General features: G+C 45.4%; 1 protein-coding gene and 1 long non-coding RNA gene across 2 annotated transcripts; one reads left to right on the top strand and one right to left on the bottom strand.

Annotated features, from left to right (window-relative positions):
- The first annotated feature begins 1,212 nt into the window (after nucleotides 1–1,212).
- On the top strand, nucleotides 1,213–1,816 carry LOC146862458 (uncharacterized). Its single transcript, XR_014978452.1, has 3 exons — nucleotides 1,213–1,274; nucleotides 1,371–1,430; nucleotides 1,524–1,816. It is a non-coding gene; the product is annotated as an uncharacterized LOC146862458 (long non-coding RNA).
- A 36,436-nt stretch (nucleotides 1,817–38,252) lies between these two features.
- On the bottom strand, nucleotides 38,253–562,560 carry SH3D19 (SH3 domain containing 19). Its single transcript, XM_085641658.1, has 21 exons — nucleotides 561,596–562,560; nucleotides 405,233–405,272; nucleotides 323,214–323,254; nucleotides 273,513–273,555; nucleotides 264,012–264,147; nucleotides 247,256–247,445; nucleotides 232,036–233,019; nucleotides 190,697–190,804; nucleotides 180,261–180,379; nucleotides 169,363–169,421; nucleotides 161,735–161,993; nucleotides 127,042–127,110; nucleotides 126,803–126,931; nucleotides 124,679–124,751; nucleotides 103,006–103,136; nucleotides 92,018–92,076; nucleotides 81,595–81,806; nucleotides 73,633–73,685; nucleotides 69,294–69,480; nucleotides 45,730–45,830; nucleotides 38,253–39,178 (listed from the first exon to the last, which is right to left on the bottom strand). Exons 1-21 carry the CDS (start codon nucleotides 561,696–561,698, stop codon nucleotides 39,071–39,073), a joined length of 3,204 nt encoding a protein of 1,067 aa, XP_085497784.1. The 5' UTR covers nucleotides 561,699–562,560; the 3' UTR covers nucleotides 38,253–39,070.
- Nucleotides 562,561–833,736: the final 271,176 nt, after the last annotated feature.

Below are 833,736 nucleotides of genomic sequence, written 5' to 3' on the forward strand. Positions count from 1 at the left end.
ACACCGCAGGAACACATATCTGTAACTATCAGTGCAGAGCCATTCATGATACCCTAGATTCAGGTCCTTTTTAACAGCCAGGAACACGTCAGTAATCTTCCTCATCTTCCCCCTTTTTTTTTTTTTAATATGCACGAATTCATACGCTCCCAAATTTACCTCTTTTCAAACTATCCCTAAATAGCAAACATCCATGATCTTTTTCATCATCCCTTGACGTTTGCCGGGACCTCGTTGATTGGACAACCACAAACGAGCCCCCCAGCAGCATCTTGCTGCTGCACGCGCACCACGCTGTCAATACCTTTAAGCGTGCGCTTTGGCAGCCGCATTCATCTCTGAGCCCACCGGCCGTGCATGAGGTAAGAGCTTCCTTAGCGATCTGTCTTTGACATACTTTATGGCAGGTGATACGCGCTGATACAAACAGATTCGAAAAAGGTTTTTATACCCACTGTGACCGGGATGTTTCGATTTGACACGTTTAGTGCCCCTCGTTGTCTCAGTATTAATGAAGTTAGCACTCCATCACTCGTTTCTTGGCAACGACCGCCCTGAGCGTATTAGCGGCACGCGAGGCACACGCTCCTAAAGCGGCACGTACCATTTGCCGTTTCTTGATTTGACACGCTTAGTGCCCCTCGATGTCTCAGTATTAATGAAGTTAGCACTGCGATCGTACTAATAACAGGAGCCTCTTTCTTGATACGATTTTTAGGATTCATGCCACCTTTTTTAACATATAGATCGTGCTACTCAGATATGTTTTAGTAAGCTTATGATGGTACATTTAACGATCATAGGTGCGCAGGCAACCAACCTTGACTACCTCGAGTTAGGGACCAGTGCTCTCACAGAAACACAAGGGGCGCCTATGACATCCCCTGCAGACACTAGTGAGGCACTCCCATTCTCAATTCCGTTTCACTGCGCTGGCTGAGCTGTTTATTGTTGAGCCAAATTTGGCATTCCCTCCGTATATCAGATCTAAAGCGGATTCATTTCCTTGGTTATCTCATGACATCCCCTGAAGGCCCGAGCTCACGGTTGAGGCACTCCGTTTCTTTATTTGTTTCACTGTATTCGCTGAGTTGTCTATTCATGAGCCCTTTCGTTGAGTATTTCCCCTATGTATCAGATTTTAAACGTATTAAGTTACTTGGTCATCTTTTGTCTGACACTCGCCTTTTCTATGTATTTCGTCCGTGTACTAGATCTAAAGTGGATTAAATCCCTAACTGCGATTGATTTCTCCTCAGCAGCCCTTTTCTAGAGTAAGTGTTACATTGAGTGTCTTTTCCGAACTTAATGGCGCTTGAGATTAGGAACATTGATTGTACTCTCATGTGTTTTCCCTCTGACTTCAACAGCTACGTATGAGCCATTCGCGTCCTTGAACATACAGCACAGTCACACTGCTGTTATCTTAAGTAGGTAATATTTACCACATAAAACTTTTTTTAGCGCCAATCCCCTTATATTTACAGTTTTTTCTCTCACACACACCTTTCGATTATTCACAGGTGCTCTTCATAACCTTGTCCTGATGAAGACCCCACCGTGAGGACTAATCTACCCTCTACTACAGGGGTCAAAACGTAGACAGCCCAAACTTCAACACAATCTCTAAAGACAAATTTGCAAAATATTCATGCTCATTAGAGTTATGTGTTTACCCAGGAACAATTGACCTGTGTTAGGCCGGAAAGGTCCTATACTATGTACAAATGATGTATATATGTCACAATATCCTTTCCTTATCCTTCACTCACATATCCACCACCTTCTACCCACTTCTCTTCCCTTTTCCTAAATCACCAAGAGCACTGTAAATATTTTGCATCACAACGTACTGGAGCAACTGTGTTGCCATACATAAAAGGCTTTGAATTTGATTCGCATTTGAATGCCTTTGGAAATACTATTAAATTTGATTAAGGCATCAAACAACAATTAAGTGTGGATTGCGCTTTTCTATTTTTGTTTGTTTTTAAAAAATTGCTACCATGACCATTGCTTTATTGTACTGTAATATTGACCCAGGTTGTGTAGTTTTTGTGGGCCACCCCATTGAAACTCAACACTATGACTAGTTTGCACATGGAAAGTTGGGGTGATCCATCAAGCAGGGGCTCTAGAAAAGTAAGGGGGGGTAAGGGTATCCCAAAACAAGTTTTTCTCATTCATTTTTCTATAGGAACTTTGGACACAGTTACAGCCCAAACCAGTGAACGGATTTACACCACATTTGGCAGATAGAGTGCTTTTTCCATTCAGTAGTTTTGAGCAATTAATGCTTCAAAAAACTGTTAATTTCTTGTTGCAGAGGATCCACAGACCGAACAGATCTCATGGAGAGAACTGATTGCTGCCACCATATCAACTAGAAAGTGGTGTCAGCCATCTTAGAACTCAGCCCGGAGTCCTAACAAAAATGCAAAAAAAAAAGACAGAGGGAGCAGGATACCTAGGCCAGGGGGAAGGGGGGGCAGGGGGGCTCTCCCTACTGCCCCCAACAATGGACCAGTTGTGTGGTGCCCCAGGTGGGCACCAGGGCATTCCACTTTTTTTTTAGAAACATGCCGGCTTCTGCAGGAGCAGGAAGCCGGTCGGCTGTGGGGGCCTGGGCCTACACCCACACCCTCCAACAAGGAGAGGTGGTGGGGTGCTGCGGATGGGCATCAGGGGCACCCCTCAATAATTTTTTTAAAAGGTGTCTTGTGGAAGGAGGGAGCTGGCCTGCCCGATGGGCGCCTGTGGCTCCCTTTGCGGCCCCCAATAATAATATTGGTCTGTGGTGCTCTGGGTGGGCATCAGGACACCCCTTATTGGACATAATAAAATGCCAGCTCCTGCGCCAGCCAGGCAATGCAGCCGTCTGCAGGGATCCTGGAGCTGTGCGCTGTCTCCTTTTAAATAAAAAGAAATTGTGGGCAGTGGATGTCCTGTGTGGGACTGGGATGCCCACAAAAGATTTTTCTTTTTAAAAAAGGGAAAAGGAAAAATGGAAAAAGTGGATAAATGAGCACCCGCAGTTGCTTACTTATCCTTTAAGGACACCCCATTATGCCCATCAAAGGCTATTTAAATAGTTTTTGTGTTTGGTGGTACCCCTAGAAGGGGCAGGAGCACCACCAAATTTGTTTATAGGGGCAGGGGCACCAGCAAAATAGTTTATGTTGCAAGGGGCAGCAGGGAGTTTTGAAGCCCCCCAACAACACTAGGAAAAAAACTGTAAGTCTCATTGGTCATTGAAACCATGACTCCAGGAGAATTTACCATATTTTTCAAAAGCATTTCCCAGGCTGGAACGTTTGCTCTACAGCTGGTACTGCTCTGCCACCTGGGGGCTGGTTGTATCATTGCATTTGATATGACCTGAAAATGTAGAACATAAATTACAAGGCCTTTTGTGGCAATTTTTATAATTGCATTTTTTGTGGTGAACCATTTTTAAGGTAAACTCAGAGACATGTTTGCTTTATTTTTTTTATTTTAAAGGAAAAAAAATATATCTCTATTTATTTTCACATTTTTCACCCCAAAATGTAATAATAACAACTATGCAAAAAGAAATTCACAGACATGTAGTTTAATAAACCTTTGCTAAATATTGAAGTAATCAATATTAATAAACACTGCATTATGTGTATTATTGAAATATGCATTTGATTACATTTATTGGAAATTGTTGGAGAATGATGATAGATCTTCTTTATACATAAGGTATTGGGAGTGAAGGGGGTGGTCTGGCCACGAGGCCTGGCCATAGGCTAAGCACTACGCCAAACACCTGGCCTTGCGCGGTGGGGTGGTTGGCTTTACGAAAGGTAATAGAATATTATACTTTAAGTTAAAAAAACCTTAGAAATTCACTGAACAAAACAAAGGTTAAGATGACGTGTAGCTAGGTATGATAATAATATCTTACTTTGCATTTTTGTTTAAACTTAGAAATTCACTTTAGAAACAAAAGGTTTAAGTAACGTTTGAATTTAGTGAAAATGTAAAGTTTTAAATTAAAAAGAAAAAAAAACCACACAAATTCACCAGTTATAGCAATCTCAAATAACGTTAACTAGTGTCCTAAGGTAACATAAGTTGCACCATCGCCCTGCACTGCTAATTACCCCACATATTACATCACTCATGATATCTTCTATTACATCATTGATAACATCATTGCAAAATTTGAGATGAAATTATTGATGTGACAACTGTCCATGACAGGGGCGCGGGTGTAGCTGCCTTGCTGCTTTTGGATTTCTCAGCTGCATTTGATACTGCCCACCACCACATGCTACTGCAAACGCTCCACGATCTTGGAATCTGTGAAAATGCTCTAAAATGGATTGATTCTTATGTCACAAACAAAGTGTAGTCTACCTATGACGTTTCACATCACCTCGTTACACACAACACTGTGGCACTCCTCAGGGGTCCATCATATGCTCTCTATTATTCAACACCTACCTAACCCTCTCACCAAATCTGATTATATCATACAACCTCACCAATTAGAACTATGCACATGACAGCCAAATCATTTTTAAAATGGATAACCAGGGGCGTGGCCTAAGAGGGAATGGAGTAGGATGTGTTTCGGCTGCTCTCCGTCTCCCCGGGACCCATCTAGCGCCATCGACTGCACTGGGGACACTGAAGGGGCTGACAGCAGACGATGGAATGTTGCTGCTCCCCTGCTCTAACAATTAGGGGGTCATTCAACCCCGGCTTCACTACAGCGGAGGCCTGCCGCAGCTGTTGAATGACATTGTCGGCATCTTGCATAGGCGGTCTCCACCTTGCCCCTCTCTGCCGCAACTACAGTGGCATTGGCTGTTAACTCATCTTGGGCTTGGGCCTGAGCCCAGTGGGGAGGATTGCGTTTCCCGACAACTGCTGTGGGGGAACGACGCTCCCTTGGAACTGGGCAAGACAGTCCGCATTGCCCTTTTGCTGGCCCACATGGTCATCGCAGAGCCGGCGGTAGTGTTTTGGAGTACCGCCCTTGAGAGTACACACGCATCGCACTCATCGACGGCAGCCTCCGCTGGCGCCATCCGCAAGAAGATATCCGGGCACTGGTCTTCCCACCGCTCACTTCTGGCCTGAGATCTGTCCCACCTGTGACCCTGCCCTCTGCTTATGGTGTAATGTGTGAGAGTCCCTTAGGAAACTTGATGAAACTGTGTTGCCTCTGCTGTCGGGCATCTGTTCTGTCCTCTGTAACCAATGGTGGGACGGGGGCCTTGTGACTGCCTGTACGCCTGCTTTCCTAGGAGTTTGTTGATCAGGATCCTCCTTGCCTGTATTTGTGGTGCGTGCCTTGTCCCAGCTTGGGTCTCCCTGCCTGCACAGGAGCCTGTGGCCGGCTCCCCTCCCACCACAATCAGCACAAGTGGTGGGTGCAACCTCCCTGGGGACTGTGGGAACTTTCAGGATTGTCGGTGGGCATGCCTCTGAGGGACTCTGCCAACTACCTCCAGCGGGAGTTATTCCCACGGGGCACACATCCAGGAGGCCGCTTAAAGCCTTGGACGCCATTTTAACTGTTCGGGGTGGCGACCTCTGTGTTCCCACCTTCTTGGCCTGGCTGCTTTGGGGACAGGCATTGGAACACTCATTTACCGTTATGCTCAGCGCTGTCTGGCAACTGTCTGCGATCCATTCGCTGTTTGGTGAACCATTTATGGAAGTCGTACCAAGACCTATGCAATTTGAGGCTCTTTGCATTCCATTGGTCATCATATAGTTCCCTGGCCTCCTACCCAAAGAGGAAGACTGTGGCTGCTGACAGACATCCTTTCATTGTTTGGTGGGTAGGTGGCGAAGTAACTCGACCCGCAGGTATTTTGCTTCTCTAAAGTTCGGCACAGGGTTCTACATTACCTTTCAGTTATCCTAATCTAGCCCATCTGGACTCTGCATGCTGATGGTCCACCATCTTTGTTGGGTAGCAACCCACCATTGCCTTACACCTCTGCCTGTTTCCAACACCTATTCTGGCCCAAACTGGGCTGTGCTGGTAACTACGCTCTACCGATTGTGCTACTCACCTGCCGGTGGCGGGAACAGAAGGGGGTGCCTGATAGCTCTGCGCACCTTATATTGGACCAAGCAAACCCAATCACCATCTCATACTCCAAATCTGCGAAAGACAATCCAGTGATGTCCCTCTGGAATCTTCTGTGGACTCCGAGGCGCTGCTTCCACCCCAGGCATCAGAGACGGAGCCCACATCCTCTGCCACTATTACACAGGCCGATATGGACCATTTTCTGTAGGAAAGTTGCTCTGACATTAGCTCACTGAAGGATGAGTTTAAATCCTGCCTACATGACATCCAGAGAGATATCTCGGAAATAGGGGAGCACATGGATGATCTTGAACGCACAGTTGATGCCAGGTCTGAGGACCATGAGATGTTGGGGTGATGTGTAATGGATCTTGAAGAACAAATCATCAACCTGCAAACCAAACAAGAGGATTTGGAAAATAGAAGCTGCCATAACAATATTCACATCAGAGGGGTGTCTAGGGGTGCAGAGGGCAGTGACATTTGTGAGAAGTTGGCCTGATGTATGATGTCACTAGTTCTAGTGTACACCTTATATCAGTCCAAATACCCTTATGGTGATTGGTTGTAAAGTCAACCTTATAGACCAGTTATCCTAGTGGTAGCATGGACAAGAGCAGTCTTAGGCTAAACTCTGAATGGCATGTGAAGCCAGCTGTGATACCATATATAATCCCTTGAATACCAAATGAAAGGACACCACAACAGATATATATATAAAATAAAGTGTATTTATTCTAGTCAAACCCTCAGCACTCTTTATGAGATTAGAGGTAAGTACAACACAGTCTTATTTAAGCATACATTAAGTCACACAGGTAAGTAATACAGTTAGGCCCTAGGGGCCACGCAAACCATATACTAAGTAAGTGGTATAAGGACCACTGTCACGGAAATAGAATAGGCCTAGACCTAGGGAATCGCTGGGGCTACCCTACACTAGCGTTAGTTAGGAAGTGGGAGGCCCACGGGATTCGTGTGCAGAGTGGAAACACTCACGCGTAATGCGTAAAAGTCACTAGCAATAGTACAGTTTAGAAAACGATAGATTTAGGACACCTCCGGAGTAGCTAGGAAGTTGAGACTAGAAAACTAGACACTAGGATAGTCACTATCCTGATGAGCACCGGAGTACCCAAGTTACCTAGCCCACAGGCTGCGGGTGCATAGGGGTGAAGATGCGTCGGTTTTCGTCGTCGACTCCTATGGATGCCTGAAGAAAGATGCTGACAGGCAGTCAGTGAAGAGTGTCCGGTGAATCCCAAGGCTGGGATCAAGAAGAGAGGAGACCTGCAAGCAGAAGGGACAGAGTCAAGGTCACTAGCCAGTGACCACGTGGAACCAGGAAGGAACCAGGCGATGTCGTGAAGATTGCAGGTGAAGGTGAAGCTTGTCGCTGCAGCCAGGAGGACCAGGAAGCGTCGAGGACGACCAGGACCAGGAGGCGAGCTGTCCCACGAAGGCTCTTGCTGTCGGCGGCGTCGAAGTTGGACTAGGACTCACCAAGCCTTGGCAAGCGGAACCCACGAAGAACGGAGGACTTGCTTCTGGTGCAGACCAGGAAGGTCTGGGGTGCTTCTTCTTTGCAGAGAAGCGGGAGCCAGTCTGGAGGAGCCAAACCAGTGCAGAAGATTTCAGGGTGCGTCGTCACAAAGGCCACTAGCCAGCGGGCAAGCAACCGGACCGACGCGGCAAGCAGGAAAATGCAGAAGGGCCCCACGCAGGACTCGTGGAGTGTGGGGGGCTGATCTTCGGTGCAGATGGTGCTTGGGGTTGGGGCTTCTCAATCCCCGGTGCACAACTTCGAGGGTGCCTCAGAAGCTGCGCTTTAAGTTACTAGCCACTTTTCCCAGGTAGCCGGTCCCACGTCGCTCGTCGCCTCCACGGATCTCAGCTTTGCTGTGGATGTGGATCAGGGTCGGAGAAGTCTGGAAGTCACGGCTCTGGTCGGGCTCTGCAGTCGGTTCCTCGTAGAACGTGGGCAAAGCAAAGGGTAGTCTCTTGATGGTGCCTGTTTGCACAGGGTAGCCACTCCTTGGCCACAAGGGAGATTCTTCAGTCCTCTTCTTTCGTCGAATGTTGAAGGTCCAGAGTTTCTGTTCAAGTTGCAGGTTCAGGATAATCTAAAGTCTTGAGGCCCAACTCCCACTCTTATACTAATCTGGGGGGCTGGGATACCTGCTAGGTCACGCCTTATGGGTGGGACCTGGGAGGGGGTGGTTACACCCACTTCCCTTTGTCCAGTTTCGCGCCAGAGCTGGGGCTGGAGTGCCCCAGCGCCGGTTTGAACTGGACTATGCAAGGAACACCTTGTGTGCCCCAGGCATGTCTCATTCCTTTCAGCCCACCCTGCCCCAATACACTAAAGGCTGTCTGGGGAGGTGCTAGCACCTCCCCAAGCAGGACACCTATTGTCCAGGCCTCCCTGGCTGGGATCACTCCCAGCAGCAGGAGGTCAGACTTGTGTCTGTGGCAGCAGCATCCATTTTGTGATGCTGAGGCTTTGGTTAGAGTTTAAACAGCAAAGTAGGATTTTAACATGTCTCTCCCTCTAGAAGGGGGGAATAATATTCTCATCACCAGAAATGGTATGGGGGTATTATTCCAAAGTGTTAGACACCTTACACGACATGTTTTGATAAAGCCAAACCATAGTTACCATAACCGTTTAAGATTATAAGGCACTTTAAGAGTATATGGTAGGCTATATCATAGAACAGCTATAAGGACTTGGTTCCGAAAGCTGCAGACAGGCTCAGCTCATGCTAGAGCACCATCTCACATGTTACCAAGCACTCTGCCTCCAGGATTGTTAAGGCCTGCCATAGGAGTGACTGATAGGTACACATGTGTCTATATATAAGGGTAGATATAGGCATACTATATCTAAGCAAGGGGTGATTACACGACCTTGCCCCAGCTGAGTGATCAGCCAGTTGTGTCTGATTGGAAGGCCAGACCAGGGGTGGCATAATACATGCTGCAGCCCCTGGGAGGCCTAGGGTACACCTATGCCCTGGGTACCTAGGGTACACTGTACAGGGTCCAATAAGGTGATCCTTACCAATTGGGAATGTACCTAGGGTACATGGAGTCCATTTTAAAGAGAGAGCAGACAGCCTGAGACCCTGAATGGCAGGATCTCAGGCCAACTAAGTCGAAAAACCAGCTAGACACTAGGCAAAAAGTTGGGGGTAACCATAGTCAGATATCCACCTTCCTACAACATTATAAAGCTTTTACAGTGGACCTTCTTCAGACGATTCGTGGAGAGGACGACACTTCTACACCTGTCCTTGATAGAGTGCACGGAGTGGCCTCAGGACATACAGATGTGGTACCGGACATCTTGACAAGAGTGCACTTCTTCATGTAGAAAGAAGTGGTCCTAAGAGCATCTAGGGGCAAGTTTGATCTAGTGTCCTGGGGGCATGCTTTTCAACTCTACCAAGATCTCTCCCCCATTACATTGCGAAAGTGGCGTGACTTCAAGCCTGTCACCGATAAGCTCTAAGAAATGGGAATATGCTATCAACAGGGCCACCTCTTTGCTCTTTTGTTCACCTAGGGAGGCAAACGCTGCTCTCTACAATCATTAACTGAGGCAAAACACTTGTTCGGACTCACTGCTGACCCTCAGGATTGCGATGCCTCTCCCTCCCGAGGCCCTTCTGGAAGAGACCTCCAGCCTATCTGGACCACAGTAAAATCGCACCGCCCCGATAAACGACAGGAAACTAAACGAGACATCCATCATCTCCGCAGCCTAGGGAAGGGTACCTACTCGCTCCACTATAAGCTCCCTATTGGTGCAGACACCACCTCGCAGACATGTCCCATTCATTCCTTCTCCTATTACTGGTGGCGGAGGGCCTGGGGGAGACTCTCCACGTCATTATCTACCTATGACTATGATCTCCTTCTGATGGCTACACCCTGTCGACTTATTCCCAAGGAGGGTGACAGTTCTAGTGGGTCTGGAGCGCTTTGGTGCCGATCTCTGCAAGATGTGGAAGTCGCTGTTGAACCCTGTTGGTCTGTTGTTTTTGCTTGTTTTACCTTGTTTTCTTTTTCAGGTCATTCCACCCTGATGGTGGGGTCTGACGTCTATTGCGGTCATCTTTCCATGATTCAGGGGCAGTGAGTGGATGGGGCCCTGCAGCCCTACAACCCACAGTTCTTCTTGCGGACTCTCAGTGCTATCATCCCAACTTGCGGAACGGGACCAACTCAAGGCTTTCCATGGTTGTTACAAATGTTGTACTCCCGGAGAGATCCTCCCCTTGAGCTGATCAAGACTTACCTTGATGCTTGTGAGTTGGAACCTCTACACCCCTGCCACGCAGATCTCCTTGACGAACTGATCACTCTTGAGGATCTGCGAGATGAGGTTTGGGCCCTGCCCCTGGGTAAAACGCCATGGTCTGACAGCCTCTAAGTCACTTCTATCCACTTTTTTACCTTACTTTCAAGACCTTCTATTGCGGCTATTTAATTCTTTCACACATGACACAGGTTTTACACCTATGATGGCTACTGCAGAAATCCCCCACACACCCAAAGCGGGCAAGGACCCAGCCTCTTGCACCTCCTATAGCCCTTCTTAAAAAGGATGCCCAGCTTTTCACCAAAATTCTGGCCTCTAGACTTGAACCCTATTTTTCGGTCCTTATTAACCCAGATCTAGTGGGCTTCATCCACCATAGACAGGGAGCAGACAACGTCCGCTGCGTAGCACATTTGGGGGGAAAGTCACACCACTACAATATCCAAGCATGCCTTCTCTCGCTAGATACAGAGAAGGCCTTTGATAGGGTGAACTGGCCCTTCCTCCGGGCGATGCTGGGCAAAATAGGGCTGGGTTCGGGGATGATCGCCAAGATAATGGCCTCCTACGAGGCACCTGTGGACAATATCTGTGTCAATGTACAAATCATGAGACCTGTAACCATCCTTTGGGGCAAGCGTCAGGGGTGCCCACTATCACCTTTACTATCTGCCCTAGCAGTTGAACCTCTTGCTATCAAAATCCATAACACAGACACAAAGAAATGTTTTCCCTTCGGTGGCCAGTCGCATAAGATTAGCCTGTTTGCTGATGACCTCCTTACACTTTCTCAACCCGATGTCTCCTCTCCAAGCATCCTGTCCTGCTTGTAGGCGTACAAGGTAGTCTCGGACGTTAAGATCCATATGGCCAAGTCATCCGTGCTCAATTTAACTAACCCTAAACAGGACTGCCCTGCTCTTCAACGCCTTGCACCTTTTCAGTGGTCTCAAGACACCATCAAATACCCGGGCCTCAATATTACTCCTATGCTGTCATCCTGGTCCTGAGCTAACAGGCCTAATTTTCGCAGTTCCATACTGCTAGATTTTCAGCTGTGAAAACACCTCCATATCTCTTGGCTCTAAACTTCAAGCCCCTCCAATAACATCAAGAGAAATGAGAAATTTAGGAGTGCCATGGATTCAGACCTAACCTTGAATCCACATTCTAACAATGAAAATGCTACCTCGCATCTTCCCAAACCTTGCACACTAACAAACTGCAAGACATTTTCTCACGTAATGTCCAACCTTGACTATGCTAACTGCCTATACCTTGACGCACCCACATTCTTCATACACAAAATACAACTCATCCAAAGTAAAGCTGCAAGGCTTCTTCTCAGCCTTCACCCAAGAGAATGAATGACTCCAGTCCTGCAACCACTCCATTTGCTACCTATAGCTAGAAGGGCAATGTTCAATGCACTCTGCAATGTCCACAAAGCCTCCCAAGGAAAAGGAACACTATATCTACAAGTTAAATTCAAATAATACAAATAAAACAAAACACTGTGCTTCAGGTTTGCACCACTTATCATACCACCTCACCATAAGAAATCTGTAGCAGGCACTGCTTTCTCAGTACAAGCTGGCAAACTCTGGAACTCACTACCAGCCATCATCAGAAGCACCCAAGAGCATATACACTTCCAAAGACAGTTGAAAGCATGGCTATTTCCGAAATCGCTGCACCACACACATCCTAGCAACAGAGCCCAGAAAATAGTCACACATTAAGCTCAATCCTCAGTTTACAACCTATAAATTGCAAACAACTCAATCAGCAAACTGCTTAGGTGAGCTCAGAAGGGCTGATCTATGGCTTGCCATGGCATTATTAGTTATGTACTTGCATGTATAACAGCTATTTCTCACAATAATACTACAATCATAATATTCAGTGGCCAGCAGCAAACTATAATTTATACCTGCTAAATTCACACAAGCATATCTGCTATGAGGGTTGTCCATCACCAGCACTGTACAGCCAAAAGACAGACCACCAAATGAATAGGCGTGGAAAAACTGAAGCGATAGTCACACATTTTTGGACAACTAGGAAGACTTTAATATAGTTTGCCATTGTACGTCCCTATTGTATATACAATCTGACTGCTTCTTTACATCTCACAAAGACTCAGATATGGGATGATAATAAAAATGCCCATCCTATTAGATCTCTTCACTTCTCTCTCCCTCCAACCATGCCAGTTGAGAAAACAACTATATAGAAAATCTCAGATTGGACAACTCAGTGCAGTTTCAAGCCAAGCAGAAAATATCTTATGAAATACCATAAAAGGACCTGCAGAGCTGTTTAAAGCTACCAGCATACTGAAAACATAAACTGCAGTCTGTCTCTCACACTTCATCATCCACTGCACTGCGTCTCATAACACAAGAACCTCACCTTGATGCTCATCACAAGCACAACATGGAAACACTTCCCACATGGGATCAAAACAAAGACAACATCCTTCCAACAATACAGTGTAGTGTGCTACCCATGTAAGCAAGTGCCCCACATAAGTGCTATATGAATGCTGCAATACAATACGAGTGGCGCGGTGCTGTTATGAGAATCAAAAGCAGCCCTCTTCAAATCAGCTCTGCTCCCTTAGTTGCTTCCTCGTCTCTATTTCTCTATTTCCATCCCAGCATTTTTGGTCTCTCTCCTTTCCTGCTCACTTTAGCCATTGGCCTTCTTGGACTTTGAGTGAGAGCCTTTTCCTGAGGACGTGTACATCGGTCTAAGGGGTAGATTTCAATTTTTCTAGCAGACTACACTATTATATTCACTGCGTTACGCCTCCCAAAAAGCGCCCAACACTAAGGCCACTCACCTCAACAAATGAATACTGTTTTGCGATGCTTAAGAGACGTCTCATTTTCAATCCATGTAAATCACTGGCTAATGCCCACTATAAAATAAAAACACTCGCTTATGACTTCTAGTACTACGAAGAGAGGGAACAAATGTTGCTACTCCAACAGCTGGCTTTGGTTTGGATGAAGATATCACTTCGATGTACAATTGCAGCATCTTCTGGAGGGAGTGATTCAGACAATATGGCAACTGAGAAAGCATGTGTACATTTAATGAATATTTGGCAATCAAATCTCCATTGTCTCGCCACCAACATAGATTCCCACCAGAAGATCGGTATCCAATCAATGAAAAATCTTGTAATGTGGTAGCACTCAGAACAGAAGTGCTAGATCTGGAACTACATGCTGATCTCTATGTAGTGATTCTGTCCAGTTGATTTCATTCCAAAGCCAATTGCCTCTCTGTGTTCCCTGATGGGTCCAGGCCTTTCTCTCCCACCCGCGACAAGCGTTTACTGTGAGGGTCCCGAGAAAAAAATCCGGCCATTGATAATGAGGATGGGTCTGATGCCACCTGCCATATGAGGCCCATCGAGGAATCCGAGCCACAGGAAAAAGAGGAAGGAATAGACCTGAACCCAATGTCAGCCAGCTTCCATATGGTCAATGCCTACCTTTGTGAACAAGATTCTGTGGGATCCCTAAGGGGTGCTGGAACCCCTAACGATGTAGATACAATCACTAACGAGGCAGAGACAAAGATTATAATTGTGACTGTGAAGGCGCCCCATAGAGATGGTGACAGATCTGTGGTTTGTGGTCCTCTGGTATATTGCGGGCATTTATGAATTATGGCGTCATGGCATACGGTGACCCTTCTTTGCACATGTCGGTATTATAGCCTTAGCCTAGGGTGACCCCAGTTAACATATTGTGGGCATCAAAGGTATTATGGTGGTCCTAGCACATCATGAAACTTATTGACATATTACGGTTTTTCTAGGTATTATAATGGCCCTGGCATATGGTGACCTCCATTGCAAATTGTGTGCAATCTATGAAGGCCTTCCTGCTTTTTGCAATTTGCAAAATAAACGCAAAATTAATTCTGAAGCCCGATCTCTGCGATTTTCCTGTCATTTGCTGCAATAAAACCAGTTAAATGTTGCAGTCTGTTGAGAACATTGGCAAAGGTCAAGGAAATGTGCTATATACCTGTGAGCAAATTGTTTTGTCTAATCCTACGATTCTTGTTAAAAAACAGACTTGAAAGAAATCATGAAACTTCACTTGTTACTTAAATGACTAGGTTGACAACTGCAATGGTTTGTATTTTTTGTCCATTACGTGTATCTTCCTGTGTGTAAAGATTTTGATGTGTATGCTCTATCATATATATATATATCTATATAACAAACATAAAATGTTGCAAAAACAAGTAAATATCTCTTTTAAACCCCACTTTGGTGACAATTTGTTTTTATTACGGAGCCTTTTCACATACTTCAAATAAATTATGTCATGCAATGAAAATTGTTTAGCATATTTTTTATTTCCGTTTATCATAAACCCATATTCGTTACAGCCTTCTCATGCTTGCTGTGTAATGTCTATACTTTTGGTGCCAAATTTACAAAGAATTCCAACAACACAGCAATATAAAATTGCTGTGCGGCATTGCAGGAAAGGCAAAAAGGACAATTGTTTGTCTTTTGCTTTCTCGCCGTAAGTGCGCCGGGTATGCCCAGACGTGGGTCCTGGGCTCACTGTGCCACTGGATTCAAGCTATCATGGCTGATGAGGGGTGAAACCCCGAAACCGGTCCTAGGATGCGTGTTTCTGGTCCAGGGGGGACCTGGCTTGGCAGTTCGGGTTGGACTGTTCCCATGAGGCACAGGGTCAAGACTGATTTGCATATAGCCAGGTCTAAACTGGGGTGGCATGGTGAGCAAAAGAATGATGGATTTAACCCAAATCTCTTGACTGGGGGTGAATGTTTTGATTTGTTCTGCATTCCGTCCATCAATTGTGTGTCTTTTGCATTGCAGGAAAGGGACAGAACAGCACCACATCTCATCACATATAGCACTATTTTTCCCTCTCCCCGCATTGGTGCACTATAGGCTGCCTTGCGCTAATTCACACACCCATGAACCATAGTGCAAAATGGTGAGTGATGTCAAGCACAGGTTTTGAATTGGAATGTGACCCTTCCAGTGTGAAATTTACATATTAACACTTATTACTTAATATGTGTGATATACTGTACAGCATACAAGTACATTAAAAAAAGTTTGCCAAAAGAAAGCTTTTCTCTGACTTGATGCCTGCCTCGAGGTGGTGTATATTTTTGTTGCAAATCTCGTCAATGCTAGTAGAAAGGGATTCTCATCAAAAACTCTTAACTGATTGCATGGGAATGTCCATGTACCACCCATTGTGTGCCCCATTGACGCAAAGTAGTGCAAACCACTATTTCGTGTTGCTTTGAAGTTACTTTCCAGTGCAAAACATGTTTTGTGCTGGAAAGTAAATTCCAAAATCAATACTTTGTGCTGAGCTTTCGATACAAAAGGAATGCAAACCAATGAAAAGTATTGATAAATTTGGCCTTCTGCATTTTTAGTTACCATCTCACCTTTGTCTTTTGTTTTAAATGAGGAAACTAGAGTACTGCCTTTCTCTGGTGGGAATGGAGTTGGATCTCACAGCCGTTCAGCTGTTGCAACTTTTCAGCATAAAGAAATGCTGGGTCATTCTGCATTGGCTTTGTGTATGCCCACAAAACTGTAAACGGCAATGGTATGAGCACTTGATCTGTTTAAATGTATTGTCTCATGTAGTATATGAATAGTCATGGTAAGGGAGTACTCCAGTGGAAGCTGGATATGTACACCATGTGCGGGATCCTCAGTGTGCAAATCCATCTTTTACCTTCACCATTTATGCCTTTGCATCACACTGTGTGCATTATGGAAGCTATCTGAGAGTGTTGCTTTGATTACCCCCTCTACCCTTATAATATATACCTATAACCAGCCGCGGTCGGTAGTAGGAGTAACTGCAGGGCGGTGACGTGGGGAGGGGCAGGGTGGGGGGTTGTAAACTATGGATTACGGAGGTTTACAGGGAAGTTATCATATAAATTAATAAAACGAATTTCGTTGCGTGCATTGCATCGCATTTGGGGATGCAGTGCACGCAACAAAATTTGTTTTATTAATTTATAAGTTAACTTACCTGTAAACCTCCGTAATCCGTAGTTTACTACCCTCCACCCTGCCCCTCCCCCTCCCCACGTCACCGCCCTGCAGTTACTCCTTCTACCGACCACGGCTGCCTATAACTAAATAAATCCCAGTCAGCATAGGCTTGTGCTGTAAAGCTATCCTGCTATAAGAGTGTGAGAAATTGGGTTATTATTTAAAGGGGGTGTTAACCCTTCTCAATCAACAACCACAATCCTTGTCAGTGTGAACAACATGCCATTAAATTAACCTGTGCTCAATCCTTTGCTGGCTTAGAAAAAAAAAATCTGTTTTAATTCAGAGACAATGTGTAAAGTATTTATGCAGCACTCAACCAGCAATAAAGTGAAAACACAAGAAATATCCCACCCCAGTTTAGAAAAACAGAATATGATTTAATAAACAATTTGAGTCCAAAACGACAAAAATCCTATCAGTAGAACCTTTTCTCTTCAAGCCACTGCAGCAGTTTCATGTAGGATTCATGCACTTCGGCTATTCCGGATGAAAAATAGTAACTCCGCAGAGCTGCAGTGTTAAGAAATATCCTTTCCCATTCTGAAATAGAGGCCTCTCTGCATTACAGATGATGTACCAAATAATGGCTTAAGTGTTTGTCCTCTTCGGATGACAAAAGTGCATCTGGTGGTCATTATACAGTTTATCGACTACAAAGCCAAGTGTCACAAGTCAAACCAGCACCAACTGGTCCAGGTGGTTTGTGAATTGTAGGTCAAGCAAATTTCTCCATTTGTTGCCATTTCCTAGAAGACTGTCAACAGAAGATGGGGATTGGTGGGTTTCACGCAGGCAATATGGTACCAGAATATTGTAATCTAATATTGTCAGAAAGAAATGTTAATTCCAAAGTATAGTTTACCAAAATATCATCCCACTGGAGTAAATAGAAAATGTACACCTAATAGCACAAAGTCTTTGTAAAGGGTATTTAAGGCACAATATTTCTGTCTGATGATTTGTCTGGTAACAATGTTACGACATAGAATAGCAAAGGAACAGGCTAGTGACCTACCACGATGTGGTAGGTGAATATATCACATTACAATGCGATATATTACATCGTGTGCTTTTACAACGAGGTTGTTCCGATGACCGCATTGTTAGCATGCAATACATTTACATAGCAAGTCATTACAACGACTTGCAGTAGGAGGCGCGCTAGACTTAGGAATAGTATTATTTACTATGCATCGCGTACTAACAACGCGGTCGTTTTAACGACCGCGTCGTAATAGTACTGCGATGTAATGACAGCATTGTAAACGCTGTTTCCCATGGTAGGTAGAGTAGGTTTTGAAGAGGCTGGCCTGTGATGGAGCAGTGTCAGGCTGGAAATACCTGGCCTTCCCAAAGGAGAGTCACCATCTTATGAACACCGGGTCGAAAGGGAACCACAATGTACTCTTTCTAGCATACACAACAACACACAACTTCCACATGTGCCGCGCATTATGAAGGCAAGTGAACCAATTTATGAGGATTTGATGGATCTTTAAGTAGGGAATGCCAGTGTGCAACCTCCACTGATAGGTATAGAAACAAAGGCCCATGAATGTCGACGCACAAGTTACTACTTGTGTAACGATATATCTGTAAGAGACATTAGTTAGTGATAGATTCCTTACCTTAGAATATCCCCAGGCGTCAAACTGGATCCGGAAAGTTTTTTCATCAGCAGTACTCCTGCGCGTCTGTCGCTGGTGTCATATGCGCCGAGATGACGTCACGGAGACTACTTAGGCGCCACCCATGCACGCTGATGTCAGTTCTGTACACGACTTTCCGCACCAGAAACGCAGAGCCATGCAAGAAACTGACCACTGGTGCCATGAAACTAGGGCCCTGAAAGGGGTGACCTGAACCCTAGAAATCAGTTCGCAGAATGTGGAGGCTGGGTGGGGCGGGAAGGAATCTATCACTAACTAATGTTCTTACAGATATATCGCTACACAAGTAGTAACTTGTGCATCTGAAACAGACACGTTAGTGATAAGATTCCTTACCTTAGACTAGATACCCCAGCAATACCAACCCCGGTGGTGGGTCTGCGAATAGATTACACCACGTCATGGAGAACAGAATGGCCAAAGAAGCTGTCTTTCCGGACCTGACTGTCAAGGCAGTAATGCTTGGTAAACGTGTGCAGCAAGGCCCACGTAGCTGCCTGACAAATGTCCTGCAAGGGGACGCCGCGTCCCAAGGCAGTAGTGGCTGCTGTTGCCCTGGTAGAATGGGCACGCAGCCCCACAGGAGGCTCCTTCTTAGCCAACGAGTAACAGGCCTTGATGCAGAGAATGACCCACCGAGAGATGGTCCATTTGTGCACAGCCCAACCTTTTTTGGCGCCCACGTAGCCAACAAAGAGCTGGTCATCCACACGGAACTGTCGTGTGCGCTTCGTTTTGGGTCCAGACGGTGGAGCCTCTCTTCCTCTTTTGAAGGATGCAGAGGCAGAAAGAAGGTGGGCAAAGTGATGATCTGCCCGATGTGGAAGGGCATGACAACCTTTGGCAATAAAGAAGGACGGGTCCTCAAAACCACCTTGTCCGGATGAACAGAAAGGAAAGGAGGTTTGGAAGAAAGAGCCTGGAGCTCACTCACTCTTCTGGCAGAGGTGATGGCTACCAGGAAAGCCATCTTGAGAGTGAGAAGACGCAAAGGACAATTATGAAGGGGCTCGAAGGGAGCGCACATCAGATATGTCAAGACAAGGTTTAAGTCCCACTGAGGCATTATGAACGGCACAGGAGGAAATGTGTGCGTAATGCCTTTTAGGAAACGGTTAACAACTGGGGACTTAAAAAGAGAAGGCTGATCTGGAAGCCGTAAAAAGGCGGAAATGGCCGAAAGATAACCGTTGATAGTGCCCAGAGCAAAGCCCTGCTGGGCCAAAGAAAGAAGGAACAGAAGGACTTCGGAAAGAGGGGCAGAAAGGGGATCCACAGCCTTAGCTGTGCACCATGCCACAAAAGTGTTCCACCTGCAGGCATATACCGTTTTAGTGGAGGGACGCCTGGCTGCCAGAATGCAATCACAGACTTCGGGAGGAAGATCGAAAGCTGTCAACTGTCGCCGCTCAATCTCCACGCATGGAGGTGGAGGCTGGACAGGTACGGGTGGAGGACCGTCCCCTGCTGCTGCGACAGAAGATCCTCCCGAAGAGGCAGCCAGATCGGGGGATCGATCGCCATGCTGAGTAGCTCGGGATAACAGTATCTTCGTGCCCAGTCCAGAGCCACAAGATGACTTGGGCCCGGTCGTGCCGAATCTTCTTCAGCACTCTGGGCAGAAGTGGTATAGGCGGAAAAGCGTACAACAGACTGCAACTCCACTCGCGACGAAAAGCGTAGCCGAGCGAGTGCCACCTTTGAAATTCCAACGTGCAGAACTGATGTCATTGCGAGTTCGCTTCAGTAGCGAATAGATCTAACCAAGGCTCTCCCCACTGCAGAAAGAGACCTTGTGCCACGTCCAAGTTCAGACGCCATTCGTGATCCATCAAGCACCGGCGGCTGAGTTTGTCCGCCCTGGCGCTCAGGGAACCTGCCAGGTGTTAAACCACCAAGGTAATGTCTTGATGTTCCAGCCATGTCCAGAGGCGCAGAGCCTCCTGACATAGGGTCCACGACCCCACCCCGACCTGCTTGTTGCAATACCACATGGCGGTGGTGTTGTCCGTGAACACCTGCACTACACCTCCCCGGACAGAGGAAAGGAATGCCTTCAGTGCAAGTCGGATCACCCGAAGCTCCAACAGATTGATATGGAGCCGGGACTCCGCTGGAGACCAGAGGCCTCTGATCTCTGCCTCTGCCACCCCATCCCAGGAGGGACGCATCCGTCACCACTGTGTGCTCCAGTTGAGGAAGGGAGAGGGATATGCCATTGACCCAATCGCAATTCGTGAGCCACCACTGCAATTGTCGTGCAGTGCCCTCCGAGATCTGGACATGATCAGACAGGTTGCCCTGATGCTGTGCCCACTGGAACCTCAGGTCCCATTGCAGAGCCCGCATATGCCACCTGGCATGTCGTACTGCAGGAGGCTATGAGGCCCAGGAACCGGAGGGTCATCCTGACCGAAACCCGGGATAGAGGCTGAAAGATCGGAATCATAGCCTGAATATCCCGGACTCGCTGCTCGGGAGGATAAACCCGAAACAGCGTCAAATCCAGAACCGCTCTGATGAAGAGGGACTCAGGTGCGACTTCGGCACGTTGATGGAGAGCCCCAGCAAATTCAGGAGGTCGGCCGTAGTCTGAAGGTGGTTGACGACCGCCTGGGCCGAGCCCGCCTTTAGCAACCAGTCGTCAAGGTAAGGGAAGACTGACATCCCTGACCTGCGCAGGTGAGCTGCGACCACCGCCATCACCTTTGTGAACACCCGAGGGGCGCTGGTAAGGCCGAAGGGGAGCACGGCAAACTGAAAATGCTCCTGGCCTACCGTGAACCGCAGGTAACGCCGGTGGGCCGGCAGGACAGGGATGTGAAAATATACGTCCTGCAAGTCCAACGCTACCATCCAGTCTCCAGGGTCGAGGGCAGCCAAGACCTGAGCCAGAGTCAACATTGAACTTCTCCTTCCGGAGGAAGCGATTGACTTTCCTGAGGTCCAAGATGGGGCGCAAACCCCCCTTGTCCTCTTTGGGACCAGAAAGTAGTGGGAATAACAACCACGTCCTACTTCTGGCCCAGGAACGCGCTCGATGGCCCCATTGGCCAAGAGGGCCATGACTTTCTGTTGGAGAAGCGCAAAGTGATCCCCCGACATGCAGTGGAACGGAGGTGGTATGGCTGGGGGGGTAGACTCTAAGGGGAGGGAATAGCCCCTCCGGACGAGTTGCAGCACCCACTTGTCAGAAGTGACAGAACGCCAGTGGGGGATGTGATGACTAATCCTGCTGCCCACTGGCGTGGGGTGCACCCCAAAGCTCGGACTAGGAAGGCTTCGAGGCGGATGCTGCAGGAGCGGAGGTGGACTGACCTGAATGTTGGCCCCCTGTGCCGCCACGGCGGCTGCCACGCCCACGCCGAGTTTGGTTCTGCGCAGGCTTCTGACTGAACGAGCGGGCAGGGGCACCCCTTCCGTGGCCACGAAAGGAACGAAAGGTAGACGTGGCCGGGCATGTGGTAGAGAGACCCAAGGACTTGGCCATAGCCCGAGAGTCCTTGAAACACTCCAGCGCACTGATCGCCAAACAGGCAAGTACCATCAAAAGGCATGTCCATGAGGGAACCCTGGACAGCCCCTGAAAATCCAGTGGACCACAGCCAGGCATGGTGACTAACAGCGCCGGGAATGGCGCCAAACCGGCGCCCTGTCCCAGTGCGGATCCCAGGTAGGGCCAAAATTGTCCTGGAACCTGGGGAGGGGCGGAACAAATGGCACCCACTGCGGCGCCGGGGGCAGAGCAGAGGGTGGCGCTGGAGCCGGCAGCGTGGGACCTTGTGGTGCCGTGGCCGGAGCCAGTGGCACAGGATCCTGTGGCGCCGACAGCCCAACAGGATCCTGACACGAGACTGTGGGGGCCTAAGGGCGCGCCGGCAGGAGCCAGAGAGCTTAACAGGCAGTCCAAGGAAGCAAGAAACTCTTGCACCTGTGCGGGAGTCGCCGACGGACCCGGATAAGGTGGGTAGGCCGTGGGACTTCCAGGCTCCGAAGGAGCTGCAGGGCCAGAACCCCTCTCCCCCTCATCCGCATTCGGGGACCGATGGGGGGGGGGGGGGGTGGAACGTCGAAGAGCGACGACGCTTCTTCGACTTCTTTTTGTGTTGTTTCTTACCCGAATCCGAGGGAAAAGACTTGGAGCCCGAGCAGCGATGATGGTGGCCCCGCGAGCATTCTCTGGAGCGGCCCCTGGACCGTGAACGGCGCTGGGACGAGTGCCGGACCTCAAGCAGCTTCCGGCGCCGCTCCCTCAAGGCCTTTGGGGCCATGGCCAGACAGTCCATACAGGAGAGTCGTGGTCGCTCTCCAGGCAGTAGAGACAGACGTCGTGGGGGTCCGCCACCGGCATATTGCGATGGCAGGCCCCACTCTACTTAAAACCAGGTATCCCTACGTGCACCAGAGTAGACTCAAACTTACAGGAGACAAAAGTCTCAAAAAGACATTAAAAAAGTGACTAAGGTACATGCTCTAATCGGATCTACGCTTACTGGCGCGGAAAAAGAAAACTGACGTCAGCGCGCATGGGTGGCGCCTAAGTAGTCTCCGTGACGTCATCTTGACGCGTACGACGCCAGCGACTGACGTGGAGCCGCAAGACGCCACCTACCGACGCACAGGGTTACTGCTGACGAAAAAACTTTCTGGCTCCAGTCTGACGCCTGGGGATATTCTAAGGTAAGGAATCTATCACTAACGTGTCTCTTTCAGATTGTGAAAATAGTGCTACAACTTTCAGCTACAACTAAATCTGGGTTGAGAGACTGGATGGGGGGTGGGGGGTGGGTACACATAGGGCACCTTTGACTGCTCAAGCACCGCATGGATTGCAAACAGCTACCAAAACGTTGCCGATCTTCCACTGGATTTGCAGGAGTGCTGAGTTCACAAGAGGTAAACAAAGAGCTTGCTAGAAAAATTGACACAGGAGTGCACAGCTTTTCGAAACTGTAAAACATATTTTCACCCAAGCACCTATATTTCTAAAACTAGCAGTCTTTGGGGGGTGGGTGGGAAGGTGGGCAGGATGCCAAGTATATGGGTCTTTAAGGATGGCTTGTGGTCAGCAGGTTGCCTGGAATGGACATTTAGGGGGAAATGCTTCCACAGCTATCCCAAAAAGATGATTAACAATGACATTTTCATCACTGTGTTTACCGCAAAAATACTGCAATAAATGTAGTTGTGCACCGCAAGATTTCCATTTTATGACAGAAAAATGTTGAATTCATACAACAGTATCCTGAGGGGTCTAAGCATTATGCTTCATTGGCAAATTCTATGTGTTCTATGCCTTTTAGTAGGACTGGCATACGTTGGCCCCAACAGGCATTGTGTAGACATCATAGTGGCCCTGCCAAAAGGAGGTCCTCCTTGACATATCTTATGCATTCTACACAACTTGCTGGCCCTGGGATAAGGTGGCCATCATTGGCATATTGTGTAAATTAATTAATTTCCCAGGAATAATGCAAATTCCCTATATGGTTGCCGCATATGGCTTCTGATAGGGAGTTCTTTCATAAAGCAAGCACCCCTGGCATTCGGATAGTACCAATATTATATTATGGGCATCCTTGTTAGAGGTTATTTCTTTGGTGTATGGGTCTGTGAGATCTGCTCACCCGGAGGTGTATGCCGTACAAATATACTCACTGTGATGAGAGAACACTGAAAATCTACTTGGATGAGGCAGAATTGTAAAATGAAAGGAGATAGAAGTGAAAAAAGGTGTTATTATATGCAGTGTGAAAAATTGTTAAAGACCATGACAAACTGCATATCTAAATTTTAATTGCCTGTAAAATATATGTCTTTTGGCTAATTTCTAGGGAAATTGGACCACAAAAATGCACTTTTGCACCACATTTTCTTGGAAGCTAACCCCATCCTCCCTGGCACTCAGAATCAGTCTAGTTTGGCAGCCCAATAGTGCACGGTCAGCACTGCCTATAAAAGCTATGGTTTTTTAGTAACATTCATTTGTACATTGTCCCATGAAGCACTGCAATTTGTCCTGTTTCCCCCCCCCCCCAAAATGATAATATTAAGAGGCCCACACGCCCTTTGAAGCCACGGGAGGAAGAATGGGTTCACTTACACGCTTGTGAAACTGTGGAGAATTATTTACACCACTCCACCTTAAAAGTTCACCAACCTCTCGGGGAAATCAGACTAGTTTAGCACACCATAAACACACTGAAATAGTTAACAAACGACTGCTTCTTAGTATATATATTAGGTAAATTGTAGTGGAAAATACCTCCAGTAGGGGTGATTTGCTGTACCCTCTCAGTGCCACTGTGAGCTGTAATTAACAAAAAACGTCCTGGTTTGTTGTAAATTCCCATCACTGTCGGGGATCCTGCCTGCCACCATTTGAGAGCCAGAGGTTTCTTTCAGTGGAATACCCTGCCCATCTTGAGCATCTGACTGACGAGAAGGGACAGCAGATGGGATGAGGTTGATATTCATGATCTCATTTGCCAACTAATGTAATGCCTACTAAACACCATCCTTTAAGAGATGAGAATCTTGTGAAACCCACCAATACTCCAATCACTGTGGCCACTGGTGAAAGTCGATGGTACAACCGGAGGTGTGGCAGCAGTGAAATGCAATGTGTCCCTTTTAGTGCAAAGTATAAGGGCAAATTATGGGTCTCTGAACTAAACCAGAGAGCATTCCTACGCCTCACAAGAGAGGATTAGCGAGTGCTCCCTGCCAGGCACCAGAACACTATCACTAAAGACAAAGTAGGGCTGTGTGGAACATAGTCAAATTTAGGGTTTCGATTTCCAAAGGCCAATGAATGAGGGCTTGGCAATATGGAGAGCCCCAGACATAGTTGGGTGGAAGATCACGTACATGATATACTGGTTGAGGCTTCAAGTGTTATCTTTATTCCCGCGCCTCCAGGAGTTGCAGATGGCCATACAAGAAAAAAACAAATGCGTAACACTGGTTGAATTACTACATGAACACCGAGTTGTGAAAACCCCCAGGGCTAACGTGCAACCCACCAGATAAGTATTGACATCGTGATGGTCCCTTAACCTACAAGAAGCCAGGTGGTACCCAGGTGTGCCCATCATACATTCATTAAGGAGAAGCTGTCTGCTGTTGCTACACTACACAACCAGTAAATATTGGATTGCCTGTTCTCCCGGTCAGATTTAAGCTCAGCTTATTACCTGACACAGTTGGCAGCACATTGCCTTGAAATTCCACAGTCCAACGTTAAATTCGACAAAAATCAACCTGAACATGTTTTCTTCGCTCAGGAGAGCACTGATGGTTAGACAACTAGGGTCAACCCCAAGCCCTTACCCTACACACCACTACCAATTGTGCAAACTGATATATCATGCACAATGCGAGCAAACTGCAGGTTCTAAATGTGATCTCATCTTGAGCGTGGGTTGACGTTTGGCTTGACGCTGAAGTGGTATGTCAGTCTTCTTCTGGAGCGCCCAACTTTAAAGAGGATGTCGTTTGGATTACGGTTGCCCGTATTGAAAAGTCTGTAATTTGCTGCGGCGAAGAGACTGGTAATACACACATTGTGACAAATCAGAGAACCTTATGCTACGTGTTGTGACCCTCTCAGCATTTGACAGTGAACTGGCCAGTGAAACCTCAGAACAAGATGTAGAACAAGATGTAGAACAAGCATTTTCAATGCAATAGGTCTCACATTTACTAGAGTTTGAGCTATTGGCATTGTAAATGACAATGCCTTTTATTTACTTGTTGATTTTTAACACAAATAAAATGCATTGTTATTTACAATGCCAATAGCTCAAACTCTAGTAAATGCGAGACCTATTGCATTGAAAATGCTTGTTGTTGTAAGGCGGGGGAAAAGGGGCAAAAAAAGGACGTGAGTGGGGGTGGGAGGGACAACAACAATGAAGAAGGAGGAGGGAAGGATAGGGAAAACAACAAGGATGGGAGAGGGGGTGGGAGGGATTAACAGAAGTAGCTGGAGCCTGCAAACACATACACCCTTAAGGAGTGCCTGATTTAAAGAGAATAACAAGATGACGCAACATTACGCACAAAGCTGTCCACTTTGTAACTGGGGGACCAGGTTCTAGTCTCGGTACAGGCGCTATATCCTGTGATTCTGGGTACATCACCTCATCTTCCTGTGCGTAAAAAAATAGGGGTAAAATGTATGTGACCTTGTGTAATGTAACCAGCGCTCAAGTAAAGCATTCCAATACATTAGGGTCGAGCTTATGGTATTAAAAAAAATGCAAAAGAGGCAGGCGAAAAGACCCCTTGGGCGATGACAGCCATACCTACATTCAATCTAAAATGAAAGTTACATAATCACTTGTTATCCCGAAAATCTTGAATGCATTCAGAAACTAAGAACCCTTGTGATTATATTCAGTGGTGTTCCTTTCGTGCTCTCTGTGCACTGCGAGATTGGTGCGTGAGCTGGAAATTGAAAATAACTCCTCTGGCTCGCCCTCAGCCGAGTCTGAATAAACAGTGTGGGTGGTGACCATTCTGTGAGGCCCTGTTAAGGATGCAATCACTTTCTTACCCTGTGCAGAGCAGTAAATCATGCGATGCACGCCTGATTGCTGCGTGCGGAGCCCATTTGTAATGGCGGCTCGCGCTGCGCCAAAGAAATCACTTTCTGGGCTTTCTCAAGCGAGAAGAGAAATCATCCATTTACCCTGCCCCTGAGTGTTTAATGTAGCAAGTTCGGTGACTCCCGGGGCTCTTGTCAGATGATCTTGGGAAGGCCTGTGAAAAGTATGCGAGGAATGCAGTGATGTGGGAAGAAAAGACGAGAGTTCACGCCACAAAAAGCTTTCAGCGGAGCACAATCACCGACTGTCTTAGAAAGCGCCAGAAAAAACACAAGCGGGATATTGACTACCAGATTGAATTACAAACCATGCGCATTTTGTAAGCTAACTGTTCATTTCTCATTGCTGCTGCAAGTAGAATGTAAACAGCCAAGCTAGCAGCACGCTTGGCAACATTATCCAGCCCAGCAGAAACAAAACGAAAGCATTTAGCCATTCCTCAAAAAGTAAAAAAACAAACCCGGCGGAGCGTGGCGCGCTTGGGGGCGGGGGAGCGCATTCCAGGCGAGGGGGCGAACCCTTTGAAGTGCTCCCAAAAAGCGGAGTGCATGGCGGCACCAAACGCGTGATTGTGCGCGTGCTAGCAATGCAATCCACTTTTTGGGAGCACTTTGAAATGCCCTTTTACAATAGTCTTGCTTTGCGATCGCTTACGCGATAGCAAGGCGAGACCTAAAAAATGATACGTCTTTAGGGCGAGGCACAGATTTTGTTGCAGATGACAAGCAGTGTGTTCTGGAGTCAAGAGCAGGGCACCTGTCTTGGGGAAGTTACAGAGGGGCTCTTGGTGTTGAAGAAGAAAGTAGCAGCCCGCCTATTTGTCAGGACATGTGTGGAAAGTTGGGGCTCCCTCTTGACTAATAAACTGGTTTTGATAGGAATGTTCATTCTGGAGATAGTGAAGGAATCACAGGTTGAGAGATGCTCCAATGTCGTGGGTTATGATTTAGAATTCTACACCCAATAAAGAAGTTAAGGGACGGGACACATTCTCTACAATTCATTGTTGTCTACTACGTGGATAGGGATTTCTCCACTAGTTGTGCACAGTTTTTACTCATAAGTTACTAAATAGAATTTCTTTTTTACATCTATTTCAGCACATGACACTGGTTTCCAAGTTGTGATTTCAAAACCAATGACCAGCATTTACTTGATAACTTCAGAGAAGTAATCTGAAAAAATTGTAATGAATTCAACAAAATTGATTCAGCAGGTCATTTACTTGCATTGAGTGAGAAACTAAATGTGATCTTTTCGAACTTTGCAGACACATTTCTGGGAATAGCAAGAAGCCTGATTCATTTATTTGTAAAGTCTGGATGAAATTAATCTTTTTTACATGCTTTTGTTCATAAGCTCGAGTTAAATAAAAGAAGAAATCAGTATTTTAAGCACACAGCACTTAGGACAAAAATGTGTAGTCCAAAAGGATTGGTGGACTTTTTTTTTTTAACGAACTTGTGGCCAGGACGAAAAGTTCAGATTTTTGTTTTATTCTCGTAGGAAATGTTTATTCACTTGAGACACACATCAATAAACTTTAAATCCCAAAATGTTAAATTTCAAAGCAGTTGGTACTTATTTCAAAGCAGTTTGTAAATGTGGTTTATAAATTTGACAGAAAATTCTGAATTTGAATGCACCAAACAATACATGTCATAAGTTGTCAAATACGGAGACTTCAAAAAAGTTTGCTTTATTTAAGCAGAGATACTATATTTTTGGTCATTTGTACACAGATATATAATAAATGCTTATACCTATTACACAGGCTAGAATGCAAAACGGTTCATGCAGCTTGTCTCATCTGAGAAAAGAAGACTACGTGGACCATGAGCCACAATGTCGAGGAGCTTGCTTACACAGCAGCGTTTACAGAGGATCTCGGTCGATGGTGATTTTTCACTGCAGTGTTGGGTCTTAGCAGCAAATTCTGAAAATCAATGATTGCTTGTGTCCAGGGCAACCCAGGGAAGCCGCATGTCAGGAATATTAGTGGTGTCAGTACCATGGACCGCTGAAAGTTTTAAAACCTCCAAAGACACTCGACACCACATTCTGTTATTATTTATTTATTTATTAACCAATGTGAAGTGCTGTCTGTAAAATGTGGGATATGGTTACTGCCAAGCCTTTGAAAGACTTCTTACATTAGATAGTGGATGTCAGATGTCCAGGCTTAAACGCCCTTAAAGGGTAACAATGAGTACCTTAAAACGAGTACAATAGCATGAAGGACCATCGGGACCTCACTCGCTGGAAGATATTAGTTGAGCAATCACTCAGATACCACTAGTACCTCCAGTCTGGGTCTCTCGGAAGTAGTCACAGTTGCAGCGGATAAGGCAGACAGTATAGCAGACAACTGTACTGGGTTTTGTAATGGTCTACCTATTATTTGCAGTACGAGTCTCGTTGGTTAAGGCAGGTGGCATATGCTCCAGAAGAACAAAAGTTACTTACCTGTAAACTGTGGTTCTCCAGTATTGGTGTCTTTCATAGATTCACATGCTTGAATATTCCCCGTCGTCGAAGTGGGAGTCCCACAGTACATAACATAGCAATGTAGTAATAACATAAGCCTAATAGGCATAAAAGAAAGTAAAACCATAGAGTCTTTATGGATAGACAACTTGTCACATCTATAACATATTACTGTCATTATGTTTTAGTCCAAAATCCAGCCAATCAGGCGTCCGCACCCTCTAGAACCTTCTCCCCAGAGGCTCAGGCCCTCAGATTTTCGTAGCACCAGAGTGACAAAATCAAATACATGATGGGAGCCTCTGAGGGGAAGTGGGTGGGTCGCATGTGAATCTATGAAAGACACCAATACTGGAGAACCACAGTTTACAGGTAAGTAACTTTTGTTCTTCTCCAGTATTGGGGTGTCTTTCATAGATTCACATGCTTGAATAAGAGTAGTGAACAGTGATACCAGAATAATACAAGGTACATAAGAATCAAAGCAATAGCAATACTCAGTGCAAAAGACTATAGGCATATAAAATAGAATATATACATAAATAAATAATAAATGAAGCTTGTACAGGAGGAGGGAAGCATCAGAGGCTCACCTTATTTAAAAAGATTACGAAGGACTGCCTGTCCCACAGCCGTGTCCGTGTTGTCTGCCGCATCCAGACAGTAGTGTCTCGTAAAGGTGTGTCTGCTGGACCATGTAGCAGCTCTGCAGATGTATTGAAGAGGCACCCCAGCAAATAGCACAGTAGAAGAAGAAACCTTCCTGGTGGAATGCGCTAGAACGGTTGATGTAAGTGGTTTTCCCGCTTGTTGATGGCAAAAGGCAATAGTGGAAGATATCCAGCATGCTATAGTTTGTTTGGTGACCGGATGAACCTTTCGCATCCATCCGTAAGCCACAAAGAGTTGGTCATTCTTACAAATAGTAGCTGTTCTCTAAAGGTAAAATTTAAGACATCTCTTGACATCCAAAGAATGAAACGTTTTCTCTGCAGGAGTTTGAGGATTTGGAAAAAATGTTTTTAAAACAACCAGCTCATTGAGGTGGAAATCCGATGGCACCTTGGGGATAAAGGCCGGATTGGTGCGGAGTAGGACAGAGCCTTTAGTAAATTGAAGAAAAGGTGGTTTAGCAGTAAACACTTGCAAGTCACTAACCCGGCGGGCGGATGTAAGAGCCAGGAGTAGAAAAGTCTTCCAAGTAACATATTTGAGACTGACCTTATGGATTGGCTCAAATGGTGGTTTCATGAGCTGTGCTAATACAATGTTTAGATGCCAAGGTGGAGGTGGCAGACGTATCGGAGGAAACATTCGAAAAAGACCCTTGAAAAATTGTTGAATTACTCTTGACGAGTAAAGTGAGTTAGAGCCATCTTGACGGAAACGTGAGATTGCTGCTAGGAAAACCTTAAGGGTGGAGTACGAGAGGCCTGATTTCGCTAGGTGCAAAAAGAAAGGCAAAAGTTGTTCTGGCGTGGAATGTATAGGATGTACTTGAGCTTCATTGCACCATAGACAGAATCTTTTCCATTTGAGTTTATATGTTTTCACAGTTGAAGGTGCTCTAGCCTTAGCCAAGACTTCTCTACAATCTAAAGGAATGTCCAAATTTACACATTCATAGTGCTCAGGTTCCAAGCCGCTAAACGTAGAGATGCTGGATCGGGATGACAAATTTGGCCGTGTTCCATGGTCAGAAGATTTGGAAGAGGGCGAAGAATGATCGGGTCGCACTGAGACAGGAGCAGCAGTTCCGTGAACCAGATTTGTCGAGGCCACCGGGGGGCTATAAGAATAATGTGACAGGGTTCTTTCCTCATTTTCCGCAGAACCTTGGGGACTAGAGGTATTGGTGGAAAAGCGTAAGCATATATTTTTGACCAGTTCATCAAAAAGGCATTCCCGCATGACCTTGGTTGGGGAAGCCAACTTGCGTAGAACAGGCATTATGTTGCGAACAGATCCAGATTTGGGGGACCCCATAGTTGAAAAATGTGATCCAGAATGGGTTGGTGCAATCTCCATTCGTGATTGGTCGTGGACGCTCTGCTTAGGGAATCCGCAAGATTGTTCGACGCTTCCGGAACATGAACTGCTGTGAGGACGATGTGATGATGAATCGCCCAATTCCAAATTTGTTGAGCCTGAAGGGACAACAAGACGGACCTCGTGCCTCCCTGTTTGTTGATGTAGTGCATGCACGTTGTGTTGTCCGTACGGATCAACACCGTGCTTCCTTGAATAATGGTTTGGAAAGCTTTCAGAGCCAGAAAAATGGCCAGTAACTCTAAAAGGTTGATGTGTCTTGTCTTTTGTTGAACGGTCCACTTGCCCTTCACAGTCAGTCCTGGTAAGTGGGCGCCCCAACCCTCGAGAGATGCATCAGTCGTTAGGGTGAAATGTGGAGTGTCCGCCACAAACGTCCTGAGGAGATATTTTCTTTGTGAGTCCACCATAAAAGAGCTCTTTTTAGTCGATGGGTGACTCTGACTAAGTCGTTGAAAGTTCCCGAGACTTGAGTCCATTGTTTGTCCAATTCCTCCTGGACAGGTCTCATTTTCAGGCGGCAGTGAGGGACTAGAGGAATGCACGAGGACAACATCCCTAGGAAAGATTTCAACTGTCGGACAGAAACTGACTCTTTTAGATGGATAGAAACCGCTAGATTGCGAAGACGCGGACGTCTTTCGTGTGACACAAAAGCTTTCCCTTGCCTGGTATCTAGAATGGCTCCCAAGAACAGTCTGTTTTGAGCTGGGAGAAACTGGATTTTTCCATGTTTAATGTGAGGCCCAGAGATTGGAAGAGGGACCTGCATAAAAGAGTTTGTTTGGATGCCAGTTCGAACAACTTTGCCTTCAGTATGCAGTCGTCTAAGTATGGAACAATTTGCACTCCTTGTAGACAAAGGCAAGCTGCCACCGGTGCAAGGACTTTTGTTAACACTCGGGGAGCGGAAAGACGGCCGAATGGTAGAACCTTGAATTGGAAGTCCTTTCCGTCCACTCTGAATCTGAGAAATTTTCTGTGTCTCAGCAGTATGGGAAGATGAAAATAAGCATCTTGAAGATCTAAAGTTGTCATATACTCTCCTTGGGATGGAAAAGGAAGTACTTCTTGAAGGGACAACATGCGAAAAGTTTGTGTTTTGATGTATTTGTTCAGAGCACGTAGATCCAAAATGGGGCGCCATTCTCTCGACTTCTGTATGAGGAAGAACTTTGAATAAAACCCCCTGCTCTTCTGTAGTTTTAGCACCACTTTGATTGCACCTTTTCTTAATAAAATTTTCAGCTGATTCAAAAGTTCTTTTAGGTGAGCAGGAGGGGGACCTCTTGGTGGAGTATTGGGAGGAATCTTTACGAATTCCAATGCGTGTCCCCTGCGCACAATATCCAGAACCCATTGATCGGTAGTAATTTGTGACCATTTGGAGTAGAAGTAGGAAATTCGACCTCCAAGTTTTGAAAAAGCAGGAGGATTTTGCGACGGTGTATGGGGAGAGTCATTGTTTTTTGGGAGGAATCCTTTCCTCTATAAGAGGATTTTCCCCTGTATTGCCTGTAGGTGGAAGAATGCTGTTGCCTGTATGACTGCTGATTCTGGGAGGAGTAGCGGTTTTGACTGTCTGTACTGATTCAAATTTCCTCGAAAGGAAGAAGAGGAGCCACGACCTCTTGCGCCATCGAAAGGGCAGTGTCAGTGTCCTTTTTAGGTCTCGCCTGAGCCAGCGCTTTAGCGCTGCTCTCGCGAGAGCTTTTGGAAACAGGGGGATTTGGAAGTGCAAACTAGTGCTTGCAGGCCTCCAAATACAGTGCATGTGCGCCGGGCGCGCGCACCATTTGGCAGCCTGGAGATCATTTTGCGGCCGTTTTGATGTTCTCAGTGAGCCGCGCGGCCATTGAGAACATCAAAGCGGCCGCAAAATGATCACAATTTGCCAGCCTGAATGTCTCCACCTCCCCCCCCCCCCCTTCCCCCTCTGTCTCTTCAGGAGCTGGAAAGGTCGGGCTTAAAGCTGCTCTGTTGTAAATAAAGGCATTTCACGCACTTTTCATTTACTGTTCCTAGATGGGTATCTGCCATCTTGGAACGGTATTTTACAAAGCAAGAAAATAGCTGCCACAGCAGAATGACATAAACATGCACATGCATGTTCGTTTACATCAGTGTGCTTTTTTTTTATTTTTGCCTATGCAAAAGGCAAGACCTATTGACCTTGCCAAGGCTTCCCTTTTCTGCTTTCATTTTGTCCTGGAAGCTTTAGCTGTAATGTTGTACTTTTATTTGCAGCCCCAGTCCTCAGGTTGTTTGTTCTTTGAAGAGTGTTGAATGTAGGGTTGCCACCAATCCCAGCGGGAAATAAACAGCCAGCTGTTAACCTTTTAAAAAGTCTGGGCATGATTCTTAAGTAGAACTTTATGCTCATAGCCACACGGAGGCCCAGTGTGACGTAACGCTACCAACATATCCATGTATCTCTTTTCACCTTCCCCAATTACTCAGCTTACGTATGCGCAACGACCTTGGTTGGATCCAGCAAGTCAATTGATCACATTCTCGTGCACAAATGAAAGCAGAAATCAGATATCAAAAGCAGGACCTCTGCATTCTTAAACGGTGCGTTTCGTCATTACCCGTTTGAAACGTGACTCTGCATAACGGGCGATCAGTACAATGCATTCTCCTTGAGTTCTGCCGCCCAAAGGTGCCAAAAGCCTTATTTGTCTTCAATGGCTTTGCCCTTCTGAAAAACAGAAATCGATAGCACTCGGGATCCCAGGCGCAACTGGGAGAACAAGCATTTGCAATGCATTAGGTCTCGCATTTACGCGAGTTTGAGCTATTGACATTGCAAATAACAATGCCTATTGGCATTGTCATTTACAATGCCAATAGCTTTAACTCGTGTAACTGCGAGACCTATTGCATTGCAAATGCTTGTTAATTGTTTGAAGGGCATCGTCTATATGCAATGATTCACCGTCGTAAGGCATGTCTGGTATTTTTGTCTGTACCTCCTGACGGAAAGACGTGGCCCGTAACCAGCCCTGACACTTGAGGACTGCTGCACCAGCCAAAAGACGGATGCCAGTAGAGGATACATCAATAGCGCAATCGATTATTTCCGAGGAAATTCTTTCTCCCTCTTGGAGAATTTTTAATGCCTCTGGCCTAGATACTTCAGGGATAAGGTCTGTAAGAGATGAAATGTCTGACCACATTTGGCGGTCATAACGGCCCAGGATCGCTAAAGAATTGGCCGCACGTACTGTAGCTGCAGCCATAGTGGAAAATGTCTTTCCTATACCATCCAGGCGTCGACCTTCTCGATCTGGCGGTGCAAACAAAGGAGACGATGGGTTTCTGGATCGACGCTGAGCTGCCCGAGTAATGATAGAATCGAGCTTTGTTTGCGAAATTAGACAAGCAGGAGAATTTGGAGCGGCCTTATATTTTTTATCTATCCTAGGAAGGATAGCTGGAATGGAGTTAGGAGTTTGCATTAGCTTGAGGCCTTCTTGCCAGATAAAATCGATAATTGGAATACAACGGACTTGTTTTTGAGGTTGATCCTTAAAATCATATAGGAAACAATATTCCTCTCTGGTGGTCATAGGACAGTGGAATCTTTTAGCTGCTCTTTCCATGAGCAAATGAAAACCACCAATGTCGACCGGTGGAGAATCCAAAGGAGCTGGATCAGTAGGAGATGGTGTTTGTATTTGATAGTTGTCCCATTCAGAAAGAAGGGATCCGTCATCCAGCTCACCTTCTTCTTTGTCACCGTCATCATCCTGCTCGTCGACAACGTCCTCCTCTATGATTTGAGGATCTGCAAGAAGTTGAACTCTTGTTGCTGACGTAGGTGTGACCACAGTTTCCTTATTTGAAAAAGGCTGAGGAGGTATCTGCAGCGTTGGAGAAGTCTGCACAGAACGTGGAAAATGGCGGTTGTAATCATCCAACATATATTGGAGGTTGGAAATAAGACTTAAAGGCAGTTGTGCCATAGGAAGTTCTTGAGCCGGGTGTGTGTCACAAGTAGAGAAATCGCCCTCTTGTAAGTCGTCATCATCAGATTCCTGACACTTTATTAGAAGTTCAGAGGGACTGCGAGCAGCCCGAAATCTGTCATCCTCGGATTCCTCATCGTCAGATGTAAATAGCACCTCTGGAGGCTGAGAAGGAGCTTTAATTGGCATTAGGGTATCCAAAGAGGAATGTCGTCGTTGAAGCAAAGTGCTTGAAGCCCTTAGTGGTATCAGATCTTTAGATGGAGTCGTAGCCGTTGTTGCCGACGAGGCCACCGTCGACCACGAAGCCATCGTCGACGACGTATGCTTTTTTATATGTTTGCTTGCCGTCGTCGATGAAGTTAAAGGCACTGTAGACGAAATGGGTCTCACCTTAACAGATACCAACGTCGACGGTGAAGATGCCGACGACAGGATCATAGCCGGCTTTATAGACATAGAAGTCGAAGTCGTCAAAGTAGATGCAACAACGGCAGCTCTCGTCGACGGAGGAAGCATTGAGGAGCTAGTCGACGAGAGAGGCAGTTTTTGAGGTAATAACTCAGCAGATGGAGTCGGACGCCTGAGAATCAGATCTCGGGGGCGTAAAGGATTCAGATAGGCTCCAGGGGGGGGGGGAAATCACCTCTTTTGAAGTTGAAGGTTGGGTAGTGGGCTTATCAACATGATGTTTCTTCACCACTTTAGGTCTTGGAGAAACCTTCTGAGAGTCACTTGTTCTCTTCAAGGATGGAGCAGTTTTGATTCAAGACACACTCCACATCTGAAAGAGGACTTTCTTAAGTCTTCAACTTTTGTAGCCACAGAAGCAGACGCCCTTCTCTGTCTTTTAAAGTTTTCTGAGAGAAGGTCCTACACATTTTACAATCTTTTACCTGATGTTCAGGATATAAGCAATAAATACATTTTTTGTGAGGGTCTTCAGAATGAAGCCTCAGTTTACCACAACTTCCACAAGGTCTGAAGAGGGATTTCTTGGATGTAGACATCATAGAGGTAATCTTCTGAGGAGATACGAAGAAAAAACTGAGCAAGCTCAGGGAGACTCCGTTCACTCGACGTGAGGTAGAAAATCTGAGGGCCTGAGCCTCTGGGGAGAAGGTTCTAGAGGGTGCGGACGCCTGATTGGCTGGATTCTGGACTAAAACATAATGACAGTAATATGTTATAGATGTGACAAGTTGTCTTTCCATAAAGACTCTGTGGTTTTACTTTCTTTTATGCCTATTAGGCTTATGTTATTACTACATTGCTATGTTATGTAACATGGGACTCCCACTTCGACGACGGGGAATATTCAAGCATGTGAATCTATGAAAGACACCCCAATACTGGAGAAACTGGGACTCTGGAAGCATTGCAGGAGCTGGTCAATGGAGAGTGGAGTTGCACAACAATGGCAGAACCAAAGTGGACTCGGCCGAATTGGGACCATGGGCTACAGTGATGGTTTCCCCAACAAAACATTTAATGAGAGATTTCTGAGCTTAAATGATTACGTTTAAAATTATATACTATGTCTGGCGCCTCCTTCACTTCAAGGGCGGTCTGTATAACGGCTCAGGATGCAGTGATGTCATCATTGCTCCTCCATATTTTCCTGACTGTGCCTGAGTCAACATGGCTGAGCCCTCTATATATGTGAGTTCATGCAAGCAAAAACATGTGGTAAAGATCACTTACACAATCCGTATGCAAATTACATACTTTAATTTCTGCATTTCATGTCTTTTGGACTTGACCTGCAGCTCCTATAAAGTTCTAAAACTTCTAGTTCAGGAATAACAAGACGTATGTGGCACTTTGAAAAACTCCCATCATAAACACATGGTCTGGGGGAAAACAGCAAACTGTGAACTGGTACAAAAATACAAGGAAACGATTTAAAAACCTGTATTTGCTATTGGAGAATTAACTCAGGAGTGGTTGTTCCAAGTCGAAGGTATGGACCAGAGTTAAAAATGTTGCTGGCACGTGCAGTTTTAGTTTAAAGATTTTTAAAAAAAGATTTTGGATCAACACTGAACCAAGTGCATGATGTATAGAGACTACTTCAAGGGAGATCACAACTCAAAGTGGCAGAGAGCTACCTTTTATTTCAGTGATAACCAGGACGTTTGATGTGTTATTGGTAATAAAAAACATGAAATACTTTCATTGCTAAGTATGCCGAGTAGGGAGTGTTTTTTCTCTCCTTGACATGCACACTGCATAACTGTTGAAATACAAATAACAGGGCAAATAAATGCTTCCCGTTCAGCTAAAGCACCAGGCTTTGTGTTGAAAAGCAGGTAGTTTTCAATGTAAGTTCCCTTCAACAATTAGTTTCGAAATCACATTAAAACACAACAGTCACTGTACAGCCATCACAAAGCAGTCCCACACACCTTTTCACTACCCTGATTATTCGCAGTGCCATGGAACTCTCCAAAAATATTTAAAGCATCCAATATGTCAACATCCGCTCTAAGTCACCCACCCACTTTTTGTTCACGTATATAAGGATCCTGCGGTATAAATATTTCAATCAAAGTTGATGGCAACTGCAGCTGCTATGGTTCTCCCAGAAAAAACTCTTACTGCTTACAGAGATGTACCAATGCCAATACATGGCTGAGAGGAAGTGGAATCCCAGGCGTCACTTTAGAAACTTCACATCACATTAAGCAATCATGAAGAAAATGTGAGAGGTCAAATTGATGGCGGAGTGAAGCTATCTTCTGAGCAACATCCATCCATCATGCAACGAAATAACTTAAATAAAAGGTTTCGAGAAGTACGAGGTGTGGAGACGATTTCTAAGTTTTCATTTTTAAATGAGATTGTGATTGTACTTGCAGTTGGACAAACTGGTGGTCATTACGAGACCGAGAAGCTGCTTTTACAAAGTGCGAATGGCGTCTATCCTCAGGCAATGGACAATATTGGAAATCGTATGACATTTACAAAAAGAAGACATTTATTTTGGAAAGTCTATTGAACAAGAAAGACTATGTTTCCTTTACAGACAGTCATAATGAATACATGTCAAGCTAGTCAGACTGATGACAACAAATTACACGAATAAGGCCTTCTTTTAATAGAATGACATTGGAAAAGCTACAAGGGCCAAAAACTACCTCTCTTGGCACATGTGGAATGGAATACTGGCATACCAGGCTCTTCTCACAATGAAAGATCAGGCTCGTCAGATGTATGACTATACAATATATATCGCAGGGCACATCAGTGTTAATACATTTGTGATGACTCTGTTTCTCAGTAGACTTTTCTCTGTTGCTTCTGTGGTGGGCCATCTTAGTCCATCAATATGCTCAGTCGGGGATCTTCTACTGTCCAAGCTGTCTAAGTTTCCTCATACAATAATTTTCCTCCAGATTTCTATGGTAACTCTATAGCACCATCCTGCTGTTCGAAAAATAAAACTTCTTCTAAAAAACAACAGATTAAAAAGCCATGATCGTCCTTCTCTACAAATAAGTCAGTTGTTGAAAAAAGGCATTTTTTTGAGTCTTTAATAAATCCAGTTAGAAAGATCAATTATATCAGACAATATATACAGACATAGAACATGTGTTTTTCTTACATAGCAATAGTGCAAAACATTATCACATGTGATTTTAGAGAGTAAACGTTCAAGTGGCACCAAGTGTGGCATTTTCTGTCTGAAGACGGAAGATGGTTGCAGATTGCCATTTCGCCCTAAGTCTCAGTTTGTATGAAAGAAATGGAGTTCAGGTTCTCTCTCCTGTGCCTAGAGAACCTGGACAAAGTTCCTGGGGAACATTCCAGATCTTCCTTGCAATTCTCCACTCATCCAGTCGTCATCTATATATTTGAGAACTGTGATCATGCTTCCCGCCTGCAAAAGAAAAGAATTCAGATTATGACAAACCCTTAACATGCTTACTAAAACTGCAGGAATTACCTCTTGCGGACACAAATGAGTTTTGTACTAGAGGACAGCAAGGTTAGAGGCTCTTCAGTCTGCCATTTCTTGGAGTAGAAACCTGAACAGTCTGTGGGTCATTCTTTTTTTTTTAATAATTCTTTATTAGAACGTTTTCCACACATATAACTTTATATACTTGTACAGCGCATGAAGTCACTTAAAGCTACAGCAAAGTACAAGGGGAAAATGCTGTTTTCAGTCCTTAATGTGTCAGGTATATAAATCAGAAATACCAGAAACAGGAAAACTTCAAGATCAGCGTCTTAATTTATTTGAACCACATTTTGTGCACTATACTTAGTCTTCCTCTGGGTGTGGGGGTTGGTCGCGCACGAGTAAATGTCTAGCATAGAGAATTAGCAGAATGGTAAAATAAAGTTCTCAAAACTTTCCGAATGCTACAGTTTTTGTTATGCACAATTCAGGAATATTTACATAAATCAAGTGCAATAGCTACAGCTAGTTAAAGGTTTTTGGCAGATAGTCTCTTGATCCCAGCTTAGGAAAGAAACCCAGATTTGATCAGTTTTGCTTGTTCTGAATGCTGTGGATGATTTTTTCTCAAGGGGCCAAGAAGAAAATGTAAGTGTCATTCCACGTGGATTGCAAAGCTGGGTGAACGCCAACGCTGGAGTACGCATACATTCCTCCCCGCCAGAGCCATGGACGATTCCTTTTGTGTATTGGTAATGGTATTTACATTGACTGGTCAGTATTACTAATGTTCAAGTAGTTATAATTCATGTATTGTTCCTAAAGATTACCTCTTTGGGATACAACAAAATGCTATTTACTTTTGATCCATGTGATTATACAGGTGACTTGTACAGTGAGGCCCACAGGCACTATACCTTGACTTGTCAGCCATGTTTTTTATACCGAATACTGTGTTGCCACATCTGGTCAACGTGGCATACTCATTAACCTATCCCCACTCCCTTACCAACTTATCAGAGCTGAAGGGAAACCAACAATTCGAGGTAAAGCACATACATAAGATACACCATTATGAAAATTCATGTTGAATGCTATGCTTCACTGAAAATCAGAGAAAGGACATTTTGCCACACGTTGTTGTTTGCAAAAGGCTTCTGGAAAAGTTAATGGTATACACTCAGAACCTATTGAGGTGACAGTAGATTGTATCTGGTCTGTGTCTACTGATGGAGAGAAGAAAACAAGCATTTGTAATGCAATCGGTCTCGCCTTTGGGACCTTATATGTATATAGCTATGCAGCACATTAGCCTGGGTGCTGAAACATCTATTGTCCTTCAACATGGTGGGAAAGTAAGCACCAAACTGCATGACACGCCAGGTATGGGAACCCCTGGAGAGAAATATTGCCTTTCAGCGGGAAATGGTATAGCCCAAAGCTCTGATTTTAATATAAAATCAGGACCTTCGGTGGTCATACCACTGAAAATAGAAGATTTGAAAAAAATATTATTGTCCATGGGTGCTCATGGAATACAATTTCTACGGACTGGAATCTAGAGAATGCTAATGTGATTCTGTCATTTTACTGACCTCTGGTCGTTTTCTATCAAGAAAGTTAAATAGAGGCAGTTTCCAGAAAAATTAAAAAAAGAAAGTCCCTCAGCAGAAAGCAATTCTGGCATTTTAATGTCCTCTACTCGTCGTTTTCTATCAAGACAGTTAATTAGAGGCAGCTGAACAGAAAAAAAGTCACTAAGTGGAAGCAGACAAGTCCTAGGGCTGCTCTCCAGAGCCCACAAAGTACATACACATATTAGTATATACTAAAGTATATACAAGAGGTCTCGAATGCTCGACCTAAAAACATCAGAAAGATTTTATTTCCATTAATGGTTTGCCCATAGAAAGTCTGGTGGACTCAGGTGTGTGGCTCACTTTGATGACTAATGAAGTGTTTGACAATTAAATATGTGATAAGGTATCTCTGAAAGATCTTGATGTACTGCGTGGGGGTTATGGCAGACAACTATAGAATTGAGAGGGTTTTTTGAAGAGGAAATCAAATTTAAAAGCAGCGAAATTAGAGGCAAAGTGTATGTTCCTGTCAGAGGGGACTGTGTTTTTGTTGGCCTCATCAAAGAGGGCTAGGGATCTTATTAGATCCTAATACCTCTCTACCAGGTAGACTCAGAGAATATTACATTAATGAAGTGCTAAGCAAAAGTATACATAGTTTTGAAATACTGCAGACTGAAATTAGTTCTAAGTTCACTGAGGAGTTTCCAGAAGTGTTTGATGGGAAGTTAGGGTGTTTGAAAGGTTATGTGCATCAGATAAAACTTAAAGAAGGCTCTGTACCTGTAGCACTGAAAGTCAGATCTGTGCCCATCTCCATGAGAAATTCTGTACAGTTGGAATTGAAGAGATTGCGCAATGAAGGAATAATTGAACATGTTGAGCATTCTGAATGGGTTGCTCCTATTGCAGTTGCCCGTAAACAGTCAAATGAGATTAGACTATGTGAGTATTTAAGAGCTCTGAACAAATCTGTAGTGACTGATCATTTTCCCCTACCTAATATCACCCAAATGGTGTCCCTGCTAAATTGAGCTAGATTCTTCACCACTCCAGATCTCAGAGCAGCTCACCACCAAATCAGGCTGATTCTTAAGATCATACTACTTTCATTATTCCTTTCAGGACTTTTCTTCATGGGCAAATAAATGCCTTTTTGCCTGGTATCAGCCATAGTGATGTTTCAGAGGATCATGTTTGAGCTGTTCAAGGGTATGGAGGAAGCAAAGTGCTTCCAGGATGACATTTTGATTCATGGCGAATCTTCACAGGTGCATGATGAAAGAGGAAGACAGGTGTTGGAAACACTTAAGAGGAGTGGTTTGACGCTTAAACTAAGCAAGTGCAGGTTTGACAAGAAAGATTGAGTATTTGGGGCACAGAATCAACCATGAAGGTATCTCTCCTAAAAAAGAATTGATTTCCAACATTCTGAGCCTATGTAGTCCTGCCCAAAAAGATGAACCTTCTGGGCATGGTGGAATTCCATGCCAAATGTGTCCCGAATTTCGCCTCAAAGACGAGCAAAATGAGGCAGTTACTTACAAAAGGAAAAGAGTTTAGGTGGGATGAAGAGTGTGAAAGAGAATTTGTTATGGTCAAGGAAGGTCTTGCAAGGGCAAATAACTTAGTGTTTTCATCCTTCTTTAAGTTGTTTTATAATGACTGATGCCAGCATGATAGGTTTGGGTGCAGTGTTGCTGTGAAGTGGAAAAGAGGGAAGTCATTTTAAGACCATTATTCACATCTCTTGATCATTGCATGGCACAGAAACAAATTACTCCACAATTGAAAGAGAAGCTTTGAGTGTGTTCTGGGAAGTTACAAAGTTGAGGAATGTTTTGTGGGGTAGGGCTTTTACTGTAATGACTAACCACAAACCTTTGGTAGCGGTATTATGAAAGAAAGGTATTAATGCCATTTCTATGTGCATGACCAGATGGGTTGTAGGTCTGCAATAATATTGTTTTCACATTCGTTATATTACTGGTGCCCGTAATAGAGTGGCAGACTGTCTTTCTACACTAAGTTCTGTTGTAGAGAATGGTGAAGGTGAGGCAAAAGAACAGGTGACAATTTGTACTGTTACTGAGGGAGCTATTTTACATGAAGAGTGGCTAGATGCTGTTGTGAATGATCCAGTACTGCAGATGGTGAGCAGAGCTATATGTGAAGGATGGAGGTCAGAGATGCACAAGGATTCCTTGTTAGAAGGGTACTGGAAGGTGAGACATGAGTTGTCTTGTGAGAGTGGAGTCATTTTACATGGAATGAGATTAGTGGTACCCATGGTGCTGAGAGAAAGGGTCATGAAATTTGGGAATGAAGGGCACCAAGTTATGAGCAAAATTAAGGCAAGAGCAAGAATACATTACAGGTGGTCAGGCACTGATCTGCAGATTGAGAAGAGAATGTCTGGACTGTGTGAAGAGTGATAAGGTGTACAAGGTGAGAAGTCCCCCAGTGGAATGCAGTGACATGCCTACAAGACCTTGGGAAATGATTGCAGTGGATATTATTGGCCCTCTACATAGTAGGGAGGCCAGTAACTATCTCCTGGTCCTTGTGGATCAGGTTTGTCGTTTGGGCTAAAATTGGAGTTGTAGGTAGTATTGAGACCAAGAGAGTTACAGAATTTCTGAGTGAAGTCTTCAGTAGGGAAGGACTGCCTAATACCATTCTCACTGACAATGGCCCGCAATTTGTTACAAGGGAAAGGAAAATGCTACTTACCAGTATCCATCTGTTCTTGGCATGGTCCTTGAATACTTCATCAGTATGCTTTAGCATGCCTTTTAACATTGGCAATGTATTAGTTGATTTTTGGGATGGAGTGAAAGTTTCCATGAGGAAATCCTCCTCTAATGGGTCAGTGTGTAATTCTACCCCATGATATACAGCAGCCCTATTGATAAGCTGTGCGAATCCTATATTATCATCGGGTGGTGATGGTCTGGAAGGATATAGGTTCAGATCATTACTATTGTCTGGGTCTTTATCATAGTCGTACCATGGATCTGGGTCTTATGGTATGGTGTGATGGTCATTATCCCCATCCCATCTCCTTCTGTATTAGTATCGTCATCTGTGTCATTATCCTCCTGTAGGTCAGGGGAGAAATGAGGCAGTGGTGAGTTATATGGAGATATTAGTAAGTTTATGAGGTTTCGGGTCGGAGTCTTTCGGTGCCGAATAGGACTTTGGTGCCGGTATCGGGGCATCGGTTCCATGCTTGGATTTGGTTTTCGGTGCCAGAGATGCAGTTTCGGTACCGTGGGGACGGCTCGATCCCGAGCCGGAGGCTTTGTCTTTTGGTTTCATAAGACACCGGAGGGGCGGGGCAGGGCAGCTGAATCCTGTTTTTGGTGTTTCCCTAGGCCCGAGGGCGAAGGTAGTACCGGAGTCTTCATGGGTTTTTCTGTGACCTGGGGGCTTGTTACTCACAGTTCGTTGACCTGGAGTGATGTGAGAGTATTCCTCTATGTCGGAGTCGTCAGCTTCAGACACGGAGACTTCTTCCTCTTGATCGGCGCTGAGCTGATAAAACTCATTCTGTTCTCCAAAGATGTCCGGCACTGCTAGTGCTGCGTCTCATCCCGTGACGTAGAGCACGACGGTCACGGATCGTTTTCTTCGATCAGAATGATCGACAGGCCTCGCAGCTGCTTTCTTCGTGCTCCGGGATAGGCACAGATTACAAACCTTGTGTAGGTCTGTGTGTGGAAATCTACTACCATACATTAAAACACAAATATGATGCTGATGTACGTGTAATGTTCTATTAAATACAAAAATTAAAGTCAAGTTAGGCTACTGTTCCACTTCAGTAAAAACAAAAAACAAAACAAAAAACACCTCCCATTCTCCCAAAAAAACACAAAAACTACTTCTTATGGGGCGAGCAACAAAGCGGATGGGAGGGAGAAAGCAACAATGAAAGGCAAGCAACAATGTGTAATGGAAAGGAGCAAGCAACAATGCAGCATGGGAAGGTGGGCAGGGTTAAACAGGAGGTCGCAGCTGAAGGCAAAAAAAAAAAAAAAAAAAGAAACAAACAAAAATAAGTTAGAAACAAAAGTGCTATGATGCGGCCAGCACTGGGCGAACCATTCAAGATTTTCTTTCTTATGGTGGGTGGGGGCGGGGACCACAGACAACAGAAGAAGAGCAAATGGGGCAAGAAATACCAGGGACAGCGGTAGAAGGGCAGGAGAGGGAAGCAACATGACTGACAGCGGAATGAGGGCAGCACGGGGCAAGTAGTACCAGTGAGAACAAGAGGAGGCCAACCAACAGTAAGCAATGGGCGGCTCCAAGCCCCCTCTAAGTAAAGAAAATGCCTCGCAAGCGACAGCACATGTACTGTCTCTGGCAAGATCCAAAAAGAACAGATCTAAAAAAAAATATGTTGTGCCAAATTCTCAAAGGTAATATAAGCGGTGTTGCATGTTGTTTTCCTTTCTCTTATCTTTATCTATCCAGTTTTTCTCCCTGGAATGCCCTACATGCTGTAATGTCCCGTCGAGGCACCTTCGTTGAGTAGAAACCTGCTAATTTTACTGGTGGATAGTGCTGAATCAAACGAGGCGCGCTCTTACTCTTCTCGCATCGCAGCTGCTTCTTAAAATCCAATTAAATGTAAAAACACACTACTCAAACCAGAATCCTTGTTGTCAGGGTGCTGCAGTTGTAAAACATTTTTATGGAATAAGAAAAAATGTCCAAAAGAAAAATGGCAAAAAAAAAAGAAGAAAAAAAAAAAGGTGCTTCCAGAAATTATTTTGAGTTATGAATCTGGGATGGACAACAGGTGGAGAAACAATGTGCTCTGTTGTCAGAGATTTCTCTTTCTTATATGATGCAGGAATCCTCCAACATGACATTTTAGCATTTTCGATCTTTCTGTTGAATAAACAGACCGTGCAGCTCAATACCATTGATTGATACCTTGAAAGTGAGTTCATCCTCGTTCTCGCCATTGAAGTCGTACAAGGCCTTGGCCCTCGATTTCTTCTGCCCCTGAGGTTGCTTCGAGGGCTTCGATACATCTGTAGAAATGGAAAAAGCAGAATTGACACAGCAAAAATTCAGCTTCTGCACGAAGACAATAGGCAGTGGCCACTGGCCACTCTAACACAACTGGCCTGTGAAAAATAATTTAGTTGAATAAACATATTTGCGAGGTACACAATGTAAACAAATATTGCTGTTTTGAAAACGATTTGTCTGCTGGCCGAAATGAAGCCTAATCAAAAACCAGTAAAATATATACACTATAGAAACAAGAAAGGGCAGCAGTTGGTTTCAAACACTAAGGGAAACAAACATCAACACTTCAGAATTAGTACTGCTGTTTATATACAGGCTCTGGCAAAGGAAAATGAATAAAAGGCACACAATTATTTTGGGACACCAATAGCCACTCATTAATGAAAGTGACAATATCTAGGGGATCAGATACATTTAATGCTGATCCCCAGGACACATACTGGAAGGATTTTTTAAACCATATGTTACAAGTAAAGAGCACATTATGCAAATAATTTGTTGAGGCAAGTTACTGTAACATAGTACAGCCTGACAACTCAATACAAGCCGAGTAGCACCTAGAAGTTGTACAGTCAGGAATTGAGCTGCAGCTGGACTGTGCCACAGGTTTGCGTTGGACTGTTTGCTCAGGTCTGGTATTAGCCAAGACTCTTTAATTTTACTAAAATCATACATGTAATATACTTATTTATAGAGGCTTCCAGACAGCCCACTTGATCCATCGGTGCGTTGTTGTCTCATACACATTTTAATTCGATCCACTACGGCATACAACATGGTGGGCAAAGGTCAGCCACTTCAACCACTGCTCACTTCACTGTGAGTGACGGCATTCTGCTCTTTCACAAGACATCTGTAAGCAAAGTAGCTCCCTTCACTGTCAGGAACTACTAAAACAATGTTGGCTTTTTGAGATTGAAAATTGTTTTGCTTTTAGCCATTTTGTATCCAACAATAAAAATGTACACAAACGTTGGCGAGAAAGACTGGGATTGAGTTGAAGACTGAATGGAGATGCACACCCGTGTCTCAAGATAGCCTTCATATGAGGTGGCACTATGGAGTTGTTTTCATTTTAAAACCCTATTGGGGATATCTCTAATTTTATATCATGGGACAGATCCTAGGTTCATGAATTTTTCTGTGTGTCTGGATGAACCGCTCCCTTACAAGAATGTAGTGAGGTAGAATGGCGACCCCTGTGATCAGGGGTGTGTCACTAGGATCCCAACTTAAGCAGCATTAATGGAAGATTTACCCTACAACACTCACAGAATGGGCCAGCGGAGAGGACTGAATATATGGCAGTGACTATCTGTTCATTTTGAGAGCTACTTAGTATGATCGTATAGGGCTAGCCAGAGTTTTACAAATAATCCTCTCAGGTATCAGTACTGATGGAACAGTGAGGTCTCAATTTAAAGGCACAGTTTCTCATATATCCTAGTGGAAATCATTAAAAGGCATGCAAAGCCTTTTTGAACTGTTGTGGCAGAAGGAACCACTACACATTCGAAATCACTGTCTTTCATATTTATCAGTGTTCAAAATACTAGCAGAGAAAAAACATACCAGGTACAGAGACATGATCTCAACAAACGTTTTAAATGGGTTTCAGACAAAGCATGGCCAAAGTTGTTTCACAGTTCTAAGGAGGACACTTTAAAAGTCTAGTTATGACATGATAAAGAACATGCATTTATGTATCTGCATGTTATTAATGGGCACAGTAGTTAACAACACAACCACCATATAGGAATATGGTTTCAGATGTGACTTTGGGCAAGGGGCTTAACAGTAAGAAACCAATCAGAAACCTGTACATACAGGCACATCCGACTTCAAGGATCTTGGGATCCTTTTAGGGTAAACAAGTCACCAGCAATGGCAACAAAAAGTTGTTAATAGTAAACTGTCAATATATGCTACGTGCATTTATGAATATCTATTTAAGGAAGTGTTTTGAAGATATTCATTCAGAATAATATCTAACAAAGAAAATTTAAAGGGTACATAGTTTATTTCACAAATAAGCAGAATGTGTTACAGTTGTATGGAAAGGTAAATGGTTTGAACAACGCCTCTTTGACAATGTATTGTACATTATAAAGGGTACAGGAGACATGCCTGTTTAGCACTTTGGTACCTACCAGAATGAAGGCACTCACTATTTGATAACAGTATTTCTGAGTAACATAATGCAACTTTGAAACACAAATCTATAGGTCTTGTCAACATGTATTTCATGCATATCCTCAGATTTTACACCCGTATGTTTTTGAATAGCATTTTGTAGCACTTCAGTTGCACTACTGTAGGACTACTAAACATACTACAAAATGCAGGTTGTGAATAGGCCCCTACAGTTTTAAATCTCTGATGTGGACTTCTAGATTACAAAATAAATGCAACCACCATTATCAGACAATCAGGGATCCGGGAGCACAAGGCAGACAAAACTATTACACTCCCACAAAACAGTTAAGACAAACCAAACGAGGTAAAAAATATTATTGTTATCCTCAGTTGATCCTTTTTTTTTTTTTGTTAAATGGAGACACCCACGTTTTGGTTAAAATTAGGTACGTTTGCTTCTCAAACTGGACAGGTTATTGTTTTAACTACTTTGACAATGAGTTAGGCATACAAACAGAAATTGCATTTCCATGCTGCATTTTCAAATGTTGCATTTGAATTTCTTTGCAGGACAAGAAAATCACTAGGTAAACAAAGTAGTATGTTTACTACTCCAGAAAATCACCATAATCTTTTTCTGGTGTATTAGAAGTGGGATTTTTAAATACATTTTCATCTCTTGAGTGTCCCATCATCCCACGTTTGCAGTTTCAGTACATTTGATGTAACCATGACTTTCTGTTTTCTTACAATAACTGTTTGGTTTGAGTTTCAAACATTACAATGTTGCGCAACTATTAGGTGGTGGAATGGCAACTGTCTGAAAACACACAGATTACCATGTGGCACACAGGTGAATTCACGTTAAAGTGTTCAACAGTGCCATTTTGTGCCCTTTCTTGTAAGCAACAGCAGCAGTCTTTCAAGATAAGATGATCTTGCTATGTGATTAAAATACTGCTTAATGACAAACGAACAATTGCCAGCACCATAGATCTTCCAGAACACAGTACACCGATTGTAATACACAATGAAAAGTGTCAATGGTCACTGAGTGACCCACTCTAGCTTAAATACTTGGGTTTCACTAAACGTGAAGGCAGCGTGGCACTGGAGGTTTTGAAAGTGAATCACACCAACCCAGATTAGAAAAAGTAATTGGCTCTAAAGAACAGTAATTTTTAGGTAATCAGTTTTAAAGAATCAACATTTACTTCATTGTGTTTTCCCTTTTAAATACAGATATTGCAAACAAGTCTGCAACCTCCTATCAAGAAATGATCAGAAAATATTGTAGAAGTCTTAGAAGTGATCAGGAAGTATTTGAAGTGGTTTGCAGTGTGGCATTGCATTCTCTGGGGCACTGGGGTGCAATAGCACAAATCAAAGGATGGATGACAGTGAAAATCAAAGACGTATGACTAAAATAGTGGAAGGATTAAGTGGGTCCTACTTTCTGGTAGACCCACTTTGTGGTAAGAAGACTTACTTTAAAATGTATTGCACTTTCATTGTAAGTTACAAGATTGGTTATCATCACATCAGGATGGTAGGGGCATGCATCACATGTTCCCCAATGAGACCAATAGGCAACACTCATTCGCTCACTGGGCGCGTTTAGCCAGGAGGACGCATGTCGCGATCCCTTATGCGCCCGAGATCGCTTTGCGGATGTGCGAGGTGTTGCCTCATGGGGGAGATTGGAGTCGGTTGTTGGCTTGGGAAGAGGCGGGAGTTCTGGCAATAGGTGATCTTTATGAGGATGGTAATCTTCTCCCTTTTAACGACCTTAGAGAGCGCCATGATCTCCCGCGGGGGGACTTCCTCTTGCATGCAGCTCTGACTGCGGCTATCAGGAAACACTGGCGAAAGGGACTGGTGGAGCCGGATACGTCTCTCGCTTGTCAATATATAGTGATGGCGGCGGGTACTTTTAAGGCGGTGACCTGCCTCTACTGGCGGATTACTTGCGGTATGCGCCAACCCCTGACGGCATTGCGACTCAAGTGGGAGGCGGATCTGGGGGAACCCATTGCAGAAAAAACTTGGGAGATCGTGGAGCGGCCATGGAAATGTTCCCGAAATGTGCGCTTCCAGCTCATCCAATTCTATGTTTTCCATAGGGCATACCTCACGCCTAGTAAAATTGCTGAGTATTTGGGGGGGGTCAGACACTTGCCCCCGTTGTGACCACGAGGGGGCGAATTTTCTCCACATGTTCTCGGACTGCCCACGGGTGGGAGACTTTTGGCGGGAGGTGACGACTGCGCTGCTAACTGACGGAGAGAGAGCTAGAGGTGGTACCAGGGGTCTGCTTGTTGCATTGGTTCCCGCACACTGCCAAAACTAAGGTCACCAGCCGGTTCATTGACCTGGGGCTGGTCCTGGCTAAACGGGAAATTACTTCCTACTGGAAGGCGAGGCAGGGGCCTAGTCTCTTGCGCTGGAAGAGGGAGATGGTGAAATGGGCAGGTAGTGAAGGGAACTATAGACTACGTTTGGCTCAGAGTGATGGAAGTGAGAAATCACAAGAAAAGTCCCGGGCATGGGTGGCACTCCTGGAGCTGTTCAAACATCCGGCTGTAGACGACGAAGAGGCTCTTGAGGAGAGATATGGCACGGGGCCCTTGAGAAACCCTTCACGTTCATGGGAGTATAGGACGAGGGGAGGGCACTGGATTCATGATCGGCAGCTTCCTCCTGTGCTTTTGATACACTCACTGCTGTGCCCTGCGGGATGGGAAGTCTGACAGGTGGGACGGGAGGCTTCATTGCCCTCTTGCATAACTTAGAAGCTGGCGACATGCTTGGGAGGGTGGTTGGGGTGGGGGGGTTCTGTTGGGGGAGTTTGAAAGGGAGAGGGGTGGGGGGACTTTTTATTGCATCACACCATTGTCCTGGATAAACCCTGCGGATGGACTGCGTTGCATCACAGACGCCTTATGGGAAGAGAGGTGTGACTTTGTACTCAGATTGGTGGGCTGGCCGTTATACTTCATCCTGGCTTCCTCTGGTGGCCAGTTAGTGGACGGGGGGATTGAATGTGTTATTTTATGAAACTCAATAGTCTGTTTAAAAAAAAAAAAAAAAAACTCATTCGTTCACCTTCAGACCTTTCCAAAAATAACGATTATTTGAACACATTCATCAAGATTGCTCGAGAAGACCATATAAAAGCCATTGTTACAACCTGCACTTGGCTGGTGATTACTGACTGGATGCACACAATCAATGTGAACCAATCACAGGTCGTTTACACTAATTGTGCAATTGTACACCGTATAAGAACATGAATTTTATATTTTAAAATTAACAGCAAATTTTGGGAAATATGCACCTTAAATTAAGTGATTTGGGCTAGAGTGGCTGTATGTATTGGAAAACCTGGGCTCTGGTGAAAATATACTTTTGGAGACATGCTAAAATAGTTATAAAGTAATATTTTCTGGTTTCTTTCTTTCAGCATTCTGTAAACAGGTCAAAGAATATTTCAATTTGAACAGGTGAAAGCATAAGGTAATGTGGGCAAAAAAGGATTTAAAAAGAAAATGCAGAACCCATGAAATTTTGTCATTAAGCCTTCAACTATGTATTTAAACATCTTTCGCAAATGGATAGCAGAAGTATTTTAAACAAAGAGAGGGGTCTGGCAATGTCTAGGATGCAGTACTCCACCCCAATACGCTTCACTCGTCCAAAGAGGCAAACTTTAATCCCAGAAGAGAGTGTTAGGAGTTATTTCGAACCTACCATCATTAGACTTTATTTTAAGTGCAGATGTAAGCCGAGGCATGCTTATCATGGAGGGTTAAATCGAGAACAACTGTCTTGAGACCAACCTATTCACCAAGAATGAATAAAGCTTATAAACAAATTAAGGGAGTTTACTATATGTTTACACACAACATATACATTTGAGGTACCAAGACATCAAAAGGCACTCATTATGGGATGGTGCCAAGATGTTCCTGGCATACATCTGCATTACTTTACCATCTCTTAAAAAAGTAATTAAAAGAGCTACAAATACACCTACTACTGATATATTAGTACATAACTTTGTCAATGAGGACAATCAAAATAGTTGCAAGTTAAAAAAGAAACTATAATTACAACATGTGAGAGGGACATGTCCTGGGTTCTTACGGCCGTTCATATTTAGTTCACAGTCTGGTATCTTATTTTAATGTAAGAAAACATAATTAGAGAGATTTAAAAAGATGATACATTGCAAGTGCAAGTTATTTAAAACCTTCATGGGAACGGCATGGTGCTAACTTTCAAATATGAGCCGCTCTGAGAAGGGGGCATAGGCTTAGCCAACGCAATGGTAAATATTTTGGAATATCCATTCGAAAATAGTCACTTTGCACACTAAAAAGTTTTGAACTGTTCATGGATATTAGCGGCTGCTTGCAATCCGTCCATAAATGTGGGAAGTCAAGTATAAGATCTGAAATAGTGTAGCTTTAGAAAAATGAATGAGGATTTGTTTTTTTTTGTTTTTTTACATAAGTCTGTATCCAGATTTGGGTATTGAGGTATGTAGAAAGGTCTTTTGCAATAAAAGAAGACTTCAATGGTCTGAAACTACTCCATTGGTCTCCTGGATACACAGACACAGTACAACATTAACTAGGGCACAGAACAAACACTGGAGAGCTTGATTCACAAAGGTAAAACTTACACTTTTGTGAAAGTCTAAGATTGTTTGATATTTGCAAACAAATTTTACTAGTAGTATGTTTACAGCTGCAGAGTCTGCACACTCATGGCGGAGACTCGACACATAAGAAAATAGGACAGAGCGATCTTTTTATCTGCGGAGTCTCCGCCACGAGTTCAGGTACTCTGCAGTCGTAAAGATACTTCTCTTAAAAGGTTTTGGTGAATATCAAAAAAATCATAAGCTTAAACAAAAATGTAAGGTTACCATGTGAATCAGGTCGAGAGTTTATACCCATTATTTGTAAGGACTATTGGGTGTGCAGAGGTTCTCTTCTGTGGCAAGAGGACAAATCAGTAAGGCTATAACAGATGAGTGGAAGAGCACAGGCAGTTTGCATTTATGGTGATGCGTCTGTATTTCTTCCTCTTCTCTTGGGCTTATGCCATTACGTTACAAGGCTGTCCCGATAATTCTCAGGTTTTAATCTCAGCCATGCTATAATGTGGCTCCGTAAGTGTAAAAGGGCATTAGACTGAACAATACTATTTCCTCAAAAACGTTTGATACAGCACTTGATTTGTAATGAATATGCTACTTACCAGTATGCATCTGTTCTTGGCATGTAGGGCTGCTGACATTCATATCTGTGCATAGATCGCCGCCTAGTGTTGGGTCCGGATGTTTGCACGTTTTTGTCCTGGAAGAGTCTTCGAAGTATCCTTGGATAGGTGACTCCTCCCCTGGACTACAGTGCGCATGGGCATCCTCTCCATCCTCAGATTGTTTGCCATTGTGGCAGTGATGGAGTAGATACAGAAAGTGATGACCATGCTTACAGTAATTCTGAGAGCTGCAGCTGCTACAGGCGCCGGGGAGGAGGGAGGGCGATATGAATGTCAGCAGCCCTACATGCCAAGAACAGATGCATACTGGTAAGTAGCATATTCAGTTCGAGGCATGTGGGCTGCTGCATTCATATCTGTGCATAGAATACATAGCAGTGCCCTCTATTAGCGGCGGCTACCAGTGCCAGCTGCAGCGGTCTGAAAAAGAGTTTTGAGAACAGCCTGTCCTACAGCTGCCTGCTGTTTTGATTGCACATCTACACAATAGTGTTTAGTAAATGTGTGTGTAGTGGACCAGGTGGCTGCTCTACATATATCATGCAGGGGAATATTTCCTAGAAAAGCCATGGAGGCCCCTAACTTACGTGTTGAGTGGGCTCGTGGGGGAATAGTTAATGTGCGTTTTGCCTTTTGATAACAAATTTGGATACACTTAACTATCCATCTGGCTATCCCTGCTTTGGAGATGGCGTTACCTTTGTGGTGTGGGGCAAAGGCAACGAACAGTTGTTTTGTCTTCCTAAAGGGTTTAGTCCTGTCGATGTAATACATAAGGGCCCTTTTGACATCTAGTGTGTGGAGTGCCCTTTCCGCGACAGTTTGTGGGTTTTGGAAGAAAACGGGCAGTTCAATAGTTTGATTCAGGTGGAACTGCGATATTACTTTGGGCATGAATTTGGGGTTGGTACATAGTACGACCCTGTTGGCATGAACCTGTATAAATGGCTCTTGAACTGTTAGTGCCTGGAGTTCACTAACTCTTCTTAAAGAAGTGATTGCTACCAGGAAAGCTACTTTCCAGGTGAGGAATTGAATCTCGCATGAGTGGAGAGGTTCAAAGGGTGGACCCATCAGGCGTGTGAGGACCAGGTTGAGGTTCCACATTGGAGCCGGTGGGTGGCTTGGTGGAATGACTCGTTTGAGTCCTTCCAAGAATGCTTTGATGGCAGGCACTCTGAATAGAGAGAGGTGCTGCCTGGTTTGTAGATAGGCTGATATTGCGGTCAAATGGACACGTATAGAGGTGTACGCCAGATTGCATCGGTATAGGTGTAGGAGGTAACAAATGATGTTTTGGGTGGATGCGTCCAGCGGGTTAATGTCATTATTACCGCAATAAATGACGAACCTTTTCCATTTGGCTGCATAGCAAGCTCTTGTAGTGGGTCTCCTGGCCTCCTTGATGATGTCCATACAGTCAGATGGCAGGTTGAGGTAGCCAAACTCTAGGACTTCAGGAGCCAGATTGCCAGGTTCAGCTGTTGCGGATCTGGGTTCTGAATCTCTCCATGGTTCTGCGTCAAATGCGCGGGTTTGATCCGCAGCCTTTGATGCGGCACCACGGAAAGTTCGAGGAAGGTGGTGTACCATGGCTGGCGTGCCCACATAGGAGCAACTAGGACGAGTGTCAGGGAGTGTTGTCTGAGTTTGCGAGCCACCAGCGGTATCAACGGCGCTGGGGGAAAAGCGTACGCAAATCTGCCGGACCAGTTCATCCATATCGCATTGCCCTGCGACTGCGGATGTGGGAACCTGGCGGCAAAGCTTTGGCATTTTGCGTTTGCTTGTGGCGAACAGGTCTATCTCTGGATGACCCCACTGCTGGAAGTACGGCTGGAGTACTGATGGGTGTAACTCCCACTCGTGCATCTGGTGGCTGTGTCTGCTGAGCAGATCCGCCATCTGGTTGTCCTTGCCGGGGAGGTGTTCCGCCATGAGGAACATGTTCCTCTGAATGGCCCACTTCCACATGCTCTGAGCCAGATGAGACAACTGTGGAGAGTGCGTTCCTCCCTGCTTCTGTATGTAGTACATTGCGGTCATGTCCGTCCGGATCAACACGACCTTGTTGCACAGATGTACTTTGAATGCCTTCATGGCCAGGAAGATTGCCATCAGTTCCAGAAGGTTGATGTGCATTTTCTTCTGTTGTGTCGTCCATAGTCCCTGCACTGTGTAGTGGAGTACATGAGCTCCCCATCCCTGGAGAGACGCGTCCGCTGTCAGTACTATTTGTGGAACAGGCTCTTGGGACGGTCGGCCCTTGCAAAGGTTTTGTGGATTCCACCAATGCAGAGAGTTGTATGCCCGACCGCTCACCAACACTAGGTCTTTTAACTGTCCTTGAGCCTGATTTCACTGACGTGCTAAGCACTCCTGAAGCGGGCGCATATGTAATCTCGCATGCGGGACTATGAAAATGCAGGAGGCCATCATGCCTATCAACTGCATGAACACTCGAGCAGGAAGGGAGTGTTGGGGTTTGAACTTGGAAATCAGCATTTGCATGCTGTTGATCCTCACTAAATTTGGCTGAGCTGTGGCCGCCAGAGTGTCGATAGTCGCACCCAGGTACTGTTGTACGTGTGCGGGCTGGAGATGGGATTTTGGGTAATTTAGTGAGAATCCCAGACTGTGAAGGAGGTGAATGGTGCGGGACATGTGGCTGGCACATTGCTGGGCTGACTTCGCTTGAACGAGCCAGTCGTCCAGGTAGGGGTAGACGTGTATGTGCTGTCTCCGTAGATGTGCCGCCACAGTAGCTAGGCACTTTGTGAAAACCCTGGGTGCTGTTGTCACGCCGAAGGGCAGGACTTTGAATTGATAGTGCTGTCTCTGAACAGTGAACCTGAGGTATTTTTTGTGTGAGGGGTGAATGGGTATGTGGAAATACGCATCCTTGAGGTCCAATGTGGCCAGGAAGTCTCCCTGTTTGAGAAGCGGAAGGACTTGCTGGAGAGTGAGCATGTGAAAGTGCTCGGAAAGAATGTACTGGTTCAGGGGTCTTAGGTCTAGTATAGGTCTGAGTGACCCGTCCTTTTTCGGTATTAAAAAGTAGAGGGAGTATACTCCCGTACCCTGCTCGTGGACGGGTACGACCTCTATAGCGCCTTTTAGAAGCATACTTTGCACCTCTTGCTGTAAGAGCGTTAAGTGCTCTGAGGACATAGGACGGTTTCTTGGAGGTATTGTGGGTGGAGTGGAGGTTAGCTCTAGACAGTAACCGTATTTGACAATATCTTTGACCCACCTGTCCGTGGTGATGGAGTTCCACGTGGACAGGAACCTTTGTAGCCTTCCCCCGACAGGTGTTATGTGGTCGGGAGGAAGGGAGAGGGCGTCACTGCTTGTTTTTGGGGGAGGATCTGGTGTTGCCGTAGCCGCGTCCTCTGCCCTTTGTACTGGAGCCACGATATCCACCCCGGGTGTTTTTATCGTAGGTGGTTTGGGTATTGCCCTTGCTGTATGTCTGCTGTGACCCCTGTCCTCTACCTGCTCCTCTATTTCCGGGGCGACGAAAGGAGCTGCTCCGAAAGGACTGAGTCTGGAGAGCCCCCATGGACTTTGCAGTGTCCGTGTCCTTTTTTATTTTCTCAAGGGCGGTGTCAACCTCCGGCCCGAATAAATAGTCGGGGTTGACAGGTTGGTTTAGTATATTATTTTGCACCTCAGGTTTGAATCCGGAGATTCGCAACCAGGCATGTCGTCGCAGCATGACGCTTGTGTTTATGGCCCTGGCAGCCGTGTCTGCAGCATCTAGTGCACACTTGATGGAAGCATTTGTGAGTAGCTGTCCCTCTCTGATAAGAATTTCTGCACCTTCTTTGTACGGGTCAGGGAGATGTTGGAGTAGTTGCTCCAATGTGTCATAGTGCGCTCTATCGTAGCGAGCGAGGAGTGCTTGAGTGTTGGCTATGCGCCATATATTGGCAGCCTGGGCGGCAACTCGCTTGCCAGAGGTCTCTAACACCTTGGACTCTTTGTCCGGGGGAGGAGCGTCACCTGTCGTTTGCGAGTGTGCCCTCTTGCGAGCATTCGCAACACAATGGAGTCGAGAGGTAATTGGCCTCTGATGTAAGTAGGGTCCCCAGGTGCTGATCTGTACTTTTTGTCGATCCTGGGGTTTATCACCCTTGCCCTGGTGGGTTCCTTGAAGATGTCCTTGGCTGGTTTGAGGACCCCCTTCAACATGGGCAGAGTCTTTACATGCCTTTCTGAGGAAGCGAAAGTGTCCATAAGGAAGTCGTCCTCCACGGTGTCAGAGTGAAGCTGCACTCCATGATTATTCGCAGCACGTTCAATAAGAGCGTTGAACGCTGCAGTGTCCTCTGTGGGAGATGTTTTCGCTCCATAGAGTTGTGGGTCCTGTGCATCTAGAGGTGCACTGGGGTCTGCAGGGTCGCCCCAAGTTTGATCAGGGTCCTGTTGGTCATCAGGGTCCATGCCTCCGTGGTAAGGGAGTTGGTCATCCATATAGTCTGCCAACGCATCCGTGTCGGAGTGTGTGGAAGAGAATGATAGTGGATCCTGGTAGGTCGAGTCGAAAGATTCGCAAAGCACAGGTTCTGAGTCCACAGGCATCTTTCTTTTTAGTGGGATCCTGAAAGTGTCCAAAGGTGGCTCCGAAGTTATCCTCCGTTCATGGATAATCATCCTGCCGGTGTTGGCGTCGATGTAATGTGACGGAGACGTCTCGGCAGGTGTAACCGTGGTGTGGGTGACCCGTGTCCTGAGTTGGAACATTTTCGGGACCGTGGATGGCGGCAGGCCAAAAGTTATGTTGGCTGGCGCCGAAGAGGCTGCTTGAGCTTTTGGTGTGCCGGGGCCCGATGTGTCCTGGAGGACCGTTTGGGTTTTGCTGCTTTGTGCTGCAACGGTTCGCACTTGAAGCGCTTTCGAGGCCTTAGCGCCGACCAGAGGCGTAGAGGCGGCCGTGGATTTTTTCGGCGCCGGTGGGTCATCGAGTCGAGGGGCGGAAATGGCCGTCGACGTTTTCGATGCATGAGGCTTCGGTGTTGCCGTGGAGGCGACGTGAGACGCAGCCGGCAGTATGGCCTTTGGTCTCGGAGTCGATGGCGTCGGCGCCGCGAGCCGAGCAGGTTTGATGGCACCGAGGGCCTTTTTCCGTATGCCGACTCCGACGTCGGCCGCTTCAAGTTTGGCACCGAAGTCTCGTTTGGTGCGCTCGGTGCCGACGCGCGTCGCTGGCGTCGAAGGTGTGGAAGGCCTCGATCCGACTTGCGCCACTTTCGGTTTCGGTTTCATTTGTACCAGTGCAGCTTTCGGTTTGGTAGAAGGGAAACCAGCCGGTTTAGGTAATAATGGCTGCCGCTGAACGTCCGAGGCCGGGCCCGAGGGCGGGGCCGAAGAACTGCGGGATAGGTCTCGGGTAAGGCCCGAAGGCGATCCCTCGACCGGAGCCATAGACTGTGGCACTGGGCTCTCGTCAGTCTGAACGGGTAGGCCTTGCTCGTCATTGGAGCTACTCTCTTCGGCCCCTAAGGCCTCATCGCCGTCTCCTACCTCGGTGTTGTCTTCATCTCTGCGAAAGAGTGATTCGTCGACGTCGTCCGAACCGGAGTCATGTTCGGAAACGGGACTGGAGGGTAGGATTTCCAATTCTTCGACATCTTCGGCGTTGAAGATGTCTGCCGGGGCCGGTGCCGCGTGCTTTGCTTCGAGCCTCGCCGCACGTCGATTCCGTAGAGTCTTCTTGGAACGGAACCGGGCACAGGCCATGCATGTCGATTCGTCGTGTTCCGGCGACAAGCATTTGTTGCACACGGGATGGACGTCGATATGGGGATATTTCGCATTGCATACCGGGCACCTTTTGAATGGTGTCCTCGACTCCATCGTCGGTGTCGTCGATGGTCAGGTAAAAAGCGAAAAGTTGGTTCTAAAGTTAGTAAGCTAACAGGTAGAGTCGAAACCGATCGAGTGAACAGTACCAACGCGAACTAAAGGCCTTTTGGCCTCGACAAAGTTTTTTCCTAACTGGATTTAAGATCGCACATCCGAACCCAATGGCGGAAAAAAACAATCTGAGGATGGAGAGGATGCCCATGCGCACTGTAGTCCAGGGGAGGAGTCACCTATCCAAGGATACTTCGAAGACTCTTCCAGGACAACAACGTGCAAACATCCGGACCCAACACTAGGCGGCGATCTATGCACAGATATGAATTCAGCAGCCCACATGCCTCGAACACAAATAAATGTTGGGGCCCACAATTTTGTTCAGAGGCCCCAGGCTGGTGCATAGAAGGTCAGAGCTGCCGAACAGCAAGGCTCACACTCATGCCTCTTTAATCCACCACCAGACACTCCCTGCCTCTTTATATCACTCTTATGAGTTCTTCTTTATCTTTGCCTTCTCCCTTTGTCAGTTTTACAGTCTTTCTCTTCCTCCCCCTTTTGTGTTTTTCTCTTTTGCTCTTGATCAAAGCCTGTTGAGGAAAATTAAGCGCCAGTGGCTCCACCTGCAACCGCTGACTGTATACAAATGTCAGAAGCACTTTGCTCAGATTGATAAATTTAAAATACTTCTACCCATCGACCTAGCAATTTACTTCTTTCCTCTGGATTGCTTCCTAAAGTTGATATTTTTCAATTCTGCGCAGAGCATACCTAACACAGCAGAACTTTCACGCACTATTCCCTGCTAACTCACCTAGCTGCCCTAGATGTCATGCAGATGTTGCAGACCTATCACATATGTTATGAGCTTGCCCCTTAATAACCTCTTATTGGACAGATATACGAACTGCACTATTCACACTGACAGGCGCTACCCACTGGGATGATATCGAACACGATCTATTGGGCCTCTATCCCAGCCCCAAAGTTGTTACGTTTTTTTTTTTTTAAAACAAAATTTATTAATTTTCCCAGAATCGGTACAGGTGCGATAAATGTACAGAATATCAATTGTAACATAGCATGAGCATACATATGAACAAGATAATGGCAACGCTCACGAACAAACAATCAAATGTAATCTTATATTACAAAAATGGTCCCATCTCCTCTGGTATCCAGTAGAATGGTTGTCATCCTATCATAACATCCCTTTTGGTTATGTTGTGTAATAATCGTACAATTTCCTGAACAATTATCTAGTCAGTAGTATACATTTTGATTAACTACCCTCCCCCCACCCCTGCTGACGGGCCTCCACAAGTTCATATCGGTTCCGATTAGAAAAGAAATGGCCTAGGACCTGTGTTAAGCACACTAATAGGGTGAGTGTAAATTCTGGATAGTAGGAATCCACATATACATTGGGCAATTGGGAATAATAGAAGCCCTGAACCTAGCGACTGTCCAACTTAGGATATAAGAATGATGTCTGCTCTTTGGATAGGGCTTAGAAATGGAATAGAATGTCCAATATGGTGACCTATGACTTAAGAGTGTCAGATTTTTTGAAGGTTTCCAACAATTGATCCCAGCTCATTGCAATTGGTTCTTTCCTGAGACCTCTTTTCTCCTCTCTGTGGATAGCCACACTCTCTGCCAGTCCCCACCTCTCCACTTCCTCCTTCCAACTTAGTAGTGTGGGCAAGAGTTTTAAAGTTACAGCAAGATTTGTAGATTTGGTGCTCCTTCTGGCAAAGCAGCAAATAACCAGGTGCTGGAAGTACCTGAAGGCGCCCCCAGTGTCTAGCTAGCAAGAGGAGGCAATACGCTGGTGCACAGCGGGTAGCTATTGTAGCAAGCTGGCTCCTTATGTGATATATCAAAACGTTGATATACAATGTAAACAATCCAGGGGTTCCCTTGTGAGTGGACAGGGGCTTGCTATGCAATCCCAAAGTGCTCTATTAGGGGGTAGTGTTGTCGAGCAGGCTTTGGCTCAACACAGAGGAATGCAAGACATTTGTAAATACACACAATAATTAATAAATGACGCACACGACTCAAGAAGGAGATCCACACCAATTTATAAAAATATCAAGTATCTTTATACATGTTTAAGCATCAGAAAAGGAATATGCTACTTACCAGTATGCATCAAAGTCTTTGGAAGTCACAAGGTCGGTGACTCCTCCTTTGGTTCGTATTGCGCATGGGCTTCGGCTCCATCCTCAGATTGTTTTTCGCCAGCAGGGAAAGATGGAGCGTAGTAATAACAGTAAAGAAACCCATGTGTGTTGTATCTAAATAAGATAGACTGGAACGGATAGAGGTAGCCGGGGAGGCGGGTGGGCGTGTATAGATCTGCAGCTCTACATGCCAAGAAGAGATGCATACTGGTAAGTAGCATATTCCGTTCGAGGCATATGAGCTGCAGATTACACACTGTGCATAGACTATATAGCAGTACCCAACCCTAGCGGCGACCACCGGCATCCGTTGCAGTTGTTTGGAACAGTGTTTTTAGTACAGCCTGGCCCACACTAGCTTGTTGCTTGGTTTGCACATCTACACAGTAATGTTTTGTGAAAGTGTGCGGTGTTGACCATGTCGCTGCTTTGCAGATGTCATCTAATGGTATGTTCCCTAGAAAAGCCATAGAAGCCCCTATCTTCCTTGTAGAGTGGGCTTTAGGGGGAACAGATAGCGTTCGTTTTGCCTTGTGGTAGCAAATCTGTATGCATTTTACAATCCACCTAGATATCCCTGATTTAGAAATAGGGTTGCCTTTATGTGGTGGAGAGAAAGAGACAAATAGCTGTTTGGTTTTTCTGAAAGGTTGTGTTCTTTGGATGTAGTAAAGTAAGGCCCTTTTAACATCCAGTGTGTGTAAAGCTCTTTCCGCAACGGTTTGAGGTTGTTGGAAAAAGACTGGTAATTCTACCGACTGGTTGAGATGGAAGGGAGAAATGACTTTGGGTAGGAATTTTGGGTTGGTGCGGAGTACAACCTTGTTCTGATGCATTTGGAGAAAAGGTTCCTGTATAGTGAGTGCTTGTATTGCACTAACCCTTCTAAGGGAAGTGATGACCACTAGAAAAGCTGTTTTCCATGTGAGAAATTGCAGCTCACATTTATGTAATGGTTCAAAAGCCGGTCCCATTAGCCTTGTGAGAACTATATTCAAGTTCCAGACAGGTGAGGGTGGTACTCTGGGTGGAATTACTCTTTTGAGGCCTTCCATAAACGCATTGATGGCAGGCACCCTGAAAAGCGATAGGTGCGGCCTGTTCTGTAAGTAAGCAGCAATTGCTGCGAGGTGTACCCGAATGGATGTATATGCTAGGTTACACCTTTGTAGATGGAGCAAGTAACAGATGATGTGCTGTATGGACACATTTAGAGGGTTGATTGTGTTGTTATGGCAGTAAACAACAAATCTTTTCCACTTTGCAGCATAACATGCCCTAGTAGTAGGGCGTCTAGCTTCTCTGATAATATTCATGCAATCAGGGGGAAGGTTAAGGTATCCGAATTCTAGGATCTCAGGAGCCAGATCGCAAGGTTGAGCTGAGCTGGGTCCGGGTGCCTGATCTCTCCATGGTTCTGGGTTAGGAGGTATGGTGAGAGGTGTAACTTTTGGTGTGGTACTACCGAGAGTTACAGTAGTGTGGTGTACCACGGTTGTCTGGCCCATGTTGGAGCTACCAGGATGAGCGTGAGGGAATGCTGTTGTAGCTTTCGCACCACTAATGGAATTAGTGGGAGAGGTGGAAAAGCGTATGCAAATTTGTCGGACCAGTTCATCCATATCGCATTGCCTTTGGACAATGGGTGTGGATATCTGGCGGCGAAGTTTGGGCATTTTTTGTTTTTGTGGGCGGCAAAGAGGTCTATCTGAGGATGCCCCCACTTCTGAAAGAACGGGTGAAGAACCTGTGGGTGAAGTTCCCATTCGTGAATCTGTTGCGTTTGTCTGCTGAGCAGATCTGCCACGGTGTTTTGGACTCCTGGGACGTGTTGGGCCAGGAGAAACATTTTTTGCGGAATTGCCCATCTCCATATGCTCTGTGCTAATTGAGAGAGTTGTGGAGTGTGTGTGCCCCCCTGTTTTTGAATGTAGTACATGGCAGTCATGTTGTCTGTGCGAATGAGGACTGCCTTGCATGAAATCTGTGTCTGGAAGGATTTTAGGGCTAGGAAGATTGCCAGTAACTCCAAATGGTTGATGTGGAGTAACTTCTGTTGCGGCGTCCATGTGCCCTGCACTGTGAGATGTAACAAATGAGCTCCCCAGCCGGAGAGCGATGCGTCTGTTAGGGTTATTTGTGGAACTGGGTCCAGGAACGGCCGACCTTTGGAAAGGTTTGTGGTGTTCCACCACTGCAGAGAGCGATGGGTGCGACCGTCCACCAACACCAGATCTGTCAGTTGCCCCTGGGCCTGGTTCCACTGGCGCGCTAAGCACTCTTGGAGTGGACGCATCTGGAGTCTTGCATGAGGCACTATGAAAATGCAGGAGGCCATCATCCCTATAAGTTGCATAAACACTCTTGCTGGGAGAGAGCGTTGAAGTATGAATTTTTGACGCAGAGCCTGTATGTTTGAATTCCTGGCAGGATTGGGATAGGCTATGGCTTTTGAGGTGTCTATGGTGGCACCGAGGTATTGTTTTGTGTGTGATGGTACCAGGTGGGACTTTTGGTGGTTCACCGTGAAACCTAGCTGGTGAAGTAGTTGGATTGTAGCGGTGGTGTGGTGCACACATTGGTCGTAGGACGTGTCTTTTATTAGCCAGTCGTCCAAATATGGGAAGACGTGAATGTGGTGTCTTCTGAGGTGTGCCGCCACTACTGCTAGGCACTTGGTGAATACCCTTGGTGCTGTTGTGACCCCGAACGGGAGCACTTTGAACTGGTAGTGTTGCCCGTCCACTACAAACCTGAGGTACTTTCTGTGAGCATGGTTTACTGGGATGTGAAAGTATGCGTCTTTCAAGTCCAGTGTGGTGAGAAAGTCGTTGTGGGAGAGGAGTGGAAGAACCTGTTGAAGGGTTACCATGTGAAAATGGTCTGAATGTATGTAAGTGTTTAGAGGTCTGAGATCTAGAATAGGTCGTAGAGTCTCGTCTCTTTTTGGAATCAGAAAGTACAGGGAGTAGACCCCTAAATTTTGCTGATTGATGGGGACTTGCTCTATGGCTTGTTTTTGCAGGAGGGAGATTACTTTCTGTTTTAATAACGTAGCATGTTCTTGTGACATTGGGCGTTGCCTGGGTGGAATGTTTGGGGGGGGGCAGATGTTAATTCTAGGCAATACCCTGAATGAATAATTTGGGTCACCCATCTGTCTGAGGTGATGGTCTCCCAGACGTGAAGGAAATTTTGTATTCTGCCCCCGACCGGAGTGGAATGGTCTGGAGGGAGCGGGGGAAAGTAATTGGGTAGGCGGTGTGGCAGAGCGGGCGGTATTTGTCTTGCCTCTGCCTTTATTATTATTGCCTCTGTAGCCGCCTCTTTGATAACCCCTTGTGAAGGTAGACTGAGGAGGGGATTTGTAGGACGTGGATACGCTATCTGAGGAGTAGCCTCTACCCGTGCCCCGAAAGGAAGAGCGGCGAAAGGAGCGCCTAGGAGTGTATGACTGTAGGGCTCCCATGGATTTCGCCGTATCAGTGTCTTTCTTCATCTTCTCAAGGGCTTCATCAACTTTTGGACCAAATAAATGTTGTTGATCGAATGGGTGGTTCAATATGGAGGCTTGCACCTCAGGTTTAAAACCTGAAACTCTTAGCCAGGCGTGGCGACGGAGGAGGACACTGGTGTTTATGGCCCTGGAGGCTGTATCTGCCGCATCTAGGGCACAGCGTATAGAGGTATTAGTTATAGTTTTTCCCTCTTGAATCAATTCATTAGCCCTATTTCTGTATTTTTCAGGGAGATGGTGCATGATGGTCTCTAACTCATCATAATGCGCTCTGTCGTATCTGGCCAATAGCGCTTGAGTGTTGGCGATACGCCATATATTGGCGGCGTGTGACGCAGTGCGCTTCCCTGACGCGTCTAGGAGCTTGGACTCTTTGTCAGGTGGTGGTGCTTCGCCTGACGCCTGAGAATTTGAACGCTTCCTAATTGTAGATACCACTAAGGAATCCAGTGGTGCAGGGCCTTTAATGTATGAAGGATCTGTGGGGGCGGCTTTATATTTTTTCTCTATACGTGGGTTTAGGACCCTAGCCCTGACTGGGTCTTTAAAAACCTCTGGTGCATGTTTGATTACTCCTTTTAGCATAGGTAGTATAGCAGTAGACCTATGTGCAGTATCGAAGGTGTCTAGGAGAAAATCTTCTTCTACTGGGTCAGTATGTAGCTCTACCCCGTGATAATGTGCCGCCCTCTGTAGTTGGTGGTGAAAACCTAACGAGTCTTCTGGTGGGGATGGCCTAGATGGATAAAGGTCATCCTGTGGGACATCTGGGATGTCCGGATTGTTATAGTCATCCCATGGGTCTGGGGATCCAGTAGGGATGGGGTCTTGTGGCACATCTGCTGGATCGTAGTAAGGGTCCCCTTGATCATCATGGTCTGGAGACAGGGTCGGAGAGCGATGAGGCAGGGGTGGAGAAGGTGGAGAAGGTGGAGGTGGGGAAGGTGGGGAAGGTGGAGGGGGTGGAGGAGGTGGGGAAGGCACTCTGAAAGGGGAGGTAGCAGTGTCCTTCCTCTTTGGAGGTGGAGGTGGAGCTGGTTTGTCCAAATGTTTCTTTTTTGAAGACAATGTCAAATGTCCAGTTTTTGGATCCTTGGTAAGTGTCTTTTGCATAGGATCCGGTGTGAAAAGTTCTTGCGACACTGGTTGTTCGGTCGGCGCCGAGGTTTTCGGGGCCGACGGCTTTTTAGGCTCGTCTGTGCCGTGCTTTTTCGGGACCTCCGATTTTTTGTTCGGTGCAGAGAGAGGCTTCGGCACGGGAGTGTCGGCGCAGAGGGCCTTATGATGTTTGGTCGGCACCGAGAGGGCGGGTTTCGACACCGAGGGCTTTGGTGCTGAGCTTGGTGTGGAGGGTGAGGACGATTTTTTCTTCGGTGCCGAAGGGTGTTTTTCGGCACCGCTGGTAGGCTGGCTCGAGCCCGAGCTGCCGGAAGGCTTAGTAGGCTTCTTTACCGGGCCCGAAGGTGGGGTGTTAGAAGCAGTGTCCTTGGTCTTGCCTAGGCTCGAAGGCGTGACTGAAGCCTTTTTGTGTATCGGCGCGGGTGTGGGAGGGGGTATAGTACTCACAACCCTCTGCGCCGGGGTGATGTCCTCCACATCTGAGTCATCGGCCTCGGAAGCACGGACGAGGTCGTCATCTTCTTCGATGTTCTGCTGTCCCGGAGCTTCGACGTCGTCCCCGAAGATGTCGACTGGAGCGGAGGTCGAGGAGTGCGCCATGTTGCGTCTGGCCCTTCGATCTCGAATAGTCTTTTTCGATCTAAAAGACTTGCAGGCGGGACAGTCTCGAGCCTCGTGTTCAGGGGAGAGGCAGAGGTTGCACACCTCATGAAGATCGGTGTGGGGGAATTTGGACCCACATCGAGGGCACTTTTTGAAGGGAGTTCTTTCCATCAGCCGAGACCGCAGCCGGGATAGGCCCGAAGGCCGCCGTCGACGACCGGAATCGAAGAAGTGTCGAAGAGAAGGTGATTAAGATGATTTATTATCTGACGAATCTCGATGAGCGAGGATTTTGCGTCGATCGGTGAACTGGAAAGTTCGGAACCGGAGCGCGAAGTATTACATCCGAGCCCGATGGCGGAAAAAAACAATCTGGGGATGGAGCCGAAGCCCATGCGCAATACGAACCAAAGGAGGAGTCACCGACTTCGTGACTTCCAAAGACTTTCCAAGAGGAAAAACAAACTGCAAACATCCGGGCCCAACACCAGATGGCGATCTATGCACAGTGTATAATCTGCAGCTCATATGCCTCGAACAAATCGTTTAGGTAAGTAAGTCTTTAAATATACATTTTCACTTTAAAAAGTGGACACACTGCAATTTCTGAGTTCTGCAATGTTATCCAATGGAAGAAAGAACAAGTTCTATCGAACAGCGACTTACAAGGTTAATCTCCAGAATTTACGGTGAGTGATGGGCACGGCCCAAAGCAGCACCAGCAGCATGGGGGCAGCCGGGTGCAGGAGCCCGATGTATTTCAATGGAGACTGGTCACTGAGGAAAGAGGCTGCAGGCTCTGGCCAGAAGGCCAGTCGGGCTGAAACAGCAAATGAACCCAGGCCTTGCGATGCTCGGGATGGGGGGGGAAAGACACCTTTGGTCCTCTTCTCCAAGGCCCAAGGGTGACAGCTGCTGGTGTGTCCTTATGCGTCTGATTTTTCCTTACTGGAGCAGTCGTGGTTGAGGGGGCCTCCATGCAGAGGCTGCAGGCGACGTCGGAGTCCAGGAGGGGTGAGACCATGATGGACTCAAGCTCTGAAGGGCTGAGGGACCCTGTTGACACCAGTGGCCCACTTCATCTCTGGCTGGAGGCAATGGGTGCAGTGGTGGCTTCGGGTGTTGGGTTTTGGTGGGTCCGGAGGCCTTGGTCTTCTATTTTGGAGTTTCTATAGAACAGGTCCACTGTTCACAGGAGGTCTTGAATCTTTTTCGAAGGATGGCAGTCCTCTCAGGCTTTTGTGGCTCTTCGTTGTCCTCTCTCTTCTTAGGCCACAAGGATCTGCTTCTCTGGTGCCAGGGGCTCCCCTAAATAATGCATTTAGGGGCACTAGGAGAGTGTACAGGCTACTGACCTTTGGGGTTACTACACCCCCTATTTGACCCCTTTCTGTGGGAAGCAGGCATAACTCTGTCCCAAAAATGCTAAGTATTCGATCACAAAGATTGTTTCTGCAACAAAAACCCAGTTTCCTACAGCTATGTTTTACGAGGAGAGGAACACTGTGGTCTGCGAAAAATGTATTGCCATGATCTCGATGATAAACTGGAAAACATTAAATCCCAAGAAGAAACTGAGTAATCACCATTTCTTACACACTTAATTACACAACCCCCCCATTAAGAATAGCACTCCAGTTTTGCCCTGACACAGGGTTAGAGATACACTTGAGGATACTCAACCCCATGTCCCTCTGATGACAATGGCGGAAGAAGCAGTGTCCATGTGGTTCAGGTCTTAAACATCTCAGGTATTCATTTGCTTTGACCAAAGATGTTAATGTTGGATGGTAGAGGCAACACCCTGTTTTGTACACATTCTATACCAGTGTTCTTTTTTCTCACATGTGATTGAGAAAGATAGAACTGGCTGCACAGCGAGAGGTACAAGATGCTACAATCAGATATCTACAAACAACAACTAGGGCATCCTTTGGTATCTTAGTGCTCCTATCCACTCCCCCACCTTACCTCACCAGGCCTTTTATCCTGTTGGTAGACACCTGAGGGGTGGCAACACAGGAGGAGTGGCGGCGGTGAAGGGGTAAATATTTTAATCAGCTTGTATCAGATGATGGAAATCTGAGTGAGCTCTACAGCAAGAGTTGACTCAACCACACCAGCTGCTTCTGACCATTTGGGTACCATCCACTCCTTGCCAGTGCCTGTGCCATGTGTATTTGCTGTTGATGTGTTTAGTTGTAGTCCAAGAGACCTTCAGCTCTTTTGTTCTTGGACCGTCCCCTTAGCTCATGTGACACAGAACTGCTCCACCACATCTTTGGAAAAAAGAGATGTGCACCAAGCATGACCTAAATTGCCCCCCCTTCGTTTAAGAAACACAGCTGAGCCACACAGGCAAGTCATCTTCTGCTTGTTAGCGCGCAAACAAACAAACTAAAAATCATCCACTTTTGCATTATAAAGAGCACAAAGATATTAAAACTTAAATGTGCCAATTCCATGTTATTGGGCAGCAAGTAAACTTGAAAGCGACAACAATTGAGTTGGAAGCTGCACATTAAATCATACGCTTAATAGGCAATGGAGACCTTCACTTAACAAAGAGAACGGTATATTGGTATGGTCTAAAGAACGAGAATTTTGTTTACATATGCAAAAATGTACCCAGTTAGCAGGCGTCACAGTAAATAGTATAATAGTAAAGAAAACATGTGCATATAGAAGTACAAGACTGCAGTTAAGGACTAAAGCAATGTAAACCCCACCAGAATCGTGATTACCTGATATGGCCTGTACAAAGGCTTTTGGCACCATCCCTTCTCTGTTATTCAGTCTACCACGGTACCACTCGGAGTCCAGTTGTTCTGTGATGAGAATTCGATCTCCTTTCCGAAAAGGAAGGTCCTCGTCAGTTTCCGCTGTGAAATCATAAAGTGCTTCATACCAGTCTCCAGACGAACTGTTAGTCTAGTAAAAGAAACATCGAGGAATATGGTATTACTGGTTCAATATTAAGGTGCCTTTGCAGTCCAGAAAGGACCTATAAGATATTTCTGAGGGTGCTTCAAAACAAGAGGGACAGATATACAATTGGTTGTCCAAGACACAAACGGTGTGATCAAACATGTCTTTCTACTTAGGCGTAAAGGTTGGTTTTGTGCTTTTGGTGACAATTTAGGATGCCTTTGTAGGAATGAAGTGAATATTGCCTAATTTGGAGTTTAAAGAGATTATACATTCTTCAGGCGATTTAGCTTTGATATGTCATCTGATAAAATAAACACTTCCCTCAAGAAAGTATGTGTACTTTCAATCATGGATTTACAAGGTAGTTTACAGATGGAAAAAGTGATGGATTTGTCGGTGGGTTGCTCAGTGTCCAGTTTGATGTCTTGTATGCTGCCATGAATGATTTAATTTTAGATCCGGTTTTTGAGTTGCATGTCTTATCTATAACAATGGGTGTCTAAGCACCATTGAATGTGTTAAAAGAACAATATGCATGAAAGAGTGAAGCAATATCATTAAGTAAAAAGAAAAAATTACATTTTTTTCAATGTCTGCTCTTCATCCCTGCAGATTAATGATCCGTTTGTATACCACCAGGGATCAGAAAATTCTTGAATTCCAGGAAGAGGTGGCAGACTCGCTGTAGCATAGAGCTGCATAGGAGTAAATGGTTATTATGTAGCTGCTTCCTAAAGGTGTACCCATGTGCACATGACATCAGTTCTGCCTAATTATCCCGTTCCACATGGGGCAGGGTAAAGACTGAGCAAGATACAACAAATTAAGAAAATATATTAGCAATTAAGTACATAGCCTTCAGTAAGAAGAGGAGGTGGGTCGGTGTTGATGAATCTGGATGAGGGTAGAGTGTCAATCAAAAAAACTGCAACCATGAGTAACTGATTAGTTCTTCTAATATATACTTCAATCAACAAAATCCACATCTTCTACAAAACTCCCATAGACTTAGTCCAATACAAGTAGCGGGTTCTTAGACTGCTGAGTGTGCACTAAGAGGACTAACATATTTCCACAGGGGCTTAATAAGCAAGTTCAAAATCAGGTACAGGCCTCCACTCCTGCACTTCTTCATTACCAGAAAATAGCTGGCATAAATGCTGGAATTACATTTTCAAGGCAATCCTGGTTAAACTACTCATTTGAGGAGCTAAGCTTGCACTTCTTCCTTTCGGGTTTCCATGAAGTATGGTCGCAAAGGTAGTGAATTCCTGATGTAGGGGAGGGAGAACCAAATCAAATAGTCTGTAGGATCCACAGATCCTAGTTCACTTCTCTCCTCCTGCAGAAATGGCATATGCCTCATCCAATTAAGTTTTGATTCTGCTAACATTACCACATCATATTGGTTTGCCTACTGCAACTGATATTATAGCTGTCTGCTGGCATCCTCAGATATCTGCCCCAACAATAACTGAGTGGAATGGTTACCGTTGTTGGTGTTTCAGGTAAGGAGAAGGCTCTGCATTGGGAGTTAGTCTGACTACTTGAGCTATTGCGCTGCTCTATTTAAACCTTTTTAACATGTCGCCAAACCCATCTTACCATCAAATGGCCAAGTGATCAGGAAAGTCTTGTCTTTCACTAAGAAACTAGCGCAAATCATCCAGGCATAGCAACAGTAAGGCACCAGAGTACCACTTGCACATGAGGTGGACCACCCATGCATTGTGATCAGTGAAGATTTTGCTTCAAAGAATCAATTCCATCAATGAACATCAGTGCAAAAGAATGTTGCATATGTTTCAGCTGGTGTTGCATCGCCAATTGAGCTGTACCCCACAATATGCCAAAATGGCATGCAAAAAGATAAGTCATATTAAAAAAAAGAGCATAGCAGAGATACTGGAAGCAAAACTCTTACAATCCATGACATCCAACATTTTTGAATTCCTTACCAAGAGACAGAGGAATAGATTAGAACGGCACTTGACTGAACCAACCCGAAGCACCAGACTATCTGAGATGGTCCCTTGGAAATGTAAGGATGACCAAGTCCCAACTGTGCTTACATGCCACTGTGTCTATTAACAGAATAGGCCTTTAAAATGTTTTACAGAAGCACAATAATGAGCTTCATGTAAGAGGCAGGAGGGTTTTAGACAGCCCACACACTGTACTCCAAACCCCTCTGAACTTAATAACTCGTATCATGAAAGATGAAAGCAGTATCTCCAGATTCTCATCTGCCATGCCAACTGTGAGGATGAAAGAGAAGGCTCCCTCATAGTGGCATATGGCACTAAAAGCTTCACCTCCACAAAAGTGTGTATGCCGTAGTGATGCTGCAAACTGACCAGCAGACTCATGTTTAAGTTCAAAAGCAGGCAAGAGATTGTCGTCTGAATCATGTGCAACACTGGTGTCAAAAGTCTCCAGAAGAAAAACTGGGCACATTCATAAGCATTTTCTAAACGGACCAAAATTTCCCTTCTCTTTGGAAAACGTCCATGTCTCCACGTGGTCTGTAAGATTGGCTAGAATATTGTGAAATTGTGCTAACACAGGTACTGGCCCTTACTGGTGGAGTGAGGGTCTCACACACACAGAAACCAAAGGTGAGGAAGATGTGCTCTTAAAGGTCCAAAGGGCCTTGAATTTGAGCTTGGGATGGAACAGACCCATAGTTGCATGTTCTAGGAACAGCGTTCAACATTACAATAGATTTAGCATCCTATAAAGGGTCACCAAAGCCCATATCGGCTGTGAGGCCCCTATCAGCAAAGACTTGAACAGGACTTCCTATAAACAATGAAACAGCTTAAGATCAACTATGGACAGTAGAGAGAGAGAAAGACTTTATACAACAATGATACATCATCAGACAAAGATGCTGACTTTCATAGAGCGAGCAAAAGGTTGTTCAATCCTGTAAACAAGATCTTATATTGCAAGGATGAGGAAGACCTCAGATGCTGCTTCTTGTTACGGTTTTGTGCTAGGCTTTCACTGCTGCTGGGAAAGGAGTCACTATGGTTTTTCTACCATACAAGAGGAGAGTGAGGCCAAGGACTCCGGCTGTCTATTAGGCCACCAAAAAAAGGTCTTCATGCTCCCAAATCACAAAGAGAGAGAGAGTCCCAATACCCCTAATTACAAGGACGTGCCTCTGTGGAATAAAAGTCCAACATGAAAAAGTCTGAAAAATGTCAGAATAAAAACTGAGATGACAGGGGTGAATATCATGCAAGGCCATCTGGACTGTGCAAAAATAAAAACTAGGAATGTCAAGTGTGCAAGGAAGTAGTGTTTTGAAACTAATACATCAATGGCCTTATTTGGCACCACGTGCTGGAACTGAAGATTTTTCCAAATCCTGTGCAATTGTGTGTGTGTGTGTGTGTGTGTGTGTGTGGGGGGGGGGTGGAGGGGGGGAGAGGATGGGGTCTTTCAAGACAATAAAAGGAAGAAACCCATCTACTGTGAAATAAACACACACTTGCCCTATAGGTGGTAAAGGAGCATAGAACTAAGTACAGATGTTTATTGATTCGTATCATTCTCTCCTGTTCTTTCTTTCAGAGACCAACATTATGAAATCCTACTGTAGGCAAGGCACCTTTAACAACACTTTTGTGGCATGGAGGTTCTATAGAGCAAAGGGCTAAAAGAGATAAGAGGAACACACTATTTTTACAAAAATATACCCATGAAAACCGTTCTCATTGCTGGAAACTATTAAAAATGGTGTTCAATGTACTAAAGCTCAGGGGCACAGTGCTAGTAAGTAAGTGAAATCCCTTGCCTGTTTTCTGGCTGCCTAAAGTTGCCCTGCTTCACTTCTGTACGAACATCCAACTCTTTTAATGCTCTTAGACAAATAAAGGAGTTGAAAAAAGGAACCAAAGGCCGAAGGGAACACAATAAAAATAAAATAAATATAAACATTAGATTCAACACACAGATCGCAAAGAATGTACACATTTTGTTGAGCATTTGTGACGCATATTTGTGATACACAAATAAGACACGGGCAATACCAGTGACCAGCGAAGAGGAAAACAAACAATGAAATGTTTGGTTAAAAGTCTGGTTAAAAACAGCAAACCCAACAAAATACTTAACATGTAGTTGATCATCCAGTTCGCTTACCTGAGAGTCAGATCCCCAAGAGTCTCTCTTGCTATGCTGCTGGGCATTGAAACCTAAACGACAAAGTTGACAACATTTCTTGTGTAATTAGTGCAGTGTGCTAGTTTAATAATCACTTTCCCTGTTAACCAAAATTATCTTTGAATACGGTCAAAATGGGAATATGAAAAAATGGAAACCAATGCAAAGTACACAAACTTCATCTGTCATTTTTATTTAGAACTGTGCATGTCTACTAATTTGCAACATTTAGGGCAAGTAAAAGGAAACAAAACTGAACAATCAGAAAAACATTAACATTTGATATCACAAGGAAGATAGTGTTAAGAGTTGTTTAAAATATTCACAAATATTTATTCCGACACAAGCTGTTAACTACTAGGCCTAAAATGAAAATTGCTCACAGTGTTTGGTAGTCTATGCCAAGGCAGAAGTGTAGTAAACTAGACTATTTTGGCAGTTATCCCCCCACGTTTTGCCCCATTTTAGCTACTAGATGCTGAGTTTCGACTCTGACAGTGCACTGAGGCCTGCTAACAAGACCTCAGTGCCAGTACACCTTCCCCAAAACAAGGTGTTGTCTAATTGTGCTACAATTGTTTAAGGACTTTAGCATCCCTGTAAGTTCCCTCGTAAATGGTACCCCAGGTACCTAGGGCATGAGTGCTAAAGAGGGTCACAAAGGTCTGCAGCATATCCTATGCCACCCTAGGGGACCTACACACATTCCACACAGACTGCCGTTGCAGGCCGTGTGACATGGTGCAAACCATGAGTGAAAACATGACATGCCACAACTCCTGTGTGCCATGCCAAAATCACAGCTTCTAATATATGTAAGTCACAGGGGTGACTCTTCCGCTAAGGCAGAGGAGCGTTGACCCACCGCTCACAGAGCAGAAAAAAATAAAGTATAATTACGTTATTATCATTTTATTTTCTTTGCTACATGGCTCGGTTAGGGCAGGGCAGGGCAGGGGAAGTAGTGGTTTGCACACGAAGTGCACATTACTGCTTGGCCGGCCGTCTTGGCCCAGCCAAACAGTCATGCGCACTAGGCATGTTCCCCACCAGGTTGTAATGCACAGCGTGATGAGGACCAATCTAAGGTCCCCCAAGTCCCCGTCAGAGCGCCGAACTACGGCGCACACACCAATCATAATGCTGCATTGCAACATTGTGATTGGCTATGGGGAGCTAATCACAATGCTGCATTGCATTGTTGTGATTGGCTATAGGGAGCCTGACTGCTTCCCGGTTCGGATGTCGCCTAAAAGAGAAGCAGAGAGACGGCATCCGTTTGAAAGGTAAGTTAAAAAAATATATATATTCCCTCCCCCCACCCCCTGTTCCCTGCCAGCCGCCACTGGTAACCCTTAAAGCAGGCCTTTGAGCCCTGAGGGTGCATTATATTTTATGTGAGGACATATGTGCATGATGCCTAGCTCTATTACTAGACATTACAAGTGAGCAGGGAAGCCAACTTAAGGTATGTACTAAACACTAGTTGAAGCGAGTTCCCCCCCCTCTACATAATGACTTCACGGAAACCTATGGTGCTTGCTATCAAACACCTCGTATTAATAAACCCACACTGATTCCAGTGATACATTTGTTAATACGTGCACCCAGAGGGGACCTTAGAGGTACCCCCGAAACCTACCAGCGCTCTAGTGTGCTGGCTGACTGGTCCAGTCCAGCCTGCCACCACAGACCAGTTTCTGACCCCAGGGATGAGAGTCCATGCTCTCAAGAAATCAAAAACAAAGCCTGCTCTGGATGGAATTGTTTTTTACCCCCTCGGGGAAGGCTGGCAAATTTGCATTCCAACGCAAGTAACTTCAAAAAGCCCACTGCCTTTGGTATGCAAATCTGGCTTCCCTTTGAAGTGAGGGGATGCCAACCCCCCTTTTCAGGGCTCATTTGGCACCAGGACAGGTAGGAAAATTAGTAGTCAGAGAGGTGTGTCCACCCTCAGGCTAGTTCCACCCCTAAGGTGGGCTACCTGATGAGGATACGAAATGTAAAAGTATGCCATCATGCGACAGGGTTATGCCCACTTCCCACAGGCGTACCGACCCCAGGGGTAAGTAGCCCATTGGCTACTACCTGACACTCCCCTAACGTCCCTAAATCTAGTATGTGGGGAGACCCTGGAACCGGGAAAATCAGATTCCTATCGACCTAAGAAGAAGAAGGACATTGAAGAGCCGCAAGAAGCAAGGACTGTGCAGAAGCACCTAAATTGGCGCCAAACCTGCCGGCCTGTCAGCTGTTACCACTAAATTGCGCTAAAGCAATCTCGTCCTGCGCCTCCTGTACCTCCAAAAGCCTGGGAAAACTGCCTGCCTTCAACAAAGACCCAGGAACTCCCGTGGAGTAGCGGAGCTGCTTCCCTGCATCCCGCAGGCCCTCCAAAAAGAACTGTGAGGACTCCGGACCACTGCAGACCCAACACCAGAAAGCACCACTGCACCTGTGCCCCCTAGTCCGACTAAAAGTGGGCCAAGAGTGCCAGCGTGGTCCTCCGACCCTTCAGAGACAAAGCCCACCGTGGGTTTGCCCACAGTGGACTCACCGACGTCGCCTGCAGCCTCTTTGTGTGGCCCCCTCTACCAGGAGTGTCTTTGGTGACTAAAACCCAACACCTGAGAACACCTCTGCACCTGGCTGCCCTAGGCGGAGGAGAAAAAGACCAGAGGTGTCCAGGGCATGCTGCCAAGGTTTCAGATTGCTATGTGTGACATTTTCATAATTTCAGTGTAACTAGGAGTGACATTTCAATGACTGAGTGACACTTTCTAACGAGCAAAATCAAGCAATGAAGATGAGGGAAACATATTAATATCAGAAATGACATCCATTAGAGCAACAAGAAACTCCAATAAGATCATGAAACTGCAGCAAAGCACTAGAAATGCAAGGGCGAGTGGTACCCAACTATACCAAACAGGATGAGAGGCCATACTGCCTGCAAATGAGTCATCTTCCATAACTCCCCATCCACCCCATCTCCCCACAAAAACAGGATAGCTCTCCTATGGGTGGACTTGAGCAGAACCACGTGCCTCATCCTCCCTCTGCATGAACTGTGCTGAGAAGCCCTAAAAGAACGAAGCATCACAAACAGTGTATCCCACTCCTGTTCCACGTGACACTCAAAGCCACCTTCTGACACAAACGTCACATCATTAGGAGGGTTTGTGTACTGTGTATTCGTCATTACAGAAGAGGAAGCCTGCCCTTTCCTGTACTTCTGCAGAGCAATCCCTACAGGTGAAACAGAACGCAGTCATCACAAGGAGCCAAAATAAAATACAACTATTGAAAATTACAAATCGAAAGCATGAAGACTGAAAGATATAACCTTGAAATAAATACTTTTAAATATTTATTTTTACCGAAAATCTTGCATTTCTTATACAAAAAGTTAAAAACAATGATAATTCTAAATATATTCTGGCGTATGGTCAGTTGCATTTACCTTGCCTTTCATCCTGGACATGTGTCATTTTCTTTGTATTCTGATTCAGATATAAACTTTAATAATTTTGAATAACAGAGAAAGTGAAATAATGAGTTTGCTTTTTGATTTGATATTCATGAATGCTTGTGTGTAGCTGCAAGCATTAACGGGAAAACGTTCCAAAAAGATGATGTATGGAAGGTCACAGAACCTCTCTGGACTTGAGTCTCAATTTCTGACTGTTTTACACGAACTGAGAGACTCAGGGCCAGCAGAGTGTTAATCCACAAATTAGCTTTTTACCAGCAGAGCAATCCGCTGCCTGCGGGCCGGTGTCTAGACTGGAGTCTTCATTTTATGTAAAACAGAAAATGAAGACTTCAGTCCAGACACCGACCCTCAGGCAGCAGATCGCGCTCAGGGTAGGACTGGCTGTAGCGGGCACAGGGTGTTTTCCCGGTGGCCCACTAGAGTGGGAGCCGGTTTCGGGCCCCTGGGGGCTGTTTTTGTTTCAGGGACGTTTTTGCAGCATAGCTGCAACATCGGCCCTGTAACAAAAAGGCCGAAACCGGCCCTGGCAAATAGCTCGGTCGCACCCCCTACTCACCGGGGGGCCGGCCGAGCACTTTGCCAGGACCGGTTTTGGTTCCCAGTCCGGCCCTGATCACGCTGCCGCTAAAAAAGCTAATTTGTGGATTAACACTCGGCTAGCACTGAGTCTCACATTGACACTGTCACTTACTTGTGAGGCTTGCTACAGTAATTTGGTTTACGGGCCAGCAGCCCCCCGTCCGTCTACTCAGACACCTAGCCGCTGCAACAGTCACTCGTGACTCGCCGACAAACGTGCATGGTGTGCCACCCCCAGCATCATACTCACTCAGGCACCACTGCTGCACAGTGGGCTCCACATGCGCCGTGGTCCCGTGGGGTTGGGTCTGGCGCGGTCATGATTGATTTTGATTGATTGATGATGGTGCGAGCAGCATTGCTAAGACGCAGCCTAGGGCAGCCTGCTTCCAAAAACCTAACTGCAGGCAGCAGGACGTAATGTCGCTTGCCACCTGCGCCTATGAAGTCAATCACAGTTTAATGCAGCACCGTGGGTGGAATAATAAATGTTTCTAAAGATACATTGTAGTACTAACCGCCAGTTAGCAGCTTCTAGCTCAGCCATCCCCCAAGCCCAGTGCCGTATGCAGCGCTACCAGCCACTCCAGCTTTGTTTAGTCAGTATAGCAGCGCTAAAGGCATGACAGCCAAGGCACTGTAACTATTATGCGTGACAATGCATTCCAGTGCAGTGATGTGGACCACCACACTGAAATGAGTTAGTCCAACGCCTGATGCGTGGTACTTAGCAGCTCTGCCAGGGGTCCCCCAGCATCGTGAGACCTGAGCCCACTTGTTGGTTCAGCCTCACTGGTCTCCCAACCGCAGCCTCTTGTCAACAGGACCGTTCCCCATTAAAGTGAATCAGGCACCTGACAACCTAAACACACCTCAGCAGCCTCCTGAGGTGACCTGCTGGTGTAGCCTTGGACCTTGTCCCATACTTACCTCTAGTCCAGGAGATTGGTCCCGTACCTGTATGCAGTGCATGTCTTTCCTCCATAGGATAACAATACTGCTTCATCCGGATATAGTATAAATTGGGGAAAGTCATTGCTGTACGTGCTCCATGGGACACCTCCGCCTATTCCTCGCAGATGCCCGATCCAGATAGCCACGGAGGGGTTCAGGTATCTCGGAATCCACATCTCGGGGGATGCGAAACTACGCTTTGAAAATAACCTCAAACCTCCTCTGCAGAGATTCCAGACAGACGCGGCAACCTGGAAGAAGCTCCCGCTATCGTTGCTGGGCCGTGCGGCCCTCTTTAAAATGATGGCATTACCGCGGTTTTTGTATGCGCTCCAAAACGACCCGGATCTGATACCGCACAAATACTTTGCAGATATCGAGTCCACTCTGCGGGACCTGCTATGGGGTGGCACACTGCGCATGGCTCTCCCGAAACTTACCCTGGGGTGGTATGATGGGGGCATAGCGCTGCCAGACATCCGAAAGTACTACTGGGCAGCGCATCTCGCTGCCATTAATGAGGGCACGTATGGTAGTGGGGACGACCCCGGGTATGGGATGGATAGGTGGCTCCTTCCTGGGGGTAATTTTGAGGCTGCACTCTACTCGCGACCCAATAAGTTCCATCTCACGGGCCCCACAAAACACTCGGTCCAACTGTTGCATATTGCGAACCGGAAGCTAGGGTGGGCTGGTAAACTTACGAAGGCAACCCCGCTGTGGGTGTCAGAGAGGCTTGGGTCTTTGGGACGCACTAAGGGATTCCACAAGTGGGATCTGATCGGTATCTCCCGTATTGGAGACCTCTGGGGGGCGGAGGGAATGGTACCTTTCGCCTCCCTACAGAAGTCACATGAACTGGCGCACTCGGGATTCTTCCGCTACATGCAGGTCCGGCATTCTCTTCAATCTAACATCCCACCAGGGACGACTCTCCCGGAATCCTCACCCCTTGAGGATAGACTGCTTGATGGGCACTTACCAGAAAGGGCAATTTCCCTCACGTATAAGAAGCTCATACACCACTCCCCAGATCCACTGAACTCCCTCAAAGGGAGGTGGGAGGCGGACGGCCTGGAAATAGATGAGGAAGAGTGGAGAGAAGCGCTCTCGTCTCCCAAAGAAGTGGCGATATCGGCAAGGTTACGGCTGATACAGCTCAAAATTCTACACCGGGTATACGTATCGGTCACCAGGCTAACTTTGATGGGGAGTAGTGCGGATGGGCTTTGTCGATAGTGTTGTGGGGAGAGGGGGACATTTCTTCATATAGTATGGGAATGCCCACAAGTCTGCGCATACTGGGCAAAGGTACATGACTGTATGAGCACGGTGTGGGGAGTGAAGTTGCGGCCGTAAAGCCAAAAGATGCCTCCTAAACATTTGGGAGCCCACGGACCTACAGGTAAAGGGTAGAATATGGGTAACACTGGGGCTCGTGATTGCAAAGCGTAACATAGCACGTTTGGGGGGGGCAGAGGCGCCCCCACTGCTTGGTGCATGGAAGAAAGATATGGACTGGTGTATGCTGCAGGTGAAGACCGTGTATGTTTCAAGGGGGTGCCCCGGGAAGTGGGCGGCGGTCTGGTCTCCCTGGAATGCTTACTGTGGTAACATCTGTGAGCCCCCAGCTCTTCCCCTCCTCGAGGACAGGCCAACCCAATAGCACGATGAGAATGTATGCACCCGCTCTTCTGTGCCATGTTAACTGATAAGAATGTATAAGAGTCCAAGGCTGAACCATTGTAACTCCAAAGAACTAAAATCTGTGAAGTGACCAACATGTTTATGTTTGTTAATGAAAAGAATAAAACAACAAAAAACAATACTGCTTCAGAAATTGCACACTATCTTTAAAAATTATAAAAATTAATAACTTGAAAAATACTGACCTGATTCTGATGACCTTGGTATCTAAATTCATATAGAAGTGTATGTTATTTCTATAATATGGTGTTGGATTTCTTGTGTGGACTCACTCACTGCTTTTGTGTGTGCAATAAATGCTTATCACTACCCTCTGACAAGCCAAACTGCTCACCCACGCTAACAAAAAAGTGAGCATTTGGGTGGCATTTGGCCTCTGTTATTCCTTTGGGGTTTGCCTGGACTCTTTACACTGTGTACCTCTTTTTGGTCCACTATATTAAGAGCCAGCTTCCTACATTGGTGGCACAGCGGTGGGGTCCAAAACAGTGCATTTACTGTACGATGGCCAGTATTGTGTAATCTTCAATACTCTTTACTAGAATTGGGCTGCTCCATGGTAAGCTGTTTATTATTTGGGAAAGAGAGCTCAATCTTGCTTTTTCTGGGTATTCGACTGGTGTCTGACACGGACAGTGGAACTTGCGGATACAAATCTTACTAAACCACTGTTCCTCTAGGAAACAAAAGCAGAAGGCAAGACTAAGAGTACCAACTACTTCAGGAGCTAATCTGGATACTAATCCATAATATGGATGACCTAGATAATAAACAGTAAAAAGCATAAAATATCAATTAGACCTCCTCCCAAACAGACACTGTCTAGTCTGGTCTCTGTTGCTGGGATGAGAACCCCTCAACTTCAAATATTGCAAAATGCCACTGTCCAGGTCATTTGTGACTTAAAGAAGGCTGGCCATGTCCCTGGTGACTAATTGCCACACAGTAAATGCACTACAGCACACAAAGAAAATGGTCTACGAAATGTGTAGAATGCAGAAATATGGGTTTGCCAGAATACTAAAAGTCTTGGCAAAATGTACAACCGCTCAACAACAGAATGTGATGCAAAATACAGCTGGCATTAGCACAACTAAGAAAAATACATTTGAGCATTTCCTTTTTTTCCAAATGGTCGGTTATTGAATATCCCAAAAGATACTTGAGTTCCCCAATATGTTTATGAAAACATTCTAATTGCTTACCTGAACCTGCAGGCCCACTTTGCAGAGCACTTGGGAGGTCCTCAACCACTTCCACAAAATTCAGGGGGAAAATCCCAACTTGTCCTTTGAGCTCGCCTTTCACCCACTCGTCATTTACATATTCTTTAAGGCGAATAACCTCTCCTTCTGCAAAACTCAGCTCACCATCCTGTTCTCCACTGAACTCAAACCTAGCCATGCATCTTGGTCCCCTGAAAAGACAGAGAACATGTCAAAGTCAGCCCCAAAGACCAGAAGAAAATGCTTATTACATTTTTTATTTATTTCTATGTTAAAAAAAGATGGACAAAATGTGGCTCCATGATACATACAAAGGATATCTGTCCAATATATTATCTGGTCACAAGCATTTTTCACAGCTTTTGGGGTAGTTGCAGGGCTAGTAGTGTTAGGATACTGCTGGGTGTGGCTGCTACGTAAGCGCTATCATTACATGTGAAATTGAATGTTTGAGACTCTGCGGACAGAAAATAATTCAGAGAGGCAATGAATGACCTCACAAACAATGCAGGCTGTACACCAGAAGTGATAAATTAAACCCTACAATAGAAGGATTTGGAGAAATTGAAATATATGGTTCAGAGACAGAATAATCAATACCGGAAAGAACGTGTGGGGGATATATATTGGTTAAATGCAGATGTGACACTATCCGATTAATTATACAACCTATATTTTTAATTTCCAACATCTCTCACTAATTACTATTTACCTAAAACTGAAGTTCCTAAAGGTACAAATAGTCCTTTTCGCATTAATTTGCTATGAGAAGGGTCTATAATCTTTGATTCAGCTATATACTGTACCCAATTGCAAACGCTGCATATATTTTCTGTATTTTACTGTAATTAACTATCCTTAGTAGTTGTACTTAAATTATTTTTTTTGTATCTTGTATGCAGAGGAACTGCATAAGAACATCCCTCTACACCAGGCAAATGTAAAAATGGGGCAAGTGGTTCGTTTTAGGCTTGGCTATCTACAAGACTGCTGGCTGCTAATATCTCCAACAAGCAGAGGGCCATATTCACTAGCAAGAGGGGCACTGTAGTCACCTGTCCAGTATTTAAATTATTTGTTTTTGTATCTTGTATGTAGAGGAACTGCATAAGAAAATCCCTCTACACCAGGCAAATGTAAAAATGGGGCAAGTTGTTCGTTTTAGGCTTGGCTATCTACAAGACTGCCGGCTGCTAATATCTCCAACAAGCAGAAGGCCATAAACACTAGCAAGAGGGGCACTGTAGTCACCTGTCCAGGTTAGTATTGAGACTAGTTCCTCTGGACTCTACCATATCTGGGGGATTCAAAGTCGCCCCCCCCCCTTCGGCTTGCCAACACCATACCCCCTTCACCAACTCCAGCTGGTCTACTTTCACAATTTGGACTGTAGTGCCAGTGGTTTTAACGTGGCAGATTACCTCTGCTTGTAACACCCCTCTGTTAATGCGGCTCCCACACATACTGGTGGAATGTCGGTGGTAAAGTAACCCCTGGATAATACCTGCTGTTTGTACTATGGGAAGTATTACTGGTCAAGTCGTAGCCTTACTTCCTGTGGGGCGATATCTATGGCTTGAATGCATAATCTGTCTCCAAAGGAAAGTTTCCCCATATACTGCATGATGAATACAAGATATTTTGTTATACAATCTAGAGACTGATATAATTTCTATGCACATTCATGGCAAATCACATAGTAGCTAGGGAAACATATGGGCAGAGCTCAGACTATTACCACTAGTTGCCTGCTAAACTTACTAATAATTGCTTGTATGAAGGGCAGGGGAAAAGTGCTGTGGGCAATAATGAAAGCAAGGAAAATGGGTCTCCAACCGTCCATTTAAGTAGTAGAAGACATCCAATATTTAGGGGCAGAGAGCCTGGTGCTACACACCCTGCTGCTCTAATGGTGGCTATATTGCTCCTTATATGTGCTTCAGTTCTCTCAATAAGAGACTTAATTGTACTACTAATCCAAAATGTTATCTTTACACAAACAAAATAAATTTTCTTGGAATAAATGATGTTCCAGTAAACAGGAAAGACAGTAAGTGATGCCTAATTCGCAGTGGGCAAGAGTAATGAATATGCTACTTACCAGTATGCATCTGTTCTTGGCATGTAGGGCTGCTGACATTCATATCTGTGCATAGATCGCCGCCTAGTGTTGGGTCCGGATGTTTGCACGTTGTTGTCCTGGAAGAGTCTTCGAAGTATCCTGGGATAGGTGACTCCTCCCCTGGACTACAGTGCGCATGGGCATCCTCTCCATCCTCAGATTGTTTTTCGCCATTGTGGCAGTGATGGAGTAGATACAGAAAGTGATGACCATGCTTACAGTAATTCTGAGAGCTGCAGCTGCTACAGGCGCCGGGGAGGAGGGAGGGCGATATGAATGTCAGCAGCCCTACATGCCAAGAACAGATGCATACTGGTAAGTAGCATATTCAGTTCGAGGCATGTGGGCTGCTGAATTCATATCTGTGCATAGAATACATAGCAGTGCCCTCTATTAGCGGCGGCTACCAGTGCCAGCTGCAGCGGTCTGAAAAAGAGTTTTGAGAACAGCCTGTCCTACAGCTGCCTGCTGTTTTGATTGCACATCTACACAATAGTGTTTGGTAAATGTATGTGTAGTGGACCAGGTGGCTGCTCTACATATATCATGCAGGGGAATGTTTCCTAGGAAAGCCATGGAGGCCCCTAACTTACGTGTTGAGTGGGCTCGTGGGGGAATCGTTAATGTGCGTTTAGCCTTTTGATAGCAAATTTGAATACATTTAACGATCCATCTGGCTATACCTGCTTTGGAGATAGCGTTACCTTTGTGGTGTGGCGCAAAGGCAACGAAAAGTTGTTTTGTCTTCCTAAAGATCTTAGTCCTGTCGATATAATACATGAGGGCTCTCTTCACATCTAGTGTATGGAGTGCTCTTTCTGCGACAGTTTGTGGGTTTTGAAAGAAAACAGGCAGTTCAATAGTTTGATTCATGTGGAACTGCGATACCACCTTGGGCATGAATTTGGGGTTGGTACGTAGTACGACCCTGTTGGCGTGAACCTGTATAAATGGCTCTTGAACGGTTAGTGCCTGGAGTTCACTAACTCTTCTTAAAGAAGTGATCGCTACTAGGAAAGCTACTTTCCGGGTAAGAAATTGAAGCTCGCATGAGTGTAGAGGTTCAAGGGGTGGACCCATCAGGCGTGTGAGGACCAAGTTGAGGTTCCACATTGGAGCCGGCGGGTGGCTTGGTGGAATGACTCGTTTGAGTCCTTCCAAGAATGCTTTGATGGCAGGCACTCTGAATAGAGAGAGGTGCTGCCTGGTCTGCAGATAGGCTGATATTGCGGTCAAATGGACAAGTACAGAGGTGTACGCCAGATTGCATCGGTATAGGTGTAAGAGGTAACAAATTATGTTTTGTATGGATGCGTCTAGCGGGTTAATGTCATTATTAGTACAATAAATGACGAACCTCTTCCATTTGGCTGCATAGCAAGCTCTGGTAGTGGGTCTCCTGGCCTCCTTAATGATTTCCATACAGTCAGGTGGCAGGTTTAGGTAGCCAAACTCTAGGACTTCAGGAGCCAGATCGCCAGGTTCAGCTGTTGCGGATCTGGGTGCTGAATCTCTCCATGGTTCTGCGTCAAATGCGCGGGTTTGATCCGCAGCCTTTGATGCGGCACCACGGAAAGTTCGAGAAAGGTGGTGTACCACGGCTGGCGTGCCCACGTTGGAGCAACCAGGACGAGTGTCAGTGAGTGTTGTCTGAGTTTGCGTGCCACCAGCGGTATCAGTGGTGCTGGGGGAAAAGCGTACGCAAATCTGCCGGACCAGTTCATCCATATCGCATTGCCCTGCGACTGCGGATGTGGGAACCTGGCGGCAAAGCTTTGGCATTTTGCGTTTTCGCTTGTGGCGAATAGGTCTATCTCTGGATGACCCCACTGCTGGAAGTACGGTTGGAGTACTGATGGGTGTAACTCCCACTCGTGCATCTGGTGGCTGTGTCTGCTGAGCAGATCCGCCATCTGGTTGTCCTTGCCGGGGAGGAGTTCTGCCATGAGGAACATGTTCCTCTGAATGGCCCACTTCCACATGCTCTGAGCCAGATGAGACAACTGTGGAGAGTGTGTTCCTCCTTGCTTCTGTATGTAGTACATGGCGGTCATGTTGTCCGTCCGGATCAACACGACTTTGTTGCACAAGTGTACTTTGAATGCCTTCATTGCCAGGAAGATTGCCATCAGTTCCAGAAGGTTGATGTGCATCTTCTTCTGTTGTGTTGTCCATAGTCCCTGCACTGTGTAGTGGAGTACATGAGCTCCCCATCCCTGGAGAGACGCGTCCACTGTCAGTATCATTTGTGGAACAGGCTCTTGGAACGGTTGGCCCTTGCAAAGGTTTTGTGGATTCCACCAATGCAGAGAGTTGTATGCCCGACCGCTCACCAACACTAGGTCTTTCAGCTGTCCTTGAGCCTGATTCCACTGACGTGCTAAGCACTCCTGAAGCGGGCGCATATGTAGTCTCGCGTGTGGGACTATGAAAATGCAGGAGGCCATCATGCCTATCAACTGCATGAACACTCGCGCAGGAAGGGAGTGTTGGGGTTTGAACTTGGAAATCAGCATTTGCATGCTGTTGATCCTCACTAAATTTGGCTGAGCTGTGGCCGCCAGAGTGTCTATAGTCGCACCTAGGTACTGTTGTACGTGTGCGGGCTGGAGATGGGATTTTGGGTAATTTAGTGAGAATCCCAGACTGTGAAGGAGGTGAATGGTGCGGGACATGTGGCTGGCACATTGCTGGGCTGACTTTGCTTGAACGAGCCAGTCGTCCAGGTAAGGGTAGACGGTGTATGTGTTGCCTCCGTAGATGTGCCGCCACAGTAGCTAGGCACTTTGTGAAAACCCTGGGTGCTGTTGTCACGCCGAAGGGAAGGACTTTGAATTGGTAGTGCTGCCCCTGAACAGTGAAACTGAGGTATTTTTTGTGTGAGGGGTGAATGGGTATGTGGAAATACGCATCCTTGAGGTCCAGTGTGGCCAGGCAGTCTCCCTGCTTGAGCAGCGGGAGGACTTGCTGTAAAGTGAGCATGTGAAAATGCTCGGAGAGAATGTAGAGGTTCAGGGGTCTCAGGTCTAATATAGGTCTGAGTGACCCGTCCTTTTTTGGTATTAAAAAGTACAGGGAGTACACCCCCATACCTTGCTCATGGACGGGTACGACCTCTATTGCGCCTTTTAGTAGCATGCTTAGCACCTCCTGCTGTAAGAGCGTTAAGTGCTCTGAGGACATAGGACGGTGTTTTGGAGGTATTGTGGGTGGAGTTGAGGTTAATTCTAGGCAGTAACCGTAATGTCTTTGACCCACCTGTCCGTGGTGATGGAGTTCCACGTGGACAGGAACCTTTGTAGCCTTCCCCCGACAGGTGTTATGTGGTCGGGAGGAAGGGAGAGGGCGTCACTGTTTGTTCTTGGGGGAGGACCTGGTGTTGCCGTATCCGCGTCCTCTGCCCTTTGTGCTTGAGCCACGATAACCAACCCGGGTGTTTTTATCGTAGGTGCTTTGTGTGCTGCCTTTGTTGTAGGTTTGCTGTGACCCCTGTCCTCTACCTGCTCCTCTATTTCCGGGGCGACGAAAGGAGCCGCTCCGAAAGGACTGTGTTTGAAGAGCCCCCATGGACTTTGCAGTGTCCGTGTCCTTTTTTATTTTCTCTAGGGTGGTGTCAACCTCCGGCCCGAATAAGTAGTCGGGGTTGACAGGCTGGTTGAGGATGTTATTTTGTACCTCAGGTTTGAATCCGGAGATTCGCAACCAGGCGTGTCGTCGCAACATGACGCTAGTGTTTATGGCTCTGGTAGCTGTATCTGCGGCATCCAGTGCACACTTGATGGATGCGTTTGTGAGGAGTTGTCCCTCCCTGATGAGGATCTCTGCACCTTCTTTGAATTGGTCAGGGAGATGTTGGAGTAATTGTTCTAGTGTGTCGTAGTGTGCTCGATCGTAGCGGGCGAGGAGCGCATGAGTATTGGCAATGCGCCATATGTTAGCTGCCTGGGCCGCAACCCTTTTGCCGGAGGTCTCTAGCACCTTGGACTCTTTGTCCGGGGGAGGAGCATCTCCTGTTGTTTGCGAGTGTGCCCGTTTGCGAGCATTCGCAACTACAATGGAATCTAGAGGTAACTGGCCTCTAATGTAGGTAGGGTCCCCAGGCGCGGACCTGTATTTCTTGTCGATTCTGGGGTTTATTACTCTTGCCCTGGTGGGTTCTTTGAAGATGTCCTTTGCTGGTTTGAGGACACCCTTTAACATGGGTAGAGTTTTTATATTCCTTTCGGAGGATGCGAAAGTATCCATGAGAAAGTCGTCCTCCACGGTGTCAGAGTGGAGTTGCACCCCATGATTGGCCGCAGCACGTTCAATTAGGGCGTTGAATGCGGCAGTGTCCTCTGTGGGAGATGTTTTTGCTCCATAGAGTTGCGGGTCCTGTGTATCCATAGGTGCACCCGAGTCTACAGGGTCATCCCAAGCTTGGTCAGGGTCCTGTTGGCCTTCAGGGTCCATCTCTCCGGGGTAGGGGACGTGGTCACCCATGTAGTCCTCCAAAACGTCAGTGTCAGAGTGTGTGGGAGAGAAGGACTGTGGATCCTGGTAAGAGGAAAGGAGAGGTTCGGAAAGAACTGGTTCCTAAGTCACCGGCAGCTTTTTCTTAAGCGGGATCCGGTAGGAGTCCAAAGCTGGCTCTGAAGTTATTCTCCTTTTGTGGAGCACCATCCTGCCGGTGTCGGCGTCGATGACATGTGACGGAGACGACTCCGCAGGAGAGCGTTCGGCAGGCGTGAACGTGGTGTGGGTGACCCGTGTTCTGATCTGGAACAGTTTTGGGGCCGTGGATGGCGGCAGGCCAAAAGTGATATTGGTCGGTGCCGAAGAGGCCGTTGGAGCTTTTATCGGCTCGGAGCCTGACGTGTCCTGGAGGTCTGCTTTGTGTTTGGTGCGTTGCGCAGCAACGGTCCGCACCTGGAGTGCCATCGAGTCCTTTTTGCCGGCCGTTTCTGTAGAGGCGGGCGTGGACTTCTTCGGTGCCATCGAGTCGAGGGGCGGCAATGGCCGTCGACGTCTTTGATGAGTGTGCCTTTGGTGGTGCTGTCGAAGCGGGGTGCGACGCAGCAGGCAGTTTGACCTTTGGGGTCGGAGCCGATTGTGTCGGTGCCGGTAGCCGAGGAGGTTTGGTGGCACCGAAGCTCTTTTTCCGTGTGTCGGCGCCGACGTCGGCTGCTGCAAGCTCGGCACCGAAATCTCGTTTGGTGCGGTCGGCGCCGACGGGTTTTGCTGGCGTCGAAGGTGTGGTGGGCCTCGATCCGACCAGCGTTACGTTTGGTTTCGGTTTCTGGTGAACCAATGCAGCTTTCGGTTTCGAAGAAGGGAAACCAGCCTTTTTGGGTAGTAATGGCTGCCGCTGAATGTCCGAGGCCGGGCCAGAGGGCGGGGCCGAAGAACTGTGGGATAGGTCTTGGGTAAGGCCCGAAGGCGATCCCTCGACCGGATCCATAGACTGGCACACTGGGATATCCTCAGTCTGTACGGGTAGGCCTTGCTCGTCACCGGAGCTACTCTCTTCGGCCCCTAAGGCCTCATTGTAGTCTCCTACCTCGGTGTCGGCTTCATCTCTGGAAAAAGAGTCGTTCTTCGACGTCTTCCGATACGGAGTCGTGTTCGGAAGCGGGGCTGGAGGGTAGGTTCTCCACGTCTTCGATATCTTCGTCTTCGGCGCTGAAGATGTTGGCTGGGGCCGGTGCCGCTTGCTGCGCTTCGAGTCTCGCTGCTCGTCGATTCCGAAGAGTCTTCTTGGATCGGAATCGGGCACAGGCCATACATGTAGATTCGTCGTGATCCGGTGAAAGGCATTTGTTGCACACCGGATGGACGTCGATATGGGGATATTTCGCATTGCATACCGGACACCGTTTGAATGGTGTCCTCGATTCCATCGCCGATGACAGGTCGATGGTCGGGTAAAATGAGAAAAAGTTGGTTCTGGAAGTTAGTAAACTAACAATATACTATCGATACCGATCGGGAACAGTACCGACGCGAACTAAAGGCCTTTTGGCCTGTTAAAAGTTTTTCCTAACTTGAGTCAAGATAAGCACATCCGAACCCAATGGCGGAAAAAAACAATCTGAGGATGGAGAGGATGCTCATGCGCACTGTAGTCCAGGGGAGGAGTCACCTATCCCAGGATACTTCGAAGACTCTTCCAGGACAACAACGTGCAAACATCCGGACCCAACACTAGGCGGCGATCTATGCACAGATATGAATTCAGCAGCCCACATGCCTCGAACATGCATCATAAATCAAGGGCAGTTATACAAAAGGGAAATTCTGATAATGTGATGTGAGTTTTCTTAGAGGATAACTTAAAGTAAGATGTTTAACTAAAATTAGTTGATTATATGTTTCAGAATCTATGATTGGAATTTGTTCAAAAAGTCAACCTTAATGAAGCCAAAGAATAGTGAACGGTAGGATTATGATGTCATGAGTACTCTCCATTTACGTAAATAGTTTTGTAGAAACAGGAAGGCATTGTATGGTAATGCTATTTATTTACTATTTCCTTGCAGCCGTAATATGTTACTGCAAAACGCTTAACATATGTTGGCTGTTGATTTAATGAACATCAAAGTAATTCAGAAACATAGATATTAATAAAAGCATGGCTAAGTGAAACAAGAAACCACCTCCAAGCTTCAAAGACGCTATATATATGTGCTGCATTATGCTGTAATTAACTATCCTTTGTAGTTCAATTTAAATTATTTGTTCTTGTACCCGTTTTTATTTCTGCAAATCTCTCCGATGTCAATGTGGCCTGGCTCACTCTATACTAGACTACAAATAAATAAGTTACAATAAAAATAAAACAATTACTCAATCTGGGCAAGGCTTTGTTTGTGTCAACAATAGTACAAGTGGTAGAAAGCTCCTTGCACTATTAGAAGATACCAACAACAATCTCCAGCATCACTCGTAATGTAATGTTATTTGTAATCCGGCAGAACAAGTGGTGAATTTAGCATTGATGAGCTTCACGATGCTCGATTTCAGGTATGGCTATAACAAGGGTCAGACACCGTAAAACGGGTTGTTTTCAAACTGGTGACACATTTGACTGTCTAGTGGTAATCAAACACACAAAAGATGATTGGATGAATGCCTGCAAATAACCTAGACTACTGGCAACTGCTCTAGGTAGAATTCCAACCCATTGTCTTTTGCCCACAGTGCCACTCTTGACACACAGGCGGCCTTATGCATACACTACTTTAATGAACATAGATTCCGCAATGTGTTAATTTCATCTTAGTTCTGGCCAGTAACTCACTTTTAGTTAAAAACTAATGCGGTTTAAAGTATGAATACATTTACAGTTCTCTGACCGATGTCTTCCCACATCAATATTTATGAGGCATGCATAACTGAAACCAGGGGTGTCTCTTTCCTGTTATAGTCTGATAATATGCTATGTTATTATCCCTTTCCTGGTGAATCAGAACTACCTTAAAATCCAGGTTCATTATTTACCTCTTACTAAAATAAGGATGATAAAACAAATGAATTGACATTTCATACAATGAAATAAAAAACAGCAGGAAAACTAGAAACTAGTCCGGAGCCTACAGGGAATGCCCCAGAGGGTTGCTGAGAGGGAGATGTAAAATCCACCTTAAAGATAATGGATGGATTGACGGAAAAACATATGCTATGTAAAGAATCACTACAATTGGTACAAATGATTTTTCACCCAATGCTGTCAATTCAAAGGGAATAATGACTCTGTACATGTTGCCTGACCACATTTAAATTTATAATAAACGACTGTAATGCTAATTGTTTCTCAATTATAAACCTGATCCACACTAGACCTGGATGATTTCCTTTCTTTAAAAATGCCAAAGGACCAAGAAAAAGTAGTAAATAAATTAAGCTTACATTTTCCTTTATCCCTGAAAAAGCGGGAAATTTTGCGATGGTTTGTGGGTTCTTACAGTGGGTTGGAAGCAGAAAAGAATTACGTGAACACCAACAAATTTGTGAAATTCTGCCCAGGAGAATAAATTCACAAAAAGTGGCGAATTTGCTTTAAGAACAACATTTCTTTAGAGATGGATTTCACGTTTCACATTTCAGTAGAACATTTTGCACATTGCTGATTAACACAACCACCACTGCATAAGATACATAAAGCTCTGTACACCATTTCTAATCCACAGGAACACAAAATACGACAATGCTTTGTTTGGGGCAAGATGTGCCCCCCCCCCCGCTAAATGAGGAACATCCATTTGAATTTTTTTTCAAAACCTTAATATTCATGAAACTCACGTAATGCTCGTTGATGTTAAAGATTTCCGTTTACAATTATCTGGGCCAGGAACATCTACCTAGATTTTAAAATAAAAGGAGAACATATGTAAACTCAAATGCTGTAGAGTCTAATTCTATAATCACATGAGAAGCAAATGTTTGCACACAAATTAAATATTTGAATTTGGCTTTCATTTATTTTGCAAACCTGAGCATAAGTACCTCAATAGCTGCAGTGGGGAAAAACAAGTTTTAGCCCCATGAAAACATACTTTGATTTTTTACACAAAAAAAAACGAGTATGCTTGCAATGGGGATACTTTAGATTAATTAATAATTTTGGTTGTTAGCCATTATGTGGGGGGTAACAACATGAACATTTTCAACTAAACCAATCAATTATCCTTATTAAAGGTTTTAACCATCCAAACAGGTCTGCTTTTTGCGTTATAAAAATTGCAAGTTACTTTCATTATCCTGCATTAATGCAAGAGTTTACATTAAGTATGTTCTGTTATGGGGAGTTGGGGACAGTTAGCAGTAATACTATGTTAAAATATGACTGTTGCCAGTGATCAATCTCTTGTACTTCATTCAAAGGCTGTTAAATAGCTGTATAAAATTATTATGTGTACTTGGGATGCAGTAGAGAAATGCTGTAGACATATGGAACCTTAATTGGATATCAAAGATGGTACACGATGTAAATGTTGTTGCGATGCAAATTAAAAAGAAAATCAATAAAGTATGTTTAAAAAAAAAGTATGTACTGATAATTTATTTGAAAGAGCTGCTATTATTGTAACAAGAAGTCAGAGGATGACCTTGATTCTCAATGAATGTACAGCGATGCCAAATACAAAAGATCAGAAAAGCTGTCAAAGTATATACTGGAAAGAGAGGACACCAAAATTGTGCAAACACCACCAGGGTCACTCATCTTCTTCCTCGTTACTGAGCTGGGCCTGTGGTAAATCACATTTTCAAAACATCTCTCAAATAAGGTGCTGAGTGGATCTCCAAACCTCACTGGTGTTAGACTGCATCAAGTTGTACAGTGTAAGGTACACATAAGCTATACAGAACTGAAATGGAGGTCTCGTCTTAGTTTTTTATATGAAACTTGGCTTTTAGAGCAAAAGCAGTTTTTCCTAAGTAATGGAAAACTTGGACTGTTGTAAAAAGTATTAGTACTGAAAAGTGGAGCGATCCATTGAAGACAATGAAGGAGCTCAAGGCCTATAATGACCAGTATACAATTTCTGCTCCAACATTTCAAGACTTGTCACTAGGATTCACCCTGTTTATTTTAAAACATTCTACCCTCGATTGGGTAGAATGTTATAAGCGCTTTATAGCTCTTCTACCTCCTGCAATAACAGTTGCTAAAGGCCCTCTCCCTCGTCATAAGCCCTTGTCTGCACTTCAGGCCTATAACTTAGGAAGAGGGCCATTAACAACTATTTTAAGCATCAGGTAACAATGCTATATTAGGCAATGACTTAAAAAGCCTAATTACTCTGATAAAAACAACTATTTACATGAGAAAAGCAAAGAGAACTCCGAGAACAACTCAGGAGCAACCCGTGTAAAAATTATATTTCTCTGGAGATTTTAGTACACCCTGTAAACAATCCATCTCATGAAAATGATTTCTTGGCGAATGGGGTTGAAAATCAACTAAATAATACAATAGGTACAACTGAAATTGGCCCCGTTTGTTTAAAAACAAAAAAAGAGCCTTTCCAATATGATAGCTAGGGAACTCAAAATTGTACACCTATACAGATCAGAAACTTTATATTGTACGATTAAACCTTATCAATAGTAAAGCACCAGGACCAGCAGGTATATAAATATGTTAAAAGCAGAAACGTATAACTAGACCGCATATTTAAAAAAAAAAAAAAAAACATTTTTAATCAACCACACAACTTAATGGCGGGCAGGAGCAGAAGACACTGTACCAGATGGGTGCAGGTGGCGTTGGCTCGAATGCATGAATTCCCCAATTCCAATGTGCCAATGTTAGTACACTTAAAAACCTTTGATTCTCTCAAATGGAATTTCTTCTATGAACTACTGCGTAAACTGAACTTCACAACCCAATTTTTGTCCTAATCCAAGCTGCTTTACAATAAGCTGCAAGCCAGAGTTTAAATTAATGGTTTCTTGTTCATCCCGTTCTCGCGGAGAGGGGCACCAGATAGAGATGCCTCCTCTCTCCCATGCTGAAAAGAAACATACAAAGAGGCTGCGGTGGTGGGGGAGAAATGGAGGAAATTTACTGTTTACATACAGCTTTCCAGCGAGGTTGGATGTTTAAAGCTTAAACAGCCAAATAATTGTCTTTGATAAATGCACCCAGTGGCTGGGCAAGGAAGGGCTGGGAGTGGCAGACTTCTGCTTTATTACTGGGCATTCCAATTGGCCATCGTAAGTGACTGACAACTAGGAGACAAGGAGGACCCTGTCTTTTGCCTCGAATGAGACATATTTAAAGGCACAGGTATCCTGGTACTTCTCTACGGATCCCCAGCTCACAAGACCTTGCAGCTCATTACCAAGGAGATGCTAGACTGCTGGCGTGGAGTCCTCCACTATATCAGACAGGATGGTAGACTCACAGGAAGCCCAACTATGGCATTCAGCTAGACAAATGGAATTCAAGCCGTGGAACAGTATTGAATATGCTACTTACCAGTATGCATCTGTTCTTGGCATGTAGGGCTGCTGACATTCATATCTGTGCATAGATCGCCGCCTAGTGTTGGGTCCGGATGTTTGCACGTTGTTGTCCTGGAAGAGTCTTCGAAGTATCCTGGGATAGGTGACTCCTCCCCTGGACTACAGTGCACATGGGCATCCTCTCCATCCTCAGATTGTTTTTCGCCATTGTGGCAGTGATGGAGTAGATACAGAAAGTGATGACCATGCTTACAGTAATTCTGAGAGCTGCAGCTGCTACAGGCGCCGGGGAGGAGGGAGGGCGATATGAATGTCAGCAGCCCTACATGCCAAGAACAGATGCATACTGGTAAGTAGCATATTCAGTTCGAGGCATGTGGGCTGCTGAATTCATATCTGTGCATAGAATACATAGCAGTACCTCCTATTAGCGGCGGCTACCAGTGCCAGCTGCAGCGGTCTGAAAAAGAGTTTTGAGAACAGCCTGTCCTACAGCTGCCTGCTGTTTTGATTGCACATCTACACAATAGTGTTTGGTAAATGTGTGTGTAGTGGACCAGGTGGCTGCTCTACATATATCATGCAAAGGGATGTTTCCCAGGAAAGCCATGGAGGCCCCTAACTTACGCGTTGAGTGGGCTCGTGGGGGAATCGTTAATGTGCGTTTAGCCTTTTGATAGCAAATTTGAATACATTTAACGATCCATCTGGCTATACCTGCTTTGGAGATAGCGTTACCTTTGTGGTGTGGGGCAAAGGCAACGAAAAGTTGTTTAGTCTTCCTAAAGATCTTAGTCCTGTCGATATAGTACATGAGGGCTCTCTTCACATCTAGTGTATGGAGTGCTCTTTCTGCGACAGATTGTGGGTTTTGAAAGAAAACAGGCAGTTCAATAGTTTGATTCATGTGGAACTGCGATATCACCTTGGGCATGAATTTGGGGTTGGTACGTAGTACGACCCTGTTGGCGTGAACCTGTATGAATGGCTCTTGAACGGTTAGTGCCTGGAGTTCACTAACTCTTCTTAAAGAAGTGATCGCTACTAGGAAAGCTACTTTCCAGGTAAGGAATTGAATCTCGCATGAGTGTAGAGGTTCAAAGGGTGGACCCATCAGGCGTGTGAGGACCAAGTTGAGGTTCCACATGGGAGCCGGTGGGTGGCTTGGAGGAATTACTCGTTTGAGTCCTTCCAAGAATGCTTTGATGGCAGGCACTCTGAATAAAGAGAGGTGCTGCCTGTTCTGGAGATAGGCTGATATTGCGGTCAAATGGACACGTATAGAGGTGTACGCCAGATTGCATCGGTATAGGTGTAAGAGGTAACAAATTATGTTTTGGATGGATGCGTCTAGCGGGTTAATGTCATTATTATTGCAATAAATGACGAACATTTTCCATTTGGCTGCATAGCAAGCTCTGGTAGTGGGTCTTCTAGCTTCCTTAATGATGTCCATTTAGTCAGGTGGCAGGTTTGGGTAGCCAAACTCTAGGACTTCAGGAGCCAGATTGCCAGGTTCAGCTGTTGCGGATCTGGGTGCTGAATCTCTCCATGGTTCTGCGTCAAATGCGCGGGTTTGATCCGCAGCCTTTGATGCGGCACCACGGAAAGTTCGAGAAAAGTGGTGTACCATGGCTGGCGTGCCCACGTTGGAGCAACCAGGACGAGTGTCAGTGAGTGTTGTCTGAGTTTGCGAGCCACCAGCGGTATCAACGGTGCTGGGGGAAAAGCGTACGCAAATCTGCCGGACCAGTTCATCCATATCGCATTGCCCTGCGACTGTGGATGTGGGAACCTGGCGGCAAAGCTTTGGCATTTTGCGTTTTCGCTTGTGGCGAATAGGTCTATCTCTGGATGACCCCATTGCTGGAAGTACGGTTGGAGTACTGATGGGTGTAACTCCCACTCGTGCATCTGGTGGCTGTGTCTGCTGAGCAGATCCGCCATCTGGTTGTCCTTGCCGGGGAGGTGTTCCGCCATGAGGAACATGTTCCTCCGAATGGCCCACTTCCACATGCTATGAGCCAGATGAGACAACTGTGGAGAGTGTGTTCCTCCCTGCTTCTGTATGTAGTACATGGCGGTCATGTTGTCCGTCCGGATCAACACGACTTTGTTGCACAAGTGTACTTTGAATGCTTTCATAGCCAGGAAGATTGCCATCAGTTCTAGAAGGTTGATGTGCATCTTCTTTTGTTGTGTTGTCCATAGTCCCTGCACTGTGTAGTTGAGTACATGAGCTCCCCATCCCTGGAGAGACGCGTCCGCTGTCAGTATTATCTGTGGAACAGGCTCTTGGAACGGTCGGCCCTTGCAAAGGTTTTGTGGATTCCACCAATGCAGAGAGTTGTATGCCCGACCGCTCACCAACACTAGGTCTTTTAGTTGTCCGTTAGCCTGATTCCATTGACGTGCTAAGCACTCCTGAAGCGGGCGCATATGTAGTCTCGCGTGTGGGACTATGAAAATGCAGGAGGCCATCATGCCTATCAACTGCATGAACACTCGCGCGGGAAGGGAGTGTTGTGGTTTGAACTTGGAAATCAGCATTTGCATGCTGTTGATTCTCACTAAATTTGGCTGAGCTGTGGCCGCCAGAGTGTCTATGGTCGCACCTAGGTACTGTTGTACGTGTGCGGGTTGGAGATGTGATTTTGGGTAATTTAGTGAGAACCCCAGACTGTGAAGGAGGTGAATGGTGCGGGACATGTGGCTGGCACATTGCTGGGCTGACTTTGCTTGAACAAGCCAGTCGTCCAGGTAAGGGTAGACGTGTATGTGCTGCCTCCGTAGATGTGCAGCCACAGTAGCTAGGCACTTTGTGAAAACTCTGGGTGCTGTTGTCACGCCGAAGGGAAGGACTTTGAACTGGTAGTGCTGCCCCTGAATAGTGAACCTGAGGTATTTTCTGTGTGAGGGGTGAATGGGTATGTGGAAATACGCATCTTTGAGGTCCAGTGTGGCCAGGAAGTCTCCCTGCTTGAGCAGCGGGAGGACTTGCTGTAGGGTGAGCATGTGGAAATGCTCGGAGAGAATGTAGCGGTTGAGGGGTCTCAGGTCTAGTATAGGTCTGAGTGACCCGTCCTTTTTCGGTATTAAAAAGTACAGGGAGTACACCCCCGTACCTTGCTCGTGGACGGGTACGACCTCTATTGCGCCTTTTAGTAGCATACTTAGCACTTCCTGCTGTAAGAGCGTTAAGTGCTCTGAGGACATAGGACGGTGCTTTGGAGGTATTGTGGGTGGAGTTGAGGTTAATTCTAGGCAGTAACCGTGTTTGACAATATCTTTGACCCACCTGTCCGTGGTGATGGAGTCCCACGTGGACAGGAACCTTTGTAGCCTTCCCCCGACAGGTGTTATGTGGTCGGGAGGAAGGGAGAGGGCGTCACTGTTTGTTATTGGGGGAGGACCTGGTGTTGCCGTATCCGCGTCCTCTGCCCTTTGTGCTTGAGCCACGATATCCACCCCGGGTGTTTTTATCGTAGGAACTTTGTGTGTTTCCCTTGTTGTAGGTTTGCTGTGACCCCTGTCCTCTACCTGCTCCTCTATTTCCGGGGCGACGAAAGGAGCCGCTCCGAAAGGACTGCGTTTGGAGAGCCCCCATGGACTTTGCAGTGTCTGTGTCCTTTTTTATTTTCTCTAGGGTGGTGTCAACCTCTGGCCCGAATAAGTAGTCGGGGTTGACAGGCTGGTTGAGGATGTTATTTTGTACCTCAGGTTTGAATCCGGAGATTCGTAACCAGGCGTGTCGTCGCAACATGACGCTAGTGTTTATGGCTCTGGCAGCTGTATCTGCGGCATCCAGTGCACACTTAATGGATGCGTTTGTGAGGAGTTGTCCCTCCCTGATGAGGATCTCTGCTCCCTCTTTGAATTGGTCAGGGAGATGTTGGAGTAATGTTTCTAATGTGTCGTAGTGTGCTCGATCGTAGCGAGCGAGGAGCGCCTGAGTATTGGCAATACGCCATATGTTAGCTGCTTGGGCCGCAACCCGTTTGCCGGAGGTCTCTAGCACCTTTGGTTCTTTGTCCGGGGGAGGAGCATCCCCTGTCGTTTGCGAGTGTGCCCGTTTGCGAGCATTCGCAACTACTATGGAATCCAGAGGTAACTGGCCTCTAATGTAGGTAGGGTCCCCAGGCGCCGACCTGTATTTCTTGTCGATCCTGGGGTTTATTACTCTTGCCCTGGTGGGTTCTTTGAAGATGTCCTTTGCTGGTTTGAGGACACCTTTCAACATGGGTAGTTTTTATATTCCTTTCTGAGGATGCAAAAGTATCCATGAGAAAGTCGTCCTCGACGGTGTCAGAGTGGAGTTGCACACCATGATTGGCCGCAGCACGTTCAATGAGGGCGTTGAACGCGGCAGTGTCCTCTGTGGGAGATGTTTTCGCTCCATATAGTTGCGGGTCCTGTGTATCCATAGGTGCACCCGGGTCTACAGGGTCATCCCAAGCTTGGTCAGGGTCCTGTTGGCCTTCAGGGTCCATCTCTCCGGGGTAGGGGACGTGGTCACTTATGTAGTCCTCCAAAACGTCTGTTTCGGAGTGTGTGGGAGAGAAGGACTGTGGATCTTGGTAAGAGGAATGGAGAGGTTCGTAAAGAACTGGTTCCGAAGCCACTGGCAGCTTTTCCTTAAGTGGGATCCGGTAGGAGTCCAAAGCTGGCTCGGAGGTTATTCTCCTCTTGTGGAGCATCATTCTGCCGGTGTCGATGATGTGTGATGGTGACGTCTCTGCAGGAGAGCGTTCGGCAGGCGTGATCGTGGTGTGGGTGACACGTGTTCTGATTTGGAACAGTTTTGGGGCCGTGGACGGCGGTAGGCCAAAAGTGATGTTGGCCGGTGCCGGAGAGGCTGTTGTAGCTTTTATCGGCTCGGAGCCTGACGTGTCCTGGAGGACTGCCTTGTGTTTGATGCGTTGCAAGGACGCAGCAACTGGCCGCACTTGGAGCGCCATCGGTTCTTTGGCGCCGACCGGTTCTGTAGAGGCGGGCGTGGACTTCTTCGGCGCCACTGGGTCATCGAGTCGAGGAGCGGTAGTAGCCGTCGACGCCGTCGATGATTGTGCCTTTGGTGGTGCTGTCGAAGCGGTGTGAGACGCAGCAGCCAGTTTGACCTTTGTGGCCGGAGCCGATTGTTTCGGTGCCGGGAGCCGAGTAGGTTTGGCGGCACCGAAGGTCTTTTTCCGTGTGTCGGCGCCGACGTCGGCTGCTGCAAGCTCGGCACCGAAGTCTCGTTTGGTGCGGTCGGTGCCGACGGGTTTGGCTGGCGTCGAAGGTGTGGTGGGCTTCGATCCGACCAGCGTCACTTTTGGTTTCGGTTTTTGATGAACCAATACAGCTTTCGGTTTCGAAGAAGGGAAACCAGCCGTTTTGGGTAGTAATGGCTGCCGCTGAATGTCCGAGGCCGGGCCAGAGGGCGGGGCCGAAGAACTGCGGGATAGGTCTTGGGTAAGGCCCGAAGGCGATCCCTCGACCGGAGCCATAGACTGGCGCACTGGGATATCCTCAGTCTGTACGGGTAGGCCTTGCTCGTCACCGGAGCTACTCTCTTCGGCCCCTAAGGCCTCATCGTAGTCTCCTACCTCGGTGTCGGCTTCATCTCTGTGAAAGAGTCGTTCTTCGATGTCTTCCGATCCGGAGTCGTGTTCGGAAGCGGGGCTGGAGGGTAGGTTCTCCACGTCTTCGACATCTTCGTCCTCGGCGCTGAAGATGTTGGTCGGGGCCGGTGCCGCTTGCTGCGCTTCGAGTCTCGCTGCTCGTCGATTCCGGAGAGTCTTCTTGGATCGGAATCGGGCACAGGCCATACATGTGGACTCGTCGTGATCCGGTGAAAGGCATTTGTTGCACACCGGGTGGACGTCGACATGGGGATATTTCGTATTGCATACAGGACACCGCTTGAATGGTGTCCTCGATTCCATCGTCGGTGTCGGGTCGATGGTCGGGTAAGATGCGAAAAAGTTGTTCTTGAAGTTAGTAAACTAACAAAGATACTATCGATACCGATCGGGAACAGTACCGACGCGAACTAAAGGCCTTTTGGCCTGGAAAAAGTTTTTCCTAACTTGAGTCAAGATAAGCACATCCGAACCCAATGGCGGAAAAAAACAATCTGAGGATGGAGAGGATGCCCATGCACACTGTAGTCCAGGGGAGGAGTCACCTATCCCAGGATACTTCGAAGACTCTTCCAGGACAACAACGTGCAAACATCCGGACCCAACACTAGGCGGCGATCTATGCACAGATATGAATTCAGCAGCCCACATGCCTCGAACAGGCATTTAAATCACAAAGACCTTTGTAAAAGGGACATGTACCCAGATTTCCCAGCCCCAGCTTCATCATAGCTGCTGGTAGGTCTTCTGTCATTGCAAAAAGCAATGGGGACAGTAAACATTCCAGCCTCAATTCTCTTTCCATCTTCCATTTGTCTTAAACTATTGAGTGGTCCGTAGCTCTTAATCGAGGGGAGTGATATAGCAGCCTATGGTTTCAAAGGCTTTTGCTGTGTCTAAAGAAGCCAGTAGATAGTAGCTGCATAGGAGTTGCCTGCTTTCTTTCATGATGTACCAGCATCCACAAATTCTGTCCTGTATCCCTGTGTGGTATAAAACCACACTTGTCATGGTGGGCATTATAGCCACAATCAGGTTCTTTATTCTGTTAACTAGCACTTTCCAAATATGTTGTTGTCTGTGTTCAACATTGATAATGGTTTATACAATCAAAAGTCTGGCTTTCCACCTCAGCATAACTATCCTTACTAACCTTATCTCTCTCACAGTGTTAGATTAGTATTTTGTTTGGTTCGCTTTTGTCTTACCTCTAATAATTTGTCTATTAAAATATTTCTGTATGATGGTATTTTCTTGGTAAGCTATGTATGACCGCTCAGTTTCTGTGTGAAAAGTTGAATAAAGAAAGTTTATATAATAAAAAATATCTCTGTATGCTTTACACACGTCTCCGGATATATAATTTTCTCGTTGGTCAAGTCGCCTAAAGCTGTAAGGAGTTCAGACCTTGTCATTGGTTGTTCAAAAGTTTGTATCTATTCATCTGTGAGTTTGCGCATGGGTGTTCGTGTAAGTTTTGTGCCATTGCACCTTACAACTTCCTCAGGTAGTCATAAAATCTTGGTTTTATGTTACTGTGTATATAGTAACCTGCATTGTGGGACTGTTGGTGCTAACTTACTCCTGCATGGGTCATCTTTATTTAGAAGCCAGTTAAGTCATTTGCCAGGCCGGTTTCTTTTTCACCACAGTCGTTATGATGCGAATTTATATTTTTCAAGTCTCAACATTAATTCTGATGCATCTATTTCAACCTTGGCCAATTATATAGTAAGTAGTGCCTGTACCTTTGCTGCATCTATCTTAATTTTCTACACTGACGCCCTTTATTTGTAATTTCTAACTCAAGTGTTTGCTTTACTCATGTAATGTTTCCTATTGTAGAGCATATTACCACTACCTTCATTGACTCCCATTTACTACCTCTAGTTGTACATGTTCTACTGTTTAACTGAAAATGATGCTTTATTGCACGTCTAAGGTCTTCCCTAAAAGGGGTAGTCTCCAATTCGGTCCTTTTGGTCTACGTCTGACAGTATAATACATTGCTATATAGTGGGAATGATCTTATGAGAGTCTATCAGGATAAACAGTTTATAAATCTATTTGTGATATTAGTTGACAAGTACATTACATTTATTCTGGGAAAAAAAAAAAAAAACTGCGGAACTACTTGTGAGAAGTCTGACTATACCTTATTCCACATGTTGTAACCGACATGTCTGTCAGTTCTGATTCTTTAATCCCCTGTTGTAATGTTCGATATTTTACTGTAGTGCTCTGGTCAGCAACTGACATCTTGTTCACCACGTCATCTATGGTGCTGTTAAAGTCTTCTGCCCACATTATTAGAGCCTCACTTGTCTCACATACCGTTTCACTAGTGTTGAGAAGAACTGGGAGTTTTCTTTATTTGGTGCAATACCACTAATGGATTGGTAGGCTCCACACAAATTTCCACTTTCAAATAATGTCAAAATTAAAATGTTTGACAAAGCACCTTTGATACCAGCATCACAATAATTACCTCTGAAGGAATCACATACCTTCATGCTACACTGTATGGTTTAATTCAAATATGATTAGAAAAAGATTAAAAAGTGCATATCTACCAACAGCAGAGAAAACAGAGCAAAACAAAACATTCCAATTTTAATTACAACAATATACATCCTGCATTGATTGAAAATTTGATTGAAAACCTTCACATTAAAATTTCAGTGAGAGACTACTTACAAGAACTTTGACAAAGCTGGCAGGAAACATCCCGGTGCGCCCTTTAATTTGTCCCCGATACCACTCATCGTCTAGTTTCTCCAGCAACTGGACAAATTCTCCAGCTGTCAGACTCAAATCATCGGAATTCTCTGCAAGAGACCATATGTTGCAATTATAGTGCACATATAACTCTCAAAATATGTATATCCTGCTATAACTTTCAGTTCGTGGTTTATAAGGGTTTGTGGTGATTATGGATCACAACATAAGAAGCATGCACCCTGCGGAGTGTGTTGATTGTGTGTCACCATAATACTTAACATCATCATATTTACTTTCCTGGAGATTTTTCACACTGACGCGACAACATGAAAACGTTTTGCACAGTAATATATTCAGAGCGAGCACTAAATGCATAGACCCATGAGTACCAAGTGCTATGTCCTATTTAGCTTTTATTCCATGTGTGCATGGAAACTTCAATAAATCATTTCACAGAAGGTTGGAAGACAAATATCGTTCATAATGGTACCTAGATGGTGTGTTTTTTTTGTTAATCAGTTTCCCCAAAAAGAAATAAATACACACAAATATATTTCTGGCTAAAAGTTCTGGGAATTTTGAGGGCCCAAAAACATGAACAAATGTACAGAAATGCACAAAGAGTAGAGTACTTGTGTTAAATTATTTCAAAGGATTGAATCAGACTTAAGGGACATGTGGTGGGAACTTTTGGAAATGCTCCTAGGCCAGAGGATAGATAGTATTCGGTATTCGTTCTGGGTTCTGAAAAGAATTGTGGCATGTTCAAAGGCCTGTTATGAGTGGCAACTTGTCCATATGGGAGTTCGGGCAGTGACATATGCCCCCGACAGTATTCCAATTAAGGTGGTGTTTGAAGGGGGCAGGATCTCAAGGAGGACTGCCAGGCTTCCACTGCAAAATGCATTGTGAATTAAAGCACCCAAGTCAGGCTGACAACTGGGCCAAATTGGACATGCACACTTCGAATGCCTCTCTATATGGCAACCCATGCTGCATCAGAGAGCTGGGGAACAGACAGTGAAGATTCCAAGTCTCTGCTGAGAGCTCTGGGTTGCTTTGCCCTGGGATAGCTAGTCAATCTTGATGCCGTTCTTTAGCACAAAGAGAGGCACCAGGATAGGCTGGGCGGGCAGAAATAGTGGCAGGATAGCTACAGCTGCCTCAGCGCATGCACGGTTTGGTGAAGCGAATAAATGGGAATAGGAGGCTGGGATTAGCAACATAAGGCCAATCACCCTGTACTTTTATTACAGAGCTGCAGCTTTATTATAATGCCACAGGGTTGCTGCAACGCTTTGCTGCTTCAAAGATGATTATTGCAGATTGTGTGCATGTGTAAGTGTGGCTCTCAGACTCCGCGGAGTGCTGTGCCTAGTCTGCTCTGACACCTCTCAAAGCTACCCTGTCAAAGGTCATTACAAAGTAAAGAAAAGTAACTTGCACCACTCTTGCAGACTGTGTACTGAAAACGGAGTACTTATTCTAGATGATGACACTATCTGCTTGGATTCCTTGGATGTGAATGGTTAACGTCTTCACCTCCACGCCTTCAGTGTCCGCCTCAGTTCTGGAATCCTTTAAAGGGCATCATGGTTTATTCAGATTACCATGAGGAGTGCATCAATCCAAATAGTCATAGAGAAGAATGTCTCTCCCCTTTCTCAGATAATTTCTTAAAAGTGTATACTGTGGTGTTTTTGTGACACTGGTAAGCATTACATTAATGACTACTTCTTCTAGACATGCATCTGTTTGTCAACTGTAACAGCCTATGCATGTACACATTTCTAAAATTAGGGCACATTTCATGCTATACCCCTGCCTACCTTATAATATCAATGCCTCCTCCAAAGGTACCTTAGCTTCTGACACAAATGTCCATCACAGCAGACACCTTAGGAGGCAACTTTCAGTAGTCTACCAGTGATTGCTTTTGCAACTCACCCTTCTACTTCAGTTTATGCAAAAAAGTACATATTTGTCTTAGTAGTTGCATTACCTAGAGAAAGGGGCACTTCTTGTGGAGCACTTGAACTATTTCCCATAGTAAGGAAAGATGTTTGTGTGAGTGATAGTCATCGTTTTGAGTTTGTGAGAGACTGCTCGGACCTTTGCCTCTTTAATCTCAGTGATATGAGTACCATCGGATTTGGTAATAACACCTAGAGTCAAAACTTCTAAAGAATCCAGTTTGTACAATGCACTGTACTAGTGCGTATTAATTACCTTCATCATAAAGATTATCCTTGGCAATAGTAACAGAGCCTTCTGCCACCACATGCCTTTATGTCCCTGATTGTTTAAGGTGCTTGCGATCACAGCACTTTAAGGCCCCAGCAACTTGTCAGAAATATTCTCGTGGGCTCATTTACTGGGCCTGAAAAAGCAAGCCAGAAGGCTGCGTTTGTTCCAGGAAACCCGAGTAAAACTTGCTTTCCATGTTTCGCGTACAGAGTGAGGAAATTAACAGTTCCATGTCTAAATCACTAAACGAAGCACTGTGAAGTGATAGGACATGCCACAAAGTATAAAATTCGATGTACTCCATATACAACAAGCATTGGCATATCCAATAGGTTTCGCCTTTAGGACCTTATAAGTGTTTAGCCAGGCAGCACATTATCCTGTGTGCTGTGCCACTAGGGATTGAAGAGCTATACAATTGTTGAACACTGTGTACCGTTTATTAGCAGTAGCCATTTATAAATGGTCTGGTTTACTCTTCCCAGAAGCAGTAAAAGAACCCGAAATCCCAAACTGATGATACAGATTTAAAAGGCAATTAAGATGGCGGTCTGCGGTGAAATCATCCAATAAAGGGTTACAAGTTACCCATACTGTTTTTAACGCAAGTGCCATATTAATGGTAGACTGTACACTATACAAATGACTAAGTCATAAAATACCTAGAGGTGTGGCTGAGTAAGTGCGTGTGTCTTACATTTTCAAAAACCTCAATTGATTGACCCTGAAGCCCATTTTAAAAAAAAATCTTTATTGAATAAAGCAAGGATACAATCTGCTGTCTCGAACTGACAACCTTGAACCTTAGGAGCCCGTTTCAAGTTATGGCGTGCTTTCTTGTGCCACGGTGGGTCTTGTTGCAGTTTTGGAAAGACAAGTTCGTGTTATTACACGATCCTGGTTAGAGTGCAGGGCTCGGTTAAAATCTTGTGATTCTGTGCACATCTTTTCATCTCCCGTGGCTAAAAATCAATAAATGTGTTCTGTAATGGAACTGGTTAACGTGTAAAGCGCTCCAATACCTTCTGGTCGAGTTCGCGCTATGTAAAACTGCAAAAAAATAAACAGCCTGATGTCACATGTAAAGGCGCGGGGTGGCTGCTGGTGCTGTTGGCACCTAAGCACTCCACAGCTACAGGCTGGCATAAAATGTGCTGCACCTTAAGACTGAGGAGAACAGACACTGTGATCCACTTTGAAGAACAGTCGCTGGCACCGCCTGATCTCTGGGAGTTGTAGTATTTAGTTCTTCTTAAGCGGGGGGGGGGAGTGGAGGTAGTGGGGCAGCATTATTTTGGGGAGGGGTTTCACTCAGTCCTGACAATTTAATCCCTAGAAGCATGCCGATTATACATTATTTTCACTTTCACTATCACTGCAGGAAGATCGCTCCCTGCATGTGTTTCTGTTTCCCGCTATAAAGGGCTGTCAGTGAAGAGTGAAGGTAAGAACACAGGGATTTTACAGGGCAGCCTTAATTTGTCACCTTCAGGGACTAGTGAGTAGGTCACAGAGTGGGCGAACTGTTTACCTCCCGGTGAGGTCAAGGTGGCCATCAACGGTGAGCGGCAGAAGTGACGAGACTGTTTACTCGCCGATTGCTCAGGCAGCCACGGAATCACCCAAAGGTGCTGTGATGCCATAGGAGTGACTGAGCGCTAAGTATTCAGATAAATGTATGAGATCTTAAAACTGTGCCCTTTGTCTTTGCATATAATGTGTAGATCTCAGACATTTCTCTGAATACTTAGTTATTATTTGGCACTGATCTAGCGCACAGTCACTCGTACGGCATCGCAGGGCATTTGTGTAGTCCGTGCTAAGACTTTAAGTGATTTCTAGACATCACCGTGCTGGCCAGCGTGATCATCAGAAACAGGCATGGAGCGATCTTCATGCAGTAATAATTAAAGAGAAAATAATGTATGCAGAAAATGTCTGAGCTCTTAAAATTGTGCCCTTCGTCTTTGCATTTAAGGGTGAATGTTTAAGCGTTTTGTGATCAGCCGGTTAGAAGGTGCGAGATGTAATGCAAAAGGAATATACTACTTACCAGTATGCATCTGTTCTTGGCATGTAGAGCTGCAGATCTACACACTTTTGCATAGATCGCCATCTGGTGTTGGGCCCGGATGTTTGCAGTTTGTTTTTCCTCTTGGAAAGTCTTTGGAAGTCACGAGGTCGGTGACTCCTCCCTTGGTTCGTATTGCGCATGGGCTTCGGCTCCATCCTCAGATTGTTTTTCGCCAACAGGGAAAGATGGAGCGTAGTAATCCCAGTGAAGAAACCCATGTGTGTTGTATCTAAATAAGATAGACTGGAACAGATACAGGTAGCCGGGGAGGCGGGTGGGCGTGTGTAGATCTGCAGCTCTACATGCCAAGAACAGATGCATACTGGTAAGTAGCATATTCCATTCGAGGCATATGAGCTGCAGATTACACACTTTTGCATAGACTATATAGCAGTTCCCAACCTTAGCGGCGACCACCGGTATCTGTTGCAGTGGTTTGAAATAGTGTTTTCAGTACAGCCTGGCCCACACTAGCTTGTTGCTTGGTTTGCACATCTACACAGTAATGTTTTGTGAAAGTGTGCGGTGTTGACCATGTAGCTGCCTTGCAGATATCATCTAATGGGATTTTCCCTAGAAATGCCATAGAAGCCCCTATCTTTCTTGTAGAGTGGGCTTTAGGGGGAACAGATAGCGTGCATTTTGCTTTGTGGTAGCAAATCTGTATGCATTTTACAATCCACCTAGCTATCCCTGATTTAGAGATGGGGTTGCCTTTATGAGGTGGAGAGAAAGAGACAAACAGTTGCTTTGTCTTTCTGAAAGTTTGTGTTCTCTGGATGTAGTAAAGTAAGGCCCTTTTAACATCCAGTGTGTGTAGAGCCCTTTCTGCAATGGTTTGAGGTTGCGAGAAAAAAAACGGTAATTCTACCGATTGGTTTAGATGAAAGGGTGAGATGACTTTGGGTAGGAATTTTGGGTTGGTACGGAGAACAATCTTGTTCGGGTGCATTTGGAGAAAAGGTTCTTGTATAGTAAGCGCTTGTATTTCGCTGACCCTTCTAAGGGAGGTGATGGCTACCAGGAAAGCTGTTTTCCATGTGAGGAATTGCAGTTCGCATTTATGCATGGGTTCAAAAGGCGGTCCCATTAGCCTTGTGAGCACTATATTTAAGTTCCAAACAGGTGAGGGTGGCACTCTGTGGGGAATTATGCATTTTAGGCCTTCCATAAAGGCTTTAATGGCAGGCACTTTGAAAAGTGATAGGTGCTGTCTGTTTTGTAAGTAAGCAGCAATTGCTGCGAGGTGTAGCCGAATAGATGTATATGCTAGGTTACATCTTTGTAGATGTAGTAAGTAGCATATGATGTGCTGTATGGATGCGTCTAGAGGGTTGATTGTGTTGTTATGGCAGTAAACAACAAATCTTTTCCACTTGGCAGCGTAGCAGGCTCTAGTGGTAGGGCGTCTAGCTTCTCTGATAACATTCATACAGTCGGGGGGAAGGTTAAGGTATCCGAATTCTATGATCTCAGGAGCCAGATCGCAAGGTTGAGCTGAGCTGGGTCCGGGTGACTGATCTCTCCATGGTTCTGGGTTAGGAGGCATGGTGAGAGTTATAATTTTTGGTGTGGCACTACTGAGAGTTCCAGCAGGGTGGTGTACCATGGTTGTCTGGCCCATGTTGGAGCTACTAGAATGAGTGTGAGGGAGTGCTGTTGTAGCTTTCGCACCACTAATGGAATTAGTGGGAGAGGTGGAAAGGCGTATGCAAATTTGCCTGACCAGTTCATACATATCGCATTGCCTTTGGACAATGGGTGTGGGTATCTGGCGGCGAAGCTTGGGCATTTTTTGTTTTCGTGGGTGGCAAATAGGTCTATTTGTGGATGCCCCCACATTTGAAAGAACAGGTGAAGAACTTGCGGGTGAAGTTCCCACTCGTGGATCTGTTGCGTCTGTCTGCTGAGCAGATCTGCCATGGTGTTCTGGACTCCTGGGACATGTTGGGCTAGGAGAAAGATTTTGTGTGGAATTGCCCATCTCCATATGCTCTGTGCTAGTTGAGAGAGCTGTGGAGAGTGTGTGCCGCCTTGTTTTTGGATGTAGTACATGGCGGTCATGTTGTCCGTGCGGATAAGGACTGCCTTGCCTAAAATCTGTGTGTGAAAGGATTTCAGGGCTAGAAAGATTGCCAGTAGCTCCAGATGATTGATGTGGAGTAACTTTTGTTGCGGCGTGCATGTGCCCTGCACAGTGAGGTGTAGAAGATGAGCTCCCCAGCCAGAGAGCGATGCGTCTGTTGTCAGGATTATTTGTGGAACCGGGTCCAGGAACGGTCGACCTCTGGAAAGATTTGTGGTGTTCCACCACTGCAGAGAGCGATGGGTGCGACCGTCTACCAATACCAGATCTGTCAGTTGCCCCTGGGCCTGGTACCATTGGCGCGCTAAGCACTCTTGGAGTGGACGCATCTGGAGTCTTGCATGAGGTACTATAAAAATGCAAGAGGCCATCATCCCTATCAGTTGCATAAACACTCTTGCTGGGAGGGAGTGTTGAAGTATGAATTTTTGATGCAAAGCTTGAATGCTTGCGATCCTTGCCGGATTGGGGTAGGCAATGGCTTTTGAGGTGTCTATGGTGGCACCGAGGTATTGCTTTATGTGGGATGGTGTTAACTGGGACTTTTGGTGGTTCACCGTGAAGCCTAGTTGGTGCAGTAGCTGGATTGTAGTGGCGGTGTGGTGTACACATTGGTTGTAGGACGCGGCTTTTATGAGCCAGTCGTCCAGATACGGGAAGACGTGAATGTGCTGTCTTCTGAGGTGTGCCGCCACTACCGCTAGGCACTTGGTAAATACCCGTGGTGCTGTTGTGACCCCGAATGGGAGCACCTTGAACTGGTAGTGTTGCCCGTCCACTACAAATCTGAGGTACTTTCTGTGGGCATGATGTACCGGAATGTGAAAGTACCCGTCTTTCAAGTCCAGTGTGGTGAGAAAGTCGTTCTGGGAGAGGAGCGGAAGTACCTGCTGAAGTGTTACCATGTGAAAATGGTCTGAATGTATGTACGTGTTTAGAGGCCGGAGATCTAAGATAGGTCGTAGAGTCTCGTCTCTTTTTGGTATCAGAAAATATAGGGAGTAGACTCCTATATTTTGCTGATCGTGGGGGACCTGTTCTATTGCGTGTGTTTGTAGGAGGGAGATCACCTCCTGCTTTAGTAACATGGAATGTTCTTGTGACATTGGGCGTTGCCTGGGTGGAATGTTGGGAGGGGTAGGTGTGAGTTCCAGGCAGTACCCTGAACGAATAATTTGGGTCACCCACTTGTCCGATGTGATGGACTCCCAGACGTAGTCTGCCCCCGACCGGAGTGGGAGGGTCTGGGGGGAGCAGGGTAAAGTCATTGGGTAGGCGGTGTGGCAGAGCGGGCAGTACTTGTTTTGCCTCTGCCCTTATTGTTATTTCCTCTATATCTGCCCCATTGATAGCCTTTTGTGAAGGTGGACTGAGGGGGGGATTTGTAAGATGTGGACGCGGTATCTGAGGAGTAGCCTCTGCCCGTGCCACAAAAGGAAGAGCGGCGAAAGGAGCGTCTAGGAGGGTGTGACTGTAGGGCCTCCATAGATTTCGCCGTATCTGTATCTTTTTTCATCTTTTCGAGGGCCTCATTTATCTTTGGGCCGAATAAATGTTCCTGATTGAACGGGTGGTTTAATATAGAGGCTTGTACCTCCGGTTTAAAGCCGGACACTCTCAGCCAAGCGTGCCGACGGAGTAGGACACTGGTGTTAATGGCCCTGGAAGCTGTGTCTGCTGCGTCTAAGGCACAGCGTATAGAGGTATTGGTTATGGTTTTACCCTCTTGAATTAGTTCATTGGGCCTGTTTTTATATTTTTCTGGGAGGTGGTGCATGATGGTTTCTAGCTCATCATAATGCGCCCTGTCGCATCTGGCCAATAGCGCTTGAGTGTTGGCAATACGCCACATGTTAGCTGCCTGTGACGCAGTGCGTTTTCCTGATGCGTCCAGGAGCTTGGATTCCTTGTCAGATGGTGGTGCTTCGCCTGACGCCTGGGAATTTGATCTCTTTCTTGCGGTGGATACCACTAGGGAATCCAGTGGCGCTGGCCCTTTGATGTAGGCAGGGTCTGTAGGGGCAGCTTTGTACTTTTTTTCTATACGCGGATTTAGGACCCTAGCCCTGACGGTCTTTAAAAACCTCTGGCGCATGTTTTATTACCCCTTTGAGCATAGGTAATATAGCAGTAGACCTATGCGCTGTATCAAAGGTATCTAGGAGGAAATCTTCCTCTACTGGGTCAGTGTGTAGCTCTACCCCGTGATAATGTGCCGCCCTCTGAAGTAGGTGGTGAAAACCTAGTGAGTCTTCTGGTGGTGATGGCCTGGATGGATATAGGTCATCTTGTGGGACATCTGGAATGTCTGGATTATTATAATCATCCCAGGGGTCTGGGGATCCTGTAGGGGTGGGGTCTTGTGGCACATCTGCTGGGTCGTAGTATGGGTCCCCCTGATCATCATGGTCTGGAGACGGGGTCGGAGAGCGATGAGGCCGGAGTGGAGAAGATGGAGGAGGCAGAGGGGGAGAGGGTGGAGGAGGCGGGGAAGGCACTCTGAAAGGGGAGGTAGCACAGTCCTTCCTCTTTGGAGGTGGAGGTGGAGTTGGTCTGTCCAAAAGTCTCTTTTTGGAAGAAAGTGCCAAATGTCCAGTTTTTGGATCCTTGGTAAGTGTCATTTGTAAAGGATCCGGTGTAAAAAGTTCTTGCGACACTGGTTGTTCGGTCGGCGCCGAAGTTTTCGGGGTCCGACGGCATCTTTGGCCTGTCTGTACCGTGCTTTTTAGGGACCTCTGATTTTTTGTTCGGTGCCGATACCGGCCTCGGCGCGGGAGTGTCGGTGCCGAGGGCCTTATGATGTTTGGTCGGCACCGAGAGGCTAGGTTTCGACACCGAGGGCTTTGGTGTGGAGCTTGGTGTCGAGGTAGAGGCCGATCTTTTCTTCGGTGCCGAAGGGTGTTTTTCGGCACCGCTGGCAGGCTGGCTCGAGCCCGAGCCGCCGGAAGGCTTGCTTGGCTTCGTTACCGGGCCCGAAGGTGGGGTGTTCGAAGCAGTGTCTTTGGTCTTGCCTAGGCCCAAAGGTGAAGGCGTGACCGAAGCCTTTTTGGGTGTCGGTGTGGGAGGGGGTATTTTACTCACGACCCTCTGCGCCGGGGTGATGTCCTCCACATCCGAGTCGTCTGCTTCGGAAGCACTGACGAGGTCCTCTTCGGTGTGCTGGAGCTTCGACGTCGTCCCCGAAGAGGTCTACTGGAACGGAGGTCGAGGAGTGCGCCATTTTTCTTCTGGCCCTTCGATCTCGAATAGTCTTTTTAGACCTAAAAGACTTGCAGGCGGGACAGTCTCGAGCCTCATGTTCCGGGGAGAGGCAGAGGTTGCACACCTCATGAAGATCGGTATGGGGAAATTTGGACCCACATCGAGGGCACTTCTTGAATGGAGTTCTTTCCATCAGCCGGGACCGGAGCCTGGAGAGGCCCGAAGGCCGCCGTCGATGACTGGAATCGAAAGTGCGTCGAAGAAGAAGGTGATTGAGGAGATTAGTATCTAAACAATACCGCGGAGAGCGAGGATTTGCTTCGATCGTCGAACTGGAATGTTCGGAGCCGGAGCACGAAGTATTACATCCGAGGCGGAAAAAACCAATCTGAGGATGGAGCCGAAGCCCATGCGCAATACGAACCAAGGGAGGAGTCACCGACCTCGTGACTTCCAAAGACTTTCCAAGAGGAAAAACAAACTGCAAACATCCGGGCCCAACACCAGATGGCAATCTATGCAAAAGTGTGTAATCTGCAGCTCATATGCCTCGAACATATATGTTAAAGGAGAGGAAATTGTGGAGTATACAACAGCATTTTCTGTGTTTCATAGCTCAGGTGGAAGTAGGGAACAACAGATGCTCATACGCATTTCTTATCTTAGCTTCCCTGTGAACGTACTAATATTTATTTCTTCAACTCTTTGCTGCTCAGGATGTACTTGGAAATTAGATATAATCAGCCCTCAACTGAAGTGAAGTGTGCACGCAGCTTTGAATCAACGGGAGGCTGCTCTTGGTACGAGTCGCTTACAGCCTTTTCTCAATATTTGGCAACATTGTTTCATTTAACATGCAAGACAACTCAAGGCGCATATGCCGAGCCGGTTTCGTATTTCAAAGGCTGACACTCACTTTGTGTTTATCGCAGTGTTCTAGAAAGTCATGTTGGGGAGGGGGAGCACAGGGAGAGAGGAGGATACGTGCGGGGAAGTCTGCTCTTTCCCGTGGTCGGTTGTTTAACGAGGCAGCACTACACAGGACCTTGTGAAATATGAGCAGCTGTTACAACAATAAATGCAATACAAGTGCCGCGAATTCCTGCAGGCCAAGCCTGCTCGGTGTTAGTACACACCTCAGCTCTTTAACGCTCTCCGGCCATTTCATGTCTGCTTACCTACCACTGTCCCTCCGTCACACCCTCATTTTTGCATCTACTGGAGGTCCATGCCTAGGGGTAGGTTCTCGCGTTTTCCTGCCTTTGTTGCACTTTGCCAAAAATGAAAGCAGGCATGGGGGCCAGCTTTTAATGCGAAGCGGAAGGAAGGAAGACAAACATTTTAATGCAAGGCGTTCATGTGCGACAGCGATCCCAGTAGCTGCTCTGATTATCTTCGAGACCCGGAGCGCGAGCACCATGAAATAAGCGATTTTACTGGGCAAATCGCTTAATCTCCCGTGCCTTTTAAATAATGAATGTATGTGTGCTTAACTTGTGACCTTCGGGTGAACTCACAGCAGCATCGTGGGCACGCAGCCACACTATTGCACGCCCTCTTAAGTATTACCTAGACTGTGTGTAATCAGTTATAAATGCGCCCCCAAGCCAGAAATCACCTGTGAAGCCAGTAAATCACAGCAAGCTGTTAACACTGCTCTGCCTTGTGTGCACCAGCAGCCCCCCCCCCCCACCACATCAAACCTGAAATAAACATTTGCAAAGATATGGTCTCCCAGGCAGCTGCATGTAGGGCCAGCAGAAGCACCTCTTCCCGCAACCACCAGAGCTCCCAAAGCCATAGCTGCTCCTCGAAACAAGAGCAGGGAGCACGCCTATGAAAATATCAAGCAAGGCGCTCATGTGCAACAGTGATCCCAGTAGCTGCTCTGATTATCTTAAAGACCTGGAGTGCCAGAGAAGGGTGAGATTCAGAGATCTCAACGTTAAAGTACTGTTAACGCCAGACACTTCGTCCTGGAGAAAGGGTTAGCCGACGCGCATTTCAAACAAGCGGTCGGCGTTGTGCGAAAAAAATTGTGCGTCCAAGCCAATGAAGGAGACCGTGTAATGCCGCAATCTAATCCCTGTGGGCGGGGCCAAAAGTGGACAGGGCGGTAGCAAGGAGAGACTAAGAAGCCTCCTTTTCAATCGTGAGCCAGCATTTAGCATGTAGGATGACACCAGCGAATGAAAAAGATGGGCGGGGCTTCAAGTCCGCCTCTGAAAGCTTCGGAATCCATAATGAATCTAAGAAGCCCTTGCATGGCGATAGCATGCACGCTGCTAACGTCAGGCGAGACCTAAAAACGGGTCATAATAAAGGAACGCAGACTCTGACAAGTCGGCTGTCTTATCTGATTGATTACACTACGGACAACTGCTGTGGCAGATATTAATTAATTTATGTTAATTCATTTATGTTGCTTCTCTATTCTATTCACATGAAGAATGTGGTGCCTTTGGAGTGTGCTGACAAAGGAAGTGGTAGCAGAATAAATAAGAGAATGGTGAAGAGACCTTATGGTGATTCCTGCAATAGATTGAATCCAATTTAAATAACAAGGTAGTTTTTCAGTTGAAGGCGATGAAGGCGGTAATGATATTATAGAAGATTGCACGCATCTTGACCATATCAGGGGTATTGATGTGATCTGATGGTAATGAAAGTAGTACAATAGTTTGTGTGATAGAACTCGAGTGGATGCTCTTGCAAGAGGTCCGCCACAGGGATAAGAGCATGTGCAAGTCAAAGGGATGAACTCAAGTGTCCTGGAGCGGGACCTGAAGCCATTGGCTCACTTGTTGGATCAGTGGCAAAAGTCTTCAATCTGATGACTGGCAAGCCAGAAACAGCTATGCCTACAGAAGAAGGCAAGCTGGTGCTTTACAAGAACAGGGAGGCTATGGGAGTTGAGAGGCTAATTGTTACTAAGTGAGGGTGGAGGATTTAGCATGGATCTGAGAATACAGAACCAAGTCATGGGTGACCAGAAGAAATGGAGGCAGACAGAAAATCATGGGACTAAAGCGAGGGTAATCCCACCAACAGAGGTGGGTTTACCAGGACCTTGCCTTCACTAGGTGAATGACTGTCTGTCAGCGGTACAATCAAGAGGTGGAAATCAATCCGGGAGCATCCAGTGGATGCTTGTAAGAAAAGGAGTTTTTTTTGCTAGAACACATTCACTGGTCTTTAATGAACCAGCCTCAGTTGTGGAAGGTGTGTTGTAGGCAGAATGTTGAAGGTCCAGGTGATGATGGGTTTGACTGTCAGAGTGCCTTTCAAATTTGTCATTTTTGGAAATTGGGCGAGTTGCCTTATGAATCAGTGTGGGACAATGGAATTAACTTTATGTTCAATAGCATGAAGGATGTTTTGGAAATTAATGGAACAAGCACATGATTGCTGCTTTCTTTAACGCTTTTGGTGCTTGCGTCGGCCAATGGCCGACGCAAGCACTACCTCCCTGGTGCTGCGCACGTCCATTGGACGTCACCAGGGAGGGCAGTAATTAATGTTTTTGAATATTTACTGGGGGAGACGCAGAAAGCCTTCCGCGTCTTCACCCGCTCCCCCCTCCCGCCCATCTGTGACATCAGCGTGCCGCGAGGCGCTCGGACGTCACTGATTTCCCCACCGGAGCCTAGGGCAGCAGCAGGTAAGGCCGCGCTCGACTCAGATGGGGAAATCTGTCTGGAAACAGCCTCCCCAGCTTTCAGGGAGGCCCTGTTTGAACGAGGCCTTCCTGAAAGGGTCCTGAAAGGGTCTCCTGGGCGTGGATCGCAGCAGCGCTGCGATCCACGGCCAGGAAACCCCACTAGACACCAGGGATGTCTTTTTTGGGGGGGGGGTGGGGGGGGGGGTCGGCCTTCTTGGTGATAGGTGCGCCCCCCCCGGGGCACATTTTAAAATTAATTTACTTGGCTTTCCCTGGGGGGCGCGATCGGCCCCCAAAAAGTAAAGAGAAACAACATTTTTTTTTTTTTTTAAATGGCGGCGATATTGACAAGGGGTCGGTCCTTCTGCTCAGTGGCCGACCCCCTGTAGGGCAATTATTTATTAAGAAAAATATGGGCATTTCTGTGGGGTCCACCATCGGCTCCCAGGGGAGCCGTAAGCATGGACATAAAGTGCATATTATGTAAAGAGGTTAGTGGGTTACTGCTTCTGTGCCCTTTTGTTTTTCTTGCTTTTATTGGGCTAAACTGTCATACTAATGCTGCATGTAAACTTCAATGGCTATGTTAGAGCTTTTTTTTTTTTGCCCAGTCTTTCATCATCTTAATCTTGGGAAAAGGGTTCATTTGGGTAGAAAGTAATTTTTATTATGAAAGAGAACCTCTAACAATGATGATACGTTTAAAAATCTGGATTTGTGCTTTCCCAGAATAAGGACTCAAACTATATTGCCTGCCAGTATAGATGGCATGCTACTGCTACACTACACCTTGTCCTGTCTGATGTAGCATTTCCTATAAACTGATGTACGAATGTCTCTGTGCAATGTGTGTGTGGTGTAAAGTGCTCTGACGCCGTACACTGGTGTGAGTGTTGCTATAAAACTAAATGAATCTGAGAGACAGTAGTTATTGAGACTTGAGGGGCACTGTTAAATGGTGCTAGTGAGGGAATCCATGGCAGAGGTGGTCATTGGTGGGGCACCAGCAGACATTGTCTAACAGTGCGCCACCAGCGCTAATGCCGGCCCTGGAGTGAATGATTATATATATATATATATATATATATATATATATATATATATATATATATAGAGAGAGAGAGAGAGAGAGAGAGAGAGAGATACATGTACTCTGACTGCTGGCCATTAATTAAAACAACTTTTGTTACCTGCTTTCTCGACTGGAGGGCTTCCTTTGTGCTATAATCCGGCATGATTTTCATTTGGAATAGTAAAGCGGCGATGTCACTATGGAGCCCTGGTCCACCTGGAAGGGTGCCTTTTCTCGTCATGATTCATATGGATATATATTTATATATATGTATATTCAGAAACACAAAGGATGCTGCACTCCAGAGATTGGTTTCAGAGTTGCTTTATTTTCACCACGACTGGTGGTGGTGAAAATAAAGCAACTCTGAAACCTCTCTCTGGAGTGCGGCATCCTTTGTGTTTCTGAATTTAAATATTGGGTAAGGATTCTACCCATTGCTGCCTGCACCAGGTATTGAGCGCGCGGACATTGGGAATTAATTGTTATTATTGTATAAAAATATTTATTTACAGAGATATTTCTCAGTGCTGAAAATTATGAGACTGAAAGAACTATAATGAGTCTCTTTGAAGTTACCTCAAAGGCAGTAAAGTGTGGTACTGCTGCAGAGTACAAAAAAATAATTCTGCTAGATAGAGATATCTGACTTTTGTGTAGTGGCACTTGTGTCGCCATAAACGGTATGCTGAAACAAACAGATCTGTATTATGTAGACAGCTAAGTGGATTAGTAAAGCCACGCAGTAGAAACACTATGTAACAGATTAAATGTATGTGAGAGGGGCTATGGAGAGATGAGGGGCAAGTTTGCAAGGATGGTAGTGGGCGCATCAAAGGAGGTCATAGTGTGCAATTGTAAAGCACACGTTCACCCGTAGGCATCTTGGCACCAAAATGATGGTCGCACTGGCGCCCACCAGCACTAAAAGGCTGCGATGATGGGTATGTGGCAAGGTAAAGTAATACTGTGTCTTTTTTCTCTCTTTCTTAGTCTTTTTGGAGAGCGTACGGATTTCGCAAAGGTAAGGTGACCGTCATTATTGATTTAAACACTTCACTGATGCACACACCCACCTACACTTTAAAACCAACAATCTATCTGCCTTCTACGTAGGATAGTGTTTTAAAAGGATAGTTTAGGCACAAGTAGAGATGGCATATGGATGAATGCTTCCCAGGCCCTAAATCTGGTTCTGGAGTCCAGCTCTGAGGCAGGATCAGAGACTGAGACAGCAGATACTGAGACAGCATCTGAGGGAGAGGACAATGGAGCCGAATCTGGGAGTGACTTTTAAGTCGGCGCATTTCCATCCGATGACTCCTCGTCCAGCGATTCTGAAGGAGACGAGGTCAGTCTTGCTGTCCCTTTGCCAGCACAGTCTGTGCAGCAGGACACCCGTAACAGGTTAGAGCAACCCAGAGTGCAGACACGTGCGGCCGCAAGCACAGACGGAGTGCTGTCTTGGCAGCCTCCCAATTTAGTTCAGCCCCAAATTCCGCCTTTCACTGGTGACGCTGGATGTAAAGTACATACGGCACATTTTTTGCCAATTGACTACTTCCATCTCTTTTTTGGGGTTGACTTCATAGACGAAATTGTGCAGCAAACTAATTTGCATGCCGAACAAGTTGAGGGAGCCAGGAGGCACTCTTGAGCCTCATTCTAGGGCGCGCAAGTGGACTCCCACTTCTGTAGGGGAGTTGAAGATATTTTTAGGTCTCACGCTTAAAATGGGGGTAGTGCATAAACCAACCTTGCTATCCTACTAGTCTACTCGCACGGTTTGGGTAACCGCCAACTTCGCACCATACATGAGCAGAGATCGTTTTTTACTATTGCAGCGCATGCTGCATTTCAATGACGATTCTGCTGCATTGCCCCGGGACCATCCAGACCATGACAGGTTGTTCAAAATTCGGCCTGTCGTGGATCATTTCTCTGCCAGGTTTCCAGAGGTTTATACTCCTGGAAAGAATATAGCCATTGATGAGTCCTTGATCTTATATAAAGGGCGGCTGCTGTTTAGGCAGTACATTCCGAGCAAACGCGCTCGCTATGGCATCAAGCTGTACATGCTGTGTGAGAGCTCGACTGGCTATGTGTACAGCTTGAGAGTGTATACAGGGAAGGACATAACTCTTAACCCTGTAGGTTGCCCTCCCATGCTAGGGGTCACAGGAAAGATCGTATGGGAGCTTGTCCAGCCACTTCTTCACAAAGGTTATAACCTTTATGTGGACAATTTCTGTACAGGAGTAGATCTGTTCAGTGAGCTCTACAAAGCTGGCACCGTGGCTTGTGGTACAATTAGTTGTCGCCGCAAAGGATTCCCGCAAGAGCTTGTTTGCAAGAAGCTCCAGAAATCCCAGAGCACTGCGTTGCGTTCCAACGAACTGCTTGCAGTCAAGTTCTCAGATAGGCGTGACGTGTACGTGCTCACTACAACTCATGCTGAGAGCACTTCCCCTGTCATGGTTTGGGGTCAGATGGCCGAAGTCCACAAGGCCACCTGTATACTTGATTACAACAAGTACATGGGCGGAGTGGACAAGAACGACCAGGTTCTTCAGCCATACAATGCGAGTCGTAAAACTCGCACTTGGTATAAGAAACTGTTTACGCACCCTACTCGTGTCTTTCCTTGACTTTCAGTTGTCTGTGACTGAAAGTTTCACGGCTACAGAAGCTGAAGCCTCCACTTCATGTGTTCTGGAGGACGTGGCAAGGCTGCAGGAGCGACACTTTGCAGATAAAATTCCTGCAACACCCAAAAAGGAGCGACCATGTCGTCGTTGTAAAGTGTGCTCGATGCATGGAAAGAGGCAGGAGACTCGTGTTTACTGTCCCCAGTGCCCAAGTAAGCCTGCCTTCTGTTTTCCTACTTGCTTTATGTTGCATCACACTAAAGCAAAATATTGGGAAATTGACTGAGGTGGAGCTGCCAATAGGTTAACCTTTCAATTGGTGTGAATGGATACCTACTGTCTGTGGGCCACTCCTTCACTACGTAAGCAGCTGCAGGATATTTCTTCCTCTACTTCATGATATCATGGACTTCTCAACACCTTTATCTGCTTTCTGAACGTGGTAGTTGTTCTGTTCGCCAATTGACAAGTGCATTATAGTCCCCACGCTGCACATGCTGGTGGACAGAACATATGCCACGTTGTCATGGAGTACCTGTGTTTCACATTCAACCGTTCTTTGTAGTTTATGTTCTCTTTAGGAAGTGTTTGAAATTTTCCAGCAAGTTTGCCTTAGTTTCAAAGGTAGATATGCTTGCTCAGCTCGAGAAATGTTTTTGCGGCATACTCGGGCACCCCCCAACTTGCATCCACAAACTGGAAGGAGTTGGATAGAGCATTGTGAGAGCATTGATAGCTCGTGACAGAAATGTTCACTCAAGCTTCAAGTAGCTAGAGATGGAAGGCATTAGTATAGGGTCTCTTAACAATTGGACAGGGTTAGTCAGGACTCTGAGGACAGACACACGAACGGGTTAGAACAGCTTACGGTAGGTACGCTTTCTGAGGAATATTGCAAAGGTTGAAGGCAGACAGTAAAGGTAGTATAGATACACGTCCGGACTTCTTTTTCACCCATGGATTCAAATCAATTGCTGCAACACTCACACTGAATTCACTGTAGTACTTATGGGTCAATGCTGCTTGCCAAGTTCATCCTCCGTTAGAACTTAGTAGATGGTCAGTTTGCTGTATGATAAGTGCATTACAGTCACTGCACATAACGGTGGATTGGACATATGCTACGTTGTCACGGACCACCCTTGTTTCACATTCCTCCGTTCATAGTTTATGTTATCTTTTGAAAATTTCCAGCATGCTTGCCTTAGTTTCAAAGGTAGATATGCTTGCTCAGCTCGAGGAATGGCTTTGCGGCATACTCAAGCACCCCCCAACTTGCATCCCCAAACTGGAAGGAGTTGGATTTAGCATAGTGAGTGCACTAAAGGTGCATGAAAGACATGTCTTTCTGAGCCTCATGTGGCTGTCATAAAAGCCATTAGTATAGGTTCACTGGGCATGCGTTCGATAACGTTCTGGAAGATGGAGGTGGAGACTTGACCGGTGGTAAAACATAGTCAGAGTCATTATGTCTTGTGGCATATGAATGTGATGGGCCCTTGCATGGTGGCAGTATGTTTGTGTGAGTGCAAGTGATATGGTTGTTTGGGTCCGTGGCTGGCGGTATGGAAGTCTTGTGTGTGGTGTGTGAATGGCGTGTGAATGGACCATAAAGTGGTTGGTGCCGTGAAGTGGCTTTATGGCTCCCCTTCAGAAGGCATGGCTTCAATATTTATATACTTTGATAAGTATTTGTGCTTTGAAGCCAGAGTTTCTGGAGGTGCTAAAACCAACCAGTGTAGGTGGTCTTAGATTAGTCTTAGATTTATATTTGTGTCGGTTTAATGGCCTTTTGTAAGATTTTCTTTTGTCAAAATGGGTAGCAGGGGACTTTCTGCCCTAGCTCAGTCGTCACCTAGGCAAACCTTTACATGTTTGAGTAGTAGACAAAGGGGGAAGTACAAGGGTGAATGACTTGCGTGGCTCTCACTACTTTTTTTTACCCAACATGCCCTGCTAGCCTCATATTTAGTTGAAACAAATGACTTTTTTCCACACATTTTTGTGTGGGAAAGTTGTGGCATCAACGGGCTTACACGAATTTCCTACCACCTTGCGTTCCCCCAGGTCTCCCAATAAAAATGGTGCCTCACTCGTGTGGGAGGCCCAAGTACCGGCGATAGGCTCGGGCCCAAAAGTGTGGGAAAAGTGATTTTTCAGCTAAATTTGAGGTTTGCAGGGGATTCTGGGTAAGAGAACGTTGGGGATCCACGCAAGCCATACCTCCCTGGAACCCCCGGGTGTCTAGTTTTCAGAAATGTGTGGGTTTGATAGGTTTCCCTAGCTGGCCGCCGAGCACCGGGCCAAAAACCGAGGTGACCCCCCACGCAAAACCAGGTTGTTTTGTGATAGCCAATTTTGAAGTCGCCTCAATACGTTTTGGGCCCTAGCCTGTCGCGGGTACTTGGGCCTCCCACACGAGTGAGGCACCATTTTTATCGGGAGACCTTGGGGAACACTGGGTGGTAGGCATTGCGTGTCTGTCCGGCGATGCCACATCTTTCACACACAAAAATGTGTGGAAAACATGACTTTTTCAGCTAAATGTGAGGTTTGCAGGGGATTCTGGGTAAGAAAACGTTGGGGGATCCACGCAAGCCATACCTCCCAGGAACCCCTGGGTGTCTAGTTTTCAGAAATGTGTGGGTTTGATAGGTTTACCTAGCTGGCCGCCAAGCACCGGGCCAAAAACCGAGGTGACCCCCCCCCCTTCCAAAACCAGGTTGTTTTGTGATAGGCAATTTTAATGTCGCCTCAATGCGTTTTGGGCCCTAGCCTGTCACGGGTACTTGGGCCCCCCACACAAGTGAGGCACCATTTTTCTCTGAAGACTTTGGGGAACACGCGGTGAGTGGAAATTTGTGGATCCACGCAGTTTCCAGAACTTTCCACCACAGAAATGTGAGGAAAATGTGGGTTTTTTGACAGTTTTTTAGGTTTGCAAAGGATTCTGGGTAACAGAACCTGGTGAGAGCCAGCCAAGTCACCCCATCCTGGATTCCCCTGGGTGTCTAGTTTTCAAAAATGTATAGGTTTGATAGGTTTCCCCAAGGTGCCGGCAGAGCTAGGGTTCAAAATCTACAGCTAGGCACTTTGTTGAAAAAGTGTCCGTTTTCACTGCGAAAATGTGGTGTGTACATGTTGCGCTTTGGGCCGTTTCCTGTCGCGGGTACTTAGGCCTCCCACACAAGTGAGGTACCATTTTTCTCTGAAGACTTTGGGGAACACGGGGTGGGTGGAATTTGGTGGATCCACGCAGATTCCAGAACTTTCCACCACAGAAATGTGAGGAAAATTTGTTTGTTTTGACATTTTTTCAGGTTTGCAAGGGATTCTGGGTAACAGAACCTGGTGAGAGGCAGTCAAGTCACCCCATCCTGGATTCCCCTGGGTGTAAAATGTGTAGGTTTGCTAGGTTTCCATGGGTGCCGGCAGAGCAAGGGTTCAAAAACTACAGCTAGGCACTTTGCAAAAAAAGGATAATTTTTCATTGTGAAAATGTGGTGTGTTCACGTTGCATTTTCACCAGTTTCCTGTCGTGGGCACTACGCCTACCCACACAAGTGAGGTACCATTTTTATCGGGAGACTTCGGGTAATTCAGATTTGTAAAGCAACTGTTTTTACCTATTGAATTTCGATGCATTTCTGCCTTCCAAATAAAAGACAATGTGTAAAAATGACCGAAAATTCTCATGCTAGTATGAGTATTCCCAATTTCGGAAATGTGCAAATATCTACTGTTTCTAAACTCTATATTTTGTTCCCATTTCAGAAATGCATAGGAGTCTTTCATACCGAATTTTCCATGTATACATTTTCCCAGAATACTTGCTATATGCCCGGTACATAATAAAAAACCATTGCAAGACGCTGCTCAGTTTTTGGCTCTGGGTTCGTCGGGTTCTTGGTGAACCTACAAGTCCTATATATCCCCACAACCAGTAAGGTCCAGTGGATGTAACGGTATATTGCTTTCAAACAGCTGTCATAATTAGAAGAAGTTACAGGTGAAAACGTTGACACAAAAGGCTTGTTTTTTTCAACTAATTTTCCTATCTTTAACTGTTAGTTTCTATAAAGAAACCTTGATGGATTTACACAAATGACCCCTTGCTGAATTCAGCATTTTGTCTACTTTTCTAAAATGTATAGATTTCCAGGATCCATTATTGATTTCATACCCATTTCTACCATTACTGGAAGGAGGTTGAAAGCACAAAAAATAGCAAAAATAGGCTATGTCCCAGAAAAATGCCAAAACTGTGTAAACATTTTTGGTTTTCTGACAAAAGTCTGTCATTTCCTAAAAGCTGGGAAAATGGAGATTTCAGCCCCACAAACCCTTTTTTGATACCATTTGCAGGGAAAAACCCAGACACTTTCATATGCAGGATATGCAGGATATGCAGGGGGGGGGGGGGAAGTTAAGGGGTTATTCAGAAGTTTTCGATTAGCTGTATAGTGCTCTGTCTTTATAGTTCAGAGTTCAAAACTCATATCCTGACTTAATAACAAAATGCAATAATTTAGGGGAACACTGTACCTTGTGTGCTTTTGTTACTGAAGTACATATTGGAGCACTATTAATTTTGGCTTGTCTGCATTAACTGTTCAGACACACAGTGATGTGGCTTTAAGTATTTCCATACATTGCTTACCTCCGGAAAAATCATGCAGCACAAGAGCATGGGGAGTGTCGATGTCACCATTCTTGCATGCATTATTCCAGTCCTAAAAAAAGAGCGAAAAACGGACTATTCATGTAACTTTTGTAAGGAATATTATTCATTAAAATTACAAAAAAAATACCCCTACTAATTCTGCCACATGTATTGTATATTAGTGATATTTGGGTCCAAACAATAACCCACAACTACAAAGATGTGACAAAACATCAGTAGAAACATAAGATCTATAAATAACTATATGTACCTGCAGCGTGTACATGGAAAGTTCACAACCAGTGCATTGAACTCTGAAATAGTTACTTATTACTAGCTATACAGGTTTTACCAGAAAGGCACAAATGCCCACTTAATATAACTGAACCTTTTAAAAACATGATTACAGCCTATAGTAGACTCTCTACTCAAAAATCCTTGATTCGGATTCACAAAACCAGGAAGTACAGATATTTCAATGCAGAGTCTGCACTTAACAACTGAGGAAAATTGGCAAAATGCAAGAGAATGAAGCACAGCTAGCTGTTAGTGTGACCAATATGTTTAGAAAAAGGGTTTCCAATGTTTGTTTCGTGAATGTCAGAAATGCGAATATGGTGACCACCAATAGCATACTTATTTTTAATGTTCCCAAACAATGCTAATGATCTTATACTTTCTGCACTCCTAAATTTGCACCTAAGAAAAAAAGGTGTAATTGACGTACAAAGCCCCTAAACTACCTCATTCTAAGGAAGGGCTAGTGTAAGTGATTACTTAACATGGAAAAACATTTCCATATGAAGAAAAAAAATGAAAGCATTGCAGAACTACAACTATCCCTAAACCACTACCTGATTTTCACTATGTGGACATTGCAGGTAGGTATAATTTGAAGTCAGAAGTTTTCCGTTGTGCAAGTCTGGAATTTTGTAATTAAGCAAAAAAGTGTATGTAACACTGGCATTTATTTTAGAGGGATATTTATGATGTTTCTGTTAATCAGGCCTTCCAACTACAAGGTACTCAGTGAAATTAAACCAAACCAAAAATAGTAAACACCAACACTGGCAGGACGTAGTAAATTAGTGGCCAGGACGATTGCATAACTAGAACTCATGTGTATCAGATGTGTGAAATCAGAGCACTCCTTAGAACCATGCCACACACAGGGAAGGATTGCTATAGAAATATGGTAAGCAGAAAATAATGCGGATCAGAATCAAAAAAAGTTTGATAATGAAAAAAAAAAAAAGCCATATCTTAGTGTTCAAAAGGTAAATATGGCAACCACATGATATGAGGATAGGATGTGTTTGCAGGGGAACAAAAGGCAGCACTGGGGACAAAGGGTTTAAAAGGAATCTTTCAAGGCACTGCTTCATGAAGGAGATGGGCCAAGGTCATGCAGGAGGAGAGAGTTTGCTCACTCATCAAGTGAAAGTAACACCAGAAGCCTGCAAAAGTGAGGTACAGAGGGAAATCCTCCTCCCTAGTTCAGAAAAGGATAATAAATAATAATGGAAATAACAAATGAATACAAGTTTTAAATTACATTTAAGGATATATTATTGCAAACAATGCTATTTAACACCAGTAAAGCGCAACAATCCTACATCAAATATATTTGCAGAAGAACGCCAAACTTAACTGCCCGTAATACTGCCTCACGTCTGTCCAGAACACAAACATACTGGAAAAGCAAGTTTAGTGTTAAAGCATCATTTAGGATTGACATGATGGGACACTTATCAAAAACTGACAACTCTTGCTTCCACCACTTTAGTTTGTGATTTGGAGGAACACTGCATTTCTGGCAGGCGAGACACCACCTACTCCGTCTTCATAAACACCCTCTGCCTCACCACGCCGACCATCCTCAAATGTTTTCCTGTTGTTCACCACATGCTCAACTAAAAAAACATCATGTCTTAGGCTCCGAAACATGGGAGCCCAACATCGTTTGCAAAATACTTTGCAAAATTTTCATTAATTGGGAAACCTATGTACACGCTTCCCATACAGACTAGATTTCATACAAATTCATTAGTAGTTACATAAAAACCAAAAAACAACAGCTTCTGGGGATGCTAGCTGGGTCAGATTGCGCCGAGTGCTTACCTTCCTCTTGTTTTCAAGGGGGGTGATTATTTTCATCTTTGACGTATGCACTTCACCACTTTCCTCTCCCTTTTGGCACTGGTAGTGATTGCTGTCAACCTGCTCCAGCAGCACCAACACGTCTCCACGCTGCAAAACATATTCAGGCTAATTATGCTTGAAATTGAACATGTCCAGCATTCCTGCGAACAAGAGTGCATCAAGGAGGGAGAATTCCACAGAAACAAAGCTAGCTTTACCTTGCAAGAGAGTTCTTCTGGATTTCTGGAGAGAAAATCTCGCTGAGCTATCCCGTGAGGCACAGGCAACTAAAAGGCAAAATGAAGGAGCTAATTATTATAGAGGAGGCAAGTTCTTGTATTCACCCTGGCAATGTACAACATTTGTTCTGTGTAGCAAATAGCTTCCTGCAACTTAGTAGTGGATCTAGGCGATTGGTAGCTACTGTTTTTATTCATTAACATATTATTTTTGATCTGCAAGAGACTATTTTGCCCATGTTTATTTTAGCACTTTGCACATCTATATTGATATACATTACGAATAGCTCTCACTAGCCAAGAGTGTAGAAGAGGACACTGAGATCTGTGCACATTAGTAGTCGAGTCTGATTAAAATAAGTAAGTGCAGGGATGCACGACGTTTGCCATCTGAGCAGCGGTGTGACCCATGCCCTTCTTTCCCATTGTAATGAGTGTCTCATGCATTTCTTTTACAGAGCATATTCGGCACCTAATCCTTAAGGATCCTATAAAGTGCTGGTCTCATACTCCAGAGGCAATCCGTGGGTGTGCCATGAGAATTGGGAGATCCTCCCTTGGCTTTTCCTCACACTTTAAAGGTAAGGAGGTGCCAGACTGGACTCCCCCTGCAGAAGGCCTGGTTGATGCAACATTATATGGAGTAGAGAGTGCATTGCAGTACCGTAGCTGCATCCAGGGTTAATGCCTACTGGCTTTCTCTTCTAAAGAAAGCCTACTTCCCTGGGGCAGATGGATGGCCTATTGTGTTTATATGGTTTTAGGAGTAGAAATGTCCGCAAACATTATGTGCATAGATCATACAATAATGGTTGCGAGTGCAGAAACCTGGATGACCAGAGGTTAGCACACACCTGTCATTAGGGTTATCTTTACCTGACTGGAAACATATTTCTATGACTGCCAGTTATAAGATGGCAGGTGCTACCCACAACAAATACAAACCATCGCCTACATCTTCCATTCCTGTTCTTTTGTCTCTGTGACCTGTCTGAATGAATAAGGCAAATGCTACTTACCAGTATGCATCTGTTCTTGGCATGTAGAGCTGCAGATCTACACACTGTGCATAGATCGCCATCTGGTGTTGGGCCCGGATATTTGCAGTTGTTTTTCGTCTTGGAAAGTCTTTGGAAGTCACGAGGTATGGGACTCCTCCTTTGGATCGTATTGCGCATGGGCTTCGGCTCCATCCTCAGATTGTTTTTCACCAGCAGGGAAATGATGGAGCGTAGTAATAAGCAGTGAAGATGCTCATGTGTGCTGCATCTAAATAAGATAAACTGGAACAGATAAAGGTAGCCGGGGAAGCGGGTGGGCGTGTGTAGATCTGCAGCTCTACATGCCAAGAACAGATGCATACTGGTAAGTAGCATTTGCCGTTCGAGGCATATGAGCTGCAGATTACACACTGTGCATAGATTATATAGCAGTACTCGCTCCTAGCGGCGACCACCAGTATCTGTTGCAGTGGTTTGAAACAATGTTTTGAGTACACCTTGGCCCACACTAGCTTGTTGCTTAGTTTGCACATCTACACAATAGTGTTTAGTGAAAGTGTGCGGTGTTGACCATGTAGCTGCTTTGCACATATCATCTAATGGGATGTTACCTAAGAATGCCATGGAAGCCCCTATTTTACGTGTAGAGTGGGCTTTAGGGGGAACAGATAGCGTTCGTTTTGCTTTGTGGTAGCAAATCTGTATGCATTTGACAATCCACCTTGCTATCCCAGATTTGGAGATGGGGTTACCTTTATGTGGTGGTGAGAAAGAAACAAACAGTTGTTTGGTTTTACGAAAGGGTGGTGTTCTCTCGATGTAATAGAGTAAGGCTCGTTTCACATCTAATGTGTGGAGAGCTCTTTCTGCAACGGTCTGTGGTTGTGAGAAGAATACAGGTAGTTCCACAGATTGGTTTATGTGAAAGGGAGAAATGACTTTAGGGAGGAATTTTGGATTAGTACGGAGAACAACCTTGTTATGGTGCATCTGTATAAAAGGTTCTTGAATGGTGAGCGCTTGTAACTCACTGACCCGTCTGAGGGAAGTGATGGCTACAAGAAAAGCAGTTTTCCATGTTGGGAATTGAAGTTCACATTTGTGTAGAGGTTCAAAGGGAGGCCCCATCAGTCTTGTGAGAACGATGTTTAGGTTCCACACAGGTGAGGGTGACACTCTGGGGGGAATTATTCTTTTGAGGCCTTCCATGAAGGCTTTTATGGCAGGTACTCTAAAGAGTGATAGATGTTGCCTGTTTTGTAGATAAGCTGCCACGGCCGCAAGGTGTAGTCTAATAGAGGTGTAGGCTAGATTGCATCTTTGTAGGTGTAGCAAATAGCCTATGATGTGTTGAATGGACACATCTAGGGGATTGAAGTTATTGTTGTGACAATAGACCACAAAACGTTTCCACTTGGCTGTGTAGCAAGCTCTAGTGGTAGGTCGTTTAGCTGCTCTAATGACGTTCATACAGTCTGGGGGAAGATTTAAATAACCGAATTCTAGGATTTCAGGAGACAGATCGCAAGGTTGAGCTGAGCTGGGACCGCGTGCTTGATCTCTCCATGGTTCTGAGTTAAGAGGCGTGGAGAGAGGTGTAGCTTTTGGTGCGGTAGTACGGATAGTTCCAGCAATGTGGTGTACCACAGCTGTCTGGCCCAAGTGGGAGCAACTAGGATGAGAGTTAGGGAGTGTTGCTGTAGTTTGCGCACCACTAATGAAATGAGTGGGAGAGGCGGAAAAGCGTACGCAAATTTGCCTGACCAGTTCATCCATATCGCATTGCCTTTGGACAATGGGTGTGGGTACCTGGCGGCGAAGCTTGGGCATTTGGCGTTTTCGTGGGTGGTGAAGAGGTCTATCTGTGGATGCCCCCACAGTTGAAAGTATGGGTGAAGAACTTGTGGATGGAGTTCCCACTCGTGGATTTGTTGTGTTTGTCTGCTCAGCAGATCGGCCATAGTGTTTTGGACTCCTGGGACATGTGCTAGGAGAAAGATTTTTTGGGGTATGGCCCATCTCCATATGCTCTGTGCTAGCTGAGAGAGCTGAGGCGAGTGTGTGCCCCCTTGTTTTTGTATATAGTACATGGCTGTCATGTCTGTGCGGACTAGGACTGCCTTGCCTGATATCTGAGTTTGAAAGGATTTTAGGGCTAAGAATATGGCTAGTAACTCCAGATTGTTGATGTGGAGTAACTTTTGTTGAGGTGTCCACCTGCCCTGCATGGTGAGATGTAGTAGGTGAGCTCCCAAGCCGGAGAGCGATGTGTCCGTTGTTAGTACTATCTGAGGAGCCGGGTCCAGGAACGGTCACCCTTTGGAAAGGTTTTTGGTGGTCCACCACTGCAGAGAGCGATGGGCACGACCGTCTACAACACTAGATCTGTTAATTGACCCTGGGCCTGGTTCCATTGGCACGCTAAGCACTCTTGGAGAGGACGCATTTGGAGTTTTGCGTGGGGTACTATTAATATGCAAGAGGCCATCATTCCTATGAGTTGCATGAACACTCGAGCTGGAAGAGAGTGTTCCGGCTGAAATTTGGCGCGAAGAGCTTGAATGCTTGCTATCCAGGCCGGACTGGGGTAGGCTAGTGCTTTTGAGGTGTCTATGGTGGCACCGAGGTATTGTTTTACATGGGACGGTTGCAGATGGGACTTTGTGTGGTTTACTGTGAAGCCCAGTTGGTGAAGTAGTTGGATAGTGGCGTGAGTGTGTTGTACACACTGGTTGTATGAGCTGGCTTTTATTAGCCAGTCGTCTAGGTATGGGAAGACGTGGATGTGTCGTCTTCTTAGGTGTGCTGCCATACCGCTAGGCATTTGGTAAACACTCACGGTGCCGTGGTGACTCCGAATGGGAGCACCTTGAATTGATAGTGTTGACCGTCCACTACAAACCTGAGAAATCTTCTGTGAGCTTTGTGAACGGGAATGTGGAAATGGGCGTCCTTGAGGTCTAGGGTGGCAAGGAAGTCGTTTTGAGAGAGCAGGGGAAATACTTGCTGGAGTGTGACCATGTGGAAATGGTCTGAGTGTATATAGTGATTTAGGGGTCTGAGGTCCAGGATGGGCCGTAGAATGTCATCTTTTTGGTATGAGAAAATATAGGGAGTAAACTCCCATATTTTGTTGGTGGGCAGGAGCTAGTTCTATCGCGTTCTTTTGTAAGAGGGAGATTACTTCCGGCTTTAAAAGTGACAAATATTCCTGTAACATTGGACGTTGTTTGGGTGGAATGTTTGGGGGGGTAGATGTTAGTTCGAGGCAGTAGCCTGACCGAATTATCTGTGTTACCCATTTGTCTGAAGTGATAGTAGTCCAGACAGGAAGAAAATTGTGGAGTCTGCCCCCGACTGGAGTGGAATGGTCTGGGAGTAGTGGAGGGAAGTCATTGGGCAGGGGTGGAGGCAGAGCGGGAGGTGTTCGGTTTGCCTCTGCCTTTATTGTTGTTTCCCCTGTAGCCGCCTCTCTGGTAACCCCTAGTGAAGGTGGATTGGGTAGGGGTTTTATAGGAAGTGGAGGCGCTGTCTGAGGAGTAGCCTCTGGAGGTGCTTCGAAAGGAAGAGCGGCGAAAGGAGCATCTGGGAGTGTGTGATTGTAAGGCTCCCATAGACTTTGCCGTATCCGTGTCTTTTTTCATTTTTTCCAGGGCAACATCAACGTTTGGCCCAAACAGATGTTCCTGGTCAAAAGGGTGGTTCAGGATGGAGGCCTGCACCTCTGGTTTGAAACCTGAAATACGTAGCCAGGCATGCCTGCGGAGGAGGACGCTGGTGTTAATTGCCCTAGAGGCGGTGTCAGCTACATCTGGGGCGCAGCGAATGGAGGTGTTGGTAATGGTTTTACCCTCCTGGATTAGCTCGTTGGCTCTGTTCTTGTATATGTCAGGGAGGTGTTGCATTATGGCTTCTAGTTCGTCATAATGTACCCTGTCATATCTTGCCAAGAGCGCTTGTGTGTTTGCGATGTGCCATATGTTGGCAGCTTGGGATGCAGTGCGCTTGCCAGAGGCGTCTAGGAGTTTGGACTCCTTATCAGGTGGTGGTGCTTCGCCTGATGCCTGGGAGTTTGCACGCTTTCTTGCAGTGGAGACTACCAGGGAGTCTAGTGGTGCTGGCCCTCTGATGTAGGTGGGGTCTGTAGGGGCTGCCTTGTACTTCTCGATGCGAAGGTTGATGACTCTGGCTCTGACTGGGTCTTTAAAGACCTCAGGCGCGTGCTTGATAACCCTTTTAGCATGGGCAGGATGGAAGTGGTTTTGTGTGTCGTATCAAAGGTATCAAGGAGGAAGTCCTCCTCCACGGGGTCTGTATGGAGATCATCTCCGTGGTAGTGTGCTGCCCTATGGAGTAGTTGGTTAAACCCCATTGTGTCTTCAGGGGGGGCGGTCTTGACGGGTAAAGGTCGTCGTGCGGGATGTTGGGGACGTCTGGAATGTTGTAGTCGTCCCATGGGTCTGGGGAGCCTGTAGGAGTGGGGTCCCCTGTGGGATGGTCATGGGGCCCGTCCCCTGTGTCATCGTAGACATCGTCATCATCCTCATCCGGAGAGGGTGTGGGGGAATGATGAGGTGGGGGAGGCGGAGGAGAGGGAGGAGGTGGTGAAGGTATTCGCAAAGGGGAGGTAGCAAAGTCTCTTCTCTTTGCAGGTGGAGCTAGGGAAGGCTTGTCCAGAGTTCTCTTTTTGATGCTGAGCATCAAATGTCCAGTTTTAGGGTCCTTGACCAGTGTTTTTTGTAGTGGATCGGGCCGAAATAGTTAGTCTGTGAATGGCCGATCCGTCGGCGCCGAAGGTGTCGGAGCCGTAGGTTTTTTAGCCTTGTAGTCTTTAGAACTGTACGGCTTAGGAATGTCCGGTTGTTTCCTCAGCTCCGAGATGACTTTCGACTTCGAGGTGTGGGTGTCGAGCGCTTTGTTTTTTTTGCTCGACTCCGGGGACGGTGTCGGTCCCGAGGAGCTAGTGCTCGTCTTCGGCGCAGAGTGCTTCGGTGTGGAGCTCGGCGCGGAGGAGGAGGCCATTTTCTTTTTCGGCGCCGGTGCGGAGGAGTGTTTCTCGGCACCGCCGGCAGGCTGGCTTGAGCCCGAGCCGCCAGAAGGCTTGATGGGCTTCTTAACCGGGCGCGAAAGCGAGGTATGGGAAGCAGTGTCTTTGATCTTGCCTAGGCCAGAGGGCGAAGGTGTGACCAAAGCCTTTTTCGGTGCCGTTGAGGGTGGGGGGTGAGGGTCGATGTCAGTACTCACGCCCCTCTGTGCCGGAGTGATGTCCTCGACAGCTGTGTCGTCGGTTTCAGAGGCGCTGACTAGGCCCTCTTCGGTGTGCTGTTGTTCTGGGACGTCGACGCCTTCTCCGAAGATGTCGTTGGGGATCGCTGTCGATGAGTGTGCCATGGTTCTCCTCGCCCTTCGGTCTCGAATGGTCTTCTTGGACCAGAAGGATTTGCACGCCGGCGAGTCTCGAGGCTCGTGTTCTGGTGAGAGGCAGAGGTTGCACACCTCATGGAGATCGGTGTGGGGAAACTTGGACCCACATCGAGCACACTTCTTAAATGGAGTCCTTTCCATCAGCCAGGACCGGAGATCAGGTAGGCCCGAAGGACTTAGTCGACGACTGGAATCAAGGACTTCGACCGATGAGTCGCGTTGAGTGTGGAGATCGCGATCGAAAACAATACCGCAGAAAGAGAAGGATTGCGCGCCGATAAGAAGAACTTTAAACGGTTCGGAACCGGAGCACGAAAAATACATCCGAGCCCGATGGCGGAAAAAAACAATCTGAGGATGGAGCCGAAGCCCATGCGCAATACGATCCAAAGGAGGAGTCACATACCTCGTGACTTCCAAAGACTTTCCAAGAGGAAAAACAACTGCAAACATCCGGGCCCAACACCAGATGGCGATCTATGCACAGTATGTAATCTGCAGCTCATATGCCTCGAACACAAGGTTTACCAAGAGCAAGCCCCTGGCAGGTGTACATCTCTAGCTGCACGTAGTCAGTGCCCACTAGTGTGCATTTTAGTAAGACAAGCAGTGCCCTTCCCATAACACTATCAGAGGAAGTGAACTTGTTTGATAAGATCTTGACACAGCAACTAGAAGGCCTCTGTACCCATCAGCACCGACAAAGGAGGGATGGATCAAGATCCAACTTGATACAAGTGTAGTCGAGTGAAATGTGTACTTACTGCTGCAGTAAATAAATAAGCAGAATGAACAATAAAGACTGGTTAGTGACTGCAAGGCAAGCACACTTGCTAACTGCACAAACTACGATTGTGATTCTCTAACCCTGCATTCGTGCACTCAGTTTCAGTAAACAGCAGGCCTACAGTGTAGCTGGACAGAGATGGGCTCAATTAATCTTTTTTTTTTTTTTTTATTGTTTTATATTGGGTTTTCAATATATGGACAATTACCATAACAAACTACTTCATGAGACACACCGACCGTGCTCTAACCACATTACTTACAATCTGCATGCATACACTGGTTGGCAGGCAAGTGTATGCATAGGTCACCACAATATATATATACAAACTCCCTTTGTCACCCTGGAGAATCCATCATTCCTTCCCTCGGTCGGGCCAGAGGGTCGCGTTGCGCCTGTTAGGGTTCTACATCTTCAGCACCTCTCCAAGGGCCCACACTTTTTTGGGAACCCTTGTGCTTGATATACTATTTTTTCAGCCCCCATACACCAGTCCATATAGGACTCTCACTCCTGTATGGTTAGGACCTTATCGGTCTCCAGTATTTAATCAAATCTTGTTGTGCGACCATCTGGGCAACATTGCAAATTAGGAGTATGTATCGGCCTAGGGCAGAGGTCTTCAAACTGGGGGGAGGCGCAACCCCTGGAGGCCCGTGGCGGCATTCCCAGGAGGGTGGGGGGTTGGTTGGTGGGGAAGGGGTGGGGGGTTGCAAATGCCTCAGTAATCACTTGTAAATTAAGATGGCCTAGTAGAGTGACTTTGCTTATTTTTCACATTTCCAGACCATCTCTGTTTACATGAAGCATGTGAAGTGCATAGAAAACAGCCCTGTGATTGTGGGGTCAAAGACATGATTAAACACAACAAAATATTCTATAAATATTTTGTTATTTTTTTCCATCTTCACAGTAACTGCATTTAAATAACTCACTCAACTTAAATGCAAAATGACCTAATTCGTGGGAAATGCACTCCGTCAATTGGGTAATGTGATCACTGGAGATGTCCGTTTGTGAGACCAGAGAGTCACAGAACTGGTTTGTGCAGTGCAGAGAAGTGACTTGATTATTTATAGAGCTATGAAGGTCCAGCCTGTGACAAAGTACTGTTAATACGTTAAGTCATTCTTTTAAAATTGTATTACACACAGAATATGATAGTTTGCCACAGAATGATTTTGTGTGTATGATAAAACAAGTACTTTCAAAGAATACACATCAGTAAAAGCTAACCAGACTGGGTACGTAGTGCAGACATTTTTAGAAGTCCATTAAAAAGACACTTCCCAAAACTCAGCATTCTTATAGTAGCTTTCAAAAATAATAAATGAGGCGTCAGGTGGCACAATAAATTAAAGCACTTTAGACGCCGCCCACTCTCATTCTCACATACAGGTACCTTCAGCTCCCCATTAACAATTAAGGGATGGTAGTTTTTTTTTTGGGTACAAAAAGTATGGGCACTGTTACTGTAAAATTAAAAACATATGGGCACCGTTGTCCCCACACAACTGGCCAACTTCGACCTCCATTTACATGCTGATGTCCTTTCCGGAGAGTCATGGGGTGACAGGAACAAGGCTAAAAGGGCCATATTCAGAGCCATGATCGTCCGGACCACTGGAGGCTCAAGCAGCAAAATCCATGGATAGCGTCAGATGGCCCAGAGAAGGGGGCTCTATATGGGAATTAATTTGTTTGTTTACCAATTGACAGAGACATCTTTTCCCACTTCCTCATTGAGATGTCCTGAGTGTGGTGTTGAGAAGCATGGGATAATTTTATTTTTAAAGGTCCATCACTAAAATTAGTGCAGCAGGTGCACTGGCACTGGCTTAATGGTGTGGGACCATTGCACCCAAATTATAGTTGTATTACTAGGACAAAGAAGAGTGGGAAACTATTTTCCTTGTTCGCACTGGAGCCCAGATCACCCTGTGCAGGGAACTGATCCCAAGAAACAAAGGGGCGACGTGTGGTATTTTTCCCTTTTTTTACCCAAAGGGGCAGACAGTCTGCTTTGGGTCTCAGGCTTAGGAGTGTTGTCCTACTGGAGTAGGCAGAGGAGTATGCCTCATTGGTGTAGCAGGTGCAGTGGTATTGAGACCCAAGGGTGCAAGGGCCCAACTAAACCCCCATTAAAGTTGTTGTACTAGCATTCCTTGCTTCTATTAGGGTTCAAGGCACCCTCGCTGTGCCAGTGTTGCTTTGGACATCAGAAAAATTGCCCAAGAGAGCAGAAAAGTGAAGCAGAGGAGACATCTTAGCTTAGGCGTTAGAGAGGTGACAGAAAGGAAGATTGGGGGTTTAACAAGGGGCAGAGGAGACTGCCCGCTACGCGAGACAGTAGCTCTCATTAGTGAGGCAGGTGCAGTAACACTGGGGGCCAGGAGTGTGCAGTGCCCACTGCATCACAATTATGACTCTTTTACTTTACAATAGAGGCATGGGAGGGGGCACTAAGGTTGAGGGTATCCTTGCTGTAAAGAGGCATGCAACACATTGGAGCTAATGTTTTCTGAAAAGTGCAGAGAGTGTTTCATGTTTGGAGTAATGGCCAAGACTGGTGGGAAGAGGTGAAAGAGGCAGGGGAGATAGCCTGCTACTCAGAGCCACAACTATCAATAGTGCAGAAGGTGTAGTGTTTTTTTGACTATTTCAGTTTTTTTAAATGTATTTCCTCTTTTATAATTCTCACATTTAGAGTGGATTATGAGCAACTGAAAAAGTACCTATGAAATGATCTCAAAAGCCCCACCCCCTGTGTTCAGCCCTGCCCCTTAAGCTCCAAAGGCTTTCCATAAAGTTTTAGAGGGGGCCAGACTTAAAAAATAAAACAATGTTTGGGTTGGGGGGCTTAGAGAAAAAATGTTTGAAGATCTCTGGTCTAGGGTTTGACCCCCCCATATGACTAAAGTTACTAGTTGTGGGGTAAGTTCTACTGAGAGGTCTGTCACTGCTGTATCTTGCGACTCACCTTTTTCAAGTACTCTTGAACTGCCGGGCAGCCCCAAATCATGTGCAATAGGGTACTCCTTTGCCAACAGCCTCTTTGGGAAAGATCATGGTCTAGAATTATCATTCGGAAAAGCCTAGTTTGAGAGAAGGACGCCTTGTGGAACAATTTCAGTTATATCAATAGAAAAATTCACTTATGAATGGAGGATAATTACACTGCAGACATAAAAGGAATGCTAGCCTACAAAATGCATTCACTGCAAGGAATGAATTGCTCACAGCTGCAAATAATGAATATGCTACTTACCAGTATGCATCTGTTCTTGGCATGTAGGGCTGCTGACATTCATATCTGTGCATAGATCGCCGCCTAGTGTTGGGTCCGGATGTTTGCACGTTGTTGTCCTGGAAGAGTCTTCGAAGTATCCTGAGATAGGTGACTCCTCCCCTGGACTACAGTGCGCATGGGCATCCTCTCCATCCTCAGATTGTTTTTCGCCATTGTGGCAGTGATGGAGTAGATATAGAAAGTGAATAGAATACATAGCAGTACCTCCCATTAGCGGCGGCCACCAGTGCCAGCTGCAGCGGTCTGATAAAGAGTTTTGAGAACAGTCTGTCCTACAGCTGCCTGCTGTTTTGAGTGTACATCTACACAATAGTGTTTGGTAAATGTATGTATAGTAGACCATGTGGCTGCTCTACATATATCATGTAAAGGAATGTTTCCCAGGAAAGCCATGGAGGCCCCTAACTTACGTGTTGAGTGGGCCCGTGGGGGAATCGTTAATGTGCGTTTAGCCTTTTGATAGCAAATTTGAATACATTTAACGATCCATCTGGCTATACCTGCTTTGGAGATTGCGTTGCCTTTGTGTTGTGGGGAAAAGGCGACGAAAAGTTTTTTTGTCTTCCTAAAGTTTTTAGTTCTGTCTATATAGTACATGAGGGCTCTTTTGAAGTCTAGTGTATGGAGCATTCTTTCAGCGACATATTGTGGATTCTGAAAGAAAACAGGCAGTTCAATGGTTTGATTCATGTGGAACTGCGATATTACTTTAGGCATGAATTTGGGGTTGGTACGTAGTACGACCCTGTTTGCGTGAACCTGTATGAATGGCTCTTGAATGGTTAGTGCCTGGAGTTCACTAACTCTTCTCAACGAAGTGATTGCTACTAGGAAAGCTACCTTCCAGGTGAGGAATTGAATCTCACATGAGTGGAGAGGTTCTAAGGGTGGACCCATCAGTCGGGTGAGGACCAAGTTGAGGTTCCACACTGGTGGGTGTCTTGGGGGAATTACTCGTTTAAGTCCCTCCAAGAAGGCTTTGATGGCAGGCACTCTGAATAAAGAGAGGTGCTGCCTGTTTTGGAGATAGGCTGCTATTGCGGTTAAATGGATACGTATTGAGGTGTATGCCAGATTGCATCGGTATAGGTGTAAGAGGTAACAGATTATGTTTTGAATGGATGCGTCTAGCGGGTTAATGTCATTGTTATTGCAATAAATGACAAACCTCTTCCATTTGGCTGCATAGCAAGCTCTGGTAGTGGGTCTCCTAGCTTCCTTAATGATCTCCATACAGTCAGGTGGCAGGTTTAGGTAGCCAAACTCTAGGACTTCAGGAGCCAGATTGCCAGGTTCAGCTGTTGCGGATCTGGGTGCTGAATTTCTCCATGGTTCTGCGTCAAAAGCGCGGGTTTGATCCGCAGCCTTTGATGCGGCACCACGGAAAGTTCCAGAAAGGTGGTGTACCATGGCTGGCGTGCCCATGTTGGAGCAACCAGGATGAGTGTCAGTGAGTGCTGTCGCAGTTTGCGTGCCACTAGCGGTATCAACGGCGCTGGGGGAACAGCGTACGCAAATCTGCCGGACCAGTTCATCCATATCGCATTGCCCTGCGACTGTGGATGTGGGAACCTGGCGGCAAAGCTTTGGCATTTTGCGTTTTCCCTTGGGGCGAATAGGTCTATCTCTGGATGACCCCACTGCTGGAAGTATGGTTGGAGTACTGATGGATGTAACTCCCACTCGTGCATCTGGTGGCTGTGTCTGCTGAGCAGATCCGCCATCTGGTTGTCCTTGCCTGGGAGGTGTTCCGCCATGAGGAATATGTTCCTCTGAATGGCCCACTTCCACATGCTCTGAGCCAGATGAGACAACTGTGGAGAGTGTGTTCCTCCCTGCTTCTGTATGTAGTACATGGCAGTCATGTTGTCCGTCCGGATCAACACGACCTTGTTGCACAGGTGTACTTTGAATGCTTTCATAGCCAGGAAGATTGCCATCAGTTCCAGAAGGTTGATGTGCATCTTCTTTTGTTGTGTAGTCCATAGTCCCTGCACTGTGTAATTGAGTACATGGGCTCCCCATCCCTGGAGAGACGCGTCCGCTGTCAGTATTATTTGTGGAACAGGCTCTTGGAACGATCGGCCCTTGCAAAGGTTTTGTGGATTCCACCAATGCAGAGAGTTGTATGCCCGACCGCTCACCAACACTAGGTCTTTTAATTGCCCGTGAGCCTGATTCCATTGACGTGCTAAGCACTCCTGAAGCGGGCGCATATGTAGTCTCGCGTGTGGGACTATGAAAATGCAGGAGGCCATCATGCCTATCAACTGCATGAACACTCGCGCAGGAAGGGAGTGTTGGGGTTTGAACTTGGAAATCAGCATTTGCATGCTGTTGATCCTCACTAAATTTGGCTGAGCTGTGGCTGCCAGAGTGTCTATGGTCGCACCTAGGTACTGTTGTACGTGTGCGGGTTGGAGATGTGATTTCGGGTAATTTAGTGAGAATCCCAGACTGTGAAGAAGGTGAATGGTGCGGGACATGTGGCTGGCACATTGCTGGGCTGACTTTGCCTGAACAAGCCAGTCGTCTAGGTAAGGGTAGACGTGAATGTGTTGCCTTCGTAGATGTGCAGCCACGGTAGCTAGGCACTTTGTGAAAACTCTGGGTGCTGTTGTCACTCCGAAGGGGAGGACTTTGAATTGATAGTGCTGCCCCTGAATGGTGAACCGGAGATATTTTCTGTGTGACGGGTGTATGGGTATGTGGAAATACGCATCTTTGAGGTCTAGCGTGGCTAGGAAATCTCCCTGTCGGAGGAGCGGGAGAACCTGCTGTAGGGTGAGCATGTGAAAATGCTCTGAGAGAATGTAGTGGTTGAGGGGTCTCAGGTCTAGGATAGGTCTGAGTGACCTTAATACCAAAAAAGGACGGAAGTACAGAGAGTACACCCCTGTTCCCTGCTGGTGTACGGGCACGACCTCTATTGCGCCTTTTTGCAGCATACTGAGCACCTCCTGCTGTAATAACGCTAAGTGCTCTGAGGACATAGGACGGTGCCTTGGCGGTATGGTGGGTGGAGTGGAGGTTAATTCGAGACAGTAACCGTGTTGGATAACATCTTTGACCCACCTGTCCGTGGTGATGGAATCCCACGTGGACAGGAACCGCTGGAGCCTTCCCCCGACAGGTGTTATGTGGGCGGGGGGAAGGGAGAGGGCGTCACTGTTTGTTCTTGGGGGAGGACCTGGTATTGCCGTAACCACGTCCTCTGCCCTTGGTGCTGGAGCCACGATATCCACCTCGGGTGTTTTTATCGTAGGAACTCTGTGTGCCCCCTTTATTGTAGGTTTGCTGTGCCCCCTGTCCTCTACCTGCACCTCTATTTCCGGGGCGACGAAAGGAGCCACTACGAAATGTCTGCGTTTGCAGAGCCCCCATTGACTTCGCAGTGTCCGTGTCTTTTTTTATCTTTTCTAAGGTGGTGTCAACCTCAGGTCCAAATAAGTAGTCGGGGTTGACCGGCTGATTGAGGATGTTATTTTGGACCTCAGGTTTGAATCCGGAGATTCGTAACCAGGCGTGTCGTCGTAGCATGACGCTGGTGTTTATTGCCCTTGCAGCAGTGTCTGCGGCATCCAGTGCACACTTGATGGATGCGTTTGTGAGCAGTTGTCCCTCCCTGATGAGGAGCTCCGCTGCCTCTTTGTACTCGTCTGGTAGGTGTTGGAGTAGGGTCTCTAACGTGTCATAGTGTGAGCGGTCGTAGCGAGCTAGGAGCGCCTGTGTATTGGCGATGCGCCATAGGTTTGCTGTCTGGGCTGCAATCCGTTTGCCGGAGGTCTCTAGAACCTTGGACTCTTTGTCCGGGGGAGGAGCATCACCAGTTGTCTGCGAGTGTGCCCGTTTGCGAGCATTGGCAACTACAATGGAGTCCAGAGGCAACTGGCTTCTAATGTACGTGGGGTCCCCAGGTGAGGGCTTGTACTTTTTCTCGATCCTGGGGTTTATTACCCGTGCCCTGGTGGTTTCCTTGAAAATGTCCTTTGCTGGCTTGAGGACACCTTTTAACATGGGCAGAGTCTTTACAGTCCTCTCGGAGGATGCAAAAGTGTCCACCAAGAAATCATCCTCGATAGTGTCTGAGTGGAGTTGCACTCCATGATTGGCTGCGGCACGTTCAATGAGGGCGATGAATGCAGCAGTGTCCTCTGTGGGGGACGTTTTTGCGCCATAAAGTTGCGTGTCCTGTGTATCCAGAGCGGCACCTGGGTCTACAGGGTCATCCCAGACTTGATCAGGGTCTTGCTGTGCCTCAGGGTCTATGTCCTCGGGGTAGGTGGTGTCGTCACCCATGTAGTCCTCCACTGCATCCGTGTCGGAGTGCGTTGGAGAGAATGATGGATCTGTGTAAGAGGTGTGGATGCGTTCATAAAGAACTGGTTCCGATTCCGCCGGCATTTTTTGTTTTAGCGGGATCCTGTAAGAGTCCAAAGCTTGCCCTGAAGTGATCTTCCGCTTTCGGAGCATGAGCCTGCCGGTGTCGGCGTCGATGAAGTGGGACGGCGATGTCCCAGTAGTCGAGTGTTCGGTAGATGGGGACCTTGTCTGGGTAACGCGGGTTCTGATTTCGAACATTTTCGGCGCCGTGGATGGCGGCAAACCAAAGGTGATGTTGGCCGGTGCCGAAGGTGCCTTCTGTGCCCGTGTCGGTTCGGAGCCCGACGAGGTCTGGAGGGCTGCCTTTTCCCTGATGCGTTGCAAGGACGCTGCCACTTGTCGCACCTGGATCGCCGACGGTTCTTTGGCGCAGAGTGGTTCCGTAGAGGCAGGTGTGGACTTCTTCGAAGTGACCGGGTCATCGAGTCGAGGAGGGGTAGGAGCCGTCGACGGCGTCGATGAGTGTACCGTAGTCGCTGCCTTCGAGGTGGATAGCGATGCAGTGGCTATTTTCACCTTGGTGGTCGGTGCAGATTGCTTGGGTGCCGGGGGCCGAGGCGCTTTGACGGTACCGACGGCTTTTCTTTTTGGGTCGGCGCCGACATCGGCTGCAGCGAGTTCGGCACCGAAGTCCCTTTTGGTGCGGTCGGAGCCGACGGGTTTGGCTGGCGTCGAAGGTGTGGTGGTCCTCGAGCTGACCAGTGTCAGTTTCACTTTCGGTTTCTGTTTAACCGGTGCGATGATTGGTTTCGGTTTCGTGGTAGGGAAACCAGTCTTTTTAGGTAACAATGGCTCTTGCTGCATGTCCGTGGCCGGGCCAGAGGGCGGGGCCGAAGAACTGCGGGATTGGTCTTGGGTAAGGCCCGAAGGCGATCCCTCGACCGGAGCCGTCGACTGACACACTGGGATAGCCTCAATTTGTACGGGTAGGCCTTGCTCCTCACCGGAGCTACCTTCTTCGGCCCCTAAGGCCTCATCGTAGTCTCCTACCTAGTCGTCGGCTTCTTCCCTGTGAAAAAGCTCTTCATCGACATCTTCCGATCGGGAACCGTGTTCGGAAGTGGGGCTGGAGGGTATATTTTCCACGCTTTCCACATCTTCGTCCTCGGTGCTGAAGATGTTGGTCGGGGCCGGTGCCGCTTGCTGCGCTTCCAGTCGCGCGGCGCGTTGATTCCGGAGAGTCTTCTTGGATCTGAATCGGGCACAGGCCATGCATTTCGATTCGTCATGATCCGGTGAGAGGCATTTGTTACACACCGGGTGGACGTCGATATGGGGGTATTTGGCGTGGCAAACAGGACACCGCTTGAATGGGGTCCTCGATTCCATCGTCGAAGTTCGGTCGATGGTCGGATTTAATGGATCCGAAAAGTTGTTAAAGCCGTGAAAACTAGCCTATAAACTGTCGATACCGTTTGGGAACAGTACCGTCGAAAACTAAAGGCCTTTTGGCCTGAAAACTAAATTTTCCTAACTTGAGTCAAGATAAGCACATCCGAACCCAATGGCGGAAAAAAACAATCTGAGGATGGAGAGGATGCCCATGCGCACTGTAGTCCAGGGGAGGAGTCACCGATCTCAGGATACTTCGAAGACTCTTCCAGGACAACAACGTGCAAACATCCGGACCCAACACTAGGCGGCGATCTATGCACAGATATGAATTCAGCAGCCCACATGCCTTGAACATGGCTATTGACAGATATATGTGAAACTCCAATTGGATTGTGGAACGTCGCACTCCTTGTGTATATGGTAGATGCTGTTGGATTTATTTAGGGTGCCTGGTAAATGACCTCCTGAGCCAGGAGGTGAAAACTATAAATGTAAATGCGTTGTCTCCCGTAGGAGTAACGTCCTTTACTCAGCACTCCGTTGTTGTCAAAATTCAAATAATGGTAATCCAGTTAATAATGCTTTCTTTGACAAGTTGTTTTTTAATTCGAATTGTGAACAATTTCTTTAACATTCATACTATTTCAAGCATAGTATAATCCATGTGGGTTGTCAACAAATTCATAATCAAGTTCAAAGTATTTCAGCCCTATGCATTTCGGGCGAACCCTTCTTCAGGGGACTTACATTTCTGAAAGCATAAAACATTATGTTCAAATAACCGGGTACAACACAAATTTCATCAAAAAATTGTCAATACGTATTACGCTAGCACCCATTGTAGTATTAAGGAAAGTACAAAGGTTTGTAAGCGGAAGAGTGCCGGACTATGAAGATTGTGAAATTCATGCAATGTGGTGTTGGCGGACATGTGAATTTGTGTGGGAACACGGTCAGAGAAAAGAAACGTGAATTGTGACTGAAACGACTTAAATTTCAAAGGTGAAACGAAACTCCTGTTTAAACGTGATTAGTGCGAACTACAAGGGCTTGCTTGTTGAAAATGGTACCATAACTTAAAAACGGGGGATCAAACTGACCTGTCAAGAGATAAGCGTCAATTTCTATCAGTCTGTCGTGGCAAACCATAAGAGTTTGTCTAGAAAAAAGGGGAACGATGCTAATTAGTGAACAGGGTATAACAACAATCTTACGAAGCTGTACAAACCGCGACTACGGTTGTTAAAGGTCTTACCGCAATCGGATGTCAGTCGAGTGGCATGGTGGAATCGAGCGTTAAAAGTTCGGAAGTGTTTACTTCCTTGTATATTCGCGGTATCGTGAGTCACTCGTCACGTGATTGTAAAAAGTGAAAAAAGACTGTGCCGTCGTAAATGTGATAATGTCTGTCTGGACAATGGTGTGATTTAGCGAAAACAATATGTTAAATGGAAATGTAAAGGTCGTCGTGTTGACCTATTACATGACTTTAAGATTTATAAGTAATATCTTTCTAAAATTGTGCTAAAAAAATAAAGATGCCAATATGTCAATAAAGTTTTGAATAATGAAAAAAAAAAGGAAATTAGAAAATGTATCTCCTGTGTGTGGATGTGTTAATATCTACAACCCCAGGATCAGTATAATGGGTATATAAAGGTCTATGAAGGTGTTACGGAACGATGAAGACGTCCCGTATCCAATGAATAAAATAAAGAAAACGTTAACGGTAGATATATTGAAGGTGTAATCTGTGTACTGTAATCAAATTTCGTAGTGTCAAAACGACGCTAATATAATGTGGTCAAAGCATGATCGATAAAACGTGAGAAGATAACAATGAGTGAGAAAAATACATGTGTTTTAAAACTTGTAACATTTGTATCAATATGACCAGTAGCAGTGATGAATGTATTCAATTTGCAAAATGGTATACATGAAATCATAGTCTCCTTACAAAAAACAGTGTAATTCGAACCGTTCATTTAAACCTTTCGGTTGGAGCGTGTTCAGATGTGTCATCCAAAATATTTCTCTTCTCAAAAGGTGTTGGGAATTGTCTCTTCCAGGGAGGATAGGTACCTGTTCTAGTATACAAAATCGTAATTGACTGGGATTATGATGATGCTCAGTGAAATGTAAGGCGACTGTGGATTTGGTGTTCTGGAGTCTTATGTTGCTTTTGTGTTCAATGATCCTGGTTTTTAGTTTTCTTTGCGTTTTCCCCACATAAGGTAGACCACATGGGCATTTCAGTAAGTATATCACGTTGCTGCTGTCGCATGTGCCTGATACTCGTAGTTTGATTTTTGTTCCTTGTGAGGGATGCAATATTTCACTGCCCTGAATTATGGCGTTACAATTACTACAATTGTAGCACGGAATAGTTCCTCGATGCTTAACTGTGGTAACTTCCTCTTTGGGTCTGAGCAATTCTTTGAGATTACGAGTGCGTTTATACGCAAATCTAGGAGTGTTGTTGAATATTCCTCTGAAATCTTCCTCTTGCGTAAGTAGTGGCCAGTGTTTCAAAATGATTTTCTTGATACTGAAACTTCTGGTAGAGAATTTGGAGACGAATACTGGTCTTTGTGATTCATTTTTGGGTTGAGTTGTCAGTAACTGTTTGCGTTCAAATTTCCGGACTCTTTCCTGTGCTTGATTTCAGATGGTTTCGGGATAGCCTCTGTCTGAATTTCTGGATGGTAAAGTTTTTGGATTGATTGTAATAATCTGAATTGGAAGAAATTCTTTTGAGGCGTAGAAGTTGTGAAAATGGTAGATGTTGTTTTAGTGAAGGCTGATGAAAACTTGAGAAATGTAAAAAGTTGTTTTTGTCAGTCGGTTTGGTAAATACTTTAGTTTCAAGGTTACCTTCATCGTTAATGACTAAGACATCTAAGAATGGTATTTCCCTTTTATTGACATTTATCTGTTGAGCCAAGGTGGACACGCACCCACAAACACAAAATGCAATTTGAAGACATTGCACAAACATCAGACCAACGTGCTGACACGTTTGTATTTACCGAAGAGGATACACAACGAATCTACTCATTAATCGATGACCCTGAAAGCACTACAACATCAACAGGATCAACACAATCAAACATCAAACAACTGATGTACATGTCTAAACGAATTATGAATCAACGGTTGCACGCTAGCACATTGATAAAATATCATAAAGCTCAAAGAATTCCACGAGGTTTACGGATATCCCTCAAATCAACATTATGCAAAAATAACGCACGCTTTACAGAAAAATGGTTTGCAATTTTGAACAAGTGTTCCTTAGACTTAATATTACTCATAATTGAAGAACTAGCAAAATTGATTGACGAATTGAATAAAGAAGCTACCGTTCTAAAAGAAGAACTTAATAAGTCTTTAAACGCGGAGGAGTGTGACAATGTTCTCAAAGACATTAATAACCAACTTGAAATTTATTCTAAGGAAATCAATGATCGCAAGATCAGGAAATTCAAACGAGACACTACAGATTATCGACTCGGAGAGGTCTATACATGGGCGGACATATATGCACGACGTAGGCAACAACGATCAAACACAGGAAGATCTTCGGAGGAAACTTCCTCTTCTGACGAAGCTCAACACAGAAAGCAGCCTCCACCTATGAACACCCAGAGACCAGACAGATCATCTGCCCCTGTAACCCAGGATCAGGAGCCTTCCACAAGCAGAGACTCTTCTTTTTTAGAACGGGGCACCGCCCCACAAGAAGAACCAGGAGGAGCAAGTCTAAAAAGAAAACTCATGACGGACACAATAGCCAAGAATACAAGGAGTCAGAAACCCTAGTAATGAACATCTCAAAACAATCAATTTCGTGCCTCCAACTGCAGACATTACAGAAAGGAACTTCGTACGTACCAACTTATCACTCCAATCTACTAGAGACACAAGTCTGTGTATACAAATTCTTACGTACACTAAGGCTAAGACACTTCTTTTCAAATGTGCTAGAACCTTCAGCAGATCAACCACAGAACAAACTATTGGGCCTAAGGAATCCCAGTAAATACATTCCACCTACGAGTCACAAGGTTCTCTATGTTTTTGAAAAAATTGTTTTAAAGGAAGTACAAGACACATTCAAACAACCTCGATACAAAAATTCCAACCTGAAACAAAGAGAAAGACAAACTTTGGAACAATTGTCCAAAAACAAAGAGATAACCATTCGACAAGCCGACAAGGGCGGCGCCCTTGTGATCATGGATACCGATTTCTATAACATCAACGTTAACCAACACGTTAATGACACCAATATTTACTCAAGACATGACAGGGATCCCACCACCGAATTCAAGAACATTCTGAATTTAATAGTGAATGCAGCCATTTCTCAAGGAATCATTGGTATCAAAGACAAAGAATACTTGATCAAATCCAACCCGGCAACTCCCTACATCTACATGATTCCTAAAGTTCACAAAAATGCTAATTTTCCACCATTCCGTCCAATTGTTTCCACCATAAACTCTATCCACGAACCAGTGGGAAAGTTTTTAGACAAGCACCTTCAACCACTAGTCCAAAAAATGAGTACCTACATCAAAGACACCACCCACTTTCTTAATCTCTTGGAAACTAACAGACAATCATTTACCGCAGACATGATCATGTGTACCATCGACGTGAAATCTTTGTACACGTCCATACCCCATGATTTGGGCTTACAAGCGGTAGAATACTATCTGACTACAAGTGACCATGAGGAAATGTTCAAAGTATTCCTTATGGAACTATTACACTATACCACAGTTATTTCAAATGGGAAGATCAATATTTCATTCAATCATCAGGAACATCCATGGGAAACTGTGCCGCACCGGCATACGCTAATCTTTTCATGTACAAATTCGAACAAGAGCACATTTTATCCAATCCAAATTGGCACAGACATATCATCATGTATGGAAGGTACATTGACGACATTTTTGTACTGTGGAACGGCACAGAAACCCTTCTGTTAACAGCCATTGAAGAATTGAATCAGGTTGACGACAGAATTGGCTTTACACATCATATCAATAAAAGGGAAATACCATTCTTAGATGTCTTAGTCATTAACGATGAAGGTAACCTTGAAACTAAAGTATTTACCAAACCGACTGACAAAAACAACTTTTTACATTTCTCAAGTTTTCATCAGCCTTCACTAAAACAACATCTACCATTTTCACAACTTCTACGCCTCAAAAGAATTTCTTCCAATTCAGATTATTACAATCAATCCAAAAACTTTACCATCCAGAAATTCAGACAGAGGCTATCCCGAAACCATCTTAAATCAAGCACAGGAAAGAGTCCGGAAATTTGAACGCAAACAGTTACTGACAACTCAACCCAAAAATGAATCACAAAGACCAGTATTCGTCTCCAAATTCTCTACCAGAAGTTTCAGTATCAAGAAAATCATTTTGAAACACTGGCCACTACTTGCGCAAGAGGAAGATTTCAGAGGAATATTCAACAACACTCCTAGATTTGCGTATAAACGCACTCGTAATCTCAAAGAATTGCTCAGACCCAAAGAGGAAGTTACCACAGTTAAGCATCGAGGAACTATTCCGTGCTACAATTGTAGTAATTGTAACGCCATAATTCAGGGCAGTGAAATATTGCATCCCTCACAAGGAACAAAAATCAAACTACGAGTATCAGGCACATGCGACAGCAGCAACGTGATATACTTACTGAAATGCCCATGTGGTCTACCTTATGTGGGGAAAACGCAAAGAAAACTAAAAACCAGGATCATTGAACACAAAAGCAACATAAGACTCAAGAACACCAAATCCACAGTCGCCTTACATTTCACTGAGCATCATCATAATACCAGTCAATTACGATTTTGTATACTAGAACAGGTACCTATCCTCCCTGGAAGAGACAATTCCCAACACCTTTTGAGAAGAGAAATTTTTTGGATGACACATCTGAACACGCTCCAACCGAAAGGTTTAAATGAACGGTTCGAATTACACTGTTTTTTGTAAGGAGACTATGATTTCATGTATACCATTTTGCAAATTGAATACATTCATCACTGCTACTGGTCATATTGATACAAATGTTACAAGTTTTAAAACACATGTATTTTTCTCACTCATTGTTATCTTCTCACGTTTTATCGATCATGCTTTGACCACATTATATTAGCGTCGTTTTGACACTACGAAATTTGATTACAGTACACAGATTACACCTTCAATATATCTACCGTTAACGTTTTCTTTATTTTATTCATTGGATACGGGACGTCTTCATCGTTCCGTAACACCTTCATAGACCTTTATATACCCATTATACTGATCCTGGGGTTGTAGATGTTAACACATCCACACACAGGAGATACATTTTCTAATTTCCTTTTTTTTCATTATTCAAAACTTTATTGACATATTGGCATCTTTATTTTTTGAGCACAATTTTAGAAAGATATTACTTATAAATCTTAAAGTCATGTAATAGGTCAACACGACGACCTTTACATTTCCATTTAACATATTGTTTTCGCTAAATCACACCATTGTCCAGACAGACATTATCACATTTACGACGGCACAGTCTTTTTTCACTTTTTACAATCACGTGACGAGTGACTCACGATACCGCGAATATACAAGGAAGTAAACACTTCCGAACTTTTAACGCTCGATTCCACCATGCCACTCGACTGACATCCGATTGCGGTAAGACCTTTAACAACCGTAGTCACGGTTTGTACAGCTTCGTAAGATTGTTGTTATACCCTGTTCACTAATTAGCATCGTTCCCCTTTTTTCTAGACAAACTCTTATGGTTTGCCACGACAGACTGATAGAAATTGACGCTTATCTCTTGACAGGTCAGTTTGATCCCCCGTTTTTAAGTTATGGTACCATTTTCAACAAGCAAGCCCTTGTAGTTCGCACTAATCACGTTTAAACAGGAGTTTCGTTTCACCTTTGAAATTTAAGTCGTTTCAGTCACAATTCACGTTTCTTTTCTCTGACAGTGTTCCCACACAAATTCACATGTCCGCCAACACCACATTGCATGAATTTCACAATCTTCATAGTCCGGCACTCTTCCGCTTACAAACCTTTGTACTTTCCTTAATACTACAATGGGTGCTAGCGTAATACGTATTGACAATTTTTTGATGAAATTTGTGTTGTACCCGGTTATTTGAACATAATGTTTTATGCTTTCAGAAATGTAAGTCCCCTGAAGAAGGGTTCGCCCGAAATGCATAGGGCTGAAATACTTTGAACTTGATTATGAATTTGTTGACAACCCACATGGATTATACTATGCTTGAAATAGTATGAATGTTAAAGAAATTGTTCACAATTCGAATTAAAAAACAACTTGTCAAAGAAAGCATTATTAACTGGATTACCATTATTTGAATTTTGACAACAACGGAGTGCTGAGTAAAGGACGTTACTCCTACGGGAGACAACGCATTTACATTTATTGACAGATATAACCATATGGTTTATGTCAAAAAGATCTAATCTAAATCTGCAATTTAGTATTCTTTAAATCAAAATGTGTTTTTCATTCTTACAGAATATTGGTCACATAGGTCAATGATTGTTATTTGGTGTTTACATCTAGAAGCCACTTGCTTACGCCTTTGCAGGCACCTTTGTAGTCCATGTGATGGACTACTTGCATTGGATTTTCCTCTAGCTGTTCTGTCCCTTCTGACCTTTGCTACTTTTTAAGACTTCTCACCCTACTTCTATGCAGGGCTTCTAAACATCCAGAAGCAGTTGTTGAAGGCATTGCGGCATTTATGTGCCCTTGCTAAATTCCATCGCAGGGATGGATTATTTAGCACTATGGCTGAAGTCTATGCTGCCTCATTACAGTCTAACAGAGTGCACATGGTTGCAATGGCAGTGGTATTTATGAGCTCAAGTGCTTCTTTAAAAGAGGGCTATAGAAAACTATCAGCAATAGTTTGTGAGGGTACTTACTGCAAAAGGTATAACCCTGGAGTAGACTTTGGTAGGTCTCAACTCCTACTACTAGATTCATCTTTTCAGAATACAGATCGTGAAAACTAAGTACTATGGGGCTACAATCTGACTCGCCTAGGAAGTGTGGACCTTCCCCCTCTCAGATTACAAACTCTTCCCACCAGTCTACCTCATTGCATGTTTAATTATCTAAAGGTTAAAGGCTTCACCATTTTTAAGGATTTCTAACTGGGAACTATCTCCGGATACATTTTGTATCACAGTGCTAACCTGCAGCCCAGGACGGGATTTTGATTTTGTCATGATCTATTTTCCCTTGGCATTTTAGATAGTACATGCTGTTGTGTCACAGGCCCTTTTACAAAGGTCAGTGTTACTATGCTCAGGATACTCTCCAACAATTGGGCTGCTCCTTCTCCATTAGCTGCCATTTAGGTGACTATTATAAGGATCTGTTTGAATGGGTGTTCTGTATCAGGCACTACAGATGCTCCCCATTGAGTGGTCTGTAATTTTGAAGACAAAACTGCTTTCTTCTGCCACCTTGGTTTGGAGCTACCAATGGTTCTCTGGGCGGTGAAACAATTCCAAAACAAACATTTGCAATGCAATAGGCCTCGCATTTACACGAGTTTCAGCTATTGCCATTGTAAATGGCAATACCTTTTATTTATGTTTTGGTTTTTAAAACATAAATACAAGGCATTGCTATTTACAATACCAATAGATCAAGCTTGCGTAAATGCCAGACCTATTGCATTGCAAATGCTTGTTTAAAAGGCTGAAGTTCACGTGGGTGGCATTAAAAAGTCAGGCAATCAAATCTAATAGTTGAGTTTGTCATGAAATTACCCTCACCAGAAATGTTTCTGGTAAACGGTTTCTAATGAAATCTGCATTTTTTTGTTTTTGCATGAATTTTCGCCTCACTGCTGACATTGTGGAAAGGTAACAAAATTAAGTCGACAATTGTGGCTCCTTTGACAAATTCACTCATCAGCATTAGAATTGTGCACATCCCTCCTCAGGGCAAGACACATTGGTGTAAGGACCGTGAGACTAGAACATGCGCTTCAGAATGTATCCAAAGGTCAGCTGACGTCAGAGGTTGAATCTAGTCCTGCAGGGGAGGGGCCAGGACACCAGGGAGGGCCCCGTTTTGTGGACAGCCAAGCAGTGTCCATTAGAACATGGTATATATAACCTGAAAATGACACCAGCTCAGGGGGACGCTCCTGGGAAGGGCCTGGCCTGCAGCCAGTTTAAGAATATGTCGGAAGCTCCAGAGCTGAAAAATATATTTTGTGCACTTCAGTCTTTCCCTTCCTGACTTCTAACTTTGGAAGTTTGTCTACATTTCTGGCATCGGTAACGTTGGAGATGAGGCCAAATGAAACATTGCATCCATTTTATATTTACAAAACTGCTGCTGCAAATATTAACAACGTGTTTAATGAAGCGCTTCATACCACACTTCTGAAGTTCTGCCATTTCTAAGCGCTATTTATAACAGGTGGTATTGTCACCCCTTTGAATCCTGCCAGGTGCAGCTCTAAAAAGGGTAGAAAGCTGAGCTGGTTTTGCTCTTATTCAAACTCGCAACCTGTAAACCCCAAAAGATGTCAGCAGGAAGAGTTTGACTATCTGAGTCATCTTGCAGAACCTGAGGACCGGGGCGAGGTGGCTAATTGAGAAAGCAGTGTATCCCTTTGAAATGTATAATAAATCATGTGTGGACAGTAAGGGCAAATATTGCCTAAAGAGTTTACAAAATAGTAATACAGTTGTTTTAGTTAAAGTTAACTAACTGCTCCGGATGTTCCACATAAGGCTGTGCGTCTCATTTTGGGGACACACAGATTTGACGTTGCACTGCCGATCATTTGATTTATTTAGAAATCGTGCCCACTGCCCCCTGGGCAGTCCAGGGGATGGCTTCGAATTTTAACTAGATTTTGAAAGTCGCAGAGTAGGGAATTACGGAGTTCTCGCGAGAAGCGTGTTGGTGCCATTAGCAGGCAATCACCTCATGTGTGTGCTGGATTCGACTGACTGTAAAATCCGGTGAGGCATCTAAAGTATTAAGCATGTGCGAGGGGATCAAGTGGGTAAAAACGCAAGTGCCAATGTCCGTCGCCCTACAACTCTAAGACAGTTGTGGGCACCGCAGTGATGTTAGGATGTCTCTCAAGGACTCCCACCTCATCTCCTGAGCCCTCGTGAAAACCAAAACACGTGAAGGTTCAATATCGTGACAGTGAAAGTGGCGTTGTATCAGCTCTCCGAGCTAAACATCGGAATGCGGGGCGCAACAGTATAGAAACGTATTGATCTACCGAATTGGCTTATGACTCCACAGTTCAGTATGAATTTGTGGAGTTGAACCCAAAAAAATAATCGTAGCCTTTAGCCACGACCAAGGGACACCGTGGGCAGAAGTAGACTGACCGTTCACTTTTTATGATTAATGACCAATGTGCCAAGTTGTATTAAAGTCTACCACTGGTCGTTTAATGCTGCTTCACTGCAGGTTCTTATATTCTTTCAGATTAGCTCCTGGAAAGGTAAAATGACCGTCTATAAAGCTGTGTGTGTTTGGGAGGCGGGCGGGGGGGGGGGGGGGGGGGTCATCTCTGCTGCAACTATTCTTTCCCAGGCACCGTGTGTTCATACAATCATTGCTTGAAATGGAAATAAAATGCGCAGGTACTTACTAACTGCAGTTATCACGGAATACTCAGTATGAAGACGTGTCCATACTGTCCCATTTTAAACATTGCAACCAGATATTAGGTGCAGTACTAGCCCTTTCAGACAAAATAAGTGAATGCAAATTTAAGTCACTGCAAACCTTGGGCCTTCACAGTCACCTCGTAGCCCTTGTTCAGTGTGCTGAGCATCAATGCTTCAAGTTCGTCCCACAGTGAGGGTTTATATAACCTAGTTTATTCCACTGAAGACCTTAATGGGCGCGTACCAGTAAGCTTTCATCCGTAGGAGACTACAATTGATGGAAACTAACACAGACTAGCACCCACAGCGATGTATAGACCAGTTTTCCCGAATACCATGCAGACAAGGAGGCACTGCAGCTGCTCGCTCCCGCAGGCGAAACGCACTGGGATGTGAGGAATGCAGCTGCAGCGTCCCGCGAGTGGTGTGCGTGTTGTAAGAATGCGGCCGCGAAAGTGAAAGCGTCGAAAACCAAGCTTTGAAATATGACCCGAAGCAGATGGCACACTGCGTGTCTCTGCACGTAATCGCAAGGTCTAGGCCGTAGGAGTCAACATTCTAAGAAAAGGTGGGACAAAAACCCGCATTTGCCTAATTGTGTGCTGTCTTTCTTAGAAAGACAGCACGCAAAGGCCAATAGGCAGTCCGCAAAAAAATAAACACACGCAAGAGCATGTGGTCACACTCGGAAGTCCTTGCTAAAGCCTCGCTGAGCAGCGCATGTGCAGGCTCAGGCGAGACCTAAAAAGAGTGGCACTAAATAGTTTATCAACTATACGGAGTCTCTAATCTAGCGTCTAGGTTACTGGTAAGAATTATGTTACTTACCCTGTAAGCATCTGTTACTGGCATGTAGTGATGTAGACTCACATGCTGTGCATACTCCTGCCATCTAGTATTGGGTTTGGGGCTGTGCAACTTATTTTTCTTCAAAGAAGTCTTTCGAGTCATGAGGTAGAGTTACACGTCCTCTTGGTGATACTGCGCATGGGCATCAACTCCTTTGTTAGATTGTTTTCTTGCAGGCAGGTGAGAAAGGAATGCAAGTAAAGTGTCAGTATAAAGATGTCCATGCTAAAAGAATTTTGTAAAGTGTAACTGCAACAGCCACAAGAGCACGGGGACGAGGGAGGGCGCATGTGAATCTGCAGCCCAACAAGCCACGAACAGATGCTTACAGGGTAAGTAACAATCTGTACTATGGCATGTGTGGCTGTAAATTTACATGCTCTGCATAAACTGTAAAACAGTCCCTCCTAAGAAGCGGTGGGAGTTGCAGTAGTTTGAAAAAGTGTACATAGCAATGCCTGACCTACATTGGCATGTTGCGTGCTAACACATCTACACAGTAGTGTTTAGTAAATGTATGTGGTGTAGAGTATATAATACATGGCTGTCATATTGCCAGTCTGGACTAGGACAACTAAGTGAGATAGATGGGGAAGGACCACTTTCAGTGAAAAGAATACTACCTGAAGTTCCAAGTTGTTGATGTGTAGGGACCCGCATACCTCATATTATGTGGTTGTTGAGATGTGCCGCCTCCACCTAACCCGTATCTGAAACATCTGTAGTTAGAGTCTTTGAGGAACAGGGTCCAGAAAAGGCCGCCCATTCAACAAATTGTTGGGGTTCCACCATTGCAGAGAACGGTGAGTCTGGCGGTCTATGAACACTAGATCCTGGAAGTGACCCTGTGACTGAGAGCACTGAAGAGACGGCTGTAGTGGGTGCATGTTTAATCTTGCATTGGGAACTATGGCAATGCAAGATGCCATCATACCTAGTAGACGCATAACAGTTTGAACTGTGAGTGAACTGTTTGTCTGAAATTGAGGTCCAAGTGCCTGAAAGTTTTGTACCGGAGCGGGATTAAGGTACACTAATTCTGTGTGTTCAGGATTGTTCCTAAGAATAGTTGAATTTGAAGAGTTTGAAGGTGAGACTTGAGGACATTGACAGTGAACTCCAATTTGTCTATTGTCATTTGTACGTGTTGCTGACACTGCAGATGGGTGCTGGCTTTGATTAGCCAATCGTCCAAGTACGGGAATACATGAATGTTTTGTCAACGAGGGGTGTGCTGCTACTAATACTAGCCACTTTCTAAAAACCCTTGGTGCAGTAGTACACCGAATGGAAGAATCTTGAACTGGTGGTATCTTACTGCCATGATAAACCTGAGGTATTTGCGATGAGCAGGATGAATAGGTATATGGAAGTAGGCATGCTTTATGTCCAAAGTGACCATAAAGTCACCGATCTGTAGAAGCGGAAAGAAATCTTGCAAAGTGACCACGTGAAAGTGTTCTGATAGGATGTAGTAATTGAGAGGTTGGCGATCTAGAATTGGTCTTAGTGACCCGTCCTATTTTTGGTATTAGAAAGTACAGGGAATACTTCCATGTGCCATGTTGACGAAGGGGAACTGGTTCTATAGCTCCTTTGAAAAGAAGGGCTTGGACCTCTTGTTTCAGAAGAATTAAGTGATCTTGTGAAGGCTTGTACCCATTGGGCTGTTGTGATAGTTTCCCAGACGGGGTATAAAGACTGTAGTCTTTCCCCACGAGGAAGGATAGGGCAGTCACTCTTTGGGGGCGGACACTGCACCACATGTTGAAGCACCCATACCTCTTCCTCTACTAATATTGCCTCTAAAGGAGCCTTTGTAAAACCCTTTAATGTAAGTGGATTTCCCCAGCTTTTGTGGGAAGTGGAGGCATCTATGGCAAAGGATTTGTATCTGCCCTTGTAGCCTGAGAGGCACAAAAAAAGCACAAGCTGTAGGAGTTTGCAGTGCTCCCATTGCTTTTGTGGTGTCAGTGTCTTTTTTCATTTTGTCTAAAGTGGAGTCCACTTGAGGGCCAAATAAATGCTCCTTGGCATGTTCAAAACTGCTTGTTGAACTTCCGGCTTAAAACTCGAGCACCTGAGCCAGGCATGCCTTCTGAGCAGTATACTGGAGTTGTTGTCCCTAGCGGCTGATTCTGCTTCATATAAGGCACATCTAATTGAATTATTGGTGATGGCCTGACCTTCACTAAATAGTTGTTGACCCCTTTTTAGGTCTCGCCTGACCCAGCGCATGCGCTGGTCTGGCGAGACTTTTTGAGAGGGCTCCAAAAAGTGCTACCAGGCCAGCCTAGAGCTACAGTGAACGTGCGCGGGCGTGCGCGCCGCTCTTTACCGCAATTACTTTCACTTTCGCTTGGCATAGCCAATAGGTCTCACTTTTGGGACCTTATAAGTATTTAGTTATGCAACTGTTGCATGGCTAAACACTTATAAGGTCCCAAAGGCGAGACCTATTGGCCATGCCAATGCTTGTTTTGTGTTCTTCTGAAGACACTGCAGCAGTTCTTCCATTTCATCCCAATGGACACTATCGTAACGTGCGAGTAGGGCTTGCGAGTTAGCAATATGTCAATGATTGGCTGCTTGAGCTGCAACCCGTTTCCCAGCAGCATCAATGCGTTTGCTCTCTTTCTGTGGAGGTGGGGTATCTCCACTTGCCTGACTATTTACCCATTTACAAGCTGTGGTAGCCGCGATGGAGCCTGGTGGGACCTGGCGACGTATAAAAAGTGGGTTGGAGGGAATCGCTTTATATATTTTTGTCAACCTGTAGGGTTATGACTCTGGCACGTACAGGTTCTTTAAATATATCATCCATGTGCTTTAACATGCTGGGAAGCATGAGCAGAAACTGGGTGTCCTTATGGGTGGATGACGTGTGAAATAGGAAGTCCTGTTCTAGGGATTCCTTATGAAGTTGGACTTCATGAAAGGTAGCTACCCTGGCAAATACTTGCGGGTAAGCCCAGCATCCTCTGGTGGTGAAAGGCGAGCTGGGTAAAAATCTGGTTCATTGGGCGTTATGGGCCCTGTATCAAACATTCCAAAGATCTGGTTCCCTTAATGGGTAAACTTGCAGGTTTATGGTCTAGAGGGTCCTGATGTGGAGAAGGAGGAGATGATATTGGTGGTGAATGTGGAGGAGGTGGTGCAGGTGAAGGAGAATGATGTGCAGGGCTTGTAGCCTTACCTTTTGACCTCTTTTTGGAAGATACAGGAATGTTCAAGTCCTCGTGAAATGGAAACTGTCTTAAGAGGAGGTGAGGCTATAATTTGCCCTGTGCTCCCTTGAATATGGATCTTCCTCTAGTTAATGCCCATCATTTCAAGCATTGGCTGGATCGAAGACGAAGAAACCGAAGAGTGCTTCGAGTGTTTGAGTTCGGTCGATTTCGGAATCGAGGCTTTAGATGATTTCTTTTCTGGCACTGAAGAAGATGGAGTTAGTTGACGTGTAGGTTCCGAAGGCTTGGCGGAGACCGAAGATTGTGCTCGATCCAGTGAGGTGGGTCCTGAAGTAGAAGGCTTGTGTTTAACTGCAGTTTTCGGAGCCAGGCCCAAAGGTGCGGCATTCGAAGTCTCTTTTCGGATCAGACCATGGACTGCAGACAGTGGCAGTTCGGCAACCACTAGAAGTAGAAGGGGCAAGTATTTGAAACTTTTCTCAGTGGAGCAGGGTTGGGCGCAACAGTACTTATGCGCTGCCAGAGAGGCAGGATGTATTCAAGCTCATCCTCCATACTGGAGTCAGATTTACTCGACTTACTGGGAATATCATCCTCGCTGTGGCGAGACATTTCCAGTCGACTTGCCCTTTGATCACAAAGTGTCTTTTTGGCACAAACAAATTTGCATACATTGCAGGTGGCTTTACGGTGGTCTAGCGACAGGCAAAGGTTACACTTCTGGTGTAGGTCAGTGTGCGGATATTTGGTGTGACACTTTGGGCAGGATCTAAAAGGTGTTTCTTTCCATTAGGAACACATCTTCTGTACCTATGGTGCACATGGAAAGGTAGGCCCGAAACAGGCACGCGCCCTTAAGGGCAGTCAATCGATGTCTGACCCGATGAAGATTATCGAGCGGCACAGTCGGTTTGGAAAAGCACAATCGAGATTCATTATACAGTCGAAACAGGACAGGACCGACGACTTGTACTGAATGGAGCTGAACATGGAGGAGAGGCGCACACGTCCGAACCTGATGGTGGAGATAAAATAATCTAACAAAGGAGTCTATGCACATGTGCATTATCATCAAGAGGAGGAGTCACTTTACCTTGTGACTTGAAAGACTTGTTAGAAGAAAAACAAGTTGCACAACTCCGAACCCAACACTAGATGGCAGGAGTATGTATATCTGTTGCCACACATACTATCGAACATACTGTTCAGAAGCTGTAGGTTTCAAGAACAGCCTTTCATAATCAACACTTTGTGATATGCACTTTTAGTAAACAGGTCACCTACCTCATACAGTGAAAGCACCCCTTTTCTGTCCTGAACTCCAGGTTCTAGGACAAAGACGGGGTCTCCTCCAAGGTCTAGATCTGTCAAATAACTATACCACAGGGTTCGTTATTTATCAGATGCGATAAATAATTACTACGGTTTTTGGGGAACAGATTGCAGATTTTGATGCTTACCGCACCAAAATTTGCTAGGTAACATAAATACTGTATACTTTTCCCTTGTTTAAATTCTGGCAGTGATTACCAGGTACCATAAATAACACCCAACTTGTTATTCCACCCTCTGTGCAAGCAGGAGTTTGCGCACGGGTCACAAAACGCCAACATACTCCTTATCAGAGCCTTTGAGTCATATCATAGTCCCCCCTCATCAACCAGGAGATTTAATTCAAGGGTCCAGAGTTAGAGTAGGAATATTCTATGCTGATTTTCCAGTTTCTTTGCTGCAGAAGTTCTAACATTTCCAGAAGTAGAGGACTAGGCTTCAGCTCGCTAAAAAAGTAGCTTGAAAACTGCTTAACAATGTAGTATTCTTGCTTTTTCAGGACAAACATAGCTAATAACAAGCCATTGCATCGCTCTTAGGGAAATGTTTGGTAGGCAATGCATAACAGGACACTTGAAATTCCCGAGGCATTGGCGAATCTGATATCCAGTCAGAGTTAAAATGGAAAGTTGGGGTGTGACTTGCAACACCATTCTACAAAGGGCAGTTTGTCACAAGCTGCAGAAAATTTGTGGCAGTTTTTAGGATGAATACACACTTTTTCATATTAGAGGATTTCATTAAGGTATTACTGTTAATAACAGCTACACTGCTGGATGGTGATTACAATAATTTCCATATTCTATTTCTTAGGATAAAGAAGCATTGCCAAAGCCAATAGGTTGGACCTTTGCTACTGGGCACCAACCTACTGGCTTGGCCATTTTTGTTTTTGGTCCAGAAGCTGCCGTGCATGTATGCACATGTACTGTGGCATTCCTGTAATGAAGTTTCAAAAAACACACAGGACATTCCATGACAAGAAGGCTTCCTTATGTGTGAACATTGTTAAGTGGCCATTTTGAGGTGGTTTGGTTTTGCTAATGCTTGTGAAGAAATTCAACAAGTATTGGGAAAGCCAGATAGCAGGAGGCAGTGCCCCACACTAATGGCGGCACACCAAAAGCCCACTCTTTTGTGCTTTATGTATGTGTATTGGTAACAAGAGCTCTCTGACAGACAGCTATACAGCTATCTTTAGGTAAGGCCTAAAAAGCATGGCATAGTGTTAAAATTAAAAGTGATGACATCTGCTCTAGCCCAATTATTATTTGAATCACTATCAGTACATCTACCTTAAGCCACCTGAGCACAAAATCTATCGTACTAGCACCAGATATTTTCAAAATTATCAGGTAAATAGTTCAGAGTCAGCTAGAAACAACTCGGACCTCTTCCGCTGCAGATTCGACCTAGGCATGGCATAATAAAAACTGTGCTTTGCATGCATTTCAGGCGAAATTAATGCATTGACTATTTTTCTTAAGAAATAATTTTGTGTTCAAAAACAACGATTCTAATATGCATATTGTATATAATCAAAATCTTGTTAAATTGGTGGTTCACAAAGTCCACACTGAAGACTCGAATGAAGTATTACAAGAGCAAGTCACATCTATCCACAGCAAAATCTTTGTGAATCGGGCCCCCTGTATCTATTTGCAATTCAGCATGAGGAAAGCCAACCATGGATTTCTGCTGGCAAATGTTTCTTTGAAAGAAGTACAGGACTGCTGTACTCTTCCTGGGCATTTGTGAGTTACACCAGCTATATTATCTGTGATGTTTGCACCAGTTGTTCAACAAGTATTGTTCTGGTGTGTTTTCCATCTTGTGAGGAAATAACAAGGGCAGTTGTATCTGTTGCCATTAAATGCAGTGTAGAAGCATGTACAGAACAACAGATGATTCTTGTTACCCAAGGGACCTCGGTGATGGCCACAAGGACATATCTGGTGGCTCATCATGGGCTACAAGTGTAGCACATGGTAAGCATTCATAATAAAACATGCTTAGAGATAGACAATGCAGGGTGCCAAAGCAGTATAAGTGCCTCAAATGTCATTGTTTTTCGGTTTCCACTGAAAAGAAAATATTTGCTTTGATGAGGATCTATCAGTGATAAGCAGTTTTGAATCAAAATCCTATGAATTGCATAGTCTATGGTCTCTGGAGGTTAACACTTGATTTTGTTTGATTACATTGTCAAACCATTTGTTTGAAGAGACTTCAAACCACTAGTTTACCTATCACTAGGAGCTGTAACAGCACCAAGATGTGTACCACCCTTATTCTGTTCACTGAACTTCTAGAGGAGCTCTCACCATGTATTTGCTGTAGAGCAAGTGTCCTGGTTTGGGTCGAGGAGGTAGTTCTGGTTCTTGTTTCCGTAAGAGTTGGCTCTTCGATCTCTTCATGCTAGTCTTCGTGTTCTTCATGTTGAGTCCTGCATCGGAGGAGGAACGATGAAACGAGTCTTGTTGCCCCCCAGCTCTTGAAGAAGGTGCCTTTGGTGGTGGAGGCCTCCCTGGGGGACCTTTCTGTACTGCTGGTCGAGCTGGTACAACTTTACCTCCTGGCGGCCTAGAAATGAGGTAAATTAGCCAAACGTGAGAGTTAATTTTACATGAGTGATTATCTTCTCTGTCAATATACTAGCCTCACATATTAGTCTACATTGTACAAATGGAAGCATGGGTACAAAAGAAACTGTGGTTTCTATCAATCTATTTCCTATTTTTTAGTTATCACCTTTTTTTTTTAAACAAATGGCTGGACTTTTTACTTTTTTAATAAAAACTTCCAGTTTTCTAGTTAAAAGTAGAACTAAATGCAATATATCAGTGCTGGGAGATGAAGAGTGATAGAAAAGGACGAACTGCACAAAACAGAAAGGGACCACAATATTTTCTAAGCAAAATTCAGTTAGGTTTCTGTGTTCTCTTATTCGCTTCGTTTTTTTTATACTGCAATTTGCCTGGATTAGATTCCAGTTAACAGCTATGGATAATTTCCAATCTTTCTATTTTGTTGCACAGCAAGGATCCCAATGCTTTGCCAGTATCCCGCTAATTAATATTTCTCTGCATGCGTCTTTCTTGGTCGAACATAACTGTGCTACAAAATTACTTTATTAATTAAATGCACCGTTTCTAATGCTACTTAATAGAACAAAATGACTACCCCTGGATTCATAATTTTGCAACACAACTTGTTAGCCAATTTAAGTGCATTCGCTGGCATAGCCATAAACTGCATCTTCGTGATACAAAGTAGTGTCTATCCCAGAGTATTGTTTTCTATTTAATTGGTCACGATTTAAGTCTTGCGTACCCTGAACAAACCGGTGGCGCTTCTTGTTGAAATTTCTGGATCCCAGAAATTAATAAAGTTATGGTTCCAATGAAAGGTAGAGTACTCAATTTTGACTAAATGTGACACCTTGTTGTGATAAGAAATCTGTGTGATCCAAGTCACTGCTTTGACAACTTCAAATAAGTAAGATGATAAAGCAGTGAAATGTGACACCGCAGGACAAGAAAGGAGATCCTCTCGATTCACTCATGCACAAAACCAAAAAGCTTTCCTAATGCATCACAGCAAACACTCTGCCACCCATGCTCTCCCGGCAATGAAGCTTGCTACCAGTTCACAAATGCAGTGTAGCACCCCATATATTGACGCCCAAAGCACTATACAATGCTACAATAGAATGCAATTGTGCTCTGTTGCCGAAGCTACTAGAAGCCCTTCCTGAGGGGCTGTAGCCCAGTTTGTCTGTCCTTTTATTTGCCTATGTGTGGAGTTTTCCTCTCTTATATTGCCCTTACTCCTTCGTTGCCACTGCCCCACTCCCACCTTTACTTTACCAGGCTCTACTAAACCCTAAACTCCTGCTGCTCCATCCTGTCATGGTCACCCCCAGTGCAGGCCTTCTTTTGCTCTGGGACACACACACACAGTTTCTTTGAAGGAGCCATAACACGAAGTCTTGTTTCTCGCACCATTTAATGGAATGGTACAAGTGAGCGCAAGAACAGTTTATTTAACTACATGACGTTCCTGGCACAACAGGTGTGCACAGTGACAGTTCTTTAATTCAAAACTCTTATGTCTCGTTGATGGCACCTAAGAATTGAATGGGACCAGTAGTATGCACAATTCTAGTTTTTTTAATTCTATAACTCGAAGACCAGTTTCTAGCATCTCTAAATTTGAATTGCATTAAAACAATAAAGTGTGCACAAGAGCACTTCTTTCCTTAAGCCCTTCACTGGGTTTACATTGATTTGGGGTCTTGAGTTTCAGTGGCTTAAAGAAAAATAAGTATCAGTGTTTTGGGGAATTGAAGGCTCGTTTATGTAAAGGTACATGGCTACTCTGCATGCCACAAACCCCCATTTCTGCCCATCTGGCATAATTTTACTAATTTCACAGTATCTCTGCCTTGCTCATGCTGCAGTACATCCACCCAGCACCCCGCTGCCCCTCTGGCTAGGTTGGCGTGGCCTACATCTTTTGGCCTTAACTATATTTATATTATGCATGCCTATCTCTCACACCTCTTCCTCTACATACTGCCCAGTGGTGCGCCCCAAAACGAGATAAGAGCACCTCCCTGGTCACTCGCGTATGACACAAACGCTTTCCATGTAAAATCACAGCAAATACAACTCTCTGCCAGCATGCACTCTCCCATGATGTAGCTTTATCACCCATTCTTATGGGTGCTTTGCAGCCCCACCTAGAAGTACTTAGCACTATATAAATGCTACAATATTATACAATCTCATTCATAGGGAAGAATGTTTTATGGTGAGAAACATTACACCGTGAAGTAATTGTGTAGTTGTGTATTTGCAGCCAATGTTTTTAAAGCTGAAATATAATTTCTGATTACAAAACTATTGATAGCACGCAGATAAGGTTGCACAAGGTATTGTTTTCATTACTATGCAGTCTCAAGTTGTTTTTTGATAGAAATTCACAATGTTTTGATATCTTATATCTGAATCACCACTAAAAACCTGCTCGGATTACTTTAGGAGTACTTTTCAAGGTAAAAAAAATATTACTTAAGATTAAAAAACAGTTCTGACTTTAAAATGAACTATTACCCCAATCTGTGAGCTTTCTGAACAAATGCCAATGTTTTTAATGCTTCATTTAAATAACTCCTAAATGACTGCTGTTCCTTAAGAACAAAGATGCCACTGTTATTTTCAAACATACAAAGGTTATTTAGAAAGTTTAAAAAACGGATTCTTTAAAAATACTATGACTATTGAAAATGTATTGCTTTTCAAGTTGTAAAAATACTATATGAATTAATTAAAAATAGTATTCTTGTTTAAAAGCTGTTTATAAAGTGTTTAAAACTATAATGAATTTAAAACTGAAATGCTAATGATTGTTTTTCTAGTGCTGCATTTGAGGATCGTACTGTTTTAGAACTGTATCCTCCTGAGGCGGAAGCCGGGAGTAAGCTAGTTTGCTTTTAAACTTTGAGTGTCACATATACTATTGCTTTTTAAAAAAAACTGTTTACCTTGTTCCTGGGCACTAATTGGGGATCCAAGCTTGCCTTTGTCAGTGATTCGTGGCGGTTCTTGGCGCCGCTGCAGGACCTGCTTCGCACTCCTCGCACGCCATCACCGCTCGATCCCTCAGGCCACGCCCCCTTAGTGTGGACACGCCCCCTACCGAGACTATTTAAAGTCTCCGACCTCAAAACCAGTCAGAGAACTGTATCCTCCTGAGGCGGAAGCCGGGAGTAAGCTAGTTTGCTTTTAAAACTTTGAGTGTCACATATACTATTGCTTTTTAAAAAAACTGTTTACCTTGTTCCTGGGCACTAATTGGGGATCCAAGCTTGCCTTTGTCAGTGATTCGTGGCGGTTCTTGGCGCCGCTGCAGGACCTGCTTCGCACTCCTCGCACGCCATCACCGCTCGATCCCTCAGGCCACGCCCCCTTAGTGTGGACACGCCCCCTACCGAGACTATTTAAAGTCTCCGACCTCAAAACCAGTCAGAGAACTGTATCCTCCTGAGGCGGAAGCCGGGAGCAAGCTAGTTTGCTTTTAAACTTTGAGTGTCACATATACTATTGCTTTTTAAAAAAACTGTTTACCTTGTTCCTGGGCACTAATTGGGGATCCAAGCTTGCCTTTGTCAGTGATTCGTGGCGGTTCTTGGCGCCGCTGCAGGACCTGCTTCGCACTCCTCGCACGCCATCACCGCTCGATCCCTCAGGCCACGCCCCCTTAGTGTGGACACGCCTCCATTTACCCTCCCACCTCCCTTATAGTCATGTGCATCTTCCGGTCGCGCAGCGGACGCGCGCAGCGGGCGCGCCGCTGGCGCGAGGAAGGCGCGCCAAAGGCAAGCCCGTCTGCGCCCGTCCGCGCCCCGCCCGTGCCCAGTGCCACCCCCCCTGCACAAAAAATTATCTATTCAAGAGATGACTTATTAAAAATTAAACCAGACCCAACTTCCTGCACCAGATCCCTTGACCTGACCACTTGGTCTGGGGCCTGGACCTGCAGGTGCTGTAGTTACAGCCTTGGCATCAAAGCAAGTGATCAGCCACCCTTACAAGCTAGGAATCTAAGATGTGGACTGATCAATGTCAGGTCTATGGGAAAGCACGCCCCACATATATTTGATCTCATAATGGAGTATAAACTTGACTGTCTCTTTATGACGGAAACCTGGCTGACACCAAATAGTAACCCTGACATAACAAACTCCTTACCCCCAGGATATCTAATCTCTAGAGAGGATAGACCCTGTCAGAGGGGTGGAGGCATTGCTATTGTCTATCGCGACACCCTCAATTGCCAAACTTTCCTTATACCTGACCTCAAAGGGGCGGAAAATGTTGGCTTTGCTCTAAAATTACATGACTCTTTCACCTTTACAGGGGTCCTGATCTATCGACCACCTGGTTCACATACTGATTTCATTGATAGTATCGGTGAAGCTCTAGGCCACTTAGTCCTCAAATCAGCTAATTTCACCATCCTGGGAGACGTAAATATACATCTAGACGCCCACTTGGATAAGGCTACAATCTGCCTCACCGATACTATGAATGTACTCGGTCTAAAAACTCTTACCACCTCCGCCACTCACAAAGCGGGACATATACTCGACTGCATCTGCTCCAATATTGAAACGATTAAGGTAGATACCCCGCAAATACTAACTTGGACAGACCATAGATATATCCCGTTTGAATTCCCCGTAACATCGCATCCTCGGACTAAGAAATCCAACAACCACCCAGGGTCTGACATGAAAGGACCCCGCTGGAAAGAGCTGATAGGACAACCAGATCTCCTGATAAAAGCTGACACATTTAGACCGACTCTGTCGGGAGCCCCCGACAAAGACAGCCAGGCCTTTAAGGAATGGATCAACTCACTCATAAAGGACCAGGAGTCTACTCTTCCTTGTTTGAGGACCAGGAGAAAACAGAGACCTATCGCCCCGTGGTTCTCTCTCACTCTAAAAGAGGAACAACGGAAAGTTAGGGCTCTTGAACGAAAGTGGCGACTCAACTACACAGAGTACGACCAAGATATGTACAAAATCGCCCGTCGTCTATACCACAGGTCGATTAAAACGGCCAAAAGGGAATACTACAAGGAAGCCATCGATAATAGCAAGAACAAACAAAAAGAAATCTTTAATATTGTTAACACTTTCCTCAACCCCATAACTATGCAGAAAGTTATCCCCCCCTCACAGAGTCTCTGCAACACTATTGCAGACTACTTTGAGGGAAAAATCTTATCCTTGACCAAAGATTTCCCACAACCCCACAGTAATGAGGAGAACAAGGTCATTAATTCCGGACTAAAACTCAACACCTTTGCCTCCTTTCAACCGGTAAGCAAAGAAGAAACGCAGACAGAAATCCTTAAACTTACATCCGGATCTCCCTTTGATCCCTGCCCTCCGCTAGTGCTTCATTCACTAATAATGGTTGTTAACCCATTTATCAATAGCATCATAAACTCCTCACTCACCCTAGGTCTGGTCCCTGATGAATGGAAAATCGCAGCAGTCAAACCCCTGCAAAAAAAAGCACTACCGGACCCCGCTACCCTTACAAATCTCCGTCCGATCTCCCTACTCCCAGCCTTCTGTAAACTTACAGAGAAAGCTGTTAACAAACAACTTACTGCCTTTATGGAAAATAATAACATCTGGCATCCCAACCAGGCAGGCTTTAGAGCCCAACACTCCACAGAATCAGCCCTGATCTTTTCCTCCGAAACCCTCCGTGGAGCATTAGATCAGGGAAAGAAAGCAGTCCTGGTTCTATTAGACCTTTCCGCGGCGTTTGATACGGTGTCCCATGCCATTTTATTAGACCGACTAGCCGCGGCAGGAATTGTTGGAACCGCATTAGACTGGATAAAGAGCTTTCTTGTGAATAGAAGACAAGTTGTGGTCTTAGGACAGTACAGATCAGAGGAAAAGTTAGTAGGATCTGGAGTTCCTCAAGGATCCTGCTTAAGTCCCACACTTTTTAACATATACATGGCCCCGCTAATCACTCTTATCTCATCCTTTGGTATTGACACCATTGCATATGCAGATGATACCCAGCTCATCCTAATACTGGAAAATGATTCCCAAGAAGCCGAAAGAAGGCTCCAAAGCTGTCTTACCGCCACTTTCAGATGGATGAACTTGAATCATCTCAAGTGCAACACTGGGAAAACAGAAATCCTTCCCTTTGGTAAGGATAATTTCTTCAATCCCTCAGTATGGTGGCCGGACGATGCCATTGCTCCCCCTAGCACTGCCTCCTCAGTCCGTAACCTAGGGATCAAATTTGACCCCACCCTGAGTTTCAAACAGCAAGCCACAGCCGTAGCAGGGACCTGCTTCGGAATCATCAAAGGACTCAGGAAATTCTTCGACCTAATTCCCCTTCCTGCAAGGAAAACGGTCGCAGTAGCCCTTATCACCTCCCGCATCGACTATTGTAATAGCCTATATGCAGGGACTAACAAAGAAGTCCGCCATAAATTACAAATTGTACAGCATGCGGCTGCCAGATTAGTACTAGGATGGAAAAAGAGGACCTCAGCTACGGCAGCAATGAACCTTTTACACTGGCTGCCCATTAACAAAAGGGTGCTCTTTAAAATTCTACTGATCACCTTTAGGGCTTTCAATGGAAAGGGACCCAACTACATTCTAAAAATGTTTAAACATTATAACCCCATGCGATGCCTTAGGTCTCAAACGGCCAATCTTCTTACCATTCCTAAGTTCAGACTCAAGACTAAAGGAGGAAAATCTCTGGCAGTACTTGGGTCCAAGGCCTGGAACCTTCTTCCCTCCTCCCTCCGTCAAATCCCCACAGAAGCGACTTTCAGAAAGGCCCTCAAGACTTGGATTTTTGCTCTCCCTGAATGGCAGTGCAAAAATCTAGTCTAATTACCTTCCGCTTGTTTCATCATCAGGATCTGATTCTTCTCTATAGCGCAAAGATGCTCCCTGGAGTGCAACCTGCGCTTTATAAAAACCCCATTACATTACATTACATAATAGTGCGGCATTTTAACAACACCGAAGTGACTGAGCACTGTTCCTGTTAATATCATAGTTATTGTTGGGTAGATAAAAAGACAGGGCACTTTATTAATCCCTGGTTTTGATCTGAAACTTAATACTTTTTTGCATTTTAGGATTAAGAAACCAAAGAATCAAAGAGCCTAAACAGCAACAGCCTATGACAGACATTTTAATGGATCAAACTTTTTTTCTAAGATCTTTAATTGGTTTGACTTATTGCTGCCCTTTAACAAAAAGGTGGAAAGTAATCACGTTTATTTCCTACTATTTTAACTATCTCACATCAGCACTGAGAGATGCGTTGCTAAAATGTTCAAGAGCAAAACAAGCTGCAGGTACTTCACATGTGCTCACCTTGTTGGCAATGCCGGCAGGGCCCAGGCTCCCTCTGCCCAACTTGGCTTATCAGGCTCCTACAAAAACAGGAGTGTGACAGAGGGTCAAAGTCAAATGATAAAAGTTATAACTAAAGACAAAAGTACATTATACACTGCTTAGTCTAAGACAGGAACACAGCATGTTATGTTATATAGTAGAGGTTATTGCAGCATGCACTCTGCGCCCCAATGGCTGTTTCAAGGTGTGTGGGGGAGGTGTGGGGGCAAGCAGGGGTAGATGTGAGCCATTTTTAAGAGAAATGTCCTGCAGCTGAGCCTAATCACATGCTCTCTTAAATAACACGAATGTAAGATTATTCCTAAAGTATGTTCAAAAAGTAATTTCACAATATTTCTTCCGCTCTGTCAACTGAGCTGTCCGTGCAGGATGGCACTACATTTTAGGCCAGACGAGATCATGGGGAGACTTATGCCGCCACTAGGTCCAAGACCTCATCTTACACCTGGTAAGGACCAATATACTGTCCCTTACCCAGGGTAAAATATATCACAGACCACTATAAAACAGCTAAACCCGCCACTCTCTTCCAGCTGTGCCACTAGATACGTGTCGTCGGCTTACATCTGACATTTTAGATTGCAGGTCGTCATCACTGGAGCCAGAGGTAGCATTCATCCATTAAAGAGGAGCGAGGAAAGCGTGGAGCCATATGATACCATAAAATGTAAAGATTGAAGATCCGGTGGGGAGGGATATACCCAGACCTGATGAAATAAGTCAGCCGGAGAGCAGGCCTACCAAGATTTGGTCATCACTTTTGCAGCCTGCCCACGATCCATTGTTTCCAGCAGGATCTATTACTGCAGTGACGCAGGTAGCTGACCCATCCTTAAGGAGTAGTACTGCTGGCTACCCATGATCAGTTTGCCACTGCAGCTTAATTCGGATATTAAAGCATGCATGGAGTTAGAATAGTAAATACACACTTCATTAGGGTCAAAGGATGGGTCCTCATAATGATAGGTATGAAGTTGTCTGTGGGTGCGTGTGTGCACGTACTCACATACATTATTATTTCTGCTGGAGCCTGGAACCGTTATAGTTGCTGTACGAGGGCCAAAGTTATGTTAGGCTCATGATGTAGCAAGTGGGGAACCCAGATAAAAGGAAGACATTTCAGTATTTTAAACCCTTGTGTGCATTGGTTAGGCCAAGGAGAGCCAAAAAAAAAACTAAGAGAAGTGCAGAAAGAGCATTAGGTCGTACTTGAAGAGCAAACCTCAGAGAATGAGGCATTAATACAAAATACACTTAGTTATAAGCAAATCTGGAAGTTAGTATGCAGAGATCTTTTAATTGCGCTGGTGCCAGAACACATAAGCAGCTCACTGGCTAATCCCAGATCATAGGAAGTGCAATATGCAGTGCTCAAATACATCTATCCAGAAGGCAACATCCCATGCAGTACCCACATAACAGTGATTGACATTCTGATGAACACATTACAGCAGAGCAGACAAGCAAACAACTGACGCAGATTTGAGACAAATCATTGCTGTTGCCTGGAAGGTAGGAGAAGGGGTTCAAAATAAATGTCACTAAAACAATGCATGCAGCACATGGGAGGTAAATGGAATTCAGTTTCGGAGTTAGGTAATCTACAGGTAGCAGTCAAACACAGGAGTTATGAAGCAGGTAACAAATCACAGGTGAAGAGAACAGGCAAGAGAAGGGAGGCAGTTCAGAGACAGATACGAGGTGCAAACGAAGCACATCAGAGGAAAACTGAGGAGACTAGATGAGAGAGCTGGACAAAACGTACAGTGGTTGAGGCAGAAGAAGGCAATTCTAGACAAGGATTAATGTTTGCTACATGTGAGGTAGGGGGAACAGAATCGGAATACTGTCAGATCACCTGTAGTTAAAGAGTGCACAGTCACTGGAATCACGGCCTATTACTACCTAAACAGGATCAAACAGCTAAGGGCAACCATCAGAAGTAGGCCCTTTGCGGTCCTGACCATTTGGGTCACGTGGCTGATCCACTGGGCTGAAGAACCAAGTTGAACTGGTCGATGAGTCAACAGAAAGGATGAACAGTATCCTCCAAAAAGAAAAAAACCCACACACCCTGGCAAGATGACAGCCTTAACCTACTCCATTGTAATCACCAGGAGGTGGTGCCTGTGTAATTCGAAGCAAAATGAGTTACATGTACCTCAGATGGCAAACATTTTGGCAAGAAACAAGCTCACAAACACGTTCAGTGTGACAATACTACCCAGTAAAGCCGCCTTAGACCTGTAGCTCAGGTGGAAAAAGGACTCACAAATGTCAAGTCTAAATCGATCCTCCAGATAGCTTTGAATATACTCTTGGACTACCCCCCTTTATTAGAAATGGTGGGTTCTAGATCAAGTACAATACAGCGCTAAATGAAGATATGGATTGCCCCCCTAATTCGGCACATAGAAGAGCTTCTAGGATTCAACAGTTAAAAGTAGATTTCCCTAAATAAATATAACCTGTTGAACCGTAGCTATTTGGGGGCTTGGAAGGGAGACAGACCACTAGCGGGCACCATCTAGGAATAGGAACACAGAAGTAGGACCATAATCAATCACAGTCTACATCTGTGAAGGAGTGAATACTGGACAAAGCATCTGTGTGCACCTGGCCTTACACAATGCAAATTTCGTTTTTTTTAATAAACAATTTTATTGATTTTAAACAAAAATAAAAAATCTAAAAAAAGATCAGCAATACAATACAGCTCAGTAATGCTAAGAAGTCCCACATTTGTTTGGATGTCGAGCCATGGTAGCTCGCGACCCAGGGATGCCACAAGCGGTACATACATTCAATCAAGTAAAACGTAATCCGTCGATTTGACCCAACCATTTGCCCCAGACCTTACGGTGTTTAGCTGGACAGCCTAGGGCTTCATATAGGGGCTTTACCTGTGTTGCACACCAGTCCACTCCCCTATCCCCTGCGCCACTGGGTGGAGTGGGAAGTTTCCAGTTGGAAGCTATGTCTCGCAAATTTAGTTTTAGGAGCACATAAGTATTGAGGGTGGTGCAGAGTCTCGTTTAATGGAGGTATATTGGTTGTGTCAGGATGTGTGGGTCAGGTACTTCGCAAACATTAATGTTTTAAAGTATTCTGAGAGTTAAATAAGGGGTGGTGTACGATGCTGACCTAGCATGCATTCTAGGAGCTGATCTACAAATAAATTAGTTGAGTGCAAGTCAGTCTAGGAGCATAAAGAATAGGGTCTTTTGAGTAAAAAGGCTGCATTTCACTTGGGCATCCAGTGTTTCTAGGGGGCTTGGAAGGATGTCTTTGTATAGTCCAGTCCGGATATGTGCACAACAGTTTCCTTTCCATCATTTAGGACAGCATGAATTACAGCATGGGCCAAATACATATAGTTCTGATCTCTGGAAGCAAGGCATGTACGCTCAGTGTAATTTATAACCTGTCTCTCCTGTATGAAGCTGTATGAAGCTGTAAGGTATACTTAATCAAAGTGCCATCCTGGGGCCGTATCATACATTGTGCCCTGGGGGCGCTATGTGCGCCCCTGGAGCACAATGGTATTACAGAGGGGGCCGCAGACGCTTGTGCGGCCCCTTCTGTAATGCACATGTTGCACCAGCGCTATCATAAGAGGGTGCTCCCTCATTGGCATGGGGACCTAGCCTCATGCAAATGAAGAATTCACTTTGTCTCTAACACCTGTGCCATATTAAGGACGCGGGCGCTGAGGCAAACATGCTCATTAAAGGTGCCCTGAAAGAGTGCCACAAAAAGCAGGTGCACTTTCAGTGTGCCCCCTAAAGGCAGCTGAAAAAGAAGGTCCAATGGACCCCCGCACATTCCCTTGCAGGCGGTGCAGTCACTCACTGCACCTGCCTGCAAGGGGAGCTCGCTACCCTCTTGACAGTGCAGGCGAGTTGTCGTCTGCACTATTAAACACGGAGCAGCTTTCAAACAGCATCTCTGTATTTTACTTGAATGTACTGCTCTAAAGACAGCCGCACACTGGGCAGCATATTCTTTCTCATATGAAGCATTGTCCCTGTTTGCACCCGGGGCACCTATTGAAAGGTGCGCCGTAGTGCAAACCGGGAAAGTGCGTTGTATTCATAATACGGCCCCTGTTCTTTAAGATTTTAATAATTTATGCATATTATTTGAACTGTTTACTTCACTTTGGAAAAGTACTGAATAATGCACTGACTGGGGTCTCAAACTCATTAAAAAATGTCTTGGGAAGGCTGGGGACTCATATTCTACCCAACACCCCTGGAGAAGATCAGGTTAGCTAGCCAGAGTCCTTTGCTGCAGCTGTTCATGGACACTCTCCAGTAAATCGACAGGAACAACTGCAGCGTAGCAGCCAGTGCTCTTATCACTTTGCATACCTTGTTCCATCCCTCCTGGACACTCTACGAGCTAAGAGGCATTTATTGAGGCACTGAATTGATTAGTTTCGAGATGAATGGTTTCAATGGGCATGTTCTGGCGTGGAAACACAATGCCGAAGAACAGTTTCTAGCTCAGAAAAAAAGCAGTGGTCCAAAAAAAATAATAATATTAAAAAATACATTCATAAGTTTGGCCGCAGTCAGTTTACTTAGAGGTGTGAGCAACAATCCCGACTAGCACAAAAAAACCCTATATTCGGCAAAGAATGTATTGTTACAGTTTAGGACTATGAGGTATGGGAAATAAATATGTAGGGAAACCTTGGTTACAAAGCAATGGAGCACATAAAGGAGTGAGTTGGGATACAATGCAATGGGAGAGGGTGCAGGAGAGAGCGGCCACAATTAGGTACGCATAAAAGTGCAACAAGGACACACAGGTGACAGGTTTTAGTTCAAGTGGCTGTGCTCCAGCAAGGGAGGAAGGATGGTACACCTGCAAAAAGGGGATGGATGGGCAGCTGGTCGAAATGATGCATGTGGTGGGGTAGGTTCTAGTGAGAGGGGAGATGGGTTAAGAAATGATGAGTTAGAGAACACTCATCCAACGTATCTGGCAAATGGGAGGTTACACCTGAAATCATTTCTACATTTGAGGAGGTAGGGTGCCTGGCAGTTTTTGCCTGGGATGGAGTTCCAAACCCTTGGAATATAACAAGAGAGGCCTGCAATACAGTCCTTTTCTTTCTGCGCCTTCTCTATTTAAGCCTGAAATTATTTAATTATCATGAACATTGAAATCCTACGAGTAAGAAACATTTAGTAGTTGTGCTCTACATTTACCAGTCTCGTGAGCATTTGCTGCGAAAGAAAAAGGTGCAAAAGCTTCCTTGTGCTACCTGCTCAAAGGTTTATCCTGTATTAATCAACATGCCCATGCTCAGCTTTAGTACAAACCTTGGACATCACAATGCTTAATCACAAATCTAGCAATCAACACCTGCCAGGAGAGCTCTGCTGCTGTCATGATCTTGAGAGCAGATATCTACAATTGGACTCTCTGATTTAGACATGTTTGAGAACAAAACTCGGTGCCTACAGGGGCCAGTCCTGAGCACACAACTAAGCAGGGTAGTGAGACAAAAAAAATTGCACTTTTGTGATATTTCCTCATCACACCACGTTCTCTGTGGCAGATATCTGTATACTTGTCATACGCCTGCAATGTCCCCCTAGCAGGCCTCAGACTCCTCGACACCAACCAACTTAGAAACATATGAGTAAATCAACTGACTTAGTAAATCACATGCACTTAGAAGTAGACCAATGGCAACATGTTAAGCACTATACAAAAACCCTAAATGAGTGAGGGGATAAATATTTACTGTTTAGGGACATTGCGTTTGCAACGTTCATGGGACATATGCGTTTGTCTCACCCTTGTATGCATCTCGCCAGAGCACACCGCCTCAGGGCATATCATGCAGAACCAGACTTATTCAAACACACTCATGTTACCCTCCAGCAGAAAGGAGATAAATAACTCTAGAACACAAGGCGACACTATGTATCGTTTACTGCTGGCCGAACTTCCTTCATCACCACCTCCCAGAGAGTAGCTGGATATCAAGAATGTGTTCTGCGGTCCAGCATACGGAAGCCTACTAACAGTTTAATAACCTTCTATATCAGGCCGCTGGATGCCTCTTGTGTCAGTGTTCCATCAGAACCCACCCAGCACTTAGATACCTCCATATTAAGTGCTACACAAAACCTATTCAATTGATACAGGACATTTTCAATGTAGCAGCACTGGACAGTAACTGTTGTGATGACATCATCTAATTATAGCTAATTTCTCATTAGAATTATATGTGCTTATTTACATGAATCTTTTGCAACCGAAACAATAATGCTGAGCTGTACAGACCTTTGTTTTCCTGGCCAAACTAGGTCTCATCTAGGCCTGGACAAAATGTGTACTGCTGCTTTGTGATGACATGTTGTTCTCAAAGGACTCTGGAGGAATCCTTTAGTTACTTTTCAAGGTTCTTTTTGCTCGCTCACTGTAGTCTTTCCGTTGTTTATGTAGTCAGATTTGTTCTAACACCACTGATGACATTAGATCAGAAGGGACATATTATTCATTTAGGGAAATAGAGCTGGTGGCAATATACATGACGTTTTATAATGTTGGACTGAGATTTGACGATGTATTGTTATATTTACTCACCCAATGCTCACAGAGAGATTTCCATTGTAAAAGTCACTGTAAGAAAGACCTGTTTTGGGGGGTGAACCAGATTCGTTGGGCCTCTATTAGGGATGCAGCCAATTTTCTATTGGTTTCTGTACACTCTGGACTTAGTCTAATCTCCAATTATTGATTATTGTTTCTTCTACTCTAAATATTTAGAGCCTTTATGGATATGTCTATGTTCTATGACTGATCTATTGAGACTGGTATATTTTTGCACTTTTTGTTTTTAATAAACCTTCATGGTTTTCTAAATGATTTCAAAATCCCCCTTTTTAAGTCAATCCTATTTACTGGCTTATTTTGAATCTTATCTTTAGGGACACATTGCCTCATCTATTCTGGAGGACAACACTGCCTCCAACCCTGCATTGGTGCAACGAGTATCCCGTGGATTATCTGAGAGATAGCACAGACCGTCTCAACAGAAAAATTAACTGACGTAACAGAACTGCCTGCATAGTGTGCAGATGCAATTTTCAGGCATGCCACAACCTGAAGCTTGACCCAGAATCTTCAGGTTTTAATAGATGTTGGATCAACTATACCCATAGGCATGGACAGTTTAGGTAAACGATCTAGTAGATGACACCGAAGGACAAAAATAGATGGATAAAATAAACATTAAATCCTAAAAAGCTTCCAAAAAGGGGTACTTGCATTTCTGTCTTTAAAGGACCTAACCTGGTAGTTTGGGCTAGGCTGTGCCTGTTGGTGCAGGAAGAAGACGGATGTGCATGTAGTTGCTCCTATTTGGAGTGGCATAGTGGTGAAAACCAAACCGATATGTGCACGGAGCAATTACTAGTGGTCGAGATTAACTCAGGAATTCAAACCATCACTTTTTTGTTTTAGCTAATCTTTTTTGCAACAAATTATTATAATAGCAAAAGCGCTCATTGTGTAGGTTCTGCTACCATTGGCTTGACGAGGGCCCCACATATGTGTGCAATTCACATTTAAAAAATGCCTGTTAAATTTATTAAATCCTAACTTATATTAAGTATATTTAAATGCTCACATGTTGTGCTGCAAAACTTTTCAATTAGAGAGCAAATCACTGAAGGACATATCGCAGGAAAGGATGTAAAAGAAATATGGCTTGTGTGTGCCGATTGGTGAATCGAAACCAGTCTATATTTTCTGACGTGTGTTAATCAGAGATCATTGATGGGATTGTGTCCGAGCTGATATTAAAACTGACAAGACAGTTTTCCATCAGAAATGGATTAAGAGGCAATGCATGTTTTAGTTGTATATGATAAAGAAACATACACTGGATGCAAATGATTTCTTAACTCCAGATTATGTAAAAAGCAACCCCGAAGTCTCATCCAAAAGCAACTTTGGGTTGAGAGAAATGTTTCTATTGGATAGGAAAAGAAATGTTCTGGGTTTTTGCAAACTTATTAAGCTCATATAAAGACAAGTACGCTGTACGTATGCTTGTACTGGAACCTATGTAGTGAAACCCTAGTTAAAAAGCAGGGGTGCTGCTGGATACAGCTCTGGTGGCGGAGAACGATTCAAGATTGCATCCAAAGAGGGGGAGTAAGGAAATTATGAGGGAGATCTGTTCACAGTATGTATCCAGGCACAGAGGGAGCACAGAGTTTCCTCATTAGTGGTGGATGAGGTATACCTTGAGCTGGCAGAGGAAAGGAAAATGACTGATATGCAGTGCCATACTATTGCAGATTCGGAGTATGAAGTCTGGAAAGGTTGGTTGTCTGGTCTTTTCCTTTTGGTACTTCTTGAATCAAAGTCTAGCAACATCTTGGCACTGTATGTTGAGCTTCTATCCGGAGATATTGATTATGCTTGGTAGTTATTGTAGGTAGGGTGTTATAGCATCGGTTGCCTTGTAGGTGACCCATTTGTTCTTGCAGACGAGGGTCAGCACGAGGGGTCTGAACAGATCCTTAGGGCACTTAACAAACCATCAATTGATGCTGGGATTTGAAGATCGCCAGCTGGATAACCTGATAATAGACGAGCATGTGCAGAAGAAGTACTTTGTTGTTAAATCCTATGCGCAATGGCACAATGCTGATCAGGCTTTGTTGGTCAATGGTATCTAAAGCTGTAGAGTGTAGAAGTAGGAGACAAGGGTCACTTCTGTCCATTTTAAAGAGGTGGTCCCCATGACCAAGACTGGTGATGTGTCAGTGCCATTGCTTGGTAAGAAACCAGATTGGAAGAAATGGCAGAGAATGTTTACATTAAACCTTGCCCTTTCTCCTTTGAATTCTGAACTTGGTCGACATTGCTCTTTTCTGTACCAGCTGTGGCATGGGCAGGAGGAACATAAACCATATTCAGCAGAATGAATCGAGAAAAGCTAAGGGCTAACTTTAGCAACTGTAACAGCAAGCAAACACCATGTAAATCAGAACAGGAAACCAGACTGTGTTTTTACTGTTACAGCAAACAAAAACAAAAAGAAATCTGCCAAACATTAATGAGACAATCTGCTGCAACTAGATATAGGTTTGGGAGGGACAGGGGAGCACTAGAAGGGACTTGGCTTCAAAGAGCACAAAGATTAAGACTTGATGTTCCATTGAGTTTCCAAACTCTGGTAAAAGTTTGAAAGTTCAATTCAGAATGCAACAGACGTATTTGTATTCATCTGGAGTTCTCTTTTATTGCTTATTCTTTTTGTTAACGCCCTTCTTGGATTTTTTACATGTTTGCATTTTATTAGCAGTAACAGGTTTCCAAAAAATATACAGTCAAGTCTTTTTAGTCATTAGCTAGACACCTATACATAGGGGAAATTAGGAGTACTGTGCCAAGACTAGGATAAAAGATCATGGACTGTCTTGGGCGGGAGGGACTCTTTAATTTACCATTCAAGTCTATTCTGCCCATAAAGCCCCAAAGTACTGAAAATTATTGCCTAACATCAGATTTCATCACAACTAGAACTCAAAACATTCTTCATTGAGAGACAAATATGACATCATCCTACAACGCAACCCTTATGACACCAAAAATATAGCCAAGAGTGAGTCTGCATTTGTGAAAGAATAAGAAAATTCAGAGCTGTGTCTCTAGTATCTGTGTGTAACTGCAGTATGTACACTAATAGAAAAGCAAAAAATGTAAGCAATCTCTGAGAAACAAAACACAAACAATTTAGCGGGTTAACAAACCAACAAATGAAGTATGCCAAAAACAATAGAAAAAAACTAGAACAGCTGAAAAAACAGGTTTTAAAAAAGAAAAGTATATTGTGGACCTTACACTGAATATGGTTAGGTAACAGTTTTAAACTGAAGTTTGGAGAGGATGTCAATTGTTCAGATATTTTGGGAAAAGGCTAATGGGCGGTAGAAAATGCTTGGTAAACTCATCTTCCTGAAGAAATTCTCAAAACGTTTCAAAGAGACTGCCCTCCCCACTTTAAGTCACAGTCTACTACAGATGCACCTATATAGAGGGAGAGATTGGGAGTGAGAAAGAGATATCCTGTGCTTTGAGTAGGTGTCACACTCTGTGTACAGTTCCAACTATAGTAGTTTGTACTTGAAAACACATTCATATATGGTTAGATAACTGGTTGCTAGTGCTATTCATGTGGGGGGATGCAACAAACTTTAAATATGGAATGAGGCTAGACCACCAAAATCTAAGCCACTAGCAAATCCTGCAACAATGGCTTATTTGCTGCACGCTCTTCTGATGACAAACCAAAACATCCTCTATACTCACCTGACAAAATTCTGATTCACCACAGGTCTGGAGCAAAAGAGTCAGTAGCTCGGTCCAAAATTTCTGGCAAGCAAGCTGGCATTTAATATACATCCTCACTCTATAGCATAAAATGACAAGCTATGTGATTATGTTCTAGTATGCTCTCTCACCTTAATTTATGGACCTCCAAATACTGACAAAGAATAGATCTAACACTATAACGTGTCAAAAACTATGCCTCTGACACCTGGGGTTGGCCACCTGCCTATGAGTTATCAGGTTAAAGTCATTGGATGCATCTTTTGAAATAGAGTCTAACCCATACTTCTTTCATCCCATCACATCAATATCAAATTACAGACATTACTTCATGTGCCAAATATTCAGGAAATGCAATTGTCTTCTAAAAGAGATTGGCATAAAATAGCAAAACCCACAAATAACAAAAAGGTGCTTTCCTAGGTAACCTGCACTTGTCTGCAGATAAAGAAACATATACCTCAAATTTTTGTGTTGTGTCTTACCCGATTTTCCATTCCCATTCGTCCTGAATTACTAGACTTCTCATCTGCATCATTATAAAAGATACCAATGGGTTTTTCTGAGGGAAGTGGTGGAGGATACTGAAGATCTTCTGACAAAGCTGGAAAGGCAAAATTGAAAACCGGTTACCATCAAATCAATGATTTGAAGATTGGAAGAAATTCACTTAGAGAGAAAGGTTAATTGCACAGATTCTGTCATTCATTTACCCAAGGAAGGTAAAGGCAGGGGTCGTAACTAGCTTATACCCACGAAAGAGAGACAAGCTGTGAAAAAGTGGCTGGGTAGGTCAGCAAGTGTTTTCAACATTTTGGACCCCTATTTCTGATAGTTCAGAACAAATGGGAGAGCTAGTAGGACACATTCTGATAAAACACTCCAATTGTCAATGTTTACAAATACAGGGCACACACATTGCAGATCAAGGTGCTTCTACTCATTTCGATGCATGCTGCAATTTCATACTGAACTTAGTCCCAGTTCTGTCTTTGCTTTCAAAATACCTTCAATCATTTTCTACCGTATATCTTTTTTTAAATCAATTTTCTTTACCATTTCTGTTTGATGTGGTTAAATCCATCTAGTGTTACTTTTAAGAAAAGAAACATGCCACTTTGCTTCTTATGCAGCCTCCCTGACAAGTCTAATCTCTTACCCCCTACATATTTGAACATCTCTAACACATTCTTACTTTATCATTTAAGTCATGTTTATCCAATATCTATGGACTGCCAAGAAGCTCACTACTCGTTTGCAGCCCTGCAACACAAATCTGCCTGTGGCAATTAAAGTACCACAATGCTGTATGACATGCATTGTAAATTCAGCCAACACTGTCACCGGATCTCTTGGACGTTGCGGACAGTAAGCTGAAAGAAACATAAGGCAGCACCACCCTGAGTTCACTTTACCAATTCATAACTACAGGCTGCAATGCAGCACAGTCATCGATTCAGGAAAGAATGGGAGGGAAAAACTGAGAAGTGAAGTTACCATCTCTCTATGCCGATTTGTGACTGCGGTGCTTCTCAGGTTTAAACGTGGGCCAGAGCTGAATGGTGCCTCAGTTTACTTTCATTTTTAGTTTGTTCTCGGAATCTCAGTACATGACCACGTCTTTCACACATGCACACTCTATGACAGAGATGCTTGCCATTACCTACATATGAAAAAGCACATTTAATTTACAAGTGGGTTAAGTTAGATGCTATCTTTAAAACTAGGCAAAAGTAGTTTCGAACTGTCCTGTTCTGTTTCCTTCTTTTTGTCTTTAATGCTACATGTTGGCCCAGCACACATGTAGGCAGCAGCGGCTCCTCTGCTAAGGAGGAGGAGTGCCGCCCCACTGCATTTTGAGCTGTGGAAAAAGGAAAAATAAAATGACAATAGCACTATGTTATTATCATTTTATTTTTCTGTTGTCAGGCAGGTTTGCGGGGCTTGGCTGTGTCACAGCCAGCAGGAGATGAGTGGTGGGCACTTAAGTGTGCTTGACAGTTTGGCCTTCCATCTTGGGCCGGCTAAACAGTCATGCGCACCTTGCATGTTCCTCACCAGGCTGTAATACATAGCATGGGGAGGAACATGCACAGGCTCCCACTGCCTGTCTAAATGCCGGACCACAGCACTCAGACCAATCACAACGCTGCATTGCAGAGTTGTGATTAGCTTAGGGGAGCCTGGGGGTGCTTGCTGCTTCAAGCGGGAACAGAGGAGGAAAAGGCAGATATTTAGTATTATCCCGATTTCGTTATTACCCACTTATTTTTTTTACCATGTTATTGTATTGTACTGTAATTGCACTTATAATGCGCTTACTACCCCTGACGAGGTGTCGAAGCACTTTTTTGGCGAGTAGCATGCTACTCTGGAACCCATTAAGGATTAGTGTGAAATGAAAGTAATTTGAGTGGTGGATATGTTATTCAGCTATTTGGATAGAGAAGGGTAGTGGAGGGATAGAAGAGGGAAAAAGGTTTGCATTTATATAGTCCTTGCTACCCCTGATGAAGGGTTGAAGCGCGAGTAGCACGCTACTTTGGAACTCAAAGGATTAGTGGTGAATTACGAAATTTGAGAAGTGGACAAGTCTGTTATTTTGCTTGAAAAGGATAGTGGAGGGATAGAAGAGTGATGGATTTAGACTTTTTTTGTTTTTGTTTAGGAGGTCATAGCAGTAGGAGGAGTCATGGGATGAGTAAAAAGGGATGTGGAGTGGAAGAGTCAATGGGAAGAGTTTAGAAAGGCTTGTTTTGGGGGATCGTTATAGTAAGAGGTGCCAGATTACGTAAGGCAGGGTAGAGTAGGGGAGTGTCTAGAAAGGGTTATTTTGGGGATCATACTAGTGGTATGCGGTTTGGAATGAAAGAGTGGATGGAGGGAATTACTGATCGATGTATAGGTTGAGAAATATGGTAGTGGAATGGAAAGAGTAGTAGAAAGAGGTTAAAGAGGAGTCAGAGTTGAGGTAGAAGATATATTGAGAGAGGCATAGGGTGAGAAATAGGGTAGTGCATTGGATATGCTGAATTAGAAGAAAATAATAAATATATAGAACCACAAGCACATGGAAAGTATATAGATGCATAAAGCAAGTAAGTATATGTAGATTAAGGATATTGATAGAGGTGTAGGGTGAGAAATAGGGTAGTGCATTGAATATGCTTTTTTTTTTTGAGAAAAGTAATAAATATATAGATCCAAGTACATGGAAGGTATATGGATGCATAAAGGAAGTAAGTATATGTAGATTAAAGATGCATTAGATAAACTCTGGTTTTCAAGTGTTGTACTTAAAATGTGATTTTTTTAAAACAATTATTCTACATGTTTATATAAAGCAATACACATATATAGGTACATATCTAAAGTACAAATAAACGCTTATATACAGATGGATATGCTGTATATTTCTGTTTGCATACAGTGCTTGTGTGGGGAAGAGCCAATTCTTGAGTAGTTTTCTGAAGATAAGTTTGTCAGTGAATCTTATGTTGGGGGTAAAGAGTTCCATAGTTTGGCTGCTTGAACAGAGAAGGATGTGCCACACATGGTTGTTTTCTTGTATCTTGGGATTTTGAGGGGAGGTGCCACTTTAGAGCGGAGGTTCCTTTGTTGAATGTGTTTGGTGGTTTTATTCCTGATGAAGAGTGGTCCCATTCCATGTATTGCTTTGTGGGTGATACAAAGTAGCTTGAATGTTGATCTTCTGGCAACCGGTAACCAATGCAGGGCTTTCAAGTCAGGTGAGATGTGGTCTCGGGTCATAATGTTTCCAATGGCCAAACGTTGAGTATTTTCGTTTTGGAAGCATTCAATTTGAGATGTCTCTAAGTCATTCATTGATCCACGGCTCTGAGACAACTGAAAATTGGCGAGTTTTCAATGTCTTTGGGGCATTCCAGTTGAAGGAGTATTTGTGTGTCATCTGCATAGTTATAGCACGTGAGGTGAAATTGATTGATCAGTACCAGTAATAACTTAATTGTTGAAAAGCATGGGTGAGATGAGAGCCTTGAGGGACCGTTGCTTTTGTGGAGTATGGTTTAGACGAGAACGGTGGGGTATGGATGACATTAGTTCAATTTCAAAGGTAGGACGAGATCCAGTCTAGAGCAGTCCCCTCTATGCAGGCTTTGTAGAGTCTTTGTATCAGAGTGTCATGGTTAACAGTGCCAAAGGCAGCAGAGAGGTCCAAGAGGAGTAGCGCAGCAACCCCGCTGCGGTCAGCTGTGTTCTTCAGGTCATCCCAGATGGTAAGGAGGGCAGATTCTGTGCCTCTTCCCGGACGGAATCCTGTTTGGAAGTCTGAAAGTATGGCATTCTCTTCAATGAATTGTGACATCTGGGCAAACGCTGCTCTTTCTATAGTTTGCCCAGGAAAGGTCCATTTGAAATGGGTCTGTAGTTGTAAGGGTTCAGTGGGTCCAAGTCTTTTACTACTTAGAAGCATTTTAATTTACTTATTTGAATTTCCTAGGATGCAAATAAGAGTCTCTTTCACTTGGAAACCTTCACTCCATGGAATATCTGTTATAATACATGCCTTTACAACGCATGTAATTCAATGCGTTGACCTTTACAATGCATTGATTTACATGGTTGTATATTTACTACGCATTTGTAGTTGCAAAGGCTGTTATATGTATGTATATATTAAAGTAGGTAGTTATAGTTAGAACCAACTTTTCCCATAGACAAAGCATTTTATGTTTTGAAATGAAATGAAATGAAAAGAGGAATTTAATAAAGCGCACTGCGGCCAAGCGGCTTCCTGGCGCTGAGGACTCATCCATGCTCACAGAAAAACCCAGAAGGACTAACCAGGGAAAGCCTGAGAGAACAGGAAAGTTTTAAGGGCCTTGCGGAAGTGAGTGTAGATGGGGATGGAGCTAATGGGAAGGGGGAGACTGTTCCAAATCCGGGGGGCCAAAACCGAAAACCGGGTGCCCCCAGTACGAGATTTGCGAAAACGGGGAGTGTGAAGCAGAGACAGTGATGAGGAACGAAGAGTTCGACTGGGGACGTGAGAAGTGATGAGGGAGTTGATTAAGTGTGGGGCGGAACGATGATGAGCCCGAAAAGCCAGGCAGGCGAGTTTGAAAGAGGATCTAAAAAGTACAGGGAGCCAGTGAAGGGACCTAAGTACAGATGTGATGTGAGAAGATTTAGGTAGGTGGAAAATAAGACGGGCCGCCTGATTTTGAATGGCCTGAAGACGGCGGGTTTCATAGGCAGGGATGCCAACATACAGGCCATTCCCATAGTCAAGGCGGGAGATGATTAAAGCGATGACTATGGTTTTAAGGGCATCAACCGAAAAAACCCGAGAGATCTTACGAATAATACGAAGGGAAAGGAAACACGAAGAAACAGAGCTGATTTGTGAGTGCATGGACAGGTCATGGCTGATCTTGATGCCCAAGGTCCGAACGGAAGACACCGGTACCGGAGGGGGACCAAAGGAAAGGGGCCAATGAACAGGGGACCAAGGAATGGAAGGACCACCGGTGAGGACAAGCTCCGTTTTGTCCGGATTGAGCTTCAGATGATTGGAGCTCATCCACTGAGAAATTAAGACTAAAGTGGAGCAGAACTTAGGGAGGGAAACAAGAGGAGATGAAAGATCAAAGACGAGCTGGAGGTCATCGGCGTAGTTATACACAGAGAACCCCAGCTCGAGAAGAGAGGAAACAAGAGGGCGGATATAGAGATTAAAAAGAAGAGGGGAAAGAGAAGAGCCCTGCGGCACCCCACAGGTGACCGAGCGAGGGGGAGCGGAAAAACCGGAAAGGTGAACCGCTTGCGTCCTGCCTAAAAGGAAGGACGCGATCCAGGAAAGGGCAGTGCCCTGGATGCCCGCTGCGCTGACACGATCGAGAAGAATGGCATGATCGACCGTGTCAAACGAAGCGGACAGATCGAGGAGGACCAGAGCTTGGGGGAGACTAATGTCAGCTTTCCCCTTGAGTTCATCCATAACCGCCAACACCACTCCCTCAGTGGAGTGGCCTGGGCGGAAGCCCGCCTGATGGGAGGCCAAGAGGTGATTCTCCTCAAGATAGGTGGACAAGCAAGAAGTAACATAACTTTCAAGGATCTTCCCAAGATAGGGGAGCAAAGAAATGGGCCTGAAATTGGATGGAAGAGAAGGATCAAGACTAGGTTTTTTGAGAATGGGGAGAACGATAGCAGATTTAAATGAAGAGGGGACAGAGCCCAAAGTAAGGGAGGCATTAAGAAGGGCAAGAGGGGGAACGGGGCAGCTAGTGTAGAGTGTTCTAAGAATCCGTGCAGGAGCACAATCCGCAGGAGAGCCGGACTTAACTTTAGCAAGCAAATCTCAAAAAAAATGAGGAAATAGGTTGAAAATAATTAAAAGAAGAAGAGAGGGGAGAAGAAAAGGCAAAGAGTTCAGGTTGGGACACAGGAGGGATGTTAGCCTTAATAGTGAGGATCTTATCAATGAAATAATCATTGAGTAAGGAACATAGAGATTGGGATGGGACGAGGGATGTGCAAGTGCGATCAGAAGTGGCAAGGTTATGAACTAATGAAAAGATTTCACGAGATTTGTTGGCGGAGGAAATCACTCTCTCAGTGAAATATTTGGTCTTAGCCGCTAAGATGGCTCTTTTGTACTCGTTCAAGAGGATTTTGTATTTAAGCCGAAGAGTGGGGCAGTAGTTCCGTCTCCACTGGCGTTCCGAACGCCTGAGATCAAGTTTAAGATTTTTTAAATCACAGGTAAACCATTTGTGGGCGTCATAAGGTCGGACAGATTTAACCTTCTTGAGCGGGGCAACCTGATCGCAAAAGGAAGAGAGCCAGACACTGATGGCATCAGCCTGGTCTTCCAAGGACAAATCAGTCAAATGAGGGGCAGATGAGGCCAGAGAAGATGAAAGAGCATTAAAATCAGTCTGGTTCCAGCTGCGTGTCAGGATGGTTTTAGGAAGAGGAGCTTTCTCGGCAGAGCCCAAATGGATAGAAAAGGAGATCATAGAGTGATCCGACCAGACACAGGGCAGAATAGAGGTAGATGATATATTGCAGCGTGAAGACCAAATTTGATCCAGGATGTGGCCCTGGATATGGGTGGGAGCTGAAACATGAGGTTGCTAATAACTTTGGTGTAGTTTGACGAATCTTCACGAAATTTTCAAAACACGTGTACCAGTTACTTTGGCTGCCGTTTGCATAGTTTTTGGGTGATTCAACAAGCGAGGGCTGAGATAAAGGGGGATCCCAAAATGCTTTTCCACCCGCAATGTATATGGGAAATTTGCTTTTTTTTAACACAACTTCAGCCCAAACTGCTGAATGGAATTACACAAAATTTTGCAGAGAGGGAGGTAAAGAAAGAGCCCTTTTTGCTGTTGTGTGCAAATGTGTTCAGTAGCTTAGGAGTTCAATAAAGAAAGAAAAACATAGATATCTAGGGAAGCGGATCCTTCACGGATCTGACCTCGGGGTATCTGTGAAGGATCTGGGGGCAAAGAAAGGCCCCGATTGGCTGTCTACAACCTGTAAGGAAAGTTGCAGCTGCCATTCTGCTGATCAGTCAGCAAAGAACATAACGGGTCAGGATAGAAGTATCCGGAACCCACAGGACACACAGAGGGGTCTGAGAGGGACCCTTAATAGGCAATAAATAGCCCCATTTTGGGGTGGGGGGTAAACTGCGGATCCACCACAGCGCTCAGCATGTCCCTAGTGTAAATCTGCGATGCATCGGCAGATCCAAAACCCAAGGGTAAAAAAAACACTCATACACCAAACCCAGTCATGCACAGCCTATGGCCGTGTGCGGCATGGGGTTAGGTGCATGTGGGGGGTTGGCTGCAGGGCACTGCCACAGGCCAGTCTTTGCTGCCATGGGTATATTAACATATGGTAATTATATATTACTTTACAAAAAAAATCAATACAAAAAAACAAAGGTTTAAAGTGACATAGTTAGGTTGATGTTTTACCCACAGAAAACCATAGAAATTCAGCAGTTATATTTGTACTCCTAGTAACACTTATCTGCAGAAACCATCATTTGTGCCGTTAAGTAACTTTAGGCGGCGAGTTAGAATTCCTTAACATAAGTATAACTAGAACTGCAGAATTTCTATGGTTTTGTATGAGTAAAACTTCAACCTAACTAGAATGTCGCTGTAACCTTTGTTTTTTCAGTATATTATATATATATATTCTCCTTTTAGGTCTCACGCCTAGCGGTGCAGAGTGCAGCACTGCTAGCGCAGCAAGAGACTTTTTGTAGGGGGTTTGAAAACGTACCTAGGAATCGAACACGCTTGTGCGTGTGCTTTTCCTTTTGGGCCACGCTATTGGCCTTTGCGTGCTTCTTTTTAATCAAAGACAGCACGCAATTGGCCAAAGGGGGGCGCATTGCTCCGCCCATGGCCTATTGGTGTCTATTACCCGCACCGCTGCTATGTGGTTTCAATTATCGTACCCAGCCACCGGCGCGATAATTGAAACCACATGTCTCGCTGTGGCGCGCGCACGCACCACTCACGTGCTTCTTTTTTGGATCCATTTACCAGGGAAGCAAGTAAATGAAAGAAGGAAAGAGAGGTGGGCTGTTCGCGCGCACCACTCGTTTCCTTCGGCTGTTGCTAGTTACACATATCAGCGGTTTCTACTCAACACACCTACTGGTATTGAAAGGCATATACAAATTGAAATGTTAACTTAATTAGTACGATACAGCGAGAATAAACCTGCGATCTCAGACACGGAAACAGCTGTACATCAGATTGTCGAAGCCTGGGTTGACGTCCTGTCCGCTTGGGTATGGCCATATTCTCTCCTGCTTGCCTACATGGACCCTCGTGTACATCTCCCTCTTCTGCCTCTCGCCCGAAAAAAGTATAACATTCCTCTAGCTGCCCAGTCCTTACCTTAAATCGTAATAAATTACGAGCAATGTCCAGCGATGAAAGCTACCTCGCTATCCTGCGTTACTTGACGGGCCATAAGCAGCCGTATGCGCCAGGTACCACGGGTAATGCCAAACGTAAAATACGCAAGGCAGCTGCTTGCTACGTTGCTCGGGGGAACACTATCAGCGACGACTACGCGGACGTCAGTCCTTCTGCGAGTTGGAGGTGGTGCTTCTGCGTGAACGCCGATGGAGCCTGATCTGTGCAGCCCACCAACCTGTATCAGAAGCCAGACATCGAACTTGCCTGCAAACCTGGCAGCAACTTTCCCAGCGATATTGGTGGAGAGGTACGTACCCGCGGGTAGGAAGAAGGCGCTCTTATCACAGTTCAGCTCTACTATAGTGTTGAAGACTCGCGCTCCTGCGGGTTTCTGATGCGGTTTTTGTTATAGCAGGTCCCGAGATGGCACAACTGTGGCTGCTGGTTAGTGCTGGCCTGCACCGTTGCACTCCGATACCTTTGGGTCAAGTTTGCCCTATACTTTTTATGTGATTAAAATGTCCTTCTCCTCTGGCCACCCCCCATTGCTCCTCTCTCTCTCCCAGTGTTCACTCCCCCACACTTTCGTTGCTCCCTTCTTCCTTCCAAGCTGGACTGTGCAGTGCAGAGGGCAGTTAACAAGGCTTGGAATGCAGGAAGGCGCAAACCACCTACCCCTTCGTGCTGATCCATCCCGGTTGCAGCACGAAGGGGTAGGTGGTTTGCGCGGCTTCCAGCGTAGGCGGACATCCTAATAGAGATGTCATTACATAGTGCTGTAACAGATGGGGTGTCATCTTGAAGCTTACTAGGTTCGTCCCGCACATCCTTGCAGTGGTAGGTAATATCCTCCACACCATCCTTTCACATTTTATTTTAGATATGGGGCATTTTGCACACCCCATTCATTGTAGATAGTCACTTTTCACGGTCCTGACGAAACGCCAACAGATCCTTAGGACTAACCAGCGTGAAACATGTCGACCATCAAGGAGTAGAGCGCCTCTTGACCCTTGTTAGCTTGTTAGTCGCCTCTTCTCACTATTTTTAATCAAGTAGGGATCCACCTAGAATAAAATTTGCTCTGAGGATTCCTTGTTTTATTTTCACTATTTCAGAACATCTACACACACACTAGGTCCCTTACACCCACGGCACCCATACGGCAAGAACAGAAGATCTCCGGCAAAGAGCCCCTTTATGGGTGCCCGTTGGGTATTGCAGCGCCGACCCGACGAGGAGCAGACCCATATGATGAAGCATGACACCTAGCTTGCTGGGTGTGCGAGGGCCTTAGTTCCAAATGGAGGATTCCTCCTCCTCTATGGGTGCCTGGGACACTACCTGCATGTAGAGGAACTGCGTACCTCTTTTTTGCATATAACTTTGATAGGGCTAGTACGCTGGACCTCTTGAAAAAGCCCTTTTGTCCCTCTCTTTTTGTAATATAGAGGGCTAAAACACACCTGAATTCTCATGGAGTGCTTATCGAAAAAAGAAGTTCCATAAAAGTGAGCAGTGAAAGGATACAAGTCAGCTCATCAAGAGGATGTTAAACAGGCTATGCCCCAGGTGAGGGACAAACATAAGGAAAGGCAATAAGAGGAAGGAAAGCCATTGGATAAGAAGCAAGCAAATAAAAGTGGCAAACAAGTTAACTAATAGAAGCAGTGGGTGGGCTCTAAACTCATTTTAAGTTCTTGGTATAGCCTACAAAAGGTCTTTCGCAACCAGACAACGAAAGGCTTTCCCATAGGCAAGACCTAAAATAGGCAAATTAGCTACTCATGAAGTCACTAAAGATAACATTATGTTCCTTCCGCAACATTAAATGAGGTACCACGGCCTGATTGGTTCATTTGAGTAATTCGTTTTTGGTAAAGGATTCAAATTTAGAGGTTTGTTTATATTACAAATAGTTAAAGACAGACTGACATACACACACTCTTTGTTAATGCAATAGATTGTGGGATACTTACATTTACTTGGCTTGCTTGGGATTCTGATAACCGTGGGCTTGCGAAGTAAAGCAGGTGCAACTGGCTGCTCTTTCAAAGGTTCAGGTTTAGAGAAGGGAACAAAAGAATCTAGAAGTAGAGAACAGCACCTGTAATAATAACTTGTCACAAGATAATGCTGTTTACTATAACAGCCAATATAAATAAAATGTAGCTATGAACTAAAATTCTGCAAGTTATTATTTGAAAAAAATTAATATTTTCAGAAAAAACTTTGTGAGCTGATAATGAACAATACTAACAGCATATTTCACAGTATCTAATAAAACATGATGAGACAATCCTTCATAATATTTTCATAAACATTGTGACAGATATGACCCGTCGGTCTGCTAATGTGAAATTTACAGTGTAGTTTGCATTATGATTAAGTTTAGAGTGCAGATTTTTGTAATTTTAAAAACTGACAATTTAATTTTTCCACTGTCAAATAAACAATTTACAATATTTAAAAAGCTTCTGACACATTTGTGTAATAAAATCAATGCAAAGGAAGGAGGAGGAGCCTAGCGCGCATCCAAGATGGTCGCGTGAGCACAGGGCTCCCCGGACCCTTGCTGCTCCTCGGAATTTATCCTGAGAATATCCTGATGTGGTTTATGGACTCTGGCAGATGAAGACCGGCTGAGCACGTATCTCTTTTCAGAACCCGAATCGGACCTGGGAATCCTGAGTTGTCGTTGTTCGAACTTTTGGGACCCACCCGACGGAGGTGCCCGGGGCGAAGGTGAACCGTGGAGCCGTGTCGTAATTGAACAACAGCGGCTGTAGTGCGGTGCCAGTGGCTGCTCTACCACTTTCGGTTGCACTTTCGGACTTCAGGGGGCTGGCCTGCGCACGCATTTGATGTGGCGGGGTGTTTCCTTGGCCTCTGCGCGAGGCCTTGTCTCCACCTGCCACTAGTGTGCCCATCGCCTTGGGTCCCCCCGCGCCGCTATATTGTGGTCCCTGGTGAGGCGCTGGTCTGCGGTGCCGGTGCCCCTACGATTCTTGATCGGCGGTCCCCTTCGGTGTCCGTGACCACATGGGGGGCAAGGGGGGCCCCGAGGGGCGTAAGACTAAGGCCTCCCTCCGCGGGGGACCGGTCCAGGCCAACAACATGGACCGCTACACTCAGGGCAGAGGGTCCCCTGGAGCGACCACCCCCCCCCCCCCCGGATGCCGCCGGTGGTGGCACGACCGTCTCTCCGGAGCTTTCCCTGCAGGACATCATGGGCGCCATCGATGGCATCAGGGAAACCATCGCCACGCAATACGAGGCCCTGGCCCGTAAAATCGACACGGTGGCAATCGATGTCACCTTAATTCGGGCAGATCTCTCCAAAACTAACGAGAGGGTTCAGGCTCTCGATGTGCGGACCTCCACCCTTGGTGCGGATGTGTCGGACCTGCAGGCCGCGCTTGGTGACATTAAGGCGGTCAACGATCAGATGGCCCGGCGGCTGGAGGACTTCGAGGGACGGGCCCGACGCAACAACATCCGTGTCATAGGCGTACCGGAGTCCTCCGACAACCGCCCGGTTGACCTCCTGGTCGAGGAACTCATCCTTCAACAGTTGGCCCCTGCAGGCCTAAGTAAGTTCTTTGCCGTGGAGCGGGCCCATCGAGTTCCGGGCGGTCGGCCACGGCCGGGGGCCCCCCCGAGGCCTATCGTGGCCAAACTGTTCCACTATATAGACAGAGATGCAATTCTGCAGGCCTCACGGGTCCACGGCCCGGTTCGTCATGAGAACTCATCCATTAACTTTTATCCGGACTTTACCCAAGTTGTCCAGAAACAGCGGATGGGATTCCAGGGGGTGAAGCGTCGTCTCCGTGAACTGGGCCTAAAGAACTCTATGCTCTACCCTGCAAAACTCCGAGTGGAACATGAGGATCGGACTGCCTTTTTTGACTCTCCTGTGGCCGTGAGTGACTGGCTGGACTCGCTGCCGGACAGAGGTGGCCGCCCCGGGCCCTCTGCAGGCGCCGAAGGTGACGGGTCCCCTTTGGAGTGACTTTTGGTCCTTGATTTTGCCGTTTTGCATTGTTCAGCTGGGTTTTACTTCTTTTGTTCATTTTGTCTCACTAGGACCTGTGTGGGGGGCGGGCGGGGACGGGTCCCTTTCCTCCTCCGGGGTCTTTTCGTAGAATGGGGTTATTAGGGCGACAGGCACACTGCAAGTTGGGGGGGTTTTCTGGCCCGCAGGGGTGCAGGGTGGGGGGAGTTGGGTTTGGGGGGGGGGTTGGGGGGAGGGAGGGGTTGTTTTGCTGTGTGTTTTTTGTTCGCAGGGCGAGGTATTGATTTTTGTCCAGATTCGGGAACTGTGCTACTGACTGGGGGGCCTTTGATCTATTGGAGGGGATGGGGGGGGACGGGTTGAGACTGATGTCATGGAACGTCAATGGGTTGGGGGATCGTATCAAACGGGGTGTAGTACTGCAGTATTTGCGTCGTCTGACTCCTGATGTGGTGTTTATCCAGGAGACGCATCTGGTTGGCAATGTTTGTCATGCAATGAACAGGGGGGGATACCGCCTCGTGGCCCATTCTGGTTTCACAACTGGTTCCAGGGGGGCGGGCATTCTCCTGCGATCCTCACTTCCGTTGGATATCACTAGGGTAATCTCGGATGACAGAGGGCGCTGTGTGTGTCTGACTGGGAGGTGGGAGGGGCAGCCCCTTTCCCTGGTCTCAGTTTACGTCCCCCCGGGCCTCCAGAACTCCACCTTCGCGGACTTGGGTCGAATGCTGCTTGAACATCCGGATGGTCTTTTGCTTATGGGCGGGGACTTTAATTCGGTGGTTTCGGGTGACCTGGATCGTCACCCACCCAGGGCCCTCCCCGCTGCCCAGGCATGGCTTGGTGGACTGCTGGAGACCTTCGGCCTGGTGGATAGTTGGAGATTAATGCATCCGACCCAATGTCAGTACACCTTTCACTCTGGGGCGCATGGGAGTCTTTCTAGGTTAGACTATTTCCTTATGCCCGCGGCACAGACTGGTCGGATTCGAGAGGTTAGGCACCTGGCGCGGGGTATTTCCGATCATTCCCCGCTGTGGCTGCTCTTTGACACCGAGTCGCGGTCTGCAGGGCGGATCGCTCCCATTAACCCGTGGTACCTGCGAGACCCTACGACTCGCGACAGCCTGGTTAAGGCTATGGACCAATACTTCCTTGAAAACGAGGGGTCGGTGTCGTCCGCAATGTCCCTGTGGGAAGCCTTTAAAACCGTAATCCGCGGACACGCCCTCTCCCAGATAGTGGTGGCTAAGAAGCTCAAGAGTGAGGCAGTGGTGAAGCTGGAGACTGACATCTCGGGGCTGGAGTCGGCCTTGGAGACGGGTGTCACTCCGGACGGGCTCCATGCCCTCAGCCTGAAACAGTTTGAATACAGGTCTCTTGTCACTGACGCTGCCAAAACGATGCATAGGGAGCAGCAGGGTCGATTGTATGATGCCGGGGACAAGGCGGGAAAGTTGATTGCGTGGCTGGATAAGAAGGAGAGAGTGAATCGTGTGGTCCCGGAGCTGCGTGTCTCGGATGGAGTGTGTGTGACTGAGCCTGGTGAGATTGTGGAATGTTTCGCTGACCACCTCCGGGCCGTGTACTCCCCGGTGACTGATAGGGATGAAGAAGACTCTTGCCTTCTGCTGAGGGATATTGCTTTGCCCGGCCTGTCCGTCGAAGACCGTGAGCAGCTGGACGCCCCCTTGTCTGTAGATGAAATTGCAACTGCGATTCGGTCCCTTCGTTCGGGCAAGGCGAGGGGTCCCAACGGGCTGCCTATTGAATTATATAAGTTGCGCCCGGATAAACTCGCGCCCTTCCTCCGTCGTATGTTTCAGGAGTCCCTTGAGGCAGGCTCCCTTCCTGACGACCAGCGTCTGGCTATGATAGTCGTGATCCCCAAGGACGGTAAGCCACGAGACCGCTGTGCCTCCTACAGGCCTATTTCACTGCTAAATGCAGAGCCTAAAATCCTGGCTAAAGTCCTTGCCAATCGTTTGTTGAGCGTCATCTGCGATTTGATTCATCCTGATCAATGCGGCTTCATCCCTCACCGTAACACCGCTCTTAACTTGCGGCGTCTTCACGGCGCCCTCGCCAGGGCGGAGTACCTCTCCGAACCAGCCGTGCTGGTTTCTTTAGACGCCACGATGGCCTTTGACACCATCGAGTGGCCATTCCTCTGGGCTGTCTTGACCAAATTCGGCTTTGGGGAGGGATTTCTTGGCTGGGTGAAGCTTCTTTACACAGGACCCATGGCTCAGGTGGTGGTTAATGGGCGGGTCTCTCGGCCCTTCGCTCTCGGTAGGGGTACGAGGCAGGGGTGCCCGTTGTCCCCTCTGCTCTTTGCTCTTGCCTTGGAGCCGCTCGCTGCTTGGCTCCGCTGGGAGCCCTCGATCAGAGGGATCCGGTGGGCCCCGGGCTTCGAGGATCGGGTCTCGTTGTATGCGGACGATATTCTCCTGTATCTCACCTCGCCGCGGCAGTCGCTTGATGTTCTCTTTGATGTTCTGACTTCCTTTGGGAGAAATTCGGGTCTAACGATCAACTGGTCTAAATCCTGTGTCTATCCTATCTCCGGTGACCCTCCTCTCTTGCCGCCTCGGCTTCCGATCCAATTATCTCTGTCCGGCTTTAAATACTTGGGAATATACGTCTCGATGGACCCGGTGGCTCGCTATGAGCAGAATCTCCTGCTTCCACTTCGGCGTTTGAGGGAGGACACGGCTAGGTGGTGTAGGCTGCCCTTGTCCCCGCTGGGTCGGGCAGCACTGTTTAAAATGATGTCCCTTCCCAGATTCCTCTATGCACTTCAGAACTCCTTCGATGTCATTCCTGTGTCCTACTTTCGGGAGGTGGAGAGCCTGCAGAGGAGACTGGTGTGGGACGGGCGGGCGCGTATCGCTCTGGCAAAGCTTACTCTCCCCTGGTACGACGGGGGCATCGCGCTTCCCGACATTCGCAGGTATTATTGGGCCTCACAGCTATCGGCCATTAACCATGCCACGTATGCGCCTGGCTTGAATCCGGCGTATGAGATGGATAAATTCCTGCTTCCCGGCGGAAACTATAACAGGGCACTTTACTCCAGCTTGGCTGGACGGACCCTCACGGGCCCTACTAAGATTGCGGTACGGATCTGGAAGGCGGCCAATGTAGCCATGGGCTGGAGTGAGCGATTAACATGTGCTACTCCTCTGTTTGCCTCCGACCGCCTGGGAAGCCTCTGGACAACGAAGGGGTTTGAACGTTGGGACACGATTGGTATTAGTAGAGTGGGAGACTTATGGATTAAGGGTGCGGTTAAAACATTCGCGGCGCTCCAGAGCGAATACGAACTTACGGAAAGGGAGTTCTTCCGCTACGCCCAGATTCGGCATGCCCTGCTCTCTGTTTTTGGGGAGGGGACCAAGATCCCGGCTTCTTCGCCCCTCGAGGACCGCATACTCGATGGTCATGTCCCCGACAGTACTATCTCTTTAATTTATAAAAAACTTATCAATAGTCGGGCTGACCTCTTGGTGCGCCTCCGGGAGGCGTGGACGGGGGATGAGGTGGAACTGGACGACGAGGACTGGCAGTCCGCACTGTCGTCCCCCAAGGAAGTGGCCATTCCAGCCCGTCTACGCCTGGTCCAGCTTAAGATTCTCCACCGGGTGTATGTGACGGGTCCCCGTTTGGTCTCGATGGGATTTTCTGAAGACGGGCTCTGTAAGCGGGGATGTGGACTCAGTGCCACCTTTCTCCATATCCTTTGGGAGTGTCGCGAGGTGGCGGAATACTGGCGCCGGGTTCATGTGGTCATGGGACAAGTCACCGGGGTTGCGCTGCTGCCGGAGGTGCGTCGCTGTGTCCTGAATGTGTGGGAGCCCAATGATTATAACGCGGCTCAGACTCGGTGGGCGGCCCTGGGGAACATGATTGCCAAGAGAGATATAGCGCAGCTTTGGGGTTCCCAGCGGCCTCCCACCGTGTCCGTATGGAAGGAGAACATGGACTGGTGCATGTTCAGGGAGAAGACTGTGTATGTGGCTCGTGGTAAACCGGGGGCATGGGGTAGAATCTGGGGGCAATGGAACGCGTATCGTGGGGGTATCTGTATTCCCCCCCTAGTGGACACCGATATTGCTTTGTCCCCCTGACCCTTGATGGTTCCTTGCGACTTTTGGAATAACCGAATATAGACGTTCCTCTCCCGTGACCCCCCCCCGACCTATCAGTACTCCTTCCTCTTGATAGCTATTTGAAGGTCTGAAGTAGAATCCCCCGGATGTAGCCTGACCCACATTTTTTGCCCTTATGCCTCGCCTTTTGTTTTTATTTGTTATTTATGTTAAACCTATGTATCCTGCTTCCCTAGGACTATCCGGAGCCATGTACGGGGATGGACCCCGGGAGTCGACTACTGCCTTAACATCTGTATGATCCTTTCTGAATCTAGCGGCCGGCCCTGGTGGTTGTAGGCCCATGTTTGTAATTGATTTATTGTTCAATAAAATTTTCAAAAAAAAAAAAAAATAATAATAAATCAATGCAAAGATGAGGCTAGATAAAAAGGAGTGATGAAACAGACATTGGGTACTACCCAACTTCTGAAGGATTGATGTGTTGTGTTCTAGTGATGTTATCTTCTAGCTGCATTTTCCAAACTGCACAGCAGAAGGTAAGAAATAATGTCAATTTCGGTCAATGAACACAGAACATTTTTTAAAAGAAAGATGGGGCTGGGAGATAGAGGAAACTAAAAGGCTTCTTCTCAGTTTTGCTGGGTGGGAAAGACTTCTCGTTCAGCTACATTACCACTTGGCTGTACTTCGCTAACGACCTGTTTGCGGCAGGCCTACTCCTGTCGGCTACCCATGGGGATTAAGGAGTGAAGGGGTATGCAAGGAGTTGGAGGGAGGATAGAACATAGATGGGGTGGTCAGGGCAAGCTATTACAATTCAGATGATATTTTGTTTGAGATGAACAGTGTTTATCTTTCTGGCGTGCTCCGGGGTCACGATGAGGCATAGATGGAGTGGACACAGAAGCAAGAGTAGGTCAAGTAAATTGCTGCAAAGCATATAGTTACATACAGATACTTTACAAATATATATATATATTACTATTCTAGTAAATGTGAGGAAACCCGGAATAGCAGAGTTAAGAAATATAGATCAACATACACACATTGTTCGGATCAGAGCTGGCCTCTGCTCAGAGAGCGCTCTGGGCGAAACCAAATATGGCAGTCCCTCCCACCTCTTCAATTGTCTATATGTTGAAAGTTTTGGAGGAGTAGAAGGAAGGTGAGGGGTGCAAGAATAAGGAGCATCATTAAAAGAAACACAAAAAGCAGTCCACCCGGGTGCCAGCAACCTTCAGAAAAAGTGTTTCAACACACTTTTCTTTGGACCTAAGTGGGAGGAAGACTGCTGTAGGGAGCTCCAGCACCCATCTGGAGGTCAGCGGCACACACACGCGCTAAAGGCCAGCCCTAGTTAGGAACATGACTGATTTGAATCAAAAGATGCAGTGGTCTGACAAAAAACAATCAGAGGACAGCATGAAACAGAGAGAGGGGGAGAATGCAGATAGAACATTAGAGAGGAAACTGGGCTAAGAGGAATGCTGCACAATAACTAATAGCAGAAGATCATGCAATGCATGCCTAAAACTACCATATCTACTCCCTAAATTACTATAATACAAATTTACTGCAAACACGATATCAAGCTTCTACAATACCTATGTAGAAAAGAGTCATGCAAGTGCTAACATCCTTACAGTGCTTAAACTTATCAAGTCGTGGATAGGCGGATGAGCCTTCTCAGTTCACGCAGCACAGTTGTAGAACTCTCCCCTTCATGCTGACCTCCATCAAAACCTAGCTTTACACTTTTTAAGATGTGTCTATAGGATTCTTGGGTACTGCCAGACAACCATACCGATTCATTCAGGTCTCCGAGTGGTAATAATAATGCGGCAAAGTCATACTGCATACTCAAAAGACAAACCAACAGAAAACGCAAGCCTGTGAGTGGAGACAAGTCGCACTCAAGTAGTGAGGTCTGGGCAGATCAAATGCTACTTGTAGCCACTTGATCATCCGAGCAAACAGAAATCATGACATCAGTTACTGGCAAGATCTGTGTTCTAAGTGCTATATTTCAGTGGGCTCGTAGCTACATGCAATTAAGGTTGACACACAGTGTTTGATTACATCATAAGCATACATGAGCATACTCGACTATTTGGGGGGGAATTCTTCACATTGTTGAGTACTATCAAATTACCAGTTTTCCGAAGTAGGTCATTGTACTTACTTCCTCACCTGGTCCACAAGAAATGTCATATTTATTGCATTTCCTACCAACCAGATAACCAGGAGTTGGGAGGGAACTGGAGTCGCCTGTGAAAAAACTTTGGAAATGGTGTGGTGCAAAAAAATCAGTAAGCATGCACATAGGTGTGTTGCAGTCTTGTTCTTCCTTCAGCAAATGAAGGCTGAGCCAAACTAGAGACCAATGTAGATTTAGCCCTCAAAAACCAAGTTGCTCCTCCCTATCTATATTCTAGTACTGTGAAGAAAAAATGGATACAATCTGAAATTATGAAGACATTCTGTTATAACACATCACTGCTTTTCGTTACCTCACAATGTTGAGCTATTTGGTGTTTAAAGTGGTAGGGGACCTTGCTAAGTAAAAACATGCAGATGTGACCACTTTGACTGATGTGGTATGACAGTGATGTTCAACTGTGTAGTTTTTTGGTCGCTGGTGTTTCGGTAGATCACAATCACACTAAAATAATCATTGACAAAGACAAACTTGTTGGTTTTATATAGTTAAACTGTTTTGTACTGCACTCTGTTGGGCTAGGAAAGAAGATGCAGTGGGTTACTGTCTGGAGAGAAAAGTTGACAGGCTGCAGTGTTGGCCCCTTGTGGCGGGAAGGAAGACACAAATCACCCCATTTCGACATACTTGTGCATTAATTAAGCCACATTGTCCAACAAGGCCCCCCCCCAGATAGCTAGTGACCAGGAATGAGTCAAACAAACCAAGGCAAAGCCAAGGGTCCTACTCCACCATTTTCAACAGCTACCTAAAAGTGCGCTCCCCTGGGATACTATTGAAGTTTTAGATCAGACCCTTGAAAAGTGTGGTGCAATTCACAGTTATTTGTTACATGGTGTGTTTTTATATGGTACTATGTTGGTGGAAAGTAGAATCTGCTGTTGTAGTCTATCTGTTGCTTTGTTTTCAGTGATTAGGCTTTTCCACTCTTTTGCTGCGTGAACACAAAGAGCTTTATAATGAAATGTACAGAAGTGAATGATAGTTTTGAGGAACGCAACAAAAGTTGATACATTCTACTCATAATTAAAAAAAAAAAAAAAAAAAAAAAAGGGGGTCTTGTTAGTGCCAAACTCGTTTTTTTGGTTGTTGTTTTTTTTAAGTGTGGTGAATTTTAAGGCGATTTCTTCAAGTGAAAAATGTTGATTGTTTGCTTGGATTTGACTTAGCATTGTTGAGAGAACAGTTTTGGCTCGTGATTTTAATCCAAACGTCACCTCGGTCAACTTCTCAAGACCAAAATTATGATGATATCGAAGCAGTGTTATGAACCAGAGGTCAAAGCTGGAAGGATCGGAGGGCCACAATGTCCCCATACTATTGTTTTATTACTTGAGAAAAACTGTCCCCTACTATGGCGCCGATTCCGATGTCAGACGGACTCAGGTCCGTCCGACATTGGTCAGGAGCCGTAACCGACCGACAGATGTCGTCGGTTACAGCCCTGCTAGTACGATGCGACCGAACAGGGTTCGGTCGCTTTCGTATACAAGACAATGCAGGCATGCATTCCGAGCGGAATGCATTCCTGTATCCTTGAAAGCAGGGTTGCAGTTCATCCCTGCACCCTGTGGGCGGCACCCCAAGGTGCCAGCCACTGGGTGCAGGGATCCACAGAGGGGCACTATAGGTGACCCCAGGCTGCCATTTGGCAGCCTCGCACCCATGGGGGCCCTACTGGGGTCCCCCAAAGACAGTTTACGACTGCCTTTTCGTGCCGGAAAAACCGGCACAAAAGGCAGTGAAAAGCTGCCATCGTACTCCCTCGGTCGCAAAGAGTAAGGAGTACTGGGAGATGTCCGGACGGGCGGACGGGCTCTCCGTGCCTGTCGTCCGCAATCCGGAAATCAGTGTCGGATTCCTTTCCGATCGAGCCCTTCGGAGTGACTCGGTCGGAAAGGAATCCGGTCAACATGATCCGAATCGGCCCCTATGTGTTAAAACGCAACGAACGGTTAATTTTGACATTTGAGATGCCTCAGCTGAAGTAGAGGGAGAGAGTCTCCTATGATGTGAATCCGGGGGGGTGGGGGGGGGGGGGGGGGAGGGGAGGGAGTGGGGGCAGACGGCTGAACAAGAAACAAGCCTACTTGCCAGGATGCCTTCTGCCCGAAAGAAATGTAAATGTGCGTATTTAGTTAACCTGTAAATGTAAAGGCTGCTCGGAAGCAGGTATTTGCTTTAATTGATGGAGTCACTTGAAGAGTATTCTTTTTGGGAAGTATTGTATGGTGCCCTTAAGAGCTGTGGGGTACATGCTTTTAATGGACAGCTATAAAGAAAATGATTGCACTAGGTACGGTCTGCAGGTTACACAGAGCTATATTTTGGAGCACGTTTTTTAACTTAATCCTAAATCTTTTTGTGCACTTTGTGACAATCTATCTTTTACTGTGTGTAAAGGAAGTTTAAAATAATGATGTACATATTAAAGATGCTTTCTTTCACAGGCTGGGACCTTGTAACACTAAAAAACACATCACTATTTCCCACTGCATTAACCAGAATTCAATTCTGTGCCTCTCTGGTTACACACAGATATCTGCAGTGACCGCATAAGCCAACAGAGGATTCAAAACCTAAAATATTACATCTCTCACTGATTAGTTTTTTTATATTTAATTATAGTTAAGTTGTGTGTTATTTTACATGCAGCTACTTAAAGGTGTAAGACCAACAAAAACGTGACAGAATACCCAATGACCCCCACATTCATTGGACTCAGGATCACAGTTCCCATACTTTTGTTAAGCACTTCGACCACTGCTGGTGACAGACGAAAGGGGTGGGGAGACTCCCCAGGCAATATATATTAGGCTGAGGGGAATGGTGTGTTCTAAAGCTTACTGGACAGTAAGATTGGTCAGATTGTCCTACTTGCCTTTTCCATAACGGTCTGAAAAATTGAAGAGGTCCTGATACCACAATGAAAAGCTCTAGTGGGGAATTTTAGAAATATATTTAGGGCTTCAAGTGGGCCGCGTCCTGCCTGTGCTCAGCACCGGCAGCTCTTAAAAGCAGGCAGGTGCTGAGACAGGTCCCCATCGGGCTCTCCATTTTTGCTGTCATCCTCAAGGTGAAAAAAACCTCTTATCTCTGCAGCAGTACCACTCTTCACTACCTTTGATGCAACTTCAAAGAAACTCGTTATAGTTCTTTCACAGTCTCATTTCAGGACTGAAGCATTTACAATATTATATACAAAAAAGCCATAGTTGTTGCTTATTTATCTTATGCAACTAACAACCATTGACAAAGACAATAGTCTTGGCTTGCTGTAGGTATGTTACCTGTTGTATCACATATCTGGATGCAATGACAGAAACAGCAAAATACCAGTCCAGCGGTCCACTATGATCAGCACAGATTTTTATCTTATGTGTTTTAAGCCACGCCCTTAATTACATCGGCCACGCCCCTTTGAAACAGTCCTCAGTTTTTTCATCCCACTTAAAGCCCTGGAAATATGGATGATTTGCAGGAATCTTGGGAGAAAATGGATACGTTGATTTTGAAGATTCCAATCTGCCTATGTTCCTCAAACATTTATGTGCAGTAGAATAATTTAGGCTCACTCTCCTACGTGATGCTCACTCCGTTTCACTCACCGGACCGCATTTTCTAAATTCTTTTCTCGCGTCTGCAGTTTCGTATATTTAGAGTGGTCCAATGCACTATGAAGCAGTCATAAAGTGGCATGTAGGCAGTACGGAATACGCCCACTGAAATAAACAGTTTATCGTACTTTCAGGTGCACAAACTAATCCTCAAGTAAAAGAGCGTTACAGTGTTTGTCGTAGTTCAAATAAAAACACCTTACACTGATTTTTAAAATGCTCTGCGGGCAACTAAAAAACAAGCGTGTATGTATAGGGAAAATTAGATAAGCTCGAAAGTGAAGTGCCGCCTTGTTTGGAGTCAGCCAAGGGGGTCTGGGGGGGCAGCCGAGCCCACGAGGTCTTCCGCCCGGGCAGTTTGGGAGGGGGAGGGACGGCCGGCACCGGCCAATTTTTGGTTAATTATTTGGGCTCTGGGGGAAATAGCCCAAAGGCGGTTTATAGCCCAAAGGCTATGATCGGACGTTCGTTGTGGTGAGACGATGATCGGACATTCGCGGGAGGACATTTTGCTTCAGTGCCGGTGCCAAGACGGGGATCGGACTTTCCTGCATCGGTGGTGACTCCGGTGGTGATTTCTGGATCAGCGACGCTCGTGGTCCTTCCCAGCACCAAGAGAAGGACATGCCGGATGACTGACCCTCATGATCCCTGCCAAGCAGCCAGCCAGCAAGTCGACCTGGTAAGCGCCATTTTCTATCCTTTGCGATAGATGGGCCCTGCTTCCTTGCTTTACTTATCTTGTATACCGATTTTTGCTTGATTGCTTGCTTAATTTGCTGTGTTTATATTCTGATTACAATGTATTATTGATGCAGTCTGCTTGATTGATTTTTATTCAGATTGCAATTTATCATCTAGTTCTGATTTTCGGCTGGAGACTCGCTTTCCGACCCGCTCCGTCCTCTTTCCCACTCCTCTAAGGTGCTGGGCCTGCGTCTCCCTGGCTTGACCGGGGCCAGGCTGCGCACCGCAGTGGAGAGGGACTGAGAGTCCATACCCTGTGCGGCTGAATCCCAAAGCTCGGCCTTCGCCCTCTGGCTCGACCGGCTACCCAAGGCGCTCCACTGCACCCCCACCAAGCAGCACCAACCATGGAGGCAGACGTCACGGCTCAATCCGGCAACACCGAAGACGACATGGAATGGAACACTAAGGCAAAGAGAGGACGTGACTCGTGCCCGAGCTCACCAGAAAATGCAGCAAAGCTTGCCCACGCACCCCCCCCACAAGCAACGCGATTCCAACCACAAACCGCTATCTGGTTCCCCAAAGTACCCTGGACAATGACGCCCACCCTCAGGACTACCCGGCATCTGAACCCGGGACCTCTTCATGTCCCACAAAGCGACTATGGATCCCTCCCATCAACCTGAAGAACTTAGCCACCCACAAGGTCCTCGTGGAGCTACTGGAGGAACACTGCACCTCCACCTTCACAATCAAGCCCCGGCAGGACCACGCCAAGATCATGTTCACCACATCGGAGGACTACAGGAACGTGACCAGCATGCTTACAGAACAGAAAATGGAGTACCACACCTTTTCACTGACCGCTGCAAAAGCCCAGCGCTTTGTAATACAGGGGCTCCCAGCAAACGCATCCCTTGGGCACATCACTCAGGACTTATCGGAACTTGGACTTCCAGTCAAAACTATAACGCAGATCGCCTCTCCAGCGGACAAGAACAAGAAGTTTCCCCTCTATGTGGTAACCCTGTCGGCAAGGATGGGAAGCCAGCAGACCTCTCAGCAGTCACACGGCTCTGCAGTTGCACCGTCACCACAGAAGCACCTAGAGGGAAACTAGGACCGGTCATGTGCTACAACTGCCAGCACATGGGGCACACCTCTGCTTTCTGCCACCAGAAGCCAAAGTGCTTACGCTGTGGAGGCGAGCACACCTCTAACCAATGCACTAGGAACCGAGAAACCGAACCAGCAATATGTGCTAACTGCACAGGACCCCACCCAGCAAGCTATCGCTGCTGTCCCTACCTGCAGAAGGCAAAGAAGGATGGACCGCGCAAACCACCCCAACCACAACAGTCTATCCCCACACTCAACTGCAACGGACCAGGGACAAAGGAAGACTTACAAACCTGCATTGGCACACAGGATCCCAACTGGCAATCCAACCAACAGCCATAGCGACACGCGTGTGGATGGAAGAACATACGCAGTAGTAACAGGACCCAAATAGGACAGCCCACCACCAACACCATCACCACCACCAACTGCCCCAGCACCATCCTGTGAAATAGGCTCAGCCATCAACTCATCACGAATATTGCGAAAACAGTCGCAGACATGAACATCCACCCCGTGGTGACAATGGTGGCGAATCTCATCGCCGGACTTTTCCACGGTGAAGAAAACCCCCGCAATGGCAGCAAAATCTAAAGGAAAGTCCCTCTTCTTGATGTGGAATGCTAACAGCATTCAGAAGAAAACTGCAGAACTCCTGCACCTGATGGAAACTATGGATGTGAGTATAGCGCTAATCTCCAAGACCCATCTCCAAGGTAGCCAGAAGCTCAACTTAGAAAACTACAGGGTGTACCGCACAGATCGCACCACCGGAGCCAAGGGCGGAGGAACAGCGGTGATTTGTCAGCACAAAAGTGAAGCACCACGAGATCTCACTACCACCAGTGGGGAGTATTGAAGCAACTGGCATACAGATCCATCTGCAGGCCCCCTATGGCTGATTGCCGCCTACTCACCCCCAGGCAAGCTAAGCCCAAAGGACTTGGATGCTTTATTGGGCCCCAGCATCCCAACATTAATTGGCGGAGACCTAAATGCCAAGCACCAGTGCTGGAACTCTCGCACGGTAAACAGCAAAGGACACACTCTACTTGCCCACTCAAAGAAGGAGGACTTTGTAGTGGCTGGCCCAACTCAACCAACACACTATCCAGGCACTGCAATGCATAAACCGGATGTTCTGGACACTGTCGTCATGAAGAATCTCTCCCAGTCTCTGGAGCTGGAAACCTTAACAGCACTGACGTCCGACCACAACCCAGTGTTGATCACAGTTGGTGACGTGCTTGAAGACCAGCAAAAGGGCACCAGACAACTACAAGAAGGCAGACTGGAGCCTATACAAGAGAAGCCTGGAGGAGACACTGGTCCCTGGCCCCATACGCTGCATTGAAGACATTGACCAGGCGGTTCACCACTTCACAGCTGCAGTCCACACTGCCATCGAGCGCAGCGTTCCCGAGCAGAAACTCCAACGCTGCTCTATCTACGACTTCCCGAAGGGCATCAAGCAGTCGATGGCTGACAAGAACAGAGCCCGGAGAGAGTGGCAAAGGAATCGCACCCCCGACCTGCTGAAGAAGTACAATGAGCTGACAAGACAGCTGAAGATGCAAATAAGCCAGCACAGAGGTGAAAAGTGGAAAGCAGCTACGGCTAACTTAAAGGACTCGGACAACTCTCTCTGGAGAATGACCCGACGCTTGACTGGGAAGAAGGAACCAAACCCACCGATACAAGGGAAGACTCACTTGGCATGCAGCAACAGGGACAAGGCTGAGGTCTTCGCTGACACGTTGGAGGCATCCTTCAGGCCTAACCAGGTAAGCAAACTGGCAGCAGAAGTCGAGCAAGAGGTCGATAAGCACCACCGGGAGCACCCACCAGAAACAGAAGCTGCAAACATTAAGGAATGCTCAACAGGCGAGTTACTGGCCCTGGTAAAGACACTAAAAAACGGCAAGGCACCAGGAAAAGACAGAATAGCCAACCAAGACAACAAGATGCTCCCAGATTCCGCAGTGGATCACCTTGCTGAGATATTCAACACGTGTATGCAGCACCAGTATTTCCCTAATGCATGGAAAGAAGCAAGAGTCATTGTATTCCCCAAGGCTGAGAAACCACTACGAGATCCTGCAAATTACCGCCCTATAAGTCTATCTGGCCTATCAAAGCTCTTCGAAAAAGTTATCCTTCCCCGTCTTGTGGACTTTACGACAAGCGAAAACCTCCTCGCCAAAGAACAGTTTGGGTTCTGGAAAGACCACTCAACCAATCACCAACTCCTTAGAGTTGTGGACATAATCAGCCATGGATTCAACATCAACAAGTCTACTAGAGTAGTCTTTCTGGATGTAGCCAAAGCATTCGACCGAGTATGGCATGAGGGACTGCTTTACAAACTTATCAAGCTCAAGTTTCCAAGCTACCTGATTAAACTGCTGTCTAGCTACTTTTTAAAACGGAACTTTCACGTGGCGGTACGAGACGAATGCTCAGCGTCACGCCCAATCCTTGCTGGAGAGCCTCAGGGATCAATCCTAGGACCATTCCTCTTTAATATATGCACAAACGACATCCCCACGGACCTAAAGAAGACTGATCTTGCTCTTTACGCCGATGATGTTGCAGTCCTCTCCCAATCCTTCAGCGAAAAGGAAGTGGCTAAGAACCTTGAGACATCACTCAGCAGACTCTCCGAATGGTACAGCGACTGGCAGATCACCCTGAACACAAGCAAAACCACAGCAACATTATTCACCAGGAAGCTGAACAGAAAACACCCACCGATCCTCCTCAATGGGGATGAGATCAAATGGGAAAACAGCAGCTCCTACCTGGGGGTGACTCTGTACTCTAAACTCGCATGGAGAAACCACATAGAGAAGACCTGCCAGAAAGCAGCAACAAAACTGTCTGCATTATACCCACTCCTGAAGACCAAGTCGATGCCCTTGCAGAGCAAGGTGCGAGTAATCACCACAATAATTCGACCAACCATGACGTACGCTTCACCAGTTTGGAGTGGCTGCCGCCCGCAGCATCGGAAGGACCTGCAGAGACTACAGAGCAGGGCCTTACGGATTGCAGCAGGTGCTCCAATCTTCACAAGAACAGCAGACCTCTACAGAGACCTAGGCGTTGAGATGTTGGACGACCATCTCCGCAAACTCAACAGGACATTCTACAAAGGATTGGATCAAAAAGATAACCCACTGATCAGGAAACTTGCAGACATTTCTACAAACACATTTGACTGCTACCCGAGGCCCATAAAAGCGCTAACCTTGTGAAACTAAAACAGCAACACAGCATACAAAAACTCATCACTGCCTGAGGGCAAATCGCCCCGGCAGGTACCCAAAACTCATCACTGTCAGAAGGCAACCGCCGCGGCAAGCCAAGACGTTTGGCAGACGAATACAAGACTCTGCGATAAAACTTGCTGACACCTCCGTAAACCAAATTGACCGCAACCCGCGGCCTATCACAGCCCTGACCTTGTGATGCAACCTCAACTGTGACAAAGCGTCACACATCAAAAAGACAACCTAAACAGCGACTAAAAAACTCAAAATGATTGTGGAGTAATGAGGCTATCGACTCGGTATCCAAAAACACATTGACGAGAACAATGGAGCCTCCTGCTTCATCGGGGGCTCCAGCGAGACCAAAGGAGGGTGGGGGCCGCCGGAAGAACGGGCCACGTAGTTCCGTGGCCGGGCCCCAGAGCGCCATTGAGCAAGTTGGGGAGGGGGACAAGGGATCCCTGTCCCCGGGGTATAGTTCGAACCCGAGGAGGGGGGCGGGGGGGGGGGGGGGGAGGTCCCTGGGTTTCTTCGGTTTGGCATCTCTTTCCCTCGAGTGCCTGTCCAGTAGTGGGGAACAAGTGGGTGTGTACAGATAGGCGATATGTAAGGCACCGAGGGGGGGCCAAGGCGGGCAGGAAAAGGAGCGGGGTGGGGCAGGGCTGAGGGATTTCGTGGGTAAGGGGGGAGGGAGGATGGGCCCTTCAGGAGGAGGTTGTCCCCGAAGAGCGGGGTTCGGGGGGGGGGGTAGGAATTGGGAGGGCCTTGATATATTTACATCCTGGCATGAGGAGGTACGGGGCTTGTCCAGGAGGGAACAGATTGATGCTTACATGGCGCATGGGGTCTTTGGGTCTGGAGGCAAGGCGCAGGGATCAGGCGGGTGGGGAGTCGGTTGGGGAGGTAGGGTTTGGAGGGTCAAGGCCCCAAGCGCGCAGGGAGCGGACGTGGGGGGCAGGCTGGGGAGTTGGGATTGGAGTGACAACGAGGAAGGGGAGGGGTGGCGTTGGACCTCAGCAGAGTGGGGCATTATTGGGCGGCTAGTACTTTGGGGGTAGACAGGCCAAGGAGTGGGGTGGAGGAGTATCAGGTATTTGAGCCCAGCACACCAGACCAGACTTTTTTGTTGCAGGCGGTAGCACAGCTCCGGGAGCATGACTTGGCAGAGCTGGGAGCGGCTCATAGGCACCGAGGTGAAGGGAGGGTGGAGCCTCTCGCGGCGTACCTGGTACAGTCGAGGGATCCCGTCGCGGCCAGCATAAGTAGGCCCCGAACGGTCTCGCTGGCCCCAACACCCGATGGCACTCATCGGGGCATGGGACATGCAAGACATTTTTATCAGGGATTCGAGGAGAGGGCGGTCAGCGCCCACTGTAGTAGGGGGTTGGGGGCAGTGGGAGCCTGAGGAGTTGGAATATGAAGGGGATGGTCTTGAGGAGGGGGAATTGAGGGAAAGCGAGTACAAATGGTCTAGAGGTAACTCACAGGTGTGTGAAATGCGTTTCAGGGGTGTGGGGGGACAAATAGTGTTGTTTGTAGTACCTTGCAGATGTCACGACGCCAGGCGGAGCCCAGGGGTCGGAGAGCGGGGTTGGCGGCGGCAGCGGTTCCTGCGGAGGGGCGGGCTACAGCGAGAATGACGCCCTCAGAGCCAGGTAAAACAAAAGAAGGACGGGTGAAACCGGTGATGGTTTCGGAAGGGGGGAGGGGAGGAGGGGGTGAGGTTAAGCAGGGGAAAATATGTTTTGGATGAGGGAGTGGGTACGGAGGACACGGACAAGGTGGCAGGAGGGGTAGAGGACAAGGTTCAGACAAAGACGGCAGGTGACCCGGAAGCAGCAGTGTCAGAGGAGTCTGGGGCAAAGTTGGAGAGCAAAGAGTTAAAAAACAAGAAGCTGCCTTATGAAGGGGTAACAAAGCTATTGGGCGCGCCCCTCATGCTAGCCACTAAAGAGCGGATATGGAGGGGAGAGTATGTGGAAATGCCCAAACTGCTGCACAGGGAGATTCGAGCTAAAGAGGGGTCGAAGGAAGAAGAATGTGAACTGGCGAAGCGGCCAAGGGTGCCGCTCACAATAGAAAACTGGATGCAGCGTTCTTGATATATGCCAGCGTATATTGTGAGAAACACCCGGAGCGGTGCGTGGCACTATTTAAATATATGGACGTCATTAGGAAGGCTCAGATCACAGGGGAGGGTTATGCCTGGGCACAGTACGACGAGGAGTTTAGAGCTCGCATGGCATGGGATGTGGAAGCTAAATGGGGAGAGTTGGACACGGACCTATGGCAGCACACAATGGGGTTGGCACGGGCGGGGAAGACTGTATTCACGGCCAGCAGGCTCCCGCTCGTTTATCGGCCTTCTCAAGGGCAGCTCACTTGGGAAGGGGTGGATAGTACAGGCAGGGGGCAGAAAGGCTCAGGGGGAGCTTGCTGGGAGTTTAATAAGGGACTGCGCACTAGGGAATTTTGTAAGTTCCGGCATGTCTGCTCGAAATGCGGAGGCAGACACGCCTTGGAGAATTGCTTCTGGGGGGGGGGGGGGGGGGGGGGGGGACAGCAAGCAGGGGGCCAGCAATCAATCAATCATATGATTTGTAAAGCACACTACATACCCGGGAGGGTTTCAAGGCGCTGGGGGAGGGTTGTAACTGCTACGGGTCGAAGTGCCAGGTCTTGAGTTGTCTCTTGAAGGTCAGCAGGTCTTCGGTTTGTCGCAGGTAGCGGGGGAGGGTGTTCCAGGTCTTGGCGGCGCGATGGGAGAAGGATCTGCCTCCGGAAGTAGTTCTGCGAATGCGTGGGACCGTGGCCAGGGCGTGGTTAGCGGAGCGGAGTTTCCTGTTGGGTACGTAGAAGGAGAGTCGACTGTTGAGATAGGCTGGGCCGGTTTTGTGGAGTGTCTTGTGTGCGTGGATCAGGAGCTTGAAGGAGATACTTTTGTCGATGGGGAGCCAGGGCAGGTTCCTCAGGTGGTGGGTGATGTGGTCGCGGCACGGGACGTCGATGATCAGGAGTGCAGAGGCATTCTGGATTCTCTGTAGTCTGCTGATGAGCTTGACGAGGCTCCGGCGTAGAGGGCGTTTCCGTAGTCGAGTCTGCTGCTGACTAGGGCCTGGATGACTGTTTTCCTCGTGTTTGTCGGGATCCGTCGGTAGATTTTGTGGAGCATGCGGAGGGTGTTGAAACAGGTGGAGGAGACTGCGTTGACTTGTTTGGTCATGGAAAGTTTTGAGTCGAGGATGACTCCCAGGTTGCGTGCATGGTCGGTGGGGGCCGGGGGTGACCCCAGTGACATGGGCCACCAGGAGTCGTCCTAGGCGGAGGGGTTGGACCCGAGGATGAGGATTTCCGTCTAGTCTGTGTTTGAGGTGGCTGTCCTCCATCCAGTCGGCGACGGCCTTCATTCCCTGGTGGAGGTTGGATTTGGCGGTGAGGGAGAGGATCAGCTGAGTGTCGTCGGCAAAGGAGATTATGTTGAGGTCGTGCTGTCGGGCGATGCGTGCTAGTGGTGTCATGTAGATGTTGAAGAGCGTCGGGCTGAGGGTGGATCCTTGAGGGACGCCGCAGATCTCGGAGGCCTCAGATCGGAACGGGGGGAGGCGGACTCTCTGAGTTCTGCCGGAGAGGAAGGAGGTGGTCCAGTCCAGGGCCTTGTCTCGGATCCCTGCGTCGTGGAGGCGCGTGCGTAGTGTGCGGTGGCAGACGGTGTCGAAGGTGGAGGAGAGGTCCAGGAGGATGAGGGCCGCCGTCTTGCCGTTGTCTAGCAGGATCCTGATGTCATCAGTGGCGACGATGAGGGCGGTCTCGGTGCTGTGGTTGCTGCGGAATCCTGATTGGGACGGGTCTAGGATGTTGTTGTCTTCGAGGTGCTGGGTGAGCTGGGTGTTTACTATCTTCTCGATGACCTTTGCTGGGAACGGAAGCAAAGAGATGGGCCGGAAGTTCTTGAGGTCGCTCGGGTCCGCCGTGGGTTTCTTCAGTAGGGCGTTGATCTGCGTGCTTCCAGTTCTCAGGGAAGGTGGCAGTCTCGAAGGAGAGGTTGATGATTTTGTGCAGGTGGGGTGCGATGGAGTTGCTGGCTTTGTTGAAGATGTGGTGCGGGAGAGGGTCGGATGGGGAACTGGAGTGGATTGTTCCCATGGTCTTGATTGTGTCCTCGAGGCTCACGTTGGCCCAGGTGTGGTCGGCAGGGGTCTGAAGCTGTCATGGATGTCGGTGATTTTCCGGTGGAAGAAGGCGGCGAGGGAGTCGCACAGGGCTTGTGATGGTGGGATGTCGTTGGAGCTGGAGCTGGGGTTGGAGAGTTCCTTCACGATGGTGAAGAGCTCCTTGCTGTTGTGCGCGTTGTTGTCAAGGCGGTCTGTGAAGGAGGTTCTTTTGGCGGTCCGGATGAGGTGGTGGTGGTTGCGGATGGCGTCTTTGTGGGCAGTGCGGCTGTCTGGCGTCTTGTTGCTGTGCCATAGGTTTTCCAGTTTCCGGCAGGTGCGTTTGGAGTCGAGGAGTTCCAGGGTGAACCAGCTGACTCTTCTACTGGTGTCTCTGTTGGTGGGGTTTTTCAGCGGGGCTACGGTGTTGGCGCAGTCATTCATCCAGCGTTCGAGGGCGAGTGCACCTTCATCCGGGTTGGTGGGGTTCGTCAGAGGGTTGAGTGCGAGGCTTGTCTGTAGTTGTTCTTCAGTGATTTTGCCCCAGTGGCGGCCGGGGGTCTGTAGGATGCGGTGGTGTGTGAGTGGTTTTCGGAGGGTGAAGTGGATGCAGTGGTGGTCTGTCCAGGTGAGTTCGGCGGTGCGGCTGAAGGTGACGTGGGGGCTTGAGGAGAAGATGGCATCTAGTGTGTTGCCGGCGATGTGGGTCGGCGTTGTGACTAGCTGTTTCAGTCCGAGGTTGGCGAGATTGTTGATCAGGGTGGAGGAGTTGCTGTCGTCGTCGTTCTCCAGATGATAGTTTAGGTCTCCGAGGAGGATGTAGTCGGTGGAGGTCAGCGCGTGCGTGCTGATGAGGTCTGCGATGATGTCGCAGAATTGAGGCTTGGGTCCTGGTGGTCTGTAGATGAGGGTGCCTCTTAGGGTGGTCTTTGGGTCCATGTGGATCTGGAAGTGCATGTGTTCGGAGATGCTGAGGGTGTCGTTGGGGTTTGTTGAGACCTTGACGGTGTTTTTGTGGACGCTGGCGATTCCTCCTCCGGCCCTGTTGGTGCGGTCTCTGCGGGTGATCTTGTACCCGTCTGGGATGGCTATGGCGATGTCTGGCGAGGAGGTTTCGTTCATCCAGGTCTCGGTCAGGAAGGCGACGTCCGGTGATGTGGTGTCGAGTAGGTCCCAGGGTTTGATAGCAGAGGCGGACATCGTGACTGCTGCAGGGGCCAGGGGTTCTGGCGCTGGGCACAGTCCAGGCGCGGACGGGCGCAGATGGGCTTGCCTTAGGCGCGCCCGCTGCGCGCGTCTGCGCAGTAGCCGCCATATATGGGAAGGTGGGGAGGGAGGAGCAGCTGGGAGGCGGGAGGCGAGGGACGGGTGTGACGAATGGGCGCGGAGGGGGCGGGGCCGCAGGGGAGGCAGTGGCGGGGACGGGGGACCGGAGACCGGCACAGAAAAGAAAGTGTACAAATCAGGGTCACAGAGGTCAGTGCGAGGGTAGGAAGGACGGCAAGGGGTACAGAATAAAAAGGGGTACAAAGCAAAGCGGCGAGCGGGGTGCAGGGGGCACAGAACAGATGCAGGCACAAAGTTCAAGGGGCACAGAATCAGCACAAGGGTAAAGAGGACGGCGAGGGGTACAGAATAAAAGAGCACAAAGCAAAGCGGCGAGCGGGGGGCAGGGGGCACAGACAGAAACAGGCAAAACAACAGGCGGCAGCGAGAACGAACCTAAGCCCACCACTGGCCACCAGGGATGAGGCGCAGGTGGAGCCTGCAGGTGGTGGAGGGCCTCGACTACTCTGGCGGCAGCAGCGACAGCGGGGGTGCAGGCAGAGTTGCAGCGGGGGGGGTGGGGGGGTGGGGAGCGACCTACCAGAAGGTCAAGGGTCGCAGTGGCACCGAGGGGGTTAGGCAGCAGCAGTCTGTCGGGGGGGAGGGAGGCTGGAGGGGCGGGGCCAAAAGGCTTGTGGTAAATTTAAATTACCTAGACTTAATTTATGCGGTAAAATTCAATAAGAATAACTCAGTAAAAATAAGAGGCAGAATCCGTGGTATTTGAGGTTATAAAAGGGAATTTATTCCTTACAAAGGAATTATGGTTCGGGTTCAGTCACCACGGAGGTTCAGGAAGGGATCGGCAATACATTATTGACAGGCTATAATATATATAGTAAATGCATTACAGTAAAGACGGATGCAGGAGGCGTAACAGCTGATAGGAAAGATAAGAATACACATACGTAATAAAAAAGGCGTTACAATAGGCGTGCATAAAGGCGTATACTAGAAACGTCATTATGATGATGACACAGGTGGGTGGATCCATAAGAGAATCCTGCAATGTCAGCAGAAATATATGGCAGAGATGCGCGCGCAGCCGCATGACGTGTGATTGACGTGTAACTAGAGGGTGAAGGGAACTTGACATTTAGCCCTACATGAGGAGACAGAAGTCTGAGATGTCAGAACAACCTAATCCCAAATCGTATCTAATATCTTGTGTTTAAGGAACTATATTATCTGGAAGGGAAGGTCTCTCAGGCAGAGGCTATCCTATACTAACTACTAGTGCGTGTATAAGCGTCTAAGTGTCTACATGAGATGCGAGGGGGCATGGGCCTACCATGGTAACGAAAGTCATGAATTACTTGCACGGAGACAGTAAGGCCGGGCCCTTTGCTCTGTAGCTGGAAAGATGTTTACCTAAACTACTAGACAGGAATGCATTTCTCGAGGAGCGGAGCAGATAACTTGAAGGCTGAATACAGTAATGTAATGTAATGTAAAATAGCATTTATACCGCGCAGCAGTCACTCCAGGGAGCATCAAGGCGCCAGATACTGATTTAGTGATGAAGGAAACAGGTAGGGATAAGATGGAGCTCACCCAACTGTTACACTAGTGCTCTAACGCGGGAGTCCTGTAGCTTGAAAATCCAGGTTTTCAGTCCCTTTCTGAAATCTTTTTCCCTGTCTAGGGCACGGAGGTCGGGGGGAAGAGTGTTCCATGCTTTTGCCCCAAGTACTGGAAGGGATTTGCCACCTCTTGTGCTGAGCTTGAACCTCGGTACTGACAGAAGATTAGAGCTAGATGAACGGAGATTGCGAGAGGGAAGATATCTGGCGAATCTCTGCTGTAGGTATTTTGGTCCCAAAGCATGGGTGGCTCTAAAGGTGATAATCAGTACTTTGAAGAGGACTCTCTTGTTAATTGGGAGCCAATGTAGCGTATTTAGTGCGGATGATGCAGAAGATTTCTTCGGCCATTTAAGGACTAGCCTAGCAGCGGCATTCTGCACCATTTGAAGTTTATGTGTGGTGATTTTTGTAGTACCTGCATATAGACTATTACAATAATCTATCCGCGACGTCACCAAAGCAACTGTTACCGTCTTCCTAGCCTCAAGAGGAAGGAGGTCGAAAAACTTCCTGAGTCCTTTAATAATGGCAAAGCAGTTACCTGCCACTTTCAAGGCTTGCTGCTTAAACGAGAGATTGCTGTCGAATGTAATCCCTAGGTTTCGTGCCGATTGGGTTGTGTTCGGTGGGATTTCTGCCTTTTCTGGCCACCAGGTTTTGGGCGTGAAGTTGTTATTTGGGCCCATTGGCACGATTTCTGTCTTGCCTGTGTTGCATTTTAGATGATTAACTTTCATCCAATCAAAGGTTGCCGTGAGGCAATTTTTAAGTTTTTCTTCCCATTTCTGTGTGTCTTTGTCCAAAACCAATATCAATTGAGTGTCGTCAGCATAGGCGACTACATCAATTCCAAATGACGATATTAGTTTAATTAGAGGGGCGGTATAGACATTAAACAGCGTTGGGCTGAGGCTTGAGCCCTGTGGAACGCCCATCTGTATCAATTTTTCCTTGGAGCGAAATTCTCCTAGAGTAACTACTTGTCTCCTGTCACTCAGAAAGTTTTTGATCCATTCCAACACTGTGCCGGAAATGCCAAAGGTTTCAAGTCTGTTAATCAGAATGGCGTGTGACACAGTGTCGAAGGCCGCCGACAGGTCCAATAAAATCAGGACAGCCTTCTTACCCTGGTCTAGGGCCATGCGGATGGTATCTGAGGTGAACAGGAGGGCAGTTTCCGTGGAGTGTTGAGCCCTGAAACCCGATTGATTGGGATGCCAGGCTTCATTTCCTTCCAGGAATTTGGTGATCTGTTTGTTTACACAGGCTTCAGTAATTTTACACAGCATAGGGAGAAGGGAAATTGGTCTTAAGTTGGATAAGATGGTAGGGTCAGGGAGTGGCTTTTTTTGCAATGGTTTGACTGCCGCTAGCTTCCATTCAGCTGGGACTGTTGCTGTGGTCAAGGAGGAGTTCACAATGCTGTTAATCACAGGGTTAGCTACGTCCACCATCATATGTAGCAGTGCGGGAGGACATGGGTCAAACGGGGAACCTGACTTGGCCGCTAAGATAGCCTTATGGGTCTCGTCCAGGCTAATGGGCAGGAAAGTTTCCAGTCTGTCCCTTTCCACGTTTTCCTCATTAACCCTAACTTCAACGGTGATGAAATCCTTGGTGAGTGCTAAAACCTTGTTTTCAAAGTAGTCTGCGATGGTATTACAAAATTGTTCTGAAGGCGGTATTTCTTGTTCTAATCTTTTAGGTTTATTAAAACTATTAACAATTTTAAAAATAGTTTTTTGTTTGTTTTTGGCATTTTCTACTTCCGAGGTGTAAAAGTTGGTTTTGGCTTGTTTAATCAGAGCATGGTATGCGCTTCTAGTGGATTTGTAGTTATTCCTGTCTTCAATGCAGTGGTTAGTTCTCCATCTGCGTTCGGCTCTACGAACCTCTCCTTGTTTTATTTTTAATATGGGGTTAAACCATGGCGCTGATTGTTTTTTAGCCGTAGGTCTAGGTTTACGGTTGGTCGGGGCCGCTGTTACTTTCAGTACTGACATCCATTTCCTGAAGTTGTTATTATCCTCTTCAGGCTGTCCTGACCATGAAGGTTCGTGTTCTTTTGCTATATTAAGCAGTTTTGGATGTTTCATGGCGTCTTTCCATTCTAATTGACTGCTGTGTATAGTTTTCCCTGCCAGTTTATTTTTTCTGAGTATTTTAAATGGTAGTACAAATGGTATTAATGTATGATCTGTCCAGGTAAGGATTTTATGAAGTTTGATTTGAATGTCTTGCAGGTTGGTTGATATGCAGTCAATCGTGTGCCCCGCCTCATGAGTGGGCTGTGTGACGCATGTAGTCAGGCCCAATACGTCCATGGTATCCCTAAAAGTGATTGCTGAGGAATCCATAGGTGAATCAAGATGGATATTGATATCTCCTAGTACAGTGAAATTGGAGAAGCGCGTAGCCAGGGGGCTCAGTGCTTCTCCTATGCTTTCTAGAAAGCTTTTACAGGGACCTGGGGGGCGATAGATTAGAGCACCAGCAAAGGTAAAAGAGTCTGTGAGTTTAAGTAAAAAGCACATCCCTTCCGCGTCCTTAAGCTCTTGAAGTTTCGTTGTGGTGCAGTTATAGGAATCCCTGTATATTATTGCTATTCCACCCCCCCGAGTCTCCTCCCTGTCCATTCTTTGGATCTGATATCCCAGGGGGGGGTCCGTGCACTATGTCTGGGATAGACCATGATTTTAGCCACGTCTCTGTGACAAACAGGCAGTCAAGATTTTCTTCTACAATGGTATCATATATGTCGAGTGCGTGTTTAGATAGAGATCTAGCATTGATCAGTGCCCCTTTTAGAACAGCATTATTTGCGTAAGCAGCAATCTGTCTCGGGTCGAACACTATATGGCATTGACCACACTTTGTTGTGCCTTTTAGTGTCGCCATGTCAAGTTGACAGCAGCAGGTCGTGGCAGATCTACCGATAGCCAATAGCTCCTGACTGCTGTAAGAAATGCAAGGTTTAGTGCTGACAGCGTTTCCAGCCCTATGCCCGGTCTGTGCACGGACGGGCACAGACGGGCCTACCTTTGGCTTACCTTCGGCGCGCCTTAGGCGCGCCCGCTGCGCCCATCCGCCGCGCTCCTTGGAGGTAGGTTCCATTTTGTAGCTGCGAGTGCGGGAGGTTCCGAGCACTAGTCTGCTCGTTTGCTGTTTCCCTCACCCAAGATGGCGGATCCTAAAACGCGGTCCCCAGGTAGTGAGTAACTCTGCTACTGGGTCGGCGTTTGCAGCGGGAGGGTAACGGGGATCCCTTACTAATTGGGAATCACATATGAGATACACCACAAGTAAGATTTAATTAAAAATCGGCGCAAATACAAATTATTAAAAAACGATGTAGTGTGGGTGAATGATCAGTCATACAGATCCCCAAATACATGCGATTCAAACAGTCCCGGCTTTCCGCCTCAGGACACCACAAAGCACTCAATCAATCTGTGCTTGTGAATTCCTACTTCCTTTTGTAGCTGCGAGTGCGGGAGGTTCCGAGCACTAGTCTGCTCGTTTGCTGTTTCCCTCACCCAAGATGGCGGATCCTAAAACGCGGTCCCCAGGTAGTGAGTAACTCTGCTACTGGGTCGGCGTTTGCAGCGGGAGGGTAACGGGGATCCCTTACTAATTGGGAATCACATATGAGATACACCACAAGTAAGATTTAATTAAAAATCGGCGCAAATACAAATTATTAAAAAACGATGTAGTGTGGGTGAATGATCAGTCATACAGATCCCCAAATACATGCGATTCAAACAGTCCCGGCTTTCCGCCTCAGGACACCACAAAGCACTCAATCACCTTGTCGTAGATGGCGGCCTTTTCAGATGGAGACCTTTCTACTCTGGAATGGCAGGCAACCGGCCGGGCCGGGCACCGTTAGCCGCGCAGGGAGTAGGACAAAGTTCATGGATACAGATACAGGTCCAGGCTGGAGCATTCAGAGGCAGAAGCAGGAAAAGGCTCGATGGCAGAATTCAGGGCCTACCTTGCCAGAGCTGGAAAACGTGAAAAGTATACCATATAAAGACGGTGGCAAAGCATACTTAGGAACGGAATATCTGACCCATTCAGGGCGGATCTGAAAGAGGACATGTTAACGTTGGACACAATTGTATTTGCGTCTTCATAACTTGAAGTGGAGGGAACATACATGTACTTGTAGCATGTACATGGAGCCGTTGGGGTCTAAGATAGGGGACACAATTGATCATAAAAATTCATATTTCCTCAGGCTCATACGCTGATTAGGGTGGTAAAATTATGGGGCAGTCTCACAAAGTTGGAACAAACCAGAAGGCTGTGTAGGCAGTACAGACAGGATTATCTTTAATTTGCTTTGGGGGCTGGGAGGCCCTGGGGGAATGGGGGACGGACAGTTAGTTTCGTACAGCAGGGGAATACTTAGAGGGACGCAGGATAAATAGGTCAAGGAATGGCATAAGGTTCCACGACGTGGCCAAGTCAATGGGAGTGACCATGGGCGTTGTGGTAGTGGGTGACGCGGCCATGTCACGGGTAAGTGACCACGGGCGCAACTTGGACAGGATAGGATGTGACATACAGGACGCTTTACGACTGCTGGCAGCTCACGAGGCGCATCCCTCGAATTTAGTCTGAATCATTCTTACTGTTGACCCATCTTGTGACAGCATTTTGATTGTGGTGTCTGTTTAGCTGATTGACGCAGCCAAGTCACTGGGAGTGACCACGGGCGTTGTAGTAGTTGGTTGACGCGGCCATGTCGCTGGTAAGTGACCACGGGCGCAACTTGGACATGAGAGGTTGCGACATATTGTCAGCTTTCCAACGGCTTTTAGCCACCCGGAGGTTGGCGGACCTACGAGGCATACATTTCGGTAGTAAATGGTGCATCCCTCGGTTTTTGCTTCCAAATCATTCTTCTAATAGTTATTTTCCGGGCACACGAGTCACCGGTGGTACTGTATTACCTGGATGACTTCCTCTGTGATGGCACCTCAGACTCCACGGAATGCCAGGAACACTGAATAGTTCAAAGAGTTCATTAGGGGTATGGAGGGCCTTTAACAGGGGTCAACTGGCACAACAGGAATTTTAGGCGTTGAATGGACAGTCTGCGTGAGGGAGACTCGCCGGCTGCTGGGTGGCAAGACTGACTTGAATGGACGACGGGGAAAGGGGTGGGGGGGGGGTGACAGGCTGGAGACATCGGCTGCGCGGGTGATTGTAAGGGAGACCGGGGGGATAACAGGTGACAGGGGCGATGAGGCTGGGCAAGTGGTGACGAGGGTATGCTAGATACGCAGCAGGAAGTTTATAGCGCAGTTCTGTTGGTTTCGTCTGCTCACATAGTTTTCGATTTCAGGTTGTGGCGTGGGTCCCCTCGCCATGGTCCAGATTATATGGATTGGGGCGTTCTTTCATGAAGCGGGCCCGGGAGCAGCCCTGCGTTTTTGGAGCAAATGCAGTGTAATAAAGATATCTTCAAGATTTTGTTAAAAGGTTGGGGAACAGTGGTTGGAAAGAACTATGCGTTCATTGTATGATATGTGGGTGGCTGGTAAGTGCCACGACGGGTTGTAGATGCATATGGGCGGAGTAGGAGGTGCACTTTGAGGTATTTTTGCACAGGGGACTTTTAGAGAGGGGGAGCACTTTTCACGTGGGATTATGGTCAGGAATTATTAGAGATTACAAATATTTGGGGATAGGGGTTGGGAGGTACAGAACCGCTATGATGGTACTCCTAGTAGGGCAGGGGGGGCAGAAAAAAGGGGAGGCGGCTTCACACCTATGCTCCCTCTTTTTCCTGGGTGGCGGGGTTGTTCTAAAATTGGCCAGATTGACAGAAGTTTGGAGTTACATTTTGGGAAGTTTTGGGGGCAGGGCCAGGGAAAGGTTAGGCAGGTTGGATACGTTTACATAGAGGTTAGGTAGCTACAGTTGCAGAAGGACAGATAGGGTTGTAGGTTTTATTAGAGGGCAAGAGTTTGGAACTGCAATACGGTGGAATAGGATTGTTATGGCATGTTATGTAAGGTTATGTTGTCGGCAGGGTGGGGGATTTCTATGTGGGGGATCATAGGGGTGGTGGTGGTGGGAAGAATGGAGGAGAAGTTATTGATGTATAGTGAGGTTTTAGTTTGTAAGGCAATGACCTAGGTTGGACTTTGTGATATGCACCTGTTTTCAATAAAGCGGCCTTTTTCACACACAAAAATGGGTCTCTGTGTTGAATGTCGCCCTCCCTCCCAAGGGGGGTTTGGGGGGCAGCCGAGCCCGCGAGGTCTGCCGCCCGGGCAGTTTGGGAGGGGGAGGGTTGGCCGGCATCGTCCAGTTTTTGGTTAATTATTTGGGCTCTGGAAGGAAATCGCTCAAAAGTAGCCCAAGGCAGTTTATAGCCCAAAGGCTACGAGGTGTTTGTCCTCCCTCTCCCAGCCACCGTTTTAGGTTTTGGTGACCTGGTGGCTGGGAGGGTAGTGGTAATCAGTTTTTGCCCGCCCACCCACCCTTATTTGGGGTTTTTCACGGGCGCGTTTCGGGGCCATTCTTTTTTTAGTGGCCGTTTTTGTTGGGAACAGGTGCATAGGGCTACGATGGTTGTTTGTTATGCTGTCTCTTGAAACAGGTGCTGCGGGGTTATTCTAAAGTTGGCCAGATTGGCAGAAGGAGAAGGACAGATAGGGTTGTAGGTTTTATTAGAGGGGAGATTGGAACTGCAATACGGTGCAATAGGATGGTTATGGAATGCTATGTAAGGTAATGTCGGCAGAGTGGGGGATTTTTATGTGGGGATCGTAGGGATGGGGGTGGGAAGAAAGGAGGAGCAGTTATTGATGTAAAGTGAGGTTTTAGTTTGCAAGGCAATGGCCTAGGTTGGACTTTGTGATATGCACCTGTTTGCAATAAAGCGGCCTTTTTCACACACAAAAATGGGTCTCTGTGTTGGCTGTCCCATTCCCTCCCTCCCAATACCCTGGAACGTCCTTGGTGACACACCACTTCTCCTGGCAGACTGTCCGTGACCAGTCCCAACGTGGCAGTAAAAATGCCTGAATGAGAATTTCCTATTACAGCATGTCTGCCCGTTTCTCCGACTACCTCTGAATTAGCTCACATCTCATTCCCCGCGTAACTCAAACCTCGGTCAGCGGCAGCCATGGCTGCAGGGCACTCATTACCAAGCGCTTTGCTGCCTGGGTCTCTCACTCTAGCAGCGCGCACGTGAACTTTGTCTTTAATGAAACCAGATCCAATTCCCGGAGTGAAAAGAGGTGCAATTAAGGAGCCCCCTCTGCCCCCCACACTCAACTGTGATTTAGGTTCTTGCACAACTTCATTAAGCGGCAGGCCATTTTCCTGTTCAATTATTTGTCTCGAACATCCCAAAACCGATGTTAACATCCTTTTCCCCAATGACTTGCGTTTTATTGACGGGTGTGTTTTTGTGATCTCTTCTTAGTCGCATGGCTACAGTGCAAACCGCGCTCTCCTTTAGAATTTTAAGTCATGTATCAGTACTTCAAACAATTGCATGTATAACAGTCCAAAATATTAAAACCATTATTAAATGTTCATTCGTGAGGGAGGTAAAAGTTCATGCGATGTTTTTGAGGGCAAAGCTACACACCAGTGTATCACCCAGTGGGTATGCTAGAAGTCAAACATCCAAAGCATCACTTTCTAGCTTCAAGACCCAATCATTTTTTCCAGTAAACTCATACTTAAAGTGGGTGTTCAGAATGGTGTTGTTCGGGTTCAATGCTTCAATTACTGCTTACCTGAAAGTCCGCGGAGCCAGTTGGTTGAAGGCGTTACACAATAGCACTCTTCGCTCCTTCAGAAGAAATGTGCAATGAATGGCTGAGAGGCATCTTTCAAACACTGCCATCCATTCTCACTATACATGACAGTGTAAGTTTTTTCTGATGTGCAATTCTGGGAGACAATTTGTGCAAACCAATAATCTTTAGGTTGCATATGATAGTAACCAATGATGTGGCACTTGAAATATCAAAATTGTGGGTTTTAGAAGTACATTTAAAACGTGGTTTAGTTATGCCACATTGTCGCGTGACACCATTTTATTAAAATGGATGAAATCTCTGCTGTTCATCTTTTTCCTCCTCATTTCCTACCCTCATCAGTGACCCCCTGTAAATTTTCTCTCTTCACATTTTGCTCAGACCACAGCGTGCTAGGACGTATATTATGAACTTAGAAAGAGTGCATTGTGAATGAAACTTCCATTGTGTTTCTGATGTATCATTTTGAAGGACTTCAGCTGGACGCTTTGATGTAGGCTCACAGAAGATTATTATTTGTATCAGCCTTTGTTTCAGAATGTTTCATATTGTATTTTACATCTCTGTACTGCAGTTGCTGAGGAAGCAAATGGAAGATTTCTTTTTACATTAAGAAATGGGTTTGGGCCAAGGGTTTTAACTATTAAGATTTTGCTTCTGATTTGTCGTAAGTGAACTATCCATGATCATGTTATGCTGAAACCCTGGTTTAGGAGGATCTAGGTGACTTCTCATTTTCCTCCGAAGCCTCTGTCCGATTTACTTGAGACTTTTTAACTTAAAACGCTGTCAGTCCTCTTTATGAATTTGACACTAAGATTCTGGAGTGATTCAAATTCTTAAATAGGGATTATTATTTTGATTTTTGTATTGTGTGTTTGAGTCTTTATGACATTCATTTGCTGTAATATATTTAAAAAAAAAATCCTGATCCATAACTCAATCATTGAGTGGTCCCAGTTAAATCTGGAGTTATGATTCGTACGCTGCTAATCTGATGGGTTGCGATGTAAAAGATTGTGTCTTTAGCTGTTAGATCAACGGAAACCGCAGAGCTGAACTGCTGGAGGTAAATCAGGGGGGGGGGGGGGGCGGTGGCGAGTAGGGGGGGGGGGGGGACTGGATTATTGGGGTTCCTTGTATTATTATTATTTGGCGCCCACAACAGTATGCTTCTAAAAGAGGCATATTCTCTTTTTGCATCCAGAAACCAACTGGGCAAACCCTGTAAATGGATACATAATTCAAAAGCAGAGGTCGAAGTGAATTAAGAAAAGTATGGGAACTGTGATCGGAGTACAATGAGGGAGGGGTTAGCTAGAATGGGGGCGAGGTCAGAGACGTGGCTAATCAGAACAGAATAATTTGCAACTACTTTGTTGACCTTGCACCTACATATAACTGCATGTTAAATACAATGCATACACCTCAAATTAATAATAAATGCAATTTAAATTTATTTGGAGGAAAAACATTTTTTTGGTAGGAAGCTGGGTTGGTTAATGCATTCAGGTATGGTTTTTATAGGGAACTCACAACACCCCCCTCTAAATCAGGACAGTAACGTAACGATTAACTAAAGAATAATTAAAAACCCTAAAGCACAAGCTAAGCAAAATCAATGCTTTGCTAAAAAGCAGGTTATAAAAAGAATTATAATTTAAAAAAAGGTAGACAAATTAAGGTGTGTCTGAGGTATTCATGATGTCATTCACAAGTTCAAAAGCCAATGAATCCAGAACGGATTCCGTCTCCGCAGACGATGATTGTTCAACAGCCCAGTTCACAAACTCCAGAGATCAGATATGATTCTCTGTATCAGCCACTAAGAAAGTAGCTGGGTAACCTGCTTCCATGTCATTAGAGCCTGCATTTAGTGATTCATGTGCTGAAAGGAGTGGGTCATAGCTCGCATTCTGAAGAAGCCGTAGGCCCAAGGGACAACTCAGAAAATGGGTTGCTATTGGATTCATCAACGGGTACATGTCTGCAGAGCCAGGCAAATATCTAGTGCCCTTTCACAGGGGAACATGAGGCAGTGAAACACTGGCTGTATGCAGGTAAACCAAGAGGGTCAGAATGACAATAACCAATCAAAGTCCAGTTCCTGGAGCAAGAGAATGCCAAAGAATCGAAGCATGTGCTCACCGCACTGCTGGAGCAGTGTTATTTCCAATGGGCTTGAAAACGGATACTCCATTGCAAAGGAGTAAAAATAGTATAAAAATGCTGCAAATGAGGAATAGCACCAGTGGAATGCTTCTGAACACCCTGAAAAAAAGGGAATGAATAAAAGCCAACATTACTCCAAAAATGTTCTGGAAGGAACTGACTAAACCAGAACACACAACTTAAAACAAAGTGAGCAAGGTGGGCAGTATTGGACGCATTTAAAATGGACGGACTAATTCAAAGAAATGTAATGGTTGGTGCTTAACAAGGACTGTATCTCACTGGATGTCCCTGCAACTTGTAATTCAAATGTTTCTCAAGCAGATAATAGTGCTACATCTTTTTAAAATAATAGTGCTTTCAGTCTGCTTAGATTGTTAAAATCGGATTTCAAAGTTGGAATAGAAGGCCACACCGAAAACTTCCCATTAGTTTCATCCCCAAATACAGGGCAGCAGCTGCCCCCTGTCTGTTCTGTATTTGTTTTAATATGTCTGGGAAAACTGATATTGATAGAGTGCCATGATTGATTGTATACACAGCAGCAAAGACTACTCCCCAAGTGTTACAGTCGCCTATAGGCAGAACCACTCCGTGGTGTAAGCACATAGTCATGTATATTCTGTGCTTGTCTAGTGGTCCCGTAAGGGGAAAAACAGCTTCAATTTGGTTGAGCTTTTGGGCGATCCAAAATGGAATTTCCTCAAGGTTAGAGGGAATTTTGCCCATAACTGAATGAAAAATTACAGGACTGGTTGTAGGCACTGCAGGCAGTTGGGCACGAAACATATTGAGTAAAGTGTCTATAAAGTCTAACTAAGTTAGCATACAATTGTTGTAACTGTTGAGCAGTAATATTTGCATAATCACGGTATAGTGTGTATCCGGCTAAAGGTGGCCGGGTTGCCCCTTAATTACTTAGGGAACCTATACCTACTGGTGTGTTCCCAATGTGAAAGTAGTATTTCTAAGAGCACATATGCTCTATGGATTCCCGGAGGTGGGGTAACTGTTTTCATGAAATGTGTTTGCATTGGTATCAACAGCCGGAAAATTGACCCAAGAATAAAATACTTCTAAGTGATAGCCATCATGTGCCTCAACCACGAAAATAAAGTCACCACCTACATTAGTAAGGCCACGTGCATTAACAAGCGTATGGACAGCAGGTCTGCAATTAGCAGCTAGTGCAAAAGGTTGGGGCTGCGCCATGATAAAAACAACAATGGAAACAAAGTGCAACACAAAATGGGTATTGTCCTTTTAAACTTTCAAGCTTGAAAAACCAACAGAATTTGGTACTTCTAAAACATGTGGAGGAATAATCCCCAACACCACGGATGTCTCCGGTGAGAAGTGTAACAGATATTATGGACATGCATAAGCACTAATTAGGAGACCAGTGAATAAGCACCAGTCCATAGATTGGTGGCGCCATGTTGCAGGGATTCTGTTTGGAAACATAACTATGCCTGTGATCGCTGAACGTCAGTATGTAGGGACTGAGTCACAGTACCACATCAGTACCAATGGGCCCAAATCCAGACTAGCTCATAGTGCCGTACCTGCCTTCCTAACCTTCCCAAAGTAACAGGCAAGTTGGCACCCCAGAACACAACACTAGTCCCCTCAGGGAATCGTGAAAACGGATCATCACCTTTCATTCTCTCACTCATGCATGTCCACAATAACCAGAAAAGAGACACAAGAACAGTTTACAATATTTATTGAAACTATTGTGCTCTTTCATGAAGCAACTGTGCTGCAATTAGAAAACGTGTATAACTGAGCATTGTAATTAGCATTACTAATAACACAATCTGTGAAGGGGCTGTGCCCAGCAAGTATCTAGCAAATAAAAAAGTACCAGGCTCCAGGCCCATGAAATTGTTTGACCACGGATGTATATCACGTAAATGACTGTTTTTGTCTATGATATGTACTCTCTTTTTTAACTTGACTGTATTTTTATGGATATGATTTCGTGACACTGTAATTTGTAATAGAATGTTGTTGATTAACAATGCTATGGATTATGTCAACCGTCTTTCTTAAAACTGTGTTTATTATGAGTGTTTAATTAATAAATCGATTTGTATCTTTTTATAACTCAAGGTGTTTAGATTATCTGTTGGGGATATATGGTTAAACTTCTTGAATATGTAATGTGTGTAGTTGGATGAGAGAAACTATGTTTGATTGGAATATATAGAATAGATGAGGTTTGCATGATATAATACTGTCCAAAGGAAACTGTTTTCCCATTACTATGAAAAGCGCCATTTTGGCAAATAATGTATCTGTCTAATCCTAGCCTTACTAAGTGAGCACAGTGATATATCAGTGATTTCTGGGATAAGTACCGGGCCCAATAGCTGGCATTTGCAGTTTGCTGGTCTGCATATCAGATTGTGTGGGGCATGGCGCGACCGTCCCAGGACCTTTTCTTAGCTAGAAATCCTCCTCTCGGTTTTCAAAACAGCAAGTCTCAACTTGTGATAAGAGAGCCATGTCAGAAAACAACAGCTAAGTGTCTTATGTTTATATATTAGAATGTGTTAGTGGCCAACCACAGAGAAAACCAGTGCATAATGTTGTTCGACGTTGTAGGAAATGTCCAGCACGAGTACTAGGAAGAAGTACTGAATAACAAAAATGTGTCCATTGTATTTCTAATATATCATGGAACAGAAATAAACGTGCGGTGTGTAACATATGTAAAGCAAAGTGGCCTACAACATGCAGTTAGCCAACATAGGGGAGAACTACAGTGGGACCTATAGGATAACTAATGACAAAAGTTGCTATTTACTAAGGGAAATTCATGTTGATTTAATGTGCACACATGACACATCAAACTTGCCCTCAGAGGGTAAGTCTGCATCAACCTATTCCACTGAAGCGTAGGGTATTGTAGTCCACATCATTATTCTATCTCGCCAAGACACAGGAAATTAAATAATTGGCGGTCTACACAAATCCGCACTTCTGCCTTTCAAATAGGTGCTACCTGCTGCAGCTCACCTCTTATTTGTAGACAGATTGTACAATCATATTAGAGAATAGGTTTTGCTTTAAGGCTATTCGATATGGTACCACTTATTACCAGTCTCAAGAGCTGACAGTGTCCAGTGGTTTCCGCTGGCAAGGAGAGAGGTTATTCTTAAGTGGAAAATTCCTTCTTTCAGTATAATCAAAATTCGAAAGCAATCCTAGCCTGGATTGGCAACACAAGTATATCATTTGCCTCCTATCTCTTCCATGCTGGAAAACGCTCTTCTCTCTTTTAAAAGGGGATAAAAAAATGTTTTCTTCATTTTCCCTTTTTCTGCTTCAGGTTATGCCTGGACAGAGTTAGCTCTCGCTTGATGAGTTAATGCATCACAGAGACTCTTAGAACCACTTAAGCATTTTAGGCTTTCCTTGATTAATTACATCTTAGCATTCCAATTGGTTGAGTTTGATGTTACTCCACATGTGCATCCTTCAACAGAAAAAGTTCACGTCCAGTGGAGCAGGCTTGGTGAGACCAGGCACTGGGCCTAGCAATAATGCAGATGACTTTATCAGGCTAATTTATGTGCTTGGTCATAATAAAGCTGGTGTAACCAACAGGGACTGATTTTGCAATTTTTCATTAATGATTTGATGTTAGAGAGTGTTTTTGGTTTTGTAATACTATGCAAGGAAAATCAGATAATGTGCTCAATTTTCTTGCGCACCCAAGAAGGGACATACTATTTTACCATGACAAACGTACCTTTATAACACCGACAATTCACTTGCCAATAGGTGTTCTCTCATAGACATAAAATGATTAATCAAATAAATGAGGAACGTTAATTTGCTTTAATTTAAATACAACTTTGAAATCATGTTCCCAAAATCTACAGGTCTAAGGTCCTAATGATTACCCGGTTTGAATGCTACTTTTTTGTGTATTTGGGAGTAGAACTTGTTTTGGTACTTTTACCAGCACCGACCTTCCAGGGATGAAGCCACTCATTTGATACTTCCTTTTATGTCTGGCTTCACTTCTCTCCCAAAAGGGAGAGAAGTGCTCATGTAGCTATCCACACCCAAACATGCATCTAGATATACATCCACTCCATCACTGTATCTAACCAGACATCTATACACCCACATACCCATGCACGCATGTGCGTCTGACTGCAGCATACATCCATTACTACAAAAATACATGAACTTCAAATATGCAAGACCTCTGCTTTGTGTATGCATGTTTTTTCTGCTCTTCTCTATTTTAGGTATCAATTTCCCTTCCCTATTTGCTTCTACAGCCTATGGATGTCTGTGTGGGCTAGCCCTGAGGTTTTATAAACTTGTAAATAAATAAAGGTAAACAAATACAGATAAACACGTCTTCTCAGAAGGCCCTGTAAAAGGCTGCCACTTAATCCCTCCAACAATACTAATGTGGAAAACACTGGAGCGCAACAGAAGCAAAGCCACTATGATATACACAACAATTTTGCTAGCCCAGTAGGGACTGTCCATTAGGTGATCGACATGAAATACTGGCTGAATCGTGGGATGGCACGCTCAACAAAAACACACACGGGCAACGTAAAAAAAAAAAACAGCGCACAAGTGAAACCGCCCTGTAAACATGACAACCAAATCATAAGAAAAGCAGAAAAAAATTATGCGTGGTTTTTTCACATTACCCAATTTTGTAATCTCCCCAAAAATGCTTCTTTCACTTTTTCGGGACAGAGCCATAGCTTAAAGCCTTTTTGTGCTTGCTGACTGCAGCTAAAACAAATGATGTAACCAAGTGAACTGAGAACTGCAAAAGGAACAGCTTTGTGATGTCTGGAACGAATTCAAACAAGGAAGAAGAAAACAGTCCAAAATTAAAAAAAATTAAATGAATGACTCAGAAATTCCTGTGACAGGAGGGACGTCAAGCAGTGTGTTTAATGACTGTGCCATGGGTCTTTAGGGCTGGGACTGACTGTGCCTCAGGGAAAGCCCCACAAGGAGAGTGTGATGTGGACTAGCCAGAGCAAAACTGGGCAAAAGGCCCAACAATATGCACTCGCCACAGCCCAAGGTGAAAGCTTGCCCTTTATAACACAAGACCAATTACCAGTGACTTAATTTGAGCCGGTGCTTCAGGGTGGAGCCCACCGGCACCGATTTCTTTGGGACCAGCACTTCTTTTTCATCATAGGATTTTTACCCAGAGAGAGAGAAAAACATAAAAGGGGGAAGGGAGGAGGAAAACAAGTTGAAAAACAGTAACAAAGATAGAAAGGAGGGATGAAAAGTAATCCAAGAGTTGGATAAAGGGGCAGGGAGTATATATCAGTGGATGAAAGAGGCATGAGGTGGAATCAAGAATGGGCAGCTTTAGTATTTGGTACCCCAACATTCTGTAGTGCCAGCCGCAGGCTTCGGAGCAAAACATTGGTTCCCAGCACTTATTCTTTTACAAATTAAGCACGGGTTATTACCAAGTACAGATACAACAAAGGACGGATCTAGGTTCTCCTCATCGTCTTTATACTGTCCATTCATGACGGATATGCTGGTGAGACCCGACAAGCATGTACGATATTTGTACAAACAACCAAGAGCGTGGCCACTTAGTATTTACTGTTCAGGATGATGGATGAGGAAGAGCAAAATGTCAACACTACCTCTTTTATGTGACCTGTAAAGAGGGCTTTTAAAGCAGCCATAAGGCCCCCTTCAAGGGTAGTTTACCACAGGGAGGTACAACCACATTTGCTCTCCACCGGCCTCTTGTGCCCAGCATCGGCCTCTTATGCCCATCAACAGCCTCTTATGCCAAAGCCTTGCTTCATGTCCCATGTACACTCAGTGCAAAGTTTTATGCCCAGTCGCAGCCTCACATTCGCTGGTACAGCCGCACACTGCAATGTACTGCAGTCCTAAGCTAAGTTTAGTCTACTATGTCCAAGTGCAGCCTTTCATACCCGGGTGCAACATGACATGCCTACTTACTGCTATTATATGCCATCTACATCCAAATATAGCTACTGACACCCTTGTATGGCCAGGCAGGAGACATCATCATCATCTTGTTTATACAACGCTCAAGATATTAGGGCAACTATACATTTTGTCCAATAGGAGTGATGACCCAGCTTCCAAAGTATTTAGAACCATGATATATGCAGAGCCTTTTTAAACAGAAGGAGCTGCTTAATCAGCTGCAAGGGAGGCTGATTTACAGACCACTTGCTTGCATTGAACAGGCACACCTGGAGAACTAATGTGATTAAACGGTTCTGGAGTGTTCAAGGGTTTCGCTACTACTGGAACACAATGTTCTGCTAGGGTGGGGCAGAGAGACTTGTTCAAATGGTCTGGTGGATCTCATTAGATCACTTTGTGTATCAGCATAAGATCTTCAACTTCACCATGACATGCACAGGGAGCCACTACATGCATATTGTATGGGCCTTGTATGGCTTTTATGTGTGAAGTAGTACGCTAAATCTTTTAATGTGCCCATCATCGGTATAAGTGTATACTAACTGAAAATTCTTACAAGTCTCAAGATTTTTTTAATGATTGTTCTGTGTCGATAAAACTCATTGTTTGCACAACTGAGACACAGTCCATTTGCGTGCATCCTCCTTTAAGAAAGGACTTTAAGAGTATGCACTGTGTAGCTACAGAAAATAAACACCTACCTTTTGAAACTGCATGATCTGAGGTAAACAGTAATAGTGACAAGCAGGAACGCCTTCATTAACCTAAAAAAATGAACTGGCCTGGCCGGTGACAATGCCTCCCTAATCTTTACTTGATCATATTGCTGTGAAAAGATGATTAACACTTACCTGCAAGCTCCGAAACCTCATGCGGTTTGTGTAAAAGAATGCTGTGTTTAATGATGTCAAAGACTACAGAGAGACTCAGCAACAGAAGCTGAGGAATAAAATGCAAGGAAATTAGTGAATCAAGCCAACCAATTGTAAGCAATAGGAGGAATCTAAACCCCCGCTAAGGTAACAAGAGGTCTCGCAAGAGATAGTACATGTATTGTATTAGGCGAGACTTAAAAAGTGGAGGTGAAAGAGGGGATCCTCGAGGCACTCCACAATTCACTTCTTGAATTGCATATGCTCTCCTGTATATTATAAGGAGCTAATGTACATGCTTCTTCATCCTTTCCACTATACCCTAAAACCTACTTGTAACAATAGCAATAAAGATGGAAATTAACAAACGGAACATACCTGGTAACTTTTCAGAATTAACAGACTCTCCAGCAACAGACGAAACCGGATTAAAATCATCATCAAAACTGATCAAGTTCCATTCATTGGCTGCTCTACTCTGCACAGCAGAAGTGGAACGGTTGGCTGTGGTTTCCTCGCCCAATGATGCAAATGCCTTTGCCTGACTGGCAACAGAGAGCCGGGGTCCAGCAGGTATGGGTTTTAATGCTGTGGCCCATGAGGCAGGATTTTCAGTGGAAATTGTCTTTTTAGGGAGCAATGGTCTTGGAGCTGGGACTGGAAATTTTCTTTCTCCATCACCATTGCTGTTTTCAAAAGCAAGCCTGCTTTCTAATTCAAGAGACTCACTGCTACACACATTAGGTTGGGGTTTCTTTGGCAACTCTGGCTTGCTGAAAGCACCTATTCCAATATCATTTGGCTTAGGCAATGGGCAAGGTGGTTCCCTACAAGCAACCTTTGGTTTTCTTTCAGTCAAAGATTCCCACTCTCCTGAAACTCTATTTGATGCAGGCTTTGGTGCCGGTACTGGTTTTGCGACAGGAAGAGCAGGCTTTGAGACGAAGGATCGTGGAGCAATTTCTGGTTTCCTACCCAGGCCAGAGCTTTCAACCCCTGACTGAGACTCAAAGGCCTTAATCCTTGAAACAACACTGCTCTGGTTGCTTCCCGTGCTCATGCTGTCCATCAGCACTTGATCATCAAGGAAGTTATCATCAAAGTGAGGCTGTAAATGGTTGGGGGATAAATCCCTTCTGGCACTTGGTGGGTATACTTCCTCTTGAAAGTCTTCTTGTTGATCATCAGTAACAAGGGGTCTCAGGTTGGATTTTGACCTTGGTTTTGGCACAGGACATCTTCCAACACTGTGGTCTTCTTGGCTCGTCTCTTGCACAGTAGTTAAGGGAGGCACATTTTCTTGCGGAAGGCTGGTCTGCGGAGGCACTGATGGCCTTGGAGGTTTTGGAGGTGTGAGTGGTTCTGAAAGAGTTCAGAAAAACAATTAGATATAACTGAATATTATATTTCTGATGAGCACTTGGCACAACAACATTGACCCCAGTCCCTAATCAGAAATGATAATTTCATCTTTTTCAGAGCTTGCCATGGCACATAGAGCTCCAGTTCCTCCTAACTTATTTGTGATATGCCTGGGGAACACAAATTCTGCCATAATTAAAAATGGAAATAATGTCCCTGTAAAGCTTCATTGTCCATAAAGTATTGTTGGACTTAACACAACTAATTTTACATTTCTTTAAATACAATAAAAAGTATGGGAAAGGCTATGAAGCAGTTTACAGTTCAGCACAGTGTTAGAGAGGCTTTTTTTGTCAAGGGTTCTTCTAAAAGCCATTGCAGGCGTGATTGAAGGCACTTTATAGCACTGGGTGGTACTGAATCAATCAGAGTTCTGGAGGAAGCGCAAAATCCAGAGAAGAATTTACCAGTATAATTTCCTAAACTAGGAAAATAGCCAAAATTCCTCCACTGGACTTTACTCCAAATATAGCAATTTCTTAACAAATCTGAAGATTGTTTTACATTAACACTTCCCTTAAGGTTACAACATTGAACATTTTAGGTCTCTTAAATTAAATGAATTGGTGAGACTAAAACAACAGCTATGAAAAAATGAGGCACAAACTGGGATTCACTGCAGACAACACACAATCTGTATCCACAAAAAGGAGAAAAAACAGTCTAACTAAATTTTACAATGTATTCATTGAGCAGCCACTAGAGGTCTAGCACAATGTTAAGCATTTTGGGTCTGCATCCTTCTTAGTGTACATTCACACAGTTTCAAAATTAAACTCTATCACTTAATAAGTAGGGGAGAGAGTTTTGTATGGACTTCATCCAATTAAAGAACTCAACCACTGATTTGGTGTTGCCTCTGTGGGACCAGGAGAGGGAAATGTGCATGTTGTCTAGTGACTAAGGGCCTGTTTAGAATTTAGCGTACAGGTTATTCCACCACAAACGAGACAGATATACCAGGCCCCTTATTACAAGTGAATAGAATATAATTCACTTTGTAATAAGGTGGACAAGAGATCATCACATTTGTGATGGAGTAACTTGATCACCAAACTCTAAATCAGGCATCAAGTTGCAGACCTTGGGAGCTGGGTACTAATCCTGGTATTTTATGAGCAGTTGGGAATTCAGGGCAAATCCCCAACCTCTCTCTGCCGCAAAATGTAAATAGGTGAAAAGTAGTGACCCAAAACTGTGTGATTTGGGTGAGACAGTTAATGGAGATGTGTACATTGTTCCTCAGGTCAACATCACTAAAATATGTTTTACACAGAACCTAGACTCTCTCCTGGCTCCTTTGATCTTGTCCCTGTAGTGCTCATCTCGCAACTGCATATATGAGGGTCTCCCAACCAACAAGGCACAAGGGCCACACTAGTATTGGTCTGAAAACCATAGCTCAAAATTCATCCAAAGTGGGTTTCCTTCACTGGCTAATGATCAAGCAAAGGGCAACCAATCATTCAGATGTCAGTCTTAATAATGGCTGCCACCTCATTACCTCACCAAACGTACTGAAACACGTGAGCCAGCTAAAGGACTATCGTTGGCTACTGAAAACAGCCTTTTCATGTGCTGGTTATAGATATACATGTTTTGGGGGTAGAATCCTCCATTTAGAATGCATTTCCTATAGAACTTCCTACCTTAATACATTCATCTTGAAGCCGGACTGGTGAAAGTCTTGAAAGACTCACTTGTAATTTGTCCTCAACTCTTCGTGCAAACCTCAGTAACTCCCATACTTACAGTTAAGAGCACCAGGGCTTTTTACATAGTTAACCCCAGCCCTCACCACTCGCCTGTAATAATTATTTAATTGCCAGTAGATCTGAACCACAGAACTTAAGACTGAAGAATGCATTTTGACAAAAAAAAAAAATCTAGTTGTGAACAGATGCAACTAATTTGGAAAACACCATGCTGCCATGATCTATGAAAATGCTCTTCAAAGCAATATACAAGTGTAAGCATTCAGTAATATCGTGACGAGAGTGAAGCTTCAGTCATACATTCATTAATGGCATTCTCAGACGTAGCACCTTGTTTTAATATCTCATTTTTATCATTACAGGTTATTGTGTTTTTATATACCTAGACTCAATAACCACAGATTAGGACCTTTAGAACATTAATTTCATTCATTCATTATCTTTATTTCGACTTAAAAATGTCATAAAAGAGATCGCAATACAGTACCGAACAAATCATTACAGATTGTGGTATTACATTCTAGAATAAAAGGAGAAAGTACATCTTCCCATAACAATTATTAATCATAGAGGCATTTTCTTCATTTATACAAAAAATCAACTAAAAATCCCACTCCTCATTAGTAGGCTTCATGGACCTTTTGCCAAACAGCGATACACAGATGTCATTTTACCACAAAGTTTCTTCTAATATTCCACATGGCAGCTAGAAATTTACTTACAGCAAAAACAGTTAATGGGGATAGGTCAGTTTTTAGTATTCGATAGGAATGCAAACAATGCCTAATACCCCAATTTCTACATATGGGAATGATCCACTTCTTCCTAGGCTTCCGATAGGAAGGACAAAAGCACATAACATGGATATCATTCTCCAACTCCTCAGTGCAAGCTGGGCAGTTTTTGCTGGTAGGTGGGTGCCAACTACTTTGAAGGGCTCTAATTGGTAGGGAGTTATGTCTCCATTGGAGAAAAGAGTTTCCTTAGGCCAGTATGACTAATGTCATCCAAAACAGTCTCCATCTTATAGTTGTCTTTCGTTGCTATGAATGTACTGGACATTGTCCCCATTTGATCATCCAGTAAGCAAGCAGACAGGTTATGATCATAGTACATGTTAACCAAATCTTTGCGCGATATGTTTCTACAAGCCTCTTCCGGGTTTATCCACATTTGAGGGCAGCCCAACCTCTCAAATTCCTGCTTTATATATTTTAGCCAGGGGAGTTTCCGTATGTTTGGTAATTTTAATAATTCCATAAGCTCTTGCCTGTAACTAAAAAGTTCAGGGGTTACCCAAAGACGCCTCCAAAAAGTTAAGGGCTTTAGGCCCAGTTCCTCCTTTAATGATCTTATTCCCAAATCAAGCCTAAGGGGAAGAAGGGGTGAACTAGTAGGCAAGGAAACTAATTGCCTAAGAAACTTATTTTCCGTGGCTGTGATTGCAGGGGCACAATTGTGTCCCCACAATTCACCACCATAGATTATTGCCCCGCGTGCCTGCATTTTGTAGATTTCAAGAGGGGGCCCAATGGGTTTTGTCGTGGATTTGTTCCATAATTTAATAACCCCCCCGCCTTTTGAATTAACTTTAATATAGATTTAGTCTGGTGTTGAGCCCAGGTCATATTTTCATTTAGAGTCAAACCCAAATACTCAAACGTCTGGACTCTTTCCAGGCTCACACCAGCTATGACAGGATTCGGGCGGGATGACTCCGGAGGATTAAAAATCATAAATTTCGTTTTGGCCGTATTTATTTCCAGCCCCCGGTCATGACAGAAAGAGACAAAGCCCTCCAGAACCCGCTGGATGCCCATTGGTGTCTTAACAAGTAACGAATAGTTTCTTACCTGTCGGTGTAGTTTTGCAGCTTGAAGATCTTTCTGGATTCACTATGCTGTGCATTATTCCGCGATCTTGTGGTTGGGTCCGGATTCGTAGTCTTTCCTTTGTTTTTTGTTTTTGTAGCCCAGGTGGGCGGCGACGACCCACCATTTGGTGCACCTCCCGTGACGTCGTCGTGCTTCCTGCGGAAGTCCCACCTTTGGGGCGCCATCTTCGGGTTCTTTTTTCCCTTTTTTTTTTTTTTTGAACCCTAGGCGATTGATTAGTCCTTCAGTTCATTTTCTGTACGTTATTATTTCTTCTGATGTTTTCCACTTCACCCCCTCTTCCTCCAGCCTCATCTTCCTGGCGGAGGTGGGTGGGTTCGCTAGTGAATCCAGAAAGATCTTCAAGCTGCAAAACTACACCGACAGGTAAGAAACTATTCGTTTTGCAGCGTGAATCTTTTTGGATTCACTATGCTGTGCATAGACTTTGTAGCGGTTTTTCCCTAATTTTGTGGCGGCTGGGTGGTAGATGAGCGTTGGTCGTTGAAAATGTGTTGAAGCACCTTCTGTCCAACCTGTGCTTCCTTGTTCATCTGAATGTCCACGCAGTAGTGTTTCGTGAACGTGTGCACAGATGCCCAAGTTGCCGCTAGACATATGTCCTGAATGGGCGTGTTCGCCAGGAAGGCAACGGTGGCCCCCTTTTTCCTTGTGGAGTGAGCCTGAGGCCCCTCCGCTAGCTCCTGTCCAGCCTGTTTGTGGCAGAATTGAATAGTGAGGGCAATCCATCTAGCGATGGTGCCCTTAGTCACTGGTCTACCCATGAAGCTAGTAGCAAAGGACACAAACAACTGCTTTGATTTCCTGAGTTCCTTGCTTCTCTCAATGTAGTGCATCACCGCTCTTCTAGCGTCGAGGGTGTGCAGAGCCTTTTCTGCGTTCGAAGTCGGGTTTTGGAAGAAACTTGGTATCTGAATACTCTGATTCATGTGGAACGCCGACACCACCTTGGGCATGAAGTGTGGGTCTGTTCTCAGGACTACCCTGTCCTTGTGAATCTGCATGTAGGGTTCCTGTAGTGTTAGTGCTTGAAGCTCGCTCACCCTGCATAGTGAGGTTATGGCCACCAGAAAGGCCGTTTTCATCATCAACATTTGCAGTGTGGCCTTGTGAATGGGTTCAAACGGTGCCTTCATGAGCTCCGCCAGTACCACGTTGAGATTCCATGCTGGCGGCGGCAACCTTTTTGGAGGGGCAATTCTTTTGGCTCCTTCCATGAATCTCTTCACCACCTGCGAAGTGAAGAAACTTCCACCCTTCTCACCTCTGGTGTAGGCCACGATCGCCGCTAGGTGTACCCTTAGGGAGCTCGAGCAGAGGTTACTCTTTAGAAGGTGTGTGAGGTACCTCAGTACTGTTGAGTCTCTTGCCATTCTGTTTTGCAGGCCCTTCTTCCTGCACCACACAGTAAATCTCTGCCATTTGGCGCTGTAGCATTTTCGTGTAGTTGGTTTCCTTGCCTCCCGCAGCACCCGCATAGTGCTTGGAGGCAATTTAAGGTGAGCGAACTCTAGGTCTTCAGGAGCCATGCCGCCAGGTTGAGGCTCTCTGGCTCCGGATGCAGTACCTCTCAGTTTTGCATGGAGAGCAGGTCCCTTCTTCTCTCGAACCTGTGGGGATTGCCCTGTGTCATTTCTTGAATTTGTGAGAACCATGTCTGTCTTGCCCACTGCGGAGCCACTAGGATCAGAGTCATGTTGCTGGTTCTGCACTTGTCGAGCACTCTGTGCAACAGGGGTATCTGTGGAAAGGCATAGGCAAATGTCCTCGACCAGCTTATCCATAGGGCATTTCCTTGGGATTGCTGATCTGGTTGCCTGGACGCGAAGCTTTGGCATTTTGCATTTTGGCGTGTTGCAAACAGGTCTATTGTGGGAGTTCCCCATCTCTGGAAAAGCTTCTCCGTTTCCTGGCCATTGAGCTCCCACTCGTGTGATGCCGAGGTCTGCCTGCTTAGCCAGTCTGCCTCCACATTGTCCTTCCCCGGAAGGTGAATTGCCAGTAGATCTATCCTGAGAGGTATGGCCCATCTCCAAATCTCCTGTGCCAGAGAGGAGAGAGGGAACGACTGTGTCCCCCCTGCTTGTTGATATAGAACATTGCCGTGGTGTTGTCTGTTTGAACCAACACCCTCTGGTTGTACAGGTGCCTCTGGAATGCCTTCAGGGCTAGCAGAAAGGTTTTCAATTCGAGGTAATTGATATGGCGTACCGCATCTGCTGGAGCCCACAGACCCCTCACCCTGAGGTTGTCCATGTGCGCTCCCCATCCCTTTTGCGATGCGTCCGTGGTAATTGTCATTGTTGGGTTTGGTGGTGTCAGGCTTCTCCCTGCTGTCATGTGGTCTCTGTTCCACCAAGTCATCTCCTCCTGCACTGCGTGCGTAACAACCACTAGATCTTCCCAACTGCCGTTTGCTTGTGACCATTGCTGTGGTAGCCATTCTTGGAATGGTCTCATGTGCAGGCGTACATTTGGCACCAGCTGGATACATGACGCCATCATCCCCATCATCTTGCTCACTGACCTCACTGTCAGAGCTCGCCCCTTCTGGTAGAGACGCGTCTCCTTCCGTAGGGCATCTGTCCTCCTGTCGCTGGGCACCACTGTGCTGTTCAGGGTGTTGATTTTTGCTCCCAGGAAAATCTTCACCTGCTCCGGTTCCAGCGATGACTTCCCCCAGTGTATCGAGAACCCCAGGTTCGTCAGAGTGTCTGTCACGCGTGTTGCGCGTCTCCCGCACTTCTCGCGTGTGTTTGCCTTGACCAGCCAGTCGTCTAGGTAGGGGTAGACATGGATCCCCTGCCTTCGTAGGTGGGCCGCGACCGCCGACAGGCATTTTGTAAAAACCCTTGGCGCCGATTTTAGCCCGAAGGCCAGGGTTGTGAACTGGTAGTGTTCCTGGTCGATGTTGATCCTTAGAAGGCCCTTGTGCCTTCTGTTTATTGGAATGTGCAGGTAGGCATCCTTGAGATCCACGGTGACCATGAAGTCCCCGTTTCTTATTTGGGGGAGCACCTCCTGCAGCGAAGTCATTTTGAACTTCTGCGTTCTGATGAACTTGTTTAGGTATCGCAGGTCCAGGATGGGTCTGACGTTTCCGTCTACTTTCGGAACCACGAAATAGTTCGAGTAGACCCCCTTGTTGCGTTCTTTGAACGGCACTGCTTCTATGGCTCTTTTTTCTAGTAGTTTCAGGGTTTCTTCTCTGAGTAGGGCCAGTTCTTGAGCCGATCTCTGTCTTCCCTTTGGTCTTCTGTTCGGAGGTCTTTTCTCCAAATCCACGCAGTATCCGTATTGCATGACGTTCAGTATCCACTGGTCTGTGGTTATACGCCGCCACTCTTGAAGGTAGAACCTCAGCCTTCCGCCTACTGGTGTTGGATGCTCGTAGGCTTTTGACTCTTCTCTCCCTCTTGATGTTACTGTATTGCGCCTCACCCTTGGGGGCATGTCGAGGGTAGGCGTCCTCCTGCGTGCTGAGTCACTTTGATGAGGGTTGGTCACTCCCTCTCCTCCTCTGGCCACGTCCGTTCCCTCTCCCGCGAAAGGACTGGCCCCGAGGTTGGTACTGCCAGTTTTGCTTCTGTTGACCTTGTTGTCCGTGACTATCACCCTGCTGACCCTGCTGGAACGTCTGGTGCGACGCTCCCTGCTGGCTTCCTCCCCGACCGTAGGGTCTTCTAGAGGGATTGCCTCTCCTCATCCCTCTTAGCTGTAGGGCCCCCATGGACCTCGCCGTTTCGTTCTCTTTTTTCAGCTGGGTGAGTTTCTCGTCTACTGTCGCTCCGAACAGTGTCTCTCCGTTGAAGGAGGTGCCAAGGATGTTGTTCTGCACCTCCGGTTTGAATCCCGAGATTCTTAGCCATGTATGTCTTCTCTCGGTGACCCCTATGGCCATTAGTCTTGCCGAAGTCTCTGCCCCGTCCAGTGCAGTCTTTATACAAGAGTTGGCGATGTTTTTACCTTCTTTCACCAGGTGGGAGGCTCTTTGTCGGTATTCTTCGGGGAGGTGTTTTACTAGCTCCCCCATCTCGTCCCAGTGCTGGTACTGGTGCCTATTGAGGAGTGCATTGGAATTCGCCATGCGCCAGTGCATTGCGGCGTTCCTCTCGACCTTTCTTCCTGTGAGGTCTATCCTCCTGCTCTCTTTATCTGGTGGTGGCCCCGAAGTTGCTGGCACGTTGGCCCTTCTCCTGGCCGTGGAAGCTATGATGGAGTCGGCCGTGATACTACCCTTGATGTAAGGGGGGTCCAGAGAAGAGTGCTTATACTTCTTCTCCGTCCTGGGCGTGATCAAACGGCAAGTCGCTGGTTCCTTAAAGGCCTCCCTTCCCTGATTCATCACACTTTGTAGCATTGGAAGGAATTGGCTCCTCGTCTGGATGGGGAGCAGGGTCTCGAGGAGGAAATCGGCTTTCGGCCTCTCCTCGTCCAGTTTCACTCCGAAGGCTGTCGCTGCGCTCCTGACCACCATATTGTACACCCCGATGTCGTCGGGTGGAGAAGGCCTCGAAGGGTACGTGTCCACGGGCTCCTCGGTGTCGAGATCCTGCCATTCGATGTCGTGGCTGGTTGATGGCGCCGAGCTGTAGAACGACTGCTGGTCTTCTTCCTCGGGTTCGCCTTCATAATAGGTCTCGTCTTCCTCTTCGAGATCTCTCGGCAGCCCCTCGGTGTCGAATTCGTCCTCGATTTCTACGACGTTCGTCAGTGGAGCCGTTGGAATTTTGAATTCCTTCATCTTTGCGTCGAACTCCTTCTTCCTCTGAAGGATGTTCTCCATTTCGGCCTCGAGCCGCCTCTTCTTCTTCTCCATCTCGGAGATGCTTTCGGCGTCGACCGCGGGCCTCTTCGACGGAACTTGCGTTGACGCCGGCCTGTCCTTCTGCGTCGAGCGCCCCGTTTCATGGGTTGTCTTCGCCGAACCTTGCCTTTCGGCGTCTTTCGGCACCAGGGAGTCCTTTTCGAAGGCTTCGCTCGGCCTCTTGTCCATGGTTCCCCCCTTGGTCTTCGAAGTTTTCGGCGCCGGGGCTCCCTTCGTGGACTTACTCAGATTTTCTCGAGTCACCCTCTGGTTTGCGAGGCATTTTCTGGTGTTTTGAGCTCGACGATTCTCTTACCTAGTCTTCATTTTTCTTGTCGGTCTCTACAACCGTGAAGTTTTCGGGTCCCTCGGCGACGTTGTCCTCATCGTCTGTGGAGAGGCCCAGATCGTAGAGCGACGGGGCCTTACCCTTGCCATCCATGCTGGCGTTGGCTCTTCGCTGACGTTCTCTCACCCGGAGCGTCTTCGGCGCGAAGGCTGAGCAGGCGTTGCAGTCCTTGCTCTGGTGGTCGACCGGTAGGCAGAGGTTGCAGACTGGATGCTGGTCCTTCTGCGCGAACTTGTGGTGGCAGTTAGGGCAGAACTTGAATGGCGTCTTGTCCATTGCGCTCAGGGCCTCTGAGTGCGCATTCTCCAAGGGCGTTGAAGAAAAAAGGTGGAACACTCCCTCCTTCGCGCTCCTGATGTGAAATATTCCTTTCCTGTGATATCTTCGTAGTCATTTATCGACGAAACTCGCTTTTCCTTCTTCTTCCTTCGATTGTAACTCTGGAGCTTCCCGATGACGATCCAGACCCAACGGCGGAAAAAAGAATCTGAAGATGGCGCCCCAAAGGTGGGACTTCCGCACAAGACAGTAGATAACTCCTCAATGGCCCCTGACTCGGCGGAGAGGCTCACAGGTCTAGAATAAACATTAACCGTAGCAAATCTGAGGCCAGTCCTCCACTCCAGAAACACACACTAAACATAGTCGGCCCCTGTGTCAAAAACTCTGGCACTGCAACCCAGATGGGTTGCGACCCAGATTGTTAGACCCCCTGACGGTCGACCCTTTCCTCCCCACCTAGCGGGGACTGAGAATGAGGCAAATCCCAGACAAAATTGCTCTTCCCTTGCCCATGTTTCCTGGAAGAAACAAAATGTCGTGAAGATCTATAAATGAGGCCCATTCAGGGCAGGCCAACTTGTTACCAAGGCCTGCTACATTCCAGGAAAGGATTTTTAATACAGATGGGCCATGAGGGGTATCACAGGGTTGCATCAAAGAATCTTCATTACTTAAGTTTGCCGGTCCAGAGGGTGAGTGACCTCGTGTTGGATGCCCGGTACCAGGGGCAGCTGTCACTGTCCCCGGTTTCACTGAATGGGGGATCCCACCTTCACCTCCCCCAGTGCCGTCCTCCCCACAAAGTCAGTCTACCTGCTCAAGGCAGCTGTACCTATTGGTACACGAGTAATCGCCTACAGTAGGTGCCTCATAACGAATATACCTATGCCTTCTACCTTGAAGACTGGGTCCCCCCCTTGTCCATTCGTTGTCATTCCCTGGATGGGTACGGATGTTTCGTGGGGGGTAAAAAAAGGACAGTGGGAGAGATTGAATGGATGTGCCTTCCATACTACCCAACCAATTACAAATATAAGAGACAATCTGTGGATTTCTAAAATTCACCAAAATGCAGTCGCCCTTGATTTTCTTCACAGTACTTCCCAGCCAAGTAACCCTCCTAACCATCAACAAATCACCTCTCATATTTGGGGGGAGGGGCCTATAAGTATTCAACCAGCTGATCACTTTATTTTTTTAAGAGTCACAGGTTTCTGGTATAGAATTAGTAAACTCAGGAACACCGCTTAGAATTATTACATAGGGTGCTGCCTCTGGGGGAAGATTAACTACATTTTTCCAACTTGGACTGCCTGAATCTTGAGTAGTACGGCCACCAGTCTCATTCGGGATCTTCCCTGGTTTAGTTGGATTTGATTTAGCTACCAGGTTAGAATTCCTTACACAGGAGGATGGTTGCCCGTGGGAGGGTAGTGACGTTGCGGTAGAAGAAAGTGGGGGGTTGGGTAAAGATAAGGATATTCCTGCTGGGATAGATTGAATTGCTGTGGCGGAATTTATCAAACCAGCAGAATTAAGCAGAGAGGGATCAACCATATTTATTGGAGCCACACTTTGGGAGCTGCCCTTAAACCTCAGGCAATTCTCAATGACCCCGGTGACCATTTCTATTTCTTTTAACCTAACATCAACAGTATCGAATCTGGCCATCAGGGGAACGAGAAATTCCTTCAGAACATTAGTAAGGGCATTAGTTAGGTAGTCTCCCCCCCCTCCTAACCCCTTTTCAAAAGTAAGAGAGGGAGGCTGTAATAGCGGCAGTGTTTGAACGGGGTCGAGTGAGATGGGAGTTGCGTTGGAACTTACAATTGGCGGACTATCCACTAAAAGCGACGTAGGTCGCTGGATTATTAAGGGGGCGATCTAGTTTAACCCTTTTTCCTCCCTTAAACTTCCTCTCTCCTTTCCTTTTTGGGACAGCGCCCTCCCGGGACCCTCGTACGCACGATATCTTTAAATCACTCCCCCCATCAACAGTCAAAACTGCTTCGGAAGTAGAAGCAGATACACACTCAGGAATAGGCTGGAGTGACTCTCGGCGTGAAGATGTACTAGTCCTAAGCTCTTGCAAGACAGATTCAATCGTTTGGTCAATGCTGTCCATAAGAGCAGTATGAGAATCATCCAGATTCTCAGGGGTTCTAACAGTTGCAATTAGACCCAAGGAGGATCTTCTGGTGCTTGCAATCCCATCCGAAAGCCGTCTTTCCAAGATATTTAGTTCATTATTCACCACAGAGTTAGCCCTAATAAGAAAGCTGTCCAAAGTACCTGCAACCATGGGGATTAATGGCGTGGCTTTACTTCTCATCTCCCTTGATGACATTGCCTCTTTCCTCTCCGGTAAGCAAAGGCCAAGGTGGGGGCCCGGTCCGGTCTTGCCCGTGCTTGAACGTGCTTAAACGGGCCCGCCCTTTGCCCGGGCTTCGCCCCGGTCTACGTCCCGCTCGCGTCCCGCTCTCGCGTTACTGGGCGTGCCTAAAATAGTCAGGGGGAGGGGATCGGGAAGAGGCCCCCAGCTGCAGCGAATAATCTGTGCGCAAGGCCCGCTGGACCTCGCAGTCCCGAACAGAGTTTCCCGGTTGAGAAACACTCCTCCCTCAATGAAGGATCCGTTACCCCCGATCTACTACGCCAGGCAGATAGAGATTGAGCAAGTCCAATTTTCCAAGCCTACGAGCGGCACCCGCGAAGCGTCTTAATCCGTGCGGGGGAGGGGTCGGGAAGAGGCCCTCAGCTGCAGCGAATAATCCGTGCGCAAGGCCCGCTGGACCTCGCAGTCCCAAACAGAGTTTCCCGGTTGAGAAACACTCCTCCCTCAATGAAGGATCCGTTACCCCCGATCTACTACGCCAGGCAGATAGAGATTGAGCAAGTCCAATTTTCCAAGCGGCACTATACAAGTGTAAGCATTCAGTAATATCGTGACGAGAGTGAAGCTTCAGTCATACATTCTTTAATGGCATTCTCAGACGTAGCACCTTGTTTTAATATCTCATTTTTATCATTACAGGTTATTGTGTTTTTATATACCTAGACTCAATAACCACAGATTAGGACCTTTAGAACATTCAGAACTGCTATATATAGGAGTCGCCTACAGGTAGATTGTGGGCTACCAGTAGCTCGCAGATTGTCTTGGAGTAGTTCAGTGTCACTAAGTCTAGTTTGAGAATGTGCAGCTGTGAGCAGGGAAAAGTGAGTGTGTGGGAGCAACATGCAGCCCATCCTCTTTTAAAAGAAACAATGCCCTGCCGCGGCTGGCCGAGAGGCCTTAAATAAACAATAAACAAATGACTCGGATTGGATCACACAGTTTGAAAACCTTCACCCTGAAATTAATATCCATCAATGATGATAAGTCTCATCAAGAACTTCATTTCTTTAAAGTAAACATTCAATTGCACTATGCTTACATATTTTTTGGTTTCTTTCTTTCTTTGTCATTTTTGCTGTTTTTCTCTTTGCTTTTGTCCCTTCTACACATACTTTTTTTCTTCTTTATGCTTGAATTTTTTCTTTCTCCTCTCCTGTCGTATTTTACTCTTTCTTACTCTATCCCTCCAGATCTTTTCTTTCTTCATTTCTTTTTTCCCCTCCCCATCTTTTCTTGTCCCTATCTCACACTGGTTCCTTTTCTCCTCTTTGATCATTCTTTCCTCTCCCCTTCACTACTTTGTTAATTTTCTTTTAGTGTTCTCGCTCTTTATTTCTCCTTTGCTTTTCTGTCTTTCTTTATAATTTTGGCCTTTCCTACTCTCCTTTTTTCTTATGTTTCCATGTTTTTTCTCCCATCATTTCCTCTCATTCCTTCCTATCTTTGATTACTACAGCACATTTTCTTCCACTGCTTACCTTCCTCCTTCTTTCAGTAGTTTCTTCCTACCACATCTCTTTCCTCTCCTTCACTCCTTTATTCATTTTTATTTTTCACATTTTTTCCTCTTTTCTTTTTTCCCTCCATTTTGACTTATTTTCCCCATATCTTCCGTCTACTCTTTACTTTCATCCTCTTTTTTATTTTGCTATTTAAGAGTACTTAACTTCATGAAGCAATCGCTTAATTCAATAATTCGTGTTTCATCTTTACCTCATCGGCCTACTCACAGGTTTGGGGATGGCTGCAGATATATGTTTACTTGTAGAGTACTAAAATGTCTGCATATACCCATTATTAACCGTGAATCATTAAGACCGTGCCTGTTTCTGGACATCGACCATTAGACTATGGGACAATTAGTTACCCCAATAGGGTTCTTTAGGACCTTAACTCTCACATACATGCCAACATTGGGGAAACTGGCTAACACCAGATGGCGATCTATGCAAAAGTATGAATTCTGCAGCTCATATGCCCCGAACAAAATATTTATATATAATAATTAAGGGGATTTATTTTCTCCATTGGCTTGCACCAGAGTGGGGGCAATTTTAAGCGGGGAAAATCTAAATGACGGCCATTCTTGGCTTCAAAAATCATTTGGCATGTATGCTCTCATAACAAGAGTATGGTATCATATTTACTAGATGGCATAGAGACCAAAAACCCCAAAGAGACACACAGTTTTCACATGCAATTCATTAAGAAGAATAAAGGGACAAAGCTGATCCTTGGAGACATGCATATGAACTGTTCCTGATGCAGCTATTCTGCCATTAATTATGTATGCTGACTGCAGGAGCACTGGGTGCTCTCGAGCAGCATTTAAATAGCTTTATCTAATCTATTTTAGGGAGCAGCTACCACTGCCCAACTTTAAGGGTAACAAGCACCTATATTAGAAGTTAGAAGGTACCTGAGGGTCACTGGAGCCTTCCTCAGGGATCAAGAACACTTTCCAGTCCAATGCACTGAAGCTCATGGTCAAACTTTGAAGAATGCAGAAATTTCCCTTACTTTGAGGGCATTGTATCTAATTTTGTTTGGGTGGAAAGGACACAAGACTATTTGTATTAGCCATAAAAGAGACATGCCAGTAGGAGAAGATCATGGCATTGAACCTTGCTCAGATGTGCACTGTAGAGGAAGATCAACATGCGTGCTATTCTACGAAACAATGAAAAGCTGTACTAGGCCTTTGTAAACTTAAGAAGGGAAACTACTTACTTGGAACAGGTTGTGCTTCACAAGGAACAAGCTGACTCACACTGCTGTCTGGAATGCAGTCATCTGAGTCCTCTGGAAAGTCGGTCTGTGTTGCAGATGTAGTGGTAAGTTTGGGAACAACATCACTGGTAGATGTAGTAACCTGTACTCTGTTGATTTCTTTGATCACCTGCTCGTAAGATGGAGGAAGCTAGGAAAAACAGAAATGGGTGGAGAGATTTACATACAAAGGCTAAATGTTCTGCAACTCAGTAACTTAAAGTGGCACAACATCTTTAGCAGAAGCCTGTGTGCATAATACAAATTGTTTAGCAGTTTGTAAACTAAAAACTAGAATGTCACGTTTTCACTAACTTATTGGGTCATACAACAAGATATGTATGCGAGGACTGGACCAAAGGGAAGGTATGGTTGTGAAAAAAAGATCAACCACAGGTTTGAAAGACCCCATAATTAAAATGAGAAATATAATTTGGCTAGTGTGCAAATAAATACTTTGAAAACAATTGGCTTCATTGTTCAGAATACGGAACAAATTGGCCTGGGGTAGTACAGAGATTACTAGTTCCACACCTGGCATTTTCTGTAGGGAGGCAGTTTACGACTTAGGTTTAATATATGGGGGAGGAGCAAGGAAGAGATGTACAATTCCGCATCATCTACAATGAGATTTGGCCATGTTCCCTATTCAGAACTTTCTAACTAATCTGTAGCAACCCAGCAAAGACTCCACAAGTAAAAATCTCTTTCAAAATCAAAAGGACTATAAGACTCTGAACTCAAATACACCCAACGCAATACTAAACCTTAAACACCACTGAGCAACTCTGCTCGGAACAATGTACCTGCCACTCAAAAGAAGTGATCGATGTGTTAAAACCACAGCCCACAACTCTGGAACAGTCTACCACCAAAAATCTGCAATGTAAACACCGTTGTGTTTTTCAAAGCCAGACCTCTTCCAGCTGTGACGTCATCCAGCAAACCAATGGATGCATAACGTTAAACACCCTAGAAATGCTTGCTCAGAAAACCAGCCATATGAATTGCTTTTTTATGTACTTTGTTCTCACTGGTTACTTTTAAAACAGACACACAAAGGTGCTTCCAAGTGCAGTTGGACAGTGTTCCTAAATACCAGCCCGCTTATTACAAGTGAATATAATATAATTCACTTTGTAATAAGGCGGGCAAGATATTATCACGTGTGATGGAGTAACTGGACCACCAAACCAAACCAACCATGTGACTTTCTTTTTTTTTTTTTTGAAACCGTTTATTGCAATCTCAAATAGTTACAGGTATGGGCCTACAACCATCTGGCCGGCCGCTAGAGTGGCAGAAGCATATGACATACATACAGAAAAATCTCTTGGTGGTGCAAAAAGGGTAAATCAGGAGATGTCAGCAGTGCAGGCCACATAACTCAAAACCCACAATACGGTTTCCTTTTGTCGAAACACAACAACACAAAAACACCACACCCGCAAGGCAACCCGCAATCCCAAGTGACAGCACGCGCTCCTTAAGTAGGGGACCCCAACCAATCGCCAAACTCTGAAGAGGGGAATGAGAACAGATCAGGGACTGGGGAACCACGTGCCCATGGCTGGGGGAGGGGGTCGGCTAGGGGGACGGAGCTGGTGAGGCAGCCGGCAGCAGTGGCGGCTCGCAGATATCCCCGCGATAGGCGTTCCAGGGGCCACAGATTTTCACCCACGCCCCAGGCTTACCCCTCGCAACATACACCACCTTTTCACGAAACATACACCAATCCATGTGTTCTTTCCAGGCCGACACCGCCGGGGGCCTCTGGGATCCCCACAATTGAGCAATGTCACGCTTAGCTATCATGTATCCCAGAGTCACCCACCGCGTCTGCGGAACCGAGTAGTCGGTTGGCTCCCACACATTCAGCAAGCATCTCCTCGCTTCAGGCAACAGCGCGACACGCGTAACCACTCGCAGGACCTCGTGCACACCACGCCAGAATCGCTCCACCTTTGGGCATTCCCACAGAATATGCAAGAAAGTTGCCAAAGCACCACAGCCACGCTTACACAGTCCATCCTCAGCAAAGCCCATACGTAAAAGCCTTGGCCCCGTCACGTAAACCCGGTGGAGGATCTTAAGCTGGACGAAGCGAAGGCGAGCCGGGATGGCCACCTCCTTCAGAGAGGCCACCGCGGAAATCCAGTCCTCGTCATCCAATTCCAGCCCATCGGCAACCCAGGCCTCGCGGAGGCCAGTCAGCAGGCCCGATCGGTCGTTGATCAGTTTTTTATATATAAGGGAGATCGTGCTGTCTGGGACATGGCCATCCAGCACTCTGTCCTCTAGGGGGGAAGACTCCGGAATGGACGCGACATCCGGGAAGACGGAGCCCAGCGCGTGGCGGACTCGTAAGTACCGAAAGTACTCACTGCCTTGCAACTGAAACTCCGTCTGCAGCGTCTCGAAAGTTTTGAATCCCCCCCTCGTCCAGAGATCTCCCACGGTGCTGATACCGATCGTGTCCCACTTCTCGAAGCCCTTCGAGGTCCACAGGGAGCCCAACCTCGCAGACGCATAGAGCGGTGACGCCCGGGTCAAACGGTCCTTCCACCCCATAGCTGCGTTAGCCGCGTGCCATACACGCACCATGACACGCGTCGGTCCCGTCAGGCGAGGGTCCGGCGCGCCAGAATAGAGCGCTCGATTGTAGTCGCCACCGGGCAGGAGCATCTTGTCCATTTCAAATGCCGGGTTCAGGGCGGGCCCGTAAAGGCCATGATTAATCGCAGCTAGCTGGGAGGCCCAGTAATACCGTTTAATATCCGGGAGGGCGACCCCCCCATCGTACCACGGAAGCGTCAATTTAGCCAAGGCAATACGTGGCCTCCCATCCCAGAACAGGCGACGCTGCAAACTCTCCACCTCTCGGAAGTAGCGCGCCGGGACCAAGTCCATAGTGTTCTGGAGAGCGTACAGAAAGCGCGGCAACGACATCATCTTAAACAAGGCCGCTCGGCCGAGCGGCGAAAGCGGCAGACGCCGCCAACGCACCACGTCCTCCCTCAAGCGCTGGAGGGGGGGGTAGCAAATTCCGCTCGTAGCGGGCCTCCGGGTCCAGAGTAATATATATACCCAGGTACCGAAACCCCTGGGAGGCAATCTGGATCGGACAGTCCCGTGGTAGGACCGGAGCCTCCCCGGCAAGCACATATACACAGGATTTCCCCCAGTTGATGACGAGGCCTGAGTTGCGACCGAATGAGCGCAAAACATCAACTAGGACGATCAGTGATTTACGCGGGGAGGCGAGATATAGAAGGATATCATCAGCGTAGAGAGACACACGGTCCTCATGCTCGGGGGTCCAGCGGAGACCACGGATGGAAGGGTGCCACCGCAGCCACTCCGCCAGGGGCTCCAGGGCCAGTGCAAACAGGAGAGGCGACAGGGGGCAACCCTGTCGCGTGCCCCGTCCCAGTGCGAATGGAGCCGAGACTCGTCCATTCACCACCACCTGCGCCAATGGGCCGGAATACAACAACTTGACCCAGCCGATGAAGCCCGGTCCGAAGCCAAACTTCGCCAGCATCGCCCAAATGTATGGCCACTCGAGCGTATCAAACGCCATGGTGGCGTCCAAGGACGCCAAGATGGCCGGCTCCCGCACGAACGGGACACGCGCGAGCACCCCGTGCAAGCGTAGCAGATTAAGGGCCGTGTTACGATGGGGTATGAAGCCGGACTGGTCTTGGTGGACCAAATCGCCCACCACGCCGACCAGCCGGTTGGCCAGCACCTTGGCGAGGATTTTGGGCTCCGCGTTCAAGAGCGAGATGGGCCTATAGGATGTGACCCGCTCACGGGGTCTCCCCTCCTTGTGGATCACCACGATCGTGGCCAGACGCTGGTCCGGCGGAAGGGAACCCCGCGAGCGGGCCGCCAGGAACATCGCGCGCAGGTGGGGCGCCAGTACATCCGGTCGCAGCTTATACAGCTCGATAGGGATGCCATTGGGGCCCATGGCCTTGCCAGATGCGACCGAGCGGATAGCAAGGGCAATTTCGTCCGAGGTGGGAGGAGCGTCCAGCGAATCCCTGTCCTCCACCGAAAGGGAGGGCAGCGCGATGTCCCGAAGCAGGGCATGGGAATCCTCCTCCGAGCAGGGAGAAACCGGGGAATACACCTCGCGGAAATAATCCGCGAAGCAGGAGACAATGGCGTCCGGCTCGGTGACACACACACCATCCATCCTCTCGATCAACGGAACCACACGACTCGCTCTCTCCTTTTTGTCCAACCACGCAATCAATTTACCAGCCTTATCACCCACATCATACAGTCGCCCCTGTTGCTCCCTACTGAGGCCCCTGGCCGCCTCCGTGACGAGGGCCCTATAGGCCGCCTGCTTGAGGTGTAGAACATGCAATGTGGCATCCGTCACCCCGCTCCCCAGGTCACCCTCTAGTTCAGTAATTTCGGCCTCCACCCGGGTTACCTCCTCCCGCTCGCGCCTCCGGGCATGGGAGATAAGGGAGAGGGCCTCCCCCCTGAGAACTATCTTAAAAGCCTCCCAAAGGGAGATAGCCGAAGGGACAGACCCCACATTCTCCTCAAAGTACCGCTGCAAGGATTTGATCAATTCTGCTCGAATAGTGGGGTCGCGCAGGTACCAGGCATTGATTGGGGCTACCCTGCCCTCCCCCCTCGGGAAGACATCAAAGTGCAACAGTAATGGGGAGTGATCTGAAATACCCCGCGCCAAATGGCGCACCTCTCCCACTCTCCCAGCATAGGCCGCAGGGACAAGGACATAATCAAGCCGCGAGAGGCTACCATGGGCACCCGAGTGGAAGGTGTATTGCAGCTGCGCGGGATGCTTTAGTCGCCAGCAATCCACCAATCCTAGTGTATCTAAAAGGCCGGACAGCCACGCCTGTGCCCGGGGGAGGTCCCTGGGGGGATGACGATCCATAGACCCAGAAGCCACCGCATTGAAGTCTCCCCCAACTACCAGAAGCCCACCCGGGAGGTCAAGGAGGAGGCGCCTCCAGGTCCGCAAACGTGGTAGATTGCAACCCCGGCGGAACGTACACTGATACAAAAACGACCACTTTGCCCTCCATTCTACCCACCAAGACAGTGTAACGTCCCCTCTCATCATGGCGCACCTCATCAATCTCCAATGGGAGCGAGTTCTTAATCATGATGCCCACCCCCCGCGAGCCCGAGGTGAAGCCCGAATGGGCCGCCAAGCGATAGCCTCGCCGATTCATGGCATGAAAGGAATTACCTATAAGGTGTGTCTCCTGCAGGAAGACCACATCTGGTGAAATCCGTTTCAGATACTGCAGGACCACACCACGCTTAATCCTATCCCCCAGTCCGTTAACGTTCCATGATAACACAGTCAAATCCCTACCCCCCATCATACATGGAAGCCATCAGTCGTCCCCCAAAGAGCATCTCAAAAACAACAATACAGTAAAGGGTTCGCCTTGCGGTGCAAACAAACAACACTCCACCCCCGCCCACCCATCCCAACAGAACTCCCCCCTCCCTGCACCCCTGCATGAGCCCAGACAGCCCCCCCAAAGTGCAGTGTGCCTGTCGCCCCATAGATGAAAAACTAACTAGTCCCCCAGAGGAGGAGGGAAAGCCCCCAATGGACCCCGCACGACCTCCATAGGAGGGGAACATACACGGTCAGTGAATGGTAACAGGAATGGTGTCCAGAGCAAGGCCTACTATTCACCCCTCAGTTCTGATCCGGCGAGCCCTACCCGCCAACCGCACCCCCCCCACCCCCCCGGCCCCGATCCCCAGGCAGAGTATCCAACCAGTCCCCAGCCGCCTCGGGACGGTCAAAAAAGTGCGTGCGACCATCCACCTCCACCCTCAGCTTAGCTGGAAAAAGCATTGAGTACTTAAGGTTCAGGTCCCGTAGGCGACGTTTAACTCCGAGAAAACTCAGTCTCTGCTTTTGGACTGTCGGAGTAAAGTCAGGGTAGAAATTCACGTCCATATTATCGAGCTTGACCGGTCCCTGTAGCCTGGAAGTCTGCAGGATAGCGTCTCTGTCCCGAAAGTTAAAAATCCGGGCAATGAGAGGCCGCGGCGGGGCTCCGGCCTTAGGTCTTCGTCCGGGGACCCTGTGAGCACGTTCCACCGCAAAAAGTTTACTCAGCCCCCGGGGCTGGAGACGGGTGAGGATCAGGTCTTCCACAAACAAATCTGCCGCCTCCTCCTCCCGTCCCTCCGGCACCCCGACAATGCGAACGTTGTTCCTCCGGGCCCGACCCTCGGCGTCCTCCAATCGACGGTCCATCAGGGCGCTCGCCTGGCCAAGCCGGTGCACCTCCTTTTGAAGGGCCGCCACGTCTGTAGTGAGACTCGAGGTGGTGTGGGCCAGGGAATCGACCCGGTCATTCGTTTTAGACAAGTCGGCTCTCACCAGGCCCACATCCACCAGGGCCGAGTCTATCTTCTGCGCCAGAGTATCAAAGCGCTGGTCCACCGAGGCCTTCATCTCGGCAATGGCGCCCATGACGTCCCGGAGGGTCAGATCCGCGGGCTGAGCAGACGCCTCAGCCGGGCCCGCGGGGGATGTACGCTGTGCCTCTGGGGATCCCTTCTGGAGGGTGTAGCGGTCCATACTGTTTGACTGAAGTGCCGGGCCACGGCGGGTCGATTTCACCTTTGCCCGGTCGCCATGTTGCTTTGTGGACATGTCGCACTCCCAAAGTCGTGCCAATCTCCTCAAAAGGGCCGATAAACCAGTTCACGGGTTCCGGGGGGGGGGGGGGTGACCACTGGACCGCAGGACAACTCACAGCCGGCGGGTCAGCCGGGCACCGGGACAAGGCCACACCACCGCACCCCGCTCCGCAACCCTACCTCGCTTGAGGGCAAGGAGGGCGCAAAAGCGAAAGTGAAAGCGCGGGGTACGCGAGTCGCCCAGCCCTGCCCGCCGCTGTTGTTCGCTTTGTCCCCGGATCGCCCCACAACTCCAATCCGGGGGGCCGGCGCGGAGAAGGCCGCAATCTTCGAGCGGTGCTCCCACCAGTGTCCGGGGTCCGATTCGAAACCGGAAAACGGGTGCCGCCTCAGCTCGGGTACACAGACACAGTCCCCTCGTCAAAGAAAGGATATAATCAGGATTAATTCAGGAGGTCGCGGAGGTCCTCGGGAGCTTCGCACCTACGCGGCCATCTTGGTTGCGCGCTAGGCTCCTCCTCCCATGTGACTTTCTTATTTATGTATTTTGTTCTCACTGATTACTTTTAAAACAAACACACAAAGTGTCTTCCAAGTGCAGTTGGAAAGCGTTCCTAAATACCGCCCACCTTATTACAAGTGAATAGAATATAATTCACTGTGTAATAAGGTGGAAAAGACATCATCAAATTTGTGATGGAGTAACCTGACCACCAAACTCTAAATCAGGCTTTAAGTTGCTGACCTTGGGAGCTGTGTAATAATCCTGGTATTTTACCAGCAGTTGGGAATTCACAACAAATCCCTAAGCACACAGGCAAGCTGAAGAGGGCTAGAAACACCACTTAGAAGAGAAAGCTATTTGAAAGTTAGCTAGTGGCCCGAGTTTCAAAGATAAAAAGTTCATTATTTACCCGAAGTACAAAAAATATATTTTTCCCAATCTAGATTTTTTTTATGGGGGGAGGAGGGGGGGGGGGGGGGGGGGGGTGGGACAACAAATTGGGATGTGATGCTGATCGAAGATTAACTCTGCTACATCTCTTGCTATATTAATTAGACAAAGTGGGAACAAACTATTTTTAAATGTCCGGTGTATCAGACAGGCTGTTTTTAAATAAACAACTTTTATCTACTGGCAACCAGTAGAGGTTTTTTTCCAAACAGTCAGAAACACAATCAAACCTTTCCAGGCCCAATAAGACACAAGCAACGGAATTCTGGATATGCTGCAGTCTTCTCATTGATTTGTCAGGTGGCCTTTGATATACAGAAATACAGACATCAAGGTGAGCGTGCACAAAACACCAGGATCTTCTGTGCCAGCTTTAAAAATACTGCAGCACATCTCAGCACCTGAAGATAATAAGTACAGGCTTTAAAGACAGCAGATATTTGAAGAGCCAGGGAAATGTTTGCGTCAGTTAAGATACCCAAGACTCCTAATAACGTTGGTGCAGGACAAGGACCCTTAGGCATAGGCCAGGATTCCATGACAGAATAGAGCATTTGGTAAGGAGAATCTCCAATTCTGTGGCACTAACCTGCAGGAAGTGGGCGTTCATCCACCACCGCAGTGCATCTCATGATCCAGGGAGCAAAACCGACAACAAGTCCTCTTTATTCCCGATGCGAAACAATTTCTGAATATCATTTGCAATTATCTGGGTATCTCTTTTATCAACCATGGTATTATATGAATGTGCCAAACTAGGAATTCCATGCTCAGTAAAACAGCATTGCTGCCTTCTAAAGGCGGGTTCCGTGTAACCTATACACGCAAGATCTCTGCCACCGTTTACAGTCTGAAGGATCAATGCAAATCCCATCTGCTTTGTCCAACATTTGAATGCCTAACTTGCAAAAGACTGCTATTGTCGATATCATGAGGTTATGAAGAGTCAAAGCATACCCTTGACGAGTGTTTTACTTTTGGAATTCTTGAAGATAGATTTCATCGTTTTCAAAGTAAATATTTCAGATGTCCTCCCTTCCAGTCACATACACTGCACTCCATTATTTGCCCCTGTGTTCAATCTCTGCATCAAACCATTAGGGCGCTTCTTCAACACCCACATGATGCATAAAAACTAGCACACGGTTTTCGATTGCCTTTTCATTTGACTTTTACCTCGTAGCTTAGTTGTAACTATCCTTTGATAAAGTTTGGGGATTCCATCAGCTCAGTCAGAGCTGAAATGGTTTGCTTTATTCTGCAACCTTTTTTACTTCCATTTGTCGGTTTTCGACATTCTAGTCACCTATACTTGAGACATTTTTAATAAGTAAACTTGCTAGAGCATGAAATGCTGTACTTCAATGGAGTCCTGCTTATTCATTTCTGCACTGCTCGCTCCGTGCCCCCACTTTACTCAAATCATTCCTTGAGTCCACCTAAATCTAGATCTCCACCACAAAATTGTAACTCAGTTGCTTATTGCTGAATTTGCACTTGGCAGCAACAATACACTTGAGTAACAGATCCAGGAATGTTGATTTGACATGAGCTTCAATGGCATCTCTCACTGTATTACCCCCTGCTTTAATCGACAGACTCCAACCTGACCTTTCAAGGTCACATGGGGGGCCAGGGGAGGGGGCAAGATGGCACCCTTGTAGGACGCACGATACAGTACCTCTGACCACCCGCTGCATTTAGAGTGACTGGCATGAGTCCCGGGACCCACCAGAGCCACTCAGAACGATGAGAGCCCCCAGACTATGCATCCACTTGGTGGGGGTAGAGAACGAGTCTCCCCTGCCGACTGCTTTGCAACTGTGTGCGCTGCCCCCGGGCGTGTTAGCTGCAAGGCTTAAGATGGTGGGACGGTCGGATCGGCATCAAGGGGCCCTGGTGTGAGCTGAGACCCACTGGAGCCGCTCAGCATGACTGGATTCCACAGATAACACCTCCTCCTTGGGGGGGTTGGGGGTCTCCATCAACATTCCCACCCCTGGACTTTGCGTGGATGCTGGCTTCTGCGCTTCAGGTCACTGTGCGACTCATGATGGTGGCTGCCACAAGGTGATGGGAGACCCGCCAGATGGCATTAAGAGCCCCAGGTGCGGGACCTGGGGCCCAACAGAGTTATCCAACATGACAGGATCCACCAGAATGTGCATCCGTTTTGGGGGATGAGTCAGTCTCCCCTCGGACATTGCTTTACTTCTTGCTGGGATCAGGGGAAGGGCTTTGTGGCACCCCTTGATTTGAGTCTACCAGGCTGAGGTCAACTTGCAGAAAACAATGCTGGCAGCAGCCGTAGACTTTCGCCTTGCCTATGAACAGTGGCTGGATCTTGGCCTGCCCATATGGGGGGAGGATTTGTCATCCCGGTTGGCCTTGGAGTGGGTGCGGCGGTGAGGAGGAGAAGCGACTATTGGACTGTAGGGGGCCTCGCTGGCATCCGACTGAGGAGATGAGGCAGCGGTGGGACACTGGGGAGCCTGAGTTGGTCTGCCCACAGAAGACTGTGTCCCTGGCTGCGCTGTTCACAGTTGCGACTGGTCTACTTGGAGGTGGGACTTTGTCTTTCGCCGACTGGAGCCTCCATCGATGATTGTGGTTTGAGCCATGAAGGCTGCGAAGATCTCATTTCATGGGCTTCCCGACCTTTCATCGCCCACTAATCCCACCAGAGACTCATTGGCATTGCAGCAGCGCTGGGGAAGACGCAGCAGACAGTGAAGGAAATGCTCGCCCGCTCAACGGGTCTAGTGGCACACGATGGTCGGCAACAGCCTAGGTCCTCCACTACATCCAAAGGAGGGTACGATGAGGCCTCATTGACCAGGACATTCATGGAGGGATTAATGGCTTCCCTGCGAGAGGACCTCCACTCCGTGAAGCAGGAACTCAGGGAGGTCAGATGCGACCTGGCGGACTTGGGCACTAGAGTTTGAACCCTGGAGGATAACGAAACTGAGGAGCTTAAATATCTGTGGCAGGAAGTCCTCCGCTTGCAAGAACAAGCAGCCTTCCTGCAAACCAAGGCAGAGGACATCAAGAATCGCTCCTGTAGAAACAATATCCACATATGGGGGGACTGACTGGAGTGTATGGTCTGACATCTCAGACTACGTCCGGGTCCTGTTCAAGCAGATCCTGGAACCGGCTAGGGGCGCAGATGTACAACTGGATAAGGTCCACAGAGCAGGCCGCCATGGCTCTGGGGGTGGGTGCCCCCCCAGATATAGTCAGTGACTTCCAGCTAAAATAAACTATTATCCGCTGGGCCAGGGAGACGCAACTGGTGCAGTTCCAAGGTCATCAACTAGCTTTGTACCATGACCATACCCTCCTCGCCCTGCAGAAGTGCCGAGCTTTACGCCCCATCAAGGACTTCCTTAGAAAGAAGCGGCTCTCATATACCCAGAGCCACCCTTTCAACCTACTTTTGAGATGGGAGGACTCGCTATACCAGGTGAACACAGTGGCCAAGGCCCGTTGCCTTCTCATTCTCCCTGATGACTTGGGTCATGGCTCCTTGCATGGCTCCCACACTCAGGACGGCAGACTACACCTACAGGGGCAAAATGTGAGACATTCGCCCCGGGGAATACGTCCAGGCCATGCAGCAAAGGCTCTGGAGAGGCATAAGGTCATTGACATGCTGGCACGGGGTCCAGAGAAACGGGATGCAAGCGAGCACTGACTTCATCACTGATTCTGCCATCAGAATCCCAGATTGGTAGTGGGTCCCGCACACTGTTGTCATGGTTGGCGGAGCCGGAAACCTTCAGGCATGTTACCGGAAGGGTTTACCCCAGACCCTGGAGTTAACTGGGGTGACGTTGTGGCAACTGATAGGTTCTGTTGGAATATTAATCTATTTGCTTGTTTAGGTTTTATTGTTTATTTGGGGTTTCAAAAGGTATTGGTACTCACCGTCTAGATGACTGCTTTCCTCGGGTTGGGGTCTCCTTGTGCTATTTGGACCCAGGCCCTGCCCTTCACCCCGAGTTTGATCTTGATCCCTGCATACAGCCTCTTAGACGTTACAACACAAGCACAGACACTCACCCCTGCGGAGTTGAAGGTCATCAGATTCAATTTGAGAGGCTTAAATAACCTTACTAAGCAGAAGGCAGTCCTGTACTTCGTGGAACACAACAAGGGAGCAACCTGCCTGCTGCAGGAGCCTCACCTCCTGTCCTGTTATTGGCATCAAATGAGGTCTCCTGCCTACCCCCACCAATACTTCTCCCCTAACACAACGACAAGCGGGATGGTGATTCTAGTCGCTCGCATCTTCACGGAAATGGTCATGGACAAAATAGCTGATTTAAGAGGCAGCCTGTTAGTGTTGTGTGTGTATGTGGGTGGGTTCTTCTTCACCGCCTCAGTTTAAGTCCCTGACGAAAATCAGGAGCAATTTTTTTTAAACGCACAAACTTATGGACGGTCACCCATCCCCACACCAGAGATTATATATATTACTCCTCCGCCCATAAAACATATGCACGGATAGACTAATTCTTAGGCACCCCTGCTCTACACATTATGGTTAAAACCACAGACACTAAACCTAGGGCCCTATCGACTAGGCCCACCAGACCCTAACCCTACAGGTTGATCATCTGCGTTAGACCTCCGGGATATGGTGGCCTCGCAATTTTTTATTGCATCGCCCAGACATACTTGACAAGGTGCAGCGAGCCATTTTAGACTTGTAGAGGTTCAACGCCATGAGCAAGACTGTCTCTACTCTTTGAGATACGCTTAAAGCAGTAGTGCATGGTGAATTTATCGCGATTTCTGCTGCTAAAAGTAAGTTGTGAAGGGACAGGAGGGGGGACATTGGAGACTCAAGTGTGTGAATTAGAGGCCATTCAAAAGAGAATCGGTCCACCGAGAGTTTGGTAGCAGCTTGAGGCTGCCTAAGCTCAGGTGCGCGGACTAGATATAAATAGAGCAGACTATGCCATTCTCTGCCTGCGACACGCTCTAAGTCGGAGGCGACAAAAGCGTCAAGGTCCTGGCTCACAAACTCCGAGCCAAGCGTCAGGCTGAATAGGTGAGCAAACTCTTAAATACGGCCGGGGAGACAGTCACGGGAGACATACCAATAGAGAATGCCTTTCAAGACTTTTTAAAAGGTTCTTTACGAGGCTCAAGACTTAGGCACTGTTGACACGCTGGCATATCTTCAGGGGGCCCCAAACACCACAGGCGGATTCCCTTGAGAAACCTATAAGAATAGAAGAGGTCGCAAAAGCGCGTTTTAAGTTGTTAAAATCCCCAGGCGCTGACGGCTTTTCTGCACTTTTTTACAATTCTTTTTGCCAAGATCTTGCTCCACTACTTGCTAGGCTCTTTGACTCATTCGTTGACTCGAGAACCTCACCCACATCCATGCTGGAGTCTTTAATATCGGTGCTCCCCAAGTATGGCAAGGACTTGAGTCATTGTAAATCGCACCACCCTATATGACTTATTAATGTGGATGTTAAACGATTTACACAACTGATTCCCTCATGATAGGGCTGTAGACCCTGACCAGTTGGACTTTATCCCTCATAGACAGTGAGGGGATAATACTAAACAGATCCTACACCTCAATGACAAAGCCAAAAGGTCACGTCGGGAGATTATACTGTCTATTCATGCTGAGAAGGCGTTCAATAGGGTACACTCATCATACCTAGATGTGACTATGAGCCAATTTAGCTTCGGGAGTAGGTTCCACTCCTGGGTCTTAAGCAGAGATAGGAATCCCAAAGCTGGTGTGCGAGTCAACGGCACTCTCTCGTCCACCCAGCTGATTTGCAGGAGACACAAGGCAGGGGTGTCCGCTATCTCCACTGTTGTTCTCACTCTACATGAAGCCATGGCCTAATGAGTCCATGACGCTACGCGGATCACAGGTATTGTATTCAGGGGAGATGACCATGTTCTCAGTTTGTATGTGGACGCGTGCTGGAAGCGATTGGTGACCCGCTACACTCTCTGCTGCCTTTTCTGACAGAGCTTGAGATATTCAGAAAAGCCTCAGGCTTCTGTGTTAACCTCTTGAAGTCACAGGTCCTTAACCTGCCGGCTATGCTGCACACTCATCTCCTGGTGCCCTGGCACTCCCTACCGGGGATAGACTTCCCACTATCTTATCTCGGGATACGGATCGCCCTGACGATCACAGACACCATTGCTATAAATTACCGCTCCTTGCTAGCCCAGATCACGGCGGATTTGTCCCAGTGGTGGCACTACTGCCTCTCCTGGCACGGCAAAATAGCGAGCCTGAAAATTACTTTCTTCCTATACCAAGCCTTCCCTAAGACCCCACCAGCAGAAGTTCTTAAATCTCTACAAGAAGCTGTTCAACTGTTTCATCAGGGGTGGTGGGGGGTGCATGTCCACCAAAACCAAACGTACTGCCCGGCTAACAAGGGGGGACTGGGTGCCACCAACCTTACCCATTATTACCAGGTGGTGCAACTATGCTTCTTGGTAGAGTGGAACTGTCCGGAATCCAAGAACCATTGGTGCTTCATGGACCGAGCAATAGCAGATGATCACCTGTGCAAGAGTCCCTGGCTGACACAGATACAGGGCCTTGGGTTTTTACTCCTCACCAGTCACCCGGGCAGCATTGGACTCTGCGGCCACTCGGAGGGGGTGGACGCCTTTCCCTCTCATGCCTATATTAGGGATGTCAGAGTTCTCTCGGGGTCTCCACACAGTAGCGTTTGATGCATGAAAGAGCTTAGGCTGCAAGTTGGTGGGCCATGTCTTCGACGTTGAGGGACTTCTCTCTTTTGACCACTTAAGGAAGGACTACTGCCTTCCGGAACAAGAATGCCATTGTTATTTTCAGGTCTGACGTATCTTGGACATGGAGAAACGGACCATGGTAATGATGTACCGCACTGCTGAGTTCCAGGACACATGGAGGCCGTTCATAGCGCTCCTCTCCTCAGAATTTAATGAGCGGACCTGTCCTAGATACTTACGACTTTTGTGGTTGACAGACACGGGAAGTCATACCTTCATGGCAGAGAGCGTCCGTTAGGACGAGAATGATGGGTTGGTGAGGAGAGGCTTGTCGGGCATACACTATCCCAGGGTGAGCACCAAGGGAGAGGGGGGAAGAGGATGGGGGGGCAGTGGGAGAGACGTGGGGGTGCGGTTGGTTGCTCTGCACCTACAGAGTTGCTGAGCACAGATGGTCCTCTGGATAAGGTCCCTAATGATAGTGGTTGTTTGTATTGTTGTTTCCTACTGAAATAATAAAACTGATTTAAACCATAAGAGTCACATGAAAAATATCCGGACAGCACTTCTGCAATAAAGCCTCGTTTGCAGATTCAAACATGCCCGGCCTCCTAGCAACCGATGCTGCACTGGGGAGGCCATCATCCTGTCTCAAACAGGTACTACCAACGACCTGTTAAACGGTTTCCTCTTTGACACCCTGGCTCAACTAAAATCTTTTCTGTACATCCCTCCCTTTTTCATCAGAAATCCAGCCACCTCAATAAAACCGCATTTACTGGCTTTTCATAATAACCAACATTCAATGCGAATCTTAAGGCGTGATCTGCGTAGCCTTCATTTAAAAATATGAACTACTTCGCAGACAAACACCACATCTTTGATGCCCTCTGGATGATCACATTCCTCAGAAGGCCAGAGATCCAGAATACATAAAAAAGAACAAATCTGAAAACAAGACTTCATGGCCTGGTCTCAAGACTCAGGAACAAGCCATCTCAGCATATCACAATATTCCTCTCTATGCTGCTCTTTCGGAAAATGGCACAAACTCAAACTGGTTCAAAATACTTAACACACTTCAAGTACTCTGATCAGCACAGAGGACTTTGACTGAAAATAACTGTGTGAATAAGTGTAGAAATGTCTATGCCATGGTTTGCCCCATTAAGTTATTAGTTTTTTCTGATTTGTTTCCCTTATGCACTATGGAACACCTCCCTTAGAGATCACCAATTTGAAGGGGGAGGGGATTGCCTGAAATTTAGCAGGGTGTCCTATATTACAGGGTCGATCACCATCCTCCTTTCACTTTGTGGAAATGGGCTTCAATGCACTGAGTGGGAGGGAACCTTAGTTCAGAACGGCTTCCTTATATTTTCTACATGTTGTGGGATTAAAAGGGAGGCCAATCTCTACTCCAGGAGTGCGGCATACTGGGATTTCTCTTGAACTTTTCCTGGTGGTGCAAGACAGTTCTCGTCAGTACTCCAGATCAAGGGTAGCTTTCATAAGCTATATTTTCCAGGGGAGAAGAGTGCATGGTGTTTATGGTGTCAGCCCCTCTGAAAGCTTGAAAAATGCGTAGCAAGACAACTGTGCTGTCAGACAAGACAAATGAAGTATAGCAGGATTATGTTATAATTCACAGGAAACTAATGGGTAAATTTAATTTGCGCCTCCTCTTTGAAGCAGCAAAAACATTTTATGCCACAACTGACATGTTTCTTTTCCGCAATGTTGTATTTTACAAAGGTGCTACAGCAACTGACATTTTCTATTAGCCCCACATTCGTATCTTGTTCAATAAGACCACTTAGCAAGGTGCAGAAATCAACATTTAAAAAAAAAACAAAAAAAACAAAAAAACACTTTAACGCTGCACCAACGTTCACAGACACATGTTCTAGGTAAGATCCTAAAATGGCCAGATGTCAGAGGAAGTTGGGTCACGTAGTAATGGGGATAATCAGACCCAGTTTTAAAGGCATGGCAGATGATGCAGGACTTAAAGGAAAGGTTGTATGAGAGTGGTTAATACCATAGGTACCCAAGACAGGTGTATTGTTTCTAGCATGTAAGAAGTGGATTGACAGAGAAGACTAGTACTTTAGAATTAAACAGTTTTTTCCCCTACTAAAATAACGTTATGATGGTTAATTCTACCACCTTTTTAGCGAAGTAATGTATATCTACTGCTCCTTTCAATTAAAATAACGCAGTCTACCTCTTTGGATACAAAGTCGGACAGATCATATTGATGAACCTCCTCTTGCGCAATAGATTAAAAAAAAAAAAATTGTTACACCGGAGCTTTCTCATCTATTTACTCACCTCCACTGGCCCAGGTTCATTTCTCCACTGTGAGGCAGGAGGAGGGTACGCTAGGCTTCCCGAAGCCCCATGGCTGCCACTGGGAAACCACGCGGGTCCAAGGGGTTCGGCTGCAACAATTGTAATCTCTGGGCGCCTGCAGGACAAGGACACAGTTCAGTAAATACTCTAAACAAGGCAGAGTGTCACCATAAAACCTACATGTGAAAGGTTTGAACAATTACTCTACCTCAAACAAGCAATGGTTCATGCAGTAAAACTTTAACATGTCTCCCACAAACAAGATGAAAAATGCTATGTATGCAGTGGAATTTTCATAATGCAACTCTAATAGGGGCACAATAGAGAACTGTGTATAGCAATAAATTAACAAAGGAACTATGCTGAGAGAGTGGAGGGAATTATTCAAGACTGTGTGTGATAGAAAAGAGAGGACTATTGCTGGGACGGTGGAGCTGGGAAGAGTCCCTGTTGATGGTTTCTGTAAGATTAACACCTAAATGGGGAACGTGATGAACGAGTGTTAATAAATGGGAGACTCAATGAAAAATGCTGAGTAAATAAGGTGAAGCAATGCAGTCTAAAACAGTTTAAACTACAGTGGATTGCACAATGTGAATGTAGATCTGAGAACTCGTTAAACGTGCAGGCAACAGCAATTCAAGAAATAAACAACTCTGGATTTTAATGGTATCCAATTCCATTAGGATTACTGACGTGTACACGATCACTAAAACTCTTGTGTAATTGACGTGGCACTCCATAGTCAAATAATTTAGTCACTTTGTAACATTTATGCATAGCCTCTTCTATAATATTGTCAATTGAAGCAATTCACAAAGCTATTTGTGAAAGTCTTATGTCTATTTTACATGGGCTAGCTGCAATATTGGAAACAGATTTATGAGTTTAATAAGTCCCAAACTATACACACCTTAATTAAAAAAAACACCTAAAGTATTAGAAATAAGGGGCACCTTAAACATTTTTCAAAGGGCAAATACTACGTTGCAAAACTCTTTTCCCCGAACTCCCCTCCTTACGGTTTTTAAACATCTTATTTACACACCGACTCAGACCCTTTTGGGAAAGTTTATGGTGTATCAATGAAGTGAAGTTTTTGTTGGAAATATTTGTGTTTACCTACAGCTTCCTGGTATCTAACCAATTTCCAATGGTCCACCCCTGCTTCTTCACTGGGAAACACTGTGTTCCAACCCGAACCATAAATGTATTATGGACACAAAACTGCTGCTTTTTGGGACTTTCCTTTTGCTTTTAATGTCTGCAAGCCTACGAATACGCAACACTTTTAATCCTAAATTATAGGTAAGGCTCCCTGTTCTCCGTTTTTAAAAGTAGAAAAATGCAGAAAATTGTGCTAATCGCGAGTGACTCTTCATGCTGTTCTTCATGAATTCCAGGCCAACAGCTGAGCAGATAGAAAGTATGGGGAGTAAAAAAAAAACACAGTATGATATTTCCTTAAATATAGGCATTAGTTCACATATATTTGCATATAATGCTATATTTATATGTGGGTGTAGTGTTTTGTAATATTAGGCTGCTTAATTTGCTAAAACTAAACAGGTATCAACGTATGAGTGCATGTTTAAAAGTTAAATAAACGTGGAAATTTACCTTTTTATGACTATTTATTCTCAAAACACAAAATAAATATGGATAAATATCAACAAGATGGCCAAAATAAAAATACGGATAAATACAGATGGAAATGTCACCCAAAATAAATACCATAAAACCGGGGGCTCTAATTATAGGGCACAGTAGCTTCTTGCTACGTTTTTACAATTTTCTCTTCAAACACTAAATCAATTCAGGGAAATCCTGTGTTCTTGCCAGTAATTGTCTACTAGGGCACTACGCAGATGGTAAGATAAAATGTCAGACAAAGGATTGGAAATTAGAAGAAGGTAACAATATGCAGTACTCAACAGTATTCCTTTGGCTTGAACACAAATTATACCTGAAGTGATGAGGTCTTACATGGTATTAAAACAAGCATTTGCAATGCAATAGGTCTCGCATTATTAAAGTTTAAACTATTGGCATTGGTAAATAATGCAACACCAATAGATCAAACTTTAATAATGCGAGAGAAATTGCACTATAAATGCTCAGAGTGGACATACAAATAGCGAGCAAGCGAGGGAGCAAGATGACGGGAGAGAGTGAAAAAGCAACATAGGGAGAGAGAAAAGAGATGTGGGATAGGAAAAGTGAAAGTGATGAAAAGGCGAAAGTAAACAGAGAGCCCCTACTAAACAGAACACACAGATAGATAAAACCTTGGGTAGATGTTTAAAAGCCACATTATCCTGAGAAGTATAATATCTGCAGTATTATGGAGCACGAAAACTGTAGAGATCACGAATGTGACAGAAAAGAGATGGTTCATGTGCACTTGGAGGCGAGGTTGTTTATCTTTGGAAGTGGAGGAGAGATCAGCCTGGAGTGAGATAAGAAATACAGGGGGTGGGGAGGGGGGGGGGGGGTCTCCAAGGCTTATAAAGCATCAACCAAACAAAATGAGCAAGCGGCACCACAGAGGAGCCAGCCATTCAAGGCAAATATGGTTCAACAGTACAGCACATTTACAGACGGAGTACAGAAGAGCTCACTGAAGGGACTTGCATTTGTCTCCTTGTCACAGAGATAGGTGTTGTAAAGACTGGAAAATTATGGCCCAGGAAAGCTACCTACCCTATCTGGTAAATTAGCGCGGATGATGGTGAGCGTGGGGAGAGCGGTGTCAGCAGCATGGAGAAGTGGTGAGTGGGTGGGGAATAAGGAACACTGGCAACATATATAAAATTACCTGAACCACTATGACCTAAACTCCCATAACTGCAGTAATTCAGGTTAGACCCCCGACTGACAAGGTGACACCCAGTCGGTGGCAAAGTTCCCAGACAGCACAAAGGCAGGTGGTTGACGAATGATAAACGCCGGCTGTGAATGGGCACCGGTGGAAGCAGAGGAGTGACTGACAGAGCCCCGCCCCCTCCCTCATTACGGAGAAAAGTCGAAAGGGGGGGGACAGAATGCAGTGGAGTCGCCGCCAAGACTTGCGGACTGCGGTTCCTACCCAGGAAATGTGGGAAACGAGAATGACTCACTGCATGGAGGCCTGGAGAGTGGTTTACGCAGCAAGAGGCTGCCCCCAAAAGTTGGACCGAATAAGGGGAAGGTGGAGACAACACTCAGGATTGACATAGGACAGTGGAGAATGACCGAATAGCTCCCCGGCGAGAGATGGAATCCGTAATGCAGACCCTGTCCCCTGACATCTGTGGAGGCAACACCCTCTTGTCAGTGGCTAGATCATATATGGACCGGAGATGATGAGATATGGGTAGGCACCTCCCACTACCGGAACTTGTCCTCTGGGAGGAAGCATACAAAGATGGATGGGTTGATGGTCACATCCTTGTGGCATTTAGTTTGAATTTTATTTTGCAAACATTTTTAAATAAAAGTAAAACAAAAAACACATCATCAACGATAAACACTGCTTGTAAGCAACTTGCTGCGTACAGTGTAGAGCAGGCTTCCTCAAACTGTAGCTCATGACTGCTGGTAGCTCTCCAGCTACCTGCAAGTAACTCCCGTGTGCAGTCCAGCCTAAGTCTGAAACTTTGGTTGGCTGAATGAATATATTGGACACCAAAATTAAAAAGTATGTAATTGAGACTAATATGTAGGTATCTTGGAGAAAAATGTTTAATTTTCCAAAACTAATATTTGACTGATAAATCAGGTAGAATTGTGGGCCACGTATTACTAGTTTATTAACTTAATGCCAGAAGCCTTGCAGCTATAGTCACAATGTATTAGCCTCATGTTAAACTCCGTACTACCCATGTAAAGGCTTTCCAAATTATTTTTTACATTACTGCAAGTAACACTGCCCGGTGGACAGGAGGTGTTCACTGCTGACAATGATGTGTAATATGGCCACTAAGTAATATTGTCTGATTGGTCACTATCACAATATTATCATTAAACATAACTCGTTCTTATTAAAGAAGAGGTTGTAGGCCCCTCAGATACAGAATTTCCAGCTCTGCGACCTCATACTCTCTGTATGGAAGGATACTGTTCTCCACTACACATCACTGCGAGGGCAAGCATAATAACAGGGTCCCATAAGCTCCGCTCTACCCCATACAATGCAACACAAGTGCAAAACCCTTTTACATGTCTGGCGTCTCTTACGCTTGTAGGTGTGGAATTGCAGGCATGCGGTCTATGCCATTAAAATACAGGCTAGGCCCTGCACACAATGTGCGACCATGTAGTACACACAGAATGCACAGACATCAACCCCATCCTACACAATACTCCTACCTCAGCCCCAAAATGTATAGTGAGCAGTAGAACACTCTCATCCCCTCCGTACTATGACAGTTCAGCGCTCAGTAAGCAAAATAGAAAAAAACACGGTTCGCGACAATCGGACACACGCAACGCATAAGCAATAAATGACAGATGATCAGATTCCCTCTTGATTCTACCCCTCCCTGTTAAATGCAACAAAAAGTTTATCATAACAAATCAGATAGGCATTGAGGAGAAAAGGCACACGTGGTACACAAAGCGATACTATATTGCATACAAACTAGTAGCTCGCTGTGAAAGCCAGTTTTACACCAGTAGCTTTAACCCCATCTGAGTACACACAGGAATGCTCTAATGTAGGGACAGAAGTTGGGAGGGTGCTGGTTATAAAGGGGGATCGGGAGCACATGCGTTATTAAAGAAGGCAATAGTGGGGTAAGATTGGGATCCCAGGGGGAGGCGACGGGCCGGTGGTCTTGGGCAAATTGATGTCTTCGGAGGAGGACTGGCAGGTGGGCATAAGTTACGCAGTCTGGGTGCCTTCATCCTTTTAGGCCGGTCGGTTGATGGCGATTACTACAGGGGCTATGGACACATTGAGTGGGGAGGGGTAGGCGGTCTGAGGAGGGGGTAATTGCGGTAAGAAAGGCGTGGAGGCCCGGGGGTTGTTGGCGCAGGTGGGGGTAGCCTTCAAAGGGGTAGGGCAGGGAGTGTAAAGTGGAGAGCTGGCACACGTGGGATGCAGCTCAGGGCTTGGGCAAATGCTAGTCAGCGGGTGTGGTGAAAGTGCCAGACTCCAAACTACAAAGTGTGCAGGAGGCCTCCTTCAGCAAACTACAAGCATGCTTCACTCGTAAAGTGTGGCTGTGGCCTCCGTGCACCGCCATGGGTGCGAACTTTGTGCAAGGTGGACACGTTGTGTAGAGGTGATCGGTGTGCCCTCGCACGGACTTTGGATGAAACAGTTTGCACAAAAGTGCTGACTGAGTCCTTTATTAAAAGTGCTGGATGTGCTCTTTGTGCAAGGAGTGCTGGATGTGGTTGTGCTGTCTTTGTGCAACAGGTTGGAGATGACCGTTGTGCGGGGGGGGCTGCTTGAGCCCTTTGTGCAGGGTGCCGATTGAGCCCCTTGGTTTGCGGCTGGAGGCCCAGTTTTCGTGTCCTCGGCCTTCCGTCCATCTGAGGGCAGGGGGATCAGGGGCAGTGCGGTGTCTGCCGCGGTGCCTGCGGGCGCTCGGGTTGGGCAGAATAGGGTGCGTTGGGGTGTTGGGGGTGGGCTATGCTGGTCGGGCATGGCCATGCGCGAGTGCTAGGAGATGGCGGTTTGGGCGCTATGGATAGATGCCCCTTGCTGATGGCTCCTGCCCGCCTCGGGCCAATTGCGTGCAGTCTTTTAGAATAAGACGCACGCAAAGGCAAATGGGGCAGCTGAAAAGGAAACGCACACGCACGAGCGTGTGCGATTCCTAGGTCAGATCAGATTCCCCGTTTTTCACTTTAAAAATGTCTTGCGCTTCGCGAGCACTGCGGCGCAGTGCACAGCTAGGCGCGAGACCTAAAAACAAACGGCTTAAATAGAAAACGTCCTTCTGAGGACTTATACGAAAATGCTCAAGCTCCAGCCCCCTTTCCAGAGCCTCAAATTATTGATCATGTGGAGCACTAGGGGACAAGGAGATTAACCCAGCCCGAGAGAATACTGAAATCATCTATTTATGTGCAATCTTAAGAACACACTTTAATTGGGGTGTATGGTATGTAGTCAGAATGTGCATTTCTGCCATTCACAGGGTCTTTAGACCGTACCGAAAATGTGTGCCCTTTTCAGATGATTGCAGGGCTTCTCATTGGCCAGTCATAATGGTCTGTAGTCATTGTGTTTCAGTGAAGAGGAGATCTGTCTGCTAGCTGTACAAGTTTGAAATGGTGTAGTATGTGCAAGGGTGCGTGTGCTGTAGGATTTTGTCTTTTGATCAGTCTAACGATAAGGAGCATTTTATTGACCAGCCTGAAGTGTTTATGCTCTTGATCAGCATCATTTGATGCTGTGCTGCATTGTTCATGTGTTAGTGGGTTGTCTTGGCTAGCTTTTTTGATGGTTCTGTGATATAACACTGTGACAAAAAGAGGAACTAGTGGGGTGGCAAAAGGTGATAATTAAATGGGTTTGGTGACAAGTTGTGCATATTAGTTTGTGCTTTGGTATGGCTACTATGTTCTGTTAGTGTGGCAAATCTGTGGTTGTGGTAACAGTTTGTCAACTACATGCCTTTGGTGCCACGATGGGCATAAGTTAGAGCAGGGAAGGGACAAGGTAAAGTTGGGAAGTCTATCACGGTTAGCTGCTACTGAGGAATTTCAATATTCAGCCGAGCGAATCAGTGTAAAATATTCTGTTTTTTGTAACATGTTTATTGTTAGTAGCAGACCCAAGATAGCCGACTAAATGACACATGCATGTTTTGCTGAATGTATGTGATAGGCTCTTCTTCAGGTGTGGTGCTTTGTATTTCAAAATAAAGTTCAACAAGATATAATTTGCAAAGAGATAAAGAGGCATTGATTGATCTATTTAATATGTCAAGTTTAAAGAGTAAATAAGCCCTTTAAATTGTTGCTATTAATTACAACCATGCTCCCCTAAGTTCTGTGGGTTGCTTTTGTAGCTTGCTATTGTATATTTCAGTGTGACATATCCTAGTAACAAAAGATCTTCTGTGCCTCTGATATCAGACTAGAAGTCAGGTCTCAACTATGTTTGATGCTTGAATAAAGAAAAGGAAGGAGACAGGAGCTCGATTTAGAAGACCATCAGACCTCTAGAAACAGATATAGCCTTTAACTCCCCTACTGCTATTTACCCGAAATGCTAAATTACAAGTTGTTTCAGGGTCTTTTAAAGCATTTCAAAACCAAGTTCATTAAACATCCAATTAGACTTTTGATGCCTTTAAGTAGTATTTTTATTTATTTTATTCTACCCAAACATGACTGGCCAACACATATTTTGCAACCTGTAAGTCATTTCATCAGGACCAATGACTTTTTAGACGTTAAAGTGCTGATACACATGATAATTTTATCACAGATGCATAATACTTCCATCTCATTATCTGGGTTAGTGTCTCTCCCTGTTTCACAGGAAGGATATTCTGCGCTCCCCCAGGGAAACCTGTTTGAGCACAAAGACCCAATTAATGGAAGGTGTTATGATGCCAGTTTTTGTTTAAACTCATAATCTATTTTATCATCTGATCTACTATCATATTGGAAAAAACGTGTAATACGTTTGCATTTTTTCATAATATCCTTCCTCTGGGACACAAAAAGGGCTCCCAACTCCGCTTCCCGACCGGCTCATTTATTACACTAACAGTAGTCCTGGTATGGTTCTCCATGTTGGAATGCACTAGGGTGCAAGGGCCTACAGGGACTACGTTGAAGAAAGGGCTGAATGCACTTAAGACGCCTGCAAGAGGGTGGGCCTCATTGTGAGGCCCGAGAGTGGCAAGGAACAAGCCGGGAAGCAAAATGTTCTCTTTCAATCCGATCCGTGTCAAAGTCGGTGAGAGCGACATAGATTAGTTGAAGATAGAGGGGGCCATTTTAGGCCCCCTGGGATTACTTGGTCTACGTGATCTGTAGACTCGATCACTTTGGATTAGATGCAGAGACCCGTACCCAGAAACACTAAACTTAAATTAACAAACTATGGCTGCTCTCTTGACTCCCAGCCCTTTAATGATTTAGAACTCCCAAACGGTTTGAAACTTTACCTGAAGACCTGGCTAAGGAAACTGGTCATACTATTGCAGTAGTGAGTGTTGTAAAAACTAAGCTGTTGTAGGGCTTGCAAAGAGCACAGTGGTGGACTTAAATGGATATATACATTCCATTTTTTCCGAGGGACAGAATGAGAACTGACTTTTTACTACTGGATCGGAATGACTTTCGAAATTCCATGGGAGGCACGGATTTAAAACTGGATGATATCGTGGAATCAATGGACACCAATAGAGAAGCCTAACAGCATATCTGATGGGCCCATCTGCCAATCTACATGGTGAGATGGGGGGCAGGATATATTAATTGGTCAATGTCCAGCAACTCTTTCATGTCGGTTACAGGATTCCCATGAGCAATTACACACCTGGAAAAACAGAGGACAGACGCTCATGGTGTACTCCCATCAGTGAATCCCAGGTACAGTGCTTTTAGATAGCCAATTAGGAGGTCCGTTATGGAGATGCCATCTTTCTGGTCTTTATTGAACTACACCCTATGTTAGTACGTAAGAAAGCCATATAGGATACTAAAAAATACTTAACTACTATTTTTTTTATTTGGAGATGGCCTGGTGGCCCGTCAAAAATAACGTTTGCAAAAACCATGACAAAACAAAAGAAGCATTGACAAATTCCAAATGCTGGCAACCAATGCCAGATCTACTGGGATTGTCAGTCTTTGTTTTTTTTACTAGTTAGTGATCCTTTGGTACCGCTGCTACGCCACTGCAACCATCATATGTGTATGTACATTATATCACTACATCACATAAAATGTAGTGCAACTGAAGTCGATCTATTGAGGATGCATAATGAATATCCTTTATAGGCCTGTTTCTGGCCATACTCTCTGAAAAATAGGGTTTCCAACTCATTGCAATTAGAGGGAGCAAAAACTGAAAACATGTACAACACCAAAAACAATAGTCTTGTGCCAGTAAACCTCTGCACTGTAGAAACGCTTTATAAGATAAATCGATATCTATTCAATTCAAAAGTACTTTAAAAAACTTGCAAGGGCAAAATAATTACTTTATATTTTGTGCAGGGATAAATTACGTTCACACATGAGTATTTGCTTTACTTTATCTGAAAAGAGCTTAAAGATTTTCTGCAAAATGGCCTTAAAAGAAGACTGATATTTAATAGTACTGTCCGGTACGGGACCAACTACATTGTTCCTTAATTTCATGCACACATAAAGCAGGTACTGAAAGCTGAAAGGCACCCTCGCAGAAATTAGTTCTGAAAATGAAAATGCTTTAATTCAAATCACATGAGCCAAGGTAGAAGTATTCAATTCGAAAATGCAAATAGTAAAATATCAAAAGGACTTAAAATGGAATTAACCTACCTCCTTTCTCTTTGTGGTTCACTCTGGGCAGTAGTTCTGGATGCTGCATTTAAAAGAAAACCATATGTAAAATAGAACGTGGTATACATTTCAAAAAGGAGAATAATGTCCTAATAGACTGTGTAGGACCACTCTTTAAGCATATTAAACCATGTACTTATATAAGAACCTTAAATAATTATTTATGAGGTTTTAAAACACTACTTTCTTAGCAAGCATAATGAAATTAAAAGGGAAAACGACAGGGGGAAAAAAGATAAGCATTTGTTTGAAAGCACTGGTTTTTAGCTTTTCCAACGCTATAAACCTTGGAGAGACTGGGGCTAAGCGGCATATACTGAAAATGCGGTTCACAAATTTGCCACTAGTGCAGACCCATCAAAATCTTCAAGAGTCCACAATTTTCAAACAAATGAAATGTGCGATATAACTGCATACTATTATTGTAAATGACATCTCCCCAAGCTACACTGAATAGTTAGTTACTCCATAAACCTAAACGGGTTCCGACCATTGATCCACAACCTGCTATAGTGAGAATGAGGTTAGTTAGCAGGAAGGTCTTTAAAGGTGATTTCCGGTGAATTATGTCCCAGTACATCTCAAAACCCAAGCAGACGTCATCAAACAGAGCAACATGTTAGAATGAGAATGCGTATTATTGGTCATTGTTAAAGATACAGGGCTGGGCAAAGAGAACTGCTTTTTTCTCTACACTAGATATCTCCTTTAAACGTAGTGCAGGGCTGTCTTCACTACTGTGTGCATGAAGTATTCTTGTGCAAAGAATGACTGCAGCAGAAGGAGCACTCTTGGAAATTTCTGTGAAGGTCTGGAAGGAAGCATAACATTGCATCACTCATCAAGAACGAAAGAACAGGTAGTGATCATGTATGTCGGCAGCGGAGACCGGTATGAGTGTTGGTTGCAGCAATTATCCCACTAGTGTTTCTTCATGGGAGTGGCTACTACGAGTGTGTAGGTAAGGTCTAGAAGTTTCCAGAAAGCCAGTCTCTCAGAGAGCAAGGAACTCACAGTGAGACTAGTAAACCAGCGATGCTGCGGTGTGTACCGGCTCTCTAGGACCTTAGCCTTACACAGCCCATCACAGGGCTATGAAGAGGACACTTTCTTTCTGGAGATCCCTAAAAGAAATCGAGAGTACCTCCTGAATGATGGTCCAAACTCCTGGGCACCATAGTGCTGAATGGTCTGAATTATGTCAGGTCAGAGCTACTGCCTGGCAGGAGTCCCATCACACGTGCCGGAGCCAATTTTCAGCAGGAATGAGAGACGGAAGATAATGAACCAATTACCATAGGCAGAGCAAGGCGCACAAACCTGCTCGTCCAAGTATAGCTTCACAGGTGATAGTGCTCTTTAGAAATACACATAATTATAAGCCGGCCCTACTGGCATTGTCAATACCTGTTCCACATTAATCTCACTTAAATACATTTTACACACCGTTTGACTGAAAGCCGTTCACTTTAGAGACAGACTCTGTTACATTTCAAGTAATATGTTGGGATGCATTTTGTATCCCTTGTGAGGCCTCTTCTCTTATACTATCAAAAATACCAAAAAAGCCAGTGTTGGTAGGTGTGGTCAGAATGAGAAGCAGTCCTGAAAAATGCTGCAATACCTCCCTCACGTTGCACTAAACAAATACAGTAAGTCCCGCAAGTTAGAGGAGTGTTAGGCTATTTTAAACGAGGATCAGGGGACAGAACTGAAAAGGTTACTTACCTGTATTACTGGTTTTACAGCTTGAATACTTTTCTGAACTCACATGAGGTGAATTACTCCGTCAGCTAGCAGATGGGTGCAGTTGTCCTTTTGCTCTTTTTCTTTGGAGTTATCGACCAGTAGGTGGGGGTTTAGTCCTCCTCCTATGACATCAGACATATGCCCAAAATGCCCCAGGGTGTGGTCTCATTTCAGATTCTTATTTCCCTTTGGGGACCTGTAAAGTTCTAGGGCTTTGCACTTTTTCTTATGGATAGCTGTGTCACAGTGTTTAGGACTCACACCCCTTGTAGGGGAGCTAAACTACTCTACAGTTAAGTAATATTTTCATTTTGCAGCATAAATATTTTCTGGATTCACATACTGTGTATTATGTAGTAGTATTTCTTCTACTTGGAAATTTGGGTTGAGCTTCTGTTCACAAAAAGGTGCCTTTAGACCTTCTGCTCCACACAAACTTTCCTGTTAACTTGAAGGTCTATGTAGTAGTGTTTTGTGAATGTGTGCACTCATGGCCACATGGCTGCCATGCAAATGTAATTTATGAATATATTAACTATGAAGGCTAGGGTGGCTCCCTTTTTAGGTCTCGCCCGAGCCAGCGCTTTAGCGCTGCTCTCGCGAGAGCTTTTGGAAAAGGGGGATTTGGAAGTGCAAACTAGTGCTTTCAGGCCGCCCACTACAGTGCATGTGCGCCGGGCGCGCGCACCATTAGGCAGCCTGCGTGATGATTTCGCGGCCCCTTTGATGTTCTCAGTGAGCCGCGCGGCCACTGAGAACATCAAAGCGGCCGCGAAAGTGCTCACCATTTGCCAGCCTGCGTGCCTCTCTCCCCTACCCCCTCCCTTATCCCACTTCCTGCTTGTTATTTTTCTCACCGTTTCACTATTGTTCTCTTCCTGCATTCAACTTTATTTACATGTGTTGTTCGTAGGAAGGTCAGAGTATGGCGTCGTTGCAATGTTGTCAACACCCAGACTGGTCTCCTTTAATTTGAGAATGGTGGCTAACACAAGTTGAAACTTCAATGGAAACATTAAATGTGCATAAACCTTCGAGCCCATAGAAAGGCAGCTTTATCTAGAAAAGCATAGAGGCCAGAAAGCAGCTAATGACTGTTTATTTGTTAGCTGCTGCTGCAGAAGATTAGTTGATGGTGAGCATGAAGAGGGAGTGTGCAAGTTTTGGAAGATTGCTTAGTGCGATGTATCTGGTGATGAAACGGTATGTTTCATATCAGAGTGCAAAGTAGATATCCGTATGCGTCATCCGTTCATGAATCCTCATCCCGAAGCAGCCAACGTCTAATTGATGTTTGTGAAATTGACAACTATGAAGACCGTTCCTCATTAACCTGCAGAACCACGTTACATTAGGCAGTGACTCATGGAAGAGAAGGAAAAGAAGAACAAGCATTTTTAATGCAATAGGTCTCGCATTTACACAAGTTTAAGCTATTGGCATTGTAAATGACAATGCCTTTTATATATGTTCAAAAAATAAAAGGCATTGTCATTTGCAATGTCAATAGCTCAAACTCGCGTAAATGCGAGACCTATTGCATTGCAAATGCTTGTTCCTACCGGAGTCAGATCATGGTCTTCCTTCTAAATGTACCCCATTAGGTTTGCAGGAAGTTTGGATGGTCTGTGCAATACACCTTGCAACAGTTCCTTTCGCCACTGGCAACACTATCTTTGCAAGTGCAAATGAGACAAAGAATTGCTTCCCATTCCTACACGCTCTTGTTTCTTGCACGTGATGCATTAATGAGCTCCTGAAGTCTTGCGAGTCTGCGGCTCATTCTGCATGAGCTTTTGGCTGCTGGAAAAGGCTGGCAGCTGTACCATTTGATTTATGTAGAAATGGGATGTTAACTTAAGCAAAAAATATGGTTTGTCCTCATGACAACCCTCACCTTGCGAATCTGAAAGTACAGTTTTTGTAGTGTGTACTCTTACAATCCACCGACTCTGCACAACGATGTGATGGCAACCAGGAATGATATTTTCATTGTTAGGAATTTCAAATTCTGTTTTGTGCAAATGGTGCATTAGCTGTGTCAGTACCAAAGTTCCACATTGGTGTGGGTGCCTACCTCGTTGGTGCAAGCCTCTTTATCCCTTCCAGGAGTCTAGTGTGGTAGACAGACTTTTCCCTTTGGAGTTCCTGGTTAATGTGCTAGCTGCAAGATGGAGGTGTTTAAAAGGTTCTCCTCTAGGAGGTATGTGACGTACCTGATTATAGTGGTATCTCTGTTTAAGGTTGTGTGTAAGATTCTCCTTCCTGCACCACTGGATAAATCTATTACATTTGGCAGTACAGTATCTGCGTGTTGTTGGTGTATTGGCCTCAATCAGCACTTCAATGCATCTTTATGGTAGGCCCGGTAACCAAAATCGATGTACTCAGGAACCACACTGCTAAACGGAGTGGCTGGCTCTGGATGACATACTTGTCCCTCTTGTATCGCAGTAAATCCTGCGAAACAGGTACATACCATTACCGAATGCTGAGCCATCTCCACCTGATCTAAAAACCATGTTTGTCTGACCCACTGTGTGGTTATCAGTATAATTCAGTAGGCCTATAAGAGGGATTGGTGGAAAAGGCATTTGCAAAAGTCTTTGACGAATTTATGGACAGAGAATTTCTGTGGGACACCTAGATGTGACGTCTTGGCATTTTGCATTTACACATGTTACAAATAGGTCAATTTGTGGTGTACCTTATTGCAGGCGTATCTGGTGCACTGCCTCTAGTTTGTGCTCCTACTGATGGGATAAGCCACCTTAACCATTTAGCATGCCAGTTTCCATGTTTTGTATGCCTGGCAGATGTCAGTGTAATACCTTTATGTATGGATCACTTCCATGTCTTTTGTAACAGCTTGGATAGGATAGGACATAGGCTCTTGTTCTCTTGTCTGTTGAGGGGGAATATCTTTGTTATGTTGACTGATTGGATGGGACCATCCTTCCCTGGATATGTATGTGGAAAGATATTAATGCCAGAAAAAACTTCTTGAGTTCTAGCACATTTATGTTCTTGAAAGCTTTTTATGTGTTCCATTGGCCTCTCATATTCAGCTTCCCCAAGTGTGTGCACCATCCCATGTTTGATGAATCTGTTGTGATAGAGGAAGGGGTGCCATTTACACAGCCTGCCAACTAGGTCCTTTCTTTCCCCCATTGCCTATGACCATTGGCTTTGGAGCTGTTCATGGATTGGTCACGTGGAGTCTAGGATTAGTGGGATAGATGATGCCATCATCCCCAACATTTTCATCACAGTTCACATTGTCGGAGATGGCCCTTAATGACAGAAGAAAGCTTGCTCTGTCAATGTTAAGAGACTCATCGGCACAGGGAGGGACCTCTACTTGTTTGAAATCTGAGATGCCCCCAGAAATAAATTTGTCTCTTTGGACAATTTCTCCAAGTTTAGGCAGCAGTCCAGTTGGCATAATGTCGACTTTACTGTATGTATGTATGTTGTCTCTGCATATTCGCAATGAGCCTGCCTTCACCATCCAGTCATCCATATAGGGGTACAGTGGAGAGGTGTGGTGCAGCGGCCAAGGCAGCTGACTTCGGAGCACAGGGCTCATGGGTTCGATCTCCGGCTCCGGCGGCAGCTCAGCTCAGCACCATGTGACTCTGGGTAATAGCTCACTTAATTTCCACAACGGCCCCCTGGGCCTTAAGAACCGCAAGGGTGAGTAGTCCGCGCTTTACAAATACAGATTTGTATTTATTTAGATTTTATATTTACATGCGTTTCCCCTGCCTTCTGATGTGAACTGTCAACACTAAGAAGCGTTTTGTGAAAAGTCCTAGTGCTGGCTTAAGCCCAAATTAAAGCACTTTGAACTGGTGATGTAAGCTGTTTACCACAAACTTAAGGCATTGCTTGTACTTGTTGATAAGAGGTATATTGAAGCAGCCACCTTGTGGTCTATGGTCGCCATGTAGACTCCTTCCTTCAACAGTTGTTTGACCTCTTGCAGTGTGATCATCTTGAATTTCTGCTTTTTGATAAACCTTTTATGAATTTGAGGTCTATGAGGGAGAACACGGATTGTTGTGCTCTCTTGATGGAACTTCCTCTGTTGTTCATCTCTGTTCTTTTACCTTCTGCTTCAGGAATTTAAATCCCTGTCCCTTGTAAAAACTTTTCTTTGGCTCTGCTTTTGGTGGTAGATCCTGTAGCTCTATGCAATAGCCATGCTGTGTTCTATTTAGCACCTATTTGTTGGAGGCTATTTTTATCTGCTCCTGGAGGACCACTCTTAATTTGCCCCTAATGGGGTCTGTCATTTGGTTTCTTTTTCCCCAGCCACTTATTGGTTGTTGTGGAGCTCTGGTGGGCTGGTAATTAACCCTGACTCACAAGAGGTGCCTCTGGTACTGCCATGAGTGCCTGTGCCCTGGGAGGTGGTGGGTTGGGGGACATACATTTATTGTAGAATAGGGTGAACCCCTTCTCTGTCCACTGGTCCCCTAATACAAACCTTGCCCATGTTGAAAGTTTCAATTAATTGTAAGTCCCTCATCACTTTGACTGTCTCATTGTCTTTTTTCATTTGCTGAAAGGAGTTGCCCAAAGCTGCACCAAACACACTTTCACCAGAGAATGAAATGCTGAGGACGAAGACTAGACCTTTTTGTTTTAAGTGAGAAACCCTCAGCCCATTGTGTCTCCCCAAGTGCTTTGCCTGTGCACATCTGTCTGCTGACTAAGTCTGCTGCCTTAAGGGTTGACTTTGGGCATGTGTTGGCTATGGTCTTCTCTCCTGGATGATACTCTTGGCTCTTTCACATTTGTCAGGGAGATATTGCATTAACTTCTCTATTTCTTCACACTGCTGATGTCCATATCTATACAGCAGGGCACTGAAGTTTGCACTCCTCCACTGTGTGGCAGCTGACCTTTTCATCTTTCTGCCTACCATCTCTACACACTTGCTGTCATTATATGGTGAGGGTCCAGGAGGTGAGTGCTGGCTCTTTTCCTAGCAACATACACAATTATAGAGTTGGGTTCCACGATTCTAAGTGAAGGGTTACGTTTCTTCTCTAGCCTCTGCGTGAGAGATCTGGAGGATGCCGGTCCTTTAAAGGCTGCCTTTATGCAGAATAAGGGACAGGAATAATGTATTTTCCTTTGAAGGGAGTAACGTCTCCAGTTGGAGGCAAAACCTCTGTTTTCTCCTTTTCAAGCTGCATCCCAAATGAGTCATCTGCTCTTTTGACTATTGTGCTAAACAGCAAAACGTCAGGTGGCGAGGGCCTAGGGAGGAATGAGTCAAAACCTTTCTCTAGCGACTCAGTGTCTAGGTCCTGAAATGTGTCAGGATCTTGTGTTTCAGAGACTACTTGTTCACACTATTCATACGCCTGCTAGCGGTCTGCCTGTTCTTCCTCTTCCTGTTGTTTTGGTGTTTAGGGAGGGTTCTGGTTCTGTTTGGCCCTCTGTCTCAGCTGTGCTTGGTAGCCTTTGTTAGAATTCAAAATACCATGAGGGACTAATCGAAGCTCTTCTTTTGCAAAAGGGATGCCATTTCAGACTGGAGTTAATGCTTCTTCCCCTCGATACCAAGTACATTGACTATCGAGGCAGGTCATCCTTGTGAAGTTGAAATGTGTCTCTCCTTCGATCATTTATCCTTACCCCAATCTAAATCCCATTTCAGAGTTGAGCTGGAGTCAGAAGGGTGGCCTCTTAGTTTTGGACCCGTGGGGCTCTTTCAAATGTTGTTCTTGCCTTTGACAACCATATATTTTTGGGTTGAGGTTTGTTTCAGGGTCTTGGAGACCAAAACCTTTGGCTTAGCCCCTCTTGGGCTTTTGATTTTTTTTTTTTTTTTTTTTTGTTTTTTTACACCTCCTCCCCTTGTGGTTCAATGTACACTGTCTCCTCAAGGTCAGACACATGGTCTTCCTGTGCTTCCTTCTTTGTCAGTCAACAGTCCGCGCTTATTAAAGACATGTTTCAGATGAATCATTAGATAATTTGCCCACTTTTGCTTTTCTATAACCTTCAAGGTTCTGGCAAGGTATTCTTAACATCCTTTTGACTTGTGGTGGTGAGGCAGAGACAGATGGCACACACTGTGCTCATCCTTTTGTGCTGGTTTGTGGGGGTGCTCTGGACAAAATTTAAAAGGGTTTTTATCCATTCCACCCAACTAAAATATGGAAAAAACGCCACCGCTCAACAAAGCATTTTCTGACTACTTGGCTGAAACGAAGTGAAAAACCATTTTTTTTCAGTGGTTTCTCTTCTATTGCATCTTCTGCAGTCGATGTGACTTTCCTCCTCTTTCTGTTACTTTCTAGGCTTACGTTTGGAGCTGTAAACTGTGACTCCAATCCTAACAGTGGAAAAAAGAATCTGAAAGTTGTGACCATACACTGAGGTGCTGTGGGCATACGTCTGGTGTCACACGGAGGTATCTAAAACCACTTACTGTTCGAAAAGGGCCGGGGGGAGTGAAAAGAGGGAGAATTCTGGACCGGACAACTAGACGTCTGAATAATGTACAGTAGTGAATCCCAAAAAAGCGTCACACTGCAAAAATTCTATTTTTACTCCAGTGGCAGCCAGGAGCATTACACCTCTGCAACAAAAATCTAATTTTCTTATGCCCTGCCCAGCTACTTCATCAAAACAGATTTAGCACCTACCACTCACAAAAGTTCAAAACGATTAATGAAGTATTCTATGTGTTGTACCATTTAATTCTGCTAACATCATGCTCTAAATATTGCTTCAAAGTAGTTATGATGGTTCAAAATCCAGAAACTGTTGAATCATCAGAAGAGGACCACACATACATATAACCTGGCTTCAGTTTTTAGTTATGTGCTGGCTTATCCACATTACATTAGTTTTCCGCACTGAAGCATCTTACTGGAACTTAGTATAAACCCAAACTAATACGGGGAATGACACGCCATGCGCAATCCTACTTAGCTCAACATTCAGCAGACAGTTAGCGATACTAGAACACAAGAATGACCCCTTAACAAGTTTATTTTTACAGGCATCCGATGTTTATATTTTCCTACCCATTTTTCTAAACCGATATTAATTCGGTCAAGAGTAAAATGCTTATGTCATTCTAATGCTTGATAATTGCTAAATACATAAACTGGAATTAATCTAAAGTGTTTTGGGCACAGTATTAATGAAACCACCAGTGAACAGTGGGATGGTGCCAAACGCACGGGAAGAAAGACTAAAGGCACAAGAAAAGATTATGCACAGGTACCAAAAGAAAGCTATTTTGAGTTACGTTTTAGGTGAGAAGTCTACATTAAATGTTGTAAAGATTGCATGGTCAGACGTATACAGACTGTGGGTGGGGTAAAGGAGAAATTTTAAGTACTGGAAAAATAGAGGCAAACGCTTGTCTACTGAAGCAAAAATAAATGTTGCTACACAACAATTAGGGTGAAGTATTAAACCTCCTTTGCAGCCAATTTGACAAGAGGTAGGTGAATGCACAAATCATCAAAAAGGCTATGCTGTGTTTGAAAAAAAATAATCTAGGACCTAAGAAGCACCAGGTATAAGCTGAATATGGCAACATTCACAGGCAAAGAAAGCCACCAGAGGTCAGACAGCAAAGGAATATGCTACTTACCAGTATGCATCTGTTCTTGGCATGTAGAGCTGCAGAGTCACACACTGAGGATAAGATCGCCATCTGGTGTTGGGCTCGGATGATTGCAGGTTGTTGTTGTCTTCGGAAGAAGCCTTTGGTCACGAGGTTGGTGACTCCTCCCCTGGACAACAGTGCGCATGGGCATCCACTCCATCGGCAGATTGTTTTTCGCCATGATGGGAAAAGATGGAGTATATAGAAAAGAAAGAAAGGATGTCCATGTGTAATGTCTAAGTAAGACGGATGCTGGAACAGATACAGGTCCCGGGGAGGCGGGCGGGCGTGTGTGACTCTGCAGCTCTACATGCCAAGAACAGATGCATACTGGTAAGTAGCATATTCCGTTCGCGGCATATGAGCTGCAGATCACACACTGAGGATAGATTATACAGCAGTGCTCCCCTTAGCGGTGGTCGCCTGTATCCGTTGCAGCAGCTTGAAATAAAGTTTTTAGGACAGCCTGGCCCACGGAGGCCTGTTGTTTGGCCTGCACGTCAACACAATAGTGTTTAGTGAAGGTATGCGTGGTAGACCATGTGGCTGCCTTGCAAATGTCTTCTAAGGGAATATTGCCTAAGAAGGCCATAGAAGCCCCTATTTTACGCGTGGAGTGCGCCCTAGGGGGAACTGTAAGTGTACGTTTAGCCTTGAGGTAGCATATTTGGATGCATTTAACTATCCACCGGGCTATTCCTGATTTGGAGATCGGGTTGCCTTTGTGTGGTGGCGCGAAAGCAACAAAGAGTTGTTTTGTCTTTCGAAAAGGTTTTGTCCTGTCGATGTAATAAAGCAAGGCTCTTTTAACGTCTAAGGTATGTAGGGCCCTTTCAGCTACCGAGTCTGGATTTGGGAAGAAGACCGGTAGTTCTACTGATTGGTTAAGGTGGAAAGGGGAAATCACTTTTGGAAGAAATTTAGGGTTTGTCCTAAGAACCACTTTGTTACGGTGTAGTTGTAAGAAAGGTTCCTCAAGTGTAAGGGCTTGTATTTCACTTACTCTGCGGAGGGAAGTGATTGCGATAAGGAAGGCTACCTTCCATGTTAGGAATTGCAATTCACATTTGTGCATAGGTTCAAATGGGGGACCCATGAGTCTTGTTAGAACCACATTGAGATTCCACACTGGTGCAGGTGGCAATCTTGGGGGAAGAATTCTTTTGAGACCTTCCATAAACGCTTTGATGGCTGGTACCTTAAAAAGGGACAGGTGTTGCCTATTTTGCAAGTAGGCTGCCAAGGCTGCTAGGTGTAAACGTATAGAGGAATACGCTAGATTGCATCTTTGCAAGTGTAGTAGATAGCAAATGATGTTTTGGATGGAAGCATCCAATGGATGTATGTCATTATTAGCGCAGTAGATGGCAAATCGTTTCCATTTAGCGGCATAACACGCTCTAGTAGTAGGTCGTCTGGCTTCCTTTATGATATTCATACAGTCTGGAGGGAGATTGAGGTAACCGAACTCTAGGACCTCAGGAGCCAGATCGCTAGGTTCAGTGTTTGAGGATCTGGGTGTCTGATTTCTCCATGGTTCTGGGTTAATAGATCCGGGGAGAGGCGTAGCTTTTGATGTGGAACTAAAGATAGTTCCAGAAGTGTGGTGAACCACGGTTGACGTGCCCAAGTGGGAGCCACTAGTATTAGTGTTAGTGACTGTTGTTTCAGTTTGCGTACCACAAATGGAACTAGTGGGAGAGGCGGAAAGGCGTACGCAAATCTGCCTGACCAGTTCATCCATAGGGCATTGCCCTTCGACTGTGGGTGTGGAAACCTGGCGGCGAAGGTTGGGCATTTTGTGTTTTCGGGAGTGGCGAACAGGTCTATGTCTGGTTGTCCCCACTTTTGGAAGAAGGGGAGTAGAACCTTGGGGTGTAGTTCCCATTCGTGGATCTGTTGTGTGTGGCGACTTAGGAGGTCGGCCACTTGATTGTGGATCCCTGGGAGATGTTCTGCTAACAGGTAGATGTTCTGGGGAATTGCCCATCTCCAGATTTGCTGTGCCAGTTGGGACAGTTGGAGAGAGTGTGTCCCTCCCTGTTTCTGTATATAATACATTGTCGTCATGTTGTCTGTGCGTATGAGGACAGTTTTGTTCTTTAGGTGAATTTGAAAGGATTTTAGTGCTAGGAACACTGCTAAGAGTTCCAGGTGGTTGATGTGGAGCAGTTTTTGTTGGCTGGTCCATCTGCCCTGAGTGGTATGGTGAAGGAGGTGGGCTCCCCACCCCGTGAGAGATGCGTCTGTAGTTAGCACAACTTGTGGAAGAGGCTCTAAGAACGGTCTCCCTTTGGACAGGTTGATGGTGTTCCACCATTTCAGTGATCGAATTGAGCGACTGTCCACCAACACCAGATCGGTAAGTTGTCCGTGAGCTTGGTTCCACTGTTGTGCTAAGCATTCCTGTAAGGGACGCATTTGAAGTCGTGCGTGTGGGACTATGGAGATGCATGACGCCATCATGCCTAGGAGCTGCATGAACACTCTTGATGGAAGAGATGGATGAGTTTGAAATTGAGAGATGAGATTTTGTATACTGGCTATCCTGGCTGTGCTGGGATAGGCAATGGCTTTGGATGTATCTATGGTTGCTCCTAGATACTGATGTAAGTGGGAAGGTTGTAGGTGGGATTTGGGGTAGTTGATAGTGAATCCCAAATCGTGGAGAGTTTGAATCGTGCGATGAGTGTGGAGAACGCATTTTTGGTATGTATTGGCTTTTATGAGCCAATCGTCCAGATAGGGGAAGACATGGATCTGTTGTCTTCTGAGATGCGCTGCCACGACTGCTAGGCACTTGGTGAACACTCTGGGTGCTGTTGTTACTCCGAATGGGAGAACTGTAAATTGATAGTGTTGCCCATCTACCACAAATCGTAGATATTTTCTGTGAGCGGGATGCATAGGGATGTGAAAGTATGCGTCCTTGAGGTCCAATGTGGCGAGGAAGTCTCCCTGTTGTAAAAGTGGGAGGACTTGTTGGAGAGTGGTCATGTGAAAATGATCCGAATGTATATACTGGTTTAGTAGTCTGAGATCCAGTATGGGCCTTAGTGTTTTGTCCTTTTTGGGAATGAGGAAGTATAGAGAATATACCCCTTTTCCCTGATGTTGAAGGGGGACTGGTTCTATCGCATGTTTTTGTAACAGGGATTGAACTTCTTGTTTGAGGAGAGAGAGATGATGCGAGGACATTGGACGTTGTTTGGGCGGTATGTTTGGGGGGGATTGTATGAGTTCGAGGCAGTAGCCAGACTGGATAATTTGTCTTACCCACCTGTCTGTGGTGATGGAAGTCCAGACAGGCAGGAATTGTTGGAGTCGCCCCCCGACCGGAGTGGAATGGTCTGGGGGAGTGGTGGCAAGTCACTGTTTGGTGGCTGGTGAGGTGCGGGTGTTGTTGTTGTTGCCCCGCCCTCGACCTTTGTTATTGTTTCCCCTATAACCTCCCCGGAAATAACCTCTGTTAGGGGATGTTTGTCCAGAATTTTTAAAGGTGGACGTGGTCTCAGTTGATGTGTTTTTGGAGCCTCCTCTATAAAAGGAGCGACGAAAGGAACCCCGGTTTTGATGAGACTGCAGTGCTCCCATAGACTTGGCAGTTTCATTATCCTTTTTCATTTTTTCTAATGCAGTATCCACTGCAGGGTCAAATAGCTGCTCTTGGTTGAAAGGTTGAGCTAGAATTGCGGTTTGAACCTCCGGTTTAAAACCGGAAATACGGAGCCAGGCATGTCGTCTGAGTAAGACGCTAGTATTGACCGCTCTAGAAGCAGTGTCTGCTGCATCTAAGGCGCATTTAATGGAGGCATTAGATATTAATTTGCCTTCTTGGATGAGGTCAGAGGCCTGGGACTTAAAAGGTTCAGGCAGATGTTGCATAAGGTCCTCAAGTTGGTCATAATGCGCTCTATCATACCTGGCTAACAGGGCCTGGGTATTCGCAATACGCCAATGGTTAGCCGCCTGCGCGGCGACCCGTTTGCCCGAGGCTTCTAAAAGCTTAGACTCTTTGTCTGGGGGAGGCGTTTCTCCAGTTGTCTGTGAGTTAGCGCGCTTCCTGGCATTTGATACGACTAGGGAGTCTAAAGGGAGCTGGGCCTTAATGTATGCAGGGTCTTGCGGGGCTGGTCGGTACTTTTTTTCGATGCGTGGGTTGAGAACCCTAGCTCAAACAGGGTCCTTAAAGACTTCAGTAGCATGCTTTATAACCCCTTTGATCATGGGCAGTATGTGAACAGTCTTTTGTGACTGCTCAAAGGTATCAAGGAGAAAGTCCTCTTCAAGGGCGTCTGTGTGCATTGTAACGCCGTGGAATGTTGCTGCCCTATTTATAAGTTGGCCGAACCCTAGGTGGTCATCAGGAGGGGAGGGCTTGGAGGGGTAGGTAGTGGGGTCAGGCATGTCAGGTATAGGATAAGACCAGTCATCCATGGGTGCTGGGTCTGGGAAAGTAAAAGGGTCGTTTGGATCAACAGGATCATTAAATAAATCAGGGTCCGCCCCTCCCCCTAAGTCATCATTATCATCCTGTGGAGGAGGTGAATGATAGGGAGATGGTAAAGGTAAAGGTAAAGGAGAATCAGGAGGAGGAGGGGGGGACGGGTTAGGAGGTAAAACAGGAGAGGAAGGACGAAGTGGTGAAGTAGCACAGTCCTTTTTCCGTATGGGAGCTGGGGGAGGTGTAGTGTCCAGCTTCCGCTTTTTATATGGGATGGCAGTCACATGTCCCGTGTTAGGATTGATGTAGATCCGCTTCTGAGTAGGATCTGGTCGAAAAAGTTCATCTGGCTCCGAAGGTGGTGTCTGTGACGTCCGCTTCGGGTCTTTATGAGCTTTTTTCGGCGGGGACGCAGTTTTTGGCGTTGACGATTTTTTCGGGTCCGATGGATTTTTCGGAGCCGACTGAGTTTTCGGTGCCGACTGAGTTTTCGGTGCCGACTGAGTTTTCGGTGCCGACTGAGTTTTCGGTGCCGACTGAGTTTTCGGTGCCGATGGACTTTCAGGCATCGATGTTGAAGAACGTCTCGGTGCCGGTGGAGACTTCGGTGCCGAGGAACGTTTCTGTGCCGAAGGAGATTTCGGTCTTGGAGCCTGTTTCGGTGCCGACAGTGGGTGTTTGGGTGCCGAGGGTGTTAAAGGCACAATCAGGTGAGGTTTGCTCGAGCCCGAGCCACCCACAGGCTTAGATGTCTTCGGAGCCGGGCCCGAGGGCGGGGCTTCTGAAGAGGATTTCCGGTCGCGACTGGGCCCAGCTGGCGGAGTCTTGACCAATGCTTTTTTGGATGGGGCAGGGGCAGGGGGGGTGGTACTCACACGCTGCCCTGGAGTGATGAGGTCATCGGAATCGTCGGCCTCGGACACGATCTCGAGATCTTCGGTGTCGTCTTCGGGAACATCTTGAGCAAAGATGTCCTCCGGTTCTGGAGCTGGTTTGGCCATAATATGGCGTCGAGCTCTTCGGTCCCGGAGGGTCTTCTTCGAACGGAAAGCGGAACAAGCTGGACAGGTGGACTCGTTGTGTTCCGGCGACAGGCAGAGGTTGCAAACCTCGTGGTGGTCACTGTGGGGGAACTTCGCTCCACACTGGGGGCATTTTTTGAAGGGTGTCCTGTCCATCAGCCGCTTCCGGAACCGGTCCGAGTTGATGTCGACGTCGATGGAATGAAGATTAAAGAGTTAAGTCGATTGCTGGAAGTTTTCTGCTGGAGCGGAAAAAAGTTCATCCGAACCCAATGGCGGAAAAAAACAATCTGCCGATGGAGTGGATGCCCATGCGCACTGTTGTCCAGGGGAGGAGTCACCAACCTCGTGACCAAAGGCTTCTTCCGAAGACAACAACAACCTGCAATCATCCGAGCCCAACACCAGATGGCGATCTTATCCTCAGTGTGTGATCTGCAGCTCATATGCCTCGAACATATACTTTCTAGGAAAAAGACTGTATAAACTAGGGAGGTAACAGGCTTTTGTACGAAGGCAGATTGTGCTGTGATCTGATCACATGTGTGAATGTGTTATGACAGAATATACAAGGAGTTTAGAGTTGGACTACAGCTTGTTCATAAGGAGAACAGAGCAATGCTTGCAATGTGGCAGCTCTGCAGTCCTCTAACCCTCCATGCCCAGAATGGGTGGCAGAGACCTGATATCATGCCCAAAGGGGAGAACTCTATTTCAGGTTTCCAACCAAAGAGAAGGACCAGACTTTCTGTGGACCCAAGAGCTGAATGGCCACAGACAAGGTCTCACCATGCCACTTGCAGACAGTCTTCAAGGACATTCATGTCAAAGATAAAGTCATTAACAGGCACAGGAGTAACGCAGAGGAGTGCTGGGCCTCCAGTTCCATGGTAAGCAATGAGGGGGTAACATGCAGTAAATCACTGCTATGGTCTATAAACCTCATGGACAAATTACTGGGCACCAAGGTGAAGGACATACCTGCAGGATGGCAGTGTCTTCCAACAAAGTGTGTTTGGAGATTCAAGCTTATTAGTTGTGCTAGGGCTCAAAATTCAGATATCATAGAAACATACATATAGTTGATAAGTCAAAAGTCTTACTCATAGCCATTCGTTATTATGAGACACACCTACAAGATATTGGTCAGATAATTAGAATAGGTGGGATTGCATGGTTCCTAACTACAATGCAAGTGAGACCCTAAGGTCAACACAATGAAATAAAAGGAGGCAAGGACTAGAGAAATCTAACAAGACACAAAACTGTGTTTATGTAATGGTGCATGACTATCTAGCCGTAACCATCCCTAACTATCTGGTGTTCAACTGGGGAAGTGTGGTAAAATAGATAAAATATAATGGTAAAGCCAATAGGAAGTCTGTCATTGGTTGCAAGCCTTTTGGATCTGTCAATGGTGGTTTTGTTTTATAATGCCTTTTGTAAAACGTTATTGTTGGGGGAGCTGTCGGGCCCTCGACACTGACTAAAAGCAGAAATATTGGTCTGAAAAAGCAATCTTTATCATAATATTCTCAGGCACTGAAGGGAACTACTTTATGAGCAGATGTGCACCTTTTGAAAGAGGCGAATCCAGTCACTCACAGTAAAGTCAGCCAATGGTTGAAGAGTGCTGACCCATTGTGTCATGCAGTATGCTGTAGTGGGTGGATGACAAACATGAATAGCATAACAGATAAATGATGGATAGGGCTGACTTAGAGCACCTATAAAATATATAATTTAAAAAAAAAAAAAAAGTGTGGCTAACGTCAGAACTAAAAATGCTTGATTGGGTATCTTTCAACAAGAACACACACACAACTAGGAGCACTACAATATATCTTTGACACAAGAAAGGGCTAAAGGCTATGGCTACAGAAATCTCCATAGCCTTCGGATGTAACTGTTTCCCCAGCAAGCAAATAACAACAAGCTGTGATGGATTCTTTGCTAAACCAGCAGGCTGTGTGGGTGCACAGCCTGGATTAATAAAGCGATAACACCCCTCGAGATGCCTCTACTAAGCACACTGAAACCAGTGAGGGCCTAAGGCGGAGTAGATTGTTCAGAAAGAGAAGTCAATAATCATGTGTTAATTCCCCGTCATTGGGTTTTGCTATAGGGTAAATGAGTAATCAATACTTATTTTTCACTACATTATACAATTACTGACTGTTTACTTGAACAGTTGCACAGTGCTTGTTTTACACATTCTACAATGGATTACGCACCAATTCATACCTATCCAATCCTTCCCAAATGAATCAGTGACTGGACAATTGGAGTGCAATGGGTTAGTTTCATGGTCTGACACAATAAAGAATATGGACAGAATATGGGGGTAGTGATATCATGCAAACGTGTTTTACTGTGGCTTTCACAAACCACCGTTATATAGTGCTGGAAATGCATGAACCCTTATGCAGAATTTAATCCTGTAATTCCATCCGGCTAATGCCTAGTAGTATGTAGGACTGTTGAATGTTTCAATTGGAATGCTGTGGCTTCACGGTTATGGGTACTTTGGCAGACAATGACCATAAAGGCGTGGGAGAGTCTTGAAAAAACAAGCTGAATCATAAAGAAAAGCTCAGGGACATCAATCAAAATGCAGTTTTAATCAATATATAACTGATCACAGATGTGCTAAAAGCATATTTTAACACAATATATTCAGAACAGGAGGTACTCAAGAGCTTGACCCTAAATGGGGTTAGCCAAGTAACAGAAAAACACAAGTAAAGCATAATTTCTAGAAATCAGTGATCCCAAATGAACCGCCTAGCCACTCTCTGGTGAGCAGGAGTAGGCTCACTCAAAAAGCTTTTGCCAACAATTTTTAAGCTGAAAATACTGTGTCAGCCATGACCCGAGGAGAACTTGCATGACTGAAACTTTCAAGTGTCATGTAACCTTTTAGATGGGACAAAAACTAGAATGGGACAGTGCCTGCTTTCTATTCATACCTTGGTGAAGTTAAATGAGGAAGGTGACATTCTAAGGGCCACATGTACTAAGGTAATAGGAATTTTTGCGATTTGCTCTTTGGTTATCGCAAATCTTCATGTACAAATGTGTTTGACACATTTTGCGATTCCCAGTAGGTCGCAAATAACCTACCTCATGAATATTAACGAGGTAGGTCTCGGGTTGTGATCCATTAAGAGTCAGTAAAATAACAGGGATATTGGCCTGCTAGCATATCTGCGACTGCTTTTAAATAAAGCAATCTTTATATATTTTTTTTTAATGCAGCCCTTTTTCATTAAAAGGAAAACAGGATGCGTTAAAAAAACCAAAAAAAACATTCTTTTAATTTTTTAAGAACCGGCAGTGGTCCGAGGTACCCCTTCCCATTTGTAAATGTGGAGCACTTCCCATTTGCGAATGTGGAACCCTTCCCATTTGCGAATGAGCTACCACCTACCTGAAGTAGGCCGTAAAATGCGAATGTTTTGTGATCGCATGTTGGTCACAAAACATTCGCATATACCAATGGTATTCAGTATTCGAAAGGGATGCCCTAAACACGTCCCTTCCTAATAAGTCGCAAACCCAATTTGCGATTCGGTAATAGGTTTCCGAATCACAAATGGGGCTTTGTACATGTAAAAAAACTTTTTTACGTTCACAAACAAAAATCCTTTGTATACGTGGCCCAAAATTGCATGCAAAAGGGTCACATCTCAGAAAGATTGACCACGTGTCAATTTCGAGCCAGTGTGAGCTTGGATGAAATGGAAAATTTGTACATTATCCGCCTTCTTTCCGCAAACTGGGGAAAACTTCTACATGCAGTTGCTTGTCTGCAAACAACACAGCAACAATGCCCTTCACGATCTCAAGTGTAGTTGTTCAATCCCTGGTTCCTTTAGAATGGCTCTTACGTTGACTGGAGAGTTAAGGGCACCAAAATAGAGAGAGTAACTCTGCCACAGATACCACTATGCTGGTTTATGGAACTAAGCCAGCAGGAACGAACCAAAATTGTCAGTCATCATCCTTCGCCATTAAACTGCAATACTTGGTGTCACTAAACTGCAATGCTTGGATGCCGCCATCAAAATAACTGAGGTCTGGAAGTAGCTTTCACTTCCTCCCTAAAATAGGAGCACCTCAATGGAGATCTAGCCCCAAAAAATAACATTCATAAAAGCGTCGACCTACTTCAACCATTTATGTAATGATTATGTTTGGGCATGGCAATCACAGGATTTACTCGCCTCTAAACCTCAGACGGTACCGACAGAAGCCTATTCTTATTTTGTATCCCATTTGTTCAATTCTACCCAATTTTGAAATCCTGCACATCAAGGTCTGATTGGATTAGCCACCAAATAACTGTCTTGCTTTTGCCGGTTTCCTCAAGCTCCACAAAAAGCAAGGTATAACAAGAATCTCATTTGGGGTCAGTGACTGTATATACTGCCTAAAGCCTTTCTGGGGCATTGAAGCTAGGAGAATATTAAAGCTTGGAATGCTACATGCAAATATTACAAACATTTCTCATGTGTTCGTTCATGGGAATCGGTCTTGTTTTTGAGTCGGTGTATGCGATAATAGAATTCTACACTATAAGCAGCAGAAGATTCTTTCAACCTCTGTATGTCAAGTGTTAAATTAGAAATGTTGTGGCTTTTGTGACTTAAGATGTTTTTTTTTCTCCTATTGTCGTCATGGAACCATTTATAGGGTGCACGGTGGCATAATCTCACTCTAGATGCATAAATAAATTACAATGCTCCAACCAATCAGGATAGGAAGAAGGCTACTTTTAAACTAGATGTGCTGTTTCCGCATCTTCTTTGTGCTGAGTTATGCTATACATTTTGTAGAACGTGTTCAATTAAAGAAAGGCAATAAGTTGAAGGAGATGCATGGACTGATGCTTCCTAAAATGTATCTATGATGGCACACCTTCTGCCTGGCCGGTAGATATTATGTGAGAGGAAGTGGACACTGCTGCTGCCTAGGTTACACGTGTTGTGAGTGAGGGAGAAGCTTGTGCTTTTGTCAGTCACGCTGCACCTCCCCTGTGTCTTTTAGTGAAGCAAAATTCTAGTCCAGCATATTAAAATGTTTGCATTTGGGGGCATGGCATCGGACTGCATTGACCCAGCCACACCTTAGCTAAGCTCCAGTGCCCTCGGCCCCCGGGGTCAAGGATCCTGGACCCCCTCCTCCCAGCCCCATAATGGGTTGGATAAGTGCTGGGACATCTGGGGGTCCCTTGTAACCCAGAATGCTGGTGGCTTAGTGCAAGGACGAAGCGGGAGAAGGAGATGCGCAGGAGCTGGGCATGGCAACATGGTGGCAACCAGATCGAGCCTGGGCCACCTGCCTCGTGAGGTAGGAGGACGACGAGAGGCATCCGGTGCTGGGGTAAGCAAGTGTGAAGGACTCCCCCAGACACTGTGCTTCGAGCCTGGGGAGTGACAGGCCTACACTGCTGGCCGCATGATTGCCCTGAGATCTGTAGTCAGCTGCTTTGTGGCCGAGAGTGCGTCCTAACACTACGGGTCTTGTGATCCTGTTGCGGAGGGTTGGCTGCCTTGGTCTACCCGAGCGTATTGCGACGCCCTACCATGCTGCAAGGGGTTTGGGGAGGCCGCTTTCTCTCCCCTGCTACAGGACACTGGTTACTGTGAGGACTCTACAGCGGAGGATCTGCATGCCTTGGTACCCACCCCTTCGTAGGGGATATATGTAGGCTGCGTGGAAGAGAGGGATGCTCCTGGGTGTACCCCTGTGTGAGATGGCCTGACTGCCCAGGGTGGATGCCTGGGCACTGGTGAGGAGAGCCAAGTTGGGGTGCTCGTACCCGGGGCTGGTGCTGCTGAGGGGGAGTTTTTTTTTTCTTTACTCCTCGGCATCGCTGAGATCGCTAGTGGCGGCCTGGATGGTGGTCAGCCGATCTGAGGACAGCTCGAAGGGAAGGCAGGTGGATCTCGAGAATAGCCACTCTTCACAGAGAGGGTGCTGTAGCAGATGTGATGGGACACATGGTGGTCAAGCCAAAGTTGACTACGCCCCCACACCACAATGGTAACCCTAAGACGGCGGAGAGTGCTATGGAGCGAGCGTCAATAGCGGATGACAAGGGGCATGAGGCGCACACAGCGGTGATACTGGCTGCAATTAAAGAAACAAAAGTGGCTTTGGAATTTCAGATGGATGCAGTGGCACCGGAGGTAAACATCCGGACAGTGGACCATCGGAAGCGGACATATGGTGTTGAGCACAGAGATCCCTTTGACGCAGGTTGAACTCACAATGGCCAACACTATGGCACGTGTGCGTGCCCTAGAATTGGCAGTTACCAAGCTGATGGATAAAATCGAGCGAGGCCGAGGGAAGGTCCTGCCGCAACAACATCCAACTCATGAGTGTCCCAGAAAGGGTGGAAGGCCCTAGCATGAATTTGTACCTTGAAGAGTGGTTGTCCTCTGTGGTGCTGGAAGGGAAACCTTCAAATTGGTTTACCATGGCGATAGCACACAGGGTTTTCCGGAAGGCCGCTTGTGCAAGGGGTGCTGCTGAGGGCAATCGTTGCCAGGCTGTTGAACTTTCGGGACTGGGATGACATCTTGCAGAGGGCAAGGATACGTGGACACTAGCAAATAGAAGGGAAGGCCACTAACATCTAACCAGACAATACTACAGCAGTCGAACATCAGTGTGGGAAACATTCCCGGGGTGAAGCAGCACCTCTGGAAACTGGGACTCAAATATGCTTTATTCTTCCTGGCTAAATTCCGTGTTATTGATCAAGGGAGTTAGCACATCTTTACATTGGCGTATGAGGTGTGGGAATGGCTGGAGGAACACGGCCATCCTCCCCCTGGCGACAGGAAACTGGTCTGTGCGTCAACTTGGCAGACACCCAAGCACCAGGGCAGAGTGCAGTTACGACCCTGTCAAAAATCCAGGCATAATCAGAAAGCACAAAAGTGGTGGAGGGCATTGGGAGGTCGGGTGCTTTGGGGGCCTCCAACAGTTGGGAGCCTCTGCAGAGGGAGACTGAGGAATCTTTGATGGAGATTCGAATCGGGGAGAAGCCGAAGAGGTCTTGGAGATGCCGGTGGTTACGCAAAGGACATCTGATGAGATAATTTAAAGACTTCTCTGGACTGAGGGGCAATTGGATTCGCTCCCAGATGCCCATGGTCGGCCCGGTGGGTACTGGACGACATAAGTTCCCCGTGGGCAGCAGCCACGCACATCAGGAACACTAAGTGGTGGTGCAGTGTTTCTGCATTTACAGTTCAAGTTATTTGGGCTACGAACATACCGTAAACTAGGGAGGCAGTTAGTTGGAAGGCCATCAAATGGTAAGATAGGGTGGGTAGGGAGTGGGGGGGGTGGTCTGTTCACACGGTTGAGGCGATACAGAGACACATTACTTGGGAGGTAGATGATGCACCACCCCGGGGAGGACACAACACATGGTGAGAGGACGAAAGCATTGGGATTGTTATGATACATACATTGAAGCTAATTACATTCAATGTTAACAGGCACGGCAATCCCATCAAAAGAGGAATGGTGGCACAAGCTCTGGATCGCTACGCAGCAGAAATAATGTTCGTACAAAAGACACATATGAGAGGGTCCAACTGTAACTGCCTGGGGCGTAAGAAATTCAGAGCGGCTAGACACTCAGGTTATACTTCGGGCTCAAGAGGAGTAGCTATTGTGCTTCGGAAATGTCTAGCCATCCGTGTGGTACAGACTTAGATTGACTATCTGGATAGATATACAGTGACACTGGCTGAATGGGAAAAGGAGACAGCGTTCTTGTTTAATGAGTAAGCTCCACCGGGACTCCAACTAGACACATTGCAGAGGGTAGGAGAGTTGCTGTTTCGCCTTCCTCCGGCCACAACCATTCTTGCGGGTGACTTTAATCTTGTTCTCCAGACATTCTTAGACAGGATGCCTCCTGGTCAAGCAAGAAGCCTGCTTAAGGGGAAGTTAGAGAGTTTTATACATGCAATGGGGATGGGAGATATTTGGAGGTCCCTGCGGGGGAAGCGGAAATGCTACTCCTATTACTGTGGGGCACATAATTTGCAATCCCGCATAGATTTCCTAGTTTCACCCCTTACCACACTGAGTTTCTTTACTAACATTGACAATAAAGTGAGCGGTATACTGCACAACTCGCTGGAGAGTGCTACGCATGGTCACGGGGAGCTGAAGGGGAATGGAGAACTGTCACTTAAAGATTGATGAACACAAGGCAAGTAGAGAGATTAGAGGAGGGTAACGGGTATTACTTTGATGAAAATGCTAAGACAGCAAAGGATGCCGAAATAATGTGTGAAGCATAGAAAGTCAAGCTTTGGGGAATAATAATTTATGGAGAAGTGGGGGATAAACGGAAGAGAGTGCAACAGTGCTGTCGGGAAGAGCCCGTGAGGGGACACCGCAAAACCAGCCCCGATACTCCACACAATACCTTTGAGGGTACGCGAGAAGGCAACCACAGGAATAACGTCCTCACGCCCTCTCGCTTGCAGAGTGACGAGGAATCCGCCGCCACGGAAAGCCAATCAGAGGCGGAGGTGGGAGTGAAAAGGAGACTCTTGCGAGGAGTACCGTGGAACACGGAACAATGAGACTCGGACCAAGGAGACACCAAGGAGCCGGAGCAGAGGGAATCCCCAACGCCGAGAAAGCCTGACGGACCCAAGCCGGAGACAGAGAGAAAGGAGGACGCTGCCACGGAGCAAGACCTCGACGCGTGGAGCGAGGACTTGCCGCGTGTTTGCCGCCGTAACTCAGGAGAGTTACGGCACTGGCGGTAAGCGCATCAAGCGGGGAAGGGGAGGGGGCTGCACGGAAGGGGGAAGAAGACACTCACTATTGGCGAGCACAAGGCACTTTCTAGACCCAGGAAGCTGGGAAGGCAGGAGAAGTGCCATGAACGGTTTGTAATAGAACGCCCCAGAACCAAGACCAGTCGGGGTGAAGGGGTATAAACAGAAAAAAACCCTCGTTGTCTAAAAGAGAAGAGGCTATCCTCTGTTGTGTTTTTTTTTTCTCTTTCACTATATAACCGGGACAGGAACCGTAGTTCAGGTTATTGACTGCCGTTCTCTTTTCTCTCTTTCCGAGTATCCTGGGGAAGTGGCCATCCAGAGGGCAGAGTCCACGTCAAGAGGGATAGACCCACCATCTGGTCATCCAGCTCGACTACCACCTAATCTGAGCCCTACTAATGACATTTAATAAAACAAAACCACCATTTATAAACCTATACGGCCTCCTAGCTTTCATTTCCGCCCATCTCTCCGACAAGTGCCTAGACCTGGAAAGGGAGTTAGATCAATTAGAAAATGACTAAATACTCAAACCCTCAGAAGAGATACAGGCATGCATTACTATGGAAGAAGTCAAGAAAACTACACATTAGTGCGATTGCGGCTCCGACAGGTAAATATATTAATACAGCAGAAGGTGTCTCAATTTAATATTTTAGTCTTCAATCCTGCTACTTCCTCATTTATCCCTCTAACCGTACTGGGCCCTCCATAGTTAGACGGATCACAGCATTACAGTTACTACAGAGGTGAATGGTCCTCTGATGGGTCTTTCTCTGCCAATAGAAGTGGTGGGAATTTGGGTGTCAAAACCACAAAGTTAGCCACCCAATGAGGACCATTAATCGGTGACTAACTTGAAATTCAAGATCAGGTTCAAATACACCACTCTCTGGACCATACTATAGAAATATAATATTGCAATGGGAAGACCCAAAATTCTAAAGAAGTTAAGCCAAACTAAAAGTATGCACACAAGAAGCTCTGCTACTGCTAAACAAAATAAAAGAAGCAGAAGGAGTAGTTTCTTTTCTGTAACTCCAGTTCTGTAGTAGGGGTATCTCTGTGATAGTCATAATCTAGTGAATAGTCCCGCCCATGTGCGGGGACCCCGGAGCAATACAAAATAATCTCTTAAGGTGTCAAATCATGCAGACCTGCATCCACCTTTAAGAGAGAATTTAATTTAAAAACAGATAATGCAGCCTATACCCACAGGCTACACTGTCCAGTACTTCAACTAGAATTCCACCAACATCCACAAACAGCACTGCCTGTCCAGTTTTTCTCCACAAGGGAAAAAACACCCTGCCTCTCCCAGCAAAAGCCTCTTGAATGATAGAGAGGAAGGAATGGACAGACAAGCCCCATAGGCTGCCATTATGTGGCTCAGAACAGGATACTGTGCCTTTAAGAAAACTTTCCAGAACTTTCCCAGTATCCCAGAATGCACAGCAGGTCCCTTTTACTTTCAGTTCTTTTTGAAGGCGTAGCACGCCAGACCTGTAGCATTCCTTACATGAATATTCATCTCTCCACCGGGGAGGAGGGCGGGCGCTTATGACTATCACAGAGATACCCCTACTACAGAACTGGAGTTACAGAAAAGAAACTACTCCTTCTGTAGTAGGGGATCTCTGTGCATAGTCATAATCTAGTGAATAGAATGGCAAGCCCATCCCCACACAACAACGGCGGTGGAGAACACACAAGACAATACCACTACTCTGCGAACAAATTTAGCAGCGAAGCCTGCCCAACCTGAGCATCTGCCCTGGCATCCGTGTCCAGACAGTAATGCGCAGCAAAGGTATGGACCGACTTCCAAGTGGCCGCCTTGCAGATTTCCGCAATCGGAACATTATGCAGCAAAGCCGTCGTGGCAGCTTTGCCCCTGGTGGAATGAGTCTTAGGTTTACCCCCTAAGGTCTTATTAGCCATTTGATAACACAATTGTATGCAGGACACAATCCACCGAGAAATGGACTGCTTAGAGGTCGCGAGACCGGTCCCGACTGATCCATAATTAAACAATTGGTCTGACCTACGAATATCCTTGGTCTTATCCAGATAAAATTTCAACACCCTCCGAACATCCAGGGAATGGAGAGACCTTTCCGCTGGCGAAGAGGGATCCTGAAAGAACGTAGGTAAAGTTATGGTCTGGTTGACATGAAAATCAGATATAACCTTAGGAAGAAATTTAGGGTGAGTACGCATCACAACCTTAGCAGCATGGAATACAGTATAAGGTTCTTGACAACATAATGCCTGAAGTTCACTCACCCTGCGGGCCGATGTAATGGCCACTAGGAACGCCGCCTTCCAGGATAGGTGCTGCAATGAAGCCTTGTGAATGGGTTCAAAAGGCTCCTTCATCAGTCTGGACAGCACCACATTCAAGTCCCAGGAAGGCGAGGGAAGTCTGACAGGAGGAAACACTTTCTTCAAGCCTTCCAAAAAATCCTTGACCACAGGGATCTGAAAGAAGGAAGTCTGTGAAGGGCATTTCCTGTAAGCAGTCAAAGCAGCCAGATGAACCTTAATGGAATGGAAATTAAGGCCAGACTGCGCCAAATGCAAAAGGTACGGAAGGATGACATCTTCCTTACATGTCGTAGGATCAAAGTTCTTGGACTTACACCAGATACAGAACCTCTTCCACTTATAGGCATAGGACGTCCTAGTGGAAGGCTGTTTAGACTCCTTCAGTATGTCCATACAATCTTCTGGTAGATTCAGATGGCCATATTGCACTATTTCAGGAGCCATGCCGCCAAACTCAAAGACGAGAGGTTGGGGTGCACCATCCGCCCCCCGAACTTCGTGAGAAGGTCCGGCCTGCACGGCAACCGTATGTGAGGAAGGAGAGACCGGCGAAGTAGGTCCGTGAACCACCACTGTCTGGGCCATTCCGGGGCGATCAGGATCATCCACGCCCTGGACTGGGACAGCTTGATGAGCACTGCCGGAATCAGGGGAATGGGTGGAAAAGCGTACAGAAAGCTGTTCGACCAATCGATCCATAACGCATTCCCCAGCGTCCCCCGCTGGTAGTACCTGGATGCGAAGTCTCGGCATTTGCTGTTTTCGGCGGTGGCGAACAGATCTACGTCTGGAGTCCCCCACCTTGCGAAGACTTCTCCTAGTACTTCGTCGTTTATGACCCATTCGTGGTTTTCCTGAATCAGCCTGCTCAGTGTGTCCGCCTGAGCATTCTGTACCCCTGGCAGATGCGTGGCCGTAATAGTCAGTCCTCGGGCCAGAAGCCAGTGCCAGATCGCCTGCGCCTCCTGCGACAGAGTGCGCGATCTCGACCCCCCCTGCTTGTTGAGGTAATACATAGTGGTTGTATTGTCCGTCTGTATCAGCAGCGAGTTGGTCTGGAAGGACGGAAGGAAGGTGTTCAGTGCCAGGAAGACAGCTCTAAATTCCAGGAAATTGATGTGGTACGTCGATTCCAACGGGGACCACGTTCCTTGAATCTGCATGTCCCCGGAATGCGCTCCTCAGCCTTGGAGAGACGCATCCGTCACGACACTCTTTGTGGGAATGTCCTTGTGGAAGGGGACCCCCCTGAGGAGGTTTTCCGCCGAACACCACCACTTCAGAGACTGAAGAGCATGTAGAGACAGCCGTATCTTGTCGTCCCAAGAACCTGTCTTCTGATCCCACTGATCCTCCAAGCACTCCTGCAGTGGTCTCATGTGCAGCCGTGCGTGAGGCGTGAGGAAGATACAGGAGGCCATCGATCCCAGCAGCGAAGACACCTTCCTCACTGTCGTCGATGGAGCAGTCCTGAGGTCCTGAGCCTTCCGAAGGAGTGATAACAGTCTCTCCTCCGAAGGAGACACGCTTGCTGACCGCGTATCGATGGAGGCTCCCAGGTACTGTATGCACTGGACCGGAGTCGGAACCGATTTGGACATGTTGACGTGTAACCCCAGCTTGTGCAAGAGAGCGCACGTCCACCGGAAGTGATCTTGCGCTTCCGAGAAGGATGATGCCTTGATCAGCCAATCGTCCAGATACGGGTAGACAAACACCTTGTTCCTCCGCAGGTGTGCCGCCACCACCGCCATGCACTCCAAGAAGGTCCTGGGCGCAGACTTTAGCCCGAATGGCAGTACTGTGTATTGATAGTGATTGGCGCCGACTTGGAATCGCAGGAACTTCCTGTGCTTCCGTGCGATGGGCACATGGAAGTACGCATCCTGTAGATCTATGGCACAGAGCCAGTCTCCCCGTTGCAGCTGAGGGTAAATCTGATGCAACGATAGCATGCGAAACTTCGCTCTGCGAATCCATTTGTTTGCCTGTCGCAAATCCAGAATGGGCCTGAACTCGTTCTTGTCCTTCTTGCGAACGAGGAAGAACCGAGAGTACAGACCTCTTCCCCTTTGAGACAGAGGTACCTCTTCTACCGCCTTTTTTCTCAACAAGATGTCTGCCTCCGCCTGGAGCTCTCGCAGCTGAAACTGAGAGCTTACCGGCAGAATCGCTGGAGGCGGGCTGATAAACCGAAGACTGTATCCAATGCAAACAATATTCAGCACCCACTTGTCCCGATTAATTTTTCTCCACTCTGCCGGAAAAAATGTAATGCTTCCCCCCACTGGAGTGGGTAACGGTTGAGGGGGAAGTAGTCGCTTAGGGCCGAGACCCGGCCGGGCCCTTGGTAGTGGTAGCAGCCTGCTGGCCTCCTCTACCCCTCTGGCGTTTCTGGAAGGGCTTCCGGAACTGCTGCTGTTGGTGTTGCTGCTGTCCCGAACCCTGCCCACGCCTTCTGCCCGTAGACCCGAACCTCCTCTGGAACGGGCGCTTCTTCTTCTCGGCCTTCTCCAACCCGACAGCCGTCAGGGTCTCCGCCTCCGCCTTCACGTGGGCCATCTCATCATCCGCATGTTTTCCAAACAGGGTTTCCCCCGAGAAGGGCAGATTGGCTACTCTGTGCTGAGCCTCTGGCTTGAGCGACGTCAGGCGCAACCAAGAGTGACGCCTCTGATGGACCCCATGACAGTAAGAGTGCGTCGCCAACAAGGAGACATCCGCTGCCGCACTGATGACCTGGTTCAAAACCAGCATCCCCTCTCGCACCATTTCCAGGAAGTCCTCCTTCCTGTCCCGGGGCAGCAGGTCCGCATACTGTTGGAGGGACTCCCACAGGGCCCGGTCGTAACGCCCCAACAGCGCCCCCTCACTTGCCGCCTTCATGGTGGTAGACGCGGTCCCACACACCTTCCTGCCCACCGAGTCCAGCCAGCGGCTTTCCTTGTCGGCCGGGACCGTCGATGAAGGAGCAGTCGCATGCTGCTTCCTCGCCGCCGTCACGATTACAGAGTCCGGCTTCGGGTCCATCCATAAAAAAGCAGGGTCCGAGTCCGGGGCCCGATACTTTTTCATGAGCCACCGCGGGGGTGAGGAACAACTCCAACGCAGGTTCCACCAGCCCCGGCACTAGAGGCAGCAGGGGGCGAGACAGGTGTTTTTTGTGTAGAGTCTCGAATATCACGGACGTCGTGGGTGTCGGTACCGTCACCGTGATGCACAACTTGGCTGCCCCCCGCAGCAGCACCTCCTGGAAGGAGACCAGATCATTCACCGGAGACACCCTAGTCCCCGGTGAGTCCGACAGCGTCGGTGAGAAGTCCCTGGCCGAGGACCGTGTGCGTGACCTGGACCTGTGCCTCCTATGGCGCCGTCCTGACGTCGACGACGACGACCTCCTATGGCTCCGCGACCTTCTCCTGACGGAGCGGGAGCCCGACCTCCTCTGCTTCGGCCTGTCCGACGGTCTTGCCGGGCCCGGCGACCGTGGGTGACACGGCCTCGGGGTCCCCTGCGGCGGAGTCGGATACCTGGGCAGGGAGACCGACCGCGGTGGAACTGCAGGTGGCCCCAACGGAGTGCGAGGCGGTATAGGATGCGGAGGGGGAGGTGGAGGTGGTGATGCCGGCCGTGGTGGCAGTGGCAGTGGCGGTGTTGGTGGTGGTGGTGGAGGAGGAGTCTGGTCGTGGTGGCGGTGGCAGAGGTGGTGATGGCGTAGGGTTCCGAGGGGGTGTATACACCACGGAGTAGCCTGATCCCGGCGACTCCGTTCCCCTCGTACTCCTGGCGTCAGGGCTCCCCCTGCGCCGTCTCGCCGTCGACCTCCTCGACGGCGATCGTCTTCTCGACGGCGATCGTCTTCTCGACGGCAATCGTCTCGACGGCAATCGTCTCGACGGCAATCGTCTCGACGGCAATCGTCTCGACGGCAATCGTCTCGACGGCAATCGTCTCGACGGCAATCGTCTCGACGGCAATCGTCTCGACGGCAATCGTCTCGACGGCAATCGTCTCGACGGCAATCGTCTCGACGTCGATCTCCATGACGTCGACGCGACCGTCGCCTCTTAGTCGACGGCGAGCGGCGCTCCCCCTTCGACGGCGAGCGCCGACGCCGGGCCTGATCTCGCCGGCGACGTCGACGGCGTCGTCGCAGAAGATGCCGATGTAGTCGACGGCGGCCTGTTCAGCTCCCTCGACGTCGATGCCGCTTCTCCCCAGAGCCCTGGGGAGATGGCGAACAGACCATAGGCATCCCCCTCGACGCCGCCGTCGACGCCCCTGACGGGGAGTGGGGACGCTTGCTGGTCTTCCTGCCCCTGGGGAGCCCCCCAGAGGCCTCAGCATGGGCAGAATCTGCCCCTCCAGACCCACCTCGTGCCTTCAGCCTTCTGTCCTCCAGGACCTGGAGCCTGATCTTCTTCCTCTCTCTCAGGGTCCTGGCTGAAAAAGAGCGGCAGATCTCACACTCCTCAGGCACGTGGGACTGGGGAAGACAGACTATGCACACCCTGTGTGTGTCTGACTTAGCCTTTTTTCTTCCACAATCAGGACACTTGTCGAACAAGCCAGTCATTCTGATAACACCAGAAGGAAAAAGGACTTTCTAACACTTGAAAAGTAACAACAAAAAAAAAAAAACCCTTGAAAAAGGGAGAGCTCAATGCTCCAGGGTCCTGCTAGCAGGAGCCGGAAAAAAGAACTGAAAGTAAAAGGGACCTGCTGTGCATTCTGGGATACTGGGAAAGTTCTGGAAAGTGTTCTTAAAGGCACAGTATCCTGTTCTGAGCCACATAATGGCAGCCTATGGGGCTTGTCTGTCCATTCCTTCCTCTCTATCATTCCAGAGGCTTTTGCTGGGAGATGCAGGGTGTTTTTTCCCTTGTGGAGAAAAACTGGACAGGCAGTGCTGTTTGTGGATGTTGGTGGAATTCTAGTTGAAGTACTGGACAGTGTAACCTGTGAGTATAGGCTGCATTATCTGTCTTTAAATTAAATTCTCTCTTAAAGGTGGATGCAGGTTTGCATGATTTGACACCTTAAGAGATTATTTTTTATTGCTCCGGGGTCCCCGCACATGGGCGGGACTATTCACTAGATTATGACTATCACAGAGATACCCCTACTACAGAACTTGATATTCTAAATGATTCGCTGACTACCTACAAAGCATTTAGATCGTAAGGGAACAATATAGCATGGTTTCAATGAAGGAACATCAGGACACAATAACAGTCTCAAACAATTTAGATAGTTTGGTTATTGTATTAATGATCCAAAATCAATACAGAAAAGCAGTCTTTTAAGCATTTCAGTCAGTAATATTACAGCATGTAGTACAAGACTCCACATTTAGTCAGAGATTCAAATATGAAAGAGGATGGTTTAAAGTTTACAGATTCAGACTACCACTGAAGGCAGATGGATGGTTCATTCTTTAACAGCATTCATAAAGGATTCTAAGCAAAGGGGTACAAAGGATCAGGTTTAAAGTCCTCTATGGGCAAGTCAATAAGCATGAGCAAAAGGGGAAATAAGGCAAAATCAAGTAGTTCGGCAAAGAAGGATTCCAGAAATACTGCTCAAGGCAGCAGTATCAACAAGAAGGCAGTCTAAATTAGGAAATTAAAAGACGTTTATAAAATCAGAGGGAAAGCATTCAGTCCTCTTGCAAGTAAAATAAAATAAAAACAAATGCATTTTGTCACATAAAAGACAAGCATTTGCAATGCAATAGGTCTCGCATTTGCGAGAGTTTAAGCTATTGGCATTGTAAATGGCAATGCCTTTTATTTATTTGATAATTAACACATAAATAAAAGGCATTGTCATTTACAATGCCAATAGCTTAATCTCTTGTAAATGCGAGACCTATTCCATTGTCCCGGCTGCTCGGAAAAAGAAAGCACGCATGGCGCGCTGAATGTTGCAGGAAAGCATTTCGTGCCTGCAGTAGGAGAAACTCATTCAAGAAAATAGTGCTTACAGACAAAAAAGACTCCCTGTGTAACAACCGAAGCAAAAGGGCCAGTCCTCATGGGAGGTTACAAAAGAAGATAAGGATGTACTAAGGAGGGACTAACAAGCCTATTAACGAATCAGAAGCCTGTATTTACGAAGGGCAATGACAAATATGAGCGGACAGTGGGCAGGGCTTCAATTCCATACTCCACTACATCGTATGGTAGAGCAGCGCGTGCGCGCTGACTCTAGGCTCAACCTAAAAATATATAGAGCACCATCTGCAAAGGTCCTTTCAGCGCAGTATGGATGCACAACAATAGGCAACATGTAGGCATGTTCACAGCTGCTGCCTAGGGAGTGGCTCCGAGGGGCACTTTGGCTCATGGCTCCACATCCCTTCTCCTTTCATCTGTACGAAAACTACCAATATAAGATTTCTAAATATTTTTTCCCACAACTCTTTTTTTTTTTAAGCGTTGGCAACACCAATAGGTTTGACTTGCACTCAGAATCCTGAGGAAAACATTTAAAAGCAGTCTACTGCAGTGGAAAACAAATGTAGGCAAAGCAAACGGGTGTCGCCTTTATAATAAGTGCAGATCTTTTGGCTGTCCCAATGTTTGACTAAAAAGTACTGTTAAAAAAAAAAAGGTAAATCCTGGAGAAAAAGCAAGCATATATTATAGTGTCTCAAAACTGTACATACAATCCAATTTTAATATGTGGCATGGCCTACTTTTCAAATACTTTTCACTCTGGGAACTCTAAACAGAATTGAAAAAGAAACAGGAAGTGTCAGAATGTATAGGGAAAAGCTTGTCAAGGCCAATCTACTATTCACAGGATTCAACCGCTTGGTCCTCTGCAATAGCCCAGGGAACAGATTTATGGCCCTCCAGGAGAAGTGTCATGCTGAGTACACTTTCTTCAGGCAACAGCCGAGTGTGTGCAGTACATGGCCGGTTCTTCTCCCCAGCACCTTTAAAGCCTTTGTGTGCCAAAGCTTGTGTTTTCAAACAATGTGTGTAATACAGGTAATAAAACAACTAACTTTAAAGTCTGCTCTTGAGCCAGACAGCAGAAAGAATATCTCTGATGCTGTGCTTTATAAGACAAGTTTGGAGGGGTGGGAAGCAAGACAGCACGGGGAGAGGTGTGGATTTGAGGGAGGTAGTTCAGCACACGATGGAGAGAGCTTAAAAATGCATACACGCTTGTGAAGTGTTGACAAAAAACAAAGAGTCTTTAAATGGAAGCGGTGGAAGGATGCCAGATGTAAACGTCACCCGAAGCTAGGTACACTGCAGGGGGAGTCAGCATTCTAGCATATTGGCGACTGGACTTTCATGATGGGGGCAGGGACAGGAAGTAAGGGCACATTAGTACGGCTGAGGACTTCGACCCACATATCGGATGATAGCTTTAGTAGGAGTAGGCCCTATGCCTGGATTTACTAGGGTTTGCAGGAAAAAAAGTAACCTACTCAAGCACCGGCTCCTGTCAGTCACTGTGCACCCGCTCAATCCCCAGGCCTGGCGGGAACATATCACAAGTCAGCTAACTAAATGGACTACAAAGAGGCTCCGTGAAGGTACACAAACAGAGGAAGGCAAACCATCAAACAGCAAGCAGTCTCTCAACCAGACAGCTTGCACTATCTGGGAGGAGAGAAATAAAAGCAATTACAGTAATTATACAATTGATGTATTTCGAGAGAAACAATTTAACATGCTATGAATCAGTGTACTTTTGAGATGAAAAAAAGTCTCATGCTCTGCAAAGCAACCACTTATATGAGGATGAATGAAGCTTCAAACAACCAATAGGATTGAGTGAGCGAGTAACACTACTCTGGATAGGGCAAACCCCACTCTATTTTACAGACGTGGTAACACTGCATGGTTACAAAATTAAATCACCAGGTACAAGCCAATCGAAAAGTCCCATCGGCCAGAAAGAGAGACCCAGGAAGCAGCCAAAAACACAGACTACAAATACACAGGGGACGTCCCCAGCACCCATGAGAAATCCCCATCCACTGTAATGGAGATCCTCAGCAACACCCCTCCCCCCCCACATTAACCACACTGCCAGTAGGAGACCACTACCTTCTGCAAAATCCTTTCCCCCAACACACTCCAGAACCCCAACTCAAGAAACACCCCCACAACCCTGTGGGAAGTTCCACCACTGTTGGAAGGGTGAACCCAACTGACCCTCTAAATCCACTGACCCCTACCAACCATACATACGAGACCCCAGAGTCCAGCTGAAGGAAGACCACCATCAGTCCACAGGGGCGATCTATTAGCTGAATTGCCACCCAGGAAACCCACGAGCGTCCACGGTAGCTCCACCGTCCTGTGCTCACACACAGGAAGATGCATTGTTGTACCCTCGGGGGTAAAGAGGGGGCATCTAACGCAACCCCTGGAAGCCTGTGCCGCATTACTAACCGGTATCAACTTAAAGCTAAGGAAAACGGAATGCTGCACTGCTCTCTCCAGCGCCGACAGCCACCACACTGTGCCCACTGCACCAACAGGTAAACCCCCCACAGCGAGACACTACCCACAGAACAATCCTTAAAGAATCGTTCTCGCACAACAGGTTACAGCAAGGGAAGCTGTGCGGGCACTGCATTAACCTCACCCGCCTGCTTCCAGATAAATCAGTGTTGATACAACATCCCCGGTCCCAATGTGGCGACTCCGGGTACCTGAGAAGCGGCTCTACCGCGTAGCATGCCTCGCCTACCCCAGTGCCGCCCTTCACAAGTTTGCTGGGACCGTCGTAACACCGCTGCCTCCAGCACTCAAACCGCACTGCCAGTCCCTCAGCCCGTGCGGGACGCCGCTCACCGACTGCCGCACACACAGAGGACATCCAGTGCGCGCCTGCTGCCCACGTGGTCCTCCACGCAGTGAAAACACAAATTCCAATCCCTGGGAGCTCACGTCCTTCCCACCACCTTCTGCCCCGGGGATCACGTGCTGTAACCACGCCCCTGCCCTTAGACCGCAGTTATGAGAGGCGGGACGACGAGGGGAGTAGGCGAGCTGTGTAGATCGCTGTACCCGCTCGTTGGCTGCTAAACAGAGAGGTGGCTATTTCAGAGAAGAGGTATGCTGGGAATCCCTCTTGGTGACAAACGAAACAAGCAGTACAGGAAGTCCGGCGGGAGCCCACCCCACCTTCGTGAATGCCGCATGGTGCGGCCAAAGCAGGATTTCAGGCGGGGCTCCTGTGAGCAAGACGGAGCCCCGCGTGTTGCTGCAGTGACCGGCTGAAGACGCGAGATCAGCCGGGGAGCAGCACAGAGTCCCCACAAGAGCCAGTGAGTGGGGTGAGGCATGCTGGACGTGGTAAGCACGCCGCGCCTGGACAGGAGATGTGCACGCGTATGGTGCGAGCAGGAGTTGTGATAACGCCGCAACCCGTACACATCTCCTGTCTGTTAAGCTTCGGCACAGACCGTCTATGTGCACGCGTACAGCTTGCGGCGTTATTACAACTCATGCTCGCACCATACGTGTGCACATCTCCTGTCCAGGACTTGCCGTACGCGTGCACCTGTCCTGCCCCGCATCGCAAAGAAAGTCGGCAACAATAGATCTCGCCTACACGAGCAGCGCATGGCGCTGCATCGCTAGGCGAGACCTAAAATTAGTTAAGAATGTCACGTAGGGTTTAATTCACTTTATTGAGCTGGTCACAACCATCAATAAAGCAGTAAAACCCAATAAAATAACCACATAACTTAAGAATTTAAGTTCACAGTCTCATTACTCTCCACATCTAAAGTCTCAGTCTGCAGTCTGTAAAGCTTAAGACGGCGTGGGCTTCAGAAGGGAGGGAGAAAAGAAGTAAATACAAGCATTTGCAATGCAATAGGTCTCGCATTTGCGAGAGTTGGAGCTATTGGCATTGTAAATGACAATGCCTTTTATTTATGCGTTTCAAAACCTGCAAGCTGTGCGTAAACAAGCACTTTGTGCTTATAGTCCTTGCTTATAAGAAGGAAGGCTGGCCGTCTCTTTTACTACCAGCCTTGCTTCTCTTAAGCAAGGACTATACGTACAAAGTGCGTGTTTATGCACCGCTTGCAGGTTTTCAAAACAAATTATTAAAAGGCATTGTCATTTACAATGCCAATAGCAAATGCGAGACCTATTGCATTGCAAATGCTTGTTGTCTTCTCTTAGATGGTGCTGGCTCCTACCAGTTTTCAGAAACTTGATCATAAGGGCCTATAAATTTGCAGTCAAAGAATGCTTGAAAGGGGAATCCAGTCCATTAACAGCAAGATTCGTAAAGTTCACGAGGGCTGCATCAACGCTGCTGAATAAAACAAATTGTAGCGTTAGCAAGGCATTCCTTCTGCACTTTCTTCTCTTGTTCGTGAGTTGTTGATTTTATAGACTATACGGAACAATCTCGATTGACTCTATAGACATCTGGTTCGCTTTATTTTTCTCTTAGAAGTGTAGGCCCACTGTTTGATTATGATGAGAACTGCACTGAACTACACTTGCACTTTAGATCTCATGAGGAATCCTCCCTTTGCAGCTACATCTTGTAGAATCAGCCGTTGGGCGAGATCGCTGCATGTAGAATTTGATATGAACTGCAGTAAACTAATCGGGCATTGCACGAAGGCCATGCTGACCACCCTGGTATTATGGAGCTAGCAGGGGGGGCCTTCAGTACTCTCTTCTCTCTGTTGTTTGGGTAGTTCCCTAACGGTACATATTGATTAATTTAGCTTTATTCCATCTATGGCAGGTGAGTTCTGTGTGTGCACTGTAATCTACTGCACTAGCACTTTGGACTACAGGAGGGATTCCCCCTTAGTAGCTTACTTGCACAGCAGCACTGGGGTTGACCGTTTCATGCGGAATCCAATGTGAACTGGTGCAAATTATTTTGACACTTTAGATCCACTTTGGCAGTCTTTATGCAGATAAATTGCATAGTACCTTTTCATAAACAGGACTTATTCTATCACTCTGGGGCGCAGGGCATACATTGGTAAGCCCTTGCACTTTACCTGTTTGAGATGGGAGTGGCTGGCTTTTAATTTTTATAGTATTTTTCGATCAGGCCTTGAACTTAAAAGGCATTTACTACTGAGCTTCTTGTACTATGGCCTATCAGATGTCATTGGGTTCATCATATATGTTTATATATAGATTGCACTTGTTGATAAATGAAGACTTGTATATTAGTTAAAGGTTTTATTTCCATTAACTGCAGTAGCCAACACTATATAAACCAGTGTGCAGTCTCACCCCCGCAGTGTCAGGGCCATGCAGTGTCAGGCAGCGGATTAGAGGGAGGGTGGAGGTAGGACAGTGCACAGTGTCACACTTGTGCAGTGTCACCTCCGCGCAATGTCAAGGTGATGGCTGAATAGCCACACTGGGGTAGAGGGCTCTCCGGAAAATACATGGAGGAAGTCTGATGGAGCCAGGACCGAGCGACGGAAAGTACGACTGAGTCAGTACTCTACTAGTCTGCAAGGAGAGGACAGCACAGCTGAGTTAAGTCCACATTCAGCACAATTTGGGTCAAATCGGTCATTTTTAGTATGAGAGAGAAAAGCCTGAGCAAAGTGTGCTGGCAGGGGGCACAAGTGGGTGCAGTTTGTCATTTCCAGTCTGCGGCCACAGGACTTCACGAGTGCGTAAAGTCAACACTGTGCCAGTCTGCGGACACAGGACATCACGAGTGGGTAAAGTCAAGACTGTGGCATTCTGCGGACACAGGACAGCAGGAGTGCGTAAAGTCAATACTGTGCCAGTCTGCAGGCAGAAGTCACGGTTGAGTGAAATGGGTCACTTCCAAGTCTGTTGACAGTGATTGAATGGAGTAAAATCAATCCTGCACTGTCTTGAAAAAACATGTCTTGCAGCCAGTTGAAAGAAGACATGATTGGTTGAAGCTGATTGCGTTCAGTCTGTTGATAAAGGACACGATTCACTGAAATCCGTCGCTTCATCAGTGGCTGGACAACAAGAGCGAGTCCTTTATCAGTCTGTGCAAGAGGACAGGATTAGCGGAAGCCTCACTTCAGAAATGCAGCTCGAATGGATGACAGGGTAGCACTCACTCCCAAGCTGTGGTGAGGGGCACAAGAGAGTGGAGTCAGACCATGTTGTGTATGCACATGACGTGATTGGGAAAAGTCTACCACTTCACTTTTTTAACTAGCCTTTCGGCTTTTGTTGCTTCCGTGTGAAATGGATCCAAAAATAAAGAAGAAGCCCGCGAGCGGTGCTCGCGCGCGCCACTCCGAGCCATGTGGTTTCAATTATCGCGCCCGTGTCTGGTCACGATAATTGGAACCACATGGCCTATTGGCGTCTATTACGCGCACCAAGCGCGTAATAGATGCCAATAGGCCGTGGGCGGAACAATGCGCCCGCCTTTGGCCAATTGCGTGCAGTCTTTTATAAAAAGACGCACGCAAAGGCCAATGGGGTAGCACAAAAGGAAAAGCACACTCACAAGCGATTCCTAGGTCAGTGCTAAAACCCTGTTTTTCACCTACTAAATGTCTTGCGCTGCGCGAGCACTGCTGCGCAGTGCAACGCTAAGCGCGGGACCTAAAAAAATAATAGAGTTGCTCTCATATAGAAAGAAATAGTAATGGTGTTGAGTGCATCTTCTAAAGAAAGATGCACTCAACACCATTGAGAATGATGCCCCTCCCTTGGGGTTTCTTCCTTTATAGTCTTTATGATGATTTAGGTGAAGTGGTATCACCCCATGGTGGTCAGTCCATCACATGATTAGTTTACGTATGAAATTACTAAATACATTCTGTTACTCCTACATATTTTCCCATGCTGTTCATAGGAAAAAGTTAGCTTTCCGGGCCTCACAGGTTTGTCAACGGCAAAAGTTTACAATGTAGCTGTTCACGGTCTTGGGATATAGGTCATTTTCCAACCAAACTATTTCACAGTAAACTCTTATGGAATGTCCTTAAAACGTTAGAAGATACTTATGCAGAACATATAAAGCAATATTTCCTAAAACATCAAACCACCACCGTAATTGGCTACGGGAAAAATTCAGCTTAAGAAAGGACACGTTTAAAAGGCCTTAAATGCATATGTCAGCTTTCAATGAATTAAACTCAATTGGAATCAAATAAATCAAATATCTCATACTAAGAGAGAAAAAAGTAATACTTCAGCAATGCATCATTGCACATAATTGTTTAATGTTAGCTATGGCCTATTGCCACAATTTTTCAATATCCACACATGTAATTTTATTCTTAAGTCTTTTCACTAAAATGGTTTCTTAATTTCTATTTTCGTTATGCTCTCTATTATCACATTTATAAATTACAACTTCCTAGTTACTTTTATCACATTTTTGTACCATATTCTGTTAATAATGCTTTTCAATGAAAAGCAGTAGAAACACTAAGCCACACCACTATATCATTAGTCTCATCAGTAAACAAATAAAACAATCTTACACATAGTTTGTTGAAGAAGAACCTATTAAGCATTATAAACCATTTAGTAATGATTTCTCTTATTCTAAAACTTTTGAGCACGCTTTTACAGTGCTATTACTTCACTTGTCTCTATTGCTGTGTCACTTTATTCAACATGTGCAATGTGCACGTTCAGGTTTCTGTGTCTAAATCGGTAAATGTGTTGTTGAAAATGGTTTTAAAATATTTCACTTCATCAGTATCAAAAGGAGTACTGACACAGCAGCAACTTTAATTCCAATTTAATTCCAACTTGAATTCCTCCTTCCAGGAATTCCATTCGACTTGCATAACCCTGCCCTCATAGGACCTGCAGGGCTTTCATACGAGATTGTCCCTGTAGGACATTGGGTAGTGACGAGGCCTCTACCATTCAAAGATGACTTCACACAAGAGGAAGTGCGTGCGGCCCTTACACAGTTACAATCTGGGAAGACGCTGGGCCAAGTGGAATTCTTTGAACGGATGGCTGGTAGAATAATGGACCAGTTGCACAAAATGTGTATGTACAGAAAGGGTGAACTTTCCAAAGACTTGCGCACTGCAGTGATAGTCCTGATCTCCAAGCCAGATAAACCTAAAGATAGATGGGACTGCTACCACCTTAGCTCCCTGCTAAATGCTGATGCCTAAATTCTGACTATGGTGTTGACAAACAGGCTACGGAGGTTGATATAGGAGCCATACACTCTGACCAGAATGGTTCCATACCTCTCAGGACTACTAAACTAGATCTTTGGCGCCTTTATAGTAATATCAAGGCGGCAGAAGGGTTTGAAGTGGCACTGGTGGAGGTGTCGCTACATGCCCACAAGGTGTTTAACTCTATTGAGTAGCCATTCCAGTTTGTTATTTTGGAGAAAATGGGGTTCGGACCTACATTTATTAGGTGGATAACCCTTCTATATAAAGACCCTAGAGCCTGTCTAAAAATCAACTGGACTCTCTCTGTAGACATTTCAAACCAGAGAGGCGCTAGTCAGGGTTGCCCTTTATGGCAGATGTTCTTTGCTTTGGTGATAGAGGCCCTGGTGGAATGGGTGAGGGTGTATGCGCAGGTGTGGGGGGTGAAGGAGGGGGGAGAATCTTGGGAGGAACTCATATCTCTATACTTTGATATGTTGTATTCCTCGAACACGGCAGACTTCTTGAGGAGACTGGGTGAGATTTTCCAGGTGTATGAAGCATTCTCTGGCCTGTGAATAAACTGGGAGAAGTCTCGGATATTCCCGATCGGTAATTGGATACCTAAGGGTGACCTGCCACTGACAGTGGCTACCGAACATTTTAAATACTTGGGATTGTGGGTATCACAGGGGGACCGATTACACTACAAGGACAATCCGTTTGCTATCCAAGCTTCAAGCTAGAACAGGATATTAAACACTGGGCATCATCGCCACTTTCTCTTCTTGGTAGAGCGGTGCTCTTTAAAATGATTGGACTGCCTCGCTTTACTTACATACTGAAAAACAGCCCATACACTATCCCGGTGACATTCTTACGGGTGGTGGATAGATTGGTTTGAACCCTGCTGTGAGGGAATGGCCTACCCCGGATATCACTGGTTACCCTCCAGAGGTCGGTTTATGGAGGGGGTGGGGGGGGGGGGGGGGGGGGGGAGGGTTAGGGGGAGGTCACAGCATTACCCAATTTCCGTAGATATGTGAGCGGCCCAGGTTAGTGCAATAAATAATTGGGCATATGTCCCATTCAATGAACCGGCCTTTAAGATGATATCAACGTGGAGTAAACAAGGGAACTCAGCTGGGGCAAGAGATTTACCCCAAGAACTCCGCTGTGGGAAGGGAAGAGATTTGCTCAGGTGACCAAGCTTTCGGGATTTCAGTAATGGAGTGCAATTGGCTTCTCGACACTAGGAGATGTGTGGGATGCAATGACGAGGTGCACTTCGAGTTCCTACAAATGGTGTATCAGATGGTTTTGATGCAGACTGTCTCTAGCTGAAATGTACCTTGCAGGCAACGATCCCTCCTGATGAGGAGACGAAAGAGGACTCCCTGTTGGAGAGGAGGCTTTGGATGGCTGAATGGCTATGAAGACCATCTCCTATGCGTACGCTACTCTAATGAACAACATGCAGTGAGACTTGGTGGGCTGTGGACCCGATAGCAGGAAGATGGAGGAGAATTGGATTATGAGGACTAGTGGGATGTGCTGCAGTTCCTTATGGAGGTGGCCACCAAGGCGACCTTATCCCTCATCTAGCTCAAAATACTGCATAGTGTATTATATGAAAGCTCTGCTGTTTAAAATGGGTAAAGCTGGAGACAATAGATGCCTGCAAGTTGCAACACTGTAGTGTAAGAGGGACTTTACTGCACATGCTACTGAGTTAATGGGGGTAATGTATTCAGTTGAGTCGGGCGGACCCGCATTTTCGCAGTGGCACAGTTACGCCCTGTGCAATTACAGTGCCCTGTCTTTTCCTAACATCTTCTAGCCATCTGGTGCAAATACGTGTGGATCCTCATTCTTTACATAAAAGTAATTACGAACACGATCTGACAATTGCTATCTTAGGAAGAAACAGGAAGACAAAAAGCTTTTCATTGTTTCCACTTACCTGACAGCTCTGTCAGTTTGATGTCTTGGGCGCAAGCGTCATTTTAATATCTATGATTATACGATCACAGATCGATACACCTTTTGTCAGCTTCCTCCCTTGAAAAAAAGTTTTTAGCATTCTACTCTGCCATATATCATTGAACGGGTGGATCGAGAAAGCTCCCGACAGTTATATCAGTCCTTCTAAAACATCTTTGCTAGTAACCGGCCTCTACCTGGCACCTAGAGATTCAAATGGCTTCTCCTGAAGAAGGCGTAGGTCATGCCGAAACGCGCGTAGAGAATACAATCTATATCTACATAGTCCAGCCACCTGTGGTTTATACCACTTTAAAATTAATGTTCGTTTCTTATGTTGTTGAGCTAGTGGCTCTAGGAATGTATGTAAATGTACTTTTATTATATTTCATGTTATAGTGGTTGTGATGTTAGTTTTGTTATTATGTATGTGATTGTCAAAAACTCTTTTTATAAAACAATCTTTTGTATGAATAAAATGAACTGTTTTTAACAGCTTTATGGTAGTACACTGAGCCTGTCTTTATCAGTTGGCATGTATAGGTCCTGATTTTTGCCAGGTCTCTAGTTGCCTAGGAATGTTGTTATTATAGGACATGCTACTGAGTTGTCCAGCCCAACGGGTGTTTTGGGAAGGAGTGGTGACCAAGCTGGAGGAGGCTATGGGTATTACAATTGAGGCACAGCTCTCTGTTATTGTTGGGCTTTGGAGAGAATCTGAGGCAATGTTGTATAAGAGGCTGTTGATCAACCTGGGGTTTCTACTAGCAAAGAAGGAGATCGCTCAGAAATGGGGTATCCAGGTGTGCCCGACCCTCCGATATTGGACAATGGGAATGGAGGTGAAACTGCCCCTAAAAATATTAAAAGGGGGGTGAGGGAGTGCCCAACCAAGACTAATAGTGGACACTGGAACCAACGCCCCATACCTGTGGGATGGGGTAAGCATTGGAAAGTCATCAAGATTTGTAAAGAGACACCAGCCCCGAGATGCCACTGGGAAACATGATGAAGTGGGGAACGCCCTAAATTCTGTACGGTGTGTAGGGGTGGTGAAGAGGGGTGGGATTAATAGATACTAGTTGTGTACTCAAATATAGCCACATTTACTAGGTTTGTTCTTATTCTTTTTTTTGCCCCGATTGCTCTGTATGCTTGGACAACTTTTTGTCCATTGAAAATTCAATATATATTGAAAAACAAAGTTTGCATTTAAAGGTAATGACCCCAACCACGACCACAATTTGGTTACAAAGGTTGTGATAGCTCAAGAATTAAAGGACAAACTCCTTGGTGATCTTAGCTTTACTTGTGAAGGTTATCATAAAAGCCAAGTTCTCTCATTCACATGTGAATGAGGAGCAATAATTTTATTTGTTGTTCTGGAGAAAGCTACCGGGTGATCTCACCACCTTCAACAGCATTCCAGCACTCAAAGTGATGCCACACCTTTGAGGTTGTTGCTCAGCATCAATTCAGCTTGATCTTGGCTTCTTTAGAGCAAGTTGCAGCTGCACTTGCCTGGGGGTGGAGAGGAGCATTCATGCTCCCTCCACGTTGACATCATTGTAGTCCCGAGAGTGACCTCCTGCAAGAGAGAAGTAAGCACATATGGGATCTCTCAGCAAACACCATGTCCACTCCCAGTCAAGCCGGCCGCACCCTCCCCACGGAACATGGGGAGAAATGCAGAAAGAAGGTCAAGGGGGAATGCAAACCTCCCAGTGACTTGATTGGGATATGGAAACTAGCAAAACCCATCACTGTGCATGCATAAACATACATAATAATAGTGCTTACTGAAGAGGTAGACAATGGAAATACATATTACTGGGCAGCTGGGTGCCTTATGGGAGGCTAGCAGGACCATGTTGAAGATCTAATTGCTTTCCACGCTTTTACCATTGACCCTTATGGACAGGCAAGTGAAATTTGTCTCACTTCAAATACATTTGTAAAAATATGTCACCACGTTCAGGACAGTAACTCAAAGCAGAATAGTATATGCAAAATGAGGTCTATGCAGGTGATGCGAATGTCAGAGCCGGTGCCCAGATGGAGGGCGATCTGTGCCAGAGCACAGTGAAAGGGCTAACAGATTTGGAAATAACTAACCTACAGCTACAAGGGTGGTTTCTGTGCCATCCTGAAAGTCCAGTTGCCGCAAGACCAAGTGTTCTAGAAACGTAACCAGTTTCTCAGCTACAGTTCTTTCAAGGGCTTTCCCTCATGTCGAAAACAGAGTATGGGGTGAACGTTCTTAATCTGAGGCTTTCAAAGTTGCACATTTCAACAGGGGTAAACCACCCTGTCTTTCCTCTGGTCAGGTATCTTCCTCGACACCAGTGACCCGTTAAATGTATCCAGAATTCAATCACCTTCGCCTGGTTTGAGGGACTTCAAGTAAACCATGGGCAAACGCACTCAGAGGAACAGGACCTTAAAATGTGTAAATATTTTAACAACTGCTCACAGGAAACTGGCTTGACTGTAGAATTATGATTGATATTGCAAGCAGGGGTGATGAAGGTGGGACCTGCACTGCCCTATGATTTTGTAAGTTGTATCCCATTGTGTCTGTTCTGAATCTTAGAAATATAACAATATGTGAGGGACTCGTAATACACCTGTGAAAACGTTGGTGGATTGCTAGAACTCAAAGATGTTAGAAAGGATTAGATGGTCTTAAATAGTTGGTGGAAAGAATGGTCATCTTCCATGACTGTTGCGCAGAGAAAGCTGGAATTAGCTTTTATGATGGTTTTCTTTTATAGCCCTAATTCGGTTTTGTAGAAGGCGGTGTCCTCTTGAAATCAGAATTTACACAAACTGCTGAGCTGCTGTTAAGAGAGAAACAGAAAACCACAAGTGCTTTAGTTTCAACAGTTCAATCCATCTCTATTTGATTTGGATTGCAAATTTGAGTGCTATTAAACTTCGAGGGTGCTTCCCACATTAACCTACAAAGATCTGCATGCAAGAAGGGGTTGAAGAAGATTAAAGGTTGTGGCTAAATTCATTCTGGACCAAAAACAGTAGGAACTACGATGAAAACCTTTGAGCCTTGTAATAACGCCGGGCCTGTAATATGATAGATCAGGCCAAGTGATTTAGGGCCCACCTCAGGTTGTTGATGACCTAGGAGGAGCCTTAGGGAATGATCAGATGTAATGTTAAGGTGACAGGCCAATGGAAGGAGTTCCACGAGAGGTCAATCAGGCAGCTGGGAATCTTTGTAAACTACTGCAAATCCTGCACCCTTGAGCTTCCACTCAGTCTATGTAAGGAATCTTGTTACAAGAGGGTATGTTGATGTAAAGATAATGATTGGAATAAGCAGGGTCGGACCGGGACAGAAAATATGCCCTGGGACAAATTTAAAAGTGGCCTTCATTAATGAATCAGCTAGGTAAAAAAGCTTCCCATATTTGCAAATCAAGGCAGTTTTGAACGTGTGAAGACACGTGCTATACAGTAGCGGCCGGCACGGATCAGGAGTGGTGAGACGGGGGGAGTGGAGGGACAGGGGGAGCTTGTGATGTAAAAATTAAAAAGTAATATAAGTTACCTTCTTGCCGCCTCAGTATCTCCTCTCCGGGGCTGGAACAGGAAGCAGCCAGGTCCCCTCCCCTAAGCCAATCACAATGCTGCAATGTTCTCCAAGCAGGCTATATAATGCAGCCTGCATGCAGAACATGTGAATTGCGCATGCCTGTTTTGGACAACACGAGAGGGCCGGCCCAACAGTCATTGCACACCGAGTGGGCAAACCACTCCTCCCCTGCTCTGAGAGCAGAACAGCCCTGCCCGCCCCACAAAGCTGCTCAGCAGGAAGAAATACAATGATAACCTCGAGTTATCTTTGTAATTGTTCTTTCTTTCACTGCTTTGCCGCAGTGGGGCGATGCTCCTTCGCCTTTGTGGAGGAGCCACCACTGGTGCTATATGCATTTTGCATAAATATGGCCGACTGCATGCATTTATGCTCGCTGCAGTTAATGTTTTTGGTAATACCAGAGAAAACAATTGTCCCACCAGACTGTAAAACAGGCCGACAGTAAAAAAAAAAAAGGCTGACACACTGACCTGTAAGACCAGCCCTTCGGGCACTTCCAGATCACACTATAGGCCAGCCCGAAACTGGAAAAGAGACTGAATCCAGTTTTCAGTGAGAAAGAATAAATCCAATTTGTAACTGTCAATCAAGTCATGATTCTCCCAGCGGTGAGCTATGAGCAAGCGCACACCAAGTAGTGCACAGGATTGACAGTGATTGTTATTTTGTAGGTTTGTCAATCTTCGTTTGAGGTGGGCCGTTTAGGGTTTGGTAGGACTGCCAAAGAAGCAGGCAATAATGTAAGAGTGCCTGAGTTGTAACTGACGATACCCAAGTTCGTTAGCGGCGATAATGGTTCTGAGGAGGGAGAGAAAGCCACACTGTGTAAGTGTAGTAGTTCACTAATGGAAAATGTTATGCATGGGGTGACTACTGAACTGGCATACTTACCAGTCAACAGCCTAGTCTTAATAATCCGGTATCCCCCATTCCCTCCATGTCGGAGTTTGCATCTGTATTGTTGAGAGTGAATGATGTAACAGAGCGTAGGTGTTTGCTGTGGAGGCGAGAGAGACAACTGGCGGGACAGTGGAGACTTGACGGGACTTTTACACCCAATCTTTTAAAGTTGTTCCAGCACCACGGCACGCAAAGCCTATGCACCGTTGCAGACCGTGAATATGAATGTCCCATACCTTTCATACAATGCCTCTTGCACAGACAAAGTGAGCACAACCTCAATGAAAATAACATTATCACACTGAATGAGGAAAACAAAAGTTAGATTTAGAAAAATAATCAAGTTAACAACCGAAGACATGCAAATTACATCAAAAATATGTTAGACAATTTTGTACGGCACAAATCCTTACAGATGTCAACTGAAGAACTGTCATGCTATTAATTTAGAGTTGCCTCTGTATCAAAGCAGACTACAGTTATTTCATAAAAAAAAAAAATATTTTTATTTAGAATTTCCTATCACGTGGCTCTCATTCCTAAGCACTCTAGCTACCAGAGGCAGTATTACACCAAGTATCCTAGGGGACCAACTGGAGGCGTATGTGCCCACTTTCCGCATCCCCAGGGCACTTGGATATTACAGAAGAGGGCACAGATGCTTGCATTGTCCCTTCTGTAATACAGATGGCACCAGTACTACATGTGTGCCGTCGTGATCTCAAAGGGGGTGATCCCTCATTCGCACTGGGGTAGGGCTCCATGCAAATGAGGAAACACTTTTACTCTGTGCCTGTGCGCATTACAAATGTGGGGCACCGAGGCAAAGATCTGTCATAGGGCACACCAACTGTGTGCAACACTGAGTTGGTGCACTGCCAGTGCACCCAAAGAGGGCACCTCTCAGTAGGGAGGTAAAGGGGGTGCTTTGGATCCATCAGAGATCCCCTAGCAGGCGGGTGCAGTCACTCACTGTACCCCTATAAACTGCACTGAAGACCCCTTTGACTGGGGAGGCAAACAGCCAGCCTCCATTTCACCTGCCTTCCTCCCATGACAGGCGCAAGTTCACGCTTGTGGTGGGGTGGACCATTGCATTCATTGCGATAGGGTGCAGTGACAGGGTGGTTCTGCGCCAGGTGCACTTAATTTAAAAGGTGTGCCATGGCGTGGACCAGGGCATTGAACCCTATCTGTGATATGGGCGCAGGGGTTACTATTAACCAATTTAATGGTACTCAGTTTACCAACTTTGGGAAAGATGGAAGGCTGAGTAAAACTTGCTATGGTTTTGACCTTGTGGCTTGCAGAAAGTTGTGCACCTCCTACAGTTTAACTCTGTGAGCTATTCGGACAGCTTAACTACGAATTTGCCATGGAAGAAAATTAGAGTGTAAAACTGCGCATGCGTAGGTCTAAACTGTGGTTCACATCAGTCATGATTCACATACGCTGGACTGTATTGCCCATGGAAATGTTTATAGCAGCTAACTTTGATGTGATGCAACGTCTGTATGCTTTGAATTGTGCTGTGCTGATCAGGCGTCGACAAGTACATTTAGGGGCCGCAAACTGCACGGAGGTTAGTTATCAGAAACTTGAGGAAAATTCAGCAATCGATAGAAATTTTCAACGTTAATTTTTTTTCCCAAATGTAAAACCAGCTGAGAAACACTTACTTAGTTTTTGAGAGCCCTCACAATGTTCTAAATATATACCAAAGTAAACGGACCCAGAGTTTCCATATTAAGAATAAATACTGGTATGTTTTAGTTAATTTGTAAACATGCACCAGAGCGGATAAGGGCATCCTCTCATCCAAACATTGACATCTTTTATGTGCTTGAAAACCTAAAAATATCGTCCTCCTGTCATTTCTAAGAGGTGTAAACAACATGTGCCTATTTCCCAAGTTATGGTACTTAATTTACTCGTCTCGGGAAAATGTAAGACTGTCAGGGATTCGATCTCATGACCTCCGGAATGGAGTACATATAGCTCGCAAAAGACTATACTTGCACACTCAAGTAGACATTCTTACAAGTTTCTAAAACAGGTTAGGTCGGATTACATAAACTGCCCGGGGGCGCTAATCTGCATGAGTTGCCAGTAACGCCATATCACAAGTGGGCATTCTTTTGATCCATTTCTTCTTTCCAAAAGGAAGTGCTGTTTTGCAACAGGAAATCTCGTTTTACTTATTTTGTCGAACATGACAAAATACAAACCATGACAGTTTCCGATTTACAAGAGCGCTGGCGACTACAAAAAAACCACAAAAGAGCATACCTTACAATGTCAGATGCGGGGCTTAAGTGGACCGGGTCTCAGACCCGGTAGTAATTTTATTTTTTTTAAATATGAACACGATTTTCTATGGGGCCCTATAACATTTTTTTTTTTTAACTCTACCGGTGAAAATACTGATCGATACCAGAACAATTAATGTTAAAAACGTTAAGGTGATTCATGTCAGTGATTTAGTTCCCGTCTATATTTCACATGTTTTTCTTAATCTTGCATTCCCTTATTTCCAGGGTGTGTTTTTTTGTATTTTTCCTTTGTATCATATTACTCTTGCATAAGGCATACTTTAAACGGAGTACAGCTTCTTATAATGGGCCACGACTGAGCTCTCTGAAGTGGAGAATGAAGGGCAGCGCGAATTTCTCACAGTGCCAATCAGTGGGTCAAAAATGTATTCGAAGACACGGTCACTTAAATCCTTGGCTTTTCGGGTTTATGTAGTTGCAATAATAGAAAGCTCCGAGAGGCACTAAAATGCGGTTCGGATGCACACTACGAAAATCACAGAAATAGTTTATTATTTAAGCCATGCCATTACATACATAGGCCACACACTATTTAGAAACCCCCCATAACACGCTTTTTTCATCCCACTAAAAGCCCTGATCATATGTAATACGAGGCTAATAAGCGCCTCTGTGCAAAGTGAACCCTCACGACTTCTCGATAAAGTGTAAAGTTTTCACAAAGTGAGCGTAATCGCAGAGAGTGCTCGGCATTAGACAATAGATAGGAGTAAAATGAAAAGACTTACTTCTCTTGATGGCTGCGCGGATGGACGACAGGGCTCCCTGGCTGGAAACAAACGAGAGAAAACAACAGTCAGTCCAGACGTGAAACACCCACCCCAGATCACAGCACCGTCTCCTCAGAAAGCGCACACGATAGAATGCAGTCACGCAACCACGGGGCTCGCTGCCCCGCTCAAATTACAAAAGCAGGGAAGGGCGATTGTGCTGCGGTCCCTAGAGCCCAAACTCATCTGTTGCTAACTCTGCAAGGCTGAGGAGCGCTGCTGTACACAGCGAAGTAGAGGTGTCCGCCCACTGCCGGCCCCGACATAATGAGAACCAGGACAACCGTTTAACGCTGGAACAGGCAGATCGGGCTAGCGTTGTTTCCGAGATGTCACCCCCCCCCCCCCCCCCCTTCTCCTCTTACACTGCAAGTTAAAGTTCACTTTCAGTCTCGGTTCTTCCGGTTACGGCAAGCGCGGCCGCCGCACCTCTTGTGATATTATACCACTCCTCTGAATCCTTGTAGTTACACATTTCCCACACATGGCAGCCTAGTGTCCCCAAGTTACATGCACAGTTGTAGGCTCTAGTCCAAGTTAACAGATTGTTGTCCGGTTAAGTGACGCCAACACACAACAGCGGCGTTCGGTAGCTCTGACGTCATCAAAAAGCCCTCCCTTAAACAGACCACGCGGGACAAGGCGTTTAGGCGATGATTCGCCACAGCACCTCACTTAAAAGCAAGACGCCATACAAGCCAGCCCCAAACCATGGAAGGTTGGACCTGTTCTAGTCACACTCAGAGTAGTGGCGCAATACCCCCAGCCTCTAGAAACAAACACTGGCGCACTACTAACAAACAAGACTGACTCTCAGAGGAAGCGCACACAAGGGATTCCAACCCTTTGCTGTAAAGTCTCTAAACAAGATGCGCACAGGTTACTACAGAAGTGCAAACCCTTGGGGTTAACATTACTACCAGATGGGAAAAATGAAACAAGAAGAAAATGAAATAACTACCACTCCGCCACTTTTTGAAAACATTGGGGCAGATTTATGAGCCCCTTGCGCCACTTTTGCGTCACTTTTCCCATGTTAAAAGTGACGCAAAAGTGGCGCAAGGGGCTCATAAATCTGCCCCATTGTCTGGTTGGTATGCATTTGTTGTAAGCACACTGTGAGCAGTAATGAATCCACGCGCATTATAGATGGGCAGACAATAAAAAAGGAGAATAAAAGCAGATAATGTGAGGAGGGGGAGAATGTGGGTCAAATGTGTGTTTTTACAGTTTGATAAAGTTGAGATTCCACCCTAAAGGCATCTTCTGCAAGGTGGGTCTGCATCTTACCTCAGACTGCAAACAGGCGCACAAGTCCAGTTTGAGCAACTAAAGCTGCGGGCCCTACCAAAGGTTTATAATGCAAGCAGACCTAAGCAGGGCAATGTTGTGCTATATTATTATAACACAAAAATACATACGAAGAAGCACAGCATGTGCCTCGTGGCCTAAACTGAGATGGTCATTTATAGCTAGATTCCAAATATGTGTATTGTTCTGTGTAGTGCAATCTGAGAATGTAAATATAAGTGCAAGGTTCAGGGTTGTAAGTGTATTGGAAGGAAAGTTCCAGAGAGGAGAATCAGAACCGCTCTCTTTTTGATCCATAGAGCATAAACCATGCGGGCTTCACAGCTGTTATACGCATGCTCAGATAAAGTTAGGGCTCTCAGACACTTCTATACAATCATAGACTGGACCACCTGGGTTTACCGGACTACCTCCTGCACCAACTTCAGGTAGTTCAAAACTCCGCAGCAAGGGCGATTTTTGGCCTACCTCGACAAGCTCAGGCGTCAGAGCTGTTTTCTTCCCTCCATTGGCTCCCAGTTAAGAAGCGGATTACTTTCAAGGCTCTCACTTTAGCCCACAAGGCACTCCATTTGGTAGGGGCCTCTTACATTCAGAAACGGCTTCTTTTTTATAAACCTACCAGATCTCTCCGATCTGAATGTCTTGGCCTGGCAACGGTTCCTCCCATCAGAAGGGTCAGGATAGGTGGTCGTTCCTTTACACATCTTGCCCCAAAACTATGGAACTCCTTGCCTGTGGATCTGCGCCGTACTTCTAATCTGCTTGCCTTCAGAAAGGCCCTGAAAACTTGGCTTTACAAGCAGTAACTTGTTATGTTGGTGTTTTCTTCCATCTTCTCTCTCAGTTTGGGGTCAGAAAGCGCCGGGACACTCCCTGGAGTAGCCGTGCGCTATATAAGCAACCCCAATAACATAACATAACATCTATCGTGGAAAGCACCCTGTGACTATGGACTTCCAAGGCTTCCTTCAAAGGTTTTAGAAACCTGTTAACTAAAATAAGACCGGGGTAACAGAGAGGTGGGGCAAGCAGAACCCTACAGTTCCGGAAGCAAGGAGAACCACTACTGTTGCATGTGAGGTGAAATTCAACAGTTCCCGGCTACTTTAGCAGAATCATCTATTAGGTGCTGCCCACAGGTGAAGAACAGCCGTGTCCAGACCATCAGTAGGGTGGAAGAGTATGAGACTTGCACATGGCAATACCCGCATAAACAACTGTGCCTGAAATCACCGGAAATACAATTATGAAACCCTTTTCCTACTAACCTTTGAAGTCACAGTTCAAATGTGTGTGCATTGATCCTGTGTGAGTGAGGCCAATGCAGAAACTGATCTAGTACTGACCAATCTAGGTATGTCTCCTTGTGGTTATGGGTTGGGAGGGGGGGCAGTTGGGGTCAGGGTCTCTCTCCAGCCCCTGCGTGAGACTGGGGTTGGATGGAGACTGCTATCCTTTTCTATGAAATCTATACAATTTCCATCTTGCTTTTCTGAAAACTCGATGCACCTGCTCCTTCTAACAGGAAGCACAGTCAGGGCTTTAAGTGGGCCGGGTCTCACCGGGTCTGAGCACCGGCAGTTATTTTAAGGGGGCATCGAAACTGGTCTCTATCGGGCTCTGTTCTGTGCCCTGGCACAGGCGGTCCGTTTTTCCCCCAGACTGCAGTGACAGCAGGCACATCGATGTGCGCGTGGTGAGCGTTGTAGAGGAAGGGAAATCCTTTAAAGAGAATCATTTTCTCTCTGGATTTCCCTTTTCGAAACTCAGGAGCAGCAACATTGTCCTGGTGTCACCAGGGCTTTAAGTGGAAGTTTTCACAATATTATATACAAGCCATAGTTGCTGCTTATTTATCTGATGCAACTAGCAACCATCGACAAAGCCAATAGTCTTGACTTGTAGGTATGATGTGACTGGTTGTATCATATATCTGGAGGCAATGACAGGAACAGCAAAATACAAGTCCGGCGGCACACTGTGCTAACCACAGATTTTTAGTTTACTGTTTTTAAGCCACGCCCTTAATTACATTGACCACGCCCCTTTGAGACACCCCCGTGTTTTCATCCCACTTAAAGCCCTGAGCACAGTGATGCTGGTCAGATATATAGTCATGCTCCTATAAATCATTAATTCATTCACTCTCTGAGATTGTCATCTTTGGGGGGCACCTTCTCCGATATATACTGAGAACGGAGCAATCTTCCTCAAGAATTCTAATCGTCATATACATTCCGTAGTGGGGTGTTCTTTCGCTTGGACCTCTAAAGTGTCTTAAGAGTACATTTTGAATCAGGAGGAGAGCCATACCCTAGTGGAACTGGACATAAACTTGACCTACTCCATCTATTACTTGCAACTTACACTTGAAGTTGAATTTGAGAGGATTTCCCTTCGGCCTCACTTGTATATCGCAAAAAGAACTATTGATGGACAGAATGCAGAACAATGTCATACATTCACCCCAGTACAGAGATCTGGGCCTAAATCCATCGTTTTTTTGCTCACCATGCCATTCCAGTTTGGACCCAGCCATATGCAAATCAGTCTTGACCCTGTGCTCCATGGGAACAGTCCAGCCCGAACTGCCAGGCCAGGTCCTCCCTTGACTGGAAACAAGCATCCTAGGACCGGTTTCGGGGTGTCACCCCTCTTCAGCCAGGATAACTTGATTCCAGTGGCATGGAGAGCACAGGACTCACGTCTGAGCATACCCGTCCCAATCGGGGTGACAAATGCAAAAAGAACTGTTGATGGACAGAATGCTGAACAATGTCATACATTCACCCCAGTACAGAGGTCTGGGCCTAAATCCATCGTTTTTTTGCTCACCATGCCATTCCAGTTTGGACCCAGCCATATGCAAATCAGTCTTGACCCTGTGCCCCATGGGAACAGTCCAGCCCGAACCGCCAGGCCAGGTCCTCCCTGGACTGGAAACAAGCATCCTAGGACAGGTTTCGGGGTTTCACCCCTCTTCAGCCAGGATAGCTTGATTCCAGTGGCATGGAGAGCACGGGACTCACGTCTGAGCAAAATAACAATGGATTAAACCCAGATCTGTGACTGGGGGTGAATGTTTTGCCAATGTGCAACATTCCGTCCATCATCTTGTGTGTTTTGCTGTTCGCCCTATGTGGGAAGGGTATGCCCAGACGTGGGTCCAGTGCTCACTACGCCACTGGAGTCAAGCTATCCTGGCTGAAGAGGGTGAAACCCCAAAACCGGTCCTAGGATGCTTGATTCCGGTCCAGGGAAGACATGGCTTGGCAGTTCGGGCTGGACTGTTCCCATGAGGCACAGGGTCAAGACTGATTTGCATATGGCCATATCTGAACTGGGGTGGCGTGGTGAGCAAAATAACGATGGATTAAACCCAGATGTGCAACATTACGTCCATCATCTTGTGTGTTTCACTTGTATATCATCCGATTGCGGACTTCATAGAGCCGACTCGATGTGGTGTCTGATGGGAACTCCCTCAGCGGTCTGTCGAGCATTAGGGCATGTACATATTACAACATGTGGCAGGGTGGAGGGGCTGTGGGAGGACAAAAATCGACTGGCTTCCAATGTGCACTGTGAAATATGGACGGAATTAAGAGAGCTCTTAGAAACTATGGGAGGTTGGATCCCCCATGTCAATACCAATAGGCTGATTTTCAATAGATATGATTCGATATTGCAATTTATTGAGCGTGAACAGCTATTTCCTAGGAAGTGCCCTTGTGCATATAAAATGACTCACCCTTACATGCACAACACTGGAAAATGGAAATTAGAAATATGACTTCTTTATATACACAGAGTTTAATAACAGCATTCAGCTGTTTCTTAACACACCCAATTTTGGCAGAGGACGGCACTGGAGCAACAGAAGGTTTAGTGATTTGCATGGGTCATACAGTTGCAGCACAGCTGGAAAACGCTATTTTGCAATTTAGGTTCCAATTTTTGCAGGATCACCACATTGGTAAATTTGAATTACTTATACTCCAGGGATGGGTAATCCCGGGGCTGAAAATTTACACCACCATTCTAAGTTTTTCAGTGAAAACGTGGAATAACCGAGGGAATGTGTTTCCCCATCAATTCCCCGCCAATTTTCCTCCGTTCCAGGCTTATTTTAACAAGTACATTTCACCAATTTTTTTCCTGGTGAAATGTGCACCAGGAAATCACTTGTGTGTGATGTATATGCACATAAAATACCCTGATTCGGCCAGTAACTCTTTTTACCAGCTGAAGCAGGATTTACGCGACACTCCGGTAGTCGTAGGTAACAAGCCCAACGTGTTTTGAAAATTCCAAAACCTGCAATAAAGGTAATTTTGTGCATTAAGCACTGTCTAGGTTTTTTTTTGTAATCTGAGTGAGGAATGGTAGATGCAAGATGTGATCGCATTACTTCCCCGGCCTGATCGATCACAAAAAATGGTGACGTTTGAAGGGAAAATAGGTGCTGTTTTGCGCCTCTTCATCAGCTTCAGTAGTAAGACTAGGAAACCATGCAAGTTTCCAAAAGGAGTCTTTATTTTTATTTAAATAAAGGGCTCGAGACTGTAGCAAGCAGTACTTCATTTATAAAAATAAATAAGTGCAGGAGCCCAAAGTTCCTATTAAAAGCCTGCTGCTGGCAGTGGCAATTGACTTTCTTCCTCCACCACCTTATACTTCCTTGCTTTCTCCATTTATCATTCTTTTTCTATCATTCAATTCTTCCTTCTATTAGCCTTTCTCTCTTGTTCTCGTTTGAAGTCCGATGATAAAAGACTTGGTTGGCACCATCTGGGAGACCTTTAAGGCGTAGCTACATGGCATGTGCATCGCCAAACACGGAGTCTGTAAAGCTCTGTGGTCACGCCTGGACAACCTTGAAGACGAGAAAAAGTGCCTTGAGGCAGAGGGACGCGAATTGCAATCCACTCAGACAATGGCATAACTATGTGCCAAACTGGATGAATTTATGGGGGAGGGCCACCAAGAATCCGAACAACTGCATAGGGTGGCGAATGCCAGAGCATATGGAGAAGCGGAACACACGAGCAGACCTTGGCTTACCTCCTGCGCTGGGAACATCCACTCCACGAGATCCTTCAAATTGAGAAGGATAATGGTGAGATGATATACGAAGTGGAAGAAATATTAGAGGCCTTTGTCGAATATTACTCCAACCTATACACATCCTGTGCTTTTCCAGAGACAATATATTACTCTACGTATTTTGATCGCATTGCCCTTGCATGGTTGGAGGGCGCTAGATGGTAGTTCCTCATGTGCCAATTACGCTAGAAGAGGTTGTTGCAGTGATCTCAGGTCTCCCCACATGCAAAGCGCTGGGAAACAATGTTTTTTTCACAGAACTTTACAAAGCTTACACTACGTTAGCCTCCAGATTAATACAGGTCCATAACTAGGAGCTGTCAAGACGCTCCCTCCCTCCTTCAGCGAGGCTATGCTCAGAACCTTCTTTTAACCGGGGAAACCTCCTTCATAGTGTGAATCGTACCACCCACTGTGCCTACTAAATGTTGGTGTAAGAATACCCGCTCAAGTACTCACTAACCTGCTATTGCTACTCCTCCCGGACCTGGTCTTACCTGACCATTTAGTCCGGGGAGGTCACCTTTATTAATCATTGAGCTCTATTTGCAGTGATGCACCAACTAAACCCAGACCTAAATGTGGCAGCGGTCTCTTTGCACATCACCAAGGCATCCGAGTCCCTAGAATGGGCATACCCAGTTGCTGTTCTATCCAGCATGGGGTTCCCCCTCAGCTTCATAAATTGGGTTAAACTATTATAGCATGAACCAACAGCCTAGATCAGACTAAACTGCCTTCTATAGTCACCCTTACCAATTGGCAAAGGCACCCACTAGGGGTGGCCACTCTCTCCTATCTTAATGCGTTGCCATCAGAACAACTGGCATGTGCAATCAGACATGCATGTGGCTAGAGGCCAGTACTTTACACAACACAATCAGATCGTCTCCCTCTATGTGGACGACATTACTCTATATCTCTGCAGGCCAACTGAAACCCTGAGCATCAGGGAATTCACCTACTTCAAACCATCTCAAGGATCACCATTAATTGGAACAAATTTACTGTACTTCCTCCTACTCACAGCACTTGTGTGTGAGCCTTGGACGTCCCCCTTTCATGGCTCATAATGTCTATCAAATACCTTGGTGTCCGGATAAGCCAGTAAGGTTGCCTCCGAAAATTATGGAGTGGCTTTGGCAAAACTTGAAGACCAAGTCAGCAAATGAAAATGTCTTCCTCCATTCCGGATGGGTAGAGTAGCCTTAAAGGAAATGGTCATATTACCTAGATTATTTTACAATGTACCCATAATATTGACTCAAACTGTCCTTCAGAATCCTCAAACCACTCATGATTCCCCTAGCTTGGGCAGGAAAACAACCGCAGGAAAACTGGGAAGTGCTAACTTTACCGTATGAGAAGGGGGGATTGAATGCCCCAGATTTCAAATTATAATACAACTGTGCCCAAGCACACTTTGCTCATTACTGGCTTCACCCACCCCAACGTATGGCACATGTGAGGGTAGAGAATGATACCCTGCATTCACACACACCACACTGATGTAGCTTTAAGGCCAATAGCTGCTGTACTCAAATCAGCAGGATGGCTAGTGCACAACAGACTTGGGACAGACTCCGCCGGCACCTGGCACATTCTATACTGTGCTCCCTGGGCAACCCTTGACTCACTATCCACTCATACAACTTGTTAAAGAAACGCTGGCTCTCTGCAGACTACAGACCTGAGGAATACACAATGCTGGGGCATCTTCCCATGTGGTCAATTCTTTGACCGCTCGGCGATGGAAGGCGAGGAAGACTATCTGACAATGGATACCCTTGTACATCTTAGACTACATCCGCAATGCAGGGAACATAACCCCCTCACGAGAACTCCCAGCTTGCAAAGCACTAGGACTACTCTTTCAATATATCCAGCAGACAACTGGTTACCTCACTGTACTGTACAATCCAATCATATCCAATCAAATACAAGCGGAAGCTCAATGACCCAACCCAAGGCTAGAATGAGATGGTAAGCCGACTTAGGGGGTAGAGCTCATGGATAAATAATAGGCATACTGCTGTGAACAAACTGGTAGGCTATCCCCCAAATGGTAGCTAGCGCTTCATTTACTTCAAATACTTCCACCAATTGTACCGTTCTCCACTGGGTATGGCCAAGTGTGAGGGTGATGTTGACTATTGCTGCAGATGCAGAGACCCTTATGCAGGCTTTATTCACGTAGCATGGCACTATTCATACATTGGGGGTACTGGTCCAGAATGTCTGCCCTTCTTTTGGATATGATTAGCACACAGGTACTACGGTCCCCAAAACTGTCCCTCTCAGGATCTATCATCAATAGACAGAGGGAACAGCGATGCTTCGTGTCTCTTGTGCTCCTCTTGGCGAAACATCATGTGGCCTGCGTCTGGGGAAGAGATAAACTCCCATGGTCCAAAAATGGCTGGATAATATGGTGTACTCGAATGACCTACAGAAACTATATTATTCTAAGGTTCCGGCAGCTAGCAGGCCGAATTAACATTTTAAAACCCGCTGCAGACCTACTTATTGAACACAACCTCACAGGTTGTCTGCATTAAGATGGACTTAGCCGTGAGATGCTACACGGACTCTGCGGTTGTCGCTCTATTCTGCAATTTACTTGGGTGTATGTGCTCAACTCGGTATTAATGTACGAATACCACGAAGGCAGAAATGGTATTCTAGCCGCTTTATCAATATGTGCCTGCCAGACTCGATGGCTCCAGCCAACAATCCATTCTAAGCTGTGTAATAATTTTTGACCTCTAGATCGTTTTCTTTTTCTTTGTAATGACAGTTTTTTTGATTGGATTTTACGCTGTACAACTTCAATAAACAAGTAAAAAAGTCTGATGATGAAAAATCCCAATACATCAGCCAAGTATAGCATGGTTCCAGGGACAAAATGTGCAAGGGACCCATGTCTGGGCGTACCCGTCCCAAGAAGGGCAACACACAAAAGTATACAAAAAGTGATGAATGGAATGCTTGAATTAATCTCAGCCACTGATAACTACTCGGGCCGCATACCAGTCAATTGTTCTTTTGCAAACCATGCCGCCTCAGTTTGGACCCAGCCATATGCAACTCAGTTTTGACCCTGCTTCAGTGGGAACAGTCCTAACAATGGTGAAAACGGTCCTGAGTTGCTTATGTTCCAGTTCAGGGAGGTTCGGGCTGGACTGTAACCCAGCCCGCACTGGCACACAGCAAGCACAAAACATTAAACCCAACAACAGATGTAAGTGGGTGCCAGGACAGATCGCAGAGGGAATGGGCATCAAGTGGGAAGGAAGGATCACACAGTTGTGTTGTTATATTTCTATGATTTGATTTTGGCATGGGTGCCAAGAGACACCTGACCAGAAGATTTGTGCTTTCGTAGCCTTTGGAAATATGTTTCTCATGGTAACTAGGTTGTTTTAAATTTTAACAGCTTCTGCTAAAAAGCTGTGCAAGAAGGGGGTGAAATTAGGGTGTGGCCTGGAGTCGATTGAGTGAGCATCCACTTTGAGAGGGTCCAGGTGGGGCCCTACCATGTTGCAATATCCTGGCCATCCTCGGCTCTCTGAATACCCCCCCCCCCCCTTTTACGGGAATGTGGGGGTCATAAGAAGTGTTGCAGATGCCTTCAGGTGATTTGCCCACGGTCGAGGTGCAGAGCGAGATCTGGCTTGGGGATAAAGAGATGTTGTGTGGTCTTCCTTAGATGGCGGTCCTTGAATGGCACTGACAAGGGGAGTCTGGTGCGACTTGGCAATCATGGCAGGCTCCCCGGCGACCATGCATGGCCACAGTGCCTTCCACTGGGCCCACTTACCCTCCCATATCACGCACCCCACAGCAACCGGCGGCACCCAAGGGAAGATGGCTCTGCCGACACGAGAGAGCCCTGTCACAGAGGCTGAGGCAGCCCTTCGCTCTGTGCTGCAGAGGCTTGCCCTCGGTCTGCTTTTTGGAGTGCCTCATGAACACTCAACGATACTGGATGCTGCTGCCGGTCGGTGTGGCCACCTCCCTCCACCTTCTGGACACAAGGTCTGCGGCACCCACAGGCTCGAGCAACGAGACGGTCCTGGGCCCCTGCCTTGACCTTTCTGTTAAAGACCAACTGAGGAGTGACACAAGGATCTGGCTCAGTCCCACCATATTAACTCCACACACCTGGATTGGCATTAGGGCCTCCAAGAGAGGGTGTATGACGCATTGACTTTATCTGAAGTCGAGGTCACATGGGCCCTGTGGGGTGAGTGACACCTGGGTGAATAAGCTCACTGTTTTGCCCCGTGATACTCAGTGCTTCAGGGTGAGCCTAGGGAAGACCCTTCCCACTGGACTGGACACCCTGCGTGCACATCTTCCTACAAACACCCATCGAATATAGCAGGAGGACCCCCTTATTCAGTCAGGGACTGACAGCATGGAGCCTACAGGATAGATTCACTACTAAGGGCACATATAGTGGTCTGGGCTTCCTCATCCAGGAACCTCACTCCATTATGGGACGTCACTCCTGATGGAGGGAGACATCAACAGAAGTCCAAAGGGGGCCCGAAATGGACGATAAACAAATAGATGGGGTGAATGGGGCTCTAAGTGGGCAACCCCACCACTCAACCTGACAAACTTGAGCCCATCCGCCTGGCTATTGGAGACACTAGAAAGGCACTTGAACTCAAGATGGACACAGTCATGGCGGTGATAAGCCTCCGCAGGGATGATCAATGTAAATTAACGGATTGTGTCGCAAAAATCGAACAGATGCTGCAGGAAATAGCCCCCCCTCAACCAGTGACCTAAAAATACAGATGGCCAGTGTGAAGGACAGGTCCTAGAGCGGAGGATGCCGAGGGAAGGGCCCACAGAAACAACATACGGATAGTAGGTCTGCCAGAAAAGGTGGATGGCAACAATGTAGTTGCATATTTGGAAGCCTGGCACATAAACACAGGGGCCGCTAAGGGACTGTCTCCCTTCTTCAACCTGGAGAGGGCCCATTAGGTCCTGGCGCACCCCCATCCTCCCGGGTGCCCCCACACCCAGTGGTAGCAAGGCTCCTGCACGTTAGAGATAAGGACCCCATCCTTCGGAGATCCAGCAACTTTGGAAAGCTGCTCATAGAAAACAGCAAAGTGATGCTTCATCCTCTGCCTTTAAACTGGCCGTGCAAAAACAGACATATAAACAAATGTTATACTGGGAGGAAAAATTGGAACAGAATTTCCTTTCAACAACACATGGATATTCTATTGACCTGCAATCTAGGTCAGTTTCTTGGCTCAGCTTTCTTACAACCACATTGCAGATATTCTCATTTTGTATTTCAAATCATAGAGACACAATGCCGATCATCTTGTAGTGTATAAACAAATTCGAAAAGGTGCTCCAAGTGATGGCACAATGAACAAGTGATCAGTGAACCATGACAGCAAAAGTGACCTAGAAAGATCTATATTTACAAAATATGCACAATTCGCTCGACCACCTTGGATAGTCTAGTCGAGCAATTGAAGTAATTGGAGTTTAAATATCCAACCAATAATGTCAGGGGTGGGTGTGAATCAAGTCAACGTTTCGTGGACAAGACGCGCTGACGCCACAGAGGAGTATGAAGTGGCTCTGTTGTGCTTTGGGAAATAGAAAAATCAACAAATTGAAGATACCACGCACACCTTTTGTGCTAGAATAAACAATGTAAACAAGATGATGGCGTGCTGAAGAGGAGGCGTCCTCTAAACCAAGGCGGAAAATGTAGTCAATAGATGCACTGCCCAACACTGGGCAGTGTCCCTCTTATAGCACAGCAATGGGCGACAAAGTCGCTGGAGATCAAAATGATAATGCGCCAGGTGATTCAAGAATGCTTTATTAAGCAAGAATATCCAATGTTCTCTTGGAAATGACAAATCAAATGCGGAATAAATTCCAAACTGCTTTTAGAAGAAACCAAAGGAAAATCCCCGATGCATTTCGGGTAAATGACCCTTCGTCAGGAGGAATCCTAAACAATGAAAAGGTAGGAGTAAATATCGCAGCCCCCACTGTAATAAATATGTATAAGCATTGACTGAGTGTGTAACATGCGTAAGTGTAAGTTAATCGTGGTATTTAAAAAAATCGTGGCATTGAAGAAAACGAACTGATATGACATGGTACACGAACCAAGTGACACGAAAGAGGGAGAATGGTCGAAGAATTATATACAAAGAACCAACACCGGTGGTGAAGATTCGAGGTGATGTGTTTAATGTGCACCAGGTAAAAAGATATAGTGACACTAAAGCGAACGGCAAGAAAATGCCAAGTGAAAAAGAAACGAGAGTGCAACGGGCATATATAACACCCGCTATAAACGTGAAAACTAGCGGAAATATCGCGGCGTGAAGTGGTGTGTAACCGCGTTTAAAGTTGTGCAATACAGGTAATTAAAATATAGTCCCAACCGGGAAAATGCGCAAATGATCAAAACACAGCAGCATGCGATGTGAAGTTACCTCGGTTTGTTAAAAAACGGACATCAAACGAGTGCACGCGTGAACTCTATTGTGTGCTACCACCGTGTTTGTGTCTTATACGGGCTAAACATTGAAAACGGACACCTAAACGGCGGCCATCTTGAAATAGACAAATCAATAGTTAGCAAAATTTAACGCCGCTATACGGATGCGGTGAGATAACCCGCTCATGTCGAGTCTAGTGTAATTTACTGGGGAAAATAAGCATGGTGCAACCAGTAGTGGAAAATAGGACGAAAAATGAAAGGAAATAAATAAATGAATTACGTGGCTTAAACAGGATCAATAAAGTTAAATGAAAAAGAAAAAGAAAAAAGATAAAGAGGAAAAAAGGGGGTTGATGGAAGAAAGTTAATAAGAGAAACATGTAGAATTGAGAGAAAACCTACGAGAACAAATATAAAATGTACGAGGTTATTTATGAGATAATGAAATTGAAAGAAGACATACGAAAATAATTAAGTAAAATAATAGGAAGGAACAGTTGAAAAAATAGTGGGGAATTAAACAGATATAAAGGACAGGAAAAAGGAACAAGAGAAAGAAAAACTAGTGAAAAATAACCACGAGAATACGAGAGAATCGAGCGTGATGACAATGCGTGTAAAGAGATACTTATACTTGGGAACAGGCAACTAATTACATAGCATGTTTAAACAAAACAATTGAGTTCAATCCGATCATTGAGTCCATGAGGTACCAGGGAGTTCATTCTATAAATCCATGATGTTTCACGTTGAATCAGAAACTTGCGGTTGTCCTGACCTTCTTTAAGAGGAACGGTTTCACACACCAAGAACTGTAGCTGACTGACGTTATGTTTGTGTTCGTTGAAATGTGTAGCAACAGTGGATTTTAGGTTGTTGTTCCGAATGTTACTCTTGTGTTCATTTAGGCGTGTTTTGATTTTTCTTTCAGTTTTACCAATGTATGGTAAGCCACACGGACATTTCAGTATATAAACTAAGTTTTTAGAATCGCAAGTGGCTGATACAAATAATTTGATGTTAAAGCCTTTGGTTGGATGCTGAACGACGTTGCCCTTGATACTGTTGCAATTGCCACAATTGTGACAGGGCATCGTGCCCTTTGGTGTCGAAATGGTTTGGAGTGAATTGATGGGTTTCAATAACTCCATAAGGTTTCTGCTCCTTTCATATGCGAATAATGTTTTTTCTGAAAAAATCTGATTGAAATCTGACTCCACTTGTAACAAAGGCCAATGTTTAAGAACAGCTTTTTTGATGTTGTGGCTTTCTGTGGAGAATTTGGTAACTATGACAGCTCTTGAAAAAGACTTAGTGACTGTCCGTTGTTGACCCAGTAGGTGTTTCCTTTGTGTTTTAGAAGACTTGTCAATCGCTTTGGTGAGAATGTATGGAGGATAACCTCTGTTAGCGAAACGACGTTCGATGGTGAAGACTTGTTCTTGAAATTGTTCGGGTTCAGAAATGATGCGCTTGATCCTAAGAATTTGAGAAAATGGAAGGTGACGTTTAAAAGAAGACTGATGAAAACTAGAAAAATGTAAAAGATTGTTTCTGTCAGTGACCTTTCTGTAGAGAGTGGTCTGAATGTGTTGGTTTTTAATGTAGATGAAAACGTCAAGGAAATTTATGTTGGACTCACTGATAATAAGCAAAATTCAATCTGTCGTTCACAGAGTTGAGTTTGCCTATGGCCTCAGTTAAAGTGGTTTTGGAACCTCGCCAAATTAAAAAAATGTCGTCAATGTAGCGTACAAACAAAAGTAAATGTGCTTCCCAAGGGTCTGTGTGAAGAATATGATCAACCTCAAATTTGTGCATGAATAAATTGGCCATAGGCAAACTCAACTCTGAACGACAGATTGAATTTTACTTTCCTCATCAGTGAGTCCAACATAAATTTCCTTGACGTTTTCATCTACATTAAAAACCAACACATTCAGACCACTCTCTACAGAAAGGTCACTGACAGAAACAATATTTTACATTTTTCTAGTTTCCATCAGTCTTCTCTTAAACGTCACGTTCCATTTTCTCAAATTCTTAGGATCAAGCGCATCATTTCTGAACCCGAACAATTTCAAGAACAAGTCTTCACCATCGAACGTCGTTTCGCTAACAGAGGTTATCCTCCATACATTCTCACCAAAGCGATTGACAAGTCTTCTAAAACACAAAGGAAACACCTACTGGGTCAACAACGGACAGTCACTAAGTCTTCTTCAAGAGCTGTCATAGTTACCAAATTCTCCACAGAAAGCCACAACATCAAAAAAGCTGTTTTTAAACATTGGCCTTTGTTACAAGTGGAGTCAGATTTCAATCAGATTTTTTCAGAAAAACCATTATTCGCATATGAAAGGAGCAGAAACCTTATGGAGTTATTGAACCCCATCAATTCACTCCAAACCATTTCGACACCAAAGGGCACGATGCCCTGTCACAATTGTGGCAATTGCAACAGTATCATCAAGGGCAACGTCCTTCAGCATCCAACCAAAGGCTTTAACATCAAATTATTTGTATCAGCCACTTGTGATTCTAAAAACTTAGTTTATATGCTGCAATGTCCGTGTGGCTTACCATACATTGGTAAAACTGAAAGAAAAATCAAAACACGCCTAAATGAACACAAGAGTAACATTCGGAACAACAACCTAAAATCCACTGTTGCTACACATTTCAACGAACACAAACATAACGTCAGTCAGCTACGGTTCTTGGTGTGTGAAACCGTTCCTCTTAAAGAAGGTCGGGACAACCGCAAGTTTCTGATTCAACGTGAAACATCATGGATTTATAGAATGAACTCCCTGGTACCTCATGGACTCAATGATCGGATTGAACTCAATTGTTTTGTTTAAACATGCTATGTAATTAGTTGCCTGTTCCCAAGTATAAGTATCTCTTTACACGCATTGTCATCACGCTCGATTCTCTCGTATTCTCGTGGTTATTTTTCACTAGTTTTTCTTTCTCTTGTTCCTTTTTCCTGTCCTTTATATCGGTTTAATTCCCCACTATTTTTTCAACTGTTCCTTCCTATTATTTTACTTAATTATTTCCGTATGTCTTCTTTCAATTTCATTATCTCATAAATAACCTCGTACATTTTATATTTGTTCTCGTAGGTTCTCTCAATTCTACATGTTTCTCTTATTAACTTTCTTCCATCAACCCCCTTTTTTCCTCTTTATCTTTTTTCTTTTTCCATTTAACTTTATTGATCCTGTTTAAGCCACGTAATTCATTTATTTATTTCCTTTCATTTTTCGTCCTATTTTCCACTACTGGTTGCACCATGCTTATTTTCCCCAGTAAATTACACTAGACTCGACATGAGCGGGTTATCTCACCGCATTCGTATAGTGGCATTAAATTTTGCTAACTATTGATTTGTCTACTTCAAGATGGCCGCCGTTTAGGTGTCCGTTTTCAATGTTTAGCCCATATAAGACACAAACACGATGGTAGCACACAATAGAGTTCACGCGAGCACTCGTTTGATGTCCGTTTTTGAACAAACTGAGGTAACTTTACATCGCATGCTGTTGTGTTTTGATCATTTGCGCATTTTCCCGGTTGGGACTATATTTTAATTACCTGTATTGCACAACTTTAAACGCGGTTACACACCACTTCACGCCGCGATATTTCCGCTAGTTTTCACGTTTATAGCGGGTGTTATATATGCCCGTTGCACTCTCGTTTCTTTTTCACTTGGCATTTTCTTGCCGTTAGCTTTAGTGTCACTATATCTTTTTACCTGGTGCACATTAAACACATTACCTCGAATCTTCGCCACCGGTGTTGGTTCTTTGTATACAATTCTTCGAGCATTCTCACTCTTTCGTGTCACTTGGTTCGTGTACCATGTCATATCAGTTCGTTTTCTTCAATGCCACGATTTTTTCAATGCCACGATTTTTTTAAATACCACGATTAACTTACACTTACGCATGTTACACACTCAGTCAATGCTTATACATATTTATTACAGTGGGGGCTGCGATATTTACTCCTACCTTTTCATTGTTTAGGATTCCTCCTGACGAAGGGTCATTTACCCGAAATGCATCGGGGATTTTCCTTTGGTTTCTTCTAAAAGCAGTTTGGAATTTATTCAGCATTTGATTTGTCATTTCCAAGAGAACTATGGATATTCTTGCTTAATAAAGCATTCTTGAATCACCTGGCGCATTATCATTTTGATCTCCAGCGACTTTGTCGCCCATTGCTGTGCTATAAGAGGGACACTGCCCAGTGTTGGGCAGTGCATCTATTGTCTGTTGTGCTTTGGAACATTTCTATTTTGGAACTGAAAGAAATGTAAGTGGGATTCCTTTTATAAAACTTGCCCCTGATTATTTCGGATCTGGTGGCCACCTTTGTGTTTGTCTGTTAGAAAGACCCCAGTGGATTCATCCAGTTAAGGAGTCGAAACGTCGACTTGATTCACACCCACCTTTGAAATTCATTGGCATTTTGCTTCCTTTCTGTAACTATTCATTATCTATTGAGATTGTTAAACATAATCCAGGCTAAAGCAAGTAATAGAACAGTACGTGATCACCAGAAAGTTACCAAAAAGGAATATATTCAGCATAGGCGTGGGCACACGCATTTTCTATGAATACTTAGCAATGGGGTATAAAATGCATATTGTCTCAGCCCGTGGTATATCATTATATAGCTTGAAGATTAACCACAAGGTCACTACATTAAATATTATGCATCCCCTTTATCGTCTGATTGTGTATGCATTTCCTTTTCTGTCTTGAATACGGTCGTTAAATGCCATTATGTAACAGTACGACTGCCTTGTGTATGCACTTCATAGCTTGCATGAGATATTAAAACCTTCCTTCTGTAAAAACCTTCCTTCTGTAAAAACCTTCCTTCTGTAAAAGCACTAATCAGAAAGTTTCCTGAAACATTAGTACCTTTCAAGATTCACAATTATAGCAAGCTAGCCAAACAACTTATAGACCTGATAGGCAAACTGTATGCTAATTTCATTAATATTCCATCAAATTAGATTCACACAAGTGACTGCTTCCTTGTTTTCCCCATTTTCGTATGGGTGTCCAAAACATCTCTATCAGAAAGTGACAGTGCACCGGTATACATCAAATTGTAGAATAAAAAAATAAAAAATTAAGGGGATACATGGTTGCAGTAAAATATAACCATACCTGGCCCTACATTAGGCAACCTCACAGTCATTAAAGAAATATGAAAACCCCCAAAGTCAATTTCTCTCCTTGATCTGAAAGTTAGGCTAGTGCCGCTACTAACAGAGCAGATAACATTGTGGGTAAGTGTCTAGTTGTACTCTAATTGCAAAGGAACTCAGTTGGTTGTATTAACGAGTGTTCCTAGAGTAGATTTAGACATTGGGCATGACTCCACCTTGACTCAATATTTTGGGTGTATGATCTTGCTTGCCATAAGGGCTGTGGAGAAATAGCAGCCTCCACATTTCTATTCTAGTCGCCCAGCTTAGACATATTCTTAATCATCTTAGGAAATTCATTTTCCGCTTCTACTTGTGTCACTAGCTGCAGCTGCGTAATACTTAGGCTTTTCAGGTTGGCTGAGTGCCAGAAGGACGCGTCCACCTTCCAACCCACAAGCTCCTTCTCGATGTGCTGTAGTTTAGCCTTTTCTTTAGTGTCAATCAATATAATCAAGAGTGTCTACAGCATCTTCTCTCTCATGTGTACCAAGTTTTTTTGTGAAATGGTCATAGTAACTCTTTCCTTTCCTTGGAATTTTTAGTTCTGTGATTACTGCCCACTCCACTGCTTTTACCCTGTTGACATCTGGTTAGCAGTAAAAGAAGCATTTGCAATGTAAATCGGTCTCGCCTTTGGGATCTTATATGTATTTAGCTATGCAGCACATCAGCCTGGGTGCTGAAACATCTACTGCTCTTTAACATGGAGGGAAAGTAAGCACCAAACTGCGTGCCACGCCAGGTATGGGAACACATGGAAAGAAATATTGCCTTTCAGGGGAAAATGGTATAGTGCAAAGCTCTGTTTTTTTTTTTTTTTGTAAATCTTTTTATTGTTTTCAGACAACAAAACATTAACAGGTCACACATGACAGGTTACCTTCATGCAGTGCATCGAGGGTGGCGCAGCACCGGAAGCTTATGAAGACAGCCCAGATACCAAGCTAGTAGCCCAAGCCGGCCTACAACCTATATTACGTCCACAGTGTCCAGGCAAAGCTCTGTTTTTAATATAAAATCAGGGCCTTCGGTGGTCATATGTAAAGTCAGGGTCGGAGACAGGAATCCTTTTAAGTATTTATTGCAGTATTACAGCATCAACAGAGTAACGCCTCCGCTCTCTCCTTGGCAAACGAACAAACTCCCCGCACTCTAGAATCCCCCCCCTCTCGTGAGCGAATTCGTCTTAATTTTGCTAACCACTTCTGCAGAACTCTCCGCAATAGCAGCATCACGTTTGAGTAACTTAGCACTACGACTAGACATTTCAGCTTTTCTCACTATGCTTAGGATGTCTTTTAACTCAGCATCACCGTTAATCCATAATCTGTCTTGGACAGCAGGATCTTTGTTATGCATAACTACCTGATCTCTGATGAATTGATCCACCAAGTGATCAAACTTACAGTCATCCGCAAGTTTCCTCAGAGCTGAAACATACTCATCTATTGTTTCCGTGGCCTCCTGTTTCCTTTGAAAGAATTTAAATCTTAGAATTCCAATACAGACTTTAGGCGCAAAATATGTATCAAAATCATTTACAATTGCATCAAACACATTTGCATCCCCGCCCCCTAAAGCTTTAGTCATTTCCTCATAGGCTCTTAACCCCCCTGGCCCAACGGAATGCAACAAAAGTTTCTTCTTCCTCTTTGGTGTCATTTTCCCGTCTTCATCAATGGTGTCGATAAAGTTGAGAAAATATGCCTTCCATTGTGGCCACTTCATGCATGGTTCAGAACCGGCGGGCCAGAACGCTTCAGGAGGCTGAATAGAATAACTTTGGCTCGTCATGTTAAAGAATGGGTGGAGGCAATATCCAAAATCAAGGAATAATAAAAATTTGTTAACAATAAGTATATAAAACAATGGCCAGTAGCGTGAGGATTTGCTCAAGGAATTGCTCCAACAAAAAAAAATATTTAAAAGCACCAGAACGATAAAGGTGTGCACATCACCGAACTGTTTGGGTAACTGGGAAAATGTGCTGCTTCCTCATAGAAGGAAATAAAGAAATAGATAACGTGGAAATATAATTTATAAAAAAAAAATTGGTGTGCTCATCACCGTAACGTAGACTGTGCACTGCAGGGGCAAGAGGAGTCTTTGATGCGCTTGAACTAAGGTGCGCGCATCACCGTGAACAAGAGATACAGTGTAGCAAAACGAAGCCAAACGTAACTCCTTAAAGGAAATTCCGAACACTGACGAACTTGTAATGAGGTGCGCGCATCACCGTGAATACGAAGTGCCGTGTATCTTACACGAAACTGAACGAGGCTCCTTTAAGGGAAAATCCAAAATGGTGGCACGCAGGGTTCACGCAACGTGAACTTGCACGTCACAGCAAGGACGTGACTGAAGGAGAGGCGAACTCTGTTGACACTGTGAAGAGCGAGACGCGGCAGTTGAAGGCGCTCGAGTAACGCTCGAGGAACACTCGAGGAACGAAGGAATTTTGAAAACAAATATGCCAGAAAGGAGAGAAAAAGGGAGTAAAAGTTTCCTTTTTAAAGGAGGATACGACCTGTGGTGTGTCTCATCTTCGGTGAAAGGCTTCAGTCATCTTAGCATAATAATTTCAGATGAGAGGATACACACGAAAGGCAGGAACAGAAAATTGCTTGTAAATCAGCAATGCAGTAGAAACTTGACACGTAGGTTCTTCCTTCCCATCCTCGTCGCCAATTGTAAAGTCAGGGTCGGAGACAGGAATCCTTTTAAGTATTTATTGCAGTATTACAGCATCAACAGAGTAACGCCTCCGCTCTCTCCTTGGCAAACGAACCAACTCCCCGCACTCTAGAATCCCCCCCTCTCGTGGACAATCCCACGAGGACACAAGTAAAGCACGAGACACCAATAATTAAATAATACCTAAGGATATAACATCATATCACAGAAAATACAAGATTTGAAAAAAAATATTATTGTCTGCGGGTGCTCGTGGAAGAATTTCTATGGACTGGAATCTAGATAATGTTAAAGTGATTCTGGTATTTTACTGACCTCTGCTGGTCGTTTTCTATCAAGACAGTTAAATAGAGGCAGTTGAACAAAAAAAAAGTCCCTAAGTGGAAGCAGACAAGTCCTAGGGGTGATCTCCAGAGCCCACAAAGTACATACACATATAAGTATATAACCAGTATATACTAAAGTATATACAAGAGGTCTCGAATGCTTGACCTGAAAAGAAGAAAAAAAGAGCCAGAGGCACCTCAGATTTAAAGGAAGACAGAAATGTGGCCAACAAGAATTCCAATTCATGTAATGCTGGCACACACAATAGTGTCACTCATGTAACATCTTCAAAGTGTTCCACTTGAGCAACCAGGTGCACAATGAAAGTAACTGTACACTGCGTGAACTCTTTTGCGGCTCCCTCTCATCATTCAATCTCAAAAGACTGGTTTCAAGCCAGGTGATGTTTTACACAGCACCCTAGATAGCTTAGTTTTTTAGAGGCTTTGGTTCACTGTCATTATTGTTTTCTCCATTAAGATCACCATCTCCTCCTTCTAAGTAGCCACAACAAGCGCCAAAAAGATTTGCTCCTAATAGAGTCTGCACCTCTTCTTTCCATGATATTGGTGTGTTGTACATCATTCGGCTTTGCAGCATGCACACTCCAGGCTTTTATGCTACAAAGTTATGAGACAATGGGTACACATCCTTCAATTTACATCTTTTCTAGCAACGTATACCCGTGCAAACCATGTCCATACCACAGACATGCACTGTTCTTTCTCACTCCAGCAGCAGACAGATGTGACTTTACTCAAGACCATTGAGTATAAAGGGGGCAACCCATATATACTACCTGACCTGGGTCAATAGATGCAGTACAAAAAGTGTGGTCTTAGTAGCAAACTTATTTTAGTGAGAAAATAATAGTAGCAAAACATACAACTAATTCATTGTGGCATGAATCCAATTTATTTTGTTTAGGGTTGGGATACAATCCCTAATGCGATTAAATTCAAAGCATTTAAAAAATAAAGGCAACCCTGTTGCTCAATATGGTTTTCAGTGCAATATATTACAGTGCTCTGGGTGCAGAAGGGAAAGATGGGAAAGGGGTGGGTGTTGAGTAATAACGTGTAGGTAGGGGACAGGGAAAAGGTATTAGTGACATATGTACATCAACATTTCATGGTATCAGCTTTTGCAGCCTCAAATAAGTCAAGAGTTCCAAACAATACACAACTCTAATGGACAAGTAATTATTTGTAAACAATGTCGCCGGAGTTTGTGTTGTATGGGTGTTGTCGACGTTTCGACCCCTTAGGGCAGGACTAAATGTTGTCCTTGCGGTGGGGTCTTCATCCGGACTGAAAAGAGCACTATGTTCAAGGCGACGGGCAACCTCCGCCGTTCAATGGAAAATGTGGGCCTGTGGAAGCGCTCATGTAAATGAGTGACAATTGCAGCAGTGTCAGCTTGCAAAATTGGGAAGAAAATTCCAATAGTTCTGGCTTGCTAGGCGAAACGCTCTCGGGGCCTCAAGACCAGCCTCCCCACCGGCAGACCACCCCAGGCAAACAAAGACCAACATAATAACACACAGCAGGTTCAACCTCTAGTAGGCCCGAGTATCTCTTCAACATCTCAGCCAGGTATCTTAACTAACCAATTAAAGCAACCTCTCAGTTTATTGAAGAATTATAAGAGTTCACAAATTTGACTCTTTCATAAACAGGTGAGACAAGTCACCAAAATGATCAAGTGCCGAAGACTCCATAACTTGAAACAAAAGCAACCATGGTTCCCCATGACCCGAGCACATGACTAATGCCATTGGGTGTCTATGCCCCACGTCAAATGCAGATCCATAGGCAGATTTCAATTTCAAGTGTCCCGTCATGAACTGACTGAAAGCAATCAGAGATGTGGAATTCCTATAGCCCGACGCCCAGGACATATTGTTTGGGGTCAAGGGCAACAAGTTTTAATGTGCATTTTGTCCTTGGGACAAGTAGGTCCAACCCCCAGCAGCACAAACCCCTCAGCTGCCAGTTTGCAGTACCCCATTAAGGATCAGGGAAGGGCACTGCTTGCAGTTAAGTTAATATGTGTGTACATATGTTAATGCTGTTCAAACTTGTATTTATGGTTCATTAATTAAATGCCTTTATTATTAGGGTTTGCGCCCTGAAAATGAAGTAGCTAGAGATATATTACACAGCACCAAGAGGCCGTGCATGTGCACCAATGCCCTTCACACATACTGCCGGACTTTTAACGCTATCAGAATTGTGTGACTTATCCGCAGTAATTTCACAGCTGCTGTGCCCTCGACCTTTATATGTAATAGGAAGCCCTAGTTAAAAGCAAGTTAAGAATTCTTTCAGACCATGTCTAACTCAACAGAGGTAGCAATGTGATTTTTTTTTAAAGGGGGAGGCTTGGAGCATAAAACCTTACCTCGCGTTACAGCCATTGCGCAGTTTATGTTTAGGAGACACAAACTGCACACCACATTTACAGGGTTTTGCTTCTATATTCGTATGCATGCAAATAAGGCCCCATCCGTCATATATATCACGATCTTCATAACATGATTTTATCTCAAATGTTGTATTTACAGGATCGCTAGTCCGGTTCACAGCAAGTTCGTCCTGATCAAACACAGCCAACAGGAATACAACACACCTGATGCCTGCATGCCGATTATGCCGGAATCAGAGCTGTGCAGCCAACTCTTCCACAGCCCACGCCCCCAGCTTCCATTATCCAACCAGGAGGCCTAAAAGTACCGCAAGGGCAATGGGTTCTCCAATTGTTGCCACCCACTACTCTCTCACTCACCCACTAGCCCTGCCCCTTACCATTCATTTAAATAGCGCGCTAATATCGCCTGGGCGGCAGTATATGCGCCTTATTGAAAACCAACCATTTTCTGCTTTTTCTGGCCACTCCCTTCATGCGGACATCACTTCTAGATTGTGCATCGAGGGCGAGCAATAGTCCTCGCCCCAGCCAGCACATGCGCGGGAGGTCTCGGACGTGACCTCATCCCTTTCTAAAAAAAAAAACTGAATTTGTATTCACACGAAGCAGTGAGCACTTCATTTGAATCAAATGAAGTGCTCACTGCATCGTGTTGAATACAAATTCAATTTTTTTTTCTAGGAAGGGAGCTGCTACATTGTGTACACATTCTCTTATCTCCTCCCCGTCGGATCCTATTCCCGAAGCTAGTGGGGTAAAACCCCTTTCGCCCCTTAACACCAGCTGCCACTGATGTCCTTGCATTAAGGGCAGCAATATGGCTTTCGTTAATTCACACAAATTTACAGCAGTAGTGCAAGAGATAGTACTCCTAGAAAATTTTTGTGAACTGCGTTTTAGCATGAGCAAATATGCATGTGTAGATTTGCTCATGCGAAAACCTGAGTGTTTGCAAGTTTATTTTCCCTCCAACCATTTTTCCCCAACTCTGGAAGAAAGATTACTTCTGCCATTGTCAGGAGTAAATTTCCAACATTTCTCAGTATTGGAAAAGATTAGAGAAGAGTTGTTGAAAACCCTTAAAACATGCAAGTTAGTAGGTTTGCACAGACTCAGAAGGACATTCCAACCCTGGAACTATTGTTTCCCACTACCTTCAGTCCCAGGATGTAGATCTGCGGAAACGTAGCAACATAAAGGGATTGCTAGTATTCAAACACTACTATGGTAAGAGCCCTGGCATAATCAGAGAGGCTATATAAGAGCTCTTATATAATGAGATTGCTGCCATAATTTGTCGCCGCACAACATGGCACAAAGGGACAAGTGGATTTTGTTACAGGACAAGTAGATTTATGAAGCAACCTGCCCCATGGACAAGTAGATATTTTAATAAATTCCACACCCCTGAAGCAGGGTTCATAAAGCTGATTTAGTTTTCAGCAAAATTATACCATTAACCAGAATGAAGGCCAAGGCAGAATACAGTTCCAAATGAAAGCAAAACACAAATCTTGGTAAGGAAAAAACAAACTCGTACTTTCTGAACTAACTTATAGCAGGCAGGATGAAGTGGGAGATTAGCAACGCTCCTGAACAGTTCCAACACGACCATTACCATACCAGCTTTGCTCCGAGGGCATGGTGACTTATAAATATTTTGTCTGGTCTTAACCTCAGACAACCACTGAATCAGGAGTACATGGAAGCAGTTGTGCTGGAAAAAATTTCGGGGTGGGGGTGCTGCCATCAATGTTATGTATAGCTTACGAGCCGTGCCCATTCAGGAGAGTGGTAAGGTTGTGATAGTTAGCCAATGGTATATTGTCTGGTAGCACACTGTAGTTTACAAACACCATATATTCCATTGAAATGGCCAATAAATTTGCACAGACGTGGAGTTATCCTGCTAAAACTATATGCAGAAATGATAACATGTGGAAATCGGGAATCAATTAATATTTATTTGCGTATCACCAAGTACAAGTAGCTTTATTTGTTTTAAGACTATTAAAATATTTTTTCCAATACACTTCAGAATTACAAAAGAAAGCTTTATTTGGGCTTTCCTAAATGCTCATATATTTTGAAATATTTGTACAGTTCAAGTGTTAGGTGTTAGAAAACAAAATAACGTCCAAGAGCCATTTCGTTCACACAGATTGTCACACAGGTCAAATTATACAAAATCCTCTCACTTTGCAGTCAGAAAAAGCAAAGAAACAACAGTCTCCATGTTTAAAGCATAAGCAACAATTTCTCATAAGACAGAGCCTGACATTTGACCTCTATGAAAAGCTAAAATGTAAAAGCATCTTTATTGCTCTATGACCTTCTGAACTCCAGCATGCTTATTGTGGGAGTGCTGCCCCCTCCCGCACCCCTACTTCCAGTGCCTATGTATGGGAGTGGAATGGGAGGAGTTTACTGGGTGGTGGCATGAATTGGGAGGGGGACACTTACCAAGGGCCATTAAACATTCTTATGAGTTTTTCAAAAAACATTTCAAAATACCAAACCCTACCATGCCTTTGAATCTGCCAGGTGAAAATCAGTGGTTTGGTTGGGAGATGGTAACAATAGCAAACAAGCATTGGTAAAGCCAATAAGTCTCACCTATGCAAGCTTTATTGACTTTGTCAATATTTTTTAAGCCATGTTGGACAGCAAAATGGCTTCTGTGTAACATGGCTGAAAGTGAAAAATAAAAGGACTATGACGCGGTCAATGCTGGTTGTGTCAGAGTACTATTCTTTTCCTTCACTTTCAGCCATGATGCACAGCAGACACGCTGTGCAACATGGCACACAAAACATGGACAAACCCAATAAATCTCACATAGGCGAGACCTATTGGCTTTGCCAGTGCTTGTTGCAACGGTTTTGATGAGGCAGAGCTTCACCGGGTTGTGACTGCACAACAAACTTTGATCTGTGGACAACTATGGGCACCGCTTAGTATTGCCTCCCTGCTTACAGCCTCCGTCATCGACAACATCGGTCTTAGATTCAACCGCTTGTCAAGTTGATGCTGTTTTTAGGCCTGTTGCATCTTACCCACTACATGTTGGACAGGTAAGGAGTCCAGGGGGGAAAATTATTTGAGGGCTATGTTGCTACTGGACCAGTAAAATAATTGAGGGACCCTCTATGCTTCACTCTTTGATCAGAGAAGGACCAAGTGTCATGCTGGACGTCTGTTTGTGGGTGTTTAAACCAGGTATAGTGAGTCGCAAGTGCTGTCCTGCCCCGTCCACTGGATGTCTTGTATAATATGTTTGAATGTATTTTTCAAACGGAAAATATTTTTGTAGCGCCATTGCCGGGAAGGTGTTTCTACTTATTTATGCTAATATGACAAGTTGAAACTGAAAGAATTATACTAATGCAGAATAATTGTTGGTGAGAGCAGGGGCGGCTCCTCCATTAGGACGGAGGAGCCTCGACCACTGCTTTCTCGCAGTGCGAGAAGCAGAAACATAAAATGGTAAAACTACCATTTTATGTTTCTGCTTCTCGCACTGCGATAAAGCAGAAGGGTTTGGTTGGGGGCGGATGGGCAGGTCTGCTCGAGGGCAAGGAGAAGTGGCTTGCCCAATGCTGTGGGCCCTGGTAGTTTGGTCAGCCCTCTGGGGCCGACCAAACCAGTCATGCGCACCCTCCCTTTTCTCCATGTGGCAAATGGCCTCCCCATAGATGCCTGGCTGGTCAGCGTCCCCACCGACCACAACGCTGCCATATCAGCGTTGTGATCGGCGTATTGTATTGTATTGTATATTCACTTATATAGCTCAGACTGTCACCCTACGGGTATCCTGGCGCTCTGACAAAACAATCAACTACTCATGCTACAGGAGAGAAGCAGCAATCAGGTTTTTGGGAAGAGCCAGGTCTTGAGGCTCTTCCTGAATTCCAACAAGGAGTCTAGTTGTCTGATGTTCCAAGGGAGCTCATTCCATAAACGAGCTCCTGCCACACTAAAGGCCCTCCCACCCAGGGGAGGGGAGGGAGGCTCCCTGCTCCAGGAAACCGCAGGACCCAGCCAGGAGCGGAGATAGCGCAGGACACGGGAAGGTAAGCGTACTTTTATTTTTTTAATTAACCCCGCCGCGAATCCCAACGCGAACCTCCGCCCGAGAGTCATGACTGACGCGACTTGTGAGAAGTTTAGACTTGTGGGTGTGTTCTCTCCATATACTTCGTTGCAATGAAACTTCTGTTAGTAAATACCTTTCAGTCTGAATTTGCTGGTGCTAACTAAGATGCCCTCACTCTGGCAGAAGCAGCAGGTTGGGGGGGGAGTGGGAGGGAAAAGAAATAGTACCTCAATCACGTCGGCAGCAGCGAACGGGCACAGATTAACCTGAATCAATCTGTGCTTGGCCCCTGCTCAAGAGCAATGATCAGAAGTGGCGTTTGGCCTGCACTGGCTAATTAAAGTGGCTGCAAAGAAGAGGGACGCTGCAGCCAATAAATATTAAGCAATGGGAGGGCTCAAACCCTTTTTTTGTATACAATAGTGTCTCGCTAGCGCATGCACCCGCAGGCTCAACCTTAAAAATTGGCTCGGCAATTTGTTGGCACACCACATTTCACTTTAAAGGGCTTAGAACAGTCCTTCTCTGTCGAAGTTAATTACGCTCACTAGTTTGTCAAAACTACATGAAGGGTTAAACACTAAAGAAATCGGACATAAAAGATGGGAATAACATAGATGTCTAAAAATTCCGTACTTTAGTTTATTCCCAGATGCTTTTAAATCATTTACAAACATTCCTCAAATAAACTGCTTTTTCTTTATCAACAAACACAAGCTTCACGATAACAATTAAGATTCCTTGCATTTAGGACTTGACATTTTTTCCACAATTTACTTTATATTTCATTTGAAAGTTGAAATAGTGGCTTTGTATGCTCTGGCCTTGTGGCAGAAGTTAAAGGGGCTGTTTCCTTGAGGCCCACAGTGGCTTGTAAACTCTCTCTGGATAAGCCCTCTGGAGTCCAGATGGTGCGTAGACTTGGCAGAAACACAACATTTGGCAGCAGAAGAGGACCACCAAGCAGTGGTAGCAAAGCTTAAAAATAGCGCTTCGGGAACACACTGACCATGATTTTCCCCCTAAAAAACATGGTTTGGAAGGTGAGTCAGACGGCAGTCTGTGTCACATGTTTGTTAAAACATTACTCTAGTAACTGCCCATACAAGGCCACCCTTTCCTATTTAGTACGGGTTTGCCTCCATGCTCCAAGATCTATCCCAGGACGCCAATCCCCATTCTGACCAGATGCCGCCCCAATGGTCGCCAGTGCCAGATAAATCAATGCTTGTCCACTTCCTCTTTTTCTGCTCGACCAGGTATGTTAAAATCCCACCATGGTTTCTACTTGGTATTGTGAGCATTTTAACACATCTGGCAATGATGGGATATGGAGACAACAGCATTTCAAAGGCATGGAGCTCACCATTAGGGCATCCTGGTGCTAGAAGTGGATAACACTGACTAACACAGATCACCGGTGCAGGCAAACAACTGCAGTTAACCCATGCGCTAGCAGAATAGGAAAGGCTTCAGGGCCTTCTGAAAGCTCATATGAATCCATAGTTTTGATCCATATAGGAAAATTGTTCCACAATTGGGGTCCTATAAAAGATAAAGTTCTACCTCCCATCCTTGCTTTGCTGATTTAAGGCACAACAAAAAATTTGAGAGCTAGAACGGAGTTCTCTATGTGAGCTCTGCTATTGAAATCTATTTGCTAATGGCAGAGCTTAATTTGAGCCAGTGGTTGTAGGTGGGGCCCACTGGCACTCATTTTTGGGGACCTATATATATTTTTCCTCATCAGAATTTGATACAGAGGAAGAGAGAAAACACACAAGGGGAAACGAAGGCAGAAGAGAAAGATGGAAAAACATTAACAAAGGGAGAAAGCAGGGATGACAAACGAGCTGCATTAGTGAGATGAATGGGCAGAGAGTGGTGGCGAATTAAATTGTCAAGAGGTGGAATTAAAACTATGCAGCCTTGGTATTCGGCACAACGACATTCAATAGCTCCGGCCACGGGCTTCTGAGCAAAACCTTTGGCCCGGCACATTAGTCTTTTACAAATTAAGCAACGGCTAACAGGGATTTTTCAATTCTTTGAAAAACCTTAAACATCAAAGACAGGGTGTTAATAGTAATCCTCTTTCTAACAGTGAGCCAATGCAACTCATCTCTTGCATACGAGAGGATTGCGTTTCTGTAATCCACGTATAGTTTTTAAATTCTCTGCAAAGCTTCAGACATTTCAGGAAGGCCTAATACAGTAAATCACAGTAATCAATTTTGGATAATTTGCTTGCTGTTATCATAAACTTATGCAAATGCTCTAGGAAAAAGAACAGCATTTTTCTGATGATCTTGAGTAGACAGAAACAAGATGTTAGTGATTTGATATGTTGGTAAATGGGCAGGTGGTCATCTAAACAGATGCCAAGTCACTTAACCTTCATCACAGGTGAGGGAGCAGCCCCAAAGGCAGTGCACCATAATAAATCCTGACACCTGGTTGTATCATTAGACATTAGAAGCAGCTCCATTTTATTTGAATTGAATTGCACAATGTAACGCCCTGAACGTCTCAGGATCGTTTAACAGACACGATAATGAGAACGCAACCACTTGTGAAGGTTTAGTTATTTTAATGAAGGCAAAAATAATACAAGGAATAAACAAAGGTTATAGTCACTGGAATCCTCCAGGCTAAGTACGTTACCAGCCCACAGCACGGATGGTCCTAACCGTCCTCTGCATATACGCCGATCCCGGCGTATGCCAACAGAGGGCAGAAATGAAATGGCCGACAATGCCAATCGGTAGGCTGTGAGGGGCACGAAGAGTGTTGGGGAGAATCGAGGAGTCAGGGAAACACCCAGCCGGGGTCTCTACCTGAAGGGAGCAGCCGCTCAACCTCTTCCTCAGACTGCACCGGGACGCGGAGTCACCTCCTGGTGATGCGTCACCGATACCCCAATCACAAGCAAAGAAGACTGAACCGAGAGCAGCCGCTCGATCGATCCTGTGGACTTCCGAGTCTGTAACGCGGCAAACACCTCCTGGTGTGCGTTACAGCTGGCAGTCCCTGTATCTCTGGTCGGGCTGGGAGTTACGACTCCAACCAGCAAAAGCGCCACTGCGCTTTGACTCAGCCGAGTCAAAAAGCGAAGCTCTATGGTTATCCGGTAGAGCTTCCGGGTCCTTCACAGGTGACGATGGGGCAAGACACGGCCCAGGGAGTAACGACTCGACCTACCTCCGTTCTTGCCTTACTGGAGCACCACTCCGGAACACTGCTCTTCACTAAGCAGGTACGTCGGTGTAAACACAATATCCGACAGCGTTGTACCTCCCGGTTCCTCCCTTTATAGGGCGTATTTTCCTTGAGTTATGCAACAGCTCTCCTGTTTACATAAGGGCGTGTTTTCCTTGAGTTATGTAACAGCTCTCCTGTTTACATAAGGGCGTGTTTTCCTTGAGTTATGTAACAGCTCTCCTGTTTACATAAGGGCGTGTTTTCCTTGAGTTATGTAACAGCTCTCCTGTTTACATAAGGGCGTGTTTTCCTTGAGTTATGTAACAGCTCTCCTGTTTACATAACCTCTCAACCGCTAAGCATCCTGGGAGATGTAGTCCGTTTTCGCTGGTTACCGTTTTCCTCCCCTCGCATGACAGGAATTCTTGACAGTACATCCTCCCTCTCAGCGGCTCCCCACGGGTCCAGCGCTGGCAGGAAAACGCCGATGGAACAAGGAGACCAAGCGCGGAGCATGAACCCCTTCAGCCGGTTCCCATGACTGCTCCTCCGGGCCATAGCCTTTCCACGCAACCAGGTACCACAGCTTCCCCCTGCGCCATTTGGACGCCCGTATGCCCGACACTTCATACTCCACCTCCGACTCCACGCATACCGGCCTAGGTGTCCCAGACGGCTTGGAGGGTGCTGGTTTGAGCAATGATACATGAAAGACAGGGTGTATCCGCAATGACTGGGGCAAGCACACCTTCACGTTCACGGGACCCATACACTTGGTAATTCGATAGGGGCCCATGTACTTGGGATGTAACACACTGTTCTTTCGAAACCTCATGTTTCTTGTGGATATCCAGACGTAGTCTCCAGTGAGGTACAGTGGCCCGGGCCTTCTCTTCCTGTCTGCCGCAGCCTTGTATCTTCTCTTGGCCTCTATTAGGACAGCCCTTGAGCGCATCAACGTGTCTTTTATGTGTGCCACCCTGTCCGCTGTGGCGGGAATCCTGTCCTCTCTGAACGGATGTAGAAATGGCAAGAACCTGGGATGTTGGCCATAGTTGCTATAGAACGGAGATGAATGTGTGGAGCTGTGAGTGGCGTTGTTATAGGCTATCTCTGCAACCCATAGCAAGTCGACCCATTCTTCCCTGCCTTGGTCCACAAAACATCGCAGATACTGTTTGAGCGTTTGGTTCAGGCGCTCGGTTTGGCCGTCCGTTTGAGGGTGGTAGCTGGTGGACAGGGCGGTCTTAACATGCAGCGCAGTGCACCAAGTCTTCCAGAATTGTGCAGTAAACTGCGACCCCCGGTCCGACACGATCACCCCAGGTAATCCATGCAGTCGTACCACATTCTTTAGGAGTAGTGACGCCAATTCCCCGGCCGTAGGGACTCTCTTGCAGGGGATGAAGTGCCCCATTTTCGTCAAGTAATCCACCACCACCAGTATTGCCGTCATCCCCTGGTCTACCGGTAGGCCCACCACGAAGTCCAGTGATATGCTATCCCATGGTCTATCCAGGGTCGGAAGTGGATGTAAGAGCCCTTGGGTTCGGCCATGGTCGGCCTTCATGGTAGCACACGTAGGACACTCCTGTCCCCACCTCCTGACATCCACTCTCATGGTTGGCCACCAGAAATGCCGTCCCATGCTAGCCACCGTTTTTTCAAAGCCCAAATGACCTGCGCATGGAGAGTCATGGCACCAGATGAATGCTTGTTTCCTTAGCCTAGGCGTGGGTATCAATAGGCACCTGCCCTTCAGGGGTATCCCGTCCTTCAGCTGCCATTCTCTGTGACTGAGGAGCCACCTCCGCCATGCGAATGACCTGATCCCTCTCTTTATTCCCCTCAGGAAAGTATCCGGTTGGATAACCCCCAATACCATCCTCGGGGAAATGATGGAATGCTCGGTCGCAGGCAATGGTTCCTTAACTGCAGATTGACGGGACAGGCCGTCCGCCTTCCGGTTTTCCGTCCCCGGCCGATATGTGATGCGGAAGTTGAACCCCGCAAAGAAGATCATCCACCGCAGCTGTCTGGGAAAGGTGTCTTGTGGCCGTCATGAACTGTAGGTTCCGATGGTCCGTGTACACCGATACCACATGTCTTGCCCCCATCAACCAATGCCTCCATTCGGTGAAGGCGTCCTTGATTGCGAGAAGCTCCTTCTCCGCAATATGGTAGTTGCGTTCGGCGTCGTTGAGTTTGCGGGACATGTACGCAACGGGATGAAGCACCCCTGTGTCGTGGTTGCGTTGGGACAAGATAGCCCCCAGCGCCACATCCGATGCGTCCGTTCCACCACGTAGGGGAGATCCGGATCGGGGTGAGCCAACACCGGCGCCTTACCAAAGGCGCTTTTCAGGGCCTCAAAGGCTTTGTTCGCTTCAGGGGACCAGACAAACTCCTTGGACTTCCTCAGTAGCTGTGTGATTGGGGCCACCAATCCTGAAAATCCATCTATAAACCGCCTGTAAAAGTTGGCGAAGCCAATGAAACTTTGGACGTCCTTCACGCTTTGGGGCACCGGCCATTCTTTCACCGCCTTGATCTTTCGTTCTGCCATCTCCTGTCCCTCTGGACTCAGCATCACTCTGAGGAATTCAACGGATGTGACGTGGAAGTCACACTTGCTGAGTTTACAAAACAGCATGTTTTCCCTCAGCTTTTGGAGCACAGCTTTGACGTGGTGTACGTGCTCCTCCACACTGGACGAATAGATGAGGATGTCGTCGATATATACGACCACGTAGATATCCAACTCCTCTCTGAATACCTCATTCAAAAAGTACTGAAAGGCTGCCGGGGCGTTGCACAGACCGAACGGCATGACGAGGTACTCAAAAAGGCCGAACCTGGTCTTAAAGGCGGTCTTCCACTCGTCTCCGTCCCTCATGCGCACCAGATGGTATGCCCCTTTCAAATCCAACTTGGTGTAGATACGAGCTTTCTTGACCTGTTCCAGAAGTACACTGATGAGAGGCAAGGGGTACCGATTCTTTACAGTTATCGCATTCAATGCCCTAAAGTCCACACAGGCTCTCAGCTCCCCATTAGCCTTCGGGATGAAGAAGAGCGGCGAGGCGGCCGGAGACTTGGACGGGCGGATGAATCCTAGCTTGAGGAGTTTATCCAGGTACCCCCGGAGATGCACGTTTTCAGGCTCCGTCAGGGCATACAGCCTGCCGCTGGGAACGCTGGCCCCTGGCACCAGGTCGATCTGGCAGTCAAACTGTCTATGTGGTGGTAGCACTTCCGCCTTCACCTCATCAAATACATCCTCAAAACTGTGATAAGCCTGGGGGAGAGCCACATCTTTTTCTGCCGCTGTAGCCACCGTCTGACTCCCGCTCTCATCTGCGTCAAGGGATTCCGTTCTTATTCCACAATGAAGGATGCAATACGGTGACGTCAGTTCGATGCGATGTGTTGGCCAATCCACAGAGGGGTTGTGTTTCTGTAGCCACGGCAATCCCAATATGACGCCATATTGGGGCGCTCGGATGATGTTAAAATCGATTTGTTCCAAATGGTTCCTCCCACATCTCATCGGAAGGACCCCCGTGTGCTGCCCGATGGGCCCCGTCACCAATCGCCTTCCGTCTACAGCATAGACGTCTTCGGGTACAGCTTTGGGAAGAAGCACTAGCCCTAGCCTGCATGCCTCGTTGTGGTCCATAAACATGCCAGTGGCCCCTGAATCCACCATGGCCACAACGGGTATCCACTGGTCATGCACTCCCACGTGCACCGTGAGAAACAGGTGTCGTTGTCCCTTAGTGACCGAGTTGGAAAGTGAAGGGATGGATGAGTGACTCCGAGATGCCTCTTCTTTGGTCTGGGAGTCCTCTAGTTTTCCGCCGGTACGTCCACCACGGCTGTTACCGACCGGTTGGCCCGATAACGTGACGTCTTCGGTTTGGCAGGGCATTCACGTACGTAGTGGCCTTTTTTGCCACAATATAGGCACAATCCTTGTTTACGGCGTGACTCTTTCTCCGTGGCTGTGAGGCTCGCTCGTATTGCGCCGATGTCCATGGGTTCTCCCTTGGATGCGGTGGAAGTTTCAGGACTTCCCACTGTCACATAGGATGGAAGGGATTTTCCTTTTCTCCCATGATCCCCCTTTCTTTCACTTAGCCTATGTTCCAGCCGTAATACCAGGTTGATAAGGCCCTCACATGTCTTGGGTTGTGGGTCAATATGAGCCACGGCGTCCTTGAGCTCATCGCACAGCCCGTGATGGAAGAGCGCCGTCTGTTTAGCAACAGGCCACTTGGGTTCCGCAACCAGCCTTCGGAACGCGTTGAGATACTGCACCAGGTCGTTGGATCCCTGTCTCAACTCAAGCATTTCACGGTCCGCCGTGTACGAGTCAGCCCTTCTGTCGAAGACCTTCAGGAATTCCTCGCGAAAAGCACCCCAATCACATAAGATGGGGTCGTCCCTGCTCACCAGAGGTACGGCCCATTGTGCCGCGTTTCCAGCCAAATAGGATATAAGGAAAGCCACACGAGCCTGACTCGTGGGGAACGCCCTTGGTTTGCACGATAAATGTAGCGCCACTTGTGTGAGGAATACCTGCACTGTGTTAGGATCCCCACTGTACCTCTCTGGTGTTGCCAAGGGGACGGCTACCGGCATTTCCACTACTACCGCAGGGGTCTGGTTCGTGAGGGAGGTGCTGGGCGTGAGCGGGTCCAATTGGATAGCATCCAGTCTGGCTTTTACATCGGCTGTTTCTTGCCTGGAGGCAGCCAATTCAATTTGCACGGTCGCTAAAGCAGCCAGCACATCATCAAGTGTTGCCATGTCTGTTATCGACCGGGAGACAGTTAGTGTTATTAAGGTCGGATATTTTGTAACGCCCTGAACGTCTCAGGATCGTTTAACAGACACGATAATGAGAACGCAACCACTTGTGAAGGTTTAGTTATTTTAATGAAGGCAAAAATAATACAAGGAATAAACAAAGGTTATAGTCACTGGAATCCTCCAGGCTAAGTACGTTACCAGCCCACAGCACGGATGGTCCTAACCGTCCTCTGCATATACGCCGATCCCGGCGTATGCCAACAGAGGGCAGAAATGAAATGGCCGACAATGCCAATCGGTAGGCTGTGAGGGGCACGAAGAGTGTTGGGGAGAATCGAGGAGTCAGGGAAACACCCAGCCGGGGTCTCTACCTGAAGGGAGCAGCCGCTCAACCTCTTCCTCAGACTGCACCGGGACGCGGAGTCACCTCCTGGTGATGCGTCACCGATACCCCAATCACAAGCAAAGAAGACTGAACCGAGAGCAGCCGCTCGATCGATCCTGTGGACTTCCGAGTCTGTAAAGCGGCAAACACCTCCTGGTGTGCGTTACAGCTGGCAGTCCCTGTATCTCTGGTCGGGCTGGGAGTTACGACTCCAACCAGCAAAAGCGCCACTGCGCTTTGACTCAGCCGAGTCAAAAAGCGAAGCTCTATGGTTATCCGGTAGAGCTTCCGGGTCCTTCACAGGTGACGATGGGGCAAGACATGGCCCAGGGAGAAACGACTCGACCTACCTCCGTTCTTGCCTTACTGGAGCACCACTCCGGAACACTGCTCTTCACTAAGCAGGTACGTCGGTGTAAACACAATATCCGACAGCGTTGTACCTCCCGGTTCCTCCCTTTATAGGGCGTGTTTTCCTTGAGTTATGTAACAGCTCTCCTGTTTACATAAGGGCGTGTTTTCCTTGAGTTATGTAACAGCTCTCCTGTTTACATAAGGGCATGTTTTCCTTGAGTTATGTAACAGCTCTCCTGTTTACATAAGGGCGTGTTTTCCTTGAGTTATGTAACAGCTCTCCTGTTTACATAACCTCTCAACCGCTAAGCATCCTGGGAGATGTAGTCCGTTTTCGCTGGTTACCGTTTTCCTCCCCTCGCATGACAGGAATTCTTGACACACAAATTGAGAAACGTCCAGGAGTGTACTGCTGTAATGCATGATGTTAGGATGCCTTGCATTCCGATTTGGACTTGGGATTAATTGCATTTCATCCGCATAGGACACCACTGTATAGCCAAATGATTTAATCACAAGGATGAGAGACTTTATATAGATAATAAATTGAGTGGGCCATGGGGATGACCCCAGAGGCACTCCGCACAAAGCTTCCTGAGATACTGAGCGATAAGCAGATAGCATAACTGTATAAGAATGGCTATTCAAGTAAGAAGTAAACCATTTCAGTACTATGCCCTTGAAGCCTAAATTTATAAGGTGGTGAATCATGATATTATGGTCGACCTTATAAAATGCTGTAAAAAGTCCAACAGGACCAGTACAGCGGTATGACCCTTGTCTACAATTAGGTATAGCTCATCTAACACAAGTGCCATAGTCGCTTCTGTCCCTCTTGTAGGCCTAAAGCCAAGCTGATTTACCTTTCACGCAATGGCACACAACTCTTCTTCGCGACTTTACTATTTCCTTGCGCCACACACAGAAATTGTGTGCATCTCTGATATAAAGTTTCTCCTCTGGGAGTGTCTCAGATCACATGCCGCTCCTGCCGGAACTGAAGGGGGACTCAACCCAGACCCGTGGGCTGCTGGAGATTTAGTCCGTGGTAGTTACAAAACGCGAAACTTCTCACCCTACGTAAGACTGACATTACAGAATACTTTAAGTGTAATATAGGCTCGGTTGAATCCACCCTCAACCTTTGGTTAGACTTTAAAGCCGTGATTAGGGGCAAGGGAATGACATATGTCAGGCAATAATGACGCAACAGGGCAGCAGAAATATCAGTGCTAGAAAATGACACTATATAGTCCTACGTAAATTACAAAATACTACAGCACTGTTGCAAGACACCAGGTTAGACTCGGCTAGGAGGATGTGGCGGACCTCACAGAGCAGGATATACGAACATGGCACCAAATCAGGTAAATTGTTATATTGACTCGCCACCAACAAGTTGAGGCTGCGCCTTTGCTATTATAAACACCACAGGCACCCATATCACCGACACTAGGTGGTGAACGTTTTCAGTGCTTACATAAGATATCATACGCAGCCTGCAGGCCCTCGGGAAGGGAACATAACAGTCAGCTCATAGTTGATCTCCCCCGAGAGGCCTATCGCCGGCAAAGCGGGAGACTCCAGCACAGCCTATAACCCCACAGGCAGCCATCGCAAATGTTCAGCGAGGAAAAAAACAGCGTCTGAATGGGTTCCCAACAGAATCTTTCCCGATATTCTTATTCATTTAGAGCCTCACATCACATGCCACCCATCACAGGAAACTGCCCTATGACCTGCGAGGAGCCACAATTGTGGTTCTCACCAAGTCTGGGAAGTGCCCAATACCAATGCTCCTCATACCTTCAGATTTCTCTCATCAAAGTAGAGACAAAGATCCTTGCCAAGATTTTTGCGAACCATTTTGTGAAGATTATAACATCACTGGTCTACCTACACCAATATGGCTTTACGCCAGGCCTGGGCACCCGACACTGCTTCAGGCGGCTGCACCCAATACTAAACAGACGTCAGGAATTTACTGACCCCCACTCATTGTTAATGCTGGATTTCGAAAAGTCCTTTGATGTCTTAGGTCAGCCTTTCCTTTTTTAAGTCCTACGCAGCATGAATGTACGAATTTCCAGTCATATGTGGAAACGCTGTACGCACAACAGTCGGTGCGAATGGATACCTGTCGGACCAGTTTCCCCTAGAATGAGGGGTTAGACCAGGATGTCCTCTATCCCCTCCCCCCCCCCCCCCCATCTGCTTGCATTAGCCATTGAACCACTGGCGTCATGGATACACAGGGACGCCCTCTTTTGGGGACTGGAGTGGAATGGGGCTGATGACATTCAAGCACCTCACTTTTTGGGTCCCCTGGTCTCTCAAATATTGTCCCTCTACAGAGGAAGCCTCCGGCCTGAAGGTCAATTGGAGCAAATCAGCACTGGTACCCTCAGCATACAAAATTACAGCGGCGCCATGACGACCACAACTCCGCATCTTGATCACCGGTTTTAAGTACCTGCAGTGTTCATGGTACTAGACCCGCAGTCAACATGGACGTTCGAATATTCGTCCGCTTAAATATTCGTCCGGACCACTGACTATCTTAGAAAACGGAAGAGCTTTCCACTGTCCATCATGGGGAAAATAGTATTGACTACTCCCTAAGCTTCGCTATAACCTTCAAAACTTTCTGCAACATATCTCAAAGTCCATCTTCGATAACCTAAATGCACACTTCTGCGTTTTTCTGCGATGAGGCAGACAACCAAGGATATCCATAGCCAAATGAAAACAACTCGCATATGACGGCAGACTGGGCATGGCCGGCATGCAGTTTTATTATAGAGCACCCAACTGACTCATCATTGACTGGATATTCTGAGACGGAGACGACCAGGCATATATATTACAATAAAGTATCTTCCATTATACAAGCCCGATAAATCTTTACCTTATCAACACTACCCCCTGCACTTTTCCATGGTGACAACTACAACACTGACTGTCTGGCATGCTGCCCTGAGGGAACTCAAATGGCACCGTAGACTGACACAAGATACCCCCCTGGTGCTCAGACTGACTCCCAAGTAGTGGTAATGCACCCGACTATAGGAAATGGGATATTATTAGAAGATATTTTGAGGATCTACAAATGGACTTTCAAATGCACCAATTTAAATTCTTTCACTACCTACAACTCAGATACACACTGGACCCTCTCAGGCACAGACTACTCCAGCTCCCCGAATACAGTCCATTAGAAGCCAGATTGACATTGGAACCTCTGGGGAAGAAACGCATCACACAAATCCACTGCACTCGATTGGCTCACATTCCTGACCAACTATTACCCCTGAGAGAGGCATGGAACACTGACCTGGGTCCTGTAGATGATGACGGGAGAGAGGCCAATATGGCACCGGGCACGCTAGTGTTATCGGTACTGCTCCGGTTGGTTAAGCTGCATTGCCTCTATTGAAAATAGTACATCCAAGACTGTTTGCACAGAATTCAACCACCCCTGCTCCCCCTCTGCTCTACATGATGATCCTGCTGGATGAACCTTCTTCATATGGTTTGGCAGTACCCAGATACCCGGCCTTAATGGAAATGGGTCCAGATCGAAATGACGGAGATATTGAGTTACCCCATTGATATGTCACCTAAAACTGCACTTTTGGATATAATGGATGACAAAGGTAGAACAAGGGCCCAACGCACCTTTGTCAGCCTACACTAGCTGGTGCCAAGCGCAACAGAGCAAAACACTGGAGAACCCTGCGGCCCCTCCACTCTGAGGGAATGTCGCATTGGCATGGATATTTGCTGTACTCTCGAGAAAATGGTATACAAAGCGATGGAGTGCCCGACTAAGCAGGACAGGGTGTGGGACTTTATGTAGAGAACCCCGGGTACATGGCAGTGCACACCCTAGATGCTGCGTATTTATCCTTCATAGTGACCCTGTCAGGGGACTGATATCTACCGCCCAGCAAATTTGTATGTTGACCATGTTGGATACAAATGTTATATTATCCTCGCAGTCCAACCTCGATATATAAAATGTTTACTGTGGGGGGCGTGGCTTGGCTCCGCGCAAGATAGCGATTTTCTGAGCTTCGGCGAGCCTTCTGCATTGAGCTAAAATTTAACAGCCCCAGGGAACTGTTTGACCATGACAACCTGATCGAACGTGTCGCTGGGTGCTGCCTAAACTGGCAGTTGACCCGTGATTACAGGAGAGGATCTATTCACCACCTTCACCCCAGCAGCCTGCGACTTTGAGGATAGGCTGCGCTGCTGGCAAGATGGTGGTGCTGCGCTGAGTGCGACGCGTGGACTGTCGAGCCCTGACCGGAGGGAGCCCTGACCGGAGGGTAGTTGCTGGCTGACCGCCCCTGGCTGAGTTCCCATGCCGAGTCCTGGGCGTCATAGCGGTCTCCAATGCTGACCCAACATGGAAGCTACCTGCAGGAGAGTGCCAGTCGGCAATCTCCACCAGGCCCGCCAGTTACACTCTCGGGGCACAACCACATGAGGGGAATCTGAGAATTATGGCACTCCCTGCGACTGCTTAATTAAGATGATTCATAACGCATTACTAATGAATTTACGATTGCCTCATGTAGGAAATAGAAGAGTTTTTGCCCTCCATGCCTAATTAATGCAATTTACAATGTTTGCTAAACACCTTGCTAAACACCTGAATACCTGCTGAGCCTATTTTGAAGCCTAACATTTACTATCCTAATGCTGGAGAATGCACAGCGCTCCCTGAAACTATGTGCAGTTCCTTACAGAAGAGGGTCTATGTGCACAGAGGGAGGGCTAGTGCAAAAGGTAGTGCAATCTTGTTGCAGTGGCTGTTTTACCAGAGGAAGGACATGACACTAACACAAATATGAGTAAATCTCTCTAGTTCCCGCATGGAAGAAGCGAGTATGGGAGTCAGCCAGGACTCCTTAGTGGCATAATAATATGAAGGAAGGCAGCCCGCCCCAACTGCAATATACCCAAGATTTCAGTTCCAAAGACACCATTGCCCCCCTTGCTTTTCACTTCACCGGTAACCAACTCTGTGTACAAGTGCCGGAGTCCGGGGTGTAGGTCCATCTGAAGCTATTAGTGTGGGCAGATGGGAGTGGAGGACAAAGCACCAACAGGGATTGACTCAGACCCAGGCATACCGTTCACGAGAGAGTTTACCTTGAATGCACACATCGCATCCCTACTCATAAACCAAAAAAAAGCTACACCCCCTGGAGTGCTGTTCTTAAAGCCACTTCAGTACCAACATACAGAACTTATCCTAGCCCATATGAGAAAAGAAATCAGTCCTTTGGAAGGGCTCCAGTATCTCCATATCCCAAGACTTTGCCAGAGACACCAGTATTAGGAGGAAAGGCTTCCTGGCCCTTAGGAAAATCCTTTCTGATAGAGCAATGCAGCACATTTTCATTGCCCCCCCCCCTCCCCCCAAATATGAGGAGGTCTGACACGGTGGAGTGGGCATATTTATGGGCCGTGCTGGCCAAGTTTGGTTTCGGTCGCGGGTTTGTGAGTTGGGTCCGGTTGCTGTACGAGGGGCCACTAGCGAATGTGGTGGTGAATGGTCGGGCATCTACTCCGTTTCAGCTTGGTAGGGGTACTCGGCAGGGCTGCCCCCTGTCGCCTCTGTTGTTCGCCCTCGCCCTTGAACCGTTGGCTGCGTGGATACGTTGGCACCCGGATATACGGGGCCTTCGGTGGTCGCCTGATCACGAGGACCGTATTTCGCTTTATGCCGATGATATCCTGCTGTATCTTGCCTCACCAAAGAAGTCACTTATAGTGGTCTGTGACGTACTCGCATCGTTCGGTAGGAACTCGGGGCTTGTGATTAATTGGGGCAAATCGTACTTGTACGTTCTTAGTGGCGAGGTCCCACCGATCCCTAGAACATGTTCGATACAGGTTGCCCAGCAAGGTTTTGTGTATTTGGGGATTTTTATATCCATGGATCCTGTTGTGCGCTATGAGAGGAACCTGCTCCCCCCCTTGGCACGCTTGAGGCGAGATGTTGAAGGTTGGCGGAGGCTGCCGCTCTCCCTTGTTGGGCGTGCGGCCCTGTTCAAAATGATGTCTCTTCCCCGCTTCCTCTACGCCCTCCAGAACACCTTGGACTGGGTACCGGCCAAATACTTTCGGGAGGTCGAAGGCCTCCAAAGGACGTTGCTGTGGGATGGGCGGCCGCGAATAGCTATTTCAAAGTTGACGCTCCCATGGTACGATGGGGGCATTGCGCTCCCAGACATCAGACGGTACTATTGGGCCACGCAGCTGAGCGCGATCAACCATGGGTTTTACGGCCCTGCCCTCAGCCCTGGGTATGCCATGGATAGGTGGCTGCTGCGCGGCGGCAACTACTACAGGGCGTTGTATTCGCGGTCCCTAGACTCGTCCCTCACGGGGCCCACAGGTGTGGCGGTGCGCGTATGGAAGATGGCGACCGACTCGCTGGGCTGGAAGGATAGGCTCACCCTCGCTACCCCATTGTTTGAATCGGAAAGGTTGGGAAGACTCTGGCACACGAAGGGCTTTGATAAGTGGGACCTGATAGGTATATCCAAGGTGGGAGATGTGCTCCAGAAGGGGAGGGTGAAGTCCTTCGAGGAGTTGCAGACTGAGTTTGAGCTAGGGCCTTCAGAGTATTTTAGGTATATCCAGCTGCGTCACGCCCTCCGATCAGTCCTCGTGGAGGGTGAGAAGGTGCCGGAGTCCTCTCCCCTTGAGGACCGAGTCCTTGATGGTCATATGCCCGAGAGCACGATTTCGCTCATATATAAGAAGTTGATAAACGTCCGGGCAGACTTGCTATTGGGGCTGAGAGAACAGTGGACCAGGGATGGCCTCGAGTTGGATAATGAGGACTGGCAGTCAGCGGTTTCTTCGCCTAAGGAGGTTGCGATCCCGTCGCGTCTGAGGCTGGTGCAGCTTAAAATACTGCACCGGGTGTATGTTACGGGGCCAAGGCTGGTCCACATGGGATTCTCGGAGGACGGCCTGTGCAGAAGGGGATGTGGTATGGTGGGTACTTTCCTGCACATCATTTGGGAATGTGGTGTCATTGTGGAGTTCTGGAGGAGAGTCCATGCAGTTATGGGGGAGGTGACGGGCATTGTGGTACAGCCGGAGGCGCGGTGCTGCCTCCTGAACGTCTGGGGGCCCACTGATCTCGATGAGGCGGTGACTCTGGGTAACATGGTAGCTAAAAGGGATATCGCGCGATTATGGGGCTCCTCGGGACCCCCTACACTGACCGCGTGGAAGGAGAACATGGATTGGAGCATGTTTAGGGAGAAGACGGTCTACTGCTCTAGAGGTCGCCCCCGGAAGTGGCATGCCATCTGGGGGCGGTGGAACCAATACAGGGGGGGGAATATGTCTTGCCCCGGACCTGGAACCTCCCGAGGAACAGCTTTCCCCCTGACCTACCTTCCAGCACAGTTTGGTTTTGGTAACCGTTCTGGGCCTCTGCTGTTCCCCTTCTTCCTCCGCACACAGTCTTATACTTAGTAGATGAGTGGGGTCCTGCCTCCCCTGGGGGCTTTCGCCATGGGATTTCAATGTTTCTGCCTTGCTGGGGTTTGTTGTGTGTTTTTTCTGTGTCTATTTAAAATTGGACCTTTGCATTACTCATCGTACTGTATCGGGGACACATTACTGTATCTAACTTGCAATGCTGCCGAACCTTCGGGCTGTCGGCTGAATAGCTGTGTCCTGAATTTCGAAATAAAGGTTTTCAAAAAAAAAAAAAAAAAAATATGAGGTCTACAACGACCAATCCCTTGTTTTCATGGAAGCAACTGAATTAGAGACTTTTCTGGACAACACCTTTGAAACGCGTATGGAGGACAGTAATATAAAGCTTGGTTGAGGCTGACAACTAGCTTTACTGGTGTACCAACCCAAGAAGTTTAAATGTGATTGTCTGCTGACACCAAGATCTTATTCTCCCAACTGTGAAGTGTGTCAACCAGAGGCCTCTGGAGGATAGCTGATTGGCAGATTGCTTTACACGCACCATAGTTACTAACATATTTTTCTTGCCTTGCAGGTTTTTATGTGTATTGTGCGAGGTAGACCTCTGGATAGGGTGGATTATTGGGTATAAACGGGAAACAGTCTTTACAGCTTGATTTTTACATTACAATGCATTTAGCACGCATTTATTACCGCACAAGTTTTTACCACATATAGGCCTTTACCACACATTTATGGCAAGTATGGTAGCTTGGGGAAATCTCTACCCCCCCCCCCAACCCCCCCCAAAAAAAAAAAAATATATATATATATATACACACACACGCACAGACATCTAAAAATTCCTTATTAATACTTGCCTTAGTTAGACTAATAATGCGCGGTAATAGTATGGGAGATAGAAGCATATGCATGCTAAAAAAAATTGAGGTAAAAAATGCTTTGTTAAGGCATGCAATGGTTTTATCGGCGTTGTTCCATCAAACAATTAGTCTAAACGCCTGTTGATCCTGATGTTAGAGTTTTTGTTTAGCAGAAGATTGCTGCAACCGTCTGCTCAGCAGATGACTCACTCCAATATAACGAAGGCTGCCCCTAACAGGAAAGCCCTTGTCAGTATTTATATTGCCTCGCCTGGCTATGTCTCTTCCTTCCTAGCTTGCCCTCCCCTCGGGGTGGTCTGCTGCTTTCCGAGCCTAATGATGATACACTCTCACTAACATTGGACCTCCCTCCGCTTGTGGCGCTACACTTTGTGGGGATGAGGGACCGGACATGTTTGGCAGGCTTGGCATGCTGGCGGGTTTGGCTTGCCGGAGTCGGAAGGGTAATGACATAATTGGGGTTATACATTGTAGTGGTCTTCTGTTGAGGTTGTGTGTGTTGTTGCCCTTTGGCCACGGGATAGAGCGCTACATACCTCATTACATACTATGCTTTTTACTGGACAGTCAACACCGAGATGTTTGTCTGACTAGCTTTTAGGTGTAGGTATCAGTTCTCATACCCGTTTGGGGCCCTAGTCCATCTCCGGATGGTGAGCGCAGCATGCTAATCAAATGGGTCACAACACCCAATAATTATCTCATTATCAATCTGTAGTAATGAAGGTCCATGCAGGTAGGAAGAAGTTCAAGATGTTCTATTGTAGTAGGTTACAAGCTCAGAAGAGGAGCCCCACCCGGAGAAGCCTGCTTGCTGCTCAGCCCATTCTCAACTGTCTCTTCACCTCACAGGCTCCCAACATTCCGAAGCGCATTATCACTCCAACATTCTATGCCGCACACAGCACAAACACACTGGCTGAGCAGGTGGAGAAAATGGCATCACATTAACATAGACAGGATACTACACAATCCTGCCAGGTCAATCCAAGACACTCGGCATAGCATCAACATCTGGTACTCATGGACTCACCTGGTTACTAGGTCACTACAACTCCACTGCGGCCACAGAAACACTTAATTTCCAATATTTGTCCGGCCGTCCTCTTACTGACATTTACCTTGGCTTAAGTGTAGAAGACTCTCACTCCCCCCTTGCATACGATCCACACTGCATGCATACTTTGGCTTCTTGAGGCCTGTCTCTCTGCTTGAAGGAAGGATATGTGTTGTTGGTTTTTCCCTGTTGTTTTCTTTTCTATCTCACCCTATGTCTGGTGGCTTACTAGGCCGATACCACGCTTCCATGGAGCAGGTAGATTTCAAATACACCCTTCACCAATCAGGCCCTTATGACTTTGCTTGATGTTCGCATGTCCACATTTCTTGAATTTCCCTGAACACCGAAGGGCTCAACCACCCTGTGAAGCACAGAAATGTCACTGACTACTGCCACACCCGATGGGAAACCTCGTGTTCCTCCAAGAAACTAGGATAGGTTGAAAAGATGCTCTATGTGCAATGGTTGGGTGTGCAATATTGCCCGCTCCACGGCGATATCCAAGAAAGAGTGAGTGATTAATTAAAAAAGAATTCAGGTTGACAATCGCTTCAGAGCAGGATGATCATGGCAGATGGCTGGTCACAACTTCAGGCTAAGGGCAGAGTGCTTCCTGCGGTTAATATTAATGCTCCCAATGTCGATGACCAGTGACTTTTTATGTGCATTCGAAATATTGCAGTACACTGTGAAGACACCGTAAAAACCCATGCAGCATTGTCTGGTAGGTAATAAGACATTGCCTATTTATATTGATTACAACTAATAATCCACATGCTTATATAATGTTTAATAACCAATCATATTTCTTTATTGAAACAATATTTCAAATGTAGATAAAAAGTCACTGTACTAGTGTGACATGAAGAGGAGTTTTGTTATTGAATGCACATTATAGTTGGGAATGTTTCTCATTGATTTTTTAGCCCTGAAGATGTCGTGAGGTACTCCATCATACGACGAAACGTGTTGGCTGGCTTAAAAAAATGAATGAAGAGGCCAATGGGCCAAAAATAAAAATAAACATATTCAAATGCGAATTGTTAATTTTGATATATGTACTGATTACTGTTGTATTTAAACATAGGTAAGAGATTGCTTGTGCTAGAGTTTTGGATTATATATTTTCCCGAATTATAGGATCGGTTTTAGGGGAAGTAGGGTGAATCTTCCTCCTCTTTAAGCACTGCAGGAGGGATAGCATTTAAATCATAAAAAGTGTGAGACACGTCCAGGAGCTCTATATATGCATCAAACAAAATCACCCAACTGGATATCATCCTAGCCAGGATCCCTACCTTTAAATATAGAATTCCACAAGCACATAAAGCGATGCACTCACATTACACTTCCCACGGCCTTGCTGCCGGTACTTATTTCACCTTCTTCTCGCTCCCTCACATCAGCTATTCGAGAATCAATTATATTCTAGTAGACAATTCACTCTTACAGGATACCCTCCCTGTCCTCGTCCATTGAATCCATCTCAATGTCAGAACACGCTGCCATTTCCATTTCTCTTCAAATTCTTCCACCCCACCCCACAAATTGTGTGTAGTGCATGAATACAGAGATACTACAGAATGAGACAGATGTGCAAGCACTACACAATGAACTGACCTTGTTTTTGCAAGAGAACAGATCGGTGTCTTCTCCTGTCATTCTTTGGGACACCCTGAAATGCTTTTTAGAGGCCAAATAATTCGTCAAATGGCTAAGAAAAATAAGGAGATCAAGTCTTCTTTGGATAAGTTAGCTGCTAATATAAAATCCCAGGAAAAGATATTCAGGCACTCTAAAGATCCTTCAGCATTATCCCCGCTTAAAAAGCTTGAATACGTTTACAATAAACATGCTTACCTATTGGTGCAGGCACAGAAGGGTAAAAAACTGTTTTAGCTAAATAAATTGGGAAATCGTAGGCAGCCTACCTCAAATTTAAAATAAATGTATCCTTAATCTACAATATTAAAGATCATAAAGGGACATTTAAAACAAAAACGGCTGATATCCTTAAAGCCTTTCACAAGTTGTACTCCGAGCTCTACAATCCTTCGGTCTATACCCTGAAGGAAATTTGTCTAAATTTTCTCCAAACTCTGCCAATAAAGTCCATATCAGACTAGAACGCCCAGAGGCTAAACAAGCCGATTGATCACGGTGAGATTCGAAATGCAGTCACACTTATACCGAGGGGTAAAGCCCGGGTCCAGATGCCCTCCCCAACAACTTCTATACCAGAATGCATTCTTGGCAGCACAGGTCTCCCAATGGTTGGAGTCAAACCCCTCCGATAGGCCAGCATGGCTCGTGATTGAATGTCATATTGCGAGACCTTTCCCCTAAGTGGCGAGCCTAACTATGTTGCAGCACACTTTTGCACAATTCAAATCCATTTTCAGAGATACCATTAAAGTTCGACGTCATGTGGATAAATCTCTAGCCTCAAACATTAATAAATCCTACTCTCTCTCTATGGAACAATCAGAAACGTCAATTACCTATCTCTTCTAATCTGGGGCCAACCTGTGCCTCTAAAGGCATCGCCTCTAGTGTGAAACCGCTATGCAAGTAATGAACCTTTATCCTTTGTGACACTCCAAGGTAAATAAATACTCCCGTCCAACTCAGAGTTGTATGACTTCTTGAAAATAAAAACGAAGATCTCTAAATAAGGCCCATGGAAAATACAACCTTTTTCTCCTCCCTTGAACGCATCCAGTGAGGGTGTTATGTAGCACCTAAGATTTACAAACTAATCTGTAGTACCGATAAACGACCCACCTTCAGTCTATGTAGTAAATGGGCTTATTATTTCGCTGATAAAGATAAACCAATGCCATAGGAAGACTCCTAGGTCAAAATTTGCTCCAACTTGCTCCGGGATAAACTTGTCCCTGCATTAGTACAAACAAATGTTTTTGCTGCACACTCTCACTACTGGAATCCAAGTAAACTTTTGAAACTACAACGGAGGGACTCGCACTCTTGCTGGTTATGCAAAACAGAGCATGGTGACCTAGAACACATGTTCATCTCTTGCACACTGCTTACCTCCAATTGGAATGTTGTAGCCAACCAACTAGGTAGAATATTCAAGACACCTATCTCACTGGACTTCCCTTCAATCATACTTGGCCCATATGCGCTAGAAATACCACGGTCTCTGTCTGATAGGACCTTACCCTACTCTATTTACTTATCACCATTGCACTCAAACTTAGCCTTCTACATGGAAATTCAACGACAACGTTTCCCATCATACATGGTGGGCATGGGTCACATACCTCAGAAGCACTCACTCAGATCAATCGAAGGCTGTGGGGAACCCCCTCACCTCGCAACGAATATGGAGAACCGTGGACTCCTTTATTCACAACTTACAGCAGATCACAGTAAATCCAAGTTGTTTTTCACCCTCGGAACAGGCCTATGTTTGAGACCCTTTTAACCAGCTAATGACTGTCTCTCCTTTTCTTTTCTTCCTCTTTTCTGATCCTCTCTCCCAAAGTCTGTCTGCATTCCTGTATGTTCGGTGCCGTAAGACCATTGGACAGTGCATGCTATTGAGGCTCAACCTGTATATCGAAATGTTAAAACTCAATAAAAACTTTTGGTACAAAACAAAATTGAAATGTACACTGTGTACTGCTATTTATGTTTGCTAAAACCAATAAAAATGTTCGGAATAAATATGGATACACCTGCACAAGAAAAATAATCTTCAAAGTTCACAGATAACCAACATAAACCTGCTTAGGTCACAGGCATTCTTGACCGTTCAAAATCTGGAAAGATCTGGAAAAACTGTATGCAAATGGCAATATATATTAGGCTTGAGAAAGGTCGCTTTAGGGCAGTGATATCTGTGTTGCATGCTCAAACCCCTTTTGAGAAGGGCTCATGAGTGGCTAGGTACTTTTTCAAGTACTGTTCGAGTTACCAAAGGCCTTGTCAGAGTCAATATCTTCAGCTGTAGGACCCACCTCATCTGCGTACAGACTGTCTGCATATTTGATTATATATATATACATATATATATATATATATATATATATTCAGTGAAAAAACCATAGGTTTCACACAAGTTATAGTTAGCTGTACATTTCACTCGTAAAAAACCAATGAAATTCCCCCGTTATAGTTAGTGCAGGCAACTATAACTCACGCGACCGCAATCCTCTGCTGATGACATATGTGTCTTTATGAAAAAAAAATATTTGTAATATATGTATAGCTAAAATTTAATGGAAGAAGACATGGGCAAATAAGTGTCTAAATACAGTATTAGCATCAGCAGAGGATTGCGGTCGCGTGAGTTATAGTTGCCTGCACTAACTATAACGGGGGAATTTCATTGGTTTTTTACGAGTGAAATGTACAGCTAACTATAACTTGTGTGAAACCTATGGTTTTTTCACTGAATTTGCAAGGTTTTTTAAATGCTAATTCCTAACTATAACGTGTGTGAAACCTATGGTTTTTTCAGTGAATTTGTACGGTTTTTTAAATGCTAAGTTACTTTACGCCATTCGTGGCGTGCGCGCCCACTTAACGCAGTTAGTTCCGTGCGCGCACGGTGCGCTTCGCGCACCGTGCGCGCACAGTGAGCACGCGATGCGCTTCGCGCACCGCGCGCCCACTTTACGCAGTTAGTGCCGTGCACGCACGGTGGGCACGCGGTGCGCTACGCGCACCGCATGCCCACGTTACGCTAGATGGGCCATGTACGCACGATGCGCTTCGCGCACCGTGCGCACATGAAGGACATATGATGCGCTTCGTTGTGAAAGGTAATATTTTAATTTTTCATATGTATGATATGCCATGCACAAATGGTGCCCTTTGGGCACCATTTGCACATGGGGTGGGGAGAGTATGGATATTTTTTTTTTTATTATTAATTTTTACCGTACGCGTAATTGGCGAAATTATCGAAAAAATGTAATTTCCGTTTTTGGCCTTGGGGGATCTTTGAGGACTCCCTCAACATGGCTAGGTGCTTAGGAGCTGTCTAAACAGCCCCTTTACATGTTTTTGGGCTTTGTTTTTTAACCTCCTCTCAGACTGCGAGAGAGAAAATGGCGGCCGCCGCTTCCTGGTTTCGACCGATTCGAATGTTTACTAAGATCTAACAGCCAATCAGAATCGCGCTCGCGCACGGCGGCGTGCGCGTACGGTAAGCGCACCGTAAGCTGGCTCAGATATATATATTGATTTAAAGGCTATTTTCTCAGAATCTACTGAACAGATTTACACCAAACCTACAAAAGGCACTTCCTTGACCTGAGGACTACCTCTCTGCCAAATTGCAAGTAATTCTGTTCAGCCGTTCGGGCTGTAGCTTGGACTAAAGGTCCTATGGAAAAATGCATGGGGAAAACGCGTTTTGGGACCCCCCTTTTATCTCAGCCCCCGCTCGACGAATCCCCCCCGAGACTTTCAGGGTAGGAGCGGAGCGTAGCGCCCCATTAGTTTTGAAAATTTCGCGAGGATTCGTCGACCGGCGCCAAAGTTATTCCAAATAGAATGTTGCGGTTTTCCTATGGAAACAGGGTCCTAACTATAACTAACTACTGGCGACCGCCAGTAGGTAATATATATCTATATCTATATATATATATATATATCTATATATCTATCTATATATCTATATATATATATATATATATATATATATATATATATATATATATATATATATATATATATATTCATCGCATTGCTTCTTCCGCCCCACTTGGCCTGTGGTAAATGGAGCGTGTCCCGGCGATGCTTACCGGGTAAATGTTTTTTAGTCATCAACCAAGTAATCACGCTCTCTCAGGATATTCCAAAGAATTAGATTTTATTTCCAGTTACGCTTTTCGGGGAACGTCATCCCCTTGCTCACACACTGTGAAATAAAATCGAATTCATTGGAAGATCTGATTACTTGGTTCATGACAACAACAAAAAAATGTAGATATATATATTAAAAAAATATCAAACGACAGTCGCCACTGGGTAGTTCTAGTTAGGATTGCTTTTCAATAGACCAGGTATTTTTTGGTTTGCTAACAACTTTGGTGTTGTTTGGCAAATCTTGCTGAACTATAATACATTTTAAAACAAGCAAATTCACTGAGGCTCCTTCCTGGAAAAGTTTGGGGTGGTCTGTCAAGCGGGGGGCCGAGAAAAAAGGTGGAACTCAAAAGCACATTTACCCATGCATTTAGTCACTACAACTCATAATATGCCAAATTACCCCTCCTCTCCCAACACATTATACACTGAACCCTAAACCTGTCTGTGAAGGAGCTTGCCAAGTTGTATTTCGTTTTCAAACCTTATTGTGCTCTCAGGGTTGGACTGGAATAAAAAAAAAAAAAAAAAAAAAAAAGGCCCGGGCCCCAAAATAAAACACCCCCCCCCACCCTTAGCGAATAAGATATCTAAAAAAGTGGCCTACATTTGTAAATCATAGCAGTTTTTAACTTTTAAAGGCTAGCTCTATCAGGGTTTTGCAGAGTATAGGAGACTGCATGCCTTTGTGCTTGCTGAAGGCAATGTTTGTGGCAATATAAGGGAAATGAACAATAAAAACAGGCCCACCAGACCTTAAAAAGAGGCCCACAAACTGAGAAAAACAGCCCATACACATATCTGTCAGGCCAGCCCTTTAGGCAATGCCTGTTTGCATACTATTTGGCTTAGATTGGCCTGCTTCTAAGAGTCGATTCTAGGACGCCATCTGTGTGAGGAAGATCCTAGATTTCCCCTAGATCAAATCTGGTCACTTCAGTTAGGGAGGCGAGCGGCAAAATGACACTTTGAACACAGCATCGAAAATCTGGGCACAGTACAGGTCCCTGGATAGATGTGCTGTGGTGTTCTGGGTGTGTAGGCAAGAAAGATACACAGAAACGGTTTCCTGCTTTTGCAGGCCTGTTTTCAAGTTTTTAGAAAAACATTCATTCCCTTCATAAACAGTCCGTGAAAGCACATGGAGACCCAGGCACAACCCGTTCTTGATGGCCTAATCAAAAAATGTTACTTAAGTTATATTCGACCTCTACAGTTTTAAATTTTGTCCCAGTAAGCATTCAGAGAGTGCCAGCGTGCAGATGAACGTGCAAAGACTGGGAATGGACTTTGCTCGTATCTGAGCTTAGTACACATTAGGTCCACTCCCCAAACAGAGCAAGGTATGCTCAACTACCCTACCTGAACAATGCAACTTCTTTGGGCCCTTGAGCCTGCGTCCAGCACTGCAACATCGGGAAGGTTTTGCACAACATCCTCGGTATAAGAAATGGAATGCAATGGACCGGTCATTGCAAAGTTCCCCAATCCTTGGATTTTACAGCGTTGTGCTACTCTACAAGAAGCCGAAACACAAGTTCTGCTAATAACCTGCTAGAAATGCTCATGCAAAATGTCTCCCCTAACCATTTAACCACTAACGATTTTTTGTGTAGCCCAGCATGCCCATGGGAGTAAACTACACCCAGTAATGAGCTCCTCCACTCTACAATTTCTGTTAAATGTATTCATTACTAACTTTCCCAATTCATGAGCCACAAGCTAAGAAGCCTAAACATAAATGGTAAGGCCATGCAAAATTGCCTCGCTGGACAAAAGGAGTTGTGCTGTTTGCACCTTCATAAACTTTTTTTAAAAACACATGAGACGCCCTGTGCGTTGCATGGAAACCAGGAAACGTACATTCTTTCGATAAGATGACATTTTTTTCATTCATCTAGCGGTCACAAAATTGTTTGAAACAAATGCATGATGGCCACGCCCTTCTCATATCCAGTCTTTCCAGATACCTCGTATACGGTCTTTCCAGATAGCTAGGACACAGTGAAGCTGGTAATGACGCGCAAACAAACTATACTGACTGCCCTAGGTTAGTTACACTTACTGAGATAAAGAGTCTGGTTAGATGCAATGCTAATATTAGTTAATAGTATTATTTATAAACGAAAAATATAACCAAATTAAGCCTCTTTTTCCTAAGGCATATAGATAAAATGTTTTCAGAACCCAAATCTTATATGCCAGTAGATGTTGTAGAATCTTTTTGTTTCACAGTCTAGAATAAGGTCAGTTAATGCATGTTCTTAACATGTTATTCTCATGAAGACTAGTTAAGGGGGCAAGACAAAAATAAACCATAGTGTTGCTCTGTATTGGTGAGTAGGCATGCGGGCTGACTTGTTCCTCTCACCAGGAGGATTGTAGACCAGAAGCTTAGCTTGGTATGTCCAATGCAGATATATTCCATAGCATGAACCCGCTATCTCACCCTGAAGGCACCGACCACACACCAGTTTCAGATTATTCTATTTGTAAGAATGGCAGACTAAAGTCCAGAAACCATAGACAAAGTTTAAAGTAATAGCTAATATTCATGGGGTAGGATCCGTGCTTGCGCCTTTGACATTCTCCCAAAGAATCTGTATAACTCCCTTGACACAGGGAAGGAGAGGACACACATGCCATACAGAGAAGTGCTGCAAAATTGCTTGACAAATCTGGGATTCAACCACAGATTCTGTATTGTGACAGCAGTATTAACAGATGTATAGAGATACCTGTACTTCCCTTGGTGCTCCAACAATGCTTCTAGGTATGGCCCATAAATACCACTACTATGCTACCTTGTCACTTACTGATTTGCTCCAACACCACCTCCGAGTATAGCTCCTGGACCCATTCTTCCTGAAATCCTTCATTACTGCTGTTGGGTCCAGTTCATAAAGACCACAACTGTAGTACAGTATCTCTCACAGACTACTCCAACACCACCTCGGAGTATAACTCAAGGTAGCCACTACTGTAGCACCTGTTCATCCTGATTTACTCATACACCTCCTTCAGGATAACCCTTAAGACCATTATAAGCGCCAACGGAGATCATAATCTATAACCAATCCGATCTGTCTGCTCTAACTCTCTGCCTGGCCATCCTGACACACCAGCTATATCCAAGTTATTTATCCATCGCCCACAAGTTGCTCAAATTCCATCACTTAATTGATTTACAAAACTCTGATGAATCATGAACCACCACAAGTTACATAATTACATAATGGACCCTTGTCATCCACACAGCCTCCTCTCAAAACAAAAAACTGCACCACACTGTACTCACAAAATACTCCTAGATTGCCAGTTCACCTACCCTCCTTAGACTTTGAACAGAATCACAACTCTCCTTTGCACCTAATTTCATAATCGATGAAACCACAATGTCCACCTCCACTTAGCGCCTATGTAACACGTCTAATTACTCCAGTCTTCCTCACTCCACTGTAAACTCCCAAACGGAATTGTCCAAGTACTTACTGCACCCCTTTCACTGAACTCACCCACATACCGGCCCTGCCTCCCCATCACTCATCTCATTCTGCACATTGATTCATCCATATCCTTCTCAGACACCAACAATGCTGGCAAACCATGTCCTCTTTCGGGCAAGGAATCCTATGATAGCAAACAGGACTTGACATGGTGGCCGAATCCAATTCATGTCTAGGAGGGGACGCAATTAGCTACTCCTAACTGGTCAACAGTAACTGGGGATAGCAGCGAGGTTATCTGGGATACGCGATGTAAACTCAGACACTTCAAGCAAAGCGGCCTCCTCAGGAGAAGGATAGGTCGCACAATTGGAGAGGGATGGAAGCTATTCATCGATCTCTTCTTCATATAGCTCCTTTGATACAGAATAAAGCAGTTCTCATAAGAAAAGACAAGATGTCATCAAAAGCTTATCAGAACAAACAGGAGGGCAGAAAGTGAGAACACTTGTGAAAAGTGAAAATTATATTTTTCAATTGGCAGAATTACATTTAGAAAGACTATTAGCCATCCACATTCAAGGAATTCTGAATCTTAAGGCTGATCGGCTAAGCAGAATCTTTCCCTCTTTTCAGAATTACCACTTGATCCCACTTCTCTGCAGAGATTTTCCAGAGGTGGGGGCCGGCCAATCATAGATTTGTTTGCAGAACATCAAAATACCTTTCTTCCTTAGTTTCACTTAAGAGGCCGAGGAGTGAGGGAGAAGAAGGCCTGGAATGTAAATGATTTTTCTTTGTTTTTGGCCTCACGGAATATTGTATGCCTTTCCCCATTCCATCTGATATTGAGGTTTCTTCTCAAAGTGAGCATCTAATTCTGATTGCGCCAGCATGGGTCCACTTTACTTGGTATCCTCTTGTAGTGAAAATGAAGGTGTAGTAGGGATGGTCTCTTCCAAGTTGTCCCTCTCCTCTAATTTCCCCTCAATTGGCTAAGCCAGGTACAACCAACCAGTTGATCACTGTATTGTATATATTATTTGTAGAGCGCAATTAGCACTCTGTAGGAGTATCCTGGTGCTATGCAGAATAGTACTTTCATGAAAAGGTAGCCAGTGCAGTGAATTTAAAGGCTGCTGAGGCAGAGGAGCAGTGTGGCAGTTTAAGCACCAAGCAGGCTCCTTGGTGTTGAACAGTCTGGAGGTTTTAAGGAATTGCCTGGTTGGCACCTTCATAGAGGTTATTGCAGTAATCTAGTCTGGAGGTGATTAAGGCTGCAGTTACAGTTTTTCTTGCAGTAACTGGGAGTAAATCAAAGAGCTTTGTTAGAGATTTTATCAGCTGCAAACATTTCCCAGCCACTGACAGCGCTTGTGGATGAAAGGATAGAGTCGTATCACATTTTACCTCTCCCGTGTTAGGGGGAGGAGGGGTGTCTAACGGCCAACAGTAACTAGGGGTGAAGGTATTCGGTTTGCCTAGAAGCATGATTTCTGGTTTTTGGGTATCTTATGTTATGTTACTGAGACTTGTAGAGCGCTACAGTTGCCCCAGCAAAGGGGCGTCCCGGCGCTGGTACCAAGAAAAGACTGACACAAGCAGATGGACCAGACAAGGACTATGGTGCAGGGAAAAGAGGAGTCTTGATGACCTTCCTGAATTCTAAGTAATTGCTAAGGCACTTCAGGTGGTTATGCTTCATCCAGTGAATGACCTATGTGGACAGCATTGGAAGTTTTCTTCTGAGCTGGTGGAATGTTTATCTAATGGTAAGATCAACTGTGCATCATCAGCATATTTATTTACTTGAGTTTTATATAGCGCTAGCTAGACCCAGAGTTATCAGAGCGCTTTACATGAGGAGAGTTACATAGGTTACAAGTTACACATTGTTGCAGAAGGTACATCAATTACAAGTTGCATCCGTTGGTTCATCGCGTGTGGAAGGGTGAGGGGGTAATGTTCACACCACCAAGGAGCTGTAGAGGAATTACAAACAGGTCGTCCTCCACTCAAAATACTCAACAACAACAGGACCTGATGTGTTCGGGCAACCAACCCTGTCCACTTTTCTTTCTGAGTGGAAATGGGAGTCCACCTTCTCCCCTCACAACAATCCTCCACATAGTGCATGTGCTGTCCCCACTCACACCAGCCCTCTCATCCTCACCTCTCCAATTCCTCACATTCAAAACAAACCAAACTCGGAGTCATCAGTCACCGTGTCCAGACAAAGCACCCTGCACTACAACAGGTGTACACCGCAAAAAGGTACATTAATCTGCATAGGAGGTGGTTTTGATGTTGAATAACGATATCAGTTCTATGAAGGGGGCCATATATACATTGAACAACACTGGACTTAGTGCGGAACCCTGCATAACACCTGTGAGCAGGGGTTTCTCGGCTGACTGATAGTGTCCAAGAGATCATGAGATGCCAGTAGCTCGCAGACACTTTCAGGGTAGTCCGCAGTCTTGAGTTCATATTTGAATAAGCATAGGGCCATATTTTCCTTTTAAAGTTAAGAAAAAGCTGTATTTATTTTATATATTTATCAGGGTGCAGATAGCAGGGCCTGATAATGAGCAGTGCTCAGTAAGATTTATGATCCAGGCTGGGGCAGAGAGGAGAAGAACTGAAGCCTTGAGGTATTTAACTCCTAAAAGTCCTTGTCAGCCCAATACTGAAGTGTGAGAACACAATGATGCTTCTGAATGCTTTTAAAGGGGGGAAAATGTGATGTGAATCCAATACCTTGTGCTTTTTAACCAAAGTTTATTTAAATCATTCTTTTCTTAAACATTCTTATTCACTCCCTTTCTCCGCGTGTGTAGTCTTCAAATTATCATTTGCTGAGTGCATGGTGCATGGTTTTTCTCATATAAATCCAACCATGCCCAATACATTTCGGACTCCGTAGTTCTGCTTTAGGGGTGTAAAAACTAACCTACAACAGAACAGTTCCAACAAAGGATAGGTATCTCATAACTTTAAAAAAACAGATACATCCTTAAAGTGAGTCTACCTGCAGTTTCCTGCAACTATAGTTAGTTTAGGAAAACTGCTGGTAGACTCTCTGAGACATACTTATTATTTGCTGTAATTGTTCTGTTGTAGAGTGCCCATAGTTGACACAGAGGGGCCAGTTTGATATAGTTCGGTGTGGGGAACCTAGGAAATCCCTGAAAATGCCTAAATGAAGTCTACTGACTCCTATAAGGGAGAATGGTCTGTGTGTGACAGTCAATCTTTGAGCATTCATATCTGTACACACCAATCAGTAAATCAGTACTGTAGCCACAAATACAGCCTCAATCAAGCACACTGACTTATATACTAGAACTATGTCTTAGATAGAGTCTAGGATTGATAGGTTGTCCTCAAACCTTTCAAACATCATAGAAAGCATACTCTAATATGGATTTCTGTCACAAAGAGGACCAACCAAAGCCACAATAAAGCACACCAGACATCTGGCTGAAAATAGGGCTATTTTCCATGTGTTGTGCTCAGAAAAACAGAGTACCTGTCAATCTCAAGATCTGTCAGCTCAGCAGTTATTACAATTGGTGGAGAATAGTCTGACTTATCTAGCCTGGTAGTTGACCTTTTCTTTAACGTTGCATGCGTCATTGCTTCAATAAAGCCTGGTATCAGAACCTTTGCTCCATTTGCCCTGCATTGGTGATTGAATTGTTTGGTTCGTCTGTTTTTCTCCTTTGTGTCACCATTTGCAGCAGCCAGCATTTTCTGGTATACCTCATTAAAACAGTATTTCAGTTATATTTTAGACTATTTTGATATACCTTTGTGGTACTCATGACAAAAAGGCAACCTCGAAGTGCTCCAGAATTCACTGAATGGGGCAAGCAGTCGAGGTGGCAGCCAATAGCAGTCCCAGGGACAAGTTATCAAGCTATGCATATCCTCTGGGATTAAAATTCTGGATGGAAACTGAAGATCACAATTCCTTTCTTAAAGAAAGCACATTTCACGTTCGGGCAAAAAAAGGATCATTTGCTGTTGAGTGTATGGGGCAAGATTAAGGCACCACATTAATGTTGTACAGTGCATGTATTATCCAAATAACTATAGTGCTCAAAAAGTATATGCTTTCAGGAAAAACGCTTCAATCATAAAATGATTGGTTTTCAACTAGAAAAATAAAAAAATACTCACTTTATTTCAGGATTCCTCAATAGTGTACGAATTTCCATTTGGGAGTGGTGGAAACAAGATGACCTGAACTCCTAAACCATAATCCACAGCTGCAAATATTACAACCTACATCTCGGAAAGATAATTTTTTTTTTACTGGAAAATCGACGAGGATGGTGACACAGTGGGTTGGAGGATTACGAGTGACAGCATCCCATTTGGTTTAAAAAGCGTCAAGAGATTCTGGGAGTGCACCAGTTCCATCTCTGGTCAAAAATGCATTAGTGCTAATTTTAGGAAACTTGAGTATCGAAGGACACTTTCGAATGTTACTACAGATACGAACTTAGGTAGTCCAAGGGGATTCTTTTTTTTAGGTTCATGTGAAAGTGTCTCAAATTCTTTTCTTTCACCTAGAATTCTGCCCTCAGTCTCGCATCAATGTCCGTACCACTGGAGCCTAAGTAAGTGTATATGAATATACATAAAGACATGTGCATTCTATTATTCCCTTATATCATGGCGCCTGACCAGATCATATGGTTTGTTGTACAAGGCACACTATGCCTCAAAACAGACCTTGATTAAACCCAAAGCCCCTAAATCAGTCTATTTTAACAAAAAGATGCACTAATTTGGGCATATTGCGTCAGACTAGAAAGTGGAGACAGCAGCAGATACTGGGACATTACTGGCTGCTGATAGTATGGTTTCATCAAACGCGCAAAATGTATGTGCCTGGTCCACCTCATCTGCTGTGACCACCACAGCTCAGTCAGCGAATGGGAAAGTACAAGAACTGGGACCTACTTAAGGACTCTGTACGTCAGCAGGTCAATCATTTAAATGTCGACAGAGCAACTTTGATCTGTTCTCACACAAAGTTGACCTTTTCCCACAATGAGCATCAGTATCCAGACTGGTTTCGTGGACGAACTAACAATATCCACTGGCACAGCCCGTTGTCCCAAAGAAAAAGGCAAGGAAAAACATGTGCATGTAAGAGAAATAGTTTCCATTCCAGCAAAAAAAACAGAAAAATCCCAAAGCTTTATCCAACACATAAATGCCACTTCTTTTTTTTCTTGAAGTTAGGTTTTAACAAGACTTTCCATAAATTAAGGAGCCTAGTCCTGGTCATTTTTTGTACTATTGGGCAGCCCTTCGCCACGCTGGGTTTGTACTGGATCGTTAACCAGCATATGCATTCAGTGAAACTGTAGATGTGCCGAATTTCCCCAAGAGGACAGTCTGCTGTGGAAATGAAAGGTGATTTAGAAAGAATCTGCAGGCCATTTACTCGGAGGAACCATATGCTAATCTACCTTGAAAAGAGGCCTCTGTCAGGTAGCAAAACAACTTAAATCGGAACTCCGAAAGAGCCTTTGTGACAAAGTGCTGATTCCGAACTGTTGCTTTCTAAGAATTGTAGGGTAAGTAGCTGAGAGTGCAGAGCTGAGCAAAAGGCACATTCTGTTTTAAAGCGGTGTCCCAGATTTACGCGTAGGGTAAGGCGAATTCTGATCCACACTGCGCCCATCTAACCTGAATTTCTTCTGTCTTCATCTCGCTTACCACCTCTTTAGACATCTTGTGGATTTAAATGCCGCTTACAAAGGCAATTTAGCAGCAGTTTCCCCTTCAAACATTTGGCCATAGCCTCTCAATATCAGTCCTATAGATGGCCAGTGGTAATATGATTTAGCGGGCATGGCAAAGATCTGGTCGCTTCCTTTTCGGACCTTCTTTCAACGTGAGCATTGCTAGTGAGGCGAGACTACCGCTCCACTGGGGGATTTCACTTTACTTCGGGATGCGAACATGATCTTTCTCCTTGGGAATATTAGCAAAAAAGTTAAAAGCCACCCACTCTGGTGCTGAGGAGATACTCAGTGTAATTAATGGGAAAGCATCCATCTGAAATGTCCTCCGAGTAATGGTAGGAAGCCGAGGTCTTGATTCCCATGCCGCACCCCAAGCTTCCCTTGGACAGCAGGCCCGGCTCCAGGAATTTTTATTTGGGTAGGCCAAGGGTGCTTTCAGGGGGCCACTACAGCAGTCACAGCCAGCATGACTGGGGAGGGGTGGGGGGCTGGGGAGGTGTCGCGCTGTGGTTTAATTTAATAATATTAATTATAATTAATCAGCATGGAGAAGGACAGAGTGTGCGTGACTGGTTTGGGCGGCCCCAGAGCGCCGACCAAATAGTCTTTACGCACTCAGGAGTGGGAACACCACTCCTCCCCTGCCCTGCTCGTAGAGCAGCCCCGCCCACCCGCAACCAAACAGAAAATGGTAATAACTGAAAGTTATTGCCATTTTATGTTTCTGCTTCTTGCACTGCGAGAAAGCAGTGGGGCAACGCTCCTACGCCCTAGTGTAGGAGCCGCCCCTGCACTGAGGGCCCAATTTGTTGCTTCTGGAGGTAGTCTACAAGCTCTAGATTACATCATTTCTACTTGCAAACAGTCACCATGATACCATGGATTGATTGTGTGTGTATACAGGGCATGTGGAGAGTTATTTGAAAGTAAGAGCAATGTCTGGACCTTACTGCAAACCCTTGAATTCCAGCAGGCCAGGCTTCAACACAAGTACTTGAATTCCAGCATATCATAATAGTTCAAGATTGAGAAAATCCCTATTACCACACGAAAGCCTTGACATCATCGTATTAGAAAGGCTGGCTATTTACTTGTTGCAATTTGTCCAACACTTATTTCTCTGCATAAATGTAACTTGATACATTTTACTTTCTTGTCATTCTTTTGCGATGTACTTTCAAAGATACAAATTCTTGAAAAACAGTAACGCAGTTGAAAAAAGAGAAATTAGTATTTTATGAAAACTGCCAGCAGTTTTCACACCGGCCATTTCAAAACTAGAGGTAACCTTCGACTATTCTTTGAAATCTCCCTTATAAACTCATCCATACATAGGATTCCGTGAGCTCCTTTCTCATGTGCTAAAATAGTCAAATTATGAAAGATAAAGCATCAATCTGTAATGCAATACAGGAGAATGAGACACCCATCTAGTAGCTGAATTGCACAATGTGAAACTAGAAATCCTGGAATCAATCCTAGCTTCCATGCTTGACAAAATTGTGTGATCCTAGCCAAACCTTTATTTCCCTGAGCCTCCTTTATTCATCATCACATAAGAGGGCACCTTCAAAAACATGTGTTCTAGATGTGCACTGTACAAAACACATTTTCTGTGAGAACAAGCCCGAGCACTCATACATCATTTGATGTACGAGTGCTCGGGCTTGTCGTCACTTGTAAGGTAGATCCCTAGGGGTCACATATCAGGGGTGTGGGTGATTTCCCCCTCCCTTGAGCACCATAGCATCTATTTACGAATTAGGATAATACTGCTAAGAGTGAGCACCAACACCACTTGGGCCCTATCACCCAACACAGAATTTATTTAAAAAACACATTTTCTGTTTCATTTAGTCTACTATAATAGTGCTTCATCAGCACCAAGAATCCAAGCCACAAGTAGAGCACACATAACAACAGACTTGCCTTTTGTTTCGCCTAAGGGCGAGATGTACAACCTTTTTTTGCAGTCGCAAACGGGCAATTGGCCCGTTTGAGACTGCAAAAATGGGTGTTGGTATGTACAAATGTTATTGTGCAAGACTGTATTAGGAAGGGGTATTCCAAGGGCGTCCCTTCCCAATAGTGAGCCGCATTTTTATGTATCATTGTTCTGCAACCACAATTGCAAAACACTCGCAGTTTACCACCTACTTCAAGTAGGCAGTAAGCCACTTTGAAAGAGTAAGGAGTCACCAGGGGATCCTTTCCTCTTTGTGAATGGATGAAAAAATAATTTTAAGAGCAGGCAGTGGTCCCACGGACCACTGCCTGCTCTTAGAAAATGAAACAAACGTTTCATTTTTCTTTTTGAAATGCATCCCATGTAAGGTCCCTTTGATGGGAAGAGGAGGTTTCTGAGGTGGAAGTATAAGGCAGGTAACACTACTCAGCCTCCCTCATTGCCAGTCTTCAGAGAGAATCTCTCTTCATTACTACCTGCGAGAGACCCTGGACTCTGCAGCACACTCCCTTCCCGGCCTGATTATCCATTTTCTACCATCCATCTCCCGTGCACCTTAGCTCACAGCTGACCTTGGGCCCCAGCCCCATATCAGCCACCATCTGACTCCATTTTCATTATTCCCTGTAAAAACATTAGGAAAATTACCCTCAAACTTAAATCATTGAATATAACAGTAAAAAAATGAGCACACACTTTAAAATATATTCCACAGAGGCCCTAATGACCCGACTGCTATTTAAATAAACAAAAACAGAAAGGCCATGACAGGGCCGGCTTTAGCGCTGGTGCAAAAGTCTTTATTGGTGCCCCACGACTGACCTCTTTCTCCATAGATACCTTTACTACCACCCTTCAACAGTGCCCCTCATCTCTCTGTATCCCCCTCTACACCCCATGACCCCCTCCTCGGATGCCCTCACCGTTACGATCCACCAGTGCCCCTCATCTCTCCGTAGTCTCTCCCCTTCATGACCTCCTCCTCAGACTCCCTCACTACCACCCTCCACCAGTGCCCATCATCTCTCCGTAGCCCCCCTACACCCCATAACCACCTCCTTGGATTCCATCACTGCCACCCTTCACCAGTACTCCTTATTGCTCCATAGCCCCTCCCCCTATGATCTCCTCCTCGGATGCCCTCACTGCCACGCTCCACCAGTGCCCCTCATCTCTCCGTAGCCCCTCCAACTCATGACCTACTCTTCAGATTCTCTCACTACCACCCTCCACCAGTGTCCCTCATCTCTCCGTAGCCTCTCCCCCTCATGACATCCTCCTCAGACTCCCTCACTACCAACCTCCACCAGTGCCCCTCATATCTCCGTAGCCCCTCTCTCATATGCACTACATTAGTTGTATAGTGCTACTCATAATGTAGGGTGTCACAGTACTTTACATCGTGCCCACATTGTGCAGAGACAATCATGCAAGTATGTAAATCAGCCTATAGGGAATGTCGCATAAGGCAATGAGGATTACCAGGAGTAGAATCACATGTCATCCATACTGGTGGGCAGCATGTTTTAAGAGAGTTTGGTCTGGAGAAGCACAAACACAGGATTTAAAGCATACACCAGTGGTGGTGTGTGGGGTGAGGGGGACTTTACTGATTAAAATGTATGTCTGCCCTAACAAACTCTTTATAGCAACATTAGAATAATGAAAGACCGGCGAAATATTAACTACACAAAAAAAGAAGTTCTAATTATACCTTTCAGTTTTGTATGTGGCTCTTTGATGACAGTTCATATGTCACTGTCCTGTTAGGATTGTAACTTCTGAACTGCAAATAACAAAGGGACCTCTGTAACAAAGGCAGTAACCTACTGAACTATCCACATAAACTACAGTTTATCTGCATTTAAAAACTACCAACAGACAAAGGATTGCTCTCCAGCAGGATCATTAATCACCAGAGTTATCTGGAGATTTTTACTGTTATTCGTGTCAAAGAAAGGATTTGTCCCCTTCGCCATGCCCCTATTCTACCTGCACGAGTGGGCAGGGGCACAGCCCACCTTTCTAAAAGGAGATGCGTGATGGGGGGGAAGCTGTGAGAAAGAGCCCAGTCCCAATCACGCAACTCCTAGAAGAAGAAAAATAACGTTCAGAGGAACGTTTTAAATTTCAGTGGCCATTTTCTGTTGGCCTTCTTAATGTCGCTGCCAGTGGCAGCTAGTGACATTTGAAAGTGGTGAGGCGTAAAGTTAGGGATGATTTAAGTAGCAAACGAGCACTCCATTTTCTTTTACTCTACTTTAGCCTTATTACTTTGAAGACTGTGTAGCCCCATCAAAAGGGTCCCATCACACCCATTTCAACAGAATCGCAATTACAACAGGACCACTTTGTGCTCTCTGCCGAGAGGCCAAGGATGGATAGCCATGTATTCTGAACACGTGTTTGACTGACTGCAGGCACTATGAGAAAAGTGCAGTGCCCTCAGTCTCCGCTCCAGAGCTCTCAATTGTGGCATAAACACATAGCGCTGCTGGTGCGCCTCGATCCAAAGGACAGGTGCCTGGAATCTTGAGTGATCTGATGTATAAGGCGCTGTCTGCCACATTTCACGTTTAATGTTGCCATATTATTGGAGGGCTTTGTCTGCGCACCAGTTACTGTACACACAAGGAGAACACATTCAGTTTTGGTTTCCACGCGCAGATCACAGACTATTCCACTTTTCACCGAGTGATTGGCTGTAATTAACTAAAGTAAGTCTGTTTATTAAACGTCATTAAGAGATGAGCATTTGCCACAGCAGAGTGGGCACAAACCACGGTTCTTAATTAAAAGAAAATCCTCAAGAAGACCTTAAGCATCTTCTGAAAATACGCCACTTCCCACATCGAGGGAAATGTTCTCACCAAATGCAGGTAAAACACTGCCTCCAACATTTTAAACAGCAGAGGATCTCTGCTACAGAGGCGCAACTAGAGCCAGATTTAGGAGGGGGGGGGGGTGGCGGCTGATTCTACCAGCAATATGCAGAGTGGAGCTGCAGGGGCTCTAAGAAAGGGTGAAAAACAACAAAGCCTCATTAACACGTAAATGGTCTTTTGAAAGACCTGTGAGGTGCTCGGGTGCGGCTGTGTGGGTGCCCGGGGAAGCGGTCTCCGCTGCGAGGGCCAAGGTTCATGTTTGGGTGAGCCAGGCTCATGTTTGGGTGGGCCAGGCCCACCCGCTAGAACCGGGCCTGTTGGACAGCAAGAGAAGTTCTCAAGCAGGGTAGCCATATAACCGGAGAAAACGAGCCTTATTCAACCAGCAGACAGGAGAAAACCTTCTCCCTAAAAAAATTGTGCAATGAAGGGACAGTCGATTTTCATCAAACTCCGACTCCTGGACAACGGAGAGAAAGACTCACGTCATCCTAGGCTAAACATACCCGCTGCGCTATGCACATGACCTAAGTTCTAGCTCCAGGGCAGCACGTTTAATTTAAAAAGCGCTTCAGAAAATGACTTCCTTCAGCTTTCCAAATATGCGCGTTCATAAAGGTAAACGAGCTTGCAGCATGTTGTCAACGGTGCATCTTCACTGAAGAGTGGGAAACCTAAAGTCGGGAGCAGCTTGAGCTAAATTTAGAGAAAAAAAGACCAGCAATTCAGAAAACAGGCCTCAAACCCTTCATCTAGAGTGGAACGCAAAAAATAAATCTGGGTGGTTATATCCTAACCTCTTGACCAAGGGTCTCGGTGTACTCCCGCGTAGAGGGATATCTAGGGTAGCAAACTCCTGTAAGAGCTTTAACAATGTAACACAAAGCAATCTGAAGTTTCAGTTGTCCGAACCATCCATGCGCCATACAAGCTGTGTGAACAAAGATTTCATTTTAAGTGTCAGAAAAATAACATCTCCGGTCGATATTTATATTTTCTAAAAGGTTTTCGGGGTTTTCGCTGCTTTAGTTGCTGTGTGCGTTTGTGCACTGGAGAAAATTGAAAAGTGAGGACTGGGCACAATGAAACCTTCCCGAATGGCACTGGGCATTTTTCCACTTTCCTGGAGCCACTGGCAACTGCTCCACTACGGTTTCACTTCCTTCATCATTCTGTGGAGCAAGAAATGCAGGGGGGCTGCCTTATAAGTGCGAGCAATGACGCTCTCCACTCGTTCTACTGTTGTTTATAGGACCCTCTGATTGAGGCATGGGCCAGTTTCAGATGTGCGAAATACATGGGCTATTTTTGTGACTGGAGCATATTAACGTCATTGAAGACAGCTCAAATCGATCAGTGTTTTGTAGAGCGCGCTACTCACCCGTTAAGGTCTCAAGGCACTGGGTGGGGGGTGCAGCTCCGTTGGGGTCATTCTAAGAGCCAGTTCTTGAGGTCTTTCCTGAATTGGTCCAGTGTTTGGCTGAGGGGGAGCTTGTTGCATGTCTTGGCTGCAAGGTAGGAGAAGGACCTTCCACTCACTCTGTTCCTGTAGAAGCGTGGGACAGTGGCTAGGGAGAGATCGGCTGATCGTAGGCTTCTCTTGGGTGCGTGGAAGTAGAGGCGGGTATTGAGGTATTGAGGTCTGATGTTGTGGAGGGCCCCTGTATCCGTGCGTGAGCAGCTTGAAAGTTATCCTTCTTTCGACGGTGAGCCAGTGGAGCTCGCAGAGGTGTTGGGTGATGTGGCTGTGCCTTGGGATATCAAGGGTTAGTCGGACTGTGGCGTTCTGGACGGTCTGGAGCTTGCAGAGGAGTTTCTTGTTGATTTTGGCATAGAGGGCGTTGCCTTAGTCCAAACTGCTGGTGATGAGGGCGTGAGTGACCGTTTTCCTGGAGTCGGAGAGTATCCATTTGAATGATTCAGGTAGTATGTGGAGGGTGTTGAAGCATGCGGAGGAGACGGCGTTGATCTGGCGATTCATTGTGAGCGATGAGTCCAGTATGATGCCGAGGTTACGTTCATGGTCTGTTGGGATGGGTGGGTTTACGAGGACGGGGAGCCACCAGGTGTCGTCCCATGCTGAGGGGGTGAAGCCAAGGATGAGGACTTCTGTTTTCTCTGAGTTGAGTTTCAGGCAGATGTTCCTCATTCAGGTTGCAACAGCTTTCATCCCTTCTTTGAAGTTGTTCCTTGGTGAGGGAGAGGAAGAGGAAGAGTTTGGTATCATCGGCATAGGAGACAATGTTGAGCCCATGTTTTCTGGCGATGGTTGCAAGGGGTGCAATGTAGACATTGAAGAGGGTTGGGCCGCGGAAGGATCCTTGGGGTACTCCGCACATAGTCTCTGTTGGTTCTGAGAGGAAGGGCGGGAGTTATATTCTCTGTGTTCTGCCGGTGAGAAATGAGCGTATCCAGTCTAGGGCCTTTTGGATGCTGGTGTCATGGAGTTTGGTGGCTAGTGTGCGGTGGGAGACGTTGTTGAAGGCTGCTGAAAGATCCACGAGGATAAGGTCTGCTGTTTGGCCTTGGCCAAGGAGAGCGCGAATGTTGCCTGTAGCGGCGAGGAGGGCGGTCCCGGTGGTGTGGTTGTTGCGGAATCCGGATTGGGAGGTGTCTAGGATGTTGTTAGCTTCAATAAAGTGTGTCAGCTAGGCCTTCTCAATGACCTTTGCTGCAAAAGGAAACAGCAAGATAGGCCTGAAATTCTTGAGGTCCGTTGGGTGTGCGGAGGGGTTCTTCAGGAGGGGGTTGACTACGGCATGCTTCCAGTCATCTGGGAAAGTGGCAGTCTTGAGGGAGCAGTTGATGGTCAGGCGTAGCTCGGGTGCGATGGCTGTGGCGGCCTTGTGGAAGAGGTTAGGCGGGTGGGGTCTGAAGGTACTCCGGAGTGGATGCTCTTCATGGTGTCTTCTGTCGTGAGTGAGCTCCATGTAAGTAGGGTCTGTTGGGTGGCGTCGCTGGAGTTGTGGTGGTGCAGAGGTCTTGGTCGCCGAAGATGTTGTACAGCAACTTGATCTTCAGGTGAAAGAAGGAGCGGAGTCTATTGCAGAGGTCTTGGGATGGAGGGACGTCTGTTTCGCTGTTGGGTTTGGCAAATTCCTGTATGATGGAGAAGAGTTCCTTGGTTTTGTGGGCATTGGATAGGAGATACTGTGTCTTGGAGGAAATTCTTCTTTGTGGATTTGATGAGTTGGTGGTGTGCCGTGGTGGCGGTTTTGTATGCGGTGCATGTTTCCGGAGTTTTGCTGTTTCTCCAAGTTTTTTCCAGGCGCAGCAGGAGTGCTTGGATTCTTGGAGTGCCATTGTGAACCAGTTTGCTTTCTTGTCGTGTAGTCTTGTGTTCTTCTGGAGAGTGGCAAGTGTGTTGGTGCAGTTGACGGTCCATCTGTCGTAGTTGGGGGTGGGGGTGCAGGTGAGGACGGTGGTGAGGTCTTCCTCAGAGACTTTGTTCCAGAGTGCTTGTGAGCGATGGGTTTTCGAAAAGAAAAGTGGATGCAGTGGTGGTCCGTCCAGAGCTGTTCTGTGGTGTGGCTGAAAGAGATGCGGTTTCCTCCTGCGAAGACTGGGTCGAGTGTGTGTCCAGCTGTGTGAGTGGGGGTGGAGACAAGTTGCTTCAGTCCTATGTTGATGAGGTTCTCTAAGAGGGCGGTGGTGTTAGGTTAGTCGTAGTTGTCCAGGTGGAAGTTGAGGTCTCAGAGTAGTATGTAGTCTGTGGAGGCGAGGGCGTGGGCCACTGGAAGATGAGGCCAGACCACCAACCTCATATCACATACTCACCTGGAAAACCCAAGACCAGAGTCCAGAAGTTAACCAGTGTAACCAGAGGAGACAGGCTCACAGCGCATTCCGGGTCAAGCTGGGCCACCGCAATTTCATAATAATCAGATCTACTGGAAAATAAACAGTACTGGCGAGAATCTGACTATAAAAAGATATATAGCAGTCCACTACAGACGTATCTAGTGGTTCAATTCATCAAACTGTGCCTCTCCTACTCACCAATGCTGTGGTAACTCTGAAATAGTCCTTTGGGTGCGGGGTCCTAGAGTTAATTTTGTTATGAAGATTAATGTAGAACTGTTAAAAAGGGCTCAATTTACTCCGCCCAGTTCGACAGGGATTGCGGAGGTTCTGGCTCTTCACTTAATTTATAAGCCAGCGAAGGTCAGATGTTGGACCTATCCATCTCAAAAGCCCCTGGGCATTACGTCACTCCTGGAAAATGAGCAGCACGGCTGATGATGGAACGTGCCGAACAATCATTCGTTTCATGCTGTCCTGGAAAAGCTTAGGTCAGTCGCTGCACTGTATCAAAAAAAAAAAAAACACGTAAACCATTGGCTGGTGGGCTGCCATTAGACTGGCTCGGATCGAGCTGCCCTTACAAGTTCCGTACAGGAACACGTCCAACCTTTCCTGACAGTTTGCAGCAGTGCATGCGGCTATACTCCTGAAAAGATGCTTTTAGGTTCTGGTTTGTTTTCAATGTTCTTGGAAAGGCTACACGTGGCATCGGAGGCGATTTTCCCAACAGAATAGAATAACTTTAGGCAGAATAAAGAAGAAACGTGTGTGTAGACACAGGGGACTAACCACTCCAAAACCACACCTTTACGGGCGTCTACTCACGAGCCGCCCTCAAGGAACTTCCAAACAAACGCGCACAAACGCGAGCGTGCGCGTGACTAGGCCAGAAGTCACACGCAGTTGTTAGAGCACAGCGCCTGCACAGCCAATCAGCACCACACCCTGGGGAGGAATGGCGCAATCACGAAAGACATATTTAGTGTGGAAATGGTTGTTTTACTAGCGCTGTCATTTCTAAAACACAACTCCATTGAGCTATCACTCAACATGGCACGTCACAACTCACTAGCTCACATTTTACTAAGCACTCCTCATTTGCCACCTATCAAACCCACTCCACAGCAGTCAACACAGTAGAAACCATGCACAGAGGCCATGCAGAAATGAGAAGAGGAGGGTAATCAAGAAGCGAGAGGTAGAAACCACCAGAAACCAACCAAACAAAAAGTAACTAAAGACCATACAATTGAGATAGCTGAGCACGTTCAATTTCTAAGAATGTGACCAGGGGACCATATTTACATTCCAGCAGACCACAAAGCTGGCTCAGCAGAGCAACCACACAGAGGTAGATGTGTGTGCAGTGCCTACAACCACCAAAACGGTCTCCCCTGCTAATAAGTAGAGTCTGACGAGACCACAAGCGACAGACCACTCTTCCACACCTGATTCGAGTTAAAGGCGAAGGGTCAGAAGACCCTCCTCTCACAGGAGCAACCCAAACATATGAGTTCCCCACATGGGTCTAGACAAGCGGTTGCCACCTTTCCATGAAAAAATACAGGCCATTTGATCACGTTTTAAGATCCAGCAAAGGCCTGGGCGTCATACTTAAATATGACTTTATATACACTCGCCCACATTCATTTTACCATGGCCTTAGGTTACTTTAATGATCAGGCAGGAATCATTGAAGGAACTTATTTTTTTTTTTTTTAAGTGTTCCAGTCTTATACTTACTGTTTAAGGTATACTGCCAATGGGAAAAATATTGGCTTTAGGTGAATTTTCCTAATGTTGGCACAGACTGGAACATTAAAATAACGGCCGTGTCGTTAAAAACAGCCAGGTGACAAACCTCGTCTGGACAGCAGGTTGCAACACCAACTCCTGTACACTCGGGCCACTAACAGGCCACACACAATCTCAAATAAACAAATGCTGACACAAAGAGACACGCTGTTTATAGCGTAGCCACTAGAGGACACTGTTCCTCCACCGTTCGCCAATTTGAATGAGGTGTTAACTGAGTCAACAGGAATGTATGGAATTTGTAAGGGTATGCAGTTGGCTCACGACACTCGTTCACAACCGTGACTAGTTGGTGACAAAATATGTATGCAAGTACACAACTATGAGGCGGGAAACTAAGTCTGATATATGGCACAGAGGCTTTTTAAGGCATGGGCACAGTGGGCCCAGCCTTTCAGGGCCCCCCATAGAGCCAGCCCTGTTCTGCAGTCTTGCCCCTGGGGACATAGAATAGTTCTTAAACATATGGTTTTAAGTACCGTTTTCCTTTAAATTATTTTAATGGGGGTGATCTGTGAGCGTCTACTAGAGACACTTTGTAGAGCAAGGTTGTGTTTGTTTGGCGCAACATCCATAAAAAGTTTATCTTCGATCAAAACAGGACCTGGACACCCTCTTGGGTGAGTAGTGCGCTTATAATCCCCTGATTGATTGATTGACCTCATATATGAGAAATGGGAGAGTATCACAGAGATTGTTTGACGTAATATTCGTGAGCTGCTGCTGTATTACAATAATGAAATCGCACTGTCAATATCCCTGAATATTAGATGTAAACACATTTAGAATGTGCACGAGTGTGCCGGTGCACTGCCAGTGACCGGCCAAAGAGGGCATGAAAGAGCCAACATTGGATCATACATTCAAAGCTGTTCCAAACAGGGCCCCTCCAAATGTGTTTGGCCCAGGGAGCCCAAAACTCTTTAAGATGTCCCTGAAGGACAATTGTGCCACACGCGCGTACTCCGAGCGCACTCATGAATTTCGGGGTATTGTACCTGTGGTGGAGTCAAGAATGCCAGGCACTCTAAAGAGGGGAGAAGGATCTAAAGAGAGATTGGAGGCGATACCACAGGAGGGGGAGGCATATCGACAATGGAGAGAGCACGCTTCGGATACAGGAGAGTTCACTGTCTCTATAGAGAGGATGTGGCGTTACGGCCAGAGCTACCGACTTTGGTCTTGGTAAACCAAGTTCGAGCCTCCGTGTGCCTCACCATCTTGTGATTTCCCAAGCCCTGGAACTTTGAAATAGATTTAAAGAGAAGCAAATAGATACAGGATGATTCCTTTGTAAACCTTTTACTTCAACTACGCCCCTTTCTGACTCTGGAGCCTGTGGGCCCTTATCCCCATCATTTTACCGGCTGCAGCGGTGACTCAAGGGTGCCTCCTACGTGGTCCAGATGAAGACCCTACTGTGAGGACCCCACTCACCTACAATTTACCCTGGGTCGAAACGTCGACGGCTTTATTTTGTGTTTACCTTTTTGGACAACTGTGATAGTTTCACTGTGTTCTCCTACATTATGGTTTTGTAAATAGATTTAGCCTTTGATAAGGTTGGTTTGGCTCTTTATGATTTGGATGTATATATTGTTCACTGCCCTCCCTCTCTAACTTACCTTCACACTTGCACAATGCTGCACCTTTCCCTTCCTCCCCTCCGGGGCACCTCTTCACGAGCGTTTCCAACAAATGTGAAGGTTCTGTGCATAAGAATCTACTGTTTATCATGAAATAAAATGTTTAACATGCCTACTATTGTTTGGATTTGACCCAAGAGGTGTTGTTGAGTTTCTAATGTTATTTTTTAAGTTCTTATCCACTGGGACCATTGTCTCTTGTATAGTACCTACAGAAAGCATGCGTGTCCGTGCAACTTAATCAGATAGGCAATGGCATTTGGGCCCTGCCATTAACACTGGGCACACATGGTAAAAAAAACCTACCATCCCACATCCCATCCAACGGAATGAGGAAATACGATGTCTTCTGGAAAATGAATACAGTTTTATTCCCTTTTAGTTTTCTTATTTTTATTTCCATCTAAAGACATACTTTGTTGTTGCTGCCAGCGTGATAGTACAACATCCTGTTGAGTTATAGAAATGTATATCCCCGACGCAATGCGGTCTAATCGAAGTTTCACCCAGGAAATAGATGGATACGAAAATCCCCAAAACAGCACCGTTTGTGTAGACGGCGCATGGTTACAGACACATGGGTTGCGTATTTCATGTACATCTAGGTTCCTTGAAAATTAGCCCATATACACACCCTTAAGGCTTTGCATCCCCGTCATTTTGTCCTCTTCAAGGGATATTTACAAATGTTGCTTACCACAGTAAGTAACAAATATAATACTTATACCGCAAAGTCCATGGAGCAATTTCACGTAATTGCCATTAAATAGGCAAATTACTAAAATGCCTCAAGGGGACGAAGCTGTGCAAAAGTGGCACTGTCCAGCACAGCCATGCAAAGATAATCAAACTCATCAAAAGGAAAATAAAGCGAACACATTACATCTCCTGTGCCACCTCTCCACCACGAATTCTTACACCAAGGAGTTAAACGCCACAGGGAAAAAAACTTCTAATTTAATAAAAACAAAAATCACCACTGCAACAGAACCAAACCACAATGTTTCCAAGTAAACTGAGTTGAAGTTAAAAGTATGACTCTTGACACGGCTTGTTTCCCTTTTTGCAAGCTTTCAAAAATGGCACCTGCAAGCCACGCTAAAAATAACTGCTAGCTGGATGCAGCATAAGCATTTTCCATAAACCTACCCCCATCACCTTGCCCTCTGACCACTTGAGGTTTTCTTAGCTTCTGAAGCGACGTTCAAAGCCGGAGGGGGAAAATGAAAAGCACACGCAACTCCTATATTTCTTTTTCAGTGTTTCATTACAGTCTGTAAGTTATAACTACGTGTACAAAGCCTTATTCACGGAAGATAAAATAGGCTTTGCCCTTTAACAAAAACATGACTAAGCAGTCCTCTTTAATAAAAAGCTAGTTTTGCCCCTCAAAATAAGTACTGCAAATCATTGACAAGTTTAGTCACCCTACTGGCATTCCCAAGTCAGCAGAACCATCACGAACCTTTCATCGTGGCCGTCACAATGAAGGGGGGAAGGGGGGAGGAGGGGGCTACGGGTAAGGTGGCATTATGACTCGGGCTCACGCTTTCAGGGCCCCTGCAGTGAAATGTACTTACAGATTTTTTCTTGTTAATAAGGAGTTCGATTACATGGGTGGTGGCATATACGAGAATTATAGTGGTTGCCTTTCCCTGGAGGGGCATGTTTTTAGGTCTCGCCTAGGCAGCGCTTGCGCGGTCTCTTCAAGACATACTGTATTCAGGATATGGGCATAAAGCTCTGCCCACTTTTCACCCATCTTTTTAATTGGCTCTTGTCCTGTCCTTTGTAAAAGGTGACTTTTCATTGGTCAATAGGCTTAGTAGTCCCTCCTTAATACCGCCCTTTCTCTTCTTGTAACCTCCCATGAGGAAATCCACTGTTACATATGTTGTTACTCCGTAAGTTTTAATTACAGCCTCGGAGCACTATTTTCTTACAGGGCTTTGTCCTGCCTGCTTTTGCAGGCAGAACACGCTATCCCGCAACATTAAAAAAAAAAAAATAATCAGTGCAGTATTCCTCAGCACTAATAATGCAGCAGCGCTTTTCTTTTGTTTGCTACTTGCGATCATATGTTTTGAAAACCTGAAGGTGCGTAAACACACACTCGTTGCTTACCAGAAGCAAGGCTGGCAGTGGCTACTTTACAAACGCTTTTTCAGGAACGAGCTGTACATTTCATCACCCGGCACACAAGGAACACGAAGACTTAGCCCCTCTCACTAGTAATTTTGTTACAATTTTCGATCACATCTAACGTCTATATGAGATCTTCCATAAATTTCCCTTCATCGGCGCTGCACAGACTACAACCCAATTCGGAATTAATATAATAATTATTTTGTCCCATTTCAATAAGATCCCATTTCATCAGTGCCACACAGTGCAAATGAATACGGAAAGCTACTAATTGTATATATAGACATAGCTTTTTCAATGTACTTGTGGTACGGTCTTTCATGCAATGTATTGTGGGTAGGGTGGATTTACCACATCTTCTTAACGATGGCCTCATTTAACATTTCCTTCAGACTAAAGACTGCAATTCTCGCAACACCTACAGAGGGCCATTCTCGGCATTACGTTCTCAACCCTGTCCTCAGGATGGCTTCGAACTGTTCAAAGAGTTGTGTCCTCTCCACGCCCACTCTAAGGGAGGTAGCCTTCCCCATCCCTGCTTCATCATGTGCAGACACAAGCAGCAAAGCGATAGTTTTTTACTTCTGTTTTTTTATTTGCAGTGGAGTAATTATATTTTCATAGCGCTAGCGCCATTGGCATAAAAAAGCTAAAGTAAAAAACATTGTCATTTGCAACACTTAACAGCTCTAACTTTAACGAATGCGAGACCTATTGCATTGTAAATGTAATAGCTCTTGCATCTGTTGGAGTTGGAGTTATTGGCATTATGCATGCCAATGTTTTTTGCCTAGCCATGTTGCAGGGTGCAGTACCATATGTGGCCAAAAGAGTTCCCATGGTCCCACATATGGTACTGCACTCTGCAACATGGCTAGGTAACAAACATTGGCATTTATAATGCCAATAGCTCAAATTCCAACAAATGCGAGACCTATTGCATTTACAACGCAATAGGTTGCGCAATTGTTCAATTTAGAGTTTTGGCTTTGAAAATGACCATGTTTTTTACTTTTGCTTTTTTATACCAATGGCAATAGTGCTACGTGATTATAATAGCTCCACTGCAAATAAAAAAACAAAAGTAAAAAACATTATCATTTTCAACGCCAGTCAGACTGGGTCAATATAAACATTTTCTGTTTTATTTCTCAAAATTAAATTGAACCCAGTACAAAAATGGTCACGCAAGTCTTCAAACTTCTTCCCAGCGATGCAATTATGTTAACATCTAGGTGAAAATTTACAGCAAGGCAACAAACTAAGGCACCATGATATGTATGCTGGTAAATGTAGTGCGGTCACATCCTTTAAAAGTAACCCAAAAATATAAACATTCTTTTGTGGTTCAGTATACAAAATTCAATTGTGATGAGCGAATCAATCATTATGAGCACAAACACTTTCCAGAGATTTCTCCTTCATGCATCACATTCATTCAAGTTAGATTGCATTTGTGTACGATTACAATCAATGCTAATATTAGAGATACATCCACAGTGGATCAAATATTTCATTCTTATTCGTAATTGAAATCAACGATAATTGTATTACGTTCTGTGATAAACTAAAATAAAATATAGGAGCAGGGTTGTAGCCCAAGGAATAAGTTAGTTACATACCCTGGCGCTATTTCTGGTGCAAAATATGCATTCCCATAGATTCCTCACCTCTGTATATTCCCAGGCACCACACTGGACCTAGGAACGTTTCTCTTAGCAGCAGCACTCAAGCTCAGTGGTCTGTCCAACCCAGACAAAATGACGTCAGCCTATAGATGGTGTACCTTGGTGCACTGGCATACACTCCTTCACTTTTTCCATGTTCAACTGAGAATCACTGAGAGGAACCAAAACAAGCTTAATGACTGCAGGCCACTCAGCAGAAGGAACAGAACAGCCTTGGGAACCTTCCTAGGAGTAGCAATGTCTCACAAGTGTGGTGAGGAATCTGCAGGAATATAGGACATCCACCAGAAGGGGCTTAGCAAAGCTTTGGCAAGCTCTTTCTGATGGATGCCATATCTCCCTGCAGATTCCTCACCATATGAAGGATGAAGGATTCCCCAAGCAGAGCCGGGACTGACTAGTGCCAGAGCTTGATTTATAAAGTAATGGGTGCCGGTGTCTGAAGCTCTGCTCAGAAGCTCGTTTCCAGCGCTGGCAGGCCAAACACCAAGGCTGTGTAGTGTAGAATTCACCTCAGGCTTCTTTAAACCAGCATCATTACTCCCTGCCCCTTGATCTTATTATTTTGTGTACCATTCTCTCTCCCATTGTCACGGTTTTCCATTTTGTTCTTCCTCCTTTCCCCTTTATGTGTTTTTCCCTTTCTTGCTCTCGAGAATGTCCGATCAGGAAAAATAAGTGCTTGTAGCCCTCATCGGCAACCCCGGCTCAAATTAAGCACAGACTAGTGCCAACTTAATAAGGACGTCACAAAGAACATCTTTAGCAAAACAGCCATTACTTTTTGCCTGAGCAGCCAAGCAATAATGCTTGGAAAAAGGGTACAAGGAAGTCATCCACCAAATATCAGGTCCCCTGACGTCCCTGGCCAGAATTGTAGAAGCCACCATTGCGTGGGTGGGATGTGCACGAATGCCTACTGACTTGACTGCGGATTGGTCTTCGGATTCCACCTTTAGGGGTTTTTATTTCAAACCAGTTGTGGATGTTGCTCAGTTGGTGGTAAGTAAGCTTTGAACTAGCATAAATCGGAGCCTCCGGTCCTGACATATAATCGAAATTTACCTGGCATAGTAACGGTAAGTTTCAATTCTATTAAGGACACAGAGGCGAGGATTATCCCTCCCAGGGCACAATCTTGTGCGAACCCACCGTATGGGCGTAAGTACCCAGTTTTCATTCCTGATGCATGCTATCTTTGGTCTTTTGGGAATATCTATGTTTCTCCTTAAGCAAGGCTATGTTTGAGTGTTTACCAGAAGGTTTAAACTCAGAGAATCTTACGCTGTCTCTCTGTTTCAGGGAATGATGGTTCCAAACAGGACCAGTGACGATGTGGCGTACTCGCGTGAAGAAAGAGGAAGGACACCTAAGATGGAGGAACCTTCTATTAATATATGGACACTGTGAACGGACTAGTGTTTTGTTATGCCCAATGGACTCATGGGAATGTGTAGTCTGGATGCAGACTTGTTCCTTTTAAATGATCTTTTCTCCATATGTTGTTGGGATAAAATCTTTACTGCTTTTCTGGCTGCTGAAAAATTCGTATAGAGAATAAAGCGAAGAAAGAAAAGCATAATCCTCGCCTCCGTGTCCTTAATAGAATTGAAACTTATCGTTACTATGCTATGCAAATTTCGATTCTCTTTCGAAAGATTCCCTCTTGGCTACGACAAGCCTTACTTAACCAACTGCACACTATACATAACTAGGGCTCAGGTAGAAATCCTGAGGGCCAATAATCTGGCCGGGTCTGTTTAAAGGAATTATAGAAATCTTCCAATGATACACCCGATTAAAATACTAAAAATGCTGTAGACACTGTCTTAAACCATCTTTGTTTCTTAGTAATGAGAGGTTTCTAGGATAACCCTTATTTAAATGTTACTCCAAGCAAAGGAATCTTAAATGACAACCTATAACGACCAGCAACCAAAACTCAAGAATGATTTGCCTTTTTCTATAATTATGCTTCCAACTTTTGCTGTACGAATAATTGTTAATTCTGACTAGCTGTTAAAAATCCACCTCTTTGGATCTATCTGGTGTAGGAATCCAAGGTGGTTTTATTCTATACGTAAACTTTTCTATCTCCATAACGGATAATCTTTTGGCACAAAAGAATTCCTTTTCTGTGAAACTTTGAAAATGGTCCAAAAGTAATACGCGTAACAGAGATGAAGACCCACCCTTGGTTTCTGCCATTATGTGTGTCACTATTCTTCTGCTATTTGCAATAGCAATTGAACCGTTAGCTATGCTGGCACGCACAGGAAAGCAGTACCGGGGCCTAGTGCTACAGGGGGATGTGCAATACATTTCGCTGTATGCAGACGACCTCTTAATGTTCTTGGAGGACATTGGAGAGGCTCTAACACAGGCGAACCACCTGTTGACCGGCTATGGAAATAGATCGGGGCTGCGGATCAATTGGTCGAAGACTTGCCTATTCCCGGCGAAACCGAACCTACCGGCGCTGACCCAGGTGCAAGGGATCCGATGGGAGGCACAGTGCCTGCCAAAATTGGGAGTCCTCATTTATCATACACAAGACGGGCTCCTGGAAGGTAACATTAGTCGGGCAATCCGTGAAGTTAAAGGGAGTATGGAGTTCTGGACTGCCTTGAAGATGTCGGTGGCAGGAAGGGTGGCTTGCTAAAAATGGTAGTGTTGCCGAGACTGTTATATCTCTTTAGGACACTCCCAATATGGATACCTGGGGCGGTGTTCAAGCAGTTGAAAGCGATGGTGGGAGATTTCCTGTGGGGCACTGGTAGGAGACGGGTTGCCCTAGACACAATGATGCGCCCCAGAGCGCCCGACTTTGAAAGGTACTATCTGGCGGCCCAGCTCCAATGGCTCATGCAGGCAGTGGCGGCGACGTTTAGAGGGCTCTACCCAGGCAATAACTGCTGGATACCGAGACGTGCTCTCCTATATCCTGTTGGCGCAGAGACTGCGTAGAGATACTATCACGAATGAGGAGAGAACATTGCAACGTTGCTGGATCAGGAGTCACAAAAAACTTAGAGTGGAGTGCCCCTACGCACCTGAACTCCCGATAGGGGCGTGTACAGCGTTACCCCATGGGGGAGACTGGTCCGCATTGGGGGATTGGGAGGAGAAAGGAATATTTATGGTGGGCGGCCTCTACGACGACGGTGCCTTAGCGCCGTTCTCGAGTTTACGAGATAGCTATGATCTGCCGCGGGGACACTACTTATTGCACGCGGCACTGGAAGCGGCGATCCAGCGCAGGTGGAAGATGGGGCTATCAGAACCAAAGACGTTGTTGATTTGCCAATATGTAGCTATGGCTGCCGGCACGTTCAAGGCTGTCACATGCCTTAATAGGAGAATGGAACAGGAAGGAAGGCAGCCGATGGATAGACTAAAGGAGAAGTGGGAGCAAGACTTGGGGAGGGACATTCCGGACACTACTTGGCCCAAGCTAGTGGAAAGAGCATGGAAAAGCACGAGGAACGCTAGGTTTCAGCTAATACAATTTTATGTGCTACATAGGGCATATGACCCCGAAGCATATTAAACAGTTCTTTAGAGTAGAAAAGGCTGACTGCCCTAGATGTGGGACGGAGGAGGCGGACTTTCGCCATATGCTATGGTCCTGCCCGAATCTGACACTGTATTGGGGAGACGTAATTACAGCACTGGAGTTGGCAACGGAGCAAACACTTAACAAGGACATGGGGGTGAGTTTGTTACATTGGTTTCCGCATACCAAACGCAATAAAGTGACCAGCAAATTTAAAGACTTGGGACTGATATTAGCTAAAAGGGAGATAACCAGCCATTGGAAGCATAGCCAGGGCCCTAGAGTGCAGAGATGGAAACACGAATTCCTGAAGTGGGCTGCGAGTGAAAGTGTGACTAAGCTACGGCTGGCTCATAGGTACCAGAAAGAGACGATGTTGGAAGTGGCGCGTGCATGGGAGGTGCTAGCTGAAGCACTGCGCAGGGCTGACAAGGACCTAGACGATGAACCTGACCCATCACTGGACCGAGGATCACGGGGAGCACCGGAGGGAACGCGGGGACTAGAAGCGCAGTAGGAAGAGAAAGTGCCAGATAACATATGGAGGGAGGCTGCGCTGCAGCGAAGGCACATTGTAGGCAGAAACCTATCGGACAGATCACATTGGGAAAGGTGTGCTATGGAGGAGCACACTGGAGGGGGGGGTAGGGGTAGGGGTGGGAAGAGGTAGTAGTTCTGTTGTTTGGGGCGTCAGGGATGCAGCTATTAGCAGGTAATAACTGTTGGGAGACTACGGGACACCGTAAATAGCTGCCTGGATAATAAACCTTACGCTTATGTTTGAGAAGAGTAACAACTGAGCACATAAGGGGCAGAGAGCAATTAATAACTATGCACTGTATGCAACATATATGGATGTTAAGATGACGATTGTAAAAATGAAAATAATAAAGTTTTACAAAAAAAAAAAGAAATGTGTGTCACTATTCTTATGTCAGCTTCTGAGTGCAGGTGGATGATTAGGTATTCTAATTAACTGATGATGCCCAACAGAAGCAGTTTAGCCAAAGAAGGGGCCTTGTTAGTTTCATTAAGGTACTTTTAAGTTTTCAGCTAAATGGTTGCGACATACTTGCCTTCGCTATTTGACAGTGCAGGTGGAACAACCATGCACTTATTGATGTGGAGAAGGATCCCTGCAAATCACAACACTATGAAGCTCCGCGTAGGTAATCCGCTCCTGAGATACAATAGGGTGCATTGGAATACTAGTCTTTAGTTTTCTGCCCACGCTTTCCAACAGGGTACTTCTGCCTACAGAGTTGTATACTTAACAGGCGATTGATGAGGGGGTGAAAATGTTTCAGGAAATGAAAAGGCGAGGTTTTGGTGGTCGGATCAGGATTTTAAGTTAAAGTAACCTAAAGGCCACACACAACATTTAAAACCAATAAATAAATCAGTGCATTACACAATCAACTTTCCTTGGTGTCAATAACCAATACATCTCAAAAGGTGAGATGATTTCCACAGTCTTAACAGTAATTCTTCAACTTTCATGCTGATAAGTATTTATACAAAATCTTACCCTGAAAAGCGGGATTCTGGCTTATTTCTTTCAGAGCGGTCTGTAAAATAAAGCAAAGCATAACTTAAAATTGCATCGGTTTCACACACACATAAATGTATAGTAGGACTTAACAACATAACATTCCTCCTGTCTATTCTGCAAGATAACATTCTAAAAGACCTTCGATATGAAAATATTGTTTCATTAACTGTCGCATCATTTCAATTTATTTTTGGCTGGCTCTCACATGGTAAAGTACTAAACAAAGCTTTTAAATATGCCAATGGAGAAGTAGGTGAGCTTGAGAAGCATATTAAAATTCAAAAGTCCTTTAATCACGCTTGTCATAAATGCTCCGGTTGGTATCAGGAGGAGAAGGATTCTGGCTGAGCACTGATGTAAGAATGAGCATAAGATGAAGCTGGAGGTCAGTAGGATGGTTGTCATTGTCAGGGTAGGAATCCTCTAAAAACGCAGGGAAAGTGAGGAAGAAGAGAACACAAGGTACCAGTGGTGGCTGACCACGTTCAAGAGGAGACCTGATAAAGAGTATCAAAGCAGCTGAAAAAAATTATGTGCCTGTGCAAAGGAAAAACAAGAGTTGAATAGAATTTGTTCTGCTCATGAGGAACACCTTGGAGTTATGTGCTCCCTTTTAGGGCATTAAATGATGTTAAGAGGAGGTGCACAACATGCAACAACTAGACATGGCAGTAGGTACTGTGCAACCTCAGCCGGTTTCATTAGCGCTGCATAATTGAGTTTTTGATTGACCAAATTTGACATATAGGTTTTTGCACTGAGAAACACAAGAAAGTGATGGGTGGAATGCTTGAGCTAATCTCAAGCCATTGATTGATAATTACATAGGGCCGTAGTTCATTCCAGTGTTTTTCTGGCCACAATGCCAACACAGACCTAAATAGGTTGAAACAGGCCTGGGGTGGCTTGTGTTCCCTTCTAAACGGTGCCTGGCCAGGTAGTTATGGCTGAACTGTTACTACTGGAGCAGTGTGAAGATTGATGTGCACATGGCAGGTCTCAATCTAAAGTGGTATTGTGAGGGAAACCAATGGTATGGAACGAGAACCGTAGCAATGGCCAGTGGGTGGCTGAGAGTATTTCAAGTATAATTTCCATCCCCTGTTTTTGTAGCAAATGCCTTATATCAGAGGTCTTTAAACTGTTTGATGCCGAGACCCCCTTTAGACGTAAAGACCTCCTTCTGACAAATATTTCTAGAACCAGGCACTCCTCATCATCGAAAATTATAAACCCCCCCAATTCCCCCAGCAAATAATTTTTACGGTGGGGATATAATATTAAACAGTGTTTAGAAAACCAAAGGTCAGTGGGGGTGTAGTGAAAAGTGTAGCTAAAAACAAAGGGCTTAATTTATGAGGAATTGGTGTAAGGCAGCGCTGCAAGTCTTCTTGCTGCGCTGCCCTATGCCAATGTGAAAGGTCAGGAATGCACCGTATTTATAAAATACAGTGCATTGCTGTCCTTTTCCCTTGTGTTGGCTAGCACCAACACAGGCAGGATTGTTTTTGTACAGAAAGGGGCACCTTCCTTCACAAAAACAATCCTGAGAGGCGTTTTCCTCTTTCTATGTGGGCTGCAGAATGTAGCACACATGGAAAGAGGGAAAAACGAGGAGAAATAAAAACATTTCTCCTCGTTAGGCCTCCTCTGGGGAGGCTTCCGTTTTTGGAGCTGCCCCAGGTTTACATGATTTTGTAAATATGGGGCAGCATCAAAATCTATGGGTGTTGAGTGGGAACCTCATGCAAAGCCCATTGAACCCCTGTTGCTGCAGAGCGAGGCAACGCAGTGATTTGCGCTGCTATGTCTTACATCTATGAGGCTCTACAAAGCCATGGAGGTGGCTTTGCACTGCTTCATAGGTATGGTTGAGACGCCTGCGCAGCCAGAGCATCAAAAAAGGCGATGCAAGTCATTCATAAACAAGTCCCAAAATATTCTGTACGTTTTTTAGGTCTTTCACTATTAGGTACCTACATATAACATAATGGGCAGCGTAAATGAAAAATAATTTTTAAAAGTTGTTACTCAGTGGGAAATGCACTGTAGTACATTATGAAACCACTATTAGTTAATGCATTGCAGAGATCTATGTGTTACCAGAGAGCCACAGAATCATATCTAGATTGGTGCAGTGTAGAATAGTGACGTGTATTTTTAGTGCTACGAGGTCCCAGGCTGTGACAGAAAGCACTGTGAATATGTAAGTCATTTTTTTAAACTTGCATTACACACAGTGTAAGATAGAATTTAGCAAAATGTGCAAATTCTTTTTCGATAAAAAGGTGCTTCCAAAATGTAGATTTTAGTAATACCAGTGCGTATGTAATGCAATTTGTTTTTTTTACATAACTGTCCCTTCAACACCTCCTTAGGGGTACTAAGGGCTGTGTAAATGCAGTCACAATTAAAAGCAAGCACTTCACAGCCCAGTTGTTAACTCTTTGTACTACCACTCAAAAACAAACAAATCTTTGTCATTACAAAGTGTGGAATGATTCAATCAAATAAAACCAGAACCAGCTCCCAAGCACCCTTTACACCTACAGATTAACTAATAGCCCACATTTGTATTTCATTCAGTCAAGCAGGCACCCTGACACCAAAGCTTTTCACAGCACAAGACACTCAATTGATGAAACTTCAAGTGATAACAATCTAAATTAGCCGTCCCAGAACTGCAGTCTTTTCCAAAAAGAAAGCAAACATTTTGTATTACAGACACAAGTCAAGCTGGGGAATGTGCGACCCCCTTCCCAGGACTCTACTGCCCCCCTGGGGGTCACGCCCCACAGATTGAAGACCTCTGCCTTAAGTTCAACGACTATGGCCAGATGTCGATCTGGTGCTCAGTGTGCCATATAACTCGACCTATACTTCAACACCCATATCCAGGTTGGTCGAAACCAGTTTGAGGTTGGTTGTGTTTGTGTCTTGAGGTAACCTGGCCTGGCAATTCGGCCCAGAGTAATAGGATCAACATTGATTTCCTATGGGAAGGTCTGGAGTGGTAACGGGTAAAAACGATGGTCTGAAATGCAGCCCCAAGCAATTGCCAGAGGCTGAGAGTAATTCAAGCACTTCTTCCATCACCTTGTTGTTTTTGCAAAATGCACACTAGAAGTTAGTGTTAGATCTTGGAAAAAATGTTGCGAACCATTTAACTTGTGTTTTTTCAATTGCAACAAACATCTTCAGTATCACCTTTTCCATGCTCACTTGACCTGCTCACCCATGTTTTCCATTACACTACAACGTAGGTGCAAGTCTTTTGAAAACCTCAGTATGTGTTGAAAGGAGTTTTTATTTATTTTATTTATTTGCAGGTTTTTATAGCGCTAGAATCGACTCCAACCGGAGTATCTCTGCGCTTCTGGCGGGAGAGTCCTTTATCAAGAGTGGAACATGCGGAAGGCATTAGATCGCATTTGTGAACAACAGAGTTTTTAGTTGTTTCCTAAACATCAAGTGTTCGGAGCAGGAACGAATAGCTACAGGAAGACAGTTCCACAATTTAGGTCCCAACACTGAAAGTGCCTTACTTCCGTGCCTGGCCTTCTTGGCACGCGGTACTACCAGTAAATGCCCATTGCAGGATCTGAGCGTTCTAGGTGGAATATATGGGATAAATTTCTTTTCCAAATAAAGTGGACCTTTTCTGTTTAGGCTCTTGTATATTAAGCAGCAAGTTTTAAATTTTATCCTTTGACGGATAGGAAGCCAATGGAGTTCTTCTAACAGTGGCTTTGATGCTGTTCTTAGGGGGGCATTGAGAACAAGGCGAGCCGCAGTGTTTTGTATTACCTGAAGTCTATTCAGTACTCCCTCATTTGCAGAGAGCAGGAGACCATTGCAGTAGTCGATCCGACTCATGACGAGGGCCTGCACCAGCGTCTTCCTGAATTGGTCAGGCAGCAATGGAAAGGCTTTACGCAGCAAGCTAATAGTGTGGAAACATACGCCTGCGACATAATTCGTATGTTGTTTCAATGACAAATCCTGGTCAAGGCGAACCCCCACGTTTTTAACAATCTGCTTGGGCTCAGGTGCTACGCCTAGACCAGGAGGCCACCAGTCAGGAGTCCAAAGTATTTTTGCTTCACCAAACAGCATGACCTCCGTTTTACTTACGTTACACTGTAGGTAATTGGTGGACATCCAACATGCTACAGCTTCCATGCCTGCAGAGAAAGAGCTCCTCAATTCCGGGGTAAGAGTCTTAAAAGGGAAGAGGAGCTGCGTGTCGTCCGCGTAAGACACGGGGATGAAGCCAAATTTGCGCATCACTCTCGCTAGGGGCGCCACATAGATGTTGAAAAGCGTTGGGCTTAAACAAGAGCCCTGTGGTACCCCTTTCGAGACTTTCACCTCTGCTGAACGATATGTACCCATGGTGACAGTCTGGGTGCGATCAGAGAGGAAGCTTCTCAACCATGCCAGAGCTTTGTTCTTAACCCCCACGTTCGACAACCGGTCAATAAGAATGTTATGAGACACGGTGTCGAACGCTGCTGATAAATCCAGTAAGACCAAGATCACTGAATAACCCTTATCCTGGAACATGTGCAGGTCGTCCATAACAGATAGTAATGTAGACTCTGTACTGTGTTTCGGCCTGAAACCAGATTGAGAGTGGTCAAGGCCGCCCACAGTTTCAATAAAGTTGGAAAGGAGTCTATTAACATACTTTTCTGTAAGTTTCCCAAGAAAAGGTAGCAGTGAAATTGGCCTTAAATTGGATAATTCAGTCCAAGCAATGGTGGTATTTTTCCTGAGGGCCTGAAAAGTGCACGTTTCCATTCTTTAGGGACAGATCCTGTACTCAGGGACAGATTAATAAGTTTAATGATCGTGGGACATAATGTGTCAAATAGAGAGGGCATTAATCTGGCTGGAATAATATCGTCTGGACTACCACTTTTAATCTGTTTAACCAATACAGATAGCTCCTCATCAGTAATGGAGGGAAAGGAGTCCAGAGTGTGTATGCCATGATCAAATTCTGTATTTTGAAAGGCAGAAGCTGCGTCTGTGACCATAGCAGCATTAGATGCCACAATTTTCTCATAAATAACATCAATTTTATTAGAGAAAAAAGATGATATGTTATTACAGAGCTGTTGAGACACTTGGAGTTGGAGTGGAAGGTGAAGTAGTACTACAAGAGGGGACCGGACGGGGGCATGGTCATCCCTTTCCTCACCTTTCAGCCACCACGTAAGTCCAAGACACTCATTGAATCAATATTGATGGTTGGGTAAGAGTCATAACCTGGTCTTCTATAATCATCTCGTAGGCTGCTGGAATAAATCAAATTCCTCAGACAATAGGTCACTCCTAAGTCCCACACCACTGGTCCAGGACTTCGACATGCTCCACGGCATGGTGAACAGACCTCTCCTGATAAAGAGGAAGACATAGGCCAAAAAACCTTCTTGGTCACGGTTATAAGAATTAGCATCTAAATGGCACATGGGACAACAATGATTAACTTCACGACCTATTTAGTTGTATGATCTTACCCAAGTGCAGTTTGTTTGGAGGTCAGTTAGCAGAATATTTAGGTCTGGCTTCACAACGCAGCTGCCGGCAAGACTCATGGTTACCAATTCTTTAAAATATACCTACAGTAGGATTGGCGCCATTTAGAGCAATATTTCTGCCTCGCCCAATCCACTGACAGTTTGGTGAATCATTTCACCTCCAGGAAGTGCTTCTATAATACACAATGGGCCATTTTACTCCAGAAAAAGTACATGGCAACATAATCTTGTTTGTAATATTCAGTTTTTAACTTCAGTAACAACAAAGTCCATATGTTTGGCTTTAATGTGCCGTGTTTGTGCAAGCAAACAGCATCTGTGCATGTCTGTGTTTGCAGAGCTTAGCATCTGCAGGATGTCACTGGCACATCACCAGAGGGACTGCATACTTCAAAAGCTCAACTCCCATACAAAAAGCTAAATTCAGGACAGCATGTCTGCAGCCAGTCAGCCAGTCTTGGAACCAGCTGGATGTGTTTACTATTTGCAATCCCTCTCGTACAAACAAGCCTGCATTTGTTTATTCGCACAGCCTTTGTATACAGAAGACTTGCTCAAAACAACAAGCATTGGCAAAGCCAATATTTTTTGCCTACGCAGGCAGGACAGTGAAGAAAAAAATGCACTATGACGCGGCCAGTGATTCTTTTTTTTCTTTAAGCCATGTTGCACAGAAGCACTCATTGCTGTGCAGCATGTCTAAAAACATTGACAAAGCCATTAGATCTCACATAGGCGAAAACTATTGGCTTTGCCAATGCTTTTTATTATATTGGGCAGGCCTGCACATAAGCAAAATGAAAACATTGCAGCTATGCCACAGGGGGCACACAGAGACCTTAACAGCTGTAACCAGCACAATCAGGAGTCAACGCAGCGAACTGTACGTTGTAGAAACGTGATCATATTTACAAAGCCAAAAGCCACAATTGTGGGAAGTTCAGCACCTGCTCTCGGTCAACAGCCCTGCCTGCTTGCTCTGTCTGTAGAAAGTTTGCGTCCCGTACATTACAGTGTGTGGCTTTTGTGTTTGCGTGCCATCCATTTTTAAAACAGGGTATTCAGTGTCTGGAACAGTGCCGCACAGATATGGACCCCACACTTAGTAATAATAGTGACCTGGCATAGGTAGACAGCCCTGTGATAGAGCAATCTCCGAGGAGACTTTAATTTGAGATATCACAAGTAGTCGCATGGGTGAGGAGTGCACCGAAAATTACAAGCTCTCTTCTCCCAGTAACTTTAGATTTTAATGCAGTTGGCTGGCAGACTGAGATCTCTTGTTATTAATAACAGAGATCTGACACATTTGGGTGTTTGGAATTAGAGGACTAGGAGGTTTGTGACAGTCTTTCAGAGTGCTTGGCTCTCCGCCACAGGTTCAGTTTGAGCCAAAAACATAACAGACACAAAACAAAACATGAGGTCGCTTATAAGGATTACACAACAAGCAACTAGGTCGGAGGTGGGTGCAGGGCGGGGGAGGCGAGGAAAATCAACAATGGCGGGAGGTATGGGGAGAAGTAGAGAGGGTCCAACAATGCGCACTCTTATAGAGTGGTAGACTAACATTAAAAAAAGTACCTCTGAAAGCCTGCAGCGAGTGAAAGGACACTGGCCCCAGACAGGAAACTGTACTTGGTCAGTGCTCCATAGAAGACATGAAGCGAAAGTGGAAACAGGAGGCAGAAACAGGCGCTGCCCAATCAGAAGCATGGAAATGAGAGTGACCAAGCAATGGTAGGGTAATGGGCGGGCTCTCAGCCCATTTATAGCTTTTTAAAAATGTATAAGCGATTTCGCAAGCACAGCCCAAGCGCTGTGCAGGCGAAACCAAAAATATAACAAACCGTTTTCTCCATTTTTCTTTTCATTACAAAAATATATTGCAGAAACTAAATGAAAAACCTGAGCTTACTCTGCTGCAAAACAGAGCTAGACAGATTTCGGTGAATCATATCTGGGTGGGATCCTCGCATTGGGTGAGGTTAGCACTTCTCTGTAATTAAATAATTGAGCACAAAAATGAGTGAAGCATCATTCATGCCTGGTATCCCAGAAACCCTTTGGCGGCTTCCAAAGGACTGCTTTACATTGGTAATAAAAAATATTATTGAATCTATATAAAAGGCACATCACAGGTAACCATTTACTATAGCCTAATATTGCTTCTAGCCATTCTAGTAACATCATAAACCCAGAGATGGCAATTTAGAACCATATAATAGATGTTACCTAGGTAAATATTTTGTGTGTTTATTTTGGGATAGTTATCTAGAAAAGGCCATTCTCTTCAAAGTGCAGCTAACAATGGGCACTTAGAACAATTAGGTTTTGTTGACCTTTCATGAACAAATTGTTTATAAAACAATGGTGTGGGTCAGTAGATTAATGGGGTCTGTGGCTGCGACATCAACTACATATCACGCCTTTTATCAAACTTGCCACATAGTCGTTATATATTTTGAAGGTTTCAACCAAAAAATTGTTTCTAGCTCAACATTATACTGCTAGAGAATGTGCAGCACAATTTGCCTTTTGCTGCTGCATAAATTGAGTAACCTTGAAGCACAATTTGGTCCTCAATTTCCAGATAATCCTAGGGGCTCTGACAATGGTAAAGCTCTGCAGTATAGTTTGTAGCCTGCTATATTGATAATGAAACCATTATTTTACAGGTGACTATGAAACATTTTCAAATTTGACGGTGTCGAGCCCAAAAACCCATTGATTGGAAAATACTGCACTGGAGTACTGTCCTGCGGGAATTCCTCACAGTATTGGTAATAGTAGAGGCGGTTTTGCCCCTTTATTTTTCTGGACAATTCATAAATAATGCCTGTGTGCTGCATTGTAATTATGCAGAGTTTAATGTAAAGCCTCTTCGTAAACCGATGTCAGTGTTTTTTTCCCTTGTGCACATTTTTTGCATGTAAAAATCTGTTGAAATGTGAGGTGGGAAAACATTGGAAAGCAGATGAGTCCATTTCTGCGGTAAACTCCCATTCCGAGGTTGAAAATGTATAAATACTTGGGAATAGGAAATCCTGGGGCAAAGGTATAGTTGTCGCAAATATATTGATGTTAGGACCAAGACACTCCCTGGTAGTGCAAGCTGTGCTTTACAAGTAGCCTATAAAAAAAAAAAAAAATAATAATCATCCCATGAAAAAACAAGCATTTGCAATGCAATAGGTCTCGCATTTACGCGAGTTTAAGCTTTTGGCATTGTAAATGGCAATGCTTTTTATTTATGGTTTTTAAAACCAAAACAGAAATAAAAGGCATTGTCCTTTACAATGCTAATAACTCAAACTTGCTTAAATGCCAGACCTATTGCATTGCAAAGGCTTGTTTTACCTAGCCATGGGACATCTTTTAGCCACATAGTACTGCACCCTGCAAAGCGGGAGTTATCGGCATTATAAATGCTAATGTTTTTTAACTAGTAATGTTACAGGGTGCACTACCGTATGTGGCCAAAAAGAGCTCCCATGGGACCTCTTTTGGCCACATTTGGTAATACACCCTGCAGTAGATATGGTAAATCCACCCTACCCATGCAAGACAGTACCACCAGTACATTTAAATAGCTATGTCCATATATAAAATTAGTAGCTTTGATAAGTGACAAAATAATTATTATATTAAGTCTCGATTAGATTCTACTCTGTGTGGAGCTGATGAAGGGAAATTAATAGAAGGTCTCATATAAATGTGAGATGTGCTAGTGAGTAAAGTAACCACTACCAGCTTTACGGAGGACAAAGGTTGTGTCCTATCTGTAGACCCTTTAAAAAAGCAGTGCTTTGAGGCTGCAATTAAAACTCAGGGAGTAACAACACATGTATCAGGAAGTGTTCTCATGGGAGGTTACAAAAAGAAACAAGGTGGTACTTAGGAGGGACTGCTAAGCCTATTGATCAATGAAAAGCCACTATTTACAAAGGACAGGAGCCAATTAAAAAGATGGGGCAGAAAGTTCAGTTTTGTTTTTATTTGCAGTGGAATTATTATATTTGAATAGCACTATTGTCAATGGTATAAAAAAAGCATAGGTAAAAAAACATTGTCATTTACAATGCCAACAGCTCAAATGCGTGTTGGCGTTATTGGGATTAAAATGCCAATGTCTTTTTTTTAACCTAGCCAAGTTGCAGGGTGCAGTACCATATGTGGCCAAAAGAGATCCCTTGGGCCCTCTTTTGGCCACATATAGTACTGCACCCTGCAAAATTGGATTTATTGGCATTATAAATGCCAATGTTTTTTACCTAGCCGTGTTACTGGTTGCAGTACCATATGTGGCCAAAAGGGGTCCCAGGGGGACCTCTTTTGGCCACTTATGGTACTGCTCCCGGCAGAAGATATGATAAATCCACCCTACCCATAATGCACTGCATGCAACACTGAACGAGTTCATTCAACTAGCTATGTCCATATATAAAATTAGTAGCTTTGAAAAGTGACAAAATAATTATTATATTCATTCTGGATTAGTTTCTACTCCGTGTGGAGCTGATGAAGGAAAATTAATAGAAGGTCTCATATAAATGTGAGACGTGCTAGTGAGTAAAGTAACCACTGCCAGCCGTACAGAGGACATAGTTTGTGTCCCATCTGTACTAAGCCAATTAACCAATGAAAAGCCATAATTAACCATGCCTTTTGGCTAAGATCATGATGACGAATTTGTTTAAGTTTTTGTAGTTGGCTGGATGGCCGGCTGGGCAGCTTGCTGTAAGGCAGGTTGGCTGGCTGACCGGTGATTTTTTTACATAGGCTGGCTGGCTAAGTTAGACTGCTGTGCAGGTTGACCAGGCTGACAACCTCGGCTGAAAGGTGGAGCTGAAAGGATAAGTTGACATCCTGTCTGGGGAAGCTCTCCGAAGCTGAACGGCTAAAGGCAGACAGGCTAATGGCTAACGGTGAAGTGGTCCACACAAGCCTAGTTTAGGACCAAGTATGTGTCCTGCCTGAAGCCTTTTAAGAAAATAGTCCTTTGAGGCTGTAATTAAGATCTAGGGATTAACAACACATGTAACAGGGGTTGTCCTAATGGGAGGTTACAATTGTGTGTCCTGCCTGAAGCCTTTTAAGAAAATAGTCCCTTGAGGCTTTAATTAGGATCTAGGGAATAACAACACATGTAACAGGGGGGTCCTCATGGGAGGTTACAAGAAGAGACAAGGCGGTTACTAAGGATGGACTACTAAACCTTTCGCCGAATGAAAAGTTACCATTTACAAAGGACATGGAAAAATGCCAATAAAAAAAGATGGGTGGACGGAGATTTATTCACATATCCTTAATACAGCATGTCTCGAAGAGACCGCGCAATCGCTGCCACGGCGAGACCTAAAAAGTTCCCCAGGGTATCAGTGCTTTCACATCGTTGCCCAAGCTCACAACCTGGAATATAGAGGCGAGATAGCTGGTAACCTGAAGTCTTTGAAAGACTCAAACAATGCACATTTCCTGTATGGACCAGTTTTATTCGGCTCTCTCTTGCGTTTATAAATTTCATGGCGTTAATGAAGATTATGCTCCTTGTCCTGCAATGGCAGGGAACAGACAGAGATACACATACTCTCTCTCTCTCTCATATATATATAAATAAAATTGCATACATACATATTCAAAATGCTTTTTGCAGGGGCTTTTTGTTGTGTACATAGTTTTTTTGGAGGTGGGGTGGTAAACCCCATCTCCCGTTTTAAGTCAAGCCTACCAGCACAAGTTGTCTGGTTGCAAAAGGCCTAATATGAGCTGACAGCCCAACCATTGCTTACCACTGGTTGGCTTCATTGTCACTCATTTCCTTGCTTCTTATTCAATGCTTTTCCTAGTCTATATTGTGTCTCTTCTATGCTAGAGCATAGTCTCTTTTACTTGTATACTTCTACTGCTCACTTTTAAGGAAACGACTTTTATCTTTTTGGTTAAGCACTACGTGAGAGTGCATGAGAGGGCATGTGTGTTCCTGTTCTCTCCCCAAACGGGCCACCCCTGCACTCTCCAGTTTGCTCTCACGTGTGTGCTGCTCCTTTCATGTAATTCTCCCCCACACTTGTGCTCCATGTTGTTCTCTCCCACTGCTCTTATGATCCTTGCTTTCACTCGCTCATATAATTCTCTGCCACAAACCCCTTGCACGCTATTTTTTCATCATGCACTTCTCACCCCTACCCGCCAAGTTGCTCTCTCTCCCTTGTGCGCTGCTTTTACCCTTGTCCCTCATATGTTCCTTTGTTAAAAAAACTCAAAGCCTACCAACCGCGGTCCATTTGTTTTTTAATTTGCGCTTTTGTCTGAAATGTTTTTTTTTTTTTAATTTACCCAGCAAGTACAAAATAAATTTAAACAAGCATTTGCAATGCAATAGGTCTCGCATTTACGCAAGTTTGAGCTATTGACATTGTAAATGACAATGCCTTTTATTTATGTTTTGGTTTTTAAAACATAAATAAAAGGCGGTGTCATTTACAATGCCAATAGCATAAACGTGCGTAAATGCGAGACGTATTGCATTGCAAATGATTGTTTCTTGTCCAACCTCCACATCTCAGGCAAAGCTACGTCTGGAATTCTGCTTGACCAAACAGCAATTTTTGCAAGAATCATGTGTTATCGGCTTTTGGCATGAATGCAAGATTGCAAAACGTGGCTCACTAAATTATTGTTATGTCCCCAGCTTGAGAAAAGCAGATCGAAAACGAGTTTCCGCCCACTCTGTCAAGCTTCACCGAGTGCTAAACAATTTAAACGTGCAAAAAGCCTGGGAAACCAACTCTTTACAGCAACTGTGCAAAGTAATACTAAGTTATGAAACGTGTGCTATTTCATTTTAACCAGACTTAAAATTCGTCCAATCGCTAAAACACGTCTGCATATTACTATCTCCCCAAAAACACAATGCAGGCTTACCTGGCAGAAAGCTCTTCAATGACATCTAAAAACAAGCCGGAAGTCAGGCGCCCTTGCCCGGGACGTGGGCGGGGCCTGCTCCGGCAGGAAGAGAGACGGCGTACCATGCTAACGCGGGGCTCCCATGCTGAAGGGAGAGCCCCGCGGTGGCGACCGGAGTGGAGCGAAGCCCCGGGTCCCAGGAGGGGGCCCGGGTGAAGACTGCGGCGGACGAGGCTGCCCACGGCAGCATGGGGCTCCCGGGAGTGCAGGGAAGCCCCGCAAGAGAAGTGCTGCAGCCGCGAGGAGGAGCCCCCCCCCAGAAGAGCAGCCCGGTGAGTGAAGAAGGGCTGGGGGGTTCCGTGTGGGCTATTGTTGGTGCCTGATCGAGGCACAGCGTCCTTGGCGACAGCAGCGCTTCGCGCTGCGTGGGCTGACATGTGGTCGGAAGGGGGACAGGAGATGTGCACGCCGCGTGGCTGTAAGCGCGTACACCAATTCAAATCCGCTAAGAGCCTGCGCGTGCACATCTCCTGTCCCCTTCCGAGGCAAGTCAGCAACAATAGATCTCGCCGAAAGCAGCGCTCCGCGCTGCGTTCGCAGGCGAGACCTAAAAATGACACCAGCATCATACCACTGGCACGCATGTGTTCTAATGCATGTGCACACATATGTCATTGTGTTTTCGTGCAATAATGAAACTGCATCATCACACCTCTTTGTTTTAATGACGCGGTCCAGCATTGCCAAAAGCAACTGGAAAAGACGAAATGTTCCAAAGGTAAGCCCTACTGTCTCTGCCAACGCTGGTTATATTTAAATATATGTAGCCTATTCCTTAACTCTATTATCACATATATATGTGTGTGTGTGTGTGTGTGAGAATGTTCATTTTGAAAGTATGTTTTACATGCAAATAAATGCATGCTAAACAACTGCGTTCTTAAAAAGTGATTTTTGTAGCCGATATTGTCGCATGCTACGACGAAGGGGACAAACTCACCGATGGCCTGCTTACCCCGCCAGTTGTCGGTGTCTCTTTATCTTCCTCTTCCCCTCCCCCTCGCGACCCTCTTCCCTCTCCACTGTCCCAGAAACTCTTGTCCGGCCCACCACCACTGTAATCCTTCAACTAGACACAGAATAATAACCCTCTGGGAAACCACTTCTCCATCCACATGATTACACTTTGCTTCACCATACCAGACTTTAGGTACCTTATTCTTAAGAGGATAACACTCCAATAGGATGTTTTGCTGACACTGCATTTAAAAACCCCTCTCAAGACAGATTCGTAACATGTTTATTTCCTAGTCACGTGCATTGCTTATAATGATCAATGCTGCTATCACAGCATTGCTTGCCTGACTTGGGCATCTTTCCAGTTTTCCTGACACGCACCTGCACCTGTATCAAAGGTCACATTAGATTATTTCTAACTGTGAAATGTTATATTACATTGTAATTTAGAAAACGCTCAGAGCTACAGAAAAACTTCAAACGAATATAATTGTTTTTTTATTGCTGCTTATATAAGGGGGTATTGTTGGATGCCCTTGGAACACTGGATAAAGGGGAGAATTCGTAAAGAAACTTTGAAAAATATTACGTAGCAGCAGACATACAAATATTTATTCCACTTAGCATGTAAAGACTGAAGCTTGCCCTCAGCGGAGAGAGTCTCTTGGCCAATGCAGTGAGCCTGCTTATAGAACATGGCCATTCTGGGGTTTCAGGGCCACCAGATGGGATTTTCTAGAGAGAACCACCTGCCAGTGTATATCCTTTAATGGACAATATGCACCACACAAGATGGACTATGAATCTTGCTTTGTTTTGGCATTTGTGAATGCTAAAGATGTATTTAGGCGCACAAACAGGCTGTTGGTTATTTAGTACCTTATATTTATAGTGGCTCACGTGCGACCTAGGGGCTAATAATTTGTGTTTGCAAACGTTATTTTCCTTATGGCTTAAATGTGTAGCCTCAGTGTAGGTATGGACTTTGCCCATTGTGGATCCATGCTGGCATATAGTTACCAATTTGTCTAAATCTATTTCAGTTTAGAGTACATTTTTAGTCATGTGGCGCACCCAATCTCTCACATGCCCAATTGCCAGAGCACAGAGTCTTTGGCCTTGTGCAGCAAGGACTAACCAATGGATTTTTCCTGTGGCCATGCCCAACCTCCCGCACACCCATCACCAGATGTGCAAGGCCTTCAGCCAGACTCTACCCGCAACGCTCCCTGTATCCAACACCTGCTATGCATGGCATTTAGGGCCAGATGCATGACCATTCCATTTTACGAGTTGCACATTGCAACATTTTGCGCCTCGCAAAATGGAATGTACAACAGTGTCTCAGACACTGTTTCCTATTTCTAACGGGGTTGCAAATGACCTGCCACCTCAATATTCATGGAGGTAGGTCGCAATTTACGACCCATTAGGAATGGCAAGCATTCACTGGGATGATGGCCGGCTGGGGTCAGCAGACTACCATGTCTATGACTGCTTTTTCAATAAAGCAGTTTTTTTTAATGCAGCCAGTTTTCCTTAAAGGAAAAAGGAGATGCAACTAAAAAAAGAACAATTAAACTTTTTTTTTTTTTTTTTTTTTTTTTAAAAGAGTAACCGACCACTGCCTGCTCTACAAAAAAACGTGCATTCATTTACAAAGGGAAAGGGGACCCATCCCATTTGCGCATGGCTCACCACCTACTTTTAGCAGGTGGTAAACTGCGAGTGCATCTGATTCACTATTAGGAAAGGATGCCCTTGGTACACCTCTTCCTAATAGCAACGTGCAAACACTATTTTACGAGTCACTGACTCATTACACACACCCACCAGAGACTTCCACTCCGCCCAACTGGCCTTGGCTACCTTCCCAAGTATCTGCAAGACCACAACCGGAAGAAGATCCTTCTCCTATGTCACAGCAAAGGCCTAGAACACCCTGCCTCTCCACCTCAGGCAATCACTGTCACTGCCCCAATTCAGGAAGGACCTCAAGACCTGGCTCTTCAACTGAAACACAGCGCCTTCGATGGACCAGCTGCTCCCTCCTACCCCCAGCGCATTCGGTATTACCACAACAGTTCTAATCCCGGTTAGAACGGAAACATAAATTACCTCTCAAATCAGAATTACTTCCAAATGTTTAATGCAATACAAGGAACAGGACTGGTGTGAGGCAGCTGAGCATGCACAGAAGCACATTTTATATTTTCAAATCGAGGCCCTGAGACGTAAAAAGAATTACTTATTGCTAACATATTTCTGCAAACCATAAGCGCATAAGGAATACATAAACAACTTTCCTGAGGGGCATGTACAACTGTAAAAAAACAAACGATAACCTGTGAGGCCATTTCATTAATTATTTTGGGGGTCTTCATTTAGGGAGCTACAATAGATAAGAGAATACAAAAATAAACGGCATATTATGAATTTCATCATAGCACAAAATATAAGTGAATAGATGATGCTGAATCGAGTTAGTGGAGTGCACAATGGGTGCAAATTGGAGCTTGAGAAAATTGGGTTTAGCAAGCCAAACAAGGCTCCGGTGGAAAGTCTGCTCCCATAAGGACTGGTGAGCCAAAACAGAGCCGACTATCTCAGGCACTGCCCTTTTCCCTCCCTAATGTGGATTTTTTTAAAACAATAAAAGCACTAGAGCGCGATATCTTCTAAAATGATGCTTTTGTGTGGTGTGTGTCTGCAGCCTCGCCAAGCTGCAATTCACCTATCTCACTGCTGACCTGTAACCAGAAAACAATATCCACAGAATGTCAGTGAGTTTTTTTGTTTTGCCAATAGAGGTTATTGCTGCCATTAAGGTGTTGACCTGCAGCCTCTTTACGTTTTCTTATATCCGGGGAAGGCAGTGATATTAACATAAAAACAGTTCCTGGACTTCCCTTGTGCTTAACTTTGTACTTTTTCAAAACATTTTTTAGGTCTCGCCTGAACCAGCGCATGCGCTGGTCTGGCGAGACTTATTGAGAGGGCTCCAAAAAGTGCTACCAGGCCAGCCAAGACCTACAGTGCATGTGCGCGGGCGCGCGCGCCGCGCTTGACCACGATAACTTTCACTTTCGCAGCCGCACGGCCGCTTTGATGTTTGATCGCGATCACTTTCGCGGCCGCGCGGCTGCTTGGCATAGCCAATAGGTCTCGCTTTTGGGACCTTATAAGTATTTAGTATTGCAACTGTTGCATTGCTAAACACTTATAAGGTCCCAAAGGCGAGACCTATTGGCAATGCCAATGCTTGTTTTGACATCCTATATGTATTTATATCATGCCAGATTGAAGTAGCATGTAATACTAACATTTATTAAACAAGGTGTACTAATATAGGTCATAACATAATGGAGCACAAAGCATTGGGCACTGATTTTGAAGCTAGAGTACCGCGACTGCAATCCCTCTGCTGTTTCTCAACCCTGGGATTGCACGCTCTGAAGTGCACACGTCTGGCTGGCTGTAGGCAGCCGGCCAATCTGATTTGCACACTGGCAGGGGGCTGAATTAATAGTACAATTGCATTTATCAGCCCGCCTCCTGCCACATGCTGTAGCAGCGCGAGCCTGCCACACATAATAAAATGGTATTTATTGCCATTTTATGAATGTTTGCGTCTGCTGCGCTGGCAGCAGGTGGGGGGACGCTCCTACACCATAACGGAGGAGCCGCCGCTGTCTACCTTACAATTTGGAAATGCCAGTCAATATCACGTAGTCAAGGATAGGGTTAGTTTACCAATTTTCTCCAGCCACAGTATACTTAGAGGCAACTTACTGAAATCCAGATTGACCATTTTTCTTAATGTAAATGTTTGGTAGGACAATTGTCCCTTTAATGAGACTGCATTACGCTATCAATTTTGGGAAGCCATTTTGCCTCCACATGTGATTACTGCATATTTGTTTTCTCTTTAACCTTATATTAAAAACAATTAAACTAGATGCACCACTGTATTTTCAATATCTAGCTAAACTTGTGGCACGATTTTTGCACACTTTCATACTTGTGACCCATTTTTTAGGTCTGGCTGACAGTGCAACTGGCAGCAAGATCTAGTGATACCATTTTTTTAAAAAAAATATCCAGAGAGTGCGCTTTAGCTCCACCCACAGGAGTATTACTGTCACACTTCATGTTATTGGCTATTTGGTGTATCATTCCACCTCTGAAATGTACATTGAATTATCATGCCGATTGTCGCATTTAATAATTTCTCCTATATGCATTGTACACAGAAAGCAATCCTTCTTTTCCACTTTTACCCCAGTACCAGCAATGCCAATACGGCAGGCTTTAATGTGATAAAAGGCATTTGTGTATGCATGTGTGAAACGCATTTCCATGTTAAAGCCAGGCATTCTGGCTTTGAAAATGCTTGTTTTATTTTGACATAAAGCCCATGTTTTTCTTTTAAATCCAACCACACTAATGTTAATTCTCCGCTCCCCATTTAGTTTTCCGCCTCTCTCTAGGCACCACCTGTTCATTTCCCGCACACTGGTGCCCTGTCTCCCTGCCAGGGTTTTAAGTGGGCAAGGTCCCTACGGGTTTCGGACCTGGTGTAGTAACTAAAAACAGACATTGAAACGGGTCCCTATCAAACATAATACTTATGTCCTTAACTTGGCAAAACACTGATCAAATTCTGAAAAATGGATGCAAAAAACTTTAAGGTAATCCATGTCAACGATTTAGTTCCTGTATATATATTGCACAATTTACTTAATCTTGCTTTCCCTTAGTGTGTTGGCTATTGCCGGGATTCTGCGTTTCTGTTTTATTTGTGAGAGTAGCATATTTCTCTTGTATATTGCATACTCTGAACTTCGCCACCTCCTGGTGTTTATAAGGGCCACGACTGACAGCTCTGTAACTGAGGCTGGAGGAAGTGCGAGTTACTCACTGCGCCTGTTAGTGGGTCAGAAAGGTGATCAGAGGACATGGTCATCCAAACTTTGGCCTCCCTGCAGGGCGCACAGAGCAATGGTCACGGATGGCAGTTGCAAATGTGATTCTGTGCAAATGTGTGTGAAGGAGGTACACAATTGTCAAAATATTGACAAGAAGCAGTGCTTTAAATGGAAAAACAGAAGTGCAGGTACTCAATATTTAGAGTACCTGTTTGCTTCTGAAAAGTACCAGGACTCTCCCAGTAAATGTATTGCAGCAGTGGGGGTAAGTGCAGGTACCCTCCCTTTCAAATAAAATAAGTGCTGGTACTCAGTACCGGACAGTACTTACCCATTTAAAGCACTGAACGCCAGTAAAAGAAAATGCAGTGATTAAAGGTGCGAGGGTGTAGGTTTGGGCACAGTGGAGTGAAGGAGAAGCAAGAAGTGCATTCAGAAGAGAGTGAAAAGATGGTGCTGGAGATGAGGTGTAGGATATGCATATGAGATGTGGAGAGGAAAAGGGCATGCATGTTTAATAGAGTGAACGTAATTGGAGTGATTGAGACACTGAAGACTACTACCCCTTTTACAGGCCTCTGCATTTTTTTAATTTTATTTATAATTTTTAAGCATACAGAAAGGCCAGTCATCTGATTCGCAACAGCATATGATATGCGACATATCGAAAGAACATAGATTGATATTTGGCGCAAGGAAGGAAGTGTTGGTGGAGGTTTGTTCCAAGAATTACTACAAAACACAGTAATTAGTTTGATTAACAATAACAATACATTGTCATATATGACTGCACCATCTCAAATGTGTGCTAAGAAGGAGACAGTATTGCAATCACTGTGTTCCTCTGTCTTAAAATTGACTGCAGTACACTTTCAAACACAAGGGCCACAATATCAGCATTTCACTCTGGATTGTCCATAATTGTAAATAAGTGTGTAGTGGCTGCCAAACATCGCGGGTAGGGATGTGGGTGGTTGCAGTGAGGCGTACACTTCGCTAGTGGTGTCACAACACATGAGGCTCCTAATCAACTTTTCCAGTGTGGGTCTACGGTCACTACCCCAACAAACTGCAATCCCACACTTTGCCAATAAAAGTGCTATTGCAGTAAACCTACGAATCCCCTTGGGGATGTCACATACATAACCAAGCAGTGCTACTAACGAGTCAGGTTTATTTCCACCATTATGGAAAGTTTTGCGTAAATGGCAGCCCAGTAGTTACCTATATGTGTGCCTGTCCATGCTAAATGTATCAAGTCAGCTTCTTCAACATGACACTTAGGGCACGATGAAGAGCGGTTTGGATCAATCTTGACGAGGTGTAATGTAGGTGCGGCGTAAAACCTTGAAGTGTAGTAACTTATGTTGGTGGTTAGGGGAGATTAGTTAAGTTTGTTGGTAGCAGTAGTACCAAATGTCGTCAGGTAACTGGAGTGCAGGTTCTGCCCTCATGCCTCCCGCAAACGAGCGTCAGCAGCAGGCAGTATGGTCAGTGAAGTCCGATAGAGTTTAGACACTAAATGCTCACCGTCAGAGTAGTCTATGAGAGTTGTAAGGGGAGTGAAATTGTCTGGGGGAATTGGGCAGTGTGCTTTGAATATGATGCTAGATGAATCAATCAATCATAGCATTTGTAAAGCGCACTTCTTACCCGTGAGGGTCTCAAGGCGCTGGGGGATGGGGAATGCTGCTACTGCTCGAAAAGCCAGGTCTTGACGAGTCTTCTGAGGGTCAGCAGGTCTTGGGTCTGCTGTAGGTGGATGGGGAGGGTGTTCCAGGTCTTGGCAGCAAGGTGGGAGAACGATCTGCCGCCGGAGGTCGCTCTTCGGATGAGGGGGACTGTGGCGAGGTCGACGGAGCGGAGCTGGCAGGTGGGAGTGTAGAAGCTGAGTCATCTGTTGAGGTAAGCTGGTCCGGTGTTAGAGTACCTTGTGTGCGTGGGTGAGGAGCTTGAAGGTTATCCTCTTGTTGACGGGGAGCCAGTGCAGGTCTCTCAGGTGGGGTGTGATGTGGCTGCGGCGAGGGATGTCAAGGATCAGGCTTGCAGAGGCGTTCTGGATGCGTTGAAGCCGTTTCAGGAGTTTGGCCGAGGCTCCTGCGTAGAGGGCGTTTCCGTAGTCCAACCTGCTGTTGACGAGGGCCTGGGTGACCGTTCTTCTCGTTTCGGTGGGGATCCACTTGTAGATCTTGCGGAGCATGCGGAGGGTGTTGAAGCAGGAGGAAGAGACGGCGTTGACCTGCTTAGTCATGGAGAGGGTGGAGTCGAGGATGACCCCTAGGTAGCGTGCGTAGTCGGTGGGCGTTGGAGCTGTTCCTAGTGCGGCCGGCCACCAGGAGTCGTCTCAGGCTGAAGGGGTGGTTCCGAGGATGAGGACCTCCATCTTGTCCAAGTTCAGCTTCATTCGGCGGTTCCTCATCCATTCGGCGACGTCCTTCATTCCTCCGTGGAGTTTGGTTTTGGTGATGTGGGAGTCCTTGGTGAGGGACAGGATCAGCTGGGTGTCATCGGCATAAGAGATGATGTTGAGGTTGTGTCGTCGGGCGACGCGGGCAAGCGGAGCCATGTAGATGTTAAACAGCGTTGGGCTGAGGGATGAGCCCTGGGGTACGCCGCAGATGATCTCGGTGGCTTCAGAGCGGAAGGGGGGGGGGGGGAGAGAGGGGAGCCGGACGCTCTGTGTTCTGCCGGAGAGGAAGGAGGTGGTCCAGTCCAAAGCCTTCTCTTGGATCCCGGCGTTGTGGAGGCGTGTGCGTAGTGTGCGGTGGCAGACCGTGTCGAAGGCGGCTGACAGGTCGAGGAGGATGAGGGCCGCAGTTTCTCCGTTGTCTAGCAGGGTCCTGATGTCATCGGTGGCGGCGATGAGGGCAGTTTCGGTGCTGTGGTGGCTGCAGAGCTAGGACTGGGATGGGTCGAGGATGCTGTTCTCGAGGTAGCGGGTCAGTTGTTTGTTGACGGTCTTCTCGATGACCTTCGCCGGGAGCAGGGAGATGGGCCAGAAGTTCTTGAGGTCCTTGGGGTCCGCCTTGGGTTTCTGGAGTAAGGCATTGATCTCGCCGTGCTTCCAGCTCTCCGGGAAGGTTGCGGTCTCGAAGGAAATGTTGATGGCTTTCCGGAGATGGGGTGCAATGGCGGCGCTGGCTTTGTTGAAGATGTGGTGAGTGCATGGGTCTGACGGAGATCCGGAGTGGATAGGGGTCCTTTGATAGGGGTTGCAGTTACAAAACACATGTCTTCAGCCCAGGAGATAGCATGTCCGTCTGGGAAAAGATCTCCAGCATTTTGTAGGGCACATCTCTTTAGTGTGGTTTTGACTATGGTCTCTGTCATGAGGGGGAGCTATCCATTGTGAGCAAGTGGAAGTGATGAGGAGATTAAGTTTCCCAACCCCAGCAGGCGCAGGAGTCGGGGCCAGGCCCAGCATGTAATGGAGAGTGGGAGAATGTCCGTGGCATCCGTAGGATTCCAATGGGAAGTATAGCATTCAAAGGAGTATTGCCAGCTTGGTTACTTTCAATGCAGTCATAGGAGAGACGGGTGTCTCCGTGGTACCAGTGGTATGCATATTGACACTGCGCGATCAGGTAGTAAAACTGAAAACGTGGCATACTGAAACTCCCACACTCAGACGGGAGCACTAGCGTGCGCCAATTCACCCGTGGCCTGCCCAGACCAGTCGTAGAAGTAGGCTTTTTAAGGTGGTGAAGAATTGATTTGTGAGCGGAATGGGAATTTTAGAAACAGGTAGAGAAACCTGGGAAGGACAACCATTTTAATGATGGCTTTAAGGCCGGCTATTGATAGTGGTAGTTTAATTCACCTTTAGATTTGTGATGTGAGCCTCTCTACTGTAGGTCCGTAATTCAATCGGATGACTAGTTCTTTGTTCCTATAAATATAAATCCCAAGATACTTAACTGTGTCTTCTTGCCACTGTAGGGGGAAGTCGCAGTGGAACTGTGTTGTAATGGCTGTGAGTGGGAATAGCTCAGATTTCTCCAATTGATACGGAGACCAGAGAAAGATCCAAATCTCTGGATCTCGTGAATAATAGGGTGCAGATTTACAGAGGGGTGTCTGATAAAAATCAGTATATCATCTGCATATAGTGAGAGAAGCAGCGGACCCGTGCCAAACTACAATCCATGCCGTATGGGTCTTTCCTGCAGGTGGCGCACCAATGGGTCCATGGCAATGATGAATAGGAGGGGGAGAGTGGGCACTCCTGCCTCGTTCCTTGGGCTAGAACAGACGAAAAAATATACAAACTACTGGCCCGTATGCGTGCCGTGGGTTGGGAATATGAAAGCATGATTAGGGTCGTACATCCCCGTGGAAGGCCAGCCTTTTGAACCGTTACTAGCAGGAAAGTCCATTCCAGGGCATCAAATGCCTTTTCGGCGTCCAGCAGTGACACTGCTACCGGAATGTCCGGCGATATCCTATTTACCACTGAAGAAAAGGTTTGTATGTTCATAGAGGTGGACCAATGTGGAATAAATCTGGATTGTAGGGGAGAAATAACGGTTTCAAGTAGAAGGGAGAGTCTGCAAGCTATTATTTTAGCCAATATTTTATTATCAAAATTTAGTAGAGACAGCGGTCGATAAGATGGGCAAACAAAGGGGGCTTTTCCTGGTTTAATGAGGAGGACTATAACTGCCTCGTGTAGTGTGGGAGGCATCCCCCCTCTCTCAAGGGATTCAGCATACAGTTCAAGCAGTCGAGGTACAAGAACGTGTTTGTATGCCTGGTAGAACATTCCCTTCAGGCCATCAGAACCCGGAGTTTTATAACCATCTATAGCATCTATGGCAGTACCAATCTCCTCCACTGAGATCGGCTCACTGAGGAACTGTTGTTGAGAGGGAGATAGCCGGACCATGGCGTTCTCAGCTAGGTAGTCTGCTATAGCTCGTTCATCCCCAGAGTGTTGTGAAGAATAAAGTTTGGTGTAGTAACAGAGCAGTGCCGCCAAGATCTCGCCGTTGTCAGAGGTTCATCTGTCATCATTTAGCAAGACCTCACGTATGTAATCGCTACCTCTCTGCAAGCGGAGCAGTCTGGCCAGGGCTCTCTACCTCGCCGCATGGACGAGCTCTTGCGTATTTTCCAAGGAAATTCACCTCACAATCGGCGAGTTCACAAAACTCCTCCAACGCCTTTGCTCATGATCAGCACCCGGTCGCTGGGACGCAGCCTCATTCATATCTCTGACGGGGCTTTCCACTTGCGCTAGCGAGCGACGTATATCCCGCAATATACCACATTGTTTAGCTATTGCCACAGCACAAATGTAGGCCTGAAAGGCCTCCCAGAAGGTGGCCTCTGTATCAACCGTACCTTCACGGAGGTCAAAATAGTCATGGATGGCGGTGCAGTTTGTTGCTAAATATATCGTCAAGGAGCGTGGAAAAGCCACATCTCGGCCCCCAGGAATGGGAGGTCCAGAACCACATAGGGCATGATCGGACAGTGTGCAGGGAAATTACTTCACCTCTCCCGGCCAAGGCTGTAGCAATGCTGAAAGGGGCCAGTAATCCAAGTGTGCCGTGAGGGGCAAAGTAAAACGTGTGGTATGGGGACATGGCGTGGCTATGCCGCCACGTGTCTTTGAGGGAGTACGGTATACATACATCTTGCAGTACTTGTAGTGCACAAGGCTTACTGCTTGGCTGAAAGCTTTTGAATCTAAAGCAGGGTTAAGGCATAGGTTCAGGTCCCTACCCATTATGACATGTTTGACGTCCGCCATCTCGAGTATGGACAACAGCTCTTGAAAAAAGACCGGAGAGTCCATATTTGGGGAGTAAACATTTAACAATAATATTGACCAACTAGCCAAGTGCCCAGTGACTGCTACATATCGTCCTTCTTTGCCAGCATAACATTCTATGAGTGTAAAGGAGACTGTACGGTGGATTAAAATGTAGACCCCGTGAATATGTAATATAGGTAGAAAAAAATATATGTGGGCCCCAGAAAGAGACATAAGTCGGGGAGGTGCCAGGGGAAAGGTGCGTCTCCTGTAGGAACGCAATTCTGACGCCATGACGGGTCAGATATTGTAACATGTGTTTGCCCTTCCAAGACCTCTAATGGTCCAGATCTCTCTGTGTTCCTTCTGGGATCTGTGCAGATGTTCTTTGTAAAGGTCTGATACATAAGAGCCTAGGCTTCTAACACTTTCTCTTTGGGTCTTCTATGCTCCCAGTCAATTTTTTGCATTTCGTTTTGAAAATCTCAATGTTTCAAGTAAAGTGCATTTGGCTGTGCTTCCCACAGCATTGCACTATCTGTGCGTGCCCCCACGATGCCTTGCAGCAGAGTGTGCTTATTGACTCCGCAAATCCATGTGCTTCGCTGTGTGCACCTCTTACCCTCCTGCGTGTGTGCCTCAAGACGAAAGGAATACAGTAAATACTACATTTTAAATGTCCTGCACCCAGAACAGCACACATCTGAGCCCACAAATAGGCATAAAATCAGCGCTGTTTTACTGAAGGCGTGTAGGGGACGGGAAAAAAAGTTGTGTGGAGGGGTACGCCAACAAAGATTGTGGCACTGGGCGCCAACAACTCTAAAAAGTTGCCCCTGACCACCATCCTGAAACGATCGCCGGCACCACTGGCCCGGTTTCGTTGTCACGGGCTCCCAGTTCCCAGGCACAAAGAAGGCACCCTCCATGTCACGCTAAAGTGCGGGCACGTTTCAGCGCGAGGCGACTGTCCAAGCTGTGCAGTGAATAAAGAAGTACGGCTCTTGTATAAATAACCTAATGTCCGGGAGATTGGAAAAACAACTTTGAAATGTGGGACAGCTGAAGTGGTGTACTGGGAGTGTCAAGGCGCCTCGTGCAAGCATGGCAAATACTCGCTTCCGGAACAGTTTAGTAGTAAAATGCAGTCATAAACGGGGTCCAGAGTGCCCTGCTCACTCATGGGCCCCAGTGTCACTGCACCTGCTGCACAGGTAATAGCTGCGCTCCTGCACGAGGCAGAACCTTTTAATGGTCACTGCAAGAGGCGCTAAGTAGCACGGGGGAAGCATGAACTCTTTTTGTAAGGAAGGCGACGGGTGCATCCCCGAGGGCAGCTCACCTGTCTTCCCCGGCCCTGCGGTCTTTCTTCCTCACGCCTCACAGAGTATCAGCCCTTGCGCAGCTACGGCTTTTCTACCAGCACCGAAGTTAGTTAGGTCAGTTGTCTCGTTACAACTCGGCAACAACCGCCAATAGTACGTTGTTGCTGACGTACACACAAACCCTGACTGAATCACGCACCACGCCTCTAGCAGGCAGCTGCGCAATCTTCCTTACCTGAAGCATTCGTGAGGCGATAAGAGCGCGCGCTATCCGTGGCCTGCTACAGGCGCGGGACCCTGGTCCATCCCACCCGCTCGGCTGCAGGAGCCCAACCCTGGGGCAGCGCCGCTCTGAAAACAGGACAGCCCCGCGGCTGGGCCTGGCTCTGTAGTTGAAATCAGTATTATAGAGGGGCGGGCCCAACCTCGAGGGAACTGGAAGGGGAGGGTGTGAGCGTGCAGAGCGAAGTCCACATCTGAACGGCATTTTCACACTTGCCAAACCACGGTACTCAGCTGGAATGTGGTCATTCCGGAAGTGCATGGGCTGCTTTCCCACCGTCCCTCTGCGTCAGAGGGAGCCATGCTGCCGAGTGCACGCTTCCCACCGGCTGCTAGAAACAACAACACGCAGCAAGCCTCACAAGAATTGTCCCTCACGCCTATTTTCACTCCAGCCGATGGAATCTTGCTTCTTTGTTAACACATGGGGCCAATTGAAGGCTCCCAAAAGTTACACAGAATAAATGCATACATATTAAAATATCAGAAGCCTGGTAGCTAAAAGAAAATTACCCTTTCAATGTCAGGGTGTTTATGCATTCTTGGGTCAGATTTTTCCCCCTCAAAATTCCAATACAACTCAATCTTTTTTTATTGTATTTGGCACTAACAAATCTACTCTGCTGTGTAAACGCCGATACAAATCATATATTTAACATTTTTGACATAACTAAAGTTAATTATTGGTGAACCCTCCTGTAGACGTGTTAACATATTAAAGACACAAGTGGGAAATGAGAAGCGTTGGGACTGGAGTGTTCCAGCTGTGTTCCCTGACTAGAGTGCCCAAGGACAGGTTTCTGACATCCTGTTTTTAGGTCTCGCCTGACCCAGCGCATGCGCTGGTCTGGCGAGACTTATTGAGAGGGCTCCAAAAAGTGCTACCAGGCCAGCCTAGAGCTACAGTGCATGTGCGCGGGCGCGCGCGCCGCGGTTTACCGCGATTACTTTCACTTTCGCGGCCCCACGGCCGCTTGGCATAGCCAATAGGTCTCGCTTTTGGGACCTTATAAATATTTAGTTATGCAACTGTTGCATGGCTAAACACTTATAAGGTCCCAAAGACGAGACCTATTGGCTATGCCAATGCTTGTTTTTATTTTTGTTCTTGGCCTCATGCTAATCTGGCGCGTGACCAAAGTCCTGGGCCTGTTTCTTGACAGGAGTGCAGGTATGACCCCAGAGTGGCGCACAATGCATGCTCTCCCGAGTGACACAAGACTACAGTCCCGGTCACAGGTACTAGCATGTGAAGCAGTGGCGGCTGCATATTGTGTTTCAGTGATCAGTCACAGAGGTGGTAGCCCACTGGCCCACTCGTAAAGTTCTGCTGCTACAGTCTAGTGCCAGATCCTTGTGCTAATGTCCCAGCTCACCTGTGCAAACAGAGCTGGTGTCTACCCGACAGCAATCTTCCCCGAGATGAGGGGACTGATCTGAAGGTAGAACTGTCTTCCTGTCCTGCGAAGCCTAGAAGTGTCCAGCCCGAAAGAAAATGGAAGGAGTAAGCTAATCATACAGGACGAACTGACAGTCATTGTGGGCAAAAGCGACTGACCCCAGAGCTTAGGGCCTATCCACCAGAGACTCCCAACAGCATGACCAAGGTTTTCCTGGTTCAGACCCTGTGACTCTAGCTTAAGCAGAGGATCTGCGCCCTGCCAAAGTATGACCCAGTGGATAGCCCCAGTGAAGCCGGCCTGCTACTGGTCTGCAACACCTGCTGATGAGCCTGAATGGACCTATGATGTCTCAACCAATGGCACTTGTCCAAGTGTGCCCGAATGGACTTCAAGTGATTAGCTCACGGGACTTGCCCACCTTATGCCAGAGCGGACTGTACCACTGTAACGGAAGCTGCCTGGAAGCACTTGTCCACAGTGTTCCCAAGTGACTGTGTGGCTGCCCAAGGCGCAGAGTGGAAGTTTATCCAATTGAATTACGCTGTTGCAACTGAACTGAGAAATGCATAGAAGCGGCCCAACTGTTGGCACCTGGACCACAGACCAAAAGTGGACTGCATCATTGCCTCAAAGGTGTGAACAACAATGTTCCCCAGGCACACAGAGACAAAATTGAGGTCGTGGTTTTAATAGTTCTTTTATTTTCTTGAAATTGTATGTGCCAACACGGGTTTCGATGACATAATTTACCTAAGAGAAAATAAAAGAAGAATGACTTCCACTTCAGCTCCTTGGTTTTTTGCTACACCTACACCTAAAGGGTAAAAAACTAAGTGCAAAACATTAGAGAGGAAATGGCAGCACAACTTTCTGTTGGAAGATAAACTTGGGTATAAACTAGCCCTAAAACAGTATAGGAAAAATAGAAAAAAAGCAAAAACTTATCTGTTTAGTAAACAAATTAACAAAGCAGGAAACACACCTCGAACAGTCTGAAGTTTTTAACTCTGTCAAATCCACCTGTACAAATTATTTTTGATTTCAAAATACTTTATTGACTTTTTTTTTTTAACAAGGGCAAACAGAAAGTCTGTAACAGGATTAGCATAAGTCATCCAAGGCAAGGTTTATGCATGTGAGTCCTAAGACAGTGTTCCGCTTATATAGCTAACCCACATGATCAATAATAAGAGAAAAAGAAAGAAAGTCAGGCAGAAGAAGGGAAAGGGGGAAGGAAAGATAAGAGAAGGGAAGAAAGAATGACGGTTCTTATCATTTACTTCTGACATTCTATGTAGATGTTGGCACAAAAGCAGGCCGGTATTGATAGGCCTCATCCCCCGCAGCAGCATAGTGTAGGCAACAAGGGTTAAATCAGTTAAGTACAATTGTTCAGGTGGTACGTCCGTAGAGGGTACCTGGCTGAGTACCAACGGTTTATTATATTTTTCATGGAGGTTCGTAGTCAATCTATGCCGCCATCACAAGAGTTTGTTGATAACTTATCAGAATTTTTCCATAATAAAGTGTTACAACATATTCTCCAAATTCTCAAATACTAAAGAAACTGCATCAGAGACACACAGGTCTGTCCCCAAACAGGGAATCCCCAATTCTCTTCCTTCAAAAAGATTTCTATGAATAATTCTAAGAACTTGATCTCAAAAGCTCACTCTAAATCTCCTCTAAACTTGTGCCCACCACAGATCATCAAAAAGGCCTCTCAGTCCTCGAACCCACAGATCAATGCCCTCTTTAACTTATCCCTTGAGTCTGGCCCAGTACCAGCGTGTTGGAAGGAGGCATTAGTGTTGCCTCTTCTAAAAATATACAACTTGGACCCCACATGCCCAGCCAACTATAGACCCATCTCTCTTCTCCCTGTTTGTAGAAAGATGCTGGAATCCATCGTTAATCACCTGATTACCATGTGTATTGAGGATACTAATGTTTAACATCCTTCACAATCTTGCTTCCGGTCAGGTTTCAGTACAGACAGCACTTCTAGAAGTGAATGAGTTTATTAAAACCCGACTCGACCTGGGCACAAACACCATTGTGACTCTGCTAGAACTAACAGTGGCTTTTGGCATGATGTTGCATGATATTCTTATGCAGAGGCTGGAGAATGCAGGAATTGTAAGCATTTTGTGGAAAAGAATAAAATATTTTCTCCCTAAACAAAAGAACATAGTTCACCTTCCTCCTTTTACCTTGTGTTATAGAGGGGTCAATTGCAGAGTTCCACAGGGCTCAGCTTTGAGCCCAACCCTCTTCACTATCTATATCGCCCCTCTGGCTGCCATTGTCCAAGCCTGGGGATTCAATGTGGGGTCCAATGCCGATGACACCCAGTTGATGTTTGCTCTTTCAAACACCTGGATGCCTCGGTTTCAGCTAATTTTCAGAGTTGTCTATCAGCAGTGGTAGAATGGATGCATAATAGACGTCTCTGCTTAAACTCAGTAAAATCAGAGATTCTGATATTTGGTAAATCCCTCATATCGGACTTGTCTCATCTGTGGCCTATTTATTTATTTATTTAGCAGATTTATAACGCGCGTAGCTGCCCCAGCAATGGGGCATCCCAGCGCAATCAGAGACACGAGAGAGTGGTAGGACGGGAGGCGATTATACAACGGCAGGGAAGAGCCGGGTCTTGATCGCCTTGCGGAAGGTCAAGTGGGTCTGGATCTCTCTAATTGAGAGAGGGAGCCGGTTCCAAAGTAGCGCTGCAAGACAGCGAAATGAACGCCCCCCGGCTTTTGCTCTCACGGCCCGGGGGAAAATAGCCAGCAGCTGATTGGATGATCTAAGTGATCGCTGAGGTGTATACGGTTGAAGTAGCTTAGTTAGACCCAACGGAGCCTGTTGAGAGAGAATTTTATGTGCAACACAAGGTTTTAAATTTGATTCGTTTCTCAACAGGCAACCAATGTAGCTTGGGAAGGATGTGGGCAACCGACGCAGATCTCGGGAGTGCCACTAGCATACGCGCTGCGGCATTCTGAGCTCTCTGTAAACGCATGATACAGGATTTGTTAGCCCCGAGATATAATCCTACAGAGCTGGGCCTGCCTCCGGCACCATCCACTACTACCAAAAGCCTGGGGGGTTAAGCTAGACAATGCACAATCTTTTAAGCCATATGTCAGTACTCCAAGACTCGGCTAGCTGACTTGCTGCTTCTAGGCTGTCTCCAAGCATTGATAGACAGATGGCAGAGCGTTCAGAATGCAGCAGCCAGACTGGTCTTGAACATTCTCAAACAGCAATCAATTTGCAATGGCCTAAAAAGCCTTCATTGGCTTCCTATCAATCAAAGAATAAAGTTTAAAACTCTGACATTGACGTTTAGGGCCACCCAAATTAAAGGCCGATGTTCATCTGCAAAAAAAAAATATATATATCCTTCTTGCAGAGCTTTGTGCTAAGCCAATCACGATCTGCTTTGTATCCCTAACATCAACAAAGCAAGAGCAGATGGTCGCTCCTTCTCTTATCTAGCTCCGAAACTTTGGAACTTTCTCTTTCTCCCTGATCATTTTAGGAGCTTGACTTCAAAGTATTCTTTTAAGACTCTTCTTAAGACCCACCTTTTTAGAGAGACCTAACTTGGGCCGGCCCGCTCACACTTTAGTCTCTCCTTGTTTCATCTTACTTTTACCTAGCGCTGAGACACTCCTTTGGAGCAGCTGTTCGTGCTTTATAAACTACATTCATTCATTTATTTAGTATTACGTTTTTAAATATTTTAAAGTACTTCTCTTTTTTAAAGAAAAGTTCTGCGCTGGGTAATCAAGTTATTATGCTTTTGAGTGCTGAGCCTGTTGCACCCCAGCACTAAGCTCCCAGAGGAGCCTGTGACTGCTCGCCATCACTACCACTGACAGCCAAGGGCTGAAGGGGCTATACTGGACCCTGTTTGCAGAGCTATAATAGGATGGGCACTGGGACATCAAAGGCAAACAACCCCAGCTGAGGCTCAGAAGCCTCTGTTTGCCCCATGGCCCATTTTTGGGGTCTGAAAAGAAGATTTTTCATTGCAAAAATTTGATTCAATATTTAATAGTGCTTCTCAAACAAACACATTTCCATTTTAAGATTATCACTGTAGTTTAGTGTTTATTTCCATATTGCCTAGAGTGGTAGGTCTGGGCTGGTGCATTCACAGACTGTGCCCTACTAACAGATCGTACTGGAAGGTCAGCCCTAAGAAACTCTCACATTAGCGTGAGCTAACTATTGGAAGCAACAGCACAAGAGCATTCAGAATTAAGTTTGTACTGCGTGAAACAATATTTTATTGCGCCCATATCATGATGCATGTAAAGTGGATTTACTTAGGCGGAAACAATGCAAGTATCCTAAACCATTAACACACACTGGAATCTACCCACTCAGTGCAATGTAGGGCTTCTTTGCACATGCATAAATACTGTGAAAGCTGTGTGCAAAACAAAAACAGGTGCAAATAAGGTGGTAACAATCAGAGCCATATACAAAGCACGTACAACTCTTCCTGCCCCTCACCTCCCAATGAATTACAACGTGAGTTGTTATACACATACAAAGGTAGCTACAGCGTCAATAAATGAACCCTGGAGAAAGCGGAGTATGGATACAACATACAGAGGGCCATGCAGAGTGGGTAGCAGAGGCCATCAATAAGCTAAGGTGTGCCCTGAACAAAGCAATTGTAGAGATTTCCTCGAACAAACTGCACTATTGCTTGGTCTAGCAATAAATTAGTTCTATGCAATCCCAGCACATAGAAAAGTAGTTGCTGTGTGGCATCTGCTGTCCCCATGCTGCTTCTGCAGTACACGGGCAGCAGTAGCTGGGGTTTTCACAAACTGCAAAAAGTACATTTCTGCCGCATGTTTTGTAAGCAGTTGCAATATTGACCATCACCATGCAGTATCTGATGTTCTCGAAACCAGGACGCGGAATTCAACAGCAAAGGCTAGCTGCTGTGGAGTAGCCAATGTCTGTTATGTTATAGGTGCAGCAGAGTGCACCCACCACATGTATACCACCTACGAAAGCGACGCTTTTAGTGGGACATGAAAAAACAAACTCCGTCAATGTTCAGGCAATATGATACAAAGTACTTTGTTATTAACTCCATGACAGATTCAGACCATGGCTGATGGTGCTATAGAGCCATCATATCACTGAACCCGAACAGACATACAACATTGGATACAGGAAGACTGGCAGCATCACAGAGAGGTGCTTTAACATGCTTAAATCATGAAGAATCAGATCCCCACAGCCAGCTGGTTGTAGACTGTCACATACACCTAAAACATGATGAAATCTCACCCTGGTCTGTTGCACTTTACGCAATCTACCAGTATGTTGTGGGTATGCCACACCTGTGATGTTAAATGTGTGTGTTGATATTTCATATCTTTACAATACTCAGTCCTATGTCAAAGTGAAATCTCAACAAACAAAACTTCTGATGTGTACCCCACATTTATGATAATGTTCATTCCCCATCAAGGGTAGCAAGCGCTATATAAATGCAAACCATTTTCCCTCTTCTATCCCTCCACTATCCTTCTCAAATCCAAATAACTGACTAACATATCCACCACTCAAATTACTTTCATATTTTCAGTATACTAATTCACCACTAATCCTTCATGGGTTCCGGAGTAGCATGCTACTTGCCGAAAAAAACCGCTTCAACGCCTCATCAGGGGTAGTAAGCACTATATAAATGCAATTACAATACAATACAATTGTTTTGATAGGAGCCACTATATTAGTATTTGCAAGGATTTCCTCACACAACACAGCTTTTTCTGCAGGCAAATTTTTTAAAAATCTCACAAAGAATTTGTTTTTAGGTCTGGCTTGAAGGCGTATCTATAAGCAGACCTTATGATAAACAGAAAAACAGATTTCAGAAGCACTACTGTGAGAGGGGCTTTGCCTCATGTTGAATTTGAGTTTAGTCTTTGATGGGACAGAAGTTGTGTTCCTACACTGATAAAGAGTACTTGTATTGCACTTTTTGCCTTGTGGCAAAGGTTAAGCTCAGTAGAGCGGGACCTTGTTAGTTATAGAGGCAAGCACATAATAAAAGCTATAAGCCTGATCTCTTTTATTAAGAAAAGTTATACCAGTGGCGGTAGACCATATATATATATATATTGTGAAAAGCATATGAAAATGTCAATAGGCATTTAAGGGTGGATTGTTATTACTCTGGATTAAAGCCTGCAGAGTGGTATTTTGTAACATGGAATCTCACAGGTTACCAGAGAATGCAAGGGTTTTGGTGTTGGACGCTTCCTATGACAAACCCTGGGTTTAGAAGATTTTAACTTTGGTCATCTTTTTAGCCGGGTTTGAAAGGGTTGCATATTGTTATGCTAACTGTACTTTTGTACTTGTATCCAACTGTATACATGTATGCCTGATGGTTGCCAGCTGATGAGCTATTGAGTACTCTTGCATTGTTTTTGGTAACAAGCTGGTTGTTAGGGCTAAACGCCTTATTCGTTCGGTACGAAAAGTTTTGAAAGATAACAGGTTTGATCTGTTTATTGTTAATTTTTTATTTTATATTTGTGAGAAGTGCAAAGTGTGCAAACACAGGAAGACTGTGACACACTACAACCTACCTTTTAAATCAAAGCGGAGGAAAACCGAAAAGTACATAATTTGTAGATCTGATTTCACCACTTGTTGTAAATCTTTTTTTTTTTTTTTTTTTTTTTTGAAACCGTTTATTACAGGACTCAAAAAAATTGTACAAGTATGGGCCCACAACCTTCCGGCCGGCCGCTAGCAATAAAAGGAGCATACGGTATACATTTGTAAAACACATGGTGCCGCTGCCGAGCATTTACAGGAGATAACATCGTTGCGTGCCACATTATGCAGACCCCATCATACGGTTCCATTTTAAATTTAAAGCACAGCAAACACAAACAAACCCACAAGGCAATCCTCAATCGAAATAGCAACACGTGCTCCCCTAGAGAGGGGAATCTAGCCATCCATAGGAATCTCAAGAGGGGGGGGGAGAGATCAGAACTAGGATTGGGGACACCCGATGCCCAGGTACCGGGGGGATGAGTTGGCTAAGGGGACGGGGCCGGCGAGGGATCAGGCAGTAGGGGTGGAGCACAGATTCCCCCGCGGTAGGCGTTCCAGGGGCCCCACACTTTCACCCATGTCGCAGGCTTACCTCTCGCCACATACACCACCTTTTCCCGAAACATGCACCAGTCCATATGCTCCTTCCAGGCCGAGACTGTCGGGGGGCTCTGGGATCCCCACAGCTGGGCAATATCACGCTTGGCAACCATATATCCCAGAGTCACCCACCACGTCTGCGGCACCGAGTAGTCGGTAGGCTCCCACACATTCAACAGGCATCTCCTCGCTTCGGGCGAGAGCGCCACATGCGTGACCACTCGCAGCACCTCATGCACACCTCGCCAGAACCCCTCCACTTGCGGGCACTCCCAAAGGATATGCAGAAAGGTCCCCAGCGCACCGCACCCACGCTTACACAAACCGTCCTCAGCATAGCCCATACGCAGGAGCTTTGGCCCCGTCATATAGACCCTGTGGAGTATCTTGAGCTGGACGAAACGAAGGCGAGCCGGTATGGCCACCTCTTTCGGGGAGGCCACCGCGGAGATCCAGTCCTCGTCGTCCAGCTCCAGCCCATCGGCTACCCAAGCCTCACGAAGGGCAGTCAGCAAGTCTGAGCGATCGTTGATTAGTTTTTTATAGATCAGTGAGATCGTGCTGTCAGGGACGTGTCCGTCCAGCACTCTATCCTCCAGGGGGGAGCACTCCGGGATGGAGGCAACGTCCGGAAAGACGGAGCCCAGCGCATGCCGGACCTGCAAGTACCGAAAGTACTCGCTGCCCTGCAACTGAAATTCCGTCTGCAGCATCTCGAACGTTTTAAATCCTCCCCTCGTCCAGAGATCCCCCACTCTGCTGATGCCTATTAGATCCCACTGCTCAAAGCCCTTCGAGGTCCACAAGGAGCCCAACCGCTCAGATGCGTATAGTGGTGACGCCCGGGTCAAACGGTCCTTCCACCCCATTGCAGTATTAGCCGCGTGCCACACTTGCATCATGACACGCGTGGGCCCGTCAGGCGAGCGTCGGGCGCGCTAGAGTAGAGCGCTCGATTATAGTCACCACCTGGAAGTAGCATCCTATCCATTTCAAACGCAGGGTTTAAGGCTGGCCCATATAGGCCCTGATTAATTGCGGCTAGCTGGGAGGCCCAATAATACCGTTTAATATCCGGGAGGGCAATCCCCCCATCATACCAGGGGAGCGTCAGCTTAGCCAGGGCAATACGTGGCCTCCCGTCCCAGAACAGGCGGCGCTGCAAACTCTCCACTTCTCGGAAGTAGCGCGCTGGGACAAGGTCCATCGTGTTCTGTAACGCGTATAGGAAACGCGGCAACGACATCATTTTAAACAATGCCGCCCGGCCGAGCGGCGAAAGCGGCAAACGCCGCCAGCGCGCGACATCCTCTTTCAGACGCTGGAGGGGGGGGAAGCAAGTTCCGATCATACCGAGCCTCCGGGTCCAGAGTAATGAAGACACCCAGGTACCTAAATCCCCGCGGGGCGACCTGGATCGGACAGCCCCGCGGGAGGATAGGAGCCTCCCCAGAGAGAACATACACACACGATTTAGCCCAGTTGATGACCAGACCGGAGTTACGACCAAATGAATGCAGAACATCAACTAGTACTATGAGTGATTTACGTGGGGAAGCTAGGTACAAGAGGATGTCCTTGTTGTAAATCTTAACCCTGTGAGAAAAAATATATTAATAGCAGCCGTGGCCGCTGCAGGTAAGAGCGGTGAGGCCGCTGGTTGGGGAGGGGGGATTCCGAGAGACGACCACAAGGGAAAACTAAATATATAATTAATTTTCCCTCGTGGTCGTCTCTCGAAATCCGCCCCGTCTGCCCCACCGCTCTTATCTACAGCGGCCGCAGCCGATTAGTAGCACAGTATTTCCTTAATCAATGATTGAAGAGACATTTTAATATATAAGCCAGCGTGAAAGGGATTCTGCCTCGAAAAGGGGAACATTAAAAAAAAAATTAAATCCATGGCTGGAGTAAAGTGATCTTTCAGGTAGTGTGCATATAGAAGAACCCTGCATTAACATGTGAATGAGGTGTCATCAAAGAATCTTTTTAAAAAAAAATTGAATGAAGGGCAGAATGGCGCTACCATTTGAGTCTGCAGGCTTCGATATTTATTAAAACTCTTCTGTGGAACTGCATAAAATTGTAGGGATCCAGTGTGACTAATAATTATAAATTACCTATTGCTAACAATGAAAAAAATAAAAATAATGATTTGATCCTTGGTACACCAAGGAACCTAATGAAGATAAGAAACTTCTCAGAATAATGGTACTATCTTGGTGCCAAAATTCCTGAAGATTTAATCTGGAACACTTGCACACTACTAAATCTTAGAAAATGCATATATTTGAAGTCAATCCTCGTCCATTATATGCCAAATTGTTTCAGCTAAAAGCCAGCTCAAGAAGTTATTTGACATAGGTGAATCAGTCACCGACCAATCGTCAAAGTTAATTGTGAAAGAACCATAAAACAAATGTGAGGAATTTGACAGGTTCTTTGACAGGGCAAAGTATTTGAAGTTTCCCTTAAATTACCTTCTAAGTATCCCTGCCTCACCTTGTGTAGAAAATCACCTAACAACTATTATCTTTTTGAAGAGGTATCCCAGCCTGAATGTCTGATCACCATTTCCAAACTGAAACCTTCCAACCAAGCCGCAGATCAATGGCTGGCTATTTAGTGAAAAGCATGTGCCCACTCCTTGCGTTATATTGTACGAAATGTATTAATCTATCACTCTTACAGCAGGGGTGTTTCTATAGCACTGAAAGAGATATCTTGGAAATCACTGATGATGCAATATGCGTCTTAGATTATGATGCTTAGTCCTTATTGATTCTACTAAATCTCTCATCAACTTTTGACACTGATGACCATGATGGTCTCAATCATACTTTAAAAGAATAAATGGGCTTTGAAGACAAGGTACATGACTGGATTAAATTTTACCTGCCAATCATTTGCAACGGAGCAAAATAAGAACTTCTTTCTCAAATGCCGTTCTTGTGCTACAATCTGTCTCCCAAGGACAGGTTCTAAGCTCCACCGTCTTTATTCTCTTGAACCACTGGGAGATATTTTTAAAGTGTCTTGACTATCTTAACAATATGCTGTTGACACATTGTTTAAGGTGTCCTCTACCTCTCACATCTTCCTACTGGCACTGAACCTATATAACTTTCAATCATATATGGCTGGTCATTACCCCAAATTGAATCCTAACAAAACAGAGTTCTTAATATATTTGTGCAAAACAATGACCTCACAAAACCCCAAAGCATGCAGAAATGGACAGTATATTTCTCCTATAAAGATGGCAACTCATTAATCACACGAGGAGCTCATGATACGTGTAGCAGTTGCACTGCCATCAGACTTTCCATATGCTGTTTCAGGCAGTAGGAATGGGGTTAATTATTGAATATTTTCAGTTTCCACACACATCTGATGGTTGCAGTTCATTGCAATTTGGTTTGTGTAGTTTCTCGCAAAAAAATAAGGACGCATTCTGATAAAAATGCAGCTCAATAAATACCTCCTTATCACAAGGGATCGCAGTAGAAGAGGTGGAGCCCTGTGAACACCAACAGCTGCGGACCCCATGCACGATTGTGCAGAAGGGCGAGAGGATAACCAGATTTATTATTAGATGCACTTGATTTTTATCCAAATTTTTGGGCCCAACAGTGGACAAGCTTGGATTTTGACAATCACAACTTTAAGCACAACTTTGTAATCAGAGATGTCCTGGATGGGAGAAAGTTCCCCGTTCTTTTTGGGAAAATGGCTCTCCAGACTTGAGCCCCAGATAAATCATTATGTGTCCATGAGGCAGTGAGTAAAATATCAGACTTTTGAGAAGTAATCCTTATGCACAATCCTTTTTAAATCTCTCTCTATACAACCTACCATAGCTGACTCAGGGCCTAATTTTGAATGGGACCCGGTATACACCGGTCCTGGACAAACCGTGGAAGACGCACTATTGAGGCAGCCTTTCTTATATCGAAAGGGACACCTTGGAGTAGTCTTTACTAATGCTAGGCCCTGCAGACACTTAGGGATCTCTCCTGGTGTAAGACATCAATATGACTTTTGAGCATCAATCACCAGTAAAGTCAAGGCCTACAGGGCGCCACAGGCTGGACCGTGTTACTCTAAAGCTGTTTAAGGGGTCTGGCTTGGGTGAAGACAGTGCCGTACATGCAGATTTCACATATTTTCTGCAGTCTCAACATCTCAAAGTAAACCAGACATACTAGTACAGCTGTACATATAAAAGCTAGATAGCCTATTATACACCTATGCATGGCATCTTTACAATGTGGTTCTATGAATTAGGGGTCCTTTAAAACCCCAAATAAACATGGGCAAAGTGAGGTACCATAGAGTTACTTCAAAGAATCCAAGTCCAATTTTTGACTAACTGATGGATTGTTTACATCCGGCTTGCCACAATAACTCATCAACGCGGAAAACGTATTTCCCATTATTTTACTATTTGTAGGCTGTTAAAAACAATCAGAGAACGATACACAAACCAGAGTGAAACGGGTTGAAAGCGTTTGCTGGGAATTTTTTTCTTTTTGACATTTCTGGAAGCAGGGCTCCTGACTGTGAAATACACTTTAAAAGAAGAATGCACACTTCCTTGCTCTGCTGCCGCATTTGCAAATCATTAGTCGAAGTGCTGCTGTTACCGTTTTTTTGACTAAACAAGCTAACTGATAGAGACTCTTAGGAAGTGGAACGCGCCGCTCACCCGAAACGGGAACGGGTTCCTGACTACGTTATATCGCGCTCCCTCGCTGCTGCGAGTTTTAGGTACAAGCGGATTTTAATTTTCAAATAACTGCTGCTGGAATAGAATTTTTAAAAGTGTTGCCCAAATTGACTCTGCCCTCATACTTGCACATTAAAATTAATCAGGCATCTCACCTCGCTGCTTTAGCGAGACAGCAGACAACAGACTCCCTGACTTCCTGGGTGAGCTCCGCCCACTGAGCACTATCATAGTTAGCGTTCTAGTGGCTGGCTGGAGCTTGGAACAACCCTATTTAGGGGAGGAAATGCTAGCGCGCAGCCTAACTGATAGAGACTCTTAGGAAGTGGAACGCGCCGCTCGCCCGAATCGGGAACAGGTTCCTGACTATGTTATATCGCGCTCCCTCGCTGCTGAGAGTTTTAGGTACAAGCGGATTTTAATTTTCAAATAACTGCTGCTGGAATTGTATTATTAAAAGTGTTGCCCAAATTCACTCTGCCCTCATACTTGCACATTAAAATTAATCAAGCATCTCACCTCGCTGCAGCAGACAACAGACTCCCTGACTTCCTGGGTGAGCTCCGGCCACTGAGCGCTATCATAGTTAGCGCTCTAGTGGCTGGCTGGAGCGTGGAACAACCCTATTTAGGGGAGGAAATGCTAGCGCGCAGCGCGCGCGCGCAGCGGGCACGCCGGAGGCAAGCCCATCTGCGCCCGTCCGCGCACCGGCCGCGTCCAGTGCCAGCCATGCTGCTCGACTGCATACTGGTAGGATTTACTACTCCAAGGTGACATTATTGAGTTTTGACAAGAGGGGATGGGAGGGAGACCAAACGATTTTAATGTGTGGTCTAATTAACAGTAGATCCTTGGTAAAACATCACCAAGAGATCTTTAGTATGCTGGAGGATCTGGACCTGGATCTGTTGTTTATTACGGAGACCTGGACTAACTCCGACTCCTCAGTGGAGCCGGGTCTTGCATGCCCGATAGGCTGTAAAATCATTCATAAGCCAAGGCCCATAGGAAGAGGAGTGGGGGTTGGGATAATCTTTAAAGAGAAATGGAGCTGTGAACCCCTACAGATAAAAGAGATTGAAGGATACGAACTCATAGGCTTTACATTGCAAGAGTCTAAGGGGAGATTGCTGACAGGCCTGGTTTGTTATAGGCCTCCAGGGCCAGATTCTCAGCACCAGATATTACTTGATACCATCGCTGCCCTGGCTTTGACACACTCCAGGCTGTTAGTCCTAGGTGACTTTAACCTCTGGGATATCGGGAGCCCAGGGAACCATCTGCAGTCCTTAAGCCAAACATGTGAGAACCTTGGTTTACATCAGTTAATACAGGAGCCAACTCACCAGGGAGGTCACGCGCTGGATCTGGTGTTTGCTAATCAGGCCGAGACCAAGGTGCTTAAGATCACGCCTCTAAACTGACTGACCACTTCCTGATACATTTTAAGATGACCATTCCTAAGGCCACACAGTATAGGAAAGCTCAGTCTACCTATCGGTGGGGAAGAGATTGGAGGAAATTGCCAAAGGACAGCCAAGCCTCTCGCTTTCAAAATCAGACCCTCTTTAACCCGGATGAGTCAGTAGATAAGAACTATAACAGCTATAGTAATTTCATAACTAACGTTCTTGATGGCTATGCTCCATTAAAAAAGATCAAGACCAGAGGGAAACCCTCGGCACCATGGTTTAATGATGAGCTACAATTGATTTGTGCGGCTCGCCGACTGGCTGAGAGGAGGTGGCGCAAGTCATACTCAGCTACTGACAGGAAAGCACTGAAATTAGTACAAGGCCAATATAAACAGGCCATTGTGGGGGCCAAATCACAATTTTATGCCAGCTCAATTTTACAGGCGCCTAATGGCACAAAGGCCCTTTTTAAGATCGTGAGGGACCTTTCTAACCCTGAATGCCTGGCTAATAAAACGCAGGCGTCACAAAAACTGTGTGATGAAGTTGCCTCTTTTTTTGATGACAAGGTTGCAGGAATTGTGGGAAGGCTTAATCAGGGTGTCATCTATACCCAGGTAGGCGACGAAGAAATGCGTACCGACATATCCCTTGAGCACTTCCAACCTCTTACTGAGACACGTTTTAATTCCATTGCTCAGGAGATATCCTCTTGATCACCTCTTGATCCCCTCCCACATAAGATCTGGAAGGAGTATGGTCCCGACCTGTTCCCAGGATTGCGACAAATATGCTGTCAATCCCTGAGGGAAGGAGTAGTACCTGAGGCCTGGAAGCAGGCAGTTGTAACCCCCTTACTGAAGAAGCCATCTCTAGACCCTTCAATTCCGGCCAACTTCCGCCCGATATCCCTCTTGCCATTTCCTATTAAGATCTTGGAGAAAACGGTCAGTAAGTCTCTGTCGTGTTACCTGGAAGAAAACCATCTATTAGACAGGGACCAGTTCGGATTCCGACCAGGGCACGGAACGGAGACTGCTTTGACAACTGTGTTGGATAAGTTGAGAACGCGTGCCGATAACGGTGACTCTTCTGTGTTGGTGTTACTGGACATGTCGGCTGCTTTCGACACAGACAATCACGCAGTACTGATCGCGAGGCTAGAGAGGCTGGGGGTGAGGGGCTGCGCTCTGAAGTGGCTGCAGTCCTACCTATCAAATAGACAACAGGTGGTAACCATGGTACCATTTGCCTCCTCGAAGTCTCCGGTCTATCATGGAGTACCTCAGGGATCGGCAATTAGCCCGATCCTCTTTAACATCTACCTACGCCCTCTGATCCCTATCATAAAATGTTATGGGATCAACCTGGTTAATTATGCCGATGACACCCAACTATTCTTCTCTCTGGAAGGAAAACATGCGGTGCCTATGAACATCTTTCAGGCGTGTATGGGCCAGGTTTCGGATTGGCTGAAGGCCAATTCCCTACAGTTTAACGGGGGAAGACAAAGCTGCTGTATTACTCTGCAGCAAGAAGGTCCAAACCCCTACTGGGTGATTTCAGGCTTAGGCCTGAGGAGGATGTTCTGGTGGCTACCAATACGGTTCGCAACCTGGGGGTGCTGGTGGATGAGGACCTACAGATGCAATCGCAGGCTAATAAAACAATTAGCATTTGCTTTGGTTTGGCAAGAGCCCTTCGGTGAATTTTACCTCTCCTGCCTAGTGAGGCCAGACCTCTAGTGGTTAAAAGCATAATTTTGGGTAGACTGGACTATTGCAACTCCCTGTACATGGGTGCTCCTCAATACATCCTGCAGGGGTTGCAAAGAGTCCAGTCCATGGCGGCCAAATTGGCCCTTAATAGACAGCGCGGCTCGTCTGCTACTCTGGCTCTTAGGGACCTCCACTGGCTACCTATCAGAGACAGAGTCAGCTTTAAGTCACTATGTATGGTATATAGGGCTCTATATAACATGGGCCCAATGGCTCTGCGAGAGAGATTCTCCTGGTATGTGCCCAGAATATCTCTTTGATCCGCCAGTCAAAGTCTGGTCTCTATTGGAAGAGTTAGGATGGCCAGGATGGGAGGCAGGGCCTTTGGTACAGCAGCAGCATGTCTTTGGAACAGGCTACCGCAAAACATCAGGCAAGCCGACTCCCTGATGGGCTTCAGGAAGGACCTTAAGACCTGGCTATTTGCCAGGACTATGAAGTAAGCCTACTGATTAAGAGCTCAGTCGATTTCTGCTGACCAAAGTTTACATTCATCAGGTCTCTAAGCGCCAGGATACCCGTTGGGTGACAGCGGCACTATATAAGCATTCTATACAATATAATACAATTTTACGAAGTATTAGCTACCCAAACTGTGCCACATTTTGTTTTGTAGAGGACAAAGGTTTTACCCCGGAGTGCTCTTCAATAAATCAGATTACAAGTATTATCTTGTGTCGCAATCAGTTTGTTTATGCCCAATCTGGACATTTCATTCTTGCAAGAGCTCTTCTGGTATGCAGACTCATCGCCAACTTCCTGTGCATCCAGCTAGGGAGAGCAAGAGCTTCCTTGAAAGGTCAGAACTAAACTATTGGGAAACAAACACATAAAAAGTCACTTGGCCCGGCCCCAGAACAAGGCAACCTTCCATCTTCTGACAAAAGCATCAGCTAATAATAAAATACCACATTTTTAGCACTAGCTGCGATGGTTACACATTGCACAAGACACAAAAACTACAATGAGCTTATCATGAATGTAGGAAACAGGAAAAAGGAGAAACAACTTAACAATGAGGATGTGCTTAAGGTTAAGTTCACCTTAAGCTAAAGAAGTGATCAGCAGAATGGAGTTAATGCATCTCTGCTTAAACAGTGGTATTCCATACCTCAAGACACTGTAGATCCTTCCTCGGATAAATTCTCAAACACAGCTCACAAAGTTTGCCTGAAGGAAACCACATTGATACCAAGTCTGAAGACTCTTCTCCCATTGGCCTATTCAAAGAGTTCATCTTAAGGTTCACTTCTCTTAGCACCAACTGGCTGTACACTACCTTTGTAACCCCTACGTCTTCTACTGCACACTCAGGCGTGGCTGTAAGGGAACATGTTTAGTGATTTGTGTTTTTAGGTCTCGCCTGACCCAGCGCATGCGCTGCTCTGGCAAGACTTTTTGTGAGGGCTCAGAAAATGCTACCATGGCCAGCCTAGAGCTACAGTGCATGTGCGCGGGCGCGCGCTTAGAAGCAGAGGCTGGCAAACCTCGTCATGCTCATTAAGCGCCCGCGATCACTTTCACTTTCGCCCGCGATCACTTTGGCTGCACCCCTTTGATGTTCTCGTTCAAAGAACATCAAACATCAAAGAACATGTTGTGTTAATGCTTTGCTGCGCCCGTTTAACTTACAATGTGCTTTCTCTTTCCACAAACTCGATGTTTGTGTTCCTTTATTTTGAGATGCTTTTAGTATTACTGTTTTGTGACTTAAAGAACATTAAGGAAATGTTACTGTGAAACTGGACAATGTTCACAGTGTTTATTTCTGATCACAGCGGCTGCTTCATGTCCGTTGCACCATTCAGGGAGTCCTTTTATTGGAGCTTTCATGAGGACATGATGAGGAAGCTGGAAACTTTTGGCACATTCTCTTTAAAAGCACAGCATGTTGGCCACTGGTTAATCGATTAGACCTATGTAGCGCTTTAGATCTCAAAGAGCTATGGTGGGTGCAGCAGTTACAACTCATGAAATATGGGGTGCAACTCACAAGAAGGGGGCAGGTTTGAGTGCACATTGGCTGCAATCGAACTCTTAAGATGTGTGTATCCATTATCAGCACTCAGTCTTCGCTAAGTGATCTTGTTTGTTTTGTTGTTGTGTTAATGCTTTGCTGCGCCCATTTGACTTACAGTGTGCTTTCTCTTTCCACAAACTCGATGTTTGTGTTCCTTTATTTTGAGATACTTTTAGTATTACTGTCACACACACACAACGACAACCACACACACACACACACAACCACACAACCACACACACACACACACAACCACACACACACAACCACACCCACACAACCACACACACAACCACACCCACACACACCACCACACCCAACCACACACACACACACCACATACAACCACACACACAAACACAACCACACACACAACCATGCACAACCACACACACAACCACACACACAAAAGCACACACACAAGCACCCACACAACCACACACACAACCACACACAACCACACCCAACCGCACACACACACACACAACCACATACACAACCACACACACACACCCACACAATCACACAACTACGACCACACACACAGCCACACCCACCCACACCCACACACACAACCACACACACCACAACCACACACACAACCACACACACAACCACACACACAACCACACACACAACCACAACCACACACACAACACCCAACCACACAACCACACACACAACCACAACCACACACAAGCACACACACACACAATCACACACACAACCACAAGCACACACACTGCCACACACATCCACACACAACCACACCCAACCATACACACAACCACACCCAACCGCACACACAACCACACCCACCCGCACACACCCAACCACACACACAACCAACACACACATACAACCACAACCACACATCCACACACACACACACCTACAACCGCACCCACAACCGCACCCACACCCACAACCACACACACAACCACACCAAGCATTGGCATAGGCAATAGGTTTTGCCTTTGGGACCTTATAAGTGTTTAGCCATGCAACAGTTGATGTGGTTGCACCAAGGATATTGTGCTGCATAACTAAATACTTAGAAGGTCCCAAAAGCGAGACTTATTGGCTATGCCAATGCTTGTTTAAAAAGCTACATGAATATATGGTTTTTTGATTATTTGTTAGTTGAGTATTTTTATTGGCAGAATTATTGTACGATTAATGTAATAGAAGGCAGCGGCGTCACTAGGGTTGGTGTCACCCAGTACGGTAACTCATGGTGTCGCCCACTCACGACTTACCCCATGATGGACCTCCTCCGAGTCTGCCAGTGCAAAGCGTGTTTTTAAGCACGTGTAGTGGGCGTGGGCAGTGGGCTGATGAAAACGGCGGGTCTGGGAGCCACGTGAGTGACGTTTCTCACGTCGTCGACATCTGGACGCCGACGTCGTATAGCTAATTGGACAATAATCTTGGCCGGCGGCCGGGTAACAGGTTTCTCCTGATTTATGTAGCGATTTAAAGCAGAGGCTCAGCAGCAGCGTCACTAGGGTTGACGCAAAACAAAACTATAACACGTTGTTTTTGTGTTTATAACTAACAGAACAGAGATATTTTTATATTTCAATAATAAATTTCTGTCGCTGGGCTGAAACAATGCATAAGAATAATTTCATAGAGTGACATAGAATCATAGACAGACCGTAATATTTTGCATTTTGGTGTCACGGTGTCACCCCATGTGATGGTGTCACCCAGTGCAGTCCGCACCCCCCGCACCTCCCTAGTGACGCCACTGATAGAAGGCCCAGGAGAATATAGCTGTAGATGGTAACATGAAGAACAGGACATCTGGGACAAAGTGGTGAGTGAGACATTACAAGACGCTGCAAGGGAGGAACGAGGCCTAAAGGACTTTGGAACTGGGAATCGGGTTCGAATACGGCCTAGGCTTAAAACCCTGTGATTCTGGATAAATAACCTAATCTACCTGTGCCTAAAAAATATGTACGTCTGGTTCTTGTGTAAAGCAATCTGATACCTTCCGGCGACATGTATAGGCCTACGCGCTGCACTGAAGATTAGAATCGGATGGTAATCCACTCTATAGATCTTTTGGAGCCACTGAGGATGGAGCAACTCTTACTTGGAAGCACTGATGCTTATTGTGAATTTTAAAGGTGCTCAGAATAGGAGTGTAGCCTATATTACAGTGGAATGATTCTAGGGGGGGAAATAGAACTGAATGATGAGTCAGCAGACAGGATATTTAAGATGGTGGGGGCTGAGAATGAAAACGGTGACAGGGTGCATAAGAAAATAATCTGCAGAATGTATGGAGGAGGGGGATAGACGAGGTCATAGAGGGGACACAAACAATAAAGAAAAGATCTGTATACAGACATAATGTATACTGTAGGTCAGCTTAAGTGATCTTTGCATGGAGAAGGAAAGGTTCTGGAAAGCTTGAAGAAGTGGAAGGTGACAAAATAGAGTTATTGTCCTAGTGGCTGAAAGGAGTGGCGAGGGAGGCTAAGAAGGAGGTGGCTGCAATAGTCCTGCTTGCCGAGAACTGGTGCATTAGGGTGTTTGCACAGATAATGGAGTGCGGTGGACTTTGCAGATGTTGGCCAGGTGGGCATCTGGCCACTGTTAAAATGAACCACCATGTTTTGATGAATTAATTGACTGCTTTTGTCTAGAACCCCTCACCCGAAAGGGTCTCCTGACCATCGTAAAATAAAGGAAGGGATTATATTGTTGGGTAAAAAGAGATTGTATTGTTTTGGGTGTGTTGGATGAAATTAAGTAGATGCTATTAGTCTTTCATGCTTTAGAAACAAGCAGCAATCGAATAATGAACAGCAGAGAGTCAGTCCATCTCATGAGGATTGGGTTAGTGTGTAAATAAGTGGTTAAAGAACATTTCAGAGAAGGTATAAAAACTGTGACCAAGAGAGTCCATTTATATGGACAAGAGGAGGATGCGCAGGGTAAAGCCTGGAAGTTGCAGTAGTACGGCGTGCATTGGGATTGGTCAGAAAGGCAGAAAAAGAGCAAGGAGGCTGCAGCAACCATAATGGTCTTAACTAAGTGCATTCTAAAGAACCCAGATGACAGAGGACACTCATGGTTAGGTACAAAGTGAGTCTGTTAAAGAAATGACAATAAACAAGAGTTCAGGAAACAAACGGGAGGAGAACCATGGAGTGCTTAAGGAGTGTAAGAGGTTGAGCAGATACTTTCTATAGCATGGAGGCAGCAACAGAGGTTTTGTAGGAGGATGGGCACATTTTTAAGAGAAAGTATTTGGGACATGTATGAGAGATGTGTGTATGGGAGGCCTAGGTGGAAAGACTTGCAGTTATTTGAGGGGCCAAGTACTCACAGGAGGCGTGTCCGAGTTAGAGATGGTGGAACATTTGAGTCAGACTCTGCAAATACTGATCTGTGAGATGCAGACACTTTCTCCTACACTGCCCAGAACACAAATAAATTATGGTCATCATTTATTGTGCTAAGAAATTGAAGACTCAAAGAGACAAGCACTGGCAAACTCAATAGGCGCGGCTTGCTTTAGTTGCACGTACTCTTTGTTGTAATGGCTGCTTGTTGTTTATGTTAAGTTTAGATACCACACATACAAGCACCCATATACATTCAGACAATATCAAGATGCATGTGTGTATGCCCACACCCATACTCACGCAGGCACATATTGTCACAAGTAGAGGCATTTACATTTTCATAAACAGACCCCTATGTGGACAGACACATGGTAGCAAACAACAGAAAGATGCTGAAAATGTTGTGCTGCTAAAAGCACTCTTTCAGACAGTAGATCATAATGCACTGGGCTGAAGTTGCTGTCAATTGTAAGCAAGAGGCCTATAGAAAGGCTTCAAAAGTGCAATCATTTGAATAACTGACATTACGTGAGTAAAACTGTTTGCCAGAGAATGGGTCTCCATTTCTTTTGGGACACTGTTTATATGACGGCCATGGTTTTAGTGGTTTGTTGTTCTTAATTCCATATTTGCTCTGTTTCACGAGAGTATTTTCTTTGAATAGAGTGCTCCATTTTGGTACTTTGTAGAATGCTGTAAATGAAGGGAGCTGCTGGATGCCGGAGTGGTGACACCGGTTATCACAGCGTCAGGTTGAGTGTTTCGTGTGAGCAAGCTTTTCAAGGAGCATGACCCTTGACCTAGCAGTTTACCCATGACCTTCCCTAACGACTGTATCTTACAGGGGGCCATACGCCCTGTTCAGCGCTCCACTGTTCTGGAGCTAGGGTGGGGCGGCTCCTACATGATGGCGGAGGAGCGTCGCCCAACTGGTCAGAGTATGTCACAAAAAATAAAATAATATTAAAACAATAATATAATTGTATTTTTCTGTGAGGGTTGGACCAGGAAGGGCAGGAATGGTGGGCACTTAGAAGTGTGCATGTAAGTCTGGACACCCGTCTTAGGCCGGCCAAACAGACATGCGCACTTGTATTTCTCCAACCTAGCTGTGTTAGCAGCCGGGTTGGTGAAAAGCCATAGGCTCCGAGGCAGTGTCTGAGCGGCACACCAGGCCGTTCAAACCAATCCTGGTGCTGCTCTCAAAGCATGAAAGCAGCGTCTGGATTGGCTGGGCAGCCTGTGCCTTCCCAGAGACTGCTTAATTACGTTTTTACAAATATTTTATTTTTAACCTCATTTCCCCCTACCTCACCACCCCGGTCCTCGCCCCTCACCCCCACTTTCGCTGTGCGGCGGCCACCACTGGTGCTAGGTTCACACTCAAATACAAACACATATATACACCAGCCTAGACAGTATTTACACTACGATGCTGTCTTTATTGGTAAAGAGAAGAAGATACACACTAGACTTTAAAGTAAAGAAACGAAACGAAAGGCAACATTTTCCTTGTGTCAGTGGAGAGAAGATTAATTATAGGCTACTTAAAAGTAATACCCAGTGACTCTTAATTTTGGCATTACAAAGTAAGCAGGTAGAAAGTTGCTTTGAATATTTTGAAAAGCCACTTTAGGAATTAAACAAGAAACCATCACCTTAAGAATGTTCAGGGTAATCAACAGCACGTTTAATCTATTTGCAAATGTCTGTCAATGCACTGTGAAGGGTAAACATCAGCCCGAGGAAAGAGAGAGCCTATGTAAACACTTGTCTGCATACTGCATGTGGGTATGAACAGTTGAGAGATCACTGCCTGGGAAGGTTTAACAATTGATATCACCGCGTTTGAAGACAGCATCTATTATCAGACAATACGTTCACTGGTTTCCAACCTTTCACAAAGTACATATTAGCTGACTGAAAGAAAATATGTTCCAGCCATCATGTTTGCAGGAAGGAAAGGAACATTGCATTATTTACATACTTATTTACAATGCGCGCTACTTTATGTAGACTCACTTTTAAGTTGAATATTTACCATATTTGGCATTTAGACATTAATTAACATTTTTGCCCGATATTTAAAAGTTTGAGTAATTAACCCTGAATAACTGAGGGCCCACAACTGCAGCGATGAGACATTTTTTATGTTTGCTAATGACATCTTGAGGACATTCGGAAAGCTACCCTGGGGATGCACTCCGTCCAATTCCTTACTATTGGCTTTGTAACTCACATTTGCTTGCTTTCTATTTGCTGGCTCTATGTTTTTTAGGCACTCCAGCTTGAGTTTGTACCTTCCCTTGTCCAAACTTTATTTACTGTATTCTCCCATCAGTACTGAATTTCTGCAAACAGGCCTTTAAATCTTGTTCTTTTCTTGTCACATTTGCTGTCCATTCAAAGACAGTGATCAAATGTCAGGTTCTGTTTTCCAGGGAGCTTGATGTTTAATTTTTTCTTTGAATTCAAAGTGAGAGGAATTATTGTGACAATCATGCTGGCTACATGGGGTGTGCTGTACTATGTTATTTTCTTTGAGCACAAAACAACATTTGAAGGTTTGTAAATGAACTGTGCAGATATTTCAGAATATGGAAAGCACAAATTTAGCACATATTCGTAAATTCTGAAGTGTGGTAGAAACAAATATTTTAGTACCATCAAAACAAATCAATATACTAGATGATGACATTTGCACACATTATGGTTTGTGCGCTGTATACATTCATCAGTAAAACTGTATGTTTGTGCAAATGTAATGGTCATTTCAATTGAAGATGTGCTGTCTGTAATGGCAGTGCGCTACCACACCATGAAACTCTACTTTAACCCACTCCACTGTACTCTACTCTGGACCACTCCACGCCACTGCACTCGAATCTGCACCACTCCACACTACACCACTCCATGTCACTCCATACAGCATCACTGCACTCTACTCTGCACTACTCTACTCTATCCCACTTCCTTCAACACCTTTCTTCTCTAAGCCAATGCACTCTACCCCACAATACTCTTTAATGCACCACTGCACTCTATGCAAATCTACTCTATGCCACTGCACTCAACTCTGAAACAATTGATTCTATGCCACTGCACTCTATGCCAATCCACTCTATGCCACTGCAGTCTACGCCATTTCACTCTACTCAACGATCTACTCTATGCCACTGAATAATTCCACTTTGCGCCACTGCAATCTACCCTGCACCAGTACACCCCACTGCACTCTATGCCACTTTACTCAAAACCAATACACTCTATGCCACTGCACTCTATGCCACTCTACTCTACACCACAGCACGCTACATCACTTTACTCTGCACCACTCTATGCCACTGCACTCTACACCACTATACTCTACATCACTGCATTCTACGACACTATTCTGCAACACTGCACTCTCTGCCACTGAACTCTACGCCTGTCTACTCTACACCACTCTACTCTATGCCAGTGTACTATACCCCGCTTTACTATGCACATCTGCACTCTTCGCCACTGCACCACTCAACTCGAAGCCACTGCACTGTACGCCAAGCCACTCTAATCTACTTTTTCCACACTACACACTACAGCACTCTACTCTGCAAGCCTGCTCTCTCTGCCATTGAACTCCACAACACACCACTCTACTCTATGCCACTGCACTCCACTCTGCATCACTCCACTCTATGCCTCTCTGATCTATTCTGCACCACTCCACTCCACACCACACCACTGCACTCTACACCACTCTACTCTAAGCCACTGCCCTCTATGCTGCTCTACTCCACACCTCTGCACTCAGCACCCACTCCACTCTATGCCATTTTCCTCTACTCTGAAACAATCTACTCTATGCCTCTGCATTCTTTTACACTCTACACCACTCTACTCTACATCACTGTACTCTTTGCTAATGGACTCTACACCACTTTATTCAAAACCAATGCACCCTACACCAATCTACTCTGCACCACTGTACTGTATGCCACTTCACTCTTCTCCTCTCTATGATGCTCTAGTCCATTAAACTCTATTCCACTCTATGGGACTCTACTACAATCTATGCTACTCCACTTTATGCCACTCTAGGACACTACTCCACTCTACGACACGCTATGCAACTCTATACCACTTTACTCCACTCTATGCAACTCCACTCCAGGCCACTCAACTCTACAGCACTCTACTCCACTCTATGCCATTTAAAGAATTTCAAAAACAAATGCTGGTGCCAAGAAAGAATTTGGAGATAGGAAAATAACCCAGCCGAGAAAAGGAAGAATAAAGTACTGATACAAATCCCTAATAATCGCAGACAAGTCCATATACTTTACTGAAGCTCTGATACTGTGCGTAAATTCATCTAGGGAGTTGTTCTAAACCGTACATAAACTATCTTTCCCCCTGCCCCACTAATGATCCCTCCAACCTGGGAGATGTGTGAAAGCCTAGCCAATTCTTTCAAGAACAAAGTAGAGATAACCTACTAGGACACCACCCACATGAGACACGACTACCTCTCAGCACCACATGCAGATTCTTGTGGAATAACCGGTGTTTGATGAATTTTCAATGATCTTTAAAGATAACTTGGGTAGTCTCCTAAGTCGCACAAAGTCAGGTGCCCTCACAGATCGCTGTCCAACCAGAATCTTCCATGAGCTAGGTGACTACATCGAACCATATCTCATACACCGGTTTAATACAGTCTTAGCATCAGGCCTGTTTACCACAGATTAGAAGAAAGCCTCCATTTGGCCCATCTGAAAAAACCCACATTCGACCCTTTGGAGGAAAAGAACTATCGGGCAATTGCCAGACTGCCTTTCTTATCTAAAATGTTAGAATGACATCTTAATCTTGCTCTCATCCACTACTTGGACCAGAATCACGTACTTGACCCGTTTAAATTTGGTTTCAGGAAGGGACATAGTACCGAGACCGCACTGGTCACGGTCTCAGAAGAAGTTAAAGAAGTCCTGGACCATGGAGGAAAGGCAGTGGTGGTCCTGTTGAACCTATCAGGGGACTTTGACACAGTTTGTCATGATAATTTAAAGCAAAGATTGTGCGACATAGGTGTCTGCTGTCCAGCACTCGGTCTGTTATCCTCTTTCCTAGGCAATAGAGAGAAAACTCTTAGCCTAGAGACACATACCTCAGAACCTTTTACATTACTTTGTGGAGTATTACATGGATCCTCTCCAAGTTAGACACTTTTTAACATGTATAGGACGCCCCTGATGAATTCAATTAAATCTTTCGGCTTCTCCGCGGTATCCTACGCAGATGACACCCAAATCGCGATCTCTGTGGAGGAGAACATGTATGAAGTCTCTGCTAGGTTTAATGCATGCATGAATGCAACAATAGACTGGAGGAGCTCCCAGGCCCTGAAAATGAACTACGATAAAACAGAGGTTCTTCTATTCGGATGACATTCCTTTTTTTGGAATTCGTCCTAGTGGCCTCAATTCTTAGGACCCTTGCCATGCCCAGTCCCAAAAGTTAGGAACTTATGTGTCTATTCTGATGCCAACCTCACCTTCAAGGACCAGACAAAACATCTCACATCATCCTACTTTCTGGTCCTGAAAACTCTCAAGAAAGTCCTCCCTTTCCGACCACCAAAAATCTGTGGTTATTGCATTGACCCTTTCAAGGTTAGACTATTACAATGCCCTGTACGTGGGAGCACATCAAGGTATCCTAATGAGACTCCAGAGGCGGCAAAATGCCGCTGTCCATGCTCTTACTAAGACAAAAAAGTTTGATCACTTCTCCAAAGACAGGCTAAACCCGCACTGGCTCCCTCTCAAAAAGAGGGTAGCTTTTAGGGCCCTCCATTTAACACAGAGCAGGACCTGGAGTTTCTCAGACAGAAAATCTCCTGGTACATTCCTACAACAGCACGGAGGTCATCCTCGACCATTAAAGTACAGGTCCCAGCAATCAGGAGAATGTCCTGGGGAGGCAGAAGCTTGGTGTACGACGCCTCTAAGTTATGGAACCAAATGCCCTGGAACATGAGGAACCAAGTCAATCCACTCACTTTCAGGAAATAATTGAAGACTTGGCTCTTCACTCTTCCCCTATACTTCTTCATTGTCTCCTTGGCTAAGTCGGCACCAAGACGCCTTAGGGCAGACGCCGCCTTTACAAAATCTAAAAATCATAAATCTTTTGTAAAAAAGTAGATAAATTCAAGAGAAAAAATACCCTACTATTCTGCAATCCCACACTTCTCTCAATCAAAACAGTACTCCATATACAAGTGTACTGTACAGGACAGGCAACGCTTAAAAACACATAATGGAAACGCCACAATATTTGATTTGAACTATATCAGTTTTTGGAATGGGGATAACTGCAGTGTTTGTGACTGGGGTTGGCTGGCACCGAAGATAAGCTGCCAGACCCAGATCTTTTTTACAAGCCGCCACCCGGAGGAGTCCAGGGTGCTGTGACTTGCACTGAATACTTTTTCTCAACATGAGTGTCCTGCAAATATCCCAACTACACCTAAAAAAAAAGCAGATTTCAATTGTACTTTTCATGGAGATGGCTGCAGTATTATCCCTGAAATTGGTAGGTTTGTTCAGGTGCTGACCAACCCCAGACCTTTTGTAAACTAGATTCTGAGGGAGTCCATGAGGGTGTAGCTTGCATGGATGCCACTAATTATTCTTACTCATAATGTCCCAGAAATGTCAAAGTATTGGGGGGAAAACTCAATTTCCTGCTATTTATGCCAGATAAGACTAAACATTTCGTCCAGCAGAAAAAGTCCTACTTTCTTGCATCCTCACAGTACTTCAGATGAACATGGTACCACAAATCTTGAGCAGGCCAATCATATTGGAAAGGAACTGGTTAAAAATTAGACCATGTGATGTTAATCTAGTGGCAATGTAGTAGTCACATTGTTACACTTTTGGTCCATTCCTATCACGTGCCGTAGGCGCACCCGAACGTGGGGTGCCATTTATCTAAGGAAACATGTGGGAATGCAGGACAGCAAGACCTTTGTCTTACTTTTAACTTGAAGTGCCCAAGATTTCTGCCACATAAGTACTTTGAAGTGTGTAGGGCAATTAGGTTTAGAAAACAGTACAGGTATCCACAGAAGCCACACCACCCTGAACTCATCCAGCATCCCACCCTGTTCTTTCCTCCCTTTGTCCCTGGTGGTCAAGGGGCCTCCTGCCCTACTGCAGTAGTCAGATTGTTGAGAACACTCCAATATGCACCTACAGATTGTCTGCTGAATTTGGGTGTGTGACATGCAATTAACTTTTCTTCCCTGGTGTTCAGTGGTTAATTTGTAAAAAAAGCAAGAAGTGCTGGGGCTCTCGTCAGGAGGCAGCTTCAACCAGCTAATTTCTCCTGTTAGCGCCCCCTAACCCAGAACCAACACTTAATCTCCCTGTGCCCGCCAAAAATGAATGTGTCCTTAACTGGTGCTCAAGCGCCAGTGCTGATGATTAAATGTCAGAGCTGAGCATCGAAAACCACTGGCTCAAATTAAGCACTGCTGGTGTCTAAGGAGCTTTCTGTCCCAGTATGTGGGAATTTTGGAGAGTTTACTCACTCTCTGCCCACCACAACAGGGGTGAGGGTAGAATCCCATCAGACCACCGTAAAAGATGAGAAAATTAAAGGGGTGCAGGACTTGCCTGTCCAGGCATTGGGTTGCAACCCCCGCCCCTGGTCACCAGAGTATGTATCGTTTGCTCCATCAGGGGGCAGACTGGAGGGTACACTTCCATTCTTCTGGCACCAGGCTGGCTGAGCGCCCACTAGACACCAGAGATTGGTGGCCTTTTTGGCATTGTGCCTTACCCTAGGACACCAGATAGTCTTTATGACCCCACACATGGGAGGAAGAATGGGGAGTTTAAACATGTTTGAAGGCCTATATGTCAAAAGTACACACAAAAACGAAAAACTTCCTTTCACTTGCTATGGGCTTGGCTGAAGAGACTTAGGATCTCAGTTCCAGGAGGACACAAATACTGTCTTGGGTCCTGGATTGTGTGGGTGACCCTATGCGAGGATGTGCCCCCCCCCCCCCCCACCAAATTTCCCTTTGTAGGTTTCGCCTGCAAAGCGCTTCCGCTGGGCTTGAGAAATCCATTGTTTTTAATATAAACTTAAAAGTGACTAACATCCTGCCTACCCTCTTTCCTTGCTTCTCACTGGTTCCTGTGCATGCCACTTGCCTTTCCTCCATTTCTGTTGGCTGTAGCATATTTTCCTGCATTTACCAATGCTTGTTCCTAGTCAGCTTCTCATTAGTTTCCTGCTGCCGAAATACTGTTAACATCCGCTTTGGTGGAACTATGTTTTCATAAAGTTTTGCCTTTACTATTGCAGCATATTTATATAACAATTTATCACCCAGAGAGATTAAGTGATTTGCATAGAATCACAGGATGTTGTGTGGTGAGGCCAAGACTCAAACTGAGATCCCCAGCTCTGGAGTCAGCAACTCTGGCCGCTGCACCACATCCTCTCCACTCCCATGTTATCTGTCAGGGAGCGCTTTATGTTTCCTGGGTGATGATGCATGAAAACAGCTCTTTATTCATTGCATAGGCGAAACCGATGCATTACCAAAGCTTGTTTAATGTGTTCTTTGACTGGGTCTACTGGGCTTCCTGTACCCCTGTGGGCAGAATGGTACTAAAGCCCTCCAACCTGACCCCTCAGGAAGCATAAGGACTGTCTTAGACCCAAGGGGGTGGTGCATCCACACCACTTTTTTTAAAAAAAAAATCTCTTCCCTGCCATTTAGTGGGCTTTCCGCCCTTCCAGGGTAGGCAGATTGGGGATAAATATTGTCTTGGACCTCAGGGTGGCCAGGGCAGCCCCAGGTCAGTGCAGGGCAGCCCTCCACCAACATTCTTTTATCTATTCTTTCCCTGGTGTATAGTGCACCCTCCTCTCACTTGGAAGGCAGACTGGAGAAAAACCCAGGAGTGGTGGCAGGGGGGTGGAAAGTGCCACCGGAGCATAAACCCACTATCACTACACCAGAGAAGATAGACTGTCTAGACATGTTGGTGGAGACAATGGACCAAAACCAAGACAAGCTGCCCCCTTATTATTCCTTTTTCTTTTCAATATTTCGCTGGTATCTAGTGGATTTTCTGCTCCCTGGGGTGATTGGTAAATCCCCTAATATGCCCAACCCACATGCAGGAAGGAAGACTGTATAAGGAATGGAGGTATGGAGGCAACCTGATTTTAGACAGGGTCACCTTCCCGCCAGTTAATTTTTTTTATATGTTCCTTGGAGTCCAATGAGCTTTCTGCCCCCTTTTGGTGAGCAGATTGGGGGGGGAAAACCCCACACTCTGCCACGGGGGGAACCAAGATTGTCTAGGACATAGGAAGTGGGTAGGCAGATGCCAGTGTACGCTGATGCCCCACCTCTTTTGATAATAAAATAACATTTTCCTAGTGTCTAGCGGTCTTTTCAGTCCCCCCCAACCCTGGTGTGAGGAGACTGAGGAAGCACCCCAATCTACCCACCCCCCAGGGGCAGAAATACTGTTGCATTACAAGGAATGTGGAAGAGTAATTGGCCATGCTTTAGAGACTGCTCTGCAGCGAAGGCAGTATGTGTTCGTGTGGCATGTGAAGAGACAAGATATTCCAAAGAGAACTGATATTTCACAGGACAATGCCAGGGAAAAGAATTATGCATGTTCGGTTAAGTTCATGTGGAAGATTCTAGTGATGGGGTCATGAGATGATATTGCAACAGCCACAAAAAGGAGTGAACAGATGGGTAGTTCTTTAGGAGGAGAATTGTATCTTCTTTGAAGTCGGGTGAGACACAGGTTATTATTTACGTTGTAGTGATACGGGAAGGATATGTGGAAGTCATGGAAGCAGTAGGGACTGGTGAAAGTAAGTGGTGGGGTATTAATATCTGCTTCAAGTTGACTGAGTGTTGAGAGCAAACAAGACACACTTTACCGCACAATTTTAAAATTAACCAATTAAAAATTTAGAGGTTCTGCGGGAGCAATAGTGACCCATTCTTATCATTTTGTTTAGGTGCTAGGAACTGTCGCTTATAGTGGTGGGGCTCACCTTTCCAATAAATCTTTGAAGAAATGGTGGCACAGCACTGTTTCTCACTATTGTCCTACAAATAACCCTGAGTTCTTTGTATAACATGGTCCATTTTTAAATGGGCATACAGTCTTTCTTCACTTCATTGTTCAATCCTGCACCATCCAAGTAGATTTTAAATCATAGATTATGATTGATATCATATAAAGGCCTGTCAATGTAGATTGAAAAATAATAGCCAGAGAACTAAGTAACCTCTGATACCAAGGAACCAGTAGCAGCTTTAACTTTGAGAGCTCACCGTGAACTACTACTTAACTATCAGCTTTAAATACATTGCTGAAAGTCAATTAATTTGTATAAAACATCAGCTTACAAACACAAGGCTCATTTTAGACAAGTGAGGTTAATTCCTTGAAACAAAACATTGTAATTTTCATTAAAAAACAATATGCTTATCTGCTAATTTTAAATTTTTAGTTAATGCAGGTTTGGTCCCCAATTATCACCATGTCTCTTTCACCATGTACTGTTATGTACTAATATCAAGCATGAAAAAATTCTGCCTTTCATTATGGGCTTGAAATTCCTATTGCTTAATGTCCATGACTTTGTTTGGTGTCAAGAATAACAGGTTTTCATGTTATTGTTTTCCAATGGAAACGTAAGCCATACACACTGCAGCACAAACCTGTTTGTAGTACGATGGTATGGATCTGTGAAAGTGGATTGCCAGCCACTAAGGCCATATACACAAGTTGTTCAGTCTTGTATATATGATTCATTAATGCCTAGTCTTTACTGTTGCGGCATGCTCTAATGCAGTGGTTCTCAACCTTTTGACTTCTGGGGACCACTACTTAATCATTGCTAGATTCCAGGGATCTCCACTGAATCATTTTTGGAATCCGGTACCCCCAACTGAGTGATTGCTGGAAGCCGAGGATCCCGGCCTAAGCAATATCAATAATTTGAACTGCAAAACAATACAGAAAAATGCATTGATCAAACAAATACACAAATGATGACAGATTTGATTTATTTCGCAAACACATATAAATTAAAAATATATATATATATTTTTATTGGAATGGTTGGAGCTTTTCTAAATTCATTTGAAGCCACCCATCGTCCATACTATATTCTGTTTGATGCACCTGCACTACTCTCACAAATCAATCTGAGGATACTACTTTAACTTGTAGCATCCAAATTTAAATTCCTTCACATTTACATATGTTTTAACATTTTCAATGATACATTTAGCTTCTTTATTTAAATACACATTATTAATCTGTTAATATTATACATTTCTAAGTGGTCGCGGATCACTTAAGAAAGCTTCACGGACCACCTACGGAAGCTTTGCGGATCCCCAGTGGTCCCCGGACCACCGGTTGGGAACCACTGCTCTAACGAAATGCGGTGAGCTTAGCTTGCATAGTGGTTCCAATATGAAAACATGTGCACATGTTAAAAAGAATTAACAATTTGAGGCTACTTACAGTGCTACCAGTTTGCTCTCAGATTATATTAAAGTTCACGTAGAACCATTAAAGAAAGATTGCTGTCAAAATAAAACGAACACAAGAAAACTGCAACTTGACAAAAATGTTTGTCATCCTACTGTTCAATTTTAAATACCATGGGCCAAATGTAGAAAGGCAAATTGCGATCGCAAATGCTGAAATTCGCAGATTTTCAGCGTTTGCTATCGCAATTTGGGCAGTATGCTATGTAGGGAACAACAACCCACATGCAAAATAAGGAATCGCAAAATTTGCGATTCCTTATTTTGCAAATGCATTTAAGGAATCCCTAATAGCGATTCCTTAAATGCAATGTAGAAAGCACCCAAGTTGTGCTATTTTGGCTTAAGGAATCGCAAATTACCACCAACTTCAGGTTGGTGGTAATTTGCGATTTCTGTTAATAATGCAGTTTTTTGCATTATTCAAAGTGCCATGTGGCGCACATACATGCCCTTAGGGCATGTATGTGTGCCACAAGTGCACCCATGCTCATTTCAGGGGTGCAAAAGGGTGTCCTATTGACACCCTTGCAACCTTGAAATTGCATTCTCAATTTGCGATTCTCTAATTGAGAATCTCAAATTGAGAATGTCTTCTTATTCATTCCTATGGGCCTTTTAGCCCATAGGAATGAATGGCAAGGTATTCCTTATTTGCGATTCTCAATTAGAGAATCGCAAATAAGGAATAGCTGGGATTCGTTAAAAAAATTGCTAATCCTACCTACATTGCGTTTTGCTATTCTCTAATTGCGATTCCCTAAAAATTGCAATTAGAGAATCGCAAAACACAGCCTACCTACATATGGCCCCATATCCCTGAGGCATCATTTAGTGGAGGTGTTTGACGAATGCCGATATTTAAAAAGATAAATCGTAATGGATAATCAGTGTAAACTCATTACATGTAACTTGAAAATAAGTGAAGGGTCTGATTCTTAAAGAAAGTCATGAAAGTGTACTCTCAGGCATCTGTCCTTGCACTGCTGAGGAGTTACTACTTTGTGAAATTCACAAGAGTTTACATAACGAGGTTCAGAATCCATAATCCTAGAAAACGTTTGTGATTTCAAATTCCACATGAGCAAATATATACCAATGGCACAGTCCAAAGATGGTTCACATCTTACCTGCAGCATCGCTCGCAACAAATAAAAATCAACAACTGTCTCTCAAAACCTATACTAGTTCCTCATGGTGTACCCCAAGCCTCAACTCTCTCCCCATTCCTTTTCAATCTTTCCATGGAACCCCTTACTGTTATCCTGAACCAAGCAGCGGTCAAATATCACCTATATTCAGATGACAGCCAACTCTGTCACAAAATTAAATCACCCAGTGACATCCTACATCTGAATGCCACACTAATCAAGATACAAACTTGGCTTAGCACCAACCACTTAAAGCTGAACCCCAACAAAACTGAACTACTACTTTTCTCCCCTAAAAACAACCCGCTACCAATCCAAGTCTGGCTCAAGAATTTGGATGACCTAAATTATTCTTTAACATTGTCCAACTCCGTAAAGTCCATGGGCATCACCCTGGGAAAAAACTTGTCAATGAAGGACCACATCAACAACTCGGTCACCGGAGCACTCTACACACCAAAACACATCAAGAAAATCCAACCTTTCACTCCCCCTGAAGATTTTAAGATGGTAGTGCAATCACTAGTGCAGTCAGAACTGGATTATGGTAACGCCAACATCACAGGAACTCCGAAAATTCACCTTGCCCCCTTAAGGTCAGTTCTCAACATGGTTTACCAGCTCCTAACAAGTTTTAAATGGTTTGAGCACATCACACTGGCCCTCAAGGTCCTCAATTGGCTCCCCATCGAAGGAAGATGTATCTACAAGGCTGCTTGCATCACCCACAAAGCCCTTCACACACATAACCCCAACTAGCTAGATAACAAACTTTCAAAAGCTGGAAGAGTCAGATCTCTATGAAGCTCCAAATCCCTTTTTCTCATACCTCCCAAACTGAAAACTAAATCCTCCCAGATGCTCATTTTCTGGAAATGCTCCCAGGATCTGCAACTCACTCCCTAGAGACCTGCGCTGCAACCCTTTAAATACCTACTGCTTAACAAATACTCTAACACGCACGCAAACTGAGCTATGTTCCCAAAGTTCACACCCAATCTGACTTGACCCGTTGAAGTGGTTGATTTATTGTTTCAGCTGTCTACTATGTCTTGTACTCTATTAGCTCACATTCTTCTTATGTCTGCATATTGTAACTCCCTTTGCGGACTAATGATTTTCTTTGTCTGTATTTATGCATGTACTTCATTCAAATGATCTCGCATTATATGTAAAGTGCTCTGATACTGTTAGAAGGCGACCTCAGAGGGGCCCGGAGGGGGCCCTGACTGTCCTGAGACCCACCCTCGAGGTATCGTAGCCGGGCACTGGCGGGAGACTCCTCAGGGGAGAAATCTCGTATCTAGGATCGTACACTCGGCACCACACGACAAAGAGACACCACACCGAGAGTTCTTAAGACTAAATCTTTATCAGATCGGAGTTGTAGGATCTTTATGATCAGCAAGGCAAATATATACAAGTGGAGCGCGGGCTCACAAAGTCTTGGAGGGGGGGTAGGAGGTAGCGGGACAGTCTTTGGGGATCTGGATCAGATGCAGGAGAGTACCCGGCGCACAGCTCACAATCCTCGAGCTGGGGGATACGCTTGTCGTCGTGGGGTCCGGCGGGACCAAGAGAGTCTGGGGGAGCCGCGAGTCACTCAGCAGGGCTCAGGTACAAGTTCGGAGGTCTTACGATCTTCAGGGAGCCGCAAGTCACTCAGCAAGGCTCAAGCACGAGTTCGGAGGTCTTACGATCTTCAGGGAGCCGCGAGTCACTCAGCAGGGCTCAAGCACAAGTTTGGAGGTCTTACGATCTTCAAGGAGCCGCGAGTCACTCAGCAGGGCTCAGGTGTTTCCAAGGCAAATCTGCCGGACAGTCCCAGAGCACCCCTTGTTATAGGGCGACTCCTCTTTGATGTCCGGAGTCTGTGCAGGCAGGGGTCTTGTCACCTGGGGGTCGCTTGTTGGGGTTTCCTGCCATTGTCCTTTGATCCTTTCAGGGCCGGGTCGGGAGGAGTCCCAGACACCCAGCAGGCGTGGAGCCAGCCCTCGGGGAGGCCGGCGGGTCGATCGAAACCCACCTTCCCAGGGAAGCGCAGAGGTGTGATGGAAACTGCTCCTCCCTTTCTCATCCCAAGGGGCACGCGATGTCCTCCAGCCGGAGTGGCGCCTCTAGGCCAGGGTCGCGCTGGGGCCGGGCGGCCATCTTGGTGCATGAAGTGGGCACGCGGGCCCGGTGTGGCCGAAAGGAGGAAGGCCACGGACGGGGAAGTCCGGGTCGGGTGTGTGTGTTCTGGTGGGAAGGATCGGCTAGGCCGTGGGCTCGGGAGCTGATGTGAGCTGCAGGGGTCAGGTCTGGCTATGTTACGAGGGCCGGGTCTAACACGCGTCCCCCCCAGCTGAAAGCCGGAGAGAACTACCCATCCTCTTGGGGGTTCTCTTCGCTGAGGCGGAAGAACCGGGAGAGGCCATCGGCGTTGGCGTGGTCCGTACCAGGGCGATGTTCCACGGTGAATCTCCCTGGAGGGAGATTGACCACCGCAGTAGCTTGGGGTTTTCTCCTCGCATCTGCATGAGCCATCGCAAGGGGCGATGGTCGGTTTGGACCTTGAAATGGGTGCCGAACAGGTAAGGGCGTAACTTCTTGAGGGCCCAGACTACGGCGAACGCCTCGCGCTCGATGGTGCTCCATCTCTGTTCCCTGGGCAACAGCCTTCGGCTGAGGAAGGCTACGGGCTGGTCTAGGCCTTGGTCATTCACCTGGGAGAGGACTGCCCCGATGCCATGCTCAGAGGCATCAGTTTGTACCACAAACTCCTTGGAGTAGTCGGGGGCCTGGAGGACGGGGGCAGTGCACATGGCCGCTTTTAGGGCATCGAACGCCTCTTAGCAGGCAGGGGACCACTGCACTTTCTTGGGCTGTTTCTTGGACGGGAGTCCCGTGAGGGGACCGACCAGGCTGCCGTAATTCCGGATGAATCTCCGGTAGTAGCCCGTGAGGCCCAGGAAGGCTCGGACCTCCGTTTGGGTAGTGGGGGGTTCCCAGGCTAGGATGGCGTCGATTTTGGGCTGTAGAGGGGCGACCTGCCCGCTTCCGACCTGGTGCCCCAGGTAGGTCACCGAACCTTGCCCAATCTGGCACTTGCTGGCTTTCACGGTGAGGCCTGCCTGGTGCAGGGCGGTCAGCACCCTTCGGAGGTGCTGGAGGTGCTCACTCCACTCGGAGCTAAAAACTGCGATATCGTCGAGATATGCAGCACTGAATTGTTCCAGCCCGGCCAGGACTCTATTTACCAGTCGCTGGAAGGTGGCCGGGGCATTTTTCATCCCGAAGGGCATCACGCGAAAGCGATAGTGCCCATCCGGGGTGGAGAAGGCGGACCGCTCCTTGGCTCCTTCTGTGAGCGCAATTTGCCAGTAGCCGCAGGTGAGATCGAAGGTGCTGAGGAACCGAGCAGCCCCGAGCCGGTCAATGAGCTCGTCGGCTCGGGGAATGGGGTGGGCATCGGCTCGGGTGACTTCATTGAGTCCCCGGTAGTCCACGCAGAAGCGGAGTTCTGGGGCGACACCGGGGGCAGCTGCTTTTGGGACTAGGACCACGGGGCTGGCCCAGGGGCTGTCTGAGGGTTCGATCACTCCTAGGGTCAACATTTTCGAGACCTCGGCTTGAATACAGGACCGGACCCGATCAGGGACTCGGTAGGCCCGGTGCCTCACCGGTGGGCTGTCCCTGGTATCCACGTCATGGACACACCAGTCGGTGACTTTGGGGACCAGGGAGAAGAGGTCAGAAAACTGCCCTAGGAGCTGGCGGCAATCCTCACGTTGCTGGGGAGTGAGGGATGGGGAGAGGTTCACTCCCTCTACGGAGCCGTCCTTCTCTTTGGTGCACAGGAGATCAGGGAGAGGATCCGACTCCTCCTCGGACCCGTCATCAGTGGCCAGTAGGAGGCTCAGCTCCGTCCGCACAAAGTGGGGCTTGAGGCGGTTCACGTGGAGGACCCGGAGGGGGTCCCAGGGGGACTGGACGTCCACCAAGTACGTGACCTGGCTCTTCCGCTCAACCACTTTGAAGGGCCCGGTCCATTTATCCTGGAGGACGCAGGGTTTCACGGGGGCCATGACCCATACCTGCTGGCCTGGCTGAAACTCGACCAGAGTGGCGTTCTGGTCGTACCAGCGCTTCATCTCCTCCTGGCTCGCCTCCAGGTTGGCCTCGGCCATCTCTCGGAACCTCCTAGTCTGGTTTCGGAGGGTCAGGACGTAACGGAACACATCTCGGGGGGGGCCTCGGGGCGCCGCCTCCCACCCTTCCTTGACCAGGCTGAGGGGCCCCCTGACGGGGTGTCCGTAGAGTAACTCAAAGGGGCTGAAGCCCAAGGATTTCTGGGGAACTTCTCGGTAGGCGAATAGGAGGCAGGGGAGCAGGACGTCCCACTTACGCCGGAGGGGCTCTTCCAAGCCCGCGATCATCCCCTTCAGAGTCCGGTTAAACCGCTCTACCAGGCCGTTTCCTTGGGGGTGGTACGGGGTGGTGAATTTATAGGACACCCCGCATTGTTGCCATAAGGACATCATGTATCGGGAGATAAAGTTGGTGCCGCGATCGCTCACGGCCTCGCGGGGAAAACCCATGTGGGAGAAGATTCCCATCAATGCCCGGCCCACCATGGGGGCTGTGACGGTGCGCAGAGGGATGGCTTCAGGGTATCGGGTGGCATGATCCACCAGGACGAGGATAAAACGGTGCCCTTGGGAAGTTGGGGGGTCCAGAGGCCCCACGATGTTGATCCCGACCCGCTCAAAAGGGGTACTGACGACAGGGAAGGGTTGGAGGGGAGCCTTGTGCTTTCCTCCGCTCTTCCCACTGGCCTGGCATGTGGGACAGGACTTGCAGTGGGCTTCTACATCTGCTTTAATTCTGGGCCAGTAGAAGTGAGTCACGAGGCGACTGTAGGTTTTGCCCTGGCCCAAGTGGCCTGCGAGGGGAACGTCGTGGGCCAAGCCCAGGAGGAGGTTTCGGAAGCGTAGGGGTACCACCAGCACCCGGCCGGACCCTAGCTCCACCGACTTCTGCTCGCTGTACAAAAGGTAATTCTCCCAATACACCCGGTGCGTCCCAGTCTGGTCGCCTGCGGCCTGGGCCTCTGCCTGTTGCCGGGGCCGGATGTATGACGTTACAACGCATGCTATTACAACGCATACCTTTACAACGCATTTTTTACAACGCAAGTACTACTACAACGCATTACTTTACAACGAATACTCTTACAACGCAAAACCTATTAAAATACTGAAAAGTGCTATTACAACGAAATCTATTACAACGCATACCATTACAACGCGATTTTTTTTTTTTTTTAAATTAAAAGTTCAATAAAATCTGGCACGGGATGCAGGGAAATTAGGGGTTTTAGGGTGGGGAAGTGTATTAAAATGTGGAGAAAAACTGTACGTAAATCGACTGAAACGCATTACCAAATAATACTCGAGTATTAAAATTAATACTCTAGTATTAAAATTAATACTCAAAATCCCCCATAAAATTCAGTTTTCACACATTTCACAGTTTTACAAAAATAACGAAAATTTAAAGAACAGTACATAGACATTTTTATCATGATTAGATCGGAAAGTAAGTAAACAAAGTAAAACATAAGACACATGCACATAGGCGCCATTTTAACCATCTCACTTGTAAAACTTGTCCTACCACAGTTTCTATGTAAACAATACCAAAAGACATGTTTCAAAATGGATGCCAAAACGGAGCAAATGAATCAAAACAATATTTTTTAAAAAGCATTTTTAAATTATCATTTTCCACAGTAAAACAAAGCATTTAAAAAAACACAACGAACGCAGTTTTAAAAAAAATTAATAGTGACACAGAGTAAAACTTATAAATACAAGGAAGACACCATTTTGCACTCAGTTGATTATCAACTAGCAGAGAGACCAGACGTGAAAAGCTGACCCTCTGTCACCTCCACTGCGACCTCCTCAGAGAGAGCACGGAATTCATTCGTAAAAGCATTACAATAGAGCAACTACTAGTAAGTCATTATAATATTTTTAAACGTTGGTTTTGAGGAAAATATATTTTCTTAACCCAAAAAAAATTTAAATAAAATTCTTAATAATAACTTTTAAAATGTACTGTTTCTAATTTATTATCACTAAAAATATACACCAACTTAAAACAAATATTTTCTTTTCCAAAAACAGAAACTCGGAATATATTGAGATTCAACAATTGGTATACCTAATTGAGCATCACCACCACGTTAACGACTGCCATATAAAATTGTGAAGGTAAATGTAATTTATTTGTAATGGTTTTACTTGTAAAATATATTTTTAAAAATTACCTAAAGTGATGTATGGCAATGGTGTGTTTTTTTTAAACCTCAATCTCACTACATCATAATCGAAAATATACCATGATGCAGGAGTAACAATTACTAATAAGACTTCAGTTGGGTACTACATCTGGAAAAGCGATTCATATTACTAGGGCAACTATTTCTATTCAAAGTCCTAGAATGTTCTGCATTATAGTAATTTAGTGATAGTATCGGATTAACTTTTTTTTTTAAAGAAAAATGCATTAAATGTGTAATATGTTTTCTTTCACCAATTGTTAATCATACTCCTTTGTCATATATCAAATTGTTTATAAATTGTATTTTTTTTTGTTCCAACCAACGTTGGCTAAGGAACATTAATTTATTCAACTTTTTTTTTTCCCAGAGTACATCTGAACCAAAAAGAAACTTTAACCTGCTGCAAGCATAACCTTGAAGGCACGAAAACAAACAATAACAGAAAAAGGTATGTTACATTTTCAGTACTATTTTTACTATACAATTTTTAATCCTTCCTTTTGCAATTATTACTCCTCTAACGTACCAAATTAGAAAAATAATGGATAGTTTAGAGTAACAATATAGTATTTCTACTCCAGGAAGGTGCAACATTAAGGAAATTTTTTTATAGTGTAGGGGTACATATCTCTATTTCAACCACAGGAAGGTGCATTGGTTAGTACAGTGTCATGTAGTATTAGTTATATTGTATGTCATTATTAATTTAAATATACTCAGATTTTACATTTCAAACCAACGTTAAATTTTTTTTTATCCTCTTTTTTTTCAAAACACAAAAATTTGATTCCTTACAGAAAGATTCTTTCCACCACACACGTTAAATCTTGAACCAACAGACCAAATCATCTTCAGAAGCCTCATCCAGAAAAGCAAGTTCTACAAAAAAAGGTATCGATTTTCATGATGCTTTCTAAACCTTCAATATATTAGACTAGCTATCTCATTGCTAATGTTGAAAAAAAAAACAATTTAATTATGGTTACATTTGCAGAATTCCGAATTTTATTCCATTACTAAAGGATGGTGTAGCATTCGGGAAAGTGTTATCTAATGCAACTTATAACAAATATACAATTTTTAAAAAATAATTGTAAAATCGCATTTCTCAACATCGTTCAGTTTTCTCATTCTTTTCTTTTTTCACTTTTCCAGACATTTATTTTTCCATTCGAAATCCAATCACCTCATAAGTGTCTACTCCAGCCTACACGCCATTCCCACTTAAGAAGAGTCAGCAAGAAAAGCAACTTCGAAAGAAAAAGGTAATTTTATCAAACATTGTAAGGTGAAGCTGTTTTAAGAATGTACCATGCTGTAGGGGTAACAATTACTATTCTAACTCCAGGAAGGTGCAGCAGTAGGGAAAGTGTTGGATGGTGTAGGGGTGCAATTTACTATTCTAACTCCAGGAAGGTGCAGCAGTAGGGAAAGTGTTGGATGGTGTAGGGGTGCAATTTACTATTCTAACTCCAGGAAGGTGCATCAGTAGGGAATGTGTTGGATGGTGTAGGGGTGCAATTTACTATTCTAACTCCGGTAAGGTGCAACAGTAAGGAAAGTGTTGGATGGTGTAGGGGTGCAATTTACTATTCTAACTCCAGGAAGGTGCATCAGTAGGGAATGTGTTTGATGGTGTTGGGGTTCAATTTACTATTCTAACTCCAGGAAGGTGCATCAGTAGGGAAAGTGTTGGATGGTGTAGGGGTGCAATTTACTATTCTAACTCCAGGAAGGTGCATCAGTAGGGAATGTGTTGGATGGTGTAGGGGTGCAATTTACTATTCTAACTCCAGGAAAGTGCATCAGTAGGGAATGTGTTGGATGGTGTAGGGGTGCAATTTACTATTCTAACTCCAGGAAGGTGCAGCAGTAGGGAAAGTGTTGGATGGTGTAGGGGTGCAATTTACTATTCTAACTCCAGGAAGGTGCATCAGTAGGGAAAGTGTTGGATGGTGTAGGGGTAACAATTTACTATTCTAACTCCAGGAAAGTGCAGCAGTAGGGAAAGTGTTGGATGGTGTAGGGGTGCAATTTACTATTCTAACTCCAGGAAGGTGCATCAGTAGGGAATGTGTTTGATGGTGTTGGGGTGCAATTTACTATTCTAACTCCAGGAAGGTGCAGCAGTAGGGAAAGTGTTGGATGGTGTAGGGGTGCAATTTACTATTCTAACTCCAGGAAGGTGCATCAGTAGGGAATGTGTTGGATGGTGTAGGGGTGCAATTTACTATTCTAACTCCAGGAAGGTGCATCAGTAGGGAATGTGTTGGATGGTGTAGGGGTGCAATTTACTATTCTAACTCCAGGAAGGTGCAGCAGTAGGGAAAGTGTTGGATGGTGTAGGGGTGCATTTTACTATTCTAACTCCAGGAAGGTGCATCAGTAGGGAATGTGTTGGATGGTGTAGGGGTAACAATTTACTATTCTAACTCCAGGAAGGTGCATCAGTAGGGAATGTGTTGGATGGTGTAGGGGTGCAATTTACTATTCTAACTCCAGGAAGGTGCAGCAGTAGGGAAAGTGTTAGATGGTGTAGGGGTGCAATTTACTATTCTAACTCCAGGAAGGTGCAGCAGTAGGGAAAGTGTTGGGTGGTGTAGAGGTGCAATTTACTATTCTAACTCCAGGAAGGTGCAGCAGTAGGGAAAGTGTTGGATGGTGTAGGGGTGCAATTTACTATTCTAACTCCAGGAAGGTGCATCAGTAGGGAATGTGTTTGATGGTGTAAATGTTATGTTTTAGCTAATTAATAAATTTAATCAGGCTAATTTTTTTGTGTTTTCTCCTCTTTTCAGATAATGTCTAGCCTGGGAGCTGCCAACTTTATTAAATCCAGGAAGGGCAAAAATTTATTAAACCATGGTGGATACATATATAGTAAGGAAAGAATAAGTTTAACTAGAAATCATTGGAGGTGTGTGCAATACTACACTACCCATTGCAGTGGCAGAGCGGTTACTGTTGACAATTTGGTTGTGAAAACCACAGAACATAACCACTCTGCCTCTGCAATGGATGTAGAAATTAGAGAAACAATAAACGAGATGAAAGCTATTGCAAGCACCTCCAATGATTCTACAGGATCAATTTTAAGAGAGGTTGCACAGCATGTCCCCAGTCATGTTGCTAGTAACATGCCTATAATACCTAATTTGAGAAGAATTATTCAGAGACAAAAGCAGGCAAGTAACATTCAATTATCTACACCACATACTTTCTCTGACATTAGAATTCCTCATGATCTTTCTATTTCTTTTTCTGATGAACCTTTCCTTCTGCATGACAACGAAAACCCTCAGAAACGTATTCTAATTTTTAGTACCCCACGTAACCTTGCTAAGTTAGAAAGTAGTGAAATTTGGATGATGGATGGGACGTTTAAAAGTACACCCCATCCTTTCACTCAAATTTACACTATACATGCTAAAATTAACAATAGTGTAATTCCCTTAGTTTATAGTTTGCTACCTGATAAGACTTCTGCAACATACACTGAACTTTTATCAGTGATTAAAAGTAAAACATCTTCAAGTCCTCGAAAAATAATTATTGATTTTGAATTGAGCATGATCAATGTGATCACTAAAACGTACACGGATACCCAAATTCAGGGATGTTTTTTCCATTTTTCGCAGGCATTTTGGCGTAAATTACAGAAAACATCCCTAGTTGCAGAATATTCTCGGGATAGCAAACTACAATTTGAACTAAAAAAATTAACTGCACTTTGTTTTGTTCCTCCCGATAGTGTGGACGAGTACTACACTGCAATTATAGAATCTGTTTATTATACGAGTAACGAAGAAAAATTGGCACCCATTCTAAATTATTTTGAGGACACATGGATTGGACACCTAAGCAGATCGGGTCGCAGGAGGAAGCCACGATTCCATGTGGAGTGGTGGAACTGCTACACGAGTTGTTTAGAGGGAGAAGCAAAAACAAACAATGCCATTGAGGGATGGCATAACTCCTTCAACCATACAATTGGTAAACCACATCCTAACTTCTACTCATTTTTGGAAACTTTGAAGAAGGAGCAAAGTTTCCAAGAAATGAGAATAGCACAAACACTCGCAGGTAGTCTAAACCCACGAGTAACAGTCAAAACAAGGGAAATGTCTGAGAGACTATTGGCAATTCTACAACAATTTTCGTTGTGTGTGGCTATAGACTACCTTGAAAATCTTTCTAACATTCTATCTTTTTGAAATAATGTAATTACTTACTTTCCTGCTTTGCTTTAAATTTTACTAATTTTCAAATTACAATTGGCATACCAAGGTATTTTCTAAAATTTTTTTCAAACAAACAAGTCGGATTCTTTTTTTTAAAAACAAATCTTCATTTCAAGCAAAAACTACCAATGTCTACAAATTTACTGTCCCATAGTATTTGAACTATTGTCCGACATCGGAACGCCATTAATTAAATTACCGAAAAATTCCAATTTAATTTCCGTCAAAACAAATCACCAAAACTCAACCATATGTAAATTCTACAATTCAAACCATATTCCGAAATGCACTTTGCAGCTTAATCATCATTTTTATAACAATCGTTATTTTTCAAAATTTCAAAGTACGCAACTTTTTTGCACTTAGAAATGAAGATCGACATTACTTTTTTTACTTCCTAAATAAACAAATCAACTTTCTGAACAGTAACTTTTAATTTTTTAACAGTTACATACTTTTTTTAACTAAATAAATAACTTTTAGCGACCCGACATAGGCATACATTAATGACATTAATGTGGACATGTTTAAAAACAATTAAGTAATCAATTAGTTTTCCCGCAACCTCCCCTTATTCTTTCCTCACTATATATGTATCCCTTTTAAAGGTTTATTCTACAATTACAAATGAAAATATTTCCTACCTGGCCGCAGATCAGCTTCCTGCTGCTTCCTCCTCCGATGCTCTGCAAAATGGCGTATTACGTCGACGCTCACGTCATTACGTCATCGCGTGCATCTAAATTTATAGCGGACTACTTTTTTTAACTAATCTGTAAATAAATGTTTATAAATGTTAATAAAATATTTATATTTTGTTTTAAAAATGTTACTTACATTGCAAAATTCATTAAAAATATGGTTTATTTTTTCATGATTTTTCTATAAATAAAAAATGTGAAAACAAAAATTGTTTGCTGTCATTATTTTTTAAATAGTTATTTAAACTTCAAAATTGTAACTAATTAAATGTTAATTTACTAAATATGTTCCTTACCTCGACTCTATTGTCTTTTCCCTTCAAAACTTTCTCTTTCTTCACTTTCTGATCCTTCTTTTCTTGTTCCGCGGGTTGTATATTCTGATGCTGCCAAAATAAATAAAGGACAAAGACGCTCATAGACTTCAATGGAAAAGCGTGGGAATTTTTTTAAAAAAGTAAGTAATTATTATTTTTTTTTTTTTAAACTATTATTGTTTTTAAAATGCATTTTTTATTACTCTTTTAATATTTCAACTATTATTATATATATTTTTTTTTTATAAAAATTTATCTAATTTTTATAATAAATAATCCTAAAGTACTCTTCCTTTTTAAAAAAAACAAAATTCTCTATTTTTGGAACTTATAAATACTCTAGTATTTACATATCTGATTACTTAAATTTTTGATAGATACTGTAGTATTAATATTTTTAAAAAGTACTCACAAACTTTAAATAAATTAAATTAAAAATATGCTGTTTCTTAATTTGAAAAAACCAATGAACTGAATTAATTTAAGAAATACACTTTAATATTTTAAAAATACTCAAGTAATAAAATTTAGTTACTCACTCTTATTTATTTTAAATAAAATATTAAATACTCTTTCAATTTAGATTAATTCTCAATTATTTATTTAACTGTAAAAATACTCACTATTCAATGTAATATGTAAAAAATTAAATATTAAAAAACTCATTCTATTTTGAAAAATACTCAAGTATTAATTTAACTATCCAACAAAACATTTCTAGTAGACAAAATACTCATGTATTAAGTTTCAAGAATTAATATTAAAATACTCAAGTATTAATTTAACTATCCAACAAAACATTTCTACTAGACAAAATACTCAAGTATTAATATTTAGATAAACTACTCACTTTTTCTCTATTACAATTTTTTTATTAAAAATTAATTATACGACATATATTTATTTTAATTAAAAAACCAACATTAAAAAATGCGTTGTAATAGTATATGCGTTGTAAAAGTACTTACCATATAACATCTTGCGTTGTAAATGCATGCGTTGTAAAGGCATTTTTAAATAATGCGTTGTAAAGGTATATGCGTTGTAAAAGTACTTACCATATAATAGCTTGCGTTGTAAAAGCTTGCGTTGTAAAAGTTTTTGCGTTGTAAAAAATGCGTTGTAATAGCATATCGTTGTAAAAGTTGCGTTGTAAAGGTGGTTCCCCGCCGGGGCCCGACCAGGGAAGGACAGGTAGCCTGCTCTCGGCAGAACTCCTCTCGGGAGGGGCCCCCCTCGTGGCGCCACTGGGCCAATTCGGGCAGATCGCCTAACTCGGTGACCTGGGCGGAGTCGGAAGGCGGGGGTTCGTCACTGGCGACCGACCCTTCTGGTGGGGGAATGTGGGGATCCTCGGCGGGGACCATCCTATCTTCAGTGGTCGGGGCGTCGTCGACTTCCCTCAGGGGGGTCAGTCGGGCCGCCATGGATCGAGTGGTGGCGCACACCCACTCAGGGAGGCCCATCATCCCTAGGTGGGTCTTGCGCTCGACTTGTTTCCAGGGGGAACTTTCCAGGTCGTTCCCCAGGAGACAGTCGACTGGCTGGGAGGTTCTCACTGCGACTTTCAGTTTACCGACCACCCCTCCCCATTCAAAAGGCACCAGGGCTACCTTACATAGGCTTTCCGTGTTGTCGGCGGAAATGACCGGGCAAAAGACGTTGGGGAGGACCTGGTCTTCGTGGACTAAATGACTGAGGACACCGGTGATGCTGGCCCCGGTGTCACGGAGGGCTTCTACTTGGTGGCCATTGATCGTTACGAGCTGCCCATATTTCTTCGTGTTGGAGGGCAGGAGGCTTCCAGGGACCATTTCTCTATCTCCCAAGGATACTAGGGCCATGGCTGCGGGTTCCCACTCTTCGCTCTCCTCAACCTCCTCCCCCAGTGCTACATTGGCTATCTGTCTAGCGGGGGGTGCTGCCTGGGTGGTGTGTGGGGCCATGGGGCATTCTGGGTCGTTGGCGTAATGCCCGGGCTTCTGACAACGGAAACAAGTGATGGTCACCCGGTGCCCCCGTCTCAGGGGGGGGCCGGATACAGCTGGTGGGGGTGCCGGGAAAGGCGGAGGTTGGGACTTCGGGGGACTAGACTGGGACTCTCTCTGCCCTCCCTGGTTTCCCCCCCCTCTCTGGCGGAATGGTCCCTGACTGGCTCGGGGGTACTCTCCTACAGGGCCCCGGGAGACCCGGGTGTTGGTCCAGCGATCCGCCTCGACGGCCAGCTTTCTCGGATCCGTGAGCTTGCTGTCGAGCAGATGCTGGCGCAGTTCCACAAAGCAGTTCGCAGCCAGGTGTTCCCACAACATAAGGTCTGTTAGTTCTTCCAGGGTGGTTACCTTGCTGCCCTTGATCCACCCATCGAAGGCGCGGCTGAAGAAATTCACATACTCCACCCAGGTGGTACCCGGAATCTTCCTGCAGTCCCGGAACCTCTGGCGGTACATCTCCGGGGTGAGGCCGTACCTTGTGAGGAGGGCCGCTTTCATGTGGTCATAGGAGGTCTGCATGGAGGTTGGTAGGTCGAGCAGGGTGTCTCTCCCTTCGCTCAGGAATCGTCCCCACAACCCGGCCCCCCAATCCTTCTGCGGGACCCGATGGGAGGTCATGGCGACCTCATAGGCCCGGAACCACTGTTGAATGTCATCGTTTTTGTAATATTCTTTGACTACATCCTTGGGGATGTGGACCTTCTGTTCCGCCGGGGAGGCCGCTTCTCGGTTCCCCGGGGGCCGCGCTTCTTCGCTTTTTGCTTTCAGCTCCATTTCCTTCAAGCTGCGTTCATGTTCCAGTTGAAGTCTCCTTCCTTCGTGTTCCCGTTGGAGTTTCTTCTCTTCTAGTTCTCCCTGCACTCGCAGCTGTTCCACCGCTAGCTTTTTCTCGGCTAATTTCAACTCGCCCTCAATTTTGAGTTTGGCTAATTCGAGTTTGTGATGGCGACTTCTTTCTCTATCTGCGAGTTCCTCCGGGGATAGGCCCCCGTCTGGTACGAAGCCTCGCACCTGGTTGCTGCTGCGTTCTCCTTGGGAGAGTCCAGCTTCGTCGTGGGGCTCCACCGCTCCTTCTGGGCGGGAGGCTCCAGAATCCACCCAAGCTTTCAGTGCCTTTTGCATATCTTCTTTGGTGTTGAGACCAGTGGTAGCGATTTTGAGTTCCTTACAGAATTGCTTCAGTTCTTTGTGTGTGTACTCTTCCAGCTGTTCCACTGGTGTCGTTTTCTGTGAGAACCACGGCGTTTCCTTCTGCCATCTTTGTCGGTAGTGCGTCAGCCGTTCACGGTACGATCTCTAGATTATGGGCCCGAATCCCGTCGCTGCCACCAATGTTAGAAGGCGACCTCAGAGGGGCCCGGAGGGGGCCCTGACTGTCCTGAGACCCACCCTCGAGGTATCGTAGCCGGGCACTGGCGGGAGACTCCTCAGGGGAGAAATCTCGTATCTAGGATCGTACACTCGGCACCACACGACAAAGAGACACCACACCGAGAGTTCTTAAGACTAAATCTTTATCAGATCGGAGTTGTAGGATCTTTATGATCAGCAAGGCAAATATATACAAGTGGAGCGCGGGCTCACAAAGTCTTGGAGGGGGGGGTAGGAGGTAGCGGGACAGTCTTTGGGGATCTGGATCAGATGCAGGAGCGTACCCGGCGCACAGCTCACAATCCTCGAGCTGGGGGATACGCTTGTCGTCGTGGGGTCCGGCGGGACCAAGAGAGTCTGGGGGAGCCGCGAGTCACTCAGCAAGGCTCAAGCACGAGTTCGGAGGTCTTACGATCTTCAGGGAGCCGCGAGTCACTCAGCAGGGCTCAAGCACAAGTTCGGAGGTCTTACGATCTTCAAGGAGCCGCGAGTCACTCAGCAGGGCTCAGGTGTTTCCAAGGCGAATCTGCCGGACAGTCCCAGAGCACCCCTTGTTATAAGGCGACTCCTCTTTGATGTCCGGAGTCTGTGCAGGCAGGGGTCTTGTCACCTGGGGGTCGCTTGTTGGGGTTTCCTGCCATTGTCCTTTGATCCTTTCAGGGCCGGGTCGGGAGGAGTCCCGGACACCCAGCAGGCGTGGAGCCAGCCCTCGGGGAGGCCGGCGGGTCGATCGAAACCCACCTTCCCAGGGAGGTGTGATGGAAACTGCTCCTCCCTTTCTCATCCCAAGGGGCGCGCGATGTCCTCCAGCCGGAGTGGCGCCTCTAGGCCAGGGTCGCGGTGGGGCCGGGTGGCCATCTTGGTGCATGAAGTGGGCACGCGGGCCCGGTGTGGCCGAAAGGAGGAAGGCCACGGACGGGGAAGTCCGGGTCGGGTGTGTGTGTTCTGGTGGGAAGGATCGGCTAGGCCGTGGGCTCGGGGGCTGATGTGAGGTGCAGGGGTCAGGTCTGGTTATGTTACGAGGGCCGGGTCTAACAGATACCTTCTGATCTACCTAGCGCTATATAAAACCTACAAATAAATAAATAAATAATTTTATTCAACAAGGAGCTTCGGGAGGGTATTCGGCAGCAATCCAGCCATTCGGCTTTCATTATTAACTCTCCTCAGGAGCCCACTCAGGGGTGACTTTTACTCTTTAAGGGAACTACATTTCCCAGCATGCCACAATACTGCACTAAGCGTTACAACAAACAAATGATGGACGGAATGCTGACAATGCATACATTCTCCCCCAGTCAAGAGATCTGGGTTAACACCACCCCAGTTTAGACATGGCCATATGCAAATCAGTCTTGACCCTGTGCCTCATGGGAACAGTCCAGCCCGAACTGCCAAGTGGGCAAAAGAACGATGGATTTAACCCAGATCTCTTGACTGGGGGAGAATGTATGCATTGTCAGCATTCCGTCCATCATTTGTTTGTTGTAACGCTTTTCGCCCTAAGTGGGACGGGTATTCCCAGATGTGGGACCCGTGCTCACTACGCCACTGGAGTCAAGCTATCCTGGCTGATGACGGCTGATAGCCAGAAACCGGTCCTAGGATGCTTGATTCCAGTCCAGGGAAGACATGGCTTGGCAGTTCGGGCTGGACTGTTCCCATGAGGCACAGGGTCAAGACTGATTTGCATATGGCCATGTCTAAACTGGGGTGGTGTAGTGGGCAAAAGAACGATGGATTTAACCCAGATCTCTTGACTGGGGGAGAATGTATGCATTGTCAGCATTCCGTTCATCATTTGTTTGTTGTAACGCTTTTCGCCCCAAGTGGGATGGGTATTCCCAGACGTGGGACCCGTGCTCACTACGCCACTGGAGTCAAGCTATCCTGGCTGATGACGGCTGATAGCCAGAAACCGGTCCTAGGATGCTTGATTCCGGTCCAGGGAAGACATGGCTTGGCAGTTCGGGCTGGACTGTTCCCATGAGGCACAGGGTCAAGACTGATTTGCATATGGCCATGTCTAAACTGGGGTGGTGTAGTGGGCAAAAGAACGATGGATTTAACCCAGATCTCTTGACTGGGGGAGAATGTATGCATTGTCAGCATTCCGTCCATCATTTGTTTGTTGTAACGCTTTTCGCCCTAAGTGGGATGGGTATTCCCAGACGTGGGACCCGTGCTCACTACGCCACTGGAGTCAAGCTATCCTGGCTGATGACGGCTGATAGCCAGAAACCGGTCCTAGGATGCTTGATTCCGGTCCAGGGAAGACATGGCTTGGCAGTTCGGGCTGGACTGTTCCCATGAGGCACAGGGTCAAGACTGATTTGCATATGGCCATGTCTAAACTGGGGTGGTGTAGTGGGCAAAAGAACTATGGATTTAACCCAGATCTTTTGACTGGGGGAGAATGTATGCATTGTCAGCATTCCGTCCATCATTTGTTTGTTGTAACGCTTTTCGCCCTAAGTGGGATGGGTATTCCCAGACGTGGGACCCGTGCTCACTACGCCACTGGAGTCAAGCTAGCCTGGCTGATGACGGCTGATAGCCAGAAACCGGTCCTAGGATGCTTGATTCCGGTCCAGGGAAGACATGGCTTGGCAGTTCGGGCTGGACTGTTCCCATGAGGCACAGGGTCAAGACTGATTTGCATATGGCCATGTCTAAACTGGGGTGGTGTAGTGGGCAAAAGAACGATGGATTTAACCCAGATCTCTTGACTGGGGGAGAATGTATGCATTGTCAGCATTCCGTCCATCATTTGTTTGTTGTAACACAAAACTGCACTAGGCAAAACCTATTAAGGAAAACAAACGATGATGCATGCGGAAATAGACATAAAAGAGAGCCTTTCCTGTGGTAATTTTTGCAATCCTATGAGGAAGATGCTTTTTGCATCAAAACGCGTCAGGCCATGAACAATCCTTTTTGGCATGCAGAGGAGAGTTAATAATGAAAGCCGGATGGCTGGATTGCTACAGAGTGCCCTCCCGAAGCTCCAGGGCATTTGTTGAATAAATAAATAAATAAATAAATACACACATGTATTGCTCAAGTGAAAATCTGCGAAGCAGTTACAAATTAACTTTCCCTTCCCCGTTCTTTTCTAGTCTTGAAAAATGTTTTATTTCTCCCCTTGGCAGAAGTACATTTTCCAACTTTTTCTAATGTTGGAAGAGACTGGAGAGGAGTTTCTTAATACCCTTAAACATGCAGGTTTGTGGGTGTGCATAGACTCGCAGGGAATTTCAACCCTGGAACTACTGTGTCCTGAGTACTTCCATCCTCTGTATGTGTATCTACAGAAAGATGGCACAATTAGAACCTTGCTAGAATTCATAACATGATGTAATATGAGCCCTGGCAAAATCAGAGAGGGTATTATCAGAGCTCTGATAGAATGAGAATTTTTGACATAATTTGTCACCTCAATACATGTCACTAAAAGAGACCCGTAGATTTCCAACTAGACATTTTTACACACCTGCCTTTACACCATTTGATCACAATCATCAAATACAAATACTAAGGACGCGCGTTACATAGCAGGGATTTTCACCACCATTTTTCCAAGGAAAGCCAGAATTCTGTGAAGAATGGCTGCAATAAATCATGGTTGGGAAATATGTACTAGGGCTACGATTAGGTAGCGAACATTCACAATTGTGTCAGGAACATGCACAATACTTCAAGAATGAACTCTAGTATGGAAAGAATAGCCAGTGCCACCACACATATCCAAAAATAGGATAGGCCAAGAGTAGGTCCCCGCTATGCTACGAATGACCAAAATGTTGCCAAGAACGCACACTATATGCCAAAGAACTGTTCCTATTATGCTAGTGTTAGTGAGAATTTCACAAAGAAAGCCCACAATATTTCAAGAAGGGGGCACTACTATGCTAGCAATAGCCCGAATGTCACTAAGAATGCCCAAAATAGGTGAAGGCTGTGTCACTATTATACCATGCCAGAATGTTGCCAAGAATGCCCACAATAGATTAGTACAAGCACAATGCCCAAAATAGGTCATGTCTTTCTTATAGCATGGTTAGCCAGCATGCCTCCACAAATACCCACCCACAAGAGGTAATTATGTTAGAAACAGCCAAGTGCCATGGCATGCCAAGACTACAACATGATACAACCACTTTTAGGTGGTCAGCTCCCCAGGCAGACACACAAATACACACACGCAGTTACACACACCGTAACGCTCTCACCACACATGCTCACGAACACACACACACACATTCAGAGACATTCTCAATTCTTGGCACAGTCTACATGCCTGGCTTATCTTCTGGAGGAAGACCACGCTTGGCAGCTCCCTCCGTGCTGGCAGGAGTAAGCCGTGGCAGATATCCCAGTGCAAGGGCGTTTTAAGAAATATTAGTGTGTTTTGGAGGTTGTACAAGAGGACAATGTTCAGGGAGGCGGCATTGAAGAACTCAAGAAAGACTATCAATGCATTCTTATTACAAGAAATTGGCAGGTCTACATTGCTGTGAACTTAGTATGAAAATGATTTGGCTCTTGAAAACAAATGGAAATGATAAATGCTGTCCAGTCTCATGTAGCGTATAATAAAAGCATGTTTCCACTTGGTGCAGTTCTCGTCCATCTTTTAATGACCTCTCAGAAGTGTTTTTTTTTTTATAGATTGTTACACAAAGGCAGGCATACACATACACAAAGACATGAGCCCCTTGGATAGGGGAGCGGTAGAGGAGCATTCTTTCTTCCCCGGTCTTCGACATCCTCTTGTAGTATGCCACAGGGCGACAATATCGGCGATTCAAGGCCGCCAACGCAACGTGGCCCCGTATTCTTGCCAGACCTTTATGGCTACCTAATCGTAGGATTATGCCTTAAGTCACCGGAAGCTACGCAATTGACAATCTATCTTCAGCCATTCGTGGGCTCTTCACCTTGATTGTGCCCTGCTCTTCACAGTGGATCTTTCCCCGAGACCACATCATTATATCTTGTTCTCAATTTGATATTTTACAGAAGCTTCCCCCATGGAAGGGTGACTGTTTTCTTGTCCACTTCCTTTTACATGCCTCAGAAACCAGTATTTGAAGATTGTTGTGAGCCCCTAATGATTGAAATTGCTTTTGAATAAGTCTTGATTGGATGGCAGCTGCCACAAAATACATAGACAGCGCCTTGATGAAGGTTGCACCACTCGTTTACATCGACTTGTAACTTCCGAAACGTGAGTCGGCACACTTCTGTCTATATTTAGTTTTGCTCTATAAAATATAATTTCAGAAGTTTTTAACAATGTACTAGAATTGTTATTTCACTATGATTTAATACTTATTAGAACATTGGAATGTGTAGCACTCCATTGTAGACAATGGAGTGCTCCATGCTTCTACGGGCCGGTAAAGGCCCGCAGAGCAACATTCCAATGTTTTACAAAAGCCTCTCGAAGCTCGAGGGAATTTAAATCCCCTCGAGCTTCGAGAAGCCTTTGTTTAATTTGTTAGAACATTCTGCCCTCTAGTGGCAGAATGTTCCAATAGCCTTATAGCCCTTGGTAGCAGGGCTATACCGCTATTAAAGTCCCGCTGCTTTTGATAAAGTCCCTCGCCTTCGGCTCGGGCCTTTAACGCTGCAGCGGGCCTTTAATAGCCGGTATAGCCCGCTACGGCGGGCTATAAGGCTATAGTATTCCATGACTTTTCTGTAGTTGATGTCTCTGATAAGTATATTTTTCTTCAGTATGACAGTGTGTGATTGTTTTTTCTTGAACTTGTTATGTAGTTAGTTTATTTTTTGTCTTTGTTCTCAGTGTATCGATATGGTTGGTTTATCTGTCTTACTATGTACGTGGAGCCCACATATTATATATATATATATATATATTACCTACTGGCGGTCGCCAGTAGGTAGTTATAGTTAGGACCACGTTTCCATAGGAAATCCGCAACATTCTATTTTGAATAACTTTTGCTCCGGTCGACGAATCCTCGTGAATTTTTTAAAATAGGTGGGGCGCTACGCTCCGCTCCTACCCTGAAAGTCTCGGGGGGATTCGTCAAGCGGGGGCTGAGATAAAAGGGGGGTCCCAAAACGCGTTTTTCCCATGCATTTTTCCATAGGACCTTTAGACACAGCTACAGCCCGAACGGCTGAACAGAATTAATTGAAATTTGGCAGAGAGGTAGTCCTCAGGTCAAGGAAGTGCCTTTTGTAGGTTTGGTGTAAGTCTGTTCAGTAGATTCTGAGAAAATAGCCTTTAAATCAATATATATATCTGAGCCAGCTTACGGTGCGCTTACGGTGCGCTTACCGTACGCGTACGGTGGCGTGCGCGAGCGCGATTCTGATTGGCTCTTAGATCTTAGTAAACATTCGAATCGGTCGAAACCAGGAAGCAGCGGCCGTCATTTTCTCTCTCGCACTCAGAGTGGGGCAGCATAAATGAAGCCCAAAAATGTGTAAAGGGGCAGTATATTGAGATAATAATCACCCAGCAGTGATATACGGGCCCCCAAACAACCCCCAAAGGCAAAAAATATATATTTTTTTTTTTTCGAAAAATCGCCGATTACGCTTACCGTACGCGTACGGTAAAATTTAAAAAAAATAATAATAATTATCCACACTTTCCACACCCCATGTGCAAATGGTGCCCTAAGGGCTCCATTTGTGCATGGCATATCAAATAAATGAAAATAATAAACAAAACATTTCACAACGATGCGCATAATATGTCCCCCATGTGCGCACGGTGCGCGAAGCGCATCGTGCGTACATGGCCCATCCCGCATAATGTGGGCACGCGGTGCGCGCAGCGCACCGCGTGACCGCGTGCTCACTGTGCGCGCACGGTGCGCGAAGCGCACCGTGCGCGCACGGAACGAACTGCGTTAACTGGGCGCGCACGCCACGAATGGCGTAAAGTAAGTTAGCATTTAAAAAACCGTACAAATTCACTGAAAAAACCATAGGTTTCACACACGTTATAGTTAGGAATTAGCATTTAAAAAACCTTGCAAATTCACTGAAAAAACCATAGGTTTCACACGTTATAGTTAGCTGTACATTTTACTGATAAAAAAACCAATGAAATTCCCCCGTTATAGTTACTGTAGGCAACTATAACTCACGCGACCGTAATCCTCTGCTGATGACATATGTGTCTTTATGAAAAAAAAATATTTGTAATATATGTATAGCTTAAATTTAATGGAAGAAGACATGGGCAAATAAGTGTCTAAATACAGTATTAGCATCAGCTGAGGATTGCGGTCGCGTGAGTTATAGTTGCCTACAGGAACTATAACGGGGGAATTTCATTGGTTTTTTATCAGTAAAATGTACAGCTAACTATAACATGTGTGAAACCTATGGTTTTTTCAGTGAATATATATATATATATATATATATATATATATATATATATATATATATATATATATACATACATAATTGTTAAATGTCACTCTTATATGTCAAAAAAAAAAAAAAAAATTCATATCTAAGATCAATAAATGATTAATCAAATTGGTCTGACGTATGGTACCTTCATATCCTAAACATATTCTTTCCATATTCAGATTTTGGAGAAGTTTATGTTGACTTTTGTGACTGGTGTCAAAGGGACACGACCAGTGACATAATACCCGTGTGAAGACGCACACGTGTTCTGACCCCGGACGCGATGTCAGACACGTATTACTAACAGGGGAGACTGTTGTAACTTACGTTTATCTGCCTCCATTTTATGTGAATAACCCAGGCGCACACAGTTTACAGGATCAGGTATTGACAACAATGTCAATTGAGCGTTTCAGATTACCAGGAACTTTGCAGCGCGAAGATCGGCAGTGGATCAGAGAGATATGTGGCTATATTTTTAACAGTTAACCTTCCTGCCTTGCTGATGTGTGATATATCGTTTTTTTTATTAAGAGCTGAAGAGTACTGTGTAAATTGCTGTGAGAATATCACAGCGTGTCCTTGAACTCAGAATGACTATAAAAAAAAAACACAAGTGAGAGGAAAAGAGCAAGCCTTCCTGCCTTTGCTGATGTGTGATATACCATTTATTAAGAGCTAAGGATAACCTTGTAAATTGCTGTGAGAATATCGACAGTGTGTTCTTTAATTCAGAATGACTAAAAAAAAGTGAGAGGATAAGAAAAAAAAAAACAGTCCAGAACAGAAACCAGAGTTAATATTGACCTTAGAAGTGGGACATCAAGTTCAAGTGTGAGTCAGACAGCATAAAATAGGGACAAGGTCCCAAAACTGGAAGCAGTGGGTCAGTGAGTCCATAATGGGGACAAATGTCCCAGAAACAAAACCAAGACAGAGAGTGTAAAAAAAAAACAGATGAGTGATAAGTAGCAGAGAGCCCAGAACCGGGACAGTGATTCTAGAAGTTAGAGTCGAGAGTGAGCCTGGAACAGGGATAGTGATCCCAGAAGTTGGTCATTGAGTTAAAGTTTAGAGGGGACAAAGGTCCCAGAACTTGAATCACGACTGAGAGCCCAAAAAACAGGGACAAGGAGCCCATGTTGGGGACAAAGGTCCCAGAAATTGAACCACAACAGTTAGCTCTAAACAGGGACAAGGGTCCCAGAAGCGGAAGATTGTTGTGTATGAGTTGGCATTGAGGTGTTAGGCCACTCATTGGTTTGAGTCGTGTATGAGATGGCTGTGTTCTGTTTAGTCACTCATTACAAGGTACTATTTGTTGTATAATGGTGCGTGAATGAGACACCCATTATCTTAGTGTTTGAGACACCCATTATCTTAGTGTTTGAGTTTTGTGGTAAGTGAGAGTAGTAGTTTTATTGGAAGTGTGTGTAGAAGTGTTATGAGGGTGTTTGTTTACTGACCTGCGGTGCGCACATTGTTTCCTGATACATATATATTGTCTTAAGGTTTGTTCCCTGTATGTTGCTCGTCGTACCAGTCTGGCCAACTGGTGGGATCTGTGGCATATGGGCTTTGGTGTATGATGTAGGATGGTGGTTTAAATCAGGAAGTGACGTGATACTTTGATCTGAATTTAATGTGGTGTGAAATCTCTAGTATAGTTTCCCTGCGAGTTGTGATGTAGTATGGTGTGAGAGAATGTTTTTTTTAATTATTCACTGTGTGTGAGATGAGATGTAGTATGGTGTGATAGGATGTTTCTTTTATGTGAGTTTGGTGAGATGTAGTATGCTGTGATAGGTTGTTTCTTTTATGTCAGTTTGATGAGATGTGGTATGGTGTGACAGGTTGTGATGTGAGATGTTTATATTGTATTTTTTATTATTAGTGCATTGTATTCAATTTCTTGACTATATGTTATTTGCCATATTGTCATTATTTTAATTGTTTCATCTAATCTATTTCACAATGCATTTATTCCCCGTAAAGAAGGGAGATATGTTGTAACTTACGTTTATCTGCTGCTCAGCCAGAATGAGTGTGGCGTGGAATGTTGGATGGATGGAATGTTGGATGTCTGTGAGTGTCAGTTGGGTATGGGGCTGAGCAGCAGGACAGTTGCTCCTGGTGGGGTTTTCCTCATTTATACATGTAACAGCTTAATAAAAGAACTTAACTAATCTACGCTAGAAGTCCGGACCATCATTTGTATTACAACAGAGACCTTGTGGGCACTCAGTATACCAACACCAGTGTGCCTTATTATTGGCATTACTGGCACGCGAGCACCGAGCTACTACACTGGCGAGGAGGAGCTAGCCCTGCTGCACCCACTGCAAGTTCTTCCTCCTCAACGCGTGTGAAGTGAAAACGTCTCCCTACCACGCGGCATCGCCCGGGAGGTCATCACCACACTGCGACTTCAGCAAGGGAAAATCATCAAGCTCATTCACCTTCCCCTAAGCATTAGAGGCTTTCTGGCATACCTGCTCAGGCCTCAGCCTGCACCTCTGCTATCAGAGACTTGGGGCTGCATGCCTGCAAGCCTTCCCCTCATCGTTTTGTCTCCTGGTCCCACCAATGAAGGTAACTTCAGTGCCACCAGCTGCACGCACCTCTGCACCTGCTGCATGGCGACCTTCCGTGCCAAACCTGCATCATGAGCGCAGGACGGCGCGCAAGCCTCCCAAAATCAACAGGCCGCCCGCCCCACTCAAAGCTAACGTCGCTTCTCCGCAATGCCTAAAGCCTGTTCATGCCATTAGGGTGCGTCCAACCTTTCTACAAACTTACTGTATCACACAAGCCCGCATCGAGTCCAATCAAAATGGAGACATTGGCTGCTGTTTCTAGGAGGCCCCCCAGGAAAGTGAACTCCAGAACTACTCCTGCCAACAACCACACCGAAGACCCCTGCGGGAACTGTGGGTTCTCATCCCACCCTCTCCAAATCATTTAGCCATGCTCTGATGGGACAGTCGCAGAACATCCGTACACTGAGGACAAGGCACACTACAGTACCAAGGAGTTTGCGCTATGGCGCATATCTCCACAAGAGATTCAGAGGGGGACGCTACCTTCACACCAGGTGGTATTTCTATCAAAGACGATGAGAGTGAGATCCTCCATCTCTCCTGCGTGCTAGCACCTGGTTGACCACCACCAAGCGCCCATCCTATTTTCAAGGGAGTCATCAGACGCACGCCAATCACATCTCTCATGGACACGGTCACTTCGGTCAATATCACCAGCCTGGGGCAGTTTCAAACACTAGGCCCCGATTGTCACGTTGTACGGCGCTTGCCGTTCCTCTCCGCTGCGACGCACACACAGAAACGACCCGGAGACTCACTTCCGGGTGGAAGTCGAGTCCCGGTCTAGTCGTTAGCATAGCGCAAGGGTCAGGGGAGCACTTCCGGGGGAAACGCTTAAACATCGCGTTTCCCGCCGGCTCGGTGCTTCGTATTCCTCTGGATTTCCCGAGCCGCGCTGCGTGAGACAGATTCCTGATGCAGACAAGCAGAAGAACGAACGCAGTCATTCTCCGCTGGAAACCCTGCTGATTGGCCTTCACCCTCACGTAAGAAGACTCTTCCAGGTACCACAGGTTCCCCAACCCTTGCACCCTTGTCACTCCGGTACGTTGGGGGGTTCTCCTTTTTGATGTGCCTGGAGTGAGCCTGCCCTCGAAGCGTCGCCTTCCCGCGCATAGCGCCACTGATGATTTTGCCTTTCCGCGCTTATGCGCTTTTGATGATTTTGCCTTTCCGCGCAGAAGCGCCACTGATGATTTTGCCTTTCCGCGCAGAAGCGCCTCTGATGATTTTGCTTTTCCGCGCATAGGCGCTTTTGATGGTCTTGCCTTTCCGCGCAGAAGCGCCTCTGATGATTTTGCTTTTCCGCGCAAATGCGCTTTTGATGAATTTGCCTTTCCGCGCAGGAGCGCTTTTGATGATTTTGTTTTCTTACATCTGGAGCGGCGTTTAAACTTTGCATTCGCCTTCCAGGGATATTACGGGGAAGTTAGGTTTACTTTCCACTGATTAACGTGCCAGAGCACTTTCCTTTGATTTACTGTACAGCCTGTCCTGAAGCACCTCTCCTGCGAAGCAGCCGAGAAGCTGCACTCGTCACGGGAGTCAACGGTCTGCCAAGACCTGGTGAGCCTCCAGAGTTGGGGACAGGGATAATATCTGTGTGTGTTTCTACGGTGTGTTGGGGTTCTTCACTGACCTTAGTCTTCCTGTTTATAGGTGATTCCGGGATACCCTGCACGCCTACCTACCACCTTCGTTCAGGCTCCTTTCCCTGCGTCCATCTCATCCCTGCTGGGTTCTTTTGTCCACGAGGGTCAGGTGGGTACAGGGGCGGGCGCTCTTGTCGTCTCTGCGGAATCGCTGCACAAGCAGAGGTAAGTCTTGTGGAGCACCGGACACCGATCTACAGCCTAACACATCCAAAATCTTCGACTATGGAAGCCCATCTCACTAGTGGGCATGGTTGTCTCTTCCATCACCCATGGTGCACAGTCCTGCACAACGAAGTTCTTTGTCACTTCAGCTAGCTCGGAAGAACTCCTCAGGTACGACATAGCTGAGCCTCTCCAGCTTATCCACTTTGCCACTGCCTATCATTGCACCAGTGTTGACCACTAGTTTGGCTACTTTCCACATCTTATCAAAGGCCTATGGCATCTGAAAGGGCTCCCTGTGTCTTTGCACATCAACCCCACACTGTGCTATGACCTGTCACCCTATGACACTGCAGGATCCCATGCCACCTTCGCTCTGTCGCGGAATCTGAACTGCAAAAACTTGAGCACACTGGTTTCATAAAGAAAGTGTTTTGGCCAACCCGTGGGTGTCACCCATGGTGGTCGCCAACAAGCCTAAGCAACTAGAATGCATCTGCATCTGTATTGATATGTGCATGCCCAACAAGGACATCGAGAGAGAATCCCAGATCTCTCCCACAACTGACGACCTCATTGCTGACATGAACGGCTACGGGTGGTTTTCAAAACTGGATCTGAACTCCGGATACCACCAGCTTGAGCTGCATAAAGATAGCAGGTACATCAAAACATTTTCCACTCATGTTACTGAAGCCTGAACTTCGGAATCTCAGCAGTGGAGGTATTTCAAAACAAGATAAGGGATGGGGGGTCTCAAAGGGGCGTGGCCAATATAATTAAGGGCGGGGCTTAATACATGTAAGCTAAAAATCTGTGTTTAGCGTAGTGTGCCGCCCGGCTTGTATTTTGCTGTTTTTGTCATTGCATCCACATATATGATACAACAAGTAACATCATACCTACAACAAGTCAGGACTATTGGCTTTGTCAATAGTTGTTAGTTGCATAAGATAAATAAGCAGCAACTATGGCTTGTATTTAATATTGAAAAAGCTTCCACTTAGAGCCCTGGTGACACCACGACAATGTTGCTGCTCCTGAGTTTCAAAAAGAGAAGGGAAATCCAGAGAGAAAATGACTCTTTAAAGGATTTCCCTTCCCCTTCAACGCTCACCTGGCATGACGTCATGCCATAACTTCTTCACTAATGAGAAGCGAGCAGTGTGAGCATGCGCACATCCATGTGCCTGCTGTCACTGCAGTCCGGAAAAAAACGGACCGTCTGTGCCAGGGCAGAAAACAGAGCATGATAGGGACCCGTTTCGAGGCCCCCTTTAAACAAGCATTTGCAATGCAATAGGTCTCGCAATAGGAAAGTTTGAGCTTTTTGTATTGTAAATTGACTAATTTTTTATTTATGTGTTGGTATTGAAAATATTGAAATTACTAGCTTTCTCATGTACAATGTCAATAGTTTTTTAACTGTTGCAAATGTGACACCTATAGCATTTGTAATGCAATATGTGTTGTATTTACGTGACTTAGATGTATTGATATTACAAATAACAATGGCTTTTAAATTTTGCAAATAATTAATACTTAAATAAATGTTACTGTAAATTATAATGGCAATCGTTTAAACTTTTGTTAATAACTCTTGTGAAGATTAGGTTTAGTGTATTTAATTGCGCCTAAAATCCAATAACAGAAGTTAAATATCATTTTTTTTTGTGCCATTTGTAATAAAGCCTAAATATTGAGAGAACATATTAGAGCCAGTTGTTGTTGAATGGTTGTACAGATTGATACTGTGGTGGCGGTGAGTGATGTTGTGGTGGTGTCGAGTGATGCTGTGGCGTTAATTGATACTGTGGTAGCGCATAGTGATGTAGTGGTGCCCTTGAGTGATGCTGTGGTGGTGCTAAGTGATGCTGTGGGGATGCGATAGATAGATAGATAGATAGAGTGCAATAGTCCGATAGATAAGATAGAGTGCAATAGTCCGATAGATAAGATAGAGTGCAATAGTCAGATAGATAAGATAGAGTGCAATAGTCCGATAGATAAGATAGATAAGATAGATAAGATAGATAAATAGATAGATAGATAGATAGATAGATAGAGTGTAATTATGTAGAATATAATTATGTGGCACTGAGTGGTTTTGTGTGGAGTGTATGTTGATTTTAGTGGCGTGTAATTATGTGGCATTGAGTGTTATTTTGAGTGTATCTTGCATTGTTTGCATTGCAATTAATTGGCACTGAGTGTTATTTGGAGTGCATGTGGCATTGACTGTAGTGTAATTATGTGGTGTGTAATTATGTGGCGCTGAGTGGTATTTGAAGTGTATGTGGCGAGCGCTGTGTAATTATGTGGTGTGTAACTATGTGGCACTGATTGGTTTTTGGAGTGTCTGTTGTATTGAGTGCATTGTAGTTATGTGGCATGTAATTATGTGGCTCTGAGTGGCATTCGGAGTGTATGTTGCCTTGCCTTGTATTTCTATGGTTCCTTAAACCCTTAGAGGCAATTCTTTTATTTTAACTAAAAGGATGGTAGTTAAATGGTGTTTACGGCAGGATGGTCGTTAAATGGTGGCTACGGAGAAGCTGTGTGTTGAAAGGCAAAGAGAACACGGGCATGAAAGTGAAAGCGAGGATGAAAATGGAATGAGTGTGGCAGGATGGTCGTTGAATGGTTGCTACGGAGAAACTGTGTGCTGAAAGGCAAAGAAAACACGGGCATGAAAGTGAAAGCGAGGATGAAAATGGAATGAGTGTGGCAGGATGTTAGTTAAAAGGTGGTTACGGGGAAGCTGAGTGCTGAAGGGCAAAGAGAACACGGGCCAAAGCTGGAAGAAAACACGAGATGCGAGAGGCATGTGTGTGTGGCAAACACTGGTGGGGCTCAGAGCATTCCGTTGCTGCCTTGATGCCTGTGTGTGTGAGCAGTGGGGCTGTGTGTGTGAAGTGCCTAAAGTTGCAAGAAAACATATGGTTATTTAAATCCTTAGACGCAGAATTAATGGAGCTAATGTTATCTACCTTAGAAGGATGAAAAGGGAATGAGCGCGGCATATGTTAACTTTTTAAGCGCAGAAAGTGTGCAGGGCAAACTTATTATTTTGGTTGTTTGAGACTCAGATCTGGGCAAAGCTGCAAGAAAACACAGAGGGGGGAGGGCGGGCTGTGTGCTGAAAGGCAAAGAGAACAGGGGCATGAAAGTGAAATCGATGGATGGCAATGCGTCCGTGAGACTAGCCCTGTGGTGGGGAGGGACAGTTGTGAGAGGCGCCATGAGGAAACAATCCTCGGCATGCTGTGGCGGTGGAGCGCATTCCAGGCGGGGGAGCGGACCCTTTGAAGTATGATGCCGAGGCTGTGGCTACACGTGCACGCGCCAGTGGGCTGAAGCGCTTTCCCAAACGGGGCTGGTGTTCCCACTGACATGGAGTAATCTGGCACCCTAATCTCTAGATCCTTAACACATAACAAGGAGATCAGAAAAGTTAATTGGCGACTTAAGGGGCTTTTTCAAACTGAAGTCAGCAGATCAACTGGTGATCCTAGGCTGACGTCATATTGGTCCTGATTAAAGGGCATAATAAATAATAAAGGGACGAGCATGATAAGGGTGCAACGCAACGTGAAACCTGCTGCCTCCACTCTGAACCCCACTGAAAGGGTTAACTCTACCTGTCTGCTCTGCTGCGAACAGAACCAGGTGCCAACGGGGGCCGGGCAGCAACCCATGCATCGAAAGAGCTCAGAACATCAGTGCTCGAAGTGGGTACTATCCAGTTCAATGTCTGAGCCCGTCAGCATCCCTGGCCTCTGTGTGCACATCTGACAAGCACAGACCGTGAAAGAAACAGACACAAAACACAGAAATGAAAGCCAGAAGTCAAAAGTCACCCCAAGGCCACACGCCCGAGGGATGCCCTTCAAGTGAACCGATGCTAGGGTGGGCACGTCCCTGGCGACATGGGGAATCGTGGCTGCAAACCTGGAAGCTGCTTTCACGGTGCACTGTCGTCTGGTGAACAAGACAAACAACAACACTGCACTAGGACAACGGCTGGAAGGGGGCCCTCGGGTAATGGAAAACCCCCAGAGTGGAAACGGTGATGCTCCGGATGACAAGGAATCGTATCGAGTAATTCTACCCCAGACTCTTCCTAGGCACAGTCCTACGGGAAATGTAGGGAGTAAAAAATTGTCCGCTGGAGCACGTCGTGTTATCCATCTCTGGATCCTTTAGAGAGAACACGGTGGGAGTAGCCTAGGGGGAGGGGGTAAGGCCAACTTTCGTGCCCCACCGGTAGGGCGGCGCCAGACTGTCACCGCAATCAGCAAAATGACAGAGTACAAGGGGCAGACGTCACTTCACCTAGGGCAGCGAAACCCTTGGAGCAGCCTTGCGGTCAGAGCACATCCAAGGCAAGCGCAGTTAATTCCACCTCTCAGCCTTTAATGGAGGGTGTAATTCATGCCCAATTGTCGCTGCCAGTTACAATTTAAACAGTCGCCCCAAGCATGAAGTCACTTCGGTCTGCCGCCAGGCACAAATACAATGAAGCGACTGAGGCCTCTGCCCCACCCCCCTCCCTCCCCTGATTTACCCCCGAGGGCAGCAAGAGTGCCGCGTGCGGAATGCTGCCCGAGGGGGTTTCTGCTGGTGTCTGTGAAGCAGGTGAAGGCTGCGAGAGAAACCAGCTACAAGTAAATGGACACACTGCTCTTCCGCAGACACCTCACTGCTCGTCACGGACCACGCCAAGCATTCAAAATATCCAGAGTATTTTTTAAAATGTATTAATCAGTTTCACAAATCGATAGTTTCGATTTTCGAGTATTAAGTGCAAATGTCAAAATAACGCATAGACCTTAGCTGTCACACATAACAGAATAAAAAGTGATTTACACTGCTGTCTTCTCAATGCTTTTTACTAGGATTACCCTGGGATGTCCCTACTCGGGACCCAACATGCCCCTCTCCCCCATTGCTGAAAGATTCTCATGAAAAAGACGAAACATCTATACTCGAAAGGAACAGGGTGGCCCATGTGAAGGGGCTTAAAAGTTGCCTCGCTGTGCAAACCAGTCACTACAGAGCCTGCCTTGTATAGCGCCTACAGGACTATAAGGCCATGTCAAAACGCGCTGGGACAAATAGGCAAAGAAGGAGGCAGCAAAGGGGGAAGCAATAAATGAATAATAAGTTATTAGGGAGAAGGGGCAATCTGATGTTACATCACGAGGCGTGCTAGTATAGCGTGCATAAATACTAAATCCGCCTCGGGGCGCTAAGTGACAAGACGTGGAAACGAAGAAAGGATCAAGATAACTTGTTACCCCGTCCAGTGACGTAGCGCAAAATGATGCCGCCCCCCACACACACACTCTTACAGATCTCACTAGGAATATGACAAAAACATACCATTGGATTGGGGGGGGTGGTTGGTAAGGGATGCACAACCATCAACCGGTGAGGCTAGCCCTGTGGTGGGGGAGGGACAGTTGTGAGAGGCGCCATGAGGAAACAATCTCTCGGCATGCTGTGGCGGGGGCGGGGGAGCGCATTCCAGGTGGGGGAGCGGACCCTTTGAAGTATGAGGCTGTGGCTACACGTGCACGCGCCAGTGGGCTGAAGCGCTTCCCCAAACGGATTGCATGGCGGCACGATGCACGTGATTGTGCGCGTGCTCGCCATGCAATCCACTTTTGGGAGCACTTTGAAATGCCCCTCTTACTAGAGTCTCACATAGCGATTGCGTAAACGCAATAGCTAGGCGAGACCTAAAAACTGCCGGTGCTCAGCACCGGTGAGATCCGGTCCACTTAAAGCCCTGAGTAAGCCAACACGTTTGTGCCTTATTATTAGTGCCGCTACTATGCTAGTACTAAGCCACTACACCTCTCCGGGTTGTATTTTTGCAGCCCTAGTGAGGCATGGTGTGTTGTGCTAGCGGGTGCGGTTGTCACCTCCGATTCAAAGTAGTACATTTTGCTGTCCTAACCTCGCAGCTAAAGGCAGAAAAGTGAGCAAGTTATATTCATAGTGCCTTCGTGGCTTTAGAGTTTTCTGTGCAGGCATCTTCACCATAATAACAGGCGACGAGTTACAGTGTTTTGATGTTTCGCCATGAAATGTACCAGACTCGGAATGGTAAATGAAAATGGAAGGGGTGTTTAGGCCCCAGTACTATGATACGGGAGCTCACCTCTGTTGCCCTCAGGACTGCTCCCTATGGCCCCTTTACATTTTCATGAGGAGTTCCTTTTCCTGGACCGTCAGTAGACATTTGGAGAGCCCTCAGAGTTTCTTCATTTCTGATGCGGAAAATGACCCTGTGCTGAGGAGGTGACTGCTGCTGCACTCTGTCATCAAAGACGGGGAGACTGCTATTAACAGCGCGGCAGGTGCAGTGGCCCTGGGCAAACTGCACGACTATCCTTCTGTACCCAATCAGAAGCAGGACAGCCAATGTCCCTCTTTGCATCAGCGCCCATGACGCGGTTGCTCTGCTACTGATTGAAGAGTCACATTGAGGTATCTGCTGTTAAATGGCCCAGCCACGATTACTGGGCAGCTACTCTAGCAGTGACCACCCTAGTGACCACTGATTTCACACTCAGAAACATTAGAACGAATGCACAGATGTCTTGCGTACAGCTTGCTAGGACATTCACTCTATCGGACACAGAGGACAATGTCCCCTATATGAACAATGAGATGATACAGGGCTCCAACTCCAGCACCTTGCTCTTGGAATGCGGAGGGTGCTTCATCAGGCCAGAGTGCGGGGCCAATGTTTTGTCCGTCATATACGTTTCTTTGGAAAGCACTATGACTGTCTAGTGACCGGATCCTTGCGTGATGCAAAATAGGATCATTATAAAGGGATTTAAGAGGGAAATTATTCGTCCATTTAGATGAATACTCCAAATTCATAAATTCAAAACAAAGTTACCTAGAATAGGCCACCAGTATTTATTCAACCTGTAATAATAATCAAGGTGTCTATCATGATATATACATCTTATAAAGAATGAGTAAGGCTATGTAAAATATTATAATTCCTAATCATCAATTAGCATATAAGTGATGCAAGGGCAATGAAACAGAGACAGCAAATAAAGAGTGGTACAAAGGTTATTAGATAAAAATACCAACACCAAATGGGTATTGGTCGTTTAATCTGATCACCCGCATTTATCAATGCAAGTGTTCCATAAAGGGAGAAAAGGCAGGAGAAATTCCTACATTCCCGACTCACTTAAGTGCTGCTATTGCTGCCCTGTAGAACTACCTAGGGCAGTTCTACAGTCTCCCCTGGACTTAGAATCTGCCTTTGCGCCTCAGACCTGCCCCTTCAGTGGCTCAATTAAGGTCCCAAAAACAACATTTTGACAACCATTCTACCATTCATTGACTGTAATTCTTTCCTCCTCCCCCAGCGCGTTCATGCGTTTCTAATCTATTGTACACATGTATTGTCCCGAGCCCTCAGTGTGAATGTCTATGCACGTCTGTCCATTCTCACACACTGGTTACCTATCCTGTTCCTATGTACAGCGCTCTGAGGCCTGCCGAGGCTAGGTTGGCACTTTCTAAATGCCCCCAATAAAATGAAGGAACGACTTGCTAGTGTATCTGCAGTTCCCGAAAAGGGGTACTTTTGTGTAAGGTAAACAGAAGGAGCACTGGAATTAGTTTCTCCTTTAAAGACAGCAAGTCGTGGGATGTTTATGAAAAAATAAACAACTCTTTTTATAGTAACTTTGTCTAAACTACAGTTGAAGCACCGTAGGCACATCAACAAACATATACTTTCCTGGACATGAACACGGCGCTTATTACTGCCACAGTGTCATGAACTTTGTTGCTGGCAAAGCTGATTGAATAGCAGAATTATACACTTTCGTGTAGGTAGCAACTGTCTGTACGTTTATGCTTTTCTTCCTTTGGTGCAAATGTCTATGCTATTTAATAAATACGTGCCCGTCCTAGAACTTTTAGGCAAAACCTGCTCTGGAAGGCATCGGTTGGCGTTAGAAATGGCGGCCACAGTAGAAGAAGCTAGGTTCACCGACAGATGAAAGGCACGCGCAGCTCAAGAACAGAAGGGACATAGGAAAGGCACGCGCAGCTCAAGAACAGAAGGGACATAGGAAAGGCACGCGCAGCTCAAGAACAGAAGGGACATAGGAAAGGCACGCGCAGCTCAAGAACAGAAGGGACATAGGAAAGGCACGCGCAGCTCAAGAACAGAAGTGACATAGGAAAGGCACGCGCAGCTCCTCAAGAACAGAAGGGACATAGGAAAGGCACGCGCAGCTCAAGAACAGAAGGGACATAGGAAAGGCACGCGCAGCTCAAGAACAGAAGGGAGGACTTCAAGAAAGAATGTGGAACCAGGAGGACAGAACAAGCGACACACCTGGAAGGAGGGAGCCCCGGATGAAATGCAAGGCATGGTAAAGGAGTGAAGGAACACAGTTGAGGATGCTGGAAGGAGGCCATAAGGGAAGCGAACGGTTAGAACCCGGAAGAAAATGACAAGAGGAGGCAGGCAGATGCAAGGGCAACACAACAGTAAGGCTGAAGGGAATCATCACAACGTTAGTGTGAAAGTGAAGGAGGGAGGCACTTATGAAAATGAAAACATGTGACATAATAATAAACATGGACCATAGTAGGAAAGCAAAAGATCATTCCATTTAGACGGAAAAATGCAAACGGGCTTAGTTGGAATATCCATAAATCTCCCGTTCATTGTATTTAAAACAGTGTAAAACGCAGCCCTGTGGTTACTTAAGAGAGTTCAAAGGGCAAACTGTATTCACAGTGCACAAACTAAGAAAGCCGAAAACTAGGTCACAGGTATTATTGGAATAACTGGGGCCATATTATCCATACAGAGCACTTTCCCTGTTTGCGCCACAACGCACCTTTCAAAAGGTGTGCCAGGCTCAAAAACGCACAGTGGCTGTATTACAAATAACGCGCTGCCCCTAGGGCAGCTTCAAACTCACACTGCCCGTGGGGCAGCGCATTCAAGTAGTAGCAGACAGCATGGCTCACGGGTGGCGGGGCAGGCATCACGCCGGGGGTTGTCACAAGGGGGTTTAAAGGGCTGTGATTGGTCTGAGCGCCGTGACATGGCGCTCAGGCAGGGGCTGGAGGGGTGGGCATGTTCTCCATGCAAGCAGTGGCAGCCGGCATGGTTCATGGGTGGCGGGGCAGGCATCGCGCCGGGGGTTGTCACAAGGGGGTTTAAAGGGCTGTGATTGGTCTGAGCACCGAGACACTGCGCTCAGGCAGGGGCTGGAGGGGTGGGCATGTTCTCCATGCAAGCAGTGGCAGCCAGCATGGCTCATGAGTGGCGGGGCAGGCATCACGCCGGGGGTTGTCACAAGGGGGTTTCGCGCGCTGTGATTGGTCTGAGCGCAGGGGCTGGAGGGGTGGGCATGTTCTCCATGGAGGCTGTAATGAAGCCTGCATGGAGAACAGGAAAAGTGTGCATGACTGGTTTGGGTGGCCCGAGAGGGCCGACCAAACAGTCATTGCCACTTAGGAGTGGGCAAACCACTTCTCCCCTGCTCTGAGAGCAGAGCAGATGCCTGCAAGCATGCAGGACACAAACTATAAAATGATAATAACTAAGGTATTATCATTTTGTGTTTCTACTTGGCCCTGCTTAAAAGCAGTGGGGCGACACTCCATAGAGGAGGAGCCTTCACTGCATTCAAGTGAGAGACGGAGAGGCTACTTCAAAGCCACTCACAGAGCAGGAGGCATGCTGCCTGCACTTTAAAGTGGGGAGAGAGATCCCCTTGCAGGCGGGTGAAGTGAGTGGGGGGGGGGTCCATGGGAAATGGCTGCTTTTATGATACGCACTAGAAGTGCACCACTTTTTGTGTGCCTCATAAGGGCTTGTTTGCCTCTACGCCCACATCTCTAATATGGCACAGAGGCAAAGTGATTCCCTCATTTACATGGGGCCTCAACCCCCATGCAAATAAGGAAACGCTCTCTCATGATAACACTGGCATTGTGCGCCAGCTCTATCAGTATTACAAAAGTGTACGCGCAAGCGGGCACACATGCCTTTGCACCTCCAGGGTACAATGTATAATATGGCCCCTGGTGTTGTAACATATTACGTTGTTAAGGTTTCTCTCTCCAGCTTCAGTAAGTTTTTTTGTTTTGTTTAGGTCTCACCTACCTTTTAGCTGTCTGTAAGCAAAATCCTCCCGTGGACCATATCAAAAACTTACAGTGGGCTTAAAACCGGCCATTGCTAACGATTCGTCGCCTTTGTCAGCCTAATTTTTTTACTTCTTATTTGAGGGCTTGCCTCCCTCTTCTTGTGTTTTTCCTGCCTCTCTTTACCATCCTTTTGATTGCCCGACTGGTATCCTTGCACTGCCCACATTTAGGGAGCTATTTGTTTCTTTTTCATTTAGTACTCCATGAGAGTATATGTTTTCTAGCTCTCTCTCTATGTTTCTCTTTCTCTGTGCTGCTTACCGCACTGAAATATCCGCAGCCATTGTTTCCACTTCACCTTACCTGCCTGGTCCTCCTTTGCTCCCATTCACGTGAGGTCCTTGAACCAAATGCTTTCATTTAATTTGACTTTTTTGAAGGACCCTTCAGCTGCCATTTGCTGTGGCGTGCTCTACATTCTAGTGCTTTTAAGCACCTTTGTTGCTCTTTCGCTCCCCACCCCCTCTTCTGTTGCTTTGATTCCCCCCACAGCTCCACCCACTCCTTCATTCCTCCCCATCCCTCACAATTATTTGAATTTATTTTTTATTAAGATATTTCTGGAGGTCCCAAAACCTGCCCTTTGCTGTGGAGTCGTGCTACTATTTAAAAAGCTATTTCGCACCAATTAAATGTCTCTTTTTAAGTAGCTCTTTTATTTAACTGGTGTTTGCCACATCATTGCATTTGCCGGTTGTTTCCCCACATCTATTTGTGTTTTTGCCAGTGCTGCACAGCATTGGCAAAAAGCATTGGCAAAGCCAATAAATCAACCAGGTGAGACCTATTGGCAGGGTCAGTGAAATTATGCTGCAGAGGAGGACTAACTTATGCAGCAGGGGAGGACTAAATTATGCAGCAACAAAAGCCAAATTATGTGGCAATATGAGCCACATTTTGTGATAGTATTACTTCATTATTTTTCAGGGGTGTGGAAATTTGGGTAATTTGCTTTCACAAAATTTAGTAACATTACTGCAACATTAAGTGAAATTACACATTTAGATGAAATGCAAATTTCATCCTATAATTTAGCATGAAGTGCATCCTCATATCACATTTTGAAGTGAGGATGCATTTAAACAAGACCACAGTGAACAACAGCCACTCACGTTGTGTTATTCCTGTGCTAATAGTACAATTCGCTTTAAATAAATGTACTTTGTATTAGTGCAATGTGGACCATTAGATGTAAAAAATGCTACCGCAAATGGCGCATAATTGCATAGTTGTGTAATTGCATAATTTCGGGAATTTCATAAAACAAGTCTAATATGAAGTTCCCAAACTGATGTGAATTTTGCCGCTGTAATTTAAATTCTGCCATGGCCTAATTATTTTGTCATATTAATACATATTAAAACTATCTCAACATTAATACCAGTTTGACACCCAGATACAGCATTATGCAACAGAAAGGTGATCAGTCAACATTTGAGAACGTCCTTCAATTGTGTGGCAACACATGTTGCAGCTTATTTTAGTAACCTTTGATCAGTTTCAGCTGGAAACTATTTTTTGTGTTAAAATATGCAGATTATGCTGCAGATCACCGAGTATGTGGCAATCTATATTTATGCAGAGAACGCTAAAGCTGCAAAATCGCATAATTCTAGTGGCCCTGCCTAATGCTATGCCTGTGCTTATTTTAATTTGTCAATATATGTATTGATTAAGAAAAAACAAATCAATAGCAAACCTATGGTTATGGTAAATTTGCAGGGAGCAACATAACTCAAGTCAAAGAACTTGACCTCTGTGCACAGTAGCCTGAAGGCTGTTGCTATATTCACATTAAAAACAAGTACTTATAGTAATTTAGATAATCAATATGTAATCTGATGATGAAAACACCATTAGATTAAAACACCATAGAACATAAGCATTTGTTCTTAATACACAGAAATATTTAATCTGTTACAATCACAGATAAACATCTTAGAAACTTCTTTCTTTGTTTCCTTCAGTCCACGAGATAATTCCTTTAAATGCCCGACCAATGCATTTCGGGCCACACTGGCCCTTCTTCAGGGGTTATTTCTGTGAACAATACAAACAATATGCTCTTATAATACAGCATGCAGAGAAGCAAATATTCAAATTTACAAGCAATTCCAAACTCCATACTTTGTAAAAAGATAATACATTAGGAGAAAAATTTCCATGACAATGTTACTGCCCTATCATACTTAAAGGAACAAAAAAAAGAAAAAAAGACGAACAGTAAACCGAGAGTAATCAAGTGAAAAAGACTGTGTGAAAGTGAAGAGAGAAACCATCACCGAATCAAGTCGAGTGTAAAAAAATCCAAACCGTGTTTTGCCCAAACAAAAACTCACTGGAAATCAGGATCATAGTTGTATCCATGCAGTTAAAAAATCCAGGAAAAAATATACAACAAATATAAGAACCATAAGATCATGCTTGTGCCACCCAATATAAATGCCAAAGAAAATGAACCGACCTCTTAGAGTTCTAACTGATCAACAACCGCTCGAAGACTCGTGTGATCCGGAACCTGCAATCGCGACAAAAGGTCGTCATTACTGCCTGCACAATGAACCAAGATGTTGCTGGCAAGAATATTCCTGAAGTGTATTCGTCTCACCTCTCTGAATCAGGAAACAACCTCACGTCCAACACTCGACAGTCCACTGGCTCCGCAGCTCTCTGAACAGAGAAGCATGTACCACTACCTTTGCAGGGAGAACATCTTCCAAAATCTACTCTCATATCATTTTTTGGGCCACAAAGTTTCACCTGCAATAAAGTCGGCATCTTCACAAAATGTGTGAAATATGAAGTTTGACAACTTAGAGCACAAAGGCAGAAACTGTGCACGCCCTCAGTCATGACCTTTGTTGAATGCCTGCAAAATTAAAATATTTCTGTGCTGGCTTGACTGCTCAGCTGTCTGTTAGAGCTTTTGTCAGTCATATATATTCAGATGTACAAACTGTGGCCTGCACAGGAGTAAACATCGCTCACCTAATGCTACTGGCTGTCTGATGTATCATTCTGCCTACTGAGGGTTGGTGCTGCAAAGCATGATGGACAATTCATTTTGTTAAAAATGTAAATTCATCGCAATTTTTGTCACATGCAACCCTTTATATAGCAAAAGGATTGTAAACACAAACCAATCCTTTTCTTTCACTAAAGCACAGGCACCCAAGGTATTTTTTAAAAATATATCTCAGGTTTCAGTGTGAGCCTGACAACCTAATTGTTTTTTCTCTATCACAGTAGGATGGCCTGACCCCAAGATGGCTGCTCCAAAGTAGAGCAAAAGTACAAATGCCACAAAACAAATACAAGTCCACAGAACTCAATTCAACCCCCCTTTGAGCATTACCACCTTTTACAAACATCACACATTAAAATGTGGGCACCTGATCAAAGTATATTGCATTTACAGGGAGATATGTGTGCCTTGTATGAATAGTATGTTCTTCCCCTGTGAACGAGAAAATGCCTGTTGATATAACGTGCAAATCACGTATGATTTTAAATCCCAATAATCAGCCCACTTTATCCAACACATATCAGCATATCCATCCAAGAGGGACTTGTATAAAGAAAGCGTTCTGATGTTGTTGAAAGACAGACCACACTGTGTTTTTCTTGTCGAGACAAAAGCAACTACGTACCATTAGCATGAAACAGTATCTGAACCCCGTCGCCACAAGTCACACATTTTCAGACTGATCTTTGCTTCTTATGGCTGCAGAAAAGGACTCTAGAAAAGATTAAATGCGAGAGGGCACAAAGGGGAGCCCTGAAGCTTACTCTTTGTAAACAGAATGTTCGCAAAGTAGCCCATTATTACAAGAAGATATAGCCATTCGATCAAGTGCAGCCTAATAGGAAGGAAAAGTTCCTTGTACCGTGGACAGCCACACTTGAGGGCAGGGGGTTCACAGATCTTTAAAACTCTTCACTGCCTGTGGACTGGAGAGCTCGCCCTGAAGTGGAAATTTACATATCAGACACCAAGCAAGGTTAGAGGTTCCAGAAAGCCCAAAACAAGCTTCATTTGGGTGAGCGATAAAGAGCACTTTGGATGTTTAAGAAGCTCGCCAATTATTTTTTCACCCATAAATATATTGGAGTTCAGAATAGCAGAATTGTCCATTTAGAGGCATCTCAACAGATCCTGCATGTGGAAACTGCTTATTAAACTTGCTTTTCTCGTATAATGATCCTTGGATACAATGGTAATCGCCCTCAGCATTAAATGCAGATTAAACACTGTAACCCCAGTAGATACAACTCAGATAAATTCCACTGTGGACAGTTATCAACAAATAATACTCTTGTAAATGCAGAGAAAATGCTGTTTATAATTGTAGTTTTCTCCAGTGTGCTTTAAAATAAATGTCTGTGGAATGCAAACCGTACTTCTAGGAGTTCTACTGATTGAATTTAGTAGGAAGGTTTGTTTAGTAGTGAAAGGATGAAAATAAAACACAAAATAAAAAATACACATTTTTAGTTCTCTATGTAGGAGCTCTTTCTTCCCGATGAGAAAAGGTTGTGGGTTTGGAGAGAACCAAGAGCTAATAAATATTCTTACCTTAACTTTCGAGTTATCTGAAACTATGGGATGTCAACATCTGTGAGATAATTTGTGTTTGTTCTTGTTGAGCAACCATTTGGTAACATTCAGGTTAGATACAGTGGTGTAATGAAACTTGAGGGGGTCCCCCAGGAAAGTACACGCAGGCCCCCCCAGGCTCCGAGTTCTCAGGCCAAGGGCCTGCCAGTGCCGGTTACGCCACTGGTTAGGTATGGAAATGCAAAATCATATGTATTAAGTGACAATGTTGAGTTACATTTTCAGCAACAAAGTACAATGAAGACTTTTACTGAGCTAAGTTCACTTAACTCTGACTGATTCACATTTGTCAGTTTTCTGATGGTTTCACCCAGCGGAGTAGCTTGAGCAGTAAGGTTGTGGGTAGGTGTATTTCAGATTTTCCGACAATCAGGCTGGCAAATAATATTAAAGTGCACTATAGGACAAGACGTGCACATGAGAGAGGCTGAAGGGGCAGGTGAAAGTGAGAGAAAACAATATTTTGTAAAATAACCAACATTTTTGAAGACTTTCAAAACAGAGAGGGAGAGAGTGTGTGCGCGTTTTTTCTGTATGTATGTAAAAAGTCTTGGCGAAATCCAACAGATACCTCACCATACCAGACTGAAAGCATCGGTACCAAACTATTTACCGGAAAATACTTTTATTGAGGGGTGTAACACCCCAGGCACCCCTCTAAAGCCACGCCCCTGGTTACTCCCTGTTTTGAAGTCGGTGGGGCATGCCAAGCATGTGTACAGAAAAAGAATTACGACTGGGATAGGCCCGTGGAAGTTTCCAGCATTTCAAGTTATAGAATTAAAAATGGATGACTAACTACCAAAAAACGCACCTCTCGCTCGCGTGAAGCATCCCTGCTCACATGAACACTATGCTGGTGGTGGAAGTGTTTTGAAAAAACTGACTGGCACGACTGCACTTTACTTCTCTTTTCTTCCAAGGAAAGACTCTTTACGGCAGCCAATTTCTGTATCCTAAGAGTGAAGGATTTCCTGCCCTGGGAAATTAATTATAGGGGTGGTGTGGAGAAGGGGGGAGTCCAGGAACTGACATTGCTTACCCTTTTTGGTTCAGTTAGTTATGTCTCAAGAGAAGTGGCAAGAATCTTTCTCTTTAGCATAAAGTGCACAACGTACAAGTAATTGTTGTTTGGTTATTTGGTCGTGTGGGCATGAGACACGAATGCCTAATCTTAAAGGGGTACAATGCGTGACAAACAAGGACTAATACAAAAGCAATGGCTGCAACTAAATTAACAAGCATTGGAAATGCAATAGGGCGCGCATTTGTTTGAGTTGGAGCTATTGGTCTTTTATCTAAGTGTTATGGAGCGTATGTATGTAGTGTGTAGTGCAATTATGTGGGTTGGATTGAAATTGTTAGCTGTGGAATTGTGTGGAGTGGATTTGTGTAGTGGAATTATGTGGCATGGTGTGCAGCAGAATCATGCGGTTAGTAATTATGTGGTATTGAGTGTACTGGAATTATGTGGAGTGGGATTGTGTGTTATGGAGTGTAGTTCTGTGGATTGGTATTTTGTGTTGTGGAGGGCTATGTGGTGGAGTTTAAGTATGTGGCGTGCTGTTGAATTTTGTGGCATGATGTGGTATTCTGTGGTGTGGGTTACATGCATGTGTTGTGTTGTGTAATTGTGTTGTTGAGTTGAATTATGTGGTTTGAAGTCAAATTATGTGAATTGGAAATGTGTGGAGTTGAATTGTGTGGCATGGAACTGTTTGGATAGCTTTGCCTTTTTGGTGACAAAAAAAGACAAATAGGTAGGAGCTAAGCTCGAGATCTGTGTCTTTGGGTGTTAAAAACCCCCAGAAAAACGTATGTCAGGACACATAACTAGATTCTTTATGGGGCTCCTGTCATCATGTTCATGGGCAGGATGGAGTAGCGACAGAGGCAAAAGGTACCACCTACCAATGGAGAGAAGGTACTGCAAGATTTACCACAGAAAGAAAGTGTAATAATGCAGTAGTGGAGGAAGGAGTAAAGAGGCATTGAAGGACAATTATGTTGCATATTTTGTGGCATTCTTGTATAGCAATTATCACATTTTACAACATTTATAGTAAAGAGAACCTAAGGCGGTGCAAAACAGATTTTTATAAATGCTGTATGAGGAATAAATAGATAGTAAAATAAAGCATTTTGTTGAAAGAGAAAACATATTTCTATTTAAAAGTGCACAACTTTATTTTCCTTCTACAGACAAAAGCCATTTCCCAATCCATCAACTAGAGATGTTAACACTCTTGAGATAACGCTTTACTCCTGGAATACACAATAAACAACTCAAAGTGATGATTTAACTTTTGTAATGTGTTTGGTGCTGTGTTGCACTCCATGCATTTCTTTTTAAAGTACCTTTTGATATGAAAAAGATAATAAGAATATTTTGTTGAAATCTGCAAATTGTGTAAAGGATAAAGCACGCAGCCCCGCAGTGCCGATTTGAATGCTTTCTACGCTTGTCTTGGATTATGCGAACACAACCCTAACATGCCATTATTGTGAATCATCCAGTGCCTTAATTGTCCTTATTGTGAGGAAATTGCATCAACTAAGCAGCTTGTCAAGGATGTCAGCCCTGCCAAGTACCACACAACAGGGGTTAGACTAACGCATTTTAGTGCGGATGTCCTCACATTCCAACAGCGGCGGTTTCTGGTCAAGGGCGTCGGGGCTCGGCCCCCTTTACTTTACCCCCAGGGCATACCATTGACAAAATAAAAGCAAAGTGTTTAAATCTGCTTCTTTAAAAAAAAAATCGTACACACACATTTCTTGATTTGGGGTCGGTGCTGCTGCACAGTGTCACTCACCTGCTTGTTTGTTTATTGCCCTGATGAGTCATGAGTGACACACTGCCAGCAACGTCCAAAGTCAACAGCATTTGCCGGGCTGACGATCTCACAGCCCAGAGGCCTGTGATGTCATCAGCTCGGCAAAAACATTGCCTCAAGGACCAGACTCCACCCCCTGATGGCATGGGGGTAAAAAATGCCCCGGGCGCTTCAGGGTGAAGCCCTGTAGCACCAGGGTCTTCACGTCAATCATGGTGTGGAGATTATGGTTACCCCACCCTTTCCCAACTCATCACAGAGTAGGGTGTGTCTCACCCTGTGACGAGCTAGGAAAGGAGGGGCAGAGGATGCAGACCGGAAGCTGAGAAATCAAGTCTGCGCAGTATGTCATCAGTACATTTGAAAATACGCTGTGCAGATTCTAGGTGACTGCTTCCCACGCTGCTGGAACGTGGGTGCCATCTGAGCTCCAGCTTGTGTAGTTTCACTGGCAGCCGGGAGCTGAGGAGCAGACAATGTGGTGCCCACTAGAGGTGGGTTTGTCCATTGAAGCTTCCCTTCAGTGACAACAGTGCCCCACAGCCCCCAAACCTGTGAGCTGATCACCACTAGGCGTGGTAAGTAAAGGGGACAAAACTTAGTAACTGGGCCTCTAGCTGCCAATATGTTGAAGACAATTATTCAGGTGACCAGGTCAATATAAATGTATTTGTTGACCTGGAAGGGTGATGGCTAAATGTGTATTATAAACAACAGACTTTCAGCAAATCCCCATCACTCCCTAAACATGACTGAGAGCGTGCACATGTGCCCTGTGTTGTGCCGCTTGTATTCTTTTCTTGTTTTCAGCAGGGCTCGCTGGATTGCTGCTCTCTGCTTCCCTGTGCCTTTATAGTTTGCGCCTCTCTGTTGTTGAGCCTCGTTGTCCATTAATCACTTCAAGTTGGGCGGCTTGGCAGCAGCTTCGGGAGCATTCAGATTTCTATATCGAGGATGCAAACAGACTGTGGAGCAAAGGGTCAGTAAGCACTACCCAGACCGGTACACTAGGCCGGGATCAGGTCTGTTTTGGCGGACTTGAAGGCATGGCTGAACTGTTGAGAGCAGTTTGGGGGCAGCTGTGTCTCATCCTGAAAGAGGGTGCAGGAATGAGGAAAAGATAGTGTGAGCGGCCTTCACAGTAGGGGTCCACAGTTAACTAATTAGGTATTCACAGTCTCTCTGCTATACTTGTCCTCGATCAGGCATGTCCAACAGAGGCCATGGAGGGCCAGACCCTGCCAGCGTTTTTGGTTATCCTCATAAATAAATGTGCATGCAATTAATCTAAATGAAACTTATCCATATCACCTAAAAATCGGACATGTATATTATTTAGCCATCTTGCATCTACGTTGGGCAGCCCTGTTCTGGAGTAACTGCAAAAACGCAATAACGAGGAGGAAAAGGCACTATTTTCATAAAAATGCAAGTTATTTTTCTGTTCAAGATGCTGAAATGTGACTAATAGATGGGTGCATGGGGCTTCAACTTGCCTTCAGCCCGGGTGGGTTGGCATTCTGGGTGGCTGACAGAGTAACATCAAAGTGCAAGGAAACAGAATCCTGTGGCAAGGCTGAGAGAGGCCTCAGAAAGAGGGAGGCGATGAAAGTATGTGCATCCTTAGCTAGAGACGCGATCTTTCAGGCATTGTAAGTGCAGGCCAGCACCATGGCCTTGCAATAGAATGAGGTGAGGAAATGATGACTGGCCACACAACAAATGATGTGCCCAGCTAACATGAACCCCGGACACAATCCGCGATACCCTCTAACTAACCCCCACCCCAGCCCAACCCCACCACTCTCAAACTTCACCAGCCGCCACTGCATTCCAACAAGGCACTGCAGGGTATAATTAAACAAGAGGATGGATGGAGGTGATGCGGTGTTATGGCCAGTGCTGCTGACATTGGAGCTGGAGAACCAGGTTCCATTGTGCTCAACATCACGTGATTTTGGGCAACTCACTTAATCTCACCATGTCTTTAAAAAATATAAATATATATGTATGTGACCTTATGTAATTTAACTGGTGCTCATCTAAAGAGTTACAATACCTTTGGGTTGAGTCTGCGCTACATAAAACTGCAAAAAGAAAATCCAGGGAAATTAATTTCACTCTTCTTTGCTGCCTTAAGAAATTATCAGGCCAAACCCCATCAGCACTACCTACAATAAGCACTGCCTGCAGCCCTGTGGCCCTCAGCCCGGCCCAAAGATGCTCTCTGGCTCAGCCTGGCAATCAATGGGGCGGTTCTTCTGGCTGGCAAAGGTGAATTATGCAGAGCCCTGATCTCACTCTGTGTGCAGAGGGGCCAGGGTCAAAGACGTGTCTAAAAGGACGAAATATTCAGTAACTATTTTGTTGGTCTTTCAACTTCAGGGAACTGCATGAGCAGTAATTGACACACATTAAAATAAGGATAAATACAAATTACAATAATCAGTGAGAAAGGCACAACTTAGGCTATGAAACTTAAATTATTTAATGCAATCATTGCAGATGTTGGCGTGTACGTAATTATAGAGTAACAAAACTGAATCCTGGTTGGTGCAGTGACTTGTGTATTTACAGTCCCGAAAGGTCCCAGACAAAGCACTGTGTAGATGGAAGTTATTATTTTAAGTGGCACACATTTGCCAGTGGAATGTCACTCATAAATACTCTGAAACAATTGAAAAAGCCCACTTAAGCAATCTGAAAACTCGGGAGCTATTGGACCGCTGCTGCCGTCTTTTTGTTGCATATACTAAGCCCAATGCCAGGAGCGTAACAAACGTTGAGGGGGGCCCCCTGCAAAGTATATGGCACCCCCCCTCCAGACTCACTCAAGAGCTATCAGGCCAGGTACTGTGATGGGGGGCCCCCTGGGGCTCGGAGCCCCCCCCCCCCCGCACTGCAGGGGCTGCGGAGCCTTTGCTATGCCACTGCCCAATGACTTGTGATATGACGTCCCTCTTCCTAAAGCGAAATCTCTTTGGAGATTATATATAATGTCTCAGGCTGGAGAGTGTGTCACCTTATCAGTGTAATCAAAACACAATAATAAAATCTAACCAGGTGACCACTCCTGGGCGAGGAAGGACGAGGGGCTCTTTAGTCTTTAGTCCTGGTGAGGCTGTTGTAAAGCCTGTGGGATATCATTCTGGTGGGACCCAGATCGCCCTGCTGCTGTCCCTAGTATTCTTGTAGAGCAATACCGAATGATGCTTGCGGGCAGGCGGACACGCCACTCCTCGCCAAACCACAAACAGCAACATATCTGCAATCATGTGCAAATGACAGGCAGAAACGGAATGGGTTCTCTGGTTAGTGCCTACAAACCAGCAACTCTCCCGCTGAAGCGTGGAAATACTGCATACTATAAACCATGGACAAGTAAATTGGTCGCAGTAGCCAGCTGCATCCGCTGAACAATACTCTAGGACATTGGAGGGCCATCCCTTTCACTGGAATACTTAACATATTTTGCCATATAGTTTTTATCTTGTAATGAGGAAGGTGAAGGGAGAGCCCCCTAAAAATCCTGACTGGGAGGAAATGGGTACCCTTCCCGGGGGAACTGAACATCATGGTGCTATGATCAGTAACCCAGATGATCAGTCTGTGGAAATAAACAGCACTGGAGACACTCACAGTGTATTGCTTCATAGGCAGCAGTTTTGCACAAGGCACTGACCCCAGTATCCAAACCAGTGGGTGTCACTAGAGTATTAAGGTTAATGTGCGTGGTGTCATTCACTGTGCTACATCTCAGCAAAACAGATGAAAATAGGATTAAGATCCAGACAGGTATCCATGGTGTTGAAAAAGTTTTGTGAGGTATCAGATATGTTAAAAGCGGAGGACTATTTAACCGCGTAACCGCGGTTCGAATTCTGCCGCGGTGCGGCGGTTTAATTAGGTGAGCGGGGCCGTGTCGGCCAACGGACGTGCACAGCACTACGGAGGTAGTGCTCGCGACGGCCGTTGGCCGACAGAAGCAGCGAAGGGGTTAGACCACGCCAGAGATTGGTGTAGTGCTTTTGCAACTGAGATCAATGAGTGTTAACATCTAATGCTGAAGTTTCAAGTGTGTCTTCAGTACCTTTCCAACTGTGCCCATCAGTCACAGGATCGCTCAAATAATTGTTGAAATAGCTTGAGACAGGATCTGTGCTGAAAGTCCATTTGTTTGTAAGGAGACGTGGGCAGGAAGCCCAGTGTGGTGCACAGTACACACGAGGAGGTTCCAAACTGGGAGTATGTGACTCCCACTTATGGTTTTGTATGTACTTGTACTTGTCAGTAGCTAGCTTCCGTTGTTATTTCAACAAATAGTTGTTAGACTTGGAACTGCCCCAGTTTAATGAATTGCTTACATTAGCAATAATAATTCGTGTTAGGTTTAGAGGAAACATTCTGTCCAAGCCACAAGCCTCAATTCCCAGATATGCAAGTTATGAAAGCTCTCTGAGCATTGACGCAATAGTGTATCTACTGTACAAAGGTGCAGTAGCCAAGACACTTATTATAGTGACATGCCGCCTACACGCCAGGAATTTCTCATATATATATATATATATATATATTCACTTAAAAAACCATAGGTTTCACACAGGTTATAGTTAGGTGGATATTTCACTCGTAAAAAACCAATGAAATTCCCCCGTTATAGTTAGTTCAGATAACTATAACTCGCGCGCCCGCAATCCACTGCTCTTGACGTCACATATTACATCACTCATGACATGGTCAGTGGCATCACTCATGACATCACTGATGACATCATCCTTGTGATAGAGTGGCGGTCGCGCGAGTCATAGTTATCTGAACTAACTATAACGGGGGAATTTCATTGGTTTTCTACGAGTGAAATATGTTAATCATTTATATTGTAATTAGATATAGTATCAATTCTCCATCTCTCCGCCCCCTCACTCTTACAATTAAAAATAAAATAAATTTTTGACTAGATTTAAATTGACAATTTAGGAATATGTTAAGTATATCAAATGATACTATATCTAATTACAATATAAATGATTAACATGTAGTTTGGGGGTAGGAAAGTCCAAGAAATGCCACTTGAAATTTAACAAACGAATAATGTAATTCCGAGAACTACAGATCCCACAATGCCTTGCTAAGGCAATTATCACTATATAAGGGTGAGACTGAAAAAGGACTCACTGAACCGTGAGAAAGAATTTTTTTTGTTTGAAACGTTGGTGGTGGTGCCTGGTAGCGTTATGATGCTTAAATAAACAAGCTTTATTCAACTCATCACAATCTGGAGTGCGGTGTAATCCTTGGCTCAGCAGTAATACTTCGAGGTCTGTCTGAACTCGACACCAGCACCCGCTAGGAACGAGCGCACCAGCTACAGACAGTTTGTTGAAGAATATATATATATATATATATATATTCACTGAAAAAACCATAGGTTTCACACATGTTATAGTTAGCGGAAATTTTACTGATAAAAAACCAATGAAATTGCCCCGTTATAGTTAGTGCTGGCAACTATAACTCACGCGACCGCAATCCTCTGCTGATGCTAATACTGTATTTAGACACTTATTTGCCCATGTCTTCTTCCATACATTTTTAGCTATACATATATTACAAATATTTTTTTTTCATAAAGACACATATGTCATCAGCAGAAGATTGCGGTCGCGTGAGTTATAGTTGCCAGCACTAACTATAACGGGGCAATTTCATTGGTTTTTTATCAGTAAAATTTCCGCTAACTATAACATGTGTGAAACCTATGGTTTTTTCAGTGAATTTGCAAGGTTTTTTAAATGCTAATTCCTAACTATAACGTGTGTGAAACCTATGGTTTTTTCAGTGAATTTGTACGGTTTTTTAAATGCTAAGTGACTTTACGCCATTCGTGGCGTGCGCGCCCACTTAACGCAGTTCGTTCCGTGCGCGCACGGTGCGCTTCGCGCACCGTGCGCGCACAGTGAGCACGCGGTGCGCTTCGCGCACCGCGCACCCACTTTACGCAGTTAGTGCCGTGCCCACGTTACGCTAGATGGGCCATGTACGCACGATGCGCTTCGCGCACCGTGCGCACATGGAGGACATATTATGCGCTTCCTTGTGATAGGTAATCTGTTGAAATTTTTTGGGAAAATTTTCTGTGCTCTGATAAGCCATGCACAAATGGTGGCCTTCAGCCACCATTTGCACAAGGGGTGGAGAAAGTGTGGATAGTGTTTTTTTTATTTTTATTTTTTTACCGTACGCTTACGGTAAGCGTACGGTAAGCGTACCCCGCGAAATTGCCGAAAAAAAAATAATGCCGTTTTTGCTCTTGGGGGATGTTTGGGGACTCCCTCAACATGACTATGTGAGAGGGAGTTGTCAAAACATCCCCGTAACATGTTTTTGGCCATCATGTTTGATACATAACACTCAGTGCGGTAGACAAAATGGCGGACGCCGCTTCCTGGTTTCTGCCGATTCGAATGTTTACTAAGATCTAAGAGCCAATCAGAATCGCGCTCGCGCACGCCACCGTACGCTTACCGTAAGCGTACGGTAAGCGTACCGTAAGCGGGCTCAGATATATATATTGATTTAAAGGCTATTTTCTCAGAATCTACTGAACAGATTTACACCAAACCTACAAAAGGCACTTCCTTGACCTAGGGACTACCTCTCTGCCAAATTTCTAGTAATTCTGTTCAGCCGTTCGGGCTGTAGCTCGTTCTAAAGGTCCTATGGAAAAATGCATGGGAAAAACGCGTTTTGGGACCCCCCTTTTATCTCAGCCCCCGCTTGACGAATCCCCCCGAGACTTTCAGGGTAGGAGCGGAGCGTAGCGCCCCACCTATTTTGAGAAATTCGCGAGGATTCGTCGACCGGCGCCAAAGTTATTCAAAATAGAATGTTGAGGTTTTCCTATGGAAACGTGGTCCTAACTATAACTACCTACTGGCGACCGCCAGTAGGTAATATATATATATATATATATATATATATACACACACACACACACACATTATCGCAAATAAATAAATGCACGTTGTCAGTTACCTTATTATCAATGTTGCCTAATTCAACAAGAGTATCCCCAAACACACAAAGTTGCAGGTATACGGTAATATTGCACACAAAATATATACATGAGGCCACTAACAGCAAATCATACTTACAAATGCCCAGTAAGAACAACAAGAGGACCGTAAGACTGAGGGACTATACTAGTGAGAGGATTACTTACTATAAGATTTAGGCAGAAAACACATTACAAACTAGTCCTAAAAGGTACAGTAGGTCAGAAAGGTCAACTTGCGTAAATGAATATCACAGCCTGCTGTTTCCACGTACGACCCTGTTGGATCTGTGCAATTGAGAAGTGCAGGGCTACCAAGAAATTTAAGGTACCATAGGCTGGACTAAACCAAGGCAGAACTGAACGGTACATGTACTGTACTTATTCACACTTTTCCATAAAATCATCAACCATACAGTAATTCTTGCTTTGGTGTAAACCCTAAATGCCTGTGAGTAGGAAGATATCTAATAATACCCAACATTTGTTGAACTGGTACATGTTTCTTATTGACCACAAAATGCAAGGCACACCGTCCACCACCAAAACTCAAATTCAGATTTCTGGCCACCATCTTTATTGACCTCTTTCCACTGGTGACTTCAGGTTCCAACCTATGGCATGCAGCATCACATACACATCTCCATAACATGCCATCAACGGGAGACAACATTTTGGATACCAACTGTATGAGCAGCAAAGATTATAAGGTACACACTTTTTCAGGGAAAATCTCAAAGCCACATCTGCACTTGGAATGTTGCGAGAGAGAAGGATGACAGCGGTGTATTGCGTAAGTAAATCAGTGAAGTGATGATACGGAGCTCCTAATTGCTGCATTAGTTCAATTCAATCCTCTATACATCCAATATTACTTACTTGGCAGTGCTTCTACACAATTCAGACATGTCACAATTTCCCTACCTTTGCTTAAATTAATTGAATAATTCAGAACTGCCAACTTTCCATTATCCTGGGAGGAGTATCCAGTTGTTACGTGTTTGATCCCAACACTCTTATGGTAAGGCCATTAAAAAACAATGCAAGCTACCTTCAATTTTGTGCCTACATGGTCTCATGTTTAGGGAGTGCTTTGGGTGAAACCACAAGTAATATGCACATAGCTCATGGTCATTTCATTAACCTCATATTAAAATTCATATTTTGTTGTTTTTTTAGACAGTGGAATTTAATTGGCCTTTCATGTATTCTTTTTGATCACTATAAAGAGATGTCTTTAAAGACAACAGGAGATGTGCTCTCGTGGTAAAATAATATGCCCAGTCCAAAAGCTTTTCTTCCATGTGTATATACAATCTTGAGCTATGATAGTGCCTCTTCGCACTGCAGCAGATTGTACATGTCTAGCTACAGCCAACTAGATATTTTTTGGTGCATCCTTTAGTTTGCGTCAGAACTTCAGGACAGTAGTCATGGTTGCGCCCCATATGCAGAAGATTTTGAGCTAAAGGAAGCTGACCTTTGCAGGGTATGATCTCCGCTCTGGACTGTACCTAGTGCCTCCATACGGAGGCTTCATATGAGTCAAAATTAGTTTGTAATTTCAGAACCAGACAGTTGCATCAAATATTAATAGTGGACCAACTCTGCTCGATACAATTTCTTGAATCCAGAGAGGCCTTCAAAATTATGATAAATACAATGGAGAGCATTCTGGATGTTTTGCGTCCATCCTACTTTGCCATCTTCTAGAAGGCGTCTAAGGAGATGATCATCTAACACAAAACCTAATCAATTATATCTTGTTTCAATATGTATCCTCTCTCTGTTCAGGTATCAATACAGACTGATGTTTGCATCCTCAAAAGTTTTCATTTTATATTTTTTCAATGATAATAAGGTGACTCATTGGGCATAGTAATAAAGAATGCCAAGTCTTCACTACAGGCCAATTCAGATTTGAACGCGGATCACTTCGCCATTGGCATAACACTGCATATGTATTGATGTGACAATGCCGATTCCGCCTAATTTCATGTGCTCTGGGGTTGTCCTCTCATTGTGGGATATGGACAAGAGATTATTGTAGAGCTCAAATCGATACTGGAGGCGCCCATCCCATCCACTCCACAATTTGTACTCCCATGGATTCTAAGACATGTGAACTCACTACGGAAGCTACTCCTCTTTTGCCTCCTGGGGTTCACATTGGCGAAGAGAGACACAGAAAAAAGGTGTGAAATCCATGTAGGTGACGGTATGACACATTGTTTGGAGACAGAATAAATAGTAAATGAAGCCAGGGGATGCCGATAGAAGTTTGATAAAGTGTGGGGGGAATGGATATCCTACCACGGACTCGATAAAAACTTGATAGAAACAAGGGAGGACTCCCTGCCAAGCAAATATAAACATGGAAGGGTGAGGGTTGCCCCCTCTGAAGGAACAGGGGACTGTGTACCCCTCAGGCCTGAGAACTTGTCAGGATCTCGTCTCGGGGGGGAGGGGGGAGAAAACACACACACACACTTTTCTCAGTGGGTGTGGCGGACTTTGAGGCACTACGCTTGCAGAAGAGTGAGTATTCAAAGGAGAAATGAGTGATATTGGTTACGGTGTAAACATGTATAATCAAGAGGTCTGTCTTTAAGACCCTGTTGTAATATAAGAAATGTGCAGAATTGTTAAAGTGTGTTATGAATTCTTCTTGAAATCCATGTCTAATATGGAAGTGTGCACTCTAACTGGGAATCGCACAGGGGCGGCTCCTCCATGTGGGTGGAGGAGCGTCGCCCCACTGCTTTCTCGCAGTGCGAGAAGCAGAAACATAAAATGGTATTATGAATACCATTTTATGTTTCTGCTTCTCACACTGCGTGAAAGCAGGAGGGTTTGGTTGGGGGCGGGCGGGCGGTCCTGCTGCAGGGCAGGGGAGGAAAGGCTTGCCCACTGTTGTGGGCGCTGACTGTTTGGTCGGCCCTAGGGCCGACCAAACCAGTCATATGCACTCTCCATTTTCTCCATGCAGGCTGCATGCAGCCTACATGGAGAAAACGGCTTCCCCATAGACGCCTGTGTGGTCGGCGTCCTAGTCAATCAAAACGCTGCCATCGCAGCATTGTGATTGGCTTAGGGGAGGAGAGGGAGGCTGCCTGCTTCCTAGGACTCGGAAGGATGCGACGCGGGACCAGACCAGGCAGGCGAAGGTAAGTTAAAATATTTTTTTTAAAATTAAACCCCCATTCCCGCCACGCACCATCACCACCCTTTAACTCACCCTTTAACTCCAATCCTCTGTGCCAAAAAGGCAATCAGAGTTGGTGGTGCCTGGAGGTGGACCCCAAAGATCTTCGTGCTATCCCGAGGATAGGACATCGCTGACAGAACTTGAGGAACACGGTACATGTGTTGGCAAACTACTCATCATAGACAATTTACTGTCTCACTCTGGCGTTTCTCAACTCAACAAATAATAAACATGGATAAAAAAAAAAAAGAGACTAACATGTATGCACTGTTTGGCGTATTGATTCTACTAAAATTATATATACAATGTAATTAATTACAGGGTTTTTAGCTGGTCCTCTTCATCTACTGTTCTGTTGTTTCATTCAAATTTTTCTTTAGCACACTACAGCATATGGTGCAAGGCAATGGGTCAGCCCATTACATCCACTGGCTTACTTTGCTATGAATGATGGCATTCCGCTCTTTCGCAAGAAGCGCATCCGTACAGAAATGAGCTTCCTTCAGTGTCAGCGACTACTACGGCAATGTGTGCTTTTAAGGACCAACACATTTCATTTTGCTTTTAGTATTATTTTAGTACTGGTGAGGCCTCACCAGCTCTTCTAGCAATAAAGTTTTACAGAAAACAAGGATAAAAAACAAGCAGTGATAAAGCCAAAAATCTGACATGACAGCCACGGCCGGACCTCGTGGCTTTGCCAATTAATATTTAGTTTGCAATGCAGTAATCCATTTTCAAATACTCTAATACTGCCGTCAACGCATTTTCCAATTATGTAAATAAATATTATACTGTAAATTAGAAAATGATTTTGAAACCAACAAGAGTTGCATTATTTGACATTTAAGAAAACAGCACTGCAAATGAAGCTTAAGATCAGTACTGCATTGGCTTCAGCTTCTAATGAGAGGAAAACAGTAATTGCTGAAGAATCCAAAAACGTATTGATGAGGTCACAAAAAGATGCGTGCTAAACGAAACAGAAGGCTTCTGTGCACAACTATTTAGTTTCTAGAAGACAGAATCAGTTTTCTGGCCGGACTAGATTAGCACACATGCTACAGGGCATGAATTGTGTTACAAGAGCAGCAAGTATAAATGGCGGACTGTGCTTCTTTTTAAAGTCACATTTCGTCTGTTGAATGAGGCTAAACTATTCAGCTAAGATTTGAACTAAGTAAAAGCAATAGAAAACAGTTTCCACTTACTGCAATACTCCACAAATAAAAGTTCACTTGGTTAATTTTTAAACAGGCTGCAAGGATTTGCCGCATATGTTTGGACTCTGGCCAGTTTTATCTGCTACTACTGCAATGAAGCTAACAAAAGTGCTGCTGTGTGGTATGGTATCGTGTAGTGTCCTCACTTATAAGTGTAGGCTCTTCGTTTACCTGAATAATGCGGAACCCCCGCACAGTGACACCTTTCGTGCCCTGGGCACAGTTGATGGTTTTTAGGTCGCTATGGCAACGATCTCTTGTGTTTAAAAAAAAAAACTCTACTAAAAAGGGGCTTCTAGCCCACTCTGTTTTTACCATTCGTTGCCATCATGATCACTCTTTTTTGCTGCCTTCTAATTTAGCAGTCCTCGAGACACGTCACTTCCTGCTTCGCATCTTGCTCTATGTGCGAAGCATGGAGCAAGTACAACTTGATTAAATTATTAGCATCCCTCCGCTGCTTGCGCTGTGATTGAGGTACTATTTCTTCTTTTTTTGACATTTGTATTTGTGCAAAGTCGACCCAACCTCTGCTCTCTAGCTGCCTCCCTTGTGAGCTTCTCACTGCCCCCTGCTACTCTTTCCCTCCTGCTTATACCAAACCCCTTCTCCATTATTTTCATCCACTCCCTATGTTTATTTTTGCATTTTTATATAGATAGAACGTTACCTGAGTACTTTTACACAAGATCTCATTCATGTTTTTTAGGAACGGGAAATTAAAAGGATTTGTCCAGAATCACAGGATGTTGAGTCGGCGCCAAGGCTTGCCTGGCTAAAAACATTGACAAAGCCAATAGAGCTTGCATTGACGAGACCTATTGGCTTTGCCAATGCTTGTTCCTACTGGTGCTTAGTTTCCATTTTCATGCTGGTACTTGTGCTATAATTGCAGTGCAGTTCTTGCAGATCTCATGCTATTTACCCAAAACCAAGAGTTAAATGAGGTGCTGAAAATTTTAAAAACAATCCCTAATGAATAGGTTGGAAGGTTTCTGCCATAAAGCAAATGCCCATTAATGAGTGGGCACCATCTAGCAACCTACAGGACTGACGCTGCACCCTATTGATGGGGCCCAAATAAGTCAAAGGTGATCCGAGGTTGCCCGTGTTCCTGTTCAGGGAAACTTGGCCTGGCAGCGTGGACTGGACTGTCCCTACTGGAGCAAGGCCAAGACTGATTCGCATGCGGTTGGTTTCTATATGAAGCGACACGGTGGGTAAAAAATGATTACTGGCTTTCAGTCCAGAGTAACTACAAGTGGCTAAGATTACCTCCAGGTAATCGTGCCCTCTAAAAGTCTCCATAACATAACATAACAATTCAAGCATTCCACCCATCATTTTATGTTTTCACCCTATAGCAAGCAGCATTTGCCTACAGCCAGGAACTTATGTGCACTCATGTTGCAACACATATTGGAATTGAGCCCTTGCATGTTCACTAACACTACCCACATTAATCTCTTCAAGAATACCACACTATGGAGATTACTAAACTGGATTACAGACTAAGGGTACTGTTGACTTTTTTCCAAGGCCTTTATTCTATTTATTTTGCCTGCGGTAATTATAGTATCATGTGCTGCAGGAGGCTGTTATAGTACAGTATGACAATCTATCAAATGAGAAACCTATATTAAGCAAAACATTTAAAACAAGTATTGGCATAGCCAATAGGTCTCGCCTTTGGGACCTTATAAGTGTTTAGCCATGCAACAGTTGCAATACTAAATACTTATAAGGTCCCAAAAGCGAGACCCATTGGCTATGCCAAGCGGCCGTGCGCCGTGAAAGTGATCGCGATCAAACATCAAAGCGGCGAAAGTGAAAGTAATCGCGGTCAAGTGCCGCGCGGACGCCCGCGCTCATGCACTGTAGCTCTAGGCTGGCCTGGTAGCACTTTTTGGAGCCCTCTCAATAAGTCTCGCCAGACCAGCGCATGCGCTGGGTCAGGCGAGACCTAAAAAGAACAGCTAAGGCCTTAACTACAGAAGGGAAATGAAATGTAGTGCCATAGAAGTGTGGATCCAACAGAGATTACACACTGCTCAAATACAAAACACCAAGAGCTCTAGAATGCATTGATCACGTTCACGCAAAAAAGGCTTTCTCCTTTGTCTGCTCTCAATGGGTTTTAGTCTGAGTTTGAAGCAGGAGCAACACTACAAGCTGCAGGTTGACCCTGTCCAAAGAAAGAAAGGTTAAGCTTGAATTGCATCGTGGGTGGTACAATGGAAAGGAACATCCAATGGCAGTGCAGCCAGAGGCCCCCACAGGCTCCTCCCAGTAACTGGTTGAACTATTTCTGCCTTGTAAACATCTTCCAATGGCGTTAATGCTCTCCATGTTTAACCAGCAGTCGGCGTAAGTGCTTTAGTCTTCATAGGACCAAATCATCTCTGATCTGACAAAGGTCAACCCACCTGCCTCCGTTCCACTAACAGTAGCCATAGAACGCCTTTTGTAATAATATGGACACCCAAATTTACTGTAGCCAAGAATATATCACTTGAGATGCAAAATAAAACTACAAATCCCAGAAGGCAAGGTGCTGCAGGCTGAAAACCACAGAATGACTCAAGAGGTCACACATGGCACGAGGCACGCGGGCAGCTCGGCAGTAATCGATCAGGGTGATCTCTCAGAGAGGGCGAGGCTTGGAGCAGAATCTATCATGGGAGCATTACTATTGGCAGACTGGCAGCAGTGAGGAACAGTCAGTAACACGTCAAGACCACCACAAAAGGCTAGCAGCAACAGGTAAGGGTCAGCCAAATGACAGAGTTGCCCCTGTAAGGCCGATTAAGTCATGTCAGACCAGTAACTAAAATATTAGAAGCGTTGACCAGCCCAGGTCAAAATCGGATGTCAACTTGCATCTGAAAGATCAATAGTAGTGGGCAATCCGTCACAACCCAAGCACCCTCATACACCTAACTCTGCCCCGTAACTACTGCACTGCTTAGTTACATTTATAGGAACATAGACAAAAAAATCCGGGTTTCTTCTAAGAACACCAAGGGGTCTATTGGCGTGTGTAGCAGATAACAGATGATGACTCAATGGCGCTATTTTTCTATTTATCTTGAGGGGATAAAAAGCTACATAAACCGGACAGGATTGGCTAAGGTGGCAGTGGGATCCAACACAGATCTGTGCAGTGGTTGCACTGGTCCCGGTGTGTCGCAATCCTCAGCGTAGGGCAGTCATTCTGACAACCAAACAACGTGCACCCGAGTATAGATTTTACTCCTACATAAAGAAAACAAGATCAAGTGGCGACTATGTGGGGTGAGTAACTTTATTGCCGCTTGGCCTCTTGTTCGAGTGGTAATCTGTTGAGTTTTCAAACTCGGCACATGATAAAACTACCAGAAACTATTCAAGAAAGCCTTCAAGAAACAAGATAGGCAAACCCACTGTGACCCAACACAAAAGCGATAACAAAACAAATGACACTGTTTTTTTGCAAAATTGGTGTAAAGCAATACATTAAAAAATGCATCTGCTTTGTTCTCCACAGCACAAACTCAAGTGTAATGAAGCCAGGCACTATACCTTCATAATAGGCAACTCAACTCCTTCGCCTTGACATGCCAAACTATTCAGAAAATAAGCAATACGTTGGCACAAGGTGGCATGAGCTTGCCTTCAGCTTGCACACTTCTAGTGAGACAGACCGGTAAAACTCAGCCCTGCTAGACTGCTGAGAGGTTTACCTTCTTATTCCGCGTTTATTTTCAAACTCCAATTTCAACATAAGACGAAAAATTGATTTTGGATTCTATGTTCGCCTATAATATACTAGGTGACAACATTGATGCTGCTTTTTATTTCATTTATTTATTTTTTACAGAATTTCAATATGGAGGGTGGAGAGGGCTTTTCCTTTGCCTGGCTCCGGTCAGTCATTCAAATGAGCCCAGGGGTCCAAGAAAAGTGAACTTAAGACAACTCTTGATGGTGTTAAATAGTTCAATAGGAAACATGACGGGCTCATGCAATGCTAAAGCACTCACTGTTCTAACTTATGGGGCGGCTACACGGCTCCTCCAAGCCTCGTTCCGGTACAAGTGTGGACACATGCTCGGCACCGAAGAACGCCATTATCTTTGAGGAAATTATGTTTAAACAGGCCTTGAAATATAGTTCGAGTTTAGCACTGGCAAGTGCACATGTGAAACACAATCGTTTGCGAGTTTATCCTGTCTTGTTTGACTGTGATAAAGGATGGAAGAGGTGGGGGTGGTATAAGGGCGGCTTATGCCATGCTGGGCTGACAGGAACATTTCGGAAATGCAATATCTGGATCCGCATTTAAAGGGGCCATCTAGTTTATCTCACAATAGGTCTGAAACCCCAAGCTGACGTCATCAAACAAGGGAACATTTTGCAATGCGGATTGTTAGCGATGCCTGACTGCATAAAGAGAACTGTTTTTCTTCCTTATGCTGGGTGGTCCCTTTAACGGAACACTTTATGCACAGGTCAGGAGGGTGTGCACTTGCCGCAGGTCTGTTCCGCCTAGAAACAAAGCCAAACTCGTCTTTCTGCTCTAAGCTGTACGAGCATAGACCTGCACACCCAGATTTAGCAACTCTTTCAACCAGAGGGCAGAAGTCGCTTTATGCACTTTCACCTCAGTGTTTTCACACATTTGCACTCATTCAACGTTCAGGAAATCTGCTTTCCCTCAATGTAATATTAACAATTTAAAGAATGTCAACCTTGAAAAAATATTTTTTTCTCACACACACACACACATTAGACAAATCTCTCCTGGATTGGGAAGTTACAGATTTTTGGGAAAACATGCTTGGAATTGCACGAGAGGACAGACAAACATCGTCCCAGCCAATTATGTTTAAAGAGGTTCGCATCAGGAAACATCTGTCTCAGTTTTAGCTACTTTGGTTCCCACAGACTTCAAAATGACCTCTAATAACAGACACCAAATGGATGAGCACTGTGCACTTTGGCCATCAATAAACAACTAATTCCAGAACGAATGTCTCGAAGTAACAGCATAAGGTTACCATCAGTATGCTGGCTTAAAGGGGCCATCCGGTAGATGACGTCACCATAGGTCTCAGTACCCAAGCAGACAGCATCAAACAAAAGAACATTCTGGAATGCCTATGGTTGGTGATGGTTACCAATGCAGGAGTGGATAAAGAGAATTATATTTTTTTAATTAAGTTGGATAACCCATTAAAGAGAAGACTATATGCAAAGATCTTACTGTTTTTTACCCATTTACATCATTCAATGTTGAGAAAATCTCGATTTCCCATAAGGTTATATTAACAAATTTAAGAATGCCACTGATTAAATACATGTTCTCTGAGCATAGCAAAAGGTTATCAGCATGCTGGTTTAAAGGAGCCATCCGGTGGATGATGTCACCATAGTCCTGGAAACCCAGGCAGACAGCATCAAGCAAAGGGACAGTCTACAATGCCTATTGTTGATTACTGTTATCAATGCACGATGGGGCATAGAGAACTGCTTCGATAGAGTGGAAGGGAGCAGAGAGGAAGGTGTTGTCAATTAAGCACTGATCTTGCTGCTAATTTTGCAATGGAGATCTACGGAAAACCGGAGGGCCCTTCAGACGCGTTCCGTTCTAGCCACAGTTTTTAAATCTGCCCAGGATACTAAATCTCGGCCTGCTTTGGGTCCAGGAAGAGTTCTTTATCAGCCTCCTGTGCAGTTTCTTGCTTTTCTTAGCAGAATGATAAAGAGAATTATTACTGAATACTGGGTGTAGAATCCCTAAAAATATGCTACTATCCTACCATTGAAATATAAAGAAAACTTGGTAGAATCTTTCATTTTAGGGTAATCTTAGATCCATTCGAGCCCTCTTAATTATCTGAAACTAACTGAAAACACAAAATAACCCCCACACTGCTACAAAAACACCTTGATAAATATAGTGGTGTGGATCAAAATCAGTCTGAAGTCAGTCCTCTCGATGGTACGGATACTGGAGGCATCAGATGAGGGTCCCTTATCCATGTTCATTTTATTTCACCTTTACTGATTTTGATGGGGGGGGAGAAGGTGGGGGGGGGGGGGGGTTAGGGCTGAACGGCACCCTGCACAGAACACCACTGCAATACACAACACTACTCTGACTTGATTTAAGTTATTCCTGTCTGGCCAAAAGCATAGCATGAAATTTGGCTACTTTGGCACCAACTGGCCAAAATGGTCCCTCAAAAGATGCTAGCTTCACCACCTCCATTTAACATCTATATCAAGCAACTGGTATATCTTATCTGGAGGAAAAGTCTCTGTTCTTCATCCTGTGTGGGTGGTGACACAATTAATTTATTGTTAGTGGGAGCTAGAATTAAAATTAGGAATGAATCCACTGATAATCTAGGATTAGAACGTGGGAGGCAGTGGAACCTATTCCAGCTCCATTGGCTAAAGTAACAAATATAAATACATATGCACAAACATTACGGCACCTAGGGGCTGCGCTAGATGACACAATGCTATCCCCTTGGCATCCAAACAGTACTTTTCCCAAAAAGGAAAAAAACATTTTTCAGCTCTACGTGATAACAAAGCAACATCATTTCTATGAAATGGTGCCAATGTAGACCTGATTAAGAATATGGGTTATTTTAGCACTATTGTACCACTTTCAGGCCAATGACGACCAACAGCAGCTCAATCATTTTCTGGTGTGGCCCCGGGTATCTGAACTCACACTAACTCTGGAAGCAACTCTTCAGTTTCCAAAAAAACAAAGTTAATTTCTTCAAAATTACCTTGACATTGACCAATGCAGTCTAAGTCGTTTCCTCTACACCTTTAGCTTTGAAAAATAATATTCTCTATTTTTAACCCTATCTGGCAGCACATTTCATCTCTTTATTTGTCCCCTTCACATTTTCAAATGTTCTACAGATCCCTCCCGCCTCCATTTCGCCTCTTCTTTTCACCTCTTCTCCCTGCTATCATCGATTTTAAGCTTAAGGTTTCAAATTTTGCTCTTGGTCTATTTATGCCTTCTGGTTTTCTTTCTTTGGTCCAATGTTAACGGACTCCTGGTTAAATGTGAACTATATAAATTGACCATATGAATGGTAATGCATGTATTTTGATATAAAATGGCATTTAGAATGGAGGAATGGTAGTTCACATTATTTACAGGAATATAGAGGTGCTGCATTAAAGTCAATGGATCCTTCTATTACCTCACACACGTGCAACAATTGTGGTTTAGAGAAAGGATATGCAAACCCTGTGCAAAGATTTTGTTGCACTAGATGCCCATACCCTGGCACATTGCACGTGGCTTTAGAAACTATATACCTTCTCTCTCAGGTGAATCGTGACTCCAGTTCCCTGAGCTTCTCACAAGGGATACGTTTCCAATTCATGGATTTTGAAGTTTCTCTTAGGTGGTGCTTCTAATAGTTGGCCCCATGGAATCTTTTAAGTCATGTGGATGAATAAAGTTCTTGAGAATCTGGCTACCTACCCAGATTTATAGCTTTGGTTCCTTTTAAGAGGGTTTCAAGTGTTGGTGCCTAAATCTACAAGACTACTGCCCCTGCCCCCTCTGAGGTTTTTCCTATTTTGGACTGTTAACATCTCACCATGGGACTTCATAATTTTTCTTTACAAGCACTGTTGCTGTTGTGACTATATTCGTTGCCACTTGTGTTGGTTAAGTATCGGATTTGTTCTGTGTACCTTCTGCTTCTATAACCAAACAAAACAGGTTACAAACAAACGTTGCTCAGAGGGATAATTCATTTGATAGAGACCAATAGTTTGTTCTCTTGTCTTTACACTTTGGATACCTTTACTTGTCATATATGAAGTCTGTTTACTAGCAGGTGAAAGAAGAATTCTTAATATATTGTGAGTCAAGAGGCACAGAGCACTTCCCCAAGAGTAGTATGTGGGGTGCCAATGGCAGGAAGGTGTATAAGGGGGTGTGGTTTCTGTTTTTGGATGATTCTTTGAATGGTCACAAACATCACTGCTCAGTACCACCTTCAAACCGTGGACTTTCATAGCTCTAAGAATGTATTGCCTTATTCTTGGATTCCTCCCCAGCCAGAGTAATCTGGTGTACGCTTAATTTAGCTTCCTTGGGTTAGTGTTGTTTATGTATTGTGGAACTGAGTAATTTGGAGAAGGCTGAACAGCTGTGGGAGGATAATCATTTTCAATGAAGATACTTTTCTGGGTAGAGAAAGGAGGAACACAGGTAACTATTACTGACAGCGAAAATATTAGCTCTTATGTTAAATGTGTTTAGTCCCTAATGTTTACAGAGGATTGATGAAATCCTGATCTGTTATGTATTTTATGAGACCTCGAAGCCTGTGCCAAAGGAGTTCGTTTATTAGTGCATCCCTGGTTGTTATAACTATAGAAATATTATTTTTTAACCAGAGATATTCCAATACTCATCAAGCCGGGCCATCAGTGTTAGAACTCTTCTAAAAAAAAGAGGTGCCTAGCAGTATGTTGTTTGACTGCAATTCTCTTAATTTTCTCCACTCTCCTTTACCATCACTAGTGACTAAGACGTAAAACAAAGGGTAATACATAGTCATGTCTAGTCTCACAGAGACAAAACACAGAGTGGTGACTGCATACATTTTGGAGACAATGTATAAAAAGTCTTAGTTATCTCCCAGGCCGGACCTTCAGTCCCAAACATCTGTAGAGTAGACTGCAACTATGGCATGTGTCTGGATTTAGGCTACTGAATCTGAGTGTAAAACAGTTCCTTCTAATTTGATGTAGTGTCTGTCAGTGTATCTATTGAGAGTGTGCTTATTTTTCTTGCTTAAAAGTATCTGTACTATATGACTATATGCAAATGTTAATGCAATTATAATGTATTTTTCGAATTAAGAATACGTAACAGTTCAATTGTATGACAAATTGGTCTAGGACCAACTGTTTTTCTATATCAATCAATACTCAGGTCTGAGGACTTTTCTTTTGGGTTACCCCATTTTATATAATGATTGAATCTGAAGACATTGTGTTATGGCAAGTGAGGGAGCGCACAAATAATGGTAAGAAACCAAGGCCCAGTCTATCGCAATCTCTTGGACATGCAGCCATATATCCTGGAGACACTTTCTAAAGGAAGACTCTTGCACACGTACTCATTACTCAACTCTGAGTGTGAAGATTCTAACCAGAATACGTGAATTTACTGAAGGATAACGAGCTTGGGATCTTGTACGAGGCCTTCAACAGAATACGCTAGGGCAGAGAGAGAGGAATTCTATCTGCCGGGAACATTAAAGGCACAGTGGATACCTTGCCAGAACTCCATTCTGGGTCTTCACAAATCCAGGTTTTATCAACGGAGATTAACCAATGTACATTGTGTTAATTGAACACTGACACCCTGAAACGCATGTCATCATTTAGGTGATTTGTAATAGGACGGGGAAAAAGTTGTGTACAGCTGTGAATTTAAGATGGACAGTCAACTCAACAGGGCTACAGAACAATGTTACGGGACAGGACCGTGTAGGACATATAAAAACTCGGTTAGTACAAGAATTGGGGTAGATTGTCTTGTCTCATAATCTTTTATGTCAACATCTTGTGTAATTTCACAAAGATAAGCAAAACATAATATGTGTTCTCAGAGAAAATATTTATTTGGTAACTTGTGCCAAGCAAAAGCAAACTACACTTAATTAGGGAATGTGAAGTATGTAAGCAATAAGTGAAACCAAATGTTCATCAAGAGCGGCAGGGTTCAAATGAGACTCCGATGGTTGCCAGGAGGTTAAAAATATTTATTCCTGAAGCTTGGCACTGAATCGTCTGACGTCTGCATTGTGCGTTCTGCCCAAAAAACACACAATGACAATACACATCCAGATTCTTCCCGATAAGGATCAGAACAGAAAATAAGTAGTCCCCATGGCCCAACAGTATTTGAGGTCAAGATATTGATTTCACAAGCATTTACAATGCAACGGTCTCGGCATTGTTAAAGTTAGAGCTATTGGCATTGCTCATGACAATGCCGTTTCTTTAAATGTTTTAAAAACAAAAACATAAACAAAAATAATGTCATGAGCAATGCCAATAGCTCTAACTTTAGCAATGCCGAGACCATAGCATTGTAAATGCTTGTTCAGAATATTTCGACTGATAGGAGTGAAATGGTGTAAGGTTGATGATACACAAGTGTCTGGGGTTCGGGCGAAATAATACGTCAAGCGCTTCTAAATGTCCAAATGTGTCTTTTACGTGATGGACAACGTAGGGGGGCCCTGCCGCCCATCTCTTTCCTGAACAGAAACAAATGTTCGGGGCCATAATCCCAGCCCGTAGCGCGTGGGCACTCCATGGCGCGCGGCCAAGCCTCTCTGACCTGATTTTAGGGTTAAGGGAGACTTGTGGCGTCACATCCCGTGGAATGGTGGCTGTGGGGCACTCTGGTGTGCACGGGGTTTCATTTTATTTCGATTTCTGAAAAGCGCTCTCTACCCGTGAAATGGCTGCTCGTGCGCATCACAATAAACTACCATTAAGGTATAGATGTTGCACAAATGTCTTTGACCTTACTCAGGGTCTTTCGAGACAAAAAATGCACTCTGTGTTGAAAGTTTATATAATAATTCACTCGAATGCTGTCATTATATAATTAGCATCGTTTACTCATCACATTATTCTTTATTACCTGCATCGAAATGTGAACACTGCATTGAGCTGCTCAGATTAATACCCGTCACGTCCCATAATTTTAGGTAAATGTTGCCTTATTTGAAGCCATGGGTGCTTCTGCCGCAAATATAAACCATTTAAATTGATAATCATGCGTTATGTATGGAAGACAGTGGCAACGTTTTTTTTTTAACCCATTGTCCATCAACGGGTGCCTGTGAGGTCCATTTAGAATGCAAGTCTACAGTGAAATCACCATTTGGTGTCACCCTCAGACCCAGCGTCCATTTTGTAACTTGAATCATATGTGCATTGAATGAACATAGTATGCGTGAAACTTGGGGGAGGGGCCGGATGAGAGAAGGTAGCATTTCTCCTACACTACCCCTCCCACCATTCACCACCGTCGACCATCACCCAACGGCACTTTGGCATCCAGGGTCTGCCCGCCGCCATTTTGATATATCTGCAGCAACGACATTAAATGCCACAAGGAAAACTCTAGAGTGGGCGAGGGGCGGGGCCTTTTCAGAATGTTCTTATCTCTGCATTCCCCGTATATTACAATTTGATATTTAAATTGAATGGATGGATGGACGGATGGAAAGACCGACGGGCGAGAGGAGTGAATGCCTGCTGGGCGAATGTGTGGATTGGGGGAACAGCAGACAGGTACACAGAAGTAGATTTTAAATAATACAACTGCAAATACATTTAGTATTTACATTTTGGTAACTAAAGGGTAAATTTGTGTAACGAAGACACGTGTGTAAATATAGAGAAACAGTCACGTGCATACCTATTTATGAAGAGATGTCGTCTCCTTACACACGCGAGCCAGAATCAAAGGTGCAAATTATTAAAACTATTTACAATAATCTACGTCACTCTAAAATTATGTGCCATATTGGAACGTTATTATTTCGTTCCGTAGCCGAGTCCTTTGGGTGGAGATTCATACGATCTCACGCAAGCATTTACGCACTGAAAGTGCTTCGTTTTACGAGTGACTTTATTTGATTCACGGAGCTATTTCGGAAACTGCAAGGGGTGTCGCCTAAGAGAAGGTCGTTGTCCACCTGTGGTGGGGGCCAGGGTGATGTCCGCCACCAGTTTCATTTGACCCCCATGAGGCCTCAGGGCTCACCTGTGAGCACTTGAAGGCAGACATACATGGAAACTGCTATAGTGTATGGCGTGCAGTGCCGAGGACGTGGCGTTGTGCAGGAATATTCGAGGCAATGTGTTCTACGCTTCTCTAGTCAGACGGCAGTTGTTGTTAGCGCCTACAGACCCACGGTGGGCTATCTGCTTGACTCCTCATGAACACCTGCAAGGGCATCGGAGATGGTAGAGGGGGGAGTCTCGTGGTATCCTAGTCCGTGTGTGTGGGGGGGGGGCGGAGGCGCAAGAGGGGATGGGGGAGGCGGTGGCTCAGTTGTGGTCAAAGAAGCCCGCCCCACCTGCTTGGCATTGCAGAGACACCTTCTAACGCTCCCCCATGAGGGGGTGGACGTCCGCACATGGGAGGGGAGCAACCCCGGGCCCACGTAGGGCAATGTTACCTGGATGTATTTGTGACACCCGCCTGCCTCAGGGTGAGGGGTCGTGTAGGCTGGCCACTGCTCTCCTCACAGCCCTGGGGTAAATGCGGGGTCTCGGTGGTGGCTGGTGTGGTGGGTTGCCCCTGAGGGCACAGCGCCGAGCACGCGCACGGACAGGCTACCTGGATTTATTGTTGCCATTTTTATCTGGTTTGGTGGGAGAGGGGTATGGGCTGCAAAGTATCCCGGCTCTGGGGCGTATGACGGGACTGGTGTGTGTGGGGGGGGGGGGGCGGGGTAGGATCTCTCGATCAAGGGGGTAAAGAGCTGACCGTGGAGGAGTATTGTGCTGACTCTAAGAGCACACCTTTGGTGTCTCGAAGGGCCCGAGGGTGGGGGTGATGAAGACCCCTGAGTGGTGGACCAGCCACGTGACACCTTCAGTGTCCCTTGGGTGGGGGTGGTCTGAGGTGTTAGACTTGGGAGCAGATGCGTGGCACGAAGGATAGAAAGAGGAACAAGCCGAGGGCACCGGAAGACACCACCGCCTTTCTCCGAGGCAGAGCAGAAATGCCTCGGAGAAACGCAGCGTCCTTTTCGGATTCGGGGGCGTGTTTTGCTGTTGTCTCCTCCTTGAGACTTCTTGCAAAAAACACGCCCCCGATCCGAAAAGGACGGGGCCTAATCTGAATGACTGACCTCTTCTCCAATGGCTGGCCAGCATTCAAGAGGCCAGCCAATGGAGAACAGGGGAGAAGAGGGGCGGGTTCAAGCCCCTCTTCTCCAAGTCATTAAATCTCCGACTTCCGGTTCTGCCTTTCGGCAGACCGGACGTCCTCGACCTAAAAAGGAAGTGTAGTGGAATGGAAATGTTCTCTGCAGTTGGATGCCGGAACACATTCTGTTTGATAACCAGCAGGAGAAGACAGAGGATATTATCTGAGGACACACGTTTTATCATGACTCGGGTCACTGGGATTATGCGGCAGGGGAGGGACAAATTATGCAATAGGGTTGACTAAATAACGGGAAAGAAAAGGCAAATTGTACAGCGTAGTGGGGCACATTTTGTGATCGTATTACTTTACATTAGTTTATCAATTTTAGGTCTTGCCTAGGCAGCGTTTGCGCAGTCTCTTCAAGTCATGCTGTTATCAGGATACGCAAAAACAACAGTTAATGGACAGAATGCAGAATAATGTCATACATTCACCCCAGTACAGAGATCTGGGCATTCCAGTTTGAACCCAGCCATATGCAAATCAGTCTTGACCCTGCACCTCATGGGAACAGTCCAGCCCGAACTGCCAAGCCAGGTCCTCCCTGGACTGGAAACAAGCATTCTAGGACCGGTTTCGGGATTTCACCCCTCTTCAGTCAGGATAGCTTGATTCCAGTGGCATGGAGAGCACGGGACTCACGTCTGAGCATACCCGTCCCACTCGGGGTGACAAATGCAAAAACAACAGTTGATGGACAGAATGCAGAACAATGTCATACATTCACCCCAGTACAGAGATCTGGGCCTAAATCCATAGTTTTTTTGCTCACCATGCCATTCCAGTTTGAACCCAGCCATATGCAAATCAGTCTTGACCCTGTGCCTCATGAGAACATTCCAGCCCGAACTGCCAAGCCAGGTCCTCCCTGGACTGGAAACAAGCATCCTAGGACCGGTTTCGGGGTTTCACCCCTCTTCAGCCAGGACAGCTTGATTTCAGTGGCATGGAGAGCACGGGACTCACGTCTGAGCATACCCATTCAGGATATGGGCATTCAACATGCCCAGCGCTTCTGATTGGTTAGTTGGCCTGCCTTCCTTAATTCCTTTACTTTAGTTGGTTAATACTGTCCATATGTTTCGCCTGTTTGTGCTTGATTAACTCCCAGCAGACTACCAATTGTTTTTTTTTGGTTGGCCATCTGTTGCCTTCCTGCTTACACCCCCTCCCTTCCATCATTACCGCCATCCTTTCTGCGCTGCTGGTGACCTGCACAACACTGCATTGACTTTTGTGGCAATCACAGCACGCCGAGATTTATCTTTAAACATATAAATGCCATTGCTGCAAAGGTCAATAAATAAAATAATAACGGCGGGCGGATGCTGCATTTCTTTTCCAAATATTTACTTTTAGCAATGGTAACATGCCATGCTTTTGCTTTAAACATCGAAAGCGAAAGCGCGGGTTGCCAAGATTGCTACAATAGAAAAAAAACCAGGAAAAAAAGGCAGCCTTGCATCGTTTTTAAATTTATTGACTTTTGTAGGAATGGCGTAACGCTGCGCTTTAGTTTTAAACATCTAAAGCTAAAGAGAGGCGTGCTGCCATTGCTACAAAGGTCAATAAATAAAAAACAAAAGGCAGACAGACGCTGCATTTCTTTTACACTTGCAAAGCCAATTGCTCTGCATTTAACTAATGCAAAGACTATTGCATTGCAAATGCTGGTTACACTTGTTAACACTGTCTGGACATAGGTCGCACTGCATCAATACCAGTTTAACACCCAAATATAGCAATAAGCTACATAAAGGTGACCAGTAACCTCTACAAAGGGCTTTCCACTGCAAAGCATCATGTTTCGCTGCGTTTTTAGTAACTTTTGAACCATTTGAGCTACAAACAAAATATATTTGTTAAAATATGCAGATTATGCAGCAGATGGTGGATTATGTGGAAGATGCAGCAAATCCATAAATATGCAAAAAATGCCACACAATTGCACAATCGAGTGAGTCACCTGAACCATCATGACCCTCAAGCGCCTGGATGCCCTCTTGGGTGATTAGCCACACTATATAAATCCACTTGATTGATTGATTACATAATTCCAGTGGCCCTGATCATGACTTTTCCCTCTCCACGCCAATTCAGAAAGACTTGAAATGGTCTGCTGATAGTCTCATTATTGATGGGTGGGTTACTTGTGTCACTGTTCTGCTCGATTTTCCCGGCCTTCTTGTGAGGAAAAGATGATTAAATGTGACTTCAGTCTCTTACCATTCAAGTCTAAGGGTTAGAGTAGTGAATGGAGCCTATTTACTAGGCACTTCGACATGATTCTGTGCTCTTCCCCATAGATCAGGGCTCGCACACATAGCCTAGGGGATAGATTCATTAGTATTAGGGATAACCTGTCCTGTAGTGAGGGTATTTCATGGAGCTGTGCTGAATTCAGGCCTGGTAGGCCTCAAACGGGAGAGACTCCATCTTTCTTTCTGCTCCGGCAGCTTGGGATGCTTCTAGGTCAAATGTAATGTTTTAGTTATGAGGTGTTATTCGCTTGGAGAGAACCGGTTCAGGCCGGCCCTTATCGAAGGATTGTATTTTTCTTCATGCCGAAGACACTACATCAGGCCGGCCGGCTGGGAACGTGTCCTTGGTACGGGGAGGTACAAGAATTTGGTGGGCGGCAGGTTACGGGCCGGAATTTTCCATGAGGAAACGCACCTCTATATTAGTGAAAGTCTGAGGCAGTTACATGTTCAGTCCGTAGGCGGCATCTAGCCGTTAGCAGTAAAGCTATTACTTATTCCAGGGAAGAGAGACGCCATCTTGAAGGCGGAGAAGAACCGAGAGACAGATGCTCTCCTAGCAGAATAGCCAGAGAGGAGAGAGTAGCCGATAAGGAAGAGGTCCCAGTGACTCGGAGAAGGGTGATTCCAGGCGAGCCGAGGCACAGACGAGAAGGGAACCTAGATGACCACTGAGTGCAGGCTACATACTACTAAGGTGATGTCGACCCTTTCTTATTAGAGTGTACAACTTAATCTTTCACTTTTCTTTGCAGGTTATGTGTTATATCGTAATGTTATGTGATTGTGTATGTAATGAGTAATAAAGTACCCAGTTTGTAGTGAACCAACATGTGCTGCGTGTTCTTGTATGAGAGGGTAGCCTATTATTCTAGTCAGCTGCGGCTACATGAACAGATGTTAACCCTGATCAGGTAAGTGGTAACTGAATAAGGGAAAGAGGAGCCCCTCGAACCTGAGAACAGGCTATGCTCGAACTGGCAATCCTTGTGTGATCTGATGAATAGTGAGACTGATTCCCTTTTTGTATGTTATGGTGATCATAGGATGAACTGTCGTATGAGACTGCCGTCTAGGTAGAGAGGTCTGGATTCGTATAGGATCGCGAGGCCGCCACTTGTGATACTGTCGTATGGGCAGAGAGGTCTGGATTCGTAGGGGATCGCGAGGCCGCCACTTGTGATACTGTCGTATGGGCAGAGAGGTCTGGATTCGTAGGGGATCGCGAGGCCGCCGATTGTGCTGAGACTGCCGTCTGGGTAGAGAGGTCTGGATTCGTATGGAATCGCGAGGCCGCCACTTGTGCTGAGACTGCCGTCTGGGTAGAGAGGTCTGGATTCGTGTGGGATCGCGAGGCCGCCACTTGTGATACTGTCGTATGGGCAGAGAGGTCTGGATTCGTAGGGGATCGCGAGGCCACCGATTGTGCTGAGACTGCCGTCTGGGTAGAGAGGTCTGGATTCGTATGGAATCGCGAGGCCGCCACTTGTGCTGAGACTGCCGTCTGGGTAGAGAGGTCTGGATTCGTGTGGGATCGCGAGGCCGCCACTTGTGATACTGTCGTATGGGCAGAGAGGTCTGGATTCGTAGGGGATCGCGAGGCCGCCGATTGTGATACTGTCGTATGGGCAGAGAGGTCTGGATTCGTGTGGGATCGCGAGGCCGCCACTTGTGATACTGTCGTATGGGCAGAGAGGTCTGGATTCGTAGGGGATCGCGAGGCCGCCGATTGTGCTGAGACTGCCGTCTGGGTAGAGAGGTCTGGATTCGTATGGAATCGCGAGGCCGCCACTTGTGCTGAGACTGCCGTCTGGGTAGAGAGGTCTGGATTCGTGTGGGATCGCGAGGCCGCCACTTGTGATACTGTCGTATGGGCAGAGAGGTCTGGATTCGTAGGGGATCGCGAGGCCACCGATTGTGCTGAGACTGCCGTCTGGGTAGAGAGGTCTGGATTCGTATGGAATCGCGAGGCCGCCACTTGTGCTGAGACTGCCGTCTGGGTAGAGAGGTCTGGATTCGTGTGGGATCGCGAGGCCGCCACTTGTGATACTGTCGTATGGGCAGAGAGGTCTGGATTCGTAGGGGATCGCGAGGCCGCCGATTGTGATACTGTCGTATGGGCAGAGAGGTCTGGATTCGTGTGGGATCGCGAGGCCGCCACTTGTGATACTGTCGTATGGGCAGAGAGGTCTGGATCCGTATGGGATCGCGAGGCCGCCGATTATAAGAGGTCTTGGTATGTATAGTAGGAATCCCCTGTCCTTAGGTGGTAGATGTATGTGGTAGGAGGATTGTAAATAGGTTCTAGGGAGGGGGTAACGTTCTGGCTGGGTTAGTGAGGCTCTGATGAGCGGGTTCTATCTGATCCGAAAACCCAAGCAGAACAGTCACCTGAAGGTTTCTTTGTGCTTGAATATCTTCCTTTTCTGTGTCTTCGTTCTACTTTGCTAACTTTCCTGTGAACAGGATTTTTCTTTTCCTAATTCACACACTTATTTAGACGGCACTTGCAGGAACCATTAGTTTTTGTATGCTTTCTAACTCATGTGCATACTACTGACGGTTTATTTTTTTATTCCACTTTAACCCGTGTTTTTTTGGTGTCTAGTACACCCATTACCTGGGGTAAAGAACACTTTTATATCACCTGCTCTGCTTTATATTTTCGTTTATTTTAGAATTAGCGCTTTACAAATCCTTGATCTTGCAGTGACATGCTGGCCAGGACTGAACTAGAGAATAAAGCAATCAGTAGAATGCATGAATTAATTTAAGCCATGCCGCCTCCGATATTCTCAGCCTCCTCGCTCCCACAGACACCATCTCAGACTACCAGATCACAGCTTAGGATCAGCTCACCACACAGAGCACCATAGCCATCATGCACGCCGTCCACAGACCCCTGTCCCCACTGCGTGTTCAACCTCGGAAACAGAACTATCAGCAAAAAGCTCACCACCATCGTCAACACATCCATCATCTTGGCTACCTCCCAGAAGAATGAAATCATGCTGCAGTCTAAACCCCCCCTCCCCGCCCCCCCCCCCGAAACCATCCGCTGACCCAAAGGAGCTCAAGAATTACTGGCCCATCTCTCTGCTCCCCTTTCCCACCAAAGTCCTAGAAAAGGCCATCAACCGCCAACTCACTAAATACCTGAAGAACATCGATCTCCTAGACCCATCCCAATCCGGATTCCATACAAACCACAACACTGAAACGGCCCTGATCACAGCCACCAACAACACCAGAACCCTCCTAGACCAGGGAGAAACAGCCACTTAGATCCTCTTCGATTTCTCGACAGCCTTTGACACCGTGTCCCACCACACCCGGATCAAGAGGCTTCATCAGATCAGAATCCAAGAGGACGGCCTCAAATGGATTGCATCCTTCCTCACCGAAGAGCCCAGAGAATCCGTCAAACAACTTTAACCTCAGAACCCAAAAACATCATCTCAAGGTTCATCCCTCAACCCTACTCTGTTCAATGCCTACATGACCCCTCTGGCCATCATCATCAGAGCCTAAGGACTGAACATCATATCCTATCCAGACAACACACAGACCATACTTTCCCTATCTGAAGACCCATCCACCATGAGGGCCAGCGTCCTCCTGTGCATGACCAGCATCATCGACTGGAAGCAAAACAACTGCCTCAAACTCAACACAGACAAAACAGAAGTACTGATCTTCAGGAATAACACCTCCGGGTGGAACGACTCCTGGTGGCCTGCTGAACTAGGCCCCTCACTCACCCTTACATCCACTCCTGGAACCTCTGCATCATCCTGGACTGCAAACTCACCATGAAAAACCAGATCTCCTCCGCCTGCTTCCTCACTCTTTGCATGCTCCAAAAGATCTTCAAATGGCTTCCAGTCAGCACCAGTCGTACCGTCACTAAAGCCCTCATCACTAGTTGCGTGAAGTAAGGCAACACACTCTACGTAGGAATTACCGCACACCTCCTGAAGAGACTGCAGACCATACAGAACTCAGTGGCCAGACTCATCCTTGACCTCCCCAAATGGACTCACATCACCCCACACCTCAAGAAACTAAACTGTCTCCCATCCACAAGAGATGTAAATTCAAGATGCTGACCCACGTCTACAAAGTCCTGCACAATCAGGGACCAGCGCCTATCAGCCACCGCCTGAGCTTCCACCAAGCCTCCAGAAAACCTACGCCCTGCCTCCCTCTCCCTAGCTCACCCCACCCACATCATCCGAAGCAACAGTGAAGGACGCTCTCTCTCCTTCACCTTCGGACCTCACCCTCTGTCAGTAATTCAGAAAGGGACTCAAGACGTGGCTGTTCAACTGATTCCACCTTAGCAGCAGGGATCTCAGCACCTGGATACTCTCGCAGATGATTAGCAGAGCTCTATAAATCCTGTTTGATTGATTGATTCATTGATTGAATGATAATCTGGGCTGTATTCCAGTACTAAGATCAACTGCATGCAAATCAAATTTGGTCTTGCTCTAATAGGAAAAGTGCCAGCCACATTGCCTATGAATGAGAGCAAACACTACCCGTACCTGTGACTTTTTGGCAGTGCACAGCGATCCCGCAATGCTTCTCTCAAGCTGAGGACTTGAGCTGCTCCCACAGCACCACCACCAGCAGCAGTCTAGCCTGCAGCATCTGTGCTTCGCCCCACATCTATATAGAGGCAAGCAGGTTCAAGGCAGGAGGACAAAGAGTTGCAATGATGCCAAGAATTACCAATATATTTTGCAAAATTGTATTTTTTGTACAACATATTGCAAGGTGTTTTCTACCTAGATACTTTCAGAGCAACAAATAAAACACAAATTCTAACATATCAGCCAAGAGAAAGAAAAACATCGAGGTTCCAATAACAAAAGATAAATTAGTACTTTCCAGAAGAGCTTATACTTTCTCAGAGACAGTTTTTATTCCAGAAGATACATTCCTAATAGTTGCCAAAATTCCATAGAGTTTAGATCAAGCACCACTTCTAGTACGCGTCTCCCTCTCCCCGCAGGAACGTTATGCAAGTAGCTACTTGTAGAACCTACATATTACTACACAGATGTTTTGTACATTTTAGGATAGACTTGACTGTTATTACTCACTGCTCGTGGCATTAACAGTCGTTAACATCCAATTCACATAATAAAAGTAAAAAAAGGAAAATGTCATTGCAATTTGGCGGGCACATGCTTGCACTTGAGAATAAGTAAAACAATCAAACACAGCACTGAGCATCCATTTTATAATGATATTGTGTATATTAATTAACTGCTGCAACAATCCAAGGTGGCGGCCATGTTACTTCTAAGTGTGCTGGTCATCTTGAAGATGGCCACCCGGCTCAGAAACAGTGGCTATGCCAATACGGAACACTGCAGATAAAACGGCCAGTAAATTAGCAGCTCGGTAACATGCTCTAGGAACCGGTCACATTCTAAAAGAAAAGCACACAAAAAACAAGTGAAAAGCGATCTATAAAGGGGGGGGCATGCAAAACTAAGTGATTGGTGCACAAGCTCTAGCAATGTAGCAGGCTTAATTTAAGTGGATGTGCAAGTGATAAGGCAAAATGCCATCACCTAGAGGGCACCAGGGCCAATGGCTGAAAGGGGTGGCCTATTACCCCATGCTACATGCGGTCATGGATGGAAATGGAATGTGAAAGACACTCTAACAAATCAATGGCTGAAGATTTCTGAGTCAAAGTCCCTCTATATATGTATATGCATGCACATTTTGTTTATCTTTTTTGTTATTGCAGGAGCCTGGCCAACAACAGATAAAGGTATTAGGCCATATTTAAAAGGTATTTTAATAAATACATCACAAAATGCAACTCATAAAATTACAACATTTAGAAAATGACAGTTGGCAAAACTATCCAACCACTCATAAGAGGTGCAAGAAGAATTCTCAAATGCAAATCTTCAGTCGGGGGGAGGGGATAACAAACACTTAAACCCTTGTTTCTACACTAGTCTGGCAGATTTAATGTAACAAAATTACTGTCTACAGGTTTTAACACAGTTTAATAACAATGCATCCTTAATGACATGTTCTCTTTATCATGTTTTTCACTGTACTTGTCTTAGTCCTGCACAAGACAGGTCTGTAGCCTTTATTAGTGGCTTATCACCGTAACTAACGCTAGTCTACTACACTGAGCATTTGCTTCCCTACAATGCATACATAAGATTACAGTTGTCAAAGCAATATGCAAACCCCCTGCTAAAAGGGCCTAATAAGGATTCTGACAGTGCTGATCTTCTCCAATGATGGTTTATCAGAGGGAGTAACCGACACCAACAAAGTTGCATCCCGCAGCATACATATCTTGTGTACAAGCTTTACCACAGAATAATACCAATCCACTCTAAAAGGCTTATTGGCTGTAACGTATGCTTTTCACAATAAATAAGTCAGTCCTACTGCCTTTGTTGTAAATTTTCACAATAAACAGATTAGAAATGTATCTGACAATTGCATCATTGGCTGGTCACGTTAGCTGATTCAGGCCGAATGCATTTGGCATAAGCTTTCCAACAAGGCATAAAGGGTAATCCAAGCCCCCTTGGTCAGCGCACGCACACAGCTTCAGCCTCATCCAATGCTGTGGTTATGTGGGTGTCAACATGTAGAAGGAGCCACAGCTCCTCTATAGTTGTTGATCACATGAGGTCTGGCGACAGCTGCGCTTTTAACCCCTTGCGTGTGGGTTTATTTCTCCCGCTGTGCGGGAGAAATAAACGACGTTCGGGAACACAACGTCTCCCGGCCGTCGTGCGCACACGCCCACCGTAATGCACGACGGCCGGGAGATGTCGTGCGCACGCAAGGGGTTAAGCCAAACCTACAAATACCAGGTAGAGGCGATGACAAATCCTAATGACGGTGGCACAGCAACAGTTGGCATAAAACATTCTTAAAACCTATGATTAAAGCTGCCCAATACCACAATGTTTTAAGACTGTACATGCATAACCAGCAGTTTTGTGCTCTATGAGGTCACTCACAATCCTTACCGACAACCAAGGGCCGTAAAGCTTATTTTATCCAATAAACCTTCATTTGAATTATCCACTACAACACGTGAATATATTTTAGAGCCAGATCCATCAAGGTTTCATACGCTTCAGTCTTGGTATCTGAAACTTCTTGAGCAGTCACTGAGAGCTGTACCTTTTGGGGGTTATCTTGGTGAAATGTCTGTAGCTAAAATAATTTAGTTCTCAAAGATCTATTGTGAAAAATACAATACATAGAGCAGGCTTTGGGTCAGTTCCTTATTTATGATTTGATGGCTTTCCTCTGTTTCTTTTGTTTGTACCACACAAGGATTGTTTTGGTTTCACAGTATTTTGATTGGGTGGCATGTATTCCACAGCCGACATCAGACCTTGTTTTGTAGTGTATATGAGGTGGTGTTTTTTCTCCATCTCTCTCTCTCTACACCCCCTCTCTTTATTAAGCCTCTTCCGCTTTCCCTTGCGGCTCTTCACACTCTGAGCACGGTCAGCCACTGAATTTGCAGTGACCATTTTAGAATGCATTTTTAACCACTTCAAGATAGCTGCATGTGTACACATGAACAATGGGAATATTTTAACAAATGTTCTTATACTTTTAAGAAAATCCATTAAAAAATAACTGCCAAAGATTCATAGAACTCTACATTAGCCATCTTTGAACAGATTTTATCAAAGCATAACAAAAATCATTTAAAGATGTCTGCCACCATACACATGTGCAGCAACCATCAAATGGAGAAAAAAAAAACTATTTGGCAATGCCAGTATGGTTTACAGGTGACATCTTTTGGCCCTGCCAATGCTGCGTTGCACCTCCGCAGCGAGCTCTGTTCTATGTTTTGTTGTGTTTTGTCATGCTATGCTATGTTTTGTTTTGTTATGCTATGCGTTATGCTATGCTATGTTTTGTTTTGTTATGCTATGTTATATTTTGTTGTGTTTTGTTATGCTATGCTATATCTTGTTGTGTTTTGTTATGCTTTGTTATGTTTTGTTTTGCTATGCTATGCAATGTTTTGTTATGCTATGTTTTGTTTTGTTATGCTATGCTATCCTTTGTTATGCTATGTTTTGTTTTGTTATGCTATGCTATGTTATGTTATGCTATGTTTTGTTATGCTATGTTTTGTTATGCTATGTTTTGTTATGCTATGCTATGTTTTGTTGTGTTTTGTTATGCAATGCTATGTTTTGTTGTGTTTTTCTATGCTATGTTTTGTTATGCTATGCTATGTTTTGTTATGCTATGCTTTGTTTTGTTATGCTATGCTATGTTTTGTTATGCTATGCTATGTTTAGTTGTGTTATGTTATGTTATGCTGTTTTGTTTTGCTATGCTATGATTTGTTATGCTATGCTGTTTTGTTATGCTATGCTATGTTTCGTTGTGTTTTGTTATGCTATGCTATGTTTTGTTGTGTTTTGCTACGCTATGCTTTGTTTTGTTATGCTATGCTTTGTTTTGTTATGCTATGCTATGTTTTGTGATGCTATGCTATGTTTTGTTGTGTTTTGGTATGCTTTGTTTTGTTATGCTATGCTTTGCTATGCTATGTTTTGTCATGCTATGCTTTGTTATGCTATGCTATGCTTTGTTATGCTATGCTTTGTTATGCTATGCTTTGTTATGCTATGCTTTGTTTTGCTATGCTAAGCTTTGTTTTGCTATGCTATGCTTTGTTTTGTTATGCTTTGTTTTGCTATGTTTTGTTATGCTATGCTATGCTATGTTTTGTTATGCTATGCTATGCTTTGTTATGCTTTGTTATGTTATGTTGTGTTAGGCTAGGCTATATTATGCTGTGTTAGGCTAGGCTGTGTTATGTTGTTTTAGGCTAGGTTGTTTTGTTTTGTAATGTTATGTTTTTGTTTTGTTTTGTTATGTTTCAGACATGCACACAATGATAGAGAAATATGTGGATGGACACACCAGTGCCCCACAAGCGCCCCAGAAGAGCCACCGCGCCGCCCGCGTGCCTACGGCTCTGGCGGGTTTACGCGTGCTTTTTCAGCCCGAGGTAGGGACCAGGCTGGGATCACTTTCAAGGGCTTTGGTTTGAAGTATTATCAGACGGCAGTTCCCAACCTCTCTTGCCTGGAAGTCTGATTCAGCCCGCTGAGCATTGCCGCAGCGAGCTCTGTTCAGTTTGAGAGTTATAAAGATTTTCTTTTTTTCTGCTTTTTTTTTTCTGTGCGTGAAACTGTTAACGGAGCATCAGAAGTGATTAAAAACCGAGATGCTGCTCTTCGAATAGTTGGGGGAAAAAAGGTGCTAATCTTTTCCGGTGCCCAGTAGCGGGGCGAAGCCGTCTCGCGCGCTGTGCACGGAAGGGATATTTATGAGGGGGCTTCGTGCGTCTAACAGTTTAAGGTCTGGTAAGCCAGCAGCCGTTGACGGATTTGCATGCAGTTAATACCTGCTTGTGGTTGTGCCATTTCAGAGTTCTGGGCCCTGCTGTCCTGGCTACCAGCAGCTCTGTGCTTGCAAGTTCCATTTTGTTCAACTATATTAATTTTCTTGCTAAGATTCTTATATCCTTCAGGGAAACTCGTTGAGTGGCCTGGGCCTCAATTTAAGATCCCAAGCGAACGACCACATGTTAGGGAAGGTTATGAAACCATTACCCCGCCAACGTGCTTGGCCTTTTGGAGACTGGGTAGACCAATGAGAGAGCTGACTGGCACATGCTCCAGGCGTGAAGCCAGCGTGGTTGCAGGACGCCTGGTACATGCTCCTTCACGGCTCTTTCATGAAGACATTTCTTATCAGCTTGTTAAATAAACAAGCTGATAACAAATGTCTTCACGACAGATGCAAACCAGGCGAGCCAGTCCGGCTCGGAGAGAACGGGCGTGAACAGAAAACCCTCATTTCCAATGGCAGGCCACCGTTTACCATAAACGGTGACGCCGGCCAATGGAAATGAGGGGAGGGGCTTAAAGCCCTCATCTGAAAGTCCTCTCCTACAAAATCTCTCTCGAAGGCGGAGCAGGGCTCTGCCCTGCAACGCACGCGAGACCTAAAAAGTGCCAGAGCTATGTAAACAACAACATGCAAGATCTTGGAAGGAATTTGCCCTAAGCTCCTTTTTGAAAAGTGTGTCATTTGAACTATAATAATAAAGACAAAAGAAATAAGAATAGCAATAACTAAATAAAATATATATGGTGAAACAAGTAAAATTTTGCGGTGAAGAATTATTTTTAACAAATGTGTACAAGGTATGATAACGAATGTCTGAGTGTTGCTGCATAAATGCGTACATTTGAATAGATAAATGGGATCAGTGCATGATTCAAAGATTCACAGAGACTTCTAAATGAAAAAAGAGAAAGACTTATCTATTCTTCTCTGGAACATAGCCACCTCCTAGCCATGGTGGATCTTTAGAGAATCCGAGGCTCTTTGTGAAATGCTCTTTCTCTGTTACCGTCATTTACACACATTTTCTTCCTCAAATTTTGGATTTTGAATTCTGCTGCTTGACGAATTCCAAACTGTGATTTCTCACTAATCCATATTCATGCCAACCCAACTCACCAGTCCCACCCTCCTAAAGACTTGCAGAGACAAGCCTTGCAATCCTTGGCTAGGCTTATTTAGGTTCCCTCTGTCCCCTGCTGGGATAGGATGATGAAAATCCAAATGTGAGTGAAGAGGCATGCAGTACGCCCTTGTCTTGGATATAAGATGCTAACAAGGCCTACATCTTACACACCCTGGGTGGCCTACTGTCTGTCATAATCACCCTAAAATCACAAGGAGGAATGTCTACCTTCAGGAGTGCTGCTAAGAGAAATGAAGTGGCAACGCTGCCAGCCCAACAGAAAATGAGACGGGGCCCTCAAACCAAGGGGACAGAGCACGGTAAAACCAGCAGGATAAAAACTCCCCTTGGAGGAACGGTATCACACCCCAATGATATTTCAATCAATCACCACACTCAACTTACCGGGTGCACTGTGGACCTTCTTGACCTCAACATTTACCACCAACGTAAAAAGTCACTCAAAGCTTTAATGTCGTGTATACATACCAACATTTACATCATATCAACATGGAGCATGTTACAAATTTAATATATCATTGTCATTAAAAAAATGACACATCACAATTATATATGAAAGGCAAAACACTGCTTAACCCCCCACAATTTACCTTGGTGGTACTTGTTTAGGGCAAGAGGAGTTTGCCTTTATCTACCAACACTAACAAGCACTGGTACTGCATACCATTTTGTATTCTGAAAACATGTTTGCAGGCTTGAGTAGAAACTTTGCCAGGTGTATGTTAGTGAAGATTGGTAAATACATTTTCACCATCCAAAACAAAAGAAAATGAATGTGACTTGCACCGGGGCTGGTGCAGGAGGAGTGTGAGAGACCAGGAGGAGAAAGGCACAATGCCCAAGGACATGGGAGCTGGAACTGAGTAGGATCTAAGTCTGCAGCACGGACTCGAAGGGACAGCTGATAAATGCACTTCTGTCGGGCCTGGCAAACCAGTGGGGCCCGACGTGATGAGTAACATGAATCGAAGCGACTGCTCTCTTTACCGCGGAGCCTAAAAGCAATGAACTAATTACCCCGAAGAAGATTAAGGCAAAATCTGATGAGCAAACCCAATGTTGGCTCTAATTTTCGACTAGCGGGATTTTTCCACTAAATGAAAGTGTGTTACAACTAGAATAAAGTTATATCTCATACATCAGATTTCCTTTTGATGTATAATGAAGCAGGAATGGGGGAGAAGTGCAGGACCCAGAAAAGCACAGTACAGTCCAGGAAGCTTGAGAAGTGCAAGGGCAGGGTACCACACAGGGGCTGTGGTAGGATCAACCGATGCCAATTGGAGTTGTGTAGGACAACTCTGATGGAGCAGGGTTTTCGCAAAACAAAACCTGCTCAGATTGAACCTCTCATATTGCAAAATAATCATTAAAAAGTTAACTGTGAGCTATTCATCGAGTGTGAATTTAATAATGCGCATGCCTAAACGTGAACGCGTTTAGAGAAAATCTGGGGTAGGCCGCAAGCCTGCACATGACTAATTCAGAAATGAATGACTAAAGGGCTGCAAGATTAATGAATATACTAATGCATTTTTAATCTTGTGCAAACTATTAATATTGCCAAGCAAAACATTTTTAGAGAATAAAGTTTTGCAAAAGACTTGATATTCACGTTGTATTTCTCTTTTCCTAGAAAATGGCTATTTCTGTGCTGGAGACAAAGTCCTCTGGAAATCTAGTTTGAAATACTAAACCATGGTGTGAGAAGGGAGAGTGTTTAATCAGTTTTCCGTGTGTCTTCGGTGATGACCAAGGTTATGGAGGATACAATGAGCCTCTGAAAGCGAGTTCCTCTAGAAGCGGACAGAAAAAGTTACAATACACGTGAATGGAATGTAAGCATGCTGCGAAAGAGAAAGATACAGAAGCCTGCAATGACGTATTGAATTTGGACAGTAGTGTGTTTGAAAAATGGAACTTGCTTGGAGTGGTGTGACCAAGACACCCCTTGTTTTAGTCAATTAGAAACTTTAGTTAGGCGGGATGGATAGAGTAGGGGCAGGATTAGTGTGAATTTGGGGTATAATTATACCTAGTAAGTGGGTGGGGTTAGGCGGCGTTTTCCTAACTTTGCAAGAGGAGGGAGCTGTATTGCTTTATCCTAATCTTGTGGGCTGGCTGATGACCTGCTGTTCCGGACTCTTAAACTTTGCATTTCAAAATCTTCTTTGAAGTGCCCGGCTTACTCTCATGGCCAGAGGGTAGCATTTCTAATCTTAAAACTTGAATGATAGGTATCTATGCTCAATCTCTGATTTGCATAATTATTTGCAAATGTTTTCTCTTCTTTTGTCTCTTGTGGCGGCCCGTCATGGGACGGACAGAAGATGTGCACCCGGGGACTGCCTTTACTGTCGGCAAAAAAAAAAAAAGTCCCCAGTGTATCACACCGCCAGTAAAGCATCCAATCCCCGCGTGCACATCTTCTGTCTCGTTTGTCTCCCCGCGTGCATGCTGGAATCTTATCAATTCCAAAAGGCCTCTGCATGGCAGAGCAGAGCATGCGCTGCTTTCGCCAGGCCGAGACCTAAAAAGGGTTAAGCAGGAGGGAAATGAATACAGCACACAACTACATCTGGGAAGTCACTGACAAGTTCCGGCTGTCGACTGACCATGGATCTCAATAGGACAAGATACTTAACAGCATTGTAAGTGCGTGCATTTAATAGTCACACCCTTGAAATCACTGAACAACATACACTAGATTCCATGATAAAATGTAAATGAACTAATAAGCCCACATCCATGAAGGATAAACAGGACCAAAGGTTTAGCAAGGGGATTTCAGAGTGTGTGTTTGGTGAAACTATTGCCAAATCTGTTGCTAAACAGGGTGCACTCACAGAGGTGATCCAGACTAGTGCAGGTAGGCGGAGTCTCAGTCCTGGTGAGCACTGGTGGTGCGGCTGATGGTTATGGGTGTTTATCACAGGAAAGGGTTGGGTAACAGCGAATGTTGACTTTTCTGCTCCTTTCCCCTTTTGTTCAGATTTTCGTGTACCACCTTGTTGCCGTTGTAGGGCCCCGGTTGATCGGGGCAGAGAAAGGACAGGACACAGGGTTACCTCTATTTAAGATAAACGCTCAGGCGTCTTTACCAATGACAAGATACAAGGTACCCTATATTCCTTAGAATGTGGGTTACATACACATTATATAAAACAATGGTTCCTATTGACAAAATGTGAAATGTCAATCTTTTTAAGTGTAAGAGGGTGAGGTGGCCTCCTCCCCATCATAATATTTCTTCAAATAAACAACAAAAAGACCAATGGTTAGGAAGTAAATCGATTGAAATCAATCTAATGTTTATGGTTTGTAGGCACAAATGCAAAATAGATCCCATTCAACGAACTAATCGGAGAAATAAGGGCATAGTGGAGACGCAGTTCGTGTGAGGTGGTGGAATAGTGAATTATAAAATGAAAGAATTTAGCTCATAAACACAGGTGGCTGCCTCTGAATTTTGCAGTGAATAGGGGTGCATTTGTTATGCAAAATTAAATCTAATAGTCTCTGACTAGCATTCCAATCGTCTCATATTGTAGACGTTTCGACCCCGTGATGGGTGATTTTCATGGGTTCGCGGCCACAGAGATATAGCTCCATCGAAGGCAAGATGCTACCATGGAAAAAATATCTGTCCAGCTGGTCCAGAAACTTGATTCCATGTACCTTAAAATCATAGCCAAAAGAATCTGGTTGGGACCTACCCCTGGTGCTTGAAAACAAGGCCAGAAGCTTCATAACACTGGAGTTAACAATGTAGGCGAAACCTCCCTGACACGCGCTTTCCAATGGCTCCATTAACACATGTGATGGTCTCACCCGAGTATTACTGATCCGTTTACTCAAAGTTATGTTTGTTGTGAAAGTTAGAAAGAGATAAGGTGTGCCACGGGCAGTGCTTTAAATGGGCCGGTACTCACCGGCACTTCCGAATTTCTGCCACTTGAGTACCGGAACTTCTCCTTGACCAGAGAGAGTACTGGTACTGTGGGGACAGTACCCAGACTCATGTTACGTATGAGTAACAACGTACGACAAGCGGTGCTCAGCTTCTGACAAGACTGACGGAAGAGCTGTGAATCTATGCGGGACAGACGATCCCAGCTGGGGTCCAGTACTGACCAAGTCCTAATCTAAACAAAACCTGCAGATATCTACTGTGCAGATAACTTCTCGAGCTCAGGATCGGAGTGATTATTACAGCACAGGTCATGGAGGTGAAACGGCCGTCCTGCAGTGTATCTGGTCAGGGGTAAACAAACCAAATGCTAGTCCGGAGCAGCGTCAGCGCCTTTGCTAGTGAAACAAAACAACTTCCCAAGGAAGTCTCTGGTCAGCCCTCCTTTTCGTTAGCTTTGGGCAGTCAGCGCTACCCACAAAATACCAAGGCAGCGCTGCACACAAAATACCAAGGCAGCGCTACCCACAAAATACCAAGGCAGCGCTACCCACAAAATACCAAGGCAGCGCAACACACAAAATACCAAGGCAGCGCTACCCACAAAATACCAAGGCAGCGCTACCCACAAAATACCAAGGCAGCGCTACACACAAAATACCAAGGCAGCGCTACACACAAAATCCCAAATGAGTATGAATCGGAGAGATGTCCGTGTGCCGTGCAGTCTCACAAGTACTGTGATGGGAAAACAGCAAGAGGGGTGCATCAACAACTTTCTGTTTTAAAGTCCCGAAAATGGATTACACAAAGTTCGACTAGAACTTATGCACAGTGGTGTAGCTAGACCTTGTGGCGGCCCCTGCGCTTGTTGCCCCACGACGGCCGCAAGTAAGAGCAGGGGTGGGTGATGGAGAGCTTTGCGTTTACTGCAACGGTGGTAAGTAAGAGTGGGGGGGGGGGGGTTGTTTCAGCATATTTAATTGTAAGACTGCACTATTTTGCATCCTTGAACACAAAGCCTGCAAGATCTGTTTTATTTGAAGTAAATTTACATTTGTATATGTGCTGCTTTTCAGATGCACCCCTATGTGTGTCTGAAAAGGTGGCTATTTAATGTGAGTGCATAGAAGAATGTCATAATAAGTGCCCTGACTGCAGTGCTGGCACATAAATATTTCAGGTCTGTGAATGCCAATTGTTTGGCAGGAGTCTGTGTGTAGGAGCACCTTAATGAATGGAGTCAGTGAAGTGGCCTGGGTTCAAACAACATACTCCCTGCCAAAAAAGACAAATAAGTGTGATCGTTGGCTTGTTCTCCTAAGGTACCTAGAAGTGGGATATGTAATCTAAAATGATGTACTGTGTCCTTGGAAAAGCTGGGATGCTACCCCCATCGCCGATTGTGCAACCACGGCCTGTCATCTCCCCCCATATGGTTTTTCAGTGCCGGTGTCAGGGAAGAAATACAAACAATAGCCATCACTGCATCAACATGCGCAAATGTACACGAAAATATCTTGATTTCATTGGATGCTGGTACCCTAGCCCCGCCCCTAGTCCGACCCAAAGCCCCGGTCAAAGTGTCCAGCTCAATTTGATGAGTACCTGCACTTATTTTTTTCCATTTAAAGCACTGGCCACAGGGCACTACGCAAAAGATGGGCATGTACGGTGACACTCCGGTGCAGAGTAGGCCTTTGCCAGGGTAGCGCCCGGTGAAGAAAAAAAATTGACGCCCTTGTTGCTGGCGGATAAAATGAGACCGCGCTGAGCCCCTTTTGGGTTCAGAGGTTAGCCCTTATTGCACAGTAGCGGCTGGCATCTACGGGGAGGGAGGGCGGTCACGCGCAAAAATAATATTAACTTTTTTTTAGTTTACTTGAAGACAAACCCGACGTCTTTTTTCTCTGACAGCAGCTCGGACAACAGAAAACTCCCTTGACCAATGCTGGCGCTGCTTTCATGCTGCATGAGAGCAGCACCCTGATTGGAGGGAGCGGCCTCACTCGGCGCATCTACAGAGCTCTGCAGGCCTGCACTTGCTCTAACCCAGCTGTCTTAAGACTGCTGAGTTAGAGATGTTTAAAATGTGGATGTGTGGCTGGCCATCGCAAGATGGCTGGCCAAAAAGACATGCGCACTTTAAGCAGTGCATACACAGACCTCCCTGCTGATGTCACTCAGCAGGCTCCGCCCCTTCCTGACGTTCTGTTTGGGATGAGGGATGAAAAATAAAACAGTAACTAAATATTTTATTTTTCATCTCACTCTGGGGGTAATGTAAGTGGAGCGACGGTTCCCCGCCCCTGTAATTGCATAAAGAGTAGTGACTGGCCTCTGAAGACTTCTCTGCACCACCGCCACTCTCCTGATTCATGCACAGATTAGCATTTCACGCTGGTGCCAAGTTGTCTGTTGGAGGGGGTTAATAGTGTGTGGCAGCAGGGGGTGAGATGAGAAGGGAGTGCAAGAAAGCAGGCTGAAGGGGTGTTAAAACTGTACCTGCAGCACTGGAGCCAGGTGACGTGGCTCTACTGTCTGCACGGCCTTAATGCAGATAGCTCCTTACGGCCCTCTGTAAATTGGCGCCCTTGCCAGCTTGCCTATGCCAAAAGCCGGCCCTGCTCAGGTGAGCTCTCACCGTCACACTATAAGGCCCAAGTGGAAGTGACCCAGTGTCCTGTCCTTACTCTGCCCGGTCAGGCCACCGCACATTGTTTTCATCTTGTGCCTCTTCCTCAAACGGTGGTCAGCCTACTGCAAACAAAAGGAGGGGCGGGGGTTGGAGGGGGCGCTGCTTCGGGGAGCCCATGCTGGCTCCCTTTGTTCCGGGTAATGTAAGGTCTATTCAGCATGCTCCTTTGTTTTAAAGGAGTATTAAAGTTTCCCCAGTAGCAATGGGATGAGAGCATCCACACATGAAAGGACATCCCAGCCTTCTCCCCTAGTGGACTGTTAACTTTTTATTTTCTCCAAGTGAAAAAGACAACGGCAAACTGATTTTTAATGTTTTTTTCACGAGGCTTCCCAGAGACAGTTCAAAGCATGAGGAATTACTGGCGTTAGTAGTTCTGCTTTAAGAGCTTTCACTAAGGGATGATAACCCCAACTATACTTTAAAATGCTACAAAGTGGTCTGGTCCATTTTGAAAACTGCGTGTTTTCCATCCAAAACTGAAAGTAAACTCAGTCCACTTACTTTGCACTATTTCATTGGCATCTTGCATTAACTCAAGAATTCACATTGCCAGTCATTTGGATTTTGTACACGAGAGATTTTCAGCACGCTTTACTAATACGCGAAACAAATATAATATGGGTCACAGCAGCGCTAGATTTCCCAACATAAACAATATGTACAATACAGGTGCAACAGCCAGAGAAGCATTGCAAACTTCAATCCCTCACACACAACAGGTACAATACAGATAGCAACAGTGCAAGCTTTCTTCTTTGCAGAATAGGTGCAACTGATACATCAACAGTGCAAGCTTCTCATCCTCGCAGAACAGGTACAACTGATACATCAACAGTGCAAGCTTCCCTCCCTCGCAGAATAGATACAACTGGTACATCAACAGTGCAAGCTTCCCTCCCTCGCAGAATAGATACAACTGATTCATCAACAGTGCAAGCTTCTCATCCTCGCAGAACAGGTACAACTGATACATCAACAGTGCAAGCTTCCCTCCCTCGCAGAATAGATACAACTGGTACATCAACAGTGCAAGCTTCCCTCCCTCGCAGAATAGATACAACTGATTCATCAACAGTGCAAGCTTCCCTCCCTCGCAGAATAGATACAACTGATACATCATTCTTTTATTCCTCCTCCCCAGGCCATTCTCTTTAGGTTCTGGTGCACTCTATGAACCTGATTGTGTCCTCAACATTTCAAGTATACAGAATTAGTGAATTTCTGCATACCTACTTAACTTCACAGGAACAATCTACTGTATGACTCCATCATTTACAAGTTGCAATCCGTTGGCCCTAGATATATGTGCCCAATTTCTTTCACATGACCCTGCAGTTGGGTATTTTCAAGCTATAACACAACGCAATCTTCTTCTCCACAAAACTTTTCACCAGTCGACAAAGCTATGAAACTCATGCTAACACAAAATCAAGATTATTCTATTGCCGTTGATCCATGACTTCATAGCAACTAACTATACACTGGATTCCTCAGTGAGTTCATGCATTGCTGCTGAGATTCAGAAGTAACCTGAAGGTTACAAGTTCCACTGCTGGTAAGAGAACTCAATGATTTATAGATATTTACTGGATGCAAAACCCTGCAGGTAATGCGCAGGACATTTGTGTGGCATTTTGCAATGCTAGATAAAATAAGTACTATTGAGGTGAGAGGTAATTTACACTTATTATTAAGTGTCGGAAACAATTACGTTTGTGCTGTATACTATGTATATAGTCATTATAAGTATAATTATTAAACTAAGTTCACAGTGCCTAACAAATGCTGTGTTTCCAGGTAACTTGCTATTTTTCTTGCTTGTTATGTTTACATGCAGCACATATGCTGTCATTTCTGTTGTTTCGCCAAGCCACACGTTTTGTTCTCTTAATGTGCAAATAATTTGCCGTTTTACAAAGAACGTGCACATATACTACTTTTATAACTCAGTTCAGATATTAGCTGACTGGTAACACGAGTCTTCCTGTCCTTTCACATTTCCTTTCAGGCGGGGCACTTGACTACCAAAAATAAAACGTGATTGTTGTCAGGTCAGTGATTACAATAGGGTCTCAAGGCCTTCTTCCAGTATGCACACATGAAGGTGAACGTCCCTCCAAAACCATGAGCAGCATTGAGGTAGTACGTGAATCCTGAGATAACCTCATAGAGTGCACGTTGTCTTGGGGTTGATACAGTGAAGCAGTATTCTACATATAGGTTCGGAAGTCCAAGTGTGCTGAGCAGCATGGAGGTAGTCCGTGAGTCCTGAGATAACCTCTCAGGACTGACGGACAATCTCATAGAGTGCACGTTGTCTGTGAATGTCATCAATGGAGGAGGTTTCTAGATAGATCTGGGTGTCATCTGCATTGAGGTGGAAAGGGATGTTAGCATTTTTTAGTAGGGTGGTGAGGGGTTCCATGTATATGTTGAACAGTTGAGGTGAGAGCACTGAACCTTGGGGGACGCCCCTGTTGACGGGGTGTAGGTCAGAGGGTAAAGTTTTTTTTTATCCTTTGTGAGCGGCTGTGTAAGAAGGAGGAGAAGCAGTGTAGGACCACCTCATCAGCTCCTACCCTTTCTTGTAAAGCCTTGATGAGAAGTTGGTGATCAACCGTGTCAAAGGCTGCCGATAGGTCTAGGAGAATGAGGCGGCAACATTGGTCGGTATCGAGGGACTTGTGGATGTCATCAGTGATGTTAAGGATTGCGGTCTTGGCGCTATAGCCTTTTCTGAAACAAGATTGGTGGGGGTCAAGAAGGTTGATGCTATCCATGTGCTGAGTCAGTTGTTGGTGGATGCATTTTTCAAGGATTTTGGATAGGAGGGGGAGTTTGGAGACGGGTCTGAAGTTATTTATTTCCTTGGAGCCAAGGCCTGTTTTTTTTTTTTTTTTAGCAGTGGCGTGACTTGGCCAACTTTGAGGCAGTCAGGTATGATGCCGGTTCTCAGGGAGCTGTTTATGATCTTGCATCAGAACGGGGCTATGGAGAGTTTCAGTTTTTTGGTCAGTTCGGTGGGTATTGGGTCAAGGACGTGAGAGGCTGGTTCGGAGGTGGAGATCAGTTTGAGGATCTCGGTTTCCGGGATGGGGTTGAAGGACTTCCAGGTTTTTGTGTGGTGCTTTGGTGTGCTATCTACTGTCACTGGGGGCAGGCTTTTGCAGACAGGGTTGACGGTGATGTCCAGTGAGAGCTGAATCTTGGTGATTTTTTCTTCGAAGAAGTTGGCGAAGTTTTCACACAAGTCCTTGGAGGCCTGTGGGGAGGATTCCGGGGGTTTGGAGATTTGTTGCCTGATGATTTTGAACAGTTCATTGAGCCAGTTTTTTGCGTTGTCCAGGGCGGCGAAGAAGAAGGTGGATTTTTCACTGCTGATGTGTTTTTTGTATTTCCTTCGGGCAGCTTTGAGTTGTTCAAGTAGGCTTGAGGAGGGGTTGCTCCTCCATAGTTTTTCTGTAGCTCTTAGTTGTATTCTTTCGTTGTTAATGTCCGTGTTGAACCAAGATCTAGATGGGATGTTCCTGGTTTTCTTTTTTTGTTTTGAAGGGTGCTACTTGATATAGAATGAATGTCAAGTTTGTGTTGTAGTGGGAGGCGAGTTCTGTTGTGGATGGATCATCCGTGGAGGTATTGAGCAACCATATTATCTGACACACTGAGCAGGGAATATGATCATGTTAACATTCCTAAAGCGAATATCTTTAGGCAACAGGAAGGATATCGTTTCAAATCTGATCCAGCTTTTCATCCTTTTTAAGGTTGATAAAAGGAGTAGCCCCGAGGTGAGTATCAATGACACCCATTATTCACAGTGATGTTCAACCGTAATAGGTGGGTATAAAACATGGCCGCAAGTGTATTGTGTGCACTTGTATAACTATTTATGTAAGCACTATGTATGAAGATGGGAGCCAGAAACAAGGCCCTCCCTTTTTCACATGAATGATGCTGACAGTCTGGGTGTGAACAGTGTTTACATGAGTGGTGCTGACAGTCTGGGTGTGAACAGTGTTTACATGAGTGATACTAACAGTCTAGGTGTGAACAGTGGTAACTGAACGACAAATGTTTAAAATCTGAATACTTTGCACTGCTTAGATGTTCCGCATACCACATGAAAGACATTATTGGTAATGGCACACAATAAGGTGCCATAAAACTGTAAATATATTGTTGCGTGCTGATTTCAGGTATTCTCTTTCTAAATTAAAGCTGTTATGAATGTTTCAAGCACAGGCTTCTAGTCCATATGCATTAGGCCACACTGCACCTCACTGGCCACGTCTCTTCTAGGGGTCCTTAGTTACAGCCTCGCCCCACACAGTTTTCATGGATGTCACTTAGGGGGGTTGACAAACGTAGCAGCTGCGACACGTGGCGTGCCCCTTGTGACCCCAGGTCTAACAAGCAGCAAATGCAATGCCAACAACAGAAGGTAAATAGTGTCCTCCTGAGCATTGTTTACTTCCTGTGGCTCCCACTGGTACATTACACTTTTACTTCTATAAAATAAGTACATTCCGCAGTGCAATGTACACTCTTTAGAATACATCAAAAAAATAAAAAGACATTGAAAAGAGCCTAAACATTTTCAACTTCCACGCTTCGTTACTGTGAGTGCATGGAAAAATGGCTGTTAAAAAAACTTTGCTATTGTAGTCCATACGAGTGACAGTGCCTTACAAGTGGTCAGAAAACAACGCTAACAATGAAAAGGAGTATTTCAAGCTAATGAAATAGTTCGTATTCAATACATGGCCTATATGAATTGCTACAGTTGGACATAATCGGTATTTTTTGTAATCTTTTTTTGTGTATCTCCGTGTGATTTATCATTACGTTTTCTCTTTGACATATACACTAGGCTTTAGTGATGCCAAATATTGGGATACCCAAATCAACATGTGTCCTCACTTCCTGGGATTCAGGGTCAAAGGTCATGGATGTCACTGATGTCAAAGGGATTGTGAGGTCACTTCCACTTTTCCTGATATGCTGGGGAATTGTCATCCATTATTTTTCATTCTACTAAAACCATTACAATTAGCATTCCTGTCACTGTGGAATATATTGAAGCGCGGAATAAATTAATGATCTTTAAATTCAGACTGCTCTCTAAATTTGTGACCTTTTTACTAATTTATTTGGAAATATACATAACTTTTAAGTTTTGTTTTAACCCTATGTTTTACAAAAATAATATTGGAACCCCTCCCAAGATCACTGATGGAAAAGGTTGGCTCACTCAGCGAATTGGGGATCTTTACAGCCTTTATGATGCGTGGAAAAGGCGCTGATGACGTTAAAACTTAACACTGTAATGAAATGTTAAAATACATAACAATAAGTGTATGTAATTGCAATTGTATTTATACAGCGTGTACTACCCCTTACGAGGCGTCTAAGCGCTTTATGACGGGCAGCACGCTGCTCCGGCATCCAAGGTCAATCCACTGTTTTTGGTCGTTTCTGTCATGCACCCATTGAATCTTCAGCTCTGTACTTCCCAAATTTCCACAACTCCCCCCAAGAAACAACTCTCCTGTCTCCACACGCCACCAGTCACGTCTAAATGCACGTCCTTATCACCGAGGCCTGAACTCGAGTCCTTTCGCCAGAGCTTCCACCGACGCGTTCACGCACCATCTTTCAGGAATGCTGCTCGTTTGCTGTAAACACACAGATATGCACGGGCTCGGCTCCGTCTGCGAACAATACGCAAATACATACAAAGCACCACGACAATTGAAAAGACAGCACATTATCCGCCTCATCCCACAGACGTCAGCACGTCAGTGCAGCGTCGGCAGGATTCAGCAGGTTTTACAAAGTGAACTCATATCGGCTGAAAACTCCCAGTAAGGGTATAAGCCGCCAGGCGGTACACAGGACTCCAGTACCACTGACTGTGTCATCCACGCGCAGGCTCGGATGACCTCACACTGGCAGAAATAATAATCAAGCGCCTGTAAGGACATGTCCCCTCCCTTCTTGGGAACAGAGAGTGCACGCCGAAACCTTTCCCTACCCAGAGAGTTTCTGCCTACAGCTCACATTTGACTCCCATTAACATTCCCTCCAAAGAACGCAGCAAAACAACAATATGTATCTATGCAAAAGTAATAAAAATTGCCCATGTCCGCTCCAGGGGCGGGATCCGTGCAATTCTCTGACTTTTTAAGTAACTTGAGAGTCACTCATTGGTTCCCAATACACGAACAGATCCAACTTGACAATCTTTGTCAAATCTGTCACCCAAACTAAACGAATTCATCAAAACATCCACAGAAATGTTTCTGCATTACCACCTGCCTACACTTCAGTCTCCATTCCACAAATGACTAACTGGTGAAATAAGATCGTTTATGACAGCCGAGGGCTGGGGCAGAACTTTTAGCTTGTGAGAGGCCTCTTTGCTGGAAAATCTACCAATGACCAGTGTCTCTGGAAAAGTTTCTAATGTGCCTTCAGTTACTGGCAGGCCTCATCTATGGGTGGCTCCCGACTGACCTTGAATTGCTCATGATGGGCCCTGTAATAGCTTCTAATGGGTCTTGCATACGGGATAGATCCGGATGGGCCTTGCATATGAAATAGATCCGCATGGGCCTTGCATATGAAATAGATCCGGATGGGTCTTCCAATTGGAGTAGATCTGGAAGGATCTTGCATAGATCCAAATGGATTCTGCATATGAAATTGATCCAGATGGGCTTTGTGTATGGAATACATCCGGGTGGACCTTGCCTATGGAATAGCACCCGAGTGTTTTGTATCTCAAAGAGTTCCTGGAGGGCACTGGATCGGATATAGCTGCTGATGGGCCTTGTTTCTGGAAAATCTTGACCACTTATTCTTCCCTCCATCAAATACCTCAAGTTGTTTAGGTAAAAAATAGATCACTTCTCTTCCAAGGAGTTCATGCTAGTCTAGGTTTCATGAGGTAGGTAGGTGGCCACTCCTGTCCAAAACCAACCACGCTCTGACGCGGCCCAACAAGTAACATTATTTAAAAAAAAATAACACATAACTAATGTTTCTACAATGCAACTTTATAAACAAGGTGAACATCTATATCTGGCCCCCCTGGCTTTTTTTCTATCTCAAACAACTGATTAAAAAGATGGATAAATCCTGTTGGGAACCATAGCTGTCACAATTTGTTTTCACTCTCACCACGTCATATGGATTCGGAGAGATTTCGACATTACCAGCAGTTTGGGTTTGGAAGGCTGGCCTATTAGAGGCAATGGAATCCTGGGACAGTGTAATCCAGCAAATGCGGACAGCAAAGGAAAGAGTGGGGCAGTAAGCGCTATAAAGATGTTCTTACTCACTTTCATCATACTAAGTTGCTTTTTATTTGGAGGCCTTTTCTTTAAGTTAAAACTTTACTGTATATATATAAGTCTGACAGCTCGAAGCACGGGGAGCAGCAGTCACCGAGAGACCCGTCTTACCTGTTGCAGGGTTAGCGCTGGCTCTCCTGTTCCTCCGGTTCCCGGCGCTATCTCGGAGCTCCCGCAGCTCCTCCTCTTCTTCCTCCAGCCAGGCTTCAGCCATCAGCAGCGTGAGGGGGGTAAAGACATGGAGAAAGGGCTGGAAACCACGTCCGAAACCACCCGATCAGCCGGGCTAGAGCGGCACCGGGACCCTGCAGCCGGATAGGGCCGGGCCTGGGCGAAGGTCCATCGCACCGGGAGGCGGGGAGGAAAGTCCGGGGCAGAAAGCTCGGGTCAGCAGACTCTCAGGGGGCTGTCAGTCGGCCGTGCAGCCTTGCGCAGGTCGAGCAGCACCTCTCAGAGCAGGCAGCGTCAGCTCAGAAGGAAGAGGTGATCTTTGGGGGGCAGCCGAGGCCTGGCGCTGCTGGGACTCCCCGCTAAACACCCCCACAGACGGGTTCCCTCACTTTGGACTGCACCAGCTCCTCATTACACGCGCAGGTCTTTGTTGCGCTTTCCCCCGTCCCTCCTCTGTGCCCGCGTTGCTGCTACCTCTCCTTATCTCGTCTTCAGCACTTCCTTGTCTGAAAAGTTTTCCCTGGCTCGGGGCCGGTTCGGGGATTCCTGCTCCGTCTGTCTGTCTCCCCGGCGTCCTCCTGGACTACGGCAGAGGCCGGGGATGCTGCTGGGAGGGGCTGGAGCAGAGAGCACTGCCTGAAAGGTGAAGGGAACGACTGGCGCTGCCGCTCCTGCACTCCCGGCTAAAACATTCCGGTGTCAACAGGAAATTGGGCTGCCTGGTGCTATCGCGGGAGGCGGTGGTACCTGCAGCAGGGAAGGCACGGGGGGGGGGGGGGGGGGGGGCGGGCGAGGGGTTGGGAAGAAAAGGCTTCCTGATAGAGGGAGGTGGATGGATTCTTTATCTGAAGAAAGGAGGCTTCCTGATAGAGGGAGGTGGATGGATTCTTTATCTGAAGAAAGGGGCGTTGTGATGCGACTGCTTGTCTTCAACCCACAGGAATCGTACTTGCATACATTGACATATCTAGCCTGGGCCACTCCGGATTGAAAACAAAGGCCTTTTTGTTGATAAACATTTGCCAGCGGCTCCCCAGTCGTGTGGTGCACTTGTTCACATGTTTATTTAGGGGCACCGAACAGAGAGCTGTCTGAATATTTCACTTACATGCACAATTCATTCATTTCTGAATGAAAAAGACATTTCCATCAGAAGCGCACAGCTGCATGCCTGATGGATGTTCAAATGAATAAAATGCCGCAAATGGTTATGAGTGCATAATTGTATTGAGGCTAAATAACTGTGCAGTGCAAAGTCCTGCTTGGGTTTAGTTTAGCTCAGTACAGCTATTCAGTTACTCGAACCCAATAACGCATACGATTCGCACAATAATAATTATTAATAAAATACAGTGTGTTTGCTATATGTGGCAGCACATTCAAGCCTAAAACGAATATTCAAAGACGTTACAACTGTCACTTAATTCCTTATCAGGAAAACCCGCACAAAACATGACCATAAAACAAATACCACAAAAATGTCCGTGTCTGCTTACATTTAAATGCCTCTGTCTTTTAGTATTATAATAGCAAATATTTTTGTTCAGAAAGTCTGTCACGTGAGCCTGCACAATTCCTTCTCATAGATCTACAGTTCTGATTTCAAATTCCTATTATTGCTATTTAATGGAAATCAGTCATGTTCTGCCCTCCGTTGCAAAACACTCGGTAAATATATCTGAAGTGATTAATTAAACTGACATTTAAGTTATTACTAAGGGAACCTTTATCTTTTATCTTTTCTCACATTTTACACCTACGTGGTATATGTGTGAAGAGCCTTATTATATATGAGGGAGGTAGTGTTCTGTCTGGCGATAATCCGCGTCACTGCCTGGCGGTAATCTGTGTTACTGTGTTGTGGCAAACGGTATCGCCCATTATAGGATGGCAGTACCCAGTGGAGTGCTTTGCCTGTGGTGGAAATCCCATCATGCATCACTGCACCTGGTTACCCACTGCCTGACTAGGCCTCAGGTGCATGTCAGGCACCACATGCACAGTTGATCCTTATCCGACCACCACCACCAGTTTTACTTTACAGTATTTCCACCAGTGGCAGCCATGGATGTAGAAACACCGCCCAGAATAGGACCAATTCTTTGCTGGTTTTATTCTGAGCGGTGTTACTCGGGTATGAAGGCGAGTCTCGTTGTGACTCCCTGGTGCATAGCGATCCGTGGAAACGGGGACACACCACATTATCCTTGCCCACTCAGAGGCGGCATTTAATTCCACCTGGCGTCCAGTGGGCCACTCAATGGAAATAGGGTGGAAATGATCAGTTGGGTTTCAAAATGGTTCACTTTACCGATTTTAAGATCCATCTGTGTTGATCTTATGAGGGTTGCAAGATTCATCTACCCTACGAAACATCCCTGTGGTGAAAAACCTCATGCTAAAAAAACATCATACAACCTACAGGAGTCAAGGTACCGTTACATCTCCTATACCCCATGAAGACTCTCCAGCAAGTCTTGAGTGCCTGGACAAATGAATGCATAAACAAGGGAGTTCATGAGTAAATGGGAACATTCATGGATGGAGGACTGTATGAGTTCATACATGGACAGGAGTCTAGCCAACCCTCTTCCCTGTTAGATCCATGTCTGGTCCTTTTAATATAACCAAACTGAATACAACTCGAGCTAAGAGTCCCTATTAATATGTATGCAGATCAGGATTTAATTCTAGTTCCCCTTATAAACGTACTGTGCTCTAGCAAATTGTATACCATCCTAACTACTATTCAGCATTTCCAAACTTAATCCTCTTGTACATTATATATCTGCATGTTAATCACTTGTCAACATGTTCTAGGGTGTCGGAGCTTGTTAGAAATTTTGGTCTCTAGTTGACAATGGTTTGCGCCTTTGTCCAAGTAGGGACCCTTCTTCCTAGTCAGGATAAGGGGGATACACTTCTAAAATAACCCCTGCTCACCCCCTTGCTAGCTTGGCACAAGCAGACAGGCTTATCTCAGAGGCAGTGTGTAAAGCATTTGTGCACACATAGAGTAATACAGTGAAAACACTACAAATGGACACCACACCAGTTTAGAAAAAGTAATCTTTATCTAAACCAAACAAGAACAAAACGACAAAAATCATAAACACAGTAATCAAAATATGACTTTCAAATCTACAAACAGTTTTGTTCAAAGCAAATTGTAGATGCAACACTTTGAACACAAAGTACCTTGGATGTGTCAAAATCAAAAGCAAGAACAGCCGCAGGGAAGGTGATGAGTTCCTTACACGCAGGGAAGGTGATGCATCGGCTCCTTACTCCAGGGGAGGTGATGCATCGGTTCCTTACTGCCACGCGGGGAATGTGATGCTTCGGTTCCTAACTGAAGGGGAGGTGATGCATCGGTTTCTTACGGCACGGGGAGGTGATGCTTCGGTTTCTTACTGTGACCCTGGTGTTCTTGTAGACTTGGCGCCCGATGCAATGCTTGAGGATTGGGGATTTAGTCAGCTCTCGATGTGGCAGCGGCAATGGAGCTGTGTTGATTTCTTCAGCCATGGTCCCACGATGCGTTGGTCCTTGCAGTCGCACAGCAGGGCCTGCGTCGAAATCGGTGCATTGATCTCGGCCTTCTAGATTGGTGCAGTCGATGCGGCGTGCGATGATTTCTCGAGTCGCGTGCAGGCACCGCATCGGTTTCTTTGGCAATGCATCAGAAACAGGTACAGATGCGTCGCGCTTCTCCTCGTTTAGTTACTTTTCCAGCTCCCAGCAGCTGGAACAACCTCCAGAGGCCCAGAACAGCAGCAGGCACCTCTTGGCAGGTCAGAACTCTCAGCAAGGGAGTTCAGGAGAGCTTGGGGTGAAGTCTTTGTATCCTTGAGACTTCAAAACAGGAGATCTTCCTCAAGCAGGGGACACAGCACACGGCAAAGTCCTTGTCCTTTTCTTGGCAGAAACAGTCACTGCAGGCCAACCCCAGACAGCACACAGCAAATGGACAGTACTTCTCCTCAGTTTCTCCAGCTCTTCTCCTTAGGAAAGGTTCCACTTGTATTCCAGAAATGATCTGTGAAGTCTTTTCTATCCCTGAGACATCCAACTGGAGGCAAGCTCTACTTCAAGCCCTTGGAGAAAACTCTAATAGCAGAATGATGAAAGCACAGTCCATTCCTTTCCCTGCCCAAGACAAAAGCAACCACTGCAGGCCAACCCCAACAGCACACAGCACAGGGCAGTACTCCTCCTCCAGCTTTCCTCGTTCTTCTTTCTGGCAGGCTCCTTAGTTCAGCAGTAATCTAAAATACTGGGGTCTGGGCCCCACTTTTTATAGCACAAATTCCTTTGTTCTCTGGTGGCAGAGAAGGTCTTTGCCAAGCCAAAACCAGTTCTGTCCTCTTTGGTGCAGCTGCCCAGCAGAAAGTGGAGACATCATTGTGTAAGGCAGACAGGGCCTATTCAGGTGCAAGGGAAATCTCCTCCCACCACTCTAAATGCAGACTGGGCTTATTCAGGTGCTAGTGAGAACTCCTCCCCCTACTCTGAATGCAGCCCAGGTCTATTCAGCCCAGCCCTGACTCATTCAGGAAAGGCAGGACACACATCAAACCCCCGCCCCATGGATGTCTGAGAGAACGCAAATCTCGAGCCCCTGTCACTCCAAAGCCAGACAGTCAATACACAAACCAGCAGAGGCACACAGGATGGCTAAGCAAGAAAATACCCACTTTATAAAAGTGGTATTTTCAAACACACAATATAAAAATCATCTTTAATAAAAGATGCATTTTTATTTTCTGAATTCAGGCATACTAAACTCCATCTTTCAATCTTGTCCCAATGCGAGGTTATATTTATAAGATGTTATAAATAAACTCCCATTCTTTCCTGTGGGACAGATAGCCTTTCAATCGTGAAAAACGAAATTGGCAGTATTTCATAATCATGACATGCCACACACATCAGGGCATGTCCCACGTATCACAAACACTGCACCCTGCCCATGGGGCTACATTGGGCTTACCTTAGGGGTGTCCTACATGTAAGAAAAGGGAAGGTTAGGGCCTGGCAAGGGGCTGCACTTGCCAGGTCGACATGGGGCAGTACCAAACTACACACAGACACTGCAGTGGCAGGTCTGAGTTACATTTACAGGCTGCTTAGGTGAGTGGCACAATCAGTGCTGCAGACCCACTAGCAGCATTTGATTTACAAGACCTGGGCGCACACAATGCACTGTACTAGGGACTGACTAGTAAATCAAATATGCCAATCATGGAATCACCACCCCATAACCACAATTTACAGGGAGAGCATATGCACTTTAGCACTGATCAGCAGCGGTAAAGTGCCCAGAGTCATAAAACCAACAAACAGGGTCCAAAACAGGAGGCCAAATAGCAAAAAATCTGGGGATAAACCTGCTGGAAAATGCCAAGTCTAACACAGCTGATCTCTACCTACACTTGAGAACTACCCAGAGCTCCTTGCTTCTTTTTTGTATGTATATATACAGCAGATGGCATTGACGTTTACAAGTTCTTAACATGCTGATATATAATGTACTTCCGGATTAAACGTACTGTGCTCTTCTGGGTGCACGCCACAGCACTGGGCTGTTGCTGGTCAGGAGAAGAAGAACACAGGTGAAGGTACTTGGCAACCTTGCTCTATACTTTAACACCTAACACAAAATGACATTGATGAATGGCATGAGTGACTGAGTGTATCAATGAATGAATCCACCGATTCACTAATTCACTTATCCACACAACTACGCAGATAAACTTGCCAATCAATGAAGAAATCCTTTAAGAAATACAAAGCCAGACCTATGCATACCCTGCCACCTTCTGAATAATTTCATGAGCTGCTGCTGGTGCGGCTGGCTTCAGGGATCTATTGTTGCTTTGTGTACCCCTCAGCTGTGTCCCCTGACATTTTATATTTTTATATATTTTTGTTTTTATTTGTTGATTTTCATAACAATCCCGCAAACTAAAACATACAAAAATTCACCGCATATCCATACATTTTCAATCCATATCATACCATCCTAACTACTATTCAACATTTCCAACTTTAATCCTGATGTACGTTATATATCAGCATGTTAAATACACAAATATGTACATCCCTAAAACACGATATGCTACACTAGAAAAACAGACATTTGAGGTGTTCCAGGGTGTTGGAGCCTACACATGGGAGCTATCCAGAGTTCACTATTTCTTTTTTTATATGTATGTATGTATTTGTGTATATATATATATATATATATATATATATATATATATATATTATCTACTGGCGGTCGCCAGTAGATAGTTATAGTTAGGACCGTGTTTCCATAGGAAATCCGCAACATTGTATTTGGAATAACTTTGGCGCCGGTTGACGAATCCTCGCGAAATTTTCAAAATAGGTGGGGCGCTCCGCTCCGCTCCTACCCTGAAAGTCTCGGGGGGATTCGTCAAGCGGGGGCTGAGAAAAAAGGGGGGTCCCAAAACGCATTTTCCCCATGCAATTTTCCATAGGGACCTTTAGTCCAAGGTACAGCCCGAACGGCTGAACAGAATTACTTGAAATTTGGCAGAGAGGTAGTCCTCAGGGAAGTGCCTTTTGCAGGTCTGGTGTCAATCTGTTCAGTAGTTCCTGAGAAAATCAAAAGTAAAATCATATATATATGTGAGCGGAGCCTAACCACACATCTCATCCTGAGATCTGATTGGCTGTCATCACTTCATCCAAGAAGTGTTGGCAGCCATCTTGGGACCAATATACATGATAGCACCTCATTAAAAAGCATTGCAGTTAATAGAAGGTTTTAAGACTTTAGTTACATTATAAATCATTTGTTGATGGTACCATACTCATTTTAGGAATTGTGGTATGTTCTAAGGTGATTTCACCATGTGAAAAAGCCTTCTGCTGGGATATCATGATTGAGAGAAAAATATTTTCTCATGCTTTTCCCACAGAGGTTTGGAAGGTGATCTATAAGCTAAACTGAGAGCTTATTTTCTGTAAATTCACATTATCTTTCTCAGTCATGTGAGAATGAAGTCTGACATTCTCAGTAAAACATGTACATCCAACAAGGGCAGAGACTGTCAGTTGATTCCTTTGTGTTCAACTGCAGCTTCCCAGAGTGTTCCAAAGAACAACTAGAGCGCTAACAGTCCTACTTATGATAAACGTATGGCACACCTGAAGCCATCTTGCTTGGATTAAAGTGGTAACTCTTAAAACATTTAATTTAAAAAGGAACAAAATGAGGGGGTTCATTTTTCCATAACAAGTATGATTAGTGCTGCAGAAAGAAAAACTAGGGCACATTTTGACTTCTGAAATCCTCTTTTATTTCATTAAAAAATTCTGACATGCAGACTGAAACATGCACTTTCAATAACACCAGCAGTTTTCCCTGGTGAGCAGTAGCTTTACTACAGTGATCTAATGAGCAAAAAGAGTGCTAACATTCTGAATTTATGGCAAATGTGTGACACATCTGAATGCCTTCTTGATGGAATCAAAGTAAAAAACTGAAAGTATTTCCTACTGAGGAGACTGCAGTAAATGAGGAAATGAGGAAACTTCATAACAAATAAGTCTCCCAAGATGGCCACCAGAGACAAAAGAGCCCAAATGTAGCCCAAATATCACCCAGATGTAGCCCAAGTATAGCCCAATGACAGAATGTCCCAGAGTGTTCTTAAAAACAACTAGAGCGCTTACTGTCTTCATTATGACAAAAGTATGGCACACCTGAAGCCATCTTGATTGGAATAAACTGGTAACACTTAAAACATTTAATTTAAAAAGGAACACAATGAGGGGGTTCATTTTGCCATAGAAATTATGATTAATGCTGAAGAAAGACAATGAGGGCACATTTTGAGTGACTTCTCAAATCCTCTTCTATTTCATTAAAAAATTCTGACATGCAGACTGAAACATGCACTTTTAATACCAGGAGCAGACTTCCATGGTGAGCAGTAGTTTTACTACAGTGATCTAATGAGCAACTAGAGTGCTAACTTTCAGAATTTATGGCAAATGTGTGACATATCTGAATACCTTCATGATGGAATCAAAGTAAAAAACTGAAAGCATTTCCTACTGAGGAGACTGCAGTACATGAGGAAATTAGGAAACTTCATAACAAATAAATCTCCCAAGATGGCCACCGGAGACAAAACAGCCCAAATGTAGCCCAAAATCACCCAGATGTAGCCCAAATATAGCCCAATGACAGAAGTGTGCAAAACACTTATTATTTTGTGTTTTTGCAGTGTTATATAGTGCAGACTTGTCAGGTATTGGAGTGCTTTACATGAGCATTGGTTACATCACACAAGAACAAATTCATTTTGGTTGTAGACATGGGGAGACTAAGTGATTTGACCAGAATCACAGAATGTCGAGCTGAAGCAGAAACTCCAACCTGGTTCCCCAGTTGCAAAGTCTGCAGTTCTGGAAGTAACACCACATCCTCTCCATTAAGTGCAACATTTAATCAAGTGGTCAACTGGATAAAAAAACATAAAGATAACAAATAATTTAAAAGTGCTTTGTCGCTATTTGAAAACTCAGAAAATATGTCCTTATTTTAGTCTTTTAGAGCACTAACCATAATTTTGATGCCAATAAGACCCTCTCATATATGTAATTTCTAAAGGAAATGCTCTAGGTATTACAGTTTTGATTACATCAAGATGACGTCAGGCGTTCCACACTTTTGTAATAAATATAGAATGTTAGCAATCTAGTTGTTCATTAGGATACTGTTGAGAGGCAGAGGCCAGGGGCACGGACTCTGAAAATTGAAGGCAGGTAGGAGGGTGCAAAGGCAACAATTTAACCACACTGAGCAGGCAGGAAGGGCCGTGGCAGCACAACAGACTATGGAGGGCAGTGGAAAGGGGGGCAGGGGCAACAAACCAACAATACAGGACTTGCAAGAGAGGCTGTGGCAATGTAATAGACCATTGTGGGCAGAAGGAAGAGGCAATGGTAGTACAACCATACATGCCAACAGACCCGATTCAGCCAGGAAACGTCCAATGTTTTTAAGCTCAAATGGGCTTTATTTGATCTGTCTCCTGTCTACAATCTCCTCTTTTTCAATGTAACTCAAAGGGGAAAATCAATACCCCAGTTTTTTTTCAAAATCTCCCTCTTACCAAGTTCAAAATGTTCGCAAGTATGGTACATTGGATCATGGAAGGAAATGGGGTAGGGACATGGACTTGGATAACAGAGGACAGGAGGGACATGGAGAGGTGCACCAAACTGACCCTGCAGGGCAGGCATCAGGGTTTGCAGCAGCACAATACACCACACAGGGCATGCGGGACGGGAGTGCAGCACAACAATCCATGGAAAGCAAGAGGGAGGGGACAGGACCATGCACATGGACAACAGAGAACAGAGGGGCAAGAGGCAATGGTAGCTAGCTGACCATAATGGACAGACAGGAGAGAAAGCTGCAGCATAACAGACCATAAAGGGCAGGAGGGACGGATCAGGGGCATTACAATGGAACAGACAAGCCAGGAGGGAGGGAGTAGGGGTCTGCACATGTAAACAGAGGGCTAGGGGCAAGGGGGCAGGGCAGGAGCAGCAAGATAGCCATGGAGGTCAGGCAGGATGGGCACTAGAAGCAAGACACACCATGAAGAGCAACAGTGAGACTGTGATGGCATACACACAGACCATGGAGGGAAGGTGGGAGGGGGTCAGGGGCAGCTAACTGACCACAAAGGAAAGGTGGGAGGGGCCATGGCAGCACAGACGACCATGCATGGCAAGTGGGAGGGTTAGTGGCAGCACAATGGCTATGATGGGCAAGAAGGAGGGTGCAGGGGCATGCACAAAGGACGATGGAGGATAGAATGGAGGTTCAGGACCTGTGCACAGACAAGAAAGTTCAGGGGAAGGGGCCTCACAACAGACCGCACGGGGCAGGCAGGAGGAGCAGTTGCAGCACAACAGACCAGGGAGGGCAGAAGGGTGTGGCAGTACAATGGACTATGTAGGACAGGAGGAAGAGGATAGGGGCATGGCATGTGGACAGGCAGGGTGGAGGTGGCAGGGACAGGTTACAGTCATCTGACAATGCTAGGCAGGTGGGAGGGGAGTGGCAGCTCAACAGAACACTCAGAGTAGATAGGAGTGGCAGGTCCATGGAACATGGTGGGCAAAAAGGATGGAGCAGGGGCATGCACAAAGACATTGGAGGGCAGGGGAAAGGAGAATAGGGGCAGCAAGCTAAGCACAGAGTTTAAGCAGAAGGTCAATGATGGGGCATAGAATTGGGCAATCGAGGGCAGGAGGAGGGGACTGGTACATCATACTAAATTGAGGGCAGTGGCAGCACATCAGACCATGCATGGCAGGAGGGAGGAGGCTAGTCCATGGATTCACACAACAGAGGATAGGGAGGAGGGGGATGGGGCAGCAAGCTAACTGTTCAGAGAAGGCGGGTATTAGGAACTTTATTGTTTTTAAAACGTGTGTCTGTGCGAACTACTTAAAATATGAACAAGTATGCAGCATAATCTCACTTTTATTCAGGAAGAAGAGGACGTTTGTGACTGTGACTCCGGGCTCACTTGGCAAAAACACCCCCTGACCCTCCACCCCCTATCGCAAAATGTAATGCCCGTGAAAAGGGTAGGTGAACACAGTGTTATATAGAACATAGTCCTGAGAGCACGATTGAAAATGAAAACTAGATATAGTGTATGGTATAAACTATGCACCAAAAAGTGTGATATAAGATGAACCGGGCGTGAAATATAATATGCAATACATTGTGCGCAATGACAGATTCATTGGAGAGCGCGAGATAGCACAGGCACTAGCGCGTGCTATGCGATGTGCGCCTTGGAGTGTAATATGCACAGGGCAGTGTTGAGTAACCTAACTAGTCTCTAAAGTTGTAATATAAAATAAGTGCTGGGGAGTGTAACGTTGCATATGCACTGTGACAAAGATATGGATCCCAGATTGTAATATGTATGGCATAGCACTGTGCGTTATAACATAGGCATCGAGGAAGGCACGTTAGATGGGGCAATATCACCCGTGCGAAGACAAGTGTGGCATGACATATTCACGGGGTGGTGTTACAGTGCACATGGGCTAGAGAGTGTCATAGCATATGCACTAGCTGGTGGAATACAACACAGAGGTGTGTGGCACTCGGCAGGCAATGGTGGGTGTAACACAGCATTGGGCTCTGCCAGGAGCGCGCTGTGACTCTCAAGTGATGTTCGTCCCCTTTCCAGAGAGTAAAATAAAAAGTATTACACATCCGGCAGTGGATGTGTGTTTTATTAACCGTGAGGGGGGTTTCTTACATAGTTTTGGTCGAATTTTTGTCGAATCCCCTTTGATTGGCTTGGTGTGCATGTGTATTAAATGTGCCCGTCAATAGCTACCCATGTTTGTATAAATAAACGACAAGGGTGTCTACCGGGATTAGGCACGGTAGGGCATCAGACATGTCAGAGCTTCACTAGTGGTGCAAATACATTCCACGTGGATTCATTGTATGCATAGTCGCCTTTTAATGAATATCACTCAAATCGTCATGGTGATAGATACGTACGGTTTGTCCAGCATGTCCTAGGTGTGTCTATAAATATATATTTTTTTTAAATAATAAAAAACAGTGGCCGGCCCTGGGGATTGGGGTCAAAAAAATATAATTAGAAGACAGGCCCTGGGGGATGGGGTCATCAGGGCCAATAAATTAGAATAAGAAGGGGAACCACACAGCCCCCCTTCTTAAAAAATTAAAATAAATAAAAGACTGGCAGCGTGCCGGAGGCCACGCCCCCTCCTTGCAGCACTCTGCAAACGCGCCCCCGGGCGAGTTGTAAGTTGGGGAATTAATTCCTCTTCAATACTGAGGGTCCCTGAGGGCCAACTAGCCCAACAGGCATCTCCAGTATGCGCCAGGGAGCTGCGCTGCAGACAGGTGTTCTGAGGCCTAGCCCCTTTTTACACCTCTCTGCATCGCAGCTCTGTGGCGCTTACTGGAGGTACCTAGTGGTCTAGTTTGACCCTAGGGACCCTTAGGATTCAAGGGGACTTAATCTCTTAACTTAGAACAGCCACAGGGCGCGTTTACACAGTGGTGAAGGGTGGGGACGGGGCCTGAGGTGACGTGTGCAAACACGCACTATGGCACGTTTTAAATTGGGGATATAATTTCCCTTCAATACTGAGGGCCCCTGGTGGCTAAGTAGCCCACCAAGTGTTTCCAGTAAGCGCCACTGAGCTGAATTGCAGAGAGGTGGTCCAGGCTGTGCCACTGTTTACACCTCTCTGCAACGCAGCTCTGTGGCACTTACTGGAGGTACCTAGTGGGCTAGTTGGACCCTAGGGACCCTCAGGATTCAAATGAACTTAATCTCCCAACTAAAAACGGACACAGGGCGTGTTTACACAGTGGTGAAGGGAGGGGACGGGGCCTGAGTTAACGTGTGCAAAAACGCCCTGTGGCCTGTTTTAAGAGGTAGTTTTAACCCCCCTGCCCTATTATATACTAGGGGCTTACAGAGGAGGTCATGCTAATCACAGGGGGACCTCAACGCATAATGTTCCCTAGTGTATGTAGGTGTTTTCACTGTACTCTAAGTGGCATTTAACATAGCACTGGCTCTAGGACTGGTTAGTCAGACTCAGTTACCACCAGTATCCGTCTGAAAAAGGTGAGGGTACAGGATGATTTTGCAACAAGGATTCTTTCTGCTCTTCTTTTTGTTCTTTCTGCACGTTATCCTTCTTCCTGCACTTTTCTTCGTCTTTGAGGACTTCTGTTGCTTCTTTCTGCACTTCTTTTTTTTCTTTCTGTGCTTTTTTTCTTCTTTCTTCACATGTCCTATCTCTGTAGGCATAGTTAGAAATTAGCATTTAAAAAACCTTTGAAATTCACAGAAAAAAACATAGGTTTCAGGCACGTTATAGTTAGGAATTAGCATTTAAAAAACCTCAGAAATTCACTGAAAAAACCATAGGTTTCAGGGGTGTTATAGTTAGCTGGACTTTTCACTTGTACAAAACCATTGAAATTCCCCCGTTATAGTTAGTTCAGCTAACTATAACTCGCGCGCCCGCAATGCACTGCTGATGATGTCACATATTACATCACTCATGACATGGTCAGTGACATCACTCATGACATCACTCATGACATCTCAAATGACATCACTGATGACATCACTGATGGCATCATCCTTGTGATAGAGTGGCAGACCTCCTCTCACCCTAATATAACCTTTGATACACACATTCAAAAATAGAGACTAAAATTTTCAAAACAATGGACATACCAATACCAGTTACAACAACCTCTTCAGTAATTCTAAGATCCACATACACATCCACTCATTCACCAACAGTCCTATACAGTCACTCATACATGTTCTCACTCATCATATGTACTCACACACCTATACTTCCTGTTACACAATGCCACTCATCCATAGAGTTACTCACACACATAGTCACTCATGCTAATAAAGAATCAAACATACATTTACTTGCATATACAGTTATACACACACCACCACACTTACTTCTACGGAAACTTACACAAACTTAGTCTTTTAAACAATCACTTATAGAAACACATACTTATTCATACAGGAACTCTTTCAATCTTTCACTCTCACATATACTCACTTATATACACCAATAGTCACATATACTAGTTTAAAACATATTTAGTTACTCATAAAGACACTATTGAGACAGTCATTCACTCACTAACACACCCATACACACACTCATCCACCCATACAGTCCTGCACACATGCTGTCTTCAACACATACAAATAGTGAGTCACTCATTCATGCACCTATGCACTACATAATACCCCCCACCGAACCATGCAGACACTCAGACTGATACTCAAAAAAACAACTAATAACCTATATAGACACCCATGTAGCTACTCACCAACCCATGCAGCCACTTATACACAAAGTGAGAGACTGATACAGATATTTACATATTTAAACATTACTCACTAAGCCATGTATTCACTATGATACACTTAATCAGTCAGTTACACAATCAATTTTTCAAAAACAAATCATCCATTTAGACACTTATATACCCATTTATTCTTCCATCGACCTTGAGATATACATATATAAAACATATTTAATTTTCAGAAAAACAGACATTCACTGGATGATGTCATCAGTGAAATCATCAGTGATGTCATTTGAGATGTCATCAGTGATGTCATGAGTGATGTCACTGACCATGTCATGAGTGATGTAATATGTGACGTCATCAGCAGTGCATTGCGGGCGCGCGAGTTATAGTTAGCTGAACTAACTATAACGGGGGAATTTCAATGGTTTTGTACAAGTGAAAAGTCCAGCTAACTATAACACCCCTGAAACCTATGTTTTTTTCAGTGAATTATATATATATATATATATATATATATAAAAAATATATTCACTGAAAAAAACCAAAGGTTACAAGGACGTTATAGTTAGGCCGATATTTCACTCGTTCAAAACCAGAGAAATTCAGCAGATATAGTTAGCTAACTATAACTTGCGCCCCACTAATGCACTGCTTATGACCTCACATATTACATCACTGATGACATGGTCAGTGACATCACTGATGACATCACTAAAGACATCACTGATGACATCATCCAGTGACTCTGAGTGTTTTTAAAATGTTTTGAATGTTAAATATATATAACAAGGTGTATTGATGAATCAGTGGCTGTATGAGTGCCTGTATGGATGTTTCAGTGGGTGCATGGCTGACTGTATAAGTGAGTGATTAGGTGTCTCAATGAATGTATGGGTGAGTGACTAGGCTTTGAGAATGTCTGTATCAGTCTGTCAGATGGTGTCTAAGTGGCTGTATGGGTTGGTGAGTGGGTATGTGAGTGGCTGTATGGGTGATTGATTGGGTACCTGAGTACCTGTATGGGTGTATGAGTGTCTGTGTGGCTTGGTGAGAGGGTGTGTGACAGCCTGCATGGATGAAAGAGTGGGTGAGTGGTGAGTCAATGGCTGTATGGGTTAACATGTGTCTATTTGTGTGTCAGTGAGTGAATTAATGTGTCAGTTGAGTAACTGGATATGTGAAAGGCAGTATAGGTCAGTGTTAGAGTATATGAGTGACTATGTGTGAGTGAGGGATTGTGATAGTGGCTGTATGGGTGAGTGTGTGCTTGCGTCAGTGACTGAGTATGTGTCAGTAGCTGTATGAATACATGAGTGAGTGTATATAATGGAAAGGTGAGTAAATGGCTGTGAGGGACTCTCTAGATGTGTGAGTAGCTCTATGAGTGACTGTGTATGAGTGGCTGTATGGGTGTATGAGTGGATATATCAGTGGCTGTATTAGTGAGCGAGTTGGTGTATGAGTGGCTGTGTGGGTGACTGAGTGGATGGGTGTGTAGACCTATGAATCAAGGAGTGGGTGTATAAGTACTGGTATGGGCGTGAAAATGGTTTTGAGAATGGTAGTGTGGAAGTTGGAGTGGTTGTATGAAAGGTTCTATGGGGTGTGAGTGCATGCATGCAGCTTCACAGTGGTAGAATATGTTCCAAGCGCACTGCGGAACCGTAAATATGGCATGAATGGATTCTTGCTTAGCTAGTGTACAGCAGTTCATCCATTGTGCGTAAGTCAGTTCTCCGGTTATTTCTTTGAGCCAGCGTTCTCTGTTTTATGAGCGCATTAGGAATACATCTGCTGCAATGCCTAACACTACTGACCCCTCTCTATCTCATAGTATTCTGCAGTGAAAGAGCTTGTGGCACCAAAGAATCTCATGTATATGAGAAGGAAAGAAACTACTGCCTTGAATGTACATAAATGTATAATTCTTGTCCATAGTTAAATAAACACCTCATCGACAAACAGATCTAAGACAATCCATATCTACAGATTTGTAAGCTTGGTCAGGAGTGTGAGCCAGCGCTGGACATAAGGGATCGCCACATCTAGGGTTATTGGGTGGTTTATGGTGTTTTAGTACACAGATTAGTCTTTACTCCTAAACTGCAAGGGATGTTTTGGGTGGGGTTTACATCCCATAGCTTCTAACCAAATTTAAACTGCGGTGTGTAGGCTGTGGTCCCCTACCAGTGCCTCTCCTCTGGGGTATCAAGCATTCCTTCAAACCATATCACTATATTACGCAATGAAGACACACAGATTTACCATAGCTCACTATAGATTTTTCCTAACAATATCCCAACACACCTTGGTGTTCTAGTTTACTCAAATTAGGTCCTTCAGTGGTCTGTGCATGTTATAAACACCTGTCAGACAATGAGAAACAGAATGATAACAACATGTAAGAGAAATCTAGGAATCACTAAAACAGGGCACTCCTCCCCATTATAAATAGCAGTAGCTGACTTCTTTTAAGGAATTTATCTGCAAGTGCATTTTTGAGGATCAGGACAATATGTCTCAAAAGACTCTATTCTCCAAGTGGGATATGCATTGTATGTTGTGTAAGACATGTCTGTGCCCAACTGAGCCCTATTTTAATCAGCCGCCCCAGATTCAGGTCCCAAACAGAAGGGAAATCTCAGTTTTAGTCCAGTTCATCTTCAAGCCAGCCTACCATGGTTTGCAGTCTTTTCAGGAGGTGCACAGTGATTCATACATCGAGTGCGTTGCCGTAGTCCAGCGGGCTGGTGAGTTGGACTTGATTGACTGTTCATCTGGTGCTCACTGGGAGCCATTTTTGAAGAACTTACGGAGCATGCGAAGACTGAGGAAGCAGGCGGAAGAGACTGTGTTGATCTGGCTTTTCATGGTAAGCTTCCTGTCCAGGATAATGCCAAGGTTGCAGGTATGGTCTGTCGGAGTGGGTGGGGTTCCTAGTTCAGAAGGCCACCAGGAGTTGTTCCACAGGAAGGTGTTGTTCCCAGAGATCAGCACCCCCGGATTGTCTGTGTTGAGTTTTAGGCAGTTGTTTTTCATCCAGTCAGTGACACTCGTCATGCACCTGTGGAAGTTGGACACTGTGGTGGGGGGGTCTAATAATAGCGAGAGGATGAGCTGGGTGTCGTCTGCGATATGATGTTTAGTCCATGGGTTCTGACAGTGTTGGCCAAGGGGGTAATGTAGGTATTGAACAGTGTAGGGTTGAGGGATGAGCCTTGAGGGACACAGCAGATGATGTTCTTGGGATCCGAGGTGAATAGTGGTAAGCAGATTACCTGGGTTCTTTTTGTGAGGAAGGAGGCAATCCATTTGAGGGCGTCTCCTTGGATTTCAATGTTATGAAGCCTCTTGATAATGGTGTGGTGGGATACGATGTTGAATGTTGCTGAGAGATCAAGGAGGATCAGAGTTGCTGTTTCTCCCCGTCAAGGAGTGTTCTAATGTCATCGGTGGCAGTGATCAGGGCAATTTTGGTGCTGTGGTTGGTGCGGAATCCGGATTGGGAGGTGTCCAGATGATTGTTTTTCTCCAGGTTCCCTGAGTTGGTGGTTGATGACCTTTTTGAGAACTTTTGTGGGACAGGGGAGCAGAGAGATTGGACAGTAGTTCTTGGGCTCACTGGGGTCGGTGGACAGTTTCCTGAGAAGGGTTTGACTTCTGCGTGTTTCCATTCTTCTGTGGTGATGGATGCGTTAAAAATGGCAGTGAGATCGTTGCTGGTCATCTTACTTACTAGGTTGAAAATGTGGTGGGGAAAGGGGTCCGTGGGTGCCCCTGAGTGAACGGAGAACATGATGGCTGTGGTGTTATGTGTGGTGAGCTGTTCCCAGGCGGTGAGCAGGTAGTCGGGTTTTGCATCTGTGGGAACGAGGAGGCTGAGGATGTAGGAGGTGGTGGGTTGGGGATCCAAGTTTTTGTAGATTTTGGAGATCTTTATCGTGAAAGAAGTCTGCAAGGGTGTTGCAGAGTTCTTGGGAAGTGGTGATAATGTTTTCAGTTGGAAAACTCTCTGACAATGAGGAAGAGTTATTTACTGTGGTTAGAACTGGTTTTGAAGCAGTCGGCTAGGGTGCTCCTTTTTGTCTCATTTTTGAGTTGGTGGTATTGGTTAATAGATGTTCAGTGGGTGCTCCTCTGTTAAGGCGGAGGAGCGTCACCCCACTGCGTTGCAGCAGTGAAGGAAAGGAAAAATAACATTATTATAACGTGATGTTATTATCATTTTATTTGTTCCTGCTGTGGCAGTATGGTGGTGGGGCCGCTCTGCTCACAGAGCAGGGTATGAGTGGTGGGCACACTGAAGTGCGCATGACACTTTGGCTGGCTATCTCGGGCCGGCCAAACATTCATGTGCACTTAGCATGTTCTCCACCCAGGCTGCATTACAGTCTGGGTGGAAAACATGCCCAGGCCCCCAGTCCCCGTCTGAGCACCGAATTATGGCACTCAGACCAATCGCAAATTTGCATTACAGCGATGTGATTGTCTCAGGGGACCCTGGCTGCTTCCTGTTCAGCCGATGGAGGAGAGACGACGTGGGACAGTGCGGTGAGGAGTAAAGTGCATTTTTCTTTTTTTACACTCTCTTACCCCCTCGCCCCCACGTCACCACCCCAGATCCGTGCCAGCCTCCACTGTGGATGTCTTGAAGGTAGTTTTGTCTGTGGACTCCTTGCTGGTGCACTATTTCCTTTCTAGTGCCTTGCAATTGCTTTTTGTAGTTCTCAGTTCTGTGGTGTACCAACTGGCGGATTGGTGGATCTCTTGAGTTTGGTGGGCCTGATGGGGGCAAGTCTGTCAGCACAATCGGTGATCCAGGCAGAGAAGTTCTTGACAGCCTGTTCTAGGTTGGTTGCGGTGTCAGGGTGGGAGGTGTTGAGAGTGTCTGTCCACTCGCTCTCTGAGACTTTGTTCCAGCTGCAGTGTGATGTGCTGGGTGGCTTGGTGGTGGTGAAGGTAAAGTGGACGATGGAGTGGTCTGTCCAGGTGAGCTCGGTGACATGGATGTACTTGACTCTGTTGCTGGCCGTGAGGATGGGGTCGATCGTGTGTCCTGCGTTGTGTGTGGGGTTGGTGACTAGTTGGTTGAGGTCGATGTTGTTCATACTTTCGAGGAGGTTGGCGTGTTGGTGTTCTTAAGGTTGTGGAGGTGAAAATTGAGGTATCCAAGGAAGATGTAGTGTTTGGAGTCAATGGCGAATGAGGTGATGAATTTGAGGATAGAGTCGCAGAAACTGGGGCGTGGTCCTGGAGGTCAGTAAGCAAGGGTGCCTCTGATGGTGGTTTTGCCAACGGTTTGAATTTGGAAATTGAGATGTTACATTATCTGGGTGGTGTCGTCTGTGGTGGTGCAGTGGATGGTTTCTTTGTGGATAATGGCGATTTCACCTCGGTGTTTGTTGATGTGGTCACAGTGTGCTATTTTGTGGCAGCTGGGACTTTCTGGGGCAATGTATGAGCCAGGTCTTGGGGAGAAAGATGACATCAGGGTGAGGAAGGTGATGGTGTCCCAGATCTCGGTGACATGCTTGTCGAGTGATCGGGCACTGAGCAGGAAGCATTGAAGTTGGTCGAGGTGGTGGTGGTTGTCATGCATGTGGGTACTCTGGTGTTGCAGGAGAAGAGACAGTGCCAGCAGGAAAATGGTCCTACCGTTGATCGTGGAGAGGTGTGGCAGCAGTTGTTGCGAAGTCTGGGATCCAGGGCTCAGAGCTCGGCAACAGTATACCTGTGTGCAGCGGGAGAGCCAGGGTTCCTTGCACTAGCGGTGGTCCAGGCATGGACGGGTGCAGACGGGTTTTCCTTTGGTAGGTCAGCTGCGCACGTCCATGCTGCAGCGTCTATTAGGTAGGTCCTGGGAGGAGGGGTGGGTGGTGGTGGGTGGGGCACTCAGGATGCGAAAAGCGTCTGCGAAAGGAGCAGCGAGTGAGAAAAAAACAAGAAGAGAAACAGGGAGGAGAACAATTTATTTAAACAAGGCAGATACAATGATTAGTACAGCAGGGCAAAATACAGCAATGCAGACACCAACAAGGTGAAACAATAAATAACAAGGCAAAACAGTAAAGATACCTTAAAGCAAGCAATAGGAGCTAACCAACAGGGAAAATAAAGGCATGATAGGCAAAGCTAAAAAGGCAAACCAGGGCAAGCAAGCAAGTAGCACAAGCATTGGCATAGCCAATAGGTCTCGCCTTTGGGACCTTATAAATATTTAATTATGAAGCACAATATCCTTGGTGCAACATCAGCTGTTGCATGGCTGACCACTTATAATGTCCCAAAGGCGAGACCTATTGGCTTCACTTGTATTTACTAAAAAGTAATAGACTCCGGAAAAACATTATTGAAATATTCCAGTACTTTCGTGGAGAGCTAAGAAGTTAAGCCCATGTTTAAAAACGAAATTGCTATGAATGTTCCCAAATGCCATTACCTGCAGCATGCCAGGGACTGTCCTTTTAACATCCTCCCACCCCCTGCTTCACACATGCTGGTGGAGCCCTCCCCTATAAGCAAAGGTTTTCTTCCTGGATACCAGGCGACGCAGCACACTTACACACACACACACATACCCACACACACACACGTGCACACACACACACACACACACACACACACATTCTCTCTCTTTCATACACACTACGGATGCCACCTAACCGTTGTTTTACCATACTGACCAGTATTTTAATGTCCTGATTGATACAAAAAATGGGAAAAACATCTAAAGCTGGAATATTTCCCCCTTATGAATACATACTTTAAAAAGTAACATGACAGCTGTTGGTGTCAATTGTGGATACATAAATAGCATAACTTGTAGATTTACTCATTAACTATCTTGTTCTGAGAATTATCCGAAAAGGATTAACTGAATATGGCAGTATTGGGTTTCTACTTGTTCCCCATTCGACTTTGTAAGAAAAGTTTGTATCTTAGTTATCATTCAGTTGTAATTCTGAGATATAGAGGTGCCAAAATGTTGCAAGCCTGGTCACGTGGCATACGAGGAAGCTGCTCTATTCATGTTCAGTTCACCTACTAGTAGGTCCAAAACTCCATCCTCAACACATTGACAAAGAAGCTTGATTTGCTTTCGACCAAGGAACTGAACATGCACAAATGGAAAGTGGTTGACTGATAACAAATCACAGCCAACATGTTCGAAGATTTGATTTTGGCTTTGGGTCAGATTTTTCCAATCCGTCTACCCTCTTAAAATTCCAGAGTACAAGTATTTGCTTAATCTCAAGTCCATCTTCTGTTGATAACATTGAGCATTTGTCCAGCCCAGCCACAGCCTATCTCATTGTTGCTACTGACATCCCTGGGCTTATTAGTGGCCGATTTAGTACTGCTTATTTTATCCACCTCAAAGTAAAGTTAAATTGCCCATGGTGGTTTTAAAACAAAGGGCCTGCGGCGGCAGGCATAGCTCTGCAGGCGGCACTCTATCTATGCGGATAGTTGACAATGCATACTCACATTACACCAACATTTCTGAGTAACGTTGATTGGACATTGGCAGCACCTGTGCACAAAATGACATTTACACCAGTTGGCCACTGTAGGCACAGCAATTTGCCAAATTTGCTGGTCCAAATATTGGGTGGGAGTACACCAGTGCAAGCTATGCACATGGAACTGTCCATGGTAATCGAACCTGCATCAGTGTGATCTACAATCTACTGTATCCGACGCCATGCTTGTTAAATGCGTGCCTTCCACAGCAGCGCAAACCGGATCAATTGTGAAACGAGAATCATCCTTAACTTTCTCAGTTATTTTTATGTTATTGAGTTTTACATGTCATCCAAGAATATGAGAGTAAGTGCTTTTTTACTGCCTCTCACGAAATCCACTTCATTTTACCAGTTCAATGCCCTAGCCCAACCCATAAAGGCAATTTACATCTCAAGAACATACCCAGAGACGTTTTAAGGCATGGGCAAAGTGGGCTCTGACCCAGGGCCCCAGCCTTTCAGGGGGCCCCATACAGTGCCACCTCTATTCTACAGAGAGTCTTGCCCTGATGACCTTGATTAATTGTTAAACTGATTGTTCAAATACCTTTTACTTTTAACTTATATGTAATGTGCGAGTCTAATACAGACATTTTACAGAGAAATGTGTTTATGTTTAATGCAACAGCCATACAAAACAAGACCTCAGATATTCATACCTCACAGAGATTATTTGCAGTACTATTAGGGGCATATTCTCAAGAACGTGTGATAACTACCGCAAGAGTAGCTTATCGCAACTGACCACATCGCAGTCCATCGCCGTAAAATAACTCTGTGTCAACGTGGTATTCCCAAGCCGGCGGCACCATGCGATAGTTCCACGACAATGCGTCAAACCAATGCGTAAACACCAACGTGACGCTGGAGAAATGCGAAACACCAATGCCAAAAAAGCGGCGATGACGCCAATCGCGATACAAAAATCAGCGAAAACCAGCCACAGGCCTGCAATCCCCATGCGCCATGCGGGAAAATGCACTACAAAAGGTGAAAAAAAACATACAAAAGCCAAACAACAGCGAAGCACAATGGAGTCAGCCGGAGCAAGTGCAGAGGAGAACCAGAACCCCACAAGCCCCCCGGAGGACCAGCCTGGGACTTTGGGGTCAGGGAAGGGCAAGGAGAAGAAGAGTAGGAAGAAAAGGTTCAGTCTGCAGGAAAACAGGATCCTGATAACGGAGGTGATAGAACACCATCAACTACTGTTTGTCACCTCCACTGTGTCACTGGCAACTAAAAATGGAAGATGGCAGACCATCGTGGACAAGGTGAATGCAGTCGGACTGCTGAAGAGGACAATAGAAGAGGTCAAGAGACGCTGGAATGATGTCAAGCGCAAACCCAAGCAGAAGCTCGCAAACAACCGAAAGGCAGCAATGCAGACTGGAGGTGGCAGTCCAGCGCCACAGGAGGAGCTGGATGAGATGGAGGAAATGGTGTCCACAGTCATCAGTGGGGAGACGGTGGCACGAGTTGGGGGCCCGGACACTGCTCAACAGGACCGGACGCAACAGGGTGAGTAACGACGAGGGACTAGGGGGACGGGGAAGATGGGCCCAATGGCACACATGCACAAGTAAGCACAGCACATCATCAGACAAACCATGCCCCAGACCCCCAACTCCCACCAAGATACCAATGCACCCACGAATGTCACATCCCAGCACTGTATAAGCACAGAAGGCAGAGGCACACCGCATGCAAGGGATCAAGGGCAGCCAACTCAGAGCTGCAGGGGCGATTCCCCCAAAATGCGGCACTCACATCACATACAGAGCACAACAACATTGACAACGATGGGGCACAATCCGCAACACGTCCACAACAGAACAGGGGGACACAACTGGTCCCGCTTGTGTGCAGTAACTGGCCAATCACATATGGCATCGCAGGGAAATGTGAGTTGACAATGTACAAGTACAAACACACATCCGTGAAGTGTTCGAAATGTCCACTGTCCCACATCACATAGGCAGCTCCCCACAAACAGTCACAATGTACACTGTCATTCAGTCTGCATGTAAACATGTTCAATGCGTCAACATACATGTGAACACAATGTTAAACTGCATCTCCCCTTCACATTGCAGAGGGAAATACAACACCTCCTGCAAAGCAGTCCCAACCTCTCTTCTCTGATGACAAAGAGGACAACCAGACCTTCGACTCCGACGCCCTCCAACAGCTCGTGGAGAGCCACCGGAGCACCCTTCCAGGAGCAGGGCAGCCCAGCTGCTACGAGGAGAACCCACCTCCTGCACAGTACACACAGCAGGCAGCACCCACCACCTCGGCTGACTCCCAGGACCCCCACGACCAACACATGGCCTTCCAACTCCATGTGTTGGGGTGCAAGGAGAAGCTGGCCGAACAGGTGCAGGTGGGGTTCGACCGCATGGCAACCAAACTAGACACCATACGTGGGTATCTAAGTCCCACCAGGGACTACTCACAGTCCTTAACGGACACCGACAGTCTGCTCTATGCTCTCCAACGAACCATGTCTAACATCACCAGGGTCCTGACTCAGAGGCAAGAACGACTGTCCAGTCATAGTGGCTCCAGTGAGCTCACCCAGGAGTTGGGACTCATGCGGAGGCTCATGGAGGACAGGGAGCATAAGCGTGCGGAAACAGTGGCTGACACTGCTGCGCACCAGCGAGAGTTGGCTGGGTCCCTCAAGGCCATAAAGACCATCCTCATGGAATTGCTGCCACAAGGCCTGGCGCCGATGCATGCTGCTGCTACCACTCCATCCACATCTCCGGCCCCTGATGTGTCAGTGCCACAAAGTGTGGCAGACATTCCACCTCCGGCCCCTGCGGTGTCACTGCCACACAGTGCTGGAGACAGAACACCACCACTCACATGTGAGGCACCTGAAACAGCAGAGGACGAAGATGCGGATGAATCTGGCCTCGTGGTCATAAGGAAGCGGTAGCATCCATGTCCGCCATATGGCCTGTTAATGCTTTGTTCTGCCCTCAGCATCATCCCCTTCCAGTGTCCACCGATGCATTCTGCGACACTCACCTTGGACCTCGACATGGACTGCCATATTCTGTCTGGTCACCCATGACACAGATATCGGACTGCGGACTGAACTCCTCCACTACTGAACACGTCATTCACAGAAGGACTCTGGAGGGCCCGCCATGGGCCGGCGACTCCAAGGTGGGCTTTGCATGGCCATGTACTGCTCCGCATACAACACTCCATTGAATGTGCATTAAACATTCATTTTCACAACGATGTGTCATGTGTATGATCTTGCAAGTGTGGAGGCATGAATGCATGTAGGGTCATTGATTGCACCTTACATCCATGTTGCTTATGTTGTGGGACTGGGTCACAGGGTGACACATTGCCGATTTCGTGCCGGGTGGCGCCGACACTAGAATGGGGAAACACGCATTCGTTACTTCCTTGTCCAGGCAAGAACGGAAGTACACACACAGCACTGGGGTCATTGTTCACACACCTACGCTGGACTGGCATACGCCAGGCCAGTCCACTCCGCTCACGCTCACAGGGGGGAACGACAACGCAACATGTCCCAGGTCTTCCCTGTAGGGATCTGCTGCTCACAGGTCTAGTTGTCCGCATGCCACGGCCACACCCTCACGGCTGGTTCACACCTACACCACACCCATTTGGCACCGGCGTCACAGGACATGTGACCGTGCCAATAAAAAGGGCCTGGTGCACGTGCTGGACGCCATTTCCATTCTCCAAATGGGTGTCTCCATGTGGGTATCCTTTATGCATGAGGGCCTAGGGCCCTGCCACATCACATTGCCCAGTGCCGGTGGTGACATGATGGCGTCCGCACCACGGTACTCAATCAGAGTCCATGGCTAGCGGTGCACAGACTTGGTGGCACTGGATGTACTGTGGCAGGCAAAGGCACACCGCCACGGGACGGTGCCTTTCGGTGCACTGAGATAGAAGCACCTTCAGTGCTGAGAGGGTATGCAGCCTGCCATGATGCACCATCCGGGTGTTCCGGAATGGTGGCATTGGTGTGAGCCCTGCTGGACCGCAGTGTAGGCCTGAGCCAGCAGGCAGTGCGTGACTCCCTCCACGTGGCGTCTCCTCACAGTTCATAGAGTTAGTGGCACCTATTGGGCTGAGCGGGTGTGTAGCCTGCGATGATGCCCTATGCACTGATGTGTTGTCTGCCATTGCAAAATCAAGACCCAGAATCATGTGTGTGACATGGTGGCCCGCGGTGCGTGGCTGCATGATGTGGAGGGTGCCATGGCCGCAGCCCACAGGCTTGGAGATCCAACCGGCACATGGTGAGCCCTCTTGGAGACATGCCGGCGGCGGAAGGTGAGCAGTGAGGCCTGGTCACGCAGGAGTGGGCAGTCTCTGCTGGGCGGTGGGAGGGGCTGGGTTGCAGCAGCCTGTGTGTGCAGGGGCGGGCAAGCGGTGATGGCCTGTGCTGCTGTATGGACTCTGCCATTCATGTCTCTGGCAACTGTTTTGGATGAGTAACCTGGGGGACTGCAGTGTGTGCCGGCACGTGGTTGGAGACACACCGGTGGCTGCAGGTGAGCAGTGGGGCCTGGGTCCGCAGTGTCGGCACTCTCTCATTCTAACTCCCTCTCTTCCTCTCTCTCCCTATCTTTTCTCTCTCCCTCTCTCTTTCTATCTCATTCTCTCTTTCTCTCTCCCTCTTTTCTCTCTCCCTCTCTCTTTTTCTCTCCCTCTCTTCCTCTCTCTTTCTCTCTCCCTGTTGCTCTCCCTCTCTGTCCTTTGATGGGCGCATGACACACCTTCTTGTCTGTCTTTCTGTCTTGCAGGCTGTGACTTATGGAATGCATGGAAAAACTGGTGGTATCGGCAGTTTGCACCAGCTTGTGAATGGGGCGATAGATTTATTGTGATTTTAGCTGTGTAAAGTGACGTTGACGTGGCGATAGCTCCTTGAGAATATGCCCCTTAGTGAGCTGCTGCTGTGTTACAATATTGAAAACACGCGTCACTAACGCTAAATATTAGATGTAAACACATTTTGAATTTGGACCAGTGTGTTTGTGTCAGTGACATGGCCAAAGAGGGCATGAAAGAGCTGAAACTGGATCATAAATTCAAAGCTGTTTTGAAATGGGGACCCCAAAATACATTTGGCCCAGGATCCCCAAATTCCTTAAGATGTCCCTGTTCAGGGTGCTGTGTCCCGGGGGTCAGAGACGATTTAAGGCATGGTCAAAGTAGGCTCTGGCCCAGGGCCCCAGCCTTTCAGGGTGGCCCTCTAGAGTCAGCCCTGTTCTACGGAGAGTTTTGCCTGGATAGCCTTTAATAATTCTTAAACAGATTGTTTTAAATACCGTTTACATTTAATTTATTTTTAGTGTGGGTGATGTGAGAGTGTATTATAGACATTTCGTAGAGAAATGTTTTGTTTATGTTTCATGCAACATCCATAAAAAAAGTTTCATTTAGATCGCAACAGCACTTCACATATGAGAAATGGAAGGCTGTTACAGAGATTATTTGCAGTAGTATTAGTGAGCTGCTGCTGTGTAACGCTATCCCTGAATATTAGATGTAAACACATTTAGAATTTGGACGTGCACCTGTGCACTGTCAGTGACCTGGCCAAAGAGGGCCTTAAAGAGCTGAAATTGGATCATCAATTCAAAGCTTTTCGGAACAGGGGCCTCCAAAATATGTTTGGCCCAGGGCCCCCAAAATCCTTAAGATGTCCCTGAACATACCATAGTCTGGCTAAGCTGTCTGTCTGTCTGTCCGTGGTTTTGCTTAGCAACAGTTTCCCGTAAGTATTTTTAATAGTTAGACTGCAAAGGCTTAAGGCGCCTGGGCCTTCTGTTTTGACCAGGGGTCTGCAGATATAAATTCCATCCAGGTGAGTCAGGTTTTCCATCAGGTAAATCATGGCAGAAGCAGCGGTGAGCGAGGCAGGGAGCACACTCGTCAGTATCAGGTACTTCCTCTGCTGTGATCAGTACAGTGTCTTTTGAATGCGCGTAGAACCTACTTTCTGTAGAACCAGGTGAGCATTTCTCAAGTCGAGCAGTCCTAGAGGGGGGGATCAGAAGGGGAGCGCAGTCATGATCTGGGAGGGCAGGGGCTGCGCACTCCTTTTTAAAGGCATAGACCAGGAAAGGGCACGTGCTGCAGCAATTTTTTACAGATATCCACATCTGCCCAGGAGAGCGAAATGTTTGCCGTAGAATCATGGGAAACCAGTGTCTGAGACAAACGAACTGCATGTTTACCGCATGAGAGTGAGACCAACCGTCCGTAAATTTCACGGACAGCCCGTAATTTCGGCCGTCTGTCCGTTGTCCGTGAAGGATTCTTTAACGGACGCCATTTGTCCGTAATTTTAACCGGGCACCGATCGCACCACCCTAAAGCCGACACAGCTTCCACCCACCTCCCTTCTGGACTCCGATGCTGCTGAGGTGGGGTGTAACAGACTCCGATGCTGTTGAGGTCGGGTGTAACAGACTCCGATGCAGTACCAAAGCTCATATCCCCTGCAGCATTGGAGAGGCACAGCGGGATGGCAACCCTCACACCTTCAGCCCTTGATGAGCTGTTAAGAGGTGCTTGAAGGTGACTGAGAGGGAGGGGCTGCAGCTTCAGGAGCAGGGGCATCTATTCAGATGCAAACAGCCCTGAATGCATCATGTCTCTGCAATTTAGAGGGGCCTTACACATTCCCTTTCTGCCCAGGGCCCCAAAAATCGTAGAACCGGCCCTGATTAACCCGAAGCAGTACGTGGTTCTCTTCACAGAGCTTAATTACTGTTACTAAATTGTAAGCAAACCTTGGTTCTTCAGACATGCAGTCTATAATGTAATAAAATAAAGAAATGGCACAATCGCACCCACACTGATTAACAAAGTATGGAGGACAATCAGTTAAATCAGTTCTCTTGGAGTATCTTCTTTAAGTACTGTACATCACAGTGGGGGATGGCAAAACTAACATATTAGAAAGAGAGCCTGTCGTCTCGTTGGCTTGTTCAGGAGGGGGTGAGGAGCCCTACCCCACTCAAGATGATACTAGAATACTGCATGCCCACCCCTGTGCCCACCCTGGTGGATCCTGTTCCCCCTCCTGTGATGGCTCCTGCCCCCCCTCCCCAGTGATGGCTCCTGTCCCCCCATGTGATGGCTCCTGTCCCCCCCCCCTGGTGGATCCTGTCTCCGCCCTGGGTGGCTTCTGTCCCAGTCCTGGAATGGCTCCTGCAGCGAGGGTGAAGTTCTTGATGGGCCTCTTCTCAAAAAGGCTCAGCTCAAAATTAGAGTGAGTAAGTGAAGGGATGGGTGGATGGCTGGATGAATTAGTGAAAGGGTGAATGGATGAATGAAAGATTGAATAGATAGATAATGAGAGAGGATGGATTGATGAGTGAGTGGTTTGTATAGGCCCCCCTCAAACTTGGGAGGAGTCTATAATTGTACCTATATACAAGAAGGGATCTAGGTCCGATGTAAAAAATTACCGACCAGTCTCATTATTGGATGCTTCAGTAAAAGTTATGAGTAGGATTATGCTGGTTAGACTGGAAGAATGGGTAGAACAGGACCATATTCTGACAGATAGCCAATATGGCTTTAGGAAAGGTAGGGGTACACTCGATCAATGCATTAATTTAGAATTATTGATCGGGAAATACAGCGAAGCCAAATCTGGCCATATATATATGTGCTTTGCTGATTTAAGTAGCGCCTTCGACATGGTCGACCACTCTATTTTGTGGATGACCCTGTTGGAATTAGGGGCGCCAAAGGCCATAATTTATTTTTTTGCCAGAATGTACGAGAGACTAAAAACATGTGTACGTTTTGGCAGGAAGGGTGAATGCACCAGGAACTTTAGCGTTAAACGCGGTATAAGGCAGGGTTGTGTTTTAGCTCCCCTTTTATTTATTTTATTTATAAATAACGTTGATGCTATTTTAAAAGAAGTACCTGCAGACGCTCCAATGATTAACGGCACCCCCGTCCCGGTGTTATTATACGCCGACGATGCTGTATTGCTGTCAAGAACCCCGATAGGGTTACAACGATTAATGGATAGTTTTGCCTCTTTTATTGAAGCTAAAAAATTAGTTATCAATAAAAGCAAAACTTATACAATGATCTGTGGCCCAAAGAAAATTAAACATGCAGCGAAAGGGTTTTTTATAGACAAGTTAAAGGTGCAGCAGGTGGACAAATTCTGTTATTTAGGTATAACTTTTGCTGAGGATAAAAAGTGGACACATGAATTTAATAATATACGCAATAAAATGGCTAGAAATGCACATGGAATTTTTAGATTTGCACAGAAAATTGGGGATCGTAGGACCAGAGATATGGTAAAAATTTATCAGGCTAGATGTGTTTCGATTGCATTATATGGGGCTGGAATTTGGGGTTACAGTGACGTACATGAGTTGCAACTGGAACAGAATTCTTTCCTTAAAAAAGTTTTGTGTTTACCCACTTCGGCCTCCAATGCATTATGTCACCATGAACTAAATGTTAACTACTTATCCGATCTTTTGTCACTTAGACCTTTGATGTTGTGGAGATCAATTTGGTTGAATGAAGAAAAATCTTTCACTAGGTCTATAATCCAGGATTGTATGCGATTAGATAAGGTTAAAGCAATACCCTGGATTAAATACATTATTATGTGCTTTTCGGATATTTTCAACCTGAATATTGTAACTGATCCAAACGCTGTTTTATCAATCCCCAAGATTGAGCTGAAAAGGGTTTTTCTAGCCTTTGTCGAGAGGAAAAGAATAGTAATTGCAGGTTCTTTGTCCACTGTTATGTTTTACAACAGATATCTGTCCATGGATGGATTTCCCGTCTATCTAACTCTTGTCACCAGACCAACACATAAATTTGTACTAACTAGATTGAGATTTGGAATAGTGCATCATCTGGTGGCACATCCTGTAATGAGAAAATACCCTATAGGCCCTTGTAGATGTGACGGTTTTTCCAAGCAGAGCACAATGCACTTTATATTATTCTGTAAGCTGTACTCTAACTTTCGTGTTATTCTGCTAAAGCCCATGTTTGTTAAATATGGTACACGCACGGTTGAGCAGGCTATGAAATTGATTTTTAACCTACAATCTGCTGATATTTGTTTTTATACTGCTTCCTTTTTAAACAAATGCATCAACTTGAGGAAAAGTATGTGTTTTTTAGATGTAGATATGTAATTTTAAGGTGTATTTTATGTTTTTTTTTTAATGATTAATACTGTATATGAAATGTGATTATGTCTGCTATAAGTGTTCATGTTTTGTATTTGTGAATGTGACTGCGTTTGCTTTTATGGACATTAACTTGCTCCGAATAAAGCTGAATTGAATTGAATTGAGTGAGTGGAAGGATGGATGAGAGAAAAGGTAAATATCTGGATGTATGGGTGGAAGGGTAGCTGGATGGGTAAAAGGGTGGACGGAGGAGTGAAAGGATGGATGAGTGAAAAGGTGGATGAGTGAAATGATGGATGGATTGATAAATTGATAAGTGCAAGGGTGAATAGATGGACGGATGAGTGAAAGGGTGGATGTAAGGATGGATGAGTGAGTGAAAGGGAGAGTAGGTGGACAAAAGGATGAATAGATGAGTGAAGGAGTGAAAGGATAAATGGATGAGAGAAAGGATGAATGAGTGATAGGGTCAATGGATGGATTCATGAGTGGATGAGTAGATGGATGGGCGGGTGGATGGATGGATGGAAGGAAGGATGGCTAAGTGAAAGGGTCGATGGAGAGAGAAAGGGAGGATGGATGGATGACTGAAAGGGTGGATGGGTGGAAAGATGAGTGACTGGGTGGATGGATGAGTAAGTGAAAGGATGGCTGGATGGGTGAAAGGGTAAATGGCTGGATGGATGAGTGAATGGATGGGTAGAAGAGTGGATGGATGAGTGTACAGATGGATAGGGTGAAAGGGTGGATGGATGGATGAGTGAAAGGATGGATGAAGGGATGGATGAGTGAAATGATAGATGGAAGGATACATGATGGACAGGTTTACAAATGGTTGAATATGTTTGGATATGCCTGGGCTTACTTATATACTATTGCGCGACCTCCTCTGATGTGTCTGTAAAACTTACCTATTGCCCTGAAGTTTTGTCCTGAATTTTGACCTCCTGTCCTGAATTTGTGTCCTGAATTTTGACACTTTGTCCCGAATTTTTACACTCACCGTCCTGAATTTGCACCAATGCCAGTTGGTCACCCTACTACCGGTTGGCTCGGTCAAACAACTCCCATAGGAGCACGACTCCGGTCTAAAGTTGCCCCGCCCCACAGTTTCCTGTCGCCCTACCCCTAAAGGATACTATCCGTACCCTTGCACAGGAATGACCTCAGTGTTCACCTCGAGGACACGCGCTCTTAGCCTCGCCCCCAACGGAGACTGCCCCTAGGCCCTCAGAGTTAACAGACTTATAAACCTGTCTGTGTTAGAGCCTTGAAGTCATCACTAGGCACAATGGTAGCAGTGTAGAAATATCGAAATAACATATAGACTAACAACACAATTGTCACTGTCCCCCTTCACCCACCGCCAGTATAAAATGTTTTTTTTTTTTTTTTTTTTAATTCTATTGGTTTTCAAGACCTCGTAGTACAGATATCATCATATTACACATTTGCAGCAACCGTAGTCCGTTCATATCTCACATTGACATATACATTATACAGTCCCACTGCTATATAGTTACACTGCAGTGTTCCCTAGAATAAGTTTACCCAAACAGAGACCTGTCGGAGTAACAATCCCCATTATTGATAATATCTGTATCACATTTATACATTCAACAATCCCCAACCCCCCCACCCACATCCCCCGTCTCACTTGTGTGTCTGTGCCCTGCGCATTTTGTATCTTCTACTATACATTCTCACCTAATCTGTGTGTGTGTATTGTACATCTCCCTACCTATGCCCTGCTGACAAAACTTAGGCACCCTTCTGTAAGGCCAATTTTACACTCTGTGTAGGGTCTTAGACTTCATCTGCCGATTTTATGGCTTCCAGCATTACGTCCCATTCCATCGCTATTGGTAGTTTTCGCAGCCCCTTGAGTTCTTCTTTACGCAGTACTGTGCTCTCTGCAGCGCCCCATCTCATCATTTCCGTGTGCCATGTCTGTATGTCCAGGGCCCTCTGCGATTTCCACCGCATAGTTATATTACGTATAGCTAAAATAAGCGCTAAATCTACAAAGCAGTATTGCACTTTATGTTTTGAGGCTTGTTTGTGGAGTCCTAAGATGCATTCCTCCAGTGTATTCTGTATTTCACGGTTCGTCGCTTCCCTTATACTGTGCCTGACAGTGTCCCAGTATCCCCGCACTTTTGGACAGGACCATAGCATATGCATAGACGCGCTCCCTCAAGCAAGCATCGTGGGCAGTAGTGTGGTGTATGGGGGAACATTCAGTTTAGTTTATGTGAGGTAAGATAAGCACGGTGCAATACCATTGTCTGTATGAATTTGAACTTCGCGTTCCTTGAAACCTTCCTTGGGTGTTCCAGTATCTTTGCCCATTCTCTATCCGTTATGTCCCTACCTATGTCTCCCGCCCATGCAGTCCTCAATGTAGCAAGGTCGGCTCCCGTATGCGAGCTGATGCCTGCATAGATCCATCTGATAAGATGCCTACCTCTCCCCATATAATATATCATCTTAACCAGTTCGTTGGTATTGGGTTCTTGCCTTTGCGGGGCCCAGTGCATTCTAATATATCTCAGCAGTGCAGCGTGTACTATGTATAAGTGTGCCGGGACCCCTGTTTCATTTACAAAGGTGTCATGGTCTAATAGTGTTCAATCGCCAAAGAGATCCGACACCGTGCAAATCCCTGCTTCCAACCAGGGCTTCAGCTTGCGTTTCGTAAGTGTGCCTCCTGGTAGGGGATTCCCCAACAAAGGAATGTTACCTGCATATGCCGGGGATGTCTGTGTGTAGTGCAGCGCCGCCTTCCAACAGCGGAGCGCCGTGGCCAACAATGGGGGAAGGTCGCTCAGTGGTCTACTACCAGGTAATAATAGCTTATGTAAATCGCCTTTATCTATGTCTGCCATCGTAAGTCCTATTTCCTGCAGGTTACGCCCCGCCGTCCAATACGATAACCATTGTAATTGGCTTGCATAGTAGTATGCTCTCAAATCCGGGACACCCAGGTCTCCCATTCGTTTGCCTACTTGTAGCTTCTTTAGGCTTATACGTCGCCGACCAGTCCCCCAAATTAGTTCAGTGAGCATCGTGTTCAGTAATTTGAACGTGGCCTGCGGCACATTTAGTGGCAAGTTCGTAAAATAGTACAAGAGCCTCAGCAGCACCACCATTTTTGCTATGGCTACCCTCCCCATTACAGAGCGTGGCAGTGCCGTCCAGAACGCTATGCTGGACCGCAGGGCCCGGATTGCTTTGTGCAAGTTTCCATCTAACATATCTTCGTGGGCCCTGTAGATTTGTATGCTAAGGTACTTAAAAGTAGCCTGGCCACCTCCAACTGAGCATCCCCAAAGGCCATACTGTCGATTCCCGCATGGTCCGTGAAGAAGAAAGCGTACGATTTCCCCACATTGATAGCCAGCCCAGATACCAGTTCAAAGTGACGGAACATGTTGTGTATTGAGGTCAATGGCACAGTGAGGTCCTGTAAATACAAAATGATGTCGTCTGAGTAGGCCGAGAACAGATGTGTCATATTCCCCAACACAATACCCCGATCGGCAAAGTCTTTCCGCAGTGTTATGGCTAATGGTTCTAGTGCTAGTATGAAGATTAGAGGAGATAGGGGACAGCCCTGTCTCGTCCCTTTATGTATGGAGTATTCCTCTGAAATATGACTACCAGTTCGTGCTCGCGCAGTAGGGGCCTTATAGAGTAGACGTAACTAGGCTATATACCCCTCTGGGATTCCAAATTTCTCCAGGGCCTGGAACATATACTCCCAGCTGATAGAATCAAAGGCTTGTCTTAGATCTAAAGATAGACAGCCCGCGTGTGGATAGAGGCTCGGGGGTTCCGTCATTAAGTGGTGTAACTTCCTGATATTTAACGACGTACTGCGTGATGGAAGGAACCCTGTTTGATCAATGTGGATTAGCCCGGGCAAAGAGGGCAGCAACCTATTAGCCAGCACCTTGCTTAATATTTTATATTCCGTGCTGAGCAGGGACAACGGTCGGGAATTGGCCATATCCGTGGGGTCTCTTCCGGGTTTCGGAAGGGAGATTACTAACGCTTGCGCCATTGTATTTGGTAAAGCTCCCTTTTCCCATGCTGTTTTATATAACACTTCCAGTTGGGGTACCAAGGATTCTGCAAATGTGCTATAGAATTCAATGGGGAGCCCATCTATTCCAGGGGTTTTGATACGGGGGAGTCCCTTTAGGGCTACCCGAATCTCGGATTGGGTAATGGGTCCTATGAGGCCTTTCTGGGCTGCCGTTGTAAGTCGTGGGTATGTTAAGTTAGAAAGGAAGCCTTCTGCATTGTTTTCGGAGGTTTTGCCTGTTATACTGTATAATGTAGTGTAATAGTGTCTAAAGGCTGTGTTGATATCTGCCTGCGTAGTAACTTTCGTCCCATCCGCCAGTGAAATTTCACGTATAACCACCGCTGAGGGTGGGGGGCATCTCGGAGTAGTCTGGCAAGTAGCGCCCCGGACCTATCTGCATCAGCTTGTGCTTTTTTCGTGTATGCTTGGTAGTCCATGACCCGCAGTGACTCTAACAGTTCAGCAGGTTTTATTCTCTTTTCTTGCAGCGGGCCCTTGCAGACATTGTTTGTTATGACCTCCTGCTCTAATTTCCCCATTCTGCCTTCCACCTCTATCAGCGCTCTGTGGATTTCCTGTCTGGCGCCCACTGTTGTGCTTATCGCTTTCCCCCGGATCACGGCTTTGAAAGCGTCCCACTCTACGAGTCTGCTCGTCACCGTATCGCTATTCTCTGCGAAGTACTGATCAATGGTCACCGCTATGTCGCTACGGAATACAGAGTCCTCTAGCAGCTGTGGCCATAACCGCCATGTGGGCACCGGCGCGGGAACCCTCCCCACGCTAAGGCCATCTCCATCGGGTTGTGATCTGAAAAGGTTTTTGGTAGATATGTAGTCTGTAGCGTTTGCATTGCTATCCTGTTAGAGCAGTATATTCTGTCTATTCTTGTATGTAGGTCGTGCACTGTAGAATAGTAGGAGTATTCCTTGTGTGTGGGGTGTCTCATCCTCCAAACATCACATAAATCCCATCCTTTTGCCCACCCACCCAGTGCCCCTATGAACACCTGCTCCATGCAGTGGCGGATGCGACCTGTCTAGCGCTACATCCATTACCGCGTTGCAGTCTCCCCCCAGTATCCACGGGTGCGATTCCCATCCCACCAGTGCCCCGCTCACTATATCCCAGTATTTTGCTCAAAATTCGGAGCATACACCATACCCAGGACTACTGGCTGTCCATCTAATGTCCCTTTTACAAATATGTATCTCCCTAGTTTATCCAACCTCTGTTCCAACGCTGCAAATGGGACTCCATGTCTTACCCATATAGTGGTTCCCCTCGCATAACTAGAGTAAGAGGTGGAGAAAATTTGCCCTCTCCACTTCTTACGCAATTTCGCCACCTCTCCGTCGATCATATGAGACTCTTGCAAGTATACTATTTGCGCCTTACGACGTTGTAGCTGTGCATGTATCCTATGCCGTTTCTGCCCTGTTCCCATACCCCTTATATTCCACGTTATTATAGTGTATTTACTCTGTGTTGTCATTTTGTCTATCTTGCGGTCTGTGGGAGATGCATGCGTTGAGTAAATAGGGTAGCCTAGTACCTCGGCACCAGACTGTGAGACTTTCCCCCCCACGAACATCCCAATACTCGGTCTGGTCCTCCAACTATACCAGGCCATACAACTTAACTGAAACAATAAAGACTCAATGGTCGTGTATAGCGCCTTTGCCATGTGGGGGACATCGCTAGCGCCCTTCATGTGTTGCATTCTGCTAAACAACTAGTCAGCGGAGCTTCTACGGAACGAAGGCCAAATCATTATTATGCATTGTACGTGAGCCATTAGAACTGCTTATCGTTTTACAAAGCCCTTTGTTTAGTCACGTTACATATATTTATGCTTATACTTGCGGTTACAGTCATCCATATAAGTCTTTAATGACTTGCGGGGTCGCGGATGGAAACAGTGCCATACTGCCCTCTGAGTCCGTCTCGTGCGTTGCCTCTTCTTCCGAAGAGGTCTTAGCCGCCGCTCCCGAATTTTGTGTGAGCGTGGCTGCGGCCACAAGCGCCTGCGATTTGTTCTGCTGCATCTGCTGTGTTGTGAGGTATTGCCGTGCAGGAGTCCGGTGTGTCCTTTGCTTGTGTCGCACAGGGGACCTCCCCGGTCCCGCCTTGTTCTTCACAGTGGGTCGAGAGGCTGTCTGCGTAGAGTTTGTTAGGTCCATCACCTCTATCCACTCTTCCACGTCACCGGGGCTTTCGAAGAAATAGGATTTTTGTTCAAGTATGATTTTTAAACGTGCCGGGAAAAGCAGAGCATATTTCAAATTTAAGTCTCGAAGTTTCTTTTTGACTGCTAGGAAGGAAGAGCACTGTCTTTGGACCATCATTGTATAGTCTGGGTAGAGGGAAATTTTTGTGTTCTCGAAATTTATAGGAGTTGACTCCCAAGCTTTTTGCAGGAGGGTGTCTCTGTCGTGAAAATTCAGTAGTTTCACAATTAGAGGTCTAGGCGGGGCACCTGGCTTCGGACAGCCGGTAGGTATCCTGTGCGCTCTCTCAATACAGTATTGCGTGGAGAGTCCTGCATTAGTAACGTGGTCCCGGAACCACTGCTCCATATACCTAGTTGCGTCGCTCCCTTCACTTTTCTCCAGCAGCCTGATGACGCGGATGTTGTTCTGTCTGGCCCACCCGTCTGTATCCTCCACCCTGTCCAGCAGTGTGGCCACTTGTTCCTGCAGCTGTGCAATCTTAGATTCAGCCTGCGATTGTAGGGGAGTCACTTTCTCCAGTGTCGCAGCGTTATCTTTCAGTTTATCCACAAGATTTGCATGGTCCGCACTTAGTAAGTTCAGGCCAGTAGTGAGGGTTCCGATTTGAAGCTCTATCGCCGTCCGAGATTCACGTACTTCCTGCAGGATGAGATCCAGCTTGTCCGCATGTGTTGGTGCCGCTAACATTGTGGTGTCCTCGACCCCCGGGTTGCGACTCGCTGGCGCCGACGTCTCCGGGACTAAGTCGTGTTCTCCCTGTTCCTGGTGCTTCGTCCCCTTGCGTCCCATTTTGCAATGCACTCCAGCGACAGGTAGCACAAATGTAGCGGGTACCCGGTTACAGCGTGGTATTCCTTGAGGCCACCAGAGTGCCCCCTCCGCATTCCTTCCGTTGCTCACCAAGCTGTGTCGCTTACTGCTGCTTCCGTTTGTCTCTTGCCGCCCAGTGCCCTTCGCCCTGCTGCCCCATCTGTGTTCACTTACTGCGTGATGTGTCTGGCATCAGAACCTCACCGCCCCACACCGTCGCAGGAGACCTTAGTGTTCCCACCTTCTCTGCTCAGCCACTGTGTTCACCGTGCTGGTCGCAGTGTATTACTGCCTGCTACATCGTACACCGACTGCAGCTCGCTAGGCAGGCATCAAGGGTGTGAGGGCCTCGATAGGTCCGGGTGGTATTTCAAACAACCTCTTCTGGGTCCCTCACCGGCCTCTCACTGGCTGCCCTGCCCACACAATGGATTCCTTTTGCAAACTGGTTGGGTATAACTGTGTTTTACCAATTATTTTTATTGCAGCCTCTCTGCCCCTCCGAATGTGCCTGGCCAGTTTTCCTTTCGCAAAATTTCCTTTGCCAAGTGTTGCACGAAGTCTGTAATTTCCAATATGAGGCTGCTCATCTGCACAAGAGGCCACTGGATGTCTGCCTCATATTCTAGAGCTCCCAGATCGAGAGGATCCCTCTGGTTGACCGTCTCCAGGAGATGGGTGCAGCTCACCTTGTTTGCACTCTCCTCACAGCAAGCTCCTCCAAATCCGCCATATCTTCAGTGTGCCTCGTTCATCATATCGTGGTGTCACATAAAAGGCACCTCCCGCCGTGCCCTCGCCACTCTTCTGTGCGCGCCGCCCAGGAGCAGGCCGCAGCGCGTCCCCGGCCTCGCGTAGCTTCCGTGCCCGTCTCACCGACCCGCCTCTCCCGCAGCGCCTCTTACATAGCGGTCGCCTCCGCCGCTCTTCACAACTTCGCTCAGCAGCGGAGTAGCCGATTCACAGGGCCCCGGCTGCACAGCTCCAGTCTGGTCGCGGTCACACCGCCTCGTGGGTTCAACGGATCTTACAGGAAGAGCCGTCGCGGCTCTGCGCGCTCTGCGTGCCGCCGCGTCGGTAGATCGCTAGGGGCATAACTTTCTTCATGGGTGTCCCTCCGGCCTCCCTTCCGCACAGATTCTTCTCCGCCGGCCCCACTGCTTGTCTTCGCGTTTTTGATGTGTTCCAGCTCCGTTTAGCCCACGTACAGCAGGATCATTGCGGCCCGGCTCCGGAGCTCCTTTAGGAAACAGCCGCCATGCCTGGCTGCTAGCCACGCCCCCGCCAGTAGAAAATGTTTACCACGTGCTGCAAGAGTTCTTTCCGGCCTAAGGGAGGAGACCCCCTTGGCATCTGGTTTGCATTTATTGATTACACGGGTGGTGGGTGCCCTTTGTGCGCACAGCGACCAATACATAAAACTGCCTCGTATTGTGCGGGGCCATGTGCTCACCCCCTTAGCTGTGATAGTGTTGCATGCTTGGACAGAGTGTGCCCCAGAGGAAGTGACTGAGTTCACATCAGAGTACACACAGCAGCGCAGAATGCGAGGGTCGACTGCACGCTGCATACCAACTTTAGGTTAGCGTACCCACGCACACGTTTCTCTGCGATTATACGTTGGTTCATTAGAGACGGTGTTTCATTTTCAGAAGAACCTAAGTGGCAGTGTGCAGCAAGGGGGCAAATGTTTTCGAAAAGCACGGGTTTCCAAATCAAGCATGGTTTCCTTGCGGCAACAAATGTACTGGCGTCGAGTTGTCCTTCGTCCTGGGTGTATCTGACCGGCTCAGCTCCTTCAAGAATCCTTCAAAAATCATGAACTCCCCCAAAGGCAGCTCTCACCGTCGCCAAAGATGTATCCTCTTGCCCCTGCGCTGTCAGGCTGTGTGCTGACGAAAGCTAGCCTGGAGGTGATGGAAAATCCTGTACGGTGTGTGCCTGGTTTCTGTCGACACTCGCAGCTACTGTGGACCGCTTCCTCGGCGCAGCGGCAGACACCCCCTCCCCTCCTGACACTGTAGTAATGTGTCCCCGGGCACAGCAGTGGAGGATTCTGCCCAGATACTTTACACCGTCAGCCACAGTGATGACACCTGTCAGTGGAAGTGTCAGGCGACGAGGAGTAAGAGGCAGCCACGCTTCATGAGAGAAAACTCCGGCAATAGTTGAACAATACACATGGCAATTTGTGAGACACAAGTATTCAGTGATTCGAGCCGGTAGTTGCTGGTAGGGTCCACCTGCAATCATTTTTGGGAACAGGCACTTATTTTAACTCGTCCGTCATTTTCCGAGAGCAAGTGATGAAAACAAGCCCGGCAGTTGTGTGCGCACCACACGCGCTAAAAGGAAACAAGAAACAAGCAGGCAAGTGGCGCGACATCTGTTTTCTATTATCGCGCACGCGTCTGCACGATAATTGCAAACAGATGTCGCCCGCGCGGGTAACCGCAAGCAATAGGCAGTGGGCGGAGCAAAGGCGGGACATGCGCCCGCCTTTGCCCAATTGCATGCTGTCTTTCTTAGAAAGACGCACGCAAAGCCCAATAGCCCATGACGGAAACAAAACCACACGCACGAGCTGCTACAGGCTCGACCTAACAACGAAAAGCAAGGAAAAAAGACAGCAGAGAAATACGGAAAACGGGAGACCTGCTATACGAGGCAGCGAGGGGGGAGCTGACTCAAGAACCTGCTCAATGGGGTCGCAGTAGGTCCTGGGAGAAGAAAGGGGTGCTGGGTGGGGGTGGGCATGGCAAGTGGAAGGCAGGAAGCGGGCAGCAAAAACGGGTGGGAAAGGAGTGGTGAGTGAGGAAAAAACAAGAGAAACATGGGAAAAACAATTTATTTGAGCAAGGCAGATACAACGACTAGTACAGCAGGGCAAAATACAGAAATGCAGACACTAACACGGTGAAACAATACACAATAAGGCAAAACAGTAAAGACACGATAAGGCAGGCAATAAGGGCTAACAAACAAGACAAATAAAGGCAGGCTGTATGAAACCTGGATCATAGCTATTAGTTCACTTCTGCACCCATTCCACCTCTGAACCTATAAAGACAGGACCAGTACTTGGGTCAAACTCTTTCTTTGTTCAGTGCCAACTATGGTTTTTCCTTGGTCCATGACAAGTACAGTTGTACCTCAGGTTATTTTCTGTTTTCCTAGATGAAATAAATCCTACCTGATACTAGTGCACCAATGTGTGTACCATCCCACCAATCAGTTTTCTATTATTGTTTCTAGTATCTTACTATCACAATTCAGCAAAGATAAGGCACAGCAACTCTTTTCCTTATAAAAACGGCATCATAGTTAGTATCTTCCACGTGGAGTCTGGTAAGTGCCTCAATTTTGCGCTTTTGTTAAATGAGGTAACTAGGTGAGGGATGAGGTGAGCCAGGTATGTCTTGTCTATCACTATGCCGTCAAGGCCAAGGTGCACTTCCTTTGAGTTCATCAATGCATTCATCAAATTCCTCTGCCATTTCAAGGTCTACTGAGGAACAGAACACATTTTTAAGGAGACCTGTTAGGGTTCACTCAAGCTTATGTCTGTCAAGATAATGCTTAAATTTGTACTGCGCATTGATGCTACCCCATAGAGATGACAGTGCGAGTGTATTTCACCCTTGCGGTCGCCAGTTATGCCTTCTTATCTTTTCCTAATCCAGTGAAACGTTGTTGTTTTAGCACAGAAGTTTCTGGTTGCAAACGCTTTCCTATCTTGGTGTCAAAAAGTATCTGACTGTTATTTTAATGTTTAGGTCTAATCCTCGAACATTCAACTTTAGTGCTTTTCATGTTGAGAAAAACAACTCAGTCAGTGCCAAGTTGGCATCAATCCCTCAATGTTCATCTAAACACAGGATCTCCCGAGGCGTTTGGCAGTAGGCACCATTCACCTGGTCTCAGCATGGCTTCCAGGACATTAACAGTCCAGAAGCAAGATGGGAAGTCAGAGTGTGATGGTCTCTACCCCTTGAAAGAGATGCAGGTATCCCTTTCCCATGAGCAGACCTTCTATTCCCATATCCTATTAATGAATGTATGAAGAATATGAGTGACCCTGCAATTGGCTACGGGTAAACATTTAAACATCTGAGATTTCAAACTTTTAATACAGTCTTTTCAGGAAATTGACCCATCTACAGTACTGTTTAGTCATATTTTAATATCTGTATAATGTTTTTTTTTTGAGTAGGCTAATAAAGCCCCTCCCAAAATAAATAAAGGGTTCAGGGCGCACCTCATTCAGTCCTCAGCTCTCAACCTAAACTCAGCAGCGAAATCTCTATTACCTCCATAATTCTCAACCTGATGAGGAACTGGAATCAACACCACTTTCCAGCATTGTTAGTTTTACCGACACGTAGGTTTATCAGACGCGCTCTACTGGGTTTTTCTTGTATTTAAAAACATTTTTTTTATGGGGAAATGCAGATCATGAATAAACCCGGAAGAACACTAACTTAGTACAGCACCATCACATCTCTTCAAGACAATCACAACCACGTGGTTGGCGAACATTCAATCAGTTGGGATTTTAACACTGGTACCCCAATTATGGAGAGGAAACAAAGAAAGACAGATTATCAATGTTTTCAAATGCACCTACTGGTTCTCTTACAAGCATGTCAAAATTAATGTTACCTAGTCACCTACCATTTTTTAGGTCGAACCTAGCAGCAGCGCGCATGCGCTGCTCGCTCTGCGAGGCATGCAGTAGTCGAGTATGCTGTGGAAACCTCGCCTTCTCTCCACCCATATTTTTGATTGGCGATGTCATTGTCCTTGGTAAATGCTTGCTTCCCGATTGATAATGAGGCTTGTTAGTCCCTTCTTGTTACCATCCTGTCGCCATTTGTTACTTCCGATGAGGACTGGATCTTTTACTTGTGGCATTACACGGTCTCCTTCATAAGTCGGTAAGCACTATTTTTTAGGTCTCGCGAGCCAAAGGCTCGGAGAGACATTTTGTATGTGGGATTTTCAAAGTGCTACCCACAGTCTTTTGGCTGGCCTAAACCTTGAGTGCACGATCACATGCACGTGCACAGCTGCTCCCACTCCCCCCTCCCTTCTCTATAGCTTTGGCTCCTTTGTTTTTTATTACACCCTCCCTTCTCTCCCCGCTGTTTTCACACTACCCCCTCCCTTCTAATCAGTTTCCTTTCTGCTTGCTTGATCGCGTCTCCGATCACTTTAACTACAGCCTAAAACAAGACTGATGTGAAATGAACAACAATAACATGTTACGAAAAACAAAAGAAATTAAACGATACACTTTTTCGGATATGTTTAAGCATGCTTATGGCTTGTATAACAATCCCGCAGCTTTCCTTCCCACACGCACTGTACTCTACAAACACTGTTATTACTTAGGAACAGCCGGACTCGCGTCTGTCTCTCTAGGACACCAGAAAACGATTGTGGTTATATTTGGAATAAAGACTTTTCTTGGAACCTATAATTGGCTTGAAATTCGGTGAATGCTAAGAACAAACAGTGCGTATCGTTAGTCAGGAGTTTCAAAATCCATTTCTGACACAACAATATCAGATAGATTCAGCATTTTCTCTTTTATAATTTTTTTTACATTATGCAGTACAACATCCTTACATTGTTTTAGGCATTAAGAGGGTTGCCTGCATAATGTACTGCCTAATGCGTTCCTGCAAAAGGCACATTGTGCTTGCGGTATATTACTTTGCGTATTATCATTTACATTTGCTGGAAAATGTACGATAAAACCGCAAATATGCATTAGCGTTACCACACTGATTGACAGTAATACCACAAGATTAGCTTTAATTGGATATTATATTGGAAAACGGCATTTCAGCTCTTTTTTTCACACTGAAGTCGCAGTGTTGGGTCAAGCTTCGTGCTGGTGACCTGATGTGGTATTATCCGATTTTTGTAATACCAATTCCTTTTACGTCGCATATTTAACATACATTTTGTGCTTCACAAGCCTCGTTCCAAATTTCTTTGCAGAGCTGTAGAAAAACGAGCGCAGACCCAAAGTTCATGCAGATTGTTTATTGCCACCTAAGTCAGTCCGCCAACATTTTGTGCATGTGCAACTTTGATCTCTAAATAATCCCCACTCGCAAATTGGAAATAAATATGTGGCAAATTATGTGTGTCTTGGCTACATGATGATAAATGCACATTGCCGTAGGTCCTTTCCACCTGTGTCTCGAGATGCTATGGCATCATCATTTCTCTGAAGCTTTTTTATTCAGCTAATCGTTGAAAGCACAGATGCGTTTATTTTTTTTACTTCACAGGTTTAGCAGGATCTCGTATTGTGTGGGATGAATAATCCAGACTGAATGTTGGTAGTCCCTCAATGTTTTCTGACGAAAGGGACTAGTGTAGGAACATGTGTGCGATCTAATTTGAAGTGTGTCTGATAAGACTTTTGGCCCAACTATAACCTAAGAGCTTTTTTTTTTTAATGGGTCGAGGTGATCTCTTTTCTGCTTTGATTTTACATACGTTTTGGTCCTTCTACAAAAATATCACAAAAGCTTACGAAAATATGGCAAACCGTCATGAGTAATGCAATGAGTTTCACTGACGGAATTAAAATGTGCCAAACATGACCCGAGTGTCACAATAAAAACAAGCATTTGCAATACAATAGGTCTCGCATTTACGCGAGTTTCAGCTATTGACATTGCAAATAACAATGCCTTTTATTTTTGTTTTCGTTTTAAAAACATAAATAAAAGGCATAGTAATTTACAATGCCAATAGGTTAAACTTGTCATGCGTGTATCTAGTTACGTATTTGCATTTATTTAATTGGTAAAGCACTGCCTGGGGGCGTAACTCTCCCTTCGTAGCGCTAATGGCTGCATCGATGGCAGTTCTTGTTTTTTTTACTTTAAACGCGAGGCGCATGTGCGGCCAATGCTTGGTAATAGCATTCCGTCGTCCTTGCATGCTGTACTCTGACGTGGTTGAGGATGTCTTGACAGCAAGCGGTACTGTGGCGTGAGGAGGAATAACCGGCGAACAGTCGTAAGGACTGGCTGTGGCCTGGTGGCTGAATTGCTGGTTTTGGAGACCTCAAATTTGGATTCTGCTCCGATTTGGTATTTGAAACGGAACACACTGCGTTATCACATGTTCCTGCAACTTTTTAAAAAATGCCATAAGTGGGCCAGACATGGTTAAGCCATGAAATAAAATACTTTAGACGTCAGTCAGAGACAGAAAATTGAATTCTCTGCTTTGTTCATGGGCAGCGCAGTTCACTTTGCGTTTGGGTCTTTTGTTAAATTCGGGAAAAAAAAGTCAACCCGTATTATTTTGGACTCTGCAAGTTCACCTGTGTACAGTTAGATAAACCTATACAAAGTCAGTTACAATAATAACGTTTTGCTGAGATCCAGAAACAAGTGTCATCCGCTGAAGCATGTTGTTCTTTTGGGAGAAAAGGTGTCATAACCAAGTGCTTTCAGTAACAGAACATTTCCATTTCTGGATGAGAAAGGTGTTCTCAGATTCCAACTGCTGGCTTGTGACCTCTCAACCCGCTACGTAACAAATTGAGAGGCTTCTTTCCAATCCCAGGTGGCGCGAGGAGCTTGTAAATATGCCCTGGAATCTGTGCACTGTTCTACCACTTGGTTCAAAAGTAGCCACGGGAGTCTAGGCGCTGCTGTGACCTCCCCAGCTCATACCTGCAGTATCAAAGCATCTATCAGGCCAGGCACTGGCCACTTTTGAAGAATTTACCCATGCAGCGGAATGGAAACATGTCTCTTGCGTTTATACGAATAGCTGCTTTATTACCCAGCTTGTCTGGCCTCCTTATCGACCATGTGAAGATAAAGAGCTTTGCTGGAATCGAAATCCAACTACAGTGCACAGAAGCCCTGATAGCAGTGGCATCAGCCCGCTAAATCCCCCCTCCAGAATTCAACAGCCCTCCCTACTACACAGTAGAGTGTAACGAGCTCAACACTTTTCTAGTGAATCCCTTAGCATAAACACTGATTCTGAGCACAGCGGCCCCTCCCCACACCTGTGTGTAGCAGCAGTGGGGTTTTGTTACAAGTGGTAGCTGAAAGGAACAAGCATTTGCAATGCAATAGGTCTCGCATTTACGCCAGTTTGAGCTATTGACATTGCAAATAACAATGCCTTTTATTTTGTTTTAGTGTTTAAAACATAAATAAAAGGCATTGTCATCTACAATGCCAATAGCTTAAACTTGCGTAAATGCGAGACCTATTGCATTGCAAATGCCTGTTTATATTTGCAGCGTGGTCCGCTTTTACGTTAGCGGCCGCGCTTGTTTATTTAATTAATTTGCTGCACGGGCCGAAAGGTAGCGTTTCTATTCACTAATCTAACAAGCATTGCAATGCAATAGGTCTCGCATTTACGCCAGTTTGAGCTATTGACATTGAAATAACAATGCCTTTTATTTTTGTATTAGTGTTTAAAACATCAATAAAAGGCATTGTCATTTACAATGCCAATAGCTTAAACTCGCGTAAATGCGAGACCTATTGCATTGCAAATGCTTGTTCTCTTCGGTAACTGAGCATTTGAGGCTGTGCATGGACATGTGAGACTGTATTTGTCCATTCAGAGATTTTCCTTTGCATTGTGCCACTGTTTCAGGGTAATTTGAATACACTTGGGTTTTTTGATTGCTGTGCCTGTTATTTACGCCTGTCGGTGGGCACTTGAGGCTGTGCTGAAATATATAATGCTGGGTATTGACACTGAAGCCATTCAGTGGTTGTACCTGCACATTTGGAGCTGTAGGCGGACAGCCAAGGTTGTGCCTCAATATTGCTTTAGCTGTATCAAAGGATTTGAGCCTGTGCCAGAGCATCGGAGACTAATTATTCATTTTAGACTATAATTGTGAATATGAGTTTGTATTTCAGCTTTCAGCATATAGTCATTGCATCTAAAAATAGATGGCTGCAGCTGGGTATCTGAAAGCTGCATCCAGTCCATATCATAGCAACACTCATTTGTTATATTATTTGTAACTGTAATAGCCATGTAACTATTTAGTTATCTTTTATTTTTATAGTATTGCACTTACCGTAGGAGTTTCACTTCAGTAATGCCACGCCCTGCGATGCCACCAGAGTCAAAGTCAGATGGTGTAATTTCCTGTGATATTTAAGCAACTCTAAATATTGGGCACAGCCTTTGTGCATGATCCTCACGCCTTGTTCCTTCCCTTTTTACCACAACATCTCCTCTGAATTGGCAGGTGTTGCCAGTGAGACCTATAATAGCTGTGCTGGTGACGGTGGGTGGTGGACGCTGATGTTCTACAGTTGGAACCAGTTGCCATGGCACTAATGACATGCACCATTACTTGGGTGTGGAGTGGCAGGTTATAATGGGAGCTTCACGTGTGCCTTTCCCTGCTATTTGTTTTCTGTTCCTGAGCACATGGTGTTCTAAAATGTCGTTCTTGTAGATGGCTTGCTGCACAGAACACCATACAGAACCCAGAAGTACCTCTGCTTCTGGTTGTCCTATATTTTCAGTACTGGTTGTTTTAGGTTCATGGTAATGAGGCATGAGGAAGATGGCGTTCGAGTGAGAGGACGTTGCAGAGCCTGCTCCTGAGACCTGGACCTGGACCCTGTAAGATGCATGATACAGCATGATACGCTGGCTGTCAACCGGAGAAAAAAAATTCTAAATTACTTCTTTCTACCTTCTACCTTCGTCGGTTTTCACTCAGCTGCTGGATCCTAGGACTTGACTGCGGACTGCGGTCAGTGTCTAGCTATGGCGATTGCGGCACGACAAGAGGGAGTGAAAGGTGAAAGGAGATAAGTTAATTTAAGCGGCTACCTTTGTTTTTTGTAACACTCTTCTGCTGTGTTACATCGTGGTACATCGGGATTGATAAACTGCCGTACTTGAACTGACGAATATGAACATGAAAAACTCTGTGTTATAGACTTTTTGGACTTTTGGACTGTCTGTCACATAAAGGAAAAAGGAAAAAAAAGCGTGAATGCGCGGTCTGAGCACAAAAGCTCCCTTTAACTATTATTGACTGCATATTCATCTCCTATTGACTTCCTATCTCTCGCTATTTTTCACTATCAGTTATAGTTGCTCGCTACCCCCAGGGATCCCGGACTTACCGCTTACCGCTTCGGTGCGCTAGCACGCACTGTCCATCTACGGAAAACGAGGCGCGAAAGGATTTAACGCAAAGCAAGTCAGGACGCGATTGAAAACTTTCCGCCTACGTGATTTCTGCTGTGGCTTCAGCCTCTGCCTCGGCTTCTGTTAACGGCTTCTGCTTTTGCTTCTCCGCCTGTCTGCCCCCCTCGTCAATCTCTGTGCTCTTTGCTCTTTGCTCTGTGTTCTACGCCGATCACCGACCGCCGGCTCCTGGCGCTGCTGGCTGGCTGACATCACCTGTGATCTGCAGACACGGCTGCGAAGGGATTTGTAGGCGAGAGGTCACGTGTGGTCACGTCAGACTGGGAGACTGGGCCTTTGTCAAGAAGACGTTCTAATCAGTCCAGTACGAGAGGGGGGGGGGGAAATAATAAAAATAAAAAGAGAATTAAAGAGAAGCAAGTAAGGAAAAGCTGGAAAAGCGAGGGAAAGAAAACAAATATATACAGCACATATATATATACAGCACAACAATACGACAATACGATACTACCTATATACCTGGAGAGATAGGAACAAGGAATAAAGGAACAAAGGAACAAAGGAACAAAGGAATAAAGGAATAAAGGAACAAAGGGAGCTGAATATATGGGCTCTCTTCTGATTGGCCTAAACTTTCAGGTGGTCTATTTTCACCGACAGCAGGGGAAAAACACAGGCCTTGCCATTAAATTTCCTTGGGCAAGAAGGGCACATGCTGGATTCCCAAGGCTACCTAAAACAGCGTTAAGATTTAAAGTTGCAGGTCCTGGGGCTAGAGGAGCCAGAGGCAACGCAGTGCTATCAGAAAATATAACGGAAATCACCATACAAATTTTGAATACAACCATGGAGAAAGATGTGGGAAAAGATAAAGAGAAAAACAATGATATAACCAGTGACTCTGTTTCGCAAGAAGAAACTCAAACTCAAACTCAAACTCAAAATCAGTATCAGCCTAGGATAAAGAACGGTACAATAACCGATACAACTGATACAACTGATACAACCGATACAAAAGCTAAAGCAAAGGCTCAGACTCAGCTACAAGGAGAGGCCGATCAAGAGAAACTGGAAGTACAAGAAAATTATGAAAGAGAAGAGACTATAGAGGATTCAGAGGACCATGATGGAGGAAATACTAAAGAGATCCTTAATTCACAAGGATCTCAGAAGTTAAAAGGAAGACAGAGACGACCCGAAACTAGGGGTTACAAAGCAATCGAAAAAAACGGTAAAAATAATGACGATGGCAAAACGAAGGAGATCAACTCTGATGGAAAAGAGAGAAACATCGAGACTGGTCAGTCTGGTCAGATTGAACAGAAACGGAATAAGGAAGCTGAGAAACTAAAAAAGAAAGCTAAGGAAAATCAGAGAGCAAAAGAGAGAGAAAAGGAAAAAGAAATGACAAGTAGGGAGAATCTTGACCTATTGGAGAAAAAGGCTAAAAGACTACAGACGATTAAAAAATTAAAAGCTGTGGCTAATATAACGGGGCATTCAATAGGCTCCCAACCCAGAATTTCAAATATATTTAGTCCCGCAATTAAAGAAAGACAGCAGAAAGACCCCTATAATGAAACTGTATCAATCACAATGGATCAACAAGAATTACAAAATAGGACCACGACTGCTGTAGAAGAGGTTTTAGTCCCGGCAGAACATCTTGAACAGCGAATTATGCGGAAGGTGAAAGACAGCACTACAGCAGAACTTTCGAATATAAACCAACCTACGAAGGAGTATGCCTCGGCAGAAGTTTCCGATGGTTCTGAATCAGAGATCTATGAGACAGGAATATCAATTTCCAGTGAATATAGTGTATCCAGCAAATCCAGTGAAGAGACCGATCATGGCAAGAATTTTAGACAGGAGGAACAGGATAAAAAAGTACTTTTACCAACAGAAATCGGATTTAAAAATACTCTACTTTGCGACTATATACTAACAAAGAAATCCGGGAGAAAAAGAAGCAAACCCAAAAGGCACCTAAATATAACTCAGGATGAAACAACAGATCCTGGGAGCAATCCAGAACAAAAAACAGCAAGAACCAAACTGTCACGTAAAAGTCCTCATCGCAAAACAAACGCAGAATCTGAAAGAAGTAAGAATATTTCTCTTAACAATCCGGATGACGATGAGCAGCTGAAGCATAGAGAACCTACATTGAGTGAAGTTTTCGAATCAATTAAAAATTTTCATCAAGATGTAAAGAAAGATAGTCAAAGAAACCATGTCGCTATTCAAAAATTGGAAGGTGCTATCAATAAAGTTGGCAATACATGTCAGGAAATCTCCGATAGAATGTGCTCGGTAGAAGTTCGAGCAGAAAACCTGGAATCAGATGTTGGCAAATTACAACTCCAAGCCAAGGAGCACGAGGGTATAATCAAAGACCTAATGATAAAGGTCGAAGACCAAGAAAATAGAACAAGAAGGAACAATCTTCGATTTCTTGGGATCCCCGAGGGCTCGGAAGCTAGTGACCCAAGAAATTTTATGATCAATTTACTGAAATCCACTTTCCCGGAGCTTAACTCCTGGGAAATGAATAAAGAAGTATGCCGAGCACATCGCTTTCCACTGACAACACCAAAACGGTCAGAGAAATCACTTAAATATCCGAGAGCTTTCCTAGTCAACTTTGGAAACTTTTTGGTGCGTGACACTATATACGATCTGGCTAGGCCGACGGCTCAAAGAGAATATAGGGGCTTTAAGTTTTTCGTAAGACCGGATTTTGCACATGCAACAGTCGAAAGACGATGGCGAATGAGACAGCTGTTCGCCCCCTTTGAAAAACTCGGAGCAACAGTCTATCTGCAAAATCCGGCACGATTAAAAATAGTATATAAAGGCATAACAAGGAGCTTCACAAGTGAGATACAGGCGGAGGTCTATCTTAAGGAGGTTCAAGCAAGTATGAAGTAAAACATTTGTAACTGAACAGAAGGAGACATTCATTGTCGATCAAGTATTAACTTCTGTTATCGGATGTAAGGCTGACACTTAGCGTGATTATATAGTAGCAGGCCAGGTAGGAGGCTCAGGCGGGTGGATCACACGGCCATCAACAGCTGGGTGAGTCTAAACCCAGGATGCCTCGAAGGGTGGCAGGAGGGGGGGTGGTAAGAGGGGGGGATGGGAGGGGGGGAAAGGGGGTTGGATGGTGGATTTGGGGGGAGAAAATAAAAAACCAAAGAGAGGTCGTACTGCTAAAGGGATTGCGTATGAAGGAGGAAATTTGAAACAAATGATGGGTTCTTATAACGAATTCAGGTATCCGAACAGGTTGATGCTATGGAAGGATTTAAAAATTGACAATGTCTAAACTTAGTATTGGATCTCTTAATATAGGAGGATTAAATGACTGGAAAAAGAGGGGGAAGTTTGAACAGTATCTAAACATGATAAATTTAGATTTAATATGCCTACAAGAGACCCACTTACCGTGGAGCAAAAAACACTGGTTGAATTTTAAAGGTTATGAATTGTTGTCATGCTCATCCCAGACTTCTATGATAAGAGGCGTAGCTATAATTGGCAAAGTGGGGCTAGGGGGGGCCAAAAGGTGTAAGGCAGATTCACTAGGAAGATGGGCAGTATGCGAAATGAATTTAGGTTTCACTATTTGCACAGTATATGGATCTAACACAGATGAGCCACAAGTTTTTAGCCATATTGAAAACGAATTAATCGATTGGCATACCAATATAGTACTATGTGGAGATTTTAACATTTCTGCGAACTTCACGGATGGTAGTGCATACATAGGCAGGAAGCCAAGGGTGTTTAGAGCAATTATGTCAATGATGGAGTCACATGGCTTATATGATGTGTGGGGAAACTTATCGACCGGAGATCCAGGGTTCACGTATTACTCACATCCTTATAATAAATACTCGAAATTAGATTACTTTATGATCTCGAATACCCTACTTAAGAGTGTTCAAATGAACAAGCTTCCCAAAATCATGTCAGATCATAACCCCCTAGTCCTAAATATGATCATTAATAGATCATTCAAGGTCCCCAGACCTTGGACATTTGACAAAAAATTGTTAGCGGATGTCGACTACATTACTCGTATGAAAAAATGGTCTCAGTCCTTTTTCGACGCCAATAGGTATAGCGCATCACGGGGAGTGGTGTGGGATAGCTTTAAGGCAGGAATAAGAGGAGAAACTATAAGCTATACCACCAACCTATGGAAAAAGGCTAAAAGTGAAAGGGAAATATGGATGGGAAAATTGAGCGAGGCAGAGACACAACATAGACAAGATTTAATTACTGGCGATCAATCTGTTGAGAGCCTACATAAAGTAAATTCCATAAAAGCTGAGATCCAGAAACAATTAGCAAAAAAGGCGGCAGCATACTATCAGGCACAGAGATCATGTCTTTATGAAACCGGTGAGCAAGCAGGCAGAGCTCTTGCCCTGAGAATAAGGCAGGTTGCAAGTAAAAACACCATTTCACAAATCGAATATCAGGGCCAAACATACAACAAGCCAGGTGAAATTTTGGAGGGGTTTAGGAAATTCTATCAAGAACTATATCAGGAGGAAGCTGCTGGAGGGCACACGAATATAAGTTGGTTAGACATGGGCAGCAAGTTAAATTCAGGCCAGATTATATCATTGGAACAGGATATTACATTGACGGAGATATCGGAAGCTCTGCAAGATCTTGCAAGTGGAAAAGCGGCAGGCCCAGACGCCATATCGTTAGAGGTATATAAAAGTCTAAGGGAGGAAATAACACCATTGCTCCTAGATCTATTTAATGGGGTTATGAATACCGGAATAATACCAGAGTCTTGGCAAGAAACTAATATAGTAATCTTTCATAAAAAAGGGAAATCAAAGACTAACCCGGGCTCCTACAGGCCGATATCACTAATCAACAGCGATAACAAGCTATATGCCAAAATTATGGCTGCTCGTATCGGGAGGGTTATTGCGTCCCTGGTCTCCCCCTGGCAGCATGGATTTATCCCAGGAAGAGGAACTACAAATCATATTAGGAGAGCTATTACATTATTTGACATTGGTGCTGCTAGGGGAGAGAGGGTCGCAATGATCCTCCTCGATGCAGAGAAGGCATTCGATCGCGTCAGATGGAGCTTTCTATGGAAGGTTATGGAAGCAAGGGGATTTGGTCCTAGAATTTGTCAAGCTATTCGTGCTATGTATTCATCACCCACGGCCAGAATTCAATCAATGGGGGAAAGATCAGATAAGATCAGTATAACAAGGGGTACTAGACAGGGCTGCCCATGCTCTCCAATCTTGTTCGCACTTTATATAGATCCCTTAATTACACAATTAATGAATAGTGTGATTATCAAACCAGTAACATCAAATGGGTTTCATACTAAAATTCTCGCTTATGCGGATGACTTAGCAGTCATCACAAAAGATCCAGAGCTAGCTATGAGGGAGGTAGTTAACATAACTGGTCAGTTTGGAGATGTATCGGGCTACCGATTAAATGTTGACAAAACTCAGGTATTATGCTCAAAAAAATAGCCAAGGTGGATGGAAGATATGTAGGTTCTGTAATATACCTAGGTATAACAATAAATGCAGAACCAGGTAAAATAATTGACGACAATTACACCCCTCTCTTGAAATCTATGGAAACAGACCTAAAACGAATGGATTCATTACAGCTGTCATTGATAGGGAGGGCTAACGTTATAAAAATGACAATGTTTCCTAAGGTGCTCTACAAATTAAGATCAATCCCATTTAAAATTGATGAGAAAATTATTAGGAGGATTGAGGCCATCTTTTTGAAATTTTTATGGCAATATGGCAAAATAAGGCGGTCAAATAGATATATGTCATTACCACAAGATAGAGGTGGTTTGGGACTGCCTGATATTAAGAGCTATCATCTTGCATGCCTCCTTACAGACATGGCTATTCTACTCCATCCGGGTGGCCCAACCCTTAGACAGTCGGCAATACCATCAATTTTTCAGCTATTGGTAGGAGGTGAAGCCGTAGGGCTTTTATTAAGGCAAACTCAGAGGAGCTACTTCAAGGAAACTGGATATAAGACGCTTGAGGATGTATGGTATATTTGGAAAAATGTTTAAAAAGCTCTAGATATACCTACCATCCATTATCGGACACCACTTTGGAACTCAACACTTTTTCCAAATCTTAGTAGGGATGGAACGTGGCGTCATTGGGAGAGTCAGGGTATAGTCGAGCTGGGGCAAATAATGATTGGTGATCAGTGTAGAACACTTGAAGAACTTACACAACACTATTCTTTACGAGGTTATCAAGAACTCAAATACATGCAGATTGTAAATAGAATTAAATCAATTAGGCCATGTATCACTCTGCAAGGGAAATATGAACTAATTGAGTATTTGAAGTCAGGGGGCCATAGAATTAGAGATATATATAAAATATTCAATGATGCAATAATAGATGATGTCGGCAAAATCAAAGCTGTATGGTCCAAAAAACTGGGAGACCCAGAAATAGATGTTGATAAGGCGTTAGTTATGGATAAGAGGTTCCTACGCTCCTCGAATCTCAGAGCCCAACATTACAAAACCCTATTTAATTTATACTATACGCCTGAAAAACTATTTTCGTGGGGGAAAGCGATAGATAGCAATTGCCCCAGATGTGGAAAAGGTACGGCAGATCTTATACACATGTTCTATGGTTGTGAAAAATTGAAACCAATCAAAATCGAAATAACACGGTTTTTAGAGGGGCTACTTGATGTTAAAATTAATCTATCCCCGACCCTGATAATAATTGGCTGTGACGCGAAACTAAACATAAGTATCGAGGCTGAAGCCTTAGTCTTTATCTCTGTAGCAGTTTTTAGGATTCTAATTAGCGCAGCCTGGAAGGATACAGAAGCCCCAACTTTTCAAATGTGGCTGTGCAGATTGTTGGGTATACATAATATTGAGGAGGCATTATATGATTTAAAGGGAGCAAAGTTAAGGGATGTGGGTAAGCGACTCTGGGCCCCAGTGGCTACATGGAGGACAGCAAAATTAACCACAAATGAATGATATATTGGCTGCATCGTTATGTTATTTAATATGCTAATTTAATTTGTAATGTGTTTTTTTTTTTTTTTTTTTCTTCTTTCACTGTTTATTACTCTGTCTGTTTTTACCTTGGATAAGGGTATAATGCAATGTTCCATTATATTTTATTTTATGTATCTATGTATCCATTCAGTAATATGTATTTGCCGGTACGATCTCTCAAATAAATAATTTATAAAAAAAAAGGTAATGAGGCATGAGGCTTACTTGCATCATGTTGCCTGCCTCACAAGTGTGTATTTGGCATTGCATAATTAAGGTGCGTAAAACACTTTTTGTGGCTGAAGGATACTGTCTCAATGTAGCAGTGTGTTGTGTTTTGTTAAGATCTGTTACTTAATGCTAAGACCTCATTGACCACAAAATTGTTAGCTACCTGCTGCTACCTTTTGTGTACCAAAGAAATCCCCATACACACCACTCAGAATCTGAAAGCATTTATTAACAAAAGAAAAATTAATATATTGTGATTCACAGAGTCATCTGACCAGGAGATCCCTGAAATCATCGGTGGAGGCGCGCTCTACAAGTACAGGCAAAGCTAACTTTATACTGTACTACAACACACAATGTTCCACTATTGGTCCCTTGGTGAGATTTCACACAAAGCTTATGAGCATGTGCCTAAGATCACGAGATCAGGAAGACAATATTCACCAGTAACCCAAGTGTAAAAAGATTTCAGCTGAGTAAGTTACTTCATTATTTTCATGCTCCGAGAGACGAAATCCAAGTGTACAGTGTCTTGGACGTGCTGTGAGCAGTGGTAACCTGAGCAAGGTAAGTGTCTGATGCTGTTACAGCTATGCTTATAAAGTTTATCACATTGGGAAACCAGGGTCAGGCTGGCCTGTAGGGCAATTTGAAAGTGCCTGAGGGGCTGGTCTGACAGGTCTGTGTGTAGGCCGGTTTTCTGCCTATTTGTGAACCTGTTATAGAGTCTGGTGGGCCGGATTTTATTGTTGATTTTTCTGATATTACTACAAACATTTCCTTTAGGAAGCACAAAATGCATGCAGTCTACCGTACCGTGCAGAACACCTATAAGCGTTTTTTAACAATTTTAAAACTGCGCCGATTTGCAAATGTTGGCCACTTTTTTAGCTAGCTGATTTGCTAATGGGGGGGGGGGGGCAAGTTTATTTTGGTTCCCGGCCTATTTTCTGTCTCATCAACCCTGGGGTAAACATGCCTTAGTTTCACATACATGTGTGTTTTATTTGACGTGTGTGGGGATGGCCGTCCCACATTTCCTCATAATTACTCAGACATTCTATGTATCTGCAGCTCTGTCTATTGACCCACAAACTGGTATGGAAAATGATGGCACTGTACCAGGATGCGAGCAGCATGTCAAAATATACAGTGTCTCTGAATATGCAATATGTATCTAGCCAGCATGCACCTGCAGGAACGTAAAGGTAGGATGTCACAGAGGCCCACAACCACCACCATCCTCCTCCACAATCCACCTTTGAGGGAGTCAGTGACATGATAGAGGCCGAAATATGAACCAACTATGCATGCTTTTTCGATTTAGTTGTTGAGAAAGTCGAGCTATAATGCATTAAGGGTTTCATTTAGAGTGGAGGTTTTAATGGGAAAACTGCCCCAAAACTGTAGGTTTTTCAACTGCCCCACTTCTAGTTCTCGTGGCTCATTCACACTTTGGGTAAATGCTCAGTTACGAACAGAAGAGTCTCAGCGGGCTATGTTGTCAGAAACCACTCACCCGCAATTCTATGTCAGGACCGGAGGCTCCGATTAGGCTTCTCATTTCTTTACTAGAAGCTCACAGCAGCCAATGAAAGTACAAGTAGAAACCATGTGATAAACCATAGAGTCCCAGGGTACATAAGGACCCTGCATGAACATAGAGTCCTCTTTCTTTGCTGCTCCGCAGCCAGTTAAGTACCCTTTACTTTCCTTACTGTGGAAGAGTTGTATTGCTAAAACGTTTGGTCTTTACAAAGTTAGATTACTAGCGATTTTTTGTCTGTTACAGGCTAGCGCTTATGAGCGGTTTCATGTTTGCCTGTTGCGGTTGAGTTTCGTGCCGATGTGCCTTTGAATGCTGCCTCCGCCTCTCAGGAATGCGATTGCCTAATTGTTATTGTGGTGCCAGTGCGAGCTATTATTACTTTAGGTAGAGTCTGCCTGAGCGCTTACCTTCGCTTCGCGCTCCGTGTGTTAAACGCGCGATTGCGTTCCGACGCTTGTTCGGTCGGGTAGTGGAGCGGGAGGTCCCGATGAGCGAGGACGCGCGTCTTTCAGACGCGCAGTCCTCTTTCGATTGCCACGAGCCTCGGCCAGCGCGCATGCGCGGCGGCCATATTTGCCTGTGCTTTCGGCAATCAGGCATTGAGTGAATGCGGAGACAGCGTTTATGTCTCAGACCCTCGTGCTTTATTGATTAAAAGCGCACAAATGCTTGTTTTTGGCTCCTCTGACGCCCCATTGTTGCACATACTGTGGGGCTGCATAATCATTCATAGGCTCTGCCTAGAGTGGATATTTTCCGCAAGCTTCTCCTCCCTCCACGTCTTACTTTGGTTTTAACTCACCCTAGGTGAATTATTGGAGCTTGCTTGGGGTTACCACTCCCCCTGATCTCTTCCACTTACCTTACCTACCTGGCCTGATACTTGCGGACGCAGGCAGTTCTCCAGGGTCAGTGATTCCACACTTGGTGTGCTACAATGTCTGAGTACTATGAGGAGGACTATTACTACTATGAAGAGGAACCCTCTGGGTTTGTAGAACAAGACCTCGTTGAGGCATTAGATGCGGGCGTTCAGCACTCCGTGAATTCAGCGCTGGTAAGGGTTATTGCACCCCTAAAACGTCATCTGTGCTCCTATGCCAAGCAACAAGGCTGGCTTCCCTCTTAAGGCTCTCGAGCTAGATCTGGGGGTAAAGGAAGGGCAAACCCCCATTCGGCGGACTTTGCTAAATTGGCCAAAGCAATGGCGGAACAGGAGCGCTCTACTTCCAGTAGAGAAGCCACAATCACGGAGATTTCCCAAGAGGATGGTGATCAAGACACCTCCTCAGATCCTTCCACTGACCAGGAGGAGGCTCCTCGTCCCTCCAAAAAAGCCAGGAAGGAGAACCATTCTGAACCGGATCCGTCCCCTAAGGTCCTCACCTTTGAGCCCGCCGAGATCATCCATCCTAATTCCATGGCTTGGCTGCCACACCAGGAAGTGGCAGATTATGTACACTCCCACCTGCGCCAAGCGTTCGAGAAAGAAGTGCGGGCACGACTCCGGTCGGAGTGCCCTAGGCCCGATCTCACTGACAAAGTGGCAGAAACGCCAGAGGTGGACCCATCAATGTTAACCTATCTAAAGAAGTATTATAAGGACCCCAAGAAGGGCCTTGACAGATCTTGGAGGTCCTGTCAGGATAGACTATTGGATATATCTGGGCCCCTGACTAAAATTCTCGAGCTTGGCTTTAGGGCCAAGGAATCGTCCCGCACCATTGAGCCAGATGAGCTGATTTGCTGGGCTCAGAGGGCGATGTGCCAACTTGGCAATGCCAACTGTGCACTTTCAGCGGAACGACGCCGTTCCATTCTTTTAAAGTTGGATCCCAAATTAGCCGAGTTAGCCACATCGGAATCAGGGCCCCTGGCTCAGGGCCTTTTGTTTGGACAACCCTTCTTGAAGGAACTGACCAAATTTGTGGCCACCTTCAGCGGGCTGGATAAGGCCCAAGGCTCACTCAGACGGGCGTTCCGCCCGGTTTTTGGCAGGGCCGGACGGTTTCGTGGGCGCTCGTTCGGCCGAGGGAACTCTCAAGGCGCCCAGCGTGGCCAGCAGAGGGGAGGATATCAAGACAACTCCAATACCTCCTCCTTCTACCCCACTTGACGAGCCAGGAACAGGTTCCGCAAGGGTGGCAGATTTGGTGGCATTTCCAACAATCAACAAGATGCCTGAAACTCAGGTGAGCCTGATCCCTTATTCCGAGGTGCTATTGGGGGGCAGAGTAGGCTGTTTTCTCAGCAACTGGCGTGAGATCTCTCAGGATGCTTGGGTGTTAGAGACGGTGCAAGGGTACAAGCTAGAGCTGTACGATTCCCCATCACAGAGCATTCGCCCTCCCCCCCTGTCTTTTTCCCAATGAGATCAGACCTTTATCTCAGCAGAGATCATGTCCTTAATAAGGAAGGGCGCGATAGTGGTTTCCACTCTTCATCCTCAGGGTTTTCTAAGCAATGTCTTTCTAGTGGAGAAGAAAGGGGGTGGATCCAGATTGGTTTTAAACCTCAAAGATTTCAATTAGTTGATTATTTACAGACACTTCAAGATGGAAGGTATCCATCTATTATGCGATATCCTCCAAGAAGGGGACTGGATGGTCCGGCTGGACCTGAAGGATGCGTATTTATCCATTCCCATATTTCCCCCTCATCGTCGGTTTCTCCAATTTTTGTGGCAAGGGGTTTGCTATGAGTACAAAGTCCTCCCGTTCGTCCTGTCGTCAGCACCTTGGTGCTTCACTAAACTTCTGAGACCAGTGGTAGAGTCACTCAGAGCGCGGGGAGTCCGCCTCATAATATATCTAGACGACATCATCATTTTGGCGACAACCCCCCAGTTAGTTCAAATACACCTCACTTGGGCGATCAACCTGTTACAGAATTTGGGGTTCATTGTGAATCCACAGAAGTCAGTCCTGACTCCGTCCCAGTCAATCGAGTTTCTAGGTTTCCTTGTCAATTCAGTGACTTGCCGGCTTCTGCTTCCGATGCAAAAAATCAGGGCTATCAAACGGGAACTGAAGTCTACACTTCACAGGCAGACGATCTCCCTGAGATCATTGGCCCGTATAGTGGGATTGTTGGCATCTTCCATTCAGGCGATCTTCCCGGGCCCCCTTCACTACCGAGCCCGTCAGAGGCTCAAGATCCGCCATCTCCAAAGAGGCCTCAGTTATTAAGAACAGATTCCCCTCTCAGGCGAGGCGAGGCTGGAGATGAACTGGTGGTTAAACCACATGGAGGCCTGGAATGGCCGAGCGCTATTCGGATCAGCCCCGGATGTGATAATTGAATCCGATGCCAGCCGGTGGGGTTGGGGTGCCCGTTGCGGCCGATTGTCCACGGGTGGTCGTTGGTCGCCGGAAGAACTACGTTTACATATCAACTGCCTGGAACTGTTAGCTGGTTCCTTTGCAATCCGATGTCTTTCTCCCCAGAAGACAGACTGTTGTATTCTTCTTCGGATGAACCATGTATCGGCGGTTCGGTATGTCAACAAACTGGGCGGTACCAAGTCCCGGATGTTGGCAGAAATTGCCAAAGATTTTTGGCACTACTGTCTTCAGAAAAGAATCTCGGTAGTAGCGGAATATCTACCAGGCTGCAACAACGAGGTGGCAGATTGGCACTCCCGCCATCTACAGGATTTCAGCGACTGGATGCTGTCTCCCCGACTATTTCAAAACTTGAGCCACCTATGGGGTCCCTGTCGGATAGACTTGTTTGCGTCTCGCCTCAACAGACAGGTTCCCCAGTTTTTCAGTTGGAGGCCAGACCCAGAAGCTCTGGCCACGGATGCATTACTACAGGAATGGCTGGAGGACCTGTGTTACGCTTTCCCCCCGTTTATGATGATCCCCAGGGTGCTAGCACGAGCCAGGGCTTATCGGGCGGAACTCATCTTGATCACTCCTCTGTGGAGAGCACAGGCGTGGTTCCCGGTCGTATTAGAAATGTGTTGTGCAGTCCCAGTTCTTCTCCCCCGGATGGAGAACCTACTGCTGGACCCTCATCAGGATCCTCATCCATTGCTGATATCGGGCCAACTTCCTCTAGTGGCCTGGCGGGTTTCAGGGACAGTTGGAAAGTTCCAGGCCTTTCTCGCGATGCTGACAGATTTATCACAGACGCCTGGTCAGCCAACACACATAAGAGATATGCTTCCTCTTGGAAGAGATGGTGTGATTGGTGCTCTCAACGGGACGTGGATCCCTCTGCAGCACATGTCTCTTTAGTGGTAAATTTTCTGGCCTCTATGGCTTCCTCAGGTTTAGCATACAGAACGGTCAACAACTTTCGTTCCGCCATATCGGCAGGTCATTTGCCCTTAGAGGGCAAACCCATAGGTGAACACCCGTTGGTGTGTAAGCTGCTTAGAGGCATTCGAATGGTAAAACCCCCACATCCTAAATATTCTCAGTTGCGGGATGTCTCCATTGTTCTTAAATTCTTGGAAGCATGGCCTCCAAATAAATACTTATCCCGTAAGCAACTCTCTGCTAAGTTAACAATGTTACTATGTCTAGTTTCTTGTAAAAGAGTCTCCGACGTACGGGCATTGGATTTAGCGGGGCGTAGATTTTCCCCAGAAGGAGTAACCTTTATTCTGTCCAGATGAACTAAATGTAACACTGCATCCGCCACTTACCCAGCTTTTCCGAATAATCCCAAGCTGTGCGTGGTACAATGCATTAAAGATTACGAGGTGAGTACCGCAGAATTTCGTACTGATATGCAAGGTCAATTGTTGACTGCTCTGCAGAAACCTTTTCGCCCGGTGGCTCCGGCTACCTTGTCTCGATGGATGCGTTGGCTTATGGATGAAGCAGGGATTGATGTTTCCAAGTTTGGGGCACATTCAGCCCGGGGAGCGATGGCTTTGAAAGCATATTCATCAGGCGTTAGCCTGGCAGAAATCATGAACGCAGCTGACTGGTCTACTGAGCATACTTTCAAAGCATTTTGTTATAAGCCTATTGTGGATGTAGCTTCTGTTGTGGTGGCTAAGCTTTGAACAAGCATAATCTGAGCCTCCGGTCCTGACATAGAATTAAAAATTTGCGAACATTCGTGACAAGAATTTTCAATTCTATTAAGGACAACGGAGGCGAGGATTATCCCACCCAGAGGACATTTTATTGATCAAATATTGTCTGTTTATTCATGCTCGTATATTGCATAAGTTGATTGTTTCCCTCCCTTCTTTTGTACTGGTTATGTAATGTTGACTTTCACCGAATGGTTGGAATGGCTTTTACGGGTTGTTCTTCTTTTATTTCAGGGACTGATAGCAAATGAAGCCTGAATAGGGTTCAGCTGAGAGTAGGGTATGCAGTTCTTTGGTTTGCGCAGGAGTGAGTTACCTGGACCGGGATCCAGTTCGAGCTTGCAGCCCTGTTGGGCCCCCAGTTCTTGGTTGAAGAACTCCTAGTCTACTGATGATCCTTCAGGAGCAGGTCGTGAATGGACTTAACTGTTATGTTCACAAAGAAAGAGGACTCTATGTTCATGCAGGGATCTTATGTACCCTGGGACTCTATGGTTTATCACATGGGTTCTACTTGTATTTTCATTGGCTGCTGTGAGCTTCTAGTAAAGAAATGAGAACCATAATCCTCGCCTCCGTTGTCCTTAATAGAATTGAAAATTCTTGTCACGAATGTTCGGAAATTTTTAATTCATCCACCAATAGGGTGCAGCTCAAGAACCTTCTTATGCTGGTTTTTCTAAAATAGGAAAATAAAAAAAAGTCCCCCTCACTTGCTAGAAAAACATTATTGTGTATCAGGAACATTTACATTTTCGTTTTAGAGAAACAAACTCCTACTTTGGGTATTCGTTGCTGTAAAATAAAATGCTAACCTGGCCACCATTGACATTTTTGCCAAACGTACTTGTTGAAGAAAATTATTTTAGCAAAAAGTCTTACCAGAGCACAGGGAAACTCAAATGTTGGTGGGTGGATGCTGCCATGCTGGCAGTGGTGTGGCCTCCACTGTCCCAGGTATTTGGAACCCAATCTCTCAGCCAAGCTTTAGGAGGCCCTATGACTTCAGTTTCTCTTCCATCTATATTATGACAGTGATTCGATGACTCTGTTTCAAGTCCTATAGGCTTTTCAAGGGAAATTCTCTGATGCGGGACAACCTTCCAACATTCATAATGTAGGGCCTGATTACAAGGTCTCAGTGCTGGCCTGCTGAAGTCTGCCTCCTGGGTTACAGGTATGAGGGGTACCATTAACTCGGCAGGTGGGAGAGGGGCAGTCCTTCAGACAATAGAGAAATTTCACATAATTTACTTCACTCCAAACCCTCAGGCCTATTCTCTGACAGGGAACATGGCGACCTGAAGAAGAAGCTGGGAAACATGTTGTCCCAAAGTTGGCCTTTTTGTCAGAGACAACACTTGGATTTTGACACTTATGGACCTTTCTGAGCAAACACATAAAAGTAGATGGGAGGAATGCTTACAGTCAGGGCCGGACTGGCTACCGGGCGTTTTGGTGTGCTGCCAAGCTGGGAGCTGATTTCGTTGATGGGGACCTGCGTGTGCTTAAAACCATTCATTTTGCTTTGTTTATTTAGAAGCACACGCAGGTCCCCATCAACAAAATTAGCTCCAACCGCAGTGAAATCAGCCCCCAGCTTGGCAGCACACCAAAACGCCCGGTAGCCAGTCCGGCCCTGCTACAGTAAGTCTAACCACTGGCTAACCCTCGGGGTTGCATTCCAATCCATCATTTTTTTTGCCCATCATGCCACCTCATTTTAGACCTAGCCATATGCAAATCAGTCTTATATCTTCTCCAATAAGAACAGTCCAGCCCGAGCTGCCAGGCCAAGTCCTCCTGAACCAAAAACCAAGCAACATAAGACCAGTTACGCCCTGATTAGAGCTCTTCAGTCATGAGTAGCTTGATTCTAGTGGCACAATGAACACAGGACACACATCTGGACATACCCATGGCTATTTAGGGCATTACATCAAACACACAACAGATGATTGGAGGAATGCTTGCATTAAGTATAACTACTGACAATCGCTTGGGATAGCATTGCAACCCATTGGAATAAAGCCTTCTCTAAACTTTAATGTGTTTAAATAAAAGGACTTCCTTCATGGCAGTTGCGTTCATCCTCTGTTAATTGCTAGCTAATCATCTGCTCTCAGAATACAAAACCTACATTCTTTTTCAATCTCCAGAGACAACCAGCAAGTTGTTTGCTATCCTTTTAAGGCTGGTGTTGCACATAAGTCTTAAAGTCTCATTTAACCTTTGGCAGCCAGACCATTCAGCCACAAATAATGATAGATTGCCCCCATCTAAAGTGTCCTGCACGGAGAGATGCTTTTTTGCTCAGGGCCGTTAACTTTGCCATAACAAGTGCCACCTTAGATGAAAAACTCATTAATGGCAATTCCCTCATGGGTGTGCATTTGATCGAGCTGAAGTGTTATAATAGTTGAAATTGTATTTCTTACTTCTGCTACTTTCTTCTTTATCCCTCAAACCGCACTGGGCCCTCTACAGTTAGATGGATCGCAGCATTAGCCTTACCACAGAGGCAAATTTTCTTCTGCTGGATCTTTCCCCGCGAATAGGAGGGGTGGGAATTAGGGTGTCCAAAACACAACGTTAGCTACCCAATGAGGACCATTAATTTGTGACTAACTCACAAGTTCGAGATCAGGTTCAAACATCACTCTCAGGACCAGACTATAAAAATAAAATATTGCAATGGGAAATCCCAACCTCCTTATAGAAGTTAAGTCTAACTAAAAGTATGCCCACTAGGAGTTCTGCTACAGCAACACAGAATAAAAGAAGCAGAACTTTGTAGTCTGAAAAGATTTGCTGATTCTCCCTATAATGCATTTAAAATTGAATGGAAAATAGCACAGTTCAATGAAAGAACATCAAACCACTATAATAGTCTCAGACAATTTAGATTGTTGGATTATTGTATTAATGATCTGAAATCAATACAGATAAGCAATCCCTTAAGCATATCAGTCAGGAAAATTACAGCATTTAGTACAAGACTACACATTTAGTCAGAGATACAAATCCAAAGAGGATGGTTAAAAACAGTCTTCAGAGACAAGCTTACAGGTTCCTACTACCATTAGAGGCAGAAGGGTGGTTTATTTCTCTAACAGCATCCAAAGGTTCTAAAGCAAAAAGGAATCAAATTAAAGTCCACTAAGGATGAGTCCATAAACATGGGCAAAAAGGGTGAATAAGGGAAAATTAAGTAGTTCCGCAAAGAAGGATTTCAGCTCGACTGCTCAAGGCAGCAGTATTGGCAAAGGGCAGTCCAAAATAAGAGATCAAGGATGGTTTATAAAATCATAGGAAAATTATTCATCCGAATCTCAAAGAAAGAAAAGGAAAAGGAGAAAAAGAAATAATGGCGTTGTTCTCTCTCCCAGAGAAAAGAAAAAATATATCATAGAGTGTCTTCCAAAGGAAGATAAAACATTTACGCCATTGCTTCATAGAAAGAAAAGGCATGGCGTTGCTCCTCCTTCGGGGTTTCTGTACAGTCTTTATGATGCTTTAGTGATGTAGTATCACTCCACTAGTCAGTCCATTGCATGATTAGTTTACGGATTAAAACACTAAATACAATTTGGTTATTCCTGCATACTTTTCCCTGCTGATCATGAGAGAACTTGCTTTCCAGGCCTCACGGGTTTGTCAACGGTAAGAAGTTAATATTATATCATTCCATGACATCAGGCTATGGTTCACTTTCCCAGCAGACAATTTCACAATGAACTCTAAAAGAATGTCATTTCAAAGTACAGAACAAATAAGGCAACATTTACAGAAATATCAATGTACCATTTTACTGGACTAAGGGAAAAATGTAGATTTAGGAAAGAACATGTTTAACAGGCCCTGTCGAGCGCCACACCAGGCCGCTCAGACCAATCCTGGTGCTGCTCTCATACTGAATGTTTGGATTTGTTCTGCATTCCGTCCATCAATTGTGTGTCTTTTGCTTTCTCGCCCTAAGTGCGCCAGGTATGCCCAGTCGTGGGTCCTGGGCTCACTGTGCCACTGGAATCAAGCTATACTGGCTGAAGAGGGGTGAAACCCCGAAACCGGTCCTAGGATGCTTGTTTCCAGTCCAGGGAGGACCTGGCTTGGCAGTTCGGGCTGGAATGTTCCCATGAGGCACAGGGTCAAGACTGATTTGCATATGGCCATGTCTAAACTGGGGTGGCATGGTGAGCAAAAGAATGATGGATTTAACCCAGATCTCTTGACTGGCGGTGATTGTTTGGATTTGTTCTGCATTCCGTCCAACAATTGTGTGTCTTTTGCTTTCTCGCACTAAGTGCGCCAGGTGTGCCCAGACGCGGGTCCTGGGCTCACTGTGTCACTGGAATCAAGCTAGCCTGGCTGAAGAGGGGTGAAACCCCGAAACCGGTCCTAGGATGCTTGTTTCCGGTCCAGTGAGGACCTGGCTTGGCAGTTTGGGCTGGACTGTTACCACGAGGTACAGGGTCAAGACTGATTTGCATATGGCCAGGTCTAAACTGGGGTGGCATGGTGAGCAAAAGAATGATGGAATTAACCCAGATCTCTTGACTGGGGGTGAATGTTTGGATTTGTTCTGCATTCCGTCCATCAATTGTGTGTCTTTTGCTTTCTTGACCTAAGTATGCCCAGACGTGGGCCCTCGGCTCACTGTGCCACTGGAATCAAGGTATCCTGGCTGAAGAGGGGTGAAACCCCGAAACCGGTCCTAGGATGCTTATTTCCGGTCCAGGGAGGACCTGGCCTGGCAGTTCAGGCTGGAATGTTCCCATGAGGCACAGGGTCAAGACTGATTTGCATATGGCCAGGTCTAAACTGGGGTGGCATGGTGAGCAAAGGAATGATGGATTTAACCCAGATCTCTTGACTGGGGGTGAATGTTTAGATTTGTTCTGCATTCCGTCCATCAATTGTGTGTCTTTTGGTAATGATATTACCAGCATGAGAGCAGCGTCTGGATTGGCCCTGGGGTGTCTGTGCATTGGCTTCTGAGAGTCGACAGGAGCAGACAAACAGAAGAGGGTGGAGGAGTGCAGAGATGGGCTTCAGTGATGGCACTGTTGTGGAAGAAGCCCTATTACTGCTCTTTTCTAGATTAGGCCTTTCTCAAAAGGTGACACATCTTCACTCATCAGACATGATCCTAGGAATATGCTTTTGTCCAATCGTAGATAGCATTTTTTGTGTTCGTTGTGAAGTGGCACCGCATCAGAAACAGCTGCCAAACCCCACTTTCTGATTCATAGTTGCAAGTTTTAAACACAAATGAAAATCTTATTCACGAGCGAGTGGGGCCAAACCCCGAGCTGCTGGTAAAACAGAAAGGACATACTTTTGGAACATTTCTAAGACATGTAGTAACATTGTAACCCGGAAAGTGCTGAGCACGCAGTTTCTGCACCTTGCCGTGATTAGGTAGGTTACAACTGTGGCAAGGGCTGCCATTTAAAAAAACATCACGAGAGTCTGGAAACGTTGCACCGGGCTAGGCCCAAGCCTAAGGTAAAACACAAGCCAGAGAAAGGAAGGAAATCGTGTGCTTTGGAAGAAAGATCTCCTAAAACGACAAACAATCCACTGAGGCAGGAAAGTCTCTGAAAGGTTGAGAGTATATGAGCTGCACATTTATTTTATTTTACAGAGTTTTATATAGCGCGAACTTGACCCGAATCGGGTATCAGAGCGTTTTACATGAGCACCAGTTGCATTACATGACACGTTCATTTTTGTTATGCACGGGGGTTAACTGACTTGCCCAGAATCACAGGATGTTCAGCGTCATTGCCGAGACTCAAACCCAGTTCTCCATATTCGAGGTCGAGCGCCCTAACCGTTAGGCCAGCTCCTCGCCCCTTTGAAACTGAAATGTAATAGTGAATAATGACACGTTAAAGACAAGGGTAGTAAAGCTCTGGGTTACTAACGTGCGCCCTGGGCCTCCAGATCAGAACTGTGAGGCGGAATTTAACTCCTAAAGTGCTGGCACTTGCAGGACCTAATGGATCCAGAGCCAGATGTTTTAATTCAAACATGAAAATCTCACCTTCACACTAGGTCGGGGCCTGACTCGAAGCCAACGAATGGTTATTTATTTATTTTATAACCATTTTCTTTTTTAAGAACGGTATGAAATATCTGCAAAGTGAATGAGTTATTTTCTGTATCATTCCAGACAACATTTAATCCAGTTGTTAAGTGACTGTGTCATGTTCAGCACCTATTTCATGTGTGTTTCCTCCCTCCACTGACTTTACCCTCCTTCTTCGTATTTGTTGATTTGATGCAATCCATGGTGCAGACTTCAGGACACCATAATTTCTTACTTCCATGCACTCACTCTGCTTTAAGAAATTATTTTTTTATCCATGATGCAATTATCCATGACGCTATTGTGGGTGATGCCTGGCCTTGTCATCATGTCACAATCTCTCTTTTAGCTCCTTTGAGGTGCACTGGAATCAGTAATGTAAAGATCTTGTTAGCTCTGTTTCCCTGAATATACTCAGAAAAACGAATTTGGGGTCTAATTTGATCTTCTGTCTTGTGACCTCATTCAGCATTTATTTACCCAAAATTCTTGTATTTCCAAATATGTAAAATATGTGGAAGTTCCCTCCTCGATCTCAAGCTTTCAGGGGAGTTACACCACTCAAACCTGAACAGTCTCTTTCATGTGTACTATATCGTATGACACAGCTAGAGCTGCATTCGCTGGGACATTTGTTTCTATTCCCCTGTGGCAGGCCATCTCCTCCCCCACTGACCATCCGCTAGCTGCAAAGGCTGACCCCTGAATTCTCCCTAAGGTTACAGATTGTGAATTTAGACAGATTGTGAGATTAAATCCACTCTCTGTGTATTAGCTTAACTGTGCTAAACCCATAACTGCCATGTGTTTACTCAGGATAACTGAGTTAACCGGAATTACTCCTTTCTGAGTACAGATATGAAGTGCTGATGGCACCCGATTTGAGGATTTTAGGTTTTGCTTGTTCGGCTGGGACTGTTAATTAAAACAGACACTCGGAATAGTACATAGGGGGCGAACATGTTAATTAAAAAATAGACAGCAAGCATTCCCAAAATGTGCCAGGCAATTTCCAAATCAATGAACAAAAGCTTCACACCTTATCCGTTGGAGCATGTAATGCTAAAATCCATACGTTTTGGGGCTACATTTCTTTTTTTTTTAATTCTCTTTATTTGCATTTTATAGTTTCCTTATGAAGCACATTGTTTAAAAGATAGTTACACACTTGTCGGTTCCAATATATGGCAAATCACATTTCCAGTGTGTTAGTATGCACGTTTCTTACATAATACTTTTATGGCTGAAAAATAGGTGGTTCATATATGTAATATTTAACAATAAATTACTGGCTTCGGTTCGCACTTTATGTGTATCCCATGTAATCATGTGTTTACTTTACGTAGATATTTGCAATGGAATGCTGCTTACTATTCAACTACTCAACCCAATAATACAACTTCAGTGCCAGTGTAAGCATCTCCCACTGTGTTTAACCCGCTCCCATCCCATTTTGGTTCCTCTCCCCCATGTCTCTAAGTCGGTATGTTGTATTTACTTGTGCAAGAGTCCTCTCCTCATTTATTCTTACAGAAAGTACGTGGCGACCCTGGGCTAACTGCCTGCTTTGATATAGTCTGCTTGCAGCCATTTTTCATCCTTTCTTCAGTCTCCGCCCTTCTGGTGTTACCTCGTCCTGCATTGGCCCAGTATTTTGTAGTGTCTCCAATATAGTATCACAGTGTTGCGCAATGGGGTATTTACGCAGCCCAGCTGTATCCTCTTAGTGTAGAGCTACGCTTTCAGCCTGGGCTACACCAGGAGTGATCCCTTCCAGCACTCCAGTAAGGGAGAATGTTTGTTCTTCTTCAATCTACGGGTGACCTGTCTTTTAGCTGCTATAAGACCTAGATCTATAAATCTGGATGTGATTTTGTGCTTTTTTGGCCGGGGGAACACACCTAGTATGCACTCCTCCCATGTTTGAAGCCATGGGCGGTCCGTGCACTCCGACAAGCAGGCCCGACTTCCTGGAATACTTGAGTGATAGAGGACAGGACCACAGCATATGTAGAGAGTCTGAGCTCTGACCTAATCACATTGGGTGCAAGCTGCCATTATTAATTGAAAGTATCTATTTTTGTTCCCCGACGTTAAATAAGCTGTATGAATGATAAAAGAAAATGTATGATCCAGAATTTTGCATTCCGCGGAATTTGCGTGGCTTTTGCTAGCATCATATCCCACTCTTTTTCTTCCTAGGACCTACCTCTGTCTGCCTCCCAGTTGGTACACAGTGTCTTTGGGGCTACATTTATATACCTTTTCTCAATGCAAGTGATTGGAAACAAGAACATGTGACAGAGTGAAACTTACAGATAGGTGTTAATGAGCACATGTCGGCTCTTCTTGTAGGAAGAATTCGAGAAGAACTTGGAATACTGATACAAGTTTCGTCTGGCAAAACCTGACTTCTCTACCTTCTGAAATCCTTGCTTCACTGTGCCAACTTCAGAATGAGGCTACACTTACTAAGACAGTTAAAGTAAAATGTGAAGTGTACAACACAGTAATAAAAGGTTCACAATTTATTAATAAACAATAAATTAGCATTAGGTAAGGCACGTGTGCATTTACATTCACACATTGTATAATCAATTATTAAGGAACATACATGTACATTTACGTTCCCACTATGAACTAGTGTTGATACTATCTGAAGATTGTCTGCACCCACTCCCATGAACTAAAACATCCACATGCCTGTATCTTAGTAAATGTTCTTGGACATGTGAGTAAAACCGAGAAGCCCTGCTATTAGGGTATTCATTTTACTTTGCCTTGGGGAACTTGATATCACCACCAATGCTAGTAGGAACCCCCTTGCTCACTGACTCTGTGATTCAAAGACCCTTCCTTTCTTAAATGAATCCCTGTAGGAAATGTGCCCTTTTTGCAAGGTCAGCCCGGGTTTTTTGCCTTTTGCTGACCCTAAACGTTTGCTGGTTGTAAACGTCTGTGCACTATACAACTGCTAATTGGTGATAAAGTGCCTACGCTCCCTCTTTCAACATGATGAAATTGGCATACACATGATTGGCATATTTAACTTACCTGTAAGTCCCTAGTAATGGCACAAAGTGTATCCAGGACCTGTAAGTTAAATGTCACTAGTGGATTGCAGCACCCATTGTGCCATCCACTACAATGTCAATGCAAATATGACTGCAGGCCTACCATCTGTAGCCTGGCAGTTGCAGTTTTAAACTGCAAATGTGACCCTTTGACTGGTCAAAACCCTCCTTTAAAATATTTATGTCACCAAAATGTAGGCCTTATAGCCCATAAGGAAGAGTGCATGGTATTTAAAGGTAAGATATGTAGGGATTTAATATTAAACATGTCCTTAGAGTGGAAAAGCCCCAAAAGCTTTTTTCACTGTAGCAAAGCTGGCTGTTCCATAGGAAAACGCTGGGTTGCATTATTACATTTAAGAATGCAAATTTTGGTTAAGAAAAAGCATAGTATCATTTTTAACAGTTATTAAAAAATCCAATTTAACTGCGAAATCTGATTTTTGATACATAATAAGGAAAAATTACTTTCAGAAATTTACCTTTTCCAGCCATAAAGACTCTTGTGTCCCATTTTCATTTGCGCTCCTACTTCTATCAGCCAGTAATTAGCATTTGAATGGGTGTGACCGGGTGTGAAAAGCAAAGAATAGGCAGACCGAATGGGCAAAGATGACCCCTCTGAATCTGACAGAATATGTGTGGTGGGGCTGTGGGCATCAGGTCTGTTGGGGTGTTAGAAATGGGATTTTTGATAGGCTAGGGCATGTGCCAAAGCCAGGCAGAAACCACCACTCTAGTCAGAATAAGGGAGTTACATTTATAAAATAACCCCTGCTCGCCCTCTTGGTAGCTTGGCATGAGGATTCAGGCTTATCTTAGAGGCAGAGTGTAAAGCATTTGCACAAAACCAACAGTAATACAGTGTAAGCACTATAAAAGGACACCACACCAGTATAGAAAAATATCCAATACCATAAACGATAAAAATCCACAATACAGTACTTAAAAATGTTCAGTTATCAACATAGTCTTGAAAAACAGTTCCTTGATGTCGATAGCTCCGTCCGGGGCTATCACGGCGTCGTGAGCAACCAAATCCAAACAGTTCTGGCTGACCGCGGCGTCACGGGCCATCTACGGTGTCGGGAAGACCGGCAAACAGTACCTTTTAGAAATGCAGGGCGTCAGCGACCTCTCGTTGAGCTTCCAAAAGCACTGTGTCTGCAGGCGTCGGTTCCGGAGGTCGGTGCAGGAGTCGTCGGGGCCGTTGAAGTCACACGTGTTGCAGATCTAACTCTTCTCTGTTGAAGTCAGGAGTGCTGGCGTCGGTAGGCGTCGAGTGCTGCGGTGCAAAGGTCAGTGGTGTGGCGTGCGGTGGCGTCAGGTCGCGGTGCGACTAGTGGCTCGGTGGTGGCATCAGATGGCATAGTCGGTGAGACCAGGGTCACCGTGCAAAGTGAATGCGGTGCTCGTTGCTGTGCTGGCAGGTCGCAGTGCAAGCAGCGTCGTCATCGTTGCTGAAGCGCTGTCATCGGCTGACGAACTGGAGTCGATGGCGCCGGAGTCGATAGGCCAAGGCTGCGGTGTAGGATGAGAGCGGCGCGTCATGTAACATTACAAGTAGGCCCTCGAACCACGGTGCAAGCAGCGGTGTCGATTTTGGCGTGGAGGGGTGTTATCGGGGATACCAAGGCGTCGTCGTGAGGCTTCCCTTTCTGTGGCACTCCACCTCTGTTTCCTGGGGAGTAGTCTCCGGCTAAGGAAGACTACAGGCTGGTCTAGGCCCTCTTCGTTAAGTTGTGAGTGCACCGCTCCCACTCCATGCTCTGAAGCACCAATTTGCACGACAAATTCCTTGGAGAAGTCAGGTGCCTTGAGCACGGGTGCCGTGCACATGGCGGCCTTCATGGCATCAAAAGCCTTCTGGCAGGACTCAGTCCAGATCACCTTCTTGGGCTACTTCCTGGAAGTCAGCTCTGTTAAGGGGGCAACAATGGTGTCATACCCCTTAACAAACCTCCTGTAGTACCTGGTGAGTCCTAAGAAGGCCCTCACCTCTGTCTGGGTCTTGGGGGGCTCCTAAGGCAGAATGGTGTCAATCTTGGGTTGTAGGGGCACCACTTGGCCGCTTCCTACCTGGTGTCCCAAGTACACCACCGAACCCTGCCCGATCTGGCACTTACTGGCCTTGATCATGAGGCCTGCCCTCTGCAGCGCCTTCAACACTTCACCAAGGTGCTGCAAGTGTTCGTCCCAGCTGCAACTGAACACTGCGATGTCATCCAGGTAGGCTGCACTGAAATCCTCCAGCCCTGCCAACACCTGGTTGACCAACCTCTGAAAGGTAGCAGGAGCATTCTTCAACCCAAAGGGCATCACCCGGAACTGGTAATGTCCTTCTGGGGTTGAAAATGCTGACCTTTCCTTGGCCCCATCGGTTAAGGCAATCTGCCAGTACCCAGATGTTAAATCAAATGTGCTGAGGAACTTGGCAGCTCCCAACTGATCAATGAGCTCATCAGCTCTGGGGATGGGGTGACGGAATTGAGCCCATGGTAGTTCTGGAGTGGCACCGGGTGCAGCAGCCTTTGGGATCAAGACCACTGGGCTGGCCCAAGGACTGTTGGAAGGCTCGATCACCCCTAGCGCCAACATCTTAGAGACCTCCTCTTTAATGCTGGCCTTGACCCGGTCAGTCAACCTGTAAATCTTGTGCTTCACAGGAGGGCTGTCACCGGTGTCCACGTCATGGGTACACCAGTGAGTAATACCTGGGGTCAGGGAGACCAGTGTGGCAAACTGTCCCACCAACTGGTGACAGTCGCTCTGCTGCTCTGGAGACAGTGTAGGGGAGAGGATCACACTATTCAGTGACCCATCATGCTCCTTGGTAGACTGGAGGTCAGGGAGAAGTTCACTCTCTTCTTCCACCCCATCATCTGTCACCAAGAGCATGCTCACTTCGAACTTCTCGAAGTGGGGCTTGAGGCGGTTCACGTGGAGGGCCCTCAAAGGGTTCCTTGGAGCATGCAAATCCACCAGGTAGGTGACATCACTTTTGCGCTCCACCACCTCAAATGGCCCAGTCCACTTGTCCTGCAAGGCACAAGGTTTCACTGGGGCAATTACCCACACTTTTTGCCCAGGTTGAAATTCGACCAGAGTGGCATTCTGGTCATACCACTATCTCATTTCTTCCTGGCTTGCTTCTAGGTTCGCCTGAGCGAGTTTCCTGAAGCGGGCAGTTTGGTTTCTGAAGGCCAGCATGTAACTGAACACATCCTGGAGAGTTTCCTGGGAGCTTCCTCCCAGCCTTCCGTCACCAAACTCAGAGGTCCTCTCGCAGGGTGACCATAGAGATGCTCAAAGGGATTGAACCCAAGAGACGTCTGTGGTACCTCCCTGTATGCAAAGAGAAGGCACGGCAAAAGGACGTCCCACTTACGCCTCATGAGGTCTGTTAGACCCTTAATCATGCCCTTCAAGGTCTGGTTGAATCTCTTCACCAGACTGTTACCTTGTGGGTGGTACGGGGTGCTGAACTTGTAGGTTACACCACACTCCTTCCACAGGGATGTCATATACTTGGATATGAAATTGGCTCCCCTATCAGAAACCACCTCTCTGGGGAACCCCACTCGGGAAAAGATGCCTATTAACGCCCGGCCCACCACTGGCGACGTTGTTGTCCTGAGAGGGATTGCCTCCGGGTGGCATGGTCCTCCAAGACCAGGATGTACCTGTTGCCCATGGCTGTCTTGGGATCCAGTGACCTCACAATGTCCATCCCTACCCTTTCAAGGTGTTACAACCACTGGAAATGGTTGGAGAGGAGCTTTGACCTTCCCTCCACTCTTACCACTTGCCTGGCAAGTTTAGCAAGACCTGCAATGTCCATCCAACTGCCTTCACATTTGGGGCCAGAAGAAGTGGGTGACAAGCCTTTCAAAGGTCTTGTCCTGTCCCAAATGTCCTGCCAAAGGCACATCATGAGCCAGACCCAGTAGGAAGGTACTGAAGCGCTGGGGCACCACCAGCACACAGGCTGACCCAGGCTCAGCGACCTTAGGCTCACTGTACAGGAGATCATTCTCCCATTAGATCCAATGTGATCCGGACTGATCACCAGCTGCCTGGACTGCAGCCTGCCGCCGCAGACCCTCTAGAGAAGGGCACTCTTTCTGCTCCTTGCAGAATTCCTCCCTGATGGGACCCCCTTCTTGATGCCAATGGGTCATCTCAGAGATGTCCCCCAGTTCGGCTACCTGCTCCTCTGTAGGCACCGGGGCGTCCTCCTCAAAGTCTGCCTCCTCCCGGTCCATGGGAACGTCAGAGTCTGGTTTCCCGTGCCCCTTGCCCTTTCTCTTGGCAGGGACTTGGGCCACTGTTTCAGACTCCAAGTCCTCTTGATCACCCTTTCTGGCCACCATTGACCGAGTGGACATGCATGCCCACTCTGGCGACCCAAGCATCTCCAAGTGAGACCTGAGCTCAACATCCTTCCATAAGGAATGCTCCAGGTCATTACCTAGCAGACAATCTACAGGCATGGAAGGACTCACAACCACCCTCAAGGGACCTGAGACCCCCCCCCACTCGAAGGGAACCTGCGCCACCAGATACTGGTGCTCTGAATTGTCCATCGCAATTACTTGGTGGAATGCCCCAGGGACTACCTGCTTCTCAGAGACCAGGTGACACCGGACTGATGTCACACTGGCTCCAGTATCTCTGAGAGCCTCTACCCTTTTTCCATTGATGGCCACCCAGGTGCTGTATTTCTTTGTGTTAGGGGTACCGGGTTTCCTAGGACCATCTCACTGTCCCCCAGTGCGACGAGGGTCATTTCTGTGGGGTCCCCACCCTCCTGTGGAAATTCCTCCTCCCCAAGCGCTACTACTAGCCAACACCTTGGACTGCCCACAGGTGGGTGGCTGTGCCCCCTTAGGGCACTTGGGGTCCCCCTTAATGTGACCAACCTGGTCACATGCAAAACACTTGCGGGGGCAGGTCTCAGCAGGCTTTCTTGACGAGACCCCATGTTTCTTATCCCCTGGGGATGGGAACCTTTACCCTGGGTGTTAGTTTGGGGCCCTTTAGAGAACTCCTGTGCTTTACCCTTGTCCTCCCCACTTTTCTGCTGGGGACCCTGCCTACCTTTGGCTGAGTCTCCCCCATACGCTTTCCTGTGGACCCTGGTACTCACCCAGCGGTCCGCCTCCATAGCAAGCTTCCTGGGGTCAGTCAGCTTACTATCAACTAGGTGCTGGTGCAGATCTGCAAAACATAGACTAGACAAGTGCTCCCACGCAATCAAATTGTAGAGCCCCTGAAAATCTGTCACATTACTGCCCTTCTTCTAGCCATCCAGTGACCTGCAAAACATATCTACACATTCCAACCAAGTGTTGGCATCGGACTGCTTACTGGACCTGAACTGATCCCTGTACTTTTCAGGAGTGAGACCATACTTAGTGAGAAGGGCGTCCTTCATGTCTGGATAGGTGAGGTGATACCCCTTACCCAAAGCTATTAAAGTATCCCTCGCTTCTTCTGGGAAGAGAGGCCACAATCCTGCTTCCCAATTCTCCCCAAGGACCCCATTCATGTGTATCGCTGCCTCATAACCCTGAAACCACCTTGTATGTCATCCACCTTCTTGAATTCTTTGCCTACATTCTTAGGGATGTGCGCAATCCTGTCTTGACGGGTTGCTGCCACCATCTGAGCTGGCTTTGCTCCTCTGATCCAGCTCCTTTATCCTGAACGCATGCTTTAACATCATCCTATTCTCCTCTATGGCTAACTTAAGCTTCTCCAGTTCTACTGCAACTCTCCTTGCTTCCCGCCTGTCCTCCAGCTCTCCTGGGGACAGGCCACTGCTGCCTGGCCTGGAGGGTTCCCCCCCTTCCAAAAGCACGTCCACCCTAGGAATAGGCTCCTCCGCCTCTCCACTGAGCTCACCAGACTACTTGCTGGCATGTCTGGCTGCTACCCTGGCGCCTTTTGTAGCTCCTCCTTCCTTGTGAGGGCTCTGACTTGGACTTTTAGGTTTTTACAAATTGATTTACAATCCCTAACATTGTAGGATTACAACCTATCCTCCTCAAAGGCAATTTCCAGGGATGCAACAGATGATGCTCTTGAGTCAGGCATGATGAATTAGAAAGTTCAAACTGGCAAGATCAAAACATAGACCAAAAAGAAAAAGAACCAGTATGTGGCACGTAATGGTCTGCGATATGGTAGTAGTGTACACCAATCACTGTAAGTCAAGTGCAAACGCAAGTCCTATCCTCACTGCTGATAACCAGTGTTAGAAATGGGATTTCTGGTAGGCTAAGGCATGTGCCAACGCCAGGCAGAAACTACCACTCTAGTCAGGATAAGGGAGTTACATTCCTAAAATAACCCCTGCTCACCCCCTTGGTAGCTTGGCATGAGCAGTCAGGCTTATCTTAGAGGCAGTGTGAAAAGCATTTGCACTTAACCAACAGTAATACACTGTAAGCACTACAAAAGGACACCACACCAGTTTAGAAAAATATCCAATATTTTTATATACTTAAGACAAGACCAAAAACGATAAAAATCCACAATACAGTACTTAAAAATGTTCAGTTATCAAAATAGGCTTGAAAAACAGTTCCTTGATGTCGATAGCTCCGTCCGGGGCTATCACGGCGTCGTGAGCAAACAAATCCAAACAGTTCTGGCTGACCATGGCATCGCGGGCCAGCTACGGTGTCGGGAAGACCGGCAAACAGTACCTTTTAGAAATGCAGGGCGTCGGCGACCTCTCGTTGAGCTTCCGAAAGCACGGCGTCTGCAGGAATCGGTTCCGGGAGGCGGTGCAGGAATCGTCGGGGCCCTTGAGGCCACACGCGTTGCAGATCAAACTCCTCTCTGTTGAAGTCAGGAGCGCTGGCGTCGGCAGGTGTCAGGTGCTGCGGTGCGAAGTGCAGCGGTGCGGCGTGCGGTTCCCTCAGGTCGCGGTGCGAGTAGTGGCTTGGTGGCAGCATCAGATGGCGTCATTGGTGAGACCAGGGTCGCGGTGCGAAGTGAATGAATGAATGAGGTGCTAGTCGCGGTGCTGGCAGGTCGTGGTGCAAGCAGCGTCGTCGAACTGGAGTCGATGGCGCTGGAGTCAGTAGGCCAAGGCTGCGGTGTGGGATGAGAGCGGTGCGTCATGTAACTTTACGAGTGGTGCCTTCGAACCACGGTGCAAACAGCGGCGTCGATTTCGGCGTGGAGCGGTGTTGTCGGGGATACCAAGGCGTCGTCGTGAAGCGAAGCGGTGCAGAGTGTGGGGCTCACAGGTCGTGGTGTGAGCAGCGGCTCGGTGGCGGCGTCAGCAGGCGGCGGCAGTGAGACCAGGGTTGCGATGCAGCGTTGCGAAGGTGCCCTCTGCCGTGCCTTCAGGACACGGAGTCGGTAGCGACATCATAGACGGCGCCTGGTTGCTTTTTCTTCTGTTGCAGCACAAAACACACAGTCCCCAGTGCTGAGAGCAGAAGAGCTTGAAGTCTTTGCTGTTCCTGAGACTTCTGGAACGGGGGCAAGCTCTACCTCAAGCCCTTGGAGACACTCACAAAAGTAGATTGCCGAAAGTTCAGTCCAGTCCTTTCACTGCCCAAGACAGAAGCAGCCACTGCAGGCCAACACAGCAAAACACACAGCAATGTGGTAGTTCCTCCTCACAGCTTCTCCAGCTCTTCTTCGTGGCAGTCTTCGTGGTCCAAAAGAGTTCTATCGTTCAGGGGTCTGGGCCACAATATTTATATCCCAAAATCCTTTGATCTCCTAGGCAGAGAGTGTCTGTGCCCAGTCTGAACCAGTTCTGCCTTCTCTGGTGTGACTTCCTGGCAGGAGGTGGAGATGGCATGGTCAGAGGTGGACCAGGCCCTTTGAGGTGCAAGGAAATCTCCTCCCCCTTCCCCAATTTCAGCCCATGTCTATTCAGCCCTTTCCTGACCCACCTAGACTATGTGGAGCCACTCCTGCTCCGCAGTCTTCTGTCATTCAAAACCCAGACAGGCAACCCACATTCCAACTGAGGCACAAGGAATGACTGAGCAAGAAAATACCTACTTTCTAAAAGTGGTATTTTCAAACACAGAATGTAAAAATCAACTTCACTAAAAGATGCATCTTTAGATTCTGAGTTTAGGCATACTAAACTTTATTTACTACCTAATTCCACGGGCTAGTTATGTTTATAAGATGTTATAAACAAACTCCCCATTCTGTCCTATGAGGAACAGGTAGCCTCGCAATAGCGAAAAACGGAATTGGTCGTAATTCGCTATCAGGACATGCCACACACACCAGGGCATGTCCTACCTTTCACATACACTGCACCCGGCCCACAGGGGTACCTTGGGCCTACCTTAGGGGTGGCTGACATGTAAGAAAAGGGAAGGTGAGGGACTGGCAAGTGTGTGCACTGGCCAAGTCGACATGGCAGTTACAAACTGCGTGCAGACTCCGCAATGGCGGGTCTGAGTTACCTTTTCAGGGCTACTCACGTGGGTAGCACAATCAGTGCTGCAGGCCCACTAGTAGCATTGGATTCACAGGCTCTGGCACACTCAGTGCACTTTACTGGGGACTAACACGTAAATCAAATATCCAATCATGGAAACACCGAAACCGGGAGGTCAGAAAGCAAAAACTCAGGGGAAACACGTCAAAATATGCCAAGTCTAACATGGGGCTTTATGTATAACACTTGGGGCACACTTCAAAGAGGCCTCCCCTGTCACAGGCAAATGTTAGCTGACATCTGGGCTGGGCCCGTCCTTTGGCCTCAGGTCAAGCAGGCTTGAATCAGAGTTGGCCTCATTTTAACATTACAGTGTCAAATCCAATTTGAATGTCAAATCCTGCTTAACAGGTCTGCTGGGGTTTTACATTTAACAGTTGGGATGGGCTTCAAAGGACGAAGACAGGATACCAGAACAATTCTTGTGTATCCTCTGTCTGGTTGCTGGAAAACCCGGCTGTGTTCTACCATACTTCTGTCTCTAGGTTTATTGGGGTAGAGGGTACAGTGAATTCCCCAAACTGGATTTTAATGTTAGATGTAGTAAGACACTACGATTACCAATAGTACACTCCCCCACACACACAGCCCTCCTAGCCCAAGTTTAGTGTGACCGAAGACTTCAGCCATCTTCAAAATGCCCAAAGTGTGTATAGTTAGCCCCAGGAACCTTACCCCATTGGTTAGGATGTGTCCAGGAGTCATTCCCACACACAGGCGCATGCCAGGCATAAAAGTGGCTCCTCCAGGCACCCACTTCGAAACACTCCTGTGCCAGAGGAAGATCAGAAGAGGAGTGGACCTGCTGTCTGCAACCTGAGAAGAGCCCTGGAGCACTAGACCTGCTCTCTCGTGAACCAAGGACAGAGAAGGGGACTCCAAGGATCATAAGGCTGACCTCCTGTTAAAGCTACAGGGACACAACAAGCTTCAAGAGGCCTTTTCCTTTAAGTGCCCAACTGATCAGTTGCAACTGGACCTGGACTGGACCCTGCTATCTGGTCTTTGCCTGACACCCTGTGAGTTTATAAGTTCCAACCTGAAGGGCTTTAGAATTGTACTCCTGTGATGTATTGGGACTTAACGGACTAAAGTCAGAAGCTAAAATGTTTGACCAGGATGAACCTGATTGGTATGTCTGATCTGTGCTCCATCGCGGTTAGCGTCAATTTGTGCATAGGTCCCAGTCTACCTCAAGGATTGAATATTGCTGCCACTTTATATTTCTCTGTGCCATTCCTACTTAAAACTTTAAACAAATCATCTCCAGTTCCCTGTATTAGTTTTTGTCACTTTGGTGTCATTTTTTAAATTACATTTTACTCTAGTTTTCAGATTCAAGTTGGGATTTTAATTTTTATTACATTTTGACTTTATAACTCTTTGGTACTCCATAAATACTCTACACATTGCCCAAAGTTAGGCCTGTCTGCTCTATGCCATAGCTACTACAGGGTTGAGCTCAGGGTAATTTAGTGACTTTGACGGTTTATCCTGGCAAGATTAGTGATTTCTCTTTGAGGTCCTTAGTTACCCTCCACAAATAATAGCATACCAACTCATTGTCTTACAGTGCTCTTTCAGACTCAACCATAACTTGAAGCTGGAGTTTTCTTTCCCACCAGCATGTCTGGTGCAGTTCAAGGTCATTTTCTTGATATTCCACAACTTTGCTTGGTGTTGATATTTCGATTTAACATTCTGGCCTCTGGGGGAGGGGATTAGTTGACTAATTCTTGCAAGTATACACACTTATTCAAGGGCATGCCTTAGCTACAACAATGTATACGATTCCCCATTGTGTATATTACACCCTCCTTTGAGTTCCTCAAATGACATAATTCCATTTGCTGTAGAACAGCCCCTGTACTAGAAATATACTAGAAATAACAATAAGATGCCATCAATGAATCCCCACAAGTTTGGTTGTCTCCTTAAACGCTGTCCCTAGTCATAGTTGTCTTTCTGCTTTAAACTTGCCCTTCCATACTATGAAAGAACCCACTTCTTAAGTACCATTTCTCTTGACACTTTCCTAGTCCCTATTATTTGTCCCCCATGGAGGAAGTGAACACGTCTGTACATCCATGAGTTCTTGCTAGAGAGACGTAGATTGTTCCTCTTGAGATAGGGAGAGTCAATTATAAATCCCCTTCAGCTGTGATGTAAAATCGCTACATTTCATATTATATAGCCTAATTTGTACATAGGTTTTCTAGAGCTATTTTAGCAATCCTGCCTTTCTTCAGAAGACATCTAAATGCTCCCTCCTAGCTCTTAAAGATGTCCCCTCATATTTCAAAGAGTGTGCTCTGTATAGGAAGCACAGTAATTAAATAATTTTGATCTGATCCATCCTGATAAGGAAAGAAAGCATGAGTCTTCTCTAAAGTTTCCAAAATGAAAGCCTGGAATACCACCTCATTCATGGTCCCCTTTGTCCCCAAGGATTTACATTCCTCATATGTTTAATGTGCAATGCAGCCGAGCTGCAAAGCCCCCCTGTCCTAGGAACAATATATTGAGCCCCTACATGTCTGCTGTAGTGCCCAAATATATTAGATTGGGAACTAACCACTGGGGTTTTCTGACACACACTAGCAGGTTGTCCAAGTACAAAGAATTTTATTCTCCACCCATTCTGTCGCTACACATTCGACCTCATCATTTTCAATGTTCCAGTGGCTTTGACTCTATAACAAATATCCCAACCAAGCTCCACACCCCGCTGAAAACAACCAGGACAGTCTTAAGTCAACCATTGCCTGGACCAAAGGTCTATTGTGCAGTAACTTTACCCTTCCCAGAAAATCTGGTCCTGTATATTTTTCCAATACTTATGAAAAAGAGTCCTCATTCCAAAGAGTTAAGGGGCATATGCATCAAGCATTTTTGTCTTCGCAAACGGGCCGATTGCTTTTCAGATGCAGCAAACCCTATTTTGCGATTCGGTAACCTGTTACTGAATCGCAAAATGGGTTTGCGATCCGTTATTAGGAAGGGGCGTGTTTAGGGCTTTGCTTCCTAATAACAAATCGCATCGGTATGTAGGAATGTTTTGTGACTGAAATGCGGTCGCAAAACATTTGCATTTTACCACCTACTTTAAGTCGGTGGTAACCCATTCGCAAATGGTCTCCCCCTTCCCCTTTGTGAATGTTTTTTACAGCATGTTTTTAAGAGCAGGCAGTGGACCCACGAACCACTGCCTACTCTTAAAAAATGAAAAGAAAACTTTTAAGAAAAACATTCTGCATTTAAAAAATGCTTTATTTAAAGCAATCACAGACAAGGTGGTCTGCTAACCTCAGCAGGCCACCATCCATGTGATTTCTGCGATTCCTAGGGGATCGCAAATTGCGACCTACCTCATTAATATTCGTGAGGTAGGTCATTTGCGATCCCCTGAGCATCGCAAAAAGTGTTCAACACACTTTCATGCATGCCGTTTTGCGATTTCCTAATTGCGAATCGCAAGGATTTGCAATTAGGTAATCGCAAAACGGTTTCTTCATGCATCTGGCTTTCTCAGCATAAACAACAGACTGGAGAGAAGGCTGGGGATAAGATGAGCACACGTCAGGCGGTTTTGCAGTATTCTGATAATCAGCCTAGAGGAGTGTCACTGCATAAACCCAGACTGGTCTGCACATATAGACTTTGTGACCCAGCCAAACCATTAAAACGTTACCTTACATTTACATCTATATATTTATTAGTGAATGGGCCTGCACGACGCATTCACATTTATTGCCTCACGCTTTTCAGGTTCTTTAGCTTTTTGAATTACATATCATAACGTTTACTGGTTATTCTTTCCTAACTTTTTAAATAGTTCAATTAGTAGCTCAAAGGACCATGGTTGTATGGCCTGCCTGCATCTGATTTTTTGCCCTTTTGACCTCTATTGATTCTCTTACTGAATTTTTGAGGTTTAATATTTGCATAGCACTCAAAACAAGCAATGGCATAGCCAATAGGTCTCGCTTTTGGGACCTTATAAGTATTTAGTTATGCAGCACAATATCCTTGGTGCAACAACATTAACTGTTGCATCGTTAAACACTTATAAGGCCCCAAAGGCGAGACCTATTGGCTACACCAATGCTTGTCTCAGGAGAGGCTTGGGTATAAGGCTTGAACAACTAACTTCTGCAGTCAGTGGTTATTGATTACATCCGAAGAGCATTGCCACTGCAGCTAACAATGATAGGGCAAAGAAGTTTAAAGTTTCCATGTGGTTTGTGAAAGTGTTAAACTTATAAAATTGTACCTCATATGTGAGGTACTTTGTTTTCGGGCATTCATGATTGTGGGCAGAAATTTAGCACAGTAGATGCGAAAGGCAAGGAGACTAGAGCTTTCCTACCCCCACCTTGTATTGTCTTTTTAATTGAGCCTACGTTTAAGCCCACCTGCTTAGCCCACCTGTTGGACATTTAATTGTTCAATTTGAATAGCTTTTGTTTGGTGTTTCTGTATTCAAAGTCCATATGTCTTTAATTGACAGTTATGTCCAATTTTGTGTAGCCTATGTTGACAAGTTTTGCTTTGAAGTTTGAGTGGTGAACACACTGAAGATAGTTTGCTGCTTGTCTCTAATTGGATTGCCGACATTTCACTGGAAGGTTGTCTGTCATTTGCTTTTTTTGTTCGAGTTAATAGGAGTGTATTTTTCTTCGTGCCCATAGACTAGTACTTTTACGTGTTAACAGTTTTTTGCTTCCTCCAGTATTTAATGTGTAAAAAGGAAAGTGTCCAAAGTCTTCCCCAGCAGCTGCTACTGCCTACTGCTGCCCACTGCCAACTGTACTAATTATCACACTTGAACAAGTGTGACATTTTAGACAATTCTAGGTCAGCCCAAGCTTTAGGGAAGTTGCTTCTTCCGTCTGTGTATTATTAGTATATTGAATAGTTTTTTTTTTTTTTTTTTTTTGTTTTTCAAAAACCTTTATTGTTCCATCGAAGAGTACACCGCTATTCAGCCAACAACCCGGAGGCAGGCAGCTAGTATACGAGGCGGAACTCCGCCCAAGCATTTGAGATCGTACTTTCAAACGGCAATACAGCATTTTACAATGGAACAAACAAAACAGAACTAATAAAGAGCCCGAGTCGAAGGAAAGCAAACAGTAAATGATCGAAATGACATAATCATCTTCACGCTGCGCCCACAGCCCGCCCAGACAGAGCAAGCGACAGACAACCCCTCTCAGCGAACGAACCCCATATCCCAGATCACTTATGCCAGGCGGATCACCACTTACAGCACCCCACAGTCGAACTCCAACCTCTCCACGTCATTTAAGCCACGATCAGCCCGCTTGGTCATCTTCCAACGCTGTCGTACTAGCCAACCAGTCTACCAGTGGCTGCCAGATATCTACAGGCCGCGAGCGCTGCGGCAGCTGGTCCCAGTATGAGGTCAGCTGCTCCCTACAGTACACCGCCGATCTTATCCAGGCCTTCACGTTTGGCGGCATTGTCTTCTTCCAGTGTAGCGCTACCTGACGCTTAGCAAGTAATAATAAAATGGCCACAAGCCTACGTGAGGTCTTGGGCACATTTCTAACGAATCCCAATAAGGCCACAAGTGGGTCCGGCCCCAGTACCATCCCCACGATCTGCCCCACGGCATCGAAGACTGCAATCCAGAAGTCGCGTATGGGGCCACACACCCAGACAAGGTGATAGAACGCGGCATCCTGCGCACCGCATCTCCAACAGCACGCATCAGACCGCAGACCCATCCTACACAATTGAATGGGCGTCCGGTAGGTCCGGTGCAGATAGTTGAAGTGTACCAACCGCAGCCTATAATTAGGGGATAGGTTTTCAAGTTGGGAGCAACAGTACTCCCACTGCTTCTCGTTAATAGATATACCCGCTTCAAGTTCCCACGCGGATCTGGAGTCAGTGTGCGCTACCGGAGCCGTGCTTTGAGTAGCTCTATAGATCCGTGTGATCAGTTTGCGCGCGGAGGAGTTCGAGAGTACGTCCTCCAAGGCCGCAATCGTCGGCGGAGCCTCTGGAAACATAGGGTACCTGCCCTTGCAGGCGGACCGCAGTTGATAGTAGAGAAGAAGCTCCGAGGCCGTCGGTTCCGGCGCTGCCGCCATGTCCCGCACTGTGAGGAAGGTATCGTCCGGGTACAAGTCTCCCGCCACCTTCAGTCCGCAGGCCTGCGCCCGCCGCGCCACCGCCGCGTCCGTCAATGGCCCCAATAGTGGATTATCCGCGAGGGGCATACTCGGCGCATATAAGTCATCTACGCCTGCACGTTTGGCAATGCTTGACCAGGCCCAGCGTACCATCTCAACAGTGTCAATGTCGTCCCTGGAGCGTCTGTATCTCTGGTATGCCGCTGCACGAAGGGGGCAGGGGGCCGCAACATCCATCTCGATGGCCACGTGCGGCTGGTAAGGGATCGGGTGCTGCCAGTAGTGCAGATATTGGGCCTGAGCACTGTACGCATATAGCTCCATGTCCGGGGCCGCGAGTCCCCCCTGACGGAAGGGAAGTGTGAGGAGGTTCCAGGCCACTCTGGGCTGCTTACCCGCCCAGACCAGTTCAATCAAGGCGGAGCGGAGCCGGCGAAAGAACGACTTAGTGAGTGGCACGGGGATGTTTACGAATAAGTAAAGAAACTTAGGAACGACCACCATTTTAGCAATTGCTATGCGGCCCATCAGAGATAGTGGCAGCGCTTTCCAGCGCTTCACTTTGCACTCCAGCCATTCCACGGCCACCCCAAAATTGGCCAGCCATATGTCCTGTATCGATCGGCTAAACCGTATGCCCAGGTATTTAATCTCATCAGTGACCCAGTCAATCGGGAATTCCGTGTGGCATTGACTCGTACCGTCCGTCAGCGGGAACATCGCCGACTTTGACCAGTTGATATCGATACCCGTGAGGCCGCTGTACCTTGTCACCTCACGCATCAGTGGGTCGAAGTTTTCCGATGGAGTCATCATATATATGGTTATGTCGTCGGCGTACATAGAGACCAGCAGGCCACGCGACGTGAAGCCGATACTGCGATGAGTGTGGTGTTGGCGCAAACGAGCCGCCAGCGGCTCCGTCGCAATAGCGAACAGCAGTGGCGACAAGGGGCAGCCCTGCCGAGTGCCTCTTGTTATGGGGATCGGGGAAGACGTCTGACCATTAACCCGTACCCTAGCCGTCGGGTGATTATAGATTATTCCAATACGCCTGGCAAAGGAGGGGCTGAAACCCATGCGAGTGAATAACGCCCGTAGGAATTTCCACTCTAGTGAGTCAAACGCCTTAGTGGCGTCAAGCAATGCGGCCGCGGCTTGTACCTTGGGATCCAAATAATGCAGGAGCCCAAACAGCACTCTAAGATTGTGGGAAGTGGACCGCCCCATCACAAAGCCCGACTGATCGGACAACGCTATCTGAGGCAGCATAAGTTTCAGGCGGTCAGCGAGTAGTTTCGCGTAGATTTTGGCGTCAAGATTAATTAGCGAGAGTGGGCGATATGAGTCCGGGGTAACAGGATTCTTGCCAGGTTTAAGCAGCGTAATGATGAGGGCCTCTCGCATCGAGGCAGGGAGGATGCCAACCTCCATCGCTTCCTCAAAAACATTATGCAAGCGAGGGACCAGTAGGTCTGCGTATTCCTTGTAGAAGGCTGCCGTCAGCCCGTCTGGGCCTGGTGCCTTGCAGAGCGGCATAGCGGCTATAACCGCTCGAATGTCCTCCTGCGTGAAGGGGAGGTCCATATATTGTCGGGCACTATTACTGAACCACGCAAGAGCTATGGTGTCCAGGTAATCACTAATAATAGTGTCGTCAGGGGACACCTTAGAGGTGTACAAGTCCTTATAGTAGTCTGTCATCACCGCCAGTATAGCCGGAGGATCTCGAATTACTGCACCCCCCGACTCCTGTATCTCAAGAATATGCTCCGACCCGCGTGGCGGGCGCAGCAGATTTGCTAGTGTTCGGCCAGCTCTATCACCCTCTCCGTAACGCCTGGCCTGAGAATCTTTGGACAAGAACCTGACCTCCCTCTCAGCCTCCTCTTGATACTCGGTCAGTTTCGTCCTGAAGTCTGCACTCGCACCACCAGACGGGGTTGCCACCATCGCAGCCTCAAGCCGAGCCAGTTCAGATTCCAACCTGCCGAGAGTAGCTCTAATGGAGCGTAAAACCCCAGTTTTTAGCGCCATGCAGTGGCCTCTTGTCACAGCTTTACAGGCCTCCCAGAGCACGCCAGGTGAATCTACTGAGCCCTCGTTTAGTGCGAAGTATTCCTCCAGTTTTTCCCGCAAAGAGTGCTGGAAGACCTGGTCGCGCAGAGCCCGGGACGGGAATCTCCAACTAAACGGCTGAATGTACTGCGGCGGGGTGGATATCGTTAAGCAAACCGGGGCATGATCAGAAAGTGACCGCGGCAAGTGAGTCACCTCTAACACCGATGAGTGCAGATCTCTGGACAGCAGCCAGACATCCAATCTGGACCAGGCCGCACGATGAGCTGTGATACACGTACCGGCGCGGGTCTCAGGGTGCAGTGTCCTCCAGGAGTCCACCAGCCCTGCCTCTTGCATAATATGGCCAAGCGCCTCCGACGCCCTAGGGTGATGTTCCCGAGTGGTGCCCTGCCTATCTGCAGTATCTGACAGTACCACATTATAGTCTCCTCCCCACAGTATCGCAGCAGGTCCACAGTTCCGCACCTTATGCCACAATCCCTCGTAGAAATCTGGATTATCGTCATTCGGGCCATAAACATTCACCAGAATCACTCTCGCGCCGCACAGCGAACCTACCAACAGAACAAACCTGCCCCCCACGTCCCTGATTTCCTCATGCGTCCTCCAGTGAAGCCCTTTTCTGATAAGTATCGCCACCCCTCTAGAGTAGTTAGAGTAGTGAGCGTGAACTACCTCACCCCATCGGTTGTGTCTGAGCAGCTGCGCAGCATTGTCCGTCAGGTGCGTCTCCTGCAGAAGGCAAATGTCCGCACCCTTCCTAATCAGAAAGGCCTGTATCAGTCTCACTTTCCGCCTATCATTCATGCCCCGTACATTCCAGGTAATACACTTTATGCTATTCACCGCACCATACGTGTTAACAGAGTTCGGGCAAGCCTCAAGCATACACCTACCCCCCAGTCACCCGGCCAAGTCACACCAACTCTCGAAGCACGCATTTTCAATCCAGCGGGTCCCAATATATGAGGGCGGCAATGCCACAGCAATCCGTACGCCCGCCAACAGGGCAGGGAACCTCCATCAGGCACCAAGCAGGGAAATAGAACTCGAGCAGGCCACGGACCCGTTCCTCGTTGCATCGATTCCTGCAGCCCGTCCCTGTCAGACAACACACATCCCACCCGGCCAGCTGGGCAGCCTGCCCGGTAAATGCCAGTACACTTCTTGCTAGGTGACTGTCGACATGACAGCGCGCTGCGCACAACGTGCGATTCAATAGCAGTTTTCGCCACCTCCGACCCGGCTCTGAAACTGAAATAAAACACAACAAAAACCCCCAGCCCCAGCCAAACCCCTAACCCTCCCGCTCCAACCCCCCAATCAGGTTGTGCAATGAACTCCCTGGACCCCCTCCCAACTACAACAACTGTAACTACAGTCTCTAAATGTGGACAGTGAATGGGAATCATCCCTTGAGGTACGCAGGTTGGCCACCTACAGGCCCTGTACTTGTGACAGGGCGATCGAGCGCGAGACTAGTGTACCAGCTCAAGGACCATCCCCCCCCAATCCCGCAGCCCTGCTCAGCTCCCTCATAGCATCTGAAATTGGAACTCCAGGGAATTAAACATTCTCAATATGGCCCAGCACAGCGTAGACAGGCGACACCCAGCGATTTAACAAGAAGCAAACAGGAGTAGTCATTCAACGTCACTTAGCCTGTCCCGCTGGTCCGGGTCAACTGCCGGTGTCTGAGCCTTTTGGTCCTTTAACAGTTGTTTGGCATATTTCATAGCCGCCTTAGCGTCAACAAAAAAGGATGGCTTACCGGGACCTTGGACCCGGAGTTTAGCAGGGTAGATGAGGGAGTATTTGGTGCCCGCCTGTTGAAAAAGTTTCTTCGCCGGCAGAAATTCCCTTCGAGCGGCTTGCACCTGCATCGTATAGTCCGGGTATAGTGCAATGTGGTTGCCCCTGTATTGCAAGTCCGATATGTCCCTTGCCATTCGTAAGATCACGTCCCGGTCCCTATAATTCAAGATTCGTGCAATAATAGGCCGGGGCGGTGCACCGGGTTTAGGCCTGGGCCCCAGTGATCTGTGAGCCCTCTCGACCAGGAACATCGGAGACAATCCCGACCCAAACAGATCCTTACACATTTGTTCGACAAAGAGCTCCATGCTGGTTATGTCCGTCGTTTCCGCCACGCCCGTGATGCGGACGTTGTTGCGCCGCGAGCGCGCCTCCAAATCCTCATTTTTCTGCTGAATGAGTGTTAGAATCTTCTCCATGCCCCGAAGTTGGCCGGCAAGGCCGGTCTGATTTTCCTCCGTGTCGGCCACACGTGTTTCGAGCGATTCCACTCTCCCCTCTTGTTTGTCCATGCGGGACGTGATACCGTCCATGCGGGCAGCCAGCGCATCCATTTTGCCATCGATGCCATGTAAGCTTGTTTTCAGTTCCTGAAACATGGCCTTAATGTCCGCCTCCTGAGCACCACTCTGGTCCGCTCGAGAAGATTCAGCCTCACGGAGGTCTGGGTCTGGGTCCGGCGGCTTCTGCTTGGACTTGTCGAAAGTGATTTTCGGCTGCCGCGTGTCCGGTTTGCCCATGGCCACTCACCAGCCGCCACCCGGCGCCGCGAGTATGCCTTGGCGGTCGCGACCAGTCGCCGCCAGTCGCCGACCCTCAGCGTCTCACCGAGGGCAGCAGGTCGGTTAGTCCCAGTAGGTAGGCTGAATGGCTGGGCCTCCAATAGCGGGGCGCGCACCCTAAGCAGAGCAGGCGGGGAGGGTCACAGCGCAGGCCGCCGGAGCAGGACAACCCTAGTACAGCCGTGCACTTTCCACATCACAGGTCAACGCTCCAACCTCACCACAGTATTGTCGGGGCATGTACGGCAGCCGGCCTCGTCTCTCCGATCGTCTCCCTGGAACCTACGACCATGGGACTTCTGCTTCAGGCAAAATGGCCGCCACTGCGATCAGCCGCCCGGGCCCGTCGCCGTGCGCCGTCGTGCAGTCCAGGGGCGGACGTTCGGCGGTCTTCCACACCAGCCGCCGCTTCCTCAGCTTCACTCCGACAGCCGTCGGGGGTGAGACCTTCGCCGGGGTGCGCTTTTCTTTGGGCGAGCGAACAGCCTCTGCCTCACCCCTCGGATAGATTTCGGGCACTCCACACGCAAGGCCCCGGCTCTAGCGAATGGTGTAGGCCGCCACGACTCCGCGCCGCCCGCGGGCCGCTCTCCGTCCACAAGCCGCCGACGGGGTCAGAAAAGCCAGAGCACAGGGCGGACACCCAGGACTACCGTCTCGGGTGGGGAGGACCGAGCCCGCACCCCAGTTCAGCTAATAATTGAAGGATTTCTGTGCTCGATCGGCGGAGCTGCGGTTTCAGGCAGCCATTCCGCTCGGCAGCCAAGCCACGCCCCTAGTATATTGAATAGTTAAACACACTACTGGTGTGCCTTTTTCAAATATAGGCAGAGCGGCGCCTTTTGGTGTACTCTTTTTTTGTACGCACAAGTACAAATTCCACGAGTTAAAAGTACCATCTATGTGTCAGTCTCTTAATATGTGTAATTTAACAGATAATTACACGCAAGGCGCGCGTGAGGGCAAAAGGAAACCAGGAGTTGTATGCGCGCGCGCGCTGTGAAAGTGAAAGTGCATCACGATGCACTTAATGACCCGTGACAGGAGGAGACAGATGGCGGCTTACATGGCAGGAGCCACAAGACATGCGGCCGAGTGGTGCCAATGACTATGGCTGCGCTCGTGCACGCTCACGTGAACGCAAGGGCTAGGCCAGCCAGTAGCACTTTAAAAACTCACCTACTAAATGTCTCTCCGAGTCAGCGCATGCGCTGGGCTCCGCGAGACCTAAAAACAGCTTTTGGCCTCTCTCTGTCTGCCTGCCCTAGATATGTAGATGTCCGCATACTACTGTGTCAATGCATGGGCCATTTTTAGGTCTCGCCTGAGCCAGTGCTTTAGCGCTGCTCTCGCGAGAGCTTTTGTAAAAGAGGGATTTGGAAGTGCAAACTAGTGCTTTCAGGCCGCCAACTACAGTGCATGTGCGCCGGGAGCGCGCACCATTTGGCAGCCTGCGTGATCATTTCACGGCCGCTTTGATGTTCTCAGTGAGCCGCACGGCCACTGAGAACATCAAAGCGGCCGCGAAAGTGCCCACCATTTGCCACCCCCTCCCTTATCCCACTTCCTGCTTGTTATCACATCCTCTCAAACACAGCACCCTTCCTCCCTTGTGCATGCTATTAGCCCTATGCCGCAGACACAGCCAATGAGCCGTGCTCTTTCTTTTCTTCTGTCATGTATGCAACAGCACAGGGGTTATTCACTATTATTTTTTATGAGCACTGTAAGCAAACCAAAGTATTGTGCCGATTTACTTACCACTAAAAAGGGCTGAGGGCACAGTGTAATATTATGCAGTATCACATGAGCTCTGGCACAATCCTAATGCTTTTCGGCCATAATTCCTTGGTGCTTTGGCCAAAAGGATTCAATGGTGCAGCAGGGGACTACAAAGACCAGAATGCATTAGGTTGTGAAATGAAAACAGAGGACTGGAGACATGATATTCTGTCCAAGAGAGGGCTGAAGGGAATTTCGCCGGGCAACTGGTGTTTGCTATTATTACACATCTTGTAATATACTGATGGCATTTCTACTCTCAATCGGGGTAATCGGCCACAATGTGTTAATTAGCTCACCCCCTGATTGGGCAGTTCTGTAGGTCCGTGCAAGTGCAGTCTCCGAAGTTCCCTTCAGTGTCTGTACCCCCTTGTGTCTGGTCCCCTTTAGCACTACCCATATATATTCTTGGGTGTATGTGAAGTGGTGGTCTGCTTTCTTGCCCACACCTCAGTACCTTTTGCCACCCTAAAGCTGTTCAGGTATTTAATTTTGAGGGAAGCATAAGCAGTGAAAAGCAGCAGTTTTTCTGTGAAATCCCACTTTTCCCCCTAAAATCAAAATGTATCCTTTCTAAAGGAGCGCTATCTTTGAGCAACAGAGACACGCTCAAGAGACAGGGGTGGCAAATGAAGGATGTGTCCTTCCTTAAACTCCTCTTCATCCGACAAACAAGTTGAGTGCCTCCCACATACTTCGGCAGAATCACCAACCATTTAAAACCTTTGTCATCCTTTAAAACAAGCATTTGCAATGCAATAGGTCTCGCATTACGCGAGTATGCGCTATTGACATTGCAAATAACAATGCCTTTTATTTTTGTTTTCGTTTTCGTTTCTAAAACAAATAAAAGGCATTGTCATTTACAATGCCAATAGCTTAAACTCGCGTAAATGCCTGACCTATTGCATTGCAAATGCTTGTTCATTCTCTCATTATTATGATCCCATTCAGGCCCTGCACCCTTTCAGCATATTGTGACTGTGTCTCTTAATCTCTAAATCTGCCAGGCTAATACACTCCCCTCTTTGTCACAAATTGCCATATTGTCCGCTGCAGTGCAATGTAAGGGTCCTTGTTCCATCTGTAAATAGATTATTGCATTATTCCATAACCCTCAACCAGAGCCTCAATGTGTCTTTGTCCTGGTCCTCCAGATATACAGTCTCTACTCATGGACAGTGATTTCTCAAAATGCCATTTGTAGAAGAAATGATTTCAGGTGCCCTAAGACCTTTCTGATATCACAGAAAATACGTAAACGTTGTTAGTAAACATTTAATTTAATTTGGAATGTTTCCAATAATAATTTGATGTGGTGTTGGTGAAAGCTATTATACCCCTGTATCGGAAAATACATAGAGAACACTGCATGGCTCCACCTGATGTATTCCACAGGGGGCCAGTTTAAAGTCGGGTTGATTCTTCAAAAAATCTTTAATATTTTATTTATCTGAAAAGAGGAAGTTACATCATTTGACACTGATGACACCACAGGAAGTTGCACTACATTTCCTTTTATCCTGATAATATCACTTAAAGTGACATCACACATCCTTTTGAAAAACAGGATAACACAGGAAGTGACGTCATTCAAACTGATAAACAACATCTTATGGTAAATCAGTGAAAAAATGCTGTTCTTAGAAAACGTGGGCCTTATTCACAAAGGTAACTTGCGCTTTTTGAATAATTTTAATGCCCTACTCCCATTATTTTCTATGGGAGGGTGTTGTGGGTATCAGTGGTTGGCCAGGTCTAGTGCTGGACTCAATACTGTTTTGTTTTTTGTTTTTAGTAGTAACTTACAGTCAGATTTTGAACTACTGAAGTAGGTGTTATCATGAACTGCATTTACCATGATGCATTGGGTCAAAGTGAGTGCAGGGATGTGAGGCAGTGTGGTCCCATCCTCCTTCTGTTTGTAAAAGCTCCCTTGAGCTACTGAGCTGACGAGCTTGTGTTGATGCACCTGCACCCAGTGAGTGGTACAGAGACCTGAGAAGACTTTGGGCAGCATTTCCAGCACCCTCCCAAAAACTTGTTGCTCTCTACTGATAAAGGAATGAACTCAGAAACACATGTCTAGAGTTATATAGCACAGGTTGCACCATGGGTAAAAAACTAAAGAGTACTACTGAAGTAAGTGTTATCATGCACTGCATTTACCATGATGCACTGGAGCAAATTGAGTGCTGGGATGTGAGTCAGTGTGCTCCCACCCTCCTTCGGCTCACATTTGCAGCCCGGCCTGTGATGACAATGAAGTATATGTCACAAAAATAAATGTACACTGGTATAATTTGAAAAAGTATAATAAAAGCTGAGTGACAGGCCAACAGGTTGAAAAACAATGCTGTTTTCTGGAACTTTTGGGAGTGGAGCTCACAGGCCCACAGGAGGAGCTTGGGAAGGTATTCCATCTGTGATTGCAACATCACCATTGCATTTTCCGCAGTAAATATTTCCACAAACTTCCATAACTCTCTTAATTACTTTTCCCGTGTCTTGTAACAGCAGAGCACTTTTTCTCCCACCAAGCTGACCTTAGCTTCCCTAGCACCCCTTGCATCCGTTATAGCTATCATCGGGTTTGCTGTTGAAATGTTCTTCATAAAACATTTGTTCTCACATTACTCTTTTTCACTTCCTTCTTTTTCTCATTGTGTGAGGTGGCATTAATTTCCTCCTGATAGTAAGCTGGCTTTCTTTCTCTTTGAATTTTGAATATGTGTGGCTTCTCTTTCACCAGGTCAGCCATTTTTTGCATTTCTGCAATTCATTTCTGTGTCTCTTATGTAGCAGGTGACGCTGGTTCAGTTACACAGGTTGACTTTCTCTCTCTCGTGCCCCCTTTATTCTCCTAAATATACAAAAAAGTGATGGCTGGAATGGTTAGATTATTTTCTGCCACTGGTAATTACTTGCGGCTTCATTCCAGTCCATCGTTGATTTGCACACCAAGTAATCTCAGTTTGGACCCAGCCATATGCAAATCAGTCTTGATCCTGCTCGAATAGGAACAATCCAGCCAAAACTGCCAGGCCAGGCCCTCCCTGAACCAAAACACAAGCAATCTAAAGACCGGTTTTACCAATATTAGTAGTCATCAGTCGGGTATAACTTGGTTCCGTGGCACAGTGTGCACAGGTCTCACTTCTGGGCATACCGTCCCACGTAGGGCATTACACCGAAGTATACAAAAAAGTGATGGATGGAATGCTTCAATTAATCTCAGCCACTGGTAATTTCTCAGGGCACGACCATCATTATTTTGCACACCATGCCACCTCAGTTTGGATTCAGCCATATGCAAATCGGTCTTGGTCTTGCTCCAATAGAAAGAGTCCAGCCCAAAATGCCATCCACGTCCTTTGTAAACGGGACCCAAATGACCCAAGACCGTTCTTTTGTATACTTCAGTGAATTGTCTTGGTAGCTCTTCAAGGCTTGTGAATGTTCTTTTTGGTCATACCAGGACCAACGTTGTTCTGTGATACTAATGACTACCACTGTTATCATCACTCAAGTAACATATTCTTGACATGTGGTTGTTAAGGTGCTCTAGTCCCTGGGTTGCTCATTCATGAGGGGATGCAGACCTGCCGACTCACACGGTCCCATTGCATGTATCATGATATTGGCTTCCTTCACATGCTCAACTGGTGACAAAATGATGCCACCTGTTGAAAGGGAAGGTGAGATAGAAACCCAGGCACTGACTGTTTTTTCAGCTATTCTTTTAAGGTTCTGGGTCCCAATGTCCATTACAGGTTTTGAAATACCTCAGGACATTGGCGGCACCCTGTGCAAGCTTTTGTTTTTTGGGATTGAGGAAGTTGATGGGGGGAGGTTGCAGAAGTGCTTCCAGGCATGAAGAACAATTCCACCTTTCATATGTTGAAATATGATGAAGTTGGCAGGTCTGGGGTGTTTCAAGGACACCTCGGCTTTTATGCTACCAAGACCCTCAAAATGGGTTGCAAGCTCCTCTTCAGCTTCAAATAGCACCCGTCATCACCTCAGCAATTTTTATTGTCCCAACCTAGGTCTCACAAGTGTCTAAGTGACGAGAACACTGCAATAGGCTTTCAGTTCAGCTTTCCTGCTTTCCCTCATCAGTTCCTCCAGGCACTGTAGTGTCCCTTTGGGCCTATCAGCTCTGTCCCAGCTGCATCACTGCATTTCAGGTATTTGTGAGAGGGGTTGTATCCACCCTGGCTGATCACTAAAGTTCTCTCAGTGTTTAATCTTCAAATTTCTCCTTACATGTGCTTTCTGAGTATTCAGTTGTACGCTTTAGGTACATTATAGGGGCCCTGTTTCTTTATCGCCTCTTTCAGTGCTCCTAATCCTTTATGCCTGGCATCTGGGCTCTGCTGCATTTCTTTCCCTGGGTGCCTTCAGGGTAAAACTTCCGCCTGTCTCCATCCACCCAGTCTGCTTATCTCCTCACTACATATGAGATGGTCAGGAGCACCTTGAGGCTGTTCTTGGGGAAAACCCTCTTAGACAGCTGGGAAGGATTTGCTGGAGCAGGAATCAGTTTAAATAAAACTCGGTTTACCATCATACACACAGGGCTGATTCCCGCTGCAGCCCAACAGGTCAACGGACCTTGGACACTGAAGTTGAGGAGATCAGGGGCAAATCATCACACAAATAGTAATCACAATATCTATCGAAAGTTCAATCGATGGTGAGAATTATTTAAAGTTTTTAAGGATTTTATTTTTCAAGTTTAGTGGATCATCTTAATTCATATTAGTTTCAAATAATCAAACCTTTACATAATTGATAAAAGAAAAATGGTTAATTAAATAAAATGAAAGGCATTAAGCATGTTCCATAAATGAAGAACTCCCTATTCTAAGACTGGGATGAAAGGTGTCAATAGGAACCCATAAAGAGTTCAAATCCAAAAGAGAGTGAGATCAAGAATAAAGTTCAAAATAGAGTTGCTTTTTTTGTCATAGAGTTTATAGAGTGCACGGCTACTCTAACAGTGTCCCAGTGCTATTTAGCTCTCTAACTATCACTATTGGCACATAACTTCTCAAAAGCTCTTTCAAAATGCCAGGGGTTAAGGAGACGTGTAAAGGCCCATTCTTTCATGAACTCCCGGAGGTGCACAGGGAGGGAATTCCAGGCAGAGGCAGCGAGAACCAAGAAAGAGGAACCTCCCCATTTCTTCCTCCTGAATCTCAAAACCAAAGTTAACAGTGCATTGGTGGAGTGTAAAGATCAAACTGGGAAATATTGTCTGATATTGCTCATCAGATAGCATGGGCCTTTTTGGTGAAAGGCCCCATGTATTAGCATGAGTTATTTAAACCAGTCGCTCATTACAAAAAAAAAAGAAAAAAGTTGATTTTATTGCTTGATATCACAAACGTATAAACAAAGAGTATTAGTATCATTGTTCATGAAAAAATTGAGAATTTGACATAGTTCAGCATTTGGAACAAGGGGTAAAAGAAAAGAGGAAAAGGAAAGAGGGGCACACGGGGGGATCCACATGCGCACTCTGCGTAGGCAGAAATGTGGGTCGTGAGAGAAACACGACAAAGTGTTTCTGAGAGGGGTGTTGAGAGAGTAGGTAACGTGTAGGCAGCTGAGGGCATATCCGGTGTAATGGAGGTATGAGATCCTAGTGGGTCGATTCTGAGAGTGGCTGCGGGAGGCTCATGGATAAGGGCCCGTCCATGTCAGACAGGCGCGGGGGGACAGTGCTGGTGAAACCTGGTGCGTTGGGTGTAAGTACTGGCACTATATATGCCAGATATCTTTAGGTCGTGGGGTGGAGATTTGAAGTGTGGTGTATATATCAGTCTGCATATCGCAGTAAGTCATGCTGCAAAGCCATGCTTCCTTCTTGGGGCATTGTCTGGTGCCCCAATGTAATGCAATTACTCTTTTTGCTAATAATAGTGCTATAGCGAGGAACCTGTGGTGGCAGAGTTTTATACTGCTGACTATTCCCAGCAGAGCTAGCTTAGGTAAGGTGGAAAGTGGAATGGAAGTTATGTTGGAGATGACTTGGAACACTTCAGTCCAGTATTTAGTTATGGGCGGGCATGTCCAAGTCATGTGTGCAAAATCAACGTCAGGGGCCTGGCATTTGGGCAGTTTGAGGATTTGGTGGGATCGTATTTGGTCAGTTATCACGGCGTAATGTAGATCCGATGTATAAACTTGAAGTGAATTAATTTTTTTATGTGATTGGGGGATACCATCTTTATTTGTTCGTGGCTACAGGCCCATTCTTTATCGGTCAGCGGTTGACCCAGGTCCTCCTCCCAGCGATGCCGCACACCCCTGTCCTGAACTTGTTTGAGATCCACTCATGCCTGATATAGCTTGGTGATCAGATGGGTACCATCCTGGTCAGTTATAAGCATCGGAAGAGGTGTGACCTCTTCAGGTGGGAGAGGAAAAGAGGGAGTGGCTGAGCGGAGAGCACCGAGCAATCTGGTCACTATGAATTTATCCATGTAGGACATCTCGGTCCGCATGGTTAGGTCCACCATGGATATCGCATGTCCATCAGGAAATAGGGAGCCAATGGTGTGCAATTGGAGCTTGTTGAGGGTGCGCTGAACCACCTTCTCGGAGGTGAGCGGTAGAAATGGATTCTGCTGTAGTGGAAGGTTAGAGCAAGATCCCAGTAGTCAACTGAGTCTGTGCCAGGCCCAGCAGCTGGTGGATAAGGGGTATATGTCATTTGGGTCAAGCGGTATGCCCAGGGGGAACATTGCGCCTAGGGGATAAGGGGCGGGTAAGTCTTGCTCGGGTTTGGTATATGGTATGCGTGCGTCTGGATGGACCAGTGATGAGCAAACTGGGCCTGTGTGACTAGATAATAGAGCTGTAAGTCATGAACCACAAATCCCCCCTATTCATAGGGGAGAGTAAGGGTATCTCAAGCTATCTGCGGCCTCCGCCACGCCCTAATCAGACGAATAAGTAAGCCACAGAGCTGTGTAAAGAAGGTCTTAGTTAAAGAGATTGGTATATTGATAAATAGATATAGAAATCGGGGAAGGAAATTCATTTTAATGAGGGTAATGCGTCCGGCCATGGATAAGGGCAGCTGAAACCATCGCTCAATCTGTGAAGCAAGCAACTCCATGGCTGGCCCATAGTTAAGACGGATAACTTGTTCTTTGTTTAGTGATACCTAGGTACTTGGTAGTATCTACCGCCCATCGGAGGGGAAGGCCATCTCCTGCTGGGTTGGTCGAGTCAGTGATCGGGAAGAGTTCTGACTTGTCCCAGTTTATTCGCAACCCGGTCATGTCGCCGAAGCGGCCGATGTCATCTATGAGAGGTTGCAAATTTGCACTGTGGTCTCTAATAAAGAGCAGGATGTCATCTGCGTACATGGATAATAGCAGGGGTCCTGAGTGGAATTGGAGGCCGCAAAACATATGCTTTTCTTGTAGATGCCTGACTAAGGGCTCTATTTCTACTATAAAAGTAAGGGGGCTAAGGGGCAACCCTGGCGGGTGCCACACGGGACTGGAAAAGGGGAGAGAGAGAACTATTCACACGAAGCCTTGCCATAGGGTAGGAGTATAACAGAGCAAGCAGAGCAAGCAGAGCAATAAAGTTTGCTGGGATGCCAAGCTTATGGAAGTTGGCAACGAGAAACAGCCATTCCAGAGAGTCAAAGGCCTGCTCTGCATCGAGAAGGGCTACTGCTGCTGGGACAGTTGGCGATATCCTATTTATCACTGAGAAGACAATCCGGAGATTCAGGGCAGTGTATCTATGCGGGACGAAGCCTGATTGTACCGGTGGAGAATTTGGTCCAATCGCAGTGATAGTCTGGTGGACAACATCTTGGCTAGTATTTTGTTGTCAAAATTTATTGGGGAGATGGGGCGATATGAGATGCAATTAGTGGGTTCCTTACCTGGTTTTAACAAGAGGGATAAGGCTGCTTCCCTCATTGAAAGGGGGAGAGTGCCTTTTTTGAGCGCTTCAGCATATACCTCGAGAAGATGCGGCGCTAGTGTTTGTTTGAATGTCTTGTAAAAAGCCCCAGACAGACCATCAAGGCCAAGGGCCTTCGATTCGTCTAGCGCGTCTATTGTCTGGGTAATCTCCTTGACGGTAAAGGGTTCACTTAGGAATTGTGCTTGCCCTGTGGTTAGCCATACCATTGCGATCTCCTCCAGGTAGGCGAGGTGCTGTGTAAAACCTGTGGTGACTTTAGTCGCATAGAGGGACCGATAGTATGAGATTAGCTCTGCCATTATATCAGCATTGCCAGTAGCTGTAGAGTCGTCAGGCCGTCGCAGCGCCGCGATATGCCCAGCTCCCCGGGGGGTCGCACCAATCACTCAAGAGTCCTGCCAGGGCGCTCCCCTTCTCCGTACCTACGCGCCACATGGTATTTGCACTGTAAAGTGGCCTCTCAATCTGCATGTTCGTTAAATTCAAGTATGAGAGCGTTGCGCTTGTTAAGAGTGCTTGGTGTGGTGGGTAAGCTGTCCAGGTGCATCAATTCAGTCTCAACATGGGCAAGGCTACCACGTATTGAGCGCAAGAATCCGGCCTGTTTGGATGCAAATACCATGGATATAAGCCTTAAAGGCAGCCCATATGGTTGCGTATTGTGGCACTGAGCCTGTGTTTAGTGTGAAGCATTCATCGATCGCGTCCTGTAGTTCAGATTTAAAAAGCGCATCCAACAGAGCTGTGGGTGGGAATGACCACCTGTGTTCCCACCCAGTAGAGTGTGGAATTTTTAGATGGAGAAGTACTGGAGCATGGTCTGACAGAGTACGAGGTAGTGTTTCTATGCCACTGGCCCAGTGACAACCAAGTACGTTGGTGAACCAGTAGTCTATTCATGTGCAGGTCAAATGTAGTGCCAAATGGAATGTATATCCTGGTGTATCTGGATGGTATGTGCTCCATATGTCGCGTAGAGCAAGGGATTGTGTAAGATCCTGGAGTGCCCAATGGGCATGCAGTTTTGTATTTTGCACGGGGTTAGAGGAGTTGCAGCTGGGATCAAGCCATAGATCAGATCCCCGCCAAGGAACAATGTGTCATGCTCATGGCGATCAAGCAAAGTATGGACATCAGAGAAGAAGGTGGGGTCATCCGTGTTGGGTGCATAGATGTTCAGAAACATGACTACTTTGCCCAGCAGTGTTCCTACCACTGAAAGGTACCGCCTTTGTGCATCAGACACTGTGAGTTTGTGCATGAAGGGGAGGGTGTGGTGAATAAGGAGGCAGACTCCCTGAGAATAGGTGCTATAGCATGAGAAATATCTATGAGGTCCCCAAGAGGAAGCGAATGGGGGGGGGAGATTTGTAGGGGAACGTGGATTTCTTGCAAAAATGCTATCTTGACGTTGTGTCTCCGCATGTAGGCTAGCACGAGTTTGCATTTTCTGGGATTGTTAAGTCCCCGCATGTAATCAACTTGGGCTCCACATTAGTGCTAGAGGTCAGCGCCATAGGGGAGAGTGTATTTGTGTGTACATCCGATGTAGTGTAGGGAGTATATGGCAGGTGGGGAGGGGGGGAACATAAAGAGAAGAGGCTAACGAGGGAAGAGAGAGCCAGAAAGAAAGATATGCAAAAAAGAAAGCCCCAAAAAACAACTCCCACCCTCCACCCACACCAGAGCTCGAGGGCCTGGTGAATACCCAATATCCCAACACAAAAAGAAAAAGTCCCAAAAGTAAACCATTCGGAGACATCCGTAGGGGGCGGGCAACGCCTCGGGTGCCCGACGCCCATTTATTAAGCTATGCATCTTACAGAAGAGGAATACAAATAGTACTTGGAGATGTCGTAACCGTCATTCAGTCCTAGAAGAGTGGTCAATACTAGGGCGAAAGAATTCAGGCGAGATGAGGGGGCCTTCATGGTTATTCTCTGAGAGGAAGAGCTCAGCACTCGTAGCCAGCTACCGATCAGGGGAGGAGTGTCCAGAGGAGCAGGTAGGGCTTCTACGGTTGTTGTTTTGTTGTTGTTTGCAGAAGGCCTATACATCGGCTGGGGTGTCAAAAAAACAAGGTTTGTCGCCCACTAGTACCCGTAATCATGCAGGGTACAGCATTGTCTATTTTAGACCGATTGTGTGGAGCTGTAGCTTAGCATCCGTAAATTTGCAACAGGCTTCTTGGACTGCATCTGTGTGGTCTGGATAGAAGGAGAGGACGGAGCCCTGGTATTGCACCGGTGCATTTTCTCGGGCCAGGTGAAGGATCGTGTCGCGTTCTCTGTAATTGAGCATGTGGACTATTATAGGCCGCGAGGGGGCTCCGGGGTGGTGGGGGCGAGGGCCCAGGGATTTGTGCGCCCTTTCCACAATGAGGGTCTTAGAGAATTTATCCGCTCCGAATAAATCGGTAAGTAGTGATTCGATGAATATCTCAGGGTGTCCAGTGTTTGTAGATTCCACAAGACCCAGGATACGAATATTGTTTCTACGTGACCGGGCCTCTAGGTCCTCATTTTTAATGGCTACTGCTTTAAGCAGTTGCTCCATTTTTTCCAAATGGCGTGTAGTGTCTTTCGCCTGGTCTTCGTGAGCAGAAATACGCTGCTCCGCTTCATCAAGCCGGCTATTGTGCCTATCCAGGCGCTTCCTCATTCTGTCCAGCCTGGTGGTGAGGGAGTCAAATCTAGAGTCTATAGCATGGAACCCAGCACGGAGTTCAGCCATTATAGCTGCTGCGCCCTCCAGGGCGGGGGGCTGAGCGATCTGGTCCGACTCGCCGTCTGCATCAAGGCTCTGATCTGGGCGCTCCGATGTGCCTGGCCTGTCAAAGGTCAGCCTGCGTTGCTTTGGGTCACCCCGACCCATTTCTGTAACGTGAGCGAGGGTACCAGCTCAGTAAGCGTATAGGTGATGTGCTGGGTTCGCCGCAGTGAACGAAGGAAGGTATGCGGGGGACAACCACTGCAGGGAGCAGCCGCTCAGCGAGACCCTTAAAAGAGAGGGGATCCCCGGGGGGATAGGAGGGTATCAAGCTGCCTCCGCTCTCGGTGGCAAGGGGACAGGCTCCAGTGTTCAGTAATCAGAGGGGGGAGTCGCCCACGGGGTTTAGCTGGCACCCTTCCGCAAGCGTGGGCCTAACCAGCACAGGCAGATATGTAGGAGGCAGAAAGAGAGAGCTCCCAACCGGGCCCCAGGTCTCTCGCCACCCCCAGTCAGTGGTGCTGGAGTTGGTTCTTGATGCAGGTGAAGGAGGGGGGGGGGGGGGGTAGTCTGCAAGCACTCCACTTCTGGACAGTTTGCTGGGCTGCACGCACCTGATGAGGGGGGAGAGTCGGTAGGCAGAGGGGCCGCGCAAAGGCAGAAGGGGCGATGATCTGCAGTGCTTGCATCCCCCGCCTCAGGAGATCTTTGTTCTTTTTATCTGGGCCCCCAATTCAGAGTGGCCGTTCTCAGTCCCAGATCAGCAGGCAGATGCGGGGCCCGACTAGCGCCAGCCGCCAGCACCCGCAGTCAGCTCCAAAGCTTCTCTCTCTCGAGCACCCCATGGGCTCCGCACCAGGAAAGAGGCGTGCACATGTCTTATCCCAGGACCGGCACAGGGACCCGCAGGGATGATGCTGTGCCCGGGGGGGGAGAAGTGGGGTGGGATCCAGCCCACATGGGCCTTCGTGCCTGTATGTGCATGTCGCAGCCTGGCCTGGTCAACTCACCCCGGTCACAGACGCAGATGGCCTCTGCCGTTCGCTGTGGCGGCAACAGCGAGGTGTCCACTTGCGCCTCCAGTAGCAGTGATCAAGGTAGTCAGGGTGCCCAGCGGAGCACCGCAGCTTCTGCCTAAGGCTTGCCTGTGGCCCCTATCACCTTGGGGCCTCTGAGGCTGGCTGGGCCTCCGCTCGCCACCACTCGCCTCAGCAGGATTCGAAGGCCGCTCAGGGGGAAGCAGCACAAGGTCTCACCGCCTTCAGCAGTGTTGCTGCAGTGTCGGGCTGCTTTAGTGCGGCATCTCCAATGGTGAAAACATCAGGTTCATGGATTTTTTGTTAGTATAGGGAAGTTAGGCGCCGGAGCTTCAATGTCATGCGGCCATCTTGGTTGACGACTCGGCCACGCCCCCCAACCAGAGTCGCACCTTAATCACTGCCAGACTGGGACCAGAAACCAGCCCTGGCAATTCCGCTTGACCAGCTTGATGGGGTGTGGGGGGTAATTAAACTGAGAAGCTTCGGCCCAGGGGGGGCTGTGGCGGGTGCTAGTATCAAGCTCCGCTGCCGCCTTTTGTTACAGGGGGCCAATATTGCAGCACTCTTGCAAAACCGGCCCCCTGTAACAAAAACGGCCTGCAGGTCAAAAACCACTGGGAAAATGCCAGTCCATCCCTGTCCTTAATGGGGAGCCAGTGAAGCTCTTTCAAGTGTTGCTGGATGTGACTCCTTTTTGATAGTTTCAATAAAAGCGGAGCTGAGTCGTTCTGTAGTCTTCTCAGTTGGCAAGCTGATAGGCCCCAAAGCAGAACATTTGCATAGTGCAGATGGGACATGATCAGTGCATGACCTATCATTTTCTGATGCTGCTCGGGTAACAGATACAGAAATTTCTTTAAAGATTTTAAAAGACCATAGCAAACACCCACCACACTATCAACCTGAGCCCCAAACGCAGTCAAGTTATCAAATGACACCCCCAAATTCCTCCCTACGGAGGCGTTGGTTGGAGGGGGAGGGACTTGACTGGGCCAGCATTGACCATCCCACAGCAGGGGCAGAGAACCAAATAACAGAATCTCAGTTTTACTGGAATTGCACTAAAAATTACTCAGCCGCATCCAGCGGAACACCGCCGACAAGTCTTCAAATTATACAGGGCATTCACGTGTTTTTATACAGTGTGAGGATAATTTGTGTGTCATCAGCCTAAGACACCATTTGCACGCCGTGAGAATCGATTAGCACTGCAAGAGGGGTCATGAAACAATGTGAGGCTCAGCGCCGAGCCCTGGGGGACTCCAAACTCAAGGAGCATTGGTTTCCACATGGGGTGCCATCCAGACAGCTTGAATGTAGACTGATAAGAATGAATAAATCAAGGCCAGAGCGGAAACACCGACATCAATATTTCCCAATTGTTGAAATAAGATAGGGTGGGACACATTGTCAAAAGCTGAAGATAGACTGAGAAAAAGCAAAGCAACCTGCTTCCCATATCCACTGCCTGCTTAATAGAGTCTTTGACCTCCACGAGTGCCGATTCCGTACTGAAACCTGGTCTGAAACCAGATTGGGAAGGGTGTAATAACTGGTGCTGTTCCAAGTATTGAGACAGAAGCAGATTGACCCACTTCACCAGAACTTTTGATAACGCTGGTCTGAAGGTGGCCAAGGTGGCCAAGACAGACCTGTCAGCAATTGGCTTTTTTAGCACTGGAATTAACTTGGCCTGATTCCAACATCTTAGCACGGGAAACATCCGGAACAACGAGGCCAGAGCCACAAGTTCCGGATCCAGCAAGCGTAACCACGCTTGCGCGATCAATGACTTTGCCTTGACCACGCATGAGCGTGGTTAAGGCCAAGTCGCTCTAGTGTTCGGGATGGGCGGGGAGAAAGGAGCGTCAGAAAGTGGACACGAACAGGTAAGTGGGGTTTCAGGGTAGTTTTCAAGGGGTGGGGGTTCGGGGTAGTTTTCAGGGGTAGGGGGTTCAGGTAATTTTTAGGGGTGGTGGTTTAAGGTAGTTTTTAGGGGTGGGGCTGGGGTAGTTTTTAGGGAAGGTGGGTAGGTTTGGGGTAGTTATCAGGGGTGGGGGTTTTGGGTAGTTTTTAGGGGTTGGGGGAATTGGGGTCGTTTTTAGGGGTGGGGGTTTGGGTTAGTTTTTGGGGGTGGAGTGGGTTCGGGTAGTTTTTAGGGGAGGTGGGGTTTTGGGATAGTTTTCAGGGATGGGGTTTCTGGTTAGTTTTTAGGGGGTGGGGGATTAGGGTAGTTTTTATGGGGGGTTTGGGGTAGTTTTCAGGGGTGGAGGGGAGTTCGGGGTAATTTTTAGGGGTGGGGGTTCGGGGTAGTTTTCAGGGGTGGTGGGGGTTTGGGCTAGTTTTAAGGGATGGTGGTGGTTTGGGTTAGTTTTAAGGGGTGGTAGGGTTTAGGGTAATTCAGGGGTAGTTTTTAAGGGAGGTGGTGATTAAGGGTAGTTTTCAGGGGTGGGGGGTTTGGGGTAGTTTTTTAGGGGGTGGGGGTTCGGGGTAGTTTTCAGGGATGGTGTTTGTGGTAGTTTTCAGCAGTGGTGGGGATTTCGGGTAGTTCAGGGGTAGTTTTTAGGGGAGGTGGGAGTTCGGGTAGTTTTCATGGGTGGGGGATCGGGATTGTTTTTAGGGAGTTGGGAGTGGTTTTCAAGGGAAGGGTGGAGGTGGGTTCGAGGACATTTTCAGAGGGTTCGTGGTAATTTTTTAAAGGGTGGATTAGGGGAGGGCAGGGTTGTATTTTGGGTATAGGGGGAGGGGGTGGTAAACTTAGCCACGCATACCCCTTTACCATGCATGCCTTTACCATGAGAATGCATGGTCAAGGCATGCGAGGTAAAGCAATTCGTGATTAAGACTGTCGTTATAGAGACCACGTTGTTTTGGTATGGGGGTAGAGGAACTCATTGTTCCGACATACAACCTCTTAGCACCGTAACTGAACTTAAAGAACTGTTTAGCAAAAAGTTAAGGATGGGGTATCCAAAAGTCAATAAATGATCAAAGCAGAACTTTCCATAAAGAGAGGTTCATGAAACTCAGTAGAGTCTCAAAGCAATAATGGATAAGGCAGGGGAAATGTGCAGTAGCAATAGCAACTGCAATCAATAAAATGGTCTGGGGAAAAAATTGGATGAGTTGATGGAGTGGCAGGGGTAAATGGCAGAGAGTCGGCGTTAGCCTACTCTAGTAACACACACATAAACAGTCAAACAATTATGCTGCAGTTAATGTTGTACCTTCTCGTCTCGTCCAAACATCTTTCAGGACTGTTTCTCGGAACAGGATCATTTTGCTTCTTCCCACACAAATACAATGGTGCACAGACTGTAATCTTCGAGTGTGCAACTTTGTTGTGCTAGTCTAAACTACAGTAGAGGCCTTTTCCATTCTGGACAGCCTTTCCCACAAATGGGACTGCGTTTCTAACCTTGTAATAAAGCAAATTGTATCTTAACTAACAATGGGCTATGTAGAAATCAAAACATCTGCAGCAACGAGAGAAAATGATTTGCACAACTTCATCTTTTGGGAATAAAACAAGTATTTTAAAAGAGGTCCAAGTTCAATTCATGCGCTGAATTCTATGTGCGATCATTCTTCATAATTCTAAAAAATGATGAATTTTAAACAGACATTTCAAAACTTCACCGTATAATTAGAAACATTTTGCAGAGTCATGTGAAACATTTATTATAAAAAAACATGATAATTGAAAGGTTAAGAAACATTGGATGCGGGCTTCAGCACATATTGTCAGACTACTTACTAAGCAATGCTGCTTTAAACAGTTTACGAGGCCTAGTTTGAGTAAGTATAGAAATTTACTCCCATTTTGCTTATTTGTAAACACGTTTTGCGTATTTCTTTTTAAAACAATAACCATCGTATTCAGTGCATATTGTCACGTGCAGTCGTCATGCATTACATTTACCATTCCTGGAAATGAAAATCAGCGCAGGATAGACGGTAGAACGTACACCAAGTCTGTAGCTGAGCTAACGTGAGAATTTATGAAATCCTCTCTTAGTTACCTCAACACCTGACAACAGAGTATGCCGGCAGATGTTCATGCACCCTGTTTACTCTGGTCAGAGTCGGAGCTCGAAGCTCCATAGTCATTCAGCTCATCAAGAAGGAGCCTCCACGCTGCCGCTGCCTCGAATGCCCCCTCGTCGTTGCGGGAAAGGCGTATGAACTGTTCCTCTGCGATCCCCCATTCTAGCACATGTCCAACCCACAGGTCTACATTCGCCACCCGGGAATCCACCCAACCTATGCCGATTGTACGTTTAGTCAGGAGCAGTGCTAGGTGTAGGAACTTGTAGGATGTCTTGCATCTCCTGGGCCTCTTTACCATACCCAGCAGACATGCCCCAGGTGCACAGGGGACAGCGATACACGGGGTTCCCCCACTCAGAGGACCACCTTGTCCCATAAACTATGGGCCTCTGCACATTGCCAAGCCAGGTGCAGAAAGGCGGCATTCTCCTTTCCACAGTGCACACATTTTACTACCTTATTGGGGTCCATTTTATGAAGCTTGAGAGGGCCGTGTAGGCAAGTTTTTCTTATCTAAATCTGTACTTGCGTTTTGCTAAAATTCACCTATTAAGTTTCTCACCTCCTCTCACATCAAAGGACTTTCTTTGCCAGGTTCCTGTTGGCATCCTCATTCTCTCTCTCTTGACAGGATGCTGAGCCACTGCCCTGTGTCCGCCATAGTTGTTGCTTTCTATCTTCCCTCTGTGCCAGAAGAAGGCACTGCACTCTGGAGTGTCTGCAGCTAGATTACATTTCTGAAGGATTTCCCTGTCACTTGAGTAAACTTGTAGATGGTTTCTTTACACGACAGAGAATTAGACAGAGTTCCACATGGGGTGTGGATCTGCTTATCTCTGGCCACTCATTCTGGGCATTTTGGGCCATATGTAGGTAGCATCACATTTACCAACTCATAAATACCGAATTTTACCGATTCGGTATTTATGAATCGGTAAATGTGATGTAGGTAATAATTCGGTAAATATTACCGAATCGGAAAAATTCGGTAATTATGAATCGATATTTACCGATTCGGTAATAAGGCATACCTTCCCATTGATTCCTATGGGCCTGGAGGCCCATAGGAATCAATGGGAAGGTATGCCTCTTTACCGATTCGGTAAATACCGATTCGGTAATGGGGGGAGCATACTCAAGGGTGGCAGGGTGTCACATTGACACCCTGTTGCACCCCTGAATCTTGCATGTGTGCACATGTGGCGCACATACATGCCCTAAGGGCATGTATGTCTGCCACATGGCACTCTTAAATCTGCAAAATATTGCTTTTTGCAAGGTATTCGTTATTTATCACCAACCTGTATTTGGTGGTAAATAACGAATTCTTAATACTAATTTTCACTCTTTAGAGTGCTCCCTACATATGATTTCAGGATTCGGTATTTCCAGAATCAGTATTTTACCGATTCGGTAATTTACCGAATCCTGAATTTATGCCTCCTACATCTCAAATAGCTAAATACCGGTCGGTAACGGGATATTTACCGAATTTCGGCCGTTACCGACCGGTATTTAGCCACCTACATGAGGCCCAATTTATTTCTTAATGTTTAGGTACATGTGGCCTATAACGCATGTGCACTCGGTGGAACTTTTCTCTCTTGATGGCTTGTTTGTCCCTCATGGCTCCGTGACACGGGATACTGTGATCTGCCTCACAGCATCACAGATGAATGTCTGCAGAATGCCTTAAGTGTCGCTGCTTGGAACTGGTGCATAATATTGTAGGGCATCCATGAGTTTCAGTTATGAAGATATGGCTTCAAAAGGTTCGCTCTTTTGATGCCAGTTTTGATATTGTGGATGAAGACCCTGATTATGTAGCGCCTAAGGAAGAATCTCTAATATGGGGCAGTTATCAAGGGAGGGTCTCATCTAGAATTCAATTCTGATGTATGCCTGCGCCATAAATGCACTCCCTAATGAAGCTGTGTGGCACCTGTGTCTTTAGTTCCATTTCCCTGGCTTGGTACGAATTCTCAATAGTGAAAAAAGTGAATGTCCACACAACAACAGCAATAGCGTACTGGAGTGACATTGCATGAAGCGAATTGTGCATGCTTCGGTGCTAAAATTCTTAATATGTGTGCTAAATGCTCATCTGTTGCAGATTTACTTATTGTTAGTCATGCTTCCTTTTCTATACTGTTGTCTTGGTGCATTGCTTTTGCTTTTAATAAACTGCTGCTTTCATACATACATTTTGTCTGTCTTTATCGCAGCATATCTTGGTTGTCACTTGTAGATTGCTTGCTTTAATGGGGCCTTGAACTGTAGGTATATCTTTAAAGGATGACTCCCTGTAACAGTTCAATTTTCCTTCTGCAAACAATTAAAATCGTTAGCCCAATTGGTTCATTTTGGATAAAACAGGAAGACAACTCCCTGAGTGCATTAGTTTCAAAACCCAGACTGGTGCATGATGTTTCTGGTGACAGGAGTCATCTGGTAATCTTATTTAGGCACAAGCGCACTTTGGATGCAATTTTCCAGTTAAGCATGTGGTTGTGATACAAATGTTGTTGTTAAATTGTTTAGAGCCGGCCATACTCCAGTTTTGTTGTTTAGGTGGAATCACTCAGGGCTGGAAGGAGGAACCAAAAGCAGCTGTGGCAAAAAATTTCAATCCAGCCCGCGCCCTTCTTTTCCTCTCCTCACTCTTTCTCTCTTTTTCCAGCCAACCATTGCATCTTTCTCCTTCTCTCCCTCCTTCTTTTCCCTCTTTGATCCCACTCGCTCTCTCTCACTCCCTATCTTTCTTTCTCTCTTTCTATCTCTTGAAGCCCCTTGTGTCTGTTGCATGTTATCCTTGGGGATCTTAGGAAAGTGTCAGAGGCACCAGCAGCGGTCCTGGGACTTCAAAACTGGCCTCAGATGGCTCCGGCCCTCCGGGGATCTGCAGATGGAATACAAGGCAATTCCAGCTCTGTTATTGTTTTCCTAACCAGGGTAGTTGTCTTCAGTGATTGACATTCCCATGTTAACGTGGGCGCGGTCTCCTGGTTTATAGGCCCTGATTCACTATATGTTTGCACGGTCACTTGTGTGATGTATATTGGTGCAAAGCACTGCAAACAGAAGCATTGACCAATTTGTGCATGCACAAACTATTTTTCACCACAAGTTGATATAAGTGCAGCAAAAAAATCACTTTGTGTTATGAAATGCCAACCTTCCATGCAAATGCAGCCCAATGGGACAGGGAATCGTTTTTCAAGTAAACCCAGATCTACAAAAATAATTTACATTAAATTTGAATGACAAATGAAACAATGAACAAACAACAGACATAAGACATGTTATTGTCATGGTATTCTTATGTGTAAGTTATGCAAATGTACACATTTTACATGGCTTACCTTTGGGCCAATCTAGAAACAATGTATAAAGGGTGCGCCTCAGGCAAGGCACTACTAACTCACTTTTGTGTAACACTTAACCTGTTACTAAGATGTCATTTTTAGTATGAGAATATTCAGTGACTTCATCAGTGCACAACCCTCATTAAATCCAGCCCTTAGTTTTGTTGATGTATGCACAGTGTTGAAGATTTTAGAGCAGTATTTTATTGTGCAAATGTTAGCAAATCTGTGTGTAAGAAATCTGTCTTTTCCACGCGGTCACCCTGGATTTTTCACCTTTTTCTGAATGCTTTTTTTGCTGGCTTTAGAACTCTATGGGCCAGATGTAGGTAAAAGCACTTTTGCGAGTCCTTAATAGCGAACTTTAGGGAATCACTATTAAGGACTCGCAAAATGCCATGTAGGTAGGAATCGCAATATTTTTTGCGATTTCTTAATATTCCTTAATTGCGAATTGAAAATTGCGATTTGCAATCAAGGAATACCTTCACATTCATTCCTAAGTGCCAAGAGGCCCATTGGAATGAATGGGAATTGCGCACGCAATTGCGAGTACCCAATAGGTACTCGCAAATTGCGTGCGCAATTTCAACGGTGAAAGGGTTCCAGAGGGACACCCTGTTGCACCCCTGAAATGTGCATGTGTGCACATGTGGTGCACATACATGCCCTAAGGGCATGAATGTGTGCCACATGGTACTTTTAAAAAAGAAAAAAGTGTTTTTTAAAAGGAAATCGCAAATTACCACCAACTTCAATTTGCTGGTAAATTGCGATTACTTAAGGCCAAATCACACTTTCTTTTGTGCTTCTTACATTGCATTTAAAGAATCGCAATTTGCGATTCCTTAAATGCAATCACAAAATAGGGAATCTCAAATTTTGAGATTCCTTACTTTGCGAGAGGGTTTTTGTGTGCTACATTGCACACTGCTAATTTGCGGTCGCAAACACTGAAATTCTGCGAATTTCAGTGTTTGCGATCGCAAATTGGCTTCCTACATCTGACCCTATGCTCTTTATCCCTGCTGACCAAGAGTAAAGTTCCTGTGCCCCCCCCCCTTTAACATGGTTACATTGGCTTATTCGTGATTGGAACATTTAACTTGAATATACGTCCCTAATAGGGCTTGGAAGTTAAATCCCACATGTGGACTGCAGCACCTTTTGTGCCATCAACTATAGTGGCAGTGCAAATATGGCTTCAAACCTACTCTGTATAGTCTGCTTGCTGCAGTATAAGGTCTATAGTAAAAGCTAGCAAAAATTATGCTTTTTGACAGGTAAAGACCTCCCTTTTAAATATTAGTAAGTCACCTCTATGTAGGCCTTGTAGCCCACAAGGCAGTGTGTTTAGCACTTAAAAGTATAGTATGTGGAAAATTAAGGTTACATCTCCCTACAGTGACAAGGACCATAAAGCTATTTTCACTGTGACAGACCTCGCTTTCTTCTGTGGAAAATCATAATACAGATTAAAACACTAATACTGTATTCTGGGAATGTGACCAGCTAGAAAAATAACTAAACCACTATTCTTAATCGGTCGTAACAATCAGATTCAATAGTAAGTTGGATTTTTGATAAATATTTTAAAAAGTAACTTTGAAAAAGTTACCTTTTCTCAGCCTCTAGTTCCTGGAAGCTAATTTGCAATAACTCTCCAGTAACTCATGGCCTGTGCTCAACCTGGGAAGAGATGTGAACGAGGTATGAAATTCCTCACAGGTGCACACAACAGGCTGACCTGACCGGGTGGATATGACTCTTCTGAGCTCAATAAAATATACTGGGTGGGGGCTGTGGGCATTTTTTTACCACCACAGTGTTAAATCCTGCCTGATAGATCTATTAAGCCACAATTAACAGTTTGGCACACTTAAAAGGAGAGAACAGAATGGCAGGACAATTCTGTGTATCCCATCTAGATGCTGATGGACCCTGCTTTTGTCCTGCCGGACATCTATCTTTGGGTTTTTTGTGAGTACAGTGCCTGTCGGGCCTGCCTGGATTGCAACGTTGGGTTGGATATTGTGCATGGTTCAGGTTTCTTTTGTTAAGGAGGACATGTTGCTGCCAATGTGCGAGAGGTAGCGCAAGCATTTTTAGGAGACATTTTGTATACAGGCTTTTCAAAGTGCTGCCGTGGCCTAAAGCTTCAGTGCACGTGAACGTGCACGCGCGCAGCACCATGTGTCTTTCCTCCGTAGCACGCGATCGTAATCTCGATCACTTTCACTTTCGCGGCCGCGTCATTGCCAAAGCTTGTGTATGTATCGCGGCCGCGTCTGCTTCACTTTCGAGGCCTCGTGGCCAATGCTTGTTTGGTTGTTGCATATGCTTCCTATACACGACTGTGTGCTTAATTAAGGCCACATTCAGGGATTTCTTACAGCGTGAACGATCTTCGAGTAAACAATTAACATCCCACCAGGGAGGTTCTATGCAGTCGAGGCCAGACCGAAACCAAGGCAACCTCTTGAGCTCTGCAATTCATGATTCTGTAAGAACAGCTCGTAACTTTGTTTGGTTTCATCATTAGTCAGTTCCGATTTTATCTACAGTTTCATGACTCTCCACGCACTAATCTCGGTTTTAATTAAGGTGTCCAGTTTAATGACGGAGGATCGTGATTTTATCAACCTCTGCCCCCTCACGCCGTCCTTACGCACCCCTCCGTCTAACAGCCTCTCGCCCCCTCTTTCTTTACCATTCTCTCTGTCATCCGATCTCTTTACTCTTCCTGTCTGTACACCTTCTGCCTCTTACTCTCCCTGTCTCGATCTTACTCTCCGTTGTGGTCTCTGCCTCACCGGCGTCTCCCCTCCCATCCGCCTCTGTTTTCGTTTTGTCGTTTTCTTTCCTTCCCCGCTCCACCACGCTTTGCCCTCCTGCACTCTTCTGCCGTCGCCGCTTCGCTCCCTTTCTGTCGAACCTTTCCCTCCCCTTCCTTCTGCTCGTCGCTTCTTCCCAGTCATTTCTCGCCCCTTCATTCTCCCCTCGCCCTCTCCCTCTCCACCCTCGGTCTCTCCCTCTCCACCCTCTTCCCTCGCTCTCCCCTCTCCCGTGAGAGGGCAGGTGCAGGGGTGGGAGTCAGGGGCAGTCGTCTTTAGCACATTAACCTTTTCCGGGCTGTGCACAGGGGTCCAGACACATTACAAATGGTCAGCTTTAATCATGATGTCAGCTCATTAACCCGCAGAGACCCCTCACTGCAAAACCATTTCAGAGCCAGTCCTTCATCGCCGGGTTCGGCCGCGCCTACATCCCTGTCCCTCCAAACAGTCCCACCTGTCTAAGTCGACCTGCTTGGACCCAGCCCTGCCTGCCCCGCGTGCCTCGCCATCCTGCCTCTGCCTTCACCCAGTTCTGTGCTTTCATCTCTGCCTGTCCATATAGACCTGATAGTCCCCGGCCCTGCCTTCAGCTGTGCCTTCATCCCTGCCTGCCCCAGCCCTGCCCGCCCCGTTCCTTCGCCCTCCCTGTCCACCCAAACCCGCATGCTCTCTGTCCTGCCTGTCTTCTCCCCACCCGCCTTGCCGATAGCAACACATTGCTTTCCACTAGCTTTTTGTTTGACACTCTTATTTTTGGCCCCATCTTCGATGGTTTTTATTTGTGTCAGCCTGTCCTTGCTCCTAGCCTAGTTATCTCTCCGACTCATTTAAATATTCTGCAAGTGTCGGATTTTTGGGAACTTTCTTCTTTTTCTAAAAGCCCTCCATGAGAGTGCATGTGTTTTCCCCATGCTTTGCGTTTTCCCACTTCTCACAGCACATTTCGCTCCCTAGAATTATAAACAAAATATTTTCCACCACTTTGTCTTAAGCGGTCACCTTAATGGAGATTTGCACTTTAAGCCTCTATAATGTGCCCTTACTCTCCACGTTGCACTCTTGTTCGTTCACTTCCAGCTCCCCATGTTGCTCTGTCAGTTTGCGTCCGCCACCTGTGCCTTCCAGGCTGCTTCCCCCTGCACACCCCAGTGGTGCTTCTTTCTGCCTGCCCTTTGTGCTGCTTACCCGCTCTCTCAGATTCCACCCCTCTTTTGCTTTCCACAACTGGTTTCTTCCCTCCACCTAATCACGTCGGATCAGTAAAGAAAAACAAGCATTTGCAATGCAATAGGTCTCGCATTTACGGGAGTTTGAGCTATTGGCATTGTAAATGACAATGCCTTTTATTTATGTTTTGGTTTTTAAGACATAAAATAAAAGGCATTGTCATTTACAATGCCAATAGCTCAAACTCCCGTAAATGCGAGACCTGTTGCATGTATGTCGTAACGAGGTGTACAGTTTTCCCGCCTTCCTAGTTGTCATGTACTGTAGCATTGATAATGTATCGCTAACCGAGCTTGTTATTAATAAAACTCGCAGATGGGGTTTTGTTGGCTTTGCCCAGCCTTCCCTTTGCAGCAGTTTATGGCTCCTGAATGGCGCCTTTGTGCGGAACGGAGCTCGCTTCCTTATCGGGCCTAGTGGTCCCTCCGCGTGGGTCCTTTCATAAGGCACATGTCTGAGGCGACAGCTGGCGGGCGGCGCGGGAAACCAGCCCAGATGCCAGATAAGCCGGCGGCTGCACTTTGTGTCGGGCCGATAAGAGGGGCCGGCGGATGAATACTGCATTTTACATCCTGTATCGGAGATTTACTCGTTGGTGTCTTGGTGCGACAGTGTCACGTTTGAGTGGAAAATATTTTTATTTCAGTACATTTGGGCTTCTTTATTAACTGTGGAGTAGCTGCTTTTTATACAGTTGTCTAAGTTTACATATTTTTTTACCTTTAGTTTGACAGTTGTATAGGGCGCATTCAGCTATGGGTATAAACTCGCAGCACAGTCCGATAAGGGTACCTCCAACCCATGGTCTTTAGAGCTCATCTTCCGCAGTTGTATTACATAACAAGCATTGGCAAAGCCTAGAAAACCCATTGACTTTGCCTGTTTTTATTTTTTAGCCATAATGTACAGCATTGCAGCTCCTGTGAACAAATCTTCAACAAGCATTTGAAATGCAACAGGTCTCGCATTTATGCGAGTTTGAGCTATTGACATTGCAAATGACAATGCCTTTTATTTTTGTTTTTAAAACATAAATAAAATGCATTGTCATTTACAATGCCAATAGCTTAAACTTGCGTAAATGCGAGACCTATTGCATTGCAAATGCTTGTTTAACTTACCATCTGTGTTGCTGCAGCTCTGCCGGGGATGGAGTGCTTGTTCCTGCCAGCGTGGAAGACTTCAGAGATCTGCGGCCATGTTCGGTGAGGCTGATTGCGGCAGCTTCTTGGGCTGCACTGAATCTGCAAAGAATGCTCACCCTTCTTGTCCACTGCCCTATTTTTGGACTCTTGCTGATTCTGCCTACCTGCTTCCTGGATTCGGTCCTGGGTCTTGCCATGGAGTGTTCCGCTTCGTTTCCAGCGACCACGTGGTCGTCTCGGTACCTGAAAAGAAAGAAGGATAAAGAATTGGATAAGATTACAAGGGCGGTAACGCGCCACGCATGCATATTTCATACATAGCTTTTTTTAGGAGAGCAAATGGTGCACTGTTTTGGTGGGACTTTGACACAGCTCCTTAACAGCGATTCGGACCTTCTGTACTAGGCATGGACTAATGCTTATACTATATGTGCTGATTGAACGTCGTTATATACAGCTATGTTATTTGAGTATGATAATTTTTTTGTTTAACATTAATGAGCTGTTTACTCATTTGGAGCAATCTTTAGACTGTTTAATGTCATTTGTTTTTTGTGTCATTAACCCATTGCCTTTGGTTTAGGCAGCAGACCATACATCTGTGGTAGGTGGAATATACTGCTGTTTCACACTTCCTCTTTCCCCGCAGGGAATTACAACGCGGTTGTAATCACACATACCATTACCCCGCAAGTCGTAACAACGACTTGCGGAGGGCGGGGGCGCTGGATGTTGGAATAGTACAATTTACTATTCCAACTCCAGTCTGTACAACAGTAGGGAAGGTGTTGGATTTCAAATCCAACACCTTCTGCTCCCTCTGCAAGTCGTTGTTTCGACTTGTGGAGTAATAGTATGCGTGGGTACAGCGTGGTTGTTGTAACAACCGCGTTGCAATTCCCTGCGGAGAAAAGTTTTCGCGGTAAACGATGTTTACAGTGGTATGTACACTGTTCCCTGATTTATATGTAAATATAGATATGAAATATATATATCATGTGATAGAAAGATATTAAGTACTCACCCCATCTTTATGTGTCCCTACGGTATTACCTGCTCCTGTGATTACATGATGCCGTTCCCCACAACTTACCTGCAGTACACACAGGAAAGAGGGAATCATCAGGTTTTACAACTCTTCTTGGTTTAGTGGGCGGTGGTAGGACTATGGTATTACTTGTTAAGTACACCACATTAGATTCACAAGTGTGTCTTCTTGTTTACAGATAAGTGGTAGGAGGGCTAATCCTTGGATGGGCTACTAGACAGGGCCATGGACGGTACAGTTAACTGGAGCTGTGTCTCTATTTTGCATTTCCCTTTCCCCGGTTGGGTTGGATCTACCTAGGCATTTGAATTGCAGGGTAGCGTAAACCAGGTTTTGGAATTGGGAGGCAAGCTTTGTGTATTTCAGCTTACACCTGCGGGAATATCAGGTGAGCGAATTACAGTGCCCGCTTTGCTCTGGATTTTAATGTAAGAAATGGGAGGACACTAGTGCTTATCATAGTTCACACCCCTATACATCCAGAACCCCAGAGCCCAAGTATAGGGTGGCCGGTGGCTTTCCCGATCTTGTAAATGCCTGAACACATAGCATTTTGGGCCTTTTTGCAGTAAGGTAAACTGGGACAACTGAAAAAATAGATGAAGTGACCCCAGGAACTTTTGCTCCATTGGGTAGCGAGTGCCCAGGAATCACGTCCACCCACTAGCTGATGGCAGATATAATGTGGAACTGCAAAGCACCTGGACAGAACACTTTCTAGATCTGTGGAAGAGCTGAAGAGGACTGTACATGTTGTCAATGACCTGAGAGGAGCCCTGAAGGGCTGGGCCAGGTTTCCCCTTGTACACCGGACAACAAAGTGAGCTCCATGTGTCTGTTGGCTGACCTCCAGGGTGGCTAAGGGGACACAACAAGCTGCAAGAGGCCCTTTCCTGGAAGTAGCCAGCTGACCATTGGCAACTAGACCTGGACTGGGCCCTGCTGTTGGCCTGTACCTGATGCCCTGTGAGTCTCCAAGTGTCTCCCTGAGGTCCAAGGGGGGTACTGAATAAATACTTTACACTCCGCCCTAGGTTAAGCCTGTCTGTACTGGGTCATAGCTACCACAGGGTTCAACTCAGGTTAATTTAGTGATTTTAAATGTTCAAGAGTTATGACTGTTCCTTGAGGTGGCAGTTGCTCACCACACATAATGATCCAATTTCTTTGATTGTGCCTTACATTTTGACACCAATCTGCAAGAACCTTCCTCCCACCCATCTTACTTAAGGGAAGATAAAAGGTATTCTGTTAAACTTGTTACAGAATCTCCAACTCTGTTTGACAGCTACCAGGGGCCATATTACATATGCAGCGTATTTCCCTGGTTAGCGCTGGGCGCACCTTTCTAAAGGTGCGACCAGCGCTAACCAGGAAAATGCGCCATGTTATAGTGAATAGTGATAGCTCCGCCCCCAAGGCATTCGTGAACTCAAGCTGACCCGAGGGCAGCCCATTCAGGTGAAAAATGAAGCGGCTGCTTTAAAGCCGTTCTGTGTTTCACTGTGCAGGCAGGAACACACCTGCACATTGAGGGGGATTGAGATCCTCTTGCAGGCGGGTGCAGTGAGTGACAGCACCCGCCTGCAAGGGGATGTTTGGGGAGTCCATGGGACCTCTTTACCCCCTCCAGAGTGATGTCAGGAATTCCCTCATTTGCATCGGTCGACACTCCCATGCAAATGAGGGAACACCCTCTGACGATAGGCCTGACGCTTTATGTGTGCCAGTGCTATCGGTATTACAGAAGGGGATGCACAAGCGTCTGCGGCCCCTCTGTAATACCAAAGGGCCCAGGGGACATGCAAAGAGGGCACAAATGCCCGTCACACTCTTGGGTCACTCTGGTAATACGGCCCCGGGCCATCATTGCATTAGAGTCAGGCAGCAGTATTGGTAGTCCAAGTCTATCTCTTCATGAACGGTTTAAACATCATTGTTCTAGGTAAAATGCCACTTTGCCACTGGCATGCTCCTCTGCCACTGTCATGCTCCTCATTTACGGTACAAAAGATAATTATTTACTCTTTTACAGTGTTTCCTTGCCTTATGGATGCACCAGCCCTCTATCCGTGGCCCTCTGAGTGAGTCGGGCACCCCTCGTGTCACCCTTTACAGATCATGCGAATTTTCAGTTGCTTGGGAGTCCCTCAGACCCAGGCAGAGTTGGACAAGAGCCCCTATCACTCCTGAACATAGGGGGATAAGTAACCCCAGGCATGATCCTTCCTGTAGTGCATGTGTCACGTGCCATGCAGGTAACCTTAGTGTTCCTCCATGGCCAAGACTGCATGCACCAAGGGGACGGTAATTCCCTTGATACCTAATGTCCCTGGGCCCACATAATCAAGGCAATCCTGCCCTTTTTCACGCATGCGTAATAGCAGCGGGAATTCCAAGCATGTCCCAGGGCAGGAGCTGCACCATGGGCCCCAGTGCAGAGGGCCGCCCTCCACCCACAAACTCTGTCAAGTGACCCTGCAGGACCATCTGGTTTAACAGGGGAGGAAACCGGGTGAAGCAGTGAACAGGGCGGGGCTGGCCAGGACAGATGGACACAAGCAGCACTTCCGTTCACTTTGAAATTGGGGCCATTATATGGAGTCTCTTTCCTTTTTACCACTTCGGCCATTGTATTAGTTGCTAAACCTTAGTGACTTCGGAAGTGCATCTTGGGGACTTCGCCTCATTTTGCAAGATAATGTATTGCTATTTCAGTTTAAAATGCAGACATGCGTTCAGAAAGCTTTACATTGCAGACAGCATTCCTTTCCTCAGATTCCCCTCGCTAGCGTCTCCTCACTCACTCGCTCCTCTTGCAGTAAGGCCAAAAATACGAAACTATAATTATGCCATAAGCCACAGGTGGGTGCAGTATTGCTGCAAGGCACCGCCACACCTAGATGTGTGCAGACAGGACACGAATGTTAGTCGTTGCAAGCAAGGTGTGGCGCAAAACGTCATTCCATGACGGCCACATCGTCTGTGCTTTTGAAAAAAAACGATGCTCAAACACCAGCTGTCTGCCCTGACAAGACTTCATTGAAGAAGTGTGGTTAGCAATAAACCCTGTGGAATTCACGTCGCGTCGCCAGCATTGCAGAGCCAGCACTGCAGAGCCTGCACTCAGCCTCCCCGGCCGAGACCTCTGTGAGATCACGCAGGCTTTGAATGCTCACTCAGAGCTGTCTCGTCACAGCGCCTTGAAGTCTCTTCAGGTTCACTGCTGTTATCCCTACCCTTTTTCGTGAAATATTTTGAAACATGCAGTACCCCGTCATAGTAATAGTATAGTAAAGTCAAAACATTAGGGAACGCATTGTAAGTTGGACGGCAACATGGAGTAGAAATACTGCGCCAATCACTAACGTAACAGGCATTCACATTAATTTACCACTAGATTTACCGCCAATTATAAATTTGAGGTCTGGAATTGGGAATAGCATGTGGGTCCTGGAATTAGTGTGCTGTTAGCTGAATGACTTTCCTGGATTTGGAGCCTTTTTCTTCACAAATAAGGTTGAAATTTTAATTGACAGGTTGAATTAACGTTACTGGGTTTTCTTTCACAACCAGTAAAACTTGCAATCATGCAGTGTAATGATTGCACACAAAACCTTTGAAATCACATCACAACACAATTTGAGGCAATGCTTTTTGGGCAGAGTTCTGAAAATTTCGGTTTGTCGATTCACAAGTTCTGGTCAGTGTACGCTTCTATAAGGATACATAATATAAGCAGACACTATAAAGTCAAAAATTCCAAAATACAGCCTCCGTTGTCTGAATCGAGTTTGGAGCAAAGTGTTTGCAGACACATTATATTGGTATGTTCTGTTTTTACTTTAAAATTACCGATTTTCAAACAGTCTATGAAATAAAGAGAAGAGTATGTGACAGAGAAAATGCAACAAATACTTCCGGGTGGTCCCTTTAGTCCGATTATGCCTTTCTCATCTAAGTCCTGAATGAGCTGGATCCATACCTCATCAGAATGGGATTTTACTGCCATTTGAATAATGTAAAAAGGCGGTTGTAGCATAAACGTGTTGGGCCTTATACATTATTTTAGTTGGTCAAAAGTTTATCTCATTTCTGAAAAACCTCAGCTACCATACCAAATCCCTTCGGTCCTCCAATGGATCTTGTTCTGTGCTCAAAGGAACCAGATAACCTATTGGATAATCCAGTAACAATGAACAATTATCATAGGAGGACCAGGAATAAAATAATTGTTAATTTCCAATAGGTTAAGGTAACCTCCCAGGAAATGTATACTTCCCAGTTAGTTGATCATGAATCAGATTAATTTAGCCAAGCAAAAAATGAAACAGAATCAGCAGAATATTCTATATCGAATTATATTTGATCAAGATTTAAATGATTAGCATATAAATCTAATTTTACAATTTTAACCCCTGCTGCCGGCTTGGGAACGGGATCTCGGACATCCTATTACAGATGTGCAATGGGGTAGGTGCTGTACACAAATACACCGGGTTCCCCCAGCCATCATCATAAACTGCTACACTTTACATTTCTTTGGAGGGCCTATAAGACACCTAGTGCACTACATAAGATAGACCCCTCCCGATCCATTCCTGCCGAGGTGCAGCTCCCCAGATGCGGACTGTGCACACACTATGTGGACATGCGCTAAAATAATGGGATACTGGACAGCAATATTTGGGGATATTTCCAGAATGATAGAAATGGTGCTTACACCCATGCCTTTTATGGCGTTGCTTGGGTACACACACGACCTCCCCAAACCCAAACGGCAGTTTGTCCCCATTGCACTGCTTATTGCCAAACGAGAAGTGGCTAATTATTGGGGTAGTACACGCACTATATTGCAACACGAACAGCGACACTTATGCACAGTTACAACCAACCACTGCTAGGCAGTGCTTAATTTGTAAAATATGAAGTGCAGGTGCTCAAAGGTTTGCCGGAGGCCACACCTACTTTTCTCCGGCTCCACCCACTTCCTCCACTTGCTCCACCCACTTACCTTATTAGCTCCACCCACATCCTCAACTGGCACTGCTAAAAGTCAGGTGTAATAATACCCATACCCAATCTGAATTTCAGCAAGAGAGCCTTCCTCATAGTAAGGTTTTGATAGGCGGTTCCCCTGCCCTGTGAACATTTTGAAAAAGATTAAATCAAAAGTGCATTCAAAGCACAATTCTAGAATAAATTGACTAGAATCACTAAGGCATTGAAAAGGGACAATTCCAGTGCTCTATGTGCTGATTTGGGTAAAGGACAATACTGGGGGATGCCATTTTTAACAGAGTCTATGAGTTCAAATATACACCTTTTACATAGCTTATGTGACAAAATAAACCAAAATTTTGTGAAAACACGCTAAACAGATAAACTGAATAAAATCACGCATTACAGTTGAATGTGTCACTTCCAGTGGCCGAAGGGGTTTGAAGTTCATAAAGGTATTACTCCAAAAACAGGGTGACGTTGTGACAGTGTGCAGAGTTAGTTTCACATTCAGTCACAAAAATTATTAATTAATCGACACTCAGAGCCAGACTGAGAACCCAAGGCAGCCCTTGCAAGTTTTGTTAGACCAGCCCCTATACGGTGCGTAGTAAGCGAGCTCAACAACTGCATTAGGTGTTGGGGGGATTTTCCCCTCAAGAACATTTTGTAAAAAGAAAGACCAAAATGGTGCATAACACATTTTCTATTATATATTCAGCTGTATTAATTTTCAAAGCATAGTCAATCGTAAATGATGACCTGACATAAGCACCCAGGCAAGAAAGCATGGAAATGTCAAACAAAGGCACCCAGGCCAGAAAGCATGAAAATGTCAAACAAAGGCACCCAACCCAAGTCAGTAGCGCCGGAAAAATTTTCAGCTGAAACAATTTTCACAGTGTTGGTGCTGCAGCTGTTCTAAATGTTACATCACTGAAGAAGTCATAAGATTGTGAAAAATCCAAACATCACAGTAAGGACAAACATAGCAAAGAAGCCTTGCCCATTCTGGCAGATCTGGTGAGGGTGTGGTGGGTAGGTATTTTGCAGTGGAGCATTTTGAATGTTTTCAAAGACATCTGCATTTCCTAAGCTGTTTATGTAAGAAACACATCAATGCCCTGTTATGCTAGTAATGGTGCAACTCCCTCTAGCTTAGCCTAACCAAAGGTCTGTTGCACTGACTCGAGGCAGCGCAGAATGACAGTGTTAGATTTTCTGCCTGCATGGAAGCAATGGAGTAGCAAGGATGAAATGGGCCCTGCTTCAAACAAGGAAAATGCCCCCTTTGACTGTTATTGGGGTAGTCAGCAATGACTAGGGTTCATTGGGTCCCTCAGGGCTCTGTGGCCTGGTGCAGCAGGTACTAGCTACACCCCTGCATGGAATAGAGGTCACATATCCAATACTGGGAGCGACGTATTCGCACAAAATTAAAAAAGCCACATTAATTTCAACTGCCTGGACTTTCCAAAGCAGTACATTATCAATTAAGCACTTAGCACTCTTTTACTTGAAGGAAAACTTCTCTACCCCATTTGTACCAAATGGCCAAGGTCGTTTGACTCACAAGTACTACGTTCAAACTCAGTAGACTTTTGATTATTAAGTGTGTGGGTGGGGGGTATTTAAGCAGTGGAACACTCTGCCTTTAGACATCTAGTGGAAGCTTAAATCAATGATATTTAGGACCACCCTAAAACCGTCCTAGTTGTATGATGTCATCATTTCTTATTACTGGTAAAAGACTCTAAAGCGCCTAGACAGAGTAGGGCACAGTGTGTTCTATATAAGTGCTATTGTTATTAATACAAATCAAACCAAACTCCCAGTGCTTGGAAATGTCACAACCATGAAGAAGATATTAAGCAAAATTCTAAGCATATTCTTTTCAATTACAGTTGTTTAACCAAAGCAAAGCTATGGACCAAAATACATTTCCTTCAAAAACACAACCATTCATCTAATTAAAATGCAACAAACAGATCAGATGAGATAAGAAAAGAGGACACCAGACATATTTTCTGAAACAGGAAGGTAAAGTGAAAGCGGTTTGCGACCTTCCAGTTTGAAATATATTATGTAAAGACTGTGTAGAGGTGTGTGTAGGCAGACTACTTATGCTTTCTGAGCAATTAAATATATTATGTAGCGAGCCAGGGGGAAGATTCAGTGGGAGAGTGTCTGATTTTCTGTTTCCCTGAGGCATAGTGATAGTTTAACCACAATATTTTGTGAGAGTCACAGTTCAATTTTTCTAGAAACATAAGCCAGTGGTGCTACAGTACTCTACTTAGGGCTTGGGATTAAAACAGAATGCACTTGTACTAGGAAGTAAAAAGGAGGAGCCCTTTCCTTGCTTTAAGCAATTGAAAATAAATCCATTCATGACTTTCTCTAGCAGCATTTAGAACAACTTTGAAACAAATAGGCCCCTAAATGTAAAGGCTTTTATGCCCCACAATGTTTCTGTATGTTTACATATAAAATCAGTTGTGTGGCTGAGTTCTCTGTTCTGTGGAAGCTTTTCATATCTAACCTTTTATACCATCCCTTCTGGATCATACCTTATACATACCATAAATATACCATATCTAATTTTACATACCATAACTAACATTACATACCACACCATATAAAACTTTAAATACCATACACTTACCAAACCAATCCTTCCTAATCTACCACACCCACCATACCGACCTTCCATACCAACCATATCTCTAAACTAACCTACCATACTGTTGCTAACCCAAGTGCCCGTAGTACAGTGTTGTGGGTACTTTCATGAACCCAAGCACTGACAAAATCCTTAGTTCTAGTTTAGCATTCGGGATAAAAAATGTGTTTACTTATTGGCTGTGCAGCATAGGCGTAAAAATGTGGTGAGCAGTAAAGCTGAGTAGCTGGGTGACTCTGAGAGCATAATGCATGCTTCTGACAATAAGTAAAAATGTTGTAGCAAAAAGCTAATAAAAAGCTCTCCAGTTTGGGCAATGTCCTTTTTAATTGCTGGTGGACTAGGAGAGTTTTTGGCTGTTGCAGGCCATTTTGTGCCTGTCCCTGACTCCTGCTTGTGGCATTGCCAGGTTGGTGAAATGGGATCGGGCTGGAGCGGCAGACAGCAGGACACTAGCTCGGTTGCCTGGAGTGGATATGATATCATTGATCTGCCCGTGTCCGGCAGGCTGGTGTGTGTTTCCTCTCTCACACCTTCCTTAATCCTTCTGCTGTTCTTTAGATAAATAGAAATCGCCCACGCTTGACATAGAAATACGGTCAAAAGTAAAATCTTTGATTTAACTGATGTTGATTGTCTTTGAAGAATAACACACATTATTCAAAACCTAATGTCTTATCTGATGATCTGATCCGAGGCCGAGGAATTCAGTCCTCTCTGCCTACCCCTGCGAACTTCGAAGAGACAATTCCTCGCAGTCATAGCCACGGCCACCCGACCTGCGCTGCAACTTAAGTTTAGGAGGCCTTTTCCTCAGCCTCTCCTGACAATTGTAATAAATTATAAGAAAAGGCAATTATGTTTGTGCACCGGGCCTGCGCAAGAAAATCTTAATTTAAACACTGACGCTGCTGCTGGTGGCCGGTGTAGTGCCACACACCAAGAGGCTCATTAGGAGGCCCAAGCTACGCCACAGGCTGGGGGCGGGCGGTCAGTAATGACGGTGCGTTTATGGCTATTGCTAGCCTCTTTACTATAATACTGCTAGTAGTACTTACGGTTATGTGGTGGGCTGGGCCGGGGCACACTGCCTCTTAGTGCCTTTATTAATTAATATAATTAAACTGGGCCTGGTGGTGCTGCTGCCTACCCTAAAGGTCGTCAGACTGCCACTGCCGTTAATGCTGATCACTCGTTGCGTGGAGCGTGTGTTTCGGGACGCAGGGCGTGGCAATCTGAATAAAATCTGCGCACACTGCCACACAGCCCCTACCCCCGAAGAACCAAATCCAGCCCAATCTCAGTGTCCCGCCCACCGGAAACACTGAACTACGGAAACACTAAGACAATACCTGAATGCCTTCATAATATCTGAAATGAATCTTCTTGGCTGAATCTTGGCTCAGGCTCTCACTGCCGCGCTGCAACATCAGTACTATGCAAGTTTGCAACACTCTTCTTCACTGGGACTCGGGAGCAGTCAAGATTTGAGAACAACACTACTCTGCGCTGAAGACAGTAATCAATTATATTTTCATAATCATACCATGTGATTAATGCTGCTTGCTTCAGACTGGTAGACCCGGCCCTGATAAGTACGTGCCGGTGCTAAGCACCAGAAAGCACCGGCACAAATTAAGCACTGCTGCTAGGCCCCTTGACATATGGCAACCATTCCACTCCTACTTGCGGGAGCCGAGGGACACTGGTGGCACCTCCACACCGGCAAAACACACTCCTAAATGGTTTGGGACGAAAGAGGGTACGCATGAGACAGCTGCGATTCAGCAGGTTTTGTAACTAAATATGTATGTTTACTGCTTCCTATAATACAGATGCTTTGTACCGAATGTTCACCTTGTATACCATTGTCTGCTAGTTGACTTGTATTTACCTTTCTATGGGTCATGCCCCATACTGCACTGTAACCAAACTTGTAAAATATGGAAAATCAATAAAAAATATGCAATTATTTTAAAAAATAGATTTTCACAAATTTATTAAGTATTAACAAGCGAGGGAGATTTTATCCTAAGGAAATATTTGTAGGAAATCAGTTATCTCTCATACAAACCCTATTAATGAAAGTTCAATAAATCTCTGCATTTCCAGTTCATGGACAAGTTGTCTGCCCCCATGGGCGTAGGAAGTGAGGGGGACGCGGGGGATATATCCCCCCCAGATTTTGGAGTGGGGGACACGGGGGAGAGGAAACAAAACAATTTCCCCTCTCCCTTCTGAGATTAGCAGGGCCATTAGCGCGCGAGAGCGCTTCCTATAATGGCCCTGCATTTGCCTGTGACCTTCCTCCAGTCACAGAGGCCACCTGCCCTTTGTTATGCTGCACCCTCCACAGAAATAGTCAATGCCTATGGATAAGGCTCGGCCGCTCTGAGACGGGCAGAGAAGGACAAAAAAAAACCCACTGTGAAATGGATCCAAAAAAAGAACGAAACACTTTGGCTGGAAATGTCAATTTCTGACCTTATTCTATTCCAAAGTGCTACCTCCAGACCAAGAGAAAAAAAAGGATCAAAAGACGAAAAATAAATAACTAAATAAAGCAATACAGAGTCTCGCAGACAGGCCAGATTGGTGTTATTCACACTCACACACATTAGCGCCACTTTACATAGTTTGCCAGTGAAGCGCTAGTTTCTTTTTATCTTCTTTCTTTAAATAACATTGTTTTCCCAGGGTGGGGAAGTGCACCATTCCTAGAGGGACTGCAATACCTGGTTGATGGGTGAGTGGAAAACGTTTAATGTGATCCTTTTCAATTGTTTTAATTATTTTTGCTTATAAAATGTGTACCATGGCTCTGTGTTCAGGGATGTGGTCTTTTTAAACCAAACTCCCTACGTTTTGTAAGGATATATGCAATGGACATTGGAACAGGTCCCTTCCGGACCCTGTAGTCATGTCCTGAACTTTTGAGGCAAAAGCACTCACTGATTTCTGAATAATGAGTCTGAAAGCGTTAAGGTAACCATGTTGTTCCTTCTTAGATTTCACATGCTTTACTTATTCTTGCATTCCCTATGAATGTTTGCTTTTTCCAAGATGTTATTACTTTTTATCTTCAGGCAGGATATTACTCTTGTCTAGAACATAATTTGACTTGTGTCGCAGCACAATTGGGTTGTAGCTGAAGGCAGTGCAAGTTTCTCTCAGTGGGGCAGTATGATGTTCAGTGGGGGAGAGGATGTGGCACTCTGGCCAGAGCTGCCAAATTTGTAACTGGAGAACCAGGTTCAGCCTTCATGACCAGTCCACCAGAACACTCTCCTGATGGAACACATTCCCATACTACACCTTAGAAGGCCCCGACAGGCCTTAGAAGCCCTGGTTTCTTAGCACCAGTAGGTGGACCCTTGCGGTGGCAAATGTGGGTTAACCTTGAAGGCCTGTCCACCACAATCCATACTGAAGTTCACCTCCAGTCTTGCGGGCAGGCATTTGAAGCAGCACACCATAGAGTGACAGTGACTCCGTCACTGTGGTCAGAAGACGCTTGAGGCCAGTCCACCTCATCCATTGGTATCTCCATTGGCCTTTTTCAGCAGTAGTAGAGCAATTCACTGGGGATCTGCAATCCAGGATTTGCACACACACCAAACTAAGTTTGCAAACTTCACTGTTTCTCTGCTTCACGCATAAGCACTTTAAACATCTGCTGCCTTCTCTGGGGCTACTGAAATTATGCAGCAATGGAGGACAAAATTATGTCACAGTGTTGACTAAAATATGCAGCAAAAAAGAGACTGCAGCGTAATGTGGTACATTTTTATGATACTTTCTTATTTTGACATTCTTAGATATACTAACAACCTCTGCAAAGATTTTGCCTCATTATTACCTGTGTAATGTACAAATGCAGCAGTGACAAAGGTGACCAGTCAACCTTTGCAAAGGGCCCTCCACTTCGCAGCAAGATAAGTCACAATTATTTTTGTAATTTTTGATCCGTTTGAGCTACAAACAATTATTTTGTTGAATTCGTTATATTATGCAGCAGATGATGTATTTTGCGGCAAATATGGTACAGCCATAATTAAGTGGAAAACCTTTGTAAACTAGGATATTTTGCCATTTCTGTTTGAGCTGCTCTTGTGGAAAAAGGGAGAAGTGCAGATGACAACAACTGGATGGTTCGGAGACAGATGGCTTGTGATTCCACTTTTAAGCATATTTGTCATATTCTGTGATTGGAAGCATATCCTACTTTGTTAATGTATTTTAATGTCAATAACTCATATTAAACCTTTAATAAACATGTGCATTGGTTGAATTAAATAACGTAATACGCTGTAACTTGTCAGTGAAATGCCAAACAAATACTTAAAATAGGACGGTTTTGCTCTTTCTGACTGCGCCCACAGACCCAAATCTCAGGTTATTCTCGCCCTCTGATTCTCCGCCCACAGTTTTCCTACTTTTTTCCCCCACTTCGACCACCGCTTCCTGTTTATTGTGTTTTGAATGTCGAGGCCTCATGAACTGAACTATTATCGTAGCCTGACTGTGGGGTTAATCACAGCAGTTGCAGATCACAGTTGGCTCAGGTGGGAGCTGGGGCTTGAAATTAGGAATCACGGACTGCATAGGGCACTTTCCCTGTGCCTTCTTCCTTCACAAATTAAGTCTAGTAAAGGTAACAGATGACACTGTTCTATGTTAGAATTTTAACTTATAAACTGCAAGTAACAAAAGAATCTCTCAGACAAAAGCAGTAACCCACTGACCTATTTACATTACATGTACTTTGTGACCTGCATGGTACACGTTCTTTGCAGCAGGCATATTAACCCACGTTGGCTACCTTACTATGATTCAAAACTTCCACTACACAAACCTCCGATCTCTCTCAATGAAGAACATTAACCACTGGAGTTATCTTGACATTTTTATTGTTGCCTGAAAATTGCTGGACAGCAGGAATGCAGAAGCAGGTACTTTTCAAACCATAATGCAGTTGCAAACACCACGCCCCCAACCGAAGTCAGCGACCTTTGTTTGCTTGGTACATGAAGAAGCAAGATTCATGTGCATTTTTTTCACATTTGGTCTAATTACTATGAATGTAAATAACAATAAAACATACTTGCAAACTGTGACTACATGCCTGCTTTTCTCAATATTTCACTTCAAAACTGTGCAATTGTATTTGTTTAACAGGTTTACGGTCTCACACAAAGGGCGATTTGTATAGGGCCACTGGAAAGTCCACAAGGTTGTCCCTGTCCCCCACCAGAATTTTAGTGTCTTTTACGCCCCTGTCTGCCCTTGTCCATATTCCAGCGTCAATGCCACAGCTGTTTGTAGGAACCCTTCCAGCTGGAAAGATTCCACCACACAAACATACTGGACGGCAGCAAATACAGTATATCATCACAGTTCGCATGGTTTCTGGAAGTCCTAATTATCAGTGTCTGTACCGCAAGATGGGTAAAGGAAAGATGGACAAGATAGGAACCGCCCCTGTCCAGAGTTTAGATAATTATACGCCATCGATTTCTGGTTTACACCCCTTGACTTCACCAAAATTGTCTGACCAGTCTGTCCCATTGGTCAGTTTCGATAGGATGAGATGATGTAGTTGGTAAAAGTATACAAATCCGGAAGATTAAGTAATCCATTACTTTGCATTTTCCTTAAGACCACTTTACTTTAGTCATACGATTGGTTGTGACACTTAGGAAGTAGGTGAGTTTATGTTTTCATCCTTTGTTAGTCCTTTCCCAAGCATGTGCAGGAAGTAACAATTTAGGTGCAAGTCTAGAAACGTGAAAGGAATTATTGAGTGTTAGAGCAAAAGTAGAAACTTTACAAAAGGTTTCCATAGTCTTCAGACTATTCAGTTTATAAGTTCATGCTAGGATAGAAAAGCAAGTATGAGGCCTTCATGAAACATAGCTTGTGCACAATGAATTTGTGTTAAAAGAAGAATCTCACATTATTGAACGCAATGCATTAGTTCCCCAATTACGCAGATTAATGATTTGCATCTACATCATGTAAGTGTATGAAGTACCCCTAACATTTTTTGTTTAACACTTCATTATTATTTTGCATATTATTTTGCAAGTCTCTTCTCACGTTATAGGTTAATACATCATTTAGGGTTCGAACGCACATTTAACATAAACCTTTACATAGCACAAGTTATTATAGCATCTGTTTTCTCATCAATGTCAGTGCTTGCATTACATATTCTAATGTTAATAAGCATTTTCTTAACCCCGAAAATAATTTTATTCATATACATAAAAAGATTGCCATGTTATCGTTTGTCTATTACATTCATTTATACATGAAGAAAACATATATCAATATATTTATCAAACTTCTCATTAGTTGATCTGCGGTTAAATGTCATTACAAACCTACGTCTAACATTCTGCATGCTTTTATGATGCAGTATTTATGTCAAACTTTATTCATGCGTTTTCTTAAACGTGATAACTTAACACACATTTGTCATGTTCGGAAATTTATGTCACAAATCATTTAGCCAGTGTGAATTCATAGAGATTAGATGAAAGGTACCATCCATGCTCTATCAATTCCCCCTTTGATGGTGAATCGAGCCATCACATTCTTACCTTTATATTTATCTGATGTCACATTCATAAGGCGGATGTCTTCATTAGTTTTAACCTACTTTTTTCTAAGGCCTTTAATTCATCATAGTATCCACATTGTCTGTCTTCTAGTTCAATTTCTGCTTTCTTTCTCTGTATTCCCCTAGTTTCTGTCTGAAAATGCGTACGTTTGCAATACCTGTAAATCATTATTATTAGTATGCCAATAGCAATAGGTAGTATAGGTGTTAATATTTCCCCCACTAAACTACCACCCAATGTTGCAAACCATTTTCCTACAGAGGTGAATCCCTTTCCAAAAGATTTCCATGCACCATCCGCTTTCAATTCAGTCAAATCTTTTCCTAAATTAGTAATGTTGTTGATATAGCCCCATTTGTCAGGGATATAAGTACAGCACTGTTGGACCTTTAGCATGCAACAGACTGCGCAAATGGATGACGTTACCATGCATACATTCACAACGCATTATTTTACATTGCGTTCCTTACAACGCAAGTCGTTACAATGGCTTGCGCTGGAGGGCGCTGGACTTAGTAATAGTGTGATTTAGTATTCCAACTCCAGCCTACGTTCCAGTATGGAAGGTGTTGGAATAGTAAATCATACTATTCCTTAGCTTAGAGCGCCAGTTTGGAAGGCATGGTCACATTCACTGGAACCAACAAATGTATAGTTAATTCAGTTTTGCATCTCAATATGCATAGCTTCCCTTCATGTTGCCAATCCAAAGCCATAGCCGAGTTTGCATCAGCCTTTTTTATCTCACCCTCCTGTGTGCCCAAGGTGGGATTTTTGATTGTGTTTCAGCCTTTTTCTTAATTTCCCAACATCTGTCCTCAACTGAATTGATAAAATCCTTTTCTACAATATTAAAGAGAAAGTTAAATTATGTCTATGCACAAATACTGTTTCTATGCTTTGTGTAGGTTGGAAAAATTCACCCATTATTTCAGCCGTTCGTGTATCTGGTACAATATTTAGATTTATCGTAATAGGTATTTCTGAAAAGATCAAATCATAATTTAAGTAATAATATTGAAATTGCCATTCACAATAGAATAAGCTGGTTACTATACTACAAGAAATGCTATAAGTGAGAGGTAGGTGATGGTAAGTCACTACCTCTTATACTCAGGTAGATTGTTGCATGTATACTTAACATCCATAGAGTCCACATACTCCTAGAGAAGTTTAGTAAAAACATTTAAAGAAAAATCATTCATAGATTGATCATGGTGTAAAGTCTCATCAGTTAGGTCAATAGTTATAATTCCATCATTCTTTTCTTCCAATGTTTTAGTAACAGTGGTGGGGTTAGTGCCATGCTTCACATAGACATCATGAGGAAGGTTTAGAAAAATAAGTAACAATACAATAATTATAGAAAAGCATCTAATAAGCAAGCACATATACGTTTACATTTTAATAATACTGGGTTTGGATTTCCCATCTTTCCAGACAAGGAACTCATATTTCCTGTTGAATTTCGGGAATACTTTATAACGTATGATTTTGCAGCGAGTATATATTTAAGTTTGGGAAAACACATTTTTTCCTTACTTCTCCCACTGTCGCAGTTCACAAGTTTCAACAGTCTGGCATAATCCGGTGTATTTTGTCTCTTCAGTTATTCATAAGCCTTTTTTCTTGTGTTTGTCTGCTTTGCAAAAGATGTCTCTAATCATAATAATTCCTCAAGGTGGTTTTTGTGAGTTCAGATTCTTGAAGCAAAAAGCATGATATGCTCTCTTCCTGTCATTTGCTGCTGCTAAATAAGCCCACTCTGGTGCAGCAAATCTCTGGCTTGGTACTTTAGCTCTTTTTGATTTTCTCACTATAGTCTCATCATCATCTGTGTCGCTTTGTTCAGTTTGACTTGAGACTTCGATTACAGTTAGAGGCATTTTGCCTCCTGCCAAGGCTTGCCTCAGTTTGCCAGTGCTTCTGGGCTAATGGTCTCCACTTATCACCCACTTTTCACTGGCACTGTTCACAACAGTAGGATCAACACTTCGCCTAGTCAGGTCCCTATCTGCCTGACCCTCGTTACCTACAGGGACTGACTCTCAAGGACCCTCATTTGAACCAGTGCTTTAAGACCCAGTAGCTGGCACCCCCTCTTGTCTATGACTGACCTCAGATGTACATCTCATTGTGACCACCAGCACATCCACTGCAGGTAACACATTTTCAAGGGGACATGGGACTCGGTGAGTATGGGCAGCAGGCACCCAATTAGGCAGTCCATCAAATTTGACAGCAGTTGTGGTAACAAGAATCACTTGATACGGCCCACGCCAGCAAGGCTCCAAACACGTTTTGCGCACGTGCTTCTTGACTAGTACCCAGTCCTGGGGCACAGGTCATGGCACTGCTCCTGTTGTGGTGAATTGGCACAGAACGGACCACATTAGCCAATGCTTTACAGTAATCGATTACCAAATCATCAGTTACATTCACTAGCTGATTGGTTGGAACCTTAGGCTCATAGCCCTCCCCATTATGATCTTGTGTGAGGACAGTCCAGTTCTTCTGTCTGGGATACTTCTCAAACTCATTAACACCAAAGGTAAAGAATCTGGCCATTTCAGAGACATGGAGGCACACACATTTGCCAAACTGGACTTTAGTGTTCCATTCATTTGTTTGACCACTTCAGATGCCTCTGGTCAATATGCACAGTGTAACTTCTGTTCAATTTGTAATGCTGCACAAAGCATTCATATCACCTCATTATTGAAATGTGTCTCTCTATCAGACTCCAAAGAGGACAGAAATCCAAGCCATGGTATAAACTCTCTAAGTAGCAGTTTTGCTACAGTTAGACTGTCATTATGCCTGGTTGGATAGGCTTCCACCCTACCAGAGAATAGACACACAATCACTAAAATGTATTTTAGTCCATTGCAGGGAGGCATCTCGATGAAATTGAGCTGAATTCTATTAAAGGGTCCTCCTGATCTCCCTATATGACTCATTGTGACTAGTGTTATCTTTTCCACGTTTTGTTGTTGACATATTACACACCTCTGGCACAACACCTCTGCAACAGCTCTGAATCGGGGGTTGAACCATGTCTCTCGGAAAAGACGCATCATGGCATCTCTCCCAACAGGTCCATGGTACTTTTTTGCCATTGGTGACAACAAACTATCAGTGCACACCCACACCTCATCCTCCTGTCTTTGCGTGCAACCTTCTTTAGTCCACCCTTGTCTTTTGGTTTGTTAAACTTCATCCTGAATTGATTTAACCTCTTCCCATATTTCCACAACTGAAAACATCAGCCTGCATTCTGCGACATCAGCTCGTTCATTTAATGGATCCCCATGGAATATGTAAGAATTTGGGGCGCGATAGCGAGCTGTCTCATCCGCATAGCGGTTGTCAACTATCAGATAATCATTTCCTTGTTGGTGGGCTGGGCACTTCACCACTGCAATTTGGGCTGGCAATTGTAATGACAGCAGTACGTTTTTCACGCTCTCTCCGTTTCAGATGATAAACCCAAAGAGGTCATGAACCCACGCTAAGACCACAACTGCCCAAAATCATGAACAACTCCGAATCCATATTGGCTGTCCGTGGAGAAGATAACTCTCAATTGTTCAGTAATGCTGCAAGCCCTGCTTAATGCAATTAGCTCGGCTACCTTTGCCGAATACACTTCTCACAACCACGATGCTTCCATCACTCCAGCAACCATACAGATGGCATACAAAGCTCTCAGATTTTGTCTAGCATCTCTCAAACATGATCCGTCCACAAACAGCATGCGATCTGACTCAGGCAATGGAACATTCATGATATCTGGACAAGGTTTTGTACACAGCTCAGTCACGTCCAAACAATCATGATCTGCTTCATCAATCATAACTTCAGTTCCTGGTAAGGGCATCAAGGGAGCCGGGTTTCACCTCATGTATCTCACCAATGACACGTTCTCAGCACCCAATATCACCTGCGCATACTTTGTGAACCGGCTACTTGTGAGATGTTGCATTTGAGTACGAGTAAGCAAAATCTCAACAGAGGGTGTTACATGCACATTCAGTGGTTGACCCATCACAATGCTTTCACACTACTCCAAACTCACACATGTGGCAGCAACTGTCTTTGGACAACCAGGCAATGCTGCAGCTACAGGATCTAATGTAGCTGAGACGTTTTCAACAGGTCTGCACTCAGTTCCATGTATCTGTGTTAGACCTGACACTGCACACCTTCACGCTCACTGCAAAATAGAGTGAAGCTTTTGTTAAAGTCGGGCATTCACAATGTTGGAGCTCAACACAGACTCTCTTGCAGTTCGTTAAAAGAGTGCATGCATCCATCACTCTATGGAACTGGATGTGGCACATCCTTTTACGTAAGCCTCTAAAGTGGCTTAGCAGTTAATGAGAAGTTTGGAATCCATTGGCGGCTATTGCCAACCATTCCCAGAAACATGCAAACTTCTTTTTGAGTTCTTGGCGGGTCATCTGCAGAATGGCAGTTATTTGATCTTGTGACACTTTTCTGACTCCCCTCTGAATGTGATGTCCTAGGACCTCCATCTTGCAAAACTGTATCTTTGTTGGTGACACCTTATGCCCACTCACTGCCAGAAGATTCAGTATTGCAATAGTGTCACATATGCAAGCCTCCTGAGTACCTGACGCTACCAATAAGTCATCAATGTACTGTACCAGAACTGAGTGGTTTGGCATTACCAATGACTCCAAATTCCTTTTCAATATTTGATTGAAAATGGAAGGACTCTCTGTATACCCTTGTGGAACTCAGCAGTAGGCCAAGACACGGTTTCCGAGCCGGAATGCAAATAAAAATTGCCTATCCTAGTGAAAAGGGATGGAAAAGAAGGCTTGACACAAATCTATAACAGATAACCACTCAGCTTCGCAAGGAATCTGATATAGTATCACAGCTGGATTTGGCACAATTGGACAACATGGTATCACAATCTGGTTAATTTTGTGCAAATCCTGCACGATCCTATACTTTCCGTTTGGTTTCTGAATTTCCATGATAGGTAAATTACATGTGCTTCCCATGATTTCTCTAAAGAATTCCCTGTTCAATCAGTGACTCGATCAAAGGTGTTATACCTGCGATGGTCTCAAAACTCCGATTATATAGTGGAGTTCGAGGAAATTTTGCATTTGGTTCAGAATGGTTTGTATTGGAGCTACTCCTTTGATCAGCCCAATATCCTTTCCTGTGAAATCCCAAACCTCTGGGAACACAGTGTCCCTCAAGGGTAAATCATTACTTGTTAATAGAGGAAATAACCCCTCAACTCCTGTCCTTTGTTTTGACAATTTGAATACAATGTGCTCATTATTGGTGTGGAATTCTATTCCTTTCCGAGTTCAATAGATGGAGCAATTCAATGTTCACAATAGGTCTCGACCTAAAAGGTTCACTGGGCTGGAACCACATATCACAAATTTGTTCAAATCCTCAAATGATCCAATTTGTACTGTAACAGATTCTGACACAGGCGTTGACATTGATCGGTTTGAAACTCCTACAACTTGGATTCTTTCTCTCGAGAGGCGTAGGTTTGGAACTTCCGCTGTCCTCACAGTGGAACGGGTAGCACCAGTGTCAACAAGAAAAGGAATGGGTGTTCCATTTACCTTGCCATCCACGTAAGGGCTACTCTGGCCTACCTGTAAGGATGCGCCAAGCTCGCATTCCCCCCCCCAGGCACCATCATTGAGGCAAATCAGAATCACTGTCATCAATCTGTATTAGGTATTGTTGGGTCACGTTTGAATTTGTATCAATTTGATTATCGGTATGAAATCCCATGTTCACATTATACTTCTGCCCTTGACCATTCAACTGGAGCATAGGGGCTTGTGGCATAATTACATTTTTCTGCCTTTGAGTCTGCTGATTCTGTATCATATTGCCTGCTTGGGCCTGTGTAATTTTACTTTGTGCTACCTGCCCATTCTTCTGATTCAATGGACTGAACCTACACTTGTGCTTCCAATGCCTGAACTTGCCGCAAATATGACATGGGTGAGTCTTTTTCAACATCTCTATCGAAACCCCCCTTCCTCTGCCCTGGGCTGTCACATTTTGTTGCTGTCCTCCTGCTACTTCTCGCCAATCAGTATTTGTTTGGCCATTTCCCTGTACTAGAACAGAACAATCTGTACCAACTCCCACTTAACCTTCATCTGAGCCAAAATCAATTTTTCCTTTAATCTTTTATGCTTGGAATCCACTTCATCTCCACAATACTTTGCATACTGAAGAATCTTGTCTATGGGCTTGCTTTTCCAGCAAATCAAGTGCTGCTGTATCACTGCACTTATTTTGGTTCTTAATCCATACACAAATCAACAAAATGTCCCATATCCTTTCCAGTCACATTCTCCATTCTACTATATTGTTTAAATACCCGCAAAAGTCTCTCAAAATACGCATGTACTGTCTCTTTTAATTCTTGAGTCTTCCAGTCAATTTTTACCCAATCAGTCTCTTTTGGGGAATTTATTCCTTTTAAATAAGTAATGAACTGAATATATTTTCTCATTACTTCAGGAGATGGTGCACCAGTTGTCAAATCTCTTGCAGGTTCGGTCTCTGGCCAATCTACTGCGATCTTACACTCAGTCCACAAACCACTTGGTACCACAATGTTAAACAGATTATATAAGTCCTTCAACAAAACCTTTGAAACCTTCACAAATCTCTCAACTTGCCTATACCATTTGACTGGCTTCTCTCTCAACTCTGGGAAATCATTTGTAAAGGACAATATGTCTGGTCTAGTCCAAGGAACATGAACATACCCTCCTCCTGGTACTTCTCTCATTGGAAATATTTTGGTTTCTAAATTCTCATTTTCCCCTTTGAACATTGGTACATTGACATGGTTACCTTTATCGTATTCTTCTTTTTAGCCCATCTGCCTTCCCATCTTTCCAACTCATCCCATTTCCTAAGTGTTGACAGTATTTCTTTAATCTTTTTCCTGTCAGGTTTAAACTCTCCAGATCCTTGTCACTAAAATCTAGTCAATACGTTTTTTGTAATGCTTTGGGCTTTTGTAGGTCCACCCCATATTTTTGTGCCACCTCAGCAAATTACTCATGTGTAGTTCTAGCTCTCCTGGTAATATCCGTACATATAGACAATAATTAATTGTCACCATAATTAGCAATTCTTCTTGGACTAATATTTCCCAAAATCATCTCTTCCAATTCCACTCTATGTTTTCAAGTGTTTTTTCATTTGAATTTCCTGTGTTCGGAATTCTCTTTTCTGCCAAACCCCTTTCAAAGATGAAGGGTGCTATATCTGTAATCCAATCATCAAGTTCTTGTGGGGTGGGGCCTACCCATTGATTTAATACACCCTCTTGTGATCCACCACTGGATCTCTCTATTTGTGGAATGATATGAGCTTCAGAATTCCGAGTTCCTATTTCTGAGGTTCTAGCTGTAATGACCTGTGGTCCTCTATTGGGAGTTTCCATAACCCTCTCTGCAGTATTGGATAATGAATTCGGTCTTTCTTGGTTAGGGGGTACTGATGTCCATATGGTTCCTTCACTAACTCTTGATTCATCCCCTTGTTGCGCGGTATCTTTATTTGGAAATGCTAAATTTGGATTTATTTGTCCCTTATTCAATTCTTGGGTTCCTCCCACTACAGTAGGAATGGTTAATGTATGTATTTGCTGTGCTCCTATGCCTGTCTGATATAAAGGAACTACAGGTCCTATAGTTATGGGAACTGAAAGAGCATCTGGAGCATTAGGTATTATGGGTTTACTAAACCCTACTCCTCTGGGTGTTTGTACTTCAGTGGAAAATGGATTAAAGAATATAAGTCATTTAGCATGGCAGATGCATCTGACTGAATTCCCACAAATGGATTTGACCCTGTCTGTGACTGTTCTTCATTATATGGTGGAGGTCGATTCATTCATAATTCACTTAGAAATTCATCATCTATCTTATCACTACTCTCCTCGGTTAACTTGAGACCCTGAGGGTTCTCTGGATATTTTTTCTTTTCTTTGCATTTTTCTCCCCCACTCTTCTCTGCGACTCCCTCTACATACTTATTTAAAGTATTCTTATATCAGCTCTAATATTTCTCCTTTTCTTTCTGATGGGCCACATGTTCCCATTCTTCAAGGGCTTCAAATGGCATAGGTCTACATGATGGCTTAATATAATTGATCTGTCTTCTTAAATTTTCAAAAATTCGTACATTAAAGGTACCATATTGAGGGAAAGCTAAAGTCCATCCTTTTCAGTATATTTCATCCAATTTTCTAACCATGTACATGTATGATATCCTTTCTCTAAAGACATGTACAGTGCGGGTGTGCCTTTAGGTGCTACTCTCTGAGAGAAGGAGTCTTCTCTCATGGGTACAGGCACGTCCCCATGTATCAATATTTTTAAACCCTTTAGGATTTTCATATTTTCCGATTAAATTATTTTAATGTCCTTTACAATTATTCCATTCGTTTGGAGAGTAATTCACTTCCTTATTATCGTTCTAGCTTCCAATCACTGCGTGGCTTTCTCCGACACCTTCAACCAATCCCAGCGCGGCTCTACACCAACCGTCCTATACCAGCGCCACACTTTATGACGTCAGACCAACTCCTTGCAGCAACTGACCCTCCCTTTACAATCCAGCTTTCTCAAAACAATGTTCTAAACACAGATAAACTAGTATTTGCTCCACTAAAAGAAATTTTAGATCCAAGAATTATTTATCCAACCTGAGCAAAATCTTGACCAGCATGACTTCACCTGAAAAAATCCTTACGATTAATCTCTAGGCACTTGAGAATAATCCTAATGATTTTAGCTGTTCGCACTTTCACAAAGTTCCCTTCTCTGATAGTACTGCAGATGATGTCTCACGTACAGTACCTTTGAAACAGCAAACAAACGTAGTCAGCGTATGCCGCACTGAGACCACCCTTAGGTGTATACCCCGGGATCTTAGGCCACTTTGGACCTGATAACAACTTCAATACAACAACAATTGTATTCTACATCACACACTAAAACACACCCTTTACTAGTTATTGTTAGTATCGCATATAAACACAATATTTTCAAAACCCTTTTAACACTCAAACAGCCGTGGCCGGCATGATTCGCTGGTTTGTGGTCGCGTGGGTTTGCAAGGGAAGGTAGGCTAGAGGGGTTTAGTTAAAATTTTAAAAAAACTTACCTTACCGGGTCCCGCGCCGCCATAGCTCCTGGGCAGGTCCTGCGTTTTCCTGCTGCTCTCCTGAACAGGAAGCTGTCACAGGCAGCCTCCCTCCCCTCCCCTCAGCCAATCACAACACTGCAATGGCAGCGTTGTGATTGGTGGGGATGGCGCCCAGCCGGGTACCTATGGGGAGGCCATTTTCTCTATGCAGCAGCCTGCGTAGAGAAAAGTCAAAGTGCGCATGACTAGTTAGGCCGGCCCCAGAGGGCCGACCAAACAGTCAGGGCCCACAGCATTGGGCAAGCCACTCCTCCCCGACCCACCCACCAGTCCGCCCCCGACCAGGCATACCTTTCTGTTTTCTCACAGTGTGAAAAGCAGAAACATAAAATGGTATTTAAAATACCATTTTATGTTTCTGCTTCTCGCACTGCGAGAAAGCAGTGTGGTGACGCTCCTCCACCCTAACGGAGGAGCCGCCCCTGCACTCACAGCACTTGTCTCATCGTTTTGTCGTCTTTAGAACTGGCATTCGGTCAAGGGATCACTGAACTCAGGATTTGAGCACATTTGTGGTAACATTATTAAAAATCCCACTTATATCCAAGTTTTGCCAGAAAGCAAACCCTCTGACAAGCTACCAAAAAAACTGTTTTGGTGTAAATGTGTTGGGCCTTATAAATTATTTTAATTGGTCAAAAGTTTATCTAATTTCTGAAAAACCTCAGCTACCATGCCAAATCTCTTACGTCCTCCGATGGATCTTGTTCTGTGCTGAAAGGGATCAGAATACTTAGAGGATGAACAATTATCAGATGAGGACCAGGAGGACCAGAAGTAAGATAATTGTTCATATCCAATAGGTTAAAATTATCTCCCAGGAAATTTCTACTTTCCATGTTCATGAATCAGATTAATTTGGCCACAGCAAATAATAAAACAGAATCAGCAGATTAATTAATCTTGAATTATATTTTACCAGGATTCAAATGATTAGGATACAAATCTAATTTTAAGATTTGAACAGATTTAATATGCATTAACAAGCCTGTGAACCCCAATTTTGAAGAGAGCTATCTTTTTCAGCCGAGGGAGATTTTATAAGATGGAAACCTAAATTCTATCAAATGGAAACCTACATTCAAACTTTCTTGCCCCCTGGATTTCCCTACTGTAGCTTGTAATGCAGGAGTTGATGGCATGGCCCCAGTAGTCTGCTGAGAATGAAAAATACAAAGGAGGCTCAAAACCGACAAGAGTGATAACCTAGAAGGACCTCCATATTTTTGGAGGCAGCTGTTGGTGGAAGAGAGGTGATTACATTCACTAACTTTGTGTAGTGTAAAGGCATTTTCTAAAAGGAACACAATAACACCTAAATATAGATTCCAGCGGAAATACATTAGCTTCCAAGTAGTGATTTATTCCACGTTAACACAGATGTCAAAATCAGAACCAATGTGTCCTACTCAATGGGCGGTCATATCCCTTGTATACCCGCCTTGATCAGGCTTGAGACATAAAAATGAGATAAATAAATGCAATTGAGGTCACTAGGCAGGACCACTTACTCATGATGGACATGGAAAGTTTCACGGACTTCCGAGGATACCTGGATTTTATGTCTAAACTATTGCGTTGATAAACAGAATTTACTTTATTTAAATACATCATCACAACTCTGTGCACATCCAAAACTTAAGGCTGGATCATTTTGTGAAAGGGGTTTAGGGGCCATGAAAAAGGAAGGGAGTCTTTCTTCCTGTGAAAAACAGATTTCATCTTGTGGATAAACCCCTGACTGAAGAACTCCCGATTCTGATAAGAAAAGTAGTGAGGTGCTGAGTTTACTCACTGCTGAGGCAAGGTGGTGCTGAGAGAAAAAGGTGTGAAGGCCTCTGTAGTCTGTGGGAAATGTGGCCTCACTCACATGCAAAAGTAACTGATAAAACCCATGTCAGGATAACCGGAACTATTCTTTTCATAGGCTAAATCTGCTGTACGGTCTAAGTGATCAATCAAACAGGGTTCCTGTAGATCGCGACTATTCTGACGTGCGGGTCTGAAGGCGCTGTGATGTCACTGTGAAGTGATGTTCCTGTGCTTGTGGGAAGTCTGATTTGTTGCGTCGGCAGCGCAATACCTGCTCAACTGATTTTTAAATTTTTGTGATCACTAATCAATACATAATGAAATATTCTACCAAAGCTGCAGAATGCAGTTATACTTCCTCCCCAGATGGGTTGTCAGGGCTAGCTGAGCTCTAGAGCAGCCACCATCTCTCAGAGCTCCGGCACAAGTTTCCTTATGTACCAGCCTGTGGTGTATGGTGATTCTGAGAACGGAAAACCTCAATGAGTTTGGGAGAGACAGTGGTGAGCTCCCTGATCTAAGATGGAGGCGGTGTGGCATCCTAGTTCTTGGTGTAGGTGAAGCAACTAGCTCTGAACTCCCATTCCCGTGAGCATGTAGTTCTTGTAGAAAAGAGGAAGATTCCCTCCATCTTGGAGGCTGATGGCTTCACTGCAATGTTCTGAAAGGGAGGGCAGAGTTGTGTGGGCTGCTGAGAATCAATTTGCTTGTAAAGCCTACTTTTACTGAGACTGTCTTCCCATAATAATGCTCTGAGTAGCACTGAACATTAAGAAATGTCACACAAACATAACATATTATATAGATCCATCACATTCATATAACACAGCTCAGATCAGTGATATAGGCAGCTATCATGGGACTCTCGATAAAACTTACCATCTAAAAATCCGCGTTTTATCATTTTGATTCGCTCTACAACAGAACGCATTAGCCAGGCCGCCTGACTCTTTCATGATCATAACACGGCTCCTTTGCCGTTGAGGTGGCAAAGAGTTATTATCTTCAATAGAACATACAATTCTTCACATGATCTTATATATCAGAACGATCCAGAACTTGTTAGGGTGACCATACCACACTATCAAATGCACAACATAAAGTCAATGCATATATTTGATAAATAGCGCCATTCAACAGTACAGATACCTCTTGCCCAGGCAATGGATGCCTCTTCGACCCACCGAACAGAATAAACAACCCTATGGCACATGCATCCATGCACATAGAAAACCGCATAGATTCCTATCAGACTTGGGATAAGCCTTTTCCCCCGATACTGAAAACATGTGTTTGGGGCAGATCGCACTTAAGCCTTCTTAACATTTTTCGAAAAAAGATATCGAGGCTAAATTCATTTCGTTTTTGGCACTGTAAAGCTATTCTGGGTTTATGACTTATTCTGGAGGGGCCTGAGAAAACAGGCAAAATATGTTAAAATATTCTATTTTTCTGAAAAATGGAAAAAGTTCAAAGCGCAAAAATGCTAATTTTTCTGAAAATTAATCATCGAAAGGTTTGCTGTGCTTTGAGTGCACTTTTCCTACCTATCAGAAACAAGTAGAATAGAAAAAAAAAGGCACCACAACGTTTGCAATTTTCTAAGCGGCAGTTAATATTTCCTATTTGGGCTGTAGCTACCTACTTGCAATTTGTGGAATAAGCAGGTGTGATACCGATAGGTGAACTCAAAATGATATAAATCGCTGACAATTAGACACAATTAGACTAAATGATAAAATTCAGCAATGTTTCTTTTTTTTGTAGACCACTCAACGATTTCCAACGAAACCAATTGTTGTTATAAACAAATATGAGATGTAATTGGAAAAAAAATAGTAAACAAACTTTTCTTATTTCATCTGAATCTTTTTGCACTGAAAGCCAATCAATGAAAGTGATGTACTGTTGTATCCAGTAGACTCTTTTGATCACAGAGAGTTACAGCATAAAAACGTGTGAAAGCAAAAGCAGCGTCTTCCAATAACTTCATTGTGCACCGACCATGCATCAGTCTTGATAATGAAAATTCGAACACATTAAAGCTGACTGTGAATGAAAACTGTGCATTTTTATAAATGTGTCCAAAAATCTGGGTTTAGGGATATAGGATATTTATACCACTCCAGATCTTGGATTCCCCATTATTCCAGGTGATTGGGAGGGAGTTTCTTCAAAAAGTTGTTTTTTCTAGAAAGTGACTTACTATTTTAAAACCAAAATATGGATACATTTATTAGTTAACACCACATATCTAGCATCCTATCTTTCCACACTTCTCTCCATAACAATGGTACCCGACAGGCAGAGTTGATTACCCTGGACTGGAAAGGTCCAAAGCTGGATCATTGAAAGGTCTTCAAACCTCCTTTGTCAAGGATATTTTTGAGATGTGCATAGCTGCCGTATTTGGGCCTGGGGTTGACCCTCCCTGAGAAATCCTACTAATGCCAGGCATTTATGATTACTACTGACCTGGGAGAGCAGAGAATGGCATTCCTTGTGTGGATGACACCACTATTTTGTTTTACCTTTTTTGTTCTGCAAACATCAACTTTGACTTTAAAAGGGTGTGTGGCTTGCATCTGTTGAAGTAGGTCATGCCCCGTCACAGCTCCGCCACTGGCCACCCTGTTCCAAGCAAATTCTTTCAATAATTAGCCACTTGAGAGTCCCATGCTGAGGCGTCTGTGACTGTGCTACCCGGCAGCTATTGGAGCAACAGAGGATTGTGAATTGTGAGCTGTGTGGGAAAAACTATCAGTCACAAACCTGGTGGAGCTGTGGCTCACTTCAAGGCAGTGGGTTAATTTATCAGTATTTGATTAGGTCTGACCTGCCTCCGAGGTGGAAGAACGCAGAGGAAGAAGCGGCTGGAAGATGTGCATTCAGCTTGCTAACCTGCAGGACAGGGATACAAATCTGGACTATCTCACTGGAAATGTCAAAGGGTGCTCACAAGGAAGCAATGTGAAGATTGTGGGGCTGCCTGGAAAGGGGTAAACAACTTATATTACTTTGGAACATGTTCACAGATTCCTTCCATCCCTGACTCGTGGGGAATCACCAAGACCTGTTAGATCCCAGCTGCTCAAATTACAGTGACCAAGATCGAATCCTGTATGGAGCACAGCAAAGTGGCACCTTCCTGCTTACACACACCTAGGCACACTGCAAAGCTGTCAATAATGCTAGTGGTTATTGAAATGCAAGAGGTAGTGGCTGCCATTGAACACAAATCAGTGAGTGTTCAAACAAAATGACTCCAAAATCATAATGTGGGAAAATGGAGAGAGGTCAACAGTTCTGGGGCTAGTGATAAGGGACTGCTACACAGTGGCGTAACAATAATTGAGGGGGCCCCCCTGCAAGGTACGTGGAGGGGCCCCCTCTGGACTCTTATCAGGAGCTCCCCGGCCGAAGTGCAGTGCTGAGGGGGCCCCTTGGAGCTTGGGGCCCCCCCGCACTGCGGGGGATGCAGGTGCCTGTGTTACGCCCCTGCTGCTACAGCTTACACGCAGAATTGCAAATAAAGTAATACGATGCACTTCGCGTTCTCGTTTGGAGAGGTGGGCTTGCTGGGTCATCCCATGTCAGGGGTGTCAGCCACACTCAGTAGCAATGTTATTTGTGGGACAGGATGTCTTGCGGAGGTGCAGATGGGCTCTGCTTGACCCTCTTTCTTCTTTTCCTGATCTGATTTTAAGCGACTGGAAATGTATCTGTTCTAACACTGACTGTTTGGGATTACACATGTTCCCATCACATTCTGGGGATGGTAAGTGTATTTGGGGTTTTTGGTGAGTCACTTGGTAACTTTTATGCTTGTTCTGCTATAGAAACCAATGTTATGGCCATGAAGATAATGGGCAGAAGGAAGGAGAGGATGTCACACATAGTCTCAGAGGTGGGTATAAACTGAGGCTAGAAAGGGGATACTGGGAATCTGGTACCCCCCTTCCTTTACAAATTATAGTATGGCAACCTTACCTAAATATATATTTGTTATTGGGAATGCCAGTGGTATGGATAACATGTGTAAAAGGCATAAGATTCATGCACCTCTAAAGAGGTTGTTGAAGCTTTGTAGCAATAAAATGCTAAAGGGCCGATACACAGGACCCCGGCTACATGAGTCCCAAAGGCAAATAAATAAACCCATGCAGGACACATTCAATGTCAAAACCATGAAGGATTGTTCAAATTTAAGAATCATTACAGAAAGCAAAAAGGTAGTTAGTTAGGAGATGATTCATAAATAATAAGCAAGACGTTTCAACATAAGATCAACCTCCAGAGTAAATCAATAGCTAGAGTCACTAATATTCTAAACACAGAGTCAAACAATAGTCTGACATTAGGCCTGCTCAGTTAAAAAGGCTAAGCCATTTCTAAGCATGAAGTAAAATGATAGACTGTCATAGAGTCTGCCTTCATCAAAGTGAGTAAAAGTCTTTAAAACCTCTAAGAACAAAATGATTAAGTGGATCAACATGAAGTTTGCTTCAGGAGATTGTTAAATGCTCTGACAAAGGATGTGAAAAAATATTAATATAAGTAAAAAAACAGTTCATCAAAGGGACATGCTCGATATAAGTCTCAGAAAGGTCTGGCACAAATCCGAAAAGAAGCACATTTTCTAGGTTTTTGTAAGAAAATGCTAGATTTTATTTATGATCTATGGACCCTGAAGACTGGAGTGCTACTGCCCAGCTCCTGGTGTATGTGCCCTGACCCCTAAAAATATGTAGAACTGGCTAATCTGTGATTTGCATGATTAACTTACCTATAAGTCCCTAGTATATGGTACTCTGTGTACCAAGGGCCTGTAAGTTAAATGTCACTAGTGGACTGCAGCAGTTATTGTGTCACCTCTAAAATGATCAGTGAAAACATGACTCTAGGCCTGCCAATGCAGCCTAATTAAGCAGTCCAAATCTGCAAATTTGTCCAGGCCTAAACATTCCTTATTATTACTTAGAAGGCACACCTAAGATATGTCCTCAATGCTGATAGGGGAGGGTGCATGATATTTCTAAAAGTAGGACCTGAGTACTTGAGTTTTACATGTCCTGGCAGTGAAAACTCTCCAAGGTAATTTTTCACTATGACAAGGCTGACTCTTTCATAGAAAAGCACTGGTTTACATTATAATACCTTGTAATGCATAATACAATAGCTAGAACAGATATTCACAAACTCATATTAATGATAATTTAAAATCCAATCTAATGGTTAAGTCAGATTTTAAATTAGTATTTTGAAATTGACACTTTTAGAAAGTTGTCATTTTCCTGCTTAAAGCCTCTAGTTGCCTTTTCAGAGTTAACTCCCAGCTGTCACCGGACTGCCTGCTGGCACCCTGCATAGTGTAAATGACTCTCAGGAAAAGGAACAAAAGGGTCTTGGCTGGGAGGAGGTATGAACTCCTCCTGACAGGAATGCTTGGGATGTGCCTACCAACTGCACTCAATTACATCCCCTGTCACAGCATATGTAACTCACACCTACGCCTGCCATTGTCCAAGTAGCTTGAGTGGCACCAGTCTCAGTGGGGGGAAACCTGTTTCAGAACTGGTTTGAAGGGGGAGTTTCTCATTTCCCTAAACACACTTCAGGAGTGTGCCCAAAGCTTTGCCCAGGAGAAGAAAGGATCTTCCATGTTGGACTTTGGCAGAACAGTGCACTATGGGACCAAACTCAGAAGAAGTAATGTCAAAGTGGGTAGGGTTGCCCCTTGAAATGTTGTCCCTATTGCACTTTTCACATTTTAGATTTAGAAACATCTACAAATTTGACAAATCATATTTCTGGTTCCCTACATTCGATATTTGTCATTTTTTAAATAAATTGGATTGGGATTTTTATTGTGTGGTATGTTCTATTTTTTTTGCTGTTTTGGATACTGATAAATGCTTTGCAAATTTCTCCTAAGTTAAGCCTGCCTGTTCTGTACTACAGCTACAAAAGGTTGAACTGAAGTTAGAATTATTGACATCTAACTGGACCTGGTACAGAAATGTGACATCATTACTTGGTGAGGACTCACATCCCCTCCAACTAATAATCCACTTTCTCACAGTTTTCAAACAGCGTAAATCGCAGTCAAGACATGATGTGAAATGAAGTACTTATGACAACAACCAATAGATTTTCATAAACACATGATACATTAACAGCAACCGTACAGAAGTTCAGAATGCATAATTAATACTAACCCTGAACTTAAAAACTAGAAAAGACACTAATGCTTTGCATTCAACACAATAGGCCCATCTGAGTTATTCACAGGAACAGGAAAAGACCTTGATTTGTTTAATCTGTTTATTCAGTTAGAACATAGCTTCCTTCAAGCTGCAAAGAAATGACATTTACACAGCACCACAGAATAGTTCCTATTTTTGCTATGTTCTGCTAATGGAAAATAACGCTAACAGGCCTTTTGAACGTAAAGAATAAAACATAATTTCTTTCATGATGAACATTAATTTTAATTAATACATCTGTTCTATCAAGGCATAGAGTTAATTTTTCCCTATTACTGTAGACACATCTATGCAAGTTAGAGAGTGAAAGGTTACAGAATAGATGAAGAGGGCAGCTATAAAACACCTCGTACTCAGCAAATGCAAGGTTGTATATCACAATATTGTGGATAGAAATATAAACCTGCAAAATATTGTCTCCAGTATATTGACTTTCAAATATTGACTATCATTATATCTTCAAGTAAGTATACATATGTAATTATAGATTTAGTATTATTATCTCCACATCTATGTAATTTGAAGGTATATATGTATAGAGTTAAGATATATATGTATGGAGTTAAGAACAGTATAACTATACTTACCTATATATACTTACCTTGCGGATGTAGCGGTTGTCAATATTTTTGAAGGACAATATTAAAAGATTGATATTGTAGTAGAATAGCTTATGCAAGAGGAACATTAATGTGCATCTTAGTACAAAATGAATATATAAAGGCTGATGGGAGGTTAATTAATAGACGAAAGGCTACTTCATGACTTCCCTTGGTTATAATATTTATATAAGCACCTAATGAGTAACAGGCTAAATTCCTTGATTGCTTGTCATCCTGTAGGGCTGCTAAGCAGTGGCGGCTGCCAGCTGTGGTTACGGGGGTTTCAGCAGATGGGGATAAAAATATGTAAACTAAATTCATGCCAACATGCATTACATTATAGTTTTATGGAACACATCTTTTTATTAATTTTAGAAGGCATACCAACGAACATACACAGCCATTCGCCTACAACCACAGGGGCCGGCGGCTAGGAAAGGATGCATAGGATATATATATACGTACACAACTTCATTGGCTACAACTACATTATAGTTTTAAAGCTAACATGTTTAACTTTGAAACTGTAATGTAATGTATGTCGGCGATGTAGGGCATCATTAACATAAAATACATTAAAAAAATGAAATGAAACACACTTACCTTGGTGCACCTCCTCGCTACATCCCTGTGTTCTTCTCTCCTCTGGCCCAGCAACTCCCCTAACCAATCCTGGTGCTGATCTCATGCTGTTAAACAGCATGAGAGCAGCACCAGGATTGGATGGAGCAAGCTCTCTCAGCACTCCAAAGAGCACTGGAGGCCTTTGGTCAGTCCCAACCCTGCTGTTCGAGACAGCTGGGTTGAGCGGTTTAAAGTGCGCATGTCTGGCTGGCTGTCGCAAGACGACCGGCCAAAGAGACATGCACATTTTAAAGTGCACAGCCCATCACTCCTCTCTGCTGCTGCATGTCAGCAGCAGCCCAGCCTCTGTCCAGAGACTTGACTTGGGACAGGGGTTTGCAGTGTCAGTGAAAAGTAAAATGGCAATAATGTCTATTTCCATTTTATTTTTTGTGGAGGGCAGCATACTCCTTAGATAGAGAATATTTTGCTGCATAAGTTATGACTTTGGCATAACTCTATAAGGGGTGCCTTCCCACTCACGGGTGACACGAGTGAACTTGGTTCAATGCACCAGCGATGAATGTGAAAGATAAGTTATTGTAGTCCTGCAAAACAGTATTCGATGTGTAACTGAAATAGTGTTGCTTTTAGGTTACTAGAAGATAGCGACAAGAGCAAAAATCCATAAACCACGTTGAGATCTGGGTACATATGTGAAAATTAGCAACAGTGTCTCAACTGGTATTATTGAAGAAAAGGCAAATCTACATGTATGTACAAAACATTACACGAAGGCAGAAGTGAGACTCATGTTATTTGGTTTTGGAAGTGCTCATGGCATCATATATTTGGTTATGGCAATTTATACAATACAGTTATATCAGCACTGTTGGCATAAATTGCAAAGGCAACCCAAAAACAATAGGTGTACGTTGTGCTCATGACATGAAAGGTGACGGCGCAAGTGACACATGGTGAAGAAAAGCGAAAGGCGCACGGTGACAATGTGAAGAAGGATATATACAGAGTTATGGTTCAGCTTTAAAAGTTAGAGGCATTGATTTGTTTAGTTCAAGATATTTCAGTGAACCATAGAGATATATGTGCCATGAATTGCGCTGAAAGTTGGTCGACGGAGTTTCGATCCTATCGAGTCAGGATAATCTTCAGGACCGGGTTGCCGATTTGACGGGTGCTGTATGGGGGAAGAAAAGGAGAGATCAGGGTGGGGGAGGGTAGGTGGTGCGGGGTAGAGGAGGGCAAAGGACGTGAAACTCCTTTATCAACTGCCATGAGCAAAGCTTCTGCCGCACGGCCATCGGACTCCCATTCAAGCGCCGCTCATTCCATTGCTTCTCAGGTAGACCTCTGCTCTAGGAGCCACGTCCCTTCATGCCCTCTCTCTGACACCACCCACAGGTTCAGACTCGCTCCTGTTTTTCGTGCCTTTTCACAGGCGCACAGCCTTCTCTCCTCTCTGAAATCCCCGATTTTCACGCATTACATGCAATGAATTAGACTTCCATCCACTGTCCTTTGCCCTCCTCTACCCCGCACCACCTACCCTCCCCCACCCTGATCTCTCCTTTTCCTCCCCCATCCAGCACCCGTCAAATCGGCAACCCAGTCCTGAAGATGATCCTGACTCGATAGAATCAAAACGCTGCCGACCAACTTCCAGCGCAATTCATGGCGCATATATCTCTATGGTTCACTTAAATATCTTGAACGAAACAAATCAATGCCTCTAACATTTAAAGCTGAACCATAACTCTGTAGATATCCTTCTTCACATTGTCACCTTGCGCCTTTCGCTGTTCTTCACCACATGTCACTTGCGCCGTCACCTTTCATGTCATGAGCACAACGTGCACCTATTGTTTTTAGGTTGCCTTTGCATTTTATGCCCACAGTGCTGATATAACTGTATTGTATAAATTGCCATAACCAAATATATGATGCCATGAGCACTTCCAAAACCAAATAACATTAGTCTCCCTTCTTCCTTCGTGTAATGTTTTGTGCATACATGTAGATTTGCCTTTTCTTCAATAATACCAGTTGAGACACTGTTGCTAATTTTCACTTTTAGGTTACTAGCAATCCCATAAAGTAGTCAAGGGGACTGTGGAAACAGCACCAAACCTTATTCCGTTATTCACAGTATCGCACAGTCGGTACTAAGAAGAATGACATTTTTTATGTTAAAAGTATTTATTACTACAGGGACAGTCTGTTTCTCAGTACATCTAAAACAGCTACACAGAATATGATATGTCGCGTTTTACATTGCTTCATTGTTTTATTTCGTACTTTTATGGCTGTATGCCAGCCGAATAAAGCTGACACATTATAAATAACGAGAATAAAATGAACATTTACAGCATTATGAAAATGTCATTTAAAATATCATCTGGAACCTAACACCCCAATGCCTACTTCTACGAGCTAGCCTATGAGAGCATAAAAGACAGAGCAACTTGCAATCTTGAGTTTCTTAGGGAGAGGAGATGCACTGCATACCTTGTTGTCAGCAAAGGCTGTTTTTATCAGTGGAGGTGGGAAGACAGGGTTCCCTGAAAAGGACAAAAACCCACTGTGGTAGCAGTCAGCCGGTCTTCCTCCAGGACATGACTATATTAGCTTTATCCTTCAGGTGAGATGTATTATCTGTGAAGTGTGCAATGTGCTTGCAGCAAGCAGCGGGGGCTCGTCCACTATGGCGGAGGAGCATCACCCCGCCCAAACATCAGGGAAGGAAAAATAAAACAACACTCTTTTCATTTCCTGCCAAATCTTGAGGGCGGGGCCTGGTGGTGACAGGCACTGAGGAGAGTAGTAGTGCACTCCCATCACTGCACAGGATGGTTTGGCCTGCCGTCTCAGCCCGGCCAAACCATAATGCGCAGTGAGCGCTCTCTCCAACCAAGCAACGCACTGGGTTGGACAGAGCAGGCACAGACTCACAATCTGTCCTGAAGCGCAAATCGAGGGTGCTCAGGCCAATCCTGAAGCTACTCTCATGCGCGAGAGCAGCTTCAGGATTGTCCAGCTCGGCATTCTGGAAGCCTGTACCTTCCTGAAGAGGCGAAGTGGAGCAAAAGAGTGCGAGGGGGCGGCTGCAGGTAAGTTTTTGTAATTAATTTGGTTTTTTTATACCCCCGCAACCCCTAGTGCCACTTACCTCCCTCACCTGCCCTCCCCCGCTCCCTTAGCATGCCGACTACTCCTGGCAGCAGGTGTGACTGTCTCTGGCAGAATCACAAGCGATAATCTGCGTGAAGGACCATTCCAGACAAGTGGTCAATTGGAAGTCCTTATATTCTAAATCTTATCAGAAATTGGAATTTCTAACATAAGTTTGTGAATGTCTAACATAGATTATGTGCATCAAGGTATGCATCCCAGATGTTTTCTTATACACATATAAGGCGAAAGGACGCCAATTCAGATTACATTATTTTGGTTATATGTCTATGTGTGTTCTTATTTAACCTTGACATGATGAGGAGTAGACATTTGACCCAGACAAATGGCTTGTTAGATGTTTTATCTATGTCATTAATTGAAGAACCTGATGTGATCACTGTTCCTAGAAGGATATGATCTGGCTGCATATTCATTTACAGGCAGACATGACAATGATTCTGCATAAATCGGGGAATATGGCGGCTTCTGTTGTCTAAGTTAAGGAAGATGGCGGCCTCCATGAACTAAGATGGAGTCGGGCCTACATGAGATAGAGTCGGACCTTAGAGACTTTACGTCATTTTCTGTTTATGACCTTCACTCAAGATCCCTGAGCCCTATATGCAGAGTACTTAGCTAAATTGATTTTGGACAGCAACCCTGTGAAGGGGTTAATTGTTCTGGGGGAAACCACTTAGTGATTGCACCCAACTGCATTGACTGATGCAGCCTTCTGGAGCACTTAGACTCCTTAAACTATTATTTTTAAAAAGTGCCAGATCACTAGGTGATCAGCACATCAAATAAAAGGTGTTTAAGTTCTATATGAGAGACTTTTTTTTATTTGCAGATGCTGCATTCATATTGGAAAAAATGCCATTAATTGTGATTAAATAGATGCATGAAAGTGACTGTAGAGAAATCAAAGGTTATGACATTCTAGGGAATAAAAACAAAGGGGCATATTTACTAGGAAATTGTTGAAGCATGGCTAACTTCACGCTCCAACAGTTTTCATATGCAGGGATGTGCCATATTCACAAGAATATGGTGCACCCCTGCCTTTCCCTTAGTGCTGGCGGTAAATGTATGCACCTAGCGCCAATGCAGGCACTCTTGCATCATTGTGCAAAGGTGCCTGGGTTGCAGGGAAATAATGTTTATGTGCAGGAAGGTCTCCCTTCCTCCACATAAACAATCAATGGTGTTTTGCTGTTTCTATGTGTGCATTTCTTCTCATGTTGCCATGTTAAGACCAGTTTTTCCCCCACCCTTGTTAATATGGGGCAGCGTCAAACTCAATGGGTGTTGTGGCGGAACGCCCTCCGCTAAGAGTAGCATGAAAGGGGGCATTATTCACTAGTTGGTGTTAAGTCACATTTAGTGACTAAGGCAAAGCCCCTATCACCACGGGAACGTCAGAAAAAGTGACGTTCCTGTGGTGATAGGGGCTTGTAAATATGCCCCAAAGTTTCAACCAATTAAGATCAACAGTAAATTTTTAGAAATGGTCACATAATATGATGAACTAGGTCTTAGCTATTCAAAATCTCTTAGTTCGAGTGAATCAACATATGAAAGTAACATGAAATATAATTGAGTCTAACAATATTGACTAAAGATTGGGTAATTGGGACATGGGTTAATGTACTGTGACAGCTTTAAGATTACTTTGCAAAATTGGTGACAAAAGCATAATATGGCACCGAAATCGGGGCCTATAATCAAATAATATGATGAATATAGTTCCAATTAAATCCATGAACATTTATTGGACCTTCCAAATGTCACCTACAATTATGATTTGATTTGTGAGTTGTAAATTAGTCCACTATGTGACTTTCTTGAAATACAACTAGATTAGTCCTGGATAAATATTGGGACAAAAGTAGCAGTTCACTTAACCCAACAAGCCATCTCCAAATACATGGTGAGTTTTCAACTGATCAACATCCCATGTTTTGTTTTTTTTTAGATATCATTTTATTTATGTTTTTTACCATTGCGCCATTGCTTACATACAGGTATCATTAGGCATAGATTGAAGTTCCAAAAACAAGAATAGCATTTATGAGTGCTGTCATCTTTCAACTGTAATCACCATGCATTCAGTCCCCTTATCTCGCCATCTAATTATGTCAGTCTTTAAAAATCTCAATTTTTTTCCCTTACAGGCTGTCATACTGGTCAAAGCTATACCTTATCTTATTTTGTATTGGTGAACAAATAACCTGGGAACTCAGAAAATAACATTTCTTAATCATATCTAGTGGTATCTCGTTGCGTCTAGATTTAATCAGTATAGCTACTCGTAATGCCCTGCTTGTATCTTATTTGGCTCCCGGGAGGGGGGCGGGGGGGGTATGAGTTGTTTGCAATTTCCAGTTTATAGGCCCATGGATATATCACTATCTTCTTCTGTGTTCTCATCTGCTTCATCTTGCTCCTCACTATGTTCCTCCCTTCTACTCGTCCACGCCCACAGTACCTCAGTCCATTACTCTGCTATAGGGTGTCTTTGGATTCCTCTGGCTTCCTCTTGTTGTATTGCTCTTTCCTCCGTCTTGGCCCAATTATCCACTACGTTCTCCCACACCGCTATTGGGGGTCTTTCTGCGCTTTCCAATTCATGGCTATTTGCCTACGAGCTAAAATCAATGCTAGATCTTTAAACCTGGACCCCACCTTCTTGGTTTTTGGTCTAGGGAACAGTCCAAGGAGGAGCACCTCCACCGTGCATGGCAATGATCGGGCAAATGTTAAGTTAATCTGTGTTAGGACTGAGCCCCAGTATTCTTGCAGTACCCCACAACCCCACATCATATGTATGAACTCCACATCCTGTTGGCTTTATCTAGGGCAGCCCTGGGCCCTCCCCCATGCATTATGTTTAGTCTGTGGGGTGTGAGATAGACCAAGTGTAAATAATTGATTTGAATTAGCTTGAACGGAGTATTTCTAAATATTCGCCTCAGCCCTCTCAGCACCTGCACCCACTCTTTATCCAGTAAGTGCTCCCCACTGCTGCACCCCACTTGTTTTGCATCAAGGGTGTGTTTGCCATGCCGATCAGAGTCCTGTAGTGCCATTTAACTAGATGTCTAGCTGTCCCCAATATGACCAACACTTGTAACACCTCATGTGTCCGCGGTTCCAAGAGTGCGCACCCCCAAAGCTCCTTAATTCTTTTGACTACTGCATGATAGGTGAGAAACTGACCACCAGGCAAGTCACACTGGGCCAGGAAGTCCTCCATTGTTGGAATTGGTGCCCCGTTCCGATAACAGTCCCCCACCTCTACTACTCCAACCTCTAGCCAACTACTCATTTGTGTATTTGAGAGCAATGCAGTCATCTTCCCTCCTGGAAGTCCTGTGATGGGCAAGCTTGGGGCATACAACGGTATGCCCTTTATGCCTTGGTGGCATCTCTTCTAGCATTCCATTGCTACCCGTAACAAAATCCCTAGGTTACGAATAGTCACTGTAGAGTGTAACATTCCTGCAAGTAAATGTTTCCGTTCAATGACCGAACTTGCAGTGCTTAACAGTTTCAGGTTTTGGCACTCCAGCCATTGGGCCAGCCATTGTAACTGGGCTGCCAGATTATAGAGCTCAAACTCTGGGGCCCCCAGCTCTCCTTATTCCGGAGTCCTTTGTAGGACTGCCAATGAAACTCTGTTTCTTCCCCCATCCCAGATCAAGTCACGTAGCAGGGCATTAAGGCCCACAAACCACCCAGTTGGAATCACCATTGGGAGGTTTACGAAAAGTATAATAACCTTAGAGGCATAATGATTTTTGCCATTGCTATTCGCGCCATCATGGGAAGCGCAAGGAGCGCCCAAATGGGGCACAGGTCTTGAGAGACCGCATAACAGGGTTCAAGTTCCCTTCCTCAGGTCGTCCACCTCATGGTATATCTGTATTCCTAGATACCTAAACGAACGGGGAGCCCAATATCAATCAGTAGGAAGATCCCAAGGATGCTGGGTCCGCTCCGCCAATGGGAATATACAGGTTTTGGCTTTGGTCAATCGCAATCCCACCAGGCCAGAATATGTGTCCAGGATTGCCAACACCCTTTCTACCCCTCTATTTCCATCCCCCGGGTATAGTAGAAGATCATCTGCATAGAGTGAGATAATATGGTCCCTATCGCTTAATATCAGCCCGTGTCGTTGGCCCTCCAACCAGAACACCGCCGCCAACGGCTCAATGGCCAGTGCGAACAGGAGAGGGGAGAGTGGACATCCCTGTCTAGAGCCTCTGACAATATTATATGAGCGCGATATCACCCCTCCAGCCTTCACTCGTGCCGTGGGGTATGAGTAGAGCAACCAGATCCATTGTATCCACCCAGCTCCCAACTCCATTCTAGCCATTGTGGCACACAAAAAGTCCAATTGTATTGAGTCAAAAGCTTTCTCCAAGTCCACTGACATGATAAGCATGTCTGGATATCTACTCCCTTCTGGGTGGTGCATAATGTAGAAAAGTCTATGGATATTGGCAGACGAGGACCTCTGTGGGATAAACCCATTCTGGTCGCTATGGACCAGGTGCACCATATGTGGTAAAAGGCGTGAGGCCAAGACATTGCTCAATATTTTAAAGTCCACGTTCAGCATGGACAGGGGATGAACCCCAACACCTGTGTCCCTACTTGCCCCGACTTTGGTAGAAAAATCACCAGCGCATCTCTAGTCGATGCTGGTAGTGTGCCTACTTCTAGCGCTTCCGCATAACCTGCTTCCAATTTCGGGGCCAGAGTATGTACCTATGCTACATAGAACTCTACCCGCAGCTCATTTGGGCCGGGTGTTTTCCCAGTAGCCATTTCCCTAATTACCTCTTTAATTTCCTGGGCAGTTGTTATGTTATGTTAGCTCAATTTATAGCGCACACAGATACTCAGCAGAGTGTCCCGGCGCGAACTAAGAAAAGGGGCCATAGGCTAAGACTTTATCCAAAAAGATGAGTTTTTAATTTTTTTAAAAAAATCACAGGATCTTGAGTGCAGCGAAGCGCCAAAAGAATAACATTCCAGGCCAGAGCGGCCTTGCGCACGAAGGAGCTCCCACCCAGCCTCTGATGTGAAAATCTAGGTGTCGACATCAAACATTGGGAGGAGGAACGCAGCTGTCTGAAAGGGACATAAAAATCAAGCCTCTTCTGAAGATATAAAGGGCCTAGGCCATACAGGGCCCTATGGGCTATTGCCAGTGTTTTGAATCTTATATGTGCCTCCACCGTCAGCCAATGTAAAGAGCGCAGATGAGCCCGCACGCTACACCTGCGGGATATACCCAGCAAGAGTCTGACGGCCGAATTTTGGATGACCTGTAATTTATTCAGGAGAAAGACTGGAATGCCCACGTAAAGAGCATTGGCATAATCTAGTCGAGACAAAATAAGGGCACAAACCCCTGTTTCTTTGGACGAACTTGGAAGGAAAGGTAAGAATTTCCTCAAAGTTTTCAAAATACCAAAACAAGATCCGACCAGCTTTTTAACCTGGGTAGGGAAAGACAGATTCTCATTAAACCAAACCCCGAGGTTTTTTACAGCAGTGTCCTTTGCATTGGGCAGAGGAAAGCCAGGGGGCCAAAGACTCTCTCGAAAGTTGTCAGGAAAGACACCATACAGGAGGACCTCCGATTTCTATTCATTACATTTGAGCTGTGCCCGAGCCAGCCAGCTGAAGACTGAGGGAAGACAGTGTTGAGCCTTTGAGACTGAATCATTGTCCTTATCCCAAGAAAACAAGAGCTGGGTGTCGTCCGCGTAGGCCATCACCTTAGCCCCAAGTGACTCTGCTAAATAAATCATCAGAGTGACATAGATGTTAAAGAGAAGGGGACTAAGGGATGACCCCTGCGGGACGCCTGTGGCTACACACTGCGAAGCCGAGATGCAGGGGGGGAGCCAGATCTGCTGAAAGCCTTCTTCCAAAAAAGATTTAATCCATCGCCAAACAGTGCCGGAGATCCCAATCTCAGAGAGGCGATCCAAAAGCAGAGAGTGTGGCACCGTGTCAAACGCCGCAGAGAGATCCAGCATAACTAATGCTGCTCTCCCTCCGGCGTCCAAACACTCACGGATTGCCTCCGTCACCTCAAGCAGGGCCGACTCCGTACTAAACAAGGCACGGAAACTGGATTGGGCCGGGTGCAGCAGGCCCGATGACTCAACAAAGTTGGTCAGTTGCTTGGTGACAGTCTTCTCGCAAACCTTGAACAGGCTGGGCAGCAGTGAGATGGGGCGATAGTTTCCCGGTGTCAGTGGGTCAAGGGATGGTTTTTTGAGAAGAGGAAGAATCTGAGCCCTTTTCCACGCAGCTGGCACAAAACCTTGCTGCAACGACATATTGACGATTTTATTGGCTTCTGGATTAATCATATCCGCGACGGAAGCCAAAAGTCTAGCAGCACAAGGGTCAGATGGAGATCCCGACTTCAGGGCCTTGAGAATTTTGAGAGAACAATCCAGCTCAATAGGCTCAAAAGACGACAAACCATTAATAGGTGCAGCAGGCAAAAAGCCATCTAAAGCGGTCTTGCATGCCATACTAGACGAGGAAAAACTAGCTTGGATAGTGCAGATCTTGTCCAAAAAAAACTTAGCCATCATATTGCACCAAGTCTCGGAAGCTGGAACCGATCGAACCAAGGCACTGGGAGACATAAAACTTTGCACAATGGAGAATATTTCTTTGGAATTATTACTCGCTTGGTCAATGCGTAGAGAATAGTAGCAACCTTTTGCGGCAGCTATGGCAGTGTAGTAACTTTTTTGTTTAATTCTCAATTTGTGTTTGGCTAGAGGGCAATAGCCACTCAAGCGCCAGGCCCTTTCTAGTATTTTGCATTCATGTTTTAAAACTTTAAGCTCTGCAGAGAACCAAGGTTTGGTTACTGTGCCTCCCAGTATTGACCACTCCTGATGGTCTAACATTCTCAATGGTAACGGTGTCAAAAAGTCTTGTATCCACTCTTCCGCCTGCGCTACCGGGGCCACATATAGCTTCTCGTAGTAGGTACAAAATGCTTCATTGATCGCCGTTAGTGAGTATAAGCTCGTTTCTTCTGTCATTTTGATATGAGTGATGGGTGTCCCTCTAGAATGCTGTTGTACTAACCAGGATAATAATCTATCCGCTTTACCCCCCTCTTTGTGTATTCGGGTGCTGTATTCACGTAAATCCAAGGCCCTCAGCCTCTCCAATGCCCTATTGTATTCCTTTCTCCTGGTGTCCATCTGCCTGCGTGTCTGCTCATCTCCCACCAGTCGCAAACCATGATCGTCTCGGTCGGCTTCAATCTTGGTAATGTCCTCCAATAAGTCTTTTTGCAGACCTACCGTTTGGCCCAGGCAATACCCTGCACCACCACTTGAAATGCCTCCCATTCCAATGCCCTGGTATCTGTTGACTCATTGTTGTGTTGAAAATAGTCAGAGGTCATCCTGGCTAGTGAGCTACTGAATTGTTCTGTCAGGACGGCAGAATTTAGTCGCCAGGTAGGAGTGACAGTTGGGTCCGCGATAGGGTGGAGACTAAGCATCAGTGGATTATGCTCTCAGAAGGTGTGCTCCAAATATTCGGTGTGTGTCACAGCCGTGGCCGGGCGACTGGAGCAGACAACTAGGTCAAGTCTAGTGTGTAAGTCATACAAGTAGGAGTAATAAGAGTAATCCCTTTGCGTTCCATGTTGCACCCTCCAAACATCAGTTAGTTCCCACTGCTGCAGCCATTTACTGAAACCCCGGGCCAGCTTACCAACCAGCGTGCCTCGCAGTGGGGGAGTCGATCTGTTAAGTGTGACATCCGCCACACAGTTAAAGTCTCTCCCCCGGGAACAAATCAGTGATATTGAGAAAGGATAAGGGTGTAGACAACCTCTTCAGAAAACTGAGTTGGTCGCAGTTTGGGGCATATATACTTCCCAGGACGATCTCCCTACCCAATAGTTTACCCTGCACCAGAACGTACCAGTCTTCCTTGTCTATGCGTGTGTGCATCATCTCAAATGCCACCCCAGCCCTATCTCAAATCAGTGTGCCTCTAGAAAAAGCAGAATACGGTGTAGCATATAGCTGCCCCTGCCACTTGCGATGCAAGCTTACTCCCTCCTCCACCGTTAGATGAGTTTCCTGCAACATAGCTATCTGTACCCCCCACATTATAAGGTAGCTATGTATCTTATGGCGTTTGACAGAGGAGCACATTCCTCTCACGTTCCAGGACATGAGCTTAATGGCTAGATGAGAGTGTTTTACATACAATTCCGGCTTGGTGTAGGTGTGCTCCCTCCCTCCACCGGCCTCCACCCCCTCCCTACCTCTCCAGGCATACAGTGGTGGCTGGTGACATTTGAAAGTGGTAGGGCATAAAAGTTCAGGATGACTGCCCTGCGGCGAGTCAGTGCAGTGAGTGAGCAAATTTGAGAAAGCAAGAAGTTTTATAAGGCAATTGTGAAAGGGTAGACTTAAAATACTGAAACACATAAAAATGCTCCACATCTTTCTGAAATAAAACTGTTCAACATCTGATATATTACCTTACCTGTATAACTTACAAGTTATACAGACATTGTCTTCTATCACTGTTAGCAGCCAATCAAGCTGCACAGCCCATTTGCAGGTGCCTGCGTTACACCCCTGCCTGATAGGTATAGAGGCACAGATTCTGACATTTATAAAGGGTCAGTTCTCCATCTGCACAAAGGCCTTAATTCATTGCATTTATATCAGCCTTGTGATGAATCTATATGAGTTTGCCTCATAAGTCCTCAGACAACCCGTGCTCTATCAGTTTAACAGCTTCGTCTGACAGTGTAGAGCACATCGCGTTGCACTCTCCTCGCCGATATCTGCGCTTTGAGCTTACTGACAGCCACCTGGGGAGAACTGCTAGCGTGTCCTGCAGGGTCATAAAACATTTTAGAAACGCATTGTTTCTCGGGTCATCTAATAGTAATGTTTTGCCTTCCTATTTACATTTTGTAACCGTCAAAGTTGTTAACCTCTCTTTGCTTAACTGGTTACGGTTCAGCATCCTGATTCTATGCAAACTTCGAGCGATAAAGATATTGGCAACAGAGCAATTGCGGCTTATTGTTCCCAGCAACAACAGGAAAAACTAACAACCATCCAGACAGTGTTAAATGGCATGTGAGCAGTTCTGAACATGCCATGAACGCTGTGATCCCACCCACTGCCCCCCTCCCCAGGGGAGCGGCATGTCCCCTAAAACACCTAGACATGTTTTACACTCATCTGGCAGTCATAGTCCATCTAATTTATTTTTCTTTGTTTTAATGGCACGGTCTGCACCTGCATGCAGTACATTTAATTAATGAAGCAATAAAAAAATGACGCCTTGTCTCAGCCAGTAAGTTCATCTAACCCGCGCCACTACATACAACTCACGTGCAAGGGGTTGGGTGGGGCTGCCAGGGTACATGTTAAAAACGAATACACAAATAAAATACTGCAGTAAAAATCTCTCAATCACACGAAGCTCGAGGCTGCCCAAGTCTGTGCCATACACATACTTCATGAGATGTCAATTCAAGGCGTGGAGTTCTACCTAGCAGCCTCCCGCAAGCATGGTGCGAACATGCGAATAAGAGTTTTTCATTTTCAACCAGACAACCAATCACACCTTACCAAAATAACCAAGACATAGGGCTGACAAGCCAGGCCATTCCCTCACCTTCCCCTCTCATGAGAAAGACAAGTAGTAGCCACCAGCCACTGCCGGCATCAGGGAAGCGGACCTGGCGACTGTAAAGCATTTGCAAACCACCGCTGAATAATACAAGCACCACGTAATTCTCCCAACAAAAGGTGTTTCCAAAATAAGATTACAGTTAAACAGTTAACGAATGATTTCCAGCGCCGGCTCGTGACATGACATTTTAAGCATGGATTAGCATATGGACTATGACGAGTGTTAATGAGGAACCGCACAGGGAAAGGGAACGGTTCGCCACCAAACATGTAGGGGCCCAGGGGATGGTTTCTCCAAGGGAACATATGTGTCCTTGCTTAAGGCAATTGGTGCTTATGTAAAGCGCTCCAATATCTTCGGGTCGAGTTCGCGGCGCTATATAAATCTGCAACAAAAAAAAAGAAACAATAAAAGATGTTTTCCCAGTAAAGAAAAAAAAATACATTTCCTGATATCCACAACAGGTTGCAGGTCCCCAGTGCGAAGTGTACACGCTGATTTCCACATTGGAGAAAAGGGAGCTCGAGAAACACGAGGCAGGACAGCATTACACTGATTCCTTCTTTGAAGAGTGAGCTGGAAATGTTTGAAAGAATGCTCCAGAGAGCAAAACCCGATTTTAAACGCAGCAAATCAGGCACGTTTCCCACAGTAAATATATATGGCATTAACTGACAGGCTGTTGAGGGCCCTTTCATCTCAAGAGACCAGTGGGTTCAGCGGGTGCACACCTGCCCCAAGGCCCTGCTCTCAGTCACACCTCGAGTGGGGGGGGGGTTCACCTTATCTTTCATGCTCACAAAAACACACCTTAATTCCACGGAATGGAGACGGCAAAGCTTGCCAAGAAACTGTTTACTCCAGACATGCCTTGCCTGTTTATGGTCACACCGGCCGATCTTGATTGATACTGCAATGTTTATTATCTTACCAGCGTTTCGTGCTCTGTGCACGTTTACCGTGGCTGCAGGCGCGGCCTTTCTTACTGCAACTGGTGCCTGTAGGTCTCTTTAGGCCGGGACTGTAGCAGTGCCCTCTGCAAACCTGGCGAGACGAGGAACCTACGATTCTGGTATCGCGCAGAGGAACATTGCCCCTAGGTTGAATGGCCCCTGGGAAGAGGGCACCCACGGACCTACGTTACGCTCAAGTGCAGAAAGGGTTAGGTTCCTAGGGGTGAACATGCACATTAACAGGCGCGGCCGGCATGACTGGGGGGGTACGTGCCGGGAGGGGGGGTTAATTTAATGAATAAAAGAACTTACCAGGCATCTCCCCCGGTCCCGCGTCACATCACGTCTCCTCTGCAACGTGGTGGAAGTAACTTCTCCCCGCTCTTTTTTTTTGCCAATTAGGAGACTGGGGGCCGGGCGGCTGAACCTTGTTTACTCTGTCCTGGCATTTGATAGGGCATGGGGCGACTTTGCCCAAAACGCATCACCGTCCGAGCAGGAGCCTATCTTCAAACTCCTGCACTACACAGGGCATGCGCAGCATAACTAATGGTTTGTGAATGTGAGTGAGGGGCAATGCTCCTCTCTCACATGCGCAGACCATCTTCTGAACTCCTGCTCATCTCTGCCTGCGTGCACTGTGTGTGACACAGTGAAGCGCACAGGCGGGCCCGGAAATGTAAACAGACGAATTGTAAGCTGTCAATTTGTCTGCTTACATTCCTGTTCACCTGTTGCCCGATTCTTTTGTGGGGCGCTGCCCCAACGCCCCTATGGACCAGCCGCCCCTGCAGGCATACCGTGACTCTGCACATTTCCTGTGTTTGCAGGCCTTGATTCATTCCTGTGCTTCGACGAATAATCCTGAATAACCGGCAGATATATCGCTCACAGTACGATTTTCTGCATAACGTCAGACACACCGCTAACGGTTCCCGATGCGGTCTCCGTTGATACTTTGAATTGAATTCAGTATTATTCCTTTCATCTAGAACGAACTAATTGACCTGTGACTTCAAGGCCTCCATTTATTGGTATCCGGGAATTTTCCTGTGATTTAAATCAATTAGGTGTTTCAGTTAAGACCACCTTCCAGTCAGGTTGCCCCCTCTTTGGTCCTGATGAAGACCCGCAAGGCCAAGGCTTAAATATCCCTAAGGCCAACAAGACGGGTCGAAACGTCGACGCCCACCCTTAACTACCTGGGACACATACTCATCTCTCCGTGCAAGACCATCAACGGGGTCTATGTTTGAAATATACTAAAAACTTTTGAATTTAATGAATGTGACCAGGTTCCTTGGACTGTGGACGGTGAATCACAACCGATCCACATTGCCTAAAATTGATTGAATATTCTGACTACTATGTATCTTTCATTTCTTGTCTCATTCACTCACTCCTTTATCACTTTCCTTTATGCACGTTTCTCTTTGGAGCAACCTCGTTCTGTCCTAAATACTAAAAATTGCCAAAAATAAACGCATGTATATAATTTCACAGTGTTTTGGATGTTGTCCTTTTTCAATATGAACGATTTATTGAATATTGCGAGCCACTGTTATTATGTGTTTTTTCTTTGGGCTCAGGAGTAGTTAAACAAATTAACTAAGCGAAGCATATTGTCTCAGATAGATTGATCATTTGTCAAGGACCATTGTTTTTGGTATCAGCTATTCACCCAGGTCCTTTTCACAATGGGTTACCCCATTTTTGTAATGGCCAATGGAAAAAATAGGCAGCAAATCCCAAATGGGAATGACACTCAACATTTGCACCCTCCTATATTTGTGTCCTTCTGGGTAAAATAATTTGTGTGTGATTTGTTGTGCATAGAGTTGCTCCTCACATGCTGACTCAAGAACAAAAAGAAACATTAGACAAATCCATTTATATTAATTGAAGTTAAGTTGCCCTGATTCATGTGGTAAGTGGGACAAGCCCATGTGGCTAAGGCCTCCCGTAGAAGTTCTACATTACCTTTCAGTTTACATTAGACCCAACTCTGATCTACATGAAATGTTTTTGTTGGACAGGAAAAAGTGTCTTTTACCACCTTTTATGTGTGCAAATGTTTGCAAGAGAAGCAACACTGTGTGAGGTCCGTTGAAGTCTATTACTTGTAAATGTTTAATGGCAAAAGTTGAGTAAGCAGCACAAATATTCGAAGTGCAAGTTCACAAAACAACGGACTAGTGTGTCTGAGCTGTTGATACATACAATGCTAAATTCACTTCAATTACACATTTCTTATATAGATTTCTATACTTTAGCAACAGGAAGATAGGATTTGTGATGCTATGCTTAACTATAGATAGCAGCCAATGAGCAGATACCCAGCTCTTCTGAAGGGAAGAATGTTAAAGACCTTGAAGATTTGATACAGTGGGGTACAGTAGAACGCTCATTTAACTAAATCCGTAGTTCTCACTTGTTTGTCTATGTCGCCCTCAGACAGTGGTGGCTGGTGACATTTGAAAGTGGTAGGGCGTAAAATAATTGTCGTACTGCACTGTGGCGAGCGAGCCTGAACAACCTACGGGGGGATCAGGGACGGTCTTCCCCCGAGAAAATTTTGAAAAAAGAGTGGACAAATGGTGCATTTTCAAGCAAACTTGAGAAAGCAGGACGGTTAATAAAGCAATTGTGAATCTGTTCTAACAAAGACAGTGACTTGCTAAACTGTCAGTCTAATCAGATGTATATCAGACACCGGCCTACCACATGCTCTGTCTATCTGTGCCACTGTGTGCTATTCTTTCACAAATGATGGTTTGTACTAAACTGAGCTGGTATTCCTTGAATTCCACGAATACCATTACTGCAGATAATGAAACACTCGGAGCCCTTAATTCACTTAGGACGCATGTGTAGAGTATTACTGATTGATTATGTAGGTGATTTATTACATACATTTAGATCATTGTGTACAGGGACAGGGGGCCTGAAGACTCCACCACAGCATACTTTGGTTGGCTAAGTCACTGAGTCTGTGGAGACCACCCCATACCGACCCTACAGCAGTGTATACAGGGACAGTAGGCCAGAAGACTCCACCACAGTTTACCATGGGTTGCCAAATCACTGAGTCAGGGGAGACCACCCCATACCAAACCTAGAGCAGTATGTGTATGGACAATGAGCCTAAAGACTTTCCCACAGCATAACTTGGGAGACCACCCCATACTGCATACACTTACAGTGGGCCAGAAGACACCTCCACAGCATACTTTGGGTGGCTAAATCACTGAGTCAGTGGCGACCACCCCACACCAACCCTAGGGCAGTGCATACAGGGACAGGGGGCCGGAAGACACCTCCACAGCATACCTTTGTTTGGAAGATCCCTGAGTCAGTTCAAACCACCCTATGCCAATCGTAAAGCGGTGTGTACACTAACAGTGGTTCAGAAGGCTCGACCACAGCTTACCTTGGGGTGGATGATCCCTGAGACTGATAAAATCAAGTGGCTAAGTACAGCAGATTAGGTGGACTCCATAAAACAACTACTCACACACATATATATGTGATCCAGGCCACCGTCTGTGGCCGAAACGCATCAGAGATAGCACTCATGAAATAAATCTTTGAATTTTGGCACCAGCTATATACGTTGTCCGTGTCCACGTCTGTGTGGGACTGCACAAGAGACACACACATATATATATACCTTAAAACCAGCAGCAAAACTTAGCATAACTTGTTATGGAATTCAGTCCAGTGAAACGTCAATTAAAAATGTTTGGCTTGTGTAGAAAAAAGGACACAGGGAATTAAACATGTCTGTTTGAACAATTTACTGTGGAGCATTCCACTGAGGAGGCTCTTTGTGATATTCAGCAAGAAGGTGTGGATGTACAGACGTATGTGACTCACTTTTGCAAATTGGCTGCTGAGACTACATGGGTTAAGAGGACCCAAATTGCATGTAGGTTGCTGTCGTGGCTGATACGACAAGACATGGCTGCTGCACCCGTGACAGCGATACAAAATACTCAAGGAGTTATAGTACACACCCAAAAAGATATACACCGCGCTTTTGAGGAACACTACTCCACAATATATAGATCTTGCTTGACAACTACGGATGCAGACGTACAGAATTTCTTGTCCACACTGACGTTGCTGCAACTTACGGATTGTCAGCAGGGAGAAGTATGTGCTCCTCTGTTGCCGGAGGAAATAAGGTATAGTATATACTCGCTATCGAATGGCAAGGCACCGGGTCCGGATGGACTGCCGGCCGAATTCTACAAGGCATACTCAGATGTATTGGTACCAGAGCTGTTGCGAGTATACGTGGCAGTGCTGGAATATTCAACGCTTACCCCCACACAAAATGAGGCAACACTGGTTTCTTTTTTGAAGCCAGGCAGGAACCCTGACCTCCTGGGATCTTATCGCCCATTGGCCCTGCTAAACACAGACTACAAAATTCTTGCCTCGGCCCTAGCTAAACGTCTTGCCCCGTTTGTGCCAACTCTGGTACATGCCGACCAGAATGGATTTGTACCCACCAGAAGCACCTCCCTAAATATTCGACGATTGTTCCGGGTCCAGAAATACGCCACGGAGAACTGGCCCAGATCTGGCTGTCTAGTCCTGGACCTGGAGAAGGCTTTTGATTAGCTGGAGTGGCCCTATCTCGCAGTGGTCTTACGTAAATATGAGCTGAGGGATGATTATCTACAGCTGGTGCAATTGCTGTACCAACGGCCCACAGTGCGGGCTTGCATGGGCAAGCTCCTGTCAGATGCAATAAGGGTGAGGTGAGGGACCAGACAGGGATGCCCTCTGTCCCCGTTGTTTTTTTCTCTGGCTATGGAACCATTAGTGGCTCTCCTCCGAGAAGGTGGCGTGGAATGGGGCATCCCCTTGAGCGACTGACTACATGCAATGTCCCTATATGCAGACGACCTGTTATTGTATATACAAGATCTTCATGCTGTGTGTTAAAATGTATGATAGTGCGCAGACAGGTCTTGTATTAAGGATTGATGATTTATTCCTCAAGTCAATTCATCAGTTACAAGTTACAGGAAGATGTTGTGTTCCTTATTAATGCCCCACCAGGAGCAGCATCCTCCCTGCTCAGCCCCTTCTCACCAACTGATCCCACTAGAATCCAAACCACCCTCAACATTCTATCATACCTCATCAAAGGCTGAGCAGGCAGGCAGACAACCAGAGTAGGGAGAGTGCATTGAGAATAAACACATTACAACACATCTCCCCCCTTATAATAATTGATAACAATCAAAAATGTGTTATGGTGATACAACACACACTCAGCATAGGAGGATGCATTAATACCAATTAATAAACATCACCCCCCCAGCTATAATGATCATAAACAATAAAATGCATGAAGAAAATTTAACACACATTTGGTAGAAAAGGCAGATGAATAACCAAAACATTAAACACCATCCTTCCCCTGATAATGATCAAAAACAAATTGCAAAGCTAGCATGAAAACTCACACTACAACTATGGGTACAAAACACTACACCCCACAACGTACCCATTGTGCCTCATACAAAGGCACAAGACTGCGGCAGAACAGGGATCTACAACCCTAAACTGCACAACTAAGACAAAACAGATCTACCACTAAGACAGATCTAAGACTAAATCCCTTAACCCTAACCAAACATAGGGTACCTTTAAACCCAAAATACTTTATGGGTAACTATAACTGGCAAATCAGGGTATCCCTTAACCCTAAAACACTCTCACGATAACTATGAGTAACCATAACTCATGACAAATTTAGGGTATCCCTTAACCCTAAAACACACTCGCAATACACTATGGGTATTTATAACCCATGACCATTTAGGGTATCCTTTAACCCAAGACACACCCAAAAACACTCACGTGGGTGACTCTAGACCATTTAGGGTATCCTTTAACCCTATACAAACACAGGGTAACCTCGATCCCAAACAATTCAGGGCAACATAGAACCCAAAACACCCTCGCAATACACTTCGGTATGCTTAAACCCATAAAATACAAGGTAACCTTAACCCAAACCAACCCCCAGGTAACCTTGACTCTAGGCATACAAGACTAATCAAGAAATCTCACACATATGCTCAATGGACAATGTACTAATACAGAACAGGTTCACACAACAAAACACAGCTTCATAGGCATGGGAACCAAACACAGCAATGAACAAAAATAGCGGCGTGCAATAGTAAGATCTTAAAAGAGTGACCAGTGAGCGACTTCTCACCCGAGGGCCACCTCTGTCCCACAGTGCCTCAGAAAACAGATGCTTGCTACCGTTAAAAGTCCACTTCATGGCAAGCAAAGACGAAAAGAAAACTTCAAATGTGTCTCTGTTTGCTCGACCAAAGCCTTGAAGCCAGTTCCTCCAATGTCTTTTCCATATTGCGGCACAATTGCACAGCGTTGTCTCCCAACTGCATCTGGTTTTGTTCACACTTTATTCCGGAACCAAAACACAAAAAAACGTGGTTGGCAAAAAGTGAAAGACGTGGTTGGAAACGCGAGTGAAATACATGCTTGAACAGCTAGATCCTAAAATGGCGGCACGCTGTGACACGCCGTGCTGGGTGACTTACGGCTGCAGCGTGCTCCAAAGCGCCAGAAAGCATCACCGTGAATGAGAGGCAGTGCGTCACTCTGAAGATTCCGTGAGTGACGAGAAGGCTGCACGCGATAGACCTACTCACAGGTAAGCGTGCGCATTACTTGTAACGTAGCTTTCTTTTTTTTTTTTGAATTTGAAAATGACAGCGTCCAAAATGTAACGCATGCAGACACCAGGCTCCAACGTAGTTCCTCCATTAAAGGCTAAATAATGTCCCTCCTGACGTGAGCTTCAGTTTGCTTGCCAAATTAACGCCAATTAACCGTCTCCGTTTTCGTCAGAGACACTCCAACCGCCCGACAAAATCAAAAAGGACAGTGCTGACAATCCAAAGTCTGATGGCAGCAGTTTCCCACTCTCCACTGTACTGTAAAACATCCACTACCACAGTCACAGTTGCCAAATCCCCAGCAGACAAGTCAGTCATATCCAACACCAAATGAAACGTGCCACAGGCAGTATTAACAGGGCACTCAGACTGAAACGCGATGCTCCGTAGTGCGTGTGTGATGCTGATTCCCACCGGAACACCTTGCTCCCTATCCCTTGCGCCGAAATTCATATTGTCATCATTATCACCTCAGCAGCCTCTTTGAATAAATAGTAGACTACCAGCCTTTACTCCTCACAAGGATGTCAGTTTTCAACCAGAACCAAACAGCAACTAGTCCAATTTTTCCTTTGGGGAAACACTCACCCAAGTCCATGATCTAGCACATCCACGCCAGGGCTGACCGGTCTTTTGGTCACTGGTGGGGCTTGTGGAGTGCAAGATTACTTCTTTTTCTCTTTAATGCGCTTCTTAAGTTCCAAATTCATCCAAAGTAGGCTCTTAAGTTTCACAAGTCCACACTCCTTTGAAGGTACACGCAGGTTCTTTAACTCGTCGCCAGTGTTAAAATGTATGATAGTGCGCAGACAGGTCTTGTATTAAGGATTGATGATTTATTCCTCAAGTCAATTCATCAGTTACAAGTTACAGGAAGATGTTGTGTTCCTTATTAATGCCCCACCAGGAGCAGCGTCCTCCCTGCTCAGCCCCTTCTCACCAACTGATCCCACTAGAATCCAAACCACCCTCAACATTCTATCATACCTCATCAAAGGCTGAGCAGGCAGGCAGACAACCAGAGTAGGGAGAGTGCATTGAGAATAAACACATTACAACACTGTGCCACCGGAGATATCAGCACTGTTCTGTAGATTTGAGGCGGTATCGGGCCTCAGGGTAAACTGGGCCAAATCAGGTGCATACTCTTTCTGAGGACGTAGCTGCAGCTGATATAATCATTAACGGAACTGCACTTCATTGGTATCCGACCACGTTCAGATACCTAGGAATATATATTTACAGGTCCCAGACAGATATTCTGGAAGGTAATCTGGTTCGAGCCGTCTCCTCGGTAAGAGCACAGATGAAATTCTGGAAGTCCTTGCCACTCAATGTGATGGGCCGTGTCACCTTAACTAAAATGATAGTACTACCCAGGTTATTATATTATTTTCCCAGTGTATGTCCCAGTGAAGCTATTCAGGGAATTAGAGGGGATGCTCCGTGGCTTGATCTGGAACGTGGGGCAACCTAGGATAGCACTGCAGAAACTATATGCACCTCCGGAAAGTGGCGGCTTAGCAGTCCCTCAACTGGAACTATATTATTTAGCGGCGCAATTGCAGTGGGTCGCGAAGTGGCTCAGTGGCAAGAATCTAGCAGACACGACAACCGGAGACACAGTCTGGACGCAGGCCCAGATCTGTGGATTGTTTCACCCACTAGGAAAAACCCCTCGCCCAACACAAATACATGTCGAGCTGGCTCACAGGTGTTTCAGGAGAAGCCTTCACCTCACAAAAGACACGCTCCCATACGCCCCGGTACTACCGCTTCTTGAGACCCTATAACAGACACGATATTAAAGCCCTGGGTTGCAGTGGGTGTGGAGACACTTGGAGACCTGTACGTGGATGGTGCCTTACTACCTTTCTCGACACTGATGGCAGAAAATGGATTACCAGCGGGCCAGTTTCTCTTGCACGCAGCCATTATGCGAACATTCACACAACAGTGGGGTGACATGACCGACGAGCCGCCGACACACCAGTTAATACAGTACTTGCATGTAATGGGGGAGGGCTCGCATGTAATACATTGGCTGGTGCAAGCCCTGCTTATCCATGTATTGAAACCATTGCAGAGTCTCCGCACATATTGGACAGAAGACAGGGGCCGTCCCTGGACGGATAAAGAGTGGGAGCGTGTCATAGCTAGTGCCACACACATACCGTGAAACTCACGATTCAAACTAATACAAACTTACATATTACATAGGGCGTACCTTTCTCCAGACAATATTAATAAATATTTTAACGTCAACACTTCCAAATGCCCGAGGGGTCGTTTCCTAGGTGCTGATCTATTACATATGTTGTGGTCCTGTCCCCTGCTTCTACCCTACTGGCGCGCGATATTGGAAAAACTAGCAAACTGCACGAGCACTGAGATACCCTCCACGTGGGAGGTTTGCATTCTGGGGCTTTATAAGAGAACCAAGGCTAATAAGGCAGGCTCCAGGTTTCGGGACCTGGGCCTCATAACAGTGAAGCGCCTCATAACTAAGAGGTGGAAACACAAGGATCCACCAGAGGTATCACACTGGATGAAATCACTTGAAGTCTGGGCACAGGCGGAGGGTACCACCCTCCACAGGGAAGAAACAGCAGGGTTGCGAAAGTATCCCATTGCACAGACGGGTCGAAATGCTAAGAAATCTCACACGCCCTCAGGCCACGCCGCAGATGCCTTCAGCGCACCAAGCAGGACCTGATGCCTAAAGTGCCTCCTGGTCGCCGACACTGCGCTGTCTTTACATGCCACCCCAATTGTAATCGCTAGACTAGGCAGGAACCTCTCATACCCCCAAAAACACCATACGAAAGCAGCTCCTGTAGCGCATCACTTCCACAACCACGCCATCATACAGAACATTAAAGTAGCAGCCCACACACCATACTTGCACGCCGGTCCAGTCTCGGCTCCACCCGAAAGATACTCTAGACACTGGAATCATACACCCTCGGTTAACCGATATCTCTTTTTTTGTTTTACATTATTATTTACTGTTGTTGGATGAGGTTGAACTGTTGTTACAAAAAAAAAGAAAAAACATAATATCTAATGCACAGACTTAACGTTGGAACGCCCATTGATCTATTTACTTATGACACGTTATATGATGCAATTCCAGAGTTGGATCTCATTGCGAAATGTACTTATCAGTATGCATTGATGTTCGAATTGCCCTCGCTGCCATGGAGAGGTGTACTTAGCACCTTCACCCTGGTCCTCCACTGGAGATGACAGAATGTGCAGGCAGTAGGAGCCCAAATGGACTTGTATACGTAAATGTAACCCCCACGCCCCAGGCATGGCTGACAATGAAGTAAAATGCTGGAAATGTTTTGATTTATATGCAAAGTGTTCAGGAACAAGTGATATCGTTGATATTGTGATGTGTACAGCTGCCTGTGGACTAATGTACCAGAAAAGATAAAATGCAATAAAGATATTTAAAAAAAAAAAAAAAAAAAGGAGGACCCAAATTGCATTATTTCAGCATTATTTCAATATGGAATCAAAGAAAAGATCTAGGGTGAATTGCTTCATTTTCACTGTCCTTTCTGAAATTATTAACATAGTTTAGTTAATTGAATACAGACTGTGAGAAAGATGTAATGAAAGAAAGCCTCATGCTGGGTTTTTAAAGTTTGAAAGAGTGTTCTTTTTGAAAATTAGAAAATAACATTAACTCATCTTCTCAAGAGAAACCTATGCAACCAGAAGCTATTTCACAGAGAATGACAGAGAATGACAAAGAATGACAACTATAAGCAGGTTTATGGTTTATTGCAGCAATTCTGGACACAATCAGTGTTTGCTGCTTATGTCCTTAATGTGATATAGACGAGACTCTAGCCTCAATGAAAGAGAAAAGGAAGAAGCAAATTAAATTCCCAATACTGGATCTTCTAAGGGCATTTATTTCTTCTGCTAAGTTTGTGGCGAAATCAACATGGAAAGACTACTGATGTTCCTGCACTGTTGGATTGCAAAACATGTGGGATGTTTTTTTTTAATTTATTTTTTTATTAAATTGACAGGAGACAAAACTGTTTATACATTTTTCATGGCTCTGTGTTATTATTTATACCTTTTACACATTTTACACTGCTGGATATATCTCTGTGTTCACCATCCAATCCTGTAGCTTCTGTACTTCCACAGTTACTATTACGGGGAGTCCTCAATACTATTTATTCTCCTCTGCATCTCCACTCTTGGGCTCTGGCACAAATTACTTTGATATACATTCCACATATCCCAAAGCTGCTCCCACTTCTTGGGGCACCCCCTGCTAGCGTACACCGTCTTCTCCGCCATCATACACCAATCAAGGTCTCTCTCCCATTCCTGCAAGCCCGGCACCTCCGGGGCCCCCCAGTGTCGGGCAATATTTCGTTTTGCAATTATGAGCCCCAGTGTGACCCAGAGCCGCCCTTTCTCACTAAGATCCGTGGGTTCCCATATGTTGAGGGGACACCAGCCCATGGTGGGGGTCAAGTCTATCCCAGTTACTTGGTGAATTTCCAGTATTGCTGTATTCTGGGGCATTCCCAGATCATGTGAAAATATGTTCCCTCCATACCACACCCCTTTCCACAAGAGGCATCCACTATCTTGCCCATACTCGCTAGTCAACTGCGCGAATTATAGATTCTATGGAGTATTTTCAATTGCACCAGTCGAAATTTACTCGATATTGCAACTTCTTTCGGGAACGACAATGCGTCTCGCCATCCTCAATAATGCCAATGTCAAGCTGCCATCGGTCTCTAAGTTTGGTGAGGGGGTCTGGGGTGCTGTTTATTCGTTTCTGGTAGGTTAAGGATATCGCTTTTTTAGTCATATGATCAATTAGGATTCTGTCTTCCAGCGGAGAAGACTCCAGGAGCGCCGTGCCCTTAGGGATTGCTCCCTGCAGTGCATGTTTGATCAGTAAGTATCGAAAGGTTTCTGTACCCGATAGCTCGTATTCTTTTTGGAGTGTTGCGAATGGTCTTACGTCTCTCTTCACATGTGGGATGTTTTTTGATCATGATTTGGTGATCAAGAATAACACTGCTAAGAGGGCTGAGAATGTTAACTAAGTAGTCCAGGCTGTTGATGGAACACTGTTGTCTGGAGACTGTGCTGCCACTATGGGTCCCTTTTTGGGGTCACAGAGATATACTCTCTTTTGATAGAATAGCTTCTCCAAACTGTGCTCTGAATTTTGGAGTTCCTTGGCCGAAGAGGCATGATCCTTATGCGAATTGGGCTAGCAGAACAATATTATTATCAAATGTGTCATAATCATTGTTATGCTTCTTTATATAATTGGTCTCCTATTGAAGAAGTGAAATAATCCATGGCTGCTTCAGATCTAATTGCTACTAAGGGCTTTTCAATTCTGCCCCCGTATCATGCATACTATTCTACTGTTTTTCCAAACCTAAGGTTTCTTCTCTTCCCTTGCTTTTGGAGTATGATTGCAAAAATAATCAGGAGAAAATAATTTACACAGTTTTGAACTGCAATTACACTATAGCCTTCCATTTTGGGCATAAAACGCGATGTACCAAAGAATTCTTGAATACTCCATGGAACTTGCGATTGTCACAGATTCCCATACTACTAACTCCATTCTAAAATAGAAAAATACCCTAAAAGTAGTAGGAAACCTATGGGAGCAAATTGGGACCTGTTGACATCTAGCTTGACAGTGCAGCTGTTCTGCAAAACATACTGTTACCAATAAACATAGATTGGAATTTGACACTACTCAGATTACCCTCTCACTTCATTGTATTAGCTAGTTGATGTATCCACATTACTGGAAGTGCTTCCATTGACATGCATGAAAAGAACACTTAATCATGACACAGTTTGTGACATTACATTTTTTCTCCCGGATATGCATTGTAAACAGAAAACAGTTATCTTAGCTCCTTTTTTCCCCATCTCTGGCAAAGTCCTTAATATGGCAAACTTGTTTTAAACAAAACAAGGGGACCCAATATGGTATATAAGGACCTTGGATAGCGATAATTTTGAAAACAGTGGTCCTGGATGAAGGTAAGATTAGAGAACAAAATGAATATAGAGTGAAATCAGTCCTATATTGCTACTGTCCAGCCGGACAGTAAGATTTAATCAACAACAATTATGAGGATCAAGCGTAACACAGATAAAGTGGGACACAGTCCTGTATCTAAAACATAAAGGTGAACAAAATAGTAACGAATAAAAAAAAATAATCAGGCAAGGCACAGGGCTTGTTTGTAAATGTGAAGGGTTAAACAAGCGCTATAGTGAACACAACCGTTACACCGACGTTTCGATCCCTTTTACAAGGATAATTGGATCATCATCAGGACAAAAACAGATAAAGGCCTGAAGGACATACAGCCTATACAACTTTACACAAAATCAGGGGGAAAAATTGGAGAAAGACAGAAGAAGGAAACAAAGAATTGAGAATGCGGTAATACATAGGGAAGCCTCCCTTTTATGCAAAGTACAGACGGCGCAGTGAAAATTGCTTATATACATGAACATTATAAGTGAAGAAAGCGATCGTGGTGGGTAGCAATGGGCTAATAGGCATGTGAAGGTCGCAATGGGTGCTAAAAGGGGTAATTATGCCCTGTCGCGATGGGTGGTGGGGACGCCTAGCACCCGGGGCAGAAAGGATGAAAAACTTACCACAGATAGTGTGGCAGGAGGTATGTACTTGCATGAGATCAGCACCGTGTAGGAGAGGACAATGGCTTGAAAGTGAAAAGGGGGTTTAATATATATGAACCAGTATAGTGGAGAGGGCCGAGGCTCCCATAGTAAGCAAGAACACGGGGTGGAGCAGCAATTTACCTCTGTGCCGGGATTATTCCATGGGCGGACTTCAAGGGACTGCGGTATTCCAAAGTGGATGAGGATAGGTGTAGGCAGCAGCGGGATAAGTGTTGGCCGGGTTGGGGTGGAAGCCTACGGGTAGAGATTTGTAGGGAATGCGGAGTGGGGTCGGGGCCACAGGAACGCGAGTGGAGCGGCTCTTACCTGTAAGAAGGCGGGTGAACATTTAAGCGCAGTGGCCTCACGGGCAATTGATTGGGGCGGCTCGAATTTGCTGATGTGGAGAAAGGAGGTGGTATTACTCAGGAGCGCGGTGGCGGCAACGGGGGAAGGGGCCAGCAGGTGGTGATGGGCTTACCTTGAATCTGCAGTTGCGAGCGGTGCTGATACAGAGGGGGTCCGGGAACTATCAAGTGACGTCTGCGAGGTGCTCAGTGGCTCAATGGGCAGACGAGGGCCGAGTGTGCACCAAGTGATTTAAATACCACGAGAGGGCGTGCAAGGTGATAGTGAACTAGAGAAGGAAATTCTGGCGGCCATGTTAGGTGTGGGGACAAGCAGCCAGACTTGGATGGTGTGCTGGTTTGTAGAGACGCTCAATAAGTGACTAAACAACTCATGATGTGACTGCAAGTGCATGTGATTCAGGGAGAAATAAAGGGATAGTAATAGCAGAATGAGTGACTTAAGGAACTGAGATAAAGTATGGAAAAAATAATGGAATCGATTTGCAGAGAAACGAACAGCATGTATTACAGCGGTTATTACCCGTGCAGGGCAAGGTATGCAGCGACATTTTAAAAAGGAAGAAGTAACGGCAAGGAATGGATCAAAGGTTTGGAAAGTGGTAACCTGTCAGACATTACAGTAGGGTTGTCCAATCTTCGTTTCTATTTAGTCCATTTTTTATACTTTCAGTGCGCAAAATCCATTTGAGTTCTTCCTTGCTGAGCAGATTACCGACATCTCCGCCTCTTGGTGGGGGCTTGACCGCACTGATTATTGTCCATTTGATGTCATCTTCACTGTGGCCCAAATTACAGAAGTGTTCAACGAGAGGGGCATTGGGTGTTTTGCAGCAGATCCTGCTGCTATGTTGGCAAATCCAGAGTCGCGCTTTTTGGGTAGTTTGTCTAATGTAGATTTTGTGACAAGAGCATTGAATTAAATAGATAACATTACAAGAATTACAGTTGGTGAAACATTTTGATTTTATCTTAACATTATTAAATGTGAATTCTTTGCCTTCAATAGTGAGATAACATACACTACAATTGCCACATTTAGCATGCCCAATAAGGGGGTCAAGCCCCCACAGTTCGTTCAATGTGGATGCAGGTCTGGGGTTGGTGAAAGCAGCTCTGACAAGGTGGTCTTTTGTATTACAACTTTTGCGAAATGCGAAGTGGACGTTCAATTCTCATGTTACCGGCATTGAGTATAGTCCAATGTTTCAAAACGCATTTGCGAATGGCATTTGACACTGGCGAAAAGGTGGTTACGCATACCATGTGATTTTAGTTGATCTTGGTGAATAAGAGGATATCCCTGGGGCAATGCCAGGCCCTTTTGAGTGCAGTTGTCAGGGGTATCCACAAGCGAGGAGCTTGGTGACAAGAACAGAAGCTTCATGGAAGTAGTCTTCTTTGAGGAAACAGTTACGCCTGATCCGCAAGAATTGCGGGTAAGGGAGAGAGTCACGTAAGGCAGGTGGATGATTGCTTTCATACTTAAGCAGGGTGTTTCGTTCGGTGGGCTTTCTGTATAGAGTAGTGATTCATTCACCGTTAGAGTGGTGAATTGTGAGATCAAGGAAAGGGATAGATTTTCTACTGTGTGTGAGGGTGAAAATAAGACCTTGGCAATTATTGTTGAGCCAGTGTAGGAATTACCAAGTAATTACTTTCCTGAAAGGGAAAATTCCTCCTAAAGAAACAGATTGGGTAAAAATAGATAGAAGAACCCAAGAGTCGAATGAATCTGTTCATGCGTATTATGAACGACTGTTGCAGGTGTTTAAACAGTACAGTGGCTTTGAGAACATTGGCTATAAGGATATGGGTCATTTTGTGTATCGGTTTGTGTACGGTCTGAAACCAGAAATTAGTCAGATGATTCAATAGCACATGTTGTGCTGGCAAGGAAAGCCCATCGATGACATTTTAAAATATGCAAAGTATTGCGGGGACGATATTGAGGCAAGGCATAAAAAGTTAAAAGAGAAAATGATGTGGGCACAGGTGAAATTGGCAGAACAACAGGAACTTAAATTAAACAGTCAGACTGATGATCAGATGAAAGAACAGGGTCAGAGTGATAATACAATGAGTGGTGGTAAATCAAGAGGGCAAATGAGTAGAGAGGATGCAAAGAAGAAGTTTCCTTGCCATAAGTGCGGAAAGCTTGGACATTGTAAAAACGAGTGTAAGAATATTCAGAATAATAATGGCCCAAACCAATATTTTAATCCACAGACGCAGAATGAGGTGCTTATGAATCAACCGCAGCAGGTAATCAGCAGTGTCAGGTGCCACCTGCCCCTATGCCAAACTTTGTGAACCATCCAAAACACAGTACAGACGCCGGATTTCTAGGAGGAAGTGGTAAGAAAAATTCAGTGATTTCACAATATTATTTGCAAAATAACAGTGACAGTAAGAATGAACAATTACGCTGCCTGAGGGGGGAGGAAGAGGAGTGCGTACTTCGTGCATCCTTGCCGGTAGATGAGTGAGGTCCAATTATTGATGGGAAAGTGTAAGGCAATGATATCACTTTTCTGTTGGACACTGGTGCTACCCGTTTTACTGTGAGAAACAGCAGACATCCCAAACCTACCCATCTCGGGAGAAGCCATCCAAGTAGTAGATGTATAAAAAAAACAGATTAGAACCCCAATTGCAGAGCCTATGGAGGTGCACATCGGAAATTAAAAAGATATGCACAAATTCGCTGTGTGCGACTCCAGTCCAGTGAATTTACTAGGAAGAGATTTATTGTGCAAAATGAACTGTAAAATTTATTGCACACTGGATCGTGTCGCTTTTCAAACCCCTGATGAAGATATTGGCTACAAAATAATATTAGCAAAACAAGACACAGAGATAGATGACATGTATTCATTAATGTCAAAAGATGACTTACCAGAAGAGTTGAAAACAACTGTGAATCCAGAGGTATGGGATTTCACTGGGAAAAAAATAGGACTATTGGCAAATGTAGACCCGGTGAAAGTGACTGTGAAAGAAGATGCAGTTTACCCCAACACCCGACAATATAAAATGAGTCCCGAAGTCAAAGCAGGAGTAGCTTCCGAGATTGATCGAATGATCAAACAAGGCATTTTAAAAGAAATAATGAGCAATCCTTGTAATTCACCTATAATAGGTCTTAAAAAGCCTAGTGGAAAGTACCGGATAGTGCAGGATTTCAGAAAGATTAACAAAATTGTAGTACTTTGTTGTCCTGTAGTGCCAAATCCAGCAGTGATTCTGTATCAGATACCCTGGAACGCAGGATGGTTTACAGTAATTGATTTGTGTCAAGCATTTTTCTCCATTCCTTTACACCCAGACAGCCAGTATCTTTTTTCTTTTAAATTTGAAGATCGTATTTTGGTATGGAACAGAGTTCCTCAAGGGTATACAGAAAGTCCTTCAATTTTCAATCAGATTTTGAAAAAGTGTCCAGAAAAGTTAGTTATGCCCAGAAATTCAGCCTTAGTGCAGTATATCGATGACCTACTTGTGGCATCGAAATCTTGAGATGACTGTGTTACTGATTCAATTGCATTACTGAATCATTTGGCTGAGGGAGGACACAAGGTATCTCCAGAAAAATTGCAATTTTGGCAACAAGGAGTCAAATACTTGGGTCACCAAACAGAAAGAGGAGTGAGGAAAGTGACCTCTGAAAGAATTAAGATAATAAAGCAAATGCAACTACCACAGACACAAAGAGAGATCAGAATGTTTCTTGGAGTAGTGGGCTACTGTAGACAGTGGATTGTAGCTTTTTCCTTACTGGCAAAACCATTAATTCAGATAACACGAAAAAGAGTGAAAGATCCAATAGTTTGGGATGTTGAAAGTGTGGAAGCATTTGTAAAGTTGTGAAATTGTTCGTGTGAGGCCCCTGCCCTAGGTATGCCTGATTATACGAAATAATTTGCACTGTTCTGTTGTGAGAGGGAGGGTTGTGCACTTTCAGTCTTGACCCAGAGACATGGATTAAGCCAACGTCCAGTAGCATATTTCTCTGCTACTTTGGATCCTGTGGCTTCAGCATTGCCTGGCTGCTTAAAAGCAGTAGCTGCTTACTGTATGAGTCTGGAGCAAAGTGAGTCAATTGTGATGGGATATAAAAGTATATGTTCCACATTCAGTCGAGATTCTTTTAACAAGAACTGAAACACAGCATCTTACTCCTAGTCGGATGCCTAAGTACGAAAGAATAATTTTGGAGCGAAGAATGTGACAGTGATCAGGTGCACAATGGTAAACCCAGCAACTTTATTGCCAGATGCACGTTGTGAAGAAGTGAAAGATGAAGTAGATCATGATTGCTTAGACGTGACAGAATTGTGTACTAAGCCCCGCCCTGATATACAGGAAGAGCCTCTGAAAGAGCCCGACCATGAACTTTTTGTCGATGGCTCTTGTTTAAGGCTTGAAGGAGGAGGACTGAGTGCAGCTTATGCTGTTTGCAAGATATCTGGGGTCATTGAAGCATCCTGTTTACCGGGAGTCAAGTCTGCACAAGTAGCTGAATTGATCGCTTTAATAAAAGCATGCAAAATTGGGAAAAGTTGGAAAGTGACAATATTTACTGATAGCCAATATGGTTACGGGGTTGTGCATGACTTTGGCCAGCTTTGGATGCAGAGGGGATTTCTGACTTCTTCAGGATCTCCTATAAGAAATGGAAAATTTGTGAAAGAACTGTTGGAAGCAATACAATTGCCAAAGGAAGTAGCAGTGGTCAAGTGTGCTGCTCACCAGTCAGGAAATTACTATGTGGCGGCTGGTAATCGATACGCTGACCAGGTTGCTCAATACTGTGCAAGAAATAATATGTCATTAAACAAAAAGGTTGAAAAATGTGGAATCAGCTGCCAACTTACGCTATTCTCAGTTTTTGAAACATGGGATGAGGTGAGACAACTGCAGGATGCGGTGGAAGTGAGTGAAAAGGAGAACTGGATAAAGTCAGGTTGTGAAAGGAGGGCAGAAGTTGATGTATGGGTTTATTCTGATGGCCGACCAGTCATGCCGGACTGTTTGCTCTCAAAAAATGGCCAGAATGCTTCATGGAGACACTCATGTAGGCAGAGACTCCATGATCAGAGTTTTCAAACAAGATTGGTATAATCCAAGATTTAGGGTAGTCGCAGAAAGTCTTTGCCAGCGATGTTTAGTTTGTCAACCAATATATTCAGGCAGGAAAACAGTGGTCAGTTGGGGAAAAATCATAAGATTACAATTAGATTTTATATCATTACCACCATGCAGGGGAATGAAGTACGTCCTTGTCATAGTATGTTTGTTTTCACGGTGGGTCGAGGCATATTCTACTAGGAGAAATTACAGTTTAACAGTTGCCAAATTATTGTTGATAGAGCTGATTCCGCGTTTCGGTTTTCCAGTAACTTTGGAATCAGATAGAGGACCTCATTTTAATAATGAAATAATTCGGTTAATCTGTGAAGCAGTTATAATTGAACAGAAACTGCACTATGCATACCGCCCAGAGGCTTCTGGGGTGGTGGAGCAATTGAATGGCACAATCAAGTCAAGATTGGCAAAGGTGTGTGCATCCACATCACTGAGTTGGCCAGACGCATTGCCTCTTGTACTGATGGGACTCAGAAGTATTCCTGACAGAAACACAGGACAGAGTCCCCATGAGATTCTCATGGGAAGAGCAATGAGACAAGCATTTATACCAGGACATAAATTGCTGAATATATCTGATGATCTGGTATTAGACTATTGCAAAGGATTGGCTGACCTAGTGAGTTCTGTCTCTCACCAGGTTGGAGAAGACGCAGTTGCCAGGCAGCCGGATCAAGGGCATGATTTGAATCCTGGAGACTGGGTGGTGGTGAAGAATCACACCAGAGAGTCGTGTCTAGCACCCAGGTGGGATGATCCATGACAGTTTATACTGGTCACTACTACAGCAGTGAAGTGTGCAGGTTTGCCCAATTGAATTCATGCCAGCCACACAAAAAGGGTTCCAGCCCCTGATGAAGAGAGACCGCAACTGACCCAAGCAGTTGAGGCTGCTGAAGGTTGTGCAGCCGAAGAATCTAAAGTAACAGATTCTGAAGAGAGTGACAAAGAACAACCGAGCACAAGTCAGGAGGACTTGATACCAGGGGTTGACATACCTGAGGTGATTATTCAAACAAGAAGCAGACCAAGATTAGAAAGGCAAGAAACTAGAGAGGACCAGATAGATGTAGAAAAACAGGCTCAAGGAAAGGTGAATAAAGCTACTGGAGAGCAGGACCAGACAGGGAAAGAAGAACATACTCAGGCAAGCAGATCAATCAAGAGACCTGAGCAGGGACAGACAGATGTAGAAGAACACGTTCAGGCAATAGGAGATCCAATTGTAATAAGACCTGAAAAGAACCAGTTAGGAGAAGAAGAACAAGTTTGGGTGGAAGAAAAACAGTTTAAAATAAGGCCCGAACAGAAACAGATAGAGGAAGAAGAACATGTTCAGGCAGATGAAGCCACTATAACCAGACCTGAACAAGGACAGACAGAAAGGGACTCTGAAAAAGAAGAAAATCAGATTGTGCCACAACATAACGAAAATAAACGAGTTCTCGAAAAAGACAAAGAAGGTGAAAGTGATGTACAAGCTAAAAGGGTCAGAAAAGGTGATAACTGGCTAGGTGGAGTCAAAAGGTTAAAATATCATTTGATGAAAATAAATGAGAATCCTGAACAAGTGAATGAAGTTACTAACTAGTCAGTCTGGGCAGTTGACTGTGAAAACTAGTCGAACAAACCAAAGACTGAGAATCCTGAACAAAAAGTTCAAGGGTCCTGAATGGACCTATGTGATTCTTTAAGAATTCGAGAATCTAGATTTAAATGAAGAAACTGATGAAGAAGTAAATGCAGAACAGATTGACGAAGGGGAAGTGAGGCCTCCTTGAATTAACAGAGAAATAAAAATTAATAAGTAAAATAAAGAAAAGAGAGGAATCTTCTTAGACTAAAATGGCTGAAGACAGGGTTACTGTAAGACCAAAATGAAATTGTGTAAAGATATGTATATGTAGCATTTTATTAGTAGTCGTAGTATGGCTATTTTTAACAGTAGCAGTTCCTTATCTCATGATAACAGATAAAAAGAATGACACAGATACTAGTAAAAAGATAGCTACCATGAAGGTAAATAGAGTAGAACTAGAAACCTCAGATGAGATAGATTTACATCACACAGTAACAGATAATGACACATCTTTAATTGTATTCACAAAGTTATTGCTTCAATACGTAGATACAATGGAAATTAGCGTTTGTTATGTTTGTATGAAATTACCAGCTTCAGTAGCAGAGGGAGTCACGTATCATCACTTACCTTTAACATATGGCATTTAATGTAATGTATTAACAAGTCTATTTTATAGAACAGGAAAACTTCAATATTATTATTCAAATTTAGATGGGGTAAAAGAAATTCCTATTCGAAAGAATATGAATCCAGTGCTTAGTAGTCCAGATGCACAGTTTATGGGTGAATTTTTCTTCACTATGAAGTCAATAGATATAGCAAAGGCACACAAAAATAATCTAACTCATTACATGAAGAAGAAAAAGTGTTTTTTGAATTTAGTTGAAGAAAGGAGACAGGATTTCCAAAGAAAGGCTACTGAACAGAAAACCCAAATTCCACCATGGGCTGAAAGGGAGGCAATTTATACAGCTGGCAAGACTCATGCTGCGATGTCCCTAGACTTTGTAAAAACAGGGAAAATCTGCCTCCTTAGATTAAAGACAGACTATAACAATATATTTATTGGTTCCAGTGACTGTGAACATAACTTCCTAATTCTGGGAGGTTGGGGACTAAAAGGGGGAATAGATCCAGTATTTCCTGGAGTTTACTAAGTGTTTGGGAATAATGCTTACTATAAGCTACCTGCACCGTGGTATGGGAGTTACTACTTCGGAATAGTATTTCCGCAGATTTATCATGTGAAAAGAATCACTGGAAACAATGAGAATGCAAATGAACTAACACGAAGAAAGAGAGCTAGTCTTTCAGAAATAGTAGGTGACATATTTAGTGCATTGATACCTTGAATGGGAGTCTTTCTAAATTCACGTAGAATCTGTCAATTGTCAACAGTAGTTGATCGTCTCTCAAATGATACTGCTGGAGGTTTCTTGATGATTAATACAGAAATGGTTGCAATTAGGTCTATGGTTTTGGAAAATCGACTTCGCTTGATCTATTATTAGCAAAAGAAGGCAGAGTCTGTAAAATGTTGAAAGTGCAACATTGTTGCACTTACATACCAGATAAATGCACAGAAATTAAAGGATATATTAAGAATATTAAGAAACTTGAAGAAGAATTGAAACCACTGGAGGTTGACAGTGTATGGGAAAGACTAACAAAAGGCGTTTCTTCAATAGGGACTTGGATTACTAATATTGGGAAAGGCATTATAGGTCAAATAGTATTTCCATTAGTTGGTATAACAATAATAGTCTTAACAAAAAGGGAAGGAAATATGAAGTAAATAGAAAGGGAAAGAAAAGAAAATATGAAGTGATCAGCTAGAAGAGATGAAAGGAGAATTATATAAAAAGATGAAAGATTTGAAAATTAAAGATGAAGATCACAACGAAAAGACTGGAAAGGGAATTGAGATGTGGTAAAGATGGCTTCTGGTTGGGATGGGTGATTTTGTGATGGCTCAAAAATGCCATCAGAGAGGGGATTGATGGAGCAAGGACTAATTGAAAAGAGACTTGCTCGGAAGCAATCCTCTCATTTAACTCATAACTTTGTATTAACTATGTATTGTGTAAATTAATACGCATCACACTTGACATAAAAGACAGAGAAGCTTGCCTACAGTAGAACCTCCATCCCTTTCCTTGATCTCACGATTCACCACTCTATCTGTGAATTAATCACTAGTCTATACAGAAAGCCCACCGAATGAAACACCCTGCTTAAGTATGAAAGCAATCATCCACGTGCCTTACGTGACTCTCTCCCTTACTTGCAATTCTTGCGGATCAGGCGTAACTGTTTCCTCAAAGAAGACTACTTCAACGAAGCTTCTGTCCTTTTCACCAAGCTCCTCGCTCGCGGATACCCCTGACGACTGGTATGTTCTGCACTCAAAAGGGCCTGGCATTGTCCTAGGGATATCCTCTTATCCCCCAAACCCAAGACCAAACAAAATCGCATGGTATGCGTAACCACCTTTTCGCCAGTCTCAAATGCCATTTGCAAATGCGTTTTGAAATATTGGACTATACTCAATGCCGGTAACATGAGAATTGAACGTCCACTTTTCGCATTTCGCAAAAGTCAGAATACAAAAGACCAACTTGTCAGAGCTGCTCTCACCAACCCCAGACCTGCATCCACACTGAACGAACTGTGGGGGCTTGACCCCCTTATAGGGCATGCTAAATGTAGCAACTGTAGTGTATGTGATCTCACTATTGAAGGCAAAGAATTCACATTTAACAATGTTAAGATAAAATCAAAATGTTTCACCAACTGTAATTCTTGTAATGTTATCTATTTAATTAAATGCCCTTGTCACAAAATCTACATTGGACAAACTACCCAAAAAGCGCGACACCCGATTTGCCAACATCGCAGCAGGATCCGCTACAAAACACCCAATGCCCCTCTCGTTGAATGCTTCTGTAATTTGGGCCACAGTGAAGATGACATCAAATGGACAATAATCAGTGCGGTCAAGCCCCCACCAAGAGGCGGAGATGTCGGTAATCTGCTCAATAAGGAAGAACTCAAATGGATTTTGCGCACTGAAAGCATAAAAAATGGACTAAATAGAAACGAAGATTGGACAACACTACTGTAATGTCTGACCGGTTACCACTTTCCAAACCTTTGATCCATTCCTTGCCGTTACTTGTTAATTTTTAATATGTCACCGCATACCTTGCCCTGCTCGGTTAATAACCGCTGTACTCCATGCTGTTTGTTTCTCTGCAAATCGATTCCATTATTTTTCCATGCTTTATATCAGTTCTTTAAGCCACTTGTTCTGATAGTACTATCCTTTTATTTCTCCGTGAGTCGCGTGCACTTGCAGTCACATCGTGAGCTGTTTAGTCACTTATTGAGCGTCTCTACAAACCAGCACACCATCCAAGTCTGGCCGCTTGTCCCCACACCTAACATGGGCGCCATAATTTCCTTCTCTAGTTCACTATCACCTCGCGCATTCTCTTGTGGTAGACGTCACTTGATCGTTCCCGGACCCCCTAAGTATCAGCACCGCTCGCAACTGCTGATTCAAGGTAAGCCCACCACCGCCTGCTGGCCCCCTTTCCCCGTTGCCACCACTGCGCTCATAAGTAATGCCACCTCCTTTCTCCACATCAGGAAATTCGAGCCGCCCCAATCAATTGCCTGTGATGCCACTGCGCTTAAATGTTCACCAGCCTTCTTACAGGTAAGAGCCGCTCCACTCGCGTTCCCGTGGCCCCGACCCCACTCCGCATTCACCACAAATCTCTACCCGTAGGCTTCCACCCCAGCCCGGCCATCATTTATCCCACCGCTGCCTACGTCTTTCCTCATGCACTTTGGAATACCGCAGTCCCATGAAGTCCGCCCATGGAATAATCCCGGACACGGAGGTAAATTGCTGCTCCACCCCGCGTTCTTGCTTACTATGAGAGCCTCTACCCTCTCCTCTATACTGATTCATACATATTAAACCCCCTTTTCATTTTCAGGCCATCGTGCTCTCCTCCACGGTGCTGATCTCATGCAAGTACATACCTCCTGCCATACTATGTGTGGTAAGTTTCTCATCCTTTCCGCCCCAGGTGCTAGGCATCCCCACCATCCATCACGACAGGGCCTAATCACCCCTTTTAGCCCCCATTGCGACCTTCATGTGCCTATTAGTCCATTGCTACCCACCACGATCACTTTCTTCACTTATAATGTTCATGTATATAAGCACTTTTCACTGAGCCATCTGTACTTTTCATAAAAGGGAGGCTTCCCTATGTATTATTGCATTCTCAATTCTTTGTTTCCTTCTTCTTTCTTTCTCCAATTTGTTTTCCCTGATTTTGTGCAAAGTTGTATACGCTGCATGTCCTTCAGGCATTTATCTGTTTTTGTCCTGATGATGATCCAATTATCCTTGTAAAAGGGATCGAAACGTCGTCGACTTGTTTGACACTGTGCACACAAACTTATTTATATGTAATGTGTAACAGTTGTGTTCACTATCGCGCTTGTTTAACCCTTCACATTTACAAACAAGCCCTGTGCCTTGCCTGATTTTTTTTTTTCTTTTTCGTTACTATTTTGTTCACCTTTATGTTTTGGATACAGGACTGTGTCCAACTTTATGTGTTTCGCTTGATCCTCATAATTGTTGTTGATTAAATCTTACTGTCCGGCTGGACAGTAGCAATATAGGACTGATTTCACTCTATATTCATTTTGTTCTCTCATCTTACCTTCATCAAGGACCACTGTTTTCAAAATTAATATGGCAAACAGCATTTTTGTATGCAATTCAAGTAAAAGGCATTTGTTAATACCTGTTTTTACATGCGTCGGCACATTAAAGTCAGACCTTTTAGCTTTGCAAATGCTTGTTTGTGAATGTGACTCATTTTGCCTATCTTAATACAACCATTTGGCTCAAGCAACGGCTGTAAGTTCAATTGACACCACATTTCTGCATCATATAGAGCTATTTTGTACTTAACCTTATGGGAAATGTGAGCATAGTACATGACTGCATTGCACCTTGTTGGTTATCCAACCGTATAGGTAAGACACATTGGCGCTGGAAGTTGGGGTGCTGCAGAACCCCAAATAACCATGCTGAAGTTGGGAAGGTGATGAGCAATAACGATTTCAATTTTGATTTTTATCTGGTCACATTTGCTCTCCTTTCCAAGACAGAGGTCAAATGTCAGGCTATGTGTTCTGACAAATTGCTGCTTGTTCTTTTAACGTGGAGACTGGTGTTTACTTTTCTTTCTATGATTGCAAGTGAGAGTATTTTGGTGACGTGAATCATGTGGCAGCCTTGCTGGTGTGAAGGGAGAGGATGAAGGGTATCGTTTTTTCTAAAACACAAAATGTAAATACCTATAAATGAACTCCACAAATACGTCGTAATATGTCAGCACTGAGGAGAGCACAAATTAAGCGCTTTTTCGGTAATTCTAAAATATGATGGACACAAATATTTGAAGAGGATCAAAGCAATTCAAGACACTTTACTTGGTGATGCCCAAATAATACGAGTCCGATTTCCACACATTATTCTTTGTGGCTATAAAGATTTATCAGTAACACTATGTTGGTGCAAAATGAGTTGCTAGTCCAATGGAAAATGAGCTATCGGTAAATGACAATGAACCACCATGACATGCTTCAGTAATATATTTGCGACAGATAATCCCAAATTCACCACCAGTTACATAGTGCACCCTTGACACAGTCTTGGCAGATGGGCGGGGCTCATTTGCTACACTTCTTTGTGCAAAACTTGGACTTTTCACAGTCCCAGTGAGTTCAGTGATTTAATAATGATGATAGCACCCCTAACACATAGCACATTACACATGATAACGAATAGGGTTATACCACATCGATCATGGAACAAAATGTATCTGAAATGTTGATCATTGTGGCATCGTGACCTTTTCGCCTCTAGGTTCAGTTATTGGTGGAGATTGTTTCGGGTAAACATGCGCATTGGCTTTGGTTGCAGGGCCGCCTTTAGTGCTGGTGGCGCCCAGTGCGACAATCATTTTTGTCGCCCCCACACTAATGACCGCCTCCTCGGATTCTCTCACTATCACCAGGCAAAAGTGCCCCTCATATCTCCAAGCATACGTTAATTCTAAACACAGTGCCCTCCCCTAAGGTCAGTGCCCCCTCCACAGGTCAGCGCCCAGTGCGGCTGCACCGGTCGCACTGCCCTAAAGCCGGCCCTGTTTGGTTGTGTCTGTCTTGTTGTTGGCAGTCCTCTCCTGTGCGCACACAAACCTCACACAAAAAAGAACTGTTAAGTTTCTGGAGCCTGAATAATTATTTTCAGAAACATTCTAATAGTCTGCGAACACTTATTATATGGGACATTGTTTTGAAAAATAAACAATGTTCAGACGCGACGACGCCTGCAATTCCTTTAGTAGCCACAGAGGGGAGGAATAAGAACAGGAAATCTACAAAGTAGTACATTCCGGTTGCTGGATGACGCGAGAGATTTAATGAAAAGTGAATTTGTATAGAATGACTATCGGTGTGACGCGTTAGGCAGTGTGAGCCAGAGCAGAGAATAAACTCGATCGCTCATTTATGTCTTCAGCGAAAGCATTTATGAACACCAGTGTTTATTTTATGTATGCGCCCTATTTAATGGAGATGTAGTGAAAATAATAATGTTAAATAGCAATAGTATCTTTTGCATTATTAACACTCATAGTATATTTTTGTGTGCGCGCGCATCTGACTGTGTGAGTATGTTAATGGCATATGTGGCCTAATAAAAAATGTAATTTGGAACAGCTGTATCAACTCTCTCATTTTCTCAAAGTTCAAATTGAATATTATTATCACAGAACAGCCTAACAACATTTGGAAAAAACTGCTCACTGCTACTTTACAGAGGAAAACAACTCTGATAAAAACTCACCCATTCGGTGTGATTTCTTTATGTCACTGCTGGGGTTTAACCCATTGCGCCCTGGTTCCAGTTATATGCATTGTTTATAACTACCATACATGAAAAAACATAAATAAAGTGCACAACAAAGTGATGGATAGAATGCTTGAATTAATCTCAGCCACTGGTAATTACTCGGACCACATTCTAGTCCATCATTCTTTAGCACACCATGTCACCTCAGTTTGGACCCAGCTATATCCACATCAGTCTGACCCTGCTCCAATCAGAACAGTCCAGCCCGAACTGCCAAGCCAAGTCCTCTGTAAACCAGCACACAAGCAACCCAAGACTGGTTTCTCCCTAGTTATGGGTTCATCAGCCGGATACAGCTTGTTTCTAGTGACAAAGTGTCCCCGGGACCCATATCTGGGTATACCAGTCCCACTTAGGGCGGCACAAAGTACACAAAAAAGTGATAGATGGGATGCTTGCATTAAACTCAGCCGCTGGTAATTACTCTGGGCTGCCTCCCCATTCATCGTTATTTGGCACACCATGTCACCTCAGTCTGGACCCAGCTATATCCAAATCAGTCTGACACTGCTCCAATCGGAACAGTCCGGCCCGAGCTGCCAAGCCGCTCAAGACAAGCCAAGTCCTCTGTGAACCAGCACACAAGCAACCCAAGACTGGTTCCTCCCTAGTTATGGGTTCATCAGCCGGGTACAGCTTGTTTCTAGTGACAAAGTGTCCCCGGGACCCATATCTGGGTATACCAGTCCCACTTAGGGCGACACAAAGTACACAAAACAGTGATGGATGGGATGCTTGCATTAAACTCAGCCGCTGGTAATTACTCTGGGCTGCCTCCCCATTCATCGTTATTTGGCACACCATGTCACCTCAGTCTGGACCCAGCTATATCCAAATCAGTCTGACACTGCTCCAATCGGAACAGTCCGGCCCGAGCTGCCAAGCCGCTCAAGACAAGCCAAGTCCTCTGTGAACCAGCACACAAGCAACCCAAGACTGGTTCCTCCCTAGTTATGGGTTCATCAGCCGGGTACAGCTTGTTTCTAGTGACAAAGTGTCCCCGGGACCCATATCTGGGTATACCAGTCCCACTTAGGGCGACACAAAGCACACAAAAAAGTGATGGATGGGATGCTTGCATTAAACTCAGCCGCTGGTAATTCCTCGGGGCTGCCTCCCCATTCATCGTTATTTGGCACACCATGTCACCTCAGTCTGGACCCAGCTATATCCAAATCAGTCTGACACTGCTCCAATCGGAACAGTCCAGCCCTAAATGCCAAGCGGAACCGGAACATAAGCAACCCAGGGCTGGTTTCGCCCTAGTTATGGGCTCATCTGAGGCATGTCTCTGACTGTGCCTCAGACAGTCCTATCCTACAAATATGAAAAAGGGAAACCGTTAATTGTGTTAAAATTGTAGTGTAATGAAAAGATGTTTTCATTTTTGTTTTGGTGAACAGCTGAATCTCATTAGGCTTGCTCCATTTTGCCCAGGATAATCCTTTACGTTATTATGTTATATATGACCCTTGGACAGTTCTATGGCCTAATTACAGAGTACAGAACTGACACAGTGGAATTTTACACTCACCAGTGCAAGAACAAGACGTCCTCTCACTGCCTGGTTCAAAAACATAACTTAAGCACCAGTTGATCACTGCAAATGAGGTTTAACACCAATTGGAGCAAATATTGCTTTTTACAAACATTGGTAGCTACAAATAAAGGTGCAAAACTTTGCTGTGTTGCTTTTGCACTACGTCACTTGCAGCAGTGTTTAAGTTTCTGCTGATGAACCGTAGGACCATACTGCTGATTTTGGTCTCACAAATTGACAAAATTGTGCCATCCAAAGAAAATCTCTTTATTTTCATGTGCCTCGTTTTAATTTTCAGTAAAAAAAACAACTGAGGGCGCTTACAAGCTGCCGAAATCACAAGAGTATATGCTATATAGACATATTGGGACCAATTAAAATAGCATTTATAAGTACAGGAAGCACTACTACAGGAGTATGTTTTTATATGCTCCTACGTGCCTCTGTGATTCAGGCCGAGGCTTCCAACTCCCTATTAATAAAGGTGGAACTCGGACACTTGTGCTACTTGCATATGAATATTCTCTTAATATTTTGTTCCCATTTTATAAATTTGAGATGTTAGTTTCCAAACCCATGTAGGAGTATGTAAATAAGTACTACAGGAGTATTACTTTCAGCATTCCTCTGTCATTTAATGTTTAAGAAGCCAATTCACAGAAGCATTTGTGAGTATGAGAAGTAGGAGTACAGACGTACAGGAGTATTCTTTTCCACATTGGTGTATGCTTTTTTGGAATTGGCCCCAAAATGTCCAACTTCCTATTAGTAAAACTGAAAATATGGCACACTCCTTTCTATTTTTGCTGACTTTAAATGAATATCTCCTGTGTATTTCCCATTTAATTTGCATATTAGATGTTTAAGGGCAATTCACAAAGGCACGTAAGAGTACATAAGAGAGTAGTACCTTACATACTTGTGACTAAGCACCCAAATTCTCAGATAAACCATTTCTGAGCTTGGTCAGTCAAGGCTATTCATGTAACTTTGCCACCAAGGTCCACTCTGAATAGAGCTATCAGGGCACTTATGTACCAACACATTTCCCAATAGGCACAGAATGAGTACTACCCTTTGACACACCAGCCTCTAGATTCTTGTTTTCAAGTTGATACTCTTTAAAGTAATCTTTTCAGGCCTAAAAACATCACACCTAAATTAGTTTCAAGAAAATTAGACTGTAAACCACATGAAATGGGGCAATGAAGCAATATGCTAATTGCTGAACCCTCGCCTAACCCTTATCAATTCACTCTATGCATTCGTCGAGAATATTCAGCTGCAGCGATTTTTGCTACTGTTCTGCAGGCCAGTTAGTTTTCTAACAGACCCCTGCTTAAGTGTTTCTACGGCCAGTGTGCACCATTCTAAGGTGTCACGACATGGATAAAGGGACAGCCCCAGCCAATATACTGTGTCCTCTTGCCACTTTATGGGCACAAGTAGATATGAAAATATGCACAATTGGGTGCAGTTTACATGAGGTTTACTTGGCATGTGGACCTACCACTACCAGACAGGTCAAAATGCTATGTGTGCACTTTTCTGTTGGTAAACATTTGTTTTTGCATTTGTGAGGAGTGCAGACATTGGCTCAATCCTGGTAATATGTTAAACTTGATTGCCAAGATTGCCAAAGTACAAGTAATTAAGATCCAGGCCTCAAACAGTCTTCAGGACCATTTTAAAAACACATTGGAAAAGAACGTAATGTTGTTTTTCTTTTTCACTTATTTTAATGCTCATCTCTTTGATTTATCCTTTTAAATTCAATTTTGTGCACATGGCAAACATTCTTTAGAACTTTAGTGATTCATTAGCATAAATGTGACCACATCGTTCCATATCACGTTTTCAGACCTCGGCTTACTATTAAAAAATTATTGCAATTATGTGTATGACTACAACTGCTTCAAGGTACAGAGGTCTCAAATGGGTAGGGCAAAGGAGTAGATGCATTGCTTTCACGTCTCCATTTTGCGAAATAATCTTGACTTTCACCCCCTGAACAAACGTTTACTGTGAGGAGCTGCTTTTAGAACTAATTTCCATATTTTCATGCAAAAGGGATGTATGACAGTTTTTGCTCTGGGAAATGTATGTGTTGTTAATGTACTGGAAAGTTACGCAGCATTTCTATAGGAGGAGGGGCATTATTAAATGGCTAGGAACCACGGCTATCTGCCACACTACAAAATGTCAATGAATCTTTACCAGGGGTGTCTCTACATTAGTACCTTAAATACTCTTATTAAAGGCTCAAGAACTGGTTTTAACATGGTAGGGGAACTGGGTACAAATCCCCTGTACTTGGGGAGCTCGAGGTTCATTGATCCATTTTTAACTTCTTTATGACACGGAGAACTAAAGGAACAAGCCTCGTTTGATGTTATTGTAAAACGCTTTTGTGCTTTTTATTCGAAATGTACATTATTAATAGTGTGCAGAACAATGAATCTACACTTGAATTCCCATATGTATGCTCGTGTGAAACAGCTGCAGTTGAAACAAATTTGCTACAGCATATTAAAGTGTTTTTTCCTGGCTTAAGCTAACTAGGCCTCAGTTAGACACATGAAGCCCAGTATGTAGGAACTACATAAACTGCTTTTGCATAATAAAAACAAAGTACACCCCTAACCTGCACGGGGAGTGATTTGTTGCCAGAGATTTCTTGATGCAACCTATCCCATCCAAGTGACATCCCGCATCAGGAAATCTGGCCGGCATAGGGGGCCAGATGGGTTTTACTTTCACTCAAATCCACTGGCATAGATCCCCAAACCATGCGAGCAAAGTAAACCTTTGCACATCCTTATTGACAGCCAGCTGGGCAAGCCCGCGTCACGTCCTAGCAGGACTACCCAGAAACCAATGGAAATGATGGACGGAGTGTTGAACATTGCAAGCACTCACCCCCAGTCAACTGATCTGGGTTTAATCCATCACCGTTCTTTAGCCCACTCTGCCACCCCAGTTCAGACATGACCATATGCAAATCAGTCTGACCCTGTGCCTCATGGGAACAGTCCAGCCCGAACTGCCAAGCCATGTCTTCCCTGGACCGGAAACAAGCTTCCTAGGACCCGTTTCTGGCATTTCAGCCGTCTTCAGCCAGGCTTGCTTGAATCCAGTGGCAAAGTGAGCAAGGGACTCACGTCTGAGCATACCCTGCCAACTTTTGGCGAACAAAGCGGTACAAAAGGGGGTGGTGATGGACGGAGCATCAGAACCAATCAAACACTCACACCCAGTCAACAGATCTGGGTTTGATCCATCACCGTTCTTTAGCCCACTCTGCCACCCCAGTTCAGACATGGCCATATGCAAATCAGTCTGACCCTGTGCCTCATGGGAACAGTCCAGCCCGAACTGCCAAGCCATGTCTTCCCTGGACCGGAAACAAGCTTCCTAGGACCGGTTTCTGGCATTTCAGCCGTCTTCAGCCAGGCTTGCTTGAATCCAGTGGCAAAGTGAGCAAGGGACTCACGTCTGAGCATACCCTGCCAACTTATGGCGAACAAAGCAAAAACCAAAGGAAATGATGGACGGAGTGTTGAACATTGCAAGCACTCACCCCCAGTCAACTGATCTGGGTTTAATCCCACACATTTTTTATTTTGTTTATGATAGGAATAATATTTCAGAAAAAGACACTGCAAACAATTTAATATAGGGCAAGGAGTGCTGTGTAGAGGAGGCTTGCCCCCATTAGTATCCCCCGGAAAATGGAGAATTTAAGTTGCATCCAAACTCTAATCTAGCTGCTCACTCTGCTCCTACTGCTCTGGCTGGGACACTAGACTGAAAGGGGTTTTATATGTTTTTCACTCTTAGCTGTTTGTTGAAAAACTATTATGTAGAGTTTACCCTTCATTATTTCATTTCTCGAATTTGTATTTATTTTTATGGAATCAGTAGGGTTGGTCTTTAGTTCCTACTTTTGCTGGCAGTCGTATTTGCCTTGTTTGGCTAAAATTAAAGCTCCTCCTTTTCGTCTTTTGATGGCTCAATATTCGGCCTGCTAATTAATTTTCTTCATGCATTCTCTGCTTTGGTTTATTTCATTTTTGACTGTTAACAGCCCTCCCACTTTCCTTCTGATGTTGTCTTTTCACCTATTAACTACATTACCACTTTAAAGAAATGTGTTTTCCTCATTAGTTAATTACGCTGTGAATAATTAGTTTGTCATTTATCACGCAACCTTTCTGCAAACTGACACCTTGTTGAAGTGGGCTTATTGGCACTGTCTCAACGTTTCCGGTCGTATCTGACTTCCTTGTCTGTTCACCACCCTATCTCCTACAGCATTGAAACCTCTCAGCGGAGTCTATGGAGCTGTGGGGAGGAGAGAGCGAAAGGTCACGTGTCTCTGTACCTGTCTGATGACAACGGCGTGATAGCTGGAAGGGAATGGGTGCCCTGCCTTGGCCACTAAGCTAATCTCATACACCAGTTCAAAAACTGAAGGAGATGTGAAAGGGCCTTGAGTGCTGGGAAGCAACAGGTAATGCGTGATATGACCTCATGGGACCTGAGCACGTGCAACGGAGGATGGTGCTGTCCTGGTGCCTCCTTGATTCTCCTGTTCCCTGTCCCTGCACCAGCACAACAGGAGATGTCCCATTACTTACCGGTAATCTTTATTACCCCGGATAAGGTCTTGCTCATCCCAGTCATTACATAATGAGTAGGCGGACCCACCTCCCGACAGGCACTCTAACACGCTAGTATTTTATTTTATTTCAGTAGAATAAAGGCCCCTCCTACCTGCCTCCATGTCTGTTAGTAACAAGACCAGGCACAACTAAAGAGGGGGGGGGGGGTCGGGGACATGACTAGGACGAGGACCTTAATTGGTGTAATGAAGATTACCGGTAAGTAATGGGACAATAAACAGCAAGGCGACAGCCAAGATGCCGCCCGCCAGACCCGCAGGAGAAAAACACGCCTGCAGCGCCAGCCAAGAAGGGAAAACAGAACACAGAGAGTACCACTGAACCAGACAGGAGGAGCCTGACCCAAAGATACCCAAAGACTGACAAAAACGCCCTTATAATACAAAAGATGCAGACACTATATTCGTTCGAGGATCTTTATTCCCTGCTTCCTTTGTTTCACTGACCCTACACTACTCTGCCCTTTCGTCGCTCCTCCTCTTCCGCCGCCCCTCGCGTTCCTCCCATATCCTCTTCTCATGTGCTGGTCCTAGCGCCCAGCACATGTCACAATATTACATCTCCCCCCTTCTTAAACACTTTTAACTGTGTTACCTGTATCTATGCAGGTCAGAGGTATAATGTAATATGGACTGATTTAGTTACAGTTCTTCAATTAGACGAGCTGGTCTTCTATGAGTTTGTTGTGGCCGGAGATGACTATTCCGATCCACCGGCTCTCTTTCATCAAGAGGCATGGATGTTAGATGATCACTTACTGACCCAAATGCCTTTCCTGGTTCTACGCTGATGGGCGCAGTCAATGCTTCTTGGATGTTGGGCGTGCATTTCTGAAAATGTGTCACGTTCCTCGTGATCCTCTTGTTCTCCGCCTCAGCCGTAATCATGGTTCCCTTTTATTTTGTCACCAGGAGTGGGCAGGCTTGATATCGACAGTCCGCTTTTTTCTGTTGTTCTTGTTTCACCAATACCCAGTCCCCTTCATGGATAGATGGCTGTACAGCTTTTCTCCGTTGGTCGGCATATTCCTTATTCTTCTCTTTTTTCAATTTGTCGGTGGCTGCTAGTTCTTCGTGCTCAGAGTCTTGAGACAAGTCACTAATTGCATCTTCCCACGTTGGTATTCTGGTGCGCACAGTGCGACCCAACATTAAAGTTGCTGGACACTTGCCTGTGGTCATGTGCGGTGTGGTTCGGTAAGCGCGTAATACTTCATTTAGAGCTACTTGTACCTCACGCTTTGAGAGTTCTGCCTGCTGTATTGTCTTCTTTAAAGTGGCCATAAATCTTTCTACCATTCCATTGGCCTGGGGCCATAGAGGTGTGATCTTCCGGTGTTTGAAGTTGAAATGTCTGGCAAAGTCAGCGAAGTCTTGTCCATTGAAAGGAGGGCCGTTATCTGTTTTTACGACCTTCGGTATGCCCCATGCTGCGAATACCTCATCAAGTACCGGTATGACAGTGGCCGCTTTGGTGGACGCTATGAGATGCGCAATAGGGAAACGTGAGTATTCGTCCATGACGACTAGGACATACTTGCTGGATTGTAGCGGTCCGAAGAAGTCCACTGCAACATGGTGCCACACACCATCCGGCAGTTCGGACATCTGAAGCGGCGCAGGGGGATCCTCTCGACTCACTAGCTGACATTGTGGACAGTCCTTGAGTGTAAGTTCCACCATTTGATCCAACATAGGGAACCAGACCCGTTCCCGCAGCGCTCGCTTCGTGGCTACGATGCCTCTGTGACCTTCGTGCGCTAAGTTGATGACTCCTTGACGCAGCTGTTTTGGAATGATAATCCGCTTGTCCCTTAGTATGAGGCCGTCAGCGGTGATGGACAGTTCCTCCCTCACGTGTTTGAAAGAAGCCAGTTCCTGCTTGTCGATTCGTCCTCTCTGCCCTACTTCTTCCAAGTGCCTCCAGCTGTTTGCCCGAATGCGATGTTTTACATCCTGAAGTGTAGCATCTTCTTTTGTAGCTTCCAGTATGGCCTCTAAGGGAACTGCAGGCAGTTTGGCTTGAGCCACTACAAAGTGAATGTACTCCTCAGCCATTGATGGATTGGATTTGGACGTCGCCTTAGGATGTCGTGACATGTAGTCAGCGGGGTTTGAAGCTTTTCCTGGCTTGTGGATTATGGTATACTTTTATTCATGAAGGCGGATGCCCCAGCGCTCTATTCTGGGTGGCATTTTGGCTCGGGGATTTCCGAAGATGGTTATTAGGGCCTGGTGATCCGTGATAAGAGTGAATTGCTTCCCATAGATGAAGATGTGGAAGTGCTCGCAGGCCCAGACTACCGCCAGGCTCTCCTTTTCTGTCTGGGAGTATGCTCTCTCTGTGTCCGTGAGGCTCCTACTGGCATAAGCGACAATATACCGTTGATCACTCTCATTGTCATATTGGGCTAGTATCGCCCCTAATCCTACGGGACTTGCATCTACCGTGATTTCGGTTTTTCTTCTCGGATTGAACTATGCCAGATTGTTAGCGGATTCAACCGCAGTTTTAATTTCACGAAATGCTTGATCACATCTTGTGGTCCATTGAAATGGGTGACCTTGTTTGGTCAACTTTCTCAGAGGGTAACTAATGGTGGCATAGTCCTTGACATATCGTGCACAGTAACTTGCCATGCCTAGGAAGGAACGTACATCCCCCGCATCAGGTGGCCTGGGGGTGTCATTTAGCGTGGCAATTTTTTTGGGATCTGGTTTCATCCTTGCGCCTGAGAAGATGTGTCCAAAGAATTTCAAAGTGGACTTATGGAATTCACATTTATCCTTGTTTAACATCAGATTGGCCTCCAGTAGAGCATGGCAAACTCGGTCCAGCGCTGTGTCGTGTTCTTGCATGGTTGCACCATATACCAGGATGTCGTCACTGTAATTCAGGGTGTTGGGAATGTGATGGATTACCTTTCTGATGGCCTCCTGGAATATCTCAGTGGCCGAGGAGACCCCGAAGCTGAGCATTTTATATCTAAATAGACCTTGGTGCGTCGAAAAGGTGGTAATGTATCTCGATTTTTCATGAAGTTCCAATTGATGATCTCCCTTGTTGAGATCTAATTTGGAAAATATTTGCTCACCATTGAGTGACGCAATCATGTCGCTGATATGGGGTCGCGGGTGTCTTTCTCGTTCGATGGCGGTGTTGGGTACCCTCATATCAACACAGAGGCGCACTTTGCCAGGAGAGCCCTTCTTCGGCATGACAACCACCGGAGAGACCCAGGGCGTGGGTCCTGACATTCTCTCTATAATGTCAGCTTGGAGAAGATCCTGTAGTTCCTCCTCTACAGACTGTTGCAAATGAAATGGAATTTTTCGGTGGTGTTGCGCTATGGGAGTCACTCGTTTGTTTATGTGCAGTCGAACTTGGCAGTGAGCCATCTTTCCAAGGCCGGTGAATAACTTTGGGAACTTGTGGACTGTATCCAGTTCATCATCTACTTTATACAAGATGTCCAAGAGTCGAAGTCGTTCTGCCGTGGGCAGACTGAGAAGACAATCTGCTTCTGGACCATCAATTACATGTATGTGAGCCGGAATAGTTCTGTCCTTGTAGGTAAGATTCGTTGGGAATTGTCCTAAACACGGAAGAGGTTTCTTCGACATCCAGGTGTACACTCACACGTTGGCTTTCTGCAGGTGTGGTGATGGATTCATTTTCTTGTATTCTGCAACTGAAATGTAGTTGAGAGACGCTCCACTATCCAGAACAAACTTAGCCCAGTGTGTGTCCATTTTAATATCTAGTCGCGGATATTTCTTTAGCCGGTCCAGGTTCGCCACCATGCAGACGTACTCATCACTGTCCTGGGATATTGGTGATAGTGACCTTGACTCACGAGATGACGATCGACGAGATCGATATGTCCCATGAAACTGATGACTGGACTGTGACGACCCAGTGGAGGAGTCTCTGTAGTCCCACACTGCCTTAGCATGATGGCGAGTGTTAGGCTGTCTGGATTGTCTGCAATTGTCTCTGTGGGTATCTTTGCGAGATGTTCCGCACACATTTTCTCCCGACCACACTTCCTGCATTTTTGGCCTAAGGCAGGGCATGTTTCCGTGTGAGGGAAGTCATATCCACAGCGATAACATTTAAGTTGGCGTGCCTGTGGCTTATCAGTCCGGCTCGAACTGCGACGCCGGCGATTTGCATAGTGTGATTGAACTTTGGATCTAGAAGATCTTTGCTTCGTAGGGGAAGACCTGTTGGTGGTACGGGATTGGAGCTGAAATGCTTGCTCACGTTTTCGCCTTTTCCAGCCTCCATTTTCTTGGCATGTTCTTCCGCCTGATCATGTACTCGCGTCATTTCCTCGATCTCATCCAGCGTGTAGCTCTTCTTTAGCAGACGTCTACGTAGCGACTCAGACTGACATCCTTCTATGATTCGCAGGCGAAGTGCGTCTTCCGTCGAGAAAGAACCAAATTCACAGTAGCGGGCCAAACGTCGGAGTCGTGTGATGAAAGTGTTCATGGGTTCATCTTTTTCTTGCAAAGCCAAATTGAATGTATACCTTTCATAGTCAACATTCCGTTTGTGAAGAAATTTTCTGTTTAGTGCGTCGCGCACATTGACATAGGACGAAGCATCCGCGGCCGGAAGCTCCTTTATAATCTGACCAACGTCTTTCCCTATTAAATTGCGCAACGCAATCAGTTGTTGCTCTTCCTCGGTTACACAAGACCCCTTCATGAAGTCTTCGAAGTCTTCTAGCCACTCCTGCCAGCGAAGGCCCATACCTCCCCCCGATATGAGGGCCAGGGGTTCCGGTGGGCGTAGAAAGGAGACTCCGATCACGCCAAATCAAGGTCCAGCCATGTGCCCGGTGGACGTAGAGGAGTCCGGCCTGGTGCTAGTGCTGGCACCAGCAGAGACATGCCCTTGTCGTGACGTTGGCAATCCCAACATGGCTTGTGAAACAGGTGAGGCAGATGCTGTGCGAAATGGGCAAGTCACAGGGGTCCTCCAAGCGCTTGCCGCTCAGGCCAGACTGGCACCGCCACCGCCGCTTTTTAGTGTCTCTCCTGTGTAGGATCAGTATTAAGACGCTTCTGGCGCAACGAACAGTCCACCAGCCACTGGACAGGAATGACTGGTCCCTCGCACTCCTGACCATTGAATGTATGCACTTGGATGTGCCTGCAGTCCCATATGTTCGTTACAGGGCCTTAAAATTCACTTGTAGGCATCAGAAACCATTTTCCTGGGCATTTGCCAGTGCTTATTTCCACTTATAGCAAAACGCCTGACTTTAAAATGGCCGCTGGGTCCTCCTCGCAGGGGATTAGTTGAGGCGCCTGACTCAAAGAAGGCCGCCGGCGAGATCTCGCTCCTCGCGAGATTTATACCTTATTCCTGAGAAGGGCAGCCATGCAGGCATACACGGGCAGCAGGAGTCCGGGACAGCAGCCTCCCCACCACACGCAACCGGGGTGGGCTCCTGGATCACGACGACACAGCAGGCAATCCGCCACACGCGACCGGGGTGAGCTCCCGGTTCGCGCACACACCTGCAGGCTCTTTTCCACACGCGACCGGGGTGGGCTCCCGGTTCACGACGAAAACAGCAGGCGATCCGCTACACGCGACCGGGGTGGGCTCCCGGATCGCGCTCCGACCAGCTACCTCACCGTGCTAGCTGGACGCGGCTGGGGTGGCCTCCCAGGGCGCGCAGTGCAGCTTCCACGGAGTACTCAGCACCGAGGCGGTGGCGCGACTGCAGGCACAACAGGAACCAGGTAAACGTTGCACACAGGTTGTGTTCACCTTCGTCGCCAGTTGTAGTGTCGCCCTTATAATACAAAAGACGCAGACACTATATTCATTTGAGGATCTTTATTCCCTGCTTCCTTCGTTTCACTTACCCTACACTACTCTGCCCTTTTGTCGCTCCTCCTCTTCCGCCGCCCCTCGCTCTCCTCCCATATCCTCTTCTCATGTGCTGGTCCTAGCGCCCAGCACATGTCACAATATTACATCAGCCACACCCTCTCACAAGAGTAAAAAGGGGCCACCGGGGTACAGGAATGACCAACACCCTCACCAGGAAAAACTGGAAGAAGCTCCTGTTGAAAAAGACTTCCAAACATCAGGAAGAACTAAGAAATGAGCCAACCAACCAGGCAAAAGCAGGAAAGGGGGGCAGAACACCAGGAAAGGCCCAAACTCCCCCAAATCCAGAGCCAAAGGAATGGCCAATTAAAAAGACAACGAGAAGACACACACAGCAGGCCCAACACAAGCGAAAAAGTGAAAAGCAACACCCTGAAGAACAGGAGGCGGGCCCCAGGGCAAAACAACAACTGGAGCAATGAACGAGGAAGGCAAGACCCCAGAACAAACGCCCAAAGAGGCAAACATCCAGAGGAGCGCCAGAGCCTCGAAAAACAGAAAAAAACAGCCCACAGAGGAGCCAAGATGGGAAAAGCAGAAGCAACAAGAACAGCCCCCAAAAACGTGAGCGGCATAACCAGAGCCCCTGCAACTGATTCACCCTATGTACACACCCCACTGCACAAAAGGAACCCCCATCGCAGCAGAAGATGCAACAGCAGAAACCCAATGGAACCACAGAGCAACAGGAATCAACAGAGAAGAGCTCCCAAGATTCCAATGCGACACACCCAAGAGCCAAGCCGCCATATGCAATGGATGGAGAAAAGGGGGGAAAACAGCACAGAAACAAAGCGGGACACACCCCCAGGAAGCGGACAACAGTCCCGACGGACAAATAGGAGCAACAGAGGAAACAAAGAATGAAGAAAACAAAAATGGGCCAACAAAAACACAGACACCAGAGTTGCACCAACCAACAGATGTACCCCTGGAAAAGGGGAAAGGAATGAAATCAAGACGGAGGACAAACAACCCCCGAAAAAGAACCCCAGAAACAGGGCAAGTAACGGGAGAGGCAAAGAGCCCCAGCCACAGAACCTCCCAAACAGGAGAAAGAAAGACCCCACAAGGGCCAAGTCAGAGCAGCCAATACACAGCAGGTCAGACAGCGGGGGAACCAACCCGGCATGAGAACACAGGCGAACCCAAAAGGAAACAGCCCCCACGCCAGAAGAGGCATCAAATACAAGGAACGAAACAGGGACTGCATAGGAGGAGGAAGGGCGCACATGCACCCCCAAACATTCAAAGAGCACCATCACAGAGCCGGGACAGAACAGCGGAATTGCTTGTGCACTGGAGCAGGAAATACCAAGACTGCCTCCCCAAATACCGGCACCTCCCAAAAAAGAGAGGAAACTCCAGAGCACAGGGACCAGAGGCCCACTGCCACCAAAATACCCCGAAGGGCCCCCCACGACCCCACAGACTGGCAGCAATGAAAACCAACAGTGAAGGAGAAAGGTGGAACCGACCCCTCCACACCAAGGTAGGAACGAACCGCCAACAACCCAGATCCTGAACCGGAGCAGGAGAAGGGCAAAAGGAGAGATGAACTCCCAAGGGCAAGATCCCAATGGGACAGAAGAAAAAGGAAGAAAGAGAGCAGGAGGAAAGAGCCCCAGGAACCATCACAGAATTGTAAGTCAACAATCCCTGAACCTCTAATGAACCTGAGGAGGAACCAACGGTGGGGACAAGAGAATACCCAAAACACCCCGCAGGAAGGCCACAACGTCACCCCAAGAAGGGAGCAGCTCAACTGCCCAAGCAAAACGGGCCTCCAATGCCAGCATTGACTGCCCTGGAGAGCGGAAGCACAAACCAAACAACTGGTTAGGCCTAGCAACTCAGTGAGAGAACCCCCAAAGCCACCAAACAGCCCAAGCCAAAACCTCAGAGAATGGGCGAGGAGCAGGCAACAGACTGAAAAGTGGCCACAGGAAGCAGAAACAGTAGATAGAAAGAGGGAGAGAGAAAGAGAGATGCAAAACGACAGGCCGGCTACAGGGAAAAAGACATCAACAACAACCACCAAGCCAGAAGCGGGCAAAATTGCCCCCAGGGCCAGTGGAACAACCAACTGCAAAAGTGATCAGCCAAAGATGCACAATGTCCAGCAATCCGGAAGGATCTCCGAAGCATGAAAGGACCGGCCCAGAAGAAAAGTGGAGCAAGAAGGGAACGGAGGAGCACCCCAGAACCCCAATGCCAAAGGCAAAACGATGACATTTGAAGGGGGGAGCAGCACCGCCACCACTTAGACAAAGCCACCTGGCTGCGGATGCCCAAAGAAATGGGGATGCCCCAAACTGCCCAGAGGCAGAAAGAAGGGAGCCAACAAGACAACTCCGTCTGAGGAACGACACCACAAGACTGAACAAACAGGACCATCGACCCTGAAAACGTGAAGACTGGCCAACGCTGGGCCAGTCACAACCGGCAGACACCCAGGAACCTCAGAAGCTGGAACCAGAAGAGAATGGCAGACACGGAACCCCGACCAGGAGACATGAACAGACAGAAGAGGACCAAGAGTCACACGTCTACAAACCAAGGAGCCCAAAGCACCCAAAGGGCAAACAAAAAACAGCTCCCTCACGTGTTGACAAAGGGAAAACTACAGGCGAAAAACCAGAGAATCCCTGAGCCAACAGCACAAACAAGCCAGGCTCAATCAAAATTCTTTCAGCCCACAGCACCAGGTATGCCCCCGTGATCCCCCATCCAGGCATGAACAAGGACCGACCCTGCGTAACTTCTGAGATCAGACGAGAACAGGTGCTTTCAAAGTGGTATGGCCGTAGTGCAATTTGTCCCCAAACAACAGAGGACTCCCAAATGGGAGCTGATGAAGCAAGGACTCCCGCACTGGCCCCAGATGCCACAGGTAGGCCACAGCCATTGAAGCCCTGCCACCGCAGCATGAAGCAAAGAAAATGTAGCAGAGAAAAGAACTACGCCAACACCACCAAACGCCCGCAGAGAGACAGAGTCCCCCAGGCTTTAAGGACAGGGAAGCTTCCGGGAATCCCACAACATCTGAGAATCCCACGTGGCACCCAACCCTGTACCAATGAGGCCTGAGCCAGCCTAAAAAATGAGAGCAGGAGCTGGCAGGGAGGGATGGCACGAGGCCTCAAAAACCCCAAAGAGGACCATCGACTGATGGGCACAAGCCGCACTGTCCCACATACCAAAAACAGAGGCAGCAGGAGACAGAACAGTCAGAAGAAGACCGAAGTACAAAAGGGCGGGAATACACAGGGCAAGGACAACACTCCAGCATACTCCATGATGTCCCAGACAACGAGAGCAGGGAAACGACCCCGCACAGACAACCAGTCATGGGACATGGCCATATACCCAGTAACAGCCCACAATTGTCTGATCTGGTACAGCAACCAGGACCGGTCTTGAAGAAGAACCTGGGAGGAAAACGCCTGTAAGCCTACAGCACCTGGCATTCCATGGGGTCCCCCATCTAGGGACTACCTTGGTCCGAACCAGCGCAACTACTGATATCAGTTGAGATCGGGTGAACCAGAGTGGAATGGCCGTGGGACGGGTGGGCCCAAAGGTCATGCATGCAGCAGAAACCAGAACCAGGTGCAAGCACAGAATCACCAGCAGGAACCATAGGAACCGCACAGGTAGTTACAAGCCAAGCAGGAAGTGAGCTGTGCTAAGAGCACAACTGCCACAGGATACCCGTAACTCTTTTGAAGCAACAAAGGCACAAGCAACAAGACCCGGAAAGCGTCAAGACGGGCTGCTGCCTCGCCCACAGCCGCACACATAGAGGACATGGCCTCAGGGTCCGAGTGCTGCTAGAACCCACTCAGCACTCGATCAGCCTGCCCGGAACCTCTGTAAATGCTCCCTGTCCCAGCCCAGCACATGCACGGGGAGCGCGGCTGCGGGCAGTGCAGAAGAACATAGCCAACACACACCGCCCATGGCAGGTGAAATGTCGAGCACACAAAGCATAATAGGAAAACACATAACACAGCAAAAAAACAGTGCGTACTCTTACCTAGAGAAATAAACAGGCATGGAGGCGGGTGGGAGGGTCCTTTATTCTATTGAAATAAAAAAAATACTAGCGTGTTAGAGTGCCTGTTGGGAGGCGGGACCGCCTCCTCGTTATGTAATGACTGGGATGAGGAGGATGAATGAGGGGGTAATGGTCAGCCCTGTGACCTGCACCAAAGCCGGCGACTGCAGCATGGTCAACACCCCCCAAGCGCAGAAGAGTCTGATGGCAGACCCAATGGGACATGCTGTTCACATGCAGTGTGCAGACCTGGCTCAGCCTCAGAGGCGGGTACTCTATGAGTTTCCATTTTGTTTTCTAATCTGAGGCAGTGGGACTCTGGTTCTAAGGGCTAATAATCAAGTACCACGATGGCAGTCTGAGCTCCCAATGCCACAAGCAGAGGAAATGCTTCTAGAGTGCTCGCCCCTTCAAGATATCGGGTTAGAAATTCTAGACGCAAAATCATACAGGTGTTGTTCATAAAGGTCACTTTATACAAGATGCCACCATGACAACAGGAATCAACCAGGAAGCCAGCCACCACAGCATAAACATGAAACGCTTGTATGCAAACTGAGTTTACAATGTTGGAAACAAAGAGGAAACCCATGTACAGTGACTGCTTCACAAACCTTTTTTCACCTATTCATAGCTGCCTCGTTTTCAGGTTGTGTATGTGTAACATTTCTATGATTGCAATGTGTTTATGTGTGACTTTTTAATTCCTCATGTGTGGCACTTTGTGTGACACTTTATCATGAATGGAACAACGCATTTATGGCCATATAATGAGTTTAACGCTAAATTGTATTTCATGATGTGTATTGTAATGGCCTAAAAAGTACATTAACACAGGTGCAACAACACTCCTGCCCTGGTCATGCGAGGTGTAACAGCAACAATACCCAGAAGCAGCAAAGCATCTCTCTAGGCTCTGCACACTGGGCCTGCACATGGGGCGAGTCTATGGGAATGTCCAAGGCAGAGGGCTCGATGGCCTGGCTCCAGTAGCCCACAGTCATTTAATGCATCAGCAGACACTGGGTGCCCGTTGTAAGTACCTCTGCTGTTGTGCTGCTCTTAAGTTGTCGTTTCACCTATAAAGTGATTGCTGCCATCAGTGTGGCCCCCAAAACACTCTTGCTTTCTCCCACAAAGCTTGGTCGGAGTTATTGGGTTTGAGGCCTTTGGAGTTTTTCCCGAGGAAAAGCACAGAGGCCGCACACGGTTTGGCACCCTGGCTCCTGGCATCACTGACAGACCCCATCCTGACAATTAGAGAGTGTCTTCAGCGCAATAGCATGTGTGCCCTTCGGTGATGTGCCTGAGAAGTGATGGCTAGCACAGGGCTAGTCATAATTCTGAAAATGTTGCCTGAAATCAGAGTGAAATCGAAAGTGAAAGGCTAGAAGACAGCTGCTTGACTGCCCATGGAGAAGCTGAGGCTGAGACTGGTAGAATTAATGGCAGACAGAGAAGAGCGGGCGGATGAGTTGCTAGCTATTTAGGAGCAGATGGCACAAACAAAGTTGGAGTAGAATGGGGGCACTGCTGCTGGCAGCTGCACTGGTGAAGAACGCAGCCTCAGCCTGGGCCCTTTCAGGAGGCCACTGCAGCTTACACCACACATTGCCCCTGTCAGCGCTGCCCATGGCAGTACCAACACAATCACTAATCATAACACTCTTACAAGTGTGACAATTCAGCCTATTCCAGGCCGCTAAAGCTATAGGAATTGCTTGGCGGCAGTCAATAGTCATTTTTAATGTATATTGAGTTAATAAACAACTGTTATTCTCCTCATCTTTTAAATTAGACAGACATCGCCACCATGTGGCAGACTATTACAAGTCCCGGTGTTGACAATGAAGTGCTGGTGCTAGCACTGGAAACCACCAGCTCAAATTAAGCACTGATTTTGCCTCAACTTCCTGCGAGTGCCCCTACTCCCAGTCACTATCTCGTTACCAAGGATTATGTTTTACAAACTATTGCAATGTAACAGCTTGGTACAAAGGATTTTATTGATGGGCACCAAGACTACAACGACCAGAATGCATCTGATTGCTAAATTAAACCCAGGGCAGAAGCATTGACTCCTTAGTGGCGTGGGGTAATTTGGTATATTTAAGTCACTCTGCAAACCTGTAACGAGAATAAAAAGGGCACTGTGCAACTTTAACCACAATATAATGCAACAAATGTATAGTACATGATCTGCAGGAAATTGCAGCTTCAGGACTTTGGGTAAAGCAGGCATTGTCATGTCTTTAGCACTAAAAAACAAAAGCACACTGCATGGTAAAGCCAGGATAACAATGTGGTAGATCACACTCTGGCCTCTGGATACGGGGTGTTCTCTGCTGCCAGACGTCACTGCTGCTCACTGTAGTGTGCCCTTCCCCTCCAGCAGCACAGCAGCACGCCAGATAGCCCGTGTATGTTAGGGACTAGTGACATGCATTCAGTTGCAGTCATCTGAAATGGCTGGATTCCAGAAGGTGGGGCAGAGTCATCCCACCACGTGGCCTTTCTTTGATTACCAGAACACCTTATCAGCGGAACTCAGCTGATATGTGTGACTAATTTGGGACCCTGCAGTGATGCGGAGATGTATCCAGAATGCTTTACTCTAACTTCTGATGCGTGGTACTCGGCAGGGCTGCCTATTTTAGAAAAAAAGTGATTTGAGAATTGTACTGTCTCCTAAATAAAAGTAAGAGGGAGAGGCAACAGAGACACATATTCAGAGAGATTATCATGATAGTGGCCAGTCTTTCCAGAGTGAAACAGTGTAATAGAACCCTAGGTTGGAGTAGATGGGTTGCTGGGCCTTAGGACAAATTTAGAGCAAGAGCAACTGAAGGTTCATTTAAATATTTGTCGAATCTACAAGTTATATCTATGGAAGAATCCACAAGTAAACATAAAAAAACACTATTATCATTTAAAATTGTATTTTGCGAGAATGGGACAGTGAGAAACAGCCAAAGCATGTATCACTGAAAGAGAAGTGGTTCATTTATTAAATAAGCAAAATACGATATAAAGAATCCTAAAGAGAATCCTGGGAGGAAGAATATCACCTCCCCACAAAACACGCAGAAAATTATCTGACCCAAAATGTAATATCTCAATCCTAGGGTCGAAAAGAGGAAAAGGTATTCGCTGAGGCAAGATTCCCCCTCCAGCCCTACGAACCAACATTTAGACGCAGACCCATGATAAAGTGACTCAAAATGTAGGAAGTCCCAAAATGTGAGTCACCTAGGGCATCCCACTCAGGCCTCACTCTGTGTATGAGAATCAAAGCCATTGATACATAACAAGCCCGAAGGAAGCCGACTGATTTTACCAGCAAAGCCAACATGCTCCCTCTCAGAGTGAACACTAACAGATTTCAATGGCAAGGGTTCCACTTCATCCAGAGGCCACATTAATGCCAGAGACCTTCATTAATTTCAATGATCGATATTAACTTAGGCATTGTGCTTCACATACAGGTTTATACATATCGGCAGAGGTACACACACATGGCAAGATTTACTAACACAATGCAAAACGTTTGTGTCACAAAATTGAGGCCAACCGGCGCAAAGTGTTGAACTGAAATTTTCTTTCCAGAGCACAACTTGTTTGGAACTGGAGAGTAGCTCTAAAGAAAGGTAAAGTAAAGCCAGCAGCTGCTTTGCAGTACTTTGCACCAAGGGGCATCCCATGGGTTGCACATGGGCAATCCCATGCAACCACTCATGGTTTTTGACACAAAGACATATTTATTAACAAGCATTGGCATAGCCAATGTGTCTCGCCTTTGGGACCTTATAAATGTTTAGCCATGCAACAGTTGCATAACTAAATACTTATAAGGTCCCAAAAGCGAGACTTATTGGCTATGAAAAGCGGCCCTGTGGCCGTGAAAGTGATCGCGATCAAACATCAAAGCGGCCGTGCGGCCGCGAAGGTGGAAGTAATTGCGGTAAAGCGCGGCACGCGCGACCGCGCAAATGCACTGTAGCTCTAGGCTGGCCTGGTAGCACTTTTTGGAGCCCTCTCAATAAGTCTCGCCAGACCAGCGCATGCGCTGGGTCAGGCGAGACCTAAAAAAGGCGACAGGACTTTGCACTAAAAATGTATTCCTTCTTGCGGTGAGCGTAACATAGGAGAAAAGTTTATTTTCTCCAAAATGATCCAGCTCTGCATGTGTGCTGTACTGTACAGCACACAAACAAGCTTGGAAAAGTTTCAAACTATATTCAACAATAATATTTTGTATTAGAAGGGCGCCCTTATAGTACAAAGACTTCGCTGGATATCACGCACACTCTTGCACTATGGGGCAAAGGTGACTGTGTCGCATAAAGCTGCATTAATTGCCCCGGTGCATGATAGAGATACAGTACCATATCTCAGTAAATATGTCTCCGTTTTGCAGTGCATCAACATTGGATGCTGCTCTCCATTACATAAAAAAAAAGTACATTTGGCCCAAAAAGTCTAAACCAGCCTAAGAACATGGAAACAGCAAATCTATTTGGGTGTCATACATAGGGTTCCATTCACCTACCTTAAGAGGTCAGGGACAAAAGCTGATGAAACCAGAAGAAGCACCCATCCCTCAAAGCACTGGACACGTGGCAAACCTCCGGGTCAACTGAGGAGTCTACAGGGACTCAAGTCTGAAGCAGCAGCATCAATCTTTAGCCCCATCTGCCAACCATGCACATTCAATGGCCATTGTATGTTTGAAGAAAAAGATTCATTTTACCATCACAAGCTCGTCCCTAATGCATGTGTACTCTACAGACAGAATTGTGTCCCATTGCAGATTACTTTTATCCCTGTCTGAACACAGCAGTGTCAGGCAGTGCTGCTCTCGTCTTGGAGGCGATGTGTTTCCGGTAGCAAGAGGGGACACTGCTCAATGCATTAACAACCTGCTGCATGCTGGAGGAGTCAATAATCAATTACTATCACTCCAATTACACACTCTGAAAAATGTGAGTCAAAAAAGGTTTCTTACTCAACATCCGCTTGCATCAGAAAGAAGGAACTTTACCTGCAAAACCATTTGGAAACCTCCAAAAGGGAAGTCTACATAAATGGTCAGGAGACATATTTGCTGCAAAAGGAACTAGATCATCCGAGAATGAGTGGCCATTTTATTCTCAAGCTCCTTTATGCGGACGATGCTGTCCTTCTAGCAAGGACAGCAAACAGTCTGCAGACAGTCCTTGATGCTTTGAGGAGTTCATAATATCTCTTTGGACCTGAAGGTAAATTACAAGAGATCCTATATAATGACCTGCAGTCCAAAAAAAAACTGATCCAAATCATTTTATATGCAAGGAAGTCATGTTGATAAAGTGTCAAGTTGTTGCTACCTAGTGATTCTCTTTAACACTCAATTATAGTGAGACCCTCTTCTAACTTTAAGGGCACAGAAAACAAACAGAGCAGTCGAAGCATTCTTCCACTTTACAGCCCAACTAGGCCAGAAGCCTGCTAGGGAAATGATAACCCTGCATAATGCAACATGCCCCTCAATCGCTCCCTATGGGGCTGCAGTGTGGGGCTACAGTAACTGCTCTAAACTTCAGGTTGTGGAGAATAGCTTCCTTAGGAGGCTCCTGATGGGTCCCCAAGTTTCCTCGACCTCTTTTTGCCATTCTGAGCTGGGTTTGAAATATATAGAGGCCTGGATAGGCCTGGCGTCCCTGTAATTGTGGGTCAAAATAGGGACAACACCTGAACTAGAGTTTGCTAAACATATCCTTTTAGACTGCCTGACTTTGCATAATGTCAAAAGAAAATCCTGACTGGGATATGTTAAACGCACTTTTGATTGATTGGGCCTTATCGAGTTTTTTGATGACCCAGCTCATACCCCGCCTTTAGCTAAAGCCCAAATTAAGGCAGCATATTCTGAAAGGGTGTTGTCTTACTCGTCCAGCAATATTTCCAGAACATTTTTAATGATGTTTCCTTTAGTCAAGAGATGCAATTTTGTTTGTTTTTTATCTTAAATTCACAGCATCGATTTCATTTGACTGGGTTGAGCTTGGGCACCGAGCATTGGTGACATTTCCAACTCAAGGTGGATGGTTGGAAAACCTTTCTCCGCGCCCTTGTGATAACACCTCGAAGCATTCTTCTTTGCACTTTTTACTTTTCTGTGCGCTTTATAAAACCCTAAGAACAGCTTTCTTGCTCCCCCTCTTGAGATTGCGTAGCCCTTGGTCATTTCGAAAAGACTTTAGATTTTTACATTCCCTTGAATCTTCTGAAATCTGTTATGCCGTTGTTAACTTTATAAGCGGGGTCCTTTCTATGAAGTACAATGGTTAGGTGCTGTTCCTTGAACATTGAGGAAATCGATGTCTTACCAGTGTAATTTTTGTATTATGTATGGCATTTCTGTGATAACATCTTGCAATAATGGACATGGCACTTTTATTTAACAGTTTTCTTCCTTTTTATCAAACCTTAACCTCAATTTATTCTTGCCTCTTCTGAGATTGAATAACTTGCTGTTAACACGAAAACAGTATCAGGGTTTTATACTCACTCGAGTCCCTTCCAATGTGTTAAGCTATTGTGGGCACTAAGCAGAGGGGCACTCTGCATTAGGATAAGATGTGCTTAACTGTGGTTTATGGGATGATGATGAAATTGCTGATTCACTGGTGTATTTTCTTATGTATGATGCATGAAACTTTGTACTTTGCTGTGTGCTTTTATGATTATAGAAATTGAACAAAGTTTTATGAGTGACTGAGTCAAGAAAGAAGTAAACCCTTGACATGCTACCATCAGGATTCTCTAGCTTCGGTTTTGCTCAGACAGCGGGAGCTGGCAACTCTTAGAAGACAGACCGGACATTAAGTAACGTCCTTTGCCTTCAAATCATGAGTAGTTTCTTTCTGGATCTCCCTTCTCCTCATACTTATGGGTATGCCAACATCGGAGGCAGCCCCCCGCCCCCCACTCTGGCTCTAGTCTAACTGTCTTTCCATGAATGTGTTTACTCCAGGCAGGCAGCTCATTACATGTTGCCCATGCAGGCCTAGGTAACAGGGCAGGGCTGGCCATTTAACCCAATGGGCATTTCCCCGGGTCTCTGGAGCCATTTTAGTCCGTTTTTTTAGGCCAATGTCTAGTACTGGCATTCAAAGACTTGCCAGCTCTCAGGTCTTTATTGCAGGAACCACAACACTGGAAAGAAAGAGATATAAGAGAGAAAAGCAAAAAAAGAAAAAAGAAAAGAAAGACAAAGGCTGAGGACTGGTTTGAACAATTTCGCCAAGACTGCTTTTGGTTACCAGTCCATTTGTACCAGGCATGGTAACTATCACCACATGTTTCCAACTTGTTAACCCGCTCCCCAGATCTACAGAACACATGTGTAATCTCCAGACGAATATACATACACATTCACAATAAATACTGCAAACAAATTTCCGTTCAGAATGACCATTTCATTCAAAATAGGCATTCACCATGTAGCCTGACTCTTCAAAACAAATCTAGTCTCACTTTTATTTTATGTGCAAGAAATAAAAAACACTGTGGCAGGTCTGGACTTCAACTCTACTTTCCAAGAGTATTATTGATGTACCATGAGAACCTAATAGAATATATAAACAAATCTAAATTATCCCCATATTTCCACGTCATGTTTCTCCTATTTTTCTCTTTTTTGTGGCTTCCAGATTTTGAAGCCAGGGTGGGGAGTCCTGCTGGACAGAAAAAGAAAGCCCAAGAGGGACTACTCTCAGCACCTGATTTTTCCCTTTGTGGGTGCTCAGCCATGGCAGTACAGACCACTGAGAACTTTGGGGTTATTCACCTGCTGCAGAGCTTTATTCTTATTGAGCAAGTTTCAGAGTAAAGTAGTGGAAGTTACCTCTGGTGGTTAATGGATCTCCTGTTGGACTTTTGCATCAAGGTGTTAGTTTATAGCTGAAATCCTTTGACACAGAACTTCGCCCAGCCTTGTCAGAACAAAGGGAGCTTCCAATGGTCCTTTAGGGGCACCCAGCCTCCCTGTACGCGTTGCAGCTTGTGTCCTTGGTGCTCGTACAGAGCACTAGTCACAGCAAGATTCAATACTTGATAAGATTGGCTGGGGCCTGGCCCGGATCTCATTAGTAACTGCTGGTTCTGAGATCCAGATGGTTCCCTCTATATTCCAGCACCGACTGGCACATTCGGCAATACTGACCCTGAGAATGAATACTGATGTGTCTCACAATAAAGAAGAAGTGGTCCTACATGGACCATGCTCTTCATCGTGACTGCTTGAGGACTTTTGAAAGTGTGTGACAAGTAGAGAAAAGCTTCAAGAGTCCCTGCTTGTAGTACACCTTATATAGTTGGCAAAAAGACCCAATAAATCATGAGACGTCAATTGCCAGAGCTACAGTGAGTATCTATGCCTTTCTAGACATTGAGTTGTATGTTGTGAGAAAACAATGCTAGGAACTTTGCACAACACTATCCTTTGCCACAATACAATCCTCAATGTTAGAGGTTATGGATATTATAACATGTTAATTCTTTATCTGATTACAATATGAAGAAATATATTAAGATCCCTTCATTAAGAAGTTGTTCCTGACTTCCTCTATTGTTTTAGATGCAAGGATCCAGAGATAGGGTCTTGGAACCACATCTTTATGACTGTCGCAAACTACACCAATTTTGGTCAGACGTATTCCAAAGGATTAATCAATCATTAGCACTGGCAGTTCATATTATTCCCTCTCTTAAATCAGTTCGTTTTGGGTGTTCTTCAGAGGTTCAGCACTCGTCAAAGCATCAGAAATATTTTCGCTCCATTGCTATTGCAGGGGCCAGGTCCCTAATCCTTCAGAATTGCAAGTCCATTAAGACACTTTCGATTCAGCACTGGCAAGAAAATATGGCTAAGACTCATATCTGGGAAGAAGCATACGCTAAACGCATAGGGTCCCTTCGTAGATTTATAGCGACTTGGTCAGGGTTCTATAATAATTTATTTTAGAAATATTGTTTGGCTGTAATGGGTGTTAAGTTCTTATATTAATTGCACCGCAGTGCTGGATGTAAAGATGATGTAAAGCAATTTGCTGCTATGGATGTAATCAATTTTGTTTGTTGCTTTTACTGATATTGGCGACATTTGCACTATATTTGGGAGTTCATGATCAGTACTGTACTTGTATCAAACTAGTGGTTTTGTTTGCTTGGATGGTTATATTGGACATGAGCTTTTCAGGCTGTATCTTGTGCAGCAGGGAACTCATTTCTTATATCAACTGCACTTTAGTGCTGGATCTAAAGATGTTGTAAATTAATTTGCTGCTATCAATGTAATCAATTTAGGTTGCTGCTCTTCTCGATTTTGGCGATATTTGCACTATATTTCGGATTTCATGATCAGTAGTGTATTTTCATCGCACTAGCACTTTTTTGTCCTATATATTCATGAATTGATGGTTATATTGGACAAGAGTTGTTTATGTAACTGTGTAAGTTTTTCTTCTTTGTATTTTGTATTAATGGTAAGGCTGGAAATCCACTCAGTAAAAACAAAAGGTCTCTCCATTAAGACTGCAACATCCATGGACGAAGAAATCTATTTTTTGTCACTCACATTATGTATTGGTGCATCTGTAGAAAGCGTTCAGCCCGGGCGCCCAGGGACAACATTGCAAATGAGAAGCAAAGACTGCTTGGTTCAATACCAGTATAACAGCTGCTAAATATTGTACTATAAAAATATCATAGCAAGAATATCAATAACAAAAATGCTGAGAAGTATGAGTAGGTAAATATAGGTTCACTATACTTAACTGTGCATGTATGCACTTTGACTATACCTATACCTTCAAGGTAAGTAGATGTGGAGTTATGAATAGTAAATCTGTACTTACATTCATGATATCTTTGTAGTCAATATTCGCACTACTTAATTTTTGTTTTCAATACTCAGATATACAATTGACTTCTTAGTTTGAAACAAGCGAGTCTTCATAGTTGTCCTAAAGCAACAAAGCCCACTTTCCAATCTTAAGTGTGTTGGAAGTTTATTCCAGAGTTCACATGCCTGATCCAGAAAGACCCCCCAGATGGTTCTAACCTGGCATAGAATAGGTGGTCGTCATGTATTGAATAGACGATCGTAGGTTCCAGGCTGGTTTACAAAGTCGACGTCCTTATTTCCACTGTCCAGGTGCATTTCAAAATAATGCTTTGTTTACCTGAGTATTCATTTTAAATACAATTCTAGACTTGACTTGGAATTACTGCATCAACGTTAGGCATCAATATGGCTTCTAATAAAGATATCTATCACCGTCCTTGCTGCAGGATTGCGTAGCGTGTTCAGCTTGCTGATGTTACCACCAGTGATACAAAGGGGAGAAGGAAGAGACTGCAATTGATTCTTTCCCCAATTATCACCTGAGCTATTGTTGCTGATTTGGATTTATTCAGTAGCTACTTGATCTTCTCAATAACGTCAGATGGAATAGGATGTCCATCTTTTGACAGTTTCCTTTTTTCCTTGGGCTTCATTATCACATATCCAACTGTAAACACAGAATGATTCATGTTTGGAGTTTTAGAGAATGTGTAGGCCCCAGTATAATAATGATCTCGGTATTTGTCTCTTTAAGGGTAAGCCAGTTGGCTTCCAGTCGGACTTGAAGCAGACTGAATACTCTTTCTTTGTACTTCTCACGAGTTTTTCTACCATTGATTAGCCAAAACATCACTTATGTCTCACGAACATTGATGTCGAAATTGATGATACACATTTTGGTTTCAGGAGGTCTATCAGGGCGTACAATGTACACATTGAATATTGTAGGAGATACAAACAAGATCCCTTTGAAACTCCACAAGCCAGACATTTTTCCAACGGCTGTTTTCACTACCTTTCACTACACCCTGGCTTGCTTGTTGCTCGAGAGAGCCGAGAACCATTTATCAGTCTCTTCTGAAACCCCTGCCATTGTGTCCATCCTGCTCAGAAGGACCTTGTGGTGTAGGGTGTTGAAAGCATCAAGTAGTTCTTGGAGCATCAGGGCTCTTGAATCTGAAGCACTGAATAGATTTGTTTGCATACCCATATGGGGCACAAACCTGATTGTCAATCCATGAGAATATTATTGCTGTCTAGATGTTGCTGCATAGCCTCTTCAATGACTGTAAGAAGAAAAACACATTTGAAATTGGGTGGTTGTTTCCAAGATCTCTAATTTTTTGAAGGGAGTGAAATCCAAACTCTTTTTTTTCAATGTAATTTTTATTCATTTTCAGCTCTGGTATTGAGATAATCAAACACATGAACTTCCAAGACCCCAAGTAAACAAGAAAAAATTACGGGCCCTTCATAAAGATGGAGTCATTCCTAGTATTTTCACAAATATATCAATCTCATTGTGTAATTGATCAGTATGTTCATGTTTCCGGCTCTGACATAAGAATTGGGTGTCTCCACCATCTGAGCACTAATCGTTTCAACAAGTGAGATATCGATATGCACCACGCCGGGACTGAAAAAAAGCCCAGGCTTTGAATAAGATGCTAATATATATATGTGGGAAAGGCAATGCTGTGGAGAGAGCAGGGTGTGAGTGAAGATTGGAACAGTCAAAAAGTGTAAGCAAGCAGCTGAAGGAAGGAGGCAGAAGAAGACGGGACAGGGCCAGCCGGGGCACTCCATGGGGTGGGGGGGGGGGGTGGAAGAAACCTGGAAAATAAGTGATCTCTAGGAAGCGGAGCAAATGCTTCTTTAATCTCAAATCTCAAAATCTACCTCTCGTAGCATTATATGTAATGGGCAACTCATTTTACTTTTTCCTTCTATAGATGAGAGGACACATTTGGGGAGGAAGACCCACCACCACAGGAACCTTTCCAGACTTAATGCATTTAGTTTAGCTCTCTTAGATTTAATCTACGTCAGGACGACTCCTGTCTCAAGAGTTGGTTTAGAATGGCCATCGTAATACCTCAGTCATTCATAACAAATGGCTTCACAAACCCTACATTTTGTTGCGGTGGGAGGTTACTATCCTGGATCTTATGTACCCATGCAACCAGCAATGACAAATTCAACATCGGATATTTCCCTTGACTTGTCTGTCTCCCTCGCCAAGCAATTGTATTATGGGGCACAGTCCAGAGTTTCTCAGAGTGGTGGGATCTCTTCCTAGATATCCTCTTTTCATCACCTGTGGACGTCTGAGGCCTGGACATACTCTCATCCATATGTAGAGACTTCCTTTGACCTTCTCCATATCACTCATAAACTCCATGTTTTTCTCTCATGTCTATAATTTTCATATTTAAAGGTTCATTAGGAGGTATTTCATTCCACCTGGGGAACACCTCTCTACTCCTCGTCTCCTCTGCTTCTTTCAAACATCTCCCCAACTCCTCAAATGTAGGATAGGTGCTCTATTGAACTCCTCTCCTCTGTCTTGGCATACCTCCAAAATTCCCACCTTCTTTGAAACAAAATTGGGGAACTGTGCATCACTCAGAATACTTTACTCTCCCAGAATTCTCCTTGTCTTATTCCTCAAGAGGCCATCAATCATTTCTCAGTGCCAAGTGGGAGTGGTACCTCTTCTCTTGGCCATTGTATTCAGCCATGTATACTTCAGCCTCCTAAAAGAATAAGAGTAGACATAACAAGAACTTCTTTTATTTGCTGTACCTGCCAGGCTTGATGAGGCCTCCTCCTCGTTGCTGCCACCAGATTACATAATTAGCAGCACAAACGCTGTACAGCCTCATCTGCTTACTCTTTTTAGATGTTCCGGAATCTCAAAACTATGAAACAGTTGGTGCAAGAGCAAATTTTATTTGCAAACAAAAACGCTTTTTATAACAAAATATGCAAAAGCCTATGTTTAAATAGCACATATAGTAAATGCAAAATGTTGTAGTAGGTAATCACACCTAAATGTTATAGGCATGCAAGTGACGCAAATGATTGCTTATTTAAGTTAGCCTAACTGTGGATGCCATGTTAACTGAAAATAATGTATTAACATTCAAAGACCTATTTTTTCATGTTGAACCGTTATTTTCCGCAAGATGTTTTCTTCTCCCATCTGCAGATGTTGTAACTTTCCAGAAGCCTTCTTCTGTTAGTTAGTGAATGGGCATTTGTTTTCTATTAGACACTGATAGTGAGGTTCTCACCGAGAGGAGGTGAGGCAACAGGAAGGAGAACTCATGAGAAGAACAGTCTGGACCACAGAATGTGGACAATGTATCTTCTCAATGTCTAACGTATATGGACCACTCTATGAATAGGAGAAAACTAGGAGTTTACTTATTCCCAGGAGTTTACTGAAACCTTATGGGAGGATGCAGGAGATAAAATAAAATATTTTGCTACCCAGAATGTTGTGTGTGTGTATTAGTCTGTGTTCCTAGAGCAAGGCGGGTCTTTCCCTTGAGCGTTCCACTCAGGAGGACTTTTTCCCTTGAGCTACTGGCTGGGGACTCATACATAAGTTTCTTATATCTGGTGGTGGCTATTTAATGATTACACCCGAAGATTGAGATACAGAAAACCCTTTCTGACAAGTGGTAGCGAGAGGATGGTTTTATGTCACATGAGAAAGGGAGCTGAGATAATTTGCCCAAGTTTAGAGTTGCCCATGTTCCTTAAATCCAAAGCTCAAATTTGAAGACTGAAGGGGTCCACGGTTTCGAAGGCGGTTGCAGTGGTGGAGGTGTGAGTATCAAAAGGGATATGCATTGCAATTGTCTAGTTAAGAGTTTGTCATTGTGTTGAATTTATGTGTTTGGCCTTTTGATAGAGGCTGAAAGATTGGTTGCGTTTAAGCATTTGGTGTTAAGCAGTTGAAGTTGTTATCGGACTCAGAGTAGTCCAAGATCCTTGGATAGTTAAGAAATAATAGGTTGTGGTGTTATCTGTCTGCTATGGTTTTGTGGTGCAGATTCATGAAGTATCATCAACTGCACAATTGAGATAAGGACTGGAACAGATTGTTGTGAGTGTACTAATATTGACTGGTGTAGGTAGAACCTATTTAGCAAAGAGGAAACCATATCAGTCAAGGTGATTTCCCCACTGGTCAAGATTTCACTTGTGCATGTGTGTGTGTAAGAAAGTCAGAGGGTGTTAAAACCTTTTTTCCGATTGTTTCTTGTATGCGTGAACTATTTTGAATCCTTTAGCAGAGCAGACAAGAGTTATTTATTTATTTTGCTTGCTTAGAGTTGTAGAATTTCTTGTATGAGAAAATTGTAAAGGAGGGTGAACTGCTTCAAAGAGTGAACAATTACATCAGAGTGTGCAGTGCTGGGATAGGTCAGTTGGTGTGAAGAGCTGTGCTGGGATTGGTTGATGAGTCATAAAGTATTAGGCTGCAATAGGTTTTGAAAAAGAAAATTGTGACAAGATTGGAGGAAGGTATTGATGTATACGGAATTGTAAACTGAGCAAAAAACATTGACATTCTCTGAATTGATAATTTTTCAATTATTGTTGAATCTTTGCAATCATGAAATGTTTTAAAGCTCTTAAAGATTTGATGAGAGGTGATGTGCAAATCCCAGTCCGGGAGAGTGAAGAGGCAACACTGCAATTTTGGAGGCCATAACATCCTCTACAGGACTGCACTTGTTTAGTTTTCCAACACTTGGACAACTAAATAGAATAGTTGATGTCAATATGTGGAACTAATTCAGTCCTGAAGAAGTCCCATGGGGGGTAAAACACGTTGGCTATGACTGCGATAAAAATTTATTGTATAAGAGGATGAATACTAAAGAGGTGAACAATAACCACACATGGGACTTCTCTATTATATTCTATTGAAACATGGATAACTGAATTACATTACATGAATATTTATATTGAAAATTTGACTGATTTGGTGACTTCTCTTTGGAGTACTGAGTGACACATTTCTTGCTCTTATTACGGTATTACCCTACAAGGGGTTTATGGTGGCTTATCCCCTTTACTCATGCACCCATTTCTTTTACAAGTTTGGTTTACAATTGAGTAACTATACTGTGGTGATAAGTGCGGAGTAATTTGCTCCAACCACTTGTTGTAAATCATTTGCATGGCTGTTTACATTTTTTTTGGCTTCACCAAATGTACAAAATCACTGAAAATGAAGGACCATTCAGATTTCCCCAATATGGTACTTTTGATTGAAAGATAATTGAACATTTAAGAGAAACATTATAAGGAATGAAACCACCCCCTAGACAATATGAAGCATTAAACTCTTGGGAGTGAGCAGCTCATGCCAAAGAGAAAGAACAGTACCAGAATAGAGCAAAGAGGGCACCACGAAATTATGCAGATGCCAAATGGGATGAAGGACAGCAGAGGTGGAGAAAGTAAGTAGTTGAGGGAGCCAGAATGTACCCAGCAATAGCAACAGAAAAGACTTAAAATAACCGAAAAAAGAGAAATGGTGATGAAGAAGCTGCAAGAAAAATGGACACTAATAGCAATTTAGGGGATGATATTCTTGATGCTTTGTTATCCTCACGTCCACCTCGATATGTGGCTCCCACTACAAGTAGAGGAGTTACAACTGCAAGTGTTACAGTGGCTGCAGCCCCTGTTGATCCGAATATATCTTGGATTGAGAGACTACTTCCAGTACTTCTGATTGCAACTGCACCTGTTGAAGCCAGGTCACAGGTTATATCAGCTCAGACATTGGCTATGCCTGTTGCAACTGCACCAATAAATATTGTTCCGTATGTTATGGTTTCAGGTGCTGTTGGAGGAGTAGCCTCGACAGGGTTTATTCCGATGTCGTAAAACTCACAGATTATTACACAGACCCCACTACAAGATGTTCAATCATTAAGAGAAGGGAGAGTATTATCTTTACAACACCTATTGCACAGGGAGAGACAGGACAATTTGATGATGGGGTTTTTCACCCATGGTAAGAAGAAATTCCAGAAAATAAACGGATGGGAGAAACAGAGAGACCATCTACTAGCCATGAAAGGGTAGACATTTCACATATTAATCATATCAGGAAAGCAAAGTGATATATCTGAGTAAGGAGATTACAAGGCGTGCAGCTGCTACACATGATAGAGTAACTGAGCTGGTAGAAATTACAAGGTGGAACTCTCTAAAAGATCTTTTTTACAGAAAAGTTTCAGGGCAGAGTTAGATGATGAAGCTATTGTGATAATACGGTCTTAAGGAATGAGATTGCACATTGCGGAGTTGGTAAAGCTCATCCTCAAGGGGAGTGATTTAGACAGATTGGAGAGCAAGTGGGCAAAGAAACAGGGTAAGAAAAAGAAACAATCAGATGCTACAGTGCGAATGGTAAATCACTACCAGTATCCCCAGATGAAGATGACGCTTTGACTTTAGCTATGAGGGAAATACCAGGTGGAGGGTATGTGCATGTACCGTGGAGTAGAGGTGACTTGCGACATTTATGAACAACTTTCAAAAACTAAGAGTAAATCCCACTCAGTTGTATACACAGGTTGATATATTTGTACACATTTCAAAGGTTTTGTGGACAGACTGAAATACTGTCTTTGATATTGTGGTGCCGAGTGATCTATGGGCTGAATGTAAGATAGCTATGCAATTGCAATATACCGAGCCACCAAGAGATGCATGTACTCGTGCACCTTCACCTGTGGTGATGACAAAATATAAGGAGGTGATTACCTTTTTAAAAGTAAAAGTTCCGGTGAAGGATATGGATTGGTTGAAGATCAATAGACCTACTCAAGAAATGAAAGGATCAGGGAATGCTTATTATGAATGATTGCTGCAGGTGTTTAAACAGCATAGCGGACAAGAAAATCTTGAAAAGGGAGATATGAGGAGCTTTGTTTCACAGTTCATTCTTGGGTTTTGACCAGGGATCAGAATGCACGTACAGCAGAATGTGATTTGTTGGTAGACTAAACCTTTGGATGAGATTCTGAGGTATGCAAATTACTGCAGTGATGAGCAAGAAATGAAGCAGAAGAGACTAAAATAGAAATGTATGTTGGCTCAGACTAAGCTGGCTCAAAAGAGATTCCAGAATCAAACGCATGGTGGGAAAGTTGGTGAAATGCAAGGTGTTGGTATTCAGGTTTGGAGGTCAAATTGCACAGGGTGGAGTTGGTGTTCCACAGGGTGGAGGTTGAGGTATTCCAGTTGGTCCAAATTCAGAGGTAAGCATTACAGCGCTGAAGAAATTAACTTCTTGTCACTATTGCAGCAGGCTTGGGCATTGGAAGAGAGAGTGTAGACAGAATCCAAATCGAGTGAGTGGTGATGGGCAAATGCAAGGTGTTCTTGTTCAGGTTCCCGTCCAATGAATGCAGATGTTAATGCAGTCACAAGCTCCAATGATGCAGGTCTCACCAGCTCCCATAGCCTCACAGAATATGCCTAGCTTTAGTGTTAATCAAGTGCCAAGAACAAATACACATATATTCCAAAATCAGAACCCATTCCAACAGTTCCCCATGTTGGAGAATGAGAGCTTTGATTCTGACAATTCCCAATGATGGTGCCTACGAAGGAAGGAAGATTGCATACTTGGCGCAGTGCTAGAGGTTGACCAAAGTGGACCATTTGTAGAAGGAGAGGTTAATGGACACCAAGTGTTATTACACATCAACACAGGTTCTACCCATTCTACTGTTAAAACAGCAGAAGTCATGAGAAGAACAGTCTGGACCACAGAATGTGTACAATGAATATTGTCAAGGTCTAATGTCGATGGACTATTATGCAAATATGAGAAAACGGGGAGTTTACTTATTCACAAGAATTTACTGAAACCCTATTGGAGGATACAGGAGACGAAAGAGAATATGTTGCCACCCAGAATATTGTGTGTTTATATTAGTCCGTGTTCCTAGAGCAAGGTTGGTCTTTCATTTGATACTTTCCACTCAGGAGGGATTTTTCCCTTTTTGATTCTGGCTGGGAATTCATCTTTGAGTGTCTTACATCTCTCTTTATGAGAGATGGCTTAGTCAATTTCTTTGATGTCTGCTGATTTATAACTGAAAATGCTTCCCAGCCTGACATGCAAAGGCTTTATGAATATGCATTAATTCTCTTATCAGATCTCTTATTGAGCATCTGAACTGACTCCTTATTTTATCTTATCCTGATATATTTAGATTAGGTAATTTTCTTTATGGAACACGCTTGCTATATTATTAAAATATTTACTATAATCTTGACTAATATTCTGTGTTGCCTTATATTGAAATATCAATTATTGTATTATGTTAAATTGTAATGCAGATGCTTAAAAGACTAATTCCTAATAAATACATGATTAAATACTAAAAGAACTGAGAACATGGACAAATCAATTTATCTTCTCTTTACTCACCTCTGAGGGGCAGAGATCAGCTAGACACGATGTTGCACTCAACTTTTTCAGTATCATTGATTTCTCGTCTACTGTGATCAATTGCAGGGAAATATTTACACACAGATGCTGACTCCTCAGTTATCAATGTTATCCACTCTATTTTAGCTACATTTGTTGGTGTTTCAGATTATACCCTTCAAAGTTCTTATATTCATATTGAAAATGTTCAAGATTTTTGCACATCATTCTGTTGTTCCCCTATTTAATTTTTTCTTACATTATCTGAAACAACAATGTACTCCGGTTCTCTTGAATGTTTTCATCCTTTTCTAATCTTTATGAGAAAAAAAATCCTAGTTTGCCTCCAAAATAGCAACTTTATATTTTTTCCTTAATGTTGTAATGTCCCAAAGCTTCTCTTCTGGTGACTGTTTCTTCCTGGGTCTCTCTGTAGGTCTGACTTTGGATTTCATAGGGTGTATATGTTCTTTACATCATCATTTTCTTTTAATTAATATTGAAACCAATTTTTGTCACCTTATTTTAATCCAGTACCAATAGCTAGTGGTAGACGTAACTTGTATGAACTAAAATAGTCAAAAGAAGGCGGGAATAGGTACTCTAAACAAACTACCAATGAGAGTGATAATAATCCAATGAATGTCAGGGTGCTTATATCAAAGACTAAAAATGCCATGATATGGGACTTTTTCTTAGGCCTCTCAGAACTGAACTTATAGTTCTTATCCTGGCAGACTCTTAAGACCAAGAAGCATGCATATGGGTTCCTCTTTCTTTTTGCTCTGTCTCCAGCCCTTGACATTGGTTCCTTTTTTTACAGTTTTATATAGCGCAAACTTGACTTGAAAGTATTGGAGCACTTTACATGAGCACTAGTTACATTACGCAAGGACACATACATTTTTTAGGTCGAAGCCTACCATACAAGGCAGCTGTCTGGTTGGCAAAGACTACTTGGGGACATTCAGAAAACATCCCTGGTAATGCATTCTGCCCACTGCTTACCATTGACTTTGTATTTTATAACTCACTGTGGCTTGTTTTCTATTTGCTGGCTTAAATTGTTTTTGGCTGTCCTGTATGTCTTTGTTTCTCCCGTGGAGCATAGCCTGTTTACTGTATTCTTCCATGAGTGCTCACTTTCATGAAACAGTACTTTAAATTTTGTTCTTTTCTAGTCACATTTGCTGTGCATTCTAAGACAGAGGTCAAATGTCGGGCTCTGTCCTCCATAGCTTGGTATTTACTTTTCTTTCTCTGACATCAAAGTGAGAGGATTTCATGTGAGCAATCATGCTGGGTACAGGGGGTGGGCTAGAGGAAGGCTGTACAATGTGCTTTTTTAATCTCACAACAAAATATAAATGTCTGTAAATGGACTGTGCAAATATTTCAGTATATGACAGAATTAGAAAAACACAAATAAAGCACATTTTTTGTAATTCTCGTGTGTAGTTGAAACAAATATTTTATTATGATCAAATCAATATAATAGGTGATACCCATTCCACACATTATTGTTTGTGTGTTATATATTTTGATCAGTAAAACTGTACACCTGTGAAAATGTAATAGTCATTTCAATTGGAAATGTGTTGCCTGTAATGGCAGTGCACTACCACACCCTCTACTTCATGACACTCTATGACACTCTACACTACGTCTCAACTCCACTCTACGACACACTACACCACTCCATGACTTACTCCACACCAATCCACTCCAAGCTATGCCACTCCACTCTATGCTCCTTTTTACAACACTCTACTCCACTCTATGACACTCTGTGCCACTACACTCTAGGTTACTCCACTCTATGACACTCCACTCCACTCTAACCCACGACACTTCACTCCATGATACTCTACTCTATGACACTCTGCTCCATCCCAATCTACTCCACTCTACTCAACTTCACTCTACAACACTATACTCCACTCTACGCCACTTTACTGTTTGGCACTTCACTCAAGGCCACTCTTCACCACATCATGCCACTCCACAACACTCTATACACCTCCACTCTACGACACTCCACTCTACAACACTTTACCCCACTCTATGACATTTGACTCCACTCTGCGCTATGCCACTCTACGCCACTCCACCCAATACCCCACCACTGTACTTCACTCACTCTTTGACACTCTACTCCATTCTACACCACTCCAAATCTACAACACTCTAAACGACTCTATGCCACTCGACTGCTAAACTCTACTTATCCTCTACACCCCTCCAATCTACTTCCCTCCACTCTACTCCAACTCTATGCCACTCTTCCCCACTTCACTCTGCTCCACATTACGCCACTCCACTCTACTCCACTTAACGCCAGTCTACGCCACTCCATGAACCTCCACTCTACGACTCTTTACGATACTTTATGCCACTCCAATATACTCTATCATACTTTCCTCTACGCCACTCCACTGTACACCACACCACGCTACATAACTCCACTCTACGCCACTTCACACCACTCTTCTGCACTCTCTGCCGCTCTACTCTATGACACTCTTTTCCACTCTATGCCTTTCTATTCCACTTTGTGCCCCGCCGCTCGATGCCCTCCGCTCTACAACACTCTACTTTATGCCACAACACTCTACGCCTTTCCATGATACGGCTTTTCACTCTACGTCCCTCCACCCTGCGCCTCGCTACATCAATCCACTCTACACCACTATACTCCACTCTACCACACTCTATTCGACTCTGTGCCACTCAACAACACTCCACGACACTGTATGCCACTAAAATCTATGCTACTCTACTAAAGTCTATGGCACTCTTCTACGCTAATAACGTTCAGCTATGCTGAACAGCAACCACGCTGATGTACAACATGGCTAAAACACATTGGCAATGCCAATAACTCTTGCATAGGCAAGACCTATTGGCTTTGCCAATTCTTGTGGGTTTTTTGGGCACGGGGAGACTACGTGATTTGCCCAGAATCACAGGATGTTGAGCCGACGCCTGGTTCCCCAGTTTCAAAATCAGCAGATCTGCCCACTATGCCAGATCCTCTCCAAGGTTCCTTAATCTAGCACTGGTCCATTTTCATTCATTTATGCTTTTTAGGTCTCCCTTTAACAAAGACATTTTGATTTTAGTAAAATGCTATGTATAGCATATTTACAGTGGCGTTTAGACAACTCTCTTCATCCATTGGTTTGTTATTGTGTCATTCATATTTTTTTATGCCCAATACAGCACATGGATGGGGAAATAGGAAAGCCCACTTCAGTCATTGGCTAACTACGCTGTAAGTGATTGCATTCTGCCCTTTCTCAAGGAGCACATCCACACACAGAGTAGCCAAGTAAGTGCCAGGTATTACAATGGCAATGTGTGATTTTTAAGACCCAAATGTAATAACGTTTTGCAAAAACCATGATAAAAGAAGCACTGACAAAGCCAAAAGGTTAGCAGCCAACACCAGATATGTTAGCTTCTTCGGTGGTTGTTTTGTGAGGTTGATTCGCCTGTAACCAGGGCTTCATCTTTGGCGTTTCTAAGTCAGTGTTTTGACTATGGAGCAGGGTCAGCATACTTAAACAACACCTTCATTTACTTTTCTTATGAAGGTTGTCTGCTTTCTTTCCATGAACAAAGAGAATGGAACAAAAAGCAGTGAGCCGGTCGTTAGCTGGTGTAAATATAGCAACATCGTCGAGGAAACACCCACAAGACCAGGGCGTGTTCACAGGAGATGTTGAGTCAGAAATGAGCGCTCCTCCCTTGCTCTGTTTCAATTGCCTTACACGAGAAACATAATTCCGAAGAATCGTATGAAAATGGCTGCATTGTGGGAGTATCGTAAGAGCAGGTCATATTTGGCTTCAACAAAGGAAAGCCTTCTGCAGTATTTTAAAAGAACTAGGGCATCGCTCACTTTAGAAAGAAAACTCTCCCGCCTCGGGCCTCCTAGCAAGGAACGACGTGCTTCACCACTGAGGGCACCACCCTTCTGCAGGCGAGGCTGTGTTAGACACATCTATGCATGTCTATTGCAACTCACAATGTACTTTGCTATTGAGGTCACAGTTGAACGTGGTGTATCAATTGATGCGTTAAAGCACATGGGGCCAGATTGCATGGATTTTGGACTGGTGCAAAAATTAGGACAAATGATGTCTTACACAGTTCTTGTGCTGCCTGCCTTAGAAGCCCGGCCGGCGCTATAAAATGCCAGGGCGCCGAATACAGAGGATGTTAATGCTGAATCCACCGTAGGCCTCTTGAACCACTGGCAGACACCGTCTGACCCTCATCCTCACTCGCGCTGGTTGCTGGTTTATCCATGGGGACGGTTTTTCCGTCTAATTTCTCCTTCCTTCTTTCCTGTATGTGTGTTTTTTCCTCTCTCGATCTCAGAAAATGTCAGATGAGGAAAAATAAGTGTCGGTCCCAACAAATGAGTGTTGGTGACCCCCACCTGCAACCACTGGCTCAAATTAAGTACTGACCTCACTACACTAGCACAAACCGGCTCTTTGTAGAGCTCTTTCTCCATTTGTGCACCAGTGAAAGGCTTATGCAATCGTGCCCTTTGGGTTGTCTTTAAAACCAATGTGCGATACATGACTATGAGAGACCTTAGCCGGTTAACACGTTTGTGCACTCAATTAAAAATATGAGGTCACAGATCTACGAGATTTCAGAAGAATGAATGCGCATGTACTTTAAAAGCACTTGGGCTGAAATAGGCTATCCTAGTGTAAAACACTGTGCACAAATATTATTATTTCTATTTATGTTTCTAGTAAGACACCGTCTTGTGACTACAGCCATTATAGCAGTATGAAAGAATGAAAATATTTCTACAGCCGGACATGTACATATAAGGCGAATCTGCCTAATGATGAATTACAATCATATTTCACGTGTGTGTAGCATATATTGAATCTGCATATTGTGCATTTACGTATGGTATATTTTATTGTTTACTATGTTTATAAGTTTGGCTTGCACAATGTTGCTCAATACAAATCGTAAACAAAGTAACACACATGTATACAAAAGTAAGGTGAAAAATCTGTGTGACTTCTAATTTGGTCTATGCTTACGAGGCTGTTAAGGACAAAGCAGTGTATGGGTAGATACTATAGGCGAGTCTTTACTATTTAGAAATAATGCCTAATTTAGAGTTGGATCAGTTAGCATGACTAGGCCCCAGTTAGCTTGCATTGACAGCTATTCATATTTGCAGACTGATAGTGCAGGTTTATTTTATGTGAGCAAACGTTTTTCTTCTATCCTATACTTGTAAGATTTTCCATTTCAGGAAAATCGTTTAAAATGAAGCCTCAAGTATGGTGTCTGTAATGTAATAATTGTTTTACCGATGTTCAGGATTTTTCTTTATTCTGTAACTTTCCAAGGTTTCCTGCTGATGTTCTCTGCATCATTAAGTACACTGTTCCCCTAGGAATCTTTCAGTTTGAGACTTCATACATGATCCAATGGGCCAAAAATATTCAATACTATTATATCAGTGATCAATATTATGTAGTCATGGGAGAGGCAGTGCCAGATTTGTCTCCTTTGGAAGACCGACTCTTGGCAGACCCCATGCCTAACAAGGGGATTTCATTGGTCTACAGGAAATTACTAAATAACTCCCCAGATGTAATGCTATATCTACATCAGAAAAGGACAGAGGACCTAGGTGAAATTGACAATGAGGATTGGGCCGAAGCATTACAAAGTCCTAGGGAAATAGCCATCAGGACCAGATTTCCCCTGATTCAATTGTGAATCCTACATAGATCGTATTATTCCTGAACCCTCCTTTTTAAAGCAGGGAAAGCAATGCCCCTGTTGTGTCTGCGAGGTTGCGGCCAGGAAGCAACATTCTTTCATATTCTATGGTCATGCCCCCACATTCACTCATTTTGGGCATAAATCACAAAGGTGATGGCTTGCATCATATCCGGTACAGTCTCAATGAATGAATCAATGCAAAACAACTACTGTTGAATGTATGAGGTGAAAAACCTAGACTCAGGTATGAGCACATTTGGGTGGCTCTAGCAGTAGGAGTGGCTAAGAGAAACATGGCCCGAGCGTCGGGTAAGCCAGAACCTCCATCAGTGAGGGAATGGATGTCAGATATGGACTGGTGTCAAAATACGTAGCAAGTGGTGGATTTGGGGCAGGGGTGCCCAAAAAAGAGGGGAAACGTATGGGAGACTTTGAGCGAGTTTAGTGGAGTCTGAAGTTTAGATAATAAGCAAAGGGACAGTGAGCTCGAGGGGACTTGTAGGTTTTTCTAATTCATATTGCGTGCCTGGGAAGAACCCGAAATATTGCGACAAAATGTGATGTTGTTTTGCTGATATTTCCTAATTGTCATTTCGCTATGTAAGAAACTGAAAAATGTATGCATTAGCCATACAAGCTGTATGATGCAAAATTAATGAAAAGAATTGGGAAAAAGAATATATTCTGTATTCATGACAATCACAATTCTACAAAACCAAAACAATGTACATGCTCCAAGTGGTGACGCAGTGAAAGTGCAAAGATGTCAGCGAAACATATATTTTATGTCAAGACCGGAGGCTCCTATTATGCTTTCTTATCTGCTGAAATTTAATAGCAGCAGATAAGATGATGATAAACTACACATCCCAAAATGCCAAGCGACAAGCTGGCAAATGGGAGAACACAGTGTCATCAGTACGTTAGCCAATCATATGAGTGAACCATATATAACGTCCAACTTGACTGCAAGCAGTTCTTTTCTTGCTGCTTGTAGTCAAGATAAGTACTTTCTGTTGCGCAATCTTATATAGTATTTATATGTATTGTATGGTATATGCCCGTAGGGGGTTTTGTGGGGCTTTTGGTATAGTATTTCACCATTAACAGCAGCGTCGTCTGCTCACGCTTACCATTTTTCTCTAATGTCGCTCAAGCGTGCATTGCCATTGCAACGTGCGAGTCCGGCATTAGAGGAGCGACTTCTCCTCAGCTGACTGACCTTTTTCGGTCGTTTTAAATCAGCGTGTCTTGCTTCTGCCCGCAGCGTCTGTGCCTGCATCCACCGTGTTTCATCGCACGGCTGCTCTGACGCCTTCCCTCACTTTCGGACAGCCTTTCTCTCTCTTTGGGCGTGGTTTCCTCCTCGGGGTTTCAAGCCCTTCCTTCTTTGCACTCTCTGCAATATTTAACCGTTTTTCTGCTGGTTTACTTTTGTTATTCAAATGCAGATAGGTAGCTCTCCTCTTTCACATATGGATAATAAGGAAGGGGATGCTTTCAAGAATGATTTGAATGTTTTCATTCATTTCTCTGTGGAGCAGGCAGTGGAGGCCTCCACGAAAAGATTTTCAAAGAATATAAAAAATTGTATGTTAAATATAATGTCCAAGACTTTACTGGCCCGTTCTGTGGGGGATAGCAGAAAGAGAAAATCTGTACCTCTTGCCAATTTTAAAAACAAAGTCCCGGATAATGATGTTTGTTACACGAGAGAACAGTGAGGTTTGCTCACATCAGATTGAGGACAAAGTTCCTCCCAGGCCTCCTTCTAATGAGGAGATCCCTAAATATTTTGGTAAGTGCAAAGCTAAATCTAAAAACATTGCGGAGGTACCTAAACATATTGTGATTTCTCACATCTTGGACACGGATGACAACATGGGTGATGCAGACGATTTTGCTGATACTTTTGGTGCTGATGATCCTTCCTCCTCGCCTCCATCACAAAAAGTGAAGTTTAACTCTTTTATTTCCAAGCTAGTTCTGGATGTCAAAGGTTCTCCTATGTTCAATCCTTCTCTAAACTGCCATAATAATTCTACAGAGTGGTTTCCTGCCTCCCACGTCGGAGAGTACTTTCTTCTAGAGTTCGTCTTCCTCTGGACAAATCCACCAGATCCAAATTGAAATCGCAATGTCCAAGACCTTCCCTTTCCTTTAATATTACTTCTACAGCCTTTACTAACCTTCTTTTTCTAAATTTGGTAACGACCCTCAAAAGGGTGTAGATAAAGCATGGTCTACTTCCCAAGCCAAGCTTTCAGATGTGGTGAGGCCCTTGGTCCGTATTTTTGACATGGCAGAGTCTGCCAGGTTGGAGAGCCTCGACATAGATCCACAAGAACTCTCTTCATGGATCCAAAGAGCTTTTTGTTTTCTCAGCAATGCCAATTCAGCTATAACCCACAAATGCTGCAAAGGACTCCTTTTGAAACTAGACCCTAAGTTAGCTAACTTGGCTGCTCTGGACCCAGGCATTACGGCCGATGGCCTTCTTTTTATCAACTCTTTTGTAAAGGACTTGAGTGAATATGTTACTACGTTTGTGTCCATCGATAAAGCACAACAATCATTAAATAAAGTTTTTTCCCAACTGGTTTTTGCCCAGGCCAGTAGAGGCAGGAGTTGCTTTACTGGCCGTCCCTAGGAAAATCAAGGCTCTAGAGGGTCATATAGTACCAACTGTAACTACCAGGAAGACAAACCACATTTCTTCCCTCAAAGAGGTAGAGGCTACAGAGGGCGTGATCAAAAAAACTACAGAAATAATACCCAACAAGGTGAGTCCTGCTTCTGGCCCTCCTCGCTTTGGGGGTCGTCGAAAGTTGCCTTGTTTCAAAGTGGCAAACTCTAATTGTAGATCCCTGGGTTCTCAATTCCCTCCAAGGTTATCTTATAGAATTTTGTGCTCCACCTTTCCAAACGGTCTTTCCTCCTCCTCTAATCTTCTCCAACGGCATATCAGATCTTATATCCCTAGAGATTCAATCACTTTTGCAAAAACAAGCAATCCAGATCTCCAGTCTAGATCCTTCGGGGTTTCTCAGTTTCATTTTTCTGGTGCGACAGAAAGACAAAAAGATGCATCCAGTCATCAATCTCAAATTATTCAACCAGTTTGTGGTATATTGCCATTTCAAAATGGAAACCATCATTCATCTCAGAGACTCACTCCCACAACACGACTGGATGCTAAGGTTAGACCAACAAGATGCTTACCTCACGATTCCCATTCATTATTTGCACAGAAAGTTTCTTCAGTTTCAATGGCTCGGGATAACCTACCAGTTTCTCTATCTTTCTTTCAGTCTGTCTTCAGCACCTTGGTGATTTACAAAGATTATGAAACCAGTAGTAACTTACCTAAGATCTCGGGGAGTCAGGCTCATAATATACTTGGACGACATCTTGCTCATGAGTCAAGACAGTCAAACACTGTTATCACATCTGCATCTCACTCGTTCTCCTCTCTCAGATCTGGGTTTCCTCTTCAATACCTAAAAGTCTCTTCTCATTCCCTCTCAACAAATCGAATCTCTGGGTATTCTCATAAATTCCTCCACCACCTCTCTTCATCTCCCTCAATCAAAGGCCTCGACAATAAAATCTGAGATTTCTCAGGTGCTCTGCAGTCCCCAAATCCCTCTTAGATCCCTAGCAAGGATAGTAGGCCTGTTGTCCTCTTCCATCCAAGTAATCTTCCCGGGTCCTCTTCATTACCGAGCCCTTCAACTTCTCTGAATGCGCCATCTGCGTCTAGGGCTAGCCTATTTAGATCTTCTTTCTATCGACTCAGAATCTCATCTAGAACTCCAGCGGTGGATCGACCATTTAGACGACTGGAATCACAGAACTATCTTTGCATCAGTCCCCGATCTTCTGTTAGAATCATATGCCAGTCGGACGGGTTAGGGTGCCCTCTGTGGCGCAATCTCGAGTGGAGGTAAATGGTCTCTCGAGGAGTCCAAAGTGCACATAAACTGTTTAGAGATTCTTTCAGGTTCCTTTGCAATCAAAAGCCTAGCAAAGGACAGAATTGGTTGTTCTATCCTTCTTCGCATGGACAATGTTTCTCCGGTCCGCTATATAAATCATCTAGGTGGAACTAAGTCCAAGCCCCTCGCATAATTAGTGAAAAGTCTTTGGGAATTCTGTCTTCTCAACAAAATCTCACTCAAAGCAGAGTAACTTCCAGGCAATCTAAATTCCAAGCAGACTGGCATTCTCGTTATCTACGAGTCTTCGGCAATTGGAAGCTTCATTTGTCTGTCTTACAATCTCTCTTTCAAAGGTGGAGTCCTTTTCATATCGACCTGTTTGTCTCTCATCTCAATACCCAACTTCATCACTTCTTCAGTTGGTGTCCGGACCCGTTAGCTGTGGTGACGGCTGCTTTCCAACAGGATTGGTCTCCTCACTTCAATTAGGCTTTCCCTCCCTTTCTAATTATCAACAGGGTTTTAGCTCAGGTCCGGAATCAACTAGGTTCTATAGTAATAGTGGTTCCTTTTTGGCAATCACAAGTATGGTTTCCATCTCTGCTGGAATTGGCAGTGGACTTCCCGGTCCTTCTTCCTTCCTTCAACAACCTTCTCTCAGATCCTCTGGGTCACCCTCACAACCTGGTTCTCGACAACACCTTAATTCTTTCAGCATGAAAAATATCGGGGCTAGCCACTCAGACCTTGGAATTTCACGAGAAGCTCCGGATCACATTAACAAAGCTTGGGCTTCAGGAACATCTAAAGCTTAAGTACTAACTTACATTATTAATTACTTGGCAGCAGAAGCCAGCGCAGGTAAGTCTTACACAACAATCGATCTTTACAGATCCGCTGTTTCTCTCAACCACAACATTATCAATGGCAAACCAGTTGGAGAGCATACGCTCGTACGTCGTCTTTGGAAGGGGGTAACATTTTCCAAACCTCCTTTACCAAAGTATATCAGATTATGGAATGTTAATTTGGTTTTGAATCGGTTTATCGCTTGGCCTGATGATTTGGTTCTTTCTTTGAAAATGCTTTCTGTCAAACTTACTATGCTAGTGTGTTTGGTTTCCATTAAACGTGTTTCTGATGGTAAAGTATTAGATGTCTCTTCTCGCCAATATACCCCTTCTGGTGTGATGTTTTATGTTAATAAGCGCACTAAAACTAATATAAATTCTGCATTTTACCCTTGTTTTCCTTCTTAGCCTAAACTTTGTGCGGGTCAGTGCCTCAAAGTTTATGAGAAACGGACATTTGATATCAGACCGTCTTCTCAGTCCAAGCTCCTCATTTCCTTATGTGAAACTTGTTTCCTCTGCCACCTTAGCCCGTCGGGTCAGATGGGTCATGTCCCTTGCCGGTATTGTTGTTTCTGTTTTTGGGGTTCATTCCACCAGGGGTGCCATGGCTTCCAAAGCATTTTGGGCAAGTTCCAGGTTAGAGGACATTCTGGGATTGGCTGACTGGTCCAATGATAAAGTGTTTCATAAGTTTTTATGTAAACCTATTATCACTGCTTCTTCATTAGTTGTTGATATGCTTTAAACAAGCATAACAGGAGCCTCCGGTCTTGACATAAGATGTAGATTTTCCTAGTAATTTATGAAGGAAAGTCTTTATTTTATAAAAGACACGGAGGCGAGTATTATCCCAACTTAACACTGCTTAACATGTGTTTTCTCCTCCCCTGACAGCGGCTGCAGCGTTGCAACCTACTTCACCTGATCATGGTCTTTAGCCAAAGGATGTCTCTATTACTTTGCCTTCTTCACCGCCACATGGATGTGGGTCATCAGCCTTTGTTTCTGCAAGAGGTCTCGTCTTTATAGAACTTTGCCATAATATCTCTATGTTCACTTATCAAGTTGGACGTTATATGTGGTTCACTCATATGATTGGCTAATGTTCTAATGACACTGTGTTCTCCCATTTGCCAGATTGTGGCTTGGCATTTCGGGATGTGTAGTTTATCGTTATCTTGACTGCTGCTATTAAATTTAAGCAAGATGAGAAAGCTTAATACTCGGCTGCGTGTCTTTAATAAAATTAAGACTTTCCTTCATAAATTACTAGGAAAATCTACATTATATTGACAAATTTTACAATATATACACAGAACTGTTCCTGACCATGCGACAAAAAGATTTCTAAGAACCCAACCATATAAACAATTGGGTTCTTGCAGTTCAACAATCAATGATTTGGGTGGAACCTAACAAGTAGATGTAACACCCCTTAAAGTGAATCATATGGGGTCTTCATCAGGACAGCAAAGGATGGTAGCAACTTGACCAGCGATAATCTGGTATGTTCCTATTATTTTTTTCATGTAACCTGTGCACATAATTCTAAGAAAGAATACAATAACTGACCAATTAGTCCTAAAAAAAAATTACAAAGTGAGGAAAGAATTGAGTTATGTTGTAACATGCATGCATCAAGTCGCACAAAAGTGTTGCATGCAAATCTCATGGAATTCCATGTGGCAATAAAACACTCAACAGACCCGGAATGACAGCCAGAAACCGCTCTGTCTGGGGCATTAAGTAAGCTTAGATATAATCTCCCAATCATAGGGTTAAACATCCATGTCAACTTGTGAAATGTGTACACAGGGAAGAAACAATCATGCTTTCACATGCATGAAGTGAATGATAATAAAAGGCAGCTAAGAGTGCATAACCATACTTGGATAGTCAAAAACAAACAATGATAAAGTAAACATGTTGAAGATTAAATATGAGGATTAACAGGCTCACTAAAGAAAGAGTGAATCAATACCTTGCCAAATATTAGAGAGTGCAGTTGGTAAACCTAACATTAAACAATTGTTTATTAGTTGAACATGTGTCGGCTCCAGACTCTAAACAGCGCAGGGCCAGTAGGGGAAAGTAAACAAGCATTGGCATAGCCAATAGGTCTCGCCTTAGGGACCTTATAAGTGTTTAGCCTTGCAACAGTTGATGTTGTTGCACCAAGGATATTGTGCTAGATAACTAAACACTTATAAGGTCCCAAAGGCGAGACCTTTTGGCTATGCCAATGCTTGTTTTTCCTTCCTTTATGTATGTAAAGCGCTCTGATACGCATGGGTCTAGCTAGCGCTATATAAAACTTTATTAAATAAATAAAAAATATTTTGCTTTATGCTGCGGGAATGCTCAAAGAGTCTCAAAGCTTCTCACAGTGAAAAGGAACTTTTCAGAAGGTCGAAAACCACCCACCTCATTAATACTGATGCGACGGAGCTCTGCTTGAGATACGCTGTGTGAATTAGCAACTGCTGGTATGGAGGCCTGCACGCAAATACAGAAATCAAATACAGCACTTGGAATATGCCTGCATCGCCACCCGTATTCCATTAAAGGTCAGGGGTCACACTGTGAATGTTACATGGGGGAGTTCTGCAGTCACTCCAGGCACTATTGTCAGCTTCTCCCGAACGCCCAGACTGCACACGCACAGTACAGGCAATCAAGTAAGGACAGCTTGCACTCTGTGAATGGTTACCGGAAGCCCGAGGAAGGCAGTAATAATTCCATGCTTTCGCAAGCAGTCGCCAAGCATCTGGTCATGGCTTTGCAAGTCACACTGTGTGAGGACCACAGGGCTGCCACCCTTTGGTTGCACTGGCTGACAACGTGCGGCCTTCAATTCATATGGTTAATTACGAAGTGCAAAGCACTTTGGAGAAATTTGCAATGTACAGCAGTCAGTCGAGCTATGCTTAGGAATGACAAGTGAATTGAATACGAGGTACCTTGAACGAAGTCTAAGTGCAACTTCATTAAAGCCTGTGTCCTTCAGGACATCCTTCTATAAGAGTGCCAAACACTCACCTGTTTTCAATCAACAAGCATTGGCCGCGCAGCCATGAAAGAGACATGGCCGCGTCGCCCGTGAAAGTGATCGCGATCAAAGACAGATGGTGGCTGCGCGCGTGCACGCGCACATGACCGCCAAGCGCTAAGCCACCAAAAGCCTGTGGCAGCACTTTGAAAACTCCACTCCTAAATGTCTCGCCAGATCAGCGCATGCGCTGGCTCAGGCGAGACCTAAAAAACGATAAAAATCGGAGAGGGAAACCACGTGGGCTGGAGGCCTGCATCTCAGAACTAGACTGCAAATGAGCAACGCATACAATGGAGTAAACAAAACTGAAAAAGGACAAGCTGTGCGGTTGGGACCAAACAACTAGACCGGTTCAGCTAAATCTTGGCTGCGTCAGTAACAAATTCAGAAGAGAAGGGAAGAAAAGAATGAAGCATGCAGAAAACAAACACCCAGTAATTGCCCAAGTGCAGTATTATACTCTTAAAGCAGAGTAATGTGTACTTCATGCAAAATACGTGCAATGCAAGGTTAAGGGCGCAAAAACGAGGGAAGTTTTTTCAAAAATATGGCAACCACATGCACCAAAGATTAAGCTGACATACTAATGGGAGCATAGAATAAACATTTCTTTGTACATTAGAAATGTAGAGAAAACAGTAAATGAACCATAATGTAAATGGTTTGAACAAAAAAAGAAAAGAACTTCAATTTGTGGTATGAGTAATACATTGACTCCATTCATCTTGTGTGTTTAGTCCATCAAGTATGGATTGAGCCCAACCAATCCATCTGCATCCCGGACCCAGCATTCTGTTGGTGAAGTTACCGCCTCTCAGGTCAAAATGTGGTGCCTCCACTACCGGCCACTTTATCTTGACTGTTGTATGAGCATGCTGTTCAAAGTGTTCCACCATAGGTGCTCCCGTCATTTTGCAGGTAACGCGGCTCGATGTTGTAGTATCCTTGTCTTCACATTCTGTATGATCTGCCCAATGGTCATCTTTGAGCATGAGCACCAACTGGCATAAATTACATTATTGGAATTACAATTAGTAAATGAGTTTATTTCATACTTGACATCTCCATGTTCAAAAAACTTTGTTTCAAGGCAATATCTACTAGCTAAGCAGTTTCCACACTTAAAATGCCCTTAAATGGGTTGCAGACTCCATCAAGATTGTATTGTGGGTACAGCAGGGGCTGGGAGAGCAGTCCTCACTAATTTGTTGCTAATTTGGTTCCCCTCTTGAAAGAACACTTAGGTTAGTTCTCACATATCCTTATCAAGATGCCAGGGTTTGTATACGATGTTTCTGATAGCATTGCTATTGGTCTGGAATGTGCTCACAAAAATGATACGATTTTGGGCACTGGAGCGTGTTCTAGGTATTAACAATTGTTTCCTGTGTGTATACCATGGTTTCTTCCATGCTTGTTTCAGCAGTCTCACTGGTTGCCCCCTATCAGTTAATCAGGTGATCAATAGATTTGATTCATTGAAATAATCTTGCTTTCTAGTATAATTCCTACATACCCTCAAAAATTGGCCATAGGGAAGGTTGTTTCAGAGGCCTCTCGGATAGTGGCTGGAGTACATGAGTAAGGAATTTCTCTCCGTGGGTTTTCTAAACAGTGTGGTGTATAGTGTTTCTTCTCCTACTGTCAAATCAAGGAATGCTGTACTATTCCTGTTGTGATCTACAGTGAGCGGGATATCAGCGTAGCAGGAATTGATCCAGCCCACAAACAATTGTAATGTTGTGTCAATGCCTTTCCATGTCTAAAAGACATCATCAATATAGTGACGCCAAAGGGAGATATTATCCTTAAAAGGGTTCCACTGGCTAAAAAGGTGTGTCTTTTCATAGTCATCTGTATAGAGATTTGCCAGATCAGGAGCGAATCCAGCTCCCATTGCAACTCCCTTTCTTTGATAGTAGCATGCATTCATATATTGGGAAAGGTTTTTGTCAATTTCATCTGAATGAATCCCACTGTAAATGAGGTAGGGATCCAGTGGAGTGTTTCCCTAGAGTCCAAGATCATAGTAATCACTCTAAGTGCCTCATTTTGGGGGATATCGCTATACAGTGCTTGTATATGCATAGTCAAAAGTAATTGGTTGGAACTGTTGATGGGCAACCTTCTATTTGGGACAAACCAGTGCCTGAGTAGATACAATATGTGGGTCTTTACTAATTTGAAATAATGCCTAATTTAGACCTGGTTCAGTTAGCATGACTAGTCCTCAGTTTGCTTGGATTGACAGCTATTCATATCTGCAGACTGATAGTGCAGGTTTATTTTAAATGAGCAAACCTTTCTGAAGTGATGTGTGCACGCAAGTAAATACAGGAAACTGTAGTCTTGATTGAAGGTCTTTAATGTAGCTTCTGGTCAAGAGACCTCATCCTTCAGCAAACAAGTTAAACTGAATCACAGTTCAAGTAACAACATTCTAAACTAAGACCATTCTAATAGAGAACACAATAGAGAGTACATGTCCATGGTAACAAAGGAGAATGACATAAGCAGAATAAGAACACTACATCACCTCCCTCTTTTCATAAACAGAAACTAAAGAAAGGTGTAAACAAAGGGGAAGAAAACAAAATGAACGCACAATATGCAGTCTTGGAAACGAAGAGGAACCTTCCTCAACCTGCATGGTCTTCTTTCATCAGACTGTGAGGGAGCGGCTGAAAAACCAAAGGAATCATCCTCAGTACATTTTGAAGGACATTTGGCAATTCTGTTGAGGTTCCACACTTTATGATCTTGGGTTCTGACTGCATTTCCCAAAAGTTTGATTCGGGGAGTTTCACCCTGACCCAGTCACCAACCTGAACAAGAGTTCTTTTCACAGCTTTTCTCGCATCAAACAGACTTTTCCTCTTTACACTTTTTTCTAACTCACGATCTTTCCAACCTACTGTACGGTCAACCACACCACCTACTTCCATCCTTCTTGAAGTCACCCAAAGAGGGTTCAACTGCGTGCTAGCCACCCTTCCTTTAATTGTGTTTACTGATGTTCCGGATGTTTCTTTATTCTATAACTTTCCAAGGTTTCTTGCCGATGTTCCAGTGGCGGCTCCTCCGCTATGGCGGAGGAGCGTCGCCCGCTGCTTTCAAGCAGTGCAAAATAGAAACATCAAATGATGATAACTTTTTAAGTTATTATCACTTTATGTTTGTTCTGCTTCGCAGGAGGGTGGGTTGGACTGCTCTGCTCTCGGAGCAGGGCAGGGAAGGAGTGGTTTGCCCACTCCTAAATGCACAGTGAATGTCGGGCCGCCCAAACCAGTCATGCGCACTTTCCCCATTCTCCAAGCAGGCTGCATTACAGCCTATGTGGAGAATTTGCCCAGGGCCTCCAATCCTGGATTGAGCGTCGAACCAGGGCACTCAAAACCAATGACAACGCTCGATTGCAGCATTGTAATTGGTCAGGGGAGCTTGTGTGCCTACCAATCCCAATGCTGCATTGCAGCGTTGTGATGGGTCAGTGGGGCTTGGCTGTGCTTCCTGTTCCTCGATAAGAGCAAGTGCAGAGACCCGGGACCCGGTGCCAAGGTAAGTTAATTTTTTTTACAATTTAATTTTTAGTATGCACACCCCCCGCACCCGCCCGCCACCCGCGAGCCATGCCGGCCGACACTGTGATGTTCTGTGCATGTCACTCATTAGCTCAACCTGCAGGTGTATTGCTGTTTTACATAACATGTCAATTTGCTTCCTTAATTAGCTATGCATGGCCTAAACAATGAAATGCATTAGGAAGTAGATTTCTTTAAAAGTATCTGGTTTACTTGAATTGCGTGTGGCTTCTCTGCCCTGAAACCTTATAAAAACCGTTTTAAAAACGACTTACTTTTGGAGACAAGGCAGTTTTTTTCTGGGTTTCTTTAGGGGGCATTTATTGATTAGTCCTTTACTTAGCATTTCTTCAGAGGGTGAACCTATATTAGTCTTCTTGCAGAAGATTCTTAATTAACTAATTACGTTTTACTTTCTGTAATGATCATATTTTTTAATGAATCCATTACATTTTTTCTTGGAATCATTTCTTGCCCATATTTGTTTATTAGCCTTGGACTAAGTCTTACGAAGAGTCACGAGGACTTACGAAGAATCAGGCAGTCCTGATCTTGTGCATAGACCCTCTTAGTTAGTTAATTGGAGGGTCAACAAAACTAAGACGAAAGGGTTTTGAAGGTACATAGGCAGACATATAGGAGCCATTTTTGGAGAACAGATTGCTAACAGTGATGCATTGGTAGCTAATACATGGTAGAGAACTGAATAAACCTGGGCAAAACTTGCATAATTTCCTTTGCGAAAAAATGTGTCAGATAACCAAAAATGATGTGATATTATATGTTATTATTTAAAATGGCATCTTTCGCAAGGACGCTTTGTGCGCGAAAATATACCACAAAATTGTGCAAAATTTTGCAAAATTGTGCATTGCGTGGCCAACAGCCGTTTCTCCTGTGCTCCTGCAATATGATCTTTACCTGAATGCAATCTCAATTACACGACATGGAGTAATCTTGAGGATTCTACATAATCATTATAGCAGTAAATGGCAGAAATCAAGCTTGATTATACCAGCATAAATAAAATGTTGCATGGACCTAATTAATTGGGAATTAAGCAACCGAGGCTGCCAGTTAAGACTAACAACCCTTTTCAGAAGACTGGGATGTGTGAGGTGGGCCTCCCGCCCAGACCACATGGACATAGTGCAGCAGCCAGCAAATGAAACACACTGACTGGTTTGCAAACTAACATATGACATGAAGTTATCTGTGAGAAGAAGTGTCAAAGAGACACTGTGAATGGCCTAAGAGAATAAGAGAATCTGGAGACTAGAAACCGAAGTGTTGAGGCCCAGATGACAGGGCTGGCCTAAGATAGCGCCTGGCCAAAAAAAACGCTTCCTTCACACTTTTTTGGAAAAATACTCCCCTTAACCTGTGCTTGTTATGAGGGTGAGCCCCTTATACAACTTCCTTATTACTCGATTCTTCCTTGCAGGAGACTTGAACGTGTACATTTTGGGCCCGATTCACAGAACTAACTTAAGACAAAATCCTAAACTTACTACCATTTTGGTATTCACAGAAGGCACTTACTCATTTTGGTATTCACAGAAGGCACTTACTCATTTCGGTATTCACAGAAGTTAGGAGTCCTAACTTTAGGACTCCTAAATGCCTTCTGTGAATACCGAAAGTCTTAAAATTAGGATTTTTCTCAGTTTAGTAGTAGTATAGTTAGGACTCCTAACTTTAGGACTCCTAAATGCCTTCTGTGAATACCGAAAGTCTTAAAATTAGGATTTTTCTCAATTTAGTAGTCCTAAATCTAAATTTAGGACTACTAAATTGAGAAAAATCCTAATTTTAAGACTTTCGGTATTCACAGAAGGCATTTAGGAGTCCTAAAGTTAGGAGTCCTAACTATACTACTACTAAACTGAGAAAAATCCTAATTTTAAGACTTTCGGTATTCACAGAAGGCATTTAGGAGTCCTAAAGTTAGGAGTCCTAAACTTAGGACTACTAAATTGAGAAAAATCCTAATTTTAAGACTTTCGGTATTCACAGAAGGCATTTAGGAGTCCTAAAGTTAGGAGTCCTAACTATACTACTACTAAACTGAGAAAAATCCTAATTTTAAGACTTTCGGTATTCACAGAAGGCATTTAGGAGTCCTAAAGTTAGGACTCCTAACTTCTGTGAATACCGAAATGAGTAAGTGCCTTCTGTGAATACCAAAATGAGTAAGTGCCTTCTGTGAATACCAAAATGGTAGTAAGTTTAGGATTTTGTCTTAAGTTAGTTCTGTGAATCGGGCCCTTTATGTTTTGGACACCAACATCGTGCACTGATCTGGGAACCCTGTTCTCGCTTTCAAGTACAAAGCGAAACGGCTGGCACAATGTAGTAAGCTTACATGTCCAAAGCAGGCGCTTCTTCGCTTCAGGCGCCCAGGGAACATCATACTTGGATTTACTTATATACGCTTGTAGCGGTGCAGCACATGGTTCCCTCAACCCCTGTGCAGTGTGTTGAAAAAACTGAGAAAGAGGTCAGAAGAGGGCAAAGCCATGAGGGAATGTATGGAAAGTATGAACAAAGGCATCAGCGGCCTGCACGAACAGTGATTGAATGCACTCTTCTTTGCAGCCAGGTCAGAGGGAGATTTCTACATGACACGAATGTAGACACCTCTGTGTGCATCGCCGAAGGTCCTGGCATGGGCCACCCCTACCCATGCTTAGGTATAAGTTCCACAGGAAGGAGGAGTAGGGGGTGCCCCTTTTTGCATATCATTAACCTTTGAAAAGACTCCTCTGTATAGCTTCTCACGAAATGTTCTTGTGCTAACAGTGATTGGTGTCCGATGTCTCATTGTTTGTATATGGGGGCAAGCTGTGAGTTTGCAATTGTTAGGTCTAGCTCCAAGGAGAATAGGATCACACTGGAACAGAAACTAGGCCTGGACACCAAATTTAAAGTGGCCCTCACTAGCGAATCAGACAGCTAAAAAACTGGCCCACATGTGCAAATCTGGGCAGTTTTACATTTGTAAGGACAAGCTGTATTGGAGTTTTCTAAGGTATGGGAGGCTACATGCATTTGTTTTTGCTGTAGGCAATGTTTGGGATAATATCAGAGAAATCAACAGTAAAATCCGGCCCACCACACCATAAAACATACCAATAAACAGCCCACTCACTGACCGGTCAGACCAGCCCTTTGAGCACTGCTAGATGGCCACACTGACCCCGCAGGGGAAGCAAGGAGGCTGAAAACCCTTCACTTTTGTGGGGAGACAAGTCAGAGAGCAGCCTGATTTGGGCATAGTTTTGGCATTCACAAAGAACCCCACATTGTCGCCTCCACAGAATGTATTGCGGTGTTGTTGCATCCAGGTGATGATGTGGCAATATTGCACCCGTGGCAGGATCTGCCTGGGCCACGGCCAGCAAGAGATTCGTGTGGCAGTCGTCGATTGTGTGGCACAGGTGGCAGATGCGGGAATAGAATGACGGAGGTGGCTGAATGGAGACTTGGCCCCCTAGGAGCCAGACAATCACATTTTTGCTTGACACTTGAGACTCGGTTTCCATATTGAGCTGCATTTTCTGAGCCTTACTAACGAACTGGACCACACATTTGTTTAGAGTTAGTAGAGTCCCCTTTCAGTACAGTACCATGTTGTCACAACTCAAGACTACAAAATGAGGGCGTTCCTACATTCGATGGTCTTCGGGTAGGAATTTGACTTATTGGGGGTGGTTTGTGTGATGAAGTTGTGGTCAGTTGCAGACATAACAAATATGACACTATCAACAGCATAAGTCTTGGCATCAGTGATGGGTACATTATTCATTACATTGTAATAACCTAAGAAGTTGATGCAGTGCCGAAATATATTTGCTTTCTTTCTATATCCGGATGCATGTGATGGCTATCATGTTCAGACCTTCATGTCTGGAATCCAAAGATGCCACTTCCTGATTGCTGCTTGGATGTGCTTGAAAGTTGTCCTATTTCTGCGGAAGTCCTTTGCGACCTTTCCTGGGAGGGTGACATTTGGTGTGACAAGGAAAGAACACAAAGTAAAACAAGTAGACTGCAGGAGCATTCTATTGAGACATCATATCCAATAAAACATAGAGTACACCCTTGCTTATTTGATGTAGAATTACCAAAAGGAGATTTTATTTCAACCCAAAAGGCTTCCCCAAAAAGTAGGATGGCTGTAATTTTGGGTGGTCTTCTTCTACGGAAGAGAGAGAGGCTGAAATAACTATAATCACAGAACACCCTAAGGTTGACAGATGCCTGCAAGGAAAAGGGCAGTGGAAATAGGGGACATCAGTCCGTAGGTTACTGCACCATAGACAGGGGGGGCTGCCCCTGCATAGTTTGGGATTCTAGGAATCCACTCCCCAGGTGTTTTAATGTGGTACCTACAATAGCATAGCCTGAGCAATAGGTGGCTGCAACAGGAGTCAGTTGCAAGCAGCACCCCCTTGGAAGAAGAAATCCCCATATTGCTGCCATATCATATGTCAGCGAGTTCCAAAAGTTAGTATGTATATCACATTCTCCCGCACCGTCAGAACACCGCAAAGAAAGAGACAGCTATCAGGTGGTGGCTTCACAGGGATAGGCACAACAGTCCATAAAAGCACCACAACTCTAGAAATGTGGGAAGAGGGCAGCATAGGCCAGCTGCCAGTAATATACCGAAATAGTTCTCATGGAATTAACCCGGATCCCACAAGGGAGCAGTCCAATAGGCACCATTCCACCTGTCTGGACTGGAGGGCACTCAAGTCATCTGCAGATTGAATACAAGGGTACGGACAACACATGCTGTGTAGTGTAATAACACAGTGAAGGGAGCAGAGCACTTCACTGTGTCTATGGTGCACTTGCACATCCTTCCTTTAAAGGACAGGAAGCAGAATAGGCTGCATTACTGTATGTGCAGGAGGGGCCTGCCTCGAGTCTTCCTACAGATCACCTATGTATGCTGGACAGAGCCCTGCCCCATCCCCTTCCGGAAACCTGCCTCAATGCTGAGGGAACCAGGCTGCTTTTGTGGTTCCCATAATGCAGTTGCTGTTCCCCCAGCTATGGTCCTGGTCCCATCTCATAGACTACAACAGTTAATTGATGCTTGTGCCGAAGAAGGATTTGTGTCCGTTTTCAGCAAAAGTCCATCTGCAGTAACTGCTGTTGATAATACCCCCCTGCACACTGACAAACATGCTTGTTTGTGAGGATTTACAAACATCTCTTTCTCTCTCCAAAGCCTGACGATGTACTCCTGTCAAGGGTGGAAGAAACATTTTTCTGGTGCACATGGGATTGGACCACCCTAAAAACCAGTAGAGATGTAGGTGACCTCTCTATAGATGTAGATGATTTCTACATAGGGAGACACAGAAAACCCAAAAAAATGTATTCGCACATAATGGAAGGTTTTCCCCATACACAACTGTAACGTATGTACAACTGAGCATACAGACATTTTTCTGCATGTAAATAAATTCTAAAAAACATAAATACCTGCAGGTGCATATTTTCCAACTTTTTCTCTGAATGGGCCTCAACAGTCGTCAATAGTCTTTCTTCCACCGAGAGGATTACAAGTCAAATTCAAATTTGTTGCTTTTGATTTCAAATTTACTGATCCACTTTCATCACATTTTATCAATTTTCATATAATGCCCTGTTGATGCAAGGGAATTTTATTGAATCGCTATCATTCTTTGGAAATAAAACGATCGCGCCTACCATAAAACTACCTACACCTGGACACCTTGGAATCCGGGTTTGGATGAATCCATAGGGCTTTGGCATTTATCATGGAAGAAGCACAACAATTCTACGTGTAGACTCTCAGCGGACTACCCTTTTAGATTATTACTTGATCACACACTTTCCTCTGCTTATTGAAGCATGTAAGGATTGATTAAACTTGTTTCTTAGAGAGTATGGGATACCAAAAAACAAATCATGTGCACTATGAGAGGAGGAGTCCTTGTCCCCATCTTGCACTCACAGCGTGGCATGCATTCCATTATGGTGAGCGCTGTGTGACGCATAATAGATGGAATATATGTCGGTGTGCTCACTGCATTGAACGATGGTGGTGGGGATCCCATGCCTCACTTTGGGGAGTTTTATGATGCCAAAGGAGCCAAACGCTAAGAAACAGCATTTGTTTTGTCAGTGGTTCTCACGGGAAGAGATTTTGTGCTTCTTGCAGAATCACCACAAATCTTGGCAGCCATCTTTGAGGCTTCTTATAAATAGGAGCCACACCAAATTCGTCTGCCCTATTGTTTCTCCTGTTTGCAGGCGAGCTGTTAGATCTTAGGCTCTGCTTTTCCTGGCAGATAATTTCTGTTACCTGGAGTCGTGAGACAGAGTTGGATGCATTCCGAGTGGCAGTCTGTGGTGAAACTGAGATACACACCTATCTGATAGGGTGTGGCTCGTTGCATATTTAACTGCATGCTCAATTAATTGCTTAGCTTACTGGTCAGGTACACAGGTCCTAGTGAAAACCGGGGCACATCTAACCAGAACACTTTGGGTTCCGGTATGGATTCAGAGAGTTGGTCCACCAATGACTCTAGGAACAGTGCAAAAAGCAAGGCAAACAAACGAAGGGGGAGAAAGTTCGGAAACAACTATTGCCAACAGATACTGCCACAAATGTATTATTAGCCCAGCCCGTATGGACAGCCTCAACCCCCACCCCATGCCCACTTCCCCCTTCCATAGTCTTCCACTGATAACAGGACATAACCTGTGTGGTCAATGCTCTGTTTTAACCTTATATCAGCATCCAAAACCATAGATCTAGGCTTGCCCAGATTAAGGCAACAAAACCACCACACAAATTGTATTTCCACAAACGTAATTTACATGATGAGGTGCCCAGGTGGTCTTATGTACATTGGTGAGACTTCCAGAAAAAAATAAGGATCTGTGAGCACCGCAGCAATATACAGTGCAAGCGGTCTACCACTAAGATGACAGCAAATGTTTTAGCTTTTGGACATTCAGAAAAAGATCTACAATGGACACTATAGGTGAAAAAATAACTCAAAACACCAACACGACAAAGAAGTTATTGACTCAAGAACAAAGGTGGGTTTATGAATTGAAAACCCACATAGAGGGGCAGTGACAAAATTCTGTGGAACCAGTTAAATTCCATGGGAAACTAAGTATGAACATTGGTTAAGCAAAAGCGTAAACAGACATGACTATGACCACATTGTTAGATAAGGCAATCTTTAGGAGAAAAATGAAGAAACTGGCGAGAAGAAGACACTTAATAAACAGAAATTAGGCTTTATTCTTTTGTAAATCTGAAGGTATCTTAGTCCCAAAAATAATAAGACCCCCTTTTCTGAGCACTGAGGCACATACTAAAACAATAACATTGGATAAACTGTCTTAAAGAAAAAAAACAGGACCACTAACACTGTTGCTCACGACTACAATTCCCAGCAGTCTCACCTACATCGCGCATGCGCAGTGATGTCTCATCCAGGGTGATGCAGTTGCAGGAACATACACGACAGAGACGTGTCGGCACCACTAATATAACAAGTGCTGCACGGGACTACAGTACGTAAGCGGGCAGACAGCTGGACATAAGTAGGTTAAAATGTGACATGGCATGCTTGAAGCAGTAAGTATATATTTTCTAACCAGACATGGATTGACAAACACGATCTGTAACTAATTACTCCCATATTTTATGGTGCATTTTTCCAGTACAGAGTGGGACTACAGGGGCATGTTGGTCCCGCCTGCCTAACAAAGAGGCAACTAGCCAGTAATGCTTAGGGTAAGACCATCCTTTCACTTGTGCTGCCAGTGTGCTCACTTTCAAAAGTTTGCAGTGCAGTACATCAAGTGTGACTAATGCATGCCTTCAACATGTTGTTCTGTCTATAGGATGAGTCCACCTTCCTGCATGGGCCATCCAGCATACATTAAACATATTTGTTTGTCATGTTTTATGTCAGATTTATAATACCCTTCAAATGGGTCTTTGTCGGCTTGTCATGGTTTTAATCATAGGGTTACAACACCCTACAGATCTGTCTATATATAGTGCAACAACATGTGGTCTTTGGCATTACAAGGAATCTTTGATTGCTACATATTTTATTCTTTCTAGGCATTAATAGGTGCTTGACTCATAAGGCGAAGTAAGACAACATGATAATATGTATATGTTTGTTATTGTATTCTCTCAGACATTAGGGACAGGAATATAAATTAAACATTCAAATGGGGTGTTTTTCAAATGTCCTGATGAAACTTTAGGACCCTAAGCGGCAATTGTGAAAGGCTGAAACATGTCGGCCAGACAGGTTTAAGAATACTAATCCCCCTTGAAACACCTATAATTCATATTTTTAACCTTGTCTGTGATTTCCAACAATAAAGAGATACCTTGCATTTTAACCTTTTTACTCCCTGTTCCACAATATCTAAAAGTGCTCCCTGGAATATGCTTGAGCCGATCATGGTTTATAGAGACCAGGATGAGATACGATGATGACTCATGGCACTAATAGAGTCTGTGAGGTTGTAATAAACAACTAACCAGTTGATCCTGGATCTTAACTAAATCTGTTCCTGAATAACTAACATGGTCAAACTGGGTGCGCAGGATAATATGATGCGTGGAGTTCTATATTGAGATGGAGAATTTTTCCAGCTTCCTACACAAAGATTAGACATATTTCTCTTTCCCCTTCCTTTTGGATTCTATATTCATATAAACCCGGAGGGTTTCGTGAGATACACATACACAGGGCCCCCCCTATAATCAGTTCATATTGTATGAGTGCATCAAGAGACAAAGTGGTGCAAAGAATATAGGAAACAAGTGGACCTAAAGTGAATGAAATGAAATGAAAAGAACACTTGTATAGTGCATGGCTACCCGGAGGCCTCCCAGCGCTGAGCATCACTAGCAATCCGAGACGGTGGGCTTTAGGGAAACAGAAGAGTTTTCAGTTGTTTTAAAAAACAAGGTGGCTGGGTTCCCTGTGGAGGTGAAGAGGCAGGGCGTTTCAGAGTTTGGCTGCATTGAGGGAAAAAAGACGACCTCCGCTTCTGGACCTCTTAATTCTAGGGACTTCAACTAAGTGGAGTTCGTCCGTGCGGAGTTTCCTACATGCTTTGTAGGGGCGGACCATGGTCGAGATTAAAGGTGGCCCGTTCCCCTGCAGGGACTTGTGGACGACACAGAGGGCTTTGAAGCTAAATCTTTATTTCACTGGCTGCCAGCGAAGGGAGCGAAGGGCAGGTTTGGCTGAGACACGATTTGGTATTCCCAACAGAAGTCTAGCTGCACCGTTCTGGACCGTAAAGTCAGTCAATAGGATATGCAGAGAGTATCTGCAAGGACAGTACTCATGTGTTTAGATGGAGCCAGTGAATCACATGCAATGTTTCCCAGGTTTTGATGTCAACATCACAGTGAAGTCCAGATTTGAGTGATGTATTTTTCAGAAGCACTTAATCCCTTATTAGGGATTGGGCTGTTCAGGGCAATGTCCTTTATATTGTGCATCCCAAGACAGTTCTCTGGGAACTACTGGGTATACCAATAAGGCTATCTGACTGGTTGGCATTATTTGTATGCATCCCTAAAGAAAATGGCTGGTAATTTAGATCACATTAAATCTATGACTTGATGAAAGAAAATAATAAAAGAAAAAATTTACCACACTTTTAAAACTTAAGCCAAATGTGATTATGTTATCAAATTACTATGTGAATATAATAACATTTTTACAGAGTTGGTTCACTGGTCACTTGGTAAAATTAAATAAAACTTCTATACTTTTGGTGCAAATTATGCGGAGTAATCTGGTGAAATTAGATTGAGATCCCTCTTGTTCATAACAATAACCTGATGACGCATTCATGAAAATGATCAAAGCAGGAATAGGCTTGAAATTGAGAAACAAAAAATATGCCATCTGAATTTGGAGACTGGCTGAAGAATATACTGATGATCAGCTCCCATTCCCTCTTCGTCTCTGCATCACCAGTGTGGCGATCCTTAAACACTTGTACTTGAGACAAAGGTGGACTCGCCATTTTTTTTTTTTTTATTATTGTTCAATTCATAGCATATAATACAAACACAATCAATTAAACCTCTGGTACAGAGCTTAAATTCCACAGTATAACAGAGTTATTTGTATTCACACCGATATCTTCATATGGTTAAGCATGGGTACCTAGATCTGCACCCACAGTGTTTTCTTCTTCAATGATTTCAAACAATACAAACTATGTTCCAAATTAAATATATTACAGAACTTTGCTCGCCACATCTCAAACGATGGGGCATCAGGTTGGAGCCAGACTGAAGGAACACATAATTGGGCTACTGCAACAGCTATAAATATAGGATACCTAGATGAATAGCAAGTCTGACCTGTTTTGGTACCCTCTCCAACTCCTGTTAACATTACCTCTTTAGAAATAAACACACCAACCCCGGTAATCTCCGTTAAAAACTGCTAAGTATGATTTCTGAACTGGATTAATCCTCTACACTTGTAGAATGAATATGCCTCCTTATCCCACATTCTTTTTTTACGCAGGGAATCACAACGCGGTCGTTACAACGACTTGCGGAGGCGGGGCGCTGGATGTTGGAATAGTATAATTTACTATTCCAACTCCAGTCTGTGCGGACAGTGGGGAATGTGTTGGATTTTAAATCCAACACCTTCCTCCCCCTCCGCAAGTCGTTGTTCCGACTTGCAGAGTAATGGTATGCCGAATCACAACGCGGTCATTGTAACAACCTCGTAGTGATTCCCTACGGAATTTATTTTCGTTAGAACGTTGTTTACCTCATAGAATATATGTACAATATCTGCCTGTTCCGTGCTACATCTAAAACATTTCCCATCATGGCTCCCCCCCACTTCATCATTTTTACAGGGGTATGATATAAATTGAATAAAGTCTTATAATGTTGAGTTCGTAAATTTGCTGTCAGAAGAACTCTTGCAGCCGTATCAATTGATTATTGAACATTTGTGTCTACAGTCCCAAATCGTGCCCTTCACTTCTCATCCTGATTCTCTATATCATTCGGTTGGGCTTCCATCAGTATTCCATATAATATCCCTATCTTGACTCTTTTTTTAACTGCCTCCACTACAGTATTGAGAGCTATCACTAAATGTCTATAATGTTTACCTAAAAAATCTCTTACTGGTAGATATTTTAAAATCATTTTTTGGCAGTTTATACCATTCTGTTACATCAGAAAAAGAAGCGAGTACCCCACCACAATATATATCCCCTATTTGTCTAATCCCCATATCTCGCCAACTATCCATCTTTGCATCCCAAAAGATAGTAGGGAATAGAGCTGTAGAATTCAGTGATATATAGAAACTTATCCGAGTTATTGATAACATTCTACACACTGTTTTCCATGCCTTATATGCTGTAATCATGATTTTAAACCGTGTTCTCTTGAAATAACTGGGTTCCAAAGATTTGAATAAAGCATTTCTGACCTGTGCCCCATCAACATTTGATATATATTTGGTGCTTCTGCTAGTTGTCCTTCCTCTCCAGTCATGAGAAACCGCATATTTTGTAAGAGGCATACTAAATAATAAAACATAAAGTTCGGTACTGCCCATCCCCCTTCCTCTAATGGCAGCGTCATGTATTTTGAAACTCGTCGAGCTTTCTTCTGGCCCCAGATGAACCTATTACATAGCGATTGTATAGCTTCAATACTTGCGGACGAGTCAGCTCCAGCGGGACTGCCCTAAAGTAATACATAGCCTTTGGAAGAATACACATTTTAAGCACATTACATCTCCCTACCATCGACAAATGTAAACATTCAACCTTATCCAATTGTTGTTTGGCCGCAGAAACTATATCTCCCCAATTTACCTCTACTAAATCTTGAAGTGACATGCTAATTTTAATGCCCAAATACATGGCTTCATCCGTAACCCGTCCTTCTCCAGGGCATGCTCCTTCAGAGCATACAATCTGGGTTTTGGATGCATTCAACTTATATCCAGCCACTGCACCAAACTTCTGGGTTAGGTTCTCTATCTCCATCACAGCTTGCTCTGGATCGGATGTTGCTACCGCTATGTCATCAGCATATGCTAGTACTCACACTTGAATTTGCCCACAAGTGATAGATTTTATCCTATTTGTTGTTTCCAACAATATTAACAGCGGGTTAATATATATGTGGCGAATAACAGGAGAGAGCAAGGACACCCCTGTCTTGTTCCCCTGCTAATATATACCGTGGCCGATTCCCTGCCCATTACACATATTTTAGCCCGCAGAGTTTTATACATGGTTTGTATAGCCCTAATATAGCGAGGCCCAAACCCAATTTTAAGCATGACGACCCACAGAAAAGACCATGACACGCGGTCAAACGCATTTTCAGCGTCTAGAAAATTATGCCTAAGCTCTTTTGCTGTGCATTAGCATAATCAATCATTGCAATCACTCTATTTAAGTGGTTGACTGTAGCCCTGCCAGGTAAAAAACCATGCTGGTGTCTAGAAACCAATGAAGTAATTACTTGAGCGAGCCTAGCTTCCAGAATTTTTTGAGTACACCTTGCCATCCGCATTTATCAAAGATATTGGTCTGTACGACCCTGGCAATTTCGCCGGCTTATCTTTCTTTTAAAAAACCACAATGGGGGGCGTGGCCAAGATGGCGGCGAGGTAGGACGAGCTTTCCGGAGCTCCTGCCCGCCGTCCGCCGAAACTAGCTTCTAATAGCCTCTGAGAGACCCATGGATGGTTGCCAGGCACTGACGGAGGGCTGCCCCGGTGTCCCACTGGCCTCGACTGTCGTAAGGAGCGGCGGCGGTCGATCACTGCTAGCGACCCGGTGACTGAGATCGGGAGGCGGCCCAGCCTGCGGCGGATGGCGCTTTGCTGAGGCTTCACCAATGCGGCGGCCCTGAGTGAGGACTGCCGAGGCCAGCTACCTCGATACCGGCCTCTGCCTGGCGACCTGCCGCCCTGATCGTGGGCCGCCCTCGCTGGGCTCTGGGGGCTGCGGAGGCCTAGGCGGCGGAGGAGGGGCGGATCTGGCCTGCTGCGCGGCTCCTGGGACTCGCCGGGTGCCCGAGGGGCCTGAATCCCGGGCCTTGCTTGCGCCGAGGCGGGACCCTTCTCTGTCCCGGGGGGGCGGCGCCTGGATCGGCGCTGGAGGCTGCCCTGCACCTGGGGGCGCTGGGACCGGACCCCGGAGGTTGGCCTGAGTCCGGGGATTCGGCTGGAGCACCCCGCCGACGAGGCCCGGATCCGGAGATCTGCTCCTGCTTTGGGCTCCTTCTGCTTCCGGGGTGACCGGGGGCTCTGCGGCGAGAACGGCGGAGCCCTCGTCCCCTTCTGATCTGGGCGGCGAGACGAGCCGCGACGCTGTACTGAGGGCGCGCTGGGGCCTGCTTGATCGCCCTGCGTGCGGGGGCGCGACCCCGGCCTGAAGTCGAGGAGGTGGCCCTGGAGGTGGCGGGTTTGAGGAGCGTTGGAGCCGGAGCGAGGCGAGGAGCTGGTGGGCCTGGTGTGGAGAGGTGTCGCCCGGAGAGGAGATTGAGCTGGTCCTCGTCTGGGGCGGATCTCGGGAGCTGAGGGGAGAACCAGTGGACTGCCAGCGAAACAGAAGGTATGCCACGACCGGACATTGGCTTTCAGGCGCGCATGGACCTCTCCCCCCTGTGACTTTTGCTGGGTACCGTGCCTGCCTGACTAGCACCCCCCCCCCCCCCCCGGGGCTTCCCCACTGGGCCTGCTGAGCAGCGGCGGAGGATAAACCGCGAACCGCTCGAGAGCTTGCCCGCCTCTCCTGGACCCCATATCCTGGCGCTCCCCGGCACCTGGTGGCGGAATTGACGCCGGTCATTTAGTGGAACAGCACGCTATGCCCGTATCCAGGACGAGGAAACCAAAGCCTCTAAAGGGCATATTCGGGCGCGCTCAGCCTGTCCCCGGCATCCCAGGCGCGGCCCCCAAGATGGCGGCCCCGCAGCACTCTCCCAGCGCTGGAGATGAACCGGTCACCAAGGCGTTCATGGAATCCCTCTTCCACACTCTAAGAGCTGACTTACAGACGGTGAAGGCAGACCTCACCGCAGAGATAAAAGAGATCTGCAGGGATGTTGAGGAAGTTGGGGAGCGAGTAGCGACACTGGAAGAAAGGAGCGACGCTACTGTGTCAGACATGAATACGCTCCAGCAGGAGATCCTCCGCCTGCGGGACCAACATTTAGATGTCCAGACCCATCTGGAGGACTTGGAGAATAGGTCCAGCAGACATAACATCCGGATACGAGGAGTGAAAGCATCGGACGACACCAAAGATCTCTCTGCCTTCGCCGCGGGCCTCTTCCGCCACTTCTTGCAGCCCCGGATGGCGCTGAGATCGTCTTGGACAGAGCACACAGGGTCGGTCCACCCCGGGCGCCCAACAGCCCTCCAGCGGACATACTGGTGTGTGTTCAGGACTTTAAAACTAAAGAAGCGATCCTCACGAAGGCGAGGGCCCTCCATCCTGTCTCTTACAAGGGGCACTCGCCGGTGCTCTACCAGGACTTGGCCCTGATTACTTTGCAACGCCGTCGACAATTCCGCCTTGTCACGGACCATCTGCGGCAGCGGGGCATTCCATACTCGTGGGGTCACCCATTCCGCCTCATCTTTCGCCTCGACGGCAAACTCCACCAGTTACGCTCATTCTCCGACGCCTGCGGATTGCTGGACCTGGCGCCGCCGAGTGGGGAGGATGAAGGTCATGGTGCGGACTCGGAGCCTGGGCTCTCGGCGTCAGGATGGCGGCGACAGGGAGGGTGCAGACGGGGCTGGAAGCCCAACAAAACAGACATAGCTAAGAGCCAGCAGGACGCGTTGGCCTCCGCGATGGACGCACTGGCCGGGGCGCCTTCCGGTGCTGAGTGAGCAGTGGACACCCGTAGCCTCACGCAACTGGTCCAGGGGTTTCCGGTGGGTGGCGGGCGGCGGAGGGAACCGGTACTCCCCCTCTTGGTCACACTATGGCCCCCACCCCGACGTTCTCCTGGCATTGCCAAGGTGACGAACTATTTTTCTGGATCTTGACTTTGTTGTTGGTTTTTGCCAGTGTTGTTATCGCTGGAACATTTGTTTTACAGGGGGTTTTGGGGTCCTTTTTTGGGTATGGGTTCCCTCGTCCACGTTTCCCTGTTGCACCCCGGCAGTTGCCGAACAATAGCTTAGGGGGCCTGGGTTGTCGCTCACACTTGCTTAGGATAGCTAGCAGCCTACAGCGTCCCCTTCTCTCTCACTGGACCATAGATGCCACACACCCCCCTTAAAGTCCTTACACTAAATGTGCAGGGGCTGAATAACCCCGTCAAACGAAGGGCAGTCCTTAGTTACCTGGAACATTCGAAAGCGGACATATGCCTCCTACAAGAGACCCACCTTTTGGCTAAGGACCAACACAGATTGCAATCCCGAGCTTTCCCAACACAGATGTTTTCCTCTGCCAACTCCAAGACAGCTGGAGTGGCCATATTGGTTTCCCGGTCCTTCACCGGCAGGGTCTTATAAAAAGGGGAAGAGATTAAGGGTCGACTGCTCGCCTATCAGTTTCTATTGGGAGGGGTGACCTTGGGTGTTGGCTCCATCTATGCACCCAATGAAGGACAGATTGCATTCCTCCTTAATGCTCTTGATGAAACGGCTGCCACTTCGGGCCGCTGTCTGCTGCTGGGCAGCGATCTCAATGTTGTCTTCGACAACACGCTGGTCCGTTCCTGTCAGAGAACCAGTCAGGCGGGCGTTCTTACGGCTGTCGGGCGAGCTCGCCTTCGGGATCTGGGGCTGTCGGACCTGTGGCGCCACTTTCACCCGACCAGTCGAGGTTACACCTTTTATTCCGGGGCGCACAAAACGTATGCACGCTTAGATTACTTCCTTAGCTCCCCATCACTTCAGGCCCACGCACTGAGCACTGAAATCTTACCGGCCTCCTTCTCCGATCACTCCCCGGTTCTGGCCACCTTCCAGCTCCCACCATCTTTGCAGCCTCTCCGACACTGGCGCCTGCGCGATACACTGCTACACCACCCCTCTGTCATCGAACAGCTTCAGAAAGCCATCACGAACTTCCTCACTCTCAATGCTAATCCGGATACGACTCTAGCGACGCAGTGGCTGGCGCTGAAGGCTGTCCTAAGGGGGGAATTTATAGCCATATCCTCTGCCCACAATCGCGAGCGCAGCCGCAAGCGGGTGGAACTCTCCCGGCGCGTCTCAGAGCTTGAACAAATGCATCAGAGGACTGGCGCTTCCCGGGCCTGGCGGCCGCCTTCTGGCAAACAAACTGCGGGAGACTAGACAGAAGCAGGGGGTCCGCATGATCCGGACGCCGGGGGGGGAGTCTGTAACGGATGACGCAGATATAGCGGAAGCGTTCCGCGACTTCTATGCAGACCTCTATACCGGGGATCCCCTGGCAACCCAGGTCAGCGCTGATTACATAGCGGGAGCCCATATGCCTTCCTTAACCCCAGAGCAGGCAGACCTCTTGGAGAGGGCTATTCGGCCGGAGGAAGTTATCTCTGCGATCTCACGCCTTAAGCCGGGTAAATCGCTGGGCCCGGATGGCTACACAGCTGCCTTTTAAAGGACTTTTTGCAACCAAGTGGCCCCTCTCCTGACGAGTTTATTTAACACCTTCGACCAAGCGGGCACTATACCGAGTGAAATGCTAGAGGCCGCGATAGGGGTTATCCCCAAATCAGGGAAGGATCGGACATCTTGCAGTGCGTACAGACCCATTTCTCTGTTGAACATAGACATTAAATTATACACTAGCATTATAGCGGCTCGATTGGCGCCGCATATGGCCAACCTGGTCGAACCTGATCAAGCGGGCTTTATTCCACAGCGGCAAACAAGTGACAATACTAAGCGCATTTTACATCTGATTGAAAAGGCATCCCGTACACAAGGGGAATACATGCTCTTGGCCATCGATGCAGAGAAGGCCTTCGACAGGGTGCACTGGCCATATCTGGAGATGGTTCTGGTGAGCCCTGGGTTTGGGGAGAAGCTCCGTACCAGGATCTTAAACTGTTATCATTCCCCCGTGGCGACGGTTCGAGTGAATGGCTATACCTCTTCCCGCTTCCCCATAGGGAGGGGCACTAGGCAGGGGTGCCCCCTGTCGCCCCTCCTATTCGCACTCTACATGGAGCCTCTGGCTCTACGAGTCCGTCGACATCCCCGGGATTAAATTTGGAGGAGACATCCACACCATTAGTCTCTATGCGGATGATATTCTGCTCTCCCTATCTGATCCAATACCGGCTCTGCACGCCCTTTTCATCGAGCTGCATGGCTTTGCGCGGGGGTCGGGGTTCAAAATCAATATGGGAAAATCCATAGCACTTAACATCTCACTCTCCCCGCACACTCTGGCCCACGTCCAGGAAGAGCACACTCTGAGCTGGGCATCTGCCTCGATCCCTTATCTCGGCATTCATCTAGCCCCAACCCTTCAGGCCACTGCGGACATTAATTATTCTACGCTCCGCTCCCGCATTCGTACAGAACTAAACAGATGGAAAACTTACACACTCTCCTGGGTGGGCAGGATTGCGGCCACCAAGATGACGGTCCTCCCGCAGATCTTGTACCTCTTTCAAACTCTTCCCCTTCGCCCCCGACCGGTTGGATCCACCTAGCGCGCTTTATCTGGCACAGCCGCAAACCCCGATTCCGACATGCGGTAGCGACTCTCCCACCGGAACGGGGTGGAGTAGGGGTGCCCGACCTCCAACTCTATTTCCATGCCTCTCAGCTTAGATACTTAGTGGAATGGCACCAATTGGAATCGGAGAAACATTGGCTGTTCCAAGACCAAGCGGTGGCGGCCAGGCTGCTGCAAGGCATTCCCTTCCTTCGTAAACAGCATAGACCACCCAATCTTTACGCTTCCTATATCACAAGTACGGTACTGGACTCCTGGGATCGCACTAACCTTGCCCACCGATTGACTTCCTTCCCGTCACCTCTCACCCCAATATTTGATAATCCAGAGTTTCGCCCTGGCGCGGACGCCCAGACCTTTCGCGCCTGGCGCTCCTCCTCTTGCAGGTTCTTGGGTCATCTTTTTGATTTTGATGGCATAATTACATTTCAGCAGCTCAAGGAACATTACGGCCTCCCGGAATCAGAGCGCATGCCGTATTTGCAGGTCAGACATTGGGCACTCCACCAACAGGTTAGACCTCAGGCGCAGCGTCTCCTGACCCCTTATGAAAAATGGCTGGTGACACGCACATCCAATAGGAAAATAATCTCTGACCTCTACAAAATGCTCTTGGACACTACCACACACACATATAACGCAGGCCGGGCTCGGTGGGAGAAGGACTTGGGCAGATCCTTAAGCCACAAAGAATGGGAAGGCATATATCATAGAGCACGGCACTCTGCCTACCACATGGGACTTACAGAGACTCTGACCAAAATTGCCACTTACTGGTATTATACACCAGAGCGCTTGCATCGCTTTGACTCTCGCCGGAGTGCGTTGTGTTGGAGGGGCTGCGGAGGAGTGGGCACCCTGGAACATGTTCTCTGGAGTTGTCCCTGTATACAACCATATTGGTCCCAAGTTTTGGACGAAATAGACCTACACTGTGAGACAGAGCTTCCGCGCTTCCCCGCGTACATTCTTCTGGGCTTGCCCAACCCGCTGACATACCCACTCAAATCCCGGAGGGGCAGGCTGATTGCCATCGCCTTGGGCGCAGTGACACAAAACATACTGGTACACTGGCGCTCAGCCCAGCTCCCAACACACTCTGGATGGCTTCAGAGACTCTGGGTGGTGTTGGGTATGGAGAAACTTACTCTCACATTAGCGGGTAGAGGATCCGACTTCCCAGAGTTATGGAGGCCCTTTCTCACCCTATTGGTGTCTGAGTTTCGTGAGTTGACCTGTCCCCGCTATCTTCGGTTACTGCGCCTAGCAGACACGCAGATCCCAAACACCACTTCCCAGAATCGCCGCAAGCGGCGGCGCTGATCCCTAGATGCTGTCCTCACCTATTCAGTTGAAGTGGACGAGGGAAAGGGAGGGGGGAGGTATCATTTGGGTTTGTCTAATTTCCCTATGTGTTTTTTTTAAAATTTATTATTCTTATTTGGACTCATTTTACGTCTATTGCCTGTAGTACTGACAAGCTCGGCAACCTAGTTGCCTCATTGGTATTGTGCCTCTGGAGTTGAGGGTGTTTGTTGTTCCATGTTTGCTTGAAATCAATAAACAGATTTAAACCATAAAAAACCACAATGTTAGCTTTGTCCCAAGACGGTGGCGGGTTCCCAGCTTGAACGTCTAAAAACGTAGTGTGAGGAGGCGGCCTCCGTAGCCGGGATACCCTTCCCTTCGTCCTGTGAACAGAAATACAACGAGACGCAAAGGCTGGGAGGGAATGAGTTAAACCTTTCCCCTACCTCTTGTGTGCAGGGAGGAGCCCCGCCCAGACCCTACGGGAACCAATGGCGTCCACGAGAGTGGGGAACTGACGAGTACGAAAGAGACCCGGAAGACCAGCGAGGGTGTGTGGAATCGGAGGAGCAACGAGAGCCGCTACGCCGAGAACTGTCACGCCGAGAGGACGAGAGGAGCGGAGAGGAGCCCTTGACCGTTAACCCAGGAGAAGAGTAACCGAGGCCAACCGTCGACCCGGAGAACTCTCCTGAACCCGAAGAAGCCGAGACCTGGTCCGAAGAATGGTGGACGCCCCAGGTGGACGCTGATGAGCCGCCGCAGCTCCGGAGAGTTGCGGCCACCGCGGTACGTGACACGGGAAGGGGGGAGGTATAAGTGGGGTCCAGCTAGTGGACTACCGGGAAGCATTGTTGCCGTAGGTTAAAGCGATTGCCCTACCACGCCCTACCCTCTGGTGTCTCTTCACAGCCCGATAGAAAGTACACGGTGCTACTCTCAACTGCTTGGTACAACATTCTTTGTTTCTTTGTGAGAATAAACGTGCCGACAACCCTTCTAGCAAACGGAGGGGTATTATTAATCCGGGGTTCTTGTAGACTGTCCCCTACATTCGCTACTCCGTTTAGGACCATGCTGAGTAGCTGTACCTCGTTCTCACATCCCTAATCCCCGTCTTTCACGTAATCCCCAAACCTGCTTCTGGTTGTCGTGCTTTCACAACGGGTGTTACTTAGGATAGCGTTGTCACTGGTGAAGGGTTCATATCGGAAAGCCTGAACAAGGGTCTTACCGCCTTCTCTCCCTCTTTCTTTCCGAGGAAACCTGGGAAACCTGGGGAAGATACCCGACCACGTCAGGGGTCCATCACCTGCTGGAAGATCGTGAGGACGATTCCCGGATAGAGAAGGCCATCCAGTCATCCTGAACCTGTTTTGGAACTATTATTTTCATAAACCAAATAAAACTCCTACACCATTGATCCTCGAATTCGACCTCCTTGTTTTTCCTTTCGACCCTCCCTCTCACACGTAGCCAACATATCATCCTTTATTGCTTGGAAGAGTATTCGGTATACCTCCAACTATAGTTTGTCTGGACCTGCCGCTTTGCCCCCAGCCAGTAAACCCAGTGCTTCCATTGTAATTGGAGCTTCTAAGGCTCCCCTCTCTTCTTGTCCAAGACCCACTAAATCTATTGTTTGTAGGAACGTCTCTATATTATCATTGTCCACTCTTTCTTGTGTTTATAATACTTTATAGAAAGTGTGGAACACCTCCAATATTCCTTCCATAGTTTCTACCTCTCTCCCCTTTCCATCTTCCAATGACACTATTTTCTGTACCGATTGTCTACCTCTAAGCCTTTGGGCCAAGCATCGACCTGTTGCTTCCCCGTACTCATATCTTTCTTCTTTGTGGATTTTCTATTGGCCAGCAATTTCCTGACTCCATATCCTATTGATCTTAGCCTTACAGCATGCAATCTTAGTTTGTGTCTCCTAAAAACCCCTCCATATTCCTTTTCACTTGTAAAAGTTCCCGCTCCCCTGTCTTTAACTCCTCCAAAAGACCCGACATAAGATTCTTCTGCTGCCTTTGTTTGGCCAGCCCATAGCTGAGTGTTTCACCTTTAAGCCCGGCTTTCAGCGCATCCCATACCATCGGTTGGGCAGTCGAGCCTCTATTACTCTCCAAAAATTGTATTGCCCATATTCTAATATGGTCATTATACTGACTGTCTCCTAAGAGCTTCCTATTAAAAGTAAATGACCTATATTTTCTTGCCTGACTTATGCAGGAGAGGTCCAGTACCACGGGGACATGGTCCGACGTGATCCGAGGCCATACCTGCATCTTTGCGCCTACAATAAGTAACCTTAACATAAAAATATAATCCAAACTAACTAATTTATTATGGGCAAATGAATAAAACGTGTAACCTGGGTCTCCCTGGTTTACTACTGACCGCACATCCACTAATCCATGACTCTGCAAAAGTTGTTGCAAGGCCCTGTAAACTTTTGGTTTACGCCCTATATACTTCTCAAAGTCCACGTCCCACATCATCCCTTCCCCATGTATGTTGAAGTGCCCACACAGTATCAGCGGGGTGTCCCACATCGTCAACTCCACATTTAAATATTCCAATGTTTCAGCCTCATCTAAATTCGATCCATATACTGTACAAATAATTATCTTACTGTCCTCAACACTACACTCTGTTATAGCCCACCCCCCTAAGTTGTCTACCTTCTCTCTTCCCGTCCCATATATTCCTTGTTTAGCTAAAATCGCAACACCCCTATTCATAACAGACTGTCTGGTTGCTGTAATCAATGTATATCCCAACTCATCCAGTATCTTACGATTTATCCAGGGCACATGTGTCTCTTGTATACACAAGATGTCAGGGTTTATTAACCTTACATCGGCAGCTACTCTCTTCCTTTTACTTACATTATTCAGTCCACATAAGTTGAATGTACATATGCGTAAGCACCTACCAGTCCCCTTAGCAACCATTTATCAAAGAGCCTACCCAATTGTATCCCTTTGCCATAAATGTCTCTGTGTAAGTCTTATTATCTCTGTTGCATATGCTATGAATTGATTTTTTCCCCTTTACCTTTTGCCCCACCTTCCCCTTACCCCCAGGTGCCGCCCCCAGTCTAACCCACCACTTAACCCTCGGATTCCACCCCCCCGTGAATAGCCCACCTAGTGCTCACCCATCCCTCAATATTATCCTACTGCCGAGTTTACGGTCTCAACTCCCTCTCTAACCCTTATTGACTCATAGGAAAGAAAAAAAAAAACATGTTATACCATCACATTAATCACTACCAGGTCAGCAATCTTAATCATAAAGACTGGAGGTATTCCTTGGCTGCAATGTCCGAGGTAAAAAAACGTGTTTGTCCCTTGTTTACAACCTTGAGAGTGGCTGGATTTAACCTCTTCTGTGCCCATGACGAGATGGTCTCGTCATGGAGCACAGTCGCGCTGTGCCCATGACGAGACTATCTCGTCATGACACCCACCCACTAGGGAAGCGCCAGGCACAGGAGGGGGAAAAGGCCTGGCACCCAAGGGGTTAACAAAAAAAGCTTGTGTGCCCTTCGCTTGAAGCGGATTGATCAGTTGGCGCATCTGCCACCTTTTCTCCACTGTGGAGTGACAGTAGTCTGGTCTGACAAAAAATTGTATACCCTTCCCAGTCCTTTTCCTATCAGGCCGTGCCAGCTCGTATGCTGCCTGTTGTGCCAAAAAAATTATTCAGTGATATCAGGATTGCCCGTAGTTGCTGTGCCGGCTGTCCAGTTTTCACTGACCGTTGCCTGAAAGGGAATCTATGCGCCCTTGTACTTCCATTGTCCAATTCCACTCTTTACGTTCTGGAAATGCTTCCTCGAACATTTCAATTACAAATTTGCGGACATCTTGTCTCTCGGCCCCCTCCGGCACCCCTAGAATTCTAAGATTGTTTCGACGCAGTCGATTTTCCATATCCACAAGTTTGTTATGTATGTCATCATTATTGGCCTTCATTGCTTCTGTGACTCCCTTTTGTGTCTCCATCTGATCTTCAAACTCTGAAATACGCATCTCTGCCTCCGTCATTCTCTAAGTAAAATCATTGCAAGTTTTAGCAAGCCTTCTAACTGTATTTTGAAGCTTCCTACATGCGTGTGTGTTTTTAAGTTCTCTGATCGTGTTTCCAATCTATGCAATGATAGACATCTATAGATTGCCTCCAACGATATTTCACCCTGTATTATTTCGACCATACCCCCCACTGCCTGATCTGAAAGGTTTACTCCATTAGGCATCATCTCTCCTGAGGAGGAGAAATCCCACTCATGAAGCTCCATCCCTTCCATACCCGGCCCGCCTCCTTTAATCAGCTTCCGTACTGTGAGTGTTTCCATGCTTGTTGATCCCGATATCACGCTCTCTGACCCACTGCCAATATTCATTGAGGAGCTTTGTAAGGCCCGTTCTCATGCAACTGATGATCCTCCTCATCTGACTCATCTGAATGCTCAGAGAGGGAATAAAACTCACTTTCCTTGCTACTGATACCTTCAGTCTTTTCTTCATTCGTCACACCAATTTCCTCTAATAGCCCTGAACTTTCTTTTTCTGCGGCATTGTCCAAAGTGATCTGGTCAGGCTCCGAAACATACCCAGAAACATCTTTCCCTATCATGTCCGATTCTGATTCGTAGGGTGTCTTCCCGAGTCTCATTACTTGTCCCTCAATTCTTATGCTTTGTCCCTCCATTGCTGAGGTAGTCTTTTGCGGCGCTGTCGATTTCTTTCTAACCGCCATTTGAAAAATCTGTGGGATCTTAACAGCTGTTTGACTTTGTTCCTTTCTTTGTATACTACTATCCGATTCCTCTACCCCTGCAAGTTCTTTGGAGCATTTTCCAACTAGTGCCGCCCTGGTTCCAACCAAACTTTCACCGCTCGCTCTTATTTTCCCGCCGCGGGCAGTTTCTGGTGGCATTATTAACTCTTAATTCAAAAAAGCAGCCAAAGATAGTACTTGCCCCGCAACTAATTCCCTCAGTTTATCAATCAATCAGCATCGCCGACCTCAGCAATTGCGCTTCAGCCCCTTCTCCTCTCAATACCGTTTTGCTATTTGCCACTTGCTCCCGCTCAGTGCTCCCGCGGGTGTACTTTTACGCACTGTCTGATGGCGTCGGCCACTCACCGGCACCTCGACTCACAGTCCCGGCTCCGACGGTCATACGCCCACAATGTCCCACTATGCCCCCCGCCTCCCCAGCAGCAAGGAGCACCTCCACTCTGGCAACCGCTCCGGCAGCAGCTCCGACTCCCGCTGCTGCAGCCAACCGTCTCCAGCTGCGGCCGCCGCTCCACCCTCTGCTCACACCCGTCCGACTCAGGTGAGCTGACTTTCTCCTGCTGAACGCAGCCTCTGCTGTAGTACTTCTTACACTCCGACCGTAATCAATTGCCCTTTTTCCCGCAATTGTTTTCTAGGAAGTTGAGGCTATCCGTAATTTCTCCTTAATTTCACTCTTCTCGTACTCCCATCTTCTCCACCATTAGCCCGCAATTGTAGGGGGTAGGTGAGCTTTTCGGGAGCCGCTCACACAAGCACCCAGTCAGTGGACGCCATCATGCCTCCACTGGACTCGCCATTTTATTGGTGATGTTGCAGGATCTGGAACCATATCCCTGTATCCATCAGGTACAGGCCCACGCTTCTCCACTTCATAAAAGAGTTCAAATTGTACCTCTTTGAAGATCACTACATCACAATGCATGAACACTCCACAAACCAGCTACTGATCCTATCAATCATTGACTTTATGCTGTTCCTTGACCTTGTAAAGCGCTCTGCTACCTTTTGGCTAAGTTCGCACTATAGAAATACCACTTACATATGTACATACATACATACATTACAAGCTTTTCAGTTGCACCAAGCATTTTATTATTAATGTTAGTGAAGAAGACAAGAAGAAATAATGACCTAATCAAGCACTCAAATAAGAGGCAGCTACAATGTTAGAATGTCACTTAAAAGCGTTATATCATAAACTTGAAAAAAGGAGACAGAAAAAAAAATCACCATCTAACTAGGCACACAAAGAGAGTTAAAATAAATAGCTGGTATTTTAATTTAATATAGAATAATACATTAACATCACCCTTTGAACCAGATTTTCAAATGAAGAGGAAAGGGCTACTTTACCCGGATGTGAACAATGTGCACAGGCTTGATGTAGTCACTCAAAGTGAAGTGCAACAGTGGGTAAAGTGAGCTGACCCATAGCCCCAGGTGGAACCCCTTGCAGGGTGAAAGAAAAATGTGCATGACAATATAACAGACTAATGGATAAAGCCCGCTGACCCGTTTCTCTCTGTTTAGAGGAGCAGGACTGGGTTAAGTCCAAGATAATGAGCTAGGACACCTGCTACTGGTAGACAACACTCCTAAGTAGAGCAAGAAGCCAGAACATTACTCTCGGACTGCTCTCGTTTCCACATATATCTGTGTAGACACTCTTTCATAGTCACTATAGACCGCAAGCTGCTTATGCGGGTATTGAAATGGCCATCCTTTACTGAGCATCAAGAAGAAAATTCTGTAGCTTTGAGAGTATCTGGTCAATGTTCTCAGTTGTCATGGGCCTGCAAACCTTGCAGTTCGTCCTTTCCAACATCCTATGACCATGAACCAGGATAATCGTGAGTGCATTGAAATGCTTATAACAGCCCTCATAGACAGTGCCATCCCTGCAGCAGGCATGCTGGAAGATGCTATAGAAGTAACCACAAATGATCAATGTCTAAAATTACAATCCACGTGCATATATTTGGCATGGCAGGTGGAAAAATCTCGTCTGGAATATTAGCACCCTGGAGACCCAGTACGACTTAGTGGTGATCATGAATTTTAGAAGAGGTAGCCATATTTGAAGATTTCCTGATTCAGTATAGTTTGTGCAGTGATAATCTACGCTGGTGGTCATCCAATTATTTATGAATGACACCAAGATTTTACACCAAAACCAGTCCCAGGATGCTTGTTTCCGGTCCAGGGAAGACCTGGCTTGGCAGTTCGGACTGCATTGTTTCTATGAGGTAAAGGGTCAAGACAGATTTGCATATGACTAGGTTTGTACTAGGGTGGCGAAGTGAGCTAAAGAAGGATTATGGATTCAACCCAGATCTGTGACTGGGGGTGAGTGTCTGAAAAGTTTCTGAACTCTGTCCATCATCTCCTTGTGTTTGCTTAAGCTCTTGAACAGTACCTCTGACAAGGCTTAAGCCTGTGCCCTCTAAGTTAGAGAAGGCACTGCATGCCCCTGGCTTTCCCTGTGGCTTCAAAACAGACTAAAGCTTAATATCATGGTTGCTATTTGTCACCATCTCTAGGCATCCACCACAGGAGAACCACATTGTAGCGGTTTCAGACCAATACAGAAAGAGAAAGGTTCATGCCCATCTTTAAAAATGCAATTTGAAAGCATAGATGAACTTGACCCTTGAAACCAATATGTTCCTCTGAAAGTCCATTACGCATTCTCCTACAAAGAGAACCATAGCATTGGACATCATGATGAGCTCTGTGACCAGCACCATTCTCAACTTCACAAATCATGTAACAGAGACCACCTGCTTTTTTGAGCTGAAAACAGTGAGCGAAGGACACAACCATCCCCTTACGAGACTTGCTGCTAGTTAGTGATCAATTACCCAATTTCCAGAACAGAGATGAAAACCCATTTTCAAGGCCACCCAGGGAGATGTTACTATCATATGCTGCACATCTGCTCTTAAGAAAATCCAGTCAGGACATATCCCGACGTTGAATTGGCATCTCCCATGAAGAAGCTTTTAAACTCAGAGGAAGAAGAGGAAATGTGCGAAGACAGCTGGTAAGGAGGAATCCTAAACTCCAAGCTGGTGCTCTCCTCGATGAAATACCAGTAGTAGGAACCCCTAAGACTCTAGCACCCAGGAACTGGTATTGCATTAGCACTTGAGATCTGAACCCATTCAACGTCTGAGACTAAATTAATTTAAAGTGCCTACTGTCAGATTTCCCTGATTATGTTTCACTTTGGTCTTCCTTATTCTGTGCAGGGGCATATATCAGGGAAGGAGTCTATGCTTCAAGGAAGATGTAAGGCTCCTTTAATGCTGGACCCTTCACTCCCATTGCTAATAGCACCAGGCCGTGCTCAGCAGAATATTCAAAATGTGACCTCTTGACTCGGGCAGTCCATTACACACATAAGGAGTGCTTAAATCCTTGCTGCAACACTTTTTACCACTGGGTCCTCTGTCACCTCTACTATATAAAAGCCCCTTCACAGCCCGTTGACTTTTTAGACTATTTGTATAAAAACGTCACTGTAAAAAGAACCATTTGTCCCACCCCTCTTTTTTAGGTCTCGGCTACACAGCGCATGCACTGTGCTGTGAGACGTACTGTTCACAAATCAGTGTGCTTACAACCGCACCCCAGCATACCACTAGTTGTTTTCGTTGTCTCTCTCATTTGCAATCTTTTAATTGAATAGCTCCCGTAGGCTTCCCTTATTTTCTTGTGTTAGCTCTTTCCCAGAGCATGGAGCATGGACCAAGTACGTGTTATTGCTTGTCGTTTTGCAACGCTTTTTTTTTTTTAAAATAAAAGTGTTTTGGTATTATTCTAGGATTTACAATGTGCCTTCTTACTTTAAACCCAGGCAAGCAGCTTCTTACTTATGTTGTGTTCACCCTATCTACCGTCTCTATTGATGCTTCATTTACTTACACCCACAACTGTACTACTCTATGCCACTCTACTCTATGGTACTCCCCTCTTCGCCACTCCACTCTCGTCAATGCCACTCCATTCTACTCTATTCCACTCCACTTTATGCCACTTCACTCCACTCCACACCCTGCCACTCAACTGCACTCTGTGTCGCACTTCTCTATGCCACTCCACTCCACATAGTGCCACCCTACCCCACTTTACACCACACCACTCTGCTCTACACCACTCTACTCCACACCACTCCATGCTACTCCACTCCACCCCACTCTATGCCACTCTAATCTACGCCAGTCTGCGCCACTCCACACCATTCTATTCCACACAATGCCACTCAACTCTATGCCACTACATTCCACACAATGTGACTCTATACCACTCCACGCTACACCACTCTATGCCACTTCATTCCACACAATGCCACTCTATGCCACTTCACTCTACTCTATGCCACTATTCCACACAATGTCACTCTATGCCCCTATTCTACGCCACTCCATTTCACACAATGCCACTCTGTATCACTCCACTTGATGCCACTCTACTCTACACCACTCCACTGTTTATCACCCTACGTAATTCCATTCTACTGTATGCCACTCCATGCCACTCTATTCCACCCCACTCTATGCCACTCTACTCTAAGCCACTGTATACCACTCCAGTCTATGTCACTCC

Source organism: Triturus cristatus, chromosome 2_2, assembly GCF_964204655.1.
Source record: "Triturus cristatus chromosome 2_2, aTriCri1.1, whole genome shotgun sequence".
Lineage (NCBI taxonomy): Eukaryota > Metazoa > Chordata > Amphibia > Caudata > Salamandridae > Triturus > Triturus cristatus.

Coding starts and splice junctions, on each gene's coding strand:
- SH3D19 (XM_085641658.1), bottom strand. CDS start 561,698: ATGGCTGAAGCCTGGCTGGAGGAAGAAGAGGAGGAGCTGCGGGAGCTC. Junction 323,255..405,232: donor CCAGAATCCCGCTTTTCAGG/GTAAGATTTTGT, acceptor GTTTGTTTCCAG/CCAGGGAGCCCTGTCGTCCA. Junction 233,020..247,255: donor TGAAGCACAACCTGTTCCAA/GTAAGTAGTTTC, acceptor GAACTCTTTCAG/AACCACTCACACCTCCAAAA.